This window comes from Oryctolagus cuniculus, chromosome 16, assembly GCF_051225735.1.
Source record: "Oryctolagus cuniculus isolate XC-2025 breed Fujian yellow rabbit chromosome 16, ASM5122573v1, whole genome shotgun sequence".
In the NCBI taxonomy this organism is placed as follows: Eukaryota; Metazoa; Chordata; class Mammalia; order Lagomorpha; family Leporidae; genus Oryctolagus; species Oryctolagus cuniculus.
The window spans coordinates 80,864,629-82,018,061 of NC_142882.1; the positions used below are offsets into that span (position 1 = coordinate 80,864,629).

General features: G+C 42.5%; 9 protein-coding genes, 2 long non-coding RNA genes and 1 pseudogene across 25 annotated transcripts; 3 read left to right on the top strand and 9 right to left on the bottom strand.

The window, feature by feature from the left end:
• Positions 1 to 10,391: 10,391 nt before the first annotated feature.
• Positions 10,392 to 17,461, bottom strand: FZD1 (frizzled class receptor 1). Its single transcript, XM_008261754.5, has one exon. It carries the CDS (start codon positions 16,860 to 16,862, stop codon positions 14,895 to 14,897), a length of 1,968 nt encoding a protein of 655 aa, XP_008259976.3. The 5' UTR covers positions 16,863 to 17,461; the 3' UTR covers positions 10,392 to 14,894.
• Positions 17,462 to 61,958: 44,497 nt separating this feature from the next.
• On the bottom strand, positions 61,959 to 62,454 carry LOC149121846 (uncharacterized). Its single transcript, XR_016223182.1, has 2 exons — positions 62,305 to 62,454; positions 61,959 to 62,201 (listed from the first exon to the last, which is right to left on the bottom strand). It is a non-coding gene; the product is annotated as an uncharacterized LOC149121846 (long non-coding RNA).
• Positions 62,455 to 63,368: 914 nt separating this feature from the next.
• Positions 63,369 to 75,346, top strand: LOC149121847 (uncharacterized). Of its 2 annotated transcripts, XR_016223181.1 has the most exons (3): positions 63,572 to 63,710; positions 71,173 to 71,280; positions 71,812 to 75,346. It is a non-coding gene; the product is annotated as an uncharacterized LOC149121847 (long non-coding RNA). The 2 variants fall into 2 exon arrangements; XR_016223180.1 differs by lacking the exon at positions 71,812 to 75,346 and having other exon boundaries at positions 63,369 to 63,710; positions 71,173 to 71,273.
• Positions 68,473 to 793,417, bottom strand: CDK14 (cyclin dependent kinase 14). 6 transcript variants are annotated; one of them, XM_070058421.2, is made up of 15 exons: positions 793,400 to 793,417; positions 695,842 to 695,873; positions 541,447 to 541,692; positions 519,677 to 519,771; positions 484,260 to 484,339; positions 423,510 to 423,604; positions 388,950 to 389,012; positions 361,653 to 361,776; positions 316,592 to 316,712; positions 289,442 to 289,535; positions 227,393 to 227,456; positions 207,726 to 207,774; positions 170,698 to 170,837; positions 163,976 to 164,119; positions 68,473 to 71,829 (listed from the first exon to the last, which is right to left on the bottom strand). In XM_070058421.2, exons 3-14 carry the CDS (start codon positions 541,675 to 541,677, stop codon positions 164,004 to 164,006), a joined length of 1,272 nt encoding a protein of 423 aa, XP_069914522.1. In that variant the 5' UTR covers positions 541,678 to 541,692; positions 695,842 to 695,873; positions 793,400 to 793,417; the 3' UTR covers positions 68,473 to 71,829; positions 163,976 to 164,003. The 6 variants fall into 6 exon arrangements, with proteins under 6 accessions (XP_069914522.1, XP_008259715.2, XP_051708727.1 ...); XM_008261493.5 differs by lacking the exon at positions 793,400 to 793,417 and adding an exon at positions 703,493 to 705,820; XM_051852767.3 differs by lacking the exons at positions 695,842 to 695,873; positions 793,400 to 793,417 and adding an exon at positions 564,366 to 564,855.
• Positions 776,741 to 822,611, bottom strand: PTTG1IP2 (PTTG1IP family member 2). Its single transcript, XM_089316180.1, has 6 exons — positions 822,035 to 822,611; positions 809,507 to 809,553; positions 802,798 to 802,891; positions 800,553 to 800,646; positions 796,123 to 796,181; positions 776,741 to 778,183 (listed from the first exon to the last, which is right to left on the bottom strand). The coding sequence occupies exons 1-6, from the start codon at positions 822,183 to 822,185 to the stop codon at positions 778,134 to 778,136; spliced, it is 495 nt and encodes a 164-aa protein (XP_089172306.1). The 5' UTR covers positions 822,186 to 822,611; the 3' UTR covers positions 776,741 to 778,133.
• A 6,307-nt stretch (positions 822,612 to 828,918) lies between these two features.
• LOC100344994 (importin subunit alpha-1-like) lies at positions 828,919 to 830,530 on the top strand (annotated as a pseudogene).
• Positions 830,531 to 863,451: 32,921 nt separating this feature from the next.
• On the bottom strand, positions 863,452 to 874,933 carry CLDN12 (claudin 12). Of its 2 annotated transcripts, XM_008261492.5 has the most exons (3): positions 874,751 to 874,933; positions 872,220 to 872,309; positions 863,452 to 866,778 (listed from the first exon to the last, which is right to left on the bottom strand). In XM_008261492.5, the coding sequence occupies exon 3, from the start codon at positions 866,743 to 866,745 to the stop codon at positions 866,011 to 866,013; it is 735 nt and encodes a 244-aa protein (XP_008259714.1). In that variant the 5' UTR covers positions 866,746 to 866,778; positions 872,220 to 872,309; positions 874,751 to 874,933; the 3' UTR covers positions 863,452 to 866,010.
• An 11,365-nt stretch (positions 874,934 to 886,298) lies between these two features.
• Positions 886,299 to 912,950, bottom strand: GTPBP10 (GTP binding protein 10). The gene is made up of 10 exons (XM_008261755.5): positions 912,789 to 912,950; positions 909,421 to 909,614; positions 907,627 to 907,718; positions 904,928 to 905,072; positions 900,402 to 900,475; positions 898,832 to 898,884; positions 896,025 to 896,132; positions 895,297 to 895,374; positions 890,885 to 891,008; positions 886,299 to 887,093 (listed from the first exon to the last, which is right to left on the bottom strand). The coding sequence occupies exons 1-10, from the start codon at positions 912,819 to 912,821 to the stop codon at positions 886,804 to 886,806; spliced, it is 1,191 nt and encodes a 396-aa protein (XP_008259977.5). The 5' UTR covers positions 912,822 to 912,950; the 3' UTR covers positions 886,299 to 886,803.
• Positions 912,951 to 933,454: 20,504 nt separating this feature from the next.
• On the top strand, positions 933,455 to 938,191 carry FAM237B (family with sequence similarity 237 member B). The gene has a single exon (XM_051853363.3). It carries the CDS (start codon positions 933,455 to 933,457, stop codon positions 933,872 to 933,874), a length of 420 nt encoding a protein of 139 aa, XP_051709323.3. The 3' UTR covers positions 933,875 to 938,191.
• A 141-nt stretch (positions 938,192 to 938,332) lies between these two features.
• Positions 938,333 to 1,000,028, bottom strand: CFAP69 (cilia and flagella associated protein 69). Of its 3 annotated transcripts, XM_070059825.2 has the most exons (23): positions 999,661 to 1,000,024; positions 993,968 to 994,027; positions 991,909 to 991,974; positions 988,351 to 988,460; positions 984,460 to 984,536; positions 979,858 to 979,956; positions 975,054 to 975,203; positions 974,784 to 974,961; positions 972,030 to 972,153; positions 969,666 to 969,714; positions 969,453 to 969,574; positions 965,945 to 966,161; positions 956,799 to 956,963; positions 953,757 to 953,875; positions 951,193 to 951,311; positions 949,177 to 949,258; positions 946,510 to 946,702; positions 945,116 to 945,253; positions 944,445 to 944,521; positions 942,398 to 942,595; positions 940,874 to 940,960; positions 939,068 to 939,172; positions 938,333 to 938,635 (listed from the first exon to the last, which is right to left on the bottom strand). In XM_070059825.2, the coding sequence occupies exons 1-23, from the start codon at positions 999,778 to 999,780 to the stop codon at positions 938,465 to 938,467; spliced, it is 2,826 nt and encodes a 941-aa protein (XP_069915926.2). In that variant the 5' UTR covers positions 999,781 to 1,000,024; the 3' UTR covers positions 938,333 to 938,464. The 3 variants fall into 3 exon arrangements, 2 of the variants coding, with proteins under 2 accessions (XP_069915926.2, XP_089172307.1); XM_089316181.1 differs by lacking the exon at positions 991,909 to 991,974 and having other exon boundaries at positions 988,351 to 988,411; positions 999,661 to 999,727; XR_016223183.1 differs by lacking the exons at positions 938,333 to 938,635; positions 939,068 to 939,172; positions 940,874 to 940,960; positions 946,510 to 946,702 and having other exon boundaries at positions 942,536 to 942,595; positions 999,661 to 1,000,028.
• An 11,869-nt stretch (positions 1,000,029 to 1,011,897) lies between these two features.
• On the bottom strand, positions 1,011,898 to 1,041,593 carry STEAP2 (STEAP2 metalloreductase). Of its 4 annotated transcripts, XM_089315033.1 has the most exons (6): positions 1,041,454 to 1,041,593; positions 1,025,250 to 1,025,773; positions 1,022,211 to 1,022,738; positions 1,019,134 to 1,019,298; positions 1,016,509 to 1,016,656; positions 1,011,898 to 1,014,721 (listed from the first exon to the last, which is right to left on the bottom strand). In XM_089315033.1, exons 2-6 carry the CDS (start codon positions 1,025,739 to 1,025,741, stop codon positions 1,014,684 to 1,014,686), a joined length of 1,371 nt encoding a protein of 456 aa, XP_089171159.1. In that variant the 5' UTR covers positions 1,025,742 to 1,025,773; positions 1,041,454 to 1,041,593; the 3' UTR covers positions 1,011,898 to 1,014,683.
• A 35,208-nt stretch (positions 1,041,594 to 1,076,801) lies between these two features.
• Positions 1,076,802 to 1,085,187, bottom strand: STEAP1 (STEAP family member 1). Of its 3 annotated transcripts, XM_051852757.3 has the most exons (5): positions 1,085,033 to 1,085,187; positions 1,082,416 to 1,082,530; positions 1,079,898 to 1,080,410; positions 1,079,147 to 1,079,311; positions 1,076,802 to 1,077,151 (listed from the first exon to the last, which is right to left on the bottom strand). In XM_051852757.3, exons 2-5 carry the CDS (start codon positions 1,082,497 to 1,082,499, stop codon positions 1,076,894 to 1,076,896), a joined length of 1,020 nt encoding a protein of 339 aa, XP_051708717.2. In that variant the 5' UTR covers positions 1,082,500 to 1,082,530; positions 1,085,033 to 1,085,187; the 3' UTR covers positions 1,076,802 to 1,076,893. The 3 variants fall into 3 exon arrangements, with proteins under 3 accessions (XP_051708717.2, XP_089171158.1, NP_001164745.1); XM_089315032.1 differs by lacking the exon at positions 1,079,898 to 1,080,410 and having other exon boundaries at positions 1,085,033 to 1,085,162; NM_001171274.1 differs by lacking the exon at positions 1,085,033 to 1,085,187 and having other exon boundaries at positions 1,076,894 to 1,077,151; positions 1,082,416 to 1,082,499.
• Positions 1,085,188 to 1,153,433: the final 68,246 nt, after the last annotated feature.

Consider the following 1,153,433-nt stretch of genomic DNA (forward strand, 5'->3'; position numbering starts at 1 on the left):
AAGGAATTTTTACTTAATGACTTTCTAGAGACCCAAAGAATGATAACATCTGCCTATCAGGAGAATGTGTTCAGAAAGTTGGCAGAAGCTTTGGCAGAAATACACCAAGAAAGCTTCAGGAGAGTCCTCCAGCACAGCAGGGCTTTCCTCATTCCTCTCATCAGATGAGGGCAATTTGGTGAAGGTTTTAATGGAAACACATTTGTTCTGATTTGACTCCTTTTGACATATTTTTGCTTCCTAATCTTAAAAATAAATTTAAAGGACACCAATGTTTCTTCAATTAATAATGTAAAAGTGTCTGTAATGACACAGTTAAATTCAGTTTCATAAGAATGGACTAAAGAGGCACTATCATTACTAAGAAAAGTGTTCTGAATTTGAAACAATTTATGTTGAGAAATAAAGTTCATATTTTTATTTTCTTTTGCTTTTAACTTTTCCACAATTTTTGAAGTCTTTTCATTTAAATTAATAGGTAAGCTATGATCTGATTCTAAAGTCACCTACTTTTCCAATCAATTCATAAGCGAAAACCATTATGTACTTCCCTCCTTTTCCACTGTTGAATCCATTTCAAAACATTGAAGAGAAGTCAAATGCAAATAAAAATCAAAGTGAGATATCACTTCACATTCATTAAAATGACTGTTAACTGAAAAGATGGACAAGAGCAATTGTTGGCAAGGATGTGGAGAAACTAGGGCTCTCAAACATGGCTGGTGGGAGTGTAAAATGCTTGAAACCATTTTGTAAAACACTATAGCAGTTCCTCAAAAGATTAAACTTAAAGTCACCAATGACCCAGCACCACTCCTAAGCATGTTGTAACATGAGAAGTTGTAAGCAAGAGAAGTGAGAACGTGTATCCACACAAAGACTTGTAAACAAATGTTCATAGCAGCGTCATTAATAACACTTTAAAGTGGCAACAATGCAAATATCCATTAACTGATAAATAGCTAAGCAAAATAGGACACCTTTATGTAGTGGAATATGATGGTCACAGAAAGGAGTGACATACTAACCCACTCAACATGCTCACGTGTGGATGAAACTAGAAAACATGGTACTAAGTGACAGCTGTGACACGAAATCCACAGGTACAATTCCACTTGTGAGAGAGCGTCTAGAACAGGCACATCCATTGTGACAGGAGATTAATAGCTGCCAGGAGACCGGGGAAGTGGGGAGGAATGAGAAATGACTGGTCACAGGGTCAGGGTTTCTTTTCACACAATTAAATATTCTTGAAGTAGATAGTTGTGAAGATTGTACAAATTTGTATAATACTAAAAACCACTGAATTAATTATTTAAAGGATGGATTTAATCGCACGTGAATTATCTCTCAATAATAACACTGTTGGAGTGGACATTGAACGCAGCGGTTGAGATGCCGCTTGGGACACCCACAGTTCATATCAGAGTGCCTGGGGTTCAGCCCCGGCTCTTCTAATGCCAGCTCCCTGCTAAAGCACATACTGGTAGGTAGCAGGTGATGGCTCAAGCACTCCATCACTATCACCCACCACCTGGCAGACCTGGAGTGAGTTCTGGGATTCCAGCTTCTGCCTGGCCCAGAGCCAGCTGTTATGGGCATTTTGGGGAGTGAATCAGATGATGGAAGATCTGTCTCCTCCTCCTCCATCCCTCCCCACTACCCGCCTTCTGCCTTTCAAATAAAAAATAAACAACAGATTAATGTTTTAAAAATAATAAAACTGTTGAAAGAATTAGTGGGGTTAGGTGGAACGTGTGCAATATTGATCACTTTTATGTTCCTGAAAAAGATTTTATTTGATTATCATTTCAGTCATCTCTACTTAATTCAGATCGTTCTTATTGTAAGTAAATGTAATTACCTTAGCCTTAAAATGTACAAGACTTGTTATTTGGAAGGGATGGATGCTAAATGACCATCTCATAACCTACTCTTTTCTTTCTTAGCCATTAACTGTCCTGTGAATTTGGTATTTTTTTTTTTTTTGACAGGCAGAGTGGACAGTGAGAGATAGAGAGAGAAAGGTCTTCCTTTGCCGTTGGTTCACCCTCCAATGGCCACCACGGCCAGTGCGCTGCGGCCGGCGCACCGCACTGATCCGAAGCCAGGAGCCAGGTACTTCTCCTGGTCTCCCATGGGGTGCAGGGCCCAAGCACCTGGGCCGTCCTCCACTGCACTCCCTGGCCACAGCAGAGAGCTGGCCTGGAAGAGGGGCAACTGGGTGAATTTAGTATTAAGACTTTGTACAGGTAACTAGCTAGATCTAATAAACATTTATCCTTGAAATTCAATGTTCATCTTTATGTAGACAATTTAATTCATCTATTATTAAAATGTACATGTAATTGATATATAAAATGTTTACAAGAATATTTTAATGATGAAAAACTGTTTTCCATGCTCCCTCGCTAGGCTCACACACGGCATCCTACATTCTTGGAAGGGGTGTTTCTTGCTGGTGTATCTGACAGAATAAGGAGGAGGCTGCTTGGATGTTTCCAAGCTACAGTCAGTTCTGTGAAATGAAATTACTCCATTCTAACACGATTTGACGGCCCTCTCGTCCGTACTGATTCTTTCCTATGAAGAACTGACGTTCTTAACATGCTTGAGCAGCATGAGTTTAGATATCTTAAGTTTGGATTTTATTTTTTATCTTGTAAAATCAATTGGGATATATTTTCGTGCCGTCTTACTCACATTTCCCAGTTACCTGGGCTAATTGATGTGAGCAACAACAATGGTGCTTTGAAGCTCTCAGGTACAACAGTGGAAATGATCACATTTCTTGGTTAATGAATGAATTGCTCTTTCATAAGGATTTGTTTATGGAAATAAATAGAGTAGTACCTTGATTAATGAATTCCCTGGGAAGGAAGAGCCTTCTAAGAAGTCAGTTGTATTAAAAACCTAAGCAAACAAAATGTTCAGAAGCCATGGGAAGCTGAGCTGCCTGAGAAATCTCTATGCAGGGCTTCTGTCAATGGCAGCCCCACTGAAAGCAAAGCAGTCCCGCCAGAGGGAAACCAGGAGCCTTTGAAGTGCACCTGCTGCTCTGACTCCCTTTCCAAGGCTGCGGTCAGAGGCTCCATCTTGGCAAGGGAGACTGAAGCCTTCTCCTTCCTTCCTTAGTGATCAGCTAACTGATTCAGAAAGTCTTCTGACTAAAGGGATAACTCTGAATTAGCCTCTAGTTTCGAATTAACTCTCCCACCTTTAAAATAATAGATTTAAAAGACTTTTAGACAAGGGTAAACCATGTAGCAGCCTCGGAGGGGAGACATACAAGGCTGGAACTGACTGGTCCTGATTTAGACTACATGGGACAAAGATGGTGTAGACAGGACAGTCTGCTCCCCGCTGAAGGTTCTGAAAAGCTGGCTTTCACAGTTTCCAGGTCCTGAATCCAGGGGACCTTCCCCAATGCCTTCACAAGACTGGGTGTGCAAGTGGAGGCACAGCTAGGGGTTTGGCTGGAAGCCATGTTTTAACCCAGTGCTGCGACCCCAAGAACACCCAACATCAGGATCCCCAGAATGGAATTTCTTGAAGCCCCCTCTGTCCAGCAAGATCAGAGTCTCTGAAAGTGAGGTTAGGGACCTTCAATGAACAAGCTACGCTGCACATTCAACTGTAGGTATTCACAGTAACGGCTACTTGTGTTAAACTTTGTACATTTTGAGGATCCTCTGGTTTTATTTTAGTTAGTATGAATGAGGACTCATTATAACCTTTCCTATCTGAGATCTTCAAACACACACTATATCTTCTATATTAATTTTACTGGGCTTTAGTGAAGCTCTATATTGTTAAAACACATCCTGATTTATTGAGCCATTATTGCATTTAAGTGACCTTTGGTCTGTTCTTGAATTATCCATATTTAGGAAAAAAAACTATAAAGATAATGGATAATGTCAAATTTTAAAAGAAGATAAATGATAATGGTACTAAAAGATAACTTTGTATATTCTAACTCTTACTGATTTCTAGAAGTTTTGCTGTATTTCCAAATTCACATGCTTGAAAATAATTCATATTTGGGGATAACTATGAACTTTTGAAATAATTGCTGGTAAGGGCAAATGTTTTCAGACAGACCTATACGTACGCTGGAGGAAAATACATACTTTAACCATAACAGTCTAGATAGGAAAAAAAGTCTTGCAGCTGGTTTCTAGTATAGATTTGAAATAACATTTTAGAGCACATTTTTAAAGATTCGCTTGTAATGTTAGAAAACTTTCTTCTCCACAATGTCAACATAACATTTTCAAGTAGGGCACGTGTATTCATCATGTGAATTTGTATAAGCTGCAACCCAGGCAATCAAATTGCTTTTTTTGAGGTGGGCATGGTGGCACAGTGGGTTAAGCCGTGGCTATGGATGGTCGTATACCATATCAGAGTGCTGATTTGAGTACCAGTTTCTCTGCTTCCAATCATGCTCCTGGCAATGAAACAGTGGAGATGTCTCTGCCACCCATGTGGGTGACTCAGATGGAGTTCCTGGATCCTGGCTTCACCTTGACCCAGCCCTGGCTGAGTATTTGGGAAGTAAACCAGTGTACAGAAGACCTTTCTCTCTCTTTCTCTCTCTCTCCCCTTCTCACTCTGCCTTTCAAATAAATTAATTAATTAATCTTTTTTAAAAGAATTTTCTTTTCTTCTTTGACAAAATGTTTACTGAGAAAAATATTTTCCTCTAGGAACATATGCTAATTTCCTAAAGAATTAAAATCTATAATCACAGCTAGAAATACATATTGGATTAATCAGTCAACTATCTCATATTCAGCCCTTCACCAAAGGACAAAAACACAAACACCTGACTTGTGTTTTGGGGGGGGATCCACACAGTTATATCACGTTCATAAAAAACAGAGCTGACATCCGTCCATCATAGTCTTCTTGTGGCCTATTTCTGGGATGGACACAGAACACGAGTCTAGAGAGAGATGTACTGCAAAGACCTGTGGGGTAAGAAAAATAGTTGTAAAAAAAAAAAAAAGAGAATATGTAGGAAAGAAAAGGCAGAAAGATGACATTTACCACACAGAGAAATATATAAAGAAATCTGCTAGAGTTAGAGCCCTGGGACTGATCTGAAGATTTCTTAACAGAAAATGCAGTAAAGGGGGAGGGAAATCAATAAGGAATTGACCACTGTCAGAAACATACTTTTAAAAGAGTGAAACGGGGAACAGAAGAAATTCGGCAAGCCAATATTTTAGAAATGAAATTGTAAAGAATGAAAATGTGATAAGAATACTTCTGAAAGAAAAACCCTGTAGCTCTTTTCAATGGCTAAAGATAGCTATGACAGACAGAATACAGTCCCCTAAAGATGTCTACTCCTTGTCCTTGAAACCTGTGAATGCTCCCTTCCATGGCAAGAGGGATTTGGCAGGGTGGCTAAGGTTAGGGACCTTGAGGTGAGGGAGACTGCTCGGTATTGATAATATAATTAGCATGAGTCCTTAAAAGCAGGGAACCATGCCCAGCTGGAGAGAGACAGAGACAGGGCTTCAAAGATGGAGAAAGGGCACCAGGAACCACGGAGGTGGCCACTAGAAGCCAGAAAAGGCTAGGAAGCGGCCTCTCCCCTACAACCTCCAGAAATCAATACAACATGAAAAACCTTGATCTTAGCCCTAGCAGATCAGTGTCCAGACTCTGACCCACAGAACGTAAAATGACACATGTGTGCTTTCCACGTTTGTGGTGATTCGCCACAGCAGCGATAGAAAGAAAGGTAATACACCAGATCATGGCAGACACCGAAGCACCCAGATGGCTAGCTGCTCTTTCGAGATGAGGAAATAACGAAATCGCCTGTCCATCTCCTTGATGCAAGCCTGAACCCTGCTCAACTCCATGCATCAACATATATTGAGCACATTTCAGCAGTATCAAAGGAACATTTTCATGACTGCTATTGAACAAGTTCCCTTTGGCAATAATGTAAACAAGGACAAATAAAGGAGTCCTGCAATTATTGAATTAGTAATCAATCTGGTCACGGAGCGTATTTCTAAAAGGAAATTACAGCTCTCCCTGGTCATGATTTAGAGTAGCCTTGGAGGGCTGTTGCCACGTTACAAAAGTGAACAACTTACCAATTAGGTCAGAATTGTTAGCAGCCTTGAAGAAACTGAATTGAAATAGGATATCCCAAAGCACGCATGAATGCATAGAAATGCATTTAGGCTTTAGGAGTAATATCACCAGTTGATTAATTCAGTACATTATTTGTGCCATTTAACCTTAAGGTTGTCCATTAACTGAATCTCCTATGTGAACAAGTCTTGTAAAACATGCTTAGACTGAAAAGAGGATGCAGGAAAAATAGGGCAGTAGTTTATTTCGTGCCTTTCTAATTTCTATCAGTCATAATGGTGAGTTGCAGACAGAGGAGGAGAAAGGAGAGAAGAAGAGAGGAGAGGAAAAATGGGGGGCAGAGGAGGAGGGGTGTGGGGAACAGAGATAGAAGAAGAAAGAAATACGAAGGGCAGAGAAGACAAAGATTTGTACATTACTCTAGTGCTAAAAATACCATTGCATTCTTTATTTCTTTGATATTCCCAACAGCCATGTGAATTAATAAAAAAAATTGCTCTTACCATTTTAATGGACCTGAGGCTAAGACCTGGTTGGGATTCAAGCCAGGTCTTGCAAGTCCAAACATTCTTTCCAAGATGACATTCAACATCTCTGTCCGGTTTCCTATTATCTTGAAATTGACTAATATTTTAAAGGAGGAGGAAGAAGGGAGGTCATGGTTCTAGTCCAGAGTTTTTACCACTTCAGAGGCATTGCCATCAACTCCTCTATTCACTCACATCCATGACAGCCCCAGCGTGGTGACCATCACACTCCTTCCTTTCATCACCCTTTCAACGCTAAATGACCCCAACCTGTTTGCCTTCAGAACACAAGCCAACCCCAAACTACCCCAGAGCTGAACACAACGCTTGGAGCACCCATACCACTCCGAGGGTCCAAATCCAGAATGACTGCTTGTGAATTTGCCATGTTTGGTCACAGGACACACTCTTTTTTTTTTTTTTTTTTTTTTTTTTTTGACAGGCAGAGTGGACAGTGAGAGAGAGACAGAGAGAAAGGTCTTCCTTTTGCCATTGGTTCACCCTCCAATGGCTGCCGCGGCCGGCGCGCTGCGGCCGGCACACCGCGTTGATCCGAAGGCAGGAGCCAGGTGCTTCTCCTGGTCTCCCATGGGGTGCAGGTCCCAAGCACTTGGGCCATCCTCCACTGCACTCCCTGGCCACAGCAGAGAGCTGGCCTGGAAGAGGGGCAACCGGGACAGAATCCAGTGCCCCGACTGGGACTAGAACCCGGTGTGTCAGTGCCGCAAGGCGGAGGATTAGCCTAGTGAGCCGCAGCGCCGGCTTCAGGACACACTCTTAAGCAACACCCCCAGTCCTCCCCAAACCGACTCTTACCTCAATACACTCCTGTAAGAGAATCTGTACCCCATATCAGCCCTCTTTCTCCTAACTCAGCCCCACTGAAATGACTTAGCAGCTACACAGAAGACGGATTTATATTACTTTTAATCAGAGTCTAGAACAAGTAAAAACCGGAAAATATCTTAAGAGTGTCCACTAGAATCCAAGTATAGTGATGAAGGTGGAGAATGGGTAGCCAGGAAAACCCCAGAAAGACCCAGTCCTCTTGGGTCTCTCCAGCGACTGGAACATCCTGTTCCCACGGGGAGGCATTCAGCGAGCAACAGAGCCGTGGATCACTCAGTCTTAATTAGCTTAATGTGTATGATGATGAAATCCCTTTCAGTTGTGCAGGGCCTCTGTTTATATAAGGGCTTTCACATCTAATCATGTACTTCAGAAAGTTTATGGAAAATGGAATTAAATGGTAAGTTGATTTTGGTGAAAATATTTGAAATCCACGCATGCACAAGAAGTCTTCAAAAAGTGTGTGGTGCTAGGCCTTCAGCCTTAGCAGTAAGACCCTTATGTCCCATGTTGGAGTCACCTGGGTTCAACGCCTGGCTCTGGCTTTGCCTCCAACTTCCTGCTAACACAGACCTTGAAAGGCATTAGTGAGGGCTGAGCAATTGGGTTCTTGCTACTCACATGGGAGACCTGGATTGAGTTTGGGCCCCAGCTTAGTCCTAGCTGTTGTGGGCATATGGGGAATGAAGCAAAAATGGGCATGGCGCTCCTCGTTCTCTTTCTCTCTCTCTCACCTTTTATTTCAAATAATCAAAAAATTAAATTAATGGGAAACGTGTAATAGTGAAAAAAACTATGCATGAATTTGAAAATTTTTTGCACAAAAATAAACTCATCTTTTAATTCCATCTTCTCATGAAGCTTCACGTTAGTTCTTTAGTCTCCCCATTGGATCCTACGGGTTAGACCCCCTCAGGAGTCCTTACACTAGCAAGTAAGGGCTGGAGGAAGTTTTTTCTGGCTTCCAGGTCAGTGTTCTTTTCCTGTACCAAAACACTTCCATGATGCAGGGAAATGTGTGGAGGGAACTGGAAATGTAGAACAGGAAGTGTAATAGCATCATACTAACAGACGGCTCCTGGCTCTCTGCTTCACCCTGGCCCAGCCTTGATCATCACGGCCATTTGGGACGTGAACCAGTAGATGGAAGATCTCTTTCTCTCTTTCCCTGTTTCTCTGTCACTGTGCCTTTCAATTAAATTTTAAAAATCTTTAAAAAAAAAAAAAGTCGATTTTAAAAAGCCTAGGAGGCAAGCCTTTGGTATAGTGACCAAGATGCCATTTGGGATGCTCCACGTCCCGTATCAAGTGCCTAGGTTTGAGGCCTCCACTTCTGACAGCAGCTTCCTGGTAACGTGCACCCTGGGTCGCAGCAGTGAGGGCTTCAGCCCCTGCCACCCGTGTGGAGATCCTGATTGAGTTCCAGATTCCTGGCTTCAGCCTGACCCAGTCCTGGACCATTTTGGGCATTTGGAGAATGAACCAATGGACTGAAGAGCTCTCTCTCTCTCTCTGCTTTTCAAATAAATAGAACTCAGAAGAGAATAAAGAAATAAACATATTCATTCCAAGGGAATACACTGCTTGGAGTCTTTCCTAAAAATAGCTATGTAACCTGATTTCATGAGTAGCAAAAACAAGGTTTAGTGGCTGGTTAGATCGCTATATCTGTGCCCTATTTCCTCAGGAGGCAAAAGGCCAAAGGGAGAAGAGCCAAGATACTGGATGTGGCCTGTTCCATTAGCCTAAATGTCAGCTTCTGGTGATTGGTACTCACTGTGGAGACCAGTTATAAAGGACTGTGCCCACTGGTTCTTCTTCTGGTCATGAAAAAAGGCTACAGACACAATGGCATACTATTAATGCAGGACCAAAGACCAAAGTGTTAAGTTTTCACTCTACTTTGTGGGAGCATAATTTAACTCATGGGATAGGGTTAGCAACCATCCCAGTTTACCCAGGACTGTCCTGGTTTTACCACTGGAAGCCTCACACCCCAAGAAACCCCTCAGTCATGGGCAAATCTGGAGGGTTGGTCACTTGTCAAAGGACTTACAGGTTTTTTGATGGAGTTGAAGTTAACTTCTTAGAATGTTTTCCCAGAGATAGCAAAATAAGGTCAAAGATAGACAGTAATTCTACATTTTAAGGGGAAAAAAAATCCTTGTACCAATCAAGTAGGATATGGCATTTGGAATACGCAGCTAACCAGCCTGTCTGACTAGCCGGCGTTTGCTGCTACAGCTGTGAAGACAAGCGTTTCCAAGGGCAAGAGAACAGGCTGTCTCGGAGTACCTCATTTAAGCAAGGACACGCTGCCAACTTGAAAGGAAATAAAGGCCACATTTTGTCTATGGGGGGATCCTGCAGTTATTCCCTTGCAAATTTAATTCAAACAGGTATTGAGATCTGAAACATGGAGATATCCACAAATTAGAGGATACTTGGTTTTTAAAAGGGAAAGAAAAGAAATCCAGGCCAGAGAACTATCTCAAAGCAGCAACAGTGGATCCTTTTGATGTTAATCACTGTATTGCTATGAACATATTTTGGAAGTCTATGCTATGAATGGAATGTCTTGAGATCCTTATGTGAAGTATGCATATTATTATAAATTCTGAAACATAAAATCGTTCTCTATAATTAAGTCAATTTCATCTTTTAAAAAGTAACGTGTATAAAATGTGCAAATGAATGCTATCCTACTACTTAGATTTCAGAATTATTATTCATATAAAAATGCCATTCAACTAGACACCTAAAGAAAATGCAGAGCTACTTCAGTTTTATCCTGCCAAGTTTACCTCTTTAGTATAGCACCATCTTAAAATAACTAAAGTAAATACATCTCTATTAGAAAATGGTAGCTTATATCTGCTTGACTCACAAAACTGTGACTCACAGAACATTTTATTTATTTATTATGTATGTTTACAGGGTACTAGGTGATGCTTCACATACATGTATACATTGTATGATGTCCAGAATATTTACTGTATGTTCATGGTAGGATGTACTTTATAGACTGGACCTGAGCTCAGGCATTACACTGTTAGGAGAAAGACTTCTGTGAAAAATCCTTTTATTTGACCTGTTAACTAGGATCCAAACCCACCTATAAACAAAAATCCCCAGTGAGGTGTTTATATATATTAACAATACCTTGATTCTATAATAGAGTACAGATTTGTCACCGCAGATCATGACAAACTTGAGATGTATTTCTACTGTCTGATTCTAAGCAAGCTATGTGGTCACTGTTAGGTTTAACATACCCATTGTAAAAAGGTATGACTACAGTAAATAAAAAATGGTAAGCCCAAAGTGTTAAGGGAATCCTAAGTCATGACTGAAGCTCAAGCACTGTTTTCCTACTTGTAAGCAATATTAAAACTGGTCAGTACTTCAAAATATGGAAGGCATGTCCTGGAAGTCACCCCAGTAAACCTGTCTGGGCCTTCTGGTGACGATGCCGCATCCCCATCTGGGTGCTTGGGTTCCCGCTCCCAGCTCCCTCCCTGATTCCAGATTCCTGCCAGTGAGAACCCAGGGAAGCAGAAGTGATGACTCAAGTAGCTGAGCCCCCGGCCCCCACATGGGAGACCGGACTGAGTCCCCAGCTCCCAGCTTTGGCCTGGCCCAGCCCTGCTGCTGTTGGGCATCTGGGGAGTGAATAGAACTCTGTCTCTCTTCCCCTAAAATAAAGACAAATAAATGTTTAAAAAACCCACTTTACCTTGCCTGGTACTTCCCTGTAAGACTGTTTCAAATGTAAGGGCCCTAAAGCAGCAGCCTTGAATTCAAGGTAGTACTGCAACTCCAGCTCCAACAACGTAATCCTACAAGACTGTGGTATTACTGTATCCTAGGAAGTACTCAATGATAATACCTCTAGTGTCCGTCTCTAGACACTGCGGATGACCCCATCTTGTCTCTCCGGACTCACTCACATTATAATCAGAAATGTATCAGTGATGTCAGTGTCATACAACCGGTTTCAATTAATTGCATATGTATTACGTAAAATGTGGCCTATGGCCAATAAATGGATTAGAAAGCAATAAAGGAGTGGCTGCAGTTGAACACACACACACACACACACACACACAGAGATACACAATAAATACGGCATCTCAAAATATCAGGGAAGCACTCTGAGGCCACCCAAGTCTGGGAATGGCCTGAGACTTAGTGAATATTTTTATTAATTGACCACTGACTCGTCACTGTGGTCTCCTTTGCTGGTTAGATGCTGGACTTCAGCAAAGGCTTCATTCAGGCCTCACAGCGAGGACAAAAGGCCCAGGACCATCACCTCAGGCTGACAAGTGACTACCACAGGGCAAGCTAGAAAGCTATTCCAGCTCTTTTGTTTGACACTGGCTGCCTCTGAAATTCAAAATATGACTCTGTCCCCACAAAGTTTAAATGGAAAAAATGCTTTTAAAAAATAACATCAGAAAGCTTTCATAACACATATTCATTTACTCCAAAAACTAAATCAAGCACACTGTGGGGGAGGAAATTGACTCCAACTGATAGCTGATTTAAAAAAAAAAATCAGGCAAATCAAACCATCTGAAAACAGGGTTTGTCATGGAAACAGCATGCTAACGGGACAATATCCCCAATAGCTTTATGGTTTTCCAGGCAAGTCTTATTTTTGTCACCAGTACTGAAAGAAACAATTAACAACAACAACAAAAAAAACCACTAGTTTTCTAAATGCCACATAACTGAAAATAAATTGTTTTCTAAAAATGAAGCCTGGTGCCAACTTTAAAACATCTTCTAAAGTTATTCAAATCCGGCACATAAACCTTGCTACATCAAATTTATTGTTACATTGTTTTAGGGACACTCACAATATGACTGCTTAAACATTTATCCCTTGGGTAAATACTAGTAGTCTTAAAAACATTTTTTCCAGAAATTATCTAATTGACTACCTATTAAGAAGGTATGTTTTCATTTGGCTCAAGAGTAACTATTTTTTGTGTGCCTATACAATAAAGCCTTCTCAGAGATATATTACATTTATGTAACAAAAAAGAACATAAAATTGCATCTTGCTACTTAAAATCGAATGCTATATTTTCAATAAGATTCACTTTTTTCATTTGCATAAAATAAATAAGGATGATTTATGAGACAACTGCCTTATAATCATGAAAGGAACTCTACTGTATCAATTTCTCTTCATGTCAGCCTACTGCCATTTCATTACAAAATGTTTTCAGGGGAAAATTTAATATCTGTAAAGGTATTTGAGATTTTTAGCATTTTCAATTTCTCATAACCAAACTGCCATAGTATGAAGTATACAACTATGCATTTCTAGTTTTAAAAACATCAACCTGGGTATACTTATGTGCATGTGCGGGTATTATACATCCAAACACACACACACATAAACACACAAATTCTAAAAGCGGACCAACTAGGTAAATCCCTCTGGATAAGGTTCCTCACACAACATAAAAGTGGGCTCTTCAGAAGCAAACAACAGAACAGTCTTAGAAACCCAACTGCTGCTTAAAACGCTTGTAAGTTAATTTATTGATTGCCTGTTTATAGTTTTTGGGATATCTAAGTTTATGGAAGAGATGACAATACCTCATAAAATTGTGAGGAAAGTAATAATTTAAAAATAAACCTCCATATTATAAAAAGTCATGAAAATTTACCCCTTGAAAGAAAAAAAATCTTTAATATTAAAATTAGAATTCTCTTTTTAATAATCCTCTTTGAGTAAAGAAATAATTTGCAACCTTCTATTTTCTACTCTCATGAAAACAGATCTTTTCTTGGGACTTTACAAATGTCAACCACAACGAAGCAGAGTAATTCTTTGGAAGGACTGGTCTGAAGACAGACATTTTCAATGAATTCTTGAATTTTTATACCTTGAGACTGGCTAGGAGACACTATAAAATGTGAAGACAGTTCCGGCTCTATCATTTTCAGGCACAAAAAACATATAATTTTGTACAAAACTTTTGATTTTTTTATTTGTGAAATTAAAAATATGGTATTTTATATATATATAAACTTCTATTCCTCTATAAATATAGATGATTTTGTGATAGTGAACAGAATAAATGCATACCAAATTCAAAGACCAACGTCAGTTTAGGGCATGACAGACAGATCCATCCTAAGTCACGGCGTTGCGATAAACTCGGGAAAGTTTCAAACGCCACCATCGGCAGGGCTGCTTCTCTCCCCTTCCTCACAGAGAACTAAAGTGAGCATTTTCCATGGCTTTGATTTACAGGGGACGCGTGTCCGTGAACCCAGAGGCGCGCGCGGGGCTATAAAACGCGGGGCCTGCACGCACACGTGGATCCGCCGCTTCAGGGCTGAGCCCAGGCGCCGGCCGGCGCCCACCGCGCCTCCCTCCCTCCAGCCCGGCGCCGGCTCGAGGTTTCTGCTGCACAAACTGAGAACCAGCACCTGCGGGCACCTCGCTCCCTCTCCCGCGAACGCGTCTTCCCGGGGCCCCCAGCCCGCACACCCAGCCGCTGCGCGCCTCTTCCCAAACCGCAGCAACCACGTCTTTTCCATGACGCGGGCCAAACCCATCCCAGGTTTTAAACGCCAGAGAACCACATGAGCTCATCCACCAAAACTCAGACTGGAGGAAAAAAAAAAAAAAAAAAAAAAAAAAAAAAAAAAAAGTTGGGCGTTGGGTTTTCCCCACTCCGACCAGGGTAGGTGGACCGAGGGTGTGTGAGGGCGCCGGCGGCCTCGGGGCGAAGCTTCCCGAAAAATCCAGCCTCAAGGAGGTGCGAGGGCCGGGCCTTCGCCACGGGCGGCGAACCGCGCGGGGGCCCACCTCCGCGTCCGGGAGGAAGCTCGGGGGAGTTCCGTACCTGAAAGGGCCGCTCCCCTCAGCCGGGAGAGACGGGAGCGAGCGGCGGAGGGCAGATGGGAAGCAAGCCAGCCTCGAAGCCCCGGGCTCCCTCCCCGCAAGCCCGGGCCCAGGCCGTCGCAGGGCAGGCCGCGCCGGAAGGCGCAGAACCCAGGGGTGCGCGCCGGAGTTTGCCTTCCGAGCCACCCCCGGCCGGTGAGCGAAGGAAAAGCCTCGTCAGAATGTGGTTGTGTTTTTTTTTTTTTTTTTTTTTTTTAAGAGAAACGTGTCGATTGGTCACCATTTAAATACAAACATACTTACAAAAATCTTACATTGGCTATTTACAGTCACAAAAGCGTACAGTCCGGGGTCCGGCGCGGCGGTCCAACTGTCCCCTCCGCGCCCCGGCCGGCGCCGGCGAGTCGCGGCCCTGGCGTCCGCGCGCCCCCCGGGGGGACGGCGGCTTCGGCGTCCCGGGAGCGGGCGTGGAGCGGCGCGGCGCGGCGCGGCGCTGGGCCCCCCGACCCCACCCCGGAACCTCAGACCGTGGTCTCCCCCTGTTTGCTGTTGGTGAGGCGCGTGTAGAACTTCCTCCAGGAGTTGAGGGTCTTGCCCGACCAGATCCAGAAGCCGGACGTGATGCCCACGATGAGCGTCATCAGGTACTTGATCATGAAGACGGTGAAGTCCGGGCTCATGGGCGGGTGCGGCGGCGCGGCCCCGCCCGCCTGCAGGTGCGGGCAGGGGATGGCGTAGCTCTTGCAGCTCTGGGCCACCCAGCTGCGCTCCCACTGGTCCCGGAAGGCCTGCTCGTAGAAGTAGCAGGCGATGACGATGGTGGCGGGCACGGTGTAGAGCACCGAGAACACGCCGATGCGCACCATGAGCTTCTCCAGCTTCTCCGTCTTGGTGCCGTCGTGCTTCATGATGGTGCGGATGCGGAAGAGCGACACGAAGCCGGCCAGCAGGAAGGAGGTGCCGATGAACAGGTAGACGAAGAGCGGCGCCAGCACGAAGCCCCGCAGCGCGTCCACGTTGTTGAGCCCCACGAAGCACACGCCGCTCAGCACGTCGCCGTCCACCTGGCCCAGCGCCAGGATGGTGATGGTCTTGATGGCGGGCACGGCCCAGGCGGCCAGGTGGAAGTACTGCGAGTTGGCCTCGATGGCCTCGTGGCCCCACTTCATGCCGGCCGCCAGGAACCAGGTGAGCGACAGGATGACCCACCAGATGGAGCTGGCCATGCTGAAGAAGTAGAGCATCATGAAGAGGATGGTGCAGCCCTCCTTCTTGGTGCCCTGCGCCACCGTGCGCGCGCCGTCCTCGGCGAACTTGTCGTTGCACACCACGCGGTCCTCCAGCAGGAAGCCGGCGATGTAGGCCACGGCCACGGCCGTGTAGCAGCCCGACAGGAAGATGATGGGCCGCTCCGGGTAGCTGAAGCGCCGCATGTCCACCAGGTACGTGAGCACCGTGAAGAGCGTGGAGGCGCAGCACAGCACCGACCAGATGCCGACCCAGGTGCGCGAGAAGCGCAGCTCCTCGGGCCCGAAGTACATGAGCCCGTACACCTTGGTGGGCTCGCAGGGCGCGCCGCAGTCCTTCTCGCCCAGGAAGTGGTAGTTGAGGTAGGCGGGCACCTTGAGCGCGCGCGGGCAGGAGAACTTGCCGCGCTCCGCCGCGCCCGCGCCCCCGGCGGAGCCGCCGCGGTGGCCCGCGCCGCCGTGCTGCGGGTTGCTGGTCCAGAACTCGGGCAGCAGCGACGGCGTCGGCGTGCCCTTGTCGGACGTGTTCTGGCCCACGCACAGCTCGCCCGCGCCGTGCACCGGGAACTTCTCGCACTTGAGCGTCTCGGGCCACTGGAAGCCGAACTTGTTCATGAGCGCCTCGCAGCCCTGGCGCGCGCGCTCGCACAGGGAGCGGCAGGGCGGTAGCGCCTGCTCCAGCACGGTGCACACGGGCGCGTACATGGAGCACAGGAAGAACTTGAGCTCGGCCGAGCACTGCACCTTCACCAGCGGGTAGAACTGGTGCACCTCGAGGCCCGCGTCCTCCTGGTTCGTGTGGCCCAGCAGGTTGGGCATGATGGTCTGGTTGTACGCGATGTCCGTGCACAGCGGGATGGAGATGGGCTGGCAGTAGCCGTGGTCCGGGATGGAGATGCCCCGCTCGCCGTTGTACTGCTGCGCGCCGCCCTGCTGCTGCTGGGGCGGCGGCGGCGGAGGCGGCGGCGGCGGGGGCTGCTGCCCCGGCCCGGGCCCCTGGCCCGCCGCCTGCGCGCGGACCCCCAGCAGCAGCGGGGCCTCCAGCAGCCAGAGCAGCAGCAGCAGCAGCCGGCGGGCCAAGCGCCCGGGGTCCGCCGAGGGGCGGCGCGATCGACGGGGCCGGCGGGGGCCGCCCGCGTCCCCGCTGCCCGCCTCGGCCGGCCCGGCCCGGAGCGCCCCGGCGCAAAGTTCCCGGCTCGCTGCGGCGGCCCGGCACTTCTTAGGCGCCTCCTCCTCAGCCATACTTTCTAGGCTCCTTTCTCCGCGCCGCTCGGCTGGCAGTGGCGCGGCCGGCGGCGGCGGCAGCGGCGGCGTCCCCTGCGTCCGGGGAGACCCGGGCCCCGCCGGTGCCGTCCGTCGAGCCCGAGCCGCGCTCGGCCCGCTCCCCCGGCTCCCGCTCCGCGTCCCGCAGCCGCCGCCGCCGCCGCGGAAACTTGCGGTTCATGAAGCGCGGGCGGCGGGGAGAGCCCGGGTGGCTCGGGCGCGCCGGGGTCGCGTCCCGCCTTGCTGGCCCTCGGCTCCCTGGCTCCCTGGCTCCCGGCTGGCGGCGCCGCGCTAGTGGCCTGGGCCCCGTGCAGCGCGCAACTCCCCGCAACCCAGCGGCCTCGGCTCCCCCCTGCGCCTCCGCCTCCTTCTCCGCCGCCGCCGCCTGACCATTTGTGTCAATCCCTCAACTCGCTGCCTCTCCTCTCCCTCGCGCGCCCTCCGACCGGTTTCCAGGCGCCCCGCAGTCTGTCTTTCACCAGGAGGGAGGAGCCTTGAAACCGACGCGGAACTGGAGGCTCAGGGACCGTCGCCCAATCGCGGCACCGGCTTCCCGACGCAGAGGGAGCCCGCCGCCTACTCGCCCAGCACACGCCGGCGGCGGCGGGCGGGCGGGCTGGCGCGCGGGAGGAGGCGGCGGCGGCGGCAGGGGGAGGAGGAGGAGGAGGAAGTAGTGGTGGTAGCAGAAGCAGCGCTGAGGCACAAAGAGTGGGTTTGCTAGGAAGCGGCATAGGCTTGCTTGCGCTCGCCTTTGCGAATGGCCCCGCAGGCTGCGGGAGAAAAAGCACGGGAAGCTGCGGGCGGAGCGGGGGCCGAGCTGGGCTCTGCTGGGACCGGTGTCCGTGCTTAGCGTCCTGCCCTGGACGCTGGTCAGCGGCAGCACGCGGGGGCGTCGCCGGCGGGCGGCTGTCTCGGCCCGCGTGGACCCGGAGCGCCGTTCCGAACCCCCGCCGCGGAAGTTCGCGGATCCCGGACGCACATGCAAACTTGGATGGTGTCTGGGAAGTCAAGCCATGGGCGCCCCTTCCGCCGCTTTCTCCTGGCAGCCCAACTCCTCGAGACAGGAGCAGAAGCAGAGAAAAACCCTTGGGGGCCCCGCGGGTAGCGGAGTCGAGCGCCGGGGGGCTTGGGGGCAGGGGCCGCTGCTCAGAGCCTGCCCGAGCCCCTGCCTGCACCGCCGGGTCCGGGGTCTTTGACGGGGGCGCGGAGCTGGGGACGCCAGTCCAAAACCCAGGTGTCTGGAAACAAAAAAGCACGACTCACCCCAGACCCACTCGCGCCGTCGCAGCAGTGCCCACCCTTGCTTCTCGGGCAGTGACCTTGTGATGGGCTCATTACGTGACGGCTGAATCCGCGAAGTGCCGTTGTGTGCGTTAGCTGTGCTCCCGAGGAGGATGGAGGATGGAGGTCTCCAGTCACTGTCTATCGTTCATAGATGGATGGTCCACTCATTTAGAGACTTAGCAGGCTCCCAACCTGCCGCACGCAGACCTAGGGGATAAGAGAGGCACGGTCCAGACAGGGAGGGCTGCATAGCGCGGCAGGGCCCGGCAGCCTACTGCGGTCCCCTAACTTCTGTCCCAGAGACAGAGGGCTCAGGGGCCACAGCCAGATGAGGGGATAGGGAGGGTGCTGAAGACGGGCAGGCGCTTCGGTTGTGAAAGGGCCAGGGGAGGTGAGCGTTCCCGGGCTGAGGAAGCAGGAGAAAAGGCTGGAGTTCATAGCAGGAAGTTTGGACCAAATTATAGGGACAATAGGGAGCTATGGATGGCTGCTTTCCCCCTGGGCGAGCAGTGAGCAGCGCAGGTCACTGCTTGGCCAGGTGTTACTTGGAGGCAGGCCCACCCGGGGGCTGGATTTCAGCACCATGCCTACTGAGGTTTTAAGGACGTGCAGTCGCACCTTTACCTGTTAAAACAAATTGAGGACTGTTTGTGTTAGATGCACGGTGCTGGTTTTCAAATATTAATGGAGGGGTCGGCATTGTGGCGTAATGGGTCTGCGGTACCGGCATCCCACATGGCCGCTGGTTCTAGTCTAGGGGCTGCTCCTCTTCCAATCCAGCTCTCTGCTGTGGCCTGGGAAAGCAGTGGAAGATGCCCAAGTCCTTGGGCCCCTGCACCCACGTGGCTCCTACATTCAACACGCACAACTACCACCACCCCAAATTCCTCTCTCCAAAGCCAGAGCATGTAAGGACCTTGGTGGAGAAGGCGGTACTTTTTCTTAGGGGAGGTGACGCGCTCCTGTTTCCGAGTCTCTCTACTGAAAGTCTTGAACTTGTTTAATCTTCCACCCAGTGGTGCAGTTTCCCCATAGGAGCCTCAGGGAGCAGCCAGAGTTAAAGGGGCTGGGGATGTCAATCCTACCAGATCACGGAACTGGAAGGTGCCGAAGACATCACCTAGGAACTCGTTTCTCTCCAGTTTACAACTAAGAACACAAGGCCCAGAAATGTTAAGGGACGTGCCTCAGGTGAAATAGCTTTTAAAATTTTTTTTGGCATAACTTTCATTTGATGCTTATTTTAATCCTTTCTATATTCTGTTGAGTAACCATGGTTCTTTTAATTTTTGAAGCCAATTTTCTGTCATTCTTCCTCAATACACTGCATTAAAAAAGACTTCATAATTTTTTTTTTTTTTGAGAAGTCATTTTCTGGGCCCATGTTGTGGCATAGTGGGTTAAGGCACTGCCTGCATTGCCAGCATCCCATATGGGCACCCATTCAAGTTCCAGCTGCTCCACTTCTGATCCAGCTCCCTGCTAATATGCCTGGGAAAGCAGTGGATGATGGCCCAAGTCCTTGGGCCCCTGCACCCCCATGGGAGACCTGGAAGAAGCTCCTGGCTCCTGGCTTTGGCCTGGCCCAGCCATGGGTGTTGTGGCCTTTTGCAGAGTGAACCAGCAGATGGAAAACCCCTGTCTCCCCCTCTCTGTAACTCTGCCTTTCAAATAAATAAAATAGATCATTTTTTTCTTTTTAAAGTCATTTTCTAAGAGCTGCTTCCCATAGTTAAAAACCTACAAGGTCCTCTGTTTGAAGCAGTGGTTAAGGTGTTACCAGGAACACTGGATCCCCCCTTGGAGTGTCTGGATTTTGATCCTGGCATTGCTCCCCATTGTAGCTTCCTGTTAATACCCTGGGAGGGAGGCAGCAGGTGGTGATGTGAGTGATCGGATTCTTCCATCCCCGTGGAAGACCCAGATTGAGTCATGATACCCTCCTGGCCCTGCCCTGGCTCTTGCAGGCAATTGGGGGGTGAATCTTCAGGTGGGAACTTGCTCCCTTTCTCTCTCCCTCTCTCTGGCTTTCAAATTAAAAACCATCAACAAAGCTGACTTTCTATTTATATATCACATCAATACAGTATTCTGTTGATCAAATCTATGTGCCAGAAGGGAAGCTACTAGGGGCCGCCATTGTGGTGTAGTGGGTAAAGCCACCGCCTGTGATGCCAGCATCCCGTATAGGTGTTTATTCAAGTTCTGGCTGCTCTACTTCTGATCCAGTTCCCTGCTAATGTGCCTGGGAAATCAGCAGAAAATGGCCCCAGTACTGGGCTGTCTTCAGCCTGGCCAGCCCTTGCCATTGCCAGCCACCATCTGGGGGAGTGAACCAGCAGATGGAAGACTATAAATAAATAAATCTTAAAGGAAAAAAAAAAAAAAAAGGAAGCAAGTGGTGAAGTGCTGCCTGTAGGAGCCGGTGTTATGGAAGGGGGCTTCTGGGAGGTGATGGAGGCGATGAGTAACAAAATGTTAGAAGAGAAATAGGAGTTGCATATTGTGACATTAGTCTAAAATACATTATTTTCTCAGGAAATGGAAAGGTTTGAGATGCGCAGATTACTAAGTATGAACTTGTATGAACTTGGGAATAAAAATATTTCAATTAGGTCAGACTGTAAACAGACCTGGTTCCTCCTCAATATTGGAGTCAGGTTGCCGCTAAAGGCAGGTTGAATGTGGCTGACTACCAGATAGAGAATCAGTTCCCTGACAAACCTGTACAGCCGGGTGTGCACGGACACGCAAGCAGGTGCAACCGGAGGGACCTTAAACTTGTAGGTGTGCTCTTTTGTTGCTGGCTTGTGGGTGTTGGGCTCCAGTTGTCTTTGTTGAATAACAGACAGTGTAAACACAGGTTAAGACTGTATTTTGGAGTAACTACCATATATATATATATATATACACACACACACACATATATATACACAGTGTGTATATATATACACACACTGTCATTTAAACTGTACTTTGAGATGGGCAGAATTATCTCCTTTTAATAGATGAAGAACCTAGAGCTTAAAGCAGTTAAATCATTTGTCCAAGTTCTCATAGCTGTGAGTGCTAGAGCAGGCCTTGTGTCTTACTGAAGTCCATAGACATTCCATGAGTAACACTGAGTGCAAATGCCCACTCCTAAAATATAGCAGAAAATGTGGCTTTTCAGTACCTGTAACAGTGTTTCTTTAGCATTTAACATAGTTTTCTATACCAGGATATTCATGATATATGTGCCAGTGGTACAAACACCAGGGTTCACTGATGAGTTAGACCAGCATTTTCCAAATGTAAACATTCTGTGAAATGTAATAGATTTCCAAGGATGGCCAGTGGAATAAATTTGTTCAAATAAGTTTGGGAAAAGTCCATATTCTATATTCTTATTAGAGATTCACCTTAGACGATTAAAAGCTCTGAGAAATGCGGAAGTAAAGAACCTTTCTAAGCTTTGTCTTATCTAGCTGGTATTTCCCAAATCTGGAATACATGCACATGGGATACATATACACAGCACAGATATCATATGAATGCTTTGCTTGATGTCAGTGCTCTCTGGAGTACAATGCGATAAATGATACGTTAGAACTAATGTATGCTGAAATGATATGTCCTGAGGGTTTTTGCGAGGTAGGACTCTTACCTCTGTACAGCTTTTGTGTGTCAGAGGTAGAAAGGGAGAACGTGGCTGGCCATGCTTTGAGTTCCTGACTCGTCTCCTGGAACCCCTCGTGAGGGGATGCCGCTTGGTGAGGAAGCTGAGAGTGACAGAGAAAGCTCAGGCCACGTGGCTCCCTCTTCAGTGGGCAGCGTCCCTAGGAGTGTGTTGTCTTTGGGGAACAAGGGTACAACTCAAGGTAAGTTTTCTTCATGAATTTCTAACCCCAAAATTCCTGCATAAGCTAATTCTCAAATTCTTAATCATTTCTTTTGTAAATAATTCTAAAATTAAATGTATTTTCTTTAACTTTTTTTCATTCTTAAACAAATCTGTTCTTGACATTGGTGAAATAGTTCTTTAATTCATTCTCAAACAAAGCCTCTATTTGGAAGGTAAATGTCTGTATGTGTGTATAATTAAAACAACTTAGAAAAACACATTGTCAGTGTTATTATCTTGATTTTTTATTTATACTTATATAGCTGATGCATAACAATATATTAACCTAACATCATCTGAGAGTCAGCCATGATTTGCTAGAATCTACATTTTAAACCAAAAGAGACTTGGAGGTTTAATATAGAAGAGTATATTCAGTAGGTCTAAATACAAATCATGGATTACTTGCACACAAATCTCACCAAACACATTTTTTTAAGAAGTGGATGAAGGAAAGGAAAAATAAAATCTAAATTTCTATCAGCAGAGCAGTGTAAGAATTACTCCAAGTTTCCTTATAATTCAAGCATTAAACTATAAAAGAAGATTTTGCTAAGTCTAATGGGAAACTGACACTTTAGGAGCTGTCTCCTGACTCCGCTTTAATTAGTTCTGTTGTCTTGTGCAGTTGGAAATAGTGTATGCCATTTGAGAAAATTTTTGCAAAACATACAGACATTTGTATTGAATTTGGAATGTAGTTCTTCTGCGAGCCCCTGGCAAAGAAATACAGATGAGCCCTTGGAAATGAAAACCGTATGCCTCATGTACTTAAAGAGGCCTCCTTGATTGGCCAAGATGTGGGAAGCTGAGTTTGTGATCATTTTGGTGCAGAAAACAATATTTAGGAGAACTAGTAAAACTTTTGCTTCAGTAAGTGAGCATTCCTGTTCTTCCTTCTGATGACTCTGTGTGTGTGTGTGTGTGTGTGTGTAGAAAATAATGTTACTCATCTAATAAAATCATAGTCTGATCAAATTGTTTTCTTATTGTTTGTTCCTTGCATTAACCTGAAATCTCCCGGCTGGAGGTGACAGGGAAATCAACCCATACTTTCTAAAGAGTCGCTACAGATTCTAAAAGTAACAGAAAATAAAAAATAGCAATGTACTGCTTCTACTTTATTAGAACTCTAAGCCTGGAGAGATGCTAATACTTAAATTTTTTTTTCCTCATGAGAGTTGTCATCATAATTAATCTCAGCAACTCTGGTGCGGGTAGTAGGTGATCATCCTCATCCAACATGCAGGCGTTTGATTTGGGATTGGGTGTTTGGCCAGGCAGTCAAGACACCAGTTGGGAGACCCATGTCCCACATCTGTGTGCCTGCATTTGGTACTCAGCTCCAGCTCCTGACTCCAGCTTCCTGGTGATACAGACCCTGGGAGGCAGAGGTGTGATGGCTTAAGTGCCTGGGTTCCTCCCACCCATGTGGAAGACCTGGTTTGAGTTCTCAGCTCCCAGCTTTGATCCTGGCCCAGCCTCAGCTGTTGAAGACAATGGGGGAGGGGCCGGCGCTGTGGCATAGCAGGTAAAACTGTGGCCTGCCATGCCGGCATCCCATATGGACACCAGTTTGAGTCCCCGCTGCTCCACTTCTGATCCAACTCTCTGCTATGGCCTGGGAAAGCAGTAGAAGATGGCCCAAGTCCTTGGGCCCCTGCACCTGCGTGGGAGACCTGGGAAGAAGCTCCTGGCTTCCTGGCTTCGGATCGCCACAGCTCCGGTCATTGCGGCCAGTTGGGGAGTGAAACAGCGGATGAAAGACTCTCTCTCTCTCTCTCTGTGTGTGTGTGTGTGTGTGTAACTCTGACTTTCAAATAAATAAATCTGAAAAAAAAAGTCATTTGGGGAACGAATCAGCAGAAAAGAGCTCTCTCACAAAGTAAAAAGTACCAGAAAAGGGGGGGGTTTGATTTGCTCTCAGCCTGTCAGCTGGAGAAGGAGGTTCCACATGCAATTGCCACATGTATTACCACAGCTGCTTGCCAAAGGAACCAGGACACATGCCACATCTTTGCAACCTGATTTTATTTTTATTTTTTTATTTTTATTTTTTGACAGGCAGAGTGGACAGTGGGAGAGAGACAGAGAGAAAGGTCTTCCTTTTGCCTTTGGTTCACCCTCCAATGGCCGCCGCAGCTGGCGCGCTGCGGCCGGCGCACCGCGCTGATCCGATGGCAGGAGCCAGGAGCCAGGTGCTTCTCCTGGTCTCCCATGGGGTGCAGGGCCCAAGCACTTGGGCCATCCTCCACTGCACTCCCAGGCCACAGCAGAGAGCTGGCCTGGAAGAGGGGCAACCGGGACAGAATCCGGTGCCCCGACCAGGACTAGACCCCGGTGTGCCGGCACCGCAAGGGGGAGGATTAGCCTAGTGAGTCGTGGCGCCGGCCGCAACCTGATTTTAAACGTTTGTTAGAAAATACAAAATTTTCCACGAACCTATGCTAGTCCTTTGGATCTTCTAGTGTGAAGGGTATAAACACCACTGCACCTGCCCATAATGAAACCCAGGCTACGATGGTGACTCCGTCTCAGTCTAGGGAAGGAGTCCCGCAGGGAGCTGAAGCAGCAGACCCAGTCTGTACCCTTTCCCGAGGCCCGCGTGGAACTCGGAGAGACCTGTGGGCACAAGCTCTGCATTCTCACTTCTACTTCTGCCTCTGAAGAAAGGCCCGGATGTGGGAGTATTCTTCAGTGCTTCTTTTACCAGGGGGAGTTTTTCTTGGTTTACTGAGTGTCAGTTTCCTCACTGATAAGATTGGAGTGATAATCTAGTGAGTATTGTGTATCTTGCTGGCTTTCATAGGCCTTGTGGCTCTGATCACAACAGAGAGGTGTGCATGTTTGCGTCTGAAAGTCAGAATAGAACCAATAGGCAGGTGCATTTGTTAAAACCGCCCGGAAACATTGAGCATAGCAAGCCCTGAGTCTTTGGTCTGAGAGGACGGAATGCAGTCAGGCTCTGTGTCCCTGAGGACTTTTACTTTCAGCTCTTAAGAAGTGGGTGAAGTCTCTGTCTGCCTGAGCTTCCCCGAGGGTCTCTCAGTCTGTGGAGTTCACGGGCACTCTCTTTGCTGCAGGCCCTTCAGATGAACCCAGATGTGTTAGCTTAGAAAGAAAGCGAACTTTGCGATCATTAAAAACCTGTTGAAGTGAAATGGACACTATGAGAAACAGTGACTTGATCAGCCCTTGTCCTGACTGTTGATGTACAGTGTAATACTTTATCCCTTTTAGTATTTTTTTTTTTTGTTCTAGTACTATTGGTTGAACTCTGTAAAAACGACGTACATATTTGAAAAGCAGACACACAGGTCAAGATTGGGGCTGATGATTTTTTAAATAGGATTCAGTTCTCCCTTTTATCCCATTATTGCCCCCCCCCCACATCCATTGGTTCCTGAATGTTCCAAATAGTCATTGCTGTGTAACAAATGGCCCCACATTTAGTGCATAAAATGATAACCATTTTGTTATGCTTATAATTCCTGTGGTCAGGAATATGGATGGGGACAGCATAAGCCTGGGAAGTCTGCTAGGAGGATCCCAACAGCGCGGTATGACTGGAGCCCTCAAGAACTGAACACTTGGGGCTGCGGGATCCATTGCCAAAATGCCCAGCCCTTCAGCCAGAATGGCTGGATTCTGGTGAGACCTGACAGCCGCAGTGCCTACAGTCAGCTCTCCAGTCAGCAAGACTGAGGGAAGTCACAGGCGTCTTTCCTGGTGGCTCGGTGTTGCGGCAGACGAGGCTGCGTGTTCTCGCACGTCCTAGCCTTGGGAGTTCCACAGTGCCACGTCTAATGCGGTCCGTGGGCCGAAACAGTCACAGACCTTTCCAGGTGCCAGTGGAGGGACAGGGACCCCGCTGCGTGGGATCAGGAGGAAGAGCATGTAGCATTTTTAAAAAAATGCCACACTGAAAAACCTGAACTTGAAATGCACAGTAATTATATACTCTATCGCGGGGTTAAAGGCAGCTGGAATAACACACACTGAGGACTGTCGACGTGCTAGCTAATTCTCACATCAACGCTGTGGGTGGTGTCCTAGGACCATTTCATAGAGGAGGAAAGGGGGTTCAGAGAGGTGAAGGTCGCACCCTCATGAACACAGGAATGGAGATTTGGATCAAGGTTGTCTGACAGTAGAGTACAGGAGCTTAACCACTGGGCTATATAGTTCCTCTTTAACTAGACAGAGTAAAGCCTTTTAGGGATTGTTAAGCAAAAAGAGTTAAAGCTCTAGCCCTCATCCAATGTTAACACACGTTTTGGAGAGACTTGGTGGTATCAGGCCCACAGCAAGAGAACAAACGTCTCACCTCCACACAGACACCTGTACACTGGCAGAGTACTTTCCTGTCAGGGCTGGGCAAGCTGGAACTGGCAACGCTGGAACCTTCCCCAAGAAGAAGGAGGTGAGTCACGAGGCCTGAGGGTTACTATATCTGCCTGCTGGGAACTCAAGCTTTCGTCCTTGACTCTCACTTGGGTATTATTCCATCGTTCACAAGTGGTTTCCCATCCCGAATTTGGCTGTTCTCACGACGCAGTCTAGTGGAAATCTGTTTCATCTCTCAGGGCAATTAGAAAGTAGGTAATTATAGCACAGGAAGATCAAATCACGTTATCTACCAGGTTCATGTCCTACACAGACTACAAAGCTACAGAGACACACCTGAGTGATGCCTTGAACTCCTGGGTCCCTCAGGAGCACTGCTTCTTACTAAACTACCACCGCGTGCAGGGAAGTGCCTCTGACCCTGTGACACCAGCTGTGCCAGTGCTCACGGCCTGCAGAGCAGGGGCGGCCCCTGAGCTCCGTGGCTTTGAAACTGGTTTGGATGCCTACATTTCAACCCTGCCCGTCCTCTTCCCAGTTCGCCTCCTGGGTGCGGATTGGTGTGGGCAGGACGTGGGATCCTTCCCATGCACCCCAGCAGCTGTCCCTGCTGCACAGGGCTGTCGCGGCTGCTCAGTCCTCACACTGGTCCCCAAAGACTGCCAGCTTTGTTCCTGATGCCCAGTTGCCCTCTCCCTGGTCAGTCTGTGCTGAGCCACACAGCCTGCAGCAACCACGGCTCCCAGAGCTGCCAGCCTCCCCTCCTGGACTGCCCACAGGCACTGCAAAGACACTTCCCTACCTATGCTGAGAAGCCCCCATCAGCCACATTTGGCATCCAAAGGCACTTTACTCACTCTGCCATCGGACGGGAAGTTTTCCAAAGGTAGAACAGTGTGACTACCTGAGCTACCCAGTCAAGGGTTTCAGTTGGAAGTACTTCTTCCCAGCATGAAATCCAAACCCACAATGGTTCCTTAATCCACTTGTCCCGCCAGAGTGAAGGCGCATTCTTCCCCAGACGCTTCCCCAAGAGCTGCCTCTGTTTCGTATTCCTTCCACAAGGATTGACGGAGCGCGGGCCTTGTGACAGGTGCGCTGCTTGGTGCTCAGGACGCAACACAACACAAGGAAGACACCTTCCCTGTCTGCACAGAACTTTTATTCTAGCTCCGAAAAGGACACAGAACAAATAATGATACTATTCACTCATTTAGGCGTGTGTGATCTCATTCCGGTTCGTATATACCAGGAGTCTTTTGTTTTGGAGTTAAAGCCGACTCTGGGTAGATTCATCAACAAAATAAATGCACAGGGATGGCATGGTGATGGTTAGCAGGAGCCAAAGAAGAGACTAAGGAGCGCAAGAACCAAAGTAGCTCTACCTCTTCGGCAGGAGTTTGTGAATCTTTCTTCTGATATGCCTCATGAGCATGAGTTACTTAATAACTTCAAGTCTTTCCGTTCATAAGGGAATGCCATTGGTCCACCACAAACACTGCGTCTGCCCTTGGACTAATGGGTTAAGGCCCCGAAGAAGAGGTCAGGCACCTTTCGAAGAACTGTTTATATAACAGAAGGAAGAAATGTCCCAAGAACATCTGGCCCAGTTTCCAAGGAAAGTTTCACTATGGATAGAAAATATAATCCTGCCACTCGAAGGATGAAGAAGAGCTAGCAAAGTGTGGAGGCAGTGTGGGCAGAAGTGAGAGAGGAATACCACGATGAGCAGAAAGGGTGTTGGCAAATACTCAGAACAAGGCTCCTTTGAGGTCCAGTGACAAGGTCCGTGACTGAATTCTGGAGGCTTGGAGGCCTTGTCTCAAGCCCTACGTGGCTCTCATCAGCCTTCCAGGAAGCCAGTGGCACTCCTGGCGGCCAGCACCCTTCTCCCGAGTTCCTGGACAGGGTGTCCAGAGCAGGTTCTTCTCCAGTGTTCATAGTGAAGCCAGTTGACAACTCTGGTTCACGATCATCTTGCCTGCAAAAGAAAGTCATCTTTTCTGCAGAAATATACTGGCTTTTCTTAGTTGATTAAAATTTACCCACTTTCTGTAGATTTCACAGATAGGCCACCTGATGTTTGTATATATAAAATGGACTTACAAAAAATCTAACTGAGCTAAATACTTTTTAAAGCAACTGAATTCTAAGTCTATCAGATAATTTTCCCATTAACCTAAGGTCAGAGCTCTTTTGCTCATCTGAAAAAAACACCATTAGGAGTTGCACAAAATGAGATTCTGACCCAGATTTATTAACACGTCAAGGAAATAAATTCCAAGTAGATATTGCCATAACTATGGTGATTTGGGCTGAGAAAATGTGGGGGTCTCTGGTGGATTAAAGATGGCCACAAATTCCGTTGCCATTCTTCCCAAGAAAAGATGAGACTTACTTTTCCTTCCCTTTGGCCCTGGCCTTGTGACTTGCACTGAGCTCGGTAGAATGAGGAGGAAGTGACCCTGCGCTGGCGCTGGGCCTCAGCCTCCCGCAGGCAGGCAGCTTCCCTGTACGTGCCGGGGGAGGCCAGCTGCCAGGCTGTCGGGAAGCTCCCGGGCAGTAGGCGACTAAACAATGCCCGACACGGGAAGTCCTGGGGGTGGAGGTGCCACTTTGTGAGGCCCAGCACCAGCCAGGCTGAGCAATGTCAGTTACGCCCAGCTGAGCCTGGTCAACCCAGGGAACTGAAGATGTAATACATTTTGTTTTCAGTGGTTCACCTTTCCGTGATTTGTCATGTGCCAAGGGACACGGACGTAGCTGCCCTGTGGATTTTCTCTTCCATTTGTTTAACATGAAGTAGATTTGTTACTGTCATTTTTTATTTGTATTTGAAACATGTGTTTGTCCTAATACTTATAATAAAATTGCTTTACTAATAATTAATACCAAAATCATACAGCAAAAAACTAACCTTCCTCTTCTTCCTTGTAGTCACCCTTTTCCACTTCCAGGAGACAGCCACTTTTGTCAACTTCTTAGGTATTTAATATAAAACATAAACCCATTTTTTCTTTTCACATACAGCTGGTGATTTTATAAATATATATTATAACAGCTGGTGATTTTATAAATATATATGCATTATACATACTTTATTCAGTTAACAATGAATTTGGAGATAGTTCCATAGGCAGCACACATAAAGTTTCCTTGTTCTTTTTAATGACTACATAATATTCTACTGCACATCATACCATAATTTATCTACCTATTCTCCTAGTCATTGATGCTTGCTTTTAATCATGTATTAAAAATAAAATTGTAATAAATAGCCTTGTATTTTTTGTACATTGGCAAGTGCATGGATATATTACTAGAAATATTCTAAATTTAATACTGACGCCAAACTCTCCTCCACAAAAGTTGTACAAAATTATACTCTCTTCTGCAAAAGGAGAACGCCTATTCCCCTACACACCAGCTAACACATTTGGACCAGATTGGTATATTGTTTGTTATAATTTCACAGTTTATTCCGTAAGATCTTCTGATAGGTATAATTTTACCTCTTTTCCTTCATTTTTTAAAAAGATTTTATTTATTTATTTGACAGGTAGAGTTACAGACAGTGAGAGAGAGAGAGACAAAGGTCTTCCTTCCGTTGGTTCACTCCCGAAATGGCTGCAACAGCCACAGTTACACTGATCCGAAGCCAGGAGCCAGGTGCTTCTCCTGGTCTCCCATGCAGGTGCAGGGCCCAAACACTTGGGCCATCCTCCACTGCCCTCCAAAGCAGAGAGCTGGACTGGAAGAGGAGCAACTGGGACTGGAACTGGTGCCCATATGGGATGCTAGCACCACAGGCAGAGGATTAACCTAGTGCATCATGGCGCCGGCCCCTCCTTCATTATTTTGTATTTAATTTCTTTTTGTTGTCTGTGTTGGCTAGAACTTTACAAACGAGATTGAGCAATACTGATGCTATTGATCAAAAGTGCCCTCATCTTGATTTAATGGGAACACTTCTAATGTTTTCCCAGGAAGAATAAAGTTGAAAAATAAAAGAAGAAAGATGATATTTGAGATGTGAGACATTTATTTTAGGTTAAAGAAACAGTGTCCATTGATTCTCTTCATTGAGAGTTATTTTCAAGAAAATTTGGCAAATTTTATCAAATTTCAACCTTTCTGGAGTAGAAAAATGAGTTTTATCTCCTTCAATCTCTCACTATACTGAATCATATTAATAGTCCTAATACTGAGTCATACCTCCATTCTTAGGGAAAACCTCACATAGTTATTAGTCTTTGGATATTTTGCTAGTGTGTAGTTGCTAATGTTGTTATTTAGGGCATTGCATTTTCATTTATGAGTGACATTGGTCTACCTTTCAAAGGAAGCCTGATAAGAAAATCATCATGCATAGAAGTAATAATAGCATGAGGAGGTAGCTCACAAAGTAAGAAATTCTGTGACTGCAGAAAATGCCGAGGACAGGGGAGGAGATCCATGAAAGCAGGACTAGGAGAGAGAAATCCAGGAAACATTGGAGTGGAGGGAAGAAAACAAACTAGTTCACATGAGACGACTGGAGCCCAGCCCAGGGGAGGAAGAACCTCATACAGAGCGGAGGGGAATCAGGGCTTGCAGTAATGACCATTTTGAGGACTATCACAAACAGGCAGACTGAATACGAAAATATCTTAAATCACAGATGGTCACCCACTGCAATTGCTCCAGCCATTGGAAGACAAAAGTAATCAATTTTTAAGGACAGTTTTTAATAGGGAAAGTAAAAGTTGATGTATTTGACCCCCCGAGCCCACCCTTTAGCCCACACAGGACTCATCCACGTGACAGCCTTGTCACTCCTTCTCTAGTGGAAGGAGCTCTCCAGCTCAAGGTTCACAACCTGGGGAGAAGGAAGGCAAGTCTGGGACGAGGGAGAAGGCACTTCCTGGCCCCAGAGTTTCCCATGACCCAGCAGTGGGCCGGGTCCAGAGGCCCCTCTCTGTCCATCGACCGAGAAGGGAACTGGACCTGCAAATCCTTAAATATTCTCAAGTGTCCTGGATGTCCACAACCCTGACAAGGAATGGCTCCGAGTTTTATTTGTTTAAATGCCTGATTTTAGCCATGATATCACCAGAAGTTATTAAGCTTAATATGTGATGAAATAATTTACGGGGCTTATTAAACATAGGACACTCAACACACTCTGCTTCTGCCGCTCATTAGCTGGGTGACTTTGGACAAGTTTATTTAATGATGCTGAGCTCGGTTTTCTCATCTGTAACACAGTTGTTATAAAAGTAGCTTCCCTGATTATGTCACTGGGCTGTTGTGTAAGGATCAAATGAGATAATGAACGGATATAGCGCTTTTAAAACATTCTCCAAACATAAGGCGCATTGCATAAGTCACTTATGAGAAATATCTTTGCCTATTGTAACAACTCATTCCAATCTGGGCCGACTGGCAGAAGCATTTCCCTGCTTTTTCCAAAGCCCAAATGAAGCGAGGATTTCCTTGCTCTCATGCTTCTTCGCTTCCAGGCGTCCAGGCCTGTGGGACTCTGAATAGCACAGAGAAGCGGCAGGTTTATCTCCTTCAGAAACCTCTTCCAGTCACTGTGCTAGAATTCCAGCTGTGCGTGCCTGAGGACAAGACCACGGGCAATGGGAGCAGGACCTGGGTTAAACAGGAAGAGTCTGCCTGCCCTAGCAGAGGCTAACCACTGACAAAGGAAAAAAAAAAAAACTTTGATAAGCATGAGAAAGGAGAACTAGTGCAATTCCAATAAACACAATTAAAAACTCAATGGCTGTGCAATGTTCCCATCAAGGGCAGGAACCTCAGGAGCCTGACTGCGTGGATTTTTTTATTTTTTAAAGATTTATTTATTTGAAAGGCAGATTTACAGACAGAGAGAGGGAAAAGACAGAGAGAGATCTTCCATCAGCTGGTTCACTCCCTATATGGCCACAATGGCTGGAGCTTGGCCGATCCAAAGCTAGGGCCAGGAGCTTCTTCCAGATCTCCCATGTGAGTGAAGGAGCCCAAGGACTTGAGCCATCTTCCACTGCTTTCCAAGGCTGTTAGCAGGGAGCTGGATCAGAAGTGGAGCAGCCGGGCGGGACTAGAACTGACACCTTCATGGGATGCTGGCATCACAGGCGGAGGCTTAACCTGCTACACCACAGCACTGCTGGCCTGACTGTATGAATTTGAATCCCAGCTCTGCCACCTACCAGCTGTGGGACCTTAGGCAAGTTACCTACCTTCTCTGTGCTTTGGTTTCCTCTCTTGTAAAATGAGGAAAATAATGGACCCTCCTTCACAGGATCATTGAGAATCAAATGAGTTAATATCTATAAAGCACTCCAAACAGTGTCTGTCATATGCAGTGCCCTGTGAAGGTTCATTAAATAACGTATCTGGCAGGTGGCATTTAGCATGTCATATTCTAGAACAGAACTTCTATGCTTGCCAGTTAGAGAAGGTGTGTGCCATAGATTACACATTGAGTGCAAGGCTTAAAGGGTCCATGAGTTTGCAGAACTAAACGGAGTATTTTCGGAGACATTTTTAGCATGCAGTGTAAAAGCTACATACAAACACGTTACAGGTACGTTCACTGACAACATCAAGCCAGGCTTGAGATCTGCAATCTCAGATCTGATCTTATATTGGGCAATCTGTTTAACCTCTTCCCATCTCAGCTGCTGTCTCTGTAGAAACGCAATAAAAAAAAAAAAAAGTGCTGGCTTCACAAGGGTGCCATGAAGATGAGACTCGGATAATGTTGGTAAAACTCTGCGCTTGCCTGGAGAGGCGCCACCTAAATGTAGCTGCAATTATTTACATTATCTCATATCCTACTGGAGACTGGTTTGAGTGCCATTAACTTATTAAATGACTAAAGCCAATCTTAGAAATTACAACGTCGTTGGGGTTGATAGCAGCATAGCGTCAGCGGCGTCCCACAGGAAAGCGGTTGAGAAGGCGCCATGCGACTCTGCTGCTTAAACTCATTCGTAGCACTGCCCAGAGTCCCCTGGGGAACCGCAGGGGAGAGCGTAACCGCATCTAAGGAATCGGAGCAGGAAGAGCTGGAGCGTGAGTCCCTTACCTGAAGTTCATTTGCTGCGTTGGCTTACGAAGCTCTGTAGAATGGTTTAAATTTTGTGGAATTCAGTGACTTTAATCTTCTCTTGCCTGTTCCAGGCTTATGTGGTCTGGACAGTAGCTGAGAAATGTTCAATGAGTAAATTAATAACTGAGAGAGAGAAAAATCTCCCTAGAGGGGCTGGCGCTGTGGCCCAGCAGGTTAAAGCTAGCCTGCAGCGCTGGCATCCCATATGAGCACTGGTTCCAGTCCTGGCTGCTCCACTTCCAATCCAGCTCTCTGCTGTGGCCTGGGAGAGCAGTGGAAGATGGCCCAAGTGCTTCAGCCCCTGTATCCATGTGGGAGACCCAGAAGAATCTCCTGGCTCCTGGCTTCGGATTGGCTTAGCTCCGGCTGTTGTGGCCATTTTGGGAGTGAACCAGTGGACGGAAAACCTCTCTCTCTCTCTCTCTGTCTCTACCTCCTTTTGTAACTCTGTCTTTCAAATAAATAAGATAAATCTTTAAAAATAGAAAAAGAGGGGCCTGCACTGTGGTGTAGTGGGTTAAAGCCCTGGTGCCAGCGTCCCACATGGGCACTGGTTCGAGACCCAGCTGCTCCACTTCTGATCCAGCTCTCTGCTGTGGCCTGGGAGAGCAGTAGAAGATGGCCCAAGTCCTTGGGCTCCTGCACCCACGTGGGAGACCCAGAGGGAGTCCCTGGCTTCTTGCTTTGGATCAGCTCAGCTCTGGTTGTTGTGGCCATTTGGAGAGTAAACCAGTGGATGGAAGACCTCTCTCTCCCAGGGACCTCTCTACCTCCGTCTGTAACTGTCTTTCAAATAAGTAAAATAATTTTTTTTTTTTTGACAGGCAGAGTGGACAGTGAGAGAGAGAGAGAGAGAGAGAGAGAGAGAAAGGTCTTTCTTTTTCCGTTGATTCACCCCCCCCCCCCCGCCCCAATGGCTGCTGCGGCCGGCCCGCTGTGGCCGGTGCACCATGCCGATCTGAAGCCAGGAGCCAGGTGCTTACCCTGGTCTCCCATGGGGTGCAGGGCCCAAGCACTTGGGCCATCCTCCACTGCACTCCCTGGCCACAGCAGAGAGCTGGACTGGAAGAGGAGCAACCTGGACAGAATCCGGTGCCCTGACCGGGACTAGAACCCTGTGTGCTGGCGCCGCAAGGCGGAGGATTAGCCTAGTGAGCCACAGCGCCTGCATAATTATTTTTTTAAAAAAGAAAAATCTGCCCGCACTGCGGCTCACTAGGCTAATCCTCCGCCTTGCGGCGCCGGCACACAGGGTTCTAGTCCCGGTCAGGGCACCGGATTCTGTCCCGGTTGCCCCTCTTCCAGGCCAGCTCTCTGCTGTGGCCCGGGAGTGCAGTGGAGGATGGCCCAGGTGCTTGGGCCCTGCACCCCATGGGAAACCAGGAGAAGCACCTGGCTCCTGATATCGGATCAGCGCGGTGCGCCGGCCACAGCGCACCAGCCGTGGCGGCCATTGGAGGGTGAACCAACGGCAAAGGAAGACCTTTCTCTCTGTCTCTCTCTCACTGTCCACTCTGCCTGTCAAAAAAAAAAAAAAAAAAAAAAAAAAAAAAAAAAAAAAAAAACTTCCTAGAAAATTCTGCTATTTCTAGGAGACAAAATACACCAAACTGTTGATAAGCTAAGAGATTTTAGATGGTACACAGATGGAATATTTTATACACATATGTATGTATATATATTTATGTATGTGCGAGTATGTGTATAAAAGCTAAATAAAGGACATGAAATCTATGCATCACAGACTATTATAGCTTAGGGCAGAGATAAATTTGTTCATTGTAAAAGACAGTTGTTTAAGGAAAAAGTATATTTGACTTAAAAGATTAGGTAATTCTTGGTAATAGAAAATCATAGTGCCATTTTTAAAGCAAAAACCACAACTAAAGTTAAGGAGACATCATTTTCCAAGAAATCTGACAGCCACCATTACTTGTTTTCAGATTTCTGAGTATGGGATTTAGATCCCAGGGCAGAATTTAGAGAACAAGGATTTCTTACATCTGGATTGATCCCCACTGTTTGTAAAGCGCTTTTCATGCTTTCTCTTATTTTCAGGTCAGGAATAATCATTTCTGTTTAGTAGATGAGGATACGGACTCAGCGTCCTTGAAAAGTTGTGCAATGGCAAGCTGGCAAGTGAACAGAATCCGCATATGTTGAAATACTGTTTAGGGAAAGGAATCATTTGCTAAGTGTTTTTACAAAGGAGAGAGCTATTTGCTGAAACCAGCAGTCTGTCCTTGAAAACCCACATGTCCCAGTGCGTCCAGGGTCTTTCATCTTGGACCCCGTGCCAGGGGCTGAGGCCTCAGTGCACATCACGGGGTCTGTTCCTTTAGGGGCGTAAACGTGGACAGAGGCAACGACTTCTTGGATGGCTCAAGCAGGCATCCAGGCATGTTGTGTTAAAATTGCTTTAAAAGTATGTTGTTAGTGTTTCAGAATCTCAGTATTTCACCTACAAATCTGGAGCCTGGCTTTATTTACAACCATGGTGGGGTAAGAGCAGGCCAGGGCTCCTGCACACTCAGGCCTGGGCTGGGCTGTGCGCTTTCCACTCTGACACGGCCCTTACTTCGCCAGACTCACAACCCCCCCTCTGTGTGCCCTGCAGAGCCCAGGTGCAGAGAGTGCGCAGCGACCAAGTGAGCAGCTCTTCCAGATCAGCTCTCCCTGGGGAACGATAAAGCCAGACCAGTAGGCATTTGCACAAAGTGAGAAAAACCCAAGTTGAGGGACATCACAAATATTTTCATAGAACCTAAAGTGAAGTATTGAAATGAGTACTATTTATCATGTGGCTTGAAAAATATTTTCACTTCTCTGGCTGTTAACAAAATCCTTGTACATCATTTGCCATTCACGCCACAACTTTGAGAAATGGATTAACTGGGAATTATTATCCACATTTTACTGCCCAGGAAGTCGAATGTCCAACATTGAAAGACAGTTCCCATGGCCGGCGCCGCGGCTCACTAGGCTAATCCTCCACCTTGTGGCGCCGGCACACCGGGTTCTAGTCCTGGTGGGGGCACTGGATTCTGTCCCGGTTGCCCCTCTTCCAGGCCAGCCCTCTGCTGTGGCCAGGGAGTGCAGTGGAGGATGGCCCAGGTGCTTGGGCCCTGCACCCCATGGGAGACCAGGAAAAGCACCTGGCTCCTGCCTTCAGATCAGCGCGGTGCTCCGGCCGTGGTGGCCATTGGAGGGTGAACCAACGGCAAAAGGAAGACCTTTCTCTCTGTCTCTCTCTCTCACTGTCCACTCTGCCTGTAAAAAAAAAAAAAAAAAAAAAAAAAAAAAGACAGCTCCCAGGAGCAGAGGCTGAGACAGGACTGGGTGCAGGCGATGTGCTGAGGATGCACACCACACGGTGTGCTTCAGGAAGTGGCCACTTCGGAAAATACAAGAGTTTCTTTCCTAACCAGAACAATGTCAGTCTACGTTTTGATCATTTGAGAAGAAATGGTCCCACTATTATAAAATCCAGCTTCATAGCTAATTCATTTTTGAAAAAATAAATAAACTTATTAACTTATTTCACTTGTTTGAAAAGCAGAGAGGGAGAGAGAGGAAAAAAGGGAGAGAGAGAAACTGATCGATCTCACCTGTTGGCTCACCCCCAACGCCCAGAGTTGGGGCTAGGCCAGGCCAAAGCCAGGAAACAGCCCAGTTTCCGTCTTTCATGTGGTTGACCCGGACCACTACTTGAACCATCACTGCTGCCTGCTAGGGTGCACGTTGGCAGGAAGCTGGAATCTGGAGTCGAGCCGGGACTCAAACCCAGGTACTCGCCCTATCTGGGATGTGGACTGGCACCGCAAATGGTGTCAAAAGTCTCCCTCCTCAGCTAATTCTGTGAAACCATGGGCATCACTGAAAATGAAAGTCTGAGATTTTATAGATCAATAGACAGATAAAAATGTGCATTTAAATATGCAGACGCACATTTAGGGTATATTTGTAGCATCACAATGCACGGATGAGTGTAAATACAGATATGGGATCTGATTGTTAATGTTTGGGCGAACATATCTTGCTCCAGGAAATGGAAATGTTTTGTGTTCAGAGGGTTTAGAAAATAAATTCATCAAGAGAGCCTACCTCCTTGGGCTCTGACCTAAGAAGGAAGGAAGAACTTCCAGGAAACATCAGGTTGTCCTCTTGGGGTGTGGGGAGCAACCCGGACTGGACTGAGTTACTGGAATTAAGACTTATTCTATGCATCTGCTCTCCCACAATATGGCGCTGGGAGAGAAGAAAACAGCTTCTACACAGCTGCCTCCAGTTCAGCCAATAAACTGTAGGACTTGCTCCTGATTGGAGGAGAGCAGCGTGCTCGGCGTGTGGGCAGCCGAGTTGGGATTGGCGGAGGAGGACTATAAAGGAGGAGAGAGACGGCATGCACCGGGAACATCTAAGGGGAACATCTAAGGGGAACACCTGTGCAGCCCCCGAGAGAGCCGGCCGGCGGTGTGCCGCTCCCCTGCGGAAGTGGGGAAAGTGGCCAGGGGGAACCGCCCTTCCACGGAGGTGGAAGGGACAGTAGCCAACCCGGGAAGAACCAGCAGCAAACCCGGGGAGGGCCGAGCAGACGAAAGAACAGCGCAGGGTCCTGTGTCGTTCCTCCGCGAAGAGGGGGAGCGACATTGGGGTAACCCCACTTTGTGAAACAATTTGAGCTTAGGAGCACATTTCAAGTACAGAAGTGTACGTTTTACTAAGTGTGAAAGGGAAAAGTGGGAAAGGAGTCTAAGGTGCTATAAATGGTATTTCCATTTTGAACCTTTAATCAATTGTAAATAGAGATTTTACAGAGCCTCCTTCTTAGAGGGTGCTAATCATGCATGTCCCTCTCGTATGGGAGACTGTCAATATTAGCAATGTGGCAAATTAGGGAGAAGGCAAACAGGCAAAAGTCCAAGGTAAAATTGTTGATTTTATTTTATTTCTCTGATTCCTTTCAATAACACCTTCAAGACAGCATTCCAGAGCTATTATCGTAACGGAATATTTTACATAATGGGAAGCACAGCTACCTCAGATCTCTGTTCGCATGACAAATGCTTAATTAGAAAAATAATAGGATGGAAATGAAATTGGTATTTACTATGACTGGAACAGAGAATTGTCCTGGAGAAGAAAATTCAGTTTTAATTCACCAAAGGCAAAAGGCAAAAAAAAAAAAAAAAAAAAAAAGGCAAGCAAGAAAGAATCTTAAATAGACGCTGGAAACAAATCAGAGAATTAAATGTGTGACTTGTGCCTACGATTAGAGTGGAATTTCTCTGTCTCTGTCTCTCTCTGTCTCTGCCTCTCTCACACACAATAAAAACAGAAGAACCTGAGATGTGATGTTGAAGTTTGTAAGTTAAAGAAGTCTTCTTTAATTGCTTGTGAAAAAAAGGCCCTCTAAATGTTGTATTTGCATCAGATTAGATAAAGTGTAAACCAAATTAGTGTACAGCTCCATTCTGTGCTGCATTAACCACCTAATTATAACTGTGAAGCAGTTCACCGTGGAACCATATGCTAAAATATGATAATCGCTATTGTAGGGTGTTTGAAGAACTCGGTTTCCCCTGAGTCTTTTTTGAGTCCTTGTTGGTGATTTATTGCCTTTGGCCAGCGAGTCAGAGGCTGTAGGCTCTTCCTCATCACAGACGGTGAGAGCTACAGTAATCGCCCCTCTCACAGAGAACGTGGACAGGGCTCCACGCAAGGTGGACAGACTCCAATGCCAGTGGATGGCGCTCCCTACAAGTGGACTGAATCATTCGTCATCTCAGTGCTGCTCTTCTGGGTGCTTGTTACTGAGCTGGGCTTCTTGTTACACAAGGCACAGCAACTGTCAAGGTGCTCGGTGCCCAGTGCTGTGAGCTGTCGTCCTCAGCAGGTTCAGCTGTCTCTAGGGGTGGTGCCCTGTGGTCAATCCAGCAGCTGGGGCAGGAAGGGGAATGCAGTGAGAGCAGGGGTTACAGGGAGGCTGTCAACCTGAGCCCCGCACCCCGCCCCGACTCCTTACCCTACCACTGGCAGTGCTGCCTTCCATGCGCCAGTTTATGGTCGACCTGCCTGTGCTTCCTCATCTGTAAAACGGGCTAGCTGGGATACAGGGTAGGGTAAGCAGCCACTTGGGAAATTGTACCTCATACCTCATACCGGAGTGCCTGGTTCCAGTCCTGTGCAGCTGCTTACTCACACATCTGGGAGACAGCAGATGAGGGCCAGATACGTGGTTTCCTGACATCCATGTAGGAGACCCCAGATGGAGTTCCTGGCTCTTGGCCTCAGCCTGGCTCAGCCCTGACTCTCGCTGGCATCTGGGGAGTGAGCCAGAAGGTGGAAGAGCACTCTCTGTCTCTTTCTCTCTCTCTTTGTGAGTGTGTGTGTGTCTCCTTCCCCTCTCTCTGTTTCTCTGCCTTTCAAATAAATCTTTATTTTTAAAACATGAGGCTACTTAATAGTATCTACGTTATAGCTGTGAAGTCTCAATGCAAAGATGAATGTTGGGAATCAGACAGAGTGTGCCAGGCAGCAGCAAATATTGAATTCAGGTTGATTTTCTTACTGTTATTATTCCCAACTCTATTTCAAGTGACACAAGTATAAATCTCAAATACAAGTTTACATTGTTCCTTTCAGCTTTGATGTACTTTATTCAACAGGACAAGGTCTACTTTATCAACTCACATTACCAAATAGTTATTCCAATTATAACTGATCTCATCATATTGAATTCAGTTTTAATTCCTACCTCCTAGCAATAAAAATTAAATTCATTTAGGATTTTGATGACAGATTTTTAAAAACATTAAAATGCTCAGGAAAAATGGGCATGAGGGATTTTTGGGAGAGCAATAGAAATATTACAACTGAGTCCTCGTGGTGGTTACACAGTTCTGTAAATCTACTAAGAATCATTGAACCGCACACTTCAAATCGATGAGAAACAGATCTGTTCCAGCCGGGATGTACATAGTTTTTCGGAATTCTTTTTGGAGAACAAGTATGAAGAGCAGAAAGCCCCGTGTTGTTTGTTAAAATGCTGGGCCGGAAGATGTCACATGCACTTCTTTCCAAAACTGCTGATGTCATTAAGTTTACTCCATGGCTGTTTGTTCTGGTTTTGTGTTTTCTCTTTAAAATTTTTACTTCTAGGACAAGGGCAAATTGAGATCTCCAGGTGGGAGAAGCTATTAAGATGATTACCCGTGAATTGCATTTCATTGCAGTGCTACACAGTAGGCCCTCTCCCGACGGGACTGTCTCAGCTGCGTCTTTGTGAGAGCCTGGCCGAACCTCCACCAGCGCACCAGACTCAGGTGCAGCTTTCAACTGCTCAGGAAACTGTGGGGAGAGCGCCAATCCCTGTCTCTCACGTAAGCCAGTCTGAGACGGCACAGAGTCAGACTTCCCAGCTAACCTGAGCTCCTGCGCGTCTAGCTAATGGGTCCGAGGAAATCGCTTGACATCTGTCCCTTTGTGTTCTTAGTGTAAAACCCATGACAGAGAAAATGATGCTGCCTGTCAATCAAGGCGTTCTGACAACTCATTGTGCCCCCCAGGTTGCACACAGCTCATGCTTGAGCGGGGCATCCTTCCAGCTGTGGGCGTCACCTTGGAATGAGCAGCAGGACTCCGGGGTCAGAACCAGGGGCTTTATTAAACAGGAGGGAACCGGAAGCTATTCCACTCCATTCATTCTTTTTCAAAAATTTTTTATCTAAGGTAAACAAATTTCATATATACGGATTTACGAACATGGTGGTGCTTCCCACCCTTCCTCCTCCTGCCTCTCCTACTCCTTCTCCTAATTTTTACAGTGCAGTTGTGCTAGGCTCTAGGAGCTGAACAGGACATGAGATGCAGGAGAGAGTGTGGGAGGATAAGGTAACCTGCACGGGTATTAACTTGGAGACTGCAAGAAGCCACCTCGCAGAAACACGAGTGTTCGGAGCTGTAAGTACAGTGATGGCGGGAGGCCTCGGGCTAGTGGGGAAATTCCTGGAAGGTGCCCTTCTTCTCATCCCTATTGCCAGTGTCCGAATTCAGACCACAGTGACGTCTCACCAGGGCTACCAACTGCAAGGAGCTTTGAAGTACCAGCCTTGCCCCAGATTCATCCCTCAAATCCACCCCCTTTTAATCACCAGAATGGTCTTCCAAAATGCAAATAGATCATTCCCCTGCATTGCTGAAACCCTCTCTTTTTTTTTTTTTTTTAAGAAAAAAAAATTATTTACTTACTTATTTGAAAGACAGAGTACAGGAGGAGAGAGAGAAGAGAAATCTTCTGTCTACTAGTTTACCCTCCAAATGGCTGCCAGAGCATGTGCTGGACCAGGCCAAAGCCAGAACCAGGAACTTCATCCGGGTCTCCCACATGGTTGGTAGGGACAAAAGTACTTGGGCCATCCCCTGCTGCCTTCCCAGACACGTTAGCAGGAAGCTGGACTGGAAGGGGGGAGAGAAGGCACTCCATATGCGATGAGAGCCTGCCAGTGGGCGCTTACCTGGCTGAGCCACATGCTGGCCCCTTCCCTTCAGTGTCATCAGTGAGGTGCTGTGAGCAGGGCCTGCCCGCCTCCCAGGCTTCACCCCCACGCCACGGCCAGGCAAGAGCAGACCACCTGTCTGCCTGTTACTCCAGAGCACTTGGACACCTCACGGTCCCCACCTGTGCTGAAGCTGCGGGGTGGCCTGGGCTGGGCAGCTGGCTCTGCTGCTTCCTCGCTCTATCATCTCCTGAACTGAGTCTGGGAAACGGGGTTGATCCCCTCGTGGGACTGCTGTGTGGATTAAATACTGAGGATACAGCTCATGTCACAATTCCTAGTATACAGTAAGCGCTCTGCATGCTTTGTGTCTCCCTATTATTACAAGTACTTAATTTTTAAGACATAAGTGAGGCCTAGCCTTCTTCAGGAAGGTTTCCCTGTTCTGCAGCCAGCTGGATGTCTACATCCAGTGTATTACCATTCCTCTAAGTGGTCCTGGATCTCCCTCCTGTTGCACCTACGGCAGTTATGGACTGCGTTGTCACAGTCATTCCCAGAACTACAGCATCTGGCACTCCAGCTAGCACACACACAGGCCCCAGAAGCCACGCCAGCAAGCAGCAGCAGCAGTGTGCTTTGCCATGCAGAGGGGCTGCTTTGGGAGCCACAGAGAGGAATCAGGCAAGGAGATGAGTCCCGGCGACCTGGCCCCCCGGGGTGAGCCTACGTGGCAGAATGGCAGAACCATAGAAACAGGCTGGGCAACAGACCCAGGACCTGGGGCAGCATGGTGAACCCAAGGCTCCCCCTCCGCTCCCTCTGGGAATGGAGGTCCTCGCTTTCGTCCTATCTAGGGTTGGGAGGGGAGGCAGGAAATAGCAATGTCTCACAATAAAAAAGACATTTTAACAGAGCGAGCGAGCGAGAGAGAGACAGAGAAAGCACGCTAGAAAATCAGCAAAGCAATCTGTATGCTATTGACGTCTCCTTTTCATAATCTGAAATATAATGGAAAAGATATATTCTTTTCTGGAAAGTTCCACACTTGTGACCCACACAGAAAGGGTCATTTTATTGATGTGTCCTGCAACCGGGCTCTGTGGGTCCATATTTTGAGTCGGAAGAAAGAAAATGAGTTCTGCAATGGCCCAGGGCCTGTCGCCGGCACCCTGGCTTGGCCCTAACCACACAGGGCAGAGCAGCGCCTGGCACAGAGCCACACGAAGTCAGCAGAGGAAGGCTTCCCTCTGCTCCTGGGGCACAGAATATAGCGTGTCCTTTACGGGCAGGCCTGGTCGGGGCGCTTGCTCCACGTAACCAAGAGAAAACAAGCCAAGGCGAACAGACGCAGGCGGAGAGGCAGAAAGTTCTGAGGGCTGCTTCGTGGTTAGTGTTACTAAGGAAACCGATTCCTTAGTATTCATGTGTTCAGCAGACAGCAGCGCCGAATCTCCCAGGCTGAGGCGGCCTTGCAGAATGGCACGGGGAGAGGCAAGGACAAAAACGGCCAGGCAGACGAGTATGGGCACTGATTAAAGATGCGTCAGTCAGGGAGCCATCAGCCATGGTCTGCAGTGGCTTCGAGAATGAGATGGTGACCAGCGTCCAGTGATAGAAAGGGTGGGGAGAGCTGGTCTTCCCGCTCCGTGTGTGTCATTACATTCGCTCCCTGCCCACGCACAGAGAAGCAGAGCTGCTCTGGGGTGGACAAGGATTCTGCAAACCTCGTTCATTTTGAGGAAAGTCACCATCGCCAGAGAAGGGACCTCTGAAACCTGTCCTTGACCTCTTTCCTTTCCTGTGTAAGGATGGAGGTGGTGGGTGTGTTGTTAATGACCTCACAGGTGACATCTTCCCTAGCGGAGAATGGGACCATGCACCCACCGTGTTGGCTGAGCATTCATCCCAAGATATGAAGGGAGTCAGCGCCACACAAGCCAGAATCCCCTAAGGGCGCCCGGAATCCCCCTGTCCAGCCTGTGGGGGGTGAGCAACTCATGGGTAGCAGGGCCCCCAGAACAAGAGAAAACAAAGCTGGGGACGTGGGACCGGGCTTCCCTGCCCACAGACTCTGAGTGCAGCAGGACAGCTGGAGGAGCTGCCCTGAGCTGCCCTCAGCGAGTCTGCAGACGAGGTCTGGCTGACCAGTGAGTCTCAGAGAATTCAGGCCAGGGGTGGCTCCAAACCCCTTTCTCTTCTGGAGCAATGATCTAAACCGAAACGTATCTTCAGGGAAAACTCCAGCGCGCTGGTCCCCCTGCCCTGATCTTCATGGCGGAGGGGGAGTTGCTGGGACGTCGGTATCCACTGAACTAGAGAGATCCCCACTGTCCGCCCGGTGCAAGGTCACGTCACATGCGACCAGTACTGACTGAGTGACAGCTGCATTCCAAGCCCTCTGCCGGGTTTGGTGAAGAGATGCAAAAAGTGAGTCTGGGTGTCCCAAGATGGCGGAAGAGCAGCAGGACGGTCTGAATCACACAGGGCAAAATTAATGTTTAGACAGGGTCGAAACTACACGCCTGAGAAAAAGCTGTGGGGAATTCGCCGCGGAAAACCCAGTGCGAGTGGCAGAGACGTCCAGATTTGCGCTGACAGAGTGAATAAGAAAAGAAAGGGGAGAAAGGAAAACGGGCGGAGGCTCCGACCCAGAGAGGAGAACGCAGACCCCAGCAGAGCAGGTGAGAGGGGTTCGCGGACAGGGGAGTGCTTGGAGAAATGCTTCTCAAGTTACAGGCGGGGAAAGAGTAAAGGAACAGTTAGGGGGGTGGTGCACCTCTCTCCGCCTACCACCCCCATCCTGCTCCTCTGGGTTTCTGTTGTTGTTTTTATTTTCCTCTAAGTTTGGACCAAGCAGGTGGCAGCTGCCCCTGCTTCCCGCGGACACACTCAGCAATAGCGGGGTCGCTTCACTCTCCACCCAAATCGCGAGGAACACAGTAATTCAGAATGCCTCCCCCCACCATGCAAGCGGTAGGAGCCCAGTAGGCGCGCTCACACTCCTGACTCAGACCTATAGCAGCTCACAACAGAGGGAAGGGTGCACACAGGAAAATCGCCACAGAACACAGGTGCAGTTCATGAAGAAGTCCCAACTAGCGCTGAAAACGGACTAACCCCAGGGCGTCCTGCAGCTGTGGGAAGGGCTCTTCACACCAGCAGAGGGGAACACCTGCTCTACAGACATGCAGAGGACAGCTACAAAGTCCCACAGGGGCCTTACTTTGGATACTTGCTCCACCTTGGAATACTGAACAGAGCAACCACGCCACAGCCACCACACGCTTCCTGGTACTCACTGAAAGCATAGTCATCCCACGAAGCCACACAAAGGCCAATAAACAAAGGAAAAAACTTAAATAACTTAAATAAGAATAAGGAAGGCACTATGAGCCACCCAAAGGAACCCTACAACGCTTCAATAGTAGAAGGTGAGGATGAAGAGACTGAACATTTGCCAGAAATGGAATTTAGAAAATTAATCATCAGACTACTTGGAAGCAACCAAAAGCAAATTCACGAACTAAATGAAAATTCTTCTCACAAAACTGAGATATTAAAGAGAAATCAGAATGAAATACTAGAAATAACGAACTTTATAGATCAAATAAAAAATCTTAGCAACAGGGTAGGTGAGACAGAAGAAAGAATATCAGAACTAGAAGGAAAAAAAAGAAGACGTTAGAAAACTAAAAAATACTGTGGGAGATCCATAAGATCTCCAAATGACCCAACATACAGGTTCTAGGAGTTCTTGAAGGCGTGGAAAGAGAGAAAGGACTAGAAGGCCTTCTTAATGAAATAATAACATAATAAAATCAGCAAGGAAATAACAGACTTAATTGACAATATAGACCAAATGGACCTAACAGATATCTATAGAGTTTTCCACCCTACAGACAAAGAACACACATTTTTCTCAGCAGTATATGGAACTTTAGAACTGACCACATGCTAGGCCATACAACAAGTCTCAGCAAATTAAAAAAATCAATATCATACCATGCATATCCTCTTTCCATAATGGAATGAAATTGGTAATCAACAACTCAGGAATCCCCAGAACATATGCAAACACATGGAGACTGAACACCATGCTCCTGAATGAAGAGTGGGTCATCAAAGACATCAAAAGAGAAATAAAAATTTTTCTGGAAACAAATGAAGATGACAATACAACATGTCAAAACTTATGGGATATAGCAAAAGCAATGTGAAGAGGAAAGTTCATAGCAATTGGAGCCTACATCAAGAAACAGGAAAAGTACCAAATAAATGAGCTATCAATGCATCTCAAGGACATATAAAAATAACAGCAAACCAAACCAAAACTAGTAGGAGAAAAGAAATAATTACAATTAGAGAAGAAATACATGGGGCCGGTGTCATGGCTAACTTGGTTAATCCTCTGCCTGCAGCGCCGGCATCCCATATGGGCACCGGGTTCTAGTCCCAGTTGCTCCTCTTCCAGTCCAGCTCTCTGTTGTGGCCCGGGAGGGCAGTGGAGGATGGCCCAACTGCTTGGGCCCCTGTACCTGCATGGGAGAATAGGAAGAGGCACCTGGCTCCTGGCTTCAGATTGGCACAGCGCCAGCCATGGCAGCCATTTGGGGATTGAACCAACAGAAGGAAAACCTTTCTCTCTGTCTCTCTCTCTCACTGTCTATAACTCTACCTGTCAAATAAAAAAAAAGGAGAGAGAGAGAAGAAATACACAAAATCAAAACCAATAAAACAATACAACCTTTGATCAGCCTTTTATCAGCCCTTGTCCTGACTGTTGATGTACAATGTAATACTTTATGCCTTTTAGTATTTTTTTTTTTTGGTTCTAGTACTATTGGTTGAATGCTGTAATTAACACACAATTATTCTTAGGTGTTTAAATTTTAAGGAAAAGTGATCCCTGTTAAATATAAGAGTGGGAATAAGAGAGAGAGGAGATGTACAATTTGGGACATGTTCAATAGGACTTGCCCCTAATGGTGGAGTTAGAAATGTGCCAGGGGATTCCAATTCAATCCCATCAAGGTGGCATGTACCAATGCCATCTCACTAGTCCAAGTGATCAATTTCAGTTCACATTTGATCACACTGATAGGTCTAAGAGTCAAAGGGATCACACAAACAAGACTAGTGTCTGCTAATACTGATAGAATCAAAAAGGGAGAGAACGATCCATCATGGGAAGCGGGATACACAGTAGACTCATAGAATTGCAGATGTCCTAAATAGCACTCTGGCCTCAGAATCAGCCCTTAAGGCATTCGGATCTGGCTAAAGAGCCCATGAGAGTATTTTAGGCATGGAAAGCCAAGACACCCTGGAAAAAAAAAAACAAGAAGACCTAAATGGAAGATCTCTGCGAGTGAGATCCCAGTGGAAAGAACGGGGCCATCAAAGAAGGAGATACCTTTCTCTGAAGGGAGGAGAGAACTTCCACTTTGACTATGACCCTGTCGGAATAAGATCGAAGTTGGCAAACTCAAAAGGCTTCCATAGCCTTGGCAACTCATGACTAGAGCCTAGGGAGATTACTGATGCCATAAACAAGAGTGTCAAATTGTTAAGTCAACAACAGGAGTCACTGTGTACTTACTTCTCATGTGGAATCTGTGCTTAATGTGTTATCCAATGTGAAGTAATGCTATAACTAGTACTGAAACAGTATTTTACACTTTGTGTTTCTGTGTGGGTACAAACTGATGAAATCTTTACTTAATATATACTAAATTGATCTTCTGTATATAAAGATAGTTAAAAATGAATCTTGATGTGAATGGAATGGGAGAGGGAGTGGGAGATGGAAGGGGTATGAGTGGGAGGGAAATTATGGGGGGGAAGCCATTGTAATCTATAAACTGTACTTTGGAAATTTATATTTACTAAATAAAAATTTAAAAAAATACAAAAGATCAGCAAAATCAAAAGCTTGTTTTTCAAAAAAATAAATAGAATTGACACACTGTTTTGCACAACTAACCAAAGAGAGAAGACCCAAATTAATAAAATCAGAGATGAAAAAGGAAATGTAACAACAGACAACATAGAAATAAAAAGAATCATCAGAAATTACTACAAAGAACTGTATTCCTACAAAATGGGAAACTTAGAAGAAGTGGAGAGATTCCTGGGCATATATAACCTACCTAAATAGAGTCATGAAGACATAGAAAACCTAGACAAACCAATAACCAAGACAGAACTTGAATCAATAATAAGTACCCTCCCAACAAAGAAAATCACAGGACCAGATGGCTTCACCGCTGAATTCTACCAAACATTTAAAGAAGAACTAATGACAATTCTTCTCAAGCTATTCAAAAGAATCAAGAGGGATAGAATCCTCCCAAATTCTTTCTATGGAGCCAGTATCACCTTAATCCTAAATCTAAAAGTGGTATAACAGAGAAAGAACTACAGACCAATCTCTCTGATGAACATAGATGCAAAAATCCTCAACAAAATACTAGCCAATTGAATCCAATAACGCATCAGAAATATCATCCACCCAGACCAAGTGGGATTTATTCCTGGCATGCAAAGATGATTCAATATCATAAATAAATGCGATACATTACATTAATAAAATGAATAATTGAAACCATGTGATTATCTCAATAGATGCAGAGAAAACATTTGACAAAATATAACACCCTTTCATGATGAAAACGTTAAGCAAATTGGGAATAGAAGGAACATTTCTCAACACAATCAAGGCAATTTATGACAAACCCATGGCCAGCATCCTATTGAGTGAGGAAAAGTAGGAAGCATTCCCACTGAGATCTGGAACAAGACAAGGATGTTCACTGTTACTACTGCTTTTCAATATAGTCCTGGAAATTCTAGCCAGAGCCATAAGACAAGAAAAAGAAACCAAAGGGGTACAAATTGGGAAGGAGGATGTCAAACTATCCCTATTTGCAGATGACATGACCCTATATGTAGAGAATCCAAAAGACTCCATTAAGAGACTATTGGAACTTATAGGAAAATTTGGAAAGGTAGCAGAATACAAAATCAACACAAAAAAATCAACAGCCTTTGTATATGCAGACAATGCTATAGCTGAGAAAGAGCTTCTAAGATCAACCCCATTCACAATAGTTACAAAAAAAGCAAATATCTTGGAATAAATTTAACCAAGGATGTCAAAGATCTCTACGATGAGAATTACAAAACACTAAAGAAAGAAAGAGAGGAAGATACAAAAAAATGGAAAACTCTTCTATGTTCATGGATTGGAAGAATCAATATCAAAATGTCCATACTACTGAAAGCAATTTACAGATTCAATGTAATACCAATCAAAATACCAAAGACATTCTTCTCAGATATGGAAAAAATGATGTTGAAATTATATTGAAACACAAGAGACCCTGAATAGCTAAAACAATCTTATACAACAAAAACAATGCCCAGGCATCACAATAGCAGATATCAAGACATACTACAGGGCAGTTATAATCAAAACAACCTGGTACTGGTACAAAAACAGATGGATAGACCAATGGAATAGAATAGAAACAGGAAAATCAATCCAAGCATCTAAAATCAACCTATGTTTGACAAAGGAGCTAAATCAACCCCTGGAGCAAGGATAGTCTCTTTAACAAATGGTACTGGGAAAACTGGATTGCCACATGCAGACATATGAAACAAGATCTGTAACTGATACCTTTCACCAAAATCCATTCAAAATAGACCAAAGACTGACACCATCAAATTATTAGAAACGATTGGGAAAATCCTACAAGACATTGGTGTAGACAAAGAGTTCTTGGAAAAGACCCCAGAGGCACAGGTAATTAAAGCCAAAATTGACAAATAGTATTATATCAAACTGAAAAGCTTCTGCACTGCAAAAGAAACAATCAGCAAAGTGAAGAGACAACTGGCAGAATGGGAGAAAATATTTGCAAACTATACAACTGATAAAGGCTTAATATGCAGAATATACAAAGAGATCAAGAAACTCAACAACAACAAAACAAACAATCTGGTTAAGAAATGGGCAAAGGATCTAAATAGGCATTTTTCAGAAGAAGAAATCCAAATGGACAACAGACACATGAAAAAATGCTCAGGATCACTAGCCATCAGATAAATGCAGATCAAAACCACAATAAGGTTTCACCTCACCACAGTTAGAATGGCTTTCATACAGAAATCAACAAACAACATATGATGGCAAGGATATGGGGGGAAAGGCACCCTAATCCACTGCTGGTGGGAATGTAAACTGGTAAAACCATTATGGAAGATAGTGTAGAGATACCTCAGAGGTCTGAATATAGACCTTCCACATGACCCAGCCATTCCACTCCCAGGAATCTACCCAAGGGAAATGAAATCAGCATATGAAAGAGCTATCTGAACCCCCATATTTATCGCAGCTCAATTCACAATAGCAAAGACATGGAATCAACCCAAATGCCCATCAACTGAAGACTTGATAAAGATTACGGGATATGTACACCATGGAATACTGCACAGCAATAAAAAAGTCTGGTCATTCACAATAAAATGGATGAAACTGGAAAACATCATACTTAATGGAATAAGCCAGTCCAAAAGGGACAAATTCTATATGTTCTCCCTGACATGTGATAACTACTTGAGCACCTAAAAGACAACATGTAGAAATGAAATTGACATTTTGAGAAGCAATTATGAATAGCCCTTCTCTTGACTGTTGAGGAACAGCTTCTTATTCTGTATCTTTGTTTATCTTTTCCTTTATAATATTTCCTTATCTTTTTCTCTTTCATATGATTCATTGAGTGTTATACTTAACATAGGGTTAATAAAATATGTATAAAGTTAGTTGAAAATAAATCTTAGTAAAGAATAAGTGAGACTAAGAAAGGGAAGAGGGAGGGGGATGGAAGTGAGGGAGGGAGGACAGGCACAGTGGGAAGAATCACCAAGATCATAAAGTTGTAATGGTGAAATGTATGAATTATGCAAATGCAAAGCAGTACAGTCCTACATACATTCACACGGACATACTTCTAAGGCTACAACCTAACAAGTAGCTATAATACCCCAAAATCTCTTAAGCTGGTTGATAAAAGTAACAGCTTAGGTGTTACAAAGATCAAATGAATAGGAACAAGTGGTAAACTGACCATATAAATATGATCAAAAGTTAAAGTGATCATATTAATAGGACTAAGTATTGGAAACAAGAATAGACAGAATTAAAAAGGAGTGAAGGCTCCAACATGGGAAGCAATCCATACAGCAGACTCATAGAATGACAATTGCCTTAAGTAGCACTCTCACCTCAGAATCATTCCTTAAGGCATTCCAGTATGGCTGGAAAGCCCAGGGAGAGCACTGCAGGCAAGGAAAGCCACAACACTCCAACAAAAGCATGTCCTACATAAAGGACCCCTGTGGGTAAGACCCCAGTGGAAAGAAGTGGCCACCAAAGAAGGATGTACTTTTCTCTGAAGGGAGGAGAAAACTTCCACTTTGCTTATGGCCTTGTTGAGCTACTGGATCCAAGAGGCTTCCATAGCTGAAGCAGCTCATGTCAAAAGCCTTGGGTGATCACTGATGTCATATATGAGTGATATCTGTTTAAAAAACAACAAGAGTCACTGTGCCTTAACTTCCCATGCAGGACCTCTGTCCACAAAGAGTTGTACCATGAAACTTAATCGTAAAACTTGTTCTCAAGAATCACTTCCTTTTAGTGTATTAAAAGGAGGATATTATTAAGTCTTACAAGTTATAGTCATGTCTAAGAGTTCACAAAAGATGTATCATCCTTGGGTTCTTCTTTAAAGACAATTCAGTGTTTAAAAGGAAAGAAGGGGGAGGAAGGAAGGGAAAAGAAGGGGGAAAAAAGAAGTGAAAACACCTTCAAGAAGCAATAACAAAGAACAGCCCTTATTTAGACTGTTGAGGAACAGTTATCTTAGTTTTTTTACTCCGTTCTTTCTTTCTTTCCTTTCTTTCTTTATGTTTCCTTTTCTTTCTTGGATCAAACAAGAGAGGTGGGAGGAGCGGGGGAGTAGGTGGCAGGACAGGGGTGGTGGGAAGAATTACTAATGATGTATTTGTGAGATACATACAAATAAATTTTATAAAAGTGAGTCTGAACAACTCATAACCTCACAGAGGATGAACAGTGAAAAGCACAAATCTGAGCCGACCATAGCCTTAATGGTCTTTAATATGACCTGCATATTAAAGTCTTCAGCTTCATCACCACAGACCCTGGGCTCATTTTACTCCTGTCACACATATGCCACTGTCAGCTCATCTGCTCCTTCCCCTCCTCTCAATCTTGGGATCTCAGTGAACAAGTCACCTCCTGAAAGAAGCTTTTCCCAGCTCAGTGCCATCACATGTCCTGCTTCAGAGTTGGCTCTTGGCAAGTTATTTCTAAGACAAATGACATAATTGGGCCAGCGCTGTGGCTCACTAGGCTAATCCTCTGCCTGCGGTTCCAGTACCCCGGGTTCTAGTCCCAGTTGGGGCGCCAGATTCTGTCCCGGTTGCTCCTCTTCCAGTCCAGCTCTCTGCTGTGGCCAGGGAGTGCAGTGGAGGATGGCCAAGTGCTTGGGTTCTGCACCCGCATGGGAGACAAGGAGGAAGCACCTGGCTCCTGGCTTCGGATCAGTGTGGTGCGCTGGCCGCAGTGCAATTGGGGTGTGAACCAATGGTAAAGGAAGACATTTCTCTCTGTCTCTCTCTCTCACTGTCCACTCTGCCTGTCAAAAAAAAAAAAAAAAAAAGAACTGGACCAGGGGTCAGTCATTGGCTAATTGATTCATTCATCAAATGCTCATTGAGTATCCTCCATATATCAGCTACTGCACCATGTTCTTGGTGCAAGGGAATGGACAGCCAAGGCCTCCTGACATTTACCTGGGAAACTACGAAGGAAGATTCCAACCCAGAGTGAAAGTTGGGAGGCCAAGGCCTTTAGCACTCAGTACTTCCCTATTTGTTGCACTCATCAGACTTGTTACTGAGCTTCTCATGGCTGTGAGCTCCAAGAGGCAATCCTGCTATTATCTTGCCTACCACTCTTCCACCAACAGCCCACACTATCCCTGGCAAGCAGGGGGCTCTCAGTAAATATCTACCTTTTGACAAACTGCAACAAACATATAGGAATCAAGCCTCTTTTCCAAAAGATTTGTTTATTTTTTTATTTGAAAGGCAGAGTGACAGAGAGGGAAAGAGAAAAAAAGAGAGAAAGATCTTCCATCTACTAGTTCACTCCCCAAATAGCTGCAATGGCTGGAATTGGGCCAGGCTGCAGCCAGAAGCCTGGAACTCCATGGGAGTTTCCCAAGTGGGCTGCAGGGGCCCAAGTGCTTGTGCCACCTTTCACTGCTTTCCCAGGTACATTAGCAGGGAGCTGGATGGGCAACGGAGCAGCTGGGCCATGTACGCACTCTGATACCGGATGCAGGCATTCCAAGCTGCCACTTAATACACGATGGCAGCAGAGCCCCTTGATATGCACCCAGTCCTCATGCCACCTCTATGATGCAGTTACTTTGATTATTTCCATTTTACACATGAGGAAACTGAGGCACAGAGAAACCAGGGAGCTTGACAAGGTCACACAGCAAGTGAAGTGACAGAGCCAGCACTGAACCTTTGTCTGCCTGGCATACGCCTACCACGTAGGTTCAACCACATGAAATTGCTGGCAGTTTCTACCAAAATGGCAAATATGCATGTCGGGAAGTAGAAGCACTCACAACCACCTCTAAATAGAGGACATGAACTGCATGAGGTTAGATCTAGGGTGCCAGGAAGCAGAGCATGGGCAGTGGTGGGGGTCTGGCCTCCTGGAGCAGCCATGCAGAAGGGCCAGGGTTTCACTGGTACTTCCGGAAGAACCATGGACTCTCTCCCCTCCCTCAACACTTGTTTGGGATGAGCCTACTCTGTAGCGAGCAAGCTGAGCTTAGAATCGCATAGACAGGGCAGTTATAATAAAGTGGGGGTACATTTTATGGCCTAGCAAAGTGCCCCAAGGGCACGCAGCGAAGGTCCCAGTGTGGAGAGACTGAGAGCAGGCCAGTGGTCAGGCTGGGATGCAAAGGGCTCCAGGCTACGGAGCACGGCCGGAGGAAGTGGGTCCTGCCAGGGAGAGCCCAGGTGCCTGGTCTGTTCGGGATCCGGCAGGCAGGAGAGCAGTAGAGGGTGTGTGACAGCAAGCGAGGCCTCCAGCTACACATGGAACAGGATGGAGAGGGGAGGGCTAGGGGGCAGGAAGAACCACTCGAAGTTTTTTGGGTAGAAATGGTAAGATCCTATGTCTCCCAGACACAGTGGAAATACTAATACTCGTGTCCAGCCAAGCTAACAGCTGAGCACAACCCAAGATGGATCAATTACTCCAGTTAGTCTGCAAGACACACGTGTTTTGATTTAGCAGGTTTAATCTCTGGAAAGCTTCAATTATCTTTCCACACAAAGGATTGCGCCTGCCAGGTGCCTCTTCGTGCCCGCCTGGATGTATCTAAATTCAGCTGGGGCTTCCTGGCCGTTGGAAGTTGCTTGTCTTGGCATTCATGTTCATGGAGGAGGAGATTTTAATCACAGATTACGGACTCCATCTCCCCTTCTTAATGGAAATCTGCTTCTTTAGCCCCACGTGTCTCCTTGAAGTATCAGGTGTCTCTCTTCTGGCTCTTCATGTTTGCGGTATGTTTCCTAAATTGACTGTCCTAAGTTTTCTGTTCTCCCTCCTAAGACAGACACAGACCAGGATGGCTCCCTTTGGCACTCACATCAGATGTAAACATCCCGGCTCTCAGAGAACGCCCGGTGGAGTTGCTTCAGGGTACTGACGGGCCTGTAACCTTTGCTGACATGTAGGCTGCAGTGAAAGCCATTAGCGAGTATAGAAGATACGCAGACTGGGATTGTTTATGTTAACCACAAAAATGTTTTAAATAGAAAAGACTAAATTCTAGCGATATCTAAAAATGTGCTGATGGTGTAATGTATTTAGCGAACATCCATCAACCTTGACCAACAGTTGTCACAGAGTAGAAAAATTAGGACATTACAAATATGAAGATAATTTGGCTTTTAAAAGCTCATATTCTGGTTAAGTGCGTGGTCACAGATTTAAATATGTTCTTCGAGATTCTCTGATGGAAGACAGGGCTTGGCTGCTGGTCTTTCCCTTGCTATGGTGAAGTGTATCTGTTAGCCAGCCCACCCTGTATGGTCATGGACACACCTGGTGGGCAGAGGAGGGCAGCAGCTGTAACAACCTCATCTGTCATCCTGGGAGGCTGAGCGGAACTGTGTTGCGGAGCTGCTAACTGGTGACTTTCATTCAAATATTAGCTTGCTCTTCCTGCTGTAATTCCCAGGACCTAAGCCAAGAAAAATCTCCCAAAACAATGAAGCATCTTTACTTCCTGAAGGTGAATATGAGAAGCATCCTTGTGGGAAACAGTTGCCTCTGTGTCCCATTCAGGACACACAGCAGCAGCCCGGGGATCCTCTAGGGTAGCAACAATGGAGGTTTATGTTGCCATCTGTCTCTGGTAGATTTCAGTGTTTATGCCCCACTTAGCAGTAGGGTTTTGGCAGCGATGTTGTTGATACCCAGGAAGGAAAGATGTGACTAAAATGAACAAACTAAGCTGGAACTTGATCTGACTCAGTGTATTTGTCACCACAGCCTACTGTCTCCCCTCCGTCCCTGTTGCTAATACTTGGCTCCCACTACTCTATACCAAGGAAATGACCCTGAGGTTTACCTTAGCTGATTTTCTATCAACATTTCTAGATTCCAGACAGCACTGGGAAGCGGGAAGAGAAGTGAACGAGGCGGTGTTGAAGAGGCCCCCCAACAGTGGACTGTCGGCATTGAAAACAACCAAAGGACATTAACCAAAAAATCCCCGGAACATAAGTCTTCCCTCCAGAGCTCGCTGCACTTCAGTTATTTCCCTTTTGCTTCAAAATATGGTACCTCTTAGTGATTGTTCAAAGATCTTCCATATTTCTGCACAATTTATTTTCAACATAAATTATTCACAGAATCAAAAATGTATACAAAATCTTCACTTGTTTTCCTCGGGAGTAACTCCTTCTCCCTAAGGATGTGAACAATGGGATTTGTGTTTGAGCAAGTTGTGAAAAATAAGTCTTAAGCTTTAGGAATGAATCACATGTGGTGCAGTTATTTTTAAGAATAAATAAGTAAAGCCTGGAGAGAGGGGATAGTGGAGGCAGCGTGGGTGGGGGAGGGGAGAACAAGCACTACGTTTTCAGGAACTGCAAGACACGGAGCAGACACAGAAAGGGAGCGCCAGTCATCCCTGAGGTTGAATCTTCGACCCCTGCAGCGCACCCCCCCCCCCACATCCACCTGCAGACCCTCACTTGTCCGTCTGCAAACGAGACTCTCTGCGCCCCTGGAATTCCTTTCCATATGGAAACGAGGGCGCACAAGTCTAGTGAAGGCCAGAAAATGCCCGGTGCACACAATCGAGCCTGGCCGATAAGAGACTGTGTTCCTCGATGAGATGAGGCTCAAGGCTCAACTTTCTCAGCTCCCCAAAGGTGTAATTTTAGTCCCCTGTGAAACATTTAGATGACAGCTTCTTTACTTCTTTGGCACAATAGCATTAAAAAAAAAATTGGTCTTAGAAAGCTACTTGCCAGGCAAGTCAAATCCAAGCATCAGAGCGCGTGTTAGGGACCAGAGAAGAGGGAGCTGCTCCTCGGCTTTTTGATGAGGTTTCCGTTTCCTTTGGCCCAGGGCTGCCTGGCTCTGGGAAGCAGGGAGCTAATGAGGTTCTGGGAGCAAAGCCCCTCGTCTAACACCCAGTGCTCTGTGAGGCATGTGGGGCCCCAGGCAGTTATCACCTCAGGATTCAAAAGCAACAGGGTAGGCACAGTTTCCCAAGCAATTATGGGAAAGTAACATTCAATGAGTCTAAAAATAGGGAACCTTACTCCCAGAATTCCAAGGAAACCACGGTCTAGGATTTTCTCCTTCCAAACACATCCAGATGAGCAAGCAAATGCATGTGGAGCTGGGGCTTCCAGGTGCTCAGCTCAGAGGTGCGGTGGTTGTAACACGTGTCTGCAGGTTCTCTGAAACTGCTCCCGCCAAGAGCCCCGCCCCTCTGCGCTCCACATCAGACAGGCCCTGGTGGCTCACTGCTCGTTCAGTAGGGAGCACAGGGACTCTGGTATTCGAGGCTAGTTCCTAAAAGACAGTGTGCTCCCAGCCGGCACCCTCTCTCCCCAGGCACACTGCCTTGGAGCATGGAAACCACAGGCTGGAGAGACCGCAGAGAGGAAGAGCACGTAGACAAATAGAGAGAGGGCGAAAGGGCCCCATCCCAGCTCCAGCTGTTCAAGACGTCCCAGCCCATGCGCTGGGAGCAAAGCAACCTTCGAGTTGGCCCCAACCCACTGACATCTGACTGCAAGAGCTTCTGAGCCAGGACCACCCAGGCGCACTAATCCAGAACACTGAATCCACAGGAAAGATGAAAAATAGAGTTTTGTTTGTAAGCCACTGATGTTGAGGGTGATTTGTTTCATAGTAATAGATGACAAGAATTTTCTTTGTGACTTAGAAGTGAGGTATTGCTGCAACACAGTCGGGAAGGGGGCTGGCCCCAGGGGAGGGGGGAGTGGATGAGTTGTGAGGAGACTGTCAGTGAGGGGCTAATGGAAAGTGGCCAAAACGCATCAGCAGCTGTAGGAGAGGAGACTCTGGTCAAAAAGTGGTACAAAGTGGTATTATTGTCATTTGTGTAGCCTGGGCCATAAAACATGTTCTTAGTGAACTCCTGATCTACACTAAGGAGATTTCCAGGCAGAACGCTGAAGGTGCTGTCTGGTTCTTCCAGCTACCTCCAGTAACACGTGAGTGAAGACGGATGGACTCAAGACAGAATTGTTAAATATAAAAGAGCCAAGACTTTTGGAGCTCAAAAAAATGCACAACTATTTCCCAGTCCCATCTTCTCCAGATGGCAAATGAAGCTAAAGTCACAAAAACGCAGCGACAGTGTGGCTCCGGAAGCCTTGGTTAAGGTCTCAGGCAGATCTGTGTTTGTGCCTCACAGGTTCTCTAAAAATCTCTCTAAGCATCTTACCAGCTTGCCTTAAGATAACTCTATAAAACAAAAATCCTCCTAGGAATCTAAAAGGCTTGTCCCAAAATAGCCTTATACGGAGCCTAAGGTGGAGAAAGACTCCTAAGGTGGAGATTTGTGGAGGTGGCATTTATTGAATAGTGTGAATCCAGTACGACCGATAGGAAATGCACAAAGTGTTAAGGAGACTTGTACTGATGAACACACTGATAATTCACACAAAAAGAACAGAAGTCAAAGTTCTACGGGATAAAAGCGAGCTGAGAAAACCAAACAGCCATTAAAAATGGAGGAGGGCATTTAATATGTCAGGAAGGATAATTCAGAGGGGCAAACCAAGATCCCAGAGAATGGAGCCAAGAGCTGTAAGGAATTTACTGATCTCTAGTCAAGGAGTTGGCAACATATACCTGGTGGATTTAAGTGTAACAATATTGACGACCCTTTGTGTCCTGTTTCTAAGATGGCTAAAGCAGCTGTCTACGCCCATCTCACCAAGTATGGTGTGTGTGTGTGTGTGTGTGTGTGTGTGTTTTCCAAATAACTAGTCCCTTTAGTTCACAGATCTCACATCAGGAACAGAACCCAGGATACTGTAAATGAGGACCTGCTGGGGCTGGCGCTATGGCGCAGTGGGTTAATACCCTGTCCTGAAGCGCCAGCATCCCATGTGGGTGCCGGTTCGAGACCCGGCTGCTCTACTTCCAATCCAGCTCTCTGCTATGGCCCGGGTCCATCAAAGGTTGAAGTCAAATTCTCTTCCCCGTAAGTATAAGTATAGTAACTCGCTTTTAACCAATAGAATGCCTGGTGATAAAAGCAGTGCAACACAGCTTCCACCCGGTGGTCTTGTTCTCTTGGTGCAGGTGCGTAGGAGCCCTGAGCCACCAAAGTCCAGCTAACCTGAAGTCATCATGAGACTTGTAGAAAGAGACCTTGTAGAAAAACCATAGCAAGTCAGAGGTGTTTTCCTCCAGCTATTTCAGCTGCCAGGACTTTGAGCTTCCCAACTGTGGCACCAGAAATGTGAGTGACAAAGCCTTGAAGATGACCTCAGTCCTGCCACCACCTGTTTGCAGCCTTATGAACAATCCCAAGTCACAACCGCCTGGTCCAACTGCTCCTGAGCTCTCAACACATCCAAAGTAGGAGAGAGAATGAATGACTGTTGCTGACGGACACTAAATGTTGGAGGGATGCATTATACAGCAGTAGGTTACCAGAACAAGGGGCACTGCTCACATCTTCTTCTGTGTGAACGGGAGCCCTGGGAGTTCTTCAGCAAGTCGGGATTGCAGGCGCCTGTGCACCCTCGTCCTAAGTACTGCGGACTTCATCCGGCTGCTCCGTTTCTCACGTATCTCTCCTCCGCCCTGAGCTTTTGCTTCCACTTAGCTCCGTGATGTGACTGCATTTGACACCAAGCCTCAAGGTTAGTTCCTGCTAACCTGGTTCACCTGGGATTTCCCCCGGTGGCCCCCTGTGGTCCGCTGCATGCATCTGAGCGTCACAAGGCCACAACGGCCCCTTCTCTCCCCAGGACCAGACCGTCCCTGGACCTGGAGCACACCGCAGTCTGCATAGTTTTGCTCCATGTTGGGTGTATGCAAAGAGCTGCCCTCATCTACTTCTCGGGGATACGGAAGCACCTGGTGGTAGCAGGGAAGGCCGTGCCTTCAGAAGAGCAGGAAGAAGCCCACCAGACCCCAGCACACCACCAGTTTCGGGAGGGCGCTCCTCCTCGCCCGTCAGCCTGTCTATGCCACGGGAAGGGGCAGGCCAGAGAAGGCCACAGCAGAGTGCTCAGGAGCACGGGGCCCGGGTCAGAGCCACTAGCTGCCCTGACCGAGGGTGGCACTGCCTCAGTACTGCCCACTAAGACTGTGGCTGAGTTCCATCCGGGACCCAGAAAGACTGCTCATCTGGAGCCCACGCCTGTCTCCGTGAGGGAGGAGAGAGGGTAGGGACTTGCTTTCAGTGCGATGGAGAATCTTCAGGTGTGTGACTCATCAGCATTGCCATGGGCCCAGAAACTGCTGCTGGTTCCTGACATAGTCTGTGTGCTAAATTCAGAGTCATGGGCACTGCTGGCAACAATTACAGTTCTTATAAGGTCTGGGGTCTTGAACTCATTCTATTTAGGGCAAAGAACTTCCAGAATTAGAGTCACAGGCTCCAGTGTGTCCGTTCACAGTATGTGTCCCAATGCCACATACTGACAGTGTGTGTCACAATGCATTGTTTGCATTGCACTTCTAGGGTTCAGCCCAACCAGAAAAATGCCTGGCCTGAGGCCCCTACCTCACAACTCACTGCTGTTAGGACCTTGGAAGCGGCACTGCATCTTTTAGGTGTCAGTGGGGGCTCCAAGGGGGAGGCAGGCCACAGGCTTCCCAAGGAGCCCCCGCCAGCCCTAATGGCTAATGAGAGTCAGAACCTCAGACAGCAGCCGCTGATCTCCATGGAAAGGTGACCGCATCTCAATGTGTAACTGTGCTCACAGGCTGCTGCTGGCCCATGAAACAAGATGCCCCCAAATCCCACCCCTCTGTGCAGAATCTGTGGATAAACTTGAGCAGTAAATGACAGGTGAGCAGTAAGGGGGCCCTCAGCCATCCCTGGAGTCCTCCGTGGGCTCCTCAAATTTGGTAGCAATTGGAAGCACGCAACCCCCCCCCCCCCGATATTGAGGACCAAAAGCAGAACAAGGAGCAAAAAAATACAGCTTTCCTCAGCTCACTGTGAATTCCCTGACTCTGGGCAGATAACTGACACAGAGACTGTAGGACAATCCCGTGTCCCTCCCCCCGGGTACAGCTTTCCTCTGGGGCCTCATTAAGACAAACATAGGAGAGCCCAGGCCCGCAAACCAGAGGGCCCTGCACTCAGTGGTGCTCCCACCACTTTGCAGCAAATGGGAAAGAACTGGGAATTTCATTTCTCGCGTTGCCCTGTGGAGGCACAGAATAGACACCCATCAATAGGCTCCTCTCTCGGGCTTACAGGGACTCTCTCTGTTCCTCCAATCCCTTGGGAGAACCTGACCTGTGCTGGGCGCAGCTACCAAAATGGGCTGTGTAAGACGGGCTGTGCAGCCGTGGGGAGCCCCAGATCCCGAGGGAAACCAGAAGGGCCCTGCCCCCGGGGAGTGAAGGGAGGAGGCGCGCACTGAGGCAGGGGCATGCACAACGCTCTGGGGTCTTTCTTACTTGGAAAGTTGGGAGGTAACTTGAATTACGCCACTTTGCTGTGATATGAAAACTTGAGAAACCCTGGTTTTTATTTGCTACAGAAGCCTGGAATTGGGGTCAAATTAGCACAAGCAGAGAAACTGATGTTTAACCCCGCCGAGTGTTTGCAGGTGCTTCTCCATCCCTTGGGAGGCCTGCTCCTGTCTCCCGGGAAACTCCCCGTGCTCTTCCCAGGACGCTCTCCTTCTACTCCCTGCCCTGGAACTAAAGCAAGTATCAGACCTTCCTCTGTGGCGCCTCTGGAATGTTCCCTCCATCTTTACCCCGTAACATAAGGACTCCACAGATGCTTCCCAGCTAGGGTGTGTGGGAAGGCAGTGTCTCACTGGCTCGCTCCCTGCAGGTCCTGGGTCCTGCCTGGCACGTTGAAGGCCTTCACCACGTGTCTGAGGAAATGGAGCGAGGAGCACCCTGTGCCAACGCGGTCACTCCCAAAGCAGAGGCCAGATGCGGCCATTGCTCGGCTCCGCCATCCAGGTGAAGTGCCCGCTTTTTCGAGTCTGGCTCCTAGGGTCCCCACGGCCCAGTCTGATGCCTTCACATGCCCTAGGCTCTGACTTCACCGGAACTCCTGGATGTCTCTCAGGCACCTGCATCTCTCATATTTATGTCTTTACCTGGGATCTTCCTTCGTCCCGGGTGACTTACTGTCCTGCCCGCTGCCCTCGAGGTAATCCATTTCTAGAGCCTGCTGCGGGGGTTGCTTCTAGCTGCTCTCTGCTGGGAAGTCGTGTCCTCCCCTGTCTGTCCCCTCCTCGCACTGTGTCTCGTTGTCCCTGCTGCGGTATGCCTTGTGACTTCACTCAGTTGACCAATATTTACTGACAATCTACCAGAGACAGAAAAAAGATGGAGAAATTCCACTCTTTGTCTCTCTGCCTCTCAAATAAAAAGACCAATGAAAACAAAAAAGACAAGGTCACAGTACTTACCCTCAAAAACTCAGAGGTGGGTGTTTGGCCTGGAGGTTAGGCCACGAGTTAGGGTGCCTGTGTCGCACACTGGAGTTCCTGGGTTTGATATGCGCCTCTGGCTCCTGACTCCAGCTTCCTGCAGACCCTGGGAGGCAGCAGGTGATGGCTAAAGTTGTTGGGTTCCTGCCACCCACGTGGGAGACCCGGATGGAGGTCCTGGCTCTGGACTGTTCTTCATCCCCACTCCCACCCCAATCACCATGTCAGGCATCTGGGGAGTGAAGCAGCAGATCCGAGTATGTTCTCTCTCTAGTCTGTCTCTCTCAATAAAAACAAACAAAAGAAACACCACAGTCCACTGCATACACACATAAAGGCGTAGTCACAATAAAATGAAAAATGTACAATGGTAGAGTTGTTCAGAACTTTTTCACTGTACTTATCACCGGTTGAAATCACGTTATTAAAAACTCATCTCTCCTTCGCACTGTGAGAGAAGGGCTCCTTTTCGTCACATCTCCAGGATCTCAAACTGCCTGACACATGGTAGGCACCCAAAATTAGCTGTGAACATATTGTAGGTCACAACTGCTGTATTTATTTTTTAACAGCTAATCCACAATGGAGGCTTGCTTTGCTCAGAGGAAGTCTCCAGAGATCATCACGTGGCCCACTCAAAGCCGAGGTGCTTCCACTCTGTGGCCCCAGCTTCTGAAACGTGTGCCCTCCCACCCGACCATCTCCACCGCAGGAAGACGCTGCCAAAGAGAAAGCAGGGAAGTGTGCAGAGCGTCCTGGGCGGGCCCAGCAGAAGGGGCGCCATCACCGCGTTCACAGTCCAGCCGTCAGAGAGCCGCTCGGCCACGTCCACGCACGGGGGCGGCTGTGCTGCGTGGTTCAGCAAGGCCGCGGGAAAACGTAGCCGGACTCTGCCCCTCTGTGTGCAAACATGTACGGAGAATGAAAAGGAGCAGCTAACCAGGGACAGGGGCGGGGCCCTGTGGGCAAAGGCTTCTGGAGTGACGAGTGGGACGTAGCCCCGTGGCGAGGCGGGGGAGGAATCACGGGGAAAGGGACCCGTGAGCGAAAACACGGAAACTACCCGGCATCCCTTGCGGCCGGAAGACGAAGTGAGGAACCGGAAGAGGACAGGGGACGGAGCCGGAAGTGCGGAGGAAGATCGCGGGGGCTCGCTGCCACGCTAGTCTTCACGCTGGAGGTGCGATGGCAAGTCTAGGACGCTCGCCAGGGGGTCCTGGGGGCCAGGCCGGCGTGCGAACCAGCGGCTTGGCTGCCGGAGCTCCTGAGGGCAAGGCGGGGTTGCTCCTCTTTGGTTTTCTGTCGCTCAGGCAGTGCCTTGCACGTAACCTGCATCACGGCGGAGAGCACACATCTGCCAGTTCCCACACGAAACCCTTTCCCGGGTAAGTGGGAAGACGACATGCGCATTTCACTCTTGCTTAAGGTGCAGTAGAATTTTAACTGGGTAAGTTTACAAATTGCTAAGCATCGAGGCCCTGGGCAGCATTTGGAGGCACATGGAGCTGGAAAAAGAACCTGTATGGTCACTGTTTTCAAAGTGACCTGAAGACCTGGACGAACAAGAAGCCGCTTTAAGGGGAATCCTGGGATGTGTTCGAAGAAGGTCTTAAAAGGATAAATAGGAGTTTGCTACCTGAAACAGGAGAGGGCTTAGAGACAGCGTGGGAAGAGGAGAGTGGCGTAAGAAGGTGTGGGTGTCCAGGAATCGCGGGAAGTGGCGTGGTGGCCGGCGGGACGAGGGTGTGCAGAGGGGGAGGCGGCGGCGGTCTGAAGCACATACTGGCCTCCTTTGCGGAGCTGGCGCCCCCATCTGATGCCAAGCTCTCAAGGAGTTAACAGTTGGTTCTTGGGAACCAGTGGCAGCTGCTTCCAGTAGGTGACTGACCAGGCGGCCAGGTCCTTCAATTGCAGGGACATTCTGAAAAAACAAAACCATTTCCCCTTCTCCCTCACGTTATGCTGAAGCCAGTTTGGAGCAGTCACATGCGCCAGGGACCTGAAAACTCTGGGCTTCAGTCCCGGGCGGCACCAGGATTGCCCTTGGAGCGGGGCTTGGGGCTGCTTTAGTCCCCGTGCTTGAGGGCCCGCTCTAACCATGTGGGGGCGCAGTCCCCCCCCCCCCCCAGAATGAGCCACCTGCGGGGCGGTGCCCGACAGCGCACATCCGGGTCTACTCCTCAGACTGCAGCTCTCTCAAGCTGATCTTACTTGAGACCCCTCCCCTGGGGGTCGCCTCACCCTGGAGAGTTGGGCACGGAGGGGCTGCTCAATGCAGGTGCACGCAGGTGTGTGTGTGGAGGCCAGGATGTTCACACCCACGCGTGTGCATCCTCTGCGATCGCGCCTGGAGCTGGGGTGGGCCGCGCTTGGGTGAAGAAGCTGAGAAGGCAGACGGTTCTCAGAGCCGGTGTGGCCCTCTGGGCGTGCTTATCAAGGTGAGGCAAGAGCGCAGATGCAGCCTTTGGCTCCTTGTCGGTTAATATGGCAACTATTTGGGTAGAGTATGGCAGCTGCCATTTTACCCTTATCCTGGGCTCTGCAAACATGCCGAGGAGTCCTTGCCCACGCCATCACAACTCCATTCCATTTTTTAAAAAAGATTTATTTTTTATTTATTTGAAAGGCAGAGTTACAGAGAGGCAGAGGCAGAGAGATCTGCTGATTGACTCCCCAGATGGCCGCAATTACCAGAGCTGTGCCACCCGAAGCCAGGAGCCAGGACCTTCTTTGGGTCTCCCACATGGGTGCAGAGGCCCAAGGACTTGGGCCATCTTCTACTGCTTTCCCAGGCCACAGCAGAGAGCTGGATCGGAAGTGGAGTGGCCGGAACTGGAACTGGAACCCATATGGGATGCCGGCAACAGCACCGGCCCCCAAAACTCCCTTCTAAGCTAAGCTAAGCCAACCACCCACCCCAGGCACATTCTTGCCTGCTGCATTAAAAAAAAAATACAGCCTGATCTGGGAATGCTGTCTATATTTTAAAAAATCAAAAGAAAAACAATACTTTCTGGTATGACAGTTACAGGAAACCCTGAAATTTCAGCCTCCATGTGCTGCTGCGTTGGAAGACAGCCATGTGCATACATCTGTGTGTGAGAGGACCCTAAACGGTTCGTGGAAAATGCCTGTTACGAAAAAACCCTGTGTGATTTCAAAATCTTTTTCCACTAAATCAAGTTTATCTTTTAATTGCATTTTCCTGAGAACTTTTTGAAGCCCCTGTGAATTGCTCGTGGCTGTGTTCACTCTGCGGTGGTTAAGGGCGTACTGACTGGGACGGGATGGCCTGCAAGGGCCCGACTGTTCACCGGCTGTCTGGCTGCGGTGGAAAAAGCTCACCCACCCCCGCTCCAAAGCAGCAGCCAGGAAGGGGGAAGGGGGGACCTTGCAGTTCCCACGCTGGCTGCACAACACAAGCACCATTGAGCTCGCAAGCAGAACAATGCCCCGGCCCCACCCTCGTTATTTCTAGAATGAATCTGTCTGGGATGGAGCTGTTTAAACTTCCTGGTAATTCAAGGTGTGTCCAGGCGAACAGCCACTGGGCTACAGAAATGGGTACATCAGGGTCCAAATTTCCCCTCATCCCAGGTGTTAGCAAGACCCATGGCCGTTTTCTCGGGAAGCTTGGTGGCCTGCAGTCTTCTTTTGGGGGAGCAAGGTGTCCCGTTACCAGATTTGGTTGAAGATGGAGGAAGAGAAAAAAGAGTTGTTTCTCACTGGGGTATGGATTACAAAGTTAGCTTTCATTTCCACCTGTCTAAACCCTTCATCGGCTGGGGCAAACCCGTGTCCCTGGACCTCCCTGGCACTGGCCGCATGTGTCAGGCAGGTGCACCTCGGGCCGCAAAGCACATCCCTTTGCAGGGACCCCTGCTGGGTCGCGTCTCAGGATCCACCCTCACAGGGAACCCTTCCTTGTCTGTGCAGCGTGCCCTCCGTAATTATCCGTGTCTCACGGGGAAGAAGAAAGACAAGTCTATCAGTATCGCATTCTCCCCAGCGCAGTCAGCACCATCGGCAGAGGATGGCTCTGGGGGGCAGCAGGGCTGCTCCGAGCTATTATCGTGCCTGGCTCGCTCTCAGCAGGACCCAGCGCAGACAATATAGCGCTCCGTGAGCACGGGGGATGAGCAGTAAATACGAGGCCTTGGATTTTTTTTTTTTAATCTTGTCAGTTTTTCCCTGATTTGTGTCCTTTATCCTAGCCCCCTCTGCTATATAAGCTTCTCAAAGCTAATGCCCATAACGCCACCACCCACTGGTAGCAGCAGGCTGCTGGGCCACGGCGGGGTTCTCATTGCAAAATGTACAATGCCCGCCATTATTCAGCAACTGTACTGTCAACCCGGTGGCAGCAGGTTGCTCCAACACCTTCCCCTCTGGTTTCTCTGTGCTCTGGGGCCAACAGCAACTGTGACAGTGCCGCCGCCCTCCTGCCTCTACTTGTCTGGGCAGGCTCACCTCACCTCCTCCGACCTGGCAGTGCTGGAAGAGCCCCTGCGTGAAAGACAGGAGCGCTGGCAATGGCAGCTCTAGGAGGAACCTGGCGTCGCCGGAGCCACACTGAAAAAGTTAAAAATGTTGCTCAAAGGTGTATCTTTGACCCCTTTAGATAAGCAGCCCTCTATCCAATTTTTTTCTTTTATCAAGAGCGAGCCTGTGATTAAATCAACAGAGGTGCACAGTCAAGCTCTACAATGTGAATTCACTACTGGGCCTGCTGGGAATGACCTCAACCACGGGCGTGTGAGCTCCGGTAGCTGTCCGGAGGCGAAATGGGGCTGTGCATTCTGCTCCTTTAAATAAACCACCCTGGGGTGGTCGTTTGGTGCGGTTAAGGCTCCACTCGGGACTCCTGCATCCCGTATTGGATTACCTGGGTTCCAGTCCCAGTTCTGTTTCCTATTCGAGCATCATACTAGTGCACCCTGGGAAGCAGTGGGGATGGCTTCAGTACTTAGATCCCTGCCTAGGCCAGCTAGGGTTGTTGGAGGTATTTGGGAAGTGAATCAGTGGACAAAAGAGCCCTTCCTGTCTTACTGACTTTGAAGTAAAAATAGTGAAAACAAAAACAAAAACAAACCCTGGAACTCAGTATTCTACACACTCTATACTTCTAATTTGTTTCCAGAGTAATTTATGGCTACCATTTAACCAAAAATAAGCATATTAGGGGCTGGAGCTGTGGTGTAGCAGGTAAAGCCACTTGCAACACTGGCATCCCATATGGGCACTGGTTCAAGTCCCGGTTACTCTACTTCTAATCCAGCTCTCTGCTGTGGCCTGGGAAAGCAGTGGAAGATAGCCCAAGTGCTTGGATGCCTGCACTCATGTGGGAGACCCACATGAAGCTCATGACATTGGATGGGCCCAGCTCTAGTCCTAGCTGCCATTTGGGGAGTGAACCAATGGATGGAAGATCTCTCTCCTCTCTAACTCGCCTTTCAAATAAATCAATCAATCTTTTTAAAAAAATTTTGCACATTTCATCCCTACCTTGGCTTCTGTGAAGTCTACGTGGGGTACAGGAGCCCAGGGACTTGAGCAATCACTGCTGCCTCCCAAGGTCCACATTAGCAAGAAGTTGGGGTAGGAGACAAAGCACCTTGAATCATCTATGCGGTCTCCTGTCCCGAGTCTAGTGTTGGTGGCAACCGTCTGAAAATGGGTTTGTGTCTGACACAGATAACTCACTGCTTAGGAGGGTAGCAGAAGCAGTCGAAGACTGAAGCCAGGGTTCTCGTGAGCTTCTCTGGGTGAGAACTCCAGTGTTCAGTTTGTGTGAGTGCCTTGTAAAAGGCTCACAAATGAAGTCACAGAGCCGAAAGGGGAAGGGAAACCTGAGGTGGCAGTGGTCTACCTGGGGAAAGCCAGAGTCGTCTTAACCACATTGGTGTGTATTTAACACGTTTCAATGTTTTTGGCCTTCCATTTTATTTTTCTTCAATTTTGAGATAGAGAGAGGGGAGGAGAGGGGGAGAGAGAGAAAGAGAACATCCCAGCCAACTCCTTTCCACATACTGTGTGCTTGGTCTCTTGCTTTACACCTAAAGACTGGTTATGCCAAAGAGTTCTTATGACAGTCCTCTGATTTGCAATGATCTCATTGGCTACACACCAAGAAGGACCAAGAAGATGTCCGGAGATTCTGCTATACTTTATTCCATTTCATGTTACAAGAAAACAATGGTGACAGTTGACAAACCATTACATCTTTCATAATACAGACAAATTACAATTGGTAACAAATATGCAACATGTATTATTCCATTCTCCTTACTATGTTTCACTTTGAAGGATAATATTTTTTTGAATGATGCTAGCACATTTCTTAAGTACCAACCCCATTAGAAAGTACACAACTCAGTGCATCATACAAAAACAAACAAACAAACAAAAAAAAAAAACAAAAAACAAAACCTACTCCCAACTAGAGAATGTAGATTTTGTATGTGCCTCTAAAGTATATTGCTGTGGGAAGGGGGACGTGAATAGGAAATTTTATTTTATTTCAGATTTTTTTTTAGTTTTTACTTTTTTCGATGTATGAGGAAATTGCAAGGCAGTAAGGTACACTGTTTCCTCCTCTGACAAGCCAGGAAAAGAGATGAAAGTGACGCGCGAGTGACGGTGAGTATGCAGCATGTGCCTATGTTTGTTTAGGGAGGCAGGCAATACTCTGCCCCAGTAGGTACAGCCTAATCATCCTCTTACATAACACAGATTACAAAACCAGCAGTATCCACAGATGAGGATCTTACGTAGACGCATAACCTAGTGTGCTGAGTACGATGCTGTCACAGTCACACTTCAGAGGTCTTGCTTTCTCTGCACACCTGCAGCTCTCCCGACGATTTTTTGCATCACCCTTGGGAGGCAGACGTAGCTTCTCACCCTTGCGTCACTGGGTGCACAGACACCCCTGCCTTACACCCTCTGTTTGCGGAGCACTACAAACATTTTTTCCTCACGTCCTATGTAGGTTGGATTTTTAAGTCAACTAAACTATTCCTTTAAGAAAATGGAAACTAAGTCCCCAATCTCTTTTCAGAATACTGTGTGCAGTGATGTCCATGTTGATACAACCACTGCATGAAGGTGCTCGTACCATTCTAACCAGCTGTTTGAATCCAAGTGATTCCTTCATATAAAAATAACCTCACAAAACATCCCAGGGCTTTCTCAACAGAATAATAAATCTGCTGATGAACGCCATCTGGATGGATTCGCATGACTGTCCTCAGACAGGAGCGACGTGAAGGGTAGGGCAAACGTGGTTGAGAATAGGGTCGGAAAGGACACAGAGACGAGTCAGACCTTGGACTTCACATATGGACAGCAAGAATGGGGAACACAAAACCTCCTGACTTTTGGAGAGGCATCTCTGTAATAAGACAGACTTTTCCCCACCACATAGCAATGTTTCACTTCCAGGAGAAGCCATCTCTGACAGGGGCATGCGTCGCTGATGACCTTCACATTCCTAATAGAAATCTCTCAATACTGCATGTTCCCACATTTCCATGGTAGAAACTTTATTAAGTAGTAAGACTGAAGTCATGTCTCTGCCTAATGGATGACTCAAAACAAATGACAGGAAAGGTGGAATTTGGTTGCATATAAAATCTCCCTGTTGTATGTATTTACTGAAAGAGAGTCTAATTTAAGTGTATTTTATTTAAATCAAATACCTCAAAAGACTTCCAGTGGGCTGGAATGTATGAAAGAGCAATGAAAACGATTTCCATGTAGCCGATAGTAAACCTCCCAGCCTCGGGTGTCGTTACTGTCTTTAGAAAATCAGTCAGTAAAGGACCCCTCACTTGGCAGTTAGAGGTTTACAGTGAATGCTGTGTCTGCAGGGGCTGGGTTCTGACCTTGACACCCTCTCACACACACTCCAGAAACACTGCCACTTCAGCATGTGGGATTCTGGATCTTTCTCAGGTACACTGGGTTTGAACACAGAACAGCTTTCCCTTCACTCAGCACTCAGAGGAAGTCCTTGGCATACTGGATCACAACTTTTTGTCTTGATCCTGAAAAAGCGGGACACATTTCAAGCTCTTTGACTCCCATTCTAACAAAAAAATATAAAACAGCGTACACAGAGGTACTTCCACAGGAGTCCGTGTCCAGAGGAGCCAGGATTTGTGCTTGAGGTGACTTTCCCAGCTGCCCCCTGGCCGCGGTGTTGTTGGGGCTTCTGCAGGGTTGTTGTCCCCCAGGGAGCTCACCTGCACCAGGCAGCTCTCGCTCTGGATCAAAGCGCCAGACACGACGCATCCACTTCTCGCTCAGTGTCACGTGCTCGCCTTCATCCTCCAGGGTCCCTCAGCTCCCCAAACAAGGGAAGCTGAGTCTTTTGTCTTCCCATTGCCAACTCTAAAGCACGATCCCTGCACTGTTTCCAAAGCCTGTACGCGCACAGTTCTTCCAGGAAACTGTTAAAGTCCGGTACCCAAAGATGTCTTCCAATCAGCTTGGAATGTTTTTTAGGAGATCCAAATCCAAGGTGCTTGGTTGTAACTGAGCAAACTCGTAACTCTGGATGATCCTGGCATTGGCTTCTTTAGCGTTAACCGGCCAGTGCTGCTTTCCGGGGATCCAGAAGGTACAATTCTCTTGCAGCCGAGTTTTAAACACCCTGTTCCTTAATCTTTTCTCCATTTAAAAAATACAAAGCGTAACAGAGTGGATGGGGAAGTCAGACGCTGACAAGACCCAGGACACAGGTACGAGTTTGCCTCCACTTCCAGGTGTGGAAAAGCAAGCAATTTATCCCTGTCTTTGTTCCTAATGCTTGATATTTGTTTCTTCACTTTTCAATCTATGCAGAAAGCAGTCATACTACGGAGCTTGGAAATGCTAAGCACATTCCGATATCCTACAGAAATGTGCAGTGACTTCCAAGAATAAACCACGTTTGCAAATTGTCCTCAAAAGGTAAGCGACAGGTGGGGGCCCCCACAGTCAGGGACCAAATTGTCAAGTCAGCCAGAGAACTGGGGTTTGCTTCAGTGAAACATTTCCTTCCTAGTGGTTGCAAAACGTGCACTGCTCTCAAAGAAAACACACATTGTTTTATGCCACAGTGTGGCTTTCAAGTACAGACGTTACTGAAGAAGTGTGAACACCGAATGTGTTGTCTTAATGTATTTAAGACATGGCTGGTGAAGGCATAGAGACCTGTACAGAGACGCGGCGCGCTGCAGAGGGAAATCAAAAAGAATCAAACACAAAAGACTGAAAAGAATACATGCCATGTATCAGTAAGCAAAGCTTAATCTTCACATAGTTCTTGGAAATCACAAGGTATCCAAATGCGTGCAAGGTTTTAAATAAATTGCAGAGAAAACAGGGTCTTGCCAGCTTCAATTTTCTTGTGAGTGAAATCCCCCACAGGGAGCGAAAGGAAGCTGATCCACGTTCCCTTCATTTGATTGGCCACTTCATTAATGTGTTTTTTCTTCCCAGAATGATGACAACTTAATCCTGGAAGGAGGAAAAGAGAAAATTGTCATATATAAAAACCTGACTTCACTCATTTTTCCTAAATTACATGAGACATCGAGATTGCTCAGGCCACAGGGAGCCCCTCGGTGCTCTCCACGGCCACTCCCTGAACCCGGAGTGGAGGCGGAACAGCTCCCTTTGCCAAAACAGTTCTTGTGATCTGATGAGCAAATGTCTTGCCTGCATTTTCTTCTCTGAAAGTCATTTAATTCCATGAATTCAGCTGGCTTCCTCTTGGATTATTTAGAGAAAAAGAAATTCAGCAAATTTCCTTCCCCAAATCATTAGTGGTAATACTGGGCTTAATTAAGTGCCCGAAGCATCATACAGACCATTAAAAGGACCTATCAGCACGTTCATTTTTATGAATATAAAATGGAAAAATCGACCGTGCTTTTTAAGTGCATGCTTTTTAAAAACAGTCAGCTAAATATAATTCCTGGGCTGCCCATTATCAGTTATTTTAGTTTCAGTGGAAAGAAATTGGCCAGGGTGACCCGAACTGGCAGCCCCTTCCCAGCATCCTGCACGTCACTATTTGTTTCCAGCGATGCCTGCTTAAAACCTGTATTCACGCAGAGGAATGGCTCAGGGAAAAGAAGGAATGTCCTTCTCCTCGCCACACTGTCCAGTCCTTCAGCACTGTAACTGAGTTTCTGGGATGAGAGGAGAATGTCTGCCGGCGGAGGTGAAGAGACAAGGGCCCAGATTCAAGCTGCACGGCTGAAGACTCAATTCCAGGGGCTGCACCGCGTCTCGGAGCCAATCGTTATCCACCTTCAGAAGCTCATGGTCACTGCCCCTGCTCAGGCCTGCATGCCCCCACCTACAGGGACACACTGCCACGTTCCTAAGCACACTAGAGGACCTTGGATAGAACTGTATGGGGGTGGGGTGGCGGCTTTATGCTGAGACCTCACGGTGCACTTGCCCTGCTGCTGCCCCCAGAGGCTGCAGCATCACGGACATCTCTCCTGCATGGCAGGGACTTGGCAATACCTTGGCCAAGACAGCAAGAAGTTCCAATCTTACCCTTAAATACCATGCAAATAGCATCCCCCTGTCCGCTTTCCCATTCCCCACACATACTGTGACAATTACAGTGATGACTTGTCATTCTTTTTTGCTCTACTAAGTTGAAAATTCCTATAAAGCACAAAATGAGCCATTTCAAAGTACCTAAAATCCAGTGGCAGTCATGCATTTGTAGTTCTGAAACCTATCTGCTACTTCCAAAGGAGACCCCATGCCCTTTAGGTAGTCTCTTCCCATCCTCCCTTTGCCCCGGTTCCTGGCATCCACCGATCTTTTATTCTGTTTCTATGGATTTACCTGGTCTGGATACTTCATACAAATGTGATCATACAGTATGTGACCTGTTGTGTCTGACTTTTTTCACTTAGCATAATGTGTACTAAATTCATGGGCAGCATGTTTCAGTACGTCATTATTTTTTGTCAGTTGATACTTGGGTCATTTTACATATTGGCTTATTGTGAATAGTGCTGCCATGAACATCTATAAGTATCTGTCTGAATACCTGTTTTCAGTTGTTTTGAGTATACACCTAGGAGTGGAATTACTGGGTCATACGGCAATTCTATGTTTGACTTTTGGAGGAATTGCAAGACTGTTTTCCATACTGGCTATATCTTATTATACTCCCAACAGCGCTATACAAAGATTCCAATTTCTCCATACCCTTGCAAACACTTGCTATTTCTTTTTTTTTTTTTTTCAGTTATAGCCTTCCTAGTGAGCATGAGCTGATTTGCATTTGCATTGATTTGCATTTCCCTAATGATTAGAGTACCTTTTCATGTGCTTGTTGGCCATATGTATATCTTCTTTGGGGAAATAGCTATTCAAGTCCTTTGCTGATTTTTAAATTGGGTTGTTTGTCTTTTTGTTGTTGAGTTGTAGGAGTTTTTAAAAAAGTTTTAATTGACACAAAATTATTGTACATATTTATGGGATACAATGTGCTTTTTTGATAAATATATACATTGTATAATGATCAAATTGTGTAATTAACATATTCATCATCTCAAGCATTATCATTTCTTTGTGATGAAAACATTCAAAATCCTTTGTTACAGCTATTCTGAAATCCACACTGTTACCACAGTCTCTTTACTGAGGGAAAGAACACCAGAACTTACTACACCTATCTAATTGTAACTTCGCAGTCACTGGCCAGCCGTTCCCCACTCCTTCCTCTCTCCTTTACCCTCCCCCGTCTCTGGTAACTGCTGTTCTACTTTCCGCTTCTTTAAGATCAACTTCTTTAGCTTCTCAATGAACTAGATCATGGTGTTTGTCTTTTTGTGCCTACTGTATTTTACTATGTCTTCCAAGTTCACCCACATTGTTGCAAGTGACAGGATTTCATCCTTTGCATGGCTGGATAGTATTCCAACCTTTGTTGATGAACACATAGGTTGATTCTACATCTCGACTATCATGAATAATGCTGCAATAAATATGGGAATGAAGATGTCTCTTTGATTTACTGGTTTAATTTCCTATGGATAAATGATGGGAAGTGGAATTGCTGGATTCAGTAGTGGGATTGCTGGATCATAGGATCATACATCTATATTTAGTTCCTTTAGAAATTTCTAATATTTTTCATAATGGCTGTACTAATTTATATTCCCGCCAACAGTGAATAAGGGATCCCTTTTCTCTACATTCTCATCAATTCTTGTTATCTTTGTGTTTTTGCTAACATTCTAACTGGAAGGAGGTGCTATCTCACTGTGGGTTTGATTGGCATTCCTGATGATTAGTGATGCTCAGTGTTTTTTCTTTACCTGTTGGTTGTTCCATGTCTTTTTTTGAGAAATATCTATTAAGCTATTTTGCCCATCTAAAAGTTGGTCTCTTTTGGTTTTGAGTTGTTTGAGTTCCTTATATATTCTGTATATAAACCCCTTGTCAATGGATAGTTTGCAATTATTTTCTCCCATTCTGTAAGTGTCTGTTCATTCTCATAGGAGTTCTTTAAGCATTATGGATATTAATCCCTTATCAGATACGTGATCTGCAAACATTTTCTCCCATTCCATGGGTAGTCTTCTCACTCTGTTGATTATGTCCCTCTATGTACAAAGATTTTTATGTTGATGAAGTCTAATATATCAATGTTTCATTTTGTTGCTTATACTTTTGGTGTCATATCTAAAAAGCCATTGTGAAATCTAGGTTCATGAAGATTTACCTATATGTTTTCTTCTATGAATCTAGTCTTACAGTTTTAAGTTCTTAAATTTAGACCTTTGATCTATTTTGAGTTCATTTTTGTATATGGCGTGAGGTAGGGGTGCCCTTCATTCTTGAGAGTTCTCTGTTCTCAGTGACTGAGTCAAGTGTAAACAAAAGACCTCCTCTAAAGTTTCTGGGAGAGGCTCTGGGGGTTGAATGGATGCCACACAAAGGCCCTTTGCTGACACTAAAGCCTGACTCCTTGGTCATTATTTGAAGTACTTGCTGCTTTGAGAGAGTTCATGTAGCTTGCTTGGTCACTGCTGAAATACCTTTAAAAACTTCTGAAAGAAGTTACTACCCCAGCATAAACAATGAGATGGGAATGACCCCCTTCGTTCTTATCCCACCCTTGCTCTTCCAGGGAAAGGAAGAACATCCACCTTTTTCCTGCCTGATGCTCCCACGTGACTGTGCCTTCTCACTAGGCACTGACGTCTTTTCTGAGGCCCACGACATCAAGGAGAGACAGCAGTTGTGCCCACAGTGTTTAAGCACACTGGGACATAGGCATCTGCATGGAGTGTCCAACCCTACCGCCAACCTTCTTAAGCAGATGACAAAAATATTCCTTTTCTTCCAAAGCTTAAAAAGGAGTTGAGATTCTGGCTCTTCAGGAAGCCTGCCCACCTCCAGTCAAAGGAGCTAAGGGCTCGTCTTGACACTTGTTTGCCTGGGCATTCCTACAACTATACTCCAGTGATGTAGTCTTTGCCAGGCTCTCCTCCCCTCCACCACTACTAACAGAATGGAGACCAAGTGCCAACTCTGACTTTCTGAACTACAGGCCTCAGTGAGTCCCGCCTGAGATCCTTCCTCGAAGGAGGCAGGGAGGCTGAGTCATTATGCTCTTGATTAAGCTGGGTTTTGTAGACTGTTTTGTCCCCAAAGTATTGCCCAGTCCTGGCTCGGGCACTCGGTAAACAGATGCTGGATGAACAGGGAGGGGAAAAGTAGAATCTGAGCACTTGGGAGTGGAAATGTGCTCAGCTGTGGAGCTTCATCACTTTCCACTCACCAAAGCAAACACTGTGCCTGTGCTCTTGCTTATAGCTGAAACAGTTGGTGCACAACATCTACTTCAGCAACGCCATCCAGCTATTGCGCTGGGTACAGACAGACCATTCTCAGATGTACCACCAGCTAGAAAACAGGATTAAGACCCTCCTATAAACCAAACTCTGTTTGACTTCATAGCATTCTGTTAGAAAGGAATACTTTGATAATAAGAATAATGTTTTCATGTAACAATCAACAATGGTGTCCCCACCATCAATGGCATGTTACTATCCTGTTGGGTAAATTTAAGACTTACTTTTACCCATTGCCTTTGTTCTGATTCTTTGAGAATAATCTCTAGGAGAATCACATGTATCTAACCTAGGGCATAAGCAGAATTGGATAATAAAGGATAATACATAATAATAGTAATTGGATAATAACGAGTGAACACAGTGATTATGATAAGTCCATTACTGAGGTTGGGGCTCACACACTGAATGCAGGGAGCCAATAATAAGACAGGAGGGCCCAAGGAGAGATGCTTTTCCACCTCTGCAAGATGACTCTAAATAGGCCAAACTGTGCCAACTTGTTCCCCAGAGCATGGGATGTCCCTTCTCACAACTTGGACAGCATCAGCTTTAATTTTAATGACTACATATAAGGTGGGCCAGTTTCTTGCTAGAAAACAAAAAATAATGGGAAATATCGTGCATTTGATGGGTGGGGATGCAGGTAGAGGAGAGCAGGTGTGCTACAACCACAGTCAGGTACACTATTGGTGTCAATCTTTCTCCCACATTCAATTGATCATTAAAATATGCTGCGTGCACAATAGAAATGAACAGTGAGTATGAATTATAAGCTCAACTATGTGCACATCCACTCATCGGTATATAAATCGTAAGATTAATAGATGCCATTTTTGTCCTGCTTCCCATTTTTACAATGTTCTTTCTCTAGAAATGAATGTTTTAAACAAGAAATTGGATTTGATTGATAAAATCCCTATTCAGAAAAATCTACACAGAGCTTCTCAGTTATAAATATTAATTAATTGCATTGCTGGTACCCATAATGCAACTTTGTTCTGACCCAGGTGCCCTATGAACTAGATATTTTTTGGATTCAATTTTCTTAAAACCAACTGTCAGCATCATGTGATGGAGGAGATGAAGAATGAAAATGAGCAGTCCCGCTGTGCAGGTGGGTGACCTGTGGGAGAGAGTCTGCCTGCTAGGATTTTTACACGAACCATCAGACACAGACCAATTGATTAGATCATCTCATACCCGCCACCAACTAGGCTCAAGAGACTAATTAGAGAGAGTACTGCCTGCGCAGGCACCCCATTGACACCTAATTTGCTCAGCCAAAGCCTTTGGGGAAAATGTATTATCTCTGCAGCTGCACTTCATGCATTTCTGATTTGCGGCATAAGCAAGGAGTGCTTCATCACTCTTTTGAGCAAACTGAATGTAGAAGCCCTTAAGTCTAAATGCAAGCAAACAGACCCGAATTAAGAACGGGCCAGGCTCTTTCTAATTCCCTCTGTGCTCCCCGTTAAATCTCTGTGTGTACACCCCTGCCCCCCAAACACACACACACACACACACACACACACACACACACAGAGTTTACATGCCGGGGGACAGCACAGCTGAGGACCCCAGCTCAGGGTGCTTCGCCCTGATCAGATGGCCTGTTTACCCACTCGACGGCTTTGTGTTTGTTTTACTGTTTATTTTTTCTTCTTCTACAGCATGGCCCCTCCTCAGAGTCGTCTTTTCTGTCTACAGGAAGACTCTGGTACACTTTTCTCCCCTCTAAGCTGCGCTGGAAAGAAGGGATTGTTTTGGTTCCAAATTAAAACAACTGTAGGTTTTCCTTTAATCACCTAACTGTGAACAGGAGATTGTCCAGGATGTCTGTGGAGCTGCAGCATAACCTGCTCCTTTCTGTTCGAGAGACGTCTGTAAGGACGCCTCACAGGAGGAGGAAGTGCTGGAACTTGACAGGAAGAAGCTAACTGACAACAGCAAAAGCAGTGCAAAATCAGGAGACAATTAGGTGCAAGGAAGACTAAATGCCATTTGGTCAGGTTTAGCTTTCTCTGTTGCCAACCCATAGTGAAGCTAATTCCAACCTCCTTCTCAAATGTTGAATCCAAAATACTGTACATAGCACACATTTAGAGACAGATACACAATTCATTACATGCTTTAAAAAAGGAAATCAAAATAAATAATGCAGGTACTATGGAAAAGTTAACCTATCTTCCTGTCGAACCTAGTGGATATGGGGAATGGTTTCCATGATACTGGAATACAAGAGCGAGCCAGGGCTCGTTAGGTGAGGTTCTGCTGTGGACTGGCTGACTTTATGCCTTCTGCTTGCATGCTGGATGAATTATTCTATCCCCATGTTCTGGTAAATTACAATTCTGCTTTGTAATTTTTCACAGTTACCCTATTCTTAAGAATTTAATGAAGATTAGAAAAAATCATTTAAGCTGTCTCCTTTTTAAACCAGCATCCAAAATTGGCCATAATTGGGCACCCAGACAGTCAATGGATTCTGGTGGCCATTGGACTATAAATATCTTTCTGAAGGGCTCTGGAGTGTGGTTGTAGGGGAGACATTTGAAATGGTTAGAAAATCAGGGCCTTATCTAAAAATGCATAACAGCTACAGAATTCATGATGATTTCATGGAGAACAAAGTCCACAGAGCTCCCTTTCCCCGTGTACCATGTCAACAAGGCTTCACATGAGAAACGCACAGGATGGAAAACCAGAGCCCACAAAGCTCTGCCACTTGGAGTTTGATTTTGCTTAAAATACTAAGAGCAAAGAAAATAAATCTTTATACCTAATTCATCCTAAAGTGGAGTTCACTACTGTGAAGTCCACAAATGAGGTTGTCAAGCTCTACTTAACAAGGCTAGGACCAATTTCTCTGAAGTAAAACTAATACACACACATATTTGTATATACAGACATACACGCATTTGTACACGGACAGCACACAATTTAACTTTATGCTGCAGGTTTTATGTGACTGATGGACTAAAAAGAGAAGTTTTAAACTACATCCTGAATTCGGAAAAATCTGGGGACACTCATTTTTTGAGTGAGTTTAATTATGTTATGATGTGGGTAGAAATACAAGTTTTCTTTTACAACATCTGAAATCAAATGCTTCCCAGTTTTTCGGACACTGCCCTGAAACTCCTTGGGGGGTGTAGGAAATGGTATGAAACAGGAAGAGGCAGAGAATCAGTTAAACCTACTCCTGTAACTTATTTCTGATTTATGGTCATCACATTTCTTTCTCCCAGAAGAGAACATATCTCTGAGGCCAGCAAGACAATATTAATTAAAATGAATGTGAGGATAGGCAGGCTTTGTTTTAAGCTTAACAGAAGGCCCAGTATTCAAAATAGCCCCAATCCCTTAAGTTGAAAGCTGTTTGGTAACATCCATATGGAGGCACAATGCACTAATTGCAGCAACTTTGCACATTTTAAGCTTCATGCCAAAGTGGTGAGTTTAATTACAAATTTTCAGGCAAAGCAGTAAGTCTAACATTTCAAAGCAAAGCATTTCCCACACAAGGAGACTGACTTAACATATCATTCTAATAACCATCATTATCAGCGAACACTTATTGAAATCTTCATTAAAGACCAGGCATTATATGATGTGTAATTAGCCCTGATGGAAAAGAAGGCTCTGTTTCAGCAGTGTGATGGTTTATTCAATCGGATTTATGCAAGTGCAAAACCCTGGTCACACTGCAGACTCCTGTGGACAAAAAGGTGCTGATTCCTGTCCTGGTGAATGTCACCAGCAATGTAGGGAGAGTCCTGACCTCCGCTTCCCCCTAACCACCAAGACCCATTGAATCTTGAAAATACACGACACATATGATTTTAAAAAATTAAATAGAATTTCTATAGTGATATATATATATATATATATATATATAAACTGCAATGTTTAAAATAGCTTGTGAAATGGTTTTGAAGACTTGTATATGATTTAAAAATCTTTTAAAGAATATATCAAAATATTTTTATAAAAACTTGATAGGGGCTGATGTTGTGGCACATCAAATTAAGCTGCAGCTTGTCTTGGTCGGCGCTGTGGTGTAGCAGGTAAAGCTGCCGCCTACAGTGCTGGCATCCCAGACAGGCGCAGGTTTGAGCCCTAGCTGCTCCTCTTCAGATCCAGCTCCCTGTTGGTGTGCCTGGGAAAGCAATGAAAGGCAGCTCTAGTGCTTGGGCCCCTGCACCCACATGGGAGACCTGGAGGAGGCTCCAGGCTCCTGGCTTTGGATCGGCCCAGCTCCAGCGGTTGTGGCCATTTAGGGCGTGAACCAGTGGATGGATGACCTCTCTCTCTCTCTCTCTCTCTCTCTTTCTGCCTCTGCCTCTGCCTCTCTGTAACTCTGCCTGTCAATTAAATAATAAATAAATCTTTAAAAAACATTCTATTGGCTGGCATCTCAGACCTGAGTGCCATTTCTCATGCCTGAAGCTCCACTTCTAATCTAGCTTCCTGCTGATGCACCATGAAGGCAGTGGAAGATGGTCCAAGCACTTGGGCCCCTGCCACCTGGTGGAGAACAGGATGCAGTTTCTTATTCCTGGCCTCAGGCCCAGACCTGGCTGTTGCAGCCGTTTGGGGAATTAACCAATGGATAGAAGATCTTTCTCTGTGTCTCCCTCTCTCTCTGCTGCTCTGCCTTTCAAATAAATAAATCTTTATTAAAAAAAAAAAACAAAAACACCCAAACTGTGAGGTTTGAAAGCTCTCACTGAAATACTTTTAAGGACAAAATTAATAGAAACGCCTTCACCAAAGGTGGCTTATTCTTTCCAAGGACTTCATGTTATTGGAAGCTTTATTTGCTCACTGCTCAACATACTTTACAAGTGACTGGCTCCCAAGTGGGCATACATTAATTAAATAGGATTCTGAGCCTTTAACCCTTACATATTACAGTCCTACCAAACTATATTTAAATAAACCAAACACAAAGTAACTAGCAGTGTGTTCACTTTTTACTACTTAAAACACACACACACACACACACGCGCGCGCGTGCGTGAATCTAATAAAAACCACTTCTAAACATTTAGCAGGCAGAGAAACATGAGAGTTCACGTCCAACTTTAATTAAGATTTGAAAGGGGATGTGACTCGGTTGCAGGGGGATTGCTTTTCGTTGTTTCTTTGTTTCTAAATTAAAACTTGTCTAGCATTGTTGTCCAAAGTGCTAACAAATGGTAAGTTTTCATTAAGGATTTTGAATTCAATGTATATGGCCATTTTTAATATGGAACTTGTCTGTGAACAATCTTATTTATCAGAAATTTGCAAAGTTAAAATATTCCTTTCTGTAGCATAAATTAGATGCATAATTGGTTAATGGAGAATGATGCCGGCGTAAACCGGAAGCCATGTTGGCTCATGAGGGCGTCTGTCTCGTGCTAAAGTTTTGAGCCACTGAGTCCCAGTACCTGTGTGCAGGATGCATAACCAAGCTTCACGCTGTGAGCTGAGGGGCGGACAGTCGAGTGCATGCCATCTATTCAGCCCGTGTGCTTCCCTGTGGCTTGATCGGCTACACGACCTACCATGGAACTGCTTATTGTACAGTGCTCCTGCATGCTTTAGCGTTTTGCCCTTTCACCCCACATTCGGCAGCCTCGACCTTTACCTCAACCTTCACCTGTCCGCTGTGCTATTAATTGCTGTTTTTACTGCCTGTGAGTGCTGTGGGTACCAAGCTGCAAACATCGAAAGTGGTCTGTCCTGCACTCTATGGTTTCTCATAAACCCCAGGGTTTCTACTGTAGTATCTTGCTAAACATAGGTAGGGACACAAGGATCGCTTTCTGGCTGGCACCTCAATTCTGGAGGCGGCGCGTTCTGATGCTGTCACAAAGGGACACTTTGCGGACTCCAGGATGGCACGTCACTCCTGGGGACGGAGGGCCCACCAAGCCCATGCGAAGGGAGGACCTGCCGAGCAGCTGGCTGAGCTCCCAGGCCATTGCATCACCACCTGAGGCGGCCTCACAACAGTGCTGGTGGCAAACTCCTTGGACAGACAAGTCCCTGAACGCCAGTCCATGGAACCTAAGAGCCTCCCTCCATGTAAAGTCCATTGGTATGCACTCCCACAAGTTATAATTGTTTAAGGTATTTTGATAATAGTTGCCCACCATAATAAGTGCAGTCTTTCTCTATCTAATACCCATGATGAGCCCTGTAAAACATAACTACACAACTCAGATCATTATGAGAAATAAATACTAGCATTTTGTGCCTATGTGGCATTTCTCCCAACCAAATGGGGAAAGTATTTTCCAGTTTATTCTATCACTGGATGAAAATCCCTGCAAAATAAGATCATGACTTTTAGCAGAGAACAGATTTTGTAATTTGAATTTTTAAAATGAAATCCCAATTCTTCCAGTTATTGATTCAGTGTCTTCCAGAGTATCAGCAGTCAGGAGTATAACACAGGTTTAAATACCCCAGCCAAGACAGGACCCGCAACCTGCAGGGAATTAGGGCGACCAGCTGTGCCCGTTTGTCCAGACTTAGGGGGTTCCCTGGAGAGAGGACTTCAGTTTTGTTATTAGTGTAATGCAACTGTTTTTATGTTGGTTTTGAAACCTACAACTTTACTGAATATAACTCGTAGTTCTAACAACTTTTCGGTGTAATTTTTGGTATTTTCTATACATGAAGGTTCTTCAAAAACCTTTGTGGAAAATGGAATTTAAAAATAAGTTTATTCTTATGTAAAAAATGTTAAAAACCATGCATAAGAGTGGTCTTAAAAATATTCCTGGAAATGCATTTTATGAAAAAATTATGGGCTTCAAAAAATAGTTTGCTCCAAAATAAACTTATATTTTAATTCCATTTTCCAGGAACTTTTTTGAAGTATCTCTTATCTTTAATCATATCATCAGCAAATAAAGAGATTTTTCACTTATTTAAAAAAAAAAAAAAGTGGGGCAGGGGCTGGCTCAGTGGTGTGGTGGGCTAAGCCTCTGCCTGCAGTGCTGGCATCCCATATGGGTGCCGGTTTGAGTCCCGGCTGCTCCTCTTCTGATCCAGCTCTCTGTGGTGGCCTGGGAAAGCAGTAAAAGACAGTCCAAGTGATTGGGCCCCTGCACCTTCGTAGGAGACCTGGAAGAAGCTCCTGGCTCCTGGCTTCGGATCTGCCTGAGTCTGGCCACTGGGGCCATTTGGGGACGTGAACCAGTGGATGGAAGACCATTCTCTTTTCTCTCCCTCTCTAACTCTACCTCTCTAAATAAATAAATAAAATAAAAAAACAAAAACGTGGGGCGAATGAGAAGGAGGTGGTTTCCCTACCAGGAGCAACAGGATTAATGTGCAGTGACTTCCAAGTATTATGAAAACAGAAACAGCAAGATTGGCATCTTATTACATAAACTAAAAGCAAAATATGCTGATACTCCAGTCTCAGGACATGAGTCACAAAAGTGTCAAGGAAGGAGGTGACACACCAAGCTTGCTGGAAGGTTCTGGGAAAGGAAGATGGGAGCTGAGCTGGCAGCCTCGTCCTCTCCACCCCAGGCTGCCCCAGCATTTCTCACCCAGCTTCTCAGAAGCATCGCCACCTCGCCACCTCGCCACCTCGGCTCTGAGTCTGAGGCGGCCTTTCTCCTGTGGAGGTCCTGCTGAGCCACATTCCGCTCAAACGAGTTGGCTGTTGAATTCAAGACCAGCAACTTGCTCCTCATCATCGCTTTCTAGTGGCACTTTTTTTTTTATTATTATTTATTTGACAGACAGAGTTAGATAGTGAGAGAGAGAGAGACAGAGAGAAAGGTCTTCCTTCTGTTGGTTCATTCCCCTAATGGCTGCTATGGCCGGCACGCTGAGCCTATCTGAAGCCAGGAGCCAGGTGCTTCCTCCTGGTCTCCCATGTGGGTGCAGGGCCCAAGCACCTGGGCCATCCTCCACTGCCTTCCCAGGCCACAACAGAGAGCTGGACTGTAAGAGGAGCAGCCAGGACTAGAACCCGGCACCCATATGGGATGCTGGCGCCACAGGCAGAGGATTAACCAAGTGAGCCGCAGCGCTGGCCCCTCTAGTGGCACTTTTAATACGCCCATCTATTCAAGCTCAAACATGCCTGTGTGTGCTATGGAGGAGATGGCTAAAGCCACCACTCTGAAGTGGTGAGAAATGTGAACATTGCATGGATCACAGCTGCAATGCCTCTGCTCTGAAAGCATAGCTAGGGGAGCTTATTTGTCTTGCCAGAGTCAATTCGGAAAACTTTGCATCTAGCTTGAGGCAAAGCCCAGTGTTTAGACACAAGAGGGCCATCAGAACATTGTCCTGGCGGTGATCTGATATTTGTTTGAGAGAGCCGGATGTTAAAATTTTCAGAAACTTTGCAAGCCAATTGTTAAACACAGCCCTATTTTTTAAAAAAAGATTATTTTATTATTGCTTACTTATTTGGAAGGTGGAGTAACAGAGGGAGAGAGATCTTCTATCTGCTGGTTCATTTCAAAGCCAGGAGCCCAGAACTCAATCCTGGTCTTCCATGTGTGTGGCAGGGACCCAAGTTACTTAGGTCATCCTCTTAAGTTCTCCCAGGCACATTAGCAGGGAGCTGGATCAAAAGTGGCACAGCCAGGACTTGAACCCAGTGCTCATAGATGATGTCGGCATTGCAGGTGGCAGATTAACTGACTGCGCCACAATGCTGGCAACAACCCCAGCCCTCTTGGGAGTAGCCACTGTGGGAGTTTTTACAGAACAGGACACTAATATGACCAGTCAGCACTCTCCTTCTCTAGTGGGAGCCAAATGTTTAATGCTGTTCTGAAGGGGCCCGGGCATTTGGAGGGCAGGTGGAGGGACACCAGCCACCTTTCAGTCCAATGGAGTACAGAAGTGCTACCCTGGAGGCACCAAGGTAGTGAGACCCAGGCTTTGAAAGATACCTAGGCGTTGGCCGGCGCCGCGGCTTACTAGGCTAATCCTCTGCCTTGCGGTGCCGGCACACCGGGTTCTAGTCCCAGTAGGGGCACCGGATTCTGTCCCGGTTGCCCTTCTTCCAGGCCAGCTCTCTGCTGTGGCCAGGGAGTACAGTGGAGGATGGCCCAAGTGCTTGGGCCCTGCACCCCATGGGAAGCCAGGAGAAGCACCTGGCTCCTGCCATCGGATCAGTGCGGTGCGCCGGCCGCAGCGCACCGGCCGTGGCGGCCATTGGAGGGTGAACCAACTGCAAAGGAAGACCTTTCTCTCTGTCTCTCTCTCTCTCACTGTTCACTCTGCCTGTCAAAAAAAGAAAGAAAGAAAGAAAGAAAGAAAGAAAGAAAGAAAGAAAGAAAGAAAGAAAGAAAGAAAGAAAGAAAGAAAGAAAGAAAGATACCTAGGCGTTAATGTGTAGAAAGGGAGATCGGGAGGAGTAGGCAAGAACTCTGGGAAGCAGGGAATGACCAAGGGGCAGGTGCACATCTGTGTGTCAGGACACAGGTGCAGACAAATCTGAAAGGGGAGTGAGGATGGCAGGAAGGAGGGCCTTGGCTGGCCTGCTTAGGAGTTCGCGATGCTTTCTGTGTGCAGTAGGATTGTTGGGAGCTTTGAGCTAGGGCATCCGAGGTTCAAGCCCAAGGGCAGTCCCCTACTTTGCACACACAGGAAGTGTAAGCTGCTGCTGTGGGTAGACAGCTGTGTCCTTTTGGATGCCACTCTGACAATGCAACAGCTTCTTCCAATGACTGCTGGATTATGCACAAAGTACTGAGGGGTTTGTAATGTTTAATGCTGAAGTATTCAGCTTACTTCACCTGTGAGAAACAGAGTGTTCTGGAAGAATGATGACATAGGAACTGAGTCTCCGCTCAGTTTTCAAAATGTAGCCCATGGGGACAGTCTGGGTATTTTCATAGAGAAAAAGCTGACATAGGTATTTGATAAAGAATCTGTTCACTTGTGTCTTAATGAGACATAAGTTAAAGGAAACAAGGAACAAAATATGCATTGACAACTCCAATCTTTGCCACTCTTCTGTCCTGATAACTGAAACATGACTGTTTGATGAGCACACAACCTCAGACTTACATCCTAGCTGCACTGTTTGGAGTTTTGGAGTACAAGTAAATCCTTTAAAGAACAATGCAATTCTTTGGAAAATGTCATCACTGTATCACTTGTCTTGATTCATTGTGGTTGTATGTCTTGGACTAGGAATTTCAGTTCATTAAGAATGTGAGGCCTGGGGCCAGTGCTGTGGCATAGGTTAAGCCTAGTCATGCAGTGCTAGCATCCCATATTGGCAGTGGTTCCAGTTCCAGCTGGTTCACTTCCAATCCAGCTCCCTGTTAATGCACTCGGAAAAGCAGTAGAAGATGGACCAAGTACTTGGGCCCCTGCACTCACATGGGAGACCCTGGCTTCAGCCTGGCCCTGCCTTGACCATTGGGGCCATCTAGGAGTGAACCAATGGATGGAAGATTCTCTCTCTCTTCTTTCTGTATCTCTGCCTTTCAAATACATAAATAAATCTTAAGAAAAAAAAAGAATGTGAGGCCTATTGTGTCTGACGGATGAATAAGACATTCACATCCACACCACTGGTTTCCTCCTGGTCTAAAACAGTTAATGTGCCAACAGCTCAGTGGTTTAGTGGCAGAGCTTAAGAGCAGTGGTTGCAGGCCTGGGGTCAATCTCTCACTTCCACTGTGTAAGTAGAAGAACACCCTGGGCTTATGGGATTAAGCATGCTTCATGTTTTTTTTTTTACTGTCCACTTATGGCAGACTGAAACAAAAGCACCAACCATGTTAAATGAATTGAGCTTTCATGGTAAGAAGCCATGTAATGCCCTGCTGCCTTGCCCCAAACCAGAATCCCACACATAATGCGGTAAGAATGCGACATTTTTCCCTCCACACCTGGGAGTTGGGAGTATGTCTCAGAAAGATCTTATTTCCTCTTCACACGGATGCTAAAGAACAAAGTCATGTCTTGTCTGGGTTCTGCTGTTTGTTTTCCAGTCTGTTGGCATCAAAATCGCACCCTAAGCACCTCTCATGTCTCATGACCCTCTGGTTAAGTTCTTTTCAAAAGTTCTGACTTTGCAACACTGGAGTTAGTTGGAATTAAAAAAAAAATCTAGTGACTCAGTCGTTTCATGTGGGGAGCAATCCGGACTAGACTAAGTTACTCGAATTAAGACTTATTCTATGCATCTGCTCTCCCACAATACGGCGCTGGGAGAGAAGTAAACAGCTTCCGCACAGCTGCCTCCAGTTCAACTAATAAACTGTAGGACTTGCTCCTGATTGGAGGAGAGCAGCGTACTCGGCGTGTGGGCAGCCGAGTTGGGATTGGCGGAGGAGGACTATAAAGGAGGAGAGAGACGGCATGCATCGGGAACATCTATGGGGAACATCTAGGGGAACCCGTGCAGCCCCCAGAGAGCCGGCCGGCGGTGTGCCGCTCCCCTGCGGAAGTGGGGAATGCGGCCAGGGGGAACTGCCCTTCCACGGAGGTGGAAGGGATAGTAGCCAACCCGGGAAGAACCAGCAGCAAACCCAGGGAAGGCTGAGCAGACGAAAGAACAGCGCAGGGTCCTGTGTTGCTCCTCCATGAAGAGGGGGAGCGACAGTTTCACGCTATCATGGGGGGAAAATCACCACAGTTCCATTTTAGACATGATGATGAAACAGGGTATGTACTGGTGCAAAGTACACACATTGAAAAAATACAACCTATTCTGTTCAGTTTCGATTAGCCATTTTGGTTTTGTTCCTCTCGCAATTATTAGAGTCAACTGCTGTTTATGAGATGTTCTACACCATGAGGCTGGGCCTGAGAGGCTAAAATGGAAAAGCTCTTTTGTTTTTTGATGATTAACTTCCTGAGTTTTACTGCAAGAGCTATGTAATTCTTATAATCAATTATTGACTACTTTAGTCCAAATAGGATATAAAACACTTATGCATGGATTTGTGTGGTCAGGCTAAATCTTCCTCTTAGTAGTTCGTAATTACAAGCATTCAAACAGGTTGCTTTTCAGAGAGTGGTGTATGACTGGTAAAACGGGAAAAGGCAAGTCTTTCTCAGCTCTCTGGGATGTGGTATGGTTACAACCGTCCGCATACCAGAGCTCGGTGACACAAGTCATAGGAAGCATCCCTGAGCCGATGGGGCTGAGGGGACTTGCTCAGGTCAGTGCTATGTGTAGTCAAGCAGAGATACTGAGAGGCGTAGAGAACAGTGAATGGCAGCAAAGGCCTTACGTTAGAAGAACCTCCTAATAAAACTGCAGATACTGCTGAATCCAACAAAATACACAGTCACTGGTGCTGGCTGGAGAGCCATCTGGCTAACACTGCACACACCTCACAGTAACTGCTCCTGACCATAACGGCATGTTTTGCAATTGAAATGCAAACATACATACATTCGCTTCTATGTACCCAAGAACTACTTCCAAATTGAATCAATAAATATTCAAAGTAATAAAACTGATTTCCATTCATTTCCATCCACTTGTCTGCTATGCCATACACAGTTGTATGAGATCTCAATGTTACAATCATGCGTTTTTCCAACACTGTATTACCTTTCTCCAACATAGACAACTGAAAATAATTGTAAAGTGAATATCCACATACCCAATATATAGATGATACAGTTAACGTTTTGAAATATTTGCTTTTAACATATCTAATCATCCTATCATTTTTTAAAAGATTTATTTATTTATTTGAAAGTCAGAGTTACACAGAGAAGGAAAGGCAGAGAGAAAGAGGTCTTCCATCCTCTGGTTCACTCCCCAATTGGCTGCAATGGCCGGAGCTGCACCTACCCGAAGCAAGGAGCCAGGAGCTTCTTCCAGGTCTCCCACGTGGGTGCAGGGGCCCAAGGACTTGGGCCATCTTCTACTGCTTTCCCAGGCCATAACAGAGAGCTGGATCAGAAGCGGAGCAGCCAGGTCTCTAACCAGTGCCCATATGGGATGCCGGCACTACAGGCAGTAGCTTCACCAGCTATGCCACAGTGGTGGCCCCCATTCTATCATTATGATACATTTCACAGTAAGTGAAATGTACTTCTAGCCATGTATTTCATTAATTAGAATTTGATGTATATTTATGTTTTCAGGTAAATTTTACTCAGGGTAGGAAGAATGCACAAATTTTATGTGCATTACTTGATGAGTTTTTAACGGCATCACAGGAAATGTTGCACTGCTGCATAGTAGGGAAGACCAGTTTTAATTAAGAATTTGATTCTTCTCACCAAAAACACTTCTTTAATGCCAGCCTTCTTCTCTCACCAAACCCTCAGTGGGCAACACATTGACAAAACTGTTAGCAAAAGAACATGCACAGAACACCCAGATTGGGATCATTCCTAACCAGTGAGAAACCCTGCTGAACTTGAGAATGAGATGAACGCCAAGAAAATTCTCTCTAGAAAACAGCATATACTTGGTTAGGTGCTGTTTTTTTTTTTTTTTTTCCAAACAGTTTCAGTTGGTTCACAGACCTTCTACATTCCACCAACAGACTTGTGGTCCCCAGGTCAAGAATCCCACGATTAGGATGTCAGAATGCTGCACATCAAATGGTATTTACAACAGTTTCCTATCATTTTGAAGCATTTTGCAGAGGAAATACCTTCCATGAAACTTAAGTACTTGAAGGAAATTCCTTTTGAATAAGGGACACATTCTAGGGACACCCCTGAGAAGGGGTGATAAGGCTTACATGATTTCCTGCACCCTCCCTATAGGATAGAAATACCAACCAACCAACCAACCAACCAACCAAAAACAACCTCCACAACTCTCTATGCTTCCCAATAGCCAATGTCATACTGAACGGGGAAAAGCTGAAAGCAATTCCCCTCAGATCTGGAACAAGACAAGGTTGTCTAATTTTGCCACTCTTATTCAATATAGTGCTGGAAGTTTGAGTGAGAGCCATCAGGGAGGAGAACGAAATAAAGGGCGTCAAAAGTGGAAAAGAGGAAGTCAGATTATCCATGTTTGTAGACGACACGATGTTGTACATGGAAAAACCTAAACACACCACCAAAAAGCTGTTAGAATTGGTAAACCAATCAGTGAAATTTCAGGTTACAAAATCAACATACAAAACAGTAGCTTTTTTGTATGCTAATGATGAACTCACAGAAAGAGAAATCAAGAAGTAAATCCCATTCACAATAGCCACCAAAAAATTAAATGTTTAGCAACGAATTTAATGAAAGAAGTGAAAGATCTTTATAATGAAAACTTTCAAACATTGATGAAAGAAATCATCAAGGACACACAAAACAATGGAAAGATATTCCTTGCTTATGGATTGGAAGAATCAGGATCATTAAAATGTCCATATTATCTAAAGCAACCTATAGATTCAATGCAAAATGCAATCTCTATCAAAATACAGTGAGATGCTTTACAGAACTAGAAAAAGCAATCCTAAAATTTATATGGAATCAAACAACACCCAGAGTAGACAAAGCAATCCTGCACAAGAAAAATCAAGTTGGAGGTATCACAATGCCTGACATCAAAGCATATTATAAAGTTATAGTAATTAAAACAGAATGGCATTGGCATAAAACCAATACCTAGATCAATGGAACAGAACAGATATATACAGCCACATACATACTGCCAACTGAGAAAGTGCTCAGACCATGCAGTGGAGTAAGGTGCTGGCAAAATGGGAGCTATATATATACAGAAGGATGAAATTAGATCCATGTCTGTCACCATTTACAAAAATCGAATCAAGATGGATCAAAGACCTAAATTTAAGAACTGAGTCTGTGAAGTTGCTGGAAGGAAACATAGGGGAAGCACTCCAAGACACTGGTGTAGGGGATGACCTCCTGGATAAGACTCCCACAGCACAGGCAGCAAAAGCAAAACTAAACAAATGGGATTATCAAACTCAGAAGCTTCTGCACAGCAAAGGACGCAACCAATAGAGTGAAGTGACATCCAGCAGAATGGGAAAAATATTTGCAAACCACCTGACAAAGGATTAATATCCTGAATATATAAACAACTTAAAAAACTCAACAGCAATAACAACAAAAAACAATCCAGTTGAGAAATGAGCAAAGGACTCTAATCGACAGTTCTCAAAAGAAGAAATACAAATGACCAACAAATATATGAAAAAATGCTGAACATCACTAGCCATCAGGGAGATGCAAATCAAAACCACAATGACATATTACCTCACCCCTGTCAGAATGGCTAAAGTCTAAAACACGGAGGGTAACAAATGCAGGGAAGGATGTGGACGAAGGGGAACACTTACATGCTGTTGGTGGGAATGTACATTAGTGCAGCCACTGTGGAAAACAGTGTGGAAATGTCTTAAAAAACTAGAAACAGACTTGCCATATGATCCAGCAATCCCACTACTGGGTATATACCCAAAGGACTTGAATACAAGGAATTGAACCTGCACCACCCTGTTTATAGCAGCACTGTTCACAACAGCCAAAATTTGGAACCAACCAAGGTGTCCATCATCAGATGAGCGGATAAAGAAAATGTGGTATCTATACATGAAGGAATATTACTGAGCTATAAAAAAGAACTAAATTCTACCATTTGCAGCAAACTGGAGGACAGCATGCTGAGTGAAATAAGCCGGACCCAGAGAGACAAATACCACATGTCCTCTCTTATATGTGGGAGCTCAAATTCAAAAAAACAAAAGAAAAAAGAAATGTCTGTGCATATCAGTATTGCTGCAAATATAGTTTTGTAAAACTGTTTTATACACCTTTGTGAAACTAGTGCTTGACAATGTTATTATAGTTTTAATGATCTCTGATTACTTTAACATGTACTGTATATGATGAAATGCCATTTTCCTATTCAATTATTGTTTGTAGCTGTTGTCTATATTCCCACTAAACTAGGGTCATTTTTGCTTTTTACTTGTTAAATTTCTTATTCAGTGAGGTGTTAAGCCTTTTACTGTAGTGTAAATTTAAAATATGTTATCTCAAAACTAAAAGAAAGAAAGAAAGGGAGAAGGGGGGGAGGGAGGGAGGGAGGGAATGTCATCATGTTCTTAGAATTTTATCTAAAAATCACATTGAATCTGATTAAAATAAAATTTTTAAGAGAGATGGAGCCTGGACTATTCTACATGACAAAGTCAACAGCCAACAGGTGGGTGGGTGGGGCACACACGGGCAGTGTGAGTCTGTATTTATATTTTTAAATGCTATTTATTTTTATCTATGTGAAAGGCAGAGTGGGGTAGAGAGATGGGGGAAGGAGGGAGGGAGGGAGGGAGTGGGAGGAGAGAGAGGGAGGGAGGGAGAGAGAGGGAGAGAGAGAGAGAGAGAGAGATCTTCCATTTGCTGGTATACTCCCCAAATGTACCCAAAAGCCAGGGCTGGATCAGCCTAAAGACAGGAGTCTGGAACTCCATTTGGGTCTCCCACATGGGTAGCAGGGACTCAAGCACTTGACCCATCGTATGCTGCACTAGCAGGAAGCTGGAGCAGAAGCAGAGGCTGAGGTGGGACTTAATCCTGACATGGCCGTGGGCACCCCAGGCAGTGGCTTAACCAGCTGCGCCTGAGTCTCTGTTTAGATGATCCTGAGATTCGAGAAGCTGAGTAGAAAACTCTTTCCCCCAAATGCAATCCCTCTTTTCCTTTCCTTCTCTGTAAACGTCATTATCAGTGATGTGCTAATATCAGTGCAGGATTACAGATGAAAGGGAGTTGGTTCTGTAGGACTCATGCCCGGGAGTCGTGTTAAATACCACTAGCAGTCACTTCAGTGTGCTATCTTTATTATTTTATTGTGAAAATGGAAATTATTATGAGGGCTCCTCGTACCTTTGCCAATGACCCTGAGTTCTTATTTTTCCCTTTTTAGGTAAAAACAACATCAGCCAAAACCCTTGCGATTGTTCTTAATAGGGCTGCCCGTGTTTTCCCTTCCATAAAGGACGGCAGACACAGCTAATCCGAGCAGCTGGGAGAATTTATTGCGCCCCTGGTCCTCGTGGCCTTTCCCGGCAGGTATTTTTATCCCATCTTGGGAGCTGAGGAAGCTGAAGCTCAGACACAGAAGTTGGAGAGTACTACCCACTCCCTCTCTCCGGACAAAGCTGTGTTTCTCTGTTCAAAAACCGTGTTCCCGTCGTCCCAGAAGGCCAACACGGGGCCGCTATCTGCTCCGCATGGGCGGGTCTGGCGCCTGTGGTCTTGCTTTGATTCTGCGACTGCAGAGCTCTGGTACACCACAGACTTGGCCTGGATGCCTGGCATCCGGGCGACTCTTGCTCACTTTTCCTCTCTCTGATGAAGTGACGCTGACCCTGGAGCCTGAGTTACTTGTGGCGCCTTGCTAGAAGACAGCTACCTCTGGTTACATGGCGGCTCCCTGTCTCTCGTTGGTAGCACCAAGACCCCAAGGACTGCACATCTTCAGGAGCCGGTGAAGAAAGGAACATACGGAGTCAACCTTATTTCAGTCGGCATAAGGTTGCCATAGCAACCACACCTAACTGTCCCGCTACCCCACTCCTCCTGCTGATCTGCTTGCTGGCTTAGGTGTTCAAGGTAATTTGCCTGAGTTCTCTGATCCACACAATTTTCATTTCATACCATACCTTCCTTTGAGATTAAATAAAGAAGAAACTGAGCGTTCCAAAATCAAAGCATACAGTCGACCTGATCGAATGCAACAAGACATTCCTCATCTCCCCTTCTTGAAGCGCCACAGTTCCCCTGTCCTTCCTCACACTTCCCTCCGTGTACACACACACACACACACACACACATATACACACACTCGCACACACAGTGTGAACTCCAGTCTGGTTATTCTGAATGAACACTCTGAAGATAAACTCTAAATGTAAAGACATGGGAGACACCAACCATCTTGCAGGCCTGGGGCCCTGCTATATTTCAGCCAAAAGAGAAGTTTCAGGGAAAACTTGACTTGGCATAATTACTCCTAAGCTTTTTTCATTCCCCATGTCTTCTTTTTAAATAATAAAGGAGGATCACTCCTTGTATTTCTGAATAGCAAGAACACAAGATGCCCTTTAGAGTTTCGGAGGGGACAGGACAATTTGCTGCTGTTGTTTCGATGGCCTTTGACCCTGGCAGCCACAGAGTTTCTGACCTTGGGTCACTGAGTGATCTTCTGAGATAAAGATGTACCAGAAGGGATGGCATAGTGGTTAAGACCCCGAATCAGAGGGCCTTGGTCCCCCGAGACCACCCGCACCCCCCGCTAGGGAGACAGCAGGCGGTGGCTTAGGTACTTGTGTCCCTGCCACTCACACAAACTCACACAGAGTTCCTGGCCTCTGGCTGCAGCCTGGCCCAGCCTTGGCTGTTGTAGACATTTGGGGAGTGAACCAGTAGGTAAAGAGTTTTCTGTTTCTTTCTCTGTCTCTGTCTCTCTCTCACCTTTCAAATAGACATAAACTCTAAGAAGCATTTGTTTCCTTATTATTTAAAAGCAAATGGAGGGACCAGCACTGAGATACAATAGGTTAATCCTCTGCCTGCGGTGCCTGAGTCCCACATGTGTACCCCAGTTTGAGTCCCCGCTACTCCTCTTCTGATCCAGCTCTCTGCTATGGCCTGAGAAAGCAGCAGAGGATGGCCTGGGTACTTGGGCCCCTGCACCTGCGTGGGATACTTGGAGGAGGCTCCTGGTTCCTGGCTTCAGACAGGCCCAACTCCTGCCCCTGTGGTCATTTGAGAAGTGAACCAGTGGATGGAGGACTTTCTCTCTGCCTCTCCCTTCACTGTCTGTAACTCTACTTCTCAAATAAATAAATAAAATCTAAAAAAAAAAAGCAAATGGATTATGCTTTTTATTTTTTATGTTTTTAAGATTTATTTATTTGGCCGGCGCCGCGGCTCACTAGGCTAATCCTCCGCCTTGCGGCGCCGGCACACCGGGTTCTAGTCAAGGTTGGGGAGCCGGATTCTGTCCCAGTTGCCCCTCTTCCAGGCCAGCTCTCTGCTGTGGCCAGGGAGTGCAGTGGAGGATGGCCCAGGTGCTTGGGCCCTGCACCCCATGGGAGACCAGGAAAAGCACCTGGCTCCTGGTTCCTGCCATCGGATCAGCGCGATGCGCCGGCCGCAGCCCGCTGGCCGCGGCGGCCATTGGAGGGTGAACCAACGGCAAAAGGAAGACCTTTCTCTCTGTCTCTCTCTCTCTCACTGTCCACTCTGCCTGTCAAAAAAAAAAAAAGATTTATTTATTTATTTGAAAGGCAGAAATACAGAGAAAGATGGGGGGAGGGAGGGAGAGAGAGAGAGAGAGAAAGAGGCAGGCTTCTATCCTCTGGTTCACTCCCCCAAATGGCTGCAATGGCTAGGACTGGGCCAGGCCAAAGTCAGGAGCCAGAAGCTTCTTCCAGGTCTCCCACATGGGTTCAAGGGCCCAAGGACTTGGGCCATCCTCCACTATTTTCTCAGTCCATTAGCAGGGAGCTGGATGGGAAGTGGAGCAGCAGAGACTCAAACTGGATATGGCATGCCAGCACACAGGTAGAAGCTTAACACTTTATGACACAATGCCAGCCCTATCCTTTTTATTTTTAATTCATGTATTTGATATAGACATAATTACATGTTTTAAAACACAATGTCACTGTTGTCAATCACTGTGTTATTTAATCCTGATCCTACTCCCATGTTTTAATTGAGCTGATATCTCACCTTTAACCTGTTTTTGGAGGTATTTCTTCCTGCAGATTTATTATAGCTTTATTATTTTCATGAGTGTTAACAAGTATAAAGTTTCATATGCATACTCCCTTTAATAAAAGATACTACTAAATCCAGGCTCTTTTCTTATCCTAGAATTTAAAGGAAAAACAAAGAAAACCCTATATTTTGGACCCCTGGTAATGCTGAAAGAGAAAGACTGTAGTCAGTTGTATCTCTTTGGTGAAGGATATTAACAAGCATAAATTTTTTTCTCCAAAGAGAAAGAACCACTTAAAAGCTACTTTTCAGATCTTACCATAAACTTGGAAGACAAAGCTTTTGTAGTTTGCATGTATACAAGGAATGGCCTGAGCAGCCACCTGGTCTACCTCAGATGAGTCTATTCCAGAAAGAGACCCCTCCCTCTTTTCAAATACCTCCATGAGGATGTGGAGCAACCGGAATCCCCACACAGTGCTGGGAGGGGACAGAGTTCACAGTAGCATTACTGACAATAACTAACAAGTGGAAATGACCCCACTGTCTACCAGCTGAGGAACAGACAGATACATAAGGCATGTCGTAGAATGGAATGCTAGGTGGCAAAAGAGGCAGGAAGAAGGCAGGCAGCATGTGATACTGATGCATGCCCAACATGGACGAACCCTGAAAACAACAAGTTAAAATCAAACAAGCCAGTTACAAAAGGCTTCATGTATAAGATGCCATTTATGTGAAATGTCCAAGAACTGGCAAATTCACAGAAACATAAAGTAGATGAGTGATCATCCGGGGCTGCGGGGGACCTGGGGGCTGGCTATGGTAGAGACTGCTAATGGATATACGGTTTCTATCTCAGGCGATAAAAATGCTCTGGAATAATCTGATATGTTTGAATAACTTTGTGGATATATTAAAACTACTGAATTGTGTGCTTTAAGTGGGCGAATTTTATGATATGTGAAACATATCTCAGTAAAAATTATACAAATAAAAGAATTCCAAGTTTCCTCTAAGTCTAAAAAATTATAATTCTGTGAGTGATTTGTGCGTTTCAAAATGCTAATGAAGAAGATGATGATGACAACAATATGCTGGTGGCTAGACAGAAGTAAAATATTAGGGGAATGTGTACTCTTCGGAGGCAGTTATTCGTGGGAGGTGGCATTCTGAGGTAGGCTCTCTTTATATTATGTACTTACATTCCTTTGAACTTACAGAACGGATAGGTGCTTTCTTCTGTAATCAGAAAGAAGTTTTTAAAGTAGAAGCTTTGGGCTTTGGGGAAGGAGGTCAACAGGGGCTACACACTGAGAAGGGGAAGGGGCTTAGAACTAAGCTGGGATTCAAGGTGGGCAGAAACGCAGAGAGAAAGACCGGGGGAGGGCATCGGCCTTCTCAACCATCCCTTTATCCCTGTGTCACTGCATACTTGCTCAGAACTCTGAGGGCAGAGATGTGCCCATCTTATTTACCACTGAGTCTCCAGGACCAGAATGATGCCTGGGACATAGGAGGTGTGCAACAGATGCTAACTGAATATGTACACAAGTACTTGGTGCAAGAATCCATATCCTAAAGTACAGATGACGCCGGGGCTACCACTAGTGATACAAGCATGAATTCATGCAAACCAGGAAAAGGTGTCCCCTCCCTGTACACTGACCCAGCTCCTCTACAGGACACTTTCTGAGCAGAGTCCATCATGAGTTCACCAGGATACTCTCCAGCCCCACTACCTGACCAGTCTCCCTTCTGAGGGCCCTGCCCCCAACTGTATTCAGGATCAAGTCTCCGCTCCTGGGACTAGCAATCAAAGCCCTTCTCAATCTGAGCCCCACTGTCCTGCTCCATCATAGTCATTTACAACATCCTAGGCTTTGATGTGTTGGTTCTCACTACTTCCTTCGTCCCACCAGTGCAACACCTGTTAAGCCAAATACCCCCCATTTAATAAAGATGAGCCCTCCGCATCCCAATGCATCCCAATATCACCCTCAGCAACTACCTGGGACCCTTGCTGTCGTCCACTCTGACTCCCCTTACTATCTTCTACTAGATGGATATGTAGCCTTTGACTCTCAGCCTTTTTTCTTCCTTTGGGTTGGCCTTGGCCTGCTTTGAGTCATTCCCTTGACTTCTTTAGAACACGCACTCAGGGTAGAGTCTAGTCCCAGCAAGCACTCAGCCGAAGTCTGAGCTTGACTGGCCAGACGTGTGGAAACTCTTGGCAACACAGGTGTGAGATGACAGATCACGAGAAGAGCAGGAACTCAAGATTATTCGAAGCAAAGATGTGTGGGTCATGGAGGCAGATAGGAAGCAGACAGGAAATGCAGAGAACAAAGTCTGATAGCCCTTGGGAGCACATGGAGACCAGGGCTGAGTTGGGAGTGAACCTATAAGGGCAGAAGAGAGGGCGTTCAGCACACTGAGTGCAGTGGCTGGCCTGTGGGCACAGGCCCATCTGTGACACAGTCCCCGTGCTGTTCTATTAAGTCCTCCCTCCCACCGTGCACCACCCCTGCTCCAGGTTTGGCTTCCAGCCAACAAAAACAAAATTACTCATAAAATTAATGGAAACAATCTGCTTTTTTCTTGTCATCGAAAGGATTTTTCTTAATTACTTTTTCTTTTTGGAGCTTTGAATCATATATCCTGTAACTTGATTAAATCCCTTAGAAGTCAACTAAAGCATTAGAGATTTGTAGCGTGAATCTCCGCGCTGGTGTTTACTTGTTGCATGTAAATGGATACGCCTTGGAAAGCCCTGCTCTGGCTCGCGTAATGAACACAGGCTTGCTCTCTTCCTGTTGCAAAATTTATTCTGCAATATTTTCAAGGAAATAGGCTCTGGTTAAGCTGTTAATAAAAACAGAGTCTCTGGGTAATCTCTCAATGTAAAGTTAAGTTTTCTAATATGAATCTTTTCTATTTGTTTAGGTCTTTTCCTTTTAAGAACAAGTGCTTTCTATCCATACTTTTTCTTCTTGTTCTTGCAAATTCTCCTTAAGAGAAGCATGGCAGGTGGTAGGTGCATGTAGTGATAAAAAGAGAACATCGCTATCTGTCTAAGAAACAGGGGCTGATGAATAGAAATACCTAACTGTGTATCACAAAGAAGTTGATCTTCTATTTCCATTCCTCCCTTCCTTATAAGTAAAGAAAAACTTATAATTTAATGGAAGGTAATCCATAAGATTAGATAGAAAGTAGACTTCTTTGAATACACCTTATTCTACAGCTCTGACTTCATTCAGATATATCAATGTATTTCACAATGTGTTATTAAGCAAAAAATTTAGAAGGGAATCCTAAAAAAATGAACACACTTGTTCATCTAGTTAGTGGTATACAAAGGTTGCACTGCAAGCAGTTTTAAGACACAGTAATTTGACCACTACACTCTAAAATAATCTGTGCAGTGTATCTCTCACTACAATATCCCAACAAAAAGAACTGCAAAAAAGAGGGGAGGAAGAGAAAAAAATGAACATTATTAATAATTGCATTGCTATTCTGAGGCCACTGTGGTTGTAGTGGCCTCAGAATAACATGGATGAGTAAGTCTCTGGCCATAATTTTCTGCATGTAGAAGCAAGTTATTGCTCCACGATTATTAAGGATTGTCAAAACTCCAGAATTTTGAATTTGAATTCTAACTGTCAATATAAATGCCTGTTGTGTTTTGTACCTAAAAGAAACACACATATCATACTCTATTAAAAAGGTCTAGAAGTAATGATCAACCCATCAGCAATATGTACCACCGGAACCCAAACTGTGGTCTCACTGTACAAAAGACTGATTTCTGGTCTGGGGCAGGAGAAGCCCAGATGAGACCGGATCATCTTGAAATACCATAAAGAAAGGAAAGCATCCAAAGCTAGCAGTCTTGTCAAAAGGAGTCAGAAAGCTACGTGTCCCCCACACTTGATCACTTTGGAATACACCAGGGAACCACTCGTCATTTTGCAAAGACAAAGGGCCAAGCCTTTATCTTGCCTTTTCTGTATACATGGGTCCTCAGGGTCGCAAGATCATAATTATGGGACAGAGGTTTTTCTCCACAGAAGTATCCTATCTGGAAAGAAATGATAGAGTTAGAATGCCATCATTCTGCAAGCCCTCATAAAATATATGCGCGTCGACAGCTATGAAAGCATATGCATCACCATCACGAGGTATTCTTGCTTAAAAATTATTAAACACAAGTCTGATCAAACTCTTGATCCAAGTGCCAATTTGAAAAAAATAGGGGAGAAAGGAACATGTGAAAGGATTCCATAGGGATGGAGTCAGTAAAACTGACTGTGGGAAACTAGGAAGGACGGGCAACTTCACTTCCATAACATTTCTAGGGCAGAGAAGAGCAGAGGTAGGGAAAAGGGGAGGTGGGAGGCAGAAGGAGTTCCAATGCAAACTCAGAGAAATGGATGTAAATATTCATTTGAATAGTCAATGATAGTAAAAAAATGAAATTTGCGGGTGTGTGAGATCATGGTGATGTGATTAGGTTTAAAATTATAGAAATACATGCCGAAACACTCTTGGATTTGCTATGACGTAATCTAGGCAGGACAAGGAAGAGGGGGTAGAAGCGAGAGAAAGCAGAATGGCCTGGGGTCGGCAGTTGCTAAAGCCGGGTATGAAAGGGCTCATCCTCCCTGCTGTGAACCTAAGATTTCTGCACACTACTTCTCCTGTGGTGGCCTCCCTCAGTACCAGCTCTTCCTTTCTCCTTCCCTGAACTGGCAAACTCTACTTCTGCCTTGGGGACTCTTCTGACAAAAACCTTCATTCCTTGTTTTTTTTTTTTTTAAGATTTTATTTATTTATTTTTTTTTTTTTTTGAGAGGTAGAGTTACAGACAGTCAGAAGGAGAGGCAAAGAGAGAGGTCTTTCATCCACTGTTTTACTCTCCAATTGGCCGCAGTGGCCGGAACTGCGCTGATTGGAAGCCAGTAGCCAGGAGCTTCTTCAGGGTTTCCCAAGCAGGTGCAGGGGTTGGGCCATCTTCTACTGCTTTGTCAGGCCAAAGCAGAGAGCTGGATTGGAAGTGGAGCAGCTGGGACTAGGACCGGGGCCCATGCAGGATACCAGCACCACAGTTGGAGAATTAAGCTACTGTGCCATGGTGCTGGGGCCCCAAAACCTTAATTTCTTTCATGGATCCTTCTCCCTAGCTTCTTACAAAGACCCTCATCGATTCCATTATTCATGAAGACACATGTGATCTGTTGTATTTCTTTTAATTAGAAAGAATAACAATGCTGTTTCCATATTACCAAAGAGATCTTCACTGTAGAAGTTACAAATGTGCAAAAAGACAATCAAATAGGAGCCATTGTTAACACACTGCTTGTATTTTTCAGTCTTCTTTAGATGAATAGGTGGATTAAAGACACAGGGCTGCACTACACATAGCTGGCCCTGCAACCTGCCTCCACTTAGTGATAGGCCTAAGAGTATATTTCAGTACGCTATTGAATTAATTGCTTTAATGACTAACAGCTGTAGCACGTCCTGCATTATTCAACTTTCCTTCAACACTAGGAAGTAAACTCCTTGAAGGCAGGAGTGATAGGAATGCATAATGCATTTGGCATCCCAAGCATCCAGCAAAGCATCTTTCATGATAAGTGTTAATGATCATGTGTTCTCGAGGGCGAACCTCTGCCTGCATCCATCATGTGGCTGTGCTTCTGCACCTCAGCTGACAGGAAGACCCTGCAGATGTGCATCCAATCCTGAAGATGCTGTTACACTCTCAACCCCATTCCACAAGCTCCTGGACAGACAGCTGAACGTCTAACGCCACTTGTTAGCTGTGCTTGACTCCTCTTAGCAGGGAAGAATAGAGAGGCTTGTGAGCATGAGCAGCCAGAGGCAAGGGAGACCGTTTAGAAAGCATTCAAGGGACACAGAGGGCCTAGACTCAGGCTAGCAGATAATGGAGAGTGGAGAAGAGAGGATGGATATTAAGATAAGAAGTAGAAGGCAGACTGACAGCTCTTGGTGGATCACTTACTATCTGGTTAAGAGACGGGGCAAGTGTGTTGATGATCATATCATTAATAGACATCAAAGGGAATACAGAATCTTCCATTGAAGGCAGGCCCAGGGTTTCACATTCAGGTTTGTATCTATACCACGTAACCAATATTCCTGGATAAATGAATAAATCCATCACCAGATGCAACTTTATTAACTCCATGCTCAGTAGCAACATGATACCTCAAGACAGGATTTAAATTTTGTTTCATGATAAAATGTGTGGACTGCGTACAACTGACCCTCAATCATAAAGAAAAATGCAAATCTACTCAACAGCTGAAAATAATGGAATTCATTTTACAAATATAACACCAAATAGATCATAATCTAATGGGAAATAAGACAGCCGAAGCTGAAGCTGAAGAGGTTTGGCCTAAAATGAAGTCGTGTCAAGACAATTCATCCCATGTGTCCATTTGTATTTACATTTCAAAAGAGACTACAAAGTGGCATTTGTTTTCTAAGATTTTTGAAAACTTTATTCTACTTACTCATAAAAGCATCTTTGCCTCATATAACAACACTAGTCATGGCAAATGTGGAGCTGAAGCCTGCTTTCACTGGAAAATCACTTAAGAAAAAATGGACTGGAAAACTGAGAATTCAAAAATAATTTTTCATAAAGTGTTATTTCCTTACAGTAAAATCATTTTAAATGATCTTGCTTTAGCAGATAAATATGCTCTATGTGTCAATTTTCCATGTATGTAGGTATATACAAATAAATACACAGAAATAAGTACATATAGAAAAAATTTACCACCACGTTGTTCAAAAAACAAAACACCAACAGTAAGTAAGATGTCCACAGGCCAGACAATGCATGCTCTATATGCAAGTGATTTAATGTTTAATGTAGCACAAGTGAAGTATCTTATTAGCACTTCAATTGTGAAAATTCATAAATATCAAAACCATGGTATGGATAAAAATAAAAAATAAAATGATCCTGCCTTCTATTTTACATATTCTTTATTATAGTAATTAATAAAAGCAAATGGGAAATAATTTTTATTAACACACCAACTTTTACTGAAGGGAAATGATCTAATTATATCTCTCCACTGAAAAGCTATCTTCTGATAGGGGCAGTATTGCCAAGCAGTGTAATATTGTGGCCATAAAAATTATTCCAAACATTTTAACATGAGAAATCTAGCAAATTTATAATATGTAGCATTTATTATCTTATACGCATCCACCAGGACGAAAGGGTAATTTCTGGCATGCTTAGTAGACTCACTTAGGCTCTTTAATACTATTTGCAAAAGCAAAACTTTTCTCTGAATACAAAGTAATACAGAAGTAAGTGTTTCTTTTTTTTAAAGAGCCCCACATTCAGTATCTTGGGGAGAAGTATGCTAAAATGAGCAGCTATCGATATTTTTAGGCCTATTATGAAGTTTGGGCTCCAGTCCTTTCTCTATCTGTGGACACACAGGGAACAACTTATCAGAGCATCACTATCTGACCTCCAAGGAACAGCTCATGTCATCACACAGCAAAAGTGCTGGCGAAACATTTATCTAGATGAAAGGCCTCAAGCAGTTAACCTGCTCAGCGGAGGCAGTGCAACCAGGCAACGGGATAATGACCTCTATCCAAATGTGGAAGGTGCATCAATTTAATACGCTGACAGCTCCACAAAAGATGACGGCAGCTCAGCCGGGAAACATTAGCCATGATAACGCAGGGCACTGGATGTGAAAGGAATGAATTATAGAGCACAATGATATTGGGGCCGAGGGGGGATTTTTTTTCCCCCGCCAACTTTATATTTAGGACAGTAGTCGTGCCTAAAGCCTTCTTCCATTCTTTTCTACCTGAAGAATATCCTGATGAAAGTCAAAAAGGCAGCGTGGATTAAATCGACAGCTTAAACACAAATGGAGTTTCCTAACTGACCCGGCAAGAGCTGCACCTCGTGGCTGGCAGGTGTGTCACTGCTGCAGAGTCCCGGGTGGGGGGCAAAAAAGGGCACTGGAAAATTGGCCTCATCCTCTAGAAAAAGATTGGTAATTCACGTAAGTGTGGACAGGAGCGGCTTTCTGTATGTGTTATTTTGCTTTAGTAAACTAAAGGAGAAGGTACTTGGCACACTTTGGGGTTGTTTCAGATCTTCAGCTCTGAAACATCCCTACTGCAAATTCGGTTTAAGAAAACAATTCCGTCTCAGAGCAGTAGTACGGTCGTGCGTGTATGTTTATCCGGGGACCTTTCCTCTGTGACAGGGACTCAGCCTGTGAGGTTTTCACTACACATGGCAGGCAGCTGTCAGAACCAGTGCCAGGGGTGAAAGGGCAGCCCGGCTGCTCTGTTAAATCACGGGGTTCCATCAACATCTCAGAATTCCTGCCGAGTAGGAGCTGGGAGACCGCAGATTAGAGTACACTGGAGTGGTGGATGAGGTCACTGAGTGTCTATCAAAGCAGTATCACGCCGCTGAGCGGCACAATAGATTTCACTGTGTTCCGTTCAAAGGAAACGTGAGGAAAGTGGACATGTGCGTAGCAGGCCACAGCTGAACCCTGAATTCTTCTTGTCTTTAAATGGATGGATTTATCATCCCCGAGATGAACGAAGAATGGGGCACGATGGATGGTTCTGGAAAAACATGCAAAGCTGGTGGTTGTATGCAGTTCTTGGAGATGACTGTACGGCAGATGCGTGAGGAAGTGGACCCGGTCCACGGCCCAGCACGGTGGAGGGAAGAGGGCTCCATCAGGACTGTGGTCCTGGACCACAACCTTGTTTTAAGATCTTGTTAGTACCTCGGCTCAGTCTCACACAACGTCAGCATCCTCCTGTGTAAACTGGAGAAAATGTCTATCTTATCTAACTCCCCAGATGGGTAAATAAAAAATGGACTTCTACATGAGAAATGACTTAAAGTACAGAAAGATAAGCAGCAGCACTATTTAAGAAATAATCAGGAAATGAGATGTAGCTTGTGTTCATGGATATTTGGATCTACATATAAAAAATCAAAAATATATGCTCCTTTAATACTTACTGTTTATGTTCTCTTTAACAGGGTAAAATTCATGTTCCCAAAGGCAAAACATAATCTTTAGCAAGACAACACATATAAAGTGGAATTTTCCAAAGCTTAAAATTTTGTTTTAATCTCTTAAGATGACTTCTGCAAGGGGCTCCTTAAGTGTGATAAGTATAACTTGTAAATACCCAAATTTCTATTAATAACAAATACTAGCTAATACTAATTACTATATGCCAGCTACTGTTCCATTCACTTCATTGAGCTTGATTTAACTGACATAACAATATATATAAAACGTAGCTCCAATTATCAGCTTTCGGGCTAGATCTTCATCTTACAAAAAAACATAAGACTGCATTATAATCTCATTTTGTTGTAAAGTGGATTTTCTAGTCTTGTGCAATGTGAACAAGATGAGACACCTTCTACACAGCAATGCCATTTTATCCTCTGTGGGGCAGATGCGATTCTATCCCCATTTTGGCTTAGATGAGATTCTGTTACGCACCCAGAGGCTGAGTGATCTGCACGGTAACCAAGGCTGACACTCAGGCAGACTGGCTTTGACCGTGACGTGCAGCCTCTCTTGGCACTGCAGGCCCAGCCTGAAGTTTGCTTACACTCGGGAAGTCACATCCTGGTGTCCACAGGACCAATTTGGAATCCAAAGCTGAGATACCAGGTTGAGACCTAATAGTAACTCAGAAATTAGCTCAAACAAGTCATGTGGCATTGAGACTGGGTTCTCAGTGGAGCCCCGGCCCTGTCTACATTACGGCAAGCAGCTGGGTGTTACTTTAGCTTGGATGTGGTGATGGCTGCCACATTAAGAACCTATCTCAGGGAGGCAGCTGCAGGACACGTTATGGCCTCAGGTTGTTCATCTGGGTGAACTGCAACTTGAAATGTCCTAGCATTTGCCCTTGTGAGCACAGAAAAGATACCACATAGGGGTCCCCGGTGTGGCGCAGTGGGTTAAGCCTCCGCCTGCAGTCTTGGAATCCCATATGGGCTCCAGTTTGAGTCCTGGCTACTCTGCTTCCCATCCAGCTCCCTGCTAATGCACCTGGGAAAGCAGTGGAGGATGGCTCAAGTCGTTGGACCCCTGCACCCATGTGGGAGACCTGGAAGAAGCTCCTGGCTCCTGGCTTCAGACTGGCAGAGCCTGGGCCATTGTGGTCATCTGAGGAGTGAACCAGCAGATGAAGATCTCTCTCTCTCTCTCTCACTCTGTCTCTACCTCTCTCTCCGTGATTCTGACTTTCAAATAAATAATTTTTTTAAAAAAAGATACCACATAATAAGGCAGATGTGGGGCACTTTGTCTTTTAAAATTAGGAATATTCTTCACATGGTTTGGAAATAAGTCCTTGAGGAAAATCTTGGAAAGACAGGAAAGATTCTAAGGTTGAATTCAATTTTGTTTGTTTGTTATTGGGGGACAAAAGAGACTGTGAAATACAAACAGGCATGCATAGAGCAGCGGAACAGCTTTGGAGCTTTCCCTTCAATGGATTCAGAGTCTGCCTTTGTATTCAGTGACCTTTTAGGGGAGATTTAAAATAAAATAAAAAAATATATCAAGAGACACGGTACCATTCGTCTGTACCAAAGACCCAATTATAATTCTCAGTCTCATCTTTTATGACTACATCTCAAAATTCAGCTTAGGTGAGCAAGAACTGAAAACTATTTCTCTTTCCTGGGTAAGATTATCAAGTGAAGAGAGGGCCTTGCTGCCCCTTTCTAGCCCCTGTGGATGGCTGCCCTCACTGGTGATTGATTCTTTAACAAGCCGCACCAGCAGGCCCAGAGGCAGGAGACGGCCTGGCTCTCTCAGTTCTAACGATGATCAGTTCACACAGAGACTGAGCGGTGTGGTGGGGACCAGTCCCGAGGAGCACCGTGTACACTCCATGAATAACAACACGGGAAACTGAGATGCATTCACAAACACGTTCACACACACTCAGACCTTACGAATAAGAAGTTAAAACGCCAAATTTCTTGGACGGCAACTGGTCCCAAGGATCTGCCTCCTGGCTGGATCAGCATCTTAAGAAAAACATAAGGCTCTGCATTATGATGTTATGATAGGCTTCTTAGAATACATTTTTTTTTCTCCGACTGAAAAATGTTCCAAAACCGTGAAAATGTGTTTGAGGCGTGTGTGGAGAGAAGAGGCAGCGCTGCAGCTCTGTTCCTAGAAGTCTCGGCTCATTTTCAGCATCAGAACAAGGAGTCTCTCCTGCAGAGGTTGTCTCTCCAGAGCCCCATCTCCCTTTCTCCTTCGCTAACAGAACACGGTGTTTGTTCCACTAAACAGTAGTCACAGCCTCTGAGAAGGCCGGAGCTTCCCCCAGCCCGGGAGGTGACCCTGGCTCAGTCTAAGCCAGGGGTTCTCACGTGTGAGCTGTATCGGATTCTGGTGAGGCCCTGGAATCTGCATTTCAAGCAAATTCCCAGGTCACGCTGATGTCGTCGACCAAGCACAGGTCTGAGGCAATCTTGTTTGACTCCCTTGCCTGTTACGTAGGACTGAGCGCATGACAGCGTGCGTTCTGGACAAGGAATCCTCAGGGGGGGTCTGCTGGTGGGGAGGGAGTCAGAGGCACAGGAAATGTGAGCTCTGTCAGTCTCTGGGCGTGGCGATGTTTAAAGCAGTGATGCTGGGAGCTGCTGCCGCCATCAGAGTGGGAAGAACCCAGGTTACTGAGGACGTTATCATAGCTGGACGAACCCTGGAACCGCCCTTTCTTCAAGAAACTCGGCAGGTGAGACAGGGACACATGTCTTGTTTTTTAAGCCATGTGAGTGGAATCTTCCTGTGCTGGCTGTAGACACGTACGCCTCTCCCGGGGCTCGGGGAGACGCCAGCTGACGTAGCAGCAGAGCAGGCGCATCTCAACTAAGATTTTGAACATTTCAGTTGTTTCTAATTCCCATTGTGGCTCAACAGGGCTATAAAGAGCAACAATATTTTTTCTTTTTTTTTTATATTTTGACATATTTTCAAAGGGTATCTTCTTAGAAGTGAAATTATAACATCATAGGTGTGTGTGCATTTTTAAGCTCTAGATCATTTCCGAGTTTCTTTCCAAAACAACGGTTTTACTTGTGTTCCTCATTCAGAAACCTGTGAGGATCCACACAGGCACACTGTCTTTCCCCTTCAATCATTCACTGCATTTATCAATTTTTTTTCTTTCTTTGATGGAGTAAATTTATTTTAATTTGTGATCAGTTATTTTTGATTGACAAATCATAAATATATACATTTTTGGGGTCCACCAATGCTTTGAAATGTGTATACAATGTGGTACGATTAAAGCAAGTTAATTGACACATCCATCACCCCCCTTACTCATCCATTTTTATGGTGAGACATTTGACACTTACTCTTGTTTTGAAATAAAACATCATTACTGACCTGTCACCCTGCTGGCAACAGGTCTTGAAACTTCCCCTCCTGTCTATCTGAAATGCTGTATCCTTTGATCCCTACCCGAACCCTCCCCACACTCTCTGGCAACCATCAGTGCTCTCTCTTCTTCCAGGGGTTCAGCTTTGTTAGATTCCACATATAAGTGAGATCATGCAATATTTGTCTTTCCGTGCCTGGCTTATTTCACTTAACATAATGACCTACAGATTTATCCATGTTGCTTGCCTATGACAAGATTTCACCTCTTCTGAAGGCTGAGTGGTATTGCACTGTGTATATACACCACATTTTCTTTATCCGTTCATCTGCTGATGGACACTTAGATTGTTTTCATATCTTGGCTATTGGGAATAATGCTGCAATGAGAATGATAATGCAGATATCACTCTGACATACTGATTTCAGTTCCTTTGACTATATACCAGCGAGAGATCACTGAGTCATATGGCAGTTATATCTTTAGTTTTTTGAGGAGCCTCCATACCATCAGTACTGATTCACATTCCTATCAACAACAGAAGAGCTCCCATTTCTCTACAGCCCTTCCAATACGTATGTTTCATCTTTTTAATGAAAGCCATTCTAACATGTGTGAGGTGACAGTTCATTGTTTTAATTTCCCTAATGATTACTAATGTTTTGCATATTTTGAAAATCTGTTGGCTATTTGTAGCTTCTCTTGAGGATTAGCTGTTCAGGTTATTTACCCATTTTTAATAGGTTACTTTATTTTTTTGTTACTGAGTTCCTTATACATTTTGGATATTAATCCCTTATTAGATATATGGATGTATGGTTTACAAGTATTTTCTTCTATTCCATGGGTTGTCTCTTCACTTTAATTTTCTTTGCTGTTTATTTTTGCTTTTGTTGCTGGAGCTTTCAGCAAAACAAGGAAAAAAAAATCACTGCCAAGGCCAATGTTGTAAAGCTTTTCTCCAATGTTTTCTTCTAGCAGCTTTACAGTTTCTAGTCTTATAACAGGTCTTTAATATATTTGGATTGATTCTTGTATATGATATAAGATGAGGGCTCAGGTTTTTTTTTTTTTTTTTTTGGTTATTAGATTGGCAGAGAGAGACAGAGAGAAAGGTCTTCCTTCCATTGGTTCACCCCCCAAATGGCCGCTACGGCCGGTGCTACGCTGATCTGCAGGTGCAGGGGCCCAAGCACTTGGGCCATCCTCCACTGCCTTCCTGGGCCACAGCAGAAAGCTGGACTGGAAGAGAAGCAACTGGGACAGAATCCGGCGCCCCAACTGGGACTAGAACCCAGGGTACTGGCGCTGCAGGCAGAGGATTAGCCTAGTGAGCTGCAGTGCTGGCCCTGTAGACTGGTTTGTAACATGTATATTTTCACAATATTAATTCTTCCAATCTATGAACATGGGATATCATTCCATTTATTTGTTCTTTCTTCCATTTCTTTCATCAGTGTTTTATAGTTTTCAGTACACAGGTCTTTTATATCCTTGATTTAATGTATATCTAATTAATTTTTTTTACTTTTATTTATTTTTAAAATATTTTTTTATTTATTTATTTGAGAGGTAGAATCACAGACAGTGAGAGAGAAACAGAGAGAAAGGTCTTCTTTCCGTTGATTCACTCCCCAAATGGCCACAACGGCTGGAGCTACACCAATCTGAAGCCAGGAACCAGGTGCTTCTTCCTAGTCTTCCACACGGGTGCAGGGGCCCAAGCACTCGGGCCATCTTCTACTGCTTTCTCAGCCACAGCAGCGAGCTGGACTGGAAGAGGAGCAGCCAGGACTAGAACCAATGCCCATATGGGATGCTGGCGCTGCAGGCGGAGGATTAACCTAGTGCGCCACGGCACTGGCCCCCTAATTAATTTTTTAAAAATTATTTATTTGAAAGGCAAAGAAAGAGAGGGAAGGGGACAGAGATAGAGAGAGAGCGAGAGAGAGAGAGATGAAGAGAAAGAGAGATCTTGCAATATTGCATCTGCTGGTTCACTCCCCAGATGGCTCTAACAGCCAGGTCTGGCCCAGGCCAAAGCCAGGAGCCCTGAACGCCATCCAGATCTCCCACGTCATCTGCTCCCTTTTCAGATGCATGAGCAGGAAGCGGAGCCACTGGGAGCTGAATTGGCTGGTCCTCTGCTATGGGATGCAGGCGTTGCAAGATGCTGCTGCTTAACCTGCTGTGCCATAATGCTGGGGCCGTAGGTTGTTGTTGTTGCTATTAGACATGGGACCTTTTCCTTAATTTTATTTTCAGATGGCTTATTATTCATACATAGAAATGCTACTGGCTGGTGCCGCGGCTCACTAGGCTAATTCTCCACCTTGCGGCGCCGGCACACCAGGTTCTAGTCCCAGTCGGGGCGGCGGATTCTGTCCCGGTTGCCCCTCTTCCAGGCCAGCTCTCTGCTATGGCCTGGGAGTGCAGTGGAGGATGGCCCAAGTGCTTGGGCCCTGCACCCCATGGGAGACCAGGAGAAGCACCTGGATCCTGGCTCCTGCCATCGGATCAGTGCGGTGCGCCGGCCGCAGTGCGCTGGCTGCGGTGGCCATTGGAGGGTGAACCAATGGCAAAGGAAAACCTTTCTCTCTGTCTCTCTCTCACTGTCCACTCTGCCTGTCCAAAAAAAAAAAAAAAAAAAAAAAAAAAAAAAAAAAGGAAATGCTACTAATTTTTGTATGTTGATTCTGTCTCCTGCAACTTTACTGAATAACAGAATTCTAACAGTTTTATGGTGGTCTTTAGGGTTTCTATATACAAAGATCATGCCGTCAGAAAACAGAGACAACTGCCATTCTTTCTTAACAATTAGAACGCCTTTAATTTATCTTGCCATGTTTCATTACACCCTAAATATATTTTCCAGTCTTGCAAAATATGAATCCAACTGCCTACTACAAAATAATTTTATTTGAAAGATTTTTGCATCAGTAGGGCAGCTAAAGGCTGCTGCAATGTTTTTAAAAAGTTAATTAGAAGGCACTTTAAGCTTAGCCTCTTCACAAGGCCACTCGATTTATTTAAAAATTTTTATTAATTCTGAAGCCAGTTTTTCCTCAATGGTATATTTATGTTCAACTAGGTCAGGTCCACTGGGATGAGATTCAGTCTTTCAGAGAAGGCACACACAGTCTGTAAGGACAGCAGGCTCAGGCTACCGACATCTCCATTCCTAAGATTTGACTACACGGACTTGTTGGACTTTTGTGGGAAAAAAAAAAAAAAGCATACATAGAAATCCAGATATGCATTTCACAAGTCTCTCTACACAAGACTTTCTACACAGAAGGCTGTCAGTAATACACTGCCTCCTTATTAGGGAATCAGCATTTGGTAAACAGTCCATTTCTGATTCCTAGTTTGTGGAAGCAGTTTAACATTGAAAAGTAACCCACAGATAACGAGTGGAGGCAAACTCTGAAACCTACTTTCCTGCATTATGTTAGTTGGCTCAAAAGGTATGCATTTGCTGACCAAGCCTACAAATCATTAATTTTTAAGTATGCACAAATCAAAAAAAAATTTAATGCAGCAAAGACTTTAGTGACATTAAAAAAAAATCATGTTTAGATTTCCCAATCATGCCATGACTGACAAGCTTTGGCAGTGATAATGCTACAGAGGGAACTTTATACATAAAAACAATGCAGAGGCATTTGATGCTTAAAATGTTCAAATGCAAGTTAATATTCTCACCTGTCTTTTTAAGGAGTTTTGCAAGGCCTACTGTGCGAAGTATTTCTGCCGCCAGCTCCAGCTCATGGGTAAATACTAAACGCATCTGGGACATCCACTTCCTTGGTCTTCCTGTTCTCCGATCTTACACAGTGGAATGCGATAAGTACATATCCCCCTTTGAAACTATTATTAGCTAGAACACACTGATGACTTAGCACAGCGCAGAACAGCGGAGTTGAAAGGGGTCCTGCAGATCCCAAACCCTACCCTTGTTTCACAGAAATGGAATGAGGCCTCAAAGAGACGGTGACAAACTCAAGGTCACAGCCAGTTGGTGACAAGGTTAAATTTAGTTCAAAACCCATGTCTTTAGACTCCTAATACGGTGCTCCTTCACTCTAGCACCCTAAATGTGATGAGAGAAATGATACCAAGTGCTCACGGTATCTGTGTCGATGCATGATTATGAGATGTGTGCTGTTGACTCTGGGACTTCTCTGAGGTTGGAAGAAATGTGCAGCAATCTAAATGTCACAGGCCTGGAAGTAATCAAAAGGAAGCTGAATGTTAGTTACTACTGTGCGTAACGCTTGCAACACGGCTGTGGTCGGCTGCAATGTATTATTAGAGCTTGGGTTTTGTTGTGATTGGTATGAACCAAGCCGCATAGGGAACGCTCAAGAGTGATCACAAAAATACCTTTCTTTCCCTACTGTCCCTCAAGCAGCAGGGATCAAATAACTGCTTCTCAGCTGTCTGTCTTTTACACAAAAATACCTCCTTCACTCTACATGCATCTGTGGCAACTTGGTGTCTGCTTCCTCTTCTCTGTTCTGTTCATTTTGTAGACCCCAACCTCAGATCACCGGGGGACACCAGGACTAGAAAGGGCCTGACGTGATGTTTTACAAATGTTTCTTGGAGTTGTGCAGTGCGTCACAGTTTGTGTTCGAGAAAGGCAGGCGGTGAGAGAAGGCAGGCAGGCAGCAGTCTGCAGCTGGATACTGGGTGTGCAGCAGCAGCTGCCACCAGTCTTGATCCTTGAAGAGATTTCTTCTCTGAGGAGGACAGTCTCCATTTGTGTTTCAGCTGCTTTAGTGTCAACAATTTATGAACGGTGCGTTTCATTGTTCTGCAACATAGCCAAGTCTTTCTAGAATTTTCTAGGAAATCACAGAGCTTGATGAGACTTGGAGGAGCCATCTTTCATCCACCCTACTTCCTAACTCCACACAATCCCATAATTCCTTTATCCTGATTCTAGGCTTGGCAAGTTAGGAGCTGGACACATATATTAGTCTTACTTCGCTCTGGTGGACTCTTACGTAAAACAGAAATAATAACTCTTATTAGGGTTATTGTGACAATTTGATGAGTAATACATATAGGCAATATGTAGGACCTGTCATGTGAATACCACATAAATGTTCATCATTATAATTATTATTTCCAGATCTCATGGCTGTAATCACTTTTACATCAGTGGAGGGATGGATTGTTAAGAGAATAAACATCAGATAGTGGCAGCAGTATTTATTCAACCATTCACCTGTGAGCGAACACTGTATGTGTTTCCCATGTGCTGCTATGTTAACAATGTCATTCAAGATCTGCCCCTTCCAGCAACTTCTCTATGTGACAGACACTCTTAAGCTACTTCTTAATTCCCAAATGCGGAACCTTGGGCAACAGAAGCCCCATGTGGTCACACAGCTGGCAGGTGCTACGTACAAAACTCAGCCCGGTGCTTCTGGACTCCAGAACCTGATCCAACTCCTTACCCAGTCTCCTAGCCCAGAGGGGTGAGAATAATAATTAGTTGGTGCACTAAAGTTGAAAAGGACATTTATTTGAAAATTTTCTCATGGGATCCTCTCACTCCTCAGATATTCAGAACACTGCTGGGGATGGGGGTGGGGAGAGTTGTTTAAGCTATTGGCCAGTGGGTACAAAGCTTCAATTAGTCAGAAGGGATAAGTTTTTATTATTATTATTATTATTATTATTTACTTGATAGGTAGAGTTATAGACAGTGAGAGAAAGAGACAGAGAGAAAGGTCTTCCTTCCGTTGGTTCACTCCCCAAATGGCCGCCATAGCTGGCACTGTGCCGATCCGAAGCCAGGAGCCAGGTGCTTCCTCCTGGTCTCCCATGCGGGTGCAGGGGCCCAAGCACTTGGGCCATCCTCCATTGCCTTCACAGGCCACAGCAGAGAGCTGGACTGGAAGAGGAGCAACTGGGACTAGAACCCGACGCCCATATGGGTTGCCGGCACTGCAGGTGGAGGATTAACCAAGTGAGCCACAGGGGAAGCCCCCAGAAGGGATAAGTTTTGAGATCCATTGCACTGTAGGGTGACTCCAGTCAAATGCAATGTGCTGCATATTTCAAAATAACTAAATCTCAAATGTCTCTCCATAATAGTAAGTAACTGAGGTGATGGGTATGCTAATCAGCTTGTTTAATCATCCCACACTGCATCCCAAATAAATGTATAATTATGATTTGTCAATTAAAAATAAAATTAATAAAAGACTCAGAGTCGCTGCAGTGGTAGTTTCCCCTTGGACCCAAGCCCATCCGTTTGAAATCGTGACTAAGAATGCTTTGCTTGCAGCTCCTTGGGAGGCAGCAGGTGATGGCTCCAGTAGCTGGGTCCCTGGAACCCTCCTAGGAGACGTGGACTTCTGCCCGGCCCGGCCCTGGCTGTTGTGGGCATTTGGGGAGTGAACCAGTGGATGGGAGCTCTCCTTGTCTCTCTACCTCTCAAATAAATAAAGAAGAAATAAGAAGAAAGAAAACGAAGAAGGCTTAGATTCCACTACCAGCAGCTTTATAAAACTTTCCGCTGGCTTTGAAAGGACCTGGACACGTGCTTGCACCAATTCCTTCCGACTGCCTGGATGAGCAAGGCACTGAGTGGACATGAAGAGTAATTTCAGGGGCCCAAGGGGATAACACAATTATGTTTCAGCAAGATTTTTCCTTTTCTGCTTTCATCAACTACAGGCTTGTACAACACATTTAATAAAATCTGACTAAACGCCTGGCCGAGGGAAACTGCTGTCATCACTATTGGGTGCAGTGTGAATAAGTCACACAGGTCACGCAGGTGCTAGTTTTAGGAATGTGCAGACAAATTTGTTTTCTTTTTTTTTTTTTTTTTCTGGGCGGGGTCCTTTTTAGAAGATAGGGATGATCATGGAGGAACGACATGCAAGTCTCCCAGTTGCGCACTCTGTATTATTGTGTGTTTGGGGACCACGATGTGTCCCAGAGAACGGGGTCTGTGATGGTATTGTCAACATGTCCCCAGTGCCTCTTCCCTAAGAGGATGCAAACAACAGTAGCTAGTGTCCACTGACGCGCACCATGTGTCTGATACCACGCTAAGTGCTTTATATGTATTAATTTAACCCTCAGAACAAGCTTGCGAGGGAGAGGATATTATTAGTATTGTTAATAAATGAGGAACCACATCCAGGCTATAGAGAATACGTTATAAGGCTGGGATTTGACCCTGGCAGCATGACCCTCTGCTCTGCCTCACAACCGTAGGCCCACAGGTGCCCCTGGTTCCTGGTGCCCCGTCCCCCTCTGTCAGGTCACAGCATTGCTCTCCCATTCATTCTTCCTATTGGCTCCTCAGTGGAAGATCTGCAGGACCACTCCCCAAGCCTGCACTCCTGGAGCTACAGTTTCCTACCTCCTATCCCCGCCCCTCCCAATCCCCCCAAATAAGGCTGCCCTACCTGTGCCACGAAGCTTCTATGGGAGCAAAGGGAATTTGGTGCATCACTGAAACAGACCAAAGCCCAAACCGAAACTTCCTTTCAATACAAAGCTTGAATCACTACCACAAGTATGTAAAGAAGAAATATTTAATATAAAAGGTGAGGAAGTACTCAGTAATACAAAGACATGATTTTAGAGAAATCTGAGCTTACAGAGACCACTGAGCCTGATGCAGGAGGCAACGGATATGATGGGACTGGGCGGCTGGGTGAATGAAGTCGGCTGTGGGCTGAACAGAGGTGTTTGAGGACTGAAGCAGGCAGACACTGTCAGTTTCTCCAATCACATGTGTCCCTGTGTCCACTTACACCCATGGAGGCTTCTCCAGCAAGCCCACGTGCACAAATGCCACTGGCCTGCCACAGGGGACAGTACGCACTAATGCCACTGGCCTGCCACAGGGGACAGTGACTATTCTTCAGGTACCTTCTCTTTCACAGGGTTGTTTTATTTATTTATTTATTTATTTTTAAATCACAACCACACAAGAGACCTAAAGAAAGGGTTTATCTTATCCTGAATCATCAAGCTTGGAAGAGGTAGAATAGCTAACTTGCTTTTTCAATTTCTGTGGAAATTTTATGACTTTTGTGTGATATAGTAAGAATTCTTAAATTTCCTGTTGACATGCCATTTTCTGAACTGGTAATAGAAATTATTGACTCGCAAACTGGGGTAAGATCCAAGACTAATATTTTATTTATTATGTTCTAGCCATGTGCTGAATGCCAAAAAGAATTCAGCAGTATCTCTAGCTTTGTTGTTTAAACTATTTATTTTGCAATCGTATCTCAGATCTTGAGAGACATTTTAGGCTCACTTGGTTTTACAGGTTATATAGAAGTTGCCTGTTCCAAACTGTTTTGCAACAGGAGAGGTAAGGGCTTATTAATAAGGGAATGCAATTAAAATAATGAGCAGGTCGATGACTTAATTGTAAAAGCATGGTTTTGGCCTGTTGGCTCTTTCTACAGCTGTCTTCAGGATGGGCCTATCCTGGGAACAGTTTGTGCTATAACCTGGAACCAAAGCACAAAGCAGCAGAGTTTATCTGAGTGACAAACCTTGCTCTTCAGAGCCCCATTAGTCATATTTTTCTGGGGGATATAATGTAAATTTCACAGAGAATGTCTTGGTTTCTAAAAGAAGTAAACTCAGTCTTTTGCTTCTACATCTACTCTTTCCGCATCCTGGCCGTCCCAGCTGATTGTCTGCCTAGCAGCTCCTCTGTCCACCTGCAGGGGCCTGACTCATCCAGACCCAGGGCAGATGCCACCTTGACCATGAGGCTTCAGGTCAAAGCAGTGTCCTCTGATTCAGAATCTTTTTTTAAAAAAAGATTTATTTATTTACTTGAAAGGCAGAGTTACAGAGGGCGAAGGAGAGGATGAGGAGAGAGGCAGAGAGAGAGATTTTCCATCCACTGGTTTATCCACTGCAATGCCTGGGGCTAGGCCAGGCAGCAGGGGGCCCAAGGACCTGAGTCATCTTCTGCTGCTTTCCCAGGTGCATTAGCAGGAGCTGGATCAGAAGTGGAGCAGCTGAGACTCGAACCACATGGGATGCTTGTGTTGCCAGTGGTGGCCCCGCCACTGCGCCACAATGCCAGCTCCTGACTCAGAATCCTGACACCCCTGCCCCTCCCATCCCCCGCCTCTCCGTGGTCTCTGTGGATCCCACATTCCTCCCCGAGCAACACTGCGAGCTCCCAGAGGCAGGGCCTCGAGAGGGCTAACATTTATTCCACCTTTTGTATTGTATATACATTTGTGAGCTGCCCTCAGCCACATGATAAATGAACTGTGGTGTAAATACTTACGTCTCTGATACAGTTATACAGAAGCAGAGATTTTTACGTTTGTAAGGGCAGTTGTATTACTTTGTGACACAGCATCCAGGTACACTAAATAGAGTTGTTGAACATATAATAAAGTAAATGAAAAAAGGAAATACCAAGGATGGGTTATCATTAAAAGTCTGAAGAAAAGATCCCTAAAAATACGTACTAGAGGTTTTGTGGTTTGAACAGATTTGGCTCCCAAACTTATGCAGATGTTTAAATGCCAGAGTCATACATTAATGGCAGTGAGAGGGTGGGAACTTAATCCGATTATAGTATCTAGGAGGTGGGCCTAGTGGGAGATCCTTAGGGCATTGGGAGGTGCGCCCTGGGAAGGTAATTCTTGCAAGAGGGCTAGTTATAAAGCCTGCCAGGGGCCCACCTTCTCTCTCTCTCCTCTTCTCTCTTCTCCCCTCTTCTCTCCTCCTCCTCCTCTCTCTTTCTCTTTCTCTCTCTCTCTGAGTTGTCCCAGGTATTCTCACTGTAGTAATGAAAAGCTGAGATACACAAGAAATCTTCAAAAAGTTGATTGAAGATGCACATTATGGAGAAATTATGCATGGATTTCACAATTTTGGGCACCAAAATAAGAATATCTTTCAACTCCACATTCCATGAGCTTTTTGAAGCCCCATAATACAGCGTGCAGAGTATGTCTGACAACCTACAAACCTGGACAACTCAACTCAATAGACAACTACGGACTAAGCTGTGGCAATAGGTTTCAGTCACCTGTTGAACTGAACATTTCAGAACATGTATTTGTAGACCACCCGTCACTTATTTGACTTTCTTTTTCCCCTCCGTCATAATATAACCTTTATAGATATAATCCAGACAATGGCTGGACATTTTTCTGCCTTTTAAGTCTGGGAAAAACTGGTAGGGACCATGCCAACTCCTCAGCCCATGGCGGTCCACAGTCCCCAAGATTTCTGTAAACTCAGGGTGGGGGTGGCACTGATGTTCTCAGGACCTGGGCTCCTGTGCTCTCCCCACCTGCTGGAACGCACCACCAGCATTGAACTTCAGCTCATACGAGATGATTTAGTGAAATTTGCTGAAGATGTGGAGAAGGCAGCGCCAAGGGCACATGGTGTTTTGCCACCCAAATGGCTCCTTTCTCTTTATTACTTTTTTTTAATCATCTCATTTTCCCACCTTAGCATGGATCTCACTTCCAAATGTAACCTCGAGTCAGTATTTCCTCATACAGAAGCAGCACCCTTCTGGAGACAAATGCTGAACCCAGCTGCTGGATGTGTACACCGTCTTACCATTCGTCATACATCAACATGGTCGTGTATGGCAAGAAAGCTGGAACCTAGAGGAAAAGCCAAGCTCAGCGGGGCTCATCTGACCTACTGCAGTGCTTTTCCACCCGCCTCACCATCAGCGACGGCTGTGGCAGGCACTCTAGGAATACCACCGTGGGCAAACTCCAGAATCTACCTTCAGTTACCTGTGAGGCCCTGTCTGGGACTGGTCGCCCTGTTTTGGTCCTGTTGTCTTTCTTCTGGAAGAATCTTGGTTGTGATGCACAACTCAGACTGCTGTTTCTAATTTTCTTTCCTCATTTTGTTTTTAAGGAGTTATTTATTTGAAAGTCAGAGTTACAGAGACAGAGAGAGAGAGAGAGAGAGACAGAGAGACAGAGACAGAGAACAACATCTTCCATCAGCTGGCCCATGCCACAATGGCCGGGGATGGGCCAGGCCGAAGCCAGGAGCCAGGAGTTTCCTCTGGGTCTCCCGCGTGGGTGGCAGGGGACCAAGCATGTGGGCCATCCTTCACTGCTTCTCCAGGCTGTCAGCAGGGAACTGGATTGGGGACATGAACTGGTGCCCATACAGGATGCTGGCATTGCAGGCAGCCCCACTTTTCTCCTTTTACTCGTAACCCCGTGGGGTGCTTCCCTGTCTCCTTACTGCTGGCACAGCTCTGCTCCCTCCTGTCTGGTAGTACACTTGGGGCAGTGCTTGGATAACACAGAATTTGAATAATCAGCTCTATTCCAGATTTCAAGTCTCATTTCCACATTTCTCAGCGTTCATGATTCTCGATGCTCAGTGGCAACAGTCGGGGAGAGGATGAGATGGCATCTCAGAAACCATCCGCAGACAGCCGCACTGCCACAGTCCTCTGGTGCTGAGCGATCTGCGGCTGCAGTGCTCTCGCATGGGAACGGCCCACAGCACTTACTTCCCTGACTTCCAACACCTTCAACTTTCTTAGCAAAACTGACTCCACAATTCAGTTTCCGTTAGAAAACACAGGATCCCACAGTCTTGATTGCCAAGTCAGCATTTTCTGTTTCCAGAAACTGTTTGCCTAAACAGTGCTGTTTCTCATTACAAGGGCGCTTTCTGAGTGCAATTCCTAGAGTATCAGCCCTGTGTCAGCTCTATGACCGTGAAGCACTAAACTGAAATAGCCCCCCCCCAACAAGAGCATATTCCTTTCGTGGGGTATTCAGTGTTCACAGATATTAACCATTTTCTTCTCCTGAGAAAAGCATATTGCTCAACACAACACAATTTTCATTATCTTCTGGAAGCTCTTTCTTTGTGTGTGAATTGCTTCTAGAGAGCTGGGCATTAAATACTTCTGTGACCTGACGGTACCTACACTGAACAGAGATGCTAACCCTTAGCTCCTTATTTCCATCAGAGCAGAAGGACCACTAAGCCCAACACCGGCTCTGGAATACGGCCTCTCATAGTCTTCCATTTCTACAGCGATTTGCAAAATAATGTAATTTACTTTGGATAGGACAATACTTCATAGACAACTTCTTAGAAATCAGAGACTGTTTCATATTCCATGAATACATAAACTATGGCCAATCCCAACAGAATGAATCCCCAAGGGCCGCAGTCTGACTGGATGTCAGAAAACTCAGCGTCTGGCAACGTGATACTATGCGAAAAACAAAGTTCCTTGGAGCTCTGCAATCACTATGGCTTTGGAGAAGTAGCGTACCATCACAGGTGGTTAAGTGCCAGGCCAGACACTTCTGCAGCCCTGGTGAACCAGGGGGATCTAACCGAGGGTACCCAGTGTGAAGTGGGACTCCACACTTGATGGCAGGGATGGCAGCAGCTGGTTACTGTTTGATCACAGCCTACCTGGAGTCCCACACATTAATGGCCATCTGTCCAGTTATCCTGCAAGGTCAGCCTGAGAGTGTTGAGCACTTTCCATGTGCCAGGCTGGCAGTGGTGTAAGCACTATACCTGTATCGTGTCAGTCAGCTCCCACCACGTCTATGGAATACGGGTACGATTACCATTGCTTTCTAGGTGAGGGATGGCAGCTGCCCTCCCAAGGCCTCTGGTAATAAGGCTCGTGGCTGGTGCTGAAATCTGGACAGCTGACTGCAGAACCAGAACCCCTGATGGCTATGCCGCAACACTTCTATGCCTCTCAGGTAACAGGCGGTACTTGGTGTCCTGCTTTTCTCATTTAATGCTCAAAGCAGCTCTGTGATATTGGTATTATCATCCGCACTTGTGTAGGCAGAAAATGGACCTCAGAGAGGTTTACTCACTTGCTCACGGACGCACAGTCAGCAAAGGATAGGCTGCTGGGATGTGAACCCGTCTGTACGAGTCTCAGGTCCGGCTGGGGGCACCACGGGGCCTCTGAAGGACAAGCCACCATGAGGCTCCTGCTCACCAGGATGACTGTGCAGGAGTTCAGGCGCTCGTGCCCCGAAGTCTCTGGGCACATGAGCTGGTTTCACTTAGAAACCGCCTCCCATACTCACATACATTCTTTCTTCTTACAGAGAAAGTAAGAGAGTGAAATGTGTGACTCAGCAACTTCTCTGATGTCTCATCCTTCATCCCAATTTGGACCCAGATTTAAAAGTCTCTCTCCGCATGTTTCCCTATTTGGAATGTTCCCGAGCATTGAAGATACCTAGGACACAGGATAGACATTAATTGCTAGGGGGTTGGCATTTAGCCTCACAGTTAACGGCTAGGAAGTCAGCATCCCACACTGGGTACCTGGGTTCGCTCTGTGGCTGCAGGTCCTGCCTCCAGCTTCCTCCTAAAGCAGACCCTGGGAAGTGGCAGGTGACTGCTCCTGTGACTGGGGTCCTGCCACCCGCACAGCAGACCTGGATTGAGTTCCCTGTTCCCAGCTTTGATTGTAGGCATTTGGTGAGTGAAGAGCTCCCTTCCCCCCTCTCTCTCTCTCCCTCTCTCTCTCTCTCTCGTTCATTTTCTTTCTCTGCTTCTCAAATAAAAACTTTTTTAAAAAAGGAATTAATCACTAGAGACATGTAATATACAAAATACGGAAATTATAGCTGCTCAAAATAAAATATAGGTTGTATCATCCAAATAAAGGATGATCCAAAAATGGCATTTCAAACCACCAACATTTCCTTAAATGCTATTTGCATGTTCTTTAGTTTTGTCTACGGTGTGTTCACGGATCCGCTCATGTTCCAAGTGTGCACCGTGCCAAGAGGCGCAGCATAAACTGTTTCAAATGCACAGAATGTGATGGGAATCGCATTTGAAACCATATGGCTTTTCACAAACACTCCAAATGGCCACTACTCAAAGGTATGCGACTTAAAAAATAATCCTCCCACCATTAAAAATATGTGAGTAAATAAATGATGGCAAAGACTTGTTTCTCCCCACTGGCTCCGTGGATGGGTTGGGGAGTATGAATTGCTTCTGCTCTGTGGCTGGTTTTCAGTTCAGATAACTCATCTTTATTCATTTCCTTTCAGTCATGAGGAGCCACATTGAGAGCAGCTGTAGGCAAGAAAGAGAGAAAAAAGATCTCCTCATTCCCTCCTTCAAATCCTTGTCAAACAGCCGGTATAAAGAACCCATCTGGGCTCAGGGCTGTGCTGGGCACCCAGGAAATCGCAGAAAACAGAAGGAAAAAAAAGTTTAAGCTGAATCTAATGAAGAAATGTAAGAAACACGCAGCTATGTGTTTGGGGAGGGGGGAATCACTCTAAGAATGATTTAATGCCAAGCCAGGTAGAGCAGGAAGACAGAGAAATTACACTTCCAGTTAAGTTTAAAAGCAAAACAGAACGAACTGTCCTGGAAACACGAGCAGCAGGCAACCAGCAGGAGGTGGCCTGGTAGCCAATGCCAGTAAGAGGTGCATGGCAAGTTAAAAAGCAAGAACTGAGTGCCAATAAGCCACACCCCAAAGTGCCAGAACAGTGCAATGATTAGGGGACAGCACCTTGCATGAAGAGCATCGAAAGGAGAGATGGTTTACGTTAGTGATGGATTCTGTCTGGAAATGTCCTCCCCGGTTTACCCAGCAAGTGAATCAGGGACCAAAACTTAGTTTTGCTTTGCTTTTTAAAAGTTGGATGAATGATGAGTAGTTTTCTGGATCGAGCTTGGGTTGAGCTAGGAAGTAAATGCTTTTAACATTTTTATTTAAAATGATTTCATCTGTTTTAATACAAAACCCCCAAAGAAATCTTGTTTATGGATCATTCTACTCCACTTCAATGACACAAAAATGGCTTCAGTTTCAAAGGGGAGACTTGGCAAGTGATTATTGCATAAAATATTGCAGTCTTGTTTATTTTACAGCATTTTTTTGTTCATGCGTTTTTAATGGTTACATGAACCAAATGCTCAGGCAACTGTGCTGAAGATGACAGTGAATGAAAACCAAGATCTGTTTCAGGGAGAATTGGAGGGCAAACTGCTTACCAAGTTTTCTTAAAATGCAATGTACAGAGTAAAAAAAATTCTAAGTCATGTTTGAAAAATGATCAAGGAAGCACAGTGACTGACAGAAAGTTTTGAGACTTGAAGAAAAAAATAAGAATCATCATAAAATACAGAAAGTAAATTCAAACTCTCTTACCTTTATTTTTAAAAACTTTATGATATTTATCTGCATTTTATTTGAAAGGCAGAGAAACAAAGAGCAAGAGAGTAAGAGAGACAGACAGAGATCCTGCATCTGTTGGTTCACTCCCTAATGCCCACAAGAGTCTGTGCTGTGCCAAGCTGAAGCCAGGAGCCTGGGACTTCATCTGGGTCTCCCATGTGGGAGGCAGGGACCCAAGAACCTGCGCCATCACTTGCTGCCCCCCAGTGTGTGTTTTAGCCAGAAGCTGGATTGGAAGTGAACCAGGACTCGAATCCAGGCACCTCCGCATGGGTTGTGCGCCATCGCAAACAGCATCTTACGTGCTGCACCACAAAGCCTGCCCTGTCTTAACTTAACTCCCAGGACCAGGAATGGGCTTTATTTCTCGCCACCTCTGAGCTCCCCCTGTGGCTGCCAACTGCCCTCTCCTTTGGGACGCTGATCCTCCCATGTTTTCCACAACTTTGATTCCCTTTCCTCCTCCTGCTTCTTGGGGGCCTTGTCTTGCTGCTCGCTGCTCTCTATCTGTACTCCGCCTCCCGTCGTCCGGGGTCCTAAGCCCTGCTCTCTCAACCCTGTGTATCCACCACTTTCCTGCCAGCAGGTCACTTCTGATCACTCCCAAACCAACATTCTCCTCTTCATTCTCTGCCCTGTGCTGGACACATCATCTGGTGTCCACTTCAGTATGCTCCAAGCCAGATGCCATCTGGTACTACTGAAACTTCCACTCTTCCAGGCTTAAGAAACTGACTCTTTTTTAACTTCCCGGTCTCATTTGGCCAATATAGCCAATTAGCCATTGAGTCTTGATTCATCAAAGACTTCTCCCTCTGTGTCTTTCCTCTCATTAACTTAACCTAGGCTCTCATCACTTTAAATCTAAATTGTTGCAAACTAATACTAAGAGCAACTCAATAATGTCAACTATTGTGTGCCAGGAACTGCTCTAACTGCTTCATATAAATTATTTCTTTACATGGGAAGAAACTAAAACAGAGAAGTTAATTTATCTGACTGAAGTTACAAAGCAAGAGGAGCCAGGATGTGAACCCAACTCATCTGACTACACCACTGAACTTCTGTCCTGCTACGGTGAATTGCTTCTCATAAAATCTCTCATCTAAGCCATGCTGCACACCACATTCATTTCATATTTCTAAGTGGAAATATGTTTATACCAACAACCTTGATTATCCATACGTGTTGGCTTGAACTTTAGTTTTTATTATTTTCTTTTTTTGACAGGGAGAATTAGACAGTAAGAGAGAGAGAGAGAGACAGAGAGAGAGACAGAGACAGAGAGAAAGGTCTTCCTTTGTCATTGGTTCATCCCCCAAATGGCTGCTATGGCTGGCGCACTGCACCAATCTGAAGCCAGGAGCCAGGTGCTTCCTCCTGATCTCCCATGTGGGTGCAGGGCCCAAGGACCTGGGCCATCCTCCACTGCCCTCCCAGGCCACAGCAGAGAGCTGGACTGGAAGAGGAGCAACCGGGACAGAATCTGGTGCCCCAACTGGGACTAGAACTTGGGGAGCCGGCGCCGCAGGTGGAGGATTAGGCTAGTGAGCTGCGGCGCCGGCAATTTTTTATTATTTTTTGAGTCAAGATTTTTGAAAATTTACCTTAAGGAAATAACTAGAAATACATGGAAAGACATAGCCAGAGATTTTCATTGTAGCATGAATCCTAACAGTTCAGAATTGGAAAGGATTTTAATGTTCAGTGGGTGGTTAAATATAGCTGTGGCACATTCATAGAAGGGAATATCATTAAGAATGACATTGCTGAAGAGTGTTTGATGACATGGGAAAATGTTCAAGTTGTTCTAAGCCAGGGTGGGGGGTAAACAGCGGATTTAAAAAGTTACAGGAAGTATGAATTCAATTTTGTAAAAAACAAAAAGAAAAAAAAACCCTCAAACTTGCAAAGATACACACGAAAAATGTTAACCAGAGTTGTTTCAGAGGGATTTACGCTCAGGCTTTCCCAAAAGTTTACAGTGGAAATGGACACACTGCAGTCAGAACTCCTCCCTCCAGATAAATACTGCCCGCGACACTGCCTCCACTGGGTGATTTCTCTGCGCAGGGGCACAGAGATACACGGTTCTTGCCTGTTGTGTTAGGTTGACAATGAGTCCAGCTAGAATTCAGGTCCCATGTCCCAGGCTTCTTCTTGGTTCCTCAACCCAAACCTCCATGTCTTTCCAGGAGAGGCTTAGGTCTCAGCCAGCTGGATCTTCTCACCACTTCTCCCTCACACAGGCCGCACCAGCCCTGAAGTGGGTCAAGGCCCATCACGGCGCGGCTCTGCTCCTTACACGGCATTGACGCAGGTGCATCGCTCCCGCCCTTGGGTTCTCAGAGCACGACCCAGATTCATTTATAAACTGCTGGGTGCTTTGCTCATGCTTCTGACATTACCTGACACAGTTTCAATAAACACTTGCCAACCTTAGTTGTTTTTCACGCTTGGGATACTGTGTTTCCCATCTATATGAAAATGGCATATTTACCTATATGTGTCATTCCATTGACAGTTCCTTAAGTATCATAATATTATCTGATTAAGCTTTACAGCCCCAGCACATAGCATACAGAGTTGTTGAATATTTGTTCACTGAATTATAGATTAGAGAAAATAGGTGAATCTGTATGTAAAAAAGGATAAGCAGTTTCAGGAAAATTCTGCAAGCAAGTTTCACATGACTTATGAATGAAACACAACACCAGCATCAGAAAGAATAAAATAGAATGTTAAAGAGTATGTCATGGGGCCGGCGCTGTGGCATAGTGGATGAGGCTGCCACCTGTAGTGCTGGCATCCTACATGGGTGCCGGTTCTAGTCCCGGCTGCTCCACTTCTGATCCAGTTCTCTGCTATGGCCTGGGAAAGCAGTAGAAGACAGACCAAGTCCTTGGGCCTCTGCACCCAGTGGGAGACCCAGAAGAAGCTCCGGGCACCTGGCTTCAGATCAGAGCAGCTCCAGCTGTTGTGGCCAACTGGGGAGTGAACCAGTGGATGGAAGACCTCTCTCTGCCTCTCCTTCTCTCTGTGTGTAACTCTTTCAAATAAATAAATAAATCTTGAAAGAAAGAAAGAGAGAGAGAGAGAGAGAGAGGGAAAGAAAGAGAAAGAAAGAAAGAAAGAAAGAAAGAAAGAAAGAAAGAAAGAAAGCAAGCAAGCAAGCAAGCAAGCGAGTGAGCCGGCGCTCACTAGGCTAATCCTCTGCCTTGCGGCGCCGGCACACCGGGTTCTAGTCCCGGTTGGGGCGCCGGATTCTGTCCCGGTTGCCCCTCTTCCAGGCCAGCCCTCTGCTGTGGCCAGGGAGTGCAGTGGAGGATGGCCCAGGTGCTTGGGCCTTGCACCCCATGGGAGACCAGGAAAAGCACCTGGCTCCTGGCTCCTGCCATCGGATCAGCACGGTGCACCGGCCGCAGCGGCCATTGGAGGGTGAACCAACGGCAAAAAAGGAAGACCTTTCTCTCTGTCTCTCTCTCTCACTGTCCACTCTGCCTGTAAAAAAAAAAAAAAAAAAAAAAAAAAAAAAGAGAGAGAGAGAGAGAGAGAGAGAAAACTCCTGGCTCCTAGCTTCAGATCAGCACAGCTCCAGCCATTTGTGGCCATCTGGGGAGTGAACCAGCAGATGGAAGATTCTCTCTCTCACTCTCACTCTCACTCTCACTCACCCTCTGCTTCTGCCTCTCTGTAACTTTGCCTTTCAAGTAAATAAGTAAATCTTTTTTTTTAAAAAAAAAAGTCTTCTATTTACTTAGCTTTGTCAACTAAAGATGTATGCATGTGAACCTGAAAATGTAATATAATGGAATTCTTCTTACTACATTAACTTTTTATATTAATAGATTGTGATTTAGTGATAAAATGGGTGAAGGGGGGAAAAGAGAGAATTTTTACTGATGGTGATTTCCAATGGTAATTCTAATTGGTATTTTCCCCATTGTATTCTAAGTCACTCTTACATTGGTATGTATCTATGGAGACCAAAGATCATGCCATGACTCATAAGACAGAACCCTGTATGAATAAGTGGTCTAAATGGGGAACTGTAATTTTTCCGTGGAGCTTTGGAGAAGCTGTAACCACATGAGGAAATTATGACTGGTTTATGTAGCCAACCAAGCCTACTACTGGTTGCATTTCAGAACACGATAATACAGCTCCCCCGCCCCTGCCCACAGGTTTGGTTTTATAGAACACATGGGTTTAAGTCCAGTGGAGTCTATGTACTACAAAGACAGTTCCATTTTATGTTGGCCCTGGTTTCCATTTCTTTGGGTTGCTTCACCTTTCTCCTTTGAGCTTGATGAGCCACACCATTACTTCATAAATGGCCAGACTGGGACTCCTTGCTGCCTCCCAGTGACCATGCAGTGGACTCATTTACCTACCAGGAGATCTGCCGGGGCATTAACCTGGACCAAAGGGAAGTATGCAAAGAAAGGGGAAGTGGCTTTCCTCATCTGAAGCTATGGGTACAATTAACAAAAGTGCTTTTTGGAACCAAACACATCCGTGTTTATTTAGATTTTTATAACAGTATGACACCCATACCATAACACTTAAAAACTCAACCAGAGAAACAAAAATGAGGAAACACAAGGGCTTCCAAACACTCAAAAAGTCTATGGAAAATGAAATTAAAAGATAGGTTCATTTTGGTGCAAAAACTGTTGGAAATCTATGAATAGTGTTTTCATAACACATTTTCCATCGATTTTTTGAGGACCATATATATGCATGGATTTCAAAATCTTTTGTACCAAAATAAACTTACCCTTCAATTACATTTTCTGTAAGTATCCTTGTAAAAAATCCATGTTTTTAAATGGAATCCTATTATAACTCTGGAGTTACAGATACTCAGACTCAGCCCCCAACTCAAGAGGTTAACCAAATACCCTAGGTAGGTGAAGTTCCATTTTGCATGAATAAGAGTATGACTAGAATCGTAATGATTGGATGTGAATAATGGCAAGGCACTTCTAACAGGGCTATTCTGCTTCAGGCATAGGCTCAGAAACAAATGGATTCTGTGAAGAGAATGCTGCCACCAGACTTGCAACTACAGGGTGGGCATGACAGCAAAAGGCTGAACGCTAAAGCAGCAACACATGGCAGGAGGGAGCACCTGGTGGATGAGTGAGTTACTTCCGCTTCATGGACCAGAATGGTGCCAGCATGAAACAGGAAACGTTCATGACTTCTGTGCCCTTCGGTTTATGCATTAATAAAGCAAGAATCAAGAAACGTCAACCTTGTGTCTATCACAATAAAAAAAAAGATGTACTTGAATCAAAAATCAAATTCTAATGCTATAATTCTATTAGCACTAAATAGACAGAGGACGTTAATTTTCCCTAAGACATTGGAGCAAGGAGAAGGCTAACTTCATCAAGTGGAGGCCTTCTACAGGCTCACCAGGGCTTAGCACACCAAGTGTGATTCAAACATGCTTGAAAGCGGTTTGCTTAGTAGGACAGACACTGTTCTTTGTGTTTCTTTTCAGAGCCTTTATGAATTAGCAAACTTCTTTTCACAGATAAAGCAGAGCAAATTCACCAGACCACTCACTTCCCCAAAATTATATTCTTAAGTTTAAATATTTACCAAGTTGCATAGGGGGCGGGTGTTGTGTGACGGCTGCATCCCACACGGGCACCATTTGGAGTCTTGGCTGCTCCACTTCCAATCCAGCTCCCTGCTACTGGGCTGGGAAAAGCAGCAGAAGATGCCCAACTGTTTGGGCCCCTGTACCCATGTGGGAGATCTGGATGAAGTTCCAGCTCTTGGTTTCTGCCTGGCCCAGTGCTGGTCTTTGCATCCATCTGGGGAGTGAACCAACGGATGGAAGATCTCTTTCTCTCTGTAACTCTGACTTTCAAAATAAATAAATAAATCTTAAAAAAAAAGGTTACATAAATTGAGAAATGATACCATACATGTGTGCACATGCTCTCTCTCTCTCTCTCACCCACAGGCATACATACAGCACATAAGGCTCAGGTCTTTCTGATTCTTTTAGACCAACCACGTGAAAAAATTCACCAACAGAAATATACAAGAGCAGCAAAAGTAAAAGGATTGACTGACTAGATTTCACTAAACAGATAATTAATTACCTGGTCTAATACGTTTTAACTTAAAAGGAGATCCAGAAAGGAGAACTGTACTTTTAAAATGACACTTTCAACACAAAAATGTCCTCTGAAAGACAGGCAACAAGTAGGAAGTATTATGTCCTGGCATTAAAAGGGTTAAAGACACCACCAAATGCTCCTCCCAACCGGAAGCTGTTGTCTTCTTTTGGATTTATGAATTGGCCAGCAGAGTCAGTGCTTTGAACATAACAGACTCTGTGTCGATCTACCCCTTACCTGCTGGGAAAAGACAGTTTTCACACTTGGAACCCTGATGCCCTTTAAGCTGCTTGTCTGTAGCCGTGGCAGCTGGGCCCTGCACAATTCTTCATCTCCTGCTACCGGGCCTCACTAAATAAAAACTATGGGGCCTTGTTAGTCAACAACTGAGCGTGCAATCCCCACACTGCAATGCCCTACTTTCTGAGTCAGTTATCCCTCCGCTGAGAGCAGAGGGAGGATGGCGTGGAGTAGAATGAATGTGCCAGGGTGATGGGAACACACCTGTGTGGCATGTCTCAGTCCACAGGATGAAATCAGTGAGCGCATTCATATGAGACAACCCAAGACGAGTGCTGTGTAAAGCCATCAGCAGGCTTTGAACTCGCACAGGATATTGAGAAGACAACTGCAGAGACAGATACGCAGCCAAGAACAAGCTCTAGCCAGCCTGAAATTGCTAACAGATTAGAGTGTGCCTGACAAGGCTCTGAGATTGCAACATATGTTCTTTTTAAGGAGTATTAAGATTTTATGCATTAACTCATGCTAACCGAGAGCTTGAACTGCTAAAGACTATTAGAATGTCATTCACAGTCTGTCAGCAGTTTGCTCCCACACTTGGGGTCTTATGTGTGCCTGCCCAGGAGGACAGGGGACACACGGGAAAGGTGGGGTGGAGTGTGTGTTTGGGGGGATAAAAAAGGAAAGACCAAGAATTAGGCTGTAACATGTGCTGATAAAATGGCACTTTCTTAACTTGAAGAAGCAGCTTTCGATGTGGACAGCCTGCTCAGAAAAGGGTTTCAAGAAAGGCAAGAAATGTTTTGACATAAAGAACTTTTCAATGTTTCTTTCCACCGAAATCGCCTCTCACATCTACTAACCCAACCCTTCTTCAAGGGCTGTTTGCTCATATTCTTGTAATGATTCTCTTGTCAAGAAAGCGGAAGGGGTTGATGGCTAACACCAGGATGTTACATGGAAATTATTAAAAATAAGCAGACACAAAAGGCTCTGAAATCATTAGGCTTCCAACACAGGACTCAGTACCTTATTGTAAATGTTCACATATGGTGTTGTCACATTTTTATGCAAAATTTCTTTTTTTAAAAAGATGTATATATGAAAAGCAGAGTGATGGAGAAACAGAGATAGACAGACAGAAGCGGGCTGGGGGAGAGAGAGAGAGAAATAGAGATTGATCTTTCATGCAGAGGTTCAAGTCCCAAATGGCTACAACAGCCCAGGCTGGGCCAGGCTGAGGTCAGGGGCCAGGAACTCTGTCCTTATGTCCCAAGTGGGTGGCAGGGGCCCAAGTACTTGGGTTATCTTCTGCTCTTTTCTGAGGCACTTTAGCAGGGAGCTGTATCAGAAGCAGGGCAGCCAGGACTTGAACCAGCTCCCCAGTATGGGAGGTTGGCATCCTAAGTGGCAGCTCCACCTGCCACGACACAATGGCAGCCCCATAGGTAAAGTTTCAACAGCTGTTGATCTTAGTCTGCAGGCCTCTTACAGGCAGTGGCTCTGTGTCATCTCCCACGATGCCCAGTAAATAGCAAGAACTGAATAAATTTTTGTGGACTGTATTGGCATGAAGGAAAACACAAGATGATACTTCTAAGGAAGGCAGCCCACCGGTAGCTGTTCTCACACCCCCTCCTCTGCGCTCCCCAGCTACACTCACTGCTGGCTGGCTGTCCCTCCCATGAAGGATGGGCCCTCTGGCTCTGTAGCTTTAACTGCCAGACAGATCCATGCCCACAGGGGGCGCTCCATCTTCCACCTTAAAGCACCAGTGCTAACTATTAGCTCACCAAAGATCTACTAGAGGGACAGGAAGTGGAGTATTCTTATAAAGGAGCAAAGTGTAGTTTATATGCACATCAATATGATTTGCAAATTTCCTTTTAAAATACATTTTTACTTCATATTGTTGGCTTAACTGTATATATTCACATGTTACTTAGAATACAGAGGTAGTTACTGGTTACATGTATGCATATATCTGTGTGTATGGATTTAAATTTTATCCTAGGTCTCTTTTTACTTACTTATTTATTTATTTGAAAGTCAGAGAGAGAGAGAGAGAGAGATCTCTTTGCTGGTTCACTGCCCAAATGCAACAGCCATGCTGGGGCAGGCTGAAGCCGGGAGGCTGAAACTCAGTGTGGTTCTCCCACATAGGTGGCAGGGACCCAACTCCCTGAGCCGCCACCGCAGCCTCCCAGGGTGCACATTAGCAGGAGGCTGGAATCCATCAGAATCAGATTGCTGAGACTCCAAACCAGTCACTCCAAGATGGGATAGAGAAGTCCCGGGCAGAGTCTTAACTGCTGGACCAAACACCCACTCTTCTTTTGGCTTCTTGACTGATGGTGATCTCAATGCTGAACATGCTAATTTTAAGATGGTACATAATTAGAAAACACAGATTAGAAGATTGAAAGCTATGAATTATTATCATATCAAAAGAGAAATAACTTCAGAGTTGGTTTTATCCTGGATTATTTATTTATCTGAATTATTTACCCATATTATTGTGAGCTTCGATCCTGGGACTCATAGCTCCACTTCAGAGATGGGAAGTCGGTGGCATGGGTGATAAAGTATCCCAAATGCAAACATAATCTGCCTGGGGACAGGCGACATGGTTTGCATGGAGAGAGGACAAGTGTCACGAATCATTTTGAGTTATTTGAGAAGGTAAATAAGCAAGACACATAACTTATTTAAATTTTCAAAAAGCCCTTGACAAGGTTCTATATGAGAGACAGTTTATAAACACGGTTAACGTGGGATTCCAAAGAGTGCTTCCTCATGGCGAGAGAACTTGATTAAAGACGGGAAATAATGTGCAGCACCAACGTTTTCCATCAGAGAAGTGACAAAAGCCAGCTAAAATTAGCTAGCTTTTCTCTTTAACTTTAAAAATTATCTTGGAGAGAGAAGACACTTTTAAAAAGAAAAGCAAATTCGTGGGTCCTATCTGGTTCTTTCAGGCAGTCAATACCTACGACCAGTGGAAGACCTGTGTGTGTGTTACAGCGGAGATGGGGTTGCAGGAGTCAGAGAAGCATCATGCAGGTGAGGCTGGTGCCATGCGGACAACTGTCTGTCTGCACCCTGTGTGTACAAGTTCCGTTGCTACGTCTTACAAGACACATGATGAGACAAGACATCGGGGAAACGAGATATCCCCAGTTATTTTACAAGTGGAGGGGGAAGACAACCCCAGTGATGTGATGTGCTCAAGGAAAAACGGAGGGGGATGCGTGGGAAAGGGCAGTGGAGAGGGGTGACTGGGAAAGTGCAGGAAACTGCAAGGGACGCCAGCCGCGGACCACTGCGTGCCTCGTGTGGACGGTGGAGCCAGGTGGACGGCGCTGAAGACGGAACAGCTGTGCTAGGACACGGGCCAGGGAGGACTCAGACTGACCCCGTGGGCGGCTCTTCAGGGGAAAGTGTCTAGTGGGAAGCTGCAATGGGCCTACGGGGCCTGGGAAATTCAGGGAGCATGGATCCGAGGCAGGTTAATAAAGGGCATGAGGAGCATCCAGTTGTATCCCTGCTTTTAAAAATTATCCTCAAGTCAGCCGGTCGTGGCCCCTCACCGACCCTCCTCATGAACGGGGGCAGCAGTGGCTGGCCCGGCCAGCCCACCCTCCTGCGGTCCACATGAGTCACTAATGACCCCACGTGAGGCAGGATGGGTGGAGGCGAGAAGGTTCTGGTCAGACAACGGTACTGTCCAAAGATGTAAAAAGATATTTTTTTGAGATAATTAAAAAAATTTTTTTGGCGACTTTAAAGAGCAGCTTTCTCATGTGCAGCGCGGCATAGAACAGCTTGTAGGCTGCAGATCAATAAATTCCAGTTAACTTTCAAGTCATGTCGGCTTGCAGCCCTGACTGGTTTATTAATTTAAATTTCAGCCCTCTGAGAAGGTATGTCTGAAGAAACAGGCGCTCCCGGCTCATGGTGAGGCTGTTGAACATGAACAGGTCTGCACACACACTGGCCGCCAACATCCACAGGGGGTCCTAAGACTTGGAGGAGAATAGGGGGACCCCTCCCTCCGTCTCATTCAGTTACTGGTTTTCTTAGGAACCCCGAGACCCAATCCTTCTTATTTTTAAGCGTACTAGATATCTGGGCAGCAAGCACTATGGCTTCTCTTACATGGGCTCCAGCATCGGCCAAGAAAGAATAAAAAGGTGGGAGTGAAAGGAGGGGGCAAGGCCCCGGTCTTCAGGGAGGAAGAGTCTCCCATCTCCCCCTGCTCCCCACACTAGTGTCCCTGGTACCTGTGGAACGAGAAGGACACTACCCAAATGTCTGTTGGCAGACATGAAATGCTCGGGAGAGCTTCTGTCTCTGCCTTCAACCGTCTTTCCTTGGCTGCTGGATTCTCCTCACTGCTTGCTTCTGACCACTGTTTAAAAAGCCTCCAAGGGCTTGTCAATGGATCACACCATTTTGTGGATTTGCTCCAGACATCAGGATATTCCAGAATTCTTGCTCCAAAATGGTTCGTGTTTTAAGCAATACAATCTAATTTGACTATCGGACTATGCTAGATATACTTACCACACACAGACACACACACACACACACACACGTACACAAATATACTATAACAGTAGGGCTGTGGTTGAAACAATGCATCCCCAAACTAAATGATTTGGTGTCACTCATACCAACATAAATAAGGTGAGGGCTGCCTACATCTATTGACACTGGTCAGAGACTACACAAATAATCTCACTGAACTGAATTGAATTCTCCTACTCCTTCTGTATTTCTGATCCTGACAGAAATACATAGGAAATGCCAATATCATACAAATATGGCCCATACCTAGGCATGGGTTTTGAAAGACAAATGCTTAGGTAGAAACCTCAGATGTTTTCAGACTGATTGTGCCTTCATGAAATTTATACAGAACATTATCATTTCATTAGTAACTGTGATACATATTTGAGGAACCAAGTGGAACAATGAAACTTGTGCTGCATTTTCATGTTGAGAATTTTAGATTAAAGACACAAGTACACTTTTTATTTCTGACTGCATTCAGTTTTAATCAAGATTCCTGGCGCTTTTCACTAGCAGTGAAATTGTATTTAAATAGCACCTTTAGGGTGTTCGAGTTACAGATTAATTAACTCAGTTTGGACAGGGTTTGGGGGCACTGTGGTTCCTGAATCTCTAGTCTTATCTCTGGAGGTAGCCCAAGTTCCTCTAGACATCAGCAGCAAAATGACTGCATGGGCTGAGTGATCATGACTGCAGCAGACAAGACAAAGCAGGCTTGTCAAAGTCAGAATCAGAGAGCAGCAGTACATTCAGAGGGATGGCACAGGACCAACCTAGGAACGCAGCTCTCCATCCCTCCTCAGCTGTGGGACCCTGGGGACGTGAGGGCACAGCTCCTGTCCCAGTCGCCTACTCTGCAAAACTGGGACGAGAACATTCACCTTTGGGGGATGTTGTAAGGATTACATGGATTATTCCTGGCCCCCATCGGCACTCGGTACGTGAGGTGCTGCCTCCACTCTTATCAGCACGGCCATTATAAGAGTACTGTGGTGCTTCACGGCGTGGCAGAGATCTCGAGAGAAAAGGAGCACAGGGCAGAGGGCAGGCAGAAAGCAGCCTGTGTTTGCTCGGACACCCTCATGGGTGGTGCTGGGTCACACGCCTTCCTGCCTGTCCAGCCTGTCCCCCTGCTCCTCCAGCTGCAGACACATCCAGGGCTTTCCAGCCTTCCCAGGACCCTCCCAGGAGCCTGTCCCAACTATCAACACCCTACTTGGTCTTCAAGTTCTCGCTTGGATGCCATCTCCAGTATGAAGCATTCCTGGACACCATGAGGTCTGCCCTGCTCTATTCTGACCGCATTCCATTTAGGCTTATGCAATAGTGGCTTTTCACATTTTATTCTGAGCTAATCACCTGCATTTTAAGTCACCTAGTTCATTGTAAACTGCCTGACAATAGGGATCATGTCTCATACATCTCTGCATCTCTCTCACAAAATCTCTCTGTGACTAAGAAATGTTTGCTGATTTTTCTCCTGATTTGGATTCATTTGGGGCAGTTATTACTCTGAGCTATTTCTTCCCTGAGAAGTTGCTGTACAGGTTTCCTTTTGCTCCTGGTTCCCCAGCAACTGTATGCAAATGTCACACTTTGTGTTCACCGTTAGGCTAATGTGCTATGGAACCGATTCTATCTCAAGAAGCATTATGGTCCCCTGGGGACAGGACAGTAAACACATGCACGAAGAGTGAACCTGACTGACTGCCAAAAAATCAGAAAAGATTCTAAGACAGAGGCCCAGTGACAGCCCTGCAGGGAACTGCAGTGAGTGAAGGGGGCCAGGTTATCCCTAGAAAGAAAAGTGGTCTCACCAATTCTTCCACCAGAAAAGGCTCCTCTGCACTATTTTTACATTTGACATTTAGGATAAGTCCCGGTTTCAAGAAATACTTCACTTTCCTTTTCCATTCCCATAAGATAAATAACAGCAAAGAGGCCAAAGCAATGCTTCCCAGTCTCAGGGGCCAGGAGACTAGGAGGAACAGTAGGGACTGTGGCAAACTTCAGGCTATGCCCCCTCCTCTTTCTTTTTAAAGATTTATTTTTTATTTATTTGAAAGGCAGAGGTACAGAAAGAGAGAGACACAGAGAGATCTCCCATCTACTAGCTCACTCCCCAAATGGCCACAATGGCCAGAGCTGGGCCAATCCAAAGCCAGGAACTTCTTCAGGGTCTCCCACGCAGGTGCAGGGACCCAAGCACTTGGGCCACCTTCCACTGCATTCCCAGGTCATAGCAGAGAGCTGGATGAGAAGAGGAGCAGCTGGGACTTGAACCAACACCCACATGGGATGCCAGCACTGCAGGCAGTGTCTTAACCCACTATGCCACAGCACCGGCCCCCAGGTCGCAGCCCTTTCTAGTATCGCAGCCACTCATCAGCCCAAGCTGGTCAGGAATCTTCCTTTTTGTTCTTTGAATGCAGAAAAACCTGTATTTTTATGTAAAATCTGCAGGCTTTTTTTTTTTTTAAGATTTATTTATTTGGAAGCCAGAGTTATAGAGAGAGGGCGAAAGATCTTCCATCCGCTGGTTCACTTCCCAGATGGCCATATTGGCCAGGGTTGAGCCAGGCCAGAGCCAGGAACCAGAAACTCTATCTAGGTGCCCCACACGGGGGGGCAGGGGCCCAAACACTTGGGCCATTGTCTGCTGTTTTCCCTAGGCAATTAGCAGGGAGCTGGATCAGAAGTGGAGCAGCTGGGACATGAACTGGTGCCTGTTTGGGATGCTAGTGTCGGAGGTGGTGGCTTTACCTGCTATACCACATTATCAACCCTAGTCTACATACTTTTTTTTTTGGACAGGCAGAGTTAGACAGTGAGAGACAGAGACAGAGAGAAAGGTCTTCCTTCCACTGGTTCACGCCCCCAAATGGCTGCTACAGCCAGCTGGCACGCTGCACCGATCCAAAGCCAGGAGCCAGGTGCCCCCTCCCGGTCTCCCATGCGGGTGCAGGAACCAAGCACTTGGGCCATCCTCCACTGCCTTCCCGGGCCACAGTAGAGAGCTGGACTGGAAGAGGCGCAACCGGGACAGAACCCGGTGCCCCAACCGGGACTAGAACCCGGGGTGCCGGAGCCACAGGAGGAGGATTAACCAAGTGAGCTGTGGCACCGGCCCCCAGTCTACATAGTTTTAAAAGCTGACTAAAACTTTAAAAATAAATCATAGTTTTAGATAAATGCCAGGTATATGGACAATATTTGTTAAGAGCTTCTGTGTTGGGGCAGGCATTATTGCAATCCAGTTCTCTGCTAATGTGCCTGGGAAAGTGGCGCGAGATGGCTCAAGCCCTTGGGCCCCTTGGCACCCACTGGGATTCCTGATTGGAGTTCTAGGCTCCTGGCTTCAGCTTGGCTCAGCCCTGACTATTTTGGGCATTGGGGGAGTGAATTAGCAGTGGGAAGATTCTCTCCCCCCCCCCCCCCGTAACTCTGCCTTTCAAATAAATTTTAAAAATCTAAAAAATAAATATTTTTAAAATGAGGCTTCTGTATTACAAGCACTGCAAATATTTTGGGAAACAGGTGAAAGTTTAATCATAGGTTGGAATGCACTGGGCTGGCCTCAGGGAGAAGATGGTAACTAGAAGGCACCTGTAACTTACTTTGTTCGTCTCCTTTCCTGGCCTTATCCTCTCAGTTCTTCATGCTGACATCTAGCCACAGCTCAGTAAGAGTGACTTTTGTGTCTTTATGCTTATCCCATCAGAGCCCTACCATGCTAGTGGCTCACAAGTCTTCAGTTCTGTGTCCTCTCCCCCCTCTCTCTTTCTCTCTGTTGTTTATACGCCAATCTAAACTAAAGAACAGCTCTCTTTTGCATACTCGGACCTGTCTTCATTATCCTCACCTACTGCTTACCCCTTGTGAGTTCCCCGAGTCCAGTCAAGGCTCCATCTGGCCAATCTGCTAGCCTTATAAAGTGGGGGCTAAATTACCTCTTCTCATCTTCCTTATCTCCTCCCATTCCACCCACGTTACTGTGTCATGTTGATGATTTCTGTGGGTTGGTTCCTGTATTTGTAGGCAATGCAACTTACATAATCTTCCTCCAAGAGCGCTTCCACGTTTTCACTTCCATGTCCTACACGTAACACATCAAGTCCTGAGTTTGTGCTTTTTGCTGAGGCAGAGAACTCTCCTGAGGGACGAGCTTTGGCCGAGCATTTGAAGCACCCACATCCCACATCAGAGTGTTTGGGTCTGAGTCCTCGCTCCACTCCTGATTCTAGTTTCTTGCTAATGACCAACCTGGGAGGCCAACGGGGGATGACCCAAATGGTTGGGTCCCTGCCACCCACAAAGGAGATGCAGACTGAGCTCCCAGCTCCTGGCTCAGGCCTGGCTGTTGTAAGCATCTAGGGGAATGAACCAGCAACCGGGTGTGCTCTTTCTTTCTCTGGCTCTGCCTCTCAATTTCCCAGTGGCTACTAATCCCTTTGTGTTTCATCTTCCTTACAACTCACACCTTACCAAAGCCCAGTCTGCTCTTCCTCTGTCCTGGTTATGCATAATTCATACCATGTCATATGTTGCATCACAAGGCTTCTAGCTTTCCCGGTTTCTGTTTTTTAAAGAGATTTTAGTTGAAGTGAAAAACAAAAATAGTCATCATAAACTATCTCAATAAATGTATATTTTGTTTGTCAGAGACTTCATGAAATTTGGCATTTACAGCACTTGTTGAGCTCTTAGCGTGGACCTAATAAGCGATGCACTAATTCATCTCCCTGTTAAATCTCCACAGCAAGTTTATGAGACAGACACTATTCCTACGCCGAATTTATGACTGGGAAAACTGAGGGCTAGATAAGTTGACCTAGCCCGGGTCACAGAGTTGATGGGAAGAATACTGTGGCCTCAAAGCCCAGGCTACTGGTATAAACTGAAGACTGTAAGTTCTCTTCATCATGACCAGAGTTCAGGACAGCCGCCAGTGCTGAATGACGTCTTCTGCTAACAGGACTGATGTAAACGTAATACATGACTAACAAAGGGCTCATTAACATAGGTCAAAACAAAGGATGCTCATAGCCACTTCATATATTTTTGCAATTACACACACCAAGACTCATAATTAAACAAAAGAATTCAACCTAATTTCCTGGTTTCAAGACAGTTAGGGTCACACAGATCCCCTCATACAATGTCAAGGGCAGAAAAAGCCATTGCTAAGTTTCAACCTTTCAAAAGAAGACACTTTTAGGAAAGTCGGCTTGTTCTCCTCCTTGATGTCTGCCCTTCACTGTTCATTTCTATTAAAGAGACTGCCCCTCCTCAAGAGTTTCATTTCTCCAAGGGCCTCATTCAAGCACACGGGGAAGCTGCCCAAATCCTAGGCACTCAAGTTACCACTGCTTATTTCCACTTCTCATCCTTCCCTAAAGAATGGAGCTGCCAAAAGCGCAGGGCGAAGGATTCACTGCTCCTCTGTTTCTAAATTGTCAGGCTGCTTAAAGTCCCTTCAGATCTAGTGCTGTCCTGACTAGGGGCTAAATCCAAGAGTATCTACGGGATTAAGTAGGGAAACTGAGTTTCAGCTTCAGGAACAAAGCAAGGATGGAAAGGTGGGAGGAAGGCAGGGGAGGAGGGAGGAAAGGAGGAAAAAAGGAAGAATGAAGCCAAAACATGGAGGGCTGAATGGTTTCCCAAGCTTTTCCTAGGACAGAAAACCAAAATAATGTCTGCTCTGGTCCTAGCGACTACTGTAGTTAGCTCTAACATTCCCAAGAAGGAGCCTGGGAAATCATTTATTCAAACTTTTTGGCCACTGCATCCTTTGTTTAAAGAACATCGGAGGTGGAAACATAAAGTGTAAAGCAGATTAAAGTGCAGCGACTTTGATGGGGAGAGGGATGGGGCTGGAGCCCTGCCCAGTCTTCCGCTCCCTCCCGCCTGCCTCCCAGGAGAAACCCTGAAGGGGATCTGAGGAGCCGTCACAGCTTTGAAACTCATTTTGGCCACAACTCCCTACAAGAAACGCATTTCATTAAGTGACTCCGTATAGGTCACACATACACATGCACACACAGACCCACGCAGAGCTGGAACACAAATTTCATGAAACAGTACTGATTTCTGACCCTTAACCACAGGTGATCACCTCGGACACTTTTTAAATAGGATTTATTCATTTGAAAAGCAGAGTATGAGACAGAAAGGAAGAGAGAGAGAGACAGAGGCCACTGGTTCACTCCCCAAATGGCCATGACACCCAGGGCTGGGCCAAGCCAAAGCCAGGAGCCACAAACTCTGCCCTGGTCTCCTACATGGGTGGCAGGGGTCCAAGTCCTCGGGCCATCTGCTGCTGCTTTCCCAGGTGCACGAGCAGGAGGCTGGAGAGGAAGCCGAGCAGCCAGGACGGAAGCCTGCACTCAGCCATGGGATGCCAGAGCCTCCAGGGGCAGCTGAACTGGCTGTGCCACCAACCAGCTCCTGTCGCAGACGCTTTTCTCTCCCACTTACTCTGCTCTAGCAGCACTCTTTCCGGCTCACTAGGTAGATACCCCAACCCACGAAGGGCGTTAAACCCACTGCAGTCAACGACTTAATCCTCCAAATAACTACAGATGAAGAAACAGTTGCTCCTGCTGCATCTCCTCCCTCCCCCGGGATCTGATGGAGCACAGGCGGCAGGGAGTGTGAGTGGGGGCAGAGGCTGCGGACGTGGCGCTCATCCCTCCATCTAGGGGAGCAGTTCCTTTTGTGGGGAGTGGGAGCTGCTGACCTGGACTGACATCTAGTCTCTTTTTATCACAAATCGTCAGACATGTCATCCTGGTTCCCATCACATGGGCCGGAGAGGCAGGGAGAGCCGGAATGAAGGCGACGCAAAGATGGAGGCAGAGAGAGCCCATCTGTGCTGGGGTCTTTGTTTCCAGTGCGTGCTCAAGGCCCAGTTTTATTTTTTTGTTCTGGGTTCCAGAAAATATCTTATACCCTTGTAATGTCTATTCTATTAAAAAAAAGAAGAAGAAGAAAGAAACGAAGGAAAAGAAACTGTAGCAAAATCATGATCATAAATTTGACCATAAGTTGTCATTAGCGTAAAATCTATTCATGTCATAAATGATCACCAACATGAGAAAAAAATCTCTACCCCCTTGAAAAGAACAATACAGACAACGTTTTTGGCCAGTTTAAAGGAAGTGAAAGCGCCTGCAAATACATATTTGCAGAAAGAATTCCAGTGTCTGCTACTTTTCCACGCACAGGATGGCTGACTCAGTTCAGTGGAAGCCACAGGTTTTAAAGGTTTTATTGAAGTTTCTACACTAACTTAAAAAAAGAAAAAAAAATCTAAAATGCCATCCATTTAAATGTGTGTCCCTTTTCACCTTTCATTTTAGCAAGAGGTTCTAAGAAATACACCTTAGGGAGGAAAAAAAAAATCTAACCACAGTAAACCTGTAACAAGGCTTCAAACATATGTACTTCTATACCAAATCATAAACTGTGCTTTTAGAAATTTCTTTTTACAAAAATAAATAAGGGAAAGTAATAAAAAAAGATAAAGCCTTCATACAGAATTGCAGCAATTATATCCCCACAGCTACACTATAACCTAAAACTTTCCAAAGGCTTTGATTATTGAACCATGGCTGAAGTGAATAATTTGCTTTTCAGTAAGAAAACAAGCACATTCATTCTCACCACAATGGAGAGAGGCAGTTTTAATTAAACCTTATCAAAAGATGAATAAAGAATAAACTCAATACCCATTCCACAGGACTCTATTTTCATCTGTTTAGTTTAAGCTTGCCATGTTCATGCAATAATCATCCGCTGTCCCAGGAACGCTGGAGCTGTGTTAATGTTGGTAAAGATTTAATTAGCTCAATTGTCTGGAGAGCATTGAAGTGAAGCTCAGCACAGTACAAATTTCTCCAGGCTTTGTACAGACCTCTGATCAAAACACATGAAACTGAAATCTAAGCGAACAAAAGACTCTTACTTCCACAAGTCTACTATTGAAACAGTTCCATACTTCATAATTTTATTGCTCCAATTAAAGAAAAACACGCGTCTTTAGAAGTAGAACTCATAAGCAAAGGCTTATCTTGGTGTGAGAGAGTAAATTGTGTGTGTGTGTGTGTGTGTGTGCGCGCACACACACAGGCACAGTGTGCAGTTACTTCCTGAGTCTGTAAATATGTTCTTAGAAAGTTAATTAAATTTGCCTTTTAGATAAATATTAACATCCAAAGGCCAGTTCGTCTTAAAAATTCTATTTTTTTCCATGTAGGCTACACACGTCACCTTCTTCCCAGAAAGTGAGTCCTTTAGACAGCACTGAGAGCGGCCACATGGACGGCTGTTTCCGTCTGTCAGACACCAGGGACAGACAGTGAGTGGGGTTCATTTCAGAAAACAGATTGGCCCCCAGCGGCCTGACCTTCCTGGTGGGAAAGAGATCACAGTGCTGTGCTTGACAAGCTCAGCAACAAAGAGGCACATTCAAGTCCCCCCAGCTCAGACACGCTTCTCACGGGGGAAAACGCAGAGCGGGCAAAGACACGCACCACTTCCAGCAAGGCAGAGTTTACTTAGATCAGAGACGAGCATCTCAGCCACAGCAAAAAATAACACGTGTAGGGAAGTTGCAGGCACCGTTTTACCCACTCGGTTATAACTTCAGAGAGCCCTGATGTGGCCATTGCCAGTGTCTCAGCTCTCAAGCCCACCGTGATCCGTCCCCACCAGCACCGTAATAGCAGTGGAAGCTCCCAACGACAATTCTCCTCATCCCCATAGAAGCTTTCCTAATTACTCTCCCAGCTCTCTGACGCTGACTCCTGTGAATTTCAAAGTAAGCCTTCTCCTTCTTTATACGTAAGTTTTAGACAGATTTCTCATTACTTGTTTTTATTTCGCATCTATATGGGGGTCTTCTAAGAAGAGCCAGAAATCTAGCAAAAGGGCCATGAATAATAAAAGAAAATTAATAAAGCAATGTCCTTAATTGAAAAAACTCAAGTTAAACTAGCTGCCATATAAAAATACATACACTTTTTTTCCAACCTCCTCTGTCAAGTTCTATTGTATATCCCACTTGATCAGTTACTAGGAATGTTTAGTTTGTATGTTCCAAATTATATTCTCAACTATGTGTGTTAAGATGTCACATTTGTTGAAGCATTCAGCTCCATGTGGAATATGACAAATTAAAAAGACACCCACAATTGCACATATTCCCCCTGGTAACCATGTACATTTTTTTTTCTCAGAGTTGGTAATTTTAGCACAGACTTCCCTGAACCATAGGGATTAGGGGCACCAGGGCTCAAACCACTAGTGAACTTGAAACAGGGCCTGGGTTCCGACTCATAAAGATCAGATTTATTCTAGACCGAGGCTCTGCAGTTTCACATTCTTCACTACAGACGCGCAGACTGTTAGAAAACCTACAGTAACAAGAGACCAGCACACACTACACAGCACAGAAGGCGTGGTGTTGCAAACTGGACACAAAATAGATAGACAGAGGCTCACGCTGCCAGGTAAAAGATAAGGCTGTTTGGGACAGTGAGGGAACATACACTGCTTAGTGCTCCAACAAGTTTGCTTCAATTTCAGACCTAAACAGTTCAATCTCAGAAAATTCTCTAAGAAAATGGGGCAAAAATGGTCCATGTCACTCAAACATTGTTTTCTTTTTTTATGACACATTTTTTGAGCCACCTTTTTTGGCGGCGGGGGTGGGGTGAGAGGAATACATCCAGGCCTCCTTTGAGCTGGCAAAGAAAGACCCAAGTAGGGGTTGGTTTCACCTTGTTTTCGAGCCTGCAAAGACTCACTCTGCTTCTGAAAGGCATCCTTGCGACTTCAGAGTATTTTTGTAGAAGAACAAAGGGCGACTGGGCTCAGTTTGCAACATGAATCATTTTTGCCCCGCAAATCCCCTTCTTCTGTGCTGGCAAAGGGGGATACTTTGAGCCCTTTGGGTTTAAAAGATCTTCAGACGGACAAAAGTGTGCAAACAGCCCCCAAGAACATAACTTAGCTAGGACAACGTCAAGGCTGGGACCACGGCTTTGAGAAAGGACCCGTCAGCTGATTTCCCTCTGCTCTTCACCCCAGCAAAGCCTGACTGACAACATTGAAATCTCCCCTTTTCTTTGGTTTAAACCCCCTTTGCGGGAAAAGTATGCAAATGTCATACTTGGCTCCCGGGTCGGAGGCTAGCCTTACCCAGCTATCTTTTCTCTGTGTGGCCCGTCCCCACAGACCCTCTACGCCTGACACAGAGACCAGCTTTGCAATTCAGCATCTTTCACAGCTCTGACAGTCTGATTCCCAGTCTGCCACCACCTCTAACAAGGGCTCATTTAGTTGTAATTAACTATTCCCTGCATATTTCCTAACGTATGGTGACTGTGCTAGAGGCCAACAAGTGAAGCATTCATTCCAGTGCTCATTTAAATCCACCCTCCCCCCCACCAGTAGTCTTCCTCCCTCTGCCTCCCCAGTCTTTCCAGCTTTCTCTTTTGGCTCCTCCCTGGTAACTTTTTAAGTACAGAGATGGAATGAAGGTGAAAACCGGAAACCCCAGTTAAAGAGACAGTTCGAAAGGCAGAGGTGACTGAATGAAATATCAAGTGAGAAGTCATAAAGAGAATGAAAGAGAATTAAAAGTGAATCAAACTGTTGTTGGCAGAAATGTATCTAGGCAAGTAAACACCTACCTCTACATACTTGAATAGCATGAGAAATGGTCACATAATTAACTGGCTTCGGATTTCAAGCTGTCCTAGAGGGTCTTCAAAAAGTTCATAGAAAATGCACATTTTGAAAAAACTATGCATGGATATCAACATTTTTTGCACCAAAAATAAACTGATCTTTTAATTTCATTTCAATAAACTTTTTGAAGTAAGCTTATCCATACGCTATAAAATACATATGCACTTTCTAAACACCTGATTCTTCTCAAAATTTATTTTCACTCTGCATTACAAATAAAAGGTACAAACAAAAGATAATGGCTCTGTCTCACCAGCCTGTCTTCAGATGAGATATCAGTGAGGTCAAGAATCGTAATTTCTACCTCTTGCACATGTTCCAGGTCCCGCAATGTGGGCACGGAACCTCTGAGGACTGCTACGTCCTCGCAGGCAGAGCGAGGCTCCCTTGATCAGGGGGTGTTTGGGGGATGATCTGAGGTGAAGAAGAAATTAGTACCTTGCAGGTTTTCACTCACCGCATGCTGCTAAGCTATAGACAAGTGGATCAGACTGGAAAACAGTTATGGCTCTCTCAGAGTCTCCACACTCTCAGCCCACAAAGCAATCATGTAGATAAGTTAGTCTTAGCATAGAAAGGACATACTGTTTTGTTAAGAAGATTCCAAAGAACAGCCTTTTGAAAAACAGTCCACTGAGATAAGCAGCAGGTGCAGAATCTGAGGCCCTAAATTCTTAGGCTGATACAACTCTCTTAGCTCTTCACTTTGCTTTTGGCTAAATTATGTTTCCATGCTGTCTCTTAATCATCTCGATACTGCTATTTCTAGTGCTAATTTATCAGCATTTCTTAGGGGTGATAGAAAAATACTTTAAATGTTAACTTACAGAATGCCCTATAGTTGTAAAATGAGTTGAGCTGGTTTGCTACCTGACTCTTCGTCATGTGTCTACAGGGGAGAATCTGGAAATGAGAGAGAATCAAAGAACCTGGACCCCTCCAAAGGGAGCATGGATTTATACTGAGAGCCTACTATGGCCATAAGCCTGCAAGGTAGCTACGTTTCTTAGTTATAAAAGAAAACTTGTAAAGTCATTTTTTGTGTTAAACCAAGGATAGAGCAGCATACTATATTTCATTTTTTCCTATATATATACCTTTTCTATACACAAGCCAAATATTCTATCCAGATTGTTAAATGTATTTCTCTATGGCACTTGCCTTAATAAGTATAAAATTTAAGGCTTCGGATTACAACAGTTCTGGTATGTGTTAATTTACTTATGATTTCTTTTTAAAAAATGTAAGTGGTCTTTTTCTATTCTGAATAATTTATGCTTAATGTGTCATATGCTAGCTGTCACAGTATTTTTCCTTTGCCATTATCATGGTCATTACTCACCCCAAAGTCCCTGAGCTACAAAACATTAAGGTGGCTGTAAAATCTGGCTACACACACTTTGGGATGGTCAAAGATTTTACATTTTATTTGGGTTTAGGAAAAACTGGGCATGAAAAATAGACTTATACAAGGACTTAACGTTCATAGACATCAGTATGACTATTAAAAAAACACTTTTGCACACTAAGCTGAGTGCTGCGTCTACATGAAATCATGAAGACACTGCATCATTTTTTTTAAAGATTTATTTATTTTACTTGAAAGTCAGAGTTGCACAGAGAGAGAAGGAGAGGCAGAGAGAGAGAGGTCTTCCATCTGCTGGTTCACTCCCCAATTGGCCGCAATGGCTGGAGCTGTGCTGATTTGAAGTCAGGAGCCAGGAGCCAGGAGCTTCTTCTGGGTCTCCCATGTGGGTGCAGGGGCCCAAGGGCTTGGACCATCTTCTACTGCTTTCCCAGGCCATAGCAGAGAGCCGGAACAGAAGTGTAACAGCTGGGACTCCAACCGGTGCCTATATGGGATGCCGGCACTGCAGGTGGCAGCTTTACCCACTACACCACAGAGCTGGCCCCTGCATCAATTTTTTCAGTTTTGAAAACTGTCCTATATTTACATCCTGTAAAATCAGTTATCTCATTACAAAATTGCTTTTGTATTTCCTTTAAATGGTGTTAATCTATCTTCATTCACACAAGTAAAACCAAGGGGGTGGTTATGTACTTTACAAAAAGATATGTGAACAAGGTAAGAATATTATTTCAACTAAAATAAAGAATTTCTGTATAATTTTCTAAGAAACATATGTATACAAGTTGATAAAAGAATTGTTCCAAAAATAGAGCCACAAAATAGCAGGGCTGGAGGAGAATGAAGTTTTCAGCCAAAGAGGATAGTAGGCACTGGCTGTAATTCCTAACATTACATTAGATGTAAATGTGAATGCAATTTTGTATATTTTCTTTTTTTAAAGATTTATTTATTTATTTATTTGAAAGTCAGAGCCAGGACACGAACCGGCGCCCATATGGGATGCCGGCACTGCAGGCGGTGGCTCTACCTGCTATGCTACAGCGCCAAACCCTGTGTATTTTCTTGACTTATTTTTAAGACATGATCTACTGCATAAGTTCAAAGAAAAGAAAAAAAAATACCACATCTTCTTTCATGGTTGTTAAGATGATTCCCGAAGGATCTTCCAGCACTAAGATGTTTTAATTTCTCCTGAGTCTGACCAGGAAGTCATCACATTGTCCCATGTGCAATCACACTGAAATCTAAACTTTTCCCAATATCTTTCAAGACCCTCCACAATCTGGTTATAAATTACTTTTCCAGTTCCATCTTTAATAACTCCCCATACTTCAGCCCCTCAGCTCTGCCAGAGCACTCCCTAAGGATGCTGAATTTTGACAAGGCTTTGCTCTATCGGTAAGAGATCCTCCTCTTCATTCCCATGAAACACCCAACTCCTCCTTTGCTCACAATGTCTTCCTCTGGAAAAATTTCCACAAGCCACTCTGGCAAAATTAATTTATTATGCATATGTCATATACATTTATGCAAACTTCTACTGTATTCTTTATCATCCTGAGAGTTAAATGATTTATTGTTGTCCCTAAATTATGAGCTTCTGGAAGCTCCGTACTGTCTTCTTCGTTACTGCTGACTGCCACATCAATATATTGGTTTCTCAAAAAATATTTGCTGGTGTGGGTGTTTGGCCCAATGGTTAAGACACTGATTAGGATGTCTGTGCTCCACATGAGTATCTGGGTCTAATCCCCAGATCTGGCTTCTGCTTTCAGCTTCCTGCTAATGCAGACCATGGGAGGCAGAGGTGATGGCTCAAGTGGGAGACCTGGACTGAGCTCCTGGCCCCATGCTCTCTCCCTCTACATTTCTCCTGATCCTGGTGTCAGGGAGCCTTGTCCTCAGATCAGTAACCACCCTGACTTCCTTCCACTTGACTGAGAAACTGTCCCAGATCTGCTTCTCCTGTTTCACTTCCAGGACATCATGTGTCTTAACCAGGTGATCAATGTCAATGTCACCAGTGACGAGCCATGTGGCCATCATGTACTTCCTGACGTGACGTGACAAGAGCACTATATCTCAGTGGCATTCTTCCCTCAAACCCAGAATCCCATCTACTCAGGAGGGAAAACACCAGGAAGGAAATGCTGCAAAATACCCGAACAGTACTTCTCAGAGCAAAAAGGTCATGAAGAACCAGAAATGATTGAGAATCAATCACAGATCAGAGGAGGCTGAGGGGTCGTGACGACTAGATGCAATACAGTGCACTCTGGGTGGGCTCCTGCATCAGAAGAAAAGTGAAAATAGGGGGCCTGCTGTGGCTCAGCAGGTTAACGCCCTGGCCTGAAGCGCTGGCATCCCATATGGGCACTGGTTCTAGTCCTGGCGGCTCCTCTTCTGATCAAGCTCTCTGCTACGGCCTGAGAAAGCAGTAAAAGATGACTCAAGTCCTTGGGCCCCTGCATCTCCATGGGAGACCCAAAAGAAGCTCCTAGCTCCTGGCTCGGATTGGCACAGCTCCAGCCGTTGTGGCCAATTGGGGAGTGAACCATTGGATGGAAGACCTCTCTCTGTCTCTACCTCTCTCTGTAACTCTGCCTGTCAAATAAATAAAATAAATATTTAAAAAAAAGTGAAAATAGGTGAAATCCAAGTAAAGTTGTAGTTTAATGAATAGTACAGTATTTAGGTTAGTTTCTTAGTGTGACAAATGTACCAGGGGTGTAAGGGATACTAATATTAGGAATGAGATGATGGATATACCTCTGTGTACTGGCTTTATAGCTTTTCCATAAATCTAAAAGCATTTCAAAATCATGAGTTGAAAAAATCACAACTATAATCTAGCTGCTGCTTATGCTGAGAAGTATTTTGGATTCTGAACTCCAAAGTGCACCTAGAGTTCCAAGAGCTACCACATAAACGCCTGGGCAGGAAGAGAGAGGAGTCCCTTCCCCTCGTAGGAAGTCACATTTATGCCTTGTCTACCCAGGGGTCTGCTGAAAGTCATTCTGCGTCCTAGAAACAAGGTACGTGAAATGGCCTGAAGGGTCTCTCTGCAAGGTCAAACAACAGATATACAAAAGGAGAGGTCAGGGCGGGTGTTTTGCAGCAGTGAGGATGCTGCCTGGATGCTCAGATCCCCTGCTGAGTGCTTGGGCCCGAGTTCTTGATCCACTCTTGATTCTACCTTTCTGCTAATATAAACCCCCAGAAGCAGCGACTGGTGGCTCGAGTACTCAGATCCCTCCTAGCCACCTGGGAGACCTAGATTGAGTGCCTGGTTCCTGGCTTTGGCCTGGCCTAACCCCTGGCTGTTGTGGGCATTTGAGGATTAAACTAAAGGACGGGAGATCTCTGTGTGTCTCTTTGTCTTTCAAATAGATAAAAAAAGTTTTTTTTTTAAAAAAAGGGAAAAGTCATAACATCCTAAATTAATATTTATCGCAAAAATCTCTTTAGAATTGCTGTAATAATCAAGGGGTACATTAAGTAATATTCCACCTTAGTTTTAAGATGATACCTTTGCAAATATAAAATTTTATCTATTATACTCCAGAAAAGTTGAGATATTTAATTAAACTGAAGGAAATGGAATAATTTTATATAACTAAATTTTTGTAGTAAACAGTAATTTCTTTAAAGGGGAAAATTTTATTAATATAATTATTTTTGTTAGAATTAATGTATAACACTACTGATATGGAAGTTCTTATACTTTCTGGTCTTATTTTCTTTAAAAAAGAGAGAGATTTATTTACTTATTTGCAGAGTGCTGGAAGGGAGAGAGAGAAAAGAAAGGAGAAGGGAATGGAAGAGAAAGGAAGAGAGAAGAGAGAAGAGAGAAGAGATCTTCCATCCTCTAGTGCTCTGTGTGGGTGATGGGAATCCAAATACTAAGTTCATCATCCGCTGCTGCACACAGTAGCAGGAAGGTAGACTGGAAGCGCAGAGTAACAAGGACCTGAAATAGTGCTACTATACAGGATGAAGGTGTTGCATCTGGCAACCTAACCTGTGGAGCCACAGTGCCTGAGCCACTTTGTGGTCTGAAAATTCCTTAGACTCTAATAAGTTATAGAGAACTGCCAAGGAGCTTTGCTTATATGCACTACAGCTATTGGTGTTTACTATATTCAAAATTAAAATTGTTATTTTCAAAATGTTTAATTAAACTCATTACTGGGGGCCAGCAATGTGGTATAGTAGGTCAAATCTGTCTGTAGGGCAGGCATTCCATATAGGTGCTGGTTCATGTCCTGGCTGCTCCACTTCTGATTCTGCTTCCTGCTAATGGCCTGGGAAAGCAGCAGAAGATGGCCCAAGTGCTTGGGCCCCTGCACCCACGCGGGAGACCTGGAAGAAGATCCTGGCTCCTGGCTTTGGATCAGCGCAGCGCAGGCCTTTGCAGCCATTTGGGGAATGAACCAGTGCATGGAAGACCTCTTACTCGGTCTCTCCCTCTCTCTGTAACTCTGCCTCTCAAATACATAAATAAATCTTAAAAAAAAGTATTACCTACTAACACAAAACATTGTTTTAACAAAATAACTACATTTTCAAAATGGAATTAGTGAGACAGGTGGCATTGCTTTAAAATTATGCAAATTGTTTCAATGGCTGGCTGAACAGAGGACCTAGATTCTCTTATGTATTCATGCATTCAATCTGTGTTAACATGTTGATTTGGCTGAAGCAAAAGACAAAAATTTGAGCCTCTTATAGATATTGGAAAAAAAAAAAAGAAGCATCTTAATAGCCCTTTCAGCTAGCCATGGATACATATAACCTTTTATATTACAACAAAACTCAACAGTGGTAGTTTCTTAAAGGTTAGTTGCATTGGGGGATTGGATACTATTCTAATGAATCCTTTGTTACTTTAAAATCTACTGGTTTATTTTACATTTTCAGTGAATGTTTCATCCATGCATGGTTTTTCTAACAATATTTGTAAACCATTAATTCAATGAGTTGTGCTGGTCCTTCAAATCCTATAATATCGAAAAAGTCACATTTGCTTTTATTATCACCAATTTCTCATTAGAGAAGTCTTTGGGAAACTCATAGTGGCCAATTGTAACTTTTTCAGTTTCCCCAAATTCTAATTTTCTGTTGAAAGCTCTCTAAGTTTATCACTGGCAGCAAATACTATCATTTGTTTTCCTTGGGTAACAGACTCATGTTCTGTTCATTTTTGAGAAAATATCTACCAAATACGTACAGCCCGAATAGTCACAGCTTATCATCAGTCATTCTTTCAAGTAAGACATGAGAGCTAGGCATTGTGACACAGTGAGCTGAGCTGCAGTTTGGAATACCTCCATCCTGTATCAGAATGCGAGTATGAGTACCAGCTACTCTGCTTCCAATCCAGCTTTCTGCTAATGGACTAAGACAGTGGATTCTGGCCCAAGTACTAGAGTCCATGCCTTATGCGGGAGAACCAGATGGTGCTCCGGGTTCCTGGCTTGGGCCTGTCCCAGCCCTGGATGTTGTTGTGTTTTTGGGCAGTGGACCAGTGCATAGAAAATCTTTTTCTGTCTCCTCCTCTCTCTCTGTTACTCTGCCTTGCAAATAAATATTTTTTAAAAAGAAAAAGAATAGAAGACATATGTGGGGTAGCTAGTTTGGCTTGTAGATCGGCAGAGATTTTTTTCCCCTGAGATAACCTTAGTGATGAATGACTTTTGTGTGCTCCCTTTTCAGTCACACAGAATATTAAAAAGACCTTTGCTCAAAGGTAGAGGTTTAATTCAGATCATTATTTCGTGCAGCTGGCTTTTTTCAGAAACTTGCAGTTGTATGGTGGTGAAGAATACTCTGGGGCCATAGCCTTGATTCATGTTTAAGGGCCCCCAGCTGTAGCCCCCATTGCTTCTGCACCACCAGTGCTGAGGTTAACACAGTGAGAAAGTGAGGAACATGTAGTGCTGTTGTGAAAATACTTTCGGGGGCCTGTGCGGTGGCGCACTAGGTTAATCCTCCGCCTGCGGTGCCAGCATCTCATATGGGTACAGGGTTCTAGTCCCAGCTGCTCTTCTTCCAGCCCAGCTCCCTGCTGTGGCCCAGGAGGGCAGTGGAAGATGGCCCAAGTGCTTGGGCCCTGCACCCGCATGGGAGACCAGGAGAAGCACCTGGCTCCTGGCTTCGGATCGGCATAGCTCCAGCTGTGGCGGCCATTTGGGGAATGAACCCATGGAAGGAAGCCCTTTCTCTCTGTCTCTCTATCTCACTGTCTGTAACTCTAGCTGTCAAGTAAATAAATTTTAAAAAAACTTAAAGAAAATACTTTTGACCCCAGAGAATCTCTGGGGATCCACAGGGCGCACTTTGAGACCTGCTGCCACCAGGGACAAGGATCGGGATCCTGTTTGTTTTCTTTGGAGCAGAGGGACCTTATCTGAGAACTCACACACCTGACGGTGAGCCGTGCAATCCAAATACAAGAACTCTTGCGTAAACATCCAACAAAGGGGCTGATACGCAGCAGAGATTGTTTTAGTCTTTGGCGAGGAGATGAATTCAGCATACAAAGTAGTGAAGGGTCTAAGAAGTTAGAGAACAGGGGGCTGACTTCAGGCTGAACTGGGGGCAGAGACTGGAGAGAGGGTGGGTGACAAGGTCAGGCTTGCACAGAGCACACCATTCCTCTCCCACAGTGCAAGGCCACACCGCTATGGCTGTCTCCAGAGATGAAGGCCTTCTCCTGACGCGCCTTCTAAAGACTGGGAAACCCATTTGCACACCACCACCCTCAAGTCTTTCACTGGGGAAAAAAAAAATGACAATATTTTTGCTCAAAACAGGTTAACAATTTACTTTTCTAATAAATTTCTCAGCAATTAGTAAATTGAGTTACTGTGGAAGAATAAAATGGTAGTCCCATTTGGTGAACCATTTAATTGGGATTTTATAAAAAAAAAAAAAAAAAACTTTCCCTCTCCAAGGTCAGCTTTTGGACCACACAATCAAATTCCCAAATGAGGGGATGAGTGGATTCACATTGATGTTTAAATTTTTAGATTTGACAGAACTAATGCAGTATATCTTGACAGCTATATACAGTGGCTTAATGCTAAGCTTTTTATGCGGAATACAGAATGGAATGAATTTTGCACCAGTGTTTGGACTGGGAGGCTTTAAGATCCCTATTCACAGTAGACAGTAGTCTGAGGCTGTTTGATAAAACAAGCCCTGGCTATTTAATAACTGCCACATAAAATGTCTCAATATTTAAGGGGAAAGAGAAACGCAGGGCAACACATTTTTAAATATATGCTTTAGCCAGAATCTACATGGTAAGTAAACATCCTTTCGTGTTCAGCCAGAATGACTTGCAGCTGTGGCATTTGTGACTTAAAATAACAAGATGAAGATCTCTGTGCAAAAGACGAATGATATCATAAATGTTTCTTATCAAAAGAAAATACGCTTTCTGATGGAATTTATGTAGGAAGGGGCTTTATGCTGAAGCCCATTTGATACACTGTACACTCCTGAAAGCTACACACATGGAGCTAGAAGGAGCACGTTAGGCAATATCGCCTTTGTTTTGCCACTGTGTTCTCTGTTTACAAATTACAAGCTAAGGGCACCTTTTTAGCTTTGTCTGTGAATAAGCCTATTGGAAACTATTGAATTTATGGTACAATATTACATTCTACAAAAACTGACATCTAGGCAGTGATGAAATTGGAGAGTTTCCCCTTTAAGAAAAAATCAGAGGTTAAAATTTTCACATTGTATCAAAGTATGATACAGTCATACTCTGAAATATACATATGTATTTTAACATGGATTAGATAGATGTAAATCTCCCAAAGGGCCTCTGGTCTCCTCTACCATTGAGACTGCATGTGAATCAGGAGCCCTGGTTTGATTTGTGCAGCCTAGCTAACCACTGAATATAAACACCAGCCTGCCATAATTCAGTATGCAACTGAGCTAGTCTTCCATACTAGCAGAGGGGGAAAAAAAGCAAAATCTCCCTTATTTTCTCAAGTCGCCCATCTCGAGCCATTTCTGTCGAATTGCCACAACTGCCCAGATAAAACATTCGAGAATATGTCAGCTTTAATTAATGTAACACGACCTGATCACTTCTGCAGTTGGGAATAAAGAAGTTTGCGCTCTTTAAATCCAAAGCTCAACCTGGAGATTATGCTAAGTTGCTTCATTCATAGTCCACACTCCTCCGCTCCTGTCAGAAGGACAGCATTTGTCCCCTCTAGTGATAAACAAATTATACATGAAATCAATTCCACTTCACAATCATTTTCCCTATTGGGTATTATCTCTCCTTCCCTGCTCCCTCCAGTTAAGCCAGCATCCTGTAACTTGCTAATGAGCTGAGGGCTTTCTGTTGCAGGTGGCACCCCCTGCCTGGAAGTCATGACATTTCCCATTTCGAATGCTGCTGGCATTTTTCGACAGCTCCTGCTAACTAGCCTTTTTGACCTGCACTAAGAGGAACTCATCTGATCGAATCCTCTAACCTGCCAATCATTCCGGCAAATGATCTTCACAGTCACTCCCAAGGCAGGAATGGAAGGGGAAAAAAAAAGGAAAAGCGAGTGAGAGAATGAGGGAGTGGGCAGAGCGGCTGCCTCTGCAGCTACCTAATGAGAATACTTCAAGTCTCCGAGGCAGCTGAAACACTGAAAAACTGATGGGAAAATTAGGACACAACTGAATGCCTAGCTCTGTAATTACTGATTTCTCTCCATCCTGAGATCATTTTGAGAGCAACACCTCTGAGATGTGCCAGTTTCTAAAGAACACAAGAATACCCTACCTTACCGAGAGAAAATAGATTTATTTCTCCTGCCACTGTAATAAGCAAGTCTCATAATCCCACTCTGCCGAACAGCATCCTTTGCAGAATTAATTATGTGCTATAAGCTCGTTAAGTGTGCATTTGTAAACTCCGGATGATTATAATGTTTGCCACAGTGAAGAAAGGACCTCATTTTTTCCCCTCAGGCATATTTTAAATGTTGCCACCATTTAGGGCTGTTGATTTTTACACATTCATATAAAAACAAACAGGTACCATGCAGGTTGGCATTGGGTTTAGAGAGGTTTAAATTCTTAACATCCACAAGATAGAACAATCTGAGCATTCCTAATTAATGCAAGTAAGATAATTGTTTTCCTTCCGTATTTTTCCCGCAGAATCAGTTTATTCAATTACATTTAAACTTACTGGGTCCCCAGCCCACAGAATAATCCAATTACTTTAAGAAGAAAGATCCAGTCGGTGGTTAATTTGGCAATAAGTCACAAAGTCCAGATATTTTAATGTGGAGTAGATCTGTTGACCAAGGAATGATACAATGTAATTACGTGTTATCATTACACCATTGTATGTAATAATGTAAAATAAATACTGTACACAATTTAGCTGCACATGACAATCACACATCTTTCCCCATGTATAGTAATTAGGCCAATAGTCCTATTTATAGTAATTATTATATGTAATTGAGGGCATTTTACTAATTACATTGAAAATGATAATCCAAGGGCACTACACATAATGCAAACTACATTAAAGGAACGGTGACCATTTAAAGGGAAAACTACACCAACGTATGGAAATCAACAGTATAGTGTTTGATTCCAGGCTTGGCATTCATGGCCCATGTTTGTAAGATAGATTTCCCTCAATTTCTCTACTTCTTTTGCTTTTGTTCTAGACCATGTACATTATTTCTTTAGGTAGAAAAATAATCCTTTGCTAATCTGCAGTGTTATCTAACAACTCTAGGATTGCTAAAAAATTCTTTCTGGCTATGTGGGTGTATTGAGTGTGTGTATGTATGTGGGCGTAGGTTGCTAGAGTAAGCAGCTATCTTAAATTCTAGAACAGATTCATTAAATTATTCATATGCTTTATGCGTAGAAGTATCTCAGAGTATTGCAAACATTTTGTTAATGATACTTGTAAGAATTTAGCTAAAATGTTTGTTTACTGAACTACAAGCGGGTTGTGGTTTCCATTACATTTCCTATCTGTCTAGAACTTCATTGTGTCTAAGGACCTGAGAGCCTTGCTTTTGTCCCTGGGCCCCAGTGTCCAGTTCTCCCTGACCCCACTCCCTGTTTCTCCCCAGACTGGGCTCCCACGTGAGGAATCTCTCAAGAGGAGTGATGAGCCTGTGGGACAATGGGAAGAGCTCCAAGCTTCTTTCTGCCTTCCCTTCTCAACACTGTCATTTAGACACTGTCCTCCGTGCATTCAAATGTCATCCCAGACCATCAGCCCACTTCAACTCCAACAGCCTCCTTTTATGCTCAGACACTTCTTAGAGCATCAGCAGACCACAAAGACTGTCTAGTGGGACTCAGCTGCTGTCCTGGTATTAATAATACAATGCAGTGCTCTTAGGGCAGATGCGATTCCCTCTGTATCCCAGGCTCACAAGAATCAACAATAAATGAACAAGAAAAACACAGCAACTGAACGAATTGTAACTACTTGCTAACTTCCTGATAGTTTGGCCAAGCACTGCAACAGATATCTCGGGCACCAGGCACATTACGTCTGTGCCCACTATTTTAAGAAAGCATCACTCACATTATGATGACAGCGAAATAGTCCCCAGGAAATTAATTCGGGTTTTAAAAAGCCACAAGAGGCAAGCTGCTGTGTAATGTACTCTAGCCCCTTAATATTGGAAAGCTCACCTAAGCTGGAAACGGCCAATCTCTCTTTCTCTCTCTCTCTCTCTCTCTCTCTCTCACACACACACACACACACACACACACACAGAGTCAGTTTGGGAAGATCTATGGGCTGTTGAACCAACTTGTGGTGCATTGTATCAATTTCCCCTTTTAGTCATTTTTGCTTTTTAAAAATCCTGAGATGGGAAAAGAATAAATGAGGGCAAAAACTACTATTGTTTTTAGTGTAAAAAAATCACTGTGGAGTCCTTGTTTTTAAGAAAAGCACAGTGAAATATTTAAAGATAAAGGGGCACCGTGTGAGTGACACATGTGGCTTGGAAGAACAGTAAGTGCACACCACACTTGTCCATGGCCAAGTGCAATAACACAAATGAAGGACAATGTCAGCTTTGGGGGGAGTGCGCAGAGGACAGCAGGAATTCTTTGTGCTACTCTTGTAAGTTTTCTGTGGATCTGAGACTATACCAGAATAGAAAAATTAAATAAGCTCTTCATAAATTCACCTTGGAAGAAGCAGGATGGGAGGTTATTTCCATGGCTCCATCACAGCGCCGCCCACCACGTAATTAAGCAGATCAGGTGGTGAAGCACCCAGATGCTTCCGCTGACTCACTATTGGGGCTGGAGGTGGCGATGGTTCAGGGAACAGGTCAGAGGAAGAGAGAGGCGGAGAAGTGAGGAGAGACAGGGGAGACAAGCTCCCACAGCCTGCTGCAGGCCAGAAGAGAGGCTGAGGCAAGAGTGGTTGAGAACACTCGATAATGTTCCAGCCTCTTCTTCCTTGGGCATTCACCCATACATCATGCATCTGCAGTCCAAAGCACGACTTCTCTCCTAAACATGTGTTTCTTTTTTAATTTGTGGTGATGTGGGGGTCATGACCACCATGGGGGGTTTCAGATGAAATCTGCAAGGAATGCAAAGGTTTGTTTCCTGTGCTGCCTGATGTTGCCACAACTGTTGTCAACTACATGAGGCAACAGAGATAACAAAACTGTAGTTGTTTGATAGGAAAAAGATTTGTAAGATTATGCAGAAAATAACAGTTCTCACAGAAAAAGAGAAGAACAAAACAAAACACCAGAGAAATCTTCTGTCACTGAAGGGGAACCCAGATTGAACACTTGAATTTCATCTAACTCTCGAATTCATTTGGTGAAAGATACCAGTGGGTATTACCTACTTTTGTGCCTATGGTTCGGAAAAAGGCAAGAGGCCTTAAAGAGAATTCAGTCATTAGCCAAAAACATTACACGACCATGATGCCGTGAGTCTGCACCAGCTGGAGCTCCCCTTGGATGCACTGCTGACTTTCTGCTTTGCGGTCTACAACCCGGGCTACCTGCTCCCTTCACAGAGGGCTCTGAGATGGCTAAGCCCGAAGCCCTCTTTGAGGGGGTGCTGTAAGAACAGGCTGACCACCCAGGACACAGCTCAGGTCACTGTATCAGAAGCAGTGGGTGGTGGGCCGGCAGCTGATATGGGGGTGACTGACACACGGCTTTGCCCTCCACTCGATGGTGACGGCTACCATAATCAGAGCCGCTCTCTAGGAAGGTCTGAGTCTGAGACAAGAAGAGCTCAGTGACAGTCTGCCCCGGAATAGAGGGTCAAAGAGAAGTGATGATAAGCAGCAGAATCGCAGAGATGAGTCAGGAGAAGCCCCCAGATGAAGGGGAGATGGAAGCAACATGAGTGGGTGCAGTGGTGGGAAACAGGAGTGTCCACAGTGGTGCCCCAGGGCTGGAGCCGCAGGTGGCTCTCTGCAGGCTCCAGGAGCAGCAGCTTCCAGAGCTGAGGTGTAGAGATAGAAACTACTGTTGGCTTTTTTGTTTGTTTGTTTTTAAAAATAGTATTTATTTGAAAGAGTAACAGAGGAGGGTATCTTTTATCTGCTATTTGCTCCCCAAATGACCGCAAATGCCAGGGAGCCAAACAGGACAAAGCCAGGAGCCTGGAATTACATCCAGGTCCCCCACATGGGTGGCAGGGGCCCAAGGACCTGGACCATCTTCTGTTGCTTTCCTAGGTGCATTAGTAGGGAACCGGATTGGAAGTGAGAAGGGGGAATCAAATCAGAGCTCATATAGGGTGCTGGAGTTGCCGGCAGTGGCTTAACCCAACTGTGCCATGATGCCATTCCAGCCTTTGGGAGGTCTGCCTGTGCAAGCAGCTGCTCACCTACCAGCTGCTCCTCCCTACACAGCTCTGTGAGTGGAGGGAACTTGAGCATGCCACAGTCTCCTGAGACGTGCCAACCCCTGCTTTCTGGTTTCCCTTGCTCCTGTGGGCATGGGTGTGGTGTCTCTGCAGCTCTCGGTGTCACTTCCAGGCAGTGGTCTCTGTCTTTCTCCCTTTGGCACCTGCCTCTTCCCTCACTTGAACATTTCTCCTCCCCCTACACTTTGGGTACTTCCTAGGTGGCTATCATCTAAAACAATAACACATTTTTAACTTACTGAATTCACAGTTTAATTGTCCCGATCCCTCTTTGAAAAGGCAGCTAGGAGCAAAGCTCTCCCTTGGTGCTGCCCACTTGGACATTCTGTGATGCTGGAGATGTCTACACCTGCCCTGTCGCTAGCTGTGGAACACGTGAAGAGTGGCGGTGCTTCTGAGGACACGTTTTATTTTAATTCAAGTTAATTTAAATTAAATCTGCATAGCACATATGGTTAGTGGCCACTGTGTTGTACAGTACAACTCTATTCCTTTTTAAAGAAAAGCAAGAAAGGGAAAGAGGGAGGAAGAACAAAGGGAGGGAGGGGAAGGAAGAGAAAAGAGGAAAGAATTGAGGAAGGAAGGAGTTGCTTTCCTTATATGACGGAGCAGGGGTTTTCCTAGTTTGTCTTTATTAAGTCTCCACCCAAATGAACTGGTTATTTTCCTTCATAAATACATAATTCCTGCATATTTACTGAGGGCTTCATTACCAGTGGTGCAAAGGCTACCTGCCTCCATATCCCCTGGGGTTCTTTAAAATGCAGATTCAAGGACCTCAGCAACTTGGATTTTGGAAACTCTTCTGGGGCCTGGTGCCCCAGACTGTCCAAACCACTGCTTTAAGGAGTGTTCCTGTGCTGTCCCCAGAGGCTGAAGCACTAGTGCACTGAGCTCTTTCTACAATTTGGTTTCTAAAAACAAAAAACAAAAAACAAAAAAAAAAAAAACACCTCTTATTTAATGAAAATCTACTAAGCAGTGAATGTATTCTACTCTGTTTATCTGACTACATTTAGGAAGCTATTGCTTAATGACTAGGTCAAGCAAAAATAACATTGTCATATAATTCTTAAATAATAATGTGAATTAGCAAAGATAAATAGGAAAAGGTAAGAACAGGGTCACCAAAGTATGTATGAAGTTACCCTCTTGCAGTTGAACCAAGTAAAAATTCTTCTATGCACTAGATACCACGGATTTAATGGGATCTGAAGACCAACGGATTCACTAAAAAGAGATGTTCCACAATGAGCACACACTGCTTCAGAAAAATTAGAGAACACATGTCTGAAAAAGCAGAGGACATTTGCATCCCTGTAGTCAGGAAAAGGAGCAGCCCTATGCTTAGTTCTCTGCTCTGGATAACTGCAAAATTAAAACTCAGCATAAGGGTGAGGTTGGTATCACTGCAAATGTAAGTGAAGCCAACGGGTAGGGTGTTCAACATGGCTTCTGGTCTTTTCCTTGGAGAAAATGTCTATCCACGTTGAGGGCTCTGTCAGACTTCTGAAGGATCGCACCCTTCCACGTTGATAAAATGAGGGGGGCAGTCTATGCAGTCCTGCTGATGAGTATCTTTAGAGGACAACGAAGCACAGAGACGCAAAGTCTGGATCACGAGTGGCACCTACCCCATTCTGACTTTAGGTGCTCGTGGTTTTCTTTGCATTCAATTTAGTTACAAAACTCTGAAACTAAAATTACTTTCTGCTGCAAAGCAAAATGCATCTCATTAGCTTTCTCACTAAGGCCAATTTATGCAAATCCGGTATTATTAGCTAAATAATTGCAGTGACCTTAGTATGCAAGGAGAGAAGTCATTTGGCATTGAGGCATGGGAGAAAAATTTGAACTTGAAATGCTGCTGTCTGCTCAGTCCTCTGTCACCTCAAAGACAGAAGTGATAGCATGCTTTCTCCACCCTGCCCTGGATCTCCATGTGACTCCTGAGACAGTGCTGCTTAAAATGCCAGCCCGCGGTCTCCGCCTCTTTGAGATCCAACCCTTCTGAGCGTTACAAAGAACCGCGACGTCTGCAGGAAATTTAACATCCAAGAATCTATTCTAGACAGTTAACGAATTCAACAGCGCCACAAAAACCCAAGTCCAGAGTGTTACACATTTTTCCCCAAGGATCCGTTTTCTATACGGATGTTTTGCTCTATTGTGTCCATAATTTGATATTCAGCTATTGGTTGGAGTATGGCCCTTCCATAGGATACATGAGGCTGTTGTTTTTGGTCTCTAGGAGAGCCCTGTTTGATTTAAACAGAAAGATCCACAAAGGTGAGAAATTAAAAATTATCTCATTTCCTGCTGAATCACAGAGAAGTGTTGGAACCCAGCTCCCCTATAGCTTTCCCTGGCAAGGAGAAATTGAGCTGTTTTCTCAGCATCAGGCGAGATCAAGCTGAGGTATTTGACTTGCGGAGAAAACCACAATAACATTCGAGCTCCGAAAGCTGACGTGAAAAAGACAAACCTCTCGCAGGAACCATTGCATTGTTATCAAATAATTCTAGAGGGAGAGCTTCCCCTGTGCAGATGTACCCATAACTCTAGGCTTGAAAACACACTACGAGGGGAATCCCATTCTGTAGAGGCTCCCACGTACCGAGGATTTTACTTTTGTGCACCTTTAAAAGATAAATCTGTTTTCGATCAGCAGTTTGGTGTGGGTGACACTTGTGTCCTGAGAACTTGCAGGACGGAGCTGACCCAAAACCTCCTGGCAGTATGGCCTGGCCAGGCTCAGGTCAAGGAGACCTCGAGGGAAAGGACACAGTCCTGCGGTTGAAAGCCAGGCCTGCCCGGTGCCTGTGGGAGGCGGCGGCAGCAATGGTGAAGTCCACCTCTGCCTCTCCTGAGTTGGCTGAGGGGTAGATAAAGCCAGGAGCCCTCATTAGGATAACATGAGCGAAACACTTCCACACAGCACATCCTGTGACCCTCATGGGTCCCAAGCACTCTCGGAACCACAGGTAAATGGTGAAAAGCTGGACACTACTTTTTGTCCGACCAGTTGAAATTCAGGGCCGGAGCACAGGTGTCATCAAGTGAGCAAGGTCGTGCTGAAGGTCACTCTGTATCCAAGAGGGAGAAATCACCTAAAGAATCTTCCTCTCAACCGATGAGGTAGCAGGTTCACTCATGCTGGCTGACTGCATCTACACCCTGTTCTACCTGACAACCGCGAATCTGCAGGTCACTCATCCATCCCTGCCACTCCCCTGAAAGCCAAGACTGGCCACGATTCATGGCGGCGCTAAAACCAGACTGGCTCAGGAGACTGGCAGATCACTCACAAGACACTGTGGAGAGTTTCATTTGCTCTGAGCCATGCGGTGTTTAGCCAGGTAAGGTATTTCAAATTAATAGAGGAGAGAGGTTTCTGCAATTTTTGCATATAACCTTGGAGTCATCTGAACACTGAATGACTCAACTTCCACAGGGATAAGGAACAAGCACTCACGCACGGCTTGGTATGAACCAGCACACACGAAAAAGCCTTCCCACAAAAATGTCTGAGCTCCATTGGCTTCAGAGAATTATGCTGCATTGAAGGAAAGCATATGGATATATACTGTGTGAAATTCCCAAACCCCAGACACTTCCATCTGGCAATCAAGAAAGACACAGATTTGCTGGAAGTTGCCGTCTTGCACTTGTCACTGTGTGGCACCTGTGAAGACTGGGACAGTCTACGACAGGCCCGAGTGTGCCATGTTTACATGGTACTTCCTATCTGCAGAACAGCTGACGTCCAAGAGTCAGACAGTAAGAAGGAAACACCTCATCGTGATAAGGCCTCTACAAAGGGCCAGGCAGGAATCAGAAATAGGTGAAGGTGCCCAGAACAAAATGGCAGCTCAGCTAACCTGGAGAGCTGATGCTCTCTGCAAGACAGACTCAGGCATGACGCAGACGCAAACACTTCTGGTAGGGCTGGGAATGCAGCACCACCAGGGTTGATTTTTCAAGAAAAGTCACAAGTCCAGATGTTAGTGTTAACAACGCCCCATTTTAAACAAGAGCAACTCATTTAAAAAAATTGAGAGGGCCAACCAAAGCAGGTCTGTGGCTTAGATACAGCCCAAAGTGAACTCTTTCCTAACCTCAAAGAAGAATGCGTAAGCAGTGAAAATGATTTGCTTATGACTGTAGTGGTTTGGTTATGATTACATAAGTAGAAGTGCAAGATGAAGTATAATTTTGGTTAGAATATGGTAGGTGCCTGGAAATATGGGAAGGACTGACTGCACTTGGCCTCAGTGGGAAGTCTGATGAACGCCATAATTAACACAGGAGACGCAAATCCCATGTGAAGGATCTAGTCAATATCTGCTAGACGTTACTGTCCAAGTAAAGCTGGTCATCGTCTTACCTGCCCTCTCTCGAGAACGCCGTGCTGGTCAGTGCTTGCTGTTCGATAGACTTTTCCCGTAACTACTGTTTTTCCCAAAGGCCCGCATGCTTTCTCCGGATTCTGGTTGCAATCTCACATTTGGGACGGTAAAAATAGACGACACTGTGGATGAATGGAAAGTTTTCATTATGTATTTGTTGATGTATCTATCATATTTTCTTTAATTAAAAAAAAAACCTGGAGACTTAGAGCGATTTTGGATGTCCAGTACATTGAACATTATGGTACCTGTTGATTTTTGAAATGTCAGAGCTTACTGGCCCACACACGTTCATACACATACAACGGGGCAGTCTGCCTTCCCCTGAGAGTCACACCTGGAGCTCTCTCACATTTCTCTAATCCAGAATGTTCAACTGGAATTTGCAAACAACACATTTTATTCTTTCTCTTTTTTTAAAGATTTATTTTATTTGAAAGTCAGATTTACACAGAAAGAAGGAGAGGCAGAGAGAGAGAGAGAGAGAGAGAGAGAGGTCTTCCATCTGCTGGTTCACTCCCCAGTTGGCCACAATGGCCAGAGCTGCACTGATCTGAAGCCAGGAGCCAGGAGCTTCTTCCCAGTCTCCCACGTAGGTTCAGGGACTCAAGGACTTGGGACATCTTCTACCGCTTTCCCAGACCATAGCAGAGAGCTGGACAGCAGAGCAGTCTGTTGAGTAAACAAGGCTGGAGTTGGTGAAGACACTATCTGGAGCTGTCAGTAGTCAGCTGATATTTAAATCATGAAATGGATGGGGTCACCTAGGCTCCCGGGGGTGTATACAGGTAGAAAGATCTGAGCACTAGGGCCGAGACGCTCTGCAAGACGAGGAGGCAGCAGGCAAGAATCTGAAAAGGAGAGTTTAGGGAGGGGAAAGGAAAACCAGGAGAGAGGTGGAGGGAAATGGAGGGAAATCCCTGTTCTCTTAGAGCCCAGATTGGAGAGAGAGACAATAGACAGTCAAATATATGAAATGCTAGCAAATGTTAGGAAGAAAAATGAAGAAAGGAAGAGAAGTCAAAATTTAGGGGTGGAAGGTCATGGGCGGCTTCCCTGTTAGGAGCATTTGGCTGAGACCCAAAGGAGGCTAGAGACCAGCAATGCATGCATAAGTCTAGGGGGAGAGCAGGAACAAAATGGAGAGAGAGAAACAGTGAGAGCTGACTCCAAGCGGATGAGGAGAGAAGCAGGCAACCAGTTAGGAGGCTACTATAACAAGGCAAGCCAAGAAGAGGGGGAATAATTAGGGCAGGGTGACAGCAGAGAAGTGAGGTGAGGTGTGATTCTGGACATAGAAAAGAGAGAGAGAGGGAGGGAGGGGGAGAGAGAGACAGACACAGAGAGACAGAGAGACAGAGACACCGGGGGAGATGGGAAGGGAGGGAGAGAGGGAGGATGGATATTGACAGACAGTGCTTTCAGCTGCTAGTTCACCCCCCAGATGCCTGCAACAGATGGGGCTGGGCCATATGGGAGCCAGGAACTCATTCCAAGTCTCCCACTTGGGTGGCAGGGACTCAGGTACTTGAGCCATCGCCCCTGTCTCCCAGGGTCTGCATCAGCAGAAACCAGAGCTGGGTAGTGAACCCTGGCACTTCCAGGTGGGACACCAGTGTCTGAACCACTAGGCTAAATGCCTGCTCTCCTTGGGTGTATCTTGAAGCAGCATTTACAAGGTCTGTGGAGGAACCAGATACAGAGTGTGACAAAAGAAGAGGAGTCACGCGTAACTTCCTCCAGCTGGAAGAGCGGTCTTGCCATTTATTGATAACGGTTAAGGCTGCAGAAGGAGAAACGTGTGGGGAAAGGACTCAGCTTTAGTTAGGCCAAGTCAGAGATGTCTACCAGATGACTAGGTGGGATGCTGAGCAGTCTGTTGAGTAAACAAGGCTGGAGTCGGTGAAGACACTATCTGGAGCTGTCAGTAGTCAGCTGATATTTAAATCATGAAATGGATGGGGTCACCTAGGCTCCCGGGGGTGTATACAGGTAGAAAGATCTGAGCACTAGGGCTGAGACCCTCTGCAAGACGAGGAGGCATCAGGCAAGAGTCTGAAAAGGAGAGTTTAGGGAGGGAAAAGGAAAACCAGGAGAGAATCCTGTCTTGGAGACCAAGTGAAGGGGCTGCTACTTTGAGGAGGTCACGCTAAAATGTGTTCAATTGTGTTGAAAGATCAAGAGGAAGGCTGAGGAGAGAACAATGGAGACAGACATGGAGACAGACTTTGAAAACAGCACATCAGGAGTTGTGGGCACAAAAGCCTGGTTGCAAAGGATTCATGACAGAGTGGAAGACTAGGAACTAGATGTACCAAGTGTATTTGAAATGCTCTTGCTTGTTTTATTTAAAAAATATGGCATCGTATTGCAATAGGATAATGTAGAAGACATATACCAGGATACTACAAAAAGTGCATGGAAATAGGATTAAATGATAATATTTATTTTCTAAAAATTTTGAAATCCATGCATAACATATTCAGAATACATAATTCCATGAATATTTTGAATACCCCGATACAAGAATGTGTAGGAAGCCCCCAAATCATGAGAGCTGTCCATCCCTCTTGTTCTCTAACTGGGAAATCAGAACCACAGAGACACTGAGGCACTCGTGCAGGGTGCCTGGCTCGTCACGGCGAACCTGAGGCAGAAACCCAGGTGGTCAACACCCACTTCAGTGCTCTTTGCATGGTACCGATTTGTTGGCCTTCTTTTACTGGGTTTGAGTTTTGTGAATTAGCAAATGAATGCAATAAAATCAAGGACTCTGTGCTATGAAGTGTATTTTGTTCATTTACTTTGACAAGGGTACTTCAGCCTCAATTATTTATGCAACTTGATAGTATACACAGGAGAATGCCCTGTGGTGGATTTGGGAAAAGTAATGAATTTCTTCTAAATCAGCCTCCGTTTACTTCCTTGCAATTAAATCTTTGTGAAGAAGTGGGTCATGGCTGTTGGGGTTTCGGGACACAGGGCGAATGAGGGGGTGCCACCAGAACCAGCCAGCTTTAGTTGACGGACCCCCAGATACCTGCACTGTTATTCTTCCTACTGCATTATAATTCCTGCTTCCAAGCACACTACACTCACACGTCACTTTGACATTTTGGTGTTATGGAACAGGAGGGCAGGCTTACAGCTTTATGTTGCCTCGGCATCCATTCTGAGTGGAAGCTGGACTTTCTCATATCAGAAGCAGGTCTCAACAGGTCCCAGTTGGACACCCCCGCCCCGCTAGCTCCTTGGTGCAGTCCATCCACTTTATCTGCTCCCTGGGAAGCCAGTGCCTGTGCCACTGAAACTTTTGCCTCCTGGTTCTAAACTCACAAGTCAAATATCACCATTGGGAAACCTGTTTAAATACTGCTCTGGGTTGGCCCACAGTAGTGCCTCCCTCGTTCTGTCTGTCTCTGTCCATTTCTAACTCATTTCTGTATCCAGTCTTCTCCTGGATGGTTTCACTTTCTGCTTTCCTGGACATTGTTTTAAAAAGTGAGGAGGCAGATATGTTTCCCCTGATTTGACAAACAAGTGTTGTTTTTAAAAAGATTTTATTTATTTGAAAGGCAGAGAGAGAGAGAGAAAGAGAGGTCTTCCATCCTCTGGTTCACTCCCCAAAGGGCCGCAACCAGTGGAGCTGGGCCAGGCCAAATCTAGGAACCAGGAGCTTCTTCCAGATCGCCCACGTGGGTGCAGGGGCCCAAGCACTTGGGCCATCTGTTCTGCTGCTCCAGGCACATTTTCAGGGAGCTAATCTGACATGGGATGCCAGCATAGTAGGCAGAGGCTTTAGCCCACTATGCCAACGCTGGCCTCGGCATGTACAATTTTTATGTGAAATTAAAAACTAATTTTTTTAAATGAGGGTGACAGTGCTGTGGACTGAACTGAGTCCACTCCCACACTCCTATGTTGACGCCTAACCCTGCTGTGATGGCATTGCTGTGATGGAGCCCTTGGGAGGTGACTGGACAACAGGAGGTCATGTGCACTGGGCCCTCATGCTGGGATTAGGGGCTCTGTATGAGGAAGAACAGCGAGATTGCTCCCTCTGCACCCAGTAAGGTGGACCAAGAAGCTGGTTGTCAGCTGGCGCAGCACTTGCCAACATCTTGGATTCCTGACTCTCTAGAACTGAAGAACAAACGTGCATTGTTCGTGCCACTCAGCCTATGGCATTTTGCTGCAGTGGTCTGAGCAGACGAATGGGGAGAGTTTCCAGAGACTGATGAGTGGAGACCACACCCTGGTTGCCCAGACAATGCATCCATTAGTCCTGCAGCACTTCCTCCGGGCGGGCGGAGCCCCCTTCCAAACCTCCCTGGGAGGGAAGCACGTGAGGGTTCCCGGCTGCCGCCTCCGCAGATGCTGTACTTAGACAAGACTCTGCGCTACTTGAAACCTAATTTGAAGAATTTCAGCAATTTCTAAATATAGTCTGCCGAATATTAGCCTAGACAACGGAGTCACCAAAGCCAGGCATTTCACTTAAAGGAGCTAATTCCCAAAGTCTCCAAACTCTGGGAATTCTTTGTTTTGTAAACATGTTTACAAGTGCGGCTGCCTTGTTCTAAATGGAAGTGCTCTAGTATTTAATACCGGGGTTGTCCTTTCTTGCGACTGGATTTGTGCTTCATAATGATTATCTTCTAGACACAGAAATAGCATTTCTGTAACTCAAAATTGTTACCGGAGGCATTTAGTAGAGTCTTGCTTTAAAAATATAATGATTTTTCATCTTTATTCTCCCCCCTTCAAAAGGTTTCACCGCTCCTGATGTTTAACGTTATGCAAAGACGTGTTTCTGCCAATGAATATCGCCTTATGGTTATGCTTCTGCAAATAGCCTGCTGTGAGCTGATAAAGGGATTAATGCAGCCAAAATTCTTAATCTGTGAAATTACAAATTAAATTCTCATATTAAAAATACCACCCTGAGGTATTTTTTGTGGTTTTAATTCCCCTCTGGTGTTCTGCATACATTGTGCTCGTTAATGACGGGGACAAGGCTGTCTCCGTTGGCAGCCTGCTACCCAGTGATAATGTGTAGGCATTTACTCACTGATAGAAACTGGATTTAACCACTGGCTGATAAACTAAGTGGCAAGTGGGTAATAAGTCCATATTAACAGAAAAGTGCTACGACAGAATTCAGAATTCACAGACCATCACCATCCTGGCTTAAACTCAATCATGGAGTCGGAAGGGATTGAGATGTCAGCAAGGAGCCTTGATAGCAGGTTACAAGGTACCCTGCATGGGGAAACAAACCAGGTGTTTGTGTGTGAGCCGCTGGAAACCTGCAAGCCTATTTGTAGCATTTTGTCTTTCTCCAGAATAGGAAAATGTGTCGTCCATTCCTTACTTTTCCATAGGGATTTCATCTTTAGTTGTTTTTAAAAACTGGGGATTGCGATTATAGTGGTTATCGTTATGATGATAAACTTTTAGAAAGGAAGGAAGAACATAGTGTAGATGTGGGCTGGGACTACGAAATGTTAGGGAGGATTTGCTGAGCATGAGGGGAGTTGTAGACTGATATATCTGTGGTCACATGAGGGTAAAGAAAGCAACTGGAAACAAATGACAGACACCAAAAACAAAAACAAACAGAAAAACAAAACCAATTTAGAGTATAGGAATAGCCAAAAGTAATTGTCATCCATTATTAAGGAAAATTCTAATACTGGGGGTGGGGGAGATAAGTCTAAATCCAAGAGACTAACCAAATAACTTTATGTCTACTATAAGTGATGTATACCCAAGGATTAAAAAACAAATATTTATGCATATATATATATAATGTTAATTTTTAAAGAATCAGGAAACAGAATGAGAAGTATTTCCAATTGGCGTTTAGAAAGAACATATCATCACTGAACAAAAATATTCCTACTGCAATAGCGTTTTGCAAAATTTCACAAGAATTCTGTTTCACACTTTGGAAGAAAGCTGAGATCCTCCCGTCATAAATCCTTCCCCAAATATTTAAAATGTAATTGAAAAAGGCTGTGTAAATATGAACAGTTTTGTAAAAACAAAACAAAAACCCACCCAGGAATGTGTTTTGTTTTAAAAGATCCAGAGAAGAACTGTCTGTACGAATACCAAGAACATTTGTAGTTAAAATGAATTACATGTCTTCAGTCCTTACATGTCAATTCAGTGCATTAACCAATTGCCAACACTGTGCCTCAGCTCACTGCAGAGCAGCGCTTTTTAAGGTTATTGTTACAACCAAGATGGTCTCTGAGAATCAAACAGAAATGAATCATTTCTCCTCTGTGTACTGCAGCCAGTTTAAAAGTACTGTATGCATAAAGTACTAAATATGTAAATCATATTTTCCCTTTCCTTTATGACTGCTCAGATCGTTTTTGTGGACGCACACATAATCAAATACAAAGATGCACAGCTGCAGACTGCAGAGCAGAGATAGCAAAAAAAAAAGGAATCCATTTTCTTCTTGTATCTGGTAAGCTAGCAATTGAATGGCAGGATTCTACTAAATATATATACACAGGACACCCCTCCCCCATTCTCTCTCTCCCCTTCTATTTCTCCCCCACGTTACACCCCCCCATCACACCCTTATGCTTGTGCTTAAATAAATATGTCAGTCTCTCTACGTGCATGCTACATACAGATGCTAAAGTGCTTTGATGGGACATTGCAGATTTGTGATACTCACTATCGGTCAGTTCCCATAGCCGCGGGGGCAGGTCACTGAAATATTCGTGGCTCAAGGCGGCTTGTGCGGATAGCCTGTTCTTTGGGGAACACTGTAGGAGTTTGGAGGCCAGATCCTCTGCATGATTCACGTAGCTGAGCCTAAAGATATAAACAAAAGGAAAAGAGAGAGAGAGAGAGAGAGAGAGAGAGAGAGAAAGAAAGAAATAAGACCAAACAAGAACATGGACCAAATGAGACATAAGGCTTATCGCATTTTTCTGGAGTTCAATTTATTCCTGGCTAGGCAAACAAATTATCTGCTGAGAATAAACAGAAGGTTCTTAGGGCATATGCTACTGCAAACTGACTATTACTCTAGATATCACAGTATCCTTGATTTAAAATATTTCTGCTATAAACAAAGGATTGATACATTCAGAATGGATAAAAGTCAGTCCAAAGGTAGAAAACTGAAGAAGACAATTTATTGAATAGCTGCAATAATTATTGAAAGAATCTATGTACTGCATTCACATCTGGACACTTTTAGAAAAAGTTAATTTCGAATAACTAGGAGAATTAAAATGACACTCCAATTAAATTCTACTAAAGTTACTTTTCCTCTAAGGATTTATATTTTCTGGCACTAAATATAAAATTATAGAAAAAAAGCACCCTGTCAAATATCAACAATCATTACATGAACATACAGGTTAACCTGGAGGGTTTGCTTAAAAGATGGGGAGCTGAATCAATTCAAGATGACCTTTAAAACAACAGTAGATGGAAAGTAGGCATCTCTAGATAAGCCCAGAAGTAGTCTTTCATGTGGTGACAGCTTCACTCAGCCCAGCCAAGCCTTGCTTCTCATAGAATCTTCCTCCTCTCAGAGCAATCCAACATGGATAATCAACATGACCAAGCTAATCATGAAAGTGTTCCTAATTACGGGGGCCATTAATGGATGGCTGCACTGGTGTCAGGCACAGTCCTAGGCCCTTTTCACCCCCTCATCTGAATTGCAGTCTGACAAGGCTGGTGAACTCTGCCCATTTAACAGAGGGGAAATCTAAGGGACAGTGAGGCAGGGGTGGCCATGGAGCATTCAGCTGGCCATCCGCTCTGTGAAGGACATCGCCCAGCTGGCTGTCCAGCTCTCTGAGGGGATTCCTGAGTTGCTGCAAGGCAGTGGGACATGTGCAGTGACCCAGAGGCAGCCGCAGGGGCTGAGGGAAAGCTGCATCTGCTGTGGGTATTTTTTTTAAAGCCTTGAAGTTACTAAACACACAATCAGCTGAAAGGCATCTTTCCTCAAGGACCAACAACATTCTCCCCAAGCAGCTCTTTAGCATTGACTTGAAATTGTTATTTTCCAGAGGAGGGATCAGACGCAGAGGAAGGAAAGGTGATAATGAACTTGGGTGGAGTCAGAGAGAGGGAGGAAAGTGAAGGAGAACTTTACTCCAATGACCCAACCGCAGCGACTTGCTCTCCCAATCTTCATATCAAAGTTCTCACAAAGGGGTTCGCCTCAGCAAGCCTGCCTCCTATAAATCAGTTCTAAACATCTCCGCCTGGCAAAGAGGAATCTGTCCACATGAAAAGGAGGCATTCTAAACATTCTAGAGTCTGTTTTACCACCATCCATGTCCCCTTTAAGAACGCACAGGACCATCCAGATTATTCTATTGTTAAAAATATTTACTTTCATTTTATTCGAAAGGGAATGAGGCTGGTTGGGTAGCTATCTTTCATCTGCTGGATCACTCCCAGATGCTGAAGCCAGGAGCCCAGGTCTCACTCTGGGTCTCCAACATGGGTGGCCGGGACCCAACTCCTTTCCTTGAAGCATCATCACCAGGATGCACATTAGCAGGAAGCTGGGACTGGAGTGCAGCCGGGACTCAAACCCAGGCACTCCAATACAGGGAAAAAGGACTAACGTTAACCACCAGAAACATATGCTGTTAACGTTGCATGTACAAGAAGATATACATAGGTGGATATATGTACTTAAATCTATGTAACCGTAAAAGTATAAAACACATGAAATACAAAGCAAGACATAGTATTTTTCTTTCTTATTTTTGTTTTTAAACATTTGTTTATTTCATGTGAAAGGCAGATTCAAAGAGAGAGAGAGAGAGAGAGAGAGAGGTAGAGGTAGGTAGGTGTTGGGAGGAGGGGGAAAGAGGGGAAGAAAAACTCGCATGCTCTCATGTGCTTGTCTGCTCCCCAAATGCCCAGGAGCCAGGAGCTCAATCCAGGTCTCCCACACGGGTGGCATCACCTGCTTCCCAGGGTGCACATTAGCAGGAAGTTGGAATCAGAAATGGACCCAGGATTCTAATCCAGGCACTCTGTTATGGCAATGTGCTGTCCCAACTGGTATCTTAACTGCCGTGCCAAATGCCAACCCCCAAAACACACTAAATTTTTTTAAAAGATTTTATTTATTTATTTCAAATGTAGAGTTACAGACATAGAGAGGGAGAGACAGAGAGAAAGGTCTTCCATCCACTGGTTCACTCCCCAAATGGCTACAATGGCCAGAGCAGGGCCTATCAGAAGCCAGGAGTCAGGAGATTCTTCTGGGTCTCCACGTGGGTGCAGGGGCCCAAGGACTTGGGCCATCTTCTACTGCTTTCCCAGGCCACAGCAGGGAGCTGGACAGCAAAGAGGAGCAGCCAGCACACGAACCAGTGCCCATATGGGATGCTGGCGCCACGGGAGGAGGCTTTGATCTCAGTTTTCTCTACCATAGAACAAGAGTGATGAACCACCTTACACAACTCCAACAACTCCCACTCCCTCCAGCAGTCCCTGAAGCACGGCTTCACTACTGTGAAGAATTACATGTGTTTATAATTGCACCTTTGTTTTGTAATAACATATTTAAAAATTTTTATTAATATAAACAGGACAGATTTAATATATTTCATAGGTTCAATTCTAAAAAGATGACCGTTTTTCTCTCCCTCCTTCTTTCCCTCCCTCAACCCTCCTCTTTCCTTCTTTTCATTAATTTTTACAAAAACATAATTTCAGTCCACTCTATAATCACAGGCTTAATGCACCAGTAACCATAATATTCAGCAAGTAAAAAGTACACAGACCACACTTCCACAGGAATATGGACAAAGGCTAAAACAAAAACCAAATCACAGGATGTCTGTTTTGTTCCTCTACATTTTTTGTCGCTTCTATTTAAAAAGATATTTATCTAAAATAAGGAACTCAACAAACTGAGACAGTCTAATTCTTCTCCAATCAATTAATTTTTATTTAATAATGTCAATGAAAGAATCAAGTTTGTATTTGTGATATTCAGTTTTTAGACAATATATGAAATTTTTATATAAAATTTTTAGTCTAGAAATTTTTCTATTCCCTCATTTGCATTTCAAATACTAATTTTATTCCCACTCGACAAATGCACTTTCAATGTGAGTTTTGTCATTGCTAGAAGCACTTCTTTGTTTGATTTGAAAGTCAGAGCGCGAGAGAGAGACAGAAAGAAGGACACCAGCAACATCTTGCACCTGTGGGTTTACTCCCCAAATGCCCACAACAGCCGGGGACTCATGCTGGGTCTCACACACGGGTGGGGACGACTCAACTCCTTGAGCCATCATCACCTGCTGCTTCCCAGGGTATGCACCAGCAGGAAGCTGGATCTGGAGCTGAGGCAGGACTTGATCTTTGGCACTCTGAAATGGGAAGCAGTGGCATAACCCACAGTGCCACAATGTCTACCCCCCAACATAACTTTTTCTAAGCGCAACTTAGAATTTGCTTGAGATATGACACTTCGGGGAATCCATGGATGACAGATATCTTAATTGGCAGTTTTATCTGAAGCCAGAAGTGCACGTTATCAGATTGTTAGAATGACTGTGCTGTTCTCAGTCTCCCATGTGGAAGCAGATCTTCCTCAGGCTTCCCTTGAAAGTCCATCAGTTTTTGCTATCTGTACTGGAAGACTGGATAATTGAATGTCTCCCCGTATAGTACCATTACATGGTTCTGGTCATTGAAATCTTCAATTCTTACATTGTGACCCTCTTTATCATTAATAGAAACTTCTGGGCTAAAGTTCATTTCTTTCACATTAATGTAAGAAACTCAGCTTTCTTTTGTTAAGCACTTGCCTGTCATGTCTTTGTCACCTGCTTACTTTTAATGCTTCATATCTATAATTTAAGGTATTTTTTTCTTAAATATTACATTGCTGGGCTTAATTTTTTATCCAAACAATTTCTGTCTTCAAATAAGAAAGTTCCATCTATTTACATTTTGTGATTATTAATGTGCTGGGACTTGCTGCTATTGGCCTAATTTTGTACTGTTTTATTCTTCTCTATCTTCTTTCTCTCTGCCTGCCTTATTATGGATTGATTTTTAAAATTCAGTATCTCCCACATTCTATTTTAAGAGTTACACACTCAGGGGCTGGCATTGTGGTGTAGCTGGTAAAGCTGCCGCCGGTAACACTGCCATTCCATAGCGGCCCTGGTTCTGTCCTGGCTGCTCTACTTGCAATCTGGATGCTCTGCTTGCAATCCAGCTCCTTGCTAATGACCTTGCTAATGACCTGGGAAAAGAAGTGGAAGATGGCGCAAATGCTTGGGCCCCTGCCACCCACGCGGGAGTCCTGGATGAAGCTCCTGTCCCCTGGCTTCAGCCAGACCCAGCCCTGCCCATGGTAGCCTTCTAGGGAGCGCACCAGCAGAGGGAAGTTCTCTCTCTCCGTTTCTCCCTCTCTCTCTGTTAACTCTGACTTTTAAATAAATAAATAAATTCTTAAAAAAAGGAATTATGCATTCTGCCTTTATGTATGTACTTAGTGATTAACTTTAACTCATTCTTTTAATTTTTCATTTTATCATTTACACAAACTTAGATGTTTCAGCTGTCAGTTTTACAAGCTGGTCCACATGGTCAATTATTCCCTCAAAGAAAAACTTAATCCACACCTTCCAGATAGTATAAATAGAAGGGTGAACTCACTGTAACATATCACTAGTTCATTAATTACATAATAAAACAAACTATGATGTATGCAAATATTAGGTTACACAGCTGAACAAGCAAAAGAAATATTAGATGTCTGCCCAGTTCTTTAACATGGGGTTCATTTCTCTTTTTGAAGAGAGATTGGGAAAAGAGGAGAAAAAAAATCACACCTGAAACAAAAATAGTTGATGAACAACTTCTAACAGATATTTAAAATGACTATAGGATTTTAAGATTAAGAATTCTTTTAACTACAACAACAAAGCACGTCTATCTTAAAAATTTGTAAATTAAAGTGCAAATGTCTGTAGAAGGACATTACTGAAAATGCGTAATAGCTCATCCCCACTCTGTCTTCAGGCCCTCTCTATTTCAAGTTGCACCCAAAAGTGCAAACAATAAATTAACTTGCAGACATTTTTGTCTGGAGACCTTAAAGGTACATACTTCTGTGCAACATGGACTTTTTATATAAACTCTTGATTCAACCAGACGTTTCAAAATGGAGGTTTTCATAACAGTACGAAATGAGATTTATACAAAGACATTAAGCAATCATCAAAAGGCCTGGACAAAGCCAACAAAGTCAATGGTTTTACAAATCTGATGAGTAGTTTTAAATGTGGGAGATATAAAGAAGCAAGCATATAACCAAAAAGGTGTGCTACTATCAGTGTTTGAAGTGACCAACGGGGCAAGCCACAGAAGGTCTAGCCTGTCATTCACAGTTCCTGGGATTTAAATTCTGCATGATATCACAGACACACAAGGATTACACTTAGTATCATGGCCATCAATCTCTCTACGGTTCCCATATATTAATAACATTATTGTATGGGAATGGATTGGAAGATGTAACTCAGGCCTTCATGATCTCTGGAAAGATCAACTGATAAAATGGCAAGCACATTTTAAATACCAAACAGAAAGTATCTTTTATTAAGTGTCCAGATAGGTTGACTGTAATCCAAATAATTCCATGAAGATTGAGGCTTATCAATATACCTATGGAAGCTTCATTAGATCTGTCCTTCTCTAAGCCTATATGTGGCCTGACATACATGTTTCTTGGGGTCCTGTCTTAAGTCTCTTTTCCAAGGAAGTAGCATCAGGCAGCCTAGTTTGACTGATGGCAACATTGTTTCTGTGATTGCCGTCTAGGAGAGGCAGCGATGTGTTAGGGCAGTATTTCCTATAAAAACTGCTTGCCTGTAAAGTTGCACTCCATTTTTGTGTTCTGAACTTGACAGCACCTTCATACTTCATTCTACCATAAATTCACATTACGTCAACAAACACTAGAGCTCTCTCAAGACCAACAACATAATGACAGCAATTCAACAACCAGGGTCTTATGGGAACTTCACTGATACATGACATAACTAGTGACTGACAGTATGGTTAGCGGTCAGTGGACCATCCATTGAAGGCCGATTCAGATTCCAGATGCAGGGCTGGTGCTGTGGTGCAGCAGGTTAAAGGCCCAGCCTGAGGCACCAGCATCCCTTATGGGCACTGGTTTGAGTCCCTGCTGCTCTACTTCCAATCTAGCTCCCTGCTAGTGAGCCTGGGAAAGCTGTAGAGGATGGCCCAAATGCTTGGACCCCTGTACCCACGTGGGAGACCCAGAAGAAGCTCCTGGCTTCACCCTGGCCATTGAGGCCATTTGGGGAGTGAATTCACAGATGGAAGATCTTTCTGTCTCTACTCTCCCTGTGAATCTGCCTTTCAAATAAACAAAATAAATCTTAAACAAACAAAGAAATAAAGAACCAGATACTTTTTTGTTCCCACATGAGTGGGGTTATAAATTGCTTCCTATTTCCTCGCCTACTGTGGTAACACCATACTTTTAGAGTTACCTTGTACACCCCTTTAAGGTCACACTGGCTGGGTTGTTGTTATGTGTGATTTCATAAGGGTAGACCAGTTCCCTGGAGTCATGATAGGGTTAAGAGCTGCAATTTGAATACAGAACACAGACATGATGTAAAGACAAGGAAGCTGCTTCGGTACCCCACACTTGCCATTCTCAGTGCCTTGGGAATAAAGTTGGGAAAATGAAATGAGCCTCCCAACAGGCAGAGACAATTCTTAACCCTACAATCAACCACAAGGACATCCGTCCCCACCCCCAGCCTCCCACCCCACCCCAGCTCTAGCCATCCAGGTCAGAGTTCTTGCAAAATGCTTCCCTGAGTTGAATTCAATCCTTCCGTGTCCTCGTTAACCCCTCTTGGTGGGAGAGTAATGAATTTCTATAGATCACCTGTCTGCACACAAGTCCTGCTGGGATTCCACAATAATCTCCACTGCCCTTCAGAAACTTGCAAATGTGTGACAAGCGCCACAGGACTCCCCGTCGGAGACAGAGTGGCCTCTCTTGAGGAAGGCTGGCTTAGTGTCTTCTACCACCTCAGATATCAGAAGAAACTTGCATGCTTCCCCTTCACCCTCACTTCTTTAAGTGGATGGCTCCTTACCCCCAGTTAACACTGAGCTTGGAGTTTGACCTTGATTCTCCTGCATACCATTACAAGAACATCAGGCTATGTTAATTCTGAAGACTCTAGCTCTCTCTCTCATGTCACCGTTGCTTAGTGTTTTACTTCTACTTCCTATGCTTCTTCAGGGCACACTGTAGACATTGTTATTACTAGTTTACTTACCCAGGCTTACTAACTGATGTAATCATCTTTCTTCCCATGTTCCAGACACTCCTTCCCTGATTATTATTTGTTTTAATTTGAAGGAGAAACTATACAAGTTCTTTCCATAAGGATCACTTGGTGGTAGGTAAATTCTCTTGGTTTTGTTTTCATATACAACAGTAGTTTGGTTGGGTATATAATTCTGCAGCCGAGTTCAAGGCATTTCCCCAGCCCTTTGAAGATATAATTTCACAGGCATCTGTTCTTGCTGCCTCTGTCCCTTCTCTTCCTCTCCAGAGTTCTGCAATTGCAGTGTAAGATGTGCTTTTTATTTCGTTGTGTTCCCTAAACTTGAGTTTTGTGTACTTCATCAACTCTAGAAAAAAATCCCATTCATTACCTTTTGAATCTTTTCTTTCCACAATTCTCTTTCTTCTCTCATCTTGTAGCTCTAACACAGTGAGTCTTCGCTGCTCCACGTTTTCCACCCACTAGTCCCTCAGTTCCCCATCCTGGGTAACTACTAGAGTCATCTTCCAGTTCAACTTCTTCTCCAGTCAGTTCCATCCATTACGCTCTTTATCCTGTCCATTTGTTTTCATAAGTTCTAATTCCTTGGCAAATTTACCTGTTCAATTTTGATGGTCTGTTGCTCAAGTTTTTAGCTTGATCATGTCTTTGTTTACAACATTTGAAACACAGCTATATGTCTGATAACTTCCAATATTTGAAATTCTGGTTGACGGGAGAGTTCCATTTTGTTGTTTACGCTACTGACACTCGGTTGCAATGGCTCTTCCTCACGGGTGTGATAATTCCGAGTTGTGAGCTCATGCTGAGCGAATGTTAATTTACGGGAATCCTAAGGGGCTTGGACTGAGCAAGTGTTTCTCCAGTGGAATTTTCTCTTGCTTCTGCCAAGCGCCCTGAGGCTCTCTCAACACCTCGGCACTCCAAGTCCTGGCTTCTGAGATCATGTGGGCCGCGTAAATGTAAGCCTCAACCTGCTGGGACTCTCAGGGAGGCTGCTCATCCCCGTTCAGATGAAAGGCTGGTGCGAACAGTTGTCCCTCGGTTTCTCTTTGCTGGAAGCGGATCATCTCCCTCCCTAGTCTGTTACCGAGGCTGACTTACATGGACCGTGTTTTGAGCCCCAGCCCCCCCCCCCCCCCCCCCCATGTAGAGATTCTCAGATCCAGAGCCTTACCTTTCCCAGGCCAAGCCTTGTTTCCTGCTTTAAACACAACTCCAGGGCAGCTGTAACTTGAGCACTTGCTCATGGCTCTGGCTTTCTGTCTTTTCATTCTTGGCCCTACCAGAGAGTTCACTTATTTTCTTCTTGGTTCAGCTGTGTGTTTGAAAGGATATGCTTGTTGTATTTTGTCCAGCATTTCAGGTGATTGATAGCTAGTGGTAGAAGAGACATTTTCCCCCTACCAGTGTATATTCCTAATTTGCACGATTTAATTAGTTACCATAAAATCATGTACATTTACAAAATTTTGTTCTTAACTCCTGCAATTATCACCAAACCAGTGTTGTTTCTCACCCTGCTCCCAGTCCCTTGAAAGTAATTCTGTTAGGTCAGCTGTACTTGGTCACAAGAACTACCTCCTTAAAACTGATTTAGACTACTGTTTCTTCAACACATAACTTTCAGATGAATTCCCAAATGCATTTTCCCAGGTGAAAAAGGACAGACATATATTATTACTATATATAGAATATGAATAATACATGGATATATATTATTCCTTACATGTATGAATATATACATAGATTCTTCCCTGCACAAAAATACACATATTCTTCTTCACTTAGGATAATGCATTTCACACACAAACACACACACACACACACACACATTCTATTTATGTGACATCCTGGAAAAGCCAAGATGATAGGAGCAGAAAGTTGATTAGTGTTTGCTTCATGCTGGAAGGAGGGTTTGAGAGAGTAACAAAGGAGAAATGGCAAAATCTTCTTGGGTTGCTCTACATCTTGACCAAGGAGGACAGAAACTGGGCCATGTGCGAGGGGAGGGTCAGAGGGATGGTCAAGGGAACTCGGCAGAGGGTGTAACTGAGAGAGGTTGGTGCTGAAGATCGCTTACAAGGAACAGGCAGCCATGAAGGGTGGACAGCTGTTCTCTGAATGGATGAAGCTGGGACTCCCATGTCTTAGGGGGGGACCTCCAATGCGGCCTCCAGGGGTATTTCAGCAGACGGGGAGATGTTGCTGCCAGGGGACTGATATTTTGATTTTAGAGCAAGACCTCAGGTCACCAAGTGGAGATCTGCCTGAGGCTGCTGGAACTGTGCCCATCAGGTCAGTGAGGGTGCACTCAGGGAGCCTCCATGTCCATGCAAGGTCTCATAATCCTGGCAGGTTACGTAGGACAAGAGACTGGTATGTTCCTTCCACCTTCATTTCTTAAAAAAAAAAAAGGTGTGGTTTGATGTTTGTGAAAACTCCTTGGGAAAAACACCCAAGATATTTTAAAATTATAAATCTGATGACAAGAGATAAACAATCCTTACTGAATTCAGAGTGTGTGGAGAGAATCTTACATCAAGAATAACTTTCAAACAAATGCTTTTAACATGGTGAAAAGACTGTTATGCTGCTATTCTAATGATAATGAATTTTCTGCATTTTCCAGGTCCTTATCCATGAGCACATCAATACAAATACAAACACACACACACACACACACACACACACACTCTTTACCTGCCTTTTTTTAAGTATGAGAGAAGATAACACGAATCATGCAAACAGCCTTAAACCACGCACATACTACAGGATATTCTCTTTATTGCTCGCTCAGGTCAGTTTCTGCACTGTAGAAATGAGAAGCATGGAATCGACGGTCTTTAAGGGTTGTTCTAGATCTAACACGACAATCATCCAATCCAGAAAGCACCTGTCTGTGCGGCAGGAGCATTGAGGTGGCCCAGCTGCACTGGCAGGCCAGTGCCACCTAAGGCATCCACCCGCTTCCACCACAGACGAGATCCAAATGCTTCTCACTTCCCTTCACTCAACCTTGTAGCGGACTGCTTCACATGCTCACCCACGTCACCCAGACCCTTTGAAAACAGATGAACGCAGAGCAAGGCAAATTCAGAGTCCGTTCCCGGATGAAAGACGGCTGTCAAAGTTGGGCAAAGAGGAGAGCACAGAAAGTGGAGGGCCCACCGTGCGGGTTCAGGAAAGAGGAGGAAGACAGCTGCTGCCTGCACAAGGCGGGGAAGGCCACTTCTCGCACGACACGGTTCCAGGAGCAGCGTGGGACACAACCTCTGCCAGTCGCCTGCATGTGCACCTGAGGACTGGGCCCGTCACAGTGATGCCTTCAGAGGTTTTACCTTGCCCGAGAAGCAAGAAACAATCGATTTTGAGCAAAAACATCTTCAGTTCAAGTCCTGGTCTGTAAAGAATTCCTTCAAAATCTACATCGCCTGCAGGATGTCATTCTTGTCCCCACAGTGGGAAGGAACTTGGTCTTTGCCATTTTTAAAGTTACTTTATAAGCCAGACGGCTCGCCTTTTGTTTTGTTTTACACTGTGGTTCTAGAAGACTCCTCTACAACTGATGATACATCTGCTTAGGGGAACAACTCAGGAAGGTTACTTTAGTTCCCAAGGGTTGACTTTTAAATACCTCCATAAAAAGGCTTCACTGGGATTCATCAGCATTTTAGCTTATGAATGCTGAACATAAAGAGTAGAGGTATAGCATGCTAATTTACTTAGGCCATGCAACAGCGATACTGAACTCCATATAAAGGTTTAAAAGGAAATAGATGTTCTGGGATATTCCTGCGTTGTTTTCTAGATGGCTAGTGATAGAATTACAAACGCAGAAGGGTGGGGGGGGGGGGGGCTACATCTGAGGCAAACAGCGTGCTTTTTCTCCCACAGGGCAGCAGCAGAATAACCTAGAGAAAGCGAAGGGAGAGTCTCTAGTCACCCTCCTCACTGTCATCCTCTTCACCAAGCAAAGCCGGAGGGCCTGGATCCTTTCACTTGTCAAGAGTTCATGGCCGCTGGTCACTGGATCAACCGTCTTCTGATCAAAGCTTTTGCCTTACAGTGAGCACGATGGCTGTAAAACCACTTTATTTATTTATTTATTTTTAGAAAGTGTCTTGTTTTTAGAAAATAGGATTAAATTTATTCAATTTGCAGAAGTGTCAGGAGTTGGTCCAGTAAAGTATGTTCCAGTCTCTACCGCTGGCATAAATGTTTGGGGGACAATAGCGACGAACATAAGGGAAGATTTAGGCCTGCACAGTGAACTTCTCAACCCCAGGTGCTGTGCATTGAAGCGAAGGGCAAGGCTCTTGGTTACCTGAACAACGAGGACCCACGGTTGGTGAACACTGGGACTTTCTTTGTCAACACACTGCTTACAAAATAATAATCAACAATAACAATGAGATTCCTCCCCCTCAAGGCAACCAGACCTCATTTTTATTTTAGTTTCCAGAAATAAATAGGTGGTAGATTTTAGTGCATAGAAAACTACTCAGTGTCATTTGTTTATTCTAATGGAACTGTTCAATGCCACAATCTCCCTGGCAAACACTTTTCCTGTAATGGTCAGCTCACCTAACTGCCAATGCTATATAATGACAACACCACTTGTAGGTGGCTCTCCAGTTTATAAAATGCCCTCACAGTATTATTTAACTTGCTCCAGATGATCAAAGAGTCGTACCTAGAAAACAGAGAGAATCAGAGATTTCTGACTCCTAAATCTCAGTGTCCAAAGATTTATGCTGCGACAAGGATACAACAAGATGAATGCTGCCCATTTGGTAAAGGGGTCATTGGGCTAGAGTTAGAGTTTTCCTTTAGGACATTTTACATTTTTCTGTTTCTCTCTCTTCCCTTAACTCTGAACCGTACTGCAGTATAGACTATCCTTTCTAGATTCCACTGTCCTGTATTAAATACAGAAACCAGGAGAGCTCAGCCTTAACGTGGGAGATGAATAATCCCCTAAGTCAGTCACATGGATCCACACTGCTGGGTCTCCCTTTTGGCTCAAACCTTGTTCAACACAAAGCTGCCCTTGCCGTCAGCTCTACTTGGTGGAAATGCGCACACGGCACTGAACAGCCCCCAGCAAGGTCTGAAGGAACCATGTTTTTGAAGGTGCTGACATTCCCAAGGCTACCCCAAACTACATGAAGTGAACTTCAGAAAGGAAAATAGTACACTCTTCTTTGGATTTCAGAGCTTAGGTTCATAATATTAACCCCAAATTTCCCAGCCTTGATATTATTTATTATTATTTTCTACCCTTCCTGGGAAAACGAGTGTATATATCAAATGTTGGAACTTATTCTGAAATGAAATAAAAGGTGATCTAGCTTTTAAAAAATGGTTAACTTAGGACATAATTATATTAGTCTTTTCCATGTACTAATATGAAGCTATTTATATTTCATAAATCCACTGTAGATATTATCATAAAATATTCAGAGTAAAGTTAATACAAGTGAACCTCATGTTATAGTCTTTTTGTTTATGTATTTTTTTAATTTAATTTAATTTTTTTAAATTTTTCTGACAGGCAGAGTGGACAGTGAGAGAGACAGAGAGAAAGTTCCTCCTTTTCCGTTGGTTCACCCCCTAATGGCTGCTGTGGCCGGCGCGCTGCAGCCGGAGCACTGCGCTGATCCAAAGCCAGGAGCCAGGTGCTTCTCCTGGTCTCCCATGCAGGTGCAGGGCCCAAGCACTTGGGCCATCCTCCACTGCACTCCCGGGCCACAGCAGAGAGCTGGCCTGGAAGAGGGGCAACCGGGACAGAATCCGGCACCCCAACCGGGACTAGAACCCGGTGTGCCGGCGCTGCAGGCAGAGGATTAGCCTAGTGAGCCGCGGTGTCGGCCTTATGTATTTATTTTATAGATATATTTTATTTATTTGAAAGACAGAGTTGCAGAGAGAGGTAGAGATATAGAGAGGTCTTCCATCCACTGGTACACTCTCCAAATGGCCACAAACGCCAGAGCTGAGCTGATCTGAAGCCAGGAGCTTCTTCAAGCACTTGGACCATACTCAGCTGTTTTCCCAGGTGTATTAGCAGGGAGCTGGATTGGAAGTGGAGCAGCTGCGACTCAAACTGGCACCCATATGAGATGCCAGCACTGCAGGCCAGGGCTTTAACCCACTGTGCCACAGCACCAGCCCCTATAGTCTTTTTAATAAGAACACTTGTACATTTAAACTCATTTTCACTTTACCACAAAAGTAGATCACCTTTCCATTCTACCTGTTTTTGGGGCGTAATCAATGAACCATTTCATTACATTGTTTTTATAGAAATTACACTTTAATGTATTTTCCAATTCCTCTCCAATGCCTAAGGGCAGTGGCTTTTTTGTCAAATTTTGTTTTCATAAATTACATAAACCATTATAGCTCATGAATATTTAATTCATAATTTGATATGTCTATGTAGTATTATTTTTAAAGCTTTTTATTATTTTATTTTTATTTTTAAAATTATTTGACAGGTAGAGTTACAGAGAGTGAGAGAGACAGAGAGAAAGGTCTTCCTTCCATTGGTTCACCCCCCAAATGGCTGCTATGGCCAGCGCTGCACTGATCCGAAGCCAGGAGCCAGGTGCTTCTTCCTGGTCTCCCACATGGGTGCAGGGCGCAAGGACTTGGGCCATCCTACACTGCCTTCCCAGGCCACAGCAGAGGGAGGGACTGGAAGAGGAGCAACCAGGACTAGAACCTGGTACCCATATGGGATGCTGGCGCCGCAGGCGGAGGATTAACCAAGTGAGCCACGGCGCCGGCCCCAATTTTTAAAAATTACTCTATGAGGGGCCAGCACTGTGGTAGAGCAGGTTGAACTGCTATCTGCAGTGCCCACATTCCATATGGGCACTGGTTTGTGTTCTGGTTGCTCCTCTTCCCATCTAGCTCCCTGTTAATGTGCCTGGGAAAGCAGTGGGAAATGGCCCAAGTGCTTTGGTCTTTCACCTACGTGGGAGACCCTGATGGCAGTGCCAGCTCTTGGCTTTGGCCTGGTTTTGCCCTGGCTGTTGTGGCCATCTGGGGAGTGAACCAGCAGACAGAAGGTCAATCTCTCTCTGTAATTCTGCTTTCAAATAAAATGAATAAACCTTTAAAAAATTACTCTGTGGTCTGTCCGAGCTTTCTAAACATTAATATTTTTCCCATACAGAACAGCACAAACTTATCAGCCATTACACTTGTATCTCAGTGATGTTATAGAAAGATGGCTATATTTAGTACAGCAGCAGTTACTCGATTATGTAATTGTCAAATACATTAACAATGAAGTTAGCAGCAGAAGGAACACCAAGAGTTACTTTTCAAACTTCTCACTGGAGGGCAAGAGAAAAAATGGACAAATTTCATTTCAGTCAAAGAAAATAAAAATATGTTCAGTATAATAATTAACCCTGTAATTAAAAGGCTTTCAGGGCCGGCGCCGCGGCTCACTAGGCTAATCCTCCGCCTAGCGGCGCCGGCACACCGGGTTCTAGTCCCGGTCGGGGCGCCGGATTCTGTCCCGGCTGCCCCTCTTCCAGGCCAGCCCTCTGCTGTGGCCAGGGAGTGCAGTGGAGGATGGCCCAGGTGCTTGGGCCCTGCACCCCATGGGAGACCAGGAAAAGCACCTGGCTCCTGGCTCCTGCCATCGGATCAGCGCGGTGCGCCGGCCGCAGCGCGCCGGCCGCGGCGGCCATTGGAGGGTGAACCAACGGCAAAAGGAAGACCTTTCTCTCTGTCTCTCTCTCTCACTGTCCACTCTGCCTGTAAAAAAAAAAAAAAAAAAAAAAAAAAAAAAAAAAGGCTTTCAGGACACTTAAAGGAAAATTCTGAACTCACAAGTCAGTTGCAGGATACCCTCAAACCCCAAAGAATCGCATTCAACTGAACTGATTTCCACTTTCCTGGTGTTTTAACTCACAGTTATATCTGATCCCAGACACTACGTAAACCTTCCTGCCCCAGATGGAATTCCACTGTGAACTCGAGGACACCAGGCCAGTCAGTGCCTTCCCGACTTCTGGTACAGTGCAGGGCAAAATTAGTAGCCCACTCCCACTTCCCAGGGCTGCCATGAAGCTTGGCCTTTTACTGTGGTAACTTGCTTGATTATTAATATTATTATTTCACCAGTTTTTTAAAACGTTTTAAGGAAATAGCCAAGAATGAAGCAAGTAAATTGTTAGTAAATGTTATACTCCTGTGCTTCTGTTGATACCTGTACTATTTAGAGAATAAACTATTCCCCAATGTTCCTGAATTCACAGTGGTTGATTAAAGCACTGTTTCATTTGAAATGGACAACTCTCATTTCTGATGATAAAACACTGAATCAGAAGTTTAAACCCAAATAGTCACTTGTGGGGAAAAGAAAAATCAACTCATATTAAATGGCAGGCATGGCTTTTGTTTCAGAAAGATAAATATTTAGTCCAAGTTTCATGGACAGTGTGAAAAAAATTTTATGAAAAAAGGCAATGAAGCGGCACGCAGCTCATCAGTATGTCTGCAGGTCAGTAAGTGGACTTGGTAGCAACGGTCCTTTCCGAGCCTTTCACTCTCCGGGAGCCCTAGAGGAATCACAAATCCCATCTCCAGAGGCAGGTCTGGAAGGCTGGTGCCGGCTGCACTGCAATGGAATGGTGCGTCTTTGGACAGTAAACAGTGCTAAAAATAGCTCCTGAAAGGCATCATTTTGTGTGATATTATTTCGCTAAAAGAGAAGAAAAACTAGATCTTTAATCCTGAACCAAACCTCTTCAAAGTTTATGTTCTCAATAAACCTTTCACTGAGGACTGAAAATATAACTTAGTAATGCAATAAAGGCCCTAACAAATAGATCAGATTTTTCACTTAATGCTTTTTACAGGCTTAAACCAAATGGAGTGAAAGGGAATCACCTTTTACAGTCAGACTCCTACAGGAAGAATGCCTTGCCGTCATGCTTTTAAAGAAGGCCTGGTGAATCTATATCAACTTTGCTGAATCTTGGGGCATGATAAAAGGAAGAAAAATAGCAGCACAGTTAACATTCCACAGAACTCTCTCTTCACGTATTTATTTCCTTTCAGACTGGACATGATCCAAGATAATAAGAAAAATGTAAAAAGCAATGTTTACGTTTTTTAAGGCAAAAGATATATAGTTTAGCACGCTATGCTGATATAGAAGAGATAATGTGTCCTTGCCCTTTAAAAAATTGGTTTGTAGATTAAAGCTATCAAATGGCTAGGATGGAGAAAATCACCAAAAATAGAGCTCCCACTTAAATCAAAATGAAAGAAAATTCAGTTAGGTTGGAAGCCATGGGTTACTGAAGTTAGTTCAAAGGAAATGAAGAATTTTCTGGGGATTAATTTCAGCTTCTTTATCTTATTATTATTTTTTTTTATTTTTTTGACAGGCAGAGTGGACAGTGAGAGAGAGAGAGACAGAGAGAAAGGTCTTCCTTTGCCGTTGGTTCACCCTCCAATGGCCGCCGCGGCCAGCGCACCGCGGCCGGCGCACCGTGCGGATCCGATGGCAGGAGCCAGGTGCTTCTCCTGGTCTCCCATGGGGTGCAGAGCCCAAGTACTTGGGCCATCCTCCACTGCACTCCCTGGCCACAGCAGAGAGCTAGCCTGGAAGAGGGGCAACCGGGACAGAATCCGGTGTGCCAGCGCCCCAAGGCGGAGGATTAGCTTAGTGAGCCACGGCGCCGGCCAACTTCTTTATCTTATGATATTGTATCTGTAATTTGAAAATACATGATTTGATTATGATGCGAAGAGATATTGTGTTTACATATAAAGAGAGAATTGGTTTAAGACTGTTGAATATGGCCGGCGCCGCGGCTCACTAGGCTAATCCTCCGCCTAGCGGCGCCAGCACACCGGGTTCTAGTTCCGGTTGGGGCGCTGGATTCTGTCCCGGTTGCCCCTCTTCCAGGCCAACTCTCTACTGTGGCCAGGGAGTGCAGTGGAGGATGGCCCAGGTGCTTGGGCCCTGCACCCCATGGGAGACCAGGAAAAGCACCCGGCTCCTGGCTCCTGTCATTGGATCAGCGCGGTGCGCTGGCCTCAGCGCGCCAGCCGCGGCGGCCATTGGAGGGTGAACCAACAGCAAAGGAAGACCTTTCTCTCTGTCTCTCTCTCTCACTGTCCACTCTGCCTGTCAAAAAAAAAAAAAAAAAAAAAAAAAAAAGACTGTTGAATAGCTATGTGTCCTCTACAAGACGGAAAGAAAAATCAAAATCCCTTCTAAAGCTTATAGCTCTGCAAGGAACCGCCTATCAATCTTCCCTGCCACACAATGTCTCCCAGTCTGCACACTGGAGAACGACCTGTTGAAGTATCTGCTCTCCCACCATGAACAGAGAACAGCCACCACTCAGGAGGTGGAACCCTGATTCTGAATACTGTGTCCTACAAGGTATACAAACGGGAAGGGAACACTTATTAAGTGCCAGAGACTTCCCCCAGATTGTCTCCATTATTCTACACGCGCAGCAGAGCTGACCATCAGGATTCCACTCTGCAGAGGGAGTGAGCCTCAGACAGCAGGGATAAGGCGACGCCAAGCACGGTATGCACCGCAATGCTGGAGCTCTCTTTCTCTGTGTCATCCCATCTAAAGCCTTTATAGTTTATTCCTCACTTTAAAAGACATGATCAAGCTATAACATTTAGAAAATCTTGAAAAGTATAAAGAAAATAAAACATTGCATGTGTCTAATCCAGAGATCATGATTTTTAATCAATTAGATATCCTATAGGACTTCAAAAAGTTCATGGAAGATGGGATTAACAGATATTCACTGTGCGGGCCAGCGCTGTGGCATAGTGGGTAAAGCGCCACATGGGCGCCAGTTCGAGAGCTGGCTGCTCCAATTCCAATCCAGCTCTCTGCTATAGCCTGGGAAAGCAGTAGAGGATGGCCCAAGTCCTTGGGCCCCTGCACCCATGTAGGAGACCTAGAGGAAGCTCCTGGCTCCTGGCTTCAGATCGGCACAGTTCTGGACATTGCAGCCAACTGGGGAGTGAACTAGCGGATGGAAGACTTCTCTCTCTCTCTGGCTCTCCTTCTCCCTCTGTGTAACTCCGACTTTCAAATAAATAAATAAATAAATCTTTCAAAAATAAAGAGGTATTCATCGTAGTGCAAAATAATTTGAAAATCCATGCAGTTTTTTCATAATATAGATTTTTCATGAAGTTCTGAAGTATTCTCATATCTGTTCCATAAATATATGTGTAGAGGTCAAACCAAATACATAATTTTAGTTCTTTGTATTTTTATAACTGCATACATTTTTTCATATAATAAAATTTATCTCTAAACCCTGAATTTTAAAAGCTTTCTTTAAATTCCTGAAAGTCAGACTCAAGCCCATGTTGCAGTCTACCTTTAGTGAAGACAAAAATAATTATAAGGGATAGTGTTGTGGTGTAGCAGGTTAAGCTGCCACCTACAATGCTGGAATCCCACATGGGTACTGGTTTGAGTCCTGGCTGCTCCACTTCTGATCCAGCTCCCTGCTAATGCATGTGGAAAACCAGTGGAGGATGCCCTGAGCACTTGGGCTCCTGCACGACATGGGAGACCCAGATGAGGCTCAGGGCTCCGGCCTGGGCTACCTCTGGCTATTTAGGAAGTGAACCAACAAATGTAAGATCTCTCTCTGTCTCTCTTTCTGTATTTCTGTGTTTCAAATAAATAAATAAATCTAAAACAATTATAATCAACAAATTTAGACCTCTATAAATATTGTATTCTATTGCAAGTCTATGCTTTTGTTTCACTTGGCTGTTAACTTTGATTTTCATTTTGGCACTTAATATTCTCTTAATAATGTAGCTAATTTTACCAAATTTCCTCCATATGCAAAGGCTACAGGCATTTTATATGCAGCCAAGAACAGTGACTCACTCAGCTTTGTGACCATCATACTGTGGCGTGCCAGAACTGTGAGTGCCTACTGTGTGACAGGTTCTGCTGTACTGGCTAAGGCTACAGATCTGAACAAAGCTGCCAATTCCCAGGCTTTGGAAAGCTTAGCCTGACAATACCTTCCTTTTAATCATGTGGCCCTGTGTGACCATCTTAGCGTACGGCAGTCACTCTCTGAAAACACCTGGTATATCTCACGATGTGTTGAGCATCGCATTGCTCTAGAAGCCAAGTTCTGTGGGAGCAGTAACCATGTCTGCTCACTCCCAAGTGCTAAGGACATTTACATGACAAATACCCTGACTGTGCCAGGACAGCCCCACGGCCTCTAACACGCATTTCCAAATCTTTTACACTTTACAGGGCCACGAGTCGTAAATGAAGGGCCTGAGGTGAGTGCTGTGGAGTGTGGGTTGAGCTGCCACTTGGGGTGCAGACGTCCCATTTGGGGGTGCCTGGGATGCAGTCCCACCTCTGCCACCTCTGCTTCCTGGCTAGTTTCCTGTTAATGTGCCTGGGAGGTGGCAGGTGGTGGCTCAAGCACTTGGGTACCTGCCACCCACGGGATAGACTCAGATGGAGCTCATGGCTCTTGGCTTTGGTCTGGGGGAGACCCAGTTGTTGTAGGCATTTATGGAGTGAACCAGGGATGGAAAGTGGCGCGCGCTCTCTCTCTCTCTCTCTCTCTCTCTCTCTCTGTCACCCTGCCTTTCAAAAAAACAAAAATAAACTTTTAAAAAATGAAACAAACAAACCAGAAACGGGTCCCTTTCTCTTAACCTCACCACACTGGTGCTTCTGCAGAAGGTGGCTGTGCCTCTGGGGTGCAGGTTCTACTGAAGCGTGGTTTGAGGGAGACCATGGGAAATGATGAAGCTCTCTTCTCACTTTTGAACTATTGCATTTTAACGTTCCTTCCTTTTTTTTTTTTTTAAGTCAGAGAGAGAGAGAGATCTTTCAACCACTGGTTCACTCCCCAAGTGGCCGCAACAAATAGGGCTGAACTGATCTGAAGCCAGGAGATTCTTCCGTGTCTCCCACATGGGTGCAGGGGCCCAAGGACTTGGGCCATCTACTGCTTTCCCAAGCCATAGCAGAGCTCTGTCAGAAGTGGAGTGGCGGGGACTCAAACCGGCACCCATATGGGAAGTCGGCATTGCAGGCGGTGGCTTTACCAATTGTGCCACAGTTCGGCCTCTAATGTTCCTTTTCTTGATCACTGAGGTTATTTTTACAGTGCCTGAAAGCCATTGCTTTGTATTAAGATGGCAAGTGAGGACTGTATTTACAGACCTGTTCTCCAGACCACGAAATAACTGAAGACAGGAAAAGAAAACTGCTGAAATAAGCTTGTCTGCCCCTCTCAGGGAAATGATTCAAGAGCTGTTTTCAGGGTTAAGTGAGATAACACACACAGCGTTTGGCCAGCTACGAGGCTCAACCATGTGTGCCATGGACAACTGCAGCTGCTTGCATCAACTCCTGCATTGCTGCTACTAAACCACCATTTCTATACTTGGACAAAGTTAAACTGATCCTACTGACGCAGTAAAAGGAGTCCTTTAGGTCTGCAGTATCCTGTCCCAAAGCAGCACACCTCCCCGAAAATCCTCGGTAGGAGACTCCTCACAGGAAGATTTATAGTTAAAGGAAAAGACAGAGTTAGGAGGATTGTGATCATGGATGAACCTATACGCAATAGATCTCAAAAAATTTAAATGCTCCCTAAAAATTAAGTAATGCTAGAGTACTAGCAAAAATGTTTTCAGTACTGCTTTAGGTAGAGAAATTAAGTCTCTTGACAAATAACGCTTCGGGATCTGCAGCCAAGTTTCGGGAAGATTTTGTAAACGTGTTTTGCTGGGCTACATACCAAAGGCTACATCCCTCCTTGCCACTCTGCCCTTCACTCCTGCCACGTCTGCCCTCTTTCTAAATGTCCAGTGTTGTCTCATGGCCTGCGGTGACTGCTCCTGTTTCCCTGACCCATCACCGCCCGCTGTATTCTCACTGCCTCCTGCATGGTAGGGTCCAGGGTGTGGATCTGCGGTCCAGAGGCACAAGGACAACAACGCAAAGGCATCTTCTCCACTCGGACGTCCCTCTACCTCTGCTCGCTCCAATCCCTCTACCTCTGCTCGCTCCAATCCCTCTCCTCTAACGATGCCAGACCAAGAGCCGCAGAAACATCTGAGCCAGGGCCCTGAGAGCTGCAGAGCGTCGAGCTGACCCCTCCTGGGATTCCGAGTAGCTGGGATGTGTGTTTAGGGAGAGCTAATGGCAAATTTTTACACGGCACGTGCTGCGGTACTAAAAGAAATCCTTTTATTGTGTTTGTTCTCGTTTTGAGGTTCAAGGCCTGGGGAGTAAATTATTGTATTCTGATATATGCTGCCAATGAGAACACACTGAAGGAGAGATTTTTAAATATTTAGAAAATTTACTTCATGCATTCCTCTCGAAAGATCTTATTTCCTCCTCCATGATGTTGTGAATGTGGAATTGAAGGAGTGATTTTTAACAACAGGTCTTCAGCAGGCCTCCAGGGCATTAATGATGACTGGCTTGCCTTCTCACTCTTTCATGTTCTCTCCCTATACCTACAGGAACCTGCATATGACTTCATCACTATGATCAAGTGGCCTAAAATCTTCCAGAGCTTGCAAACAGCTCTTCCAACACACCAGTAATTGCTACACTATGCAGACCTCAGCTTAGTTGATTTCTCTGCAGGAAATTCACATGTCCATCCATCCGCAGAAGCCACCGTGTTACAATGGCAGGGAACTGGCTCTGGGCACCAGTCCCTGTCCATGTTTGGCTCAGTCATGCCTTACAGCGTGGGGATGCCTTGGTTTTTCTAAGAGTCTGGTCTGTTAAGAAAAAATACGGCTGGCAACCAGCCTTGCATTCCTCTCCAGCACAAAGCAGGTTGTAGATCTGGGGTCTGGGGGCAGCACAGGGTGGTGTGATGGTGAGCACTGACTAGGCTGAGACTCTTTCGGTACAAGTGAGCACAGCCTGAGTTGCACATGGCTTTACCTCCATATCTGCTTATTTCCATAAAATACCTTACAAGAGAAGAGTGCCTGACCTTCCACATGGACTTGAAGAGAACTCAAATTAAAATGACTGCTAGCACTGTTTATCCTTTTTTTTTAAAAAGCACTAATTCTATCTTTACAACTGAAATGAAAGAAAGAAAAATCGAATTTTTTTTTTTTTTTTTTGGACAGGCAGAGTTAGACAGTGAGAGAGAGAGAGAGAGAGAGAGAAAGGTCTTCCTTCCGTTGGTTCACCCCCCAAATGGCTGCTACGGCCGGCGCGCTGTGCCAATCCAAAGCCAGGAGCCAGGTGCTTCTCCTGGTCTCCCATGGGGTGCAGGGCCCAAGCACTTGGGCCATCCTCCACTGCACTCCCGGGCCACAGCAGAGAGCTGGACTGGAAGAGGAGCAACCTGGACAGAATCCGGCGCCCCGACCGGGACTAGAACCCGGTGTGCCAGTGCCACAGGCGGAGGATTAGTGTAGCGAACCGTGGCGCCAGCCAAGACAAATAGAATTTTAAAACTGCACATTTATTATCACCTGGGTCCAACCACTTATAAAATTTCCCAGTTCACGTAAAGAAGTGCATTTTTAGGTCTTTAACATGAGTTAGAAGCTGGTGGGCTGACACACAGCATTTAAAAAATAAATAAAAGTCTGCTGATGTCTCCAAGCCAACAGTGTGCACATAATGCAGAAAACAGCAAACACGCATTTGTGTAGAGAAATGAAGCTGTTTTAAAAAGTGAAAGAAAATAATCTCATCTGATTACTTGGGAATGTGAAAGCAAATTTTCAAAAGAACACCCCGTATTTGTAGCCAACGTAAAGAGCTGTTTCTTTCAAAGCACAAAATGTTTGTGGAAAATGGAATTGATGCTTGGTTTATTTTGGTGCGAAAATTTTGAAATCCACACACATGAGGGATCTTCAAAAGCTTCAAGAAAAAAATGAGTATTTTGAAAAAACTACACATGATTTTTTAAAGTTTTGCACCAAAGTAAACATCTTTTAATTCCATTTGCTATGAACTTTTGGAAGTACTCTCAAAATAAATGCTTCTTAGGAAGTGCATTAAGCTGTGTCAGATTTGTTTGCAGCCTGGAATATTTTAGCACGCTGCCTAAGTTCTGTTTTAATAATTAGGAAGTCTAGATATCAACAGGCAACAGAGTCCAGACTGTGGGATGGTCAGCGCCCACAGAGTCAGTGCTAGGTAAACTCCACGCCTGATGCTCAGAGAGATAGGTCCAGGATTCAACAAAAGAATTTGACAAATAAAAGCCTCTGCAATGTTCTAAGAGAAAGTAAATTGTGGCGCAGAGTCAGAGGATTTGGAGGAAAGCTCACATCTGTATGAGAAACGAGTGAAAAAGTAAAAACTTGGACACTAGGATTCCAGCTGAAAAAACAAATCTGCCTCATAGTACATTCTGTTGAAGCATTTGCTGTACACTGATCAGAAGCCACACTCAGTTCTGCACTTCCCAATTTGATAGCCACTAGCTACAAGCGGCCACTTAAATTGATAAAAATTGGTGAGGGCAGTGAGCCTAGTGGTTAAGACACTGATTAAGATGCTGCCGTCCTTGGGGCCGGAGCTGTGATGCAGCACGTCACCCGCAGCACTGGCATCCCATATGGGAACCAGTTCGAGTGCAGGCCGCTCCTCTTCTGATCCAGTTCCCTGCTAATGTGCCTGGGCCCCAACACCCACATGGGAGACCCTGAAGAAGCTCGTGGCTTCTGACTTAGGTCTGGCTCAGCTCCAGCCATGGCAGCCATCTGGAGAGTGAACCAGTGGATGGAGATGCGTGCTGTCTCTCTCTCTCTCTCTGTGTGTGTGTGTCTAGTCCTCTATCTGAAATTCTAAACTGAGTTCCTCCTGGCTCCCAGCATTGGGCTGTTCTAGTCTAGGCAACTGGAGACATGTAGGAGTGAACTAGAGGTTCAAAATCTCTCTTTTTTCAAATAAATAGTAAAAATTAGTAATAGTAAAATTACTAAATAAAATTAGTAAAATTAGTAAATAGCAAAAATAGTAAAAATTTCAAAAATGAATAAAAATAAAACAAATAAAATAAAAACTCCAGTTCTTCAATTGCACTAGTCACATTCTAAATTACTTAGTAACCGTCATTAGCTAGTGGTGACCCCTCTGGGACGTGAAGCTGCGCAATCAGTGCATGAAGCCCTACTGGGTAGCCCCACTCTAGATCCTTAAGACTTAATGCAGCTTCCAGAAATTCCTGAAAGCAGGTGTGTAGCTCACACACTCCAAGGACTTGCTTTTGCAGATGAATGTGAACTGGGAATCTGGATGAACATGGCCATGGAGAAGAGGTCTGGGTCACTGTGCTGCTGGGCACAGGAAGGAGCCCAGTCCTCGGGCCTGGAGTCCACATTGCAGGGGTGGGAGGGACGGGGCTGGGGGAAGGGAGGTGGGCTACGTCTCTTCCTGGGGGAAAATCAGAGACGTTAGAATTCTTTTGGTGGCCACTACCTACGAGTAAAGGATGTGGGATAGCAGTAAGAAAGGACTCATTTCACCACCGAGCGGAACCAGAACAAGGTGACAGGAAAAGGGAGCACCTGCCTTCCTCTCTACAGGTAAGAAGGTGCAGCTGCACCTGCTGTAAGCTTCAGTGAAGCTTTCACCACCCCAGGGTGGCTGAGCCAATTCATAAAACTGCATTATCTAAGCTGTCATCTACAGGGGCAGAGAATGGAAGCATGGGGCAGCGCGGGCTTCTCCACCAGAGACACTGTAACTGCTGCTGCTACAGGGGAAAATACATACATACATGCATATCTATATATATATATAGATATATATATATAGATATGCATGTATAGATACATATATATATATATATAGATATACATATATATATATATAGATATGCATGTATAGATACATATGTATATGTATATACATATATATATAGCTGCTTACTTCACGTATTTTATGGAGATAAGTAGCTGCCCTACAAGGTTTTATTTTGCTTTTGTATTGCCCCACCCCGAACATGCTGCCCTCTACAGGCCACGTGGAAACGTACAAATGTACAAATGTAAAGATGGACTTAAGTAAGGGTCTGGCTGTACCCAGATCAACAGGATGTTTAGTCAAGGTGAGATGAAGAGGAGGGGTGGAGGCTGATTATATCTGTGTGTGTGTGTGTGTGTGTGTGTCTGTGTGAGAAAGGTTGTGGATCAAGATGAGAAGCAATCAACATTTATGTTTCAAATAAACCTCACCTCTTTGGCTGATATACGAATAAGAAATCATAAGTAGTATTACGGTCCCATCGTGGCTTCTCCCTGAGAGACTTACAAGTGTGCTGACAGTCACGCTGCCTTTGTTTGAATGAGAGGGCAGAGGGTGTGGGAAGAAAGAGGAGGGAGAGTGCACCCTGTGGCTTGACAGCCTTCACTTGCTGTTTCCAAAGTATATCAGTTTAGACTTAAAACTCGATACATTAAAACAGATGCTGAAATGGGGGTGGGGGGGAGCAAATGCAATTAAAGAAATCTACATGATTTTCTCCCACAGAGTTCAATCTTTTAAATCCTGGCTTTGTGAAATGGTCGAAATCTGGCTTGAGCAAGGAGACTCACCCTTCATCTTTACTTCAAATCGATTCTTCTGCAAGCGTCGTGCCACAAAACACATATGCACGTACACACACGCACATACACAGCTGGTATGTTTGTTGGTTTAGTCACTAAAGGATTTAGCTGGACAAACATCACAAAGATGGTGGCTGATTTAATTGAATTTATGATCAAATGCTTTCCAATGCAGGGAGAGTGGGAAATCACTTATGGGGAGATTTGAATAATTTAAGGGAAGTTCTGTGTTTGGCAGCGTGTTTGTATACCCAGTCTTGAGGGATTAAGGACGCTGGCCCTCCCTCGCAGAGAATTCACACACAGATGCACAAACACGTGCTGAACAACAATGCAGAGGGCCAGAATATCGATCTCTTTGCACTAATACTTACATTCATTTATAATGCGACTAACACCATCCACACGCATTTATCCACACTGTGAGACTTCAATTGTAAACTGCCAGTGATAGATTTTTCTGAGATTCCCCCAAATGTTGAAATTACCTAAAAATGCTCTTTCAGACAAGACAAAAATTGATTGATTTGGGAGTTTTATGTGTGGGTGTTTAAGGCATTTTAATGTATGTTTGTTAGGGACATAATGGAATCTATCACTAAAATCACGCCCACGATGGATCTAAGAACACAGGATTTGTGCCTTAGGGTATGGGCCTGGCACAGTGTCTGAATGGCACAGGCCTATTCCCTGCAATCCCCTGCCTGTTTTCCTCACCAGTAATGGTAGCAAGGCCACACTCCCAGCCTTTCTTCATTGTGTTTCAAGAGGTAGGTCGTGGGGCTGGTGTTAGGTTGAGCAGGTTAAGCCACCGGCCTGGAATGCCTACATTCTAAGTTGGAATGCTGGTTCGAGCCCATGCTACCCTGTTTCTGATCCAGCTCCTTGCTAATGAGTCTGGGAGGCAGCAGATGAGGGCTCAGGTAGTTGAGTTCCTGCCACAAATGTGGGAGACACAGATGGGAGTTCCTGCCAACTGTTGCAGTCATCTGGGAGAGTGAACTGTACATGCAACCTCTCTCCCCTCTTTCGCTCCCCTTCTCCCTCTCCTTTTCAATGAACTAACTAATAAATACTTTAAAAAGAAGCCAAGTCATCTACCCTCTTGATCCCCCTCTCTGGTCTCACCAATGAGACCACTTGGTCAAGTGGGCACCCGCCCAGCCTCCCAGTCGTGGCTCCGGCTTCTCCCTCAGTTCCTGTACTGACAGCAGCATGGGAAAAGGCCCAGCAGACGTCTGAACTTGGTAGCAGTGATTTGTCTATGGGATTCTTTCAATCCAATTAGGAAAACTGTCTAATAGACATGCTTCAAGACTTGGGATAAATCACAGTTTCGCATTAATTATGCACAACGCTATTTGTTAACATATCACTCTCAGGAAGGAAGCGGTGAGGAAGGGGGTTCTGGTTTCTGCATACAGCGTCTTCACAGAAGAACGGGATCCAGGGACACATGCCTCTAGGAAGGCAGGAGCACCCGGGAGAAGATGTCCGGGGAGCCCGCGTGGGCCGCTGGCCACGTGCAAGCACGCTGCTCATGTGGAACCGACTGAAACCCTGACTGGCAGGGGGTGCTGAATGGTGATAATGAACGTTTGCCAAAGGACTGTGCTTGGTACAATGCCCAGTCATCTCCACCCACACCTTGTTGAAAGACCAGACAATAATCTTGCCAAGGGCTTCTCACAGCTGGGAATCTGAGGCTCCTGCACGTTACAGAGTTTAGTGGATCCAGGGTCAGAACGGGACTGCGCTGCCTCAGGCATGGCGGTGCCATTCATTCGCGGACACTGCCTTCTCCTTTTCTGTCCTCTCATGGCTCATGTCCACACAGACTGACTGTGCACACAGCTGCTGTGGGATGCACCCGTCAGCACGCATAGTCCAGTAATGCGTCCTCACAGTGAGTAGAAGTTAAGCCCTGGTTCTACAGAGAAGAACTTCACTTCTCCCCAGTGAAGGCAGCCTCTTGCTTCAATCACAGTCACCCAAGGGGAAGGGTGGAGGGGGTGACCTTGGATCCAAAGGATGACGCTGTTAGGAAAATCACCTGTTTCTCCAGGGATTTCTGATGTTCACCTTCATCCTTAGGTTGAAAATTCACTAAATCCGTAAGTATTTTCTTAATCAAAAGAAAATGATGGAAATAAATGTGGAGGGAAGAGATCACATTTCTGGTGTTTCTTTTAACTAAAGAGAGGTAAAAACTTTTGCATTTCCATTTGCACTTCACTTTCTGAAACGTGGCAAGTTCCAATGTTCTAAAGCTTAAGAATTAATCTGTGTACCCACAGGGGCCCAGTGAGAACAGCCTGGCACTTGATTTGAGGAAGGGGGACTTATTTGGAGAACGGAGCTCTTCTCAATGGCATCCCCTACGTGGGGAGCAGGAAGCTGAGCCTTTATGATATTTTCTGAGCAGAGTTAGAGGAGATCAAGGGGACCGGGAACAACAGCAGAGAGGTGAATTCTTACGGGAGTTCAAAAAGTGTAGAGAGCTGTGTGTCTAACCCTAGCAGTTCCCAACAGAAAAGAGAGAGCGCCGGAACACAAGAAGGAGAAAGGAAGAGAGATGCTTGCAACAGGCAGCGCCCCTCAGGAGGGAACAGCGTGGCTTCTGCAGGGGAGGAGGTGGGGGGAGGACCGGCCGCTTGATGTTCTTTGATATTTCCACTCTTCCCCCTGCAGATTTATTACGCTTATTGGGCACTCCAGAGCTCTTATCTCCTCGGAGTGTTTACAAATAAAAGACGGGGTGAGAAGCAAAAATAGGACGCGAGATCTCTGGACACTTGGAGTGCAAAATGCAGCAACTCTTTAGCATGGAGTTTCCACAGCATCAGACACCTGCGCTTGCATTATGCCGTGAACACTTCGCACACATGAATGCTCCACGCGTGGTTCCACAACTGTGCTGTCCAGCATGGCCCCCAATGACCACATGTGGCTCTTTTACACGTACATTAATTTAAATCTGAGTAAAATTAGCCTTCCAGTTCCCAAATACAGTGATCCCATGGCAAGCACTTGGGAGCCACAGGGGTCTAAATGGCCGTAACATTGGGCAGTGCAGATATAGAGATGAAGACCGGATGCTCAGTCTCTGAACAAGCCTTCTCTGTGCTAGGGTGGAAAGTGCTTTCCTCCTTGTACATCATTCTGAAGATCCCTGTTATGAACCAGGCAGCGTGGACCCATCAGACTCAGAGGCCAGGCTGTCACCCGATGTGCCAGGGACTAGGCAGAATGGACTGTGTCTGACTCACTGGGGCTGGGTTTGTTCTGCTCTGCTTCACCCCCGACTCCTGACTCAGTGGAAACTCTAGTGCCTACTCTAGGAGCAGGGAAGCCCAGTGATGTCTGCTTGTTAAGCCCTGAAGCGTAAGAATATGCTGCTTTCCATGGCAGATGGACTCTGCAGGCAGGAAGGAGGTTACACACCTGACCACAGGAACATTAACCCGGATCAATCGTGCAGGCCTGATCAGATTACACGAACTTTTAGAAGCAAATACGTTTCTCCTGCAGGAGACAAAGGAGATGGGGAGAAGAGGAAGCCAGAGAGACTTGAAGCTGGTTTGGAGGAGGAGGTGGTGGTGTGAACAAGCATGTGGGCGGCCTTAGGGAGCTGGTCCAGGCTCCTGGTCAACAAGAGCGAGGGAATGGAGATCTCGGCCACAGCTCCCAAAGGAAATGAATCCTGCCAATAACCCGAATCAGCCTGGGAGCAAGTTCTCACCTCTGATCATCCAGAGGGGAGCACAGGGTAGCCTACACCTGGATTATGACCTCGAAGTCCCACAGCAAAGAAAGCAGTCCACGCTGCCTTTTGCTGTACAGAACCCTGAGACAACACAACTGCGGCTATTTGTTTCCTCAGTCATGGATACACACACCCTATTTTGAGAGAAGTGGGAGAACCTTTTCAGTTCACCATCGCAGAATCTGTGTTGGGGAAGAGTTCAAGAAAGCCCAAACTCCAAGCTTGTCCTTTTGGGGAAATGAGCCGTGCACCTGCCCCTGGAAGCTGGGTGTTGGGTTTATTCCTTCAAGAGCTGCACAGCGGAAGGAAGGTGTTAGCTGCAGAGAAGCGTGCACTTTTAGATGAAGAGTGCAGCCCATAATCTGAAAGGATGAAAAACAACGGCTGTTGCCAACTCCCAAGCCTGGCACGAACTGCCAATTAGTAAGAGAGAGGATGGATATTTTCTGTCTGTCAGAAGGCGAACAAAAAACTCATGCCCGACAGATAACAGACAGCATGGGGCCTGCCCTCGGCCACCACCAAGGGTTATGAATGACAGCAAACTCCTTGCTGCACAAAGAAAGACACAGATGAGAAAGCTGGCAATGACACAAAAATGATAGGAGACAAGCTCCTGGGGGCAGCGGAGTGGGTGGAGCAGGGACCGCGCTTGCCAGCAGGGAGCGAGTGGGTGGCTGGCAGACCTGTCATCTCTGGCACACACTGTCACAAGTGGTGCCCTCCCCGGCAGTGAGGAAGGACAGGCCTGGCCTGCAGGGCTGGATGCTCACAGATCATGTTCCCCAGGATAGAGGATGTCAGGTTTCCGCCCCAGTTCTCCCTCTGAATAAAATCTGGCCTGGGAATGATGTCAGTCCCCAGAAGAGACCTTCCAACCCAAAGTTGTAGTGAGAACAAAGTAAAACCAGAGAGTGACAAGCCCACGTAAGTATCAGGCTCTTTAAGCGGGTAACAATGCTTTCACAAGGTCCCCGGTGGGGCACATATTCTAAGTTGTTGTTTACAATTGCATTGATCACCTGACCTCATTGAGCATGCTTTTTTAAATTTTAAGCTACACAACAAGGATGACAATACTGTCTCTGACTACCTTTAAAGAGTGCTAGAGGAATCTACATTTTGCCCAGTGATTAAGAGGCTGATTAAGATGCCTGTATCCCCTACAGAGAGCCTGGGTATAATTTCTGGCTCCGGCTTCTTACTCTAGCTTCCCACAGCGCACACCATGGGAGGCATCCAGGTGATGGCTCAGGTAATTGGGTTCCTATCACCCATATAGGAGAACTGAATCGAGTCCCTGCCTCCCAGCTCTACCTCCCCCCACCACCCCGCAACCCAGCTGTTGCTAGCATTTGAGAAGTGAACCAAAGAATGGAAATGTTCTCTCTCTCTCTTAAACAAACAAGCAAATAAATAATTAGATAAATGGAGTGACTATTGTAAATGACATGTGGGGGTATGATAATAGCCTGAAAGCACATCTTATATTGCAACAGTTATCAAAATATTAATTATCATCACTACCACCATCACAAGACTACACTGATGGAGCAGCAAGTATGTGTTAGGCCTTTGACTAGGTATGTTTCAAAGGACCCCACATTTATGCTGCTGCTATGTTGAGAGGTAGGGCTAGGCCTTTGGCGAACGTACCACTGTGGGGAGCAATTCGGACTAGACTAAGTTACTGGAATTAAGACTTATTCTATGCATCTGCTCTCCCACAATATGGCGCTGGGAGAGGAGGAAACAGCTTCTACCCAGCTGCCTCCAGTTCAACCAATAAACAGCAGGACCTGCTCCTGATTGGAGGAGAGCAGCGTACTCGGCGTGTGGGTAGCAGAGTTGGGATTGGTGGAAGAGGACTATAAAGGAGGAGAGAGACAACATGCACCAGGAACATCTATCTGAAGGAACACCTGAGGAACATCTGAGCAGCCCCCGAGAGCCGGCCGGCGGTGTGCCGCTCCCCTGCGGAAGTGGGGAAAGTGGCAGGGGTCCCGCCCCTCCACGGAGGTGGAGGGACGGTAGCTAACCCGGGAAGAACTAGCAGCAAACCCGGGGAGGGCCGAGCAGACAAAAGAACAGCGCAGGGTTTAGTATCGTTCCTCCACGAAGAGGGGGAGCGACATACCACCTTTCTCTCGATGGCTTCTTCTTTGTCTTCCTGTGTCACTTGACAGATCTTGATTCTGTCCTCTTTGAGGTTTTCTAGGTCTCCCATCAGAGCCTGGGATGCATCTCCTGTTAGGCCCTCCTCCTTTCCCTTTCAAGCATCCAATCTTCTGGTTCCTGGAATAACTGCCCTCCCTTAGGTAGCAAGGGGTTTAGTGGCTCTGATTAACATCACAGCTGTGTTAACGCCTGCAGCAACTGAACTAATGATTTGCTCTTATGAAAACGAATTAGCTCTGTGGTGTAAACTTTCAAGCAAGCAGCTGGGTCTTTGGGGGCCTCCAAATACCATGTGCAGGTATCCAAGGTTAGGTGAGAGATCTGCTGGGACGTGCTGATCCCTGTGTTGGAAACTATGATTTCAAGGGTGAGGAACTGCAGCCCACGAAGGCTTCTAATGCAGGCCTCATACCCACAAGGCTGGGTAATCGACGAGGCAAGAGGCTGCAATTCTAAAGTGTCTGCTGCTGAACACATCATCCCAATAAACCTGTTTCCCCCCCCCAAAAGTAAATCAATGATGTATCGAATAATTTCTTTGAAAATATTACAAGGAGAAGTCTCTAGGCACTAAATAAATTAAAACTGTTACTTTGATGTAAATAGAATTATAACAAAAATGAACAACAATGAAAAAAGTAGAAGTGGGGGAATGATTTTAAGATCTGACTCAAATCAACTGTGCCCCCTAGTGCCGTAACAGGGTCCTTGCCTTCCTCTCTAACTTGCCTTGCAATACATTATTATGTCAGACAATTTTAGATCAACTGAGAAAAGGGCAGAGTGGAAAACAAGGTCTTTCAGTTTCTTGAGAAGGCACTGACTTAAATCTTATGGGGCTACATCAGCCATGATGACTAGAAAAATGCAATGGAGAACCAGCGACACACTCATTATCCCTTCAAATTACATTCTGAATATACTGAGTTTTATGCACATATAACATCACTATCTATCAAGTTATCAAACATCAAACATCAAATCAGATAAAATGTTCATGGAAAATCCAAGAGCACTAAATTGAAAACAATTCTAAATATCCTAAATTAGGATTTGTGGCTTAGCAGGTGCATTCAGACACAGCAGATAAATGTTTTCTTCTTGGCTTTTTGCGTTTCCCAAAAGCCAAGCTTTATCACAATGCTTACATATTTGCCATACGCTTAAAATATCAATTTTGATACATTCTTAGGAGAAATGCAGTTGCACTCAACTAGCAGAAGGATTATGGGCAGAAGCAGAGTGGGGCGGGGCAAGCAGGAGGAAGGGTTACCCAGCACCACAGAGCTTGTTGGCCCTTTCACTTCACCAGCCAAGAGTTCTGTCTTCAGCAACCTTGTGGTTTGATCCTCAGTTCTCTTTCTGATACTTTCAAACCTCCCAAATTGTTCAGCGGTTCAGAAGTTCCAAAACAAGCAAATGTGTTCCTGGAATCTTACCCTTGACTGCGCTGGAGAGCATTTTCTAAGGCTTCCTCTGCAGCCAAAATAATAAAAGATCTTTTAAGTGGCTGAAATTCTTGGTTGATTGCACATACATGCCAATGTCAGGCAACTATAAATAGAGAGATTTGGAGGAGAAATAGGGAGAGTCTTTATAACTCCAGTGAAATCAAATGGAATGTTTTGAAGGCAGGCAGAAAACAAGACGTGTTTTTATAAAATTAAGACTTGTCTCCCTTTTATCCAAAATCCCCTTATGCAGGAAGAGCCTGCATGGTTCATGCACTTCCAGGATAAGGGAATAAAAGGGCTTCTTTATTGATACAAATTTATTATTCTCAATCCTATAATTGAGCTTTTCTCTATACAATATCCTTTTGAGTTTGGATGTCTGTTGGATCATTTGAAAATTTCCCCCATTACTGCTTTGTCTTGTCAGAACATTTAAAAAACAACTCTCAAAGGACAGAATCTCACTCATGGTTGCTGCCGGGAATGAACTCAGCAGAGTGCTACATGGGTGTTACCCAGGGCAAGCGTGGCCCCCAAGTAAACCGGGTCACGCGCTCCAGCCGTGAAAAGCACTCACAGGTCCACAGCTCAAGCTACTGCTGCTCTCCGAGTGGCCTAACCTGTCTGCTGGCTGTAAGAGCTGGGCTAATGGGTATTTATCAAGGCACAGGTACTTTGAACAGTCACCCACCCATCTTACATTAACCTATATAAATAGGATTCAAATTAGTTCTTGCAAATTAGTACACTTTATTTGGAACCTGTACCGGAGAATTTACCAATTGCTTCAGTTTATTAATTGTGCTGTAGGACAGACAAATTAGTTAGCGGCAATGGGGGAAAGCGGCGTTTGTTTAACGGTCTTTTAATGTGGTTCTCTCGACTCCAGATCGCACTCCTCAAGTGGGAGACGTCGGAATGTCGATGACGGCTGCAAGGTCGATTTGGAGGAAGAATCAATAGCAGAATTAATCTCTCAGAATTCTCGGTTCTCTAACGTTGGCTGGAGGCTATAGCTTGGCTCCAAAGATTCAACACTTAATACTGCATCCCAGAAAGTAATGTTTTAATAATATGCCTAGTGATGATGTTATTACTTGGTGTTTCTGAATTGAAGCCTTAAGGCAACAAAAAATAGGACTTGTGGGAACTTCAAAATAGTCATGAAGATGGCTACTAAACAAGCCATGTTCATAATTTTAAAGTCTTATCTCAAGTCTGGCCTTTAATATTTTCCCTAAAATATTTAAAATGTAATCTGAGGGTAGGGTTCAGTTTATTAGATGTCTCTGAATTAATCCTGATGATAAAATCTACAATTCCAATGCTTTATTCCCCATAAATGCTGAGAGGCCTTCAAACAGTCCATGGGAATTGAGCATTACGAAGAAACCATGCATGGATTCAAGTGTTTTTGGAACCAAAATAAACTCATTTTAATAACAATATTTTTGGCTGAAAGGCAGAGAGTGACAGAGAGAGGGAGAGACAGACAGACATTCTTCCATCTACTGGTTTACTCCCCAAATGCTCACAATAGCTAGAGTTAGGTCATGCTGCAGCCAGGAGCCAGGAATTCCATCCAAGTCTCCCCAGTAGGAGGGAGGACACTGAGCCACCTTCTGCCCCCTCCCAGGATGCACATTAGCAGGAAGCTAGGTTAGAGGCATGGGTACCTGGGATCCAAACCACACCCTCCAATGTAGGATGCAGGCATCCTAAGTAGCACAACAACCTCTGTCCCTAAACGCACAAACTCATCTTTTAATTCCATTTCCATGGACTTTAAAAAAAATTTATTATTTGAGTGAGAGAGAGAGAGAGAGAGAGAGAGAGAGAAACAGAGATCTTCCATCTGCTGGTTCATTCCCCATGGCTATGATAGTGAGGCCTAGGTCAGGTCCCTCTGGGTCTCCCATGTAGGAAGCAGGGGCCCACAGTACTTGGACATATTAGCTGGGAGCTGGATTGGAAGTGGAGCAGCCAGGACATGAACTGGCACTCCAATATGGGCTGCTGGCTTGCAGGAGGAGGCTTTACCTTATGCGCCACAATGCTGGCCCCACCACAAACTTTTTGAAGGACATTCACATAAGGTAGAGGTTCAACTACTTCATCAAGAATCGTTTCATAAAGTGGTTACTTGGTTGAACAAAACTTTTAGATCAATTATGATAGGAACGTGATCATTTAATTAAGGGAGGAAGTGTGCACAGTATAAATAAAGGCACGTAATTTAAATATGTTAGACATTGGTTATACGCGGGTAGGTCAAAGGGGAGGAGCAGACATAGGACATTACAGTAGCAGGGTGAGACTGAGAAGTGACACTTTCATTGGCAAAGGCAAAACCTGGTGTTAAACAAAATGATGACAATGGTGTGTTCTACATACAGATTTAATGACAATAAATCACCAAATCCCTCTAGTAAACTCTTGTGGAATTTTGCATACTAATTCTATAATCTCTTCACAATCAGGTGTCCACTATATTCCTAACAGCAATTGTTGCAAGTATTTTTAATATAAAATTTTTTTTCATCTTCATAACCAATGGGTCCAAAATTAAACATGCCATTACAGTAAAAAGAGATATTGAAACACCAAATTCCTCAGCTAAAATTTTGTTATGACAAATGACAGTTTATTTAATCAAAGCCATTTTGGTTATCTGTTCCCCAGCATCATGCTTCAAACGTGATGCCCAGAAGTAAACAGGAGGGACCCGGTGAGTTTGTTTTCTGACTTCTGATGATTTCTAATGAGTTGGCTTCCCAGAAGATTCCTGGATAACTTATAAGAGCTAGACCTTCAGATTTTGTGAAATTTTAAAACCAATATAAATAAAAATATTTCAACAGGACAAGAGAGATAATAGCAATAAAATAATCAGAGGACATACTTGTATACTTTAGCTTCCCAACAAAACTTAGGGGAAAAATTGGTAAGCTGAAAATTGGTGAATGAGCAATTTTATCTCGCTCAAAAGCTGTCACTAACACCATTTGGATTGGAAAGTCAGTCACTTTATTCTGTTTTCAAAGTGTAATTTTGCTGATACTAAAATCTTTCTTGCAATTCAGTTCCAAGAAGACTAACCACAGTACATTTTAGGACTCGGGACCTGAAGCCATGCCACACTGCTCTAGGAACCCAAACTTCTACTGAACACTGGCTCAGACTGAACACAGTAGCTGGCACATGGTGAGGGTGTCACAGTGATTTAATGGCTACAAGAACAAATTTTTTAAAATTTCATGACAAACTGATCAGGAATTATAAATATTGAGAGAGAGAAAGAATGAACATAATCTGTATAAAGACTTACTTATTCCATGCTTGTCTAAGGTTTTTAGAGCTGTACAGGGTAAAACGTTCTGAAATAGAAAAGAAAAATGATAAACAATCTTTGTATCAAATGTTTACACTGAAAGCATGTTGAAGAAAACTCAACTTTTAAAAAAAGACATTGGGTGTGGTCACAGTTAGGCTAGCCACAGTAATGTCCTCACCTTCAGACAGGATAGCTGCTGAGGAAAACAGAAACGAGTGCAACATTTTACATAATGAGGCCTGGCTTTATTTTGTGTTTTGTCTAGGATGATTTATTTCGTAATCTTGTTTCTAATTATGTCTTAGAATAACTTAAGTTTTAATTAGATTGGAAAAACAAATGCAAATTTGAAACCTTCAAACTTTCAGATTGTTTCAGAATATTACCTATACTCCATTGAATAAGACTTGTTTTTTTTTTTTTTTCCATGACGACTTCTCTGACCAAATAATGCTGGGCCCTCTTCCTTAAAATGAGTAGCATTTATACCTGCTCAAAGCCAAAGCACCAAGGTCTTGGCATGTGTATTGACATTTGTCATGGGACAATCTGGTTAAATAACAAAGTGATACAGAATAGACTTCAGTAATCTTTCAGTCCTGATGATATGACAACTAATGCCTTGGTATGCCTCTTTGCACACACACGTCCTTGTGTCTCTGTATTTATTTCTTTTTTTGCACTGCATGATACTTAGTGTAAAGTCCTTTCCAACAATGTCACTGAGAGAGAGAGATCACTTCCCCCACTGCCATTTGGCCACCGGTCTCTCATCACTCCCCTCAGCAACAGGGGAGAGAAATCCAGAGTTTGCTGCCTGTGCCAACAATGAAAATGCTGGAGCACCAGCTGGCAACGCAGTCGCCTTTGGCATCGCTCTCATGAGCCACATCAGAAGGACCAGGATGCTCCCCTGTTGATGACCACACCCGTGCTTCCGAGGTTAACAGAGCGGTGCCTGATGACGCTGTAAACATGCCGGCTTCCATCCTGGAGGGGAGATCAGGGTAGTGAAGGCATCAGCATCGTGGGTCGCCAGATGAGGATTCCTTTTGTGTCCACAAAGATCTTTCTCACTTTGTGCAACTTGGACTTGGGTTCCTCTCATGTATATTACAATGAGCAGCAAAGTGACTCTCGGTGTCACGGGTCAGACAGAAACTGTCTCCAGTCTTGTTGATCCTGATGACGTCCATAAAACCAGCTGGGTGGGATCCAGCAGTGCAGATGGCAGACGCATGCAGCTTCTCCTCACTCTGCCTCCTGTCAGGGCACACTCAGGTTTGCTCCTTTGCAAAACGATGAGAGGAAGACATTCTCTCAGCTGCTGGTGACGTGGGGATGGACCAGGAGCAAATACACCTATCAGCTTAGCCAGCATCCAACGCCTTGGAGCTGCTACTAGCTTCAATGTCTCTTGGGATCTTGAGCCATGGCTGTGCTAGGCATGGAAAGAACTCCGCGTTTATAACTATCTGCCCATCTATATGTAGAAATACATACAATATTTTGATTTCTAACATGGATTATACGATAAATATTCTGAAACTTTTTTGGAATTTAATAATATATCATGGATAGTCCTTCAAATGAAGAAAACATGCAACATTAAAACTGTGTAACACTCAGTTATAGGATAGAAGTGCTATAGCTTGTGATTTCCCCCATCAGTGGACCTTCCAGTAGTTTCCGCTTCCTTTGCTGTTACAAACAATGTCAATACATATCTAAACACATTTACCTCTATAGAGGGATGCTGGCATTGCTGTCACATTCCTCGCTACAGAAATGCTTGGCAGATGTATGCACATGCTACAGTTAACAGACCTGACAGATCACTTTTCATTTTGCTCGTGGCAGTGAAGAGTATGCCCCTCTGCTATCTGTCCCCAGCACTGCCTGCTATCAGTGTTTTATCTTTTTTAAGAGATTTATTTATTTACTTGAAAGTCATGGTTACACACAGAGAGGAGGAGAGCCAGAGAGAGAGAGAGAGAGAGAGATCTTCCATCCACTGGTTCACTCCTCAATTGGCTGCAACAGCTAGAGCTGCACCAATCTGAAGCCAGGAGCTTCTTCTGGGTCTCCCACCTGGGTTCAGGGGCCCAAGGACTTGGGCCATCTTCCACTGCTTTCCCAGGCCACAGCAGCGAGCTGGATCGGAAGTGGAGCAGCCGGGATTTGAAGCAGCACCCATATGGATGCTGGCACTACAGGCAGTGGCTTTAACCGCTATGCCACAGCACTGGCTCCAGTGTTTTACATTTTTGCCAAACCTATGCCTGATAAAACATTCTTGGGATTCTTTTCAAAACTATAACTTCTGTCCATTTTGCATTTCTTCTTCTCTTTCAAATTTCACTTTTAATAGCTGGTACTGATTTTAATAATAGATTATTGAGATTTATCAATTTGTAAAAATCTTTTGATTATGATTAAGCTGTTTCATATACATGAGTATATATATATATTTCACTTTTAATTGATGAAGTATTAATCCAAATAGAAATTTAAATTTTATTGAGTAAAATATTATTTTCTTTCAGTTTTCTTGTCTTGCTTAAAGACCCCAACATTGAGTTTATAAACAGTATTTTTCTTTTTTCACCTATGTTTTTGAAACTAATTCTTTCGCCTTTTGGCTTTAATATTTAGAAGGTAATTTTCAAATATGGTATGACATAGAGCAGTCATTTATTTGTTTAAAGAGGATGGATAATCATGCCAGGACTAAGTAAGAAACCTATTATGATCAATCATTCTTTCTCAAATATTTTCAAAGGACAAATTTATACTACATTAAGTTCCAAAATATATCAGAGCCTGTTTTCTTTTACACTCATCTATTTATACCAGTGCCATACTAGTTTATTTTTCCCAAAGATTTATTTATTTGAAAGGCTAAGTTACAGAGAGGCAGAGGCAGAGGCAGAAGCAGAGGTAGAGAGAGAGAGAGAGAGTCCTTCTATCCGCTGGTTCACTCCCCACATGGCCACAATGGCTGGAGCTAGGCTGATCCAAAGCTGGGAACCAGAAGCTTCTTCTGGGTCTCCCATGTGGGTATAGGAGCCCAAACACTTGGGCCATCATCTACTGCTTTTCCAGGTGCATTAGCAGGAAGCCGGATCAGAAGTGGAGCAGCTGGGACGTGAACAAGTGCCCATATGGGATGCTGGCACTGCAGGTGGCAGCTTTATCCGCTATGCTACAGCACCGGCTCCACCATATTATTTAATTAGAGTGCCTCATATTACCTTTTAGAAAAGCATCTTCTTGTATTAGTACTCTTTTTCTTTTGTAAAAATTACTGGGGCAAGGTTTGAACATTTCTTTATTCAGTAATTCCACATTTAAGCACTGTGTGCCTGGTGCATGCTGGGATTGTCCTTATGCTGAGGATTCAGGCACAAACAGAATTAAAAGGCTGCTTCCTTCCCTTGTGGAGCTTTTATTCTGGAACAGGTAAGACACACAACACAAACAAAAATACCACCGCTACTGGCCTCAAGAGGGACAGGCTACTTTTAGAAAGGCGCAAGTGTTCTAGCAAAGTTACACAAGGAGAACTTACATGGAGGCACCAGTGTGACAAGGACACTTTATGTAGGACAATGAGAACAGGCCAGTTTAACCCAAAACAGCCAACAAAATAAAGTTCTCATTGGAACCTGGTTGGACTTTCGTTAAAATACGTATTTATCTGAATAAAACTTCTGTGCATTAGAACATGGTATTTCTTTCCACACTGTGTGTGTGTGTATACTCTTCAATAACATAAATGTTTTCTTTTCTATATTGATCTCATGTCTTTTAAGAATTTTATAATAGGCTTAACTTTGCTGAGTATTGGTTGGTGTTCTTTGTCAGTGTTATCTGCTTCTAATTGTAATCCTGCTTTTGTTATGGTATGTTTCATGTATAAGAATACCACTGGATAAGAACAAAAAAATTCACAAACATTCAGTTTCCTGTGTTTAAGTCAGAGTTTCCTCAAAAGACATGACTGTGCAATGTACTCAAAAGAAATAGTATACAGTGATTGATCTGTTCATTCATCTAATCTTTCCGGAACAAATACAGTTTGGGAGGTACAGGTCTTAGGGCTGAAGATACAAGAGGCAACAAACAGCTGGAACTCCAGAAGGAGTGTGCAAGGCCTGAGCGTGACAGAGACAGGACAAGGCAGGCGAGGGCAGAAAGGGAGAGGGCCTTTAAGACATGAACTGGGCTGCATTCTTTTCTTTCTTCCTTCTTTTTAAGGGTCACTCTGCCCTCTGTTTGGAGAATACACTAAAGGAAGACAGGCTGGAGAGGATTAAGAGAACCAGGGAGAGACCACAAATGACTGGGGTTATGGTATCAGAGTGAAGGCAGCAGGAAGCAGGCCAGAGTCTAAAAATATATGGAGGGTGGAGCAGGTGAGATTTGTTACTGAATTAGGCATGGGGTGTGACAGGAAGCCTGGCGTCAGGGATGGTTAATTGAGCAGGTACGGATCTTCAATTTCCAGGTTTCAAAGATGTGAAATTCCGTAAGCAACTCAAATGTAACAGGGAATAAATTAATCTTTCTGTGATGATTTAGAAGGTATTTAAAGTGGAGTTCTCATGGAGTTTCAGAGTTAAATGACCCCAACTCCAGCTGAAGTAATTGACAGAATAATTAAGAACCTGTAAGGCACAGGCACTGACCAACCAGATCAGAAACCAGCCTTTGTGCTATAATGTATGCACCTGCACAAGACAGGCCCTGGTAACACACCCCCACTGTTCTAAGATAGAGGCAACAGTGCCATTTATTTGTTTTAAAAGAACATCTAATTTTGAGTTTATTCTCTACTAGACTGCACTACATAAGATGAAACATAAGGCAGCCAGTTGGTATAGAACAGAAAATTAAAGTATATTCTAGGTTTGAGGATTAACCGGCAAGGAAAGGAGGAACTGGAATAGTTCTTGTATAGTTTTTAAAAAATTATCTAAAGTCTGGTATTCAAAAAAATTAATTACCCAAAACGTACTCTTAAAACAAATTTGATTTCCTTACCTTTGTACTCTTCACAAAGCACTTTTACTAATTTTCTATCATTTCAGGATGAACTAGAACTCCATTACAGATAGAATCAATGCAATATTGCATTTATAAGTAAATTATTACTCTTAGCAACTATCAATTGCACATAAATACTAGTTCTAAGAAATGCCTCTATTTAGAGCTTGATATGATATGCTAATACAATTTTTTTTGGGAAATACAATATGTCAATTTTAGCCATGCATAAGAGGCAAAATTGATAGTGAAACATGCCATATGAGAGTAAAAAAAAGGAGAGTAAAGCCTCATTCTCAGGTTTCCCTTCTGACACCATTCACCCAGATCCCTAATCCTTCCTGCAAATATTTCCTGGCATCTGCCTGTGTTCTGGGCACCCCACAGGGCAATGGGCACACAAAACTGATTATGTCTTGGTTATAACACATTTATTTATATTTAAATTTTAAGATGTTTCCTTTTTTTTTAATTTGAAAGACTGAGAGAAAGATCTCCCATCTGCTGGTTCCCTCCCCAAATGCTTGCAACAGCAGGGCCTGGGCCAGGCTAAAACAAGCATCCAGGAACTAAATACGGGTCTTCCACATGGGGAACAGGGACCCCCGTACTTGGGCCGTCATTGCTGCCTTCCCAGGGTGTGCATTAGCAGGAAGCCAGAGTCAGGAGCAGAGCGCAGACTCAAACCCGAGTACTATATACGGGCTCACAAGGTTGATTCTGAAACACTAGGCCAAACGCCTGCCTGCCCCAGTTCAATGGCACAGAAATACAAATACAGAGTTACAGATGCAGGTGCTACAGGCTATAATGTGGGCATGGACACAATGCTAGAGGGCATTAGGTCCAGACACCATCAACTGGAGCATCTACAGCCAGCTCTGCGAACACAGAGCTGCTTGTACCCAGCACCTTCCAGATCTTGACTGCCCATGCACAGGGTTCCAAAGGCAGCCAGTTCTAAGATTCTCTGCAATGAGAATCACATTCATAATTAGACTACAGGATAAACTTTAAAACAACTTCTATTATGTCCTAATGTTTAATGAGGACAAAAGTAACATGGCTAGCATGTACTTTTTGAAAACCAAAACATGTTTAAATGAGTGCTTCCAATAAGGAGTGGGTGAGTTTAATAAAACTAGATTATTCAACTACTTCCATGTGAGTGTTTTACACTCTTCTCTTTCACTTACTACCTTAATGTCAACTTTCTCTTTCCAATTTATGTTTAAGCCAGAAGTTTAGGATGTGTTATGTAAAGTGTTGGCTAACTCCGCGCATAACTGAAGAGTGCAATTAATTTAAACCTGCAGGCTCCTGTTCACCTTGTCCTCTCATTGCAGGGGCTTTGCAGATGCTGGTGGCAGCACAGCACAGCGGGAGACGGGGAGAGGAGCTTGCAGAGAAGAGATCACTAGCGAGGCGACAGGAGGGGGGTTGGGACAGAGACTGGGAAGGCTTTCCCTCACACCTCCATGCATAGGCCCTGCAATTCCTAGACATTCCACGGGAAAGGAAAAGAACTGGAGAACAATGCTACATTGTCAGGTCAACGGGCTTCAGAGAGCTAGATGGGAAATGGCTTGAGGCACCGTGAGAGCAAACTGCAACCCACAGGAAGATAAAAACCTAAATTGGATGCACTGGATTTCACTCACTTGCTTCTAGGTGTGTGTGGTATGCGTGAGGAGAGTCATTCTAGGTTTTATTCTCCTCATTTTATGCTCACCAATGTTTTTGTATCTTACAAGATAAATCTGTGTTTTTTTAACTTAAGTAACAGGAAAGCATATGAGTAAAAATTTCAACCAACCAATAAAATCTCCAGGTAGGGCAAAGGACTTGAAAGCCTGAACCAGGATCTGTAGCTGGAACTTTCTGGTTTTGGGGCAAGGGGTACAGATAAGGAGGGGTGGCAACAGAGAGGAGATCATGGTATGGCTCAAACTTCAGTGCCTCTTTTGCAGGCAAATTGAGTATCACATAATATAAACACTACTGTGGAATACATGTTACTTCATTAATCAATAGAAGAATGAGTATGTTCCAAATGTCACAAGCAATGCTGGATGTTCTGGGTAACTGACTCCTCTAAATCATATTTCAACTATTCATGATTTAAATTTAGGATTATTTTGCATCTCTTTTAAAAAAAGATTTACTTATATGAAAGGCAGAATTCCAGAGAGAGGGAGACAGAGAGATCTTCCATCCACTGGCTCACTCCCCAAAAGGCTGCAACAGCTGGGGTTACTTTTTTATTTTTAAAGACTTATTATTTGTTTGAAAGGCAGAGTAACAGAGAGGGAGTGGGTGGAGGGAGGGAGGGAGGGAGGGAGGGAGGGAGGGAGGGAGAGAGAGAGAGAGAGAGAGATCTTTTTCTGCTGGTTCAATTCCCAAATGGCTGCATTGCCTGGGGCTGGGCCAGGGCAAAGCCAGGAGCCAGGAACTCCATCCTGGTCTTCCACTGGTGTCCGGAGCCCAAGTATGTGAGGCATCTCCCTTTGCTTTCCCAAAGGCATCAGCATCGAGCAGGATCCAAGTGGAGCAGCCAGGACTTAAACCTGCACTCACACATGGGATGCTGGTGAGAAGCAGCAGTTTAACCCCTGGTGTCACAATGCCAGCCCCACTTGGGTTGCTTTTCAGTGACTCTAATTATTTGTTTATATAACAGATGATACTCTCAAATCCTTCTGGATAGAAGGTGCAGATATTCACTCATTAAAGTATTTATTACAGGTCTCCTATTTGCTGGACATAAAAGTGTACAAATGGCTTATACTAAATCATGGGAACCAATGATACTAAAGGGCCCTCAACAGAACAAAACTATATTCACAAATTTTCACAAGGATTTGTATGCAAACTCTACCTACTTTTATTTTTAGGAAAAGCAGGCCATGCATGAACATTTTGATTAATAATCTGATCAAGATTTATAAACAGCTGGATTCACAGTACTTGGAAGAGAAGTAAAGAGAAACATGAACAGAAAGAATAACCCCGCTCATATACAGACACGTTCACCTGGCATGGACGCAAGTATATCTGAAGGGTAAATTAGGGGAGATAGGGCTAAAGAGTCTGGACACGTAGGCTGTTATAATCCATTGTCCGGGGTGGGGGTGGGGTTGCTGCCGGCTGCTCTGTCACCGGCAATGCTGGAGAAGACTGCTTCGCCTCTCTACGGCGTGTGGCCAGAACCCCAGCTCCCGTGCTCTGACCTGACACATCCACACTGCCCTGTTGCTGTCACCCAGAAGAGTGGCCTTCGAAATGCAAGCAGCCAATCATCCTTCAACTACTGCCAGTGCACTTTGGAAATTAAGTCCCCTCTGAGAGAACTGTGAAGACAAACGTCCTACTGTGTTCACGCGACGGCATTTGTTCTGTTTCAAACAGGCACACAAACGTGAGGCTGAGAGCACGTACGCCCAGATGGGGTGTTCCAGCTCTGCACACCTCTCAACCTAAGAGTCATAGAATACTTCCCTTCCCGGGAGCTATTTTTCTCTAGGTTTCATCAGTTGGGTATTTATTCAAATCTAAAGTACACTACTCACAAATATGGACACCGTCACAACCCCCAGCAAATGAAGCAGAAGGCAGGCTTTGTCTTACTCTGCACAGCCCCATCCCATCCCTCAACCAAACTCCACGGAAGGAAGGAGAACAGCAGGGGCAGGACAATGCTATGCATAGGGGCTACGATTACCTCCACTTTACACAGGGAGAAACTGGGGAACAGAGACATTGAGCAAGCTGTCCATGGCACACAGCCCACAGCCCAGCCTAATCAGGACGGGGCCCAGACAGTCCCGGTCACTACACTGTGACACCTCCACATCCCCTATCAGGAGAGAAATGCACAAAGCCAAAGGTGGGGCAAACGGATCAGAGCTCCCCATCACTAGCAATGAGCAAACAGCACACGCAGCAATGTCAACACTCCACATGTCATTTCCCTTTCTATCTACTTGCCAGAGGGCCTTCCCCTTCTACATCTAGGAGAAACAAGTCTGTGTGTTTTTAGAAAATGCCAGGCATATATCTGCCACATTCTAGTGACCATGGATACATGACATATACTTTCTGTGCCTTGGTTTCGCCATATCACAGATGAGTTGTTATTCCATAGTGATATATTTGTCTTGAAGAAACCCATCAAGGCATTGCTTAAACAACAGCAAAAACTGAATTTGTCACTTCTTATGGCCAGGAGAAGCTGAGAAGCCTGGAAGTCAAAGGACCTTGGGGGAAGGGTGCTTAGATTATCCTTCAGCAAAAACAATGAAGAGCCGATTACACAGACAGGCATCATTTTCCAAATGGTTTTCAAAATTTTTCCAAGAATTTTCAAATACTGAAAAATTCTCAAATTACTGAGCACCATGCTGTTCTCTGGGCTTTCAATATCTCCAGAGGCCAAAAACAGAAAATCTTTCATCCTTAACCTTGGTTCAACCACTTAGCCACACATTGCCCCCAGCAGTGTGCAGTCACTATTTGGGTAGAACAGTTGTGCAAGCCTTTGGCCTTTTTTTTTTAATTTTTTTTTTTAATTTACTTGAAAGGCAGAGCTACAGACAGAGGGAGAGGGAGAGGGATACGGAGAGGGAGAGGGAGAGGGAGAGGGAGAGGGAGAGGGAGAGGGAGAGGGAGAGGGAGAGAGAGAATCTTCCATAGGCTGGTTCACTCCCCAAATGGTTAAAACAGCTGGGATTCGGCCAAGCTGAAACCAGGAGCTTGTAGCTTCATCTGGGTCTCCCATGTGGGTGCAGGGGCCCAAGCACTTGGGCCATCTTGAACTGCCTTCCCAGGCACATTAGCAGGGAGCTGGATTGGAAGAGGAGCAACAGCGTCTTGAACCTGCACTCATATGGGATACTGGCGTTGCAGGCGGAGACTTAACCTGCTATGCCACAGTGGTGACCCAAAGCCTTTGGCCTGGATAGGTCCCGCTTCTTTCCTGGAGAGACAGTTTCCTAGACAAGGTACTAAGTTCAACAACTGGCTGGAAAACAGGGATCAAGTTTTCTTGTTTAAAATCAAACTTTCAAACTTCTCACTTCCCTTCCTAAGATCTTGAATTTCTTAAAAAGGTTTTGGAGAGGGACCTAGAAGTTCAGAGTCGGGAGTTATGGAGGATATAGATTTCTAGTTACACACTTGCTGGCACTGATTTGCAAACAGGATAAATACAAACTCTCAAGTTACGCATTTTAAAAAGCAGCAAAAGTGTATGGTCATTTTAAGCTACACATTGGTACAGAACAACTCAATCATTTATTTAACTTTAAAGGAGATGACACTTCCTTCCGTACTCTAAAAATTATCTGTGATTCATTTAATTCTAATATCAACTTTAACTAAATCACAATAGACAAAGATTTTAATATTCTTGTGGGTGAGTGGGGACAGAATTACTGAAGAGTTGGAGAAATCTTAACAGATTAGTTTCCCAAATTGACTTTGGTGGGGCATGGGTAACTCCTAAATTGAATTTTACCAAACCACTGAGAGTAGGAATTGTGAAATGGCTACAGATTTTAAAAAATAAGTCCACGGTCAGAAGAACTTCATTTTCCCTTGAGTATTGACCCTTAGTCCTTTTTGTTTTCTGGCATTTTCTAGACATTCAACTGGTTCCTATCATTACTGAGGCCCTCTGGTGAAAAACAGATGGGACATTCCTCCAGTGGACAGAGAAAGTCGATGCAGAGTCCCCCTTCGCACAGAGATGGGCTCCTAAAGTTCAGGTGGGGATGCCCCTGCATATATGCACCTACTGGAGAGGAACGGGGTTATTTTACAGTTTTGGGGGATTATCAAGTTTTTTGGCAATTTCTTACTGACTTTTATTTCGTATCATTGGCCACATGTATGATTTATTTCACATCAAATACTTGGTTGGCGGTGGACCCAAGGGGAAAATACTGCCGACTTCCGTGGCATCACTAACTGGCGTGAGAATGATTCCCCCTGAGTGAGGAGCTGCTCGGATAAAACCTCCTCGGCCCAGGGCTGCAGGCAGAAACAGCCAATCAAGAGGAGCCACACTTGAGATGCCAGCTCGGAAACAGGTCCGTGACTTTCTGCTGCCAGTGGGTCCTTTTGATAAAGTGAAACATCGATTTCCTCCCTGCTCAAAACCCTCCAATGATTCCTCTCACACTTCAAATAAAATCCCAGCTTCTTACCTGGGCCTTCCGAGGACCTGTCCCTCTAAATCGTTTCTGGCTGCTCCCCCGGGGTCACCCATCTCCAGCCACTCTTGGAACTTGTAATTTGTCTGTCATCAGTCACCTCTCTAGCAGGTAAGCTCCCTAAGGAAGGCGTTTGTCTGCTTTGTTCACGACTGTACCTCCCGCGCGTGCAGCACTGCCTGCGCCCAGCGAACACTCGGGAAGAGCCCCGGCTCTCCGCAGATTAAAGCAGCTGCTGCTGATTGAAGCACGGGCTCTCAACTTCAGCGCTGGCCGTCTGGCTTGCAACACCTGCGCCTACCGGAACGACTGCCGCTAGAAAGTAAAACGGTCTTCCCTCCTGGTCATGCTTCCAGTTTTCACTTCCTCTGCTCCATAAAATTCACCAGGCTCATACACTTACTGATTAACTGGCTTTTCCACTATGTGGCTAGGAGAGAGGAGGCAAGGCTGACAGCAGGTACAGGGGACTCTCCTAAACTCGCATCCAGCAGACTCACGGGGTTGTCAGCAATACAATCTGAGACAAGAATGAGACGTGTGCATAATAGTTTTTGAAGTCCACTCTTATAGCCAGCAAATACTTATATCCTTGTGTACTTAGATATAACCCATGATCATCACATTGTTATCAACAAAATAGTAATAAAAAGACATAAAGAAGGCCTAGGACAGGCCTTGCACAGTGGTTAGGATACCACTTGGGACACCAGCATCCTGTATCGGTGGAGTCCCACCTCCCTTTGTGATTCTGCTTCCTGCGAATATCTGCTCTGGGAGGCAATGGTGATGGCCAAAGTAATTGGATCCCTGCCACCTACATGGGAGATCTGGATCGAGTTCCTGGATCCTGGCTTCACCCTGGCCCAGCTGTTGTAGTAGGCATTTGAGTAGTGAACCAGTAGATAAGACATCTCTATCTCTTTCAAATAAACATTAATTAATTAAAAATTAAAAATGAATCCTGAGGTGGGTTGCAAAGAGTATATGGGAAAGGAAATACAAGGCAGAGAATACAGCATAAATGATAAAAAGATTATCTTGCAGCTGCATGCCTGTAACAGTTGAAAAGCGCTTTTATATCAATGGTGTCAGCTGGCTCAAATCTTCTTAAAAATAGACAGAATAGAACTAAGTAACAAATAAGGAAGAGAATGTAAAAATAGGTTTTCTCATTTAATGTCCACAGGAGGCCTGCGGCTGCATGGAGCAGACATGCTTCTTCTAGAAGAGAAAGGGAGGAATCTCTTCATGCCACACTTTTCTCACTGAAGGCTGGATGGCGTGGGGCAACATCGTGGCTTGCAGGTGTATGGAATATGCCATCCCAACAACACATCCCACGGCTTCCACGCTATTTCCATCCCTTCTTAAAGCCTTAGGAAAAGCAAGAGTGTGAATGAAGGCTAAGGGTTCAACCTCCTCCAGTCTGCCAAGGGTGGAAGTGGGCAACTCCCATCCTGGGTACCGAGGCCGGCACGTCTGCAACTGCACACCGGCTGAGGCATTGCTGAGTTCACAGGTCACCGGAAGCACGTGTTTAAAGAGCGTCAGGACACGCTCCACTGTCAAGGGTGGGTTATGGCATCTACAAGAAGGTATAGGTCTTTCCCAGAGCCCCATAGGCAGAGCTGCGGAGAGCCCAGTTCTCCCTCGTGGCTCTGTTTGAAGGCAGGAAAGCTCTCCGAAGAAGAGCCCCAGGCTTAGACCTGGATTTGAGCTTTGGCTCTGCCGCACACTGGAGGTGAGACCTTGGGCAAGCCACACACCCTCCTGAACCTCAGCTTCCTAGTTTCTTTGTAAAGTAGGCTGACAATATTAGGAAAGTAACATAACAACCACTCAGGGTTATTCGAAATATCAAATGAGATACATTCTAAAGCTGTGTAAATAGTGAAACACAACAGCAAGTATGTAGTGCCATCACTGTGGACTCCTACTTCTGAAATAATGGACTTCCTTCCTCTGGCACTAAACATTCTCGATCATTTGGTTTGGGGACCCCAGTCAGTCCTATGAATAGGCAGGGCTTCAGGGGGTTTTCCACCCATTTTTACAAAGCTTTAGTACAATAAGTCCCTATCTTGATCTCAACCGCATTTAATGAGGTCAATGTGTTTGCAGGCTTCTTTTGGGCACAGTATGTTTAAAATACTGCTATTCCCCATGATGTCTCCACTTGTACATTCTTCTGTATTTACCATACTTCATCCATTGTAGGACACGCTAATTCCACCACAGCTTCATTACTTAACCATCCTCTCTGCTGGAGAACTTCCCCTTAGGTATTATATAATCATTCTAGAAATACCCTGTTCTTTTGCTCAATTTTGGAAAACAGAATTTATCTTATTCTAAATTTCATTATTCTTAATTGGTTCTGGTCTAGAAGCATTTTTTCTCCTAAAACTTTACAGTGTCTTCCTTTATGAATTCTGAATAATAATTTATTACTAAATTGCTGTTGAGTGACCCTTTTTTGGGGAAAGGTTTAAGAGCTGAAGTATCATACATGTAGTCTACATGTTATTTTGGCACCAAACCAATTTATACAGAGTGTTTTGCGGTTGGTGTACATATTTTACCAAATACTGAGATCAGATCCTTTCTACTTTCCTGATTTTCAAAAACAGACCAATTGTTGGTACATCATTGTTGAAAAAGTCAACAAGAAATCGTGACCCACAACACTACTGGATAAACATGGGGGTGAGAGTGGGGCTCCCTGAGCTGAGACCCAAGGAGACCCAGCATGTATTTCTACCTCTGACCGCAACTTGTGGGATTTTTTTCTTTAACACCTGTGAACCTCAGGTCCCTAGCCTTACAAGGGGACAGAGGGACTCGCACCTCAGACATTCCCTTTGCTTGAACAGGGACAGCACAACTGACTCCATGCACACTGCGAGCCCCAGCAGCCCGGCAGTTCTCTTAGACAGCAGGAAATCCCAACACCTTCGCAGAATCCTCCGTCGGTCCTCTCTGATTCTGCTAGCCTGGGGAACCTCAAATGTCGACGTGCGTTTTCCCCTGATCTAGGGTTGCCATGGTTCCACAGAGCCCATGTAATCTCCAACATGGATGGAAGACACGGCGTTTTGTTCTGTTCTTTAATCAATGCCAAGTCTGCCTTATAACAACAACAACAGTCAAGGCTCACTGTACCAGGGGCCTGGGAGCCACCCCGCTCTGTGGATGGGGTCAGTAGGCAAGAGCAGGCGGGAACAGTGATCCTGGGATTCACAGGGAAGCCTCTCAGGGCCACACGAGCTATTAACTATGAAACAGCCTCATGGAAACACATCTTAACCGTATGGTGGACAGTTGGGTGACGTTAGAGAAAGCTGATCACAGGTGAGAAAATTACTACAGCGCTAAGAACCTCTCACCCGTAAGGCTGTACCACCACAAGCATCCTGAGGACAGTGACAGAAGGAGACACTGGTGTGAGGGACAGAGAAAGGAAGGGGGAGAGAGACTACTTTGAAAAGACAGAAGACCTTGGCACCTTGAGGGGGAGGGGAGAGAACAGGATGCAGTTGCGGTCAAAGAAGGAAAGAGATTTAACTTCCGGCTTCTTGGAAGAGAGAGTGAAATGGCAGCAGACGATGGGAAGAGCAGTCTCCAAGGTTAGTGTCATTGCATGTAACACACGTGTGCACTTGCACATGCACACACACGCCCACGTGCACTTTGCAGCATTGCTTGTCATGACCATCGGGTGCTATGGGAGGAAGCGAGGTTAAGGCACAGCTCAGAGGAGACATGCAGGCTGAACACGGACGAGTAAAACTGGTCTTTCACTGTTTTGATGATTGTTCTTTTAAAAATTTCTCGAATTTTGTTGTCCTTTCCAAGGGAGAACCATGTGAAATTCTGAGATAAAATGGAGCAGTGGACAGGAGAAGGCTGCTGCTTCAAGGTTCACTTCACCCTCTCTCCCCTACACTGGCGTTGTGGCTTCCTAAGGGCTCTGCTCTGGCCCCCACTTCTGAGTACAGCAGCCAAGGTGACCCTACCGAAACGCACCCTGGCTCACGTGCTCCCTGTTCCAGCTCTTCCAGCGCTTTCTCCCTGCCACAGAGTGAGTGAGGATGGAGTCAGGGCAGCCCTCGGGGTCCAGTCCCTGCTGCCTCCTCTCCTTCCCCGGGCAGCCTTTGCACCTCATGTCCTCTCTGCCCTCTCCTGTGTCCTCCGGCCACAGCCAGCTTCTCAGTGCTGCCCTCTTTGCTTACCTGACCTGAAATGCTGCAGTGCCCTCTTCCCTGGCACTTCCTGCACGCTCCTCTTCTACGGTCCTCCCTACCGCCTGATACACTACCCGCTTACTCGCTCCGTGACGGTCTATACTGTCTGCTCGCTCTGACACACGCATAGGTTACTTGCTCTGTGATAAGCTGTGTAGCTTACTTACTCTGTGTCTCGCCTGAGAGGGATCTTCTGTGTTCAATGAAACCTTCCCAGTCCCTAGACACGCAGGTGGTGCTCAACAAAGACGGTTGAATAAACTGATTTAACTTATTCCATAGAAATTCAATATAAACATAAGTTAATTTCAAAATAGCTGTTTGCTAATTAGAATATGTTAAAACAGAGATTCACCATTTTAGATTCAGGATCATAATCATAAAACAATCCACTTGGAAACTGAATTGTGTTTTCTTAGACAGATATACGTAGCAAAATTTATATATACAAGTTTATCTAAAGCAGGAACTACACTCTTTTGAAAACACCAAGCGGTTTTCTTCTTGAGGCAAAATGCATTCAGTTAGGCAAGTAAAGGAGACATAAGGGTGAGGACTACTTTCACTTGAAAATGTCAAAAGATCATTTGAAGAAATCCCAGACAAGTGAAAGTGTTTCATGTGTAAAGGAATACTTCCTGTAAAATAAAAAGAATTCCTAGCAATTGACAAGGAAATAATACACAATTCTACTGTACACCGAAGATAAAGCAGTTGGCGAAAAACACAAACAGTTCACAGAAAAGCAAATGCAAGCAACCTGGAACAATGTGAAAACACCTCAACCGCATGGTAAAAAAGAGCAAATTTAAACTGCACTGAGCTTTCTTCTGTCATCTAACTGGCAAAATCCAAGTCTGGCCACGCGCTGTAGAGGGGCGAGGCAGTACGGTCCGCGTTGCTGGTGACAGAGCGATGGGCACCAACCCCCTTGGACAATGCAGTCCTCAAAATTATAAATCACTGCATGTCCAGATTCTTTAGCTCCATCTCCCCTAAATTATCCGTCAGATATACTTGCGTCCATGCCAGGTGTACGTGTCTACCTATGTACGAGGTTACTCTTGCCATTAATGTTTATAGAAACCAAACACTGGAAGCAACCCAGATGTTCCTGGATAGGGGACAGACTGAATCCACACAACACAGAATGCAGTTCCAAGACACGAGACGGAAGCCGCAGTGGCCTCCTTTGTGAAGTGACACGAGCAGGCCTGCAAGATGCATTCATGAGGAAAACAAAATACAGAATTGTGTTCAACGAGGAAACAATCAAAATACGTACACCTGTGATTTCTTATGTTGACAGAAAGGCCAGAAACATAAGAAAGTAACAAACTGGGGATCTGGGGAGGGGGCAGATAGGGAGCAGAGGTGGGGGAAAGCTTTGTAGCATGCTCCTTTTCATTTGGCTTGAATTTTGGGACTGTTTAAGTTTATTCGCTACTAAAGAATTGTACAAAGTCTGTCTTTATGGTTCAGACTGCTCCCTCCCTGAGACTTTCTAAGGCACTGTCTGGGCAGAACATGGAGGTGGGAGGAGGCAGGTGGGCCCTAGCACTGTTCTTTGCCTCCCATGGGGATGTGTGTCTCCCTTCCCTGGCTTATAAGGTCCAGGAGTCACAGACTCAGGCTCTGCTAGGAGCTGGGTGCTCCATTTAAGCACCACTGGCACTCCCGGAGCAGCTTCCTTCGCCTCAGTCTCTTGTCTCATCCCAGCAGCCCCACCAAGCCAGCTCTGCAAGCACTTGTCACAGCCACTGGGATCCACCAGTGCCAGGCTCTGCCCGTGACATCTCTTGCTATCTGCAGCTCCACACCATCTAAGTGTGTTCTTCTACAACCCCACGCCTTCTGCGCATTGCACGTCTGCTGTGGCAGTGACACATAATGAATCACACCAGGTTCCAATCTGTGTGCGTCCAGCTGAAGAGTCACATAAGTAGTCCAGTTTCAACATCCAATATAACTTAGAGCACCAGACGTTTATTGAACACCAAATGTGTATGATGTACACACAGTCCTAGGTCACAAGGGGTTCACAATCTCTTCGCTTGAGCACTGCATTGCAGTACTTCCCAGAACACATTTAATAAATGCTTTTGTATGTGAGTGATAAAGGTAAGTTCTAGTCACATTAAAATCAACACACTGGGCCCAGCGCCATGGCGTAATGGACTAAGCCTCCGCCTGCCATACTGGCATCCCATATGGGCACTGGTTCATGTTGCGGCTGCTTGTCTTCTGATCCAGCTCTCTGCTTATGGCCTGGGAAAGCAGTGGAAGATAATCCAAGTACTTGGGCCCCTGCACCCACGTAGGAGATCCAGAAGAAGCTCCTGGCTCCTGGCTTCGGATCTGCCTAGCTCCAGTGGTTGTGGCCATTTGGGGAGTGAGCAAGTGGATAGAAGACCTTTCTCTCTATCTCTCCCTCTGTCTGTAACTATACCTCTCAAATAAATAAATAATTCTTTAAAAAAAAAAAGTAACAAATTACCCCATGGTGTCTAGTCCAGAAACTTAGCAGGCCAAATGTCTATCTAAATTGTTCCTTTCTGCATCTAACTCGATTCATTAAAAACCGTCTTTAAATTCTCCTGTTCTATTTCACCAGGTTTTAAAATGTTAGGTCCAAACATGGGGAAGCTAACCTTCTTTAAAAGCTAACAACTGCAATATTTATAAAGTGCTGTGCTCTTCACTGAGACTTTATTAGGAACAAGTAGACCCATTAGGGGATTCTTCTTGCTTGGTTAAAAAGTAAATAAATAAAGAGGAACCCCTCTTAAACTGTTAAGTTCTTACAGTCTTTTGGAACATAGAAGTCATTGAGAATTTTTGGTGAAAGTACAAAGAGTCTTTGGGGCAGCTGAAGAAGATAAAAGAATGCTCAGCACACTGCACACTTTCAGAAGAAAAATATTAAGAGTAAAAATAATCTCCCCAACCCAGCCATTCTTTAGACTTGATAATTTATTCCTGATGGTGCCCCAACAGAGGGGAGGAGGACCAAAAGAATATTCCGGCACCTTCCCTCTAGGATAATGGGCCACCAGATCTTCCAGAAAATCCCTTCCAGTAATTGTAGTAATTGTAGGCCTGCATTTCATAAACTATGTTTTGTAACTGAGAAAAGAATCCAGCGACCAACAAGAGAATTATTTTATGTTTAATTCACTCCTCTCATTTTATTTACTGAATTTCCGATTGCTAACCTTCCACTCCTCCTAATAAAACTAAACCAGGCGAGTTTGAGATTTTAAGTGTAATTATTGAAACTGAAAGTTTCATGACTGCCACCTGCTGGTGACATGGAAAGTGACAACTTTTTTTTTTTTTTTTTTTTTTTTTTTTTGACAGGCAGAGTGGACAGTGAGAGAGAGAGAGAGACAGAGAGAAAGGTCTTCCTTTGCCGTTGGTTCACCCTCCAATGGCCGCCGCTGCCAGCGCGCTGCGCTGATCCGATGGCAGGAGCCAGGAGCCAGGTGCTTTTCCTGGTCTCCCATGGGGTGCAGGGCCCAAGCACCTGGGCCATCCTCCACTGCACTCCCTGGCCACAGCAGAGAGCTGGCCTGGAAGAGGGGCAACCGGGACAGAATCCGGCGCCCCAACCGGGACTAGAACCCGGTGTGCCAGCGCCTCTAGGCGGAGAATTAGCCTAGTGAGCCGCGGCGCCGGCGTGACAACATATTTTTAAAGTTTTACGTTTTCTCTCAGATTTCCAGTTTAGAGGTTTACATATTTTACATTAAAAAGTATCAAACACTGTACAAACTCCAATAAAATGTGATGTTTCCTTTTTTTACAATTTGAAACTTTTCCTAGTATATTATTATCCAACATGACACAGATTGTAGTACCCCAATTTATCATCCGTGACAGACGTGGATGCTAGGCTAACTGATGACGAAACAGAATTCCTGCATGAGCAGTCAAATCCAAGTAGATATGGTGACACCGTCTTGGAGGGATGTCAGTGAGTCTGTCTTACTGACTCACGAATGAACTGTGAAAATGGAAAGGGCAGCTCCACACATGGATGCGATACACAGTGGCACAAGTAGCCAGGGTCTCCCCAGGCAGTGTGTGACTCGAGTGGGACATCTGTGCATCCACCCTTGCGTACAGGCGATTTGTAGTCAGTGAAACATACCTGGCTTAAAATGCGGCAAAGAATGGACTCCAGGCCACGTGTCCTCGTTTGGGGTTCCAAGAACCTGGTGGGGAGCAGGAAATGGTGGAAACAGACTTATTATTTCTGAAGCACTCAGAAGCCTCAGGTGTAGAAAACAGTTCACTGTATGTAATGAAACTCCAGATTTCTTTTTTCCATTATTATGTGCCAGAGATTTTATTTCAGCAAAAACAGATCCACCTAAAGAGCCACCCAGGATGAATCTCTGTGTCCCACAGCTAAACACGGTGAGACAAGTTAAATCTGCTCTGTTCTGTCAAGTCCAAATTTAACAAGCAGGCTAAGGAACTGAGTGGTGAACTGTGGTCTCACAGAGCTAATGCAACACGTGCGCCATGCGTCCCTCCATATCCTCCCACAAGCCTCTGCCCTTCACTCACTGTCACACAGCCATCACTCAAGTCCTGACAATGGTACCATTGCATCCCCACGCTCTGGTCTGAGGAAGCGCGCTCAACAGCTTAGCACGCTCGGATTCTCCCACGGCAGCCAAAATCTCTCACTATGTGACTTACAGATTCTTCTTTGCCAACTCCCTGTCATCCTGAGACGCTGTCCTTTTCCTTTCCAGACTTCTACCTCTCTTCCCCCTCTGTGTTTTCCACCACCGCGGTGTTGGAGCTGGAGGAAGGAGTTGAGGATCATCCAAGCCCACACCCAACAGGGCACAGTTCCTCTGAATTTTCAGTCCCTTGTGCCACTGCTCTTACACTTAACCATTGTGATCAGCTACTGACTGAGAACACCACACTGGAAGGGCTGGAGCCCGGATGCTGATGGCAGTCCCCTTGGGTTCAGTCCTTGCTCTTTAACTTACCTAGTGTAACCCTGGGCATGACATAACATCCCCAAGCCCCAATATCTACACTCGTAAAGTGGGCAAGAATGACAGCACCTCGTCTGTGTGAACAGCACTTGCTTGCAGTAAGCACTCTAAATACCAGATGTTACTCAAAACACCCATGCACCCACAGAGAACTGGGTCAGGTCAGGGAGGCGCCCACCACATGGAAGAACCTAAACCACGCACTTTTCCCATGCTGACTCCAAGTTCAAGGGGGTCAGTGCCAGATGCTGTCATTCAAACTATGACGGGCAAACATGGAGATAGCAGGAGAAGCAGCCAGAGGTTGGCAGAGGAGGAGGGAGGGCAGGCACTACTGTGAGGAGACGGAGCACAGGCACCTGAGGATTAGCAGGTGCTGCTCTGCTGGGCAAAAGGCATCGCCGAGCCCTGACTACTGATGCACTGGGGTAGCAGGGGTCAAAAGGTGGCACACACAGTGGGTGCTTTAATCAGGGGACTGAGGGGGCAATGTGTGTCACTATGTTCTGCACCGACGCTGAGTCTGCAATCAGCAAATGAGGTAACAGTGTTCTTCTGACTTCCTAATTGGTCAACTGTGCAACATGTTAACAGTAACAATAACAGCTAGACCGACCCAAGGGAGGTTGCACTAGGATGGGCTGGGTAGGAGAGGGAAGGAGATAGGCGGGGAGGCAGAAGAGTTGTCGGACAGGGAAAGAGAGCAAGTCCTTGTCTCTGACACGGACGACTGCACTAGCAGTCTCTGCGCACAAGGCACTGCCCCTTCCTTCTTAATCATTCCAAGCATTCTTTCCAGAGAAGGACACAATCAGGTTTCTGGGCAGCACACACAGCTCCTCTGGGAATGCTCCACTTCTCACACTGAATTTTGCATGAAAGACAAAGAGATTCCATGGAAATAACTGTAGCATTTCAGCTCAGAATCACCTCCTGGACACAGGGACAGGTTACAGGCGAGGGGAGGCAGACCCTCGGAATGTTTTATAAACAGTGAAAAGTCTAGCCGGAACTTGACCCCTGCTCTCTTGCTCCTAATAAAAACACCACTGTTAACTGGGCTGTCCCCGCTCCCACAACGCCTGCGTGCACCAAGCTCTTTCCTGGGCATTATCCCCACCCATCTCCAGGGCTGGGTTTCGGGGGAATTGGTCTCATAAAAGCTACCAGGAAAAGCACATACGACTTTTGTTTCAATTAGAGTTGACTATTGAGATTCCAGACCTCAAATTCTTCTCCTGCCCGCAACCCTGGACCACTTTGCACAGGAAACGCAAAGTGGATAGAAAGTTGGAAAAGGAGAAAGAAGAATTAAAAATTGATTCTGTTTCCTGTAAAAGCCTTTTTGGAAGGGGCGGTCTGAGTTAAATGAACGATTAGCAACGATGGCCTGGCAGCCTGTGCGCCAGGGAAAGGGAGCGCGAGGTGTCTCTGCCGCCAGAGTACCATTTGTTTTCATAGGCAAAAAAATTCCACTAATGAGACACTTTTAAGTTGGAGAGAGAGTCTTTCTTTCTAAGTCAAAACTAGTATTTCGCAAGTAAAACAGTGAAGAAAGAACTGCATGCGCCACGCCATCCCTATGCAGAGTGTGGCCTCCACACGCGTGAACCCACAGGGGACACAGTGAATTTAGCAGGTTCACCAGGCAGTGTCACCTTGCACCCATGCGCCTGACCTATCCCCCTCCCTGTGGCGATCATCAGGCTGACACCACGTCCTCAGGATGTGGGCTCTGCTTTGAGGTGCGCTGCTGGTTTAAGGAGGCAGGAGAACAGGGGCGGTGATGAGCCTGGGACTGGTGGGGTGCCAGGAGCGAGCCCCGAGGTGGGCGGTAGAGACACCATGTCCAGGTACAGAAGGGGAGGGAGTGGCAGCCGAGCCTTTGGGTGTGAGGAGTTCCACACACTGCAGGGCTGTGCCCGCCCAGTGCCTTCTCACCCTTCCCACGGGGGTTTCCTCCTCTCAAGGACCTGCCCCTGACGTGGCCGCAGCACCCTCATATCTCTCCAGATTCAGCTCCAGCGTCACCGGTTCCTGAAACTTTCTGGACTCTGCTTCCTTGGGCTCTGCGTGCTTTGTGTGTCTGTTTACTGGACTTCAGCACTGCCTGGTTGTCATCTGCCTCTCCCACTGGACCACGGACCTCAGAGTGGACAACAGGATGTGTATCTTCACACCCACAGGGCCTACGGCGTGTCTGACAGCAGAAGCGCGCTGGGTAAATGTGGACTGCCTCGCTGAATGAATGAATGAATGATTAAGGGAATGCATGAATGTGTCTGGATCACCTGGTGAAGTTCACCTGACTGGACAAAAGCTGAATTATGGCGTGGGAAGCCGAGGACAGGTGCTGAATCCAAGAGCCTGCGTCTCCTCTCTGTTCCTGGTTTTCTCAAACTGTGGGCTACTTGGGCCATTCAGGGGCGCGTACAATTCCCTGAGAAAGTAGACAGGGGCACCTGAGGGCAGAGCCCGAGCCTGTCCCTCCACCTTCCACGGAGCACGTGAGAAGTGCTGGCTGGAGTAAGAGGCGGATGGCAAAGGAGCAGGGAGGGGGAAGTCATTTGCAAAGGATGAGAGAGGAAAGGAACACATCGGAGGGAGGTGCACAAGGTAGAGACACATCTGGTCTTGTGAGACAAACCCCTGTTCCCTCTGTCCGTGTGGACCTGCGCACGGCGAGTCCCAGCGTAAAGCGTGTGACTTGCTGTTTTTAAAGAGAACAAGAAGCTGTTAGCGGACATAAAAAATGCAGGAGATGAAGCAAGCGTGTGGGTGGAAGGCAGTGCGTGAGGTTAGTTCTTGGCCACGCAAACGACGTGAGTGCCCCCAGGGTGAGGTGGCCAATGTACGGGATGTGTGGAAATCCAGACACAGAGCCTCGGATGGACTGGGACACACACTCAGAACCCTCCGAGTATGCTTGCTGACAAAGATAACACTCAGAATGGCCTCACGCTGCCCGTCCATACACCGACGCCAGCCAGAAGGGCGCCTCTGTTAAGAAAAGCAAGGCAGGGACTCGTCTCCTGGGTGCTGGCAGGTGCAGCACAATCCTGCCCGTCACAGCCCCTGTGTTAGGTGGAGACAGTCACCAAGGAGAGGGCCCTCCACGGCAGTATCTACTCTACAAACAAGAGAAAAAAAGGGAACTCCAGACTTCGGGAGCACAGAGTTCAAGAACCAGTGTTGTCACAAAGATCTACCTTCCCCTCTTCCAAACCACTCATGTTTGCACAAGTTCTCGCATTTTCCAGTCTTTGCTGCGGCACAGGCCTTGTGTTGCTGGAGGCAGGCCTGGGGGACTTCTCCCAGAATGCCTGGGGTGTAAGCAGAGCTGGGAGAGCCAAAGTCCACCCTGTCCAGGGGACCGAGGAGTCTGCTCAGAGGGCTCTGGCCTCCGTGATGCAGCTAATGACGGGCTCCCAAGTGTGTGCTGAGGAGACGAGGTGGGAGGTGCTGGGCTCCCGCTTCAGGGTCTGAGGTTTGTACGAGCGCTGCTCCAGTGTCTGGGGAATTTAACAGACTGAGCTGCGGAATCTGGGGGAACTGAGAGAAGCCAAATAACTGAAGGTACTTTAATTAACTAATTAAGTAGAAGGCAGAGCGACGGTGGGTTGGTGTCAGGGAAAGACAGGGCGATCTCCCATCCACTGGTTCACTCTCCAAATACCTATAATAGCTGGGGCTGGCCAAGGCGGAAGCCAGGATCCAGGAATGCCATCTAGGTCTTCCACATGGGCAGCAGGAACCCAAATACCTGGGCCATCATCCATTGCCTTTTCAGGCACATTAGCAGGAAGCTGGATCAGAAGTGGAGAAGTAGGACTGGCATTGTGGCTCAGCAGGTTAAAGCCCCAGCCTGCAGTACCAGCATCCCATGTGGGCTCTGGTTTGAGTCCTGGTTGCTCCACTTCTGATCCAGCTCCCTGCTCATGCACCTGGGAAGGTAGTGGCAGATGGTACAGTCCTTGGGCCCCTGCACCCATGTGGGTGACCCAGAGGAATCTCCTGGCTGCTGGCTTTGGATTTGATCAGTTCCAGCAGTTGTGGCCATTTGGAGAGTGAATGAGCAGATGGAAGACCTCTCTTTCTCTGTGTTTCTACCTCTCTCTGTAACTCTGTCCTTCAAATAAATAAAATAAATCTTTGGAAAAAGAAAGTGGTGGAGCCAGAATTTGATCCAGCATTCCAGCATGGTTTTTAAACCAAAAACTGTGACGGTCCACACGTAGGCCATCTCTAAAATAATGATTGCTGCACAGCTGTATCACTTTCAGTTCTAGGAGATTGGGGGGGGGGGGTACTCAACGAGAAATCCTAAAAGAAGCTTGTGAAGTGCCCTGGCAGATCTGAGCTGAGACATTACACTCTCGACTCTGGACAGATGACGCAGGGTTCCAGAAGAGCCAGGCTGCTTGTGCCGGCTCCAGCGAGGCAAACAACCACCGAGTGGAAACGTACAGCAGCCGTGTGGCACTTAGGATTCCCTCAACAGCACAGTGGATGTGCTATGGACAGGGCAGGCCGAAGGTGAGAGCAAAGGTGTTAATGCCTCGTGGATGCAGGTGACAAGGAAATTTTAGAGGAGAATACAGTGGTAGAAAAGGCAGCAGAGTTTGCAAAAACAGATGTTAAAAGCAAAGATGGAAGTAGCGGTGTGGGGAGCAACCAAGACTAGACTAAATTACTGGAACTGCTAGGACTAATTCTGTGCATCTGATCTCCCACCATATGGCGCTGAGAGAGAGTAAACAACTTCCACACAGCTGTCTCACCAATTTGACTAACAAGCTGCAGGAGCTGATCCTGCCCCTGATTGGAGGAGAGCAGCGTGCTCAGCGCGTGGGGAGAGAACGCCAGCAGAGTTGGGATTGGTGGAAGAGGAATATAAAGGAGGAGAGAGACAACATGCACCAGGACACCTGAGGAACATCTGAGCAGCCCCTGAGAGAGCCGGCCGGCGGTGTGCCGCTCCTCTGTGGAAGCAGGGAAAGAGGCGGGGGTGCCGCCCCTCCGCGGAGGCGGGGGTGTGGGGTGGGGTGGGGTGGTGGTGGCAGCAAACCCAGGACGGTGTCGTTCCTCCATGAGGGGGGGAGCAGCAGCAAACCCAGGAAGGGCTGGGAAAAGAGAACAGTGCAGGGTTCGGTGTCGTTCCTCCACGAGTGGGGGAGTGACATAGTGGGAAGTCAAGAACAGCAGAAGACAGAAGGGGATGACAAAGGGAGCCAGTTCTAGAATGCAGAGCCTCACACATGCCTCTCACTTGCTTGAGTCAAAGCTTCCTTCTCTATCCAGCTCGTGTCTGTAGGCTCTACGTATAATTCACGTTTCTTCGAGTTCTATCTTAACATGAAATGACAAATTACTTTTGCTGAAGATTAATTTTCAATTTCTTTCAGCAGCAAGCATGGGAACCAAAACCCAACAACAGCCAGGAGTTGTACCACAACCAATCTCAAGTTTGTTTCCTTTAAGACCTGGGTGTGGCATTTTCATGTTCCCAAAGGTCTGTACTTTTTGGCTATTAAACACAGGGTACTAAAGTCTGACACAACACCATGCTGCTGAATACGATTTCATTTTTAACCACTCTCGTCAACAACAGAGACATTGTCAGGTGACATAAACATCTGTCACATAGCAACTCATTGCTGGACGCTTTTCCCACTTGAGGGATCTTTTCTCCCTCCCCCTGGAGTCAGCGGCGTCCCAATGCCACCAACCCAGGGAGAACCCTGTGGTCCTCTCTCTCTCTCTCCATCTCTCTCTTCTCTCTCTCTCTCAGAACTGGCGCATGTCTGGAGGAAGAACACATTCCAATCCCTGACAATGCCACAGGGACCCCAGGCTCTATGTAGCAGGGCATACACAAGTGCCAGGGAAGGCGGCCCCACAGACTGGCAGCCTAGGTTGTGCCCACGACGACCACCTGCAACCCAGGTGTGACCATGGGAACACTGACGTGTGGCTTCGGTGTCCCATGGGTCATACTGTATCTCCTTTAAGAACAACTGCTCTTTCTTATTTTCGTTCTGGGTTTTTTGGAGACACTAATGTTTCCACATTCCACTTTCCTGGGGTTCAAAAGTACTAGACAGATGAGTGCCCCCCCAAGACAGATGGGAAGTCACTGCCACAGGCAGAGCCACAAAGAAGCCTTCACCAGGGTCCCTGAAGCATCCCTGTGACCGTGTGGTCATTCTCCCACTCTTCCTGGGTGAGACGGGGTAACGGTCATCTTGCCCTTGCCCAGTGTGGCTGAAACCCTGCTGCACAGCTCTCTCTGCCATATTTTAAATCACCTTGAGATTACTTGCAAGACCTACCACACGTAGATGCTATGTCAACAGTAACAACTGTTAGATTTTCTTAGGAAATAAAGACAAAAAGTCAACACAGATACAATTTTTTTTCTGAATACTTCTGATCTGCAGTTGGTTGAATCCTCCGATATGGAACCAATGGCTATGCAGGGCCAGCTGTATAGGAGTGTGTTATATGTGTGACTGTGTACGTATGTATATGTGTGTATATGTATTTGTGTATGTATATGCATACATGTGTATGTGACTGTGTGCACATATGAGTATATGTGTATGTGTGTGACTATATGTATGATTGTGTAAGTACATGTGTGACTGTGTATGCATGCATGTGTATGTTTGTGTGGGGATGTGAGTCTGTGTATGTGTATGCTTATACGTGCATACGCATGTATGTATGTGTGTGAATGTGTGTGTATGCATAATGTGTATATGTGTGAATGTACTTAGGTATATATGTGTTTGTGTGTAAATATACCTATATGTGTGTGTGTGTGTGTATATATGCACGTCTCCTCATTCATCGTTCCCTAAACTGCCCCAGATGAGGGGTCAGCGTGCTCTGACTGCTCAGTTTTGGCAGTGGCATGTGGGCTGATTGTCTGCAACGCCATGATTCTGGGCTGTGCTTTGCAGAGCAGCAGAACCCCTAGTGAGGTGCCGTACAGCAGTGAGCGCTACCTTTGAAGGCCAGCAGGGGGAGCTACGGGACTGAGGAAATGAAAAGCGGCCAGCCGGCTTGCTCAGCTGCTCAGCAGCAGGAGCTGGGTTGGAGGAGGCACATCCAAGATGCTCCTGTCAGAGATGCCAGCATAGCAAAGGTTTAGAGGAGATGGAACCCAACGACGTAAAATCGCTTTGAGTTTTGTTTAAAATGAATGCAATCCACCTGCTGGAACCCAAGTTTGGCTTAGCGGCACTTGGCTGCACATGGGAACCAAGGGAATGATAAAATTATAGTGAAAAGAAAAAGAAAAAAAAATAAAAATACAAATGACTGGGACCCAAAGATTCTAATTTAACTGGTCCAAGCTACAGCCAAGATGCACAGAATTTCCCAAGTCTCCAGGGTTGGGGCCACTGACTGTCCCAACCCAATCAAGAAATCCTGTTTAGTTATGTGCTCACGTGTTTTTGTTTTCTCTCTTTTTTTTTTAATTAAAAAAAATTTTTTTTGACAGGCAGAGTGGACAGTGAGAGAGAGAGACAGAGAGAAAGGTCTTCCTTTTGCCGTTGGTTCACCCTGCAATGGCCGCCGCAGTCGGCGCGCTGCGGCCAGCGCACCGCGCTGATCCGATGGCAGGAGCCAGGTACTTATCCTGGTCTCCCATGGGGTGCAGGGCCCAAGCACTTGGGCCATCCTCCACTGCACTCCCTGGCCACAGCAGAGAGCTGGCCTGGAAGAGGGGCAACCGGGACAGAATCCGGTGCCCCGACAGGGACTAGAACCTGGTGTGCCGGCGCAAGGTGGAGGATTAGCCTAGTGAGCCGCGGCACCGGCCTTTGTTTTCTCTTAAGTTTCAGCCAGGATCCAGAGAGTTACAAAGGATTTGCAGTAGCTAAATGAACAAGAAAAGTGACCGGCTATTAGAGAAAGAAATTAAAGGATGACAAAATACAAATTTTAAATCATTTCAGAAAATGCTCTTAGCTTATGTTACTTTGAAAATTCTACAGTGAAAGCAACTCATTTAAAATGTTTTTCAATGAAATTCTTTCCGCTCTCCATTTTCTCCTACTGTTTCTATGCCTGTCTCCCTCTTGATTTCACTCTCATCTCACTGACTTTTCTCTCCTTTTATGAGTGACAGTGCCCAGCCGCGCTGTGGGAGCCCCCACAGTGGGTGACCGTGCAGGGTGGAGGCTGCAGACGCCGGAGGGAGATGATATCGCCAAGCAGCTGGGGCAGAGCCAACCTGAGCAGAGCCACCCAGCAGGGGAGAGGAACCCCGGGAGCAGGACTGGGTGCTAGGTTGCTGGGAGGGACACTGGCTGCTGATGTTCCAGATCCCTGGCACACTGGCCGCTAGATCCCTGCCACCCCCAGTGCACAGCTGCCTCCGCCAGCACCACAGAAGCCCTAGCCCTGCTCTCGCACTGCTCACTCAGAGGCCACAGCGGTACAAGAAGCCCAGGTGACTCATGCACACCCTGACGCACGGGGAGCGCTGATTTAAGAGGGGAACTTGAACTGGACTTTTCAACCCACAGGCTCATACAGCCGAGGCCATGATGGCCACAGGCCCACCGTCGTCCCCAGGAGCCGATGGAACACTGCTGAAACAGCCCTGGGGGCTGGCGTCGTGGCACAACAGATGAAGCCATCGCTTCCCAAGCTAGCACCCCACATCAGAGGCCCAGCTGGAGTCCTGGCTGCTCTGCGTCCAGTGCAGCTCCCTGCTACTGTGCCTGTGAAGGCAGCAGATTATGGTCCAAGTGCTTGGACCGCTGTTCCCCACGTGGGAGACCTGGATGGAGTTCTTGGCTCCTGGCCTAGACTTAGCTGTTGCTGCGGATTGAAGAGCTCTCTTTCTCTGTCTTTCCCTCTCTCTCTGAAGCTTTGTCTTTCAGAGACATTAGTCAGTCTGTCTATTTGTCTGTCTGCTGTCTACCTAAAAAGTAAAAAAAATGAAACCACAGCAGAAGGGAGGCTGTGGCCATCTCCAGGGCAGTGGGTGGGAGCCAGCTGGGCACTGTGTGGAGCTTGGTCACCAGCCACACCAGCCCATCTCTCCTTCTTTCAGGTCTCAGCATGTACACGGCTCCGTGGCCAGAGGCTTCACGTCACCGCTGGAATCTGCCAGGACATTATTCGCAATCATCATGCGCAGCCCATAATGTTCTACATCAGTGGCAAACCTGAGGCCAACTGCAGTTCGGACACAAGTGTGTGTCATACAGGACAGAGCAACGTGCTCAGAGTGATCGCCATCTTCTTCTTCTTGGATTAAAATGACCTTCTCATTTACTGACTTTGTGTGGTGATCGCCAGAAGGCACAAAAGTGCATGGGAATAACTTCTGTCCTCAAAATTGCAGCATTTTAAAGTTTTAAAGAGTGAAATATTCATGTGGCTTTCATTAAAACCAAGTATGACAAAGCTGTTGAACTAATTCATAACACATTGAAACCCTGACATCCTTCAGTACAGTTTAGGAAATGATACTATGTTCAAAAGCACATTAATGTGACTGTATTAGTTTCCTGTAACTGCTATAACACAAACGTGGTGGGTCAGACAAGAGACATTCAACCTCTTCCAGTCAGAGCCAGAAGCCTGCAGTTCCAAGGGCCTGAAACTCAGACGCGGGCAGGGCCCTGCTCCTTTCGGAGGCTCTGGGGGGAGGCCTCTAAGCCCTTCCAGCTTCCAGGAGTTACTGGTGTCCCTCGCCTTGTGGCCCCACCACTCCAAGTTCTGCTTCTGTCCTACACTGCTCTCTCTCCTGTGTCAAATCTTTCTCTGCCTCTCTCTTCTAGGGACACCGGTGACCTAACTCATGGGCCACCTGGATAAAGAATGATAATCTTCCCAAGTCAGGATCCTATCTTAACCCATTTTTCTTAACTCTTTCCAAAGAAGGTGAAATTATAGGTGCCAGGTGTTAAGGGCCTCATATCCTGAGGTATGCATGGGTTAGCCTGCTATAGAGCATGGCTGCTACTTCCAGTGTATAATTTATAAATGATACTCAAAATGGAAATCATTTATACACAAAACATACGCGAAGGATACAGAAACAGCTTCAGGCAACTCCACAGAAGCTGCTTTACTATTTGCAAATTTACACTTATTATTCTGAGCTGTGCATCAACCCCATGGCACAGGACAATAACAGTGACCACAAGGAAGGGGGCCCTGCCTAGATCTCCAAGAACCAGGATACGACCTGGATTTATGACCCCTTCTCTATACCCTTCCCACCTCATCACTCAGACGTGTGCAGGGAAATGTTTTTCAAGGCACAGTTAGCTGAAGGCATGAAGAGCCAGCAAAGTCCCAACAGACTGAAGGACTGGGTACAGCTGAGTGACCGGCCTGACAGGCCCATGAGCTGAGCAGCTCCTTCCAAATCCCAGCAGGTGCTGCTGTGTGCTGTGGGACCACTGGACATAGTTCAGTGTCAGTGTCAAGAGCAACATTCCCATGTAGGGATGAGCTCAGATGTCCCAGGAAAGCCAAGTTTATGACTCAAGCCAAAGAGGAAAGCAAGGTCGCAGTCGCAGCCCTCATCTGAACTCGTGGCTCAGGCCTCATGCGGCCTCCTGGCCACCTCTCCTAATGGACTCAACTCTCCTTCCTGACTCAGCTTCCTCTTCTCCACCTCTCCTTTTCATATGGCATTATTGTCCTTACAGAGTATAAAATACTATATGTTAAATTTTACATACAGGATGCATTGTCATGGCCAATCTTTTGGGCTTTTTTTTTTTTTTTCACGTAACATTATATTGCTCAAGATTTAACCAAACTCCTGTGTGGCCATTTGAGGGATGGAAAATGATTTGCCCAGCGTCTCCCTGATGCGTACTTGTGTAGTTTACAGGTTTCTGCCTGTGATGCAGGAAGGAAACTGCATCCTGCACAAATAACACATCATAAAACCCCAGTGCAAAAACATAACACTGGCACCTAAGATGGAGTTCAGTTCCAACAGTTTGAGAGCTGTTTGGGCTTCACAAAATATTTCCCCAGAGAAACAATACTCTATGTGGTGGTTAGTCTCCTAGCTAATGTACAAAGGGCTGCTTAATTCATAATAAGCCAAAAACATTACTGAGCCAAACCACCTGGTTTAATAGCATTTCTGTTGAAAACCCACCCACCGCGGAAATCACCGCCTGCCTCCGACAGAGGCAGCTCATGCCTCCTGCCGTGTCTCCCCCAAGTCTTACCGGGCTCCCACCAGGGGCAGCAACTCCAGCCAAGAGGAAGAACAGGCTGGCCTGAGAATTGCAAGCCCAGTGAGATGCTAGGAGGCCCACTCTGAGGCCAGGGACTTTCAGGTAGGGAGCTGGGCCTTTGGATAAGCAGTAAGAACTCAGATGGAAGAGGTGGGGAGTAGGTAAAGAGTGAATTGGTTTTCTCTGCACTTTGAGCACTGGTCAAGGCGCCCACAGGGTGTCTCTCCTTTTATTTCTCTGCTTCCCAATTTGTGCCTTCTTTTTCCCCAGAGGCACCTGCACTTCAGGTGGGCATCAGAGAGGCAGACGGCGGGACTCTAGGAAGAGGAGGAGGCCAGCCCTCCTGCATGCTGCTGGGTCTCCATGTGGAGGTGGAAGAGCAGAACAGAGCCAGGCGGCGAGGAGCCGTTTGTAAGGGCTGATCCTACACTGCAAGTATGTAGGTCAGGGCCCGCCAATGGAGAGGAAACCTTACATCTACCTGCTCTGAAAAGATGCTGCTGCTATTTTTAGAGCTCTGAATGGGGTACGCAGGAATGTGAGAGCTGCAGCCAAACCTCTGGGAAGTTTACGGCCACAAAATCTGTTAAAGAAAATGTAGGTTGAGACAGTTCTGTAAAAATGCTCTACCTTTGTAATACTTTGCTATTGTTTTTGTAATTGCATGTGTACCATTTAGATATAGTTCAATTTGTCTTTAACATATGAGTATATTATTAAATGTTTATTCATTCATTCATAAAAAGCCGTCAAGAGCCCTCCTGCTGAGGACTGTGCTCAACACTGGGATCCGACTGTGGAAAAAGACAGCCCCTGATCAAAGGTGAGCTTCCTCATTAATTCCAGGTCCTTGGGACCCCAAAACCCACTCTTGGCCAATAGCAGGCTGTGCTGCCGTGTCCTGTGTACTGCAACTCCCTCCCTGCCGCCCCACCAACTCAAGCAGGCTGCTAATGCCCAATAGCTCAGGTGGGTCAAGAACTGGCATCTGGTGGGGCCAGCACCGTGGCACAGTGGGTAGAGCTACTGCCAGCAATGCCAGCATCCCATATAGGTGCCAGTTCGTGTCCCAGCCACTCCATGTCCGACCCAGCTCCCTGCTAACAGCCCGAGGTAAGCAGCAGAAGATGGTTGAAATGCTTGGGCTCCTGACACCCATGTGTCACACTCTTGGCTTCAGCCTGGCTCAGCCCTGGCCATTGTGGCCACTTGCAGAGTGAACCAGCTAAGAAGGAACCCCTGATACATACACCCATAACTCTGACTTTCAAATAAATGAATCTTAAAAATAATTAAAAAAAAAAAAGAATTGGCACCTAGCATCCCAATACCAAACCTTGGTATTTATAATCCAACATCAGTCATGACGCAGCATCGGCAATGAGGCATTCTTCCAGGAATAATGGCTGTTGCTTGCGTCCTGGCAACTTTGAACAATCCCTTCAACCACTGGCACAGCTCCAGAGAGGGGTTTCTGCAGCTCTCTGGTCAATACAGTGGCATGGGTTCCTTGGCAGCACTGCGGCGAATTGGTGGTACCTTTCAGTTGCTGTTACTCTTGTATTGATTTCAGCCTCATCAGCGCCAGCTGAGGTTATTATGAGCTATCTGGCTAACGCCACATTACATTTTAATGCATTTCTGCACTGATAGCATCTTTGGCCAATTAGTTCCCAATAACGAGAAATTAGGGTAGTTCCGCCTTGTGGGTTATACAAGAAATCAGTTATGAGATGAATGCTAAGCAGACTCCTGGCTAATTTTCCCCACCCCACCACCAGTTTATTTTGATCACTGGTACTGTTATCCCCACAGCTTAACAGGAAGGGGGCGGGGGGAGTAGCAAGGCAAAAGGCCTTTAGCCTACTGCAGAGAACCAAGGGAAAGGAAGTGGGGACCTGTGCTAGACGGGTTCCAAGGGAGAAGCACAGTTCTATTTTATCCTTTCATGTACCACGATAGTCTGGAGAGAGAGTTTACCATGGTCCGAGGCCTTAGGGAGAGGGGCTTCATAATGTGACTATGAAATATGACATAATAAACAGTAAACCCTAAATGGGGAGCTCTGATTTATGCACAGATACACCAGTGGTGTCTGAAACAGGGTGTGTGATTTCACAAGGGCCACACAGCTAATGGTGACTGATGAGGAGAGGGCATGGCCTCTGGACCCTAGGGGCAGTCCCATCAGACTATACTGCAAATGCAATTTAAACACACAGGCTCATCTTGGCTGGAGAATCTTCCCCTCCCCTGAAGGACGAAATGGAGAGCAAAGACACTCCGGTACATCAGGGCTTGGGCAACCACAGATCTCTTCCTGTTCCTATCACTTCCGTAAGCCTGTCGTGTCCTTGTGATTTCCACTCTGGGTCAGTCAGCATGTCGCAGACACTGCCAGCATGTTTCATTTCAGTGGAGGATAACGTTTCCCAGTTAGGAATCCACCCCACTCTCTCCACCGTGCCCTCTTCTACTGACTACAGGGCAGGGAAGCCAGGCTCACAAGACCGCCTCCCGGCACGGAGGAGCCAAGGGCCCATCCAGCCTGAGGCACCAGGTCTCCTGGCTGTCACGTTTGCTGAAATGCCAGGGAGCTTTGTCTTCTCAGAGAGCTGAGCTTCAGTTCTCTCCCAGCCCCTGGGTCTCACTGTTCCTTGTGATTACAGTGCGTCACAGGCTAAGGCTGTCCACAGTGTCCACATCTACGAGCCCTGGGGATTCCCTTAGCATAAGCACAATTAAACCCAGAAAGGAAGAAAGAAAAGCAGTCATTGCCACCTGTATGTTCCCACCGTGCTTTAGAGATGGTGCACAGGCAGTTGGCTCTGTTCCTTCCTATGCTGTAATTCACAGAGCCCTTGTGTCTGACTGTTCCCTATCAGCCTTTTGCAAGGCGGGCAGCAGCCACTGGGTCAAGCTCACCTACAGTCCCTTAAAGCACCAGACCTGAGTCCAAGGATAATCATTGCCATTCTAACTTCTCTTTCTATGTACCGTGCTTTTATGAATGAATTCCCGTGAAACTTAAGTCATGGAACTCCCTGTCCTCCACCAAATTACTCACTGAGAAGCCTTAAGCCACATCCTGCTTGAAATAACCAACCCGGGTTCCCTAAGTTGCTTGTTAAGATCTGCACTTCTGTCTCTGGACAATTCCCTGGGAGAAATCCATCTCCAGCTTAACCGGCAACCCTGGGGCAGACTCAGAAGTCAGAGAACTGGACGAGGAGCAGATGCAACTGCAGTACAGAGCAAGGCATTAACACTGTTATGCAGTGTTCATAGCATGAAACAGAATTCGATTCTCTAAGGAAAAGTTCTACTACTAGATGAGAAACAGACACTTTGGAAAGATAGAGGCCTCAGGGATTCTGGCTGATGCCAGTGGTTTATAGCAGGCGAGTGAACCAAACACCTAAAGATAGACTGGTTCATCTCTAATTCCTAAATTACTTTTACATTAGTCAATACTATTTGCATTGGGTGCCAGGCTGGACTGTGTTTTTAATGAGGGGAGGGTGCTCCTAGCTAAGAGTGCTTTAAGCACTCAAATGAGCTACTAAACCCAGGGAGGGGCACCCACTGAGGACGGAGCGGAAGGAGGCTCTCTGCTACACCACCCAGTGCTTCCTTTGTGCAGGACACATGGCAGATGCGCTCAATACAGCTCATTTTATATGTGTGTGTGTGTGTGTGTGTGTGTATTACAGATGAGGAGACTGAGGCTTAAAGATGCTGAGGGTTTTGACTAAGGTGTCAAAAGCAGGCAGAAGAGGCAAGGCTTAAAAGGGATGTGTGCTGCTGGTGGAAACGTAAATTAGCACAAAACTCCATGGGGGTTCCTCAAGGAACTAGACAGAGAACCACCATGTAACTCCAGCAACCCTACTTCTGGGTGTGTATCCTCTGGATTTGAAATCATGTTCATTGTAGCATTATTCCAAGAAACGGCAGGGATCAATCTAAGTGTCTATCAACAGATTAATGGAAAAAGAAAGTGCAGAATGGTATTATCCCATGCAATGGAGTACTATTAAGGTTTCAAAAAGAAGGAAATTCTGTCATTTGCCACAGCATGAACACATCTGTAGGCCATTATGCTAAGTACAAGAAGCCAGGCACAGAAAAACAAATGCTGACATTCCTGCCAACATGTGGACTCCAAAGCAATGGAACTCACAGAAGCAGACAGCAGAATGGTGGATACGGAGGTTGGGTCCTGGGGTTGGAGGGATGTTGGTCAAAGGGTATAAAGTTGCAATTAGAATGAAATGGTAACAGGACCACAGCAGCCAAGAGCCTCAGCACCAGCATTGGAGAGTGAGGTGAGACCAGAATGCAGCAGCCCAAGCCACTGGTGATAAAGCTGTGGGGAGAGCCAGGCCTGAGTCTGATTTGAAGCCCTGTGGGGGACAGCATAGCTACCAACGAGAGGGAAAAAAAGAGGACATGTTTCTCTCTCCCTGACCACCTGACAACAGCGTCCTGTAACTAGCAGAGAGAGGGCGGGCACCATTTTGGACATAGGTAACAGCTGCACCAGCTTGTGTCTGCGCGCCTAGCAACCACCCAAGAGGAGATGCCTGAGTCTGGCTGGTAGAATTGACAGGGTGCTCAGTACCCACACAGGACTATAAGGTGCCCCAGCCTCCCAGCATGTCACAGGCTCTGGAACATTGGCTGTGGGGAGCAACCTGGACTAGACTAAGTTACTGGAATTAAGACTTATTCTATGCATCTGCTCTCCCACAATATGGCGCTGAGAAGGGAGAAACAGCTTCTACACAGCTGCCTCCAGTTCAACCAATAAACTGTAGGACCTGCTCCTGATTGGAGGAGAGCAGCGTACTCGGCGTGTGGGTAGCAGAGCACGGATTGGTGGAGAGGACTATAAAGGAGGAGAGAGACAACATGCACCAGGAACATCTAAGGGGAACACCTGTGCAGCCCCCGAGAGAGCCGGCCGGCAGTGTGCCGCTCCCCCGCGGAAGTGGGGAAGGTGACAGGGGGAACCGCCCTTCCACGGAGGTGGAAGGGATGGTAGCCAACCCGGGAAGAACCAGCAGCAAACCCGGGAAGGGCCGAGCAGATGAAAGAACAGCGCAGGGTCCTGTGTCGTTCCTCCATGAAGACGGGGAGCGACATAATGGTGCCGTGACTCGGATATGAAGCCTAGCCAGGGCCCTGTGTCGTTCCTCCGTGAAGAGGGGGAGCGACATAATGGTGCCGTGACTCGGATATGAAGCCTAGGCAGGGTTTAGTGTCGTTCCTCCACGAAGAGGGGGAGCGACAATTGGCTGCCTGGGTGAAGTACCCACTGGCGGCTGGCTCTGGGAGTGTCTCCGCCTCTCTGTGGATGCGGACTTACAGGGAAGAGTGGATCCTCGGCGTACCTAGACTAGGGGAGCCTTGTGTGCTGGAAGTGTGGAAACACTGTGGCTCTGTAGCAGGGTGTGGGTTGTGGCTGGGTTTCTAGGTAGTCACTGTGGGTGGCTCCCCATGCTTGGGCTCCCTGATTGCCTAGGGAGGGTCACTGCTGCAGGATCTGTGCTCACACTGAGGACTGCACAGATCCTTTGTGTGGTTCCTGTGGCAGCATGGATGAATATTGCACCCACTGGGGCTAGTGCCTGGGCATTGGTTGCCTTGGAAGCGAGGAGGTGAGCATGAGACTACACCAAACCCTCCCCTCTGATAAAAAGAGATCTTCCATGCCCAACTTGGGCATCACCTTGGACATTACCTTCAACCTGTAGCACTGAACACAGCAACATGGCCGCACCCAGCACTCCACTCTGGGTATTCACTGAAAGAGCAGACATTTCACTAAGCCACAGAGGAATAGTCCAGAGATAAAAGCCATCAGAGGGGGAAAAAAACAACAAATATCTCCACAAATGCCTAAAAATACAAAAATTCAAAAAACAAGAACAAGGAAGACAACATGGCACCCCTAAAGGAATACAACAACATTTCAATAATAGAATGTGAAGATGAGGAGATTGATGAAATGCCGGAAATGGAATCCAAAAAATTAATTGCAGGATTACTCAGAAGTACTCAGAAGCAAACCCATGAATTAAAGTAATCCATGTACGACATGAATGAAAATGTAACCCATAAAATTGAGATTCAAAAGAGAAATCAAAATAAAATATTAGAAATGAAGAATTCAGTAGCTCAAATTAAAATGTGGTAGAAACTCTTAAAAGTGAAGCAGTAGAAAGAATATATGGAAATATAGTCAGACAAGGAAGAAGATGATGAAGATGAAGATGAAAGAAGAAGAGGAGGAGGAGGAGGAAATAATCAGAAAAATTAAAAAACAGCGATGAAGATTTGGAGATTTATAGAATACCATCAAATGACCGAACATATGAAGGAGTGGAAAGAGAAAATGGATTAGAAGGCCTTTTTAGTGAAATAATTACAGAAAGCTTCCCCAGTTTGGAGAAAGAAAGGGACATCCACATATAGGAAGCATATAGAACTACTAATAGACATGACCAGAAAAGACTTCACCATCCATCATGGAGCCTGCACTGTGGCACAGAGGGTTAAGCAGCTGCTTGCAGTGCCAGCATCCCATATGGATGCCGGTTCAGGACCCGGCTGCTCCACTTCCCATCTGGCTCTCTGCTGTAGCCTGGGAAAGGAGTGAAAGGTGGCCCAAGTCCTTGGGCCCCTGCACCTACATAGGAGACCCAGAGCAGGCTCCTGGCTCCTGCCTTCAGATCAGTGCAGCTCTGGCTGTTGTGGCCGATTGGGGAGTGAACCAGCGGATGGAAGACCTCTCAACTCTTTCTCTCCCTCTCTTTCTCTGTCTTTCCTTCTCTCTCTGTAACTCTTTCAAATAAATAAATAAATCTTTAAAAAAAAAAAAAGACTTCACCATGATACACTGTAGTCAAATTTTCCACAGTAAAACATAAAGAAAAGATTCTAAAATGTGCACCAGAGAAATACCAGATTACTTTCAGAGAATCTCCAATTAGACTCACAGCTGACTTTTCATCAGAAAACCTACAGTCTAGCAAAGAATGGCAAGATATATTCCAAGTCTTAGAAGAAAAAAACTGTCAACCCAGAATACAGTACCCTGCAAAACTCTCATTTATGACTGAAAGTGAAATAAGGACCTTCCATTACAAACAGAAATTAAAAGAAATTGTCACTACTCTTAACAAAAGATGCTTAAGGATATGCTACACACAGACACACAGAAATATGGTCATCACTATGAAAGAAGGTGAAGGCAGAAAATCTCTCAGTAAAAGTACAAAGGATGGGCCAGCCCTGTGGCATAGTGGGTAAAGCAGTGGTCTGCAGTGCTGGCATCCCATTTGGGTACTGGTTCAAGTCCCAGCTGCTCCATTTCTGATACAGTTCCCAGCTAATATGCCTGGGAAATCAATGGAAGATGGCCCAAGTCCTTGGGTGTGGTGGAATGAGGTGAAAAGGTCATATCAAGATGGCCAATGAGGTGAAAAGTTCATGCCAAAATGGCCATTGAGGTGAAAAGGTCATGCCAAGATGGCTGCTGGCAACAGAAACTGCCTGGCAACAGGCTGTGATTGGTTGGGGCATAGACCGCTCTTTGACCAGATTGGCTGGTCTTGACTATATAAGCTGTTATACTAACTGAAATAAACGAGTCTGTGGGCTGCTTGCCTCAAGCCTGCTTTCACCCGACTCCCAGGGTCTGTGTGGTGACTCCGTACCTCTTGCCCCCACCACACTCCTCCTCTCAGAAACTAATCCACTGCAACATTGTTGAGAAATCAACTGCAACACTTGGGCCCCTGTACCCATGTGGGAAGCTGCTGGCTCCTGGCATCAGCTCAGCTCAGCTCAGCTCCAGCCATTGAAGCCAATGAGTAAACCAGCGGATAGAAGACTTTTCTTTCTCTGCCTGTAACTCTGCCTTTCAAATAAATAAGTAAATCTTAAAAAAAAAAAAAGTACAAAGGAAATCCAAAGTAACCAAAAGGAATATTTATAAAAAAAAAATGGCAGGGCCAAGTAATTATTTATCAATAGAAACCTTAAATGTAAAAGACCTCAACTCTCTAGTTAAAAGATACAGACTGGCTGAATGGATTAAAAAACAAAACCCATCTACTTGCTGCCTTTAAGAAACACATCTCACCTAAAAAGATACATGCAGACTGAAAGTGAAAGGGTGGAAATAGATATTCCAGGCTAACAGAAACCAAAAAAGAGCTGGTGTAGCCATCCAAATATCAGACAAAATAGACTTTAACACAAACTATTAAAACACAAACTGTTAAAAGAGATAAACAAGGGCACTATGTAATGATCAAGAGATCAATTCAACAGGAATATGTGACTATAATAAATGTATATGCACCTAATTACATGGCACCTGGCTATTTAAAAGAAATGTTAATGGATCTACAGGGAGACATAGACTTTAATACAATAGTAATGAGACTTCAATACCCCACTTTCAGCAATGGACAGATCAACCAGGCAGAACAACAGCAAGGAAACAACAGAGTTAATCGACACTGTAGACCAAATGGACCTAACAGAGATATGCAGAACTTTATTTCCTACAGTTGCTGAATTCTCATTCTTCTCACCAGTGCATGGAACTTTGTCTAGGATGGATCACATGCTAGGCTATAAAGTAAGTCTCAGCAAATTCAAAAAAGTCAAATTCATACCATGCATCTTCTTGGACCACAATGCAATGAAGCTGGAAATCAGCAATTCAGGAATCTCTAGAACATATGCAAACACATGGAGAATGAACAACATGCTCCTGAATGAACAGTGAGTCATAGCAGAAATCAAAAGAGAAATCAAAAACTTTCTGGAAGCAAATGAAGATGATAATGCAACATATTAAAACTTATAGGATACAGCAAAAGCAGTGTTAAGAGGAAAGTTTATAGCAATTGGTACATACATCAAGAAACTGGAAAGGTACCAAATAAATGAGCTGTCAATGCATCTCAAGGACCTAGAAAAACAACAGCAAAGTAAACCCAAAATCAACAGGAGAAAAGAAATAATTAAAATTGGACAAGAAATAAACAAAATTGAAACAAACAAAAAATACAAAAGATCAGCAAAGTGAAGAGCTGGTTTTATGAAAAAATAAGCAAAACTGACACACCATTGGCCTAACTAACCAAAAAAAGGAGAGAGAAAACCCAGATCCATAAAAAATATAGATGAAAATAGAAAAAACAATAGATACCAAAAATGAAAGAATCATCAGAAATAACTACAAAGAGCTGTATGCCAACAAAACAGGAAACCTAGGAAAAACAGAGATCCCTAGACACCTACAACCTATGAAAATCAGACATGAGGACACAGAAAACCTAAACAGATGAATAGCAAAGATGGAAATTGAATCAATAACAAACACCTTCCCAACAAAGAAAATCAGACGGTTTCACCGCTGAATTCTACCAGACATTTAAAGAAGAACTAACTCCAATTCTTCTCAAGCTATTCAAAACAATTGAAAGGGAGGGAATCTGCAAAAACTCTTTCTATGAAGCCACCATCACCTTAATTCCTATACCTTAAAAAGATACCACAGAGAAAGAGAACTACAAACCAATTTCCCTGATGAACTTAGATGCAAAAATCCTCAACAAAATACTAGCCAATTGAACCAAAAACACATCAGAAAGATCTTTCACCAGGACCAAGTGGGATTTATCCCTGATATGCAGGAATGGTTCAAGATTCACAAATCAGTCAATGTAATACATAACATTAACCAACTGAAGGACAAAAACCATATGATTATCTCAATAGATGCAAAGAAAGCATTTGATAACATATAACATCCTTTAGTGATGAAAATTCTAAGCAAACTAGGTATAGAAGAAATATTTCACAACACAATCAAGGCAATTTATGAAAAACACTTGGCCAGCATCTTATTGAATGAAGAAAAGTTGAAAGCATTTCCACTAAGATCTGGAACCAGACAAGGATGCCCACTCTCATCACTACCATTAAATATAGTCCTGGAAGTTTTAGCCAGAGCCATTAGGCAAGAAAAAGAAATCAAAGGGATACAAATTGGGAAGGAGGAAGTCAAACCATCTTTATTTGCAGATGACATGCTTCTAAATATAGAGAATCCAAAAGGCTGTGCTAAGAGATTACTGGAACTCATAAAAGAGTTTGGTAACATGGCAGGATATAAAATTAACACACAAAAATCAACAGCATTTGAATACACAGACAATGCCATGACTGAATAAGAGCTTCTAAGATCAATACATTCACAATAGCTTCAAAAAAATTAAAAACCTTGGAGTAAATTTAATCATGGAATTAAATTATATCTATGATGAAAATTACAAAACATTAAAGAAAGAAATAGAAGATGACACACAAAAAATGGAAAAACCTTCCATGTTCATGGATTGGGAGAATCAATATCATCAAAATGTCTATAATACCAAAAGCAATTTACAGATTCAAGATACCAAGGACATTCTTCTCAGATATAGAAAAAAATGAAGCTGAAATTAATATGGAAATACAGGAGACCCAGAATAGCTAAAGCAATCTTATTCAACAAAAACAAAGCTGAAGGTATCGCAATACCTGATTTCAAGGCATAATACAGGGACGTTGTTATCAATACACCCTAGTACTGACTCAAAAACAGATGGGTAGACCACTGGAACAGAACAGAAGCTCCAGAAATCAATCAACACATCTACAATCAGCTTTTCTTTGACAAAGGAACTAAAATCAATCCCTGGAGCAAGGACAGTCTCTTCAAAAGACGGTGCTGGGAAAACTGGATCTGCACATGCAGAAGTATGAAAACTAGAACCCTACCTAACACCTTACACAAAAATCCACTCAAAATGAATCAAAGACCTAAGTCCATGATCCAATACCATGGAATTACTAGAGAACATTGGAGAAACCCTGCAAGATATTGGCATAGGAAAAACTTCTTGGAAAAGGCCCCAGAAGCAATAAAAGCCAAAACTGACAGATGAGATTACATCAAATTGAGAAGCTTCTGCACTGCAAAAGAAACACTTCTGAGCTGAAGGGACAGCAAACAGAATCGGAGAAAATATTTTCAAACTATGCAGCTGATAAAGGATTAGGATCCAGAATCTATAAAGAGCTCAAGGAACTCAACAACAACAAAACAAACAATCCAGTTAAGAAATGGGCAAAGAACTTAAACAGGCATTTCTTTTCTCTTTTTTAAAGATTTATTTATTTATTTATTTGAAAGGCAGAGTTACAGAGAGAGAGGTCTTTCATCCACTGGTTCTCTCTCCAGATGGCTGCAATGGCCGGAGCTGCGCCAATCTGCAGCAAGGAGCCAGGAACTTCTCCTGGGTCTCCTGTGCAGGTGCAAGGGCCCAAGGACTTGAGCCATCTTCTGCTTCCCAAGCCATAGCAGAGAGCTGGATAAGAAATGGAGCAGCCAGGACTGGAAGTGGTGCTCATACGTGATGCCAGTACTGCAGGTGACAGCTTTACCCACTATGCCACAGTGCTGGCCCCAAACAGGCATTTTTCAAAAGAGGAAATCCAAATGGTTAACAGACACATGAAAAAAAAAAAAAGCTCAGGATCACTGGCCATTGGGGAAATGCAAATGAAAACCACAATGAGGTTTCACCTCACCCCAGTTAGAATGGATTTCATACAGAAATCAACAAAAAACAAATGCTGGCGAGGATGTGTGGAAAAAGTACCCTAATCTACTGTTGGCAGGAATGTAAACTGATACAGCTACTGTGGTAGACAGTTTGCAGATACCTCAAAAATCTAAATATAGACCTACCATATGACCCAGCCATTCCGCTCCTGGGAATTTACCCAAGGGAAATGAAATCAGCATATGAAAGTGTTATCTGTACCCCTATGTTTATTGCAGCTCAATTCACAATACTAAGATATGGAACCAACCCAAATGGCCATCAACTGAAGACTGGATAAAGAAATTATGGGATATGTACACCATGGAATACTACATAGGGGAAAAGAAAATCCTGTCATTTGCAACAAAATGGATGCACCTGGAAAACATACTTAGTGAAATAAGCCAGTCCCCAAAAGATAGACACCATATGGTCTCCTGATCTGTGGTAACTAATAGAATACATAAAAGGTAATCTATAGAAGTGAAATAGACACTTTGAGATGTAATGACTGTGAACAGCCTTTGTCTCAAATGCTGAGGAATAGTTTTTTTTTTTCATATTATTTGACAATATTATCATATTGTCAAACTATGTACTTAGTGTAGGGTTAACCTTATATGTATGAAGTTAATTGAAAATAGAATGGGAATAGGAGAGGGAAGTGGAAGAAGGGTTAGAGTGTGGGTTTGGAGGGACAGTAGGGTGGAAGAATCGCTATGTTCTTATTTATAAAATACCTCAAGGTTGTATACCTTAAACAAAAGGTTTCTAGGTTAAAAAAAGAATTAAATGAAAAACATTTAAGGTGATAGATAAGTAAAGCACCTTGATTTAATAATGAGACATTGAATACACGTGTCACACATCACTGAGTACTCCAATGTTGTATTTAAATATACTTTGTCCAAAAAATAAACAAATAAAAGGAGTACCTGGCTCCATAGGCCTCACTATTCACTATGACAATGCTTCTAGGCCTGCACTTTGTCTGCACGCTCCCTTTAGGGGGAACTCTCTGTTTCCACCCAGTCATTTCTCTTGTTGGGAAGCCACCGTGACATCCTGGGGGTAACCAAGGCCAGGGGGTAATCTAACACGATGAGTGAACTCCCTGCCTTTCTTCCTTATCTCCCTCTTTATGTTACAGTTACCCTAGGGATCTCCAAAGAGGGTAGCTGATCACACCACCTACTGCAGGACAACCACAAAATGGAATTAGCTGAATGAACTGGCTACCCTGCTCAGTGATTGAGAGAACGTCTACCACACCTAAGTTTGGGTCCTGGTGTGCCATGCATTTGGTAACCATGTGATTGTGGCACCCACTATGATAAGAGTATGTCAGGCAAAAATCCAACATCTGCATTCAAATTCCAATTTAAACACTTAGAACCCTGTAATTTAAACTCCTTTGTTTAGTTATCTTTCCTGTGCCTGAGTTTCCTCTTTGTTAAAACAGGAATAACAAAGCACACTTAACTTTGTTTCACTCTTGTAGGAAAATTAAATGAAGTAATACCTGCAAAGTACTAAGGATACAATGTGACACAAAGTGGCATTCAGTAAATGTTACCAGCTATCACTATCCGCACCATCAACCTCTTCCCACTCCTCCTCCTCGTCATTTTGAATGGGCTACTTAGCTTTTTGAGCCACTTTTCCTTTATGGAATATGGGATAACAACAGCATCTATTTGTATTGTGAGAGTTAATGAGATAATGCATAAAAATGTTTAGCGTGCTACTTTGTTAGCTAATGGAAATAGCTATAGTAATAGTAAAAATAAAATCTCTAGTTATCCATTCCCTAGAGGTGGACTTTGCTATTCAGAACTCTTTATGACTTTGTGACTATTTAGCCACTCTGAGCAGTCTAGTTTCCAAGACAAATGGTACAAATATTTAAACATCCTTTCTAATCTATTCTGTAGAATCACTGTATCGATTTATAATCCCGTCAGGAGTACTGAAGTACTTATTCCATCTTGTCAAGAGCAGGAATTGTCATTCTGAAAAACCTGCCCTGAGTGAGTATAAATCTTGGAGAAACATGGGCGTCACTGTTATGGAAGAACACCGCCACCCCACCAACTGATAGACACCAAACTTGCAAGAGTGCAGTACGGAGCACAGATTTATGGGGCAGCAGGCACGGCGCTGCATGCGTTATGAGAAACAGTAAATCATGCGTCCTGAAAGGTGAGTACGGCTGACTGTGAACACCGCGTTCTGCCATGCGGCAGGTGCTGCTGTGACGACACACTGTGTCCTTGAGATCAATAAGAACCAAAAGTCACATACTGCAGCAAAAAGGCAGCCGGTAGTACTTCTGAAGCACTCAGTTGCTTCATTGGATGAAAAATGATGCACTGGGGGCTTAGAACACTGATGCCCCATAGAGTTCTTCCTTACAGCCATCCAAAGGCTGTCTGGAGAGATCATGCTCAAGGCTCCAGAGACCACCTAAGGTAAGGGATGCAGCTTCTTCTCCCTGTGCACAAAGTCCTCTTCCTGAGACACAACACATCAGTCCCGAAGAGCTGACAAGCTCTTCTTAAAAACGAAAATGGAAACAAACGAAAAGTTTCATTTTCGTCATTTTCTTTTCACCGTGACAATACATAAGTAAATGTTGCCTATGTACATTTTAACAAGTTGGAGGGGGGCTTCAAAAAGTACATGGGACAAATAGAGTCAAAACATAAGCTTATTCTTGTGCGAGAAATTCTGAAATTTAGCATAGGCTTTTTTAAAATTTTTTTTAATTTGACAGGTAGACAGTGTGAGAGAGAGAGACAGAGAGAAAGGTCTTCCTTCCATGGGTTCACTCCCTAAATGGCTGCCACAGCCAGCGCTGCGCCAATCTGAAGCCATGAGCCAGGTGCCTCCTCCTGGTCTCCTATGCGGGTGCAGGGGCCCAAGCACTTGGGCCATCCTCCACTGCCCTCCTGGGCCACAGCAGAGAGCCGGAATGGAAGAGGAGCAACTGGGACTAGAACTCGGCGCCCATATGGGATGCCGGCGCCGCAGGCGGAGGATCAACCAAGTGAGCCACAGCGCCAGCCTCAACATAGGTTTTTCATTATAGTTATTTTCCATGAAATTTTATTACAAAATTCTTAGCTCCAAAATAAGCTTTTTTTAAAAAAATAGTTATTTGAAAGGCAGTTACAGAAAGAAAGAGACAGAGACAGAAACAGGGAGAGAGAGCGAGCGCGCGCGCTCTTCCACACACTGGTTCACTCCCCAAATGGCCCAGACAGGAGCCTAGAACTCCATCCACATCTTCCTTCATTTTAGGCTGCTTCCTTTCAAGACCCTGATCCCCAGACCCAGCGAGGCTATGCCTGGGCTCCTGACACACAGAAATAGTGACATAATAAATGAATGTGAATTTGGGTCACTAAATTAGTGGTTATATGTTATACAGCAACAGAAAAATCTAAGTATAGTCTATCATAAAGCAAGTAAAAGGAAGAGCAGGGAGTCAAACGCACTGGGTCAGGCTCCACTACACACCCTCTCAATGATGAGCACCGCATAGCTAACAGCAGCAACCTCTGGGGCAGGGGGAAATGAATCGCTTTGCTTACCCTCTTTCATTTTTCTTCACTGCACTTTTCACTCTTGTGTTACACACTCCTGCATTTGTGTACACACATTATTATTCATTATCTCTCACTAGAATAGAAGATTCACCGTGAGGAAGGATTTCTTACTATTCTGTTCAGTGTTGTAATCTAATCATGCACAACAATGCCTGGGATTAAGCAGGTGGTAAAAAAATATATGCTTGATGCAGGAATGAACGTGATCATCGGAGTGCACAGTTCCTCTGTGGCAGTTTCACTTGCTTGGCCAGTGGAATGGGGCTGGCAGAGAGAGGGCCAGTTGAATGCCTGAGAACTGGAAGGCAGCAAATGCTTCCATTTGTCCTCATCCTCCTCTGCCATCGCAAGAAGACTGTACGCCCTGGTTAGCCTGCTGGCCTGAGAAAGAGATGAAAAACAGGTACAAGAGCTTATGGCTGGGGCCGGCGCTGTGGCACGGTGGGTTAACACCCTGGCCTGAAGCGCCGGCATCCCTTATGGGCGCTGGTTCAAAACCTGGCTGCTCCACTTCCAATCCAGCTCTCTGCTACGGCCTGGGATAACACTGGAAGACGGCCCCAGTCCTTTGGCCCCTGCATCCGTGTGGGAGACCCAGAAGAAGCTCCTGGCTTCGGATCGGCGCAGCTCTGGCCGTTGCGGCCAACTGCAGAGTGAACCAGCAGATGGAAGACCTCTCTCTCTCTCTCTCTCTCTCTCTCTGCCTCTCCTCTCTATGTGTAACTCTTACTCTCAAGTAAAAAAAAAAATAATAAATCTTAAAAAAAAAAAAAAAGAGCTTATGGCTGATAAATGAGGTTGGACCAGACTGGGTTCTGAGGCCACTTGTTGGAGAATTATTGTGGGACAAGAAGGTGTTCTTTGGACTTCTGGTTTCATAGAAGCCTTGTTGGCATGGCATTTCACAGCACTGGCACTCTGGGGAAGAAGTCCTGGGCCAAAAGGAAGGTATAATTAATGCCTTAATAGTTCTTTTGTAGGCTATACGATGCTTTGTAATCAATATGCTTAAAGCTGCCTTTAGTAGAGAACATACCAAAGATTATAATTCTGATAAATTAACAAAAGCAATGCATAAATATGTACTTCTGAAATGAAGGCACTGAAAAAAAATATTCAGGATTAAAGGGAGAATGGAGTTGAGAATTGGAGCCAGGAGTTCAATGGCCAAGAAAGCCCAAGTCAATGTAGAGTTGACAATGGTTAATCATCTGCTTTCAAATCTGAAAAGACTAAAAAGGTTTTGAATTTTTGTAGCCCGGTATCTCTGGCTATCCTGTAAAATGGTATATTATTGTCCTTATTTCAGTCAAAACTGAAAATAGATCAAAGCCAGATCTATTTGGTGTAATTTTCCCTGGGTAAAGATGCAGTAGCTGTGTTACAGCCTCCTATTCCAGACATGAAAGAAGCAGTCCCAGGAAGATATGAGCTGGAGGCAGCTGTCCGTCACAGAGGCAGGCTGGCTGCTGGGTCGGATGGAAACAAAGCCTACCAGAAGCTGGCTCACCAGAGAGGCTGATCCAGCTCTGCTGTAAGAACAACTAAATTATTATCATTTATTGGGGCTGACTTTATGCCAGGCACTGTCTGCTAAAAACACTCTCCAGATTTTATCCATTAATCTTCAATGATCACAGTGCACCCTACAAGTGAGGGACTTGCTGAAAGTTTGTGTGTCCCCCAGATTCCTATGTTTAAAGCTAATGCAGGACGGGCCAGGATGTGATGGGGACTTTGAGTGGTGTTTCAGTCATAACGGTGGGGCTCTCACAGATGGGATTAGTGTCTATGTAAGGTGCGACGGTGTCCACCATCTTCCGCTTTGTAAGGAAGAGGGCCCTCGGCAGATCCCAGACCTACCAGCACCTCGATCTCAGACTTCCCTGCCTCCAGATCTGGGAGAACCACGTCTGTTGTTCATAAACCACCAGTTTTTGGTATTTTGTTACAGCGGCCCACGTGGAATACGACGACACTCTTGTGCTCATTGTACAGAAAAGGCTCGGAAGGGCAGGTCCTTGTACAAAGACCCCAAGCTCCCAGACTGAAGAGGAGGGAGCAGAACAGAGTGTTCTGACCCCAAGGCTTAGATTCTTTCTACAAGACCACACTGCTCCTCTGGTTTCTGAACCAAAATGGATTCCTTTCCTTTCTGATGCATCTTGCTTCCCTTGCACTGAAGATTTCAAATTTATCCAGTTTGTATCTATTCACAGTGAATGCCATCATCCACAGAATACATTCACTCAGACATACCACTGTCCTCTTTTAGGAACCATGGCCACATCCATCTGCTGCTGGCCAGCAGAACCTCTGGCTGATGCAGAGTCCATCTCATCTGGCTGCATCTAACCCCTGAAATTGGACGAGGCTGGTTAGCGGCAACATTCTTTAGTTATGGAAATCATCTGGAAGGCAGGTTAGTTTTTATACCCTGGTGGCTGTGTAATTTACAATGCCTTGTTATCTCTGTGCACAGCTTCACCTTCTCCCAAAACAAGAGCAGAAAGAATACCCTGGTGTTCCCCTTCCTAACACAGCTGTGTGAATGCAGAGCCTTCCTGAAAGCTCTGACCCTGAGCCACCATAAAGCATTGTCCATTACTGCGTTTACGTCAAGCACGACACCTGTTCAGGCCACCCAAGTCGTCAGTAACAGCCATACACGGAACAGCTACTGCAGAGCTGCAAGTTTCTATTAAAGCTGACCAGGAGGGTTTGAATTTTAAACAGCCTTGCCTCTCTAGGAACTCCAAGTTAGAAAAAAAAATATGAAAATATCATATGCAAAGAGCAAGATGATAATAATAATTAATACTGTTTAAGCGTAGTAAAGACCAAGTCTGTTGGCCAGGCCCAGTACCTCAGGGCACTAGGAAATCATCAGCTAGAGATCCTTTATGCACTCCCTGGACATCAGATCATGTCCATTGGTTCAGACTGTTTCTTCCTCCCACGAATAGGCACTCAGACCCAGTTTGTACTTAGCTACTTTTCTTTTCCATTTCTTAGAGACCTTTCCATGCTGGAGAAAACAGTGGGAAATAAAGTCGGGTCAATCTCTTTGGAAATGTGGAATATATTTCACTGAGAAGTATTACGTTTAGAGAAAATAGACCCGTGTCCTTAAACCGTTTTTGCTCATTACAAATGGAATCCAGCAGACAAAGTGAAGAAAGGGAAAACCACTGGGGAACCAGGAACAGATGAGCAAGAGCCCCCTAGGAGTGCTGGCTGCCTTCCTCCTTGATGCAAGGATTTGCTTCTTATTTCCTTTTCTTAATAGGAATAATAGGCGCACTGAAGTTTGTGGAAGGCTGTAACAAAGGTGCCTTCTTTGTCACCTTCTGTGCCGCCACAATGCTTTGCTTAGTTTTGCTTGAAAGTTTGACATGTGAAAAAAATTTACTCATTTCTGCTCTATTCTTCCAACAGAATCTGGTTTCCAAAATCTTAAAACTTGCTGTAAATGATGAATATAGAAGATAGGCAGCGTTCATAGTACTAATGGACTTGCCACAGCAAGGCCTGGGATAAATGATGTGATTCAGGTTTCAAATGCACCTGCAATACTGCTTCACACTTGGATTGCAAATCTCCCAGGAAATACTACTGAACATCTGATATGTAGAGCCTGGGTTTGGTGGGCTGGGGAGGAACAAGCAACCTAGTTCACTTTTAACAGATAGTCATGGTGGGGCCGTAAGGTGAGCAATTAACAGTATAATCTATAAATGCTATCAATTAATAAACACGGAAAGTATTGAGTTGCTTGCATCACCAAGGATAATGACTTGATGGCTTTTCATCAATACCTGAGAGCATGTTTTGCCTTTAAATTAAGTGACACACAACATTTAGTGTGAGGCTTGAAGGGTGGCCAGAAATCCTAAAATGAGGGGCATGTGTAAAGGGCAATAGGTGTAAAACTGCCAGAGGATTAGGATTTTGCCAGCAAAGAAAACATAAGGGGTCTCAAATATTCACAAATCAAAATTCATCAGGGTTGGGGTGAATGTCAGGCCTAGCAGCTACAGCACGAGTTAGGACATCCACATTCCACGCTGGAGTGCCTGCGTTTGCATCCTGGCTTGGCCCCCAATCCCAGCTTCCTGCTAATATATATCCTGGGAGGGAGGGGGTGGTGGCTCAAGTAATTGAGTCTCTGCCACTCACACGGAGGACCTGGATTGAGATCTCAGCTCCCAGCTCTGGTCCTGGCCTTGCCTTGGCTACTGTAGGCATTTGGGGAGTAAACCACTAGATGGGAGCTCTCTATTTGTCTGTCTGTCTGTCTGTCTGCCTGTCTCTCTCTCTCTCTCTCTCTCTCTTTCTCTCTGCCTCTCAAAAAAAAATCTTGCAGGGGAAGAACCTCTAATCTATAGGCATTCTTCTACAGGCAGACATTGGCTGAAGGGTTGCTGCTTTTGTCGGCAGAAAATCCTGCAACGTGACTGCAACAGGGTTTACTTGTTTAGTGATGGCTAGTACAGGCATTGCTCATTTAGGCAGCACTTCATTTTCAGAAAAGCCAATGTTCTACATGAAAATGCTGACAGCATATTTCTCATTACTTTAATGGGAAATATTTTGATATGGTACATGTCAATCCCCAACTCCCATTTTTCCATAATATAATTTTTAACAAAAGTAATCTGCTTAGTACTATGGAAGTCACCAGCCACCATTTTTCAAGATGCTTCTCAAAAATCAAATGATCTGTGGGCCGGCGCCACGGCTCACTAGGCTAATCCTCCGCCTAGCGGCGCCGGCACACCAGGTTCTAGTCCCGGTAGGGGCACCGGATTCTGTCCCAGTTGCCCCTCTTCCAGGCCAGCTCTCTGCTGTGGCCAGGGAGTGCAGTGGAGGATGGCCCAAGTGCTTGGGCGCTGCACCCCGTGGGAGACCAGGAAAAGCACCTGGCTCCTGGCTCCAGCCATCGGATCAGCGCGGTGCGCCGGCCGCAGCGCGCCCACCGCGGCGGCCATTGGAGGGTGAACCAACGGCAAAGGAAGACCTTTCTCTCTGTCTCTCTCTCTCTTACTGTCCACTCTGCCTGTCAAAAAAAAAACAAAAACAAAAACAAACAAACAAACAAAAAAAACACAAATGATCTGTGGAATGTTCATGTACCTCTTGAAGTATAAACAGAGAACTTTGTCTTACCTACATTCCATGAAGTAGGATACATTTTTTGAAAAAGCATATATGTTCTACTGGGAGGAAAAAACAAACCTGTGCTCACTGAGAAGAGGAATGTTGTGAAGTGTACCTGCAATTTCTGGGTGCAGCTGGTATATAGGATAAGAAAAACCTCTGTACTCTCAAATGCCAGTAAGAGTTAACAAGCAAATGAAGAGCTTTCTAAGGCTGCAGACCACCACAATGAACAATATGGAGAACTGGGATGCGGGAGTTAGAACAGGGAGTTCTTGAGCGAGAGGTGAAGACTGAAGGAAACAAAAAGAAATGAGACTGAGTTTGGTTAGTAAGGAGAGTGATCTGATCTGACCAAGGGAAACCACGGGCAAAGGAGGTTGAGGCCGATAAGAAGGACTAAGGTGTCTGGACTTCATCTAAAGCTGAATGACAACAAGCACTAAGAGACCAAGGCCAAGACAAATGACACATTACTATGCTCTGCTAGGTAACAATAGCGTCCTAACAGGGAAACAGACTGACTATATCACAAAGAAAAATTAATGACAGTAAAAGGAACTTTTGCAAACTTCATTAAAAAGAACATGAGTTTTCACACGAATGAGGAACTAATCCTAGACTTTAAGAATGAAAATGGGCTTTCACAGTTGCCCCAGTCATCCAGGCATCTTTACAAATGGTTGGTTCATCCTGCCAGGTGGGTGGGCTCTCAGGCAGGTGGGAAGTCAGGTGGGTGGGTACTCAGGTGAACTCCAGGCTCCTCCTCCATTCTGGGGCATATATAACCATGGAATTTAATATGGACAAATGATCTTTTATCGGCAACTAACCTATTTTCATGACCGCCTCTGGCAAGGTTATTTAAAATATTAACTTCTTTAGTACTCACAAAATCCTTATGCTTGTTTAGCACTGTTGCCTCCTCTACATCACATTTAACCTGGTGGCAGCATAAGGTCTTCTAATAAAGAGGAGGAAAAATGATCCACATTGTAAGTTGCAGGGTTGGTAACATCTATAAAAGAATCTTGGAAAAGAGAACACTGACTAGACTATCATTGTAGACACGACCTCCTGTCTCCGCTCCAAGAGAGGAATGAGAAATCCATAGTCATCTCTATTTCTGTCCTGGGCTACCTTTTTATTTCAGTCTTCCATGCCTATAATAGTGTCCAGTTACAGGAGAGAAAATCCCTGAAATATAAACTAATTTGAGACAGCAAGGGGAGTTGAACGGTGGGCAATTTTATATAAACAACAGGAGTTTTGTTCTGCAGTGAAACGCTGCTCCCTTACTCCCCAGGCCCTAGCTGCTCCTGACCAGGAACATGAGCAGCAGAATTCTGGCTCTTTGAATCTGTGGCTTCTAAAATCAGCACTGGATGTAACAAACTGAAGGTGAAGTCAGGTGGTGGAACAAAACAGGTATCGTGTAGGGTGAGGTTTCAAGGTTCTTGACAACACAATGTTTATCAGCTCAAGAGTTTATGTGAGGTACTCTCAGCACACCAGTAACCATAAAGAAAATACAACCAGGTCACCTACCTGTGAGGCCAGTTCTCCAGCCCTGCATGGTTACATCACCGGTCACAGGGAAGGACCCAGGCATGGCTGGAAGTGCTCCCCAGCGCTCTCTTCCGTGCAAAGCTAATAAACCTCGCAGATCAAGTCTAATTCATGTTACCTCAAATAATCCAGCACGGACAGTCTGCGATTAGTGCAGGCAGACACTGTGCTCTCCTAACTCAGGAGAAGCAGCAGGACAGAGACGCACAAGGCTAGTGAGGCGGTCTGGCCTACAGGAAGGCCTTGCCTTCAAGCCCTGGCCGACAGCCAGGAAGGCCACTCGTTTTCAACCAGATGGCTCAAACACGCTCAATGGGAAAACGACATTTTAAAGGAAAGGGTGGAGGGAGGCATTCCTGTGCAAAATCACCTGGTGGGTTCCTGGGTTGATTTTCTAGAAGGTCCTTCTTTATGTCTTGATTGAGTTTCTTGGCTTATAAAATTTTATACGTCATAGGGAATGAAGTGAAATATAAAAGAGCTCTAATGACTGGTAGATGAAAAGAATAATCCACTGCCAGACTAGTCAAAGACAGCTAGAATAGATAAGTTTAGCCCCAGCTGATGGGGGGCAGCTGTCTGCCGTAGGACAAGTCACAAGTCCAGGACCCTGGGAAAAGCAAAAGGGACCTAGGGCAGGGGCTTCACACAGCATGCACAGCTGAGTCTGTGCTGCGGTGTCTTCTGGGGCGGGGGTGACCAGCTGCCCCTCCCACTGGCTTTGATGAGTCGAGTGAGGGAACAAATTCAGTAGTTTCAGGCCCACGTTATCTCTGCTATGCGGCAATAGCAGAAGAAAGTAAAATTCTGCTGCAGCAGGGCCCTGAGCGAGACCAGCCAGGACACGGTGAGGCCCTGCTCAGAAACGCTCTGTTGTCTGCATTTCCCACTTACTGTCACATCTCCTCAAAAAGTTACACATTTTCTTTGACTCACAACCACCCATTTATTGGTCTGAGGATCAGACTCCCTGTATGCAAGCTTGGAGGAGCGCTTGCTGTATACACAGCAGCAGCTACACGCCAGGGGGCATAAAAACACTGCCCCAGCTTTCACTTCCGGTCAAGCTCAAGTGACAGACACTGAACTTACCCCTCCCGCCTGAAGCAACTCAAATACCACAGAAAATGTATGATACAACAGCTCTGACGAATTGAAAGTGTTTATTTATTCCAGAAGCAGAAAAAACACTCCCCAGATGCCCACAACGGTCCTGGGCTGGGGGCCAAAATCAGGGGCCAGGAACTCAGCCTGGGCCTCCTATGTGAATGGCAGGGACCTACATACTTGAGCCATCACCAGTGCTTCCCAGGCTCTTAACTAGGCCAAATGTCCACCCCTCTCAATGATTTCAGTATCAGCTAATGAGAAACAGGGATCCCTGAGAGACAGGAAAACAAACAAACCAGTGAGATCCGCAAATATTCCCATTTAGGCCTCAAGGAAAGTTTCAGGTCGTGCTGGCGGGAGGGGAACTGGGAAAAGCCACAGCTGGAGCTCAGAGACGCACCACCACCGTGTGCAGAGCAGTCCGAGGGAGCCAAGCCTGCACTTGGAGAAACGCTGACCATCTATGAAAGGCACCTCCTGATGATTATGTACTGAGCGCATAAGTTTGGGAAAAAAAAATGACCCAGCACTAGTGAAGTGAGCACTCAAGTATCACATGGACGTGTGTCCAAAGCTCACACAGGGGTGGAGTCGTCCCACTCCCAGCGGCTGGAGTAGGGGTAACCACAGTTCACATGGTACTGTTTACAGTGGCGCAGAACAACTCACCCCGGGCTAAGCGCAGCTCAGGTTCTGCCCGTTAAAGCCTAAGACCCTGAGGATGAAACTGTCTGGAGCACACCACAGGACAAGCAGAGGAGTATCTTTAGGGACAACAACAAAAATAATCCAGAATTTGACAAGAAAAACACTCACAATATATTACCTTGAATAAAAAAAATCACCAGGCTTGCAAAGAAGGAAAATACAACACTGAAAACTCCTAAAACATTCACCAAGAGCAGAATAGTTTAACATTTTGTAGTATAAGTAGGCAAAGGAATACTACTTAGCAAAAAATGAATGAGCTATGGACACAAGTAACACCATGCATCACCTCAAAACATACAGTGAGGAAAAGTCATACAAAAATAAAATATATTTCCAATTATGCAAAATACATAGTAAATATATTCTCAAAAATACACATTATACAAAATGTAAGAAAGTTACCTAATCCACAGTGGTATCAGGCAGATCAGTGACTGCCCAGGGATGGGGGAAAGGATGGACAAGGGGGGACTGAGAGATGTGGAGACGGCGAATGTATCACTGTACTGGGAAGATCCTACAGGCATTTGGGGAGTAAGCCAGCAGATGGAAGATCTTTGTCTATTTCTCTGCCTTTCAAATAAAATGAAATGAAAAATAATTATTCTTTAGAAACAGAATGACCTCAGTGCAGTGTGACTTTAAGAACATTTACATTTGACCTTTATTCTAAACTTAGATGCAAAGCTGGGATGCTTGTTTAGGTCACTGTTCTTTTTCCCTCACCTGCCTGTCTTTCTCGCACCTTTGATTACTCTGATTATCCCAGCAGCCACACTAAATTCACAATTTCAGGTTGCTAACTGGCTTCACCTGGAGTTGGCAGAGCCTTGCGAAGTGTCAGACAGCAAATTCCCAGCAGAATGACTACAGCTAATGTCACTCTCATCCCCCACTGCTCTGTGGCCACCTCCCCAACGTGGCTCCCATTCCCAGACACACTGTGCTCCTCCTGTGAGCAATCCCAGGCCAATAACAAGATGCTCAAGCAGGCGAGGGTCTCTCCTGGGGAAGCCTCCCTCTCATTCCTGAACTAGCACACAGCAGTCACAGCGGCTACTACGACCACAAGGGGCATCTAAGAAGTGCCATGCTTAAAATGAACAAAAAAATGAAAAATGTAAAACCGTACTCATAGAAAGATTTCAACCACATAAAAATACTGACAGATGGATGAAAATTAGAAGGACATGTGTAAAAATGAAAATAAAATAGTTATCAGGGGGTTGGTTTTTTTTTCTCCCTCCTGTTTTCAAAAAACTATTTTTATTGATGTTCCATTGTCTTTATAGGAAAAAAACCCAGCTTATTGACAGCTGCTAGCCAGAGGGCTTTTTCATTCTACCCAGCTGAAATGAATCTGAGGCTTCTATTCATCTGGGAAAAAAAGGAAAAATAACATTTATTTTGCTCCGGTGGTGGGTGTTATTGCTGGGGCGGATCTGTTTGACTGCCAGTTACTGGTTACAGTTTTTTGATTGTTATACATTTTATAGATGTGTCTAGCAGTGTTCTTTTTGGAAATGTACACAGTCCAGAAAATACCTCTCATTCCACAGGATGAGCAACACTGACCATGGTTAAGTCCATGATGTGGCCCCCGTCTCCTTATAAACATAGCAAACGCTGCTAGGCAGTCCCAGGAAGGGCTGGCCGGAATACTGTGCTCTGGGGAGTAACGTCACATGCGGCAAATTATCTAGGCTAGGCATCGAGCTCTTGCTGAGTGCACTGCATTTGGAAAGCAAATCCTGGCTGGGCCAGAATGCTGCAGAGGGCAGTCAGGAATGCGGGCATCCAAGTGGGATATGAGGGCAGAGGGGTCACTGCTGCTGGCAGCAAAACTGGCTCAGCATTTTTGGAGGGTTATTGGTCAACATCTATAAAAATGTTCCAGGCGCACCCAGGTTTCCTCTCCCAGGAGTCACTGAGCACATACAAGAGTGGATACAGATAGAGGCAGGAATGAGAACAGCACTGCAGTGGCCTGGTCCTCCCATGAGAGCAAAAAACTGGGAACAATCTAAATTTTCGGGTGTCAGTGAGATAAACATGCAGCATAGAATGGATTGTTAAAAGGCAAGAAAGACTTACAGGAAATGACTGAGAAAGCTGACCATAACTGATCTAGGTTAAAAAGCAAAACTATTTTGGAAATACTTTTTGGTGAAAGACACATCACTTGGGACCAGCACTGTGGTGCAGCGGGGTAAGCCACTGTCTGTGACACCAGCATCCCATATGAGCACTGGTTTGAGTCTGGGCTGCTCCACTTCCAATCCAGCTCCTTGCTAATGCACCTGGGGAGGCATTGGAAGATGGCCTTCAGGGCTTGGGCCTCTGCTACACACATGGAAGACCTGGATGGAGTTCCAGGCTTGGCTTTGGCCTAACACAGCCCCAGCTGTTGTGGCCATTTGGGGAGTGAACCCGTGGCTAGTGGATGGCAGATATCTCTCTCTTGCTCTGTAACTCTGCTTTCAAATAAAATAAATCTGTAACAAAAACTCACTTGCAAAAACATAGTTTATACAAATAAAAGAAAGCATACTTATCAAATGTTTAATGAAAGTTAACAGAGAGTGGTGATGCTGGAAAGAATTTTACATTATAGACATAAATGCTTGCAGAATCCAGTCGAATTCTAGGTGATCTTTCATACATAAAATAAGACAACAAACTGAAGTGCATTTGACATAACTGGATACTGATACAGAGAATAAATGATAAGAAAAATAGGATATGAGCAAATCAGGAAAATGAGATTGGTAATCCAAGTGCTGGTGGCAGGGAAGATGGGCAATATTTTCTGGGGAGAAAAGTAAGCAGGTGTTAAATGACTTTCTCTCCTCTCTCCATCCTTTCATGAGCCAGAATCCAAGTTTCTGGATCAACGTAGCCTGCGGAGCACATGGAACGGAAAGTTAAAGGGCATTTCCAAGAGGGAAACTTGGGGGAAGGGTAGTTACAACATTGTTAATCTTTAAGAACAAAAGTGAGCTACTACGGGGGTAGGGGTGGGGTGGGAGGTCCCTCTGGGTTCTTCACCAGGTGTGCTGATACTGAGCACAGCCAGTAGGCAGAGGCGGACAGAGCTCCCAGCCGCCCTGCAGTCCAGGCACTGCCCATCTGCAGGGCCTGATGGTGTCGCCGACAGGCATGGCTGCCAGTGTCCTGGTGCGGGAGTTGTCTGGATGAGCCTGTAGCCATCACTGGCTCTAGGGTCCACCGAGGACAGGACTGGGTGTCTTTACAAATCACTTCAGCTCTTAAATCACGGCCGCCCACAACTCCATCTGTTAAGTGCTATATGGACCCTGAAAGAAAAATCCGGTTTGGTCCTAAAAATACTATTTGCCTCATGAGAAACCATCTCCTACAGCTCTGCCTCACAGGCCTCAGCTTACATAACATTAATTAGAGATGCTAATTCTGTGTCAGAATGGTGCAGTGGCCGCACCCTGGAATGTGAAATTGTAAACCTTAAAGTTCTGCTAAAATGTGTCATTTCACCCCAGTGCCGCAAATTCTGTTTAAATCTTGCATGCTCCAAGCCTCCTTGACTGCATGTCAATTGGATGCAGTTAAAACCTTTGGCTCACAAAGCATAAGATTGATTTTTCCCCTCCTTTTGTTAATAATATTATATGTATTCACATGAGATTTAAAAGAAAATAAAATCTTGGAAATTTGCAATGAGTGTCCTCGGGGCAGACCTTATGAAACGGCTCTGCTATCAACACAATGCCATTCAGCTCCAAGCCACGCTTTCTGTTGCCTTCTTGTGATACTGAGATACTTCCCCTTTGCTGTTCGGTTCCGTCAGTAGGTGGTGTGGGAAGACCCTGGAGAAGCAAGGGCCTTGGCCTGGTGTGGTATCACAGACCCCTGGCAGTGTCCCACCACCCAGTGGTTCCTCCCTGCCAGTTCTGCAGCCCTGGTTGGCAGTTCTCACCCTGCCCACCAGCCTCACCTGGCAGACCCAGCAAGGGACGTCCTGCCCGCTAGCCTGGGCCTGCTGGCCCCCGAGAGGGAAGCTCTGGGTGAGCCAGTCCCGGCCTGCAATGCCATGCCACCAGCCCCCACCCTATAAGCATGCACCAGCTCTGGCTGTGGCATCTGTGCTCTGTGACAGGGGCTGCAGCTACACCCTCTCCAAAGACCTTGGGAAGGGAGAGTAGCTCCAAGTTTGTTTCGTCCTTGACTTCTTTCTCTCAGCCTTAGTGGATTCTTTTGCCTTCTCTTCTGTACCCCTTAGTCCTAAGTTCAGTTCATAACTACACATAGTAAACCATCTGGACTCAATTTACACTGTGGTTTCTGACTCCAGGTAGGACCCTCCTTAATACAAGAAACTTCTCTGACACCCACCCACCCACTGAAGAAGAGAGCAGTTCTGAACTTCAGTTTGACCCTCAGTGCTGCTCATCAACCTCTGATTCGGGTCTGTTAGGCCCACACATCGCTCACCAGGTTACTGCAGACCATCTCCTGTGTCCCCAGCGCACCAACAACCTGCTACTACAGCAACTTGACGGCATCCACTGACCTCTAAGGAAAAGCAGGAACTTCTAAAACCCAAAATTTTAATCCTTGTGTGGGTTGTTCCATTGGTTTTTATATTGGCCTTGCTCATACCTTTCTCAGTTTGAAACCAAGAGGTTGGAATGATAAATCTAGACCACTAGACTCGTAACCTGCATCTTCCCAGTTGAGCACTGAGAGGTTTGTGTGACTTAGGGAACTTGCCCATTTCATCTAAATTACCAAATTAATTGCCAAAGTTACTTGTAAGATCTTCTCACGTCCCTTCTATCCTCTTCAGAACCAAAGTGATGCTCTCTTTCTTTACCACTCCACCTGATCATTTCAAAACACCAACTTTTTATTTCAATGCTATTCTCTGATTGTTTTTATTTTTATATATTTATTTCTTCTTTTTCCTTGCTTGTTTTTCATTTCAACTGATTCTCTTCTTAGTAGGGACCCATAGTTCTTCAATTTTCAATCTTTCTTGTTTTCTAGTGCAAGCTTTTAATGAAATCAATTTCCCTCTAAGCACTACAATAGCTGTATTCCACACATTTTCACACGGTGTTCCTGGAGGAATCTGGTTCTTTTCATCAAAGCATAGTGCAAGGTTACCAAAGCATGCTACAGTGGGGATCGGCATAACTTGACACTTGGAAATAATCACTCTGCTTTAACTGTACTTATTGTCCCTCTATAACCAATAAAAAAAAATCAATTCTCCTGAGCTCCCTCTGAACACATAGTGACCCAGCCACTTACCTTTCTCAGTTTCCACATCATCTTATTCTGGTTCTACTCCAGTGTTCTGGACAAAATGGCTGAGTGGAGGCATGTAACCTCTAGCTCATGCCCTTAGGAGCAAACTCCTAGATGTATGAACTTCTACCCTATGGGTAATGACAATATCCAAGGTGAGAGGGGCCACAGACGTCAGGAATCCAGGGTCCGGGATTCCTCCTAGAACACAGCCTTCAGACCACCCTCTAATTTGTATCACATATGAGGGAGGAAGGAGAGAGTGAGGGCCTATTTTTCTCCAAGACATGCCACTGTGGCCTCTTTTGATGTGGGCAAACTAGTACGCTAATTAATACTCTCCTGGCATTTGAAAATTATGGAAGTGGTCATCTTGTCAGGGTGTGGAGCAAAAGGGAGGTAAGACAGAGACCACAGCAGTGATCAGAAAAACACGTGGTGACTGACTCACATGGTAGAGAACTGTGGACCAAACCAGCAACCATTTCAGAACCAGAACCAACGGGACAAGCTGAAGACTTTGACGCACAGCATAAGGAAACGGTAAGAACTGAGAATGATTTCAATGGCTAGATAGAGCCATCGAAATGGTGAAGGACACTGCGTCTTTGAAACAAGAAAATTTGGGAAGAAACAAGTCCGAATGCTTTTGTCTATGAGGTACTGGGGCCAAGATTCAGGCAAATGCCTTTGGATGTTCTTATTAGCCATACAGCAGGAAGGCTGGGTCACGAGGCAGGGGACGCGGTACCATCACCATCTGCGTCCTGGTCTTTGTCCCTGCCCAGACCACGAGGGTCCTTGAAGGAAGAGACAATGACAGCAATTGAGCTTAAGCTCTATGATTATATAAAAGATTTATGTGTGAGTTATTTTAATGGAGGTAGAGCAGGGTATTCAGGTCGACCAACTCTGTTCTTCCCACATTACCAAGAGAGGAAGATACAGATTACTACAATGTATTCTAAATTTCCTCTTGGGGTTTCAGTGGAATTAATTAAATACAAATCAGAAGTACAGGATAGAGTAATACGATAAAAAGACAGTCTCTCTATATATAATATTTGAAAACAGTGTTGCCTTTCCCATGAAAGGAAAAAATAGAAAGCAGAGCCACTCTTGAAGGCACCCTCATGTTGCATCTCCATTATCACTATATTATTTATCCAGCAGGTTAAGCTGTAACATGCTGTGGATTAAATCTCTTCATTTGCTTTCTTCTTTCTTTTCTTAGTGAATTTTTTTATCTTATCATCTGAAAAGACAGACTGGTATTATCAAAGCTATGTATCAAGAGTGTCAGTGGCAAGGCTAAGTTTCCTTTTTTCATTATTTTTGGTAGAACACACAGACCTTAGGGGTAAGCTATCAGCACTGATAAGTCTTCAAATCCTTACAAGCCTCCCTTAAGGGGAAAGAAGGTAATTAATCTGTCATACTGGACAGTGGACAACATTTAAAAAGCCTATTTCATTGGGACAGATTTTTATTATAACTAGAGGAACTAGAACAAAAAAAAGGAAGCATTTATAAACCAAAAGCTGCAGAAAAACATATAAGTAAACATGAAGTTTAAGTTTTCAGATCCTAAGACAAAAAAAAAAATCACAAGAACAGATAATAAACAGTATTTCTGCCTGCTGACTATGAGTGCTATTCTGCATTAAGTTACTTAATCCTGAACAAAAACGGACCTGACAGATGACTAGCTTGCTCCCAGTGAACAAAGAGATTCACAAAGGCATTGCTTTTGGAATGTGTCAGCCTCTTAGTGGAGATGCTGGCCTGGTGGAGTTCCCCAAGGCACACAGCCACACAGCAGTGGCTGCCGCATTCTCTTGCCTGCTCCTCTGAAGACTGCCACTCAGTGTGAAGACCTGGAGCAGAACACCTCCTTCTGAAGGGTTTGGCAAAGAGAAAGCACCCTTAGCTTTGTCTATCTTTCTCTACTTTCTAAATCTTGTCCTAAATGTTGCTGCAGACAGCCCCGAAGCATAAAAAGGTATCACAGAGTAGCCTGGGTCACGTGGAAGGAAAAGACTACTGCTTGCCCCTGCAGCAGCACCTTAAGGAGCTGGTCGCACCGGCATGAATCTCGGCACTCTTTCCTGTCCTGGCAGGAGCAGCCAGGTCCTTCTGATGTTTCCTGGGACCTGTCCCAAGGCTGTAAACATAAGGTTTGGTGCCTCAAGCCTGGCTGACATCAGTGGAAGCAATCAGCAATAAGCATGCAAATCAGCAAGCAGTAAAATGCAGCTGTTTCAGGGACAATCCCGTGCAAAGAGAGGGTAAAAGACAGAGCAGTGAAATGGAAATGGCCTGACTTTTGGTTCTTTTTACTTTACCATAGGATTTTGAACACTAAATACAAACTATAGGCTAGAGTTCTGACTTGTGTCAAACTCAGTTCTTGGGCTACAGGTCTACAAGTGGATGAGAAGTCAAAAGCAAAGAGAAAACAGGCATTCTGCCATTTTCATAAATTCATCTGCACTTTCTGAGCAATAGAACAGCAAGCAGGTGGCCAGTTTTTTTTTTTTTTTTAATCTTGCTTCTTGTAGCATTTTGCAAAATGAAGTCAATAGATACTTGAGGTCAAAGAAACATGTAAGTATATATCAGTAGAGAAAAATGAGACTATTTCACTGTATGGCTCAGTCATTACATTTTTCAAATTGATATCTAGGACATATTAAAGTGGTATTTGAGACAGAACAGTTTATTAGTAAGTAAAAATAACTCAATACTTGTAAGTCACAAAATAATTATGTTTGAACAAATAGGCCACTCTCTATCTTAAAAGAGTGAAAAGCTTACCATCATTTTTGAAAGTTGCTGAGTTTGTGTGCGGGACAATAGGATATAGTGTTTCTTACAGTTTTAAAAATAATATTGATACAGGCTTACTATTAACCAATTCATACTGACCTATACAGGAGGGAGGAGGATCATCAGTGATGGACTCCAACCCTGCTCTGTCCCCTTGAATACTGATTACAGGTTTTGTTTTCTTTTAAATATCTTATTTATTTGAAACTTAGAGTTACAGTGTGATAAGGAGAGACAGAGTGAGAATCTTCCATCTACCAGTTCATTCCCCAAATGGCTGCCAACAGCTAGGGCTGGACCAGGCCAAAATCAGCAGCCTGGAAATTTATCCAGGTCTACTGCATGAGTGGCAGGAACCCAACTACTTGGGCCATCTTCTGCTACTTTCCCAGCATATCAGCAGGGAGCTGGATGAGAAGTGGAGTAGCTGGGACTAAAACTGGAACCCATATGGGACGCTGGCACTGCGAGCTGCAGCTTAACCTGCTGTGCCACACCAGGAGCCTAATTACAGGTTTTTAATGCTTCAATTTGATCCTGTTACCAGTGTTGCTTCCTTTGTGTTTGAGCCTGAAATTTACTTACTTGTGCACCTCCCTGGCACACCTACCACAGATTCAATTAAATTGACAGGCAACAAGGTATCTACCCCCTCCACAGTGTGTCTCAGTGACAGAAAGAAGGCAAAATTTCTGAAAGAGGACTCTTACTACTAACTGAAACAACAAAAAAGATTAGATTTTGTGCAGGGTTTTCTGCTTCAATTCATCTAGAGTACCATTTTTAAAATGGACTTCACTTTTTAGAGTGCTTTTAGGTTCACAGCAAAATCGAGTGGAAAGTGCAGAGATTTCACATATAACAGCAATTTTTATTGCTTGCAAAAATTGAGCTTAACATTTGGAAAATGAAAAAAATTATATTCATTTTAAAAAGGTTGGTTTTTTTCCCCATACTTAGTGTTAAAATTTTACTAAAGTCAACGCCTTTACAACTGGTTTTACACTGTAGAGTATCAGAAAGATCAAAATGATGAGAAAGTCACTCTGTGCTACCTTGTCAGTTCCGTCTAAAGGAAATTTCACCATAGGAAGAAGATTACTAAGGACTTGGAAATCAACTTTAATTCTCTTAGGAGTTGAACTTCCTGATTCCCTCAGGGCAGCACTTCCAGTACTAAGTACTAAAAAGAACAGTCAATGAAAATTTTGCCAAACTTCTTCGAAATAGAAACTCACTGGAGCATATCAAAGACAGAACTGCTAAATGAAGTGAGTCACATGTCGAGAGTCACCAATCAGATTAAATGTGGATACATCACTTATCTACATGACAGATCAGTGATGCTTCACTTTGCCAGGAACAAGATGGGATTCAAGAAACCAGCCTAATATTCTCTTTAAAAAGAGGTTTTATTATGGCCAGTTTCTACGGCCCAGCATGTTAAGCTACCACCTGCAGTGCCAGCATCCTAAATGAATGCTGGTTTGAGTCTCAGCTATTCCACTTCTGATCCAGCTCCCTGTTAATGTTCTTGGGAAAGCAGTGGAAGATGGGAAGATGTCTGAATTTTGGGCCCTTACACCCATGTGGGAGACCAGGATGGAGTTCCAGGCACCTGGCTTTGGACAGGCCCAGCCCAAACTGTTGCAGCTGGTTGGGATGTGAAGAAATTTTTTTTTTTTTTTTTTTTTTTGCAGATGGAAGACATCTCTCTCTCTCTCTCTCTCTCTATCTCTCTCTTTCTCTCTCCCTCTCCACCTCCCTCTCCCTCTCTCCTCCCTCCCTCTTTCTGCAACTCTGCCATCCACATAATAAATAAATTTTTTTTAAAAGCCAAAGGTTTTTATTAACATTTTTAAGCTATTTACCTTCCACTTAGCAAACATGTAACATTTTTAGTACTAAAACAGCAAACTGATAGTCATTCATTCTACTGGGCTTCAATAAAATGAACTCTGCATCTGTAAGTTAAATGTTATCAACCACGAATGATTTGCATATTATTAGAATAAGAAATTGCAAAAGGAGAAATTATAAGAAAACATGAACTCACATTTATTTTTAAACAAATGAAAGAAGGAAAATCATCTTTAATTTTTAAAGTGCTTCTTAAAGTAATCCCCACAGAATTCTACAAAAGATGCATTCAAAAAGGAACAAAGAGAAGTTTATGGGCTGCTTTGGCCTCTGTAATAAGCCTGTTGCCACGGGTCACTATCTAAGCAGTGTCTGTGTAAGCACTGCTCCTGCTTCACAAAGGACAGCAGTCCTCTCATCCCCCCTCCCTCTGCTCCCAAACGCTAAACTCTACTAGGAGAATTAGAGCAAAAACTATTGCAGTGCAGGGCTGAAATTAAAGGAAGAGAGAAGAGAGGTTTGAGTAAAGAGACCAAAGGTCCAGGACAAAGAGGGAGAACGTGCAGCTGGAAAATCAGAGAGAGTTCACTAGGGGAGGGAAACCATTTCTAATATTTACAACGATGGAGTACAAGAGAGCTAGGAAAAGAAGGACAGCAGGGGAATCTTCAGGCACGGAGGTTTGGAAGCATAAGATATGGCTCTAATTCTTGCAACTTACCTGTGGATTGGACCAACATAAAACGTAAAGTTTTGCATGACTGATATTTGCCTTTGTCCTGGAAAAGAATCCACTCCCAAGCAGACTCACATTCACCGACATGTTCATTATTTGGAGTTACAGAAAATGAATAGAAACCTGATTTTATATTAGAACTACAATGTACATTTGAAATACAACTAAACTCACAAAGAGTTTCTGGGAAGAACAAAATACACCTTAGAATACATGCTATCTGGAAAATGTATTCCTGTCATTGTCAAAAAGGACAAGCGAGACAGAGGACAAATTCAGCTCCAAGGTCAGATAATCTGTTAACTTAGTTCTCTACGGAATGTGCTCCAAGGACTTGGGTAGATTGGTTCATATGATAAATTTTAATCATCAACCATAGCTTTTTATCAAGATATATAACAATGAGCCATAAGAGATCGATTTAGTAGAGGATGCTTTGAGAAAGGTTTTTTTTTTTTTTCCTTGCAGGAGGTTAGACAGAAGATGATACAAGGTGAGGCTTTAAATTAACTTATGCCTCATAAAAAGATTGACAGACTGGACCCATTTACCTTTGAGGATAAAGTCTTCTAAAGCATAAGAAAAAGTAGGTGCAAAATAAAGGTGGAAAACAGAACCTTAACCAAGTGACCAAGGCAAGATAAGAACTTAGAGTGCTGGGGGTGGGTGTTTATAGACGCCACCTGAAAGAACCCTCATACCATATTAGAGTGCCTAGGTTCGAGTCCCAGTTCTGTTCCAATTCCAGCTAATGTGTACCCTGGGAGGTGGGGTGATGGCTCAAGGAGTTGAGTTCCTGTCACTCATATGGAAGATACAGATTGAGTTTTGGGCTCCCAGCTTCAGCTTGACCCAACCCTTGGCTACTGCAGGCATTTGGGGAAGTGAACGAGTGGATGGAAATAATCTCTGTTTCTCTTTGTCTCTCTTTCCCTCCCCCTCTTTCCCTCTTCCAGTCCCTGTCTCTTAAATAATTAAAAAAGAAGAAGAAAAAAGAACATTTTTTTAAAAAAACAGAAGTTATAGCTCTGGGATATAATGATCCCATGCCTCTATTTGCTTATGCACACAATTCTAGTAATAGTCACCTAATATTATTAACACAAAGCCATATTAAAGAAACTGTGACTACCCTTGAGGTCATATCAAAGTTATCTCCATAAGAAACACAAGACTTAGTCTAACTGAATCATGATTTGTGTATTCTGGATAGTGTCCCACACTATTTGGGTTTCTACGTTGTTCCCTATGGCCAAAAAACTTAAACCATGCTTAGTGGACATCTTCCATCAGGAGGACTCACCACCCAGGGACTGCTGGTTTGTCTGAATACATGGATATACCCTACCCCTGAGGCTGGAATTCAGAGGGTCCTCAGTGTGGACTAAGAATATGTAGTTGATAAATGATTTCCAGGTCATTCCAAGATATGTAAGGATCAGAGGAAAATGACCAGCCAAACAGCATTGGCAAAACATGTTTATCTGGTGGCAGAGTCAACAGATTTAGCACTTGGTCTCAGTGTCAGATATATTAATCAGGTCTTCTTAGGCAAGTCCATAAGCTCTCTGATGATAATCTCCTTAGCTACAAAACAAGAATAATCATAACTCCTCTGTATTGGTCCTGGAATCTAAAGCGATACATTACTCCCCACCTTAGGGGCTCTAGGTAACAGAAACTTCTTAGCTCATAGTTTCTGTTGGCCAGCACTCCAGGTGCATCTTGGCCAGGTGCCTCTGACCCAGGGTTTTATCCAAGGTAGCAGTTGTGGTGTTAATCATGGCTATGTTTTCACATAAATAGTTGGGTGAGAAGAGGATCCACTTCTCACTGACCTGGCTGTTGTCAAGCCTCAGCTCTTGACCAGAATCATGGGCTCCTTGACACAAAGGCTCAGAGGAACCTGCAACCTGGCATCTTGCTTCTCTGGAGCCTGCCTGGGAGACAGCAAGAGGAGATGAGCAACAGGAAAGTAGCAATCCTTCTGAAATGTAGTTTCTCAAGTGATGTTCCATCACTTCTAGAATATTCTAAGCATCAGATGCACTCAAAAGGAGGGGGTTATACAGGGCACTGGACCCCAGGAAGCAGGGGTCAGGAGGGCCATCTGAGATACCATCCACCACAAGAGGCTCACGTGTGGATGCATGTTGCGAGTAACTTCTGAAAGCAGAATCTGAGTTCAGGAAGTCTGCTTTCTGAATCACGCTGTGGGAATTTGCTAAGAAGTGCCACCACCTCCTCACTTAGCTATGTGACACTGCCGCAGTCCTTTCACCATCTCTGTCAGTCTGACACATCTGTGACCTTGTTGGTCTAAAAAGGAAGAAAGGAGAGTGAGCAACACGGGACCTCATGACCCATCGCGTAATGCTGTGACACTTCACACTTGCATATCTGTCACGGGAAGCAGTATGGCGATGGCCACAAAATGGGAAAAAAAACACACACACAAAAAACCTAGGAGGTTGTTAAAATTGATTCCTGGATTTCTTTTCTCTACAAAGAACTTTACTAGCTCACATTGCTAATAGGCCTTAAAGAAAATGCATATGTGGTCAGTGTGGCAGTTTCAAAACATGGCCTCGGTGTTCTGGACTCTCCTTCCATCCAGATCTGGGGTCCATCGTCCTTCTCCTTGCTTCTGAGTGTGGGTTTGTGATTTCTGAGTCTAAGAAAAGAGAAACACACTGGACTCCGATCTTGGCCATGGACTACCCTTTCTCCAGTGTGTGTTCTTAACACCTTTTTTGAAGATCAGCTGGTTGCAGATACATGGGTTTATTTCTAGGTTCTGTGTTCAGTGAAGTCTCTATCTTTTGGTATTTTCTTGTTATTTGTTAAGTTTCTTTCAGTTTGAAGAACTCCCTTAAGCACATCTTGTGGGTCAGCTCTGGAGTGAGAAATTCTTTCAGCTTTTGTCTAGGGATCTCTCTCTCCTCCATATCTAAACGATAGCTTTGCTGGGTACAGTATTTTTCCTTGGCAGTTTTTCTTCCTTCTCCCTCAGTACTGTGGAAGTCTTACCCCACTTTCTCAGCCAGGAAGTCTGTGGTTGGGTAAATGTGGACACCCTTATGTGTTACCTGTTTCTTTTCTCTTACAGCATGGAGAATCTTCTATTTATCCTTGATTTTAGAAAACTTCAGCATACTATGTCCTGTGGTAGACTTGGTTCAGTTGAATTTGACTACTGCCCTCTGATCTTCCTGTACCTGGACGGTTGTATTGTTCTCTAGGTTGGGGGATTTTTCTGCTATTTGTGCCCTGAATATGCTTTTTACTTCTGGAATTCTCAAGTCCTTCTGGGCAGCGATATCTCAGCTATCTGATCCTGTAATGTTGTCCTGAAGTTGTGAGTTTTCTTTACTTCTCTTCATTCCTCTCTCCACCCCACACCTGCCCCATGCATTTTTAAAGAACCATCTCTGAGCTCATTTTTTTTTTTTTTTAACTCTTTCTTTGGTCTGGTCCATTCTGCTATTGACACCTCTTGTATATTAAATTTTGCTTAATGTACTTTTCAATTCAAGGATTTATTTGATTTTTTTTCTAATTACTTCCATTTCTCTGTCAAGTTTCTCTGGCGGAGCAACAAATCATTTCTGTTTTCCCAAATCTTGCTGAGTGTCCCTAAAACAACTATCGTGCATCTGCAAATTTTCATCTAGATGAATTGCTGTCTGTTCAGTTATTGACAGCTTACTTTGTTCATGAGGTGATGTCATGCTTCCCTGAAGGTTCTTGATGCATTTTGGCCTGGAACACATTGAAGGATGGGGTCTTTCCCAGTCTTCAGAAGCAGGCTGGTCAGTGTGCTTATTTTCCTAGAGTCTGTGGACCCTTCTGTTATTCCAGCACTAGATGGTGCCCTATGTCAAGGCCTGCTGCAGGCTCACTGTTGGTTAGTGTGTTGTCACTGCTCCGGCACCAGAGGGGCCCCATCCCAGGTCTGTCCCAAATCCAAGGTTGCTGTATTGTTTTGAATGGGCTGCTAGAGGCTCCAACAGTCAGCCAAGCACTGGTCTGGGGATTAAATCTATCTTTCAGTTCCATTTCCCCACAAACTTTCTGAAGTGCCCTCACAGACAGACATTTAGTGTTTTACACAAAGCAAGCACGCCCCAAATAAGAAACAGTTGATTATAAAGGAAGTCAAAGTAACAAGAGCAGCAGAAATCACCTTGATGCACTAGAAGAGTGATCCGTCATTAGCACATTCAGGCTAGATAACTCACTCTAATACTACTGCCATTAAGCACACACAGTTGCTCTTTCCTCTGCCTGAAATACTCTGACCCTGGTGTCTGTGAGTCTTATGCCCTGGTGGCCTTCAATCAGCAAGAATGAACAAGGGTCATCCTCGGAGACAGCTCTCCCCAGCGCACAGCATGTAAAGTAGCTTCTCTTAGAGCAGCACGTGTGTCACACAGGATGTATTTATGCGCTAACTGCCCAGCTTGTTTACAGGAACGCATGTTCTAGGGCAGCAGAGACTTTGTTTTGTGCACTGCCATCTCCCCAGAACACGGAAAGAGTATTCATCTAAGAGCGAATGCATAACAAGCATTTGTTGAAGAAATGAGTCACTTAGTGAGAAAGTATATGTTTTAAATTATTTTCCATTTTGTAGAACATCTGTAACACAGTAATTCAAGAATACTTAGGGCAAAATCATTTTCTTTCACCATGTGAGCTAATCCGAATCTCTACATGCCAGTTGTCTTCTAGTAGGAGTTTCTTAGCATACACCATATGATTAGCTATTCCACTAGAGGGAGATCCCACTGACAGCACCTTCCTCAAGGCAAATGACTCACGCTCACTACCAACACTCCTATGAGCTTAGACGCACAGAACATTCTTTATTAGCGCACCTATCACATCTCCATAGATGAATCACTATTTATTTTCCTAACATCTTAATTTTCACGGGCTCTCTCAACATTTTTCTTCCGCATGGACTTTTTTTTTTTTTTTTTTTTTTTTTGCCTCATAAAAACTTGACCCGGGAGGACTCTAGAATATCATTAGTGCAAGAATTTCAACCTTTCTTTCAGAGGGGGATCAATTTTATGTATAAATCTTAATAAAAGTGGATCCAGGAGTGGAGGACCTGGGATTCTGCCTCCCTTTGAAGCTATACTGACCGTGGTCACCCCTACTGTCACCCCTACTGTCACTGAGACACTGAGGACAATCACAGGCCTGCTTGGACAAACCATGGGAAGTCTAGATTTTCCTAACTAAACCCAAATATGTTTTATGTGTTGCTTCTTACCTTTCTCTGCAGAAAGTCCTTCCCTTCCTCTGAGCTCAGTGCATGTGCTGAGAACACACAGTGAGCCGTATAGTAAATGCCAGAGTGCAGAACATGTTGAGGATTGGGGGGTCTCATAACACACCCATCCCACCAGCTAAAGAGACCTGGAGATACAGAATCTCCAGCTCATGACAAGAGCCTAGGGTGATTACTGATGCCATAAACAAGAGTGTCAATTTGTTAAGTCAACAACAGGAGTCACTGTGCACTTACTCCTCATGTAGGATCTCTGTCCTTAGTGTGCTGTACATTGAGATTTAATGCTATAACTGGTACTCAAACAGTATTTTTCACTTTATGTTTCTGTGTGGGAGCAAACTGTTGAAATCTTTACTTAATGTATGCTAAACTGATCTTCTGTATATAAAGAGAATCGAAAATGAATCTTGATGTGAATGGAAGGGAAGAGGGAGTGGGAAAGGGGAGGGTTGCGGGTGGGAGGGACGTTATGGGGGGGAAGCCATTGTAATCCACAAGCTGTACTTTGGAAATTTATATTCATTAAATAAAAGTTAAAAAAAATCTCCTTCAGAGGAGTGATTCTTTTTTCTCCTTTCTTTATGTTTTATTTCTTTGCTGCTCTGCCAAGCCTGACTGGAATCACTGTACCAGTTCTTCCCTGCTATAGCTCCTCAGCCCATCTAAGCCCTGCAAGCTGTGAACGCCTCCCAAGCTTTAGGCAGTGGTCCATGCGTTTCCCCCTTACCTTCTCCTGACTCAAGAACTAGTAGAGACTCCATCACTGTCTCTCTTGAGTGAATGACCCTTTGCTTGCTGTCATGCCCCTCAATCTCTTGGGTATGAATTGTAAGATGACCATGTCCACTTCAGGCAATTTGCTAGCTCATAAAGTCAAGTATCTTTAGCTCTCTTTTTCCTCCTCCTTTACTGTACTCCTTTTTGATCTCCCCATTATTTCCAATGAATTCATAATAACTTAGTTCCCCAAGCTTGAGGCTTCCACTCCTTTTGATTCTTTATCATTATAACAATAGTTTTGCAACAACACCTTTCTGACTTGATTTTATGGAGGCTATTCAAATGCAATTCAGTTGGCCACACCTTTGAGATAAGCAGTGACTTTCTTCAGTTTCTCATGGTTCACTACCATCCAGAGGCACAGTGACCCACACAGGATAGATACCCAATAATCTTGCTAAATGAATAACTGGGTGGGAGTGAAAATAAGCAATATGCACTGTCATATAAAAGTCACAAGCAAATTATCTAGTAAAAGGGAAATTTGTCAATACCTTTGGGCACATTAATAAAATAATATAATGAAAATAATATTTCCAAGTATTTACTAATGGCTTGGACATTCCTCCCCAATTAATGTTAAAATAAAGAGAAGCTTCATACTAAACCATAAATTTATTATAAACCCAACTGTGAAAAATCAGAAAAGGAAATAAAAAAATGGTTATAACTAGTTAATTCTGAGAAGTGATTTGTATTTATTCTCACACTATTTCTTAAATCTGTTTTACGTGTATAAACCTAACGCTCTGAAAATGATATGCCACCACATAAATGACTATTACCATTAATGAGGCCAGGAGAAAACAAGTACAAATTTTTCCAAGATGAAAGGGAGCTAGTTCCACTACATTTTCCTAAAGTTCACTTAAAATGGTTGCTTAATATTTTCAGTATTCTGCACCTCAACATTTTTTTGTCAGTCTTCAAATAGTCAAGTTTATAATTTTATCACATACTATTAACTTTGCCATAACATCAATTTAACTTTATTATTATTTTCTTGTGAAAAATTTATGCTGTCCTCAGTTCACTTAGACAAAATAGCATTTAAAAAATCCTCACTTTATGGGCTGGCACTGTAGCATAGTAGGTTAATCCTCCAGTTCTAGTCCTGGCTGCTCCTCTTTTGATCCAGCTCTCTGCTGAGGCCTGGGAAAGCAGAAGAAGATAGCCCAAGCACTTGGGCCCCTGCACCCAAGCAGGATATCTGGAAGAAGCTCCTGGCTCCTGGCTGTGGATCAGCTCAGCTTCAGCTATTGCAGACATTTGGAGAGTGAATCAGCAGATGGAAGACCTTTCTCTTTGTCTCTCCCTCTCACTGTCTGTAACTCTACCGTAAATAAATAAATAAAATATTTTTTAAAATCCTCACTCTATCAAAGTTCAGTCTTTTTTTTAAAAAGATTTATTTATTTGAGAGGTAGAGTTATAGATAGGCAGAGAGAGAGAGAGAGAGAGAGAGAGAGAGAGAGAGTCTTCCATATGCTGGATCACTCCCCAGGTGGCCGCAATGGCCGGAGCTGTGCGGATCCAAAGCCAGGAGCCAGCAGCTTCTTCTGGGTCTCCCACGTGGATGCAGGGGCCCAAGCACTTGGGCCATCTTCCACTGCTTTCCCAGGCCAGAGCAGAGAGCTGGATTGGAAGTGGAGCAGCGAGGACCTGAAACGGCACCCATATGAGATGCTGGCACTGCAGGCAGCAGTCCCATCCGCTATGCCACAGAGCTAGCCCCCAAAGTTCAGTCTTGAACATTTAATTTTACCTCCTACCAATACAAGACAGACCCCTACTGTTCCACCCCACTCCTAAATCACTGTCTGATGTCCCCTTATTTTCAACTCTTCAAAATCTTAGACTTTTCTTCAGTGCTTCACCAAAAATTTCTTAGGAATGCTCCTTTTAAATACTCACAGCCAGTGGTCATAAACCTGCAATAGCTTGCTTTTTTTGAATTAAAAACAGTTGGAGCTGCAAGACAATACTGAAATCCTTTTGTTCAGCTTTTATCTACCATCCAATTAGAAAAGGTGACTTCTTGTAGGAAACCAAGAACCCAATATTCAACTCTTTAGAATTCAGTATTTAAATTAATACAAGATACATCAACATTACTGGGACTCTCATCTACTGATCAGCTGCTCAGTAGCTACTTATCATCCTGAAGGTGTCTCGTGCCTGCCTGCCTTGACTGTCATGGTCACTTTCTCCAGGGCTGACACCCCGCACACAATTCCGTTATGTCTCATCATACTTAGTGCCACAGAGTAAGAGGTGAAGTAGTATGGTGGAAAGCATCTAAAGCAAATCCAACAATGGTAGTGATGATACAAATCTATGATACCGATAATAGTATCCTAACAGCGTGGCTACTACAGCCTTTAGGACAGTGAGAACTACCAAAGGAGGTAGTGGCAGCTTCCCCTTACATCAAAAACCTGCCTGAGACAATCGTGAAACTCCAGGACTGTGGTCCCAGTTCTATGAGCATGGAAACACAGCCGCAATGGGAAAACAAGGACAGGCATTGAATCTACAGACTGTCACTGCAGTCACTTCAATGCAAAGCAGAGGCTTAAGGAAGGATCTGAACCACAAGCAAGGTCTGATAAATCTTAAAATTGCAGGTGGTTCTTCACACACACATACACACACACACACACACACACACTTACTTTTAAATTCTGAATGGCATACATACATTTTCTTAAACATTTATTTATTTATTTTAAAGATTCATTTATTTATTTTTTATTTGAGAGGTAGAGTTCCAGACAGTGAGAGGGAGAGACAAAGACCTTCCTTCCGTTGGCTCACTCCCCAATTGGCTGTAATGGTCAAAGCTGGGCCAATCTGAAGCCAGGAGCCAGGAGCTTCTTCCCGGTCTCCCACATGGGTACAAGGGCCCTGGGACTTGGGCCATCTTCTACTGCTTTCCCAGGCCATAGCAGAGAGCTGGATTGGAAGTGGAGCAGCCAGGACCAGAAGCAACACCCATATGGGATGCTGGTGCTGCAGGTGGAGGGTTAACCTACTGCACCACAGAGCTGGCCCCTTATTTATTTATTTGAAAGTCAGAGTTACACGCACACACACACACACACACACACAGAAAGAGAGTAAGAGAGAGAGAAAGAATAAAAGAGATTTTCCAGCTGCTGGTTCACTCCCTAAATGGTAGAAACATCTGGGATGGGACAGGTGGAAGCCAGGAGCTTCTTCTGGGTCTCCCACATGTGTGCAGGAGCCCAAACTCTTGGGCCATCTTCCACTGATATCCCAGAGACATCAGCAGGGAGCTATATGGGAAATGGAGCACCCTGGACTTGAACTGGTTCTCATATGGGATGCTGGCATCACAGGTGGCAGCTTAACCTGCTGCACCATGACACCAACTCCCTGAATGGCACACATATTGATCAACAGAAATCTTTTAAAAACTACACTAATCAAACTATGCACAATAGGTTAACAAGTGGCAGATGCAATTCTGCCATAAGCCAGGAGAGAGGGAAAGGTGAAACTGTTAGGGTTACTAATGTTCAAAGACAGGGAAAGCAAGAACAGACCTGGGGAAGAGAATCACACTGGCCACTCTGCTGTGAATGCTGCACGCTGGGCCATGAGCCACACAAATCCAGAAGCATCTGCCAAAGGTTTCGACAGCTGTGCAAGCACTCTCAGCCATTTGTTCAGCTGTTCTGAAGTGAGGGAGGCTCATATTCCCAGGGTTCCACCAGATCAACTCCCTTTGCAATTGGGAACAGTATGATTAGCATACAAATTTTTTATTATTAGCTGTGATTTTGTCACTACGAATATATATATACACCTGGATGAATGCATCTGCTGGTTATTTTTGCAACTAATAATATATCATATCACATCTGAAAACGAGTATTGCTGAAGAAATGAAAATAAATTATGCCTTCCACCTAAGAGCAGAGTTACTGCTTAGAGAAAGTCTGTTCATCTGACATTTCCAAATCTTTTGTCAAAAATTTCATCACCTTTCCTCCTTTCTCACAAATAAGCATCACAATTTCAAGGAAAATGATTTAATGATGAGATCCCAGAGTGCAGCATAGCCGGTTCACCTCATATTTATGAACATGGTTATTATGTTTTGGAAATGAATTGCCTGCATCTGTTAGAAATGCAAACTGCTCCCTCCACCAAAGGGGAGTAAAAAAAAAAAAAAAAAAGGAAATGAAAACCAAGACAAAAAATAAATGCTTTGACTGACTGATATTAGTTGCCATCCATATTTTATATAAAGACTCAGTGTGTGGGAGCTAATTACATTAGTTATCTTGGGTAACAAGCTATTAATTTTGTGCTTCAAAGTTATTAGCCACCTTTCTATATACAGTCACAGGGAAATGAATGGACTTAATCCCTATATTAAAACACAGAACAAACCAAATGATCCCGTGTTTCGTGACTTTTCAAAGTTCATTATCTCCTTGGCAATGCCTTGCCAAGGGCCAGATACACAACTACCACTCTGGAGAGGAGTCTCCGGCAGTTTACATCACAAGCCTGCTAATGTGCAGTTAATCGCCATTTACCAGTCATTCCTCCCCACACCACACGTAAAAGGTCACTCGGAAAAAGCATTCTTTCCCAGTGACTCAACCATACTGGGTTTGTGAAACGTCCTCTTCCACTGATTACACAAGTCCTGAGGGAGTTTGCTCCTTTAATGTGATACATAGCTAGCATTTGCAAATGCAGACAATCAAGTGGGAAAATGAAATATTTAAGTGGATAACATTTAATGTCAAAAGAAGTCGAAGATTTCTCCTTTTTTGGTTTCATCTAAGTCTTCAGGACAAAACATCATTCAATTCTAGGGCTGAAATTTTACGTAGATGACAATATTCATCTCCTAATTATCAAAATATATTTTAATTGAGAGCATTACACATAAAATATAACTGCAGTAAGTGAAAGATTATTGCCATCAATCACGATGCTTATCTACACTTGCGGGTCTCTGCGCTAACAAAGAGCAAACAGTGGTTTAGTGCATCAATAACCCAATGGGAAATTTAAAATGATTTATTTCTCTGACTTATTAAAAACCTAGTCATAGCCCAAAGATCTCTGAATACCCATAAAATTAGGAAACTATTACTGTAAAATTAAGAAATAACAGTAAAATATCCACACAGGAAGCAATCCAGCAAGATCTTACTCACTGGAAATTGTATTATACAAGTATTTCAAATGAAGAGTTTGAGTAAACTCTGTTAATGAATTATGCTTTAATGGAACTCATTTTTGTGGCTCTATTGCTATGTAACATTCCTCACTTATGGAACCATTTCCCCTTCTTTAAAATTCATCTTGAAATAACATGTACTTGGAGATATTTCTTTCTATATGATTTCCTTTTGAAGTGTTCTGATTTCAAATACAGAAAGTTAACAATTTCAGCACAAAATAAACTCATGATTTGATCAGAGTACATAATTACTATTCAATACCTATCAGAAAGTGAAAAGTTACGTAGGGTCAAAGTTTAGCAAATTATTCTCAGAATACAATTTAGTGGTATTATCATCATGTTTGAGTTCTGAATATATTAAAAAGGTAAATATTTGAAGAGATAGTTTATAATAAAAACTATACAATCCAAACTACCGCCCATTAAAATTCCTTCCTCTGCCATTTAAAATGATAAAATATTTGAAAAAGTTTATTATATTTCTAAGTAAATAACTTTGGAAAAATAATTTAAAATCACTGAATGAAAAGGGCAACGAGGGTAGAAGAAAAGGAAAAATGTTGATGAAAACTGTACCTTTATGCTATGGAGTCACAAAACGTAAATAATTTATTCTTAGATGGAAAAACTCAATTTTACATAAGCGTACTTCAAAAGTTCATGGAAAATGGAAGTAAAACATCAGTTTATTTTGCTGCCAAATATCTTGAAATCCATTTTAAAAGGTTTTCATAACACGCATTTTCATGACTATCTGAAGATCTCATGTGTCATTTCTTCCTAACAGACTCAATACAATCTCAATGAAGTCAATAAAATATTTTCTTGGGAACAAGGAGAAGGAAAGGGTTCATGACTTTCAATGAAGGGATGGATGTGTAAAACCAGTGGGCACCGGATTCTGTCCCGGTTGCCCCTCTTCCAGGCCAGCTCTCTGCTGTGGCCAGGGAAGGCAGTGGAGGATGGCCCAAGTGCTTGGGCCCTGCACCCCATGGGAGACCAGGATAAGTACCTGGCTCCTGCCATCGGATCAGCGCGGTGCGCCAGCTGCAGCACGCTGGCCGCAGCGGCCATTGGAGGGTGAACCACCGGCAAAGGAAGACCTTTCTCTCTGTCTCTTTCTCTCTCACTGTCCACTCTGCCTGTCAAAAAACAAAAAACAAAAAACAAACAAACAAACAAAAAAACCAGTGAACACACTCAGGAAAAACAATTTTATTGAATTCAAGATTTGCCGGTCTAATAATCATTCTTAATTATTCTGGCAGCACTTTATGATGGTGAGAATCATCAAACAGTCTTCCATATTGTGCTTCCTTAACTAAACGTCTCATCCTCACAACAGAATCAGCACTCACCTGTCACTAAGAATGGCAGGCTTCTGAATTTCTTTTTTAACAAGTAGTGCTCATTGCGCATTGTTAAGTATGCACAGCAAGTATGAATGAATCACCTGTGTAAAACATGTATCAAAAAAATGTAAGGAGGATTTATCTCAAAAGACAAAACGTGGCTTCTCTGGGTAGTAGGGCAATGAGTCTTTTTTCAGCTTTTATGCTTCTTGGCATTGTGGGAATTCTCCATTATAAAGATGAATATGCATTATTTTAGAATCGTAAGAAGTCATTTTGACACCTGGGTGTGAGAATTTACAGATACCAAATAAATGAAATGAAAGGAAGTAAATACAGATAGTTTCTAGGAGGAGAAAAAACACACAGGATCACCCTTTGAAGAGGGTCTCTTTGGAAGGGATTCCACTGTTTGTCCATCTGCCGGTGGTGTACAGGAACCCACTGGGATGTAGGACATCGCATGCAGGAATCACCCTTGCCTCGATTTCTCAGTTTCCAGTTTCCTTTTCTTCTGACTGAATCACTGGCATCGAGGTTAATGTAACAGCAATGGCGTCTCAAACCACATCACTAAACTAGCAGTTCTTACACTTAATGATAGCCATACTTTAATGCTGTACTTGCATGACTAAAATGAATGATAAACCAAAAAATACATTTCTTGACATAGTCCTAAATGACTTAATACAGGAGTTTTATCACAGAAGGTAAAAGTATGTTGTTAATGGTAACTACAATATATTTAGTTTGAATTTTTTTTTAAAGACTGTGTTGGAAAAAACTTAGTCATCTTCACAGATTCTTTCAACATCCTCCTTTTTTTAAATATTGATTTTTTAAAAAAATATTTTATTTATTTATTTGAGTGGTAGAGTTACAATCAGAGAGAAGAGAGACAGATAGAAAGATCTTCCATTCACTTGTTTGCTCCCCAAATGGCTACAACGGCTGGAGCTGGGCTGATCCAAAGCCCAGAGCCAGGAGCTTCCTCTGGGTCTCTCATGCGGGTGCAGGGGCCCAAGGACTTGGGCCATCTTCTACTGCTTTCCCAGGCCATAGCAGAGAGCTGGATTGGAAGAGGAGCAGCTAGGACACAAACTGGCACCCATATGTGATGCTGGTGCTGCAGGCAGAGGTTTAGCCTACTTCCCAACAGTGGCAGCCCCAGATTGATTTATTTATGTGAAAGTCAGAGTTATAGACAGAGAAGAAAAGAGATAGAGAGGTCTTCCATCCACTGGTTCACTCCCTAAATGGCTGCAACAAACCAGGGCTGGCCCAAGCAGAACCAGGAGGCAGGAGCCTCTTTCAGGCCTTCCAAGTGGGTGGCAGGGGCCCAGGGACTTGGGCCATCTTCTGCTGCTGTCCCAGGCATACCAGCAAGGAGCTCGTTCAGAAGTGGAGCAGCTGGGACTGGAACAGTGGCCCACATGGTAAGCTGGCACTGCAGGTGGCAGCTTAACCCTCTGTGCCACAGCATTGGCCCTTAGGTTAGAATTCTTGTAGCAAAAGCCTTAAGTTGTATAGTTCTGATTCTGTATTTTCAATAACAGATTTATATGATCAGCCCACATGATGCAATGAAGATAACAACAATTTATATTATATTTGCTGTCAGTCATAGTCCTAAAAGCAACCAGTGAGGTTTGTGCTATAATTATCTCTCATTTCACACACAGGGAAACGAAGACTCAGGAGGCCGCCAAGTCCCTTGCTCAAGGTCTCGCAGCCTAAAAGTGACAGAACTGGGTGCTAACCTAGAAAGTCTGGTACCAGAAGATTTGCTTTTTGCATATTTTCATGATTTTAAATAAACATTTAACATTTAATTTTAGAATAGTTCTAAACACACAGAAAGTCTATAAGAAAACTATAATAGGAAGGTGTTCATGTCTACCCCTCACCCAGTTTTCCCCCTTGCTAAATGCTAACATTAATACTGCCTCTGTCAGAACTAAGGAAGCCACACTGACACAATGATATTAACAGAACGCCATACTTTACTTGGATGTCCCCAGCTGTTTTCTAATGTGTTCCTGTCCGGGATCCCTGTGAGTTATGTCTCCCCAGACCCCTCTCGGTTGTGAAGGTTTTCCAGACATTCCTTGGTTTTGATGACGGTAACAGTTTTGGGGAGTACTGTCCAGGTATTCCAAATGGGGTCTGTGTGATATGTAGTTCACACCAGACTGGGGTTATGGTTTGGGGAGTAAGAGCCTACATACGGCATCAAGAGGACCTGCTTCCAGCATGCCCACTCCCAACGACGAGGAACTGTCGGCTCGGGGTCTCCACTGTAAAGTTACCATCCTCCCTCAGGCCCACCACTTGTATAGTTTACTTTCCAGGAGAAAATTAATCAGAGACCACAATCAAAGGCGGGGCAGGGAGCTGGCAGAAGTTAAGCTCCACCTACTTGAAGGGCTGTGGGTATCCAAGCAAATGATATCGAATGCTTCTGTGAGGGCCTCACTTTCAACCCAACACTCTGTACGGCCAGTCACATTGTATTCTTCCCCACCATGCTGGCACATTACTCATGTGTGAGAGTTTAAAGACACAATTCTTAACTAATCCCTGCCTTTTCAAAGGTCCAAAGACACATCAGAACTAAATGTGACAACAAACTGGTTTTAAATTATGATCCACAGACAACTATAGGATTCCTCACTCAGCGATTAATTAGAAGCTATGTTTTCTCAGACGCACTCTGAAAGAACTTACCAGAAATATTCGCTCAAGTTGATCCTGAATGTCTTTCATTCCCGGAAAAGCAGCAACTCCTTGGATCATTTCAACAAAGATGCAGCCGACTCCCCTAAAGAGACAGGAAAGAATCCTTAAAAAACTTCAATGCAGTCTGCTTTGAAAACTAAACCTGCAATTAAAACATCCGCCCCTACAGAGGAGAAGCAATAAGTAAATTACATTATTCCGTGCCAGGCAACACACACCTAGATCCCCTAATGTTCCTCCTGCCCCATCTCTGTCCATCGCCCTCAGGGTGTTCTAAATAGAGGCAGCTACCCAGTTCTCAGAAAACAGCAGTCACCGAAGAAACAGAAAACACCACTGACTTGCTCCTTACTTTCAGGATATAGCTGAGACTGTCCATGGTTTCCACAGTCTTGTTCTGACATCCTTTCCTAACTGCTGCTTTGCAAAGCTCATAGGTATTGCAATCATTAGCTGTCCAATGATTCTCAGTCATTTTTGCATCAGAATCCAGGGAACTTTCAAAAATGGCAAATGCTCTAGCCATAAACCCCAGAGATTCTCTCAGTCTAGGCTGGAGCCAGCACAGCCATGCCTGCTTGGATGACTCAGGGCAGCTTCGCTGCAGAGCACCCAGCCAGACTGAACTACCCGAGTGCCAAGCCAAAATCTACACCACTTACTGCAAATTGCTTCTCTACCTAGAATCTGCTCCTTCTGCACCTATATGCTCTTGATAGCTCAAACAGCCTCTACATTTCTACTTAAATGCCATCTCCTCCATGAAGCCTTCCTCGCACCTTCCAGCAGACAAGACAACTTACTGGTTAAGTCCCTAATCAATATGACAGCTATCTACTATGATCCACCTCTTCTCTTAGCTTAATTTGCAGGGCTCTCAGCTCCTATCTGGCTGGCAATCCAGCGATTCTGGGGAGCTCGACTTTCAGATCACAGCAGACTGCACCTACCCAACAGTACCAAACAATCCACAGGATGAGCAAAGAGCCAGTTAGATCCTTCTGCTGGGACTCTGGAGAACAGGTCAGATGGGAGCAGGAGAGCAAAGGACCAGAGTGGGTAGGTGGGCTAAGTCCTGTTAACGGCACAGTACTAGCATGAATGGTCACATATTCCTGCAAAGTTCCCTGAATTGACCTAGTTCCTGTCATCTGGAGGCCTGGATGTTTAGAAAATCTGGTGGTTCTTGTAGATCTCTCTAACTCCTGACAATTTCCCAAATTATTTTAAATTCAGGGTTGATTTTTTTTAAAGATTGATCTATTTATTTGAAAGGCAGAGGCAGAGAGAGAGAGAGAGAGAGAGACATTGAGAGTGAGTCTTTCATCCACTGGTTCACTCCCCAAATGGCCACAACGGTCAGAGCTGGGCCAGTCTGAAGCCAGGAGCCAAGAGCATCTTCTGGTCTTCCACGCAGGTGCAGGGGCCCAAGGACTTGGGCCATCTTCTACTGCTGCAATCCCATTAAATTTAGGATAAGGAAACCCTTGTCTAACTTATTTTAGAACCTGAAGATTAAGGGAAAGTGACCTATTTCTTTATAGCTCCTCTGGTTGTTATCACAGTTACATATAAACAATGTTTTGAATTAAACATTGAAGAAATCTCTTCTCTTTATTCCACATAATTTCTACTTAAATTAAACTCAAGTTGGGTCAAATGGACTAAAAAAATACTCCTTTATGCCATAAAAATAATTTTATTATTAAAGTAGTAAAGAAATAATTTCAAATCAGTGTGCTAGGCAGATGTGTTTTAATCTAATCTGTATTCAATTCAGATGGAACAGACAAGATAGTATGAAAAGAATTATTAACATACTAAATGCAATAATATGCTTATAAATACTAAGGCTTTAGATGTCTGGTTAAGACTATTTAAAATTCCAGTATTATGATTTTCCAAATTGCTCTGCCAAGAATTATTTTCTAAGACTACTGAAGTACATTTCATTTTTTAAAAAATAAGGCTTAATTCATCATTTTTGCTTTATGGTTTGTGCTTTTTAAAAAGATTTATTTTATTTATTTGAAAGGCAGAATTAGAGAGAGAGAGAGAGAGAAAGAGAGAGAGAGAGAGAAAGATCTTCAATCACTGGTTCACTCCCCACATGGCCGCAATGCTAGGGGAGACCAAGCCAAAGCTAAGAGTCAGGGGCCAGGAGTTTCTTCTGAGTCTTCCACATGGGTGCAGGGGCCTAAGCACTTGGTCCAGCTTCCACTGCTTTTCCAGGCACATCAGCAGGGAGCTGGATTAGAAGTGGAGTGGCTGGGGCTCAAACTGCCACCCAAATGGGATGCCGGTGTTCCAGGTGGTAGCTTTACTGCTATGCCACAACATAGCCTTGATGTACATTTCCATTGTCTTCTTACTCAAGTATATATAAAATATCTTGGATCTTTTTAATATTTACTTATGATTTATTTTTAAGGCAAAGACACAAACACATAGAGAGAAATCTCCCAACTACTGATTTACTCCCCAAATTCTTACAACACATAGGCCTGGGCCAGGCAGAGACCAGTAGCTGGGAACTCCATCTGGATTTATCACGGGGCTGGCAGGGACCCAACTACTTAAGCCAACACTACTTTGTCCTAGAATGTGCATTAGCAGGATGCTGGGATCAGAAGCAGAGCGAGGACTCAACCTTAGGCACTCTGGAGTGGGATGCAGACACCACAAGTGGCATCTTTTTTTTTTTTTTTTAATTTATTGATTTATTTGAGAGGTAGAGTTACAGAGAGGGAGAGAAAGGACTTCCATTTGCTGGTTCACTCCCAAATTGGCTGCAGTGCTGGAGCTGAGCCAATCCAAAGCCAGAAACCAGGAGCTTCTTCCAGGTCTCCCACAGCGGGGAAAGGGGCCCAAGCACTTGGGTCATCTTCCACTGATTTCCCAAGCCATAAACAGAGCTAGATTGAAAGAGGAGCAGCCAAGACACGAACCAACACCCATATGGGGTGCCGGTGCCACAAGGGGAGGCTTAGTCTATGCCACAGCACTGGCACCTGCTAAGAGGCATCTTAACTGCTGCACCAAAGACCTACCCCAATAACTTGGACCTTAAATAGCTAACTACAGCTTCCTTTTATTCACATTCAGAATATACTCTACTGTCTTCCTTACAGTCATGTGGGAAGACCATCAGTGGAAGCCATGGGTACCTCACCATGTACACAGCTAAGGTAGCTGGGGAGGTAAGTATTGCTGTGTTAGCATTACTGTTACAATTTCTTTTACTACTAATGTGTGTACTCTGTATCATCTCCACAGTGTGGTACTGAGAACAATTAAGAAATAAATCTGTACAGCAATTCTATTCAGTTGGGATGAAATGATACAGCATTTCTATGGGCTCTGATTTGCCTGGCTAGGGGACTTCAACTTTCATTTCTTTTCTTTTTTTTTTTTTTTTTTGAAGAAAACTTTTATTGAATAAATATAAATTTGAAAGTACAACTTCTATATTATAGCAGTTCTTCCACCCACAAGCACCTTACCACCTGCAAACCATCCCATCTCCTACTCCCTCTCCCTTCCCATTCTTCATTAAGATTCATTTTTAATTATCTTTATATACAGAAGATCACTCTATACTAAGTAAAGATTTCAACAATTTGCACCCACACAGACAAAGTATAAAGTACTGTTTCAATATCAGTTTTACCGTTAATTCGCATAGTACAACACATTAAGGACAGAGATCCTACATGGGGAGTAAGTGCACAGTGACTCCTGTTGTTGATTTAACAATTGACACTCTTATTTATGACGTCAGTAACCACCCAAGGCTCTTGTCATGAGCTGCCAAGGCTATGAAAGCCTCTTGAGTTCACAAACTCCAACCTTATTTAGACAAGGCCACAATCAAAATGGAAGTTCTCTCTTCCCTTCAGAGAAAGGTACCTCCTTCTTTGATGGCCCTTTCTTTCCATTGGGATCTCACTCACAGAGATCTTTCATTTAGGTCATTTTTTTGCCACAGCCTCAGAATCAGCCCTTAAGGCATTTGGATCTAGCTAAAAAGCCCATGGAAAGTCAACTTTCATTTCTAATGGATATTTCCTACGACACCATCTTTCTCCAAAATGCTTGAGGGTTTACTAGTGAAACTGAAAGAGCTAGACTTAAAGGCCATACAAAAGACAAATATAACACAAAAGAAAACATAAAAAGTAGAATTGTAAAAGAAATCAATGTATTAATATAGAATTCTTTATTACTGGAACAATCTTTATTGCCAAATAGCAAGAAAAGCCCTTCGGTTTAATATGAAGAGACTGTCGCCTGCTTTTCTTGTTTATCTCCCCATTCCCTTTCCAGCCCTCATTAGTCCTGGGCTCCCTTCTCCCTGGATGGATGAAGTGGACTGCACTGAGCGGTCTACTGAGAAAGAATCCATCCACTTGAACACTGTACTTGTGATATACAGTCTTCTATCAGGAAATGCCTAATTTGGTGCTTCTTTCAGAACATGAGTAATTATGCAATTATTACCCACTTCGTCTAAATTTTTCAAGAATAAGTACTGGTCACAAAAGCTTCCAATTAAAAGTATCAAAGAATGCAGTGTATTCAAACTCAAATTTTACGACTACTTACCTGGTATGGTGATACATTAAACAACCACCCACGTTTACAAATTTTTTATTTCTTTTGAACTCAAAAATCCCAAATTTATTTTATGTCACAAGCATGCAAATGACTTTTTCATCAAAATTCAAAACAAGATTTTAAGCAGAGTTGATGATTCTTTTTCAGTACAAAAAAGTATAGATGCTCTCCTAGGTCTGAAAGTGAGAGTTTGAGTTTTTGTTATGAAAAAATATATAAAATTATGAATAAAAAACTGGGTATAAAAGTGAATTTAAAGTGAGAAAATTAAAAGGCATTACAGCTTTTTAAAGAAAATATATTAAAAAATTTAGAAAAATAAACTAATATTTATTATTAACTGATGAGCCTTTCTGATACTTTTCTTTCTGCAATCTTGGCTATCCAATGTTCAACAAATTTTCCTCTAGCATGAGGATGACACTGGTTTTGGGTGTTTTTCCTAACAGAAATTTTTCAGTTTTGTTTCTCACTGTAGGGAAGGATATGTAAACTGTTAGGACTGTTGTCAATTTGGGGAAATCTCTACCACATCTCTTACACACAGTTCTATATGCTATAAGCACAATAATTCCAATATTCAGTATTTCACATAGTGCCAAGACAGCAAAGGAGCATGAGCAAGCATGCCTTACTCAGGATGGGGCCTGAGGACCCACACCCCTGAAGACCAGGGCCTGAACGGGTGGATTATGCAGTGAGGAAGCCAGCAGAGGGCAAGGGGCACTCCAGGTAACTAAGGAAGCTTCACAGAGCCGTTTGCTGTTAGGCCTTGAAGCGGACATGGAATAAAGGGTTCAAAAGAGAGCAGAAATCCTCATTCTGTGCTAAGAGGTTTGCATTTTACCACCAGGATGGTAGTGTATGGGATGCAGAGATCAAAAAAACAGGGAAGGACTTGTCTCCCTCAGAGTAGGAGCACGTAAATTCAGTGTTACTTCTTTGGGAACATGTCCCAATCTCTCAGACTGGGTGGGACTTCCTAACCCCACGGTATCCATGAGCCTTTCTACCACTGTAATTTATTTGCTTACATGAGAATGTCATAGCCATCATCACCTTTCTCAGATCTACGACCTTTGTTTTGAAGACACCTTCAAATGATTGAGGGGACTATTGTGGCAATACGGCAACAGTATCAGACTTGAATGAAAGGGAGTCAGGTCAGGAAAGTGACCGACCAGCTCATACACATTCCAATGTTTATTAAAGTCCTGTTGCAATTTTATGGTGCAGGGTAACGTTGCATCTTTCAACTAGGATGACAATTCATGACATCCAGCAGCACAATATGCAAAGAACACCCGTACTTGATACATAAAAATTCATGTGTAATGAACTCGGTTTTCTCACAAAGACATAACTGTATATACAAGATGATCATTAACCCAATAAAAATTATCCCTCATGAAGCAGTATGCAACAGGACCTAGAAGTTACTATTTATCAGTAGACCTTCTGCCAATTTTGGTTTTAGCTAAAACATCACAAATCAAACATTGTTCTCCTTCTTCCCTAAGCTTCAAGGCAATAATTAGGATCAATCTCAATGGACAATACAGAAAAAACTTTAATATCTGAAAACATGATACAACTAAAAAAAAATCCAAGTTTTAGTTTTTAATTTAATTTTAATTTTAGCAAAGGTTTGTCATTCCTCAGGACAAAGAGCTTTACCCAGGAAATGCTAGCTTCAGTCTCAAGTGACAGCATCTTCTAGCAGCACACACAGCATGGCCCACACACTCGACATGTGCAGAGGGGATCACAGCCCACCCGAGGACACAATCGTGGTAGGGAAGCCCAGAGTCTCCCCTAACGTAGATTCCCCTTAACTGAAAGTTAGAAGAGGCTTCTACCCAAGTTCAGAGAATCAGAGTTGTTCAGAACTATCTACATGATCAAAACATTTATAAAGGAGGCTTGCAAATAAAGATACCATGAACCTGCATCTGACACAAGGCCAACAGGTGAACAGAACCACGACTCGCTGTGAATCAGTTCTTCTGCCTTTTCCCCCTGTCAACAATATGCTGGTACCAGGAATCTCCTCAAAGCCTGTGTTCATCCCAATAATAATAATAATGACAATAACAACAACACTGGGAGCACTGTGATGCGTATGTTGACCATGCGGGGTTTTGCTGGAGTCTGCGTTCTGTTTTCCCAGGTACGGGTGCAGGGCTGATATCCTGCATTTTTCACAAGCTTCCCAGTGATGCGGAGAAGACTGTTCTCAAAATCAGATATTGAAGAGTGAGAATCTAAAAGGACCAAGGGGGCTTCTGACTCAGATTTGAATTCTCTGGTTCCAGTCAAAGGAACAAAGAAAAAAAGCAAACCAGTGAAAATAAGGTAGATTAAATGTGAAATACAATCTGAATTAACCTGTGGGGATAGAATACTAACTCAGAAAGGTTCCATATTAATTAACCTAATAGGCAATCCTATGTAGCCATGCTTCACTGAAATATACCATTACACACTGAAAGCTGAGTTATGATACACAAAGGTAGCCATTTATTTGTCTCACTTTTCTCTGAAGTAATGGATTTAGCTACAAAATGTACCAAAGAGTTTTGTTCCCTAGGAGGTCTAAAAGATCAAAATATTTTTTAAAACAACCTTTTTTTGAAAATGTATTACATATAACAGATGTGAGCTTTTCATTTCGCCATGCACAGTATTTGAAAGGGGAAAGATTAAAAAATTACATTCCACCATGCCCTTGGTGACTACTGAAGGAACTGAATTGATTAAACTGTCACTCATCATTTACTCTGGTTAGTGCTTCATTAGGCACAGATAGACCCAATATATCTTAGTCAAATACTTCTATGGAGTACTTGGCTCTCAGGGAATGAAAACAAAACCCTAGTTATGGATAAAAGACCATCTTAGAGACGTTAGATTAAAAACAATACATTTTTTATATAAAAGGAAAACTTTAAGATTTATTTTTCAAACTATGAAACAAAATTACAGTTCAAAGAAGTTGTGTTTTCAACTTAAGCATATCAGAATAGAATTAAACAAAAGTAAACAATGAAATACACGAAGCAAAAGCAATTCAGTGTAGTTGCAGGTGGCTGCTCTTGACCTTGCAGGAGGCACCAGACAGGCAGCTGGCGGCCCCTCATCAAAGCCCACATCTCCCCAAGACTAAGTGAGGTCACAAGGACCAGTCCTCTCAAATGCTGACCAGCACCAACCCCTTACATTCCAATGGTAACTTTTGCTCATATGCTCTCAGTTGCATTTGTATGTGTCTGTGTGTTGTTGTTGTTGTTGTTTTTAAATAATTATTTTTGTTTTCTGGTCCCCTGCCTGAACCAGAGATTCAGGAATCATCTGAAACCCTTGCTTCCCCCTTACTCTGTGTATTCAGTTACCAACTTGTCACTTGCTAGTATTCCTAAATATCCCTCCATCTTGCTCTCCCCCACCCTCCCTCCCTCCTTTCCTTTGTTTTTCCTCACCTGCTTCCCAGCCCCATCCGCCACCCCAAGCACAAATATCAGATGTTTTATTAGTGATACCATTTTGTCCCTTGCATGATCCACCTGTCTTCCAACCTCAGCTTTGTCAACTTAAAAGGGTGACTTTGACAACACAGGCAGAGCTCATTCGCACTGAGTGGAGCCTCCCCTGACCCCCACATCTCCTTAGCGATCCACCAAAGATGTATTTATCACCTTCACCTTGGAGCCACCATGCCACTGAATGTACACGTGTGTTACAGCTCAGCACTGTGCTTTCCTCCACGACCTGGAAGGCAGAAATGGATCCTTCTCATCTTAGTGATCCCAGCACCTGACATAGTTAGTGCCTGGTACAAAATGTGGAGTAATAGCATTAAAATGAATGAATGAATGAATGAGTGAAAGAATTACATACATTAGTCTGAGGAGTGCACACAAGAGACAATAGTAGAGAAGGCATTTGACTTATAATTAACAATATGAAATGAAACACTAAAAAATCAATCAAGTAATTTAAGCAAAATACTTCAACCCTAAAAATACCTCTTCGTTTAAAGAGACTCTGAAGGAATTCCAGCGGTCTCCATGGAAACCCTGGTCTAGCAGCACAGTTTACTCGAAGGCTAAAATGTAAAGATGGAGGCACCTTAGAGAATGCCAAAGACCATGTTTTGATTTTTTTTAGTGGCCTTAAAAATCTTAGTTTCAGTCCCAGAACCACCCAGAATCAAACACTGTTATCTCCTGCATCCTGGTCCAGCGATGCCTTCATTGTGCTATGCTGCCTCCACAATTTGAACAATGTGTCAGACCCCCAAAAAGAGGAAGCAGAGATGGAAATTTGGTTTTCTTCCCAGGTGATACAAATACTAGAGACTATTAAGATAAAACAAATAAAGTCTTCAAAATGCAGAGGTTTGGGCAGAGAACACAACAAGTCTCTCCTGGAACATGGAAGTCTTAACACCATTACTCCAGCACTGAAAATAAGATGGCTATGCAGGTCTTCAAATGTTTGGAAATTCAAACTAGACTTCTCTGGATAATGAAGACCCCAGAGATAGAACCTTAAAATAATAACCTGAGGTTACACTCTTAAAGACCACTGGGAATATTAAGAATGGTAATACCCAGAAAAAGTCACGATTAAATTTAAAAAATAAATGGAAAATGTCCTATAAGGGATAAATTGGAAAATGCAAAACAGTGCAATAAACAGCAGAGGAATATTAAGTGTTGCACTGTACACCAATGAAGAAAGAGAAATTCTGACAACTGATTGAAAACACTACCCTTCCAGCTCAAGTGGGCATTTAGCCCAGTGGTTAAGAAGCCTGCTTCCTGGGTCAGAGTGCCTAGGTAGATTTCCAGCTCCAGCTCCAAATTCTAGCTTCCCAACAATCCAGACCCTGGGAGGCAGTAGTGAGGGCTCAAATAATTGGGTTGCTGCCACCCAACTGGGGGAACCCTATTGAGCACCTGAGTACTGGCTTAGGCTCCTGGTGGCTGCAAGCATTTGGGGAGTGAATTAGCAGATGGAGGCTTGCACTGTCTCTCAAATAAATAAAAAATAAAAATTTAAAAAACAACTAAAAGTTACAGTACTTCTCCAAGATGATGAAGAAGAAAAAAAAAAAAAAACTAATGAGCTTTGCATATCTTTAATTCCTGCTTACATGACAGCTGATGCAGAACAAAGAAGTCATATTTTAAGGCTTCTCTGCAAGTGAAGTAATCCTTGTCCAATAATGTAGGGTATTAGGAAAGAATTTGTTCATGGGTAATTATCTAAAAGATCAAAGCAAACGACACACTTAAGCAATCTTCGTTGAGAAACTGTATCTGGCAAATCATGACAGGAAATCACTGCTGAATTTTCATGTAAATTATTTTTCCATAAGGGAATTCTGAACTTCAATTTACAGTATATTAAATTGCTATATTTAGTTCCAGTCATCAAATGGTCTGTAGTTAAGACTGCTGAAATGGGTACTACTAACAAGATGTAAGACAGGATGCATGATATTTGTCAGTAAACTATTTGACCACTATGCAATATCTTGGATAATATATTGAAGATAGGAGGGTAAAAACCTTTCCATTGCAAATCATTCACGGTCCATTTTTGGTGAAATCGGTAGGCTTCTTGGAATATCCTCAGACTTGCCCTGGGATGTTGTCAAAGTTGACTCCGCTGCACATAAACTACAACTGAAAAATGCCCCTTAGAATTGCTTAGCAGATTAGTCCTGTGAGGTGCTTCTTAAGGGCCAGGAACCAGGTCTTTTTGGATCTTGAAAATTAAGTAATGTTTTGCTGAATGAATGGACATTTTGTAAGGTTCTGCTGAACGAAAGGATGAATGAATATTATATAAGAGAGATCTCTGTGGAAAGAGGGCTGGCCTAGGATTCCACAGGTTTTGTTTTCTTCCTCTATCACCACCAAGTCTGGAAAAAATAACACGGCATCTTTGGATCTGGGAGCATATAAAATTGGCATAAAGTAACAGTAAAAGAAAATTATGAATTGATTTCATAGAGTTACCAAAATTCTGAAACAATTTCTAAACTAAACATGTTGGGATTAAATATGACAAATGAAAGTTTATATAATTCCTGCAATACAGTTTTTAGTCTGTTGAGTTTCTATGAATACATCTGGTTTTCAAAAAGTAAACATAATAAAAGCTTGCAATATAGGAAGAACCATTTGAATTATCAATCAAGATAAGCTCTACAGAAAATACAATTATCCAAACATCCCACTCTTGGAATCCATTGTCTCACATGGAAACACAGAGAAACATGAAATGTCATCTCAAAAGATGGACTACTCACATGTGTGTAGGCAAACAGTAAGTTTCCCACAGACAGTCATTAGTAAGTCCTAAGTACCTGCCATGGGCTATGAATATGTTCTGTGTATTTTCTAAATGAATTGAGCAGGCTGATTCTGGGCTAGTGATGGCTTATTTCAATTAACTCTGACAATTATTATTTTATTTTATTTCTTTTCTTTTTTTTTTTTCTAATGACATCTTTTACCAGTAGGAATCAACAGATACTATATTTGAAGAGTGACATTGAAAAAAAAATTAACTTTTTAATTACATAAGCAGAGCATCTAAAAATCATGAAAACTACTAGAACATTTTAGTTCTATTAATTCATACAACAGAATACTCATAAATGAAAAAGGAGTCTTCACTAAAGTATCCTCCAGATCATGCAGTGTCTTGAGAAGTTAATCTACAAATGTCTTCATGGCACGGAAGCCCTCCCTCCCATCTGTCCATGAGCGGTAGGAAGCAGACACTGTAGCCTCTTCACTGCTTCCACATGCAGGGGTGAGAGCATTCAGCTCTGCCAAGGCGACGGCAGGCAGAACTCTGGATTCAACTAAATCTATAGCAGCCTCATCTTTAAGTTGATAATTTTCTATGGCCCACGAGTGATATTATACATATTCAAAGGCCCTGGCAGAAAAAAAAAGGTTCCCTTCTGAATGTAGAGAGAGGCTTCTAGTTTCTCTCCAATCATTTCTTTTCAGTCATGTCTTCCTGTGCATGAGTTAACAGTCCACCTTTTCGCCTTCACTGGGTTAGAAATGTTCTATTGGCTGGAGCATTTGTTGAAATTATTTTTGATTGTTTAGACAGCAGGCTTACATTGGATTCAAGCATGCCATGGATCAAAAAGACAACTTTCTGCAGTCTCTCTTTCAACTCATGTCAAAATTTTACCTTTTTAAGAATTATAGGGGCGGGCATTATGGCGTAGTGGTTAAAACCACCGCCTACAGTATCAGCAGCCCAAAGATGAGCACCAGTTTGAATCCTGGCTGCTCCACTTCCAATCCAGTTCCCTGCTAATGTGCCTGGGAAAGCAGAAGATGGCCCAAGTCTTTGGGCAACTGCGCCCATGTAGGGGACCTGGAAGAAGTTCCAGGCTCCTGGCTTCAGATTGCCCCAACTTTGACTGTTGTGACCATTTGGGAGTAAACCAGAAGACCTCGCTCTGTCTACCTCTGCCTATGTAACTCTGCCTTTCAAATACATAAATAAATCTGAAAAACAAACAAACAAACAAACCCTATGACTTCTCATTTTATTCACTCCATCACTGGCTCATCAACTAGCCTATGGCTTTCTTTTCAAGTTCTTTACATCTTCCTTCCTTCCTCCCTCTCTCCCTCCCTCCCTCCCTTCTTCCCTCCCTCCTTTCTTTCCTCCCTTCCTCTCTCTCTCTCTTTCTTTCTAACAGACTAATGTTAAATGGATTACAAATATCCACAATGACACGAAGATGCTGGGAGTCAAGAGGTTACTTCTGCCTATGTTATGCTATTTGACTCCCACCTATGGGCACCTGCCATTCAAATCTGTGTCCAAGCACAATCACCAGTTTCTCTAGGGCAAATACCCTATTTTAAAGCTAAAGCACAAGGGATCAGCACCGTGGCACACTAGGTTAATCCTCCACCTGTGGCGCCAGCATCCCAAAATGGTGCCGGGTTCTAGTCCTAGTTGTTCCTCTTCCAGTCCAGCTCTCTGCTGTGGCCCGGGAAGGCAGCAGAGGATGGCCCAAGTACTTGGACCCTGCACCCGCATGGGAGACCAGGAGGAGGCTCCTGGCTCCTGGCTTTGGATAGGTGTAGCTCCAGCCGTTGTGGCTATTTGGGGAGTAAACCAACGGAAGGAAGACCTTTCTCTCTGTCTCTCTCTCTCTCTCTCTCTCTCTCTCACTGTCTCTAACTATACCTATCAAATAAATAAATAAAAATATTAAAAAAATAAAGTTAAAGCACAAATATTAGATGATATGCAAGAGCAAGATAGGAGGTGAAATGCACATAGACCTCCTTTCCTCTCCAAATTGACTGAAGTGTCAGTTATGGAATGAAATTTCAAACTATAGAAGTAGATAAGAGAAGCTGCTTTTAGGAGATATGGATGAAGGTGGGAAAATCACAACTTCAACTGAGAGTATTTACCTACAGCAACTCAGGAAAGGCTCAGGAGTTGAAGACGCAGCTGCTAACCAAGTATGAAGGTGAGCCTGACAGCTACAAATAGGAGAGAGGACAGAGTTCATTACACAGAGCAACTGAGCCTCAGGTCTTCTCTGACCACCCCTCACCCCACCTCTAACACATACTACCGGGGCATATTCAATGACATCCCAAAGGCCTCAAATTGAAGATAAAAGTTGGAGCAGGGACGAGAGGGGTGGAGGTGGCAGGCGACTAGACATGGAGCTGAAAAGGGGAAAATATACCATGAGTGCGTGTGACCATCAGCTCTGTTCTTCCAGCTTCATTTGAGGACCAGGCCTTCATGGCCTGAGGTCTAAGGATCTCCCAGTGGAAAGTCCAGGACTTTGCCCAAGCAACATATGATGAACTGATAACCCAACCACTCCCTCCTAAGTGAGTGGATTCATAGTACCTCCTTTTCAGAAGTAAATGGACACCCAAGGATGCCCAAGTCCCATAACTGAAACTTCTCTCTCTCTTTTTTAAAACAAAGTAAGAACATCCTGGGCCAAAAATCTCTAATTTACATTGGTGGGGAACCTTTTACTGCCAAGGGCCATTTGGGTATTTATAACATCATTCACAGGCCATATTAACTTAACAACTTAAAAACTATCCTGCTGTAGATTTATTGAAGATCTGGTTCTGCCTGCAGTTGCTTTGGCATTGGCAGTGCCAGACCAAATGATTTTTGCCAAGCCAAGGGTTAAAAGAATATCATGGCGGAGCCAAGATGGCGGAATAGTGAGGGCGCGCACCGATAGTCCGGGAAAATTTAGTTTAATAAAAGGGGAGTTACGGTCGCCTCAGAAAAAAGAACCAGGAAAATATTGCAGACAAAACTCTTCTGGATCCAGTGGGCGTGAATCGGAGGACCTACTGAGAGAACGAGGTCGCCCACCGCACGCGAAAGCTGAACGGCAGGACCGAGCCGCGGGACTGAGCCGCGGAAGCCGAGCTGCGGGACTGAGCTGCGCAAGCTGCAGGGTCTGCGTGCAAGTGCTCGAAGGGGAGTGCAACAGCGGGGAGACTTGGGAAGTCCAGGGCTCCGAGTCCACACATCGGCGCTGGAAGGGGAGCAGACCTGCGTGGAGAGCGTGGGAGCCCACAGTTCGGGACATCAGCGGCAGACTCAACACACCAGCGCTGGAACGCGAGGTGAGCCGAACCTCAATAACCCGAGATACCGGCAGGCAAGCGGAGAGAGGAGACTAGAGGGAACGACCCCCGGGGCGGGGGGGACTTCACCAAGCTAACTGGAAGAGAGAGAGAGGGAAAAAAAAAAAAGGTGACTGGTATGGACACGGGTTTCTCTCTCTCCGCTCACCTCTCAAGGGCGAGCAAGACAAAGAGCAGGCGCCATCTTGGACATACGTCATAAGCAGAGCGACCTCAGGTCTGCACCGGCCCTGAGCCTAGCAGTAAAACCTGACTCTGGGTGGGGCGAATTAACAGGAGATTAGGACTTAGTAAATTTATGGTGCTACTGAACTGAGACTGTGAAAAAAGAGACGGTGGGGGAGAGAACTCACGGAATTCACGTGAGCACTCTCCAGAGACGCTACAATTCCGTAACTTTGGCAACCCAGTGGGAGACTGAAGGAGAATTTGAGCCCACTCTAAGGGCCGAACAGATTCCCTGTGTGGTCCTTGGGAAAGAGCTTCTGATCTCTGGCTCCTGTGGGTATATCATTTGCCTGCTAACTACCTCCAACTTTGTTCAGCTGTGCAGAATAACTTCCCTGTTGAATCAAAAAAAAAGAGAGAGAGAGAGAGAGAGAGAGGTTTACCACGCCTAACCTGGGAGTGTCACCTTTGGCACACCAAACAGAGCTCTCAGGCCACACCCATCTCAAGCCCTAAGGCTCCATCAAAAACAGATAGTCCACTTAATCTAGAGTCATAGTATAACAAGAAAAAGCACCACAGTGAAGAAACCAAATATCTCCAATATGACAAATAACAAACGCAAAAACCAAGGTAATAAAAACAAGGAAGTCACCATGAAGCCCTCAAATGAAAAAGACACCCAATTCAAGATTATGAGGATGATGACATAGAAGAAATGCAAGAAGCAGATCTCAAAAAATTGATAAGAACATTAAGAAGTTCTCAAAAACAAATTCTTGAACTACAGAAATCCTTAATGGACAAGATAGAAAATCTCTCTCGTGAAAATGAAATATTAAGGAGGAATCAAAATGAAACGAAACAACTAGTACAACAGGAAACTGGGATAGTGACTGAAGTGAAGAATTCAATAGATCAAATGAAAAACACAATAGAGAGCCTTACAAACAGAATGGGAGAAGCAGAAGAGAGAATATCGGACTTAGAAGACAGAACAGGAAAGGATACAGTCAGACCAAAGAAAAGAAGAGGAAATTAGGAATCTAAAACATATTGTCGGGAATCTTCAGGATACTATTAAAAAACCCAACATTCGGGTTCTAGGAGTTCCTGAAGGCATGGAGAGGGAGAAAGGATTAGAAGGCCTTTTTAGTGAGATATTAGCAGAAAATTTCCCAGGTTTGGAGAAGGACAGAGAAATCCTAGTACAGGAAGCTCACAGAACCCCTAATAAACACGACCAAAAGAGATCCTCACCACGGCACGTTGTAATTAAACTCTCCACAGTGAAACATAAAGAAAAGATCCTAAAATGTGCAAGAGAGAAACGTCAGATTACTCTCAGAGGATCTCCAATCAGACTCACAGCTGACTTCTCATCAGAAACTCTACAAGCTAGGAGGGAATGGCAAGATATAGCCCAGGTACTAAGAGAGAACAACTGCCAGCCCAGAATATTATATCCTGCAAAGCTATCATTTGTGAATGAAGGTGAAATAAAGACTTTTCATAACAAACAGAAATTGAAAGAATTTGTTGCCACTCGTCCAGCCCTGCAAAAGATGCTTAAAGATGTGTTCCACACAGAAACACAGAAACACGGTCATCAATATGAAAGAAGGTAAAGGAAGGAAACCAAGGAAGGAAAGCTCACAGCAAAAGATCACAGGGAATTCAAAGCATATATTAGAACTTATCTTTGGCAAATGGCAGGGCAAAGTTACCACTTATCATTAGTCACATTGAACGTGAATGGCCTGAACTGTCCAGTTAAAAGACACCGTTTGGCTGATTGGGTTAAAAAACAAAACCCATCTATTTGCTGCTTACAAGAAACACATCTTTCCAACAAAGATCCATACAGACTGAAAGTGAAAGGCTGGAAAAAGATATACCATGCCAACAGAAATGAAAAAAGAGCAGGCGTAGCCATCTTAATATCAGACACCATAAACTTTACCACAAAAACCATTAAGAGAGACAAAGAGGGACACTACATAATGATTAAGGGATCAATTCAACAGGAAGATATAACAATTATCAATGTATATGCACCTAACTACAGGGCACCGGTTTATCTAAAAGATTTGTTAACGGACTTAAAGGGAGACTTAGACCCCAATACAATAGTACTGGGGGACTTCAATACTCCACTCTCAGAAATAGACAGATCAATAGGACAGAAGATCAACAAGGATACAGTAGATTTAAACGACACTATAGCCCAAATGGATCTAACAGATATATACAGAACTTTCAATCCTACAGCTAAAGATTTTACATTCTTCTCAGCAGTACATGGAACCTTCTCTAGGATTGACCACATACTAGGCCATAAAGCAAGTCTCAGCAAATTCAAAAGAATTAGAATCATACCATGCAGCTTCTCAGACCATAAAGGAATGAAGTTGGAAATGAACAACTCAGGAATCCCTAGAGCATACGCAAACACATGGAGATTGAACAACATGCTCCTGAATGAACAATGGGTCATAGAAGAAATCAAAAGAGAAATCAAAAACTTTCTGGAAGTAAATGAGGATAACAGCACAACATACCAAAACTTATGGGACGCAGCAAAAGCAGTGTTAAGAGGAAAGTTTATATCAATAGGTGCCTACATCAAGAAATTGGAAAGGCACCAAATAGATGAGCTTTCAATTCACCTCAAGGATCTAGAAAACCTACAGCAAACCAGACCCAAATCTAGTAGGAGAAGAGAAATAATTAAAATCAGAGAAGAAATCAACAGGATTGAATCAAGAAAAACATTATAAAAAATCAGCCAAACGAGGAGCTGGTTTTTTGAAAAAATAAACAAAATTGACACGCCATTGGCCCAACTAACTAAAAAAAGAAGAGAAAAGACCCAAATCAATAAAATCAGAGATGAAAAAGGAAATGTAACAACAGACACCACAGAAATAAAAAGAATCATCAGAAATTACTACAAGGACTTGTATGCCAGCAAACAGGGAAACCTATCAGAAATGGATAGATTCCTGGACACATGCAACCTACCTAAATTGAACCAGGAAGACATCGAAAACCTAAACAGACCCATAACTGAGACAGAAATTGAAACAGTAATAAAGGCCCTCCCAACAAAGAAAAGCCCAGGACCAGATGGATTCACTGCTGAATTCTACCAGACATTTAAAGAAGAACTAACTCCAATTCTTCTCAAACTATTCAGAACAATTGAAGAAGAGGGAATCCTCCCAAATTCTTTCTATGAAGCCAGCATCACCTTAATTCCTAAGCTGGGAAAAGATGCAGCACTGAAAGAGAATTACAGACCAATATCCCTGATGAACATAGATGCAAAAATCCTCAATAAAATTCTCGCCAATAGAATGCAACAACACATCAGAAAGATCATCCACCCAGACCAAGTGGGATTTATCCCTGGTATGCAGGGATGGTTTAATGTGTGCAAGACAATCAATGTGATACACCACATTAACAGACTGCAGAAGAAAAACCATATGATTCTCTCAATAGATGCCGAGAAAGCATTTGATAAAATACAACACCCGTTCATGATGAAAACTCTAAGCAAACTGGGTTTGGAAGGAACATTCTTCAATACAATCAAAGCAATCTATGAAAAACCCACAGCCAACATCCTATTGAATGGGGAAAAGTTGGAAGCATTTCCACTGAGATCTGGGACCAGACAGGGATGTCCACTCTCACCACTGCTATTCAATATAGTTCTGGAGGTTCTAGCCAGAGCTATTAGGCAAGAAAAAGAAATTAAAGGGATACAAATTGGGAAGGAAGAACTCAAACTATCCCTCTTTGCAGATGACATGATTCTTTATTTAGGGGACCCAAAGAACTCTACCAAGAGACTATTGGAACTCATAGAAGAATTTGGCAAAGTAGCAGGGTATAAAATCAATGCACAAAAATCAACAGCCTTTGTATACACAGACAATGCCATGGCTGAGGAAGAAATTCTAAGATCAATCCCATTCACAATAGCTACAAAAACAATCAAATACCTTGGAATAAACTTAACCAAGGACGTTAAAGATCTCTACGATGAAAATTACAAAACCTTAAAGAAAGAAATAGAAGAGGATACCAAGAAATGGAAAAATCTTCCATGCTCATGGATTGGAAGAATCAATATCATCAAAATGTCCATTCTCCCAAAAGCAATTTATAGATTCAATGCAATACCAATCAAGATACCGAAGACCTTCTTCTCAGATCTGGAAAAATTGGTGCTGAAATTTATATGGAGGCACAAGAGACCTCGAATAGCTAAAGCAATCTTGTACAACAAAAACAAAGCCGGGGGCATCACAATACCAGATTTCAGGACATACTACAGGGCAGTTGTAATCAAAACAGCATGGTACTGGTACAGAAACAGAAGGATAGACCAATGGAACAGAATTGAAATACCAGAAATCAACCCAAACATCTACAGCCAACTTATATTTGATCAAGGATCTAAAACTAATTCCTTGAGCAAGGACAGTCTATTCAATAAATGGTGCTGGGAAAATTGGATTTCCACGTGCAGAATCATGAAGCAAGACCCCTACCTTACACCTTACACAAAAATCCACTCAACATGGATTAAAGACCTAAATCTACGACCTGACACCATCAAGTTACTAGAGAACATTGGAGAAACCCTTCAAGATATTGGCACAGGCAAAGAGTTTCTGGAAAAGACCCGGGAGGCACAGGCAGTCAAAGCCAAAATTAACTATTGGGATTGCATCAAATTGAGAAGTTTCTGTACTGCAAAAGAAACAGTCAGGAGAGTGAAGAGACAACCGTCAGAATGGGAAAAAATATTTGCAAACTATGCAACAGATAAAGGGTTAATAACCAGAATCTACAAAGAGATCAAGAAACTCCACAAAAACAAAACAAACAACCCAATTAAGAGATGGGCCAAGGACCTCAATAGACATTTTTCAAAAGAGGAAATCCAAATGGCCAACAGGCACATGAAAAAATGTTCAAGGTCATTAGCAATCAGAGAAATGCAAATCAAAACCACAATGAGGTTCCACCTCACCCCGGTTAGAATGGCTCTCATTCAGAAATCTACCAACAACAGATGCTGGCGAGGATGTGGGGAAAAAGGGACACTAACCCACTGTTGGTGGGAATGCAAACTGGTGAAGCCACTATGGAAATCAGTCTGGAGATTCCTCAGAAACCTGAAGATAACCCTACCGTTCGACCCAGCCATCCCACTCCTTGGAATTTACCCAAAGGAATTTAAATTGGCAAACAAAAAAGCGGTCTGCAGCCTAATGTTTATTGCAGCACAATTCACAATAGCTAAGACCTGGAACCAACCTAAATGCCCATCAACGGTAGACTGGATAAAGAAATTATGGGATATGTACTCTTTAGAATACTATACTGCAGTAAGAAACAACGAAATCCAGTCATTTGCAACAAAATGGAGGAATCTGGAACACATCATGCTGAGTGAAATAAGCCAGTCCCAAAGGGACAAATACCATATGTTCTCCCTGATCGGTGACAACTGACAGAACACCAAAAAGGAAACTTGTTGAAGTGAAAGGGACACTATGGGAAACGGTGACTTGATCAGCATAGCCCTGACTGTTAATGAACAACTTAATACATTATCCCTCTTAGTAGTTTTTTTGTCTGTTCTACTTAATATGACTGATTTAATTCTGTAATTAATACACAGTTATTCTTAAGTGTTGAAATTTAACTGAAATGTGATCCCTGTTAAACATAAGAGTGGGAATAAGAGAGGGAAGAGATATATAATTTGGGACATGCTCAAGCTGACTTGCCCCAAATGGTAGAGTTAGAAACATACCAGGGGACTCCAATTTAATCCCATCAAGGTGGCATGTACCAATGCCATCTCACTAGTCCAAGTGATCAATTTCAGTTCGCAATTGATCATAATGAAAGGACTAAGAGTCAAAGGGAGCACATAAGCAAGTCTAGTACCTGCTAACACTAACCGATAGAATAAATAAAGGGGAGAGTGATCCAACATGGGAAGTGAGATACTCAGCAGACTCATAGAATGGCAGATGCCCTAAATAGCACTCTGGCCTCAGAATCAGCCCTAAAGGCATTCAGATCTGGCTGAAAAGCCCATGAGAGTATTTCAGGCATGGAAAGCCAAGACACTCTGGCAAAAGATCTCTGTGAGTGAGATCTCAGTGGAAAGAACAGGTCTTCAAAGAAGGAGGTACCTTTCTCTGAAGGGAGGAGAGAACCTCCACTTTGAATATGACCTTGTCTAAACAAGATAAGAGTCGGAGAACTCAAGGGGCTTCCATAGCCTTGGAAACTCATGACTGGAGCATAGGGAGATTACTGATGCCATAGACAGGAGTGTCAATTGGTAAAGTCAACAACAGGAGTCACTGTGCACTTACTCCTCATGTAGGATCTCTGTCCTTAATGTGCTGTGCATTGAGATTTAATGCTATAACGAGTACTCAAATAATATATTTCACTTTGTGTTTCTATGGGGGTGCAAACTGTTGAAATCTTTACTTAATGCATACTAAACTGATCCTCTGTAAAAAAAAAAAAAAAAAAAAAAAAAAAAGAAAAGAAAAGAAAAGAAACTATCAACTCCCAACTTGACTCTCACTGGGATTAAACATGACAATAGGTCTGATCTGATTTCATCATCATTAAAAAAAATCATCTATTATTTTTCACTTTATGTTTCTGTGTGGGAGCAAACTGTTGAAATCCTTACTTAATATATACTAAGCTGATCTTCTGTATATTAAGATAATCGAAAATGAATCTTGATGTGAATGGAAGGGGAGAGGGAGTGGGAAAGGGGAGGGTTGTGGGTGGGAGGGACGGTATGGGGGGGAAGCCATAGTAATCCATTATTCGTACTTTGGAAATGTATATTCATTAAATAAAAGTTAAAAAAAAAAAAAAGAATATCATGAAAATTAGTCACTGTAATTATCTATTTAAAAATTATCCATAAACCAGTTTGGAGGTAGCCAACTGCTTCACTAACATTGGTCAAAATAGGTGAATTTTTGTTTGTTTTTAAAAATTTTTAGTTGTAAAGACTACATACAATGCCTCATTTTATGTATTATCATTGGGCTAATTGATCACTAATAAATGACCAAGCATAGCCATGGAAACATAAATGCCATATTTCATAAACACACACACACTTGCAAACAATAAGATATAAAAACCACAACCATACTAGACTTCTGATAGGAAAGTAGAACTGCTTCCTTTCAGCATTCGAAAACCATCACTAAATTCAGCACTTTAGTAGGCATTATAAATACCATATAATAATATTAGAGAATTGTACTCAAGGAGAGAATCCATTACAGGGCAATGCAACATAAGACTGGTGTGAGGAATTTGAGTTTGCAGTCAGCAGTTTTCAGGTGTGAATTAAACATTGAAAGCACTGTCTCTTCTGAGCAGTGACGTCAAACAAATTATTATGCTAGTGCACCATGACAAAGGGAGCCATACAGTTAAACCCTTGTCCCATGCAGATTGTCCTAGGTAGAATTATTCTTACTCTCAAAGGTGCCCTGGCACAATCAGAAACTATGCAGTTATTTTTTTTTTTTTTTTACAGGCAGAGTGGACAGTGAGAGAGAGACAAGAGAAAGGTCTTCCTTTACCGTTGGTTCACCCTCCAATGGCCACCGCGGCCAGCGCACTGCGGCCGGCGCACCGCGCTGATCCGATGGCAGGAGCCAGGTACTTATCCTGGTCTCCCACGGGGTGCAGGGCCCAAGCACTTGGGCCATTCTCCATTGCACTCCCTGGCCACAGCAGAGAGCTGGCCTGGAAGAGGAGCAACTGGGACAGAATCCGGCGCCCCGACCAGGACTAGAACCCGGTGTGCCGGTGCCGCTAGGTGGAGGATTAGCCTAGTGAGCCACGGCGCCGGCCAATATGCAGTTATCTTAATTTTTAAAGACTTAAGTTGTGGGACTGGGCTCAGAAACCAAGGCTACCATCATGAGCTCAGCTTTCAACCTCCTGGATGCCCTTCTGACTGTAGACAGTGTTTGTTGTTCTTCTTGCATTTTACTGCATTGTTCCTGGACACACCAACAAGTTGCTTGTACCGTGCATTGTCGGGGTAGCTCTCAGAAGCTCAGAGTTGTTAGACTTGAAAGTGACTAATTCGTGTCCTCCTTGGTCTTATAACCTGACTAATTAGAAAATGTGCAAACAGTGTTGACAGATAGATGACTTTATGTAGCTCATGAACTCAAATTCTCATTGTTACTAGTATTCTTAAAATAGACTCATTCATTTTAGCAGAAAGGGTAAATGAGTAATGACTAGGAGTTGGGAAATTAAATGGCAGCATAGATACTGACTAGTCCTCAGAAAAGGTGTTCAGTCCAATGATTTATGTCTTAATTTATTAAAAAAAATCCTCCTCGAATAAAACTGGATAGCAGAACCTGCAAGAATATTAGGATGTCAGGAGAGAAAGGCAGAGAGTTCAGCAAGAGTGAAAGCCAGCCATTACTGTATTTAAACTGTGCTCAGAATATAAACTAAATTATAAAACAGAAATTATAATGTATTTGTGTTTTTAGTCACTTCAGTAGTAAAATACAGACCAATTTTTATTAACAATTTTAAGACATTATGTAATATGCTATAAAGAGAAAGGGCTTTGAGAAGGTTGGCCTTGAGTTTGAATGTTGGCTCCATTTACACTATGACCTTAGCTACATTATTTAGTCTCTCTGGGTTGTTTTCTTTAACTGCATGATAGTATAATAGGTAAGTAATTAAAAAGCTTAACAGTGCTTGGAATACAGTTTGTATTCCATAAAAGCACCTATTATTTTTACTATTTTCATTATTCAAATTTCAAATTAAGACATAGGACCTTATATATATTAAATTTATATTCAGGGTGGAGCTGTAGTAGGGTTCATTTATGATTGTCTTTACTAAGACACTGGTAGGGAAACTTATTTTGTTATATATATTTCCTTGGTTCATGAGAGAGTATTAAAGATGATGACAGGATTTTAGATATTGCCAATGTATATGATGATTAGGCTTACTTAATAAAAAGTAATTTTAAATGGACTTATAATACTTAGTGAACAGGTAATTTCTTTTCTGATATATGCAGAATCAATTTTGACACAGACTTCTCTCTATAAAGACTGGTATGGAAATTTTTTTCCTAACCACACAGCTGCTACAATGTTAAATAAATTAATTTTAATCTTAAATCAGAGATGTAATAGAGAAACGAGTGATTTAATATGCAATCTCATTACATTTGACAGGCTTATTTATAAATGATTTGCCCCACATTTTGACAAGCATAGTTAATATGTTAATTAGCTTTTAAAAGATGATAGAAGCAAGAGACTGCCACGCTATCTCTCTTTACACGCTGTGTTGGGGAGCACTGTGGTTGATACCACAGGGTAGTGCTACTTTATTCTGGCCCCTCAAAAGCACTGTGATAATCATTTATTAGCGACATAACTTAGTCACTCTATATTAAAAATTAATCTGTTAAAATGATCCCAAGTGACCTTATGCTTTAGAAAACAACTGTAGTTCTGAATATATTGATGAGCCTGTATGCAGGCATATAAGGCCTATTTACAGCAGTGACCTCCACAGCTGGAGCTGGAGCAGAGCTCCCTGGCCAGGGAACAGTGGCCTAGATAAGCTGCTTTTCACATCTGCACTTCTCTGAATATGATTTTCAGAACTTGGTAAAAGCCTTTTTTGGTTTGGAAGCTTAGCAATGATTTCCTATGCCTTGACTTTCAAAGAGTTATAAAATCCAAGAATTAAGAGAAGTTATACCAAGATGCGATTCTTCTGCTTACATCCTCCATTATGGAGGGAGACAAAGGTATCAAAAACGGTCTGTCTCGATGAGTCCTCAAATGGCACAGCACATTTGTACATTAGAGCAGTATTACAGACTGCAAGGACATGGCCAGCTCTGATTTCTATCACCTGCTGACAGTGCTCATGCGCATGTATCTTCGTTAATATTTTTATTGCCTGTGGCTATTTAAACAGAAAACTGGAAAACCTAACACCTGTAGGGATCGTTAGTTTTTAGTTACTACCCTTCTGCCCAAGGATGGTAAATGATCTGTAAAAAGAGCCTGACACTACTGCCACCTGCCTCCCTGCCGTTGTCCATGGGTTAATATTTGCACTTCTTTTGTGGTGCGGCTGAGCCATGACTCAATTATGGTCCCATTTCTAAGTCCCTGAATGCTCGGCATCGATGTCACTGATTAGGCAGAAATCAGTGCCCTGTGAACTCTCTCTGCTGGAAACACACATCCATTTTACCTTACACCATAATAACAAAATGGCTTCTAGGAATAGGCTTGGAATGAAATCAGATTCATAATGACAGGCATAGTACAGGCATAACTTAGATTTTAGAGCTTAGAAGTGAAGAACCAATAGGCACGGGAACTGCTCAAACCTAACACATTTGCTGTTTGTTTTTGGCAATGAATAATCTTGGCATGTAGACAAAAGGGCATTTGGGGGTCTACTATTTTCTATCAGTTTTCAACCCTTTCACTTACATAACAGTCTTCTTCTTTTGCTTCCATTGTGTCTGTGTTCAAAGCAAATTGCCACAGAGCGCTTCCCCCAGCAGAGTAAATAAACACACACATGCACACACACATGCAAATGTGCACATGCACATGCACATAAATGAAGAAATGGGAGTGGGAAAGAGGCTCAGACTGGAAAAAATACTACACATCAAGAGACCGGTATATTAGCAAGTCCCAGCCCATGTGATTCTCTGCACTTTAAAGAGCACTTCGTAAGGGTTTGGGGGAAATTATCTATTGGCATATAAAAGACAGCTTCACCTGATGATGAGGGTACAGTCTTCACTGAACCGCCAAGTAACAGACAAAACTGGTTCCAAGCCACAAATGGTTGCAAACTATGTTTCATTAAGAGAGTCCTTAACTGACCTCATTGAAAGACAATCTAGAATTTACACGCATGCACACACACACCAGAGAAAAACATGCCAAAACTTAAGACCCTGAGTCTGCCAAGCCACTCAACTACAAGGCAGAAAGCAGGAACAGAGTGAGAAAGCTGGGAAGTAACATCCTGATGCCGCCATTGGCCCTTGTTTCCAGTCTCTTCCTCGGCTACAATTAATGTGTTAAATATCCATTTTGCCCAAATCCCAGCCTAGTCTTATGGGGGGAAAAAACCCCAACTGTGTAAACGACATTCCCTGCTGCCCTCCTCAACCCACACACAAAGTCAGAAAGTGTGATGAAAAAGTGAATTAGCCAAGCCCCTCAATGTTAGATGATCATCTTTACTCTCGGTGTTTTACAATATCATTAAAGTGGTAATGGATTTATTTACAAGGCACAATGAAACTTATGACAACTAATCTGAGATGTTGGATGACCTAGATTTATTTATAGCTCTGTTGAGAGCTATAGATCTACACTCCATAAAAATAAATACATCCATGTGTACACAAAAAGCAGCATATATTTTTAGTGGCTTTATAGATCCCAAAGTCCCATTCCTAGGGAGGTTGCAGGAATCTAAATTATGAAGGTTACTGTACCCTACATAGCAAGGAATGTGACTGTTTTCTCAGCCTCAAATTTTTGGATCCAAAACATCAGAAAAGCAGCCAGGCCTCATCAGAGTCTCATTTACTAAAAGCCAAGATGACTGGAGATACAGCAGTGAAGTAAGTACACAGCAGTAAGATACACACCACATGCTGAAGTCTTTCTGAGGCCAAACATTCTATGAACGTGTAGTTCAAGTCTATATATGGGTGCATAATAATTCAGGGACGAGATGATCCCTACCATAAAAGAGCCATGTACTGTGTGAGCTGCTTACTTTGAACACAACCATGAGCTCAGAAAAAGGACTTTTCTGTTAATAAAGGACAAGCTGAATGATCACTAGAAAGCCCATCCTGGATGACAAAAAGAAGGCTGATCACTTATTTGATCACTTGATTTAGACCTCTCCTTATGGGCAAGTCAGCACACTTTACCATTCATTATACATTAGCTCTTGCCAGTCACTGAACCTCTATTGAGGACTTCTAAATTTGCTAAACTATTACCTGACAATGAGGCCCTCCTAAAGTTTCAGTAATTGTTTGACTTCATTTTGGATAACTGACACCATCAGTTTTCAGAGATATAGCGCTTAAGTCTCAACAAAATTTTCAGACCACTTATCTGAGCTTTGTTGTGAATTTAAGCATGCCCACGGTTTCTTCCAACACAGCTGAAATTTGAAATATATATGTGTGTGTGTATAGACAGATAACCTTGTTACGAAATAAAGCCACAAACTAAGACCCCTAGGGAGAAAACTCAGTACTGACAGTTAGAAAAATGTCTCTGCCCCTGTCGATCAAGAACCATTACCAGACACCATCTGCAAAGGAGACTCTGATTAGAGAGCATTCCCAATCAGGTTTTCAAAAAACGCAGCAGTGTTGTGACACCCAGGCAAACACTCCTGCCCACGCACCATTAATCTTCATTCAGACTGTTAGGAGGTTTGTCTAGGCTTGACCCAGACCAAGCACAGTGGACAGACTAGGCAGAGTGAAGCTTCCGTTTCTCACCACATGTCAAGGCAGGTGGAATATTCTGTGGAGCCCAGGAGCACGTCCGGAGGCCTGTACCACAGGGTAACCACTTCGTTGGAGTATGTGTGGCTGGGGACGGACTTTGCTCGTGCAAGACCTGTAGGTTACATGAAACACAAACAAGTTTAATGGGCACTAATGGAACGAGGGTTTTAAGTCTGAATGTTCACAGTTCTGAAAGGTCAAACACGATATGGCAATTCAGAGTCATGAATGTAATGTTGAAGTTAATAGAAAATCTGGGGAGAGCATATGGTGGTTTCTCTTTTGAATACATGCTAATAACCATTAAATTATTTATATTTCATAATAGCACTCTGGTTTCACAAATCTAATAAGATATCAGTTAAGTAAACAAGTAGTTCATAAGCCATTAGATATAAAACAGAGGCTTAAAATCCCTGGGGTTTTCCAAAGTATGCTTCATAGAGCTCTAGTTCTGAGAGTTACGAATGTGTAAGTATTATCCGAAAAGCTTCTCTGGTCAAAGAACTTTGAGAAAAGAAAGGTTTAGGAAGTAAAACTGTCTCCAAATTGTAAGACTTCTCAGTGGTCTTGATTTTTCTCATCTGTAAGAAGATGGCAGGACACTTTCCTCACAGGGCTGTTCTAAAGCTGCCTGTGATTTGAGCATTATCAGGTCATCACCATGAAATGCTGACTGGGGAAGATCAATTGAAAACCACCCACTTCCAAAGGAACAGTCAAATAAATGTGGTACCCACAGATGATGAGATTGCACACAATGAACGAAAATGCCTTCTTAAAATTTCTTAACACTGAGAGCATGGTCACAGTAAGACAGTAAATGAAAAAAATAGATGCAGTTTATCTCTGTTACTATAAATTAATGCATAGGAAAAAGACTGGCAGGAAATATATCTAAACATCTTCAGTGATTACCTCTCAACTTTAGGATTATACAATTTTCTTATATTTTTGTAAGATTTTCTAAGGATTTTCCAAGTTTGAGGTAATGAAAATAAAATTCTTCAAAATATAAAACCAACACATGTCATTTTTGAAAAGAAAAAAAACCTCCTTGTGACAGCTCTCTATCTGGCTTTGTTCTTTAAAACAAATATAAAGTATTTACCATTGTGACATTCCAAGCACATAAAACATTTTTATAGTGATCCTACCATGACATATTCATTTAAATTTTTATTGTAGTATTTAGGAAAATGACTTTTTCCTTTTATGGTATTCCATTGTGTTATATGTAAATGCAAAAATTAATAAAAGTGAACAAAAAATTGTCTTATTAATTTAGTTATGGTTACAGTCAATTTTATTCTACAAAGCCAGTTTATAAAATGTAATGTCATGCCATAGACTGGTTAACATTTATGAGTATTCGATATTTGCACATGCAGATTATCCAAACACACACATGCATACACTTTTATGGTCCCTACTTTTTCAGCACACGAGTGGAATACCTATTTTGATAACACATTTCCATAATAATCCCTTACTTTTTTTCTCTGCAGTTTCGTCTTACTTCAACTCAGGCAAAACTAATAACAGACAGGACCATCAAGACAGCATAATGCCTCTAGAATTTAGGTAATCTCATCAAAACGTTTTGCTCTTCAAATGACTGAGCTTCCATATAGACTAAACAGCAAAATACAAGTCCTGAAAATAGGTTCTGACTTGTTCCATGTGCTGTTGTCAAGTCAAATGGGAGGCAAAAAAACATTCAGCCTGGATTCCCTTGGTTTTCCCAAGGCCCTGTTATCAGAAAGTGAGGCCAGAGGGGCGTGAGAATGCAAACATCCCAGGCTTTCTATGACAGCTCAGATGACCACGCTGGTTTCAAAAAACTGTGATATTCTCACTTGTAAAGGGAAACCAAGACCTTGAAAATAACCTGGAAAATACTAGCAATCAAGATAATTGTATATAATTTCAGTTCAATTATGTTAATGCTAAATATGAGTTTGTTCAACTGGTTTAATACTTGTGGAAAATATAAACAGAAAAATTCTTTTGCTATATTGTTCTCTCCTTCCCACATATATAAATTAAAGAACGTCCCAACTTTATTCAAATGAGTCACATAACTTTACAAAACAACAGTGAAAATGGGTTTTCAATATGTAACTTTTTAAAGTGTGAAGACTCCGTTTCATAAGAGTTTGCACGTAAAGTGTCAAAGAATGAAGACTGTTGTTATAGTTTTTTAACAAAAGATTGATTTATTTAAGAGTTACAGTTACAGACAGTGAGAAGGAGAGAGAGAGAGAGAGAGAGGTCTTCCATTTGCTGGTTCACTCCCCAAATGGCCACAATGGCCGGAGCTGAAGCCAGGAGCCTGGAGTTTCTTTCAGGTCTCCCATGTGGGTGCAGGGGCCCAGACACTTGGGCCATCTTCCACTGCTTTTTCAGGCCATAAGCAGAGAGCTAGATTCATCCTGGTGCCCACATGGGAGATGCTGGTGCCACAGGTGGAGGCTTAACCTACTCTGCTACAGTGCTGGCCCCACAATTTCAAGACGCATTCTTCTGCATCACTTGAGAAACATTCTCTCATCATTTCACTTTATCAATTAAAATAGTTTCATGTGAAAAGTGTGCTGTGTATTGATGAACAAAAGGTCTTCATCTTAAAAATATTTGGTTAATAACACAAATGAATCCCAATACTGTTCAGGAAAGTAGCAAAGTATTAAAACAATGCCAAAACAAAGAAGGGAAGGAAGAAAGAAAAAAGACTGAACAGATGAATGAATACCGTGAAGTACGTATGGAGCTACATTTTTCCCAAATAATTTTGGTAAAGATACCACAAGGTATTTACACAGTTCATGCATCAAAACATGCTCACTCATGCAAAATTTATTAAACTGCACCCCCAAGCTGAAGGAAAACCGTAGGACAGGATTAATTAGCCCAGCATGTGTGAAAGCTTGCTTTCTCTGTTCCTTGTCAGTTGCTATGGTTACACTACAGGAAGAAAGCTACACCACCTTTCATAAAAGATGAAGTTCATGGGTTATTACCAAAACTTCTTATATTAATGTTTAGCTTGAATTAAAAGTCAAAAAGCAAAGTGAAATGCTAACCTGTGTGTACAGGTTATGTGCACACTGCTGCTTTGGCTGAGGGTGTGCACATGACAGGGGCCAAGTTCTACAGGCATCTCACAGGGCTTCTGTAACTCAGTGCATCTAACATTTTAAGATGCTGCCATTCTACCTCATGAAAGACCCTGAAGCAGGTGGGAAAATCCTGCTACGAGTTAAGAAGCTTTCTAACCTCTAACCAAAGACTCTCAGTACAGTGGTTACCTTGTAGATAACATCATTGGCACACAGAGCCTGGCACTTCCCTCTGGCATGTACACAGAGTAAATTATAGGACAGGGCTTCCAACACTTGCCCTAGGCACATGCATCATTCAGCAGCAAATGAAGGAGACCCCTTGGGTCTTGTCCTAAAGCTCCCAGTGTTGCTTTAGTCTCTGCTACCACACCCCTTCTTCACATTTTTCTCCCTTTCTTTTGCAGATACAGATGCTAGTGAACAAGGAATGACTTAGTCTTTCTTCTATTTGTTTCTTAAGTGCTGATTGTGTTTAAGGCATCAATGTAGCCACTGTAGGTCATGCTTCTAACTGCTGTCCACAGGTGATTTCTCCCTAAAATTTTATCTTTGGCTCAAGCCCATCCTTGGGCTTCAGATCTGGTTCTACTCAACAACCACGGGACATAGGTACTGAGATGTCCCACAGGCACTCAGCACAACCCCGAACTGAATTAATAAAGGGAACATGTCCTAAGAGTCCAAGAGCAAATGCATCTTACCAGTAAACTGCTTAGTTCTCAAAACAGCCCCAGCTCTTCTAGGTGTGCAGAGATAAAAATCACATATCATCTTCCATGCATACCCAACTATTCCTTCAAATTCCAGTGCATCCTTTTTCGTAGGTGGTGAAACTGGTTGGGGAGCTGAATAATCTGTTTAGCTCTATGGAGAAAACTGCTGAACCTAGGACAGGATTCAAGAATGCCCACTTCCATTTTTCTGCTTTGCAGCATTAAGAGAGAACTGGAAGCACTGGCTTGGTCCTTTAAGTAGAATGAATAATGACAAAACTCAGATGAATCTGCAGTAGTCTACTAAAATACAGTAAGAGGAGCTACTTTTTTTTTTTTTTTCAAAAAACATTTTCTTTCTTTATTTTAAAAATTTTATTTATTTGAAAGGCAGAATTTGAGTTTTTTTAATCCAAATTTTTCTTTGGTTCAGTATATTCAACCTGATTACAATTATTACCACAGCTGACAGATTTCACATTTTCTTTTCATCTTTTTCCAATATTTGTATTTATTATATTTTCCTTGCTTTTTTTTATACATTACTCGTTTGCATTATTTACTAATGTTTTCTTAACAAATGAACAGTCACTTTCCTTCTCTCAATCCCTATGACACTCACATATTTCTACTATGTTGACATGTTATTGAGACTCCAAGGGTGAGCATTTGGCCCGTTAAGTTGGGATGCCTGTATGCCATGCTGGAGTGCCTGGGTTCAAGTCCAGGTCCTACTCCTGAGCCTGGCTTCCTACTAGACTTCACAGTGGGTGACAGCGGATAATGGCTCAAGTCCCTGCCATCCTTGTAGGAGATCTGACTGGAGTCCTGGACTTGTGGGCATGTAGGGAGTGACTCAGCAGGTAGGAGCTTTCTGTTTCCCAAATTAAATAAAAGATGGCAACAATTCCCTCAGACACATTCTACTGCACCCCTAAATGGATAAGAACTTCAAAATTCTTTTCTTTTCCCACTCCAACTCTCCCAATTCCCATAAATAAAAAAGGTCCCTCTTGGAAAAGCCTTTTATTTCTCCACGCTGGCCCTCCCCCAAGAACAATGTTTTTACTTCTGACTTTCTATCTCCTAACACCTAGATTTTGCTGCGATTGTCTAGAATATTCAGTTGTAGACTTTTATTAATTTTCCTTTGTAGTACACTTTTTTTTTTTTTTTTTTTTTTTGACAGGCAGAGTGGACAGTGAGAGAGAGAGACAGAGAGAGAAAGGTCTTCCTTTGCCGTTGGTTCACCCTCCAATGGCCGCCGCTGCAGCCGGCGCACCGCGCTGATCCTGGCAGGAGCCAGGAGCCAGGTGCTTTTCCTGGTCTCCCATGGGGTGCAGGGCCCAAGCACCTGGGCCATCCTCCACTGCACTCCCTGGCCATAGCAGAGAGCTGGCCTGGAAGAGGGGCAACCGGGACAGAATCCGGCGCCCCGACCGGGACTAGAACCCGGTGTGCCGGCGCCGCAAGGTGGAGGATTAGCCTATTGAGCCACGGCGCCGGCTCTGTAGTACACTTTTAATTAGAAAATGGAACACGTTTAACCTTAACTGAATTGACACTCACTCTAGCTTTTAACTGTCTCAGTTACAAAAAAAATACCATTACATGGGGCCAGCGTAGTGATGATATCTTCCATCTGCTAGTTCCCTCTCCAAATGGCCACAACAGATGAGGCTGGGCCAGGCAGAAGTCAGGAGCCAGGAACTTCTTAGTCTCCCACATGGGTGCAGGGGCCCAAGCAGCATCCTCTACTGCTTTCCCAGGCCATTAGCAGGGAGCTGGATCAGAAGTGGAGCAGCTGAGACTAGAACCGGCCTTCACAAGGATGCCAGTGGTGCAGACCACGGCTTAACCCGCTGTGCCACAGCACTGGCCCCAAGAGGAGCATCTTTCATGCTTCAGAGGTTTTCCAGAGAATGACTCAAGATCTTGTGCTTGTCAGTGGTCCCATTTTTATATTAAAGCAACTCCCACACTACTCATTCAAACATAACCTAACTCCCAGACAGAAAAAGTCTTTCTCTTCGTTAAACATAAAGTCACTGCTTCTATGAGACAGCCTCATTTCTTCATGACTTGGTTCCAAACAGACATAAAATACTTAGGTCATATTTTACCTATCAGGCAGATTGGAAAGGGGAAAACATGAGTCCATCAGTAGTCTGAGCCAGTCCATGGAATGAGGACAGAGGAGGTTTGTAGATTTCCTTGTGATTCCACAATCCTTGAGAGCGGCCAGGATTTTTTTCTTTCCATTTATTTATTTGAGAGGCAGAGAGACAGAGACAGAGAGAGACAAAGGACAGACAACTTCCATTTGCTGGCTGACTCTACCAACTCCCAGGACTGGACTGAGCCAAAGTAGGAAGCTGAGAACTCCAGCCAGGTTTCCCTGTGGGTGGCAGGAGCCCAGCTACGTGAGGCATCATAATTGCCTCCCTGGTTCTGAACTGCCAGGAAACCAGACTCACCAACTGTACCTAGAAATAGAACCCAGGTACCTCATGTGGGAAGTGGGCATCTTAACCACCACACTGTCTGCTCCAAGAATTCCTTTTTTAATATAACTTTTTAATGAAGTTTTCTTTCTCCTGGAAGACTTAACATTAAGTCTCTTGCATGTGCCAAAGCTGTGTGAAGACTCTCTGTTGCTGCTCTTACAGTATAGCAGCAATAAACAACACAAACAAATATTTTCTTCCAATCTTCTCCGGGGTACCAGTCCTTCTTTTACCTCTTCCCTCTGCACTTGACATCTCCTCCCATAGCGTCAGTTACTACTTTTATGCCGATACGCCCAGATGAGTATTCATTACACTAATCCTCCACTAACGCTTTGAACTTCCATACTGAAAAATGTCCACTTTCTATGCTCTTCCATAAGTATCTCTAACGTAAACATTTCCCCTATCTACAAGTCTCCAACCTGTACTACTTCCTCCAGCACACGTAACTCTCCACCATTCATCACATGATCGCCCATGCATTCACCAAAGCTGGAAGTCTCGAGTCATCACAGGCTTTTCCACCTAGAAGAGCACAAAATCCAGTGACTTCCCTCTTTCTTACTCCTTCGTGGATTTTCCTCATCATCTCTAGCTGAGTTTTTACATTAACCTCAAGTCCATGTTATTGTCCATGGCTGAATATTATCAAATCTACCACAGATAAGAAACGATCTATAATTATTGAAATGGACTTTATTGAGGACTGAAATTTAATTGGAATACATTCCTCAACATGAAAACCAGCAACGACAGACTTGAGAGCTCATTCTTCCTGTGGAATCACCAAGAAAGTGAGAAACCCTCCAATTTCCTCCCAATTTGCCATCATGGGAAGCTTATCCTGAGGGCATTTTGAGGACAAGCCTATGCTTTTTTAAATACATTTAACATCATATGGTGTCATTTAAAATGGGAAAATAGTTAAAGATTATAAGTCTTTTTCTCCGAATGCAATATTTTTGTTTTGGTTTCCGTCCAGACTTGCATTTTAACAGAAGCTGCTCTTTACAGGACACCAAAATACCTTTAAAACGTTTTGATTAGCATTTGCTAGTCTTCTAAATAAGAGTACTCTTTGGTCATGAATTCTAATAAAATGTAATTAACTCTGACATATACCCATGTGAAGGCTATATTTTAATTTTCTTATTTTATTATCCTTAAATTTTAAGAGTACAGATATTTTTACATATTTCATTTTTAAATAATAGAAATGATCATAATATTTTAATATAGACATTCCAAACAAGAATGAAATTATTCAAATAATTAACTTTCACATATAAGAATTCTTCATTTTTAAATTTTTGTATAGAGAACAAAAACAATATACTTTTCGGAAAACACTGCTTTAAATGAAATTGATAGATGTAATAAGACAAATTAGTCTGAATTCTTTCACTGAATACCGATGAGAAACATGCTTTGGTTGTCAGAGCATTGGCCTGTGTATTGGAAGACTTATGATATGGCAAAACTGAATGCCTGATGGTGGTTCTGTCACTACCTCATAGTTTCGTCTCCTTGCTTAAGTCACATAAGCTCTCCAAGTTTAGTACCATTGAGATCTGTGTCAGCAAGCTATTGCTCAAAAGCTGGCCACTTATCTTTATAAATAAATTTTGTTGGAAAACAGTTGTACCCATTAAGTCACATAGTACATATTGCTTTTGCTGAGTAGAGTAATTGATACAGACCATGTGACACGTAAGCTATGATATTTAGTATTTGGCCCTTGCAGAAAGTTTGTTGACCATTGGTCCAGACTAAACTAACTTTTAGAGTTCATCCATACAGTAAACTCAGCAATCCTAAGAAAATCGCATTAAAGATCTGTTCATTAAATGTATAAAAATCATATATATCCCAGTTCCTAAGAAGCTCTTTAAGTAATTCCACCTCAATGATCATATCCCATCACATCTGCATTAACAGAGAATACAGAATCATTTTCTACAGAGTGAATATGTGAATATGTCATCATTTTCACAGCTCACTGGTTTATACTTCATTTTCTTGCTTCTGCTTCTCAGTTAATGAACCTCGTAGTTATTATTCCAATGCTGGATGACACCACAATATAGAAAATGAATTTCATAACCTGCGTAAATCAGCCATTTTGATGCATTTCCATATCCATGCTGATTTATTTTCAATCTAAAATTTAAAGGTAAAACACAGTAAATTCATAATAAGAATCTAAGTTTTAAATCAAGAATGTAAATTCAGAACATTTTACATTTGCTTGCAAATATGTATTAATACATACTCGAAACATTATATGATTATGCACCTATAGGTGTGCAAGAGAAATATTTACTGAAATATGCACACTGTAATCAGTTCAAATGAGGTAAACATGATTTATGCCAGAGCTATGCTTTCTCTTGATGCGAAAGAAGTCTAACCATGAAGATGAAATTTATTATAAATATATAATATTGAAGATAACAACATATTTTTTTAAAAAAAGATTTATTTATTTATTTGAAAGTCAGAGTAACACAGAGAGAAGGAGAGGCAGAGAGAGATAGAGGTCTTCCATCCGCTGGTTCATTCCCCAATTAGCCACAATGGCCGGATGGGCATCAATCTGAAGCCAGGAGCCAGGAGCCTCCTCCAGGTCTCCCATGTGGGTGCAGGGGCCCAAGGACCTGGGCCATCCTCCACCACCTTCCCAGGCCATAGCAGAGAGCTGGATCGGAAGTGGAGCAGCCGGGACTCAAATTGGCACCCAAATGGGATGCCAGCACTGCAGGCAGTGGCCTTACCCACTACGCCACAGCACCGGCCCCACAAAGTATTCTCTTATTACTGCATTAATTTCTTTAACTTTTAAAGGAGATGGGAAATTAGAATGAGTATTTTTCTGAGAGGCTTATGATGATTTATTTTAAAGTAGGGGGAAAGAGGTAATGTCCCTCAGTTCATTTTCTATTGCTGTAACAAAACTCTTCCGATGAGTGATTTATAAAGAACAGAAGTATTTTTGGAAGGTGGCACTGGAGGCAACAAACCCAAGAGCACGGCACCAGTGTGTGCTCGGCCCCTGGTGACCGCCTTCTGGCTACATGGCAAAGGGCAGAGGGCAACAAGCTCAGGCCTCTCTCTTCTTACAAAGCCATTAATACAATCACATGATGGCCCCACTCTCAGGACCTCTTCTCATCCCAGTTCCTCCCCAAGAAGTCCCAAGTCCAAATATCATCAATATGGGAGTCTGAGGATTTCCAACATTTAAATTTTTAAGGGATACATATAAACACAGCAATGTCTTTTCCTGGTCTTAAAGATAACACAAAAACATGCAAAGTGGTGGGCATGGTAGTGTTTACAATACAGAGGCAAAATGAATGGGGGGATTTATTGAGCAATTATCATGTTAGGCACTCTGATGGTTTTAACTGTATTGTATCTTTTAGTAGTATGATTTTTAGTATCCCAGTTTAATGGAAAGAAAACAGATGCCCAGAAAAAACTAATTAATCGCAGGCCACACAGGAATGAATGGCAGTGCAGCACCTGCAATGGTGGAACCATCTCCCCAGGAAGACTGGGGGACTGGAGGGCCAGTGCCTGGGCTCCAGCTGAAGTGGTGGCCTGGACTGAGCAAACTGCAAGTCTGCAGTGGTGATGGGTTAGTCTGGGGGGAGAGATGGAAAGGGATGAGGTTGGGATAGAGGTTGGGGATACCAGAAGAGGGGTGAGGAGAAACTACAAGTTCATTGGAATGGAAGTACTGGAGGAAGATTTCAAAAACCAGAGCAAACTTGAGAAAATGACTGAAGCTCTCTAGAGAGCCTGAGAATAATCAGACAAAAAGCTCTGCAGGAAAAGAGGAGTGTGAAGTGGAAGAGCTGCTTTCAAACGCTCAGGAGCCTCCTGGTGAGGTCTGGTCGCTGTGGTGTGAACAGTTTCTATCTGCTTTGTTGGTTGGTTTGTTGTAAAAGTGAAACGGCAGAAAGCAGTGGCCTGTAAACAGCCACTAGCTAGGAGGCTATGACGACTGGGGGGAAACAGCCAGAAACAGACATGGCTGGGGATGCAGGAAAGAACATGTATCTCACAGGACCCTTGAGACTCATGTCTTTCTCCCGAAATCTCACCGCTAGCCGATCTGAAGGGCATGGGGTGATGCTGGAAGGAACAGCTCTTCGCAGATGCCCAGCGGGCATGGTAAGTGTCCAGGACATGAACATGATCGGCTACACCAAACCCGAACTGAGGTTTGTGATGTTTTTACAGCAGTAAATGCTCACCTAAATCAGTGCCCATGAATGAGGCAATTATTGAGCCAATGCATGAAAAGGTTGGGTCCTATTACTGCAATAAATTTTAATTATAATAGCTGCTTGTCCAAATTTTCTGAATTATGAGTTCAGCTATGCTTTTAGTTTATTTCTTTTCCCCTTTCATGCTAATTGAGGAGATTCAATACAGGATTCCAGACATAAAACCTATAAAATATCTACTACAAGGCATATGCATGCTTACATGGTTTTCATGATTTCTAAACACGTTTTTCTGACAACTGGTGACAGTATCTTGGTTGTCCTGAAATTGGGGTAGGATATTGTTAGTGCAGTAAATGTCACACTTTCAAATCTTCAAAAGGAGGCACGTTGAGCACATGAATATTTCAAAAAAAAACATTAACTTCATGAAATAAGTATGTATTGCCATCACTGCAAAGAAGGACTAACACTGAGCATTCTTCCTGGAAAATGTCTGAGACAGCCTGTGTCTTCCATGACATTGTCCTTAAAAATAAAATAAAAAGTCTGACTGGGGGAGACAGGGGAGAGAGAGAGAGAGAGAGAGGTCTTCCACGCAGTGGTTCACTCCCCAAGAACTTCATCCAGGTCTCCCACATGGGTGGAAGGAACTTAAGTACCCGAGCCAGCATCTGCTGCTTCCCAGGGCATTAGCAGGGAGCTGAATCGAAGGCCAGGCAGCCAGGATTGGAACCAGCACTCCCACATGGGATACAGGCATCCCAAGCGGTGGCTTCACCGATTGCACCCAAACTTTCGCTTCCATTGCCGTGGCTTTTTAAATGGGAAGGGACAGAAATCCAAAGTTCTGCACACTCTGCCTTCACTGTCTGTAGTCCATCTCCTCTCTGTCCCCACTGCAGCTGCCCTTAAGACCCCGTCTTAAACCTTAGAAAGAACTCCTAAGTGGAAGTGGCCCCCCAGCTGCAAAGTGTGCCCTTCCTATTCCTCCTCCATCACCTGAATACAAGACAGTGCTACCCAGTGCTAACAGATTCCTCTCTGGGGTCAGGAGGGACCAGTCCTGACACGTACGTGCGTGATTTGGGGCAATGGCTTCACCCGGCTGAACTTCAGCTGCCTCAGCTGCAACATGCGTGAGGTAACAGCCAGCCAGTTTTCTATTTGCACCTCCTGATGCATTCCTGACTCTGTTCTGAGCTCCCAGAAGCTGATTTTAATGGGTTTGTAATTACAGAGGCATCATATTGGCCGCGGTCAGTGGGAGGCACACTGTGCAAAGAACAGGCAGAAGGAGAAAAGTGAAGTCAGTGTATTTGCTCCGCGGGCTCCTTCCCAGCTGGATGGAGACAGCAGCGGCTAAGTCCTCCTTTGGCAGGCTGTGTCTGTGGCTCAGGCAGCTCCAGAATCAATTTCTCTCTGAGCCCTGCAGGGGAGGAGTGGCAAAGACTCCACACCATCATTAGCCTGAAGGGGTTCCACTTCCTCAGTCCTTCCCACAGTCTCATAAACAGTCCCCTGTTAAACAGTCCACTCAACTGCCCATTTCAGTTGCTCTGTGTTTTCTTTCAGGACCCCTGATACAATTACATACCTGACTTACTTGTGCAAATTAAATGAGATAATGCATGGAAAATGCTTAATCCTCCAAGTGGCCCATAGTAACACTCAATATATATTGGCTATTACCATGAACTAAAACACCATCTGATATAGCCAGTTGTCTGCTAAGGAGCTGAATGGGTACTTTGGGCTTTATCCACAATGTCCAAGCCCCAAGGAATTAAAGTCCTGACTACTACTCCAGCTTGGCTTCTTCCAATCCCTTTTAATGTTCAATCCAATGGTTAGCAGTTAATCAAATTACCGTCACTATATTTTCCCATGTCAGTTCCTTAGACACATGGTCTCATTTCCTTGTCATGCCTTATCCACAAGGGATGGACTCTTACACGTGCTTCCAAAGTCTGCTCAGGCCAAGCCCTCTGAAAGCTCCCCTGACTTGCCCTCCCTTGCCAGTCCAGGCAATGAGTCTGCCTCTGTTCTGCAGCTTACTTTGGCTCTGCACTTGCACAGATGGGGACATCTGACATCACTCATTTACATGTAAACCCTCAAGTGACCTGGACAAGGCCAGTTTCCCTGAAAGTAGGACAACAGTTCATTAGCTTCTGTTTCCCCAGCTCCTGGCATGTCTGCCCCACAGTGAGGCCACGGGGCAGCAGGAACTGTCACCTAGTGAAGCTCTGGGACAGTGTTCCCTCAGAAGGTAGCATGTGTGTGCCATTCCAGCCGACAGAGGGGGCCCCCCCAGCCACCTCACCCGGAGGACCTCTGCTGGTCTGCACCGAAGGACATCAACAGAAAACAATGCCATGGATTTTAAAATGTTTAAAAACCCAAAGTAAGTAAAGTTGAATCACATAAAAGCTCAAGGTCCATTTTGCGGGTAAAAAGTAATCGCAAAGAGCTGGTACTGTGGCACAGTAGGTTAATCCTCCGCCTGAGGCACCAGCATCCCATATGGGCGCTGGTTCTAGTCCCAGCTGCTCCCCTTCCAATCCAGCTCTCTGCTGTGGCCTGGGAAAGCAGAAGAAGATGGCCAAAGTGCTTGGGCCCCTGCACCCAGGTGGGAGACGGGGAAGAAATACCTGGCTCCTGGCTTCAGATCTGCACAGCTCCGGCCGTTACGGCCATTTGGAGAGTGAACCAACGGAAGGAAGACCTTTCTCTCTGTCTCTCCCTCTCACTGTTTGTAACACTATCTCTCAAATAAATAAATAAAAATCTTTTAAAAAAAGTAATTGCAGAACATATAAAAATACCTTAATTTTTTATGAAGCTTTAAATAAAACACAAAATGGTGTCATACCATAAGGCTATTGACACACAGGTTCTTTTATGTAAGTGATGGGTCCATGACAGATCCATGATTTCTCAAGCTTTATCTAAAGTGATATTTATGGGGCTAGTGTTGTGGCATAGTGGGTAAAGCAACTGCCTGTGAAAATGGCATCCCATATAGGCACCGGTTCATATCCCAGCTGCTCCACTTGTGATTCAGCTTCCTGCTAATGGCCTAGGAAAGCAACAAAGATGGCCTGAGTGTTTGGGCCACTAGCACCCATGTGGGAGACCTGGATGACCCAACACTGGCCATTACAGTCATCAGGGGAGTAAATCAGTTGATGGAAGATCTCTCTCTGTCTCTTTCTGTGTCTCTATTCTCTGTAACTCTTTCAAATAAAAAAAAAAATTTCATGATTAGAAAACTAATACCTCAAAAAATAATCAACATCTATAGATTTTTATATTACATTTCCTTCTCTATCCACTCATTTGTCAATCACCATATAAAATGATTTTATTCATGCTTTTATCTCAATTTCCACCTAATTATTAAGCTCCCTAAGAGCAAGCACTCCATCCTTATGACTGCCTCATTTGCAATACAACTCCCCACCCCATCTGAATCCCTCCATAACACAGGGTTTTCTGTAAAATGTACAGCTCAGACAAGACTGAGCCTGTAGCACATTCAGAAAGGGGACCCTCTCCCTCTGCTAGGATCCCAGGCTAGGAGCTGCAATACTCAGATGTGGTAAATCAGCTTAGGGCTACAATATTATTAGGCTTCTCTGAGTCTACCTAACACCTTGGCTTTCAAAAGGGTTAGCTTAAGCATAGGAAGAGGTGTGCTCTTTATAAAACCTTGATGGGCAGAAATCAAAACAAAAACACTCATTTCAAAGCTTCTTACTGGAAAAAGAGAGCTGAATTTACCTTTGAGGATATGTTTCTTTGTTCTTGGAAAACCAACTTAATGGCAATTTCTGTTATATAAATGTAAAGCAAATTCTTCCCTAGTGTTCTGGGGAAAGCTGTAAAATTAAGCTGCATCTGATGTTTCGAACGGAGGAACAGGCTGAATGTGAACTGGGTGCGTGTTCTGGCAGACTGATGCCTCCTGGGCTCTGTGGCTCAGCCTCAGGAACACAGGGACTGCAGAATGGCGCTCCCCCAGTGCTTGACCAGAAGTTTTCAGGAACCCAGGGAAGGAGAGAAAGGGGACATGGTGAAAGCTCTTCTTTACCCTCAAAGTCTGCACTAAGTCTAAATTCCATCAGAAGTCCTGATATTGGGCGGTGGTTGTGCTATCTAGTATAAATATCAAGTACTGTGATTGTCTGTTAGGGCCAAAGGAGTCTCCAGAATTGTGGCTGTGGTGAAATTAGACCCGGTAGAGTCCTTAGATTTTTCAGAAGGAAGAAACCTCTTTCCCAAGTCTTGGGACTGTGGGATACGAATTCCAAGTAGCATTGCTTGGGTACCATCATTTGGAGAAGAGAGAAGGAAACAGAGAGGAGCCTGTTCCCCCGACCCTGAGGCTGGGCCTAGTGTTTCCGAGCAGAGTACTTGGAAGAGGAAGGTAGGACAGTCCTCCTGCATCCTGCCCTTTTCCTCTACAAGTGTCCACCCTTCAAGAAATCACATTGGGAGTGACAGTCTGACATCAGCCACACTACAGTGGCCCAAGGGAAGCACCTGCAGAGTCAAAGGAGGCCAGAATGACCACTGCTGTGGAAGACACCAGGCAGGAGCCAGGTCTGCCACGAGGGGCATCGTTGGGGGCACTAGAACGGTGGCAGAAATAGGAACAGCAGAATGTAGGAGCACATGGCACCTGTTTGTGACACAACAGAACAGCCCCTGGAGCTCTTGTGTAAATAATGAAGGTCCACGCTGAGGAGCCCTCATGTCTTGTGGGCATCAGGAAAGAGCAATCCATGAAGAAGTATGGGCGGAGTGGACATGTATCTGAGTTCTGAGCCCAAGAGGCCTGGCAGGTGCCAGGGGTGGTAAGGCGAGCCCAGAGGCCTGGCAGGTGCCAGGGGTGGCAAGGGGGCCCCTACGCCTCCATCCAGGCATCCTCCTCACATACTCTCTTCTGCCATTGCCCATATCCAACACTCACTCCAACCCAGCCCCAAATTCTTCCCTGATCACTGAGGTCAGAAGTCTTTTGTCCCTGCTGTGGACTTTCTCAAGAATCAGCTGCACCTCTGATTTGTCACCTAGCACTCTTATCACAGTAACTGGAGGGTGGCCCTAACCTACTCAAGGCAGAGGCCTTACCTGAGTCTTAAAAGCTCCCAAGACCAACACACAAATTATGTGTTCCTTCACTTGACCCAGTGAACTGAACCTGAAAGTCACTGGGTACATCTCAGAAGCACCAGAGAGTGACCATGGCAACTTTGTTCTAGGTGTGGATCCCTGTATTTATACACAGAAAGCCTTATATGCATTCATTCTGACATGATGATTCACTTTGACATTGTGGAAAGCACAAGACTAAAAATAACTCCAAACTCCAGGAGAGAACTAGGGAGCTAAGTCATGGTACAGTATAAAATGCAGCCAGGGAAGTCAATGTATGCACATGTCATAAGATGGAGCCCACTGTAGCACACTGTTGGGAATAGGTAAAATAAATAGTAAGGGGAATATTATGCACTATTAGTATAAGAATATGTGCTTATACATGCATATTATGTCCCTGGCCAGACACTTAAGAAACTGGTAAGGCCAGCTCCCTGTGGGGAAAAGGACAAGGAGATGGAGGAGCAGATTTAATTTTCAAGATACTCTTGTTTCATATTCTTTGAAATGTCTAATACTGTGTGCAGATGTCAACTACCAAAAAAAAAAGCAACTGTTTTTAACAGAAAGAAGTAAAAAAAAAAAGGTCAAACAAGTTGGGCAATCTCTGTCCCCATCTCTCTCAAGACTTCAGTCTTACTTCTTTATAGCATGGTCCCAAAATAGCTGGTCACTGGTTGCAAATGACAGGTTTCTCTGGTGTGGTAGGGAAACTAGTGGTTCATAGCAGCAAGTTAATTATTGGGTGCAACAAGCTGAAATAAACTACTATTTAAATATTCTAACCAGTACGAACAAGTTGTCTTCTACAGCTCAGACTTGTCTGCATAATAGCTAGTTTAGTGAACAATCTGAATAATCAAACAAGTTTACAACTTAAAAATATATACATATTCCTTGAACAGAAACTTCCCTGTGATATAAGACTCCTAACAGATTTCTCTGAGATGATGAAATTGTCCAATCTGGCCAGGCAGATAGGGATTTTCTTTAATTTTATAATTTACACATGGAAGAAACGAATGTTTCATTCCCACATCCAGGCATGTTTTTCCACTCCAAATAACCAATAAGTAATGGATCAAGAATACTGCTGGACAGCCTTTGAGAAGTCTGGAATCTAAACCTGCAACCCGACAATCCATGTGTACTCACCACCAGCATCACTCGTGCCAAGTTTTAGAGGAGCGGGAGTGCTCCCAGAAGATGGCCATGGCTGTCAAAGACCCATCAGCAGTAAAATGGAAACGAGACAAACGGCGGCTTCTGCAGCAGTTATCAATGGAAAGTGAACATCTGACCACACGCCCTAGTTTTTCAGAAGCTGTTAGGTATACTCAAATACTCCCATCTTGTCCCTCTAAATGCTTGTCTTGCAAGGCACATATCTCCTCCAGTAAAGCTTCATTTGAAATCTTACAACATGGCTGAGGACATTTTAAATTTAGAAACTTTGTTCAAACCAAATCCGAGTTCCAGAATTACAAAGTGCTCTCTATCTTGTTATCCATTCTCTTATTAATTTGACATTTCTTTCATTACATATTTCATTAAAGGAACAAAAAGGGGAAACTGTACTAGAAACATATATCTGGAAGTTAAGTAAAATGTAGTACATGCAGATGGATTAATCCTTGAACTCATAATTCTCTGTTAAAATCTGAAAGTACAAAACAATTGCTGGTGGTTACTAGATTATTTTAAATCTAGTAGAGGACTTTAAGGATGGTGATAAACCAAATGTCATGAACAAATGCAGTAAATATTTCTCAAAACATATTTCAAGAGAAATAATGTTCCAAACAAAACAACTACAGGTTTTTAAAAATACATCCTTAACACTTTTCAAGCATTTTCTATAAACCTTTTCTAGTTTTAATTGTTGGTGATTTTACATAGTACTAACTTAAATTTTTAAAACTTATTTATTTTTATTCACTTGAGAGGCAGAGTAGAAGGGGAGGGAGAGATCTTCTGTCTGTTGGTCTACTCCCCAAATAGCCACAACAGCTGGAGCAGGGCAAGGCTGAAGCCAGGAGTCAGGAACTCAAACAGGGTTTCTCATGCGGGGGGCAAGGTCCCAACTTCTGGAGCCATTAACTGCTTCCCAGGTGTGCAACAGCAAGAAGCTGGAAGTGGGAGCAGAGCTGGGGCTTGAACCCAGACACTGTAACATGGACTTCAGGTGCCTTAAGCAGCTTCTTAATTGCTACATCACATGCCCAACCACCAGTTACTTTTAAGTCAAAAGGGGAGTCACTTTTTCAGAAAATATACTAACATCTACTTTTAACAATATTATTACAAAGTCCTAAATGGCTTATTTTTATTAAGTATTATTGACTTTATCTGGTTCTCAGGATAAATCCATTCCTTAGCATAGTATAAAGATTTAGGCTGAGTTTTTACTACATGATTAGGTTTTTTATTTGGAAACAGTTTGGTACAAACAAAATGACATTAGTGAGTAGGCGTTTGCAGAAGAGGGATGCCTATGACAAACGCCACAAGTCAGAGAACTCCAGGTACAGCCTAGCTGGTGCTGTGCTGTCTGCCCCAAATGGACCTTCTTCCACAACAAGCTTTTGAATCTTGAAGATTTGGTGGGCTTGTTCAAATAGTTATGAAACAAAAAGTAAGCATATTCATTCTAAAGAGAAAAAGACTATCATTACTACAAAGAAATAACTGAAGCTGGTAATTTTATAGTGTGGCAGAGGTCAACAATTTGTAAATATTTCAAAGGCTAGTAGTATGATTTAGAATTTACAACTTGCATTTTAGTTTTCAATATAAATATAAATTCCTAACTAGGTATTTTTTCATTATCTCTGTGCTATTACAATAAAAACCAAGCAACATTAACTTATTTTAATTATACTTTTTTGAATGTTGGTTTTTGAACATTGAATTCTTTCAGAAATCATAACTTTTGGGGCTGGCATTGTGGCATGGAAGCTAGGCTAGCATTTGTGATGCTGGCATCTCATACTGGAATAGTCGTTCAAGTCCCAGCTGTTCCACTTCAGATCCAGCTCCCTGTTAATGTGCCTGGGAAGGCAGAGGAAGATGGTCCAAGTACTTGCATCTCAGCCACTCATGTGACAGACTAGGATGGAGTTCCTGGCTACCGGCTTTGGCCTGGTCCAGACTTCACAGCTGCAGCCATTCGGGGAATGCATCAGCAGGTGGACAATTTCTCTCTCCCTCTTCCTCCACTGCACTGCCTTTCAAATAAGTAAAGAAACTTTTAAAATCATAAAAAAGAAATCATTATTTTTAAAGGAACATGTACATTAAATTAAAATATTAGGAGTCATCCCATTATCTATATATTCCTTTTTAAATCTCACTAAACCAAACATTTTATTACCAGTTCATTCACTATTACTAAGAAGAAGTGAATTGCAAAGATCTAGAACAGAAATTGACAAATATCCCATGACCAAATCCTGTTGCATCCATTCACTGACATGAAAGTATTATCTGTTGCTGCTTTATCATTAAAACAACAGATTTGTAGAGTTACAACAAGAACTTCATGGCCAAAAATATTTATTAGCTTGGGGCTGTCACTGTGGCCCAGTGGGTAAAGCTACCACCTGCAGGGCTGGCTTCCCATATGGGCGCCCGTTCATGTACTGGCTGCTCCGCTTCCAATCCAGCTCTCTGCTATGGCCTGGGAAAAGAGCAGAAGATGGCCCAAGTGCTTAGACCCCTGCACCCACATGCAATAAACAGAAGAAGCTCCTGGCTACTGACTACAGTTTGGCACAGCTCTGACCTTTGAGGTCAACTGGGGAGTGAGCCAGCAGATGGAAGACCTCTCTCTTCCTTTCTCTCTCTGGCTCACCTTCTCTGTGTAACTCTTTCAAATAAATACGTAAATCTTTAAAAAATACTTATTAGCTGTCTCTGTTCAAAAAAAAAAAGCTTGCAAATCTCTAGTTTAGAACATTTTATAAGACCTACATGGGGTTCAGCACTGTGGCTTAGCGGGTGTTAAAACCGCTGCCTTCAGGCTGGCCTCCCATATGGGTGCCGGTGCAAGTCCTGACAGTTCCAATTCTGATCCAGCTCTCTGCTATGACTTGGGAATGCAGTAGAAGGTGGCCCAACTCCTTGGGCCCCTGCACCAGTATGGGAGACCCAGAAGAAGCTCCAGGCTTCTGGCTTCGGATCAGCACAGCTCTGGCTGTTGCGGCCAACTGGAAAGTAAACCAGCAGATGGAAGAATTATCTCTCTCTCTGTCTCTCTGTCTCTTTGTCTCTCTCTCTCTCCCTCCTTCTCTCTATGTAACTCTGACTTTTAAATAAATAAATAAATAAGTCTTTTAAGAAAATAAAATATCACATTTTATAAATGCTGAGATAAAAGGAAACAAAAGATTTAGTCATGTTCACATATGATGTTATTGGATTTCAATATAAAGTTTGTGACCATTTCATGGAAAAAACATTTGTCCATATCCTACAACTGACCTTATGGGACACTATTAACTGGTGATTTGCCTGATGAGTAACTCCATCAAATAATAAAATTATAGGTTATTAAAAATAGGTGTGTTGCTAAAAAAGCAAAATTTTACAGAAAATATGCACCTACAAACCATACTGAATCTATTAATAACTAATTAAAATTTTAAAAAATCAATCATGAGCCAGTGGGGGTGGGGGGAAAGAAAAGAAAATGTGGAGGGAGCAGGAGGAGTGGAGAGTGAAGCATCCTTGCATTAGAATTGGATCTTTGAACTACAGGATGAACTACATGAAATCTGTTCTCTTTTCAAAAAATTCTACTTAAGGAATACAAACTTCATGCATTTCATATATATAAATTTAGGAACACAGTTGATTCTTCCCACCCTACCCTCCCTCCCATCCATACTCCCACTTCTCTTCCTACTTCCTCTCCTATTCCCATTCTTATTTTTTACAAAGATGTATTTTCAGTTAACTTTTACTCATAAAGGTTAATTCTACACTAAGTAAAGAGCTCAACAAATAGAATGAAAAACAAAAAACAAGACAACAAAATGCTGTTCCTCAACAGTCTGGACAAAGGCTGTTCACAATCATCGCATCTCAAAATGTCAATCTCACCCTACGTATTACCTTTTAGGTACTCTATTAGTTACCATGGATCAGAGAGAACCTACAGTGTTTGGGACTTTTTTGGGGGACTGGTTTATTTGTTCTCTGTGTATTAAGAAAAAGAGAACAAAAATATGTCATTATGCAAGTATCAGAAAAAGTTGTGAAATATTTTGACAGTGGCATGTTAGGAAAGAAGGATAACAGACATTTTCTTCTTTTTAATTATCTATAATCTCTATTTTAAAACAAAGAACATATATTAGTTATAACTGTAAAAGCTACAATATGAAAAATCTTGCTAATATATTAGTACAATAAACCTCAAAAATGGAAACCATGTTCCCAGTGTTTGTAACTGCCATTATTTGAAGGTGCATATGTGCAAAATCAATAATGTACAAGTATTTAGAAAACAGTACAGTAACTAATTGTGATTAGGATGACAAGATAAATGATCAAATATTTAAAAAAAATTTTTGTCCTGTGATACTATTATTATATCAACGTTTAGAACAATGACCATTGGGGCCAGCGCTGTAGCACAACGGGTTAACACCCTGGCCTGAAGCGCCGGCATCCCATATGGGCACCGGTTCTAGTCCCGGCTGCTCCTCTTCCAATCCAGCTCTCTGCTATGGCCTGGGAAAGCAGTAAAAGATGGCCCAAGTCCTTGGGCCCTTGCACCCACGTGTGAGACCTGGAAGAAACTCCTGGCTATTGGTTTCAGATTGGCACAACTCCAGATGTTGCTGTGGCCAATTGGGGAGTGAGCCAGAGAATGGAAGACTTCTCTCTCTCTTTTTCTCTCTCTTTCTCTTTCTCTTTGTCTCTCTTCTCTCTGTGTAACTCTGACTTTCAAATAAATAAATCTTTAAAAAGAGAATAATGACCATATTGAGAAATGGAAGAAAGTATTCTCTTTGCAAAGATGCATTTCAAGATCTGCCTTGCAATTCTACATCATTGCCTACAGTCACTGGAATAATGACCACTATGATTTGAATATCCCCTCCCCAGGACTCACGCTGAAATTTAATTGCCAGTGGGACAGTACTAAGAGTGGGACTTGAAGAGTTGAGTAGGTTACGCGTGGCTTACTGTGTGAGAGGAGGGCAGCTGCTCTCAGGACTGGTCCCCTCTTGTCTGTCTTCTCCTCTCTCCTCCCCACCTTACCCTTCTGCCTCCTTGCATGGAAGTAAGGGGGCCGGCCTGATGCTGGCGCTGTGGAGGGACTTGTCAGCCTCCAGAGCTGTGATGAAAGAGGTTTCTGTATTTTGTTAATCACCCACCTGTGGGATTTTGTTACCACCGCACAAGACAGATGGAGAAGACCACACCCAGAAGGATTACAAAAGCCTCCATTCCAGATGCGGCTGGCCGCCACAGCAAGTAGAAGTTTGCCTTGAAGTTGGCAGAAAGTTGTTTTCTTGAAACAACCACAACTCATGTACAGATTTTGGAAAAAACTTACTCAACAGGATGGTTTTTAAGAGATATTTCAAAGCACTCAGCCCTGGAACTTAAAGATCATGGAATCCAGTCTGTCCATTTCAGTGATTTGTCCAAGGTCAAACACCTAATTAGTGACAATGTTAGACCAAGTGTTTAGACTTCCTGCTCTTCACTACCGTGTTTTTTTTTTCTTTTTTAAAGATTTATTTAAAAAAATTAAAGATTTTATTATTTATTTGAAACAGCCACACACAGAGAGAAGGAGAAGTGAGAGAGAGAGAGAGAGAGAGAGAGAGATCCTCCATCCACTGGTTCACTCCCCAATGGGCCACTACGGCTGGAGCCGCACCGATCTGAAGCCAGGAGCCAGGAGCTACTTCTGGGTCTCCCATGCAGGGCCCAAGGGCCCAACTTCTGCATTCCCAGGCCATAGCAGAGAGCTGGATCGGAAGTGGAGCAGCTGGGACTTGAACCAGTGCCCATATGGGACGCCAGCTCTGGAGGCGGCAGCTTAACCCACTACGCCACAGCACCGTCCCCCACTATCGTGTTTTGTAACTGCCTTTTTGCTGCCTTCCAGAGAAGAAAGGTGTTTCCTAGCTTTTCAGCCTCAGTGGCCTTGGCTAGCCCAGGGGACAGGTGAACTGGGCCCAGACTTCCCCTCCCAGCCTTGGCCGTCCTGGATCTGTCAAGCAGCTCTGTGCTTGGCAAACCGCAAGCTGCAGCCCTTGCCCCAGGGCTCTCTTACAATCTCAGGATTATCTGGGCAGGGACTGGAACAGGCTCAGGTACTGCCTGACAGTCACAAGGTCCTACCTGATAGGAGGCCAGAGAAACTCTGGGTGACACCCTCTGCCACGGCAGCCCTCTGGGCCCAGGGCTACACTGGCACTGCCTGCCCTCCCAGATGCACTGATCTGGTGCAGAACTTTGAAGGGACTGCAGGGGGAACAAGTGGTGGATACAGACCATTCTTCTTGTCTAGCAGAGTGCAGGCTGAATAAGGAGAAAGTAAATGGGCCACCAGAACAGCAGCTGTTTCACAGCCATGTGGCAGGAGGCTAGGAATAAATATATATATATATATATATATAAACATAATCAAAGAGTTGACATCTGTTGCTGTGGCACCTTCCACCTGACATCAAATCTACACCCCAGCGTTGCTGTCTGCCTGCCCATCAGCATCTTTGCATGGCTAAACCATAAAAGCTCTGTCCTCTGATATGTTACCAGCAGAGGATTACCAAATATTACCATTATGTAAACCTTACCCACTTTTCCTCATGTCCATATCTAACAAATGTCATTAAATTCTGCTTATCCTTTGAAAGACTTCTTTGGATCCGCCCTTCTAAATCCTCCAAGCAAAAACTATGGTGTCCTTCTGTGGTCTCCCATGCTGTATTGGGAAGTTCCCTGCCTGAAACAAATGATACCTAATGAATGAAAGCACCCATTCCTCCTGTACCTCACTGGAGAACAGTCCTCTGCTTAGGTAAACCCCAGCCTTCTGTTTTGGTAGGGGGCGTGTGCGGGGAGCGGAAGAGAGACTTCAGCCGAAGTGCTTACCCCACTAGCACCATCACCAGCAGCATTCTCAACAACCCAGCGTAAACACCCCAGCGTAAGTCTGGACATGTTACCTCCACACGCCCTGGTAGCTGTTCTCCTTTACGGATAAATCCCATCACACCACGGAATCACTGAAACAATGGGCGCTCCTCTTTATTCCAGCAGTGGATGGCACACTCTGAGCTGGTTCTCATTACTGTCACACCCCCTGGGATTCACATTGGTCTGGAATCCCTTGCCTTTGAGTGTGGGTGGCACTCATTTCATCAAAGGAAAAATAAAAACACGGTCCTATGACAAAGGTGATGGGATATCATTGTTGCCAAGCAGTTGAGCTAAGTCGTGTTGCAGCCTCTCTTTACCTGCTCCTTGGCTTGTGCACTTTCATGGAGCAGTGGCCACGCTGGGGGGACCCACCCGACGTGACACTGTGGGCTGCCTCTGGAAAACAGCCAGCCTTGGAACTGAGGCCTGCAGTGCAAACGCTGGGTGGGCTTGGAAGAGATCCCTTCCCAGTGCAGCTTTCAGAGCAAACAAGAAGACGTGACAGGACTGACTGCAGCCTCCTGAGACACCTTAGAGGTGAGGCACCTGGCTAAGCCTGGGCTGGGAGAAAGTGAAAATGTGCTGTTTCAAGTAGCTTGATTTGCAGTAATTTGTTACACAGTAATAGATAGCTAATACACAAACATTTACTCAATATATGTTCCACAGAGTCAAAAGTTGGTCCTTAATCAAATAACTCTGGGGGATGTGCTGTGATGTGCTGGCTGGTTTCTGTTTTGACTGTAGAAAGACCAAGAGCCTTGGAAAGACATCCATGAACATACATAGCTCATCCTAAATAAATTTGACCAAGGAAATTTTTTTTTAATTTATAAAATTATCTTTCAGTAATGTACGTTCTATGGACCAGAGATTTAGAAATGACTTTTCAGGGCTGGTGCTGTCATGTAGCAGCTAAAGCTGTCGCCTGCAGTGCCAGCATCCCATATGGGTGCCAGTTCGAGTCCCTACTGCTAGCAAAATTTATTTACATGAAATTTTCCTTTTTAAAAGATCAGTGATCATACTAAAAGCAAGAACTAGTTGATGACTCATTATATTATTATTTAAAAGATGGAAAAGAAATCATATGATCTTGAAAGATGATTTCAAGATAAATTATCTTCAAGCCTGCAGGCTCAGCATATGGTCAGATTGGGCTAATATTATAAGCACAAATCCTTACTCCCACATTAAAACAGGGGTAACGAGACCTAGGTTGTCTACTTCACAGGATTATAAAGATAAAATAAGAGCTTTGAAAGTACTTCATAAATTGTAAAGGGATATTTTATTATTATTAGAAATAAATGAAATTTCAGTCTATTTCATTTCCTAAAAGCAATCTAATGTCAAGTGCTATAGATCAACTATTTCTGTGATTCATCAAGCAGAATGCTTCCAAATGCTAAAATTGATATTCAAACATCAGAGCAGTCTCAGAACTGAAAAGTAGAAGACTTCTACAAATTACAGAACGCAAATGTTAATGTTTTGTTCCAACCTTGCACAGCACACATGCCCATACCCAAATCAGACCACAGACACGTAACTCACATGGAAGGTCAAATCAATAGACTTCTCTCAAAATATAAGAAGGGAGGCCGGCGCCACGGCTCACTAGGCTAATCCTCCGCCTAGCGGCGCCGGCACACCGGGTTCTAGTCCCGGTCGGGGTGCCGGATTCTGTCCCGGTTGCCCCTCTTCCAGGCCAGCTCTCTGCTGTGGCCAGGGAGTGCAGTGGAGGATGGCCCAGGTGCTTGGGCCCTGCACCCCATGGGAGACCAGGAAAAGCACCTGGCTCCTGGCTCCTGCCATCGGATCAGCGCGGTGCGCCGGCCGCGGTGCGCCGGCCGCAGTGCGCCGGCCGCAGCGGCCATTGGAGGGTGAACCAACGGCAAAAGGAAGACCTTTCTCTTGTCTCTCTCTCTCACTGTCCACTCTGCCTGTCAAAAAAAAAAAAAAAAATATATATATATATATAAGAAGGGAAGCAACTTGCTGCCCCCAGCTGAAGCTGACAACCCATAGAGGGGACCACTATTTTTACTGGAATGAGGAATACAAGCTAGAAAGCACTTGATTTATGAACTTACATCCCATATGGGTGCTGGTTTGAGACCCTGCTGCTCCTCTTCAGAGCCAGATCCCTGCTAATGTGCCTGGGAAAGCAGAAAAACATGGCTCAAGTGCTTGGGCTCCTGCACCCACATGGGAGACCTGGAAGAAGCTCCTGACTCCTGGCTTTGGCCTGGCCCAGTCCCAGTCATTGTGACCATTTGGTGAGTGAACCAGTGGATGGAAGATATCTCTCTCTGTGTAACTGTTTCAAATAAATAAATAAATAAATAAATCTTTCATAAAAGAATTGATAATGTTCTATTACTTCAAATCTTTCACTTGGACATTATATACTTTTTTTACTGCAGATTACTTGTGTATCAATTAATTTTTTTTTTTTTTTTTTTTTTTTTTTTTTTTTGACAGGCAGAGTGGACAGTGAGAGAGAGAGACAGAGAGAAAGGTCTTCCTTTGCCGTTGGTTCACCCTCCAATGGCCGCCGCGGCCGGCGCGCTGCGGCCGGCGCACCGCGCTGATCCGATGGCAGGAGCCAGGAGCCAGGTGCTTTTCCTGGTCTCCCATGGGGTGCAGGGCCCAAGCACCTGGGCCATCCTCCACTGCACTCCCTGGCCACAGCAGAGGGCTGGCCTGGAAGAGGGGCAACCGGGACAGAATCCGGCGCCCCGACCGGGACTAGAACCCGGTGTGCCGGCGCCGCTAGGCGGAGGATTAGCCTATTGAGCCGCGGCGCCGGCCTGTGTATCAATTAATTTATATGTATTTCTCCTTTGATATCTTTCTTCTTGAGACTTAAAGACTCATCAAGGGGCTGGCGCTGTGGCTCACTTGGTTAATCCTCTGCCTGCGGTGCCGGCATCCCATGTGGGCGCCAGTTCTAGTCCTGGCTGCTCCTCTTCCAGTCCAGCTCTCTGCTGTAGCCCGGGAAGGCAGTGGAGGATGGCCCAAGTGCTTGGGCCCTGCACCCACATGGGAGACCAGGAGGAAGCACCTGGCTCCTGGCTTCGGATCGGCGCAGCGTGCTGGCCGTAGCGGCCATTTGGGGGGTAAACCAATGGAAGGAAGACCTTTCTCTCTGTCTCTTTCTCTCACTGTCTAACTCTGCCTGTCAAATAAAAAATAAAAGACTCATCAAATGACATCAATCTACTGAAGAAGGAAAAACAGCCCAAAAAGTCCTAGAAGACAAGTTACAATGGTCTCCATAGTGTTTTCTAATAATCTAACTTCACTGTTTTACAGAGCAGGGAATCTAAATATTAGAAGTGAAAATGCCATTTCACATTGAGATTTCTGTGTTATCTGACAACATCCAGGTAATACTTGAAACAAGTTCTACTTCAAAGAGATGATGAATTCTGATACATTGAACAAGAGTGGTGTTCATTCTACATGACAGCTAATCCTTTTTTTTTCTTAAAGTTAAAGTACAGGTATACCTCAGCATCTCCAAGGGACTGATTCCAGGAATCCCCAGAGATATCCAAACCTGCAGATGATAAAGTCTCTTATATAAAGGTATAGCATTTGCATATAACCTATGCAATTCTCCCCATACTTTAAATCATCTCTAGATTACTTATATTAACTAATGCAAATACTATGTAATTAGTTGTTAGTAACTGTATAGAGAATAATGACAAGAAAAAAGTATGGAAAAGTTCAGTACACACAAATTTTCTTTTCAAATATTTTATTTTTTTTCTAAAAGTTACTTATTTATTTGAAAAACTGAGTAACAGAGAGATCTTGCATCCACTGGTTCACTTTTCAAATGCTTATAACAGTCAGGGCTGGGTCATGCTGAAGCTAGGAGCTAGGAACCCTACCTGTGTCTCCTACAAAGGTGGCAGGAACCCAAGTACTTGAGCCACCATCTGTTCCCTCTGAAGTACATTACAGGAAGTTGTATCAGAAGCATTTTCCAAATATTTTGAACCCACATTAGTCAAATCCTTGGATGTGGATTCCTTGGGCATGGAACCCTCAGATAGGGATGGTTAGTTACATTCTCTAAGGCATAATTATATTCTACTTTAGGACTGATTTTTCTTGTGGGCCACAGAATTTTCTTATGTGGCATCCCTTCTAATGAAAACATTAGGCAAAAGCACTGAATTGTTGTTTGAGGAGAACATGTGTAGCAGTGGACTTCGGTTAGCCAACAAAGTGTTCTATGTCTTAAAGGAATCAACACAAAGTAGAACACTAGTGATAGAAATCTATCATAAAATCATCGCTAGAATGATTCTTTTATTAAATTATTCTTAGTGCTTTTCTCAGAGAAATGAAACTGAATAGCACTTTGACAGAACGATATTTTAAAATCTGAGCTATGAACAGAAAGTTGCTAACACTGATATGTAGGTAATTATTTTTAAGCCTTTCATTGCAAAATAACTATGCTTTAAAATAATCAAATATGAGCAGGCATTTGGTATTGCAGTGAACACGTGCCTTGGATGCCCATTCCCCATATCAGAGTATCAAGCTTCAAGTCTCATCTCTATTCCTGATTCCAGCTTCTTGTCAGTGTGACTCCTAGGAGGGAGCAGGTGAGGGCTCAAGTATTTGAGTCCCTGCCACCTAGGTGGGAGACCTGGATTAAGTTTCCAACCTCTGGCTTCAGTCCGGCCCAAGCCCAGCTTTCACAGGCATTTTGGGAGTGAATCAGCCAATAGGGGAGCACATGCAAGCTCGCTCTCTCACTCAGCTTTCAACTAAACAAATAACTATTTAAAATATAATAAAATCACAATTTTTTAAAAATAGACAAAAAATAACTTTAAAAATCAACCCACCACAAAAAAGGTTCATTGGCCCCCCCAGGGGAATCTCTGTATCATACAATAATTACTATGCTACAAAAAGACTGTCAAGAAAACTCAAGAGTAGGAGTGCAGGAACCACGTTTCCTTGATTTACCACTATGCACTCGGCCACTGGTATAGTGCGAGCATTCTAGTATGCACTTGTTAAAGATCCATGAGAAGTGTTTGGCACAGTAGTTAAGATGTGGTTTGGGAGGCCTGCGTCCCCTGTGGGAGTACCTGAGTTCAAGTAACAGTTCTATTGCTACTCAGTTGCATCGGTAAAGCAGGAGATTACGGTTAAATTACTTGAGTCTCTGTCACTCATACAGGAGGCCAGGATGGAGCCTACGCCCCAGGCTGCAGCCAGATCCAGCCCCGGCTGTTGTGGGGATTTGGGGAGTGAATGGAAGATCTCTCTCTGTCTCTGCCTTCTCTCTTTGCTGATCTTCCCTTCAAATAAAAATAAGGACCTTTCTCTCTAACTCTCCCTCTCTCTGTTGCTCTACCTCTCAAATCAATAAATAAAATCTTAAAAAACAAAAACAAATAAGCCTGGTGCTGCTTCTGACTCCCATGTCATACCAATGCAGACCCTGTGAGGCAACGGTGATAGCTCAAGAGAACACATGAAAGGCCTGACTGTGTTCCTGGCTCCTGGTTTTGGCCCCAGTCGAGCCCCAGGCATTGTAGGCCTTTAGAGAGTGAACCAGGAGATGAGAGTTCTCCCTCTCTTTCTATCAAATAAATAAATAATAAATATTACTGTCACTGTTCAAGAAGGCAAGAAGATATGTGAGACACTTTTGGAAAAAATATATTAAAAATAGCATTTTGAAAACCTAGAGTTAGTAACAAGCATAAAATTTATGTAACTCTATAAACCAGGCACTGTTCTGAAATGGTTTCCAGGTATTCGCTTTTAAATATTCTTATTACCATTTTGTGAGGTACACAGTCTCAGCATCATCATCCTCATTTATTTATTTATTTGACAGATGAGTTAGACATTGAGAGAGAGAAAGACAGGGAGAAAGGTCTTCCTTCTGTTGGGTCACCCCCCAAAATGGCCGCTATGGCCGGAACTACACCAATCTGAACCCAGGAGCCAGGTGCTTCTTCCTGGTCTCCCTTTCGAATGAAGGGGCCCAAGCACTCGGGCCATCCTCCACTGCCCTCCCAGGCCACAGCAGAGAGCTGGACTGGAAGAGGAGCAACCAGGACTAGAACCCGGCACCCATATGGGATGCCGGCGCTGCAGGCGAAGGATTAACCAAGTGAGCCATGGTGCTGGCCCATCCTCATTTCAAAATGAGTAAATTAGGTTCAGAGCAATCTCCATAACTCAGCCAGCAACACGCAATCTGAGAGCAGCAGAGGCAGGCCTCAGACTCAGACATCTGGCTGCAGCATCTTTACTCCTCCTTCCCCTTCTGGGAAATTTCACTTCACCTTGCCTTTCACATGAGTTCATTTGTTTCCATGCAAGAGGTTTTATTTTTCTCTTTCAGGCCTATGTATGCTTACACAGAATTTCTGTTACATCTGCCACCCCTCCTAAAGCTGTGCATTCAAACACTCTAGCTTTCAAATAAATAAAAATACTTTAAAAAAAAAAAAAGGAAACATGTTTGTTGTTCATCCCAGGTCCTAGCACAGAATTCCTCCGACCCTTGTCTTGTCCTGAGTGATGGGCAGGGCAGGGGGATGAGAGCATTTCAAGGTACAGTGCTCAGTCTCAGTGCCCAAGTCCTGACACAGAGCTCCAAGGACCCTTGGTGTCTACAGAAGGGTAAGACTGCCTTTTCGGGGAGCTAAGGAGAAGACTGCAGCCTAACCAGCTGCAGGATGGGGGCTGGTCACTGGAGAGACAAGAGCAAGCTTACAGGGTTGAAATCTTCACCTCCCTGCCTTGGCCTTCCAGGGAGGAAAGACAGGTTGAAAACTGGGTTCAGCACATGCCAAAGACGTTAAAACAATCAAGTGTGTGTAATGGAATCTCCAACAAGCCCCTAGATGATGGGGTTCAGGGAGCTTCCAGGTTGGCAGACACAGGGAGGTGCTAGGAGGGTGGTGCACCTGGAGAGGGAGTGTGAGCTCACCACAGCCTCCTTATCCTGCTCCAGGCATCTCCTCCGTTTGACTGGGACTGAGTCACAACCGTCATAACGGACTAGCAAATTTAAGCCAAGAGTGTTCCTGAGTTCTGTGTACCATCTTAGCAACTTATTGAACCCAAGGAGGGAGTCATGAGAATTCCAATTTATAGCCAGTCAATCAGAACTCCCAGCAAGAGGTTGCAGACTTGGAACTGGCATTTGAAATGTGGGCAGTCTTGCGGGACTTAGCCCTTAACCTATGGGGTTTGTACTAACTCTTGATAGTGTCAAAACTGCATTGAATTTTGAAACATCAAGTTGGCATCTAGGGTGTTGACAAAGTTGGCTGTCGGTATACAAAATGTTTTAAGAAATGGCACAGTCGCATGGCAAAGGAAAGATCTGAACAGAAAACCACTCCCACTGGAGGTATCCGGGGCATTTTTCAGCTACTGCCCAGGGCTACTTACTTCATTGTAAGGGGAACTGTCAAAGCCAGCTCAGCCTTCATGTGTTCCCCAATCCTCTCGAATTTCCTCCAAGAGGGTGGTTCCTTAATGTGTCAGTTATTGGTGCTGTTAAAAGCATACATTTCCGGCCGGCGCCGCGGCTCACTAGGCTAATCCTCTGCCTGCGGCGCTGGCACACCGGGTTCTAGTCCCGGTCGGGGTGCCGGATTCTGTCCCGGTTGCCCCTCTTCCAGGCCAGCTCTCTGCTATGGTCCCGGCGTGCAGTGGAGGATGGCCCAAGTGCTTGGGCCCTGCACCCCATAGGAGACCAGGAGAAGTACCTGGCTCCTGCCATCGGATCAGTGTGGTGCGCCGGCCGCAGCGGCCATTGGAGGGTGAACCACCGGCAAAGGAAGACCTTTCTCTCTGTCTCTCTCTCTCTGTCCACTTTGCCTGTCAAAAAAAAAAAAAAAAAGGCGTACATTTCCAACAGGGTTTCCTACAGGTCTACAGTGGGAAACATGATTGATACGGTGTCTGGCAGAATTCAGGTTCTGGTTTCCCAGTTTATAACATAATGCCAGCCAGTACTCTGCATCCCACCCTCCTGACGTGGATGTCACTGCAGCTGACACAGGTCCTCAGACCAGCACAGGTTAATCTGACCTGGCTATGTGATTATCACTCCTGCCTTCTCACACACCTGCGGAGCAAGCCACAGACGTGTTAAATAAGTTGTTAATAATACACACACACAAATATTAAAGACATAAATAAATATTCCTACTACTAATTAAACACATGTCTTACTAGGTAACCAAACCAAATACACTTTTTAAGATGAGATATGTGCACTAGATAATCCATGAGGTCCCTTCAAAACACAGAAAATCTGAATTAGAATTCCAAAAATGAGAATATAGGGCTTGGCGCTGTGGTGTAGTCGGTTAAGCATCTGCCTGCAGAGCCAGCATCCCAGTTCGAGTCCCAGCTACTCCACTTCTGATCCAGCTTCCTGCTGATGGCCTGGGAAAGCAGTGGAGGATGGCACAGGTGCTTGGGCCCCTGCACCTAAAAAGGGTGAGACCCGGAGGAAGCTCATGGCTTCAGGTTGGCTTGACTCTGGCCATTTGGAGAGTGAACCAGCAGATGGAAAATCTCTCCTTCGCTGTCTGTAACTCTGACTCTCAAGCACATAAATAAATCTTTTAAAAAATGATAATGTAAACAGTTTTCCTTTTATCTTACAAAACTATAACTGATTTAATTTCCCCCAGACTTGCTACCTTTATTCTAAAAATAAATCATGGGAAAATGTTCCCAAGGATATGCTTCTACCAACAATAAGATGATGACTTCAGCATAAAAACCATTCCTGCTTCCTGTTCTTCAAGGAAAATGCTTGCATATCATATTTATATTGTTCATGTGACTCTAATATTAGCAGATTTGTTTTTTTTTTTTGGGGGGGGGGACAGGCAGAGTTAAACAGTGAGAGAGAGAAACAGAAAGAAAGGTCTTCCTTCCGTTGGCTCACCCCCAAAATGGCCGCTATGGCTGTCGCGCTACGGTGATCCGAAGCCAGGAGCCAGGTGCTTCCTCCTGGGTGCAGGGCCCAAGGACCTGGGCCATCCTCCACTGCCTTCCCGGGCCACAGCAGAGAGCTGGACTGGAAGAGGAGCAACCAGGACAGAATCCGGTACCCCGACTGGGACTAGAACCTGGAGTGCTAGCGCCGCAGGTGGAAGATTAGCCTAGTGAGCCGCGGAGCCGGCCAGCAGTTTTTATAAAGAGATGATTCCAACACATTTTTCAGTTGAGATCGCAAATATTAACTTTCAGAAATCACCATAACCATACAACAGTGACAGATTCCAACTTTGTCTATGTCTCTGCTGTCCCATTCCTGGGATGTGGACATTGAATTTAGCCAACTCATCTAACCCTTCCATCTACTTCTCCCCACTCTACGATTTTCACTTTGTTCCAGGCACTTTCCATATCCACCTGATAGTTTTTGTTCCACCTGATAGATTTCCTGCACTGACAACTCTATTTCATAACTAGAATAAACACCTCATTCTGCATTTTTTGCCAGTTTCCTTTCACATTAAAGGTGAGAAAGTTATGGTGGTTAAGATGCTCATTAACATGCTCACATCCCATACTGGAGTGCCTGGGTTCTGTAACCAGCCATGTATATGACTCCAGCTTCCTATTAATGAAGACCCTGTGAGGCAGTGATGATGGTCCCAGGGATTGAGTGCCTGCCACCCATGTGGGAGACCTGGATTAAATTCCTGGCTCCCAACTTCAGCCCCAAGCCCAGGGCACTGCAGGCATTTGGGGACTGAACCAGTGGAGAGAAGATCTCCCTGTTTACCTTTCATGTAAATGAAAATAAATAATTAAAAAATATTAGATTTTTTAATAACCTGACAGGTATTTAACATGGAGACACTCCATTTTAAAGTTAGAACTTTTACAATAATTTATATTGTTTCTGGTTTATAATTTAAGTATGCATATCAATTTTCATTTTATAGTATGTCCTAAAATAAACAGAATGTCTACTAGACATGCAAGTATTTAAAATACATAAGTAGCATGAAAACTCCATCCTTCATTGCTTTTTATTGTTATTTTTTCCAGTACTTCTTTCTTTCATTAAAATCAAAAAATAAAAAGGTAACTTACTAATTATTTGTAATAATTACAGAAGAAATTATTCAAGAGGAGAAGAAATTTTTTTTAAAAAAACAAGATTTATTGAGGCCAACGCCGCAGCTCACTAGGCTAATCCTCCGCCTTGCGGCACCAGCACACCAGGTTCTAGTCCCGGTCGGGGCACCAGATTCTGTCCCGGTTGCCCCTCTTCCAGGCCAGCTCTCTGCTATGGTCCCGGCGTGCAGTGGAGGATGGCCCAAGTGCTTGGGCCCTGCACCCCATGGGAGACCAGGAGAAGTGCCTGGCTCCTGCCATCAGATCAGCACGGTGCGCCGGCTGCGGCACGTCGGCCGCAGCATGCCGGCCGTGGCGGCCATTGGAGGGTGAACCAATGGCAAAGGAAGACCTTTCTCTCTGTCTCTCTCTCTCACTGTCCACTCTGCCTGTCAAAAATAATAATAATAATAAAAAACAAAGATTTACTGAATTTTGAAAGAGTTACAGAAAGACAGGGAGACATACAAATATATAGAAACAGAGACAGAGTGAGAGAGATCTTCCATTCACTGGTTCACTCCCCAGATGGCCACCAATGGCCATGACTGGCCAAAAGCCTGGAACCAGGAGCTGCATCTGGTCTCCCACATGGGTGCAGGGGCACAACCACTTAGGCCATGCTTCACTGCTTTTCCTAGGCCATTAGCAGGAAGGTGGATAGGAAGTGGAGCAATAGGGAACTGAACTGCTGCCCATATAGAATGCCAGTGTTGAAGGTGGTGGCCGGGTTTATACCTGCTATGCCACAATTCCAGTTCCAAGAAGAAGTTTTTTAATATTAACATATGAGAGTACAGTAGACAGTTCACTGGAAAATGGAATTAAAAGATGGTGATTTTAATGCACAGAAATCTTGAAATTCATGCAAAGTTTTTTCATAATATGCATTTTCTGGAAACTATGAAGTCTCACATGCACAGAGTTGAAAAAATTTTTGCAGAAAAATAAATTTATCTTTTATTCAATTTCGACAAACTTTTTAAAGTACCCTTGTAAATACAATCTATTTTAAAACTAGATAAACAAACACATATAGCATTTTAAAAAAACTAGAGAATAAAAGACGAATGAAAACTAATATTCTACTAGCAGTATGAATGTGAGAAAACAGGTACACAATTACAAATTTTTATTTATTTATTTATTTTAATTTATTTGACAGGTAGAGTTACAGACAGTGAGAGGGCGAGACAGAGAGAAATGTCTTCCTTCCGTTGGTTCGCTCCCCAGACAGCCACCACAACTGGAGCTGCATCGATCCGAAGCTAGGAGCCAGGTGTTTCTTCCCGGTCTCCCATACGGGTGCAGGGGCCCAAGCACTTTGGCCATCTTCTAGTGCTTTCCCAGGCCATAGCAGAGAGCTGGATTAGAAGAGGGGAAGCCAGGACTAGAAACGGAACTCATATGGGATGTCGGCGCCACAGGCAGAGAGTTAACCTAGTGCGCCAAGGTGCCAGCCCCTCAGTCACAAATTTTTAAAGAATGTCTAATTTTCAGAATTTATAGCATGGCTCAGATTTTCCATGGTATCTAGTGTTTCTTAGTTCCAGTAAAGAACTTAGAAATCATATGCTTTAGACTGCAAGACTCACTTGCTGTTATCTAAGATTCTAGTACAAATAAGGCACTTTGATGGATCTACCAGTGGTGCCTGGTTTGGGCAGAATTCCAAAATGTGGCTTCCTAATATATGAAGTGCACGACCAGTACTATGGATATTTAAGATGAAGGTAAGTAATTTTAACCATTTTTGCTATAATTTTATAGGAGAAATGGGTTGTAAAAGAAATATTTATAAACCACAGAGAGCATTTAGGAAGCTTTATATTTTACAGAGGGTCATTAATGTATCCTTAATTCAAAGTATAAGTTTACACAACCTTTGTTTTCCTCATACAAAGTTTTTGTTCATTTTCCTATAGGTCAGCACTTCTATTGTTCCTTGTACTGCTTATACAGACTTGCTTTCAGTTTGCCTTATTTGTGCTTTTCAGAGAGTTATCAAACTCACAGAAGTTGAGCCTGTGGCACCATAAATGCCAAAATACATGGGAAACTTAACAACGATTGTCTAAGTATTATTTCCCTTCAAACTGGAATGGTACCACAATAACCAGGGGAAATGGATGGCGTTTTTGAAGGCCATGTATGTTCCATGACATCTGGTCATAGTGTATTGCTTTAAGGGCACAGAAAAGCACTCTATCTTAACTTGCCCTATGTGACCACAAATCCTTGTTGTGCAGAGTACAGCTTATTTTATTTTCCTACTTTGTATAATGAAAATAAGTCACATTCTTGGGGGGGCTGGAATTTTTCTTGTCTTTTGTTTCTTTTTGAGAAACTCTCATGTAAAAATCAGAGCTACTCACTACCTCTGCTCTTGGTTGTCCATGAGGATTATTTGTAGTCTCTTTTTAATCCTGTGTTGGAACTGCCCTCCTCTTCTAGACTGTCTCCCCTTCATGATAATCATGACATCACACAGTGAATGTGTAGTGTGTAACATCAGATGTGGTGAGGGATTCTGAAATCCTGCAGGGTGGACTCAAAATCTCTGTAGCTATTGAATTATCTATGGCCAAAATGTTAGCATGGGTTGTCAGAAGACTGCCAGGTTTTAGCGAGGAGAAAGATAAGTGATATAAAAGAGAGATGAGGGGAAGAAAACTGCTCCCTAACTGGTATTAGTAATCTTCCATGTAGTTAATGGTCTAAAAATTATATATACTTTTAAAAATCCAGGCTTGGTACTGGTAACAGAGATATTGACTTTTCTGTACATTCCTCATTATTGGTTCCTCAGAAAATAATTATTAAGAGTTTATGGGGCCGGTGCCGTGGCTCACTAGGCTAATCCTCTGCCTGCGGCACCGGCACACTGGGTTCTAGTCCTGGTTGCGGCAGCGGATTCTGTCCCAGTTGCTCCTCTTCCAGTCCAGCTCTCTGCTGTGGCCAGGAAGTGCAGTGGAGGATGGCCCAAGTGCTTGGGCCCTGCACCCGCATGGGAGACCAGGAAAAGCACCTGGCTCCTGGCTTCGGATCAGCGCGGTGCACTGGCCGCAGCGGCCATTGGGGGGTGAACCAACAGAAAAGGAAGACCTTTGTCTCTCTCTCTCACTGTCCACTCTGCCTGTCAAAAAAAAAAAAAAAAAAAGTTTATGAAACCAGAGTAAATATCCATATTCACTTCAGCCCTATTTTTCAAATAAAAATTTGAATTTTCAAAAAAAATGTACAGTGCAAGGGATGGAAGAGAAGTCCCCACAAAGAAGAGGACACTAGTGAATAAGGAACCTCTAAGTAACCTTTCACACTTCTCTGCATGTTAACAAAACTCATGGTCAAGTGCAATCTCTTGGGCCTTCAAAAGTATGTTAGTGCTACATAATTCTATAGCTCACTTCAGTGCTACTCTTGCTAACATCAACTGAAACTCTTCCACCCCAGTCATCACAGCTGGCACTTAGGGTTTGAATCATTCCTTATGTAGATGTTTTATCAGGATAAATGCCTATATTTCAATTTCAACTCACATCCTGCATCACTTGCCTGATTTACCACCAACCATTCTGCCCTTACACAAGAGAAAAAAGATAATGTTTTTGCATATTGAAATCCCTCTGCCCAGAATGTTTCCATCGAAAGTACAGAATAAGATGATCAGTCCTATTTGTAGCAGTCTGTTCTGCATTTAATGATGTCTCGTTTCCTCACACGCATGATTTGGCTGAAACTGAACCATCAGTCTTTCAAATTTCCTTATTTCCATGGAGTTTGAAGCTGCCATTCTTAGCAATCAACCCCTATCCACTTTGCTTCAATCTGGTTCATGGTAAAGCACAGAGATTTCTCCTAGATAGAATCGTACAGTATATGCATATTAGATTCAGTTCATATACATCCTTCTGGTTCCCATTAGCAGTTTTCAAAAAATTCATCTGACAGTTTTTAAAAAGGCAGTGAATCTCTTCTGAATGATATTTTAACGGTGGATACATTTCACTCTACTATAGAGTCTTTGGATAATATGGAAGTGTCCATGTAGGTTCACCAGTTGGCTGGTGCCAGGGGTTCATAGTGGGAGAAGCTGTGTTTATGAGAAGGTGGGGGGTATAGGAGCTCTGTGTACCTTCTGTTCAATTTTAGCTATGAACATAAAACTGCCCTTAAGGATAAACTTTATTTAAAAGGAAAAAAATCCTAGTACATTTAGCATGTCAATATGCCTGGGAAGTGTAACATTATAACACAAAACAAAAAATATAATCAGATGTCAAGGTTATCACCATCATCATCATTACCATTCCTCTTGAATAAAAAATACATTTGAAGGAATAAGCCAGATATTAAAAAGAGATTTAAATGAAAAAGCCAAACAATGATTTAAAGATCAGGGAGAACTCAATTTTAAGGATCAACGCTCCTTTACAAAAGAGATACTGCAGTTCTAAAATAATAAGGGAAATAATTATGTTTAGTTCACATATCAAATCAAAATTCTAATAATGTAATCTTCATGATGTATTTCACAGATTTGAAAACATGTACATTTGCATTTGGAGTTTTAATGGAGTTCTCTGAGGAAACTAGGGGAAACCAACTTGTTTTTTGGTTCATATTCAGTATCAACTATTCTAAACATATTCTTCACTTTTTGATCTACATGAAACCAAGTGCCTAAACTTTGCATTAAAATTATTGGCCGGTGCTGCGGCTCATTAGGCTAATCCTCCGCCTAGCGGCGCCGGCACACCAGGTTCTAGTCCCGGTAGGGGCACTGGATTCTGTCCCGGTTGCCCCTCTTCCAGGCCAGCTCTCTGCTGTGGCCAGGGAGTGCAGTGGAGGATGGCCCAAGTGCTTGGGCCCTGCACCCCATGGGAGACCAGGATAAGTACCTGGCTCCTGCCATTGGATCAGCATGGTGTGCCGGCCGCAGTGTGCTGGCCGCGGCGGCCATTGGAGGGTGAACCAACGGCAAAGGAAGACCTTTCTCTCTGTCTCTCTCTCTCACTGTCCACTCTGCCTGTCAAAAAAAAAAAAAAATTAAAAAAAATTATTAATGTGTTAAACTGTTCAAAGGGCCTTCATTAGGTAATAAAATTATTTTTGCTATTAGGAAATATATTCTAAAATGAAAATACAGTAAAAGTGAATCCTATGGGTCATAACAAATGGACTAAATTATATTTAGTTTTAAATTTGTAACCATAGCATCAATGGCAAATTTTGTATGTGAATGATAAAAAAAAATTGTTAAAGGTCTGTACCTTTGAGACTAACAGGCTTTTATCCAAAGACTTTATATTTATCAAACTGACAGACTCAACTCTGCATTTGAAGGAAGTTGATTTCATTCTGTCTTCTGCTATTCCCTATGTGAATTCTGAGAAGCACACAGCAAACAAGCCATGCACTCACTATGTCCTCTACGGAGCCACATTTCTGGTGTGTTCCCTAAATTAATCTAAAATGTGATTAAAAATAATTTCCTTTTTCAAATCTGGAGAAGGAACAGCCTAGAGGAGGGAACTGTCAACATAAGGAAGGTAAAATTCTGAGACCTCTGGTGGGAAAGAGCCCTGTGTAATTTTACTTGATTAAAACCACAGAGCTATTTAACTTGGTTCCTCAGCTAGGAAAGTCAAGAAAATAAGCCAAGATCTTCAGTGCTTATATTTCAGCATTCTTGCTGTCTCTTTCTTTCAGGGGCAAATGTGACCCAGCTGTCTTTCATTATTAGTTAGACCATGACACGTAAAAGCAGCAGCAGAATGGCTGGAAAATGTGGAAGACATCAGCATTGGCTTGCGGGAGTTGCAGGGAGTCCAAATCCACAGACTGGACCATTTTGTTTTCATCTCAGTTAACGTGGCAAACTACCTTTAAGTTTCCCTACCATCATGCTGCAAATGAACTTGAAGTCCTCAGTGAATTTACTTGTCATGCTTTAGTAATTTTCTTTTAATGTGCTCTCGATGCATATTATAAAAGCATGAACTTCATCGATTTGAATTTCCAGAAGATTAGAATCAAAAATCAAGGTCTAGAGAGGGATGATATAGCATGGATTCCAAATGCAAAGGATAGACTTTCACATACCCATGAACATCTGGTCATCAGAAAGGGGGTCAATAATTTCTGAACTGGGGGCCAGAGCTGTGGTGCAGGTTAATCCTCTGGTTTGAGTCTGATCCAGCTCTCTGCTGTGGCCTGGGAAAACAGTAGAAGATGGCCCAAGTCCTTGGGCCCCTGCACCCACATGGGAGACCCGGAAGACGCTCCTGGCTCCTGGCTTCGGATCTGCGCAGCTCCTGCCATTACAGTCATCTGGGGAGTGAACTAGCACATGGAAGACTTTTCCGTCTCTCCCTCTCACTATCTGTAACTCTAGCTCTCAAATAAATACATAAAATCTTTAAAAAAAATTTCTGAATCATACAACATAAAAAACCAGCACTAAAACGACCTTAGAATGTATCTGCCCAATGCTATTCTTTTTCAGATGAGGTGCAAAAAGAGAGACTTCTTCAAAGTCACAAGCCATTATAGATAGAGTCAAGTCTCCTAACTCAACAGTCAATACACTTTTCCCTCAATAACATGAGTTCTGCAGAGTAGCAGCTTCAAATCTTACTCATCTTACTGTATGTTTACAATCACTCTGTGCTGTTTACTTCTGAAGCCTGAGGTTAGGAACACAGTGAATATGGAGCAGGTATGTAGGGCTCATGTGTGGAAGAGGCTGAAAGTAATCCTCATTTCACTGGCAATCGCAACAGCCCCGATAAAAACAACACTGTGTTAGGAACACCTAGTTTGCCAAAGCTGATCAAACAGAAACCAGCGATTTCAGTGCATCTTACTTTTGAGACTGATGCGCAGTTTAGGCATCCGTCCATCTTACTCACTGAACCATTATTTACTTGACAGCTGTTTTGTGGTAAGCGAGGAAACAGACATAGCACATACAATAGTCAGCAAGCAAGACAGTTCAAGTTCTTGGTCTCACAGACCATCCAATCAAGTAGCTAAAGCAAAATATACACTGATAAGTACATGACCAAAATAATTTTAAGTATGCTAGAGGAGCTACTGAAGAAGTCAAACTGTGGGACCACAAAGGGAAAGGTTTCGCTCATGGCACCGTGGCCTCTTTGAACAGGTGTCGTGAACTTGACCTGCATGATGAGGGAAAGGAGGATTAGCATTCCAGACAAAGGTTTGTGTGGGAACACGATGGGGTGTGGAGCATCAAGAAGCAAAGACACAGACTAGATAAAGGAAATTCAAACACTTTTTCTAGGGTACAGCGCTGTGGAGCAGAGGGTTACCCCACTATTTGCAGTGCTGACATTCCATACAGAATGCCAGTTAAAGTCCTGGCTTTTCCGCTTCCCATCCAGCTTCCTGCTAATGGGCCAGGGAAGGCAGGGGTCGACCGCCAAAAGGACTCGGGCCCCTGCTACCTATGTGGGAGACCTGGATAAAGTTCCTGGTTCCTGGTTTCAGCCTGGCCCAGTCCTGGCCATTGTGGACATTTGAGGAATGAACCAGAGGATGGAAAACTCTTTCTCTCACTGTCACTTCGTGTTAAATAAATAAATCTTTTCTTTTAAAGAAAAGACTTTTTTCTATAAGTAATAAAAAGATGAACTATCTTTTAGGAAATAATTCTATTTTATTACATAAAAGTATGCATAAAAAGCTATAGGGATGAGAAATCACACGTAATTTATTATTCAAAATGCACACAGAAAATAAGCTCTGGTGTTTTAAATATGATTTTTCTTCCAAGAAAAAAAAAACAGTCAAACCGCTTGACCACCTGGAATTCAGAACTGCATTCTGTTTAAAGCTGAATGGGTCTCTGAAAACATTACTGCCTAGTTTAATCTGTGCACCAGATAAAATCTGCAAAGTGCTCAGGATGAGCTCATTCATTAACTTTTGAACTGGTTAACTGACAATGTTCTCTAAATGATCTGATGCATTTTTGTATTAATGTATAGTCTATTTATATGGCATGGACGTCCTATCTGCTATATATAGAAAATAACATAAATGAGTGTATAGCGAATAGTAATTTTATAGAAGACAAAGTAAGGCAAAACACCTGGATATATGAATACAAACATACCGAACACCTGAGCTTCACGGATGTATTTTCAGCATCTGAATTCCAGCTTTGCAAACAGCTTCCTGTGTGACCAAGCCCAGGCTAATTTCGATTCCTCCCTGAACCTGAGGTCTCTCTCAAAAATATAAGTAAATATACTTGAAGCAGGAATTTCTGTCCAGCATATAGAATAAATTCAACAAATTCCCAAGTTTTTCCTACTACAATGTATCTTTCTAATAAAAATTGTTGCATCTACAATAAGGGAAAAATCATAGACTATATTTGTCTCTTTTAATAAAAATTTCATGGTATTGCCCAAATAAGAGAAAAAAAGGCAAGACAAGAAACTGGTTAGAAAGCTTTTTATACCTCTTAGTATGAACTAAGGCCTTGTGTTTCTAATTGCTCTACTGACTGGAACCATCCCATCTTGACTAGTTAGCTTCCCTGTGATTTCCAGTGTGTTTCCCTCATCTCAGACAGGCACACGTGCCCAAACACAGTAAATCACAGCTAACTGCATGTCTTAAATTAAAAGACAAAAATAACGCACAATTAATTGGGGCAAATTGTCAGTTAGTGAATAAGTCTCGCTCATTACACTTCGTGCACAGGATATGTGCCAAGTGCACGTTCCAAGCTAGACCATGCAGTCCACAACACTGAGACACAGGCATAACCCTGTGCAGAACAGTCTGATCTGAGGAATCAAAAGCTCTGAAGTGTTCGACACTATAATCACACTGTATGCAGTTTTCATCTCAGAGATGCTACATTCAGACCTGTGCATAATAAAAAACAATTAGAAAGACCTGCAAGCTCGCTGACATGACATTGAACAGAGACGAGGTTTTGGCTATTACTGGGAAAACAGAAGCTGTTAAAAAGATTTTATATATATAATAGACATATAATTATATATTAATTTATATATAATACATATAATACAAATAAAGTATTCATGATACATTCTTCTATGAAAAATGCTTACAAAATAATATACTTTTTGTGTGGACATGTAATAAGTTCAAGAAGCAAGAAATGAGAGAATGTAGGAGGACTGGAAAGACACTGGGAAAATCTAGAATGATGATGTTAGCATTTGTTGTCTCAGTAATTTATAATACCTAAGAACCACTGAAATGTTAAAAAGTTGTATCTTAATGTTTCTAGATCTGATATAATAAAATGTCAGTTTTGAAGACCCAACAGAACCTTTTAAGATGAGCTCACCTATTAGAATAAAAACATCATAAAATTAAAAAAAAAAAAACTCAGCAGTCACATATTCACAACTGTATTGTATCTCTGGTTATATAAACAAAATCATATTTTAAAAAATGTATCTTATAAACATACAAAAGGAGCCATGTCCAGTATAATCATGCATTATAAGTATTTTCATATTATATTAACATACCATAAAGATCACTGTAAATCCTTTTTAATTTACTGATACTGATAAACTTCAGAACATGTCCACAATAAAGCCAATAAACTTGAATTAGAGGACCTGCAAACTTGTCTCCTTCACCTACACCACTCTCCCATTATTTCCTACCCTATAATAGAGACTTTCTACCAGCCACCTAATAGAATTCTAACACCAAATCTGGCAACAAACAACAACAAAACACATACACACACAGGCACATACACACATACACACACTTTCACCATTTTTTCCAAAGTACATAAGGACAAAAGAAATATTTTGCAATAAATCACTTCTCATACTAACTTTTGTTATAGTTCAGTTTTAGAAGAATATACAAAACCTAACAGTAGATTCATTACAAAGGAAATCAACAGTCTACTACCTTGAAATAAGAAATATCATTTTCTGCCCTCTTATATTTACTGAACATGTTGGGGGAATAGGAAAAGATAGTCATATTTTAGCAAAAGCCCACATCACAACCCCAGGCATCTGTAAGTCCCCAGGGTAATAGTTTCATTCCATCCTTAATGGAACAAATTTCCAATCAGAATTTGTATTCCAAACTAACCAAGGCAATGCAACGTTAACACCTCACACTGCTGTCAGGCGTGCCCTGGTGCTCTGTGAGGTGACAGAGCTTGGGCAATCCAGAAACATCAGTCTTGACAAAGAAGGCGGGGCTAGCAGTGAGGGCGTGGCAGCGTGGCTCCCCTTCAGAGGCTCAAAGACAGCATCTGGAAGAAGGCTTCTGGTTGGAAGACAGCAATCTCAAAATTTCTAAAAAGGAATGCCTCCAATGGGTCCAGGAGTAAATGCCGCTTTTTTACCACACTATTGAGCATACTTGAGTAAACAACAGTCCTTTCTTGAAGCGTTGGCACTGCCCCCAGACTTGTAAGATATTACGGGCTTAGGGCGACCGACGCCCTCATACACAGTGATGCTCTGAAATGGCCAGGGGTTTACACTCCTTTTCTTCAAGTTGGGTAGAATACTGATAACTCTCGAAGGTGATAAGGGGTAAATTCAGGCTCATTATACCATCCTGCTTTTCAGTAGGTGACATTTTAATAATAAAAATTTTAAAAAACTACAAAGATTTCCTTGAGTTTTTTTTTAATGCTCAAAATTTTACTGACTTTTACTTAGGAAATACATATTAATGAGATCTGGTTTATGCTTATGAGTAGTTAAGTCTCTCTAGCACTCAGTATAAATGTTCTAAAAATCCATCAAGCATTATGTTTTATATTAGCACAAATAAATAAAAAAAAAAAATCTTTCCTTCCAGAAGAATTGTACCATGATCTACAATGACAGAAGAAGCACACCTAAACAAATGCAGGGCCACCATCTGCCTGGCATTCTCACAGTGTGACAAAATAGACTGGTAATTAACTGCTTTCCTACCGAAATCTGCCAGCTTTAACTCCCCCGTGTCACTGATCAGAAGGTTCTGTGGTTTCAGGTCTCTGTGCAAAATATAACGCTGGTGGATGTAAGACAGCCCTCGCAGCAACTGAAATAAAAATAACTGGAAAAAGAAACAAAACAAAACAGGAAGACAAAAGTTAAAAATCTGAACACAGATAAATGCCACTTTCTACATTCAGTCTGCCAATCACTTGCATTTGGTGGGAATGAGTATCCATCACTAGATTTCCTATCAAATTATTTAAACACAATGTGCAGTATTAGCCTGTAGATCCCTCATTCATTAAGTGGCAATCTGAGCATTTCAAACAACCCATTCTATCAAGCCTGACTGACACCTCTTCAGCAGAGAGATCAATGCCTCAATCTACATTCCATAAATTAAGCAAAATGTAGGATTCAATTTTTTATAATATTTTAATGTCTACAGGCATAAAATTATGTTTGAGAGAAAAACTATCATAGCATTATAGAGATTAAAAACACAGAATTATTTACCAAATTTATGTAACTGTGCACAGATTTAATTCCATAGAAATGACATAAAGATGGTAACCTTGAGTTCACCCATTGACATGCTTTAAGAATGGAAAGATAATTTGAAATAATTAAAACAAAAACAGTCACATGATCCAATTAATAGTACATTGTAATAGATGGCTTTTTGCACATATGGCCACAGAGAATGAGCTGTTGCCTCAAGACAGACAGAACCTTCACTAATTACAGAGCCGACCCAACCTCAAGGGAAAGGACACAGAGCAAAAGGGAGAAATCAAGAACTCGAGAGCAATACTTTTATAAGGAATTTGAAAAAGTGACTAATGGCCTCTCTGTGAACTTTCATATTACAGTGTATCAAATGCTCCTAGTCCAATAACAAAAAGTGTGATTCACTACACTTCTCAATATTCCGCTTAGGAAAAAAGAATATTTTAAGCAATTTGCTTGCCAAAAGACATTTTTTTTTTGAATGTTGATCTTGTAGAACAACAATAAAAACAAATGTTACGTTTTAGTGGCACCAAGTTTCTAGCCTTTATAATCAGCCAGTAACAAAAGGCAGTTTCAGGGAAATTTTAAACGAAATGCAAAATATTGATGGGAGGAAGGGTTCCAGAATATTCAAATGGAACTCTGGCAAGTCCTTGAAGGTTCCAAAAGCTTGCATTTCTGAAGTGTTCCAACCAACGATGGGTCATGAAAGCCAACTCAAGTGATTTTTATAGGGGGCATACCTTGAAATTAAAACAAATTCATCTCAAAATTTCTGTATGTGATAATATGCATAGGGCAGTGAAGGCCTAGGATTATTATTCTCAAAGTATAAATGCAGAAAATAAATGTCCATTCTGTGTTAGCCTAGATTAAATTACTGGTTTAAGAACCCAAAGAAGCAAACATCTCTCTAGATTTCTCATCTTTTCCATTCTTACATATAGCTGATGAAAAGATTTAATGTCATCACTATCGGTTTCCAGTCTCATTCCTCACTTCTAATACCCCCATCATTCTGAATATTTTTTTAAAGATTCATTTATTGATTTGAGAGACAGAGTTACAGACAGACAGAAAGAGAGCACCAATATAGAAAGAAAGAAAGAAAGAAAGAAAGAAAGAAAGAAAGAAAGAAAGAAAGAAAGAAAGAAAGAAAGAAAGAAAGAGGTCTTCCATCTGTTGGCTCAATCCCCAAATGGCCGAAATAGCCAGGGCTGAGCCAGGTGTTAGCTAAGAGCATCTTCGGGCCTCCCACGTGTGAGCAGGGGCCCAAACACTTGGGTCATCCTCTACTGTTTTCTCAGGCCATCAGCAGGAAGCTGGAATGAAAGAGGAGCAGCCAGGACTAAAACCAGTGATCATATGGGATACCAGCACCGCAGGCAGAGGCTTAGTCCATTATGCCACAGCGCTGGCCCATCCTGAACTTTAAAGCTTATAATTTCTAAGGAAGCCAAGGACCCTTTAGTTTAGAAAGAAAGAGAAAGCTTATTTTGTGTTTTCAAACACTTTATGCACACACAACCATACATACACCCACATGTATGCAGAGGCAGAGGCAGACCATGTAACAATTTCAAAAATAAACTGACACTGAAAAGAAATGTTTTGGCATTGTGCAAGATGATAACTGATCTTTGGGATCTATCAGGCACTTACCAGAATATACACTTTAACCACAGAAAAGCATTTTAATTTAACAAGCTCCTAAACCCACTAAATGCCAATTACTCTTCTATGCATTATAGAATATAACCTAATTTAATCTTTGTAATCATTTAAATGAAGTAATTCCCATGAATTTCTGCACATCAGCGATTGAGAGAAATGAGTGCAGTTGCTCAGGACCACACAGCCGTTAACTGCAACGCTAGAACTCGAACTCAGATGCTTTGACTCCAAAGTCAGGGCTCTTAATCACCCCACTCTGGGAATCTTGGCCACAGATCCACTGGCAAAGGCACAGTGTTCGTATAGAAGCTTCGTCCTCCAACTGACAAAATAGCATATGGGTATCTGATAGCCTGGCTCCAGTTAAGCACTGATCCCAACCAGGTGCCCAGGGATTATCATCCCACGTCCCTAAGTTCCAGTAAGCCTACCCCATCCCCTCACACTCAGAGCAAGTTGTTCCCAACGTGATCTTTTGTTCTTGCCTCTTTTGTCAGAAAAAAAAAATCCCTTTTCTCTATTGCCTATGAATCTCTATTTATGTTCCCTGAAGCCCTTCCTGACCACTTCCCTGGACACTGGCCCCACACCGGTGTGTGGAAGATACTCCACCTTCATGCCCCAGGGTAGCCTCTGCATGTGTCTATCAGGATGGCATTATCTATCAGGATGGTGTTAACACCTCCCATCTACTGCGTGCCTTAGCCATCTTCAGAACTTGAGTACACAGCTGACATTCCAATACCAGTGATGTGATGACGGCACAGAACCTGGAGACGTCCGGGTGGTGGCAGGTAAGACCTAACCAACTGGCAACCCTACAACAGGGAGAGTGGGTGGATCAAGCCGCCCCAAAAGGGCTTTTATTTTAATAGCTTCACTAATTAGAGAAAATAGATAATCCTCATGCTAATCCACAAGCTGCTGAAATGGACAGCACACTAAAAGAGATTAAGAAAATGAGCACTACACACTCCAATTGTAAGTGCATACACCGCAACCAAGACCCAAACAGGACAAACATAGCCCCAAATTTTTAGCAATGCTGAAAGTTAAGTCTGAACAAATCTTCACAGAATAATTCATTCAAGGTATATGAAGACTCAACCATGTACGCCAGGTACAGTAGTGGAGGAAGGGCGCGAAGATGAGTGAGATACAAGATGGGGTCTGAACAGCCTCCTGGGGATGACAGATGCACAGACCACCGCCACTGTGCTGTGACAGCAACACAAACTGTGGGTACTGAAAGCAAAGGTGGAGGATATCACAACAAACAGCACTGGAACTGATTCTGCCATTACAAGAAGAAAAACAAGGAGGAGGGAACAAATCATAGAAAACTGGCCACTCTGAAAACAGAATTCATGACCTGTGAAATGTTAAAAGAAAGATGAGTTGATCAGCATTCAGTTGACACAGACGTTGGAGTGCTATTTCAAACCCCTTCTATTCTTAGAGAGAAAACTGAGACCAAGCAAGCAGATATAATATAGGTTCAGAAGAAGAAAATCTCAAAACTAATGAAAGAGGATAATACATGAGAATGTGAACCTGCCAACTCAATATGATAAAAGTAATGGTGGTGAAAGGACAACATAATTCATTGAAATCATGAGCTACGTTGGCATTTTATGAATAATGCTTTAATGTACTCAACAAAATATACACCTGTAGCTACAGGTGGGAAGGCTCTAAGAGTGAGGCACCTTGACCAGTCACACAGTCTACCCATAGATGACTCTCTGGGAATATCTTGACAGCTCAAGCCACAGAGTCTCTTCCTTTAGACCAGTGGGCATGTACCTAACATCTGCATGGTAAGTCTTGCAAAAGCCACTTAAGGTGATTGTTAATGAAGTCATATTACAGGGACCAGTGCTACAGTGTAGCAGGTAAAGCTGCCATACGCAACACCGGCATTGCATATAGGCACTATTTAGAGTCCTGGCTGCTCCACTTCCAATCCAGCTCCCGGGTAATGTGCCCGGGGAAAGTAGAGGAAGATGACCCAAGTGTTTGGACTCCTGCACCCATGTGGGAGACCTGGAAGAAGCTCCTGGCTCCTCACTTAGGAACAGCCTAGCTCTGGCCATTTGGAGAGTGAAGCATTGGATGGAAGATCTGTCTCTCTCTCTCTCTCTCTTTCTAATGCTGCCTTTCAAATAAGTAAATAAATATTTTTTAAAAACTATATTATAACAAGTTAGGGTTGATGTTCTGTGAAAAAGCAGAGGGTGCCACAAGAACAGGAAGAACCATCACATGGCAAGCCAATACACAGAAACATCAGTGCTGCTATAATCATCAATGGTATCTCACCTACTGAAAAGGGACCAACTCTAACTGAAGGTTTGCTCTAATTTAAGAATTCTTCCAAGTACCTTTATGTGGGGAGCAGGGCCCGGCCCCCACAATATGGCGCTGAGAGGGAGTAAACAACTTCCACACAGCTGCCTCACCAATTCGACTAACAAGCTGCAGGAGCTGATCCTGCCCCTGATTGGAGGAGAGCAGCGTGCTCAGCGCGTGGGGAGAGAAAGCCAGCAGAGTTGGGATTGGTGGAAGAGGACTATAAAGGAGGAGAGAGACAACATGCAGGAGGAACATCTGAGAAACCCCTGAGAGAGCCAGCCAGCAGTGTGCCGCTCCTCCGCAGAAGCGGGGAAAGCAGTGGAGGTGCCGCCCCTCTGCGGAGGCAGGGTCGGGGGAGTGGCAGCAAACTCGGGAAGGGCCGGGCAAAGAGAACAGCGCAGGGTCCGGTGTCGTTCCTCCGCGAGTGGGGGAGCGACACCTTTACATATATTACTTAATCCTTTCCATCTATTGTCCTTTACTTTTCCTTTCCTTTTAAACAAATGAGAGGGGCCAGCACTGTGGCACAGTGGGTTAACGCTCTGGCCTGAAGTGCTGGCATCCCATATGGGCACCAGTTCAAGAGCCGGCTGCTCCACTTCCAATCCAGCTCTCTGCTGTGGCCTGGGAAAACAGCAAAAGATGGTCCAAGTGCTTGGGCCCCTGCACCCATGAGGGAGACCCAGAAGAAGCTCCTGGCTCCTGGCTTCAGATCGGCATAGGTCCAGCCGTTGCGGCTATCTAGGGAGTAAACCATCGGATGGAAGACCTCTCTCTCTCTTTTTCTTTCTCTCTGCCTCTCTTCTCTCTGTGTAACTCTGACTTTCAAATAAATAAATAAATAAATCTCTTAAAAAAAAAAACAAATGAGAAAAATAAAGCTCTAAAAGAACAAAATCTTTCTCTAAGACAGCCAATCATCACACAGAGCTTATAAACTTCCCACTAAAATTCATAATCTTAAATGAGGTAGATGCTGAACACATGCATGGATGGATAGTTACATACCTGATAGAGTAAAGGTCTTTTATTATTAAGTGAACCCAAGTTTCTAACCATCTCAATGAACATACAATGAGCATGTGATCCTTGAATTTTTGTTTTTGTGATCTAAAATATTTTTCGACATAAATAGCATGGCAGAAGACAGCTTCATGTACTGAAGTTGATAAAATAACACATTTCCCTATCAATCTACTGTGGCTGCCATAAGGTATTCTAAGAATCTTTGTCATTTATGTGTATTCTATTCAATTTTTATAAAAAGAGATTTCTCCAAATCTGCCAGGATGATTGCTGAAGTTCCACACTTTACTTTGAATATGTCCACTTTCTGCAATCAGTCTTGATGGACAAGGACACTTCTGTGAGCAGCTCTCTTTAGCGTTGTGTTGTCAGCCCCAACAGATATTCTCAGCACCACAGCACACACTTCCGGGGAGAATCCCTTACGACTTCATCTATTCCCTTTGAAACACTTTGGATTTTAAGTAGGTAGAAAATTATCAGGATAAAGTGTTTTATCACAACTTTTAAAGTAGTTAATAAAAGGCACATGCTATTCGATTCAATATGTTGTACTGATAACTTAGAAGAATTACTGGCCCTTCTGATGAGCAATGAGTTTTATAACCAACAACTCCCCCTGCCCCGAGTGTAAAGCTGTGAAATCAAATGCTCTTTCTTCTCAATATCAAGAGTTGACAGCACTCACAGACTGTCAGAAATACGTGGACTGTGTAACATGTGCTAAAAAGTGCAGTAAACACACATTTTCAAGTATGAGTCAATTTCCTTGAAGCAATATGTCCTGGATTTCTTAAGGCTTAGAGGAGACTAGAAATTTATTGATAAGAGCAAATTACCATGGACGCTGCTCCATATGGCACACAGCTAGGCTCCCTTTCTGCCCAGGCCATGGGATCATGTCTAACATTTCTGCATCTTAAGTTTTCACCTTGAAAATGATCAGTTCAGTCTTGGATACCTTTAATAGCCAGTCACATTGTAAAATTACATCATTCCATAATTTTATGAATAACAGAAATAGAAAGGACTCCACAAATCCAACAACTGTAATAACTACCATGTACTGAGTTCTTATCCTAATAGACATGGTACTAAGTGTTTTGTATTCATTTGACAATTTAATATGCACAATATCCTCACCAGATAAGTATTATTATTTCTACTAAGAGAAACAGAAATAAAGTCTCAGAGAAATTAAGTGAATTGGCCAAGACACAGAGCAAGTTAGAAGTACTGATATTTGGACCTTCTTTTTTCTTACTTTGACTCCACAATTAAGACTACTGGTAACCAAACAAAGTACACATACTATGTGATGAAAGTGGCTATATACAGTAAGCCCAAGGCTACAAAATGTGACACTGGCTGATAAATCAAAGTTGTACATTAGTAATAAATACTTAAAATGATGTTTCATATACAACACTGTATCTTCTTAAAGCCCACATGGGCTATACAATCATTCATACTTCCAACTTCCTAGAAATGAAAAATAATTAATCTTTGAATCTCAAAATATCAAATCAATGTCAAAATATTTAAAAATATGCATCATACAGTGGTTTTGTTGCAATCTTAGGTCTTCTTAAATATTTTAAAAAAACACAAAATCATGATTCAAGATACCCAAAAAAGTATTAACTTATAACAAAATATATCTACTAAACACCCTCAATAGTCACAACTTTACAAAGCATCATTGCAATTAAATATACTGAATTTTTAAAGAATACTTAGAAGACTATACACAGGGATAAAAAGGAGACAGAAATAAAACCTTCGCTATTCAACATTATGCTATAATTTTCATATCACACTTGTATTAAAGTGCTACTAAGACAGTGTAAAACATAATTATTTATGCCAGAATTTAAATGATTTTACTGCCTGAAGTAAAATCTTAGACAATTAAGCAACACAAATTATCTTACTATCAACTGAGATTAATACAACTTTTTTTTTTTAAAGAATATGGACTGACAGCTCTCTGCTATGTCCTGAGATAGCAGTAGAAGATTGGGCCCCTGCACCTGCGTGGGAGAAGGAGAAGAAGCTCCTGGCTCCTGGCTTTGGATCAGCATAAATCCGACCATTGTGGCCAATTGGGGAGTGGATGGAAGACCTTTCTCTCTGCTCTCCTCTCTCTGTGTAACTCTGAATTTCAAATAAATAAATAAATCTTAAAAAAGAAAAAAAAAGAATATGGACTGAAAAACTGACCAATGTGCTAAACCAAGCTTGAGTCTAAAGCTCTAGAAAGTTCACCAGGGGCCAGCACTGTGGAATAGCAGGTGAAGCCAATGCTGGCATTCCCTGTGGATGCAGGTGTGAGTCCTGGCTGCTCCACTTCTGATTCAGCTCCCTGCTAATGATCATGGGAAACAGCAGAAGAGGGCCCAGGTGTTAGGCCCCTGACACCTCTGTGGAAGACCTGGATGAAGCTCTTGGCCACTGGGGCAACCTTGGGATTCTACTATTGGATGGAAGATCTTAACTTTCAAAATAAATAAATCTTAAGAAAAAGAAAAGAAAAAGAAATTTCACCAAACCAAGCAATACCATGGAAAGAACTTAATTTCAAACGGAACACATATTCAAAGACTTACAAGTTCATTTACATAAAATCAACAAAAAATCTCTCCATAGCCACTCAGAGGTCTGCAGTAACAACAATGTAAACATGAATGGGAAAATAACTATGTAAGAAATGGTCAAAGGACTTGAACTTTGACATTTTTCAAAAGAGGAAGTTCAAATGGCCAACAGACACATGAAAAAATGCTCATCAAAATCAAAATCACAATGAGACTTCACCTTACCCTAGTTTGAATGAGTCTCATACAGAAATCAACCAACAACAAATGCTGGTGAGGATGTGGGGATAAAGGTACCCTAATCCACTGTTACTAGGAATATAAGCTGGTGTAGCCACTGTGACAGTATAAGATTCCTGAGAAATCTCAATACAGACCTACCATACGACTCAGCCACTCCTGGGAACATACCCAAATATAAAGAAATCAGTATATGAAAGAATGATCTGTACACCCATGTTTACTGTAGCTCAAGTCACAATAGCCAAGATATGGATTCAACCAAGATGTCCATCAACTGAAGACTAGATAAAGAAATTATGGTATATATGCACTATGGAATACTACACAACAGTTAAAAATGAAATCTTGTTGTTTGCAACAAAATGGATGCAACTATAAACCATTATACTTGGTGAAATAAGCCAGCCCTAAAAAGACAAATATCACATGTTCTCTCTGATGGATGGTAACTAAAAGAGTACCTAAAAGCTGACTATAGGAGTGAAATTGACACTTTGAGAAGCAATAATTTTGAACAACCCTTTCCTTAACTGTTAACAGTGTCTGTGTGTGTGTATGTGTGTGTGTTTTCTTCTTCAAACCATTTGTTGAACTGTTTACTTAGTGTAGGGTTAATCTTATGAGTAAAGTTAACTGAGGGGCAGGCGCTGTGGTGTAGTGGGTAAAGCTGCCACCTGCAGTGTCGGCATCCCATATGTGTGCCGGTTCAAATCCTGGCTGCCCCATTTCCAATCCTCACTGCTATGGCCATAGCTCTCTGCTATGGCCTGGAAATGCAGCAGAAGGTGGCCCAAGTCCTTGGGCCCCTGCACCCACATGGGAGACCTGGAAGAAGCTCCTGGATCCTGGTCTCAGATAGGCGCAGCTCTGGCCATTGTGGCCAACTTGGGGAGTGAACCAGCGTATGGAAGACCTCTCTCTCTCTCTCTCTCCCTCTCTCCCTCTCTCCCACTCTCCCTCTCTGCCTTTCCTCTCATTGTGTAACTTTGACTTTCAAATAAATAAATAAATATTTAAATAAAAGTTAACTGAAAATATATCTTTGTAAAAAATAAGAATGGGAATAGGAGAGGAATGAGGAAGACAGGTGGGAGTGCAAGCAGGTGGGAGGGTAGAGTGGGAAGAAACATTATGTTCCTAAATTTGTATATATGAAATGCATGAAGTTGTATTCCTTAAATAAAATTTTACAAAAAAAAAAAACACACAAAGATCACTCACACACACACACACACAAAACCAAAAAACAGAAAAAAAAATAACTATGACCTGTACTGCTTAGTCCCACGAAGTTTGTGTCTTTCCAAGGCAATCAGAAAAATCTCTGGCAGTGTGTGTGTATACTCTATTAACTGTGCTGATTTCCCTTCCAGGGCTTCACGCATGTAAACAAAGGGATCCTGGCACAGGATGCATCTTAAACTGGAGAGTGGCAATGTGAGCAAGGTGGCTTGAAGCCTGAAATCTGTGAATGTGCCTTCCCTATTCCCAAAGGGTACTCCACCAAGGTGGGAACTTCCATCAGACAGTCAAAGCACAACACCAACTCCAGTTTTTTGTAGGCACTTCAGTATTTTTGGGGATGACTTTCTCCAGTCTGGGTTTTAAAGCACGCCTAGGAGAGAGTGGAGTGCTTAATTAACTGGCCTTTATTTCCTTTGTCAGATCCAAACTGTTACAAGCAGCTTAGCAGATGACAATAAAGAAGAAAAAGCCAAACTCAAAATGACGAAATGCATGGTTAATCCTCCACTTGCTAGGTATGGGAGATTATTTTGTTGTAACAAAAAGAGGATGAAAACGCTCAGAAGAAGCCTGGGCAGGAGCTGAGACTAGGTGATAAATTCTTAAAACACTCTTTGATGGCCTCATGAAATAATCATATTTCCTGAAACACAGAATGAGGAAAGGCTCTATAAAATTCATGGTAACGCATAGTACAAAAACATTATGAGCTAAATGAGAGCTCTAATGAAGAATATGGAGAAAATCAGGTATCATTTGATTTTCTATCTCAACATTAAAGAGTCTCATTGCGGAATCCATTCTCAGTGCCATCTGTATGACAATCTTAATTTGGCATAACATTACTCTGTTATACACCTGCTTGTTCTCTCAACTATGAAAGAAAAATAGCAACTTTTCAACAACAATAAACCTCCTATATTTTAATTAGTGTACCTATTGAAATGAAAGATAAAAACCAGTCTTATGCCAATGGGATTTCAAATACTCCAGAGAATTAAAGCCTGGTGTTCAAAATTACTTGGGTCATTTTCAGTGACTTAAACAAATGGCAAGTGTGCTTTTTGCAGGGAATCTTCAAGAAAAGGCATTATAATAACATGACAATGAAAGTACATTACATTACATGAAAACACAGAAAGATTCCATCTCTTCATGGCAGTAAGACTCAAACCATCTACATTTCTGGATGTCAGCTGGAGACAGCAACAATTAATCTTTTTTTTTTTTCACAAATCTTAATTATCAGTCTGTCAAGCTTATCAATTTTTAAAGCAGACATGAAAACCTGAATAAAGGATGAAAGTTCAGACTGCTATGGTCATTTTTTTTTAATTCAGTGGTCACAATATAAATCAATGAGAATGATACAATCAAGCTAAATAAAATTCTGTATTCAACTCAAATTTGACAGTAAAAAACCAATATAATTTATAGCAAATACATTATAAAAGGTGGAAAAATTAACTGCCTTTCCAAAAAATTCTAACCAAGTTCCTCCACATCGATTATCATGTTCCTAAAATTAGTTGTTGTGCCCCATAAATATTTATGACAAGGCCAACATCCTCAGTCTTTTGATTCAGGTTTTAAATTGCTCTTAAATAAGTAGTTGCTAAGTTTACCTATTTGTCAAAAATTGATATTATGCTTAGAAACAAACTATTAGTTAATAGTGAATATTTACTTCCGAATGCCTTGACAATTGACACTTTCTGTAGGCAACAGAATCAGCAAAGCGATCCTGGAAATTTAGTTAACTCTGATATTCTCATGTTGTGCATCTATTCCAGTGTATGCCAGGAAGATACATTTAAAAAGATAAAACTTTCTCGGATGTTTTGCTGGGACTCAGGAACTAGATGCTATGCCAGTTATTCTCTCTCTGCCTTCATTCTTCCATGCCATGACTTCTGCGAAGCTGGAAATTCTACTCGAACCACAGAAAGGAAAAATCCTAGCAGTTCTTCAGTGCATGCCATCCATGTTTTAACAACAAACAAGAATATATGAAAAGTAAACATAGAAAATATACACACCTTTAGAATCAAAGGTAAATGCTTAAAATTTTTCTATATGCCATGACGCTGCAGAGTAATGAAATGAAAAAAATCAAAATTGCCAAATTTAAGAGCAACAGATTGTGAGTGCTGTGTCTTCTTTTTGCTCACCACAATACTATTTATTACATTCTGATTACTTAATGATATGTGAAGTATTTATCCAAACACAGAGCTTCAAAGTTATTAAAAGGCCATGATCTTTCAAAGATGACTGCTTATCTCACCTGGAGTGCATATCTCCTTCAGTTTATAGAGCAATTACAGTGTCCTATTTTAATGCAACTGTTTTTAATTAATATCTAACAGCATTATGAACAGCTGTTAACCTAGTAAATATTTTTCTTATATTCTTCATTTTGTATTCATAGATTTAAGTGACAATACGTATCACCACATGAAAAAAACTATATTAATGCATCAAAGAAAAATACCCTTGAGACATCTGTCATTATGTCATAGTCAGACATCTTAGAGAATGATTTCACCTGCAGTGCAGATCCAGAATACAACCCTAGAGGAGTGCCTTGTCTCTAACCGGGAAAGCAGTGAGGAAAAACCAATGCATAATTAGGTGAGTGGCCTCCCATGGAAACCAACATGGTAATGAGGGCTGTCTGCTCCCATGCACTGCAATTCAGATGCCAAAACATTAGGCATTAGCAAGCAACATCTATTTTTTCACCTTTCCATATCCTCAGAAAAGTTATCATTCATTACTATCTGAAACATGAAAATGACAATAGACTTATGTCACTGGGTACTTATAAAGTCACAAATATCAAGCTAATTACAGTAATTTAAGGAATAAATAATGTGGTATAGGGAAAAGAACAGTAGACAAAGAGTCAAAATGCCATTTAGGGGCTGGCACTGTGGTGCAGTGCATTAAAGCCCTGCCCTGAAGTGCTGGCATACCATATGGGCGCCAGTTCAAGACCTGGCTGCTGCTCTTCCAATCCAGCTCTCTGCTATGGCCTGGGAAAGCAGTAATAGATGGCCCAAGTCCTTGGGTCCCTGCACCTGCGTGGGAGACCTGGAAGAAGCTCCTGGCTCCTGGCTTCGGATCAGCTCAGCTCCAGCCATTGCGGAGCTCGCTTGCTCGCTCTCTCTTTCTCTGCATAACTCTGACTTTCAAATAAATAAATAAATCTTTTAAAAATGCCATTTAAGAGGAGGCAAGATGGCGGAATAGGAAGGGAGCACACTGATAGTCCGGGGAGAGATAGTTTAATAAAAGTGGAGATACTGCAGGTTCAAGGAAGAGTAGGGGAGGAAACAGCAGAAGAAACTCTTCCGGAACGCGTGATTCACAGCGGACCTCCGTGGAGAGCGTGGGAGCCCACAGTTCGGGACACCAGCGGCAGACTCGACACACCAGCGCTGGAACGTGAGGTGAGCCGAACCTCAATAGCCCGAGACACCGGCAGGCAAGCGGAGAGAGGAGACTAGAGGGAACGACCCCCAGGGTGGGGGGGGAGTTCACCAGGCTAACTGGAAGAGAGAGAGAGAGAGAGAGAGAAAAAGGTGACTGGTACGGACACGGGTTTCTCTCTCTCCGCTCGCCTCTCAAGGGCGAGCAAGACAAAGAGCAGGCGCCATCTTGGACATATGTCATAAGCAGAGCGACCTCAGGTCTGCACCGGCCCTGAGCCTAGCAGAAAAACCTGACTCTGGGCGGGGCGAATTAACAGGAGATTAGGACCTAGTAAATTTGTGGTGCTACTGAACTGAGACTGTGAAAAAAGAGACGGTGGGGGAGAGAACTCACGGAATTCACGTGAGCACTCTCCAGAGACGCTACAATTCCGTAACTTTGGCAACCCAGTGGGAGACTGAAGGAGAATTTGAGCCCACTCTGAGGGCCGAACAGATTCCCTGTGTGGTCCTTGGGAAAGAGCTTCTGATCTCTGGCTCCTGTGGGTATATCATTTGCCTGCTAACTACCTTCAACTTCGTTCAGCTGTGCAGAATTACTTCCCTTTTGAATCAAAAAAAAAGAAAGAGAGAGAGAGAGAGAGAGAGAGAGATCTACCACGCCTAACCTGGGAGTGTCACCTTTGGCACACCAAACAGAGCTCTCAGGCCACACCCATCTCAAGCCCTAAGGCTCCATCAAAAACAGATAGTCCACTTAATCTAGAGTCATAGTATAACAAGAGAAAAAACCACAGTGAAGAAACCAAATATCTCCAATATGCCAAATAACAAATGCAAAAACCCAGGCAATAAAAACAAGGAAGTCACCATGATGCCCTCAAATGAAAAAGACACCCCAATTCAAGATTATGAAGATGATGACATAGAAGAAATGCAAGAAGCAGATCTCAAAAAATTGATAAGAACATTAAGAAGTTCTCAAAAACAAATTCTTGAACTACAGAAATCCTTAATGGACAAGATAGAAAATCTCTCTCGTGAAAATGAAATATAAGGAGGAATCAAAATGAAACGAAACAACTAGTACAACAGGAAACTGTGATAGTGACTGAAGTGAAGAATTCAATAGATCAAATGAAAAACACAATAGAGAGCCTTACAAACAGAATGGGTGAAGCAGAAGAGAGAATATCGGACTTAGAAGACAGAGAACAGGAAAGGATACAGTCAGACCAAAGAAAAGAAGAGGAAATTAGAAATCTAAAAGATATTGTCGGGAATCTTCAGGATACTATTAAAAAAACCAACATTCGGGTTCTAGGAGTTCCTGAAGGCATGGAGAGGGAGAGAGGATTAGAAGGCCTTTTTAGTGAGATATTAGCAGAAAATTTCCCAGGTTTGGAGAAGGACAGAGAAATCCTAGTACAGGAAGCTCACAGAACCCCTAATAAACACAACCAAAAGAGATCCTCACCACGACACGTTGTAATTAAACTCTCCACAGTGAAACATAAAGAAAAGATCCTAAAATTTGCAAGAGAGAAACGTCAGATTACTCTCAGAGGATCTCCAATCAGACTCACAGCTGACTTCTCACCAGAAACTCTACAAGCTAGGAGGGAATGGCGAGATATAGCCCAGGTACTAAGAGAGAAAAACTGCCACCCCAGAATATTATATCCTGCAAAGCTATCATTTGTGAATGAAGGTGAAAAAAAGACTTTTCATAGCAAACAGAAATTGAAAGAATTTGTTGCCACTCGTCCAGCCCTGCAAAAGATGCTTAAAGATGTGTTCCACACAGAAACACAGAAACACGGTCATCAATATGAAAGAAGGTAAAGGAAGGAAACCAAGGAAGGAAACCTCACAGCAAAAGATCACAGGGAATTCAAAGCATATATTAGAACTTATCTTTGGCAAATGGCAGGGCAAAGTTACCACTTATCATTAGTCACATTGAACGTGAATGGCCTGAACTGTCCAGTAAAAAGACACCGATTGGCTGATTGGGTTAAGGAACAAAACCCATCTATTTGCTGCTTACAAGAAACACATCTTTCCAACAAAGATCCATACAGACTGAAAGTGAAAGGCTGGAAAAAGATATACCATGCCAACAGAAATGAAAAAAGAGCGGGCGTAGCCATCTTAATATCGGACAACATAAACTTTACCACAAAAACTGTTAAGAGAGACAAAGAGGGGCACTATATAATGATTAAGGGATCAATACAACAAGAAGATATAACAATTATCAATGTATATGCACCTAACTACAGGGCACCAGTTTATCTAAAAGATTTATTAACGGACTTAAAGGGAGATTTAGACACCAATACAATAGTACTGGGGGACTTCAATACTCCACTCTCAGAAATAGACAGATCAAGAGGACAGAAGATCAACAAGGATACAGTAGATTTAAACGACACTATAGCCCAAATGGATCTAACAGATATATACAGAACTTTCAATCCTACAGCTAAAGATTTTACATTCTTCTCAGCAGTACATGGAACCTTCTCTAGGACTGACCACATACTAGGTCATAAAGCAAGTCTCAGCAAATTCAAAAGAATTAGAATCATACCATGCAGCTTCTCAGACCATAAAGGAATGCAGTTGGAAATTAGCAACTCAGGAATCCCTAGAGCATACGCAAACACATGGAGATTGAACAACATGCTCCTGAATGAACAATGGGTCATAGAAGAAATCAAAAGAGAAATCAAAAATTTTCTGGAAGTAAATGAGGATAACAGCACAACATACCAAAACTTATGGGACGCAGCAAAAGCAGTGTTAAGAGGAAAGTTTATATCAATAGGTGCCTACATCAAGAAATTGGAAAGGCACCAAATAGATGAGCTTTCAATTCACCTCAAGGATCTAGAAAACCTACAGCAAACCAGACCCAAATCTAGTAGGAGAAGAGAAATAATTAAAATCAGAGAAGAAATCAACAGGATTGAATCAAGAAAAACATTATAAAAAATCAGCCAAACGAGGAGCTGGTTTTTTGAAAAAATAAACAAAATTGACAGCCCATTGGCCCAACTAACTAAAAAAAGAAGAGAAAAGACCCAAATCAATAAAATCAGAGATGAAAAAGGAAATGTAACAACAGACACCACAGCAATAAAAAGAATCATCAGAAATTACTACAAGGACTTGTATGCCAGCAAACAGGGAAACCTATCAGAAATGGATAGATTCCTGGACACATGCAACCTACCTAAATTGAACCAGGAAGACATCGAAAACCTAAACAGACCCATAACTGAGACAGAAATTGAAACAGTAATAAAGGCCCTCCCAACAAAGAAAAGCCCAGGACCAGATGGATTCACTGCTGAATTCTACCAGACATTTAAAGAAGAACTGACTCCAATTCTTCTCAAACTATTCAGAACAATCGAAGAAGAGGGAATCCTCCCAAATTCTTTCTATGAAGCCAGCATCACCTTAATTCCTAAGCTGGAAAAAGATGCAGCACTGAAAGAGAATTACAGATCAATATCCCTGATGAACATAGATGCAAAAATCCTCAATAAAATTCTCGCCAATAGAATGCAACAACACATCAGAAAGATCATCCACCCAGACCAAGTGGGATTTATCCCTGGTATGCAGGGATGGTTTAATGTGTGCAAGACAATCAATGTGATACACCACATTAACAGACTGCAGAAGAAAAACCATATGATTCTCTCAATAGATGCCGAGAAAGCATTTGATAAAACACAACACCCGTTCATGATGAAAACTCTAAGCAAACTGGGTTTGGAAGGAACATTCCTCAATACAATCAAAGCAATCTATGAAAAACCCACAGCCAACATCCTATTGAATGGAGAAAAGTTGGAAGCATTTCCACTGAGATCTGGTACCAGACAGGGATGTCCACTCTCACCACTGCTATTCATTTTTTTTTTTTTTTTTTTTTTTTTTTTTAACAGGCAGAGTGGACAGTGAGAGAGAGAGAGACAGAGAGAAAGGTCTTCCTTTGCCGTTGGTTCACCCTCCAATGGCCGCCGCGGCCAGCGCGATGCGACCGGCGCACCGCGCTGATCCGATGGCAGGAGCCAGGAGCCAGGTGCTTTTCCTGGTCTCCCATGGGGTGCAGGGCCCAAGCACCTGGGCCATCCTCCACTGCACTCCCGGGCCACAGCAGAGGGCTGGCCTGGAAGAGGGGCAACCGGGACAGAATCCGGCGCCCCGACCGGGACTAGAACCCGGTGTGCCGGCGCCGCTAGGCGGAGGATTAGCCTAGTGAGCCGCGGCGCCGGCCTCACCACTGCTATTCAATATAGTTCTGGAGGTTCTAGCCAGAGCTATTAGGCAAGAAAAAGAAATTAAAGGATACAAATTGGGAAGGAAGAAGTCAAACTATCCCTCTTTGCAGATGGCATGATTCTTTATTTAGGGGACCCAAAGAACTCTACTAAGAGACTATTGGAACTCATAGAAGAGTTTGGCAAAGTAGCAGGGTATAAAATCAATGCACAAAAATCAACAGCCTTTGTATACACAGACAATGCCATGGCTGAGGAAGAACTTCTAAGATCAATCCCATTCACAATAGCTACAAAAACAATCAAATACCTTGGAATAAACTTAGCCAAGGACGTTAAAGATCTCTACGATGAAAATTACAAAACCTTAAAGAAAGAAATAGAAGAGGATACCAAGAAATGGAAAAATCTTCCATGCTCATGGATTGGAAGAATCAATATCATCAAAATGTCCATTCTCCCAAAAGCAATTTATAGATTCAATGCAATACCAATCAAGACACCGAAGACCTTCTTCTCAGATCTGGAAAAAATGGTGCTGAAATTCACATGGAAGCACAAGAGACCTCGAATAGCTAAAGCAATCTTGTACAACAAAAACAAAGCCGGAGGCATCACAATACCAGATTTCAGGACATACTACAGGGCAGTTGTAATCAAAACAGCATGGTACTGGTACAGAAACAGATGGATAGACCAATGGAACAGAATTGAAACACCAGAAATCAACTCAAACATCTGCAGCCAACTTATATTTGATCAAGGATCTAAAACTAATTCCTGGAGCAAAGACAGTCTATTCAATAAATGGTGCTGGGAAAATTGGATTTCCACGTGCAGAAGCATGAAGCAAGACCCCTACCTTACACCTTACACAAAAATCCACTCAACATGGATTAAAGAACTAGATCTACGACCTGACACCATCAAGTTATTAGAGAACATTGGAGAAACTCTTCAAGATATTGGCACAGGCAAAGAACTTCTGGAAAAGACCCGGGAGGCACAGGCAGTCAAAGCCAAAATCAACTATTGGGATTGCATCAAATTGAGAAGTTTCTGTACTGCAAAAGAAACAGTCAGGAGAGTGAAGAGACAACCGACAGAATGGGAAAAAATATTTGCAAACTATGCAACAGATAAAGGGTTAATAACCAGAATCTACAAAGAGATCAAGAAACTCCACAAAAACAAAACAAACAACAACCCACTTAAGACATGGGCCAAGGACCTCAATAGACATTTTTCAAAAGAGGAAATCCAAATGGCCAACAGGCACATGAAAAAATGTTCAAGGTCATTAGCAATCAGGGAAATGCAAATCAAAACCACAATGAGGTTTCACCTCACCCCGGTTAGAATGGCTCACATGCAGAAATCTACCAACAACAGATGCTGGCGAGGATGTGGGGAAAAAGGGACACTAACCCACTGTTGGTGGGAATGCAAACTGGTCAAGCCACTATGGAAGTCAGTCTGGAGATTCCTCAGAAACCTGAAGATAACCCTACCGTTCGACCCAGCCATCCCACTCCTTGGAATTTACCCAAAGGAATTTAAATTGGCAAACAAAAAAGTGGCCTGCACCCTAATGTTTACTGCAGCTCAATTCACAATAGCTAAGACCTGGAACCAACCTAAATGCCCATCAACGGTAGACTGGATAAAGAAATTATGGGATATGTACTCTTTAGAATACTATACTGCAGTAAGAAACAACGAAATCCAGTCATTTGCAACAAAATGGAGGAATCTGGAACACATCATGCTGAGTGAAATAAGCCAGTCCCAAAGGGACAAATACCATATGTTCTCCCTGATCGGTGACAACTGACTGAACACCAAAAAGGAAACCTGTTGAAGTGAAATGGACACTATGGGAAACGGTGACTTGATCAGCATAGCCCTGACTGTTAATGAACAACTTAATACATTATCCCTCTTAGTAGTTTTTTTGTCTGTTCTACTTAATATGACTGGTTTAATTCTGTAATTAATACACAGTTATTCTTAAGTGTTGAAAATTAACTGAAATGGGATCCCTGTTAAACATAAGAGTGGGAATAAGAGAGGGAAGAGATGTATAATTTGGGACATGCTCAAGCTGACTTGCCCCAAATGGTAGAGTTAGAAACATACCAGGGGATTCCAATTCAATCCCATCAAGGTGGCATGTACCAATGCCATCTCACTAGTCCAAGTGATCAATTTCAGTTCACAATTGATCATAATGAAAGGACTAAGAGTCAAAGGGAGCACATAAACAAGTCTAGTACCTGCTAACACTAACCAATAGAATAAATAAAGGGGAGAGTGATCCAACATGGGAAGCGAGATACTCAGCAGACTCATAGAATGGCAGATGTCCTAAACAGCACTCTGGCCTCAGAATCAGCCCTAAAGGCATTCAGATCTGGCTGAAAAGCCCATGAGAGTATTTCAGGCATGGAAAGCCAAGACACTCTGGCAAAAGATCTCTGTGAGTGAGATCCCAGTGGAAAGAACAGGTCATCAAAGAAGGAGGTACCTTTCTCTGAAGGGAGGAGAGAACCTCCACTTTGACTATGACCTTGTCTAAACAAGATAAGAGTCGGAGAACTCAGAGGGCTTCCATAGCCTTGGAAACTCATGACTGGAGCATGGGGAGATTACTGATGCCATAGACAGGAGTGTCAATTGGTAAAGTCAACAACAGGAGTCACTGTGCACTTACTCCTCATGTAGGATCTCTGTCCTTAATGTGCTGTGCATTGAGCTTTAATGCTATAACGAGTACTCAAACAATATATTTCACTTTGTGTTTCTATGGGGGTGCAAACTGTTGAAATCTTTACTTAATGTATACTAAACTGATCTTCTGTAAAAAAAAAAAAAAGAAAGAAAGAAATTATCAATTCCCAACTTGACTCTCACTGGGATTAAACATGACAATAGGTCTGATCTGATCTCATCATCATTTAAAAAAAATCATCTATTATTTTTCACTTTATGCTTCTGTGTGGGAGCAAACTGTTGAAATCTTTACTTAAAGTATACTAAGCTGATCTTCTGTATATTAAGATAATCGAAAATGAATCTTGATGTGAATGGAAGGGGAGAGGGAGTGAGACAGGGGAGGGTTGTGGGTGGGAGGAACGGTATAGGGGGGAAGCCATTGTAATCCATAAGTCGTACTTTGGAAATTTATATTCATTAAATAAAAGTTAAAAAAAATGCCATTTAACAAGTATTTCATCTCAATGATCCTGATGTTTATTTTCTACGAAATGTGGAGGCTGCATTGGACCATGGCTCCAGGGTGCGAATCCTGGCATGAACTTGGCTGCAGCAGCATCACTGAAGGAGATGTTTTGTGTTCATTATATCAACATCCCATACGTAATTATAATCATGTCAACGCAATTCCTATCTGAGCCATAAGGTTTACTATGAATAATTTTATCCCTCCGTGTTTTTCCGGGTGATACTGATGATTTAAAACTTTTACTATTGGCCCATTGAGTTCTGTTTAGTTAGGCTTTGTGGTCATAGTGAATTCCGTACCAGACCTTATAAACCTGCTCAAGCACAGCAAGCGTTCTGTATCACAGTGTTACTGCCTGCATGGAGTCTCTCCTGGAGATTTCAGACGCCTCTGGATTGCCAGGTTACTTTCCTAAGCCTGATGACATCCTCAGGGCTTTCCTTCGGCTCTCTGCTGTGATGGGCTCTGCATCCACTTTATTTGTTTCCTCTTCCTTGGTTTATTTCCTTAGTTTTAGTGAAGTGCATGTTCAAGTAGCTTCCTAAGCATTGATCTCAGGTTGGCAAGATTTTCAAGTCCTTGCACATCTGAGAATGATGATTTTTACCTTCGAACTTCATTGACAGTTTGAAGAGAATTACAGGTTGAAAGCGATTTTATGTTTGAATTTTTGCCGGCACCATGGCTCAATAGGCTAATCCTCCGCCTAGCGGCGCCGGCACACTGGGTTCTAGTTCCGATCCGGGCGCCAGATTCTGTCCCGGTTGCCCCTCTTCCAGTCCAGCTCTCTGCTGTGCCCCAGGAGTGCAGTGGAGGATGGCCCAAGTCCTTGGGCCCTGCACCCCATGGGAGACCAGGAGAAGCGCCTGGCTCCTGCCTTCGGATGAGCGCGATGCGCTGGCCGCAGCGGGCAGGCTGCAGCGGCCATTGTTGGATGAACCAACGGCAAAGGAAGACCTTTCTCTCTGTCTCTGTCTCTCTCTCACTGTCCACTCTGCCTGTCCAAAAAAAAATTTTTTTTTCAAGCCAATGATGTGCTGTTCTCTCCTTTCCACTAGCTGTTGGAATACTATTGTACTTGTTGCCACTGTAATTCTAAGTCCAGTATAGTGAACCTCTTTCATATGGAGAACTTTTCTTTGAATCCAGTGTTCAAATAACGAAAATTATTGTCAGTCTATTTTGATTATATTGGGCATTTAAGAGCTCCTGTTAATCTACAAATGCATGCCTTTCACATCTGTAGAATGTTCAGCATAATGTTTACTACTTTACTGATTCCCTCTCTCCCCCTCAACCCCCCAATTATTTGGTTGCTGGATTCCCTGGACTGGATCTCTAACTTATTAACACTTCCTTTCATATTTTCCATCTTCCAATTTTTTGCTCTATTACTTTTTGCAATTTTTTTATCTTTCAGTTTTTTACTGTTTTTTTTAAAAAAGATTTATTTTATTTATTTGAAAGAATTACAGAGAGAGAGAGAGAGAGAAAGAGAGAGAGAGAGACATCCATCTGCTGATTCACTACCCAAATGGCCACAATGGCCAGGGCTGGGCCAGGCTGAAGCCAGGAGCGTCATTCGGGTCTCCCACCTGGGTGCAGGGGCCAAGAACTTAGGCCACTCTTCTGCTGCTTTCCCAGGTGCACTAGCAGAGCTGGATTGGAAGCAAAATAGCCAGGACTTGAACTGGCACCCACAAGGAACGCCAGCATCAAAGGCAGCAGCTTTACTGGTTAAGTCACAATGCTGGCCCCATCTGATTTTTAATTTCCAAGGCATCCTTTGTGTTCTACAAATTCCGATTTTTAAAAATAACAAAGCATGCTAATTTTGTGGATGCTTTTAGTTCTCTAGGACTATTATTGACCATTTTGTTTGCAGTTGCCATCACTATCTTTCCCTAGCTGATCAGTGCAAGTAAACTTGCCTTTCTAAGCTACGTAACGATTAGTCATCTGGGATTTCTAGCAGGGAGTTTCCTGGATTCTGGAGGTCTGTCCTGGACTGACTGTTCTGATTCTTCATATGAGACTCAGGATCTTCTGCTCTGAGGCGTGACACCTGTCTTCTGAAGACGCTGTCTTCTTTCAAGTTTTCCCTCCTCCCCACCACTGCTCAACCCGGCAAGCCCCCCTCTCACTCTGGGAGGTTAAAAAAGCTGCAGCTAACTTGTTTGCCCTCTGCTGCTGGCCAAGTGAGGTGCGGTGAAGGCAGGCAGGCTGAAGAATTGCAGCAGAGCTGCAGGCCAGGTTTGCGGCAAGTATCCAGGTGGGGGGCTACGCCCTTCAGGACTGCAGGGAGAGCCAGGGCACTGTGCGTCACGGTTGGTGACGCTCACCTGTGAGTCTGAACAAATGCCCACTTTTCCTATTTAACAGAATTTTAAAGTGTGATTCTCATCTAGGAGGTGAATATTATTTATTTATTTATTTATTTATTAGGTATTTTTATTTACTAAAGCTACCTGCATTGACTACCCTGTGGAGTTTAATTTGGAGCCCTCTTAGATGATTACTGAAATTTCTTGTATCTCAAATATTCCAAGAATTAAGACTGCTCAGTACATAATGGAAAATCCTCAAGGAGCCAAAGATTTCACTTTCTCTGGAGAAAACTGTACCGATGGATCAATATATGCTGCTGCCTTTCATTTATTCAAAAAGATTTAAGATTAAATAAATCACATCAAATTCTTCTAGAGGCAAAATATGAAGTAGGGCATCAATCTGTGACCACATTAGACAACTTGCAAATAGAAATAATTCCTGCTTACGTAACTAAGACCTGGACTCACTGCAGGTGTCACATCAAATTCTTTCAACCTCATTTCTATGCTGACTACACATTCCATTCACCATTAAGTTTCTCACCATGTCCTAGCAGGCACCAACTCTGGAAGTACCAAACCTTGTTTACTGCCACACCTGGACTTGGAAGAGGCAGCAAACACTAAGCACTTGAAATATGATAAACGGCCTTGAGATAAAAGAATACATGTGAAACCTGGATAGGAAATGCTGTAATGCAGTTCCAAGGAATGAAGCTGCGCTGACAAACAGCAGCCTGGAGATCCATGTCCACACGAGCATCAGAAAATAAGGCAAAATAAAATGTTGTGGGGAGCAGGGCCCGTCTCCCGTAACATGGCAGGGCCCATCGCCCAGGAGACAAATAAGTACTAAGACTGTGGACAAATAAATACTGAGGACAAATACTGAGATTACTGAGACTAGACTAAACTACTGGAACTGCTAAGACTAAGTCTACGCATCTGATCTCCCAGCATATGGCGCTGAGAGGGAGTAAACAACTTCCACACAGCTGCCTCACCAATTCGACTAACAAGCTGCAGGAGCTGATCCTGCCCCTGATTGGAGGAGAGCAGCGTGCTCAGCGCGTGGGGAGAGAAAGCCAGCAGAGTTGGGATTGGTGGAAGAGGACTATAAAGGAGGAGAGAGACAACATGCAGGAGGAACATCTGAGGAACCCCTGAGAGAGCCGGCCGGTGGTGTGCTGCTCCTCCGCAGAAGCGGGGAAAGCAGTGGGGGTGCCGCCCCTCTGCGGAGGCCGGGGGGGGGGGGGCAGCAAACCCGGGAAGGGCCGGGGAAAGAGAACAGCTCAGGGTCCGGTGTCATTCCTCCGCGAGTGGGGGAGTGACAAAATGTGATGGAAGAATGAGAACATAACAGTACAAACATGACAAAAATCACCAGTGGCATTGGCCTGAACACACATCATACAGAGATGCTTTGTGGAACGACCTTCCTTGCTTTCTTTCACCAGTAAACTTTTCCATCAATACTTTCCCATAACTAATGACACACAGAGGGTAGGTGAGGAAACTGAATAAGGATCTTAAAAACCCAGCAACATCATGGTTCTTTAAAAAGGCACAGTCAGTTCTTTAACCCGAATCCCATCACTAAATTCAAAAGGAAGTCAGTTTGCTCCTAAGAGCTGATGATTTCCTGAGTGGCTGGTACACATCTGGGTTCCCCAGAACTAAAGGTCTTTCTAGCTAGGCTCTGCAGATTCCCAGGGACAGAGTGCCTGCAAAAATAAGAATGTACTCTAGTGTGGATTTTGAACCCAATCAACCTTAAGAAGAGAACATGAGAATGTACATAGGAGAGAATTTGAGATTTTTTTTATTGTAAAGGACAAAATTATGCCCATGCTATAATATTAATCTTTAAAGTAAGACTTGAACATTGCAAGATTAACAGAACAAGAATTTTCATCTGTTAAAGTTCCTACCCCAATCTAACTATGACAGAACCATTCATGGTGAAGAATGTAGATTTTTAAGAAAAATGCATAGTAAAAAATGTTTAAATAAGAGAAATATATCAATAAAACCATAACAAGGAAGGAGATCCATGGGAAAGCAAGGCTATTAGTATCAATTCAATTATTTATTTAAAAAACAATATTTTGCCAGTGTTTCTATACATTCTTATATTTTTAAACTGAAGAATCTAACTCACCACCATAAAATCCTCATTGTTGATGTAAAAAATATTACAAACCAGCTATTATTTATTAGGAAAAAAATTTAAGCCAATGCAAAATTGACAATATGTAAGAACAGGTAACTTTTATATAAGCAGAACTGTAACTGTCAGGAAATACATGAAAAGACATTCAATGTCACTGGTAGTCAAACAACTGCCAACACTAAAAACATTCAAATTTTTGCTCAACAGAACAGGAAAAACTACAATGACTGATTACAATGAATGCTCTTGAAAGTAGAAGGAAAGTAGAAGGAAACAGTTCTGCAATTTACAATTTTGTGAGCAAATGTTCTAAATTCATTAATGCAGAGACTGTGCCTCTGTCTTATTAACTTATTAACTCTGCTTATTAACTAAACATCCAAGAGAAATAAGAGTATAAAACTTTTATACTGACATTAACTGTAGAATCATTTGTAATATAAATAGTCTAGAAAGAAAGATCCACAAGTTAGCAAAGTTGAAAACTACAGTTTAATCATAATATGGAATAATACGCAGTTATTAGAAGGACTGAGTACACATCCATATATTGACTCTAAAGGATATACTTAATATATTTTAAGTAAAAATATGTGCACGGTAATATTATACATTATTTTTATAAGGAAAAAATAAAAAATGTGGGGGGGCGTGGGTGTGTCTAAAATCTACAAGGAAAATATACAAAAGAAAAAACATGTCACACACACAGCAGACTCATAGAATAGCAAACGCCCCAAACAGCACTCTGGCCTCAGAATCAACCCTTGGGGCTTCGGATCTGGCTAAAAGGCCCATGGGAGTCTCACAGGCATGGAAAGCCATGACATGGTGGCAAAAACAACCTAAATCAAAGATCCCAGTGAACAAGACCCCAGCAGAAGGAACAGGCCATCAAGGAGAGAGGTGCCTTTCTCTGAAGGGAGGAAGGAACCTCTACTGTGATACGGCCTTGACTAAACAAGTTCAGAGTTGGTGAACTCAAGGGGCTTCCATAGCCTAGACAGTTCATGGCAAGAGCCTCGGGTGATTGCTGACGTCATAAATAAGAGTGCCAATTGTTAAATCAACAACGGGAGTCACTGGGTACAGGCTCCCCACGTAGGATCTCTGTCCTAAATGTGTTTTACTATGAAACTTAAAGACAACACTACTAGTCGAACAATACCCTATACCTTGTGCAGTTGTGTGAGTGCGGCCTGTTGAAATCCTTGCTTAGTGTATACTAAGTTGATCTTCTGTATATGAAGGTAATTGAAAATGAAGGGCGGGATGGGAGAGGGAGTGGGGGAGGGGAGGACTGCGGGAAGGAGGGAGGTGGGGGAGGAGCCACAATAATACAAAAGTTGTACTTTGTAAATTCACATTTATTAAATAAAAAAAAGAAAAAACATGTCACAAAGAATAGTGTTGATAATGTGTGGGGAAAATTGAGTATCAATAATTTTACTTCTAGTACATGGACAACATTCAACGGGTTCTCTGGACCTTGACTGTAGTTACCAAATTACCAAATATAAGCACATTGTTAAGCCCTCAGGTATAAATTTGGTGTCTTCTAATTCCCAAACACATGCCAAGAAAGATTCTCCAGTTTTAAGCTCAAAATTTTGGAACAATTTCCAAAGGTGGGATGCAAGGTTGAATGTTAGGAAATCTTAGTTCTTTTGACACATACTAATCAAATTTCTGGTAAAAACAACGAAAAAAGATCAGTATGAAGTACAATGCTTTTTATATGTTTGTACACACAAATGAAAAATACACATTTTGAGCCCCCACAACACTGCCTTGGATCAGAAAGATGCTTTACATTGAAATCAAGGATATATACCTGAGACTCCCTTTAAAGAGTATAAAGTGGATTAAAGTACATCTCACTCACTGCTGGCAGGTGTTTCTTCATGAAGAGAGAACAGGCTAGGGTCTAGACAACAAGGTTCCAGTGAATACATCTAATGTTAAGACATGGTTTCTAATGCTAAATGGAAGCAATGGCTGCGGGTTACTTTGATATTACTTCTCTTTACCCAAAAATTTACACACACACACACACACACACACACACACACACGGTAGAGATGTTAAGAATTTGGTTGTTAAAAAAGTACATGAAAATGTGAACTATTAGCTTAAAAAAGCTCTTTTCCTACCTTCACATTCTCTGGATGCAGCCCCCCAGGGTGCTTGTCCATGTACTGACATAAATCAGTGTGCTAGGAGGAAAAGGGGGAAAATGTATTAATATCCCTCTGGCTATAACATGATGAATCAATATTTTTCTACTTCAAAGTCACCATTACCTTCTGAACAAAGCGAATACAAGACAAGTGGGTAGATTTTTTTTTTAGTATATGTAGCTGCATGTTCTCCACTCCTTATTTTTAACCATAATTCAATGATCTTTACCTTTAGGTTTTATGTTCAACATATCTATATATCAGAAGGAATACATGTCCATAATACATGTCTAATTTTCTCCCTTAAAAATTTATATATGTACACTTATACTTTAATTAAAAAACAAGCACACACAATTAGCCAATGCAATTATAATTTCAATTATCTACTGCTTCCTCCGTGAGGGTATGATTATTTGATAGATGAAAAAGTATGTAAAAAAAAAAAAGAAAAAGTATGTAAATATATTAGGCTATTAAAATTAATTATTGGTTGTAATGTTTTAATAACTATATTCATAAAAAATAATTTTAGGTTTCCAGAACTCTTGAACATATTTGAGCAAACACACTTTATCAAACAGAAATGGTTGCAATTTTATCAATTAAGACAAACACATCCAGATACAAGTTAAAAAGAATATTCTTAAGTAATACCTTAAGCCATTCTGATTTTCAATAAAGCAAGTTCAATTTGTCCACAACTATATGTTCTGATCTTAATGCTTTTTCCATTTATATTATAAATTAAATGGAACTTTCAGGGCTCTTCAAATTTTTCTTCTCAAATTGGAGGATACTATAAAATTGGTAACACTGAAACACTTAGTAAGTCTGAAAAAAAAACCAATGAATTTATTTGTGCCACATTATCTGGCCTGAATTACTGAGGAATTATAACTTCTACAGCAGATGCAATAGCTTTGCTGTAGCCCCTGTGACAACAGTTTAGATTCCACTGTTGAGTATGTACTGCATGCCAGATGGTTACTGCTGAAAACAGAGCAGAATGCAGCCTACGCACATTCAGCTTGGACTGTTTGGGTCCGTACCATCTTCCAGGCCCTGTGGTAGTCATCAAGGACACAGAATTGAATGAATCAGAGACAACTTGGGGCAGGGGGCAGACATGCTAGTAACTAGTAAAGTATTGGTGTGCAGTTCTGGGTAATATTCAAAATGCATGGCAGGAGGAACACAGTGTGGTCTAGAGATTTCAGGCTTCTGGAAGAAGTTACTTCTAAGTGAGGCATGAGCAGAAGTGAACGAGGTTAGCCAATTGAAGGACAAGGAGAACAAAAATGAGACCAAAGAACTGCTCTTAGTTTCTGAGACAAAATCACCGTGATCAGGGACTATACCCAAAGTGCTTCACTTCAAAATCAAAGTCAAGCTCCATGAGATCAAAAACTATGTTTTGAAATTACTGTCTCTCTGGTCCAAGCAAAATGTCAAACAAAGAGAAGAAGGGGTCGGCGCCGCGCCTTAATAGGCTAATCCTCCACCTAGTGGCGCCAGCACACCGGGTTCTAGTCCTGGTCGGGGCGCCGGATTCTTTCCCGGTTGCCCTTCTTCCAGGCCAGCTCTCTGCTGTGGCCCAGGAAGGCAGTGGAGGATGGCCCAAGTGCTTGGGCCCTACACCCCATGGGAGACCAGGAGAAGCACCTGGCTCCTGGCTTCGGATCAGCGCGGTGTGCCGGCCGCAGCGCGCCAGCCGTGGCGGCCATTGGAGGGTGAACCAACGGCAAAAGGAAGACCTTTCTCTCTGTCTCTCCCTCTCACTATCCACTCTGCCTGTCAAAAAAAACAAACAAACAAACAAACAAAAAAAAAACAAAGAGAAGAAGGAACTATATGAATAACATAGAAAGAATTTTACATTGGGTGACTCTAAAAATAGCACTAAAATATGATGCAGCAAATTCCACAGAGTTCTTCCTGAGTGTCTGTGCAGGTTGGTTTGTTTTTTTTTTTTGGACAGGCAGAGTTAGGGAGAGAGAGAGAGAAAGAGACAGAGAGAAAGGTCTTCCTTCCGTTGGTTCACCTCCCAAATGGCCGCTACAGACATCCCGCTGCGCTGATCTGAAGCCAGGAGCCAGGTGCTTCCTCCTGGTCTCCCATGGGGTGCAGGGCCCAAGCACTTGGGCCATCCTCTACTGCACTCCCTGGCCACAGCAGAGAGCTGGACTGGAAGAGGTGCAACCGGGATAGAATCCGGCGCCCCGATGGGGACTAGAACCCTGTGTGCCAGCGCCACAGGCGGAGGATTAGCCTAGTGAGCTGTGGTGCTGGCCTGTGCAGGTTTTACTTCATGGTTTTAAAGAATTGAAGAATGGATTCTAGAGACCAAATTGTCATAGCTCCCTATGACTAAGGTCCCATCCTTACTAACAGAGATGGCAACAGCCTCAGAGAAGAATAAAGAGAGAGGAGAATATTTGCTTTTGGAGAACAAACAAAACAGTACATGAGAAAGTACTTTTCACTTGTAACATGATATATAAAAAGTAAAGTATTATTTAAAATATTGCATATTATACAGTAAAATGCACAAGGACAAAAATGGCATCTAATTTATTCAATGCTTCAGACATAACAAAATGGTAAACAGAAAGTATATCCAATCACATCTGTAATCATATATCTATTGTATGTTATAATTCTCATTTAAAATGTAGAATCTTATTTTACAAAACAAAGATAATCAAATTCATAGTTTCCAAAACAAACTAAAAATAATAAACATAGAACAAAAACTGGAAATAATATTTTATGTAAGTAAAAGAATATTTTATGTATTTGTACTGTCATCAAAAAGGAATCCGATATATCAATGTAAAATCAAGCACAACAAAACTTAAAAAACATGTATACAACATTTATGCACTTAATAACAGGACATATCAATATAAAAGAAAAACTGTTACATAAAAATAAAGAAGTTGAAAATTTCACAAAATCTTCAAGGGCTAAGCATATTTCTTTTAAAAAAAAATCAACAAATGGAATTGGCCAAAAAAAAAAAATAAATAGTAATGGATACAACACAATTAAATCAGATGATTACTTTAAAATCAAGCTACATACATATGCTTGTTAAATATAAATGGCCTACCTGTAAAGGTTGACAAGGTATTAAACATAGGAGGAAAAATCTCCAGTTTTCAGAAAGCAGAAACAATATTACATGTTTTTTACATATCTAAATGAGATTATGATGAAAGTATAGTATATTTCATCACCTCTAAGATGTATAACTTTCATCTTTGAAACTGTAATAATAGCATTCATTTGCTGTTAGCCAAGCAGTAGTTGGAATACAGTTGACTTTGCCTGTGTTTGAGAAAACATTTTATTTTGTTTTACTTGCACAGTTTACTTGATGGTACAGGAAAAAAATCAACTCAAGATGGATCAAAGACCTAAATTTAAAATCTGAGACTATGAAATTGAAACACTGCAAGATGTTGGTATAGGGCACAACTTCTTGGACAAGACCCCTAAAGCATGGGCAACAAAAGAAAACTAAACAAATCAGACTGTATCAAAATCAGAAGCTTTTGCACAGCAAAGGAAATGATCAAGTGTCAAGAAACATCCATCAGAATGGGAAAAATATTTGCCAATCACCTATCTGACAAAGGATTAATATCCAGAATATATCAGCAACTTTAAAAACTCAACACACAAAAAGAACCAATCCAGTTGAGAAATGGACAAAAGACTTCAATAGACAGTTCCCAAAAGAAGAAATACAAATAACCAACAAATACATGAAAATATGCGCAATATCACTAGCTATCAAGGAAACGCAATCAAAATCACAATGAGATATTATTTCATTCTTGTCAGAATAGCTAAAATCCAGAACATGGAGAGTAACAAATGCTGGCAAGGATGTGGACAAAAGGGAATGCTTATACACTACTGGTGGGAATGTAAACTAGTACAGCCACTGTGGTAAACAGTGCACAGATTTCTTAAAACACTAGAAATAGACTTGCCTTATGATCCAGCAATCCCACTACTGGGTATATACCCGACAGTCTTGAACGCAATGTATCAGAGATACACCTGCACCACCATGTTTATAGCAGCCATGTTCACAACAGCCAAAATCTGGAACCAACCAAGGTGTCCATTATGAGATGAATGGATAAAGAAAATCCAGTATACAAACACAATGGAATATTACAGAGCTATAAAAAAGAATGAAATTCCACCTTTGTAGCAAAATGGACACAACTGATGGACTTCATGTTGAGTGAAATAAGATGGACCCAGAAAGACAAATATCACATGTTCTCCCTTATATGTGGGAGCTAAACTTAAAAAAAAAAAAAGAGAAAGGAAAATGTCTGTGTGTATGTCTTACTGTAAATGCATTTTGTAAAATTCATTTTATAATTTTATCAAATCAATGGTTAAGAATGTTATACTGGGGCAGGCACTGTGGAAACACAGCAACACAGAAACGATGGTGATTTTCCACAGTGTGGTGAGTGGCAGAAACAAGGAGAAATAATTTGAAATATTCCGATAAAAATGAGAATGATAATAATCATTCCAGAAAACTGGAATTCCTATGGGTAGTATTTCATCCTTACAAACGTGTGTTCTTCCTGTCTTCACGCCCAGGCATGGTCATTCTCTCACTCTCTATGCACTCAAACTATTGAGAATACATTTATCAAATATCACTTAACTTCAGATTGTTCTGGATGATTAGAGCCAAAAATGTGGAGATTCTCAGATGGATGAGGAACAAGGAGTAACAGACTATGCTTTGAACCTTAATATTCAGGTTTCACAAACTTCTACCTTCATCAAAAAGTGTTCCTTTTCTATTTTTAAATAAACAGTACTATGCCTGGAGCAGCACTAAATACGCCTAAATTACAAATTTTACTCCATCTCTTCTTTATAAATTCTCTTGGTTCTCCCCCATTGGATTATGTAACCTTTTGATTTGCACTGGTCCAGAAATGCAGAACTAAAATTAATGATGCCATAGGCACTTATTAGTCATTAAAGTTTTCAAAGCCATTCTGAGTACAAAAGTTCTGGACCCCTACAGTACATGACCAGCAAATCACTCTTGCTTGACGAGACACCGATAACCTGAGATCCATCTGGCTGGATCTCTGGGTATTCCTTGTTCTACTACAGAAAGGAAAGCCTACAGATTAGATGTCTGATGACTGAGTATCAGACAGACTTTAACCCTGCAATCTCTACAATGCCTCAGGGCTAACACCTCTTTCCCTCAATTCATTATGCTGCACCTCATCTTCCCATACCTCCCCTGTTACTCACTCCTTCACCACTGCTGTTTCTTAGAATAATGTCATAGGAAATGCTCTTGCCTGACAGGTTTACACCCAAATGCTTAGCAACAGCCCATTCATCCCACATGCAGTGAGTGTTTCTCCAGGAAGCTATTAGGTATGGCTGAACTTATGGACCAAGCAGAAGAAAAAGGGAGACCAGAAAGAGGGCAAAAAGGCTCAATCCCTCATTCTATTGTCACATATTCCTTTCAAAATCAGGTTCTGTGGGGAGCAATCCAGACTAGACTGAGTTACTGGAATGAAGACTTATTCTATGCATCTGCTCTCCCACAATATGGCGCTGGGAGAGAAGTAAACAGCTTCTGCACAGCTGCCTCCAGTTCAACCAATAAACTGTAGGACTTGCTCCTGATTGGAGGAGAGCAGCATACTCGGCGTGTGGGCAGCCGAGTTGGGATTGGCAGAGAAGGACTATAAAGGAGGAGAGAGACGGCATGCACCGGGAACATCTATGGGTAACATCTAAGGGGAACATCTAGCTGAAGGAACACCTGTGCAGCCCCCGAGAAAGCCGGCCGGCGGTGTGCCGCTCCCCTGCGGAAGTGGGGAATGCGGCCAGGGGGAACTGCCCTTCCACGGAGGTGGAAGGGATAGTAGCCAACCCGGGAAGAACCAGCAGCAAACCCGGGGAGGGCCGAGCAGACAAAAGAACAGCGCAGGGTCCTGTGTCGTTCCTCCACGAAGAGGGGGAGCGACAGGTTCTGCTTTCCTCACTGTGGACTACCTATCAGGTAGCATTTATCTCATTTTTAATACATGTACAGGGATGTTTCCCAAGAAGGAATCAGATGAGAATAACTGAAATACTAACCCTCTATAAGCTACAGGTTTTCTTTAAGAGTTTGCAGGGTTTAGAATTTGGGTTTCTCCATATTGATTTGGTTGCTTTGTGGCTGGATCGATCTAGAAGGCAGAACAGGAATCTCCCTTTGTGAACAGGCAGGGCATGCAATGACCACAGAATCCAGACTTTTAACTGATAAACACTTTTACACAGTAGAGTCTAGGTGAATTTCAATCGTGCAGAACTACAATGACCAAAATCAGTCATGTTGCATTTGCCAGGAGGCTTAGAGGGGAAGGCAGGAAGGAAAACTGCAAGGAAGTTACATATATATTGGCAATTTTGAACCAGGTCCAAGTGGAGAACAGCCCTTTAAAGCAGAACCAGGACAGAGAAGTCAGCAGAAGGAAAACATGAGACACAAGCTGGGCTGCAACATTCACATTTTCTCATTTCCACTCTCCATCACTTAGCTGTTTCTGATCTGACCTGGGTTGGGGGGAAGGCAAATATAGTATCTCTGCTGGTAAGATGGCTACCTGAAATTGATGAGAAACAAGCAAAACTGTTTAGTGGGGTTCCCCATTCAGTATGTGTCTGCATTTCTTCTTATTTTATTTAGTTTATTGTCCATGAGCATGATTTTCCAATTACTAACCCCTCAAATGATGCAACCTCTGATTCCAGACACAGCCAGTTCCCCCGGAGTTATTCTGCTTACACATTAACATGGACCTCCAAACGGAATCTTTCTCATCAACCAGGAATCCAAATCAAGCCATATCCCAAACACAAGTACTTGTTCCCATTGTCCTACAATAGTAAGCATGGTGTCTGTAATATTTGTCAGCTAATTTTGATGTTCTTTTGAAGCACTGCCAAAATACGAATCTGAAAACAGCACAGCTCTCTTTTTTAGTATCACAGCTAAAAATAAGTCTTCCAATGAGGACAACCAACTGAAATCCTAATTTTGAACTTATTTTGAACAAGAACTCTGTTTTACCTTACATTTACCTGTGTTTCACTTAATATTTCCACTTTACAGTGAGGGGAAAGTCAGTGTATTCAAGCTTGGTGTCATTTTTTTTTTAACTTTTATTTAATGAATATAAATTTCCAAAGTACAGAATATTGATTACAATGGCTTCCCCCCCATAACGTCCCTCCAACCCACAACCCTCCCCTTATCCACTCCCTCTCCCCCTCCATTCACATCAAGATTCATTTTCGATAATCTTTATATACAGAAGATCAGTTTAGCATACATTAAGTGAAGATTTCAACAGTTTGCTCCCACACAGAAACATAAAGTGAAAAATACTGTTTGAGTACTAGTTATAGCATTAAATCTCAATGTACAGCACACTAAGGACAAAGATCCTACATGAGGAATAAGTGCACAGTGACTCCTGTTGTTGACTTAACAAATTGACACTCTTGTTTATGGCATCAGTAATCACCCTAGGCTCTTGTCATGAGCTGCCAAGGCTATGGAAGCCCCCCTGAGTTCACTGACTCTGATCATTTTTAGACAAGGCCATGGTCAAAGTGGAAGTTCTCTCCTCCCTTCAGAGAAAGGTACCTCCTTCTTTGATGACCCATTCTTTCCACTGGGATCTCACTCACGGAGATCTTTCATTTAGGTTTTTTTTCCCCCAGAGTGTCTTGGCTTTCCATGCCTGAAATACTCTCATGGGCATTTCAGCCGGATCCGCATGCCTTAAGGGCTGATTATGAGGCCAGAGTGAATCAAAAAGGGAGAGAATGATCCAACATGGGAAGTGAGATACACAGCAGACCTATAGAATGGCAAATGTCCTAACAGCTTGGTGTCATTTTTATAACACTAAAAATACCTGTGTTATAAGTGTAAGCAACATGGAAAGATTACAGAAGATGTTAACACTAATTTTGGACTTTATTCTTAATAGTTAGGCTTATCTTATGTTTAAACACTAAGGTTTAGGGCTGGCACTGTGGTATGGTAGGCTAAGCCTCCACCTGTGATGCCAGCTTTCCATACGGACGCTGATTTGTGTCCTGGCTGCTCTGCTTCCAATCCACCTCCCTGCTATGGTCTGACAAAGTAGTAGAAGATGGCCCAAGTGCTTGGGCCCCTGCACTCATGTGGGAGACCCCGAAGAAGCTCCTGGCTCCTGGCTGCTGAGAAAATGAAGTGAAAACATGATTTACAATATATTAAGTGTTAGTTAAAAACGTGCAAATTGGAGGAACAAAAAAAGAGCCCTCCCTTTCCTGACTACCTAAGAAGCCCTGTAGAAGACATCAAAGTCTGATTCTAAACACCCCAACCTCATCCAAGGAAGGGATCCATCACAGAGAGCTTAGGAATTGTACTCTTGATGGTAAAGGAACGTATCACGAGTCTCAATTTTCTGAAGGAAAAGGGCAAGTATTTCCACACTTCTCTGACATCCATTTGGTACATACAAAATTTATGGCATAACAGTAAGTGCTCTTGAGACCAAAATGGCAAATATAGCCGGCTCCACCACTAGCTGCAATCTCCTTTGTTACCACTGTCCCAAGTCACACACACTACCTGTGTTCTAACTAAAACCACACTTGATTGTTTCGAACTTTGGAAGAACTCACTATCGTTTTAGTTCTTAATCTATTTCACCTGTAGCTCATTACAGTCACATATTCACTGGGGAATTGTTACTGTTGCAGGGAATTGAAGAAAACTTACGAAAATTGAGCTCTCCTTTCTTCAACAGCAATCAATGCTATTTTACTCTAGCTATAATCTGTTTTAATCAGCCTACTTACTGTAGGAATTAAAACATCAAATTACTGAGGAGTTAGGTTAAAGCTACTCTTACATGCAGCCCACAGGTTTAAATTGCCTTTCAAATTAAATTTTTTCCCATTGGGCTTTACAGTATTAATCTATTTTGCTCTCAAATAATAATTAATGAAATTATAGTGTTATTAACTCTGAAGTGTGAGCGTCATTCATTAATGGGGGGAGGGAGAAAATTCACCAATTTATCTTTTAAAACAAAATAACAGGCATTTACAGCTGTTAACAGAGGAAGTTTACACCCATCATATATACCAGAGGAAGCCGTTCTAAAAAGAGAGATTTCAAAGAAAATTTTATGGCCAGCCTGTGGTGCACAGAGCTAAGCCACCATGTGTTGACTACGGCATCCTATAATGAGCACAAGTTCAAGTCCTAATTGCTCTACTTCCAATCCAGCTGCTGGGAAAGCAGCAGAAGATAGCCCAAGTACCTGAGCTCTTACCACTCATGTGAGAGGCCCAGATGAAATTCCAGGCTCTTGGCTTCAGCTGGCCCAGCCCTAGCCATTTGGGGAGTGAACTAGCAGATAGAAGATCTCTCCTAACTCTCTGCATTTCTCTCTCTCTTTGTAACTCTGCCTTTTGAAGAAAGAAAGGCATCATCTTACATGTAATCAATTGACTAGAAGGAGAAATGTATGCCTCTGTCTAACTGAGCAGAAAAACAGACCGGAAGGAAGGAAGGAACTAAAAATAAAACTCTGTCAACATTCTATCAAATGTTATCTAGGCATTATGTCAATATATTAAAATCTCCTATCATCTTTAAGGACAAAAATAAGAGATTCAAGAGTCAGTACAAAAGTTCTACCTCTTCCTTCTGAAGGAGAGATTCTAATTACAGCTAGATTATTGTGCCAGACACAGAGACAATATGGTTTTCCAATCTATTCCATTATTATCGCATCAAAGATATGTTATTCTCAAATATTCCACTGTTTCTGCCCAGACTTACATAACACAAAGCATGTTTCTGGGTTATTTCATTTTTACCTGGCTTTAAGCTACTTGGGGAATGTTTGAAATTCCACTAGTAAATCACATACTTGTTCCCCAGAGAGGGCAAGGGTGGTGGTTAACACACATAAGTAGTTTAAACCACAAAGAAAAAACTTCCATTACAACCACAGCACTAAAGCTGATTCCTAATTAAATTAGCCATTTCTTTCTAATCATATAATGTATTCTCCTTTTTCATAACAATAAAACTATATGTGTCTTAGCTGTCCCATAATTCTGCCTAAATGGTTTCAGCTGTCATTTCTGAATCCAAAATGTATGGGCAGCCTGGGGCTGGTGACTGGAACAGGAAGCATTTCCAACCTCATTCCCGTCATGTAAAATCAGCAACCTGAAAGATCTCTTCCATTATAACAAAAAAAACTTATGATTTGGCTTCCAGCAATGACATCATGGGGAGACAGATTGGATGGCTCTGTGCAGGCAGTTAAGTCTGTTGCAAGCCATTCTTCTTTGATAGAGGATAAAAGGATAAAAGGAATGCAGACATTTAAGCTCCAATAGTTTTGCATCTGGAGTCCTCTCAACATGGTAGAAACTAAGTCTTATACCCAAACACATCTATCTGTTTCTATGTCTGTAAGTTTAAATAATACATTGATGTTATAAACTTCTGGGAGGTACAAACAACCTTAAGTTTTCATGTTAAATGAATTCAATATACAGCTTTGGGAAGTTTTCCAGAAGGTAAACATTTGACAGAACCACATTATTTTCTAGCATTAGAGGAATATGTAAAATGAGCTCTTTTAAAACAGTGGAGTAACAGCTAGCCATCAGAGTTCATATGCCCTGTGGAAAACCATTTATAAGCTTTATGTGTTTTCCCATATAAAAAATTTTAATGGGCTAACATCAAATAGTCACTTTACAAAGACGTCCATGTGATTCTGAAGCAGGGTTGACTTTTCAAAAGAAAACTAACAAGCTAATGGATATAAAGAATGCAACATTCTAATCATCCAACTTCTTTGAGAATTTGAAAAAAGAAAATCAAAAGGTTAAAATGGGCCACACAAAACATTTTGGACTCAAAGCTTGAGATGGAAGAGCAATGGAAGGAACTGGAATAGTTCTTAGGATTATCTTAATTCGGAGAACACTTTGTGGAGCCATTTTGCTAGAAACAGACCTTCAGAGCCTGAAGTTACAGAGGGAAAGAAGCACCAATGAAAAGGCTTTAAAAAGAGAACTAAAGAAGAAGAGCAGAGAGATAAAGAATTGAAGGAACGATGGAAGAAGCACAGGCGGCCATCAGGAGACAGCATCCGCCAGCTCCATTGCTGGATGGAGAAGCCTTGTTTACAACTTTGGCTCTGAGAGTTAAGAGTAACACCAGCTCAGAACCGATCCCACCAGATAGGCGGTTCAGAAACTCTATGAACTATCCTGTAATGAGCTCCAGCTACAGGATGTTTTTTAATATTAAAAACAGGAGCTAGGGGCCGGCATTTTGGCATAGCAGGTAAAGAAAGCTGTTGCCTGACACGCCAGCATCCCACATGGGTGCCAGTTCATGTAACAGTTCCGGTCTCTCTGCTGATGGCCTGGGAAAAGCAGTGGAAGATGGTCCAAGTGTTTGGGGCCCTGCTACCCATGTGGGAGACCCAGAACAAACTCCTGGTTTTTGGCTTCAGCCTGGCCCAGCACTGGCCATTGAGGCCATGTGAGGAGTAAACCGGGGCATGGAAGGTTTCTGTCTGTCTCTCCTTCTAACTCTTTCAAAATAAATAACTAAGTATTAAAACAATTAAAAACAGTAAATATGGATCACATTTTCAAAAACATTAAACCATAAAAACTTGGTAACTGTGTCACTCCATCTTTTTTTGCACAGCAACTGAAAATTACTATTCTCAAACTCTTATGATGAAGGCAGGACTGCAAAGCATATCACAAGAAGCGGGGAAACATGGGCAGGAGGGAGGATAGGGTGGAAGTCTCACTATGTTACTAAAACTGTATATACGAAATACACAAAATTTGTATACCTTAAATAAAATTTTAAAAAATATGAATAGAACAGTGTTTCATTATTCAAGAGCTTCCTGATGACTATGGTGGAAATAAGAATGATAGTCGAATTAATGTCAGTATACTCTTCCTCTTACTAAAATGAAACACTTTTTTTTTTTATTTGATAGGTAGAGTTAGACAGTGAGAGAGAGAGACAGAGACAGAGAGAAAGGTCCTCCCTCCGCTGGTCCACTCCCCAAATGGCCACCACAGCTGGCGCTGCGCTGATCCGAAGCCAGGGGCCAGGTGCCCCCTCCTGGTCTCCCGCGTGGGTGCAGGAGCCCAAACACCTGGGCCATCCTCCACTGTCCTCCCATGCCACAGCAGAGAGCTGGACTGGAAGAGGAGCAACCAGGACTAGAACCCGGCGCCCATATGGGATGCCGGTGCCACAGGCGGAGGACTAATCAAGTGAGCCACGGCACTGGCCCCCCATAAAATGAAACACTTCTAACCTTGCCCTTGTCAACTGACCCAGTGGTAACAATTTTAGGTGCAAAGCTGAATAATATATAAGAAGGAATGTTATTAGGATATACACTATAAAATATCATGGAGTTCTTAAAACTGGTCATGAAAATATGATTATTTATGAGGTAAGGGTTTTGGGCTACAGACTACAGAATAGCACAATTCAAAAACCTCCCAAATTGGAGAAATGGTTTTAAAAAATAAAAAATAAATAAATTTATATACTAAATGCACAGTTCCTCTACATCTTCCTGGCTAGGAGTCACACATGTAATGTAGAATGACAAAGCCTTCAAAGTGCTGGCAAACAGTGAGGTTAAAGAAATGTCAGTTGTATGTCATATATAATGTCAGTCATATATGTAATGAAAGAGATTATTTATACTAATGGTTCTATGGCATAACTAATGTATAGGTAGTTTTAGGTAAGATCTCTTATTTTTTAAATATAATTTATTTTTAAATTATTTAAATATAGTATAAATACAGGTGAGGTATAAAAGCAACTTAGGTTTCTCAGATTCAAGGAAAAAAGAACCATATCAATGTTATTTTTAAAACTAAGCTTTTTTGTGTGTGTGTGGCCGGCGCCGTGGCTCACTAGGCTAATCCTCCACCTGCGGCGCCAGCACCCCGGGTTCTAGTCCCGGTTGGGGCGCCAGATTCTGTCCCAGTTGCTCCTCTTCCAGTCCAGCTCTCTGCTGTGGCCTGGGAGTGCAGCGGAGGATGGCCCAAGTGCTTGGGCTCTGCACCCACATGGGAAACCAGGAGGAAGCGCCTGGCTCCTGGCTTCAGATCGGCTCAGTTCGCCGGCCGCAACACGCAGGCTGTAGCGGCCACTTGGGGGGTCAACCAACTGAAAAAGGAAGACCTTTCTCTCTGCCTCTCTCTCCCTCTCTCACTGTCTAACTTTGCCTGTCAAAAAAAAAAAAAAAAAAAAAAAAAAACACCTCAGCTTTTTTTCTTCCACAGTACACACTGCAAAACATGACAAAGGGAGCAATACCGAAATACATTATTGAAAAATCCACAAAATTGTAGAAAGATCTTTCTCTAACTAACTCTTTTAGTAGCAGAAATAAAAAAACTTCATATCACTCAGTGGAGGGGAAAAAGATCCCATGTATTCTTAGATTCTGAGTATTGCCAAAAGTTAAAGAAGAGTAGAAATTAAAACTATCTGATATCTACAGCCAAAAGTCAAACTGCTGACTTATCATGAAAAGATTTGCCAGAGATCAACTCATAATTCTTTCTCTTCTTTTTTGCCACTGACTTTGCTGAATCCACAGATAAAGGCAAACTGCTTAATCCCTGCTGTGCACGGGTATGAAGTTAAAGATACCCTGAAAAAAGCAGTGTTTTTTTTTTTTCTCCATCAATAGACACGTGCAAATTTTCAAAGATAATAACTTACCTAGAAGCTTGACATAATTGGCAGAGATAGTTGATGTTTTGAGTATGAATCCTGAAACTTCAAGAGGCAAAGACCAACGTTATTGTTCTTCATAATATATTTTAAGCTTTTATGCCAAAATCCAGTCAGTGTATGAGAGCTAAAAATAACCCTTCATTCTCCTATCTTCTGGTGAAATTTGCCATAAAAAGGCTGCTTGGGGAAAAACAATTTCAAAGGAAAGAACAGAATCTCACCTAGTTGTCTGGGATGAACTCAGGTAATACGCATCTTCAGATGGGGCAGAAGACTGCATTCTTACCCAGCGAAATGTTAAGCTACTTCAGAAAATCACACAGGAGGCTGTTGGGTAAAATCTCAATGTATCCTCCAAAATAAATTAGATGGCTTGGCACGTAATTATCATAATCAGTTTATAAACTTGGTTGAAATTCCGTCAAGGAAGGCACAGCAGAAATCACACTGGGCAAGGAAGGTGGCCACCCCTGTGCTCCTCCTTCACAGCGTTCAGTGTAAGAAAGACTGCAACAAGCAGGCTGACCAAGAGCCTCGTGGAGAAAACATGTGTTTCTAAACATCAAAAAGCCAGAAGTCAGGGCTCAGTAAAATATTTTAAAATCATCACTACTTGATTTTTTTTAATTTAAGATTTATCCAATTTTTTAAAACGATTTATTTATTTGATGTATCCAAAATTTAAAATCACATCAAAGACAAGCATGGAATTTTTATGTTGATCCAAAGAGTGCATAGATTTTTAAATGTGAATAAACATTGATAAATACATTTACTGACTTGGAATGTTGGCAGTATTTAACTACTGTGAATATAAAAGATTTAGAAAAGTATATGTAGTATATGAATATAGTATACACATAAATATATATATACACACATTTGTGTATATATAATTCATAAATCTTCAAAGTTATCACATGGTAACACTGGCTCCCTCTGGGGTGGTTCATTAGTAAGCAATTTGGGATATATTAGTTAGAATAGGCCATTATGTTGCTATAACAAATGACTTTTGTCATAATTAATTGGTCAAAGCAACTGACATGGCCATGTCTAAGTTCAACAGGGAAAAGGTGTATAACCTTCCTGCAGGAAGTGGGAACAAAGTATTTGAGAATGGTAATACAGTGTTCTACATCAGGTAAATGCTATTCACATTTTCTGCACTGATCATTTTAAGAGAACCCTCTGTCAATGACTCAGCAACTTTAGACAGTGCTACAACTTAAACAAATCACTCAATTTCCTCTAGAAAAGTAAACTTTTCTATAAATTCTTGCTATACCATGTGATTTTTCTCCTTCTGAACTCTAAAAATTTCCTGATTTTCCAATATTATGACTCATATAATCAGATACATAATCAGAACCTCATTCCTGACAGTCACTTCCCTAAAGGACAACAAATCCCTGCTAAACTGAAATGCTCAAATACATTTATAAATTATTCTTTATAACTCTTTTGACACAGGTTCTCCAGATAGAGGCTGAAGGACATACAGCACATTTACTATGCAAGAGAATAAAGCGATTTATTAACTGAAATGAAGGAGACTGATGCAAGACCGCACAAAGGAAGTCAAACTGTGATACTGCCAATACATTCTTGGCTAACCTGGCATCAATGCTGTCTAGCCTTGGGCAGAAATGGGGAGGCATGGTGCTCACACCAGCCACAGTAACCAGATTCAGGATGCCAGGGAAAGGTGTGACCTCTGTAAGGATGGATCTGTGCAGCTGAGACAAGTCCTGCACGAACTGACAGCTGGAGGTGCTACAGCTATTACTTCCTGCAGCTAAGCAGCAAGCCTTCCCTTCAAGAAGGATTTGTTCACCATATGGGTCTGCTATATTTTATAAGGGTATTTTAATGAAAACCTAGAAAAAAGACTCTACATTCTGTCACACACACGCACAGCCAAATGTCCAATGCAACTAATCTCTGGAAATACTCATATCAAATTCGTAAAGATTTCTACACTGCTCCTGTTACTGATACTATGAGATACACAAAATGGGTAGCCAGACCCTGCCCTCGGGGAGACCAGCTGCCCATTCATCTGACAGAGATGTCACAGTGACAGACAAGAATGATCATGTTGCCCTTTAAACCCTTTATAAGATATGACTTTGTTCTTTGTACTTTTTTTTGGTCAGCTGAAATATGACTTTCTTTAAATCTCTAGTCATTTCTTTCTCTATAGTAAATACTGTTACTAATCATATTCGCCTTATACTTCTTTTCCACAGGATTGCTGACTCTCTGTCTTATTAGGTCTAGATTATTTTCCTCTCTAAATTTCCTAAATCCTTAGCTAGAGTACCCAACATGTTACCTTTTCTTGCAGCGTCTAATTTCCTTATCCAATAAAAAGGCACAATAAACAGAAGCAGGAGAAAAGAGAAATTAATTCAATCTTCCAAATGTTCCCAACAACAGTTGAAACAAAAGCCAATAATTGAGATCGAAAGCTTTGAGAGCAAGATCACAACTCAAGGAAAAACTCAAAAGTGATGGAAAATTCTTACTTAGTAAAAAGCTGCTGTGACATAATAGTTCTTCAGTTCCCAAATTATGAAACAGAAGCAAGGCTCGAGCATCTGCTGGGGACTGATGATGGGCTTCTAAGTGCAAGCGAGATAGGAGGGTCTTCCTCAATGCTAGATATTAGTTCAGAACACAGAAGTTCATCTTCTAAAAATGGAGTCTTTAACAATACACAGCAATCAAAACTACAATGAATCTGCAAAATGAAAATCTATGCAAGTTTTAAAAATGAGAACTCCTGACTACTTTCCTTCTACATTCTCATATACTTACACTGTAAACCTGTTCTAGTTGGTTTTCAAATACTAACACAAGAATGTGACTCTCTCTGCGAGTTAACACCCCCAATCATTATCCACTCCCACTAGTCTTCCTACATTTGATAAACTCCAGTAATTGATAAACAGCAAAGACTTTTATGCTTCACAATCATTGTTATTAAAAAAATCCTAATTACACAGTGGTTTATATATAATGACAAGCTTCAGCATTTGTTCATATTTGAACTTATTAAGAATGCAGGAAACTTCAAGGTAAAGATTGCAAATCAAACATCAACCTTGTACTTCCCCACTCACCAAACTTTGGAAACTCCAAAATATAAGGCTTCAGGTTTAGCAGAGCAAAACACACAAAAAACTAAATGATCAAATGTAATTCTAAATCTGCAGTGGGGAATGCCTCAAAGCAGTGCTATTTACACAGAGAACAAGCAAAAAATGCAGGAATCAGCTTCACCTGGAAGTAGGAAGGAACAGGGTCTATAATGTGGAAGTCTAAAACATGAGATATTGATTCAAAGTCTTTATAGTACGTATGTAATACTTAGGTCCCCTGTCCACCCTGTTACACAGTTAATTATCCTCCTTTTGTTTTTTAAAGATAGACAGATATATTTATTTGTTTGTTTGAAAGCTAGGGTTACAGAGAGGGAAGAAGAGACACAGATAGAAGTCTTCTATTTGCTGGTTCACTCCCCAAATGGACACAAAGGCAAGCACTGGTCCAAGATAAAGCCAGGAGGCTAGAGCTTCATCTGCATCTCCCACAGAGGAGGCAGTGGCCCAAGCACTTGGGACATCTTCCACTGTTTTCCCTAGGCCATTAGCACGAAGCTGGAATGGAAGTAGAGCAGACGGGACACAAACTGGCACCCATATGGGATGCTGATGTCACAGGTGGTGATATGCTATGCCACCAGGCTGGTCCCAGTTAACTGTCTTCTTAAAGCAAGAGAAGATAAAACAGAGTGTTTGAATAGAGAAATCCAATCAGTTAGGGACATCATCCTGAATCAGGAGGATTCGCTGTGCTCCTGACCCCTTCCCCAGACTGGAGTTAGAAAAACCTTCACCAGGAATTTTACAGCACTGTAGAAAACTCGGACACTGACACAAGTACTTCTCAACAACAGGGCTTACTCAGTTCCTACATGGGAATCCATGGTGCAACAGCTACCCACACATCTGGAATTCCCACTCAATCTTCCATACTCGCTATCTGACCAACACCTCTCAAGTTAAAGACAGAAACCAAAATATATGATAGGGGAAAAAAATAAGTTTGTGGAAACAGTTTTCTATTAGAAAAACTTCAAAAAGTCTCTATTTTCAGTGAAATAAAACACACTGCAAATCTGAAATAAGAAAAAGGACATTATAAGGGTGGGCACTGTGGCACAGAAGGCTAAGCTACCACTTGAAAAATCCACATCCCATACTCTAGTGTCTGGGATTGAGTCCTGGCTCCACTTCAGATCCAACTTCCTGTTAATTTTCCTTGGAGACAGCAAACGATGGACAATTACTTGAGTTCCTGACAACCACAATGGGAGATATAGATGGAATGCCTGGTTACAGGCTTCAGCCTGGCTCAGAACTCACTTTTTTCTAAGTACTTGGGGGAGTGAAACAGTGGGTTAGTAAGGGAAAACTCTATCTTTTCCACCCTCCTTTGCCTCTCTTGTCACTTTCTCTATCATTTTGTCTTTCAAATAAATAAATATCTATGAAAAGGATATTATAAATGGAGTATGTGGAGAACAGCTATCTCAAATTAATATACATTAAATTAAAATTTTAATTTAAATAGAATATACAGTGAAACACAAGGTGGGGGAAATTTCCCCTAACATTCTACTAAAGGGAAAAAAAGATCCATCAAATAGGACAGAGGAAAAGAAATAAAGAAACAAGATAATAAAGTAAGAGTAATCTGGATAGGATATGCACACCATGGAATACTATACAGTGATTAAAAAAAATGAAATCCTGCCATTTGAAACAAAATGGACAAAACTGTAAAACATCATACTTAGTGAAATGAGCCAGTCCCAAAAGGACAAATACCATATGTTTCCCCTGATCTATGGTAAATAATAGAGCACCTAAAATTAATCAATAGAAGTAAAAGTGACACTCTGAGATGCGATAACTTTGAACAGCCCTTGTCTCAACTGTTGAGGAACAGTTTTTTTTTCCTCTCATACTATTTGTTGAACTCTTTACTTAGTATAGAGTTAATATTATGTATATAAAGTTAATTGAAAATAGATCTTAGTAAAAAATAGAATGGGATTTGGAGAGGAAGGAGGAAGAAGGGTGGGAGTGTGGATGGGAGGGCAGATTGGTGGGAAGAATCACTATGTTCATAAAGTTGTATTTACGAAATACATGATGTTTGTATACCTTAAATCAAAGGTTTCGGGGTGGGGGTGGGAACAAGAATAATCTAGAAGATACAATATCCAAATAATAAAATTTCTAAAAGCAGAAGAAAGAGAAAATGAAGAGAAGGAACCATAGCAAAATAATTTAAGATAATTTCTTTGAAAACAGAAAATATGCATATTAAAAGGCATTTAACATCTTTAGTCATTAGGAAAAAACAAATCAAAATGGTCATAAGATATCACTAACCACCCACTATAATAAAAACAACAGACAATACAAGTGTTGGTGAGGATGTGGAAAAGCTGGGAAGTGCCCCACCCACCCCACTGCTGGTTAGACTGGAAAACAGTACATCTACTTTATAAAATAGCTTGGCCCTCAAAAGTCAGAGTTGTAAGATGATCCAGGATTCCACTCATGAGTGTATACCCAAAGTAACTGCAAACAAGTACTCAAGCAAATGCTGTTCATTAATGTTCACAGCAGCAGTACTCACATCAGCTAAAAGGTGAATAAACCCCAAATGTACTTCAGCTGAGGACTGGATAAACAAAATGTGGTATGTATACCATGAAATATTATTTGGGCTTGAAAATGAAGTACTGAAAAATGCTACAATGGTTGCACTTCAATAGCATTATGGCAAGCAAAGGAAAACAGTCAACAAAGTCACACACTAAAATTATTTCACTTAATGAAATGTCTATGCAAATCCATAGAGACATAAACAGGTTAGTGGTTACCAGGGATAAGGGCAGGATGGTGGATTCAGAGTGACCACTGATGGGTGTGGAAATCCTTTTATGGGTGATAAAATGTTCTGGAATTAGCTGTGTTTCCAGAACTCTGTGAATCCTAAATACTATGACACTGTATACTTTTAAAGTGAATTTTGTTATACAAATTTTATCTCAATGGAGCTGTTACATCAGAAAAAAAAATAACAAATGAAAGGACAACAAATTCCAGATTAAAAAGCATACCTAATGAAAATAAAGTTGCACCTTGGTTTGTTTGTTTGTTTGTTTGTTTTTTTACTTCATCGTAAAATTTCAGAACACCTTAAAAAACAGGAACAGTTTAATGGAAACTAGAAGACAATGGAGCACTGGAATTCTAATGATATTTCCAACTAAGAATTCTACCTCTGGCCAATATGTCAATCAAGCATGAGTGCAGAATAAAGACATCTTCAGATATCTCAAAAAAAACTTTCACACACTCTGTCCATGGAAGCTGTTAGATACTGTAGACACTGTGTTCCCCAAAACAACACAAGATGGAAGAAAGTCCCCAGTCCAAGAGAAAGAAAGAAGGGCAAACTAAGGAAAACGTACAAGGCAGAAGCTCTAAAATTTATGATAGAAATGAAAAATTGGGCCAGCGCCGCGGCTCACTAGGCTAATCCTCCGCCTAGCGGCGCCGGCACACAGGGTTCTAGTCCCGGTCGGGGCGCCGGATTCTGTCCTGGTTGCACCTCTTCCAGGGCAGCCCTCTGCTGTGGCCAGGGAGTGCAGTGGAGGATGGCCCAGGTGCTTGGGCCCTGCACCCCATGGGAGACCAGGAAAAGCACCTGGCTCCTGGCTTCTGCCATCGGATCAGCGCAGTGCGCCGGCTGCAGCGCGCCAGCCGCGGCGGCCATTGGAGGGTGAACCAACAGCAAAGGAAGACCTTTCTCTCTGTCTCTCTCTCTCACTGTCCACTCTGCCTGTCAAAAAAAAAAAAAATTGGAAATTTTTATTATTATTAAGAAATGCCAGTTCCGGTACTGTGGTGCAGTGGGTTAATGCCCTGGCCTGAAGCGTCAGCATCCCATATGGACGCCGGTTCAAGACCCAGCTGTTCCACTTCCATCCAGCTCTCTGCTATGGCCTGGGAAAGCAGTAGAAGATGGCCTAAGTCCTTGGGCCCCTGCACCCACATGGGAGACCCAGAGGAAGCTCTGACCCCTGGCTTCGGATCAGTGCAGCTCTGGCAGTTGTGGCCAATTGGGGAGTGAACCATTGGATGGATAGACCTCTCTCTCCCTGCCTCTCCTCTCTCTGTGTAACTCTGACTTTCAAATAAATAAACAAATCTTTTAAAAATGCCAAAAATTGAACAGAGAGGGAAAAGTAATCACAGCATAATAAAAATACTACTTATAAGGACTAAAACTGACTTGGGAATGTAAATATTGATCAAAATTACAGTACAAACATACTCATATTGAAAGGATGGGAGATTGGGAGGGTGGCAGGAGAAAATGGGCCTGCTTTAAAATGAAAAAAATGAGAAAACAATAAATATTCACCTTGTAGGAAATCAGTGAATGATCCCAAAGATGAATAACCAGGAAATGACAATAAAAGGAAATTTTATTACTCAGAAGAAAATCAGAAAGAATCAGCTAAAAAGGGAGAAAGTTGAAGGAGAAAACTGCTGCTTTTCATAACAAACCCAAAATGAACCGACTCTTTAATCTATATGCAATTATAACTTGCATAAAAACTACACCAACAAAAATGAATGATTTAAACCTAGACTGATTTAATGTCCCTTGACCAAAGAACAGAATACACATTAAACTAAAACACTCTGTGATGCTAAATAAACGTGTAAAATTAAAAAAATAACAGCATAGGTAAATAGAATAAAAGAAATTATTATTAGAATGATAGTCATTTATCAAATTGTTGATTGTGAAAATTATAGCCACCCTATTTTGTATGATGTATCATAACATATACTTCTAACTCAGAGCTCAATTTGCTAATGATTTTTTTCTCCAATAACTTAATGGCCTATTCAAACTTAATGTGAAGGTAATTGGAATTATTGATTGTTTTATCCTGATCTTAGTTACTTCTATCAGATGCCAGCTTCTGTTCCTTAGCCAATGCTTTCCACTAATTTCTCCACGCTGAACATTACTGTCAGTCTATTACATTTAATGGATCACTTTCCTGCCTCTGCACACCCCCTGATACAGGTACAGGTTTTCAAGATCATTGTTTTCTTAAGAAATACAGCTATAATTCCTGTGAGAAAAAAAATAAGACCAATATGAGAAAATACTAGTTTGTTTTTCAAGGAATTCTCTTTTGGCCATACTTGTCTTCCCCATGATTTCCATACCATTAAGTGTCTGTAGTTTAAGTTATAAAATTCTAAAATAAGGTGAAAAAATAATTAAACTTTTAAAAATTACAAAGGCATAGTACATTCTCATAAAAACAGTTTCACTCATGTGAGTTTAAATGCTGGATTGTTTTTTTAAAGATTTGTTTACTTATTTGAAAGGCAGAGTTACAGAGAGGCAGAGGCAAAGAGAGTAAGAGAAAGAGAGAGAGAGCGAGAGAGAGAGAGTCAGTCTTCCATCCGCTAGTTTACTCCCCAAATGGCCACAATGGCTAGAACTGTGCCGATCCAAAGCCAGGAGCCAGGAGCTTCTTTTGGGTCTCCCATAGGGGGTGCAGGGGCCCAAGCACTTGGGTCATTTTCTCTTGCTTTCCCAGGCCATATCAGAGGCTGGATTGAAAGTGGAGCAGCAGGGACTTGAACTGGCACCCATATGCGATGCCAGCACTGCAGGTGGTGGCTTTATCCACTACACCCCAGTGCCTGCCCCTAAATGCTGGATTATGATTAGGGATACTGAACACAGATGACAACACCATGGAATAAAACTAGAACACAGAGAGAATAGGTATGATGTAAACAATAAAAAAGAAAATCTCAAAACCCAACATGAAAGTGAGCGAACAATTGAAAATTACTAAAAGAAACCACGATTCCTCATTAGATGAGAAAAAGAAGCCATTAGGGGAAAAGGACAGAAAACAAGTTAATTGACTTTGTCCTAGCAATTAGAGAAAATGAGGAGTTCATAAGAGAGTGCTGACTGAAGTCTTGCTTGTTTCTCCCTTTTTACTTTAAATCTCTCTTTCTGGTTAGGAAGTCTTCTACCTCACGCTGCCCACATATTGTACACTCAGTCACGCACAGTGTTTATGTCTGTTCACATTCAGCGCTCCATTCTGAATGACACCCCCACTTCAGAATACACAGTCACAGCACAACACTCCCTAAGTAGTTTTCCGGATGTGAAACAAAATGTTGTAAAACCCTTCCATAAAGTCTCCATGAGTCAAATCCACTTTTTCTATTGTTTTCATTTAAATATAAACGTGTTCTAGCCCCACGACACAAGATGATCTGTGACAGCAACAGTAACTCTAGCGGCTTGCAGAAGCAGCATGCAATCTCTGAAAGCGATGGCCATGTATTTGTAGTCCCAGAACCTATGGGTGGCTCCCTAGCACAGAGATGGCACTCCATGTTTGTCAGAGGGAAATGAATGAATGGAGGAGCAACAGAGTATGGTCACAATGAATTGCATATCAAATGGGAGAAGTTGATATAACAGCTGCAAAACCTTGGCAGTCCTTTGCTATGTAAATGGGGAGTTAGCTGGATTCAGGCTCTACTGGGGAGATGAATGATGACAGAGACACTGGGAGAGAGCATGAATAAGGTATCTGGCCTCTTAGCTTGGATTTCCTCATCTGCAAAATGGAATGACCTTACACCTACTTCATTGTTTCAGTTGAGACTAAACAAAATAACATATCTAAATTACGCATTTTAATGTCATTCATTTAGTGCGCATTAGGAACCCTCCAAGCAGTATTTCTGATGTCAATCCACTCATCCTCTACTTGTACACTCAGTAATACAGTGCTCATTACAGGCACTGAATTTGCTGCATAGGCACACACAGCATATATATACATTCTTTGCAGAATAAAGTTAAAACCAGCCTCCACAAAAGTCCCACATCTGACCTTCTTATGCTGTCCTGTATATGATATATATCCTATATACAATACCTTTTTGTCTACTTTCCTGTACGCCTTTACTTTGCCTGAGGAAGTCTGGGCGGCTTTACTGCCCTCTGATTGGCTTTCTTCTGTATATCCTCCAAGTGTCCCACACTGGCTGCTGTGCTTGCAGGCCAGATGTGGTAGCACACAGCACAGTGAAGGATCACTCCTTTGCTCTGGATTTACATTCACTTGTGGTATAGTCACATCTAAGTGTCACAAAAAATTACTAGTCTTTTTTTTTTAACATGAGCTATTTGTATTTTAACTTTCTTCCATGCTGTTCTACTGCATTAGGTTGAGCTGCTCTCTAAATAAATAAATAAAATCACTGTTGTATGTATCCCCTCAGCAATTCACCTTGTAGGTTAGACTCAACATTCCATCACATTCTTTCTCGCCCTTGATTCCATCACCTCAAGCATTAATTATGGCTCGCAGCAATGACACACACACAAATAAGTCAAGCATGTCATCCCAATGTCTTCATCTGAGTCATTAATAAAAATATCAAGTGGAACAAGGTCAAGGACAGTGCCCTGAAGCATCCCACAGTAGACTTTTCTCCACACTGATGTCAATCCATTAATCAATAGGCTTTGGTTAAAGTTAATCAACCAGAGACAAATTGAAAAACATCTTATAGCAACTGGATTTTGTGTTTATTCTATTTTTAAGGGCAGGATTCTCTAAAGAGGGTCACTGTCAAAAATCCGCTGGAATCAGGGAAGAACACTAGTTCTTACATAAACAGAATGCAGATTATCAAAACTTAATGTTTAAAATTTGAATTTGAATTTCACTAATCTAAGGTAGGTTTATGTGTCTATAGATCAGTTATTTGTTCCCAATCACTTTTTAAAAACCAGCAGTCCTTTTGCCCAACCGAATTGGTGATTATCTCTCAAAGATTCTAAGCAATGGACCCTTGAAGATGCCACCTTTAATTCATTTCACATTTGAGATGCACCTTATACAGGACTAGAAGATAAACTCATTCTAGTGGACACTCAGGGGATGGTTTTGGGGTAGGAGGTATTGACAAGAGCAGGGAATCAAGGAAAGCATGCTTTCCACTTGAACACATTCTCTGTGCTGACAAAATTCCCTAATTTATGAATCTTGATGGGAGACAAGACCCATTCATCATCACGAAAGCCAAAACACTAGACGTTCACTTTCTCAGGGTCCTGCACAGCCAAAATCTGGCATGTAACTTCACCTCGAACAACGAACACAACGAATCCTGGCTTGGCATTAGCAACCAACATTCCAAAGAAGCACAGGAACGTAGATGCCATCTTGACATTATCGGCAGAGCAGGAACACCTGGTCATGCAGGGCAGCCAGTCCAGCAAGGCAACAGTGTCTGGTGCCCACACTCCTGGTCGCAGCAGTGGCCTCAGCAGACAGTCCCATGGCATGATCCTGGCTCAGGTCCTGCCTGTCCAGTCCCACATTTTTTTCTGTGCATTTTAAACTCTTCCCAGGAGGTCTGTCAGCCCTATGATATCTGCTCAGATTTTCTGATTAAATCAGTCAAGGAGAATGTCTGTCATTTAAGTAGACAGCTCTACTACATTCATTCAAGCAGCCAGATTCATTGATCATTTGAAAAAATTAGGGGGGGGTCTCTGACCATCCCATAGTCGGAGGCCTGCTCTAATTCTGATGGAGTCTGATTTGTTCTAGATCTCTTCCTTGGCAAAGCATTTGCTTCAGTAGAAAAAAATAAAGATTAAGAATAGAAGGAAAATATAGAATATCTGTAGAAAGATGAAAAAATTCTAATTTTAAAAAATACAAGTTAGATGCTTTCTCTTGCTGGCTTGCTTGCACTGGTGAAGTAAGTTGCTTTCACTGGTGAAGCTCATTTCACTAGTTAAAGGCAGAGAGGCAGCCCTTGCTCTTGTGAAACTTTGTCAAGTCCCGTCTCAAATAAATTTCATCTGAAACCATGAATAATTTCCTTCTTTACTGGTGTATCCTTCCTAGTATCCTTTGCCAGTCATTCCTTATCACTTTGACTCTTACTATTGGAGTTTCCCAATGTTCAGCCCATGGGACTCTTCTATTTCCTACATTCCTTTATTCATATGTGCTTTAGTTACTGACTGATACATAACCCCAAACTCAGTAGCTTAAAACAGCAATTCTGTTATTTTCACAATTCTGTGAGTTGGGTATTCAGAGAAAGTGTAGCGGGAACAACTTATCTAGGTTCCTCCTGGAATCTGTGAGTGTTGAATGTGACATCTAGCACCTTAGCTAGGCCAGTTTGGCTGGGATCCTATATCTAGGACCTAACTTCACTTTGTCTGCTGGGCTCTCAGTTTTCATCCAAGTAGTCTAGGACTTCATATACACATGGTCTCCCCAGCAGGATTCCTAGAATTCTTACATGGCTAAGCAGGACCCTCAAGAACACAAAACCCTAAGTTGGTCAGGTCCCCTAATCATAAGATCCATATCTGGCATACTGTCCCCTCCACCATGTTGCCTAATTGATCGGAGCAAGTCTTAAGTCCAGCATAGACTGAAGGGAAGGTACGACAGGAGGGTGTGAGCATTAGGTATGGCTCATTTGAGACTCATCAAACAACAACCACACTTGGTGATCTTATACAATTCTCTCCTTTTTTTTTTTTTAAGATTTATTTTATTTATTTGAAAGGCAGAGTTACAGAAAAGCAGAGGCAGAGAGGAAGGTCTTCCATCCACTGGTTCACTCCCCAAATGGCCACAACAGCCGAAGCTGGGCTGATCTGAAGCCAGGAGCCTGGAGCTTCTTCCAGGTCTCCCATGCGGGTGCAGGGGCCCAAGCACTTGGGCCATGTTCTACTGCCTTGCGGGCCATAACAGAAGCTGGATTGGAAGTGGAGCAGCTGGAACTTGAACTGGCGCCCATATGAGATGACGGCACTGCAGGCGGTGGCTTCATCTGCTATGCCACAGCACCAGCCCCTCCACTTCTCTTTTTAAAATAATATGTATAACCCAGACAATTTCCAAATCTCTTTCTTGAATCTTTTAAATGCCAGAATAATATCCAGCAGTCTGTGGCATTTTTACATGCATAGGTAACAGGCATCTCTGACTTCATACATTTTAAGCCTCTCCTGCAGTTTCTATACGTAGCTATACCACATAGTTGCTCAAGCCAATTGCCAGGGGACACCACTGACTCCTCTTGAGGTCTCATTCATATGTCAAATATTACCAGATCAATCTTGAAAATGCACCAGCATCCTACCATTTCTCACCACCTCCATGTGAGGTCAACTTATGCGTATGTCAAACTGAATCTGCGAACTGTTCAGAACATGCCCACCTTCGGTCTACTCTCAAGAAAGTATCCAGAGAAACCTGATTAAAACATAAGTCCATCAGTTCACTTCTCTGCTCACTACCTTTTAGTGACTCTCCACCTCACCTTGAGTTAAATGCAAAGAAGGAATGCAAAACGTCATATAGTCAAACAATCTGGACTTTAACTGGGTCTTTCCTCCTATTACCCTTGTTCATTCCATTCCAGCCACAGGAGCTCTGATGCATCATATACAAGTATTTTATCTGGAATGTTCTCCCAAATAAAATTGGGTGTCCTTCATTGACCTCCTACAGATTTAAAAAGAATTTTTTTACCTGCCACTTTATCAGCAAAGCTCTCTCTGATCACCTCCATTTCGAATTCATGTGCACATTCATTTTGTCTCATAGGAAGGCTGAAAAATGTTTAATTGCTCTTGGATAGGCTTATCTGAACACTGGAATGCTGATGGAGAGATACTGTTTTCCAAGAACAGATGTTTTATAAAACCATGCAAATTAAAGTATTCTTCAAAGATTTGGAAATCAAAATGTACAAGGCAGAGAAACAAAGTAATTAGTTAAATTGTGTGGCTTGGTGAAAAGACAGAACCTAACTTTCAGCCTCCATGCCTAAATTCTGACATCACACATGCTGCAGAACATCATACACCTTGAAGACAGTCAACTCAGGCAGGCTACAGGGGAAAACAGCAGCAACAGAGATCTTCAGATACACAAGACTAGGGCCAAAGTCTCATCTTGATTCTTTTTAACTTGGCTGATTGACCTCAGTAAATCAGCCTTAGATTCTCTAGGCATTATTTTTTATCAATAAAATACTGGATAAAAATGCATGCTGTACCTACCTCAAAGGGCTAAATAGAGAAGCTAAAAGGATAACATTTTTAAAGAGCGCTTTGTAGAACAGAAAACACTATAAAAACACCTTCTGGGATTTATGAAAATCCATAAATCACTTTATATGCTTTTTGGTGACAGTTTTTTTTTTCCCATGTGAAATATAAAGTATTTGTTTTATGTAATGTTACTATATTAGTTCGGACTACTTCACTAATTTACAGCATAGGAGAAGAAACAAGATTGCTTCTAATGATATCATGACTCACTATGAGATTCTTGCTTTTATTTATTTATTTTTTTACTTTTACTGAGGTTTAACTGATATACAATTAATTGCACAGACTAAATGTATAGAATTTGATGAGTCTGGACATATACCCATGATATCATCAACATAATCAAGGGTATGAGGCATATCCATCACCTCCACAAGTTTCCCTTGCTATTACTACTTGGTAGCAGGGGCCACAAAATAAAATATACCTTTCTCCTAACTAACTGACTGACTAACTAACTAACATAGCCTCCTCCATTCCTAACTCTGAAATGTATGGTATTGCACTGTTTCACTTGAGACACTGCGTTGTACTCTAGACATTCAGAACTTACTCATCTTACATAATTAAAATCCTGTATCCACTCAACAACTCCACATTTCCCCCTGCTCCCCATCCTCTGGCAGCCAACTTTCTATTTTGCTTTTCTTCTGACGAACAACTATTAAATATGCAATGACAAATGATGTTCCACCTGCTGTTTTCTTCTGTGATTGAAAATAAAAGAGTATCTGAATTTATGGGCAATATATATTTACATAATCATGTTTACCATTATGTCCTTATTTCCACATATAGAATCTGTTCTAAATTTCTCAGTATGGTGTTAAATTGGAAAACATGGCACTTACTTCTCTTGAGCAAAAAAAAAAAAAAAAAAATTACAAAACTAAATTATTTAACTTTTGTTTTAAGTAGGAGAAAAATTTGGTAGCAATTCAACTAAATAGATTCTGGAGTTAATGATTCTCAGGTATTTCCTGCATTTGTCTTCCAAGTCTAGAACCCAAACAGGAAAAAAAGAGAGCTGTAACTGTATTTCAGACATTCTGAGACCAGATTCCTCTTCAAGCTAACTGAGGCACCCCTTGGTTACGGATGTTTCCTTTACATCTGACAACTACTGCAAAAAGGCCCTGGCAATAGCCTGTTTTATGGGCGTCCACATGTTACATGAGTGAGACACAAGCAACCTGAAGAGCACACTTCCCAAAACTTTCCCAACCCTGCAGCCTCCTGGTCATTGTATCCACACAATCTGAAAGTTTGTTTTCCACAGCAGTTAAGTCGCTGCTTGAGATGCCCACATACCATACCAGAGAGCCAGATTTGAGGCCCAGTTCCTCAGGTTCTGACCCAGCTCCTGCCAACGCACACCTGGCTGGCTGCAGGTGACTGCTCAAGTACCTGGGTCCCCGCCACCCATTTGTGAGGCCCAAACAGAGTTCTGTGCTCCAGTCTTCATGAAACTTGGCCAAACCCCGGCTGCTGCAGGCATTTGGGGAGTGAACCAGCAGATGAAAGATCTCACTCTACCTCTAACTGTGGCCCTCTCTTTTTGCCTTTCAAATAAAATAAAAATAATTTTAAGAAAGCATATAAAAATGTTTCAGAACATTTGAGAAACATTCCAGAAAGAGTCAAGAATACCTTATTAGCCAATGAATCACATTAATGCTGACCTTAAAGGTCATTTGATCAAGTATTTCTTCACATCATCAACTTCTCATCATTTATTTCATTGTTCTGGCCCTCAGAAGGCTTTTTTTTTTTTTGAAACCTAAAATGTTACATTATTCATTGAAAACAAAAATGTGTTTGTACTGCATGCACACTATAATATATGGTACTCCTTCACTTGGTAAGACTCAGGTTACAGAGGTACCATATAAAGCCCTTGAAAACAATCCTGAAGTCAAAAGGAAAAATCCACTAGTGCCTATTCTATCTTAAATTATTTAACCTTTGGGGCAAGCACTGTGGCACACTGGGTTAAGAGCTGCCCCCTACGCTGCCTGCATCCAATATGAGCACAGGTCCAAATCCTTTTGAGTCCTGGTTGTTCTCCTTCTGATCCAGCTCCCTGCTATAGCAGGTGGGAAGGCAGCACAGGCCCCTGCCACCCATCCTAAAGACCAGGATGCAGTTTTAGGCTCCTGGCTTCAGCCTGGTTCCAGTCCTGCCATTACAGTCATAGGAGTCTGAACCAACAGATGGAAGATTCATTCTCTCTCTCTCACTCTCTCTCCCTCTCTCTCTCTCCCTCTCTCTCTCTCTCACACACATACACTTTCTGACTCTTCCTTTCAAATAAATAAAAAATCTTTAAAAATATTTACTTTTATTTCATATCTAAAATTTTAATGGGTAGGAGTAATGATTTTTCTTATACCATTTAAGTTAACATACCCCTCCCCTTAAAAAGAAAAGTACTACTAACTACATGAAACTACAAAATCAATGTTACTTCAAAAATAACTTTCAGGCTAACAATTTTGAAATATGGCAATATCTGTAAGTTTAAGACATTTTAGACTGAAGTGTTTGGAATTGATTTTATATCATCCTAGATAACAAAATTCTATGTATGTGTTTGTAGATCGCAGAGGAATATTTAGGACAATGTTATAACTTACACATTTGCTTTATGGAAACTTTGTAATTGAAATAAAGGTTTAAATGGTTAGGTTTTCCACCAGTAGAAAAACCTTGAAGTTTTAAGCAGTTTAACCACATTTAGGATTTAACTGGACTCAAGTGAGCATGGCAGAAACAAACAGGAAAGCTTCCCTTCACTCAACCAAAGTAAAACCACAAATGAAAACAGGAGAAATACTCCAATTAGGATTTGAAGGAGATGGGTCTGGGTTGATATTACTTATACCCTACAACTTGATCTCTTTAATCCTTAAGCATCTCTTGTGAAGTGGTGGCATTCACTCACCAACTGTGAGAATAATCATGCAGCCTCAACAGGAGTGTCCAGCATAAAACTCCATCAATTTTAGTGGTTCGCTTCTGATACTGTGGTCACACCTGTCTTAAATATTCTTTCATCTTTCTGCATCCCACACTCATAGCAAGCCTTCGGTGTCCTCACATTTCTTATGCTCTGTCCCCCTAAATCTGCTTTAATGCCCAAGGCATTTCCTGCTTCAAAATCACTATCAGCTTCCCACTGCCAGAAAACATGGAAGGAAAGCTGGAGTTATTTCTGCTGGATACTGTGACGAAAGCACCGGACTCAACGAACCCATTAGATATACAGGGACCTTAATTATTCATGAGATAACAGGATATTTACAAGGAATGAGCAATTAGAAGGCAGAACAGAAAATAAAATCTTCAGGCAACATCCAAGCCATTATGTTTGTACTAGGCAACAAAGGCAGGCTAACCCAGCTGAGGAGACCTCACCTTAATGGACAAGACTCTCATTTCTATGGCATGAAGCTCTTTGCTTCCCTAAACTGAGATTTCTTTCTTTTTTTATGACTTTATTTATTTACTTAAAAGGCAGTTACAGAGAGAGAGAGAGAGCGAGAGACAGAGAGAGACAGATCGTCCATCCACTGGTTCACTCCCCAAAATGACTGCAACAGGTTGAAGCCAGGAGCCAGGAGTTATATCTGGGTCTCCCATGTTGGGGCAGAGGCCCAAGTACTTGGGCCATCCTCTGTTGCTTTCCCAAGCGCATTAGCAGGGAGTGGATCAGAAGTGGAGCAGCTGGCCCATAAAGGATGCCGGGACTGCAGGCAGCAGGCAGCTTTACCTGCTACACCACAGCACCAGCCCCCAAATTCAGATTTCATGGATTCACTGAAACATCTTTTACTTGTAATCATCAAAAACAAAAACAAAATCAAACAAACCAGGTACCACAGCAAAACTACATCACAGAGAGCAAGAGGATAGGAGATAGAGAGGACAGAAAAAAAGGAGAAAGTAAAAACAAAGCTGAGTCTAGAGGAAAAGGTGTCAAGAAGAACTGAAGAAGAGATAGTGCAACCTGAAGTCATGAACCACAGGAGCTTGGCTCCTTCGCTAACAGGAAGTGGCTGGGAATGACATGTTACTTGTAGAGCCCTTCATATGTCCATGCTATCGTGTGCTTGATTTAAGAGGACCTGGGAGACAGAGGTAGGAGTGTGAAAATGAGGGTGGGTATGCTGGGAAGAATCACTATGATTCTAAAGTTGTACGTATGAAATGCAAGACGTTTGTATTCCTTAAATAAAAGGTTTCTGAGGGGAGGGGGTGAAAAGAGGACCTGGGAAATCTCCCCAGGAACTAGGATCAGGGAAATTTTCATTCACACAAAGAAAAATGACTGTATTTATAAATCAGTCTTAGCAAATATTGCAGAAAATGAATGTCTTTGCTTTTGTTTGGCAACTCCACAAAATATAAAATCATCAAATGACATTTGGCTCAATATGTATGCTTTTAGTCTGACAAATACATTTCATTTTCTGTTAAGGTTTGAAGGTGGGGCCAGCATTGTGGCAAAGTACGGTTATGGTTCCACTTGCGACACCAACATCCCCTATCATAGTGCTGGTTTCAGTTCTGACTGCTCTGCTTCTGATCCAACTTCCTGCTAATGTGCCTGGGAAGGCAGCAGATGATGACCCAAGAACTTGGGACCCTGCCAACCATGTGGGAGACCAGGATGGAGTTCTTGGCTCCTGGCTTTAGCCTGGCTGTTGCATCAGTTTGGGGAGTGAAACAGTGGATGGAAGAACTCTCTTTCTTTCTCTCTCTCTCTTTCACTCTGTTTCTCTGCCTTTTAAATAAATAATTTTTTTTAAAGATTGGGAGGACATATTTTCACATTATTTTTGCTAGTTTCTTTACCTAGCATTACTGATTATGGTGCCAAAACTATTTTCTTACCTTTCAGTTTAATTATTCAATTGAAGAAGGCAATAAGCATATTTTTGAACTCTCAGTTTTATAAAACCTTAACAAAGTTAGTCAAGTATAGTTAGAAAAATCTAGATTTGGTTGAAATATGTAAACTAAACATACTGGAAAGTATGAATCCAAAAATTCCAGCCCCCAATCAGCTGAATATATTTTATTGACTCCAAAATCATGGATTAAACAAAAGAAATTATATTTGCATTGATGTGTGAATCTGTATCCATTCTTGGTAGCGTGTAATATACGCAACTGCTCAGCTCTAGCTGTCCTTGCAACCACATTACCATATTATTCAAATGTATCTATCATTTATATGTAAATAGACAAGATGAATGGCTTCTTCATAAGACAACAATTTTCAAATGACAAACAGACACAAGCAGGCATTAGCAAGACAAAACTGCTGCAAATATTCATTCCTTTATATTTTTTGAGAAAAAATACAAGCTATTTCACATTTTTTAAAAAAGTAGTATGGTAATTACAAAATGCGATCTTAATACATTCACAATACCAACAGCCACTCTTTTCAATAAAAGTCTACAGCAACGTCATTTGTGTCTTATAAATTACATGTTCTCAGATCCATCTGTGAAAATTGCTATGTTAATTATCATGGTTACATTTCATGATTCCACCGTTAAATGCTGCGGTCGTGCTACACAAATACCATATGTTTTTCTAAGGGAAATGGAGAAAGATTAATTATGAGTTCAAGTCTAAGTCTTCTAGCAGCAATACTCTCAACACAATAAGATCATTACATGTGTGCCATGCAAATTGGAAGTTTTAATTAATAGCTGAAATGCCAACTCAGGGAAAGAACCTTGAAGTCTAAATTGTAAGTATGAGACTTTCCTCTACTACACACACACACACACACACAATATCCAAATAAGGAGGCCTTTTTATTGTTTGTTTTTTTTTTGAGTGACAGAGAGACACAGCTTCCAATACCTGGTTTATTCCCCAAATGCTCACAATGCCCAAGCCTAGTGCTAGTGTGGGCCAAAGCCAGCAAAGCCAGGATCCAGGAACTCAATCCAGGTTTCCCATGTGAATGGCACAAACCCAAGTAGCTGAGCCATCACTGCTATCTTCCAGGGTATGCATTATTAGGAAGTTGGCTGGAGTCAGACATCAGGTAACAAATCCATTATAAACAGATAATATATTTGATAAAAATCCAACTTAACAATTTCTGGATTTTTCAAAGATGCAAAGTACTCAAATATCTCTTAATAGGGTCACTGTGCAAAATTACAAGTCTCACATACTCAGATGAATACTCAATTCAATACAGCTATCTAGAAATAAAACTTTAGAAGAAACAACACTAAGAATTGCATTCCTATTTTATAAGTGTGAATTCTTACTTGACTTACCACATATTCAAACACAAGTGTCAGTGTCTCCTTGGTATGGATGATGTCATGAAGCAGCACTATGTTAGCATGTTTTAGTCCTTTTAACAGAGAAGCTGGAAAAAAAGTGGACAGAGAGACAATTTATCATAGGCATCAGTGAACTAATACGTTCATTATTATTTTGGCATATTGACAGATGAAAGAGAACTCATTTCTCAAGTCCAGAGCCAATAACTATTCAGAATGAGGGGTAGAAGAGCACAGTTTCCATTTAGAAGATCCCCCTCCCAATTATTTCATCTGTCATTTGTTATTAATCTCTACCTAGGTTCCACTATGTTCATAAAACAGATCTGGCATGATTTCAATTCTTCTTAAACTGCTCAGGTTTATTACTGAACATATGGTGGCTGGTGCTGTGGCATGGTAGGCTGAGTCTCTGCCTGTGGTGCTTGCAACCCATACAGGTGCCGGTTCGAGTCCCAGCTGCTCTACTTCTGAACCAGCTTTCTGCTTATGTCCTGAGAAAGCAATGGAAGATGGCCCAAGTGCTTGGGCCCCTGCACCGGCAAGACCCGGAAGAAGCTGCTGGCTCCTGGCTATGGATTGGCCCAGCTCGGGCCTTTACAGCCATTTGGGGAGTGAACCAGCGGATAAAAGACCCTTCTCTCTGTTTTTCCCTCTCTCTGTTACTCTCTCTCAAATAAATAAATAAAATATTTTTTAAAATTACACAATATATTGTTTAATCTTGGTATAACAGGGTCTGGGCTATGTATTCTGCTGATATTGTATGGAGAGCTCAACAAATGTGAACTGCTGTTTAATGATGTTAACTGAGTTCTTCTATCCTTGCTGATTTTCTGAGTAGTGGTTTCTACTACTGAGAGGGGATTTTGATATTCCCAAATGTAACTGTGGATTTGTCCATTTCCAATTTGAGTTGATGGCAGTTTTTTACTTCTGGAATACACTTAGTATTTATATATGGTGGATTTTGTTTGTTTGTTTGTTTTTGTAAATTGACTCTTTGATCAATGTAAAAAGGCTCTCTTTCTCTCTGGTAATCTCTTTGCTACTTCTTTGCACCTATGTGGGAGACCCAGAAGAAGCTACTGGCTTCAGCCTGGCCCAGCCCTGGTTACTGAACCCACTTGGGGAGTGAACCAGCAGATGGAAGGCCTCTCTCCCTGTCTCTACCTCTCTCTGTAACTCTGCCTTTCAAATAAATAAAACAAGTCTTTTTTTAAGAAAATCCACATGCCCCAGTTCATCCATCCATCCTTCCCCTTTGTTGTGAGAGACAAAGGGACAGTGTGAGGCATGTTTTGGAAACAGGTTGTGTAACATTGTTCTTAATCTTGTCCCATTTCATTTTTCAAGTTATCCCCTCAGGTTGTCAAACTCAGTGGTGATGCACTCTTACAGGCAACGAGTCCAGAAAGGCACTGACGCTTCCATTTCACCGAGAATTCCTTACCCTGAGGACCCTTGCTCCGGTGCCCTACCACTGCCTGTCTTCTCTCGCCACGTACACCTAAAATGTTTCTCATTGCTCAAAGTAGCACCTGCACACCCGTTATTCCCACATGGTTTTTCTTTCCCTACCATTTCAGGGAAGTAAAATTTCTGCCATCATTCATCTTAGGAGAAAATACTTTTTTTTACCCTAACAGGGATAAACAGCACAGAGAAAGTCATGTCATATTTTTTAAAGATTTATTTATTTATTTGAAAGGCAGAGGCACAGAGAGGCAGAGGCAGAGACAGAGAGAGAGGTCTTCCATCTGCTGGGTCACTCCCCAAATGGCTGCAGTGGCCAGAGCTGCACTGATCCAAATCCAGGAGCCAGGAGCTTCTTCTGGGTCTCCCATACAGGTTCAGGGGCCCAAGCACTCGGGCCAACTTCTACTGCTTTCCCAGGCCGTAGTAGACAGCTGGATCTGAAGAGAAGCAGCCGGGACTCGAACTGGCACCCATATGGGACTTACCCGATCCACCACAGCACCAGCCCCCTTTTCTTTTAAGATTAACATGCTGAATTTGAGGCTGGCACTGTGGCTCAATAGGCTAATCCTCCGCCTTGCGGCACCGGCACACCGGGTTCTAGTCCCGGTCGGGGTGCTGGATTCTGTCCCGGTTGCCCCTCTTCCAGGCCAGCTCTCTGCTATGGCCCGGGAGTGCAGTGGAGGATGGCCCAAATGCTTGGGCCCTGCACCCACATGGGAGACCAGGAGAGGCACCTGGCTCCTGGCTTCGGATCAGCGCGGTGCACCGGCCGCAGTACGCCAACCGCGGAGGCGTGAGGCGTGGAGGGTGAACCAATGGCAAAGGAAGACCTTTCTCTCTGTCTCTTTCTCTCACTGTCCACTCTGCCTGTCAAAAATTAAAAAAAAAATTAATTAATTAAAAAAAACATGCTGAATTTGTACATGGATGATGTAAGAGCCATTAATTTCAAGCTGAGGGAAGGAAAATGGCATTAAAGTGTGGAGAGCAGTCTTCAGTATATACCAACATAGATGTGGCCACGTTTGCACCTGTACCAGCTACTGTACTTCCTGTTCCAATCCACGCAGATAAATCTCCTTGGCTGCCAAGTCTGTCCACTGACTGGCGCTTACTAGTTCTAGACCTGCTATGTCTCTCTCTTCCAGGCAAACTGTTAAAATACACCCTACATAGTCCTAATGTTATCATAAATAAGCCACATGTTATTTGCTCATCATTTACATACAAAACAAATCCTGCAACATTAGCATTGGTAATTGCAGCACACTTGGTTTCCTCAGAAATTTTAGGTAAACATATAGCATAATTTTAAATGCACTCCACCAGTGATGGTTGAAAAGGTGCAATTGTATAGGATGTAAAAAATCTTATAGTTAGGGTTGAGGATAAAATTTATAACAAATGTTTTAGGGCTGTGATGTCAAAACAAAATGGAAGTGAAAAAACACTCTTGTTCATAAAATTAATTGCCCACCTCCTCCCACTACCACATATACACAAAGTCCCAGCAGGGAACCATCTCAAGGGTTGGTACCAGCATCCTAATATGTACTCAACACCAATGTTCACACCATAGCCTACCACTTTGGAGAATACACATCTTAAGTTTCCAACATGAAGGCAATAAATCTTGTTCCAAATGCTAATCCCATCATGACTAAGATACATTTTGGATCAGATTAGAAAATCAGAGTAGGTTTATTTTATCATGGTCCCAGTGCAGGGTTAAAAAAATGTTGTTAAAGAAAAATAAACCTCTTTAATATTTGAGATGCTTTTCCAGTTCATTATTTTGATATCCAACTAAGAAAGATTGTTCACAAATACAAACAACACATCCTCGCATACTTCCACTTTAGCCTCTGGAAAGAAATAGTACATTCATGTTTTCCTTTCATCTTTTTTTTTTTTTTTGATGCATTCTTGTTCAGTGGGGAGAAAAGGAGGGACTTCTTGACTTTCTTAGAAGACAAGAACTGCTACCCATAAAACCCAAGGAGCCAACCATACCTCAAGCTACAAACACAACAGACATCAACATTTTCTTCCAACCTATAGAAACATAACTCTAAGGCTACTGAAAATCACTTTTTTACTAAAAACAATAAAACCACGTTCAACTAAGAAGTTCTCTCACTTGCCAGTGGATCCTGAAGATTTCCAAAGCTAAAATATTCTGAGTGGGAAAACCTTAAAGAGGAATTTAAAAAGAAAAAGGAAAGGGTTGCTCATATCACTGTGTCTGTGATGAGACAGTCTAGACAGAAAAAAGTAGGTGTGTACCTGAGGACGGACAAGCAGCTCCAAGGCAGCGCATTTGCACTTCCACACAGCACACTGCCTAACAGGCCTGTGGACTGAGAGTGTGACAGGGGACTCTCGAAAATAAGGGAGACAAAAAAGCTAAAAAATATAGATAAAGAAATGCCTTCCTTTATTAGGGGTTCAGTCTTTGTAGATGTAAATCCAATCGCACCTTCTGTCTGGCGTAATAAGGACTCTCTTTCCTATGAAAGCCTCAGTGTCTCCTATTTCTGTTCAAGTCCCTGTTACAAGACAGCAATCACAGAACCTGGCATTCTGCTTCACTCTGGACCTTCCCCAGTATCTAATGCAATAAATACATGCACACCACACAGAATGCTCAATTGACAAATCAAGCAAATGAGAATCAGGTTACAAAAATGCGATTGCATCTTTGACCTCATATGTATTTTTTTTTTTGTACTTTATACACAAAGAGTCATCTGTGGGTTATGGCAGAAACAGTCACAGCTAACCCACATTACAAGGTTAAAATAAGTGTGGTGTCATCTAAACTGAAGTTAACTAAAATCACATTTGGGATTTAGACACATGTTTTTCTGTTCACAGATGTCATCCAAACGTATGGAGTTTTGGTCAAGAATACTTTATAAATACCATATGCATTGTTTCCTATCCATGAAAAGTCTGCTTTTTATACTTGCTTCTTAATTGCGTTTTCTATTTGAGAATGGGCAAAATTCAATTACCATGCATATTCCTCCTGGTCTAACACCCACTAATTCTCTTAACTTCACAGAACTTGAAATGTGGTACTGGGAATTCCAGCCTCACATTCCCACTTACCACAGATACCAGTTTACCCATCACTTGAATAGTGGCCCACAGCAGTTAGCAGGGGGCTACTCCCACACTGCAGTGTCACCTGACCTCACTGACTGCTTACTAAATCACTCTAAAACATATGCCTTCAATGGTACAGCTTAATCACATGAACTGCCAATATTTGACATTGCTGACCTATTACCACAGCAACTTTGCAGGGTTCAACCTAATAGAGTTTGTAACTCAAAATAATTTTAACTTTTTCAGAAATGCATTGTTACTTTTACTACTATTAATGCCCAAACCATTTAATTTGCTACACCAACTAATAAGCAACCACAGTACCATTACAACAAGGAATCATCCTAACTGCAGTGAAATTCTTCACGTCTCATCCCTCCTCCCTTCAGGTACTGGTAGAAATACAGTAGCAGGGTCCTTTTCCCCATGCTAGTCTACGGCAGGCCTGTGCCAACCTATAATTTGCTCTCATATCACACATCAATCTCAAATGTTGAAACTGTTTCTTGTCTAAATAGTTACTTTCTTGTGTTAATTTACTCAGTGCAGAATATTATCAGCTTCTGTGTCTGCAGTTACTGCTGGTTCAACCTGTAAAGGACCTAGCCAAGCTTCCCCATGCTGCAGTTCCCCTTGCTCCTGTGTGACCCTGGACAAGCCTGCGCACATATGGGCACTGCCTCCATGCTAGGCAGGGGTTCTTCTCAAAGGGGACACTGCCAAGCCACTGCCCCAGAAACGAAGGCTGTCTCGCAGCAGGGCTGCAAATGCTGTTGACTGTGCTCCAGGTACTGTCTTCAGACAGAAAAGAGACAAGTTTAGGAACTGAGGGTTTCTGTAAGACTTGATAACAGCAGAGTTGCTTCCTCTCTGGCTATAAAAACTATGATTAAAAGCAGTTAGCATAGTTTACTTTATTTCAAATATTTTACTTTATTAATATAAGTTACATGAATAGTCAGCAAGAACACTACAAAGCATGCAATCAAAAAGATGTGGTTTGGCACCAAGCCCCTGTGTTGCCTGGTTAAGAAGAGCAAACACGTCACATTAACTTGTGCTGTTGACTAGGCTAAGTCAGCCTTTCTTTACAGGAAAGTATGTGGATAATGATTACCCTATTCTTTCATGCAAATAAAGGTAAGTTCAAAGTCTAAAAAGGACTATCTGTGCCAAGGCTGCAAGTCCCAGTACTTCAAGGCATGCACATGAGACACTCAACTCTGTAAGGCACCAGACTGAAGCACTGTCAGACTCTTCCATCAAACAATGCTATTTTGCAATATATAGGCTCCACCCACCTCGTCAGGAATGAGGCTGTGCACTTTGAGACGGTTGCAGCCAGACACCAAGCACGCAGTATGTCTCAAAGCATGGTCCTCTAGCCATGTACAGCAAATTCAACTGCTGCACCTGATATCAACGCAGATTCACTGGGTCCTAACCCAAACCTTCCAAATCTGAGTTTATAGGGATGGGTCCCAGATACACACAAACACCAAAGCATGCACACATACACACGCATAACCATTGAGCTAGAGTCCATGGAAAGGTATAGCCTTGAGCTAGAAGACACAAAAGATCTTTATTCTACAAATTTGATGGTGGTTTTTTTATTTGTATAGCTTTTTTTCTTGTTCAGTACAAAACCCCTCAAAGTATCAGCATATCAAGTTTTCCATTGTGAATAAAATGTTGATAAGATCATGGTTACATGCCCTTTTCAATCCCATCACAATTTTTAAAATCTGAGAGGCAGTAAGACTTGTTATAAAATGCTTCAGAACTAGGGCTTTGGTAACCAGATACAATCAATGGGTATGAAGATGCTGTAAGGAGATTATGAGATCAGAGAAGTAGGGATCATGAAAAATGGGGACGAATTTTAGTTGGAGCTGGGCTGGAATTTTGAACATGGCACTAACTTCGATTAATCAAATGATAAAGTTAAAGCTAAAAGAATTATAATCTCAGCCCAGTTCAGGGCAAAGTGCACAACCCCACAGCCTGTGTTTCTCTTTGGGCTGTTAGCACCACCTCCTACATCTGACACAAACTACACTGATGTGTGGCAGAGGCCTTAACTCTGCTATGCTGCCTTAAACCAGCCATGGTCCTGGCATGGACGACTTCCCGGCAGCTCTGCTACCTACAAGGAAGTGCACTGATACCCTGCACCTGCTTTTGCTTCCCTGCCACCCTCTGCCCTACACCCCCTCGCCCTGTCCTCCCTCTCAGCATCCAGCAATGCGCAACCGCTGTAACACAATGTCAGGTCTGCTCGGACACTACAAGTGCTCAGGACATTTCATCTAAAAAAATCATTATGGAGTCAGCCAGGCCTCTTCCAACTGTACAATGGCAGAGGCTGGCAAATCCCAGCCCCCGAGTAGTCTCATTTCTCTCCAATCAAGGCAGCATTTGAAGGAGACTACTCTATATCTGGAAACACATAAAGCAAGACAGGAAAGCAAACATACCATTATCAAGGGCAGAGTGACTTATCTCAAGTGTTCAGTATTCAGAAGCCTGGGATGATAAAAACAAAATTGTTTATGCAAAGCTACCCACAGCAAACTGTGATTTAATGACTTTGGGGAGATCCTCCCAACTTTCTCTGGCGAGAAGGACTTCCCAAATATCTTTAACATTACAGAAGTCAGTTCAGTACAAAAAATAATAACTTCAAGAAATTGTATGAGTTTCCTGTCCTCCCCTATAAACTCATTGTGTAACTGTCAGCAAGTGACAACACTTTAGGAATGTCGATTTCATGCAGCATATTCCACAATCATTTCAGTTAAAGCATTCAGAAGTATGATCTTCCATAACCACATAAGCAAAGTAAAAGTAAATTATACATTATATAATTTATGCTATACTAAGGTAAGTCCAGATTGTCGTGGTATCATGGTAGTTAAAAAAAAAAGAGAGAGAGAGAGAGAGAGAGAGAAAGAGAGAGAGAGAGAGATTCCAGAAAAGAACAAAGGGGAAAAGAAAAGGAGGTTGCTCAGGTATGGTCACAAATTTTCTAGAAATTCTGTATTTCTGTCTCTACCACTGCCAACTGAAGGATTCAGAGGGGATAGGTAATATCACCATACAGTCCTGTAGATCAGAATCTCTCTGACTCTTGATATTTTGAGCCTCAACACTGTGACATTAGAGGGAGTTTCTTAGTGTCTCTGTAAGGGTCACTGGTCACTGGTCTTGGCAATAGCTCCTAGTTTATAGTCTGCCATTCTATAAAAGGCAGGCAGATACTGAGATTACAGCAAACAGCCATGCTTTATCACTACTATCACCTTCTCAAATGTATCTGACCTCTTACTGACTTGCATTTCTCTTCCTAATAAAATTTTCTTATTTCATGTACCTTACATACTCGCCCACACAAACACACATATACACACACATATTTAGAACCTTACTGCATTAAATACATCTATACATCCACTGATATAAAGGGTGATAAATTCACCAAGGATACTGAAATAATCTTCATAGAACTGTAAAGCTGACCATTATCTCCAAGAACATTTAATCCGACTCCCTTCTATGACAACTGAGGCCACTAAAATATAGACATTTGGCCACAGGTCACAAACGCTGGCCTGATTCCTGTTATCAGTGCTATTCTGCCTCTGTAATCCAGGTAAACATTTGCTGCTTCTCCCTTTGTCTTAGTTTTACCCTCATTTCTAGTTTATTGATGTGGTCATGGTTTTCCATTATCTCCCTATCTTTCCAGGTGCTGAGGGCAGAGAAGCCTGAAGCTAAGTAGCCTAGAAGGACATCAGATATCTCTTGATTGTTGTGAAAACTATTCACTAGCAGCATCACCACCTGCACTTAAGAGGTTTAAAAAGAGTAATAAGTAAAGAAGGGAGTTGAAGGGGAAATTGCTGTTGCAATCTGCTTTTTAAAATTGCCTTTATCTGATCAACTCCATCTCTTCTCAAAAACCTTTCATCAGCTGCTTACAGGGCTTACAAGGACCTGCACAATGGGCACTGGATGGAGCTCTCTCTCCCACAGGCATCCCCCTGCCTCTGTCTGAACCTGTGCTATGTGGTGCTGCTCTGGGGTCTCCAGCTCACTAAGGCCCTCAGCCTTCACAAGTAGTCCTTTCTTTTCCCTCTCCCCTCACCCCCAAGCCTCACCAATTCCCACCATCTCTTCTCTTGGAAGCCTTGCGGGACCCCCAACACTTAAGGTGCAGTTGCTACCAATCCCTCTGCATAGTACTATAATTACCTGATGACCTAGTTCTACCTGTCTGCATCCTCCTCTCCTTATTTGCACTTAACTCCTGCTGTGCCCACAGCATTCAGTTCAGTGCTGAGTTTATAGAAGATGCCTATTAAGTGCTAGCTGAATAATGCATGCTTGAGTGAGAAAAATCAAATCCTTAAATGATCTTCCATAAAGTGCTGCAGGCAGCACGGTCCTAGTACTGTATTCTGCTGCAGATTGGTTACCTTACAACCACGCTCTTAGGCCAGCCTGGTTATGTTGATCAAGATACATCCACTATCATTCTTATGTTAACTGACGAACACACTGAGGCTGCATATTTCAATAGATTTCAAAAAGAAGCAAAGAAACACCCTTTACAATGTCATTAGAAGTCCTCCTTTTCTAAGTGAGTAAAATGCTGTATAAATGCTGTAAGTAAAACAGGCGTTTTATTTCCACTCATATTTCAGATTATGGAAAGACGGTAAAAGATTTGCTTTGGAAGTATAATGTATTTCCAGAAGCTCCTGTCAGGAACTAAAACTGCATGCTAACATTCTTCACAGCATGAGGTAAGATTACAAACAATAAGGTAGTATCAGTGAGTAAAGGAAGAGGCTCTCACCACAGGTGGATTTGCAGGGGACCCAAATCCAACCCACAGTACAATGTTTAAAATTTTGATTAAGGATTTAGAGATTAGGTGATTGCATGTAAGATGCAGAACCCAAGCTTTTCTAGCAAGATCAGAATCCTTGGCATCCTGGGCTCCATGGTTAAAGCTGCAGAAATATAACTGCCCCTGTACAAGCATCACTGCCCTCATCCTGCCAGGTAGCACAGGGTCTAGTACTTGTTATTTACTGGACTAAGTTTGTGATCCATGAATTAGCACCTGAGCAACAGGTATAAAAACCCAACATCACTTTGAATGTAGAATATAAAGTAACAATTTTGAGGAAACTGGAAGGCAAGTCAAGGAGGGTTTTATGAGTCCCATAAATCAAAGAGCAGAATAAGAAATGGGGCCAGAAGGAAAATAAGGGAGAAGCTAGTATAGGACGGTCATAATTCCTACGAAAGAGAAATAGTCAGAAATATAAGTAAAATTAAGTTGAATTGTTTATCTCAAAGATCCAGTGAAACTTACCAGATGAAACGGACATTTACTCCAACTGATAAACTCTTTCAGGTAAGAATACTGGGGTCTAGGACAGTGTCAACAATCATACCTTTTGGAATGTCTCTTCTTCTCTCTAGTCCTATGCTGCTCAAATTCCTTTTTATTAAGAGTCTGAGGTTTACTCATAATAAAATGGACAAATTCAAAGTAGGAACAAAGAGCTAACAGCCATGGTGGACTAAGAGCCAGGCTTCTGATTCCCAAGCCACCCCCACCAACACAAGGGACAGAAACTAAACAGGGAACTAGGCAATCATCCAAGAGGAAACCTAGTATGTGGACTTCAGAATAAATTAATGTGTTTAACACCTAATATTGATAAAGATGAGAGGAAATAAATCTACAATATTTGAGGTCAGAGGGTAACTGGGTTCAGGGGGAGGTGGGTGGGGAGCCAAGATTGGTAATCATCTACCAAAAATTAAAATCTTTCTCAAAGCCCTTGAACCACCATGTCTCCTGTGAATTTATCTTTATAGACATAGGGGCAGAAATAAGCAAAGACACATTATAGAGTATTCACTTCATTGTTATCATAAAAAGGGAAATTTATAAATAACCTAAACTGTCATTCACTGTGTTCTGGTTAAATGAAATATGGCACATCCACATCCACATAACAGAAAAATTGGGTAGACATTAAAAATATGCAGTAGTTCTACTGCAAGTAATTATATCAAAACATGTCTAAGATACACTGGGGAAGGGAGAAAAGGCATCTAGTCGAAAACTGTATGTATTTAAATAGAAAGTAGATGGGGCAGACCTACTCTAGAAGCTGTGAACAGAGGCTACCTGTGCAGGCTGATACCGAGCTCAGAGAATAAAGTACAGATCGGCTGCTGGTTTATCTTTTATCTTATATTTATTATTCAGCTTACATGATTTTGCCTGGATAATCTATTATCTTATTTTGAAAATTTAGCTAAAATATATTAATAAAATGTTTTTAAATTTTGTTTTCTACTTTCTTCTTAAACAGGTATCTTTTTTTTTTTTTTTTTTTTTTGACAGGCAGAGTTAGACAGTGAGAGAGAGAGAGAGACAGAGAAAGGTCTTCTTTCCGTTGGTTCAACCCCCAAATGGCGGCTACGGCTGGTACGCTGCACCAATCTGAAGCCAGGAGCCAGGTGCCTCCCCTTGATCTCCCATATGGGTGCAGGGCCCAGACACCTGGGCCATCCTCCACTGCCTCTCCGGGCCACAGCAGAGAGCTGGACTGGAAGAGGAGCAACCGGGACAGAATCCGGCACCCCGACCGGGACTAGAATCCAGGGTACTGGTGCCACAGGCGGAGGATTAGCCTAGTGAGCGGCGATGCCAGCCCTAGACAGGTATCTCCTTAACAAACCACTTGTTCATTCATTCAACTATAGTTATTGAATACCTATGTTCTGTTTGTGATTATCTAATCTTGAAAGATACAGAAAAGTACAGCAAGTGCTGGAGGACTTATATTAGTTCCTCCTGGAGTATGAGCAAAAATTACCCTATGTGTTGGGTAGCTCTGTAGTAGATAAGCAACTGAGAACAAGTCTAGAAGCTTTGTTATGACTTGCCTACAGAAATGTTTTGTTAAGTACAACTACTAGCCCTACTAGATAAAGCAATGGAACCAAAACTCTCCTGAGGGGGTCATAAAAAAGAAGAAGATAATGAGAAATAAGGTCCTACTTGCTCCTCCTCCATTTATATAGAACAGCTTTGGGGAAATGAACCAACCAGAAAACAACTTGCTCCTGACACACATAAGAGGAGGGAAGAGGGGAATTGTAGGGCGAAAGTGTCTATGGAGTCTGTGCTGTGTGCCATTTTAATTATTCAAGTGACACTCAATGGTTTCCAATGAATCATGTCATAAAAATAAGGCAAGCAATCACCAAGTGATGACTGATTGCATCCAGGGCTGGCCACACACTCATGCTGCCTAGGTCATGATCCTCACATACCTTGGCATGGGCATCCCTTTTTGGCACCCGAGATGCTGCATAGTGTGGTGGAAAGGAGTAGAACTACTTCTAGCAAACTTAGCTTGTCTCCACACAAGCATTCCTGAAGCTGGTCAGGAGAAAGGGTGGCAACAGCACAGACTGTGGCACAGAAAAGACGAGTCTTAACTGGACCCTCTTTGTAGGGAAAACTTCTATGCCAGAGCAGATGGAAAGGACACACAGATAATTTCACTACAGTCCCGAGGAGTAGCAACTGAACAACTGAGAGACTGTGCTAAGGGAACGGACAGGAAGGAGACAGGACACCCAACCAGAGCAAGGTGTGGAACCTGACAACATCTGTGCTGCAGCTGACAACCAGAAGATGCTCTAGTGGACACTAAGTCACGGAACTGCAGAAGGAACAAGTCATACATGGAGAAATGCATAGGTCATTTTAACTGAAAAATCAAAATGTTTGAAACGTTTGGAGGGAAGCAATGGTGACAAAGGTGGAACAAAGGTTCTGATCCCCACTGTTCAGATTGTTATGGACACACGCACACACAGTCATTAGTTACACATGAGAGGAGAGCTTCTAGAACATTCTCCTAGCAGGGATACAGAGAATATATTGTCATTGGAAAAGAGGATGTCCTTCCACATAAAGCTAACTACCTGAACACACCATTCTAGTGACAACTTGACAGAACTGCTATTAATGGCTTGAAACCAGATTACTAACTGCCATCCTAGCTCAGTGATATAATAATGTCACCAGGGAGAAAAAAAATTCTCATTTTTTTGGAAAAATTCATATAGATATTATGTTAACTGAGATGAAAATGTACATTTCTAATAAAAGGTTAGCATTGAGTGGTGCCTGTTACTTGTCACGTGAATAATATAATTTACTACAAGTCTTATGAGCAGGTTTGTTGGGAATGTATTCAAACATGAGTGGCACGAGGAAAGAGAGCTGGCAAAAACAATCTCTGCTTGCCTACACATTGTACATTTAAAATTGGACATTTCTTTTCCTCTAGTTTTAAATTACCACTTCATTTTGCAGAAAAAAAAAATGGATTGCAAGAGGCATGCAAATAAGGCACTTACTCAATTTCCTGATGGAAATTTTCTCCAGAAAGTAATGTTTCTGTTTAACAATTTTAAAAGATGATGAATAAAATGCATCATTTAAGTGAATGAGATAAAAACACTTATGCCCAAAAATATTTAACCAGATCTACATATTTTCTATAATTTAAATACCTATGAAGATGTAGATGTGTTTTTTTCCCCAAATTTATTTGTTTCATTTATTTGAAAGGCAGAGAGAGAGACAGAGATTTCTCATCTGGTTCACTCCCCAAATACCTGCAACAGCAGAGACTGGGCCAGGCCAAGGCCAAGAGCTGTGAACATAATACAGGTTTCTCAAATGCGTGATAGGGAACTCACTACGTAAGCCATCCTCTGCTGCCTACCAGGGTGAGCATCAGCATGAAACTGGAATTTGGAGAGGAGCCAGGACTCAAACCCACACTCTCTGATACGGAATGTGGGCATCCCAAGAAGCATCTTAATCACTAAGCCAAACAACCACTGCTGAAGATGGAGTTTTCAAGCTCACAGATATAGGCAGTGAAATACTTGCTTATATAATGTTAAATCATTTATTCATTATACAAATGTCTGCTGAGTGACTACTATGAGAGGCACTGGGTTGGCAGTACAGACCCAGCAGTGACCAGAAAACAAACATAAGCAAAAATCCTATTTCTTGGTGCTTATATTTTAGTCAGGAGGAACAATCAAAATTTAAAAAAATACCTGGAAGGTGTAAAAAAAGCAGTTTGTTAAAATATGATAAGTGCTAAAGAGGAAAATACAGAACTCCCTTGCTTGAACTCCCTGCTGGATGGTTAGTCCAACGGCCAAGGGCTCCCATTTTAGAATGGGGTCAGCAGGAAGGCAAGAGCCCCATATAGATGGGACAGGGGTTGCACACACAATCTAGAGTCCCACCTTTCCCCTGCAGTGCTGTGTCAGACCACACATTTCTCTTGTTCGTAAACCATTTGCACAGGGCTGTTTTGACCCTGATACGGGTAAGGCACTGAGACTTTCGTACCTGTCATGTGCTGACTCTGGAGATTTCTGAGATCTTGACCTTAGAAATGAAACCTCATCATTTTGAGCCTTTTTCTGCAAATGTGCACAAATAGAGTATGAATATAAGCCAGCAAGCAGAGAATGTTCTATCCAATTTAGCTTCATCTGAGAGTACAAGAGACCAAAACTCAGCACAGGAATCTAGAAAGCACACCTCCTAACCCTTCCTGCCATCGGTTCTGGACAAAGACTATGTTCTCAGAGAGGGTGTGATAGGCCATTCTGATCCAAACCTACACTTTGAAGATTAAAAACTATATCCGCCCTAACCCTGCCCCACTCCTCAACAAAAACACATGAGAAGCTGGGAAGCTGAAATCCTTAACCAAGCTCAGTATGTATCCACAGCAGATTAGAACTCATCTTCTCTAATTCTCGATCCTACATTTTCACAGGTCACCTCCTTCCAGCCTCCGCATCAACTGCCCAAGCAATTAGCTACTAAGTGCTCTTCAAATTTCCCAGAATCTTTCTGGCTAAACTTTGCAGCACCTGTTACTTCTCACTTGCTTTGTCACATGCTTGTTGCTAAGGGTACCCCAAGGAACAATGGGATGTGTTTTGAAAAATACATTCCATTTTAAACAACAAAGTCATGACTTGGTGATTCCACAAAAACAGGGTAGAAATCCTTTTTACCTTAGTAAAACTACCAAGCTGCTGTATCTATAGAACACTGACGGCAGGATACATTTCTGTAGGTATTACACTATGCATGTCAAAAATTTCATTACATGAGGCAGAAATAGTATAAAAGGCATTCAAATGCATGCCAGGTTACAAATCAAACCTTTTTAAGGATTTTCTTCCCTCTAAGCAGGAGTTGGACTTTCATTTACAGATGAGGAAGCTCCTGGGAGACTGCTCTTGACTCTCTCAGGCATAGGGAACTCTTCATTGTCAGACCTGGGCCTCCAGTCCAGGCAAACTTGCAACAGCTCTGAGTGCAAAGGGATACCCTACCACCACTCAGCGACATGGAGCCCAGAGCCTCACTCATTTTACAGGATGCTTTGTATTCAACAATACAATTAGGTATGCTATTTTTCCTAAAAACCATCATCCTTAAAAATTACAACTATACTAGTATCTTTCGTGTGCATACAGTTAACTTCTGAGGAAGAAAAAAAGTTAAGTCTCAGTGGCTTAAGAAGAATACTGTCAATTTCAATGAACAGATTAATCAAATCATCAAATTTCTGATAGTTATAAAATTTGAAAATCAAGATAAATGACTACTTTTAAAATTGAAACTTGCATCTCTATATGTGACAAGTATTTATGAATTACATTAAACTGTAAGTATGTATTTTTTTGAAGGAACAAGACTAATGAACTAGAGAACTGAAATATTAGAGCCAGAGGAAACCCAACGCTATGTGATGCAAATTTTTGGCTTAGATCAAATTCACATGACCTCCAACCAAACATTATTAACTTCCATTCTTAGTGAAGAAGATGTGAATTTGAGGAGCTGCTAAAATTTCTCACATTTACTTAAAACATGCAAACTAAAAAAAAAAAAACAAAAAAAAAAACCCAAAACACTGTTTATGAGTAGAACAATAATGCCTTGGTCCCAAAAAAACAAGCAGGAAGCTTTCCATTTCGGTGCAACTGTCTCCAATAAAAGCAATGCTAACAATAATGTTGATATCCCTGAGAAAGTAGGACAAGTCAGGAAATGCCATGACACTTACAAATTCAGATACTATTTTACTCAGACCTTCACAGATTTTGCAAAGTAAGACCAATTTCTAACCATTTTCTTCAGGTTACATAAAATGCTCTGAACCTGCCACTTGATAACTGTTGTATCAACTTTTGCACCAATAATGCCCATTGTTCATCTACATGTGCATGCATGGATACAAAGATATATGTGTGTAACTTCCAGGATATGTAAAACACACTCTGCTTCTTCGAGAGGAAGACATCTTTCTGTTTCAAAAGCCTCTTTTAGCAATTCCTGCCTTCTCCAATCTGTGCACTGGTTCCTAACCCCCTTTCTTTCTGTTTTCTTGCTTCTGAGCTGTAGTACCAGATTACTATCTGGTATATACTCTCACTGCCTTCTTTTGTACAGTTCACTAATAAGTAAACAGTTCCTAACCTAAGAGTGGGGATCGTTTGACAGGAACAAAGAAAATGAAGTCAGATGCCTAACATCACTGCCAAAATGTCAAATGATACTTTCAGGGTCTCAAAACAGCACCTTGTGGCAACATAAAATAAGGCGCTCAATTGGCCCACTACATAACAGTGATTTAATAGCTGTGACTATAATAAGGCAAAAGAACAAAAGAGCAGAGAGAGCTGAATCTAGGCTTTGTCTCTGCTAAATTAAAACCTCACCAGAGTGTCTTGCTTTCTCTAACATGAGGATAACAGCTATATCATAAGGATGCTGTAAAGGCTTCATGAAGACATGTGAGACACTTAGCATAGTGCCCAGCAGACAGTGATCACTCGATGGAAATTAGTTTCTTCCTTGCCATAAGCAAGCCATCTACAACTACTAAGGGAAATACCCTCGATCAACCACCCTCCATTCTTTCAATCCTCCTAGCTCTCTTTGTTCCTCTGGGCAAGATGCCCACATATGTACGATGAAGTCATCACCCTTCCACCAGGAACCTCACATGTAAGTGCTGCTGTGGGGGAAGCCCACTAACAGGAAACTAAGCAACATATTCTGTTATCACCCCAAACTTAACCATATTTTGTCTCATCTTTATGTTTTAAATAATAGACCTTATTTCCAGAGCAATTTTAGGTTTATAGAAAATACTCATAAAAATTGAGCCAGAATTTCAAAAGGCTTCCATCTCCTCCTTTTTTCTCTCTCTTCCTAGCACCCCCTATTAACACCCTGCATTAGCAGGCTACATGTGTTACAGTCCATGAACCAGTATTCATCATTTTTATTAACTAGAATCTATAGTTCACATTCACCTTTGTGCTGCACATTCTATGGGTTTTGACAAATATAAAATGAAATGTGTCCACCATTACAGTAGAACACAGGGCAGTTTTCAATGGCTTAAAAATCCCGACACTTGTATTTTAAAAATAGGAATAATGTCTTTTATTCTGGTTTTGAAAGTAAAATATATAAACATTAAAAAATTAGCAATTTCAAAAGGTAAAAGGCAACAACAGTAAATTTTTTCCTATTCCCATGCCACAAAACAAGTTAGATGGTAGATGTGTTTGCGTGGGTATTGTGCGTGTGTGCGGGTTCTCTTATATCTTCCTTTTATTCACTTGCATTTTAACTTAGAAACAGTATCAATGAAGGAGTAAAAGGAAAAATCTCATGGAATTTCCATATGTGCAGGGTTTGCTGAGCCTCTCAGAGGAGAATACCTGGAGTTCTTTGGTACAGGAGAATGCGTGTCATGTGGCTCATCCCCTGGTACAAAGGTAAAGCCCAATTACTTGACAGTGGAAGGAGATAGCATAGAAGTGCAAGTGTAGGAAAGAGGAGAAAGAGGAAGAAGACATGGAGCTCTGTGTCATTCCTTGGGCTAAACACACACAGCTCTTGCATACCACACCACGCTCAGCTCAGCTCATCTCCACCCACCAGCCCTACCCCAGCAAGGCAAGGGATGGGAAAGACCAGTGGTGGAAGACAGACAAGGAGTTGTTTAATTACTGCTCTCCCTGACTATCTAAGTCTTAATTTATCAAAAAGGGTTTATCATTAATTTTAGGAGAATGTGCTGTTCTGGTTGTTCTGAAGGATATCTTTGGCGGATCATTAAGGCTTCAGAAAAATAAAAGTCTTTCTTAAATTTTTTACTTCCAAGAATCGTAACTCTCCAAACTTTATAGCTCAAATGACATGGAAGACTTGAGCTTCATTCATCCTTTGCTTGAAAATCACCCTGCCAATCCCCCTAAGAAGAAAAACTGCAAACCCTATCTTTTTCATTCATTTAAAATAAAATGAGTCTTTGAAAGGGAGATAGACAGTTGGTAGGCTAGAAAAGACGGGAGAAAAGAGCATCTTACCTTGAAAGGCCGACAGCTTCTGGTGACAGTGACAAGGTAATAAGACAGCCAGTCCTTCTCAGAAGGAAAACAGATGTAGCCTGTCCTCCAAGGCCAGTTATTTCCAGCCTCTTTCCCCTCCATCCCAAAGTTTAAAAGACAGACACATTAACTCTCATCCTTCATTTTTAAAATATCTTTCCAGATGTCTATACATTACACATACAATAAATATTAGCTGCACTGAACTCAATGTCCTGGCAAGCAGACCTGTGTATAAGGGCAGAAAGAAAGCACGAAAAATCACTATAGTGCTAAAAGTTTCAAAAAGGAAAAAATATCCACTATTCACAAGCATTTGGTAATATATTCCACTTTGATTCTGAAAACCATGTGTAAAACTCTATTGTCCATTATAAATTATATTTCAATAAAAAACCAATAGTTTACAATAGAAAGTAAGCATAGCATTCAATGATTTCATTTGGAAGAAGTCTAAGAAACTGACCAGAAAATACAATCATTTGATTCCTACATGTGATAGGTGATTTCTACAACACCTTTACAAGATGCCTGAGACAAAAATTTGCCATTTCTTTCTAAATCTTTGGAAATTTATACCATATTAGGCTATTGTATTCCAGGGAAAAGAACAGATTGGGGTGTATAGAAAGAAGCAAATAAGTATCCCTGCTTACAACCATGATTACTAGAAAGCTATCGTGCTGCGGATTCCTCCATATTGGAAGAGGAAGGCTGCTCATCATGGCTAATGATTTCTCTGTATAGGGGCAAGAGGTATAAGCATGAAGAAGAAAGCATGGGATTAGAACCCTGGGAACCAAACTATCATGAATTCTACACTATCGCAGCCTTGGATAAATCCATTTATGTCTGGGATTTGATTTATTTCCCCATCTCTTAGATGAATGGGTAGAACTGGATTATGAAACTTTCTACCCAAACATTCATTTCTTTAATTTATTTTATTTATTTCAAAGGTAGAGTTACAGAGACAGAGAGGAGGAGAGAGAGCTCTTCCATCCCTTGGCTCACTCCTCAAATAACTACAACAGCCAGGACTGGGCCAGATGGAAGCCAAGAGAGGGACATCTTCTGTCTGTTGGTTCACTCCCCAAATAGCCGCAATGGCCAGAGCTGAGCTGATCTGAAGCCAGGAGCCAGGAGTTTTTTCCGAGTCTCCCACTTGGATATAGGGGCCCATGCACCCGGGCCATCCTTCACTGCTTTCCCAGGCCATTAGAAGTGAGTTGGTTCAGAAGTGATGAATCCAGGGCTCAAACTGGCATCCATATGGGATGCCAGCTCTGCCACAGCACCCCCCCTCCCGCCCCACCCAGCCAAACTTTCTACAAACCTTAACCACCAGCAAATCCACTGCAGCAGAGAGAGCTTTGAGCAGTACAGATTCTGTAATTGGAATTGCAGAAACAGCAGGAATACTGCACATGTGTTTTTCGAACAATGCATGCTCCCCCTCTTTCCACCACAATCCTGTGTGCAACCTTGCCTGAATCTGGAAGTCACTAAATGAGGTACTCCATGTGCCTTCTGACAATGATGTTTTCAAAATCTGCAAACCTAAAGTTCGTCACAACCTCAGACCAAGACGGCCCTCATGCATCCATCACTATCTATCTGCACAACTTCCCTGATTAGGGCAAGCAGGAGCCAGAAAGGCAGAATTCAGTGGCAAGAGCCAAAGAAGGCCAGGCTCAGCCAGATGTCCCAATCTATCTCTGATACTCTGGTAAGGCCCCTTCGGGCCCAAAATGTCTTTCTTCATTCTCCCCACAGAGACGATGCACTCAGCCTTCTACAATAAAACCAGAGGGAGAAAGAAAGACAGTGACTTTTTTTTTTGACAGGCAGAGTGGACAGTGAGAGAGAGAGACAGAGAGAAAAGTCTTCCTTTGCCGTTGGTTCACCCTCCAATGGCCGCCGCAGAAGGCGCATTGAAGCCGGCGCACTGCGCTGATCTGATGGCAGGAGCCAGGTACTTCTCCTGGTCTCCCATGGGGTGCAGGGCCCAAGCACTTGGGCCATCCTCCACTGCCTTCCCTGGCCACAGCAGAGAGCTGGCCTGGAAGAGGGGCAACCGGGACAGAATCCGGCGCCCCGACCAGGACTAGAACCCACTGTGCCGGCGCCGCAAGGCGGAGGATTAGCCTATTGAGCCACGGTGCCGGCCCAAGACAGTGACTTTTATAAGAGAATGGCAGCTGGGCCCCTCAGCTCCCTCTGTAATCAGTGATGACTCTGGAATTATATTCTATCACATAGCTTATCGTACTGTAGCCAAGAATTTTACATCATTTGTAAATACTCTGAAAATACTTTGCAAAAGCATAGCACACCTGGAAACAAATGCTTCCTGGCATTAAAAACTTTCACACAAACCTTGCACTTAATCACAATGCCCAGAAACAGTCATTACTATACAGTGCAAAGGACTGATGTAAAATGGCTATTATTTCACTTAATTCTAGAGTTGACAGTGGAACCTCAATATCACTGGCAGGTGCCAGGTATTCAAGAAATCCCTGAAATGCATGATAACTCTTACAATTTTATATTTTTCTGGAGAGAGAAGGAGGTTAATTATTTCCATTGGATTTTTTTTAAAGATTTTATTTATTTATTTGAGAGGTAGAGTTACAAACAGTTAGAGGGAGAAACAGAAAGAAAGGTCTTCCATCCACTGGTTCACTCCCCAAATGGCCGCAATGGCTGGAGCTGTGCCGATCCTAAGCCCAGGAGCCAAGTGCTTCTTCCCAGTCAGCCATGTGGGTACAGGGGCCCAAGGATTGGGTCATCTTCTACTGCCTTCCCAGGCCATAGCAGAGAGCTGGATCAGAAGTGGAGCAACCGGGACTAGAACTGGTACCTACATGGGATGCCAGCGCTTCAGGCCAGGACATAAACCAGCTGTGCCACAGCACCAGCCACCCCCTCCATTGGATTTTAAAAGAATTTCCAACCCAAATGAGGTGAACTATGCACCGTCCAGTGGTTAGAGAACACTCATAGCCGGCGCCACGGCTCAATAGGCTAATCCTCCGCCTAGCGGCGCCGGCACACCGGGTTCTAGTCCCGGTCGGGGCGCCGGATTCTGTCCCGGTTGCCCCTCTTCCAGGCCAGCCCTCTGCTGTGGCCAGGGAGTGCAGTGGAGGATGGCCCAGGTGCTTGGGCCCTGCACCCCATGGGAGACCAGGAAAAGCACCTGGCTCCTGGCTCCTGCCATCGGATCAGCGCGGTGCGCTGGCCGCAGCGCGCCGGCCGCGGCGGCCATTGGAGGGTGAACCAACGGCAAAGGAAGACCTTTCTCTCTGTCTCTCTCTCTCACTGTCCACTCTGCCTGTCAAAAAAAAATAAAAAATAAAAAATAAAAATAAAAAAAAGAACACTCATATACAAACATGTACACAAATGTCTATACAGTGGCATAGTAGGAGATGAGAGACAGAGAGGAGGAGGTAAGGAAAGCAATCATAAATAGTGAAAGTACTTACAGGAAGATAGAATCACTTCACATTTATCCAGCACTTTACAGTTATCAGCACACTTTGACTTTCTTTTTTCTTTTTCTTTTTTTTTTATTTGACAGGTAGAGTTATAGACAGAGAGAAACAGATAAAAAGGTCTTCCTTCCGTTGGTTCACCCCACAAATGGCCACTACAGCCATCCCACTGCGCTGATCTGAAGCCAGGAGCCAGGAGCTTCCTCCTGGTCTCCCATGTGGGTGCAGGGACCCAAACACTTGGGCCATCCTCCACTGCCTTCACGGGCCACAGCAGAGAGGTGGACTGGAAGAGAAGCAATTGGGACAGAATCCAGCGCCCATATGGGATGCCAGCACTGCAGGCGGAGGATTAACCAAGTGAGCCACGGCACAGGCCCCTCACACTTTGACTTTCATGATCATTGTCTCACAGACTGCTGCCCATAGCAGGCACATTCGTATTCATAATCTCCGGCCCCTAAGGGTCCTAACCCAATCATCTCTCCTTTGACCTCCTTCTAGCAATGATCTGTTCTCCTTCCTTAGCCTTCCTCTCTTTCTGCTAGATCGCTCCCGTGGAACATCCCTTTGCATCACTTTTACAAGCTTTCCCTCGATTTAAGCTTTTCCATTCCCCACCTGCCGCCCCTGACAGCCCTTACCTATTGTCTCAGTTACTCTTCCTAGAGACGTCAATACTCTACGGCTTCCTCTGATCATCTCCTGCGTGGTCCATTGCCTACCCTAATTTTGCAGCCATGCCCTTTCTTCCTTTCTAGTCCATTTCTGTCTCTCAAATATATCTGACATTTTGACTACTCTCTCCTTAGTGCCTTTGTGTCTCTCAAACCCCCTGTCAGTCACTTTTGCTGTTGCTTCCTCTTCCTCCTCTGACCAAAGTCCACACACTGGCTGTGTCCCGAGCCCCTGTCTCTGTCTGCATTCACTGGACAGATTGCCTCTTCCATTCCTGTCGCTTTAAAGACCATCTATTCCCTGAAAAATCTCCAGGTTTTCCCTCTGGCACGGGTGCCTCCTTGAGCACCAGCCTTAAATACGTGGCTGCCAAACAGACATTTCAAAGAAGCCTTGATCTCCCCTAGCTCTACCCCAAACCAAACAGCCCCACACTGCACACACTTTGACATCCAGAAGTTGGCCTGCCTTCCTACTTTCATCTCCTGATTGTCGATAAAGTATAATTTTAAGACAACTTGATGTATTCGGTGACTCTGCTTATAATTTCAATTTAATTTATTTTGAAATAATGACCTGAAATTGAAAGGTGAAAGAATTTTACTACATTCCCACCTGCACTGGAATGCTTAAGATGAACTACATTTATAAATTTTGATTAGGTTTGTAAGAACAGTTTAAATATCCAGAGATGTTCAGGTGTTAGATCAAGGCATCTGAACGCTAAAAAGAAGCAAATATATTAAGTTTTTACATGCAGATTTAAAGTGTTTATGGGAATTGAATTAACTAGGTCCGTAATAGGGACTTATTAAGGCTATTTAGTGGGCACTCCCATAGACTGTTCTGAGCTGTAACCACGCAGGGAAATGTCCAACCAGCTTCCCCTCAAGGTCCAGTTACAGTAGCAGGAGACAGGCTGATATTTTTACATTTTATAGTCGATCTTCCCCCACCTCCCACAGGAATGGCATGTTTCTCTTGACCCTCACAGAGTAGATTCAGTGCCACTTGTTCTCCGTTCCAGGTAAAAAGAAAAGTACCCTGAATGAGCTGGAAATTCATGACCACACAAAAGCATGCATGAGAATGGCAAAACTTTGAAGCAACAAAATGTCCTCCACACAATGGAACAGTATCCTGCCATAAAAATAGATGAACTGTCAGGCAACCGAAAGACACGCAGGAACTTTAAGTCCATATTTCTGAGTGAAAGAAGCCATACTCTAAGATTCCAAATATATGACATTCTGAAAAAGGTAAAACCACTGGGAGCAGAAAAACCAGTGGTCACTAGGGTCTGGGGTGTGCTAGGAGGAGGAATGGGGGGAAGACAGCGGACTTTTAGGGCACAGAAACTATTCTGTTAAATTAATGTGATGGTAGACACATGACAATCCACATTTCTTAAAGCCCAGAGAACTGTTTGATACAGAATAAACCTAATGTAAACCATGGACTTTGGTTAATAATAATGTATCAGCATCTGTACATCAGTTATAACAAATGTAGCACACTGATAAAAATTCAAAAAATTATGCTTTAAAATTTTAAAATTTAAGCCATTAAAAAAAATCTTCCTCCTGGCTCCCAGCTTTGCTTTCCTATTAGAACTGGCATGCCCACAGAGAAGGCTGACAGTGCCAGAGATACTGAGTTCTTGAACAATGAAATGAAGAAACTAATATTATATGCAAGAATTCAGTAAAAGCAAGTGGAGTAATGACCTATAAAGTTTCCTGGTTGCTAAATTACAGCCTTTAACAACTTTGGCCTAAGTTGTTAGAAGTTGAACTCATAGACATTCACATACAATGCATTCCAACAGCTGGAATTAATTGGCATCCTTGCCTAATTTCTCTGGAAGAAATTCTTCTAAGATAGCAAAAATTGCAAAAGCAACTTCTTGAAATTTCTATCCAGATGACTAAACAAGTTATTATTTAAAAATCAGACTGCTTGGAGTTTTGATTTACATAGGCATATACCATATTGTGTGTAGTCATTTTTATATTAGTCTATACTCTAAGGATCCTTTCCAAATAATGAGTAATAAAATATTTAAACAATGATAGATTTGTGATACAGAAATGATGTCAGACAAAATCATCTTTAAAAACAGCTTATTAATTCACCCATTTATTTTCAAATCCCTAATATTTATATGCATACTACCTCAAGAAATATTAGTAAAACTGTAGTTGCTACAATTTGAATATAAAGTTATCTTTTTAAAAAATTGCCTAAAAAACTTTCAAAAACGTACCCAAGAGGTATAAAGAGAGACACAGAGAGCCCCATCTGCTGGTTCACTGCCCAGTTGCCCACAATGATGACCACTGGATCAGGCCAAGGCCAATAGCTGAGAACTCAATCCAGATTTCCCATGTGGGTGTCAAGGACCCAAACACGTAAGCCATCAACACTGCCTCTCAAGATCTGCATTAGCAGGAAACTGAAATCAGGAGTTAAAGTCAGGAATTGAATTCAGGTGCTCCAGGATGGGAAGCAAATTCCTTAACCAGAGTGTTAACCAATAGTTCAAACATCAGACTCAGAAAAACGTTTATCTAAGAATAACCACTTCCAAGATAACGCTTGTATCCACCTGTTTCCACAGCAAGGCTAGAAAGGGCAAAAACTACTGTTACCGAGAAATAAACACTGCAGCCCACGCACTGCTGGTTAAGCTGCTACATGTGACACAGATATCCCATACGAGCTCTGGTTCAAGTCCTGGCTGCTTCACTTCTGATCCAGCTCCCTGCTAATGCACCTGGGCCACTGCCACCCATATGCGGTGCATTGGAGTTCCAGGCTCCTGGCTTTGGCCTGGGCCAGCCCTAGCCTTTGGAGCCATTTGGGGAGTGAACCAGTAGATAGAAGGTCTTTCTCTATCTCTCCCTCTTTCTGTAACTGTGCCTTTCAAATAAATTAATAAATCTTTCAAAAGAGAAAGAACAAATGAAAGAATGAACAGAAGAAAGGTAGGTAGATAAGTAGGCATGTTGGTTTTCTAGCTCCAAAGAAGTGTCTTTAGCCATGTTGGAAATTAATTTTTAGAAATAATTATACTATGGTTTTGGTGGACAAAAATGAGGCTATTGTGTCTCATTTACACCAAAGTTTTGTTTGAGAGCCCTAAGGGACCCTTGATACATTTCTTTTTTTTATTTTATTTTTATTTTTTGACAGGCAGAGTGGACAGTGAGAGAGAGAGAGACAGAGAGAAAGGTCCTCCTTTGCCATTGGTTCACCCTCCAATGGCCGCCGCGGAAGGCGCGCTGCAGCCGGCGCACCACGCTGATCTGATGGCAGGAGCCAGGTACTTCTCCTGGTCTCCCATGGGGTGCAGGGCCCAAGCACTTGGGCCATCCTCCACTGCACTCCCGGGCCACAGCAGACAGCTGGCCTAGAAGAGGGGCAACCAGGACAGAATCCGGCGCCCCGACCGGGACTAGAACCCACTGTGCCAGCGCCGCAAGGCAGAGGATTAGCCTAGTGAGCCGCGGCGCCGGCCCCCCTTGATACATTTCATTTGCTAGATCTGAAGCATATTCTGCTACATTAACAAGCTCTGACCCAGGTCAGATGCTCACGGAAATAAATACCAGCATAGACCCACAGCGGCTACACTTCAGTCTGTGAATCAGGGGATGGGAGTACAGTCTCTATCTCTGCACAGCACTGTGAAAATCAAATGACTTTAGCTATGTGCATTAAGTTTTAGTTATGTACATAATCCCACTGGGTATGAATAGGCTGCAAGTGATTCAGATGTTAATTTGTCCCTGAATCCTGAACTGAGGCCAAAATTCAACAGCAGAGGCTCTATGAGGAAAGGTAACCTTTTGTGATTTCCTGGGGAGAATTTAATTGCCTATTTGAGCCAAGGCGTACATAAACTACAAATCTACCGAAACAACTTAATCAGAAGATGTTTGAAATGTTGCCAGCATAGGGCAGATCAGCCCTTGTAGCCATTTGACTCTAAGCTATTATTGTCTATTTTTCTCACCATTTAAAATTATTAGTATCATTGTTACGTTAATATCACCACCATATTATTATCTACATCACATCTATTATTTAGGCTCTTAACATAACAACTTATTTTGTAGCATTTGACAATTAAACCCAGAAGATCATTATATGAGCCTCAAAGAACAAAAGGACACAGTACATATTTTCCCTCAACACTCTTTAAGGGATAACTTCAAGGACTCAGATATCAGGTGTGTTAAGCAACTTGTCCAGGGCCACACAGCAGCTAATGTAAGAGGCAGGGGCTTGAAACCAGTGAGTTCTCACTCCACATTCTCATTCTTCCCATTGCAAGACATCACCTTTTATTAGTTACAGTTCTATTGGGGTTTCAGAGAATCATTGACTCACCAAGTGACTCACAGCTCCCGAAAGAGGAACTGCTTCCAAAACTATGCTGGGCCACCTCCTATAAACATAGAATCCCTCTTAGGATGAAGCAGGCAGCTGCAGGTTTTGGACACAGACACCTGCCTCAGTTCTTCACCCATCGTGTGGCTCAAGAAAAGTTATAATCTTTCCCTGAAACTTTGGTTTTTCTCACCTACAACAGGGATCGTGCCAGGGGCTACATCTCATAGTGTGGTTGTGTGGATGTGATGAAAGAACACAGTAAAGCAGGAAGTCAAGTGCCCAGATCAGCGTCCACGGAGATTCAATATTGTCTACTGTCATTATGATTATTTTTCCAAAATTCAGCCTTAGGTATACTTACAAGCCTTCCCTGAGGAACCGTGTGATATAAGAATTTTTATTGGGGCCGGCACTATGGCACAGTAGGTAAGCCTCCACCTGCAGTGCTGGCACCCCATATGGGTGCCGGTTTGTGTCCTGGCTGCTCCTCTTCCAATCCAGCTCTTTGATGGCAGCCTGGAAAGCAGTGGAGATGGCCCACGTGCTTGGGCCTCTGCACCCATGTGGGAGACCCAGAGGAAATTCCTGGCTCCTGGCCTTGGATCAACCCGGCCCCAGCAGTTGCGGTTGTTTGGGAAGTGAATCAGTGGATGGAGGACCTTTCTGTGTCTCTCCCTCTCTCTGTAATTCTGCCTCTCAAATAAATAAATAAATCTTTTTTTTTTAAAAAAAGAAACTTTACATTCCCCTTGTATTAACAAAGAATTTTGTACTAATTGCCAACATATGGTTGTGTAACTGTCTAGCTATTTCAAAAATCTTGTGTCACGGTTTGAAAAGCCAAGATTGTTTCCTTCTATCTCTTTTTATTCCCTAAACATACAGAAAGTACCCCCTCGGTGCCATCAGTACTAAAACACTGTACATTCAAAACCACAGTCTGGAAGTGTGTGGCCTCTCTTGTTAAAATTCTACACCACAATGGCAAAATCATCACAGCTTGGGTCAGAGTTTTACCCTAATTATGTGCAGTCCATGGAGAACTTGGCAAAGGCAGAGAGCTTGGTGATCTCCCTGTTAGAGGAAAGGCCCAGCTTCACATACCCACTCAGTGCCCAGATCCACCTGGAGACCAGGCTTGGCTGATCTGACCTATCTACTCTTCTTTTTGTTTTAACTAACTTTTACTTACTTGAAAGGCAGAGAGAAAGATAGTCTTTCATCTACCAGTTCACTTCCCAAACATCTACAACACCCAGAAATGGGCCAGGCCAAAGTTAGGGGAGCTGGAAACTCAATCTCGTTCTCCCACTTGGGTGGCAGGGTCCCAAATACTTCAGCCATCTATGCCTCCTGCAGTGTGCATCAGCAGGAACCTAGAAGTAGAGCTAGGACTCCAAATCTGGCATCCCAGCAGGTCTCAACTGCTATGCCAAAAAACCATGCCCTAATCTACTCTTTACGACTTGCTACTTGCACTTGTATTCCTGTCATTCTTCGAAACTGATCACATTAATGAACACCATACAAGTAAACATGGAAAAGCCCAATAGGCGCTCTTCTGTCAGATGCTGGAAGCATTCATGCCATAGAAAAATACATCCAACTTGACCAACATACCCAAAGGAAACAAACTAGAACTGTTCCCGCTACCTGGATCACCCCTTCCTGGCTATTCTGAAGTACTCACTGGGAGGACTTTTTTCAAAACAGACTATTGTTCTACTTAGAACACCCAAGGGAAACTGGGTAGCAACCGTTCTTTAACTCTTTCTGAAGATAAGAAAGAAAGCCATTTCCTTTGGGGTAGAAGAGTAAGACAAGGAAAAATGGTCTGAAAGGTGAGTTCCAGTGAAAGAATGTAGACTCTGAACATTAGTTTTTTTTTTTGTTTTTTAAAGATTCTGTTTATATATTTGAGAGACAGAGTTACAGAAAGAGAGGGAGAGACAGAGAAAGATCTTTCATCCACCGGTTCCCTCCCCAAATGGCTGCAATGGCCAGAGCTGGGTCTATCCAAAGCCTGGAGCCAGGAGCTTCTTCTGGATCTCCCACATGGGTGCAGGGGCCCAAGCACTTGGGCCATCTTTCACCACTTTTCCAGGCCATAGCAGAGAGCTGGATTGAAAGAGAAGCAGCTGGGACACGAACCGGCACCCACATGTGATGCCAGCACCACAGGCAGAGGCTTAGCCCACTACGCCACAGTGCCGGCCCCTGAACATTAGTTTTGATCATTAATGTATGATGATGTCCAGTAGAAGACGGATGACCTCCAATCGTCCCCAGAGCCGCCATTAAGATGGTGAACAAAGAGAGCCTAGTTCATGACTCCTCTCTTTCTACTATCTCCAAATCAGTACTTCTGGGAAGAGCAAGATACTAGCCCCTATCCATAGAAGGCCTCAGCCTACCAAGCAGATAAATCATTTCTTAAAACTTTTTTTTAAAATCAGAGTATCACACACATACAAAGAATACAAAATCTACAAGTCCATGTAACCTGCACCTGGATCAAGAAGGAAGAGACTCCCAGCATTCCAGATGCCTTTTTCTGGACATTCTACATACCACTCCTTCCACCACTATCTGATTATCACTTCACATATTAGTTTTGCCAATTTTGCAACAAACATAATGTGTACTTTTGCGCCTGGCTCCTTTCAGGCCCCAATACGTTCTGCTGTGGTTAATGCAGTTTGTTCACTGATGCAGCCAACTTTTAAAGGGAGAGCTGGACAGAAGGATTCTGCGCTGAGGGCTGTGGAGAGGGGAGGCTGCTCTGCAGGGATGAGAAAGGAGCTCCAGGGCTCAAGGAATGAACAGGAGCATAGTGCTGGGTATCAGGACAGGAAGAGGCTTCCTACAGGTGGACAGGAATCACAGCACCGTGTGAGGGAGTGAACTGCAGGGGGCAGCAGCTAGAAATTCATGATTCTACCTCAGAGCACCCGCATCTTCACCAGTGCTTGGGAACATGGAACTCTGAAACTCTTTCAGGAAATCTCACCCCTTGAGTTCAAACGCAATCTTCCCACGAAACTCGAATCTGATTTCATCCCTCTCAGTATCAACATTCTGACCACACCACTTAGCAAAATAACCAGGCAATAAAATAGCAACTCACTGATCCTCTGCTATGAGTCTGACATTCTGCTAGATGTTGTCAAGAATACTAAATAAACGAAATACATGTCTCACATTGCAAAAGAGGGTCATGCTGAAGACAAGAATAGCATGCATGGAGTGAAGGAAGCTATGAGATGGCATACTATGAAGAGCAGACTGGTACAGGCTGAGTGCACAGGATTTGTGATCTAAGCATTAAATAGATGACTTAGGGAAGAGAGGCCCTTCTGGTAGGGAGCACAGCAGAAGCAAAGGCCTGAGCCCTGAACGGGGAGACAGAGTGGGCAATGGGTGGACATGGAACCCAAGGAGATGAGATTTCAGAGCAAACTCTGCACGGGGGGGAAGACCCTCACTAGACTGGAGGGCAGACACTGGAGTGGTGAGAAACTGGGTTCAAGAACAGGAAAGGTGGGGTGGGATAAGAGAGGGGCCCTTGAAGCCTGATGGTGACATCTACCTTGATGACACAGGCAGTAGGGAAGCATGTCAGTGTCCTAAACAGGAAAGAGAAGCACAGCAGAGGGTGCAGAGCTCATAGCCCTCTTTAGCACCAACATGCTCGTCCCTCAGCTGCTCCACCGATGTGTGTCAGCTGGAAACAACTTAAGCCTCCTCCCAGAGGGGACTTGCTCAAGGTCAAGCACTCAGGCGTGTGTGAGGCATAAAGGAAGAAACAAATACGGTGGCTATACAGCAAAGGACAGTAGAGAGATGAAGCCAGGTGCACTGGAAATGGGTGCTTCAGAGGCCATTCAGGAGAGCAAAGTGGGCATCATGGCCTGGCCCTCTGCCACAACTCTTGACAGTGCCAAGAATCCATCCAGCTTTGGAGCCTTCTGTAGGCTTCAGGCTGAGGATTCAGGGACTGCTCCTTTGTGGGTGGCAGATGGCTCATGCAGGTGGTTCCTGATGCACTCCCCAACACCCCCACATGCATGTCTGCCTGAGTCTGTTTCCAGGGAGTCCAAACCTAAGTCTGTGTTTAAAGAGGACTCACCCAACAGCAGAATGCAGAAGAAACGGAAAGGAAAGGAACAGAAATCAAGGTGAGGAAATGATTTCAAGAACCTCACTACTTTATATCTGGATAGAATAACAGCAATGAAGCTGCAAAGGAAGGAGATTAAAATGATGGAAACCTCTGCAAACACTGGGACAGATTCACGGAGAAAGCAGAGTCCAACATGGCCCCGGCACAGACAACCTGAGACAGATGTCCTTTACCCCAGTGAGAACAATCTTGTCCCTAGACAAGGGGAAACTGGCGCAGGACATTCAGATCAGAGTTGGTGGTAACAGGCTGGAGACACAGGTGATAACATAGCACCTTGGCTGGAGTTGCATGAGGTTGTTTGAACTTTGGGGCTGAAACAAGTACAACAGAGATGTGTACTGGGAAACCATCTGTTTCCAAACAGGTACCATAATGGTACCACAATGGTAATAAACTCTCTAGAAAAAGTAAAGAGAGTCAAGGTTCCTGGGTTGACCACAGAAAACAAGAGAGAAGATCTCAGCAGAGACTTGAAGAAGTCAGATTTAGCAAAAATAATGGTAATAATAATAATAATAATGCTAAATACTGCAAGGCTCACCCTTATTATTACAAATATATAATATATATTGTGTGTGTATATATATATATATATATATTCATTCAAACTGAATTCAAATTGAACTGACCCTTCTGTATTTTACCTGGCAACCCTTGGAACATAAGATAAAAACAAACTAAAAAGCCAGAAAACAACTCATGACTATGTGGCATCACAGAAACTAAGAAAAGACACACTTTTTCAGTGGTGCAACAAACAGTGTCAAAACACAAAATGTTGTTAATGATGACTGAAAATTTGAAAAGGTCACTGACAACCTTAAGAGAAAACACCCTTGTTTGTATCTGAAAAATTCATTAAGCCTGTGATTATAAAGTAAATTGAAGTTACATTAATGCAAAAATTACAAGCAAAAAAAAAAAAAAAAAGGAAAGGAAGGAAGGGGATTGAGGAAGGAAAGTAGGAAGAAAAATATGGCTATCTTCTTAGAATTGTGTCTATGAAATACATGAAATCTGTTCTCCTTATATTAATAAATGTTTTTAAAAAAAAGATTTCTAGTGCAGAATTACTCTCTGCATTTTCTTAACTTATCAAGCCCCAGTTAAATTACTCTTTTACCAAAATTGTCCAGAAGAGGAGCACTGCATTGTCCCTCCAGGGAAAGGGCAAATGTGAGGGGTACTGCTAATCTTCTTCCTCTTCCTGCTACTGGGGAAACGTTCACATTCCTCACAAACCAGAGGCACTCAATGACTGGGTTTATATACCAACAGATGCCTGTTAAACGATCATTTAAAAGCATCAAGAAATATCTTCTCTTTCTGTAAAGACTACAAACTGCTTAGAGTGATTCCATGAACTCAAGGGGCTCACTGCAATTAGAGAGAAGATAGTTTCCTACATGTTTATTTCCATGAAATTAAAAAAAAAAAACTCACCAGGGAAATGCAAAACACAAATTGCACTTACTAAACATGAGCTGTCTAAAATAAGCATTGAATTCTTGGGCATGTGCCTATGTGTATATTCATTACATAGAAAGGCCCATACCCTGGAAACATTAGCATGAAAGAAAGCTTGCAGGATACCCTATGGGTCACATATGTGTGATAAATCATTGCAGTTATTTCCTGGTAAGCAAAGAAAAGTAAACATCATTCATAAGAAAAGTCTTTAGGTAGAAAATCTGTATTTGACTGTCATTTCCAATTTGCTTTTGTATTACACTTCACCTCTGAAATATAAAAGGCCATATACTGCACTCCAATGGCACATAAAGCTTCCACTAACAACTCCACACACAATAAATCACTCTACCTAGGATTGGCCTACATGCTTTTTGAAGCCCGAAAGCAACACAAGAATTTATCAAATCATTGAAATAATACACTCACATATTCCTCAGATCATATTTTTGCTCCAAGCACAGCAACATATACATATATATATATATATATATATATACATATATAAAACATAGCAGCAAATGAAAAGTTTGGGTAACAAATTATACATACACAAAAAACACTGGCCATTTGCTGTCTGGAGATTTTAAGATGTTATGTTGCTAAAAATTTTTTAATTAATGAATGTTTTATTTAAAAAAGGTAAGATTTTCTACTAAACACTTGGAATCCAGTGCCAGTAATTTCTGCATAACACACATAAACCTCGAAGTCCAGGGGAAACTATTCCTAACAAACCAACTTTACAACCACTCATTGCTATGAATATTTGCATGGCTTTATTTGTAATGGCTTAGGCAGATCTGGAACTATAAGAGCATGGGCTTACTGGCCAAGTATTTTGGACAAGTCTTTGTTGCAGTAGAAATCTTCAGAGAAGACATATCTGCAAGTCCAGCTGCAGCTAAACTGTCAATGACCTCCAATTCTAAGCATTCATTTGAAAATAAAATTGTGTGATAAGCAGCTGTACTTTCATAGTTTTCCATTTTCAGTTGGATTTAGCTCTCTTGGTAGAGCAACACTTTAAAAATATTTTCTTTTGCACTAATTATTCCACCATGTGTAGTATCAGTAAGTTCTGTTACACTAACTGCCTTATGAAATAGTGTGATGTTTAATATCTGATTAAGCTATTTTCCAAGATTTAATTGAGTATGGGTAAATCCCTGCCAGACAAGTTTTGATTGTTTCCTAGCCCATGCATAATTCGGCTAGAGAGGACTGTGTGCATTAGATGGAGAAAGGACATCTGGAGCAGGAGCCTAGGGTTTTCCTTGCAGCTCGGGGCCAATCAAGCAGCCTTGAACTGACAGGCAAGCTCTAACCAGTATGATGTAGTCTCTGGGAAGTGCTAAGTGCTTTAGATCACAGTGTCCTCTGATAAGATTCAGCAGGTACTATGCCCCTCAGCCTGCACCCACAGGTGTAAGGGCTCACCCAAAAGAAAGGTGACGAACAGGTCACTGCAGCATTCTCCTGGCCATGTCAGATGCTGTGTGAGTGGCCAACCCAGATCTGTGCAGTTTGGCACCTGTTCTGTGCCAAAACCTTTTAAAAGATTTAAATTGCGATCTTATTAATCTTCTCAACAGCTTTGCCAGCTAGAGTTTACCGTCCTCCTTCAGATAAGGAAAACGAGGGTCCAGGGAGGCATCACACAGATGTAAAGGTGGAGGAGGGAGGACCGGGGAAAGCAGGAAGGTGGATTCCAAAGCTCCTGCTCCTGGTCTTCCCACTGACCCTGGCCTTGGAGGGGGCCAGGGTTGAGAAGCAGGACTTGCTGGCATCCAGGGAACACATGTCGTCACCACCCATGATATACCAGGGCCAATCAATCCATCAAAAACAAAAGAAATCACAAGCAAAAACCCAGTCCAAACAACAGTTAAATCAGCAACTCCTGTGATTCATGTCTTCCTTGCTGATCCTCAAGATGCCGGTAGATGTTCTAAAAAGTTTGTAAATACTTCTCCAGTTTCAGCCTGGACAAAAATATCATGCACTAATTTAAATGCAGCAGCCAGGGGAACATACGTGGCTTTTCATTATAGAAACACTGAACAGGGCTGAGAGCAAAGGGGTGTTATGTAGAGAAGAAATAGAGGCAAGGGTTGCAGATGAACCTAGGTGTCACTCCATCTGGTCATTTACTTTGTGAATTTACAATCTTCTAGCTAGGTGATGGGAGACAGGTTCCTTTAACCACCATTAACCACCCACAATATTGCAAATATCCAAACATAAGTGGGAGAGGGAAAGATCTCTAGGAGCTCCAAATCAATCCTGGAAGCCTTCTGAAGGCCAGAAATGTGTAACCACTTTCCCCAGGCGTACAGCCATTTTTCCCCACTTTTCCAGAATCTTTATAATAATACTTTCTTTTCATTGTTCAAAAGGAATTTTTCAAGGAACCTCTATATTGTTTTCCACAACTGCTTGTGCTAATTTACTTTTCCCATCAAAAAAGGTTGTAAGAGTTCCCTTTTCTCCACATCCTTGGCAACACTTGTTATGTTGTGTGTTTTGTTAACAGCCAACCTTGCTAGCGAGAAGTGATACCTCATTGTGATTTTGATTTGTATTCCCCTGATTAAGAGTGATATTGAGGATTTTCTCATGCACCTGTTGGCTATTTGTATGTCTTCCTTTGAGAAAAGTCTGTTTGGATCCATTGTCTATTTTTAAATTGGATTTTGTCTTTCTTTGTTTATCCTATTAAGTTTCTTACATATTCTGGTTATCAACCTTGGGTCCTATGTATGGCTTGCATATACTTTATCCCATTCTGTATGTTGCCTCTTAAGTTTGTTGATTGTTTCCTATGCAATGCAAAAGCTCTTTAGCTTGATGAAACCTCGTTTACCTACTTTTGCTTTTATTCCTTATGCGTTTGCAGTCTGATTCAGCAAATCCTTGCCCATTCCAACATCATGGTATGTTTTCCTGTGATTTCTTCTTAAAGTTTCAAAGTTTCTGGTCTCACATTTAGGTTTTTAACCCATGGTGATTGGTTCTGTACATGTTGAGAGATGGGGGTTTATTTTCACTCTTTTGCACGTGGATATTCAACTTTCCCAGGATCATACATTGAAACGACTGTTCTGGTGCATGTTCTTCGTATTTTTGTCAAAGATTGATTGGCTGTAGAAGTGTGAGCTTTATTGTAGCTCTCTGTTCTGTTCCACTTGTCTATGGATTTGTTTTAATGCCAAATAACAATGTTTTAATTACTATAGCTTTGTAATATATTTTAAAGCCAGGAAGTGTAATGCCTCACTTTCTTACTGTTATTCAAAATCACTTTGGCCATTTTAGGTCTTTTGTGGTTCCATACGTATTTTAGTAGTGTTTTCTAGCTCTGTGAAAAATGTCATTGGGATTTTGGTAGTGATTGCATAAAATCTGCATATCATTTTTGGTCCTATGCACATTTTAACAATACTGATTTTTCCAATCCAGGAACACGGAATGCCTTTCCATTTCTTTGTGTCTCTTCAGTATTTTTCTGCAGTGATTTATAGTTTTCATTGTAGAATTCTTTCACTTCTTCAGTTAATTTATTCTCAAGTGTTTAATCATTTTTGTAGCTATTAAAACATTTTCTTAATTTCTTTTTCAGATGATTCACTATTGTTGTATAATAATGGCACTGATATTTGTATGTTGAATTCCACAACTCTGCAGAATTTATTAGTTCTAACAGCTTTTAGGTGGAGTCTTTCGGTTTTCTATCAATAAGATGATGCCATCTGAAAACAGTGACAATTTGACTTCCTCCTTTTTAGCCTGAATACCCTTTCTTTCTCTTGCCTAATTACTCCAGCTGGAACTTCCATTGCTATATTGAATAAAAGTCATCAAACTGGGCTTTGTCTTGTTTCAGATCTCTGATACACTTCAGCTTTCCCCCATTCAATCAGATGTTGGCTGTGAGTTCCTTCATATGGCCTTTGTTATGTTGAGGTATGTTCCCTTTATAACTAGCTGGAGCTTCATAGTTTAATCAAAGACATTTAGAGAGCAATAGAGGAATCAACTATTTATTAAAAGACTATTATGTGTTTGTAGATTTTTAAAAAAATTATACACAGACCATGTTATGTAAGCAAACCCAACAAAATCTGCTGCTCATCATGGATACTGGCTCAATTCTCTGGCAGAAAAAATGTGGAAGAAAAAGAGGAAGACACAGAAGAAGAAGGAAAACAAGAAGTGCGCCATCAGAAACACTAATCTCAATCTCCATCAAGAAAAATTTAGAACCACAAATACTTCTGTGAAACCAAGTTGTCATTAAAATTGACCCCTGCTGCCTATACTTGCCCATTCTAGCCCCACATTAACAGAAGGAAGAAGGATAAGCTCACAGACAAAAGAACCACTGCCAAGTTCTTGCTTATTATTTCCTTTAATTCTTTTTCTTGGGTCCTGTTCAAATTGTTAGGGCTTTCACAAAGTACTTCTATCAATTCAGTTCTTAAGGGTATACTCAGGGACATAGCTGTGATGGCATGTGTCCAAAAACCGTAAATGTCTCATACTAAAACTTCCTTTAACTTTCTTCTGCTGAATTGTTCCCACAATATACTATATAATATGGTTTCCCCACATATGCTATTAATTTGCTTTAAAAAAATTAAAATAGGAATGATTTGATGGCCTTTTGAAGAGTTCCACCACATTCTGAAATGTCAGAAGAAAATGAGAAATACAGAGAAATCTGAGTGATGTATGTTTTTGGCACTTCACACCACGATCAGATATCATCTGCGGTGAGAGTTGCATTTAAAGATGTGCTTCACTGCCAGATCTCTGTCTGTCTTTTCTACAGGGATGACTCACACGACTTTCACTGCAGGCCTGAACTCTCCTGATCTCTGCAGTTCAAACTACCAACGGAGTGCTTCTTTCTAGCACTCAGTTTGTTCTCTTGTACAATAAAAACAAAAAAACAAACAAACAAAAAAAACAAAAAAAAAATCCTTTGATTATCCAGATGATATAAACACTAATGCTCTTTTCACCTTTCATATTTGAGGGTTCAGTAAGTTCCAATGGGATAAACGGCTGGTTATGTCAGGCTTACATATGCAACACAAATTGAATCACTTCGGCCCTAAAACTGCCTACCACTTTGATTTCCATGTTTCTATGAATGGTCCTATCAACCTCTGCTTATCACACTCAGATCATTCTAAGAATTTGCTAATTCCTCTGAAATGGACACACTCTTCAAGAATGCTTGCTCTACCTCCTGTTTTCCAAGTTCATGACATTTTCTTACAGATCCCTGGGTCTCCTTTGTCCTCTCCAACCATCCTAGATGCCCTGACCACACTAAATGGTCTAGCATCGACAATTAAACTCATGCCCTAAGAGTCTTCAGGAAGTTCATGTAAAGTATGAAAAATTAAATTAAAAGATAACCTTTATTTTTATGCAAAAAATTTAAATCCATGTATCTGGAGACAAAGTTTTAAAAAGTTCATGAAAATGTGCATTATGGAAGAGCAAGGATTTCAAAACTGTTTTGTACGAAAAGCAGCTTATATTTTAAACCCATTTTCCATGAACCCACTGAAGTTAGCAAGTATGTTAACAAAAGCAACAGTAACAAACAACAATTAAAATAGAATTCCTAGAAAGTTAAGCGTTTGTACATAACAATACACTGATTATCTTTTTAGTAGAATAATGGTGAAAAGGACAGGTAAGAGTTTTCATTAGAAACTTGTAGAAGACTAACCCACACACGTGGCTGCCAAAAGATCTAATTCTCTCCAGGCCAGCCACAGTGTGGTGGGGTTGGGTGGTGGGGACAGGAAGGGATACTCCTCCTCAGTCAGCTTCCCTAGCCCGTTTTTCTTTGTTCATTTCTCCTTAAATGAATCCTATCTATCCGTGAAGGCTCACCCCAAATCCCATCTCTCCCATGACCCCACCAGTGATATGTTCTGTTACTGGCTGCTGTATTAGTTTCATTTTAATGGCAGTAGGAACAGTTCAGATATGACAAGCCAGTACTTGCCACATACCACAACCTTAGAATATTAAAACCCTATGAAGTTATCAATGGTTTGCAATTTTATACAAGTGACTAAACCATAAAGAATCACATAGAAATTGCTAAAAGATATGTTCATAAGCACAAAATAACAAACAACAAGTACACAAAATGATAGATTATTTCTACTAAAGTTAGAAAGATATCAAGAATGAGCTGGTGTTTTAACGAGATGACTTTTTGAAAACGCTCTGATGTAAAATGTGACCATGCTTCTTGCAATGACAGGACAGGCAGGCTACCACCCAAGGGGGACGCTTGACTCTGTGCTACCTGACTGCAACAAGGCACCAGAGCCCTTCTTCCTTGATGAGTTTAAAGGCTCGCTGACTGTCACACTTTTCCCCTTAACAGATTTTTGTTATAACAACCCTATAATTCAACCATTAACATTTTTGTCTTTCTGGACTTATAAATTTTATGATCTTTGTGCTACAAGTTATATTCAACAAATAAATTTTATTTCTGATGATAAAAGTAGCACATGTTTAGAGAATCTGGAAGAAAAAAATATACAAAGATTAAATTGCCAGTGTTAAGCACTTTAATTTTCTTAAAATATATATTTAATAAAATTAGGAGAAAACATAGTTGAGCTATAATTTACAAATTCTAAAATATTCACATTGTATATATAAAATTCAATGAGGTTCATTTAGTAAATATACAGAACTTTGCAGCTAATATCAGAACTCACATGTGTTCTGCATTCTTAGAACTCTGTGTTATTTGTATCACAGCAAGATCAGTCATTTTTTATTAAACAATTTTACCTATGTAAAATTTACCTACTAGAAAATTCAAAAATGCAAGCAAGTAAGTTCACAGAGCTGCCCCACCAGAAGCTCAGTTCAGCACTGGCAAATTTTTATCACCAGCAACTTCAGCGGTTTACAGTCAATTCCCGCTCAAGTCCCAGTTCCAGCCCCAGGCAACCACGAATCTGCTTTCTGTCTTTACAGATTTGCCTTTCCTGGGAATTTTATGTGTGTATAGTCAGGAATATTTAATTCAGCATAATATTTTCGAGGGTCAAACATGTTAATACATGTTATCAGTAGTTCTTTCTTATTGCTGTACATATATACCATATTTTATTGATTCAATAGTTGATAACTTCTTTGTTTTTTAAAGATTTATTTTCCTTACTTGAAAAATAGAGTTACAGAGAGAGGCAGAGCCAGAGTAAGAAAGAAGTCTTCCATCTGCTGGTTCACTTCCCAAATGGCCGCAAAGGCCAGAGCTGCGCTGATCTGAAGCCAGGAGCCCAGAGCTTCCTCTGGGTCTCACATGCGGGTGCAGGGGTCAAGGGACTTACATCATCTTCCACTGATTTCCCAGGCCACAGCAGAGAGTGGGATTGGAAGTGGAGCAGCTGGGTTTCGAACCTGCGCCCATAGGGGATGCTGGCAGTGCAGGCCTGGGCTTTAATCTGCTGTGCCACAGCACTGGCCCCTGACTGCTTCTTGATTTGGGCTATTATGGATAGTAATGTCAGGAACATTCATATAAATGACTCTGCAAAGTGATTTTCATTTCTCTTGGGTAGATGACACCTAGGATTGAAGTTGGTGGGTTGTACAGAAATTAAATATCTAACTTTCTGAAAACTGTCAAATCGTTTTCCAGTGTGGCTATACTGTAATTTGATATTCTCATCACAATGTATCAGGATTCCAGGTACTCTACAACCTTGATAACACTTGGCATTGTCGGTCTTTTCAATCACACTCATTGCACTGGCTAGGGAGCCCTATCCTATTGTTTGTTTAAATTTCACTTCCTTTATGAATGATGACTTTGAGTATCAGTTCATGATGTTATTTGCCATTTATGTCTTCTTTGGTAGACATCAATTCAAATCACTACTCCATGTTTTAAAAAGTATGGATGCATTTTTATAAGTGAGTTTTTGGCATCTTCATATATTCTGTACACTTTGAATATAAATCCTCTATCAAATAAATTATTTGTAATATTTTCCTCCAACTTCTGATTTCTCATTTCATTTCTTTTTTAAAAAAAGATTTATTTATTTATTTGAAAGTCAGAGTTACACAGAGAGCGGAGAGGCAGAGAGAGAGAGAGAGAGAGAGAGAGAGAGAGAGAGAGAGATGTCTTCCATCCAATGGTTCATTCCCCAATTGGCCGCCAACGGCCAGAGCTGTACCGATCTGAAGCCAGGAGCCAGGAGCTTCTTCCAGGTCTCCCATGCAGGTGCAGGGGCCCAAGGACTTGGGCCATCTTCTACTGCTTTCCCAGGCCACAGCAGAGAGCTGGATCGGAACTGGAGCAGCCGGGACTAGAACTGGCGCCCATACTTCATTTCATTTCTTAATGGTATCTTTTCAAGAGCAAAACTGCGTTTAATTGATAATTATCATTGGTAAACTGTGCTTTTGCTTCAAATCTAAATCTTTGCCTGATCAAAGGTCACAAAAATTTTCTACCAATTTTTCATGCACGTTTTATGGTTTTATTATTTCCATTGAGATCTATACTCAATTTTGAGTTGGTATTTGTGTATCTTATGAGGTGAGGATATATCTATTCATTTGGCATTTGATATCCACTCGTCATATCACTATTTGTTGAAAAAAATCATTTCTACATGGAACTGTGGCAAGTTAATTGAAAATTACCTGCTCACACTGTTAAGGTTTATTTTCAGCTCTTCACTCTATTTCAAGGATCAATATGTCTATTTTGACAACAATAACATACTGTCTTGATCAATGTAGCTTTATACTAAGTTGTGAAATCATGTAATATTTTACTTTGTTGTTCTTTTCCGAAATTGGTTTTACAAATCTAACTCACTATTTCCATATTATTGCAGGGTCACATTATCAATTTCTATAAAATGCTGAATAAGATATTGACAAGGTAGCATTGAATCAATAGAGAAATTGAGATGTCCTGTCATTCTAATAATATTGGGTCTTTAATTCATGAACATGACATGTCTTTTCAATTATATTAATCGTTGATTTATTTCTTTATCAAGGGTTATAATCAGCATATAAATTCTATACATGTTTTATTAGATTTATCCATAGGTATTTTTATTATAATTATGTGCAGCAACAGTAAATGGCATTTTGTTCTAAATTTGTTTTATAAATATTCATTTTTAGTATATACAAATATGATATTGTGTTTATGTGTGTGTGTATATGTGCATTGGAGAAATTATTTTCCAGTCCAAGATTGTTAAGAGATTTTAATGTAAATAGGTTTTAAGATCTTATTTAAAACATTTTCTATATCTATTGGGATGATAATACGGTTTTTGAACTTTATTCTATTAACATGGTACATTAATTAATTTGGGAATGTCAACCTAAATTTGAATACTTAAATTAATCCCTTTTTGTCATGGTGTATGATCCTTTTTATATGTTGCTGGATTCAGTTTGCTAATATTTTGTGAAGGGATTACATCCTAATGTTTATGTGGATACTATACTTTCTTTGCATTCATTGCCATTTTTTGGCTTAATACAATCAATGGTAATCCTAGCTTCATGAAATGAGTTGGGAAGTTTTTCCTATTTCTCTATTTTATGAAAGAGTTTATGTAGGATTATATTATGTCTTCTTTAAATATTTGATAGAAATAAATCAGTAAACTCAACTGGGTCTGGTATTTTTCTTTGTGGAAGGACTTCTAATCACTAATTAAATTACCTTACATTTCCATTTTAATGAAATTTTCTATAAATTTTGAATCTTTTAAATTAATTTCTGCTTTGTATGAATTTATGCATTTACCATCAATTTGTTGGACTAAAGTAATTTGAGAGGCAGAATTATGGAGAGGCAGAGAGAGAGAGAGAGAGAGAGAGAGAGAGAGGTCTTCCATCTGCTGGTTCACTCCCCAGATGGTCGCAATGACTGGAGCTGTGCCGATCTGAAGCCAGGAGCCTGGAGCTTCTTCCAGCCCATAGGTGCAGGTGCCCAAGGACTTGGGCCATCTTCTCCTGCTTTCTCAGGCCATAGCAGAGAGCCAGACTGGAAATGGAGCAGCTGGGACTCGAATTGCAGACCATAAGGGATGCCGGCACTGCGGCCAGAGGCTTTACCCACTGCTCCACAGCACAGATCTCTCACAATTTTCTTTTACAATACTTTTAATTTCTGTAATGGAATATCTTCTTTCACTGATGACTTTGATAAATTGTGCATCTTATTTTTCTTTATCTACACAATTAAAGGTTTATTAATTTTGTGTGTATAGCAAATGACAAACTTTTATTTAACTGATTTGCCTATTGTTTTCTATTTTATTAATTTCTACTCCAATCTTTATTATTTCTTTCTTTCTACTTGCTTTGAAATAAAATTGTTATTCTTTTTCTATAGTGTTATTCTTAAGGTGGAAATTTAGATTATTAAATTAAGAGGTTATTTTCTAAAGTAGATATTTAAAGCTCAAAAATTTACTGTATGCACTGTATCATCTACATTCCACAAATTTTGATATGTTGTAGTTTTACTTTCACTCAGATCAAAATACCTTTTAATTTCTCTTGTGAATTTTTCTTTGACAAATGAGTTGTTAAAAGTATGTGGTTAACTCCTATGTACCTCCCAAATTTATTTTTATTATTTCTTTTTAATTTTAATTATTTTGGTGCCAGACATACTTTTAATGATTTGAATCCTTTTAAATTTATTGAGACTTCTTTTGTAGTCTATCCTGGACAAGGTTCAATGTGATCTTGAACAGAATGCATATCCTCCTGGGTTGGGTTCAGTGTTATATACATGTCAAGTTGATTACAGGGTTGTTCAAGTCTCTCATATCTTTGTTGATCTTCAGTTTACTTGAGCTATCAATTATTGTGAATGAGGTATGAAAACTGTTGAGTTGCGGTGCAGCACGTTAAGCTGCCGTCTGTGATGCCAGCATCCCATGTAGTGCCAGTCCTGCTTGCTCCACTTTTGACGCAGCTCCCTGCTGATGTTCCTGGGAAAGCAATGGAAGGTGGAAGTGCTTCAGCCCTTTCCACCCAAGTGTGAGACGAAGATGGGGCTCCGGGTCCTGGCTCCAGCCTGGCCCAGTCCAGCCTTGCAGCCATTTGGGAAGTTAACCAGCAGATGGAGATGGAAATGCTCCTGCTCACTCGCTTGCTCGCTCTCCTGCTCGCTCGCTCTCTCTCTCTTGCTCTCCCTCTTTCTGTAACTCTGCCTTTCAAATAAATAAATCATTTTTAAAAAATGGCTGAATTGTCTGTTTCATCTTTCAACTCTGTGAGCTTATACTCCCTCTATACTGAAACTCTAGTTATGGGTTACATACATCTACGACTGAAATCTTCCTGATATACTGACCCTTTTTCTCAATATAAAACACACCTCTCTGTTGCTAGGAAAAACAGAAGTTCTTTCTCCATTTTTCTGTCCTGAGTTTTATCTTTACTGGTATTAATATAGTCACATTAATTTCTATGATTCTTATTGTACAGTTTATCTTCTTCCATCCTTTTCCTGTTAAGCTACCTGAATATCTAGAATTAAAGTGCTTGTTAGAGACAACATTTTGTTGAATCTTTCCCTTTTTATCCATTCTGAAAATCTCTTCTTTTTGATTGGAATTTTTAACCCATAATCAGTGACATGGTTGGACTGAGTCTGCATCACTCATTTGCTTAATTTTCTTGCATGTCTTATTTATTCCTATGTTCCTCCTTACTGTCCTCTTTGTATTAAAGAAATCTTTGCAGTGTACTTTTCAAATTATTCTGTTGACTTTTAACTTTTTTTTAGTGCTTGCACTGAGAATTATAATTTAGAGCTTAATTAATTATGGTTTACTCAACGTTAATATTGACATAATACTGATAAAATACAAGGGTACTTCAAAAAGTTTGGGGGAAATGGAACAAAAGATAAGTTTATTTGGTGCAAAAAATCTGAAATGTGTGCATGAGTATGGTAATTTGTTTTCATTTTCTGCCCCCCTTTCTATAATTATGGATATATATATAAAGCATCTGTATGTTTTATATCCAACAAAACAGTATTGGATTTATTGTGCTAAACAGTCTTTTTACAAATCAAGATGAAGGGGCCAGCACAGATAAAGCCGCCACCTGCAGTGTCGGCATCCATATGGGCTCCGGTTCAAGTTCCAGCTCCTCCACTTCTGATCCAGCTCTCTGCTGGGAAAGCAGAAGATGGCCCAAGTCCTTGGTGCCCTATACCCGTGTGGGAGACCCAGAAGCAGCTCCTGGCTTCAGATGGGCGCAGCTCTGGCCATTGTGGACAACTGGGGAGTGAACCAGCAGATGGAAGACCCTTCTCTCTCTCTTTCTGCCTCTCCTTCTCTCTCTCTGTATAACTCTGACTTTCAAGTAAATAAATAAATCTGTAAAAAAAATCAAGATGAAAAGGGGAAGAGTATTTACAGAATCATTATATTTACTCCCTTATACATGATTTGCAATATTCTTCATTTTTCCCATCTGAAAGTAAGTTATTGTTTATAGCATCTTTTTTATAGGATACTAAACTTTCTGTAATATATTTCTCTCATTATTCATTGATCCAAAAATTTCTTTAGCCTTCATTTTTGAAGGCCAGTTGTGTTAGACGCAGAATTTTAGTTGACATTTTTGTTTGATTTGTTTTTGATGCATTTTAATACAACAGTTCTTTGCTTTTCCACACCTACTGATTCAAATGGAAGCTCAGATCTTCAACTTAATTTTTCTCCTGCATGTAGTGAGTTGCTTCACTCTTCTTACCTTGAAATTCTCTTTTTCCCTATTCTTTTAAACAGTTTAACCATGAAAGACCTAGCTTTGGCTCTCTTTATGTTTCTTTTAATTGTGGCTTATTGATGTACTTAGATTAATAGATTAATCATGCTTCTCAACAAATTTAGTAATTTTTCACAATTCTTTACAAAAAAATTTTTTTTGCCCAATTCTCTTTCTTTCCCGTCTTTCTGGGACTATCAAATTCTTTTCTAGAAAAATTTGTTCTAGTATACATGATGTATCTATCTTTTAAAATGAATGCTAAAAAGACTCCTTGTTTCCTGACTTCCTTGAGTGTTCCCAAAGCATTCAAGGAAAAATATTTCAATCTAGAACTTGAAAATATATGAAAGTCACCAAGTTCCATCAGTGGTCCTGACACTGATCATGAACTGCTGTTCAAAGTTTGTCATTCTTTGACTATTTCTATGTAATACTCTTCTATCTACTACATACCTAGAGTAGATAGCTGTAGAAAAACAACACAGTGGGTCAGCACTCTGGTGTAGTATGTTAAGCCTCCACCTTCAGCGCCAGCATTCCATTTGGAAGCAGCTGGAGAACTGGCTTTTCACTACTTATCAGCTCCCTGCTAAAGGTCTGGGAAAGCAATGGAAGACCGCCCAAGTGCTTGGGCCTCTGCATCCACGTGAGAAACCTGGAAGAAGCTCCTGGCTCCTGGATTCAGCCTGGCTTAGCCCTGGTCATTACCGCCATTTCAAGAGGGAACCAGAGGATGGAAGATCTCTCTCTATCTCTCCCTCCCTCTGTCTGTAACTCTGCCTCTCAAATAAATAAATACATCTTAAAAAAAAAAAAAAAGAAAGAAAGAAAGAAAAGCAATACAACAGCATCTCAAATACTAAGAAGTCACAAAGGTGTACCAATGGGCTACATTCTTTAACACTATTTGTATCAGCTACATTAATTACTATCATGCCAAACAGTAATACGTAGCTGATGAATTCCCATCACTTTTTTTTTAAATTAGCTGAGAAATTTTGAAGGGAAGAATGTATTATCTATGAAAAAAATTCCTCAGTTAAAATACTGGTTCAGGAAGCCAGCATTCTTGCATAGCAGGTAAAGCCTGCAGTGCTGGCATCCCATATGGGCACAGGTTTCTCTCCTGTGGCCTGGGAAATCAGCAGAGAATTCCCGGAGTCCTTGGGCCCCTGAGCCAGGGTGGGGGATCTGGAAGAAGCTCTAGGCTCCTGGCTTTGGATATGCACAGCTCCATTGTAGCCATCTGTGGAGTGAACCAGAGGATGGAAGACCTCTCTCTGTCTCTCCTTCTCTCTGCATAACTCTTTCAAATAAATAAATAAATCTTAAAAAAAAAAAAAAACATAAAAAAAAGACAAAGACTGCTTCAAATCTTACAGCTTTTTGCTAGCAAACTGTGTGACACCAGACAATTTAATTATTGGCAGGCCTAAATTTCCTCATCTGTAACTTGGAGATATTAAAGCTCACATCTAACATAGGATTTCTGAGAGGATTCAATGAGGTAGTATTTTTAAAAGAGTGGCAAGGTAGAAACCAAAAAAGTCCATGGGAATTATTAGACAGTTGAAAAGGTATTCAGATGAGAACTTGTCAAATAATTCTTCTAAAAATGTCCTGGCCGGCGCCGCGGCTCACTAGGCTAATCCTCTGCCTTGCGGCGCCGGCACACCAGGTTCTAGTCCCGGTCGGGGCGCCGGATTCTGTCCCGGTTGCCCCTCTTCCAGGCCAGCTCTCTGCTGTGGCCAGGGAGTGCAGTGGAGGATGGCCCAGGTGCTTGGGCCCTGCACCCCATGGGAGACCAGGAAAAGCACCTGGCTCCTGGCTCCTGCCATCGGATCAGCGCGGTGCGCCGACCGCAGCGCACTGGCCGCGGCGGCCATTGGAGGGTGAACCAACGGCAAAAGGAAGACCTTTCTCTCTGTCTCTCTCTCTCTCTCACTGTCCACTCTGCCTGTCAAAAAATAAATAAATAAATAAAAATAAAAATAAAATAAAAATGTCCTAAATACAAAACTGCCATATCTTAACTTTTATTTCTAGTAGGCAAAATAAGAGAAAAATGTAACATAAATTTTTACAAATTTAAAGCAGCCAAGAAATTAATAAACCAAACTTTAATCTTTAAAATTAACAACATTAAAAAGAAAGCATAAGATTTTCATAGTTTTTAAAGTCATGTGATTTAGCAGCTTATAAAATTGTGTTGATATCAACTGGCAGATACCCATCAAATTATTCAGACTTACAAAGAATAACAACTAGGGCAATTTACATAAGCTTCCTTAGAATAACCGTCTAGACTCATGGATTTTTATCTTTCATTTACAAAATTTCTCCTGTCAGTTGTAAAATGCTCTGAAGCAATTCATGCTAATTTTTGCAGTGACAGACATAAAGGGTTATTATTAGAGATTTTAAAAGAAACATTTTAACACAATAAATGTGCATCACATTATAGCACTTGTGTATGAGGAATGCTGATGAATCAATGAAAGGTCTTTTCCAAGCAAAAGGATTCGTGCTGGTACTATTATTGTAATCATAAAGCCTGAAGAAAGGGAAGACGGGACACGGTAAGTGCTTGCTCATGATCACATAGCTGTTGGAACAGTCTCCCAGGCTAGAAACTTTCTAACTTGCTTAGAGCGGCTTTCCCAGCTTCGCTCTGTGCTTCTCAGCAGTGATAGCCATTTCTGCCAACAGCAGTACCGTTTTGTAGAACAAAAACAATGGATGTGTTCACATACTCAGCCACTGAACATGTCCTGGGTTCCCATCACATGCCAACTGCTGCTCCAGACACAGCTTACAGATCCAAGCTGAACGGCCACTTAAATCTCACCTAGCTATGTGAGTTTGAACAAGAATCTCTTTAGACTACAGCTGCTTAATTAGTAAAATGAAGATGATTAACAACTTTCCTCACTATGCTGAAAAATTAAGTGAGATTATGTATTTGACTATGATTAGCAAGGTCCTCACTTTAGTTACAACCAACCTGTTCTCCAAATCACACTGTATGTTGGACAGAAGGAAATTCTAGAGTTTGATAGCACAGCAGGATAGCTATGGATGACCACCATTAATTGAATATGTCAGAACAGCTAACAGAAAGGACCTTGAGTATTCTCAATACAAAGAAATGATAAAAGTCTGAGGTAGCGGGCGTGCCCATTACCATGGTTTGATTATCACACACAGAATAAATGTATGGAACAGCCTCACTGTGCATCATAAGTATGTACAACTATTAGCTGTCAACTTTAAAAACACATGCAACAAATAAATAAACTGAACCATTATGTAAACAACTGCCACATGAATATCGGACCTCAGACTTCACACATCACGGACTGAACTCATCGTCTTTCCCATATTCCACCCTTATCTATTTTTTTTTTTTTTTTAACTATTGGCTCCATGGTCTACACAAGTAATCAAACTAAACTCCTGCAAGTCATCCTGCATAGCTCCATCTCCGCGGAGCTCCCATCTCCGCGGAGCTCCATGTCTTGGTCAAACATCAAGCCCCATGAGGTGTCCCCTTTAAGGCCTCCCAAACAACTTCCAAGGCCTCTTTCCAGGACCTTATCATGCTTTTCCTTAAGCAGTTCAGTTCCTTTTAGTCCTTCTACACTAGATGCAGGACCCAAACTGAAAATCTGAAATTTAAGAAAAATGTTGAAAGGTGAGATTCCTCTGCAACTCTTGTCTCTTACTGGATTCTTATAATGTAGGCAACAAACCTGAATCCTTGGGTGGAAGAATAAATAGTCCCTCCCTCTAGAAGTAGAAGCCCCTTCAAAGAAAAGACCCTGAAGGATTACAAGGGAAAAACCAGTGAATTCACCCTCATCACGTAACACTGAAGCTACCAACTAGCACCACCCCTCAACCCCAAGCAAGCACCAGGGCCTCCACTCAGCACCATCAGCACATCTCATGATCAAGATCTCCACGAAGCAGAGGACATGTAGAAAAGAGCAGAAAAAAGTGAAACAAAGAAACTGCAAAAAACATTCAGAGAACTGTATCGTTTATCCTCAAATAGATAAGAGAAGAAAACTATTCTGATCTTTGTGGAGCTCTCTTTGATTTCACTACTCAAATCTCCAGAATTTTTAATTCCGATTAATATATTTTTATTTCATAGAATTTTCTTTATTCCTTGACAATTTCTTTTTTATGAACCAATACACATATTGAAAGGATATATTTTCATTCCCTTTTATAAAAGACAAACTCAAATGCAAAAAGATTGAGACTTCCTCAAAATCACACACCTAGATGACAATGCAAGCCAAATTTAAATCCAGGCAGCCAGGCTTCCAGCTCAGGCACTAACCCTTAGGCTAATTTGCCTCTTACTGGCCATCAATCCTATTCATTACCATCCTCCACAAAGGCCAAACACTGGAGTATAAGTGCCACTAGTATATAGTGAGAAATCTCTGGACAGGGTAATCACCACTGACTGAGTGCTGGATCAGCTCAAACAAGAGTAATGTGCTTTAAACAATGATGGTAAAATCAACACCTAAAAAAAACCACTTGCCAATAAAACAGCCGAATTCAGAAATATCTAAGTTGAGCATAGAACTGTTGCATCCTAGAGTTATGAAGACCTTCGGAAGACACCTAATTTAACCTGTCACCCACTGCATAGGTCAGATGTTGCATTAATTTGGGGTAAAGTTTTACTAACAATTCTGTTTATAATCTACCTAATTTTGAAGTAATTACAAGGTTATGAACAGTTCAAAAACACTGTGGTTGACAAAAGACAAACGGAAACATGGCTGTCCTCTCTCCAGGACCAACCCCCTAGTTCTGCTACAGTGCCACCTTGTGCCCCAGGAGCCCCCTTCCATCTGTGCCCACTCACTCAGTTGAGGGTATAGGTGCACAAGAGTCTACGGAGCAGAGAATGAGAGAATGAAAGGCCTTTGTTCTCCTGGGAAGATGCCCACTCTCTACTGGGAAGCTGATGGGTACAAAAGGAAGCGACTGTGATTGAAACTAAAGATGACCATGTACTATCATTTAAGTTCAGTTTGATCACTGGGGCAATATATTTATTTGACTGTCTATGTAAATTTTAAAAGGCTTTTTTCAGAACAGCCTGAGAATCTAACAAAGATTTACAACATTTCATTTTAGAGTAAATGTGTCTGAAATCCTAACAACCAGTTTATAGAATTGTGAAAGCAGAACATTCCCATTTTACATCTACTTGGTAGCCTTAAGGACCTCCCCTACATCAGTTCTTGCTTCCAGCTTCAGACTAACTCTCAATGTCTCAATCACATTCCCTGCCCTGACAGTTGTAATCCATCTCCACACAGACCACTGTTCATGAAACATTCCATCACCCAAGATGAATGGCATTTCTCTTAAAACAAAAACAAAAGAAAAATAACCAAAGGTTTTATTCAGAGAGAAAGGAAAGGAGATCATATCTGGAGGAAGTTAATGTATTCATTCATTTGTCTAATATATGTAAACTTTAGAAAAAAAGTTACAGGTCTTATCAAGATTAGTATATGGTACATTTTTCTCCTAAGTTTCCAAAGATGAAAAGTAGGTACCAGTCCACTATTACCTACAAATTTCCCTGTGAAATTGAGAATAAACACCTGTAGTGAATTGTACAATGTCATCCAAATTCTCTGTCCACCGAGAACTTCACAATATGACCCTATTTGCAAGGAGAATCTTTGCAGATATAATTAGCTAAGATAAAGCCATACTAGCTTAGAGTAGGCTCTAAATCTAACTAGTTTTCCCCTAAGAAAGAGAGAACAAATACAAAGGCAAAGCCATGTGAAAATTGTGGCAGAGTCTTGAATGATACAACTATAAGCCAGAAAACACTAAGACTGACAAAGTCACGAAAAACTAGGAAAAGCAAGTAAAGATTTCTTCCCTACAACCTTTATAGAGAGCAGAGCCAATACCTTGATTTTGGACTTCTAGCCTCTAGCACTGTATAAAAATAATAATAAACCACCAAGTTTATGGTAATTTATCACAGCAGTTCTGGAAAAATAATGACACCCCAAACATGAAACCTAGATTGGTTAATTACCTATTGAATTATTACTCAATTAGGTGTCAGATGTTAACATTCAATCTTCACAAGCAATTATATCAGACAGCTACAAGAAAAACAAAAGGGGTGATTAATAAAAAACAATAGTAATAAATAAAAAGGTTGTAACATAAGATGTGATGAAAAAAACAAATAGTAACACCAAGATTTCAAATGTTGCAATTAAAATCACCTTTATTTGCTTCAGTTTTTTAAATCTTAATACATTTTAATAAATTTATAAAAATAATACCAATAGTATAGATAACTGATATATCAAACTTAATGTACTATTAGAAATATTTTAAGTGTTTAGTTCAAAATTGACAAGTAAGGGATCAAATTATTCATGTTATGAGCAGGCTAACTACTTCCAAATATCTGAAATAAAAGAGGCTTTTTCCTCAATCTCTTTCTCAATTTCTATCCCTCTCTGTCTTCTTGGGGATTACAATTTTTACTAGAAATCTGAAACATTTTCATAGAATTCTAACAGAATGAACACTGGGTAAAAACACACAGGACAGATGGGAAGAGAAAGAGTACAACGTACGCGAATGCTCTGACTTGCAGTGCAAACAATGAGTCTGTTTTCCTTGACACGTTTCTACTTTCTCGCAGTTACAATGCTGAAATGCATTTGTTGCCTTTGTCTTTCTGAACCTTCCTTGTATTACCTGGATGTTGTTTTCCTGGACTTTACTGAATAATATCCTATCATTTTTTTTAAAGATTTATTTATTTCAAAGGCAGTGTTAAAGATTGAGAGAGAGCTTGCCTGGAAGAGGGGCAACCGGGACAGAATCCAGCGCCCCGACCGGAACTAGAACCCAGTGTGCCGGCGCCGCAAGGTGGAGGATTAGCCTAGTGAGCCACGGTATGTGATCCCTGTTAAACATAAGAGTGGGAATAAGAGAGGGAAGAGATGTATAATTTGGGACATGCTCAAGCTGACTTGCCCCAAATGGTGGAGTTAGAAACATACCAGGGGATTCCAATTCAATCCCATCAAGGTGGCATGTACCAATGCCATCTCACTAGTCCAAGTGATCAATTTCAGTTCACAATTGATCATAATGAAAGGACTAAGAGTCAAAGGGAGCACATAAACAAGTCTAGTACCTGCTAACACTAACCGATAGAATAAATAAAGGGGAGAGTGATCCAACATGGGAAGTGAGATACTCAGCAAACTCATAGAATGGCAGATGTCCTAAATAGCACTCTGGCCTCAGAATCAGCCCTAAAGGCATTCGGATCTGGCTGAAAAGCCCATGAGAGTATTTCAGGCGTGGAAAGCCAAGACACTCTAGCAAAAGATCTCTGTGAGTGAGATCCCAGTGGAAAGAACAGGTCTTCAAAGAAGGAGGTACCTTTCTCTGAAGGGAGGAGAGAACCTCCACTTTGACTATGACCTTGTCTAAACAAGATAAGAATCGGAGAACTCAGAGGGCTTCCATAGCCTTGGAAACTCATGACTGGAGCATGGGGAGATTACTGATGCCATAGACAGGAGTGTCAATTGGTAAAGTCAACAACAGGAGTCACTGTGCACTTACTCCTCATGTAGGATCTCTGTCCTTAATGTGCTGTGCATTGAGCTTTAATGCTATAACGAGTACTCAAACAATATATTTCACTTTGTGTTTCTATGGGGGTGCAAACTGTTGAAATCTTTACTTAATGCATACTAAACTGATCCTCTGTAAAAAAAAAAAAAAAAAAAGAAATTATCAACTCCCAACTTGACTCTCACTGGGATTAAACATGACAATAGGTCTGATCTGATTTCATCATCATTTAAAAAAAATCATCTATTATTTTTCACTTTATGTTTCTGTGTGGGAGCAAACTGTTGAAATCCTTACTTAATGTATACTAAGCTGATCTTCTGTATATTAAGATAATCGAAAATGAATCTTGATGTGAATGGAAGGGGAGAGGGAGTGGGAAAGGGAAGGGTTGTGGGTGGGAGGGACGGTATGGGGGGGAAGCCACTGTAATCCATAAATTGTACTTTGGAAATTTATATTCATTAAATAAAAGTTAAAAAAAAAAAAACTAAAAAAAAAAAAAAAAAAGTCCTATCCAGTCAATAAATAGAAATAGTCATTGACCTTACCAGGGACTTAGAGCAGCTAGAATGACTTATGTCAGTGTTAACCAATGGCTAATTTAGGGCTTAATATTGCATATTTAAATATAGAGGGTAAAATGTGTACTATCCTGAAGTGGACATTTAGTATAATGGATAAGATGCCAGCGTCCCACACTGGAATGCCTGGGTTGGATCCCCAGCTCCCAAAAAAAAAAAAAAAAAAAAAAAGATTGAGAGAGAGAGAGAGAGAGAGAGAGATCTTCTGTCTGCTGGTTCACTCCTCAAATGGACACAAAGACCAGGGCTAGTCCAGGCCGAAGTCAGGAGCCAGGAGCCTCCTCCAGGTCTCCCGTGGGTAGCAGGGGCCCAGGGTCTTGGGCCACCTTCTGCTGCTTTTCGAGGTGCATTAACAGGGAACTGAATAGGAAGTTGAGCAGCCGCCACTCAAACTGGTGCCCATATGGGATGCTGGTGCTGCAGATCCTAACCCACATCACCGGCCTCATCAATAATTTTTATGAATATTTTTTTCCCTAAACTTCTTCCTCCTCCTCAAAAAAAGACTTTTTTTTTCTTTCCTGGATACAATATCAGAAATACAATCCTCCACATGAAATAAAAGCTCAGCATAAATTCAAAATTTCTATTCAAAATCTCTGTGGGCTGGCATTGTGTCATAGCAGGTAAAGCCGCTGCTTGCACAGCCAGCATCCATCCCATACAGGTGCTGATTTGAGTCCCAGCTGCTCCAATTCCAATCCAACTCCCTGCTAATGTGCCTGGGAAAGAAGTGGAAAACAGCCCAAGTGTTTGGGCTCCTAAATCCATGTCAGAGATCTGGAGGAAGCTCCTGCCTCCTAGCTTCGGTCTGGCCCAGCTCCAACCACTGCAGCCCTTTGGAGAATGAACCAGAGGATGGAAGATATCTCTCTCTCTGCCTGTCTCTCCCTCTCTCTGTACTCTGCCTTTCAAATAAATTTTTTAATAAAAAAAAAAATCTCTCTTTTATAGAGTAATATTTAAGTGCAGGTCCTGCTGTGAGACTGCTCAGGTTCAACAGTTAGCTCTCTCACATACTTCTCCCTACTTCATGTTTTTCTCAACTTTAAATAGGAATAATGGTACCACATACTTCAGAGAATTTTGTGAGAATCAGATGAGAGTAGGCTGTGGCTGTGTATATACCAAGTGTAAACATACATTAAATATCATCTATTAATGTTGTTACTATTTTGATTTAAAACTATTCCTTACTGGATTAGTTAAATTTATTTTTAGGCATAACTCTTGTGTAAAAAATCCATTAGAGGGGCCGGCACTGTGGCATAGCCAGTAAGCTGCTGCTTGCAGTGCTGGCATCCCATACAGGCTCTAGTTCGAGACCCAGCTGCTCCACTTCCGATCCAGCTCTCTGTTATTGTCTGGGAAGGCAGTAGAAGATGGTCCAGGTGCTTGGGCCCCTGCACCCATGTGGGAGACCCAGAATAAGCTCCTGGATCGTGATTCCTGGTTTTGGATCAGCCCAGCTCTGGTTGTTGTGACCATCTGGAGAGTGATCCAGCAGATGGAAGATCTCTCTCTCACTCTCTGCCCCTGCCTCTGCTTCAAGTAACTCAAATAATCTGCTTTCCAAATAAATAAATAAATCTTTTTTTTTTTTTAAATCCACTAGAGTTAAAAAAAAACCCATGAAAGAGGAGCAGCTACTGTGGCGTAGCTGGTAAAGACACTTCTTGCAGTCCCAGCATACCATAGGGGCATGGATTAAAGTCCCAGCTGCTCCACTTACAGTCCAGCTCCCTGCTAATGCACCTGGGAAGGCCGTGGAAGATGGCCCAAGTCCTTGGGCCTCTAGACACATGTGGGAGACCCAGATGAAGCTGGATCCTAGATTCAGCCTGGCTCAGCCTTGGCCATTGGGGCCATTTAGGGAGTGAACCAGTGGATGGAAGACCCCCCCCCCCATCTCTGTCTCTGTCTCTCCCCTCCCCTCTTCCCTCTCCCTTTCCCTCTCTCATTCCCTCCAACTCTGACTTTCAAATAAAGAAATAAATTTAAAAAAAAAAATTGGTTCCCTCATGTTCACTCCCTGTCTAGGAAAATCTTGGGCAAAAATAGTGTCTTTATGTTATATACATATTTTATACAGAATATAATATCATACACAGCTCGAGGTTGCTTCAAAGATGGGACCTCCAAAGACATTTCATCCACTTCCCTCTCAAACCCTTCTTGTATCTCCTGACACTTTATCACTATAAAGAAAGATGATACCATACAAGGATTCTGAATTAAAAGAGAAAAGCTAGCCCTCAGCACTGCTGCTTTATTTCTCTGAGCTACCATCAAAGACAGAGTGAATTTCAAAGCACCTGGACCTGAATTAAGCCATTACTCACTCCAGCTCAACAAGATAAAGTTCAAAGTCCACCTCTGGACATAAATCTTGGTAAGATTAGGGTTGCTTGCAAAGTATTTCCACTTCAGGTAAAAATTATGTGTTAAAATTTAAATTTCTAGGCAAGCCAGCAGCAACTGGCAAACAGCCACTTGAAAAGTACTTTACTGTGCAGGGTGCCTTTCTATTTTGAAATCTTCCTGCTGTTAACATCTTGTGGATGAGGAATTGACCAAAACAGCAGAAGACAAGCATATTCAACTTCAAGAGTTCATTTCAATTGAACAAGCTATGCAGGTCCCTCACTAATATAAAAATGAACATATCCCAAGTGGCTTCCAGCCTCATCCTAAATAGTTCAAGTCTTACCACTAGATACACAGAGGAGTTATTGTGAGGAGACTTTGGGAAGTATTAATAGGAAAAGACAGAAAAGCTGAGCAAAAGTGATAAGTTTTGTTTCCATGCATACATAACAGAAAAATAAGACTGCAAAAGAGATGAGAAGGTAAATGAGGAGGTAAATGAGGAGAAATAAGTTTAATACTTATTCCTACTAGAGTCATTCATCTCCATCAGAAATCACTTTGAAGTCAGATTATATTAGGAAAATCTCAAAATTTCTTCAAAGAAAAATCCTTGAATAAAATATTTTTAAATGTCATTTTGTGATCCATTCACCCAGTCCTCAACAACTCCTCTATCATTCCCTGATCTCCAAAGCATTTAAAACTCTACCTTGAAAGACTCCTTGGGAAATTAAAACCACAATAACAAGGTAGAGAGTTCCTGAAAGATGAGACAAAATAGGCCGGCGCCGCGGCTCACTAGGCTAATCCTCCGCCTAGCGGCGCCGGCACACCAGGTTCTAGTCCCAGTCGGGGCGCCGGATTCTGTCCCGGTTGCCCCTCTTCCAGGCCAGCTCTCTGCTGTGGCCCGGGAGTGCAGTGGAGGATGGCCCAGGTGCTTGGGCCCTGCACCCCATGGGAGACCAGGAAAAGCACCTGGCTCCTGGCTCCTGCCATCGGATCAGCGCGGTGCGCCAGCCGCAGCGCACTGGCCGCGGCGGCCATTGGAGGGTGAACCAACAGCAAAGGAAGACCTTTCTCTCTGTCTCTCTCTCTCACTGTCCACTCTGCCTGTCAAAAAAAAAAAAAAAAAAAAAAAAAAAGATGAGACAAAATAACTCTTGTTTAAAAGCAAGTAGGGTCACTAGAGTCCAAAATTATTCAGTGGTGCTGTAGACTGACTTGTATCTCATTGAAGTCCTAACCTCAGTAGTTTAGAATGTGACTGCAGGGGGCCAGCGCTGTGGCCCAGGAGGTTAATCCTCCGCCTGCAGCGCTGGCATCCCATATGGGCGCTGGTTCTAGTTCCAGCTGCTCCACTTCCGATCCAGCTATCTGCTATGGCCTGGGAAAGCAGTAGAGGATGGCCCAAGTCCTTGAGCCCCTGCATCCGCATGGGAGACCAGGAAGAAGCACCTGGCTCCTTGCTTCGGATCAGCGCAGCTCTGGCCATCGCTGCCGTTTGGGGAGTGAACCAGCAGATGGAAGACCTTTCTCTCTGTCTCTCCCTCTCACTGTCTATAACTCTACCTGTCAAATAAATGAAATAAAATATTAAAAAAAAAAAAAAGAATGTGACTGTGGGAACAGGGGCTTCACAGAAGTGATGAACTTAAAAAGAAGTCCTCAGTGTGCTCCCTAACCCAATGTGACTGGTGTCCATAGGAAGACATCTGGATACAGACAGGAACAGATGGAAGGCACCATGGAGACACAGTGAGAAGACAGCCATCTACAAGCCAAGGTGGGAAGCGTGGAACAGAGTCCATGACATCCTGTCCTCAGACTTCCAGCCTCCAGTCCACGAAACAAGATAACACTTGTTGTTCCAACCACTCAGGTAGTGGTATTCGATGACTGCAGCCCTAGCCAACTGGCACACGTGGCTTCCTTTACACAGTGTGATGAGGAGAAACAAAGTTATGATCGAAACTCAGGTTTCCAGACTCCAAGAGCATTCCCACCTCATGACACTGCCTTGCAACCAAGTCCCCGTTTCACTCAAAGTCCTCTCCCACAAAAATCTCACTGTGCTTCCTCGTAAGGACCATGATAAATAAACACTGCTTATGTTAACTTTTTTGTGAGCTATACTCTCATATCACCAACAGGGCATTTTCATACAGATTGTCTCATGAACTCAAAATATCAAAAATTGAGATCAAACAATCCAAAAAGTTAGTAACAACACTGTTTTGTGGAATTTAGTAAGATCTGGGTATAAGATCCAATTCCTTAGACAAGGCATCTAATCTTTCTGAGACTCAACTCTACATTTGTAATACACATTCTATAAACAATTCAAATTTTATGAAATAGAAAAATAAGACCCTCTACAAAGGACTAATTTAAAGATTAAATTGGATAATTTAAGTCCTTGCAAGTTATAAAATATTAAAAACAACTCTCCATGCAATCACAAAGTATTTTTATCTCTGGCAACATTTTTCACTCATTCAAATACAAAAACATTGATATTTCTCTCATATAATCTATAATCAATAATTTTCACAGCTCTGCCATTTCGTTCTCTGTATCATTTTTGTCCTTGCCTTAAAACAAACTCATAATTTCAAACTTGTACTACTTTGAAATTTTGTTATTGTTATTGTTTTATTTAATTTAGAAGGCAGACGGATGAGGTGGAGGGGGTAGAGGGAATCTTCCATCCACTGGTTCACTCCCCAAAGGACCACAACAGCTAGGGATGGGCCAGGCAGAAGTCAGGAGTGAGGAATACCATCTGAGTCTGTATGTGGGTGGCTGTTCTTGGGCCACCACTCACTGCCTCCTAGGTACATTTGCAGGAAGTTAGATCTGATACAGAGGAAGGGCTCATCCCAGACACTAATAAGGAATGTGAGCATTTTAATTGGCAGCTTAACTCACTGAAACACACACCTGCCCCAAAACTTGCACTCATGACTTTGAAAGACTGATTTATCAGTTTCCAATCTCTTCTTTATTTCTTTTAGGTCCTGTCCTAATATTGAATTTCTCTTCCTAGAATATCCAGTTCAAAAGTCTTCAGCAGCTCTCCTAATCCACAGGACAAGGTCACAACTACACAGGCCTGAATTTTTTCTGCTGCATAATTACAGTCAAGGTTAGGTCCTAAGCACATCCCAAGGTTTGGAATAAAGTCATGTTGCCAGTCAAACCCAGACCTCAGTGTTCCAAAGATTCACTGTATTCCCTGCTTCCTGTGTTGACCTAGGCCTACTCTTTAAGGTACCCAGAGGCCTTGCCTTATACCTACCTAGTCAACATGAACAAAGAGATCATCAAAATTTTCAACTTGACCCTATTTGATTCTACTCTGAACTTCCAACTTAGAGACCCACTTGCTTCTATACTGGATTCTCTAATATCATTACTAACTTGGCCTTAACCTTGGATTTACTCATTAACAAGGCTAGGCTGTCTAATTCTAGTGTATACCCAGCATACTAGGAAGCATGGCTGATGGCCAGTTTCATTTTCCTCCTGTTTTCCTATTGGCCTAGCATTTCTTATCTATTTTCTCACATTCAGGGCCTACTATAATCAAACTCAATAGCACTCAACCTTGCCTTCCTACACAGCTCAAGAGGAACGTTCTGTTCCATCTCAGCCAATCGTTTTCAATCCCGTTGTGCTAAATATCCTTGTTAGATAACACATGTTTTTACTACTTTTTCCTGCCTTTACAACTATTAAATGAAAATCACACATAATAGCATATATATATATACACACATAATTTTGAATATACAAATACACACAAGGAGCTTCAAAAAGTTCATGAGAAAACCAAATTAAAAGACAGTGCACATTTTTCATGAATTTTTGAGGCCCCTTGAAATTTCAAATATGTCAATCTATGAGTAACTGAAATCCTTCAGAGTGGCATCTTCAAAAATACACAAAATTGCCTATAATGAAAAAATATGCATGGATTTCAACATTTTTGCACCAAAATAAACTTTTTTTCCTCTCAATTTTAGAGACACAGACAGAGGTCCCATCCACTAGTTCACTCCCTAAATGCCCACAAACACCAGGGTGGGGACTGGCCAGACCTGGGCAAAAGGAACATGACTCAGGTCTTCCATGTGGGTGGCAGGAATCCAATTACTTGAGCCGTCACCACCACGTCACAGGACCTGCACTGGTAGAAAGCTGGAGTCAGGAGCCTAAGCAAGGAATTGAACCCCAGCAGCAATAACGCCTTCAATGGAAAAATAAACTGAGGTCTATGTCAAGGTAACCTGAATTTTTAGATATGATAGACGTGATACCACTTATCCTAAAAGCTATGAAAACAGAACTAAAATAAATCCCCATGAGTAAAAGAAGGCATTTTATTCATAAAGAAATATTTTATGTGGAAATTAATAAAGCAAAAGACAAATCAATTTTAGTTCACAAAAATTAAAATATTACTATGTTGCAAATAAGTACATATTGAAAGGAATTTTTAGAAAAATGACAGAGTGGAAGCAAACAACATGACATTAAGGTCCCCAATAAATAAAGAATCTTTACATGTCAATAAGAAAAAAATAGAAAAGTGTAAACAATAGAAACAAAATAAAGGACAAAGGAGAAATGCAAATGACTGACTGTGTACCCCAGCTGCACCCTCATTGCACAGCAGCTTTCCCCCACAGCTGAGCACACAGCAGGACGGTCTTGTTTATTGAACATTATTTCAGATGACTGTGAGATGTACAGATTTGTACATTTCAACTTACATATTCCCAAGAGAATTTTAAAACCCAGCATATTCAGAGGTGTATAATATTTAAAAGGCTAGGAGCATAAGACAAACATGAAAACAAAGATAACCAGTAAAACTGCCCACCTTCCCTGATAGCCGTGAAAGGTGTACCTTCTTCTTCCTGCAGCCTGATCACCTTCAGGGCTACCAACTTCCCATTTACTCTGCAAGAAATGAAAGAAAAAATCAACAGTGCAAATACGTATGTGCCCATTGTGGTTCTAACTGTCTTCCTTCCAATTTATATTGTATACACGTTTGTACTGAAAATGTCAGTGACTCAATTACCCGGTACAGCAAGGTTAATTTCAGTAAGGCTGGGAATTCTGTATCATCATCATAAATGTTCACATTTTAAATACTCATACTTCCATAGGCCTAGATTGAATCAGTTTCTTTTGTGATTCACTCTGTTCCTTCCAGAATGGAACTAGTGTTTAACAAAATCACCATGCTTGACGACTATCCTCAAATTAATTAAAAATCAAGCAGTTGAAATAATTCTTTTCCTTTGTATTTCTAATAGCTCCACCATTGTTTTCTTTTGCTGAATGTCTTCATCTTCAGTCTTTAGCTGAGGTCATTCAAACCCCAAAGGCAGAAACTTGATGCTGAGCCTTCTTTTTTCTCCACACCCATTTGCTTCTTTTTTCCTATTTTTTATGAGTCTCCTAAAATTATGTTTTGTCTGTTTTGTATCATATATATCATCAAAAAGAAGTTATGAATATACTATTACAAGATTACACAAGACCTATCCAAAACAGATGGTTCCTCCAGACACATTCTAAATGTGTGTCAGCTCTAATTAAATGTAAGATTGCACCATGGATATAGCTCTTTATCCAGTCGGTTCTTTCAACTTAAAAAGAAGGGATTATGTATGTCTATCTCCTGCTGGAGTGCTCTATATTGTACCTTTACTAGGCTTAGCACTGTACTTTATTTTGTTTGTTAGCAAAAACAGGTTTTTAAAACCACACCTATTAAAAATGCAAAAGATCCAAGATCCTTATTACCATATCTCCCTATAGCAAATCAGTTCCCATCCTCTGAGGTCACCACTTACTATTGTTCATACATATTTTCACATATGTAAACTTTCATGTAAACAAGGAGATTTTTAAAAGTTCAAGGAAAATGGAATTAAAAGTCTGTGTTAGCATAAGAAAAAATGGGGGCCAAAGTTGTGGTGTAGCAGTTAAAGCCACAGTCTGAGATACAGACATCCCATATAGGCACTGGTTCAAGTCCTGAATGCTACACTGACAATCCAGCTCTCTCCTAATGGCCTGGGAAAAGCAGCCAAACATGATCCAAGTGCTTGGGCCACTGCCTCCCATGTGGGACACCCGGATGAAGTTCCTGGCTTCGACCTGGCCTACCCCTGGCCATGGTGGCCATCTGGAAAGTGAACCAGCAGATGGAAGATGTTTCTCCCTCTATGTCTCTCTCTCTCTGTTACTCTGACGTTCAAATAAAGATGCTTGAAAAAAAATACAATGAAAATACATGTACCTCTGAATGTATACAGGAAAACTTCAAAAATTTCATGAAAAATAGAATTAAAAGTCTAAGTGTAAGAAAATCAAAATGTACGTGATAATATATTGATATGCTCTTAGAATTGTATCTACAAATCATATTGACTCTGTTAAAAAACTAATTAAAAATGAAAATAAAAAAAGAAATGAAACCAAAACACTAAAAAAAAGACAATCAAAATATATGTATGGTCAGTTCATAACATACATTTTCATGAAGTTTACATGTAGATGTATTTCAACATTTTTTGCATCAAAATAAACTAATTTTTAATTCTACTTTCCACTAACTTTTTGAAGTCTGTGTGTGTGTGTGTGTGTGTGACAAATACATAACCACATATATGGAGTACATATACACACATACACAAATGTTAGTGTATAACACTGAGTACAATTTTATCTTGTCACATAATATATTTTGATGACTTCCTTTTAAGTTCATATTAAACTGTCTATTGGTTTTGAAAGGCCATGGGTAATCCTTTGTGTACATGCATTATTTAGTCCCAGTTCTCCACTGATTAGCATCCAACTTATTCCCAACTTTTTGCTACTACAAAGATCTCATGAATATTCCTGTACATGTTAATTTTCCATTAAGATATGTAAGATAATTCCTTAGAGTGGAATTGCAAAGTCAAAAGGTATGCACATTTCTAATTCTAAGTTTGATAAATAATGAAAATTATCCTACAGAAGAAGATTCCAATTCCAAACAACGGGAGTTCTCTTTCCTCCCTTCATTTCCTGTGCTGTACGTTATCAATGGTTGATTTTGCCAATATAATAGGTCAACAATGGTATCTTGTTGCAAATTAAGATGCTACCAAAAAGAACTCATTTGGCCCAGAGAATCCAATGGAAGAGTTTCAATTTTTCTAAAACTGTATTTCTCTTTTTTAAAAACTACATCTAGTTGATCTAATTTTGCTCAAACACTGCCATAACCACAAAGCCCAAAGGCTGAGGAACTGATCACAGTCCAGCCATCCAAGTGGCATTTCTCATTTAATTAACTGCTGAGACACATTACTGGTTATATGAAGTGGGAAAGGACAATTGGATGTAAGGTTCCACAGTGTGCTCCCTCCTCAAGGCTGGAAGGCACTGTATTCATCATTCCTTGTGTTTCAGCTGCAAGGGCTAGCCTGCTGCACTTTTGCTACGCAATCCCTTCTCCTGAGTGTGTTACCTTGATTTTTCCAAACGTGTTTGTGCGCTTGGTACCCAGGTGCAGTCAGGAAATTACTGTGCATGGAGTCCAGCTGGAGACTGCACCTTGTGTTCTTCACCTTGTCCTTTAGGACGAGGGGAGGCCTCTGGCAAGCCTTGGGGCTGGGATGCAGTCAGCGCTGACATCTGCATGGATCTTTTTTTCAACCCAGTTGAGCTCATCATTGGCTCCCCAAGGAGGCAGTGACTGATTCCAGGAACTGCATGTAATTTTCCCTTCATTTACAGATATTTCCCCCTCACCCATAAAACACACCTTCTCACAGAGCTTTCTGTTTCCCTTGAGAGCATTAACTCCCATGCACCGTGGACTGAGTTCTGGAATCCTGGGGCATTGTGTTTCTGAAGATTGTGTGCCTAAAACACACTCAGGCCAGTGTGTTACACTATTGCCCTGAAACACACTGGAAACAGACAAGCCTGTGAGTCTACAACTAAAGATGAACCCCAAGTAATCTCATGGCCTCTTCTGTGTTGTTTTTCTGGAGAAAAAAAAATTCTGAACAAATGTTCTATGACAACTACATCAAGGAATAACTCCCAGATTCAGGGAATTCTGATTCTGAATCCGTCCTGAATTGAACCTCCAAGTGTTAGGTTTTTTAGGTTTCTGATCATCACAACAGTTAATGACAATAGGGTTTTATATTACTACATCATAGGAAGCTAAAAATTTCCTTAAATTTTATACTATACAGTAAGCTCCAGAAGTGAAGGGTCTTTTTCTGTTTTCTTAATGAATCAATGTCCAGTAACCAGAACCTTCCTGGCATACAGCAGGTTCTCAAAAAGTCTTACTAAATAAATACTGACATCATGAATCTCTTGACATTTTCCTCACATACAGGCAAATTAGTTGAAGCATGAAAATGATTGTTATTAAACATTTCAGAAATACAAAAATTCTATAAAACTTTCAATATCTTATTTCATGTTTGGTTTAAATATTCATTTTCTTTTCTTTTTCAGATTAAAGGCACAGTTTGTTTTAAATAAAGAAAAGTGCTCATTTCCTTGAAATTCTAGAATCTGAAGAATGCTTTATTAATTAACCTTTTTGCACCCAACAGACATGCTTCAAAACACGCACCCTCCTTTAATCATCTCAGCACAGATCGCCACTCACCACCTCCCTCTTTTCCGCTTCATTGGTTCTCCACTCAGAATCACACTGATTATCAAACTGCTCTGTAACCTAAGAGTCACTGTGATTTTTCTCCTTTCTTAATTAGTTTTGCCTAAATACCCAGACACTAAGCAAGTGCTGAACCTTTCTGTTTTAAAGCCTAATATAAAATGCTAAGTCACTGGCTCCAACTTTCAGAAAAGGTAACTCTGGGAAAAAATGACATCATGAAATTTTCTAATGTTCTCTCTCTGTCATGCATATACATTCTAAGCTTTAGAGTGGTCTGAATACTTAAAATTCTAGATGACTGGCTCATTTTTTAAATTTCAGCTTTTAAAATTATCAAAAGAACATCCCCGTTATTCTGTGAAAAACAAGATGACATTGTATCTTCTAATTATCTTGTAGGTTTAAGTTATTTTATGAAGGCTCAAAACTCACATCAAACATTGATTTAAATAACTTTAAATAATTACAAAATTCAAGTTGAATCAATAAATTAGAGCTGTTTACAGGAAAATATTGAAGATTCCTCTCTAACAAGTCTTATTAATTAAATGAAAATCTAATGAATAGAAGGCAATCAGGCTTGATTGCCAGGAGTGATATTAATTCAGTTGAACAGCATGGTGGGAAAAGTGCTTTAAACTGTGTTAATATTACCAAAGAACATTCTACTGAAGATAGGGCCAAATACACCTCTATTGCTCTAAGCTCTATAGAGAGCTGTTTTATTTCTGAGCTTATTTCTTCTCTCATTCTTGCAGCAGCTGACATCCCCGGCTTGACCTTACTGTGAGGTTCACTTCAGGCCCCAGGATGAGCGGCTCAGTGCCCCAGTCTGCCCATCACACTGGACAAGCCAGCAAGTGCAGCCCAGGGGAAAGCTGCATCCTTGGCTGCATGCAGAGAAACAAGGGAACAAAGGGGGGTTGGGCGGAGCCATGCTGCAGAGGGAGTCAGCCAGTTTCTGCCAACTTCAGACACTCTGCACAATGCTGTGTGTCATAAATTTATAGATACAAAATTATCTATGAGGGTGAAGCAAGTTTTAGAAGCTTGAGTGAAGAAAATACCTATTCACTTTTTCTTAATCCATTTGTTTGCTCATTTAATGTTGTGCAGTTTCAAAAAACTATGCTCAAAGAGAATTTTCTTATGGACAAACAATTCTCAGAGGAGAGTCTACAGGTTTCTATTCCACTAGTTACCTCAAATTAATAGGATAACTGAGTATAATAAATCAAAATTGCAAATATTATCTAGGTCATCTTTGAAAATAGTGTCTATGTGCTAAAACCTAGAAGAAATTATGTCCAGAGGATATAAAGGAAATTAAAGCACTATACCTAAAAGAAATGTAATATACTCTGGGAAATTTAATATATTTTGCTTCTCCCTTCCATTATGATTTTGTCTCAAGAGAAACTGCTATGGAAAATAATATCAAATACAGGAAGATACAATGCTTTTGTCTTCTTATTGTATTGGTATAGAGGCACTAGAAGAAAATGTAGATACTCCTGAGAGAATGAAAACAACAAACTCGAATTCAGCAAAGACAACATTTTGGTCTGAATTTATAAATCTTTGGCAAAGTTATTAAAAATATTTGGGAAGTTACACGAATAGTGATTCATATATTAATTTCCTATTTAAAATTAAGTTAAAATGCTGACCATACCAAAAAAGCTAATTAAGTATTCATGGGTTTACTGTTATCATCTAAACTCAATTTTTATTCATGTGTGAACAAAATGTCATCTCACTACTATTTATCTTTGCTATTTTAGAATATCCTGAAAGTGCTATCTACTATGCTTTATTGTAGAAAATTAAATTAGCATTTCAAGGGAAACCTTCAGTAATTACACATTGTCCTAATTTTTATCAAAATAATTTACAGAAAAGTAGGTGAAGATTAATACTAGCCTCTGTTAAATTACTTTTTAAATAAAATCAAAAGATCCATAAAACATTAGTGTAATGACTGTCAGGACATAACTAAAAAATATAAAAAGTCTGAAGATTTACTGTGATGAGAAAAGGATATATTCAAACAATAATCATTACTTATGAAAATAAATGATTTCTACTAAGGCATAATTCATCATTATCAATGTTTTATCGAACATATAAGCTAATAATATTTTGAAACATGAAATTAGAATGACATATAACGTTCACAGGAGGAAAAAGAGGACTACACACATCAATAATTTTAAACCAGGCAACTCCGCACCTTTATAAAAATAAAATCTGTCAACAAGGGATTTTAGAGTGTTGTTATACTGTGCAATCAGAAGTAACCCCAGTGTTCCTTCAGCACCCCAAATACACAGATAAGGTCATCACCAGCTGGACTGTCTACTCTAATAGTCCCACTACCCGCAAAACAGTTCTTCCAAGACTTCAGGGTATCTCAAACTCTTCTATAATAACCCAAGTTATTCAGCTCTTCCTTACACTGAAACAAAAATCTGCTTCCTGTAAATTCTACTCTTTGATTCAAGGTATGTCCACAAAGACCAACCTGCGTCTTCTTCCACAAGACAGCCTTTCACTGAATGAAGCTTTAATCACTCACTCCTCATCCAACAAATATTAACTAACAGATGGTGAGTCTGTGCTTCGGGTAAGACAGAAGCAATATCAACATGTTCCTGTACTCAAAAGGAGTGGACAGTCTGGCTGAAGAGAGACACAGAACAGCTAAGGCCAAAGGACACTGCAACACAATCACAGGGAGTCAAGAGGCTTCCGTCTGTCAAATGGGAAGATCAGAGAACCTGTAAAATAACACCTTCAGTTGAAAGATACTGAACACGTGTAAATCAGTAGACTTAGGAAGATCATTTAAAAGGTAAAACCACTCACTGTTCATACTTTGAGGATGCCATGGAGCCATTTCAACTTGGAAGACTCCAAACTTGCCAATTTCAGTATCTGAGTGGTTGGAGGTACCATCTATTGAGATGTGGGAAATTAAAGAAGGGGAAATTTAAACAAAAAATGCCATGATCATGTTTGGGAAGATCTTAGTTTGGGAATAGCCAAGCCGAAACAGAAAGAAAGCACTGGTATTTACGGGCCTAGAACTCAGCACAAAGATCTAGGCCAAACGACAGGCAGAGCCAGTCTTCTGTAAGGCTAGAATAAAGAAAACACTAAAGAAAGAGGTAGAGGAGCTTCAGGATCTGCTAAACAGAGAATGATGTTTTAGATCTAGAAGACACAGGAAGAGCCTAAAGGACAGGGGAAGAGACTGTTTTTTTTTTTAGAAAGGTGGAATTAGGTGTGACAGAGGATGATCAGGGAATTTTAGGCCTTGGGCAGTATCTGGGGTAAACAATAAGATGAGGCAGAAGTGCCTACATCCTGACAGTCTCTTGGAAGCAACAAAACAGGGACTACCATTCTGGTGCCACAAAGTATAGTTACCCCTGTGTGCCCTAGCCAAGCCCTGGGGGTGGATGGGCTACCCCTTACAGTACTGCAGAAGATGAAGGTTCCCAATAACCCTGTCCGCAGATTATAATTACCTGGGGAGGTTTACAACATAACCAGACCTGGCCCTATCACTGATTTAATTGGTATGGGATGTTTTTTAAAAATCCCATGACAACTGCCCACTAATGTGCAAATGTGGTTGAGAACAACTGTGTGAAGCCGAGGCCCCCACACCAGCTTCTCATGGCCTCTCTTCCTCTGTCTGACCTTTTCAATACTCCAGTCTCCTTCTTACTATAAACACCCAAAATTTTCTAAGAATTTGGAGTATCCTCATGGACTGCATTGCAAGCTTCTCGATTACTCTCAGTTGAATCCCTCTTGGAATGTGGTTGCCAGGCTGTACTTACTGCCAGATATGGTCTCCTAAGCGCTGAGTGGACCTAATAGTGTCCTGCCTCGTTTTGGAAACTGAACGCATACCAGTTTGGACAAAGAATGTATTAAACTGTGATAGCCACAAAACATTGTAAACCACATTGCTCTTGTCAACAGCTAAAACCTGTGAGTATTCTTCATGGGCCATGCAATTATATCACCTCTAAAGTGCTCAATAATTAGTAATTTACTTCTTAAACAAGGTTCCAAGAGTTTGATTTATCCTAACACTCAACTCATTGCTCACAACTCTCTCTGCTCTAAACTCCAATCCTCTTCGTGGCAGGTACTGGTTACCCACTCCCCATGCATCCTGATCCCAGGAATGAATGACAACATGCAACAGGGCAGTACTCTCTGATACCACACTCTCAGTCCCTACCCCCTTCACCTTTGGTGGGACTTGGCTTCATTAATTACTCTCCCTCTCTCTCTGCTCCCTCCTTCTCTTTTCACTTTCACACTCCCCAATCCACTCCCTGCTCTCCACAGCCACTCTCAGCCAGGCCTTGGCCACTCTGCTCCAAACTACTACACTGATTTCTACCTCTATTGCTGGATTGTGCCCAAGAGTCTACACTAAGCACACTTTCCAGCAACTAAGATTTAGTGATGAAGTAATGAGCCAACCCCTTACCGGATTCCAAAAAAAAACAAAAAACAATAGTACCAAAACAGCACCTACTGGAGGCCCTCCCACTCAGCCCATTTTAAAGCACCACCACAAGCAATGTATTATCCAATTCCCTACAGCTCTGTCATCTACAAGAACATAATTGGGGGTATATACCGATGTTTCACAAGCAGATAGACAATATCTGCAGTCTACTAACAACAATGCGAACAGAAACAGGAATTAAGGCTATTTATGAAATTTTTTCATGAAATTATAAAAGCTATTTTGCTTCCTAACAGCTCAGAAATCTTCTGAATGACAATCTTCTTTCATAGGAAGAAGGAGGATGAGAAAATGTACAGTGGAAGGTCAGGTCACCACCCTGGGCTCTGGTTCATGGAATTCATCATCTTTCGTGAATATCTGGACAATTCAAGGCTATTAAAGATTCCCCAATGTTTTAGAGTTCTTCAAAGACAACTGAAGGTGACAGACTAAGCTGGACCCTACATTTGTTTAAAATTCTATAAAACAGATACCACAGGTCTTAAAGCAGAACTCCTCAGAGAAACACGGCACCATCCAACATCCTGATTTTTCGATCATTTAATCGCTCCTGTGTTTGCTCTGCACTTTTGTGCCTGAAGCCAACTCTCCTTGGAGCAATGATGTAAGCAAAATGGAGGGTGAATAGTTGCATTTGTTCTCTGTCACTCTGCTCCCTGAGGAGCTTCTTCTGTGAGTGAACTTCAAACCTAGGCATGTCCTTGGCTTCCAATGCTTTCCCCCTTTCTCACTTAGCTGAACTGTGGTTATCTGGTCTCATGTTCGCTTGCTCAGTTTTGAGAGACTTTTGGCATTCATTTTGATACATTAATCTCCTGCAGTTTCAAGGCAAAGCATATGTCTTGGGACTCTGAAGGGAATATCTCCTAGATAAAAGGAACTATTCCAGTAAAGCAAGAAATAGCACAAATACAGCCCTAGATGAGATTATCAACTAATAGAGGAGATAAATGGTAAGCAACTTACATGCATGATGAACAGTAAATTTCTAAAGAGAACTAAGTGATATTATCAAAGACCAGGAATGGAGGAATTGCTAACACATCAAGGAAAGGCAAAGCCCAAAGATGATGCCCCGGACACCCATGAGTGTAATGGTGGTAGTCAGTTGTGCCTACTTCTGAAATTCCTAGAGAAGGGTCACTTCTATTTGATAAGATGGAATGTCTCATATTAGACATACAAGAGGCCAGTGTCGTGACACAGGGGTTAAGTAAACAGTCACTTAATGCCTGCAACCCATATTGAGGTGCTAGTCTAGTCCTGGGACCTCCACTTTTGTTTTGCTGTTGTTGCTGTTGTTTGTTCCTTTTTTAAAGATTTATTTATTTATTTATTTCAAAGTCAGATTACAGAGAGAGAGAGAGAGACAGAGATCTTCCATTCAGTGGTTCACTCCCAGGTGGCCACAACAACCAGGGCCGGGCCAAGTCAAAGCCAGGAATCAGGAACTTCTTCCAAGTTGCTTCTCTCACATGGGTAGTATGACAGGAAGCGGAGCAGTGGGGCACAAACCAGCACCCATATGGGATCCTGGCATTGCAGACAGCGGCTTTACCTGCTAAACACAAAGCTGGCTCTACCTCCACTTTTGATCCAGCTTCCATCTAATGTGTCTGGGAAGGCAGCAGGACACGGCTCAAGTACTCGGCACCCCTGCCAGCCAGGTGGGAGACCTATATGGAGTTCTAGGCTCCTGGCCTCAGACGGGCCCAGCCCTGGATGTTGCAGGTATTTGGGAAGGAAACCAACAGATGGAAGATCACTTAATCTCTCATACTTTTCCTCTCATTTGCTCTCTGCCATTCAAGTAGACAAAAATAAGTAAAAAAAATTTTAAAAACTAAAATGAAGTTCATTAGATGGAGTTTCTAAAGACTGATTTCTTGCATACATAGTATTATTTGAAACATATTGTATAAATTACTTCTTTGAGTTTCCACATAAACAAACAATTCCCATATGTACCCAGAAAAACTGCTGTGGCCCAGGAGTGCAGTGGAGGATGGCCCAAGTACTTGGGCCCTGCACCTGCATGGGAGACCAGGAGGAAGCACCTGGCTCCTGGCTTCGGATTGGTACAGCACGCCGGCCGTAGCGGCCATTTGCGGGATAAACCAACGGAAAAGGAAGACCTTTCTCTGTGTCTCTATCTCTCTCTCTGTCTAACTCTGCCTGTCAAAAAAAAAAAAAAAAAAAAAAAAACACCTGAAAACTAAGAACGAAGAGATGATATAAAGGTGAGCAAACAGCAACCAACCAAAAGAAGTTGGGGGCTGGGAGGGTGGGAAAGATGCTGCAGTTGGGTTTCTTTTTTCTGTTTTGTTTCTCCCCAGTCCCTATCAAGCACACTTGTCTGGAGAAACACATTACTAAGGTCTTTGAAAAGGCTGCATTTTACATTTCTACAGAAATCAAATTCTCTCCTTCTGAGGTCAAGTTGCCACTTCAACTAGATTTTTATCCTCAGTAGCTTATTTTTTTTCCTGAGAAAATATTTCAAAAAAGCAGAAAAGAAATGGACATACTTCTTGAAGATATGATCATTTTCCCTCAATCTTGTAGAACATATTATTTTCTGAGTAATCTTCACATACTATATCTTATACTGTATCTAAAATTCAAAGTCCAATCTATTCATTCGTAATTTTCTTTTTTAAGGAGCCTAATAATAGTCTCACACTCACAATGAGCCATTACCTGAGCCAGAAGGAAAGAAGGGCATGAAATCTGATGCTCAACTGTATAGCATGTCAAGCTTCCCACTCCAGAGGTATGTCTGAGTAACTTCTGTAGCAGAGCAATAAATGTTCCCCTTTTTCTAGTAGACACATAATGTCTAGCATCTTAAGAACCAAGTCAGGTTGCAACCCTCAGAGGGAAAAAAAGAAAAAGCATTTCCGGGTACACCCAATATCAGCACATCACTGATTCACCACAAGGCTCTCAGAGTCCCCAAATACTCATTGTCAAGGAGTGCTGTTAGCCATAGAGAGTTTGCATTTATTATTCAAAAATAACTGCACAAAATTAACTGGAGCTGGGAACAGCAGTATAAAACAATTAAAGTAGCCCTGGAGAGTCATCAAGGCAGGGGTATTCAGAGTTCAGAGTATCTGCTACCCATTCTGATAAAGACCAACAACAACAACACACACACACACACACACACACACACACTTATGTTACAACCAGGATACCAAGCTAGTATTTGATGGCTATTTTTTTCTTTTTTTGGTTTCCCTAAAAAGACCCATGGAGAACCAATGAAGAAAATTTCACAGTAGACTGGTGAAAAGGCTAGAAGACTTAAACTAAAGCAAGAGGATTATGAGTGATTTTATTGTCTCTAGTAAAAATGTATCACTTTCATAATTATAGGGAAATGTCATTGTTAAATGTATTTTAAATGAAACTTAAAAAAAAAAAGATCAAGCAAAGACAAATTTATTTATTTTAACACAAGGCTTTAATGATAAAAAGGATTAGAGAACAAGGCCATATGGCATCATGAATTACCTAAGTCTCAAAAACTATTCTCCTAAAAATAGGTGCGCCACTTAAAATGGATTGTTTTTGACATGCAGGGTGTCAAAGTAAAAAATGATTCAATTAAATATAAGGCTGGAAATAAGCCCACCTACGCATGTTGAAGATCAGGGTATATATTAATTCATACATTACCAAAGAGCTGATCAGATAAAGAAAGGCCTTTATAAAAACTGTAATTGGCATAACGGAGATCTATCTAGCATTACTTCTAAAGCTTCATAATGGAGTCAGAGTACAAATTATGCTGATTTGGAATGAAGTGGCTTTCTTTAGTCAATAAGTTTAAAATTAATATAGCAATCTTTTTGTCAAAAATGGCATTGATGTTCAAATACCTATGATGTGACAGGCCTTGGGCTGAGGACTTCATCTAATTCTCATTACACCTTTGTGTGACAGATAACATTATCCTTACTTTATAAAGAAAGGGAGGCACATGGTGGCTAAACAATTTGTTCTAAATCACCAACCAGAAATGTCGCTTTCACAATTTATTTCTGGGAAGTCTCACTTTATAAACTGTGGGACAGTAATGAGTAAAGCATGAACCACAGCAGAAAGGTGATCAATATTTTTATACTGCTCTTTCATTCATAAAAAGCACTCTGGCTACACCAATATTCTTAATACATTCATGATCAAGTTAATTAATCTGAATGTAGTGTCACTATTCTCAGTGGCCTCTAATAATTCTTTTTTTTTTTTTTTTTACACAGGCAGAGTTAGACAGTGAGAGAGAGAGAGAGAGAAAGGTCTTCCTTCCATTGGTTCATCCCCCAGATGGCTGCTACGGCTGGCGCACTGCGCCGATCCAAAGCCAGGAGCCAGGTGCCTCTTCCTGGTCTCCCATGCGAGTGCAGGGCCCAAGCACTTGGGCCATCCTCCACTGCACTCCCGGGCTACAGCAGAGAGCTGGACTGGAAGAGGGGCAACCGCGACAGAATCCAGTGCCCCAACCTGGACTAGAACCTGGAGTGCTGGCGCCATAGGCAGAGGATTAGCCTAGTGAGCCGCGGCGCCGGCCCTCTAATAATTCTTTACAAACCTTGAATTAAGTCAATGTAATTGGGAATGACGTCAGCAAGTCTTATCCTAATTAGAACATTTTATGACAGAAGAGCTGGCAAATATGGAAAAATTTTACATCAATAATAACCCCATTATTCGGAGGAAATTCTTCAGAAACATGTGCATCTATCTTCTAGGATTTTTCCCCATGTGTGGTTCCTCCCTCCCTGCCACAATGACATCTTACAGAACTTTTATATTTGGTCATTGTGTGTGAGTGTGATTTAATTATGCGTTTACTGGATGGACGGAAATAAGAACTCAGGAAGCCTCAAGTTCCAACTGGCTCACATTTCTCTTCTAAAGAAAATGGTGCCAGCACTTCTTTCTGCCATGAAGTCTCATTATTGCTGGAGGAGGACTAGCTTGGAAAACAGCGGACAGGCCTGGTAACCACACAGGGGCAGGTTCTCGGAACACAGTGCCTGACATGGACCAACCATGATCCTATCTGGTGAAATTGCTCCGTATCAGTGATGGCAAAAAGCTAATCCAATAGTCCAGGATGAATATGTAGATTTTTTTAAAGATTTTATTTATTTATTTGAGAAATATAGTCACAGAGAAAGAGAGAAAGAGAGAGAGACAGAGACAGAGACAGAGAGAAAGGTCTTCCATCCACTGGTTCACTCCCCAAGTGGCCACAATGGCCAGAGCTTGGCTGATCCAAAGACAGGAGCCAGGAGCTTCTTCTGGGTCTCCCACATGGGAAAAGGAAAGGTAAGCCACACACATATGGAGGGATCTATCACAAAGGCTCAGAAGTGGAGAAGCAAAGCACACTCAAACAAGGAAGGCAGTAAAGACAAGACTTAAGAGGAATCTGGATGCTGGTTCTATTAGAAAATTGGTCCCATAAAGTAATTCAATATTTAACCTTGCAGGACACCAACAATCTTACTACTACCTTATAGGGGGTGTTGATTTGCAAGCCGATGAATAACAACCAGTTAAGTAAAAAGTAACACATCAACATAATGTACAACTGAAGAAGTTAAATATATATTTTAATCCTGATCAATAAAGGTAAATAATGAGGTTATAAATCTATTAAATATACTTCATGATATGAGAACTGATTAAAACAGACTATAACATGAATATATTTATAAATATAAATAAAACATACCAAAAAAGTTTTAAAAAATCTCCAAAACTTCAATGCTATAGTTATATATACTTACTAAAAAGTATCCGGCAGCAGAATATTCATGTAATGATACAGAAATCTGAATGTGCCATTTGTTAAATCCATCTAAGCCACCTTTAGTGCTTTCTAAGCAATCACAAATGTCTTCATTGCCATCAAACAGGGTACCAGCATCCTTTTCTACAGAGCAATCTGCTTTACCAGGTGTAGCTCTACAAAGTCAGTAAAACTGACATGGTTTTAAACAAAAACCAATTCAGTAATGCTAAGCCTCAGCTACCAGATCTAGCTCCTAATAAGAAATCTAATTTCCTTTCATGTGAAATGACACAATGTAGACATTCGGAGGGGTGTCAGTGTTCCATCCCTTCTTCTACTAAATGCTTTCATGCAGCATAGCTTCAGTAAACACTCGATGAGTGAGTGAGTGCAGTCAACTATCTCAAATGAGGACTGAAACAGTAAATAAACACAGAGCTCAGGTTGCAGAAGCTCCCTCTGTTCACAGAACAATTCATGAAACTAAAAAAACCTCAGTTTTCCTTCATGTTTCTCCTTTGCATATCAATGCTTGCAGTCACTAACAGAAAAAGCAATCCAGTAATTTTCACATGGGTTGAAAATGAGTAAAGTTCTTGGCTTTAAGGGAAATATAAACTCAAATGCAATTAAATATTTGTTCAGTTTTCACGAAAACAGGCAAGAAATTCAGTTTCCATGATGCTTCTGCAACTGAAGCAGGTGGGAAGTCATCAGGAGTCATCCCAAGGACCTCTTCCACAGCAGCAAATAGATGCACAAATCTTTGTACACAAAATAAATGGGAATCTAGTTGGCTTAATATGAGTCGACTTCAGAAAGTTCACAGAAAAAAATCAAAGACAAGTTTAACTTGGTTGCAAAAAAGTTTGAAATCCATGCATCTTTCCATTCAGTCACTGTTTATACCCCTGCCTATTTTCCTGCTGGACTATATTTTTACTGTTTATTTGTTGAATTATTTATTGAGTGAACCATTAAGCCATTGACTATAATGTAAATTAAAAATTTATCTCCCAAAATAAATTAAATATGCTTTTTTCATAATATGCATTTTCATAAAACTAATCCTCTCTGCTTATGGTAGATAAGCAATCCAGTGTCTTGTTATATACAAAACTTAGGATTACTGTCCTTTTTTGGCTTTTAAATTCATAAATCTTTAAAGAAAATATGTCAGTTATTTTCTTCTTTTAATCATGATTTTGATCTTAAAAATCTATATCACTGATTAGTCAACCAGACTCACAGATTTTGAATTTAAGAAAGAGAAAGAAGGTGACTACTATTGTGTAAGGTGAACAACCAAGCAGTATGCCATACAAACTCACTAATTTTGAATGACAAAAGAGGAAGTATGACTGGATTAGCTAGGATATTTGGGAAAGTCTATTCATTTCAGATAGATGAAGTAGATCCAACTTTGAAATACAGCAAGAAACTGACAGAAGAGACACTGAGACACCCAAGTGTTCAGTGAAGCTATGCTACCGACTAGTCAGGTGTATAAACCTAGGCCCATCATTTCACCTTTGCTTCCTCCAAATTTCAAGTCTCAGCTACCTCTCTAAGTTTTCTTTTGTATACATACACACACACACACACACACCCCATATACAATCAAATACAGTTTTTCAAAAGAAGAAAAACATGAGGCCAGTGCTGCGGCTCCACCTGCGGTGCCAGCACACCGGGTTCTAGTCCCTGTTGGGGCGCCGGATTCTGTCGCGGTTGCTCCTCTTCCAGTCCAGCTCTCTGCTGTGGCCCGGGAAGGCAGTAAAGGATGGCCCAAGTGCTTGGGCCCTGCACCCACATGGGAGACCAGGGAGAGGCACCTGGCTCCTGGGCTTTGGATCGGCACAGCGCACCGGCTGCAGCGGCCATTTGGGGGGTGAACCAATAGAAGGAAGACCTTTCTCTCTCTCTCTAACTGTCTAACTCTGCCTGTCCAAAAAAAAGAAGAAGAAGAAGGAAAAAAAATGCCTCTATGGGCTAATATTTAAGTCACTACTAACATCATCTCTAAATAGAAATATGGCCTTACTGGTTTCATAAATAGAATTTGTGAACATCATCATCATCCACACAATCATATTTATTAGACAAAATAACCTTAAATGCAGTGTTTATCTCCAGGTCTTAATAATTAAACAAATCCCACCCTTCTTCCCACTCCCTTGCTAATTTTTTATTTGAAAGGCAGAGACAGAGCCTGAAATAGATTTCCACCCACTGGTTTACTCCACAAATACCCAATACAAAGCCTGTGGCCAGAAACTCAATGCACCGCTCCCACGAGGGCGTCACCAACGCAAGCACTTGAGCAATTCCCAGAATATACATTAGTAGGAAGCTGGAATTGGAAGCCAAGATGGGACTCGAACCTAGATACTTCAATATAGGACGCAAGTGTCCCAAGTGGCACCTTAATTGCTACACCAAATGCCCACCTCAGCCACGTCTTTTTATTTATTTACTTATTTTTTATTTAACAGGCAGAGTTAGACAGTGAGAGAGAGAGACAGAGAGAAAGGTCTTCTTTCCGTTGGTTCACCCCCAAATGGCCGCTACAGCCAGCGCGCCGTGCCGATCCGAAGCCAGGAGCCAGGAGCTTTGTCCTGGTCTCCCATGCAGGTGCTGAGCCCAAGCACTTGGGCCACCCTCCACTGCACTCCCGGAACACAGCAGAGAGCTGGAATGGAAGAGGAGCAACCGGGACTAGAATCCGGCACCCATATGGGATGCCGGCGCCGCAGGCAGAGGATTAACCAAGTGAGCCATGGCACTGGCCAGCCATGTTTTAACAGAGGGGTTAATGGTAAATCAGCTCAGGTCACATAAATTATCACAAAAACAATTAACAATTTTAGGAAGCCTTATCTGGCAGTTTGTGTAAATACATGTAAACATTATAAATAGACTTTATTACACACAAACAACCAAGGAAGTGACTAAAAGTGAGAACAAAGATGATGGAAATCTGGCAAGAGTTTGAAAGGACACAACATGTACATAGGATCATTCTCTGCTATTAATTCAATTTTGAATATTTGGCTGCGTTCACTCCAAGAGCCTGGGACATACTTTGGATGGAAGCTGAGTTTCTGATTTACTCAAAACCGTATTTGAAAGACATTTACTTTCTGAAGGTGTAGTCTTTATTACAATAGTCTTTATTTAAGTGATCTGTTATTTGGGAGAAGTATAAAAACTGTAAAGGTGCTCATGGGTCAGGAGCCATGTTTGCCATATCCTTGGTATGGCAATGAAGGCAAAGGTAGTAAGAGAAATGGGTGCCATCAAATATCGGGCCGAGATCTACATGAGAAGGCGACAACAGATCGGAAAATCTTGTCCAAACCAAATCATTCCAAAAGGAGGGAAAGGGGTACATTGAGTGCTCTATTTCATGCAAGGACCTACTCTATGGAATACACAGATCACTTGGGTGAAGGAAGGGGAGGAAATAGCCATGATGTTACCTGTAACGGTGGAAAACATGAATGATAAGTCGCTGAAGCCAAATAACAGTGGTACAGAGGGAAGACAGGAAAACCATGCAAGAAACTGGCTTGTGCTCTAGACTGAAAACAGCGAAAGGTAGGGTAAGCACAGGTACTAAGAAGGCAGATTTCAAAAGTGTCCCCTCCCAAAAGGATAAAAATTAAATACTCAGTTTCTGAAGTTGGACTGACAGGGCCTGAATTCTGGCTCTGCCACTTACCTGTGTAGTTGCAGGCAAACTACTTGGATCTGTTTCTTCATCTATTCGATGGGGAAATTATCTTATGTTAAACCTTTTATGGGATTGTTAGAAGATATAAATAAGTAACCTCTGATATTCACTGAACATGTACGCTATGTGAAGTAATGTTGTAAACACTCTAAATGTACTTGCTCATATCCATATGAAATCAATTCTGTTGTTAACCTATTTTTATAGGTGAGAAAATGGAGCTTACGGTGATCACCATATGAGCTTTATTTCATGACTCCAAATTACAAAAGGAAAGAGAGTATCAAGAGACAAGTTTCACAAAAATAGACAGCTTCTTTTTAAAAAAAAATCACAATTAGCATTAATGAAGAGGTCAAGAAGAGACAGCAGTGCACAACACAAGACATTCAGCAGTGTATCTGAATTTTAAGAGAACATGAAAAGAGAGAAGAGATATTTAAGAGGTATCACTTTCTTATAGGTCTAAACCCTAAATGATTTGAAACTGACACTAGAAAGAGCTATTTCAGATGTCCCTATACACACATATTATCAGAACAAGGAAGGAGAAGACCAAGTATCTGGGACATATGGAATAAAGGCTCAAGTGACATAGAAAACAAAGCTCCTCAAATATCCTCATCAAAAATACATTTCAGGATGTCTGCCTCTGAGCGGTGCCTCGCTGTGGCATGCTCCCGAAGCTCAGAAGGCTCCATGGAGCTGCTGGGAGAGTGCATGAGGCAGCCTCGGCGGTGGCTCCTGCCCTGTGACGTGCCCACTGATGCTGAGCCCTTCCAGGGCCTGCACTGAGGTGTGACCCAGACAGGGGTGCCAGTAATCCAACCCCTCAGCCTCTGGTGCAGCAGGAAACACAGCACCAGGCGGAGGGGCAGAGGCTGCTTCAAGGCAAATCCTCGGACAGTGACGATGAAGATGCAGAAGATAAAAGTACATTGATAATGATCTGATTCAGATGGGTCATCTGCAAAACGGCCAAAACTGCCATCCTAAGAAAACAAAATGCTTTAAAGTTCTCCATGATACTTTAAAAAAAGTTATCAAACACTGACATTTAAAGAAGACTTGTGCTCTAATTTGGAGAAACATTTCTTTTGTTCTGCTGGGAGTTTTGTCAAAGAGAGAACTGTTTCTTCTGTTTCTAGCAAAGAAAGACGTAACAAATGTTTAGAAATGAAGTTGTTTTCTTGCTTAAAAAAAAATTGGAGCCACAGAAATAAAATGGAATAAAATGTATAAAATCCCTTAAGTTGGCAAATCATTTTTATCACTGTTTTCTTTTCATGAAATAACTACTGAATTGAATTGTGTGATGTCTGCATCTGTTAGCTTCTACTTCTACTAGAAAAGGGTGCATGTCAGAGTTCATAAGCAATAACATTTCAAAGAACTGACCTGAGCAAGTGGCAAAAAGTGGCCATGAAATGTCTGAAGGCCAGCTCTTTCTAAGTAGAAGCAAAATAGGGGAACAGAAATACCGAGGAGAAAGGAGAGTCCTGGAAAGAGAGGTCTGCACCCATCATACAGACACACAGTGATGACACCACTAGGGGATGTGCATTCTGCTTCGGATCTTCCTTGTACGTGGAGAAACCAGATGGCTGTGCTTTCACTCTGTGATAAGGTTGCACAGAAGTACAAATGTCACACCTTTTGTAAATAAACCATGTTCACTGTAACTTGGATATTTCCTGTCTTCTGTAACCATACTTTGATTTTACCTAACAAAGGACTATTGAATCCTTTTTAAAAATATATGATTAAAATAGTAAAGATACATATATATATATATATATATACACACACACACAGATACACATCAAGTGCTTCCTTAATCATTCTGTTCTCCCTTTTTACTGACCCCTGTGTCATACTCTATATATACTCTCAGTTCTTTCCCATTTAGTCTAAAACTAAAACAAAACAACTCTTCTCATCTTTCTTGTTCTTTCCTTACCTTGTCGCACTCTTCAAAAGAGAACATTTTATTTACCCTCCATTTTTTTTCATTTCTCCTTCTTTCTTCAACACAAAGTAACTAGGTCTGCATCCTCCCTTAAGTCCCGAAAAATCTTCCTAATTTCAAAATGAAATGGATTATTTTCAAGACTCATCTGATTTGTGTTTCTGGATGTATGACATCTTCATCCACATTGTTCTGAAACTCTCTTCCTGCCCTATTCTTGCTACTTCTCCTTTTCTTTGCTTTTTCATTTTGTCCAACTCTAAATATGGCTGATCAGTTATTTCACCCCCTTTATTCCACTCAGAGATGAGACACATTCTATTTTTATTAATATTCCTCTATACTTTATGTTGGGCATAGTCCCAGCTGCCCATAATTCCCCAGAGCTTTAGCACTGAAAACTTTCCCAAGTAAAATGAGACTTTAAAAAAAAAAGAAAGAAAAAAGGAAAAAAGAAAAAAAGTCACCGTTTAACCCAGTTCATCACTTTCTCATTAGGAATTCAGCTTCCTTTGGGATCCCCAGTAGACCTTGTTTGTAACATTACTTATTTGGTTTCTCAGTATCTCCACTTCCCTCTTCTTTCTCCTAAGAGGTTTGATCACACACACAATGGAAGTCTTTGGTTCCTCATCTGCTTCCTTGGGGGCTTGTCTGTCTATCAGAACCTGTGCTGGCTGCTAAGCTGCTTTGGAATTCACTCTGTTGTCTCACTCACCAAGCCAATTAGGAACAACTTCTATCTTATTCTCTGTTGGGTTACAACAGGTCTTTCAACTATTAACCAAAGTGCCTGATGTTTACAATTTTCCCTCAGCTCAGACAATGCCTGCAGATCTGTAGGATCATTGATTTAAATCCCAAAAACAGCGATAGTTAAAAACACAGCAATCCCAAAGAGACCATTCTGAACTAGAGACAGAATTATCTTTTGACTTTTCAAAGAACTTGTTTATATGGGGAAATGGATGTCTATTTCCTCGGAACTCCAAAGGAATAGAGAATATATTTGCTCAGGAAGCAACCAGTAAGCATGAAAAGTATCTCATGCCTGGGATCTTTAAAACAATTTCCTTTATTTTTAATGTCCTGAGATTTTTCTGAGCACAGACATTTTGCTGGATCAAAGCCAGTGAGCTTCTATCATTCCCATTTCAGAACTCTACAATGAGGCCACAAACAAGAACCTGAGGTTGAACTTCTCTGAAAATATAAGCATATTAAGGAAAAGAATCAAAGCAAGAACCACTGCTTTTTCCAAAGCTCTCTCTTTTCTTTTCTAATTTATTTGTTTAAAAGGGAGAGGAAGACAGACACACACACACACTGGCGGGGGGGGTAGGGGGGGCAGATGCCTTGGAGTGAGATCTTCACTCCCCAAATGTCTGCAACAACCAGGTCTGGGAGGGGCCAGGTCAGAGTCAGGAAGCTGGAGCTCGATCCAGGTCTCCTGTACATCACTGGCAGGGACCCAAGCACTTGAGCCATCTTCTGCTGCTTTTCCCTGGCACATTAGCAGAGAGCTGCATCGGAAGCAGAGCAGCTAGTACCCTAACAGGCACTCTAACACAGAAGGGCAGAGTAGTGAACAGCAACCCCAAAGCTCCCCCTGCCTTTTTTATCCTATATTTCTCAAAATTGTCCTAACAACAACGCTGTCTGCCATACAATCTTTCACTGGACTGCTGTAAAACTAATCTTCAAAAATTTCATAAAAAATGCATATTCTGAAACATCTGTGAATGAATTTCAAAAACTTGCACCAAAAAAAAATCATTTAATTTCATTTTCCCACAAACTTTTTGATGTATCCTCATATACTTTTGTATGACTTACTGATAAATACATTGTTAACATTGGACTGAAACTCACTGATTTTAGCTTTGAGTTCTTTTTTTTTTAACCTCATTTGCTGTTTATTATCTGTCTTTATAATTCTGTTTACCATCATTTGCATAAATGAATAGCTAAGTTGTATAGTGTATCTTTTTGGTTTTTTTTAAACTTTTATTATTTAATGAATATAAATTTCCAAAAGCTTTGAGTTCTAACACTGATTCTACCTTAACCCCAACTTACTCATTAATTCTGGTTTCAGACTTTCAGTATTTCAGCTATCTTGAATTATTTTGAGCTTATCATTTATATTATGAGTAGTAAGGGTATGATTGGGTCATTTGGATTTTGGACTAATCAGTTGCTACTTCACAAAAATCATGAAGTCTAATCTTCCTGTCTTGGTGACCAAGCACATATCTGTAGATAAAGTTCATTGACTTGCCCTGGAACTTTGAAAAATAATCAGCAAGTCTGAATTAGATATTTCATGAGAATCAAAAACTATTCAAATAATCCCTCTAACTACTCAGTCAGATCTCGTAGTACAATGCTTTAATCGAATTATTTTTGGAAAAATGTTTTATCAAATTTCCAGAAGAATAAAGCATTACATAAGCAAAATGGGTAATTTATCATTCAAATGGAGATGTTACTCACAGTAAAAAGAAACACTACTTAATAATTACACAAAAACAACAAGCATGAAGTAGGACTGTCCCAGAAAAATGAGGACATAAGGTTCTATTCTATATAAAGCAATTTTTACCAGGCAGAATCTTTGTCCTTCTCCAGAATATATCTGAAACTTAATGACATTAATCCCAAAAAGGAATGTATGCTCAGAAATGATAACTAAAAGAACTCTAGGCAAAGTTGAGAGCAAAGATTTAATTCTAACTAGAATAAAATCCAAACTCTATATATGAGGTTTTGAAACAAGGTCCTAAAATTCCTTGATACTCCTCATTGCCAGGTATCATCTTTGTCTCATACCTTTGAATCTGGTATTGTCCATTTCTCTTTTCTTCCTTTCCTTCTGATGCTAAGAACCTCTGGGCAGTCTTTTCCCTGGAGAACAGGCTTTGTGATGTAAAAACACTGAGTATATTTTACTAGGCTTCCTCTTGCCCTCACAGAATTCTCCAAGAGATTTCGCAGATCTGCACTCTGAGAACCTGGTGGAGTTCTTGGAGGGGCTTCTCTAATGCTGTGGTCCCAATATTTCTCACTTTCATGCTTGTGTATACTCAGTTCCCAGCAGTTCATCAAAACAACCACTGCAGTATCTGCCAGTTTACAGCCCAGCCATCTGTGCTCCAGGTAAGTGGATCTTCGCCACACCCATCTAGACACCTGTGGCTCCCCAAAATTTAGAACTGCAGTTTGCTCTCTAACCTTGGTTCTCTGATAAAGAAAAGCCATCGATTTTTAGTATGTGCACATTTTTCTCTTTGTAAGAATGGAAGTCACAATATTCAAGCTCTTTGAATTCTACAGCTGAAGCCAGAAGTCTCACTCCCTGTGACTTAGGATACTCACTCTGGGAGCCCAATCAGCATTCTATAACAAAGTCCAAGCCACGTGAGGAGCAAGCATTAGCTTGCTGGCCATGCTGAGTGAAATATTTTGACAGTGGATCCCTCATCTCCCAGTCAAGCTGCATAAAATGATACTGCACAGAGCAGAAATGAACTTTTTCTGCTAGCCCTTTTCAAATGACAGATTCAAAACCAAGATAAATGATACTTGTTGTTTTAAGATTCTAAGTTTTGGGGTGGTTTATTTGCAGTTAATAAGTAGAACATTCCTATGATGATTCTCAAGGCCTTGCCAACGTCTCAAAACTCAACTCATGCCCATTTCCCCTGCACCATCCCATAACTCTAGGCTAGTCACATACTTTTCCCTAAGTTTGTAGAAACTACCAAGCTCTTTCTCACCCCAGAGTTTGGCTGGAGACACTTTTGTCACTACACTTTTTACTTACTTGGCAACATCTCTTCCTTAGATCTAAGCATCAACATCCTCTCCTCAACAAGGCTCCTAGTGTCAATCCATCTGAAGTAAAACTACTGTTCCTCCCTTTCTCATACACACAACCCCCAACCTGACTCATAGCTCCCCTTTCCTTCAAATAAACCTGTAATGACAGATGCATCTGCTGTCTTAACTTCTGCTTCTCCTATCAATGATATGCTCCATGAAAAGAGGGACTCCATCAGTTTTATTCACCACCACTTATTCATTGCCTATTCCAGCACACAGACCACAACACGGATTAGTAGACACCTGAAAAGGAATGAATTCACTTATTCATTCATTCATTCATTTGAAAGGCAGAGCCAAGAGAGGAAGAAGAGAGAAATATTTCATCTATTAGTTCACTCTCTAAATGGCCACAACAGTCAGGTCTGAGCCAAGCCAAAAACTAGGAGCCAGGGATCTGTGTACATGGGTCATCTTCCACTGCCTTCTCAGGTGCATTACCAGGAAGCTGGATAGGAAGCACAGCAGGGGGGCTCAAATGGGCACTCTGATTTGAGATGCCTTTGTTGCATAACCTACTAAGCCACAACACCAGCCCTGGAAGGAGCTCTTTTTAAAATACATACTGCCTCCTTATTTCCCTTGTTTAGTTCAGGGTTTCTCATCTTAGGCACTTTTGACACACAGGGCCAAATAATTCTCTGTGGTAGGAGAGTGTCCTGCCCATCTGTAGAATTGTTCACAGCAACTCTGGCCTCTACCCACTAGATGCCAGTAACACCATCTTCACTCAAGTTGTGAAAACCAACAATGTCTCCAGACATCATCAAATGTATACTGGAGAGTAAAAGCATCCCTAGTGACAAACTAATGGTACAGACCAGAAAGATGGTCCCTACCTGGCACCCTCAATTTAACTAAAAGAATAACGAAGCAGCTCAGTAATGAGGGTGTTTCCACATGAAACCAACCTTACCATCATATCCTTCCCCTAGTATTCCTCCAAAACTACCCACATTGAGCTATGGGAAGGAAATCCTAGGCCCCCTAAAATTATTAATTTAAATCACTGTAAAAGTTAAAAATGTCCACTGTTTCAAAAAATTTCACCACTAGCCAAAGAGTGCCTGAATCTCATCAGGCAGGGCACAGCCAACATATGACCACAGTTCTGAAGACAACAAATGTAACTACTTGTCTTGAGGGTCTTCTAATCCAATGATCAAAAAACCCTGACAGTAAAAATGGCTAACAGAAGCCAAACCATTTATTTGAGCATTGTCTAGTAAGAATGTGATTCCAGTACAGTTCAGCCTAATAATTGAAATCATGCTTCTTGCTTAAACAATAACCTCATTGTCATTTTTGTCAAAGAGATTAGACATTGTTTGTTTATCTGCTGCAAGCTAAATGAAACCAGCTGTACCAATGAACCAGACTAATGCCTCCATTCTTCTAGAGGAAGTCAGGCTGAATCTGCAATTTAAGTAGGCTGCAGAGTTTTAAAAAATAAAATTAGCAAATATTAATGGGTGGGCTATTATCCTCCTTTTAATAGGTAAGAAAAAGAACCCTACTTGCTCAACTTTCACCTATTCACAATTCTGAAATTCCTATGCATCAAGCCCCACATACTCCATACTCCATTAGCCTTTTTAAAAACCATTTGTCCTGTGACACACTGTAATGCAGTATTTTGTGCATTAAATTACAAAACTGGCACTGGTTGTATTATATGTAACACCATTTTCATACCCTGTCACTAACAATATGATTATAGGTCTGATCTTTGAAGATACTGTGATTATAAGATTTAGCCCATGGGCCTAAAGTCTCAAGACATCGGAGCAGACCTAAGGAGGAACAGCAAGTGGCCTTGGGAGCATCAATTGATGGAGCCTGAAAAGTGATCAGTTTCACTTCTTTTGAGTACAAAGTTCCTGTTTGTGGGCAAGTAACCTCTCAGGACACTGGAGGTCACCGTGACAGCCCAGGTGTCCACACTCTAGACTGAAACATCAATGAACCAGGAGTCCAGTGTTTTCCATCTAGGGATTTCTGACTTTCAGAATTCTTCCAACTCCTCCTGATAGTGTTTCAATGGAGTTGACCTTCAGGGCAAACACTAAGAACCACATCATTAATCTCACATACTCTGAAAAGGTGGTTAACTGCTGCTGCCTTTCTTCTTGCTGCTGCTTGTTTTAATTAACAGCATTTCTCCTCCTATTTCTCCTGGGTCTTTGAAGAGCTCTTTGGAATGTATTTAGTATATTTCAGTCTTGGTTTGGCTAGTCCCTCAATTTATGAGGTCATTTAATTCAAGTTCAATTATTCAGCACAAATTGGCAGAATGAAATGCCTAAAAGAAGATTGGCACTTTCAATCACATAAATCTCCTGTTACATAAAGTGAGCAAATTCCTCCATTGTTCTTATTGACCTCTGAGATAACAATTTACAGCTGGCACAAACCAGTGTGGGCAGGGTTCTATTTAGTGAGCTTCCCCAGGAGTCAGGCTTTGGCATCTGCACCTCCACAGAAACTAAAGATAAGTAGAGAAAATGGCCAGATCAGGACCACCTGTGGGGTGCAGGCTGCGTGAGGCCAGGATTCCAAGTGCAGAGATGGAACAGGGAGCAAGCTGTTTTCTCCAATGACACGAGAAAATCCACTCTCACATCCCCTCTCTATTCAGTAGGAATCAAAGGACAGGACTCCATTCCAGGAACAGCAAAGGTTCACGGCTTCTCACCACTCACAGCAGGTGATAAACCCTGGAGGGAGATTCAGGGTCCCACCACGAGTGGTATGTGGGCACAGTTCTTATTTAAAATGGCCAGTATGCATGGGTGCCCACACCTAAGCAAGCTACCAGTCCTTCCACATTAGATGGCTTAAAACCAACTTCAGTATAATACTTAAATATAACACCTTTTGCTTAATCAAAATTTTTACATCATCAAAATGAATTCATTTGCTTTTACTGTAAGGCCACTGGGTTCAACAAACTCACTGCAGTTTCTAATAACTAAAGGGTAAAAGTTTCACTTTTGCCAGGAGGAGCAGAGAGAGAACTGTCCCAAGGATCTCACAGAGTCATCCCTGCAGAGGACACATTTAGTGTGGCAAAAACCCTTCTCCCTTCCTTTTACAACCCCACTCTGGTTTATGTGGGCCTTGCCTTCCTCACTATAGTCTAACTTGTACAGAACACTCTACCTTTTAACTGAAGTAGAACTGTCTTCGTATACGTACATCTCCCTTCAAGATTAAGTTTCTTGAGGGCATAATCCAAATCTGAGTTACCTCTTTCCAACTACAGCACGAAAAAGGCATAACTATTTTAAGGAACAAACATTAATCGTTAGTCAAAAAAGCTCCAAAAATCCCAACTCTCTACCTAAACAAAAGCCCCTGGCAAACTGAAAGGTAAACAGATGATTTGAAGGTGCTGGATAAAGGCAATGTCAAATGCCAGAAGTTTTTAAATGCAATATACACAATGCATGATATTCTTAAAAATCTACATTAAATGCTACAGAAATTTAGAAGAGAGAACTTATTCAGAAAAACAGTCCTGGCTAGAGATTGGGAGGCAGATGTAGCAATAAATTGTTTTCTTCCCCTCCCCCCCACCAAAAAAAAAAAACCAAATACATACACAGAGAAAGAAGAAAGAAGTTGGAGAAACTGGTTAAGATGAAAACTCTATTCTTCAATATGTGATAATTTCAAAGCTTCTTAGAAACAAACAAATGAACAAAGTACACTTGGGAGTAATGTGTGTTGACGTGGACACAGCTAGCCACTTCCTGGAAGGTAGGCTTACTAGCAAACAGGCCACCTGTATAGGAATCTCTGCCACCTTCTCTCCAGTGTGTATATTCCTATAAGAATAAGAGACCCAGGAGAATTCAAGAGCAATTTTTAAAAACTTCGGATTCCTTTTCAAGCTTTTAGACTCCAGCTAACTGCACCTATCTCAAAAATCAATATTTATACAAACCCTTGATGGGAGGAATACACTTTGGTTGCAGCACAGAAAGAACAATCATGAAACCAGACAGTGCTAGTGCACACCACAGGGGCAAAGTGAAGAATGCTGTTGTGAACGGTGTGTCAAATTAGTGAGATTTTTAAATTAATGTGTCACAGATCGGATTGTATCTTCCAAACATGACATGTTGAAGTTCTACATTCTAACATCTCACAATGTGATCTTATTTGAAAATGTTTTGCTTTACAGCAGTAATCAAGTCAACATGGGTCTTTAGGATAGGCCCCAATCCAACACAACTGGCGTCCTGATCAAAAGGGGAAATGTGGACAGAGACAGACATGTGAACACATGTGAGAATGAGGGCATACTGGAACGATGCATCCACAATCCAGCAACTGTTGACGACCTCCAGAAGCCGGGAGACAGGCCTGCACCGCTTGCTTCTTCCCAGCCCTCAAAGGAGCCCATGGTACAGACAGCTTGACCCTTGACTTCTGGCCCACAGAACCACAAGACAGTTTCTGCTGCTCAAGCCACCCAGGTTGTGGTACTTCTCTATGTCAGCCCAAGAAAACCTAGGCAATGAGGCTGGCGGTAGAATCCAAACTTGACACCTGTAAATCAATACATGTACATAAAAGGCACATAAACTGTAAATCTCAGGGAGCTCTACAAATGCCAGTCAGGCAGCCCACTGCATGATATCAATAGCTGCTCCTGAGGGCATGCGAAAGAAAGCTTAAACATGGGTTAGGGATGCAGCTGTGAGGAGTCCTGCAGCAGAGATCCCAAAATTCAGCTGTCTCTTCAAGTTGTACAGTGCTTCGGGGACACACCACACAAACGGCTCGCAAACCCTGCTATGTGACACACAGCTGTTGTTCTTCCACTTGACCTTGCCACTTTAAAGCAAGCAAACCCAGGCTGCCTGTCATCTCTCGAAGCAGGTGAGGGGGTAGGGGCTTCAACTCCAGCTGGAGGAAATTAAATACTACACGTGACCAGCAGGCTTGGAACTGCTCAAGAAATACAGATGAGATAAATCTAGACCCTGCTAGAGTGAAAACTATCAACTGTCTGGGACCATTCACCTCAAAGTTACAGGTGCTTTGAAAGTCTTTTATCCAACTATCTCCAGGATTTTCACATAAACCTTCAAGTTAAACATGTAATAGAGTTATTAACTTATCATTGGAGATCAGCTGACCACATCTTTTGTGGGCAGGCACTTCCAAATGTTTGGTTCGTTTCCTTATAATGAGATAGTGTGTTTGTTTCTTTTTGAGTCACAATTAAAAAGAGTCAGAGCATATGTGAGAACCATCTGGAATATTCAGTGAGGACCCAGTCTTTCCAAGGCCTTACACTATGTAAAAGCAGGAATGGTGTAACAGGAAAAGAATGGCTTCAGGCCAGACATTAGCTAAAACAAGCTCTACCAATAATCACATTTGTGGATGTGGGCATAAGCACCACAAATCCTGACTAGGCAAAGGGAGATGACAATGACAGGACCCATCTTACAGGGCACAGGAGTAAATGAGACAAAAGGATGCATTGTATTTTGTACAAAATAACTGCTTAATAAAGGGTAGTTATCACTTTATTAACATTAAATGTACAAGTAATTTTTATACAGTTGAGTATTATCAATTGTTTAGGAAAGAATATAAGAATTTGGAGCACAACCCCTATTTCAAAAATTTGCTTAACCATTTACAACATTACCCTGACATTCCATAATTCTCAAGCAGCAGGGTTACATCAATAGCTATTTTTTAAACAATTTGTTTTATTTATTTGAGAGTCAAAGTGACAGCAAGAGAGAGAAGAGAAAGAGAGAGAGAGAGAAGTCTTCCATCTGCTGGTTCACTCCCCAAATGGTCTCAACTGCCAGAGCTGGCCAGATCCAAAGCCAGAAGGCAGAAGCTTCTTCCAGGTCTCCCCTGGGGGTAGAGAGGCTGAAGCCATCTCTACTGGGCCATCTTCCACTGCTCTCCCAGGCCATAGCAGAGAGCTGTATCAGAAGAGGAGCAGCAAGGACAGGAACCCATGCCCATGCAGGTGGAGGCTTAGCCTACTATGCCACAGCATTGGCTCTCAATAGCCATTTTTAACATGCATTGTTAATTCTCCTTCAGATAGATTTTTCATTCAAATAAAAAAAAAGGCTTTAAAAATTGCATAGATCTGAAAATTAATGGTTACCACTGACTTTCAGCATTTCTGCATTTCTTACTCCTTTATAAGGAATTCTTCATCTTAATAAATTAAAAACTATAAACCAGAGGTGGGGAACATATGGCCTGTGGGCCACATAACATTCACAAAATCATTTGGTCTGCCCTTGCCAAAGCAACTGCAGACGGGACTCAAAATGCATCTGTAGCAGACTAATTTCTAAGTTGACAATGTAGTATGCCCCACGAATGATGTTATAAATATCCAAATGTCTCTTGGCAGAAAAAAGTTCCCCACCCCTGGATAAGCAAAAGTATAAGATTATGTCCCAAAAATCCAAGTATTACCCCATTAGCACATAGTCAAACTTTTCAATTATGCACTTGCAATGATCCTTTAGAAAATTTTCTTCATCTTTTTAATTTTATTACTTTGGCAAGAATGTCATATCCTCTATAACTGTTAACAGATCACAGGGAACACACATTTAGCCTATCAGGACACTCGCATCCCACATCAGAATACCTGGGTCCAGTTTCCCAGTTCCAGCTCCTGACTCCAACTTCCTGCTAATGCAGACCCAGGGAAGAAGCCCTGAAGGCTCAAGTAATCAGGTCCCTGCTACCACCAAGGGAAACTGGATTGAGTTCCTGGCTCCCAGGTTGAGCCTCAGCCTAACCATGACCATTGTGGGCACTGGGGTGTGAATCAAAGGACGGAAATTCCATGTGTGCATGAGTGTGTGTGTCCACTGTGTGTCTAACTTTCAAATAAAATACATAATAATGAAACAGAAAATAATGAGCATGGCCTAGAAAATTATTTTTCAGTTCATGGTAAAAGTGATGAAATTAAAACATCTTGTATCTACCGTGGTTACTTCAGAAGCAGCATGAAGTTTGCTGCAAGCTACTGGCCACTACATACAGGATCTCTCTGCCTTAATTAGGCTGGAGGTCAACAGAAACATGTGGAGTCCTGCTTCTAGGGAATTCAAGCCCATGTCCTTAAACCAGGATGGCCATGGGGGCAAGAGGACAAAATGCAGAAGAGTTGCTTCCATCTGTGGAAATACAGCATGACACCAAGGACACAGGTAGAGGAAAGAGAGGAGTCTGTGGGGTTTTTAATTGACTTCTGAAAGATGGAGTGAAAGCTCAATTTAAAAAGACATCAAGGGGGACTGGCGCCTTAGCACACTACATTAATCCTCCACCTTTAGCGCCAGCATCCCATGTGAGCGCCAGTTCTAGTCCTGGTTGCTCCTCTTCCAATTATTATTATTAGAAATAATAATGCTGTGGCCTGGGAAAGCAGTGGAGGATGGCCCAGGTGCTTGGGCCCCTGTGCCCATGTGGGAGACAAGGAGAAGGCACTTGAATCTTGGCTTCGAATAGGCACAGCTCTGGCCGTTGCAGCCATTTGGGGAGTGAACCAACGGAAGGAAGACCTTTCTCTCTCTCTCTCTCTCTACTGTTTGTAATTCTACCTGTCAAATAAATAAATAAAATCTTAAAAAAAAAAAACATCAAGAGTTGATTAAGATGGCAAGGTAGGGAGGGAGCTTGCTGCTCGAGTCTAGGAGAAAATAATTTAAGAAAAGGAGAAAGAGTGCATTCTCAGAGAAGAGTTGGGTAGAAAACAGCAGAGGAAACTACGTAAATTGGAGGAACACAGTGGACCTACATGGAGGGCAAAGTCGTATACAACTTAGGACCCCTCCAGCCTATAGCCTCCACACCAGTGTTAAAGAGCGAGGGAAGACCAGACTGCAGCAGCCCAAGCTAGTAGTGAAAAGCTGCAGGAAGAGCCTAGAGGGAATTCGGCTTGGAGGCCCATGGGGGATAGTGTACCCATCAAACTAGAGGAGAAAAAAAAAAGAGGGGTGCACATTTTCTCTCTCCTCAGTCATCCTATAAAGGTGTCCTATAACGCAGTTGACAGACAGCAGGTGCCATTTTGGACATACTTAACAACTGCACCAGCTCATGTCTGCACCCAGCAACAGGCCAAGTGGAGACTCTTGAGTCCAGTAGGGAGAACATACAGGGGGCTAAGGTACTCATGACTGTGGGAGGCTTGTGTGATGGGACTGTGAAAACACTGAGGCTGTCTGGGAGACTCAGGGTGTGGCTGGGAAATTGGGTAGTCCCTGTGGGAGGCTCCACACAATCGGGGCTCTCTGGTTACCTGGCAAGAGACATTGCTGGGGAATCTGAGCTTATACTGAGGACTGCACAGATCCTTTGTGTGGTCCTTGTAGAAGAGCAGACGAATAATATACTCACTAGGGCTAGTGCCCAGGCACTGATCTTCTTCGAAAAGAGGAGCTCAGCTGAGTCTACCTGACCAGACAAGAAGAAACCTACCTAAATTGAGAAATGAAGACATCGAAAACCTAAACAGACCCATTACTAAGAAGGAAACTGAATCAGTAAAGACCCTCCCAATAAAGAAAAACTCAGGACCAGATGGCTTCACTGCTGAATTCTACCAGATATTTGAGAAAGAACTAAGTCCACTTCTTCTCAAATTCTTCAAAACAATTCAAAGGGAGAGAATACTCCCACATTCTTTCTACAAAGCCAGCATCACCTTAATTCCTAATCCTGAAAAAGATACAACAGAGAAAAGAGAACTACAGACCGATTTCCCTGATGAACATAGACACACAAATCCTTAAAAAAAATGCGGCCAATCGAATATAACTCATCAGAAAGATCATTCCCACAGACCAAGTGGGATTTATCCTTGGTATTCAAGGATGGTTCAACATTCACAAATCAATCAATGTGATTTATCACATTAACAAACTAAAGAACAAGAATAATATGATCATCTCAATAGATGCAGAGAAAGCATCTGATAAAATACAACACCCTTTCATGATGAAAACTCTAAGCAAATTGGGTATAGAAGGAACATTCCTCAGCACAATCAAGGCAATTTATGACAAACTCACCACCAGCGTCCTGTTGAATAGGGAAAAGTTGGAAGAATTCTCACTGAGATCTAGAACCAGACAAGGATGTCCACTCTCATCATTGCTATTCAATATAGTCCTGGAAGTTTTATCCAGAGCCATTAGACAAGAAAAAGAATCAAATGAATTCAAATTGGGAATAAGAAAGTCAAACTATCCCTATTTGCAGATGACATGATACTATACATAGGGAATCCAAAAGACTGCAACAGAAGATTATTGGAACTCATAGAAGAGTTTTGTAAAGTAGCAAAATATAAAATCAATACACAAAAATCAACAGTGTTTGTATACACAGACAATGCCATGACTAAAAAAGAACTTCTAAGATTGATCCCATTCACAGTAGCTACAATAAAACTCAAGTATCTTGGAGTAAATTTAACCAAGGATGTCAAAGATCTCTATCATGAGATTTCAAAATATTAAAAAAAGAAATAGAAGATATAAAAAAAGAAGGGAAAATCTCCCATATTGATGGATTGGAAGAATCAATATTATCAAAATGTCCTTTCTTCTGAAAGCAATCCACAGATTCAATGTGATACCAATCAAAATCCAAAGGCATTTTTCTCAGATCTAGAAAAAATGATGCTGAAATTCATATGGAGGCACAGAAGTCCTCGAATAGCTAAAGTAATCTTATACAATAAAAACAAAGCTGAAGGCATCGTAATACCAGATATCAAGACATACTACAATGAAGTTACAATCAAAACAGCCTGGTACTGTACAAAAACAGATTAAAGACCAATGGAATAGAATAGAAATGCCAGAAATCAATCCAAGCATCTAAAACCAACTTATATTTGACAAAGGAGCAATCCCTAGAGCAAGGACAGTCTCCTCAACAAACAGTGCTGGGAAAATTGGGTTTCCACATGCAGGAGTAAGCAGCTGGACCCCTACCTTACACAAAAATCCATTCAAAATGGATTAAAGACCTAAATCTATGACCTGATGCCATCAAATTATTAGAAATACATTGGGGAAACCCTGCAAACATTGGCACAGAGAAAGAGTTTTTGGAAAAGACCCCAGAGGCACAGGCAATCAAAGCCAAAATGAACAAATGCAATTATATCAAATTGAAAAGCTTCTGTACTGCAAAAGAAACACTCAGAAAGTAAAGAGGCAACTGGCAGAACGGGAGAAATTATTTGCAAACAATGCAACAGATAAAGGATTAATAACCAGAATATATAAAGAGATCAAGGAACTCCACAACAAAACAAACAACCCAGTTAAGAAATGGACAAATACTTAAATAGACATTTTTCAAAAGAGGAAATCCAAATGGCCAACAGACACATGAAAAAATGCTCAGGATCATTAGCCATCAGGGAAATGCAAATCAAAACCACAATGAGGTTCTAATTTACCCCAGTTAAAATGGTTTTCATACAGAAATCAAAAAATAAAAAATGCTGGCAGGATGTGGGGAAAAAGGTACCCTAATCCACTGCTGGTGGGACTGTGAACTGGTATAACCATTATGGAAATCAGTATGGAGATATTTCAGAAATCTGAATATAGACCTACCATATGCCCCAGCCATCTCACTACTGGGAATTTAACCAAGGGAAATGAAACCAGTATATAAGAGTTATCTGCACCCCCATATTTATTACAGCTCAATTCATAATAGCTAAGACATGGAATAAACTAAAACACTCATCAACTGAAGACTGGAAAAGAAATTATGGTATACGTACTCTATGGAATACTACACACAGTGGTAAAAAAAAATGAAATCTGGTCATTTGCAACAAAATGGAAGAATCTGGAAAACATACTTAGTGAAATAAGCTGGTCCCAAAGGGACAAATACCATATGTTCTCCCAGATATGTGATAACTAATAAAGCACCTAAAAGGCAGTCTGTAGAAGTGAAATTGACACTTTGATAAGAAATGACTTGAACAGTCCTTGTCTTGATTGTTGAGGAAGTTTTGTTTTGTTTTGTTTTGTTCTTTTCTTTCTTAATGGAGAATGGGACTGGGAATGGGAAAAGGAGGAGGTGGTGGGTGAGAGTGGGGGTTGGAGGGTGGGGATGATGGGAAGAATCGCTATATTCCTAAAGTTGTACTTATGAAATCTGTACTTATTAAATGAAGAGTTTCTTTAGAGCAAAAAAAAAAAAAAAAAAAAAGACATCAAGAATGACCATTGCATCTGCCTTTGTCAAATCAATACTCCTATTCTTAAGTTAATGCTAAACTTCCTTGAGAACTTCATCACATCATTCACTGGGAAATTAATCCTCTTTAGAAAGTTCCAACTCCACTGAGAAAAACAGAAAACAAAGTCCAAGGAGGAGTTTAACAGAAAAGATATATTGGACAAGCCCAAATATGTCTGCTAGCAGAGACAACCAAATCCACCAACATTAACACTTTAATAAAAGAATAAAATCTACTGTATACTAAGTGAAAATGACCTGAACATAATGCTACTTGGGGTTAACAAAGCAGATACAGCTCACACATAAAAGGTGCAAAAATGAATGGACTTACTTGCTTTTCCCTTTGTACACTGTAGCATAGGATCCCTCCCCTAGCTTTTCCAGTTTTTCGTATGAGTCAGCTTTTCCAAATTTGGGGCTTGTCGGCTAAAAATGAATCAGAGGGTAAACAAAACATATCATATCAGATCATTAATAAGAAACAGCCTGATTTTGCTGAGAATGCAGATTTTCACTTTTTAAATAACTTTTTTCTGACGTAACATTGAAAAACAAAATAATGAGTATAAAACTCAAAAATGCAAATGAACACAATATAGAATTAAATTTACCCACAATGTACTCAGGGAAACCACCATTAATATTCTGATCTCTCTTCTTTCAGTGTTATCTCTATGCTGTTACTTGCTTTTGTACATATGCTCTTTTATAACCTGTTGGGTTTTTTATTAGCTCAACAGATTATAATTATTTTTGATATTATTATATAATCTTCTAAATTAAGCACTAGCAAAGAATGGCCCATGGGTCAAACCCAGACAACTACCTTTTTTTGGTATAACCTATGAACTCAGAATAGTTTTCACTTTTACTAATTGTGAGAAGGGGGAGGGGAGAATCAAATGAAAAATAAAATTTCAGAATATGTGAAAATTACATGGAAATAAAATTTTAGAATCCATAAAGTTTTATCAAAATGCAGTCATGCTCATTTATTTACATACTATATTATGGCTTTTGATCTACAACAGAATTGCAGTTGCTAAACAGATCATGTCAGAGATGAAAATATCAACCATCTAACTCCTGTTGAAAATCATGAATGTGTAACAGTCAGTCAAATAAGGGTACTCCTGTAATATCTTTTAGTAATAATGCAAACAGATGATGAGATATCATTTGGATATCACTAATGAATACATACCCACATTAATTATAGATAAACCCACCTTTAAGGTTGAGCTACAAAAATATAACTTTTCTTTGACAAAGATTACATCCAATCCTGACCAAAAATGCACTGAGTGAAAGATCTCATATCTCTTTCACTGCCAACTCCCATAACAATTTCAACAATGGAGTAAAAAAAAGGAACTGCTGGCTTCCACAGGGAAAAAACATTCACTTTTCACTTCAATAGGAAATTATCTATTTTGTTACTAATACTATAAAAGGGTAATATCAAAATATCTTAGAAAATGATAAATAAGAAACTAAAAGGGGCCAGCACCGTGGCTCACTTGGTTAATCCTCCGCCTGCGACACAGGCATCCCATATGGGCGCCAGTTCTAGTCCCCAGTTGCTCCTCTTCCAGTCCAGCTCTCTGCTGTGGCCCAAGAGGGCAGTGGAGGATGGCCCAAATGCTTGGGCCCCTGCACCCACATGGGAGACCAGGAGGAGGCACCTTGCTCCTGGCTTCGGATTGGCACTGCAGCCATTTGGGGGGGTGAACCAACAGAAGGAAGACCTTTCTCTCTGTCTTTCTCTGTCTATAACTCTACCTTTCAAATAAATTTTTAAAAAAAGAAAAAGAAAAAAAAGAAACTAAAAGCATTTAGGAGATCAGAGTTATATATACATACATAATTCATTCCAAGTTGTTAATGATTATGGCATTTTATAAATAAGCAATTTTTAAAGTTTACAAAAGAACTTCCTACAGAAAGAAAATACATCACTATTTTTTTTTAATTTACTTAGTTGAAAGGCAGAGTTATAGAGTGGCTGAGGCAGAGAGAGTGAGAGAGAGAGAGAGGTGTCTTCCATCCACTGGTTTACTCCCCAGATGGCCACAATGGCTGGAGCTGTGCCGCTCTGAAGCCAGGAGCCAGGAGCTTCTTCTGGGTCTCCCACGCAGGTGCAAGAGCCTAAGGACTTGAGCCATCTTCTACTGCTTTCTCAGGCCATTAGCAGAGACCTGGATTGGAAGTGGAGCAGCTGGGACTCAAACCAGCGCCCACATGGGATGCTGGCACTGCAGATGGCAGCTTTATCCACTATGACACAGCGCCGGCCCCCATCACTATTCTTGAGTTTGAGTTTTAACCCTACTTTTGAGTGTACTCTTACACCATTTAGGAAAACACAAACAAACACACACACACACACACACACACTTGCACACACTCAATGTAGAGGCAATGATCCTGACTCATAGTTGATAAGGAGTCTGTGTGGCAAGTTGAACACATGCTTCTTACCTCCCTCCAAGCCCAAATACCACATAGTGACTGAAAAGAGCTATCTTTCAAACATAGTAAGAAAGAATCAGGAATAGAAAACAAAAAAGATTACTACCATCTAATTGGAAATTCTGAGGAATCAGGAAGACAAGCAAGTAAGTAAAATCAAACCCTCAGAGAAAAGCCCCGACATTTAAAATAGGCTATCAGATAAAAGAAGCAGGAAGCTCCAGGTAAAGATGAGACTGATCAACACAGGTGGGAACATGGTAGCCTCCCAAGCAAGCTGCAAGGACAGGTGCACAGAAGACAGCGGAGAACTATCTAGGACGGAAGGGTGGAACAGAAAGGGGAAATGTTTCCACAAGCCGTAACCTAATCTCCGCCTCTTTCACTCCATCACTAAAGATGACTTCCAGAAAACAGAATAAGCTAAAAGTGAATTCTCAAATACAAAAGCGTGTATACCACCAAAAGTCACAAATCATTTAAGGAAAATCACTACCATGAAATATAATCACAAAGTTCGATGAGCAGGAAAACTAAAACCCTGGATGAGTTCCAACAAAAAGTTCCAACAAAAGTTGGAATATCAGTAACCCACATCTTCAATGAGTTTGAGAAGACACACACTTTAAAAAAATAGTTTGAGATTAAGTATCTAATCTGTAAAATAAAACACATAGTGGGCAGTGAATAGAAGAAGGGACACAGCTAAAACAGTAGAAGCTCAATGTTTGAGTGGAATTCTCCCAGAAAAAAAGGGAGAGGTTGCATTTAAGTGTAAAATTATTCAAGAAGCACAATATTATCACAGACAACAATGGCTGCAAAAAGAAAGTGGTATTTTCAAAATTAAAAGGAACATGATTTTGCAACATGAATACTAAAAACAGTCCCTCAATGAGATATGAAAACATTGCAATTTTATCATGCATAGGAAAAAAGCAGACATAAAATTCATATTATCTTAGTATAACATGGAATAATGGGGAAGTATAGGAAGGCACAGAATCATAAGAAAGGAAAATTAAACTATGCTGCAGTTTTTTTTAAATTAATCAATACTGAACTCAGATACTAGTTATGTCCAAACTGTGTTAGCTTTACTATGTTTCTTACCTCTTAAAAGGCAATCACTAGATTAATACAAATAAGGTACATAAATCTCGAACAAATTGAGGGAAGGAGATTGGAAGAAAAAATGCAATGAAGAAGGGAAAACAGGGTGAGGAGTAGGAAGTCAGAAGAGAAGGATACTCAGTAAGACAGCATGATTAGTAAAATACAATAAAATAAGAAGAAAGTTAAGTCTAAACATCAATGATTACAATAAACCTAAGTGAATCAACATCCCCAATTAATAGAAAAACTCTGGAGGCTAGAGTTGTGGCATAGTGGCTAAAGACAACAACAACATCCCATATGGGGGTCATTTGGTAGCATCCCATATGGATACCAGTCATATCCTGGCTACTTCATTTCCAATCCAATGGCCTGAGAAAAGAAAGCAGCAGAAGATGGCCCAAAATACTTGGGCCCCTGCCACCCATGTGGGTGACCCAGATGAAGCTCCTGGCTCCTGGCTCCTGGCTTTAGCCTGGCCCAGTGCTGGATGTTGTGGCCATCTGGGGAGTGAATCAACAGATGGAAGATTCTCTGTCACTCCCTCTCTCTGTAAATCTGACTATCAAATAAATAAATAAATCTTTTTTAAAAATAAAATTTAGCAGTAAGTTATTAAGAAGAGAAAAATTGAAGAGGTTAAATTTGAAAATGAGGGAGAAAATACAGAGTAATTTTGATGACAGACAAGAAAGAACTCACAAAAAACCATAAGTAGATGAACTTAGTATATCCTTAAAAACCAGTGTCAAAATACATCAAGAAGTCCAAGAATCATAAACTAGTAAAGGTAAAACAACATTGGATTAATATCCATGAAAAAACTCTAGCAAAAAAAGAAAAACTGCCAAGTCTGGTGATTAGGGAAGACAAAAATACATCACTCACATATCAAGAAAATAAACTGATAACTCATAAGCAAGAGATATATGGCCTTCAATATCAGAATATCTTAATCTAGTACACATATTTATATATACTTATATTCTTTCTAAGTGAACACTTAACATTCAGAAAAAAATGAATGTTAGATTTAGGCCACAAAGAACATATCAGTATCAGAAACTAGAGAAACATTCCATGATATTATAAAACTAAAATTTAATGATATTATAAAATTAAAGACTAGTTTGAAAAACTTGACTGCAATTTAAATTCCTGCTAAATGAGTAGATTTCAGCTGTTACTGCCAAAACAACAAAAAACAAGTAACTATGTGAGATGGCAACAGGTATGTTAATCTGTCACACTACCATTTTTCTATCTATATATATTCTATAGCTAAAATTTCATAAATAAATATGTGGGAATGGAAACATGAAACTACAAGACCTGTGGGATTCAACCAAATCAATACATCAAAGAAATTTTAAATATATACTTATACAAAAAAAAATCTGAAAGTAAATAAAATTAAAGCTTTTAACTACAGCTAGAAAATGAGCAACAATGGACACAGTAGGATGGGAATAACAAAGCAACATAACTCAACATAATCATGGCCATACACAATAAGCCAATAGTCAGCATCATACTGAAAGGTGAAAAATTGACAAAGATGTGCATTTTCCCTCCTTTTATTCAACACAATACTGGAAATCTCAGCCTGAAAAATCAGGCAAGAGAAAGAAATTAAAAACATCCAAATCAGAAAGGAAGAAGTCAAACTGTCACCATTTGCAGATGGCAAGACATAATATATTGAAAACCACCAAGACTCCACCAAAAAGCTGTTAAAGGGGCACAGCAGGTTAAGATCCTGAGCCATGGTTTGAGTTCTGGCTGCTCTGCTTCCAATTTGCTCCCTGCTGATGCACCTGGGAAAGCAGCAGAAAGCCAGGTACTAGAGCTTCTGCCACCATTGTGGGACACCTGGATGAATTCCCCACCTCCTGGCTTCAACCAGGACCGTTCCCAACTGCTGCAGCCATTTGGGGAGTGAACCAGCAGACAGAAGATCAATGGATCCACCTCACCCCCTCCTTCCCTCTTTGACACTCTGCCTTTCAAATAATAAATAAGTAAATCTTTTAAAAAGAAACTGTTAGAACAAATTCAAGCAAAGTTTCAGAATGCAAAGTCAATATACAGAAACCAGTACTGTTGTTATATATCAACAGTGAACAATCTGAAAAAGAAATCAATAAAACAATCAAATTTCTAATAGCTACTAAAGAAAATACCAAAATAATTTAACCAAAGAAATGAAAGATCTGCACAATAAAAACTTGAGATAACTTTTGAAAGAAATTGAAGAAGAAATGAAAAGATAGCACCTGTTCATGGGTTGAAAGAATCAACATCATTAAACTGTGCGTATACCCAAAGTGATTTTACAGAATCAATGGAATCCCAATAAAAATACCAATGACATTTTCCACAAAACTACAAAAAATACACTACTAAAATTTGTATGGAAACACAAAAGACTCCCAATAGACAAAGCAATCTTGAGAGTTAAAAGAATAAAGCAGGAGCATTACTCTACCTGATTTTAAAATATATTACCAATTTACAGTAATTAAAACAGCATAGTCTGAGCATAAAAACAGACACATAGACTAATGTAACAGAACAGCCAGCTGAGAAGTAAACTCATACTTCTATGGCCAAAGGAACTTTAACAAAGGTACTAAGAAAATTATTTTGATGGGGCTGGTGCTGTGGTATGGATGCTTAAGCTGAGGCCTGCGGTGCCAACATCCCATATGGGTGCTGGTTCGAGCCCTGGCTGCTCCACTTCCAATCCAGCTGCCTGCTTATGTGCCTAGGAAAGCAGTGGAAGATGGCCCAAGTCCTTGGGCCCCTGAACCAACATGGAAGACCCAGAAGAAGCTCCTGGCTCCTGGCTTTGGCCTGGCACATCCCTAGTTAGCCACTGTAGCCATCTGGGGAGTGTACTAGCAGATGAAAGATCTCTCTCTCCATCTCTCCTTCTCTCTCTGTAACTCTACCTTTCAAATAAATAAATATATATTTTATAAATGCACTTGAAAAAGGATAGTCTTTTCAAAATATAATCCTAGGAAATTTTCTTTTATAGATTTGTTTTATTTATTTGAAAGACAGAGTTACAGAGAGGGGTTTTCCATTCCGCTGGTTCACTCAGCAAATGATAGCAACAGCCAGAGCTGAGCTGATCCAAAGCCAGGAGCTGGGAGCTTCCTCCAGGTCCCCCACGTGGGTGCAGTGGCTCAAGGCGTTGGGCCATCTTCAAGCTTTCCCAGGCCATAGTAAAAAGCTGGATTGGAAAAGGAGCAGCCAAGACTTGAACCGGCGTCCATATGGGTTGCAGGCTGGGGCTTTAATCCACTGTGCCACAGCACCAGCCCCCCTAGGAAAATTGAATATCCACATGCACAACAATGAAACTAGATCCCTATCTCTAATCATGTGCAAAAATCAACTCAAAATGGATCACAGATCTACTGATAAAGAAACTGGAAAAATATGCGATGTAATACAACTCGGCCATAAAAAAGAATGGAATTTTGCCATTTGCAACAAAATGAATGCAACTGGAGATCATTATGCTTAGCCAGTCTTAAAAAGACAAAGATCATGTTTTTCCTGATTTGTGGTAACTAATATACAGAGTACACAGAAAAATAATGTATAGGAGTAAAAAGTAACATTGTGAGATTGATTACTGTTTATAGTCCCTTGTCTATTTTCCTGAAGGACAGTGGTCTTCCTACTTACTACTTATTATTTCTTTATTCAGTGGAGGGTTAAGCTGGTGATTGTAAGCAAATGTAAAGTATATCACTGTAAAAATTAAAAGAAAAATAAGAAGGGAAGGAAATGCGAGGGTGGGAGCAAGGGAAGGAGGGTGGGTAGGGTGGGAAGTATCACTGTGTTCTAAAACTGTATGTTTGACATACATGAAATTTGTTTCTGCTAGAGAAACTTTTTTAAAAATTTAATGGATTACAGTTCTAAATGTTAAGACCTGAAATTCTGAAATGACTGGAAGGAAATGTAGAGGAAACACTCCAGAACGTTGGAATGGGTGTGGCATTTTGAACCATACAAAGCACAAGAAACAAAAGCAAAAATATAAAGTGTCTCAGCAAACCAAAGATTTTCGGTGCAGCAAAGGAAATCATCAACAGAATGAAGAGAGAACCTATACAATGGGAGAAAATATTTGCAAACTATATATTTGACAAAAGGTTAATATCTAGGATACATAGGGAAACCAATAGCAATAAAAATAATCCAATTTTAAAGTAGGTAGTTTTCAAAGGAAGACATGCAAATGAACAGCAGGTACATTAAAATACTCAATAACAGTAATCATTAGGGAAATGCAAATCAAAACCACAATGAGGCATCACCTCACTCCTGTGAGATTGGCTGTTATCAAAAAGACAAATGATAGTGTTGATGAGGATATAGAGAAAAGCGAAAACTTCCTCACTGTTGGTGGAAATATAAATGAAGACAACTATTGTGGAAAGCAATAGGGAATGTCTCCAAAAAACTAAAAACAGTACTTCATATGACCCAGCTATCCCACTCCAGAGTTTACATGCAAAGGAAATGAAATCCATCTGGGGTAACCCGCACCCCCATATATATTTACTGTAGCACTATTCACAACAGCCAAGAAATGGAAACAACCTCAGTGTCAATCTACTGATGAATGGCTAAAGAAAATGCAGTACATATACACAAGGGAATCTTATTCAGCCATAATAAGAATGAAACCTTACCATTTGGAACACAACATGGATGGAGGTACAGGTCATTATTTTGAGTAAAATAAGCCAACTACAGAAAGACAAGCAACACATGATCTCACTCACATTTGGAGTCTTACACAAAAGATGATCACATAGAAATTAAAAGCTGTTGTCAGAGGATGGGTAGGGGAGAGGAGAGGAAGGCATGGGGCAAGGCTGATTAACAGGTGCTAGGTTGTAGCTACACAAGAATAAGTAGATCTGGGTTCTATTGCACAGCAGGGTGACTATGGATAATGTATATTTCTCTATTTAAAAAAACAGACAAACAAGATGGGATAGTTGATGTTTTCACCAAAAGAAGTGTTAAATGTTTAAAGAGACAGATATATTTACCCTAATTAGACATTACACAGTTTCGACATGTATCAAAACATTGCATATTATGCCATAAATATGTACAGTTTTACGCCTTTTAGTCTTTTTAAATAAAGAAATAAAAGTAAAATAAAGGCAATGGAAGATACTTATGAAATATAAAGCAAACATAATATAAATATGACCAATAAAGCCAAATGCTATATGTAAAAATATTGAAACAGAAGACTGTTCAGAAAGTCTCACTAAAAAGAGAACCAAATGAATCTCTTTTAAGCACAAAAAGAAATATGAGCATAAAAACAGATCTTTTTTTTTTTCATTAATTAACCTAGAGTATCATGGACAGCTTTATAAAAATTTGAAAATTTGAAAGAAGCTTATTATTTTCTATAAAAATATTAATAATTCAAATTGATCTAAGGGAAAAAAAAGGGTGCCACAGCAAACAGAATAAATTCAGTCATTCTAAACCTAAAAATACAAATGGCTACTATGAGCAACTTTTAATAAAATTTAAGAAAAAGATAACTACTTAGCTGTTTGAAACATATCAACAACAACAAAAAAGGCTTCCAAATTTGAAACATATCAACAACAACAAAAAAGGCTTCCAAATTTATTTTCTAAGACTAGGAAAATTTCACTAATAAACTAATTAATAAAACAAACGTGTATCACTTACAAACACAAAAGCAAAATACCAAAGAAGTTGAAAATTAGTTTGTGAAAATATGCTAAAAGTGTCATATTGCTACAAGGACACCATGGTCAGATTTGATTAGAGCCGCCCCTGACCTCTGACTTTACTTTCACTACCTCCTTAAGGACGTTATCTCCAAATCTTTCTGAGGTGATGAGGACTAGGACTTCAACACAGCAACTTGGAGGGCACAATTCAGGTCATAAATAGATAGAAAGATAGACAAATATATTTCAAAAATTAATACAGGAAGGAAGGAGAAAAAGATGAGACACAAAGTTATAAGCTGCTTTTCTAGTTTAGCTTGCATAGGAGTTAAAACATAGATCGCAATGCTGGGTTCTGAGATCTTCAAGCATCACATTAATTTAGGACCACCTATTTTTCCCCTTTGAGACACACGTTAGGTACAGACCATGTGCTGAGTTGAATCAAGTGAACTGTAATGGAAAGTTACATTCAAAGTCACCTGACTAGTCCTGTGTGGGTTATGTTCTCATACATTTTTCATCACCAGGAAACAGCTTGCGAATGTCACACTCTACCATCACCCTCCTGAGCCCATGTTTTAAATAGAAATTTAGAAACCTACATTAAACTTCAGTATAAAATGATCTTCAATGGGGAAAATATTGTGTTCACAGTTCCACTCTAAATTATTTAAAGTCAGAATGAGAGATCTATGTGTCTGCTTTTTGTGCTCCTTTAAGAATGAGTCCAATCTAAGTTAAAGGGAAAAAGTAACAGCAGAAAATTACTTCCATATTCTTATTAGGAGATAAGTTGGTAATGCATGTTTAGGGCAAGCACAAGACAGAGTCTTCACAAAATTGGCAAGAGAATAAGAAGTTGATGTTTTTGCTTCCTGGAAAAGCACAAATAATTTTCTAAAACTGATATACTTAACTCATCATAAACTGCCTTGTATCAAAGAGGGTCTTTAATTGTTTTAAGATACAGACCATACTTAACTATCTACCTGACAAGAGTTAATTGAGGAATTTTTAAAAACAAGAATATTCTGTATATAAAAACAATCTTCATTTATTTTTTAAGTAAATCAACTAAGAAAAGGTAATAATGGTAAAAAGCAGTCTATTTATCCAGTTAAATGGATTTAAATGCATGAACGTTTGTGTTTAAAGTATATTCTATTAACACTGCAATGGCAGAAAAATAACATTTTGCCACATTTGGTAGTAAAACAATGTTATATGCCCTGTGAAAACAACGTGTAGACATTGTGAAAAAATAATGTATTTTAAGGATCAATCATGCTGGCTCCATAATTATGAAGAATGAAAAGCACGTAACTTCTATAAAAATTGTTCTACCTACAAAAGAATGGGCCTATGAAACAGATCATGTCTATGATAAAGTCAGAGTTGTGAGAATTAGATTCCTATAAAACCAGGTTCCTATTTTAAGTATGCAGAAATAGTCTGCTCTGTAATTACTGTGCCTATAAATAAGGAATCTAAATGCCAAGCATTTAAAGAGGCCAGTGATAAAGTCCTTCTTATCAAATGAGCAAACTATAAATAATTTAGATGGAGAGGTCCTGTTTTGTTAAAGTTCAGACCTTCCACTTGCCTTTTTTTCTTGTAAATTTATTAAATCATCACATTTAAATAAATATGCCACATCAAACCAGTATGTGGTCAATTCTAAACATTATCCTTGGCTCTTTGATGTCAGGTGCATGGATAGATGAAAAACAGCTTGCAGGACAACTATTCTTTGCTTATCACTTTCCTGGTGAGAGTACAGGATTGAGATAACACTAGAGACTTGGAAATATAAGTGGGCTAACTGGTGACTGCTAAGACAATATAGAGATGTGGTATTTAATGAGAAAACATTAATACATTTTTAAGAAAACAGAATAAAGGTAGAGAGAGAACCAGTGATTATCTAGACCAGTGGAGGGGAACATTGGCAATGAAAAAGAGCAGATGCTGCCCCAGCTGAAGTGTCTGCCACCCAGCCAGGAAGAGGGCGTTCCTGATCCCTGCACAGCCCTGCTACAAGGAAGGTGCTCCTGGCCCCTGTCAGCAGTGGTTCATTCTTGTGTATCAGGAACAACGACTAGCTAGCTGAGTATATACCGCATGCCAGGCTTTGAGCCAATCACTTTATATCCACCACCTAAACAGAATCTCTATAACACTACCCTGAAATTGATTCCATCCTCATGTGAACATGAATTTAAAGGCTCAGTCACTAGCAAAACTAGAATTCAAACCAAGCTGACAAACTGAGAACCTATTTATTTACCACTACCATACATTGGCAGAATATTCCCACAGAGTTTTAACTGTCATCCTAATGGAAAATATATTAATTATTCTTAGGTCTGTCGCCTACGAAAACCCCATTCCCAGGAGCAGGGTTGGGTTTATGAACTGCATTTTTATAAACTGTGTGAGTAGCCCTCAATATTCATTGTAGTGATACCATGATATGGCTACAAGATTGTCCATAGTTTCTTACTGACTATACTGAGAATTGATTTCAACTGTCACACGTAGCAATCATGCTTAATTGTTGAAGATCCTTTGAATTGCAAGAAACCCACAAGTAAGAATCACTGTTCTACTATATTATACTGTAACTGTACAAGTGGGTGTGAGGATGAAAGAGGAAGGCTTCAAGCAGAACTACACGACCCTACTGACAAGGATTTAAAGTCAAAATGTTATATTTATTTATATGTTTTATATATAGATATTTGGCTTCAATCTCAAAAAATCTCTATCACACATAATTCATGCATAACATCGATTTTAAGAGAGCTTTAAGACAGGTGCTGGATGAAGAGATGGATTCAAACACCACACATGGTAACAACCTGACCAAGGGGGCTTAGTTCTATCTGGGAATTGTCCGCTCCCACAACACAGATGTGATGCCAAGAGGAGACCCCAGAGAATGAGAATCTGGGAATTGAAGTGGAACCCTCATCTGCATGTCTGTACCTTCTTCTCTCCAGATCTGTCTTATCACGGGATATAGATTTCCATGGTGACAAAATGAGGTAAACTTGAAGCAGTTTGGGGAATGCACAGAGGATCTTAACCTAAATACAAATTTCTGAAAATCTGTTCTTTTTAGGATCAATTTATGACTGTACAACTCAATGAAATCCCTTCTCAACTGGGCCAACAAGACAGGCAGCTTCCACAGTCCTCCCAAAAGTTGGAGCTATTGAAGAGAAGGCCGGGCTGGGGAAATGGTGAAAAAGGGGGAAAGAAGGTTTGTCACGGCAATGATGGCACTAAACACTGCCCAGGACTAGTCCTAGGAAAAGCAGGCCCTCACAGAAGTCTGAAACAAACAAGAAAACTCCATCAAACATCCCCTTGAAATATGCAAATCTAATAAAATCACATTCTTTACATTCTGCCTGAATTCTAAAGTGCACCTGGAAAATATTAGAAAGCATAGACTAGCATGATGGCCCATGAAGTCGAGCCACTCTTGGTTCCTTGATTTCAACCACAGCTTCTAACACAAAAACGGCCAGAATGTGAACAGCATATAAATACAAACAACTATAAATTTCAGAAAATAAAGTATTTAAGTTTCAATCAGGTTATTTCCAAGAAACAATTCTTTCCTCATTAAAACAGTCAATACAGTGACACCCTTGTATCCCCTTCCTTCTTCTTGGAACCCTTTCAAGGTAACTAATATTTGAAAAGAAATAACAATAAAATAAATTTACATTAATCTTGAAACCCTTATGTGAAAGTTATAGCCTCAAAACACCTCATTAACAAAACCTAAGTGGAGAAAGCATTTACGCTTTCCCTTGAGAATGATATGACCAAACCCAGACACTGTGGCAGTGGATGTAAAATGTTACACAAGAAATGTTACTGCCCCCATTTTCTGCCCAATTGGAAACTCAATAGAATTACTCTTTCCACAAAAGAAGGATGTAATAAAATACCCCTTCCTAGCACAAATGGAGAGAAAAAAAAGGCATCAGAGGAAAAAGGAATCACAAAAAATTATATTAAATATATATATGTAATATATATGTTATTCCTCTGAAGGAGAGAAGGAAACCATTTCAGTTTGATAAGGAAAAAAACTATACTTTTCCAGAGCACAAAGAAAGTGAAAATTACTCAAAGCAATGACCCATACAAAGTAGTGTAAGTGGCCCTGATGGTAAGAAACACATCTCTGGTAGACCAGAAAATGTAAACCCAAGTACAACTCAGGAAAGAATATGTAAAGAAAGTTAACAAGGCAGGGGCCAGCGCGGCAGCGCAGTAGGTTAATCCTCCACCTGCAGCGCCAGCATCCCATGTGGGTGCTGGTTCTAGTCCTGGATGCTCTTCTTCCAATCCAGCTCTCTACTATGGCCTGGGAAAGCAGTGGAAGATGGCCCAAATCCTTGGGCCCCTGCACCCGCGTGGGAGACCCAGAGGAAGCTCCTGGCTCCTGGCTTCAGATCAGTGTGGCTCCGGCCATTGTGGCCATTTGGGGAGTGAACCGATGGAAGGAAGACCTTTCTCTGTTTTTCCCTCTCACTGTCTGTAACTCTCCCTCTCAAATAAATAAATAAAATACAATAAAATAAAAGTTAACAAGGCAGTAGGAGGGAAATAGAAGGAACTTTGCAGTCACACTGTGATGGCTTGAACACAACTATTTCTCTCCTCCCCAGCAATCCACAGTAACATGATAGCAGTGAATAAAGGAGACAAGTGGATGCAAGGTCCTGACTAGGACAAGCAGAAAAGGCTTGCAAATACCCAGAGGTCTATGCCAGTAAGAAATGAAGTTGATTCCTACTTCAGAATCCCAGAAACACTCAAGAATTAGAGGATGAGGTTCAAGGTGAGGCAAAAACGAAATGTCTACTTGGAGTGGTTTTGAGGAGGATGCTGTGGCTCCTGGAATCAGCCATCAGGGCATCTACCCTTCCCCTTTCCCAGCAGGGTTTATCCTCTAAAGAGGCTGGACTACAGAGGCTCAGAACAGGGATGCCAAGTGGTGCACAGATTAGGAAAAGAGCAATACTGATGAAAACAAAGCATAAGACAGAGCTGGGAAGGGCCCAGCCACCTCTTGATCATCTCACAAGAACAGTGGCTAGATTTATATGCCCAAAAACTGCATATTGTTTTCTAAAAAGAAAGCTCTAGAAGAATGTTTTTACCATAAAGAAATGAGAAATGCCTAAGCAGTCAGGTATGTTCAAGCTGATTGGAATTAACACAATGCACACAGTTATTAAAATATCATATGCTACTCTATAAATGTGTACAATTCTTATGTGTCAATTAAAAGTTTTAAAATATTATCAAACAAAATAGATCAACAGATCTGCTTTGAAAGAATTATCTGACCAAAGAGGAAAACAAGCAAAAAGAGATACTAGCTTTTGAGAATACTCCTATGAAATCACTAGGTTTTCATCAATATTCCCTATGCTGAACCTCCTCCCCCAGTTGACAAGGTACCCAGAGAGAGGTGCCAGTCAACTCCGTAGTACATTTCTCATAAATATAAATTGAGAGCCAACAGCTTTCACTGATAGGAATGACAAACACCCACCAACAATCGCACCAAGCAAGGCAAAAACAAAAACAAAAAAACAGAAACAGGGAATTCAAAGGAAACAAAGACAACTGAGAGAGTGTATAAAAGAAAATAAAACTTCAAAATTTCCCCAAGCTACATACATTTAGTATTCTCAGAGACATATGAGATATATTCTTCATTGAAAAAAAAAAAAGTGATTTTTTTTTCCAAAGGTTATTCAGAAAATAAGAGCGAGCTTGCGGAAACAAATGTCAGCATAACTAAAACTTCAACTGAAGGGAGAGAAAAATGCACAAAAAGGATTTAATAAAGAAAAGGAAATCAGAATACCAATTCAAAAGTGCCATCTAATCTGATAGCCATCTAATAAAAATGTGTTAAAGAGTAAATGGGGGGGGGGGGACTAATAAAGAATAAAAGAATACTTGCTGAAACTGAAAGAAACTAATGGCAAAAGCAAAAGAACCTACTGAATACTAAGAAAAGGGTCCACACAAGGGATAAAAAACAAAGTCTTTAAAAATTCTACCTGAAGGACACATGCTGTGGTATAGGAGGTAAAACTGCCATCTACAGTGCCATATAGGCGCTGGTTCAAGTCCCGGCTGCTCCTCTTCCAATTCAGCTCTCTGCTATGGCCTGAAAAGCAGTAGAAGATGACCCAAGTGCTTGGGCCCCTGCACCCAAGTGAGAGACCTGGAAGAAGCTCCTGGCTCCTGGCTTCAGACTGGCGCAGCTCCAGCTGGCCAGACATTTCGAGAGTGAACAAGCAAATTAAATACCTTTGTCTCTGTCTTTCCCTCTGCTTCTATCTCTCTGTAACTCTATGGCTTTCTTTTTTAAAGATTTATTTTATTCATTTTAAAGACAGAGTTACAGAGAGAGGTAGAGAGAGAGAGAGAGAGAGAGAGAGAGAAAGTCTTCCATCCTCTGGTTCACTCCCCACATCCTCTATTACTATCCCAGGCCATAGCAGAGAGCTGGACTGGAAGAGGAGCAACCGAGACTAGAACCTGGTATGTTTCATGTATTGTGACAAAGATACAAATATAAGATGGATAATAGGAGAGATGGCATGAGAGGTGTATAGACATTCACTGCAGTACTACCTCACAATGTCTGTTTTGTAGATTTAAAACCAAAAATAAAAGACCAAAAACAAAAACCAGGGAGAAAAAAAACAGAATGTCCTAAAAGGTTCCCCAAAGAAAAAAGCAGGTTAGAAAAAAGCTAACTGGGAATCAGAATAGTTAAGGGCTTTCAACAACAATATGAGCACCTAAAAGGCAACAGGACATCTTCGAAGGTCTAAGAAAAAAATGTTTTCTCAACTAGAATCATATCCAAGCCAAATAAATAATTAAGTAAGAATAAAGACATGATACAATGTGCCAACTCCCAATTGCCCATCTCAAGAGGAGATTATGCTCCCACCAAAGAATAAAATAAACCAAGACAAGTAACCCAGAAAAGAGATATTGAGTGTAAAAGGAAAAGGAGGGAAAGAGAATTCTGGGGAAGGTCCTGGGAAGAAGGCTCACAGCTGCAGGTGTGCGATGAACTGGCCAGGCTGTGCAAGACCCACGGAAAACCTGGGGACGGGGCAGGAGTGGGTGTGCAGCAGGGCAACTGATACACCCCCAAATTCTGGTTGGTTTCAGATGATCTCCATTGTTTTCTGGAATAATTCCAGGTCTGAATTTGATTTAAAAACAGTACTAGTTTAATTAGGAACAAATAAAACAAGGCAGTTGCACCCAGGAAAACCAAAAAGTTACTCAAGGAAAAGAAATCACAGGAAAGCATGTGGGTTTGCTATGAACAGTATTCATAGCATAATAGGACTGCAATTGCTATATATTCATTTAACCCAAAAGTGGGGAAACACATTTGGAAAGAGAGAGATAAAACAAAGAAAACTCTGTCTTGATTTGCTCCTTTGTATCTTGTACAATACTAGGTGCATCTAAGTACTAAATTCCAGTATTTCTTTCTGGGCCTTCTCTTTCTCTGACCCTACTGAACCCGCCCTGAACAGAAGTCTACTGTGGCATTTTCCTGGACAGGTGCCCCAATCAGTCATTTTGGAGAAGGCACAGGAGATAGACTAGCAGACTACACCATCGCCCTTAGACTGCCCCATGGTCCCTTTGCTGTCATCCACTCACAGCAGCCATCAAGGTCCCTCCCTAGCTGCTACTGCTGTCCTAAGAATGGATCAAAAAGCCACCACTAGGTACTCAATGGCAGTCTGGGCTTAAAAGGGTCCTAGTTCTCAGAACAGTCACCAGTCCCTTTGCCTGCCCTGAGCCTCCATTTTATTCTCTGATAGTACCGTTTCAAAAACTGTTCATGGTCAGCACCCCTCCTATTTTGAGGTTCATGGAGGTACGTTACCTCCTTATTTGTTGTAGATATTATCCATTGGTTTTATTACACTAATTGCTCATCTAATTCTATGAAAGATTCTTCAAACTGTAACTATACCATGTAGTATGACACGTTCCCAGAATCTTTCCCTAATCCATCTTCTAAGCTATGTTCAAGCATCACTCTAATAAAAATAAAAATTAGCCTTAAAGAAAGATACAGAGAACATCAGACACATGAGTCTCAACTTTCCCTGATAAGGAATTTTGATTCCATACTAAAAATTAAAAATGAGACTTAAAGTTCCCACTACTGGGGCAGGTGTTTGGTGACACTGACTGAGACATCTATATCCCATAACTCAGCCCAGGGTGCTTGGGTTTGAGTTCTCAGCTCCACTTCCAAATGCAGCTTCCTGCTAATGCATATCCTGAAAGCAGCAGGTGATGGTTCAAGTAATGGGGTCCCTGCCACCCACCTGGGAGACCTGAGTGGCATTCCCAGCTCTCAGCTTCAGCACAGCCTGGCCATTGCCCACTGCGGGCAGCTGAGGAGTGGGCCAGTAAATGAGAGTTTTCTCTCTTTCTCCCTATCCTCTCCCCCTAAATGTATATTTTTTTTTTCAAAAATCTCACTACTGTCATGTATACTAATTTGCATACATTGATTTTTGAAATGATATAGGCAAGTTGGTCTATATCAGAGTGCCTAGGTTCAATTCCCAGCTCTTGCTACTGATTGCAACTTCCCACTAATGAAACCCTAGAAGGCAGCAGGTGACAGCTGTGTCTATGTGGGAGACCTGCCACCCATGTGGGAGATCAGAATTGAGCTCCCAGTTCTTGTCTCCAGTCTTCACACAGCTCGGCCACTGTAGACATCTGGGGAGCCAGCAGATGAGCATTTTCCCTTTGAGTGTCTCTCTCTGCCTAGTAATTTTTAAAGACTTTTTAATTAAAAGAAATAAAACCACATGACCACAAGCAGTAATAAGCACAACTGGCACCCAGATCTTGGCTTCTAAATACCATTCTCTAATAAAAAGAACCAGGGCTCTTCAGAGAAATAGCTGATTCTAGTCTGTGGGAGGGAAGACAGAGGAACAGAAGACCTTGCAGGACCAGAAAGGAATGACGTGTTCAGGAAAAAGGGATTGGGGAGGGTTGAAAATATTTCAAAATGAGAGAGCAAACAACCTAAAAGATTGTCCAAAATTGCAGTGGCAATTTAAAGGCAACAAAAAAATAGTACACTAGAGGAATATAACTAGGATAGCCAGATAAACAAGGATGACCAGTTAACATCAGATAAAAAATGAGTAATTTTTTTTAGTATAAGAATGCCTCATTGTGGGACAGTGGGTTAAGTTGTCATTTGTGATGCCCATACACCATATAAGAGAGCAAGTTTGAATCCTGGCTGCTTCCAACCAAGTTCATAATGCACCCGGGAAGTGGTAGCTGATGGCTCGAGTACTTGAGGTTTTGCCTCCCAGATGGAATTCCTGGTTTCTGGATTCAACCTGACCCAGCAATGGCAGTTGTGGCCATTTGGGGAGTGAACCAGCAGATGGAAAATTTTTCACTGTCTTACCGTCTCTGCCATTCAAGTAAATAAATAAATAAGGTTTGGTTTTAGAGATTTATTTATTTATTTGGAAGGCAAAGACAGACGGAGACAGAAAGAGATCAATCGCTCATCGTCTGGTTCATTACTCAGTGGCCACAACAACCTGGAACTCCATCTGGTCTCCCACAAAAGTTGCAAAGGTCTAAATATTTGAGCTATTGTTCACTGCTGTCCCAAGTGCATGAACAGGGAACTAGACTGGAAGCAGCACAGTGGAGACTTAAATCTGGTGTGCAAAAAGGACCCTGATGTCCCAGATGGCAGCTTAATTTGCTGTACAACAATCCTGGCCTCATAATTACAGCTTAAAAAATGCCTCATGCCCATTTCTACTATATAATATTAAGATAACTATGCAGTAAAACATGTATAATTCTCTTTTCATAACATCAGCTCATTCTCAGTAACTCCTTTCTTTCTTCTCTATGACACTAGAAGTTCCCCCAGGAGTTACTTCGATCTGTAGCACTGAGACCCTACCTTACACTCACAGGCATGATTATCAGGGCCAGATTGGGGACCACCAAATAATCAATTCTCATAAATTTTAATAACACTTATTTCAGCTTCTTTAATTCAAAATATAACATGAGCTCTGCATAGTGTGATAGGAGTTTAATTAACTGGAGTGTCAAAATTCTTCTAGCAGTTGGTATTTCTTGTTCTGCTTTTGCTCCCAGGAAATCTTAACTTAAACTCTGTGAAATGTCATGTATTTCTTAGCAAAATAACACAATCAGAATAATCTATGGGGGCCAGCGCTATGGCACAGGTTAATCCTCTGCCTGAGGTGCCAGCATCCCATATGGGCACCAACTCTAGTCCCTGCAGCTTCTCTTCTAATCTAGCTCTCTGCTATTGCCTGGGAAAGCAGTAGAAGATGGTCCAAGAGCTTGGAGCCCTGCACCCATGTAGGAAACCCAGAAGAAGCTCCTGGCTCCTGGCTTCAGATCAGCGCAGCTCTGGCCGTTTCAGCCATTTGGGGAGTGAATCACCAAAAGGAAGACCTTTCTCTCTGTCTCTCCCTCTCACTGTCTGTAAATCTACCTCTCAAATAAAGAAATAAAATCTTTTTTTTTTTTTAAAAAAAGGAATAATCTATGAATTCTAATCTCATCCTTTAAATTATTTTTTAAAAAGATTTATTTTTTACTTATTTGAAAGGCAGAGTTAGAGAGACAGAGGGAGAGGGAAAGACAGAAGAGAGAGAGAGAAGAGAGAGAAGAGAGAGAGAGAAAGAGAGAGGTCTTTCATCCCCCCTGGTTTACTCCCCAGATGGCTACAACTGTCAGGACTGAGCCAGGCCAAAGCCAGAAGCCAGGAGCTTCTTCCCCGTCTCTCATGTGGATGCAGGGGCCTGCTGCTCCATTCCCAGGCTCATTAGCAGGGAACTGGATCGGAAATGGAATAGCTGGACTTGAATCGGTGCCCACATGGGTTGCTGGTGTCACAGGTGGTTGCTTAACAAGCTACATCACAATGCTGGCCCCATCTTTTAAACTCGTACAGCACCTATATCAGAAAATTGCTAAATGTAGTTAAATCTCAAAAGTGCTTAAATTCAAAAGATTTTTTTTACAACGTTAAGTGTTGGTCATCCTTTAAGTATGAATTCTAGTCAAAATTTTACAAACAAAAAGCAGCAACAATCTCATAACTGTATGCTGCTGCTGTAGACTGAACATCTGTGTTCTCCCAAAATTCATGGTGAAAATCCCCAGGCACCAATGAGATGGCATCTGGAGGTGGAGCCATGGGAAGTGAAGCAGTCCTGAGTATGGAGTCTCATGAATGGGATTAGAGCCCTTTTCACAAGAGACCCCAAAGACATGTGCTCATTCTCTTGCTCTCCCATTTAAGGTTTCTTGATCTTGGACTTTCCCAGCCTCAAGAACAATGAGAAATAAACTGTTGAAGCCAGTCAGTCCACCATACTTTGATACAGCACTCCACACTTGAGTAGGTAACCTCCTTAGGACAAAAGGCAAGAATTGTCTTCAGTTTGAGTCTAGTAAATTTCATTACGATGAATAGAATTTCTCTTTAGAAAATCAATTTTAATATCTAACTCTTACCTTTTAAAGTATTTATGCTAAGTGGCTGGCATCGTGGCATAGTGGATTAAGCTACCACCTGCAATGCTGGCATCTCCATATAGGAGCTGATTCAATTCCCAGCTATGCCACTTCCAATCCAACTCCCTGCTAATATGCCTGGGAAAGCAGTGGAAGACAGCCCAACTTCTTGGGCCCCTGCACCCATGGGAGAGATCTGGATGAAGCTCTGCTTCCTTGCTTCAGCCTGGCCCATCCCCAGCTGTAGCTGTCATCTGGAGCGTGAACCAGTGGATGGAAGACCTGTCTCTCTGTCACTCTGTATAACTCTGCCTTTCAAATAAATAAATAAATACTTAAAAATACATTTATGGTGAAAACAAACTGAAATAACACAAATGAACAAATCTGTCCATTTATTCTGAAATGAAACTCTTAATTTGCTAACTGCAAAACTATCCTTACAAACACAGTAAAGTTCAGTAATTTCTCCAAGGGTTTAAAATACAAAGGATTTTTAATTCTAAAATTTTCTTGCTGGAAGCAGCTAGAAAAAAAATTGATTTCTAGGCTGGCGCCGCAGCTCACTAGGCAAATTCTCCACCTGTGGTGCCAGCACCCCGGGTTCTAGTCCCAGTCAGGGTGTTGGATTCTGTCCCGGTTGCTCCTCTTCCAGTCCAGCTCTCTGCTGTGGCCCGGGAAGGCAGTGGAGGATGGCCCGAGTCCTTGGGCCCTGCACCCGCATGTGAGACCAGGAGGAAGCGCCTGGCTCCTGGCTTCCGATCGGTGCAGTGTGGCAGCCATAGCGGCCATCTGGGGGGTGAACCAACGGAAGGAAGACCTTTCTCTCTGTCTCTCCCTCTCTCTCTCTCTCTCTCTAACTCTGCCTGTGAAAGAAAGAAAAAAAAAACTGATTTCTCCAAAGATAAGTGGAATCATGTCCTTCATGTCCCTGCTGGTGCTCATGAAGGGATCTGTATGTAGGTTGCTTTCTCTCTCTCATTCCACCACCGTGGGAGGAATGCAGACTAATGCACTTCCCAAGCCACCTGCCATCTACATCCACCTGCAGCATAGCCTGCTACCCTCCTTCTGTGGACCCAGGGACAAAACAGAGGAGTGCACTCACCGAGCTGGGGCTAGAGTGCCGCCTAACTTTTGGAGACTCTTTGCCAGCAGAGGAGGACTTAAAATTAATGCATGCATTGTTCTCGGAATGCACCCTCTTTACTTGATTCGTCGGCTTCTCAAACGGGTCAAAAGTGCTCTGTGTCCTCTGAACCCTGACTTTTTTATCCTCAGGAATTGTATCCAGGGGTTTGATCACTGAGTCCATCCCCTGGCAGTTCCGTGTGGACATCTTTGTGACACATATCTGGAAAACAAAAGAAATTACATTCAGAACTCTCCACTAAAACTTTAATATTATTTAACATGCAGATTTATTATTCTAGAAAGCATGCCATTTTCAAATTCAGGAAATGTCCAAAAAGTCCACATTCTAAAAGTCCATACAAGCTTGAAAAATCACTCCAAATCATCCTATTCATGCTCCCTTAGTACATGCACCTAAAGAAGCTATTCCTAAAGTGAGAGAAATTTAAGGCCTAGACTACTGCAACAGATAGGTGGCTCTTGAACTCTGCCACATGTTTTACCATCTGGCTGCAGGTGGATTATTTCTGAATCATTAAGAGGTTGGATAACTTGACCTAACTAAAAAAGTTCATCAGATGGGCACTCTATTTGATATGATAGTCTTTACATATGCCAGCTGACAGAGGCTAGAAGAAAAGAGGCATCATGCTATTTAAGTTTCATGTCTGAATATATGTTTAGGGGCTGGCGCTGTGGCATAGCAGCTAAAATCGCCGCCTGCAGTGCCAGCATCCCATATGGGCGCCAGTTCGAGTCCTGGCTGCTATATTTCTGATCCAGCTCTCTGCTATGGCCTGGGAAAGCAGTAGAAGATGGCCCAAGTCCTTGGACCCCTGCACCTGCGTGGGAGACCTAGAAGAAGCTCCTGGCTCCTGGCTTCGGATCAGCCCAGCTCCAACCATTGCGGTCAACTGGGGAGTGAACCAGCGCATGCAAGACCTTTTTCTCTCTCTCTCTCTCTCCCTGCAACTCTGCCTTTCAAATAAATAAATAAATCTTAAAAAAATATATTAAGTATATTCACCATCATGGGAGGAATGCAGACTAATGCACTTCCCAAGCCACCTGCCATCTACATCCACCTGCAGCACAGCCTGCTACCTTCCTTCTGTGGACCCAGGGACAAAACAGAGGAGCGCACTCACTGAGCTGGGGCTAGAGTGTTTAAAATCCATGGAAACAATCATATGAGACAGTGAATAACTGAAGACATAAATTGTTTCTTTCTTAATTCCAAAGCTAATGGACAAAATAGGGAAAATGCCATAAAAGAAAAAATACTGAATAATGACTACTTCAAAATCCTGCTTACTTCTCTAGACCCTAGTCCCTTTCTGAAGTCTTCATTCCTTCTCTTCTCACTCAGTCTGCCCCACTCTCAGTTTATTTCAGTTGCTCTAACTTTTCCTCTTTGTTTCCTATTATGTTCTAACCCTTCAATTCTCCCTATAATCTGCAAACACTGTTGCCCTTATTAAATAACTATACAGCCTCTAGCTTGTCTAAAACTAGGTAACTATGTATGTTTCTCTCAAACAAAATCAGTAAATGAAATTGCTTTTAGAATCTCCTTTCTTCTCCTCCAAAGTTTCCATGTCCCTATACATGATCTAATACGGAAAAACAGAATATACTTAAGAAAAATTCTTATTTTTTCAAGTGGAAATACTGCTTCCAAATAATACATAGTAAAGTATGATTCTATGTGGTGATAAATGTATCTACGTATACGGATACAGATAGATACAGATCTCAATATAGATACAAATACAGATAACTGTGGATGAGAACAATAAAAAGTATATATAAGGAAACACACCAAACTGTTAAAAACAAATACCTCCAGCCATATGGAATTTCAGAGACAAAGTTACACATGCCTGTATTGTTTGAGTTACAGAATAAACAAAGTAATCTTTAAAAAAGTCAAGTAGGAAACTATATAACCTAAGCTCTTTAAAGCTTTCAAAACAACAACAAAATCCTATTAAATATTAAGCATCAACTCTGACCTGCGAACGTGTTTTAACGTTAATTCAGCACAGGCTGAATTCTAAGTCAAATGAAAATCATATGATCATATTTTCTAGCATATCACAAAATGCCCAAGGCATCACCACAGCCTTAACTATGGTTGACAACAATTAATTATATATTTCAAATAGCTAGTGGAATAGACTTAATGTCTCCAACACGAATAAATTACAGTGCTTGAGATGACAGATATGCCAATTACTGATTTGATCATTAAACACAGCATACATGTGTTGCAATATACACAGTACTCCATAAATATATGCAGTCATTATGCACCAAAAATAAAGATATCTTCAAATAAAAACTGAAAGCAAAAAAGAAACAGTTAATGCAGAATACTCTACACATGATCAAAAGCTAACCATGTATCAGAAGTAGGTGAAACGCACACAGTATTTTTAAGGGTTTCTGTGTTCCTAAGATTGTGACAGCAATAGAGATGAACCCATCCATGTCACTGTGTCAACTAAAACATAAACACACAGACCTGAGAAGTCAGGAAACCCCAAACATAAAGGATTCAAAGAAAAATACATATAGGCACATCAAAATCAAATGGCTTAAAGTCAACAGAGGTGAAAAGGTACTTTAAAAGATAAAGGTGACAGAAAATACTAGGTAACTAAACAACACAAAAAGGCAATTTAAAAGCATCTTGAACTAAATGGAAACAAGAACAGAAAATAGGGACTGGTGTTTTGGCCAAGGTTCATCACTTGGGATGCCCACAACCAACATCAGAGTCCCTGAATCTGACCCCGGTTCCTCCACTTCTGACCCAGTTTCCTGCCTATGCATACACTATGACGAAGCAAATGAGAATGGCTCAAGTACAATCGTCCCACCTACATGGGAGAACCCAGACTGAGCTCTGGGCTCCCGACTTCAGCCTTGTCCAACCCTGCCTCTGTTGAGGTCAACTGGGGAATAAACCAGTAGACGAAACATCTCTTTTTGTCTTCCTGTCTATGTCTCAAATAAAGTAAAAACATAATTTTTTAAACATCAGAAAATATGAAGATGATAAAATGTAGCTAAAGTGGTATGTTAGCTGTAATAAAATTTATAGTTTTAAATGCATACAGAAAAGAGTCTCAAAGCAATGACCGCAGCAAATGAAACCCAAAGCAGAAGACTAAAATAATAAATATCAGTGGAAACAAATGAAACAGGGCAACCAAGAAAAATCAATAAAGCTAAAATCTTGTTTGCAGAGAAGATGAACAAAAGAACTGGTAAACTTCCAGCCAAAGTGGTAAGGGGGAAAGAAAAAAAAAAAAAAAAAAACACAGAAAACATGCATTGCCAATGGGTGAGGTGACATCACAACACAGTCTACACATGTTATAGACAACACTGCACCAATAAATGTAGCAACTGAGATAAAATGAACAAGTTCCTTGAAAGGTAGAAACTAAAGGCCACTCAAGAGGAAGAAAGAGGCAACCTGAATAAGCCCATGCCTATTAAAGAAACTGAATTTGTGTTCAAAACAAACAAAATGGCAGGGCCAGCCAGCACTTCTGGTTAAGTAAACTATATCTAAGGAAGAAATAATGGGGCTGGCACTGTGGTGTAGTGGGTAAAGCTGCTGCCTGATGTGCCAACATCCCATATGGGCATGGGTTCAAGTCCCAGCTGCTCCTATTCCAATCCAGCTCCCTGCTAATGTGCCTGGGAAAGCAATGGAAGAAGCCCCACATACTTGGGCTCCTGTACCCACTTAGGAGATCCAGAAGCTCCATGCTCCTAGCTTCACATTGCTCCAGCTCTGGCCATTGAGGGCTTTTGGAGAATGAACCAATGGATGGAAGATATCTTTCTCCCCTCCCTCCCCCCCTTCTGTAATTCTGCCTTTCAAAAATTAAATAAATCTTTAAATAAAAAAAAGAAATAACACCTCTTCTATAGAAACCCTTCCAAAGTACTGAAGAGAATGAACCACTTTCCAATTTATTATATGCATTCAGCAATATTCCGACACCAAAACCAGGCAAGATATTACAAGGAAAACTCAAATCCATTTCTAATGAACACAGATGCAAAAACTTATTGATGTATTCTCAGCAAACTGAATCCAGTAACACATTAAAAATAATGAATCCCAGGAATGCAACAGTGGCTTAATATTTTTAAATAGTGTCATGTCAGACATTTGGCACAGTGGCTAAGATATTGCTTGGGATGTCTGTATGCCAAATCAGAGTACATTGACTTGAGTCCTGATTCCAGTTTCCTGTTATTACATACCCTTGCAGGCGGCAGGTGACAGCTCAAGCGGTTGGGTCCCTGCCACCCTAGTGGAAGACCTGAATTGAGCTCCCAGATCCTGGCCCTGATCTTGCTCAGCCCTGGCTACTAACACATGTGCAATTTACTGTTTTAATATACAGTGATAGTCTCTAGGATGGCTGCCAATGACACCCTCTTCTACATATTCACAATCATATTTAATTCCCAGCTCTCAAGTACAAACTGCATCTGTTGACTTGTATCCAATATATGAATAGGGCAGAAATCACAGGATATCACTTCTGAGAAGATATTACAGAGATCCCTGGCTTCTATACCAGTGTTCTCCCTCTTATCTCCTCTCTCTATATCCCTGGGAAAAGCCAGCTGCCACATCACAAGGCAGCCCGATGGACAGGCACATTGTGCAGCAGGGCTGAGGTCTGTAAACAACCAAACAAGTCAAGGGCTCAGGTCCCAGCCCAGTGCTTGACTGGAACCTCAGGAGGCACCAGCACAGGAGGACCTGGATTCCAGACTGACAGAGACTGTGAAATAATTAAATGTCAAGTTTTGGGATAATTAACATGAGAGAGAGGAAATTAATAGAGTTTTTAAAATTTTTTTTATTTAAAAAAAATTTTTTTTTTTACAGGCAGAGTGGACAGTGAGATAGAGAGAGACAGAGAGAAAGGGCTTCCTTTACCATTGGTTCACCCTCCAATGCCCACTGCGGCCGGCACCCCACGCTGATCCGAAGCCGGGAGCAAGGTGCTTCTCCTGGTCTCCCATGCGGGTGCAGGGCCCAAGGACTTGGGCCGTCCTCCACTGCACTCCCTGGCCACAGCATAGAGCTGGCCTGGAAGAGGAGCAACCGGGACAGAATCCGGTGCCCCGACCGGGACTAGAACCTGGTGTGCCGGCACCGCAAGGCGGAGGATTAGCCTATTGAGCCGTGGTGCCGGGCTAAATAGAGGGTTTTTTCAATCACATGATTGGAGCTGGTGTTATGGTTCAGAGGGTTAAGCCACCACATGTGACACCAGTGTCCCAAATCAGTGTGTTGGTTCCAGTACCAGTTGTTCTACTTCCAGTCCATCTGCCTGCTAAGGCATCAGAAGATGGCCCAGGGACTCGGGACCCTATCACCCATGTTGGAAGATAAGGATGCAGTTACCGGCTCCTGACTGTGGACTGGCCCAGACCTGGCTATTACAGGATTCTGGAAGTGAACCAGCGCATGAATGATATCCTGCACCGTCTCCCACCTTGCTTGCCTTTGAAGTAAATAAATGAACCAGTGCCCATATGGGATATTGGCACTGCAGGCAGAGGCCTAGCCCACTACCCCACAGCACCAGCCTCTCACATATATATCAATGAATGAATCTTTCAAAAATAATAAAAACTAAATCACAGAATCCTCTTAAGAAATTCAGAAAAAGCTTTTGACAAATTTAGCATCCATTCATGATTAAAAACTCTGAATAAACTAAAAATAGAATGAAACTTCCTCAAGCTGATAAAGGGTATCTACACAAAAACCATAGTGATATCACACTTAATGGTGAGAGACTAAAAGAAAGAGCAAGTCAAGGATAGCCACTCCTACATCTTTGATACAATGTTGTATTATAAGCTCTAGACAAGGCAATAAAGCAAGAAAAACTGTAAAGAAATAAAACTGACACTAGTCACAGAAGACATCTGTGTAAAGAGTCCAATAAAATCTACAAAATAAAAAGTTATTAGAATTAATAAAGGGGCTGGCGCTTTCACACAGTGGATTAAAGCCCCTGCCTGAAGTGCCGGCATCCCACATGGGTGCCAGTTCTAGTTTCAGCTGCTTCACTTCCCATCCAGCTCTCTGCTATGGCCTGGCAAAGCAGTAGAGGATGGCCCACGTCCTTGCACCCCTTCACCTGTGTGGGAGACCTGGAAGAAGCTAATGGCTCCTGATTTCATATCTGCTCAGCTCCAACCATTGTGGCCATTTGGGGAGTGAACCAGTGGATGGAAGACCTCTCTCTCTCTTTATCTCTACCTTTCTCTGTAACTCTGCATTTCAAATAAATAAAAAGAAATGTTTACAAAAAGAATTAATATGAAATTTTTATCAAGGATGCAAGATATGAGATCAAGATTAAAAATCATTGATATTTCTAAATGGTAACAATGAAAAAGTATCAGAACTTTAACTTTTAAACCATATTATTTACAATATTATCAAACAGTATAATTAGTGATAAATCTGACAAAAGCTGTGCAAGAACCTGAACACAGAAACAGCTCTTTAGTTCTACTGCAAATATGGAGCTAATTTTAAATCTGTATTGTATTTTCTACTCAAAGTCTCTGAACTGTATCAATAAATTCAACTTTATCAGAGAAAAAAATCCTGTGTTTTTCTAACTTAAAAATATAGAGAAAAATGTATAATAAAGTATAACTTTGTAGCAAACATACATCAGCAAAGCCCAGAAGGAAAAGAAACATCAAGATTGAAATGACAAATGTCACTCCCGCATGTTAGTGGAGGAGAGAAACGCAGAAAGGCAGCAAGGGTACCATCAACATTAAAATAATGAACTTAAATTTAAGCAATTCCTGACATCCCATAAACTCATACAAGCTTTTCATTTGCTGCCCTTCTTGCTGCCAATTCTGGCAAAACTAAGAGTCACAAGACTGTTTTTTTCCTTTTGGCTTTAGGGGACAGAAGCGCTCCAACTGGAAATTCTAATAGCTCACTGAGTTTACACAATTCAAAAAAGAGAAATCATTACAGAACCTCCTGCAAGTAAAGCCTCATCTCCATCTTCATGCCTTCAGGGACTTACATTAACATGTGAGAGTCAGGTCATCTTAATGTCACTTAATAAGTATGAAGATGGCACAGTTGATAATTATAAAAATCAGTCAAAACCATGCACCTTTGGAAAACTAGCTCCTCTATTAAGACAAAAGAATGGAAGTTTTAATTTTTAATAGTGAAAAATATTTAAATAAAATTTCTAAATTTTAAATATTTCCCAGACATTTTTAAACATTTCGCATTTATCATTTTTGCCATCTACCATCAAAGCACAAAATACAAGTAGAAAACAACATAAACTTCTTAGAAACAGTATATTTTTATGAACATATGTCGATGGTTGTGATTTTACTTGATGCATTTCACACTGTCTTCCAGTTAGTTCCTGGTTCACATATTAAACATGAATCCACATCCCACAGCAGTTTGCAGAGCACCATATCTTCCAGGCACCCACTCATACACACACGCACATACACACAAACATATTTGAGTATCAGATTCTTCTCATCTAGTTCCAAGAAAGCCAGGATGCTTGCCCATGTTACCAACTCTAGGTCTACAAAGCCTCTCTCAGTGTCTAGTCCTTAGTAAAACTCAATAAGGTTTTGTTCCAATGAATAATCCTCATACTTTCTTTCCATAGAGTTGAAGGTCTAAGACATTTCTTATCTGAAAGCTACTGTCCAAAAATCACAACTTTGACACAAAAATATCTAAGTATTTATAAAATGCTCTCAATGAGCTATTTTTAACTGTTCAATGTGATAGCTGGAATTCTGAAACGACATTGGATGCTCCTCTTCTTCGAATAATCCCCTCTCCTTTGGGGGACTAGGATGAGCTACCCCACGATTACATTATTTTACTGGGAAAATGAGAGATGACACTGAGTAGGCTTCACCTAACCAGTTGAGTCCATTAAGGGCAGAGCATTTTCTCCAGCTACTGGCAGAAGAAGGTGTGATCTGGCTAGCCTGGAAAAAAGCAAACCGTCAGGATTTGAACCTCCAATGGGACCATACAGCACAGAACAGCAAGGCTGCCTCAAAGTGCAGAGAGTGGTCTCAGCCTGACAAATAGCAGGCAGATGGGGACCACAGGTCCTACCATTACATGATAATGAGTTTTGTCAACAACCAGCAAGCTTGAAAGATGACGCTGAACCCAAAATGAAAACCACTACCCTAGCTAATGCCTTGATTGCAGCCCAATGAGACCTCGGGCAAAGAAGCCACCTATGCCATGCCTAGACTTCTAACCTAACTTCTAACCATAAGAAGCCAAGTAGGTTTGTGGCACTGTGTTACACAGCAATAGAAAACCAATATGCCACACTCATTTTACTGGATAAAATAAATATATAAATAACTGGATATATTGCTTGATATTTCAGCAGAATGCTCTCAGGAAAACTCTAGTAGATACCACTTTGTGAATCTGACACAGTTTCAGATACAGGAGAAAAGCAGCAATGATGAAAAATAAAAAAAGAAGCAATGATGGCCACGACTTCTATCAGTATAGGACCACATGTGAGCTGTCTGCACTACATAACCCCATTACCACTCTAAGGCTCAGGAATGAGGCCTCCACATGACTGTTTACACACTTTATGCTGGTCTCCACCCAGGTTTGTTTATCTCACACCATTATCAGCACCTGCTTTGTGCCGGCATCGTCATCCAGGAAAGTAATCTATACTTGAGTTTTCCGCACGTGGCAAAGAAACTGTTCCAGAAAAGTTTCAAGTTTCCAATGTTTGGGACAAACTACTAAAATGTGATCTGGCCAGCTCTGTTACAAGCACGAGAGAAAGCAGGGTGCAGGCCCTTCATAAAAGAGATGGGGAAATTGGCCTTGCTGAGCTCACAAGAACAGAAAGGGTCTGATTCCAAGAGGGATCCAGTCAAGGTCCACTGTCTGGTGAAAGTGCCCACTGCCTGAAGACAGCTGCAACTCCTGATGACTCTTAGAAAAAAAGCATGGAGAAAACAGTGGACCCCAGTGATGAGAGAGGTCTCTTGAGGACAGACTACACCTGTGCCACTCCCCAGCACCTGAGTCTTCACGTGACTCTTTCCATCAGCCTGTCAGCAATCTACATCAACACCTCCCCTAACCAAACAGAATTTTTCTTTCTACACACACACACACACACACACACATACACACACAAATGCTATGGTCAATGCAGTAGAAAATTCAGTATAAAATAACTAACATCATATACACAAGGTTCTTAGAAAATCAAAGGAAAATGTCGAGGATGGGTGGGAAGAAAAAAAAAAGACTAGGCATGGATTTCAAAAAAATTTTTGTGCCAAAATAAACTTATCTTTTAATTAAATTTTGCCATGAACATTTTGAAGTACCGTCCTGTTAAGAAAACTTATGACAGAAGCATGATACGTCAAATTGTAAAAACATCAGTGGAAACTCCCTAAACTCAAAAAGACAGATGTTCCAACTACCAAATAGTAGCACTTTTTATCCACTACTTTCATGTGCACCCTTAGAGCCCACATTCTTGGCCTGTGTTCCAATTGGTCACTAAGAAAAAGAAGGAATCCTTGGAAGGTAATGGATTCCAGTTCACAGAGCAGGAAGCATAAACCAGCCAGGAAACATCCAGCTGTTACCAGAATTCTAGGATTTTTTTTCTTCAAGAATGTAAAGGAGAATCCTAAGAGGACAAAGAAATCTTCCTAGCAGGGCTTCCACTGGCCAAAATGTGATTATTTGTTTGAGCATCAGAAGGAAAAATTATATTATGGTCAAATGGAACAAGACCACAAGCTCATTATGACTACAAAAGAGCAAAGTTACTATGAAGGGCAAATGGCAGTAATAACATAAAAGAATGATGAAAATAATGGGATGTGGTTAGTTTGAACACAGAAAATGGTTGAGTAGGTAGTGGTAGAAAAAGTAGGAAATGTATCAAGAATAGAGCAGTTAATCAGGGCCACGGGGCAAGAGCCTACACAGCACAGGCACAGGAAGGGCAGTGACGTTGCCTGCTCCCAAAGTGATAGCTCAGGACCACAGGAGGAGCAGAAAGGATGGGTAGTGTTGGGCCAGCAATGTTTTACAAAGAACACATCTGCTGGATGGTAAAGCAAATCTACGTGAAGCCAATGTGGAAGGCGTATTTTAAAAAAGAAGTAGAATTTTAACAAGATACATGAAATTCAACCCTCAAAAGGAAACAGCACAACTACCAATCAGATCTGAATCTCTAATTTGGAAAAAGCAACCAAGACCCTCAATAGACCACGGCTCAGATCCAGTAACCTGGCTATTCTGAGAAGGCTCTGTTCTACTTGTGGCTCTGTAAAGACGATTCTACCTCATCAAGATACCAAACAACAACCACCACCACACAACAACAACAACAACAAAAGACCCACATTACCGAACCCCTCGGAAGGAAGCTAAATAAATAGGTCTATAACCCTAGGAAGATAGAAAATGGAACAAAAGTAACGTAGAAGTACTAATGAAATTAATTAAACCCACAGTGTTGGTGTTTTAAAAATAGGGTGAGTGTAAGTGTACTAATACAATTTGCAATCATCATATTTGTCTGTTTTCTTTGTTTGAAGTGTCTGAAATATGTTAAAATCATCAGTCACACCAAATCAGCATGTGAAATTAGAGGATTTAATTAGGTCTGTAATCAATGCTTAAATAGAGAAAGACGAATCGCTTTGCAGAATTATTTTTATAAGCAACATACAGTTTCAAGGCTGTGGGCACTTGGCCAAATACAAAGGGCAGGAGCTGTGGCTGCTCCAGGCCCCTGGGCCATCCCACACACCATCAACTTTCACTGTCCCTTACACATACTGTGTCAGTGCCTACAGCCTAAGAAGCCTCCCCCACACCAAGCCACAGCTTGTCCTCAAAACTACCCTTGCAAAGCCCTTGTTGATCAAATCCCACCCACCCAGACCAATTCTATATTAAGAATTCACGTCAGTGACTATGCATTTAGTGTGCTCCAGTATTTTCCTTATGGTAAACTACAATGATTCTTTCTGTGAAGCTTCAATTTCAACAACGTGACTCCTCCACAGGACAAAATCTGTCTCATATTCATCTATTCTTAATCCACTTTTAGCCCCCTTCAAATCTCCTCTTGAAGGATCTAGGAAAGATGTGTTGACCCACTTGTGGAAATTACAGGACTGTCACAGGTTAAAATTGGTTTTCTCAAATCATGAGGCTAGAAGAAAAGACCTTTGGTCCTTCTGCCCAAGGCCAAACACAGTAGATAAAGGTGCTGCCCGTTCTAACAACACATTTCAATAGTAATGGGAATTAAGGATATATTTTCTGTTTTTTTTTTTACACTTATTTGTTCCATTTAGAAACTCAAATGACAGAAATCATGTAAGTGGGGCTGTCTCATCATACTTGAAGACAAAGAAATTACCACAAAAAATTAAACATCTGCTCTTTTATTTATTTCAAGTTCAGTAGAATCTAGAGTTCCAAACTAGGTTTGAATCATTTAATTTGGTCCACTTATCATCAACAGGGGTATGTTCAGACTCAACGCTTGGTAAAAATTGTTAAAAATTCAAACAGAGTTAGAGGTTCCAAAAGTCACAGTTGACATACAATTTTAGCTTAGCGCTATGTAAAATCCAGACAACTGTCTCCTGAACTCACAGCAGTAGATCTGAAAGAGCACAACTTAATTCAGTTAAGGTAGGCATTCATTCAAGTGAATTCATTCCACAGTCTCGGTTGAAGGCAAACCCTGGAAAAAATTGGTTTAAAGGACTCCAAGTTGACCCAAAGCAAATATGCATCAGGCAGTTGCTAGGTCCTGGTCTTTTGACTTTCAAATTCAAAAAAGAAACATCCATCACAGGTCTGATGCAACACTGTGAAATAAGCAAATACTCTGACAGCCTCTTCATTTGTTTTTCCCTTTGTCCATTACTCCATTGAGGGCTTAACACCTTTCCCCTACTCAATAACATAATAACGTTTCTCACCATTGCTCCCCACAAAAAAAATCAATTACAAGTTCTTGAGTATTACCTCTCCCAGAATTATTTGAACTGTAAGCACAGTGAAACAAAAAACTCCCACCCCTATAAAAGTAACTGTAGGCAGGGGCCAGTGCTGTGGCGCAGCAGGTTAAAGCACTGACCTGAAGCGCCAGCACCCCTTATGGGTGCTGGTTCTAATCTCAGATTCTCCACTTGTGATGCAGCTCTCTGCTATGTCTTGGGATAGCAGTGGAGGATGGCTCAGGTACTTGGGCCCCTGCACCCACAAAGGAGACCGGGAAGAAGCACCTGGCTCCTGGCTTCGGATCGGCACAGCTCTGGCCATATAGCCATTTGGGGAGTGAACCATCAGATGGAAGACCTCTCTGTCTCTACCTCTCTCTGTAACTCTTTCAAATAAATAAAATAAATCTTTAAAAAAAAATAACTGCAGCTATCACAGCACACACAAGGGAAAGGTATTTTGGAGGCAAAGGGTGGTAGGAGGAATTTCTAATGTCACTGGAATTAAAACCCAAGACAGCTGCTTTCATCCAAACCTGTAAGATCTAATAATACACTGTTCTCTTCAGGCTGGTAATCTCTGTTCTCAATTGTGTGTGTGTGTGTGTGTGTAGAGACGCTAGTACAAATGGCTACATGGAACAAAGACATAGATGTATACATCTGTATACATGTAGTGGGGATATATGCACTAGTGTGTTTTCACTTATAGCTGTTTTATCTGAACCAAGATCTTGCGTAAAATCACATTCAAGATATTAGCTAACATATATGCAGGCGTGCTGCTCACACGAGTCAGAAACAGAACAAGCCACTTCAGCTCTGTAGGCCTCAGTCTTCTAAGCTGTGAAATGATGCAGCCAAGGCAAATGGCCCCTCAGATCGTTTACGCATCTAATATTCTACTAGGAACTCTCTGTAGGCAGCAGTTTCCAGCTGGTAAATGAAACGACGAAGATAGGTACCCACCACAAACATCTCTCTTGACGTCTCAGGTCTTCTTGGATTTCTCTTAACACTGAAATCCTGGCAGTTTCTCATTGGAGGAAACCATGGGTGTTCTGGCTGAGGAGTTATTGTCTACAGGACAGTACACATTGTAGGATACCTGGCAACCCTGTTCGTGTCTACCAAATGCTAGTCAGGCTTCTATCACAGCCAACAATGTCCTCACTAGGAACCACATCATTCTCAGACTGCACCTCATATCATCATTTAAGCAAAGGTTGCCTCATTTTTTCATGAATGCGTCTACGGAATTTGCTTTTACCTGTCGGGCTTCTATTTCTGGGGTGGGAGGACACCTGTGTTTTGTGCTCTTTCTTGTTGTTAATTGTATTTCCATGACCAGACTGTAAACACCTTGGGCATACAAACCATATCTTCTGTGTCTTTAGTGTCTAAAATACACTAGAAACTGGACATAGGGGCTGGTGTTGTAGCATAGTGGCTAAAGTTGCAGCATGCATTGCCAGCATCCCACATGAGCACCAGTGCATATCCTAGCTGCTCCACTTCCAGTTCAACTCCCTACTAATGGCCTGAGAAAACCAGCAGCAGATGGCTCAAGTATGTGGCAGACCTGTAAGGAGCCACCTGGCTCCTGGATTTGGCCTCACCCATCCCTGGCCATTGCAACCATCTGGGAAGTGATGGAAGTCATCTCTTGCCCCCTATCCCCAACACTGACTTTCACATAAATAAACCAATCTTTTAAAAACAAACTGGGTGTGAAATAGGTATTCAGGTAATATTTACTCAGAGATGGACTGTTTCCTTTATTATAAGCCTTCTCTTTTAACTAAAAACCATTCCTTCAAAAAATTAGGCCTAGGAAACTACATAAAAATGAACCACCTTCTGGGCTGAGATCCTTTCCAGTCAATGAAAATGCTTTCTCCAGCTGTTTTCACTCACCAGAATTTCAAGGTCTAATGTATTGTGATTGCATTTTAAAATGCTTATTTTTCTACTGACTGGTTTCTCTGGGGTCTGACCTAATTTCATTTGAATCCTGAATTCATCAGCTAATGGACACAGTTGAAAGGAAAACTCTTGGGGACGTTACATTCCCTTCTGCTGCTTCAGCGGCTGTAGTTTGGTTACAACCCTTCCTGGGCTTCCATGCTGACCATCCACAGGATTGATAACTATTTTGCTAAATCTATAGGTAATGTTTAGCTGGTCTTCCCAGCAGTTTAAGTTTTGGTGTATGTTGCTAAGGTAATAGTTGGTTTCTCTTCTGTTATAATTTTATTCCCGAGATTAGATATATGAGATATAGTTTTGTTTATAGGCTCAGAGAGATGCAAGTATCTACTGACCTCTAGGTTTGTCACGTTGTTTAAATCATAATTCTCAATTTAACATAAAGATTGTGAACACTCCTAGACAGAGTAAAGTTATCACCTCTATGAGTATCATTGGCTGTGTCCCCTACAGGGTTTACAGCATGTTATCTTTGGGAAGCAGGCTTTCATCTGGAATATTCTTTGACCCCTTGCTGCTCACAGACCAGCAGCACTGGCATCCCCTGAGGTCTCACGCCCATCACAGTCTGAGTCACAATCTGAATCTTAACAAGATTCCCAGGAGATCTGGGTACACAGTGAAGTTTGAGACATAGTGCTATCAACCATGTAATGATAAGTTCTGGCTGTTATGGTCAAATAAGTGATTGAGATTGTGAGAGAGGTCAAACCTTTCAGAGGTAAAATTTGTTTCAGTCTCCAGAGACATTAGGATTGGTAAGAATATCCTACTCCTTGGGTAACATTTTTGCCCAAACGTTCCCAACAAGATCATGATAATTTCAGATAATTTTCTAACATCATTTTGAACTCTGAAATGAAGCTGTTCAATAATATACACCAAATATATTTGTGAACTTAAAAAAAGCAATGGGATTGGAGTCGAGAGTGAAGAAAGAATGCACATGGGTTGCAACAGCATCTGTGGCTTTCCTTCCTGAGTGGAAATGTACGCACAGGGGTTTCCAATATAAAAGTGCTCTTTTGCCATTGGTCACTGTATCTAGTAAAAGAAGAAAATTGCTACAAAAATTATTTTTTAAGGAGAACTGAACCCCAAATCTGGCTTCTCTTTTTATTCTCCAGGGTTTATTTGGTGATTTAGGAGGAAAAAAAATAAGAGGGAAACCACTTTAGGTTCGAGAAAAGAAATTCAAAAAGAAAACTGAAATTTGTGAAGAAGACCATGTATCTTCTATGGCAAACAGGCTCATGGCCTGTATGGCACAACTGAACATTTCCCCTGCCAGACTGGACAAAGCACACACACTCCTACTCCCATTCTGTGGAAAGCCAGGTGAGCTGCCTTTCAGCCACTGTTTCCACTAAAAAGTTCTTACATGCCCCCAAAAGGCCAGAGGGAGAAAGAGGATGCATAAATGTTCTGACTCCTATATGCTATCCACAGTTACATGCTGGTTAAAATTTTATCGTGAGTGCCGACACTATGGCACAGCAGGTAGAACTGCTGCCTGTAGTGCCGGCATCCCACATGGGCGCCCGTTCAAGATCCGGCTGTTCCACTTCAGATCCAGCTTTGTGCTACGGCCTGGGAAAGCAGTAGAAGATGGCCCAAGTCCTTGGGTCCCTGCACCCATGTGGGAGACCCAGAAGAAGCTCCTGGCTCCTGGCTTCACATCAGCACAGCTCCAGCCATTGCAGCCATCTGGGGAGTGAGCCAGCGCATGGAAGACTTCTCCCTCTCTCTGCCTTTGCCTCTCTGTAACTCTGCCTTTCAAATAAATAAATAAATCCTTTTTAAAAAATTTCATTATAGAAAACAGTCAGGTATGTGGCATCCATATCTTGTGGCCACATGAGCATACAGCAGTGGGAGGTGAAACATAAGAAGGAGTGTTGATACTGTCCCTCCCCCCAACATTTACAGCCAGAGGGCTTAGAACTGGGGCCCATGAAATGAGATACCCTATGCACAGCAAGGAGGAGACTTTGCTCTGAGAGACCACCAAGCAAAAGCCTATTCTAATCTACAAAATTCCCACAGCTGCAGAGAGGAAATGGAATGCCCATTCTCAACAGAATACAAGAATTAAGCTACACAAAGTGGCTCACACTTTGCATGGCTTATTAGTTTCTTCATCAAGACACTATTCCTTTAAATCTCCTATTCTAGAAAAGAAAACATCTTTGACGGCAAAGAGGGCCTTTTTCTCTCTCACAGAACATAAAGGTGTAAATATAGCTCTTCTTTCTGCTGGGTTTTGTCTCGGGTCCTACATGAGAAGGCAGTGTATTTTCAAAGCACCCTACGCCAAGCAGAGGTGTGAAATAGCCTGGCACAGGGACTGACTGATGTTAACCACAGCACTTTCAAAGCTAAAATCATCTAGCATGTCAAAAGCACTAATAACTAATAAACAAGACAGGATGACCTTGAAATCAAGAATACAGTCCAGGAAGCTTTCCACCTGTACACATATACTTAGTCTTTGCGGATTTTTTGTTGTTGTCTTTTGTTTTGAGGGAAAAAAAAATGCCTTCAAGGCTGCAGATGCTGCCATTGAAGGCTGTAAGAATGACAGTCTCAGTTGCCTTGTGAATCCTGTTTTGTTTCACTTCAGAGTTTCACTGAACCACCCTAGGTTCTTTGTACTGAACCAGGCTACTTCTTCCTTCATGTCTATACCTTTCAAATATCTGCAGTTCGCGACTGTGTCCCTCATGTAAGATAAAGCATCCAGAATGTACAGTAACATTAAAAAAAAATAGAAACCGAAAAGGATACACTACTGGAGGTACGACTCATCCATTAGGATATGAATTCTTTTCCCCTGGTAACCATATGAACAGCATTTAAAAATAAAGACTATAAATATTCTCAAAATCTTTCCCTGAAGAAGAAATAAGATTGTGTACTATCTTCCTACCCTTGAACAGATGGATATTTAAATAAATACAATTACATCTCTTCATATACAATAAACATCTTTTTGATAAAATTTAAATACATTATTAGTGCTTGAATAATTTAGTAGTTAATGTCAAGAGTGATGTTATAAAGTTCAACTATTTCCTGGTTTTCTTCTAATAAAATAAATCTAGATGCAAACACCACTAAAGAATTCAGAAAAATATAGGGCGTCACTCAATATAGGATTGACTTTTGAAGCTTTTAACATTTTCAGAGAATCATATATGGGTCACCAACCACACAGAGCTTATGAAGAGGAACACAGGGAACAATGAACCTTTGAGAAGAAAATGGAAGTTCCTTTCAGTGCAGCTTTAACAACTGGCCCTTCTATTGTGAGAGCTAAAATTCTCAGCAATGATAAATCTGACAACAGCCCATTAATAATAAAGTCCTAACTGATTTCCTGAAGGCTGGTTCTGCAAACCTCTCCTAGACAGAGAAGAGTCAATAGTGAATCCTAACTGAGCTCTCCTAGGTGAAGACAGCAGAGCAGTGGGACATCCAGACCCTGCTGCCTCTCTGCCACCTGAACGCGAACCCCAGAGCTTCACAAGAACTTCACTGTCAACTGCATATTTTTAGTGAGATCTCATTGAGCTGAGAAATAAACCGCTGTGGGGGCAAACATGTTATTAACTGGCCAGAAGAGTAACTCTGTAGACAAATGCCCTTCCAGAGCTTGCCAGATGATCAATAGAACACTGGACATTCTATTACATTCCACTGTTATGTGCTCAAACCAAAAAAAACATTAAACAGTCATATAAGTTCTATAATCAAGCAAACTGCAGAAGGATCTTGGACAGGAGAGAGGGAGAAAAATAAGAATTTCTACACAAGATGATGAAGGTGGCAACCTTTCACCAAGCTTTTACTATTTAAGTTACTATAAAATTGCTTTTAAAATAATTCCTCAATTAATCTCTACAGCAACTCTATGAGGGGCATATTACTATCGTCTCAGTTTTACAGATGAATAAATTGAGACATGTATGAATTATGTGGCATGTCCAAGGGCACAAAAAGAGATGGGATTTATCATAGGACTCGGACTACAGAGCTCAAGCTCTTGACCTCTGAGAAATCTTTCTAACATATCCCCTGTGACTTGTATTCTGAGAGAAATAAACAGACTTATCTGTAATGCATCTCTGTTGTCTAGCTGGTACAAACAAACTTTCAAAGCTGCTCAAAATAACTGCTCCATGGTTTGTGGCTTTTTTTTTTTAATCTAATCTCCCTCCTCACCATTACAAAACCCACTACCCAAATTTAACTTGCATTTGACTCATGTATTTCTGAATCAGCCTCACATGACAACTCAGGCAACAGGGGCCACCACTGTGGCACAGCGAGGTAAGCTGCCACCCGTGACGCGGGCATCCCATATGGGTGCTGGTTTCTCACAGCTGCTCCACTTCTGATCCAGCTCCCTGCTAAAGCAGCTGGGGAAGCAGCAAAAGATGGCCTAAGTACTTGGGCCCTTGCATCCATGTGAGAGACCTGGAAGAAGCTCCCAGCCCCTGGCTGCCATTGTGGCCATTTGGGGAGTGAACTAGCAGATGGAAGATCTCTCCCTCTCTGTAACCCCGCCTTTCAAATAAATAAATGTCTTAAAAAAAAAAAAAAACACACACCTCAGGAAACAACAGAGAAATAGTGAAACAGACATTAAGCAGTCAGACTCATTAAGAAGGATCCAGCCCGACAGGATGACTCAGGTGCTGGACATGGTCATCGTGACTTGGCCTCGTCCATATATGTTCCATTCCCCTGATTACTGAGTTAAAGGCATGGATATAAACTGTTGACTGACCCAGTCTAAGAACCATCAAACTGGCTGATGGCAAATAAATGGACAGCTCGGGGGACTGAACTTGGCTTTCTAAAAAGGATTCCCTGTCAGAAAAACCACATGGATTTAAGAGAAGCTGAATCAGAAAGAAGTCTGAGACAGAGAAAGCTGTACTGATGATGCTAGGCTTATGGCATCCGATGGCAAACTGCGTAACGAGGCGTCAAGCTTGCACCTTCTCCCATTCCGCTCTGTTTCAGAGGGCCCTGGAGTCTTCTGGTTGAATGTCCACTGGAAACAGGAGTAAGAAGTGAGAGCTGGCCTGGGGCAGGCATCAGGAGACAGAGCAGAGGTCGACTCTCACAGCAGCTAATGAATGGTAACTGACCAATTAGATGACATAATTTTCACAGTCCTTTCCAGGTGTGAGAGATGCTGATTCCATCAGAGAACCTCAACATGAGTCTTTGCTGATAAAGTTAGAGTTTATAAGTTTATAGTTTTGCATACAGTTATAGTTAGAACAGAGGACTCAAAGCACAATGGGTGAGACTCAAAGGTTAACAATAACAAAAGCCACAACCCAACTTCCCATTGAGTATTTCAGTAGATTATTGTTCTCTATTCAGCAAAGAATAAAGATGAAATATATTAGCACCCTCATCACCATGCTCAATTACCAGGCCATATAAAGAATCCAAATACAATATATCCACATTCTTTCCCTCAGTGCATTTCTAGTCCTTAGTCCTTGCCCTTTCTCACAGCCTATTATTTTTAGTATCTCCAAACCATCTATTATATCCATGTGCAAACTTGAGTTAGTGACATAATAAGGAGGGTTGGGGGAAACTGCTTTTTTTCCCATATAAAAATCCAAGCATGCATTAAAAAGGAATGAAATTTTGATACAGATTATAACATGAAAACATGCTGTGTGGGGCCGGTGCTGTGGTACAGTGAGTTAAAGCCCTGGCCTGCAGCACTGGTATCCTATAGGCACTCCCATTTGAGTCCCGGCTGCTCCACTTCCAATCCAGGTCTCTACTATAACCTGGAAAAGCAGCAGAAGATGGCCCAAGTCCTTGGGGCCCGGCACCCGCGTGGGAGACCCAGCAGAAGCTCTTAGCACCTGGCTTTGGATCAGCTCAGCTCTGGCCCTTGCAGCCATTTGGGGAGTGAACCAGTGGATGGAAGACCTCTCTCTCTGGCTCTACCTCTCTCTGTAACTGTCTTTCAAATAAATAAATCTCTAAAAAAAAATGCTGTGTGAAATAAGACAGACATGGAAGAACAAATATTATATTGATTCTAGGACAGGTAAATTCATGAACTTCAGAAGCAGAATAAGGACTACCAGGAGCTAGGGGGTGGGAATGGGGAGTTACTATGTAATGGCTGCAGTCTGTCACAATGGTAAAGTTACGGACATGGACAGTGATGATGGCAGCAAAACTCTATGAAGGTACTTGGTACCACTGATTTGTTAACAGAAAAAATGGGTGAAGTGGTTAGTTTTGTGCTATATATGCTTTATCATATAAAAAAATCTTAAGCATACAGTATTTCTTCCAGAATTACCAAAATGGGAGAAAAAAAAACTTGCCACAGAATTTCCCCTCAGAATATTTTCATAAGTAAATTGTAAGTTCCAAGAGAACAGGAACCAATTTGGTTTACTCATCATTATTACACAGTAGAGTCTTCCTAAATATCTGTTCAACACTTAAATACTTATAATAAAGTGCAGGAAAGATTCTCCTAATAGGAAATACAATTTTTAAAAAGCATCAAATGTACTAATCATTAGAAAGTACAATGGAACATATTCTGGAGGAAAATGCCAACACTACAGTACCCAAGCTCCAACAGGGAAGCAATGTTGCTATATTTCATCTGTATTCCCTTCACAGCATGCATTACACTGTCCTACATGTATGGAGTAGTGCATCTGTATTTCATCTGTATTCCCTTCACAGTGTGCATTACCTTGCCTCACATGTATGTGGTAGTGTAACTGTATCTCATCTGTACTCCCTTCACGGCTTGCACCACACTGCCTTACATGTATGGAGCAGTGCATCTGTATTTCATCTGTATTCCCTTCATGGCATTCACCGCACTGGCTTACATGTATGTAGTAGTACACCTGTATCTCATCTGTACTCCCTTCACAGCATGTCTTACATGTATGTAGTAGTGCACCTGTATTTCATCTGTATTCCCTTCATGTGTGTCTTACATGTATGTAGTGCATCTGTATTTCATCTGTATTCCCTTCACAGTGTGTCTTACACATATGTAGTAGGGCACCTGTATTTCATCTGTACTTCCTTCACAGCATACAACATCTTACATGTATGTAATAAGTGGCTAACACATTTTTGCACAATGAGAACAACTATATGTCTATAAAATCAATGTCATATTTCTGCTCTACTAATCCCCTTTTTAGAGATAGTTACTCTTTGTGGATGTATGGTTCCTTCGATCACAGGATGAAAAAATAAACTTCACAGCTTATACAAAGTGAAGGTAAAAATATAAATAGCCAAAAAAAATCACTCTCAGAAAAAGAAACAGAAAACACAGGCTACATAATCTTCTAAACAAAAAAAAGTTTATAGTTTAACCTGAATTTTCTCAGAAGTAGTAAATAACCAAAACAAAGCAAAATGTACACTCTACACTTTTTGGAAGAAAATTCAAATATTCATCCCAAAAATCAAGATCCAATCATTACTGTAAGTATTTGAGTGAACAGAGAAGTACACTTAAGTACTCTCACATCAGAATTTTTTCTTATACTAAATTATAACATATTATCAATGTACTTCCAAGCCTACCAAGTGTTCAGGTGTTCTTCCCTAAATTTACTTGTGTCAATAAATTATACAGAACTGGTTGATAGCCAATATGCAAGTTATTAACAATTCTCAACTAATATTCATCATCTACATCATTTACATTTTACTTGAAATACTAAGTCAAAGTCTACATAGACAGAATGTTTTTAAAGTAAAAAGTCAGATGTTGACAACTTTAACACTCAGCCCATAAATAACAGGTGAACGCACAGAGCCATGTAATATATTAGTCACACTCTAAACAATGTTAAAATGTGTCCTTCAACTTCAGCCTCTGTCCCTTACCAGATGCTGCGTACAGTTAACAAAGGAAACAGAAACTCAACCTCTGTCGATGCCATGGTTTACATGTCTAACTCTTGATGCTCATCTGTACAAGCAGGTAAGCAACATTCTGGAGGAGGCTATCTGCTGCCCTGGCCCTGCATGCACACGGGGGTCTCCATCAGCATCCAAAATGCTAAGCATCCACTACGAGAGACAGCACTTCAGGCAGAACTGCATGAAGATGAGCACTGCCACACGTGAAAGCAAAATCACTACAGGTGTAAGGATGCAAAACACCAGCACACTGACCTCTGCTCAGCAGCACACACTTAAAAACAGGAGAGGGGTGGAAGGAAGCCCCAGATGCCTAATATATGACAGATATTTATTCCTCTCTGGGTGAATCTAGTTAAATTCATAGACATCGGTTTACCCAAATGAAGAAAGTGGTCCCCTGTCCTTCACTTGCTCGATTCAGTGGGCAATCAGCCAAGCATAACCAGGCAAAACGATCTATAACAGCTCTTTGAGCTATAATTAATAAGACTAGTTTCCGAAGAAATAAGACTCAGCTTTGGCAAAGCAGCAGTCGTTCAACCTTCTCCCCATCTTATAAATGCTACTGGTGTTTACAAACTACAAGCAATAGCCTTGGGAGCCTCAGGAGACTCTCTCGTGAGTAACCTCCTGCCGGATCCCTAATTTAAACATTCCCTTTATCAATCTGTGATGTTTTTGGCAGTTAAATAGAAGGCAGTGAGTAAATGACATGCATAAAATGAATCCTTTTCAAGTTGTAAATGAGTGAGTCAGGATTCAGACTTGCCGAGCTGCTTCAAATTAAAACCTTTGCTGTAATTTTAAGCATGCTCTGCTTACCGTTTTGCTGTTTTCTTTCTCAGGCTCGATTCACCTGGAACTCTTTAACATCTCTCTAGCAATGTGTTTGCACCAGGCCAGGCTCATACAGCAACTGAATTCATATCTTTCTGCACTAGCAAGCTGAAATGGTACGGCCGTACTACAACCAAGAAAGGGGGAAGCATAAGCAAAAAAAAAAAAAAAAAATCCCAGAAATCACCTAAGAGAAGCTAATCTCAGTGGAATAAGACCAAAAATGGTTCAGAAGAGCACAAAAGCATGCCAACCTTCAGTAACAATAGCTTAAACAGCTCCAATTCTCCCCCTCAAAAAATCTAATTTTTTCTCCAAACACGATGGACTTGCCTGTGGAGTTCCCAGGCAGGCAGAGTAACCGGGCTCTGCAGCAGCAATGCAGCCCAAGTGAGCGTGCATGTGCTGTCCAGGCAATTCTCACCACACTGTCTCTTCAGAAGGATATTGATTTGCTATGCAGGGCTGCTTCAAAAGAATAAGGAACGGGAGCCAAACAGCTAACGGTGATTGCATAGAAGGAAAAACATTTAATCAAGCGGATGCACCACATCATGCTCGGTTCAATTTTTCAAAAGCACTGGAGAAAGCCAGTAGGTGTCCTGGGTGACAACCCCATTACCACAATCTGAGGTCCTACAGAAGGCCAAGTTTAGGCTACTACCATTCGTGCTACAAAAGCTGCAGAATGGTTTCGTATCTCAATGTGCATATATTTGTCATATGCAAATGGAGCATAATGAGAGCTGTAAAATAATTATGCACAAAATGTATGAGGTAAAAAATGCACAGGTGCAGTATTTACAGAACCAAAGTAATAGAATAGTTACAAGCTTGCAGAATTCTGGGTGGGCTTAGAGCTCATTCCACGCTCAAAAATAAAATGCCAACACAAACCAGATCTCACAATTCTGGGGCAAATTGTGCCAAGTCATGCCACAAGGTGCCGGGTGGCAAAGGAAGGATGCCAAACTGCTACTCTCCTAGCGACCCCTGCAGGACAGTGTAAGATCTACAGTTCATCCTTAAAGCATTTCCTAGCCTCAGAAAATCCAAACCCCAGAAATAAAAACTAAATTAGATGAAGACATAACAAGATGATGAAAAAATACAGCAGGCAGCAAACTAAAAAGGCAAGCATGAGATCTGGGCTTACAAATGCTCTTTATTTAAGAAGTTAATGGTACAAGACAAGGTAACTGCCATGCCATTGGTAAGCAGTCCATAATCCCATGGCTTCCAGGACTTGGTTGCACACCAATGACCAGAACGTTCAGGGAAAAGCATTTTCTCAACAAGTGCTGGTTGGTTTAAAGGCATCATCTCCCCTCAACACAACTGCAACACATCTTCACCTTCACCATTTTGAATGAAGCATGAAAATACTCACTTTTCTTTCTTTCTTTTCTTTTCTTTTCTTTTTTTTTTTTTTACTGCAACACAAAAGTTCAAAGTCTTATAGAAAGTTCTTCAAGGGTGTGCATGGTGACTCAATGGGTCAAGTCATCTCTAGCAATACACACATCCCAATATCAGAGTGCCTCTGCTTCCAATACAGCCTCCTGCTAATATGCACCTTGGATAGAGCAGGTGATGACTCAAGTGCTTGGACCCTCTGACACCAAAGTGGAGCTCTCGTTTCCTGGCTTGGGTCTGGAACAAGGAGCGAACGACCAGATGGAAGAAAATATTTCTATTTCTTTCTTTCTTTCTCTCTCTCTCTCTCTCTCTCATCCCTTTCTATCACTGTGCCTTTCAAATAAGTAAATCCTTTTTTTTCCAACATGTCTTCTTCAAACATAAAAACTATGTGTTTCCTTCCTCACCAAAGCCAGGAAAGAAAGCTATACCTCCTTGACATCTGAAAACTATTAAATTATATGAACATCATTTCTGTAGGGAGGATTTCATTTCAATATCTTTCAAGAACTTGAGGTTTTAGAACTGCTCATCTCTGAAGCCCACAAAGATTCTCTTTTTTCAACAACAACTCTTCTTATTTGAATGATTTAGGATTCAGTCAGATGCTGCCTCATAAAATATTTTCCCCTTTAAGGCTTTTGAGGGATGAATGATACCAACTGCATCCTTTTTATGCCTCCACAGCACATATCACAATGCTGGGCACCTAATAAAGCCTTCATAAATATTAAAAAACTATTAATTTCCCAACTCCATATTTTAGGGATGGATAAAGGTTATTCAAATGCAATCTCCCCTCCCCTCATTCAATGTTCCCTGAGAAAAACTCATGTTATAAATATTACTTTAGGGGCCGGCGCTATGGCATAGTGGGTAAAGCTGCCACCTGCAGTGCCGGCATCCCATAAGTCCACAGGTTTGAGTCCTGGCTGCTCCACTTTCAATTCAGTTCTTTGCTATGGCCTGGGAAAGCAGTAAAAGATGGCCCAAGTTCTTAGACCCCTGTACCTACATGGGAGACCTGGAGGAAGCTCCAGGCTCTTGGCTTCAGATCAGCCCAGCTCTGGCCATTGAGGCCATTTGGGGAGTAAACTAGTGGATGGAATACCTCTCTTTCTCTCTCTCTTTGCCTCTGCTCTATAACTCTGCCTTTCAAATAAATAAATAAAAATCTTAAAAAAAAAAAAAAGAAGAAGTGCCACTTTAGTACTTTATCTAAGTAGTTCCTATGTCTTGTCTTCTGCAGAGTTAGTTGATAAGGACAGTTTCAAACTGTGTGTTCACTATGACATCCAATGAGCTTACTACAACCAAACATCTCCTTTATTCTCTTAGTTATTCACTCAACAAATGTACTGCTGTGCCCAGCAATGTGAACAACCATGTTCTCTGCATTTAAGGAACCAATTAATAGTTATAAATAAAGCAAGTGGGGCCAGCATTGTGGCATAGCAGATTAAGGCACCACTGCAACAATGGCATCCTATATGGACATGAGTTTGTATGCCAGGCGCTGCACTTGTGATCCAGTTCCCTGCTACTGCACCTGGGAAAGCAGTGGAAGATGGCCCAAGTGCTTGGGCCCCTGCCACCCAGATGGAGTTTCTGGTCCCTGGTTTCAGCCTGGTTCGTTCAGCTGTTGCTATTGTGGCCATTTGGAGATTAAACCAGCAGATAGAAGATCTGTCTCTCCCTCTCTTTGTGTAATTCAGCTTTTCAAATACATAAATGAATACATATTTTTTAAAAATAAAGCAAGTGATTACAACACATTGAAATAACTGCTTTGAGAGCACTCTGGTGGGTGAAAAGAACCTTCTTTGGGTTCCCAGAGCAGACTACACAGAGAAGAAAGCATTAGGTTGAGGCATAGAGGCACCACCAAGAGGAACAGCTTACACCTGGAAGTGGAAGCTGCAGCACACACAGATTTGGCATTTTGCAATGAGGTAACGGTTTAGAAAATGGATTTGGGCCGGCGCCACGGCTCACTAGGCTAATCCTCCACCTGCGGCACCGGCACTCCAGGTTCTAGTCCCGGTCAGGGCGCTGGATTTTGTCCCGGTTGCCCCTCTTCCAGGCCAGCTCTCTGCTGTGGCCAGGGAGTGCAGTGGAGGATGGCCCAAGTGCTTGGGCCCTGCACCCGCATGGGAGACCAGGAAAAGCACCTGGCTCCTGGCTTCAGATCAGTGCAGTGCGCCGGCTGCAGCGCGACAGTCGCGGCAGCCATTGGAGGGTGAACCAACGGCAAAAGGAAGACCTTTCTCTCTGTCTCTCTCTCACTGTCCACTCTGCCTGTAAAAGAAAGAGAAGAGAAGAGAAGAGAAGAGAAGAGAAGAGAAGAGAAGAGAAGAGAAGAGAAGAGAAGAGAAGAGAAGAGAAGAGAGAAAAGAAAATGGATTTGAAGAGGTGAAAGAAACGATACTGGGCAGGGGGGCACCTGGGAGGTAAAGACAATATTTCAAAAATGGTCTCAAGCTAAAGCAATGAAACTGGAGCATGGAAAGACAAAGGACATGGCAGACACTCAACACAAGTTACCCGTTGAGAGATCTGAAGTAAGGTCTAATGAGAAGGGAAAATCTAAGCATGACTTGAATTTTCCAGCATGACCAGATGGCAAGTGGGGTTGTACATGAAGAGAGGAAAAACAAAACCTTGAGAAGGAGGAGGGGACACTACTAAGAATTCAATTTGTCACACGTTGAGCTTTAGGTATCTCTGGAACATCCAACTGGACATGTTGAGTAGGTAGCTGTACAAGAGACTAGAGCTCAACATAAAGGCTCAAAACATACATGCCTTAGGTCAAGGCTTCCAAGAAACGGGGCAGGCCAGGACTCCTGTACATTTGACTTACTAATGGCATGTCCTCAGTGAAAAGGATGAGACAGGACAAGGAGGGGGAAAAAACAAGGAAGACTGTGCCTCAAACGAAACAGCTGCACCCAATATCAGTCCCACCTGAAGCAAGCGTAGCCCTGGGTTGCTCACTCGTTCACTGAGGCTGGAGAGGAAGGGATTCCCTGTAGCCTGGGCATTCACTGACAAAGCTGGTCTGAGCAAGGCACCCACAGCATACAAATGACCATGGTTCAGTCACAAGAAACAATTTTTCCTGTGCTCATTGGCAATTCCTGCCGCAGGGAGCTTTGCTTTTGCTATTTACTCTTCCCAGAACAATCTTCCCCACATAATCATCTGGCAAATCCCCCTCATTCCTCAGAGGGAATGTGCTCCTCTCCAGAGGCCCTCTCTTGTGGCTCATCTCTCCACTTTCACACTGACCTGTTCTTGCTCACTACCTGATTTACTGAGATTTTTGGCTTCTCTTCACCACCAGAATGTAAACTGCTCAAGAGCAGAGGCTTCTACTCAAAGGTTCTCCCACGTCTCCTCAGCCCCTAGAACAGCTGTCAATACTTGTTCAGTAACTAACTAATAGGAACAGTTGCTGATGACAGAAGATCAAATAAATTGGGGGGGGGGGGGCTTTTATATAGTGGAAATGAATAGTGACCTTGCAGAATATGAGAGAAGAAATCATTTCAACAATTATGAATATACAACAAGTGTGGCCATAAAAATAAGTTTATTTTGGTGCAAAAAAATTTGAAATCCATGCATTTTTTTCATAATATGCATTTCCCATAAGCTTTTGAAAGACCTATCACACAGGATTCGACCTACTGCTATAAAGAATATATTAGGAGACACTGAGATGTATCTGAGATAATACTATAGAAGAAAAGCAGGGATTAAAAGAAAGTATCTACTTATAATAAAGGCCATCAAAACAAGCCAACAGCTTACATCATCCTGTATGGGGAAAAGCTGAAGGTTTTCTAAGATCTAAAAGAAAGAAAAATATCCACTTTCACTACTTTTATTCAACACAGTACTCGAATTTCTAGCCAGGCCAATTAGACGAGAAAGAAAGATAGAGCTTTCAAACTGGAAAGGAAGAAGTCAAATTGTCACATTGCATCTGACATGATAGCATATATTTAAAAATCTCAAAGATTCCATCCAAAAACTATTTAGTTAAGCATTATCAATACACCAATAGCAAATTATGTGAAAAATCAAGAAAGCAATCCCAATTCCAATAGCTACAAAATAGTAAAAATACTTAGGATAAGGCTTACCAAATAGGTGAAAGATCTCTGCAATGTAAACTATAAAACACTGATGCAAGAAATTGAAGGGAACAAAAGAAATGGAAAGGTGTCCCATGTTCATAGACTAGAAGAATCAGTATCATTGAAATGTTCCCACTACCCAAAACAATTTAGATTCAATGAAATTCCTATCAAGACACCAATGACATTTTCCACAGAACTAGAAAAAAAAAATCCTAAAATTTTTGTGGAACCATAAAAGATCACAAATAGCCACAGCAATATTGAGCAAAAAGAACAAAATAGAAGGTATCATACTTCCTAACTTCAAAATATACTACTAAGTTACAGCAATTAAAAATGGTATGGGATTGGTATAAAAACAGAAACACAGATCAATCAAACAGCACGAAGGGCCTGGAAGTAAAGTCACGCAACTACAACAACTTATCTTTGAACAAAGGAACTAAGGACATGCATGGGAGAAAGGGCAGTCTTTTCAATAAATGACGCTAAGAAAACTGGATGTCCACGTGCACAAAAATGAAGTGAGAACCCTCTCTCTCACATAGATTAAAGTATATTAAGATAATCGAAAATGAATCTTGATGTGAATGGAAGGGGAGAGGGAGTGGGAAAGGGGAGGGTTGTGGGTGGGAAGGACGGTATGGGGGGGAAGCCATTGTAATCCATAAGTCGTACTTTGGAAATTTATATTCATTAAATAAAGGTTTAAAAAAAAAAGGCCCTAATGTAACACTTGAAACTACTAAAATAAAACATAGATTATATGTTTTAGGGCATTGGAACAGGTGACATTTTTTTGGATCAGACCCCAAAAGCAGAGGAAAACAAAAGCAAAAATAGACAAATAGGATTTCATCAAAATAAACAACTTCCCCACAAAAGAAATAATAGAGTGAAGAGATAACTATAGAATGGGCAGAAGTATTTTCAAACTATACATCTGACAAAGGGGGTTAATATCTGTAATGATTCGATAGCAAGGGGAAAAAAAATAGCCTGACTAGAAAATGGGAAATAGATCTACACAGACATTTCTCGAGACACACGATCAACAAGCCCAAGAAAGAATGTTCCACATGCTAATCATCCGGGAAATACAAAGCAAAAGCAGAAGAAGATATCACCTCACTCCAGCCGGATTGGCCATTATTAACAAAAGATAGTAAGTGGTGATAAGTGCGTAGAGAAAACCGAACCCCTGCACATCGCTGGTGGGCACGTAAATTCATATTGCCATTGTGGAAAACAGTATTGAGGTTCCTCAGAAAACTAAAAATGGAATTACATTCATCAATCTCTCTACTAGGTATATAGCCAAGGGAAATGAAATCCATCTGTGAAAGAAACATCTGCACTCCCATGTTGACTGTATTCTATGCAGAAAAGCCAAGAAACAGAAACAACCTAAGTGTTCATCCACTGCTGGATGGATACATAAAAGGAGGTACATACATATGCATGTGGGAATACTATTCACCCAAAAAAAGAACAACATCTTGTCATTTGCAACAAGATGGATGGAACTGGACATCCTTATGTTAAATGAAATAAGCCAAGCACAGAAAGACAAGTACCACACGATCTCACTCATATGTGGAATTTTTAAAAGTTGATCTCATAAAAGTTGAGCATATACTGATGGTTTCCAGAGGCTGGACAGAGAAAAGGGGAGGCAGGAATGGGAAAAGCTTCATTAATAGGTACTAAGTTATAATTAGAAAAAAAAAGTTATAATTCGATAGGAGTAGGAAGTTATGGCATTCTATTGCCCCGTAGGGTGAGTACAGCTAATGATCAGATCATGTATATTTTTCCAAAAAACAAAAAACTAGAACAAAAGACCTTAAATGCTTTCTCCATAAGGAAATGTTAAGCGTGTGAGCAGACAGGCATGTTTATCCTGACGGGACATTAAACAATGTGCACATGTACAGAAACATAACAAGGTGTGGGGAGCAACCCGGACTAGACTAAATTACTCAAATTAAGACTTATTCTATGCATCTGCTCTCCCACAATATGGCGCTGGGAGAGGAGAAAACAGCTTCTACCCAGCTGCCTCCAGTTCAACCAATAAACAGCAGGACCTGCTCCTGATTGGAGGAGAGCAGCGTACTCGGCGTGTGGGCAGCCGAGTTGGGATTGGCAGAGGAAGACTATAAAGGAGGAGAGAGACGGCATGCACCGGGAACATCTATGGGGAACATCTAAGGGAACCTGTGCAGCCCCCCGAGAAAGCCGGCCGGCGGTGTGCCGCTCCCCTGCGGAAGTGGGGAATGCGGCCAGGGGGAACTGCCCTTCCACGGAGGTGGAAGGGATAGTAGCCAACCCGGGAAGAACCAGCAGCAAACCCGGGGAGGGCCGAGCAGACGAAAGAACAGCGCAGGGTCCTGTGTTGCTCCTCCACGAAGAGGGGGAGCGACATAATGGTGCCGTGACTCGGATAGAAAACCTAGGATGGATAGGAAACCTGACTCGGATAGGAAACTTAGGAAGGATATGAAACTTAGGAGGGAAGAAACGGGAAGAACTAGGGAAAATATCGGAGAGAGAAACTAGCAAACAGCCTAGGGAAAAGCCGGACGAAAAAGGAGCCGGAAGAAGCTATTGAAAGCCTAGGCATAGACTCGGATACGGACTACGGGGGGAAGCTGGGAGAAATCTCTAAGGTCGAAAGCGAAAGTGAAAGCTAGAACAAACAGACTCGGATGCAGACTGTGGGGAGAGGCCAGGAGAAATGAGGGAGGAGTATTGTTGGAAGAAAGCTTGGGGAAACATACCGGGTAGAGAAAAATGTTAGGGAAATTGAAGCCGCGGGGGGCAGGCCAAGGTGGAAACGAAAGCCACTTGGGGTTCTCAAGTTAGCCCGGGAATAGGGGGCGAAAAGTTGAAACTAGAAGCTGAAACGTGAGCCTGGTTGGGATCCGTCTGATTAGCCCGGGGAGCAAAGGACGGGAAGCCAAACCGTGGGGCGGAGACGTACGCTGGGTTGAATTCGCCAGGCTAGCCCGGGGAATTTGGATTGAATGCTAGTGGTGGAGACGCAAGCTACGCTGTGTTACTCACGGAAGCCGCCGCGTGCAGAGAGAGCACGGGGCGTGAATAGATAGGGAACGCTGGCGTAGGCCGTGGTTCAGACGCGAAAGGGTTAAGCGTGGAGACCGCGGAGCGCGCGAAGCCGAGCCGCGCAAAGCCGGGAAGCTGCGCAGATGAGAGAGGCGCGCGGGCTGAAGCGGCGAGGTGCCGGGAAGCTGCGGGGATAAGAGAAACAGAAGTTTTAGAAGCAAAGTGAGAGAAATAGGAATGCTGGAAGATAGAAGTAAAATGGGAGAAATAGGAATGCCCGGAGATAGAGAAATAGAGAGAAATAAGGCCTCCCCTCAACATGCCAATTAGAAGGCTTGGATTCGGTCTGCCCGATTAGTGAGGCGGTGAGCACCTGGGCGGCTAGCCGCAGGTCATCGAAGACAGGCACGAATTAACATCAGTAAAGCTTCCCCACAATGCAACAATTAGGAGGCTTGGATTCGGTCTGCCTGATTTAAGGCGGTAAGCGCCAGCAAAGCTCGACCAGAGCATGAGCTGCAGGTCACCGAAGATAGGCACGAACCAACACTAATAAGTCTCCCCCACAATAAGGCAATGAGAAGGCTTGGATTCGGTTTGCCTGATAGGTTTTGTAAGCCCCTGCAGGCAGAGCAGAGCATGCGCTGCAGGGCACCGAACACAGGCACGCATCAGCGCCTAAAAACCTCCTCACAACATGGCGAAGAGAGGACCCGGATTCGGTTTGCCTGATAGGACTTGTAAGAGCCTGTGGCAACTCTAGCAAGTAGAGCAGAGTGTGTGCCGCGGGACACCGAAGACAGGCGCGTATCAACGCTAAAAAATAAAAAGAAAGGGGGATCTGTGGGGAGCAACCCGGACTAGACTAAATTACTCAAATTAAGACTTATTCTATGCATCTGCTCTCCCACAATATGGCGCTGGGAGAGGAGAAAACAGCTTCTACCCAGCTGCCTCCAGTTCAACCAATAAACAGCAGGACCTGCTCCTGATTGGAGGAGAGCAGCGTACTCGGCGTGTGGGCAGCCGAGTTGGGATTGGCAGAGGAAGACTATAAAGGAGGAGAGAGACGGCATGCACCGGGAACATCTATGGGGAACATCTAAGGGAACCTGTGCAGCCCCCCGAGAAAGCCGGCCGGCGGTGTGCCGCTCCCCTGCGGAAGTGGGGAATGCGGCCAGGGGGAACTGCCCTTCCACGGAGGTGGAAGGGATAGTAGCCAACCCGGGAAGAACCAGCAGCAAACCCGGGGAGGGCCGAGCAGACGAAAGAACAGCGCAGGGTCCTGTGTTGCTCCTCCACGAAGAGGGGGAGCGACACAAGGTATTCAATAAATATGCACAATTTTTATGTGTCAATTAAATTTTTTAAATTATTTCTAAATAATAAATCTGTAAATATTCTAACTTTGAACAGAAGAGAAAAAAGTCTTAAGCATCATCTCAGCTGACATTGAGCAAAAGAAAAGACAACAACAAATCTGAAATCTGCTTAGGTCAGTTTTGCAGGTAAACAAAAGTTGATCTCTTGAAACACCATCTTTATAGGAGATGCTTTAGAATTCAAAAAAGCAGTATGCACTTCTTGGACTTTTTAAACAGATTATAATAAACATTATTTTCAGGTCAGTTCAACTGATGATGAGGTCCACTCTGAACCTTAGCAACAGCAACAGAAAGTACACAGGACTGACTGGTGCCTCATCTCAGGAACCTGACATCTACGTGTTTCTCTGCCTGATGTTTATGATCCATTCTCTCCTGGCCAACAAACTTTCCTACTAATGACTCTAAATGTGCCTCCTCCTTCTAAAACCACACATTCTCCTCAGTCAGACCACAAGCTTCTACAGCCAACCCTGTGTTGGGTAACTAGCCAGGATAATTTAAGTGTGTGAACAGAGAAATGGTTTGAGTCATAGGTGGCCTCAAAGCAGAAGTCATAACTTTCTCCCAAGTGGAAAATGTTCGGATTCACCTCACTCGCTTTGTGGTACTCCTTGTCCATGCAGACAACCTTGTCTCATGCTGGCCCACCTACAGCTGTCTCAGACAACTTTAGTAAATCCTCAAAATTTTACAACAATTCTTCTCTACTGATGACATTCATTACTAACATGCCTATATATTGGGAGACGTGTCATTTGCTTAAAATTCTTTTTCAAAACACCGTGGATTTTCAGACAAGTCTGAATTGAATGCTTAAAATGCATCTTTTAACCTCAATACCAACACTGTACTAAAAATATCCACAAATCATTTATGACATATAGCATGAAAATTTTAGAGTTCTTTGTATTACTCAACTCTGAGGGTTTTCTGGATTCTGGAGGGCAAAAATGGAACTAATTTTATTAGAATACAGGTGATTCTATGACAATTCCTGAAAAAACTTTGTGTTCTGTTAAACTGCTCCCTAGAAAACAAGAGAGATGAAAGAGATGATTGAAGGTAGACCATTCAGAGTCCATGGATCCAGAGCACTAACAAAAAGAGAACAATCCTCATAAACACACTCAACATAAGCCACATCTTTTGTTGTTTTGTTTTTAATCTTAACCATCTGCATAATTACCAACTGGGTTTTTTATTTGATTGTGATGATTTAGAATTGTATACATTTACAGGGTACACAGTGATGCTATGATGTACGAATATAATGTGGAATACTTAAATCAAGGTAATTAACACACTGAAAAACCTCAAGTTCTTTTTGTGGTAAGGACATTTAAAATTTGCCCAACAATTTTGAAAAGTACACTACTCTGTTATTAACTATATTTACCAAGCAGTGCAAAAAGATAGCCAAAAAAAAAAAATTACTCCTCCTGAGACTTTGTGTCCTTCAACCACTATCACCATTTCCCCTCTGGTCCCCAGCCTCTGTAACCACCATTCTGCTCTCCGCTGCCACAAATTGATTATTTTATGTAAATGAGAACATGTGGTACTTGTCTCATTTCACTTAGCACAATGTTCCATGATTCCATCCACACAGTTGCATATGACAGAATTCTCTTCTTTTTAAGGCTGAATAATGTTCCGCTGTGTGTATGCATCACGTTTTCTTTATCCATTCACCTTCTGATGGACATAGACACTTAAGTTGATTCCATAGTACAGCTATGGTGAACAGGAACACATGAACACAAGAATGCAAATCTCTCTTCCAAAAATATTTGAAGTCTTTTGGGTAAACATCTCGAAGGAGGATTGCTGGATGCAGATCTCCCTCATATCTGCATTCCCTCCAGTGCTAATAAAGTCTCCCATCTAACAGCCTGGCTAGAGAGAAATTCAGTGCTGGTCTCTATGAACTGCAGAAAATACAGCAGGTGAAAAAACGTTCATTGAGCTGACTGTCACCTAGGTGGAAAGTCCACAAAGACAGCCACAGCACACGGTAAAGCAGCACGGAAGGCAGAGAACCATCATGACTCTAATAACGTAAACAGACAGAAGCATAATACAATCATAAATAAAAAAAAAAAAAGACAAGCTTTATTTTTACCTGACTTTTTACCTGACTTTCAAATGTTAGAGCACAATTTTGCTTAATAGAAGATATTTCCTCCTTCCAAGTGATGTGTCCTCAATTATCCTGGGTAACACACAACAACTTGTCTAAATCTTAGTCTTTGCTCCCCCCCACTAAATTTCTAAACCTTGTCACATAAGACTGGTATTTGCATTAAGACATGTATTGATTTTCTACATACCAAGCACATTTATGGTTTTTACATACAAGCACACACATTCATGTGCTTGGTATTTATTCAGGTGACATACATATAAAATGTGGGGATGTTTACATGGCCTGACACAGTTTTCATAATTATGCCCTTGCAGAAATTCAACTGGAGCTTTCTGGTGTGGACCATGCCCCCCAAGTGTGTGAAGTGGAGAAAACCTGATATCAGTATGATTTCTATTATGACCACTTTTATAGAAGAGCAGGATCAGAAAGCTCAAAATGTACAGCACTAATACAACCTACGAAATGTGAATTGAATTATGAGACTTCAGTGAAAGACACAAAATTCTCAGGTAGCAGCAAAATGAAAAGCAAAAGGCACTGAGAAAAGATGTGAGGATTTTCTCCCTTGCTGGTGTCAGGAGGTCAGTAAGGACAGAAGCTGCAAATCCATGACTTTCAAAGAGCTTCTTAAAGAGCTAAGTGTCATTTTTTTAAACTTACCTACATTTTTGAATTAACTATGAAAAGAGGGATAACGTTTCCTAGTTTGGGGGTTCAAGTCAGATTTATTGCTTTTAGGAAAATTTTCCTTGCTTTCTAAAATTTCACTTAGTTAGAAAAATCAAGAAAGTTCACAAAGGAAAAAAAAAAACTTTCTTCAAAGTATGTCAAACAGACATACAGAAATGATTTTTAATAATAATTGATAATTTTAAAACTAAAAAATTCTGCCACTGATACAGTGTGTATTTTGAAATATTAAAAAATTATTCATTAATGGGGCAAGACACAGCTCAGGACGCCAGCATCCCACACCAGAGCGCTGATCCAAGTCCTGGCTACTCTGCTTCCAATCCGGTTTCCTGCTAATGTACCTGGGTAAGCAGTGAGAAACAGCCCAAGTACTTGGGCCCCTGCTTGTCACTCCCCCTCTTCGTGGAGGAGCGACACTAAGCCCTGCCTAGGCTTCATATCCGAGTCACAGCACCATTATGTCGCTCCCCCTCTTCATGGAGGAACGACACAGGACCCTGCGCTGTTCTTATGTCTGCTTGGCCCTCCCCGGGTTTGCTGCTGGTTCTTCCCGGGTTGGCTATCGTCCCTTCCACCTCCGTGGAAGGGCGGTTCCCCCTAGCCACTTTCCCCACTTCCGCGGGGGAGCGGCACACCGCCGGCTGGCTCTCTCGGGGGCTGCACAGGTGTTCCTTCAGATAGATGTTCCTCTTAGATGTTCCCGGTGCATGTTGTCTCTCTCCTCCTTTATAGTCCTCTTCCGCCAATCCCAACTCGGCTGCCCACACGCCGAGTACGCTGCTCTCCTCCAATCAGGAGCAGGATCAGCTCCTGGAGGTCATCACTCAAGTTGGCAAGAGGCAGCTGCGTAGAAGCTGTTTCCTCCTCTCCCAGCGCCATATTGTGGGAGAGCAGATGCATAGAATAAGTCTTAATTCCAGTAACTTAGTCTAGTCCGAGTTGCTCCCAGTTGCTCCCCACACCTGCTACCTGTTCAGTTCCTGACCGTTGTCATTGGCCCAAACCAACCCTGGCTGCTGCAGCCATTTGGGACATGAAACAGCAGACAAAAGATCTCGCTCGTGCGTGCTCTCTCTCTCTCTCTCTGTAGTTGTAAGGGTTGTGAACCAGTAGATTTAAGATCCCTGTCTCTTTCTCTCCATCTCCCTTTTGCTTTCCCTCACTCTCATCCTTTCTCTCTCCCTCTCCCTTTCACTGTCACTCTTTAAAATAAATAACCTTTTTTTTTTTTTTTAAGATTTATTTTATCTATTTGAAAGACAGAGTAACAGAGACAGGTATAACCAGAGAGAGGTCTTCCATCCACTGGTTCACACCCCAGATGACTGCAATGGCCAGAGCTGAGCTGATCAGGTACCAGGAGCCTAGAGCTCCTTCCATGTCTCCCACGTGGGTGCAGGGGCCCAAGGACTTGGGCCATCTTCTACTGCCTTCTCAGACCATAGCACAGAGCTGGATCGGAAATGAAGCAGCTGGGACTTGAACCAGCGTCCATATGGGATGCCCGTGCTGCAGGCTGGGGCTTTAACCCACTGTATAACACCACTGGCCCCTAAATAACATATTTTTAAAAAAGAATTATTCATTAAATAATTTCCTTTGTTTTACTCTATAATATACTAAAGAAATAAGAGAAAATACGAAGACCATGAACAAGAATGGGTAACCATGCTCTAGATTCAACAATAACAATTCAACAATTACTATAAGAAATAGTGGGTGGCGCCAGTGCTGTGGTGTAGTGGACTAAAGCCTCTGCCTACAGTGCTGGCATCTCATATGGACACTGGTTCTAGTTCCAGCTGCTCCTCTTCCTAACTGCTCTCTGTTACGGCCTGGGAAAGCAGTAGAAGATGGCCTAAGTATTTGGGCCTCTGCACCTGTGTGGGAGACCCGGAAAAAGCTCCTGATTTCAGATCAGCCCAGTCCTGGCCATTGCGGCCATTTGGGGAGTAAACCAGCAAATAGACCTCTCTCTCTGTCTCTCCCTTTCACTGTCTATAACTCCACCTCTCAAATAAATGAATAAAAATCTCTAACAAACAATGGTGGAGCTGACGTGGTGGTGCAGCACATTAAACAACACTGTAATCTCATATGAATGCCAGTTCCAGTCCTGGATGCTTCACTTCTGATCCAGCTAGCTCCCTGATAAACTGCCTGGGAAAGCAGTAGCAGATGGCCCTAAATACTTGGGCCCCTGCTACCCATGCAGGAGACCCTGATGGAGTTCCAGGCTCCTGGCTTCAACCTGGCCCAGCCTTGGCCATTGCAGTCATTTGAGGAATGACTCCCTCTCTCTTTCTGTAACTCTTTCAATTAGATAAATAAAATCCTTAAAAAGAAGAAGAAGAAGAAGATGGAAGAAAGAAGGAGAAGAAGAAGAAGAAGAAAACAAAGAGATAACCAACCAATCTCAAAACTGACATTAAGATATGTGCTCCTGGGTAATTTAATTGACTTTCCTGTGGCCAATGTTGCAGTACTTGTCTTTTCAAGCTAATCTTAGTATAACTGACATCATTCCCAAACCCCACATACATCAACCTTGAAAAACAGAAAGTAAACAGAAGTAGCCATTTAGTTGACGAAGATTCATTACATCATTTAACCAACCAATCTCACTGGTTTAAGAGAGAATGAGATTCACTGCAAAAATGCATAACTATAAGATATACTAAGAACACTCAGGGCCTGGCATGGCACAGCAAGTTAAGCCACCGCCTGCAGGATCAGCATCCCATATGAGATCCAGTTCAAGTCCTGGCTACTTCACTTCTGATCCAGCTTCCAGCTCATGGCCTGGGAAAGACAGCAGAGGATGGCCCAAGTGTTGGGCCCCTGCCACCCACATGGGAGACCTGGATGAAACTCATGGCTCCTTGCTTCAGCCTGGCTCAGCCGTGGTCACTGCAGCCACTTAGGGAATGAATCAGTGAATCGAAGATTGATATCTACCCTCCCGTCTCTGTCTCCGTCTCTCCTTCTCTCTGGGTAACTCTGCTTTTCAAATAAATACATCTTTAAAAATGAAAAAAAAGAAAAAGAAAAAAAAAAAGAACGCTGAAACCTTAATTTACTTACAACCCTTTAGTATCCAATACAACAATGACAACACCAGAACTCAAATACTGGTTGAATGCTTCCTGCTACTGCTGTGTGTCTGATACGTCCTTATTTCCATAAAGAAAGGCCAGCACACCTTGTCTCCCTTGCTGAGAAATGGCTCCTCCCCCGATGGCATCCACTGCCGTCTAAAGAGGGCTGCACCCTGTCCAGGACCAGATGAGGGACTTTTCTGGGACTTCTCCAGCCAGAGCTCAGGTGCACCCCACCCCTCCACCCTTGACGGTGTGCCAGAGCCACTGAAGCATCAGCTGAGAAGCCGCCATGTAGAGAAGCTCAACAGAGATCCTGAAGCTCTCAAGAAGGAAGAGCAGAAATGAGGGCAAGAGACGGAAGTACTGATAACACGGAATCCCTGGTCCCTACCCCAGAGGTCCTTAGCAAGGATGGTTGCCTCATTCTCCACAGCTGTTCAGTCTTTGTTTCTGTTCTGTCACACTGACCCTCCCAATAAATACACTTCAAGTTTACTTCAATTCTTTGCGACCAAGAGTAATTGAACACACGTGAATATATCATAAGAAGGATACAGAAGCTAGAGCTACGTGATTCGAATAGATGTGTTGCTTTAAGTTGATGTAGACTTCTATTAAAGTAGGAAAGAATTGGTTTAATAGAGTTAAAGGTCTTCCCAAAGTTTCCTCATATATCTAACTATATATAGTAATAATTCTATAAACTTGCACTAAGTTGAGTCTCATACATTAAAATTTTATTATTCATTTTCACAATTTGTAAAGTGAAGCCATGGAACACTAGCTGTTAATCAGTTCTCTGCACCTGTAGGAAGCTGGAAAACACTGGCCAATTAGTTTAACCAGGCACTCAAGTTGCTGTGTGGCACATACTCATATATTAGGCACGGCAGCCAAAGAAAAATAAACCAATTAGCCTTGCAGATACCATCCACAAAGTGCTGGTAAATACTGCCCCCTCCCCTCATATATACTGAAGAAATGTCATAAAAATTAGGAAAGTTAAATCTGTTTGAGGCATTCAAAGCCTTCTGCTCATGAAGGAAAGAGGGTTATTAAAAATTAAAGCAGTAACAGCAAGAAGAGTTTGGAAAAAGCCACCAATGTATTGTGAAGGGAATTGTGGAGCTTGAAAAGAAAGGGCTTTAAGAAGATGTTATAAAGCAAACTATGCTTCCTATACTTCACTATTAAAGGGTTTTATCTCCCCTATATTCTATTCATTTACCAACCATTTATGGAGTTTTATATTATTAAGCACTCTATGGGGTGTACAGATGAATGAGACACAACTGCTGCTGTCACAGGTACTCAACAAATGATTATTATACAGCGAAATAGCTGCCATAGAAAAGGTAACAGAAAATACCATGAGAGTTCAAACTGAGGGAGGCTTCAGAACAAGGGAAGCAAAACTGGCAGATTTTCTCCTCAAGTAACCAAGTTCTGAACACCAGAGTCACAAATAATTCAATCCAGAAGATGCTGGCAGGGGGGTGTATACCCAAAGACTAGCAGTGATCACTCTTAGCATAAGAATTGTTATCTATATCTGGATGTAATTTGATAATTTAACAAAGAACCTCTGTAATGTCATAGGGGATCAGCCTAGAAAAGTTGAACAATTTCCGTAATTCAAGCCCCTGCGAACAATGGTTCCCTTCTCCCCTCTCATGGAAGACTATCTGGACAGACTCCAGAGCCTGCAAGTACACTGCATGCCCATATGGCTCAAAGACATGTTTTCCCAAGTTCTTCCCCAGTTGCCCTGGATGCAGACAGCCACACTTCCCCCTCATATTCCTTCAGAAAAGTTTAGCTTTGGGGATTGTTGTGACACCAAGTCACCAGGGACTTGAAGAGTCTGTCTCTCTCTCAATTCCTTTCCCAGAATGGAATCTAATTTAGGAAAAGCAGGGTTTTACTTAACTCAATACAAAGACCAAACTGGTTGACTCAAATAAAAGCACATGAGTCCCCTAAGTAGCACTGTTTCTAGTAGTCATTCAAGGAAGAATCAGCTCCTATTCACAGAGTGTCTTCCTGACTGATTCCATCACTACCAGTCCCTTCCGTGGGCAGTATGCATAAACAGAATACGCAGGACCACCTGACTTCAAAGAACCATGGCACAGCCCAGATCCACCTTGGGAAGATGCTTCCTGGCATATCCACCAAGGATAATGCAAACTCTGAAATAAAAACTGTTTGGATAAGGAGAAAAGAGACAACATTATAGATGAAGCCCTGTAAACAAGTCACTGATGCCAAAACTTAAACAGTAAGATGGAGAATGTGAGCTCAAGAATGAAACAAACCTGAGTTCCTGATCCAAGACTTGGGAACGATACCTAATGTATGGGAACAATATTAAGAGTTCGAGGTTGTAAGAAAGTTAAATGGTAAACAAATGGCTAAGAACAGTGAAGGGTTTACAAGGCATTTACAGCCTACTGATAAGCATAAGGTATACTTAGGAGTGGCCAGACCCTACGATTTTAGCACAAAGAGGCCCCCAGTCCTGGAGCTCCTGCTTCTGCGTGAGTCTTGTCCTGGTGCTGGTTCTCTTCATGCACTTCCCCATGGGCACTTCCTTCTGGATCAGCCATGGGCTAGCAGGCTCATCTTCACAGCCACTCTACAATTCCATCAGTTTCCACAGCATCGATCTTCTCTAATTTTATAAATCTGTTTCTGTTGCCATTACACTTGGCTTTTGCACCATTCCATGAAATGTAAACACTTCTTAACAGTCACAGAAGCTACCTCATGTCACTTATTGATACTTTTTTTGGCTAAAGGTGGAAGGAGCTGTATATAGTCAGCTAAGAGTTTTAATGACAAGTTTGTTCTCTTTGTCTCCACGGCTGATTTTTCTCACTGTATTTCCTATGAAGCTGCAGCTCAAGAGTCAAGTCAGAGCCAGAATCCATGGTTACATAATGAAACTTCAAAGATAAGGTTTACTGACTAGATTAGAACAATGAGAAGAGATTTACCACTATCAGAACACACAAGGGAAATATCCTGAGTCGTGAAGAAGAGAGAACTTTGCAAATAAAACAGGGAAATCAGTCACTAAATGTGCTCTTACCTGATTGCCACTGGAAACTTTGGACAACAGGAGATTGAAAACACAAAAACAAAAACTCATAAAGAATCAATTTTCCAACTGCAACCAAATAACTTTCCAGATAAATAGTTCTAAATTGTCAGGCACTCATTCTCAAAAAACTTGGGGGTGTTTTAGAATAACTGATGTCAATCAGGAAGTAATGACTCTCTCTTCTGAGAGCACACTAAACAGAATGTTCCATCTGATTAAAGAAAGAACAAAATTCTTGGGCATAAGCTTTCAAAACATAAACAACTGGCTTTCTTATTAAAATCTAGTGAATCAGCTATGGTGCATGTATCTATGTAGAAGCAAAATCTACCCACACATGTTAAATCTCAACTAGGAAAACTCACACACTTCCACTTACTTACAAAATTATTTACCTCTATGTGTAAATAACATAAGGCACTACTACTAAGAAGCCACATTTTAGTATTAGGAAAGGTAGTTTATAGGTAGAATTGGTTGTTCAGCTATTATCACAATTAACACAAGATTAAAATGAGGCTGTAAACACTAATAAATAATTAGTATTAGAGCAGTGAATACAAGTATAGATGAAATACCACCACCCAGAGTTCTGCAGAGATTTTAGAAGATATTCCCCATACACTGAAAATGTAAAAATATAATTATGCAGTCTCTTAATTTCAACTAAAGCTAAACATACCTATCAGAAAAAATCCAAGTCTTTAAGTACTTTTTAAAAAACAACTGGCATGAGCATGCAACAGCTTTGTTAAGATTTACTTATTTATTTGAAAGGCTGAGTTAGAGAGAGAGAGAACAAACGAGAGACAGAGAAGGAGATCTTCCATCTGCTGTATACTTCCTAAATGGTTGCAACAGCCAGGACTGGACCAGGAGCTTCACCCTGGTCTCCTACATGGGTGGCAGGGGCCCAAGCACTTGGGCCATCTTCTGCTGCTTTTGCAGGCACATTAGCAGGCAACTAACTGGACTGGAAGTGGAGCTGCTGGAACTCAACCTGGTGCCCATATGGGATGTCAGACTCAGAAGGTGGTCTAACTCACTGCACCACAATGCTGTCCCTGCAACACTTCTTTTTAAGCAGGAATCATTAGGAAAATTATTGATTATTTTAACCCTATTAGATATTATAAAAGAATTAGAATACTTTTACCAACATTATGTCAGACATACAAGCCTTCTCTAAAATTGCTTTAAAGTTAGTTCTGGGTTTATAGAACGTCTCACACAGGGCAGCTCAGCTTTGCGTCATTTCTAAGACACCATCTGATAAATGAAACCCTGAAGGACGAAAGCAATAACACTGGAATCTGATGGCTTATGCAAAGATCTGCAGTACCACAGAGAATGTAACAAGCTCGTGTGCAAGAGCGTGCGCGCTCGCTCGCTCTCGCACTCTCTCTCGGACAATTTCCCCCTATTTACAGGGCCTGTAAGGATTAGCTGAGGTCTGTGTTCTGTTTAACAGAAAAAGGGGTTTGGGCTCGGGTGACAGGACTGCCTCTACCCCCAAAGTTGCCTTTTACCTATAACCTCCTTTGATCCCTCAACTTGTCCCAGGAACAGCTCGGATGCCTTGTTCTTTAGACCAAATTTCTCATAAAGAATAGATCCCAGGTGGTTCCACTTCTTCCCCTCAGAGCCACCCTTAATCCCAATTTAATCAGATTCCTGCCCTCTTCTCTCCACTGAAGGTCAGCAGGGCCCCATGGGCACCGCTGATCACCTCCCGGCCATCACCCCAGCCTCCCAGCTCTGCTCTTTCTGCTGCTACTCTCCTACCCCTCCTCCCGCCCTAGTATATATGCAACAGTCAGAGTTTGAAAAGTATCCCTGTCCCACTGAAAACTTTAAATAGCTTCTGACCTGGCATGAAAGCTACCTCCGGACCATGTCTGACCTTCTCACCAGCCCCTGGCCCACAACCTGAGCTCTCCCTGCTTCTTGAGAGCATCAAGCCCCCTGCATCTCAAGGCCATCACAGTCTCCAGAAGCATCCTTCCTCAGACTCCCCTGCCCCACACTCCCTCCTCCTTTCAGAGCTACCCTCTCCGCAGTGCCTCCCCCACCGTGCATCAGCGCTCACCACCCCCATTCCCATCTTCCCTTCCCTTTCCTTGACTGAGCTGACATTTCTTAATGTCTGACACGTAAATACGATGCATCTGTTTATTACACAAAGGTCCCTGAAGAAGTCTGAGGAAAACACATGGAATTAAAACCTAAGTTCATTTTGGTACAAAAATTTTGAAAGACACAGATTTTTCATGATATGTCTTTCTCATGAACTTTGTGAAGACTCCTCATATGCATGTCATCCCCACCGGAGTAAAAGTTCCACGCTGCAGAAATGCGTCTACCTGGCTCTCTCTTTAGTCTCCAGGGACAAGGCCAGTGCCTGCTGAGCAGGAGAAACTTGGTCCACAGTTGCTGAGTGAATCATTCCTATACTCTCACTTTCTGTTTACTGAGATAGAGAGAATATACATTTCAATTGTTTATTACTGTAAGACATATGGTACAATGGCAAAATGAACCTATTAAATAATTTTCAAATTATATTTTTAGAGCTTCATAATGATAGATAAATATTTCTAGGCAGAAAGGGCTATGAGGTAAAACAACTGAGGTAGGAAAGATTACAACATACGTAAGTTCCCTACAGAGAAGCTGGGGGAGAACGGAGAAAGGCAGACAACAGATGATGAGTGGGATCATGCTGACGGCAAGAAAAAAACACAGCTGTGAAGTCACTGAGTTTTGCATGCCTCATCTTGATGTCATAAGCAAGGAGACAGCAGTCAGAATTCCACCTGGGAAACACTATGTGGGCCCCATCGTATTATACAACCCAAATCCTAATTTGTTCTCTTAGCTGAAGGGGCAACCTCACTGCTCCTGATCAGCAGAGACATACAAGTACTATGTCTTAAATGTTCACTTAACCCCTTGTTATTTATACTAAAAGACATCTGAGTTTCTTACAAACCTCTAACTGATCCATTTTCCCAGTGAAACATTTTCTCAACATGTTCCAATTTGAATATTTTCTACTATTAATCAATTAGCTCTTCAAGAACACTTATATGACAGCCTTTAATTAATACACAGATTTCTGCATATCACAGCAAATCAGTTAAACTCACTTGTAATACTAAATACTACACTGGGTAGAGGAATATTCAACAAGAAAATTCAATTACAGTTATTTTACTAGTAGAAACTGGCATCTGATTAAGATATTAAAATAGTCTGGAGTTTATTCAATATAAACTTCAAATGAAGGCAAAAGAGAGTTCAGTTGGTCTAGACAAAGACATATAAAAAGCCTTATATTTTTAAACTTAGAACAGTAGGTATGATTTTTTAATATTTAATATATGCTAGTAGAAAGAAACGTCACATAAAATATATATTGTCAGTGTGCTAAGTTTCTTTTCAATCAAATGTCTTTCAATTAAATTTAAATAGGTGTGCTTTCATTGGTTCCTTAAGTCATCTGCTTTCTGCTCCGCGGGGTTCCCCAGTATCTTTAGCATTCACCATATAATCATCATTTTCTCTTCTTACCTTAGGAGCTTGCTCACAGTATCTCAGTCAGCAGTTACCCCATATGTGACAGCTTCACAGAAACACACACTGATCACCTATTACACGTCAGGCATGAACGCAAGCACTAAGGCCCAAAGACAAAAAAGATGAGATCCCCAGCCTGCAGCAGATCCTGTTGACACTCAACCAGCCTTGCTGCCTTTCCACCTCTCAGGCTTCCACAATGGTGTAGGTCATCCTTCCAGCTTATACATATGCCCTAGTTATATCTGATAATATCTCCTTATCCAAAAGGCGTAATTCCAGTGGCACACCTGGTCTTCCATGATGACACATCTTACATCAGGCTCTTTATCCTGTAAGTCAATTTGTGAACAAAGCAAAATTCAGGAAAATGTGTGATATTAGCCGTCCTAACTTCTCTCTGCTCAGTAAGTTTAAGCTTAATGCCAAAACAGAGAGGCTGTAGGGAAAGAACCATCACAATGAATGAGCAAAGGCCCAAAGTCAATGACTGAGTGGGTACTTCCTTACTGTAACTTCTTCATGAGCATGGAGTCCGGAGAACTGACCCTAGGGACACAGAAGCAACACAAACACGATTATCCTGTAGCACAAACTATTCAGCTTCTGCCCTCCTGATTGGCTTCTTTGAAGGTACCCATCCTTAAAATTCCCCACAACACAAGTAAGCCTGTGTGATGTTTCCAGGACAGCACAAAATACAAGTTACCCGCATAAGCCGTTCATTATCAGGATCCAAGATACAGAAGGAAGGACAAAGTCCAGAGGAGGATGGCTGTCCTAGCTGGGAACACATACCTAGCAGGTGCTAACTTTGACATACTTCCTGCAAACCAAGCTGGACCCACAGACAAGGGCCTATACCAGGTCAGAACGCACCACCAGCTTATGTAACTTATAGAACATCTGTTCAATAAATTTTTAAGCATGAAGGGGCACAGATGTATTAAATTTTAAAAAACGACCTTCAGCCATTAACCTTAATATTTACATTCCACAGAAGTAGTCACATTTTAAACACCTTTGGGAAGAACATACAATTTCAAAATGGAGGTAGGGAGTAAATATGTACAAAATCTGAAATAGTTCCCATAACAACATGAAAAGGAATGTGACTTTTCACACTGTGGCTGAAAGAACTCTTCTTCCATTCAGGCACTTCACATTTTTATGCACCTTTTCCTATTAAACCCCCCACAAGCTACAGAACCCTGCTGGCACAATGCTTTTCTCTGGGGAGAATTTTTTTTTAGCTTGATAGAAGAAATGGCCTGAATTTAAAGCAGTTTTTCTTTCTCATCAGAACAGTGCAGTGACCTCTATGCAAAACATAACGGAAAATGCAAGTCAATGCTGGAAGGAAGAAAATGAAAGCTGGGTTTGTGTCTACAAAGATATTAGATCTGTAACTTAGGAGTCCACACAAGTAAAACACAGAAAGTATAAAATAATCCCATGCATGTGGCAACCCCTCATGACAATATCTCCCAAAGAGGATGTGGGTACTATTGGAACACTGACTCACATTACCAGTCTCCCCAAATTTTCTACATGTTCAAGACAGATACAGAGAAACGCTGATGGAATCAAAGTCAGCAAACACCTTGTGTGTAGATCTGTTTGCGGATATATTCAAGTGAAAGTTGCAGCCCGCACTAAATATAAAAGTTTTTTAAAGGGGAAAGGCAGAAGACTTGGATTTACAAACAGTAAGTTCAGTCGAATTTGGTAAATTCATGGATGGTTTTCCATAGACTTCCAGGCTTGACTAAAGAGGCATAGGGTTGTGGCCTGGAAGCTTCAGTCCATTCCCTCTTTCATACAACTGGCCAGCATAGCCATGCAGTGTAGCCATGATGGACACTCAGTGGTTGACCTCTTGATCTGGGATGTGGCAAGGAAATAAAACCCCCGGACCTTGGTGAAGGGTGGTTTACAGCAACTGAAAATAACCACCAGAGGCTTAGCCCAAGGAAAGAAAATTCCTGCAACTCTGCGAGGACAGCAAAGGCGCAAAGGTGCTTCAGTTCTATGCCACATAAATGGAGCACTATCGTGAAGGCTACCAGGAGCACCGAAGGAGATTAGCAGTGAGAGGCATGGGCGCATTTGGGTTTTAAAAGGTCATTGGTAAGACTTTCCAATGACAGATTTTTACATGTGAAAATGAGTAATGATGCCAAATAGGACAATACTATATGAGTACAGGTGAGAGACAAAAACTAAACCTAAGGAGCAGAAAAGAAAGGTGAGAAATACTTTGCATATGAAATTAACAGCATAAGATGTTGCTGCTGCTGATGACCACTGCAACTGCTACCATTATCACTCACATGCACCGGGCATTTCGGTGTACTGGTCATTTTAAAGTCTGCACTGTCTCATTTAATCCTATTGACTATTCTACTCCCCACACCCATTTTACATATTTACACATATAAATTACAGTTAAAGAGGTCAAGCAGCACATCCAAGGTCACAAGGAAAGTGGTACAGCCAGAATTCGAGCCTAGGTCTGAAGATGCCAATACCTGTAAACCAAACACCATGCTGCTGGGGACCCTTGGTGACCAGGAAAGCACCACTTCACTAAAAGTGCCTACTTTCCATTGCAAGACACTTAAATTCCACACCAGTGCTCATATTCTGGTATCTGTATTATGACTGCATGATCACTCAGTCATGTTCGTCTCTCCTTGACCCAACACGTGGTGGGTGCATTGTTGGTCTCAGACACAAATGGAGATGTTCTAATCTTCCCATGTGAGCTCTTTGGACTTGCAGCTGTAGGTGCTCTAGAGCTAGGCTATAACGGAGTCCTCTATTGACTTTCATCTTCTACTGCATTCCCTCATTGTCTAGAGAGCTGTTCATTTTCCCCCAAGTTAATACAGCTCTGAGTAAGTCTGGTTTATATTTGCTGACCTAGAAATGTGGGAAGGACCCACACATCAAGCTTTCTGTTAAGGTCTCACACCTACATGCAACTGTTAGGGCCACACAAGGAGAAGAAACAGGTGTTCCAAGTTCAAGTTGAAGGGATGCAGATGTATTCCACCACCTCTAGAAATGTGTCCTCCAAACCCATCCTCTCACAGTCATACAATGTGAACGGTTACAGAGAAGAGGCCGCAGCTCTGCTGAAGGAATCCTCTAAGTTTTGATCAATAACAAATACCTTTGAGGCACATGAGGTGTTGTCAGCCCTCTGGGTGGTTCTTTAGCTGTAAGGGGATAATACAATCTCCAAGGTTCTACCAAATCAGATTGGCCTTGTTGTGCTTGTAAAGACATCCAAAGGGCCTCAACAAAATGAGTTCTACCTCCAGAGTACTGGCTGAAATCACAAGAGAACTTCTGAGTGTTATCTGTTCCCTAAATCGACCTTCAGAGAGCGTGAATCTATAAACAGCTTACACAAATTCATGCTTTCCTTTCTGGGGATCATCAATTTTAAAACTTGCCAGGGTTCTTAATTTGCCATTTTAATTTTACTAGCACTAAAACATTCAACAGTTCTTTCATAGACTCTTACTTTATTTAGAATCTTACAGGCACCTCACAAAGCCATTCATGTCTATCATGATTCAGAGACACAGAGAGATCACACTGGTGTGTGTGCTATTTCAAGTCACAGTCATCAAAATCACTGACCCTGGAACCAACCTGCCTGGGTCTGCACCATGACCTCCAGCCACTCCTTTCTCTCTCTACAGTTTCCTCACAGAAAATGAAGATAATAACACTACAAACCTCAGAGGGTTGCTGTGAGAATTAAATTAGTTGGTCTTCGTAAAGAGCTTAGAACAGTGCTTTGAATTTTGCAGATAGTACAGATGTGAGTATTACAGACAATGATCCTGGTTATATACTGAGCTTTTATCAATATACTGAGCAGCGAAATGGGAAAAAAACAATTACAATATGCTCAAAACCTAATTAACCTTCAAATAAACTATTTTAAACATGTATCAATAAAAGAAATATACACCAGCAAGGGAACTATGCTTTTAGACAAATGCATTATTTCCTATTTAGGAGATATTGACAAAAATATGCAAAAATGAGAAGGAAATTTTTTCTCGATCAAGCTCTTAATAAGTATATAGCCGTAGCTGTCCTGTGTGAGCAAACTCAAACATAAAATGTCTCACACATTTTCATTTGCCCACCTAAAAATGTGTCACATGACTACTAAAATTTAAACTTATCCTTGAAAATCAACATGTAATAAATAATTCATCATTGCAAACATCTGTGAAATGGTTCTGACAGGGAGAAAAATAAATATAGATAAAACACAGAGCTATCAGGGCCAGCACTGTGGTGCAGTGGCCTAAGCTTCCGCCTTGCGGCACTTTCCCATATGGCCTGGGAAAGCAGTGCAAGATGGCCCAAGTGCTTGGGCCCCTGCATCCATGTGGGAGACTGGGAAGAAGCTCCTTGTTCTTGGCCTCACATCAGCCCAGCTCTAGCCATTGCAGCCATTTGGTGAGTGAGCTAGCAAGATGGAAGACCTTTCTCTGTCTCTCTTTCTCTGTAACTTTACCTCTCAAATAAATAAGTAATCTTTAAAACCACAGAACTATAAAATTTGAGGTTTTTTATTTTAGAATCTATTTCTAGATATAGAATCTATAACACTTGTAGGGGTCATACCTATTTTTCAAGATGCCTATATCTCTAAAGTACTCATAAACAGTGAAAAAATGGTGGTAACAGAAAAAAAATGTGCCTGAGGGAAAATTCTATTATTCATTGGGATTTTTCTTTTCTTTTTCTGATGAGAAAGATAAGTTGGGTAGAAGGGACAGTGATATATATTTTAGACTTCTTAAATTGCAAAGATTGTCTTTACACTCGATTCTATTTACTGTATCATTGCATTAATCCTGCTACACTGCATAGTGCAGTTCCATCTGATGGAACAAGGACACAGCCTTAGAGCCATTTTAGTCCCGCACCCATGTGACTGAAAGCAGATGGAAGCCTTGGAGGTACTCCTAGCTCTCTGCATTCTTTCTCAAACCAGTTGGACCCTGCCTCAGCCATTTAGCCTGCAAAAAACCTGAGCAAACAAGCTCAACCCCACCTAATGCCCTCCCCTCATGACCCTCAGCGGCCTTTCTATATAAACCTTAGTTTGTAAGGGGGTTGGGCTCTCTGCCACGTGTTCGCCCTGTGTACATGCTGGTGGTGAGCCATCTCTCAGGTGAATTCTTTGAATAAACCTGTTCTGGCTGTGAGTTTGTATCTTGCCTCCTCTTTGTCTAGCTCTTCTTTCCTTATACCTTTCTTACACACAGCATCATCCTTCAAAAGAAACTTTGTAAAAAGTTTATATCCAGCCTTGTTCCAGAAATTATTTCAAAAATATTGTGAACTACTTACAACAAAGGAGCTTAAAATAAAAATTCAAATAAAGGGCCAGCATTGCGGTACAGCCAGTTAGGCCACCACTTGCAACACTGGCATCCGCTATCAGAGTGCCAGTTTGATCTCTGGCTGCTCTGCTTCCAATGCAGCTCCCTGTTAAGGCACCTGGAAAAGCAGCAGATGATTGCCTAAGTACTTGAGCCCTTGACACCCAAATGAGAAACACAGATGGAGCTTCAGGCTTCTTGGGGAGTAAATCAGCAGATGATCTCCCCCACCCCCCACCCCGCTTCCTCTCCCACTTTCTCAGTTGGTTTTCCTTTCAAATAAATAAATAATCTTTTAAAAAATTCAAATAACTGGATGGGGCATCTGGTTAAGCATGGCAGAATAACCACTGAGACAGTTTATTTCCTCCCTTCTCAAAACACATGCTATGCTAGTAAAGGAACAAAAAAGATGCAAACTAAGTAGAACAAAGGAAATATCTGAAACATTTCAACAACACTGGAGAGACAATTACTGTTTGACAAAACAGAGAAAGGGGCTGGTCAAGTGCCTGCAGGGGGATGCCCAAGAGACAGATGTGAGCCCAATCACACACAAAACCCAGACAGGGCAGATAAACACAGGAGAGAGAATGAGATGCTCAACTCACACAGGACAGGTGGGTGAAGCCTCCAAGTGGACCAGCTTCAACCCCCAAGTCCCCCTCTTCTCACTGTGGCCTGATTATCCCCCAGGAGAAACTGACCTCTAGACACCTGGGGATGAAAGCTACCAGGGCAAAGGAGACTGAGAATTAGGGCTGAACTCACAGAGAATGAATACTGAAAACACTAGGACCCTTGGGTCCACTCCCTTGCTTCACTTCCACACAAGGCCCAATTTTTCCATCTAAGAGTGTGAAGAGACTCTTCTCTAGATAAACCAACCCCCTCTAAGAAGAAAGCCCCCATCTACTGAAATCTGTGACTGTACAGAACAGATGGACACTTTAAAACTAAGGAACTAAAGAATGACATCAATTTCTTAAACTGATATTCCTTAGAAAATAATTAAAATAAAGACAAAACAGAAAATGGAATCTGTAATTAATATCTTCAGAGAGAGAATATATCACACATATAAAATATGGAGAGAACGTTATGTAAAAAAATTAGTGACCAATAAAGATGATTTTTAACATTAAAAATACGGTTCAAAAAATAAAAATTTGAAGCAAAGAGTTAGAAAACTACGTCAAAGAAATAGAAAGAAAATAACATTATATCAAAGAAGTAGAAAAAAAATAAATGGGAAATGCAAGAGCACAAATAAGAATTTTTAAATACTAATCTAGCAACTAGTAGAATCACAATAGACAGGAGTTCCAGATAACTGGAAAATTGAATGTAGGTAATTAGCAAAGCAATACAGCAGATGTTTCCAGAACCAAAAGCCTCCAGATTCTTCCCAGAACCAGAGGTCACAAGTCTTCTGATTTGGAGAGACTACCAGGTGACCAACCTGCTGAATGAAAAAAAAAAAAAAAAAAAAAAAAGAGGGAGACCTATTATAAGGCAAATTATGAAACCTAATAATCATAATGAAAGAATAATATAAAAAGACCCTAGGAGCTTATCCAAAGACATGCACATATAAATACAAAGCTTTTTTGACAGTAAAAACAGAATCTAGAACAATGATTTCAAAATTCTGTGGAAAAAAAGTTATTTCCAAACTAGAATTCTACACCCAGCCAAACTATCCACAAAATATAAGAGAAATAAAAGCTGTTTCAGCAATGAAAGGTATGGAAACTTAGCCTCCCATATTCCTTTCCAAAGGAAGCAACTTGACAGAATGTTCTATCAGGCAAGAAAATAGTAGGCAACGGGATCCTGATTCAGGCAATGCAGCATGACAGAAAACTGAAGGAAGTCTCGGGATAATGCAGATTCTTCAGGCCTAAGAAATGAACCACTTAGTTTAGAGCTGAAAAACGGAGAACTATGGGAAAGAGGTCCCCAAAGATATTCAGTCGCTTGAATGGCTGTCAGCACATTTCGGGGGCGGGGGAGAAGGAAGAAAGGTAAAGATAGAAAAGTAGGCAAAGAGGGGATAAGCATTAACTACTAAGTCAGAGGAAAATAAAAAGTTGTACAAGAAAGGCAATGTGCCAAAGTGCACTTTCACTGGGAGTGAATATGGATTACGCAGTCTCCACAAGGGAAGGAAACACTGACATACACCGATTTAAACAAAAATTGCGAAAATGACCTAAAATATCTGAGGCCCAATAAAAAAAGAGCAGAATGTCATTTGTCTACCTAGATTAGAATAGGTGAAAATGCATGGAAAACATAAAATTGCTTTCTTTTTACACAACCATCCACTTAGTATGATATGACATGTCGGTGCTCTATGCATGTTTAAGATACTTTGTTGTTGTTGAAAGGCAGAGTTATAGAAAGAGAGGGAGAGACAGAGAGGCCTTCATCCACTGGTTCACTCCCCTAGTGGCTGCAACAGCCAAGGCTGGGCAAGGCCGAGGGCAGGAGCCATGAGCTTCATCCAGGTCTTGCAAGTAGGTGGCAGGGGCCCAAACATTTGGGCCACACTCAGCTGCTTCTCCCAGGCCACTGTCAGGGAACTGGATTGGAAGTCCAATCCAGATGTGTCCTGAAGCAGCCAGGACACAAAAAGGTCCTTTGGGCCGGTCCCATTGGGCCGGTGCTGTGAAGTAGTAGGCTAAGCTTCTGCCTGTGGCACTGGCATCCCAAATGGGCACCAGTTCGTGTCCCTGCTGCTCTTCCTGTATCAATCCAGCTCTCTGCTTAATGCCTGGGAAAGCAGTGGAAGATGGCCCAAGTGCTTGGGCCCCTGCATCCATGTGGAAGACCCAGAAGAAGCTCCTGGCTCCTGGTTTCAGATCAGCTCAGCTCCAGCCATTAAGGCAATTTGGGGAGCAAATCAGTGAACGGAAGACCTTTCTCTCTGTCTCTCCCTTTCTCCATATCTCTAACTTTCAAATAAATAAATAAAATCTTAAAAATAAAAAAAATAAAATAAAGAGGTGCCCATATGGGATGCCAGCATCACAGGCAGCGGCTTTACCTGCTGTACCACAACATAACCCTAGATGTTTTTTTAAGGTATACTTACTAATTTATTTATGAGAGGTAGAGAGAAAAAGAGAGAGAAAGAGACTGAAATCTATCCACTGGTTCACACACAAATGCCCAAAACAATCAGGGCTGGACCAGTCAAAAATAATGAACTCCATTCATGTCTCCCATGTTGGTGCAGGAATCCAAGTACTTGGGCCCTCATCTTCTGTCTATCGCATACATTAGCAGAAAACTGAATTGAAAGTGGAGATGAGACTTGGTCCCAGGCATTCCAAAATGGAATCCTAGGCATCCAAAACAGTGGCTTAACCCACTGCACCACAGTTAACTGCCTCTAGATTTTTCTTAAAGTAATCTTACAAAGTAAACATGTGAACTGTAGTGAGAATGTATGTTAGTATAGCCACTGTGGAAAATAGTATGAGGTTCCTCCAAAAACTTAAAATAGAACTATCTGATGACCCAGCAATCCCACTATGGGGTATATATACAAGAGAAACAACATCGGTCTGTTGAAAAGAAATCTGCACTCCTTTGTTTATTACAGCATTATTCACAACTGCCAAGAAATAGAAACAACCCACGTGTCGGATCACTGATGAACGAATAAACAACATGTGGTACATATAATCAATGGCATGCTAGTCAGCCATATAAAAAAGGACAAAATCCTATCATTTGCAACAACATGGACAGAACTGGAGGTTACTATGCTGAAATATGGCAACCACAGAAGGACAAATACCACATGATCTCATCCATAAGTGGAATCTAAAAAAGTTGATCTCATAAATGTTAAGGGTGTAACAGTGGTTACCAAGGCCAGGTAATCACTGGTGAGGGAGAAGGGGAAGGCTCACCAACAGGTCTTGGTGAGATGGGAGAGAGTGCTGGTGTGCTATTGCACAGAATGACTACAGAATAATGATAATGTACTGCATATTTCTCTTAAAAAAAAAAAAAAACAGAAGAAAGGATTTTCAATATTTTCACCTTGAAGGAAAGTTAAATGTTTTAGGAGATAGAGCTCTTCACTCTCACTGGAAATTATACACTCTATATGTGTATCTAAGAACACCACATGGTATCCCAAAAATATATACAACTTTTATGTCGGTTACTTTTTTTTTTTTTTTTTCATAAGATTTTTAAGAAGGAGCAGGTGTTTGGCCTACCAGTTGGGATGCCGTCTCCTACAGCGGCCTGCCTGGGCTCACCCCTCAGCTCCACTCCTGGCTCTAGCTTCCCAGTGCTGCAGATGCTGGGCAGCAACGGCAGCAGCTCAAATGATTTAGCTTCCAATCACCCGTGTGGGAGACCTGAACTGAGCTCCTAGCTCGAGGCCACTGTGGGCATTTGGGGAGTAAACCAGCAGATGGAGTGTGTTCCCCTGTCTCTCTCTTTCTCTCTCTCTCTCTCTCTCTCTCTCTTTCCCTATGCATCTCAAATAAAAATAACAAAAGAAAAAGCTATTTAAAAAAATTTTTAAGTGCATGAGAAAATTAAGTCAAAGGAAAAGCATTTCACATCTGTAGACTGCAAAGTTGATTGCAAGTGTTCTATTAGCGAGGTTAAGCCTCCATAAAGATTTTTAAGTTATAATACTTTCAATAATTCACAACTAATCCTGGTATGAACTACAAAGATTAGTGGCAAGAATTACCCTGATAGGATATAATTAAAAATCTCATATTATACAGAAGTAACTGTCATTTACATAAAATGTTTACCTTGAGAGTAAATAATTTTTTTAATACACAACATTTACATTTTCAGAGAAATTTTTGAAAAGGTTACTAAACATCTACTCCCAGTTCCTGCACACCCCTGGCTCCACGGGCTTGGGAGACAGTGTTCATGAAGCCAGGCAGTCCTTGGGTAGCAGGCGGGACCTGGAAGAGGCCAGCCCCTTCAGCACGGCCTCCAGCAGCCAGAGCTCTCACGCACTTTCAGTAGTCCACACGGTCAGCACACTGAAAGGTTGTTGGCTCTCTCTGGGTATCAACCTCATTTTCTTTATCCATTCATCTGCTGATGGACCTCAACTTCAGTTGATTCTGTATCTTGGCATTTTTGCTTTTTATTTTTTCTCATCAATTCTCATGTTAATGTGATATTAATACAAACAGAACAAATTCCATGTAGTTCACAGCTACCTTTTTAAGAACATAAGGTACTTTCCTCCCCCTTCCTTAATTTTTAAAATAACAAATTTTTAATTAAAATTATAGTCAAAGGCTTAATGTTCTACTAAATACAGAGTTCAGAATGTAAAAAAAATCGCTTCTTGGCCTTTTGGCTAAGATCAAGTGTAGAACGTAAAAAATCCAAAGGTCAGCAGGAATATAGACAAGGGCTAAAAACAATAACAAATGAAAAGATGGCCATTTCACTCATATTTAATAAATTTTAAGATAATTACAGGCCATTACAGCTACAGTAGAATATCGTTCTTCCCATTGGTTTGACAAACATATGAAACAAAGTTTGACAAAACTCTATTTGCAGCAATACTGATATACACAGGGCATTTCTGTCTTTTTGTTTTGTGTATCTTGGCTCTTATGTATACTGTTGCAATAAACATGGGAGTGCAGGTATCAAACATATTTTTAAAACAATTCCAAATGGGGGTGGTGTTGTGGCATAACAGGTGAAGCCACTGCCTGTGACACTGACATCCCATATGGGCACCAGTTGCAGTCCCATATGCCCAACTTCCAATCCAGCTCTCTGCTAATCGCCTGGGAAAGCTGCAAAAGATGGCCCAAATGTTTGTGCCCATGCACCCACATGGGAGACCCAGATGAAGCTACTGGCTTTGACACGGTTTATCCCTGGCCATTGTGGCCATCTGGGAAGAGAATCAGCAGGTGGGAGATTGATCTCTCTTTCTCCTTCTCTCTCCCCCTCCCCCTTCCCTCTCTGTAACTCCTGACTTTCAAATAAATAAATACATTTTTTAAATTTTTTTAAATTCTAAATGTAAAATATACATGTTTCTCAGATTGGAGCTCACACTACTTCATTTTCCTTTATTTTGCATACCTTTAAGTACAACACATGTGATAAAAGATGCTATACAGAAACCAGCACCTTTCTCTTGAAACAACTCATTTGAAACAAAATGTAGACCTTCTACCCCACAGCAGTCTTCGCTGACCTCACCCACAGCAATTATATCCTTCAAAATATTCAGACCCACAGCCTTGAAGACTTTAATTTAATATATGATCTACTGGTAAATCCTATTGTGTCTACCTTCAAAATAAATGAAGACTCCAGCCACTTCCCAGCAACTGCAGCAGTTACTCCAGCTGATGTGATGAATTTGATTTCCTGCTCTCCTGCTGAGCACAGCTGAGAAAGGGATTCTTCTGAAAAGGAGGCCAGGCCACCTCCCTCTGCTCAAACACTTCCAATGCGCATGCATCTCAGAGCAGAAGCCCACCGCAAGGCCCTGTATAATGTGGTACAACGGGGTTCGTGTCTGTGACTTCATTCCTGCTACTGCCCCTCTCGCTCTGCTCTACCCACTGAAGCCTCCTCTGCCTGCAGCGGCCTTCTCTCCTGCACCCACACACTTCACTCCCTCTTGACCCCCAAGCCTACACTCAAAAGTAACCTTTCCATATGAAGTCTTCTGGCCATCCTATTTAAAATTACAAACTTTCTCACCTCCAGAGCTGTTTCTCTCCATGGTACTTAATGCCATCACACAAGCCAATTTTACCCATGTGCCTGTTACCTGCTTCCCAAACTCTACCAGGGCAGAGATTTTTGTATACTTTGTTGACTGCCACATTGTCATGCCTAGAAATAAGATAAACATACTAGTCTCTGTCTATCCCTCTCAGCCTTTCAAATAAATAAATATTTATTTTTAAAAATGGGGAGGGGGGGGGGATCAGCACTGTGGTATAGCAAGTATAGCCACTGCCTGAGGTGCTGGCATCCCACATGAGTACAGGTTCAAGACCTGGCTGTTCCACTTCTGATCTAGCTACCTGTTAATGGCCCAGGAAAGCAGTGGAAGATGGTCTAAGTGCTTGAGCCCCTGCACCCACATGGGAAAACCAGAAGAAACTCCTGGATTCTGGCTTCAGCCTGGCCCAGTCCCCGCCACTGTGGCCATTTGAGGAGTGAACCAGCAGATGGAAGCGCTCTCTCTCTCTCTCTCTCTCTCCATTTCTCTCTCCCTCTCACTGTCCCTCCCTCTCACTATCATTATCTCTCCCTCTCTCTCTTTGTCTGCAATTCTTTCAAATAAATAAAACAGATCTTTAAAAAAAAAAAAAAAAACGGAGCTGGTGTGGTGGTGCAGTGAGTTGGGTCACCACATGGAATGCAACACCAGCACCCAATGTGAGCACTGGCTCCAGTCCCATCTGCTCTGCTTCTAATCCAGCTCCCTGCTAAAGCACCTGGGAAAGCAGCAGAAGATGGTGCAGGTGCTGGGGCCCTTGCCACCAAAGTATGGAATTCTAGAATCCTTCCTTCAGTCTGGGCCCAGCTCTGGCATTGCAGCTAACTGGGAAATGAACCAATGGATGGACTCTCTCTCTCTCCCTTTTTCCCTCTGTAACTCTGCCTTTAATTATTTAAATTAAATTTTAAAAAACCAGACTAGCTATTCAATAAATATTTGTGAATGAAGTGATTCCTTTCTTCATGTCTAATGAATTCTTGAAAACTTCAGATTTAAAGAGATACAGTGAAGATGCTACAGAGATTTCCCATAAATCTCACACAGCTTCCCTGTATTGTTAAACATCTCAGGGCCGGTGCCATGGCTCATTTGGTTAATCCTAAGTCTGTGGCACCGGCATCCAATATGGGCACCGGGTTCTAGTCCTGGTTGCTCGTCTTCCAGTCCAGCTCTCTGCTGTGGCCCAGGAAGGCAGTAGAGGATGGCCCAAGTCCTTGGGCCCTGCACCTGCATGGGAGACCATGAGGAAGCACCTGGCTCCTGGCTTCGGTTCAGCACAGCGCCGGCTGTATCGGTCATTTGAGGGGTGAACCAATGGAAGGAAGACCTTTCTCTCTCACTGTCTAACTCTACCGGTCAAATAAAAAATAAAAAATCTCACAATCTTTTCAGCAAATCGCCAAACTGTGTATGACCAAATAAGGAATTCATTTCAAAGCATTAAATATTTTCAAGTAATCATTACCATGAAAAAATAAAATTTAAACAAATTTCATAATACAAAGTACATAGAGGGGCTGGTGCTGTGGTGTAGCAGGTAAAGACACTGCCTGCTGTGCCTGCATCCCAGATGAGTGCCAGTTCGAGTCCCGGCTGCTCCACTTCCGATCCAGCTCTCTGCTATGGCCTGGAAAAGCACCAGGTAGAAGATGGCCCAAGTGCTTGGGCCCCTGCACCTGTGTGGGAGACCCAGCAGAAGCTCCTGGCTCCCAGCTTCAGATCAGCCCAGCTCCTGCCGTTGCAGTCATTTGGGTAATGAACCAACAGATGAAAGACCTCTCTTTCTGTCTCTCTGCCTCTACCTCTGTAACTCTGCCTTTCAAATAAATAAATAAATCTTTAAAAAAAAAAAAAAAGTACATGGAATATATAAAGCTGAGTCAAGCAAAAAAGGAAAAGTAGTCACATTTATAATTAAGCTCAGAGATTGTTTATGTTTTTTACTTTTATTTGCATACTTTATAATCTCCATCCAAAAAACCCTAACAAGTATAATTATTTTAATGCATCCTTTATTGCTTTTAAAATACTTTGATGCAAAAATCCTTTGATTACAATTGTGAGGGAAATTCTATACATTTGCCATGCATAAGTCTTTTAATTTCATTCCAAAATCATGTGACTGTGCACAAAAGGACATAGCAACAGGACACCTCATTCTGTAGCTAGAAATCCATCTGGCTCACCATGAGAAAAACTACAGTTATTTTGAATTAATGCAGTAGCTACTATTTCTAAAAAACTTCCTTTCCAGATGAAATAAATTAACTTGTGGTACTTTGTTTATTTAATAAACACTTTCTAAATAAAAATATCATAAACATAATGAAAGAAATAAAAATATTTGAAATAATAACTGAACAATGAACAGTACTGAGCACTATACAAGGGTTGCCCTATTGAATCAGTACAGTAAACCGTGTGAGGTAGGTAGGTACTACTGTGAATCCCATTTTACAGATAAGGAAACTGGAGCACTGAAAAGATAAACTACTTACTAGGAATCCTAGCAAAGGCAGTATTCACATGCAGACGGTCTGGTTCCAGAACCCACACGCTTACCTGCTACACTATCTGCCTCTGCCACGGTGGCAAACCCACTTCATTCACCTTACAGAGCATTAAAAATAGGTTGAGACCTGCCTTACAGGGCTAACAGTCAACAGTTGCCAGACCTCAATTTTGGGGTATACCACACTCTTCTAATATAGTCTCATAAGTCATCATTTAAGAAAAAATATACTGTTTTTTAGGCCGGTGCCGCGGCTCAATAGGCTAATCCTCCACCTGCGGGGCCGGCACATCGGGTTCTAGTCCCAGTCAGGGCGCCGGATTCTGTCCCAGTTGCCCCTCTTCTAGGCCAGCTCTCTGCTGTGGCCCGGGAGTGCAGTGGAGGATGGCCCAGGTGCTTGGGTCCTGCACCCGCATGGGAGACCAGGAGAAGCACCTGGCTCCTGCCTTCGGATCAGCGCAGTACACCGGCTGCTGCGCGCCTGCCGCGGCAGCCATTGGAGGGTAAACCAACAGCAAAAGGAAGACTTTTCTGTCTCTCTCTCTCACTGTCCACTCTGCCTGTCAAAATAATAATAATAATAAAAAGAAAATATTAACTGTTTTAAAAATGCAATCAAAAACTACAAATAAGCATCAACACAGTAGATAAAATACATGAGAAAACTCTCTTACATCAACCATGAATCTTGAAATCCTATAAAAATTTTCTCAAAGATCACAGTGTCCCCTTCCCATTGGATCATCAAAGAATAATTTCTAAGTAACTTTCAATTTATCAGCAAGTTTTAAATTCACCCATTTGACCTTCAAACAATTACTAAGGGCCTAGAACACACCTAGGGAGGGATAAAAAATAGAGATCTTCATGTTTTCAACCACAAGTTTGAGGTCAAAATTCCCTTAACTGAGAGCAGGCATTGTAACATAGCAAGTTAAACCTCCACTTAGAATATCTGCAGCCCATACCTCCCATACTAGATGAATAGTTCAAGCTCCTCCACTTCCAACCCAGCTTCCTACAAACGTGCATTGTGATAAACAACAAATAATGACTCAAGTGCTTGGACTGCTGTCGCCCTTGTGGTAGACCTAGATGGAGTGCCAGGTTCCTGGCTTCGGCATGGCTTAGCCCTGCCTACTGTAGGCATCTGGGGAATGGACCAGCAAAGAAAAAATTTCCCTCCCCTATTTCTCTCTCTTTATTATCCTGTTAAATCAATCAATCAATCAATCTTTTTTTAAGATTCATTGAATTATAGGCAGGAAAATACACTATCAGCAAATATTGTCCCTTACTGGAGTACCTGCATTCAACATCCAGGTCCAGCTGACTCCAGCTGTGGGATAATGCAAACTAGGGAACACAGTGGTGATGGTTCAAGTAATTGCATCCCTGCCATCCATCTGGAAATCCTGGATTGCATTCCTAGCTCCTTGCTTTGGCCCTGGCTCAGCCCCATCTTTGTATGTATTTTGAGAATAAATGAGTAAATGGGAGCTTTATCTGTCTCTTTCTCAATTAAAACTTGAATTTTTTTAAAATTTCCTGATATAGGGAAACTTCATCTTTAAATACAGAATATACAAAAACAGCTTGTCCCCAACAACTATGCATCTGTTTCTTTCCTCAAGTCAGTAACTCAACTACTCTGGGTGAGCCATCCCACCAGGGGCTCTGTACCGGGAGGCCAGACTGTACAAAGGAATTCAGTCATTGTCAACTCAAAGGAGACTAAGGACTCACAGCCCACAGATCAGTTAAACATTTTCATGTTGCTTCATACAGACCCTCCCTCTTCATCCTGGTCCTGCATTCTCTACCATTTCTTACCAAACAACTTAAAGAGGTTCTCTAACTACACACAGCCTCCCTGAATATCCCTCCAATCCATATAAAAAGAACAAATGATCCTGATGATGCCAGATCAAAAAAAAATGTACTGTCTAATCTTTAGACAGATAGAAAGAGACTATAACCATCGAGGTTAAAGGAATCTAGAATCAACACCACCATCATCTGTGGCTCCTGAAAGTAACCACAAATCTCTCCAAGAACTCCTCAAGTCTCTCCACCTCTTCAACTACCTTTATCCATATTTGCTTGTCTGTGCATACCAGATTTCAAGAAAATTATATAAATGAATTCTAACTCCCTGATTTCTTGTCTGAAAACTGGGGGTACTGAAGGAAGAATGGTGTAGAGAGAGAGCAGGGATCAAGCGCCACCAAGGTAAACATGGAGAACAAGAGACTGTTCTGTCTGGTTGATTAACCACTGTAACCCAACCCTGAACTCAAAGTCTGGGAGATTTTAGGAACACAGTCCTCCTGTTGGTGGGTGATAGGGGAAAGGAGAGAGCGAAAAGAGGGGAAGGTCACTGTGACTGTGCTTGGAGGAGAACCCTGTCCCCACACATCAATGCTATTTGACACTGTCTCAAAGTCACCCACTGACTACACCAGTGTAGATGATAGCCTACTGCTCATAAATCCCTTGTTTTAGGATATTCACCCACTGGATCATTAAGCATGACTGTTTTATTACATTATTCCAATATAATTTCAATATCTTGTATTTATTTACAATATGTCAGAGAATGTTTCCCGGTTTACTTTTATAATAATCTGTTAGCTGTGGGTTTTTGTTAATACCAATTATTTTTTATTGCCCATGGATTATTGACTTGGTTCTTTAACATGCATGATTGGTAAATTAATTTCTATGTACTCTATAAATAATTCAAGTCAGCCTTTCTGTAAAATAGAAATTATTAAACATTTTTAATTATGTAATTTATTAGTAGTGATATACAGAAAAGGCTACTACAACCTAACAGAAAAAGACAAAGTCTTCAGGCTAGTTCTTTATCTTTCAACGTGATCACATGATGACATGCTATTTCCATTCCTTACTCATTTCCTCTCAGGTGTCACTATTGACTTCCATCAGAAATTTGAATTCACTGGTTTGAGAGTGATCTCAGGTGTCAAAAAACAGCTACTGGATGTTCACAGGAGCCCTGTGAAGCACTAATTCCATTCTGCTCATTTCAGACGCAAGAGTGGTGGCAGAGGATTGCGTTGCTTATGTCTGCACTGCCTGCTGGGATGAGCACGACCCAGCCTGGGTCTCCAGGACATCCCTCATAATACTTTGCTTTTGACTTTCTGTCTCATCATTCTAATATTGTTGATACTGACGTAGGTGACATTGAGAGAAAAGAGCTCATAATTCCACGTCACATTTCTCAGTTGTCAAATCGAGTATTTATTTTCTGTCCTTTGTGTCCTTCGGCAGCAATCACCACTTCAGCTGCAGCAACTCTTCCTGTTTGTTTTAGATCGCCAGCAAAAGAAAATGATGCCATCACTTCAAAATGTTGTTTATCAGGGTGCCTCAGAAACTGCTTTTATAATCCATGTTGATCTGCAGGACTAATAGCATCTTCTCTTTCAAACTCCCTTGGGAAAATATTCTAGGTTTTAAAGATAGAATGGTGTGTCTTAAATCCTACTTATGGGTGGCAAGGTGGAGGTGAGGGGCAACTCTTAACCCAAATACCAGACTTCTACACGGCTACCAAGACCTCCAGAAATGGGGCCCATCACTTCCCCACAGCCCCATCTCACTGCACACTCGGTCATTTATATGCATCAAGATCAGCTCTGGTCCACACACCCCATAATCACGTCTGCTCTCAGGACCACCACCTTCACCTTTGCCCCTTGCCCAAAAAAGACTGCCTTTCTTACCATCTACCCACTCAAAATCCTGCTCACCCTTTAGAACCTGATTTAAATCCCAGCTCCTAAGGAAAGCTTTTGGCCCTCACAGTTCTTATTTTAATTAGCCTCCCTCAACCCAAAAGTTCAGTAGCTCAGGGCTTTTTCCCACCAGCCTAAATTCCATACCAACCCTAACAGACCTGTAACATTGGGTAGATTAATACAAAAGACCTTAACGTTTAAGAAAAAAGAATGTATTTCTCCACTTTTGAAATTCCTTAAAACTTCCTACTTCTCAAGTTGATGTGGCATCTTGCAGCCCACCCAGCTCCTGGGTTAGAGAATGAAATTTTTTTTTAATTTTTTTTATTATTATTTTTGACAGGCAGAGTGGACAGTGAAAGAGACAGAGAGAAAGGTCTTCCTTTGCCGTTGGTTCACCCTCCAATGGCCGCCGCAGAAGGCGCACTGCTGCCAGCGCACCGCGCTGATCCGAAGCCAGGAGCCAGGTACTTATCCTGGTCTCCCATGGGGTGCAGGGCCCAAGCACCTGGGCCATCCTCCACTGCACTCCTGGGCCACAGCAGAGAGCTGGCCTGGAAGAGGGGCAACGGGGAAAGAATCCGGCGCCCCGACCGGGACTAGAACCCGGTGTGCCAACGCCGCTAGGCGGAGGATTAGCCTAGTGAGCCGCGGCGCCGGCTGAAATTTTTTTTAATACATTACCCCTTCTGCTTTGATGTGGATGGTCTGATCTAGTTGAAAGTTAGCATTTTGAATTGCCTAAGTCACAGCTGCCACTTACCCAACCCTCCCCCCCCCCCAAAAAAAAAGCAAGAAAAACACAATCACAATTAGATTATGCACCATGCATTAAAGGGTCAGAAAGAGTGTTTCAGTCCTTCTCCCTGCCTCACCTCCAGTTCACAATCACTATCTGGGTAGTGCATTTAAAATTCACTTTAAGCACAACAGAAGGTTTCACACATGAAAATTTTGTAAAGACCAAAACAAAAAACAAAACAACAACAAAAAACCATTCCATTGACTTTCTCAACAAATCCTGGTACCTATGAGAAAAATTAAAAAATGCAAATTAAAAAAAAAAAACAGAGAGGAAAACAAATTGGAGAGGTAATTTACTTTGAACAGAAAGACTTCTATATTCTAAAGATAGCAATTCCTCCTAAACTAATTTATAAATCCAATGCCAAACTAATCACAATCTCAACAGGAAATATTTTTTAAGTTTGAAAATAAAAATTCTAGTGATTACTGGTAGATTAAATGCATGAAAATATATTAGTGCACAATAATTATTAGTAAATAAAAGGGGGGTACAGACACAGAAAAATAGAGACAAATAACATCATCTTGGAGAGACACATTCAAGTATATGTTGAAGATTGACTTATGATAACCTTAACACTTTGAAGCAGAGGTGGGAAAGATAGCTAATTCAGTAAAGCAACTGAGACAACTGGAAAATAATTTGAAAGAATGGAAAGAAACTCCCTAATCAATGTTTATACTAAGATAAATGGCAGATAATCCAAAAATATAAGTGTAAAAGAAAAAACAATCAAAAAATATTCTGGGTGAATATTTTTCTCATCTCAGCATACAGATACTTTTACAAACATACGCCCAACACCAGAAACCATAATAAAACAGACAAATTTCATTTCCTAAAAATTAGTGAGGAAAAAAAATCAATAAATACATACACACACACAAACAGCAAGTGCTAGTGAACCTTCAAACAACACCTAATTCCTTAATCACCAATACAGCCTCATATCCAAACTTAAGAAAGGCAACCCAAATTGTTTTAGGTAATGTAAATTTTAAACCTATAAAACTATACCAATTCTGGATATGAATGTAAAATTCCTACAGTACAAGCAATTCAACTTTAAGATGAAGCAGAATACATTATAAGACTTTGCGGCCGGCGCCGCGGCTCAATAGGCTAATCCTCCACCTAGCGGCGCCGGCACACTGGGTTCTAGTCCCAGTCGGAGAGCCGGATTCTGTCCCTGTTGCCCCTCTTCTGGGCCAGCTCTCTGCTGTGGCCAGGGAGTGCAGTGGAGGATGGCCCAAGTGCTTGGGCCCTGCACCCCATGGGAGACCAGGATAAGCACCTGGCTCCTGCCATCGGATCAGCGTGGTGCGCTGGCAGCAGTGCACCAGCCGCGGTGGCCATTGGAGGGTGAACCAACGGCAAAAGGAAGACCTTTCTCTGTCTCTCTCTCTCTCCCTGTCCACTCTGCCTGTTAAAAAAAAAAAAAAAAAGACTGTGCAACATTAATTTATTATTTTATCAATAAGTCAAATCAGAAAAATCTTAGTGCATTAAAATAACTAAAAAGGCATCTAGTAATTTTGAAAATAGTCATGGTACTTCAAAAAAGCAATCAGTCAACTAGTCATAAAAATAAATTGATTTAACATCAAGAAACTTATAATAGAAATTTCCTACTAGAAATGATGATACAAGAATGAGATTTTTGTGTATAAGCACTAGTTTCTCGAGACATCATTAGAAAGTTAGGAGTGGAAGAAGTGGGGGAAAACTTTATGTACATGGAAATTTGAAAGATTTGAAATTTAACTCTACAAAGTTTCCCAAGAACTCTAATATACTCATGTGCTAAATGAAAAAGCAGGTTAGGGAACAGATTATCTTACTGGGGTGTGTATGTGATCTGTGACTGAAATTAAAATACATATCCAAACTTTTTTTTTTTCAATTTGAGAAAGGGAGAGAGGGAGAGAGGGAGAGGGAGAGGGGGAGAGAGAGAGAGAGAGGGAGAAACGCTCTCCTCAGTTCCTTCACTCCCCAAATGCCCACAATGGCAAGGTTTTGGGAGCTGGGCTATGGTCAAGGAGCCAGAGTCAAAGCTGGGAGCCAAGAAGGTTCCCACATAGGTGGCAGGAACCCAATAGTAGAGCCATCACCACTGAGTCACAGGTCTATATGTGTAAGAAGCTGGAATCTGGAGTCAAAGCCATCCATCACAACTAGGTTCTCCCTATATGAGATGCAGGCGTCCTTACTGGCATCTTAACTGCTAAGCTAAAAGCCTGTCTGCCCAAATTCTTTGATCTGCCTTCTTTCAAAAGGCAGATCCTGGGCCGGCGCCGCGGCTCACTAGGCTAATCCTCCGCCTAGCGGCGCCGGCACACCGGGTTCTAGTCCCGGTCGGGGCGCCGGATTCTGTCCCGGTTGCCCCTCTTCCAGGCCAGCCCTCTGCTGTGGCCAGGGAGTGCAGTGGAGGATGGCCCAGGTGCTTGGGCCCTGCACCCCATGGGAGACCAGGAAAAGCACCTGGCTCCTGGCTCCTGCCATCGGATCAGCGCGGTGCGCCGGCCGCAGCGCGCCGGCCGCGGCGGCCATTGGAGGGTGAACCAACGGCAAAAGGAAGACCTTTCTCTCTGTCTCTCTCTCTCTCACTGTCCACTCTGCCTGTCAAAAAAAAAAAAAAAAAAAAAAAAAAAGGCAGATCCTAATTCCTCTCATCGTCAGCATGAGCTACACCAGGAAATTACAGAAGCTGGTTACATCTATGAGAAGCAGGAAGAAGGAACAGGGTAGAAAAGACACTAGAGAGAGTGATACTTCTCTAAATATATCTTGTGTGATTTTGACTTTTGCAAGTATGTAAACATTACTGATGTTCAAAAGGTAAACCTAAACCAATAAAGACAATGAAGGAATAAAATGGAAGCACAATGAAACAAATTCAAACTCTGTGTCAAATGAATAATACAAGCACACTGCCAAAGGAAGAATGTTAATTACTGTGAGATGATAGATTAACTGACTTGAGGGCAGCAACAATTTCACTATGTATGTATGTGTATATCAGAATACCATGTTGTACACATTAAAATTACCCATATATAACAAAAGAGGAAGAACAAAAACTTCTGCAAGTTTATGGGCACCATATTCCTGACTGGAGGACATTCTTGGTCAGAAACAGGAGAAAACTGAAAATAATGATGTTTTTTATTAAGCTTGATTTTGTAGTGTTGTTATAGCAAAAAAAGTCTGAACCTACTTTGGATGTGCTGAGAGAGAGAACTAATGAGTGAATTCGCTGATACAACAGGAAAGCCAAAAAGGCCAAAAAGACTCTGGGAATGGCTGGGAACTGAGGCTTTGTGTGGAATCGACATTTCTAAAACACATATGTGTATATGCATGTGCCTACAAGGGTACTTTTAAAAGTTAATGCAAAATGGAATAAAACATAATTTGCCTGCAGTGTGAAAAAGTTTTAAAATCTATGAATGAGGGGGGTCTTCAAGAAGAGCTTGGTAAATATGTATAATAAAAAACTATGCATGAATTTCAAACTTTCTTTCACCAAAATAAAACCATATTTTAATCTGATTTTCTACCAATTTTTGAAGTACCCATGTGTATGTATACATGTACATATTTTCCAGCTTTATCCACTCAAAGGCCACAGAAGCAGATCTGCCAGTAGCAACGAACATACCTACCGGGACACTGATTTCTGATACCATTCCCTACTCAAAGAAATCAGGGCTCCTTAACGAAACGCTAGGGCAACAAGCATAATTTATAATCTTGTAATATCTGGTTATGTCACAAAGAGTACTAAAATAAAATAGTTGGATATATCACAGAGACATAGTAGCCAACTTAAAGAGGCTTCTACTGCCCTTTCAGACAACTTAATCATCCAAATCATTTGAAACAACGGTAACTAATTATCAACTGCTGGGGGAAATGGGAATCTTACATCAATAATGAACAGAGGGGCCGGCGCTGTGGCGTAGCAGGTAAAGCCTCTGCTTGCAGTACCGGCATCCATATGGGTGCTGGTTCAAGACCCAGCTCCTCCACTCCAATCCAGCTCTCTGCTATGTCTTGAGGAAAGCAGTAGAAGATGGCCCAAGTGCTTGGGCCCCAGCACACACCTGGGAGACCCAGAAGAAACTCCTGACTCCCGGATTCAGATCAGCACAGCTCTGGCCATTGCGGCCATTTAGGGAGTAAATCAGCAGATGGAAGACTCTCTCTCTGCCTCTGCCTCTCTGTAACTCCGCCTTTCAAATAAATAAATAAATGTTTTGAAAAAATTAGTGAATGGATGCAGAACGAAAAGGGAGAAAGGGGAAAAGCATCAATGTGGAGGGAAATCTCATCATGTAACTGCCACAGCAAAGAAAGATCAACAAATGCTAAATACAGAGTGAATACTTTGATGAGTAAAATATCTACATGGAACTGAAATGTCTCCCCACAAATTGACTCTTACAGCAAGGGGAAAGATAGCATACAAAAATCAAGTAACACCTTGACCGGATGATCAAAATTAGCATCAAGACTGGGGAGCAGATGGACACCGTGGGCATCCAGATGTGACACCTGAGGGCCAGCTGGGAACACGTAACCCAGATCTAAACAAGAAAAACATCATAAAAACATGACGTGAGGAGCACAGTGTTATTTAAGAAGACTTAAAACACCAATGTCATAAATGTAGAGGAATAAAGAACTGTGCCTGATTAACAAAGACTAAAAAGACATGACAAGTAAATGCAATGTGTGATTCCAGGCTTGCTTCTGCACTGGTGGTAAAAAGATGCCATTAAGAGACATCAATATATCAACACACAAATTTGGAAAGCAAACTGTAGATTACTTTATCCATGTTAAACATAATAAAGTTGACAATTACACTGGGTAATATTAGAAAGTATCTTAAGAAATATGTACTATTTTGTATGCATCTTACTCACAAATAGTTCATTAAGATTGTGCCTGTGACTGTATATCTATGTATGTGAGACAGATACATACACACGACAGATGATAGACAACCACAGATGAACAGAAGGGGGATGAAGGGAATGGATGGATGGATGGAAAGAAGAAAAGAAAGAAGAAGGGAGGGAGGGAGAGAACATACAGTAAAAAGTATTTTAATGTTCTCTGTATTATTCATATAACTTTTCTGCATGTTTAAATTATTTCCAATTAAGAAGATTAAAAATAGGGGCAGGTGTTTAGCACAGCAAATGGCAAGACACCAGCATCCCATAGAGAGTGACTGGACTTGATTTCTGGGTCCGCTTCCCATTCCAGCTTCCTACTGATGCACACCCTGGGAGACAGCAGGTGAGGACTCAAATAGCTGGGTCCCTGCCACCCCTGCAGGAGCCCCAGACTGAGTTCTGGGCTCCTGGTTTCAGTCTGGCCTGGGCTGTTGTAGTCATTTACAGAATGAAAAGCTGATGGAAGGTCTCTGACTCTCTCTCTCTGGCTTTCAAATATAAACAAACAAATGAATAAATAAATACTTTAAGGATGCATTTAGCTTTCTTCTACACATACAAGAAAAATTTTCCTTTAGATATTTATACATTTTCCCCTAATACCTCTTCCAGGTTATTATTGGATTTGTAGGTATTTTCTTACTAGATAGTAAAAATGTACTCTTTAATATTTATGGCCTGTAACTGAACTACTAAAAATAAATTAATGAGATTTAAATAACACCTCAGTACATAAGCAGATAAGGTAAATGAATGTAGAATGTAAAGTGATAATCCACCACTAGCAATACACTGGGAGCCGCTATAAGGTGAAAGGAAATGTGTCACAGTGGGGAGTGCAAAATTATAAAACATGCCTTAAGCATTTTATTAAACTTAATTCTTATAAATGGACATTCACTCATTTATCTTTTCAGGTAGAGAGTTCTTCTTTGAAGATAGTCCTGGAATTGAGTCCTTTTTTTTTTCCAAATTAACCATAATCATAAAGAATTATCTACAATTTCCAGTAGAGTTAAGAACATTTAGGCTAGCATTTTCTAAATTTGTGCAATCATTAAGGTTGCCTCTCCTACAATGGAAACAACAGGAGTTGACTATATTCTACCTTTCCAACATTGCAAACGTTTCACAGAAACAACCATAGTCTTTCTTTATGCACTTTACATTTTGTCTGTTTATTGTCACTTAATCATATTATTACCTACACCAGTACAAATGGCACAAATATGCAGCTCGGCAGTGTGAGCAGCAGTATATGGGTATCCTAAAGGTCAGCTAGGCATCGCCAAGTAGCCTGTTCTTAGAGACGGCAAAGTGCACCTGCCACTCCCCGGTCTGCTAAGCGAGGTTATGATATCCAATGAAGTCACCTCTACTGAGTGGAGGTGAAAGCACATGCTCAAACAAGTTAACTGAGCACTCTGTGGATAGCTCTGTCTTCCAGAAGTGTATGGGGATTAAAATGACATCTGATCAATCTTATAGGCAACCTCAATATAAGACACTCCCTACTTTCAAATACACCACAGTATGAGACAGTGGAAATGTCTAGTGCCAAATAATACAGAACAGTTCAAAACATGTTTTTCGGGTAGTAGGTCTTAATTAAAGTATTTCACTAAACAAAACAGAAATATGGAGTGAGCATTTGACATAGCGATTAAGATGTTGTTTGGGACACCCACAATCCCTTTCAGAGTGCCTGGGTTTGAGTCCTGGCTGCACTCCTGATAATGCACGCCCTGGCAGGTTCAAATAGTTGGCTCCCTGGCACCCACATGGGAGACCTGAATGGAGTCCCAAGATCAGAGCTTCTGCCTCAGCCCAATCAAGGACATTTGAGGAGTGAACCATTGAACAGGAGTTTCTCTCTCCCTCCCCGACTCCTTCCCACTCACCTTTCAAAAATGTAAATAAATTTTTGAAAAAACAGAAATATACAAAACAAAGGGACTAGGATAACAACAGAAGACAAGAGATAAATTAAAACTCTGGCCTTGACGCTCTCTTGTGAAATAAAGCATCTATATGTTCAAATATGTACACCACCCCACAATGCAGAATTAGTTCCTAGACAGAGCCCATAATGAAGAGATTAATTTTCCAATGGATAGTTTGGAAAACATGTGAATTGTGGATATGGCCATGTTCTAATGTACATTCAGATAGGTCCAACATCTGGCTTGCCCCCGTGAGGTTTCAAAACATGAGAAACAGTTCTTTAGTCTCCTAATATGTGATCACCAGAAGCAGATCCAATAAAATAATAATATCAGAGTAACTGGAGTTAACTTCTATGTACCCCTACCTTCTTGATTAATCACAAAGACTGACAGGAGCAAAAGTACTGAAAAATTCCACCAGCTGATCTGAATCACTACACATTATGCACTTCTGATATGTGACAAACACAAGACATGTACTGCCTGAAGTTATGAAAATCCTACAGAGGGAATCTGATTAATTTGCCCAATAGATTTCCAGCATAATGTGTCTGAGAGCAAGACAGATAGAAACTCATCCCATCTGACCTGAGGGTCTCATCTGGTGGCTTCTACAGTGTGATTTTAAATTTATTATTCATGCTATATTTTATATCTCCAATCAGTAAGAAATTGGTGCTCTACCTACTTGTGTTAGGGATGCAGAAATTTAATAACATTAAATGATATATGGTGACCTAAAATACCATTCAAATAAACTGAGTATTTTTCAGACATCAGAAACTATGTCTAATAATACAATAAAATTCTAAATCATCCCCATGAGGCTATCACAATATTGCTTCACAATATAAAGAAATTCAGATGCCACACGAGACTCCTACCTTAATGCAGACATTTTCCTAATGAGTTCTCAAATCACCATAAAGATTTTGTGGGGAGATACATGCAAACTATAAATACACACATACACAAACACACATAAATGTATAAAATTAAATGCATTTAAACAAAACTCATGTGTGTATATGTGAGAGAGAAGGAGGCCACAAGTGGTCATCCTTGACCACACAGAATCATTTTTAAGCACATCAAAAGCACTGGGACAAACAGAAGCAAGACAGTGGCTCTGAGATCCCCAGCACATCTCTGTGTTGGAGACATCCATCCTCAACTCTCTGAGACAGTCTCTCAACAGGCTATAGTGACTATGAATTCATATAGCACTAGGTCATTTTTAAAAATCCATTCTTAAAAATGAGAGACTCGGGGCAGGCGCTCTGACTTAGCGGGTAAAGCCACTGTCTGCAGGGCCAGCATTCCATTTGGGTGCCAGTTCAACCTCCAGCTGCTCCTCTTCTAATCCAGCTCTCTGCTACGGCCTGGGAAAGCTGGAAGATGACCCAAGTCCTTGGGCCCCTGCACCCACGTGGGAGACCCAGAAGAAGCTCCTAGCTCCTGGATTCAGATCGGCACAGCTCCAGCTATTACAGCCAACTGGGGAGTGAGCCAGCAGATGGAAGACCTCTGTTTCTCTCTCCCTCTCTCTCTGCCTCTCCTTCTCTTCCTGTGTAACTCTGACTTTCAAGTACATAAATAAATCTTTAAAAAAAAAGAGAGAGACAGAGAGACTTAGTGATTTACACCGAAAATCATGTAACCTAGCTGTACTACACCAGTGCAAACTGATTCATTAAAAAAAAAAAAAAAAGAAAGAAAGAAAGCAACAGGCTACCTCTTCTGATTCAATAAAACTACTGGGATCATGTAAGAGCATTTCTTGCATATTGACAATGTGCAGAATATTTTAAGTGGTTAAAAAATAGTATGCCAGCTGACTCCTATTCCATTCTTTGCAATATTATCTACAATTGTCTTTTAAAAAAAAAGATTTATTTATCTATTATTTGAAATGCAGAGTTACAGAGAGGCAGAGGAGAGAGAAAGAGAGGTCTTCCATCTGCTGGTTCACTCCCTGGATGGCCACAACCGCCAGAGCTGCGCCGACCTGAAGACAGAATCCAGGAGCTTCTTCTGGGTCTCCCAAGCAGGTATAAGGGCCCAAGGATGTGGGCCATGTTCTACTGCCTTCCCAGGCCATAGCAGAGAGCTGGACTGGAACTGGAGCAGCCAGGACTTGAACCAGCACGCATATGGAATGCCAGCACTGTAGGTGGCAGCTTTACCTGCTATGCATTGGGCAGGACCCTATAATTGTCTTTTAAAATAAACAGCCATGGGTACGGGTGTTTCTACAGGTCCTTGGGAGAAATATATTGTAAATAATTTAACAAAACACACACTTATTCAGTAAGAGGGTAATTTCCATCACAGGCTATTAAAGAGATAGTATATTACCAACCCTAATAATCATTAGTGTTATTATAAAACACAATAGGAATACTCTGGGTAAATTATCAGAATTTATTTCAAGTAACAAGCTTTAAAATGTTATGTTCGACTCTTGCAATGCAGCACGCATGCTATGGTTTGATGTAGAACCGATAATTACATTTCTTCTTATCCAACTTATAAAAATTCAATTTATGTAAGATGTTTTAGAAACACATCTACAATGGATAAAGTTCAACTGGGTTCTTTTCTAAAAACAAATTACGCTTGAATACATATGTAACAAATTATTTTAATTTAAGCAGCAGTTAATACATCTTAAGTTGATCATACAATATTATCTCTCAGCTAGATTTCTTAAGAACTATTCTCAAGTCTCTTTGCAACTCTTCCAATATAATTCCTTTGGAAATGATGACATTTAGGTGGATAATTAGTCTCTTGTCCTTTTTATCTCACATACAGAGAGGTCTGTGAGTGCCTTCCTAGGGCACTGATTATGTTGTGTTTTGCATCCCTAGCGCCTAACAGATAAGAGGTAGTACCCAGTACATGTCTGATGAATGAATCAATGAACCAGTGAGCATGTCTGCATTTGTGGAATCCATGTGCATTACACACTGTACCTTTAAAAACGTGAAAAGCGATGCTATACACTGTGAGTCTCTCAGCACATACCTAAGTAGCAAGTTACCCTCAACCTGAAGGGGCTAAAAAATGGCACATTAAAAAGAGAGCTTGGGCCAGCGCCGCGGCTCACTAGGCTAATCCTCTGCCTTGCAGCGCCGGCACACCGGGTTCCAGTCCCGGTCGGGGTGCCAGATTCTGTCCCGGTTGCCCCTCTTCTGGGCCAGCTCTCTGCTGTGGCCAGGGAGTGCAGTGGAGGATGGCCCAAGTGCTTGGGCCCTGCACCCCATGGGAGACCAGGATAAGTACCTGGCTCCTGGCTCCTGCCATCGGATCAGCGCGGTGCGCTGGCAGCAGTGCGCCTTCTGCGGCGGCCATTGGAGGGTGAACCAACGGCAAAGGAAGACCTTTCTCTCTCTCTCTCTCTCTCTCTCTCTCACTGTCCACTCTGCCTTTCAAAAAAAAAAAAAAAGAGCTCATCTCACCTTTCAGGTCATGTCAATAAACACTAGTGTTACAAAATATACATAACCCACCCTCAGGCATCCACAGTCTAGCCAAGAAAGAATAAACACTAACAATACTGCCAGTAATTCTTCCCTATTCTCCTCTGCAGCTCTGGGTCACATAAGAGCTGATGTGACTGTGAAGGGTGCCAACAACCACCATCTTGCCTTCTCCCCAAACATCAGTCAACAGTGCCAGGCACACCTCTTCCACTCTCTCTCCTTAGGGAACCCACCCACCACCAATGCCACAGCTCCATTTGACTTTCCTTGAAAGCACTTCTGTCACATGCTTCTAACACCACTGCCCACCATTACAGGATGTATCTCTCCTCCACTTTACTCTCATAATCAGCTAATAGCCCTAGACCAGCTCTGCTCCAAATCACTCCAACTCAACAAATGTTTATGCTAATTGCTGAGTCACAGCCTCTCTAGTCCAAATGTTGACTCTGCCCCAGAGGTGCCCCTGTGCCAACTGCCTGCCTGGGACAAAGCTGGCACCACTGAGCACCTTCCTGACCCACACCCCTGGCAGCCTGGAGAAACATCATGCCGTAGAGTAGAGCGTGGACGCTTCAACTGCAGAGACCTGACATTCAGAACAGTGCCTCCCACTTCCCTTTTCTTTGAACAAAGGGTAAGATTCACAAATGTCACCAAAGAGGGAGAAAAAAATCAAGTTATCTTGGGCCCCAAAAAGTCAATTTCAAAGGAAATGTGCTGGGGCCAGAATGGTGGTGCAGTAGGTTAATCCTCCGCCTGCAGTGCTGGCATCCCATATGGGCACCGTTTCAAGACCCGGCTGCTCTACTTCCAATCCAGCTTTCTGCTGTGGCCTGGGAAGGCAGTAGAAGATGGCCCAAGTCCTTGGGCCCCTGCACCTGCGTGGGAGACGGGAAGAAGCTCCTGGATCCTGGCTTCGGATCAGCGCAGCTCCGGCCATTGCGGCCATCTGGGGTGTGAACCAGTGGATGGAAGACCTCTCTCTGTCTCTCCCTTTCACTGTCGGTAACTCTACCTCTCAAATAAATAAATAAAATCTTAAAAAAAAATCAAAGGAAATGTGCTCAGTTATACACGCATCAGGCACAGCTGGCAGGTTTTCCTCCTGCTATTCAGGAGAAAGCGCAGCTTCCAAGAAAACATATTATGCACTTTTCTCCATCATCTCCAAAAGACAAAGCGATTCTGTATTTTCTCTTTAAGCAGATACTTAGAGGAGACCTCAGTAAAATGACTACTAGGTTAGATTTCTGTAACAGAACTGAAACTATGATTTCACAAACATCACTCTATTTTCTTTAAATAAGCAGATAAACAACTACAAGACAAGACTGTGGAAATGGCTACAGGACTTCAACAGCATAAACTGAGGCATCTCTGTCAGGAAAAAAATTAAAATTGGTCTGAAATTACTTATTACAAGGAGCCCGCGTTTCACAGAAGTTTTATAGGAACCAGTAAATCGAGGGACAAATTGGCAGGCAGGTGAGTGAGAGGAAACTGTTTTTCAAGGATCATTATTTGCAACTCCTAAGGCTCAAACGAGATTACCAACAACACAGTTCAGCAGCATCTACAACACCAACACCCTTTCCTTGGGGATCAGTTGAGCTATGTGCAATGCCAAGTGGCTCACTTGCTTCCAAAAGAAAACAGAGATATATCAAATTTAGATGTATACCTGAGAGGGGCCGGTATTGTGGCTGCTCCACTTCCAACCCCAATCCCCTGCTAACGGCCTGGGAAAAGCAGCGGAAGATGGCCCAAATCCTGGGGCCTCTGTTCCCAAGTGGGAGACAGAAGAAGCTCCTGGTTCCTGGTTTTAGCCTGGCTCAGCCTTGGCTGTTGTGGCCATCAGGACAGCGAACTGATGGAAGGAAGATCTCTCTCATTCTCCCTCCCACCTCACCTCCCTCTCTGTAACTCTGACTTTCAAATAAATAGATAAACCTTTAAAGAAGAAAAAGAAGAAGAAGCAGCAGCAGCAGCAGCAGCAGCAGCAGAGGAATAAGAGAAAGAAGAGGAAGAAGAGGAAGAGGTAACCCTAGAAGATCTGCTAGGATTTCAAAATGGTCTACATAAAAGTAAATAAGAAAGAAACAGTAAATTGGTAAATTTGTACCTGTCTACACTAACACTTCTCTTCACTCTGAGAAGATGAAAAGTCCAAGCACATAAATAATTTGACAAATAGATGAATAAGCATGTAGGAAGCATGGCATGGAGAGTTTCTCTGGGTTTACTTGAGGCCCTGCCCTTTCTTAACCAAAGAGCTCTGAAACGTCTAGAACTAGTCCTTGAGCTGCAGGTGTCAGCATGAGCCACCTCCTCCCACTCTCTCCTTAGGACTTCCAGCCAGCTCCTCCTCTCCCACCTCCTTCAACAAGTATACCAGGGCCTTTGCACTGGCTGTTGCCTCAACCAGGAACGCCCTGCTCGTGGCAGCCCTAAAACTCCCTTGTGGCCTTCTGGACATGTTTCCAAATTCAACTCCTCAGAAATGCCCTCCCTGATCACATCACCAAAAGCATAAAGCTCCCATCAACACCTTCCCTCTTCTGCTTCTCCTTGGCAGGAACCGCTGTCTAGAACACACTACATCCACTGTATGTCTGTCTACTGCCTTGGTCTTCTTCACCAAGATGTGATCTGTCTGCATTACTCACTACTGTATTTCCAGTGATGAGAACCACAAGTATACAGTAGGTATGTAGTAAATATTCCCTGAATAGATGAATGTGTCTACTCGAGACTGTTCCCAGGCTGGTCTCCAGTATGCCTTCACGATGCACTGACAAGTTTGCTAACTCCACTGCAGAACCTTTGCCCAAGCAGAAGTTCTTAGCCTCAGCTCCCACCCTCTCCTCTGGTATTCTTCCTCCTTCCTGTATTTCTCATTTTAGGTCTTATTAAAGATGAACTTTTATGATTAGTTACCTGAAACCATTTGTGAAAGTAAGCAGAAGTAAATAAAGTAGCGAGTAGGAGCAAGACTGTGGTGGCCTCAAAATTTTTCCTAGCTCTTAGTTTTGTAGTTTTGCAATCTTTGAATCAGAAGATCACAGATAAGACTCTGACCCTAAACTCATGTGGTAAACAGCCAATAGGTTTATTTGACTGCATATGTAGAAAAGAGAATAAATTATCTAGAGGCTTTGTGTTGTGTCATGGTGGTTTAAGCACCACCTGTGACATCTGCATCCCAAATCAAGTCCTAGGCTGCTCTGCTTCCCAACCAGCTCGCTAGAAATGGCTGGGAAGGCAGTGGACAATGGCTCAAGTACATAGGCCCCTGCCTTCCATGTGAGGAACCCAGATTTAGTTCCTGGCTCCTGAACTTGGCATGGTCTGGCCCAAACTGTTGGGGCCACTGGGGAGTGAACCAGTGGATGGAAGATCCTCTCTCTCTCCCTCTGCCTCCCTTTCTCTGTCACTCTGCCTTTCAAATAAGTAAAATTAAAACCATCTCTAAGAAAAAGAGAATAAATTATCTAAATTCATTAAAATGGCCCTATTTCTGGCTAATTTAAGAATGTGCTGCTTAAAAATTAAGTATATTAACCTTTAGAATTACAGCTTCCTGTCTACTTCATGGTACCCAAAGTTAACTGTTGATTGTAGATACTTTGCTAGCAATCACCAAATTTAGAGCTCAAGAAAAGGTTCCACATGGCCTATACCATCGTTCATCTAGGAAAGGGGGAAAATCTGTCTTCAGCAGATCTTTTAAAGGCAAAGCACTCAAACATATGACAGATGAATACATTTAGAAGATGTTTGAAAATAAAATTAATATAAAGCCAAACTGGCTACATCAGGTATTACAATGTGTTGGGGCTTCGATACATTTTGTAAGAGAACACAGTTTGGCATAAGCATATACCTGCAGAAACCTGGAAAATAACGTGACACATCACTACATGGACAGGGAAAGCGGAGTGGGCAGGATGCTGGGCTCTCTCTTCTTCAAGTCACTCCAGCACGGACCAGACCCACGTTGTTGAAAAGCCAGAACAAGTTCCCAATCTGTCTCAGCCATAGTCAAACACACAAAATAAGAAAGAATGCTCACCAATAGACAGGGTTCCTATAACTGATTACTTGCATGGAAAAAAAGAAGTATTTAAATCTTTTCTGCACCATATGTCAAAATACTCCAGATGGACAGGGCTGAGCTCCTCCTTCAGACTGGGGTGGGGAGGCCCTGTCCAGGCAGAGAAGGAGAGGTAGCAAAAGCATCTCTTTGGTGGCCCTGTTAGATGGAGAAGGCTGGGAACGGGATGTGGCCTGTCCCTGGAGCGGCCACTGTGCCCGGGTCGGGGGGTGCAGAGCAGGGGTTGCCTCTTTGGGGAGCAAGTGTGTCACTGTGGTTTCCCCTCACCATTTTAAAAACTGCCTAGGCAAAACTATTTTGGAAAAAGATGCTGGCACAAACCATAATTATATGTTTTATGAATTTTTTTAGCCCTCTGAGAAGAGAATCCTCCCTATGTCTAAAAGTCTAAGATTATTTTTACTTTCCCATTTCCAAGTATAATCAAGGAAGCAAATTAAGCTGCTGAGGTTAGCCTATAGCTCATTTCTCATCTTACCCTGAGCTTGTCTACATCTGCAGAAATCCATCTTCCACACTCACTAGAGAAACTTCCTCTCCTAACAGATCATCTTTGCTGACTGATGGTATTTCCCTGGCTACAGCTATCTCCTCTCCATGGATGGATAAAATTTGCTGAGGCTGAAACTTTCAATTTCAACTCCAACAACCCCAGCAAGTGGCCCCTAGCCCCCTCCACCAGCCATAGGTTCAATTCTACTGACTCCCCCACCATGATCCTCACTTTAATTAATGCACTGCTTCATTTTAAAGCCTTTTTTTTTCTTTCTATGGATAACTATATCCTGAAAAATAGTGCTCCATCCTTAGAAGCAACCCTTGCATAAGACTCTTTCAGAATCCCTGCATAATCGACACCCCTTCTTTACCAACCATGAACTATACCACTGAGAACTGGGATCCCAGACAGACAACTAACTCAGTTAAGTGCCCAATACAACCAGCATGACTGAGCATTCTGTAAATGCTGTAAGTGGTATCAATGCAAACAGAGCGATTAGCTACAAATTCTGTTTATTAGGTCCTTGATATCTATGTAAAAGTAAGTCTTAAACTTGATATAAATTTGTGGATAAGAATACTTAAATTTATAGTTTTGTAATTCATAAAAAGATAGATTTGCAATTGCTCAAATACAAATTTTTTCTCAATGTGGTGAGTGCTGGAATAATTATCATGCTGAAAAATACTTGCAGTGAAAATCTTGTTAACAAAAGCCATCTACAGTATCCCTAGGCAATGGCCTTACTCAATTTAAGACTTTCCTCCAAATTTTATAGTTTCTAATAAAATGAAGTAGGCAATTTTATACATCTATAAAACAATAATGAGTTGCTAGCGTTCTTTAAACACTAAGATTTAAAATGTTATTTGTAATGAAAACATATTAAGAAAACTTACGTAAAAATTTTTATTAGTTCCAACAATATAACACTTCTTTTTTTAATTTTTCAACTTTTATTTAATAAATATAAATTTCCAAAGCACAACTTTTGAATTATAGCAGCTTTTCCCCCCGATAACCTCCCTCCCACCAGCAACCATCCCATCTCCCACTCCCTCTCCCATCCCATTCTTCATCAATATTCATTTTCAATTATCTTCATTCATAGAAGATCAACTTAGTGTATACTAAATAAAGATTTCAACAGTTTGCACCCACACAGAAACACAAAGTGTAAAGTACTATTTGAGTACTAGTTATACCATTAATTCACATAGTACAACACATTAAGGACAGAGATCCTACATGAGGAGTAAGTGCACAGTGAGTCCTGTTGTTGATTTAACAATTGACACTCCTGTTTATGGCATCAGTAATCACCCGAAGCTCTTGTCATGAGTTGCCAAGGATATGGAAGCCTTTTGAGTTAGCTGACATCGATCTTATTTAGACAAGGTCATAGTCAAAGTGGAAGCTTTCTCCTCCCTTCAGAGAAAGGTACCTCCTTCTTTGATGGCCTGTTCTTTCCGCTGGGATCTCACTCACAGGGATCTTTCATTTAGGTCTTTGGGTTTTTGTTTGTTTGTTTGTTTATTTGTTTTTGCCACAGCGCCTTGGCTTTCCATGCCTGCAAAACACTCATGGGCTTTTTAGCCAGATCCGAATGCCTTAACGGCTGACTCTGAAGCCAGAATGCTGTTTAGGGCATTTGCCATTCTATGAGTCTGCTCTGTATCCTGATTCCCATGTAGGATCATTCTCTCCTTTTTAATTCTATCAATTATTATTATCAGACACTGATCTTATTTATGTAATCTCTTTGACACTTAATCCTATCTTTTTGATCAATTATGAACTTAAACTGATCACTTTAACTCATAAGGTGGCATTGGTCATGTCACCTTGATGTGATAGGATCGAATTGGAATCCCCTGGCACGTTTCTAGCTCTACCATTAGGGATAAGTCTGAGTGAGCATGCGTCGAACTGTACATCTCCTCCCTGTCTTATTCCCACTCATATATTTAACAGGGATCACTTTAGAACACTTCTAATTCTAATGAAATAGACAGCTTCAACACTACAAACTTCATCTTTCCACATAAAGCTCTTTTTCTCCCATTAACATCAAATTTTCAATAGGAAGATAAAAAGAACAAAACAATTAGTCAAAATATAAACATGCCAATAGTAGAAGTTCACAGATTTTTTAAAAGAAATTCTGTACAATTGACAGAGTTTGATTGTTAGGAAAATATGATTTTTTATTTATTTCATTTCCCTAGCAAAAAGTAGAGGGGGCATTAGCAAATATGAAAATAAATCAAGTGCTAAATAACAGTGATGATGATGGTACCAGAAAAATTCATGAGTGAAAATGTACACTATTTTATGCTGTGGTAGGAAATATAGGTTCTCATTATAAAGTAAATTGCAAGTGTTATCACAAAATATTAAAAGGAAAGAAAGGAAGGAGGAGGGAGGAGCAGGAGGGGAGGAAAGTACCCTTTTATTCTTGGAATTGTATCTACGAAATTCATGGAATCTGTTCTCGATATATTAATAAACAAAAATGTAACAAAACATAAATACATAAAATTTAGAAATTCAAATTGGAATGTGAACTCATCTGTGAAGACTTCCCTGACCCTTCTGGGATGAGAGCATGGCTTCTTCCTTAACCTTACCCCTGTACTGTGCCCAGCACACTCAAGTATATCCCTATGTTTGCTTCCTCTACTTCCGGCCCCTCTCTGTCCCTAAGAATGACAACCCCATTGTAAGACTCCCACGGTTTCTGATGGAAGAAACACTGTCTCTTAAATGCAGTGAACTGACAAGTGTGTGAGAACCTCCGCCTTAGAGAATGAGGGAACAAACTGAATAATTCCTTAGAATGGAACCAGTTGAAAAGTTCCAATTTTACAATCTGTCTCCTAGACTTTTAATCTACTCCTCAGAAGTAAACACAGCTTCATGTTGTAAACAGTCATTGAGATTTCTGACATCTTAGAATGATGGCCCCACTGACCTACTCCTCTCTGTGTTACACCCCTGTAATAGTGAAGCACAGGCACTAATGTGAATAGCAGCATTACTCATAACAGCCAAGAGGTGGGGACAATCTAAATGTCCATCAACTCACGAATAGATAAACAAAATATACTATAGCCATACAATGAACTATTACTCAGACATAACAAGGAATCAAGTACAACACAGATGAGCTCTCTAAACGTGATGCTAAATAAATGAAGCCAGACACAAAGCCCACATATTATATAATTACATTTATAGAAAACCAAATCCATAGATACAGAAATATTGCCTAAAGATAGAGGGTGGGGCTAATGAGGGTAATAGTTAATGAATACAAGGTTTCTTTTTGACATGATATGTTTGAAAATTATGACAATGATTATATCAGCCTGAATATACTAGAAAGTACTGAACTGTATGGTATGTGAGTTATAACTCAATAAATCTCTATTAGTTTTATTCAGTTGTTACCTCTTCCAGCCACCTTTCCACATGAGCTCCAAGTAACTCCAAAAGTTACTCCTCTCACTTCACTTATCCCCCAAAATAAGCAACATTTGATGTGACAATAACTGGCAGGCAACTCAGTTCCCAAAGATCTGGCAAATGGCTCCTGGACACCAAAGCAGGCAAAAGAACGTGCAGATGGGCTTAGGCATGGCTGTCTTTTCATGTCGTCCTCACGCAGTGGACATTTAATGTGCTCATGCCATCCTGATTTCGTTTCTGTCTTCAATATACCATCTGCAAAATGTGCTAAATGATCTGTTTATTTATTTATTGGGTAAGTTTCATAATCACAATGCTGGCGAGCTCACTGGAGACAATCCCACTGAGCATCAGGGAAGATATGAAGAAAAGACAAGTGGTGATATCCATGACAAAGTTCGCTGGAGGCTGAAGGGCACGTTACCTTTCCTTCCACGATGCCATCAACTGTGCCCTATGCAATCATCCCATACAGGCTAAGAAAATATGGCCTTGCTGTCCACATGAAATGCCAAGGCAAGCAATCCCCAAAGCCACCCATATGTCCCCATCTAAGCCTGTCCTACACTCAGATAAAGATGTTGAGTGCCACTGGAAAGCATCAAGCATTAGCATCAAGCTTTGCCTTAAGGAAAAGAAAAAAAAATATTTATTGCATTTGCTTACATCTTGTCATTTTCAGAATTACTTCTGACAACTGTACTCAAAGCTACAGTGGGTCTGGAAAACCTTCTCATTACAGAGGCTACAGAGTAGGAGAAGACAATGGCTGGACAAAGACCAAAAAAAAGAAAAAAAAAAAGTCATCTCCTAAAAGTTAAGTCTGCAACTTCCAATGTTGCCCGATCCCAAATCCAATATGCTGGAAATCCTGAGTGCTGGAATGGCATGCTGACAACCTGCACGAGGGTCACAGCTTCCCGCCCGACTGAACACATGCGGGGAGCACCATCTGGGTGAAGAGTGGCAGCCAGCCACTCGGCCATTCCAGCAGAGGCTGGGCACCAAACTCGGAATGATGACAACATCCAACTGGCAGTTCTCTAAACAAAGGGCTCCTCCACATCAAAACCTCCCCTATTCTTTACTTGTTTTCCTTGAAAATTTTACTGTAAAGCCTGCCAGCTTCTGTTCTCAAAAAAGAGGTTCTTCCTAAAGCACAGGCCTCAAATAGGAGATGTGAAACAGCAGGAAGGCTGCACCAAGAGTAAGGAGACAAAGACGACAGTTCCAGTCCAGTCCTGCTACATGACTTTGGGAAGTTTCTATAGCTGAGCTGGGCTTCAGCTTTTTCTCTGTAAAATGAATGAGTTGGACTAAATGATCCCAAGTCAGCAGGTTAGGTCAGCTGAAAGCACAACACTACATTGGGCCTTTACCTACAAATATAATAAATACAGTAAAGTAAGTCTCTGGAAAATCTTTATACCATGCACTACCAAAAGTTTTTAACTTTCTGACAACCTGCTACAGTGACTTCCCACATCCTCTTCACGGCTCTTGGAAGAGAAAAGAGCCAGGGTATGTCCCATGTGACAGCCAGCACCATGCCACCAGTAGGATACAACACAACATCCAACATCTACAAAGTCGTGGAAACGGCCTCTGCAAACTTACCTCTGTGCTGTTAATCTACTTTCTTCACGTGTCCGTTCTTACATTAGTGATTTGTCCACTGGTTTCTGTCTGGCTTCTAGGTTGTCAGGTTGATAAAGGCAGACAATACAGACCTCATGCCCTCAGTCCCTAGCACCTTATCTGTGTAATGGTCACAATTATTTCAGCTGCAAACTTAAAAAGGAATGGATCTGAAAGGTCTAGGAACAGCCCCAGCTTCAGGCACAGATAGACACAGCTGTTCTGTTAAGAATCTGTCTCCACCCTTTCTCACCATGGCTTCATAAACAGACAGACATCCCTTTCTGGTGGTAGTCCAGTAGTGTGTCTAGGCAACACCAAGTTTCTTTCCCACTGATTTTAGGTTTCTCTCTCATGATCCTTTTTGGATCCATGTCCATTTCCAAACAAACCACTGTGGCTCCAGAGATATGATCCTCACTGACCAAGTGAGTATAGTTTGCCCACTCTTTAAGCAAGAGCAGTCTGCAGATTAAATAGTGGGAAGGGGTTCCCTCAAAGAACAAACCCAGTCCCATTTCCAGAAATAAACAGAGAAGACAAGGAAGGCAAAAACAGCAGATGTCCATTATGACTTGACTGTTTGCTTAATTAAGTATAACCACATTTGTTAATAGAGACTTTGTCCTCTAATAGACTCTAACTGTACTAACTACTACACAAAGAAAGCCTAATACATTATGTCATGGTTAGCTAAGAACAGAGGAGTTGGGATGGAGAATAGGGTGCAATGGGGAGGGAGGCAAAAGGAAATGAGCTATCGTTCTAGGTCACACTGAAAGCTGAAGCCAAATTTCTGCTTAAGAATGTGGCCTCCTCCCTCCTTATTCCTTGTACAAAAATTAACTCAAAATGAAACAAAGGCCTAAATGTAAGAGCTAAAGCAATAAATCTCTCAGAAGAAAATAAAGGCATAAATCTACATGACCTCAAATTAGACAATGGTTTGTTAGGTATGACACCAAAAATTACAAATAGCAAAAGAAACAATAAATTGGACAATGAAAACTTAAAACTTTTGTGCTTCAAAGTATACCATAAGGAAAGTGAATATAACAAACAGAAAGAATAAAAATACTTGACAGTTATGTATCTGATAAGGGACTAACATCCAAAACCTAACAAGAACACTTGCAACTCAACAATAAAAAGACAAATAAGCCACTTAAAAATTTACCAAAGATTTGAATACATATGTCTGCAAACAAGATATACAAGTGGCCAATGTACAAAGGTAACTAACACCACTGGTGGCTAGCAAAACACAAGTCACAACCACAAAGTGATACTACTTACATCCACTAAGATGACCAAAATCAGACATACAACAAGCATTGGTTAGGATATGGAGAAATTAGAAACCCTGAAGGTTGCTGGTGGGAATTTAGAATGTGGCAATTACTGTGGAAAACAGTTTGGCAGTTCCTCAAAAAGTTACATATGCAGCCACTATATGATTCAGCAATTCCACTCTTAGGAAAATCCACAAGAAAAACGAAAATAAATGTCAACACAAAAACCTGTATATGAACATTCATAATCACATTATCCATAATAACCAAAAAGTAGAAACAACACAAATGTTCACCCACTGGTGAGTCAATAAACAAAGCGGGAAATGCCCATACCACAGAAACTACTCAGCCATAAAACAGAATAAAACACTGACACATGTACAATAGGGATGAACTGTGGAAACATTATGTTAGATGAGAGAAACCAATCACAAAAGACCATATCATGGCCGGCGCCGCGGCTCACTAGGCTAATCCTCCGCCTAGCGGCGCTGGCACACTGGGTTCTAGTCCCGGTTGGGGCGCCGGATTCTGTCCCGGTTGCCCCTCTTCCAGGCCAGCTCTCTGCTGTGGCCAGGGAGTGCAGTGGAGGATGGCCCAAGTGCTTGGGCCCTGCACCCCATGGGAGACCAGGAAAAGCACCTGGCTCCTGGCTCCTGCCATCGGATCAGCGCGGTGCGCCGGCCGCAGCGCACCGGCCGCGGCGGCCATTGGAGGGTGAACCAACGGCAAAGGAAGACCTTTCTCTCTGTCTCTCTCTCTCACTGTCCACTCTGCCTGTCAAAAAAAAAAAAAAAAAAAAAAAAAGACCATATCATGTCCAGAACATGCAAATCAAGGCACAGAAATTGGGGCCAGTGTTGTGGTACAGCAGGTAAAGTCACCAACTGCAACACTAGCACCCCATTCGGGTACCAGTTTGAGTCCCGGCTGCTCCACTTCCAACCAGCTCACTGCTATGGCCTGGGAAAAGCATCAGAGGATGGCCCAAGTGTTTGGGCCCCTGCCACCCAAGTGCGAGACCCAAATGAAGCTTCTGGTTCCTGGCTTCGGCCTGGTTCAGCTCTGGCCATTGTGGCCACTTAGGGAGTAAACCAACAGATGGAAAACCCCTCTCTCTCTCTCTAATTCTCTCCCTCCCTCTGTCTCTGTAACTCCGCCTTTCAAGTAAATAAATATTAATTATATTAATTAATAAATAATATTTATTTACTTGAAAGGCGGAGTTACAGAGAGGCAGAGACAGAGAGAGAGAGGTCTTCAAGTTCTTGGAACAACCCCAAACGGCAAAACAGCCAAAGCTGGGCCAGTCTGAAGCCAGGAACCTGGAGCTTCTTCTGGGTCTCCTCTGTGAGTGCAGAGGCCCAGGCACTTTGGTCATTTTCTACTGCTTTCCCAAGGCCATAGCAGAGAGTTGGGCTGGAAGTGGAGCAACCAAGACTTGAACGGCCATTCATATGGAATGCCTGAGCCGCAGGCGGTTGCTTTACCTGCTACACCACACACCGGCCCCAACAAATAAATCTTAAACAAAACAAAACAAAACAAAAAACCACAGAAATAGTATTAGTGAAAGGGAAAGGAAAATGGAAGTGACCACTAATGAGTACAGGTATTTCTGAGTCAGTAAGTATGTTAAGGAACTAGAGAGTTGTGATACCTGCAAAACTTTCTCAATGTACTAAAAACCACTGAATCATACATTAAGACAGTGAATTTTATGGCACATGATTTTTATTTTACTTTTTATAAGTTTGACTACATATCAGACACTACCAAGAAATTATTATAATTTTGGCAGGCACAATGATACTCCTGAAGCAGTGTGCCATTTTGTTAAGATGTACACTGAAAGGTTTCTCATATATGCTTTGAAATAATTCAGCAAGAAAAGGTTAGTGATGAAAAAAATAATATGGCATAATGTTGATAACTGTTGAACCTGGGTAATAAGTATATATGGGTTCAACATCTCTTCCCTCTACTTTTACAGGTGTTACAAATTTTTCAAATAATATATTATCAAAAGAGATCATTGAAACCCGAAAGTCCACTCATGAAGTCTTCCAAAGATGTACAAAATGTGTTTCCATTGTCCTAGGACATTCCTTCCTAAGAGTTTTCCTCTTATTAACCAAAGCCATGTTTTCCAAAACTATGTTCAATAAAACAGATAGTTCTCAAGATATTAACAGATGTTGTGAAGCAAAAGTATTCTTGATCTAGTAAGTTCGAAAAACACTGGATCAAAATTAACATATTCACTATACTACTCTCAGAGGAGTCAATGTGCTCGTATGTGCAGCAAATCATCCCTGGGAGCTATGTGGTGCCTCACTGTGGACACTCACTCAGATCTACTTATTTCTACAGCACAACTATTAACCTCATTAAGCACTTCAAGGAGAACCCCAGGGCTGCAACACTGGCGGAGAATCAGAATCAGTCCCAGGACCTGATACAAATAATTTTTATCCATCTTTTAAGATCCATCCTAAACCAAAGTTTATGGAATGCTGGCTTAGGGATGAAAGTTTTGGTTAAGCAAAGACACCTGAATTAAAACTACAACTAAAATATGAAGATAATGAGGCAATATGTTCTCAAGGGCAACGGAGTAGCAGACATAGAGGTGCAAAGGCAAAAGGACCCATGAAGCATGTGGGGACACAGAGGAACCCCCGATACTGGGAGGCTGCAGTACACCAGGGAAGGAAGCCTGCAGAAGAGGAGGCTGCAGGGGAGGCAGGGACCAGGCAAGGAGCTTTGTGGGGCCAATGAGTCAGACGGGCGAGCAGTGGAAAGCCAGTGAAGCAAGCACCAAACAAAATGATGCCGCCAAACCTGAACTCCCTTCTGGTGTCCCAAATCGATGTATATCCATCCTAAAGCATGACAAGTCGCTCTGGATAAGTCACATGTCTGTCATAACTGGTGCACCCTTCAGTTTAGGTACAATTCACGACTGCAACACCACCACTGCTCCAATTATAGCTACTGTGGGCTGCAAATGCAAACATTTTTAAATGTGTGGTTCTCCTGAATCACACATACTGGAACACTCCTTCCATTTTCCCTCTGATGCCCAGGTTTCTGGAAAGAAAAGAACACTTCCAAGAAATGGTACTGCTTGAAAGAATTTCCCCCTCATCATTTAAAAGCTTCTCTACAGTCACGTATGCTGTACTTTCAATTATCAATCCGGACTGTCACTGAGGTTTAAAAACTCCCCTTGCTTCCCGGGGAGGGAACTGCTTTTTAGCTGGTATGTTAGCCATCCATCATGCTCCTGGGTTAAAAACAACAAAAACTAATTAAAGATTCAACAAAGAGACTAGGACTTCTGGAGTTCCTTGAGAGTTATGAGAATCTGACAATACTGAACTGGAGATAAAAGTAACTGCTCCACTCTCCACACAATCCCAGAACCTGCCACAGGTGAGCCTTCCAAGTGTCCCACGTACTCCAACAGACTTTACACATTTATCTTCATGAAACATGCTTTGTGATCCTGGTTTTATTTTTATGAAACAAGAATTATGCTTTTCTAAATATCATCAATAAAGTAAGCAGTTTATCCAATTAAATACACAGAAACAGAATTTTTAAAAAAAAAATTAAAAGGAAGAAGAAAATAGATTTTTCCCGACAACTGAAGATTGAATTGAACTCTGACCTTGCCTAAGTAAAACATGATTACATGTCATTCTTCAAGCAAAAATTTTCAATTTCCAAGACAGGGCTGAGCTGCTGCTCAGCTGAGACTTCTGGAAACATCTCCCTTCTCCACAGCAGTTCCCCTACCCAGCCTCAGACGTCTACAGACTCTCTCAAGCACAGGGCAGACTCTGCATTGCTATGATCTATCTATGGGTTACTGATCTGATTTGTGTGGGCAGCGACCATTAAAAGACAAAGGCCACAAATCACAGATGATTTCAGACATTACCAAACAAATTAAGTTCTGCTGGCTCTTCCTTCAGATATTTTAGTGCCAAGAGTCAAGGCTCCTTACCTTTTCCAAAAAGGGAAAAGAAAGCATTTCACATTAGATGTGAATATAACATTCACAGCACCCTCAGGCAAGGAGGGCCTGCAGAGATTATGTGCTCAGCTCTTTTTGCCTTTAGGTGGGTGACTGTGAAAACCTATTGTTATTTCTCTGCCAAAAACCCTTACTATTGAATGACACATTTTCGTACTTGATGAATTTGTCAAGTTTTAAAATCAGTCATTTGGACTTTTTCAAAATACATCTAATAAAATTACCGTATTTGTGAAAAAAAAAAAAAAAAGAAAACCTATTGTTGTAATTATCAAGTGAATAGCTAGTGCAGAGAAAAGGCATCCACAAGTTCACCTCGCTGAAGTGGGGCTATTCACTTCTGAGGGAAGCAGAACAGGAACACCTCTGTGTTTCCACTTGACGTCTTCAGTTTCACAGAAAGATGCTTTTCCTTTCCTCTGAATTGCTGGGCAGGGAAGCTCAAACGCTGCCTTCCAAGGGGCTTATGGTAATGTCAGGGGCTGCAGGGAAACATCTAAGACCCTTTCCGTTAGGTGTCGCATGCCTTCAGAGAAACAAAATATCACAGTTCTTGCAAAAGTAAACAACTGTAAGTAAAAAATACATTCATCTTGACCTATTTTCACAGACCTTTATATCTTGAACTGGTTTTTAGAGGTTTTTTGGTTTTATTTTGTTTTTTTTTCTTTGTTTGTTTGTTTTCCTTGAGGCATTTTATTTATATGTGTGTATCACATCCCTAGAAAAAGAATCCCAGGAATGAACCACTAGATGGGAGATTTCTCTTCTCTCTCTTCTCAATTTCTCCTTTCCTCTCCCCTCTCCTCCCCTCTTTTCCCTGTCCTCCCTCTCCTTCTTTCAAATAGGTGATCTTTAAAAAAAAAAAAAAAACTCCGGATTTTCCTTCCTGGGATCTCCAGCTTGCTTCTTGGTGGTCCACATGCCAGCTGAGGTCGCTAGTACAATGAAACCCAACAGACAGGATGGGGGCAGACCACTCTGCCCTGCTTCTGGAGGTTTCAACTGCGCATCAATCTGGAGCTGATCACTCCACACTTGTTTAACCTGCCTGGGATCGATTTTCATAGCTCTGTGATCATAAGCTCTTCTAATTCTTTAATGTAACCACACTTCATCATCACAGTTAGAAACTTGACAATGGCTTTGGAGCCCTGCCTAACAAGAACCTGGCATTTGCCTCCCATTTCCACACTGCTGATGCCCTTGAGAAGATCAGCCAGGGCAGGACATTCATGGGTACTGCTCCTATGGCACAGAAAGCTGGTGGAAAGTTTGAACAGTTTTTTAAACAAGGTTCATCAGTTTCAGGGCTAGTACAGTTCTGCAGTTTCTGCTGACTTCAATCCTTCCTCAGTCATTACATCATTTGAAAGATCTTTTTTAACCTACATCCCACTACAATGCATCCTCCTCCAGGGATAAAACCAAGTTTGTGTTATTCACCACTCTCTTCTGAAAACCTACCAGAGCACCTGCCAGACAGGGCACAATATACATGGAATGAATGAATGCTTTCTAAATACTATTAACATGATTTTTAAGCAACACTCAGTGGGGGGAAAAAAAAGCAATTTATAAAGTTTTGAAGCAAAATGTAAAAGTTGCAGAAAATATAACATTCTGAAAGCTTCTAGATCAAACTCATGCAGGCTGGAGTCGAATGGAGCTTCACAGGGGATGGGGCTGTGCATGTGTGTGTGTGTACATGTAGGGGAGGTGTTTGTGTGCAGGTGGGGGATGGGGATGTGCATGAGGTGTGCATGCATGTGGGGGTAGTGTTTGTGTGCAGGTTGGGAAAGAGGTTGTGCGTGTGTGGGTGTGTCTGCGTGTGCGCGCATGCTTCCATGCTGGTTCCAGTCACCCCAGGTGTATGGAGAGACTCCATTCAATGGAAACGGCTGGGTTTCACACCTGTTTCCTATCATCTTCACTGCAAGGCACATATTCATATCTCCATTTTACAATGAGCCAACAAAGCAGGTGGCCTGAGCTAAATCAGGTAGCACAGCCAGAAGGTAAGAGAGCCCAGATTCAACCCCATGCTTATCTGATGCCAAAGTAACTAACTCTCTGCCCTTTCTGCACTCTCAATACGAGCAAGGTCACAGGATGATGACTAAATCTCTCTACAGACATTTTCTCTCTTACACATCACGCTAACACTCACGGTGACACGGTACTGACTCTGTGCCAAGCACTGCCATAAGCATGTTACACGTATCAGCTCACAGCATCTCTGCATTTCTATGAGGAAGTAAATGTGACTTTCCAGACTAGGGAGAGGCTAACTAACTGCCTCAGGCCACTCTTCTAGGGACAGGGCCTGGTATAAGCATTCCTCCTCACCATGCAACAAAGTATTCATGAGAAATGCCCCAAATGCAAAGAGGGATTCTTTAAATGTCCCATGCTGGTCTCTAATTTCTCCAAGGGAGAAAAGCAGGAACATGGCCTGCCCAGGGTGCTGCTGGCTCACATCCTGTACCCCCACAGGCTCTGTGACCTCCCACAGGCTGCTGTTGACCTCTCAGGGCCTTTGTTTTGTTACTTGTAAAATGAGGAGCTCATAATAAATGATACCAGAACCTTTTCAAGTTCTAAATGGCTGTAGTTTAATTCCACAAATTTGTCTTATACTTTTAACTACTAATAAAAAGAGAAAAGAAATCTAAGCATAAACAATCAACAATCTAATAAACTGATAAGTAAATTTAAATCCATAATACTCCTGACCTATATAAGAAAAACATATTATCTCAGTTATAATCACCTCCAAAGCCAAAGTTATTTTTATAATGTGTCTAAATTAGAATCACAAGTTTAGGGCCAGCATCACAGTACAGGGGGTAAAGCTGCTGCTTGTGACACCAGCATCCCATATGGGTACTGATTCCTGGCCTGCCTGCTCCACTTACAAACCAGCTCCCTGCTGATGCACCTAGGAAAGCAGCAAAGGATGGCCAAAGTGCTTGGTCCCTGCCACCATATGGGAGACCTGGATGAAGCTCCTAGCTCCTGGCCATTTGAAGGCATGTAGGGGATAAACCAGCAGGTAGAAGATCTCTCTATCTCTCCCACTGTCTCTGTAACCCTGACTTTCAAATACATAAATAAATATTTTTTAAAAAAAGGAATCACACGCTTAGACTATTACTCAAGGCAACTAGGAAGTTGGTTAAACAAAGAGCATAATGTGCAAACTTTTTGTCCCAAGTGACGTGACCACATGGAGATAAGTGCAGATTTTTCTTACTCTTGTTAAACTATAACTTTGTTTTTATTTTCTGAAAGTGTTCTAAAACTTGCCAGACTCAGCTCCAGCAAGCCACCAGCTTAAGGAGCGCTCTGACTGCTCCCAGGGCAGCTGTTGCAGCCACCAGAGCTCCTCCTGGAGCAGCAGCAGCACAGAGAGGGCGCACCCTCCAGCATTCAGCACCAGTGGATGCACAACCTCCCACACCTGCAGGTGGCAATAGAAGCACTCATTCCAGCAACAGTGGCTTTACTAACACAAGCCAGACTTGCAAGTGAAGAATGTTGACTACAGTCCCAGCACACAAGGGTAGGAAAGCCTTTAAGCCAGCCACTCGGTGACTTACAGCGATAAGGCACAACCTGACTGACAACATCGAGAGCTGGATTGATACAACCAGACATAGAAGTCCTGTAATTCAATACAGGGCTACCTGAGAATTTTCAGTTTAAGACTGTATCCAGCTGAAGGCCCAATTTCATTGTTAATACTACTCATACATCTCAAAGAATTTCGTTTAATCTTATATGTTATACTTTTTTAAAAAAATTTATAAAAAGGGAACAAATTTCATGTATTTCATATATACAGTTTTAAGAGCTTAACACTTCCTACTGTATCCTCCCTCACTCACTCTACCTCTCCCTCATTCTTACTTTTCTTTTAATTTCTACAATCACATACAGTCTATTTTCTTTTTAATCACAAGCTTAATCCTCCACTAAATAAAGAATTCAACAAGTAGTAAGTGGAAAAGCCAGTGTTCCTCAGGAGTATAGACAAGGGCTATAAACAATAATGAAATCTCAAAATGCCAATTTCACTCACATATATCACATTTTTGTAGTATATTCACTATCACAAATCAGGGGAAACACAGGATATTTATCTTTTGGGGACTGGCTTATTCCACTAAGCATAATGGTCTCCAGTTTTATCCATTTTCTCGCAAAAGATAGGATTTCATTCTTTTCTACAACTGAGTAGTATTCCATTGTGTACATATACCACAATTTCTTTATCCAGCCATCAGCTGATGGACATCTCTGTTGATTCTACATCTTAGGGACTGTGACTTGAGCTGCTATAAACATGGGGTGCAGATAACTCTTTCATTGCTGATTTCATTTCCTTTGGGTGGATTCCCATAAGTGGGATGGCTGGGTCACATGGTAGATCTATTTTTAGATTACTGAGGAATCGCCTTACTGTCTTCCATAATGGTTGTACTGATTTACATTCCCACCAACAGTGGATTAGGGTATACAACAGGTTCTAAGAATGTGGCTTAGAGCCAAAGTCAGCACTAGAACCTCCATGCGTGGCTGTGTCCCCTGGAGTTGTGGCCCTGCTCAGCACACCTTGTAAAAACAGCAATGAAGCTAGAAAGAAGAGCAGTAGGCACAAAGTAACTTTGGTCAACATATAAGTTGCAAAAGATGCTTATTTCATTTCAGCTTGAATAGACTTCATTAGGCACATCCTAGCTTCCCAGAAGTCCCACAGGAATCCTGCAGCAGGCATACGAATTCAATTCACCTATTACAAGATACTGCTGGAGAAACTTTGAGAATCCCTGGAAACCACCCAGCAGCCAATGTCTATTCCATCTCTGGGTGCCCAGTGGTCATGGCTGAAGGGACATCATGAGGGGCTTCACTCCAATGTTTTGCCAGTTTCCTTCTCCTTAGACTCAAGAGTCACTGATTCACAGTAGGTTCACAAAAATGTATTCAAGACATTCCCTGCCCACATCTTGGGTACAGGTTAGTGGGCATTTCCATGGGGGCCAACCAGTCCAATGTAACTATATCAACCCAAACAAAGGAAAGTCATTCAGAACTTATGGGAAAGTCTAATCTACAGAGCATGTTATATTTAGGAAGTGCTATTACTTCTCTCTTGTCAGGAGTGCTTCAAATTAGGTTTCTGAAAGCCCAATCAATTACACTTTTTAAATTATTTGCACTGTATTATTCCAAAGTGGAATGTATATATTAATACAGGTTATTTCACCTGTTAGTCTGTAATATCTTTGGCACTAGACATTCTGTTATCTCCCTACTATGCAAAGTGCCTGGAACACATTAATAATAGCTGCCATTTAATGTGCATTAACAGATACCCAGTACAAATAAGTATTTTTAGTGCTTTAATACGCTCACTCCTCACAGCAGTGCTCACAGGTCTGCATGATTATTACCCCCACCTTACAGCAGAGGCATCTGAGGCTCAGGAAACACAAATGGCATGCCCTGGCCACACAGCCTGTAAATGACAGAGCCAATATTTGATCTCAGGGACTCAGATGCTTGAATCTCTGCTCTCAGCCTCAGCACTATTGCTTCTCAACGTTCCTTGTACTCAATAAATGATGCTGGAATGGTTATGCATGGGTCCTTCAAAGACAAGTACTTTAAACAATTATCTTCTCCTAAATACATAAAATATTTTTGTCATTTATGCCATTAATTTCTCAGAAAAATTCTATCTAAACTTTAAGCTCAATCCTTATCTATTTCACAAGGATTTGCTAAAAAGTGAAGTCTTAATTCATAAGGTTGTGCTTTTACTGTTAAGAGTCAATCCAAAAGAGCTATAAACATACCTACACTCCCAGCCTCCAGGGTCCCCCACCCTGCCCCAGACCACTGAGCCCGTTCTGAACTACTTGTAACTTTCCCACAATCCTTTACAACATTCTTGGATACTTTTCTCCATTTCTATTTTTTATCAGTATTTGCATAAGATCCTGATAAAACACAGAAATCAGGAAAATATTGTAAGTATATAGATTTTTTTATCTAACAATTTTTTTCTTTCCTAACCAACTGTACTGCAATTCAGAATAATATTCTTACAGGCCAAAGTTCTTCATATCTTTATCTTAATAAGATTGTTTTTTGGCAACATACATGCAATTATGAAATGACATGTATTTTTTAAAAGTAGCTTCAAACTTATGCTTTTTTTAGCAATAAATATATACCTATTGAACAAAAAGAAGCAATTCTGCCTTGAAATCCTGCTGTTTCTTAAAGACAGATCAGCAGGGAGGCATACAGTCCAAACTTCACAGACTGAACATAATAAAGCCTAGGAAAATGCTGTAAAATAACAGATTAATGTCCTGCTTTAGGTTTGTAAAATCTCCCTAGATATCTTTAACACACAAAAGAGTAGACTGTTATTTCAGCTGAAATTCTGTCACCAATGTATGGACTCCTGCTGTCCACACTACACTGGGAATGCACTGATATAAACACCCGCTAGGCATATTCTTTTCAAACAGAAGTATGAAAAATTGCATAAGAAGAAATACTATTGTTCATCCTTTTAAAATTTCCCAATACTTAATTATTTAATGGTGTGTAAAGAAATCTGAAAACAAGAACTGTTTATTTGTAAAAAATGTTTATCCCAAAAGTAAAGGTGTACCAGATATACTATTATTCATTAGTTTTTCTTGTCTTGAATCTACACTCCACTATACCCCTAATTCACTACTGGATACAAACCACCAGAAGGAATGAAGAACCAAGCACATTTATCAAAAAGAAACTACTCAGGAATGAGGCATAGTTTCAAACCCCCTGCACTCTGTCCAGGCATGCTCTACACCCCATCCCCACCCCCCCACACACACCCAATTCTGTCCTCCCTGAAATAGCCAATAGAGAGGAGAGGGGAGGGGAGGGGAGGGGAGAGGAGGGGAGGAGAGGGGAGGAGAGGGGAGGAGGGGAGAGGAGAGGGGAGGGGAGGGGAGGGGAGGGGAGGGGGAGGAGAGGGGAGAGGAGAGGAGAGGGGAGGGGAGGAGAGGGGAGAGGAGAGGAGAGGGGAGGGGAGGAGAGGAGAGGGGAGGGGAGGAGAGGAGAGGAGAGGAGAGGAGAGGGGAGGGGAGAGGAGGGGAGGGGAGGGGAGGGGGGAGGAGGGGAGGAGGGGAGGGGAGGGGAGGAGAGGAGAGCAGAGGAGAGGAGAGGAGAGGGGAGGGGAGGAGAGGGGAGAGGAGGGGAGGAGGGGAGGAGAGGGGAGGAGAGGGGAGGAGAGGAGGGGGAGAGCAGGGGAGGAGGGGAGGAGAGGGGAGAGGGGGGAGGAGGGGAGGAGGGAAGGAGAGGGGAGGAGAGGGGAGGAGAGGGGAGGAGAGGAGAGGAGAGGAGAGGAGAGGGGAGGGGAGGGGAGGAGAGGGGGGAGGAGGGGAGGAGGGGAGGAGAGGGGAGTGGAGGAGAGGAGAGGGGAGGAGAGGAGAGGAGAGGAGAGGGGAGGGGAGGAGAAGGGAGAGGAGGGGAGGAGGGGAGGAGAGGGGAGGGGAGGGGAGGAGGGGAGGAGAGGGGAGGGGAGGAGAGGGGAGGAGAGGGAAGAGGAGGGGAGGAGAGGGAAGAGGAGGGGAGGGGAGAGGAGGGGAGGAGAGGAGGGGAGGAGAGGAGAGGAGAGGGGAGAGGAGGAGAGGGGAGAGGAGGGGGGAGGGGAGAGGAGGGGGGGAGGAGAGGGGAGAGGAGGGGAGGACAGGAGAGGGGAGGGGAAGAGAGGGGAGGGGACAGAGCCCTATCACAAGAGTATAGAGAGTATACAGAACACGCTATCGTCTGAAACTTTGTCCTCCTCACCCCAAAAGTGATTTGCTGAAATTTAGTCTCTGATTCGATAGCAGTAAAAGGGGAGAGGTTAGTTCATGAGGGTGGAGCACCGACGAGTGAGACCACAGGACGCCTTCTGCCATGTGAGGGCACAGTAAGAAGTCTGTCTGGAACCCCATAGACAGTCTTTACCAGAACTCAACCACGCCCTTCCCACTCACACTTCTAGCATGCAGGACTACGAGAAATAAATTTCTATTGTTTACAAGCCACCCAGTCTAAGGTGTCTTTGTTACACCATAATTCCATTTATGTGGAATCTCCAGCATAGGGAAATCCTTAAATAGGAAAAGTGGGTATGTGGCTACCAGGGGCTGGGGGAGGGAGAGATGGGCAGTAATTGCTAGTGGGTGTGGGGTTTTATTGTAGGGTGATGAAAATATTGGAAAACTCCAATCTAATCATAGGAGAACATCAGACAAACCCAATCTGAGAGACATTCAACAAAATATGGGGGTACTGAGGCCAGCATTGGGGTTCAGTAGGTTTAGCCAAAGCGTGTGATGCTGACATCCCGTATGAGCACCAGTTTCAGTCTCAGCTGCTCTTCCTCCTATCCAGTTCCCTGCTAATGTGCCTGGAAAAACAGCAGAAGATAGCCCAAGTACTTGGGCCCCAGCCACCCATAAAGCTTTAGGCTCCTGGCCTTGGCCTAGCCCAGCTCTAGCCACTGCAACCATTTGGGGAGTGAACCAACAGATAGAAGATAACTCACTCTCTCTCCCCCCCACTTTCTCTCTCTGTTTCCATCTTTCCCTCTTCAAATAAATAAATAAGTCTTTAAAAACATAGGAGAGGATTTAATGAAATCCATGAGAAAATGAAATTAAACATGCATTTTGGCACACAAAAAAATTTAGAGATCTATACATATTTTCATAATATGCATTTCCCATGAGCTCTTTGAAGACCCTTTGAAACTGACCCTATAGTCTGAACCACAAGGAGATCTTTTAGCTAAACAGAAAGAGCAAAGATGTGTACCAGCTCTGTGCCCTTAGCCAAGTTACTCAGGGTCATTAGACCTTGGCTTCCTCACAGTAAAACAGGAGCTCGAGGGGCAGTTGTACACAGAAAAACTAAATATTCAATGACATCCCTAGCATGAAGTAAACCCAAACCCAGTAAATTTTTATTTACTTTTAAGCCAGCGACAAAGTTTAAGACAAGCCTTTGGCCAGCCTTCAGCAACCAAATGACTCCTTTCAGTGGTGCTATCCAATGCAGTTGCCATGTGTGGTTAAGTAATTAAAATTACAAATTCAATTCCTCACCCTCCTGAGTGGTCCCCATATTTTGGTTACCATACTAGAAAGCACCGATCTAGAAAAACATCAAAAGATAAACATTTCTATGATCACAGCACTAGAGTACTAAAACTACTCTCCGAACCACGTGTTAAACTTGATATCTAGCTTTAAAGTTTTTATATCTAGTTTAAATTAATAACTAAAAATTCTGTGAAGACAGTAAAAAAAATGGAGAAAAACTAAGTTGATGAATGCTCTCTAAAACTATTTGAACAATGTATTTCAACAAGAAACAAATCAAATTACAACCAAATTATTTATCACAGTCAATGGTCTGAGCTGTTGAAGAGGCACTTCCAAAATGCAAAACTACAGAAGTCTCCTATTACTCCAAAATGAAAAGAAGGCATTAAATAAACAATAAAGAGGCCGGCGCCGCGGCTCACTAGGCTAATCCTCCGCCTAGCGGCGCCGGCACACCGGGTTCTAGTCCCGGTCGGGGCGCCGGATTCTGTCCCGGTTGCCCCTCTTCCAGGCCAGCTCTCTGCTGTGGCCAGGGAGTGCAGTGGAGGATGGCCCAGGTGCTTGGGCCCTGCACCCCATGGGAGACCAGGAGAAGCACCTGGCTCCTGGCTCCTGCCATCGGATCAGCGCGGTGCACCGGCCGCAGCGCGCTGGCCGTGGCGGCCATTGGAGGGTGAACCAACGGCAAAGGAAGACCTTTCTCTCTGTCTCTCTCTCTCACTGTCCACTCTGCCTGTCAAAAAAAAAAAAAAAAAAGATATCTGTAATCAAATGTTTGTAACACCTTCCTATCTACAAATTATAGCTATTTTATTATATTCTAGGTGATATTGCAAAAACTCTATCTACAACTATTTCAATTTCACAGCATCTTATTGATGTCTGTAGAGTATCTCCAAGGATAGCATTATGATGTGTCAGATTTTAGCCAAAGTCATTTCCTCTGAAAGAGAAAATTAGTTGATGTCTTTTGTAGATATAAACAAACTTTTCAGTTTGTGATCTTACGAATCATTGTGAGAAATCAGAAAATCACTCCTCACTGCTTCTTGCTTTTGTTCTCACACTTCATGCTCTAGCTGCACGAGAATACTGCAGACTGGAAGGCATCCACTGAGCAGGCACAACTGCATCAAGCAGCTCTAAGTACTCTTCACAAACAGGAAGAATAGGCACTTGTCTGCTTCAATTTAGGTTAAGAAAGATTCTGGGCCACTGTGTGTGACATATTCCAGTTAAAATACCAAAATAATTATGAGTCCAAATTTATGATAGAATATTGAATAATAATTAAAACATTCCCATTGCAACTCAAATGCTTTCACATTCAAGATAAATTACTCCTCCAAAGGAGCCAAATGGAGTGCCTGGAAGAAAAGGGTGAGCATTTGGTTTTACAGTGAGTGCACGTTGCCAGCCTTATTCCAGCTGGAACGTATCAGTAATTATGCCTGGAAGTTGCAAAGCACTTTCCCTTGGGGAGCTGTGAGTGCTTTGAAAACCTATACCAGTCCACCTTCATCATACCCCAGGCAGCAGAGAGAGGCTCTATACTCTCTAACATATTAAAAAAAAAAAAAAAAAAAAAAAGTTGAAGTGATTTTCCTGTAGATATAGCACCTGGAGTAAGGTTTTCAGATGGGAATTTACATGCTCTGGCTCAATACCCACACATACTGAATCAGAAGATTTAAAGAGACTGCTAGAAGCTGGGTGTCTGCCTGAGTCAGTCTCTGAAGAAAGGTTGGCCAAGTCCCAGGATGTCAGACCGTTAGACAAGATTATTGGTGGTCACAGGAAATCTTTAAAGAATGGCTCTTTACTTAATTCAAAAGCAAGCAAGAGCCACATTAACATCCCAGAGATGTGTTTATGCTCTAGATATGCATTTAAAATGTTTATGATTTTATGAATAATTGTGAGAAATAAGAAAGTCATCAGACAAACTGCTCATGTAAAATTATTAAATGGACAAGCATCTTATACTCGATTGATGTCAGGTATCCAGTTTGTATTTCAACTCTCAGTCTCAGTGCACACACAACTATGAATAATTAAGTATTAATTAGGGCCAAGCATATCTGGCCAGGAAGTAAGCATCTGCCCTTGTCTTGACTAAATCAAAGAACCCTGTTTTAGAATTAGTGTGGGGTCCAGCATTATGGCATAGCAAGTTAAAATGCTGTTGTGACTCCAGCATCCCATATGGGCGCTGGTTCAAGTACCAGCCACTCTACTTCCAATCCAGCTTGCTACTAATGTCCTGGAAAAAGTAGCCGAGAGATGACCCAAGTGCTTGGGCCCCCGTACCCATGTGGGAGACCCAGAAGTTCCTGGCTCCTGGCTTTGCCATTATGGTCATCTAGAGAGTGAACCAGCAAATGAAAGTGCTCTCTCTTTCTCCTCCCCAACAACCCCTGCAACTCTTCCAAATAAATAAATAAATCTTAAAAAAATGAGTTAGAGTCTGAACTTCCCATGTGAGAATGGAAAGTTTACTACAGAAATACTTATTTTCTTGTGTTACCTTTTGATGTTATGCTTTTATCTTAATTCCTGTCTAATCAGCCAAGCCATTATAACAGAATAAGAACTGAGCAGACAAAACTGCATTTTTTTCCTTAGCCATTTAAAGAAATCATGATGGAATTGGCATTGTGGGATAGTGAGTAAAGCCCTGCCTGTAATGCCAGCATACTATATGGGTGGCAGCTTGAGTACTGGCTACTCCACTTCTGATCCAGTTCCCTGCTAATGCACCTGGGAAAGCAATGGAAGAAGGCACAAGTGCTTAGGCCCCTGCCACACATGTAGGAAACCCAGAAGAAGGTCTTGGATCCTGGCTTCAGCTTGACCCTCCCTGGCTATTGCTGCCATATGAGGAGAGAACCAGCAGATGGAAGATCTATCTCTCCTTCTCTCTGCGTAACTCTTTCAAATAAACAAATCTTTTAAAAAAGGAGAAAAAAAATCTGATAGACCTTCTCACATTTCACATGCATCTTAAATCTGGGACACAGGTCAAAACATGTCCACAGAAAAACCTGCATAAAAATCTTTACAGAAGCTTTATTCAAAACTGCCCAAACTTGGAAGCAAACAAGTATGATATTCACCAATTGGTTAATGGATGAACACACTGTGCAGCATCCAGACAATGGAATACTATTCAGCAATAAAAACAAATGAGCTATCAAACTATGAAGAGGCAGAGAGGAATCTTATATGCTAAGTGAAAGAAGCCAGACTGAAAAGGCTACATACTTTTTGATTACATCTATGTAACATTCTAGAAAAGGCTAAACTATAGAGACAGTACAAACATCAGTGGTAGGCCAGGATGCAAGGACAGGGAGGAAGCAAGGGATGGGATAACAGGTGGAGCACAGGGAATTTTTCCAGGCAGTTGAGCTATCCTGTTTAATACCATAATAATGAATACATGCCCTGTGTTTGTCAAAACCCCAAGAACTATACAACACAGAATAAACACCCAAGTTAACTACTGAACTTAGTAATGATGAGCCAATATTAGTTCATCAATTGTAATAAATGTAACAAACTAATGCAAGATGTTAATATGGGAAAACAAGAGGAGATGCTAAGTGATATGAGAACCTTGTTTTTTGCTGAATTTACCTGTAAACCCAAATTTGCTCCAAAAACAGTTATAAAGTCTATGGGGCAGGCATTTGGTCTGGCAATAAGATGCCTGTGTCTCATATTGGAGTGCCTGGACTCAATACCCAGCCCTGCTCCTGACTCCAGCTTCTTGCTAATGCAGACCCTGGAGGTGGCAGCAATGGCTCAAGTAATTGAGTTCCTGCTGCCCACATGAGAGACACGGGTTGAGTCCCACACAGCTTCAGCCCCAGCAGCGGCCGCTGCAGGAATCTGAGGCATTAACCAGCAAGAGTAAGCTCCCTATCCATCTATCTATCTTTACAGATGTGTATATCTCTCTTTCAATATTTGAAAATTTTGTTAAATAAAATCTATTAATTTTTTTAAATGAGAATGGCCTTCACAAGGCCTTAAGATACACATCTTAAGTCTGAGGATACCAATAAAGATCTTTGACAGACAGCTCTTACAGTGAACTTATATTCTCCATGAATTGATGAGGCCTTAAAACCAAAGTTCGGCCAGCGCCACGGCTCAATAGGCTAATCCTCTGCCTGTGGTGCCAGCACACCGGGTTCTAGTCCCGGTCGGGGCACCTGATTCTGTCCTGGTTGCCCCTCTTCCAGGCCAGCTCTCTGCTATGGCCTGGGAGTGCAGTGGAGGATGGCCCAGGTGCTTGGGCCCTGCACCCCATGGGAGACCAGGAGAAGCACCTGGCTCCTGGCTTCGGATCAGCGCGGTGCGCAGGCCACGGTGGCCATTGGAGGGTGAACCAACGGCAAAAGGAAGACCTTTCTCTCTTTCTCTCTCTCACTGTCCACTCCGCCTGTAAAACACACACACACACACACACACACACACACACAACCAAAGTACCAGATAGGCACTTCACAGTAAAAAAGATTTTACAACTGCCTTGATTGCTTTTACTGAACTAAAAAAGGGTGAGTTTTTCAAAATCCTGGCTAAGGAACAGCTAATATACATGGTAGAAAGACCAAAGCAGGGGTCGGCATTGTGGCACAGAGGGTAACGCCACTGCCCGCATTGCCAGCATCCCATATGATGCCGGTTTGAGCCTCGGCTGCTCCACTTCCAATCCAGCTCTCTGCTAAGGCCCGGGAAAGCAGTAGAAGATGGCCCAATTGCTTAGGCCCCTGCGCCCATATGGGAGACCCAGAGGAGGCTCCTGGCTTTAGATCGGCACAGCTCTGGACGTTGTGGCCAATTGGAGAGTGAACCAGTAGATGAAAGATCTCTCTCTCTCTCTCTCTCTCTGTAACTCTGCCTTTCAAATAAATAAATAAATCCTAAAAAACATAAAGACTAAAGCAACCAATGTGTGAATTACTGTCTATTTTCAATATTAACCAATCAGCTGTTTTTATATAGATTCTCTCTTCAGCCACTCTGCTTCTCAAGTACATTACTAATCTTCATTTCTACCACTTTTTTTAAAGATTTTATTTATTTCTTTATTTGAGAGGTAGAGTTACAGACAGTGAGAGGGAGAGACAGAGAGAAAGGTCTTCCTTTCATTAGTTCATTTCTCAGATGGCCGCAGCGTCTGGAGCTGTGCCTATCAGGAGCCAGGTGCTTCTTCCAGTCTCCCATGTGGGTGCAGGGGTTCTAGGATTTGGGCCATCTTCTACTGCTTTCCTAGGCCATAGCAGAGAGCTGGATTGGAAGAGGGGCAGCCGAGATTGGAACCAGCACCTTTATGGGATGCTGGCACCGCAGGAGAGGATTAACCTACTGCGCCACAGTGCCGGCCACCATTTCTACCACTTTTAATCAATGTTTAAGCTCCACACTAAGGTCCCGGAGGGCAGCGACCATGTCTTGGCTAGTTCTTACCCATGATGCTGAACACACTGAGAAAGAGCAGGAGGAAAGGGAGAGAAAAAGGAAGGGATACCTTACAATGACCTCCTTCTCCAGTCAGTCCCAGCAACAAATACCTGGCACACTCTGGGTATGAACCTAGTTTGATTAAGGGACTTTTTTTTCTTTTTTTTGACAGGTAGAATTATAGACAGTGAGAGGGAGAGACAGAAAGAAAGGTCCTCCTTCTGTTGGTTCACACTTCCATTGGTTCACCCCCCAAATGACCGCTACGGCCAGAACTGTGTCGATCCGAAGCCAGGAGCCAGGTGCTTCCTACTGGTCTCCCACGCAGGTGCAGGAACCCAAGCACTTGGGCCATTCTCCATTGCCCTCCTGGGCCACAGTAGAGAGCTGGACTGGAAGAGGAGCAGCCAGGACTAGAACCCGGCACCCATATGGGATACCAATGCTGCAGGCAGAGGATTAACCAAGTGAGCCACGGCGCTGGCCCCGACTAAGGGACTTTTTAAGGCATGGACAGAGTGAGTGCTAACAGCAAGGAAAATTACCCTCTCTGTGCTGCAAGGGACAAGGGGTGAAAGTGATTACTAGAATTCAGACTGGAGATGGGGAGAGACAGGCAGAGTGTGAGACAGAGAGCTATGGGTCCAACAGGAGTAGAACCAGTAGAGAAGAATAAACTCCCATTATCATTCTCTACCTGCCCTCACATCTCCTGACTTCCACCCAGGGGAGGAGCCCTGCTGGAAGGCAAAGGGCAACAGTGTTCACCACACTGTGAACCTCCCGTGTGGTGTAATGCATACAGCTCAGCCACCCAGGGCATGAGCAAATGGAGAAGGAAGACAGAGGCAGGCAAGGGAGCTGACGGAAGATACCCAGCACATCTCAAAATGCATGCATGCAAGCACCCACACACTCCTTCCTACTACAGTCTCTGGACTTGGACCAACCCAGAGTTCAAATCCTAACTTCTGTCACTTTGTAGCTATGTATCTTTGAGCAAGAAATTTGAACTCTAAGCCTCAGGTTCATCACTTGGAGATACAATGAACTAGAGTAGCAAGGATTAGAGAGGACAACGTAAAGCGTTTGGCACCTCTGCACAGGAAGCACCTGGGCACACTTAAGTACAGTTCCTACCACACCATCTTACACTTACTGGGTCCCTCCACTCCTCAATATATGTTTCCTGTCTCCCTGGGAACACACTAAAGTCCTTTAACGCACGCAAGAGCTAGGTTATTTTACTCCTTTATTATCTCCCAGATGCACCTACCTGGCACAATGCTATGTAAACAGGACAACAAGGTAAACGTTTACTAAAGAAATTCATAACCCCTCTAATAAAGGCAAAATGACTTAATTAACTTATTAGCCTGAAAAACAGATGCACCATTAACAAAATCACTAACTGCTTCCTCTGGTCTATCAAATGCGCGTTTGCTTCATAAGTTGATATAATTATGCCTCCTCTTGCAGAAGTTCTCCTTCTATGACATTTAAATAATTCAGCAGATTTACCTTCTCAGCAAGCTCTTCAAATTTTAATATACACAAACCATCAATCATTCCATTTGGGGATAATAAGAAAAAGAAGGAATGGGGGTTTGGGAATAGAAAAGGGAATTAAAGCAGATGGCAGAGCAGGAGTCAAAGTCTTGGGAAAAATAAAGAAAGATGAGGGGAAATAAGCAGAGGTCCTAGAGTTGCCCACTAGCGAGCAGTGTCTATAAGATGGAGGCAACTAAGAAATGTGCAGAAGAGGCTCAAACAGCAGGATGGAGAGCCAAGAATATACAGTGCTTGTCCCTTTGCACTGGGAAACAGATAGGAACAGTGCCGAGGTTACACAGACTAAACAAAACTACTCAGCATCCAGATACCTAGCACCTCTAGAACTACTGCAGGGGAAGGACACGGGATCCTGGACGCTTGCTCACTGAGGCCAAATTCATGAAATGAAGTCAATGGCTATGATCATTAAAATCAGAAAATCAAGAGTGGGCGTGTTTAACCTAGTGGATAAGATACCTGCATCTCAAGTCGGAGTTCCCGAGTTCAATGTCCAGCTCCAGTTCCCAACTCCACTTTCCTGCTAATGTAGACCCTGGGAGGCAGAGGTAAAGGCTCAAGTAATTGGATTCCTGCCTCTCATATAGGAGACCTGAACTTACTTCTCAGTTCTCACCCCAGCAGTTGGGGGAATCTGGGGAGTTAACCAGTAGGTGGCAACTCACTGGCTCTCTCCCTCCCAATCTCTCTGCCTCTCAAATAAAAATTGTTTTAAGAAAATCAGAAAAGCAACAAACCTTTGGACAAAGAACTAGATGGAGAGAAATGCAGCCTCCTAGTATGACTCAAATTTTGCAAGGAAAAAAACTATAAACATGTCACTGTAATTGTAAGGGATGCCATATCTACAAAGATTAATGCTTCCATCAGTGGCCATGCCAAAAGCTCACACATTAGGTATTTTAAATAGTAGGGATTTAATATAGGAAATGGATGCATAGGTGCTGTGAGACTAAAATAACAGCAAAAAGAGGAACACAGACAAAACCCAGCTATTGGGAATTTCTAGAAGCAGTTCTAAGTCTTATGAATGAAGAAACACAGAGGACAAGGTGGAGTTCCCAAAATCTGAGTGCTCAGAGGAACTGGCAACAAGACTGTAAGCAGAGTGGAAGAAGCAGGACGCACGCAGTCTAATTGCTAATTGGGCCTGGGCTGGGGGCTGCTGCAATGTTGGTGCTGAAAAGCTCCTAAAGAAGCATAAGCTAAAGCTACGGCTGACCCCAGGAGAAGTGCAGACAGAAGCTGAACACCACGGAGTCCATTCTCCTCCTTCCTCCTCCATTTCAGTCCTCTACCAGTGCCTCCTGCTGCCAGAAACAAATGGGAATCCAGCTGGCCCAAGAAGCTGGGAGATGCAATTTGCAGAGTTCCATTCCCAGCCTCACAAGACAAAGTATAAAATGAGGGGGATTGAAGCTGAAACCACAACTGAGTCGCCAACACAGTTTGATGTCCACATTTGCCCTATTAGGTTTCAGGTTCCTTAACTGACAACTCTCCAGAATGGGTTTTCCAGGAACCTAATCCTCCTCTTTGAGAAGCAGTAGATGTTATGAAACTTTCGGGAATATTGTACAAGGAATCCATTCCTCTGTCAAATTATAAATTTATTTCCTACGTATTTGGGCCAGAAATTTCATAGGATAGAGCATAAATAAATACTTTCATAATTGAGAACACAGACCAAATCCAACAAGTTCTTGCAACAGAGGAAAATTCTTAATAGATTCTTGGCTTTCCAAAATCTGTTTAAATATCTCCTAACACTCCTAGAAAACAAACTGGACTCTGTATCAAAATGAGATTTCAGGGCCCTGTGAAGAATGGATATTTTTTTGTTTGATAGGTGGAGCCTTGGGAAACTCTGGGGTACATAGGGCAGTTGTTCTCCAGGGAAGCCCCATGACCCCTGCCTGCTACATTTAAAATCTTGGGCAGTCCCTTCCTCCCTGAAAGGACTCAAAAAGGCTGAGCTGGGTAACCGACTGTATGGTGCAGAAGTAATGATGTGCAGCTTCTGAGGTCAGGAAAGACATATGGCTTCCATTTTTGCTTCGTCTTGGATTACTCACAATGGGAGAAGCTGGCCACCAGAATGTGAGGACACCCAGCAGCCCTCCAGTGAGGTCCAAGTGGCAAGGGACTGAGGGCTGTCTGCCAGCAGCCTTGTGAGCAAGTGAGTCAGTTGTGGAGAACCACACCCTCCTGGCCCCCTCAAACCTTCAGATGACCACAGCTCCTAGGAAAATCTTGACTGCGACCTCTGAGACATTCAGAACCAGAGCCACTAGGCTGGGTTACTCCCAGACTCCTTACCCGTAGGCATTCTATCAAAGAACAGATGTTTTAATGTACTACATCTAAAGGGAACTTCTTATGCAGCAACAGATAAATCAAAAGCCCCTCTTTGGATCTATTTTCCATTCCTTAGTCAAATGCACAAGATATATTAAACATGCATGGCTCTACTGAAAGAATCTTCCAGCTTTATTAATGTGGTTTATTTAAAGAGTCCAGCTGCTTCCACTCTCTGCATCTATTCAACTACTCTTTTAACATACCTTGAATTTTCTGTCAACCAAAGCCAACACAGAATTAGATACCCATGAAGCTTTAAGCCCCCTAATACTGGAAGCACTCAAGCAGATGATCAAACACCAAGGCACAGAGGTTATAAAATTATTTCTTACTTCAACTGGAAGGTGGGACTATGGGACCTCCGGGGTTCCATGAACACTGAAAAGATTCTAAGACAGAAATCTCTAGGTGTTCCTTCAAACCTGTGCAGTAATTCTCATCACCATTAACTAAGTATTAAAAATAGCCTAGAAATCACAAAAAAAGAAAGATTTAGGGGCTTGCATTATGGTACAGCAGGTTAAGCCACCAATTGCAACACCAGTATTCTATATCCAAGTGCTGGGTCAAGTCCTAGCCACGTTGCTTCCTATCCAGCTCCCTACAGTGCTCCTGGGAGAGCAGCAGAAGACGTCTCAGATACTTGGGCCTCTGTCACACAGGAGACCCCGAGAGAGTTCCATCCTCCTGGCTTCAGCCTGGCCCAGCCCTGACTGCTGTGGGCATTTGGAAAGTGAGCCAGGAAATGGAAGACACAGATACGTCTCTCCCCACCATCACCACCTATTACTTTAAAATCAATCAATCAATAATTTTCTAAAATAATTGAAGTAGCTTATAAGCATAAAAAAGAACTGATGTTTAACCTCACTAACCAAAACAATGTAACCCTCAATTAGTAAAGATTTAATTTTCAAGTGCCAGAATAAAAGAAATATTTAAATTCAAGAAAACACAAGACAAAGGTGGAGAAACAGGCATTGTAGGCAATGATGTGAAGTGGGCTACATAGAACAAGGCAATAACTTATACAGAAAGGGAAAAAGCTGAGGGCTTTTATTACATTTTAATAAATACTTATCTACTTTTATCCATTTCAACGGCTGAGTGACAGAGAAAGAGAAAGGTCTTTCATCTACTGATTCAGTCACAAATGGCAGCAACAGCCAGGGCTGAAGCCATGAGCCTGGAACTCCACCCAGGTCTCCCACATGGGTGACAGGGCCCAGGCATTTGAAACATCATGTGCTGATTCCCGGCTACATTAGCAGGAAGCTGGATTGGAAGCTTAGTAGCCAGTACTCAATTTGGTACTCTGACATGAGATGCGGACATCCCAAGTGGCATCTTAACCTGCTGTGTCACAACATCTGCTTTTAAATTCTGCATATTAAATTCTAAATGTACACAGCCTGTGCAACTCAGCACTTTCAGCTGCAAACAAGACTGCTGAATCACTTCTGCTTCTAAGAACAAAAATCCTGTACTCACCTAAATGTTCAGAAATCAGAAATAAGAGTCAATTGTGTAGACCCATCTGATGAATAACACGAAACCCATGAACAAAATGAGTTGCCTCTATCTATGTGCTGATAGAAAACTCATTCCATGATACACACACTGTCAAGAAGAAAAACAAGATATGTCACACTAATCTAAAAAATGAGGGAAGGTAGTTTTTAAACAAGTAAATGTTTATAAATGTTCAGAAGCAATTTTTGGAATGCTGGGTATACTCACATTCAGGGAGTTAAGGGACTTGGAAGGAGGAAAGCTTTTTATTGCATGCTCTTTAGTACTATACACTTTAAAAAATATGTATTTATTTATTTGAAAGTTAGAGTTACACAGAGAAAGAAGCAACAGCCAGAGCTGAGCCAATCTGAAGCCAGGAGCCAGGAGCCTCCTCCGGGTTCCCCACGTGGGTGCAGGGGCCCAAGGACCCAGGCCATCCTCCACTGCTTTCCCAGGCCATAGCAGAGAGTTGGATTGGAAGTGGAGCAGCCAGGACTGGAACCGGTGCCCATACAGGATGCTGGCACTGCAGGCAGCGGCCTTTACCTGCTACGCCACAGCACCGGCCCTGTATACTTTTTTAAGTAGGGGGAAAGGCAAAAGACCTAATGAGGAAAGTAGAAGAGAAAAAAGGCTTAAATTACAGCTACTTGTCAACTAGTTTATAATACAGTCCATCAAAGTAGCTAGTCTCTGGCTTTCATTTTTTTTTTTTTTTTTTTTTTTTTTTTGACAGGCAGAGTGGACAGTGAGAGAGACAGAGAAAGGTCTTCCTTTTGCCGCTGGTTCACCCTCCAATGGCCGCCGCTGCAGCCGGCGCACCGCGCTGATCCTGGCAGGAGCCAGGAGCCAGGTGCTTTTCCTGGTCTCCCATGGGGTGCAGGGCCCAAGCACCTGGGCCATCCTCCACTGCACTCCCTGGCCATAGCAGAGAGCTGGCCTGGAAGAGGGGCAACCGGGACAGAATCCGGCGCCCCAACCGGGACTAGAACCCGGTGTGCCGGCGCCGCAAGGTGGAGGATTAGCCTATTGAGCCACGGCGCCGGCTTGGCTTTCATTTTAAAACACTCACATACACACTGGACCGTTAAAAATCACCTCTAGGAGAAAAGGTGCCTTTCACACTGCTAGTGTATCTCTCACTAATTAGAGAGTGAGAGCTTATTCTTGTCATCTTCATGCAAACCACAAACTCAACAAGTTGAGGCATCCCTGAGATAAACAAGCTCCGGCCCCAAGCTTTTCAATCAGGCGATGTGATGGAATTGCCATTCTTTGACCATTTAGGCAGAGAGCAGCAAGGTTAAAGAAATAAAAGGAAGCCAACATTCATTTGACTAACTGGTGGGAGTCACCCAGGGTACACAACTGCTGTCAAAAAGCTGCTGTGGCTCCCCGACTCCACCCATAAATGTCAGTTGTGATTTTCTTCCTCATTGACCAAACCCTTTCTGAGACTAAGTGAGAGCTTCCCAGATGAGTGATCTGCCAAAAAGAAGTCTAGTAAGTGCTGATCATTACTCTCCGTGTGCGTGCGTGACACAGAAAAGAAACTTCAGTAGCACCACAAGCTTATCAAAACAAAAGGATTATTTTCCTCTTTTTTTTCAGTGTACCGAGGCCTTTGTTTCTTGAAATGGTTTTGCATTTAGTAAAGAAGGTACAGGCTTTCTGGTTCATCTAAATATAAATAAAATAACCTTTCGAAAAACGTCTGTGTTAAGACTTACTTAAAAAAAAGAAGAAGAAAATACCCAGAGTTTTCCTTATAAACTGTTCATGCACAGTTGCCATGAAACTAGTTGGCAAACTCAACAAAGAATTTCACAAACACCTTCAAGGAGATCCCAGATACTTTTTCAATTCAAGCTTACCAAGATACAGATTACATGAAACTGATTTTAAGTTAAAAAGAGGTCTTTTAAACAAAATTAACTAGTTTCTTCAGAGACTTTAAGTTATTTTAAAGTGGTTTCAATAAAAATAAGATAAATTTGTAGTCTAAAATATTGTAAGCCACGCTTAGGCCAAAAGTCAAGTTTCCATAAGAAAAACACCTATGACTAAAGAAACAGATCTTATCAAGAAAATGCACAGTGTACAAAGACACAAGTACAGGAAACATCCAACTACAATAATTTGTAGGGGTAAATGGACATCTTTTTAAGAACACGTGTAACCCTTAATCTCCACAGTGTAAGTCTCATGAGACTGAGACAGTCATCCTCCTGACCTACAAAGTGCCTGTCACAGAGTGCCTGAGTTCCAGGCCAGGCTCCTCTCTGACCCCAGCTCCCTAATACTGAACACCCTTGGAAGGCAGATGATGGCTCAAGTACTCAGGCCCCTAACAACCATGTGCGAGACCTGGATTGAATCCCAGGCTCCTGGATTCAGCTTGTCCCAGGCCCAGCTCTCACAGGCATGTGGGAAGTGAACAAGTAGATAGGAGATGTGTGTGTGTGTGTGTGTGTGTGTGTGTGTCTTTTTACCTTCAAATAAACATTTTTTTAATGACTGCTGCATCTGGTACTTACTGAAATCAAAAAGTTCATTTTTAAAATTTTTCATTGATACATACATTACAATATTTACGACCACCCATGTCTCTAATCCATGTATATACTATGTAGTATTCAAACACTGCAAACATTTCAGGGCAAAGTTTAATCATTTCTTTGTGATAACAACATCCAAAATCCTCTCTTCTAGTTTCTGGGTTTTTTTTTTTTTTTTTTTTTTTTAATTTTTGACAGGCAGAGTGGACAGTGAGAGAGAGAGACAGAGAGAGAAAGGTCTTCCTTTGCCGTTGGTTCACCCTCCAATGGCCGCCGCTGCAGCCGGCGCACCGCGCTGATCCGATGGCAGGAGCCAGGATCCAGGTGCTTTTCCTGGTCTCCCATGGGGTGCAGGGCCCAAGCACCTGGGCCATCCTCCACTGCACTCCCTGGCCACAGCAGAGAGCTGGCCTGGAAGAGGGGCAACCGGGACAGAATCCGGCGCCCCAACCGGGTCTAGAACCCGGTGTGCCGGCGCCGCAAGGTGGAGGATTAGCCTATTGAGCCACGGCACCGGCTCTAGTTTCTGTTTTTTAGCATACAGTAAACTACAGTTATCTTTGTCACCCAACTATCACCAGAACTTCCTTCCCTTATCTCACTAGAACTTAGTGTCCATTAGCCAACTTTTTCACATCCCTTCCTGACCTCAACCTCCTCAGACAAATCACCTCTTTTAGTTTCCACATGAAAATGAGATCATGTGGTCCTCCTCTTTCTGCACTTGGTTTATTTCACTTAACATGAGGACCTCCAGTTTCATCCACGTTGTTGCGAATGCCAAGATTTTATCATTTTTATGGTTGAATCATCTTCTGTTGTTTATATGTACCACATTTTCTTTATCTGCTCATTACCAGATGGGCTCTTAGGTTGTTTGCACCTCTTGGCTACTGTGAATAGTGCTGCAATAAACATGGGAGTGTAGATGTCTCTTCCTCAGACTGATTTCATTTCCCTTGGATACATACTCAGTAGTGAGATTGTTGGATCATATTGCAGGTCTAGTTTTAGTTTTTGAACCATCTTATTGTTTTCCACCATAACTATATTAATTTACATTCTCATCACCAGTATACAAGGTTCTGTTTTCTCCACACCTAACTACCACTTGTTATCTGTGGGGAGCAACTCGGACTAGACTAAGTTACTAGAATTAAGACTTATTCTATGCATCTGCTCTCCCACAATATGGCGCTGGGAGAGGAGTAAACAACTTCTACACAGCTGCCTCCAGTTTGACCAATAACCTGCAGGAGCTGATCCTGCTCCTGATTAGAGGAAAGCAGCGTACTCGGTGTGTGGGTAGCAAGAGTTGGGATTGGTGGAAGAGGACTATAAAGGAGGAGAGAGACAACATGCACCAGGAACATCTAAAAGGAACATCCGGATAACATCTGAGCAGCCCCCGAGAGAGCCGGCCGGTGGTGTGCCGCTCCCCTGCGGAAGTGGGGAAAGTGGCAGGGGGAGCCGCCCTTCCACGGAGGTGGAAGGATTGGCAGCCAACCCGGGAAGGGCTGAGCAGACAAAAGAACAGCGCAGGGTCCTGTGTCGTTCCGCCGCGAATGGGGGAGCGACAGTTATCTTTTGTCTTTTTGATAACACCTAATCTAACTAGAGTAAAGATAAATTTTAGATGTTGATTCTGTATCTTGCAACTTTGTTAAATTCGTCTTACCAGTTTTATTATTATTTTTTTTTTTTTTTGACAGGCAGCGTGGACAGTGAGAGAGAGAGAGAGAGACAGAGAGAAAGGTCTTCCTTTTGCCGTTGGTTCACCCTCCAATGGCTGCCGCGGCTGAAGCCAGGAGTCAGGTACTTATCCTGGTCTCCCATGCGGGTACAGAGCCCAAGGACTTGGGCCATCCTCCACTGCACTCCCTGACCACAGCAGAGAGCTGGCCTGGAAGAGGGGCAACCAGGACAGGATCCGGTGCCCCAACCGGGACTAGAATCCGGTGTGCCGGCGCCGCAAGGCGGAGGATTAGCCTAGTGAGCCACGGCGCTGGCCACCAGTTTTATTAGTTTTGCTAGAGTCATCATTAGTGTTTTCTATATGATATTGTCATGTGTAAACAGTGACAATTTGACTTCCATCTTTCCAATTCGGATGTTCTTTATTTTTTTTTTCTTGTCTAATTGCTCTGTCTAGAACTTTTAGTACTATTTTGAATGAGATTCAAGAGGCAGGCATTGCAGCACAATGAGTTAAGCTACCTCTTGAAATGCCCATATCCTGCATCAGTTCAAGTCTTGCTTACTCAGCTTCTGATTCAGCTTCTTGCTGATGCATCCTGGGAAGCAGATGATGGCTCAAGTGCTTGGTGCCCTGCCACCTATGGGAGAACAAAGGATGTTCTAAGTTCCTAGCTTCAGCCTGGACCTCTCTGCTAACACAGGTATTTGGGGAGTGAACCAACAGATAGAAGCTATTTCTCTCTCTCTCTCTCTCTCTCTCTCTCTGACACACACACACATATACACACACACACACTCACCTGCCCTCCTCTTCTATCACTGTACCTTTCTAGTAGATGTAAATTAGCATGTTTTTAAAAAACATGGTGAAAGCCTTCAGCTTTTCGCCATTCAACATGTCAGTTACTGACTTCTTATATACGGACTTTATTATGCTGAGGGACATTCCTTCCAGTCCTAATTCATTCAGAGTTTTTAACATGAATCAATGTTGAATGTTATCAAATGCCTTTTCTGTATCTATTGAGATGATCATATGGCTTTGGCCCTTCAATCTGTTAATGTAGTGTATCATGTTTATTAATTTATGTATACTGAATAATTCTTGCAGGCTTAGGATGAATCCTAATTGATCACAGTGTATAACCTTTTTAATGTGCTGTTGAATTCAGTCTGCAAGTATTCTGCTGAGGATTTTTTTCACTAAAGTTCATCAGGGATATTGAACTGTAGCTTTCTTTTTTTTTATTGTGTCCTTATCTTGTTTGAGTATAGGAGTTTAATGTTGGCGAGATAGAATGAGTTTAGGAGAATTCCCTCTTCTTTTATTTTTTGGAATAAGTTAAGAATTGGTATCAGTTCTTATTTAAATGTTTGGCAGAATTCAGCAGTGTAACCATCTGGTCCTAGGTCTTTCTTTGATGAACTATTTTTTTATTACTGATTGAATCTCATTACTCATTATCCCTCTGTTTAGGTATTCTACTTCCTCATGATTCGATCAAAGGTAAGGCATATATGTGCAGGAATTTATCCATTTTTTCTCAGCTTTCAAATGTGTTGGTATACAGTTGTTCATAAATCTCTCATGCTGTGGCATGGCAGGTAAAGCCACCACCTGCAGTGTCGGCATCCCATATGGATGTCAGTTCCTGTCCCACCTGCTCCACTTCCGATCTAGCTCTCTGCTATGGCCTGGGAAAGCAGTGGAGGATGGCCCAAGTCCTTGAGCCCCTGCACCTGCATGGGAGACCTGGAAGAAGCTCCTGGCTCCTGGTTTCAGATCGGTGCAGCTCCAGCCATTGCAGGCAATTGGGGAATGAACCAGTGGATGGAAGACTGACCTCCCTCTCCCTCTCCTCTGTGTAACTCTTTCAAATAAATAAAATCTTTAAAAAAAAAAAAAAAAACTCTCATGACCCTTTGTGTTTCTGTGGTATCATTTGTAATGTCTTCCTTTTCATTTCTTATTTTACTTACTGGCTTTTCTTTATGTGTTAGGGTAAGAGTTTGTCAATTTTGTTCATCTTTTCAAAGGGCTAATTTTTCCTTTCATTGTTCTTTTGCAGGTTTTTGGTTTTTCTTATCTCTATTTCACTTATTTCTGCTCTTGTCTTTAGTATTTCTTTCCTTCTACTAATTCTGCATTTGTTCTTATTTTTCTAGTTCCAAAACTTCTCCCTTTTACAGAGATACCTACTTTCTTTTCTTAGAGATAAGATGTGCAAAGTTTATCACTATATACCTTGTTGCTTTTGCTAATTTTTATGTAAAAAGAAAAACTAAATTGAATTGAATTTTCAAGGTAACATTACATTTTAATTGCATCACCAGGACTGCCTCTCAGAAGTGTTCTAAAAAAACAAGAGGGTAAAAATAAACAGATTTCTCCACAGCAAGATTCCTCACAGCCTTGAATATGAAATGTGAACCTACCAAGAGGAATACATTAGTTTCCCAAGCTTATTTGAGCTGAAAATACTCTGTAAATACATGTGGTTACTTTCAGATCTCTTTCCCCTAAAATATGTAAATTGCATAGAGCTGTTTCCTCAAATTTGACAAAGTCTCAACAATTCCCTGACTAACTTTCCAAGCATTGAGACCTACGACAAGTCACTCGATCATCTGAAAACTGGAGACAGAGACATGACAACTCCTACTTCACTGTAAGGAAATCAAAAGTCAACCTAATCAAGCAATCAAAAATTATTTCTATTCTTATCATTAATCCTATCTCAGTCTACTCAGGCTGCAATCACAATATGCCCCAGACTGGGTGGCTTCCAGGGACACAAGCTCATATCTGCACAGTTCTAGAGGTTGAGCACTCCAAGGTTAAGAGTTTAGTTCCTGCAGAGGGCTCTCTCCTGGCTGATGGAGATCATCCTTATAGGGCAGAGACAGGGAGTAAGAGCAGAGGTTGCCGGTGCCTCTTATTAAGGACATTGATCGTACTCAGTAGCATCAGGGCCCTACCCTTACAACCTCATTTAACCTGAATTACTTCCATGAAAGCCCTATTTCCAACTAGCAACACTGGGGTGGGTGTGTATTAGGGTTTCAATACATGAATCTGGGGTAGGAAAAAATTCAGTCCATAGCCATTTCTATTCAACCTAATGTTTACCCAACCACTCCTTGATTTCTACTATATTGCTAAAAGAATTTATAAGAAAAAAAAAAGGCTACTGAGAAGTGAAAAGGTTTTTCAATTTACTGCTGTTGCAGACCAATAAAGACCCACAGAGAACAAAGCTGTTGTTTTGGCTCTCTGGGTCAGATGAGTGAACTCACTCTACCATAAGATGATGACAAGCAAATGAAGAAAAACTGTCCTCTGGCTTCCTGACTCATCCATCAGGAGCATCTCAGGCTGCATTTTCATGAAAGGGTCAGATGTGGAAAGAGCCTGGATAGCAGAAATCTGGGCCCCACACACACCTTACAGAAACAAGGTTTTGCTGTTGCTGGACCAATTGGATCCATAATGCTATAAATTTGAGAAAGTTCTATATAGTACATGTCCAAACAAGTGAGCAGAATATAAAGTAACAAATAAAAAGTCAAAGAACAGACTAAAAGAAGTTTGTGTTTAAAATGCCAAAATACCAGCCGGCACCACAGCTCACTAGGCTAATCCTCTGCCTGCAGCGCCGGCACCCCGGGTTCTAGTCCCAGTTGGGGTGCCAGTTCTGTCCCGGTTGCTCCTCTTTCAGTCCAGCTCTCTGCTGTGGCCTGGGAAGGCAGTGGAGCATGGCTCAAGTGCTTGGGCCTTGTCCTGCATGGGAGACCAGGAGGAAGTACCTGGTTCCTGGCTTCGGATCAGTGCAGCGCACTGGCTGTAGCAGCCATTTGGGGGGTGAACCAACAGAAGGACCTTTCTCTCAGTCTCTCTCTCTCTCTCACTGTCTAACTCTGCCTGTCAAAAAAATAAATAATTAAAATAAAATGCCAAAATGCCAACAATACTATTAATATCTAAATGGAATGCAAAGAACAGACACATATCAAGAAAACAAAGAAGCACGGGAAAACAATGGCATGTGCTAATGAACAAATAGGAAGCACAGGGGAGCTTCAGTCTAGGGAACTTCTGGGAAGCCCTGGCCCATCACAGTGCTGGGGGCTCTGTCTGTGACTCCATCAGAAACAGTTGCTTTCAGGCAAACACCTGTTCACCTTCCCAACTGCATACACAATGCACCTCCCCGTGGCCACACCCTCCAACACTCTGGTGAGATTTGACTGAGGTCTTCATTTCACTGACTATACTTAGTTACTTCCCCAAGTGATAGGAAACTGTTTTGCATGCAGAAGCTAAGCCTGTCTCATCTTTCTATCTACAGTCTCCAGAATCCCTCACTGCAACAAAAATGTTCATCACTCCTGTGGAAGTAACAGGAAACAAAGGCAAACTTAAAAACAATTCATTAGTTGAATAGATAGCATTTAACACAACTTTTTCTATGGTAGCAATACTACATACTCAACAAAAAAGTAGCAACTTTTTAAAAACAAAAAGTGGCTCAAATCTGTAAAAAAAAAAAAAAAAGTAATATGATAACAGCTATTTTAAAATCTCTACAGTGAATTCATCCCTGGCAATAAGCTAGAATTATATCCAAAGGAAAGAGCTAAAGGAAGACTTGACATATACAGAGATTTTCCATGTTTTAAATGTAGAAAGGCATGCAAACACTGAGAAGGGCAAGCAAAGCAAAGTCTCCTGCATCAGCTCGATGAAATAAGATAACCATTTAACTGACCATTCGAGACCGCAAACACATGGCACATTTTTAAAACTTTTTAAGGTGGCATCTGGAACAGGTCATCATAAGATGCACAGGATATCATTTCTGGCATTTCATAAAATTATCTTAAAAATGAAACTATTACACTATTTCTTTAAAGAGCCTGAGGTATAACTTGCAAACCATACAATTCACTCATTGAAAGCACACAATTCAATGGCTTTTAGTGTATTCACAGAGTTGTGCCGACAGCAGCACAATTCGTTTTAGAACATTTTGATTACTACAATAAGAAGCTCCATCCTCCCAGCTGTCAACCCCCCCTATTCCAGCACTGCCTCCTCACCAGCCCTAGGCACCCTCTAAACTGCTTTCTGTCTCTCCAGGTTTACCTGTTCTGGACATTTCACAGAAAGGAGGCACACAGTACACAGTTGTATGTGACGGGTCACTATCACGTACCATTCATGTTCTAGCATCTATTACAGTACTTGATTTTTGCTTTAGTAACAAATACTTCCAGTGTACTAGATACAGCACATTTTATTTATCCATTCACTAGCTGGTAGACAGCTGGACTGCTCCTACTTTTTGGCTACAGTGAATAATGCTGCTATGAACATACATGTAGTAGTTTTTATGTGGACATATGTTTTCATTTCTCTTAATATATATCTAGGGGTAAATTACTGGGCCATATCTTAACTCTATGTGTAACTATTCAAGGAACTACAGACTGTCTTCCGAAGGGACTAAAGTATTTTACAATCCCAAGACATAAGGCGTCAGCTTCTCCACATTCCCAGAAACACGGGCAGCCACCTGTGTGACTTATTCAAGCCACACTAGTGAGTGTGAAGTAGTAGCTCATTAGGGTTCTGACCGCTCTGATGACTAATGGTGTTGATCATCTCTTCATGTGTCTACTGACTTTGTGCATATGTTTCAGAGAAACACCTTCTTAGATCCTTTCACAATTTTTTACTTGATTGTTTTTCTTACTGAGTTGCAATAGATTCTTTATATATTCTGGGTACTACTCCCTTATCAAACATATGATTTGTAAAAAGCTATTCGTATTCTATAGCCTGCCTTTTCTCCATCTTACCATTCCTGTAATGTATCCAGAGAAGCCTAAAATATCACAGATACTGCATTCCTAGTATAATACATATAAAATATACATGAAAAAAGACTAGGAAAATTTATATCACACCCATTTCTCCTTAAAATTGTATTTTGTTCTTCTCTTCCTCATAATTTCATCCTGATGCAATTTATCTATGCTTGAAAATCCTTTTACTGAGCCACACTCTGTCATGTTGTTCTGCAACAAAAAGTTGCGTACATACTTAAAAATTCTTAAATGCCTTGATTTCTACGACAGACCTCTGAGCTTAAATGTTTACATTCTGGATTCACTTAATGTAATTATTAAAAGCATATAATAAGTATAAAATTTACTGTACTATGGTAAATATTTATTCAACATAAGTAATATTATTTATCATTAGAAATATTATAAAAATGACTTATATTGGTGATACCTTGCTTGGTAAGAAGGATGGAGCAGAGGATGGCTATGGAACCTTAAAATCTGACTGCTATTAAAATTACAAACTGGCCCTTTGTTTTGGATGATCACAAACTTTGAAACCTTTTATCAGTATGACACAGTGAGATTATAGATGGAGGAAAAGTATTTTAGTGGGTTTTTTTTTTTTTTTTTTTTTTTGGATTCTGTGTGGATTTTGTGACATAGGACATGGCTACAGTGGAAGACAAGGTAGGAAAGAAGATTCTGCAAGATTTTCAGACCATGGATGTGTTTGAAGGCAGACCAATTTTCAGAAAGAATATGTTACAAGTTGAGGAGCTGAAAACTTATTGCCTTCTAACTTTTCAGGTCTATGTACCTTTTGGAAAGTCTTTTTGTATCTCTATATTTATGTATGCATAATGAATTCCTGTTTATTATACAAAACTCTGCTAACAGGTCTTTTCTATATAGGATAAAAGTGAAGAACAAAAAAGGGCTGGTTTAAGTAGTTGGGAAGAATAGTTTCAAATGCTGATTAATTCTGCATCATTTTCTACTTTTTAACCTTTAAAAGTTTGATGGCTTCAAAACACTTGCTACACTAGACAGGAACATACAAATCAGCCCAAAATAGCTACTCTGAAAGTGAGACCTAAGCATGACAAGAGTTTATGACTGGATTAATACTGCTTACAGTTGTCCAGACCTCACTTTGACAAACTAAATGTTTGTCTTAGTGACACCTCCCCCAGGCATACGGCACTTCCATTAACTCCAGCATTATCTCATTGTTTTCAGAATATTCATAATTTACAAGGCCTCTCTTTGGTGATGATTTATAATTGCTCATAAGATTGATGGAGGCGATCCCTGTACAGATGCTATCCAGTGTGGGTTTTTTTTTTTTAATTCTTATTAATTTCAAAAACAAAGTATTCTTTTTGAGGCAAGCATTTAATAGCCATGATCCAAGTCTTAGATGCAAATGTTACTTTATAAAGTGTAACATAGAAAAGGCTTTACCATAACAATGCAAAAGTTGCATTTTATATTCTACTTAAAACTATTGGTTGAACTCTGTAATTAATACACAATTACTCTTAGGTGTTTAATGCTATAACTAGTACTCAAATAGTATTTTACACTTTGTGTTTCTGTGTGGGAGCAAAATGTGGAAATCTTTACTTAATATACGCTAAATGGATCTTCTGTATATAAAGATAATTGAAAATTAATCTTGATGTGAAGGAAAGGGGAGAGGGAGTGGAAGAGGGGAGCGTTGTGGGTGGGAGGGAAGTTATGGGGGGGAGGAAACTACTGTAATCCATAAACTATACTTTGGAAATTTATGCTCATTAAATAAAAAAAAAAGAAAAGGCTTTAGGCTAAATTTTATAATGACAATGTTGGGCAATTCAGAGAAACTCTGTAAATATGAAATCATGAAAGAATATATATTCCTAATATTCAACAGTTCCAATCAACAAGCGTTTATTAGAAACTTGACTTACCTAAAACCCTGTGATAGAAACTGTGGGTGATAAACACAACTTAGCCTTGAAAAAATTCTGACCACACAAACTACAGAAAATCTGAAGGTTATAAGGGGACTCAAGATCTAGATATTCATCTCCCAACTTATGTTGTCATAACTCAAAAATATTCTCCCAGAAACTGACCATTCTAAAATCAATTCAGCACTCAAACTTTCCTCCTTTCCTGCCCTCCCTATCAGTGGCATGAAAATACACAAAGCAACTACAAATCTTGCAAAACAGACAACTGTTTCTGACACCGAAGAAAGTGATTTTTGGAAACTGATTAAATCACATCCAAGATGGTGTTTGGCAGAGAAATTACCAGCTACCCAGGAGTCCTGGCTTTCACACTTGGCTCCGGCTCCTGATTTCCAGCTTGCTGTTAGCGTGGATCTTAAGAGACAGGCATGGCAGCTCAGGTCCTTGAGTTCCTACCACTCACATGGGAGACCTGGATTGAGTATCTGGTTCCTGGTTTTAGCCCCACACAGCCTGGCCACTGCAGGTATCTGGAGAGTGAACCAGTGGATAAGAATGTGCGCCCTCTCTCATATTCAGTCATTCTCTCTCTCTCCCCACTGCCCCTTCATCCCTCCCTCCCTGTCTCACTCTGACTCTTTCTCTTTGGGTCTCAATAAATAAAAAAGGGCTAAATTTAGGTAAACTAATTTTTGAAAATCTCAGGATCCTTTTTATAATTAACAGTTAAAGAGGAAAAGAAATCGTAATTTCACAAAAGCTTTAACAACGAATGATATATATAAATATCAAATATTTAAAAAAAACCTAGAAAATAAAACAAATAGGGTCTTCTTTATGATTAAGTGAAGGATATCATCTTGTATTATAGTCAGAAAAAAAATCCAAAAAAAAGACTTAAATCATTTGCTTTTTCTAACAAGTTGCACATAAGTTGCAAATAAAAACTGGAACAAATTTTTTTTTCCATGATTATCAGTTTACTCTCTGGAATACCAATCCCAATCCAACTTCCGGTGCAGTGACCATGATATTCCGATCTTTGATGTGGATTCACCTTTAGGACCTCCTCCAGTGCCAATTACCCTGGAGCCTCCTGTCTCCTTCCAGTTCCAATCAAGAGCAGCATTCTGGCCAGATCTAAGCAGACTGAAACTATCAGGGCTCAAAAGGGCTTTCTGCTATGGAAGCGCAGCTCGGTCCTAGGAACCCTCCCTGGCATTGACTGTGTACACTGTATTCTCCCCTTGGCCTCCGGGCTGTGTGGCCCACCTCGTGCCACACACTGAGAGACACACACGAGGTTCCCCAGTCCCTGAGTCGTCTTCATCGTTGTGATGGTGAATCACCAGGGATGTACCCCAGCATTGGCTAAATCCTTCCTCCACGACAGTCTGTCTTCCCAACGAAAACCAAGTGAAGCAGAACATAGGGGCGCCTCAGCCGGTACTTTGTCTACTTAGTGACTTATAATCATGTACATCAGCCGAGTAAATTCAGAAACGTTAAATGAGCAGTGTAGAGAAATAAACCAAAGCCAGAACTTATAAACCCTTGATTTCAGGAGGATTCCCTGAGAAGGATTCTCAATTGTGTCAGATCAGTGCCACCTTTGGATGGCAAACATTTGTAATTCATAGTCCTACACAGAGAAGCAACATAAGCATAAAACCCATGCTGTAATATAAAGGCAAAACAGAGGCAAGAATTTGGCCTCCTGGTTAAGATGGCCACACCCCAGGTTCAGTTCCTGACTCTGACTCCAGACTCTGGCTCCCTACTAATGCAGACACGGGCAACAGTGATAGCTCAAGTGATTGGGTTCCTGCCACCTATGTGGGAGACCTGGAGTGCATTCCTGGCTCCTGCCACAGCCCAACCCAGGCCACTGTGGACATTTGGAGAGTGAACCAGAGAATGGGAGCTTCCTGTCTCTCTATGTGTGTCTCTCTCTCCCCTCCTCAATACAAATAATTCTAAATGAGTAATTTTCTTCTCTTTAATATGTATGATTTATGCGTACATTTTAAGATACAAGCAGGAATACTACACTAAAATTTAATGATGTAATAAGATGCTTGCTACTATTAAAATACGTTTAAAAATTCACCTGAATGTTTTCAATACTTTTTTTAAGTCTTTTTTTTTTTAAAGGTTTACTTTGCTTATTTGAAAGGCAGTGTGATGGAGAGGGAATGGAAGAGGAAGAGATATCTTCCATCTGCTGGCTGATTCTGCAAATGGGTGCAATAATGAGTGCTTGGGCCAGGACAAAGCCAGAAACCCAGAACTCCATCCCGGTCTCCCACATGGGCCATCTTCTTCTGTTTTCCAGGCTTTTCCAGCCACATTAGCAAGGAGCCAGGACTCATACAGGATGCCAGAGATGCAAGCAGTGATGGCTGGACCAGCTGCATAACACCAGCCCCTTCTTCAATACTTCTCACTGGCTATTTTGAGATAGAAGCTAAATGTGTCTGTGCATATGCACACATCTTCATAATCCTATCTCCTACAAATGTGTATTAGTGCAAGTATGTAAATAGTTCAAATACCACAAACAGCACTGCCACTGGTGATGGGACTGGCTAAAATGGTAGACATTTCCTTATAAATTTATCAATTAAAATTAAAATACAACTTTTGAGGTGCTCAACAATCCTGAAGATTTCAGAATATATTAAAACTGGGCATTTATATCTGAAAAATAACATTTTTTTTTGGACAGGCAGAGTGGACAGTGAGACAGAGAGAGACAGAGAGAAAGGTCTTCCTTTTGCCGTTGGTTCACCCTCCAATGGCCACCGCGGCCAGCACGCTGCGGCCAGCGCACCGCGCTGATCCGATGGCAGGAGCCTGGTGCTTATCCTGGTCTCCCATGTGGTGCAGGGCCCAAGCACTTGGGCCATCCTCCACTGCACTCCCTGGCCACAGCAGAGAGGTGGCCTGGAAGAGGGGCAACCGGGACAGAATGCGGCACCCCAACCGGGACTAGAACCCGGTGTGCCGGCACCGCAAGGCAGAGGATTAGCCTGGTGAGCCGTGGCGCCGGCCTAAACTGGGCATTTATAACTGAACTGGGAGTTAGGTTTCCAGCTCGGGTAACCACCTACTGGCTGGCTCTCCAGTGGGAATATTCAAAGGTTTTACAAAATGCACTTAAGGGGGCGGCACTGTGTTGTAGTGGGTAAAGCCGCCACCTGCAGTGCCAAGCATCCCATATGGGCGCCAGTTTGAGTCCCCCCTCATCCACTTCTGATCCAACTCTCTGCTATGGCCTGGGAAAGCAGTAGAAGGTGGCCCAAGTCCTTGGGCCCCTGCACCCATATGGGAGACCAAGAGGAGGTTCCTAGCTCCAGCATCAGATCTGCGCACCTCCAGCAGTTTCAGCCAACTGAGAAGTGAACCAGCGGAGAGAAGATCCCTCTCTCTCTCTCTGCCTTTCCCTTTCTGTGTAACTCTTACTTCCAAATAAATAAATAAATCTTTTTAGAAAAACTGCACTTAATACACCTTCACTTGGTTGACTGTTCTGCATACAACAAAAGAATATCTGGCACTCCTGTGCCCCTCCCACAAACCCCACTCCACTCTTTGGGACAATCATAGATCCCACAAATTTCCAAAACACTCCATTAGGGGGCAGTACCACTCCCACAGAATGAAGTCACTGTGAATGTACTCCATAAAGACACTAGACCCAGTGCTAGATACTAGGGACAGAGTGAAGTACAGTGAAGTCAAAAAAAAAAAAAACAACAACAAAAAAAAAACAGAAGATAAATATGTTGGAGAAAGTGACATTATAAATGTTATGAAACAAACTATAAACCACTAACTCAAATGATGGGATGGCATCAGATATTAGGGGTTTGTGAACCAGTAAAATTGATTTATATTTTATTAACATAGACAAAGAGTACTGTCGGCCTTTTAATTTTGCCATGAAAACTCACTTTACAAGAAAAGATAACTATCATTTATAATAACCATTATGTCAAGAAGGCAGGCAAGAGATTATCTCCAAATTTTAAATGACATAAAAATTAAAGGTACTTCTAGCGTCATGGAAAACCTAACTACAGTGTTTTTATTTTATTTTTTTAGCTGTAGACAAAAACTTAACAGAGATCAGCATTTTTGTCATCATCCCACCAGACCCTCACTGCTCATGGTTGGTCTGAGTAGTATCAGCTTCTCCAGACAGGCCCAGGTCAGATTGCATCAAATCCCACCCAATTCCACCCCTCTCCTACCCTTGTCATTCCCATCCACATTAAAGTCTGAGCAGCACTGTCCTAGAACATATCAGAGAAACTCGGCAATGGTTGAAATTCAACTACCAGGATCTACGTTTGATACTCAGTAATGGGGGCCAGCGCTGTGGCATAGCTGGTAAAGCCGTCGCCTCCAGTACAGGGATCCCATATGGGTGCCAGTTCCAGTCCCAGCTGTTCCACTTCCAACCCAGCTCTCTGCTGTGGCCTGGGAAAGCAGTAGATGACCCAAGTCCTCGGGCCCCCTCCCGTGTGGGAGACCCAGAAGCAGCTCCTGGCTCCTGGCTCCAGACTGGTGCAGCTGGGGAATGAACTAGCGGATGGAAGACCTCTCTCTCTGTCTCTCCTTCTCTCTCTGTGTAACTCTGACTTTCAAATAAATAAATAAATAAATAAATCTTAAAAAAAAAAAAAAAAAAAGACTCTTAATGACCTTTAACACTCAGTAACCATTTTCCCAAAGGGTCAAGGTGAAACATAAAGCAATCATGCTGGTATCCTAAAAATCAACCATGTTTCCAAGTTAAACCTCATGGCCTTGAAGAGTAACTGGGATTGAAAGAAAACAACAAATCGCCAATCACAAGCAGAAATGACATTCATGGATTTGCAGTAGCATAGAACTGTGTCCCACAGCCTGGGGGAAATGCAAAAGAGTAGAGATTGGGTATAGGTTTAGTCTTGCCTTCCTTGCTAACTCTTGCCATAAGACAAAGCAATTTTTGTCACTATCAGTCATTAAATCAGTCTACTGTTCAGATGGCTTGACACATTCGAATTCAAATTTGGAGATCTTTTATCCCACACTTAGCTTTTTTAACAGGGGAAATCTGTCTAAACACAAGCTAATTGCGGGCAGAAACATGAGGCACAGATTCATACCTCTTTTCCAGGCTACTCTGGTGGGAAAATAACAGTAGTATGATGCCTTTTCTACACAGAAAAGTTACGGTTAACATCTGCACTGACCACCAAGGTAGCCAACAGCCACACATGGTGACCGAGCACTTGAAATGTGGCTTAGTCCAAATGGATATGTGCTGTTATGTATGTACAAGACATGAAGGCAGATTTTAAATACTTAGTACAAAAAAAGAGTAAAATATCTCAATACTAATTATTATATGGACTGCATGTCCAAATTATAATATGAAAGTAGAGATATCTTTTTTTTATGTGACTACTAGAAAAAGTTAAATAATATGTAGCTTTAATGATATGAGTATTGGACAGTGCTGGTCTACAAGCTCATTACATATGCATTAATCTTAAGTTTAAAAAATTATATAGATAGATAAATTCCAAATGCTAGAGAGTAACTACAGGAAACGTGTATTTAGGAGGCTGTCAAGTAAAAAGAGGATGAGTCCAGCATCTTTTTTGAAAATTTATTTATATATTTGAAAGTCAGAGTTACAATGAGAGAGGGAGAGAGATCTTCCACCCACTGGGTTACTCCCCAGTGACTGCAATGGCTGGGACTGAGCCAGGCCAAAGCCAGGAAACAGGAGCTTCATCAAAGTCTCCCACGTGACTGCAGGGGCCCAAGCACCTGGGCCATCTTCCCCTGCTTTCCCAGGCCTTTAGAAGGCAGCTGGAAGACTCATAGAATGGCAAATGCCCTAAACAGCACTCTGGCCTCAGAATCAGCCCTTAAGGCATTCGAATCTGGCTAAAAAGCCCATAAGAGCATTTCAGGCATGGAAAGCCAAGACACTATGGCAAAAAAAAAGACCAAAATGAAAGATCTCTGTGAGATCCCAGCGGAAAGAACGGGCCATCAAAGAAGGAGGTACCTTTCTCTGAAGGGAAGAGAGAACTTCCACTTTGAATATCACCTTGTCTAAATAAGATCAAAGCTGGTGAACTCAAGAGGCTTCCATAGCCTTGGCAGTTCATGACAAGAGCCTCAGGTGATTACTGATGTCATAAATAAGAGTGTCAATTGTTAAATCAACAACGGGAGTAGCTGTGCACCTGCTCCCCATGTAGGACCTCTGTCCTTAATGTGTTGTACTATGTGAATCAACAGTAAAACTACTACTCAAACAGGACTCTACACTTTGTGTGTCTTTGTGGGTACAAACTGTTGAAATCTTTATTTAGTATATACTAAGTTGATCTTCTGTATATAAAGAGAATTGAAAATGAATCTTGATGAAGAATGGGATGGGAGAGGTAGTGGGAAATGGGATGGTTACGAGTGGGAGGGAGGTTATGGGGGGGAAAGCTGCTGTAATTCAAAAGTTGTACTTTGGAAATTTATATTTATTAAATAAAATATGAAAAAAAAGAAGGCAGCTGGACTGGAAGTGAAGCAACTGGAACAATAACCGACGCCATTCGGGATGCTGGCATTGCAGGTGGAGACTTTCCCTGCTATGCCACATCATGGGGCCCAAGTTCAGCATCTTAATCCTTTTACTTTAACAACTCCCTTTCTGAAATGTCTGCCTGGGTTCCCTGAATCTGAACCCATAGAAGAGAGAAACATCAAGTATTTAATGAAAATAAGGCAAGGGGAGGAGCCAATACACACTGACTGGTAATCACAGGGATGGCCAAGCTCTCTCAGAGTCTAGGAATGTAGGAGTGGAAAAGATAAACAAATTCCACTGATAATAGCCAATGATTTCCTGGCCTCAACCCATTCAAACAATTCAGCCTTTCCTCCTGGCAGTAAAGTGGGGAGAGTAAAACCACAATCTCAATACTTGCATATCAAGTAAGGTGTGGAAAACACAGTTTGAAGCTAAGCTGATCCTATTGATCGTGAGGGATAACTACAAATCAAAGTTAACCCACAGTTCATCCACAGCACAACAGAAAAACAGAAAAGCTTCCAGGGGACTTAAAGTGTGTTCAAAATCACTTTAATAGGAAGACCTTCCCATATATATGAAAACAGTATCTGCTGCACTGCAAAATGGTGTTGGGTCAAATTTAGTTTGGGAACAAGACTACAAACTGGAAACAAGCAAAGGAGCTGAATCCATCTCCAATCCGGGAAGATTCCTCTCATTCCTGGCTGGAGGAACAAACCCCTCACTTAGGAAAGCTGGAGCTCAGCCAGGACACAGCTTCTGCAGCCTGCTGGGGGACGGGCAGGGAGCTGGGAACGTCTGGGCAGCTGCCTTTTGTCACAAAGCCTTCGCTCTTAGAAAGGCTAATAATGAATTTCCTAGACATGATACTACACAATATTTTAAGTGATTAATAGTGCAAACACTGAACGTCTAAAAAATAACTGTCCAGAGTGCAAAAAGGTCAGTAAGTGCCTGAATTAAATCTGATGCAAATATTAAAATAGCATATTCTTATAGGTTTTTAATTCCTTTTATTATGCCTAACCGCCAACATATCCATAGAGGAGAGAAAGAAACAAATGTATTGAGAGCTTAATGCATGCGCCAGGCACGTCCCCAACTTATTTTCAATAGAGAATTTACTGTGAGCTAGTCACCGGCCTGGGTGTTTCACATGTGTTAAACCTGCTAACATCCTAAGGACCCTTTGTGCTAAGGACCTCTAGATGAGGAAGCTCAGGAACCAAGATGTTACACATTAGGCAGCCAGGCGTGGAGCCTGGATAGCGCTGCAAGTTTGGGACACTGGGCAGCCTGGCTCCAGGACTCCCACTTACTGCCCTGAAACATGAGACTGGCGCTCACACCTTCAGTCCCGGGAGGAGTCAGCAGCAGTGTACTATCAGTAACAAAGCCACTAAAGTGGTGGAGCACAGATTCGAATCCATACCTAAGGCTAAATCCTGGATAAAAACAGCTTCAGGTTGTCACCAAAGCCCTGGCCCAGCGTGCACTGCAGTCAGAAGTGTCTTATCGCCTCTGTTCCTCAGGGGGATGGCTGCTAACCATTTCTCCTTTCTTTCCTCTCACCCAAACTGCCAATCCTCCCACCACAGTTCTAGGGCTGTTGGCTCTTGAAGGATCTAAAGGACATAAAACAGGATTTATGGTTTTCAAGCTACATAAAATTGAGCATTCCCAGGTCTACAATTTCTAAACAAAAAAACAGGGAACACAGGAAATAAAATGCATTTGTCTGAATGGACAAATTAACAGGTGATTCATTTGCCACTAATGTCATAATATAGTGGAAAAAACCTGTAATTGCGGAATCCACATTACTAGGGTTTCTAGGTCACAGGCCTCCCCCCTCGCTGCTGCTGAATGTACTGTCTTAAAAGGCTGACTTTCTCAGGTGAGGCAGAATAATGGAGTGGGGGTGAGAGGGCAGGAAACCCAGGCACAAAGCTTGGCTGTGAGAAAAGTGTGGCCGGAGGCACAGGGCCCTGAGTGCAATTTTCTCCTCTACAAAACAGAGATGAAAACACTACTTTACGACACCGTTGCAAGAACTCACTGAAACAATGCTGTATGTTTTGCAAACTCTCAAATCCTGCAAAATCTGTTAGGAAGACACAGTAACCCTTGTGCCAGGTATGAGCCAGCAAAACGGGTTTCAGGGCCTTTGATGGTGACCAAGACAGCAGGCAGCTTCACCTTCCAGATGAAACCAGCCCTGGGCTCCAGGGCTCCAGAGCTGTATTTTTCAACAGTGAAAGATAATGAGCACTGATTTTTTTTTTTTTAAAGAGGGCTGAAGAACTCCGGGAAGGCATTATCACCACTGCACCTGCCTTCCTAATCAAGTCTCCCAGGGATGACAAGCATGTTTAAAGGGAACCTTAATTGCGGGTCTTTCTGATCAAGTGTAAGATAGTGGACATCCTGCCTCAAAATCACTTAAAAATTAATTGACATGCAGAATGCTTCAGTGTTCCTTTTATTTATTTATTTTTTGCCTTAAAATCTATGTTTAGGATACTTTAGACTTTCCTTTTGAGATGTGCTTTTTGTCTCTTTCTTGTTTCACACTGGGCAGTATCCCAGTCTACCAAGAGCCCTGCCAAAGAAGTGCAAAAATGGAGAACAGCTCTTGAAAGAGGGTGAAACAACAAAAGATCTCCACATTCAAACACAGAAACAGCTGCCCAGGTGGTAAAACAAAAGATGTCAAATTATTAGGATCCACGTGGTCAGGCTCTGCCCTCAGAAGGCTCAACTCCACTCTTTCTCCCCACAGCTAAAATCTGTTCAAGCCACTAAGCCCGGCACTGTGTAGGTTTAGACCTGCACGTGCGTCTCAGAGGGGAATGCTCACATAATCACAGACTCCACAAAGAAGAAAATTAAAAACAAAGAAGACAAAAAGTTTTAAATAAATGAGATTTTTTTCTTAAAAAAAAAAAAAAAACAGAAAACAAGCAAGCCAGTGGGCTGACAAATGGCATGCACTTACACTAATAATGGAAACTATGAATATTCATCACACAATGCTCAGGAGTAGAAGGCAGGGAAATCAGAGTGCAGATGGGGCAAGCACTCAGCGTTTCCTTTTTTTTTTTCTTTTAATAAAAAAAGAAAGAAAACACATGCAGCCTCAGACAACACTGCTGAAGTAAGGTTCCCTGGATAGAAACTTTGATCTAAGATAAGATAATACCATAAAGAAGGAATTTCCTTACACAAGGTAAATAAAGAAACAGAATAAACTACCCAGAATGGCAGGAAGAGCTTTCAGTAAAAACAGGTTAGCAGTCTTTGCTTAGGACTTGTGGAATGAAGATAAAACATCCCCCACATCATTAAGCAGGCACTGTTCCACCCTCCCACAGGCCCACTCCCCACTTAGAGAAGGGACAATCCCAGATAAAAATCTAATGCCCTGATGTCATCTAGCCTGGGAACAAAGAGCAAAAAGTAAAGATACAAATAGAATCCACCCTGAAACACAACCTCAGAGACCACAGCACTTTTACCCAACTGCAAGCTGGAGACTTCTGGGAAAGGTCAACCACAAGGGACAGATGGTTTTTCTAGAACTTTCAAGATAAGTACAGAAAACTCTTCAAGATGATGAAGCACACACTGACAGCAAAAATGCTACAAGTGGACAGTGCTTTCATGGTTTTGAAAAATGTACACAACTATTCTAAACTGCTGCAAAGTGGGGGCAAAAGCTATCGGCATTATGCAACTCGTGACTTGTACTTTCTAACTAGATGAGAGCGACACCTTAAGGGGAATGCCACAGGGTTAATAGCAAGAACTTCCTCTAATGAGGAAAATCAATTTGTTTGCAGTATTTTCATTTTGTACTTTTGTCAATTAGTACCACAGCTGATGGCTACCCTAACACAATCTTTTTTTTTTTTTTTTTTTTAAGATTTTATTTGTTGGCTTGAGAGTCAGAGTTACAGAGAGGCAGAGACAGAGAGAGGTCTTCCATCCACTGGTTCACTCCTTGGATGGCCCCAACAGCCGGAGCTATGCCTATCTGAAGCCAGGAGCCAGGAGCTTTTTCTGAGTCTCTCACGAGGATGCAGGGGCCCAAGGACTTGAGCCATTTTCTACTGCTTTCCCAGGCCACAGCAGAGAGCTGGATCGGAAGTAGAGCAGCTGGGACTAGAACTGGCACTCATATGGGATGCCTGCTCTGCAGGTGGCTGCTTTACCCACTATGCCACAGCACAGGGATGGCCCCTCTAACACAACCTTAGCATGAATCTGCAACTTAAAAGTTTCACAGTTCAACAGTAAATATACTTCAATCATCATTCAAATGCAAGGAACTTTCTCTCTTCCTTTTTAAAAGCCAACAATCCAGCAACCCATCAGCAGCTATTTCAGCTCACATAGGGGAGCTGCCCAGATCACCCCTCTGCTGCAACTTCCCTAGCCCTGGGACCCTGTGAGAGTTGCTTAACTTATCTAACCTTAATTTTCCCCATTTTAAAAATAGAAATAATGATGCCAAAATTATTAGAGAACTAAACATGATGTATAACATGTAAGTTAAATCACATCCCTACCAATAAATGACTGGGTAGTTCCTCTGGTATTCTAAAAGAAAGGAAAAAAGAAAAGAATGTTTGAACTATGGAAACAAACTTAGCAAAAGAGAGTACAAAAGTGATGTCCTGAGGCCGGAACTGTGGCATAGTAGGTTCTGCAGCCACCTGCAGCGCCAGCATCCCATTTGGGCACTGGTTCCTGTCTGGCTACTCCACTTCCAATCCAGCTTCCTGCTAATGTGCCTAGGAAAGCAGTGGACTATGGCCCAAGTGCTTGGGCCCCTGCATGCATGTGTGAGAACCTGGCTACCGGCTTCGGACCAGCCCAGCTCCGGCCACTGTGGCCATTTGGGGAGTGAACCAGCAGATGGAAAACCTCTCTCTCTCTGTCTCTTCCTTTCTCTCTAACTTGGCCTTTCAAATAAATAAATCATTTGGGGGAAAAAAAAAGTGTTGTCCAGTTCTTTCAACAAACACTTACTCGGCACCTTCCAGGTACAAAGAGCCAGGATGCTCTAGACGGGGACAGAAATGTCTCTGACCTCAAGAACCTTACAGGTGTACAGGGTCAACAGGTGGTGATATGAGGGTATGACAGGCGCTCAGGGGATGGCTCTCAAGACTTGGAGTGAGAGCTTTTGAAGGGAGAGCATCCGTGTGGAGAAAACTCCCGCGGGTAGTTAACACGTGGACACAGAACACGTGGAATGGGAACAAAGGGACTTCCCACTGAGTGTGTCCAGCAAAATTGACACTAACCAAGGAGAAAACCAAGTCCAATCAGGACAGCCTGGCAGGGAGTCACCAACCCAGAACTGGGGAAGCACGGGAAGATCCCTCCTCCCTCTGGTCCTGGGTAATCTCCACAAATACTCTGGAAATTCCTATCACCAGATGCACTCCGTAGATCTGATGTGAGTGTTGTCTCTTTTAAAACACATGTTAGTCATGCTCACAGGGGCAGAGCTCCTGACTGTCTTGCAAGATGTAAAATCACGTGGCAGACAAACCCCACAGATGGAGACAGAAGTCAAGGCCATGGTCCTGGGATGCCAAGGCAGCCATGATGGGGAGCAGTAGGGCACACACAGGAGGAAACCCGAGTTTGGACTGTGTACCTTAACTTCCGATCTGTAAAATGAGGTGGTTCCTAAAACTAGATCACTCTGATGAGGCTTGGCAAATGCCATGTGCCCCTCAGCCTGTACACAGGTGTAAGGGCTCACCTGGAGAGAAGGATGACACCCAGGTTACCGCAGCAGACCCTGGCATGTGAGATGCTGTGTGAGTGGCCCAACCCAGCTCTCATTCCTGCTCTGTAGTACCTGCCCTGTGCCAAGACCCTTTAGAGGATTTAAAGTACGATATTAATCTTCTCAACAGCTTTGCCAGCTAGAGTTTACTGTCCTCGTACAGACAAGGAAAACGAGGGTTCAGGGAGGCATCACACAGATGTAAAGGGACGGGGCAGGAGGGGGGGTGACTGGAGGAAGCAGGAAGGTGGATTCCAAAGCTCCTGCTCCTGGTCTTCCCACTGACCCTCAGCTTTGGAGGGGGCCAGGGTTGAGAAGCTGGACTTGCTGGCATCTGGGAAGCAGATGTCTCCATCATCCCTGATAAGCCAGGGCCAGTCAATCCATCCTTCAAAATAGGAGAAATCTCAAAGCAAAGAACCAGTCCATTTAACAACAGTTAAATCAACAATTTCCAGGGTCTCATGCCTGCCTCACTGATCCTGGAGATGAAGGTAGATGTCCCATTAAAAGTTTCTAAATACTTCTCTGGGATTCAGACTGGACAAAAATGCTATGTGCTAATGTAGCATTCAGGGGGACATCCCTGTGGGTTTCATTACAGAAACACAAAATGCACAGAGAGCTAAGAGAAAAGGGATGTTATCTACAGAACCAGTGAAGAGGCAATGATCTCTTTTTTTCTTTCAACATAAATTTGAAAACTCCTCAAAAGAGCTTTCAAATAATTAAACGTAACTAGCAGTTCTCTAACACACCATGCTTTAAAAACTCATCTTTATTTAGTATACAGTTGGTCTTCTGTGTACAAAGTTAATTGAAAATGAATCTTAAAGGAGAATGGGACTGGGAAGGGGAGAGGGAGGAGGAAGAGCAGGGTGGGAGTATGGGTGGGAGGGTGGGTATGGTGGGATGAAAAACTACATTCCTAAAGCTATACTTATGAAATTTGTATTCCTTAAAAAATAAATTTAAAAAAGTGAAATTAAAAACTTCACCAACAAAACTTGCTATCAAATGTACCTACAGACACTCTGATTTCTAAATATCAGAGAAGTTGAAATAAGCAGTATTTCATGGTCATTAACATTTTTATACTGAAAAATACTCATCTGAGATATAAAGAAAAATAACAACTTTAATTTAGAAAGTTATAAGCATCATGAAAAAAAGAAGTGATAAAATCATTTCATGGCAAACTGGAAGAGATAAAAAATAAACTATTTGTGGATGACATGATTATATACCTGGAAAACCCAAAGGAGTCCTCTGAAAAATATTAGAACCAAGAGAGTTTAGTAAAAATGCAAAACATAAAGTCTATTCATAAAAATCTATAGTAGAGACAATAAAAATTAGTTCTCACTCAATTAGTAACTATTTTTATTTATTTATTTATTTATTTTTTTTTTTTTTATTTTTGACAGGCAGAGTGGACAGTGAGAGAGAGAGACAGAGAGAAAGGTCTTCCTTTGCCGTTGGTTCACCCTCCAATGGCCGCCGCTGCAGCCGGCGCACCGCGCTGATCCGATGGCAGGAGCCAGGATCCAGGTGCTTTTCCTGGTCTCCCATGGGGTGCAGGGCCCAAGCACCTGGGCCATCCTCCACTGCACTCCCTGGCCATAGCAGAGAGCTGGCCTGGAAGAGGGGCAACCGGGACAGAATCCGGCGCCCTGACCGGGACTAGAACCCGGTGTGCCGGCGCCGCTAGGTGGAGGATTAGCCTATTGAGCCACGGCGCCGGCCTCAATTAGTAACTATTTTTAAATGTCTTAAAAGAGTGTTAAAGGCAGATGAAAAAGAAAAGTTAAGACACAAATATTAAGAAAACTGTAATACTTTGTGAAGAGCTCTTCATGTTATATTTTTAAAAATGCCTTCAACAATAGTGGGACACACCATATTCCTGAATGGGGGAAAAAAACTCTATTTTAAAATATCGAAGAAAAAAAAGTTATCAAATACAAATTCTATTTTTGTAAACTTTCAATTTCTCTCTATATAATCTGCATTTTTTTACTTTTCTATTAATGAATAGATATTATTTTATAATGTAAAAAATAGAACTCTCAGAAAATAAGGTTTTCAAATGTAATCTCTGAGACTTCTACTGTATCCTTAATCAAACAGCCAGTTCTCTTAAACCCTTCTATCTTTGTCACCTGGGTTATCAGAAATGGGTTTAAAAGCTCTAGGAATGCTAAATATCACTGAATCAACACCGAGCAATAGATGGAAACAGGGAAACACTGACTTAGCTTCATTTCTTTCCCTTCTTTCACCCTCTGGACAGCATCCCCTGAAGGGAAAGAGCTGACACCACACACCCATCACACCTCACTCCAGCTGCCAGTCCCCGCAGTCCTGGGCTCTCGAGTGGACCAGGTGGACGTCAAATGCTTCCCAAAGACCAGGAAGGGCTGGCAAACATGTTCATTTTCAGAGTGAATATGAACTGAGTGAGCTTGGTGACCGTAAACTGATACTGAGATTTTACTTCTCTGCTCTTTTCATCAAAAGAAGGAAAAAAAAAAAAAGTAAAAGTGCTAACCAGGAACAAATTCTCCTACTTCTGAGTCCAAATGGTACCACAGAAGAAACCACCCTCAAACCTGCCCACTTCCATTGGTGCTGAAAGTAGGACACAAAGCAAACTGATGACATCCACTCCAGAAGTAGTTCAGGAGACAGTGGAGAGCATCAGAGTCCAAGGCTTTTTAGAGCCCTGACTCTTGTCCAACAGCAGAATGGGGGGAAATCATTATAAAACACCCACATTTCTGGCCTGCAGCGTTTCCTTTCTCCCCGTGCCTGCACTACACATCCACCGTAAACGTCTTCTGTCACTGCTACGCAGACAGAACAATCAGCCAGAGGGTCACTTGATGTCCTGGACCAGTGCCTGGGCCATGAGAGGCTTCAGAGCAAAGGAGCCCAGTGCCTGGCAAGATGCAGCTTCCTGTCCCTGCCAAAACCCAGCTGTTTCCAGGGGGAAAAAGCAAACAAAATCCAGTGACACTGGAAGCACAGGAAAAGGAGACGAAAAAGAACTGGCCTATTTCTGTTCTCAGTACCTATCGCACTAATAAGAGGATGCACAGTATTCAACGTCTCTTCTGTGCCCACCTGAAGTCTTTTCTCACCAAGACATAAATATTAAAGAGATCTGCCCATTTCCTCTGTATTTTAACCTTCACAAAGATTTCAGCTGTCACAATATGAAATAAAAATAAAGCTAGAGTTGCTACACATACACAAGGTAATAATTCAAGTGTAGATAGTCAGAAGAAACAGAATGAATTTATCTGACACTTTACTGTTCAATATTCAATCACGTTGCCTTATTCCATGAAGGCAATTTACACCCTTTGAAAGACATTCTGACACACTTCTGGAACATGCCAGCTACCACACACACCAGCACCGGCTCCCACCAGGCCTCTTGGCTCCAGCAGCCCACAGCTCACCAAGGAGGCCCACAGCACTTCACCCAACAGGCAATGGTCCACTGCCTTCACAGTCTGCAGAGCAGTAACGTCCAGCACAAAACTCTTTATTAAACAAATTAACAGAAAAATCTCACCAAACACTTCCACCCAAGCCACGCCTACATCCAAATAAAAAACAGCTGTACAAGCAGAGATGTAGCATAACCTTGAGACTGAAATGTAGGATGCCAAGAGCAATTCAGAAGAGACCCCCATGATTCCAGAACACGTTATCAACTGCGTTCTCTTCAGCTGTGTTGTTTTATTACCTATTTAATCTCCCTGGACTCAGTTTCTCTCTCTGTGAAAGGGGTGCACCTTCTTGAAACTGACATAGATCTACTGTAGGAATCTTTCAGGTTCACATACTGTTATGCCTCCTTAGGAAAAACCATCTGTTGGCAAGAATTTCTGCCAGACACCAGTTGCTGCTTTGTAAGAACGCTGGCTCTTGCCCTTCTTCCCACGATGTGCCAATGCATGTATTCTCCCTTCTCCCAGAGGGCAGCACACTATGGATGCAGGAGGACCTGTCCCTGTCTTACAAAGCTGACGTCACATTCCACCGACAATGTCTGTTTTCACCTTAACATCGTAGCTTTTATCTCATACTTTTTTATATTTTTTTGTTTTCTGCAATCAGCATAATTACTTTTCACAATACCATATATCAACTTTATTTGATCTAAAACATGTAACTGCAATAAGAAGGAAAAGTTCTGAAACTTAAAAAAAAGAAAGGGGGGACAGGGTGAGTTTAACAGGCCTGACTGTGTTGCTTAAAAATATTCAAATGGAGAAAAATATGTCTCTAAGATGATAAAATAAGGGAAGGCTAAAGATAGTCCCTCATTCATTCAAAACTGTGGTAACAAAATTAATGCCTATCACATATGCTCTAATATTTTTATCTTCTAATAACTATACAAAAATGTATGTATTCTATGCTATAAAATTTGTGGTGTATCTTGCAAAACACCTAATTATTTTTTCCTTTTAAGACTAAAGCCCCTTTCTGCTGCACATGCTACATATCATTTAGATAAACTAAGGCAAGCCTCTTGGGGAAAGCTCTGAGCTCAATGAGGGCATCTGGGGACAGGCCATATGTTACCAAGCCTTTTGCACACCTGAACCCCAATATCTAATGACCCAGAGATGCTCATTTCTAAAATTAAATAGTCGGCCTTTTAAGAGAAAAGCAGCAAGCACTGCAGCACACGCCCCATCACAGTCTCTGTAGACATGAAGAGAGCAATACAGCTCAAGCCTTAAAATAAATGATACCTACCACACACAAGAGTTTGCAATTCATGCTTTGAATGGATCTTACTAACACACAATTTTATCTCATCAATCTTATCTCTTCTTTATAATTTAAGTTAATTAAAAGTGTTTTCACTAAAATCAAACAAGTAACCATTTACTCATTTTTATCTTTAGTAGAATAAGTTTTGCATATTGTTTTCCTTGTTAAAAAGCTTTACAACAGTCTTAATTTTTCTTTTAGCTAAACTATCTGAACATTAATCTGATATATTAATATATACGCAATTATAAAAATAAGACTCTATTTTCTAAGTCAAAAATCAGAAAGCAAGATCTGAAAACAAGAACCATTCCAAAACATTCCAATTGCATGAATGTGATTGTACCAATATTCATCTTCAACTCCTGTCTAATACAAAAGTACTCCAAGAAGCTCATGAAAAAATGGAATTAAAAGATAAGTTTACTTCAGTGCAAAAGAAAATTTGAAATCCATACACAACTCTTCAAAAATTTTCATGCAGGGGCCGGCACCATGGCTCACTTGGTTGGTCCTCTGCCTGCAGTGCCGGCATTCCATGTGGGCACTGGGTTCTGGTACTGGTTGCTCCTCTTTCAGTCCAGCTCTCTGCTGTGGCCCTGGAAGGCAGTGGAGGAAGACCCAAGTGCTTGAGTCCCTGCACCCGCATAGGAGACCGGGAAGAAGCACCTGCCTCCTGGCTTCGGATTGGGGGTGAACCAACGGAAGGAAGATCTCTCTCTGTCTATCTATATCTCTCCTGTCAAATAAAAAAAAAATATTTTCATGCAAAGGTGTATTATGAGAAAACCATGCATGAGTTTCAAAAATTTTCTGCATCAAAATAATCCTTTAATTCCATTTTCCAAGAACTTATTGAAGCATCCTTATAGTTTAACAACATATTTTTAAAGTGGCTCTCTGGACAGGCATTTGACATAGTGGTTATGGCACCACCTGGATGTCCATATCCTATGTCACAGTGCCTGGATTCAAGTCCTGCCACCACTCTCTATTCCAGCTACCTGCTAATGTGCACCATTCAAGTCCTGGGGGTCTTAGTCATGCCACACAGGCTGAAGCCCTTCAACCCCATCCAGCCCTATCTGTTACAGGAATTTGAGGAGTAAACCATTAGAAGAGAGATGAGATGAGATGAGATCTCTCTCTCTCTCTCTCTCTAATAAGTAAAAATTCTTTAAAGTTCACAAAAAAAAAAAGTGGCTCACTCTTTTTTTTTTTTGACAGGCAGAGTGGACAGTGAGAGAGAGAGACAGAGAAAAAGGTCTTCCTTTGCTGTTGGTTCACCCTCCAATGGCCACCGTGGCCAGCACGCTGCGGCCGGCACACCGCGCTGATCCGATGGCAGGAGCCAGGTGCTTCTCCTGGTCTCCCATGCGGGTGCAGGGCCCAAGCACTTGGGCCATCTTCCGCTGCACTCCCGGGCCACAGCAGAGAGCTGGCCTAGAAGAGGGGCAACCGGGACAGAATCCGGCGCCCCAACTGGGACTAGAACCCCGTGTGCCGGCGCCGCAAGGTGGAGGATTAGCCTAGTGAGCCGCGGCACCCACCTCACTCTCATTTTTATAATTTGAACACACCTGAGAAATACAGTCCCCAAAAAAACCCCAGCTAACTGAACAGCAATACTTTCAGTTTTTTGTTTGTGTGTTTGTGGTTTGTTTTTTTTTTAAGGATGTGTTTATTTGGTGCCTGTGCTGTGGACTAGCAGTTAGGCCGCTGCCAATGGGGCAGGCATCCCATATGGGTATTGGTTGAACTTCCATTTGCTCCACTTCTGATCCAGCTCCTACAGGTGCACCTGGGAGAGCAGCAGAGGATGACCCAAGTGCTTGGGCCCCTGTACTCACCTGGGAGAACCAAAGGAAGCTCCTGGCTCCTGGCTTCAGATGACCCCAGCTCCAGTCGTTTCGGGCATTTGGGGAGTGAACCAGCATTTGGAGGATCTCTCTCTCTCTCTCTGCCTCTCTCTGTCTCAATTTCTTTGTAAATCTGCCTTTCAAATAAGATGAATAAATCTATTTTAAAAGGCAGAGAGAGAGAGAGAGAAATCTTCTACTGAGTTTACTTCCCCAGATGTCCACAACAGACAGTAACTCCATCTGGGTCTTCCAGTGAGTGGCAGGGACTCAAGGAAATGGGCCATTACCTGCTGCCTTCCACACACATTAGCAAGAAGCTGGCTGGAAAGTGGAGTAACCAGGACTTCAATGGGCACTCGAATACAGTGTGCAGGTGCACCAAGTGGCAGTTTACCCTGCTGTGCTACAATGCCAGCCCCCAGAAGCCGAATTTTTTTTTTCTTTCAAAAAAACATCAAAGCCCATGATTTTTTATAGGGGAAGTGAAAAGATGACACCCAAATCTTCAGGGAATAGTCAAGAGACTCTTGCCCTCCACCTCCAACCTGGTCATTACCACTTCAGAGCACCGGAACAATCTTCTTTCGCAACTGCTTTCAAACAGAAAACCTAATGCTCCTAGAAAACTAAATTAGAGTCATAACCTGGCCTTAGGACAAAGAACAGACCAGAGAAATACACTTCCATTTATTTCCACTAAGACACACGCCACGGTGATCATTTCATACTTGGCACATTCCCACGGCAAACCCTGGAACATGCCAAATCCCTGGCACTCTAACTGCTACTCCACCTCACTCAAGAAAATGTATTAAAGCAACTCAGAGACTGACACAATCTTTTTGTTTTTGTCTTTAAGGAAAGTATTTGCACACATCACTGTTTGGGCTCATTGGAGGAGAACTGTAATCACGTGGTTGAGGCCTGCGGGGCCGGTAAGGTAATTTCCAAATTCTGAGTGTGTGAAGACACCTTCAACGCCTCACACTTGCACACCTCCCATATCAGCGACTCCAGCGATTGGGGAAACACAAGAAAACTACACAGAAGTGGAGGTTCCAAGACTCCCTGGGTTCTATGTCCAATTCCAAGACTCCGTCACTCCTTCCAAGCATGAGTCACAGGATTGGAAAGCGTATTTTTAACCAGTGAGAAGTCAAGTGAGCACCTACATGAAGTATTTTAGTTTGCATGTACAAGTCTACTTGGAAACAATTTTCTTGTGCGTTAACTCTATGTCATAAAAAAAAAAAAAAAACTAAGATTTTCTTTCAACACATTCCTTATCCATCCATAAAGGATTTAATATCACAGAATTTAGAGTAGCTATTAAGACATATGAAGAAAACTATTAATCTCATCATTTAAAAGTTCAGCACATAATGCTGTACATTATCACTCCATCACAAATAGCATGCCAATTGTATCCAATCATTGAAAAAAAAGTTAAAGATGTTCATCAAGCTTATATGTTTAAAACAAGTCAATTAAAAAGAGTGAATAGGCTGGCGCTGCGGCTCACTAGGCTAATCCTCCGCCTGCGGCACCAGCACCCCGGGTTCTAGTCCTGGTTGGGGCGCCAGATTCTGTCCCGGTTGCCCCTCTTCCAGGCCAGCTCTCTGCTGTGGCCCGGGAGTGCAGTGGAGGATGGCCCAAGTACTTGGGCCCCTGCACCCCATGGGAGACCAGGAGAAGCACCTGGCTCCTGCCATCAGATCAGCACAGTGCGCTGGCCGCAGCGTGCCGGCCGCGGCGGCCATTGGAGGGTGAACCAACGGCAAAAGGGAGACCTTCCTCTCTGTCTCTCTCTCTCACTGTCTACTCTGCCTGTCAAAAATAAAAAAAAAAAGTGAATAAAACTAAAATAAAAGCAAAATTTAAAACTAAACAGTGAAAAAAAAACTTTACTTTTGAAAATAAAATAGAAAAAAAAGAGTACTATTTCAACTTTTGTCTTTAAATGGTGAAAGATCTCCTTCAGGAAACTGCAGACACTCATGCATCCTGAAGAAGTTAAGCTTGCCAAACTGACAGCAAACTGTTGGTCCAGTATTTTCTAATTATGTCATTCACAAATTTATGATGCCAAGAATAGGAACAGTTAAGTGTGTTTTAGGACTTTAAAAAAAAAAACAAAAAACAAAAAACAAAAAAAAACATCAGCTTTAGGAAACCCTGACCCCTGGCTTAGCTGATTTCAGTTTACCTTAGGGCCCTGGTATGGGGACCACATGATCTCAACCACTCACAGTTAGGCAACTCTGGGCCCATTTTCATCTTTGTTGAAGAGAGTCTTAAGTAAGTAGGTTGCACTGAAAGACTTCCTCCACCAAAGGTCAGCCTTCTAAAAATGAATTCAGACATGCAAATCGGAGCACTGCCCAGGAGGCAGTGGGAGTCTCTGTTGGGGAGAGCTGGCTACTGAGCCTCCTGTCAGAAGGAAGGGTGCGCACAAGAGGGCATTACTCATGGCTTCTGTTTCTGCAACATTCTGCCTCACTGGGAATTAGGAATGTGCAAGTGGCTGATTCTCCCAGATATCATACATTTATTTTGCATTTTGTGACATGTACTCACTTCCAATCTGAGTCCTTACAGCACTACCCAGACATGCTAGCCACCGTCTAGAACTAGGAGTAATTATGGTAATCATGTCTACCATAATTATGGAGATGGTAAATCTGATCAAATATTTATAGAAAGAAAAAAAAATTGAAGCACAGAAGCCTTTAAGCATCCAAAAATCTAAACTAAATTTCCAATGAGGAAGTGAGGTTCTTTTTCAGTGATCCAATATGTTGCATTTGAAATATAATTACTTACTAGGTTACTGGCATAGGCAAAAGAGAGACTGAAAAATCTCTAGACAACATGCATGGGACAGGTACACAGCATCTAGGGTTGGCAAACATCAACATGGTGAACCATAGGGTATAAAATAACTTAAAATCTTACTGTAAAAGAGAATGAGATTGAATCTGTCTGTCCAAACCCAACACTGTAAGATACTAGGAGCTGGTCAACCTGTAAATGTCAATTAAGCCTGGACCCTGTAAGATGGACAAGATGGACAATCAGGCTGACAGAACACCCAGAGCCTGACCTAAAACAGAACTCAGAAAACACTTGCTGCATGACCTCTGAGCAGGGGCGTATCATGACAAGAAAGATGTTTGGGGAAGGCTGGAGTGGAAGAGTGAGAAATGAAGCAAGTGACACCAATGACGACTTACCAACGAGTAGCAGGTGAAGGTGAAGAGGTTCTGAACTTAGAGGGGCAGCTGGAATGACAGTGAGGGTACCCAAGTGGAGACAACTGTTTGATCAGAGCAGAAAGGCAGATAGGAGCAAGAACCAAGTTAATGCCTGAATGTGCAGTTTGCAGACAAGTTTAGGATGGCATCAGGTTTTTGCCTTCAAAGATCATGTGGCTGGTAGAGCCACTGCTGAGACAGGGAAGAAAGGGTAGGTTTGGGACATGTAGGAATTAGTGATATTCTGTTTGTGCTAAGATTGACGTGACTGTGAGATATGGAGGCAGAAACACTTCAAGGGAAGTTGGACATCTGGTTGTGGAATTCAAGAGTTCAGAAGAGCAAGCTGAGTCAGCCACACTGATGTGAGCAGAATAAGCAAGTAGCCAAAGCAAAGAACAGATTGAAAAAATGATCACAGGACAAAGAGTTTCAGTGATGATGAAAGAGACTGGAGGGGGCTGGCGCTGTGGCATAGCAGCTAAAGCTGCCGTCTGCAGTGCCGGCATCCCACATGGGCACCGGTTCGGGTCCCGGCTGCTCCACTTCCTATCCAGCTCTCTGCTATGGCCTGGGAAAGCAGTACAAAAATGGCCCAATTCCAGCGCTGCGGCTCACTAGGCTAACCCTCCGCCTTGCAGCACCGGCACACCGGGTTCTAGTCCCGGTCGGGGCGCCAGATTCTGTCCCGGTTGCCCCTCTTCCAGGCCAGCTCTCTGCTGTGGCCAAGGAGTGCAGTGGAGGATGGCCCAAGTGCTTGGGCCCTGCACCCCATGGGAGACCAGGAGAAGCACCTGACTCCTTCATCCGATCAGCGGGGTGTGCTGGCCTCTGCGGCTATTGGAGGGTGAACCGACGGCAAAGCAAGACCTTTCTCTCTGTCTCTGTCTCTCTCACTGTCCACTCTGCCTGTCAAAAAATAAAATAAATAAATAAATAAATAGATAAATAAAAATGGCCCAACTCCTTGGGCCCCTGCACCTGCGTGGGAGGTCTGGAAGAAGCTCCTGCTCCTGGCTTCAGATCAGCTCAGCTCTGGCCATTACGGTCATTTGGCGAGTGAACCAGTGGAATGGACGACCTCGCTCTCTCTCTCTCTCTCTGGCTCTACATCTCTCCGTAACTCTGTCTTTCAAATAAATAAAATAAATCTTTAAAAAAAAAAAAGAAAGAAAGAGAGAGAGAGACTGGAGAAGACAGAGTGTGCTCAGAGCCTGTGGCAAAAGTTCCTTAAAACAGACAACGCAGGGGCCAGCAATGTGGCGCAGCCAGTTAAGTTGCTGCTTGTGATGCCAGCTTCCCATATCAGAGTGCCAGCTTCCGAACAGCTCCCTGCTAATGCACCTGGGAAAGCAGCAGATGATGACCCAAGTGCTTGGGCCCCTGCCACACTTGTGGGAGAACTAGCTGGATTCCCTAGCCCCTGACTTTGACCTTGTTGGTGGTGGCATTTGCAATGTCTTTCAAATGCGTAAGTAAATCTTTTTGGAAAACAAAAATGTAGGCAGGGAGACAGCAAATACAGAAAAGAAAGGAACATCAGTTATGCAAGCTTCTGAATAGAAAGGAAGGGAAAAAGCAGAGAGAACAGGAGAAACTGGCCAGGGACAGGAGAAAAGACACCTCCTTGTCTGAGATCAGGAAAATGGAAATAAGACTGGAATGTATAAGGGTGCACAGTGCAGTGGAAGGTGATGTCTAACATTATTAATTATTCTAAGAAGCTGGAGAGTGTTATAGGTTTCACTGTGTCTACCAAAAGCTCATATGTTGAAGTCTTAACCCCCAGCACGTCAGAACACTATTAAATTTGGTTGTTGCAGATATAATTAGTTAAATCAAGAGGAGGTCATCCTACAGTACGTGGAGCACCTACCTAAGCGACATGGTCACAGTCCTCACAAAAAGTGGATGTGTGGAAAGACAAGTATGAAGTGAGGGAAGACACTGTAAAATGACTCGATAGAAGATGGCCAAACACAAGCTAAGCAGAGAAGTCTGGCCCAGATCCTGACCCTATAGCCCTCAGAAGAATGACTGATTTTGGACTTCTGATCTCCTGACCATGAGTTCATCAGATTTCTGGAAGTTCTAGATAACTAATATGGAGAGAAAGCCATCCTCAAAGGGAGGGTGGGCCAGAGGAGGGCAGGTCGAAGGCTCCAGGGGAGTGAAAAGGGCCCAACAGGAGAAAGGTCTAGGACAAGGGGACACACATGCAAGACTGTCCACTTGCCTGTGCTTCCAGCTAAGACTGGAAATGGTACGTTTATCTATGGAGTGCTTTCCTCAGGTAGCAGAGGGAAAGCTGTCAGGTCAAAATCGAGGGCTGGCAGAGTAGAGTGCAAGCAAAGTACGAAGGGGGAGGCCATTGATGTACTGGCAAGAGAGGGACACGCCAGCAGGGAACAGAGAAGGAATCAAAGGAGGGGGAGAGGTTGTGGGTTGGGAGCATGGGACAGGGTGGGCAGAAGGGCCACCTAGAACCTGAAAACCAGCAAAGGAGAGATAGGGGGGACAGCAGGAGTCCGAGGGCTAAGAGGCAAAAACGGTCACTGGGTTTCAGTGCCTTAGGTTTGTGGCAGTCCCAGTGAAATGACCCAGTTCCCCTAGAAACCAAGCTTGGGTGAAACAGCTGTGACATGAGGAAGTCGGGGAACCCTGAAGCTGGACTGCCGCACACAACGGACATGTCACCCATGAGACCGCCCATGGCAGCCACAGTGAAAGCAAAGGAAAGAGGGAACCAGCTCCCACCACTCCAAACAAATGGAAAACATTGACCAGGAATACCTCCAAATCCTGTTTGTATCTAACCCATACACTAAATCTCATAAAAAATCACTGCCACCTTTATCATCTCAGGCTTCCCAGATATCTTCACACAAAATAACAAAAAGAGGCGGGGACTAGAAGCTAACGTTGATACAAACTGTCTCCATCCAGCCAAGAGAACTGTTACATGAAACATACAATAAGCAAGTTAACCTATAAAAATCTGGTTGAAATACCCACAGATCTACGGAAAAAATTTTAAGATTTTTCTGTATTCATATTTTCCTAGGCTTCAAATGAAAAAAGTAGTCAGAAAATGCCAAAATGAGTGCCTTTCCAACTCAGAAACAGAGCAGATAATTGGAAAATTCATAAATGGTCACCTAATAAACATATAAGGTGTTCAATTATAAGTCAGTTATATACAATAAACAAATGAAACTTAAGGGTCTTTTTTTTTTTTTTTTTTTGGACAGGCAGAGTTAAACAGTGAGAGAGAGATATAGAGAGAAAGGTCTTCCTTCCATTGGTTCACTCCCCAAATGGCTGCTACGGCCGGCGCGCTCTGCTGATCCGAAGCCAGGAGCCAGGTGCTTCCTCCTGGTCTCCCATGCAGGTGTAGGGCCCAACGACTTGGGCCATCCTCCACTGCCCTCCCGGGCCACAGCAGAGAGCTAGACTGGAAGAGGAGCAAACAGGACAGAACCGGCACCCCAACCAGGACTAGAACCCGGAGTGCCAGCACCACAGGTGGAGGATTAGCCTAGTGAGCGGCGGCGCTGGCTAAGGCTCTTTTCTGTCAATAAATTTTTTGTATTTCATATCCAAAAGCCATGCAGTCAACATAGTGAAACTCATCTGAGCTAAATAACAGGCATGGAGCAGAACTACCCCATTTAACCTCTCAACTTACGCATGCTGTAGCTGTGGACATTCCCAACTCTTTCTTACACATACATACACTTAATTGGGGCTTTTGTCTCCAAAGTTCAAAAGTTTTTCTGTGTGGCCATACTCTGTCAGCAGAGACTAACTGCACTTCCTGATCTTTTATATATTGAGCACTGTTTTTATCCTAAAACAAATCAGTAAACCAAAAATAAGATTCAAAAATTCCCCTATGCAGTCATAGGGGAACCATTGTTCACTGCCTGGGAAGAATGAGGACACTCATGGGACACTGGCCGGCAGTTACTAGCGAGAAAAGCTAAAAGACACTGGAAAGTTCTGCATTAGCATCACAGGCACGAAGTTCACACTTACTGGAGGTTCTCATCACAATGTCACCAAAAACTACGACACAAAACTATGATCTATCTTCCTTCACCTTCCACCACTTACTTCCTCAACAATTACTTCTCCAGCCCCTTTATCTTGGCTAAATATCATGCCAAACACTGAAAATGCAAATAACAAGAAACTGGGAAGGAGGAGGTACTAAAATGCATCAAGTTTTACTTGGGATATCCTTATAAATGATTGGTGCATCTAAGTCAAATGCATAGACCAGGGGCTAGTGGTGTGCCGTAGCAGTTAAAGCCACTGCCTGCAGCACCAGCATCCCATATGGGTGCTGGTTCAAGTCCTGGCTGTTCCACCTCTGATCCAGCTCCCTGCTAAAGGCTTGGGAAAGCAGTAGAAGATGGCCCAAGTCCTTGGGCCCCTGCACCCACATGGGAGACCCTGAGGAAGCTCTGGCCCCTGGCTTTAGATGGGCCCAGCGCTGGCCTTTACAGCCATTTGGGGAGTAAACCAATAGATGGAAGATATCTCTCTCTCTCCCCAACTCTGCACTTCAAATAAATAAATCTTAAAAAAAAAAAAAAAAAAAAAATGGGTAGACCAAACCTCCAGAGCTTACAACGGCAAATGTTATAGTCAGGGCACAAGCATGGGGTGAATGAAAGGCAAGCTGATCATTATTAAAACAACCTCTGCAGTTACCATGGCCTTGAGCAAAATCCCCCGTTGTTTACCTATCAGTGTAAATACCCAAAGTTCTCAATACCTAACTCCCAAGCAGTTCACAGGCAAGCACGTCCACAGACACACATGCACGAGTGTGGCCCACTTTACACAAGCACTAGCCTACGGTTCCTGAGTATACTTCTGAAACTAGCAGTCAGGGTATTTCAGTCTAAGAATAAATAACTAACTTTATATTTTCTGCCCTCTGTTCAAGATCAAACATTTACACACACCCCAAAGGAATCCTCCACAGGAAGCCAGGAGTAGCACCTCAGGCCCCCCTGTGGGAGGCCACTCCTTCAGATAAGGAGCCTGCAGGTCATAAATACCAGGGAAGGAAAGAGCTGCCACACCTACCACATAACTAAGATGCAACCCAGCCCTGGGGTTTCCACTCTCCACTCTGAACTGAATTCCTATGGACAGCAGAGACCCCACTCCAGGAGAGGAAAAGTGGAAAGCAATGAGTTCAAGACAGTTTCTACCACCACACTCTGAAAATGGCCACAGATTAACTCAGTCCTTCTTACTGAGCTGGGGCTCTGTTCTGATCTTGATAAAATTCTAATCTTACACTGCCTGTCTTGCTGTTTAGAATCCCTCAGTTAGAGCAAGCAAGCAACTTGAAGATCAAATTCCAGGTGATACACTTTACGAAAAGAGAAGACTTCAGGAGTGTAAGGTAAACAACTTCTGCCAAGGACCCAGGAGGATGCCAGTGAGAATCCACATGGCCGGACACCTGGTCCATCACTCTCTACTCCACCACAAAGGAAGGGATTTTAGAGAAATCACTGAAATTAACTCTCCTCACAGCTCTACTTCTTAATTCCTATCTGAACCCTTCCATTCTCTATGTCGCTCTTCCATCTACAGAAGGTGGATGTCGTGGTGAGATCAATGATGATGATGATGACAACCGTGGCAATGAATATCAACTATAAGACTTACTTAAGCGGCCGGTGCTGTGGCATAGCGGGTAAAACCACTGCCCGCAGTGCCAGCATCCCATATGGGTACCAGTTCCATGCTGGTACCATACCAGTTCCATACTTCCTGGCTGCTCCACTTCCCATCCAGCTCTCTGCTATGGCCTGGGAAAGCAGCAGAAGATGGCCCAAGTCCTTGGGCCCCTGCACCCACATGGGAGACCCAGAAAAACTCCTAGCTCCTGCTTCGGATCAGCACAGCTCCAGCCATTGCAGCCAAGTGGGGGAGTGAATCAGCAGATGGAGAACCTATCTCTCTCTCTCTCTCTCTTCCTCTCCTTCTTTCTTTTTCAAATAAATAAAATAAATCTTTAAAAACATAAGACTTTTACTATACCAACCGTTATTCTGGAACCTTTATTTACTGTTGTGTATCTATGCTCTCAACTACCTTACCAGAAAGACACAAATTATCTCTCTTTTATAGAAGGTGTGGAACGAGGGAGTTCACTGCTCAATCGGAGGCCGGCTGCATTAAGGCATACATCCAGGCATGCCTTCCTTAACAGCAACATCTCCCGGGCTGCTGGCCCTGGGTCCTGCCCTGCTTAGCTGTGAATTACTTGGCCCATTTGGACCCCAATTTCTTCATCTGTGGAATGACAGAGCTGGGAAATGATGATGGACAATGTTTCACCCAGCTCTAACATTTTAGTGATTTACAGTATTTAGCTCTTGTGCCATAGAGGAAGGAAAACACTGTGTAAAGATCAAGACTGACCTTGTCTCAAACTAGAAAATCCACACCTCTCACTCTGCACAGTTCCAGAAGAGGACATGGGAGGCGGCTGCAGGTTTTATGCATCCCTGACCTGCATCTGGGCTCCAGCTTTAGCGGAGTTTGTTTGGTTTTTTGGCTTTTGATGAATGAATAGCCAACACTTCTTGAACTTAGTTATCTTTTTTCTTTATTTGTTTTCATTTTATGTGAAAGGCAGAGACAGAGAGAAAGAGACAAAGAGAGATGGAGAGAGAGCCAGAGACCTTCCATCCACTGGTTCACTCTCAAATGCCACCAACAGCCAGGGCTGAGTCAGGCAGAAGCCAGTAGCAAGGAACTCCACCTAGGTCTTCCGTGCTGGACCCCAAGTCACCATCAACTGCCTCCCAGGTACATTAGAAAGAAGCTGGATTAGAGGCAGAGGCAGCACTAGAGCCCAAGAACTCCAACATGGGATACAGGCACCCCAGCCAGTGTCTTACCACTACACCAAACGCCTGCCTTACTTTGTTCTGTTTTGCTTTCAAGCTCATTCACGGTAGAGTTAATAAAGGGGTTCTTTAATTCCTGGTGATGATTAGGAGGAGTTTGTCAAATCAAATGGAAATACCACACTATAGGTTTAAAGAAAAAATAAGATACAATAATGGGCTATATTTTTTAAAACATGGAGAAAAAAAGGAATAAAGAACATTCAATCATGATTGTATGTATGTAACAGGATTGAAAAGATATTTTTGACTCTCCTTTTCTTTTCTTCATGTAAGCTTAGATTTTTTTTTTTTTTTTTTTTTTTTGGACAGGCAGAGTGGATAGTGAGAGAGAGACAGAGAGAACGGTCTTCCTTTTGCCGTTGGTTCACCCTCCAATGGCCGCCATGGCTGGCGCGCTGCAGCCGGCGCACTGCGCTGATCCAATGGCAGGAGCCAGGTGCTTCTCCTGGTCTCCCATGGGGTGCAGGGCCCAAGCACTTGGACCATCCTCCACTGCCTTCCCGGGCCACAGAAGAGGGGCAACCGGGACAGAATCCATCGCCCCGACCGGGACTAGAACCCGGTGTGCCGGTGCCGCTAGGTGGAGGATTAGCCTATTGAGCCACGGCACCAGCTCAAATTACTTTCATAATTAGAGGGGAGAACTTTCTTTATAAACAGAGAATAGGTGCCCAATATTCTCACACTGTTTTATCCTAAGAAGAAAGAAAATCATCTCTTGAAAAGATCTCACTTAATACTGCAGAAATTTCAGAAACACAGATTGGAGGAAAGCACCATTATTAGCTACTATGGGTAGGGAAGAAAAGATTCCTCTATTGCTTCACGTCTACTAGAATTAAGTTTTAGAGGATATCACAGGACTGCTGGCAGGTAAAGTTGCTTTGGAGTCCAGGGACAAGCAGCTTTGCAGAGCTCAGCCAGGGGAGAAAAAGAACAGGTGCGGCAGACGAAGCACCAGACCATGACGGCCAAATGACTCGGGCCGCATCCAGAAAGCCCAGCCTGGAGCAGGTCCCTCCTGAGTGAACCTGCTGAGCACCATGGCTAGCCACATGGCCAAGGAGACTTTCCATGCACACGAACACCCTTTCCTCTCTAAAGCACCATGGCAGAGGGAACTCGGGCAGCACACTTCACGGAATCCACAACTGTCAAAGCAAATCAAACGGTCAAACCAAACTAACTTATGTTTTCATTAAGCAGTAGGGCAAAGACATTGTGCACCTCCATCTGTGGTCCTACATAAATACACATCCTATATCTGTACCTGTGGCCCTGTTTACAACATAGATCGGGTACTAAAGCACAATGAAACACCTCACTCAGTAGCATTTAGCCTAGTGGGTTAAGAAGCCTCCGTTCCGTATCAGAGTACGTAGGTTCAAAACCCAGCTCCTGATTCCAGCGTCCTGCAAATGTGGGGCCTAGGAGGCAGTAGGTGATGGTTCAAGTACTTGGGTCCATACCACCTAGGAGACCTGGAAAGTGTTCACAGCTTCTACCTTTAGGCTGGCACCACCCAGGCCCAGTCAATGTGGGCATCTTGGGAAGGAACCAGTGCTTTGGAGCTCTGTCTATAAATTGATTTTAAAAAGAAAAGGAAGGAAAGAAAAAACCATTTCATGGGGCCAGCATTGTGGCAGACAAGTTAAGCCACTGCCTGTAGCACTGGCATCCCATATGAGCCCTGGTTTGAGACCTGGCTGCCCCACTTCCGACCCAGCTCCCTCCTAATGTGCCTGGGAAAGCAGTGGAGGATGGCCCAAGTGCTTGGGCCCCTGCAGCCTCAATCTGTGGGAGACCCAGAAGAAGCTCCTGGCTGCTGGCTTTGGCCTGGCCCATTCCTGCCTTTGTGGCCATTTGGGGATGAACCAGTGGGTAGAAGACCGCTGTCTCTGTTTCCCCCTCTCTCTCTCTGTAACTCTGCCTTTCAAATAATTAAAACAAATCTTTAAAAAAAAAAAAAAAAAGCAAGCAAACAAAAAAACCACTGAAAACATTTGTAAACATTTCTCTGGTGATTGTCCTTTAGACTACAAAATCTCAGCAAAGAGTATGACTTTAAAACTCACATTCAGGATGCTATTAATTATATAAGAAACCTCTGTCTTATTTGAATGGTTTTTTTTTTTTTTTAAACTACTTCTTAGCAAGTAGATCAAGAAAAATCTGATAAAGAATAGGGAAACTGGAACAGGAAGAGTCAGCTCCCCCTCTGGGAAATGACAGACAATAAGTGGCATCAGCACCACATCACACCCTGAGGTGGCTGAGGTCTGCAAGTGGGACATGGAGCCCAGCGTCCCAACAACTCCAGACTTGTCCCAGGCACACACGTCACACCAAGGTTCCCAGGCACCATCACCAGCAAGAAGTCGGAAGGCCCATATGTGCCTTTTAATTACTTTGTTTACCTATTTAGAAAGAGCATATTTCTGTTGATGGCTACCAAAATTCATTTCGACTATTTAAAATTTGGCAATGATACTCTTAACTGAGTAAACAGATGTCATCTCGTGTGCGTCTGTTTTTAAGGCATTCGTACCTGTGTGTGTGAAGCTGGCACCTACTGACTTTACCTGGCAGTAATTTAATACATCTAACATTAGATAAAGAAATTTAACCTACCTCATCAAAGGCAGTATCGTCTTTCTTCAAAGCTACAAAACAAAAAGAGAAAGGAAAGTTATTATGAAACACCACAAGGAGACTAAGTATCTAAGTTCTAGGAAACAGAAAAGAACAAAACAGTGGGGTGTTTTCATCACAGAACAAATGTGATGATACAATACCAAAACTGCAGATGAGAGAGTACTGCACAACACCCATCCATGTGCATAAAAATGGAAACAGGGCTAACATCCCAAATATGGGGGGTGGGAGCAAGCATATCTTTCCCACATCTCTTCTTTGCATGAAATGTGCTTCAATCCGAGTATCAAAGAATCACAAGCCAATCTTAAAGAATTCTCCCCTTAATCTCCTGGTTTCTGAGCCTATGTCATAACGTCAGGTGTGTGGACTTCCCGAGCCATTTGTCCCATTAAACCCACTCTGCTCAATGTCCTGTGACATTTTCACACAGAGAGAAATCAAGTGCAGGAGGAAAGCCCAGGCATGTCAGATAATCTCAGTGCAGTTAGAGACAATGTTCCAACACTTCAAAATGATACATCTTACAATGAAATAAGCTTTACGGAATGAGAGGGTGGTCCCAACACTTCAGCCTGATACATTTCATAACACAGTATTCTAGAAAGCACATTCAGAGTATTTCTAGGAACCAGCAAATATTTCAAATTTGTTTCAAATATACATAGTTTTAGGATTGAAATTGTATCACTCTAAAGAGAAGAATTTCACCTGTACTTGGCAAACACCTAGTTGCCTATATCCTGCAATTACTTAGAATGTTTCATGTTAAGAACAATGCACAAAGTAGCTAATTTATCTGCAGCCACTCATCAGACAACTGTTTCCCAACTACAAAGCTGAGTGTGGGTGTCTGCTGATCTGTTTGAGATGGCCCTTATCTGGGCAGAAGCACTGGAGCCACTGTTATTTGAAAAGTTATGCCCTGACAAAACAAGTAAATAGAAAATTATTTGGGTAATTAAGCTCTGAGAAAAGTAACAAGTTTAACCTGAACCTATCATACAAAAACTTAAATATTGTAGCAATCTTGAAAAGGTTATTTTTTGTTTTATATTGTATTTTTTTTTCTTTTCAAAAAGGCCAAGAATATGTGATTGAGGTGTTGTGCTAACAGGGAAGCAGCCTGGATGAGGAACATAACGGTTCTCAAAGTTTAATTCTCAAGCCAGCACCGCGGCTCAATAGGCTAATCCTCCACCTGTGGCGCCAGCACACCCGGTTCTAGTCCTAGTCGGGGCGCCGGATTCTGTCGCACTTGCCCCTCTTCCAGGCCAGCTCTCTGCTGTGGCCCGGGAGAGCAGTGGAGGATGGCCCAAGTGCTTGGGCCCTGCACCCCATGGGAGACCAGGAGAAGCACCTGGCTCCTGCCTTCGGACATTGGAGGGTGAACCAAAAAGGAAGACCTTTCCGTCTCTCTCTCTCTCTCACTGTCCACTCTGCCTGTCAAAAAAAGTTTAATTCTCTGTATTTCCCTTTTGCATAATAAACTGATCTATAATAGATGTCTCCAGAGAACAATTTCTTTTGAGTGAAAAATAGACAGTCCTTTGTCCCAGGCTCAAATGGCTTATCTTATATTCAGTTGTGTGAACATGCTTTATTATGCATATGACATATACATAATAATGGAGATTAAGATGCCTATGCCTATTGTCAATACCCAGCTCTGGATCCTGACTCCAGCTTCCTGCTAATGCAGACCCCAGAAGGCAGCAGCGATGGCTCAAATTGCTGAGTTCCTGACACCCACGTTGGAGACCAGCTCCAGCTCAACCTAGTCCCAGTTCTTGTAGCTATTTGGGAAGTGAAACAGTGGGTGGGAGCACTCTCACACAAGCTCACGCTTCTCTCTCTTCCACTAATGCAATTTTTAAACATCTAAAATACCTATTTTGGAAGTGGCATTGCTTAAGGTGCTGCCTGTGATGCAACATCCCATATAGGCTCAGTTTAGAGTCCCGGCTGCTCCACTTCTGATCCAGCTGCCTGCAAATATGCCTAGAAAAGCAGTGGATGATGCCCCAAGTACCTGGGCCCCTACCATGCACATGGAAGACCCAGATGAAGTTCCATGCTTCTGGCTTTGGCCTGGCCCAGCCCAGGCCCTGCTGTAGCCATTTGGAGAGTGAACTAGTGAGTAGAAAATAGTTAAGATATCTTTCCTTCTCTCCTCCCTCCCTCTCTCCCTCCCTCCCTCCATCTCATTCTGCCTCTAATTCTACAAATAAACCTTTAAAAATGAAAATTACCTATTGTGACAGATATAAGATCCTAGATGATTCCTAATAGCTACATTTTCACTGGAATTTAGGTTTTAACCTAGAACACTCTCATTTAAATAGGTTAACAATGTTTTTAGACAATACATACTTTCTACTCTCTCAAGCCAAAGTATGTCCTTTAATTAATGTACCTGACTAGTGAGTCCTTCACAAAATATTAGTGACATAATTCTAAATATAGACAAGTTGTTCTATCTAAAAAACTAAAATTTTTGAAATCAATTGATTTCATTTTTTTATTTTTTTTATTTTTATTTTTTGACAGGCAGAGTGGACAGTGAGAGAGAGAGACAGACAGAGAGAAAGGTCTTTCTTTGCCGTTGGTTCACCCTCCAATGGCCGCCACGGCTGGCGCATTGCGCTGATCTGAAGGCAGGAACCAGGTACTTATCCTGGTCTCCAATGCGGGTGCAGGGCCCAAGTACCTGGGCCATCCTCCACTGCACTCCTGGGCCATAGCAGAGAGCTGGCCTGGAAGAGGGGCAACCAGGACAGAATCCGGTATCCTGACCGGGACTAGAACCCAGTGTGCTGGCACCGCAAGGCGGAGGATTAGCCTATTGAGCCACGGCACTGGCCCAAATTGATTTCAAATAAAAAGTTACACTTAAATGACTTATTGTATGCCCTCATATCAAGTTCTTTTAACAAAGATTAATGCAATACACATATGTTTCTGCAATGCAACAAGCAAAGCTACAGTAGCAAGTATATAATTCATAGTACAAGCATTTAAAAATACTGACTTCATTTGGGGTCTCATAATTTAGCCATGTGTTTACTTAGCAGAGCATCCAATAAGAACTCAACTGAAACCACCCCTTAGGGAGTTGTAAACATGGAATGAAGACCATCAAGCTGAGAAATATGAGGAAACTAGAATGTCTTTTGAACATCTAAACCATCCATTTCCCTCTTGCCTCCTAGGCCCTGATCCTCTCCCAGCATTCTGCATAAGGAGGAGTAGTAAGGAAGTAGCAACAGAAGGAAATAAAAGAAAAAATGCAGGTGTACTTGGTTAAGTGAGAAGGAACAAGAAGCCAAGACTCTCCCCTGCAGGACACTTTAAAGCTCAGGGTACCACAGGGAGAAATATTGTAAGGCCAAGAAGACCATTATGCCATTGAGATCTTTCAGGACTAGACTGACAGCTTCCATGGTTTCTGCTAAGTATTGAATCCTTGCTCTGAACAGCAATTAAAAGTGACAAAAAAGACTAATTAATACCTTTGCAGATATTTATCAGGTCATTGATAAAGAAACTCTGCCCAAAGCAAGCACGCAACATCCCAATATTGATCACATTCCCTGATTGTCATTAATCATTCATGTAAATGAAAACCCACAATTGTCTTCAAGTATATATTGGAATAACAAGCGTGTTGGATTATTCTGGTTAACAAAGAGGCATATATTGAACCATGTAGGATAATCAGATATTCTACTCAAGAGTCCTCTGCTTAGAATCACTTCCTCAAGCTCACCATGACAAAAATGATGCTCCTCCTAAGCCCTTTAAAGAAAAGGACATTTCTCTTCCTGGTAGAAATTGTCACCTTATATTGTCATTGGTCTGTCTTCCCTTAAAATCCTCAAGGACAGGGACCAGCCATGTTGGTCACCAAATCCATGTGTCAGCACAGTATCCAGCACACAGAAGGCACTTGGTAGTTTCCTGTGGGTTCATGAGGTCCATCTCAATGGTGAAAGAAGAGCATCTATTGCGAGATACACAAAAGTTTTGGTGTATGGAAACCATATACTGTCCTCTGCTTTAAAGAATCATAGCTATAAGTTCCATTTTGCAGCTTTCAGAAACAAATCTTTTGAACCTGCACTTGGAAAGGATTTGGTACAACGGCTAAATGCTGTGTCTCAATCTTTAGCCACACTTCTCTTTTCCGACAGAAAGAGCTCATCAAATGACTGGTCTCCAGAATTACACAGGTATAGCACAAGGTAAGAAACCCAAAATTCAGTGTAATCACAACCTCTTCCTTTTATGCCATTCTCTCACAAACCACATCCTTAAAAGAAATGGTATACAAGGGGCTCATCTCAAATATCACAGGGTATAAACTTCCTTTCTCTAGGAAACAATCCAAATAAATGTGAAGAAACGCATTCAAATGAACATTAAGAAATGTCAGTTTGACCTTTATCATACAGTAGATATTCTATACAGCCTTTCTCCTTCTAGGTTAACATTCAAAAATAAAAAAAAAAAAGAAACAAAGACAAGAGGAAATGGAATATATTTAAGATATTAAACAATTAAGTTCCCATTTGTCTCAGTTTTAAAAAAAATAAAACAGTAGAACAACTACAGAAATTCCTAAATAAGTGACCACATTTACACGATTTAGCAGAAAACCATAAATACTACTGCAATCCATGAGTGACTTTAAAATTCAATTACCCTCTCTTAGAAAAGAACCATAGCTATATTACAGTCACTCCATAGCAGATGCCATAAATTAGAATGTGATGGTTTGAAAGCCAATGTGTTTTATTAGACCTTTTATAATTTAGTCATCTCACATCAGCTCTGTTTGGGGTGGGCAGTGACAAAGCATGATCTCAGATGTGTGAAAAAATTAATCATTTGCATTGTTATTGTAACCTCTTCAGAATTATTATTAATAATAAACACCATTGGTTATCATCCATTTTTTAACATTATCCTCATTTTCTATAGATGAATGTTTTAGTAATTTCTTATAGATAAACAAAGATAATGTACATGTCACTATATAACAAGCTACAGTTCTGAATCACACTAGAAAAGAAAAGTCAAGTCAGCACATTTGTTTCAAAAGCCATCTTAGACTGGTTAAATGAAACGACTACATTGCAATGCTGGATTATTCAACAGGAATAAGCCATTTTCTCTGAACTCCCCATTAAGTACCCACGTAGAAAGGATAAGCAGAAACCAGAAGGAATGACAACAGCTTCTAAATTGATCTTCACCTTGTGACAAATACTGCATTCGATATGCTATCTTTCTATCCAACTCCAACTTCACAACAACTAAATGAATACTCACAGAGGAGGACTCTGGAGTTGAAGGAAACACTACCGGTTGCTCAAGGTAAGCAGGGGAAAAGAGGTTCAAGCCCAGGCTTGCCTCCAAACTTCAAGCCCATCCTGTTTGAGGGCTGGCTGTCCCACAAAGTCAGTGACCACTGTGTCCCCCTTCTCTCACCTTCTTCTGTGAGCCGGGCAATGTCGGCACAATACAATCACTGATGAAACTAACAATAACACAGCGAGAACATCTGAGTCTTTATTATGTATTGTCTCACCAAGTACCAACCACAACACTTAGCTACATACGGAAAAAGTGAAACTCAGGGAAGTAAGGGGACCTGTCCAAGGTCACTCAGCTAGGAGTGGCAACATGGGGACTATCCAGTCCATCTAACACACAGCTTACATTCCTAACTCATGCAATCCCATAACACCAGCATCATCCTCAACTCAACAGCCTCCAGTACCTCGAAGGTCCTTAATCAATGAGAATGAATGCATCACTTTTGGTGTTGCAAAAAGAAAAGAAAATAAGTACATAAGTTTTATTTTTCTGTGATGCTATTTCTAACAAGTATGCTGACCTTGGGATACAACTCTAATCACTTACAATTCCAGTATCTCCTCTTAGAGCATTCCACAGTGAGACCCGCTATTCAGAATCACGACCCTCCATCACTCTAAGAAATAATCAGTCATGTTCACTGCACCAAACTGTTTCCTGAAGGGAGGATATAAAATCCACTAGATCTTAAGACATTTTTAACAAGAGCTGGACTCAAAAAGAGTTTCACATCACTAAATCTCAGTAAGCTAGAAAATCCAATTAACTGTAATACCCCCATTTGCCAGCACTGCAGTTAATCCAAATTTTACTGATTGTCAATCAAAACCTTGAAATTATTTAAACATAAGGAATTTTTATACTAATGTCCTTAGTTTCTTACTGAGACTCGATTGGGATGAATTATTTAACATAAAACTGGAGGGCCTCCAACACAGTCATTAGCATTAGTAAATACAGTTCGTGTGTGTTAGAACAGAGCTTAATGGACTCTGTGATGGCCTGGGTGGGGGCTGAGACACTCCGGTTAATCCCGCACAGGACTCAACACCTCAGAGTCTCACACTTCCCTAACTCCAAACTTCATCTGAATGTAGGGGCTGCTCCCTGAGCATCCCTAACTATGACGGATGAGACTGCAAACGCATACACACAGTGAATTAAACCCGGGCCAATTTTGGTTTTGCAGCATAACGTTACAGTCATCTTGGGAAACCTGAAGTCAGAAGACAACCAAAGAGGGGGGGACAAATGTTGACTCAATCTTGACCCCCGTTTTCTCTCACTTGAACAAAGTTTGCATATGTTACAACGAGTGAGTGGACGGATGACGGCAGCACTCCTGTTCGCCCCAGGTTTTTACTCTAAGAATTAGCACCTTTCTGCTTCACTTCATTAACGTGAGACAAAGGCCAAAGGATTCCTAGGGACCCCGGGGGTCGTTTCTCTGCTCGCCGAGAGCAGGTACCTGCATCGGTGAAAAGTTATGACAGCTGGGGAGATAGCTACGATCTGCAGCTAAAAGGGGGTTTCTGTGCCAAAAGTCAAAATCGAGTTCACACGTTCCACGTGACACCGCTGTCACCCCGTCATGCACGGCCTGACACGGTTCTAACCATCCCAAACCCTCCTCTGGGGCTTTTTGTTAGTCGGTTACAAGACAATAGCCCCCGGCTCCAGGAATCAGACCGAACCGGGAGCCTCAATTTCTAGGCGTCCGGAGAACTTCCCGGCGCGCCTTTTCCTGCAGCTGCGGGGCGATCAGGGGACCTCGGCACTGGCACCGCCAAACCTCGCTTTCTAGGACAGCAAGTGCCGAACAAAAGGTCTCCAGGTGTCTCTCCCACTTCTCTGTGCGTCGCTAGGTTAAACACCACCAGGGCACGGCCCAGCCTTCCGCCAATTTCCAAAGCGGAATCTCTAGCCTCCGCACCCGACACCGAAGCCCGCAGCGCGACAATTAGCCCGAGACCCCGGCGCGCTGCGGGGCGGCGGAGCCCCCTCGCCCGCGGGCGCCAGGAGCGAGCACACGGGATGGGGAGGACGCCCCCAACCCCGGGTCTGAAGCCATCCACGCAGGAGCCAGGTCAGGGGGCGCAGGGGTCTCCCCTCCCGCCTGCGCCGTCGCCCGGGTCGCCGCCTCCCGCCAGCCCTGCCCGGGCGGCAGCTGCCCGGCTGGGGCGTCGGGGCGCGAGGCCGAGGGGAGCGGGACCGGGGTGGGGGGCGGGGGGCGCTGGCCACTCACCGATGCGGCTGAAACTCTCCGACAAAGTTCTCCGCAACTTCTTCATCTTGCCGATCTTTTCGGCCGGCTGCGGCTCAATGAGGTCGCACATCTGGACGACGCGGGGCCCGGGCAACTTCCCTCAAACTGGTCCAGAGCGGAGCGCAGACAACGGCGAGGGCGCGCGGCGCGGGAAGGCGGCGCCTCCGGCTCGTCCTCCTCACCGCCTCCTCCCCGGCCGGCGGCGACGCGCAGGGCTCGGGAGGCGAGCGGCCGGGCAGGCTCTGCTCGGGCCTGGGCCGCGGCGGGGCTGACGGGCGGGCGGGCGGGGGTGTTTTACGTGGTGCCGGGGGCGGCCGCGCTCGCCGCCGCTGAGGTGGCCCCGCGCCGCGCCGCCGCCGCCGCCCGGCTCATTTTTCCCTCCTTTGTAAAGCGGGCGAAGCGCGGCCGGCGGCCGGCAGGGGGGGCGGCGCGGCCGCAGTCGGAGGCTGAGGAGGCGGAGGCGGGGGCGGGCCCGTTCGCGGTGCGGGAGCCGCGGGGCGCTGCGGGTGCGGGCACAAGTTCTCAGCCCCGAGTTGCGGGCGCCAGGCAGGAAGAGCCGGCGGCGCGGAACCGCCCCTCGCCGCCGCCCCGCCCACCCCGCCGCGGAGGCCCCCGGGGCGCGGGACCCCGGCGCGACCGCGCTGCGAGCCCGCGGCCCCCGCGGCCCTCGCGGGCCGGCTCGCGCCCCGGCGGCGCCCCCACCCGGCCGGCCGGCCGGCCGCCCCTCCCGGGGGCTCGGGGACCGCGACGCCGAGGGCCGCGTCCCGGACCGCGCCTCAGGGTGTGAGGGAGCTGCTCGCTGGCGCGGTGGTCTCCTTGGCTCCGACGCGCGCGGGCGGTGCGCGGGGGAGGCCGCAGGGAGGTTTAGCGGTGACCGTTATTATTATTGCCCTTTTATGCCGACGACGTTGTGAAGTGCGCGCCCCAGAGGGAAAAGTGGGCCCGTCTTTTGTGGAGGTCGAGCGCGGACACGGAAGCTTCCACGCTAACCCCCCGCAGGCAGGGGGTCGTGCGGTGCCCCTCCCCACTGGTTGCAGGTGCAGGGGTTTCAGGCTAGAACGCCTGGCTCGTCGGTGCAGAGAACAGCGGCCCTCGGCCTGCAGACACCTCACTCGGACAGTGTGTTTCCGAGTTGGAAGACCTGCCGGCTGAAAACGATCCTGACCTCCGTTTCCCAAACCTCAAAAGAATGAACCGACCCGACGGGGGAGGTTTATAAAATCCCAGGACAAACAGTTCCGGCGGCAAGCCCACGCAGTCGTGGTGTGGCGCGAGCTGCGAACGCCGGTGCCCTGGGGAGCGCGAAGGAAGAGGGGTGGGGCCGGAGGGCGTTGATTTGGGGCCAGCAAAGTCCTTAAGAATAGAAATGTTAGTGATCTGGAGTCATCCGGCTGTGTGATAAGGCCTTGTGCGGGTGGGACAATGCTGTTTGGTTTAAAGGAAGTTTGGGGGAGTTCAGAGATTTTTATCTGAAGACAAAAACTAGCCCCCTGCCTTCCTTAAATTGTGAGGCAGAGCGCTGATTTATCCTGCTCTGCACTGAGCACGTTCGGGGCCTTGATGGATTGCGGCTGATAAGAGGCAGGAAGTCAAGGCCAAGTGCGCGGGTCAGGGGCGACCCGGAGTGGTGGTCAGGGAAGTCCCCGTGCGAGAAAACGCAAGGATGTTGGATCCCGCAGGGTCTCGGCGGTTACACACAGCACCACAAGTGTGGCCTCATACAGGAAGAGATTCGCTTTTACCACTTCCTCCGGGTAGTTAGGGAGAAAGTTATGAGACATAGTGAGTGGAAAGAGAAAAAGGCAAAGCTACCAGGTTATACCAGTCAGCAAAGGCGAAGAAAATCTTAATCGATTTAATAAGCTTTGACTTGTGCTATGTCGGCGGCTGCATTATCCACTGTGACAATGCCTAGTTCAATGTATCCACATTTATATATTTGTTTTATTTCCCCAGCATTTGTGACATTTAAAAAGTCAATTTCTGCTTAAGTTATATGTATAAAAAGGTATAGTGTATGCACCCATTTTTTAAAATGATATCAATAATGTACTGATTTATATATCTAGGGTAAGCGGAGGGAAAGCATGCTTAATGTTGAGCCATTTGTTCCTATATTTGTGGAAAATTTTGGGAAAAGAGAACAAAAGACAAGAGTGTTTACCTGGAAAAGAGAGAATTTTGCTTCTGCCCTTCAGACTGTTAAGTATAGTTTGAATATTTTACCCAAAGAATGCATTACTTTTATATAATAAAAATCCGAATTTAAAACATCATGTCCCTCTCAGATTGTACAGCTATGCAATAAAATCCTAAAAAAAAAAAAAAACCATCATGAATGTTTATTTCCTTTTCTCCTACTCTACTCCAAAACTTCAGCTCTCCAGACTCTGAAACAGCTTCATCTAATTACTACAATATACCTGGGAGGAAAGGTCCGTGTTAGTCCCGGACCAAATAAAGCTTTGCAATTTTGAAAACCAACTGCCCATTTTATGTTTATCTGCTCCCTTTCTTAGTTGTATATTAAAATGGAAATTTTTGTAAGAAACTGCAGTGCAAAGAAGGAAATTTCTAAGTTCGTGCTTTTAAGATGTGTGTTAGTTGAGATGCAATTCCTTTTATAGTTGTTTCACATTTGCCTTTGTCTTAGACTTGAAGTTCCCTGAGGGCGGGGATCCTAAGGTAGGAAGAGCACAGTGCTTGTCTGAGAGGATGGAAATGAAGTGTTTGTCAAATGAATAATGAATTGCTGCCACTATGTTGTCCTTGGAAACAAAGATGAGGGCCCCTCACCCGTGTGACATATGTGTTTCCAGTGGGAGGCTGGACCCTTGCCAGTTCATCTCGGCTTCTGGTTCACAAGGTTAAAGTTGTGGATGGCCTAAATTGAAGCAGCAGTGTCTGAATACAAACAGATAATGCTGTCTAGGGGCTGCACCCAACCTGAGCTGACCTTAACCAAATTCATCAAAATACACAGATGTATGGGGCCTGCAGTCCTGACAAGGATGAGAGATCCAGGAGCGGTGAGTGCCAGTCCCTAGTGATCTAAGGGGACTTAGATGAGTAAGAGGTGTACCAGCTTCTTTATCTGCAAAATGAGGGGCTTGAACTAGATGACCTACAGAGTCGCTCAAAGCTGCAACATTCTGATCCTCCATTTAAGGACTAGGAGTAGGCACGTGCCACAGTGGGTAAGCTGATGGCTGGGATGCCCACATGCCAGACTGGAATGTCTGGTTGGAACCCTGGCTACTCTGCCCCAGCTTCTTGCCAAGGCACCCACCAGGAGCCAGCAGATGTTGATTCTAGTACTTAGGTCCCTGCCACCACGTGGGAAACCTGTACTGAGTTCCAGGCTCCTGGCTTCAGCCTAATCCAGTCCTAGCTATTGCCAGCATCTGGGGAGTGAACCACCAGATGGAAGATCTCTCTCCATCTCTCTCTCTCATTCTCTCTCACCCATTCAAATAAAATGAAAATTTAATTTTAATGATATTTCTCCTCTCTGAGCTTATATTCTATAAATAAACATGAAGAATAATTGATATACAAACAAGATAGATAAAGATCCATTAATGAAAATTATACAAAGTTTAAAATATGAAGATACTTCAAAAGTTCACAAAAATATAATTAAAAGAAAACACATTTTCTTTTTTAAAGATTGATTTATTTATCTGAAAGGCATAGTTACAAGAGGCAGAGGCAGAGAGAAGTCTTCCATCTGCTGGTTCACTCCCCAAATAGCAGCAACGGCCAGAGCTGTGCCTATCCAAAGCCAGGAGCCAGGAGTTTCCGGGTCTCCCACGTGCATGCAGGGGCCCAAGGACCTGGGCCATCTTCCACTGCTTTCCCAGGCCAGAGCAGAGAGCTGGATTGGAAGTGGAGCAGCCAGGATTCGAATTGGCACCCATATGGGATGCTGGCACTGCAGGTGGCAGCTTTACCTGCTATGCCACAGCACCAGCTCCAAGATAACACATTTTCATGAACTTTTTGAAGACCTTTATATTTCTAGTCAGATTATAAATTATGCTTTTATTATAAAATAAAATATTTGGATCCTATTTATTTTCCATATAAGAAAAGCAGCATGTTATATGCTGGTAGCAGATATTAAGGAAAAGAATCCTAATCCAAATAAGAAAAAATAGTCAAGAGTTAGATAAAGATCAAGACATTTGAGTACAGCCAGAGTGTGATCATTAAAGTGGTGGAAATTTAAGTAATTAAATGTCCTCTTAGAACTCTAAACAGTCGCCCTAGTTAATTATTTTTAGGATCAAATATTAACGTGTTTTTTTGAACACACCCAGGAACTGAAGGAGCACAAGATTAAGTGACTTATACCAAGTTCTCAATGAATCATCAGTGACATTGTCACATGGAATCCGAAACTCTTGTCAGTGACTCTTAGGTCACAGCTGTTGGACAGTGGCCACTCTTAAGGGTTCCTTTTTTTTTTTTTTTTTTTTGACAAAGTAAGTAGAAATCAGAAAGCAAAGAAGATGGGAGATTACAGAAGCCAGTATTCACATTCAGGGAGACGGAGGCTGCCTCATGTCTTCTCTCACTCCATCAGCTGTCCCTGGCCTCCGCACTCCTACATCAGATCCATTGCACTTTTACCAAAATCATTCTCCGCTGTCACAAATGTCCTGGCTTCTTCAGGAAAAAGACTAACAGTTGTCCTAATTGTTTTATTTGTAATCCATATTTTTTCATACATTGCTAAGACCTAGGGACCTAAGCAAGCTGAATTGATCCACTGGCAAATGACTATAGGAAGACGAAAGAAATTGTAAAAACATCTAAATGATGTTAAATACAAATTAGCTCAGAATAATTTTGAAGAAAATAATTGACCAGGATCAAGGCGAGCACTGAAAAACTAATAAATTCTCCTCTCCTGTTAAATCTCGCTTAAAAGTGGTAATGATGTATCAGTCATGTCTTTTATTGTTATATAATTTGTACTATGGAAATTTATTTGAGATAATATCTACCACCACTTCTAGCCAAGATACTGTTCACTTAATTATACCCTTTATTGTTACTTGGTGTGGGTGGTGCAGATGTGCCATTCACTGAAAGTCCTCGTTTATGAATGTCACCAATTTCAATGTGTCATGCTGCATCCATCAAAACTAAGCTTCAGAGACCAGTCCGGTAATTGAACTCTGGGCATGGATGTGAAAGTGGTCAGAAGCTAATACCTTAATGAACTAAAACCGTATTACTTTTGGTCAGTCCAGACAAGTCCTGTTCTGAGCAATTAGGTTCAGAAATGCAGCTCTTCTATCAAAAATATCCTGGTCTTTCCTCCCAAAGCCTTGGACAGGTCATGTGCATTCATGTCTATTCTAACCAAACATATACAAGCCAGATAAAAGTATCTCTAGTCTAATAATGATAGCATCATTGCACATATCACATTCCCTAGCTAAAATGATTCCATATTTGCACTTTTAAAATGTAGCCAAAGGGCCAGCACTGCGGTATAGTAGGTTAAGCATCCATCTGTGGCACCAGCATCCCATATGGGAGCCGGTTGAAGTCCCTGCTGATCTACTTCTGATCCAGCTCCCTGCTGATGGCCTGGGAAACAGTGGAAGATGGTCCAAATGCTTGGGCCCCTGCACCCAAGTGGGAGACCTGCAAGAAGCTCCTGACTCCCAGTTTTGGATCGGGCCAGATCCGGCCATTGCAGCCATTTGGGGAGTGAACCAGCAGATGGAAGACCTCTCTCTCTGTCTCTCCTTCTCTCCTTAACTATGCCTCTCAAGTAAATAAATAAACCTTTTTTTAAAAAATGTAGCCAAAATAACTATGACTTTATCACAAGCTATGAAAAGCTTTGTCTTCACTTATACTACTCTAAGAGAGATTATCATCACTGTTAAACCAGAAAATGAACCTAAAGATGCCAAGAGAATGTGTCCAAGACCATCACACATGTTCCAGTTTTATGTTGAAACTCACTTTTTTTTTAAAGATTTTATTTGAGAGGTAGAGTTACAGTGAGAGGGAGAGGCAGTGAGGGGTCTTCCTTCCGTTGGTTCACTCCCCAAATGGCCACAACAGCTGGAGCTGCGCCAATCCAAAGCCAGGAGCTAGGTACTTCTTCCTGGTCTCCCATGTGGTGCCGGGCCCCAAGGACTTGGGCCATCTTCTACTGCTTTCCCAGGCCATAGCAGAGAGCTGGATCAGAAGACGAGCACCCATATGAGATGCGGTTCCTCAGGTGGAGGATTAACCTACTGCGCCACAGCGGCAGCCCCCAAAACTCACTTTTGATTATAAAAATATTTCTTTATTATAAAGCATCAACAAAGATACACACAAACTGAAAGTAAATGGATAGAAAAAAATATCCCATGCCGAAAGAAACCAAAAAAGAGCTGGGGTAGCCATCCTAGTATCAGGCAAAATAGACTTTAACACAAAAACTTAAAAGAGACAAAGCAGAGCACTATGCAATGATTAAGGGATCAATTCAACAGGAAGATGTGACTATAATAAATGCATATGCACCTAATTACAGGGCACCTGGCTATTTAAAAGAAATGCTAATGGATCTAAAGGGAGACATAGACTACCATATGATAGAAATGGAGGACTTCAATACCCCACTTTCAGCAATGGACAGATCAACCAGACAGAAAATCAGCAAGGAAACAACAGTTAATTGACACTATAAACCAAATGGGCCTAATGGGTATCAACATAACTTTTCAGCCTACAGTTGCATATTACACACCCTTCTCACCAGTGTATGGAACTTTCTCCAGGATATACCACAGGCCAAGCCATAAAGCACGTCTCAGCAAATAAAAAAAAATCAAAATCATAGCATGCATCTTCTCTGTCCACAATGCAATGAGGCTGGGAATCTAGAATGTCTAGAACATATGCAAACACATGGAGACTGAACAACATGCTCTTGAATGAACAGTGGGTTATAGAAGACATCAAAAGAGAAACCGAAAAGCTGTTGAGGAACATTATTTTTTACTCTTTGTTGAACTCTTTACTCAGTATAGAGTTAATCTATGTATAAACTTAGTTGAAAATAGATCTTAGTAAAAAATAAGAATGGGAATAGGAGAGGGAGGAGGAAGAAGGGTGGGAAGGGGTGGGTGGATACTGTGGGAAAAGTAACTATCTCTGTGTTCCTAAAGTTGTATTTATGAAATGCATGAAGTTCGTATGCCTTAAATAAAAGGTTTCTGGCAAGAAAATAGAAATTAAAGAGACATAGCAACCAGAAATAACACACAAACTTTGAAAGAACCCTGGATTAAAAAATCAAATAATGGTACATAAAATTTTATGACACAGTTATAAAATAAATTTGATAGGACAAGATATCAAAATATCAGCTGTGTATTTGATGATACTGTTGAATTAAAGTTAATCAGGAGTGACAAATATTTATAAATAAAAATGTCATGATGTATATAAATGACTTTCAAATGGCTCAGCAACACACACACATGTGTGTATATGCACCTCAAAAATTTTATGGAAAAATGGAAATAAAAGATATGTTAATTTTGCTCCAAAAATGTTTTGAAATCCAATATATGATTTGCTATGAACTTTGGGAAAGCCCCATCAAATGCATATGTAAAAATATACAAAGAGGAGAGAAGAAGCAAATGTGACCAATTGTTAAAAATTAGTGAATATGAGTGAAGAATATACAGTATCCCTTGCATGATTCCTTCAACTTTCTGTAAGTTTTTAAATTTTCAAAGTGTGTAGGTAAAATAGAACAAATCAGCCCAACATGTAAGTGGCAGGTCAGCCAAGTTCTAAAGCTGGTATTTGGTTCATATTTTACCATATCCACTTCTATGGAAAATATGAAAGTATTAATATCAATAGTATTAATAACATAAAGTGTAACCTATTCACAATTAATATTTTAACTTTTTTAAAGATTTTATTTATTTATTTGAGAGGCAGATTTACAAACAGGGAGTGGGAGAGACAGAAAGGACTTCTATCCGGTGGTTCACTCCACAAATGGCAGCAACAGCCAGAGCTGTGCCAATCCAAAGCCAGGATCCAGGAGCTTCTTCCAGGACTCCCACATGGGTGCAGGTGCCCTGTGGGGAGCAACTCGGACTAGACTAAGTTACTGGAATTAAGACTTATTCTATGCATCTGCTCTCCCACAATATGGCGCTGGGAGAGGAGGAAACAGCTTCTACACAGCTGCCTTTCACCAACTTGACAAGCTGCAGGAGCTGCTCCTGATTGGAGGAGAGCAGCGTACTCGGCGTGTGGCGAGTTGGGATTGGTGGAAGAGGACTATAAAGGAGGAGAGAGACAACACGCACCAGGAACACCTGAGGAACATCTGAGCAGCCCCCGAGAGAGCCGGCCGGCGGTGTGCCGCTCCCCCGGGGAAGTGGGGAAAGTGGCAGGGGGAACCGCCCTTCCACGGAGGTGGAAGGGTCGGTAGCCAACCCGGGAAGAACCAGCAGCAAACCCGGGGAGGGCAGAGCAGACAAAAGAACAGCGCAGGGTCCTGTGTCGTTCCTCCACGAAGATGGGGAGCGACAGTGCCCAAGGACTTGGGCCATCTTATACTGCTTTCCTAGGTCACAGCAGAGGGCAGGATTGGAAATGGAGCAGCTGGGGCTCAAACCAGCACCCAAATGGCATGCTGGAACTGCAGGCAGTGGCTTTACCCCCTATGCCACAGCACTGGCCCCAAATTCTTAGATTTCTAAGGTATCTACATACTGTCTTCCACAGAAAATAGATCTACCATATATCCAGCCATCGTACTCCTGGGAACTTACCCAAATGAAAAGAAACCAGCATATGAAAGAGTTATCTGTACCCCATGTTTATAGCAGCTCAATTCACAATAGCTAAGATATGGAATCAACCCAGATGTCCATCAACTGATGACTAGATAAAGAAATTATGGTATATATACACTATGGAGTACTACTCAGCTGGAAAAAAAAATGGAATCCTGTCTTTTGCAACAAAATAGATGCAACTGGAAGCCATTATACTTAGTAAAATAAGCCAATCAATCCCTAAAGACAGGTACTATAAGTTTTTGCTGATCTGGGGTAACTAACAGAGTACCTAAAATGTAATGTATTGGAGTGAAATGGACATTTGGAGATTTGATGATTGTTTACTGTTAGTAAAATTGTGCCATCTTGAGCTCCAGGTGTCATCTTAGGCTCAGGCCCCATCGCCATCTTGTACAATACTCTTCGATCCTAAGCCTAGCCTGGCTTACTAGAAGTCAGGTGACCAAATGGCCCAACCACAAGAGTCAGCTCCACCCCTACCATAACAGGATTTGCTGCTCCCACTTCCTCACCCCTGCAAAGCTATAGAAGACCTGTTCTCCCAGCACAGGCTGCTGTTCTCTCAAGCACAGGGAGGCAGCCTGTCAGGCTTCCCCCACCCAACAATAAACCTTTTGCTTGATGTGGTTTGTGGTGGCCTTTCAGTTTACAGCCCTTGTTTCTCCTGTTCCTGTTGGAACAGTGTTTTTTCTTTATACTATTTGTTGAACTCTTTACTTAGTGTAGTGATAACCTTATGAGTATAAAGTAACCCACTGTGCCACAGCACCGGCCCCAAGCTGGTTCACTTGAAATGCCCACAAAAGCGAGGGCTGGGCCAGCCTCAAATGAGGAGCTGGGAAACCAATCCTTATCTCACACATGGATGCCATGGACCCAACCACTCGCACCATCACCTGCTGCCTCCCAAGGTGTGCATTAGCAGGACGCTAAAATCAACAGCAGTTCTAGAATTTTCTCTCACAGCCTATATGGTATCATCTTCAGGTCTCAGCTTAAGGATGATTGCTCAGAGCTGATGGCTATCTCTGATCCTGAGAGTTTGGTGAAATCTTTTTTTTTTTTTTTTTTTTTGACAGGCAGAGTGGACAGTGAGAGAGAGAGAGAGAGACAGAGAGAAAGGTCTTCCTTTTGCCGTTGGTTCACCCTCCAATGGCCGCGCTGATCCGATGGCAGGAGCCAGGTACTTATCCTGGTCTCCCATGGGAGGCAGGGCCCAAGCACTTGGGCCATCCTCCACTGCACTCCCAGGCCACAGCAGAGAGCTGGCCTGGAAGAGGGGCAACCGGGACAGAATCCAGCGCCCCGACCGGGACTAGAACCCGGTGTGCCAGCGCCGCAAGGCGGAGGATTAGCCTAGCGAGCTGCGGTGCCGTCCAGTTTGGTGAAATCTTACTGCTGTGGGGCTCCATAGCACTCAGACCTTGCCCTATTTTAAAATGGGTCATCTTGGAGTGGAGCTGACTTTAGCGGTTCATACACTGCTTGGGATACTTATATCCCATATTGGAGCTCTGGACTCCCAGCTCTGCTCCCGATCCCAGCTTCCCACTAGTGCACTCCTGGGAGGCAGCAGCTCATTGCCTAAGTGATTGGGCTCCCGTCTTCCACATGCAAGACCTGAATTGAGTTTCTGGCTCCTGTTTGACCTGGCCCAGCCTCGCTGTTGTGGATGTTTGGTGAAGGAACCAGCGACTAAGATCTCTGTCCATCTGTCCCTTTCTCTCTGCTTTTCAAATAAATAAACAACAACAACAACAACAAATTGTTTTAAACAGGAAAGACAGGAAGGATCTTTCCTCCATTGGTTCACTCTCAAAATGACTGCAACAGCCAGGGCCGGGCCGGGCTGAAGCCAGGAGTCCAGAGCTCAGTCCAGGTCTCCCACGTGGGTGGCAAGGATTCAAGTACTTGAGTTATCACCTGCTTTCCCCCAGGCCCCCATTAGCAGGGAGATGGATTGGAAGCAGAGAATCCTGGACTTGACCCAGGCTCTCCAATGTGGGATGCAGGTGTCCCAAGCAGCGTCCTAACCACTGTGCCAAATGTCTGCTCCATACATGGTGGTTTTAACATTGTTTCCCCTTACTGGTCTGTAAGCTTTGTGCAGGCAGGGACCATGGCCTCATGTACAGGTGACCATAACCCACCTCATCCACTGCAGTAGGCCCAGTTCTTATTGCCTCTGAAAACCCACTGAGGGCCAGCGCCGTGGCTAAATAGGCTAATCCTCCGCCTGCGGCACCAGCACCCCGGGTTTTAGTCCCAGCCGGGGCGCCGGATTCTGTCCTGGTTGCCCCTCTTCCAGGCCAGCTCTCTGCTGTGGCCCGGGAAGGCAGTGGAGGATGGCCCAAGTGCTTGGGCCCTGTACCCACATGGGAGACCAGGAGAAGCACCTGGCTCCTGGCTTCGGATCAGCGCAGTGCACCAGCCTCAGCGTGCTGACCGCGGTGGCCATTGGAGGGTGAACCAACGACAAAAGGAAGCCCTTTCTCTCTGTCTCTTTCTCTCTCACTGTCCACTCTGCCTGTAAAAAAAAAAAAAAAAAAAAAAAAAAAAAAAACACTGAAACTACAGTGCATTTTTTTAAAGTATAAGTTCATAAGCTCTAGATAATGGAAGAGGAAATGGCAGCAACACAGTATGAAAAGCTGAAAAATTATAGTTGAATAATAACTGATGTCATACCTAAGAGAGCTGAATCCTAGTGAGTCATTGGCAAGACTTAGCCACTTACTAGAAGTTTATAACTGAGTGTCTAGAACCCTGGCCTTCTTTCCTCCCTTCCTTCCCTTAGTTCTGGCCAACAGATTGCCCTACAGTGAAACCCATAGTTGACAGGCACAGACACATAATTCAAACTCCCCCCAATTTTTTTTTTTTTTTTTGACAGGCAGAGTGGACAGTGAGAGAGACAGAGAGAAAGGTCTTCCTTTTGCTGTTGGTTCACCCGCCAATGGCCGCCGCGGCCGGTGCGCTGTGGCCGGCGCACCGCGCTGATCCGAAGCCAGGAGCCAGGTGCTTCTCCTGGTCTACCATGGAGTGCAGGGCCCAAGTACCTGGGCCATCCTCCACTGCACAGCTGGACTGGACGAGGGGCAACCGGGAAAGAATCCTGTGCCTCGACCGGGACTAGAACCCGGTGTGCCGGCGCCGCTAGGTGGAGGATTAGCCTAGTAAGCCGCGGGGCCAGCCACTCCCCCAAAATTTTTAATGCCTTTCTCCCACATGGGAAGACAGTCAAAACTCACCAGTTAATGGAGTATGCTCATCAGAAAGATATAGACCAAAAGAAATGAATATAGAAAAGCAGCTGGGAAGAAATTAAGACTATACAAGAAGAAAAAACCTCTATTACTCATATATTCAAAGATTTAGAGATAGTAAACTATTATAAGATATTATAGCTATGAAACAAGAACTGGATACCACACAGTTTTTAAAAAATCAGCAGTCATGGGACCGCATTGTGGTATAGTATGTTAAACTGCTGCCTGCAGTGCCTGCATCCCATATGGATGCCGGTTCAAGTCCTAGCTGCTCCACATCCAATCCAGCTGTCTGCTAATGTGCCTAGAAAAGCAGTGGAAGATGGCCCAAGTGCTTGGGCACCTGCACCCACGTGGGAGATCCAGAAGAAGCTTCTGGCTCCTGGCTTCAGATTGGCCCAGCTTCAGCCTTTTGGGTAGTGAACCAGGGATTGAAAGAACTCTCTCTCTCTCTCTCTCTCTCCCTCCCTCCCTCCCTTCCCTTCCTTCCTCCCTCTCTCTGTCTGTGACTCTGCCTTTCAAACAAATAAAATAAATCTTAAAAAAAAAAAAACTAGCAGAGAGCAAAAATGAACCTTCGGTATTAATAATACTCATAGTTTCAAAGAAAACTTCATGTAAATGTTTAAAATGTAAAATTTAGGAAATCCCTCAGAAAAGAAAGCAAAAGTTAAATATATGGAAAGAGAAAATGAGAGGAAAAAAAGATAAGGAAGTACAGGTGGATAGTAGAGGAAGAGTAATATCTGAATAACGGGAGTTCCAGAAAGAATGAACAGAGAATACAGAACGCGGGAAGTTATCAAAGAAACAATTCAAGAAAATTTCCTGGGATTAAAGGACACGGCTTCCAAACAGAAAGGGCCCATTGAGCTCTCAAAACAATGAAATGAAAATAAGTCCACAGTGGGACACGTTGTTCTGAAGCTACAGTACTCTATAGTCAAAGAGAATATTCTAAAAGCTTTGGAAAGAAGAACAGGATTCTAAAAAGAATCAGGTATCAGACTAGTTAGGCTTCTCCACAGGAACATTAGTCTAAGGGACAATTTCCAGTCTAAATTCTAGACCCAGCCAAATTATGAATTAGTGAGAGCACAGAATATAGATGTTTTCAGACATGAAAGGTAAAAAAAAAATACATAAATAAAAAATGCTACCTCCTGGATGCATTTCTCAGGAAGCTATTAACAAGCAAAGAGAAAATGGAATTGGTGAAATGACAGATTTTTTTAATAAAAAACTTTTATTTAGTAAATATAAATTTCAAAAGTACAACTTTTGGATTATAGCAGTTCACCCTCCCACATAGCCTCCCTCCCACCCACAAACCATCCCATCTCCTACTCCCTCTCCCATCCCATTCTTCATTAAGATTCATTTTTAATTATCTTTATATACAGAAGATCAACTCTATATTGAGTAAAGATTTCAACAGTTTGCACCCACACAGACACATAAAGTATAGAATACCGTTTGAATACTAGATTTACCATTAATTCTCATAGTACAACACATTAAGGACAGAGGTCCTACATGGGGAGCAAGTGCACAGTGACCCCTGTTGTTGATTTAACAATTGACACTTTTATTTATGACATCAGTAATCACCTGAGGCTTTTGTCATGAGCTGCCAAGGCTATGGAAGTCTCTTGAGTCCACAAACTCCAACCTTATTTAGACAAGGCGATAGTCAAAGTAGAAGTTTTCTCCTCCCTTCAGAGAAAAATGTCTCCTTCTTTGATGGCCCCTTCTTTCCGCTGGGATGTCACTCACAGAGATCTTTCGTTTTTTTGCCACAGTGTCTTGGCTTTCCATGCCTGAGATACTCTCATGGGTGGGCTTTTTTTTTTTTTTTTTTTTTTTTTTTTTTTTTTTTTTTTTGACAGGCAGAGTAGATAGTGAGAGAGAGAGAGAGACAGAGAGAAAGGTCTTCCTTTTGCCGTTGGTTCACCCTCCAGTGGTCGCCGCAGCCGGCGCACTGCGACCAGCGCACCGCGCTGATCCGAAGCCAGGAGCCAGGTGCTTCTCTTGGTCTCCCATGGGGTGCAGGGCCCATGCTCTTGGGCCATCCTCCACTGCCTTCCCGGGCCACAGCAGAGAGCTGGCCTGGAAGAGGGGCAACTGGGAAAGAATCTGGTGCCCCGACCGGGACTAGAACCCGGGGTGCCGGCGCCGCTAGGTGGAGGATTAGCCTATTGAGCCGCGGCGCAGGCTCTCATGGGCTTTTTAGCCAGATCCAAATGCCTTAAAGGCTGATTTTGAGGCCAGAGTGCTGTTTAGGGTGAAATGACAGATGTTTAAAGCATGCTGAGGGATGACAATTTGGGAATATATTAGTGATAAGAACACGTGAAGTTATTTTGACCAGTACACCAAGCAGAGGTTGGCCACCCAGGAATTTATTTACATGTCTAGACAGAGGACATAGTGCACTACACTGCTATGGTTTGAATATGTTTTAAGTGAGTCCCCAGGGCGACAACGTAGACAAGGTGAACCCTTTGAGAGGTGGGGACTAGTGCAAGGTCATTAGGTCAGGGGAGCATTGTGCTCAGAAAAGAATATGAAGTTTTCCTGGGGCTCCAGTCAGTTCCTGCAAGAGAGGCTATCACAGGAAGAGGTGGCTGGCCCCTGAATCTCTGACTTCGTGCCTCACTCTGTGACACATACACGTTCCATACATGTTCCTAGCACTGTAATACATCCACAATAAGGCCCTCACCAAAGCCTGAACAGATGGGGCCACCCGATCTTGGACTTTGAGTCTCTCAAACAAGCTCCTTTTCTCTATAAAGCATCCAGCCTCAAGTATTTTGTTACAGTGACAGAAAATGTACTAACCCGCAAAATAATATAGGGGTTCCCAGCAAGGACTATGCCCACTCATTGATGAGAAGGCGAGCAAAGGCCTGGGTGTGGTTTGGGACTTTTACCCTGTTTACAGAGTGGTCAGCATGGTGAACTCCCCTAGAATGGGCTACAGTCGAGTTTGAAATGCCCACTGATTCGCAGAAGCCAGGGACAGAATAGGTCTTCTTATGTTGGTTGCCCAGATGTGGGGGAATCAACAGTCAAACATTAAAAATAGAGTCAGTCTCTTCATACAAAAGCCAAGATAGAAGGGAGAAAAGAAGTGTTTTTTGCTGTATTTGTAAAAAGTTGAAATATTATACAGGAAAGGAAAAGTATTTATATCATAATAAACTCTATGGCTCAGATGTGAACAAAATGGAAAAAAGTCGTATCAGTGCCAATACCCAACACAATATGAAGAAGTCACAGCCATCTTGAGAAAATGAGGAACGGGAGTTGTATATATGTGTGAGTGTCATGGGATTTGGTCAGAGTGAGTTAAGTTTTTATTTCTCAAGTTAGAAGCCACTGCTTCAAAGAAAATAGAAATATAAATATGTTATTGAGAGACATAGAGATGGTTCTAAAAGAATCGGGTAGAATGATTCAAAGTGGTTTCTGTTAGGAAACAGAAACGTAAGGTGGATGGTGAGGTGGCAAGGGTTTGTTGGAGGACTGTTGATAACAAGTAAGTGCATATGACCTCTAGAATACAGAGAGGTTCATATTAAAATACCAACAAAATTGGCTTTATTCTAAGGGCAGTGGGGGACTACCCATGACCTTGGAGCTCTAAGCAACAAGGCTCTGTGCATCTGATCTGAGATCAAATTTGCATTTTTTTCACAATGCCTCTCATTACTTTATGGAGAAAAACCGTATGGATAAAAGAATGGGTGTGGAGGTGTCTATTAGGAAGCCATGGGTTACTAGGAGAATGGAATCTAGATGGAGAGTGAGTTTGGCCTAGATTCGGGGATGGCAGCAGTGGTCCACAGAAGTAGGCAGATTTGTTGGTATTTGTGATTGGCTGGATTGTGGGACAGAAGAAGGAGGACTCAAGATTGAGACCAAGTTTTCTGGTTTGAACAATGTTTGAAGAGACCCATTCATTTAATCACGAAACACTGAAGAGGAGTAGGTTTGGAGGAAACAGGATGATTCTGTATCAGACATCCACGTGGAATGGCTGTAAGAGTATTGCAGACAGGGCCTGCAGCTCAGTAGAAAAAGCTGGACTGGAGAGGCAGATTTGTTACAACAATGGCATGGAGGTCCTGGGAGTGGATGTGATTGCTCAGGGAGGAGGTAACCAGGGTCAGGGTGGGCGTTGTGGCCCAGCAGAGTAAGCCACTACTTGGGATACCAGCATCCTATATCCAGCTTCCTGCTAATGCAGCCTAAGAGGCAGTGGATGATGGCCCAAGTGCTTGAGCCCTGCCACTCATGTGGGAGACCTGGATGGATGGAGTTCTGAACTCCTTGCTTTGGCCTGGCCCAGCCCTAGCTACTGCTGCCATTTGGAGAATGAATCAGCAAATGGAAGTTCTCTCTTTCTCTCTCTCTCTCTCTTTCTCTCCCCACCCCCACATTCAAGTAAATTAAAATAAATAAATAAACATTAATTTTAAAAAAGAGTAATCAATGTCTGGGTGTATACCCAAAATAATTGAAAACAAGTCTCAAAGGTATGTATTTGTAAACCCATGCTCTTAGAAGCATTATTTGTCTAAGCTAAAATGTGGAAGCAACCCAGGTGTCCATTGACAGAGGAATGGATAAGTAATGTGTAGTACATACACACAATGCAATATCATTTGTTTTAAAAAGGAAGGAAATTCTGGCCCAGGCTACCACGTGGATGAATCTCGAAGTCATATTAAGTGAAATAAGCCAGACACAAAAAGACAGATAGTACATTATTGCACTTACATGAAGTACTTAAAGTACTTGTAGAGACAGGCAGCAGAACGTGTTTGCCAGGAGCTGGGGGAAGGGGCGAAGGGAGTGTTGTTCAATGGGAACGGAGTTGCAGTTCTACAAGCTGAAGAGTGATGAAGATCGAAGGTGGTGATGGCCACATAGCATTATTTAATGCTGCTGAACTGTGTGCTTAAAAATGGTTACGATGGCACATTTTATGGTACAGATGTTTCCACAGAACAAAAGCTTGAGGGGATGGGGGATAGAGAGTATCAGTATGCAAGGCAGAGCCTGAGAGAGCAGACACCAGAGAAGAGGAAGAGGAACCTCCAGGGGGGAGGGAGAGGGGGCGGGCAGGGAGGTGGTCGGGAAGACTGTGTACCATAGGAGGCATCCAGCGGTGCCAGAAGGGTAACTGAGGGAGGGGTGGGGTCATGTGGGGAGGCAGAGGGACATAGGAACCTTGGCCAGAGTCATGTCTGTGAGCAAATGCTAATAGCACATCTTGTTCAAGGGCTCGATACAGGCCAGATACTATATGAGGGACTTTAAATATTTTATCTCATCTAATCCTCAATATTACATCATCTATGTGAACTAGATGCTGTTGTTAACACCCTCATTTTTCAGATGAAGATGCTTAAGTCCAAAGAGGTTAAGCAGTTACATAAAGGAACAGAGCTCGTCTGTAGACAGACTGCAATGTAAACACACAGGGTCTGACTCTGAATATTGCTCTGTACCCCAAAAGGTCTGAGAGATAATGATTCACTCAACAAACCTACTGGCACTGTTCCAGGTGCTAGGAATACAACAGTGTACAAAGCACAGCCCCTGATCACATAGAACTTTCCGGTGGAGCAGGCAGACAGTAAACAGACAGCAACAACAACAAAAAGTGTGTACATTTTCAGTCCTTAGTGCAATAAACACTAAGAAAACAGAGTAAGTAGCTTGCAAGTAGCTACAAAGGAGAGCTATTTTTGATCATGAACTATTCTAAGATGATATTTCAGGAAAAAAAAAATCTCGATTTATTCTGTGATTGAGCCATGAGAAGATGCATTCAAGGCTGAAAGAAGAGGAAGTACCATGAGTTTAAGGCAGAAATGGACTTGACTTAGCAAACAAGAAGGTCTGGGGCAGGCAGGGGCAGATTGAAGGGGAACGTGGTAGGGAATGAAATCAGTAAAGGAAGCACGGCTGTTCTTTGTTGCCCTATAGCTAAGAATTGGCTTTTGTTCTACGTGTGACAGCTTTTGGAGGATTTGGGACAGGGCAGTGACTCCCACTATTTTAGCTTGCGAGAAAGCCCAGACTTCAGACCCTGTTGAGCCATCATATGGCTCCTGAGTATTTGAAATGTGGCTGAAGGGAGTGATGCTGTGGGTGTAAAACACCCACTAGATTTCAAAGAACATACAAATCAAAGATCATAGTTTTCCTGAGCAACTGTTCATATTCACTACCTGTTGAAATAAATCTTTATATCTAGTGTGTTAAATAAAATATAATATTCAAATACTTTTGCCTATTTCTTTTTACTTTTTTAAGACACTGTAGCTACTAGAACAACTGAACTACATGTGTAACTTAAGTTACATTTCTATCAGCCAGCATAGATCTGGACAGCTTCCCTTGAAGTTGAGCTAGGCTGCACTCAGCTTCAGAATACTATGAAGACAAATGAAATAATTTGCGTTGGGCTCTTTGAGTCTTCTTATGGAAGTGCATTATGTAACAGGATAAATTATTGAGGTTGACAGTCAGCCAAAACATGTACTAGTTCGTTACAGGCCAAAGATAATGTTACTGACTGGGTCCGTGGTTTTGTGTTGTTTTTCTTACAGTGGTGATGACTTTGCACACAGACATCCAAAATGCTCTCTCCCCACCCACTCTTCCTCCTTCCCATGCTCCCTTATGACCAAAACAACATATTTTCAGAATACCTGGCCCAGGTTGAGAATGCAGTTCTCTGGCCATGGAAATTTTTCTCTCTGCTGAGCACTCAGCACTGCATAGATTTAAACCTCAGCCTATTTAACACGATGTTCTAATTATTTGGTCTGTTAAGGCAAGCAGACTCCAAATGTCAGTAATATCTATAATCAAAATTATAGAATGTTCTTATTATTGTGGTCCATTAGAATTACTTATATTAAAAAATGTGCACATTGCTCTAAGAAATTTAGTTTTCTTTGTGAACTTATATCTCTGTAAAGTGTCACATGTATAAGTCATATTTTGATTTACATATGCAATTTAAAATAATTGTAAGTATTGGAGTTATGGAGGGTGATACAGCTGTATTACTCTTGCTGGGCCCTGAATACCAGTAAAAAGAAGCATCAAATGGAGTCTCTCTCATACTCTCCATCTGCCTTCTCCTTTCTCGCCTGTGAGCCACAGGCCTTAGCTCTCAATCTCCCACCTTTGCCTTTGCATTCTGTATTGTCCTCTCCATTCCTCTTAAGGACCTCTCTGCATTACTTCACCCTAGTCTCTCCCAGGAGTCACTAAATTCAGCCCTATTAGATCATTTCCATAAGCAAACATCTAGAGCATATCTCTTTTATCCTCAAACAAGCAAACAAAAAAATACACAAACACATCCTTTAGCTCCAAATTTCTTGTTGGTTATTGTCTCTCTACATCCCTTCATAGAAAGATCTTTCAAGAGCTCTGTTCCCATTTTCTCACCTCTTATTCATTTTTGGTATATGTAAATGATATGTTTATTCATATTTTTATTTATATGTTTTTTAATTATTTATTTTTTAATTGGCAAAATTTGTACATATGCCTGGTGTACATAAAACATGGTTTTCTTATTTTTTTTAAGATTTATTTTTATTTATTTGAGAGACAGAGTTACAGACAGAGAGGGAGAGACAGAGAGAAAGGTCTTCCATTCACTGGTTTACCCCTCCAAATGGCTGCAATGGCCAGAGCTGGACAGATCCGAAGCCAGGAGCTAGGAGCTTCCTCTGGGTCTCCCACATGGGTGCAGAGGCCCAAGCATTTGGGCCATCTTCCACTGCTTCTAAGTCCCAGGCCATAGAAGGGAGCTGGATTGGAAGAGAAGCAGTCAGGACTAGAACCAGTGCCCATATGGGATGCCAGCACTGCAGGCCGGGACTTTAACCCTCTACGCCACAGTGCTAGCTCCCCATACAACATGTTTTGAAATAGGTATACATTGTGGAATGATTAAATAGAGCCAATTAACATATCCATTGTCTCATATACTTAATAATTTATCACTTTTGAAGTGAGAATACTCAAAAATCTACTCTGCTACTGACTTTCAAATATAAATACTTTGGTTATTAACTGTAGTCTCATGCTGTGCAGTAGATCTCTTTAACTTACTACTTCTGTCTAACTCAAATTTTGTACCCTTTGACCAACATCTCTCAACACCCCTCCCTCTAGCTCCTGGTAACAGCCATTCTATTCTGCTTCTCTGAGTTTAAATTCTTATATATTTTTAAAGATTTATTTATTTATTTGAGGGGCAGAGCTACAGAAGCAGAAGCAGAGAGAGAGAGAGGGAGGGAGGGAGAGAGGGAGAGAGGGAGCGAGATCTTTCAACTGCTGGTTTACTCCCCAAATGGCCGTAATGGCCAGAGCTGTGCTGATCTGAAGCCAGGATCCAGGAGCTTCCTCCAGATCTCCCATGTGAGTACAGGTGCCCAAGGACTTGGGCCATCTTATACTGCTTTCCTAGGCCACAGCAGAGGGCAGGATTGGAAATGGAGCAGCTGGGGCTCAAACCAGCACCCAAATGGCATGCTGGAACTGCAGGCAGCGGCTTTAACCCCTATGCCCCAGCACTGGCCCCAAATTCTTAGATTTCTAAGGTATCTACATACTGTCTTCCACAGAAAATAGATCTACCATATGATCCAGCCATCGTACTCCTGGGAACTTACCCAAATGAAAAGAAACCAGCATATGAAAGAGTTATCTGTACCCCATGTTTATAGCAGCTCAATTCACAATAGCTAAGATATGGAATCAACCCAGATGTCCATCAGCTGATGACTAGATAAAGAAATTATGGTATATATACACTATGGAGTACTACTCAGCTGGAAAAAAAATGGAATCCTGTCTTTTGCAACAAAATAGATGCAACTGGAAACCATTATACTTAGTAAAATAAGCCAATCCCCAAAAGACAGGTACTATAAGTTTTCACTGATCTGGAGTAACTAACAGAGTACCTAAAATGTAATGTATTGGAGTGAAATGGACATTTGGAGAGTTGATGATTGTTTACTGTTAGTAAAATTGTGCCATCTTGAGCTCCAGGTATCATCTTAGGCTCAGGCCCCATCGCCATCTTGTACAATACTCTTCAATCCTAAGCCTAGCCTGGCTTACTAGAAGTCAGGTGACCAAATGGCCCAACCACAAGAGTCAGCTCCACCCCTACCATAACAGGATTTGCTGCTCCCACTTCCTCACCCCTGCAAAGCTATAGAAGACCTGTTCTCCCAGCACATGCTGCTGTTCTCTCATGCACAGGGAGGCAGCCTGTCGGGCTTCCCCATCCAACAATAAACCTTTTGCTTGATGTGGTTTGCGGTGGCCTTTCAGTTTACAGCCCTTGTTTCTCCTGTTCCTGTTGGAACAGTGTTTTTTCTTTATACTATTTGTTGAACTCTTTACTTAGTGTAGGGATAACCTTATGAGTATAAAGTAAACTAAAAATAGATCTTTGTAAAAATTAAGAGTGGGAATAGGAGAGGGAGGAAGAAAAAGTATTAGAGTGTGGGCAGGAGGGAAGATAGTGTGGTAAATATCAATATGTTCCTAAATATGTATATATGATATACATGAAACTTGAATACTTTAAACAAAATTTAAAAAATAAATACATTCTTAGATTTCTTTATTTTTTTTATTTGACAGGTAGAATTATAGACAGCGAGAGAGTGAAAGGGAGAAAGGTCTTCCTTCCGTTGGTCACCCCCCAAATGGCTGCTATGGTTGGTGCTTCACTGATCCGAAGCCAAGAGCCAGGTGCTTCTTCCTGGTCTCCCATGCGGGTGCAGGGCCCAAGCTCTTGGGCCATCCTCCACTGCCCTCCTGGGCCATAGCAGAGAGCTGGACTGGAAGAGGAGCAACCGGGACTAGAACCCAGTGCCCATATGGGATGCCGGTGCTGCAAGTGGATGATTAACCAAATGAGCCACTGGCCCACATTCTTAGATTTCATACACAAGCGAGATCATGCAACATTTGTCTTATTGTACTTGGCTTATGTTAGTCAGCTTTTCAATACTGTACTGAAATATCTGAGACAAGCTACTTATGAAGAAAAGAGGTGATTATTTAGCTCACTGTTTTGGAGGTTCAAGTCCAAGATATGGTGGCCCCACTGGTTTGGGCTCTGCTGAGCATGGTGGATGGTGCAGCAGAGTGGGAAACTGTGTAGGAGCAAAAGGTCATATCTTGATCCAAAGCAGAGAGATTGGCTGGGCCAAAGTCAGGCTGTTATAGCAACTCTCTTAGGAGAACTACCTCAAGGTAGATGCCCGTCAAGCATCTTTTCTATTGTTTTAAAGCAAAGAACTCACTTTGGCTCCTTTTCTACAATAATCTCTTTAGCAACTGCAGCCTTACTTGTTTTTTCACTCCTTCCCTGGCCAGGCTCCAAATTTTTCAAATCTTTTTATTCTACCCATCTTTGCTCATGATTCTCATAATAAAACTTACTAAAAGTAGCCAACAGCACTCAAGCCACCGTGTGGAAACCTTACTCTCCTGAAATCTCTTCCACCAAATAAACCAGTCCATCACCTTTAAGCTTGTCCTCCCCATAACACTTACGTAACAGAACTGAAGGGAGAAGGGAGGGAGGAAGAGAAGAAAGAGTATGTGTTTCGCCTCAGCTAATACTGCAGATTTCCCATACTCTGCACATTGAATCCATCAGCAAACTACATCTAGCCATGCTTCGAAATACTCTCAGCTTATGCCCAAAGCCACTACACTGTATCAAGACATCATTTTGTTTCACCTGGACCACTGCAATACCCTCACAGTGGACCTCCCTGCCTGTTCTTTATACCTGCTCAGGTCATGCTCACAGCAGCCAAAGCAATCTTTTAAAACCATAAATCAGTTCATGTCACTCTCCTGTTTGATGGCTCAACAACTTCCCATTGCACTTGGAATGAAATCCGAACACCTGATCATCACTCAAGACTTGTCTTGGCCCCGCCTTTGCCTAACTCTCCAGCTTCAGCTTGTGACCCCACTGCCACCACCACTAATTACACCCACCTTGCGGCCTTTTTATTTGCTGATCCTTCTTCCTGGAATCCTCTCCTACCTCCAACCTCCTCCTGCACTGAAATGACAGGCTCCTTTTCATCTTTCAAGTCTCAGCTTAAATGTCATCTCACAGAGCCTTGCCAGACTATGCCTTTAAAGCAGCCCCACCCATTTAGTTTCTCACAAGGCCTTGCTTTGGCCTTCCTGGTATTTGTTACAATTACAGCTACGTATTTTTGTTCTTTTTATACTCAGCTCCTGCCCATTCTTATCTCGTTTTACATGAGAGGACTGACTGACCGGTTGGGGTGAGACGCTGGGTGCTGTAGTCATGCCTCTCCTTTCTCCCTTCTCTTGGCAGTCAGCCCATCCCTGGAGTGTGCGTCTGTTCATGCATCCTTGTTGGGGATTTCACCAGAACGGCCTGTGCTGATTCAGTGCTGCCTGTCCCTGGCTGCAGAACTACTGGGGCTGAAGTACTCGGAAGCCCACCGCGAAGACAGCTGCGCTAGGGATCCATTAGTAAAAGCCCCGACATGTAGATTCGGATCTTAATGACTTCAGAGGGCAGGTAGAGAAAAAAGGGTGCTATAGAATGGTCCCTGAATGTACCAACCCCTCTTTCCTGACACATATGAGGTCTGTGGCTTTTCAGTGTTTTTAAACAACAGTATCCTTTCTTTAAACTATATGCACACCCTGACTTGTGATTTTTTTTTACTTTATGATATTGCAAAAGTGATATGCATTCAGCAGAAATTGGAGAGTACTTCATATTTTGAATGTTCAGAGATGTATGTTGCTCATGAAATACTTTAAAGTATAGAAATGTGGTAGAAAATGGAGGGGAAATATAATTTCAAAGAGAACAAGAAACAGAAGAGGGGCAAGTGTCTAGCTGAGTGGTTAATGTGCTTGTAGAGATGCCTGTATCAGGGTACCTGGGTTCGAGTCCTGGCTCTGGTTCCCGACTCCAGCTTCCTGTAATGTGGACCCTGGGAGCCAGTAAGTGATGGCTCAAGAATTGGGTCACTGCCATCCAGGTGAGAGAACTGGATTGCGTTCCAAGCTCCTGGCTCTGACCACAGCCTAGCCCTGGTCATTGTGGGCATTTGAGGAGTAAATCAGTGAATAGGAGCCCTCTCTATGAATATTTATCTCCCTACCTCATAAATAAGTAATTAAATTTAAACAAAGAAACAAAGTAAAATTTCCTATAAGAACTTGTTATGTTTATATTAAGGGATGTAATGTACAATATGAGGACCATAGTTAATAATATTGTATCATACAATGAAAATAAACTTAAGGAGTAGATTTCAGGTATTCTTACCACATTCAAAGTTAACTGCGGCAGGTGATGGGTATGTTAACTATCTAGATTGTGATAATAATTTTACTATGTACATGAGTATGAAGACATCATGCTGCAGATTGTAACTATATAGATTAAAAAACAAGTTTAAAAGTATAAGGAGGCCCTAAATTGCCACACTATTCTACTGTATAACTATCAAAGTGATGTGGAATTTATTTTAAATAGCATTATTTATAACATGTCAGATATCATATATATATACACAAATGTATATACCTTGAAAAGTTTATAAAAAATACCATTATCTTTTAATTCCATTCTTCCATGAACCCTTTGAAGTACCCTCATATAAGATGTATGTATATACTTACACACATATGCAACTCTTTCATCTATGATTAAAAACATTTTAGGCATTATTCTAAAAGTGTTATGAGAAGTGTATTCCTCTTTAAAATATCTTAGGACTGCATGTATGAAAATGTCAAGAGAAAATGAAAAGAAAAAATTATGTTTGCTACAAGAAAACGATCAAGCAAGAGCAGGCTCACTACGGAGAGTGCCTGCGCAGTGTAACATGATGACAAACGGCCTGTCCACTCACATTTGCTTTTGTGTCCTTTACCAAAGAGAATAATCTCCTAACTAAGAATGATTGAGCAGACATTGGGAATGGGGAGGAGACGCTTGAGATGGGAAAAGACGCTGGAGCAGCCTGCCCATCCCACCTTGGGAGCCCGCAGAGGGTGGTGAGAATGGCAGGATTTGAGTCAGACGAGGCTGATTCGGGATCCTGACTCCACCCTGATTGTGTACATGATCATGAACCAGATGCTTAGCCCGCCCCATCTGTGTCATGGGCATAACGTGATTTCACAATGGATGGAAAGTGCTTTGCCGAGAGCCAAGCGCGGCCAACCACCAAGGGCGGCTGCTGCGATGACTATGCGGCTGTGCTGCAGGCTTCGGAGTCACTGACCCCCCCTGCACTTCAGTACTGCCCTCCTGCCCAGCCCAGGAATACCAGCCCCACCCCCACCCAGGAGTGCTGTCATGGTTACCTTGATGATAAGCATGGGAGGACTTAGAACACAGAAGGAGCATTCAAGAAATGGTATTTCTTTCTCCACCCCTTCCTCTGTATTCCTACTGATATGGACAACTCCATGGCACTCCTGATGGGACATGAGGAAAAAGAGTTTAATTCCAAACACCTGTCTGTAGAATTGTTTGTTACTTTTACTTTGTCTACTAGTAAAAAGACTAAATCTGAAATCATTCTTTTTCTTGCCGAGAAAAGAGATCAAGGTCTCATATTACAAACGACTCTACCCTTGTGGATGTGACCTTTCTGTGCTTTGCTAGCAAATCTCATTAATGACAAAATTATTTTCATGAAATCGTGGAAGACAAATATGTTGCTGATCTATGACCACATAATCAATCCTGTCACAAAGAGGACCACCTCACAAAGAAAATAATTCTTCCCAAGTGTTTCTTTTTTTTCTTACAACTGAAAAGATAAAGCACTTGTTAATCTGTGGGAATAAAGGCTGTTGATTAATGTGATTCACTTATTTTAGACAGCATCAAGTGTGCTGTGTGTGCAGCATCATGTGTAAAACAAAGCATGGTTGGAGGTGAGCTGGGATATCCAGTAGGGAGTTTGAGAACCAGGTTTCACCAAGCAGGCAAGGAATATGTTTAAAGCAACTTCTACCACTTTAATTTTACTTTTTTTTTGACAGGCAGAGTGGACAGTGAGAGAGAGAGACAGAGAAAAAGGTCTTCCTTTTGCCGTTGGTTCACCCTCCAATGGCCGCTGCGGCCGGCGTGCTGCGGCCGGCGCACCGCGCTGATCCGAAGCCAGGAGCCAGGTGCTTCTCCTGGTCTCCCATGGGGTGCAGGGCCCAAGCACTTGGGCCATCCTCCACTGCACTCCTGGGCCATAGCAGAGAGCTGGCCTGGAAGAGGGGCAACCGGGACAGGATCCGGTGCCCTGGCTGGGACTAGAATCCGGTGTGCTGGCGCCGCAAGGTGGAGGATTAGCCTACTGAGCCACGGTGCCAGCCATCATTTGCACATTAGCAAGGAGCTAGATCAGAAGTGGAGTAGCCAGGACTCATTGTTGCACCATCAACGCCAATTATACATGCATTATAAGAGCATTTAATCACATGCAGAATCATTGAAATCACACATTTCCTATTTCATAGCTCATACACCTCAGTGTATTTTGTTCTTATGGGAACGATGGAACTTCACACAATGTACTCAACTGTTATGTCCCTTATTTACACACGCACATTGCAGCAATGCTTTTCTACCTTTGGTCCACTGATGGGTAAGGAAGGATTGAATAGTGAAAGAAACTACGGAGTGTCTTCAGAAAGTTCCTGGAGTGCATATTGTGAAAAAACTATGCAGCCAGCTCTATCCTTCCCCTTCCTTCTATGACATCATCTTCAGTGTAAGTGGTTGGCTAACACAGGAAAGTAACACGAGTAACACTGTTGTTTGAACATGATTTGGCTCCTGGACACATGCAGACAGTGAAATCCCAAAAGCTGTAAGTTGATGGTACTCAGAGGGTAGACACTTGATCTCATTATTAACACACTGTTGACAGAAAAAGAGTCAAGGGAGTCAATGCTCTTTCCTGGAGTCCTCCCAGCTCTTGCTGGTGGACCCCAACCTAACAACAAGGGAGACGGATGCATCCACAGCTGATAGCCTCCTGGGCTACCGACATAGGAAGAGAAGAGTGGAGACTTTGAGTCCTGCACAGAACACTGAACACAGGATGCTAGCCCCCAAATTTCAGTCCAACAAAGTGCATCCTTTGTCATTCAGTTGGGTAAAAAGGGATAGGCAGGCCCTACGTGTGGCTCTGGATTTTTATGGAGTCCAGTGCTTATGCGATGTTAGGAGTTTTCTTTCCCCAAAAAATGAAATAAAATTACAAACATAAATTATGTATGTGTATTAGTAATCTATTTTTGTTCTTATAATAATATACCTGAGGATGGGTACTTGCGAAGAAAAGACATTGGCGTGAGTGGCAGTTAAGATGCAGCTTAGGAGGCTTGCATCTCGTATTGGTGGGCCTGGGTTTGAGTCCCAAATCTGTTTCTTCTGATTCCAGCTTTCTGCTAATGCACACCCTGGGAGGCACCAGGTGATTGATGGCTCAAGTACTTGAGTCCCTGCCACCCACAGGGGAGACCTGGATAGAATTTCTGGCTCCTGGCTTTGGCTTGGTACAGCACTAACTGTTGGGGGCATTTGGGGAATCAACAAGCGGGTGGAAGATCTTTTTCTCTCCCTCTGTTGCTGTCTCTATGCCTTTCAAATAAATAAAACATTTGAAAAAAAAAAGAAAAAGGTTTATTTAGCTTACAGTTCTGATGCTACACAGACACGGCACTGGCGTTAGTTCAGCTCTGGTGAGGACCTCGTGGCAGATGGCCTCAGCAGGTGCAGGAGGGAGAGATCACATCAGACAGGACACCAAAGAGAGGGGAGTGGCCAGCCCATCCTTTTAGAGCAATCCTCTCTGGAGAGCTACCTCAGGGGTCCCTGGAAAACTACCTTAATCCCCTGCAAGGGGAAGCTCCCCAGTGTGAAGCTGGCTATCACTTTAGAATGAGAGAAGAAATCAGTAAGTCCCTTTCTTCTGAGGACTTGAAGAAATTTATCAGAAATGGCTACACAGATCCACTTCCTGATTACAAGCTGGCTCCCCTTCCGCTTCTGGAATACTCCATAGCTCAGCGGTTCTCAGACTCACAGGGGCCCCAGGGAAGTAAGGAGTCCTGAGCTTAAAGTTTGTTTGCTTTATAGTAAATTCCTCTGTAGACCCCAAAACCAAGAATAGAAAGTGGAGTGACCCTGGCCCAGCAGGAATTTCCTGTCCAGCTGAAAGGGTGTGTTGTTGATATGTCTTTTTTCCCTACCATGCAGGGCAAAGGCAGTGAGCCCACATGTTGGGCTCCCCCGATCCAGCATTTTCTTGCTGTCATTAGGAAATTACTGAATTTCAGGTGCACCATTAAGGAACTGAGGACATACTGGGTAGTCATGACCACTCCTTTTACTTTCCATTTCTTTTCTAAAATTATTTTTAAATGTTTATTTATTCAAAAAGCAGAGAGACAGAGACAGGGAGATGTATTCCATTAGCTGGTCTGCTCCCCAAAGGTCTGCAATAGCTGAATCTGGCCAGGTCAAAGCCAGGAACACGGAACTCAGTCTAGGTCTCCCACATGGGTAACAGGGACCCAAGAGCTTGAGTCAGCATCTGCTGCTACCAGGAAGCTGGGTCAGAAGAGCAGTGGGAACTGGATATGGGATGTGGGTGTCCCGAACAGTGTCCTCACTGCCATGCCAGACGCCAACCCCTTCATCCTTCGTTTCTTTATTTCTAAAATTTATTTTATTTATTCAAAAGGCAGAATGACAGACAGAGAGGGAGAGACAGAGACAGAAAGAGATCTTCTATCCATTGGTTCACTCTTCAAATTGCATCAGTGACCAGGGCTGGGCCAGACCAAAGCCAGGAGTCTGGAACTCCATCTAGGTCTCCCACACAGGTGGCACAGACCCAAGGACTTGGGCCACCTTCCTCTGCTTTCCCAGGTATGGGGGGGGGGGGGCTGGAGAGGAAGCAGAGCAACCAGGACTCAAACCTGCACCCTGACACGGATGCTGGTTGTTGCAGGTGACAGCTTACCCCACTGTGCCAGAGCAGCACCCCCATCCTTCGTTTCTTGTCTACTCCTTGCACTGCTTGTTTGCTGTAAGGAAACTTAGAAGTCACTGTTCTCACTCACCTTCAAATGCTGACCTGACTTTGTGCTCTGGCCTAACCAACAGGTGCTTCTTTAGACATAAAGTACTACTGGGCTTACCTCATAGCAGCCAGTGTTACTTAAATTCAGGAAAAAAAAAAAAAATAGGAGCGGACAGTTGGATGGCAAGGATGCACTTAATGGGGTTCTATGGTTGAGCCTGGGAGTTCTGGAGGCCAGGGCCAGGGCCCAGGGGAGGAGGAAAAAGGGTGGTCAAAGACAAAAAGAAAGGATGACAGGGAAAGGGAAAGATATTAAAAAGAAAGATTTCAAAGTTTGCCAAAGGCATCAGTGTTGGTAAACTCACTAATGGCTTTTGATAAATATGGGTGAAACTGCTGGTGCTGAGCTAAAAATTTGTCTTCATCATTTCCGGCTGACATTGGACTGGGTGGCTCAGACAGCAGACATCTGTTTCTTTGCAATCGTGAGGCTGGGAAGCCCAAGATCAAGACATGGGCGCACCCATGGTGTAGTGAGGACCTCTTCCTGGTTTGCATAGGACCATCTTCTCCCCATGGAAGAGGCAAGTGGACTCTCTGGGGCCACACTTTAAGGGCACTAATGCCTTTCACTAGCACTCCTCTTTCAGGTCCTAATCCCCTCTCTGAGGCTATCACCTTGGGTTTTAGGATTTCAACATATGAATTTTGGGGGGAAAAAACAGAACTATTTTTAAAATGACCTAAATAAGATAGAAGTACTTAAGTGCATGGGTTCAAGTCTTGACCTTATTTCTTATGAAACTGATCTGGAAACTCATTTTTTATATACCTCAGCTTCCTTCTATAAGATGGAGTATGCTATAACACATTCCATTGTGTTATGTCACATCATACCACATCATGCTACACACCATGCTATATTACATGGGGTTGTTGCGTGCTGCCCCACTCACAATATATGATAAATTAGTTTATACTTATGAACAACTTAGAATGTTTCAGGGTATACAACCAGTGTTTAATAAAAGTGAGAAATTATTACTATGGAATTGGGTCCAAGAACAGCATTTATACACACTTGGGCAACCATTAAAGCTGTAAAATTACTGCAGGCAGCAGATGAAGTATCTAATCCATTTGTGTTTACAATGTATATTTGTTAAAAAATTATTTTGAATGGGTGGATTTTTTCATGTTTAATATCTAGCCAAAACAGTTATTTCCGAACTTTTCTCATCCAACAGCAATGGTGCATTTTACCTTTGTAGCCCTTGTAAATAAACTGACTCTGTCAACTGCAAACATTGGGAAAGAGTTAACTTTGCTTTTAAGTTTGATCAACTTACAGACTGACATTTGGAGATTAGATGGAATCTCGGGCCCCACCGAGTAAAGAGCTAGGTGGGGTCCTCTGCTGATTAAGGACAACTTCAGATGAGAATCAAATCTGATTGAAATAGACAGTTTAGGAAATGTTGGGAGACCTGGTTATCAGTCTTGTTTCTAGAGGTCAAATTGAAATGAGATACAGACTTTCCTGGGTTCCTGTGCACCTCTGAGCAAGCAAATCTTGTAACCTCTCTGGTTTCCATATCCTCATACTCAGAAGAACCATAGAAAAGGGATGCCTGGCCTAACTTCCAGTGATCTTGCAAGATTTTTTAAAAAATATTATTAAAATCATGAGAAACAAAAGCACTGTACAACAAATGCAAAAAGAATTTACTCAAATACCTTTTTTTCTTACCAAATTTATTTTAAGCATGTCACTCAACAGCAGATAGGCTGACTTATCTGTTAGGAGCAATAGCCCTGAATTAACCCAATTCAAGTCTTTGCAGTGTTCTCACCATTATCTGTAAGAGAAAAATAATGCTTAGCTATAAATGAATGGTATCTGGCTAATAGTAAGTACTCAATAAATGTTTGTTGAATGAACTAGGAAGTGCTATAATTTAGAGCATTTGACAAGATTCCACTCCCAAGGCTGTTAAAAGTCAAAGCAATGGCCAAACCAGCCTAGTAACTACGGAGAAGTAATTTTTAAAAAGAGAGAGTTGAATAACAAGAACCATAGGCTGGGGTGACTGTCCAGCATGACTGTTTAATTCTGCATCTCTCTATATAGGGCAAGGTAAAAGAAAAAATATTTTAAATGGCCTGGAACTCTTCATGTAATATATTACACCCTTATTTTGGACAGAAAAAGGGCATGTGTATTTCATAAACTCTGAGTTGGCAGAACATCTACAATATGTGCAAGCGCAAAATAATGTGCACAACTGTAAAACAATGAGTCCCCAAGGGAGAGGCAGGGAAAAAAATCTGAAGGAATATACCCAAGGAAAAAAAGAGTTTAAGAGGTCATTGCAGAGTTATGACCTTGAGGACAGTGTCTACAGGATATGAAGATGGTTGGAATTTCTCCTTTTCTAACGTGTCATAGTAACAGACTACCTTCTACCACCAGTCATCTCTCTTCAGCCTTTGTCCCATCCTTTTGTAATTATTCATTAATATTTTACATTTTTTAAACAATTTGTTGAGCTACAATTTGCATGCCATTAAATTCAATTCATCCCATTTAAACTGTATAGTTGAGGCATGGGCTTGTTGCACAGTGGGGTAAGCCAATAGTTGTGATGCCTACATTCCATATTGGAGTTATGAGTGCTCAAGTTCTGGCCGCTCTGCTTCCAATCCACCTCCTTACAAATGTATTCAAAGGGTAGAAGATGATAATGACTCAAGTGGGTGAGTCCCTGCTACCACATGGGAAGACAAATGGATTTCTGGGCTTTTGGCATTGGCTTGGCCCTGCCCCAGTTGTGGAAACTTGGGTAGTGGATCAGTATATAGAAGATTTCTCTCTTTTTCCCTTTCTTTGTCTTTTGCTCTGCCTTTCAAATAGGTGAAAGTAAATAAACATTAAAAAAAATAAAGTACACAAGTTGAATCATCACCAACATCTATTGAAGAACATCTTCATCACCCCTCAGGGCAGACCCTACATAATAATCACTCTGTTTTCCCTTTCCTCTTAGATAATCATTAACTTTCTTCTTCTGTATTTTTTTTTTAAGATTTATTTATTTATTTGAAATTCAGAGTTACAGAGAGAGAGAGGCAGAGAGAAAGATGTCTTCCATATGCTGGTTCACTCCACAAAGGGCCACAATGGCTGGAGCTGCGCCGATCCGAAGCCAGGATCCAGGAGCTTCTTCCTAGTCTCCCACGAGGATGCAGGGGTCTAAGGACTTGGGCCATCTTATACTGCTTTCCCAGGCCATAGTGGAGAGCTGGATTGGAAGTGGAGCAGCCAGGACTAGAACTGGCACTCATATGGGTTACTGGTGCCGCAGGCAGAGGATTAAGCTACTGCGCCACGGTGCTGGCCCCAGTTGATAGGTATTTGGATTGGTTCACTTTGTGGCTATTATGAACAATGCTGCTATAAACATCCATGTATACAGTTTTTGTGGGGGTGTATATTGTAACTCTGTGCCCCTTTCTCCTAATTTTTAAAAATTGATATGTAATTCACATATGATAAAATTCACCATTTTTAAAAAAGATTTATTTATTTATTTGAAAATTAGAGTTACACAGACAGGAGAGAGAGAGAGAGAGAGAGAGAGGTCTTCCATCCATTGGTTCACTCCCCAGATGGCTGCAACGGCTGGAACTGTGCTGATCTGAAGCCAGGAGTGAGGAGCTTCTTCCGGGTCTCCCACGCAGGTGCAGGGGCCCAAGGACTTGGGCCATTCTCTACTGCTTTCCCAGGCCACAGCAGAGAGCGCCCATATGGGATGCAGGTGCTTCAGGCCAAGGCGTTAACCTGCTACGCCACAGCGCCGGCCCAAAAATTCACCATTTTAGAGTGTACAATTTTTTGAGCTTTAGTTTGTTCACAAGGATTTATATAATAAATCCATCCAAGATAGAAAACTTGCACCCATTTGCCTTGAATTACTGTTGGATCCATAAATCTAGATTCTCCACTCTTTTGCACTGTAAAATGATTTATAACATCCTTTTTATCCAATGGAAATATTTGAAAAATAAGCATACCAACTTATAAAAATATGTGTATTGATGCATTATTTGCATACCATAAAATTCACCCTTTTAAAGTCTATAATTTAGTGGTTTTTAGTATTTTCACAAAGTTGTGCAATCACTACCACTATCTAGTTCCAGAACATTCTCATCATGCCAAGAAGAAACCCTGGACCCTTAGAATCACTCCCCCTCCCTCCGCTGATTCCCCGTCCCTGACAACCACAAGTCTACTTTCTGTTTCTCTGAATTTACCTATCTGAACTATGTTTAACCTCTTGAGGAATAATAAGTAATAGAGGATTTTTTATACCACTGTCTATTAACAGCTTATGTCCAGGCATAAATCCCTGGCTTACACACACACACACACACACCCCTATTGCTTTTGTCATCATTGCTTTTTCACCCCAGGCTCCTCTCTCTTACTCACAGAAGAACTCAGTACCTGCTAACATCACAATGAGAGAAATACTGGCAGCATGTGGCACAGTTCTGACATCCTTTATTTAGAGAGATTACCCACCAAGAAATGTACCATTTGCCTATCATTACAAACTAAACAAAGATAATGTTTTCTATTGAAAATATTTTTTCAAGATAATTTAAATATTCTAACATCCAGTGTTGCTAAGAATATAAGAAAAGAGATATTTTCATAGATTTTAGGTTGGAATTGAAATAAAATAACATTTCTCAAAGCCAATTTGGCCAGATATATCAAAAACCATTAAAATATGTGCACTATTTGATCTGGAAACTCTACTTCAAGGAATTTATTCTAAAGGAATTATGTTAAGGCCTTTAGAGATGTATAGATAAGGTGGTTCATTTTCACTTGCTATTAATACTCTTAAAAATAGGAAATAATCCAAAAATTATTTTAATAAGAGGTTAATTTGCTTTCCAACAGCCATATGATCAATTTTCATGCTGCTATTAAAAATACATTGAGGAAAAATATTTGATAACCTGGGAAGATGAAAAAGTGAAAAAAAAAATCTGATTAGAAAACAGTAGCAGATACAAGTATCCCCCTAACATAAAAATTAGGTATTATGCATAGAAAAGAGAATTAATAAAACATTTGTAAAATTTCTGTTTAGATGAGAGTTCTTTGAATGAATTTTGTGTAGGTGCTAATAATTTATAGCCATAGCTCCTAGATGTACAAATACTACTTTATTACTATACTTGGAGCTCAGTTTGCTACAAGATCACATTTTCCAAGACAGTGAAAACAATCTTGCAAATTATAAGTAGTTCAGTTACTTTTGGCATAAAATTAATTCCTTTTGGGAATATGTAGCCCACACGGGCTTATGCTTTTATTATTTCAGAATTTGAACTCTGATCATTTCAGAAGATCTTGTCTTTTCCTCCTTTATGGCGATCTCTGGGGGAAGGGGTGGTTTTCAGGGCATAAAGGCTTTGGGGATGGAACTCTGGCTCCTAGTCCTTTCTGCTGGCTTCTACTAACCCTTGGTGAGGGGTGGCTTATTGGTCCCTTCTCCTGCAAATGCTCTGATGGTGCCTTCTGGTCACTTCTCTTGGTATTCATGGTTAAGACCTTATGGTTGTTCAAGTTGTCCCCATGCCCCCCACCTCACCCCATCACTCCACCATGATCTTGGGGAGACTGATCTTCCCCAGCCAACTGGCCCTTGGTCCTAGGTGATGCCCTCCCAGCGATTCATCCTGGCCACTAGCTCGGACCTCAGCAGCCTCTACCTCCAAGATATGGGCCGTTTGTGTCTTCTCTCCACTTCATGCAAACTCTGAGGACCTGAGGGTTGGAATCTCTTCTCCATTCCCTGATTCTCTCTGATAATGGGATAACGACAGTATACTCTATCTAGGCTGCCTTGCACTCTCTGCATGGCATTCACCTCCCAGAATTCTAGATGGAAAGTGTACATGCCCCTGCTAGTGATAGATGCTGAAAATTCTCAGAAAATCTCCCTTCTCATAGTTTTTAATGAGGAAGGGAGTAAATCTACAGACACCCAACCTCTCTTTTCTTCTCCTCTCTTCTTCCTTCCTTTACCTTTTCTTTCCTTTCTTTGTCTTTCCAGTATGGATGGGTTCAAATATTGAAGTTTGTGGAGCAGTCAGGGCTCAAGGTACAGATTTTGAAGGTATCAACATAGAGGTTATGGTTGAGGCTATGGGGCTTCTAAATGAGAAGAGATCATGGTCCAAAGTAGAGTTCGAGGGGTCATATTTTAAGAAGCCACATGAGTAGCAATGAATTTTCTTCAAAAACTATGGCATATAACAAGATATATAACATAAATCTTGCAAAAAGTAGTCCCTAAAAATTGTCAAAAAGTAGTTCCTAACCATCCAATAGGGAATCAGGGGTAGAAATGAAGAGTAATGAGCCCTATGTACTCTCACCAATGATTGGGCTGAAGGAGGAATTGAGGAAAGCTGGAAGCCTCTAAAATGAGGCTGCTCCTATTATAGTTACTCAAGCAATTCCATATGCTCTGGAAGGGAAGTCTCTGAACTGAGAATTTCTTCACTGAGAACATTTGTTTTTTTCTTCTACCAAAGAGAAAGGAACATGGTCTGAAGACCGCCTTTGACATGTGTCTATGGGGATAGAAGAATGGATGAACTCTTGACTTAATGAGTTGATGACTGGTTGGCTAGATGGACAAATAATAATATGAATAGACAAGTGAGTAGAAGAATGGGTGGGTGGAAGGCATCGTTATTAACTGAAAATGTGGAATGGTCTCTATAAAGGTTATTCCCTTAAGGATATACTGTTAATTATTTATTACAGTGGACAAATACTTATTGAAAGCCAACTGCTGGTCACTGTGTTAATGTCCCTGAAGTAATGTCCTTGAATTCATGAAAATTTCAAACTAGAGGAAAGGAGATAAAGCCATTGAAGTTATGAAAAAAATAATTTAAAGAGATTTATTATCATCTAAATTGTTATTTTTAAATTCCATTAAATTAGAAAGAAGTTAGTGGTGCTAATTTTTTCTTATTTGAGGAGCACTGGCCACTGCATACAAAGTAGGGATAACAAGACTATATTTTTAAAAATTTAATATTGGTCAGGTTGCCTAACCTAGTGATCAATTTTGTTGCCAAAAAAACTAGGGAGCATAACTCAAATTTATATTTGCATTTGAAGATAAAATAAAAATGTGCCAAGCTGTTTTAATTACTATAGTTTTGTAGTATGCTTTGGAATCAGGTATTGTGATTCCTCCAGCTTGGTTTGTCTTGCTCAGGATGGCTTTGGCGATACAGGGTCTTTTGTGATTCCACATGAATTTTAGGATTGTTTTCTCTAACATTTTAGGATTGTTTTTTCTAGTATTTCTTACATTTTTAAAAGACTTATTTATTTATTTGAAAGGAAGAGTTACAGAGAGGCAGAAGGAGAGAGAGAGAGAGAGAGGTCTTCCATCTGCTCGTTCTCTCCTCAAATGGCCACAATGGCTGGAGCTGAGCAGACCTGAAGCCAGGAGCCAGGAGTTTCTTCCAGGTCTCCCACGTGGGTGCAGGGCCCAAGGACTTGGGCCATCTTCCACTGCTTTTCCAGGCCATGGCAGAGAGCTGGATTGGAAGTGGAGCTGCCAAGTCTTGAGCCAGCGCCCATATGGGGTGCCAGCACTGCAGGTGGCGGCTTTTCCAACATTTCTGTAAAGAATGCCATTGGTATTTTGATAGAGATTGCACTGAATCTGTAAATTGCTTTAGGTAGTATAGATATTTTGATGATAATTGATTCTTCAGATCTATGAGCAAGGAATATCTATTTTTTTTTTTTTGTCCTTGATGGTTTCTTTCATCAATGTTTGATAATTTTCAGCATAAAGATCTTTCACTTCCTTGGTTAAGTTTATTCCTAAATATTTGATGTTTGTGGCTTTGTGGCTATTGTGAATGAGATTTCTCTTGATTTGTTTGTGAGTTCATCACTGGCATACAAAAACAATAGTTTTTTGTATGTTTATTTTGTAACCTGCAACTGTACTGAATTAATTTATCAATTCTAACAGCTTTCTGGTGGAGTGTTTAGGTTTTTCTATGTTCAACATGAAATCATCTGCAAACATGAATAATTTGAATGCCTCTTTTCTAATTTTGATGACCTTTCTTTCTCCTCCCTAATTGCTCTTGCTAAAACTTCCCGTACTATATTGAGTAAGAGTGGTGAAAGCGCACATGCTTGTCTTGTTCCAGATCTGAAGGGAAATGCTTTCAGTTTTCCATCATTCAGTATGATATTGGCTGTTGGTTTGTGATATATAGCCTTTATAATGTTGAGGAATGTTCCTTCTACACCTAATTTGTGGAGGTTTTTATCATGAAGGTGTGTTGAATCTTATCAAATGCTTTCTCTGCATTGAATGAGATGACCATATGGCCTTTGTTTTTCATTTTATTCATGTGATTCATGATGTTTACTGATTCGCAAATGTTGAACCACACTTGCACTTCTGGAATAAATCCCACTTGATTGTGATACATGATCTTTTTTTTTTTTTCTTTTGGACAGGCAGAGTGGACAGTGAGAGAAAAAGAGAGACAGAGAGAAAGGTCTTCCTTTTCCATTGGTTCACCCTCCAATGGCCGCTGCAGCCGATGCGCTGCGGCCGGCGCACCACGCTGATCTTAAGCAGGAGCCAGGTGCTTCTCCTGGTCTCCCATGTGGGTGCAGAGCCCAAGGACTTGGGCCATCTTCCATTGCACTCCCGGGCCACAGCAGAGAGCTGGGCTGGAAGAGGAGCAACCGGGACAGGATCCGGCACCCCGACTGGGACTAGAACCTGGTGTGCCGGCACCGCAGGCGGAGGATTAGCCTATTGAGCCATGGTGCTGGCCGATACATGATTTTTTAAATGTAGTTTTGGATTTGATTTGCTAGTATTTTGTTGAGAATCTTTGTATCTATGTTCATTAAGGATATGTGTCTTTAGTGTTCTTTTCATGTCTTATGTCTGGTTTTGGTATCAAAGTATTACTGGTCTCATAAAAAGACTGTGGCAGAATTCCATCCTGTTCAATATTTTGGAATAGTTTTAGTAGTATTGGGGTTACTTCCTCTTCGAATGTTTTGTAGAATTCAGTAGCAAAGCCAGCAAGTCCTGGACTTTTCTTTGTTAAAAGACTTTTGATTACTGCTTCAATCTCATTGCTTGCTATCAGTCTGATTAGATTGTCTATATTTTCTTGATTTAATATTGGTAGGATATATGAATCCAGGAATTTATCCATTTCTTCAAGGTTTTCTAGTTTATTAGTATATAATTCTTCATAGTAGTTTCTTATGATCCTTTGTATTTCAGTGGTGTCAGTTGCAATGTCTTCTTTTTCATCTTTAACTTTATTTATTTGAGTTTTTTCTCTTTATTTCTTTGTTAGTCTGGTTAGAGGTTTATCTATTTTGTTTACCATCTCAAAAAATGTTTTTGTTTTGTTGGTCTTTTGTATTGTTTCTTAGTTTCAATTTAATTGATTTTTGCTCTGATTCTTATTATTTCTCATCTCCTGATGATTTGAGATTTGGTTTGTTCTTGTTTTCCTAAGTTTTCAGGATGCATCATTAGATATTTGAGACATTTGTCTTACTTTAATGTAAGCACTTAATGCTATAAAATTCCCTCTTAATACTGCTTTTCCTGTATCCAACAGGTTTTTGATATGTTGTGTTTTCATTTTCAGTTATTTAAGTAAAGTTTTTATTTCCTTTTTAATTTCTTCAATGACCCATTGATCATTCAGTAGCATGTTGATTAATTTCCAAACACTTATGTGTGTTCTATTTTTCTTCTTGCTGTTGATTTCTAGTTTTATTTCTTTATGGTGTAAGAAGGTAAAGACACTGCCTGCAGTGCCTGCATTCCCTATGGATGCCGGTTTGAGTCCTGGCTACTTCACTTCCAATCTAGCTCTCTGCTATGGCCTGGGAAAGCAGTGGAAGATGGCCCAAGTCCTTGGACCCCTGCATGCACGTGGGAGACCTGGAAGAAGCTCCTGTCTCCTGGCTTCGGATCGGCACAACTCCAGCTGTTGAGGCCAATTGGGGAGTGAACCAGAAGATAGAAGACCTCTCTCTCTCTGTCTCTCTCTGCCTCTCCTTCTCTGACTGTGTAACTCTGACTTTCAAGTAAATAAATAATTCCTTCAAAAAAAAAAGATACATGGTATAATTTCTTTTTTATTTTTATTTTTTTTTAACTTTTATTTAATGAATATAAAATTCCCAAAGTACAGCTTATGGATTACAATGGCTCCCCCCCCCCCATAACTTCCCTCCTACCTGCAACCCTCCCCTTTCCCGCTCCCTCTCCCCTTCCATTCACATCAAGATTCAATTCTCTTTATATACATAAGATCAGTTTAGTATATGTTAAGTAAAGATTTCAACAGTTTGCACCCACATAGAAACACAAAGTGAAAATTACTGTTTGAGTACTAGTTATAACATTAAATCACAATGTACAGCACATTTAGGACAGAGATCCTACATGAGGAGTAAGTACACAGTAACTCCTGTTGTTGACTTAACAAATTGACACTCTTGTTTATGGCATCAGTAATCACCCTAGGCTCTTGTCATGAGTTGCCAAGGCTATGGAAGCCTTTTGAGTTCACCAACTCTGATCATATTTAGACAAGGTCATAGTCAAAGTGGAAGTTCTCTCCTCCCTTCAGAGAAAGGTACCTCCTTCTTTGATGGCCTGTTCTTTCCACTGGTATTTCACTCGTGGAGATCTTTAATTTAGGTCATTTTTTTTTTGACAGAGTGTCTTGGCTTTCTGATACATGGTATAATTTCAATCTTTTAAAATTTGCTGTGACTTGATTTGTGGCCTAATATGTGGTCTAGCATAGAAAATGTTCCATGTGCTGATAAGTAGAATGTGTATTCTGTAGCTGTTCGGTGAAATGTCCACTGCTTGATTGTGTGTTTCAACTTTGATGTATCTTTATTTTTTTTAAATATTTATTTATTTATTTGAACTTCAGTGTTCACAGAGGGAGGAGAGGCATAGAGAGAGAGAGAGAGAGAGAAAGTCTTCCATCTGATGGTTCACTCCCCAGATGGCCGCAACGGCCAGAGCTGTGCCGATCCGAAGCCAGGGGCCAGGAGCTTCTTCCAGGTTTCCCATGTGGGTGCAGAGGCCCAAGGACTTGGGCCATCTTCCACTGCTTTCCCAGGCCACAGCAGAGAGCTGGATCGGAAGTGGAGCAACTGGGACTCGAATCAACACCAGTATAGTATGCTAGTACTATGGCTTTAGACACTCACCACAGTGCCAGCCCCATTGTATCTTTATTGATTTATTGTCTGGATGATTTGTCCATTGATGAGAGTGGTGTATTGAAGTCACCCACTGTTACTGTATTTGTCTATCTCTCCATTTATGTCTAATAGTATTGCCATATACTAATGGGTGGTCTTGTGTTGGGTGCATATATATCTATTATTGTTATGTCTTCTTGCTGACTGAAATTTTTATAAAAATATAAAACCCCTCTATCGTTTTTTACATTTTTGGATTTAAGGTCTGTTTTATATGCTATATGGTATCCATTTGCTTGGTGGATCTTTTTCCAGCCCTTCATTTTCAGTCTGTGTGTATCTTTGTGAAGTGAGTTTCATGTAGGCAGCGTATAGCGGGGTCATTGTTTTTTATCCATTCGGTCAACCTAAGTCTTTGGTGAATTTAATCCATTTAAGGTTAGTATTGATAGACAAGAACAAAGACCTATCATTTTGTTAATTGGATAATGATTCTACCTTCTCTGTTAGTGAATCTGGTGGTGTGTGTTTTCATGATGTGTACCTCTAATGCAGGGTACTCTTTAGAATTTCTTGTAAGACTGGTCTGGTGGTGGTGAATTTTCTCAGTTTTTGCTTATCTAAAAAATAATTTATTTCTTTCTCACTTTTTTTTTTAAAGATTTATTTATTTGAGAGGCAGAGTTACAGACAATGAGAAGGAGGGACAGAGAGAAAGGTCTTCCATCAGTTGATTCACTCCGCAAATGGCCACAATGGCTGAAGTTGCACTGATCCAAAGCCAGGAGCCAGGTGCCTCTTCCTGGTCTCTAATGCAGGTGCAGGGGCCCAAGGACCTGGGCCATCTTCTACTACTTTCCCAGGCCATAGCAGAGAGCTGGATTGGAAAAGGAGCAACCAGTACTAGAACTAGCACCCACATGGGATGCCGGCACCACAGGCAGAGGATTAACCTACTATGCCATGGTGCCAGCCCTCTCCCTCACTTGTAAATGATAGTTTTGCTGGATATCATACTCTTGGTTGGGAGTTTTTTTTCTTTTAAGACTTTGAATATATCCTCTCACTCTCTTCTGGCCCACAGAGTTTCTGCTGAGAAGTCTGATGTTAATATAATTGGTTTTCTTTATATGTAATTTGACGTTTTTCTCTTACTATTTTTAGGATTCTTTCTTTGTCTTTAACTTTTGACTATTTGATGACAATGTACCTTGGTGAAGATGTTTTATGTTTGAATCTGCTTGGGATTCTTTGAGCTTCTTGCATCTAGATGTCCATATCTCTTTCAAGACCTGAGGACTTTTCAATTATTATTTCATTTAGCAGGTTCTCAATGCCTGTTTCCTTTTCTTCTCCTTCAGTAATGCCTATAATATGAATATTTGGTCATTTAATGGCATCCCATACTTCTCATAGACTGTCTTCATTCCTTTATTTCCTTTTCTCTTTCCTTTTGTCTGATTGCGATATTTCAAAATTCTCTAATACATAGATCAATGGAACAGAATAGAGAGCTCAGAAATTAATCCAATTGCATATAGCCAACTGATTTTTGACAGAAGTGCTCAGACCATTCAGTGGAGTAAGGATAATTTTTTCAACAAATGGTGCTGGCAAAACTGGATGTATATATGTAGAAAAGTGAAATTAGAACCACACCTTTTACCATATATAGAAATCATCTCAAGATGGATCAAAGACCTAAATTTAAGACCTGCAACTATGAAGTTGCTGAAAGAAAATGTAGGGGAAACACTCCAAAACATTAGTGAAAGGGATGACTTCTTGGGCAAGATCCATAAAGCACAGCCAACAAAAGCAAAACTAAACCAATGGGACTATATATAATTCAGAAGTTTTGGCACAGCTAAGAAAATGATCAATAGAGCCAAGAGACATCCAACAGAACGGGAAAAAATAATTGCAAACCACCTATATGACAAAGGATTAATATCTTGAATCTGTCAACAACTTTAAAAACTCACAAAGGGAAAAAAAATCCAGCTGAGAAATGGGCAAAGGACTTCCATAGACAGTCTCAAAAGAAGAAATATAAATGGCCAACAAATATATGGCGAAAATGCTCAACATCACTAGCCATCAAGGAAATGAAAATCACAACCACAATGAGGTATCAATTCACCTCTGTCAGAATGGCTAAAATCCAAAACACAGAGAGTGGCCAGCGCCGCAGCTCACTAGGCTAATCCTCGGCCTGCGGCACTGGTACTCCAGGTTCTAGTCCCGGCTGGGGCGCCGGATTCTGTCCCGGTTGCCCCTGTTCCAGTCCAGCTCTCTGCTGTGGCCCCAGGAAGGCAGTGGAGGATGGCCTAAGTGCTTGGGTCCTGCACCCGCATGGGAGACCAGGAGGAAGCACCTGGCTCCTGGCTTCAGATTGGCACAGTGCACCAGCCGTAGTGGCCATTTGGGGGGTGAACCAATGGAAGGGAGACCTTTCTCTCTGTCTCTCTCTCTCACCTGGCAAGGATGTGGACAAAAGGGAATGCTTATACACTATTGGTAGGAATGTAAATTAGTACAGCCACTGTGGAAAATAGTGTGCAGGTTACTTATAACACTAGAAATAGGTTTGCCATATGATCCAGCAATCCCACTACTGGGCATATACCCAAAAGACTTGAACACAAGGAATCAAAGTGATACCTGAACCACCATGTTTATAGCAGCACTGTTCACAATAGTCAAAATTGGAACCAACCAAGAGGTTCATCAACAGATGAATGGATAAAGAAAATGTGATATACATATACAATGGAATATTATTCAGCTATAAAAAGGATAATATTCTACCATTTGTACTAAAATGGACATAATTGCAGGATATCATGTCTAGTGAAATAAGCTGGATGCAGAAAGACAAATGCCACATGTTCTCCCTTATATATGGGAGATAAAATTTAAAATCCAAACAAAAATAGAGAAAAAGAAATATCTGTGTGTATCAGTATTGCTGTAAATGTAGTTTTCTAAAACTTTGTTTTATAACTTTGTCAAACCAATGGTTAAGAACATTATACTTCTATACTGAAACAACATACTGCTATATTGAACATTATACTACTATATATACTACATTGAAACTGCTATAGTTTCAATGATCTGTGATAACTTTAGAATTGACTGCATATGGGTGAAATGGTTATTTTTCCATCCAATTGTTGTTTATAGCTATTGTCTATATCCCCAGTAACCTGGGGTCTTTTCTGCTTTTTATTTGTTAAAATTCTTATCTGGTGAAGTACTAAGCCTTTTTTATTACATTATAACTTTAAAATATGCTATCTCAAAAACAGGCAGGCAGGAAGGAAGGAAGGAATGAAGAGAGAGAAAGAAAGAAGCAAAGAGGCTAGGAGGAGAGAGGTAGAGGGAGGAAGTAAGAACAGGAATGTCATTATGTTCTTAGCTGAATATACAACTTACATTGTTAAAAATAAATTAAAATTAAAAAATTAAATAAAAATGTGCACAGGGTATAAAAGTATAATGTAAATATGTCTCTTCATTTTCTTTTCTCTATATCTGGTATCTGATTTGTTAGAAATCACTTGCATTGTAAAACTCAGTATCTGCCATACTGTTTTAAGTGGTCTATCACTATTGTATTAAGCTGCCATCTGGTGGTTTTTAAATTTGGTAAAATCTTTCACTACTTTAACATCTGATGTATAATATAATTAATGTTCCATAATTTGTTTAATATCATATTGAATCCTAACTTTAAAATTTATTTATTTATGTGAACAGCAGAGAGACAGAGACAGAGACATAGAAAAAGAGAGCTCCCTGTCTCTGGTTCATTCCCCAGATACCTGCAACAGCTGGGGCTGGCCTGCACTGAAGCCAAGAGCCAGGAACTTAATCTCCCACACGGGTGGCAGGAATCAATCACTTGAGGCAGCACCACTGCCTCCAAGGATTTGCAGTAGTAGAAGCTTGAGTCAGGAGCAGAGCCGAGTATTGAACACAGGTACACTGGTGTAGGATATGGACTTAAATGCTATCTTATGGGCAAGGCCTAATGTGCACCCCAGTGCCTATTTTTTACATATGCTTATTTGACAAAGTTCTTGAGATATGCTCATTTAATAATAATGGACGCTGGCTAATGTCCAGAACAGGGAAAAACAATGAGCAAATTCTTGAGGCAGGGTTTCAACATCTAATATAAGGAAATATATTATCACTTAATGATATTATTTATATTATTACCATTATAGTAAAGGTCTGAGTGATAGGAACCTCAGTCATCAAGTACAGAATATAACAAGCAAACCTACCCAAAAATTGCAATACATCTAGTGATTGTTCTTAGTACATATTGAAAGCTCCTAGGGCACCCAAAACCATATAATCAACCTTTTCCATAAAAACATAAAATGTCATCGTTAATATATTGGCTAAATGTTTGCTGCTGCTTTAAATAATTTGAAACGTAGAACTGTCTTTTAACTTTCTGCCAGAGATAAGCAGATTGTGCTTATAGAAAACAGAAACTTCTAGTGAAATTTGTCATTTGTCTTTTGATAATGAAGTCGAAACTGTCAGCCCCTTTTCTTCTGTTGAACTTTCTCCCAGTATAATGACTGTAATGTATAAAATGACCTTGGTTATGGAAACAATATATTTTAACTATAAGAGTTCAAAAGTTAGGTAGGCATTTGACCTATTTGGTTTTTTTTTAAAGATTTATTTATTTTTATTTAAAAGGCTGAATTATAGACAGATAGAAGGAGAGACAGAGAGAGAAGTCTTCCATCTGCTGGTTCACTCCCCACGTGGCTGCAATGGCTGGAGCTGGGCCCATACGAAGCCAGGAGCTAGGAGCTGCTTCTTCCATATCTCCCACATGGGTACAGGGGCCCAAGCACTTAGGCCATATTCCACTGCTTTCTTTCACAGGCCATTAACAGAGAGCTGGACTGGAAAAGGAGCAGCTGTGAATCGAACTGGCACCCCTATGGGATGCCAGCACTGCAGGTGGAAGCTTAACCTACTAGGCCACAGCGCCAGCCCCTGACCTACTTGTTTAAGCTGTCTACAACCCATAGTGGAGTGCTTAGTTTTGATAACCAGCTCTGGCTGAATTCTACAGTAAGTATATATTTAACTTTGTAAGAAACTGTCAAATAATTTTTAGAGTGGTTATATCATTTTAGATTTCACATCAAAAGTATCAGTATCACTAAAATGTGCATATTATCCAAAGTGATTTACAGACTCAACACAACCCCCTTTCAAAATTCCAATGACATTTTTCATAGAGCTAGAAAAAACATTACTAAAATTTGTATGCAACCACAAAATAAGCTAAATAGCCAAAGCGACCTTCAGTAAAAAGAACAAATTAGGAAGTATTACAGCAGCTATCTTTAAAGTATATTATGATGCTATAGTAATTAAAACAGCATGGTAGTGGCATAAAAACAGATCCATATACCAGTGGAACAGAATCGAGATACTAGAAGTGTACCCATACATTTTCAGCCAGCTGATCTCTGACAAAGGTGCTAAGAACATGCACTGGGACAAGGGTAGTCTTAAATGGTGCTAGGAAAATTGGATATCCACACATACAAGCATGAAACTAGACCCCTATATCTCAACATACACAAAAATCAACTCAAAGTAAGTGGATTAAAGACCTAAATGTGAGATCCAAAACTTTGAATCTACTAGAGGAAAACATAAGAACACTCAGGACATTAAAATAGGCAAGGATTTTTTAGATCACATCTCAGAAGAATGGGCAATAAAAGCAAAAGTTGGGGCCCATGTCAGGGTACAGCAGGTTCAACTACCTCTTGCAGCACTGGCATCCCATATGACCACTGGCTCAAGGCCTGGCTGTTCCACTTCCGATCAGCCCCTGCTAATGCACCTAGGAAAGCAGTGGAAGATGGCCCCCAGGTCTATGGGCCCCTGCCACCCATGTGGGAGACTAAGATGGAGTTGTAGGCTCTTGACTTCAGCTTTGCCCAGTTGTAGTCATTAGAGATGAGAAACAGCAGATGGAAAATCTCACCCTCTCTCTCCTTCTCTCTCTCCCTGTGTAACTCTGTCATTCAAATAAATAAAATTTAATCTATTTTTAAAAAGCAAATGTTGACAAAAGGAATTTTGTCAACAAAATCAATAGACATCTTACAGAATGGGAAAATATTCAAAATTTATCCATCTGAAATGGGAGAATAGTCAAAACACAGAAGGAACTCAAACAACTCAATAGCTAGAGAAAACAAATAATCAAATTTAAAATGGGCAGTAGATAAAAAGACATTTTTCAATGGAAGACATGCAAATGACCAACAAGTATATGAAAAAATGCTCAACATCATTAATCATTAATGAAATGCAAGTCAAAATCACAATGAAGAGGCCAGCGCCGTGGCTCAATAGGCTAATCCTCTGCCTGCAGCACTGGCACCCCGGGTTCTAGTCCCGGTCGGGGCACCGGATTCTGTCCCCGTTGCTCCTCTTCCAGTCTAGCTCTCTGCTGTGGCCTGGGATTGCAGTGGAGGATGGCCTAAGTCCTTGAGCCCTGCACCTGCATGGGAGACCAGGAGAAGCACCTGGCTCCTGGCTTTGGATCAGCGCTGTGCACCAGCTGCAGAGGCCACTCGTGAACCAACGGAAAATGAAGACCTTTCTCTCTGTCTCTCTCTCTCACTGTCCAATCTGCCTGTCAAAAAAACAAAAAACAAAAAAACAAAAAAAAACCCCCACACTAGAGTAAGGCACCACCTTACTCTAGTAAGACTGGCTACTATCAAAAAAGATAAAAGAAAACAGTGTTGTTGAGGATATAGAAAATAAGAAACCCTTGGACACTGTTGGTGAGAATGTATCTTAGTATAGCCACTGTGGAAAGCAGTATGGAGGTTCCTCAAAAACTAAAACATAGATCTACCACATGATTCAGCAATCCCATTTCTCGGTATATATACAAAGCAAACCAAATCCATCTGTCAAAGAGACATCTCTACTCTCATGGTTATTGCAGCACTATTTACAATAGGCAGGACATAGTAGCAACCTAAGAGTTCACCCATTGATGAATGGATAAAGAAAATGTGACACATATACACCATGGAATATTAGCCATGAAAAGGATGAAATCTTGTCATTTGCAACAATGTGGATAGAACTACAGGTCATTATGTTAAGTGAAATAAGCCAAATAAACCAAAGACAAATATTACATGATCTCACCCATTTGTTGAGTCTAAAAAAATAGGTGACCTTACAGATGTTAAAAATATCATGGCAGTCACTAGAGGATGAGGGTGGGGAAATGGTTGATTGATATGTACTAGGTTGTTCTTGATGGGATTAAGAAGTTCTGGGGTTATATTGAGCAACAGTAGAGTGAATATAGATAATGTACTGTATCTTTCTTTACTAAAAAAATCAAGATATAGGATTTTGAATGCTTTCACTATAAAGTTTAATGCTGGAAAGTATAAATGTGTTTATCCTGATTGGATATTATACAATGTGCACGTGTAATGAGATATCCTACCATACCCTGTAAACATGCCCAATTTCTACATGACTGTTGATATTTTTAAAAAATAAAAGACTGGAAAAATAAAAAACCTGTGTATTGTGAAAAAACTAAGCATGGATTTTAAAAAACTTTTTGTATCACAATGGACTTGGTATCTTTCAATTCCCCCCAAATATCTAGTTGTTCCAGTACTGATAAAATGACTTTGTTCAAGCTTAATTTTATTGAAATTATTTCAAGAAACAGGAAATGCTTGAAAGATTACTGACAAAAGTAAATTGGGAGTATGAAATGGTACTTGACTCATACTTGAGTCATTCTTTGTACTAATACAGTGAGCATACAAAAGTGACCATTAGTATTTCTTTTAAAAATAGAGCCATCACAAACATGAATTTTTGACTTTAAGATTTATTATCTGAATGAACTGACAAAACTAGTTCATATGGAAAAGTTACTCTACCTGCAACAGAATTCTAACTCTTTTGGAAAGTTTGCAGCATTTTTCTATTTCATTCTAAGTGCCTTTGAAGGCAGGTAAGTATTTTTTTCCTTTTTGAGGCAATGGTGGTAGAAGTCTACATTCACTAGACTTTTTGACTATGCAAATATAAAGCCAAAATATCTTTTAGATTGTAGAATTTGAGGACTCCAAGGAGTTAAACTGAAAAAAAAAAAAAATAGAACATGCTGGCCAGGGCCAGCTTAAAGCCAGGGCAAGATGTTTCCCTGTCTCTGTTCCTCAGATGAGATAGGGTTTGTGTGGTCAGTAGGTGGGAGCTTGGAAGAAGGCCTAAACATGGAGTAGAAGGCAGGGCCAAGGGTAGGGCAGGTGAACTGCATCATGGCAACATGCTAAGGAATAAAGTCAAGGTGAAAACACTCATGTGATCTCTTAGCGCTCTCCTCTCCAGTGCCTACTTGTTGAAATGTGTTTCCACACCATGGAGTCCAAATATGGCCAAGTTTAACTATGAAGATTAAGGGAGGCTGTATTTGAGCTTTGGGTGGAAACAAAAGGGTCAGTAACCTCAGAGGGCAACCCATGAAAAGCCCAAAGGATAATACCACAGAGAAGATACTAAGTGCTTGGTTCAGCTGGCACATTGTAATCCCACTTGTGTGGCACACCATGTATTTGTTGTTAGGATTCCTTTTTTTTCAAGGAGAAAATTCAAATCTAGAGAAGGATTAATTAATAAGACAAAGAGTAAGGTCACATACATGAATTAGCTCTTGGGGAAAAAAATCAGGTGAAAGCTCAATGGGAATCTGACAACAGTTCTCCAGCACAAAAAGCAGTCTTCATGGGCATGGATGCAGAACTTTGTGACTTACATAAGATCATCTAAAAGAGTGCTTCTCAAACTTTCCTGTTTATGCAAGTAACCTGAGGGTTGTATTAAAATGAAGATTCTAATTTGGTAGAACTAGCATTGGGCCTGAGAGTCTATATTTTTAACAAGTCTGGGGCAGTGGTTCTCAAAGCGTCAGTCCTTCAGTTGTGTAAAATTAAAGTACCAGTTCATTTCTTCAGTTACACAAGACACTTCAAATATTCAATAGAGAAGATCACTTAGTATCTTATCAGTAAGAAGACCATATATCCCATCTCCCCAGTTTCAGTTTATACAACTGATACAACTGTCCCTTAAGAATTATTAATGAAACTCCTTTTTTCTATTAAAAGTAGGCTAATTAGATGATAAATTAACTGCTCATACTACCTATAAGCTATGATATAAAACTTGACTTCTTGTGGAAGGCAGTGGGAAGATAATGAAAAATTTTCAGATAGGAAATGACATTTTTTTTAAACTGTTTTGGAATAACTCCATAGACCTCATAGAGGACAATGAATTTCAGACACATTTGAAAGTTGTTACAGTTATTCATTATCCAGGCAAGACAGGATGGTGTCCTGGACCATAGTTCTTAAACTATGAGTGGAGAGAAGTGGACAGAATTGTAAACTATTAGGAAAGAACTGATAACAACGGTCTATGGAACAGACGGGAGGTAAGTCTACCACTTTTCTGGCTTGGACAAAAATGGCCCAAGTAGTAATGTAATTTACTATGATAGGAAGGCAAAAGAAAATGGAGGAAGAGGAAGGCAGTGGTTAGCTATAATTTAGGTCTGTATTTGCTGAGGGGAACAGTTGGATATTTGTGTCTGGAGTTAGGAAGGAGCTGGCGATGTCGACTGAGATTCACTGAGAACTAAGATTGCTCAGGTAGAGTAGTGCATGGAGTGAGAAGTGAAGAGAACCTGGGACTGAGCCCGGGGTGTGAAAATAGTGGACCAGGGTTGACATGAATCGTTGTTGAGAATAAGAGAGAAAGGTCAGCTGGGAAACAAGACTGGATGGGATTGCTGAGGATGCATCTGACACGAGTGTCCACAAACTCAGGGTGAAGTCAGCCTGCTCTTGAGGGGGTTTCCAGAGCAGCACGGAGTAATGGGCAGGAGGAAGTTCTCCAGGGCTACTTCCAGCACGTGCCCACTTTCCTTAGGGCGATATGGAAAGCGTGAACACTTGCTGAGACTGCTACACAATTCATGTGACAAAAGTGAACAAAATGCTGCCAGCCTGAGTCTTAAAAAGGAACATGTCACACAGAGGGTTTCATCTGCTACAAAACTCAGAGAATCAGGTTAGCACAAAATAGGCCAGGCTGCAAAAGTCCATGCTATAGAACTTTCTAGTTAACTACTTTCACAGAAACTCATGTTTGCAAACCAAACAAAACCCACCAATCACAGGAGAACATGAGAAGGTGTTCATTGATTATTTTAGAAAATATTACCTCACTAAAATTCCCAAAATAAGTTTTTGAGAAAAAGGTTCACCTGTTTACTCCACCTTATAAATAAAACCTAATTAAAGCTCCACTATAATGTTTTTCTATATTATGTGTAGAATTTTGCCCTATCCCAGGAAGAAGAAGGAGACAGCTTCCCCAGATTTGGGACCTTAGGAGGTATAGGGGTGGGTGTCATCCTTTTACTATTGGTCTTCTGCCAAGTGAGCTAAGAATGAATCAGTTGCCTGGATGACACTGGCCCAAGGCACTGGAGGGACAAGCTCGCCAAATACACACACACACACACACACACAGTACTATTTCACACCCTTGTGTGTGTATGTGTGTGTGCTGTTGCATTAGGGAGGTGAAAATATTCAAGCTCTGTAGTTTGATTTCACTCAGCCTTGCCTACTCAAGCTACATGCAAACATTGAAAGGGAAAAAGGCATTCTAAGTCTAAAAAGTTTAAAGGAGATAGAATTTTGGTGAGGGAGGGAAAGAGAGAGAGCGAGAGAGAGAGAGAGAGAGAGGCAGCTGAAAGTCAAGGAAAACATAAGCAGTTGCATTTCTCTATAGCTGTGATTTTCTCAGGAGGTTCTGAAAGAGAAATAAGGAAGTTTTGAATTAACTAGTAAAAGTGGTTGACCCACTGGTCACGATAAGTAGGCAATGGAGGCAGAAAGGTCAGGGAGATGTGAGGAGAGTAGAAGTGTTGCCGAGGGTCGGGTGGTGCTGTGTACTGAGAGTCACTGAACCACTGAACGGGGGGGAGGCAGTCTGGCCTTAGAGAGGCTTGGCTTCCTGGTCTCTGGGGGTTAGAGTGCCGTCCTGCTGTTATGCAAGACATGATTTATGTGGAAGAATGCTTTCCAGAGTCCTGTGTTTTGTACAGACATTTATTGTATAATCCTTCTATAAAGAGGGAGACTACTACCTACATCTTTCAAGAGGAACAGAGCCCAAATAGGCCTGGATAATCACTAGATATGACAACTTAGAGAGTTTCAGTTACTAATAGGTGAAAATCCATTCTAACATAAGATTACTCTCTAAGGAAAATATCCTTTTTAAACATTTTTCCTTCCTTTTTTTTTTTTTTTTTTTTTTTTTGACAGGCAGAGTGGACAGTGAGAGAGAGAGACAGAGAGAAAGGTCTTCCTTTGCCGTTGGTTCACCCTCCAATGGCCGCCGCTGCAGCCGGCGCACCGCGCTGATCCTGGCAGGAGCCAGGAGCCAGGTGCTTTTCCTGGTCTCCCATGGGGTGCAGGGCCCAAGCACCTGGGCCATCCTCCACTGCACTCCCTGGCCATAGCAGAGAGCTGGCCTGGAAGAGGGGCAACCGGGACAGAATCCAGCGCCCCAACCGGGACTAGAACCCGGTGTGCCGGCGCCGCAAGGTGGAGGATTAGCCTATTGAGCCACGGCGCCGGCTTTTCCTTCCTATAAAAGGAAAGAAATTTCATTGTAAGAAATGTTTTGGAACATGCACTAATCTATTATTCATTCACTTAGAACAGAGGGCCTGGGTGGCTTTGCTGGAGTCATACGGACACAACAATGAATAAGATAGATAAGATCCTTGCCTTATGCGGCCCTACTTCCCAGTTAAAGAGATTACTAAGTGAAAAAGCATAATAATTTTAGTTAACGAAGAAGAAATGAATATGGCCATGAGGCGGAGAACGTCTGCTGGGTGTGGTGGGGCATGGGAGCACAGCACTTCATGGATACTCAGAGAAAGGCCCTTGTGAGAAGATTTCATGTCAGCTGACAGCAGAATAATTAGATCTGGGGGAAGACTGTTTTAAGTCAATGTAATAACTATCACTAAACTCTTATGATATGGATGATTTCAACCTGTGCTAGAAACTGACCAAAACCTACTGAGTTTGGAGTTGAATGAACCAAGCAGAGCGTAGTCTGAGATTCAGTTAGGGCACCGCAGGACCATGAAAGACTTTACACGTAGTGGGAAGGGTTTGGTTTTAACCTGGGTGCAATGGGAAACCATGCTGAGATTTGGCCAAGGAATACACAGGGTTTGATCCACATTTTAAAATGAAGACTTAGGTTCCTGTGTGAAGAATAAAGAATGATATAAGAAGGTATAAAAAGACTGAATCTCGGGGCCGGCGCTGTGGCTTAGTGGGTAAAGCCATGGCCTGCAGTGCCAGCATCCCATAGGGGTGGCGGTTAGAGTCCCAGCTGCTCCACTTCTGATCCAGCTCTCTGCTATGGCCTGGGAAAGCAGTAGAAGATGGCCCAAGCCCTTGGGCCCCTGCACCCACGTGGGAAACCCGGAAAAAGCTCCTGGCTCCTGGCGTCAGATTGGCACAGCTCTGGCTATTGTGGCCAATTGGGGAGTGAACCAGCGGATGGAAGACATCTTTCTCTTTCTCTCTCTCTCTCTCTCTTTCTCTCTCTCTCTGCCTCTCTTTCTCTGTGTAACTCAAGTAAAATAAATAAATCTTAAAAAAAAAGATTGAATCTGTGAATGTTTCCAAAATTGTAATTCTAGATGTATACACACTTTTTTTTTTTTTTGACAGGCAGAGTGGACAGTGAGAGAGAGAGAGACAGAGAGAAAGGTCTTCCTTTTCCGCTGGTTCACTTCCCAATGGCCGCGCACCGCGCTGATCCGAAGCCAGGAGCCAGGTGCTTCTCCTGGTCTCCCATGCGGGTGCAGAGCCCAAGTACTTGGGCCATCCTCCACTGCACTCCCAGGCCACAGCATAGAGCTGGGCTGGAAGAGGAGCAACCGGGACAGGATCTGGCACCCCGACCGGGACTAGAACCTGGTGTGCCGGCACTGCAGGCGGAGGATTAGCCTATTGAGCCGTAGCGCCGGCACAGATGCATGTACACTTTTAAAGTTCTATGTCATGAGCACATAGCATGTCATCAAAAGTCATATGAAGTTATTTTTAAATGAATGCATAAATAGGGTTGTCTGTATGTTACTTCAATCTATTTCACTGTGGGCGATTCCAAGATGGTGGAATATGGAAGGGTGTACTGCTCTAGGCTGGAAGGAAAATAGTAAAAAAAAAAAAAAAAAAAAAAAAAAAAAAAAAAAACCACGCAGAAAGTACATTTTCAGAGGAGAGTTAGAGAGGAGAGAAAACCACAGTGGAAATTTTAGGAAGGAAGAGGAATGCCATGGATGGTGTGGAAGGTGCAGACACACAGCACAAACATGGACATGACACACAACCCCAAAGCCAACAGCCAGAGAAAACGCCAGCTTTGGAGAGTGCGATGAGATCACACTGCTGTGGCCCATGCACTGGTGATACAGCCAGAGGGACAGCCTGAAGTGAGTCTGGCCTGGAGCCCCAAGGGGGATAGGGTACCTGCTGACCCAGTGGAAAAAGGGGCACGTTTCTTTCTCCGCATCCCCTCCACAACGTGCCTGGCGAGCGGCTGAGAAGGCGGCACCATTTCGTGCATAAGCAGCAGGGGCAGAAGCTCTTGTGCATGCGCCCAGCAACTGGCCAGGGTAAGACCACATCTTCTTAGCAGGACCAGCAGCAGCAGTTTGGGTACATGCACCCAGCAACAGGCGGAGAGAAGGCAATATTCCATTGGCAGCTCTTGTACATCCATGTGATCCAGAGATTCAAGCAGAGGAAAAATCTGTATTCCCACTGATTTTGAGTCTGGCTGGGAGGATTGACAGGGGGTTGAGAACCCATGTAGGACAGTGAGGTGCCCCCAGCCTCTCAACACATCGCAGTCTCCAGGGCTCAAGCCACCTAGGCAGAGCTGGCTCTGGGAACAGCTCTACCTCTCTGGGGAGGCAGGGGTAGCAGGGCAGAGTGGATCCTCTGCATCCCATGACTGTGGGAGGCTTGTGTGTTGAGATTCAGGAACTCTGTGACAGCATAAGAGGGCGCAGGGTGTAGCTGGGTTTCTGAGCAATCAATGTGAGTGGCTCCACAGCTCAGAGCTCCCTGATTGCCTGGGGTTGGCCATTGCAACAGGATCCATGATCATACTGAGGACTGCACAGACCCTTTAGGGGTTCATAGGGCAGCGCAGATGAGTACTGAAACCACGGTGTGCTAACATCTTGGCACTGATCATCTTGGAAGAGAGGAGGTGAGGGTGTGATTACAGCAACAGAAGTGATCATACTCTCCTTTCTGGTAAAAAGAGGAGAACTACCATGCCTAACTAGGGTGTCACCATGGATACTGCTCCCCATGGAGCACTGACCAGAGCTTCCTGGCCACACCCAGCACACACCTCTGAGTATTCACTCAAAGAACAGACACCTCACTAAGCCATAGAGGCACAGTTCAGAGATAAAAGCCATCAGAGGAAAAAAAAAAAAACCAAGTATTTCTACAAATGTCTAAAAATTAACACAGAAAATTCAAGAAACAAAAACAAGGAAGACAACATGACTCTCCCAAAAGGAAGACAACAACCCTTCAATATTAGAATGCAAAGATGAAGAGATTGATGAAATGCCTGGAATGGAATTCAAAAGACTGAACAGGATTACTCAGAAGCAATGAGAAGCAAATTCATGAATCAAAGAAATCCATGCATGACATGAATAAAAACTTCTTTCATAAAATCAAGATTTTGAAGAGAAATCAAAATAAAATATTAGAAATGAGGAATTCAATTTGACAAATAAAAAATACAGTGGAAAGCCTTAACAACAGACTTGGTGAGGCAAAAAAAGAATATCTGAACTGGAAGACAAATCTTTGGAAATTTTTCCGTCAGACCAAACCCCCCCAAAAAAATAGAAGAAATCAGAAAACTAAGAAACAATGTTGGAGATGTATGGATTACTATCAAACAATCCAACATACAGGTCTTAGGAGTTCTTGAAGGTGTAGAAAGACAGAATGGATTAGAAGGCCTATTCAGTAAAATAATTATAGAAAACTTTATTTATTTTATTATTTATTATTATTTTATTCAGTAAAATAATTATAGAAAACTTCCCTAATTTGGAGAAACAATGGGATGTCTAAGTACACGAGGTTGAATAGCAAAAGACAAAGGACAACACTTGGATCTGTAATACTATTTTTGTTATCACTTATAGCAAATAGCAAGATCTAGAAAGGGTGGTGAAAATGATATGTTCTATTAAACAAGGCATGATACTTTATTCCAAAGTTTTAATGTGTAAAAATGGAGACTAATTTATAAAATAAAGCATTGCCCACGTTCATTGCAGCTCAATTCACAATAGCTAATATGCGGAATCAACCCAGATGTCCATCAACTGATGACTGGATAAAGAAATCATGTTATATATACACTATGGAATACTACTCAGCAGTTAAAAAAATGAAATGCTTTCTTTTGCAACAAAGTGGATGTAACTGGAAACCATTATACTTAGTGAAATAAGCCAGTCCTAAAAAGACAGATACAATATGTTTTTTCCTAATCTATTGCAACTAAGAGTATCTAAAATGTAATGTACAGGAGTGAAATTGACATTTGAGATTTGATTATTGTTACATCTGTTAGTAAAATGGTGCAGTCTTATCTGTGGTGCCATCTATACCCCAGACACCATTGTAGGCTCTAGCGCCCGCTACAATTGCTGGAAGCCAGGTGGCCATATGGCCAACTACCAGTGTCAGCCCCACCCCCATCCTAATGGGATTCACTGCTCCTACTCCCTGCCCCGCCCCTGCAAAGTTTTAAAAGGACGTGTTCCTGAACACATGGCTCTTTCTCTCCATCACCTCTCCTGTCTCTCTTTCTCTATCTCTTGATCTCTCTCTCGAATTCCCTCTCTTGATTTCTCTTACACTCTCCATCTCCCTCTTTTCCTTTTTCGCCCCTTCCCTCTGGTCTATTGAGTTTCCCCCAATAAACCCTTTCCCTTACTCTGGTGTTTGGTGTGTTTTGTGGCAGCCTTACAACATCTCTTGTGTGTATCGTTGAGGAACAGTGTTTTTTTTCTTCATACTATTTGTTGAACTCAGTATATTTGTTGAACTCTTTATGAGTATAAAATAAACTGAAAATAGATCTTTGTAAAAATTAAGAATAGGAGAGGGAGGAGGAAGAATGGTGGGAGCATGGGCAGAGGGAGGGGAGGGTGGGAATGTTGTTCTTTTTAATAATAGGAGAACTGGGAGATTAACGCAGGTTAGGAGAAAAACCAGGCAGATAGAAAACACTTCTTTTCTTTTACTCAAGGACAACATCATACATGCCAGCATTGCATAAATATAAAGAGACCATTAAAATCAAAAGGTAAAGTTCAGTGCTTTCAAGTGTGCTGATGAATTTGACTCACTACAGACTTCAGCAATTGATTGGAAATCTAATTGTCACTGAGAAATTCAGGGGAAGGATCTTTTTTCTAAATCCCAACAACATTGCAAAGTACCACTCACATTACCCACAGTAAAAATGACTGTTTTTTTTTTTTTTAAAAAGGCAAAATAGCAAGATTTATTTAAGTCGGGGACTTCCAGCCAGAGTAACATGGAAGGATGCCAGAGTAGCATGCTAAGGATAACTTCTGGGGAAAGCAAGCTTTTCACACTCTAATTCCAGTGGGGCCAACCTGATTGCCTATTAACTCATCTGACTCCTTACATTCTCTCTCCCAGAAGAATGGACTCTAACTTTTGTTAGGGGATATGAGACAATGTCTGCTCTGGCTTCTTCAAGCTGAGTAGGACTGCAGTCAAGACAATTTCAGCAGAAGGCTTCTCACACAGAACATTCTTACGAAGCAGAAGAGCAAATTCTTGTTCAAAATTCAACTGAATTTTAGGATCTGCTCAAACCAGAAATAAAAGCTACTCTTAAGAGTTTCCTTAAAATTTAATGAGCTAAAAATTCATACCTGAATATAAGTTAGAAGATAAATGTTCAGAAAGTATTATTTTTAGCTAAGAATTTTTCATTTAAAATAGCCTACAGAGGAAGAAAAATAATTTACTGGAAGGCTGTAAGTAGACTGTCTCATAACCATGGGCAGGAAGTGAGGCTTGAGCCAGGAACTGGAAAGCTGTTCAAGTCCCTGGCCGCCACTCTTTGTGTGTGTGTGTGTGTGTGTGTGTGTGTCTTGGACCCTTCTTGTTCTTTAACCCATGTCCCATTGCTCATCAGCTTTATCTCTGCCACTTCCTTCCCCCTTATTTTCTGCAGCCAAAGGTGAAAGAGGTGGTACATGGTGTAGAAGTAGAGCAGACATAGCCTCCACCTACGGGAGCTGGCATGTACTAGAAAATGGGATGAGTTGTGCTTGCCGAATATTTTGAGTAGTTTGTTATGGTTTACACTTTTAAAGAACCTCCACAAGTACTATATAACATTCTTCCTCAACACTTTAACTGAATTTTTTAAAAGGTCACACATTTCATTAGGGCATGATTTCACAGAGAAAATGGTATTATACCATATATGCTTTTCTCTTTATTATCATAGAATCTTCTACATGACCTCAAGAACCTAATTTCTAAAGGCTTAGTGTTTCTGTTATGGGGCCAGAGTTCTAAGTTGAACCTTTAAACTAACACCAAAATCAGACAGGACATTGGGATGGGGAACAAGACTATACACATACATATGTCTTTTTAAATTTTGAGTGCAACCTTGTCAATTGACAGAAGAACTAGTTTTCAAGTTGGAGTGTTTATTTCCCTCCTGAATGTTTAAGCTGTCTTACTGAGGAAACTGATGATAAATTGTGCTTTTAAGACTATAAAGTTCACTAAGTTATATAAGCCTTTTCTTTGTGGTTTATCCTGACATAGCATATTCCTAACTGGCTCAACTCTTGAGTGTTATAAATTTAGCATTACTTTCATGAATGGATAACAAATGGAATGTTTATAACTCTTTCTCCTTCTAAACTAGGAGGGCACAAGGAAGGTACCTCGGCAAGATGAGATTGACAAAGAAGGGACTTAGCACTGGGCATAGATCCCCATCCCCACCACAATACAGGGGAAGAGGAGTGAAGAACTCTCCTTTGCCAAGATTGGTTAGGTCAAGCTGAATCCCACAGTACTGGGAAACACTGCAGCCCAGACATGAGTCACACACACACCAACCAGAAGCCTGTTGGATGTGATTCTTTCAGTCTGCACATGACAGAAACCTCACCCCAAATTGGCTTGAACAAAAAAAAAAAACAAAGGAACTGGATCACATAACTGGTAAGATAAAGAATAGCATTGGTTTATATGAAGACCCACATGACTTAAACATAGCTTAGGTCTCTCCATTTCTTGATCTTGCTCAGCTCTCTTCTGGCATATTGAGTTTACTCTAATACAGGTTCTAATCTCACAATTGTGATACAATTGCAAGTGACACCCTCAGACCCAAGCAAAGGGCACCACCCTGGGCCTGCAGCGTACAGAGCTCTTCTCCAGCTCTCCTCCAGTCATGTCTCTCTCTAAGGCAAAGAACCACTGGGGCCAAAGGGACATTTCTACCTGTAGCTTTCTCATACATTCTTCTAGACCACACTCTGGGTACCACAGACTCAAGAATTCCCTGCCCAGAATCTTCAAGTTAGCTCTGGACCCTGTGTGAGCCCCATTTTGGAGTCTGTTATCTTAGATGTAGACAAAACTGCCAATGTGTATACCTTTGGATCTAAGAGTTAGCTGCTTGCAGAGGGTGTGGAAAGAATTCAGATGAACAGGCCAGAGAGTTCCAGCGTGAATAATGAACCTTCCTGTGGTGCAGAATTGAGGCAAGAGAGAAAAGAGGAGATAGGCCAAGGCACATGTGATCTTCCCATGTAATGTTCCAGAATAGCAACCTGAGGGGTCTGAGTGATTGAACCTGACCTTCCAGATATTTATAAAAGCATATTTGTCCAGATAAGACAAAAACAATTTGTGTTTAATGTTTTGTTTTATGATTTTTACATATTTGGGCAATTGTTCTATGTTTAGGACATAGGTCTCCATTTGTTCTCTTGCTCTGTGATTTGCAATATTAGGGTCAAACCTGCTTCAATTACAACTGTTCAGGTTCAAATTTAACCAAAGATAATAACAATAGATAGAATTAAAAAGGAGAGAATGTTCCAACATGAAAAGCAGTCCACATGGTAGATTCATAGAATGACAAATGCCCTACACAGTACTCTGAACCCAGAATCAGCCCTTAAGGCATTCTGGTCTGGCTGAAAAGCCCATCAGAGCATTTCAGACATGGAAAGCCAAGGCACTGTAGCAAAAAAATGTTCTACATGAAGGATCTCTGTGAGTGAGACCCCAGTGGAAAGAAGTGGCCATCAGACAAATCGCTCCACCAACTAAGAACGGCCATGCACCACCACCCACGGAATCGAGAAAGAGCTATCAATCTGTCAATCCTGTCCGTGTCCGGGCCGGGTGAGGTTTCCCATGTTGAGTCAAATTAAGCCACAGGCTCCACTCCTGGTGGTGCCCTTCCGTCAATTCCTTTAAGTTTCAGCTTTGCAACCATACTCCCCCCGGAACCCAAAGACTTTGGTTTCCCGGAAGCTGCCCAGCAGGTCAAAGGGAGCACATAAACAAGTCTAGTACCTGCTAATACTAACCGATAGAATAAATAAAGGGGAGAGTGATCCAACATGGGAAGCAAGATACTCAGCAGACTCATAGAATGGCGGATGTCCTAAACAGCACTCTGGCCTCAGAATCAGCCTTAAAGGCATTCCAATCTGGCTGAAAAGCCCATGAGAATATTTCAGGCATGGAAAGCCAAGATACTCTGGCAAAAAAAAAAAAAAAAAACAAAAAACAAACAAACAAAAAAAACACCTAAATAAAAGATCTCTGTGAGTGAGATCCCAGTGGAAAGAAAAGGTCTTCAAAGAAGGAGGTACCTTTCTCTGAAGGGAGGAGAGAACCTCCACATTGACTATGACCTTGTCTAAACAAGATAAGAGTCGGAGAACTCAAGGGGCTTCCATAGCCTTGGAAACTCATGACTGGTGCATAGGGAGATTACTGATACCATAAACGGGAGTGTCAATTTGTAAAGTCAACAACAGGAGTCACTGTGCACTTACTCCTCATGTAGGATCTCTGTCCTTAATGTGCTGTACATTGAGGCTTAATGCTATAACGAGTACTCAAACAGTATATTTCACTTTGTGTTTCTATGGAGGTGCAAACTGTTGAAATCTTTACTTAATGTATACTAAACTGATCTTCTGTTAAAAAAAAAGAAATTAGCAATTCTCAACTTGACTCTCACTGGGATTAAACATGACAAAAGGTCTGATCTGATTTCATCATCATTTAAAAAATCATCTATTATTTTTCACTTTATGTTTCTGTGTGGGAGCAAACTGTTGAAATCTTTACTTAATGTATGCTAAACTGGTCTTCTGTATATAAAGAGAATTGAAAATGAATCCTCATGTGAATGGAAGGGGAGAGGGAATGGGAAAGGGGAGGGTTGTGGGTGGGAGGGACGTTATGGGGGGGAAGCCATTGTAATCCATAAGCCGTACTTTGGAAATTTATATTCATTAAATAAAAGTTTAAAAAAAAAAAAAAAAGAAGTGGCCATCAAAGGATGTACTTTTCTCTGAGGAGAGAAGAGAGAATCTGAAGAGAGAACTTCTGCTTTGCTTATGGCCCTGTCTCAATACTGAAGGAGTTTGTGCACTCCAAAAGCATCCACAGCCTTGGCAGCTCATGTCAAGAGCCTCAGGTGATCACTGATGTCATAAATAAGAGTGTCAATTGTTAAATCAACAACAGGAGTCATGGTGTACTTACTCCCCATGTAGGATCTCTGTCCTTAATGAGTTGTACTATGAGAAATAACTGTAAAATTTGTTCTTTTTTGTTTTGTTTTGTTTTATCTTTTTTTTTTTTTTTGACAGGCAGAGTGGACAGTGAGAGAGAGAGAGACAGAGAGAAAGGTCTTCCTTTTGCCGTTGGTTCACCCTCCAATGGCCGCCGCAGCCGTGGCGCATCGCGTTGATCCGAAGCCGGGAGCCAGGTGCTTCTCCTGGTCTCCCATGTGGGTGCAGGGCCCAAACACTTGGGCCATCCTCCACTGCACTCCCGGGCCATAGCAGAGAGCTGGCCTGGAAGAGGGGTAACCAGGACAGAATCCGGCACCCCGACCAGGACTAGAATCTGGTGCCGGCGCCGCTAGGTGGAGGATTAGCCTATTGAGCCACGGCGCCGGCCTAAAATTTGTTCTTAAACAGTACTTTATACTTTGTGTGTGTGTGTGTGCACGCAAATTATTGAAATCATCACTTAGTATAGAGCTGGCCTTCTGTGTATAAAGTTAATTAAAAATGAATCTTAATGAAGAATGGAATGGGAGAGGAAGGAGGAGGTGGGGCAGGAGTAGGAATGGGAGGGCGGGTATGGGGGAAAGAACCATTATATTCCTAAAGTTGCACCTATGAAATCTGTATTCATTAAATAAAAGCTTTCTTAAAAAAAAGTTTAACCAAAGAAAGGGAGCAACTTTCCTAGAATTTCCAGGGTGGGGGTGGGGGATAGTTGGAGAGGTCCTGACATTTTCTCTGGTAAGGAATTCAAGGTCACATTCTTATCTCTAAATCAATCACTGTGGAAACAGGATATCTTGAGAACCAAGCACCCTCCCCTATGGTTTAGGACAGAAGCCCACCCAGCCTACCCAGATAAAAATGAGGAGTGAATTCCAGACAAAAATTGGGAATATTGTTGGAAGAAGGATGGATAGATTTTTAAACTAGGAGGTCAGGCATAATACTGGAGAAATTTGGCACTGAGTTCTGGGATATTTTATGTCTTTTCTTACAGAATGACCTGGTTGATCCTAAAAATAGGGCCACCAGCATTAGGTAAAAAAGATGAGACTACGGACGGGGAAACTAAGGCAGACATTTTATTCATGGGTAAGCCACAGGGAGAGGGAGGAGAAGAGAATGAACATTGTAACTCGGGGGTGCCCAGGTGTCTAAGGCATACCAGAGACTCCAGGCATGTCAGAAAACAGACACTTGAGGGATATCCAGAAATCCTGTGTGGTATGAAGAACTGGTTCTGGAAATCCTGCGGACAGGCTACACAACACAGGACTGGACAGAAATGGGGCTGAGGTGCATGGTTCTGTGAGTAGAGGGCAGCCATGAGAAAGATGAAGGCAGAGGAGCTGAGGCAGAAAGTGAAAGTAGAGTCTGGTTTTCCTGAGTATTACTTCCAAAAATTGTGAATGTAGAGGTTTTTTTATTAAAATTTTTTTCTCTCTTACATTTTTGGTTTCTTTTCCCATCTTTATAATCAATGTTAAATTGCTATCTTTTAATTTTTTTACATTTTATTTATTTATTTATGAGATAGAGTTACAGACTTCCATCTGCTGTTCACTCCCCAAATGGCCATAAAAGCTGGAGCTGAGCCAATCTGAAGCCAGGAGCCAGGAGCCAGGAGCCAGGAGCTTCTTCCAAGTCTCCCACAAGGGTGCAGGGGCCCAAGCACTTGGGCCATCCTGCACTACTTTCTCAGGCCATAAGCAGAGAGCTGGATCAGAAGAGGTGCAACCAGATACAAACCAGCACCCATATAGGATGCCAGTGCTGCAGGATGAAGCTTAGCCTATTATGCCACAGTGTGGGCCCATAAGTTGCTATCTTTTTAGAATAGTTCGTCAGAGACCAGCCTTCTGGTGCGGTGGATTGGGCCTCCACCCGCAATGCTGGCATACCATGAGCGTCAGTTCCAGTCTCAGCTGCTACATTTCCAATCCAAATCCCTGCCAATGTGCCCAAGACAGCAGTAGAAGATGGTAAAAGTACTTGGGCCCCTGCCACCCACATGGGAGACCCAGATGGAGCTCTGACTCCTGCCTTCAGCCTGGACCAGCCCCAGCCATTATAGCCAATTGAGGAGTGAATCAGCGGATGGAAGATCCCCTTTCTCTTTTCCTTTCTCTTCTCCCCCAATTCTGCCTTCAAATAAACAAATGAATCTTAAAAAGTAGCTTGTAATAATGGAAGATGTATTTGTAAGTCTCATGGCAACTGCAAACCAAAAAACTATTAAAAATTTACCAAAATGAGTAAGCACAGAATCAAAATCTACTCTTAAAGAAAATTACTATTAAAGAACTTAGCCATAAAGGAAGATTGCAAAAGAGAGAGAGAGAGAGAAGAGCTACAATAAAACTAGAAAATAAATATGAAAATAGGAGTAATCACCTATCAATAATTATCTTAAATATAAATGGATTAGGCTGGTGCCACGATTCATTAGGCTAATCATCCGCCTGTGGCGCCAGCACACCGGGTTCTAGTCCTGGTCGGGGCACCGGATTCTGTCCCGGTCACTCCTCTTCCTGTCCAGCTCTCTGCTGTGGCCCGGGAGTGCAGTGGAGGATGGCCCAAGTCCTTGGGCCCTGCACCCACATGGGAGACCAGGAGAGGCACCTGGCTCCTGGCTTCGGATCAGCGCGGTGTGCTGGCCACAGCGGCCATTGAATCAACATAAAAGGAAGACCTTTCTCTCTGTCTCTCTCTCTCACTGTCCACTCTGCCTGTCAAAAAAAAAAAAAATATATATATATATAAATGGATTAAATTTTCCAATTAAACAAGAATGATCAAATAGATAAAATAAACATGACACAACTACATTATACTTACAAGAGACTAACCTCTAAGAATATGTGCAGACTGGAAGTAAAAGAATAGAATAAAATATTCCATGCAATAATACCACCCAAAGAAAAGCAGGAATAGTCATACTTACATCAAATAAAATATTCTTTAAATCAAAGGTATTAAAAAAGACAGGTAAGGTCATTACATAATTAAACAGATAAACTCAGCAAGAAGAAATAATTATAAATATAGATATAGCAAATGTTGGAACATACAAATATATAAAGTTAATAATAATAGACCAAAGAGAGAGAGATTCTAATGCAATAATAGTAGGGGCTTTAGCACTTCACTTTCAGTAATGGCAAATGATTCTGGCAGTAAATCAACAAACAGTAGAATTAAACCATTCCTAGACCAATTGGAACTACTGGAGATCTGTTTAACATTCTATTCAACAGCAGAAAACACACATTCTTCTAAACAGCACACAGAACATTCAGATAGATCACAGGGTATGTTACAAAATTATTCTTAACAAAGTTTTAAAATTGACATCACATTAAGGGGTGAGCATATTGCCTAATGTTTAAGACAATGGTTAAGGGACCCTTGTGCCACATTAGAGTGCTTGGGTTCAATTCTTGGCTCTGGTTCCTGATTCTGGCTTCCAGGTAACACAGATCCTGGAGGGCAGAAGGGATAGCTCAACTAGTTTTGTTTCTCATAGCAATGTGGGAGACCTAGATTGAATTCACAGCTCCCAGGTTCAGTCCTGGCCCAGTCCAAGACAGTGAAGGGGAGCTCTTTCCCTGTCTTAGTTTTTAGTTTCTCTCTCTCTCTCTCTCTCTCTCTCCCCCCCCCCCACATCTTTCTCTAAAATAAATTAAAACTTTTAAAAAAGGAAATCATGGGGGCTGGCACTGCAGCATAGTGGGTGAAGACACCACCTGCAATGCCAGCATACCATGTGGGCACCAGTTCGGGTCCCAGCTGCTCCATTTCTAATCCATCTCTCTTGGCCTGGGAAAGCAGTGGAAGATGGCCCAAGTCCTTGGGCCCCTGCATGCACATGGGAGACCTGGAGGAAGCTCCTGGCTCCTGGCTTCCTGGCACAGCTCCAGCCCTTCTGGCCAATTGGGGAGTGAAGCAGTGGATGGAGGACCTCTCTCTCTCTCTCCTTCTCTCTCTCTCTCTGCCTCTCTGTGTAACTCTGACTTTCAAATAAATAAATAAATAAATCTTAAAAAAAAAAAATCAACAAGAGAAACAGAGAAACTTAGAAACTGTATTAATACATGGAAATTCAACAACTTACTCCATTGGTTAATGGATCAAAAAAAAGAAATTAATAAGAAAATTTAAAAGTTTCTTAAACAAATTAAAATTGAAACACAATGTACTAATTTGGGACATGCTCAAGCCGACTTTCCCCAAATGGTAGAGTTAGAAATGTGCCAGGGGATTCCAATTCAATCCCATCAATGTGGCATGTACCAATGCCATCTCACTAGTCAAAGTGATCAATTTCTGTTCACAATTTATCATAATGATAGGTCTAAGAGTCACAGGGATCACATAAACAGGACTAGTGTCTGCTAATACTAACTGATAGAATAAAAAAGGGAGAGGACGATCCAACATGGGAAGTGGGATACACAGCAGACTCATAGAATGGCAGATGTCCTAAACAGACCTTTCTCTCTGTCTCTCTGTCTCTCTCACTGTCCAACTCTGACTGTCAAAAATAAAATAAAACAAAATAAAAAAGTAAGAAGATCCCAAAAGAACAACCTAGTGCTGTACTTTAAGAAACTACAAAAACAACAATAAAATAAACCTCAAATTAGGGGAAGAGAGGAAATAGTAAGAGCCATAATAGAGATAAATGAAGCTGAGACTTTAAAAATACCAAAAAAAAAAAGTCAGTGAAATGGAAAGCTGGTTCTTTTAAAAAGCAAACAAATTATCAAACCCTTAGCCAGACTAAGAAAAACAAAGACTTAAAACAGAGATAAAAAGGCTCACATTACAATTGTCACTACAGAAATACAAATGATCGTTAGAGATTATTGTGAATAATCACACACCAACAAATTAGGTAATCTAGGAGAAATGGAAAATTTCTGAACACTTACACCTTACCAAAATTGATTAGTGAAGAAATAGAATAGCCAAGCAGATCAATAATGAGTAATGACATTTGAATCAGTAATGAAAAGTCTCCCAACAGAGAACACCCCAAGCCAGATGACATTACTGCTGAATTCTACTAAACATTTAAAGAACTAGTACCAATTCTCCTTAAATTATTCCCTAAAACTGAAGAGTAGGGAATTCTTCCAAACTCATTGTATGAGGTCAGCATTATCCTAATATCAAATTTGACAAGGACACAACAAAAAATGAAAGTTACATGCCAATACACTTGATAAACACTGATGCAAAAATCCTCAACAAAGCAGATATCTAGGAGTGGAATTGCTGGGTGTATTTCAGTTGTTAAGAAATTTAAACTGTGAAATAAATTCCCAAAGTGGCTGCACCATTTTTCATTCTTTACAGTCTTGTACAAAATTATACTTTCTCCACATCCTTGCCAAAATCGGTCTGGTCAGTGTTCTTATTTGTAGCCATTCTAATGAGTCTATCAATTTGGTTTTATTTTGAATTTCCCTAATGACTAATGATGGTGAATATATTTTCATGCGCTTAACTTGATGGGGCTGTTTTTAATTACACTGATAAAATGGACATAAATTGATATATTCTGGAAAATTAGGATATATAGTTACTCAAAGAATGAAGACAGTGACAGTGAAGGGAAAAGAACATGTGGAAAGGAAAACTTTTATTTCATTGGTGATTATGTCATGACAATGCTTTGTTAACAGAAAGTTACATAAAATGCATTATTATCATGTAAGCTAATAATAATAATGCACGTGATTCATTCTCAAAGGAAAATATAGCAAAACTTACATCTTGATTAAAAGATCTGAGGGCCAACATTTTTATAAAAGTTAGCAATATGCTATGTTTAAAATTAAGATATCAAAATATATGTTTAAACTAAATAGTATATACTATAAATATCAGTTGTGCTAATTATATAGCCATATAATACAGTATATTTAATATTTTTCAATTTTAAAAGACATAATAAATAGTTCTACCTTTTAGCAATTCTGGCCTTTAGTTTTCCTGAAGTGCAACCAATCATAATGTGTAAAATTATAGAATACAAAGGGTTGCTTTGAAAATACCTTGCCATGCATTTTGGAGGAGAAATCACAGAGAATCAGAGACACCTGATTAAGCAAATGGATGCTTTATTTTTCTGCTTTCTTCTCATAAAACAATTGCAGATGCTTATGAACATTCATTGATTTTTCTTTCTGTTATAACTATATTTTAAAATGAAATAATTTCTGTTTTTAGGTGAGAGCAGCAAAATATCCTTTCTACTAGTTAGAATCTGTCTATAGTGCATGATGTCCAATGGCACTGTATAATATTTTTATATGCAATGTTCTTATTGCAATTATTCGGAATAGCCTAAACTGCTCTGTACACAGTAGGTTCTCAAATGCTGTTAGTTAGGGTTAAACATTGGATATACAAAACTGTTCCTAAAAATGAAACCAGATTCCCTAGAGTTTTAGTATTTGTGTTCCAGATGACTAGAACACTGCCTTTATATTACCTTATGTGCTTTGGGATTCCTCACAGTGATGAACAAACTAAATATCTGAGCTGGAAATCACTGGAAGCATTTGAACCAAACAAGAGTGATAAAAAGGAAACCTATTCTGAACTTTGAAACCAAGCATAGATTTTTCTGTACAGTTGAGAAAGCATTTTCCTACAGAACTGTTGGGTTTCATTGACAGAGGAGTCTTTTCTAACATAATAGCCAGCTGCTTTCTTGAATGATTTTTAGACAAACTTAAAGGGAAAGAATCGAGCTGTTTATCTCAGAAAGTAACAGCTTCCTATGAGACAAAAGCTGTGTATTTTCAAATCTTAACTTTATCTCTTAAAACCATATTATCCTGGGCAACTTGTTTTAACTTGGCTGCCTTGGTTTTTAAAATTCCTTATCTATAAAACGGAGGCTCTACTCTGTGTCTATTCATTTAGAAAATAAGAAAGCCACCATTTTCTTGAAATAACTTGACAAAACCACCAGTAAATTAGCGTCTGAGCTGAGCTAGGGCTAGGTCTCCTAAATCTAAAACTTGACCTTCTATTCTAGGCATTCACTCAATCTCTTGTGGCAAAGTCATGAAGAAGTTTGGATAATCAGTACGAACTTGGCCTAGCAATTATATTAAATTGGTCATTTTTGTTCCCTCATCAGATTATTACTTCTAAAGGAAAAAAGCACAAAGTTTAGGTTAGAGAGTAACTGTGTCCCTGAATCTAGGCTTCTTTCCCTCTTCTAAATTTACTTTGTTCCTTCTATCCAAAGCCAATATTTCCTGGTGTCATCTTGATTCAGGGTTATCTGTGCAACTCAAGAATTTCAGAAACTCAAGAAAGATAATATGTTTCCCCAGTAACAATCAAACAGAATGGTACAAGGTGAGGAGGTAAGCTTTCTGGATAGACTGATGCAGGTAGCTGGAAGAGCCTGAGAAAGATTCAATGAGATTCAGTTTTAACTTATATGCTGTTCACTTTAAGTCCCAACATGAATATAATGGGCTCAGATGCATAAGTGAAAATCTACAAAATTTCAGTGCTTACTGAATTGCCAGTACTTCCAATATGAACACTCCTCTTTCAAAACACTCAACATGGAAAGTTCTATGTGCTTTTTCAACAATTGCTGAAACCATTTTGGTTTTTTCTTTTCAAATTGCCATCAGAGTTTGGGCCCCTCCTTTTCCTCTCTTTTTCCATTTACACACACACACACACACACACACACACATCTGCAATGTTTTTTACAGCCTATTCCAGACTTTGACTTCAGTAAATCAAAATGGATTATCTGAAACAATCACAGCTCTGAATTCCTTTCTGCCATTTTCTTATTCTCCAGTTCTCATCCACCCTCAATGAATGATGACTGCCACTGCTGAAGATGTATATTTTAAAAATGTTAAGCAGGTTGTTAAGGACATTTCAAAGGAAGAGATTCAACCACTTTTTATGAATTGTCAGTAGCACTGAAATAAATGAATAATTACTAAAGTAAATATTTTTAAGGAAGGAAACCACTTTTGAGGCTTCATTTTAGTATTTTTGTTAAAAAGTAAATCAAATGAAATTACACTATACTTTCTATATGTACACACCCTGTGAATTTGTTTGGGTGTGCATAATTTAAAATTTTGTGCATATTTTAAGAGGAAAGAAAAAATTAAAAGGCAGCAGGAAAAAAAGTCATAAATGGAAATATCTGTTGGTAAAACATAAGTGTAAAAGAGATATGACAGGCTTCCTTCAAAATTTTACCCAGTAAAGTTGTGAGAAAAAGTAACATTTCAATATTTTTGACACATTTAAAGGCTTGGCTCCATAGTTAACATGTCAAGAATCTTAAAACCTCATGAGAACCTTCTGTTTTTCTAATAATTAATTTCAAAATACATTTATATTTCATTATTTAGTTGTTTTATTCTGATTAGTAAAGTTCAGGAATTTTTTGATTATCACTTTATATGTCTTATAGATGTATTTCTAAAACTGCCTTTACATTTTCTCTAAATGTTTCATTTTGTTACCTACCACTGAAAATTCTGGAATCATAAATGAACTAACCTTTTATACCTAAAGCATACACACCAGGCACTGTTTAATAATTCAAAGAGCTTTCTATAATGATGAAGTCATACTGATGAACTCAATAGGAATATACTAACAGAATTACACAAAATTTAAATAATTCACTATAGAAACCAGGCATAACAGAGTAGAAAAATAAATTCTAACTGCTCAAAATATTTTTTCATTTTCTTATGCCAATGCGTATTTCTTAAGTCATAGTGACAGCTTTTCCTCTCTTTTGTTGGTGTACATGACAGCTACTCATACTGGAGCAGGTGCAAAAGATAAATGCCTTCCTATTAAAGTCAAGAATGTCAGCTTTCAGTGTGCAATGATGGGCAGCCTTCCATCATTTTTGCATAAGAGTCTCCTGGGAAAGCTATCACCAGACCTTATTACTACACTATCAACTTATTCTCATTGCAAATTGTTATTCTTCATAGCAGTCAGAAGAGTTGCACTTTACTTTTTCAGATTCACTGATAGGTAATGAAATAAAAGAGCTGAAGAGAACACAAAAAATAATTTCATTCAACAGCAAACAAATCCAAAATCTAATTCTCTTGAAATAACATTGTACATTATAGAATTATAATATATGGATACTTATTAAATCTGACTATGAAATAACTTCTTTAAAAACTAGAAAAATAACATCAATTAATGAGATTAGAAGTTTTAAAATCATTATCAGTGTAGAAAACTAACAAAAAATGGCTATATGTTTAACATTCAAATAATTAGCACGAGGGCCAGCATTACAGTGTAAGGGGTACAGCTGTTGCCTGGGACGCCAGCATGCCAGGTAGGTGCCAGTGTGTGTCCCAACTCTTTTCTCCTCCTCCTCCTCCTCCTCCTCTTCCCCCTCCCCCTCCTCCTTCTCCTCCTCCTCCCCCCTCCTCCTTCTCCTCCTCCTCCTTCTCCTCCTCCTCCTTTTCCTCCTCCTCCTTCTTCTTCTCCTTCTCCTCCTTCTTCTTTTCCTTCTTCTCCTTCTCTCCTCCTTCTCCTTCTTCTAAGATTTTCTTATTTATTTGAAAGGCAGAGTTAGAGAGAGAGAGAGAGAGAGGTCTTCCATCTGCTGGTTTACTCTCCAGATGGCCACAATGGTCAGAGCTGCTCTGATTTGAAGCCAAGAGCAGGAGCTTCTTCAGGGTCTCCCACATAGTGCAGAGGCCCAAGGACTTGGGCATTTTCTACTGCTTTCCCAGGCCATGGCAGAGAGCTGGATTGGAAGTGGAGCAGCTGGAACTCGAACCAGCGCCCAAATGGGGATGCTGGCACTGCAGGCAGCGTCATTACCCACTGTGCCACAGCACTGGCCCCTGTTCCACTTCCGATTAAGCTCCCTACTGGTGGCCTTGGAAAGAAAGCGGAGGATGACCTAAGTGCTTCCAGTGTTGGGCCCTTGCCACCCACCTGGGAGAAGCTTCTAGCTCCTGGGTCCTGGTTGTGGCCACTGGGGAGTGAGCCAGTGGATGGAAGATCTCTGTCTTTCTCTGTCTCTCTCTCTCTCTCTCTCTCTCTCTCTCTCTCACTCTCTCACTCTCATGCTCCCTCTCTGCCTCTCCCTCTTGCTCTCTGTGGCTCTTTCAAATAGATAAATACATCTTTAATAAATAAATAAAATTTTAAAAAGTGAGCACACTTTTAAGATATGAATCCCTTGGGCCGTTACTGTGACTCATTTGGTTAATCCTCCGTCTGCAGCACCAGCATCCCATATGGGCACCGGGTTCTAGTCCCATTTACTCCACTTCCAGTTCAGCTCTCTGCTGTGGCCCTGAAGACAGTGGAGGATGGCCTGAGTGCTTGGGCCCTGTACCCAGGAGGAATGTACCCAGGGATCCCTGGGAGGAAGCACCTGGCTCCTGGCTTCGGATTGGCGCAGCACTGGCTGTAGCAGCCATTTGGGGGGTGAACCAACGGAAGGAAGACCTTTCTCTCTCTTTCTCTCACTGTCTGTAATTCTACCTGTCAAATAAATTTTAAAAAATTAAAGCTATGAATCCCTCTACTAAGAAATAAGATATATTTAAACCTTGCAGGGGTAATTTTATAAATAGTCAAAACGAGCATGCTTTCTGTTTACTCTTCCTAACTTCTCCACATACCAGCACCTCCACTGATCTAGAATTGTGAGGACAAAGCTGTCGTCTGCGGCAACTTTAATAAAACTGGAATTGCCTGGGCTCCTGCTGTCTCCTCACCATATCCAAATGCCAACATCATATTTTCAACTGAAGAGTGAGACTGGCATTATGTGGTAAATATAAATCTCAAAAAAGCAACTGAAAGAAACTATGAACCAAAAAACCCAAAAGACAAATTGAGAGCACTACAAAACATTCCCCCTGACAGTGAGGCTCAACATCCATCCCAAGTAAGGACAAACCCCAAGAAACAACCGTAGTGGAAAGAAAGAACCTCAGACAACCAAGAGACAGATGACCTGGTACTGAATGGAGGAAGGCTGAGTTTGTTCTGAGAATCTGGTGTGACAAAAGAGATTTCTTCATTGCTGTCTTAATTGTTCAAAATCAATATTTCTGCCTCATTTAGAAATCAATATCTGATCCAATCAAGATATGAATATGTCATACTGGAGTGGTAACCACCTTAACTTAGATCAATTTAGTTTTTCTATTTCAAATAATTTCCACTTTGAAATCTGGTTGTGGGGGGGTTACTTCTAAATATATATAGAGTCAAGCTTCCTTTATCTACTATGGCAATGGATCACTCTTCCATAATTTTTGATATTATATGCCCTATACCCCCAAATAAAGCTAAGACCTATTGGTTTTATATCAAAAACCAATGGAAATAACATCAAACATGTTTATATCTGAAAATGGCAATAATGTCAAATATCTTCTTTTTCCAAATTTTGCCTAATAGGTATAAGTTTTGTGGTGTTTTTGTTTGTTTGTTTGTTTGTTTGTTTTTGTTTTTTTGACAGGCAGGCAGAGTGGACAGTGAGAGAGAAAGACAGAGAGAAAGGTCTTCCTTTTGCCATTGGTTCACCCTCCAATGGCCGCTGCGGCCCTGGCGCGCTGCGGCCGGCGCACCGCGCTGATCCGATGGCAGGAGCCAGGTACTTATCCTGGTCTCCCATGGGGTGCAGGGCCCAAGCACTTGGGACATCCTCCACTGCACTCCCTGGCCACGGCAGAGAGCTGGCCTGGAAGAGGGGCAACCGGGACAGAATCCGGCGCCCCAACCGGGACTAGAACCCGGAGTGCCGGCGCCGCAAGGCGGAGGATTAGCCTAGTGAGCCGCGGTGCCGGCCGGTATAAGTTTTTTAAAAAAAAAGTTGTTATTGGCTGGTGTTGTGGTAGCATGGGTAAAACCACTGCCTGCAACACAGGCATCCTATATGGCATCTGGTTCATGTCTCAGTCATTCCACATCCAATCCAGCTCCCAACATGGCCTGAAAAAAAACAGCAGAAGATGGCCCAAGTACTTGGGCCCCTGGACTTATTAGGAGAACCAGATGAAGCTCTTGGCTCCTGGCTTCAGCCTGGCCCAGCCCTGGCCACTGCTGCTATCTGGGGAGTGAACCACAGGATGGAAGATATCTCTGTGTCCCTTCCCCTCTCTCTGTAACACTCACTTTAAAATAAATAAATAAACCTTTTAAATATAAATGAAAATCATTGGTAAAACAATTATTAATAAATATTTCAGAAAATTACTGTATTTAATTAAGAAACCATTTGTTATTGAAGCTAGTTGGATAATTTTATTCTATTAAAACATTCTTTAGTATTCTCATATTATAAAGGATTTTCATTCCTCTTATTTGAGAATTAAAAATATCTATATATCTTAAAGGCATTACTGACTATTGAAATATCATCAACAGAATTTAATAATATCAATCATTGCCTCAAATTTATTATTGTAGAGGAGATTTTGAATAGTGGAACATTTTTGTGATAATAAATGTAAATAAAATTAGAATTAGAATATTTATTGTGTGGTAATACTAATGAGGAACTAACAATGTCAGACAGAGTCATAGGATGTAGCCTCCAATTCTCAAGACATATATAAATTTGAACTTCAGGTCCTTGAACATTATCCCACTTTATGTTCAAAGGGAAAAATATGAAGAATGAAAAATTAGCTAGACAGGAGATTGTTCAAAATATTTTAAAATTTTAACTAACCATAAGATCTTGTTTATAGAGCTTTTTTCAAATTACTGAAAAAATCATAATGTAAAAAGGAATGAAACACCCTACAAAAATGCTCAATAGAATTTAAAATTTTAACTTAAGGGAAGTTGGAAGTTCAGTCACTCTCAAAGAGGCTGTAAGGATGATTAATATCCTGAAGGAAGCCTGAAAGAAAAAGGACACAGTCATTATTGGAAATATAATACAATGTTAACTCTCAAGTTTCACATTAAGACCAGAAAGCTTAAGTTCAAGACCATTACATCAATTTTTATAGAAACTTAATGTTTTCCAACTCCTGGTTCATCCCTTGAAAAGCTGTACATGGGTAATAATGATTATAAACTCAAATTAGTCACACACACACCAGAGCAAATTGGAAATGAAAAGCTTCTTCAATTACCCAAACTAACATAAATGATTTATTTCCTTCTCCTGACATGAAAGAGAATGAGAAGAAACCACCCTGCACTAGGGTTAGCGCTCACTCAGCACAAATATTCCCAGAAAGGGTTCAACTTGGCAGTAAAGAAATCATCTATTCCAAAAGGTCACCACATCAGTTCAACTTTTGTCTGAATTGAGAAAAATCCTGTCAAAGTCCATCCCTGCGAAGCAGCAGCTGTTCTGCAGAATGACACCTTCCAAAGAAAAATAGTTTTTCATATTCCCCAGTGCAACTCTGCAACTCCATCTGACTAGTTCTCGTCTCCTGACACACTCTTAGTCACAACTCTATGCCTTTGCTTTTTCGTCTCAAATATCTACTTCCACACATTTCTATTTCGCACAGGCTTAATTAAGCCCCTCTGAAAATCACATCCTCTCCTCAGGTCCAGGGCAACCCCAGTTCCTTGTAATGGCCTACAAATCTCTACACAGACTGATCCCTCTGTGTGTCTCCACGTCCTGAACCTCTGCCACCCCAAGCTGCATCTCACCTTGGGGCCTACCTCTCATATGCTCCACCCCTACTGCTCTTCTGGATGACTCCTCACGCTATTGATTAAACGCTACACTCTCTGAGAGACCTTTCTTTATCTTAAGTAGGTTCCCTAATCCTTTCAGTCCCTTCCCTTTTTCCCAGCAGTGTCACAATTTTAAATTTTTTTTTCCTTTTCCCTCACTTTTTCATATCCACACTGGAATATAAGTTCCATAAGGGCAGAGAACATTCCCTGTCTTGTTCAAGTTGTGTCCCTAATGCACGGCATGCGGTAAAAATTTAATAAATGCTTATTCAACCAACTCCATCTATCCTGATGCATCCCTTTCCACCTCCATTTATTTTTGTTGGATTCAGAACAAACTGTACTCAAAGTTTACACAGCTTTATCACTACTATTCGAGTCAGTGTGTATACCTACCATCTTCCAGGTAAGCCTCTGTCAGAAGCCCTCATTGCCAGTGGAATTTACTATGTGCTAGGCACTTTTATCACTGCTTTACTTATGTTAGTTCATTTTCTCACCACACGTGAACAAACAGTTCTTTTTAACCCTGATTTTACAGATGAGGAAACTGAGACAGAGAGAGAGGAAGGCACCCAGGGTATCAAAGACAGGAACTGTCTACATTTCTGCACTTCTACTAATGGAACACAATTTCTACATTCAGATGAATGCCAGGAAAGAAGAGAAAGTAAAGCAGGGAACACAAGATAATTACAGCTTAAGGGAAACCAGGAAAATGTTTTAGAAATGGCAGTTAAGATGAGTTTTCAAAAACAATTTAATATTTTTAGAAATGAATACTGGGATTTGGTGCCAAAGTCCCTTATCAGAAAGAAAATAGAGTAACAAACATCCAAGAAAAGAAATATTAAGTGTGCAAAGGAAATGGTAATGGTGCCTTTATTATATGTTGTTTTATATCTTGAGTCTAAACTGTGAAGGTCTCTGCCTATCTCACTAAGGAGTTCATCTGTGGCTGAAAACGGTGTAAGTATACAATCAGGAGCCAGGGTTGTGGCATAGCAGGTTCAGCTGCCACCAGTGTCACCAGCATCCTATATGGGTACCAGTTGCTGTCTCAGCTGCTCCACATCCAATTCAAGTCCATGCTAATGGACTGGAGAAAGCAGCAGAAGATGACCCACGCCTGTAAGTCCCTGCCATCCATATGGGAGATCTAGAAGAAGCTCCTGGCTCCTGGCTTTGTCCTGGCCCAGCCCCAGCCACTGTGGCCATTTGAGGAGTGAACCGGCTGATGGAAGATCTCTCTCTTAACTCTGACTTTCAAATAAATAAATCTGTTTTCTTAAAAAGGAATGCAATCAAGGTATAAAATGATTGTATTAATCCCTGTAGATCTATTGTCTAACCTTTTAGTAACACTTTCTTGTTCATTATCTATTTCTAGTGGTTATTTTCTCAGCAATTGGATTTTAAGTTTGATTGCAGGCACCATGGATATCTTACACTCTCATATAAGGGATTATGAAAGTTGACCCTTGAAAATGTCAGCGGGCAAGAAAAAGAAAATTCATCAGAAGAGACTGGAGATAGGCCAGGACTAGAGCAGCTTATATTCCCATGTAACAACAATGACTGCTGTAGATGCTTACAACGGAGTAAAGTGTGAGAAGAAATACAAAGGGTTACAGCTCTCAAATTTTGTAAAACAAAATCATTTTAAAATTATTCCCATAGTTATTTAAATTATAATATTTTTCTGAAGTGTTGTATATAACTTTTTAAAGATTAAAAATAGTAAATGTAATTGTAAATAAATAAATAGATTAATAGATAAATGTAAAAGTAAATAGACAATGAGTACTTATAAAACAAGAGCTGCAAAACAATTATTTACATAGAACTATGCAAAGTCTCATCTAAAATTTTACTAATGACCTTACCATGAACTCTCCTGGTGAATAACTCAACTCAGTGTCTGCTTGTTATGGTCCCCGCCCATAGTTTTCTATAATTCACTTCTTGAACTGGACAGATTTAAATAACTTTTCTCTTTCAGGAAGAATTTCCTTTCCCTATGATACTCCCACTAGACTATCTAAAATTCCGAACAACTAAAGGCACGTGTGCACACATGCACCGTTAAACCTTGTATTAGGAATGGGCTGAGTGGAAAATGTGTGTATGATTCTCCCTTACTTATGTTACTAAAGGCATATAATTTGCTTGTTTCATTCGTTCACTCTAGAGAGCCTGACATTCTGCTTTGTTTCCCAAATCTAGGAACTGGAAGACTAGACTACCACAAAATCATGAGGACTTATTTGCCTCTTTCTTTTCTTCTTTTTTTCCCCAGTGATATGTGTGATCAACTGGGTGCTGAGAACTGTAGGCACGCAGAGTTCAGCAGCAGCATGGAAGCATCTAATGAAGGGAAGGACAATTTCAGCGCAGGACTCCGGGCTCCCGCACCCAGGGTGGATGTTCCTGGTGGCTTCAGCGCTCTCTCCCGCTGAGCCTGGGCACTGCTCAGATTCTCTTGACCATACTTTGGGCAACCACTATCTTGTAAGATAGTTCTTGTGTGTATGATGCTTTTCCTAATATCTAATATGTATCCTGCAATTCAAGGTACTTTGGAAAGCTACAATCTAATTTGCCACTCCCAGAGGACCCATTATTTAGCAAAATACTTCTTAGTACCTTGAAACATCCCAATAGCTTGACAGAATTTCTGCAGCTTATAGCATAGACTATGTGTGTGAACAGCTTCTGCTGATTCCGTGCGTCAGTGCTCCTGACGGACCCTGGCTGGCACCTCAGCACTGTGTGTCTTCACCCGTGAGTCCTTCTCCATGTGGGGACACCATGACCTCTTTTCCACACGGTAGATTACAACCTGATAAGAACGTCCACACAGTAAATTAAGACCATCCTGATGCAGCCATTCTCGACCTCTGCTTTTCTCTCTGCACAGACCACAATCACTGTCACTCACACCCATGGCTTCATGACCCCTCTTTCCTCATATAGGTCTCCAGTTCATAAACGTCTAGCTCCAGGCACCATCCTAGCTCCTGGCTGAAGTTCCTGAATGCATGTCTTGCTATTATCACAAATTCAATCTGTAAACTTGACCCTTCCCACCAGAATTTTTTGCCTTTTCTTTCATTTTCCCTCTTTATATTAATAGCATCACTATCTTCAAGTCACCCAAATTGGAAACTTTAAAGTCTCCTCTGGTGACTCTTTTTTTATTCTTACAAATAGTCACCTGGGGCCGACGCCGCGGCTCACTAGGCTAATCCTCCGCTTTGCGGCGCCGGCACACCGTGTTCTAGTCCCGGTCGGGGCGCCGGATTCTGTCCCGGTTGCCCCTCTTCCAGGCCAGCTCTCTGCTGTGGCCAGGGAGTGCTGTGGAGGATGGCCCAAGTGCTTGGGCCCTGCACCCGCATGGGAAACCAGGAGAAGTACCTGGCTCTTGCCGTCGGATCAGCGCGGTGCGCAGGCCGCAGCGCACCAGCCGCGGCGGCCATTGGAGGGTGAACCAACGGCAAAGGAAGACCTTTCTCTCTGTCTCTCTCTCTCTCACTGTCCACTCTGCCTGCCAAAAAATAAAATAAATAAATAAAATAAAATAAAATAAAATAAAATAAAAAAACCAAATAGTCACCTGGGTTGGTCAACTCTGAAGTGTCATTAAGGCTCTCACTTCCTCCCAGTTTCTAGCACCTCCACACATTTTTTGGTTTTCATCTGAACTGATTTTAATGGTTGGCACTGTGATTTTAACTGGTCTTCCTGCCTGAATCTCTCCTCTTCAATCCATCCATTCCACTTCCCAGTTTCTCCTACCAACTCCATACAAAATAGGAAACACTCATACAAAATAGGAAAATATTCCTTGTTCATGATTAGAAAAATTAATATCATTAAAATGTCCACATTACCTAAAGCAATCTACAGATTCAGTGTAATCGCTATCAAAATACCAATGACATTCTTAAAGAATTTTAAAAAATCTCAAAATTCATATGAAACTGCCAAAGACCCAGAATAGTCAAAGCGACCCTAAGGAAAAAAAAATCAAGCTAAAGGCAACACAATGAGAAGTAAGTACAAAAAAAAAAAGAGAGAAGTAAGTACACAGTGACTCCTGTTGTTGACTTAACAATTTGACACTCTTGTTTATTGCATCAGTAATCTCCCTAGGCTCTAGTAAAGAGTTGCCAAGGCTATGGAAGCCTTTTGAGTTCACTGACTTCGATCTTATTCCGACAGGGTCATAGTCAAAGTGGAAGTTCTCTCCTCCCCTTCAGAGAAAGGTACCTCCTTCTTTGATGGCCCCATTCTTTCCACTGGGATCTCACTTGCAGCAGAGATCTTTCATTTAGGTTTGTTGGTGTTTTTTTTGTTGTTGTTTTTTGTTTTTTGTTTTTGTTTTTTTGTTTTTTTGCCAGCATGTCTTGGCTTTCCATGCCTAAAATACTCTCATGGGCTCTTTAGCCAGATCTGAATGCCTTAAGGGCTGATTCTGAGGCCAGAGTGCTATTTAGGACATCTGCCATTCTATGAGTCTGCTGTGTATCCTGCTTCCCATGATGGATCGTTCTCTCAAAAGGGGAACTCTTATAAACTGCTGGTGAGAATGTAAATAAATATAGCCAGTATGGAAGACAGCATGGAAATTGCTTTAAAAACTAGAAATAGATGTGCCATATGACCAAGTAATTCCACTACTGTGTATATATTCATAAGACATGAAATCATTGTTATCAAAGAGATACATACTCATAACAGCCAAGATATGGAATCAACCCAGGTGTCCATCATCAAATGAATAAAAAAATGTGGAGGGGCTGGTACTGTGGCATAGTAGGTTAGACCTCTGCCTGTGGTGCTGGCATCCCAAGGGCACCAGTTTGAGTCATAGCTGCTCCACTTCCAATCTAGCTCTCTGCTTATGGCCTGAGAAAGCAGTGGAAGATGGCTCAAGTGCTTAGACCCCTGCACTTGTGAGGGAGACCTAGAGGAAGCTCCTGACTTCTAGCTTCATATCGGCCTAGTTCCAGCCATTGCGGCCATTTGGGGAGTGAACCAGCGGAAGGAAGATTTTCCTCTCTGGCTCTTCCTCTCTCTATCTGTAACTCTACTACTGCTCAAATAAATAAATAAAATATTTAAAAAACAAAAAGAAAATGTGGAATGCATATACAATATAACACTATTCAACCATAAAAAGAATGAGATTCTGTCATTTGCAACAGAATACACAGAACTGGAAGAGATCATGTTAAATGAAATAAGCCAGACACAGAAACACAAATACTAAATGCTCTTCCTCACATGTAGGAGCTAAAAAGAGAGAGAAAGAGAGAGAGAGAGAGAGAGAGAAAGAAACACAATATGAACACACAATGGTAATTACTAGAATTTGGGAGGGTGAGGGGATAAAGGGAGTTTGTATAAAAAAATAGGGGAATTTTGGCATGGAATTCATTAATTTGACAAACATATTACACTAATATTAGATGTCAATAATAGAGGAAGTTAGATGTGGTTTGTTAATTGTGACAAATCTACTAATGTAAGATGTTAATAACAGGGGAAGCTGGGTGTGGGGTATATGGGAACTCTGTACTACTTTGAATTTTTTTGTAAATTTAAAACTATTCTGAAATAAAATTTTAAAGGTGTATTTTTACAAATGTGAATGTTATCCCCCACCCCACCTATAAAATGCCTCTACACTCACTGAAAATACAGGCTCTGTCTCCACAGTCTCTTTAGAGTCCACATTCCTAAGTGTGGGTTTTAAGGTTGTTCACAAATAAGGAAAGGATCACTGCCCTTCTCATCCTATGGTGAACGTTCAGATCCAGGGCCAGATTGCTCAGCAGCATGATGGTGAGCAGGATCCCTGTACATCCCAGCATAGGCCCACAAGAGGCATCTGCCTGAGGGTGAAGATGGACACATAGCCCATGCATGTGCCATCATCAAGCTCTGTGTGAGCACAGGGCGTCTACAGGTTCACAGAAGTGGGACTACTTTCTATTTTACACAAAAGCTATATAAGGTCTTGGTTTCCTTATTTATGAAGTGTGGATAAAACTCGGATTTACCTCACGTGGTTGTTGTGAAGATTCAATGAATTAATATGTGGAAAGCCCTTGGAACAGTGCCGAGGACATTGTAAGTGCCCAAGGAATGTCAGCTGTTAATCCCTCACCCTACCTCTTCCTTACACTTTGAATGTACAGCACAATTTACCTACCATTACTTATGTATATTCACTACTTTTTAACCTTCACGTTTTTCATTGCTCATCTTCTTCCAGTCCTGAAAATTCTTTCCCTGCAGCTCCAATCTCTGCCTGATGACATCTTTTCTATTCTTTAAGCTCAGCTCAGAGGCCACACTGCCTCCATTAAGCCCTACTTGATCCTCACATAAATGAGTTCTCAAGACTGCACTTGAACCATGGGTACCTATGGACCTTTACCATGGAACTTACCATGGTATATTTGCACTATGAAACTTATCAGGTGAGTGTTTGGCACAGTGATTAAGTTGCTACATGGAACATGGCATGACATACTGGAATGTCTGGTTCCAGTCCTAGCTCCAATCTCCATTCCAGCTTCCTGCTAATGAGTACCCTGGGAGTCAGCAGGTGACAGCTCAGGTACATGGGTTCTTTCCACCCAGGTGGTAGACTTGGTTTGAGTTACAGCTCCCACCTTTGACCTAGTTTAGCCCTGGCAATAGTGTGCACTTCATGAGTAAACCAGCAGATAGGAGATCTTTGTCTCTTTAAAATAATAAAATAAATAAATTTAAAAATAAGGAGAGAGAAAGAGAAGGAGAAGACCATCCCCACCACCACCATCAGGAAGAAATGAATCAGAGAAACTCATATATTTGTTAATTACTTCACATGCAGTACGTTCTAATTTTTTTTATTTTTTTAAATTTTATTTATTTTATTTAAAAGAGTTACAGAGAAGGAGAGGAGAGGAGAGGAGGGGAGGGGAGGGGAGGGGAGGGGAGATCTTCCACCTGCTAGTACACTCCCCAACTGGTCACAACAGCCAGAGTTAGCCAATCTGAAGCTAGGCACCAGGAGCTTCTTCAAGGCCTCCCACGTTGGTGTAGGGGCCCAAGCACTTGGGCTACCTTCTGCTGCTTTCTCAGGTGCTAGCAGGAAGCTAGGTCAGAAGTGGAGTTGCCAGGATTGGTACTGGTGCCCATGTGGGATGCTGGTGCTGCAGATGGCAGCTTTACCCCCTACACGATAGTGCCAGCCCCACCCTTGAATTTTCTAAAATGATCATCTTTTCTGGAGACCAAATGTTTAATTTTGTGTAATTTCCAGTATAAGTTAGAATAGACTTGGTGTAAATTAGAATAGACAACTCGTATTTAGTCTGCTTGAACATAAAATTGAGAGAAATGGAGATAAGAAGAGTAATTGAGGTACAGAAGAGATTAATACCATTACAGCATATTAAAGTAAGTCATATATCCTTCATTGTTAAGTAACTGTGATGATTAGCCAGACAGACCAACAGCAGTGAATAAATGGACAAAAATATACCCAGTATTTAATCTATGAAAAAAATCATATGGGCTCTTCTGCCATTGCATATTGACTTTGTCTCTTTGTACAGCTTTTGGCCAAAAGTCTACTTTGTCCAATGTAAGTGTATTTACCCTTGTACTCTTTTGCTTTCCATTTGTATGGATTATATTTTCTTATACCCTCACTTCCAGTCTATGTGTCTTTAAAAGAGAAGTAAGTCTGTTATAGTCAGTATATAGTTGGATCTTCTTTTTTCATCCATTTGGCCATTGTATGTCATTTTGGAGAATCCAATCCATTTACATTGAAGGTGGCTGTTGATAGGTAAGGACTTCTGACTGCCATATTATGGTCAACATATGGGGATAAAGTGGTCAATACACCAAGAGAAGTAATTATAATTATATACTCAACAAGGATAAACCTCAAATATAAAGCAATAATATGAAGAGAGAGACAGATAATAATAATCATAGGAGACTTTAATTGCCCACTTTCAAGAGTTGATAAATTATCCATACAGAAAATCAGTGAGAAAAATTTGGACATAAACTACATTTTGGACCACATAGACCCACCAGACACACAGAATATCCCACCCAAGAGCAGAAGAATACATTCTTCTTAAGTGCACATGAAACATTCTCCAGGATAGATCACATGGTAAGCAATTATATGTCATAAAAAATTTTAAAATATTGAAATCATACCAGCTATTCTTTCTGATATAATGATATGACACTAGAAACAACAGCAGAAAAGCTGGAAAATTCACAAGTATATGGGAACTAAACAGTATGTTCTTGAACAACCAACAGGTCAAAATAGAAATCAAAGAGAAAGAAAAAGATTTCCTAAGACAAACTACATACCAGAATCAAGGGATAGAGCAAAAATAGTACTAATAAGGAAGTTTAAATAAATTATGGCATTAAAAAAGAAAAACATCATATAAACAACCTAGTGTTGCCTAAAAAAGCAACTTTAAAAATAACAAACTAATCACAAAGTTAGTTGATGGAAGAAAATATGAAATTCAGAGCAAAAATAAATTAATAAGAGTAGAAAACTGATAACAAATATCAATATAACTGAGTTTTCTTATAAAATGAATAAAAGCAACAAACCTTTTGCTAGATTAAGAAAAAAAGAAAAGATTCAAAGAAAATCAAGATTCAAAGAAAATCAAAAATGAAAATAAGACATTACTACTGAAACTGTACAAAGGATCATAAGAAGTACTATGTCTAATTACATGCCAGCAAATTGGAAAACATAAAAGAAATGGATATATTTCTAGAAGCATATAATCATGACTAAATTACAAAGAAACAAAAAATATTAACTGACCAATAATGAGGAAGAAGATTGAATCTGCAACAAAAAATCTCCTATAAAGAAAAGTTCTAGGTCTGATGGCAAACATTTATTTTTTAGGAGATATTTTTTTTTATTTGAGAGGTAGAGAGAGCCAGAGAGAGAGTGAGCCGACATCCCATATGGGCACAGATTTGCATCCTAGCTACTTCTCTTTCAATTCAGCTCTCTGCTAATGGCCTATGAAAGCAGTGGAAGATGGCCCAAGACTTGGGCCCCTGCACCCACGTGGGAGATCTAGAAGAAGCTCCTGGCTCCTGGCTTCTGGCTTCAGATTGGCCTAGCTCTGGCTGTTGCAGCCATTTAGGGAGCAAACCAGTTGGAAGACCTTTCTCTTTGTCTCTCCCTCTCTCTGTCTGTAACTCTACCTCTCAAATAAATAAATAAAATATTAAAAAAATTATATAAAAGAGTTCATCCTACCCAAAGTGATCTATAAATTCAATGGAATCTCTCTCAAAATTACAATGAAAGTTTTCAAAGAAATATTTAAAAATTTCTAAAATTCATATGGAACTAGAAAAGACACCAAATATCCAAAGCAGCCAATAAACCAAGCTATGAGTACCACACTGACACATAAACAAATGGAACGAATACACCAGAAGTACATCTATGCACTCAAAGTCATCTGATCTTTGATAAAGGTGTCAAGAACACATGACTGCGGAATGATAATTTGTTCGATAAATGATGCTGAGGAAGTTAGATATCCACATGCAGAAGGATGAAATTAAGATGCCTATATAATACCATACCATAAATATAAGACCTGAAGCTGTAAAACTACTAGGAGAAGCCAGGAAAGAGCTTCATGCTGACAACTGAGTTAGTTAATAAGAATATTGCTAATATTCTTTGGATGTGACTCTAAAAGCACAGGCAACAAAAGCAAAGATAGACGAATAGAATTGCACCAATCCAAAAAGCATGTGCACTGAAAAGGAAATAATCCATTGAGTGAAGACAAAACCTATACAAGTGGAAAAATTATTTGCAAACCACATATCTTATAAACTCAAAGTACCTAAGGAATCAAACAACACAGAAGCTGAATATTTATTCTTCAAAAGAAGACATACAAATGGCTAACATGTATATGGGGAAAATGCTCAATATCACTAATCATCAGGGAAATGCAAATTAAAACAACAAAGAAATATCTTCTCATACTTGTTAGAATGGCTAATATCAAAAAGACACAAAAGATGAGTGTTAATGAGTATGTGGAGAAAAGGGAATCCTTGCACACGGTTGATGGGAATATTAATTGGTATTGCCATATGGAAAACAGTATGGAAGTTCCTCAAAAAACTAAAAGCAGAATTACCATCTTAGCCAGCAATCCTACTTCTGGGTATATATCCACAGGAAATGAAATTAGTATGTCGAAAGTTATCTGCACTCCCATGTTCATTCTAGTGTTACATGCAATAGCCAAGATATGGAGTCAACCTAAGTATCTACCAACAAATGAAGGGATATAAATTGTGGTAAACATGCACAGTGAAATACTATGCAGCCTCAAAAAAGAAGGAAACTTATTTGCTACAACATGAATAAGCATAATGACTATTAAACTAAGTGAAACCAGCCAGGCACAGAAAGACAAACACTGAATGATTCATTTATATGTGGAATCTAAAAAGGTAGACAAACGGAAGCAGAGACTATAAGGAGGCTACCGGGGAGGAGAGTCAGTGCATGGAGACTATTGGGGAAGTAATGGTCAAGATTACAAAATTTCAGTTTGATAGGTGGAATGAATTCAGGAGATCTATTGTACAACAGGGTAATTATAGTTTTTTATAATTTATTTATTCATTTGAGAGATAGGGAAAAAGAGAGATAGCAGGGAGAGCTCCCACCCACTGAATCACTTGCTAAATGCCCATGAAGGACAATGAGCCAGAAACACAACCCAGGTCTTCCACTTAAGTGCCAGGAACCCAACAACCTGAACCATCACCACTGTCTCTCCCAGGAACCACAGGAAGCAGGAGTCAGGAGCCAGAGGCACTGATTGGATACTCTGAATACTGCAATCTTAACCACTAGGCCAAATGCCCACCCTGGTGATTATAGTTAAAAAGTTTATTATATAATTGAAAATTGCTAAGAGAACATTTGAATTTGTTCTCATTACAAAAATGGTATATTAATGATCTTGATTTAGTCATTCTGAAATGTTATAAATATATCAAAATACCATGTTGTATACCATAGATGTAATTTTTATTTTTCAATTAAAAATAATAATTAAAAATAATTAAATAAGGTGAAAATAAATACATTGTGTTGGAACAACTGGATACCCACTCAGAGACAGATGAAATTGGATCTGAATGTCATACCATATAACAATGATTAATTTCAGATGCATCATAAAGCTAAATTTGTTAAAAACCTGTATTTTGGGGGGATAGATCCCTAAAAGTGACATAATTGGAACAGAGTGAATAAAATGCAAAGCTCTTGATACATACTAGCAAACTTTTTTAGAATTGTTGCACTAATTTATATCTCCACATATGGTATAAGACAATGCCATTCTTATCAAGTCTAGTCAAGAAAGTGAATATTCTCTTTTTTAAAATATTACAATTTAGTAAAATATGTGCTTGTATTGTATAGCTTAAGCTTTAGGAAACCTCATTTAGCCCAGCTTTTTCAAGGTGCTTGGAAGGGTCCTAAATACATGTTTTGGGAGTCAAATGTTTTGTAAAATTTATTTTTAAAATTATTTTTTAAAATGAGAACCCCCCCAGATTACATAATCTTCAGGCTCCACAGACCTAGATCAACTCTTTTTTTAGATTTTATTTAAGTTATACGAATTTCATGTACTTTATATATACAGATTTAGAAATATAGTGACACTTCTCCCTACCCTTCCTCCCATCCACACTCTAACCCTTCTTCCTCCTCCCTCTAACATTCCTATTCTTAATTTTTACAAAGAACTATTTTCAGTTTACTTAATGAATGTATAGTTAACCCTACACTAAGCAAAGGAGTTCAACAAATAGTATGAAAAGAGAGAGAGAAAAAAAATCACTGTTCCTCAACGGAAGAGACAAGGGCTGTGAACAATCATCGAATCTCAGAGTGTCTATTTCACTCTAATACATTACATTTCAGGTACTCTAGTAGTAGTATGAGCCATAAAATGGCCCTTTAGTATGTCACACCTGGACAAATTCAGAAATTTCACTACAGTTTAATCAGCATATACTATTATGGTGACTTACATGTTTCTACTAGGGAAAAAAATCTCTAATAATGGAATTACCAGGTCAAGTACTCTGAACTCCCAATTTATTTTAGAAAGATTTTATTTATAGTGGTTCTGCCTCCCATACCCATCCTCCCACCCCCAAACTGTCCTACCTCCCACTCCCTCTCCCATCCTATTCTTTATTAAGATTCATTTTTAATTATATACAGAAGATCAACTCTACACTAAGTAAAGATTTCAACAGTTTGTACCCATACAGACACACATAGTATAAAGGACAGTTTGAAGACTAGTTTTATCATTAATTCTCATAGCACAACATATTAAGGACAGAGGTCTTACATGGGGAGTAAGTACCCCAGTGACTCCTGTTGTTGATTTAACAATTGACAGACTTATTTATGACGTCAGTAATCACCTGAAGCTCTCGTCATGAGCTGCCAAGGCTATGGAAACCTCTTGAGTCCACAAACTCCAACCTTATTTAGACAGGGCCATAATCAAAGTGGAAGTTCTCTCCTCCCTTCAGAGAAAGGTACCTCCTTCTTCGATGGTCCCTTCTTTCCACCAGGATCTCACTCACAGAGATCTTTCATGTAGGTCATTTTTTGCCACAGTGTCTAGGCTTTCCATGCCTGAAATGCTCTCATGGGCTTTTTAGCCAGATCCAAATACCTCAAGGGCTGATTCTGAGGCCACAGTGCTGTTTAGGGCATTTGCCATTCTATGAGTCTGCTGTGTATCCTACTTCCCATGTTGGATTGTTCTCTCCTTTTTAATTCTATCAATTATTATTAGCAGACACTGGTCTTGTTTATGTGATCTCTTTGACACTTATTCCTATATTTATGATCAGCTATAAACTTAAATTAATCACTTTAGTAAGATGCCATTGGTACCTGCCAACTTAATGGGATTTGGAGTCCCATGGCAAGTTTTAGTTTTGCCCTTAGGGGTAAGTCTGAGGGAATGTGTGTCAAACTGTACATTCCCTCCCTCTCTTATTCCCACACTTATTTTTAACAGGGATCAATTTTCAATTGGATTTAAACACCTAAGAATAATTCTGTGAACACCCAATTTTTAATAGATATTGAAAGACTGCCTGATAAAAAAGTTTATTGGATGCTCAATCCTGTCAACAACATATAAGCAGTAGGGAGATTCCTCAGAAATGTAAACATAAATCTACCATATGACCCAGCTATCCTGCTTCAGAGTATATATCTGAAAGAAATGAAATCAGCCTAGAAGAGAGAGACCTGCACTCCCATGTGAACTGCAGCACTATTCACAATTGCCAAGATACAGAATCAATTTAGACGTCCACCAAAGGGTGAATGGAGAAAGAAAATGTGATATGTGTGTGTGTATATGAATATTATTCAGGCATTAGAAAATGAAGCCCCTTCACTCTTAAATTCATTCAGTTTGAATGACGTATGATCACCCTAGACCTATTGAACTTTAAAACTGGCAAATGCTATCTCTTCAGGAGACCATTCTGGCCTCTGTCAGCCTCTGGTCTTCTGAAGCTACCTGCATTCACCATCCCTTCCCTCAGTACTAATCTGCAGTCACTCTTTCAGAACCCACAGAATTATGGGACAGCCCTCTAGATAGGGAGCTTCTTTGTGCAGGTGGATGTAGAAAGTGGCAATAAAGTATCAAAGTATTAATAAACACCTTGTGTTTAAACTTGTTGAAACACTCACGCACACAACCAAATTTGTAACCTGAGTGACTGTCCCTAACTGTCCAACATGTCCTAGATGGTGACAGAAGATCCTAGTATCAGAGGATGGACTGGGCAGGATGACCTTTCAATTCCTTCAGGATTGAGATTCTGTGATTACAGCAGCAACAACTGACACTTATCAAGAACTTACTGAGTGTTAGGGACAGCTCTAAAAATGTTACTCATGAAATATCATTTTGTCCTCAGAGTCACCCAATTAATTATTTAGTTACTATTATTAGATGACATTAATAAATGAGGAAACTAAGTCACGACAGGGCTAGCTATCCAATGTGACACGATAAACAAAGAAGCCCAGATTTTGACTAAGGCTAATTTGCGAACTCTTAAATCTCCCTTTTCTGCTGCTTTCTATCCTGTTATTTCGGACAGTGAAATGTGCCTACATTTTATAGATTGCATCTCCATTTTCTTTCTTAATAATCTTGATTATTTTCCTGAAAAGCTGCTCAATTTAAGGGGGGAAAAGGAATACACAAAATTCATGCAAGATTATTGGAAACTTTACCATTGAAGAAACTTCCTCCTCTTCTCTCTAGAAGATCTATCTTTTCAGTTTTCTATTCCTCATATCCTTTGGAAAAAGAAAACACATTTACCTTCCCAAATTCTAAGAAAAATCAATATTTTATCAAAATAGTTGATTCATACAGTAGTGTTTTGGTTCCTTTTTTTCAATTTATAAAAAACTGCATTTTCCTGGAAGCTTAAAGTCTTCATTGCATATGGGTTGACATTTTATCACATTTGTAAAAGTGAATCAGACATTCACTATTCTTTTTCTCTTAAAAAAAAAGGTCAATGAAAACATATCTAAATTTTTTAAAATGTTAAACACAAAAATCATCATAATTAAAGGATGTCTATTCTGATATTTTAATATTAGTGCTCTTAACATTTAGTGCTATTGTGACTTAAGTTAATACCAACTAGAGTACAAAGAGGAAAAGGTCAAGTATTTGATGGTAACCACAACACTAGCTGTCTCCAGTGACAGAAGGTTGTGGTTGTTCAATGAAACTATAATTTCAGCAAATCATCTTCGGAATTCATTTTCCAAGAAAGAAGTGTGGACCAAGAGTTATTATCCCCTTTCCCAGTGAGGAGCATATATGATGTTTTTAGGCTCCATATTTTCTTATTCCACAAGTCAAAAGTCTGCCTGCTCCATTTTTTGCATGAACACTCTTGAAACTACAACATGCCAGCTGGTGCTGTGGCTCACTAGGCTAATCCTCCATCTTGCGGCGCCGGCACACTGGGTTCTAGTCCCGGTCGGGGCACCGGATTCTGTCCTGGTTGCCCCTCTTCCAGGCCAGCTCTCTGCTGTGGCCAGGGAGTGCTGTGGAGGATGTCCCAAGTGCTTGGGCCCTACACTCCATGGGAGACCAGGAGAAGCACCTGGCTCCTGCCATCGGATCAGCGTGGTGCACTGGCCGCAGTGCGCTGGCCGCGGCGGCCATTGGAGGGTAAACCAGCGGCAAAGGAAGACCTTTTTCTCTGTCTCTCTCTCTCTCACTGTCCACTCTGCCTGTCAAAAAAAAAAAAAAAAAAAAACTACAACATGCCAAGAGGTCCAAACGATACTCATGAACCTCCCTCCATATTCACAGCCTCCTCTCTTGATCTCTGTGACACTGCTGTCTCTGACTTTCCCATTCTCTTCTCAATTCCTTTTGCAGGATTCTGTTTCCCTTACTCAACCCTTTAATAGAGGTACCCCCCTTGGGCTCTCTCATAGGTGGAATATAATCTTGTCCTGTGAATTCTATTACATTTCAGTTCTTACAGAGAATCCAGTATAATGAGTTATTCTCAGTCTGTTAGTAGATAACTGTTTTTACCTAAAACAAATGCCCAACCTTGTGCTATTTTTTTGAAGAATTTCTCGTAGGTCACTGTGCTATAGAATTTAAAATGGAGAAAAATGGAAATGCAGCATCACTCTCTATATCCTCTGGTTTGATTTCAAACCTACGAAGAAGCAGCAATCACCCGCGCTTCAGCTCCCCTCTGAAATAGCTTTTTGAAACACCACATGATCCCATTACTACTAAAACAGTTTCTCCCTAACAAGATCTAGGAGCTGGTAATGACTCCGTATGTGGATGTGCTTAACATTTCATCCCTGCCCTTCAAACTCTACGCTGCTCTATTTCAGATTTTGGTACCTAAAGTTTCGCTTCCAGGCTTTTTCACAACCCCTAGCACTCTGTCCCTGCAGCCCTGAGCACTACAATAATCGGGCCCCAGACCCCCAAAGTTATTTTTAATGGTATTATAAAGAGCCTTGCAGTACTTTCCCCTGTCATATTTTGATCTATCATTTTTGTGGCCCAGTTACTCAGTGAGCAAGGGGCCATGGTCTGACTCCAGCTGGGGTTCTAGGATTTGATTCTGGCCAGAACAAGGACTCCCAGAAATTGTGGGAACTGAGCTAGAGGAAGCCAACAAATGAGACTTGGTAAGGGGGAGCCTTGTAAATAAGGGAAAGTCTAAAGATTCAAAATGAGCAGAGACCGAGGTTATCCAAGGAACCAGGTAATGAATTTGGGAAAAGCCTGCAAAAATTTCTAAAGGCAAAAGTCAGTTTTTTATTGAGTTGCCTTTGTGAAGTGGGAATTGGGGGGAAAGGGGTAGCTATTAAATCTCTAACTGGGTTGAAAAATTTTAACTCTTCTCTATCAGTATTGTTGTTTCACCATTCCTAGATATTGAGGTTACAAAAGTGTATCTTAGAAACAAGAATGAATTCTGTTGTGTTTTCTACTTGCTCTTTAATTTTGATGCTTGAAATAAGTAAGGGAGGGGCTAGCGCTGTGGCATAGCTGGTAAAGCCGCTGCCTGCAGTGCCGGCATCCCATATGGGTGCTGGTTTGAGACCTGGCTGCTCCAATTCCAATCCAGCTCTCTGCTATGGCCTAGGAAAGCAGTGGAAGATGGCCCAAGTCCTTGGGCCCCTGCAACTGCATGGGAAGACCCAGAGGAAGCTCCTGGCTCCTGGCTTCAGATCAGTGCAGCTCTGGCCGTCGCGGCCAACTGGGAAGTGAACCAGTGGAAGGAAGACCTCTCTCTCTCTCTCTCTCTCTCTGCCTCTCCTTCTTTCTCTGTGTAACTCTGACTTTCAAATAAAATAAGTAAATCTTAAAAAAAAAAAAAAAGAAAGAAGGGAAAGATTTCCAGCTCTTAATTACTGAAAATGGCATCTATCAAATAAATAAAAACACTTACCAGTATTCCAGTTGTGAACACGAACTGTTTCTTGTCTTCCATAAAAATAGGCATGACGTCTGTTCAAAATGATGGTGAATGTAGAGTCAGGTATATTTTCAGAATAGTTAAGATAATACTTGGAATTATTTTATTTCACTAAGTAGACTACATTAAGGCAATATTTTGTTATTATTGATTCATTTTTTAAAGATTTATTTATTTATTTGAAAGTCAGAGTTACACAGAGAGAAGAGAGGCAGAGAGAGAAAGAGAGATAGGTCTTCCATCCGATGGTTCACTCCCCAGTTGGCCAAAATGGCTGGGGCTGCACAAGTCCGAAGCCAGAAGCCAAGAGCCAGGAGCCAGGAGCTTCTTCCAGGTCTCCCATGCAGGTGCAGGGGCCCAAGGACTTGGGTCATTTTCCACTGCTTTCCCAGGCCACAGCAGAGAGCCAGATTGGAAGTGGAGCAGTCGGGTCTTGAACCGGCACCTATGGGATGCCAGCACTTCAGGCCAGGGCGTTAACCGGCTGTGCCACAGCACCAGCCCTATTCTTGATTCATTTAAGTTCTCCTTTTATCTACCCACCAGGAGAATATAAGCTTTTGATTAAGAAAAACAAAATTGGGGTGGCATTGTGGTGTAGTGACTAAAGCCACTGCCTATAATGCCAGCATCCCATATGGGTGGGTGTAAATTCATGTACCAGCTGCTCCATTTCCAATCCAGCTGCCTGCTAATGGCCTAGGAAAAGCAGTGGATGATGGCCCCAGTATTTAGGCATCTGCCACCCATGTGGCAGACCCAGTTAAAGCTTCTGGCTCCTGGCATTGGCCTAGCCTACACCTGGCTGTTGTGACCATCCAGGGAGTGAACCAGCTGATGGGAAATATCTCTCTCTCTATTCCTCCCTGTAACTCTGACTTTCAGATAAATAAATAAATGTGAATTATATTATAAAAATAATATAATGTATTATATATTATTATATATAATTTATGTCATATAGTTATGTAATTATTATAAATAATATATTTTAATTAATATTTGAAATTAATAATTTAATGTGAATATCAATAAGTTCACAACAGAATTAATAATTGCTTGTTTATGTGACTGTGTCTACTTAGTGGGATGTAAACTCCATGAAGGTAAGGATCTGATCTTTCTTGCCTATTGTAATATCCCTAGTGAAAATGACACCGCCTAGAGCATAACAAGTAATAAATATTTGCTGAAAGAACAGCTGAGAGTCAAGGAGACAGTGAGTACATGGGCAGTCAACACTTATATTCTCTAAACTTTAGAACCTTTAAAAGTAGTTTAATTTTTATGATCATATCTGCTGGGTAGCTAGAATATTAGGCCAAATGTAGCAATCAACAATTTAGTACTTCACTGGTCATACAAGGGTATTTTTAAAAAGAAATCCTGACATTTCTACAGTATGTCCGTATGTCCGTAATAGGACAAATCCCTCTACTAGAATATGGTGTCCATTGAATTAACAAGGTCGAGAAGATCTCTAGAAGAAACTTTTAAAATGAGATGGTGGTTGAAAGACTAAGTTAAAACAGAACTGAGTACAACTGTTGGATCATATTTACAGACAGGATTCAAAGTTTTTCTTTTAAATTACAGATAAAAGAAGGTTCAGTGATGAATATTTGCTCAGGCCCCAACTTTTATGGGTATAATTTGTCATTTTACTCATAAGTATTATACAAAAAAGTGTTGACACAGAAGCCAAGTTCCTGGAAAATATAAAAAAGAAAATAAATAAAGGCTTCTGTAATGCGTTGAATTAGTTCTTTCTTCTTGTTTGTCTTAGAGACAAAAAATAAGAAATATCTCCCATCTTACTCTGTCTGTCCTTATATGTTAATAAAGAAAGGATGTAAAGTCTCAAAGCCAGAAAAACATGAAGTCCAAGACAAAGTAAAGATTTTTAATAAGCAAACAGAACATCTGGCCAATTTTTATCATTTTTTAAGCACATAGTATTTACAGATGGGCCTGTTAGTATGCTTCTTTCTTATCTTTGGGTCTGGCTATCTGATTATGGGTACTTCTTGTAAAAAGTGCAAAATCTGAAAAAAGAAAATAATAAGTTCTAGGCTGCAGGAGGATGGGGATAAAAAAATTTGTAAACATAGATGGCCTATTGGGGCCAGCGCTATGGCATAGTGGGTTAAGCCTCCACCTGTGGCGCCAGAATCCCATATGGGCACTGGTTCTAGTCCTGCCTGCTCCTCTTCTGAACCAGCTCTCTGCTATGGCCTGGGAAAGCAGTGGAAGTTGGCCCAAGTGTTTGGGCCCCTGCACCTGTGTGGGAGACCCAGAGGAAGCTCCTGGATCCTGGCTATGGATCGGCCCAGCTCCAGCTGTTGCAGCCATTTAGGCATTGAACTAAGTGGACAGAATTCTTTCTTTCTGTCTCTCCCTCTTTCTGTCTATAACTCTGCCTCTCAAATAAATAAATAAATAAATAAATAAAATCTTTAAGAAGAAAAACACATATGGCCTATGGAAATACTTTCCAAATCTTTTGTGAAATTCCTTTGAAAAAATTACTTGAGGCAAAAGGGAGAAAAATGAGTCTAAAAAGAAGATGTGGGATCCAGAATGAAGTGAAACTTATTTTTCTGAGTTAGAACAGAAGTCAGAGGACTCCCAGAAGAAAGTCTATAGGAAAAAATGTGCAAGGGTCTTCAAAAAGTTCATGGAAACTATATATTATATAAAACATGTAAATGAATTAAACATTCTTGTACCAAAATAAACATTTTTAATTTCATTTTTCTGTCAACATTTTAAAGTATCCTCATATTTTAAGATACAAAGTTGAATGAACACAGTGATGAGAATCAACATATGTGTTTTTAATAACAAAATTAATCAAGATAATTTTAATCTCTAGTGCAAAATATGGATGGCAAAATTGCCATGTAAACATGGAGCAAGTTGACATACAACATGGCTTTGAGTAATGGAGGTTAAGGAAAGAATCCATTTGATCTTTTTTATTTTTTTTTTTTATTTTTTATTTTTTTTGACAGGCAGAGTGGACAGTGAGAGAGAGAGACAGAGAGAAAGGTCTTCCTTTGCCGTTGGTTCACCCTCCAATGGCCGCCGCGGCCAGTGCGCTGCAGCCGGCGCACCGCGCTGATCCGATGGCAGGAGCCAGGAGCCAGGTGCTTTTCCTGGTCTCCCATGGGGTGCAGGGCCCAAGCACCTGGGCCATCCTCCACTGCACTCCCTGGCCACAGCAGAGGGCTGGCCTGGAAGAGGGGCAACCGGGACAGAATCCGGCGCCCCGACCGGGACTAGAACCCGGTGTGCCGGCGCCGCTAGGCGGAGGATTAGCCTATTGAGCCACGGCGCCGGCCCTCCATTTGATCTTGACACTTGTTAATGCTCTTTCAAGCAAAAAAGTTAGTGACATAGAATTATATTTCCTACTTCTATGGTCCTTCAGTGAGCAACAGTTACACAAGCAATAATATGCTTCAGTTTCTTTAGTAGTTTAGAAATTTTAGATTCATACTACAGAGTAAGCATTTTAGAATATAATTATAGCCACAGAACTGAATGAAAATGTTACACACTTGGCAAGGTCAAATTAATGAGAAAGCTTACGGAGTTTGCAAGATAGAGGGAGGCGAGGACAGATGGAAGAAAGTAGAGGGATTCAATTTTTTTTCCTTAGGATAACAAAAAAAAAAAAAACATGCAAAGCAGAAGAAAAGTTTTCAGCTTTCATGATGGGGAGTCAACAGATAACATCTAATGTTAGCAAATCCTGAAGAGAAGACTTGAGTGTACTTCAAAAGTTCGTGGAACAATGGAATTAAAGTTTATTTTGTGGCAAAAAATTTTGAAGTCCATATACAGTTTTTTCATAATATAAGTTTTTCACAAATTTTTTGAAGATCCTTATGTGGATTTCAAACTTTTTGCACCAAAATAACATATTTTAATTCTTAAAATTATAATAATTATAACATTACACATATAACCATATTATTAATATTAATATATTAGTATCTATATACTATATTATAATTTTATATAAGTAATAACATTTATTATATATAACTATGAAATATGATTAGATCTTATAAAATTTTTAAAACTTTTTTCACATGAATTTTTGAAGTACCCTCATACAACCAGAATTAAATACATGGAGATAACCAAGAGAATACAAACAGAACTGTGCTGACAGGATTACTTCTGGGAAGGAAGTGTTAGAGGTGATGGCGGGGGTGGGAATGTTTTTTCTTTTCATTTTACACTTTTCTGTACTTTTTTGACTTTTTCTCCTCAGCAGGTAAATATATTGTTTTTATTACATAAAAACATCAGTATTTCCTACTAACTAGCTTAGCACTTTTGTTACTGATATTATCACCAAGTATATTCTTACGAAGACAAAATGAACATACTGCTGCAGATAAAGGTGATAGGCACAGCAATACCAAAGGAGCGCAGAAACTAAGATCGCAATAAGGACAAGCATCAGGATTCCAAACATGTCAACTGAAATGTAGCAAAGGAAACATGCAGATCATTAATACTGTCTCATGTTTTCATCTTTTCTAGTATCATGCAGTCTGATTTTTAGATACACATTCACAAATAATTACTAAAAATGATACAAGAGCATGCATTATTTATTCCAATAAAACTACCATTAACACAATTATCAGTAACATTTGAAAGTAATCTGGGTTGCTGAAAGGAGGTACTACTTGAGTCCTTTGTCCCCAAGTGGGTATGCTATTGGACACTGGCTTATTTTTTTTACAAACCCCAGATGCATTTCTGGTACTTTCCTCAACAGATAAAATCTCAGATCCCTCAGGCTGCCATTTTATGAAGATCCGTACAGATATCAGAGAAGGCTTGCTGTTTGTGTTTCAGGAGTTCATTATCCAAGAGACAGCCCAGTGCTTGCTGGGAAGGCAGATTTCTAACATTTATAAACTTTTCCCCCTCAATACTGTGTTGCTTATTAGCCAGGTGTATTATAAAATGAAACTAGAATGGGCCAATGCTGTGACACAGTGGGTTGAATGCCTGCAGCACCTGGCATCCCAAATGGCCACCAGTTCGAGTCCTGGCTGCTCTTCTTCCGATCCAGCTCTCTGTTAATGGCCTGGGAAAGCAGTATAAGATGGCCCAACTCCTTGGGCCCCTGTACCCATGCAGGAGACGCAGAAGGAGCTCCTGGCTCCTGGCTTCAGCTCAGCTCATCTCTGGCTGTGAGGGTCATTTGGGGAGTGAACCAGCAGAATGAAAGACCTCGCTCGCTCTCTGGCTCTACCTCTCTCTGTAACTCTGTCTTTCAAATAAATAAAATAATTCTTAAAAAAAAAAAAAAGAAACTAGAAGGGGAAAATATGAGATAAGAGCAGTTTCTTAACTGCTTTCTAAGCTACCAACACATATGACTTAAGCAATTGGTAATAACAGAAAGAAACAGATTTGAGGGCAACTCTAGATTGGGTTTTCACATATAGTTGGAGTTCAACTGGAAAAGCCTTTTGCTTCAGCTTTTTGGAAAACTCCTTAACATGAGTCCATTTGCTGGCCTTGGTAAGTACAACAAAACACACCAAAAGTCTGACATTACAAATACAGATAATTTAAAGATTATTTGGTGATATGTCCAGTCCTTGGTAGTTGTCAGTCTGAATGGCAATTCTCAGGATGGAATATGTTAGCTGAGGAAATATAAGTGTGGCTGTGCTACTGAGTTCAATATATCCTCAGTCCAGGACTAGTTTATAAGAAAGTCTTGGAGTTTCTTTTTTTCTTTTCTTTTCTTTTTTTTTCAAGATTTTTTCACTTGAAAGACAAAGTTACACAGAGAGGCAGAGATAGAGAGAGAGGTCTTCCATCCTCTGGTTCACTCCCCAGATGGCTGCAAAGCCCAAAGGAAGCCAGGAGCCAGGAGCCAGGAGTTTCCTCTGGGCCTCCCACACTGGGTGCAGGAGCCCAAGGACTTGGGCCATCCTCCACTGCTTTCGCAGGCCACAGCAGAGAGCTGGATCAGAAGAGGACTGGATCAGTCCTGGACTAGAACCGGCACCCACATGGGATGCCGGCACCCCAGGCCAGGGTGTTAACCTGCTGTGCCACAGTGCCAGCCCCAAGTCTTGGAGTTTCTAAAACAACATGAGATTTGGGGAGTGGACCAAAGGACAGAGGACTTCTCTCTCTCTCCCTCTGCCTCTGCCTCTCTGTAACTCTGCCTTTCAAATCAATAAATAAATCTTTTTAAAAAAAAAAAAAGTTTATGGGAAAATGGAATAAAAGACAAGTTGTTTATTTTGGTGCCAAAAACAAAAAACAAAAAACCATGAGAATATAAACATCCCTAAACTGAGCTACAGATTTCACACACCAGAGATTTTTAGAAATGAATTTAAAAGTATTTTAGCAAGTGGGATGAGAAAGCATGCACCTGTCAGAAAGAATGCTGATTTGATTTAAACCAATACTGGCTGCAAACAAACAATAAGCCTGAGTCAGTGAGAAAGCTGATAAACAGCCCTAGACTCCCTACAGTTTCATAAAGCAAATATTATAAAAATTTATAATTCTTCAAATGTAACAAATCATTATCATGTTCTAGTCAATTGAAATAAAGAACATCAAAATTTGAATAAAAAGAACTCAACTCACTTTTACAATTTGTCCAATATACAGCACTGATTCGACACCCAAAATATGGAAAACAATATGCTTTGCAGATCCTGTCTTCATTGCACCAAACACACTGTAATTGGAAAGAAAAAAATAAAAGTAATGTTCCAAGTATAACAATAAATATCTCAGTAAGTTTTCAGTACTACTTCTGTAAGTATTCATTAAGTAAGAGTGATCATCAGCATTACTATTTTTTCATTATTATATGAAGTAGACAATATTGGTGGCCTAACCAGGCTCACGCACCCAAACCTCACCCACACTGTTAACCACCAATGCCTCACCCTTGCCCTCTTTTTGAATGGCTGCCCTTGGTGGATGAGGATCACCTTACCAGTGACTGGTAGAGGTTTCCAAACCAGGTGAACACCCATTCCCCTCTTGCTCTTCTCCAGATAATCATGTGAAAATAGGAAAACTGTATTCAAAGTTCCTTGCTGAAGTAAACAAAAGCAATGGTGGAAAACAGTGTGGGAAATAAAACTAGAACTTGGTCTTCCCCCGAATAGTTAAAAAAAAAAGAACTGAAGACAGAATGGTAAAAATGGTTCCCACTCACAGAGGGTCTCTCATGTGACAGGTCCTGTTCTAAGTCCTTCATCTGTATCAGCCCACTTCATCCTCATGACAACCCCATGAGCTGGGTACTGCTATGTCCACCATATAGATGAGGATAGTAAGGCACAGAGCAGTTAAATGACTTCTATGATACGGTCACACAGCTAGGAGATGGAGGAGCCAGGGTTCTAACCTAAGCAGTCTGCTTCTGTGCTGGTAAAGACTGATCTCATGGCCGGCGCTGCGGCTCACTAGGCTAATCCTCCGCCTGCAGCGCCGGCACCCAGGGTTCTAGTTCCGGTTGTGGCGCTGGTTCTATCCCAGTTGCTCCTCTTCCAGTCCAGCTCTCTGCTGTGGCCCAGTAAGGCAGTGGAGGATGGCCCAAGTGCTTGGGCCCTGCACCCGCGTGGGAGACCAGGAGGAAGCACCTGGCTCCTGGCTTTGGATCGGTGCAGCATGCCGGCCGTGGAGGCCATTTGGAGGGTGAACCAATGGAAGGAAGACCTTTATCTCTCTCTCTCACTGTCTAACTCTGCCTGTGAAGAAGAAGAAAAGAAGAGAAGAAGAGAAGAAGAGGAGAAGAGGAGAAGAGGGAGAAGAAGAGGGAGAAGAAGAGGGAGAAGAAGAGGGAGAAGAAGAGGGAGAAGAAGAGGGAGAAGAAGAGGGAGAAGAAGAGGGAGAACAAGAGGGAGAACAAGAGGGAGAAGAAGAGGGAGAACAAGAGGGAGAAGAAGAGGGAGAAGAAGAGGGAGAAGAAGAAGACTGATCTCAGATCCCTGCCAGCCACTTCTTGCTGTATATCCTGAGATTAGCAGAGGTAGTGATTGGCCTAATGTAAAGAACCACCCAGGGGGCCGGCACTGTGGCGTAGTGGCTAAAGTTGCTGCCTGCAGTGCTGGCATCCCATATGGGTGCAAGTTCGAGTCCAGGCTGCTCTACTTCTGACCAAGCTCTCTGCTATGGCCTTGGAAAGCAGGGATGATGACCCAAATCCTTGGGCCCTTACACCCATGTGCGAGACCCAGAGGAAGCTCCTGGCTCCTGGCTTCTGATCGGCTCAACTTCAGCCATTGGGGCCAACTGGGGAGTGAACCAGCTGATGGAAGACCCCTCTCTCTCTCTCTCTCTCTGCCTCTCCTTCTCTCTGTGTAACTCTGACTTCCAAATAAACAAATATTAAATAAATAAATACATAAAAAAAGAACGCTTTTTTATTTAACCCCTGTGACACTGCCTAAAAACAGGAAATATGTCACAATCACTTTTTTTTAACTAAGATCAAAGGCCAAGTGAAGGCACTTAGGCTGAATGGGTCCTGTGCTCCCTGACTGTTGTTTAAAGACTGGAACTGCAAAGATAAGGCTGAGATTCAAGGACTACAGCCCCTAGAGACTTCCGTCCTTAGCTATTAGTTCTCGGAGTCTCTATGAATCAAGCTCACACCAGCTGGATGGATTGTAAAGGGAGGACTGGGGAAAGAAACAACAGCAAATCTGTTGCCGCTCCTCCGCGAGCCTGTGGAGCGAGCGACATTGGTTGAGGGCTAGTGGCACTATTTTTTTAGGATTTTTTTTTAATATGAGGATGGGGGAAACAAAATACACATGTCAAAGGGTGAAATGAAATAGACTTGTACAACTAATTTTTAAAATGTCTGTCTGTCTTGCATCATAATTCTTTTTCTGGTAACCATGCCTTCCTTCTTTCTTGGACTTCTTCCACCAATCCTGTGTGGTTCTCTAGACATCAGTCAGCTTTGTCTCAACCCTTTCTGGTTACTGGAGTGAGCATTTGACCCAGGCATTGGCACTTGGGTAGCTTATCCCTTTGGCCCAGTAACTAATGCAGAACCAAGACATTACACCCCAACAGGGCCAATCAGAATCTTCTCTGGAGTTGTATGTGGACATTGCATGAAATCTGTTGGCAGCCAGCACCTTCTGCAGCTGTATGGAGAATGTTCACTTTCCACAGGAAAATGAGGTCAATATACAGAGAAAGGCAGAGTTAGGAGATAAAAGGAAAGAGAGAAATGAGAATGACATCTTTTAGTTTCCACTGTTCATGAAGCCAAGGCCACCCGTGGACTTCCCAATTTTATGAGCCAATGAATTCCTCTTTTTATTAAATTACAGTTGGATTTCTGTCCTTCAACCACAAAGATGTGACTAATACCTTAACCAAGTCTAAAAAGTCTTCAAAGACCAGAAATTCACATTGCCCAGAGGAACAGCACAATATATTCAGCATCCCTAAATTGGTAATGTATAATTTAAGACAAATTACATGGATTTTTTTTCTTGTAGCAAAGGAAGATGACACATATAAATATGAAGTCTTGCCGACCTCGGCCTCAGGAGTGTGACAACTGAGAAGCCAACTCAAGGCTTCAGGGTGATGGTTATCACTGCTCCGTGGGGAATCTAGAGTGCCCATTTTTGGATAGAACTCTTAATAAGCCTATATGGACATCATATTGATACTTTAATAAGAAAATGCCATGAAAATTAAAATGCAGGAAGTAGAGAGAGGTACATGGTAATGTTTCATGGTGTGTTAGCATTGTAGAGAATGGTTTAATATTATACTGGCAAAGAACTAGAAAATGAATGTTCCTGTGCATGGGAGCTTTTTTTAAGTAGTGAGTATTGAGAGGAACAAAAGAACATTTATTTACAATTCATTTATGGGCTAGATGGAGCAGCTTATGCAGATGTTTAGAGCACTGTTTCTGCTTTCTGGAGGGTGAGAATTTAATTGGAAGGTACAGTAGGTACACAGCACCAAACAACAATGTAAATCTGTAAATGGAAAATTATTTTAATTTGAAAATTAGTGGAAGAGATATAAAGTGTAATAGCAATAAAGAAAAATATCACCTCTAGTGGGAATGACTACATAAGATTCCTTTCAGGGGATAACAGATTTGGGTTCTCACAAGGAATAGGTAAAATCTGTAAAGAAAAAGGGAAGTCCTTAGATATAGGCGATATGGCAGGGGGAAAGGGAAGGCATCGCGGTGGCGAGAATGAAAATCTCTCATGGTGAAGCTCTTGAAAATCTTGAAAATCTTTCATGGAGGAACAATTTGAAAGCTAAACTTCTCCTGGATTATCATGGGCTTTGGAATGTCAGACCAACTAAGGAGTTTGTGTTTTATTTAACAACTGGGAGTCAATCCTGGTTCAGAAGAAAAGTGAGGGAACCGGAACCTGACAGATGGCTTAAACTTCTCAAAGAAAATCCAACTCCAAAAGGAGAGGCATGCTAATATGCAGGTCAAGTATTGGAAATAGTTGCTATGAAAAATAATCCACAACACTTGTTCTCAATATTTTTTCAAGAAAAGAGTAAGAAAAAGGCAAAATGAGATAGAAATAGGGGGAATAATGTATTTGAATAATAAATAAATTAAAATCTTGGCTTTGCAACAAAAATTCTACAATACAAGAAAACTTTTAAAAGTTCACTGAAAATGGAGGAACTCAAACAACTCAATAGTAAAAAAGCAAATAATCCAGTTCAAAATTGGGCAGTAGGGCCGGCGTTGTGGTGTAGCAGGTAAAGCCTCTGCTTGCAATGCCAGCATCTCATATGTGTGCAGGTTTGTGTCCTGGGTACTCCACTTCCAACCCAGCTCCCTGTTAATGGCCTGGCGAATAGCAGCAGAAGATGGCCCAAGTGCTTGGGCTCCTGCCAGCCATGTGGGAGACCTGGAAGAAGCTCCTGGCTCCTGGCTTTAGCCTGGCCCAGGACCAGCTATTGCAGCTATTTGGGGAGTAAACCAGGGAATGGAATATTCCGCCCTCCTCTCTGGAACTCTTTCACATAAATAAATAAATCTTTTAAAAAACTGGACATTATATCTAAGCAGACATTTTTCAAAGGACAGCATACAAATGGACAATAGATTCATGAAAAAATGCTCAACATCACTAATCAGGGAAATGCAACACAAAACCACAAGGAGATATCATCTCACCCCAGTTAGAATGACTATACCAAAATGACAAAGACAGTAAGGTCTGGTGAGTATGTGGAGAAAAGGGAATCTCTGTACATTGCTGAAATATAAATCAGTCCAGTCACTGTGGAAGACTTCGTGGAAGTTCCTCAAGAAACTAAAAGCAGTACTACCATGTGATCTGACAATCCCACTAGTGAAGATATATTCAACGGAAATAAAACCAGTCTGTCAAAGAGACATGAACTTGCGTATTTTGTGTAGTACTATTCACAATAGTCAAGAAATGGAAACAACCTGGATACCCATCTACTGATGACTGAACATAGGCAATGTGGCGCATTACACAATGGAATATTTATCAGCCATTAAAAAAAGATGAAATCTTGTCATTTACAACAATGTGGATGGACTAGAAGTTGTTATACTAAGTGAAATAAACTAAGCATATAAAAACAAGTATTGCATGACCTCACTCATGATAAAAGACAGTGATCATATAGAAGCTAAAAACATAATGGTGGCTACCAGAGACTAGGAAGAGGAGATGGGATAAGGCAAAGTTCATTAACAGGTATTATATTACAGTTAGATAGAATAAGGAGGCTGGGGTTCTATTGCATAGTAAGGTGACTATAGCTAATATTAATGTACTTTATATTTCTCTACTTATAAAAAAAATACTGGGGGCAAGTATTTGGTCTAACAGATAAGACACCAGTTAAGATGCCTGCATCCCATGTCAGAGTACCTGTTTTCTGTACCTGCTTCTGGCTCCTCATTCTAGCTTCCTGCTAAGCAGGAAATGACAACTCAAGTAATTGGACTCCTGACCCTGACATGGGAGATCTGGATGGAGCTCCTAACTCCTGGCTTTGCCCCCACCCAATCCATTGTGAATACATGAGGAGTAAACTAGCAGACGGAAAGTCCTTCTCTCTGTTTATGTGTCTCTCTGCCTCTCAACGAAACAAAGAAAAATGAGTACAAAGATCATGTGGTACTTCATAAATATGTGTAATTTTAGGTATCTGTAAATTTTTTTAAAAAATGAGGTAAGACTATCAAACTAGCCACAGTTTTTGTAAACTTGAATGGAATATTGGATCTAGGCAAGAAGCTACAGTAGTACTAACAGCACCAAGTACTAGACAAGAGCCCTTACTGACCTCCTAATGAAAGTGTTCAGCATAAAGTGTTCCTACCAAGAAATTAGACTGAATCTGATCACGTATCTATATTTAGTTATCAGTTCTTCTAACAGAAGAACAGGGAAAAAAGGAACAAGATAAAAGCCATTATAGATATGTGGATGTGACCAGTAAAATTGATACTATGGGAACTCCAATATGATAAACAATCCAGTTTCTGCAAAAAAATAAGTGCATACACAAAAAAAGAGAAGGAGAAAGAACACAGATCAATAGAAACTTAAGATACATATCAGCCAATTGCAAGGTATAGATCTGACTCAAACAAAAAAATATGAAATAACAAGACAAATGGATTATTTCTAGGGTGCACAATGGCAATAAGTAGTTATTAATTTTTAGGTATAATCATGAGTTTGTAACATTTGAAATATATCAAATATGTAATATATATTCACAAACAGAATGAATGGTTTTTTAAGGGTTGTGCAAAGCTCTCTGTGGCAAAAAGTGATACTACTTCCCTCGTTCCTTATGGCACTTCTGTTTTCTTCCAAATCTAAAGTGAAGAATAAGGATGTCAGACATTAAATCACCAGCGAAGGGGACCTCACTAGGTTGTGGTTAAGGAATAGTGTGTCATTCCTTCCAGTGGCAGAGATTAGAAGTGGCAAAGAACTTTTCACTACATCTCAACAGGCATATATTTTCCTTTACTTACAAAAAATTCTTCCAAGATTTCAGTATGATTTTTCTCAAGCAGTAAATTTTTTGTTTTTGAAGTATAATTTTCTGGTAGGAAGGATGTGTCTGTACAAAATTATTACCATTGTTTATTTCTAGATTCTCAAAATTGGTTTGAAATACTAAAATAGATCATAACTATTTTGGTCATTTCTATTATTTAAAATGGTGTTTGAGCAATGCTTAGCATATCTTTTGGATGACAACTACACATCCTGTGACATTACAACATTTTTAAGACAATTTCCTCACAAAGAAGTTAACTTACTTTCTTATCCTGTGCGCACGATTGACAATTTTTCTTTTGAGCACATGCTACAAGAAAAAAAATTATAAAAATGTAAAACCAAAGCTCAATTTTATATAAAAGTGAACCCAATTGCTTGATTTTATATAAAAATCCATTTCATTTAGTCATTCCTGCCGCTAGCCATATTCACCCATCCCCCAGAGTTCTACTTTATTGTTTTCATATATCTAGATACTTTTCCCACTGATACTATTTAAATATTAACTGAATTTTCTCCTATTACTTGGAAACACATGAAATGGTATCATCTAACTTAGATTAGTCAAGTTCCAAATACAAGTATGGTAAAACAAATTTGCAATATCTCTGTAAGCTTAAAGCATCATTATCTGTTATTCAGCATAGTAGTGCCAACATATTACTGGTTAAGTATTCCTTTAAATATAAAATACAAATTAACTATCCTGTTTTGCCATAAAACTTTTAAAACTTCCTCCAAATGAGGATTTTCACCATTCTTGTTTTGTAAAACAAAACTAATATGATTTATTATGAAGATATTTATATATGAAAGTTCTATCAGTTTGGAAACTATGAGTTTGAACAAAAACATTTTGATGGATCAACATCTTCTTGAATAAATTAATGGAATTAATGGCTTAGTTACTCTGTGATACAATAACGGTCAAATCACTTTCTCTACTTTCACAGGCTCTGTGGGAAAGGTCAGACCTTTCTATTTAATTTCAAATTGTGTGGTTGGATGCAGATCTGATTTGGCTATGAAAAGAAACTTACAATTCAGTTTTCCAATTACATCCTATTGAATGTTACTTCAAGTGTCCTTGAAGTCTCTATGGGAAAGTTGAGTAGAAGAAAAGGCAAGGGAAATGGGGAAGGTTCCACTGCTTCAGTTCTGTCAGGGGCAGCTGGCCTTAGGCTGATTTCAAGAGGCGGAAGCAGAGAAACAAATGGCCCATGACTTAGTCACCATTCTCCAAGCTCTACTTGCTTCCCATAGCTTATTTTCTGTTAACTAAAGTTTTTATTTTGGAATAACTCCAGGTTTACAGAAACATTTCAAACATTACACAAGGCATTCCCATTTACCCCTCACTCAATCTCCCTGTTGTGAACATTTTACTCTACACCATGGTACTTTTATCAAAACTAAGAAGCCAACCCCGGTGCATCACTTTTTAAATATGATTTCACAGTTTTTATATTAATCCTGTTTTCCAAGATCCTACCACACTGTATTTAATCGCTATGTCTCATCTGACCCACAAGTCTTTTTTATTTTTCATGACCTTGACAGTCTTGAGTAGTACTGGTTAGATATTTTGTATGATGCCTCTCAATTTGGATTTGTCTGATGCTTTTCCCATGATTATATGGAGAGATGGATTTTGGAAAAGAACACTGTGGAGGTGAATTTGTCTCCACAACACATTATATCTGTGAATGGCCAGATCTGGTTCCATACCGGCAGTTTAGATTGAGCATCTGTATAATTGGCCAACAATCTCCTTAATAATTATTCTTGCTGTAATTGGAAAACCAGTGCTGCATGAATCAGTATGCTCTTTCTTTCATTCTATACCCCAAAAAGGCAGGTTAAGCCATTTCTACAGTATTGTCATGTACAAGGTCCCTCACCCTAATGGCCTAATGTTTGTATATTTGCTTTTTATTTGGTGACTTTGTCTTGATTACATTTTCATGACTTCTGCAGCATTGTTCTTTCCGTGTTCTCTTGGGAAACCTCTGGCCAACTCTTTTTGCATTTCCTTTACTGATTCCACTTCATCTATCACTGTTAAACATGTTGTTATCATATTCTTCATCTCATCTTCTTCCCTCCCCTCCCCTCCTCTTCCCTACCTTCCCTTCCCTTTCCTCCCTTTGCCTTCCCTTTCCCCCCTTCCCCTCCGCTCCCCTCCCCTCCCTTCCCTTCCCTTCTCTTTTCCCATGAAAGATCACAATTTCAAGTGTCTAGAGATGCCCACCATTGTAATATATTATGCCATATATCAAAACAAAACTTTCTTTTTGATTGGATTGTAATGGATTAATAAATTAATAACTTAAAAAAATAACGTTTACCTGGAAGTAAATTCTTTCAATAACATCCAAGAAAAAAATACAGAATAGATAATAAGATTTTGGGGCTTGCACTGTGGTGTAGTGGATAAAGCTGCCACCTGCAATGCCAGCATCAGATATAGGTGCCAGTTCGAGTCCCTGCTGCTCCACTTCCAATCCAGCTCTATGCTATGGCCTGGGAAAGCAGTAGAAAATGGCCCAACTCCTTGGGCCTCTGCACCCACTAGGGAGACCCAAATGAAGCTCCTGGCTCCTGGCTTCAGATCCGCAGCTCCAGCCGTTGCGGCCAATTGGGGAGTGAACTAGCGGATGGAAGACCTCTCTCTCTGTGTGCCTCTCCTTCTCTCTGTGTAACTCTGATTTTCAAATAAATAAATAAATCTTTAAAAAAAGATAGTAAGATTTTATCTGTTAAAATCCTCTATATTTTACCTTTATATTCTATTTACTTGATCCCTTGATTTTTTTATGTAGGCATGTTAAATGAGTCCATGTGGTTTTAAATCTGTCAAATTTTCTTTTTGTTTCTATCAGCTTTTACTGTATCTATTTCAAAACTACAATCAGTGAACAAAAGTTCATAATATGTCATCTTGGTATGTTGTACTATATGTCAACATAGAATATTACTCATTCTTCTACTTAATGATTTTACAACTTAGTTATACTCTTAATATTAATATTGCTTTACTACCTTTCTACACCAACAGAGTAGATTAAATCTCCTCTGATTAAAAAGAAAAAGGAGACTTAACATGCTCAATTTGATGCCTGCAAAGGAGCACAACATTTCAATACCAGAATGTGAGAATGAAGAGATTGAAGAAATGTCAGAAACAGAATTCAAAAAACTGATCGCAGGCTTACTTAGAAGTAATCAGAAGCAAATCCATGAATTAAATAAATCCATACATGATACGAAAGAAATTAGAAGAAGAAATTAGAAAACTAAAAAACAGTGTTGAAGATTTATGGGATACAATCAAATGACCCAACATGGGGATCCTAGGAGTTCCTGAAAGTGTGGAAAGAGAGTATGGATTAGAAGGTCTTTTCAGTAAAATAATTACAGAAAACTTTCCTAATTTGGAGAGAGGAACACCAAGTACAGGAAAAACATAGAACTCTTAATAGACATGACCAGAAAAGATCCTCACCATAACACATTGTAGTCAAACACTGCACAGTAAAACATAAAGATTCTAAAATGTGCACCAGAGAAATACCAGATTACTTTCTGAGGCTCTCCAATTAGACTCACACTGACTTTTCATCAGAAACCCTACAGGCTAGGAGAGAATGGTGAGATTTATTCCAAGTCTTGAGAAAAAAAAAAAACTGTCAACTCAGAATATTGTACCCTGCAAAGCCTTCATTTATGAATGAAGGTGAAATAAAGACCTCCCATAACAAAAGAAATTGAGAGAATTTGTCACCACTCATTCAGCCTTACAACAGATACATAAGGATGTACTGCACATAGAAACACAGAAACATGGTCATCACTATAAAAGAAGGTGAAGGCAAAAAATCTCCCAATAAAAGTACAAAGGAAATCCAAGGTAAACAATAGGAACATTTATGGAAAAACAGCCAGGAAACTGAACTTACTCTGGTTTTTCTTCTATAGTCCCCTAGATTTCAGAATATCCTGTTACTGGGAATCTAGCCACATATTAAGGCAATCTATTTTTGAATCTTGTTAAAACAAAGACATTGATTATATGGCACCATCTTTTTTTTCTTCCTTTTCTTATAACATACCATTTGTGTGATGACAATGTTATATCTTAATTCTTATGTCTTTGCACCCTGGCCAAAAAAAAAAAAAAAAAAAAAAAAAACTAAATAAAAGATCTCTGCGAGTGAGATCCCAGTAGAAAGAACAGGGCCATCAAAGAAGGACGTACCTTTCTCTGAAGGGAGGAGAGAACTTCCACTTTGACTATGACCTTGTCTAAATAAGATCTAAGTTGGCGAACTCAAAAGGCTTCCATAGCCTTGGCAACTCGCGACTAGAGCCTAGGAAGATTACTGATGCCACAAACAAGAGTGTCAAATTGTTAAGTCAACAACAGGAGTCACTGTGTGCTTACTCCTCATGTAGGATCTCTGTCCTTAATGTGTTGTCCAATGTGGATTAATGCTATAAGTAGTACTCACACAGTATTTTACACTTTATGTTCTGTGTGGGTGCAAACTGATGAAATCTTTACTTAATATATACTAAATCAATCTTCTGTATATAAAGATAATTGAAAATGAATCTTGATGTGAATGGAATGGGAGAGGGAGCGGAAGCGGGAAATGGGAGGGGTGCAAGTGGGAGGGAAGTTATGGGGGGGGGAACAATTGTAATCCATAACCTGTACTTTGGAAATTTATATTTACTAAATAAAAGTTAAAAAAAGAAAAAAAATTCTTTTGTCTTTGGGCAGAAGAGTGCATCAGTTATTTTTAATGAATTTTTCCCTGTCTTTGAAGCTCCGTCTGTGTGTTGTTACCACAAACGAAAATACCTGGGTTTGCATCACTTGAATACTTGAAAACTGAAATTGATAAGATTTATTATGTAATGAATTATATTTTTATTTCTGGAAAGGATGAAAATAATGATAGTGCTTATAAGCACTGTGAACCCTTTTGTGTTTGAGCATCCAAAATTCAGTGTTTACCAGATCTCTCTCCTGGAATCCTGCTCTTCTTTTCTGGGCTTCATGCATTTACTCTTACTACTGATGCTATAGAACAGCAGGGTTAAAGTGTCATTCTGTCTGTGTTCACTATGAATCCCATCGCTTTTCTAGTTAGGAAAAAAATAGTCTCAAAAATACTTAGTGTCATTTTTTTGGTTAATATTTTACCCACTAATGATATTTTATATACCTTTAATCATTTAACAAAGTGTCTATAAAATTTAAAATGTTACATATTGTATTTGAACTAGTTAGTGAAGTGGGGAAAAAAAGCAGCTTACTGAGACTGTAGATGTTCTACTAGTTAAAGTTCAAGATTTTTAATAAAGGAACTTTCAGAGACAGGTGGAGACCTGACAGCATCCATTAAACCAGCTCCTGTGATGTGGAAAGGAACCCCGGAAGCAGAGGAGGACGTGGGAGGGCATTTACTTGCCGTGGTTGTGGTTGTGGTGTGCTCATACTTAAATACAGGTAGTGACACACAGACATTCTTGTTGCCCAGTAATCTGAAGTAGTGTCTGCACTTATCTGTGCTAAAATAACTCCAAGTTAATGGGTCTGCAAAGAAGAAACTTCAAGACTGTACTGTATTTGGGAGCTTTTGCACAGCTAGGTAAAGTTTCCATGATACAAAGTATTTGGATTTTAAAATTTGCTATTATAAGGAAGAAGACATGGCATTATTCCATGTGCTTCAATGATAACTTGTTTACTGAGTTTCAGAAGAAAAAAATATGAAATGAGTAATTGTCACTACATTAGCTGTAATGTTAAATTGGCAAATTATAGCATAAAACTTAATTTTTTTTAACCATAGTAGTCTAATGCTGCTTTGTACATATTATAAGTACTACAAATAGTCTCAGTCCTGAACACGTATTGATACCTCTCAAATGAATGCAACCTTTGATATAGATGTTTTGATATGCCTCAAAGTATCTGAGTGTCTGTGAATTTGTTAATCTGTTTGGTAATGAAGATACTTCCTGGGTTTTTTTTTTTTTTTTGCTGTTGTTCCATATTTTCATGTTTAAATTTGAATTTTTACATTTTTGCTCATTAAATATAATTTTTTCAATGATTAAAATGGAGTTGTCAGTGAAGAAACTTAAAAACAGCCCCATTCATGTAACTGCTTAAGTAAAAACTACATTTTGTGTTCTATGTTCATAAAAAACCAAAAAACAAATTTAATGTTGGTATGAACTCCTCTTTTATGTTTCTATATACTCTACATCTCATATTTTTATATTGCATTCCATAAGAATTTCATGGTTCAGTCATTAAGCTTGCTAATTCACTTTTTTAATAAAGTTTCATTTATTTATTTGAAAAGCAAAATGACAGGGAGAAGTAGAGACAGAGGGAGATCTTCCATCTGCTGATTCACTCCCCAAATGCCCACCACAGTTAAGGGTGGGCCAGGCCAAAGCCAGGAGCCAAAAACTCCATCTGGGTCTCCCATGTGTTAGGCAAAAGTCCCAATAATTAATTATTTGTTGCCTCCTAGGGTGCATATTAACAGGACCTGGGTTGGAAGCAGAGTAACCCAGATTTGAACTGGCACTCCGAAATGAGTACAGGCATCCTAAATGGTATTAACCAGCTTCAAAAAAAAAAAAAACCTGCCCTATTCATTATTTAGCTCCATCCATCTTAATTATATTTTTAGTTTCAAAGATTCTTAAGCTTTTTCTTAAGAGTGCATTATTGTTACATGGATGTCTCTACAAGAATATGAATGGTAGTGTTGGGAGAGGTCATCCATCCTAGGCCCTGGGCATCTCTCCATTTCCTTGCTGAGTATGCTGAACCTCTTAGCTTAACCATCCTCTGAAGCCGTGCCTATTCTGCATCTGGTGATATAGTCAAGTAAATAGCTCAAGGCAACCACAGTGTGACTATGGTTACAACTACTCACTCCCTCCAGGGGACTAGAATTTTTTACTGCCTACCTTAAAAGTTTACAAGTTCTAAGCCTTGGGTTCCTTAGCTGCAGCACAACTGGCTGCATTCATAGCCATCATCTGTCCCCATACATTGCTTCATGGCACTTGGAGGCAAGAGAACTGGTGGCAGCATGTTAAGACTCCTGCTGTTTCTTGTGCTGTGAGTGCCGCTGTCTACTTTTAACACCAATGGAGTTCTGCCAAGCCAACCTGCTTGATGGCTTCATTGTTTCTTTGGAGTCTTTTACTCTTTATTATCCTCTATGATGGTATATAGTTGCAAAGTGATTTTCACCTCTGTTAAATGTTTCTTAATGTATTGGTTTTTAAAATGTGTGTGTGGCAGAGATACAGAGACACTTTCCAAATACCCACAACAGCCAAGGCTGGGCCATGCCAAAATCAAGAGCCTGGTGGCTGTATCACCAAGTACTGGATGACACTAGGTAGCTGAGATCTAAGTACCAGAGGTATCATCTGATGCCTCCTAGAGTGTGCATTAGCAGGAAGCTGGAATTGGAAATGGAGCTGGGACTGGAATCCAGGTACTCCCATATGGGATACAAGCATCTCAAGCAGAATCTTAACTGCTGCACCAATGCCTGCCTAAAATTGGTTTTTTCATTTGCTGGGTTTTGAGATTCCTGATTGTGCATTAATTTTTTATAAGTCTATGTATAAATGCTAGTTTCACCTCTGTGGTGTGGGAGAAAGCTAGGACATGATGCCAGGCTTAGTATGTTGATATTGTATCTTTCGTCTGGATATCCAGGCTAAGAACTTAACATTCCTTGGTAACCTGGGCCAATTGCCTCTGCTGCTTCTCCCATCCAAGTACTAACCAGACCCTGCTTAGCTTCCAAGATCAGACAAGATCCGGCATGTTCAGCTTGGTATGGCTGTACAATCTCAGCTGCTTCCTGAGAGACATTTGAGAAGGTGGAGAGGCACAGCCATGGCGCTCAAGGTCAGCGCTCAACTACTGCATGCACCTTCGTTTTCTTTGTATTCCCTGCTGACGAGCTCAGAGAAAGCCCAGAACCAGTCCTTCCTTTAACAGCTGTCCTCTCCAAAGTGGGTTTTGAGCTGAGCTTTTCTGCATCATTCTCATCTTAATTGTTTTCTGTTTTTTTTCAGGGATCCTTAGCATTTTCTGGCTCTTGTTTTCCATCATTGTTATGTATAAATTATTAAGGAAATATATACATAGAGTTTATGGGACATTTGCCACATGCCAGGCAGTGTTTTGAGTGCATAATATATATTAACTTACTTGATCTTCACAATCACCATTTGGGGAAAATATTACTTTATTCTCATTTTACTGACAAGGGAAGTACGGCAGCACAAGGATGGGCCTGGCAAGTGACAGAGCTTGGGTCCAGGCAGTGTCAGCTGCTTCCCTTTCCATTTCTTCTGCCTCCCAGAATGAAACAGGTACAGTCCAAGAGGCCCGGCTAAGTATAGAAGCACCTAATATCTCAGACTGGGTGAGTTGACAGAGGGATCATAAAGAGGTGGAAGTTCATAAAGGCCTCTCAATATCAGAATTCAGTTTTGTATTATAATTCATGATACCTCTAAATCCTCCACTTAAATCCTCCACTTCTGCTGGTGGCAGAAAACCTTAAACGTGTAAATTCAAGATCAACCCATAAACTCAGCCTCCTATGAGTCCGTATTTAGCTAAATGCACACCCTTTTCCTTGGGGGATGTTCTCCCTTTCCTTGGAGCAAAAGCTGTCTGCTGGCCTGGCAGCAGATTCTCCATTTGTTCTGACGTAGTAATGGGATATTGACCCCCTTACCACTTGGCTACTCTCCTGTAGACTTTTTTCTCTTTAAAAACATGCAGATCTGTGACATTCACTTGGTTGTTCTCAGCATTTGACAAGGAGAAAAAACTCAGGTGAGGCAGACTTTGTTAGAATATCTGGCTCTATTCTCTTTTGAAGTTTTGTCATTTTCTTTTTAAGAATTATTTTATTTATTCAAAAGACAGAGTTACAGACAGAGGTAGAGCCATAGAGAGAGAGGTCCTCCACTCTGGTGGCCCATCCCCCAAATGACTGCGACAGCCAGAGCTGAGTTGATCCAAAGCCAGGAGCCAGGAGCTCCCCCATCCCCAGGCTCCCAGTGTGGAAGCAGGGGCCCTAGGAGCTGGGCCATCCTCCACTGCTCTTCCAGGCCACAGCAGAGAGCTGGATTGGAAGAGGAGCAGCCAGGACCCAAATTGGTGCCCATTTGGGATGCCAACACTGCAGGCTGGTCTTTAATCCACTGTGCCACAGCACCAGCCCCTGAAGTTATGCCATTTTTCTAATGGCAGGTTTTGCCCTAGCTCATTAGAGGTGTTCTTCATTTCCACAAGGGGATATCTTTGGACTCCAGATCTGCCCTCAAATTCAGCTTATAGCTCAGGAACCTGCATTTCCAACAGATCCTCTATTTTGAGATCTTACTTCACTCATTTCTCCTTTGTGGCCATTTCCCCTGCTCATCTTTAAGATAAACAATAGGACACCCACTCTATTTGCTGCTCTCTAGATTGGGAATATTAGTGAAAATTTTTAGACTTTAGTGACTCACTAGTTACTTCCAAGGGGCAGAGGTAGCATGTGAAGCCTTATTACACTGTGCTATTGTGTTTAAATTCAGAATCTTCCATCTTGTTCTTGGGTTGCCATTTATTTTTTTGGACTATGCTGCTTTGTTGTCTGGTTACTTCACATGAAAAAAAATCTCTAGGTTTCAGTACCTTTTATATTTATTTGTTAGATATTTGAGAAGAAGATTATTAACAGAAACTTCCATCAAGTAGAAAGCAATCCCTGGGGTATTGATGACTAAGCTCTCAAATGTCAATGAATATCAGAGTTCAAAGCCTTGGGAATGACGGCACGTGCTTAGCAGGTGGTCTCGCTTGATGTGCAGTCTTTTGCAAAGTCCTGTGTGTTGCTGGCACTCGGAGCAGCGTACGCAAGTTTGCAGGTGAGGGTCTCAGGAAAGGGTCAGAATCTCTTCTCAAGTTTTGGAGGTGAAAAGTATGATGTCTAGAAAGTCATATTCTTGTTAGATGGGAAAGTCGGATGAAACACAAAGGGGAACCTGCCCTCAGTGACGAGGGGGAAGCAGACTTGCCATGGGAAGGCAAGCTAGCCTCCTCAGAAACAGGCACAGTGCTCAGAGAGCCCCAGAGCAGAAGGAGCTGAAATCAGTCTTTCTGATACTAGACTGTAGGATCTACGATTTTTTTGTTTATAAAGATTTATTTTATTTATTTGAAAGAGTTATCTGGAGAAGTAGAGACAGAGAGAGAGAGAGGTCTTCCATCTGCTGGTTCACTCCCCAAATGGCACCAATGCCCCGAGCTGGGCTGATCTAAAGCCAGGAGCCAGGAGCTTCTTTTGGGTCTCTCAAATGGGTGCAGGGGCCCAAACACTTGGGTCATTTTCTGCTGCTTTCCCAGGCACATTAGCAGGGAGCTGGATCGGAAGTGGAGCAGCCGGGACTTGAACCGGTGCCATAAGGGATACTGGCACTGCAGATCAGGGCCTTAACCCACTGCACCACAGAGCCAGTCCCAATGAATTAGGATTCTTGATTTGTTTTTGTTTACTTTAGTTTTGTTTTTCTTCAGAATTTTTATAAAGTCTGTGGAAAAAATTCAAGTCTGGCTCTGTTTTGTTAAGGAACATAGGGAAGGATTTGTTTTTGTCCTTGGGTCTATGTTTTTCAGGTGCTGGTTTTTTGTTTTTTGTTTTTTTTCCTCCTGTTTTTTAGAGGAAGAGGGGCCAGGATGGCACTGGAACATCTTAGAGTACATATTGAGGTGACTAAGCACTTAGAAAAGGAGAACTCCCAGGTGGGTATTTGGCACAGCAGTTACAACACCACTTGGGACACCCATAACCCATTTCAGAGTGCCTGGGTTCGAGTCCCAACTTTTCTCTCAATTCCAGCTTCCTAGTAAAGTACACATTGGGAGTCAGCAGTACAAGGATCAAGTACTTGGGTCTCTGGCACCCATGTGGGAGAATCAAAATGAGTTCCAGTTCCTGGGTTCAGCCTGGCTCAATCTTGGCTGTCGCTGGGATTTAAGGAGCGAACCTGCACATGTGAGATCCCTGTGTGTCTCTGCCTTTCAAATAAATAAAAACTGGAGAGGGAGGGAGGGACAGAGAGAGATGGGGGAGGTTTATCTGTGGGAAAGGGAGAGGGGGGAGGAAGAGAGAGAGGAGAGAGAGAAACTGATGAGGATATGAAATCAGAGGAAACAAATTAGGCCCTCTGATTCAGGCTCCGACCACCACCTCTCAAAGATATCTTCTTCCAGGGCAAAGCGGAGAGCTGTGCATTTGGATTTGACCGGGAAGGCTGGCTTGCTTACGAGTGCTAACATCCTTCATGCCCTGGAAACCAGACAGCAACCACGACTGTGTGCTCTACAAGGCACTGTCCACGTAATTCAATGTCTGTATTCTGCCTATACAATTTAAATTTAGGATATTATAAATCTTATTTCCAAGTTCATGAATTCAACTCAGCAAGGCTTAACATTTCAAAATTTCTTTTTTTAACTTTTACTTAATAAATATAAATTTCCAAAGTACAACTTTTGAATTATAGCAGCTTTTCCCCCCGATAACCTCCCTCCCACCCGCAACCATTCCATCTTCCACTCCCTCTCCCATTCCATTCTTCATCAAGATTCATTTTCAATTATCTTTATACAGAAGATCTACTTAGTATTTACTGAGTAAAGATTTCAACAGTTTGCACCCACACAGAAACACAAAGTATAGAGTACTGTTTGAGTAGCAGTTTTACTGTTAATTCTCATAGTACAACACATTAAGGACAGAGATCCTACATGGGGAGTAAGTGCACGGTGACTCCTGTTGTTGATTTAACAATTGACACTCTTATTTATGACGTCAGTAATCACCCGAGGCTCTTGTCATGAGCTGCCAAGGCTATGGAAGCCTCTTGAGCTCGCCAACTCTGATCTAATTTAAACAAGGCCATAGTCAAAGTGGAAGTTCTTCCCTCCCTTCAAAGAACGGTACCTCCTTCTTTGATGGCCCGTTCTCAAAATTTCTTTTTAAAAAGACTTATTTACTTATTTGAAAGGCAGAGTTACAGAGAGAAAGAAAGGGAGAAGAAGGGGAAGTGGGAGAAAAAGATCTTCTGTCCCCTGGTTCACTCCTCAAATGTCTACAATGGTCACAACTGGGCCAGGCTGAATCTAGAAGCAAAGAACTCCATCCAAGTCTCCCACAGGGGTGGCAGGGGAGCAATCACATGGGCCATCCTCTGCTGCTTCTCCAGGCACATTAGAGTGAGCTGGATCAGAAGTGGAGCCATGGAATTTGAATCAGGGCTCATGTGGGATGCTGGCATTGCAGATTGTGGCTTAACCCACTGTACTGCAATACTGACTCCATTTCAAAATTTGTTTAGTTAGGGGCAGTATCCAAGGGAAACCTCAAACTGAAGTATTTAGCAACCAAGAAAATATCAGAATAAGCAATTTATGAACTAAGACCTTAAAACACTAAGCAACAGGAGCTATGGCAATTGGATAGGGTCCTAATTAGGATAAACTCAATGGCACACACCCATAAGTCATGCAAAAAGGAAGGGGGAAAACAATTTAAAACTGTCTTAATTCACTTTTCCTACTTCAGATGAGCAATTTAAGATTAAAATTTCAGCATGTCAGGATAGTACAACCAAAGGCCAGACAATGACAACAGCGGGTGTGGGGCATCAGAGGCCAGATTACTCACCATCTTCACCTGAATGATGTTTCTCCTTCCAGTTCTTGTGACTGTGGAAGTGGAAAAAACCCTTATCAGAGAAGTTGATAAGAAGTTGGATGAGAAAAAGGGAGAGAAAAACTGGCAGGAAAATCTGGCCCCATGCCCGCAACCAGCACATTGTCCCTCAGGCCTGGTCACCCCGGCCAGGGAGAACGTGACAGGCACCGGATACTGGGTTGGACCGGAGGACCCCACTCAGGGACCATAACCCATTGCAGCCCTGGATCCTAAGACAGCCCCTTCTAAGCCCTGGACTCCAGCATAATTAGTAGAACCTTAGAACCCCTAATGTTCTGGCCAGAATGTAGAATGTTTGTAAAGCAATCCTGGTCTGCACTGGGCTTTCCTGGGCCCTGAGCACTACATACTGTTAGTCCACTGGACTTAATCAAGGTCTATGTACTTCCCTCCAAAGCCCATACCTATTCCCTGCCACACTGTTGTTTTTGGAGGAAAGCCTGGAGTCTAATTTCCACTAGATTGCATGTAAGCAGTTGCAGCCCTTTGTTCTATTGTTCCTTAGATAAAAATGAGCCTATGGATGAGGAGAAAGGTTGTGAAACTCACAGCTCTTGGCTGGCGCCGCGGCTCAATAGGCTAATCCTCCACCTTCGGCACTGGCACACAGGGTTCTAGTCCCGGTTGGGGTGCCGGATCCTGTCCCGGTTGCTCCTCTTCCAGTCCAGCTCTCTGCTGTGGCCCGGGAGTGCAGTGGAGGATAGCCCAGGTCCTTGGGCCCTGCACCCGCATGGGAGACCAGGAGAGGCACCTGGTTCCTGGCTTCGGATCAGCGTGGTACGCCGGCCGCGGTGGCCATTGGAGGGTGAACCAACAGCAAAAGGAAGACCTTTCTCTCTGTCTCTCTCTCTCTCTGTCTACTCTGCCTGTCAAAACACACACACACACATACTCACAGCTCTGTAAAGACTTGATGCTGTCTTTGCCTAGTCTGGTGATCCTCTTGGCTGCTCCATTGTGTTGTGGTATGTTTTAGGTGGCATGCAGATGAGTATTTATTTTACTACATATTAGAAAAATATCTCATGAATTTATTTTCATATGCATTAGAAAAACAGTATGGCAATAATGCAAACTTTCTTTTGAAATACTTATATTAAAATCAATTTTCAGAAATAAAATTAGCAGTGCACAATTTAAAAGATAGGTCCAAAATTGGGAAAGCAGTTTTAAAATGAATGAAATTTGAGCACTATTGCTCCAATGTATAGGTGGGGAGGGGGTGAAAACTTGTGTTCAACCAGAGTCTATCTTGTTTTGGTTTTTTCAATAATCAATGATGGAGTTGTCTCATGTATTCCTGGCATACTGATCTAGAAAGCACCTTAAGAACTACAGATGTAGTACTGAAAATAAACACAGGGAAAGGGAAGATATGTGCAGAGTCCTATGTTGCTTTTTTCCTTGTCAGAGAACAAGCAGAACATTATTAGCTATAATATGGAAAGTATCCTGAATGAAAAACAACATGAAAAGATGTCAAGTGTTCACCCATAGGAAAACATATCCAAGTAGGCATGGATATGTGGGGAAAAAAGTTTTTTAAAATGTCAGTACCAGGCCGGCGCCGTGGCTCAATAGGCTAATCCTCCACCTTGCGGCGCCGGCACACCGGGTTCTAGTCCCGGTTGGGGCGCCGGATTCTGTCCCGGTTGCCCCTCTTCCAGGCCAGCTCTCTGCTATGGCCAGGGAGTGCAGTGGAGGATGGCCCAGGTGCTTGGGCCCTGCACCCCATGGGAGACCAGGAAAAGCACCTGGCTCCTGGCTCCTGCCAGGATCAGCGCGGTGCGCCGGCTGCAGCGGCGGCCATTGGAGGGTGAACCAACGGCAAAGGAAGACCTTTCTCTCTCTGTCTCTCTCTCTCACTGTCCACTCTGCCTGTCAAAAAAAAAAAAAAAAAAAAAAAAAAAATGTCAGTACCAGGAAATTACAAATTAAAGTAAAAATGAGCTATCACTTTGTATCTACCAGGTAGACTACCTTTTAAAAAGAAAGCTAACACATATTTCTGATGAAGACATGGGGGGAAGGTACCTTTACACCTTTTGGTGGATATGTGAATTGCTAACAGCATCTTTGGAAATTAACCTGGCAACAGCTATTAACATTTTTAAAATATGCATTCTGTATGTGCCTATTTTAATTGGGAATATGCCCTTCACTACCTCTTAGTTGTCATAATATGGGTGGGGTTCCAACTCCTACCCTGTAAATGTAGTAGGAGGTCAAGCAAATCAGAGCATGGAATCTCCCAAGGCCCTACAATTGGGTCAGGGGTGGGCACATGACTTAAAGCAATCCAAACAAATCAGTCTTGGGGCTTATGCTATGAATTCTGGGACAAAGATGTCTGTGTTCTTCTAAATTCAAACTTGGAAGGATTTAGTCTACCCCAGCTGTTAAAAGCTGTCTTGAGACTTACAGAGTATGGCCATGAAAATGCCCGTATCAAAACAAAACTGACTGATGGCCTCAGCTGCTATCCCTCAGATTTCTCCATAATATTCATGCCAAGAAAAAGCTTCCTATCTATCCTCAGTCAAGACAAAACATGGCAGGGATACTAATACGAGATGTTTCCCATGGGAGATTTTGGTTTGAGGACTTCCCATTAATCTGGTTGAAAGTTACTTAGAACTCTGAAACTTTACCAACCAAACTCTCCCTCCTTCCTCTCTCTCCTCTGAGCTGTCAATCTTGCATTGCTGTTTGAAGGTTCTCTTCACCTTCAGTGGCCCCTCCCCTTTATCTTTCCAACCTTTTCTCCAGTACACCTCTCACACTTCTTATCTCATTTTAGCAAGTGGTTCAGGAAGGATCTAAATGAGCATAAATGCTGCTGACATTGTTCTGAGAAAATAGGAGTTAAGATAAAGCTTTGAGGCCTGCGCTGTGGCTCACTAGGCTAGATCTCCACCTGCAGCGCTGGCACCCTGGGTTCTGGTCCCGGTTGGGGCGCCGGATTCTGTCCCAGTTGCTCCCCTTCCAGTCCAGCTCTCTGCTGTGGCCTGGGAGTGCAGTGGAGGATGGCCCAAGTGCTTGGGCCCTGCACCCGCATGGGAGACCAGGAAGAAGCACCTGGCTCCTGGCTTCGGATCAGTGTAGTGTGCCAGCTGCAAGGCGCCGGCCTTAGCGACCATTTGGGGGGTGAACCAACGGAAGGAAGACCTTTCTCTCTGTCTCTCTCTCTCTCTCACTGTCTAACTCTGCCTGTGGAAAAAAAAATGGTATCTTCTCTATGAGACCTAGCCTGACAACTTTAGGGACCATTGAAAATTCCTATTCTACTTTTCCATTTTTTCAAATAATCCTATTCTTCTTGCCTTATCATATCCAAATGTATGCCTATTAAAGTAGTTTTTAACACATTCACTGCTTTTTCACTTATTATATATGGTTAATGTTTGTAAAATAATAAATAATGTAAGAAAGAAGAGAGTGCAGTCTCAAGGAAGAGTTAGGGAGATCATAGCAGAGGAAATTCTACAAAATTGGAGGGACACAGTGGACTTACATGGAGGGCGTGGAGGCACACAACTCAGGACCCCAGCAGCCAAGAGCCTCTGCACCAGTGTTGGAGAGTGAGGTGAGCCCAGACTGCAGCACCCCAAGCCACTGGCGAAAAAGCTACAGGAAGAGCCTAGAGGGAATCCAGCTTGGTGCCCCATGGGGGACAGTGTACCTGCCAAACTAGAGGAGAAAAAACAAAGAGGGGAGGGACATGTTTCTCTCTCCTTGATCATCCTGCAATGGGGTCCTGTAACAAGCTGATAGAGAGCAGGCACCATATGGACATACGTAACAGCTGCACCAGCCCATGTCCACGCCCAGCAACAGGCCAAGCAGAGACTCCTGAGTCTGGTGGGGAGAACATACAGGAGTCTGGGTGCTCATGAATGTGGGAGGCTTGTGTGCCAAAACTGTGAAAACTTTGAGGCTGTGTGGGAGGACTCAGGGTGTGGCTGGGACTTTGAACAGTCACTGTGGGAGGCTCCACAAGATCAGGGCTCCCTGGTTACCTGGTGAGGGACATTGCTAGGGAACCTGAGCTTATACTGAGGGCTGCACAGATCCTTTGTGTGGTCCTTGTGGCAGGACAGATGAATAATATACCGACTGGGGCTAGTGCCCAGGCACTGATCTCCTTTGAGGAGAGGAGCTCTGCTGAGTCTAGACCAACAGACAAAAACAAACCTCCCCTCTGATAAAATAAAAAAAAAAAGAGGAGATTTACCAAGCCGAACCTAGGTGTCACCTCAGGCACACCCTTCACCCTGGAGAACTGAACAGAGCTCCCTGTCATATCCACCACACGCCTCTAGGTATTCATTGAAAGCAGACATTCCACTAATCTGCAGAGGCATACTCCAAAGATAAAAGCCACCACAGCGAAAAATCAAAGAAGAAACCAACAAGTATCTCCACAAATGCCAAATAACAAATGCACCAATTCAAGAAACAAGAATAAGGAAGACAACATGACACCCCAAAAATAACACAACACTTCAATCCTAGATTGTGAAGATAATGAGATTGAAGAAGTGCCAGAAATAGAATTTAAAAAATTGATCATAGGATTACTTAGAAGTAGTCAGAAGCAAATGCATGAACTAATAAAATCCATATATGACATGAAAGAAAATTTCTCCCATGAAATTAATATCTTAAAGAAACATCAAAATGAAATCTTAGAAATGAAGAATTTACAGAACAAAGAAAAATGCAGTGGAAAGCCTTAACAACAGAATCAGTAAAACAGAATAAAGAATATCCAACTTAGAAGACAAAGTACAGGAAATTATACAGTCAGACCATACACAACAAGAAGAAATTAGAAAGCTAAAAAACACTTAGCAATCTTGACTGGTGCCGTGGCTCAATAGGCTAATCCTCTGCCTGTGGTGCCAGCACACCGGGTTCTAGTCCCAGTTGGGTCACTGGATTCTGTCCTGGTTGCCCCTCTTCCAGTCTAGCTCTCTGCTGTGGCCCGGGAGTGCAGTGGAGGATCCTTGGGCCCTGCACCCACATGGGAGACCAGGAGAAGCACCTGGCTCCTGGTTTCGGATCAGCACAGTATGCCGGCCGCAGTCCGCCAGCTGCAATGGCCATTGGAGGGTGAACCAACGGTAAAGGAAGACCTATCTCTCTGTCTCTCTCTCTCACTGTCCACTCTGCCTGTCTAAAAAAAATACAAAACAAAACAAAAACATTGTTAGTAATCTAAGGACACTATAAAACTACCCAACATACAGGTTCTAGGAGTTTCTGAAGGTATGGAAAGAGAGAATGAATTGGAAGGCCTTTTTAGTGAAATATAACAGAAAATTTCCCTAATTTGGAGAAAGAAAGGGACATCCAAGTACAGGAAGCACATAGAACTCCTAATAGACATGACCAGAAAAGATCTTCACCATGACACATTATAATCAAACTCATCACAGTAAAACATAAAGAAAAGATTCTATAAAGTGCAAGAGAGAAATGCCAGATTACTTTCAGAGGATCTCCAATTAGACTCATAGCTTGCTACTCATCAGAAACCCTAAAGGCTAGGAGAGAATGGTGAGATAAATTCCAAGTCTTAAGACAAAAGAACCGCCAACCCAGAATACTATACCCTGAAAGGCTTGCATTTATGAATGATGGTGAAATAAAGACCTTCCATGACAAACAGAAATTGAAAGAATTTGTCACCACCTGTCTAGCCTTCTAGTAAATGCTTAAGAATGTGCTGCACACAGAAACACTGAAACATGGTCATCACTACAAAAGCAGGTAAAGGAAGAAAATCTCCCAGTAAAAGTACAAAGAAAATCCAAAGTAAAAAAGTGGAATATTTATGGAAAAATGGCAGGGCAAAGTCATTACATATCAATTGTAAACTTGAATATAAATGGCCTCAACTCTCCAGTTAAAAGATGTAGACTGGCTGAATGGATTAAAAAACAAAACCCATCTGTTTGGTGTCTACAAGAAACACATCTCACCAAGATACACACAGACTGAAAGTGAAAGGATAGAAAAAGATATTCCATGCCAACACACACACACACACACACACACACACAAAGAGCTGATGTAGCCATTCAAGTATCAGACAAAATCGACTTTAACACAAAAAAATGTCAAAAGAGACAAAGAAGGGCACTATGTAATGATTAAGGGATCAATTCAACAGGAAGATATAACTATTATAAATGTATATGCACCTAATTACAGGGCACATGGCTATTTAAAATAAATGTTAATGGATCTAAAGGGAGACATAAACTCAAATACAATCATAAAAGGGGACTTCAAAACCTCACTTTCAGCAATGGACAGATCAACCAGACAGAAAATCAGTGAGGAAACAGCACAGTTAATTGACACTATAACCCAAATGAACCTAACAGATATCTACAAAACTTTTCATCCTACAATTGCAGAATACACATTCCCCTCACCAGTGTATAGAACTTTCTTTAAGATTGACCACAATTAGGCCATAAAGCAAATCTCAGCAAATTAAAAAACTCGAAATCATATCATGCATCTTCTCTGTCCACAATGGAAGGAAGCTAGGAATCAAGGATGTCTAGAACATATGCAAACACATGGAGACAGAACAACATAATCCTGAATGAACAGTTGGGCATAGAAGAAATAAAAAAATTTTCTGGAAAAAAAATGAAGATGATAATACAACATATCAAAACTTATGGGATACAGCACACCATCTCAGAGCTGATCTGTGGTGGACATCAGGGCCGCCAACTCACAGTCTATGGCACTCACTAACTCCTGGGGAAGCCTACACGGGCTGTTCAGCTTATTCCTTTTGTCTCATAACCATGTCCACCAATGAGAATGCTAATCCACCAGCTGCCCATCTCAACAGATTCAAGAACAAGGGAAAAGACAGTACAGAAATGAGACGGCGCCAAATAGAAGTTAATGTGGAGCTAAGGAAAGCTAAGAAGGATGACCAGATGCAGAAAAGGAGAAACGTGAGCTCCTTTCCCAATGATGCAACTTCTCCACTGCAGGAAAACCACACAGTCAGGGCACTGTACATTGGTCTGTTGATGACACTGTCAAAGGCATAACCAGCAACAATTTGGAAAGCCAGCTCCAAGCTACTCAAGCTGCTAGGAAACTGCTTTCCAGGGAAAAACAGCCCCCTGTAGACAACATAATCCAGGCTGGTTTGTTTCCAAAATTTGTGTCCTTTTTGGGCAGAACTGATTGTAGCCCCATTGTAGCCTTAGGCAAAACTGTAGCCTTATTCAGTTTGAATCAGCTTGGGTGCTCATTAACATTGCCTCTGGGACCTCAGAACAAACTAAGGCCGAGGTGGATGGAGGTGCTATCCCAGCATTCATTTCTCTGTTGGCATCTCCCCATGTTCACATCAGTGAACAAGCTGTATGGGTTCTAGGAAACATTGCAGGTGATGGTTCAGTTTTCCAAGATTTGATTATCAAACATGGTGCAATTGACTCACTGTTGGCTCTTCTTGCTATTCCTGATATCATCTTTGGCATGCAGTTACTTATGTAATCTTAAATGGACACTTTCAAACCTTTGTGTCAACAAGAATCCTGCACCCCTATTAGATGCCATTGAGCAGATTCTTCCTACTTTAGTTCATCTCCTGCATCACGATGATCCGGAAGTGTTAGCAGATACCTGCTGGGCAATTTCCTACCTCACATTTGTCCAAATGAACAAATTGCAATGGTTGTGAAGACAGGAGGTGTGCCCCAACTCGTGACGTTTCTAGGAGTTAATGAATTGCCAATTGTGACTCCTGCACTAAGGTGCCATAGGGAATATTGTCACAGGGACAGATGAACAGACTTAGGTTGTGATAGATGCAGGAGCACTTGCGATCTTTCCCAGCCTGCTGACTACCTCAAAACTAACATTCAGAAGGAGGCTACATGGACAATGTCAAACATCACAACTGGACGTCAGGACCAGATACAGCAAGTTGTGAATCACAGATTGGTCCCATTCTTTGTTGGTGTTCTCTCTAAGGCAGACTTTAAGACACAAAAAGAAGAAGTATGGGCTGTAACCAACTATACAAGTGGTGGAACAGATGAACAGACTGTATACCTTGTTCATTGTGGTATAATAGAACCATTGATGAACCTCTTGACTGCAAAAGATACCAAAATTATTCTGGTTATTCTGGATGTCATTTCAAATATCTTCCAGGCTGCTGAGAAATTAAGTGAAACTGAGAAACTTAGTATAATGATTGAAGAATGTGGAGGCTTGAACAAAATTGAAGCTCTTCAAAACTGTGAAAATGAATCTGTGAATAGGGCTTCATTAAACTTGATTGAGAAGTACTTCTCTATAGAGGAAGAGAAAGATCAAAATGTTGTGCCAGAAACCATCTCTGAAGGTTACACCTTCCAAGTGCAGGATGGGGCAGGGGCTTTTAACTTTTAATCACACTGCTGAGGCATGAGTTGTTTTGTTGTGTACTATGTGTGGTAGAAGTTGTCTTACTGTTTCTCTACTAAGACCTCTTTTTAAATGTGGTTTGTTATTGTAGCACTTATACAACAAAACTATACTTGAACAGTTCCAAACTGTACATACTATATGAAGCTTGTCCTCTGAATGGGTTTATTACTTCTGTGGAATTCCATCTCTTACAGTGTCCTGTAAATAAAGATTAAATTCCACCCCTTTCTTTAAAAAAGAAAACTTACAGGATACAGCAAAAGCAGTGTTAAGAAGAAAGTTTATAGCAATAGGTGCCTACATCAAGAAAATTGGAAAAGCACCAAAAGTGAGCTGTCAGTGCAACTCAAGGATCTAGAAAAACAACAGCAAACCTAACCCAGACTAGTAGGAGAAGAGAAATAATTAAAATCAGAGAAGAAATCAACAAAATTGAAACCAAAAAATACAACAGATGACCAAAATGAAGAGCTAGCTTTTTGAAAAAATAAACAAAATTGACAGACTGTTGGCCTTGACACACTATTGGCCCAACTAACCAAAAAAGGAGAGAGAAGACCCAAATCAAAAAATTAGAGATGAAAAATGAAATGTAACAACAGAAACAACAGAAATAAAAAGAATCATCAGAAATTACTATAAAGAACTGTATGCCAACAAACTGGGAAACCTAGAAGAAATGGATAGATTCCTAGACACATACAACGTACCTAAATTGAGCCATGAAGACACAGAAAACTTAAACAGACCCATTACCAAGATGGAAATTGAATGAGTAATAAAGACCCTCCCAATAAAGAAAAGCCCATGACCAGATGGCTTCACTGCTGAATTCTACCAGACATTTAAAGAACTAACTCCAATTCTTCTCAAATTATTCAAAACAATTGAAAGAAAGGGAATCCTCCAAAATTCTTTCTATGAAACCAGTATCTCCTTAATTCCTAAACTCAAAAGAGATGCAACAGAGAAAGAAAACTACAGACCAATTTCCCTGATGAATATAGATGCAAAAATCCTCAACAAAATTCTAGCCAATTAAATCCAGCAACACATCAGAAATATTATACTCCCAGACCAAGTGGGATTATCCCTGGTATGCAGGGATGGTTCAACATTCACAAATCAATCAATGTAATACATTACATTATCAAAATGAAAACAAAAACCATATGATTGCCTCAATAGATGCAGAGAAAGCATTTGATAAAATGCAACACCTTTTCATGATGAAAACTCTAAGCAAATAGGGAATAAAAGGAACATTCCTCAAAACAATCAAGGCAATTTATAACAAACCCATGACCAGCAACCTACTGAATGGGGAAAAGTTGGAAGCATTCCCACTGAGATCCAGAACCAGACAAGGATGCCCACTCTCGCCATTGCTATTCAATTTAGAGCTGGAAGTTTGAGCCAGAGCCATTGGGCAAGAAAAAGAAATAAAAGCTATACAAATTAGGAAGGAGGAAGTCAAACTATATTTGCAGATGACATGATTCTATATATTCGGGATCCAAAAGATTCCACCAAGAGACTATTGGAACTCATAGAAGAGTTTGGTAATGTAGCAAGATATAAAATCAATACACAAAAATCAACAGCCTTTGTATACACAGACAATGCCATGGCTGAGAAAGAACTTCTTTTTTTTGTTGTTTTGTTTTTTTGACAGGCAAAGTTAGACAGTGAGAGAGAGACAGAGAGAAAGGTCTTCCTTCCATTGGTTTACCCCCAAGTGGCCGCTACAGCCAGCGCGCTGCACCAATCCAAAGCCAAAAGCCAGGTGCTTCCTCCTGGTCTCCCATGCAGGTGCAGGGCCCAAGCACGTGGGCCATCCTCCACTGCCTTCCCAGGCCACAGCAGAGAGCTGGCCTGGAAAAGGAGCAACCGGGACAGAATCTGGCGCCTCGACCGGGACTAGAACCTGGGGTGCCAGCACTGCAGGTGGAGGATTAGCCTAGTGAGCTGCGACGCCAGTGAGAAAGAACTTCTAAGATCAATTCCATTCACAATAACTACAAAAAAATCAAATACCTTGGAATAAATTTAACCAAGGATGTCAAAGATCTCTACAATGAGAGTTACAAAACATTAAAGAAAGAAATAGAAGAAGATACAAAAATGGTAAAAATCTTCCATGCCCATGGATTAGAAGAATCCATATTATCAAAATGTCCATTCTTCTGAAAGCAATTTACAGGTTCAATATGATACCAATCAAAATACGAAAGACTTTCTAGAAAAAAATGATGCTGAAATTCATAAGGAAACACAGGAGACCTCAAATAGCTAAAGCAATATTATATAATAAAACAAAGCTGGAGGCATCACAATATCAGATTTCAAGACATACTACAAGGCAGCTATAATGAAAACAGCCTGGTACTGGTACAAAAACAGATGAATAGACAAATAGAACAGAATAGAAATACCAGAAATCAATCCAAGCATCTACAACCAACTTATATTTGACCAAGGAGCTAGAACTAATCCATGGAGCAAGGACACTTTCTTCAACAGATGGTGCTGGGAAAACTGGATTTCTACATGTGGAAGTATGAAGCAGGATCCCTACTTTACACCTTATACACAAATTCATTCAAAATGGATTAAAGGCCTAAATCTATGACATGATACCATCAAATTGTTAGAGAACAATGGGGAACCCTGCAAAACATTGGCAAGGCAGAGTTCTCGGAAAAGACCCAGAGGCACAGGCAATCAAAGCCAAAGTCAACAAACTGGATCATATCCAATTCAGAAGCTTCTGTACAGCAAAAGAAACAATCATGAAAGTGAAGAGGCAACCAACAGAATGGGAGAAATTATTTACAAACTATGCAACCAATAAAGGATTAATAACAAGAATCTATAAAGAAATCAAAAACTCCACAACAACAAAACAACCCTGTTAAGAAATGGACAAAGCACTTAAAGAGACATTTTTCAAAAGAGGAAATTCAAATGGCCAACAGACACATGAAAAAATGTTCAGGATCACTAGCTGTCATGGAAATACAAATCAAAACCACAGTGAGGTTTCACCTCACCCGAGTTAGAATGGTTTTAATACAGAAATCAACAAACAAATGCTGGTGAGGATGTGGGGAAAAGGTACCCTAATCCACCACTGGTGAGAACATGAACTGGTAATTCCACTATGGAAGATAGTATGGAGATACTTCAGAAATCTGAATATAGCCCTACCATTGACCCAGCCATCCCACTCCTGGGAATTTACCCAAGGGAATGGAAATCAGCAAATAAAAGAGTTATCTGTACTTCCATGTTTATTGCAGCTCAAGTTAAGACATAGAATTAACCTAAATGCTTGTCAACTGAAGACTAGATAAAGAAATTATGGGATATGTACTCTATGGAATACTACACACAGTGGTAAAAAAGAAAAAAAAAGAAATCTGGTCATTTCAACAAAATGGGCAAATCTGGAAAACATCATACTTAGTGAAATAATCCAGTCCCAAAGGGACAAATACCATATGTTCTCCCTGATCTGTAATAACTAATAGAGCACCTAAAAGGAAATCTATAGAAGTGAAATTGACACTGAACAATGACTTGAATATCCCTTGTCTTGATTGTCAAGGAACAGTGTTTTATTTTCTTCTTAATATTATTTGTTGAACTCCTTACTTAACATAGAGTTAAGCATGTGTATATAAAGTCAATTGAAAATAGAGCTCAGCAAAAAATAAGAATGGGAAGAAAGGGAGGAGGAAGTTTTTAACTGTAAAGCTGTATAGTTCTGTATGCATTCCTATGGACTTACTTCTAAGGGTATAGTTTAAAAACTTGCCATGGGGGCCAGCACCGTGGCTCAATAGGCTAATTCTCTACCTGGTGGCACCTGCACACCGGGTTCTAGTCCCGGTCAGGGCACCGGATTCTGTCCCGGTTGCCCCCCTTCCAGGACAACTCTCTGCTATGGCCCGGGAGTACAGCGGAGGATGGCCCAAGTGCTTGGGCCCTGCACCCCATGGGAGACCAGGAGAAGCACCTGGCTCCTGCCTTCGGATCAGCACAGTGTGCCGGCTTCAGCGCACTGGCTGCAGCGGCCATTGGAGGGTGAAGCAACGGCAAAAGGAAGACCTTTCTCTCTGTCTCTCTCACTGTCCACTCTGCCTGTCAAAAAAAAAAAAAAAACATACACACAAAAAAAAACCACAAAACTTTCCATGGGCATAGCAGGTAAAGCCGCTGTCTTCAGTGCCGGCATCCCATAAGGGTGCCAGTTAGAGTCCCGGCTGTTCCACTTCCAGTCCAACTCTCTGCTATGGCCTGGGAAAGCAGTAGAAGGTGGCCCAAGTCCTTGGGCCCCTGAACCCATGTGGGAGACCTGAAAGAAGCTCTTGGCTCTTGGCTTCGGATCAGCACAGCTCCGGCCATTACAGCCAATTGGAGAGTGAATCAGCAGATGGAAGACCTCTCTCTCTCTCTGCCTCTCCTTCTTTCTCTGTGAAACTCTGACTTTCAAATAAATAATTAAATCTTAAAAAAAAAAACTTGCCATGGGACCCCAAATGCCATTAAGCTGGGTGATAAAAATGTCATCGTGTTAAAGTGATCACATTAAGTGTTAAAGTGATCGTATAGATAAGATTAAGTGTTAGAGAATAAGATCAAGTGCCTGGTAATAATAATAGATAGAATTAAAAAGAAGAGAATGTTCCAAAATGGGAAGTAGTCCACACAGCATGACAAACACCCTAAACAGCACTCTTACCTCAGAATCAGCCATTAAGGCATCCTGGTCTGGCTTAAAAGCCCATGAGAGCATTTTGGACATGGAAAGCCAGAACACTGCGGGGAAAACAACCAAACAAAAAAACAAAAACAAACAAACAAAAGAAACGCAATGTCCTACACGAATGATCTCTGTGAGAAAGACCCCAGTGGATAGAACTGGCCATCAAAGAAGGATATACTCTTCTCTGAAAGGAGGAGAGAACTTCCACTTTGCTCATGGCCTTATCTAAATATTGATGGAGGATGTGGATTCAAAAGGCTTCCATAGCCTTGGCAGCTCATATCAAGAGCCTCAGGTGGTCACTGACGCCATACCTAAGAGTGTTGGTTGTTGGTTTGCAAACAGGAAGTCACTGTGCACTTGATTCCCATGCAGGACCTCTGTTCTCAAATTAGTTGTATTATGAGAATTTACTGTAAAACTTATTCTCAAACAGTTGTGTGTGTGTGCATGTGTAAATTGTTGAAATATTTTACTTAGTACAGAGTTGTCTTCTGTGTATAAAGTTAGTTTAAAATGAGTCTTGGTGGAAAATGGGACTAGGAATAGGAGAGGGAGGAGGAGGTAGGGTAGGAGTGGGAGTGGGAGGATGGGTATGGTGCGGGGATCACTATGTTCCTAAAGTTGTACTTATGACATTTGTACTCCTTAAATAAAAGGTTTCTTTGGAAAAAAGATGCTATTAAACTCATCTAATCTAATAAAATGTAAAGAAAAATAGCCAACAGAGACAAGATAAAGTCAATCCATGATCTTAAATGAGCATAAGTACTGATGCCATCTGCTGGTAGCAACAGAAATGGCATGTTGATTATCAACAGTAACTTCGTTCAGGTCTGTAGAAGTGCATGATGATTTTTTGTGAAGGGGTATGCCTTTTAAAAAATCATTCATTTTCTTTATTTGAAAGGCAGAGAGACAGAAAGAGAGAGGGAACAAGACAGCAAATGCACTCCCATCCTCTACTTCACCTTCCAAATGCCTGCAGCAGCCAAGGCTGGGTCAGACCAATGCCAGGAGCCTGGAACTACATCCAGGTCTTTCACGTGGGTGGCAGGAATCCAATTACTCAAGCCATCACCTACTTCCTCCCAGGGTGCACACCGGCAGGAAACTGGAATGTGAAGTAGAGCCAGGATTCAAATCCAGGCACTTGATATAGGGAGTGGGTGTCCCATGTGGCATCTCAACTGCTACACAAAACACCTGCGCCACGTGAGCTGAAATCTGGAAGGCAAAGAAGCCTCTGTATTATTTTCCTTGGCCTTATGGATTTCTTTGTTAGGTTAACTGAAGAGAATTCAATTAAAGGACTAAATCCAGAGGTGTGGCAGGAGGAACAATAACTTAGGATGGTGAGTCACCCAGGGACCAACAACAAAGGGGAGCTAGTACTAGCCTTGGAACTGAATGAAGAGACAGCCGGAAGTGGAGAGGCTGAAACTGGAGACAACAGAAGGGCTGCCCAATACAAGCTGTGCAGTAAGATAGAGAAAATATAGCTTGGCTGAGGGAGTGGGAGAATAAATACCCGATTGCTTTCTTCTCCTGCTATCTATCCTCCCAAAGCCAGAGAGGCAAGGAAACTCAAATTCAGGGAGGGAAGAAAGGGAAGGGGAATGGATTTGGAGGGTTGGTTAGTGAAAAACCAGCACACAGTCCTTCACAAATAAACTGACCCCCCCCCCCAACCCAGCCATACACACACACACAAGTCTTATATTAGGAATATTTCTTTTACATATTTGGATCCCTATGTTAACCCAAGACTAAATTCTTAAATATTTCATAGTGGTAACTATTTTAGCACCAATTAGAAAAAGAACTCAAAAATAAATGTTTTTGAATAAATGAATGACTTAAAATCTTGTTGGAGGGAAAAAAAGGCAAATATATCCTATTTTACATTATATTTTAATGCCCAGTTAATTCTCTTGGGAATTCAATACATTAAATAGCAAACATGAATATACTAAATATATCAATAAAGCAAATGATAATTTTCCTAATTCCATGTGAATTTATAGGAGAAACAAATTCAAATAGCAAACTCTAAGAGAGTTTCCTCCACAGTTTGAGTTTTAAAAATAAGACCTGCAACATATTTTTAAAATAGTAGTTCACTTATATTTCCTTCTGGCTTTCAAAGTTCACACAAAAGCTTTAAATAGAAGTGAAGAGTTGAGTTTATCTTGGGAAACAAGTACTAAAGTCAACATTGAAGGTATTCTAATGTGGTGTAACAGTTGAACTGTAATAAATAAACAACCTATTGAAGGAAAGTACATAAAAAGTCTCCAGAGTACTACAGGTTAATTGGTGGACACTGTTACAGCCAGAGTCCTTCCCTCCTTGATCCAAATACACAGAGAATTATGTTTATGGTGACCAATATTCCTTTGTCCAACTATTTATTATAACTGTCAATCAGTGAACTGTGGAAATGGTATAAGACTTAAGACAAACATATAAGTGTACTCATCACTCTCTGTACAATTACTATAGTTTGTTTATTGATAGGGTTACATCAATTTCTTAGTAGTACTATCAATATCTAAATCCTAAAGCAGATAGTTCTCCAAGTGCCATAATCCCTTGTATATTCCCAACTGTCAGGAAGAGAGTACAATGGAGATTGTTCTCTTGATATTTTGATGTTACAGAAAACAGAACATCTATAATAGACATTTTTGAGGGCACACATAACATGAAAAGGATATTTCCATGGAGAAGGTACATTTTGATTGCTTCTTGTTACTAAGTGCATTGTTCAGCAAATGTTCTGCGATATTGAGTTTCAGGCATCAGTTGAATTATATTATGGTAAGATTTGTGATTAAGGTAAGCTAACTCAAAATGACAAGCCAGGGGCTTTTAAAAGCCACATTTCAATGAAATCTGGCAGCACAAAAACAGCTGCTCTAAGTCCACCCCTCTAATATTTCAAAGGAAGAATAGCAATGGATTTCTGATACCATATGTGCCAACTGCAGAAATTCTAGAACAGCCTGAGAGACCCTGGGTGAAAGGTCATACTCTGAGTTATACAGATGGCATGTTTAATTATTAAAGAGCACTTCTAATCATTGAATTATTTCAGACCTTGAAATGAAAGGCCTTCTCAATATCTTGAAGCTTGTTACAACCTAAACTCTGCTGTCAAACTTCTATAGAGTCAATAAGTAGCATATGTGATTTTATATTCTAATTTGATTTACATTCTCATGTGAGTTGAATTTGTTTTGCAGGCTCTAAAAGACATTTCTTCGGGGGAAAAATTGAAGGTTATATCTTCAGCAGAGGACTTAAAATTAAATCTAAATCCTTGCTTCAGACTTATTTCAGGCTAGAATTCCTCAGGAGGATGGATAAATGGCTCCTTCTTTCAGCAGAATTGTTTGTAGTTCTGCTGAAAACATGCACATCTGGCATCAAAAATGTCTTCAGAAACAGTCTCTTTAGCTTTAGTCCATTACAAAAAATAAACAATGCCAACAAAATGTTTGGTATGTAATGTTTAGTGAATCTTGGAACTTTCTCTAATTCTCTCTTCAAATGCAGGCATGCACATATATACACTGCTCTTTCATTGATATAACACTGTAAGAATGGGTAGAACAAAATAAAGGATAGTTGAACCATTCTTTAAAAATAAAATCAAATAAAAGCCTAGAATTAACGTTGTTTATTTAAAATGCATTTTTATTTTTTTGAGGAACAGAGAGATAACACAGAAACACGAGAGCTCTCCTCTGCTGGTTATCCTTCAAATGCCCGTCACAGCCAGCACTAAGCCAGGGAAAAAGCTGGGATTTGGGAATGCAATCCAAGTCTCCCACGTGGGTGGCTGGAACCCAGTTGCTTGAGCCATCACTGTTGTCTCCCAGAGTCTGCAATGATGAGAAGCTGGGGTCAGGAGCTCAAACTAGGAAATGAACCCAGGTACTTCAAAGTGGGATGCAGGCAACTGAATCGCTAGGCTAAATGCAAACTCCAAGTATGTTCTTTGGATGAAGAAAATAATACCATAACTGAGCTAATAATAACCAATATTTATAAAATGATGGTAGAATAGGACTCTCCAGTGCTCAGCTCCACTACAGAAACATCAATTTGGAAAACTATTCATGTACAAAAGTGCTTTTACAAGAGATGATTAAAAGGTAAATCTATTTTAAAAATAATGTCTATGATAATTTATAAAGGGATACAAATATAAAAATATGTACATTGTGACATGGAAAACATAAAAGTTAGGGGAGCTCAAAAGATAGAGTTTGTATATGTGGTCAAAGTTGTTTTTATCAGCTTGAAGTAGCCTGATAGAAGATATTTTGTGTAAGCCTCATGGTGAACAGAGAGCAAAAATTATAGTAAATATACATTCTCTCTCTCTCTCTCTCTCTCTCTCTCTCTCTCTCTCTCATACACACACACACACACACACAGAAAGGAATCAAGGCATACCACTAGAGAAAATCTCCTAATCACAATGAAAGATAGCAGGAGGAAAAGTAAAGAACAAAGAACCCACTAAACAAATCAGAAAACAACTAACAAAATAGTAGTAGTAAGTTTTTCCTTGTTGATAAACTATTGTGAATGTAAACTGATTAAATTCTCCAATCAAAAGACAGAGGGACTGAATGGAATTTAAAAAAATAAGATTCTCGGCCGGTGCCGCGGCTCAATAGGCTAATCCTCCGCCTGCGGCACAGGCCCCCCGGGTTCTAGCCCCGGTCCGGGTGCTGGATTCTGTTCTGCTTGCCCCTCTTCCAGTCCAGCTCTCTGCTCTGGCCTGGGAGTACAGTGGAGGATGGCCCAAGTACTTGGGCCCTGCACCCGCATGGGAGACCAGGAGAAGCACCTGGCTCCTGCCTTCGGATCAGCACGGTGCGCCAGCCGCAGCGGCCATTGGAGGGTGAACCAACGGCAAAAGGAAGACCTTTCTCTCTGTCTCTCTCTCTCACTGTCCACTCTGCCTGTCAAAAAAATAAAAAATAATAATAAGATTCTTATACACACAGGAGACACCAAGATGGTGGAATAGGGAAGACACTGCTCTAGTCTAGGGGAAGGTACTTTAAAAAAAAATGTGGAAAGAGTACAATCTCAGGGAAGAGCTAGGGAGAAAACAGCCTAGGAAACTCCATGCAAATCAGAGAGACTGCGAATCTACGTGGATGGTGTGGATGTGCACAACTCAGGACGCCAGCAGCCGAGAGCCTCAGCAGCAGCCTTGGAGAATAAGGTGAAACCAGACTGCAGCAGCCCACGCCACTAAAGCTGCAGAAGGAGCCTGGTGCGAGTCCGGCTTGAAGCCCTATGGGGGACTGAATACCTGCCAACCTAGAGGGAAAAAGGGAGCACATTTCTCCCTCAACAATCACCTACCACTGGTGTCCTGCAATTAGCCAAGAGTGGGCAGGCGCCATTTTGGACATACGTAACAGCTACAGCAGCTTGTGTCTGTGCGCCCAGCAACCAGCCAAGCGGAGTCACCTGAGTCTGGCTGGGAGAATTGTCAGGGGGCTGGGTGCTTGTGACTGTGAAACTCTTGAGTGCCAGGACTATGAAAACACTGGCTTCGCAGGAGGGCACAAGGTATGGCTGGGTCTTTGGGTAGTCATTGTGGGCGGCTCCCTGATTCCCAGGTGAGGGTCATTGTGTGGGATCCACGCTCACACTGAGGACTGCACAGATCCTTGCTGTGGTTCCTGTGGCAGTGGGAACGAATCTTATACCCACTGGGGCTAGCGACCAGGCATTGGTCTCCTCGGAAGAGAGGAGGTAAGTGTGAGACTATCCCAACAGCGCTGAACAAACCTCCCCTCTGATTAAAAAAATAATAATAATAGAATAAAAAGGAGATTTACTATGCCCAGTTTGGGAGTCACCTTGGACACTCCCCTCACCCTGGAACACTGAACAGAGCTCCCTTGCCACACCCAGCACATGCCTCTGGGTATTCACTGAAAGAGCAATAGGGAAAAAAAAATAAACCAACAAGTATCTCCACAAATGCCTAAAAATAAACACAGCAATTCAAGAAACAAGAATAAGGAAGACAACACACTGCCCCCAAAGGAACACAACAAGACTTCAAAACTAGAATGTGAAAATGAAGAGATTGAAGAAATCCCTGAAATGGAATTCAAAAAATTGATCATAGGCTTACTTAAAAGTAATCAGAAGCAAATCCATGAGCTAAAGAAATTCGTACATGACATGAAAGAAGATTTTTTTCATGATATTGAGACTTTAAAGATAGATCAAAATAAAATGTTAGAAATGAAGAATTTAATGGAACAAACAAAAAATGTAGTGGAAAGCCTGAAGGACAGACTCAGTGAGGCAGAAGAAAGAATATCCAACTTAGAAGACAAAGCACAGGAAATTATGCAGACCAAAAAAGAAGAAGAAGAAATTAGAAAACTCAAAAACAACGTTGGAGATCTATGGGATACTATCCAACAATCCAACAAAGGGGTCTTAGGAGTTCCTGAAGGTGTGGAAATAGAGAATGGATTAGAATCTTTTTAAGCAAGCAACTCCACCTTAGATCCAAAGGAAATGATATCTATCAAAGAGAAATCTGGGGCAGACCTTATGGCACAATGGGTAAAGCTGCCAGTTGGATTGCCCACATCCTATATAAGTGGCTGTTTGAGTTCTGGCTACTCCATTTCTGATCCAGCTGCTGGGAGGCAGCAGATGATGGCTCAGCACTCAGGTCCCTGCCACTCATGTGGGAGACCTGGATGGAGTTCCAGACTCCTGGAGTCAGACTGGCTTAGCCCTGGCTGTTGTGGGCATTGAGGAGTGAACTAACGGATAGAAGATATCTGTCTCTCTTTATGTTGTTCTGCCTTTCAAGTAGATAAAAATTAATGTTTTTTTAAAAGAGATATCTGTACTCCCATGTTCTTGGCAGCACTATTCACAATAGCCCAAATATGGAATCAGCCTAAGTAGTCATCAAAGGAAGAACAAATATTGAAAATGTGGCACACATAAACAATGCAGTGTTGTTCAGCCTTAAAAAGGAAGGAAATCCTGTGATTTATGGCAACATGTATGAACGTGGAGGACTTACTAATGAAACAAGCCAGCGTGGAATGATAAATGCTGTATGATCTCACTCATGTTGAATCCAAAAGCCTTAAAGTAGAGAATATAATAGTAGTTGCCAGGGTCTGGGGTAAGGAGTTTGGGAGGTGCTGGACAAAGGATATAAACTTTCAGTTAGATTTGAGAAAATTTTAAGAAGCTCTATTGTATAACAATATGACTCTAGTAAATAAAATGTATCATATTTTGAAAATTGCTGGGGCCGGTGCTGTGGCGTAGTGGGTAAAGCCACCCCCTGCAGTGCCGGCATCCCATATGGGCACTGGTTTGAGTCCCAGGTACTCCTCTTCCAATCCAGCTCTTTGCTATGGCCTGGAAAAGCAGTGGAGGATGGCCTAAGTCCTTGGGCCCCTGCATCCACGTGGGAGACCCAGAAGAAGCTCATGGCTTCTGGCTTCAGACTGATGTAGCTCCAGCCATTGAGGCCATCTGGGGAGTGAACTAGTGGATGGAAGACCTCTCTCTCTGTCTCTGCCTCTCTGTAACTCTGCCTTTCAAATAAATAAATAAATCTTAATAAAAAAAAAAAACTGCTTTACTTTCCAAGATTTAAAAAAAAATAAAATTATTAAGGGAATAGATTTTAAGTGTTCTCACCACAAAACAGATAAGTATGCTTAGTAATACACTTATTAATTAGCTCTATTGAGCCATCCCACAGTATATACATATTTCAAAATATCATATACATGATCAGTATATATCATTTTGTCAATAAAAAATATAGCTAATACTATTGATAAGTTGTTATTATAAGGCACTATATTAAGCTCTTTACATGTTGATATTCATAACAGTTCAATGAGGAAAGTGCTAGAATTATTTCCATTCTTCAAATAAGTTACTGAAGTACAGGTTAAATACCTGACTAATGTCATATCCCTGGTAAGTAGTAGAGCCAGGAGGCCAAATCAGGACACCAAATTTCAGAATCCATGAATGTGTCAATGCCCTCCAGCAAAAGACCACAGGAACATACCTCTAATTGAACAAGTTGGGTTTATTCCTTGCTACAAAGAGGAAGAACACACAGCATGAACAAACAGGAGTGTCTCAATAGGAGGCGGTTTGAAAGGACTTATCATAGACTTTGGCCTAGTGTTGGGTAGTTTGGGGGTAGAAAATCAAGACTTTCCTCTGGATTGGATGCTATCCGGAAGTGATGATAATTCTGTGTTTGGGTATACTAATCTTATCTAGAAGAAGGGAAGATTAGAGATAGTCTAAAGTTATAGTTGGCAAAGAAGCAGCAGTCACTCATATTAGCTGGGATAGGGACAGATAAGGTGACCCAGCAAGCAGGGAGAAGAGCCAGGATTTGAGGCCAAATGATCTGCTCTGGAATCTGCACATTTACCTGCTCTAAGACAAGGATGATGGGAGGGACACATTAGGAAGAAACCTCAACTAGTAGTCCAGCTGAAGAGTCACAGTGGGAATTTGGCACCAAAGAAGTATTCTAGGGGAGCCGCAACATGCTCTAAGAATGACTTGCAGAGTGAGTAAAAGAGAGAAAGACAGAGAGAGAGACCCTTTAGGGACCCTTTTTGTTTTCCAGGAACTTTCTAGGTCAGCCCAATCCACAAGTGCCCACTGAACAGATTCTTCTTCACTGGCACAGCCTCAGTGCAGTCATTCACGTGTGTGTTGAGGTTACTTTCTTCAAGAGGACAGAGGTCCCAGCTGCCAGTTTGTTGCTCCTTGTGGATTGAAACTCTTAGGTTTCTTTCATTGGACTTGTCCCCTACAGGGTCCTTGACCTCTTTTGTCCTCTTCGGGGCTACTGCTAGTAGGTTCTGCTGTACCTTTATGAGTACCAAACCATGATGAGAAGCATACTAAGGAGGGGTGAAATGAATGCTTATTATGTCTCCTACACAGTCGTTGCTCTATCTTTTGGGTAAAAAGCCCTGATTACCCTGAGAACTCTCCTTCACCAACCCAAGGTATCCTGGGAAACATAAAAATGAAGTTTCCCCCGCTGCATCCCACCAATATACATATCAAGGTCAGGTCACCATGAATCAGGCAAACCTATCTCCCTCTTGCAGGAGCCTGGATCTTGAGTGAGTGACACAAAAAGGAATGTGTTCGAGCTGACATGTGGTACTTCTCTGAGAGAGAATATCCATGTTGCCCTGCTATGCAGATTCCTAGGGCTGCTTCATGCCTCCACTCGCTGACAACTAATTGCTCAACATTTCCTGTGACTCTCTGAGCTACCTATAAGGTTTATAGTACTTTTTTAAAAGTTAATCAATTTCTATTATTTGCACAAATGAACCCTAATGACACAGAGTCTATTTTGTAATATTTTATACCAAGCAGCATTTTGGGGGAAAGGCCCTTTAATAAAGAGAGCTCAAAATAATGAGAAAGGGCATACCATTAAAGCTCTGGCTTCCAGTTCCTATGAAGCCAGACTATGCTCTCACAGGAGACTCCTGCTTTATTAAGATTACTCGTCTTTTTTCCTAACACTGATAGATGGTCAGAACAAACAGCCACAAAGATAACTGGTCTTAGACTTTGATTTTCCTGGTGTGACTCTTCTTTTTTTCTTTCTTTTAAGAATCTGTCTTTCAGGGTTGGCACTGGTTAGTGTCCTGGCTGTCCCTCTTCCAATCCAGCTCTCTGATAACAGCCTTGGAAAGTAGTGGAAGTCCAAGTGCTTGGGACCCTGCACCCACGTGGGAGACCTGGAAGATACTCTCGGTTCCTAGCTTCAGAGCAGCTCAACTCTGGCTGTTGCAGCCATATGGCTAGTGAACCAGTGGATGGAAGGCCTTCTTTGTCTCGCCCTCTTCCTGTCTGTAACACTACTTCTCAAATATATAAATAAAATATTTTTTAAATAGATCTGTCTTCTTTTTCTTAAATATTTATTTATTGGCCGGCACAGTGGTGCAGTAGGTTAATCCTCCACCTGCAGCACCAGCATATCACATGGGTGCCGGTTCTAGTCCCGGCTGCTCCTCTTCCAATCCAGCTCTCTGCTATGGCCTGGGAAAGCAGTAGAGGATGGCCCAAGTCCTTGGGTCCCTGCATCCGTATAGGAGTCCAGAAGAAGCTCCTGGCTCCTGGCTTTGGATCAGCAAAGCTCCAGCCATTGTGGCTATTTAAGGAGTGAACCAACGGACAGAAGACCTTTCTCTCTGTCTCTCCCTCTCACTGTCTGTAACTCTACCTGTACCTTTTTAAAAAAGATTTTATTTATTTATTTAATTGAAAGGCAGAGTTATGAGGGGAGGAGGAGAAGAGAGATCTTCTATCCACTTTTGCAGGAGCCCAAGCAGGGAGTGGGATCAGAAGTGGAACAGCTGGGACTTGAACTGGCACACATATGGCCTGCTACACCACAATACCAGCCCCAGTCTTTTTTTTTTTTTTTTTAATGGTTTATTTTAAAGGCAGAACTACAGAGAGGCAGAGAGAGAGAGGTCTTCCAACCACTGGTTCGCTCCCCAAATGGCCGCAATCAGCTATGCACATCCAAAGCCAGCAGCCAGGAGCTTCCTCTGGATATCCCACATGGGTGCAGGGGCCCAACCATTTGGGCCATCCTCTACTGCCTTCCCAAGCCAGAGTAGAGAGCTAGATTGGAAATGGATCAGCCAGGATTTGAACCGGCATCGCAGGTCGCAGCTTCACCCACTATCCCACAGTGCCCAGCCCCACTCTTTTCTTTTCCATGGGGCAGATAGGTGATGCTGAACTTACAGGCCTTCTCCAACTCATCTGTTGATAAACAACAGGAGTGCTTTTGTTCAAATATATTTATATAGAAATGATTAGGGGCTTCCTAAATCTCAAGATATCTCTAAGCGTTCACTCTTGGATGAAATTACAGCTATTCCTCAGAGAGGTAAAGTGCTTTTCTTGCTTCCCATCCTTTGGCTCTATGCTCTTCCATTCAAAGTCAAACCAATCAATTCCTGGGGTATCAAACTTTTGAGCAATAGAGCAGGAAGCAGCATGGTTATAACTGTACCTCTTGGAAAACATTTAGAATGAATATCTGCCTTGGAACATATGCTTGCAGACACTGGAGAGATTTTATGTTAGAAATCAGACACCCACCCTGTCACCCTGAGTTTTATATTCCCTAGGGTAACAGGTCACACTGAGAAAGATGATCATTCTACAACTGCTTTCCTTTTCTTACTTTCAGTTGATTGCCACAGAGAAAATCCAAGAGAATCTGCAAGTCATTAGAACTGATAAATGAGTTCAGAAAGTTTCCTTGGTTCCAAATCAATAGAGTTCTCATATTCCAGCTATAACCAAATAGAAAATCTAATTGAAACAAAAATCCCATTCATAATATCACAAAAACTGAAGGCATAAATCTACTAGCATTAAACAGCAATATAAATGTCAACAACATTAAGCATAGAAAACAGTTGTAGAATGATAGATATATTTATATAAATGATGAGCTTATAACTTATCTAAGTATTTAAGCTGTTATATTTCTTAAAATTTACATAGAAAATTACATTTAAATATTTGCAGGTTAATACACAAAATTCAGATTGCTAGTTACCACTGAGTACTAAAGAAAATAATGGAACTGGAGAAACACTTGCAGGAAATATATTACTTAAGAAAATTCTAAATCAAATGACAATACATTAAGGTATGTTATAGCTGGGTGGCAAAATATTATTGTCCTCTTTAGAGATAATCTTTATTTTCTATAACTATATTTCATTAGTTTTTAAATACTACTATAATTATAAGGAGTAGAATAGAAACTTTAATCATTGGTCTCTTATTACAAACGGAGATTCTGAGAATGAAAGAAGAATCAGTTTGATGTGTGAGTGGTTTTATTATTTTAGGAAAACTTTGTCAGTAATTCAACCAGTAGATGAAATTACGCATAAAAGATGCTTTAATCTAGATGTTCAGAATCGATTTATTAGAAAAATAACCTTCTCAATTTCCACATATGAAGAAACTTACTCCTCAAGCTTTTGTACAAGAGATAGTTACAGTGATCCTGGACTGAGAGGGAAAATGTCCCCCAAGGTTTTTTTTTTTTTTTTTTTTTGACAGTCAGAGTGGACAATGAGAGAGAGAGAGACAGAGAGAAAGGTCTTCCTTTGCCGTTGGTTCACCCTCCAATGGCTGCTGTGGCCGGCGCACCGCGCTGATCCGATGGCAGGAGCCAGGTACTTATCCTGGTCTCCCAAGGGGTGCAGGGCCCAAGGACTTGGGCCATCCTCCACTGCACTCCCTGGCCACAGCAGAGAGCTGGCCTGGAAGAGGGGCAACCAGGAAAGAATCCGGCGCCCAGACCAGGACTAGAACCTGGTGTGCCGGCGCCGCTAGTTGGAGGATTAGCCTAGTGAGCCGCGGCGCCGGCCTAGCCAAGGTTTTTTTTAAGGTTTATTTATTTGAAAGGCAGAGTTACAGAGAGAGAGAGAAGGAAAGTCATAGGGAAAGAGGTCTTCCATGTGCTGGCTCACTCCCCAAATTGCCACAACAATCTGGTTGGGCCAGGCTGGAGCCAGGAGCCAGTAGCTTCTTTCGGGTCTTCCACGTGGATGCAGGAGCCTAAGCACTTGGGCCATCTTCCACTGCTTTCCCAGGTGTTTTAAGCAAGGAGCTGGATCAGAAGTGGAGAAGCCAGGACTTGAACTGGTACCCACATGGGATGCCTGCACTGCAGGTGTGGCTTAACCTGCTACACCACAGTGCCAGCCCTTGTCTCCAAGTTTTGGTGCTGATTTTGCCACTATTGGATGACCATGGAAAAGTGGCTTTCTCTTATCCTCAGTTTCTTCACTTGTAAAATGTGGGCATTCAGTGTTGTCTCCTCCTCACAGGCTTGTTCTCAGTAATTAGACTATTCACTAATATAAATATGTTAGAGGAGCCTGTGTATAGAGGACTGAACTTCATGAAAAGCCAAACATAGTTAAGATATGAGGAATGCAAATATAGTTACATTTTGGGAGAAAAAAAAGAATCTTCCTCATATTGAAGGCTCAGTGTCAGGAGAATGGTAATATGCGCTTAGGAATTAATTCCAGGGATTCACTATTTAGAAGGAAGTATACAGAGGTGTTACCACAGCATTTTTTCCCTAACTTACTAGGGGACTTTGAGTAGCTTCATTCTTCTCCCATCAGACTGAGAGGTTTGATAGAAATTAAGATTCCATGGGTTATTTTTATTGGGATAACAGGATATCCTCTGGTATTTATTTTCACTGGAAAGAGAATGTCAGCTATTTTCTTATTTTTATCCACAGATGTCAAATATCAGAGTTAGAAGTACAAGCTAAGGGTTACCCTGTCTGGGTCTGAAACCAGACTTGTCACTTACAACTTGGTGCTAAAGTTATCACAAAGTCGTGTACTTGTGAGGGCCTTGGTTTTATCTTAAGTACAATGGAGATAATAAAGGTGCCTACTTTAAGCCACCAGGATTTTAGAAAAGACAATCAGGCCGGCGCTGTGGCTCACTAGGTTAATCCTCCGCCTTGCGGCGCCGGCACACCGGGTTCTAGTCCCAGCTGGGGCACCGGATTCTGTCCCGGTTGCCCCTCTTCCAGGCCAGCTCTCTGCTGTGGCCCGGGAGTGCAGTGGAGGATGTCCCAAGTGCTTGGGCCCTGCACCCCATGGGAGGCCAGGAGAAGCATCTGGCTCCTGCCTTCGGATCAGCGCGGTGCGCTGGCCGCAGTGCCAGCCATGGTGGCCATTGGAGGGTGAACCAACGGCAAAGGAAGACCTTTCTCTCTGTCTCTCTCTCTCACTGTCCACTCTGCCTGTAAAAAAAAAAAAATCATATAAAAAATGTTTCAATTATAAAAAATGTTTAAAATGTTCTTATAAAGAAAAAGAATACAAAATTATAAACACAAAATATCGTGAGGGGCTGGCATTATGGCACAGCAGGTTAAGCCACCACTTAAAATGTTGGCTTCCCATATTATAGAGCTGGTTCAAGTCCTGGCTGTTCTGCTTCCAATCCGACTCTCTGGTAATGCACTTGGGAAGGCTGTAGATGATGACCTGAGTACTTGGGCCCCTGCCACCCATGTGGGAGACCTGGATGGGGCTCCTGGCTCCTGGCATTGACCTGGCCCACACCTGGCTATTGCAGGCATTTGGAGAGTGAACAAGCAGATGGAAGATCTCTGTATCTCCCTTTCTCTGTCATTCTATCATATAAATTAATTAGTAAATCTTTTTTAAAAAAAAAGGTTATGGGGGGAGGGGGGTCTGGTGCTGTGGCACAATGGGTTAAGCCATAGCCTGCAGTGCTGGCATCCCATATGGGTGCCAGTTCGAGTTCCACTGCTCTACTTCCAATCCAGCTTCCTGCTAATGCACCTGGGAAAGCAGTAGAGGATTACCCAAGCCCTTGGGCTCCTGCATCCACATGGGAGACCCAGAAGAAGTTCCTGGCTCCTGGCTTTGGCCTGGCTCAGCCCCAGTTGTTTGGCCATTTGGGGAATTAAAGAGAAGGGAAGATCTCTCTCTGTCTCTCCTTCTCTCTCTCTCTCTGAAACTCTGTTTATCAAATAAATAGATAAATCTTAAAAAAAAAAAAAAAAAGATTATGGGGCTAAAGAAGGAGCCTGTTCAACTCAGGCACCAGAAAGCTTACACTTCATTGCCATTGTGGGATGTCCATCTGTGCCTTTCTCTGCTCTGCCAGCCAAGAACCTACTGAGAAAGGAGATGTGGGAGCGAGACACTCAGAGTCACAAGGCAAACAAACTGCTATGTCTTCAACTCCCAGCTTCTTTTTTTTTTTTTATCTTTTATTTAATGAATATAAATTTCCAAAGTACGACTCATGGGTTACAATGGCTTTCCCCCCCATACCGTCCCTCCCACCCACCACCCTCCCCTTTCCCACTCCCTCTCCCCTTCCATTCACATCAAGATTCATTTTCGATTATCTTAATATACAGAAGATCAGCTTAGTATACCTTAAGTAAGGATTTCAACAGTTTGTTCCCACACAGAAACATAAAGTGAAAAATAATAGATGATTTTTTTTTAAATGATGAAATCAGATCAGACCTATTGTCATGTTTAATCCCAGTGAGAGTCAAGTTGGGAATTGATAATTTCTTTTTTTTTTACAGAAGATCAGTTTAGTGTACATTAAGTGAAGATTTCAATCGTTTGCACCCCCATAGAAACACAAAGTGAAATATACTGTTTGAGTACTCGTTATAGCATTAAGCCTCAGTGTACAGCACATTAAGGACAGAGATCCTACATGAGGAGTAAGTGCACAGTGACTCCTGTTGTTCAACTCCCAACTTCTAAAAACACCATAAACCCAGCGTGTTTGTAACACACGGGGCAGCAAAATCCAACATCATCTGAACTCCTTTGACAGTAAATTCTAATCTAAAATTGATGTGATGTGATGTGATGTGATGTGGCTGACCTAAGGAACACAGCACCCCAGAAGTGTGGGGCAGGGCTCCCCAGAGCAGGCTTGGTGTATGGAAGGGCAGAGGTTCTCCTGGGAAGAGAAGAAGAGCCATGGCTGCTTGAGCCTTTTCTCTAACTCACCAACTCTTCCAGACTGTCCCAGAGAGCAGGAAGTCAAAGGGCACAATTAGGAAGCCCAGGGAGCCCTTCTCCAACGCTTCCCTCATAGGAAATCAAGCAGAAGTTAGCTTCCCTTTTATCCCCTCCTGGAGAACACGGGACGTAGGAATAAATGCTTCCCACTATCAATGGGGTTATTGGAAAGACTTTTTAAAACCGTAGCAAAGAGCTTAGTAACGCTCCTGGTCCACAGGACACCTCAGTGGATGCTGCTGTCACTGTTGCTATCACCCACGTAACCCTCATGCCCTGCAGTCACCTCCCTCTGGCCTCAGTCTCTTGTCAGCTTAACTGGTCCAAACTCTGCTCTCCTCTGGGGAGAGCGGAGAGGACAGGGAGCCGCCTAGAAGCATTAGTGTCACATGAAGGAGTAGGATGATCCCCAAAGAACGATTTCATACTGTGAGTTCTCTCTCACTCTCTCTCTCTCTCTCTCCCTCCCCTCTCCCTCCTCCCTTTCTCCCTCCTTCGATCCCTCTCTCTTCCCTCTCCCTTCCTATAGTTTCTTTGTGATTTCTTCTTTCACTCATTTTATATTCTCCTTTATATTTTATTTATTTTTAAATTTGCTGTATGTTTTTACAGCTACTCTAAGTCCTTTCTGGAACAAGGCTGAATACAATTATATAAATTATTTTGAAAGAATTCAAATAACCTCAAAAGTATTTGCTACTGATTCCACATAAAATATAGACAAAACCAGCCATGTATATAGGGGAAATCCAAGGGTTAAGAGGTTTTGCCTGGCTGAGATTTGGTGGAGGAAATAACCTTCAGATCAGATATCTTTGTATCTAATTATCTTCTGACTCCTTGAACCAGAAATTTCTCCTCTTAAAGGAATTAGTGAAGTATATCCCCCTGTTTTATAAGAATGCCTGATGAGTTAAACATTTTGTGGATGAAATAGGTGACTAGAGTGGAGATGAGAGAAGGGCAGTGATAAGGCAATTGGGTGAGTAAAACACAAGTTACATGAGATGAGCACTAAAGTATATCACAGAGATCTACAGATAAGAATTCAAACATCCTGATGTAATTTGCTTTCACTTTTCCTGATCACCACAAGTAATATATGACCACTTTGAGAACAGCACAAAAATCACCAAAATCCTTCCAACCTGAGATCACTGTCAGCGTTTAGATTTATATTCACCCATCTTTTCTTTCGTTGCATACACTCTTCTCTTTTATAAAGCAGGATATTTTACCATTATAACTTGCTTTTCTAATCATAGATCCTAAATTTATTCCCATTTTATTTAATAATCTTTAAGAATAATTTTATAACATAAGTAATGCATGCTCATGGTAATACGTTTGAATTATTAAGAGAATTAAGTAAGAATTAAAGAGTAAAATTGCTATCTTGGCAATATCCTACATGCACTCCCTAAAAGTATACTGAGGGCTGGAGCCTCGGCTCACTAGGCTAATCCTCTGCCCTGCGGCACTGGCACACTGGGTTCTAGTCCCGGTCGGGGCACCGGATTCTGTCCCGGTTGCCCCTCTTCCAGGCCAGCTCTCTGCTGTGGCCAGGGAGTGCAGTGGAAGATGGCCCAGGTGCTTGGGCCCTGCACCCCATGTGAGACCAGGATAAGTACCTGGCTCCTGCCATCGGATCAGCGCGGTGCGCCAGCCGCAGCACGCCAGCAGCAGCAGCCATTGGAGGGTGAACCAATGGCAAAGGAGGACCTTTCTCTCTGTCTCTCTCTCTCACTGTCCACTCTGCCTGTCAAAAAATGAAAAATAAATAAATAACTAAAAACTTTAAAAAAAGTATACTGAGAAGCATATGTGTGCATGGATCCTTTCAGATGTTTTCTGTGTCTTTGCAGGGAAATTTTATCTATAAAAATAGAATTATATGGTCGATTTGATTGTGTTCTGCATATTTTGGACATGTTTTCTCATCTGTATCTGTAGATACCAACCTCAATCCTTTAATAGTTATGTTTAGATTTTTCCTATCTTTATGCTGTTAAAGGAAAAATAATGCTAGATTTTCCCTATTTTACCAGTCTAGATGTTAGATTTAAATAGAAAAAGTTAAAAATATAATTAACATACATGATTATGCTACATAAATAAACATACATGACTTTTAATTTATGTCCTCTGGGAGAGGAGATGGCCATTTAAAATATGACATGAAGCTAAAATTATAAAGGAGAATCCTGATACCTAACTACATAAAAATTTTTTTAAACTTCACAAAGGATAAACATTAAATGACAAACTGGGGAAACATTTTCAATGCAAATGACAGAAAAATGACTAGATTTTCAATATTTAAAAATATTTTCAAAACAAAAAAATGTTCATGAACCAGTGAATCTTAAAAATGAGATAAAGGTGTGGGTTGATGCTTCACTGATAAAAACACATGATCAAACAGACAAAAGTGAGAGAGAGAGAGAAAGTAAACTAAAAAAGCTGAACTGCCTTGGGGCTGGCATTGTGATGTAAGGGTAAGCCACTGCCTGGGGATGTCAGCATCCCATACGAGTGCCAGTTCCAGTCCTGCTGCTCTCCTTCTGATTCAGCACCCTGCTAATGCCCCTGGGAAAGCAAGCAAAGATGGCCCAAGTACTTGGGCCCCTGCACCCATGTGGAAGACCTAGATGGAGTTCCAGGCTGCTGGGTCTGGCCTGCTCCAGCCTCAGCTGTCATGGTCATCTGGGGTGTGAACCAGTAGATAGAAGATCTCTTACTCTCCGTCTCTCCCCATCTGCCTTTCAAACAAATAAGATAAAGATGAACTGCCTCATTGATAAGTAATGAAAACTAAAACAAAAGTAAACTCTTTTGCTAATACTCATTGTTGAGAAGGCATGAAGAACTGTTCTTCTAATCACATAGAAGTGCAAATGGGCATTCTAAAATTCAACGGTAGCATTCTAAATACATGGAGCCTTTCACCCAGGAATTCCACTTCTCTGTCTTTTCCCCATATAATTAATTAAGTATGTAATCAGGTAAGTACAAGGATATTTACTATAGTAGTATTTGAATAGCAAGTTCTTATATTGAAATAAATTCAGCTAAGGAAGACAACATGGGAAACCATTCCCTGAATTACCACTAGATGGCAGAACTGCTCCACAAAAATCACACGGCAGCACACAGAGCTGGAAAGAACTTTAGATGTGTAAAAGTACTTCACTTCAGGTGAGGTGGCAGTGCCTACAGATGCCGCCCACTGGATTCTAAAACAAGAGCGATGTCCCACATCATGAAACACTTTGTAAAGCAGAGTATGCCCCAAAGTGAAATCTTTAAATTATCTTTTTTGAAAGAATTATAGTCAAATAGGTTTATTTATTTAAGAAAGCTTGTATTTAATGAATACAAATTTCACTGGTACAGCTTTAGGAATATAGTGGTTCTTCCCCCCATATCTGCCCCCCACCCCCATTCCCGTCCCACCTCCTACTCCCTTCTCCCATCCCATTCAAGATTTGTTTTTAATTAACTTATATATAGAAGACCACCTCTATACTAAAGATTTCAACAATTCACCCCCCCCCCCAACACACACACACACAAAGTATAAAGTATTGTTTTAAAACAAGTTTTAGGCTGGTGCCGCGGCTCACTAGGCTAATCCTCCGTCTTGTGGCGCTGGCACATCGGGTTCTAGTCCCGGTCGGGGCACCGGATTCTGTCCCGGTTGCCCCTCTTCCAGGCCAGCTCTCTGCTGTGGCCAGGGAAGTGCAGTGGAGGATGGCCCAAGTCCTTGGGCCCTGCACCCCATGGGAGACCAGGAGAAGCACCTGGCTCCTGCCATAGGATCAGCGCGGTGCACGGTCGCAGCGCGCCGGCCGCAGCAGCCATTGGAGGGTGAACCAACGGCAAAAGGAAGACCTTTCTCTGTCTCTCTCTCTCACTGTCCACTCTGCCTGTCAATAAATAAATAAATAAAGCAAGTTTACAGTTAATTCTCATAATACAACTCATTAAGGACAGAAGTCCTACACGATGAGTAAGTGCACAGTGACTCCTGTTGTTGATTTAACTACTAACACTCTTATTTATGACATCAGTGATCACCCGAGGTTCTTGACATGAGCTGCCAAGGCTATGGAAGCCTCTTGAGTCCACAAACTACGTCAGTATTTAGACAGGGTCATAAGCAAAGTGGAAGTTCTTTCCTCCCTTCAGAGAAAAGTGCATCCTTCTTTGATGGCCCCTTCTTTGCACCAGGATGTCACTCACAGAGATCTTTCATGTACGTCATTTTTTGCCACAGTGTCTTGGCTTTCCCCATGCCAAGTTTTTAGCTTTATCCTTAGTGGCAAGTCTGTGGGAATGTGTGCCAAACTGTACATCTCCTCCCTCTTATTCCTACTCTTATTTTTTACTGGGATCTATTTTCAATTGAATTTATACACCTATAATTAATTCTATGTTAAGTAAAGAGTTCAACCAATGGTATTAAGTAGGAAAAAAAATTTTAAATAAAATAAAAATAATAAATTGTTGCTGGACAGTCAAGACAAGGGCTGTTCAAGTCATTGCTTAAAATATCTTTCAGAAAGCAGATTTTAAAAAAATGTAATAAGTTTTTCTATGCTGCCATAAGGCTTTACCCTAAAAGCACTAAAATTAAGTAGACTCACATAATGTGACTTAGGAGTGTCCAGGAGGAACTCAGTCTTCAGAGGGAAGATTCTTGCCACCTGAAATGCCACCACGGAAAAATCATCTGGGGGAGTTTCAGTTTCCAACCTTTAGGAGGGATACTCTAAGTGACAGAGTCCTCTCATTGGAGTGAGCTCTCAAAAACTCTTGCTGGACAGTAGTAAAGATTCATTAGGGTTTAAACAAGAACAAGGCCCACTGTGACTGACATGAGAAAGGTGCCTAGGAAAAGGGAAGGCTGGAGTGACAGCACACCAGGAAGATGTGACTCTTAGCCTGGGGTTAGTATATTTACTCTATTGTCCTTTAAGATAAATAAGCGCAACAGGATCTTACTGCAGATGCTCCTCAGTTTATCATGGTGTCACAACAAACTCATTATATGAATAATAGTTGTGCTATTATTTTATGAATATCTGCATGAATATATCTGCACAATAATAACCATAGAAGGACAATGGCAAAGCCCCTGGGGCAGATACAAATCTCAGCCTCAGTGAGAACCAATGTTTCCCACTGCATAGCAAGCAAGAGGCAATTTGGATAGAATCCCAAGTCTATTTGCCTTCAAAGCTTCCCCTGCTGTTCTGTGAGTGACCTCATGTGGGGTGAGTTACATAATATGTGGGACCCAGGGCAAAAAGAAAATGTACGGACCCTTATTCAAAAATTAAGAATTTGAGGACAGACACCACACAATCCGAAGCCACAGGCAGGGCCCTCTGAGTGCCCTCCAAAACTCCCAGAGGGACCATGAGAACGTGCTGGGAGGAGGAGGGACTTTTATTTGTCTTTTCATGATTCACGTCTATGCCCTGTAGAATGCATGGACGGTTTCTCTTGGCAGTCTGAGTGTCTTTGCCTTTAACAAAGATTTTACAGACACCTGTAACACAGAAATAAAGGCATAAACTTAGGTAGGCCACTAGTGGTGATGGCAAGGGTTTTAAGTAAAAACTTAGTAAGGCAAACTTTTTTGCCATTTTTTCTCTTTAAAGTATCTTTAAAATTCTAGTCCCTTATTTCCTAACACATGCTTTGGTTGTCTGAATAAACTGAACTTTTGTTTCATTCTTTCACTGCATCACTTTTTTTTTTTTTTTTTTTTTTTTTTTTTTTTTTTTTTTGACAGGCAGAGTGGACAGTGAGAGAGAGACAGAAAGGTCTTCCTTTGCCATTGGTTCACCCTCCAATGGCTGCCGCGGCTGGCATGCTGCGGCCAGCACACCACGCTGATCTGACGGCAGGAGCCAGGTACTTCTCCTGGTCTCCCATGGGATGCAGGGCCCAAGCACTTGGGCCATCCTCCACTGCACTCCCTGGCCACAGCAGAGAGCTGGCCTGGAAGAGGGGCAACCGGGACAGAATCTGGTGCCCCAACCGGGACTAGAACCCAGTGTGCCGGCGCCGCAAGGTGGAGGATTAGCCTAGTGAGCCGCGGCGCCGGCCTCACTGCATCACTTCTAAGAGTACAGAATTTCAGTTGATTTGAGCTAGCCTATAGCCTTTTACCACCAGATATCAGGGCTTCTTCATTCCTATTCTGTGCCTGCCGAAGCTGGCTTAAGTCTGTTACCAGAGAAATTGCAGGGTTCTTGTCTTCGCACAAGAAAGAATTCAGGCGTGAGACAGAGAGTAGTGGGAGGTAAAATAGCAAGATTTATTAGGGAAGGGACATCCGTAAGGATGGATGGGCACCACTCCAGACAGAGACTGAGAGACTGGGGGGGGGGGAGGGAGAAGGAGTGAGGTTATATGGTTGAGTGGAGAGATGATTACACCTGGCCAGACCAGGTAGGCGACTCAGCAGAGAGGCAGAGGGCTGAGAACGCAGTTCGGTTGAGGCCGAGGGTTTTTAAGGAGATGGGTCTTGCTTCCCCACCTCTGCTCCTTTTGGAACAAAGGGCTTTTTGGATGTAAATAGAAAAACTTCTGAGTTTTCTCTTGAAGGTCTGAAACAAAGGACTTTATGGATGCAAACGTTATCAGACAGGTGGAAGGGTGGGCAGGATCCCCTAGAGAATTGGGATCTGGAGCAGGGTATTTGAAATGCAGATACTGGACTGCACCTGGGAGGTTGTGGAAGATTTGTCAGGCAGAAGGGGTGGGGACACCCCCCCACCCACCTGGCAGGTTATCAGGTAGAAGGGGGCAGGGCAGGGCAGGATGTGAATACCGGACTGCCCCTGAAACATTGTCAGGATGACTTTGAGATGCAGATGCACATGCTGGACATAGATGTCTTCTCTTTAGGCCTTTATGTCACACACACAAAAGCTCATAACTGACTTTCCTACCTAACAAGTCCACTGGCACCAGACTTCCACCTGGTGGAAAATTTGACTCTCCTTGCTCCACCTTAGCATGTACGACTTTTTCAGCCTTGGTGTGTGACAAGTTGTACAGACTGTTGAGCAGGGTCTGGGGAGAATCTGCCTAAAAAAAGCAGAAGGGAGAGGCCACACTCCCGTTGGGTCCTATTTTCTCCCATGGATCTCACTGATCCCTCAACAAAGGAGCTCAGTGTCCCCCTCTGGGACACTGAAGCCATTCGATTGTTTGGGCCAAGCGTTAGGAAAACAATCAGATTAAATTCACTTATCGTGAAATGTCAACACAACTCTGCTTCCTTCTCCAGACCTTATTTCACTTCTATCTTGCTGCTTGTATGCATGGTCAACTCAACTGCACAAACATCTTAGGATTAGCTACTTCCTCTGCCTGCTGGGAAATTATCAGTTGTACTCTCTTCCTAAAGTGCTGACCTCCAGATGCAATTGGTCAGTTGATAAAAGCAAACAAAAGATTGTTTTTATAGGAATGGTTTATTTGTTCCTGGCAGCCACCCGACAACATAACCATTATTAGATTAATTTGACTGGAAGTATATTTAGTTTCTGTGCCATGTAAGATCAGTGTTCAGTTTACTGCTTTAGTCTGCAAGAGCTACCACTCATACCACCCCAAATTGGGAAGAGCCTCACTCCCAATCTGAGCTCAGATACCCCCCTTCCCTGACCTACAGATTAGGTTGTTTCACCAAATTTTGGCAAGAAATATTCAGTACTTTTCAAAGGAGCCTGGGATCCTGCGAGACATCTTTTCTGATAGGGAGCAAGGAAAGTTCACATACTTCATAGCCTGGAAACAAATATTTCTCAAGACTGGTCTCCTGCATTTGCTGCGTAAGAAAGCACTGCACAATCTAGCAGCTTAAAGCAACAATAAGCATTAAATCACACACTGTGTGTGGGTCAGGAAGTTGGAGCCAGCTTACCCGGGTGATTTGGGCTCAGGATCTCTCAGTCAGTTTGTAATTAAGATGTTGGCCAGGGCTGCAGTCATCTGAAGATTTAACTGGAGCTGGTAAATCTGCTTCCAAGATGGCTCTCTGACCTGGCTGGTGAACTGGCACTGGTCATTGGCCTCAGATTCCCCTAATCTAATCATAAAGTTGGTTGTGTCCTCACTACATGGTGGCTGCCTCCCTCCAGAGGCAATGGGCCAAGAAAGAACAGAGAAGCTACACTGTATGACCTATAGCCTGGGAAGTCACCATCAGTTCTGAAAAAGCCCATTAAGACAGGTCAGCTCTGCTTGGTGGGGGATGGTACCGCATAGACTATGACTACCTGAAGGCAGGATCCTTGGAGTTCATCCTAGAGGCCAGCCTCCATTCTGGCCATTATACAGGAAGCAAATTCCCTGAATAAGGATAGTGACCAATTTAATCATGGAAAAGGAATATTCCCCACTATTTATTATTGAATTTGTTCAGTCTTGTGAGCTATTGTGCCAATAACTAAGAATCTGACCAGCTCTGGACACAATGAAAAAATTCTCTCCTTTTAGACAGCTCTTATGTGTCTGCTGTGTCTGGAAGTTTGCTTTTCCAGGCCCTGTATTCCCTGATGCTCTCCTGTTTACACTACGGCACAAGATCTTCCATTTAGACTTAAAAGGCTTAGACGGTGTTCTGAGGGGCTCCTGCTGAATCATTTTAAGCACGGAAGAGAGTAGGTCATAGTTGCATTGCATGACGATCATTCTGTTGCTGTGTACAGGATGGATATGTGATGGGGAGAGAGAGAAAGCAACAATGGTAAACAGAGGGTGATGTGGTAAAAGAACCATTTCAGGTAATCCCTTTATCACATAAAAGTTTTACAACTCTCAGCATTTGCTTTGGTTCCTCATTTCTTCAATTAGCCTGAAACTCAGCAAATTAATCTGGTCTTTGGTATGCAGTGGGGTGCCCTTAAAAGTTTAACCACTAGCTCTCAAAAAGCAGAAAAGCCAAAGCCCTAAATTGTAGTATTTAATGATTTCTGAGGCATAACTACTTGCTCCATGGCCAATTTCAAGTCACTGAACAGGGAGAGGGAACAGTGTGCACAATTGGTTCTGGTGAACCAGACCAGCTGGCTCCAGCACTCAGTTGCTACCTTTGAACTGTCAACACAGAAGCAGCCAGAGGAGCAGGCTAGCAGGTCAGGAAAACCAGGAACCAGCTGGGTCAGTTCTTGTCCACACAGCCAGCAAGGGAAAGGCTTCACAGGCACTAGAGGATGGCTGCTGGGTCCCCACTACCAGCACACCCCAAGATCATCTGAGAGCAAAGGTGAGAAGAGGCACATGGCAAAACTTGAGTTATCTTGACTTGTTTACTAGAGTTATCTTTTCAATGTGCTGAGAGTGAATCTTGGAGTAAGTCTACCACATAATATCAGATTGCCCCCACAACTGTGTTTCCCCAGCTTCCCAAGCTCAGAATTTGTATTTCCTTGCTCTTTTCTTGTAAGTTCCCCTATGTTATGCTTTGACAAGGGGTCTAATCACATGTATTTTTAAAAGATCCTGCTTCTTAGAGGTGCTCTCAGAACACAATAGTGCTGTGCTGTCTTGATTCCTACCCCTCCCCTTGGAATCTGCATCAGTGTTTCTACACCCCAGCTCCCTCCTACCTAACCCCTAAAACTCCTCACACCCCTGAAGGAGGAGTCAAATTTGTCCAGTGACTCATGACTCCCTACTTGGCTGCCTTCTAATAAAATTTCTCTCCACAGAAGATCACACCTTTGATATTTGGCCTTGGGGCAGACTCATCTTGGTTTAGTAAAATATCATGCAGTTAAAATATCAATAAGTCCTTTTCCCTTAATGAGAAGCTGTGACATTGTTCTATAAAAAAATCCTAGAAAAATGAAAATATATTTCATCTTAATAAAAAGAACACCAAAATCATGATTACTAGATGCCTGCTAACAGGCTCAGTGTTTTACATAAAAAATATTTTTTCGCCCGGCACCACAGCCCAATAGGGTAATCCTCCGCCTACGGCGCCAGCACACCAGGTTCTAGTCCCAGTTGGGGCGCTGGATTCTGCCCCGGTTGCTCCTCTTCCAGTCCAGCTCTCTGCTGTGCCCCGGGAGGGCAGTGGAGGATGGCCCAGGTCCTTGGGCCCTGCACCCGCATGGGAGACCAGAAGCACATGGCTCCTGGCTTCGGATCAGCGTGGTGTGCAGGCCACAGCGTGCTGGCCGTGGCGGCCATTGTGGGGTGAACCAACGGCAAAAGGAAGACCTTTCTCTCTCTGTCTCTCTCTCTCTCAATGTCCACTCTGCCTGTCAAAAAAAAATATTTTTTTCTCCTTTCCTGCTAATCTACCATATAATTTCCTTCCCAAAATTCACTTAATTTGTTTATTGAGGAGTCTAAGAAGTTGGTGTATTTCTTAACAGAATACAAGCAAAACAAAAGTCCTGTTAATCGCAGGCTATGGGTGTGCTTTTTCTCCAAGTTCCAAGTCCTGCAGTGAAGTTTAAAGGTCTCCAGAACTGGGCAGGAGGACAGAGAATGACCTTCTCTGGAAGAGGCTCCTCCAGTGTGTGGATGGTGTGTATCTGGGAGCAGGGAGTAGAGGGGAGCAGAGAGGGAGACACAGGCCTCTCAGGCCAACCTGTCAGTGTGCTTCAGGCCTGAAGACATCTCTGACCAATGAAAACGGAGTGGCCAATTAGGACCCCTTCCAGTCCGGTGATTCCGTGCCTTCTGCTGACATCTCCTAAAGGTTTTTTCCTTTTTAGTTTCCCAGAGGATCTGAAACAAATTCTTCAAAATCCCTCCAAAGAGTTATTTTATAAAATATTTTGGAGATAACTTGAAGTTTGATGTATATGATAAAGAGGCACAAGATCAGGCAAGGTAGAGAAAAAAGCAGAAAGTAAAAATGGGTCCAATGAGCTGAGCATGTTTCCTTAGTGTTGTTGTGTCTTCATCTTCTGGAGCTGCATGGTGCTGCTTTGTCTCATCATTGGTGATAAATTTTACCACTAAGGTCATGTCTGCACAGTTTAGCCCATAGTAAGTTATTTTTCCCTCTGAAATTAATATGCCATCTTGCACATGGAGACCATGTAAAAATCCTGTTTCTCACCATACTTTGGTCAAGTAGTTTTAATTCTATTGATGTTTAACTTTTTTTTTTTCATATTTGTTAAGTTTTTTTCCCTCCCCATTTATTTCTGTAAGTATGATCACTTGGATTTTTATTTTATTAGAGATTTAAACTCATTACTACTATTTACTTTGATGCTAAATTGTCCCAGATTTGGCCAGTGGGAGCTCCTTTAAGCTGGTTCCATGATTCTTTGCACTTTTCCTCACTTCTGGGCAGATGTGCTGGGCTCATCTTGTACTTTTCCTGTTCCAGTGCTGGGATCAGTCTTTTCTCCAAGGAGCTCTGTGCAGGGTGTATTTTAAAAAACTGGTCTTGGATAATGACTGCAAATAATGCAAATGTCTGACTTCTGCTTGAAAGATCAACCTTGTGAACTTAGTTAACAAGAAAGGATTCTCTAGCATTTAGCCACCCTGGTCGGTGAAAGCAGCTAGGGAAGCTCAGCAGACGTGGCTTCTGACATCCAGTGCAACATACAGCTCTACATCTAACACATGTTCATAGTGCCTTGGGTTTCGGTGAGGAGTGTTAAGTGGGAACTGTCCCCAGTTGACGGTAACTGGAAACTAAAAGCTCATCACAGGTTTCAGAAATGTTGTGGTGACCTCCCTGCCACTTCTCCTGGTAACCTCAATCTTCATAGACTGGGGAAAAGTCTGCCTCAACTTTTAAGAACTCCCCGTCTCCAAGATCACAGACTCCACTGATCAGGCAGAGGAAATACACAACCTCACTGGGTGTTTTGTGGACCGTTCAAACAGCCTAGGGAACTCCTGGGACCATGCTTAGAAATCAAGGAAGGCACTTGATACTTCTGGAATAAGATTCTATGCTTTCCGATTCCTTTCTGGTTCCTGTTCTAAAGAGCTTCAAACAGGACTGCATCTTTTTCAATTTACATACACTTGAGAAACATAATTAGAAATATTTCACCTTAAAGCAACAAGGAGGGGCCGGCACTGTGGCACAGTGGGTTAAAGCCCCAGTGCAGGCATCCCAAATGAGCACCAGTTCGAGTCCCAGTTGCTCCTCTTCTGATCCAGCTCTCTGTTATGGCCTGGAAGCAGTAGAAGACGGCCCAAGTCCTTGGGTCCCTGCACCCATGTGGAAGACCTGGAAGAAGCTCCTGGCTCCTGACTTCAGATCAGCTCAGCTCTGGCCATTGTGGTCACTTGGGAAGTGAACCAGAGGAATGGAAGACCCCTCTCTCTCTCAGGCTCTACCTCTCTCTGTATCTCTTTCAAATAAAATAAAATAATTCTAAAAAAAAAAAAAAAAAAAGCAACAAGGAAAGAACAGAAGCAGAAACTTGTAAAAATACATCTTTTAATAAACATCAAGAAGTACAGTGCACTTTCAATGAGGTTTTACATTAAAGTTTACAGCAAATATTGTATCCATTATTGTGTATATGTACAAATAAAGTAAACTCAGGTTCATTTGTTTTCTCCCATGGCTGGGTAAACCAAATCTGACACATCCTAACACTTTAATGTTGTTTCCTAAGTTGCTGTCAATAAAGGCCTTTAAGTTGTTATCTATAAAGGCCTTTAAAATTAATAAGCTTTTAATATTAATGGAAAAAGATAATGCCTCTCAACATAATGACAGCCTGGTAAGTGCTCTAAAGTGACTGAAAAAAATTGTAAGCATTTGCTTTCATTTGATAGCTTTCAAAAGTAGCTTCTCCATAGCAAATCTGAAACCCTAAAGAAAAAAAAACAAAGAAGCAGTTGTTTTTTCTGCCTAATAAATCCATAATAAATAACTAATTTGATGTTACAAACCAAAAGATTCTTGTACAAAAGCTAATGTTTATATTTACAATCCCATGAACTAAAAACTGTCTAGTATCTTAATGGCTTAGTCTAGTTTTCTTTAACATTATGTATATGAAGACCACGGGGATGGTGGAATTCTCAATACTTCTGGACAAATGCTTCATGGGAGAGATTAATTAATTACCAAATAGGCAAAATTAATATTAGTAGTTTTAATATTAATCTCAAAATTCCACCCCCATTGTCTTGGAATGATACAGACTCAGCCACATCAGAAAAAAATGAAAAGGATCAGAACTCAAAGAAATCAGAAACTGTAAATAAAAATCCATAGCCTTGAGAAAATTATACAACTGGCCTTATTTGCTATATACATAAAGTAGTGTTGCAATTAGGAAAAAAAAAAACCACATGTAACTACAGAATTATAAGAATCTTATTCAGATTTGCAAAAGAGGCATAATAATTTTACAACTTCCTGCTTGTAAAATCCACAATGGCTAAAGGAACAAAATCCTTTTGGACACAATGCTAACATGTAGCAAATTACACAATAAGCAGCTCAAACTCCTAATAGTAAAGGTCCAATATCCCTGAATTTCTAAGTATTTGTCATAGCATTAACATGGTTTTATCTAATCGTTAACCCATCAGAAGAGATTTTAAAAATTTCTTCCTTCTTAACATGGCATCATACTTCCAAGGGTGGAAAGGATACAACTTCATTGCTCTACCACTTCTGCCCATTCCTGTGCATCTGATATAGTGTTTCACAGCATCCAGGTTAAGCTAGCTCCCTAAGGATCCAATGAATTGAAGTAAACTGAATTTCTCTAGGTTCAGGATAATGCTGGTGTTGTACAACTAGTGTGCTAGAAAGTCAGATCTCTAGTCGAAATATATTCCTGGATCAATGATTTTGAAGTCAAAGGCCAGCCATCAGTGAAGTCAGACTGTTCCCTAATATCAGATAACAACTGCATTTTCCTATTATTTTAAAAGTTATTAGTGGATGGAACCAGAGAGCACACTCTTCAGGGATTCTCTAAAGCACCTCCGAAGGTACTGGGCAGAAATATATACACAAGGAAATCATCAGTGATGGTGCAGGAACTGAGTCAAAGGTAGAGGAGGTCATGGAAAAACCATTCCTTACTTCTTCAACCATTGCTCAACAGGGAGTCACCAGAGTGAGGCTCTGATGTTGTCACTGGACAACAGATTCTTGTCCCCTACCACATATGTCTTTTAAAACCCAAATCATTAGGGCCCTTTTATTTATTTCTGTTAGCCACTAGGAGATTATGTGTGGGCATGAGTACTGCTTGATGGGTGGTATCTGGAAAAAGGTTTTCCCTTCTTCCCAGGAAGCACCAACCTGTCACATGGCACGTTTAAACTCTGATAATACAATTTATGAAATCATTAACTTTAAAAATTACAGTAAGTATTATCCATAACTAATATAGACTTGAAATGTTAGTCTTACCCTGATATCACTTAAAATGTATTTTACTTTTAAACACTGGCATGAGGTAGAAGATAAGAAACTCACAAAAGAAAGTTATATTCAACATACTAAAGTCTACTTAGCACAATTAGTCCCAAGAGTGAAGTAAGAAAAATTATAGCCTTAAATTGGTAGATTATTGACTATAGTTAAAATTTTACCTTTATTTGGAGTAAATTTCTCATATTTGAATTGCCTTTGAGTTTAAGTATCACAGAAAAAGGAAAATACACAACAGAAATATTCATAAAGATTGTATGCAATGATTTCTCAGAGCTATCACTCTTTAACCATGTTACTCTGTCACCTCAATTGTGACATAAGTCCTTTCTATTTAAATATTTGACCAGATATCAATATCAAAGTTAAAAATCTCTCCATAGAAGAAGCAATAGGAATGATTCACATTTAAAATAATGTCCTTCTCATAAAAACTAGCAGCACTTCATTCTAACAAGACATACAAATTTGGTTTCACTGGTCAGGAACAAAGGAAAATGTATATATGTCCAAAAATGCTCCTTGCACAAGGGGAATATGAGGCTACAAGAAATTTTCTTTAACAACTATTTCCCCATTAGGTGGCGTGGGAAACTACTGGAATGTCGATTTCAATGGCAGAGAGGCGGGAGCGTGCTGAATAGGGCTGTGAGTAAGTGTGCATACTGGGAGGATGGGAGTACAGTGGTTGCCAGAAAGGAGAGGGCAAGGATTTGCAGACACAGTACCAAATAAACAGCAAGAGGGAGGTCATAAACAGGCCCCCTGCACTGGCGATCGTGACATACACTGCATAGTCAAACGTAAAGACTGGCTCAAATTTCCTGTTCAGGTGGAAGTTGTAAAAGATGACCCAGATGGACGGGGAGAGGCTCACGGTACCTGCCAAGAAAAACAGCAGCCCGGCCACAAGGTGGCAGCCGGCACTATTGACCAGACACTTGGCCAGCTTGATGTTAGGCACGGAGGCTCTGAAGGCCGTGTTGCACATTCCTATGAGGGAGAGCAGCAGGGCGCCCATGGCGATCAGGATGCTGAGGGGCAGGGCAAACTGGAGGACACGCAGGTCCAGCTGGTCAACCGACGAGTACCAGGTAGTGTCGTACATCAGGCAGTCACTGCTCCCGTCATACCGGGCACATTTTACCCACAGGCCTGTGTAAACAGTCAGGTTCTTCTCATTCCTGTTGAACGTGATCAGTCGTAACTTTCTCCAGTTGGGAAGCATAGTCCCCGCGAAGAGACCTGCTACTGAGGCGATTCCACACAGGAAAGAGAGGACTGTGGCCGCGTGGACATCCCGACAGCCCATGGCAGGAAAGCTTGTGCAGTACTGGCAGTCAGACTAGGGGTGACACACAAGAAGACACAAATGAGGGGACCACAGGAGAGCAGAGCAGGAAAGGTGGTGCCCACTGGCAACACATCTAGTAATGAGAGTCAATACGAAGGGGAAACTCTCCTTTGTTTCCTGTGTATAACAGGAATGTAAGAAACACATGTGCATGTGGTCCTGGAGCACAGGGTACACACCTACACTTGGTTATCACTGCCTGGGTCCTGTAGCAACCGTAATCTTTAGTCATCAGTGTTTTTCTTTACAGTTAAACAGAGGAGCAACCAATGTCAAATTCTCTAACATCATACCTCAAATTCTCTTGGCTGTCAATAATCATTCATTCGGCACACATACATCAAGTACATTTATGTGCTGGGCACTTAAAATTATAGCGGGGGCCAGAGCACTCATCAATCACCATTTAGCTGCAAAACCACAAATGCTCATGCAAGTGTAAATTAAGAACAGCACACAGCAAAGGGGAAGGCAGCTCAAGGCAAAGGTGTGGGCCAAAGAGGCAGTACAGGACAGCAGAGTGGCTGAGAGCTGAATCCAGCCAGAATGCTCGAGTTCTAATCCTTACCTCCTTATCTACAGGCTGAGTGACCCTGGGCCAGTTACAGAACTGCCCTGCATCTCATTTTCCTCATTTGAAAAATGGAAAAAATAACAGTACCTATTTCACGTGTTGTTCATTGGATCTGATGAGTTAATGTCATGTCAAGGGCTTCAATCATGTTTGGAGCTCTGTAAGCTATGCGAGGGTTTACTACCTCTCCGCATTCAATGGTCAGCTCTGTACTTGGCATGCTGGCCAGTTCAGGAAACATTTGTTGAATGCATGTTTAAGAAAAAGCAATGGATTTCATTTCTACACACTAGACACATTGGTAAATTACAGAAAGCAAATGGACTCATCTCCAACCAGTTAGTCAAGTGAAAAGATAAGAACAAAGGTCCTTGAAATTATTCAACTATTTCCTGACTGATTCAAGATCACCCAAGTGCTTTTCAAAGAAATCTATAGCCCTCGTTGGTTCATGTACTTTTACTATTCACATTAAGATGAATGCAAAGATTTCTGAAGCAATGGCAACCTATCTCTACTAATGCTATTGGAAAAAAAAACAGAGCCAGGCTTCTCTTATCCCAAATTAGAAAGCTGTGTTCCTTTTCTATATGAAAAACAGTATCTTATTCAGCTTTAATTTCTTCAAGAAATTAAAACTCCTTTTCAAAGCACTACACGAATGTATTTTCTCTGTCTTATATAATACCCCCATGAGGCAACAGAGCAGACCTTTTTTTTTTTTTCGGCCAGAGCATGAAAAAAGTCACAAAGAATAATTTTTATTTCTGGATATAGTGTGGTGGTGCCTACATAGTCCATCATCCTTTGCAGAATCAAATATTATCTGCTGAGATGGTGGAGTCGCACTCCTAGGAGTTCAGGATTAGAAAAATTATCATGACCAAACTGCTAGGAAAGTGCGTCAAGACACGATTCAAACGTGTGTTCCATCAGAAAGGCATAATATTCTAAACAGTATGTTACATGTATATTTAAGCCAGTCATATGAAACAGGAATAACTTTACTAGCAAAAAGGTCTATGTGTATATACCTATAATCATAGATATATAAGTATTCAGTATAAAATTAGTTTATGCACAAATGACTACTTTATGAAAGTCTGTAAGTTAAACATGGTTAGTTCTAAATGTTTCCACTAATATTAGCTTACTACTTGTTTATTATGTTGCCTCTATCAGTATTCTCAGAAGTAGCAATTGTTTAAGAAAATCTCATGGATAAAAAGACCTAAAGAAATTATATTGCTAATTTTTTCATGCAAATTGGGGGGGGGGCTCCTGCTTAACGTTAGTACCTTGCTTGCATGTGTCTTGATTAATTTTACCACGATGATCCAGCAATGGAAACTCTAGTGTGGATTTGAGGATATTTACATTGGATACCAGTATTAATGAAGCCAAGCTCCACAATCCAGCTCTCTCCTGGTTTTTGCTTATTCACCTATCTCCCCATCAGGAACAACTTGCACACCACCTGGCACGCAAGTCATTCTAGCTTTAATAAATGAGCAGCGAGCCCTGCACTAGTCAGGAACATGAAAGGTGGGCCACAGGAATTGGATAAAGAAGTAGCTATTAGTAAGCCATCATTCAGCAAGTACATAAAAATACAAGTAGTTATGTTGTGCTGAGTATCTACAACTGCAAAACACTCTGGCCTGGGAAGGACACTGAGACCACTGGTATCTGGAACCTGTTCCTGTGTGTTAACAGCCAGGAAAAGAACATGCTGTTTTATGCAAACTCAAATGCTGACAGTGAATCAACTATATGATTACTACATACTAAATATTCATTGTTAGCTAGTTCATGAAATGAACTAATAAGGTATCTACTCATAGAAATTTATTATCCAGGGTTACTAAGCAATAAAGGAAAATAAGGATTTGATCAATGTTGTCAAGATAGATGAAAAAGGTTCCCTCTGTTTTTTTCAAAGCTTGAGAACTCCTTCAGACAACCCACTCAGAGTCTAACACAATCACAACTACTACCTGCTTTCAGAGGTAAGGAACAAATACTTGGAATTTCAATGTAACAGATTTCATCAATCAAACTGACCTATACCACTGACTACTGCAAAGTAAGTGCACTGAAAAACAAGATCAGGATGGATAATGTTGTTATTAATAAATTCCTTTAAGTCTTAGCCTACAGATTATGAAATGACATTAATAAACAGAGGTGGGCCAATACTTGTTTTGATGTTAAGTGTGTTTAACTATACCCTCTACCAAGTCAATACAAGTGTTCTATCAGTCTTCTGAACTTGCTTCTGCTGAAGCACGTTTAGGTCCGATCTTAGAGACCGACTGGAAACGCTATGTATATAGTCATCAAAGACACAATGGCATTTTTCAGAAAAGAAATATTATTAGCCTCTGTTCTTACGCTAAATTCCAACATTGGTGATGAAACTGGCACCTAGTTCCTTCTAACTTCCTTTCACTGCTTTACTTTTTTATGCCCTGTTCTTAATTCCAGATGCCTACGATTCGATGTCATATATTTTACTAGAAGAATAAAGCAATATTTTATAGTATACTTAGGGGAAGGAATATATTCAGTGTCTTAAAAATCAAAGATGCTAAATTCCAAATTAGGATTTTTTCATACTTGAGAAGATAAAAAGACCTCTACTCTTGTGCTATGTCAATTAACTTTGAATCCAGATTAATTTCTTTAAATGAAAATCTTATGTCACAGCAATTTTTACCAATCAGTAGTTTCCATTTCTCACGTAGTGAAGTCATTACAGTTTCCAGTCTTCCTCAGTTTACCCACCCCCATCTGGTTCCTGCTAGATCCTCAACCTCCCTCTGTCACTTCCCCAACTTACATACCACAGTCTATGCAGCCATAATGTCTTTTTTTTAAATTGCATTTATTTATTTGAGAGGCATGGAGACAGGGAGAGAGACAGACCTGTCAGCTAGTTCACTCCCCAAATCCCTGCCATCACCAGGGGCTGGGCGAAGGCCAAAGCTGGGAGCCAAGAACACAATCCAGGTCTCCCATGTCGGTAGCAGGAGTCCCACTACGTGTGTCATCACCACTGCCTTCTCGCATCTGCAGAAACTGGTCAGGTACTTCAGCATGGGATGTAGGCCTCATATCCTAAACACATACCTCTGCTTTCTTTTATAACTTCAAAAATTTTTCACTTTCTGATTTGGTTAAGGGATTCCTCTCATGTTATTCTTTCTTCTATAACTTTCTTAACCCCATCCTATTTTTTGCTTAACTAACAAATTTATCCTTCTTTCTGGTTTCCACTCCAATCTTCTTCCTCCTGCCCATGGTTATATGCTATGGCAGCACAATACCTCTGTGTTTTTTATTTGGTAGCAGTAATCATGTTTACAATTCCTTGTTCAGTGTTCATCTTTCCCACCAACCTACGGATCCCAGGACAAACATCTTTGTTTTGTGCACTTTGGCCAACACTGGCACATAGAAGACACTCGGTTATTTGTTGAATCAATGAAGAAACAAACAAAGGGTCCTTATGAGACTGATCAGGATACAGAGAAAGTTATAAATTTGCTCAAGTGTCAGTTTCATTCATCTCATTTGGGACAATTCACATCATCATGGGCAGTGAAGCTTCCAGGCTGCTGCTATAACCATGGCCCTGCTGTCCACTCCTTACCAGCCAAAAGTCTCAAAGGTCATTTTCTTCTCCCCAGAATCCTGTGACCAGAAAAGATGAGGCCATTTGCAGACTACTTATAAATAGACTATGCCTCTAGAAATACATATCTAAGTTTGGCAACACTAACTTCAATAGTGGTTAGGAGAGCAATCAATTCTGTCTGTGTTTATTTTGTTTTCAATTTAATAGGCATGTGGCATATTGGATATACTTCATTAAAAGTGCTTAGAATATCAAATGTATGTTTTAATAGCAGTGTGTGGGGAGAATACATCTTTTTTGCTACATAAAAACCCCTAACTGGGGATGACAGAAAAGATGTAAGGCTAAGAACATCCTTTACAAATCTGAAGCTGGGTCACTCGTACTGACGCGCGGTGCCATTTCCAGCTGGCAGGCAGCTTGTACTGTTGTTGAGGAGACCAATGACCCAAATACTAGTCATAACCTATCATTTTCAAAGTGAGCAAGTCATCTATGCCTTCTGAACCTCAAATTTCTCATCTGCAAAATGTCCCCCAAGGTAGCTATGAGACGATGAACAACAGAGCCCTTTGCAAACCAGAATATGGTCACAAATTTAACTTTATAATGATAACTAACTAGGCATATTTACTTCAACTAGGAAGAAGCCTTTCTTTTGAATTCTCAGCTTATAACCACAAGCAATTATAGTCACATAACAATAATGACAAAATTTTATCTTCAGAGCAGTTACTGACCAAATCAAATAATCACTGTTTCAAAACAACCTCTTCACATTTGTTATTTGACTATCTTTTCACAGTGACTTTCAGAGAAGAAGGTGGGTAAAATTTGGAACATACTTAAATGTTATCAAAGATATCACTTCAAATAAAAATGTTTTCAAAAGGATGCATTTTCTGTGCTTTTGAACAGAGTTCCAGCAAGGCTAGGAGCTTTAGGAATTCAAAGACCCATTACTATTTTTTCAAAGGCAATTCCAAGGAAAAGCTATAAGAGAACATGTCTAATAGCTAAATTTCTCAAAGATAACACTGATAATTCTGTCTACCTGTAATTTGGGATTTTTAGAAAATGTAAGTCATCAACCACTGTACTCAGAAGAGGTCTGCCCCATACTTTAATTTTGTTGAACAAGATTAGAAAGTGTCATTACTGTTGGATAAATAGTAGCAGGAGGAAGGGAAATAAGATATTATCAAAGGACGTACTTACCCTTTGAGGTATCTGAGAGTTTTAAAATAGCTTTAACCAACTTAAAAGAAACACATGTACATCTGAACACACAGTAGAGATGATCTGGACCTAAAGAAAGAGTAAAAACATCCCAGATTAATACAGTACTTCTCCAAAATCTCAATTAAATTCATATAGAATTATGAAGCTCATATAGAATTAGAAAAAAAAATTAAGTCTAAAACCAATACAATGTTATATCAAAAAGGTAGACATTAAGTTTTTTAAAAAGACAGCTTATGGCCGGCGCTGCGGCTCACTAGGCTAATCCTCCGCCTTGTGGCGCCGGCACACCGGGTTCTAGTCCCAGTCGGGGTGCCGGGTTCTGTCCCGGTTGCCCCTCTTCCAGGCCAGCTCTCTGCTGTGGCCAGGGAGTGCAGTGGAGGATGGCCAAGTGCTTGGCTCCTGCACCCCATGGGAGACCAGGAGAAGTACCTGGCTCCTGCCATCGGATCAGCGCGGTGCGCCTGCTGCAGCGCGCCGGCCACGGCGGCCATTGTAGGGTGAACCAACGGCAAAGGAAGACCTTTCTCTCTGTCTCTCTCTCTCATTGTCCACTCTGCCTGTCAAAAAAAAAAAAAAAAAAAAAAAAAAAGACAGCTTACTTTTTTTATTTTTAAAGATTTATTTATTTGAAAGTCAGATATACACAGAGAGAGGAGAGCAGAGAAGAGGTCTTCCATCCAATGGTTCACTCCCCAGTTGGCCACAACAATGGCTGGAGCTGCGCCAATCTGAAGCCAGGAGCCAGGAGCTTCTTCCAGGTCTCCCATGTAGGTACAGGGGCCCAAGGACTTGGGCCATCCTCCACTGCTTTCCCAAGCCATAGCAGAGAGCTGGATCGGAAAAGGAGCAGCCAGGACTAGAACGGGAGCCCATATGGGATGCTGGCGCTTCAGGCCAGGGTGTTAACCTGCTGCACCACAGCGCCAGCCCCCTGCTTATTCTTAAATTCGTATATTATTTATACTTAAGATAAAAGAGAAAAAATTAACTCACTTTATGATTTTAGGAGATAGAAGAGAAATAAGGCTAGAAATTACTGTCTTGGAAATATATGACTAACGTTTAATGAGCTTTTAGATCTTTTTTATAACCTCAGTGAAAGAGTAAGGAAGGCAAAGACACCCCTACAGTTGTCTTAGAAGTAAAAGAAATTGTCTCTTCTTTATCAAAGGATACTGACAACAAAACCAGGCAAAGGTGATCTGTACAACGCATCCTAAAATTTGCAACTAGAACTTTTTTTTTCTTTGAGTTTATAATCCCACCAAACCAATGTCTCAACACACCACTTAAAGATGTTTCTACACACAGGTTCAGTACCCTTGTCTGAAATGCCTGGAACCAGAAGCGTCTCAGATTTCAGGTTCTTTTTGCATTTTGGAATAACTGCATGTGCATAATAAGATAGACTGGGGATGGGACCTAAGCCCAAACAGGAAATCCATGTAAGCTTCACATACACCTTAGACACACAGCCTGAGGCTAATTCCACACAGCATTCTCAGGGTGCTGGCACTCTGCGACCTGGCCCAGGAGGTCAGGGGTGGCGTCTTCCGCCTGTGGCATCACACCGGTGCCCAGAAAGCTTCCCGTTGTTGGAGCATCTGGATTCCGGACGCTCACAACCTGCACCTACTTCAAACATCTGGAACTTCCTCTTCAACGACTAGGATGAGAACCACAGCTCGTGAACTGGGGCGCTTCCAGGATGGAGGCGTCCATCAGGGGCCCTAGGGGGACCATACTGCACAAGGTCCCTGCAGCAGGGTGCAGGGAGATTGCAGTCCGGTCTCAGTGTTAGGTTTCCTGAGCTGGAATCCAGGAGACCTGCTCACTCCGAAGTCGGAGGAAACGGCTTACCAGTTAGGAACACGCACAGGATCCCAGGGCAATCGTGGGGGGGGGGAGGGTGGAGGGGACAAGGCTGGCCTTTCTCTAACAAGGTTACCGATCTCTAACAAGGTCACCGACCCCTTCCCAGGCCCGGAGCCCAGAATGTCAGAAGACAGCGAACCAAGCTTCCAGCGCAGCCCGCAGCCCCCTCCCTCCCACGCCCTCCTTAGGAGCTGCGTCCTTAGAAGCACCAGAGCCGGCAAAAAAAATAAAGCAGGCGATCAAAAGGCCTCCAGGCTGAGCCAGTGGAAGGAGACCGCGGCAGTGCCCGGGGCCGCGCTCGGGGCCGGCGTGGGGCTGAACCGCGACTCGGGCATCAGCGTTACACAACCTGCGTCAGTCGCCTCGTCAAAAATAGCACCCCGCAGCCCCGCAGCCCCGCACACCCAGCCCTCCCCGCCCCCGCGAGACACCGCCACGTTCCCGCACTCCCGCGGACATTTTATTTCCCGAGTTTTATCAATTATCTCCTCACACCCACCCTGTCCACGTTCACACTGTGGACAGCGTTTCCCAATGCCCCCGACGCTCCTCCCCTCAACTATTTTACATAAAATTCTCAACTGCGTATGCAAAAGACCCCAAGCCCGCACACTCGTGACCACACCTACCTGATCCCCACACCCGGGACAGAACCCTAGCCCCCTCGGAGGAGCCTCTCCGAGCGTCTCCCTCTCGGCGTCCCAGGAAGTGCGTTCCCTGCGAGCCGTCCCGGAGGCTTCTGGGAGCGCAGGCAGGTTCTCCCGCGCCCCGAACGCGAACGCCTGGCCGGCCGCGAACTACAACTCCCAGCATGCACTGGGCCGCCGGCGCGAGCAACGTCCCGCCACCCTCGTCGCCGACCTCTCCCGTTCTTCCCCTCGCACTTTAAGTTCCGACCAGACTCAGGTCTTCAAAAAAACAAAAACAGAGACAACACCGACCAGCAGCACCAAAAAAAAAGAAAAAAAAGACAAAGCGAAACGAAACTAAGAATAGTTGTGACGGGTATTCAACCCGTTAGGTTAGCAAAAATTGTGAATCCGTACCCCTCCACACCCCTCCCACCGCAAGTATTGATGTAGGCCTGAGTGGTTCTCACTCCAGCGTCGGGGTCCTGTTGGGGTGGGGGCTAACCCTGGGCACGCAGCCCCTCTCTGGGGCTACCTGTGACGCTGGTGATACACCTGTTTCGGATGGTTGTCCTGAAAACTAAGGGACTTAAGCAAGTACCGAGCACCACTGGGTATTGGAACTAACGTTGCTGTCCCGCACAATGTCAGCTGCGCTTCCCTGTCTTTGCTGGGTTCTTTTTCAATCCTTATTTGTGTATTGATATTTGAAAGAGGGAGAGAGACAAAGATGGAGATCCCCGCTACTGGTTCGATCCCCCAGTGGGCAACAGCTGGGGCTGGGCCAGGCTGCAGCCAGGAGTTCCACTGGGTCTCCCAGAGGGTGGCATGGACTCAAGTGCTTGGGTCATCGTCTGCTGCTCCCAGGGGAGTTTGCAGGGTGCTGGATTGGAAGCCGAGGCGGGACTCCAACCCACGCCCTGGACATGGGATGCAGTGTCTGCCTCTGCTGAATTCTTCTAAATACGAGGCCCTGCGTTGGTGAACATCTGAATTACAGTAAAGGATTCGGACCTTCTAAATAGCACTGATCTGATTTTTTTTATGAACACAGGATGCTGAAGTGCTCCACCTACAACTTTAAAATGATCACACACAAATGGAGACCCAGAAAATGTTGCAAATGTTTGAATCTAGGACAGAAAGTATATTGGTGTCCATTATACTATTCTTTCAAATTCTCTGTAGCTTTGAAATTTTCAAACTGAAAGGAAAAGAATCGTACTTTACACAAAAGTAAAGGATGACAACCATGTGTATGACTCTGCGCCCCTGCGTGGTCCTGGGCAAGTTAAGGAGCCTCTTTGCCCCTCTGGGTGTCACAGTAACACTGTGCTGTATCCACACTAGAAATTTTTGAGAACTAAATGAGTGACTATACAAAGTCTCCAACGGGGTGCGCACAATAAGGACTGTATATTTGCTATCAGCATTTTCAGTAATAACAATGGGATTATCTGTCCATGCAGGACAAGGGGAAAGGTTTTACCTGTCCACTTCTACTCCTGTCTTGTTGGCCGTATTGCTTCAGAGAATGGATAAGGTTATTTGAAGCCAGGAGCAATCTGATTCCAGAGCCAGACCCAGAAATGCACTAATGAGGAAGAAAGCACTGAGCAGGGAATAAACGAGTGAGCAGGATAGGCCCTGGACTTCAGGCCAGCTCTGGCATTAGCAGGAAGAGGACGGCAGTGTGACACAGGAGAATCACTTCTGTGCTCTCACTTTCTCCCATCTATTGAACTGAATTTTAAAAACTGAACAATAGCTGGTGCCGCGGCTCACTAGGCTAATCCTCCACCTTGCGGCGCCAGCACACTGGGTTCTAGTCCCGGTTGGGGCACCGGATTCTGTCCCGGTTGCCCCTCTTCCAGGCCAGCTCTCTGCTGTGGCCCGGGAGTGCAGTGGAGGATGGCCCAAGTGCTTGGGCCCTGCACCCCAGGGGAGACCAGGAGAAGCACCTGGCTCCTGCCATTGGATCAGCGCAGTGCGCCGGCCACGGCGGCCATTGGAGGGTGAACCAACGGCAAAGGAAGACCTTTCTCTCTCTCTCTCTCTCTCTCACTGTCCACTCTGCCTGTCAAAAAAAAAAATACTTTAGGTCAGTTTTTAACAGTCCTGGCTGTCCTGTTTTTCTAATCACAGATTTAACGTAACAAGTAAAAGCTTTTTAAAAAATATTTATTTATTTATTTATTTGAAAGGTAGAGTTACAGAGAGAGGGAGAGACAGAGAGGAAGATCTTCTATCCTCTGGTTCACTCCCCAAATGGCCACAACAGTTGGAGCTGGGCCAATCCAAAGCTAAGAGCCGGGAGCTTCTTCCAGGTCTCTTACAGGAGCAGGGCCCAAGGACTTGGGCCATCTTCCACTGCTTTCCCAGGCCACAGCAGAGAGCTGGATCAGAAGAGGAGCAGCCAGCACACAAATCAGCGCTCATATGGGATGCTGGTGCCACAGGTAGAGGCTTAGTCTATTACACCACAGCATCAGCCCCAGAAGTAAAATCTTAGAACAAATGCATTGCAATAAACCATTTACCACCAACCTCTTACAAAGATTCCCATTTGGTCACTATACTTCTACTGCTGTTGTAACAAATTACTACAAACTCAAAGACCTAAAAACACCACAGATGTATTCGCTTACAGGTCTGGAGCACAGAAGTCCAACACAGGTCTCCTTGGGCTAAAAGCAAGATGTCAGCAGGGCTGCGGTTTCCTTGTGGGAGTTTTGTTTTGCTTTTGGAGGCTGCAGGGGAAAATCCTTTTCTTGCCGTTCCCAGCTTCCTGAAGTCACCTGCATCCCCAGGCTTGTGGCCCCTCCTCTCTTCAAAACCAGCAATGTCTGGCCAAGTCTTTCTCACGTCACATGGACATCCTTCTGCCTTGTTCTTGCATCTTTAAAGAACCCTTGTGATTTCTCAGGCCCACCGGGATAACCGAGGGTAGTTTCTCTGTTTTGCAGTCATCTGATTAGCACCTTTAATTCCATCCAAAACCTAAATTCCTCCTTGCCAAATACAACAGTTGGCTTTGCATTACTACAAAAAAGTACCTGAGGCAGCTAACTTTATAAAGGGAAGAGGTTATTATTTTTTTTTTTTATTTTACAAGTTCATGCTTGTAAAGGGCATGGAATCTACATTGGCTCAGTTCTGGTGAGGACTTCATGACCCAAGGATCACACCAGGATGGAGAGGGAGAAAGAGACAGAGAGGGAGAGAGCAAGAGCTCAAGCTTGCTCTTTTAATACCAATCCTCTTTGGAGAATTCAAGGGTTCTCATGAGAAATACCTTCTCCGAGCATGCCCCTACTGACCTATGGGACCTCTGACTAGGCCCCATCTGATAAAGGTTCCCCCACCCTCCAATATGGCCACCACGGTGCTCAAGTCCCCCAGTCACATGAGCCTTTGGGAGGATATAAATGAAAGCACATCCAAACCATAGCACCACGTAACACATTCACACTCTGCAGATGAAGATGTGGGTCTCGTTGGAGACAGTTATTCTCCATACCCACAGTCCCAGTAACCTCTTCCTGTCTGAACCCCAAAGCCTCTTCTCCATCTTCATATCCACATTAAGCAATTTTTTTTTAAAAAGTTGAACTCCTTTTTGTTGATGAGGAAACACTACATTCCTTCTTCTAGTTCCCTCTCCACTTGTGGCTTTCACGCTCACCCCCTATTCTCCAATGCAGTTAACAAATGGCACTGTCCTAGGTCCCTTCTTTGTCAACAAACTTCTTCAGAGGGCCACCAGTTTTCTATCTCCAGAAATCTGTTACTTTAGCCCAGACTTTCCACGACTTTAGTATTATTTCTAATACTTGCATTTTTTTAAAGATTTATTTTATTTATTTGAAAGACAGAGTTACAGAGAAAGGCAGAGACAGAGAGAGGGATCTTCCATCCGCTGGTTCACCCCCCAGGTGGCCACAACTGCTGGAGCTGCACCGATCCGAAGCCAGGAGCCAGGAGCTTCTTCTGGGTCTCCCACGCGGGTGCAGGGGCCCAAGGACTTGGGCCGTCTTCTACTGCTTTCCCAGGCCATAGCAGAGAGCTGGATTGGAAGTGGAGGAGCCAGGACTAGAACCGGCGCCCATATTGGATGCTGGCACTTCAGGCCAGGGCTTTAACCTGCTGCACCACAGCACTGGCCCCTAATACTTGTATATTTAACTTCAAATTCAGCATTTTCCAAAAACAAATGAATAAATATACCTTTTATGTCTTTCATCATTCCTTATTGTGTCAGTGATTTCAAATTACTTCTTATCTTCCTTGTATTTTATCCATTGATTTTACTTAAATTAGGAATCACATTCTGATTCTTCCTTTGAAATATCCACCTGTCTCTTATTCTCTACAAAGAACTGTCATGATATTATTCCAGCCCTCACCTCCTCACATCAGGACAGAAGTAACAATGTCCTATCATATATATTGTCAATTAAAAATTACAGATATCATTGATCAAGCATTTATATGAACCAAGCACTGGCTTCTTTGTCATCAGTCATCTAACTACAATGTCCCCTATATTTCCAGCACATGATTAAGTAATTTGCCCTACATTGACAAGGGTTATGTGGTGGCTCTTGCTAAAAGGTTGCTGTTACTGCTTGGAATGCAACAGACACACACCAGTCTCCTTATTGTGTATTTCTTCTGCAGTACTTACTCTAAGTGCTCCTTGAAGGTATTCCTGAATTTTAAATGGCCTCTTTCTATCCTCTTTGCTCACCCAAATCCTGTGTTCCCTCTTCTCTCAATATTTGATCCTTCTATAATCTATTCACAGTTCATCCACTCCACCTTGCACGGGTTTTACATTAGTTATATCTCACCAGAGTATTTCCAAGTCCATAAATGAAATTCAACAAATATAGATTAATGAAAGGCTCCCATATACAATTTTAGGAGCATATCAAAAAGTAATAGATAATATTATCTATTAATTGGGAGGTGTATTAATACTAAGTGTAGAGAAAAAATAGAGGTGCCTCAGGTTGAACTGTGTCATTCCCACCCCCCAAGTTCATATATTGACGTCTTAATCCCCAGTAGCTTGGAATGCAACGTGATTTGGAGATAGGGTCTTTATAGTTAGGTGATTAGGGTGGGCTCTAATCCACTATGGCTGATGTCCTTATAAAAAAGGAGAAATTTGCAGAGAACCATGCACACATGTGATGATGAAGGCAGAAATTGGGATAATGCTGGGGCTGGCTCTACAGTACAGGGGGTTAAACATGCTTCAGTGCCAGCATCCCATATGGATGCCAGTTTGAGTCCTGGCTGCTCCACTTTCAGTTCAGCTCCCTGCTAATGTGCCTGGGAAGGCAGCAGAGGATGGTGCACGTGCTTGGGCCCCTGCAACCACAAGGGAGACCTCAATGAAGCTCCTAGCTCCTGGCTTCAGCCATTTGGGGAGGAAACCAGTGGATGGAAGCGCTCTCCCTCCAACTCTGCCTCTCAAACAAAATAAATAAATCTTTAAAAAAAATTGGGATGATGCTTCTAAGAGGTTATTTCAAGTTCACAGAAAATGGAATTAAAAGTTTATTTTGCTGTAACAAATACCTGAAGTCCATGCATAGTTTCTCAGAATCTACATCTCCAGGAACTTTCTGAAGCCACCGTGTGCTAGCCAAGGGATGCCCAGCGTTGTCGGCAAGCTTCTGCTGCACAAGGTGTGGGCAGACTCTGCCACAGCCCTCAGAAGCAACCTCCACCGCTGCCAGAGCCGCAAGACCATACGTTTCCGCGGTGTAAGTCACCGATTAACAAAGAAAGGATTTTCAGTAATTTAAACAGTGATCTATTACTTTTCGGGACTTTGTAGTGCACCACCACTAGGTGCACATTTGTTTGCTAATAAAATTACCCTGGAGGGGAGGGAGAGAGAAAGGGCTCTGCACCTAAGAATTGGCCTCTAACGAAGGAAGCTGAAGGCTTTTGCCTGCAGTGGCTTTCAGGCGGGTTAAATCTCTGTGCTTTGGGCTTTACCCTGCTTGCCACCCTTTCCTACCTCACCACTTTTTTTTTTTTTTTTACCAGATTTCAAAAGAAACCTGTATTTCAGCAGATGAAACAAAAATATGTTACAAATCCAGCATTATAACAATAATGGTTCCTTGAGGCAGATCAGTTTTTCTGGCTCTTATTTTTATAGGAAACGCTCTGTGTGCTCATATTTTTCTTCCAATTTCTCTTGACCCCAAAGTGTACCACTTCCTGGAAAGATTTGTTTTTGAAACTGAGGCTCAATTATTGACCAAGGGCTTTTATTTATTCTGTCATTTAATCATGTTCCAAATCTATCCAAAGTCATAAGCTTTTACTCAATGTCTATCCTTGATTTAAAATTTTCAGGATCCTTCAATTTGTAGCAAACCATATACAAACAAAAATGGAAAGTATATTTTAGCTTTACAATTGTGCCCTTTCTAAATATGAGAAAATTACAGTCTTTCATACAGAAATAATACCAATAATAATGTTTGATAACCAATAGAAAATGAAGGCAGTGGTTAGAAGATATTGGCAATTTCAGAAAAATACATTGGAATATGGATCATGAACAAAGGAAGCTTTTGTCCTTTGCTTTCAACCTTCAACGCACTTAGAGTTTACAAAACAAATAGGAAGAAATTGTCTAGCCATATATCACTCCAAAATTAGTTATAATATAAAGTGCATAGCCTGTTCTTCAAATTCCAAGAATTGCAAAGGACATGATTCAGATAATAGTTATGCTTCACAAAGCTTGGTAGCTGGGCATCCCAAAAAATTTAATTTCTATTTTAAATACATTAATATGTACAAAGGTAATTACTTCCTCTGAAGTCTTCCAAGCACCCAATAAATATTAACTAAGAAACTTTCATATGCTCAGAAACATAAAAAAAATTTATAAAATCAGTGGCTAGTATTGGTCAGAGTAGGTAGTTAAAATTGCCCATGGCTTTTTCATGTCAGTCAACTAAAGGAATACCCTATCTGCTATCCCTGAGTTATCCAGTTTTTCAACATTCCTATTTTTCTCTCTGTCCTCTCTCCCTTTCTCAAGCCTCATATTTATTTGTTTTCTCCTTTAACCAGCTAGTGAAACCTAAGCACAGCTAGAGATTACCCTGACATTTTCCCTCTACTTCCCAAGCTCCAATCAAAAAAAAAAAAAAAGAGAGAGAGATAGAAAAGGTCTCTTTTAGAAACTTTTGTAAAGACAAGACTACACATTTTCTCCTAATGTCTTTTTCAAAAGTTATGAAATATCAGAGTGAATACTTAGCCTAAGCTGCAGGTAATGGCACATGTATCCCATGTCAGAGTGCCTGAGTTCAGTTCCCGGCTCTGAATCCTGATTCCAGTTTCCTGCTAATGTGCACCCTGTTAGGCCACAGGTGATGGCTCAAGTAGTTCGGTCCTTGCCACATGCAGAGCTGACCTGGACTGAGTTACCAGCTCCCAGGTTTAGCAAGGCCAGGTAATGGTTTAGCCATTACAGATATCTGTGGAATGTACCATCAGATGAAAGTTCTGTCTCAAATAAAAAAAATAACTTATCAAATATTTTAGAATCTCAAAAAATTTAATACTGCATATATGCATTACTCATTGAAAAACATAAATGACCAGAAGGCAAGACAGGCTAGTCTTTACATGAGTTAATATATGTGATGTACTCAGCACAGTACCAGAATATAACATTCCCAACTCAGAACACATTACCACACATTCAAACTACATTTCTGGGTTGGTTTTACACGACTTTTCTGTAAGGATAGATTTAAGCCAAATTTGAGATACTCTTAAGGATTTGAAAATATACATTAAATTCAAGTTACTATATTTGGTCTTCAAATAAAATGCTGCTCTATGTCTGCAAATGTCATTCGTGTGGGTTTACAATTCACATTATTGCTTACTTTCATTTTTATGTCAGAAGACAGGGACTCAACCTGGGTCTCCCAAGTTGGCAGCAGGGACCTAACTACTGTAGCTTTAACACGCTATCTCCCAGTGTCACATCAAGCAGAAACCAGAACTGGGAGTGGAGCCAGGCCTGGAGCTAAGATGGAACCCAGGCCCTCCTACAGGATGCAGGTGTCCCAAGCAGCCTTCTAACCACCACGCCAGATATCTGCTCCCGGAACATTATTTTCAATCAACCTTAATTATATTACAAATTTCTGGATAGGCAGAGTGGATAGTGAGAGAGAGAGACAGAGAGAAAGGTCTTCCTTTTTGCCACTGGTTCACCTCCAATGGCCGCTGCGGCCGTCACGCTGCGGCTGGCGCACCGCGCTGATCCGATAGCAGGAGCCGGGAGCCAGGTGCTTTTCCTGGTCTCCCATGGGGTGCAGGGCCCAAGCACCTGGGCCATCTTCCACTGCACTCCCTGGCCACAGCAGAGAGCTGGCCTGGAAGAGGGGCAACCAGGACAGAATCTGGCACCCCGACCGGGACTAGAACCCGGTGTGCCAGCGCCGCAGGCGGAGGATTAGCCTAGTGAGCCGCGGCGCCAGCCAGAATATATCTTTTTTGAACTGTGTTTTTAATCTGAACTTTTCAAGTTCTATGAAAATACTTGAGAACTACTTCATGTGTTGATGTATATTTTTTGACAAGAAAAATATGGCTTTCATTATCGCAAAGGAATCTCTGATCTCAACCCTTAGAAAGCAAATAAGCACAGAATTAAAAGGAAACAATGTTACAAGAAATGGATAAACCTGAAATTAAATACCCTTGAGATAGTTTTTCCCAATTATGTTTACCATTTAAAGGAAAACAAAGTTCACCTACCGTGATAAATAATAATATGGATATTGCACAATGACATTTTGGTCAACAATGCTCCCTTAAGATCATATGGCCTCCTGATACTGTAGCTGTCTTGGTTTGTATAAGTAAACTCTATCATGTCTGTGCAACTAAGTAGCAACACAGGTCTCAGAATGTGCCTTTTGTTAAGTGATGCCTGACTGTATATCACAAAAAGCACAATACAATAAGCAAACTGGAATTCTGTTTATTCATAGATAAAATCTTCAGAGCACAAATCCAGCTTCACAGTACAACATATCTAGTATTTAACAATCTGTTAGTATTCTAGTATTTCATGATGATAAATAAATCTGATGGAGCAAGCCCAGTAAGAACTACTAGAAATCAATATTTGTTATATATAGTATATTAATTTTTTTTTTGACAGGCAGAGTGGACAGTGAGAGAGAGAGACAGAGAGAAAGGTTTTCCTTTAGCCGTTGGTTCACCCTCCAATGGCCGCCGAGGCCGGCGCGCTGCGGCCAGCGCACCGCGCTGATCCGATGGCAGGAGCCAGGAGCCAGGTGCTTTTCCTGGTCTCCCATGGGGTGCAGGGCCCAAGCACTTGGGCCATCCTCCACTGCACTCCCTGGCCACAGCAGAGAGCTGGCCTGGAAGAGGGGCAACCGGGACAGAATCCGGCGCCCCGACCGGGACTAGAACCCGGTGTGCCGGTGCCGCTAGGAGGAGGATTAGCCTAGTGAGCCGCGGCGCCGGCCAATATTTGTTATATATAGTATATTGATACTCTGACTACTCAGTAATATAATGATTAAACATTCCAACCAGTATAGATTTTGAAAAATGTATTTTGAAAGGTAAAAATGCAGTCTTACTTAATGAAAAAAATAAACTGCATCTGGGATAACATTAAAAGATTTGATTCAAAATAAAGCTTTTAAAATTTTACTTTATATATATTCTTAAACTTGGCCATTTACTATTTATTTGAAAGGCAGAGCATTATGGAGAAGAGGAGCGGAGGGGAGGAGAAGGCGTAGGTAGAGGTGGTGGAAGAGAGAGAGGTACCTTCCACCCGGTGGTTCACTCCCAGATAGCCACAACAACCAGGTCTGGCCAGGATAAAGTCAAGGAGCCAAGAACTCCATGCAGGTCTCCCACCCAGGTGGCAGGGATCCAAATACTTCAGCCATTTTCCACTGCCTTCCCAGGCACGTTAACAGGGAGCTGATCAGAAGCTGAGCAGTCACTCCAATATGAGATGCTGGTGTTGCAAGTGGCATCTTAACCCTGCACCACAACACTGGCCCCTGAAATATATATATATTTTTAATAAAACATAGAAGGAATCTGGATTTTTGTCTAGAATAAAAACCAAATGTCAGAAAAGTTTACACAGTACTCTCAGTAACTAGAAAAACTAGCAAGTGGAACATTTTAGTGAGTCACATAATGAACCACTTCAGTTAATTGTGCAGCAGTACCCTGGGCATTACTGACAGCAAACAAGATACTACTCCTCTCAGCCCTCAACACACAGCTGAAAAAGAAAATAGAAGCCACACTGAAGTTACACATGTAAAACACAGCCAATATTAATGATCACGCTGAGGTACAGATTCCAAATGCTTTTCTCTACTCATGCTTTTGTTGTGACCTGGAACCACGTCATTCCAACCCCAAGCATTTCTGCTACGGGATGCAAGATCCATGAGGGCAGCAGATCCTGTCTGTTCTCTCAACAGTCTGTAAGCACCTTGCATGGTGCCTGGCACATGGGAGACACTCAATAAACATGGGTGTGAAGAACAACTAAGACAGAAGAGCCTGTCTGAGGACTAGCATAGAAGTTAGGAGTGGAGGGCAGAACAGGGAGTACAAGTAGAAAAACACTTGTAATCCAATCACACTGTCAAGTTAGAAGAAATTTAAGTCTAGAACAACATATTTTAATTCAATACTTTCCAAAAGGACAAATGGCCTTATATAAAGACTTTCTTAAACATTAAATTTCAAAATAAATGCTAAGAATTTTAAAGCAGCAGAGCTTTTTAAAGCTCATTAACTTGCTACTATTGTGTAAAAAAAAAGTTGGAAAAAGTTTTTAATAATGAAGTCATCTGGTAAAAATGCTTTTGTACTGTTTGAATTTTTAAGATAATAAACATAAAACTCAGCTAAAGGGAAAATGTCCAATTTTTAAGTATTTTTTAAACACTCCAGCAGAAATTTAGAAATTGTAATCTCTTACAAATGTGTTAGTATTTGTATAAAATCTGCATTTCTTATTCTCTTTACTAAAATATGAAGTGGACAATGAAACAGACTAGGACATAAGAAAATAAAACAAAAAGATCAGCCTCCCCCAAACCAGGAAAAAAAAATTCTCTGATATTTAGGAAGGAATTATTTTCCAAGAGCACAAATCCCATCCATCATCTGGTTTCTGCTAGATATTCTCAGTCATCTTGATTTTCACTGAACATTTATTCAAATTTAGGGTCTAGAAGTTTTCTCTATTGGGGAACTAGTATATTTAGTTCAGTCAGGCACATGACAAAATCAAAAGCAAAGTCCAGTTGCTTATTTTAGTAATAACCTAAGGAATGCTTCTCCATAATTTAAAAAATTGATCTCAGTACAGGTATCATAAGTAATGAGTATCAGAGAATGTTACTATAGGTAGGTTGGCTATAAACTTGTAAAATGTAGCTTTCAGTTTTATTATTGATACTTAACTACAAGAGAATAATTTAAAAAGGTTTATTCTTGAATGACTGTACATATGTCAGGTTACTTATAACATTTTTCAAAATATATAATAACTTTCAAATTAACACACTTTCAATACTGTTTTTAGTTGACACATACAAATTGCATATATTTATTGTATACAATAGGATGTTTTTGAGGTATGTATAGACTATGGGGAGGCTCAGTTGAGCTAAGTAACATACACCCTTTATACATTGATTTTTTGTGGTGAGAGCATTTAAATCTTACTCTGATTTTTAAAATCCATTTTGTACACTAGACCTCCAGGACGTACTCCGTGTCCTGTGACCAGCATCTCCCCATTCCCCACCATCCCCAGGCCTGGTAACCACCGCTTTCTCTGCTTCCGTGATTTCCAGTCCTTCAGGTTTCCCACGCAAGGGGGTCACACGGTATCTGTCTTTGTGCCTGGCTTATTTCACTTAATAGTAGGTTTCCCAGGTTCATCCACATTGTTGTAAATAATATTTTCTTATTTCTTAGGGCCAAATAGTCTTTCTATCGATACCACTGTTAGTAGACTTCAATTCTACCCCTTCTGGAATTGTGACAGCATGCTTTGATGGTGGCTCACTAGACGTCTGTAAATTAAGCAGCTGTTTCTTACGATATGCATCGTTTCCCTGGTCGGCATGCTCGTCCAGTGACTTCCTTATACAGTTCTTTAACTCCTCGATCCCTTCTCCGGTAACTGCAGAGACTGGGATGATGTGCTGGAACGCCATAGTCCTCTCTGGAATCATACTTCTTTCAAATAAATGCAGAAAATCTGAAACAACACAAATCTAAGCTGATTCTCAAGGTCTTTGAAAATAAGTTAAAACTGTTAGGGGTTTGATTTGTGAAGCAGGGCACTGAAAACTGTTGGTTTTTTTTTTTAACTGACATAAAGATTGTGTTTATGGGGTATCACATGATGGTTCTATACATGTATACAATGTATACTGTCCAATCAGGGTAAACATACCTATCTCCTCAAACGTTAAAGATTTCTTTATGGTAAAAATATTCAGAACACTTGAAAAAAAAATAAATATATAACACACATCATTATCTGTAGTCATCCTACTGTAAAACTGAACAGAACTTGTCTGCTAATTATAACTTAGTACCACCCCTGCCCAGCCTCTGGTAACCACAATAACACTCTAAGCACTGATGAGATCACCATATTCAGGCTACACTTGGATGAACTCATTTGGTACTTGGCTTACTTCACTTTGTTTAATGACCTCTAGTTCCAACAGAGTTTTTGCCAATTTAAGATCTCTTCCTTTCTATGGTGAAGAGTATTCCTTTATGCATATGTAATATGTATCACATTTTCTTTGTCCATTTATCAGCGAAGGGCACTTAGGTTGTTTCCATTTCTTGGCTACTATGAATAGTGCTGCAATAAACATGTCTCTTCCATGAAGAGATTTCATTTCCTGTGGATACAAACCCAGGAGTAGGAAAGCTGGGTCATTTGGAAGCTCTATTTGCAGTTTTTGGAGGAACTGCCTTACTGTTTTCCACAATGGCTGTACTAATTAATGTACATCCTACCAACAGTGTGTAAGGGTTTCCTTTCCTCCACAGCCTTGGCAGCAGTGTTATCTTTTGTCTTTTTTTTTTTTTTTTTTTTTTTTTTTTACAGGCAGAGTGGACAGTGAGAGAGACAGACAGAAAAAGAGGTCTTCCTTTTCCGTTGGTTCACCCCCCAACGGCCGCTGCGGCCAGCACACCGTGCTGATCCGAAGCCAGGAGCCAGGAGCCAGGAGCCAGGTTCTAGTCCCGGTCGGGGCACCGGATTCTGTCCCGGTTGCCCCTCTTTCAGGCTAGCTCTCTGCTGTGGCCCGGGAGTGCAATGGAGGATGGCCCAAGTGCTTGGGCTCTGCACCCCACGGGAGACCAGCAGGGCCTGGCTCCTGCCTTTGGATCAGCGCGGTGCGCCGGCAGCAGCGCGCCAGCCGTGGCGGCCATTGGAGGGTGAACCAATGGCAAAAGGAAGACCTTTCTCTCTGTCTCTCTCCCTCACTGTCCACTCTGCCTGTCAAAAAAAAAAAAAAAAAAAAAAAAAAAAAAAAAAAAAAAAAGATAAGGGTCTGGTTTCATTCTGCAGATGGAAATATAGTTTTTCCAGGAGCATTTGCTGAAAAGTCTATACTTTTCCCAGTATGTGTTCTTAGAGCTTCTGTCAAAAATCAGATGCTACAGATGCAAGGGTTCACTTCTAGGATCTGTGTTCTGTTTCACAGGTCTATGTATATGTTTGAATGCCAATACCATTCTGTTTTAATTATTGTAGCTCTGTAATGTATTTTAAAGTCAGGTAGTGAAATGCCTCCTGCTTTTGTTCTTTTTGCTCATGATCACCTTCAGCATTCAAGAGCCTATTCTGGGTTTTCTTTTGTGGTTCCACACAAATTTTAGTAGTTTATCTATTTTTGTGAAAAATGTCATTGGTATTTTTATAGGGATTTCACTGAATCTGTAAATTGCTTTAGGTAGTATGGACATTTAAATAACAATGATTCTTCCAATCCATGAACACAAGATGTCTTTTGATTTCTGGCTATATTCTTCAATTTCTTTCAGTGTTTTACAGTTTGCACTGTAGATATCTTTCATGTCTTTGATTAATTTTAGTAATAGGTATTTCATTTGTTGCATTGGAAATGTGATTTCTTTTTCAGATAATTCACAACTGGTGTGTAACAATGCTATTGATTTTTCTGTTGACTTTGTGTCCTGCAACTTTGCTGAATTTATTTACAAGTTCGGTAGCTTTTTGGTGGAGTCTTTGGGTTTCTATATAAGTGATCCTGTCACCTGCAAACAGTGACAATTTAACTTCTTCTTTTCCATTTTGGAAACCCTTTCTTTATTTTACCTAACTGTTGGAAATAACATTTTTAATTCATTTTTTCCCTTCTTCGTCTTGTAAGTTTTCAGATTCCGGTAAGCTTAGGATTTTACTAATGATAATGTTAAGGTTCTTCAAGATAAATACTTAATAAATATTTTTCAGTGAATAGATTTTAAACTAAGTATAAATAGAAGATAAATCATAAAATGATGCACTTATAGAATTAATAAATTTTGCTTTGGGAGGTTTGAATAAATGAGGCAACATAGATTATTTGAAAGGAATTTGCTGTCAAAATAACATCATTTATAACATGGAACCTTCTAGCTGGCCTCAGCACATAGAAAAACTTTAAATTCCCCAAAATATACCTACTCATTACTGATGCTAGGATCCATACTAACACTGAAGAGACAGTGGGGAGAGCTGAGGGGAGATCATTTCTCACGCCACAGTGGCTGAGAGATGCTTTATCTCTCCTCTTCCCTGCCTCCATGGCATGGAAGCGGGCAGCATGATGGGTTAACAACACTATGAACCAGAAAAGCTGGACTGCAAGCAATTGGACAAGTCATCAGGGAGCTTGGTTTCTGAGATCTGTAGACCCCAAAGGAAGTCCCGAGAAGCCAACTCAGGAATCACCACTGAAGGGCCTACATTTTGTTTTAAGATGTCTAGAATAGCTACAAACTCTTGGGTTACCCTCACTTCTCAGACCTCCTCTGAAAATTCTCTTCTCTAAAAGACCTACAAGCAAACAGAATAACCTTATAAAGCAAATGACATTAACAAATAAAGATTGGTATCAGGAAATGTCTATATTTGAAGACTAACTCAAAGCAAGACAAGCTCTACCATGTATATTACACAGAGGAAACTTTTTGAGAGAAGAAGGATCTTCTGAGGCTGTCTGCTAGTCTTAATATAGTACATTTACCCAATTGTTATTCCAGAGAGAAAAGAGTGCCATTAAAAACATGTGAGGCACTTAACCATGCACCCTACTTTTCCTTGTTTCTACATGAAGCCCCCTATTAGTCTCAGAAAACTGAAAGTATCTTCACCATAGGGTGAAAGTGTCCGGCAAAGGTCAATGTTCAAAATTGTAGAGCGTCAGGTAAAGTGATCCATTTGGGAAATTTCAAACAAATACTTTCAAAGTAACAAGATCTATTTTTCTGTGTCACACGCACACAGGACTCATGTTCTTTCTAGAGGCCTAATACTCTTCAGAGACCTATGGAGTTGATGTTGCAAAGAAGCACAGCTCTACAGAACTATTGGCTCTGTTTTAAAATTTATGGTGTACGAGGGGAATGAAATTCTAGAGCTTGCAAAGTATGTCAATTAAAGTGGAACTCTTCAGGGAGATGCGGCCTTCTTCCTCCTTTCATCCAAATCCCACGCACTCTATTTAAGGGTTCCGTTTAAATTTTATTTGTTTATGAAGCCAGACCTTTTCAGTTCAAATTAATTTTTCTTTTCTTTTGCCTCCTTTAACTTACTTACTGTGCATATCACATTCTGAAACTTGATTGTATTTACAATGTTATTTAAATGTATCAAATAGTAAGTGTTGTTTCTTCAAACATCCATGGTTTTTAAAAGCAGAAACTGTCAATTTTCTTTTCCAGTGATTATAACCTTTAGCCTTCTCTGTAGAGAATGAGTATCCATTACACTGAGATTAAATGAATAAATGGGCCTACCTTTAGGGTTCTGGAGTTGGTTCATCAGGTCCTGGAATTTATCTCGTGCTCCAGGCAAGTCCATTTTATTCACTGCCAGGAGTGCAGGTTTTGTCTGAAGTTCTTCTTTGTACAATTCCAACTCCTTTAAACCAAAAAAACCAAGTAACTTTACAAAAGTTACCTATATGAATTACTTACTGGCTAATATCTTTCTTTAGTAGCATGGGTAATCTAGAGTCTGTTCACATTACTGAACTGTACTAAATCTCAACAACCACAAAATTAGAAAAGGAAATTCAGGAAGTGTTCCTGGCTAGGTCATATGTGAGTATATTTTAGCTCACATGACATCCTAGAGATAGCTAGGATTGTGTCCAAAGCCAAATACTGAGCTGCACACAGATGAAATTTAGATAATTTACTGTTTTATTTACAGTATTCTCAGAAAAAGCAATGTACTTAAGGAGTACATGTTCATGACTTTGCATTAAGCAATCATTTTTTAGATATGACAGCAGAAACACAAACAAAAACAGATGAGATTTCATCAAAATTAAAATTCTTGGATTTTCTTGCTATTGAGTTATTTGAGTTCCTTATATATTTTGGATATTAAGCCCTTACCAGATATATGGTTTACAAATATTTTCTCCCATTCTACAGGCTGTCTCTTCATTCTGTTGTTTCCTTTGCTGTGCAGAAACTTTTTAGTTTAATGCAATCTCACTTGTCTGTTTTCACTTTAGTTGCCTGTGCTTGGGAATCATACGCAAAAAATCACTGCCCAGAGACCTGTGTCAAGCAGCTCATGCTTATATTTTTTTCTAGCAGTTTCACACTTTCAAGTCTTACTTTTAACTAATTTTAATTCATTTTAAATTGAATTTTGAATAAGGGATGCGATTAGGGTAGAACTTTATTTTTCTGAATATGGGTATCAGCTTTTCCCAACACCATTTATTGAAGAGACTGCTTTCTCCCCCATTGTGTATTCTTGGTATCTTTGTTTTTAAAATTGGTTGACTACAAATGTAATAATTTATTTCTGGGCTCTCTATTAAGATTTATTTTTGTGGGGGCCAGATGCTGTGGCACAGCAGATTAAGTTGCCATCTGCAGTGCCAGCATCCCATGTGAGCACCAGTTCAAGCCCCGGCTGCTCCTCTTCTGATCCAGCTCCTGTTAATGTGCCTGGGAAAGCAGAAGAGGATGGCCCAAGACCTTGGGCTCCTGCACCCACATGAGAGACCAGGATACAGGATCCTGTAATTCTGACTTGCAAATGAATCAATCATTTTTTAAAAAAAGTTTATTCTTGTTTCTTTGAAAGGCAGAGTTATAGACAGTGAGGGAGAGACAGAGACAGAGATCTTCCATCTGTTGGTTCTCTCCCCAAATGGCAACAACAGGTAGAGCTAAGGCATGCGAAAGCCAGGAGTCTGGAACTCCATCTGGTTCTCCCACTTGGGTGGCAGGGGCCCAAGCACTTGGGCCATCTTCCACTGTTTTCCCAGGCCCATTTGCAGGGAGCTGCATTGGAAGTGGAGCAGCCTAGACTGGAAGTGGTACTCATATGGGACGCTGGTGTTGCAGGCGGTGGCCTAACCTGCTGCACTACAATGTTGGCCCCTGGGTTCTCCACTCTGCTCCACTGGTTTATACGCATACTGTTACGCCAATACCAAGATGTTTTGATTAATATGGCGTTGTTGCAGAGGTCCTGACATTAGGTACTGTGAAGTCTCCAGTTTTTCTGTTTTAGCTCAAGATTGCTTTGGCTACTTAGATTTTTAAATTTCTGTTTATAATGCCATTGGACACAGTACTGAAGTGTAAATCACTTTTGGTAGTACAAACCAGATTAAAACTTGGTAATCTGAATAGGTAATTTTCAGAAGATATATAAATGGCCAATCATATACCAGAAAATGCTCGACATCACTAATCATCAGGGAAATAAAATTAAAACCCCAGTGAGATATCATCTATCAGAATGGACATTATCAAAAAGGCAAAAGATAACAAATGTTAGCAAGAGTACAGAGAAAAAGTAACCTTTGTACACTGTTGGTGGTAATGTGAATTAGTATAGACATTATAGAAAACAATATGGAACTTCCTCAAAAAATAGAACTATCATTATGTTCAGCGATCTCACTTCTGGGAATAGATGCAAAGGTAAACAAGTCAGAGTGTCACAGAGATATCTACACTTCCCTGTTCACTACAGCATTATTCATACTAGCCAAGATATGAAATCAACCTAAGTGCAGATGAATAAAGAAAATGTGGTATACATAAACAATGGACTACTATTCAGTCTCAATAAAGAAAGAAATCCTGGGGCCGGCACTGTGGTGTAGCAGGTAAAGCTGTTGCCTGCAGTGCTGATATCCCTTATGGGTGCCAGTTCAAGTCCCGGCTGCTCCACTTCCAGTCCAGCTCTCTGCTATGGCCTGAGAAAGCAGAAGAAGATGGCCCAAGTCCTTGGGGCCCTGCAGCCGGGTGGGAGACCTAGAGGAAGCTCCTGGCTCTGGATCAGCGCAGATATGGCCATTGCAGCAACCTGGGGAGTGAACCAGAGGATGGAAGACCTCTCTCTCTCTGCCTCTCTTAAGAAAAAGAAAGGGAGGAGGCCGGCGCCGCGGCTCACTAGGCTAATCCTCCGCCTAGCGGCGCCAGCACACCGGGTTCTAGTCCCGGTTGGGGCACCGGATTCTGTCCCGGTTGCCCCTCTTCCAGGCCATCTCTCTGCTGTGGCCAGGGAGTGCAGTGGAGGATGGCCCAGGTGCTTGGGCCCTGCACCCCATGGGAGACCAGGAAAAGCACCTGGCTCCTGGCTCCTGCCATCGGATCAGCGCGGTGCGCCGGCTGCAGCGCGCCGGCCGCGGCGGCCATTGGAGGGTGAACCAACGGCAAAGGAAGACCTTTCTCTCTGTCTCTCTCTCTCACTGTCCACTCTGCCTGTCAAAAAAAAAAAAAAAAAGAAAAGAAAAAGAAAGGGAGGGAGGGAGGGCAAGCAAGCCTACCACTTTAAATAACATGGAGGACACCATGCTCAGTAAAATAAGCTGGGCACAGAAAAACAGATATGGCATGATCTAACCTACATGTGGAATCTAAAAGACTGAACTCATAGAAGGAGAAAGCAGAATGGTGGTTGCCAGAGGGTTGGGTGAGTGGGGGTGGGGGTACAGATCAAGGGAATCAAGTGTGAGTTAGGATGAATAAGTTCTAGAGATCTATTACACAGCACAGGGATTACAGTTAATAACAATGTACCCGCATGGGAGACCAGGAGGAGGCACCTGGCTCCTGGCTTCGGATCAGCGCAGCGCCGGCCATGGCAGCCATTTGGGGAGTGAACCAATAGAGGGAAGACCTTTCTCTCTGTCTCTCTCACTGTCTATAACTCTGTCAAATAAATAAAATTTTTAAAAAATGTATTGTGGCTGGCATTGTGGCTTAGTGAATAAAGCCATTGCCTATGATGCTTACATCCCACATGAGCACCAGTTTGAGCCCTAACTGCTCCACTTCTGGTCCACCTCCCTGCTAATGCACCTGGGAAAGCAGCGCAAGACGGCCCAAGTGCTTGGGCCCCTGCCATCCATGTGGGAGACCTGGATGGAGCTCCTGGACCCTGGCTCCAGCAGCTCAGTCCCAGTCATTGAAGGAAGCGGGGGAGTGAAAGAGCGGATAGGAGGGAACTCATTTTCTCTGACTCTCAAATAAATATTTAAAGAAAAGAGCCTAAAAAGTAGACTGAAAAATAGTTTAAGTAGCAACAAAATCAGATTACGGTGTAGCAAGCTAAGAATGGAGAATTTTTCAAGGAGAAATAGGCAACATGTCACAGATGAAGCAAGAGAAAATATAAAAAATATATAATAAGGATTTGGAAGCTCACAAGAGTTTTATCCATTGTAATAGTTTAAGGAACAGATAAATATTACAGAACTGGAGTTTAAATAATCCTTTAAACCTATAAAAAGTTGGAATATGCATTTATTCTTTTTTTTTAAGATTTATTTATTTGAAAGGCAGAGTTAGAGAGGCAGAGTGGGGGAGAGAGAGAGAGATCTTCCATCCGTTGGTTCACTTCCCAGATAGCTGTAACAGCTGGAGCTATGCCGATATGTAGCCAGGAGCCAGGAGCTTCTTCCCAGTCTCCCACGTGGGTGCAGGGGCCCAAGTGCTTGGGCCACCTTCTGCTTTCCCAGGCCACAGCAGAGAGCTGGATCGGAAGTGGGGCAGCTGGGACTTAAACCAGCGATCATATGGGATGTTGGAACTGCAGGGGGCGGCTATACCCACTACACCACAGCGCCGGCCCCAACATTAATTATTATGCTATTTCATATAATCCCCCATGCCTATTCATCAGATCAGATACAGAAAACAGTGAAAAAATAAATAAAAAACCCTACTTTTGTAAGCAGTATTATGGTTTCAAAGGCAGTTCTGTAATGAGTTTGGGATGAAAGCTGAAATCCAGAAATATCGACCTGGAAATGGAGAGGGAAGAGATAGTTCATAACATATGAAGAATAGCTGCATTACATGTTTTGAAATGCTTTATTCTCTCAAGCTAAAAATAATTTCTCAATCTAAACTCTTGGTAATTTAGTAATTCAAAGTAAGCAAAAGAAATTGAGGTGTCAAGATAACTATCAGTATAAAAGAGGAAACTAGTTTAGATAAGACTATGCAAACATTGACAAGCACAAAAGAGTGCTATAATAGCATGTTGGAAATCTTAAGGAGCTACATATTGACACCTGATAAGGAAACAATGCAATTTGCATCTCCATACTATAAACAAAAGTTAGTTCCTGTATTTGGCTCCCATCTGAATAGACTCAGTGAAGTAACAATTGCTATTACAATCACAATTGCTTAAGATAAGGAACTGTTCTAAGAAATGTGATTTCACCATGGCACAAACATCACACGGTGTACTTACACAAACTAAGACAGCTGCATCATCACTAAGCCATATAACCTTATGGGACCACCACCGTAAATGCCAACGGTTACTGACTAAAATGTTATGCAGCCTATGACTGTACTTTCTCTTCAAATCTTATCTACAAAAGTAATCTGTGAACACTAAGTTCATTCATTTGAACATTACATTGGTATGCACGTTACTTACAACAAAAAGTAGATGTCTAGTTCTTTCTATATGCTTGAGGAATTTGTGGCCCATTCCTTTGTTCATATGTGCTCCTTCTATCAAACCAGGGAGATCAGCTACAGATATCTGATAAACAGTAAAGGTTGGTTGAAAAAGAAAAATATATGAAACCCACAAGTCCAATTACATCCCCATATTTTAATATTTCAAATATTGTTTCAAGTTTATGATCACTACTATAACTTTGAAAAGCCAACATATCTTTATAGTAAAACTAATGTATATTTTTAAAGATTTATTTATTTGAAAGACAGAGTGACAGAAAGGGAGAGAGCACAAGATCTTCAATTAATAGGTTCACTCTCCAAATGGCTGTCAACAGCCAGGGCTGGGCCAGGCAGAAGCCAGGAGCCAGGAACTCCATCTGGGTCTCCCACAGAAGTGGCAGGGGTTCCAAGGATGGAGGCCATCAACCACTGCTTTCCCAGGCAAATTAGCAGGGAGCTGAATAGGAAGCAGAATAGCTAGTACACAAACTAAAACTCCCATATGGCTGCTGTGTTGCAAACAGCAGCATAATCTACTGCATCAGAATGCCATCCGCAGAATAAATATTTTAAAGATCAAAATCTCTTGTTACCAGATATTAGAGTCCCATTCAAAATCAGCTAGAAGCTGGAATCAGGTGAAGAGCTGAAAACCGTTCCCGGGCATCTTAACTGATGGGCCCTTTGTCCACTCCTAAATGCCCATAATGTCCACATTTCCATGAACACTATGAAGCATCCTCATATGAGAAAGCCATATATACAACAGAGATCTCATGTCCTGAAATATTCCTTGGAGGTCCTCTACTGATTCCCTTAAAAATGACATATAAACAGTGTTCTTGGGACAGGCATTTGGCACAGTTGTTAGGACGCCACTTGGGACACCTGCATCCCAAGTCAGAGTACCTGTGTTTAAGTCCCGGCTCCGCTCCTGACTCTAGCTCCCTGATGATGTGTACCACGTGAAAGCCCTGGATTGAGTTCCAAGCTCCTAGGTTTGGCCACACTGAACAGTTCAATAACCCAATGTTGCAAGCATTTGGGGAGTGAAAAAAGTGAATGGTACATCTTTCTCTGTCTCTCTGGTAATAACATAAATATATTTTTAAAAAATGTCCTCTTTTCTTCTAAATATTATTCTCTATATTATGTTACACAGTATTACAGTTTTAAAATTTAATATTCTATAATTATTGAAGTTATTACTATGATATCACTACTTAAAATGAATATAAATCTTTTACACCTTTTGAATTATGAAACTAACACTGACTCATCATTATCATGCAAAGTCCTTGACTTTAGGATTCATTCTCAGTTTACATCCTAAGGGGTTTGATAAAAGCACAATGTCATTATAATACCATACAGAGTATCTTCACCAGCATAACGATCCCCTGGGACAGCTCTGCCTATTCCATCCCTCCTTCCTCCCTGACTCTGACCGCCACTGATCTTGCTGCTGTCTCCATAGTTCACTTCTTCCAATGCGTCACATTGCTGGAACCATAAAGTGTGCAGTCTTTTCAGATTGGTGTCTTTCATTCAGTAGTACGCAGACAAGGTTCTTCCTTGTCTTTTCATGACTGCAGAGCCCATTTCTTTTTATAGCTGAATGATATTCCACTGTCTGGATGTATCACAGTTTAATGATTCATTTACTGAAGATCTGGTGACTGTTTACAAGTTTTAGTATTTATCAATAAAGCTGCTAGAAAGCATTTGTGTGCAGGCTTTTGTGGGATAATTTTCCCAAATTATTTGGTTAAATACTAAGGGGCACAACTGTTAAACTGTGCATTTTAAGAGGGACCTTCAAAAAGTTCATGAACAATTCACACTATCTTTCAATTCCATTTTTCCGGCCGGTGCTGTGGCTCGCTAGGCTAATCCTCCACCTGCGTTACTGGCACCCCGGGTTCTAGTCCTGGTTGGAGCGCCGGTTCTGTCCCGGTTGCTCCTCTTCCAGTCCAGCTCTCTGCTATGGCCCGGGAAGGCAGTGGAGGATGGCCCAACTCCTTGGGCTCTGCACCCGCATGGGAAACCAGGAGGAAGCACCTGGCACCTGGCTCCTGGCTTCGGATTGGCGCAGCGCACTGGCCATAGCGGCCATTTGGGGCGGTGAACCAATGGAAACGGAAGACCTTTCTCTCTGTCTCTCGCTCTCGCTCACTGTCTAACTCTGCTTGTCAAAAAAAAAAAAGAATTCCATTTTTCCAGGAATTTTATGAAGTCCCCCTCATATACCTTTAAATGCGTTATTTTCCTTTTTTATTTCAGTTTTTATTTTCTCTATTATATAGAACATCAACAGATCTATTTCAAGGAAAAGCAAAATTTAATACTTTGATGAGACCAAATCCCATTAAAACTTTTTTTTCAAAAGAAGAAATTTATAATAGTCATTTCCATAAGCATTAGAAAGTGTTTCTAGTATATGAAAAGCAAGAAACCAATGTGGTAGTAAAATATACACTTGTAATGAGAAGAAACAGAAATTAAGGAAATAATAATACATACATAAAATAAAACAAAATAAAATGTTACAGTGATAAACTGGACCTAATATTTAGAAAAAGGAAGAATTAAATTCTTACATAATATTCTGCTATAATAGTACTGGGCAGAATTAATGTGACCATATTTCCCCTACCATAAAACAAAACCTTCTAATTTTTTCCTAACACCACAGAAACAGGCAAACATTACAAAGTCAAAGCATTAACACAAAATACTTTTACTTCTTATCAAGTGCTCTACTTTAAAAACACTTACTTGTTTGTAATCACTATACATAATTTTTCCAAGTTGTGGCTTCAATGTTGTAACTGAAAGGAAGACAATAATCAATTTTTAAGGCTGATACTTTTAAAAAAATCAAATTAAGGCTGATACTTTGAAAACTGTCATACCATTATGTATAAAATCAACAGTATTTTTTTTTGTGAATAGTTTAATTCAAATATTTTTCCCAATTTGTTGAAATGAAGCTACAATTATCCTTGCCAATTACAATGTGCTTGGAAAAAACAAAACTGCATAAGCTTAAACCTAATCTAATTACTGGTCCTCAAAGTCTTTCTACGGCACTGAGGGTGCACACAAAGAACGTTTGGAGAGGCTCAGAATGTAGGTTTCTGTCCCTTATGTCTGGGTGACACTTTTCTGCCCTTTCTCATGCAGTTATCCTTAAGTTTCACGAATCCTCTCTCTAGCTTTGCTTTGCCTCTCCTTTCTTTCTCAAGAGTCCAGTGTATTTTGATAAACACTGGCCATGTAATTTATAGTAACTAGCCCAAAGTTAACCCTGGTTTATTGCAGCCTAATTTTAGAATGGGTTAATTTTATTTGCAGGTTAATGTTAGTCTATGTTGTTTTTGTTCAGTGATGGCAGAGATCTTATATTGACTCATTACTCTTAAATCTAAGCTTCCATTATATCTTAGTAGTCACTGCAACACCCTACTAACTGGTCTTTCCAGATCGTTTATGTCCCACACCAATTCATTTTCTACCTCACAAGCAGAGATTCTTTTTGAGAAAGCTCATCTAATCATTTTCTTCCTTTCTTCAAGGTTTCCAGTTGCTTTTAAGATAAAAACACGGATTACCCCCTATGTGATCTATGTGATAGTCTCTACCTACATCTCCAGCCTCATCTCGATTCCCTCCTCCCTTAAATTCATATCTATTATCTGCCACCACAAAGCCTTTGTGATTATGCCATAACCTCTGATTTAATGATCCTTCACCTCCATTCTCATCCACTAACTACTTCATTATTATTCTTCATAACTCAACATCGCACTTTCCAAGGAACTCTAAAGCAATCACCTGTACTCATTCACAGAACGCATTCGTATACCCTTACATTTATTAGAGATATACATGCCTTACATTTATCAGAAATATACACGCCTTCCATCACCAGTCTAAAGCACAAAAAAGCCAGAACAGTAGCTATCTCTGCTCCATCAGTATTTGTAACCTCAGAACCTAATGTGGCTCCTAGGAAAAATATTTACAAAATGAATGAAAAGTATTCATCTCTGCCTTTGTAACATTTATCACAGTGCTTGATAAAAGGCAGGTGGCTCATAAAATCTTGACTAAAGCAAATGATTGTGCAACAAAGAAATAAATGCAACCAAGTGTCTAACAACTACCAGAAACCTTCCTGAGGGCAACAGAGGTATCAAAGATGAACAGGAAATGCACCTTTCTATGTGTCAAGTTTTGAAATCAGGACTACCCTCAGAGTTGTTATTTTATTCACACTTAGAGAAAAATTGGTCTTTCAAAGTTTACCTCCACACATTTAAATACAGAACCCAATTATACTCACATGCATAATCTGCAATAGCAGGCTTTGCATGAGAAACCCGACTTAACAAAGAGGATTTTCCAGCATTTGGGAATCTGGAATGAGAAAATAAAAATTATACATTACAACAAACATCAATATCATAATTCTTGCTTATCTTTGAATTCCAAACAATTCAAGAAGTAGACTTCTTGAAAATTTCTAGGACTATATATACAGAGTAATCTACAAAAAAAACTAGAAGAGAACAAAACAAAAAAGATAAAGATAAATCCATGCTAGACACTACAGATACCGTAGATGTTTCAGCACTGAGATACTAAAATAATTGCTACGGCCAGCGCTGTGGTTCAATAGGCTAATCCTCCACCTAGCGGCGCCGGCACACCGGGTTCTAGTCCCGGTCGGGGCACCGGATTCTGTCCCGGTTTGCCCCCCTTCCAGGCCAGCTCTCTGCTGTGGCCCGGGAGTGCAGTGGAGGATGGCCCAAGTGCTTGGGCCCTGCACCCCATGGGAGACCAGGAGAAGCACCTGGCTCCTGGCTTCAGATCAGCGCAATGCGCCGGCCGCAGCGGCCATTGGAGGGTGAACCAACAGCAAAAGGAAGACCTTTCTCTCTGTCTCTCTCTCTCACTGTCCACTCTGCCTGTCAAAAAAAAAAAAAAAAAAAATTGCTACTAGAAGAACAAATAAAAAAAGATCTTGAAAGCCATAGAAAAAAATACACAATACCTGCAATCTACTATCTCTAACCAAACACTGGCAAAATATTACTCATATTATTATGTCAACTGCATTTTTTTTAAGATGTTGTGAACATTTTTAAATATAAATAAAAGTAGAAAAGAGTAATAAATCCCACTGAGCTATTATCTGGCTTCAGCAAATATTAATGCATTGTCAATACATTTTTAATAATTTGGTTTGCTTGAACAGAGACCAAATAAGGTCTGTGCATTATAAATGGTAGATATATCTTTTACACTTTTGATGTAAGCAACATCTCCATCTTTTTTTCCTTTTGCAATTTATTTTTTAAGAGTTATTTATTTATTTGAAAGTCAGAGTTACACAGAGAGAGAAGGAGAGGCGGGGGAGGGGGGGTGTCTTCCATCTGCTGGTTCACTCCCGAGTTGGCCACAACCGCCGGAACTGCTCCGATCCGAAATCAGGAGCCAGGAGCTTCCTCTGGGTCTCCCATTAGGGTGCAGTGGCCCCAGGACTTGGGCCATCTTCTACTGCTTTCCCAGGCCATAGCAGGGTGCTGGATCAGAAGTGGAGCAGCTGGGACTTGAACCAGTGCCCATATGGATGCTCGCACTGCAGACGGCAGCTTTATTCGCTATGCCACAGTACCAGCCCGTAAAATTTATTTTTACAGAACTGGGTCGTTTGTCTCATAGAGTTTCTTTTTCACATAGTCTGGATTTTTCTACTGGCACCTACACAGCCTCATTTAATATGCTCCATTGCCCCGGATTTTCTACAAATTCATATTTACAAGGACTTGATTTTTTTAAGACTACTTTATAGTTGGTTGGCATGCTTTTAATTGAATAATGTAAGGTGAACACCTTTCAAGGATACAGTGTAATTTACCTAATTTCCTGATAGACATTTAGATTGTCTCCAATTTTTCACTATTATAAATACCATTGCAATATATAAGATAATACACTGTTAATAGTCATTTCCAAGTGCAGAGGGTTAATAAATAACTTTGTTTTGTTCTACAAATAAATGCATGTTATTTGTCTAACTCTTTTCTGAACTTTAAACAATGCAGTGATTATCCTTGAATACATATCTTTAGTCTGTCTTGGGATAAATTTCAAGATGAAGAAATACTAGATTAAAAATATATGCTCATATCAAAGTCTTTTTTATTTTACCGTATAACGCATACCATACAGAAAAAAAGTATTAGGAATGATAGTCACTTGAAAGATTCTTTCGTACATCTCATTATACATTTTCATTACACTTATCCAATAAATAGTCATGGAGTAAAGACTCTGTATCAGGCAGCATATGCACATCAGAAATACAGTAATGTGACATACGTGATCCCTATCTTCAGAATTTTCAAATTTGAGGAGTTTCTTTAAAAAATTCTGCCGAAATTTTATATGGACAATGTAGTATTTTGTAAATATTAACTTGGAATTCTGTAAAATGTTTAAGCTTTACAATGAAGCTTTTAATAACTCTCTCATAAAAACATTCCTATATTGGGGCCAGCATGATAGCACAGTAGGTAAAGTCACTGTCTGCAGTGCTGGCATTCCATATGGGTGCCAGCTCAAGTCCTAGCTGCTCCACTTCCAATCCAGCTCCCTGCTAATGCACCTGGGAAAGCAGTGGAAAATGGTCCAAGTCCTTGGGCCCCTGCACCCTCCTGGGAGACCCTGAAGAAGCTTCAGATTGGTCCAACTCTGGTCATTGCAGCCATTTGGGGATTGAACCAGCAGATGGAAGATCTCTCTCTTTCTCTCTCTCTGCCTCTCTCTAACTCTGCCTTTCAAATAAATAAATATATTTTTTAAATCCTATAGTAAATTTAGGATAAAATGATGCAAGATTTCTTAAAAAGACTTGTTTTCCCTGTAACATACATTATTTTCTCATATCCTGTTTCTCCTGAGCTCTTATAATTTTTTGAAAAGCAAATTGCAACTATTTTTATCCATGACTATCACTATCTGAACTTGCTTATTTGCCAGTACCTTCATATTTTCATAATAATGATTAGCACAGAAAAATTCAAGTAAATGTGCATGCTGGGAGGGAGCAGGTGACAGCTCAAGTGCTTGAGCCCCTGCCACCCACAGGAGACCCAGACTGAGTCCCCAGCTCCCAGCTTTGGCTTGGCCCAGCCCTATCTGTTGTGGGCATTTGGGGAGTGAACCAGCAGATGACAGCTGTGTTTCTCTCTCCCTCTGCCTCTCAAATAAATAATTGAAAAAAAATTTTTTTTCATTTTTATGCTTTAACTACATTTTTAAACCCACTTCTGAAAAATCTAGTATTTACTATATGTAGTCACCAATAAGTTGGCAACACAATGATTATACCAGCTACACATCACTGAGCATTCCTAAGTGCAAAGCATGTGTCCAACGGTAAATGCATTATCTTATCTACCAACACTTTAAGGTGAGCTCTCTAACCACTATCACAGATGAGAAAGCAAAGTTGTAGAGAGGCTGCGTAACTCATCTATTACCAGCCAGGCAAGTGCTGAAGGATTTACGATTCTAACCCAAATAGTCCACTATGAGTCGCACGGCCCAGCCCACCTTTACTACTCAGCCTGGCTAAGCTTTGGAACTTGAAACGGTTTTTTTCTACCAAATGAGACTGTGGATGGCTGGACTCCCAGTTTAGACCAGAAAATCCTGTTATTCTCATAATATCCCTGAAGAATAGAGGATTACAGAATTCAGGTCTCATAACTCCTACAACTTTGTTTTACTGAAAAAATTAAATGTGAATGGCAAGCCAGGATCACATCTTTGCTGTTGTAATTTGAGCAGGAATGGGCCTCTGTAAACAGTAAGCCAATGGCGATAAGACTCAATAGCTGCTCAGGCTAGGATAGAGGGGAAGGACTTAGACTTTGATAAGTCTGCCAAAGCAGTGAGATGCAGAAGAAAATGAAAAGAGCTTAGCAAAAAAAAAAAAAAAAAAAAAAAACACACACCAGAAACACAAACAAAAACTATAGGGAAGCAAGAAGCAGAACTAGCTACATCCCATATGCTGCTGGCTAGTGCACAGGTCTGAGGACTGAAATCATTTGCACTTGTCTTCAACCATCTGATTAATGATACCTCAATGTCTTGGATCACTCTTTATTTTTTTCCTTTTTTTTATTCTCTTCTGTATATATTTTAAAATATGGTTTGTTAGGATTTTGAATCTTATTCCTTAGTATCTGATAGCATTCTTTAACTTTCTTATATTTCATTTGATTTACTTTTCTTTTTTTATTCTCTAACATTCTCACTGAACTACTCAATTTATATGATTTTCCTTTTTTAAAAAAATTCTTATTTATTTGACAGAGTTAGAGAGAGAGACAGATCCTCTGGTTCATTCTCCAGATAGTTACAACTGCCAGCCCTGAGCCAGGCCAAAGTCAGCAGCTTCTTCCAGGTCTCCCAGGAGGGTATCAGGGGCCCAAGCATTTGGGCCATCTTCTGCTACTTTTCCCAGGCATTAGCAGGGAGCTGGATAGGAAGTGGAGCAGCCAGGACTTAACTGGTGCCATACGGGATGCCAGCATAACAAACGGCAGCTTTACCTGCTATGCCTAAACACCAGTCCCCCATCTAGGATCTTCCTTTTACAAATTAACAATAATATGAAAGTCTCCGTTGACTTATTGGAAAATAACTATATTTAGCAGCATATTCCCAAAATATATACACTACGCACAAATCCCATAAACTAGAAATAATTCTGGCCAAAATTATAATTTACACTTAGTTCCTATTCAAAGACTGTTTCTACAAAAGTATAATAAACATAAAAATAATACTTACCCTACAAGGCCTACATCAGCTGTAAGTTTTAGATCAAGGTGAATTATTCGTTTTTGGCCTTTCAACGGTAAGAAATTTGTAAGTAATTTACCACCAAGACCTCCTTCAGCTACCAAAATTCTGTCCTCCTCCTTATTGAGTTCTCCTTAAAAAGAGAAATATTGCAAAGATTAATTAAACGGAATCATAAATATCACATTATTTTTATTTATGAATTGCATTTTTATTCAGAATACAAGATGAATGGATACAGTAAAATATGCTTACTGAAATATGGCAGGCACAGAAAGTCAGTGAGCATTTCCTTCAAAATCAGTATCTACAACAGACAAATTCAAAGGAAGTGGAAGAGAGACTACCCTGGGATGGAAGGAGAGAGAAGTCTGTGTTGTAATTCAGCGTTTGTGTTGGGCATAATGGAAACTGTTAGTGCACATGGTGGCGATGGGCACATGGTATTGTCATTGTAATTAATGTCCCTGAAATATACTTACAAATTACAGAACAGTCAATGTTAAATATCATACATACCATAACAATCACAATGCCCAATGGAATCGATGGCAAACGTGGTAGCAGTTTATGCAGATCCATGCAAGCTGAATGATCTTGGGACAGGTCAGGAGAAAAGCAGGGACTTCTCTGCACCCCCTACACTGGTTCTTTCATATTGCCTGGTTGTCTTTAGCAAGACAGCCAAGACTCCGGTTCCATCTCTTCCCTGATCCTCTTCTGGGGCTGCTTTTTATTTTTTTTTTAACTTTTATTTAGTAAATATAAATTTCCAAAGTACAGTTTATGGATTACAATGGCTTCCCGAACCCCATAATTTCCCTCCCACTCACACTCCTCCCATCTCCCGCTCCCTCTCCCATTCCATTCACATCAAGATTCATTTTGAATTATCTTTATATATAGAAGATCGATTTAGTATATATTAAGTAAAGATTTCATCAGTTTGCACCCACACAGAAACACAAAGTGTAAAATACTGTTTCAGTACTAGTTATAGCATTACTTCACATTGGACAACACATTAAGGACAGATCCCACATGAGGAGTAAGTACACAGTGACTCCTGTTGTTGACTTAACAATTTGACACTCTTGTTTATGGCATCAGTAATCTCCCTAGGCTCTAGTCATGAGTTGACAAGGCTATGGAAGCCTTTTGAGTTCGCCAACTTTGATCTTATTCTGACAGGGTCATAGTCAAAGTGGAAGTTCTCTCCTCCCTTCAGAGAAAGGTACCTCCTTCTTTGATGGCCCCGTTCTTTCCACTGGGATCTCACTCGCGGAGATCTTTCATTTAGGTTTTTGTTTTTTGTTTTTTTCCCAGAGTGTCTTGGCTTTCCATGCCTAAAATACTCTCATGGGCTCTTCAGCCAGATCCAAATGCCTTAAGGGCTGATTCTGAGACCAGAGTGCTATTTAGGACATCTGCCATTCTATGAGTCTGCTGTGTATCCTACTTCCCATGTTGGATCGTTCCCTCCCTTTCTGATTCTATCAGTTAGTATTAGCAGACACTAGTCTTATTTGTGTGATCCCTTTGACTCTTAGACCTATCACTGTGATCAACTGTGAACTGAAGTTGATCACTTGAACTAGTGAGATGGCACTGGTACATGCCACCTTGATGGGATTGTATTGGAATCCCCTGGCACATTTCTAACTCCACCATTTGGGGCAAGTCTGATTGAGCATGTCCCAAATTGTACATCTCCTCCCTCTCTTATTCCCATTGTTATATTTAACAGGGATCACTTTTCCGTTAAAATTTAAGCATCTAAGAATAAATGTGTGTTAATTACAGAGTTCAACCAATAGTACTAGAACCAAAAAAAAAAAAAAATACTAAAAAGGATAAAGTATTACATTGTACATCAACAGTCACCCTCTCTCTCTCTCTGCCTCTCCTTCTCTCTGTCTAACTCTTTCAAATAAATAAATAAATCTTAAAAAAAAAAAAAAAAAGATGCCAGTTAGGACACAAGATGTGGGAATGCCTGGGGTTAATTCCTGGATCTGGCTTTGATTCTAGGTTCCCACCAATATGGACAAGGCAGTGGTGATGGCTCAAGTGACTGAGTTCCTGCTACCCATGTGGGAGACCTGGATAAAGTTCCTAGCTCATAGCTTTTACCCTGGCTGGCCATTGTGGGCATCTGGGGAGTGTACTGATGGGTGGATGGGAGCTCTCTGTTTCTCTGTCTACCTGCCCTGCCCCTCTGGCTCTCAAATGAATAAAATTAAAAAAAAAAAAGTTCAAAATTCTGAAACTCTAGAGAAGCTATTTCCAAAAGCTGTCTTATAATTTTAGAAAATAGGCACATTCTTGGGCGAACACAGTGGCACAGTGGGTTAAGCCACTGCTTGGGACGCCTACATCTGGTATCGAGTGCCTGGAATCAAGTCCCTCCACTTCCAATCTAGCTGCCTTCTAGCGTACACCCTGGGAGCAGCAGCAGATGATGGCTCAGGTATTGGGATTCCTGTCACAGAGAAGTGAAACACAGACAGAATTCCCAGTTCCTGGCTTCAGCCTGGCCCAGCCCTGGCTATTGCAGACTTTGGGAATGAAAGAGATGAAAGATCTCCCTCTATTTCCCTCTATTTCTGTCACTCTGCCTTTGAAATAAATAAACATTTTTAAAAAGCGCACATTTTTCACAACCTGAGAAGCTATAGTACACTTACCTATAATTTTACCATTTTCATCTTTTACTGAAATACCAACAGGTGCAGGGATTTCACAGTCTTTTCCTTTGGAGCCTTTCAGTGCACTAACCCTACAAAAAAAAAAAGCTAAATTAAAATAAGGAAAACCTACTATATTAAGTGGCCCTATGCTTTAAGCAAATTTAAAAGTTTACAAGTAAAAGCAGCAATCAGCTCTTCTAACACAAATGTTAAACAAATATTAAAGGAAAACTAAAATTATTCCTAATTATTTTTTTTGATTTTAGACTACAGTATCCTATAAAAATGGTATCAATAATTTGTTACCATGGTAACTACCAAAAGTCATTTTAGCCCATAATGAACTAAAGACTTTACACGCCTGAAATGAAGAGATGGTTGCTACAATACAAACAGGCTTAAAAAACAAACAAAAAACTCCCGGTTGCCCCTCTTCCAGGCCAGCTCTCTGCTGTGGCCAGGGAGTGCAGTGGAGGATGGCCCAAGTGCTTGGGCCCTGCACCCCATGGGAGACCAGGAGAAGCACCTGGCTCCTGCCATCGGATCAGCGCGGTGCGCCGGCTGCAGCGGCCATTGGAGGGTGAACCAATGGCAAAAGAAGACCTTTCTCTCTGTCTCTCTCTCTCTCTCTGTCCACTCTGCCTGTAAAAATAAATTAATTAATTAAAAAAAAACAAAAACAAAAAAAAAAAAAACAGAAAACCCGCTGGCTGAGGAAGCGTTTAAAAACTTGACCTCAAATAGAGTACTCAAATTACAGCAGGACAATTTGGCTACTCTCAAGCTGCTTAGGAAAAAAAATGGGTACAAATTCTAACTTAGTGATTCTACTTTAGGGAATTTATTACACATAAAAATTATCAACCATGGAAAACAGTGTCACAAAAGGACATTGAATTACACTTTTATTGTAAAAATAAAGAAAAAAGTCAACAATAACCTAAGTAGGCAAATGACAAAGTAAATTATTAATATATTGCACAGCCATTCTGAATAACTTTCTGACATGGAAGTAAATGTTCCATGAAGAGAGGAGGTTGTGAAGTATTGGGCTGTCACTTTTGTATCCCCAGATTTTCTATGTAAGAGACTTAGAGGCCGGCGCCGCAGCTCACTAGGCTAATCCTCTGCCTAGCGGCGCCGGCACACCGGGTTCTAGTCCCGGTCGGGGCGCCAGATTCTGTCCCGGTTGCCCCTCTTCCAGGCCATCTCTCTGCTGTGGCCCGGGAGTGCAGTGGAGGATGGCCCAAGTGCTTGGGCCCTGCACCCCATGGGAGACCAGGAGAAGCATCTGGCTCCTGGCTCCTGCCATCGGATCAGTGCGGCCGCGGCGGCCATTGGAGGGTGAACCAAGGGCAAAGGAAGACCTTTCTCTCTGTCTCTCTCTCTCACTGTCCACTCTGCCTGTAAAAAAAAAAAAAAAAAAAAAAAAAAAAAAAAGAGAGAGAGAGACTTAGAAAAGTCAAGGGGAGGTTAACAGTGCTAATATCCGGGTGGAAGACTGACAAGGGATTGACTGGGTTGGTGGTGGGGTGGTGGGGCAGCACAGTTGGGCTATGAGAAAGATTTCCTACAGGCTGTAAAAAATAACTGAGAAGAAAACAGTGGGGATTCAGAGAATTTTTATTTCTACAAGCAGAAGTACAAAAAAGAATACAGACAATTAGAAGAAATGGATGAAAAAGCTCCAGATATTCTGTAGAGCCCATTTTCTACGAGCTGAGACATTTTAGACGTTCGCTCCATTACAAACACAGGAAATAAAACCACAGTCATTCAGCAAGTACTTACCGACTGTTTGCTCCTGCTCCAGCCACAAACCGCTTCTGAGGATATTTGTCTCTCAGCTGTTTCAAGGTCATTTTTGTGTGGGCCACAACCCAGACGTCACCCCCTTTGCCGCCTTCTCCACCCAGGCGAGGGTAGCCCATTCCTCCACTTCCTCCCTTGGCGAAGAGTCTGAGGTTATCAACGAAATTTCCAAACTTCAAAAAGAAAGAGAGGTCTGTATACCAAAGGCGCTTATGCGCCTACCAACTCAGAACTCCTAGCTCTTTGCTTTTTGTTCCACTAAAAGTTCTTTAAGGGGATGGGAGAGAGGGAGCCTTTCAGTATGCCAGTTCTTCTTCTTTTTTAAAGATGTACTCCATTTATATAAAGGCAGAGTTAAACAGAGAAAGAGACAGACCTTCCATATGCTGGCTCACTCCTCACGCAGCCCCAAGGCCTGGGCTGGGCCAGGTCAAAGCCACGAGTCTAGAACGCCATCAGGTTTCCCACAGGGTGGCAGGGGCCCAGTACTTGAGCCTTCTTCCACTGCTTTCCCAGACACTTTAGCAGGAAGCTGTATCAGAAGTGGAGCAGCTGGGACTCAAGCTGGCACTCAGATGGATGCTGGCATTGCAGATGACAGCTTAACCTACTATGCCACAACTTGTCTGTCCCTCAGTATGTCACTTCTGTAAGCTTTTCCTTCTTGGCTCACCTTCAGGCTGACCTCTCTCCCATGTGATTATCTCTGTTAAGACTTTTTATTGGCCGGCACAGCAGCTCACTAGGCTAATTTTCCGCCTGCGGCACCGGTACCTTGGGTTCTAGTCCCGGTTGGGGAACCGGATTCTGTCTCGGTTGCTCTTCTTCCAGTCCAACTCTCTGCTGTGGCCCGGGAAGGCAGTGGAGGATGGCCCAGGTGCTTGGGCCCTGCACCCGCATGGGAGACCAGGAGAAGCACCTGCCTCCTGGCTTCGGATCGGTGCAGCTCCAGCCATGGCGGCCATTTGGGGGTGAACCAACGGAAGGAAGACGTTTCTCTTTCTCTCTCACTGTCTAACTCTGCCTGTCAAAATAAAAAAGACTTTTTCTCAATTATTGTCTCATCTATCCTCAGGATGTTTGCCTTGGTCTCCTCTTCATTCTGAACCCTCTCCCCTGGGTGGCCTGAGGCTGTAACTATTACCCAGGCGAGACAGTTTCAATGTCCAATTCATTGGACATCTCCACCAGGAACTAAGCGTTCAGTAGTTTAAAGCAACTGAGAACAGGATCTGTATTTAATTTATATTTGAAACCCAATATGTAACTTGTTCATGGCTATCAGTCAAAAAGATAAGTCACTTGAAAAAGAAAATGTTAACATAAAACCTTTCCCAGGCAAAATGTGTTCCTCCAGTAAATCCATACTTTATCAATTCATTGAGATTACACAAAGTGGAAATCTTTTAGACTACACCTGCGTCTTTCTTGAAGTCCTGTACTCTTTGATTCAGTACCAATGGCTTACTTAGGTCAGTATGTTAGCTCCTACGTGATCTCTCAATGTCTACTCATTTCTTCCTGAATGCATCCTTCATTTTGCTGCCAAGTTATTTTTCTGAACCAGGTTTGGTCCCTAATAATGTTTCTCCTCTATTCAAAAATTATCCATGATTATTTGTGCTTATAAAATAAAGTCTAAAATTCTTAATATCAAGGGGCCAGCATTGTGGCCTAGTGGGTTAAGTTGCCACCTGGGATGCTGGCATCACATATGGGCACCGGTTCAAGTCCCAGTCACTACACTTCTGATCCAGCTCCCTGCTGATACTCCTGGGAAAGCAGAAGAAGAAGGCCCAAATACTTGGTCCCCTGTCACCAATGTGGGAGACCAGGATGAAGTTCCTGGCTTCCGCCTGGCCCAGCCCTGGCCACTGCAGCCATTTGAGGAGAGAATCACAGAACAAAGATCTCTTTCTGTCTCTGTCTTTCCCTTTCCCTGTAACTCTGCCTTTAAAATAAAATATATCTTTTAATACTATTATGAAACACCATAACCCTTCAGCGTCATTTTCATTTGTTCAACTCTTATCTCCCTACCTCTTTGCTCTACTCTAGATGAAGTACTACCCAGTTCCCATGACACCCTGCTCACACCTATTCTCTACTTAGAATGTCACCCTCTCTTTTCTAGCATAAACCCGTGTGAGGGGCCGGCATTGTGGCACAGCAGGTAAAGCTACCACCTGCCACACCAGCATCCCATATCGGTGCCGGTTTGTGTCTGGGTCCACTTCTGATCCACCTCCCTGCTAATGGCCTGGGAAAGCAGCACATGATGGCTCTAGTATCTGGGTCCCTGCCACCCACATGAGAGACATGGAAGATGCTCTTGGCTCCTGGCCTCAGCCCGGCCCAGTGCTGGCCATTGCAACCATCTGGGGAGTGAACCAGCAGATGGAAGATCTCTCTCTCTCTCTCTCTCTCTCTCTCTCTCTCTAACTTTTTCAAAATAACTGAGTCTTAAGAAAAAAAATAAAAAACCTGAATGCCATAGTTTCTACATTCTCTCAAATAATGGAACCAAAATGATTCAAAATGGCTTCATTATTTGACAAAACACTAGAGAACCATATTTCTTTCTTTCCTTCTTTCTTGACAGGCAGAGTTAGACAATGAGAGAGAGAGACAGAGATAAAGATCTTCCTTCCATTGGTTCACCCCCAGATGGCCGCCATGGCCGGCGTGCTGCGCTGATCCAAAGCCAGGAACCAGGTGCTTCTTCCTGGTCTCCCATGGGGTGCAGGGCCCAAGCACCTGGGCCATCCTCCACTGCACTCCCGGGCCACAGCAGAGAGCTGGCCTGGAAGAGGGGCAACCGGGACAGAATCCGGCGCTCCGACCGGGACTAGAACCTGGTGTGCCAGTGCCGCAGGCGGAGGATTAGCCTACAGAGCCGCGACGCCGGCCAGCAGCTGCAGATTTTTACACGCATGATTCCACAGCCAGCACTGCACAAAGAGGGACCCAAATTTAAAAGAAACCACGTCAGTTACGTATTCTCATTTCCTGATAGTTAAAAACCTGCACTGGAAGAAAATTTCTAGCAGAGGGATACAGATATTAAAGGGGGGCAAACGAGATACGATCTAAACCCAAAAGCCAACCAACCGTACACCACATTAAGCAGGTACCCCACCTCCGCATCGCAGGTGCACACAACGCTCCCCAAGACTGGGAACTCCCCACCCCTGATCGGCAAAGCCCTAGAACTGAAGAGCGGAGAGGACTCTGACGAAACCAAGCAACAAGGAGGCCTCCGGAACGGAAACGGGGCGGGGTGCGACAGGGAGCCAGCGCCCGACTTGCGGCTACAGGCACTGGGCTGAGAGACAGCGGGTACGGACCTTTCGGAACAACAAGCAGCTACAATGCACCATGATTGCGGCCGACTAGGGTACACTCCCGCCTCAGCAGCACGAACCGAAGTGCGGCGCCGCCTTTGTACGTCACTGACGGCCGCCGAGGCGATTTGCCCTCCGCTCGGGCCAAGGGCCTCGCGCATGCGTTGTGTGGTGAGCTCACGGCGCGGGGTGGGGTGGGGGGACGCATGCGCCGTCTGCCCTTCGCTGCCGTCTGTGAAGCCGGAGCCGTGTTTCTATGGATGTAAAGCAAAATCAAACACTGGGATGAATTCAGGCACTGTGGCAGGGGACAATAGGGTGCCCCAGGAATTAAAACTTTGAGTAGACTCCTGGTGGGGACCAAGACTTAAAAGACGTTCTATGCTAATTAAGGAAACCATGCACTCTGAAAAAGCCTCTGCCGTCTATGAAACCGAATGCCTAAAAGCCAGAGAACCCCAGCTAGGAAAAAAAAAAAAAAAAAAAAAAAAGATCTGGAAAGTTCCCAGCCAAGGCTTCCAGGGGACAGTGGACTTAACACTTACGGCGCGAAAGTGTCACTCAAGATAAGGACCAGGCCGCCTGTGGCACAGCAGGAAGGAGGCCAGCATGGCTTCTCTCCCAGCTGTCTGCCAATGCACCTGGGAAAGCTGCGCAGATGGCCCACGTGGGAGGCCCAGGTGGAGCTCCAGACACTTGTGTTAGCAGGCTTTTTGTCACTGTTCCTAAAATTCCTGAGAAAAACTGCCTGTGAAGGAAGGAGGTGTGTTGTGGCCCGTGGTTCTGGAGGTTCACAGCCCTCAATCAGGTGGTGAACGTAGACCATAACTGGAGGGGCCGGCCTCACATGGCCCGCCAGGAAGCATGCTCGTCCTCCAGACAAGCGCTCTCTAATGCTATAATGCTCTCTTTATAAAGCCACTGTCGTTACATGAGGCTTAACCTGAGCAACATCATGCAATTTAGCCACTTCCCCAAATCCGTGCCTTCAGACATCACAGCCAATTAAGTGTTAACCTTTAATTCATTAACCGTTAACATAAGACTTTGGGAACCAACCCCTTATTACATGAGCCCTGAGAGGCCCCCAAACTAAAGTAAAATGAAGCATTGACAAAGTTAGAGCTTCAGGCCACGTGAAGAAAAAATATGTGAAGAAAAAATAAGTGGCTTTATATTATTGCCTTTCTTCCTAGACATTTACAGTTCACTCATTTATATGACAATTGGGATTCCTAATTTGTTCCACATACTCAGTTCTTAGTAAAAAAAAAAAAAAATTGGACTCAAACTTCAGAATGCAATAGAATTCATTAAAGTCCTACAAAGTTTTCCAATCATACCTGAGCATCAGCCACACCTCCCTACCCCTGACCTAACAGAATGCTGAGACAACTTCTAATGACTCAAAAGGACGTGGCAGTGATTGAGCAAACCAGAGGATGAGTCTCCATCCAGCGAGCAAGCTGTTCACTCTGAAGGGCCCTGTTAGAGTAGTGTCAGAAGGTTTGTGTGTGGGTGATCCTCACATTAGTTTTACGTTGAACAGCCCTATGAATAAATTCTAGCTTAAATAAATGTCTTCCGTTATCTCCTTAATTATTTTCAGTGGTGGGAGCTTTTCTCACTTGAGTTCCAGGATTTTCTGCCCATCTTTAGATTGAGCAGTCCTGAAGACATTTTAAGGCCTCAAATTCTGTCTAGATTCAAAAAGTACCATGTTGGTTCCTGTATAGTATAGTAATCAGAACTTTGAATTTAATTTAAAGTTACTTCTTTTCCCCTCCCACAGCTACTGCTGATTTTAGGAGCTGGCTCATCGAACTTAGCTTCAGAACATTCCGGACCTGGAGTATGGAAGACAGAAAGAAAAGGGTAATAAGAAAATTACTTGAACTTTTTTTTGGTGGGCTATGTTCCTTCCTGATTGTCCGAATCCTGGGGTTAAGCACTCCCTCATGGGTACTTTTGTGCGTACTTGGAAGAATCCCATCACTTGGGCCTCTCCCCTCTGGTTCTCTTGACGGATCTCGCTTCCCTTAATACCCCTAGAAAACCATCTGGGATCTGCCTAGATCCCATCCTTGTGGCTGGACCCTTGATCTCTTTCAGTAACTTCATTGGATTGAATTCCAAGTTAGCTCTGTCTCATACTTGAACCACCTCCAGGTCATGAGAAATCCTCATGTAGACTTTACCTGGGCACAGATGGAGTTCAGGCCAACCTCAAAGCTGTAAAACCTGTCCCCCTTTCCCACTGACCATAGTTGGTAGGACAATTTCTCTGCACAGGAGAAAGACTACAGTCATTATTCCTCCCCACAGTAAGTGAAGAGAGCAAGCTCTCCTATAGGCTTGTTGCAGATCCCTGTCCAATCAAAGAACATGAGGAAACGGGTAAATTACTCCCTCCTCTTCCTCACTAGAAATGCAAGATCTGAAGGGTCCACGAATTTTGTGATCATTTCCTATAGAAATCTGGGGGGGAGGGGGGCTGGTGCTGTGGTGCAGCAGGTTAAAACCCTGGCCTGAAGCACTGGCATCCCATATAGGCACTTGGTTCTAGTCCTGGCTGCTCCACTTCCAATCCAGCTCTCTGCTATGGCCTGGAAAAACAGTAGAAGATGGTCCAAGTCCTTGGGCCCCTGCACCCACGTAGGAGACCCGGAGGAAGCTCCTGCCTCTGGATCGGCGCAGCTCCGGCCATTGTGGCCACCTGGAGAGTAAACCAGTGGATGGAAGACCTCTCTCTGTCTCTACCTTTTTCTGTAACTCTGTCTTTCAAATAAATAAAATAAATCTTTTTTTAAAAAAATCTGTGTGTGGATGTGGCAGCTTACTTTGGTTGGAGGCATTTACTCCATCTTAATGTGTCAGGTGGAACTTGTCATTCAATATCTTGAGGTATTTCCTTCTTAAAGAAATAAAAATTTGAGGCTGCAATTTAATTTGACTAACAAAGACACACATTGTTTTTGCATTCTTTCCTGTCTCTCTGCATGATTTGAAACTTTCATCATTTCTCTTTCCTTGGTTCATTGATAATTTAGTATTGGAATTGGAATTAGCCTAGGGAAAATGTTGATATGAATTTTTCTCTTTACAAGTTTTCTATTATAATAACATTTATTTGGAAATGATGCCCTCAGCCTCTTTTATCCTTTTTTTTAAAAAGAGGTTTATTTATTTTATTTGAAAGCCAGAGTTACAGAGAGGCTAAGGAAGAGAGAGAGAGAGAGAGGTCTTCCTTCCATAGGTTCTCCCCAAATGGCCTCAACAGCCAGAGCTGCGCCAATCCAAAGCTAGGAGCCAGGTGCTTCTCCAAGGCCTCCATGTGGATTCAGGGGCCCAAAGACCTGGGCCATCTTCTACTGCTTTCCTAGGCCATAGCAGAGAGCTGGATCAGAAGTGGAGCAGCCGGGACTCGAACCGCACACATATGGGATGCCAGCACTGCAGGCAGCAGCCTTACCTGCCACGCCACAGCGCCAGCCCCATCCTTTTTTGTGTAATGTGAAGGAAAAAATAACGTCCAAGAAACCTCCATATGTAAACCACCATCCTTCTAGTGATGAGGTGCCACCACCCAACTTCAGTTACTCTGGGAGTAGGGTGGGCAACATCCCATCGTCATCAGTGAGCTGAGCTCTGGAACAGAGAGTTCTCTTGTCGGCCCTGGGGCCAGAGAGGCAGCACTGAGTCACTTAGTGATGCTGGTTGTGCTTCTCTTGCTGGCACAGGGTCGATCTTAAACTGTGACAATTGCCCTCTTCCATGCCATTAACCTACATTTTGACTTCTCTTTACCTACTGTGTAAATTTCTCTGATAGGAATGATTACATCTGTTCATTAATGAAATCATCTCATATGAATGTCATCTTAGAAAAAATGTTAATAATGCCAATCTTGTCATTAAGACTCCTGACAGAAAATTCTCTCGTAGATGAAAGGCAGTATTTTTTTCTTTTTATCAAAGAAAAATGGTGCTATATTATTTGGTGAACACTTTTTCTTGAAAGAAGATGAGATCTATAATGTATCAAAATGACTTATAGTTCACAGAGGAGAAAAACCCAATAACTACATCAATTTCATATTGCATCCTTCTAAGATACTGAAATGAGACAACAAGAAAGCAAGCAGATCACACAAAAATATTACTTTAAGGGTAGACATAAAAGGCTATAGCAGAATTAGACAGGATATAGAATTAAGCAATCCTGACCTATTTTATTTATGGAGTCCCATCAGAGTTACTACTGACTCAAAGCTATGATCCATCCAGTCTAGCATTTTACCAAAAATGGTAACACAAGTGCTGCTATGCTAGTGCTACTCATCATGTGTGAGAATGCCAGGTGGCGTCACTTGGTAGATAGACCAGAAGATAGTTCACTGAGCTTTTCTGACCCATCACTTCTAAAGACCTAAATGCATCCTGGCTCACTTCATGTCTTATTTGATATGGCCAGAGTTGGGGTTCAGATGAATCACCAATTTTTTTTTTCTCATAGTATGTTTAGTGAAGATCATGACTGTGGTAATTGTTTCCAAGTCAATTCAGGTATAATAATGGTTCCCAAATTTATATCTCTATGATAGTTTCACTACTTTTAATTTAAATTTTTAAAATTTTGTTTCTTTATGTAAGTGACAGAGAGTTAGAGGAGAGAGTCCTTATTCTTTGGTTTACTCAAGAAATACCTGCAGTAGCTGGGGCTGGGCCAGGGCTCAAGCTGGGAGCCAGGAATGCAACCCAGGACGCCTGTGTGGCTGGCAGAGACTTGGCTTCCTGAATCATCAAATTGCTGCCTCCCAGGCTGTGCATTATCAGAAAGCTGCAACCAGAAGAGGAGCTGGGACTTAAATCCAAGTACTCTGCTAGAAGACATGGGTATGATACTTGCTAGACCAAATGCACACCCCCCTCCCAATGGTGATTTTAATTTGAAGTTAGTCATTAGAGAAATTTACATGAGATCTGCAATTATCCTCTGAAGGTGTGTGCAGGAAACTAGGTTTTGCTATAAATCATGGGTCATGTGCACATGTGTGTGCTTGTATATGTGTTTTGTTGTTGTTGTTACTGACATTCTGTTCACATGTCTGTTAAGCCTTGTTCACATGGCTCAGAACCCAGGTCCACAGCTTCTCCCGCTCCCATGAGATCCTCAACATCTCTAATTTTGGAGCCAGTAGCATGTGTAGCAACACAGCCAAAGGTACCAACTTTTTCTGCAGATGGCCTGCATCTGCATCATTGGGGGTTGGTAGTGAATGGCCAGCATAGCTTCAGCTTTGTCTACATGGGGTCTTTGTTCTTGCTTCACCCCTGAATGTCCAGCTGAACTCCCCACCTGTCTGACCTGCTGACAACAATGACTACAGATTCACCCCCACCCCGGAAGCAGGGGAAATAGCCTTGCATGTGCTTTTTCACCAGATTCCTTTGTGGTCCCGAATTTGTGACTTCTATTCGGTCCTCCAACAATTCCTTTTCAGACTTTTATTTCCTCAGCACCCACACTGTGTACATTCTAATATCTATGATAAATTCCTTATTCCATAGCATTCATAGTGCTCCCTTGATGGAACTCTGTTTTACAGATGGAAGACAGAGAATGGGACAATGCTTTAGTTACATCTTCGTTAGACAGCTAAAATAAACAAAAAGAAGACAGAAAAATCTAAGGGAAAAGATATCTCTTAGAGCACCAGTTGGAGATTCAGCTGCTGTGCTTTCAGTCCAGCCTCCTGCTAATGCACCTAGAAATGTAGCAGAAGATGGCCCAGGTATCTGGATCCCTGCTACCCACACAGGAGTCCTGGATGGAGTTCCAGACTCCTTGTTTTGGCCATTGTGGCCATTTGGGGAGAGAACCAGCAGATAGAAGATCTCTGTCTCCCCACCCCCCCATTCTGCCTTTCAAATAAATAAATAACTCTTCTAAAAATATATGTCCCTCAAATGTGCAAGGAAGAAAGTGTGTGTTTAGCCTGGAAGGAGAGCTCAGGATAGAGTACACCAAGGAATGTGGAAGAACCTTGAATAGAATAAGGGTATTTTTAAAAATTATTTATTTGAATGGCAAAGAGAGAGAGAGACAAAGACAGATCTCCCATCTGCTGGTTCACTGGCCAAATGCCTGCATCGGGCTGAATCCAGGAGTCAAGACCTCAGTAGGTTCCCCATGTGGATGGCAGGAGCCCAGCCATTGGAGCCATCACCTGCTGCCACCAGGATGCACATTGGCAGCAAGTGACCTCAGGAACAGATCTGAGACTGAAACCCACAGACTCTCAGGTGCCATGTGTCTGTCCCAAGCAGGTTTTTGTTTTGTTTTTGTTTTGTTTTGTTTGTTTGTTTGTTTTTGGCAGGCAGAGTGGACAGTGAGAGAGAGAGAGAGAGAGAAAGGTCTTCCTTTGCCGTTGGTTCACCCTCCAATGGCCGCCGCGGCTGGTGCGCTGCAGCCGGCGCACTGCGCTGATCCGATGGCAGGAGCCAGGAGCCAGGTGCTTTTCCTAGTCTCCCATGGGGTGCAGGGCCCAAGCACCTGGGCCATCCTCCACTGCACTCCCTGGCCACAGCAGAGAGCTGGCCTGGAAGAGGGGCAACCGGGACAGAATCCGGCGCCCCGACCAGGACTAGAACCCGGAGTGCCGGCGCCACAAGGTGGAGGATTAGCCTAGTGAGCCACGGCACCGGCCCCCAAGCAGTTTTTTAACCAAATATTTTTACACCAAATATTCACTCTGAGATTAGCATTTGTTTTGGTAGATTAAAGAAGGTTGCCCTCACAAATGTGAGTGGGCATCATACAGTCCGTTGAGGTCTGAGTAGGACAAAAAAAGGTGAAGGGAGGACAAATTTGCTCTCTACTTGACCTGGAACATCCATTTTCTTCTGTTTGTAAACAGTAACACGACAGGTTTTCAGGCCTTTGGCCTTAGAGTGAAACTTATACCATTGGCTCTCCTGATTCTCAAGTTTTTAGACCTGGACAGAACTACACACCCAGCTTTCCTGGGCCTCCAACTTACAGACCACAGGACTTCTCAGCCTCCATCATGAGACATTCTGGCAAAATAATATTCTTTCTGCATGCCTGTAGGTACTTAATGGTTCTGTTTATCTGAAGAACAAACACTAATATAAATTGTCAAAGATAAAACCTAAAATTACTTTAAAAACTAAGAAACATGAAAACATCAGAGTGACATGAAATTTTTGAGAGAAAAGACAATCAACAGAGATCAACTAACAAATGCCGCAAATATTGGGATTATCCATGAAGGATTCAACACAGTTACTATAAACATATTAAAGGACATAAAGGAAAAGATATACATCATGAATGAAATATGACAAAGCTAGAATGGAAATAGACACAACAGAAAGAAACAGGTCCAGTGCTGTGGTGTAGCGGGTAAGCCACTGCCTGCAGTACCAGCATCCCACATGGGCGCCGGTTCGAGACCTGACTTTTCCACTTCCAATCCAGCTCTCTGCTATGGCCTGGGAAAGCAGTGGAAAATGGCCCAAGTGCTTGAGCCTTGCATGTGCATGGGAGACTTGGAAGAAGCTCTTGGCTCCTGGCTTCGGATCGGCATCGCTCCGGCCATTGCAGCCAATTGGGGAGTGAAGCAATGGATGGAAGACCTCTCCCTCCCTCCCTCCTTCTCTCTCTCTCTCTCTCTCTCTCTCTCTCTCTTTCTCCGCCTCTGCATCTACCTCTCTGTAACTCTGCCTTTCAAATAAATAAATCTTAAAAAAAAGAAATCAATAGAAATCAAGAACTAAAAAAAATATGAAATAAAATTAATCATATGGACTTAACCAGAGAATACAGATAACAAAACTAAGCCAGCAAAACAGAAGATAAATTGACAGAAATGATCTAACCTGAGAAACACAGAAAAAAAAGTAAAGCAATATGTCTAAATAATGTATAATTAAATCTCAAAGGGTATGAGGGATAAAGAATGGATTGAAACAATATCTCAGGGAAAAATAGCTGATTGTTTTCAAATTTGGTGAAAGATCTGAATTTACACACCCCAAAAGCTCAACAAACCCCATATGAAATACATTAAAAAAAAAAAAAAACATGATTGTGAGGGCCGGTGCTGTGGTGTAGCTGATAGACACTGCCTGCAGTGCTGGCATCCCATATGGGCACTGGTTCTAGTCCCGGCTGCTCCACTTCTAACCCAGTTCTCTGCTATGGCCTGAGAAAGCAGAACAGGGACCAAGTGCTTGGGCCCCTTTCCCCCAAGGAAGACATGAAAGAAGCTATTGGCTTCGAATCGGCCCAGCTCCAGCCACTGAGGCCATTTGGGGAGACCGCTCTCCCTCTCTCTCTCTCTCTCACTCTCTGTCTCCGCTTCTCTGTAACTCTTCCTTTCAAATAAATAAATAAATCTTTAAAAAAAAAAACATGATTGCATAATAAGTAATTTGATTGACTTTGTTTCCTACAAGGTACCACTAACTCCATGGATTTTCTTGGAGTGTTAGGAATGTTTTTGCTATGTATAATGGGTCCTTGAGCCCATACTTGGACTTATGCTAATGAGGTGACTCAGGATGGGGGCTGATTACACCCAAAAGACCAACCATGTGATCACAGGTGATATCAGTTAAGCCTTTCAGAGAACCTGGAGATGGAGTTAAATCATAGAATGATTCAATCAGTCGTGTCTATGAGATGAAGATCCAGTGAATACTCTTACTATGAGGCTCTTCATTTGGCTGGTTCTGAATCACATCCTTGACAAAAAAAAAAAAAAAAAAAGGTGTGGTTCCTTTTTAAAAAAATTATTTATTTACTTGAAAGTCAGAGTTACACAGAGAGAGAAGGAGAGGCAGAGAGAGAGGGAGAAAGGTCTTCCATCCGCTGGTTCACTCCCCAATTGGCTGCAATGGCTGGAGCTGCGCCTATCCGAAGCCAGGAGCCAGGAGCTTCTTCCGGGTCTCCCACACAGATGCAGGGGCCCAAGGACTTGGGCCATCTTCTACTGCTTTCCCAGGCCATAGCAGAGAGCTGGATTGGAAGAGGAGCAGCTGGGACTCAAACCAGTGCCCATATGGGATGCCAGCACTGCAGGCGGTGGCTTTACTCACTATGCCACAGCGCTGGCCAAAAGGTGTAGTTCTAATCATGCTGTGAGTCATTCTAGAGGATTACAGATCCTAAACACTTGAGGGGAAGCCCTCGGTGTGTAGCCAGCTGATCAGAGCATGGGTGGCCTGAGAACCCCAAAGCTTGCCGCTGGTTCTGCAGCAAGAGGGGGCCGTTTCCTTCACCTGTGACTGTATCAGAATTGCATCGCACACTCCTAGGCATGTCACCATCAAGTGGCACAGATATTTTGAAAGCTGTCAGAGAAAAATGGCACATTATATGAAATGGAACTATAATCTGAAAGAGTGTTGACTTTTTTAAAAATTTATTTGACAGATAGACAGGGAGAGAGAGAGAGAGAGAGAGAGAGAGAGGTCTTCCTTCTGTTGGTTCACCCCCAAATGGCTGCTATGGCCAGAGCTATGCCGATCTGAGGCCAGGAGCCAGGTGCCTCCTCCTGGTCTCCCATGCGGGTGCAGGGCCCAAGCACTTGGGCCATCCTCCACTGCACTCCCGGGCCACAGCAGAGAGCTGGACTGGAAGAGGAACAACCAGGACAGAACTGACGCCCCAACTGGGACTAGAACCCGGGTTGCCGGCGCTGCAGGCAGAGGATTAGCCAAGTGAGACACGGCACCAGCCCCGAGTGTTGACTTCTTATCAGGAAGATAGTGCAGGACAGAAGACCGTAGAACAGTATGTCTAACGTCTGGGGGAACCATATCAACTCAGAGCTCTATATCCAGTGAAAATGATACTCCAAGCACAAAAGTGGAAAAATACAATGTCCAATACAGAAAACTAAAAGGATGTGTTGTACTATGATTTGCATATGGTTTGTCCTCCTGAACTCACTCAAGAATTTAATCTCTGGGGGCTGGTGTTGTGGTCTATCACGTTAAGCCATCCCCTATGGACACAGGTTGGAATCCTGGCTGCTTCACTTCCAATCCAGTTCTCCTCTAATGGTCCGGGTCCCCTCTAATGGGCACCAGAAGATGGCCCATGTGGGAGATCCAGATGAACTACTCCTGGCTTCTGACTTTGGCCTGACCTCACCCCAGACTTTGTGGACATTTGAGGAATGAACCCATAGATGGAAGATCTCTCTCTGTCTCTCCCTGTCGCTCCCCCTCTTCGTGGAGGAACGACACAGGACCCTGCGCTGTTCTTTCGTCTGCTCGGCCCTCCCCGGGTTTGCTGCTGGTTCCTCCCGGGTTGGCTACTGTCCCTTCCACCTCCGTGGAAGGGCGGTTCCCCCTGGCCACTTTCCCCACTTCCGCAGGGGAGCGGCACACCGCCGGCTGGCTCTCTCGGGGGCTGCACAGGTGTTCCTTCAGATAGATGTTCCTCTTAGATGTTCCTGGTGCATGCCGTCTCTCTCCTCCTTTATAGTCCTCCTCCGCCAATCCTAACTCGGCTGCCCACACGCCGAGTACGCTGCTCTCCTCCAATCAGGAGCAAGTCCTACAGTTTATTGGCTGAACTGGAGGCAGCTGTGTAGAAGCTGTTTTCTTCTCTCCCAGCGCCATATTGTGGGAGAGCAGATGCATAGAATAAGTCTTAATTCCAGTAACTCAGTCCAGTCCGGATTGCTCCCCACATCTCCCTCTCTCTTTGCAACTCTGACTTTCAACTAAATAAATAAATCCTTATTTTAAAAAAGAAATGTAGATGCCGACATTGTGGTGTAGTGGGTAAAGCCACTGTCTGTGAAGCCAGCATCCCATATGGAAGCCAGTTTGAATCTGGCTGCTCCACTTCCAATCCAGCTTCCTGCTAATGGCCTGGGAAAAGCAGTGGAAGCCGGCCCAAATATTTAGACTCCTGACACACACACATGGGAGACCTGGATGAAGGTCCTGGTTTCTGGTTTTGGCCTGGCCCAGCCTTAGCCATTGTGGTAATCCATGGTAATCATTATGATAATGCAAGACTGGATACTACATGCTGCAAAAGGACATACACTTGAAGAAATAGCAAAGGCATCCTTTAAACTTGAGAAAAATAAAACTAGAATGAAAAATCATATCTTGGAAGATGGAGAACGATGAGCATTGGCTATTGTAACACTGCATCATGAAGTTAATAATGTATGAGGGTACTTCACAAAGTCCATGGGAAACAGAATTAAAAGATAACAGGTGTTTTCCATGAACCTTCTGAAGTATGCACTTGACAACTATAGCGGAAGAGATTGAAGGGTAAGTAAATGACTCAAACCTTGTAAGCGTTTTCTGTTTCACAGAAATTGATTCACTATTAACCCTAAGCACCCTGTGAGCAGTTAAGGATGTTAGACCCTCGGAGTGAGGATGCTAACACGTCGAGAGTCACACCCCAGAGACTCAGACTCCAGACCAGCTGATGCAAAAGCAAGAGGATTTATTCAGCATCTGCGCAGGTGGGCCTCCTGAACTCGGGAGTCCGGAGAGCGCCCCCAGCACAAAGCCACACGGTTTATATACCCGCAGCGACCAATCAAAAGCACTATAGAGTCCATGCACACAGCAGTCCAATCCGTGAGCTGATCATGTGAAGGGCATGCGTCTTCTATCCAATCAGCTACGGGATCACACGGGAGGCATGCACCTCATCGCCATTTTGTTGTTTACTTCTTTAGTAGTTCCTTTCCCTGCCAGCGCCATCTTGTTCACCCTGAGGGGGACGACATTTTGCTCCCTTTGTTCCCCTGGTGGGAGAGCGGCGTCCCGCTTCCCACACCGTTATTTGAGTATTAGGAGGCATACAAACTAGGTTAGGTCTTAGCACAGCCAGGCACAAGTGTCGCAGCTAGCTAAGCATAGGGTCCCGTATTTTATAGCTGCACCTAATTTTAGCTTTGGGGGAAAAAGTTTAGGGCTGTAATTTTAAACTTTAATTTTTATTTGGGGCAAAGGTGACTTCTTGTTTTTAATGGTATTAGCTTAGGTCACTCCATCTTGGTTTGATTTTTAAGGTTCTTCAAAGGATAGGTGTAATCCTTCCAGCAACCACTAAAACACAATACAAAGAAAATGAGGATCCTACAATATAAAATTTTTATGCCTTCAATGTTCTTATGTTCCAAGACAAACTTTTATCTTTTTCTTCTTAAACAATAACAATATATTTTATACTAATAATCCTTTTTAAAAGGACTAAGGACCAATGATCTTTTTTCAACTTCTCTCAACTTTTTTTTTTCATTCTTGTCACAATTACAGTGTTATATTCATCTATTTTCCTGGAGGGGAAAACAGCCTTTCTCTTCAATTAGTCAGAGGTCCAGGAGTGCTTCTTTCTCTATGGAGTTGTTATTTGTTTCAACTTCATTTCCTGCGCTCCTTCTCCCCAGAGTCATTGAATCACACTTTGATTAACACACTGTTACTAGGGTTTACTAGAGGCAACTGCAATTGCAGACATTTTAAATTAATGTCTTTCATTATAATGACTCAGACGTCAGGGAATTGAAAAAATTATTCTTTTTGTAGGTATTGGGCTGCATTACTCAGTCAATATGTCCCTGCTGTGGGTGCTCTTCTGGATTCTGTGGGGAGTAAGGATGGCAGTGTTTCCTGGAGACACGAGTTGTACACAGAGTAATCGGGTAGATACAAGGGTGACAGAACGGCAGCACAGTGATTGGAAGGTAGCAAGCCTGGGGGCCTGTGACAAGACTACCAGGACATTTTCACAGGTACCACTGGAGTTCCAAAGACTTGAGGGGCATGGCTGGTTTAAAAAAAAAATTGATGGAAGGTCCTAAGGGGAGGGAATGGCATAGATATGAAATAAAAATCAGCTGAAAATGTTTATTCAAAGCCCTTGGTACTAAATGACAGACACTAAATGCGAAATAAAGATAGCAGGGGCTGGGGCAGGAATTGGGCCTATCAGTTAAGAAGCCTGCATCCCACATTAGACTGCCTTAGTTTGATACTGGGTCCAGCTCCTGACTCCAGCTTCCTGCTAATGCAGACCCTGGAAGGCAGTGCTGGCTCAAGTAATTGGATTCTTCCCATTGGTGTGGGAGACCTGGACTGAGTTCCTGGGGCTTCGGCCCGCGTCATCATCTGGGGAGTGACCAGCAAAGGGGAGCCCTGATCTCTCTGTCTCTCTCTGAGTATGTGTGTCGCTGCCACTCAAACCTACAAAACAAAATGAACCAAAAGTACCTTGCGGGGTGGATTTCACCTCTTCGTGGAGAAAAGAGAAAATACTGTAGTAGTTCACAGTTAGGGGACATGGAATGTCCTGCAGTAGACAGCTAACTGCAGAGAGAAAGCTGAATTAAGTGGCAAGGACTTTGGAGTGTGGTCAAGTCTCCACGAAAAAGAGTGAGGGAGAGAGAGAGGGAGAGAGAGGGAGAGAGAGAGAGAGAGAGAAATGGGGTGGGTAAGATGCTCTACTATATAACTAAGAGACCAATGGAAATGTAGTGAGGACAGGATGTTGATGATAAGATGATAATAAATATTTTGCTGCTGGTGAAATTTTAATAAAAATAATGCTTGTCTTGAAAAATATACTGGTTTTGTTAAATGCTTGAGTTTGGATATATGGATTGAGAATTCCTAATCTGAAATGTTCTAAAGTCTGAAGCTTTTTGAGGGTTGACATAATGCTACAACAAGAGGAAAATTTCAAGCCTGACCTCATATAATGCATCACAGTTAAAATGCAGGTGCACTAAAAATATCGTACAAAATCATTTTCAGGTAGTATGCATAAGGTATATATGAAACATATGTGAATTTCCTGTTTAGAATTGGGTTCCATCCTCAAGATACCTCATTATGTATATGCAAATATCCCAAAATTCAGGAAGTATCTGAAATCTGAAATACTCTATTCCCAAGTACTTTGGATAAGGGACACTCAGACTGTAATGATAAGTTTGGAGGATTACTTATGTAGTACACTTGGCTTTATAGATTAGCTACTGTGAAATCTAAACTATTATGTAAATGTATCATGGCTATTTTTTAAACATCTTGTGTGCTTTTGAGTTTTGTCACTGTGCCTCCTTTTTCCAAATGAAAAATGTAGTTCAAATCCAATTCTCTTAGCCCTCTTTAAGCTGTTTGATCCTACAGTGGTTTTCTTGTTCTTCAACTACCTCCCCCCTTTGCTTCTGTGACATTATACTACGTCAAGCACCCCCACATACATACAATCCTATGGGCTTTTTTATTCTGGAAAACCCAGTCGAACATGCCTCATATGTTCACCAACACTAGATAGTTTCAGATTTCTTACTTTCTGAGCTGATGTATATGAGTTCACTTCTCATTATGGTGTTAATTTAAACTTCTTTGCTTATGGTGCAATTATGAATATATTCATATGTTCCTTTACTATTTATCTTTGCTTAACTATGAAATGCCACTTTAAGCCTTCTGTATAGATTTCTATTTTGTAAGATTTATTTATTTATTTATTTGAAAGGCAGAGATACAGAGAGGCAGAGGCAGAGAGAGAGAGAGATCTTCCATCCAATGGTTAACTTCCCAAATGGCCACAACAGCCGGAACTGGGCCAATCTGAAGCCAAGAGCCTGGAGCTTCTTCCAGGTCTCCCACATGGATACAGGGGCCCAGGGACCTGGCCCATCTTCCTCTGCTTTCCCAGGCACATTCGCAGGCAGCAGCTTTATCTGCTATGACACAGCATTGACCTCATCCGACCTCATCCTGTATAGATTTCTAGTTCAGTGTTTACCTTTTTCTTATTGATTCCATGGAAGGTTCATACACCTTGGATTGTAATCCTAATTCATTTGTGGCTGAATATTCTGAAAACATATTCTCTCAGATTATGATAATTTTAATATCTTTCTTTATTTTTATTTAATAGAACATGAATTTTTAATGTGACCAAATATAGTAATTTTTTTATGGTTGGCACTATTTGTGCTTTTTGTGAGAAGCCCTTCCCAACCCTCAAGATCAGAAAAATATTCATTTGAAATTCTTGAAGTTATGGGGCCGGCGCTATGGCTCAGTGGGTTAACGCCCTGGCCTGAAGTGCCGGCATCCCATATGGGCCCGGTTCTAGTCCTGGCTGCTGCTCTTCCAATCCAGCTTTCTGCTATGGCCTGGGAAAGCGGTAGAAGGTGGCCCAAGTCCTTGGGCCCCTGCACTCACGTGGGAGTCCTGGAAGAAGCTCCTAGCTCCTGGCTCCTGGCTTTGGATCAGTGCAGCTCCAGCTGTTGCGGCCATTTGGGGAGTGAACCATTGCATGGAAGACCTCTCTCTCTGCCTCTCTTCTCTCTGTGTAACTCCGACTTTCAAATAAATAAATAAATCTTAAAAAAAGAAATTCTTGAAGTTATAATCTTTGCTTTTTACTTTTAAATTCTTACTGTCCTTGGGATTAAGTTTTTTGAGGTAGAGATCTCATTATAGTTTTTCCAGATAAAATCACTATTTTCCTATAGTTTTGCATGTTGATTCTGTTATATGTGTGATAACTAAACATAGTGCCTAACACACACTAAGCATGCTATTTGTGTTTGTTTTATAAAATAATAAATTATGTCCACAGAAAAATATTTAAATTAACTAGAGATTTTTGTAAGGTGGCTGAATATAAATCAATCTACATATTCCATCCCATCTCCATGTGTGAGCAAAAGCTCGATTTCACAAAATTCAATATATCTCATTTCTTACTGTACTTACATAACAGTTCAACAAAGTTTAAACTTGGTCTCTGTACCTCGCCATCCTCTCACTCTCTCCTCCTCCTCTTACTCCTTTTCATCAGTCTTTGGTTCTTCTTCCTTTTGCTTCTTCCTTATTCCCTTGGAAATTTCGCTTTTTTGATTACCCAACAATGATTTTAAAAAATTGTCATTTAACCAGGCTCTATTTGCAACATAGCTTCAGTTAGATAAAAGGATGTATCTTGTCACTAACTTGAGGGTAGATGCTGTATTAGCTTGCTTTTCTTTACTTTAACTAAAATACCTGAAAAGAGCTGCCTGGAGAAACAGAGGTTTATTTCAATTTACAGTTTGGAGACAGTTCCAGACTAGGCAGCCCCATAACCTGCCATCTATAGAGGCTGGTCACAGTGGGTATGGAGGCGAAATCACATGGTGAGCCAGGAAGCAGGCAGAGAGGGAGAGAGAGAGAGAGGGAGAGAGGGAGAGAGGGAGGGAGGGAGAGAGGGAGGGAGGGAGGGAGAGAGGGAAGGGAGAGGGAGGGAGGGAGGGAGGGAGAGAGGGAGAGGGAGAGGGAGGGAGGGAGGGAGAGAGGGAGGGAGGGAGAGAGGGAGGGAGGGAGAGAGGGAGGGAGGGAGAGGGAGAGGGAGGGAGAGAGGGAGAGAGGGAGGGAGGGAGGGAGGGAGAGAGGGAGGGAGGGAGGGAGGGAGAGAGGGAGGGGGAGGGAGGGAGGGAGAGAGGGAGGGAGGGAGAGAGGGAGGGGGAGGGAGAGGGAGAGAGAGAACCTAGAATAAATTGGAACTCAAGTATTAATCAACTCTCTTGGGAAAATCGCCCTCCAGGGGGGCACACCCGCCATGACCCAAAGACTTGCCACTGGACCCACCTCCTAGCTGCCACATGGGATCAAATCTCCACCCTTAATCCATCAACCATAATATTAAGACATTAGAGTTGGGGCCGGCACTGTGGCCTAGCAGGTGAAGCCTGCCTGTAGTTCTGGCATTCTGTTGGAGCACCAGCTTGAGTCTCAGCTGCTCCACTTCCAGTCCAGCTCTCTGCTATGGCCTGGCAAAGCACAGAAGATGGCCCAAGTCCTTGGGCCTCTGCACCCATGTAGGGGACCTGGGAGAAGCTCCAGGCCCCTGGCTTCGGATCAGCCCAGCTCCGGCCATTGCGGCCATTTGGGGAATGAACTAGCAGATTTGAAGACCTCTTTTTCTCTCTTTGTCTCTGCCTCTGTAACTCTACCTTTCAAATAAATAGATACATCTTAAAAAAAAAAAGACATTAGAGTTTTAACACCTTCACCGGCGCTGTGGCTAAGCCTTTGCCTGCTATGCCGGCATCCCATATGGGCACTAGTTCTAGTCCTGGCTGCTCTTCTTCCAATCCAGCTCTCTGCTATGGCCTGGAAAAGCAGTGGAAGCTGGCCCAAGTGCCTGAAGAAGCCCTGACTTCTGGCTTCAGATCAGCCCAGCTCTGGCTGTTGTAGTCATTTGGGGAGTGAACCAATCTATGTCTCTTCCTCTCTGTCTACAACTCTGCCTCTCAAATAAATAAATCAATAAAACAAAAATATACTTTGAAAATAATAAAACAAAAGAATAAAAATATCTAAATTCTGCATGAGTTTCGGGGAGACAAATGCCAACAGAATTTCCAAATCACTTTCATTTGAAAAAGAATATGCCAGTTTTCTCCCATGGTGATTAAGCCAGCTCTTACTCTGTCAAAAATACATGAAACAATGATTTTCTTGAAAATTTGCTAACACTGTATGTTACCAAATTGATTTGTTTTAAGCTCTAACTGGGGAAAACTATGTATCATTTCCTTGAAGTTAGCATCTTTTCTCATTTTTACTGGAAATTAGAAATTACTCTTTTGTGCCAGCGTTTTTGCTCATTTTTTTCCCACAGGCTATTATCATTATTATTATTCAGGATATCCTTCCTTGTGTGTGTGTGTGTGTGTGCCACCACAGTCATACCCAAATATCCTTTACAAATGCATATGAGGAAATATTTGAGATCACATAAATGGAAAAAAGTGTACTAAGTTATTCTTATGCCAGAATTTGCATTTTAACAAGCACTGGCACTGGTGCTTTCAGTAGAATGTTTGTGTTCCTCCAAAATTCATGTTGAAATTTAATCTCCACTGTAATCATATTAGGAGCGGGGCCTTTAGGGGATAATCAAGTCAGGAGGAGGACACTTCCCACTTGAATGGGACTGGGGCTCTTCTCCAGGGGGCCTCACACAGAATCTGCCCTTTCTGCCTTTGTTACATGAAGACACGGGAGGAGAGAGACCCCTGACACCAGGTGACTGGGTGTCGGTCTTGCACTTACAGGCTCCAGAGCTGTAAGAAGTAAATTTCTGTTTTTTTTTTTTTCCCCTAAAAGAACTGTTTATTTATTTGAGAGGTAGTGTTAAAGACACATAGAGGAAGAGAGAAGTCTTCCATCCTCTGGTTCACTCCCCAAATGGAGGCAAAGGCAGGAGATGGGCCAATCCGAAGTCTCTTGCGGGTCTCCCACGCGGGTGCAGGGGCCCAAGGACTCGGGCCACCTTCCACTGCTTTCCCAGGCCATAGCAGAGAGCTGGATCAGAAGTGGAGCAGCCGGGGCTCGAACCGGCGTCTATATGGGATGCCGGCACTGCAGGCGGAGGCTTAGCCCACTACGGCCACAGCTCCAACCCCAAGATGTAAGTTTCAGTTCTTCATAAATTACGCAGTCCCTGTGCTGTGACAACAGCACAGACAACTGGGAACAAAAAGTGGAAAAAAACACACCAACCATTGCCTCTATATTTTTCTGTATCTTACAAGTTTTCTATAAAGGCTTTGCAAAACTTGCACACAGAAAGCGTTTCATGAAAAATAAAGTACATTTCACAGAAATAAAGTTTGCGGGTCCTTCGGTAGAGAAGCGAGAGCAGATGCACCTTAGAAGGGACTGGGGACGAGCCGGTGTTAACTGGAGGATGGGAGGGGATGGGCGGTGCCCACAGCCGGCTCCGCTGGGACAGCAGCAGTGGTGCGTGGAAGCGGCCCCGGTGGGGTGCTGGACTGGGAGTCGGGCTAGCTCCTGGGACAGAGGGGCCTTTCAGTAGAGGTAGACGCCGGCAGAAGCGGGCTTCTGGGGACAGGAGGAGAGCCACGGAGGGATCGGGGTGCCGGGCGAGGCGCACACCCTCGCGCGGGTCTCCCCGCCCCAGGTCGGGCACCTGCCCAGGGCGCGGAGAGAGGCACGGCCGCCGGCGGGGCGCTGAGATCCACTCCAGCTGCCTGTGACCATCGCCGCGGGGTTCGGGCACGGGACACGGCCGTAAACCATGAAGACGGTCCCAGCGACGTGTCGGGGCGGCGAAGGGTGCAGAACACGGACGGGGAATTCTAGGGACCCGCTCGGAGGCTCCGCTCCACCGACGGCCGAGGGAAATCATTACAAACGCCCTGAACTCCGGCGCAGGCGAAGTCCGTCTGCGTGCCGGGGTCAGTGACTTAAACGGTGCTTGGTTAGGGGGTAGAGCCGCCCTGGCAGGTTGAGCGTTTAGTGGGGTTCACAGCCGTGAGAGCTTTCCGCTGCGCCGAGCAGGGCGTGGGGGCCGGGGTCTGCGGACTCACGATGGCCCATTCTCCGCGAGGAAGACAGCCCCGAGCCGCTGCCCGCTCCGCGGAGTCGGAGGTGGGCGAGAGGCGCTGCAGCACGAGGCGGGCCCCCCGGCAGGTGAGCCGCGCCAGGCGGTGGGGGCGGCGCCTCCCGAGCGGAGCCGCCCCCGCCTCTGCCCCCTCGCTCGGCCCCTAGAAAAGGAGCGCGCCGGGGCTGCGGGAGTCCCACGCGGCGGCCTCGGCGAGCCACAGCCTCCCAGCTGCCTGCGCCCCGGTTAGGGCGAGACCGGGCCGGCCGAGCGAGACCCGAGCGCCGTGGCGCCTTCTGCCCGCTCCGGGGCGGCTGGTGCCGAGCACCCGCGGCCGCCGCCTGCGCCTCCGGGCGGGCGCAGCGCACGGCCAGCACCGCGCCGGGACGCGCGCCCCGGACACCGACGAGAGCTCCCCGGTTCCCGCGCACTCCCTCCCCGGCCGCCAGGTGAGCCTACCCGGGCGCGGACAGTGGTCAGGCGGCTAACCTGGGCAGGAGGGGCGGGACACGTCCTCGGTCCCACCCCGCGCGTCCCTCTTACAACTGTCCACTGCCGGCTTGGTGCGGGCCATCTGCGGTCTGCGACGATAAAGCGACCCGCGCCTACGGTTTAGATGGGTTTCCTTGATTTCTCTCTGAGAGTAACTTTTTTGGGGGAGGTGGCTGGGTGCAGGGAAGCGCGCTGTCCTGGGTGCTGGGTCCGCCCCCGGCCGGTCCCTGCGCGCTGGGTGACGGCCCTGCCGCGCCAGCCTGGACAGCAGCTCCGTGGCCGTTCGTTAGCCGGCTCAGCGCTATCCTCCACCGGTGCGCCTTAGGTCAGCGGAGCCACGGACTGACCGGGAGTGGTCGAGATTTCGCTGACCCTAAGCGGCCCTGCGCCCCGGTTAGCCTCTCGCCTCTGTGCGTGGACCTGCAGCCAGCTCCCCCCCCCCCCCCCAGCAGCGGGAGGGAAGCCGGGGCTCCCCCGGACATCGCCTTCATTGAGTACTGGTGGAAGCTGCAGCGACTCTGAAACGGAGGGAGGTCCAGTTAGCGGATCTGGGACATTTCCCCACGAGTTAGCCAAACCTCCTCAGGGTTTACCGCAGGCTTCGAATTTTACCGCTCTGTGAGGGGAGGCTGCTGGAGCGCCTGCCCTTTCCTTCTTCCCTCTGAAAATGTTGTTTAAATAGACTATTGAAGACTCGAGTAACTTTGCGAGCTAAAAATGCCCTCTTTCCCCCTTGTTGCTGTGTAGCGATGGGGTCTGCCGCGAGGCGGCGGCTCTCCCTACCCCTGAGCTGCGTGCTGCTCCTCGGGCTGGCCGGCGCGGACCTTGAATTGCAGAAGGGAGTGCTGGCCGGCGTCAGCCCCGGGATGGCAGAGGACGTGGACCTCCAGTGCTGGACCGCGTGCTCGCTGACGCTGATCGATCTCAAGGAACTCAAGATAGAGCGCAGCGTGGGTGCTTTCTGGAATTTCATGTTGTTCCTGCAGAAATCCCCGCGGCCCGGACATTACAGTGTCTTCCTAAACATAGCTCAGGACTTCTGGGACATGTACATAGACTGCCTGCTTTCCAGGTCCCATGGGATGGGCAGAAGGCAGGCGACACCTCCCAAGTATAATTTTCCAGAGAAAGCAACAGGAGGTAATTTAAATGTGTACTTAAGAGGGTAGTTTCATTCACAATTCAATATTTAATCCTTTGGATTTTTCCAAGTTTATTCAACATGACAGCAACTTTCCCTGCGTGATAGGCTTTTTATTTTTACTGGTTTTATATAATTTGGAAACCATGGGAACACTGATGTATAAACACTTGATTCTAAATGGTCTTGGAATATAACACATTTTTGGTAGTCACAAAAGTTAATGTATTGTTTTCCCAAGAATAGTTAGTCGGAAAATGCTTTAACCCTGTAGTTATTCATAGTTGTTGAAGAATATTTAAACATCATGTACTTAGGCTTTTGAAATGATTTTTTGATAGAGTGGTAGAGAAGGGTGGAATCTTGAGTCGTAGTAGAGTAAATATGAACGACTTCTCTCTAATCTACAGGACTGAGTTTTATAAAACACGAGGTTTTAAAAAAAGTTTAAGAGGAAAAACACAGAGGATACCTCAGGCAAGTGTTTATGAGGTCAGATACCTCCTGCAGCAGTTACCAGAATAGATTGTTATTAGTAGTTCTTTATTATTGGTCAAAGTTGTATTTTTGTTGATGTGTAATTGCTTTACTATTACTATTCCACCTTTTCAGGTTATTTGTTAACAATTTTTATTTACTTTGCAGAGTGTCTTTGTTTTAAAGAGAACACCACTTACAGTGAAAATGTGATATATTTTTACCACAGTAGTCAATTGAGCAACATTGTAACTTATTTTTATAAGGTACCTTATTCCCTCAATATTGATCATAGAAACTGTGCCAACTCTAATGCCAGTATTATCTGAAAAATACTGAATCTTGATGTAGTATACTGTGTAGGTACTGAAACGTGCATTTCATCAGCAATCAGCAGGCCATCTTATATATTAAAGTATTTTTCTATGCATTAAGACCTAAAAATTTTGTGTTCTCATTTTCATTGTCTTAATTTGGAAAATAGCAAAAGGCAGTAAGAAATTTTATTTTAGCGAAGTTTAATTCAATAGAATTCTTGTCCTTAGGTGTTATCTTCTTCTTTAAATATTACCTGTGTATGTCTCAAATCTTATTCCACAAAGGATGTGAAGTGTTAAAGAAATCTACCAAACAATGGCATAGCAGGACTCCGAAGAGGAAACTGGAATGATGGGAAATGAAGACAGGAAGTGCTAACATGCAGTTGGTTTAGATTAGTGCTCTTGAGTGCATGTCACAAAAGCCTAAACCTTTGACAAAAGGTACCTGTAGATTCGGTCTCAATTTCTCAGAAGTGAAGAGGGTCTCAGGATTCATGTGCTAATATTAAAACCCAGGTCACGGGTTCAGGAGAAACCACCCTTTCCCAGGGCTCAGAACCCATGGGAACCTGCCCCACAGATCCTCACAATAGCTACCAGGTTACCCAAGTATCATTATAATGACAGATTTCCTTTCTATGCAAGTAGATGCAAGTATACCCAAACTCAAATATCATTCATTTTAAAAGTAGCAGAAGTCATATGACACAAATATGTTCCTGTCTGATGGTCTGACTGAAGAAAGTACTTTGGAGTAAAGGAGGGGGGCATTTTTTTTTTTTTAAATTTATTTAACAGAGTCATAGACAGAGAGAGACAGAGAAAGGTCTTCCCTCCTGTGGTTCATTCCCCAAATGGCCGCGGTGGCCGGAGCTGCACTGATCCGAAGCCAGGAGCCAGGTGCTTCCTCCTGGTCTCCCAGGTGCAGGGCCCAAGCACTTGGGCCATCCTCCACTGCACTCCCAGGCCACAGCAGAGAGCTGGACTGGAAGAGGAGCAGCCGGGACTAGAACCTGGTGCCCATATGGGATGCTGGTGCCACAGGCGGAGGATTAAGCAAGAGAGCTACGGCGCAGGCCCCGGGGCCATTCTTTGAGTTACAGACTACTTTGAAATTGTGATGAAGCTATAGACCTTTTGCTAGGGGTTTTACAAGGATTCAGGAGGGTACATGAACTCCAGGTTAATAATCCTAATGGACTTGCATGGCTCTCAGGTATTCTTTTACACACACACATATATTTTGAAAGGCAGAGTTGGAGAGACAGAGATAACTTCCATCTTCTGGTTCACTCCACAAGTGGCTGCAACACCTGGGGCTGGGCCAGGCCAAAGCCAAGAGCCTGGAGCTGGACCAGAAGCAGAGCAGCTGGGACATGAACCAATGCCCATATGAGATGCTGGTGTTGTAGGTGGAGGCTTAACCTGCTACACCACAGCACTATATAAGCAAGCTTTTCATAATAACTGGGTAGCAAATAATATGTCTGTAGGCTGAATACATTCCTAGATTGAGAATTTTTTATCTTGCCAATTGATAGCGAAGCCTTAAGGAAAACCAGCTGCAAGGGCTAATGGTCTCATTGACAAGGACCAGACACTGAGGAGGGTGTCTAAAACCCTTTCCTTGCAGACGGCCTGAAGAGGTAGCCACAGGCACAGTTGGAAGCCATCATCACACTTACCCAATAATTTACTTACTGAGTACTGACTGCAATCATGAATGAGATATGGTCTCTGTCTTATCCTTGGGAAGTTAAAGTCTGGGGCAGGAGCTTATTGCCTACAGAAGGGGGCAAAGACTCATTGTTCTCAGCCATGGAGTATCTGAGGTACCTGAATGTATCTGGTGCTTTTGTGTGTGCCTCCCGTCAGTGCTTGCCCCTTACACACATCCATTCTGGTCTTGGGCCTTCAGTGAAGAAAAGGAATAAACTGCGCTTTCAGATAATACTTTGCAGGTGGCAATAAAGGAAGGGATTCAAAAGAGAACAAAGCCCATAGAAAAGCTGATGCACATTATCTACTCTTGTGAGCCACAAGGGGACTGGGGCAGGGTGAGTTGCAAGCCAAAGGTCAACTGGCTACTCAGTTCTTTGTAACAAATTTTAACTTTACTCATTTGAGAGGCAGAGGGAGAGAAGAAAGAAGGGAGGGAGGGAGGGAGAGAGAGAGACAGAGAGAGACAGAGAGAGAGACAGAGACAGAGACAGAGGGAGAGAGACAGAGAGAGACAGAGAGAGAGACAGAGAGGGCTCTCATCTGCTGGCTCACTCCCCAAATGCCTTCAATGGCTGGGACTGAGCCAGGGGAAGCTGGGAACCAGGAACTCAATCCAGGTCTCTCACAGCAGTGGCAGGGACCCAACTTCTTGAGCCATTACTACTGCCTCCCGGAGTCTGTATTAGCAAACAGCTGGAATCAGGAGCCAGAGCCAGGAACAGAAGCCAGGGCACACGCCAGTATAGGAACATGGGCCAAACATCACCCCATGGCATTTCATCTGATTATAACTGCAGTAACTTCTCCTTTCATTGAAGATGCTATTATCCATACAGATAGGCTAGCATATAGTTGGGGAAGGTGGAGGAAAAGGAGATAGGAGAAGATGGACCCCAGGGGGTGATGGATCCCCCTCTTACCCGATAGTGAAAGTGGAATGCTTGCATCTCTGCCCAACCCTGCATTCAGTTCATCACATTTGTACTTGAAATTGTAGCCAAGTATTTCCACCATGCAAGTAGGAAAACACTATAAACATGAATGCTACTCCCCACTCCATCCATGTGCTTTGGATGGGGGGAGGCTGTCTCTGGCTCCAGGAGTAGGCAGCACTTAGAGCTAGCCAGTCACAGAGAATGGGGCAGGAGTGGGCATGCGGCCGATTAGGAATCCCGAGGTGCAGAGGCAGCTGTTGGAACTGTTGAGACAGACATGCACACACACTTCTCTGCTGGGCAAAATCCTACTCACAGAGTTTCAGTCCCTTGATGCAAGAATGCCTGTAGCCCAAATCACTGCTAGGTTTGATAGGTCCAGAGCTTGCAAACTTTTTTTTTTTTCTTTTTGGCTTAGACTTGTTGAAGTAGTTCACATGCTGCCTGTCAACTCACATACAGAAAGATTCTCCAAAGAACAATGATATTTATTCAGGTAGGACAGAGCACTACAACTGGAATATGCATGCCATAGTAAACTTTGCACCTGTCAAGAAGTTGGTAAAACAAGGGTGTTTAAAGGCAAATGGGAGAAATCTACATAAACTACTTGGACACCTAGTTCACTGACCTTGGAGACCCACAGCAGGAGGCCCTTCCTTGGGCCAGTGTTCTGTCCAGGGCATCTTGTCTGAATCGTTTCAGTCTTTAAAGAATGTTCAGGATAAACTGTTACAGAAACCTGGGCATACCTGCAGGAGAGGCATGCAATGTATGAAGTGTGTGTAGGACACAAGAATCTTTTTAGGGCCTTTGAAAAGTCACTGAGAAAGTAACTTAAGTAGGCGAGCACAGGGCTTTCTCTGCCCTGCCTGAATGTGACAAGAACAATTTCACCTTGGTATCACCAACTCCAACGAACTGAGAGTCCGCCCTAACTGACAGACCACGTTTTACAATTTCAGTTACGAGAATTAGAGAATCAGTAGTTTTTCTAAAGAAATTGATGATAATATTATACTATAAAATAAATTATTTCTTACTTTGATTTTTAATAGTATTTCACTAAAATTGTTATTCTAAAATATTGCTTTGCCTTTACATATAAAGGTATGTCTAACTAAAACTTGTAAGCAGAATTTATCCCAGCGTCCCCCGAGGGCATCAGGTGGGAACACTCTTCTTGGGCTCATCCGTAGTCTTCACTGCTTTCACCCTCTGCAAGGCGCCCCCTCGAACAGGCAGCCTTTTGAGGGCGATGTCGGTGTCAGCCAGAGGTCCCCCCAGGAACCGCACAGGGGTGCTCTCCACCGTTACGACTGGACCAGAGGGCACCTACAAAAGCCAAAGGCAAATATCTGAGAGCCCATTTATAAAGTTTTTCAATAAGAGAAACATCCACTCATCCTCCAGTTCACTCCGGAAAAGACACAAAATGTGCGCTCAGTGGCAGGGAGCAGCAGGGCACACCGGAAAGGCGAGGGCATCTGGCATGGACAGTCCTGCTAGGCAAAGGACACTGCACACTTTCTGTGGGAAACGTGAAGATGCACAGAGCCTCGTGTCTGTAGCAGCTCCGCGGGAAGCTAGCGCTCCATCAGCACTGGGCGGGCGTGGGTGTGCCTTGGAGATGGGTGTCCCTTAATGATTTGAAATTTGAGTAGGAAAAAGAAGAAAAAAATGAGATGAAAACCCCACACAAATAACGTTTCGGGAACCTAAATTCAATGACTACTGAGAAAGAGGTAAAGAGCAAAGTAAGCTTACCGTCGTGTTAAGGCCTTTAATATCTGTCTGGTGAAATACCGCATTCTGTGGTCGTTCACTGTGTCTGGAGGCTTCTATAGCTTTTTCCTGAAGCCTCTTGGCTTTCTGAATATTTTTAAATTAGAAAGAAAAGTGTATCAGTTGCTGGTAGAGCGTTCGTTATGAGCATGTAATGAAGATACAAAGTGCAGTTAACTGTGCCTCACTTATGCTCTGGCTGTTTATCGGGTAGCCTGGAACCTGCATTGACTCATTCTGGCTAAAAAGGCAATTTAGTTAAGTAGATTGGTAAGTTACACTCTTTGTGTATTGAGGAAGATACCAGTCACCTAAAGATTTCTAGAGGTGCTGGTCATATACGTCCCAGGAATAAAGCAGCTTTTGAGGAAATTACATTTAATTCCCAGCACAAAAGCTAATAAGCCACTAAATGTCTATCAAGTGATGCATGTTTCAAAATATGCTGCATATATGAAATACTAATTTGGTACACTTAAGTGTTTCAAGCATTTAGAATTATATAAATGATACTCATCTTTGCGGTTGATTTGAGTTCAATGTATGAGACATTACAGAGGTGAAACAGGAAGTAGTATGGTCCCGAGGGAGGAGGCTGGTTTTGCATTAATTATCCCTTTAAAATACAGGCAACTATGAAGATAATTTGCAAGTAAGGCTGGGAAGAACTTTGACTGAAAAGGGCCATCCTCGCTACTATTAGTGAGCTTATTCTCAGCTTTGACTTTCCTCTCTTAATATGGTTCCACTACTTTCAGGGACTAAAAAATTAACCATTTCATATCTGGAGAAAGAATTATAACATTAGGCAAAAGTACATCCAAGGTATTAAAGGAAAAGGGTGGGAAAAAGTAATGAAATTTTGGAAATTCATGATTCTTCTTGCAGATTCCAAGTGAACAATTAGCATTATGAACTTTTTTTAAAAAAAGGCTTGACCTGTAGCAGCTGCTGGTTTAAAAAAAAATTTTTTTAAAATTTATTTTAAAGGCAGAGTTACAGAGGTAGAGAGGGAGAGAGAGAGAGAGGTCTTGCATCTGCTGGTTCATGCCCTAAATGGCTGCAGTGGCTGGAGCTGGGCCCATCCGAAGCCAGGAGCCAGGAGCCAGGAGCTTCTTCTGGGTCTCCCACACAGGTGCAGAGGCCCAAGGACTTGGGCCTTCACCTACTGCTTTCCCAGGCCATAGTAGAGAGCTGGACAGGAAGTGGAGCAGCCAGGACTCAAACTGGCGCCCATATGGGATGCCGACACTGCAGGTGGTGCTGGCCTTAGCATTATGAACTTTTTAGAACAGTTTCTAGCTTCTGACTAAAACAGCTTATCACAGGTTCTCCCAAAGGGCTATTTATTTCAAATTCTCACTGAAATGTTAATTTCATGTTCCTTCCAGGGATCAGAGAGGGAGGGAACTCCTGGGAGGAGTGGGTGACACAGGACGGCTGCCTCTTCCGTCCTTCACTGGACTCCCTGCAGAAAGCAAATCCATGAGCAGCTCCAGGTGGAAAGCGCAGCCTTTGTCCTGCGCTCTCCGGGCTGACTTCCACCTCCTCCTTCATGCAGGCAGCAACCCAGCCTTGCTTCCTGCTCCAAAACCAACTGCAACTCCAAGCGGCACCTTGTGTAACTGGGGCAGCCATCACCCTGCACTTCATCTGAGGATCTAACAGTGTCTGACAGGCTGCAGAAAGGTTACCAGAAAAACAGTGAACGCACAGTCATTGCTGAAACTGTCTGTCTGTAAGAACTGGTTACTTGTTGTGGATATTGTAAGATTTAAAAAATCTTACCTTTAATGTTTTAGCATTTGATGTTCTAGCCAAGAAATTTTCCCATGATTTATTAGCCAGTTCTCTTTGTTTGTGTGTGGCTTGTATCTGAAATGAGAAACATAATCAACAGTTTCTGTTTCTGTGCAAGGATATCGAAGGATTGAAGGTTCTTATTTTGAGGCAAACACCTCCCTTCCCAAGGTTAAGGCTGACTAGCAAAGGCAGTAACAGATTCATAGTACTTAACAAGTCAAAATACAGCAGCTTTAAAATGAAAAAAAAAAAATCCTTAGCTGCTCCTTGTATGTCTCAGGTTTGAACTGCTTCCCGTAAGATGTGATGTATAACTGCTATTTTCATAACTGCAGTTTCAGCAATACTGCTTTACACTGTTGCCATTAGTGAGGACAGATCAAAACTCAGAAAAAGTTATCTGAGTGACTTAACGGCAGATTCACAGGAAAAAGTAAAAAGAGATTCTTATTGACTACTAAAAATGCCTTATGCAAAATTATATTGGCAAAACTGCTTCTATTTTGTGACTGCAGCAAGACAAGCAACTCTGTGAGAGTGGTGAGTGTAATGTGGTGACGCAGTCTAGGAAGGCAATGACAGCAGCTTGCTGTCTGGTCCTCAGCAGACTATCTATTAAACATACAATGGGTGAGCACACCGCTGGTTGGTATAGAATATACCTTTCTCTCTGTCTCTCCCTCTCTCTGTAACTCTACCTCTCAAATAAATAAATAAATCGTTAAAAAATTTTTTTTGAAAAGAAAAAAAGTCCTCCTGCTAACTTGAGAATTTGAGATAATCTTTGTGACACAAAGTCCACCATCTCCTCAAGTCACCAGCTTCTTGAATAAACCTGATTTCCTTGCATCCACTCTCGTCTTTCAAGCACTGGCTTTTGAGCAGCAAGCAGTAGCAGTCTGCTTTTGGTAACAATGTCATAAAACATCATGTAATATAAGTCACTGAGTCTCATTATCTTAACTCTGGCTGCTGCTGCTGCTGCTGCTGCTGCTTCTTCTTCTTCTTCTTCTTCTTCTTCTTCTTCTTCTTCTTCTTCTTCTTCTTCTTTGACAGGTAGAGTTATAGACAGAGAGACAGAGAGAAAGGTCGTCCTTCAATTGCTTCATTCCCCAAATGGCAGCCATGGCTGGCACTATGCTGATCTGAAGCCAGGAGCCAGGAGCTTCTTCCTGGTCTCCCACGTGGGTGCAGGGACCCAAGCACCTGGGGCATCCTCCTCTGCCCTCCCAGACCACAGCAGAGAGCTGGACCAGAAGAAGAGCAACCGGGACAGAATCCGGCGCCCATATGGGATGCCGGCGCCACATGCGGAGGATTAACCAAGTGAGCCTGGGCGCCGGTCCCAACTCTGGCTTCTTTTAAAACTATAGAAAGTCACTGAAATAACAGAAAAGAAAATAACTCATGGCTGAAACATTCAAAAGATAAATATACCCTATGGATAACTTCATCTTGTTTATACATAGAAATGGATAGCTTGTGCCCCAGTGGTATCCTATGCCTTACTTTTGCATATACTTTTTGTTCATTCTGCACATCTTGGCGAGCTTGGCTTTCAATCATTTCACTCTGCAGAGAAACAACCATCTTTCCTATGTTTTCTGATCCTGCTGTAATAGCTTCCAGACTTTTTTTATCTGTAGTGACTGGTCTTAACTTTTCCAATTTTATTTCTTCATATATTTCATTCCATATTTCTCCAATCTGTTATAAGAAAGTTTAAGTTTAATGAAGTTAAATGATCCAAAAAAAGATATAATTTTATGTAATTTTTTAGCTATTCCTGTTAATTCACAAGTTTTTCCTAACTAACTTCTTGAAATAAGCTAGGTGCACTGGGAATGATTTGGGGTACCAGTTCAATAATTCAGAAGGAATTGACCAAATGTTTTTCCATGATAAAGTGTCCGTGTGTGATGCGCCATGATTTATGTCCAGCCCACGCCCTCTGTTTTCACAGCTGTAGAAACTGCTAAGTTAGTCTCCTCTTCCTGCACCACCGCAGGCTCCCTCCCTAACGGTCTACAGTGACAATCAGGCAAGCTCAAGCTGAATTTGCGAAGAGTGTCCTCCAACACTAGAACCAGCCACCCTGAGAAATATGGCCCTGCCTCTCATTTTCCGGTTAAGGTAAATTATAACTGGATCTGAAGCTTTTATCTCCATGGTTCTATCATGCTCTTGTACTCTGGGTTATCTAGAAATTAATGTACCTGAGACAATTTAAGATTAGAGAAAATTTTACATATCTAGGTTAGGCACAAGAGTTAGCTTTTTTTTTTCATTTGAAAATAGTGGTTTATTCAACTACACTCAAATACATAGTGCTAATATTAATAGGATGAAAATACTTTACTAAAAAGACTTTCCTGAAACTTCAAAATTATTTATTTACTGGTGAAAATATAATTAGTGAGATAAGCAACCTAATATTCTTTCACCGGGATTTGATCATGACATAAAGTAATGATAAGATATTTTAATAAGTAGTAATAATATATTTTAATAAATAACATTTAATTCTAGTTCCTAATCTTCTTTAAAGAGAATAAATTACATTTCTTAAATGCTGTCAGGATTCTGAGCAGCTCCACGTCAGTAACAACCATTTTCTTTTTTTTTTTTTTTGACAGGCAGAGTGGACAGTGAGAGAGAGAGACAGAGAGAAAGGTCTTCCTTTTGCCGTTGGTTCACCCTCCAATGGCCACCGCGGCTGGCGCGCTGCGGCCGGCGCACTGCGCTGATCCGATGGCAGGAGCCAGGAGCCAGGTGCTTCTCCTGGTCTCCCATGGGGTGCAGGGCCCAAGCACCTGGGCCATCCTCCACTGCACTCCCTGGCCATAGCAGAGGGCTGGCCTGGAAGAGGGGCAACCAGGACAGAATCCGGCGCCCCAACCGGGACTAGAACCCGGTGTGCCGGCGCCGCTAGGCGGAGGATTAGCCTAGTGAGCCGCGGCACCGGCCAGTAACAACCATTTTCTTTTTTTTTTTTTTTTTTTTTTTTGACAGGCAGAGTGGACAGTGAGAGAGAGGGACAGAGAGAAAGGTCTTCCTTTGCCGTTGGTTCACCCTCCAATGGCCGCTGCTGCAGCCGGCGCACCGCGCTGATCCGATGGCAGGAGCCAGGATCCAGGTGCTTTTCCTGGTCTCCCATGGGGTGCAGGGCCCAAGCACCTGGGCCATCCTCCACTGTACTCCCTGGCCATAGCAGAGAGCTGGCCTGGAAGAGGGGCAACCGGGACAGAATCCGGCGCCCTGACCGGGACTAGAACCCGGTGTGCCGGCGCCGCAAGGTGGAGGATTAGCCTATTGAGCCACGGCGCCGGCCGTAACAACCATTTTCTAACTAATAAATTGCTGAATGAAATCTTATTCCATGAAAAATACCCCATTAATGGTACATTTCTTTAACAGCATTAGATGCAAAATTTGGAAAATAAAACTGTACAATATATAAGTGATTGCCCATAATTTTTATGAGCAGATCATGTATTTTCCAATTGATTATTTGTCAGGTAGCTTTTAATAAGAAGGTTACTTAAAAGGTACTTACTTTAAAATCAAGATATCTATGTATGATGCAAAGGGTGACAAAATCTTCAGCAGATAGGCCTGGTAAATTTTCAAAATCTAAACAAAGGTCATAAAGAGAATTTACTTAAATAGAGCAAGTCATTCAAGAGGCATGTGTTTATCATAAAAACAAATGCAAACAATCATTTCTGAGTTCACCTTAATTTAAGAAAAAGTTACTCCTGTGAGAGCATCTGGCTGATTCCTATGATTTAACCTCTGACAGATCATCTTTATCTGGACTACAGAAGAGGAATAATCCTTTCTGTGTTTTTGCTTTCAGAGGCTGAAGAGTGTTTAAGGACTTTTTCCTTAGTAGGAAGCAAGGACATCAAAAACAAAATTAACTCAGATGACTGCAAATGCTATCCTGAGTCTAATCATCTAAACTAACTGCTTCTGAATCTGAGCTGCACACTGGAACTGGCTGGAGAGCTTTAGAAAATACTGACGCTGGCATCCCAAACCCACAGAATCTGACGTGTGGTTAGGGATGCAGCCTGGGCACTGGAGTATCAGTGGGACATCCATTTACCTGTATAAAGGGACTTTTGTTCATTCTATTTGAGAAAATGGGTTCCTGAGTAAAATCAGCATGCATAGTGTGCACATTCACACAGGCTGTTATAAACCAGAGGAGCAGTTTCTTACCTAGTTTGCCCAACACAGCATAAATTTTCGCTCTGATATTCTCGGCAACGTCCATAACTGCAACAGATGGGCAGTTTGCAGGCAGTGGCATGATTTTTTGTTCTTCTTGAAAACTAGTAAACAAGGGTTTCTTTGTATCTAGTCATGGAAATACAGAAAGGAGAGATAAAAACCATAGGGAAAAAGAAGTTAATCTTAGATTTTAGTCTACAACATAAAATTTATAAAAATATTTTAACAGTAAAAATGTCATATATGGTTACTCTTTTGAAAGCATAAAGAATCAGTAATTTCTTCCACACTCAGTAACAAAACTTAAAGTTTTCATTATTATTTATGTAAAGTTTGAAAGTTCTACAAAATTACTTTGAAAAGTGAAACTTACATAAATACACTAGCATTTATGAGATCTAGAAATTGAATATGTCAGTTTAACAATGATGGCACCTCCTTTGTTTTTGGTTTCCATCTACTATGTTATAAATATAAAAATATTTTATGATGTTATAGATAAAAACTCAGAAATAATAAAATTGCATTAAAATAGAAAAAATCAGAAGTATTTTTGTTTAAAATGAAGTAATACAGTTTAAATGAAACATAGGAATCTTAAAAGATTTAGAAAATGTAGCAATACAGACTATATAAATGAACTATAAATTCTGATATTGCAAGTTTCATTAATGTAGAATCTAGTAATTAATTTATTTATTTATTTTTATGTATTTGACAGAGTTAGATAGTGAGAGAGAGAGAGAGAGAGAGAAAGGTCTTCCTTCCATTGGCTCACCCCCCCCAAATGGCTGCTACGCCGATCCGATGGCAGGAGCCAGGTGCTTCCTCCTGGTCTCCCATGCGGGTGCAGGCGCCCAAGCACTTGGGGCATCCTCCACTGCACTCCCGGACCACAGCAGAGAGCTGGACTGGAAGAGGAACAATTGGGACTAGACTAGAACCGGGTGCCCATATGGGATGCCGACGCTGCAGGGAGAGGATTAACCAAGTGAGCCATGGCACCGGCCCCTAAATTTATGAACATTTAATTGTTTTCAAGCATTCTGCTTATATTGTAAAGTTTTATTGGTAAGTGAAATATCACTGAATCTATATTTGAATGCAGGAAAGCAAAAGAAACTTCTTTAGAAAGTACTGTTAGTTTTTTTGAGTTAACGAACATAATCAAATACCATTTCTTGAAAATACTCTATAAAAATATGAACCTGCCACTAATTTACTTGGCTTTCTTCCAATTATTCAGATTTTATGTTATCAAGTTTTTTTTTTTGTGAAAAGAATTTTAGACAAAGGCGTAAAAGTCTTCATACCTTCCCAATACCTTTTAAAATTCTCTTTAAAAAATAAGCATTTGCTTCTACAAGCATAAATAAACTTACCAATGATCTTCCCATTTTTGTCACGTTTTACTCCTAATTCTTTTTCTTCCTTTCTCCATAATTTAATTAAAAGACTAGCAGCTGTCTGATCTTTCTTCCCTCGCCAAGCATTGACATGAGCTGCTGTTTTGGGATTATCACAAAATTCAACCATTATTCCAAGTATTAGATTACAGAATTTTTTTTGGCTCAACTTTGGCAAGGAAAAGGAAAGGAGAGAAAAAAAGGAAAAAAAGTTGCCATAAATATTAAGGATTATTGCCTTTAAAAAAAAGGAAAACTTGTATTATCAGTAATTTCACCATTATTAGCAATTAGTATTGCACACTAAATAGATATTTTAGCAGAACTGTATTAAGTAGAATCCTCAATCAAATGAGTTTAATTCCTGAGAAAGAGGCATATATCAAAGGTTAAAGTTGGTATAAAAGTGTCATTAAAGAATATTTGTAATTTCTACTGAACCTGATTGGCTCAGTCCATATTTAATACAATCCAGTAATACTCATAACAGACACACAGCAGTAACATGTGTCAGGCACATATGTATGTGAACACATCTGTGTGCACCTGCACACATACACCCAAAATATCACTCATTTGATGCTCCTAACAGTGTGATGAGGTAGCTGCCATTATCCCCGTGCGGCAGGTGAGGAAGCACAAGACACAGACATCAACCATTGTTCTTTCAGGGGGTGAAGAGGCACAAGTAATTTTCACACCTTTGCGAAGTCAAAGTCATGTTAATAACATGAAGGCCGATGGCAATCACAGACGGTGGCACGGTTGGAACTCTATGCGAGTCAACCTCGAAGAGGTTTACTGCAGCACAGTGTACTTTTCCTCCCTATCATCGTGACTTTGGACCCCACTTGGAGTCAAAGCTAGCAGGGGTTACAGTCATTGCAGCTGCCGCCTGGGCAGTGTCCTTCTGGAAGGCTGAGAAAGCTCATTCCATGACACATGGGCTGTGACACACTGGACTTCACATCACCTCCAAACTGTACACTGTTCTTGAGAAACACTTACTTTGCTCCTTATCCACTGTTGAAGTAACACCTGGACAGTAGGGACTCCATTTTAGAGCACCCAAGACTCCATCTTGAGAAATCACCCCCCATCGTGAGACTCAGGTCTGGAACTATGATCTAAAACTCACACAGTGACAGTCCTCAGACAGTAACAGTACACTGCATCCCACTTGGCAGAGCATAGAAATTTGCTACCATGATAGCTCAAGTTTAAAACAAGCTGCACCTGGATTACTATTAAGATTATAATTTGTCTATTGTCAAGATTGCAACTGATATTAGTTTCTCATAGGCCTTATTCAGGTCAGCTTGACCCTAGTAAACACGTATTCCTCCCAATCCTAGCAACTATGTATTCTCCCTCCTCTCCTTGTGGCTTTTGCCTTTATAAACCCTGTTGCTTTGAACTTCAGGGTCCAGAGCTCTTTAGGGCATGAGCCCGCTCTCCACCCTGACAATAAAGGACTATCAGATTTTATCAGTGGGTGGTGCTGCTCTGTTCGCACTCGCTCAGGCACAACACTGTGGCCCTTAACCTTTAACACTAGGGAAAGAAGCCAGAAGTTACTAATACATGACCATGGGTTTTGATACACCTAGCTCTTCATAAGCTGTTTCTTAGCAGATTGATGGAACACAATGAAAAAACAAATTCTCTGTTTATGTATATTTGGGAACATTGACGTAAGTAAACGGATTTCTTAATTGGAAGAATTTTCAGAGTGTTTCCAAATACTTATTTATTCATGTATTTATTTATTTATTTTCATCTGATTTGAAAGGGGTGGGAGGAAGGGAGAAGGAAGGAGAGAGAGAGAGAGAGAGAGAGAGAGAGAGGGAATCTACTACTTTACTCCACAAATACCTACAACAGATAGTGCTGGCAGGCTGAAGCAAGGAGCCTAGAACGTTTTTCTTTTCTTCTTTTTTTTTAAATTTATTTGACAGGTAGAGTTATAGACAGTGAGAGAGAGAGAGAAAGAGAGAGAGAAAGGTCTTCCCTCTGCCGGTTCACTCCCCAAATGTCCACCACGGCTGGCGCTGTGCAGATCCGAAGCCAGGAGCCAGGAGCTTTTTCCTGGTTTCCCATGTGGGTGCAGGGGCCCAAGCACTTGGGCCATCCTCCACTGCCCTCCCGGGCCACAGCAGAGAGCTGGACTGGAAGAGGAGCAACCAGGACTAGAACCTGGCACCCATATAGGATGCTAGCACCGCAGGCAGAGGATTAACCAAGTGAGCCACAGTGCCGACGAGCCTAGAACTTAATCCACGTCTGCCATGAGGATGGCAGGGACCCCACTATCGGAGCCATCACTTGCTGCCTCCCAGAGCGCACATTAGCAGGAAGCTGGCTTGGAAGCAGAGGTACCAGGACGTGAACCCAAACACTCCAGTGTGGGATGCGGGCATCCCAGGTGGGACTTAACCACTGTGCCAGATGCCTGCTCCTTCAGGGTCTTTACTACGCTATTTTACTATGACTCCTGTAGGGGAGATTTTGTTTAAAACAAGGCATTTGAACATGATCTGGGGCAAATCTATTCACAGATTAGTTTTTGCTACTACTCAGGTTAGAAAAGGCTAATAAAGACATACTTATCTTTTGTCTCATAATTGTTATAACTATACTTACTGCCAGTATATCCAAAAGGAGAAAAATGCCTTCCTTCTCAAGAAAGTAATCCTCTGAGGAATAACACCCCAAAATGCAGCACCTTAAATTAAAACAAAGTTATTCATTTGCCAAAACTTTATTGTTAAATTCAATTGGTAGAGCCTTCTATCAAAGCATTTGCAAATAATATCTGTTCTTAATCCCTTTACAAGTAGCTAATGTTTTTACTCAAAATATACAGAACTCTGAAGAAACTTCAGCAGTGTGGTTTACTCTCAACTACTTTTTAATCGATGTCAGTGAGTTATTTTTCATCATTGCTTATTTCCTTTCTGTAAATGCAACATTCTCCTTTGCTTCCATGACATTAAGGATTCTTAAAGATCTCCTCTAGTTGCTCTGGTAACTACTGCTTTTAGGTTTATCTGTTTGTTTCTCTTTCAAGATGCTGGCGTGTCTGAAACATTTGCTAGGTTGGGATTCCACTTCATATTTGGTGAATAACCACAGAGGCCAGTCGCTATTCCTCCTGGCATTTTGAGCTCCCCTGTATCCCTTTACTGAACATGGTTCCCTCACGAAACAGAGAGACCCTTGTTTCTACTGCTTGTTCCATGGCAGCGGCTGTGGAGGGGGTGGAGGTTGGCGCCTAAAAGGCCATCGGCTTGGTTCTTTCCATTCACGCGGTCTGGTTACCACCTCTGGGGTTATACCACATTATTTTGGGTTCTGAGGATATTTCTGGATGTGATTTACGTTTCAATTAGCAGTAGACTAAATAAAGCAGAGCAAGTAGGCTTTATCTAACCAACAGAACAAGAAGGCTGAGTAAAAGGGAACCCCTCTGACTGCCCTGAGAGGCAACCTGAAGACGGCTCTTTCCGGGCCTCGGGTCTGATGGCCTCCAAGTCCTTAGACCTGCACCTGCAGGCTGGAATGACCACAGACGCTCTGGTCTCCAGCCTGCTGACTTCTGCCCTCCACATGAGACTTTGGGGCCTTGGTTATCACTGAGTCTCAGAGAAGAGAGAGAGAGAGCTTCCATCTGTTGGTTCACTCCCTAAATGCCTGCAGCAATCGGGGGGCGGGGCCAGGCCAAAGCCAGGAGTCCAGAACTCAATCTGGGACTCTCACAGGGTGGCAGGGACCCAGGTTCTTGAGCCATCACCTACTGCTTCCCACAGTGCACATTAGCAGGAAGCTGGAATTGGGAACTAAGTGTGGACTCAAACCCAGGCTTTCTGATACGGAATGAAGGTGTCCTAACAGTCCTAGCAAATGCCTGCCTCCAGGAAACATGTCTTGAGGAGGATTACAGCTGCGTGGGTACTTCTGTGAGAATTATGGAATGATATGCCTTAGCATATGCATCTTTAAAAAGAAAAAAGCTTAGAAAGCATTAAAAAAAACCCATAAGCCCTCTGTGTAATTCTGCCTTTCTAATAAATAAATCCTTAAAACAAAACAAAGCAAAACAAACCATAAGACAACTGTAAAGGGGCCGGCACTGTGGCGCAGCAGGTTAATGCCCTGGCCTGAAGTGCTGATATCCCAGATGGGTGCCAGTTCTAGTCCCGGCTGCTCCACTTCCGATCCAGCTCTCTGCTATGGTCTGGGAAGGCAGTAGAAGATGGTCCAAGTCCTTGGGCCCCTGCACCCTTGTGGGAGACCCAGAAGAAGCTCCTGGCTCCTGGTTTCAGATGGGCACAGCTCCAGCCATTGCAGCCAATTGGGGAGTGAACCATCGAATGGAAGACCTCTCTCTCTCTCTCTTTCTGCCTCTCCTCTCTCTTTATAACACTTTCAAATAAATAAATAAACCTTAAAAAAAAAGACATAAGAGTGGCTTTGTATTTGAATAATGGAGAGGATAACTTTCCAGAGTATGTGGGCATCATTTTTAGGCTAAAAGAAAAAGGCATCGAAGGAGCTATCTTTCTGATACAGTTTTGAGGGAACAAAATCGGGGTATAGGCTTCAGGTATAATTTTCTTATGTTGTGACTCTACCTAAGTGGGTTATAGCAATACTTACCAAATGCTGTCCAGCGTACTAAAAAGAAGCACATTATAGCCTAAGCCACTCTGTAACTTCTTGGGGTCTGTTTTCATTACATGAAGAATTATATCTACTCCTTCTGTTCCAAAAATTTCCTGTTTAAGAGATTTGTTTAAAATTATTTCTTGAATTTTTGAAATAAATAAATATACACTCCATTCTTTCCCTACTTCTGAAATAATTTTATTCTACCAGGAAGATTTTGTTAGCAACATTTTCAAGAAGATAGTATTTTTAATATAATTTTAAAAATTCAGACTTGCTTGTTCTGAGGAATTTAAGACAATTATTGTGAAACTAATAATTAAAGGCATCAATGTGCCAACATAATATCCCTTGCATTTTTCTTCCTTTTCCTTTGAAAACAAAAATACCCTGTAGGACTGGCCCCCTGATTTTCTCTACATCACAATAAATGCAGTCTAGCAACTAGCATCACGCCAGATGAATACTATACAGCAATAGCAGACATGTCGAATGCTTCCAAGAGAGAAGTGTTTTAGTGGAAGTTAAACCTTTCAATAATTTATATGATGTTACTACTACTTAGTATTTTCCCCTTATCAATTATTTTACTCATTTTCTTTTTGTTTAGTTCTGGATCCCAGTAAGCAAGACTATGATTATTTTTCCAGAAGAGCACATGGTATCAGAATATGAAGAATACTGTATAAAAGTATGGAGCTAAGCATGTATTCACTGTTCTTAAAAGCTATCTATGTAGGGGCCAGCGCTGTGGCGCAGCGGGTTAACACCCTGGCCTGAAGCGCTGGCATCCCATATGGGCGCTGCTTCGAGAACTGGCAGCTTCACTTCCCATCCAGCTCTCTGCTATGGCTTGGGAAAACAGAAGATGGTCCAAGTCCTTGGACCCCTGCACCTGTGTGGGAGACCCAGAGGAAGCTCCTGGCTCCTGGCTTCGGATCGGCGTAGCTCCGCCCAGTTGCGGCCAATTGGAGAGTGAACCATCGGATGGAAGACCTTTCTCTCTGCCTCTCCTCTCTTTGTGTAACTCTGACTTTCAAATAAATAAATAAATAAATCTTTTTTAAAAAAAAGCTATCTATGTAAATCTTCACCATTTTTCAATTTTATCTTTTTTTTAAGATTTATTTTATTTATTTGAAAGACAGAGTTACAAAGAGATGGAAAGACAGAGAGAGAGGTCTTCCATCGGCTGGTTCACTTCCTAGATGGCCGCAATGGCTGGAGCCGTGCCGATCTGAACCCAGGAGCCAGGAGCTTCTTCCAGGTCTCCCATGTGGGTGCAGGGCCCCAAGGACTTGAGCCATCTTCCACTATTTTCCCAGGGCATAGCAGAGAACTGGACTGGAAAAGGAGCAGCCAGGACTAGAACCAGCGCCCATATGGATGCCAGCGTTTCAGGCCAGGGCTTTAACCTGCTGCGCCGCTGCACCGGCCCCCAGTTTTATCTTTTCAATTCCATTTCTTTCTATTTATCAATTTCTGAGACTCAGACTACACTATGGAGCTCAACGTGATCAAAAGAAATGAAACTCTTACTCTTTCAGTTTTAGGTATGAACCCAATTGAAAGCCCAAAAAACATTTACAATAGTAGACACTTTAGAAAACTGTTTGGGCAGTTTCTTATAAAGATGAATTTATATCTTCTTTATGATCCACCAGTTATATTCCTGTGTATTATTCAAGACAAATGAAAGCATGCGGATCAGTAGGGGAATGGATAAACAAATTCAGGTACATTCATGTAGTAGAGTATCATTCAGCAATAAAAAGATTTTAAATACTGATATAGGCATCAACATGGACATATTTTGGAAATATGATGCTGGATGACAGAGATCAGGCATAGGAGAGTAAACACTTTGTTATGCCATTCATACAGAGGCAAAACCAATCAACAAGAATGGAAACCTGAATGATGACTGCTTAGAGGTGAATGGGGGATGGCCGTTAAGAGGATGAGGAAATTTTATAGGTATATGGCCATAGTCCATATTTTAATTGGGGTATTAGTTACTTAAAGGGGTATATAACACTCATCAAAACCTACTGACATATATATATGTATGATATATATATGACTTGTACATTTTACTGTATTTAATTGTCCTCTTACCAAAAATATTAAATTTTCACAAGATTTTAAAAAAAATACAACATCTGCAGGCACTTTTTTTTTTGACAGGCAGAGTGGACAGTGAGAGAGAGAGACAGACAGAAAGGTCTTCCTTTGCTGTTGGTTCACCCTCCAATGGCCGCCGTGCTAATCTGAAGGCAGGAGCCAGGTGCTTTTCCTGGTCTCCCATGGGGTGCAGGGCCCAAGCATTTGGGCCATCCTCTACTGCACTCCCGGGCCACAGCAGAGAGCTGGCCTGGAAGAGGGGCAACCTGGACAGGATCCGGCGCCCCAACCGGGACTAGAACCTGGTGTGCCGGCGCTGCAAGGCAGGGGATTAGCCTAGTGAGCCGCGGCGCCGGCTTCTGTAGGCACTTCTAAAAGAAGTTAGGTGATTGGGAGATCTAACCAAAATTTTGATTCATGGGCATACGTACCTTCCTTTGAATATGATTTTCGCAAAGACCAGATAAGATAAGTAATATATCAGACTGGATTTCCAAAACAATGGCCTCTTCATTTTCATCAGGGTTGCTTATAATAGTTTTAAATATTCCTGTTACAAAATATTCAAAGATTGTAAAGGTATTAGAAACCCATATTTTTATTTTTATCAGTGTTTAGAAACCACTTCTAAAAACTTTCTTCACTCAAATTATTTTAGAAGCGGGGCTACTTTCATTGCATAACAACCAGATGCTGTGGACAGAGGATGATAAATTGATTTCCTGAGTCTCTCTTCAATCGGTAGCCCCACATACGGAAAATTCTATAAACACATGTATATAGCACTGCAAACACTGAACTTCCATACGATCAGTAGGCCTGCAGACACAGAAACACCAACACAGAAGTAATGTCAGGCCTTTAAAAGGTGCCCTCAACAACCTGATACTTTGCCCAGCAAACTGTGTTTAGAAACAGAGTTGGGCCGGCGCCACGGCTCACTAGGCTAATCCTCCGCCTTGTGGCACCGGCACACCAGGTTCTAGTCCTGGTCGGGGCGCCGGATTCTGTCCCGGTTGCCCCTCTTCCAGGCCAGCCCTCTGCTGTGGCCAGGGAGTGCAGTGGAGGATGGCCCAGGTGCTTGGGCCCTGCACCCCATGGGAGACCAGGAGAAGCACCTGGCTCCTGCCTTCAGATCAGCGCGGCGGCCATTGGAGGGTGAACCAACGGCAAAGGAAGACCTTTCTCTCTGTCTCTCTCTCTCTCACTGTCCACTCTGCCTGTCAAAAAAAAAAAAAAAAAAAAAAAGAAAGAAAGAAAAGAAAAAAAAAAGAAACACAGAGTCTTCACAAGGCAGCCATGAATGCCTTCGCAAGTACTTGTGTGTGACCCAGTGCCAGCCTGTAGTCTGCCTCTATCTGCCTCTCCCCAGGCCAACTTTAACAAGTGTGGAAGATCTCTCCAGGCATATTCCTCTCCTTGCAGCTTTCTGTGTCTCCTCATGTCTGCCTGAGGATATCTTCCGCAACTTCAGGCAGCAGTATTCTGTGTCTTTTAAAATCCGTCCTTTGCTTGTAATCAAAATTGAAGGACTGGAAAACAACCTCTAATACTGATCAAATGACATTCACAGTAAAACAGGGTCTCAAAAAGGAACTTTAATCTTTAGATAAGCAACGAAAGTTATTTTTTCCTGTTGAACGGATCACTGGCATTTGCAGGCAGATACGGAGCTACGTCCTAGAGTAGAGGCTTACAGAGATATTCCTGGTCCTGTTGGGATGAATTACAGGTGGGGAGTGAGACCCTAGGGAGGCCCCTGGAGCCTGATGGAGGACAGGTGTGGGGCTTCCCAGGGACATAGGCCCCTTGTCCAAGGGCATCTTCTAGGAATCCAACCTGGGGGCCACAGGTCTGTTTCTGTTTCTAGATTATCTCATTCTCCTACCTAGGTGTAGGTCTATAACTTCCCCTGCTGTCTTTTATTTTATTTTATTTTTTTGACAGGCAGAGTTAGACAGTGAGAGAGAGAGACAGAGAGAAAGGTCTTCCTTTTCCGTTGGTTCACCCCACAAATGGCCGCTACGGCCGGCGTGCTGCGGCCGGTGTGCTGCACCGATCCGTTGTGTTGAGCTTCCTCCTGGTCTCCCATGGGGTGCAGGGCCCAAGCACCTGGGCCATCCTCCACTGCCTTCCTGGGACACAGCAGAGAGCTGGACCGCAAGAGGAGCAACTGGGACAGAATCTGGTGCCCCAACTGGAACTAGAACCCTGGGTGCCGGCACCTCAGGTGGAGGATTAGCCAAGTGAGCCGTGGCGCCGGCCTCCCCTGCTGTCTTTAACATATAGTATAATAATACTGAATGGCTTTCTCCACATTTAAGTATACTTAAACTCTCTGCCTTTCTCTTTCCTTGTTCTATTCTAAATCATTCTATTGCTTCCAGTTTTCTTCCTAGAACAGCACTGTACACATAACCTCACTGACACCTCCCTACACCTCAAGATTAAGGTAAACCGTGGTAGAGTATCACTCAAACCCTTTCCAGCTTGTCCCCTGACTATATAACTAGCCTTATCCATTTGTCTTCATAAGACCCTGGTTCCTCTTAAACTAGCTCTGAACACATCATCAGGCATGTTTTAGCACTAAGTCTTTGTTCATGCTATCCCTTTGTTTGAATAGCTATCCCATTTTTTTTCCCTCTTGAAAATACTCTTACCCTCACAAGCTCCTATTAAGACGTCCTAGCCTTTAAAAAGCTACCCAAGCCTCCCAGTTTCTGCAACACACACTATTTATACGACTAACCAAGTGCCTCACTGATGGTGTCAGGTAACACACGCTATCTTCCTATGATATATGTATTGTCTTTTGTGTTCTCATCAAAGGCAAGGTCCCAAGTGTCCTGCTCTATAAATGTTTGCAACCCAGTCTCTACACAGAAAGTGTAAAACCACTGAAGTTTATAATGCGGTTACTGCTTATTGACTGTCTTACCACCTCCAATCGCTTTAAGATTTGGTGAGATAAGGCCCTGCCTCCGAGATCTCACATGAGAACCAACACCAACTTCTCTCCCGCCAAAGGGAGAAGGACCTGGGACGAGATGAACCTTTACAATTGTTCTCTTTTCCCTATCACATCTCCCAGACCAGGCAAATTAAGACTTCTTCCAGGATGTGTAGAAGACTTATTTCCTGGATTTTCTGCGGTACGGAAGCGGCAGGCCTTAAGGACCACTGCCTGTGACACCAGTGTCCCATATGAGCCCCTGCTCGAGTCCTGGCTGTACTGGATGGCCCAAGTGCTTGAGTCCCTGCCACCCACACGGGAGACCTGGATGGAGTTCCAGGCACCTGGCTTTGGTCTGGCCCAGCCCCAGATGTTGCAGCCATTTGAGGAGTGAACCAGCAGATGGAAGATCTTTCTCTCTCCCCCTTCCTCCCTCTCTCTCTCTGTAACTCTACCTTTCAAATAAAATAAATAAATTAAAAAAAAAAATTCAGTAAACTAGCATGTTGTTTTTTACCTGTAAGTTGCTGAATTGCTCCATTCTCACAAAGATCTGTGTTTACAGTCTCATCTTCTGTGCTGACCATGGCTCGCAGGAGTCTTAAACTGTAACGCATCTGGGCAAACTTGTTGCCGCGACCACCTGAACCATGAAAACTGTTGCCATGACTAAAGAAGGGATCTGAGGAGAAAGATCAATAATTTACTCTACATCAAGAAGCTTCAAACATTAAAGCAAAATGCTTAAAATAAAATAAGACAATATATCAGATATCTTATAAATCTACCTCTAAGTTTAAACGGATGTCAAAATTTTGTCATATTTGCTTTAGAGAAACAAAATTTCATCTCCCTTTTTCTATTCTCAGAACAGATACTGCTTTAAGATTTTATCGAGTATATCATATCATGCATTTATTTTGCAGTTTGCCTCTGTTACTAAATATGTTTTTGAAATTATTCATGTTGTGGGCTGGCGCCATGGCTCACTAGGTTAATCCTCTGCCTGTGGCACTGGCATCCCATATGGGCGCCGGGTTCTAGTCCCAGTTGCTCCTCTTCCAGTCCAGCTCTCTACTGTGACCCAAGTGCTTAGGCCCTGCACCCGCATGGGAGACCAGGAGGAGGAACCTGGCTCCTGGCTTCGGATCTGCGTAGCTCTGGCCATGGCGGCCATTTTGGGAGTGAACCAACAGAAGGGAAGACCTTTCTCTCTGTCTCTCAATCTCTCACTGTCTAACTCTCTCTGTCAAATAAATTAAAAAAATTATTCATGTTGTTACAAATAATCTACAACATTTATTTGAATTGTTTTCAGAATTCATTTTACAAATGAGTCACAGTTTATACATTCATTACTACAAACTGCCACAATAAACATTCCAGTTCATATTCTCTTATTTCCAATGAGAAGAGTTTCTCTACATGACACTAAATTTATAGGGAATACTCATGAATTTTAATGAATTTGTCAATTTGTTTCCCAAAGTGACTATATGGATGTAATATATAACATTAATTCATCATTCCCCAAACCTGTTAAATGTGAAATGGTAGTTCATTGTTATCTTAATTTATACTTTCTTGATTACCAATGAAGTTGAGTACTTTAAATGTTTTTAAAAAATAATTTGGGATTTTCTCTGTGAAGTGTCATTCCTATCCTTTCCATATTTCTCTACTTTATGAACCTGGATGCTAATCCTTTATCAGTCACAGGGTAACAAATGTCTTCCCTCAAATTATTGACTAATAGTTTATTTAGATGTCAAAGGATCTTAACAGTATTTTTAAGTTTTATAATATCCAAATGCATCAATCTTTTTTGTAAAGCTTAAGCTTGAAGGTCCTTTTAAAGAAATACTGTTTTGTAATAATATGCATTCAAAAGTTATTGTTACTGGAACTGCATTTAAAAAAAAAAAAGATTTGAGGCCGGTGCCGCAGCTCACTAGGCTAATCCTCTGCCTGTGGCACCAGCACGCCAGATTCTAGTCTCGGTCAGGGCACTGGATTCTGTCCTGGTTGCTCCTCTTCCAGTCCAGCTCTCTGCTGTGGCCCGGGAGTGCAGTGGAGGATGGCCCAGGTCCTTGGGTCCTGCACCTGCATGGGAGACCAGGAGAAGCACCTGGCTCCTGCCTTCGGATCAGCGCGGTGCGCCCGCCACAACGCGCCGGCCGTAGCGGCCACTTGGGGAATGAACCAACGGAAAAAGGAAGACCTTTCTCTCTATCTCTCACTGTATAACTCTGCCTATCCAAAAAAAAAAAAAAAAGATTTGTTTAGTTATTTGAAAGGCAAAGTTACAGAGTGAGAGTGAGAATGAGAAAGAGAGAGAGATCTCCATCTGCTGGTTCATTCCCTGAAATGGCCACAACAGCTGGGACTGGGCCAGGTCGAAGACAGGAGTTGTACCAGAGTCTCCCATGTGGATGGCAGGGGCCTAAGTACTCTGGCCATCTTCTGCTGCCTTCCCGGGTGCATTAGCATGGAGCTGGGTTGCAAGTAGAGCAGCCAGGACTCAAATGCAAGCTCACATGGGATAACTGGGTACATCACAATGCCGGCCCCTACAGAAATATTCTGAAAACAGAGTAAGACAGCTGTGGAGTAAGAACCTCCAGTGGTCATTTCTTCATAGAAATACCAATTTGAATAGTTGTACATGCACCATCTACCTTCATAAGAGCCAGGGAAAATAGGTGAGCGATTACAGTACCTGACTTTAGCACAATGACAAAAAAAAAAAAAAAAAAAAAGATGCAGGAAAGAATGAGCTGCCTATCTCACTTCATCCTCAATTCTAAGCAAATTAGCAAGGAGAGAAATGCCTCCTACTTGGAAGAGGGAGAAGAAATTAACCAGGCCTTAGACTTGAAACCTAGTGCCAGGCCTTTAAAGGCGAAACAGTAGTTGGCAGAGCCCCCTGGTTCCTTCCCCCAGGACAGTGCCCACGGACTCAGCCTCTGGAACCACATTTGCCTGTTGGCCACACTTCTTCCATCACCACTCCCCCAACCTTAGGCATGCAGCGCAGCATGGAGAAAGACTCGGTCTTCTGGGAGGTAAACCAGGAAAGTAGGCAGCTTTGCTTGGAACTGAGTGTGAGGCTGATGAAAACCAACTCTAGGTGCATCCCAACAGCCCTAATCCTCAGGTCAATGGCCAGACCTGTAGATGAAGACCCTGGACCAATGTGATGTCAGGCAGAGAGACCTGCTGCTCCAATCCAAGGAACCTGTGTTCCAACCAGCACCTCCTGTGGCTCAGACCATAAGTACACCACAAGAACAGTAAGGCCACAGAAGCATGGACTTGATTCAGCTTCTGTGCCGCATTGGTCTTGGCGGGCTGAGGGTTCTGAGTGCAATCTAGTGTTGCAGTGGTGGTGGTCACAGGACTGTATAACCTATCCTTCCCCTAGGCCCAGGCAACACCACATACCAATAGTTAGTATCTGCTCTGGGGAAGATGAGGAAGGTAGGTACCAAGTTGTAACACAGGATCCTAGATGTCCCATTCACTGTGTGGCCCAGTGATAGGCAGTATCCACTAGGTTATGACCATAGGCTGGTGATTGTGGACGGTGAATCCAGGCCTTGCTTGGTCCACAGAAAAGGCTTGTGGGGATGCACTGCCTGTGTTAGTAACTTCCCCAGTCTATCTTGAGCAAAAGACCGACTGTTAATTTGGGACAATCCTGGACTTGGAGCATCCTTTCTTGCTGAAACAAGGATGATGGCAGGCTTAGAGAAAATAGGGAGCCTGCTTAGAATCTCTGGAAGGATTCTAAGGAACACACAAAGCCATATTATTAAGACAGAGCACTTAATCCTTCCATTTGCAGACACTGTTGTATGCTAACAAGCATCAGGAACATTCAAGGGACCATGATCTCACCTAATGAACAAACTAATGTGGCAGACACTAATGATAAACCAATTAATATGTGTGAACACTTAGGCAGAGAATTTTAAATAGTCGATGAACTTCAAGAAAACACAGATAAACAATTCATTACTTAGCTGAGAAATTTGACAGAGATTGAAGTATTAAAAAAAAATCAAATATAAATCTTTGAGTGGAAAACTACACAAAAGGAAATGAAAAGTGCAATACTTTAGCAGAACAGATCATTAGCAGAACAGAGCAAACAGAAGAAAGAAGCAGCAAAGTTGAAGACAGAGCTATTTTGAAAATACACAGCTCAGGGCTGGCACTGCTGGCTTTAGATCAGCATAGCTCTGGCCTGCAGCCATTTGGGGGGTGGACCAGCAGGTGGAAGACCTCTCTGTCTCTATCTCTCCCTGTAACTCTGTCTTTATCTCTCTCTATAACTCTATCTTTCAAATAAATAAAATAAATCTTAAAAAAGAGAGAGAAAGACAATCTCCAGGTACAAGAAGGTCAAAAGTCTGATTCAACTCAACACAGCCTACTTCAACATATATTATAATCAAGCTCTCAAAAGTTAAAAACAGAGAGGATTTTCAAAGAAACAGGTAGAAAAGTGATATTATATAAGGATGTTACAGTTTGCCTGACTGGAACTAAGAGACTAATTAAAAATAACAACATTACTATTAAAAGATAGTCAACACAGAAAGAAGCAAAGTAGGACATCAAAATTTCAAAATGTGGGTAGAAATGCAGTGCAAGTGCAGAGATTTTTACTAGTGTTTTTAAAAGGATTTGTTTCTTTATTTTGAAAGGTAGAGTGGCAAAGAAGGGAAGGAGAGAAAGAGGAGATGGGGGGGGGCGGAGAAGAGGAGAGGAGCAGTCGAATCTTCTATCTGCTGCTCCTTCCACAGATGGCTGTAACAGTTAGGTTTGGGCCAGGCCAAAGCCAGAAGCCAGGAACTCCATCTGGATCTCCTATGAGGGTGGCAGGGGCAAATGTACTTGAGCCATCATCTGCTGTTTCTAGGCACCTTAACTGGGAGCTGGATCAGAAGTGGGGTTGCCAGGATCCAGATCAGCACTCTGATATGGGATGAAGGCATTTCAAACAGCAGCTTTCCCTGACACCTTACACAACTGGTCTCTCATTATTTTTTAATCTTTCTTTTTTGTTGTTGTTTTGTATTTTTATGACAAATGATGAATTGTTATCATTTCAAATAGTTTGTTAGAATCAAAACACTCTACTAAAGAAAATCACTTAACTACAAAGGGTTATAAGAGGGGGAGAAAGCAAGCAAGCAAAGAAGGGAGGGGGGTTAAGTAATGAAATGTTGGTAGTAAGACTCTACCTGTCAATAATTTTCTTAAATAAAAAATGAATCAAATTCTCTAATTAAAAGGTATAGAGTGACTGAATTTTTTTGAAGACCCAACTACCCAACTATATACTGTTTACAGGAAATCACTTCATCTCTAAGGATACACATAGACTGAAAGTAAAGGAAAAAAGATATTCCATAAAAATGGAATTCAAAACAAAGTAGGAGTAGAAATATCTATATCAGATGATGTAGAATTAAATAAAAACAAGTTAAGACAAACCATGAAGGTCATCGTAGAAAGAGGTCAATTCACCAAAAGTAATATTTATAAATACATATACATACCAGATTATGTAATTACAAAACAAATATTAATAGACCTAAAGGAAGAAACAGACTCCAATACAATAAAAAGGACTTTTAACAACCCACTTTCATATATGGATAGATGTTCCACACAGAAAGTTAACACAGATCATGATTAAACTGAGCCCTAGACCAAATGGACCTAACAGCTATCTACAGAACATTTCGTCCATTAGCTGCAAAATGCAAATTCTCCTCTTCTTACAGCACGTGCAGTATTATCCAAGACAGATCACATGGTAGGCCATAAAACAAGTTTCAGCAAATTTTTAAAAGGGGTCAGTGCCGTGGCTCACTTGGTTGATCCTCCGCCTGCAGCGCCAGCATCCCATGTGGGCGCCAGGTTCTAGTCCCAGTTGCTCCTCTTCCAGTCCAGCTCTCTGCTAGGGCCCGGGAAGGCAGTGGAAGATGACCCAAATGCTTGGGCCCCTGAACCCGCATGGGAGACCAGGAGGAAGCACCTGGCTCCTGGCTTCGGATTGGTGCAACGCCGGCCGTGGCACCCATTTGGGGGGTGAACCAACGAAAGGAAGACCTTTCCCTCTGTCTCTCTCTCTCTCTCACTGTCTATAACTCTATCTATCAAATAAAAAAAATTTGAAATTTTACCAAGTATATTTTCTGACCACAATGCAATAAAACTAGAAATCAATAGTAAGAAAGACTTTGGAAACTTGGAAATCTATGGAAAGTAACCAACTCCTGAAGAACAAATGGATCAAGGAGGAAATCAAAGAAATTTAAAAATTTCTTTAAACAAATTAAAATGGAGATACATCATACCAAAACCCACTGGATACAGCAAAAATAGTATTAAGATGGAAATTTACAGCAATCAAGGCCTACATTTTAAAAGCAGAAAAATATCAACTAAACAACCTATTGTTGCACCACAAAGAGTTAGAAAAACAAGAACAAATCAAACTCCAAATTAGTAAAAAAAAAAAAAAAAAAAAAAAAAAGTTCAGGGGGCTGGCACTGTGGCATAGTAGGCTAAGGCTCTGCCTGCGGTGCCGGCATCCCATATGGGTTCTGGTTCATGTCCCGGCTTCTCCTCTTCAATCCAGCTCTCTGCTAATGGCCTGGAAAGCAGTAAAAGGTAGCCTAAGTGCTTGGGTCCCTGCACCTACTTAGAGACCTGGAAGAAGCTCCTGGCTCCTGACTGGCCTGGCTCCAGTTGCGGCTGTTTGGGGAGTGGACCAGCAGATTCAAGACCTTTCCTCTCTGTCTGTAAGTAAATAAAGTGTTTTTAAAAAGTCCATTAAATTTGTTAAAAATTAACTGAAAATTTAAAAAGATCAGAGAAGACTGAATGAAACAGATTTAAAAAATACAAGATTAATGAAATGAAGAGTGGTTTCTCCAAAAAGAAAGAAAATTAACAAATCCTTTGTTAGGCTAAGAAATAAAAGAAGACTCCAAGACTCAAAAAAAAAAAAAAAAAAAAAAAAAAGAGCAATGAAAAGGGAGGCATTACAAATGACACCACCAAAAATACAAATGGCCATGAGAAACTATTATGAACAACTATACACTAATACATCTGATAATCCAGAAGAAATTGACAAATTCCTGGATATTACTCTGCACCTTACCAAGAATGAATCATGCTGGGGCTGGCACTGTGGCACAGTAGGGAAAGCTCTTGCCTGCAGTGCCAGCATCCCACTGGGTGCTGATTCAAGTCCTGGCTGCTCTACTTCTTTTTTTTTTTTTTTTTTAATTGACAGGCAGAGTTAGACAGTGAGAGAGAGAGGTCTTCCTTCCGTTGGTTCACCCCTCAAATGGCTGCTATGGCCGGCGCTGCGCCGATCCGAAGCCAGGAGCCAGGTGCTTCCTCATGGTCTCCCATGCGGGTGCAGGGCCCAAGCACTTGGGCCATCCTCCACTGCTTGCCTGGGTCCCAGCAGAGAGCTGGACTGGAAAAGGAGCAACCGGGACTGGAACCCAGCACCCATGTGGGATGCTGGCACTGCAGGTGGAGGATTAACCAAGTGAGCCATGGCGCTGGCCCCTGGCTGCTCTACTTCTGATTCAGCTCTCTGCTATGACCTGGGAAAGCAGTAGAGGATGGCTCAAGTCCTTGGGCCCCTGCACCTGCGTGGAGAGACCTGGAAGAAGCTCCTAGCTCCGGCTTTGGATCTGCCTAGCTCTGGCCATTGTGGCCATTTGGGGAGTGAACCAGCAAATGGAAGACTTCTCTCTCTCTGCCTCTGTCTCTCTGTAAGTCTTTCAAAAAAATCTTTAAAAAATGGAAAAAAGGACGAATCATAATAAAAAACCTGAGGAGACCAACAATGAGTAAGGAGACTGACTCTGTAATAAAAGGTTTCCTATCAAAGACAAGACTAGGATCAGCTCCTTCACTGCTGAGTCCTACCAATGCAAGAATTAATATTAGTTATCTGGAAAAAATATTAGTTGTCAAATTATTCCAAAAAATTGAAGAGGACGGAATCCTTCCAAACTCATTCCAGAAGGCCAGCATTACCATGATATCAAAAACAGAGGATATAACATAGCAAGAAAATTACACACCATTATCTCTGCTGAACACAGTAAAAAAATACTCAACAAAATATTAACAAACCAAATCCAATAGCACATTAGAGAGTTTGTTCACCATGATGAAGTGGGAGTTATCCCAGAGAGGCAAGCATACTCCAGCATACACAAATCAAGCAAGCATGATAAAGCACCATCACATGCAGTAAGTCATTTGCTAAAATTCAACATTGTTTCATGACAGAAACTCCGAACAAATTAGGCACAGAAGGAATGTACCAAAACATAATAAAGGCCACTTACGAGGGTGCTTCCAAAGTGTTCATGGAAAACACAAAAGATTTTGGTGAAGAAAAAAAAAATGAAATCCATGTTTGCTTTCTAAGAATTAAAATATTAGGGCCAGCACTGTGGCATAGCAGACAAAGCCGCCAGCTACAGTGCTGGCATCCCATATGGACGCTGGTTCCCGGCTGCACCACTTCTGATTCAGCTCTCTGCTATGGCCTGGGAAAGCATTAGAGGATGGCCCAAGTCCTTGGGCCCTTGCACCCTGCATGGGAGACCCATAGGAAGCTCCTGGCTCCTGGCTTTGGATCGGTACAGCTCTGGCCATTGCAGCCAACTGAGGAGTAAACCAGTGGATGGAAGACCTCTCTCTCTCTCTGTCTTTCTTCTTTCTGTGTAACTCAAACTTTCAAATAAATAAATAAATCTTTAAAAAATAAAATAAAATATTAATACATATTGGGACTTTGCCAATTTGGTAAGCTACATAAGAAGTAATCACTTCTGGCTAGAGATGTAGAATTTAAGCTCCAAGAAGTAAGGATTTTTTATTATTTCTAAAATTTATTTTTAAAAATTATCTTTTCCCATTTATTTGAAAAGGAGAGAGGGAGGGAGTGAGAGTAGAAGACAGAAAGAGTACAAGAGATAGAGAGGGAGATAGAGAGAGAGAAAGAGAAAATGAATCAGAGAAAGATCTTCCATCTGCTGATTCACTTTACAAAAGCCAGGGCTGAGTCAGACCATATCCAGGATACCAGAATTCAGTCCAGGTCTCCAACATGAGTGGCAGGTTGCCAACTACTTGAGCCATCCTCTGCTGTTTCCCAGGGTACACCTTAGCAAGAACCTGGATAGGAAATGGAGGAGCCAGGACTTGAGGTTTAATTGCAGTGCCAAATTTCTGTCACAGACTTTTATTTATTTTCAGCAGTTAAAATAAAATAGTAGCTAGTACCTAGTAGGCATTCAATAAACATTTGAAGGAATGAATTAAAATATTATCAGGATTTATTTCCTTCCTAAATATAATTTCTGGATAGTAATACTAAAGTATAAATCAAATCATGTGAATGATTTCTTTTGGTTGTATATCAACGATAGTTACATTTTCAGAAGTCTCACTCTAAATGAAATCTCAGTGCTTTTTCTTAAAACATAGAGATATAGTAAATGGAAAGCAAGTCTATATGTTTTTATTTCTCTTCACCTTAATAAATTTCAGTTTTTTTCTACACACATATATGAAAGTTGAGATATGTAAGGGCCACCCACTCACCTTCGCTTTTACACCACTGTAGAAATGCAAGAACTCGAGCATTTCCCTGGCACGACATGTAGTCTTCTATCAATAAAGGAGCCACCGAGGACAAAGTGGCGATTGCATGCAGTTGTAATTCTTCATGCTGTGCCAGAGACCATTCAATTATTTTATGTTTCTCAGGCTTTTTCACATAGGTAAACAAAGCCAAAACAACTTTGCCATCAATTAATAGCTATAAAAATAAAGCAAAAGACACTGTTAGAAACGTAATAACTTTAATCCAAAAAATTTAAATGAAATAGTTCCAATTTAATGTTTTATTGATGATAATTTCAAATATTTCCTTCACCAATCTACAACATCAAAGAACATAAAAACTAAAAAGACAAAAACAAAACAGAACTCAATAGTACATCAGTTGGCTACGAGCCCCTTTTCTGAGTTATGAGCTCTCTAGCTGATAATATAAAATGTGTATTGTTTTTAGATATGCTATATATATATAATATAGCTTACACTTACGATGAAACCATAGTAGAATATTTTGGCAAACAAACTTGCTGGCATTTCTTTCCTCATCCCCTCTTTCAAAGGAAATATATACATATACACATATATATATTTTTTTTTGACAGGTAGAGTGACAGTGAGAGAGACAGAGAGAAAGGTCTTCCTTACGTTGGTTCACCCCCCAAACGGCTGCTATGGCCAGCGCTGTGCTGATCCGAAGCCAGGAGCCAGCTGCTTCCTCCTGGTCTCCCATGGGGTGCAGGGCCCAAGCACTTGGGACATCCTCCCTGCACTCCCTGGCCACAGCAGAGAGCTGGACTGGAAGAGGGGCATCCGGGACAGAATCCAGCGCCCTGACCAGGACTAGAACCCGGTGTGCCGGCGCCGCAAGGCGGAGGATTAGCCTAGTGAGCTGAGGTGCCGGCCCCCAAAGGAAATATTTTTTAAAAGATTTATTTTCTTACTTGGAAGTCAGAGTTACGGAGACAGAGGGAGAGAAAGTGAGAGCGTCATCTTCCCTCTGCTGGCTCACCCCCAGGATGGCCACAACGGCCCCGGGTGGGCCAGGTGGAGGCCAGGAGCTTTATCCAGGCGTTGGGTCTCCCACTTGGGTGCAGGGCGCAAACACAGGCCTCTGCTGTTTTGCCTAGGGCACCAGCAGGGAGCTGGATAGGAAGTGGAGCAGTGGAGACATGAGCCTGCTCCCATGTGGGGTGCTGGAGTTGCAGGCAGAGGCTTTACCTGCTCTGCCACAGCAGTGGCCCCTCGGAGGAAATATTTCAAAGACTGGTTGTGTATTATTAAAAAAAATTTGAGGTGATGACTACAGTCAATATTTAACTTCTGAAAATACTCTATCAAATGAATGCCACTCAGGTCACAAGCCATGTTACACATCTAGTGTGGAAAAAACTGTGCTGAATCTATAATTTCAATGTAAATAAAATAAAAATGCAGTTATTACAAAATGGCAACAGAACTATCATCACAGTTGGTTCTGATGCCTATTTACAGTTTTCTAGAGTATAAAACACCTGATGCTATTTTCTATTTAATTTTCTTTTATTTCAGTGTTAATCTATAAAGACTTTTTCACAATACTGATTTTTAATTTTTGTAAATTCTCCACAAGTCCACATGGAAAGAATGCCAGACTTAGAGCAGAGAAAACAGGAATAAGAAAAAGTACCAGTTCTGGCTTTTATAGGAAGTAAGTGGATAATGTTTTTGATACACCCTGTGAGCTACAAATGATAGCACACATATTCTTTATCATCACTATTATTGGCCACAAATGTACAACATGCACAGAAAGTGCTTCACCAAGTTCACCACAATCTTTGTGCTATTTTACTCTGTTGGCTATGAAGTGTCCAATCAACTAAAATTGTTTTTTAAAGTGGAAAGTTTATTGTTTCTTTGTGTCTCATTTTAATAGCTGTATAATACTATACTGGAATAATAAAATATTTTATGGAATGATTTTCTCTTTGGCATTTTAGAAAACATATTTAAATTCTATTTAGTATCTATTTTTGACACAAACATTAAAGTCATAACTGTAAAGACAATTTCTCATTTTCTGGGTATTTAAAAATACATACACATACCTCTAAATGGCATCATTAAGAAAATGTTGAGCTCATTTAAATACTCACAATAATCCTATGAGGTAAGCTATTAGTCTCATGTGTAAACTGAGCTATCTGGGATTTAGAGAAACTAAACCTACTCAAGATCATAAGCTATCAAGCAACAGCAGTGGGATTCCAGCTGACAAAAACCTTATCTTCTACCTTATCTTCCTATTATCAGTAATGAGTTGATAGAATAGATTCCCACTTCTTTTTTATGGGAGGCAATTGGAGCGTGAAAGACTTTTAGGACTAAAAGGAAATTGCACTCTATGCAACAGGCAACGAAACAAATGAAACTGCTAGTGGCCGGCATGCGGCTCACTAGGCTAATCCTCCGCCTTGCGGCGCCGGCACACCGGGTTCTAGTCCTGGTCAGGGCGCCGGATTCTGTCCCGGTTGCCCCTCTTCCAGGCCAGCTCTCTGCTGTGGCCAGGGAGTGCAGGGAGGATGTCCCAAGTGCTTGGGCCCTGCACCCCATGGGAGACCAGGATAAGTACCTGGCTCCTGCCTTCGGATCAGCATGATGCGCCGGCCGCAGCACGCCGGCCGCGGCAGCCATTGGAGGGTGAACCAACGGCAAAAGGGAAGACCTTTCTTTCTCTCTCTCTCTCTCTCTCTCTCTCTCTCTCTCTCTCTCACTGTCCACTCTGCCTGTGGGAAAAAAAAAAAAAAAGAAAAGAAAGAAACTGCTAGTAATACAGTTTCTCTCACTTTATAGTTTACAGAACCTTCATCTCAGTCTCACAACAGGCCTGTCAACTGGGCAGAAATATTAAAGTCTTTCTTTTACAGATGGTGAAACTGAGCTTCAGAGAGTTTACGTGAGTTTTCCGAGGCCATGCAACTAGTAGGTGATAAGCCTGAAGTGAAATTCAATCCCAGCATTCTTCAAATTACATCAAGTTGCTAGATTGGTATTAAAGTAAGTGCAAGAATAATAAAAAATATTAACAGTGCTAGGTTTGCATGGAGAAAAAGCAGATTCACAAGGGATTGAGATTGGCAGTGCAAAGGTTAATGGTTTCCTTCAACATTATATCATTCCTGTTGTTATGGTCAGAGAAAGATTATAGGTTGCATGTACCTGCATTCAACTCCTTTATGTTTTCTTATTCAGGAGTTCTAAATATGTTAATAAATCTCTTAGGTTCTAATGCTTTTCACTGATTTAAATTGAGGTACTTCACTGCTTATTAACAGATAAGCAAAAAGAAATTTTTTCAAAGCTAAAATGCAGGCCAGTAAGAATTTGTTACTTTTTATGGTACCTATAAGGTCAATGACAGATATGCAACCATGATTTAAAATATATACATATATATATACAGACACTACATAATTTTAAATGAATTTTTTCTCTTTCAATTACTCTTTACCTGGACAGTAGGTAAATCTTTACATAAAATCACAATTACATTAAATAGCAATTTCTTCAACTCAAAATCTTCATAGAAATTTGAAAGTTTAAGACCTTTTACCAAAGGATTTTGACTTTTAACTGTGAAAGAAAGAAAAAAAGAGTAAAATGAAAGCTAGATTATACACAAGGTTTATTGATAAAAGAAGTTTAAAGATTTATGGTTTTATACCTTCATTAAAGGTTGCAAATAATATCAAATCCTTGGTAAAGCCAGCTTCCTGATACAAACAAACAAAATGAACAAAGAGATGAATTAGAAGTTAAGGTACAGACATCCATACTCATATTTACCAGCTGTTTAAACGGCCTTACTAAAATCCTTTATTGTCATTCATTTGAATTTCTAAAGTGCTAATAATAATGAGATGAAAGTAAGAAAATAAACATATACTGGTAGACAGACTTGCAATTTATTTAATTTTAAACTTATTTCTACAGGTCCTAAGAAATACTTTACATATTCTAGAGTATTTTACAAGATAGCATTTAAAACGTAGTGTAGGAATCCCAAATGGTTTTTAGCCCCAGAGTAGGGTTGTTAGAACACAGAGTGCTCCCTTGGTCTTGGTGGCTTGAAGTATTAAGGGGACAGGAGTGACCACAACCACTAGAGAAAGTAGGGGAGAAATCCCATAAAGGAGAAAGACAGAGGGAGGGAACTCCAAATTCTGTATATAAACTCTTCCACAGTCTCTGGCGGATGCTTTACCCACATGTGCAGGGAATACTCAACCATAAGTGAAGACAGATACTAGATGAGGCAAGAGGGACTGAACTAAGATTTAAACTGCCACAGGGCTGATTGGCAAGTCAAATGCCTAGTAATAACAATATAAAAAGGCTCTTCAGAGGGGTCTACCAGACCCACAGTAAGGGTGCTCATGATGAACGGAATGACAGGAACTGTCAGCAGACAAATGGAAACTGTAAAAGGCACACAACAAAGCATTTCCAAAACTGAAAGACATAAATTTGAACCAAAGGCACTAGATGGGATTAACAGCAGAATGGGGACGACTGAAGATAAGAGTTAATGAATTTAAATATGTAGTAATTCAAATACTCATTTTGAAGAATACAGAGAAAATGATTGAAAAAAGTGAACAGAGCCTCGGAAACTATCAAAAAGTCAGACAAGTAATCAGAGTCTGATAATACGAAGGGAAAACTAAGAGTCTAAGCAGCAGGCACTGTGGTGCAGTGAGCTATCACAATGGTTTGCGATGCTGGCATCTTGTATCTGAGTGCTTTTGCAGCTCTCCATCTGGCTTCCTGCTAATGCCCCTGGGAAGGCAGTGGATGGTGGGCCCAGTACTTGGGCCCCTGCAACCATGTGGGAGACCAGGAAGGAGGAGTTTCTGCCTCCTGGCTTCGACCAGATGGTTGTGAGCATTTGGGGAATGAACCAATGGCTGGGAGATTTCTTTCTCCCTCTCTGTCCTTTCTCTTCTCTTTCCATCTCTATTCTTTTTAAATAATACTTTAATAAAAAAAAATCTTAAGTGGCCAGTGCTGTGGTATAGCGGGTAAAGCCACCACCTGCAGTGTTGGCATCCCATGTGGGTGCTGGTTCAAGTCCTGGCTGCTCCTCTTCCAATCTAGCTTTCTGCTATGGCTTGGGAAAGCAGTGGAAGATGGCCCAAGGCCTTTGACCCTGCACCCACGTGGGAGACCTGGAAGAAGCTCCTGGCTCCTGGCTTCAGATCAGTTGCAGCCTTTTGGGGAGTGAACCAGTGGATGGAAGACCTCTCTCTCTCTCTCTTTCTCTCTCTGCCTCTGCCTCTCTGTAATTCTGCCTTTCAAATAAATAAAATAAATCTTAAAAAAAAAAAAAGAAATCTTAAAAAAAAAATAGGGCCAAAAGGATACTTGAAGAAATAATGGTCAAAAATATTACAAATTTGGTTGGTGACTTAAATTTATATATTGAAGAAGGTCCATGAATCCTAAACAGGATAAAGATAAGAGATCACACTTTGGCACAAGTAGTAAAACTACTCAAAATTGAAGACAGAGTAAAAATCTTGAAAATAACCAAAGGAAAAACTGATAAATTGTAATAAGGGAAACAACAATTCAAAACAATAAATACTTCTCATAGAAACTATGGAGGCCAGAATGCCATGTTTAAAGTGTTAAGAGAGAAAATTTCTCAGTCTGAAATTCTACAGTCAATGACACCACACATCAAGATTTAAGGGGAAGTAAGCGGCATCTACTGGCGCAGCCAGCAGATCTTCACCAGAAGCAAAGCTGCAGGGAGTTCTTCAAGAGAAAGAGGGAGGCCGCCAGGTGCAAGAGAAGGAAAGCACCGCGATTGCTAAGTTGGATGTAAACTAGAAAACATGAGGATGGCCCCAAGTTTCTGAGGACTGTAAAGAAACCTTGACGGAGTGACAAGCGTACTGGTGACTGTTAGGACACACAACATAACTTGGCATAACAATAAAATACATAAACATATAACAATTTAAACACCTGCCAGGCCCACCACTTCCACAGCTAAAACTAATGCAATTTGATTCATACTTACAATCATCGGTGCTCCAGGGTTTTGAGCTATAATTGTAGTGATAACTAATATATCATTTCTAAGCTGACGATCATAATGACTAAAACTTCTCATAAATAGATTCTTAAAAACCTCCTTCAAGGCCCTAGAAAGTGAAACCATATTTTAGAAACATTTCTGTGGAAGGAATGTTTGTGTACCTCCTCCAAGATTTCAGATGCTGAAATCCTAACCACCAGGTAGCTGAACTGGGAGGCGGGACCTGTGGGAGGCAGTGAAGTCTTGAAGGTGGAACCCGCATGAATGGGATTAGTGCCCCATAAACGGGGCCCCGGGAAGTTCCCTCACCATCTCTCCTCCGTGGGAGGAGATGAGGTCGGCAGTCCGTCACCCGGGACTGCATCTTCACCAGGACATAACTGTGCTGGCTCACTGATCCCAGACTGCCAGCCTCCAACAGGAGTTTGTTTTTCACAAGCCATCCAGTCCATAATACTTTGTTATAAAGTCCAAACTAAAATATGTAGTTCTATGGAAATACTATTGGAAGGTCTATCAACAAAATCCGACTTTTCATATTAGATGTTTTGTTTTAAGCTATTTCTAATCTCCCACATTTCCCAATCTGCCTCCCTAGTTCACTATGCATGTATCATAAAACAGCCCCACCAATGCACGTGGTCAAACTGACTGCTCTAAAATAAGATTTAATCACACCAGCTTCCTTTTTAAACTCTTTTTTTTTTTTTTTTAAGATTTATTTTATTTATTTGAAAGACAGAGTTACAGAGAGAGGTAGAGACAGAGAGAGAGAGGGAGAGGTCTTCCATCCACTAGTTCATTCCCCAGATGGCCGCAATGGCTGGAGCTGTGCTGATCCGAAGCCAGGAGCCAGGAGCCAGGAGCCAGGAGCCAGGAGCCTTCTCTGGGTCTCCCCCGTGGGTTGGGCCCAAGGACTTGGGCCATCCTCCACTGCTATTTCAGGTCACAGAAGGGAACTCGATCAGAAGTGGAGCATCCGGGTCTTGAACCAGCGTCCATATAGGATGCTGGCACTTCATGCCAGGGCGTTAACCCACTATGCCACAGTGCTGGACCCATTTTAAACCCTCTTAAGGGGTGGCTATCTGGTGCCACAGTTAGGATGCCAGTTGGGACAACCATATACCATATTAGAATGCCTGGTTTTGGGTCCGGACTCCACTCCTAATTCCAGTTTCCTAATAGTGTGGACTCTGGGAGGCAGCAGATGACGGCTGAAAAAGCTGGATTCCTGCCTTCCACACAGGAGACCTGGATTGAGTGCCTGACTCTCGGGCGGGCATTTGGGGAATTAACCAGCAGATGGAAACTCTCTGTGTCCATCCACCTTTCAACTCAATAATTAAATTTTTTTTAAAAGCTTCTCTTTGTTCTTAGGATAAAGCCCTACCTCCTTAACAAGGCTTATCAAGTTTTTCATGTTATGGTACCTGCTAACATTGTTAGCTTTATCCCTCACCATTCTACTTTGTTCTTTCTGCTCTCTCCATAATGAATTTCTCTTAGATTTTTGATTTTGCTAATTCTACTTTAACTTCTGCTTCCCCTATCTCGGGTGCTCTGTGCGTGCAAAACTGCGTTGCAAATTCCTATTTATCATTCCGGAAATCAGATTAGGGTTGATCAGAAAGACTTATTAACTCTCCAAATGTGCCTCAAGTTCCTTCTGCAGTAGACACTTGTTACTTTGTCTCCTAGGGCCCACCTGCCAGCATCCTTATTTTACGTAGGCATTCACTCCTCCCCAGCAATTGGTCCTGGGAAGCTGCCCTGGGCTGCCTTCCGTAGTCAGAGCAGTCCTTCTCTCAGGCATTGTTATTCACTGTGGAGTGGGCATCGGTCAACATCAGACCATTTAGGGCCAAAAGGGACTCAACTCAACTTTTTCCGTGTGCTTTCGGGTAGCAAGCTTACTCTTCTGTTTAGCTTGGCATTGAGAGGATCTGAATCTGTACTTCCTAGGTCTCACCACGTGGAGCTTGAGAGTGAAGCCAATGCCGTGGGAAACTGCAGAGGGATAAAGACCAAGTCCAGCCTTAACCAATGCTGCTGATGAAAGTTTCATGCTTGGTTTCATAGTTTTGTGAGCCCACACATTTCATATATGGATTAAGTTAGTTGGGTTGTTTTTTTGATCCCTTGCAAACAAAAATGTGCTGATTCAACCCTCTTCTGGAGAACATGCAGCATGTTACAAGAATCTCTTTCAAACATTTACTACACTTGCTCTGAGTTGCCTCTTCACTTGTCTATCTCTCCTAGCAGTCATAAATTCTGTGAAAGTAGAGACTATGTTTGTATTGCTTTCAATTATAATTTTATGGCCCAGAACTGAACCTGGCACAGAAGAGATAACAGTTATTTGTTGAATAAATGAGTAAGCAGCTTGGGGGCTTCATCACATTTTATTGCTAAAGTTTATTTCAATATCTGGAAGGTAGTAAACATTCAATAAGAAATTTAATGAATAATTGAATCAAATAGTTCTAAAAGTCTTATTTCATTCATATGCAAAGGCATAATTTATCCTTAGCAAGCTACTTTAAGAGCTTTCATGTAGAAAAACATATCCTACTACTGTTAGGATTCATTTACACCACGCACCAAAAAGATGTCCTGAAACATTTTCAATGAATCAAAAGCCTAACAGAATGCAGGCTTACCCAAAGATGTTAGCTATGGCACTGTATTTTTAAGGTTAAAAAATCTCTCTATCCAGCCTCATATACTTACAGCAAGCATTCCAAGTTACTAAGCTGTTGTATGATTTCCTCTTTTGAAGACTTCTCCAGTAAGTTCCAAAGTATTTCTGCTGAGCGAAACAGAAGCTGTCCTGAGGGATCTGGGTCATTGAGGTGGGCACAGATCTCCCTGGCTGCTTCTGCCTTCATCATGGAAGCACAATTCACTTCTGACAATAAGGTTTAAAAATTATTTATGTTGTACAGTGGAAAGAAAAACAACTGGCCATGAAGTATTCAGATCTAATAATATTATACAAACCAGAAGTGGAGAGATGTTGCAGAACTTTAAGTACCCAAAGTTTCTCAGCAAGTTGATTTTCAAGCAAGGTCATTGACCAGACCATAGTTTTTGCCAGTCCTCCAACTTCAGCCATTTTAATCTTGTATGATGAACTAGCTTGCTGGTACCCTACCAATAATTAGTTAATGAATATGTATAGTTATTATAGATAATAATCATTAAGACAAAAAGTCAGAGTAATTTACCATTTAACAACAGCAAAAAAACCAGAAATTTTTAAAAAGTGTATAGCTTTAAAAGTTTTTTAAAGGTCAGATTATAAGTACAAATATCTCAAGCCGTGGAAAATACAAGGCTTTTGCCTCAAATACTCAACTCTGTAGGATGCTATAGCACGATACATAGCAAGGAGCAGCCATGGACAATATAAAAATAAATGGATGAGGCTGTGTTCCAATAAAATTTTATTTCCAGTGGGTTGATTCTGACTCCACAGTTTACTAATTGCTGGTAATGTACTTGAAATAGGACCATGAATTTTGGGGCACATCTTGAATTCTAAAAAGAACAAGTTTCTCACTTGCCAATTGATATGACTTTCTGTAAAGAAAAATGTCATGATTACAAATACTGAACGTTTTCAGTATTCAGGTTAGTATATTACTTCAGTGCTTTCAAGGGACAAGTATGTTGGCACCAGCAATAACATCAGAAGTGAAATGTGCTGCTTTGATAAATGCTAATCGGCATTTTAGGGAGTTGATTCTTGGTGACATGTACTATAAGAATTTCCTTCTGCATGAGGGATTATGAGAAATAGCCCTTCTTTTTTAAAAAAAATTTGACAGATAGAGTGAGAGAGACAGAGAGAAAGGTCTTCCTTCGTTGGTTCACCCCCCAAATGGCTACTATTGCCAGAGCTATGCCAATCAGGAGCCAGGTGCTTCTTCCTGGTCTCCCACGCGGATGCAGGGGCCCAATGACTTGGGCCATCCTCCACTGCCTTCCCCGGCCACAGCAGAGAGCTGGACTGGAAGAGGAACAACCGGGACTAGAACCCGGCGTCCATATGGGATGCTGTGCTGCAGGCGGAGGATTAACCAAGTGAGCCACGGCGCCGGCCTCCCTTCTCTTTCCAGTACTGTCATACAGATAGCCACCTACCTACCTGTACTCAGTGAGGGAGTAACTAAACATCACAAGTACTTTCTCACCTGAGATGAAACCGTCTTTTCTTAGTAATCTCACTAATTTAACTCCTTAACTTGTTAACGTTTGAGAACAAAAAGAGTTCTTTATTTTGCCAAAGTTCTGAGCTATCTGTCAGCTTGTCTTATCTTTCTGAGTTTGCACTCTGGCCATGGACAAGGTCCTGTCCATTCCTGGGATGGGTTCTCTACGATATGCTCCAGCTACTCACTATAGGAACTTAAAACTGCTTTTAAAAAGAATGAAGGGGGAAATTTAAATTTTCTACAATTTCACCATTTAGAAAAAGAAGCATTAACATTTTGATATATTTCTTATTGATATTTCTAATATATGTATTTTCTTTTAACAATGTACTGTATATAGAATTTTATATGCTATTATTGCCACTAAAATTTTTATTGTAGGCTTCTTATGCTCTAAAATATTTTCCAAAATCAAAATATTTATTTGCATACTGGTCTTTAATATAGATGGACCAAAAGATACTTTGTACTTAAATAAAATATTTTTTTCTATTAAGTTCACACTTCTTTAGAAAAGCATAGTAATAATAAAACTATGGATCTAATTCCTATTCCATGGCTATGTCTCTGTGATCCCAATATCCAGCTTAGCCCATCACTGGAAACCATCAGTGTGACAGTGAATGAGTGTGTTAACGCTCCTGATTTCCAGTCTGATAAAACTAAGGTCAGGCCTCTCTTCTTTGTACTGCAAGATCTGTTTTAACATACATGCCACTGTCTGTCTTCCTTTTCACTGACTGTATTTTGCCAAAATTAACTCTAAGCTTGTATTGTTAACTACATCTTCTTAAGCTTTGAGAAATTTGTCTTATTTTTTACTTACTATCTGCTAGTTCCTCTGCCTACAAATTTTACTTCCAGTCATCCTAAGAACAACAAATCCTAGTAACCTTCCTTTGATTTTGCTATCATTTGAGCTGTTCTCCAGCTTTCTTCCTGTTCTTCATAACTTGATCCTAAAATAAAAGGAAGCTTCAAAAAGTTCATGGAAATTTGCATTATCTTTAGAAAAATTATTTATTTTCACTTTTCTTGAAAGGCAGGGAGACAGACATAGAGAGATTTTCCATTCACTGGTTCATTCCTCAAATGCCTACTACAGCTGGGGCTGGGCCAGGCTGAAACCATGAGCCATTTGGTTTTCCTGTGTGGGTGGCAACGACCCAAGAACTTGAGCCATCATCATCTGCTGCCTCCTGGGATGCTCATTAGCAGGAAAGTGGACTGAACTGGCACTCAAATCAGGCACTTCAGTATGGGCACTCCAATCAGCCTCTTAACCACTAAGCCACTCACCCACCCCATATTGTCTTTTAATTTCATTTTCCATGAGCTTCCTGAATCCCCTTGATGTAAGCTTGCAGTCACGCACTGCCTCTATTCCCTCACTCTTAAACTCAGTCACTATTCTTCCAAGCCTCCCATTCGTCAATCAGGCATCTGTCCTGAGCACTTTATTTCTTTTTCTTCTTTTTTTTTTTACAGGCAGAGTGGACAGTGAGAGAGTGAGAGAGAGAGAGAGAGAGAGGCAGAGAGAAAGGTCTTCCTTTGTCGTTGGTTCACCCTCCAATGGCCGCCGCGACCAGCGCGCTGCAGCTGGCGCACCGCACTGATCCGAAGGCAAGAGCCAGGTGCTTCTCCTGGTCTCCCATGGGGTGCAGGGCCCAAGCACTTGGGCCATCCTCCACTTCACTCCCTGACCACAGCAAAGAGCTGGCCTGGAAGAGGGGCAACCGGGACAGAATCTGGCGCCCCGACTGGGACTAGAACCCGGTGTGCCGGCGCCGCTGGGTGGAGGATTAGCCTATTGAGCTGCGGCGCCGGCCCTGAGCACTTTATTTCAACAGATCTGTCAAAGGGTAACTTTTTTTTTAAAGATTTATTTATTTATTTGAGAGGCAGTATTACAGACAGACAGAAAGGTCTTCCATCCGCTGCTTTCACTCCCCAAATGGCTGTAATGGCTGGAGCAGGGCTGATCTGAAGCCAGGAGCCAGGAGCTTGTTCTAGGTCTCCCATAGGTGCAGGGGTCCAAGCACATGGGCCATCTTCTACTGCTTTCCCAGGCCATTAGCAGAGAGCTAGATTGGAAGAGGAGCAGCATCCATATGGGATGATGGGGCTGCAGGCAGAGGCTTTACCTACTATGTCATAGCCCTGGCCCCTCAAAGAGTAACTTTTCAGATGCCACATCAACTTGGTACCTTCATCCTCAACTACAGAAGCACCTGCAACACTCCAGAGACCACTGCCTCCTTTATCAAACATTTCATTAATTGGCAAAAAAGCCATCGCAGGAAGTCTTTAGGTTTTCGTCCCTCCTTTTGAAACTCACTTCGGGCACATGTAGGGGCATAGCAAGTAAAGCTGCCACCTGTGATGCTGGCATCCCATATGGTGCTGGTTTGAGTCTCAGCTGCTCCACTTCTGATCCAGCTCCCTACTAATGTGCCTGGGAAAGCAGTGGGAGATGGCCCAAGTGCTTGGGACTCTGCCACTTACATGGGAGACCCTGAGGAACCTCGTGGCTCCTTCGGCCTGACCCGACCTCAGCCATTGCACCCATTTGGGGAGTGAACCAGTGGATGAAAGATCTCTCTCTGCCTCTTCCTCTCTCGCTGTAACTCTGACTTTCAATTAAATATATAAATCTTAAAAAAAGGAAACTCCCTTAAATGCTAATTTCTTTGGATCATATTTCCCAAACCTCAATATGGCACTCTCCCTGATGTACTTCTTAATCCCTTGTTATGTATACACTTCATCTCCTGGCAAACTTGAGCACTCTCATGGCTTTTATTTGGCCATCTCTGTTTCGAGAAATTCCAAGCCTATATTTTTGGCCTCTGATATTTTTAGCATCCAATGTCTACTACCCGCAAAACACTATATCATTAGTAGTTCAAATTTGATATTTAATAATATCCTTACTAATTTCTTTAGTTCAGAGGTTATTTCCATTTTTCCCTAGTCATAATCTTTGTTTTGAGTTCTAATTTCCACCTGTGTTAAAGAACACATAAATTAACAACTACTTATACATTTTCTCTTTTGCTAGATCAATTATAGAAATTATAAAGGTAGGAAGTCTATATTAATAATATTATACCCTCACAGGACACAGGCCCCTCGACACCACCCATTTCAGTGTATTTCATTTTACCATGACATATTACGATGCCTTAGCTTAACACATAGAACTGTTTCCCCAAACATGATTGAGAATGATACTAGCATTGTGAATTTAGCATCTCATTGGGTGGGAGAGATATTATGAATAATTTTTAAATGTCAGAAAAATAAGTTTAATGGCAGCATTAAATAGTATTAGTTAAAAGTAAGTTACAATTAAACTAACTTGAATGTGACCTCACAAATTGTCATACACACTTAGCACCTGAATAAAAATAGCATGCAAACCCCAAGCAAAAAAAGTGTTATTTTTAGGATGACTGAACTACTGAGACTACAAAAAAGTTTTGTTTTCAATATGTTGTATTTATGAGCCTATCTCTATCTTTCAAGTTCAAAGAGAAATGAGGTAGCATATTTTACTTTCTAGAGACACAAGTTGAAAAGTTCACCTGGAATATGCTTCTTTGGTGGTTCTGAATGATAAAAGTCAACAATACACTTACAAATTTGTATCCTTAATTCAGAACTTTGTATTTTCATTAAATCACCTGCCAGAAAGAAAAATAAGTGCTATTTAATAACACTGTCATAAGTTTACTTGCAAATTTAAGCATCAAATATTAACATTATGATTATTAAATATATTCTTATCAGGGATACAAATTGGGTCATGTGTAATTTTATATGTGTATGTATATGTGTATTTCTTCCTCCTAGGAAGAAAAGAATGATTAATAACATAAATGCTGGAGGGACTGTGTATTATCACCCTTTTGGCAAGATGTAGATTAGTAGTTTTTCTCCCTAACTAGAGTCAGTAATTTGTATCCTTCACTTAAGAGATGTAACAAGTGAGCTTTGCTTTTCTATTTGCTGGCAGACTGGAAGGGAGCAAATTTCTAGGTAGTCTTTGCCCAACAGGTTCGTTATCTGGGTGGTACTGAGGAAATGGAAGGTCCCTTTACTATCTAAACTACTATCAAATTGGCTCCAGCCTATTATTTCAAGCTGGATTGCATTTATTCTGTTGAAGTCCTAGAAGTATTCCAAAGGAAACTGAAAATGATGTGCAAACTCTGGAAATGATCCATGCCCATTGGATTCCTGAGGACAAATGGAGTCGCTGGCATCAGCTTTAGAAACGAAAGGGATCCAGTTGGATTCTATGAGAGTAAATGAATGATTAGGTGTTTCCTGAAGATTTGAGTTTTGTCTTAGACTTTGAATAATGTTTATCTCTGGAGGAGAGCGAGTGAGAAGGTAAGGAGATGGAAGGAGGGGACACAAAGCAATGCCTTGTTAACATTTTTATTATTTATTTTTTAAAGACTTACTTATTTACTTGAAAGAGTTTTACACACACACACACACGCACACACACAGAGTCTTCCATTTGCTGGTTTGCTCCCTAGATGGTTGCAACAGCCAGGGCTGGTCAGGCTGAATCCAGGAGCCAGGAGCTTCCTCCAAGTCTTCCACATAGGTAGCAGGTGCCCAAACACTTGGGACACCTTCTGCTGCTTTTCCCAGGCCATTAGCAGGGAGTTGGATCAGAAGTGGAGCAGCCAGGACACAAATAGGAGCCCAAATGGGATGCAGGGGTTACAAGTGGTGGCTATACGTGCTACACCACAGCTCTGGTCCCATGGTATGTCTTACTCTTACTTAGAGTTCAGCACAATCCATCTGCAAAAGATACCACTTTAAAAATGACAATTTCGGCCGGCGCCGCGGCTCACTAGGCTAATCCTCTGCCTGCGGCGCCAGCACACCAGGTACTAGTCCTGGTTGCTCCTCTTCCAGTCCAGCTCTCTGCTGTGGCCCCGGGAGTGCAGTGGAGGATGGCCCAGGTCCTTGGGCCCTGCACCTGCATGGAAAACCAGGAGAAGCACCTGGCTCCTGGCTTCCGATCAACGCGGTGCGCCGGTCGCAGCGCGCCGGCCACAGCGGCCATTGAAGGTTGAACCAACAGTAAAGGGAAGACCTTTCTCTCTGTCTCTCTCTCTCTCACTGTCCATTCTGCCTGTCAAAAATAAAAAAAATATTTAAAAAGTGACAATTTCAAGATTATTTTTTAAAAATATTTATTTTATTTACTTCAAAGACAGAGTTACAGAGAGGGGTAGAGACAGAGAGAGAGGTCTTCCATCCGCTGGTTCGCTCCCCAGATAGCCACAATGGCTGGAGCTGTGCCGGTCCGAAGCCAGGAGCCAGGAGCTTCTTTCGGGTCTCCCATGCGGTGCAGGGGCCCAAGGACTTGGGCCATCCTCTACCGCTATCCCAGGCCATAGCAGAGAGCTGGATCAGAAGAGGAGCAGCCGGGACTAGAACCGGCACCCATATGGGGTGTTGGCGCTTCAAGCCAGGGCTTTAATCTGCTGCGCCACAGCACCGGCCCCTCAAGATTATTTTCTTAATTTAATCTTTTGGACATTTCTTTTGAAATCGCAAAAAATCACTGTTTAGGTTTTGAAAAACTTTAACCAACAAGAGCAACTACACTTTTTTTCGACAAAAGTACTGAAATGTGCAAGGTTATAGAAAATTCTAGGATTTCCCAATTGCTTCTCCACCTTTTTAACTCCTGTAAATTTACATAATGCCTTATTGATTTCCGTTTTATAATTCTGGGGCTCAGTAACAACTTCTTCCCTCATCCATTTCCAGAACTTTGCCCCTGAGTCTGAAGAGTTACAGACAGAAGAGTCACAGAGCTTCTACCTTTAGAAGAAAGCATGATTTGACTTACTTGTTCACAGTAGAAACTGGAAGGTATTAGGAAATATCATGCTAGCCTTTGTTAAACATTTCATACTGTGTACAATTATTTTAAACTCAGGTTTCTAGCAATTAAGAAAATAAGGAATAGTAGTACTTGCAGTCAGTACTTAGTGAAGGGAGCTTAGTTTAAGCTAAGAGTTCATTCTGCCCTCAAATGAAACAGCAACATGTTCTGTAGGCATCAGTAAGTAAGCAATGAGCAGGTGGATACTCAATAAGAAATGTGCCATGTATTTATCATACAAATGTCTGCTCATACAATTAAAATAATGGAGGGAACAGAAGAATAATTTTAGCAATAATTTACCAAGAAAAGCTACACTTTTAATCTGTTAACACTGCCACATCTTTTTTTGGGTTGGCTTTCTACTACACATTTATTGATGACAGAGATTCATGGAATTAAAATTTCCCACTATTTTTCAACCTGCCTGCTTCTTAACATTTCCTTCTCTAAGGGGCTGTGCTGTGGTGTAGCAGGAAAAGCCGCAGACTGCAACTCCAGCATCCTATTTTTTAAAGATATGAATATTTTTAGACTTTTTCATTTTTAAAAAATTTATTTATTTATTTGAAAGACAGAGTTACAGAGAGGCAGAGGCAGAGGCAGCGAGAGAGACAGAGAGAGGTCTTCCATCCTCAGGTTCCCTCCTCAGATGGCTGCAACGGCTGGAGCTGTGCTGATCCGAAGCCAGGAGCCAGGAGCTTCTTCCGGGTCTCCCACATGAGTGCAGGGGCCCAAGGACTTGGGCCATCTTCTACTGTTTTCCCAGGCCATAGCAGAGAGCTGGATCGGAGGTGGAACAGCTGGGACTTGAACCGGCACCCATTTGGGATTTGCCCACTTTGCAACAGCTTTACCGGCTATGCCAAAGCAAAGGCCCTCATTTTTTTAAAAAAAAGATTTATTTTATTTGAAAGGCAGAGCTATACACAAAGAGAAGGAGAGACACAGAGAGATCTTCCATTCTCTGGTTCATTCCCCAAATGGCCGCAACAGCCAGGACTGGGTCAGGCTGAAGCCAGGAGATTCTTTTAGATCTCCCACGTGGATGCAGGGGCCCAAGCACTTGGGCCATCCTCCACTGCTCTCCCAGGCTCATTAGCAGAGAGCTGGATTGGAAGTGGAACAGCCGGAACTTGAGCCAGAGCCTATATGGGATGCTTGCACTCCAGAAGGTGGTTTTACCTGCTGTGCCACAACCCAGGCCCCAATAAATCAATCTTAAAAAAATTTGTTTCCTTCTCTAATTCCTTGTGTTTATACAAATCTCCATGACACTTTCTCTTATTCTAGGCCAGAAAGTAGGTGAGCTCTAGGTAGTTCTTCTAAAACAACTAAAGTTGAAGACTATGAAACTTATTTAGATTTACCAATGGAAATGTTAAAAATAAAATGTTACAATAAAAATGTAAAATAAAGTATTAAAAATAAAATTGCTAAAAATAAAAATGCTTTTTACTCATTGAATAACATCTGTGCAAAGTAGAATGCTGAGATCATAACTAGCAAACAGCTTTTCTCTTTTTTTTTTTTTTTTTTAAATCATTGGGTCAGTCATGTATTTTTTATTTCCCTTTTACAAATAAAGACATAAATCAACCGACATGATGCAGGATTCGTTTGGGAACATGCTGTCATGTCTCAGGGGCTTACTCAAAGGGCTCAGGTTTCACTGATCTCTTTTCCTAGGAAACTATTATTTTCTTTCTCCAGAAAGTCAAGCAATCACTCAGGCATGAATTCCTACTTTTTTGTGCTTTTTTTTCAGACTTCTGTGTACAAACTACAGGTACCTGCATCTTTATGTGTACTTTGCCAAAGTTCTTCATGCACCACCATTTTATGATTTTTATTTAAAATTTTAGATAATTTAATGAACAATGAGGTCCTCAATGATTCTAGAAATTAAGTATTAAAGTTGTAAGCTGAAAACTTTTTGTTGCTGCTGGAGGAGGGGAACATATGCTTTCTGACTGAAAACAAATGTTAAATATTTCATCAAACTAAACAACACCAAGTCAATTAAGCATGAAGAATTATCTGCCAGTCTTTGCAATTTAGGAACATAGAACCTTGTTATCAAGAAACACCTACGCAGAAAACAAGTGCAGCATTATCACCAAGCACACTAGGATTAATTCCCAGCCGGAAAAGAAAGAGCGAGCCGAGACCTGGGCAGCAACTTTCTGTGAAGCTTAGTGGACTTACTGAAACAGCAGGCACTGGTACTTGTTAAACTCCCTCCCGTAAGGAAGCCTTAACGTACCGAGAAGTGCAATTGAATTGGCAGTATCTTCAGCATAAGTTACTTCATCCGACGTTTTCTTTTTCAAAAATGGCAGGCTTCAATAAGAATGAAGAATGTAAGACAATTTTTTTTAATGGAAGCATCTTTTGTAAAGAAGGGAAGGGAACAGTTTCTTTCTAAAGAATAAAATGAGAATAATATCCTGTTCTTTAGCCCTGGGGGAACTGATAGCTATAAATAAAAAAAGTATTTCTAACTGACCAGAAGAAAAACTGTTTTATAAAAGTGAAAAGAAATACATGTAAAAAGCATGGGTTAAGAAAGCTGTATCACATCTCATGAATAAATGACTTAGGAATTCTCTTTCTCATTGAGGGCAAAGCAATAATGAATTACAGCATAATTCATCAAAAGTTAGGAAGATAACAGTCTGATACAAAGACAGATCCAAGTTCACCTATAACTTAAAAACCGTGCAAGGGTTTTCTCTAAAGTTTTTCAAACTCTAGTTAATAGATTGGTGTCTGTTTGTTCTTAAAGGTCAGTGCCCTTTTCTTTGTTAACTGGATTAGGGACTGTCTACAAAGAACAGGATGCTTTGGGAGACACTAAGGAATTCAAGTTCAGTATCACTTATACTACAATTGCATATCACAGCTGTCAAATTCATAGTTATCTGAAAATAACTTATCTAACTATCATAAAAGATAAGGCACATAACCTGGGTCATTAGTCTGAACTTCAAAGGAGAGATAAAGTTATTTTTTTAAAACAAAATATAAACTGTTTTGGCATTTTGTGAATTCAAAATTTGAGTCTCCTGTGCTATGTAAAATACAATATATCCTATATATAGAATTTTTAAAAATATTTATTTATTTGAAAGAGATTTATTTCTCTGAGCTGGTTCATAAGTGGAGTAGCTGGGATTCCCACCCACACTTTGGTAAGGGGTCTGGGAATCCAAGCAGCAGCTTAACCCAAGGGCCACATGCTGGCCCCGGTCATCTAATAGTTAGGGAAACTGCTTGCCTTTTCCACATCTTGGTTTCATTATCAATGGATTTTTAGACATGCCTACCGCCTAGAATTATTGTAAGAATTAAAGTTTGCACTGCTGAGGAAGGCTCCCTGGGACTGTCTGACCACGTCCCCCTCCCCCTCCCCCTCCCCCTCCTCGCAGCCTCTTGTCCGCGGAGCTCTCAGGCCGTCAGCATATTCTGGGGTGAGAGCTGAGAGAGGGGGACTCCTGTCTGTGATGGGTGGAGTGGCTGTGTGGGCTCGCACCAGAGCTCACAGAGCAATACCAAAGTCTGGTTTGGATTGGGCAGGGTGGTCAGTAACCTTAGAGTATTTCCCAGGGTCCTGGGAGGGTGGCTCACTAATGCTGTTTTGGACATTAGTGTCCCAGTTTGGAAAGTTGCCATCAAACCTAGCCCCAAGCCCACACGGGGAACTCCAGCCTTGTCCCTCCCAGTGATTCTGTTGTAGAACATGGAGGCCTGGGCCTGACTCGGGTGGTGGGAGAAGGAGGTGGGAATCAAACCCAGCCATTCACCCCTGGAATTCTCTTAATTGAGTGAATTGACCTTTAAATGGAGCTGACTTGCAGCCAGAGCGGGCACAGGCCACAAGCTAAGGGGCCCGGTGAAGGGAACTTTAGAGCCATAAGGTCTGTTCCAGCCCCACTGGAGGCCAGAGGACTGGGGTCAGTCAGTGGAAGAGCAGTCGGCTGAATGTGTAAACTGAGTAAATATCTAAACTGTAGAAGTCACTTGTATGGGCCTTTGGGGCAATGGTTAAGTCATCTCTTGAGTGCCTGGGTTCAAGTCCCCGCTTACTTCTCTGTTCCAGCTTTCTGTTAATGCTGCCACCCACCCGGGAGTCCAAGATTAACTCCTGTCTCCAGGCTTTGGCCCTCCAGCCATTATGGGCATTTCTGGGCTGAACCAGCAGATGGGAGGTCTCTCACTCTTGAAATAAAAGTTTTAAAACAAAACAAAACAAAAAAATAAATTAAAGTTTTAAGTATTTCTAAGAGCATTTAGCAAGGTGCTTAGCACACACATTGTGAATGCCCCATAGATAGTAACTCTTTTGATTTAAAAAAATTACTTATTTGAAAGGCAGAGAGAGAGACCTTCCATCCGCTGGTTCCCACCCCAAATGGCTGCAATAGCCAGGGCCAGTCTAGGCCAAAGCCAGGAGCCAGGAACTCTGTCCTAGTCTCCCACATAGATTGCAAGAGCCCAAGTACTTGGGCCATCATTCACTGTTTTCCAGGCACATCAGCACGGAGCTGGATTGGAAGTGGAGCAATTAGGACTAGAACTGGCACTCCAATATGGGATGCAGGCATCACAAGTGGAGGCTTAATCCTCTGTGCCACAATGCAGGTCCCTAGAACTTTAATTTATGTCTTTCAAGGAAAAAATAACGAAGTTGGAAAATGGTCCTGAGAACTATCACAAGGTGAATGTAGAATACACAGGTCAAGCTGAATTTAGAGATGAATATTCAGAGGACAAGCTCTGAGAAGGACAAATTTATAAATGCCACAGAGGTTCATTTCTAGTGTTTTTAGAGTAAAATAGCAAATAATATATTACTTTATCTGACTATTCTTATCTCTAAAGTGAAGAATTTTGAAACTAGTACTTTTCATCTTCAAATGTTTTCCTTTCCTACCACAGGAGAGAACCTACAAGAAGCAGCATCAGAAGAGTTTTTAACTAAAAAGGCTAAGTAAGAGTAGGCATTATACTTCTGATGCACTAAGGAAAACATGCTGCTCAGAAAACAAAACCAACAGGTTTGATTTTACTTTTTTATTCTCAATGTTTCTATCTTCTAAAAATGTCTTTAAAAGAATCGAATAAGGATAAGGTGTGGAGAAATGCAGGACAGAAGTAGAACTCAGGAAAGTAGAAAAACTGCAGAGCCACGTAGGAGCACTGGTGTTGAAAGTAAGGATTGTGTTTCCTTAGAACTTGCACAACCCTGAAATTTGAAAGTGTTGTACATAATAAAATCTCATGTCATCATAATAATAATTTTCAATTCATTCCTTGAAAGCAGGAGAGCAGTCATTTATTTTTCATGGCTCCTATGAAAAGTAGGGCATGATGCAAGCATTCAACAAATTATTCTTGATTATTTTATTCAGATTATCAAAAATAGTAAATTTTAGTGGCTATAAAATTTTAAATATTATTGCTGCTAAATCCCAAAAAACAAACAATGTTATTGAAGACGTTAAGTTGGTAGAAACACTTAGAAGATAAAATTGTCAGACAGGTTTATTTACAATGGCGGTTTCAATACATATCCAGGTTAGCCACTGTGTGGCAGCAAAGTAGCATAATGTATCGTAGTTTCCAGAATTGGTTGTAGAAACAAAAAAGTAGGGAGAATGGGATGTAGTATTTTTATCATTGTGACTTCTAATTTGCATTAAAAAGTGTAAGCCAAACATAATTGATAATTTATTCTTCATTCAAATTTATAAAATCAAATAAAACTTGACACAGAGCTTACTATTATCCTTGAGAGCCAAATTTTCTAAAGACAGAAAAAAAATAGACTGAAACAACACGTATTATCTAGAAATTTATTTAGTGAATTTTTAAAAATACTAAAATTCTTTTATTTAACTTAATACTTACCAATCACTTGACAGTAACTAACTACAAGAAAATATTTTAGTATGCTTACCATCTAATCTTTTGTGGCTAATGATCACAGGCTACTGTAAAACTGACAACCTCTGAAACAAACCGCTGGCCTCCAAGGATCAGCTGAGGCTTCCTGAGTCTATGTCACTCTGCTGCCCCATAATGCATAAACCTTCTGCGATACATAATAATAAAATACCACATTCTAATACAAGATCAAAGAAAGTCAACTTACCCACACAGTTGTAGGATATCATATGTAGATTCTATGAAACGGGGATGGTGTTCAATTTTTCCTGCACACAGATTAAGAATTTTAAATATCTGTGCCAAATCCCTTAAGGGCTTTAGTATCATTGGTTAAGAAATAAACAGTAAGATTAATATATTTATTAAAATAGTCCTTATAGCCCATCTGCCAAGAAAATCTATAGAATCCCACTTATTTTGTTCAATGTGGCAGATATTATTACAATTATTTTTATTTTCAAGTCTAAAGAAAATTTAGAACCATTTTAGAAGTATTATTTTGACTCAGTAATCTCACTCAATTTCTTCTTCTCACCCCAGTGTAGGACTAGATTACCAACTACAACACCACACACTCAGTGGTTCAGTGATCTACTGTTGGCCATGAACAACACCACACTGCACAAAGTCACCTTAGTGATTAGATTCAATTATATCCTTTCTCTTCAACCTCCCACACATAAATACCTACCTCAAGGCTTATCTTATATTACCACATTATTTATTCAAGTTTAACTCAGACACATTTTCTTGTATTTAAGGTTTAAATTGGTTGGGACTTCATTTCATTTAAAACTAGCATGTAGGTGGGCACTTAGCCCAGCAGTTAACACAAGAGCATGTGTATGAGCTCGATACCCAGCCCTAGTTCCTGAGTCCAGCTTCACGCTCATGCACACCATGGGAGGCAGCAGTGACAGCTTGAGTAGTTGGGTCCTTGCCAACAAGTGGGAGACCTGGATTGAATCCCTGCTCCTGGCTTTGGCCCAGTGCAGATCAGGCCATGCCTCTGAGACTCAACCAGTGAATGGAGGCATTGTCTTTCTCACTCTTTCTGCTTCTCAAATAAACAAATAAAAAATTTAAAACTAATATGAAAGCAAACTGTAACCTCTCTAGACCTTCAGGTAAAAGTACCTTTTATTTTACCCTTTTAAATAACCCTTCTGTTGCAGAAATAAAATTTGTTGATTTTGTTTTACAACTAAGAAATCATGGTAGTTGTGACTTAAACGTCTTGGCTGAATCCTGCTACTTCTGGCCTCCTTCTAGGAGCTTCTTAGGAAAAGCTGGAAGAGCTGGGTATATGAGGACTTACATCTGTTAACTTCCTAGAGAAGTGATCAGACAGTGGTCTAACTTATCTTTGACAAGTTTTACAACTTCCTAAAGACAGCCTGCTACAGGCATTTAGAAATAGAGCCATCTGCCACCAGCTGTTTCACCTGAAGAAATCAACAGGAAATCACCTCCCTGGCTACCAGTAAATAGTGCTTAATATCCACAAGCCCTCACTGGTCCAACAGAGCCATAGAAAACCAGCTTGAAAATAACAGAAAAGATTTAGATGAACGTAGGAGGCACATTTTCCTGACGGGAAGCCTTGCGGTGCTTTGAACTGGAACAAGTTAATGCCAGAGGCCGCAGTCTTTAGACATGTCAGAGATGGTTTACATCAGTTCTGCTCCAAGTGTGGTATACAAGACACTGCCCATTCTGGAACTGTACTTACTAGCCTGTGGTAAGAAAGTCAGAGTGGGCATTTAAAAACTTTATAATAATCTGATATTTTTGTGGCACTTCTATTCTTTTTTTAAAAAAAGATTTATTTATTTACTTGAAAGAGTACAACACAGACAGAGGAGAGGCAGAAAGAGAGAGAGAGAGAGAGAGAGAGAGAGAGAGAGAGAGAGAGAGGTCTTCCATCTGCTGGTTCACTCTCCAGATGGCCACAACGGCCGGAGCTGCATCAATCTGTAGCCAGGAGCCAGGAGCCTCCTCTGGGTCCCTAACATGGGCACAGGGGCCCAAGGACCTGGGCCATCCTCTACTGCTTTCCCAGGTCACAACAGATAGCAGATCAGAAGTGGAGCAGATGGGACTTGAACTGGCGCCCAAACAGGACACCGGCACTGCAGGCAGCAGCCCTAATCACCATGCCACAGCGCCGGCCCCTGCAAATGGCTTTTAACAGCTGTAGCTGGGCCAGGCCAAAGCTAGGAGCCTGGAACTCCATCCCAATCTCTTGGGTGCAAGGACCCAAGGATTTCTTCCACTGGTTTCCCAGGTGTGTTAGCAGGGAGCTGGATTGAGAGTAGAGCAGCCGGGATAAGAACCGCTACCCATACAGGATGCCGGCATTGTTGGCAGCAGATTTACCCACTGCAACACAACACCAGATCCACTTTAATTCTGTTTCCCAATTACACAGGTTTTTTTTTTTTTTTTTTTTTTTAAAGAACAAAACAAAAAAATGGTTCTTCAGCACAGATAGTTTTGAGGTTTTGAGCCACATATTCTGACAGGGTGGCAGATTCTGCGGGGCTACTGCATTCACACCATGTTATGCAGATTATCCAGTACTTGCACATACATTGCCTCTTCTGATCTTACCAACCTCATGAAGTGTGATTATATCCTATCTTAGCAGGAAGGAGAAGTGAAGAAGCTTATCAAAGGTGCAAGTGCTCACACAAAGTGGTAGAATCACGACTTAGGCTCGGTCCTACTAACTACACCCACTGTCTTCCTAAATCTGTAGAAAGTGACATTATCCAAGAGTTAATCGTGCTACACGGTTTCTTCCATTTTATTTATATTCTCTGATAGAAAATAAAATTCTGTAAAAAAATACAAAAGGGGCCGGCGCCGTGGCTCACTAGGCTAATCCTCCACCTTGCAGCGCCGGCACACCGGGTTCTAGTCCCGGTTGGGGTGCCGGATTCTGTCCCGGTTGCCCCTCTTCCAGGCCAGCTCTCTGCTTTGGCAGAGAGTGCAGTGGAGGATGGCCCAAGTCCTTGGGCCCTGCACCCCATGGGAGACCAGGATAAGTACCTGGCTCCTTCCACCGGATCAGCGCGGTGTGCCGGCCGCAGCGCGCCAGCCGTGGCAGCCATAGGAGGGTGAACCAACGGCAAAGGAAGACCTTTCTCTCTTTCTCTCTCTCTCTCTCACTGTCCACTCTGCCTGTCAAAAAAAAAAAAAAATACAAAAGGTTACAGTATTTTTTACTGTAGACACAATAATGGCCACCTCAAAGACGTCCACGTCCTAAGCTAGGGAATTCACGTACATGCCACCTCACATGACGGAGATACTTTTCAGATGTGGTTATGGATTTCAGGATTATGCAGGTAGGCACAATGCAGTCACAGGGATCCTTATACAGGAAGGGGGGGGGGGCTGAGAAAGAGAAGGAAGTGTGATGTCATAAGCCAAGCTGAGAGTGATGCCAGCTGTGAGGAAGGTGATGAGCCAACGGATGCAGGCAGGAAGCCTCTGGACAGTGAGGCAGGCAAGAGAAAGGATTCTCCCCTGGAGTCTGCACAAGGAACCAGCCCTGCCGGTACCCTGACTGTAGCTCAGTGAGAGGAAGTTCACACTTCTGATCTCTAGAACTGTAATATACTGGCTTACATTGTTGTAAGTCACTAAATTTGTGTAACTGGTTGCAGCAGCAATAGGAAGCTATCAATTTTCTAGTAGAATTTCTCCAGTTTCAGAACAACCAAAATGAATACACATATATACATGCGAAGGATACAAGTCCATTCTGGTAATACTGCATCACTTTCTTGACAGATTTAAGTTGTTTTTCTTCTAAATCATCCTAAAACAAATGATCTATTTTAGCCATTCTGTGTTATTAAATCTGTTGATATATCTAACATTACAATAACAATTAACAATAAAGGAGGCCCCCTACAATTATCAAGTAGTTCTTAAATTACTATACCAGAAGCATTATAAATGTTTCCTGAAACAGTAAAAGCAAAAATAAACTGCCATTTAAATTTGATTGGGCAATTGAGAATTAAAACTAGGCTAACATAAAAGCAGTAATTACTTCCAGAAATAATATTAACAATACATGCAAAAGTATGAGAATTTTTTCTATGCAATGCACCAGATAAGCACTAACTACGTACATATTACTTCATTCATCTTCAAAACGACTTTATTAGGAAAATATTATTATTATTATTCTTTTCCAGAACAGGAAACATAAGCTGAATCACTGTTGATAACTTGTGCAAAAACACATAACTAAAAAGTGTTGGTGGGGACCAGTACTGTGGTGTACCGGGTAAAGCCGCTGCCTGCAGTGCCGGCATCCCATATGGGCGCTGCTTTGAGTCCCAGCTGCTCCACTTCCCATCAAGCTCTCTGCTATGGCTTGGGAAAACAGCAGAAGATGGCCCAGATCCTTGGGCCCCTGCACCCATTTGGGAGACCCGGAAGAAGCTCCTAGTTCCTGGCTTTGGATAGGTGCAGCTCTGGCCATTGTGGCCAATTGGAGAGTGAACCAACCGATGGAAGACCATTCTCTCTCTCTCTCTGCCTCTCCTTCTGTCTCTGTGTAACCCTTTCAAATAAAATAATAAATCTTTTTTTTTTTTTAATGATGGTATTAGGAGTCAAATTTGGCAATATGACTCCAGAAACCACTTTTTTTTTTTTTTTTTAACTTTTAAAACATGAAGTTCAGGGCTGGCATTGTGGTATAGTGCATAAAGCTGACACCTGCAATGTTGGCATCCCATATGTGTACCAATTCATGCTCTGGCTGCTCTACTTCTGATCCAGCTCCCTGTTGGGGGCCTGGGGAAGCAGTGGAAGATGGCCCAAGTGTTTGGGCACCCACATGGGAGACAGGGAGGAAGTTCCTGGCTCCTGGTTCCGGACTGGCCCAGCCCTGGACATTGCAGCTATCTGGAGAGTGAACCAATGGATGGCAGATCTTGCTCTCTCTTTCTGTTTCAAATAACATTTTAAACAGTTTAAAAGTTCAGTGTACTATATAAACCAAGTATCCTTAGTCAATCAAAAAAGCCAACCAACCCAAATTCCTGCACAGTGATGTTTTCTTTTTTTCTTTTTTTAAGATTTATTTATTTATTTGAAAGAGTTACACAGAGAGAAGAGAGGCAGAGAGAGAGAGGTCTTCCATCTGATGGTTCACTCTCCAGATGGCCTCAACAGCCGGAGCTGCGCCGATCCAAAGCCAGGAGCCAGGAGCTTCTTCCGGGTCTCCCACATGGGGGTAGGGGCCCAAGGACTTGGGCCATCCTCTACTGCTATCCTGGGCCATAGCAGAGAGCTGGACAGGAAGTGGAGCAGCCGGGTCTCGAACCGGTGCCCATATGAGATGCCAGCACTTAAGGCCACAGCATTAACCCACTGCACCACAGCACTGGTCCCTCAGTGATGTGTTTTCATGACTGAGTCTCTCTATCCTTTAAATCTTCATAAAACATTTATAAAAAGCTGTGGCATTATCTACGCTTTTCCCCCCTTTTTTCCCCCTCCAACCACACTTCATAACAAGCAATTAACAAATACTAGATGACCACTTCTCTACTCTTAAGATTCAATCTGTTTATATTACCTTCTCCATGCCTCCCTATGTGGCAAAATATATATATTCCCATGAACTTTTTACAGATCCCTTGTATATTTATCCTAAATTTAAACAGTCCTTGCATGTAAGATACATACTGTTTGAAATGTTTTCAACAAAAGGAGTTAAAAGATTTACAGTTGGTGGAATACATGTTACCATTCAGGGAAATAAAAGTTCATAAGTGATGTAGCTTACTCACGTTATCGGTTCCTTCAAGGAGTCTGATGACACGATTAAGGTCCATAGGTTTGAAAACACCCTAGAAAACACACAACTCCTAGTATTCTACATCATGGGAATCAAGAAAGTACATCAAACATACTACTTTTAGAGGGTATTTTCCCTCTGTAACTTGAGAATAATCTTATGACCATTAGACAGTAGGAAAAGTGAAAAGCAGATGAGATCTTACAGGAGCAAATAATTTTGGAAAAAAAAACATAAATCCTTCTGAATTCTGGTGTCATAACTGTAATGCTTAAAATTTCATTAGCTCTGAAAAGCCCATGAGCATGTGAAATAACAGCATTTGTGCTTTAAAAAATAAAAGTATCTGATACGTGCATACATTATGTTAAGTTTGCATAAGGAGATACATAGTAAGACCAGCTTCTAAACTATGGGTAGGAGACCCTCTTCTTTAATTAGGTACTCCCTCTCTCTTCTGGTACTAGCATTCCTCTACCCACTGCATTGGAAACAGGAACCTTTAAGATTTTACATCTCACTTTTCATTTCACATATTTCTTGAGACTACTCCTCTTCCTGATTTAGGCAGTCATCCGCTCTCACTCAGTTGCTAAGGTTTCCTGCTGCTCTCCTGGCATCCACTCTTGTACCCTTCAACACCATCCTTTATGGTCAAAATAATAAAACTCTAATCTGAACATGACCTGTCTAGCTCATGCGATGACTCATCACTAATACCATATCCCCGCTCCTCTGTTGTCCCTTATATTGTTGTAATCATATTCGCCTCCTTGGTTCATTCCCACAGGTCCTTCAAGATGAAGTCCAGGTGTCACTTCCCCGAATGATAAAAAAAAGGCTAGAAAAATGGTCTCTCCTCCGTGTCTCTACAGCACCCCACGTGTATGTGTATCTGCTGTAACTACAACCCTGTCACCTTGTTCTGAAAGGGCTTCCATGTTTTCCCCCCAACCACTCCATGCTCTCAAGTCTGCATAAGGACTAAAACGTTGTTCTTTGGCACCCCCAGCACCCAACACTGTGCCTGGCACACAGAATTGTTAGTTGCTCAACAAATGCTTAGAAAATGCCACCAAGAAGAGGCCATTTGATGATAAAGCTATCAGGTAAGGAACGAAACAAGAAATGCTACTTTCCAAATGAGTGACTTATGGAGATACAGAAGTCTCCAGTTGTAAATGCTGCTTTGGTTATATTTATTTCAAAGATTAATTCTTTATTGAGTAGTATTTTCTTTTCAATTTAAGTATTATGTTAATATCACTTGTTCCCATTGCATGAATTAAGCTATTTCACATTAACTCTTTGTTTTTTTTTCACATTAACTCTTATTTTAAAATAACTGGGGCCAGCGCTGTGGCATAGTGGGTAAAGGCCACCGCCTGCAATGCCAACATCCCACCCATATGGATGCTGGTTCAAGTCAGGACTTCTCCACTTCCTTTTTTTTTTTTAATTTTTTTAAAGATTCATTTATATTCATTCAAAAGACAGAGTTACATAGACAGGTAGAAAGGTCTTGCATCTGCTGGTTCACCCCCCAAATGGCTGCAATAGCTGAGGCTGAGCAGATCTGAAGCCAAGAGCCAGCCAGGAGATTCTTCCAGGTCTCCACCATGGGAACAGAGGCCCAAGGACTTGAGCCATCCTCTGCTGCTTTCCCAGGTGCATTAGCAGGGAGCTGGATCAGAAGTGGAGCAACTGGTACTCGAATGGGCACCCAAATGGGATGCTGGTGCTGCAGGTTGGGGATTTAACCCACTGTGCCACAGTGCCAGCCCCATGCTCCACTTCCAATCCAGCTTTCTGGTATGACCTGGGAAAGCAGAAGATGGCCCAAATCCTTGGGCCACTGCACTCGCATGGGAGACCTGGAAGAGGCTCCTGGTTCCTGGCTTTGGATTGGCCCAACTCCCAAAGTTGTAGCCATTTGGGGAGTGAACTAGTGGATGGAAGACCTCTCTCTGTGCTTCTGCCTCTCTGTAACTCTGCCTTTCAAACGAATAAATAAATCTTTAAAAAAAAGAAGAAGAAGAAATATTGGCAGAAAGAGGGACATGAAACACGTGATGATTATGCTTCCCAAGTCAACCACAGAGGATGACCTGCTGCTCTCCAGGGTGACAACCTCCAGGGTAGGTCAGAAGCCTTCCTCGTCCCTCTTCATCCACGGTAAAGCTCCCTGCCTCCCCAGGCTCTGCCTACAGCAAGTGACGGCAGCTGATGGTCTGTGTTCCCATTTGTGTGGTCTTCATTTATCTCCGCTAAATTCAGCCAGAAGAACGTGATGATAAAACTATCATTTTGTTGGCTTGGTGGAGACTGAACTAGAGAGGATCAGACTGCGGGAGGGAGTCTAGTTGGTAACTCTGGGTTTTTACTAGGGTTTTGGCAACTAGAATAGACAACAGCGAATGGAGCTGAATCATCAAAGAAGCAGAATCAGCCGGACTGAATGACTGATGGGACACAGCGGGAAAAGAGGGAAGGTAAGGGTGACTTCACAGCTTGAGGGTCATACAAAAGACACAGGCAATGCTGGAGGAAGCGGCTTGTGCTGGGGGTGACTTACATCTGCGACAAGCTTCTGAATCATAGACTTAAGCAGTAATTGAAGATTTTGAGTAAAAAAGATCAACTAATCACAAATACATATTTATTCTACAAATATTTATTGAGTGCCCATACTGTGTTTGGCAGTTCTAATGGCAAAAGACACAGGCATGATTAAAATGTTCACAATCTGCTTCTATAAGAAACTGGCATGCTTTGGGGGAGACAGGTGAATAAGTTGTATAGCACAGGACAAGATGATAACACTGCAGAAAATGAAGGGGGTGGGAAGTGCTGGGGAGCTGGGAGTACGATTTTACACCCAGTGGCCAGCGAAGGACTCGCAGAGAGGTAAGGGTACCAAAGAGAAGACTTCCAAACAGTGGGCAGAGCAAGTGCAAAGGCCCCGAGGCTGGGACACTTGGCCTCATTGAAGAGAAGCCAAGGGTCAAAAGGCCTGGAGCATGGAAGCCTTTCTTAGCTAGGACTTAACTTTATACCCTGAGCTTAGAATGGAGAAGTTCTGGGAAGGACACAGAACGACCAAGATATCTAAGGCGGCTTCGACAAGTTCAGGGCCAGTGAAACTAAAAGCTAAGTTGATTTTGGTGAAGTTATTTTGAAATCCGTGCAGTTATTTTCATAATTTGGATTTTTCATGAATTTTTGAAGACTCCTTTGTATTTCCTACTCTTAAGGAACACATATTCTGGTGGGAGAGACAAAAACTTAGACAAATGAAACAGTGACCAATGTAAAATAAGCGACAGTAGGTAACAGAATGTGTGACTCAGACCTAGGGCGATACCCAGTCATGAGGATCCAAGTAAGTGGGAAGTGTCACCCAGGGAGCTGGAGCTTCTAAAATCATTTGGGCCTAGAAGCTCAGGACGCCTCTGGAATTCTTAGTATTTCCAGTGGCTTCCAGGATGTGAGAGTGAGACTGGATCGCGCTGAAACAACACTTGCTGTCATCCAGATACCCATCTGTTTTCCTTACCTCAGCAAAGATGTTTCTAAGTGGCAGTGAAGATTCAAGAATTTAGGAATGACACTTTGGCTGCCTATGTCTTTGACAGCTTTGTATCAGCTTCCTTATTACAGACCTAAAACTTAACTGTTTCAGTGACCCTACACCAAGCTTCTATATTTGAAGAAATAGGCTTGACCGTTGTTACCTAAGGCAATGGATAAAATGTGCAAGTTACTTTGCATGCTTTTAATGAGTATTTCACTTCTTCTTTAACTAGTATTGATATTTGTGTTTTTCATGGAAATAACTGTGTAGGAGACAAAACCACAAATTACATTTGCAGGATATTGGATTTTTCTTACTTAACTAACTTTGGAGTGGCTGTAGATGGAATTGTGGAAAACAGAAATCTGGATTATGAATTGAAGCTAGTAGTCGATAAGGAAACAATAGTTAAGGAATGTGGAATTTTGGATTTTATCTTTTGTTTCATGTTGTGATTTTCACAGAAAGGTATTCATTCATTCTAAATACTCTATCTTCCGATTTTCTAAAAATTTGTATAACAGTTCCTAAGTGTAATGATTAGAAAACCTTTTTAACATGGCTTACTGGGCCAGCATAGCAGTGCAGCAGATTAAGTCGCCTCTTGAAATGCCAGCATCCCCTACCAGAGTGCCCACTGGAGTCCTGGCTGCTCTGCTTCTGATCCAGCTCCCTGCTAACACGCTTGGGTAAGCAGCGGACAACAGCCCAAGTGCTTGGGCCCCTGTCATCCACATGGGAGACCTGGGTGGAGTTCCTGGCTCCTGGCTTTGGCCTGGACTGACCCTGGTGAAGACATCAGGTGGGTGAACCAGCAGATGAAAGATCTCTCTCCTTTCCCCACATCTCAGTCTCTGTCTCTGCCATTCAACCTTTCAAGCAGATAAAAATAAATTTAAAATAAACATGAGAAATTTTTAAAAAAATATCTAAAAATTACCTGTTACACTTTCCAGGTGTCAAAACAACAAAATAGTACCAGAATTTTGGTGGTCTCCACTTTTTAAAGATGAAGCTACTTGGCTGAAAGGCTGAACGATGGATGGGGAGATTCTGAGATTTCCATCCGCTGGCGCACTGCCCGGATGCCTGCAGCAGCTGGGCCAGGTGGAAGCCAGGAGCCCCGACCTCCATCCAGGCCTCCCATACAGGTGGCGGGGACTCAAGTACTCGACCCATCATCTTCTGCTTCCGAGGTACGTGAACAGGGAGCCGGCTCCGAGGCGGAGCAGCCGGGACTCCCACCCACACTTGGACAGGGGGTCTGGACATCCCAAGCAGCACCCGCTTAACCCACGGGACCACAACGCTGGCCCTGGTCGTCTGCTTGCCTTTTCTGTCATCTGTAGATTTTCTCTTACGCCAACACATGAAAATGAAGAACCATACAGTTTCCCCAGCTCAGCCACCTACCTCTCCAGTGCCTGGGAGCGGAGCGGCACCGTCGGGCGTCCCTGCAGCCGGGGGGAGAGCAGCGGTCTCCGGCGTGGAACACCGCCACCTGCACCGCTGGGGCCCCCGCGCCCCCATAGCGCGGCCGCCCCGCGTCACCGCGCGGACGTCGGGGCCCCGGGGGGAGCTCGGCCCACTCCCCGCAGCACGGGAGGTCCCCGTGCGGGCAGCCGGCCCCTCGCGGGAGCTCCCCAGGGCTCGGGCGCCCGGCGCCGCTGACGCAGCCCGGATCCCCGGGGCGGCCCCTCTCGGTCAGCGCGAGGCCGGGCAGGATTCCTCCACAGGATCCCTGGATCCGGGGGCACCGCCGCGCCCCCTCCCCCGGGAGAGCCCCAGTGTGAATGAAACTAAGGGCCTGCGGTCTCTAAACGCCTGGGCCCGGAGGGTCCCCGGGCGCCGTCTCTCCGAGGACCGCGAAGCCAGCGCGAGCCGGAGTTCCGCTCTCCACGCCTCAGCGACAGCCCTGGACGGCGGGGACAGCGAGTTCGCAGTGGCGCGCGCCTCCCGGCTCCTCGGCGCCCACGCTCTCCGGACCACGGCGGCGGAACCCCGGGGGCTCCGACCCCACCACGCACACCGCCCGGTGACCGCCGCCGGCGGGATCCGCCGTCCCGCCGGCGCGCCGCGTCTCCTCCCGGCCCCCAGACCCCCGCCCGTACCTGCGCCTCCGCGTCCACCGTCGCCGCCCTCATCCCTGGCGTTTGGCGGGCACTGCTGGACTTCTTCCTGCCGCCGGGTTCCGGGGCCTCGGCCGTCGCCGCGGCCTCGCGGGCAGACATGTCTGGCGGCTACGGGATGCGGGGCGAGGTCCTCCTGGGCTTCTGCTGTGCGGGCGGCCGCGGGGCCCGAAGAGGCCCCACCACCAAGAAGAGAAAGCAGCCTGCCGGCCACTAGAGTCTAGAAAAGCCTCCCGGGTTTGGTGGCAGCCTCAGCCACCGCGATGCCCCCTGCACAGCGCCCACCTGGGGACCTCGACGCCCGCTAGCCGGCCGGTTGCTAACACAAGCGGCTGCGTTGCTAGGGGCGGGGCCAGAGGCGGTGACGCCTACGGAAAGCTGGAGAGCCAAACTACCTCAAAGGCCAATCTCTTCCTTCCGCTCTCGGAATGGCCGGTTTGCAGGTGTGCTGGAGGGAGGAGAGGGAGACCAGGTTACGCGGCGGAGGGGCGGTCCCTCAGGAGTCGAGCACGTTGTGGTGTTGGTAGTTCGGTGGCGTGGTGAGGGGAGGCTGTGGGTTACGTTGCAAGTGAAGTGATGAAGAGTGTGGAAAGCATACCCGTTTAGAAATGACCCGTCTCACCTACCTTGCCCAGCCTTTACGCCTCTTCTGCTCGGTAGCCAGGCGGACTGGGGACGGATAAGGCCTGCTACCCAGTGTTGAAAGGCTTTTGTCAAATATTGAGTCTAGGTAAGTTAGCCCTTGGAAGCCCACCTTTTGTCATCTATACAGGGGATTATTGAGAGGATTGAATGAGATGGCGGTGTTAAGTGGGACTTGGCATGGAATAAGGTCTGGTCAAGGTCTTCTCTTTTGGGGGTCGCGGGACGGCGTCAGGGAGTGATCCCAGCCTCGGCCGAAAGCTGCTGGGAGCTCCCCGGATCTGGCCTCCTCGACGCGCCGCGGGCGGGCCCCGCACTCTCCGGCCCGGCGTCCGGCACCGAGAGGGTTGCTGCAGAGGCCCCCAGCTCCCAGGGAAAGCCAGCCTACTTCCGGGAGGATGAAGAGGAGATCCACAGCCCTGCCATGCTCCCCGAGGCCCAGAATTGAGCCACAGTGGGTGGGGGCTGGTTTTTTGGCTATCAGGAAGTTTCAAGGAGCAGGCATCAACTGCAGAGTGGAGAAAGTGGGGACAGGGTGGGTTGGGGGGAGCTGGCATTGCCACGTATCCCAGGCTGGGGTTCACAGCATCACCCCTTTTTCCCTCATGCCGGGAGGAAGGAGTGAGGCAGGGAATTCCAACCATGCTATATCCAAATGCAATTAAGGGGTTGGGGGGGGGGTATCACCCTGTAGCCTGCATGCTTTATCTGAGGCCCCGCGTGCCAAATCTCTAGCTTTGCAAAGTCACCTGGATGGGGGAAGTTTTCCTTTGAAGGAAGGATATGGAATAATACTTCCCTAGCCAGGGTGAGAAGACTGGTTGTGGGACCAGATTCCTGGACCCAACCCCAAACCACTACGTCCTGTGGGAGGGACTTGGGAGTAAGGCAGGGTTTTCCACATCTTGTTTCCTCATAACTCGATCCTGGGACAGGGTGCTGGGAACTGTCCCAAGCAGTGGGTTGTGACGATCGGCAAAAAGGGTGGCTGGGGAACAGTCACAGACCTGCTGCTCCTGAGCTCACTCCTGACCCCATTCTGGGTCGATGTGATTTATTTATTTGCTCCCTTGGATAACTGCACCTTGGGTCCCACTTTCTCCAGGATGCCAACTGCACTATGTGCGAACGACGTATCTTGTGCATTTGAACTTTTTCTTAATATAAATAGTCTGGGTTTGTATTTTTGTATATTTTAATCAAAGGCCCTCATTCCTGCACTGTGTTCTCAGGTACATGAGCAATCTCAGGGATAAGTCCGCAGCAGCTCCAGGTCTGCACAGCAGGAAGGCTTTTTGTTGTTTTTATCACCATGGAGAGCAACTATTTGGAGTGCACAGCCTATTGAACTACCTCATTTTGCCAACTGGAGCTGGCTTTTTTGCCACAGTGTCCTCTTGAAACCCCCTCCACCTTGAAAATGTTTCAGGGAGATGAAGTGTTAATGGGGTTGTCCCATGATTGAGCTCCTCCTCCCGGAAGATTGAAAATGAGTCTGGACAAGAAAATGCAGAGAAGTCAGGCCATGCCAGCTGAAAGGACCAGAGAGGAAGCCATGGTCAAGGTTGCCTGATCCTAGGACACAGGTCTTTTGCTTCACTTAACAGAGCCATCCTTCACCAACCAGATTTAGGCGAGGCCCACTATGCACAACAGGGTGTGTGTGTTTGTGTGCACACATGCGTGTGTGAAAAATGGGAGCTGGTAAGGATGAGTTGAAGACCAATACCCTGTACCCATCCTGTGCTGTCCAGGGGTGAACATGAAGCAAGGACTAAAAAATCCTTAACCTTCCCAAATTCTTGGCTTCCAGGGAGACCCATAAGTGAGGGCCTCGGTGGTGGTGTCCGGAGCCAGTGTCCTGCCCTGTGACTTTAGTGATGACTGTGTCATGGTAACTAAAGGAAAAGGGGATTTCATGTACATGCTGAGAGATCACCGCAACCTACCTCATTGTGCTGAAACGGGACAAATGCATTAGAACGCATTGGATGATGTGTGTCTGGTCCTGGGTTCCTGTCTCCCCCAAATGCTGCCCCCCTTCAGTAATTGTATTGTCTGGGCTTTGTAGGACTTCACTGCGTCTCTGAGTTGGTGATTGCTAGGTGGCCTAGTTTGTGTTAATATAATGTGTTGGTCTTTCTCCATGTTCTTTTGGGGTTTTATTGTTTACAAACTTCTTTTTGTATTGAGAGAAAAATAGCCAAAGCATCTTTGACAGAAGGTTCTGCACCAGGCAGAAGGATCTGAAACACAGGAGGTTCTCTTCTTGAAGCGGGGATCTTAAGCTCTCTTTGGTGTTCCCTTTCCCTATCCTATTCTGGATCTCTGTCCTTAAAATTTGACTCCTAACCTACCCTCTTCTCCATTCCCCCACCCACACGTAAACATTGAATCCTGGGTGTCTCCACACATCTAAAGGATTCATGCAAAAATCCTGAACAAAATCGGAAGCTCCGCCCCTTGTTCCCAACCTCCTGAGTCAAGACCATTTCCTGATGGGACTCATGCCAAAGACTTAAGACACTGATGCATTTGGATGGGTCAGACCTCAATTTATCTGAAAGAAGAGAAGCTATTGGGCACCTGCTGTGTAGAAAAGGGGTTTGGAGATCAAGAAGGGGACTATGAATGTACATCCAAGTCACTCAGGAACTTTTATGCAGGTGCAAGAAACTATGTCAAAGTGGCCATAAGATTGTTTGACAGGAGACGGACGAATGTAACTCCATGTTTACTGCTAGAAACCAAAGCTTTATGTGAAATCTTGAATTTATGGGTGGGAGGGAGGGAGGGTAGGAAAGCTTGCATCTGTTCTTTGGCTGACCCCCCTCCCCAATTCCTGAACTGCAGGAGAATAAGCCCCCTTGGGTTTGGTGACCCCATCACTGGGGAGTGTGTATTTGAAGGTTGATTTTTGCTGTACTGGGTTCCTCCTTTTCCATTTTCTAATTGCTTTGTAACACATATGCTGACTCTCCCCATCCCTTCTCCTTTCCCTGGGGAAATACAATGAATAAATCAAGACTTATTGGTACTGAAAAAAAAAAAAAAAGATCTTCTCTTTCCTAGCACTGTCGTTTTCTATCCAGTGTAGCCTGAACAATCAGAAGGCCGAAGATATTAGAGGAAAGCTCATGATGATCATCTGGATAACTTCATTCCCAACACCATGCCTTGACAACTTTAAATCTTTCTACCCTTTTAATCTTTCAAGAGTTAAATGTGGCTTTTTATGTCAGCTATAGAATATACAGATTTTAAAATGACACCTGACAAACTCCATGAAAATGTCACTTCCCTTCTCAGAAATTCTCTCTTCATTTGTAAAATGGACAGGTTGATCAATTTTTAAAAATAATTTATATATATTTTTTAAAGATTTATTTTATTTATTTGAAAGGCACAGTTACAAAGAGGAGAGATAGAGACAGAGAGAGGGAGAGACAGAGACTGAGAGATCTTTCATTTGCTGGTTCATTCCTCAAATGGTTGCAATGGCCAGGGCTGGGCCAGACTGAAACCAGGAGCCACGAGCTTCCTCTGGGTCTCCCATGTGGGTTCAGGGACCCAAATACTTGTGCCATCTTTGTCTGCTTTCCCAGGCGCATTAGCAGGGAGCTGGATTGGAAGTGGAGCAGCCAGGACTGGAACCTGTGCCCATATGGTGGTGTCAGTGGTGGTCCAGGCTTTACCCACTATGCCACAACACTGACCCTGATCAATGACTTCCAAGGTTCCTTCCAGCTTAGACACTGAATGACATTTCTGGCCTTAGAATAGAAATGGAAAAACGAGATTGGGCCTGGCAGTGCTTAACATATCCCATAGCCAAAGAAACCAAGGTTCTTCGAAAGACAGTTGAGCACTTCCAATCCCTATATCTGCTCTCTGTTGTAGTTGCCTGGTCCTTAGTCCCCTGAAACTGCACGGAGATCACAAACACTGTTGTCAAAGTTGGCTGTGAACACCTTTCTGTCCTGTAGTATTGTACACTGTTGGCCACTCTCTCCTGGAAACTCCCTTGCTTAGGTTTCCACATTCCTGTTTTTTCATTTTTATCTTTACAGATACAAGAGCACTTAAAAAGTATCTTTTTGTCTACTTGAAAGGCATAGCTAGAGAGAGGAGGGAAGGAGAAGAGAGAGAAATATCATCCATCCACTAGTTCACTCCCCAGACACCTGTGGGAGCTAAGGCTGGGCCCAGCTGAAGCATAGCAATAGGAGAGTCATGAGGAATATTATGGTGATAGGAGAGAGATTTGTGGGAGGAGCAGGAACTAAGGCTGCTACAGAAGTCTGGAAAGAGCCTGGTAGGCCAACAGAGCAGTTGTTATGTTTTATCTAACACGCTATTAATTTATAATACTTATATATTAAGAAAAAATGCTACCTATTATGACATGATGCTTAGAAGCCATTGATTGAAAGATGCAGGGGAAGGGGAGGGAGGGAAAGTGAGAGGAAGATCTTGTATCTGTTGATTCATTCCCCCAAAATGGCTGCAATGGTAAGGGTGGACTGTTGCTGTGGATTCCTTCCTGAAGAGGAGGAGCATGGTGGGGGCAAGAGGCGCGGAGTCACCACACAGACCCCGGGAGCCGGGTGAAAGCGAGCCAGAGGCGAGCAGCCCGCAGACTCATTTATTTCAGTTGGTGCAACAGCTTATATAGCCAAGGCAGCCAATCCGTTCAAGGGGCAGTCTATGCCCTAACCAATCACAGCCTGTTGCCAGGCAGGCTCCGAAGCCATCCAATCACAACCTGTTGCCAGGCAGGCTCCGAAGCCAGGCAGGCTTTGTTTGCCATGTGGTTTCCAAAGCCATCCAATCACAGCCCATTGCCAGGCAGGCTCCGTTGCCAGGTAGGTTTCATGGCCATTCCTGAGTAACTGACAGTTGCTTGCCATCTGCCATCTTGGCATGGCCTTCTCATTCCACCATAGTGGACCAGGCTGAAACCAGGAGTGTGGAACTCCATCCAGCTTTCCCACTTGGGTGGCAGGAAGCCAAGAATCTGAGCCATCATCTGCTGCCTCCCAGAATGCATTGGCAGGAAGCTGGATCAGAAGTGGAGCTGCTAGAACTGAACTGCACTCTGATATAGGATGTGGGCATCCTGAGAGGCAGCTAAACCTGCTGCACAATGCCCATCTCTTTTCCACAGGATCTTATTTGTTGTTGTATAGTCAGAGGACACCAACTGAAAGGAGACTGAAACCACTTGGACAGAACAGAATCCTGTGAGTTGACACCCAAAACCAAGATGGTCACCCTGGCCCCTTCAGATCAGAAAAGATAAAGAGGAGAGATCACAACGGGCAATGCTGCACTTAAAGTGGAGCTTGCCTCGGAGACACCAGCTGACTATTGTGTTTCAGCTCAACCAGCTGAAGCTGATAAGGGTCCATAAACCTCCCTGACCCTGGAAAGGCAGACCTTCCCCCTGGGCCTCCCTGAAGTCACTTTCCTGACTAATGATCAACAGGATATTTATTTTAACCAACTGTGTACAGACCCATGTATTTATTCTGTCCAGAGTGCCAGTTCCCACTGCTCCATGAGCATAATGCTCACCAGCTCTCCCTTGCTAGCACTTAACAAGCCTCTGAAATTTCCTCCTCAGTGAACTAAGGGAGGCTCACCACAGGGCAGGTTTCCTGGTGGCCTGGTGAGTTAACAGAACCAGTTGCATATATATATATTGCATATATTTAACTCCAATGGTATTTGTTTTAACCACTGACTAGTGAACATGATAGACATTCTCGAAGAGCCCACACTCAGCCATCTTGAGAGAAGTTCTTGCAGTTCTACACAGGTGTCAAGCATCCTCCTGTGCTACTTCTGCATTATGTTGTAGAGTTGTCACTGGGTGTCCATGAGGGAGTGGTTCCATTCCACCTTGCCCAAAAGTTAGCAAAATCAAGGGGCCAGCCCCATGGCACAGGAAGTTAATCCTCTGCCTGCAGTGCTGACATTCCATATGGGTGCTGGTTCTAGTCCTGGCTGCTCCACTTCTGATCCAGCTCTCGGCTGTGGCCTGGGAAAGCAGTGGAAGACGGCCCAAGTCCTTGGGCCCCTGCACTCACGTGGGAGACCCGGAAGAAGCTCCTGGCTTTGGATCAGCGAAGCTCCAGCCATTTGGGGAGTGAACCAATGGAAGGAAGACATTTCTCTCTGTCTCTCCCTCTCACTGTCTGCAACTCTACCTCTCAAATAAATAAATAAGTTAGCACAATCTGCAGATGCTCAAGTCTCTAATACAAGATGGCTGGTATTTGCATAAAACTGCACATTTTCCTGCTTTAGACAATCTCTGGGCTACTCATATACCTGTTGCAAAATAAAAGCTATGAAAACAGTTGCTGTGCTGTTATAAGGAATACTGACCATGAAAAAGACTACATGTTCAGATTTGCTTTTTAAAGAGATTTTATTTGAAAGGGAGAATATCAGAAAAAGAGGGAAAGACACATACACATACACAAAGAGAGAAAGAGAGTGAGAACTTGAGAGAAGCAGAGAGAGAATCATCCATCTGCTGGTTCACTCCCCAAAAGCCTGCATCAGCCAGAGGTAGGCTAGGCTGAAGCCAAAAGCCAGGAACTCCTTCTGGGTCTCCCACTTACAGCTTCCCAGGCACATTAGCAGGAAGCTGGATTGGAAGCTGAGGCAGGAACTGACCCCAGGCACTCAATATGGCATGAGGGCATCCCAAGTTGGTTAAGGCACAATGCCTACCCTGACATGCAAGTTTTTATAAAGAGTATTTTTGCTTCACGGTTTGTGGTGGAATAAGAAGGCCATGCCAAGATGACAGATGGCAAGCGAGCGTCAGTTACTCAGGAATGGCTTTGAAACCCACCTGGCAACAGAGCCTGCCTGGTAACGGGCTGTGATTGGATGGCTTTGGAAACCATATGGCAAATGGAGCCTGCCTGGCAACAGGCTGTGATTGGTTAGGGCATAAACCGCCCCTTACCAGATCGGCTGCCTTGGTTATTTAAGCCGCTGTACCAACTGAAATAAACGAGTCTGCGGGCTGCTCGCCTCAGGCCTGCTTTCACCCGACTCCCGGGGTCTGTGTGGTGACTCCGCGCCTCTTGCCCCCACCATGCTCCTCCTCTCAGAACGAATCCTCTCAGAAAGAAATCAGCCTCCACAACGGTTGGCTAAATTGCTGACGGAAAAGCTGACATTGCAGAGGGTGAACATGCTGCTGTCTTTAGACGGCTAACTCCCTATGAAACTCCGCTCACCTGACCCTTTCTAGGAAACTTTCTGTACACCCTCTGCCTTGCCACCGTGTGTGACATTGTTTCCATGCTCAGCATATACTTAATGGTATTTACTGATTCAGCAGCCCAACTCCTTCCTACCATACCGGGGTTCTTAAAAGCTAGGAGATCACTCGGGTTTGCACCACAGGCTCTGTGATACACTACTGTCTAAAGCAATGGTTTCCGAAAACTTAGCATGTGTCAGAATCACCTGGAGATCTAGTTAGAACAGACTCCTGAGCCCCTCTCCGAGGTATTTACGTCACTAAGTCTGGGGTGAGGCCCAAGGGTGTGCAGCCTTAACGAGTTCCCAGGTGACGCTGATCCTGCTTGTCTGGAGACCACACTTTGGGATCTCCTTGTCTGGGTCACACTCGGTACTCACTCAACACTCAGAGGTTTCGAGATTATAAGTTCCATTTTTAGTTGATTTGAAGCCCAATTTAATTTCACACGTTACCCAGAGTAAGGCCAACACTCCTAAGTCATCGCACTGCCTGTCTGCCCAGGGGCTCACTAGGAATGCAGACTCCCTGGCCCCGTGGTAGACCTGCGAAATCAGAATCTCCATCTCCACAAGACGCCCAGCTGAGCCACACACGCCCAAGCCTGAGCAGCTGTGCTCCCGTGCCACTGTTTTGGAGCAGTTTCACAAAAACCAGCTTTTACTAATCACCCCACTTCTGAATTTTCTGTGTTCTTTGTTCCCAGGATGATGGTAATATTAGATTTATTTACTTTTCTTCTTGGTAAGTAAACCAAGCCTAAGGCTCTTAAAAGCTTTAACTGCTTAAATTATGTGAATTTGATTTTAATCATTATTCACGGATTCTTTTTTATGATGCCAAAACATAGAAGGATGAAAGGGTGAAATAACTATTGAAGCGGCAAATTATTTCAGCAAAAAGAAAAATGAATAGTAGAGAAGCACAGGAGATGAATTATACTGAGAAAATAGAGATGCTTCAGTCTGAAAACAATTCTGCAGAACAACTGTTGAATTACAAATTTTTAGAAGCAACTATAGACTTAAAAATTAACTAGAAATTTTACTATGTTGACCTAGATACAATGTTTACTTTAAAAAGTAACAAAGAAAGCTAAATACATTTTCAAAATAAATTAACTAAGAAATAATAAGATTTTTCTAATTTTTTTGCTTTTGATTTTTTTTCTTGTTTGCACTCTACCAATGTTTGGTAAAACTGTAATTACTCATTAGCCTGAATTAAAAGCATTCCAAATAAGTATTTTAGATTACATGTTTAGTTTGGGATTCTGTAAATTAATGCCAGATGTTTGAAATTTTCAAACAAATATTACTCCTTTCTGAGTCAGAGTAAATTAAAGAGAATTTTTATAGAACATATGAAATTTAATTACTGTCTTAGCAGGTTAGCTTTAGGGGAATTTTGTACCACTAGAAATGCATATAGCACTGGAATTTAATCTACTTTGGTGTCTTTAAAAGTCTTTCAGGTTGGGCTGGCCTCGTGGCACAGTGGGTTAAGCTGTTGCTTTCTATGCTGGCGTCCCATATTGAAGTGCTAGTTGGAATCCCAGCTGCTTCACTTCTGATCTGGCTTCCTGTTAATGCTCCTGGAAAGGCAGCAGAAGATGGCCCAAGTGCTTGGGCTCCTGCCACCCACCCAGGAGACTAGAATGGAGTTCCTGGCTCCTGGCTCCGGCTTGGCCCAGCCTCGGCTGGTGCAGCCATTCAGTGAGTGAATCAGTGAATGGAAGATCTGTCTCTCCTCTCTCTGTTGCTGTGCCTTTCAAGTAAATAAATTTTAAAGAATCTTTTGGATTGACTTACAGAAATAAAACCTAAGAAAGAAATAAAACTAATTACTACTTCTTTCCATCAGTTAATGATGCAAATTTGGGAACAGTAACCATGTGGAACAACAACAACAAAAATCAAAGTAAAAGAATGGCCAGGCCTGAAGTCAAGTGTACTGACAGTAGTCCAGATTGCACGTGATTTAAAGCAGGAAGCAGGAGGAACTCTTTATATCTAGGGGAAAGTTAAGTAAATGCTAATAAATGAAAAATTTATTAAGGGCTGTATTTATCTGATGTGAATCTTCGGCTCTATAGGAATAATTACATGACATTTACAAGTTCCTGAGCTTTTAGTAGTAACAACCATTAATTGTGTTTACATGGTTGGGGGGCAGATTCAAAGAAGTACACCTATTAGTTAGACAAATCTACTCCAACACGAATTCTTCAGGCTCTGCGATGAACGCAACTCGTTCTGATTTCACAGACTGTGTTGGATTGCCGGGGCCACAGTAACACAGCAGGTGCTGGAACGACAGAAATGCATTTCCTCACCGTTCTGCAGGCTAGGAATCCAAGACCAAGGTGCCTGGCCAGGTGCCTCTTCTTGGCCTGGTCTCTTCTCCATTTCTTCACACGGTCCTCCCACTGTGCATGCCAGTCATGTTGGATTAGGGCCCAACCACATGACCTCGCCTGACCTCCATCACCTGTAAAGGCCCTGTCTCCAGAGACAGTCATAGTAGGGGGGGCAGAGGGTAAGGACTTCAACACATGGATTTGAAGGAGCCGCAGTTCAGCCCGTAACACATCCCAGTATCCTTTGGATTCGAAAGTGAATTGTTACAAACATGAGGCAATGATGATATTTTTTCCTAGGACAGTGATATTTCTCACAGTAGTGATAAATGACTGCTCTCATCTATCACCAAACATTTGTTCCATGTGAACCCATACTCAAGATAAATGTACTCTCAGGGATCTCAACAAATCAGGATTTTGAGCCTGCAGGATCCTGTGCCAGACTGTCAAAATCACATTTCATGCATCCCCTTCCATTCAAAGAATCCACTCCCAAAAGTACTGTGCTATTGGGGGGGGCGTCCCTGAGCCTGCCATAGAGAAACCACATTTGACATCACTCACCTGCCACCACTTTACTGGGGACTGCCCCTCCCAGGAAGCAGAGGAAGGGAATAGAAGTGAGGTCCTGGAGAAGGTGTGACTCGGTTTTGGAACTAGCACAGGTAATTGCCTGGTCTTTTAGGATATTTTCATGAAGGATTTATGAACAGCCCATCTGGGAGGACAGAAAGGGAGGAGAATTCATCCACTTCTCCCTTGGGCTACATCTCTTTGACGCAAGCTCAGCCTTCCAGTCCTGTTGTCAGAGTCAACAAGGCATACAAGCCACACTTGGAACACATGTGCACTGAAGTCATTGGCTGGGGGCATTTCCGGTTTAAGTGAGAATCCTGCTTTCCACTGGCAATGCTGCTCTTAGGACATTAGCACTCTGGGACTCCCCAGCAGCGACCAGAGAAGCCAGAGACTCCCAGATCCAGCACACAGGCTCAGAGGTCGGAGCACACAGGACTCCTTAATAGCAGTGTGCTGGTGGTGGCAGCAGCCACAAGGAGTCCACGCTAGGAGGAAAGGACAGCTCCAGGCCACGGCCCTGAAGCAAGGCAAGGAGTGGAAGCCGTGAGGATCAGGGGTATGAAGAGGCAGGGGAAAATGGGCATGGCTGCACGGATGTGACTGATAAATAACCCAACTTCTGTAAAAATGAGCTACAATTCATCATACTATATCTTCAATGTCAACCACCGCTCCCACTGCACTGGGCACTGGCATTTAGAAGTCATTCAAAGTTTCTGCTTGAATATTGTGTAAATCCTCATTTAAAGGTGCTTCATGGATATGCATGTAATGAAATAATTTGAAGAATACCACCTTATTTTGTTTAAATTTTTTTTTTTTTTACTTATTTGAAAGGCAGAGTTACAGAGAGAGGAGGAGGGGGAGGGGGAGACGGAGGGGGAGGAGGAGGGGGAGGAGGAGGAGAAGGAGCAGAGAGCTCTTCCATCCACTAGTTCACTCTCCAGTTGGCTGCAAAGGCAAGGGGTGGGTTATGCCGAGGCCAGGAGCCCAGAGCTTCTTCTGGGTCTCCCACATGGCTGCAAGGGCCAAACACTTGAGCCATTTTCTGCTGCTTTCCCAGGCGCATTAGCAGTGAGCTGGATCAGAAGTAGAGCAGCTGGGTCTTGGATCAGCGCCTATACTGGATGCCAGCATCACAGACACTGGCCCCAGATACCTTATTAAGTAGAGGGCTTTCTAAATGACTACTTTAGTAAAAACAAAGTCCCCTTGCCTGCAAAATCATCACACATATTGCTTTCTGGATGCCTCTGAAAACAAAACAGGAAGCTATTAGATGGCCTCCATCAAGTACTGGAACTATTACTCCATAAGGAGGAAAAAAAAATCCATTTTTCAAAAGAAGTGAAAACATTAGTATTTTTTATTTAAATGTTTATAAAGCAGATCTATGAGAATGATATAAAAACCTGGCATGTAACTTGATAGTGATACTTTGGAGATTACACAGATTTAGCAAATATCAATTACACAGTTATAAAGAAAACAATATTTTCTAAGCAGATACAAAATATCTAATGAAAAATCAAGGCAAGAAAATGAGCACAATTAACTGACAATGGAAATCCAATTTAATATGAATTGCACATTACCCTTTACAAGATTTTAAAGGTAAGAATTATTGCAGCCTATTTTATTTGAACAGTCTTACACAGTATCATGATAAAGAAGCCAAATCCAGAAAGGATTAATTTTGACTTCAGGTAGCAAATAAACCCAACATTTGCAATGGCTTAAATGCAGAAAAAGCTGTGGAAGTAGGGAAATGCTCAAGGTCTTTCTAGTCTAAACTGCCTTGTGGGGGAGGGGGTGGCCTCAATCCTCTGAGGACAGTGGCCAGGGCTCCTGCTAAGTCCACAGCCCCAGCAGCAAGGAGGAAGCAGCAAGAACACGGGCTGCTGTCCCCTGGGAGACTGGATCTCATTGGGCAGCAGGACAGCCAGCTGCAAGGGAGCTGAGGCGTGGGAAAGGTAGCAGCTCGTAAAAGGAGGGGAACACGACTTCCATTGCTGCCCGGCTCCGAATCTACAAAGCTGAGCAAGACCTGTACTGAGAAATCCGGAGAGAACACGTTCTCAAGGCTGGCAATTTGGAAACCACACAGAAGCATCTGCTTTTGTGACTTAATTTAACCCATTTAGTCACCCATTTAGTCATACGGTTGGGAAAGCTAAAAAATTTCTCAGTGTGTGTGTGGGTCTTGGGCCGAACAAAGGACATTTTTGTCTCAGTTGGACAGAATCTTTGAAAATTCAGCACTTTAAAATTTTCTCCCACTAAAAAAACTCAAGAATCTATTCATTCCAGTAAATCTCATTGTTCAAAGGTAAGAACAGATTGTATTTTCACTAAAATTACTGCAGTTCCATTTAGAGCTAATGACAGATACAGAATATATGCCTGACTGTGTTTTACTACTTATGAACAAGTGAGAGTGGAACATGTCATTTCATGATGACACAATCTTGACACTGGCCTGAGGCTAATATACTCTGTGTAGTAGGTCATAAATTACTAAATAAATTCAACGTAGCATTTTAGGCTGTTTAAACACGTATTACAAAATGTGGACTTTATAGACTGCTATAGCTATAGTTAGTTCAGTGTTTACAGTATTCCTAAAGAAATACCTATAAGTTATATTTACGGTACTTTATTTAAAATATCACCTAGGAGACCTTAAGTTTCATAAATAAACCTCTTTTGTGGGGAAAACTCTTCATATAGAATCTATTATGAAATAATTTAATGGCAAAAGGCAATTAAAAAGAATTAAGGTTTTATATCACACTAGACAAATGAAAAAACTGAATATGCTATATTCTCAAAGCCCTTTTACACAGTTTTCATAATCTGACTGATGTTAAGTATAAATATATCTGAAGCTACTGTCACAGAATTTTGAAAGTAAAATTCCTTAAGTGAGGGATATGCTAATTTACAAAAATTAACCAGGTAGTGTAACACCAGATCTCATTAGCCATCTTTATGTATGTAGCCCAAAATAATTATCTCAGATAAATATTTATAAATATAATTTATTCATACTTTTACATATTTTAAAATTTAAATAAAAATCTCACATGTAGACTATCTGGGCTGATTTCCATATATGCTTTGAAAAATAAATGTTAGCATGAATATAGTCATATTTAAATATGACTTTAAAGATTCTTACTAGAGAAGACACTAAGTCTGTACATAAAAGCTAAGTAGCATGACGTAACTCACGGTTATTTTCCTCATAGGAAAAAGTTACTAGATTTTCTTTGCATAGAATTAAGACTGGGTATATTTTCTATATTCTTCTAATTTTCTCAGGGGTGCTTCTCAAAACACCCATCAGGGCACAAGTCACTGCTCTGAAGTTAACACTCCATTCTCACATTTACCAACAGCAGAAATTAGTCCTACCTCTGAGGACAGCAGAATGATGCAAAAAAAATACTTACTAGGAAAAATAATGATTCACAAACATAATCACATAAGCAGTAGAAGCAGTAAAATCAATTTCGTTTTTAGAAAGGCTTTAAACACTTAGCATAATAATTAATATACTACATTTACCCTACAACTTCAAGATTATCTCATTTTTATAAGACTGAAAAGGAGATATTATCATTTTGAACAATTATGTCTTTCATACATTTTCAGAATTTTTTTTATATTTTCAAAGGCTTCTTTTTTGATTCTTTTATTTATATTGTGGGCTACTTATTATAAACATGCAACAATATACTTGAGTAGTCATCTAACTTTTAGAACTATTTCATTGTATTTCCAAATTGAATGTTTAGGGTATGGTATTCAGTGAGTGAAATTTGAGGAGCAAGACGGTATTGAAAATATCTTCAAGTATGACAGTGTGTTTAGGTATTTACCCTTAAAAGTTATCATCCAATTGAATTCCAACCATGGACAACAAGTGATCCCCAAGAGGGGAGAAATGTAATTAAATAAAGAACACAGAGAACCCAACTGAATAATACAAGATATTAAAATTCACCAAGCAGAGAACATCAGAGAGTCTTGAATAGTTCATCAAACCGACAATGCAATGGTGGGAAATCAGCTGGTGGTGGGAAAGGTAGAGCCCGCTAAAGAAAAGTCCTTCTATTTTTGGCAGCTGGATTAAAGTCGGTGGGTAAGTTCAGAAATGTTATAATTTCCTGGAGAGGAATGCATATAATTGCATCTTGGCTGTAACTTCCCATCTTAATAAGAGTCAATGGAAAAACACATAGAGCATTCTAAGATTTGAACAAAACACAATTTGAGGTGGAATGTCAGCACCAAAAACTTGTATGAATAATCTGTATGATTCTGTCTCTACAGGAGATCTGTAATTAACCACTTATCCTCACACCCTTCATGCTGTAAACTGCTCCGTAATGAATGGTTGTGCAGGCAGGAGGGATGGTCTGGCAGAGAAAGGGAGATGACCAGCCCCACCGGGATTATTAAAAGATTCTGCAGGACCTCAGTAACTTATTGGCACTGCTGTGGCTCTCTCTCTGCCCCAGGCTTCACTGCACAGGGAGGCACGCAGACTGCTTGGGGTCTCCAGGCTCCTGTTGCAGTAAAGTGACTGGACTGCCCAATGAGCAGTATTGTATTTATGACTGACAGAAACAAACCACTGTCGAATGCCAGTGTCATCCTACAAAAGAGGAAGCGTCTTTTATGCCTGGGGATGGAGCAGAGGCTGTGCAGCCCAGTAGTTACAACCGTGGCTTCTGAAATATGGTTACCTGGACTTGCAGGTTCACTCTGCCACTTACTAACTGTGTGGACTTGGGCAAAAAGGTAAGTAATGCCCTTTCTAACCTTCAGCTCCTCATACACAAAAGGAGGATCATACCTATCTCATGGGAGTTGTTTTGGGTATTCAATGGGGTATCACAAGTGAATGCTTAGCATGGTGCCTGGTACATTATAATCCTTCACTGAATATAATCTGTAAAACCGCGTACCAGAGAGAGTGGTGTTGGCTAACGTGTGGTGACAAACAACTAGTAGTTTGTCTAAGAACAATTACACAGTCCCCAGAACTGGCAACATATCTGAGATGGCAGTTTGGGAACCCAAATATTATGGAGTCCTCTCCCTGATCAACATATTAATATGAAAATGAAACTGCTCTGCACATGAGAAAGAGTAAATTTTCATGAGGTATGCATTATCAGCATGTATGTCATGTCTCCAGTGCACTGTTAAAATAATTTCATGTTTGTCTTTTAAATTTGCTTTTATCATAAAATCACATTGCTTCATACAATTAGCGACATTCTTCACATCCTATCTTATGAGAGAAATACAGGAATGTTACTACGCACCCTTATGTAGATGCTACTGTAATGTATCATTTCTTAAAAATGATGTATGATTATGCATTTCTATTTCTTAAGTTGAATAATTAAAAATTTAAGCTTCAGAAAAAATGTATTCAATGAATTATATTAAAAGCTTAAAATTTTGCTGGTTTGCATAGTATTTTTAACATTATGCCATATCTATATTGCTAACCATGACTATTTTTGCCCGAGTATGAAGTAGTTAAAATAACAATTGTGTTACAGTTGTGCAAAACAAAAACAAAACATACCTAAATTTAAACAATATGCTGACTACAAAAATTCATATTGGCAAAATGTGACACTTGTGAAAATTAACTTGAAGAAATTTCTGTAACTAATTTGACTGCACTCTCATTTCACAGGTATCATCAACCTGCCTCACTGACAGCGCACTTAGAGCGGAACACAGAGGAAGTCCTCAAAACACCTTCCCGTGGCAGCCGGGAGCGCCACTCAGCGTCACATCACCGTGACCCGCTCCGGGGAGAGCTGCGGGATCGCTCCGGCAATGCCTTCTTCCGGAAACTGGCTCTTTTCCCAGCCTTTCTTGATTCTTTTTAGCTTTCGGTTTATGCACGGAAAGAGCAAAATGATCTTACCCAGAATGACAACTGAGGGCAACACCAGAGCAAGAACAAAGTTTGGCGGGGTGTAGAACCTGTAGTACTCTTCCTCGAAAGCTCGCTTCCAGCCGTAAATTAGGACATGGAGAGTGCTTATGAGCAGAGCCACGTACCCCAGTGTAGACTTGGGCATGGGCAGGGAAAGGAAGCAAAGAGTAAGGGAAAAAAATCAGTCAGACTCGTGGTCTAAGCCTTCCAGATACACCAGCTTCCCGTCTCAATAAAACGGAATTAAGCACTTTCTAACCACTTCTTATTTTCCACCTATACAGCTGTATTGACTTATTAATATGCATAACTTATTTTACACAAAGAAGGCCACATGTGTACATTCAACATCCTGATAACTTCATTTATTCTATCAGGGTCATTTTCCTTACGTCTTTAAATATGAAACCATTCATTGATACTGCATAATATGCTATTAAATGCATGTGCATAATTTTGTTAACCATTTCTTTTTGTTGATTATTTACTGTTTTTCCCTTTCTTCAACTATAAATGATGCCACATTAGACCCTTTTCAATGTCTTTATTTATCAGATAGTAGTGGGATTATTGGTCACAATGTGTAGCTTTTCCTTGTGTGTCGATAAACTCTGCTAGCTTTTCCTTCATAAAGGTGTTCCACATCCCCAAAGTGGTGTACACAAAGGAACTTACAAGTTTATAGAAAATTAAAAAATAAGCTTATTTGGGTGCAAAAATTTTGAAATCCATGCATAGTGTTTCATAATAAGGACTTCTTATATATGTGAGTATGTATATGTATACATACATATAAATACATAATAAACACATACATGATGAAATTACATGCTGAAGAGCATTCTCATGGGCATACAGACATGCACACAAACATATATATGTATATATATACACCACTAGTTATAGGTAAATATGAAAAATTCTACACTATTAATATGTAATATAAATGGCAATTAAATGTAAGGCTTTAATGTCAATATTAAATGGAATTGAGAATATTTAAGTCAGGCAGTTTATAGGTTGAATTCTAAAATCTTAGCGTTCTTTGGTCCCCTAAATTATTGTGTTTAAGACTGCTTACTTAGGCTGGCGCCGCGGTTCACTAGGCTAATCCTCCGCCTGCGGCACAGCATCCTGGGTTCTAGTCCCAGTCGGGGCACTGGATTCTGTCCCAGTTGCCCCTCTTCCAGTCCAGCTCTCTGCTGTGGCCCGGGAGTGCAGTGGAGGATGGCCCAGGTCCCTGGGCCTGCACCCCCATGGGAGACCAGGAGGAAGCACCTGGCTCCTGGCTTCGGATCGGCGCAGTGCGCCGGCCATAGCAGCCATTTGGAGGGTGAACCAATGGCAAAGGAAGACCTTTCTCTTTCTCTCTCTCTCTCTCTCTCTCACTGTCTAATTCTCCCTGTCAAAAAAAAAAAAAAAAAAAAATGCTTACTTTGAGAAATGGTCCAGGTTACAAAAAGTAATATTATATCAGTATAATGATGTAATGTCTAACTTCACAGGGGAAAATACCCACTCATTCAGGCAAAGTGATTGCAATTACTCATCTAAATTTGCAATGATAATTTGTACCTGTCTAGCACCTTTTATCAGAGAATTTTCAATTTCTTTTTACGTGTGATTAAACTGGTAGTTGGGAAAATATTCATTTTCTCTTCTTCAGAAAGGGAAAATGAGTTTAGACAAGGGTTATGTCCTGAATTTGAATGACATTTTTACGTGATTTTTTTTTTAAAAGCTCAAACAGGCAAAGAAAGGAAACAGAAATATACTACAAAGGGACACCCATCTAGATGTTGTACTATAAACACTTTGCATATAACCAAGATATATATTTTGTGATATGTAAGTCAGGTCTAAGTTTGAGCTATATGTTTTTAAAATATGCAAACTAATTATATAGGTATTACTGGAGAAGGCGAAGGTTTAACTTACTGCAGTTCTGAACTCCTATACATCCGCATACGGCTGTTATAGTAAATGAATTACTAGCAGGAGTCCTAAGGCTGGCTGCTGCCATGTCCATGAACCTCGTCACCTGGCTTGACACTGCTTGTATTTGTGTGTAGTTTGTACACAGACTCACAGTTATTTAAAATGCTTGACTTACTTGTTCCCCACTTGAATTCAAATGAATGATTTTTCCTCTGGACAGATTAAGATGAGTCAAGACAAAAAATATGTTTTCCTTTATTTAGCCAATAATAAACTAACTTGGCAATTACTTTCTTTTTCTCTCTAAAATAACCTTTATCTTGCCTTTCAAATAAACAAGTAAATCTTAAGAAAAGAACCTGTATCTGCACATGTTCGGGGGTGCTGTCAGAGCCTTCAGGACACTGAGGATCATGTCTTGCACTGACGACACCGGCCTGGTTCTAAGCTGGCTTCCTGCCATGTGTTTCCCAAGCTGCATGCACAGATACAGCCCCCAAAGGCACTCTCTCTAGAGGGAGCACATTTTCTAAAACATTTTATTTCAGACTAGTTCTAAATTTCCAAATATACAGGAATTGTGAGACAGTAATGGCTCCAAGGAGCAGGTTTAAAATGCAGCTTAAGAAGGAACTCCATGCAGCCCCAGACCTCACCAAACAAAGCCACACACACCTGAATGAAACTGAATTCCCTCCAGTTGAGAGCGCTGCTCACGGAGGGGATGGAAGTGACCGCCAGCAGGGAAAGCAGGCCGAGGCTCATGATGCCGAAGGAGATGTACATTTCGATCCTCCAGACCTCCTCCTCGTTCCAGGAGTTCTCGATGTTGGCATGGACCTGATAAAGAAGGCGGATGTGAACGTCCACGATCTGCTGCTACAGTGACTGAGCACCGAGTTCCCCCTCCTTCACACACGAACACACTTGAGTTGTATTAATTCGACACTCCGGGGACCTCGTTACTGTTCAGAGTAGAAGGGAGAGGGGAGTTAAATGTCAGGACTCAGCCCTTCTGCTCATGTCATTGTATCTGTGATATCCTCCTGTTACAGGGAACCTGGAGTCCAAGACCATGAAATACCAAGAAGTGCTGGCAGTCACACTTGGGTTTGAGGTACTTTCACAAGCTGGTTTAAACTTGTTTGAATATACGGGGTACATTCTTGTCTTAATTCAGCTTAGAATTCAGGCAGGCAGTTTCTTTCTTTAAAAAAGTATTATTTACTATTTTTTAAAATGTGCTGAAGGGTTGGGGTAGAGAGAGAGAGGAGAGAATCTTCCATATGCTGGTTCACTCCCCAAATGCCCACAACAGCTCAGGCTAGACCAGGCCAAAAACCCCAGGAGCCTGGAACTCCCATCCCGGTCTCCCACGTGGTGGCGGGGACCCAAGAACTTCACTCACCGCAGGCTGCCTTCCAGGGTGCACAATGGCAGGAAGCTGGAACTGGAAGTAGAGCCAGGCACTCTGATACGGGAGCAGCGGCTTAACAGGCAGTGCGAGTGCCCACCCCCAGGCAGGAAGTTTCCGGACTACTTTTATAGCTTCCTGCCTCACCCAATTAATGTAGCTGAATTGATTTATCTCTTTCTTCTTACCTCCTCTTCTCAGGAAGCTGGGTTTTCTCTGAGGACAAAGCTCTATAAGGCAAATATTTACTTGAATTGGTATACAGCTGCTGTATTTGGATACAGTGTTTTTCCAAATGTGAAACAAGTTTAAGTACTAGAAGTTGCCTAGGTAGGTCAGGATGCCCCGGATGCTTGCAAAATGCAAAGTATTTTATGCGTTTGTTTTGCTGCAAGGTCCTTGGCTTTCATTGAGAAATGCTACACCAAAGAGCTTCAGGGAAATCCCTCACACTGTATTTGCAGAATGGGAATTACTGAGGAAAATCCGTTTACCCTTCCATGAAGGTATTTTTCCTGCTGCGTGGTAACAAGAGCCTTTTAAGTAATGGGGTCTCCTTTTTCATTGTTTCAGAAATCACCAAGCCAAACAGAGCTGTGTGCACACTCTGATATGTGTTTTCTACTCTTTTTATGTTGTTATTGGTTCTAATTTTATTGTCCATGTTTACTGACAGTTGTTTGATAATTTCGTGGACTGCCAATTATAAAACTACATTAAGATATATAATGCTGGAGCCGGTACTGTGGCATAGCCGCCACCTGCAGTGCCAGCATCCCATGAGTGCCTGTCTGAGACCCAGCTGCTCCACTTGCAATCCAGCTCTCTGCTATCGCCTGGGAAAGCAGTAGAAGATGGCCCAAGTCCTCAGGCCCCTGCACCTGCATGGGAAACCTAGAAGAAGCTCCTGGCTCCTGGTTTGAGATCGGCCCAGTTCTGGCCATTGTGGCCACTTGGATGGTGAACCAGCAGATGGAGAAGATCTCTCTCTCTAACTCTGTCTTTCAAATAAATAAATCTTTTTTAAAAAGTCTACCATATTAAAAAAAGATATATAATGCTGTTGTAACATAAATGATTAATGTTATCATTCAATGATAAAAGCAACCATTGCAATCATAACACTATGGAAAAAAAATAAAAATCAACATTTTATTTATTAAATTATATTCTGCAAAGCAAGAGATGGTAGCAGCTTCTAACCTGATGTTGACTTACCCAAATAATTCTTATTTTTTTATTAAAACTGTTTATATTTATTTGAGAAGCAGAGAGAGACAGCCAGAACTCCCATCTACTGGTTCACCCTTCTAAATGCCCACAATAGCCTTAATCTGGGGCTGAAGGCTGGGAGCTGGGGATTCAGTCCATGTCTCCCCTGTGAGTGGCAGAGACCCAACTACTTGAGCCATCATCACTGCAGACAGAAGAGAAGCCTAGTATCAATCTTTTTTTTTTTTTTTTGACAGGCAGAGTGGACAGTGAGAGAGAGAGAGAGAGACAGAGAGAAAGGTCTTCCTTTGCCGTTGGTTCACCCCACAATGGCCGCCACGACCGGCGCACTGCAGCCGGCGCACCGTGCTGATCCGATGGCAGGAGCCAGGTACTTATCCTGGTCTCCCATGGGGTGCAGGGCCCAAGCACTTGGGCCATCCTCCACTGCACTCCCGGGCCACAGCAGAGAGCTGGCCTGGAAGAGGGGCAACCGGGACAGAATCCGGTGTGCCGGCGCCGCAAGGCGGAGGATTAGCCTAGTGAGCCGTGGCGCCGGCCCTAGTATCAATCTTAAGCACTCTGATATGGGACACAGGCATCCTAACCAGCATCTTTTTTTTTTTCTTTCTTTCTTTCTTTCTTTTTTTTTTTTTTTTTAAAGATGGAGCTACAGAGAGAGGTAGAGACAGAGAGGTCTTCACTCCCCAGATGGCTGCAACAGCTGGAGCTGCGCAGATCCGAAGCCAGGAGCCAGGAGCCTCTTCTGGGTCTCCCATATGGGTTTAGGGGCCCAAGTACTTGGACCATCCTCCACTGTCTTCCCAGGCCACAGCAGAGAGCTGGATCAGAAGAGGAGCAGCCGGGACCAGAACCCATGCCCACATGGGATGCCGGTGCCTCAGGCCAGGGCCTTAACCCACTGCGCCAGAGCACTGACCTATAACCAGCATCTTAATGATAGGCCAAATCTCACCCTTAGCCAGAATACTATTCAGAGTACAGTTCTTTTCCTCCCTAAATAAACCAAAAGAAAACATGCATTAGGAGGTATGCACAACGTCACAGTCTGTACTAGCAAAGGCATTCACTGGCATCAGATGAGTAGCAAGCAGAAGCTCAGTACCTGCTGGTAAGCCATGTTGAGAAACAGGTATCTTTCTGACCGTCTCATTGGTAAGCAGAGGCTGTAGGCAACGTGGACAACAGTGAAGAAAAAACTTAGTAATCCGAGCTGTTTCCTGCACTGCAACCAGGTCTCCAGCCAAGGCGGAAATCTCCTGTACTTGGTGCCATAATAAAGTTGATAGGCAGCTGCCAGGAGCCCTGCTAGGTACACCAGCGACAGTAGGGTAATGGCAACGACAGGCAAGGTTTTATTCACAACCTCAACAGGGATCTTGTAAAAGTCACTCTGCTGATTTCTCGCATATGGGTGGATCACATCTCTGACAAAGGAGTAAAGGAAGAAAAACGTGGCCAGGCTTATGGCCACCACTACTGGCCCTCTCCAGAGGGTAAACAGTCGCAGGGGTAAATTTTCAATCTCCCTGGCAGATGATAAAGATCCCAAGTCAACGGGGATGAAATTCAATTGACGGGCAAGTTCAATGACCTGCTGTCGAGCCTGAATATTGTTGCTGCATATATAAACCTGCAGGAAGAACAAAAAGACTCATCATTAATGACTGTTGTGGTATGTGTTTGTTTTAATCTGAAAGATAAGTCAGAGTCACAGAGAGAGAGGTGGGTGGGGAGAGAGGGAGAGAGAGAGAGTGAGAGACAGAGAGAGAATCTTCCATCTGCTGGTTCATTCCCCAAATGGCTGCAACAGCCAGGGCTGTGCCAGGCCAAAGCCAGGAGCCAGGAGCTTCTTCTGGGTCTCCCACAGGGGAACTGGGACCCAAGCAATTGGGCCGTCCTCCACTGCTTTCCCAGGTGCATCAAAAGGAAGCTGGATCGGAAGTGGAGCAGCTGGGACACCAACCGGTGCCCACATGGGATGCTGGAGCTGCAGGCAGCGACTTTACCCACTACGCCAGGACACCAGCCCCTAATGATTGTTGTTTAAAATAATGGCAGTGGGCACGTGCTCCTCTCAATCTCATCACTTGTGACAGCCTTGAGTGATGCAAATGATTCAAGTTAAGGAGGGAAAGCATTTATTAGCCTATTATTAATAGATTAGAAATGGTGCCATAAAAACAAAAAAGTCCTTGTCACCTGGGGATGACATGGGGAAAAAAGTGGGACGATCCAGCTGCAACCTGGGATCCTCAGAGGAGAGTCCTGAGGAGCAGCGAGCCAGGTGGAAAGAAAGGTGGCGCTGTCTGGGTCGCAGGGCGAAGCCTCCCTTCCTGCGGTGCAGGTGGACTCTAAGCTGCTGGCTCTGCCTCTCTCCCTGAGGCTAACTCCCCTAGGAAAGCGGGGGGTGGTGGCTCTCCCTGCATTGGGGACAATCTTTGTTCTAGAATTACAGTGATTCTGCCTACGAAAGTGGTTGCAAGTGCTGCTCAGATACAGATACTCAGCAGGAGACAGGATGGACAGGGCCTCAGCAAGGAAAACCTCAACATTTTGCCATGATGTTGGGCAATGTGTCTGACACTTAGCTTTAGGCTTAGACACCAACTTGGCTGAGCATCCCTGAAAAACCATGGCCAGTTTCAGGTATATTATTTCATGGGTCCGTATATGGGCAAGAGAAAGATTGCTACAGAGTCTCCAAGAAATGTCTAGTAAAACAAACTCCTAAATATGTCCCTGAAGATGTTTGTATAAGGGCTCTGAAATACGCCACACTGAAATATCTGCATGCTAATCCTATTTACATAATGGGGATGATGCGGGGGCTCTTTGGTTTCTTAATCTTTACTAACATCAGCCAAAACGAATGACAAATCCTATACTATCATAAAAACATTCATGAACTTCTAAAATGGAAGTCCTTTAATGCCAAAGAAATAAGGAAAAATAATTTATGAGCGTTGTGACAACAGTAAACTTTTTTTTCATTTAGGAATAAAATGTCTATAGACTACAAAATTTTATAATAAATCTAAAAGGATGAATCAAACATTCAAAATAAGGACACCAGCACTTTGAGAATACAAATCAAACTACTAACATAGCTTATTTTGGATTTAATCATTGTTACTTAATTTTTATCTGTTAAACATTTTAAGCAATCACAAATGTAGATAAAGGATTAAATCCAGGCTTGTCTCACAGGTCCTGGCTGTATTTCACTTGTTCCATAGCTATTGATAAACTTCAGCAGAGATACAAAAGAAAAAAGAGTATACCAATAGCCTCCAGGAAAGTACAGGTTGTTTTGCTGGCCTTTGCAACAGATTTGACAATGAAATGGGTATCATGAGTCTGATGTACAGCACACAACACCACTAACTTCATATTCATGTTGTAGGGAATCTAATCCACTGTCTTTACAGACAGGAGTAATAAATGCAATTTATCATAGTGCTCAATTACAATGCATATATTTACAAGATTCTTAGGGCATCCTTTTTTATGTCTCATGGAAACACTCATATCACAAAGATACGGACAGCACTCGCCACCTGCTGTATTCTCAAGTAGAATTAGATAAAGTGCTACATAGATTTGCACGCTCAGAGGGAAGCTAAAAGACATCCAGCCTGTCTCTACTTGCACAGATTAAAATCTATCCTTAAAAAACTCCAACTGTACTTTTTAAAATCCTATGAATATTTTATCTATGTATAATAAAAAGGCTCTCATAAAGCATTCTTCTTGAGATTCATGTCTTGCTCGGAGGTGGAATACCGTGGGAACAAATTTTGGCAGGGAAGGGAGAGGGAGGAAAAGAGCAAGAAGAAAACAGGTTTGTTATTGTTTCTGTGTTTAGGGGAGCCAGGAGAGACCCAGTGCAAGGAACCTCATTATTCACTGGCCAGCACCACCTTGTCTTTAATTAACTGGCTGTGTCAGGGCAGACCACGTAACTTTCCTAACTTTCCTTGCTTTCCATATGGCTTTGAGAATGGAAATGACATGCATTTCCAGACACTCATATGTAGTTTACAAAACAATCACTGAAGGGAGTCAGAATTTGTTTTTAAATGTCTGGTATTTGTTTAACTATAAAACACCAGATGAGTAACGGTAAAATTTAAATACACACCTGACGGCTGGCGTCCTTAGGTCCTAACTGAAGGGCCCAAGCTGAGATAACATTGAATCCTTTGACAACCAAGGAATCTGGAAATAATGAAGCCAAATATTCAGCATTGGACTCCGGGTACTGGTTTATCCTCATGTTATTGCTCACGTCAATTAGGACTTTGCCCACGAGCAGGTGCCGCAGGTCCCACAGGGAGGTGTAATGTTCTCTATGTATAGCAACGAATATTATATTTGTTTTTGTGAGAGCATCTTCATGATGGGTGACATCTACCACGTGAGGAAAAAATTCAGAAGCAAACTTAGGATTTCTGCTTCCTATAACCACGTGATAGCCACATCTAATCAGTCGAATGGTCAGGGATTTGGCAAAATCCCCACTTCCTATCACTCCCACAGTGACCTTCCTTGCATCTTTGATGCCATTTATGCCATTAGGCAAAAAGGTTTCACTTAGGCTCTTCGGGCTTCCCATCATAGAGATGGATTCCATGGTACGACTCTTCCAAGATCACCGGGAATATCCTAGGACAGAGAACAAGAAGTGTCCATCAGTTATCTATTACCGAGCTTAAAAATGCTTGTAGTAATTTAGCGAGATTCCACATTTCTAGAGGTAAACTATTATCAAGGTACAATTTGCAACCTAAAAAAAAAAATCTCTAAATAGAAAAATTAACTGCCACAAAGACAATGAGCCAAAATGGGGCTTCTCCCATTTTAATGTATGCATGAATCACCTGGGAATCTTTTTTGTTGTTGTTGTTCTTTTTTCTATTATTTTTATTTTAGAAAGCTTTTATTTAATGAACACAAATTTCATAGGTACAGCTTTAGGAATATAGCAGTTCTTCCCCCTATACCTGCCCTCCCAACCCCACTCCTGTCCCACCTCCTACTCCCTCTCCCATCCCATTCTTCATTAAGATTCATTTTTAATTATCTTTGTATACAGAAGATCAACTCTATATTGAGTAAAGATTTCAACAGTTTTCACCCACACAGACACACAAAGTATAAAGTACTGTTTGAAGACAAGTTTTACAGTTAATTCTCATGTTACAACTCATTAAGGACAGAGATCCTTCATGGGAAGTAAGTGCACAGTGACTCCTGTTGTTGATTTAACAATCAACACTCTTATTTATGACATCAGTGATCACCTGAGGCTCTTGTCATGAACTGCCAAGGCTATGGAAGCCTTCTAAATCCACAAACTCGTCAGTATTTAGACAGAGTCATAAGCAAAGTGGAAGCTCTCTCCTCCCTTCAGCGAAAAGTACACTCTTCTTTGATGGCCCCTTCTTTCCATTGGGGTCTCACTCACAGAGATCCTTCATGTAGATCATTTTTTTGCCACAGTGTCTTGGCTTTCCATGCCTGAAATGCTCTTATGGGCTTTTAAGCCAGATCCAAATGCCTTGAGGGTTGATTCTGAGGTCAGAGTGCTGTTTTAGGTGCTTATCATTCTATGAGTCTGCTGTGTAGCCTGCTTCTGGGAATCTTATTACACAGTAGATTCTGGGCTGTTTGTCCTAGTGGCTAAGTCAACAGTTGGGATGCTCATGTCCGTATTGGAGTACCTGAGTTCCATTGCTGGTGCCAGCTCAGACAGTTGCGTCCCTGACACCCATGTGAGAGACTTGATTGAGTTCCCAACTCCTGACTTCAGCTTGGCCCCGCCCCAGCTGTTACAGGTCTGGCGAGGCTCAGGATTCTGCATTTCTAACAAAAGCAATGCTGTGCTGCTGCTCTACAGAGCCTTCTCTGAGCAGCAACAGGGTTCCTGGAGCAGAAAAGGAAGAGACTGAAGTCTACACCCAGAATGTTTCCAAATACAGCTGTAAGGAGTGTGATAACCCAGCATCTCAGCAGGTCAGAGGAAGCAGCAAACCAGATAAGAGGCACACAGAAGGACCCTGATACCAGGTGACATGGCACACAAGACCACTAAGACGATACACTGTTTAAAAAGAGAACTCTAAATCAAAACTATAGTCATTTGTGGTGTGGTCCACAAACTCTCCCATGCACACTACTGGCTTTAAAATAGCTCATAAAAATGAACCCTTGGGGCTGGCCTTGTACTGTAGCGGGTTAAGCTGTCGTCTGCAATGCTGGCATCCCATAAGGGTGTCAGTTCGAGTCCCAGTTGCTCCATTTCCAACCCGGCTCCCTATGTATATGCCTGGAAAAGCAGTGGAAGATGGCCTAAGTCCTTGGGCCTCTGTATCCATGTGGGAGACCCATATGGCTTCTGACTTTGGCATGGCCCAGCCCTAGTTGTCGCAGCTATTTGGGGATTAAACTAATGGATGAAAAATACTCTGTCTCTTCTCTTCCTCTCTCTGTAGCTCTGCCTTTTAAATAAATAAATATTTTAAAAATTGACCTCTGCTAGTTTAATAAAATTATATTTAATGAAAATATTTTAACTATATTTTAAGAAAATGATATTTTTGGTATAATTTAAGAAATGATATTTTAAGAAACATAAGCATCAGGGCCGGTGTTGGTGCACAATAGGTTTAAGCCACTACTTGCGATGCCAGCATCCCATATGGGCACTGATATGAATCCTGGCTACTCCACTTTGGCTCTGGCTCCCTGCTGATATGCCTGGGAAAGTAGCAGATGATGGCCCAAGTGCTTGGACTCATGTGGGAGACCCAGATAAGAGTTCCTGGTTTCAGGCTTCAGCCTGGACCAGCCCCAGCTGCAGTGTCCATTTGGGGAGTGACCCACTGGATGGAAGATTGATTGATCTCTCTCTCCCTCTCCTCTCTCTCTCTCTGTCACTCTGCCTTTCAAATAAATAAATAAATATTTTTTAAAGTAGAAAAGAAACATGGGTATCAAAATATAGCAAAGGATTAATTAAATACCATAGACTTCTATCCTTCACCCTGAATCCTATGACTTACTGAGAAAGATAGCTTCCCTACGGCAAAGGAGTTAGCAATGTGTTCACAGTCTTAAATTATACAGCACTTGTGAAATCGTTTTTTTGCCCTTTCATTTGTTGGCTACAAAGCCCATGATGCAGCAATTCTTCCTGGAAAATGTTGTCAAGTTATTTTTTATTAAGTGACTAACATCTGAAAGGTTCCTATTTGTATAACTTTCTCAAGAAAGTTCACATCTGTATAACCTTGTCAGACGGCCATGAATCAGTGTCACAAACGGGTCTAAACGAAAAATACTCCTCCATTCCACCATTGCACAATTTCTTTTATGTTAACACCAGATGTGGACAACTTCAGAAGGTTAATGAGTTTTACAGGCACTGCTGGAATGTTTTACAAGCATGTTTTGTAGGTCTGTACTAAATGAAACCCCAAATTACTGGAGTCATGAAAATTCAACTTTTTACCCTAGAAATGGATCACATTCAATAACTGAAAACATCCATAAATCAAACTTGAAAGACATTACTGTCGGTACTATCATCTAGTTCTTCCACAGCACACACTGTTTCAGTTCAGCCTAGTGTTCTGCAGACACTGACTGACTGGATCTGCACAACCACCCTTGAGACAGGTGCTAACTTTGTCATGTCAATTTTGCAGAAGAGGAAGAGAAGGGAGGAAGCCCAGATCAGAACCCAGGCAGTCCAGCCAAGACAGGTGTCATCTGGGTGGATGTGAGAGATCTAAGAAAGGTTTTTTGGGGGTAGTGACAAAGGGATGGGTGTGACAGTCTGAACATGACTCGACTCCCCAACTCACACATGTTTCAACTCCAGAGTCTTATGTTAATGGTGCTAACCGGGTGGAGGCTTGGCTCAATGATAGGAGGAGGATCTGAAGCTCTGTAACGCCCACCCATCCCCCTCCAGCAGCAGGTGCAGGGGCGCACAGGCCCCTCGGTAGGGCTGGGCCTTCAGAATCCCCAAGGTGACTCAAACAACAGTGTGGCCAGCGTGGAGCCAAGCAGGACTCCCTGGTAGCATGGCCACTCCAGGGGGCAGTGGCCAGCACAGCCACAGGGAGAGCTTGGTGGGCCAATGTGTGGGCCCCTCGCTGGGCTGAGCTGGCATCCAGAGCTCCTCCTGGGGCAAGCATGTGCTTTCCTGTAGTTGCAGAGGGAAATAAAAAAAAAAAAAAAAAAACAAAAAAAAAAAACGGGGCAGGGGGAGGGGAAGGGTGGGCCTTAGGGATGGGATTGAATTGGACTGGGTTGCTAAGATGGGGCCCTGTGATCAAACCATGGTGGCTTTCAACCAGGGACCACTTGGATGGATGTGTGTGCTCCCTGTCTCTGTGCTTCCAGGCTGGCCACGTGACTGTTCCTCCCCCACACACTCCATCTGCCAGCCTCCACCCTCATTGGACACCAGACAAATGGGGTGCTTGCTCTTGGACTGTGAACCTCCAAAAGCGAGCTGACATCAACCTTTCCTTTATAAGTTACTTCCTCTCAGGTGTTTGAGTCGTGAATGAAAAGCTAATAGTGTGGGAAGGTTATGGCTGTACTCGTAACAGCGTACACTGCTTCTTCTTCGGTCATTCCATGGCTTCTCAGCTTTACCTAGTGATCTAATGTCTAATTTAGGAACTGGGAACAGAGAAAACTGATTTGAGGATCGACTGCCCATTTTATTTCACACCTTTCAGGACAGAAGAAGTGCTATACATCTGCTTTCCCCTAAGAGTGGTACCATGTACCAGGGTAGTACCAAACCATCAGCATCATCTTGGAGATACTACTGACTGTCTTCAGGACCAGGGGCAGTAAAAGGAACCAGAAATAATGGAATTAATGTTCATTTCCTTTGAATCTTAAGGATGAAGTGACCAACACTTAGATGCTATGTATTATCTAGGGGTGAAAAAGGTCACTAGATTAACACAAAGAGCTCATGGCCTTTATAGCACAGTCCTGAGTTCTTCTAAGTATACCCTGAATCATCTACCAAAGTAAAAGAACTACCAAACCTTTAAGTCTAACAATGAGGATGATCAATGTCTTTTCAAGCTACAAACACAAATATGTTACCTGATTACCTTAAAAAGTAAGTCAAATCCCTTCTGTAAATAAGAATATGAACAGGTAAAAAATACATTAGGATCTTATAATATCACCATGAGTCCCTTGTAATGGCACATATTTGATACATTTTAATGGGCGACTCTGGTCTAACATGTGTGAGATTTCCAAGGGCAAGTTCTAACCAAACCCTTTAATAGTGTGGCTATGGCTACAAACAGAAGTTGGCCTAATAAATGACTCTTTTCATGACAGTTTTAAGGTATGTATGTAAAAGCACCCAATAGAGAAAGGGAAACAGAGACAGGGAAAATGAGAGCCAGCAAGCAAGAGAGAAACAGCTGCAATTCTGTTATGGATCTGGAAGATGGCAGGCATTTAACACCATATGCTTGTGTGCCTTTTCATAATTCAGAGTTTTCAAATATAATATTCCCTTAATTCTGAAATGGTTTGGAGTAGAGATTATGCCTATCTTAGAGTCAGGGAGACACTCAGAACTTGAGTGATTTGCCTATTACAGTGCAGTTTGTGGTGACACAGCAGGACTCAAATACAAGTCTTCCAATCTTGCTTATGTGTCTCCCTTATGGGGAATACTAAAACTTGCAGTGTCTACCTTATACGGAGAATATTCAAACTGTGTAGCATCTCCAAATGTCACTCACAATGCTTTCTAAAAATGATACTATCTGTAATTAAACTATGGCCCACAGCTTAGAGTAGTCGTAGATATATCCAGAGGTGTACATTTGGAAATTTTAGTTATAAAACACATTTTAATATGGTGGAAATAACCCCTCCTTTTGGATCAAAACCAACAAATGACCTATATTTATTAATACTATGAAACAAAACGTGATTGGCTGCTGTGTAACTATGAAAGAAACCTGGACAGCAACTCTCATGTCTTCTGTAGTCTCTGCAGACACTATGAAGATGCATACTGTTTTAGAGGGCGAGAAAGGAAAAAGGCCTAGAAGTGTGTCCATGTCCTCTTAGTTTCACCCATATCTAGGACAAAGAGCTATGGGTGATCATCTGGTGCTGAGACACTGGGGCAAATTAGCCTCAATTTGTAATTTGCTAACCTAGTCTTGTTGGATCATTTAGTTACCAGCTGAGCTGAAGTTAACATCACGGTATTCATGTGGGGAACAAAAGGGTCATAAAAATGAATGATGTTGGCCAGTGCTGCGGCTCACTGGGCTAATCCTCCACCTGCGGCGCTGGCACCCCGGGTTCTAGTCCCGGTTGGGGCGCTGGTTCTGTCCTGGTTGCTCCTCTTCCAGTCCAGCTCTCTGCTGTGGCCCAGGAGGGCAGTGGAGGATGGACCAAGTGCTTGGGCCCTGCACCTGCCTGGGAGACCAGGAGGAAGCACCTGGCTCCTGCCTTCGGATCAGTGCAGTGCATGGGCTGTAGCAGCCATTTGGGGGGTGAACCAATGGAAGGAAGACATTTCTCTCTGTCTCTCTCTCTCACTATCTAACTCTGCCTGTCCAAAAAAAAAAAAAAATAAATAAATAAAATAAAATAAAAGAATGATGTCAGGGTCAGCATTATGGCGAGTGGGTTAAGCCACCGCCTGCAAAGCCGGCATCCCATGTGAGCTCTGGTTTGAGTCCCTGCTGCTTCACCTCTAATTCAGCTCCCTGCTAACGGCCTGGGAAAGCAGCAGAAGATGGCCCAAGCGCTTGGGCCCCTGCCACCCATCTTGGAGACCCTCACGGAGTTCCAGGTTCCTGGCTTTGGCCTGGCCCAATCCTGGCTGTTGTGGCCACTTACGGAGTGAACCAGCAGATGGAAGATCTCTCTGTCTCCTTCTCTCTGTAACTCTGCCTTTCAAATAAATAAATTGTCTAAAAAAAGATTTCTGTGTGATTAAAAGAAGAATAATGTCAACATCTGAAGGAAGTTTATCTATTTACGAAAAAGAATAGTAGAAACACACGAACTTTGTCAGTAACAAGGAATGCAGCAACAATAATCTAACAGCGGATCTACCCTCTGTGGCCCAACAGGAATGCAGTCAGATCACTGTGTGCTTTGTGTCTAAGAGATAAAAGGCGGAAGAAGACACAGTGCTCACACCGATGTAATTTACATTCCAGTAGGGAGAGACAGGATGTACTTATATTAAAAAGTGCAATAAAATCTTCTCATCCCCTTAAAATTAAGAGCTAGATTGTATGATCAGAGAATACTCTAGAAAGTCAGCGAAGAGATAATTTTTCACAGTGTGTTTCCTTACCCCAAGCCATCGTTTGTGTGTGTGTGTGTATGTAAGAAAACTAGTAGGGGCCGGCACTGTGGTGTAGCAGGTAAAGCCGCTGCCTGCAGTGCCAGCATCCCGTGGGCACCGGTGGGCGCCGGTTCAGGTCCTAGCTGCTCCACTTCTGATCCAGCTCTCTGCTGTGGCCTGGGAAAGCAGCAGAAGATGGCCCAAGTCCTTGGGCTCCTGAGCTTGCGTGGGAGATCTGGAAGAAGCTCCTGGCTCCTGGCTGTTGCAGCCAATTGGGGGGTGAACCAATAGATGGAGGACCTCTCTCTCTCTCTCTGCCTCTCCTTCTCTCTTTCTATAACTTTCAAATAAATAAATAAATCTTCAAAAAAAATTAGCAAAGACATTTGCAAAACAATCTCTAATTTGCACAGAATTTCTTCAAATCAATTTGATGACACTTTAGTACAAATTCACCTAGCTTAAAATTAGAAGATCCTTAAATAATGTGAATTTTTGTGTGACCTCACCTTAAGGAGTGTTTGGGCACTGGTTCTTAAATAGTAAATATATGGATAGAGCCAGGAGTTTGCTGTAGCAGTTCAGCCACCACTTTGGGACGCCCGTAGCCCATGTAGGGGTGCCTGGTTTCGAGTCCCGGCTCCGCTCCAGCTTCCAGCTTCCTGCTAATGTGCACCCTTGGAGGCAGCTGCTGCAGCCATCTGTGGACTGAACCGGTGGATGAGAGATCTCTGCCTGTCTCTGTCTCTCCCTGCCTTTCCACACACACACATACACACACGGGTAGAGTAGGGGGCTTTTCATTAAAATTATTCAACTTAAAAGAACTGTCCTGTCCTCTGAGAGCATGTCTTTCCTCCTTGTAGGGGTCAGGGTCCTTTCTCATAAAATGATGGTGACAGTCCCCGTGTGTCTGAGTTGGCCATCCCGCATGGATTCTTTCCTATGTTCTCTTTTACTCATCTGCAAGTCTGAGGACCTCTGCCCTCACAGGTGGTAGAAGCCCTCTCTCTGAAACTGTTCCTTCAGCCGCTGGACAGGTTGGGGGGGGGCACCGAGGACCCTTGCCCCCAGCCCTGACACTGGATATGTGCGCTTAATGACATCCAAGAACAGGGCCACATTCTGAGGCGAAGTGTCAAAAATCCTAGTCGGGTTTTTTACAAACATCTATTGTCATTTATTTGAAAGGCAGAGTGGCAGAGAGAGGGGGAAAGACAGAAGTATTTTCCATCTGCTGTCTCACTCCAAAACGGCTAATGACAGCTGGGGCTGGGTCAGGCCAAAGCTAGGAGTCAGGAACGCCATCGGGTCTCCCACATGGGTGGCAGGGGTCCAGGTACCTGGAGTGTCTCCTGCAGCTTTCCTAGGTGTGTTAGGAAGCTGGATCTGATGCATGGAGTAGCAGGGACTTGAACTGGCGCTCTGATACCGGATGCCAGCTGAAATGTGGCAGCTTAACCCCTCCCCTCCCCAAACTGGATCTTCTATAACTAGATGTTGACTGTTACCATCACACTTTGGATTAAAATAGCCCCTAAATTCTCTTGGAATTAAAATAGACAAAATCTAACACTTTATATCTATGACAACAAGAGAGAAAAGTGGAGTTTTGTTTTGGAGTTTTTGTTTTTTTTTGGGAATTCTTACTTATTTTTATTTGAGAGGGAGGAAGGGAAAGAGAGGAATGGGGAAGGGGAGGGGGAGAGGGAGGGACAGGGAAGGGATAGGGAGAGAATAGGTAGACAGGGTCTCCCATCCATTGCTTTACTCCCCAAATGCCTGCAAAGGCAGGGGGTGGGGCTGAAGCCAGGAACTCGCTCTAGGTCTTCCACATGGGAGGAAGACTTGAGCCATCACCGCTGCCTCCCAGGGTCTGCATCAGCAGGGAGCTAGAGTCAGGAAGAGACAGAGACAGGCAGAGATCTCTCATCCACCGGTTCAGTCCACGCTGGGATGGGATGCAGATGTCTTAACACCTGCCCCTGGAAAGCCTTCAGCCCTTTAGAAAGTCCTGCAAGCAAAACTGCAATTCTCCCTGAAGGTAGGAATGTGATTTTCCAATGCAGTCCCTGGGCTGGCAGCATCAGCAAAACCTGGAACTTGCTCCAGGTGCGAATCTGCAGGCCCCACTCAGCCTTCCTCGGTCAGAACCCTACAGGTGGAGCCAAGAAACCTGTGTTTTAACAACCCCTCGGGGCCGGCGCCGCAGCTCACTAGGCTAATCCTCCGCCTAGCGGCACCGGCACACCGGGTTCTAGTCCCGGTTGGGGCGCCGGATTCTGTCCCGGTTGCCCCTCTTCCAGGCCAGCTCTCTGCTGTGGCCAGGGAGTGCAGTGGAGGATGGCCCAAGTGCTTGGGCCCTGCACCCCATGGGAGACCAGGAGAAGTACCTGGCTCCTACCATCGGATCAGCGCCGTGCACCGGCCGTGGCGGCCATTGGAGGGTGAACCAACGGCAGAGGAAGACCTGTCTCTCTCTCACTGTCCACTCTGCCTGTCAAAAAAACAAAAACAAAACAAAACAAAAAACCCTCGAGGTGATTCCATGCAGGTCAAGCTTTGGGAACAACTGCCCTGGTGTACTGCAGTCTGGCCGGTATTTACTGCTTGTTTTTACATTAAAATCCATTTACTTCAGATTATTAAACTGTTTCCCTCAGCTGAAAATCATTCTCCAATAATTAGGAGTGAACAGTAGTTTTATTAAAATATGAGCTTATTCTTTGAAATTCAATTTATAAACTGCAGCAATTACAAATAACTTATTGATAGTTCATGCTCAGTATGAGTGTGCTGGTTCATGTTTTATAGCACCAAGCAAGGAACTATCAGGAAAGAAATAATAAAGCATTACAGCTAAAGTCGACTAAATCCAAGCTTCCAAACTCAACTAGAATTTTGATGAGGAAATTTCAAAATAACAAGTAATTTCCAAGTTATTACCTAGGTTCAATATGTATTCAATACGTACATTTAGGTGTGATTTATGGCATCTCTAGACCCTAAATCACCAAACCAAAATTGTTTATGTTTATTACATTCCACTTACTAGGACAGGAATGCAGTCTGGTTCATAATTACGAAGAGATTCAATAAAAAGCCTTTCTGATTAAATCTAGGTTAGTCCAGAATTTCACTTAACTTGTTTCCCCCAAGGATTTCAGTTAATAAAATGTTAGGATCCTCTTCAATAAATTAAAACAACCACACCTCAATGCCGCCTCACTCATGGTTCTTCTATTTTGGGGGCAGAGACTGGTGTGTCCGTCCGCCCCTCTACAAGTGCAGCCTGCTGTCTCAAGCAGAACTGTGTGCCCTGCGCATCCCTGGCCTTCCTCAACGTGGCAAATTAACATGACCAGAAAGTATGTCCAAAATGAAGCAGGGCACAGCACGTCCTAGCAGGGCTCAGGTAACTTCCCCCTCAGATAACCTTGCTGCAGATGGAACTATGTTTACTGGCCAGCAAACTCAAGTTCTCTGTGTTGCACCCATTTCTCTGTAAAGAGTGCTACGTAAGGCCTGGCACTCTGGCCTCAATGCAAGTCCACTTCCCTATCCCATCGCCTTACCAATTAATAGGTTACATGTGCCTGAGGCACCAGGGCTCACAGAGTGCTGTCAGCTGTAAGGATCTCTGGTGACTGACAGTCTAGGAATCAGTCCATCACCAAAGGTCATAATGATATTAATCATCCAACCATCCATCCATCCACCATTCACCTAGCCAACATCTCACTGAGCTCTATCCACCAGGCATTCAGCTAGTGCTGATACACCAATTACATAAAACAAGCCTTGGCTTCCTGGTTATCTAATCAATACGATGAAATTATGAACATTAAAGTGTACATAGCAACTTAAAAAACTTTAATGAGGTATGATTTACACATAAAATTTACCTATTTTAGCTATAAAAACTAATGACTTGCAGCAAATTTACCAAGTTATACAACCATCACCACATTTTACTTTTAGAATACTGTCATTCATAGTAACTGTTACTGCTCATAATTTAAAAAAAAATGGCCAAGGATAAATTCTCCTTTTCTTACAAAATGATTCTACTTCCTTCCAGCCAGTGACCTGAGTTTGAGGGATTTGGCTTCAGCCAAGGGTAGCAACAGAGAGTCCTTGTGTTTCAGCAGGTGGGGAGGCAAAGCTGCAATCACAGAGCTGCCCCCCCACCCCCAAGTCACAGACGGCGATTAAAGCAATGATTCTCTCTCTCTCTCTCTCTCTCTCTCTCTCTCTCTTTTTTTTTTTTTTTGACAGGCAGAGTGGACAGTGAGAGAGAGAGATAGAGAGAAAGGTCTTCCTTTGCCGTTGGTTCACCCTCCAATGGCCGCACCGCGCTGATCCGAAGGCAGGAGCCAGGTGCTTCTCCTGGTCTCCCATGCAGGTGCAGGGCCCAAGCACTTGGGCCATCCTCCACTGCCCTCCCTGGCCACAGCAGAGAGCTGGCCTGGAAGAGGGGCAACCGGGACAGAATCCGGCGCCCCAACCGGGACTAGAACCCGGTGGCCGGCGCCGCAAGGCGGAGGATTAGCCTAGTGAGCCGTGGCGCCGGCCCAGCAATGATTCTCAACCTCAAGTGCACACTGAAAAGCCCTGGGAGCTCCAGTACAGTGATCCCTGCTCACTGCTCCTCCACCCTGGTTTCTATTTATTTACCATAGGGTTCAGCCAGGACATTAGGATTTTTTTTTTAACAATCTTCACTTGTTTTGATTGGCATTCATGATTGAAAACAACTCTCAAAAGACCCAGGATCCAATTTAATATTATTTTGATATTTGGAGATAGCAGATGTGGTTTTCTGACTCCTGTGTGCATTTTACATCATGTTTTGCAATAATGAAAAATGACACTTGCAAGAGTGAAATCGTTGCCCTTGAGTACAAGAAGCTGTAGACCATGTGTGCAGTCCACTTCCCTCTCCCACTCAGACAGGAACTGAATCAGAAGGTCCACTCCCGGTTTGTAATTTCCTTACTTCCCTAGTGGGAAGGACAATGTCATTCCTTCACATGTGTCATCCCACCACACAGCACATTTTGTTCCTGCTGTTTTACGACACTCAGAATTCAAGATGTGCCGATGATAACTCTCTTCCTTCTGTCCTATCAGGGCCTGCTCTCCCCAGTTCCAGGCATGATGGCCCTGCTGACCTAGCAGATCAGAGTCGGCAGGTGAACTGTCTCACTCTAGAACAGCACTTGTCAAGGTCAATGCAAGCAGCATCACCCGAGGGTCGTGCTAAAATGCACATTCAGAGCCTGAGCTGGAAGGCAGAGGATTCTGTACTTCTACCAACTCCCACCTGATGCCTGCAGAACTGGTTCATGGGCCACACTTTGACTAACAAAGTTCTGCCGTCTCTCTACCTTTTCATTGGATGGTTTTCACAGGTAATCCACATTATGTAATGATAAAATCATGTCATTTTTAGAAAGCTTTGGTTTGGGGATTTCAAGGTAAAGCGACAGGTATAGCCTCCTGAAGTCACCTTGATTCTCTTTCTCCAAGTCTCAGTTTTCTTTCTTGAATGAGAAATAAAAAGATGGCATTTAACTCCTGTGGGCCTTTCCAACACAAGGATTCTGGTTTCTAAGTCTTGAAGCTACTTAGTAGTGGTGTGTCACCACTCTACATTTAACACTTCAACCTTTAACAGCCCCATCTAAAAACAATTTAAGTAGCTCACGACTCCCTGAAATTTCAAGGACCCTCTTCTCTTGGATAAACTTTCGACTTACTCTAAGTATCCAATGCATGGGAGTGCGTTATCAAGGTGAAAAAAGCCTCAATTATGCTCAGCTACACAGCCTCCTAAGGCTCTCAAGGTTAGACGGACTTCCTGGACATTCCTCCAGCTGAACAGCAGCTGTGGTGCTAGATTATATTAGAAACAGATTCTTATTTGTTTCACTCATAAACATCTAGGGCATTAATCATTAGATGAGGTATCTCGGTAATTGCTTCTTGGCCTTTTGGCTGAGATCAAGTGAAGGACTCAGAGCTGTCCTCAGACTTCTCGATGACACAACCGACCTGCTGACGTGTACAGGTTATCCAGAAAATGAAATCCCCCAGGGACGTGAGCCGAGGGGACTGTACTCTTGAATTAGCAAGCCCACATCCGAACCTTCTTCTCCTTCTCTCCTGCAAACACCCAGCTCCTTTGAGGCTCACGGCACCTCACGACACCTCTCACTGCCCTCACTGCTCTCACCCACTTATGTCTAGCTGATTCCTGGAGCCCCCAGCCCCCAGTACACACATGATCATCCTTTCTGCCCCAGTAGCTGTCTGCTTTCCCCAGAATTTCATCATTTCCGGGGAAGAACCATTCAACTTCACGGCCTCTTGTTTCCTTGACTCATTCATCAAAGGCGCTGAATCTTTGCCTACACCCCGCCTCACTCACTCACTCACTGCCTATTATCTCCAAGCATTATCCCCTAGCCTCCTAATAATCTTAGTGTGAACACTCAGATAGAGAATTCTAGACAGAAGAAATCCGACCTGTTGACATCTCGTCCCATTACTTTTTCACTCTGCGTTCACCTGCTTCTGGTTTCTCTATACTCAGTCTAGGTTTCATAGTGGGTGTGCAGCCAGTGCCCTGGACAGATCTCCACTCTGTTACTCTCCCTGATATTCACCTGGCAAAAGCCTAGTTCTGGAAGAGGCCAGCCAGCCATTGTCCCTGTCTCTGTACCCAGGTAGGTGAAGGCTGCTGAAGACAAGTCAAACTTCTGAGCTCATTAGTTTTACCCTAAACCCACACTCGTCAACTTCACCTATCAAGGGCCATCTCTCTGCTTCTGCCCTGGAAGCCAGGCCTTCTCTCCCTGCAGGGGGCTCTGGTCATGCCCCCTCTCAGTGAGAGCTCTAACATAAGAGGTCCAAACCTGCACTCTTTTTCCACCCAGCCCTATTTCCACTCACCACAATTTCCTCATCTCAGGCACTCAAGTCAGAGTCTGGGAGCCGGTCTCACGCCCTTGCTTCCCCCACCCTTGACATAAAATCCCACAGCAACTCCTGTCCTCTACATTTCTTAACTCCCTCTTCCCTGACACCTGCCTGGTCCGGTGTCTCACCTAACAAACACCTCCTAACAGGGTGGCCTACCTTCTCCTTCACCCTTTTCAAAGCCATTCTCCACCCAGCATCTAAGCCAGTCCTCAAGCAGACACTGTCACCAAAGGGCTCTCTCTTCCTCCTTGTGCTCAGACCCAGAGCCACCTTCCTGACCTGGTGTGAAAGGCCCTCACCGGGCCGGCCTCTCTCACCTCTGCATGTTCTCACTCTGCTGTCCAGCCACTGCCTCCCTTTCTAGAAGCAGAAAAGACCCATCCGCTTCCTGCCTTGGGAACTTTGCGTATGGTAGTCTCTCTCTGCAGTAGATTTACCCCAGTTGTTTTTTCCTTCTCTTGTCACTCCTTGTTAAATTTCCTGGATACTTATTTTATGGGACTGTTTCCTATCTCTCCCATCAGACCACAAGCTCCCTGAGAGCAGAGCCATGTCCGTCACCGCCTCTGCACTGTGTGGTACACAGTGACTAAGCATGCAACAAACATCCACTCTTACTCTTACTGAATGCATACAAGAAATGTCAGGACCGAAAGAGATGCAGTAGGCCTCTAGATCAGACCTCTCTTTGCTATCAAGACAGGCGGACCCAAAGGGAGTCAGTGATAGGTCAATGCCATGGTTGTTGCCTGTGCAAAGAATAAATGCAGCTCCTCACGTCCTGTGAATTTCACTGCATCCAGGGCCTAGTCTTTCAAAGTTTTGGTGTGTCCTCTTTCTCTTCTATATTATCTGTGATCCTTTACAAATTTGCCTTCATCTGTGCTGTTTGTCCTTCAGAAATAAAAAACAGTGGTGCTCATTCACCGTAAGGGCATTTTCCATGGCACCAGAATGGTGAGAAGTGATCTGGATAAAGCTTTTTCATCTCCTTGCACAATTAGCTCCATCTATCATTATTGATAAACGGAGCAGCTAGGAGCAGAACCTGCAGCCACCCCTAAGCAGAATACGCAATTGCTCTTACTTTCTAAAAATCCAGGAGGGGTGTTTTCCTTCTTTAAATGGCCTCTATGCTTAGAAGCAGCAGAGGGAGAGATGGAGGAGGAGAAAACACGCAGGTTAGAGAAAGAAAGGAACTGATCAGTGAAATGAAGAGACGATAAGGGGTTGGAGAGGCAGGGAGGTGGCGGGTGCGCAGCAGGGGCTGCACACAGGATCCGACCCTAATTTAAGTCAGGAGCCTGGGGAGGGGGCAGGCGCCTGGACCCCACTTCTCCCAAGGTGATGCGCAAGCCTTCACCTTGGCCCCGAATAAGTTCTCCTACCTACAAAACTATGCGCCACGGCGTGGGGGAGAGACAAGAGATGGCAATTCCTAAAGGAAATCCTCGCAGATCGCTCTCCGCTCTATTTTTATAAGAGCAACATTTTTTTTTTTTAGGGCAGAATTTTCAACAAGTTTTGGCTGAAGCTGAACGCAGAGCGCAACGACAATCGAGAACAGTCCACGAAGATGCCGATGACTTCCTGACACAAAATGGCCTAGACGCGCCACGCCGACATCCCCCGGGTGATCCACGAGGTGACCCCGGCCCGTCCTCAGGGAGGCAGGGGGACGCGCCTGCCCGCTCCCTCCCGGGCACGTCCTACCTGGGACGGCTGCTCCCGGCTTCCTTTCTCCTGGGCCCACCCTCAGGACTTCCAGGCAGCTCGAGGAAGACCCAGAGGACTGGGGAGTGGACTGCGTGCCACGGCCACCCCACCGCACCGTCCCCACCGCCCCCGGCAGGGCGCCCGGGCGGCCAGGGGGCAGCGGCTGCGCGGGGCTGACGGCCGCACCGGGCGCGGGATCCCGCGGGGGCCCCTGGGGCTGGACCCGCAACTCCGCGCCACCGCCTCCCGCGCTCTCCCCAGACCCGCTCACCTCCGCGCCCTCTGCGCCGTGCAGAGGCGAGCTCTGCGGCTCCTCGGGCGCGGCGCCCACTCCCTCACGGACGCGCCGGGGCTCCGGGGCCTGCACCTCGGACTGGCGGCTGCAGGCGGCTACCGCGGCGGTCTGGCTCGGGCGGCTTCCCAGCCTCCGCAGCTGGTTCGCGCGGGGCGAGCTGGAGAGCTGGCGGGCGGGCGGGCGGGAGGCCGGCGCGCCGAGGCCCGCCGCGCCGTGACGCGCCGCTAGGGGCTGCACACCGGCAGGGCGCGGGGAGGCCGGGCGCCGGCGGGGCTCGGGGCGCGCGGGCGAATCGGGGCGCTCGTGGCGCGTGCGGGCGCTGGGGAGGAAGAGTTCGAGGGCCGCGCGGCTCCGCAGTTTTGCGCGCCCTGCAAGTGGGAGCCGCGGCCACACACCAATGCTTTGGGAATACGTGGTCGCCTTTCCGCTCTAGACTAGCGGGTTATGGCGCCCCCTTCTCCATTGCCCACCTCCCCACCCACGGATCCCGACAAGCCTGCCAGAAAACTGCGCCTTTTCCCTGCCTGTGCTTTCCTGTCATCTTGACCCAGCTCCAAGCACCTTGAGGCTGGAGTGTGTCCTTGGAATGCACTGCGCAGACAAGTCCTCTGACGCGCCACGCTGTAACGCTCGCCTGGCTAGCAGGATCCCGCAGCCCGCGGGTTGGCGGCTTCAGCCTCTGCCTCTGACCTTGGCGGCGCGGCCAAGCGGGTCAGGCCGCAGCCCGGAGCCGCGGGTCCATGGCCTTGTGTGTCCAGTGGGTGTCAGCTTAGAAGTTCAGGTCTTTGATTTTCCAAGATCTTTGATTTTTAGTGCACCCGAAATTCTCATTTTTTAGGTAATTTTTTTCCCCATGACTGAGTAGACTCCCATTTCATCAGAGAAAGTTTAGAAGTTCTCCCTCCCGGTGGCTTATTAACCAGGCTCAAAACAAAAAACAAACAAAAAAACCTGAGAAGGGGGTCCTGGTTGGGTCACTGGGGCAGTGCACTTTCCCCTTGTAGCCCATGTGCCCACGAACCTTTGCAAAGGCTGCCGGGCCGTTACATCCTCCGACTGGAAGCAGGCCAGGTCGTCCAGGCTCAGTACTGCCTGGGCTCGGCGTGAGCATAAACCAAACGTTTAGTGATGTGTGTTGACCCCTGGTAAAATTAGTTCACTTCAGCCACTCTCATAATGAAATGCACAGGTTTTTCTTGAGCATTTTGAAGAACTGGTGTAGAAAACTGACAAATCTTAGCAGTAAATGAAAAATGAAAAGTTTTTTCCCCCACTTTTTAAAAGGAATAGCATTGTATAACTTCCATGAAAGGTTATGAAAAGATACATCATTTTTGTCTACCCTAACACCAGAAATTATTGTATAAAGCACATGAGTAAACCATTTATTTGAAACAGTTTGGAAAGCTGTCTTAACATGGACTTTGATGATCCAAAAAATACATAAATAAACACAATACGAAGAAGAGAAACAATGAATCACCCATTTCCAGTTTCCAGAAGGAATATGTACTTTCCATACTTGAACTTTTAAAATAAGCAAATGTCCTTGACAGACAGCCCAGTGTTGCCAAACGTTGGCCAAGATTCGCTGGTGTTGATATACGATGCCGTTTGGTTCATTCCTGAACAGTGATTTCCACCATTGTTTTTTCAGTTGGAGTTTCAGAGTATAAAAATGATTTCGCCCAGCTTTTCCAGGTCACGAAGTACTCTCTGAGAAATCTCTTCAGCTCCCTGAAGTAGTAATTGATTCTGCCATGCGCAGCAATAATTTATTAAATGGATCTCTGGTGGCCTAGTGCTGCTAACACAATTTTTTCTTAGAAGTTACTGAATAACTTCAGAGTGGTAGTTCCCAAAGTGTGTAACTTTAAGCCCTTGTGCACCCATAGGTTCCTCTGGCAACTCATTTACTACAGAAAAATTTACTGAGTCCGTGTTATGCGCAGTGGCTGGAGCTCCAGGAACACTGCTGGAGGCAGAGGCAAAAGTAAGCTGCTTGGAAAGAATTTGCAAGAATTCCTCGAAGATACTCAGTAGAGGAGTGTGAGGAAGATGTACACAAACTCCCTTACACTGGGCCAATAAATGTCAGTTATGATAGGAAGGTAGATTTTGAGATAAATAGTAAGAACAATCTCTTCATTTTAGAGATTCATGATCGTATTCATGGGTTAAAGGCTTTGATAAATGAAGCAAATTTCTGTTTATTTACTTGAGAGGCAGAGGGTATGCTCCCGTTTGCTGAGTCCCTCCCCAAACGCCCGCAGGCTGAAGCTGGGAGCCCAGAACACCATCACATCTTCCATGTGGGTGACAGGGACCCAGGTTCTTGAGCCGTCCGTCCGCACTGCCTCCCAGAGTGCACGTTAGCAGGAAGCTGGAACAGGAAGCGGAGCCCCGACTTGAACCCAGGCACTCCTAAGTGGATGGAGGCCTCCAAAGTGGCATCTTACCAGCTAAGCCAAACACCAGGCCCTATGAAAGCATATGAACTTACATCTGTACAAAACAGATATTTTATCACTATTGTTGTAACAATGGCGATTTCCCTATGTTCACAATTCTTAATGACTGTGTAGTCCATAATATTGATATAGCATAGCTTTCTTAACCCTAAGCTGTAGGAAAATAATTTTCTAACCCACTTACTATAAGCAACATTACTTTAATCTTATTGAACAAAGTACTTCTTGAGGTAGTAAGTGGAAGGAGTATTTCTTTGGGATATATTCTGAAACATGGGGTTATTGAGTTAAAAGAAATTATAGCTTCTTCTTATATATTCACATATTTCTTTGTGTAACAACCAAAAACCTATGAAAAATGCAGAAGTGTTTTTGTCTTTTAACTTCCTCTCATTGGCACTGCATTTTTAAATTATTTTTAGTTACTTAAGTAGAGTGAGGAAGATTTAAGATGTGTGGAATTTACCCACAGGAAAAAAAGAATTTGGGTCACTTTGGTTATTAATCCAGTAGAGGCCTTAAAGCTATTTCCTTCCCAATGGGTCTCTCAATTCTTTTAAGCTAATTTTGTGGTAATCAAAAAAACTATCTTATGCTTAGAAAAATCAGTGTATAAGCATTGTTTTGCTGGGATAGGTCAGCAAAGTTGATTCAAGAACATCGTTGGAAAGAGGAGCCAAACTTTGACTAGAGCCTAAGGATGGCCATTGTTGGGCACTCCTGTAGGAAGGAGAAACTTTCCAAGCTTTCTAGAGGAATGGGATGCAGGTGTCCCAAGCAGACCCTTAACTGCTGCACCAGATGCCCACACTTGCCATTTATTTATTTATTTATTTATTTATTTATTTATTTTTGACAGGCAGAGTGGACAGTGAGAGAGAGAGACAGAGAGAAAGGTCTTCCTTTGCCGTTGGTTCACCCTCCAATGGCCGCCGCGCTGATCCGATGGCAGGAGCCAGGAGCCAGGTGCTTCTCCTGGTCTCCCATGCGGGTACAGGGCCCAAGCACTTGGGCCATCCTCCACTGCACTCCCGGGCCACAGCAGAGAGCTGGCCTGGAAGAGGGGCAACCGGGACAGAATCCGGCGCCCCGACCGGGACTAGAACCCGGTGTGCCGGTTCTGCAAGGTGGAGGATTAGCCTAGTGAGCCGCGGCGCCGGTTTAAGACTTTTAAAGTACAGGTATGAAAACTTTTTCAGACGAATATTTCCTTTGTTTTTTATTTTTGAAAATTACAAAGCTGTTGTTTCATGGTTTCATACCATTTCATCATCTTTTTGAAACCTGGTTTAAGACTGTAGGTTCCAGGAATAATTGAGTAGTCTCCAACATCACAAATCCTGTTGTCAGTATCTGAAACCAGCCTGAAGAAACAAACGGAACTGTTGTTTCTACAAACAAATGTTTGACCTTCATGACTGTAAAGGGATAAGACAAGATTAGTAATGGAAGAGATAATGAAACAGGAATCTATTTTAATCTGTTTTGTTATCTTTTAAATTATATTTGACCTAGTTCATTTATTTAAAAATACATTTCAATACAATTAAAATGTTTTTTAAAATGTTGGAATTTTATGATTCTAAATCCAACTATATCTGAAAAGAGACTGCTGTCTACTTCCAGACAAATGTTACAAGGACTGATTACAGTGTTTATAAATGAAAAAATGATTTGTCATGCTCAGTTTCATACACTAAGCTATTTAGATTGGAATACACAACTTAGGGTGCCAGCATTGTGGCCCAGTGAAAAAACTGCTGCCTGCAGTGCGGGCATCCTACATGGGCACCAGTTCCTGTCCTGGCTGCTCCACTTCTAATCCAGCTCTCTGCTAGTGGCCTGGAAAAAGCTGAGAAAGACAGCCCGAGTGTTTTGGCCCCTGCCACCAATGTGGGAGGCTTGGATGAAGCTCCTGGCTCCTGGCTTTGGCCTGGCCCAGCACTGGCTTTTGTAGTCATCCAGCAGATGGAAGATCTCTCTGTCTCTGTGTTACTCCCTCTCTTTTTGTAACTCTGACTTTCAAAATAAATAAGTAAATTTTTTTTAAAGAAATGCACTACCTAGGTTGAAATATAAAATTTAGAAGCCATGTGATAAAAATTAGAAAAAACAGAAATGAAAATTTGGTATGTTTCTGGTGGGAAAGGAATATTTAAGGTTGTATTCATGGAAACAATCTCAAAGATAAACTTTTTTTTAACGATTTTTATTTATTTATTTGAAATTTGACAGGTAGAGTTACACACAGTGAGAGAGAGACAGAGAGAAAGGTCTTCCTTCTGTTGGTTCACTCCCCAAATTGCCGTTACGGCTGGCGCTGCGACAATCTGAAGCCAGGAGCCAGGTGCCTCCCCGCCGGTCTCCCATGCGGGTGCAGGGCCCAAGGACTTGGGCCATCCTCCACTGCCTTCCTGGGCCACGACAGAGAGCTGGACTGGAAGAGGAGCAACCGGGACTAGAACCCAGTGCCCATATGGGATATGGGATGTCAGCACCGCAGGCGGAGGATTAACCAAGTGAGCCACAAAGATAAACATTTTTAATTTTTACTTAATAATATGTAGAATTCTGCATAATTTTTTTAAAAACATAGGGAAAGTATTTGCTGTGAATTTGACAGTCTTATATATTCTTTTTTTTTTTTTTTTTTTTTTTTTGGACAGGCAGAGTGGATAGTGAGAGAGAGAGAGACAGAGAGAAAGGTCTTCCTTTTTCTGTTGGTTCACCCTCCAATGGCCACCACCGCAGGCACACTGCGGCCGGCAGTGTCTTATATATTCAAAACAGCTCACACAAACAGAAAAGAAGCTCCAATAAATGGGCAAAAGAATTGAATGAACATTTCAATAAAAAAGAAGAATGTATTTAGTAAACAGACAATGGGACAAATGCTAACTACAGACATTTAATTTTTTCCTGTTTATTGATTTTAATAATAATCATCATAATAAATCACCGAAGGTTTTGCATTTACAAGACTTCCTTAAAATTTTTTATCTCAGTCAAGGAGGCAAGTAAGAGACCACCGACTTAAAGGTACTAGAAGTATTTTTCTTGAGTTTGCTTTTATTATACAATTATACAGTAAGGTATTCTTCAGACTTTCGAACATTCAAAGGGTATCCCAGGGCTTATTGTCTTATTTCCTGGATTGGTTTACAGCAGTAAATTTATCCTTTTAAAGAAGATCATTACTGTTTTGAAGCCATCTTTTCCAGGTTTTTTCATTGAATTAAGAGGATCCATTTTATTTTTTAGATTTATGTATGTATTATTATTTGAAAGGCACACACACACAGAGGAGAGAGAGACACACGTGCATGGACCGATCAACTGAGAGATCTTCCAGAACAGGCGGCCCGCCCAGGTGACCTCCCATCGATCTACTGGCCCACTCCTCAGCACCTGTGATAGCCAGGGTTGGGCCACGCTGACGATAGGAGACTTGAACTCAGGCCGTGTCTGCCCTGTAAGTGGTAGGGATCCAACTGTCATGGGCTCCAGATCCCCGAATTATGGTGTGGGAATTGAGAGTCCCAGTGGGGCTTAGAGAGACCCCCAGCTGGACTTAGTCCAGGTTCTTGTGTTCCTGTGTATAAGACTGCAACTGGAGACATAAAGAGAGGAGAGCAGAAAGCAGGGTTTATTGAAAGGCCAAGGGGGTAATAAACACTCAGATGTGAGTATGGGCAGCCTTACGAAGGAGAAATGCCCCCACCCAGGCTGTGATCATCCTTTTTTTTAGTCTAAGAGATGGTGTTTGGAGCAGGGCCTGATTGAATGTCCAAAGGAGAAAGGATTGGGGGTGGGGCTGCGGCACACAGGGTGGTCCCCAGGAAAGTGAACCTTAGCTGCGTGATGAGAGTCTTCAATCAGCGTGGAAGGTGATGGGATTTGGGTGTGCATTGCAGCTGGGTGTTGGTGGCCTGGTCTTCAGCTTCTTGCCAGTCCCTCTATACCTCCTACCCATCTCACAGCCACTGGAGCCATCATCTCGTGTCTTACCAGTGCACCTGAGCAGGAAGCTGGAATCAGGAAGCTGGAATCAGGAGCAGAATCCGGACTCAAACCCAGGCACTCTGAAACGAGGTGTGGGTATCCTGCTTGGTGTCTTAACTGCCGTATCAAACACCTGCCCTTCATGTTTTATTTTAACACAGTAACTAATAATTTTAACTTTGTGGAAGACAGATAATAAGCAATCTATATTACAAAATAAAAATATGGAGCATGTTTAATGTTGATAAACTCTATTGGAAAAATAAAGAATGTGGAATAGGAAGTGTGGCCAGGGAAGGCTTCCAAGGTGGCATTTCAGTGGAAATGAGAGATGAGCCAGAGAGCCATGTAGACAGCTAGGAAAAAGCATCCAAGTTGGAGTGAAATCAAACAGAAAGGCGCTGTGTCCAGAGAGTAGACCAGCTTGTCTGGAGCAGAGTGAATGAGACCAAGCCATGGCAGGTGAGGTCAGAAAGCTTATGAAGAGGGTGGAACATGGGGATGCAGGTAGGCCCAACTGTTTAGGGCCCAAGGCTAATGTAAAAAATTTAGTTTTTGTGCAAACGAGATGAGAAATCTTGGAAGATTTTAAGTAGGTGTGACAGAATCTGATTTACATTTTAACACACTAATTGTGGCTACAGTATTGAAAAGAGACCAAAGAGAGACAGAGATGGAAATTGAAGAACTAGCTAAAGGGCTATGATAATAATCCAGGTGACAGGTGGTGGTGGAACAGAGGCAGATGGTGGGCGTGGAGTTAGGGAAAACGCTCTTCATATATTCTCAGTGGGGAGTACATAGAACTCAATGGTGGGTTGGATACAGGGTCTGAAAAAAGATTGTCACCTGGGCGGGCCGCCTGTTCTGGAAGATCTCTCAGTTGATCGGTCCATGCACGTGTGTCTCTCTCTCCTCTGTGTGTGTGTGCCTTTCAAATAATAATACATACATAAATCTAAAAAATAAAATGGATCCTCTTAATTCAATGAAAAAACCTGGAAAAGATGGCTTCAAAACAGTAATGATCTTCTTTAAAAGGATAAATTTACTGCTGTAAACCAATCCAGGAAATAAGACAATAAGCCCTGGGATACCCTTTGAATGCTTTAGGCCTGATCAATTTGGAGCACTGAGTTGGCATGCAGAAGGAAGGGGGAGACTGTCAAAACCAGATTAGGATCAGCTCGGTTTTGAGACAGTTAGGTTAGCGATGACAAGTGGAGGCTTCGATTCCTAAGCCTGGGTTTCAGAAGTGTGGTGTATACAGATACTTTGTGGCTAATGGCATGTAAAATGTTTAAACCATGAAGTCACCAATGGAGCATCCCAACACCTGATGGTGATGGAGGTAAGGAGTAAAGGACTCTCGGAAGGTGCCACTAGTGATGTAGGAGAAAAATAACAGGTATCCTGGAAGCCAAGTGAAGAGTGTTTCATGAAAAGACATAATCCTCTGTGTCAAAGGTTTTTAAGTCATCAAGTAGGATGAGAAATGAGATTTAAAATGTGAATGTCGGTAACTCACCTGGTGGGAACTGGCTCAGAGAATGGAAGAACAGAGTAGACCACTCTTCTGCATAAGTTTTGCTGTAAAATGACGAAGAGAAATGTTGCAGTGACTGAAGGAAAAGATAAGGTCCAGAGAAGGGAATACTTTAAGATGGGAAAGATCCAGTAGAGAGCAAAGGATTCGTGGTCCGGAAGAGAGGGCAGCCTCGTTGGAGAAAGGCCACAGGATGGGCAAGAAGGGATGGGAATTCGTGCAAAGGAGATGAGGTTGCTCTTTGCTGGGAAACTTAACAGTGTACCCTCACCAGCAGAAAAAGCACTCTAAGCGGGTCCTGATACAGTGAGGTAGCTAGATATGAGGGTGAGCTTGTGGAAGCTCCCTCAGACAGCTTCTCAAGGGAGTAAGAAGCAAGGTTGTCAGCTGAGGAGCGAGGATGAGGAAGAGGGGAAATTTGGGGAAAGAGGAAAAGACATGGAAAAATGGGATATAATAAGAAGGTGAAAATAAATCCAAATGTCTCACTGATCATCACAAATAAGAATGGAAAAAACTCTCCAGTTTAAAAAAGAACTTTCAGACTAGAATGAAACAAATGCTCATTTATGTTATTCATAAAGGTCAGACATAAAGCTCAGGGGCACAGTAAAGCCCCAAATCAAGAGTTTAGTAGAAATACAAAGTGAATACCAGTTAAATGAAGCACGGTGTGAGTAGATGCTTTCAGACAAAATGACTTGATTGCAGTTAAAGAGGTCATTACAGAGAAGATAAAAGTGAATCTAAAGCTGCATGCGCTTAATCCAATAGTCACAAAACAAAATATGGTAGAACTATAACTGGATTTTTTAAAAAAAAGTTCCAGAACAGGAGGAAATTTTAACACATTTTTTTGAGACATTGATATGTCAGGCAGACCAAAAGTCAGTGAGGCTGTAGACAATGTGGACATCCTTAAACTAACACACACATTGCAACAAAGGGAGAAGGTGGTCCTGTTTTATACTTTTGCAAATTACTGTGTGGCTTAGTGGAAGACAGCTGCATTCTTCTGCGTTCCTATGTAATCTGATGCATTATTCCCCGCCATGCTGCCCTGGAAAACACCCTTCATTTCAGAGAGAATGAAAATAGAAAAGGCCATAACATCTTAGTATTATTTTGAAAGTACTTTTGCATGAGAGTTTGTAGCTAGGAGGAAAAATGATAAAGGAAAGCCAGGGACTATAGGTCAGACATCGAGATGCGCGACATCACTGGGTGAGGAGCCAGCTGCAAGGAAAGGCAGCCAGAGGCCTTCTGAGACACTGGCGTTTATTGCCTAAGCTGGTCACGGGTACATCCACACATATACGTTAGTAAAAATATGATTTAAAGGATGCTTTTCTACTGATATAAAACTCTGTTGAAAACAACCAAACAGTAAGAGTGTGTGAGGCAGGTGTTGTGGTGCAGCAGGTGAAGCCGCTTGGGACACGTGCATCCCACATCGATGTCTCAGATGGGCCTGCCTCTGCCTCTGCCTCTGCTGCAGCCTCCTGCAGATGCGCTGGGGAGCTAGTAGATGAGTGCGCAGGTACAGAGTCTGTGTCACCCAGGTGAGGGACCCGGGTGGAGCTCCCGGGTTCTGGCTTTGGCTTTGCCCAGACCTGGCCGTGGTGGGCATTTGGATAGTGAACCAGTGGCTACAAGAGTTCTCTCTCTCTCTCTCTCTCTCTCTGATTGGAAATAAAATGAAAATAAACACTTTTGTGAAGTTCATGGGAATTGTGTATTGTGAACAACCTATGCAAAGATTTCAAATAAAAAAAATCAAAGTGTATTGGCTTTCATAATTGAAACACTAGTGGTGGGAGAGCCAAGGTGTGGTTTGATCCAGAGTCTACATACAGCAAGAGAAGTCTGCTTCCTTCAGAGCATGTGGGCTACATTCAGAAAGGATGACTATCAGAATGAATGACCAGTGAAAGGCAGAGTCTGAGCAGGAAACACTAGTAGATGTCCACAGCCACAAAGAATACAAGGAACACAAATGTTTTTGTTAGTATTTATTTTTTTAATTAATTAATTTAAAAGAGTTACAGAGAGAGAGAGAGAGAGAGAGAGGTCTTCCATCAGCTGGTTCACTCCCTAATTGGTTGCAATGGCTGGAGCTGTGCCGATCTGAAGCCAGGAGCCAGGAGCTTCTTCTGGGTCTCCCACATGGGTGCAGGGGCCCAAGGACCTGGGCCATCTTCTACTGCTTTCCCAGGCCACATCAGAGAGCTGGATTGGAAGTGGAGCAGCTGGGAGTAGATCCGGCACCCATATGGGATGCTGGCACTGCAGGCGGCTACACCACAGCGCCGGACCCTGTTAGTATTTCTCACCTTATGCTCATCTTTTAAAATCCTTGTTCCCCCACTTCCCTTTTGATAACCTGGATTTCTAGCTATAATGAAATGTATTAAGAGGCATAATAGTTTTATTATATCCTTCATTTATTTTCTAACCATCACGTTCCAACTTATGCTTTAACTTTTTGCTAGAAAGATATTTTGATTCAATAATAAGCTCTTCTAAGTGTGATGACCTTCTATCTAGAAGGTGTATTAAAAACTTATTTAAAAAGTGACTTCTTTCCTGGTACACATTTTAAAGCATTTCTGATCTGAATATTTTGTACATTTTTATCAATTATTAAACCTTCTCTTGAAAAAAAAAAAAGTGACTTCTGATCCTCTCTGTGGTATTCCAAATGTTTCTCCAGGTCATAGTTAGTGCCATATTGACTCTTAATATAATTGCAACTCTTCATTCATTTCATGTTACCTTACTTTAATTTTTAATGCTTTTCTAATTTTAAAATGTCATTATAACATAGAACTTTCCCAAGCTAATTATGGTCATATCTTATCATTTATCTATAATAATTATGGACTTATTTAGATAATTGAAAATTTCTCTTTTAAGTCCAAAAGTTAAAAAAATTATTCCAGATAGTAATCTCTTCAAAGTCCTAAACAGATTAAATGCCATGTAATTTTATGTTCCCTTCGTGATTCAGGCTCATTAGGAATGTAAATTACTTTGTTATAATTACAATAATTTTAGATGCAAGTAGCTGTTTGCTTCTATACTTAAGAGGACTACTCTGAGGAGCACCAAATTTTTCTGATTTTTTGGTCTCCCACTGTCAGCTTTAACTTTTTAATGCTATCAATATACTAGTACCTAAAAGTCCAACTCTAAATTGTGGTATCTAAAGTGCTACATTCTGATAAACTAGTTAAGCATTTCATATAATCATGTTAAAATTGTCGGTAACAGGTTCTAAGTGAACTTCTCACTAAAAATATTTCTCTTTTATTTTTATAAAAATAATATTTTATTTTTTTATTTATTTGAAAGAGAGAGAGAGAGAGAGGTCTTTAATCTGCTGCTTCACTCCCCAAATGGCTGCAATGGCTGGAGCTTCATCGATTCAAAGCCAGGAGCCAGGAGCTTCTTCTGGGTCTCCCACATGGGTGCAGGGGCCCAAGGACTTGGGCCATCTTCTACTGCTTTCCCAGGCCATAGCAGAGAGCTGCACTGCAAGAGGAGCAGCTGGGACTAGAACTGACACCCATATGGGATGCCGGCGCTTCAGGCCAGGGCTTTAACCTGCTGCGCCACAGCGCCGGCCTCTCTTCCTCTCTCTCTCTCTCTCTCTCTCTCTCTCTCTCTCTATATATATATATATCCTCTCTCTCTCTCTCTCTCTCTTTCTCTGTCTCTCTTTTTACAGACTTATTTATTTAGTTGAAAGGCAGAGTTACAGGGAGGTAGAGGTAAAGGGGGAGAGAGAGAGAGAGAGAGAGACAAATGGCTGCAATGGTCGGAGCTGGGCCAATCTGAAGGCAGGAGCCAAAAGCCAGGAGCCAGGAGCCAGGAGCCAGGAGCCAGGAGCCAGGAGTGTCTTCTGGGGCTCCTATGCAGGTGCAGGGGCCCAAGGACTTGGGCCATCTTCTACTGCTTTTCCAGGCCATAGCAGAGAGCTGGATTGGAAGCGAAGCAGCCAGGTCTCGAACTGGCATCCATACTCTCTCTATGCCATAGTGTCAGCCCCTAGTGTAGATATTTCCGATATCCCTTTATCACAACAGCTTTTAGATTTTTAATTGCAATTTTTCCTCTCACCAAATTTTCAGTTCTATTTCAAATAGTTAAAATTTCTAAGGAAGTTTCTAAACAAGGAATACGAATTATTTTGTAACTAGGAAAAAACACTAAAGGTCACTAAAACTGCTGAAATATTTATTACGTTTTATGATCCAACCACTATGTTTGAATCTATGCTTCTTACTAATAATCTTGACTTTGAACTTTATTAATTCCTTTCCGAGGTATATGTAAGAGTGCTATTTCCATTTTATTTTCTTCCAGAGGACTGGTTTTTCTCTAGTCCTTAAGAACTCAGTTCCTTGTCTGGGCTCTGGTGGAGATCTTGGCAGGGCTGGAAGGTCTCCTTGGGCTGGGCGTCTTCCATTCTTCCAGGTTTCACTAGATCCCTCCCTGACTGCCTCGCTGTGAATGCCACACCTCACACAGTAATGCAGTGTTGTGTGCAGCTTGGGAGGCACTAAGGCTTCAGAGATACTTCAGAAAAGTCCTGGTGACTGCTTAATGACCTCCTGCTTCCACACAAAGGGTGCACTTTGTGCTGTGAACAGACGCACGGGCGCCACCCTGGTTCCTTCATTGTCATTCTGGAAGTGAGAGACAGGTTGTTTGCTAATTGTCTATTTCTTTTTCTTCAAAATTACTTTAGTGATTTAATTATCTCTCAATCTGATTGTAAGCCACTATTTGTCTGGTTCTTGAAAAGTCACAGATCTCCGTAATCTGTAGTCTAAAATACAAGAGTGTGGTGGTGGTGCTTGGTGCACAGGCTGAGACCCCTTTTGTGATGCCAGCCCCAGCCCATATCAGAGTGTCTGGGTTCAAGTCCTGGCTCTACTCTCTGTTCCAGCTTCCTGCGAATGTAGTGTGGGGAGCGTCAGTGCTGGCTCAGGGTGTTGGGTCCTGGACTAAGTTCTGGACTCCTGACTTCGGCCTGGCTCAGTCCCGGTTGTTGCGGACATTTGGGGGTGAACCAGCAGATGGAAGATCTATCTGTCTGCCTTTCAAATAAATAAAATAAATAAATGAAAATATTTAAATATACAGAATATTAAAACTCTTTTTAAATGAATTTCCAAATTGCTCAGCTTCATCGTTTAGTCATCACGTCCGCAAGTCCTCAGTTTATGTCCTATTGGCCTTGATTAGGACATTTTTCATTCCCTTTCAGAGGGGTCCCTGCTACATGATCCCATCAGTTAAGTGACCAACTGGTTAGACTCTTTTCCTTTTGAAACTTTTCTTGAGTTCTCCAAGCCCACCCCAAACTGTACCTTCTCCTGTTACAAAACTTATCATTATTGACTTAGAACATGTTACTATTCTATTTGCGGCCTTTCTGGGCTAAGCACTTCATGATTTTGCCAATCGACTGCAGCTAGCTCAGCACCTGTCCACAGCACTTAGCAGAGCGTCTTGGACGACACTGGATAAGAACGAGATGGGTGGGGTCATTGCAGAGTGCACGCCGACAGTCTACCTGCGAGCGCTCCTGTTCTGTCTCGGTGAAGTACAGTAGTGTGAATTTCCTTTTGGCAAGGCACTCTTGCCAAAGATACTATTAAGACAGGAAAGCAAAATAGCGATGAAAAGCCAAAACTCAAGGAATTCTGGCCAGAGATAAAAACGACGAAATTCTCTCGGAATTGGTTTCCTAGAAGCAAATTGGCCTTGACTGTGTTTCAGTTCAGATAGAATCCTTTAAAAGCAACACAGCGGTATGCAGCGAATCTAATCATTGTCTACAGCGAAAGCATTCAACTGTTGGCTGATATCACCTAGATTATTGCTTCAGCCATCTAATTCATTTTGGAAAGTCACAATTTGTTTTCTGAAGACACATAGTAGAAAGTGCACATCTTTTTAGAATAAAAAGTATGTTCCTTTTTAAAAAGCATTGATTTATTTGAAGTCAGTTACACACACAGACACAGAGAGAGAGAAAGAGAGAGATGGATCTTCCATCAGCTGGTTCACTCTCTGGATGGCAGCAAAGGCTGGGGCTGGGCCAGGCCAAAGCCAGGAGCCAGGAGCCAGGAGCCAGGAGCCAGGAGCTTCTTCTAAGTCTCCCAAGTGGGTAGCAGAGATCCAAACACTTGGACCATCTTCTGCTACTTTTCCCAGACTGTTAGCAGGGAGCCAGATTGGAAGTGGAACAGCTGGGACATGAACTGGCAGCTTTATAGGATATCAGCATCGCAGGTGGCAGCTTTACCTACTACACTACCACACTGGCCCCAAGAGTATGTTTCTTTCTTTCTTTCTTTTTTTTTTTTTTTTTAAGACTTATTTATTTATTTGAAAGAGTTACACAGAGAGAAGGAGAGGCAGAGAGACAGAGAGAGAGAGAGAGAGGGAGAGGTCTTCCATCTGGTTCAGTCTCCAACTGGCCACAAAGGCTGGAGCTGCGCCAATCCGAAGCCAGGAGTCAGGAGCTTCTCCCAGGTCTCCAGTGTGGGTGCAGGGGCCCGAGGACTTGGGTCATCTTCCACTGTTTCTCAGGCCACAGCAGAGAGCTGGATTGGAAGTGGAGCAGCTGAAACTTAAACTGGCGCCCATATGGGATGCTGGCGCTGTTGGCAGCAGCTTTACCCGCTACACCGCGGTGCTTTCCTCTGGTGTGGGTTTTTGATGAAGCAGGTGTGTGGGCCTTTTTTTTTTTTTTTTTTTTTGAAAAGTAAGCATCATTTTAGAGTGACTAAAGGAAGAAGTCAGCAGAAACTTGTCTTTTTTTCTTCATGTGTGCATGGTTTAGAAAGTAATTCCTAAATTGGGTTAATAATTCATACCTTTAATTGTCCAGGTAGAGAAATATCTATATTTCTTAAGTGTTTATTAGTTTCAAGATAAACCTATCATGGAATGAAAAGAAACAGGAGAGTACTTTAAAAATTTGTGGAAAAATAAAATTAAAAAATAAGCTCATTTTGGCACAAAATTTTTTTGAAATCCACGCATAGTTTTTTCCTAAAACATTTTCCATGAAATTTTGAAGACCTTTTTTATCAGCCATTATTCTTTTCTTTGAGAAGTCTGTAATATAGATGGGTTGATAATATATGCTACTTATTATTTTTTTAATTTTTAATTTATTTATTTGAGAGGCAGAGTAACAGAGAGAGAGAGGGAGAGAGAGCGAGAAAGGCCTTCCATCCGCTGGTTCACTCCCCAGATGGCTGCAACCTTGGATCTGAAGCCAGGAGCCAGGAGCTTCTTCTGGGTCTCCCATGCAGGCTCAGGGGCCCAAGCACTTGGGCCATCCTCCACAGCTTTCCTGGGCCACAGCAGAGAGCTGGATGGGAAGAGGAGCAGCCGGGACTAGAACTGGTGCCCATATGGGATGCGGGCATCTCGGGCAGAGGCTTTTTAGCCCATTATGCCACAGCACTGGCCTCAGTGCGACTTGTCGAGATATGAACTTGTGTGAGACAAAGTCAGTGTGTCATTTTTGTCAAAGAAGTATATAACAAAAATATGATCGAGAGAGAGAAGAGGAGAGAAAGGAGTTGCTTGGGACTGGGTTAATGGCAGGCATTTTTGCAGAGGTAGACTCTGAGTTGTACTTGAACAATGGGTGGAATTGGAGTAAGGGGAGAATAGAGAAAAAGATAACCTTGGAGGCTAAAAATGTTAACAGTATGTGCAAGACCATGGAGTCATAGTCGTTTTGGGAAAAACTGGTTTTTTAGGGAGCTGAAAACTTACAGACCGAACTAGAAAAGGAGTTTGGGATCACACTGTGGAAGAGTGTGAATGCCGGGTAAGACTTGTGGGCAGCAAGGACACCTTTGGGGAGGATTTTGATAATATATGCTACATACTTGCTAATATATGCTGTAAGAAAAGCCTTGATCCAAGCTGAGTTTTAGGAAAGTTAACTTGTCAGTTAGGTACCATTTGAAAGGGGAGGCAAGAGACAGGGCCTATGAGAGTGTTTAGAAGACTGAAGAAACCACTGACATAAGGCAGACCAGAGGAGAGCAGCTGTTTCCTGTTCATCGTCCTTTCTTTTCTGAATGTGGCTCAGGGGACACCATTGTCCCTCAACAGCCACAGGTAGGGCACATGACCCAGGGTTGCTCAAGTAAGGGAGTCCATTCTTCTGATCCCAATTATTGGTTCAAAGATGGGCACGTGATGTGAACTGAGCTAACTGAGACAACTCTAGATCTTGTCCTGCTAGACTTGATGTGATGTGGACGGGTAGGCAGCTGGGAGGAGGACTGTGAGGTTTGACAGCGGCAGCCAAACCATGAGGTCATGTGGGCTGCTAACTGACAGCCCCGGATTATACATCTATGGCAGCACCTCCCACGGTACAGCTCCCGTGGCCAACCCACTGCAAGACAGCCACAGCAAGCCCTGCGTAACAGCCTGGCCTGGTCCATAGGACAGCCTGACAGCCCACGTGGCAACTCCTTTTCTGGGCATCTTGCATGCCTTCTTTTCTGTGCACCACTGAGCTCTGCCAACGCCCCTTCCGCTGCCCTCACTGGTTTTTCAGGTAGCAGAAACCGTGAGTTTCACATGTTACAAATGTAGAACCAGCACTAGATGGAAATACCCATAGGGCTGCAGGGTGTGTTCCTGCAATGACCTTTAGGTCACTATAATGTCATTCTACTTATAATAAAATTACCATGGGAGGGGCTACCAGTCCCATCATGCATGAGCATGACAGGGCATGACACTTGCAATGTTTCCATACAATGGCATGGAAATGGGCAATACTCAAGTCCCACCCCAAACCCTGCCCCCTTTTGAATATTCAATGAAGCTCCATTCCAGACATCACATCCCCCTCGCCTCCAGATAATATAAAACAATGGTGTTGGTGAGGGGGAGTTTTCTTTGTGAGTGTTTTTTTGCCTTCTTTGGGGTCCTTTCTTGTTTTGCCTTTTTGTTCACTCTCTCTTTCTCTTGAGCTTGGCTGAACTTTACCTTTGCTTTGAGTAAATCCTGTTTCCCTGCACATCTTTATGCCTCCACTTGGTCTTCCACGTGAGGAGACAGAAACCTGGAATAAAGCCAGCTGAGGACGCCCTAGCCCACAACAGCTCCATTGGGAAAGACTCCTTCAGGGGTCCTGACACTGTCAGTAGCCTTTTTCCTTGTCACATTGTGGCAGCCAGACACCAACATGATCCCCAGTGTCTCCTCCTGAGGTTCATGCCTTGGTACAATTCTCTTCCATATCGTGTCAGGGTTGGACTGTGACAGATGAACGCAGAAGTGATGGTACATTGTCTATGCACCTGGGTAGGCGTAGATGCTACAGACTGCAAAATATAATCAACAAGTCCTGATCACTGAGTGGACGTGTAGCTAGGAGGGAGTACCCAGTTTGACAAAAAGGTACATCATTTAGCGATGTCACAACATCTGAATTTACTGTAATAATATAGCATCAAAAGTCACTGCCAACTAAGAGATTCGATGATTCTGTTTCTACTAGCTGTGACACACACACATCTATATGTACACATACATTGGCGTGAAGAGACCCTAAAAATAAACAGTGGCAAGAGCTACATCTCTCTCGCCATGGCCTCTTCACACTTTTCTCTCCTTCTCTTTGATTGTGTCAGGTGAATGCTGATCTCGCTGGAGCGTTCCCAGTTTGGTGGACAGGCTGGCACTAGGATCAGGGGACTTGTAGGCACACTCATCTCTCAACCTGGCAAATTACTTTGGTTCCGCTACTATTTGATTCTATGTGCTGTTAAACTGGCCATCTCAGAAAATGCAAAGAGAAAGAGAAAAAAATGGCCATTTTACAAGATGATCAGAGAAACAGAATATATCCTGGCAAAATGGCAATCCCAGGTGTCTTTTTTTTTCATTAGAAATGATTTTATGCCCTGTAAATATCTTTCCCTATATTGCCTAGAACACTTTAATTCATTTTGTCTTATTTTCTTTCCCTTTAAAACAATGATCTCTTCCTTGATTCTCAGAACCAACAAACAAAAAGTCCTTTTCTTTAACACTGTCATGAGGCAAACAAAATACATAGGGTGGAGAAAATAAAACAAATGCAAACAAGGAAGTTAAGCTAGACAATTGCTAAGATTCCTTTTAGCTCATAAACTTAGTAGTCATTCTTAAATATCTTGTTTTAGCATCAATGAACTCCTTGAATAAGAATAGAAAATCTTTTTGATGATACAATTAATACAAGCTTTGTTTGATGCTTTTTCACAAAAAATGTTGTAAAATACTACGAACATTTAAAAGACACTTATGGGTTTGACAAAGCTAACATAATTTTCTATTAAGTATCTTATTCAGAGCAGGACAAATCTTGATATTCAATAGGGTTTATGCAACACAGCAAACAAGGAAGTGGGACAAGGCAAAGAACACGGGCTCTCCCTTTCTCGCCTCATTTCCCTGCCTCCCTTGCCCCACATCTTGGATTCCCAGACACTTTTCTCTTGCAAGTGGCAAAAACTCTTTTGCTTGTATAATTTGGTGAGTGCCTTCCCTAGGTAGTTTTCATTTTTTTTCTGCATTTAGTCCAACATTTTAATGAAAAGATAGAGACTTCTTTGAAAATGTTTGTTTTGGCCATTGTTGAAAGAGCTTGCAAAATGAGTGAAAATTTTAGTGATTTTCTAAAACACACAGCACATTTTTAATGATTGGAAGTAAAAAGTTTTCTTATGCTACCTAGCAACATCAAAAAATCAAACTGATGCAATATTCACTGATAAGTTGTATGAGGAAAGCAGAAGAATCCACCATGAGTCTTTTCTGACTACACTGCACCTTGCTAAAAGGGGCTATTTGACTTTTTACATCTCTACATAAATACATGCAAACCCAGAGAGTATATGGGTCAACCGGCTCCGTGATTTTCTTTCACGGTGCTGTTCTTTTCCTCTGTTCCTCACTCCAGCCTCTCTCCTCTTGTTGACATTCATTTCATGATAGCCTGTTATAATGGAGAAGATATTATCTTTCAGGACAAAGGCAGAACGCCAAAGTGGGAGGCAACGTTTTGGCACCGTTATGGGTTTTCTTAAAGATTTTGCATTTTTCTTCTTTTATTTCTTTAGAAGTGAGAAATGGATCTCACCAACTTTAATAAAACAAATTTAGCTCAGCCTTCAGCTGACAAAGTGTTCTTTTCTCTGTAGCCGCTGCGGGGAGAAGATTCTTTGGGGAAGATTACTTAAAAATTTATTTTTCTTTTTCTTTTGGTCAGACTTGTGAAGAATACCAGTGTAATGTAAGAATAAAATCCCAGTTTTTGTGTTGCAAGTCTGGTTTCCCTAGTTTAAAAATTACATGTTGAATTTTGAAAATCAAGCATTTGGTTGCCACGGAGAAAACAGAATTCCATCATGGAATTGTTTAAATAGGCTTGGTATTTTACCCACTCCTGGTTTTCTTCTAGAAAGTTGTCTGCAAATCCTTCCCTCCTCTACTAGCAACACTGTACAAGTGTAATGAAAACTAATTTTGGTTTTCACTGAGTTCTTATAATTGGGCACATATTCTGCTTTATTCTCTGAGAATATAAAATAATTTGTTTTGTCCAAGGGATATTGTGAGGAAGGAAATCTTTAGGATTGACTAATAGAGAGGTAAGATACTGGTCTACATCGTGAAAACTGTTGCCCTTAAAGGAATTCAAAGGAACTAGATTTGGATGTATATATAAAGATAATAGATACATTCTATAAACTATATAATAGGGACTTAGGAACTCCAGTAGGTATAGAAAACCAAAGCATTGATAGAGTATTTTGTATTTTAATTTCAAATTTTCAAAACAATATTCAACACATTTTGCATTAGATTTGCTTCTCAGTAAATTAAGGAATGGGCTGGTGCTGTGGCATAGTGGGTAAAGCTGCCGCCTGCAGTGCCAGCATCCATATGGGCACAGGTTCAAGTCCCGGCTGCTCCACTTTCTATCCAGCTCTCTGCTATGGCCTGGGAAAACAGTAGAAGATGGCCCAAGTCCCTGGGTCCCTGCATCTGCATGGGAGACCCAGAAGAAGCTCCTGGCTCCTGCCTTCGGATTGGCACAGTTCTGATCATTGCAGCCAATTGGGGAGTGACCAGCAGATGGAAGACCTCTCTCTCTTCATGCCTTTCCTTCTCTCTCTGTGTAACTCTGACTTTCAAGTAAATAAATAAATCTTTAAAAAATTAAAAACCAAACTTTAAAAAAAAGTTTTATTTTATTTGAAATGCAGAGTCACAGAGAGACACAAAGAGAAAGAAAGAGAGAGAGAAAGAGAGAGAGAGAAAGATCTTCCATCCACTGGTTCACCCCCTAAATGGCCACAATGGCTGGAGCTGGGCCAATGTGAAGCCAGGAGCCAGGAGCTTCTTCTGGGTCCCCCACATGGGTGTGGGTGCCCAAGGATTTGGGCCATCCTCTACTGCTTTCCTAGGCATCATCAGTAGGGTGCTGGATTGGAATTGGAGCAACCAGGATTCAAACCTGTGCCCAAATGGGCAATCTAAGCGGTGGCTTAACCTGCTATGCCACATGCCAGTCCCACAAAACAAACTTAAAAGGAAGAAATAGTGGTGTCGCTCCCCGTCTTCATGGGGGAACGACACTAAACCCTGCCTAGGCTTCATATCCGAGTCACGGCACCATTATGTCGCTCCCCCTCTTCGTGGGGGAACGACACTAAACCCTGCCTAGGCTTCATATCCGAGTCACGGCACCATTATGTCGCTCCCCCTCTTCGTGGAGGAGCAACACAGGACCCTGCGCTGTTCTTTCGTCTGCTCGGCCCTCCCCGGGTTTGCTGCTGGTTCTTCCCGGGTTGGCTACTATCCCTTCCACCTCCGTGGAAGGGCAGTTCCCCCTGGCCGCATTCCCCACTTCCGCAGGGGAGCGGCACACCGCCGGCCGGCTCTCTGGGGGGCTGCACAGGTGTTCCTTCAGATGTTCCCCTTAGATGTTCCCGGTGCATGCCGTCTCTCTCCTCCTTTATAGTCCTCCTCCGCCAATCCCAACTCGGCTGAGTACGCTGCTCTCCAATCAGGAGCAAGTCCTACAGTTAATTGGTTGAACTGGAGGCAGCTGTGCGGAAGCTGTTTACTTCTCTCCCAGCGCCATATTGTGGGAGAGCAGATGCACAGAATAAGTCTTAATTCCAGCAACAGTCTAGTCCGGTTTGCTCCCCACAGATCCCCCTTTCTTTTTATTTTTTAGCGTTGATACGCGCCTGTCTTCGGTGTCCCGCGGCACACACTCTGCTCTACTTGCTAGAGCTGCCACAGGCTCTTACAAGTCCTATCAATCAGGAAAACCGAATCCGGGTCCTCTCTTCGCCATTGTGAGGAGGTTTTTAGGCGCTGATGCATGCCTGTGTTCGGTGCCCTGCAGCGCATGCTCTGCTCTGCCTGCAGGGGCTTACAAAACCTATCAGGCAAACCGAATCCAAGCCTTCTCATTGCCTTTTGTGGGGGAGACTTATTAGTGTTGGTTCGTGCCTATCTTCGGTGACCTGCAGCTCATGCTCTGGTCGAGCTTTGCTGGCGCTTACCGCCTTAAATCAGGCAGACCGAATCCAAGCCTCCTAATTGGCATGTTGAGGGGAGGCCTTATTTTTCTCTATTTCTCTATCTCCGGGCATTTCTATTTCTCCCATTTTACTTCTGTCTGCCAACATTCCTATTTCTCTTTTACTTCTAAACTTCTGTTTCTCTTATCCCCGCAGCTTTCCGGCACCTCGCCCCGCCGGCGGGTTCCCGGCTCTGCGCCGCTTCAGCCCGCGCGCCTCTCTCATCTGCGCAGCTTCCCGGCTTTGCACGGCTCGGCTTTGCGCGCACACTCCGCGGTCTCGCGCTTAACCCTTTCGCGTCTGAACCACGGCCTACGCCAGCGTTCCCTATCTATTCACGCCCCGTGCTCTCTCTGCACGCGGCGGCTTCCGCGAGTAACACAGCGTAGCTTGCGTCTCCGCCACTAGGATTCAATCTAAGTTCCCCGGGCTAGCCTGGCGAATTCAACCCAGCGTACGTCTCCGCCCCACGGTTTGGCTTCCCGTCCTTTGCTCCCCGGGCTAATCAGACGGATCCCAATCTGGCTTGCGTCTCAGCTTCTGGTTTTAACTTTTCGCCCCCTATTCCCGGGCTAACTTGAGAATCCCAAAGTGGCTTTCGTTTCCGCCTTGGCCTGCCCCCCGCGGCTTCAATTTTTCTCTACCCGGTATGTTTCCCCAAGCTTTCCTCCAACGATACTCCTCCCTCATTTCTCCTGGCCTCTCCCCACAGTCCGCGTCCGAGTCTGTTTGTTCTAGCTTTCACTTTCGCTTTCGACCTTAGAGATTTCTCCCAGCTTCCCCCCGTAGTCCGAATCCGAGTCTATGCCTAGGCTTTCAATAGCTTCTTCCGGCTCCTTTTTCGTCCGGCTTTTCCCTAGGCTGTTTGCTAGTCTCTCTCTCCGATATTTTCCCAGTTCTTCCCGTTTCTTCCCTCCTAAGTTTCATATCCGTCCTAAGTTTCCTATCCAAGCTAGGTTTCCTATCCGAGTCAGGTTTCCTATCCGAGCTAGGTTTCCTATCCGAGTCACGGCACCATTATGTCGCTCCCCGTCTTCATGGGGGAACGACACTAAACCCTGCCTAGGCTTCATATCCGAGTCACGGCACCATTATGTCGCTCCCCCTCTTCGTGGGGGAACGACACTAAACCCTGCCTAGGCTTCATATCCGAGTCACGGCACCATTATGTCGCTCCCCCTCTTCGTGGAGGAGCAACACAGGACCCTGCGCTGTTCTTTCGTCTGCTCGGCCCTCCCCGGGTTTGCTGCTGGTTCTTCCCGGGTTGGCTACTATCCCTTCCACCTCCGTGGAAGGGCAGTTCCCCCTGGCCGCATTCCCCACTTCCGCAGGGGAGCGGCACACCGCCGGCCGGCTCTCTGGGGGGCTGCACAGGTGTTCCTTCAGATGTTCCCCTTAGATGTTCCCGGTGCATGCCGTCTCTCTCCTCCTTTATAGTCCTCCTCCGCCAATCCCAACTCGGCTGAGTACGCTGCTCTCCAATCAGGAGCAAGTCCTACAGTTAATTGGTTGAACTGGAGGCAGCTGTGCGGAAGCTGTTTACTTCTCTCCCAGCGCCATATTGTGGGAGAGCAGATGCACAGAATAAGTCTTAATTCCAGCAACAGTCTAGTCCGGTTTGCTCCCCACATAGTGGTTCTTCATTTGAAAGCATAGCTCACTGTCTTGACTAATTCACGGGACTTTTGAAAACATTAACTTAGTCATTTATATATATTGGAAAGGTACAGTCACACACACACACACACACACACACACACACACCCCATCTGCTGGTTCACTCCCCAGATGCCCACAACAGCTGGGCTTGGCCAAGGCAGAAGCCAAGAGACAGGAACTCAATCTGGATCTCTCACGTGAGAGACAGGGGCCCGAGTTACTTGAACCATCATCTGCTGCCTCCTAGGGTGCCCATCAGAAGAAAACTGGATCCGAAGCAGAGTAGGGAAGACTTGAAGCAGGCAATCAGATATGGGTTGTGGGTACACAAAGGGTGACATAAGCACTGTCTCACTCGCCTGCTCCTTACGTGGCTCCTTGCCCAGCAGGGTTAGGCGCCTCTCCCTCAGGCAGCCTGAGGTGGTCTTGGGACTTCCTGTCCCCAACCAGTGAGCTCAGAAGCCAGTGAGGATGTCTGCAGATATGGAGGGTCTCTGGACCCTCCTCAAACCCTTCTAATGTCACAAACACATGTCCTCCCTCCAAAGACGACCCAATGCAAAATGCAGAAGGTGGCAAAATGCTAAGCTGGCAAATGCTGTGTGGCCCCAATGCTGGTTGCAAAGCAGGAGCACTGGGTTCTAGGCCTCGTTCTACCACCCATGAATGCGTGACTCTATAAAAGTCACCCCTCCCCGGCCTCAGTGCCATCTGAAAAATGGGACTTAATAGGGGATTTACAATTTGAAATGATGCAACTCAGTGTTTACTGAAAGTGTTCTAGATTATGGCTGTGTAGACAGTAGAACATCATTTATGAACTCTGGGTTTAATGAGAGATGGAAGGTAGGCTGATTTTGGATGATGATGCATTGGGACCAGGTTTATAATTGTGTTCCTTTCAGAACATGACACTTTATGTGGAAAGTGATAATTTTACTATCCTTAGTTCAGTTTTAATGATATCCCTTCTAGCAAAGCCATCTACTGCCCAGGTTTTTTCTAGAGACACACTTTAGCAATGTGCATAGTCATCTACTTTCACTCTTTAATTCCTTGGACTCTAGATTGCCTTTTCCCTCAAAAAAATAGTATATTTTTCTTCTTTGGAAATTTCTGGGATTTTTTTCCTTCTCCCTGGTGGTCTGCAACTTCACCAAGGTTGTATGCGAGCACACCTTCTCCTTCCCTCTTTTACAGAGACTTTGATCTGAAGTCTAGTGCCTTTCTGAACTCTAGGAGATTTTCTTTCATTATTTATTTCCTCACTTTATTGCTTCTGTTCCAACCTTCTGAGACTTACACAACAGGTATTTGAAATCATTCGAATCTCTTTTCCATGTCTCTTACTTTTCTTTAATGTTTTATTACATTCATGGATTTTTTTCTTTTGCATTGCATTTTGGGAGAATCTCTCAGTTTAGTCATTTCATTATGTAAATTAACCTTCAATAGTATCTATTATGGAATTTAGTTTCTATATTAATGTTCAAATTTTTTCTTTTCTGAATCCTGAGTGTAAACAGTTGGCATAATTAGAACATGGTTATTCATAGCACAATGTTATAATTTGTGCATGTTAGAGTTTTATTTCATTCATTCATATTTTCAATTTCATTCCTGATTTGTGTTCTCTTTCTCTCTAACCTTGTTTCTACGTGGAATGTTCTTGAATACACATATATTTTTGTATATTAAAACTATTTTGCTGTTTACGTTAGTATTTTTCTTAATAAATAGTATTATATGTAGAATACATCTTTTTAAAATTTTGGCAATCATAATTTTAATTCCAAGGAACTCAAATTGCTTTTTTTTCTCTTCACTTTTTTAAAGATTTATTTATTTATTTGAAAGGCAGATTTACAGAGAGAGAGAGGGAGAGATAGAGGTCTTCCATCTGCTGGTTCACGCCCCAGATGGCCACAAAGGCTGGGACTGGGCCAGGCCGAAGCCAGGAGCCAGGAGCTCCTTCTGGGTCTTCCTCACGGGCAGTAGGGGCCCAAACACTTGGACTATCTTCTGCTGCTTTTCCCAGGCCATTAGCAGGGAGCAGGATTGGAAGTGGAGCAGCCAAGATAAGAACTGGTGCCCATACGAGATGCCAGCATCACCAGTGGTGGCTTTATCTGCTATGCCACAGTGCTGGCTCCCAATTATTTATTTGTTTCATAGCAGTCATATTTTTCTAGTGGATATAACATTATCAAATATCTGCATGTAAATTAGCTATAAATATTTTAAAGTCTCATCCTGGTTCTCCATCAACTCTGTATAGGCTTTTGTTGTTCAGATGATTCTTTCTAAAAGTGTTGATTTCCCTCAAGTATCTGGTGATGACTTAGTTGTTCCTATGGCTATGAGTCTATGTCCTTGGCTGAATAAGAATTCCTGTTTACTTGGCTGCTAATTCAGGTTCCATTTTTGGTGACAAAGGAGGAGCAGTAGAATCTGTGGTCCAGATGGCTGTGCATCAGTTTTCTTCATTTGCTCTAACAAACCACAAATTGATGGCCAACAGAAATGTGTTCTCCCACAGTTCTGGAGCCTGGAAGTTCACAGTCAAGGTGTTGTTGAGGCCGTGAATCTGCTATAGCCTCTAGGGGAAGACACTCTGCTTCTCTCGGCTCTGGTAGCTCTGAGTGCTCTTTGACTTGTGGCTGCACGACTCCAACCCTGGGGCTGTCTTCACATGGTCGATGCCTGTGTGTCTCTGGTCTTCACGTTGTTTCTTCCTCTCTGGGTCTCTCTCCTTTTTGTGTAAGGACAGAAGTCATATCAGATTAATGGGCTACCATACTCCATTATAATCTCATCTAAATCAATCGTATTTGCAATGGCTGATTTCCACATTCTCACTACTAACATGTCTTTTTCTGGGACACAGTTTACCCCATAACAGTGGAGACTCATTTGCCCACTGGGTGAAGGTGGGCTTCCACCCTCCCTGTGCATTGTCCTCTTTCTCCTGTCCCAGAAACCCTCTGGGAGTCTCCTATTGCAGAGGTCACACATGTGTGTTATACTTGAACCTGATGGCAAACACTCCAAAGGTAGCTGTCTGTGCCTCTGCTGTCACTGCAGAAGTCTATTGGACTCCACTTCTCCAGCCCCACCAAAGGAGCCAGGAGACTTTCCCAAAGACATTTAGCTGAGTTTATAAGTGAGGTCTATAGGGGCCAGCGCTGTGGCACAGTAGGTTAATCCCCCGCCTACGGTGCCGATGTCCCACATGGACGCCAGCTCTAGTCCCAGCTGCCCCTCTTCCAAACCAGCTCTCTGCTATTGCTGGGAAAGCAGTCGAAGATGGTCCAAGTCCTTGGGCCCCTGCACCCACATGGAAGACCCAAAAGAAGCTCCTGGCTCCTGGCTTTGGATCAGCTCAGCTCCAGCCTTTGTGGCCATCTGGGGAGTGAACCAGCAGATGGAAGACCTTTTTCTCTTTCTCTCCTTCTCACTGTCTTTACCTCTCAAATAAATAAATAAATAAATATTAAAAAAAAGAAGTCAACAGCCAGCTGCAATGGTTTTTGGAAAGAGAGGTAACTGGCCATAGCTTCTGGCTGAGTACCCAGTGGTTTTTCCAGAGATGACTTGGTTTGGTTCACTTGGAGCAAAAAACTCATGCATGATTTGATTTTTTTTTTTTGGAACAATCACTTCTTTTTGCAATAAGTTTCTGTGGATCTTGAGACTTGGAACTTGCTTCTCTAATCTGAACTCATTTGTTTCTGCTCTCCCCAGATGCTTAAAAAAAAGGTTTATTTATTTGAAAGGCAGAATTAGAGAGAGGCAGAGAGAGAGAAAGATAGAGAGAGAGAGAAGCTCCAAGAGCCACAAACTTTCTCCAGGTCTCCCACATGGGTGCAGGGGCTCAAGCACTTGGGCCATCCTCCATTGCTTTCCCAGGCAATATCAAAGAACTGGATCAGAAATGGAGCAGCTGGGACTAGAACCAGTGCCCATATGGGATGCCAGCATTGCGAGCAGTGGCTTTACCCACTACGCCACAGTGCTGTCCCCCTCCCCCATGCTTTTCTGAAAGTTTGTTTATGGGAGAGGGAGAAAAGAGAGAGAGAGAGAGAGAAGACAGAAGACAGAAGACAGAAGAGAGGAGAGAAAGTCTCCTATTTGCTGGTTCAACCCTGTTGGGCCAGGCTGAAGCCAGGAGCCAGGAAATCAATCCAGGCCTCTCAGGAATCCAAATACTTGAGCCATCACCTGCCTCCCAGAGTGCGCATTAGCAGGAAGGTGGATCCGAAGTGGAGGAAGGCTGGGATCCAGGCACTGTGATGTGGGATGCAGGTGACACGAGCAGCATTTTAACAGCTGTACCAAATGCCCTTCCTTCAAATTCACCCTTTTAGTGTTGCTCTTTGAACTTCTAGACCAAATCCCCACCCCTATTAACTATTACATTTTAATGCTTGTGCAGCCAGTGGCAAAGACACAGCAGAGAGGGGTAAACGTAAACTGATAACAAGGACAGTGTGGTACGATTTCATAGCAAAGCCTTTTGACTAGCAAAGGAATAGGACCCAGTGCTGAAATGGAAGAGTCGGCCTTAGGAACAGGCATATTTTTTCTGTTGTAATAGGGGCTGTGGGTGTCAGACGGATGTGCTTTGGTAGATAAATTTGCTGGCGAGAGGCCACAATCATTCTCTTCTGATTGCATCTATTCTCTGAGAATGATTCACTAGCTCAGGGAAGGAGGAGAGGCTATTGTTGGTTGAGCAGAGGGAAGGTGCGAAGTGGTTTACCAACAGGAAAAAGGGATTAAGAACAGAAACACAGGGCGATGAGGCAGTGCCGAGCATCCACGGAGTCCCTGTGACTGCCAACTTAAAGTGAAATGAGTGCGGTGGTGCTTGGTCGCTTCCAGGGAAGTTCCTCCTCTTCAATGGGGGCATAGGGCAGGTGGAGGGTTTGTGCTCCTCCCTCACAGGGGAGGTGGATGAGACAAGACCCCGCCTGGCTGGTTGCTCTGTGAAACTAAGATGAGGATCATTTAACACCTTTGGTTCTCAGTTGCTGGCCTAGTTGTCAAATGTGAGAAAATGGGAAAAAGCCCACTTTGGACTTCGCAGCATTGTTACACCCTTCTCAGAGACAGAATGAGCAGACATTCCTCAGCTTCTGGCTTCCAGGGCGTGAAGTTAAGTCATTTGCTGGAACTGTAGGTTTGGTCAGTGACTCCTATTAGGGTCTTGGTGTCTCCCCTTTGTTTGAGTGAGTTTTGGTGCTTTGCAAATAGTCAATCCCTGGGGAAAACACAGGGCTAGTGAAAATCACATTTAATTCAACAATGCTCATTGATCTGCCTCTGCCACTCAGTCTCTAAGAAGTTAGGATGACTTAAACACTCTGGGTCAAAGAGGAAGGGTTTGTTTATTTACTTATTAAAGAGAGGGAGAAAAAGAGAGAGAGAGAGAGGGAGAGAGAGAGAGAGAAAGAGAGAGAGAGAGAGAGGTCTTCCATTCACTGGTTCACTCCCCAAATGGTCACAATAGCTGAGGCTGGGTGAGGTCAAAGCCAGTAGCCAGGAGCTTCTTTCGGGTCTCCCATGTGGGTGCAGGGGCCCAGGGAGTTGGGCCATCTTCCGCTGATTTTCCGGGTGTGGTGGAATGAGAAGGCCATGCCAAGGTGGCCACTAGCAAGCGAGCATCAGTTACTCAGGAATGGCTTTGAAACCCACCTGGCAATGGAAACTGCCTGGCAACAGGCTGTGATTGGATGGCTTTGGAAACTGCCTGGCAACAGGCTGGGATTGGCTGGGGCATAGATCGCCCCTTAACCAGATTGGCTAGTCTTGGCTATATAAGATGTGGTACCAACTGAAATAAATGAGTCTGCGGGCTGCTCGCCTCAAGCCTGCTTTCGCCCGACTCCCGGAATCTGTGTGGTGACTCCGCACCTCTGGCCCCCACCACGCTCCTCCTCTCAGAAAGGAATCCACTGCAACATTGTTGAGAAATCAACAGCAACATCCAGGCATGACAGGGAGCTGGATCAGAAGGAGGGCAGCCAGGATGTGGTCCGGCACCCACACGGGCTGCCTGCATGCCACGACGCAGGCTCCGAGGAAACGTCTTAACCTGTGCACCATGGAGCCTGTGTTGTCACAGGAGCTTGTGCGTGGGATGGAAGAAGTAACAACGCAGGGCAGTAACAAACCTGGTCCTGAGGTCCATTTCAACTCTGACCTCTAGTGTAGCTCACTTTCCGTTAGAGATTTTCCTCAAAAAGTTTCCTTCTATTAAAAATTACAAACAAAGCCCCTTTCCCCCACTCTTACAGTGTTGAGCTCCGCTATGCAGTCCATTAAGATTTCTCGTGTGTGGCAATACAACTTCAAGTTACAGCCAAGCGTGGGTTAGACATGACTTCCCAGGGTCGTGCTTGGGTCCTGAGGCGTAGCTTCCTGGTTCTCTTGAAGATCTGGGCCAAGCGGTCACTGCCCAGGCTGAGGAGCAGGTAGAAGTGTTGGCTCTAAGGAGATGCACGGGTTCTTAGCATTACCGTTTTGGTCCCCACGTTCCTTTCCTGTCCCCGCTCTCTCTGAGTGTTGCTCAGAAACAAAGCCCGTGCCACGGGAAGTCTCATTTCGGTGGGATCATGGCTCTAGGCAGGGATTACACAGCTCAGGTGGCCTCGCCAGCCTCTTCCAGTTCAGTACTTCTGCAGCTGCAGGAACTGGCAGCTTGTTCTTGGCTCAGTGAAAATGGGCATCCATGCACAATTCCTGGAGTCTGACCTGGTGAGGACCCCGACTGGCCGAAGGAGGAGGATCAGTGCAGGAGGTCCCGCACCTTGGCCTCAGGGCACGTGACATGGTCACAAGTCAGTGGTTCATTAATTATTCAAGCACAGGATCATATTCAACAAATCAAAGATCCAATAATTTACCACCCCTTCAAAGGGCCTCTTGAAAACATCTGGAAAAACTGGCGTGAGGAGAGAGGACTTCTGATTAACCAAGCAAGGTTTACCATTAAATCCATGCTGGAACATTTCTAACGCTCACTTTGAAGGCAGATTTTTTTTTTTATTGCATCCTGTTCATTTCCTCATTTCCTTGGAAGAAAATTCTAGAGTTAGTGGTCTCAAGGAAAATGACATATTTTGGGACCAGCACTGTGGTGTAGCAGATAAGGCCACTGCCTGCAGTGCCAGCATCCAATATGGATGCCTATTAGAGTCCCGGCTGCTCCTCTTCTGATCCAGCTCTCTGCTATGGCCTGGGAAAGCAGCAGCAGATGGCTCAAGTCCTTGGGCCCCTGCACCCGTGTAGGAGACCCAGGAGAAGCTCCTGGCTTCTGATCCGCCCAGCTCTGGGGCGTTGCAGCCATTTGTGGAGTGAACCAGTGGAGTGAATACTTCTCTCTCTGCCTCTGCTTCTCTGTAACTCTGCTTTTCAAACAAACAAATGAATAAATAAATCTTAAAAAAAAAAAAAGGAAATAAACACCAGGAGGACTCATTTTGAGCAGGAAAAGGAACTCTGCTTGGGGAAGGCAGGCTCTGGGTTCCTGGTCAGCGACAACCCAGGTGCTGGTCCTTTCACTCCAGGGAGACGCTGTGACTGTCCTCCAGGACTGTGTGACCCACACCAGAAGTTTTATTTTAAAAACACCTTTGCAGGAGTGGGTGTTTGGTCTAGTGGTTAATATGCCCGTGCTGCACATCATAGTGCCTGGGTTTGATTTCATGACTCCAGCTTCCTGCCAGTGCACTCTGGAAGCAGCGGTCATGACTCGAGTAATACGATTCCTGCCTCCCACATGGGCCACCTAGCTGTGGTCCTGGCTCTTGGCCTCACTGAAGCCTGGCTCTGGTTCTTGTGGGCATTTTGGGAGTGATCCAGCAGATGAGAGCTCTCTGTATGCCTGTCTTTCTGCCTCTCAAAATCACCGTTTCAAAGGAGCAAGAAACCATCTGTTTTTCCTTCCCACTGCCCAAATTGTATGCTTAATTCTATTTCTGTAACTTGAAACTGCAAAGAAAAGTTGTATCTCTTAGCAACTAAGATTATTGCAAACAACATACACTATGCAGAACACACACCTATTTTTGTTTTCATTAAAATATATTTGCTACTTTTGCAGATTTCTCTATCATATTTAAAGTTGCCATTCTTGGGGCCGGTGTTGTGGTGCAGCAGGTAAATCCAGTGCCTGTGACACAGGAGTCCTAGCTGCTCTGCTTCTGATCCAGCTCCCTGCCAAAGCACCTGCAAAGGCAATGGAAGATGGCCCAAGTCCTCGGGTCCCTGTCACTCATGTGCTAGATCAGAATGCAGTTCTGGATCCTGGCTTTGAACTGGTCCAGACATTGGCTGTTGCAGCCATTTGGGGAATGAAACAGTGGATGGAAGATATCTTTCTTTCTCCCTTTCTAATCAATCAATCATTCAAGCTGTCATTCTTTAAATCATCCAAGCTAAAAGAATGCTAAAAATGTTACCTTGAATGCTTTATCTCTCACTCTTCATTTTTTTTTAATTTAAAATTAACATAGATTAATTTAACTGTCTGTATAGATAGAGACAGAGGCAGAAACAGAGATATCTCCTGTCCACTGATCACTTTTTTTTTTTTTTTTGATAGGCAGAGTGGCAGTGAGAGAGAGAGAGAGAGAAAGGTCTTCCTTTGCCGTTGGTTCACCCTCCAATGGCCGCCGCGGCCGGCGCACCGCGCTGATCCGATGGCAGGAGCCAGGTGCCTCTCCTGGTCTCCCATGGGGTGCAGGGCCCAAGCACTTGGGCCATCCTCCACTGCACTCCCTGGCCACAGCAGAGAGCTGGCCTGGAAGAGGGGCAACCAGGACAGAATCCGGCGCCCCGACCGGGACTAGAACCCGGTGTGCCGGCGCCGCTAGGCGGAGGATTAGCCTAGTGAGCCGCGGCGCTGGCCCCACTGATCACTTTCTAAATGCCTGCAACAGCTGTGACTGGGCCAGGCCAAAGCTAGAATCTGAGAACTCAAGACAAATCTCTACGTGGATGGCAGGGACCCGAGTACGTGAGCTATCTCCTGCGCATTAGCAAGAAGCTGGAATCAGAAATGGAGCTGGGACTTGACCCCAGGGGCTCTGATATGGATGCAGCCATCACAAATGGCATCCGCACTGCCGTGCCAAATGCCTGCCCCCTCCTCATTTTCTATTGCTCGCAGACTCTTGGAGAGCTGCTCTTCTTATCGCATTTCATTAGCTCCGCTGTTTTATCCATCCCCTCTGTAATCCCCCTGATATGGGAATTTATTTCTTCCTGGAACATTGTACTCATCTCCCAAATATTCTTGCAGTTTCCCAACGTGCCGTCACCCCTTGGCCCTCACCATCAAACCCATTCCTGCATAGCTTGTAGATAAATCATTCTGAAATACAAATCAGATGATTTTAAGCCTGTTTTGAGTTTCTCACTGACTTCCCTACTCCTCGATGGAAAATGTCCAGACACAGCTTCATGTCATATGATGACCTAGCTGGCCTTTGTCCGCACCTAACCTGGCATTGCTTTCCCCACAAAGTCTGGTATTTTCTGCTGCAGTCACTCTGAAGTAGACCTTCCACCCCCTCCCATCCCACTCTATCTTCCCATTCTGCCTAAAGGACGTCTACTTATACTTCAACACTCACATAGTTCTTTTGTCTCATCAACTGCACATCTTCCCAACTTTGCCCTCCTAAACAAAACCGGACTTGCCTTCCTCAGTGACACAGCACTCTCAGAATCCACTGCTCTCCTAAACTTGTCTTCCCTATCAGTCTTTGAGTAGCTACTAGATCATTTCTATCTTGCTTTATCCTCTAGCACTGGCCTTGAATATGGGAGGTGGTTTATAGATACTGATTGGAAAAAAGGAAATCCAAACTTATACCAGAATGTATTTGTTAAAAATATAATAACTTTTATTTCTATAAAGGGAACAAATTTCATGTATTTCATATATACAGTTTATGAAATACATAATACTTCTCACCTTACCTCTTATTTAAAAAAAATTTTACAATGACACACTTTCAATTTTCTTTATAATCAAAGCTTAACCCTTCACTAAAGAATTAAACAAGTGGAAAAACCACTGTTCCTCAAGAGTATAGATAAGAGCGATAAGCAATAATCAAATCTCAAAATGTCAATTTCATTTATATACTTTTGTACTCTGTGTATTGGTTACCACAAAATTTTTTTTTTTTTTTTGACAGGCAGAGTGGACAGTGAGAGAGAGAGAGACAGAGAGAAAGGTCTTCCTTTTGCTGTTGGTTCACCCTCTAATGGCCGCCGCGGCTGGCGCATTGCGCTGATCCGAAGGCAGGAGCCAGGTGCTTCTCCTGGTCTCCCATGTGGGTGCAGGGCCCAAGCACTTGGGCCATCCTCCACTGCACTCCTGGGCCATAGCAGAGAGCTGGCCTGCAAGAGGGGCAACCGGGCACAAACGTTTTATTCTGCCTATAAAAATACTATACAAGCATTATCAAAAATTTAGAAAAATTGCAAAGTTAGTTTTTATCAATCTATGACTATAAACTGGATATAGATGTTTTGTGTCTTCCTCCTAAAGCCTTGCAAATTCCTTTTCTGCTGTCACTGGGAATTTCCAAAGAGGTCTATTCCACGTTTCAGAAGAGGCCAGACGTTGCTTGTTACCTGACTCAGCAACAGTGCTCCAGTCACCAAGCCAGGACTCAGATGCTGTCCTTGAGAGCTTGCTTGAGGTGCACTTTGTTGGAACTCATTTCCAAGCTCCAGCATCACTGCTGCCTTGGTACCAGGAAGGCCAGCACTTGATGTCTCCTGCTAGTCCGGAAGGTGCTGGCACTTTCCCTTGCAGGTACCGGCGCAGGCACTCGACTGCTGCATCTCAGAGGCGGATGAGGATGCATGTGTGTCCTACTTAATTGACTCGTCCCATATTAAGTTAACTTTTGAATCTGGTTTGCAACTCTAAAACCCTAGATTCTGTTTCTTATGGTGAATCATGTCTCTCATCTCCAACTGTGCTGCTCCCAACTCCTTTCTTCACTGTCTGCAAGCATGTCTCTGTCTGAACTCCAGCAGCACACAAACTTAGAACTCAGGAGGTTCCTCAGCCCCCATGTAATGATGAATAATTACCCTTGTAATAGAACAAAAAAGTAGAAACAGTCTCCACTTAGTGAACGTATGAATTTGTTTTCCTAATTTGGGTCAGTAGCATTGACTCTACTGTCTTTAATCATAAGTAGCCTCTCTGTACAAAAGATAAGGCCTGTGATGATTCTTGCTAATTTTAGAAACCTCTGAATATACAACAGATTGAGTTACCAAGTCATGGACAGCTGAAGCACAGTTTGCCTCTTCAATAACTGGTTCATGGTATGCTTTCACCAATGTACTGAAATAAGTTCAACTAAGTTGTATATATTCAAGTGGGAATTACTGAATTTCCTTTTTATCCTGGATAGCTTCAGTTTTGTCTGGATGTGCATGTGTGTGTGTGTGTGTGTGTGTACACACAGGTCTCCCATGTGGGTGATAGGAATCCAGTTACTTGAGCCATTATTACCAGGAAGATGGAGACAGGCGCTAGAGGTGGGTATTGAACTTGGGCACTCATACACGGAACATGGGCACTGCATCTGGCATCTAAACCACTCATCTCCTGTGTGCTTTTTGAGACAGGTTTTCCATGAATAAAATCTGGCTGCATGAGAATAAAAGTTCTCAAAAAACCACAAACACTGGACATACTAGTATCATAGATTCAGATAAACATGGTTCATGATACCTGTGCAATGGGAAGCAAGGACTGGTATAATAAGGTCTTTTATTATTTGTAATGCTTGGCAGTCTGGCAAAGCAGATGTGATTGTTCTGTTGTGTTTAGCTTCATCAAACATAGAGAATATGCTGAAGATTTGTATTTTAAAAGACATTTTTGCTTAGAATCAAATCTGCAAGGAATTTTATATATATATATATTTCAAACTTACTCTCCCATAAACAGAGATACATTAATATCCTCAAGTGATCATTTTATTAACAAATACAACTTTGAAATGTTTATGATGAAATATACCAATATGGAAAAAACTGTGTAAACAGTAATTCTACAGCTGAGAAGACATCTCAGTTTTGTTAATTTTGGTGACATCTTCCCAACCATGTCTGATCTTCAGGATCCTGTTCCTCAAGCATGGCAGAAGCAGTACGGCTTTAGACATCAGCACAACAATGGGAAGGAAAACAGCGAGCATGAATGTCGGGGGCGTGTACCACACAAATTGTTTGATATCTACCCATTTATTCCAGGCAAAAACCAGTGCATGTATTGTGCCCAGTAGAAGAGAAACAATTCCTAGCTTGCTCTGCAAAAGAAAAACAAAAGTATACTGGTGAAAACCGGTTCAATAGGAGTTTATTATCCTATGTCATCAGAGGCTTGGAAATCCTTTCATTCATGTTTGGTTGTTTTCCCACTGAGTTTCTCAACAACGCTCAGTCACGTGTTGCCATTCTCTACATTTTCTCCATCACCACCTTCCTTGGATATTGCTCTTGCCTCCTGGCTGTCTAAGTTGAGAAAATTCACTACCATCCTTTTAGTCTCAGGTGACCAACGAGTCTGTCTTCTGTTTTCCTAGCACTTTGTTCATTTCTCTAGGACACTTACGGTACTTTGTCTCTTGTGCATTTGCCTGAAGTCTATTAGGAGACATTGAGGATCAGGGACCGTGTCTGACCACAGCATCCTTGCAGAATCAACACAATGATTTGCACTTGTTAGCTGCTCGTCAATATTTGTGCTTTAATTGAAAATTGCTGCAAAAGTCAATTTGACCTCAGTGATCTTTATTAATGTGAAGGCAACTAATGTAATTCACTCTGTTTTTGGTGAATGAATATCAAAGGGAATTAATTTGGCCTATGATTAAAAAACTCAAACGTTCTGATAAAATGGAAAAATACTGATGATTATTTTAATACTTTAACAAAAAAATATGAAGAAAAATTTCAGCCTGCTTTGGCGCTGAACTTGCTTACAAATAGTTACTCACCTATGTAATCTTATGGCATTCTGACAACAGCTCCACTAGATGACTTCTGACCTCTACTCACTGTACTGGAAATGATTATTAGCCTGCCAGAATGAATCTAACTCACAATTATTCAGGCGTACTCTCAAGCCTCAATGAATACCATCAAATAGCTCAGTTCATATTTCGGGATAAGCACCTCTAAGGTAAATCATAGCAGAACCAGCTCTTGGATTCTAAAAGTTTCCGGGTTAGTAATTGAAAAATACATGTTCCTGGTTGAAAATAAGTTGAATAAATGTGTTCTATATATGTCTCATGGACAAGGTGTTGCACATTGAGTGAAATGGAATCAGTTGCTATGATGCAGTGGTTGAATTACCAATCGAAGCTGAAGAGTGGTGTTCAGATATGTGTGATGGGGGAGCAATGTAGGAAGAAAGCTACTTATTGGAGGAACAGAGCACTCCTACAGGCTGAACCTGCAAATGAGAAAATACTGTGTTGGAGAATGCGGTACACTATCTGAGCTGCACTGCACTAGTTCTGATGGAGCCACACTTCCCAGCTTAATCAGGTGCACTTATGTCTGCTGAAGTGAACCTGTGGACACGCAGAAAGAACAGTGAGGGACGTCTGACTTAACGGAAATTTCCAAAGAAGTCCACCTATAAAGGCCAAAATCCTGTAATTGAAAAATCTTGGCAGTGCTGATAACGGAATTAAATTTAGTCCTCTGAGCCTTGTCAGACATGGGTCTCTTTCTGCATCTTGGCACACTGCTCTGATGAAGTGTAATCTACCACTAAGGGATAAACTTCAGTAAGTCGGTGATAGTTTTTGAATTTCAAGAATATTTAGAAACTCCTGAGGAAGCTACATGAAATTTAACTTGGAAAAGCACCTTCTAAAATGAAATACCTGAATACCTCAGTAGATAACACTCTGCATTTCAAGCACAGATTTTAAAGTCAGAAGACAGGTAACACAATATTCTTATTTATGGAGAACTGATAAACCATGGATATTAGATTCCTAAAATATCATATTTGTAGTTATTTGGTTGCCTGCAAGTGTGTAACAAATTTCAACTTCTAGAGTACTTTTCTTTGAGTATTGCCTTTTATTTATGTCTAGAAACACTATTCCTATTTAGAAATAACAGGGAAAATGATGAGAGAGGATATTATTAATTAGAACAATTGTGGGATCTTTGCTATTGGAAAATCTCTTGTGTTTTGTTGGGTGAGTCAGGGCACTTGATATTATAAGCACAAACAAGATTTATCTCTTGGGGAGAGCAGAGTTATTTTACACGTCATTTACCTGAATATAGTGAAATTCTCTCCAGGTCAAAGAGTCACTCACAGATGGAATAGATGTCACCGCTAAAAGAGCCAGGATTGCAAGTCCCACAATTCCCAGGGACACATAAATCTCCATTCTCCAAACATCATGCTCAATCCAGGCATCCTCTTTGTTTTGCTTGACCTATTAGGGAGTAAAAGAGGAAAAATGGAACGTAAACAATACTCACTTCCCACATGTGTCTCCTTCTGCACTTCCTGTGTACAAGGGAGGCCCTGAAAACAAAGAGGGCTCCACAATTGATGACTTTTTCTTTTTTCCTGGATTCTTCTAACAGAAGTTTTACACGGCAGCTATTAATATCTTTTCTGGAATACAACATGTATCTCATCTGTTTTATTACCTTATAATAAAATCATAATATGCATGCACACATGGTAAGTAAGACGACAAGGACAATTAGCATTAAAAAGTAAGCTTGGAGAGTGGTAGAGGATTAGAGGCATCCCTATCTATGAACAAATATTTATATTTTTCAATGTTGTTAACATTGTGCTTTATTTTCAGGTTAAAACACATTCTTCAATGTAAAAGTGTCTAGCCAAGACCCAGTGAAGTTATCATGGAAAATATTTTTAAATGCTTAATACTTTCTCAACACATGGTTTCAACAGAGGTTTGGGGCATTGGTATCACAATGAGAAAAGATTAATGTGTTAGACGACCCCGACTTGTTAGTTTGGTAGTACTGTCAACATCGTCATCCTACCTGCTCGTATGCCCATTTTAGCAACTTGTATCTGTAGGAGCGTCTCATTGGATAGGATAAACTATAAATCGCATGCAGGACAGCCAAAAAGAAACTGAGGAGCCCAAGCTGTTTTCTTGCTAACATCCACCTATCCAGCCAGGGTGGGAACTTCTTATACTTGGTTCCATTATGAAGCTGTACCACTGCTGCTATCACACCCGGCAAATAAACCAGTGCCAAGAGGGTGATGGAAACCACTGGCAGCACTTTGTTGATGACCAGGATTGGAATTTTATAAAAATATTGTTGGTGGGAAGTGACTAACGGGTGAATTATTTCCCTCAGAAGCGTGTAGAGAAACGTCAGGGACGAGGCGACAGCGGCTATTTTAATTGGCAAGCGCCATTTTGGAAAGAGCTCCTGTGTGTGCTGCAGTTCTGGGGGGCAATCGAATTCATCAGCGTGCGCTGTTTGGTGCATGGGCACAAGCACGGGTGTTTTCAGCATGCTGGTCTCTCCTGTGTCCTTGCTCTACAAAGGAAAGAAAGTGCACATCTTAACACTCAACAAAACAAAGTACTTCTCTTCATTACCTATTGCTCACTCATTGTGTTTCTCAGGGGGAAGGGCATTCAGAACCCTGCCTGCAGAGCCGGGCTTGCTGGGGACAGTGCAGCCAACGTGGCACTGAGCGAAGGTGTACCTAGGGTCACTGGAGTTCTCCATGAAAAGAAACAAATGCTTCAGACACCTCTGCTAAAGCTTAGACACTTGAAGACATAAACTAATGCAGCTGGAAAGCCAAAATTGAAGAAGTTTTTTTTCTAAATGTAGTAATAGGGCTGGTGTTGTGGCAGAATGGGTTAAACTGCTCTCAACATCTGCATCCCATATGGGTGTGGGTTCAAGTCTCGGCTTCTCCATTTCCCATCTAGCTCCCTGCTAATGTGCCTGGGAATGCAGAAGACGGCCCAAGTACTTGGGCCCCTGCACCCATGTGGGAGACCTGGAAAAAGCTCCTGGCTCCTGGCTTTGGCCTGGCCCAGCCCCGGCTGTTGGCATTTGGGGAGTGAACAGTGAATGGAAGATTCTCTATCTCTCTGTAACTCTTTCAAATAAATAAAATGAAATTTTAAAAAATGTAATCTTTGGTAAAAACAATAAATGTGTAAACTATGAGTTTATTTTTATTGATTACTGGACAAGTGTCTGCAAAGCAATGAAGAGTAGATTCTTCACTCATACAAAGGATCAGAAATAATATAATCATTATTACTATTACATAAAAATATATAATTTATCTCACATACTCTTGAAATTTGATTTTTATTTCTAAAATAACATCTGTGTAAGTACTGATAGTCATACATATTAGGTTATAAAAAGGCTCTATAAGTAGTTAAATCCCACAGAAATGATTATTTCCTGAGAACGTTACACTTTATCCAGGTGCATTTCTAGACAGTCAACAATTCAAAAGAAGACTGCATTGAATAATGTGTCATTTCCATCACTGACCGAAATACCAAAACACTATGAATAAGGTTCCTTCTCACTCAATATGTGGATCTAGAACATTGTAATACCCAAAATCATGTTAATGATTATCTTGTTCATCTAATTTTATGCAGAGTAATTTTAACTCATACAGTTCTCTATAATTTCTAGTGTTAAAAATGACAGCTCTTGGTATGTGAACTTCACTTTGAGTAATAAATCACTGTTATAGCCAATGCTTTTTCCAACTGCTCCATTTAGAGGGAGTTGAGCGTGAAACAGCTTCTGTCAGTTCTAGATGTTAAAACAAAAAGTATAACCAACTGAGATCAACTTTATGGTTAAGAGCAGATTATGAAACAGCAAGCAAGACACTTAAAAAATGAAAATGATTTTATTTTATGCATGCTGTTATTTTTATAGAGTCTTAATACATTTCTTATTTTGCCTAATAATCAAGAGGAAAACATATAATTTCTGTTAAAACTGCAGATGAGATAATTTAGAAAGGTAAGAGTTTGAAACAAAAATTCCTGCCACGTTTTCAATGTAGTAATGCGGTAAGAAGCCTTTAATTCTGTGGTTGGCTAAACGCTAGATAACAGATTCTCCAAGAGTGAATGTATTTGGTTACAGTAATATCTTGGTGTGCTGCCATAGCACCTCTGAGAAAAATGTTTGCTTACAAAATCTCTGCTATATAGACACTGTTTTTTTTTTTTTTCCAACTTAAAACCACAGACGGTTGGAATTAGAAGAACCATGCAGATGGCCCGTACAACACTTTCACTTTGTAAATAAATCACGACCCAGGATTTCCAGTGACTTCTTCAGTCAGTTGGTTTAGTTGCTGACAATCAAGGTACTATTCCTCTCACATATACCACACTGCCTGTCATCTCTCACAGTGTTAGTGACAGGAATCCAAATACAGATTTCACCAGTGGAGTAGGGTGAAAAAATCACTATTGCAACACTGGGAGATAAAGAATGACATATGAGCTACATTTACATATTTTAATTATAGTTATTGTTTTACCAAATAATCATCTTCTTCTAGATTTCTCCTAGGTTTCATTTTCCAAAGTTCTTCTTGGTTTCTCATATCTTTTCTGCTCTCCATTAATTCTACAAAACAGTATGGCTTAAGCCACCTATAAAAATAAAAATAATAATCTTCAAATTTCTTCTATTGATGTTAATGTTTGATGGGACAATATGAAAAAATGTACTTGAAGAACTACAGTAAATAAAGTACAACTAAAACTCAGAGAGTGACTGATTGACCCATTTACAATGTGCAAGAGTTTCCTGCCAGTGCCCTTACTTCAATAGTAACCACTCTGCTTTGTCCCATTACCTACACCACGAAGGACCCGGGTGTCTCGGTGAACTACCACGGGTGGGATGTCGGTGAGCTACCACGGGTGGGATGTCGGTGAGCTACCACGGGTGGGATGTCGGTGAGCTACCAGGGTGGGTGGGATGTGCCTTTTATTTCAGGAAGGGTTAGCTCTAGGTTCTCACACAGGGGAAAACCAACTCCCTCAAAGGTAAACAGAACTGAGAACACTTTTTTTTGAGTAACAATGTTATCAATGGAGACAGCAATAGCAGATTAGGAAGTCCTCAGATGTTTAACAGACTGTTGACAATGGAATCGGAACTAATAATCACTGATGGATTTTGTGGGGAAATGTGGCCTGGGTTTCAGACAATGAGCAGAATAGATACTGTTAGCAATGAACCCAAGGTGGCATAAAGGTCAGGAAGGTGCTGTTTGTAGAGTGTGGTTTCACTCTTGGTGGGGCACAGCTGGTCCAAGTCTACTGAGGGTGTGGAGTGTGCTCACTGACAGGCCCGCTCTCTGGGTCCACCTCCTGGGAAATAACTGTCAGCTTTCTGCTGGCTGAAGAAATATTTCCCCTAAGGTCTTCACAGATCTTCAGCCAGGCTTGGTGGACCAACTTTTAGGGAAGGGAAACACAGAATGTCACAATATTATTTGTTGTTTTACTAGTTCTAAAATGATTTTCACAGGAATACATCTTGAATTTGTTCTTTATGAAATTCAGTGAGAAAAAAAGATCAGACACACAATTTGATTGACAGAAGCTATTCAGAGTATTTCTGAATTTCAGGTCACCTGTAATACTTCATTAAGAGGAAAGCTCTTTCAGGGACAGTTAAAAATACTTAAAAACAAAGTAGGGGTGCTGTGAGGCCACCAGCCGTTTCTCTGTGCAGTAACTGTGGAGGAAGACGTCATTATTTGAACAGAAGAAAGTCAACAAACAGAAGCAAGAACAAGACATGGGCAAGACACAGAGTAGCCCTGTGACTATGCAGAGGGGAGGCCAGGCCTGGCTTTCCCCGCCAGAGCCCACGCCTTCCCTGAGCGGGGGAAGTCAGAGCTGCCTTGTTCACCAAGGGCCTTGGAAGAATCGCCAGGAATCAAGCACTGACCAACTCAACGTCTCTCTCTCTGAGACACGGCACTCCACACCGTCCGGTGACTTAGCTGAACTCCAAGCTGAGCTGGGGCGGGGTGGAGGAGCGGGAGTGTCATCTCCTGACATCAAGCACGAGAAGGCGTGTAGTGTGTTTGGGGGCAGTTTCAACCCTAAGAGTGCCAGGACCGTAAAGACTGTGGACACGGCCGCGTCTGTGCAACACGAGCTCATCAACTCCGGGGACAACCGTGGCAGGCAGGGAGCACACAAGACGGCCCGGACCCTGACGCCCAGGAGAGCAGGCGGGCGTTTCCAGCAGGCCAGAGGTCTGGCTGTGGACGGGAGGGAAGCAGAGGCCGGGGCATTCATGAGCCCGGGCGTTGCCAGTCCTGCGTAAAGTCAGCGCGCAAAACCAGGCCGGCCAGAAAGGCAGAGGACACACACAGCACCCACGGTGTCCAGCAGACATCAGCACACACACCCCACAGCAAGCTCTTCCCAAGGGCAAAGACCCCAGGACGGGAACGGGCCGGGGGCTCAGACCACCCCGGAATCCGACCCGGGGTCTCCTAACTCGGCTCCCCGGGGAGAGGCGGCCGCTTCTGTGGACTGCTCCGGGCGGCTGGGCTGGCTTTCCTGCTGCATGTCGACACGCCTCCGCAGACCCCTGTTCGCGGAAGAAACCTTTCCCTGGCTGGCACACACCGCGGCATTCGGGCCGTTCCCAGCGCACACTCGCTTCATTGTGCCCGTGCGCTCCAAACCACCGCTCCCTCCCCGAGCTCAGCTTCCACGCCTCGGAGCGCTCTCTCGCTACAAGCCGGGAGGCAGAGGGACTACTCCCGAGGCACCCGAGCCCCTCCCAGACCCTGGAAGGGCAGCAGAAAAACCTCCGGATTGGAGACCCCAGACCCAGCCGCACGGCTGCACGCACCAGTCATTCCCCCCGGCGCGTGCAAACGCGGGCGCCCTGGCCAGGCTGGAAAACTGGCCCTCGGAACCCGCACTCCGCCAAACGTAACCAACATGCATCACCGCCCCCAGGATCTCGCCTCGTGCGCGTGCCCGGCCCCCCGCCCCGCGCCCGCGCCGCGCCCCGGGGGCCGAGGGAGCCACCGCCCCGCCCGCCCCGCAGCGTCCCCGGGGGCCCCGGCGACGCAGGGAGCGCGCCCCCGCCGAGCAGGCGCGGCCCCAGGGACTCACCCGCTCCTGCGTGGGACTGCACGGTAAGACGCGGCCGCAGCGGCGCTGCCCGGGCGCCGAGTCCCCGGGGCGCCGAGCCCGCTCGCCGGCCGGGCAGACCCCGCCTCCGCCGCCTCCGCCGCCGCCGCCCCGCGCGCCCGGCGCCCCCTGCCGGCCGCGTCCGGGCCGCCTCCCAGCGCCCAGCCGGAGCGGAGCGGCCCGTTCCGCACGCGGGCTCCCGTCCCTCTCGCAAGTGGCCGGGGTTTGCAGCGAGGGATTCGGAGAGCGTCTGAGAGCCCCCGCCTTTCTGCCGGCCTCAGGTCCTGGGGGTCCCTAACGGGCGGGGGCTGTCAGGACTCAGGATTCGGAGCTCCGCGCTGGAGCCGGCCCCGGGCAGTGGCTGCGACCCCACGGCCGCACCTAAGGGGTTGTCCTGCAGCTCTGCAGAACGGACCTGAGTTGGAGAAAGCAAAGGAAAACAAGCGCCCAGCCGCGTTCCCGGGCTGTCCTGGACTCATCGCCGAGACCGTCCGTGTTTCGTTAGAAACCGCATTTTTTTTTTTTTTTGGTACTCATGGGCTTTCCCTTTGAAGATTAAATGACTGTGGCCCGACACCTTGTGGTGGAAATAGAATCCTACACGTTTTGGTAAAACTAGAAAAAAACTAAGTTTTACAGAAAAAAAACTGCGTGTGTAGCACAGGCTACACAATTAACACAAATTGTTAAGGGCGCCTAAAGCGTTGTTGGGTGTTTTAATTGACCCTGGTTTTAAATGGTTAGACAAAGCTGTGTGCTTTCATTCTGCTAGATTTGGTAGAACAAATGTCATTTTTTCATACGCAGATCACAAGGCGATTATTATATTTATATATAGGTAATATTACAAGTTCCACTTACAGCTGCTTTTCTTCTTCTAACTCAAACTTTTAAAATCAAGTCCCAGATAATTTTGTTTCATGGTTAGACTGCAAGAATTTTTATTTTTGCATTTCTTTTTTTAAAGACTTATTTGAAAGGCAGAATTATTTTTTATATATATATATATAGAGAGAGAGAGATTGATTCTATCTGTGGTTCTCTCCCTAAATGGGTGCAATGGAGGGGCCTGGGCCAGGCTGAGGTCAGAAGCCTGGAACTCATCCAAGTTTGTCCCCTGGGTGCTAGGGGCCGCCTTCCACTGCCTTCCCAGGCCCATTAGCATGGAGCTGGATGGGCAGTGGAGCAGCTGGGACTTAAACTGGTGCTTAATTGGCATACCAGTATCGCAGGTGGTGGCTTAACCCTCTGTACCACAACATCGGCCCCTATTTCTGCATTTCTTATAAATGTTTCAATGCTGAATATTTTAGTTTAGTGAATATTGTATGCTCCAAAGTAAAATGATTGAAAATGTCAGGCAGTTTACTAGTTTGCAGATATTATGAAAGCAACACAGTATACTAACAAGTTTCTATTGAGTTGTCAGGAGTTAATATCCCAGCTCAAGTAGCTACAATTTTTTCATTTTTTTGCATACAAACGACCTGTGATTTGAGTGTGAAAAGAAGGAAAATACGGTTTTTGAGAAATATGGTGCAAAGTGGCTGAGATGCTCTGAGTCAGCCTCCTGAACACTAATATTTCAGAGCCCATATGGCTTGTCGAAAACAGTGCTACGCTCTTGTAAATATTGAAAAGCAGATTGTGCATTTTGGGATGACTCATAAGAACGAGAGGATTTTAAAGTGGGAATTCAACTGTGAGTTGCTAACAAATTTGGATCACTCAGAATATTTTGTCACAAACTTAAACTATAGCAAAACAGCTTATTAGCAAAATCAACCTGCAGTGTTATTTCAGGTCAAATACCAAGCTAGTGACTCACATTAACATGTCATGGAGAAAATATAATAAATTAGAATCCATGAGTACTTTAAAGTTTTAAAATTTCATTTATTATTTGAAAGGCACAGTGACAGAGATTGGGAGAGGCAGAGAGAGGAGAAATATTCTATCCACTGCTTCACTCCCCAAATGGCTGCAATGACCAGGGTTGGGCCAGGCTGAAACCAGGAGCCAGGAACTCCATCTGGGTCTCCCACATGGATGGCAGGGGCCCAAGTACTTGGACCATCTTCTGCTGCTTTCCCAGGTGCATCAGCAGGGAGTTGAATTGGAAGTGGAGCAGCCAGAACTCGAACTGGCACTCTGGTATGGGATGGAGATGTTACAGTTGGCAACTTACTCTGCTGCACCACAACACAGGCCCTCATAAGTGTTTTTGCCAGACCAATAAACAACCTGATCTCTTTGTTTATTTTCATTGTATTTGAAAGGCAGAGAGGCAGAGACAGAGAGACAGAGAAATATCTTCTCTGTGCTGATCCGCTCCCCAGATGCTTGCAACAGCTGGGGCTGGGTCAGGTGGTTGCCAGGAACTGGAATTCACTGTGGGTCTCTTACATGAGTGGCAGAGATCCAGGTACTTGAGCCTCCTAGGCTCAAGTCATCAAAGGCTAATGAGCCCTTACTCATTAACAAGAGGCTGGAATGGGGGAGGAGCCAGGCAGAGGAACAGGAGTGGGCTGAGCCAGGCACCCAGATAAGGGATGCAGGGATCCCAAGAGGTGAGTCAAACCCTGTACTACACTCTGCCCCAACAACCTGATCTAATTAATTAATTAATTATAGAATATTTGTTTATTTGAAAGGGAGGGAGAGAGAGAGAAAGAAAGAGAGAGAAGTCTTCTATCCATGTCTTTACTCCCGAAATAGCCGCAATTTCTGGGGCTGGACCAGGCCAAAGCAAGGAGCCTGGAACTCCATGTAGGTCTCCCACATGTGCAGGGACCCGGGTACTTGGACTGTCCAGGAGCTGGGCAGGTCCAAAGCCAGGAGCCAGGAGCTTCTTCCAGGTCTCTCACATGGGTGCAGGGCCCATGGAGTTGGGCCATTTTCTGTTGCTTCCAAAGGTACATTAGCATGGAGCTGGAAGTAGAGTAGCTAGGACTTGAACTGGTGCCCATATGGGATGCTGGCATTGCAGGAGGTGACGTTACCCACGATGCCATGGTGCTGGCCCCGAAAGTGAAGTATTGAGGCTAAAAACACAGATTTCATCACCTTAATCATATTTATTTTAGGCAGTTTCTCCTTTTCCCACATATCTACCTCAAACATTACATGATAGTGAAGTAAACTCTCTTTTTCAAAACACTCTGTCTTGGTTAAATCTTTGTTATAGTCTCATAGCCCATACCCTACCTTTTTTGTATAATACCTTGTATTGCATTATAGCCCTTTTCAGAATCCATATGTATTGGAGATTTTTATATGTATCTCTGTTTATCTTACTGTGAACTCTAAGAGAGCAGAGGCCTTGACCACTTTTATCTTTGTATCTCTTGCAAGTTGGAGATTGCTGGACTAGCCTTGCATCTTGGTAAATTTATAAGGCATATGGATAAGGAACCCATGAATGTCTAGACATCACTTAAATCACTTATCCATCTGCTACAGGTTTTATTGTATGGGGAACATTCTCTTACCCACCTTCCTTAGTGCATATCCTTCTTGTTTTCTGTTCTAGAGAGTATGGGTCTAGGGTTGTCCTTAACATGGAACTACAGGCCTTAGATGTCTGGATCTATAGGGAGCAGAGAACTAAAGAATGTTGGGTAGGAGGTACTAGTCCAATGCGTAGTCCAAGAAGCTTGATCGGTCAGAACCATGCCTACTTCCTGCTAGGTTTGAGCCTCCAGAAGAAAGGATGCAAGAAAGGACATTCTTGTTTATGAAACAATGGCTCTTTCCTAGGGCTATTTTATGTAGCCTTAAATATTACTTAATTTATATTTTACAATATCCCTACTTTATTGTGACTGTCCTCAGGTTATAGGTTAACTGGAGCTTAGGAAGTTTAACTTGACCCAAGTTGTATAGATTTTAGAGGTCAAGTAGCATTTTCAACCAAAGTCTAGTTGACTCCAGGGCTCTCTCTGCTACACTTCACTGCTTCTCGACCACACAGAATGAATCAGTACTTCCTCCGGCTGTGCCAAATCGGGAAGATTCAAGAGGGTAACAGTTAATAGAAAGCATCTTCCCTTCCATTCAACTGTACCTTTGGTGTCAGGCTGTGGGGTAAGCTGCTGTAACAAAGAGGAACTAGACAGAGAGGTTTTGAGAAGTCAGTGTCTCTCTCCTGTAATAGTCCTGCAGAGAGGAGTGAAACATTCCATGTCGACAGGGTCGTTCTGCTCCACAGCGTCACTCAGGCATCTTAGCTCCTTGTGTCTTGTGTCTTGTCACACTTCTGACTCCAGGTGCACTGTTCTTGGCATAATGATCGAGGCTAAGGCACGGGCACATCATAGTCTAGCTCATGAGAAAGGGAATGCGTACAAGTAGCAGGTGAACTATTTCCCTGCAAGAACTGAAGCACAAGTTGTGCAATCAGCATTTAAAGTCTATTACTGTGGAGGAAAGGGTAGCACATTTTGGTTATCAACTAGAAGTAACTGCCATGTTCACACCTCCAACTCTAATTTCTGTTCATGGTGGAGATGAGCTTTCTGCATTCTCCTTCATCTGGTGAAATGCCGTGCTTCAGTCTTTAAACCTTGTGAGAATTCAGGTGTAAACCTGTTAGTTCACAGCTCACGTTTACACCGGAGGCTGATCACTGGTGCCAGCCCAGCCTCCTGTGTGTTCTGATAGTGGGCATCCTGTGTGGGGGCTACCTTACGTGGTCTTCCTGCTGGCCCTCCAGGTTATGCCTGGACATGGGAGAAACTCAGTGGGAACATGGCTGGGTCCACCATGGGTCTCCTTGGTACCAGAGAATCTGTTTTTCTTTTTAGTTAAAAAAGAGCTAGGCAGGTACCATACTGAAATACCAATACCAGAGGCATTAAGGAGACAAGTATACATATACATATATACATAAAAATAAATATATATATTTATTTATTTTTGACCAACCAATAACCCCTAATGATCTTTTTCTTACTGGATTTATTCTGTTTTAGGTGACATCTTTCCAGTTCCGCGCATTTCTATCTGTCCAGCATCGTTATATTCCCAAGAGTGGAACACTTGCACCCAGCCATCAATCCAGGTATGTTTCAACAGCGTTTCCAGTTTCTCACAGTGCCTTGGGTGTCTAGTCTTCTTGAGGACCTTTTCTTAGCACGGAAGGTATCTAAACCCCAATGCGTGTTATTTCAATCTATTAATAAACATTTAATTGAACTGTATATACACAACATTGTGCTAAATCCTGTATGATAAAGTTCAACTCAAACAGTTGCTTACAAAATTCCAGTAAAGATATTGCAATTTGCAAAGAAAATCCATAATGAAAATATTTGTCGACAAGAAGAAGGTGGCAGAGCTGACGTTTTTCTTATTTCAAGTTTAATTGCTTTATCAAGTTCATTTGCAAGTAAGTTTTTTGGAAGCCATCCCAAAGATTATTTGAAATGTGGATTTATATCGGGCATAACTAATAACAACTCCCATCTTGTGGTACTGAGATATTATCTAATACTAGTATATATATTTATATGGGTATGTGTGGGGAGCAACTTGGACTAGACTGTTACTGGAGTTAAGACTTATTCTATGCATCTGCTCTCCCACAATATGGCGCTGAGAAGGGAGTAACAACTTCTACGCAGCTGCCTCTTGCCAACTTGAGTGATGACCTGCAGGAGCTGATCCTGCTCCTGATTGGAGGAGAGCAGCGTGCTCGGCGTGTGGGTAGCAGAGTTGGGATTGGCGGAAGAGGACTGTAAAGGAGGAGAGAGACAGCATGCACCAGGAACATCTAAGGGGAACATCTAAGAGGAACACCTGTGCAGCCCCCGAGAGAGCCGGCCAGCGGTGTGCCGCTCCCCCCCGGAAGTGGGGAAAGTGGCAGGGGGAACCGCCCTTCCACGGAGGTGAAAGGGACAGTAGCCAACCCGGGAAGAACCAGCAGCAAACCCGGGGAGGGCCGAGCAGACAAAAGAGCAGCACAGGGTCCTGTGTCGTTCCTCCACGAAGAGGGGGAACGACAGGTATGGATATCTTTCTAAGTATATTGGGATGCATGCTTGGATAAGGTATGTGATCAAAAATTGGAGAGACCTTTTGTTGTAGGGAGAAGGGAGTGTGGAAAGATTCAGTAGGACACCTCTTTCTCTGCACTTCCCTTACCTGGTACTCAGTCTTCCATGGGAGATTGTAAGCCAGGCAAGGCAGGGGCCATTGCTTTCCATTTATCTCCTCATGCTTAGTATGGAGTATAAAACTTAGCAAGGAGTTGACAAATACTTATTGAATGAAGACTGCTATGAGAAGAATTTTGATGAGCAGTAAGTGGTCAACAGGGTCAAGTGCTATTAAAAGGTCAATTAATACAGGAAATAAAAAGAGCCTATTGGATTTGATATTTAGGAGGATTCTGCGAACTTCATGAGAACAAATACTTAGGGTGGAAGCCCAGCTGCAGTGTGTCAGGGAGAAATTGGGAGAGGGAAGTGAAGACCATGACTGGAGACTTCCAATAAGGAAGAGTAAGAAAGGAAACAGGGAGTCCTTAGATTCTCCATGCAGATTGACATGATGGAAACTCTGTAAAAAGAGAGATCCAGGATACTTGAATACAGAAAAGAGGATAAACGGTGACATTAAATGCTGGAGAAAATAGAAGTGGAAAAATTACCTTTGGGCAGAAGCAGGGGCACCTTTTTCTCAGGTATTAGGATAAAGAAGAGGAATGGCAATTGAAATGTACACAGGCCGGGCTATGGCTCACTAGGCTAATCCTCCGCCTTGCGGTGCCTGCACACCGGGTTCTAGTCCCTGTCAGGGAGCCAGATTCTGTCCCGGTTGCCCCTCTTCCAGGCCAGCTCTCTGCTGTGGCCAGGGAGTGCAGTGGAGGATGGCCCAAGTGCTTGGGCCCTGCACCCCATGGGAGACCAGGAGAAGCACCTGGCTCCTGGCTTCGGATCAGCGCGCCGGCCGTGGCAGCCATTGGAGGGTGGACCAATGGCAAAGGAAGACCTTTCTCTCTGTCTCTCTCTCTCTCACTGTCCACTCTGCCTGTCAAAAAAAAAAAAAAAATGTACACAACTTTTTGGGTAGGGATGAAGCCCAGTAAGTCAGCTCAAGACTGGTGGGAGTCAAGACCAGATGAAGGGGATGGAGGGTTTGGACTTCTTAAAAATTGAAGACTTATTCCCTGCCTTCAACATTTATAGCTTTTATTTGAGTGAAATGGAAGGACAACATTTGTGAATAATTGGATTTAGTGGAAAAAACGCAGAGTTGCTTGGAACCAAGTGTTGAGTAATCGGATAATGGGGTGCCTAGAATTCATAGAATTGGTGGAGAAATGATTTAAGATTTGTCTGCTGACAGAAGTAGTTAATGGCAGAGTGGATGTTTAGAACTTGGCCTCAGAAGAGAGAAAGGTTTTCCAATGGGGAGAAGAAAGAGAATGGTTGGTACTCCTCACTCCCAACCAGAAGCAGTACGTAAGGGTTAGCTTCCCTTCTGCCTCACAATGTGCTTTTTTATGTCCATAAATTTAGTTTTATAAACACAAGACGATTCCTTCCCTGGACATGGTGAACTATCTGGGAACTTCTACACAGTATTATGACTGTGATTTTTAAATATTTCTCAAAGAGTTCTCCAGGGTGAGCAATATAATACAGGGTGTTAGCCATCTTGGGGTCTTATCATTAAGGAGAGAGCATGCCTCGGAAATTTTTTAAAAAAGTCTTTAAACTTTGTTTGCTTAAATTCTCCCACTATCCCTTGCTGGAGTTATGATTTTTAAATTTTGATTAGCTTCCTCAAAAACCATCATTGTAATCTGTATCAGTTGTGCACACCTCTGTTTAGCTCTTAGTGGATTCTGTTCCAGTCACGCATGTAACATGCCTATCTCACGTATGTATAGGTAGCAGCAGAGAATATATTTTTTAAAGATTTTATTTATTCATTTGAGGGGTAGAGTTACAGAGAGAGGGAGAGACAGACAGAAAGGTCTTCTGTCTGCTGGTGTACTCCCCAGATGGCTGCAACTGGCCAAAGTACACACCCAGAGATAGATTTGTGGACAACATAGAAAGTTTTATGTACGGTTTCTTTAAAATCTGAGATGGAATAGGGTTTTTCTTCTGACTTACTATGCCACAGCAGTAGAGAATGTTAAGGATCCACTTTGAGCTTTCACTGGGAGAGTGAGTGGTGAGCTGGGTTAACTCGATAAATAAAGCAGGGGGCCTGCACTGTGGTGCCTCCGCCTGTGGCGCTGGCTTCTCATGTGGGCACTGGGTGGTGTCCCAGGTGCTCTCTTCCGATCCAGCTCTCTGCTGCGGCCTGGGAGGGCAGTGGGGAATGACCCAAGTGCTTGGGCCCCTGCACCCACGTGGGAGACCCGGAAGAAGCTCCTGGCTCCCAGCTTTGAATTAGCCCTAACCCTAACCCTAACCCCTTGTGGCTATTTGGGGAGTGAACCAGTGGATGGAAGACCTCTCTGTCTCTCCCTTGCTCTGTAACTCTGCCTCTTAAATAAGTAAGTAAAATATTTTAAAAAAAATAAATAAAGCACACACCCAGAGATAATTTGTGGACAACATAGAAACTTTTATGTACTGTTTCTTTTTTTAAATCTGAGCTGGAACATGGTTCTTCTTCCAATGATCAGTTTAGGAAGCTATCCTACTTACTGGTATCAAATGAAGCCTTTGGAAAGCCGTGACTTTACACCTGCAGAGCCTGCTTTGGTCCTGGGCTGTGTGCTGTGTGCTGTGTGGCCACAGGGTGGCTCTAGAGGCTTTTGTAGCAAAAATGAACATCATTGGTAGCCTCTGGAGCTACTGCTTTCTGCTTCTGTTATTTTACCAGATTTTCTTGAACTCCGTGGAAAGAAGATATCATTTTGTGATTAGGTTGGTATTATGGTGTTTGAGCATACCTCAGTATCTAATAGTTTTCATGGAGGCAGATATAAATCACACACAAACTCTAGTTGTTGCTGAAACACCTTGTGGGCTATGCAGGAGTTGTAGGGAGGCAGGGAAATAACTCATCCCCAAGCAGCTTGACCCGCTCCATGTAAACCTCAGGCGTTATTCAAGGGATTGGCTTCAGCACCGTGAACAGAGCTCTGAACTGAGGCATGGTGATTTCTGTCATTTGGTCCATTCATTCTTGTCACCATGGTTCACGTTATTCAAGGTGTTTAATGATTGTTCTGTTGTATACATTGGGGTGTCTAATTCATACCTGTAGGCAGAATGAAGGAAAATCAATCTTGCCATGTCTCAGGCTCATAATTGGTAAAGTGAGAAAGCAATGTTTCCTATGACATAAAGTGGCTGTGGGGATTAATTGCGATAACAGTATAAAATGCTCAGCACAGTGTCTTGCACATAGAAAGAGTTCAAGGAATGCTACTGTAATTATTGGAGAGTAGTGGATGGTAGTGTTGGAATCAGGAGCTGTCAATAAGTGGAAGCAAGGAGTGTGAAGAATGGTGGGTATGTGTACCGAGGGACTGAGGAATGGGGACCAGGGGTGGTGATGGGAGGTCCTTAATTGCATCTTACCAGGACAAAAGATGTTAATTCTTCAGTCCTGATTACAGCCAGCCACAAAATAATAGAATTTCTGGCAGTAAATTTAGAGATAATCTGGTTTACCCATGTTGCGGAGAGAATGCCATGTCTGGGACTCACTCAAGGTCAGCCAGTGAAGGTCCAGTTTTAGAATGTTGACTTTTATGCTGGTGTGGTTTACCACTCTTCACACTGCTTTATGTTAATCAGGATATTTGCAACTGTGAGACCGTGATAGTTCTTGTCTGTATTATATGAGCTCACTGTAGTGCTGTGCGTTGCTGAAATATAACGCCATATGGAACCGAGGGAGGGCAAGATACTATAACTTTAAATCAAAAGGACAGTTTGCATGGAGACTTAGTCCTCTTTGGCATACTATGCTTGTGGTGCATTCAATGTATCTCTTCCTAGGAAGGCAAAATGCAATAGGGTTTTCCCCCATTACCAGTGAATTATGGCTTCTTTTGTATGTGATTTCTTCAAGATGCTTCCTATTATCTTTACTTATGTTATAATTTTATACAGACTTATTTCTCAGTAAGCTCCCACATAAGAATAGCAGTAACTTGATTTTATGGGCTAATATATTTCCCTGAAGCTATGCTTTCAGAGTCTTCCTTAGACAAAAATCTTACTTATGTACGTATATTAGCATCTCTCTCTCTCTCTCTCTCTCTCTCTCTCTCTTTTTTTTTTGCATCTATCTCTTATACACATGGCTATTGGACAGAAGTGGGTTGAGAGTTGCTCAAGTTTTAGAGGTTGCCAAAATGGAAGGACCTTTCTTTAAGAGTTACATTTAGGGGCCAGCTTGTGGATAAAGGTGCTGCCTGCGATGCCAGCATCCCATATGGACACTGGTTTGTCTCCTGGCTGCTCCACTTCTGATATAGCTCCCTGCTAATGGCCTGAGAAAAGTAGCGAAAGATGGTCCAAGTACTTGGGCCCCTGTTACCCCAAGTGGGAGACTTGGATAAAGCTCCTGGCTCTTGGCTTCCAGCTCACCCAGTTCTGGCCATTGCAACCATCTGGAGAGTGAGCCAAAGGGTGGAAGATCTCTCTCTGTCTCTCCATCTCTCTCTGTAACTCTGACTTTCAAATAAAAAAAATTTTTTTTAAAGCTTTAATCAAGATACAGGCTGTAGAAAAGGAGAGGAAGGAAACTACTTGCCTTGTGCTAAGTCAAGGAGAGTGGGTAAGTGGCTTACCCGATTGAAGCAGTTACTTTCTAGGTTGATAGCTTTTGCCACTTCAGATAATGCTGTGGTACACACCCTTGCCCTGATGCCTGTACTCACTGGTGTTTCTATCTCTGTATGGAAGATACCCACGCAAGAGATTCCTGAGTCTCAGGCTGTGTGAATTTTAAGTTTAATTGATAATGTCAAATTGCTTCTGAACAACATTTTCTGAAACCTTCACGCAGTTCTAGATATTTTTGCTTTTTGTGTAACTGTTTTTTTTTTTTTTTAAATTCTTAATAGCCTACATTTTTGCTAGCAATACTTTCTCTTGGAAGCCTCAGCAATAGAGTTTCAAACAAGAAATTTGCTAGCCTGAAGGATAGGTAATTTCATAATATGGCTACTTTAATTTGTTTTTCTGTGTTTACCTGAAAGTTCAAGTGTATCTTCATAGGTTAACTGGCCATTTGGAGTTGCCCTTCCTAAAGCATCAATTCCTATTGTTCGCTTGTATTTTGTATTTGTGTTTTTGTTTTCAAGTTTGAAGACCTTTGATGTCAAGGAGATTGTTTATCTGATAAATGCATCACAAATATTTTTCCGTAACTTATTTCTTTATTGATTTCTGTTAAGGTATCTTATGCCATATAATAATTTGTTTTTTATAAAGTTATAGACCTTTTTTTAGTAATTTTTTAAAGATTTATTTATCTTATATGAAAGAATTACACAGAGAGAGAAGGAGAGGCAGAGAGAAAGAGAGAGAGGTCTTCCATCCACTGGTTCACTCCCCAGTTGACTGCAACGGCTGGAGCTGAGCTGATCCGAAGCCAGGAGCCAGGAGCTTCTTCCAGGTCTCCCACATGAGTACAGGGGTCCAAGGACTTGGGCCATCTTCTTCTGCTTTCCCAGACCATAGCAGAGAGCTGGATCAGAAGTGGAGCAGCTGGGACTCAAACCAGTGCCCATATGGGATGCTGGCATTGCAGGTGCTGGCTTTACCCAGTATGCCACAGTGCCGGTCCCGTAGTTAGTAGACCTTTAAGAATGTTTATTTACAGTTATATATAAATATATACTTCTAGATTTTTCCTAAAAATTATTGCCTACTATATAATATTGTTTATATTTTCTTTAATCTCTCCAATGTATTTGTGTAGATTACAAGAGACAGAGATATAATTTCTTTTCTTTCATATGGTGATCACTTAAGCCAAAAATTCTTTTCCTACAGAATTTATGTATTACTTTTTAAATAAGTGACTCCCTAGATAGAGTGGGGTCTGTTTGAATTTAGCTTTTCTTATGTTTCACTAGTTGTTCTTTATCATGCAGTAACAAATTGTTTTGAACACATTAGCTTGATAGCAGACTTTAATATCAAGTAAGGAAAATCCTCTCATTCTTTTATTCACCTCTACTTATCTGTTTATTTTAGTTGTGGTTTTATCAAACAATAAAGGCACACAGATTAACGGTCAAATGCTTCTGAAAATACTTATGAGAATCAGAGAGTGAGGGAGGTTGGTCTCCTGTCTTCTGTCACTCCCCAAATTCCAAAAATCCCTGGGTTCAGGCCTGGTTGGAGCTGGGAGCCATGAACTCAATCCGGGCCACCCCCATGTGGGTGGCAGGGCCCCAAGTACTTGAGCCATCACCTGCTGCCTCCCAGGGTGAGAATAAACAGGAAGCTAGAATTGGGAGTGGAGCCAAGACTTAAACCTAAGCACTCAGTTACAGGATGCTGATATCCCACTGGCATCTTAGCCACTGCACCAAACACTTGCCCTTCAATAATAATATAAAAATAATATAAAAATTAATATAAAAATAATATAAAAATTCACACAGGTGAATGCTATTTACCACGGAGATATTTGGCATACTTTGATTACCCTCTTCCTCTCTTATATAATTTTTTAAATTTCTGAAAGACTAATAATTATGGCTTTTTGTTTGCTTGCTCAGTTGTTAATTTACTTTAATTCATTCCCTTCCAAACTTGCACCATGTGTCTAAATCTTCTCCAAGAAGCTCTGATGCTCCTGAGACAGTCTATTAATTTCACCGTTGTAGGGAAACCTCAGTGTTTTCTGATTGCTTGCAGTCTGGACGGGTCACCCCATATGCTTGATGCACAGCTGTTTTCCGAGATCTTTTGCCATTATCTGGAAATTATTTTTTTGTTCTGTATTTAATCTTCCTGGAGTTTTTTTTTTCTTTTTCTTGTATTTAATCTCCTTTCTCCTGCGTCCTAAGTTACTTCCTCCTTGGTGAGAACCTTCGTTGAGGTTGATTCCTGAGAGGAAGGGCATAAGAAGCAGGTGGGTACTTTGCAGGAGTGGAAGACTTTATTTTATCTACCCTTGATGGATAGTTTGGCTGTGTATAGAATTCTTTGATATTCGTTTGTCTAGAATTTTGCAGGAATCATCCCATTGTTTTCTGGCTTCCAGGTTTTCTTTGAAAAGTCCCAAACCACCTACATTCCTTATGTTTTGTATGTGGCCTCTTATTTCTCTGTAGAAACTTGATTTCTAATTACTCCAGGATTCTAAAATTTAAAAGTTGTGTGCCTGCTTTCATGCAGTCTCCCGTAAATTCATTGAAGTAAAGTCAAGGACCAGGGTACCTAGCAAATAAAGGCCCATGATCACACTCCCTTCCCAGCTCTTAAATTCTCTCAAATTAAGGACCAGCATGGTGGTGCAGTGGATTAAGCTGTCGTCTGTGATGCCAGCATCCTATATAAGCCCTGGTTTGAGTCCTGGCTGCTTCACTTCCAATCCAGTTTCCTGCTAATGCACCTGGAAAAAACGGTGGAAAATGGCCCAAGTTCTTGGGCCCCTGCCAATTCACGTGGAAGACCCAGATGGTGTTCGAGGCTCCTGGCTTTGATCTGGCCTAACCTGGGCTGTTTGTGGCTACTTAAGGAGTGAACTAGTGGATGGAAGATTAATCTCTCTCTCTTTGCCTTTCAAGTAAATAAAATGTCTTTCTTTCTTTCTTTTTTATTTTTTAAATTCTCAAGCCTTTGTTTAAATGGAGTTGAGAGTTTCAGCTCTTTCTCCTGTGGCACAGCCTTGATAGCCTACCTCTCCTGTCTAACTTTGTTGGGTACAATTTTGCTTTGACGGAGTTTATGTCTGTCCTCTGATTCTAGGGAAGTTTATCAATTCTTTGTTGATGGTTTGCTATCACTACTTTCCTTGCCTCCTTCCATAGTTATTCAGGGACCTATAATTTAAAATGTTTTTGATTTTATTTATTTGTTGTTTTTTAAAGAGTTATTTTATTTATTTGAAAGGTAGAGTTACAGAAAAGGGAAGATGAGGAAGAAAGAGGTCTTCCATCTGCTGTTTTACTCCCCAGATTGCTGCAATGACCAGTGCTGGGGCAGGCCAAGGCCAGGAGCCAGGAACTCCATCTGTCCATGCCGCAGGCAGATGATCAAACTGGTCGTTGCCTTCAGCTCCCATGGCAAGATTTCTGGACATTATGCAGTCTTATCTGAGTGGCACTGGACAGCAAGGGCTACCTGGTACCCTGGTCCTTGACTTTACTTCAAGAAGGAATGCAGGGGCTGGTACAGTGGCATAGCAGGTTAAGCCAACATCTGCAGTGCCGGCATCTCATAATGGCTCTGGATTAAGTCCTGGCTGCTGTACTTCTGATCCAGCTCTCTGCTAATGCACCTGAGAAAGCTGCAGAAGATGGCCCAAGTCCTTGGGTAATGAAAGGGGTGGCACACAAAGGAGAGCTGCGTTCTAATGAGGGGAGACATACCGGTGTTCCTTTTCCTGGGAAGTCAGTGTAAGTTTCCTGAAATCTGGCTGCCGCCCCTTTGCTGTCATGGCAGTTGGTGGGTGTGCCATTTGGCATGCTAATTTATTATAATGAGCTCTGTGTCAGTCTAGGGCAGCCTTGGCCTCCTCAGCTGCAATGAGCCTTGTCCAGGCAGGACGTCCATGCATCTTCAGAGCAAGGGGGAACAAACCCATCTCCTGTAGGTCTTGACATCATGGGAACCATTAGCTCCAGGTGATTCAACTGCTTCCTTCACCCCCAGTCTCCATGGGACTGGATGCGTCTCCTTGGAAACCACTGACGTATGAACCAGAGGAAAGATTGTCTGCTCTCTGCATTCCTTTGGCAATGGGGAAGAAGAAACAGGAAAACACAAAGATCACTCCTGTTTGCAACAGGGAAAGAATGGGGGACAAACAGCTAGCTCCAGCCCATAGATTCTGAAATTCTGCTAAGCCAGCTTCCTAAAGGCTTCGTCAGCTGGAGGTTGCCCTGAATAATCTTTTAGAGAGGAACTCCTTTTATTGTGGTTCCTTGTGGCTTTTCATTGTTTTTCTAGAAGGTTCTTTCTCATCCAGCACACCATCTTGTTCACATCGGAAGGAGACTTTGTTGAGTATGTCTTCCCTGGGAATGCATGTGGCTTTTGGTGTCCTTTCCTTGTATTAAGACTTTTCCAAACCAAGTTTTAAAAAACTAGCCTTGTGAGTTCTTCGTCAATTCCATAAAAGCATTGATAATTTTCAGTCTGTTTGCTTTCAGTAAGTTGTGAGCTTGTCATGGTTCAAGGAGGTTTTTCCTAAACATTCTTCAGATTTTCTTGTTTATTTCTTTACTCTCATGTCTCTCCATGTGAGAGTTGTTACTTTGAGTTGTGGCTTAGTTGGGAAGATGGTATTATTCTGACAAATGAAGTGACCTAATCACTTTAAATAGCTGAAAAGTCTCATTTATTGCTTAAGATGTTTAAAAATCTTCTCTTTTACTATTTGGGCAAACAAAAGCTATAATTTTGAACCCTTGAAATTTGGACACTCTGCATTCTCTCCTGTTATTGTATGAAAACCAGATAATTTTTTCCTTAACTCCTCTGTCTCATGTTACACCATAACGAGGTCAAAAAATAGTAGGCACAATATATTGTAAGTCTAAAATTTTGCAGTTACTTCCCTAGAGCTATTGACCTAGTAAGCAGTGGCCTGTCTTTCAAGTTATCACAGCTGGCAGTTTTAACAAATGTTTTACTTGGCATTGCAGGGTTCTACAGATTTCCAGACTTTCATGTTTAATCAAATGTCTTATCCAAAGCCGGCGCCGTGGCTCAATAGGCTAATCCTCCACCTTGCGGCGCCGGCACACCGGGTTCTAGTCCCGGTTGGGGCGCCGGATTCTGTCCCGGTTGCCCCTCTTCCAGGCCAGCTCTCTGCTATGGCCAGGGAGTGCAGTGGAGGATGGCCCAGGTGCTTGGGCCCTGCACCCCATGGGAGACCAGGAAAAGCACCTGGATCCTGGCTCCTGCCATCGGATCAGCGCGGTGCGCCGGCTGCAGCGGCGGCCATTGGAGGGTGAACCAACGGCAAAGGAAGACCTTTCTCTCTCTGTCTCTCTCTCTCACTGTCCACTCTGCCTGTCAAAAAAAAAAAAAAAAAAAAAAAAAAAAAAGTCTTATCCACCCCACATATCTTAATTTTGTTATAAGAGCTTCTCATTTTAGAGTAATAAAGTCTATGTAAGTTAGGATAAGAAATAGCTGTTATAACAAAAAAAATCTCCAAATCATAATGGATTCATGCAGTAAAAGTCTATATCTTGATGCTACGGTTTGGATGTGGTTTATCCCTCAAAGGTTCATGTGCTGGAAGCTGGGTCCTCAGTGTGGCAGTGTTGAGGTCCAAGAAACTTTAGGGGGTGGGGCCTAGCCAAAGGGAATCAGGTCTTGATTGGTTCATGGAGGGGGTTGGCCATTTCCCTTTCTGCTTTTCCATCATGTTGTGATACAGGCAGGGGGCCCTAACCAGAATGCCAGCCCCATGCTGATTAGACCCTCCAGCCACCAGAATCATGAGCCACATAAGCCTCTTTACTCTAAAAGTTACCCAGCCTCGGGTATTTTGTTATAGTAAGAAAAAACAAATCAACACATTTGCTCACCTAAGTTTAATGTGATGTTCAGATAGCCATCTCTATAGTTGTGTAAGGAGCTGGGTTCTTTCAATCTTATGACATTGAAATTTACACTGGGTCCTTTGCATCTGGTTGGATAAAAGGGAGCAAATGAGATAGTGACCTGTGGGAGATGGTGATGAGGGAAACACATCACTCCCAGCCACATTCTAACAGCTGAAATTCAGTCACATGGCCACACCTCATTGTAAGCCAGGTTGACCAGTCCAATTTAGTTGTGTGTCCTGAAGAAGAAGGAAACTGGTTTTACAACTGCTAGCTATTTTGTTTTACCCTCTTTAAAGACTAAACCTCCAGTGTTTTTCCAGGATTGAAGTAGTGTAGTTTCTGCCTGTTCTGAGCGGAGGGGAGTTTTAGGATTAACTCTTTCTTAAATCAGCTTTCAACCAGTCCACTTGAGCCTCCCATTCTTCTAGAAGTAGGTTGTTGATCCTTTTGGGGGATTTTCCAGTATAAATTGGTTTGTTCTTGGCTTTCCTCAGTGCTTTCTTAGGCTTTCAATTCCTGGGACTCTCCCAGGATTTGAGAAACAGACCTTGGTATTCTCATTCCCAACAGTTGCTGCAGTTGCATGTCCTTCTGTTTTCCCTGTTCATCGTAGGTTTATGATTTACAGAAAATTCCCTTTGAAGTAATTTTTGTAAACCTTATTAAGCCTGTAGGACAGAGCAGGACTAACTGTGCTCAGTCCACTGTCCTTGTTTCCTCTCAACACCCTCCTCTTCATAATTTTCTTGGGTATGAAATTCCACCTTTAATGGGAATGGCTGAATACATTTTGATGTATGAAGAGGTCTTCAAAAAGTCATGGACATGTACATTGTAAAAATTTGCATAGATTTTACGAGTTTTTGTGCCAAAATAATGTTTATCTTTTTTTTCTTCCTTGAGAGAGGGAAAGAGAATGATAGTGTGCTTTCATCTGCTCATTTACTCCCCTGGTGTCTGTAACAACCTGGCCAAGAGCCAGGAACTCAATCCAGGCCTCCCATGTGTGGGTGGCAGGGACCCAACCCCATGAGCCATTACCTGCTATCTCCCATACTGTGTATTAGCATGAACCTGGAGTTGGGAACAGAGTTGGAACCCGAACTCAGGCACTCTGATATTGCATACAGGTGTCCCAGGTAGATCGTAACTACTAGGGCAATCACCCATTCCAGTCAACTTGTCTTTTAATTCCATGTTTCCTTGAACTTTTTGAATTACTCTTGTGTTAATAGGATAGATACACATCCAATAAACAGAGGGTTAGTTCCACTCTCTGTGGCCTAGAGAGTTTCCAGCGCATTGTGTAGAAGAAAACCCAGAACTCATTTAAACAGTAAGAATGGATTTTATTTGTATACTATTGTAAAAGAGGAAAAGAGACCCCAGGACAGAACTGGGCACAATTCTGGATATAGCATGGACACACGAGGACTTATGGCTAAGGATCAGAAGTCAGTGGAATAGGAAATTACTAAGGGGCAAGGGGAGACTCTGGCTAAACTGACCTGGCAGGATGCCTGCTGAAGACAGGCCAGAGTGGTCAGATATAGAAGGTGGAGATGAGGAGTTTGATTGGATGTTGAGGAAGATCAGATATCAAGGGTGGGGATTCCTTCTAAAGTGAATCCACAGGATTCTTGTCATACTGGGTGATACAGGCCTGTCAAGGATGAACACTGGGGGGCGGAGCCAAGATGGTGGAATAGTGAGGGTGCGCACCGATAGTCTGGGAAAAGATACTTTAATAAAAGTGGAGTTACTGTAGCCTCAGAAAAAGGCTCAGGAAAAAATTGCAGAGGAAACTCTTCTGGATCTAGTGGATGTGACACGGAGGACCTATGGGGAGAGCAAGGTCGCCCACTGCGTGGAAGCCCAGCTGCAGAGTCTGCGCGCCAGCGCTGGAAGGGGAGGTGAGACAAAAACCTCGGTAACCCAAGACATTGGCGGGGAAAGGCAGAAAGAGCCTAGAGGGAACAAGGCCTGAAGCCCCACTGGGGAAAGTTCACCAGGCTGACTGGAGGAGAGAAAAAAATGAATAAATAAGAGGAACCAGCACAGCCACTAGCCTCTCTCTCCACTCACCTTACAAAGCCAAACAAGACAAAGAGCAGGCGCCATTTTACGTATGTAAAGTGGTGCTCGCCATAAGCCAAGCAGAAAAACCTGACTCTGGTGGGGAGAGGAGAAATAACAGGAGGTTAGGACCTAGTGAAAGTGTAGAGCTAACGAACTGAGACTGTGAAAATCTGAGGGGGGGTGAGAGAACTCACCGAGTATACATACTCAGTAACCTTGGCAACCTGGTGAGAGACTGCGGAGAAATTTGAGACCACACAGGGTTGCATAAACTCTTTGTGTGGTCCCTGGGGTAGAGAGAGCAGACAAATACCCACAGGGGCCAGATTTCATACATCAACTACCCTCAATTCTACTCAGCTGTGTGGAATTACTTCCCAACTGAGTCAAAAAAAAAAAAAAAGAGAGAGAGAGCGAGCAAGAGAGAGAACAATCTGGGTGAGTCACCTTTGGCACACCCTTAACCCTGAAGAACCAAACAGAGCTCTCTGGCCACACCCATCACAGCCTCTAAGGATCCATCAAAAGCAGACAGTCCACTTAATCTAGAGTCATAGTATAATGAGAAAAAGAACCACAGTGAAGAAACCAAAGAATATCTCCACAATGACAAACAAACGCAGAAACTGAGGTAACAAGCACAAGGAAGACACTATGATGCCCCCAAATGAAAGAGACACCCCAATGCAAGATTATGAAGATGATGAGATAGAATAAATGCAAGATACGGATTTCAAAAAATTTATGATAAGAACATTAAGAAGTTCTCAAAAACAAATTCTTGAACTATAGAAATCCTTAATGGACAGGATAGAAAATCTCTCTCACAAAAATGAAATATTAAGGAGGAATCAAAATGAAATGAAACAACTAGTAGACCATGAAACTGTGATAGTGACGAGAAATCATAATGAAATGAAGAATTCAATAGATCAAATGACAAACACATTAGGGAGCCTTTAAAAACAGGATGGGTGAAGCTGAAGAGAGAATATCGGACTTAGAAGACAGAGAACAGGAAAGGATACAGTCAGACCAAAGAAAAGAAGAGGAAATTAGAAATCTAAAAAATATTGTCGGGAATCTACAGGATACTATTAAAAAACCCAACATTCGGGTTCTAGGAGTTCCTGAAGGCATGGAGAGGGAGAAAGGATTAGAAGGCCTTTTTAGTGAGATACTAGCAGAAAATTTCCCAGGTTTGGAAAAGGACAGAGACATCCTAGTACAGGAAGCTCACAGAACCCCTAATAAACATGACCAAAAGAGATCCTAACCATGACACGTTGTAATTAAACTTACCACAGTGAAACATAAAGAAAAGATCCTAAAATGTGCAAGAGAGAAACGTCAGATTACTCTCAGAGGATCTCCAATTAGACTCAGAGCTGACTTCTCATCAGAAACCCTACAAGCTAGGAGGGAATGGTGAGATATAGCCCAGGTACTAAGAGAGAAAAACTGCCAGCCCAGAATATTATATCCTGTAAAGCTCTCATTTGTGAATGAAGGTGAAATAAAGACCTTTCACGGCAAACAGAAATTGAAAGAATTTGTCGCCACTCATCCAGCCTTGCAAAAGATGCTTAAAGATGTGTTACACACAGAAACACAGAAACACGGTCATCAATATGAAAGAAGGTAAAGGAAGGAAACCTCACAGCAAAAGATCACAGGAAGTTCAAAACATATATTAGAAAATATCTTTGGCAAATGGCAGGGCAAAGGTACTACTTATCAATAGTCACATTGAATGTTAATGGCCTGAACTGTCCAGTTAAAAGACACCGATTGGCTGAATGGGTTAAGGAACAGAACCCATCTATTTGCTGCTTACAAGAAACACATCTTTCCAACAAAGATCCATACAGACTGAAAGTGAAAGGCTGGAAAAAGATATACCATGCCAACAGAAATGAAAAAAGAGCGGGCGTAGCCATCTTAATATCGGACAACATAAACTTCACCACAAAAACTGTTAGGAAAGACAAAGAGGGGCACTATATAATGATTAAGGGATCAATTCAACAGGAAGATATAACGATTATCAATGTATATGCATCTAAATACGGGGCACCGGTTTATTTAAAAGATTTGTTAAGGGACTTAAAGGGAGACTTAGACGCCAATACAATTGTACTGGGGGACTTCAGTACTCCACTCTCAGAAATAGACAGATCATCCGGACAGAAGATCAACAAGGAGACAGTAGATTTAAACGACACTATAGCCCAAATGGATCTAACAGATATATACAAAACTTTCAATCCTACAGCTAAAGATTTTACATTCTTCTCAGCAGTACATGGGAGCTTCTCTAGGATTGACCACATACTAGGTCATAAAGCAAGTCTCAGCAAATTTAAAAGAATTAGAATCATACAATGCAGCTTCTCAGACCATAAAGGAATGAAGTTGGAAATTAGCAACTCAGGAACCCCTAGAGCATATGCAAACACATGGAGATTGAACAACATGCTCCTGAATGAACAGTGGGTCATAGAAGAAATTAAAAGAGAAATCAAAAACTTTCTGAAAGTAAATGAGGATAACAACACAACATACCAAAACTTATGGGACGCAGCAAAAGCAGTGTTAAGAGGAAAGTTTATAGCAATAGGTGCCTACATCAAGAAATTGGAAAGACACCAAATAGATGAGCTTTCAGTTCATCTCAAGGATCTAGAAAATCTGCAGCAAACCAGACCCAAAGCTAGTAGGAGAAGAGAAGTAATTAAAATAAGAGAAGAAATCAACAGGATTGAGTAAAAAAAATTACAAGAAATCAGCCAAACGAAGAACTGGTTTTTTGAAAAAATAAATAAAATTGACACCCCATTGGCCCAACTAACTAAAAAAAGAAGAGAAAAGACCCAAATCAATAAAATCAGAGATGAAAAAGGAAACGTAACAACAGACACCACAGAAACAAAAAGAATCATCAGAAATTACTACAAGGACTTGTATGCCAGCAAACAGGGAAATCTATCAGAAATGGATAGATTCCTGGACACATGCAACCTACCTAAATTGAACCAGGAAGACATCGAAAACCTAAACAGACCCATAACTGAGACAGAAATTGAAACAGTAATAAAGGCCCTCCCAACAAAGAAAAGCCCAGCACCAGATGGATTCACTGCTGAATTCTACCAGACATTTAAAGAAGAACTAACTCCAATTCTTCTGAAACTATTCAGAACAATCGAAAAAGAGGGAATTCTCCCAAATTCTTTCTATGAAGCCAGCATCACCTTAATTCCTAAGCCAGAAAAAGATGCATCATTGAAAGAGAATTACAGACCAATATCCCTGATGAACATAGATGCAAAAATCCTCAATAAAATTCTGGCCAATAGAATGCAACAACACATCAGAAAGGTCATCCACCAGAACAAGTGGGATTTATCCCTGGTATGCAGGGATTGTTCAATGTTCGCAAAACAATCAATGTGATACACCACATTAACAGACTGCAGAAGAAAAACCATATGATTATCTGAAAAGATGCAGAGAAAGCATTTGATAAAATACAACACCCTTTCATGATGAAAACTCTAAGCAAACTGGGTTTGGAAGGAACATTCCTCAATACAATCAAAGCAATCTATGAAAAACCCACAGCCAACATCCTATTGAATGGGGAAAAGTTGGAAGCATTCCCACTGAGATCTGGTACCAGACAGGGATGTCCACTCTCACCACTGCTATTCAATATAGTTCTGGAAGTTCTAGCCAGAGCTATTAGGCAAGAAAAAGAAATTAAAGGGATACAAATTGGGAAGGAAGAACTCAAACTATCCCTCTTTGCAGATGATATGATTCTTTATTTAGGGGACCCAAAGAACTCTACTAAGAGACTATTGGAACTCATAGAAGATTTTGGCAAAGTAGCAGGGTATAAAATCAATGCACCAAAATCAACAGCCTTTGTATACACAGACAATGCCATGGCTGAGGAAGAACTTCTAAGATCAATCCCATTCACAATAGCTACAAAAACAATCAAATACTTTGGAATAAACTTAACCAAGGACGTTAAAGATCTCTACGATGAAAAGATCACTAGCAATCAGGGAAATGCAAATCAAAACCACATGAGGTTTCACCTCACCCCAGTTAGAATGGTTCACATACAGAAATCTACCAACAACAGATGCTGGAGAGGATGTGGGGAAAAAGGGACACTCACCCACTGTTGGTGGGAATGCAAACTGGTCAAGCCACTATGGAAGTCAGTCTCAAGATTCCTCAGACCTGAATATAACCCTACTGTACAACCCAGCCATCCCACTCCTTGGAATTTACCCTAAGGAAATTAAATTGGCAAACAAAAAAGCTGTCTACACCTTAATGTTTATTGCAGCTCAATTCACAATAGGTAAGACCTGGAACCAACCCTAATGCCCATCAACAGTAGACTGGATAAAGAAATTATGGGACATGTGCTCTATAGAATAGTGTACAGCAGTCAAAAACAATGAAACCCAGTCATTTGCAACAAGATGGAGGAATCTGGAAAATATCATATTGAATGAAATAAGCCAGTCCCAAAGGGACAAATATCATATGTTCTCCCTGGTCGTCAATAACTAACTGAGCACCAAAGGGGAAACCTGTTGAAGTGAAATGGACACTATGAGAAACAGTGAGTTGATCAGCTCTTGTCCTGACTGTTGATGTACAATGTAATACTTTATCCATTTTAGTATTTTTTTTGTTCTAGTACTATTGGTTGAACTCTGTAATTAACACACAATATTTCTTAGGTGTTCAAATTTTAACTGAAAAGTGATCCCTGTTAAATATAAGAGTGGGAATAAGAGAGGGAGGAGATGTACAATTTGGGACATGCTCAATCGGACTTGCCCCAAATGGTGGAGTTAGAAATGTGCCGTGGTATTCCAATACTATCCCATCAAGGTGGCATGTACCAATGCCATCTCACTAGTCCAAGTGATCAACTTCAGTTCACAATTGATCACACTGATAGGTCTAAGAGTCAAAGGGATCACACAAGCAAGACTAGTGTCTGCTAATACTAATTGATAGAATCAAAAAGGGAGAGAACGATCCAACATGGGAAGTGGGATACACAGCAGACTCATAGAATGGCAGATGTCCTAAATAGCACTCTGCCCTTAAGGCATTCGGATCTGGCTGAAGAGCCCATGAGAGTATTTTAGGTATGGAAAGCCAAGACACTCTGGCAAAAAAACCCCAAAAAACAAAAAAACAAAACAAAACAAAAACCAACCCCCCCCCCCAAAAAAAAACCCCAAAAAACAAAACAAAAAAACCAAAACATAAATGAAAGATCTCTCTGAGTGAAATCCCAGTGGAAAGAACAGGGCCATCAAAGAAGGAGGTACCTTTCTCTGAAGGGAGGAGAGAACTTCCACTTTGACTATGACTCTGTCAGAATAATATCGAAGTCTGTGAACTCTAAAGGCTTCCATAGCCTTGGTAACTCATGAATAGAGCCTAGGGAGATTACTGATGCCATAAACAAGAGTGTCAAATTGTTGAGTCAACAACTGGAGTCACTGTGTACTTACTTCTCATGTGGGATCTGTCCTTAATGTGTTGTCCAATGTGAAGTAATGCTATAACTAGTACTGAAACAGTATTTTTGTACTTTGTGTTTCTGTGTGAGTGCAAACTGATGAAATCTTTACTTAATATATACTGAATCGATCTTCTGTATATAAAGATAATTGAAAATGAAAAAAAAAAGGATGAACACTGAAGAATAAGGGTGAAGCTAAGTTGAGAAGAGAGCTTAGAGGAGCCCAACTCAAGTTTTGCCTAGGAGAGAGCCACTATCAATTGTTAAACAGGGGCTGGTGCTGTGATGTAGCAGGTAAAGCTGCTGTCTGCAGTGCTGGCATCCCATATGAGCGCTGGTTCAATTCCTGGCTGCTGCATTTCTGATCTAGCTCTCTGCTATGGCTTGGGAAAGCAGTAGAAGATGGCCCAGGTCCTTGGCCCCTGCACCCATGTGGGAGACCCAGAAGAAGCTCCTGGCTCCTGGCTCCTGGCTTCAGATCATCAGAGCTCCGGCTGTTGTGGCCAACTGGGGAGTGAACCAGCGGATGGAAGACCTCTCTTTCTCTCTGTCTGCCTCTCCTTCTCTCTCTGTGTAACTCTGACTTTCAAATAAATAAATAAATAAATCTTTAAAAAAAGACTGAATAAAGAATTGTATGTGCGGGAGCTCACACACACACACACACACACACACGTATAAAACATGATTATTGACTGCAGAAAAGAATGCATTCCACTTTGTTAACTTTGGCTATATGGTGGAGGAAATACATGTGCCAGGCAGGAGAGAGTTGAATAAGATAGAGAACTCTAGAAAGGAGCCCATAAAAATACCATTTTGCACATAATTCCATTATGGAAAATGTATAATATATATACATAGATGCATTGCTATGCATCTATAGACATGTTTGAAAGGATGCAGAAATGATGTTACCCATGGGATGGTTGATTAAAGTGACCATGGATTTCTTAGCACTCATTCTACAAGAAGGTGAGCATCTCTGAGCTCTACCCTGGGGGCAGGTGGGCTTGACGACTGCTTTGACAGAGAGAAGGCAGTGGAAGTCATGTTCTGCCAGTTTCCACACTGAGGCCAAAAGAACATGGCAACTTCCATTTCTTCACTTGAAACATTTGTTCTTGGAAACCTGGGCTGCCCTGTAAGAGCCACCCTGTAAGAGCCGCCCTGACTACCAGGGGCCAAAAGGAATGAGGTATCACCTAAGAAGAAGCTCAGGGGCCTTTCCAAAGAGGAAGCACAGTGTAGTAGTTGAAAACATGGATTCTGGGGGCTGGCATTGTGGCGGAGCAGGTGATGCCACGGCCTGTGAGGCTGGCATCTTATATTGGTGACGGTTTGAGTCCTGGCTGCTCCAATTCTGATCCTGTTCCCTGCTAATGCACCTGGGAAAACAGCAGAAGATGGCCCAGGTGGTTGGTTCTCTGTACCCATGTGGGAGACCCAGAAGGAGCTCTAGGCTACTGGCTTCAGCCTCTCCCAGCCCTGGCCATTGCAGACATTTTAGGAGAGAACTAGTGGATGGAAGCTTGTTCTCTCTGTGTCTCCCTCTCTCTAACTCTGCCTTTCAAATAAATAAATAAATCTTAGCAAAAAAAGAAAGAAAACATGGATTCTGGAGCCAAACTCCCTGGTTTCCAGAATCACAACAGTCCCTTATTAGCTGTTTACTCTGGAGCAAGTTAACTAAGCTTCTCTGCCTCAGTTTCTCATTTATAAAATGGGATAATAATAATGCCTGCTTGGTGAGATTGTTGGGGAATTAAATGAACAAATTCATATCAGGAACTAATAGTGCCTAATAAATGTTAACTGCTATTAACAAAACATGTATGATCCAAATTATTTTCCCCAAGACTGTGGAAAGAATAATGCCAATGAGGAAATACACTACCTTTTCCCTTAATAAATTATTTGTTAATATACCCAATATATAGACTTAAGAAAATCAGGATTAAAATATAATTTTGATGTTTATGCATTAAGTAAAAGGATAGAATTAGCATTTACCAGATGGTAAAAGATAACTTAATTTTACTCTATCTGGTGAATATTTAGACTAAAATAGGAAGGGGTCATTGTTTTGGGAGCTGCAAGACAGGAATTAGGGAATGCCCACAGAGTGGGGATTTGCAAAGGACTTGGGATTGGCCTACTAGAGAAGGGAGGTTAAAGCTGATATTAAAGGTGTGGGAGATTTCTGGTTCCTGGTGTTTACATGTGCTTGGAAAGGCTATGGCACTCAATGAGCTCTTTGGTGAGATCATATCTCATCAAAACTTTAACTTCAGTTTATTGGGAAATATTTTCCTGTGAAATGGAACATAAGACATAAGGGAAATAAATGAGAAATGGCATGATTCTCTCCCTGGTTTGATTTAAAATAAGTATTATCCATAAATTAATTTCCCTAAAGCTGTGCCAAGGCAAGTGAACTAAGTGGAAAGGAAATTTTCCTGATAACATGGGACAATAAAGCCTGTTGTTAAAGTGTTTTTGGTTTGAATTATGCACACTGACATTTACATTTACTTGAATATATTTGTTAGCTGTTCTACAATCTTCACTCTGGCTATATTGAAATCCCCAAATTGTGTGATAATAAGATGCAAGCGACCTGGTTCTCAGAACCAGGTCATTAAATATAAATAGATCTTTCTCTATGATACTTTAATGTCAGAAGGTAAAATATGTTGTTTTATCTTCTTGTCCTAAGAAGTTTCATCTAGTAAGTGTGGGGCTGAATCGAGATAAAAGGAATACAGGAAATCAATGCAACTTCCTCTTTCCTAGAGTAGATTCAAATAATGTCTCAATTCTCGGTCATGATTCAATTTAAATGGAAAATGCACTTGACTGTCTACTCTACATAAGCATCCTGTAGAATTTAATGGAACATTTAAAGATTCAAGAGAAGATGAAGCTTAGTTTTAGTGACAAATGATATTACAAGGCAGCATGATGTAAGTGCTGGATTATCTTAATTCATATGTTATGATCTAATTCTAAAAAACAGAATTTCAGGAGCCAAATAAAGTCTGTAACACAGATTAAAAGCCATAGTTATTGTAGGATCCTGGAGAATGAAGTTGATAGTTTCACCCAGGAGGATCGGGACCCTTTTCTGCGTCCCAAGGATGACTAGGATTTTGATTAGTGGGGGGAGGGACCCTCTAAAAGAAAGAGTGCACATGTCTAACACAATGAGTCAGTGGCATAGAGTCTGTTCGCACTACAACAATTTTAAAAAAGTAGATGGCTAAAAAAGCCCCAAGTTTGATAATCTGGGAATTCAGATGTTTGAAGGCGTGGCCCTGGGTTTTTAGATATACTCAAGTGATTATTCTAGACCAGCAATTTCCTGTTATCTTACTTAGAAAGATAGCTCAGCAAAATGTGTAGAGATAATCCAAGAAAAAAGAATTTTATGATACAGGAAATATTAGAAATGTTGGGATAAGTCTATCAAGATAAATTTTGTTATTGCAGGAAGGTTCAGAGCCTTTTCTGTGCTGGTATGCCTCACTAATCATCCAATGTGAGTTCTTAGAATATTTTAATTATTTTTAAAGCATTGTTTAGTTTGTTTTAAATACATGATTTTAATACAAGGTCCCTTTAATCAGTGATATTTAATTATTTTTTCTTTCCATCCCTTTCTTCCTCTTACCTTAATTTTTCTGTTCTAAAAATCTTTCAGTTACATTATAATTTCAAAAATCTGTGACCCACAAGTGTGTGTTAAGAATGAAGTCCACCTCTTTACAAAATTTATTCTTATTTTTTAAGATTTTATTTATTGGCCGGCGCCGAGGCTCACTAGACTAATCCTCCACCTATGGCGCTGGCACCCCGGGTTCTAGTCCTGGTTGGGGCCAGATTCTGTCCTGGCTGCTCCTCTTCCAGTTCAGCTCTCTGCTGTGGCCCAGGAGGGTAGTGGAGGATGGCCCAAGTGCTTGGGCCCTGCACCCACATGGGAGACCAGGAGGAAGCACCTGGCTCCTGGCTTTGGATTGGCGCGGCGCGCCGGCCCTAGCGCATGGGCCGTAGCGGCCACTTGGGGGTGGACCAACGGAAAAGGAAGACCTTTCTGTCTCTCTTTCACTGTCTGACTCTGCCTGTCAAAAAAAAAAAAAAGATTTTATTTATTTATTTGAGAGGTAGAGTTACAGACGAGAGGGATAGATAGAGAGAAAGGTCTTCCATCTGCTGGTTCACTCCCCAAATGGCTGCAACAGCCCGAGCTGCGCCGATCCGAAGCCAGAGCCAGGAGCTTCTTCTGGTCTCCAACGCGGGTGCAGGGGACCAAGGACTTGAGCCATCTTCTGCTGCTTTCCCAGGCCACAGCAGAGAACCAGATTGGAAGAGGAGAAGCCGAGACTGGAACTGGCACCCTTGTAGGATGCTGGTGCTGCAGGCGGAGGATTAGCCTACTGTATCACAGCACCAGCCTCCCAAAATTTATTCTTAAAATACAGATGAAAGTAAGTATTTGCCACTGTTGAAATTATATTACCTTAGTCTTTACACTGCTATTGTTTTAACAATGGAGCATGGTTACTTTTGCCGAAACAATTCTTTCAAATGGGAAGAATATCTTTCTATTTTTTTCTTTATTTTAACCTAAATTGCATCTTCTGAGTGATGAGGAAAAAACTGGGACATTTCTCTGCCATCCGGTTGAACTGAGTCCCTGTGCGGGCCACTAGGTGATATCTCTGCCAGACATCTCTGGTTGCTTTCAGGTTTGCTGTACGTATGCACTGGAAACCAAGCATTTCTCTCCCTGTCATTCAGTTATTTAAGAGATAGAGCTGGAATTAGAAGCAGCAACTATGGTTTCAAAATTCCTACATTTTAATGCTTGCTGATATGCAAATAAGGACTTAGAAAAACTGCCAAAGGCATGCTTCTATTCTGATTATCTGTAACATTTAAGAAATATACTCATGTGTCAAACATGCAAGTATATTTCTTTGTAGATGTGGCAACTAACATATAAAAATAAAATAACAAACAGAAAACTAGAAATAAATTAATGGGAAAAAGTAACCTTCATTAATTTTCTTAAATGATTCAAAAGGCAGAGAGAGAAAAATTCACAAACACACACACACACACACACACGGAGAAAGAGAGTAAGAGGGAGAGCATAGTCTATTTGCTGGTTCACTCCCCTGGGCCTGACTGGAGCTAGGAGCCAGGAACCTATTACAGGTCTCCCCAGTGGGTACTTGGCAGGAACCCAGTCATGTAACCTATCATTGCTGTCTCTCCAGACTAGCATTAGTTGGAGCTGGATATCAAACCCAGCACTCCAACATGGGATGTGGCCATCCTAACTGACATCTTAACCAATAGACCAAAGCCAATCTCAAAAGTAGTTGTTAACTATTATAAATAAATGACATGTTTTCAGATCCAGTAATAATGTGATGACATCGTTTTGCATGTGAATGACAACAAAACACCATAAAAATATCAATTTAATATTGAAATAAATAAAGTACTTTTCAGGTTAACATACCCTGCAAAATATTTATGACAGTAAATTATTTATCAATTGTGGTTTATTTAAAGACTATCAGTAGAGAACTTGATGAAATTTAGAATATATTTTCCAGAAATAATTATTGTAGAGAGCTAATTAGGTAAACTATAGCAAAATTCAAAACAGAAATGGATAAGATTCATTTGTAAGAGGAAAAGGATGCCGGAAATACAAACTACAGAAACAAGAGAAAACTTTAATCTTGCCCCAAGTTCAGTGGGGACCAGCGACTCTGAGCTGCACACGCCTTAGGCTGTGTACAGATTGGAGGTGTGAATAAGGAACCAGCTGACGTGTGGAATTGGTTTTTTAAAAATGTGAAAATGCTTGAGGTTGACATTTGTTAAAACCTATTCCACTAAAATGGTATAATTTTTAATAAATACACAAGAAACTCAAATGTCAAAAGATGAATCAATCTTCTTTTTAAAGATCTTTTGGAGCTGAGCTATTCTCACCCCTACTGTGACTCTTTCACTTGGAAATTATTCACAACAAAAGGACAAGTCTCTCATTTTTGTAGCCATAAGGGGATAAGAAAGATGCTATTTGAATTGTAAAAGTCTCTTTCTCAATGCTTACTTTATAATAAAGAGGATACTTTAATCTGAAGAACAATCCCTTTTCTCATTTGTCACCTAATATGTTGCACTTCTTCAGTCCATCATCTTGATGACTATAATTATTAAATATGAAATAAATTCTCCTTCTCCATTAGGCTGTTTAATTTAAATTTTCATAATGTAATGGAGTAGGAAAGGTCAGGAGTTCCTCTCCTAAAACCCAGGTAGGAAACTTCATTTTTCTTAAGGCAAGAATGGCTTTAACAAAAGATCCAGAGCATTGGTGCTCAAAGAAACGGGTCCAAGGAGGCAGCAAGAGACATGCGGCCCAATGGAAATGTCCCCAGTTAAATCTCTTCCACGGTGACTCTCTCGATGTTCTTTCTCTTGCCCCTTTCCCTGGCAGATACTAACCCACCCCACCATAAGGAGCTTCTTGCTCCCAGCTGGTAGGGTTGATAGAACTCTACTGTTGGGTCTTGGGGTGTACTATGGTTAGAGACCATCAGAGACTTGATCTTGCTTCAGGATCCTAGGTCTCTCTATCACAATAATGGCAAGGTTTAAAAATACTAGTACAGGGGCCGGTGATGTGGCATGGCAGGTGAGGCCGCTGCCTGTAGTGCCGGCATCCCATGTGAGCGCCAGTTCAGGTCCCGGCTGCTCCACTTCCAATCCAGCTCTCTGCGATGGCCTGGGAAAGCAGTGGAAGATGGCCCAAGTCCTTGGGCCCCTGCACCAGTGTGGGAGACCCAGAGGAAGCTCCTGGCTCCTGGCTTCAGATTGACACAGCTCTGGCCAATGCAGCCAGTTGGGAGTGAACCAGTGGATAGAAGACCTCTCTCTCTGTGTAACTCTGACTTTCAAATAGATAAATAAATCTTTAATAAAAAAATACTAGTACATTCAGTAGAAAGGCAAAGGTTTTATAAGAATGTTGGTGACCCAAAGGGAGCAGTAGTTCTCAAATCTTTTTATTATTATTATTATTTTTTGACAGGCAGAGTGGACAGTGAGAGAGAGAGACAGACAGAAAGGTCTTCCTTTGCCGTTGGTTCACCCTCCAATGGCAGCCGCGGCCGGCGCGCTGTGGCGGGTGCACCACACTGATCCGATGGCAGGAGCCAGGTACTTATCCTGGTCTCCCAGGGGGTGCAGGGCCCAAGCACTTGGGCCATCCTCCACTGCACTCCCTGGCCACAGCAGAGAGCTGGCCTGGAAGAGGGGCAACCGGGACAGAATCCGGCGCCCCGACCGGGACTAGAACCCGGTGTGCTGGCGCCGCAAGGTGGAGGATTAGCCTAGTGAGCCGCGGCGCCGGCCAGTAGTTCTCAAATCTTAAGAGTGCATCAGATTTCAGGCATGGAAAGCCAAGACACTATGGCAAAAAATGACCTATATGGAGGATCTCTGTGAGTGAGATCCCAGTGGAAAGAAGGGGCCATCAAAGAAGGAGGTACCTTTCTCTGAAGGAGAGAACTTCCACTTTGCTTATGGCCCTGTCTAAATACTGACAAAGTTTGTGAACTCAAGAGGCTCCCATAGCCTTGGCAGCTCATGACAAGAGCCTCGGGTGATTACTGACATCATAAATAAGAGTGTCAGTTGTTAAACCAACAATGGGAGTCACTGTGCACTTGCTCCCCATGTAGGACCTCTGTCCTTAATGTGTTGTACTATGAGAATTAATGGTAAAACTTGTCTTTAAACAGTACTTTATACTTTGTGTGTCTGTGTGGGTGCAAACTATTGAAATCTTTACTTACTATAGAATTGATCTTCTGTATATAAAGATAATTAAAAATGAATCTTAATGAAGAATGGGATGGGAGAGAGAGTAGGAGATAGGACAGTTTGAGGGTAGGAGGGCAGGTATTGGGGGAAGAACCGCTATATTTCAAAAGCTGTACCAATGAAATTTACACTTATTAAATAAAAGCCTTCTTGAAAATAGGAGTACATCAGAATCCTACCCAGCCTGCTTAACTCCAATCCCAGATTTCTGATTTAGCAAGAACAGCAGGGAGGGGAAGAGACCTCACATGTTCCCAGATGGCTCCTGCTGCTGGTCTGGGAATCACTTTGAGAAACAGTTATGCTTTTAGGAGGTGGGCTCAATTCATTTGTGTACCTAAAATGGGTTTCAAATAAACTGAAATATGGCTGCCTCATTTGAGATAGGATTGCAGGTGGGTCAGAGGGAGGTCAGAGTCATAGGATTGTTGACCCTGGCTACAATCAGCCTGTTACAGTGTGACATATGAATATTATTTCTGAAATTTAACATGACAGAAAAAATTTCTAGGTTCACTCAATTCTATAGGACCTTCAAGTTTCCTGTGATTTAATTCCATTGGGAAAAAATTCAATAACTTTTTTTTGAGCAGAGTATTTAAAATAATATAAGGAGTCCTCAAATCATTCCCTAAAGAGTGGTACTTTGCATGAAGAGACGCATGAGTATTTGTTGAGCTAGTTCATTGTAGGAGACACAAAGATGGATATTTACTATGTTATCATGTTGAGAACAAATTGCCCCTAAAAAGCTTTCAAGAGAAACACCCACTGAGACTTGTGTCTGGACGCTACTGAGGAGTCTGGGGAGCTCTGTTAATCTTACCAGGTCAGTTTGGGTGATGTGTAGGGTCAGTTTCCTCTTCCACATCTGGAACAACCTTGTGCAAATGTTTGCTCTGTCTGTACATTCCTTATCTATCCCAAGAAGCGTCCTTCTTAATTAATCAGTAGCCTTCTTTTCAGCATAGCCTGTCTCTAAAAGGTGTTTGTAACCAGGCGTGTTCTAACAGCAGTAATCATTAACCTGTGAAAAATTCACCCTTGGTTACCTAAAACCCATATTTTTGGGCCAAGCAGTTGCATGTTCACTGTGTAATGATAAATGAAAAATTTCAGCTATGGAATATGTAAATTCTGACTAGGAGCACTTTGGAACATTTCCCAAGACTCAATCTGTCAGGCCTGGGTGGGTCACTCATATTCTGCCCTGAATAAACCTTGTATTAGCCTTTCCATCGAGCCTGTTTATTTCCACGGACACTGTTAGTTCTCACCACAACTGAATGGCGTAGGTATTAATTTGCTGTTTTCCTTCACCTAACTGGATGTCGAGTACAAAAATAATTTGCTCAAGGTCACAGAGCTGGTAAGTGGAACCAGAGTTCAACCCAGCTATCTCGGACTTCAAGTTCCAAGCTGTGCTGCACGGTGCTGGGAGCCCTTCCCTTCCATCATCTGAGATTGCATCAGCTTCAGGAAGAGTTAAGTCAAGCTGAAGTTACATCTAAGTTCCCAGTGAAGAGGCAATCAAGGAAATTATGGCTTTATTGGCTTATGCCATTTATGCTTCACGTTTTCAGGGGATTTTATGTATAGCTGGAAGTTTTGAGCATGTGCTTATTATGCCTCTTCGTGAGTTTGTGTGCTTTCCTTTGGTGGTGAGCTGCAGCTGACACCTGTAGTGTGTCATAATTTCTTGCCTGTGTCATGTGGGCACAATGAAGTGGTGAATTGGGCAGTTAAATGATTGCAAGTGGATTTGCTTAAGATCAGGTTTGAAGACCAAAATTTTTTCCTCTTTGCTTTGCTGAGATGCAGTCTATCAACCTTTGTCTAGAAGCCATCCCTGGTTGCCACTGCGATCAGCATTCTCTGAGTTTCCAACTCTTCCACCATTTCACCTTTGCCTACTTTGTCTTCACATCATCTCAATTTCTAACTCATAAACACTCTGTACCCTGTTTGCTGTTCTATTTCACTTGAGCGTCAATACATCACTTGGAGTGTTAAAAGGACTCATTAATTTCTTTTATCATGATTCCTTTCACATTTATTTCTTGTTTGAGATGAGTGTCATTCCCAACAGGGTGCCAAAATAAGTGTTTTAATTGGATAATTTATTAATGACTTTAATGGTTGTCTTCAATTACTTTAATTGGTATTGTGTTGTATTATTTTTGAGTCAATTCTTTTCACTAAAATTTCACATATTAATATATTGAATACACAGGCAGAAAAGGAAATTAGCTGAGTGAATTAAGGCTTGTATCTGAGAAATGGACTGCAACTGAAAACATGTTGAAAGGTTACTGTTCAATGAGAGAATATAAATTTTAGAGAGATCAAGGGATCGGCTGGCAGCCCTGCTTCTGGTCTCTGATCAGAAGTCAGCCAGAGCTGGCTTTGAGTCCTAGATTTAAACTTATTAGATCAGTGATCTCATTCAATTAACATACTTCCTGATGCAAACAAGTGGGGACGGTAATACAGAGAGTGCTTGACTTGGGATTTTCAACTTTACAATGATGTGAAAGTGGTAATCATCCGGTAGAAACTGGACACTGAGAGAAATGAAGAATAACATGTTGGTATTTCTTCCAGCTTTAAATAGAACCTCTCTTTGATTCCCCTCTCCTGCAGCCTCCCATTTTTCTGTTCTTTGGTACAGCAAAATTCTTCAGAAAGAATTGTCAATGTTCTCCTTGTGGTCTCTGAGGCCACTCAGCCATACTTTTGCTCTCTTGTCACACCCATGCTGCTCCACTGAAACTGTGTTCTCAATGTCACTGGTAACCTCCGTGTCACCCGGTGATAAATTCCCAGACCTAGTTTACTTGACTCAGCAGCTTTTGACATGGTTGATCTCTTCCTCATTGTTGAAAAACATCCGTCACTTGGCTTCTGCACCTTGGCATGACTTCCGTGTCTATTCTTTTTGGGTTCCTTTTACAGAGGTCAAGAACCATCTTGCTCTGTACTTAATAAAATACTCCTGGAGCTTAAAGTCACTTCCTGGTTATGATCAGAACACACAGTCTACACAGGACATTTTACTGTCCCATAGCTAATCATTTTTTTCAATGTTCATCGCCCATGTGCTAAATGGTAAGTTTGGGGTCTCTCTTATTCCTGTACGAGGCAGTGGGGGAAGATTGCAGTGTTTCATGGAGAGGCTGTTTTTGAGGATTTAGTGTTATATACACATTCAGAATTCCTGGCATTATGGCTGCATGGTATGCACCTAACAAATGTAAGCTATTTCCTGTTACATGCGGGCAAGGGGGTCTCCTGATGCTCAGGCAGATGCAGCAGCCCAGCTCAGCAGCAGGCTGGAGAATCCCATCTCTCCTGTGGAGGCGCCTTTTCCTCAAGCCGGTCGTTTACAGGTTGCACAGTTTCCTCCCTGTGTTAGTCTGCATGGGAAACGTGAATGGATACTTTTGATTTCTCCAATAATTAGGATATACACTGGCATTAAATTCTATAATATGTGAGGAATTATTCTTCCCTAAATGTGAAAAATACCATTAGGGAATGCTGTACTGGACCTGATACATGATTGACAGGAATGGGGTGCCACACTTTCTGTACTCAGGCAACTGTCAAGAGTCATGGTAGAAAGAAGGGGTTGGGACATGAAGTCTAGATCCCAGTTCTATCATGTGAATAACAATAAGATAAGGCACTTCTTCAGAGAGATTAAAGAGGAGCAGGGTTAAGCTAGTGGAGCTCCTGCCATAATGAAGGAGTTGGGAATCGGGAATGAGATTTTTCCCAGTGTTAAAAATAGTTTGGAAAAAAGTTTTGATTGAATGTTGCCTTTATATTCAAACAAACATTTGGCTGTGTTTATTTTCTTTAAATATTTGTGTATGTATTTATTTGTATGAAAGAGTGAGAGAAGGAGAGAGAACAAGAGAGAGAGAAAGAGGGAGAGAGACAGAGAGACCTTCCATCAACTAGTTCACTCCCCAAATGCCCACAAAAGCCAGGGAAGCATCAGTCTAAAGCCAGGAGCCAGGAACTGCATCCTGGTCTCCTACGAGGGTGACAAGAGGCCCACGTTCTTGGGCCATCGCCTGCTGCCTCCCAGGTACATTAACAAGAACCTGGAAGGGAAGCAGGGAAGGACTCCATTCCAGGCACTCCAGTATGCAGTGCGGGCGTTTCAACGGGAGGCTTGCCCGGTGTCACAGCACCTGCCCCGTGCTTGTGTTTATATTTGTGGGTTATAGTTTTATAATCACTCCACTGCTTTGTTGAATGTTCAGTGTTGTTACAGAGATATTTAAACTCAGACTGATTTGCTTTTTTCCCCGGGGAATGATTTGATCTTTTTAAAATGTATTCCTTCATTATTTTTGAATTTTTACAGTTTTACAAAGCTGTGCATCAGTATGGATCTCTTTGATTCTAATATTTTTTCTGGAGAAAGTCCTGCTATTTGATGTATTAGATTGAGATCTATTGTTATTTTTCTTGTATTTATATTTTAATAATGATAATGTCTTGTTATTCTATTTTGTTTTAGAGGCTTTTGCTTTATTTTATGTGGCTTCTTTTAGATATAGGTAATGACAGAATGTCTATTTCTATTCTTGTTTTTTGTTACTTTTTGAAATTTCTAAGAGTGACAATAGTTTTATGATGAAAATAGTCTACCATATTTAAACTGGTTGAACCTATACATTTTTAAAAGCCATATCTTAGGCCGGCACCGCGGCTCACTAGGCTAATCCTCTGCCTTGCAGCGCCAGCACACCGGGTTCTAGTCCTGGTCGGGGCGCCGGATTCTGTCCCGGTTGCCCCTCTTCCAGGCCAGCTCTCTGCTATGGCCCGGGAAGGCAGTGGAGGATGGCCCAAGTCCTTGGGCCCTGCACTCCATGGGAGACCAGGATAAGTACCTGGCTCCTGCCATCGGATCAGCACGGTGCACCCGCTGCAGCGCGATGGCCATTGGAGAGTGAACCAACGGCAAAGGAAGACCTTTCTCTCTGTCTCTCTCTCTCACTGTCCACTCTGCCTGTCAAAAAAAAAAAAAAAAAAAAAAAAAAAAAAAAAAAAAAGAAGCCATATCTTCAATTAAAAATATACAATAAGGACTTACACATATTCTATTGTGAACTCAATTTCGTTGTTTTAGACTTTTCACTGTGAAATTATGCTTACTCAAGGACAGTGTGTTGAATTAGAATTAAAAATTTTGACTTTGACACCTCTACCTCTGTTAAGGATATAGGAATGTCTTCCAGAAATTAGAACATGAAATGACAAGAAATGAAAACTTCAAGGACATGTCAGGTGGCATCCTGATGGATTTCTTCATCATTGCTTTTGTGTTGGAGTGATCTTATACACTAGTGGTTCCCAAATGTTGTTGCATGTCAGATCAAGTGAAAGGACTTGTTAGGCTGGTGCCGTGGCTCAATAGGCTAATCCTCTGCCTGCAGCGCTGGTACCCCGGGGTTCTAGTCCCGGTCGGAGTGCCAGATTCTGTCCCCGTTGCTCCTCTTCCAGTCCAGCTCTCTGCTGTGGCCCGAGAAGGCAGTGGAGGATGGCCCAAGTGCTTGGGCCCCTGCACCCACTTGGGAGACCAGGAGAAGCACCTGGCTCCTGGCTTTGGATCAGCGCAGTGCGCTGGCTGCAGCGGCCATTGGGGTGTGAACCAACGGTAAAGGAAGACTTTCTCTCAGTCTCTCTCTCTCTCTCTCTCTCTCACTGTCCACTCTGCCTGCCCAAAAAAAAAGGACTTGTTAAAGAAAATATGAATACATAGGAGTCATGTTGGGTTTTTGGGTCGGGTGGGGGTTAGGAATCTGTATTTTTACAAGCATCTCAGATGATTCTGTACTGCCAGGAGTGTTACACAATGCTGTACCTCATTGGCAGACATTAGAAATGTTTCCCCTGGAGCTACTCCTTCAGAGCAATTGCACACTATGGCACCAGCAGCAAGTGTGGAGAATGCTATGGGGATGCATTCTGGGGGAGGAAGATTCTTTAAAGTTCCACATCAATATCTGTGTGTGAGCCTGTGGGAGAGTTGGTGCTCTTTGTGGACTACAGGTGTCGCTCCCTGTCTTCGTGGAGGAACGACACAGGACCCTGCGCTGTTCTTTTGTCTGCTCGGCCCTCCCCGGGTTTGCTGCTGGTTCTTCCCGGGTTGGCTACCAACCCTTCCACCTCCGTGGAAGGGCAGTTCCCCCTGCCACTTTCCCCACTTCCGCGGGGGAGCGGCACACTGCCGGCCGGCTCTCTCGGGGGCTGCACAGGTGTTCCTTCAGATAGATGTTCCCCTTAGATGTTCCTGGTGCATGTTGTCTCTCTCCTCCTTTATAGTCCTCTTCCACCAATCCCAACTCTGCTACCCACACGCCGAGTACGCTGCTCTCCTCCAATCAGGAGCAGGTCCTGCTGTTTATTGGTTGAACTGGAGGCAGCTGTGTAGAAGCTGTTACTCCCTTCTCAGCGCCATATTGTGGGAGAGCAGATGCATAGAATAAGTCTTAATTCCAGTAACAGTCTAGTCTGAGTTGCTCCCCACAGATTCCCCTTTCTTTTTATTTTTTGGCGTTGATACGCGCCTGTCTTCGGTGCCCCGCGGCACACACTCTGCTCTGCTTGCTGGAGTTGCCCACAGGTGCTTACAAGCCCTACCAATAAGGCAAACCGAATCCGGGTCCTCTCTTCGCCATGTTGTGAGGAGGTTTTTAGGCGCTGATGCGTGCCTGTATTCGGTGCCCTGCAGCGCATGCTCTGCTCTGCTAGAACTGCCTGCAGGTGCTTACAAGCCCTATCAGGCAAACCGAATCCAAGCCTTCTCATTGCCGTCTTGTGGGGAGACTTATTGGTGTTGGTTCGTGCCTATCTTCGGTGACCTGCAGCTCATACTCTGGTCGAGCTGCCTGCTGGTGCTTATCGCCTAATCAGGCAGACTGAATCCAAGCCTTCTCATTGCGGTATTGTGGGGAGACTTATTGATGTTAATTCGTACCTGTCTTCGGTGACCTGCGGCGCATAAGCTGCTAGCCGCCCGCAGGTGCTCACCACCTCCCTAATCAGGCAGACCGAATCCAAGCTCTCTCATTGCCATGTTGAGGGGAGGCCTTATTTTTCTCTATTTCTCTATCTCCGGGCATTCCTATCTCTCCCATTTTACTTCTATCTTCCAGCATTCCTATTTCTCATTTTACTTCTAAATTTGTTTCTCTTATCCCTGCTGCTTCCCGGCGCCCGCCCCGAGGCTGCTTCTCGGCGGCTTCCCGGCTCTGAGCCGCTTCAGCCCGCGCTTCTCTCATCTGCGCGGCTTCCCGGCTTCGTACGCCCGCACCACGGCCTCGCACTAGCCCCACGTTCCCTATCTATTCACGCCCCGTGCTCTCTCTGCACGCGGCGGCTTCCGCGAATCACACAGCATCACACAGCATAGCTCACGTTTCCGCCACCGGCATTCAGTCCAAGTTCCCTGGACTAACCTGGCGAATTCCAACCTGGCGGCCCACGTCTCTGCCTCTGGTTCCAGATTTTCGCCTTTTGCTCCCCGGGCTGACTTGAAGAATCCCAAAATAGCTTACGTCTCCGCTTCAGCCTGCACTCGCGGCTTCATCCTCCCTAACATTTTTCTCTACCCGGTATGTTTCCCTAAGTTTTCTTCCAACAACATTCCTCCCTCATTTCTCCTGGCCTCTCCCCACAGTCCGTATCCAAGTCTAAGTTTCTTCTAGGTTTCACTTTCACTTTCAACCTGCAGTCCGTATCTGAGTCTAAGTTTCTTCTTGCTTTCACTTTAAATCCTAACTTCTTTCCCACAGTCCGTATCCGAGTCTATGCCTAGGCTTTCGATAGCTTCTTCCGGCACCTTTTCTGTCCGGCTTTTCCCTAGGCTCTTTGCTAGTCTCTCTCTCCGGTATTTTCCACTTCTTCCCGTTTCTTCCCTCCTAAGTTTCCTATCCCTCCTAGGTTTCCGATCCGAGTCATGGCACCTTTATGTCGCTCCCCGTCTTCGTGGAGGAACAACACAGGACCCTGCGCTGTTCTTTTGTCTGCTCGGCCCTCCCCGGGTTTGCTGCTGGTTCTTCCCAGGTTGGCTACCAACCCTTCCACCTCCGTGGAAGGGCAGTTCCCCCTAGCCACTTTCCCCACTTCCGCGGGGGAGCGGCACACTGCCGGCTGGCTCTCTCGGGGGCTGCACAGGTGTTCCTTCAGATAGATGTTCCCCTTAGATGTTCCTGGTGCATGTTGTCTCTCTCCTCCTTTATAGTCCTCTTCCACCAATCCCAACTCTGCTACCCACACGCCGAGCACGCTGCTCTCCTCCAATCAGGAGCAGGTCCTGCTGTTTATTGGTTGAACTGGAGGCAGCTGTGTAGAAGCTGTTACTCCCTTCTCAGCGCCATATTGTGGGAGAGCAGATGCATAGAATAAGTCTTAATTCCAGTAACAGTCTAGTCCGAGTTGCTCCCCACAACAGGCAGTTAACATTTCTCTTAGATTTCCCTACTTCAGTTGTGCTCTCTGCTGTGACGAGATTCCAGTTGCCAAAGAGAGCCCCAAAGTGTAGGTAGGAACAGATAAATGAACAGCTGCATTTTTTTTGAAAATATATAACAGCCTCAAATGTATTTTTTTTAAAAAAGCAATGAAGTGTGTTTCTTCAAAACACACGAAGTAGCATGAATGACTGTTCTTTATAGTATTTCATAATTTGATCTGATTTATCAAATTAGCCTTTATGTGTGTATATTTGTCTATTATAATAAATCAGGTAAAATGCTCTAATGTGAATGTTTTCTTTTATCTCTAGGAGACAATGAAAAGGGTTCCCTTTGTTGTAAAATGCACAGAAAAGATAATTATATCACTTTATACTTTGGATAAATTGTTCGTAAAATGACTTAGAGCTGCTTTTAGTGAGAAATGCTTATGTCTGATGATGCAAGAAAATGGGACATTTTAAGTAGAAAATAAATGGTTTGTATGAAGTCTTAAAGATTTTTTATTACATCTGTCATATTATAAAGTGGTTTACATCTTTAAATGTTACTTGTAAAACATATGTATTGTGATTTTACTATAATGCTTTTAAAAATGCAGTTAGATTTTCAGACTTACCTCTGATGGAACATCTTTGGAGGTATAATTATGCCTCATATATTAAACACTTCTTTAATTTGCTTGAGCGGTAAGGAAATATAGCTTAAAAATGTTCGTGTAGTGCTGGAACACTATGATAAATGTAATCTTTGAAGAAACTTCTCTGGAGACAAAGGGATTATTTGACATTTTCTTGGGAATTTTTTGTTTTTGTTGCGACTACAGTCTGACTCCCTGAGTGTGAACTGACACTAGACATTTGGATGTCATTTTTTAGAATGATTATTAGTTTATTTATTTTACTTGAAAGGCAGAAAGAGAGAGAGAGAGATCCTCTTGCTGCTGACTCGCTTCCCAAATGGCTGCAACAGCCAGGTTGGGCCACGCTGAATCCAGGAGCCAGGAACCCCGTCCTGGTCTCCCAGGGGAGCAGCTGGGGCCATCGTCTGCCGCCTCTCAGGATGCATTAGCAGGACACAGAGCAGCTGGAACTCAGACCTGCACTCCGGTCGGGGATGTGGACGTTCTAAGGGACACTTAACCTTCTGCACCACTACACCTGCCCCTACTTGTAATATTTTGACCATAAACTAAGATGAAGAATAATTGTGCTCTTCCTGGTTAAAAATAGTAACTAAAATTATGATAACTGTACATGTGATTTCTTAAATTTCTGTTTATCTCAGGATAAATAAAGGAAAAACTGTGTCAGCCTGCCATTTTTTTTTGTGGTTGAAATATCTCACAAAATATTGTAATTCTATTCTCTTTCTTTATCTATCAAGTATTAGATATTAAGATACTTTAGTTTGGAAGGTGTTCTAAATTGGAGCTAATCTCATCCGGGTCACTGAGACCTAATCAGAAGAATGTTTTTATTTTCTGCTCGTGTATCTGTAGCTAGGGGACACTGTGCATCTTTTGTGCAGCACGGTTGCCTGCTGGTCCCATTGTGTGTGTCCACTGCACGCTGGGCACTGAGTTCCCGTAGCATTCTTTCCCACACCTTTGACACATGCACCCCATGAGACTCTGCTTTTGTTCACTCTCTAGTGCTCAGGTTCTGTGTTTTTCATATTTTGTGTCGATTTTAGGGTTGCTTAATCCTTTGGTGGGGGGGGTTACTCCATTCCCCACCATTTTTATCTACCCATCTTTTCTCTCTTGAAATCACTCTGGCCTAATGTCCTTATGGTTAGGATGCCTTTCTGAATAATTTCCAAAGAAAGAGAAATCGGGTGTGTGTTCTACTTTGTGTGTGTGGTTCAGCTCAAGAAGGTTTTTTTTTTTTTCATTCTTGTCTTTGATGAATTGCCATTGTTCTAATAAGTTTTAATTCCTTTTTGAAAAGTCAAGAAGTTCTAGCTTGAATTTCCATTTTTCCTTCCTTTTGTTCTAAATGTTCTTCATTTATTTCTTAATCTTATCCATCTTCAATCTGTGAAATAATTTCAATTTTACATCTCATCATTTATTCTATTTGCCTGGGTGTCAATTCTGTAATTTTCTAATTGCAGTTAAAATATGATTTAATTTATCTGTTTAATAGCCCTCTAAAAACTTACATTAAAATTTTATTCCTTATATATAATTTAGCCATCTTTACTTTTAATTTCACTTTGTTCCTCTCTTGGATTTTGGTGTCTTTTTCATAGAATTTGTGACTTGTTTTTAGGAGATAGAATATTTAAATATTTTTCCTCCCATTCCTATAGCTCATTTTTTCCTTTTCTTTAATATGTTGTACTCTTTTTAAAAAGAAGATTTATTTTATTTATTTGAAAGGTAGATTTACATACACAGAGAGAGAGAAAGATCTATGTGCTGGTTCACTCCCCAAATGGCCACAATGGCCAGGGCTGGGCCAGGCTGAAACCAGGAGCCAGGAGTTTCATCCAGGTCTCCTGCGTGGGTACAGGGTCCAAGTACTGGGACCATCTTCCACTGCTTTTCCAGATGCGTTTGAAAGGAGCTGAATCGAAGTGGAGCAACCAGCACTTCAACCAGTGCTCATACGGGATGCTGGCATTGCAGGAAGTGGCTTTACCCACTGTGCCACAATGCTGGTCCCTGTACTGTTTTTTTTTTTTTTTCACTAAAATAAACTTTTTATTTCAGAATAGTTTTAAATTTACAAAACAAAAATTTTGAAGTAGTACAAGAGTTTCCCTGGACCCCACACCCAGCTCTACCTATTCTTAACATCTTATAGTAATATGTGTGACATATCTGTCACAATTATTAAACCACACCAGCTTCTCCTATGTTATTGTTTCTCAGTATTTTTGCATAAGCCCCTTCTAATTTTCTCCCGTTCTTTCTTATAGTCAAAGCTATTCTTTTTTTTAAACTTTTTTTTGTAACAAATATAAATTTCCAAAGTACAGTTTATGGATAACAATGGCTTTTTCCTCCTCATAACTTCCCTCCCATCTGCAACCCTCCCATCTTCTGCTCCCTCTCTCTTCCATTCACATCAAGATTCATTTTCAATTCTCTTTATATACAGAAGATCAATTTAGTATATATTAAGTAAAGATTTCAACAGTTTGCACCCACACAGAAACACAAAGTGTAAAATACTGTTTGATTACTAGTTATATCATTGATTCACATAGTACAACACATTAAGGACAGAGATCCTACATGGGGAGTAAGTGCACAATGACTCCTGTTGTTGACTTAACAATTTGACACTCTTGTTTATGGTGTCAGTAATCACCCTAGGCTCTTGTAATGACTTGCCAAGGCTATGGAAGCCTTTTCTTTCTTTCTTTCTTTTTTTTTTTTTGACAGGCAGAGTGGACAGTGAGAGAGAGAGAGACAGAGAGAAAGGTGTTCCTTTACTGTTGGTTCACCCTCCAATGGCTGCTACGGCCAGCGCACTGTGCTGATCCGAAGCCAGGAGCCAGGTACTTCTCCTGGTCTCCCATGTGGGTGCAGGGCCCAAAGACTTGGGCCATCCTCCACTGTACTCCCGGGCCACAGCAGAGAGCTGGCCTGGAAGAGGAGCAACCGGGACAGAATCCGGCGCCCCGAACGGGACTAGAACCCCGTGTGACAGCGCCACTAGGCGGAGGATTAGCCTATTGAGCTGCAGCACCGGCCTGGAAGCCTTTTGATTTCACAGACTCCGATCTTATTTAGACAAGGTCATAGTCAAAGTGGAAGTTCTCTCCTTTCAGAGAAAGGTACCTCCTTCTTTGATGGCCTGTTCTTTCCACTGGGATCTCACTTGCAGAGATCTTTCTCTTTCATTTAGATTTTTTTTTTTTTTTTTTTTTTTGCCACAGTGTCTTGGCTTTCCATGCCTGAAATACTCTCATGGGCTTTTCAGCTGGATCCGAATGCCTTTAGGGCTGATTCTGAGGCCAGAGTGCTATTTAGGACATCTGCCATTCTATGAGTCTGCTGTGTATCCTGCTTCCCATGTTGGATTGTTCTCTCCTTTTTAATTCTATCAGTTAGTATTAGCAGACACCAGTTTTGTTTATGTGATCCCTTTGACTCTTAATCCTATCATTATGCTCAGTTGTGAACTGAAACTGATCACCTTGACTAGTGAGATGGCATTGGTACATGCATGCCACCTTGATGGGATTGAATTGGAATCCCCTGGCATGTTTCTAACTCTACCATTTGGGGCAAGTCAGCTTGAGCATGTCCCAAATTGTACATCTCCTCCCTCTCTTATTCACACTCTTATATTTAACAGGATTGCTTTCAGTTAAATTTAAACACCTAAGAATAATTGTGTGTTAATTGAAGAGTTCAACCAATAGTATTAAGTAGAACAAAAAAATACTAAAAGGGATAAAGTATTAAGTTGTTCATCAACAGTCAGGGTAAGGGCTGATCAAGTCACTGTTTCTCATAGTGTCCATTTCACTTCAACAGGTTTCTATTTTGGTGCTCGGTTAGTTGTCACTGATCAGAGAGAACATATGATATTTGTCCTTTTGGGACTGGCTCATTTCACTCAGTATGATGTTTTCCAGATTCCTCCATCTTGTTGCAAATGACTGGATTTCATTGTTTTTTCTACTGCTGTATAGTATTCTATAGAGTACATGTCCCATAATTTCTTTATCCAGTCTACTGTTGATGGGCATTTAGGTTGATTCCAGGTCTTACCTATTGTGAATTAAGCTGCAATAAACATTAAGGTGCAGACAGCTTGTTTGTTTGACAATTTAATTTCCTTTGGGTAAATTCCAAGGAGTGGGATGGCTGGGTTGAATGGTAGGGTTATATTCAGGTTTCTGAGGAATCTCCAGACTGACTTCCATAGTGGCTTGACCAGTTTGCATTCTCCACAACAGTGGGTTAGTGTCCCCTTTTCCCCTCATCCTCACCAGCATCTGTTGTTGGTAGATTTCTGTATGTAAGCCATTCTAACCGGGGTGAAGTATAACCTCATTGTGGTTTTGATTTGCATTTCCCTGATTGTTAGTGATCTTGAACATTTTTTCATGTGCCTGTTGGCCATCTGGATTTCATCTTTTGAAAAATGTCTATTGAGGTCCTTGGCCCATCTCTTAAGTGGGTTGTTTGTTTTGATGTTGTGGGGTTTCTTGATCTCTTTGTAGATTCTGGTTATTAATCCTTTATATGTTGCATAGTTTGCAAATATTTTTTCCCATTCTGTCAGTTGCCTCTTCACTTTCCTGTTTCTTTTGCAGTACAGAAACTTCTCAATTTGATGCAATCCCAATAGTTAATTTTGGCTTTGACTGCCTGGGCTTCTGGCGTCTTTTCCAAGAAGTCTTTGCCTGTATCTATATCTTGCAGGGTTTCTCCAATGTTCTCTAATAACTTGATGGTGTCAGGTCATAGATTTAGGTTTTTAATCCATGTTGAGTGGATTTTTGTGTAAGGTGTAAGGTAGGGGTCTTGCTTCATGCTTCTGCACGTGGAAATCCAATTTTCCCAGCACCATTTATTGAATAGACTGTCCTATCCAAAACCAATACAGGGATTGATTTTGGATCCTTGAGCAAATATAAGTTGGCTGTAGATGTTTTGATTGATTTCTGGTGTTTCTATTCTGTTCCATTGCTCTATCCATCTGTTTCTGTACCATTACCATGCTGTTTTGATTACAACTGCCCTGTAGTATGTCCTGAAATCTGGTATTGTGATGCCTCTGGCTTTGTTTTTGTTGTACAAGATTGCTTTAGCTATTCGAGGTCTCTTGTGTCTCCATATGAACTTCAGCATCATTTTTCCAGATCTGAGAAGAATGTCTGGTATTTGGATTGGTATCACATTGAATCTGTAAATTGCTTTTGGAAGAATGGACATTTTGATGATATTGATTCTTCCAATCCATGCGCATGAAGATTTTTCCATTTTTTGGTATCCTCTTCTATTTCTTCTTTTTAAGATTTTGTAATTTTCATCGTAGAGACAAAGCTGTTCCTTATTGAGGTAGAGTTCTAGCTTACTCACCATTTTGGCTGTTTCCATGTAAAAATGATTACAGGCAGAGATGGAGATGCTAGGATTCAAACTTGTGCCCATGTGCATTGAAAAACTATTTTCTCTGTGATTTCTAGAGTGAGGAGAGCTCCTTCTATGAAGATTGTTCATAAATAGTCAAACTGCTTGGATTACATTTAGCAAGCTTGATTCTAGTTGAATTACACATAGGTTCTGTACAGGTATGTAGGTTATTCTTTAACCATTTCTCCTAAAAAAGTCAGCACTGGGTATGAATGCAAAACCTCTGTAGCTCTGTGGGCTCTTTATTTATTTGTTTCTTCTTGATGTACCCTTTCCTGAGTCTACGTGGCCCAGGAGGGAAGGCTCTCTTTTTTTAAGATTGATTAATTTATTTGAAAGGCAGAGTTAGAAACAAAAGGGAGAGGGAGAAAGGAGAGAGAGAGAGAGAGAGAGAGGTCTTTTGTCTGCTGGTTCACTCTCCAAATGGCCACAACGTCCAGGGCTGCACTAGACCGAAGCCAGGAGCCAGTAGCTTCATCAAGGTTTTCCATGTGGGTGCAGGGGCCCCCTCCTCCACTGCTTTCCCAGGCACATTAGCAGGGAGCTGGGTCAGAAGTGGAACAGCTGGGACTTGAACCGATGCCCTTATGGGATCACAGCACTGCAGCCTGGGGTTTAACCTGCTGTACCACAGCACCGACCCCTCTTTTTTGTTTTTGAGCTGTTGTTTATGGCAGTTGGAATTGAGAGCTGGTCTCTGTTTACAGAAATATCATTGAAGGGAGAGCTTGGAGTTCTGACTGCTTCAATGTTCAGTGTCCACTCAGTCAGAGGTGACTACTCGATGTTCCTTAGCCTGTGCAGCCCCAGCATTTTTGAGGGACTGGCAGTGTATCCTCCATGTATCTTTTTAGGAAGGGCAATTTATTGTTCCTCATTAGCAAAGTGTTAATAAATCATACTTCAGTTCCCAATAATTTGATCAGTGATATAGGTAAGTATAGAAACAATGTTCTCCTGGCTTCTGGCGTTAGGTTGGCTGTCCATTTCTCTCTTGTTCTGGTTTGTTAATAGTCAGAAAAGGGGTCAGATGGCATCAAAGAGTGAAACCTATGTTTTGGGTTTAATTAGAACCTCCTGTAGTTATTTTTGCAAATCATGCTTTAATTATTTCCCAAATGTAATATTTTGGCTAAAATGCATTCTTCTAGCAATTTTAAGCTTATATTAGGGCAGAGGGGTTCATGGGACCGTGAAGGATTCTTAATTGCTGTTTTCTCTTTTGCCATTAGCTGGGGAAAATGAGAATGGCCTTTCCCTTCCTGTCGTTTCTGGCACATGCATCTTCCCTGGAGGCGGCTGCCCTCTCTTCCATCCTCTCCTCCATCCAGGCCTCTTCCCTCTGTTTCACTCCTATTTTCGGGGTTGCATAATTCAAGGAAACCCCTGTGAAAAGCTGTGATTTCAGTTGTTTCCAAATACAATTATGTCATAAGAGCTTCCAAACTCTACATTTTGCAAAAGTTCTCACAAATTGTTTTTAAAATAATTAAAAAAGACACATATAGGATTTAAGAGAGAGGTATTTCCTGACTGGAACAAATGAAATATTTCTATAATTTCTATAAAAAGCTAACGATCATGGACTGTTAAATATGTATATTTAAGATAACAGAGACAGTATTGATTTAGATTAACAACTGATTTTTGGAAGAAATCATAAGGTTGTTTCCTGTACTTAAATAATTCTGTGAATCTCTCAGATAAATGATGTAATAGCCAGAGTCTGCTGTGTGCTAGTTCAGCTGGGTATCAAAACATTGCTGTGATCCCTGGGATCCTGAGTTCTTTTCCAGCAGTTAAATAAGATCAAAATTATTTTTATTATAACATTTTTACTCTGTCTCTCAAATGTATGATATAGTTTTCCAGAGGCTGTCTGATGTATGGTATTGCAACAGATATGAGAATTCGATTGCCTTCTGTGAAGCCAGATTTAAAGAGGTTAAAAAAATGTAGAACAAGGCCACTTGAAATACGTTGAGCAATGGCATCCTAAAGAAATTCAACCCCCAATCCCTGAGCCTGTGAGAATGTTACTTCCCAAGGGGACTTGGCACATGTGCTGAAAGATTTCTAAGTGAGAGATTGTCCCGGGTTATCTAGGACAGGCCCAGTGCCATGACAAGAGCCCTTGAGTGGGAAGAGGACGTTGCAGTGTCAGTGTGACAGTAATGCTGTGTGAGAAAGACTCAACAGGCCAGAGGTGCTTTGAAGATGGAAGGGTTCTGTGAGTCAAGGAGCGTGGGAGGTCCCAAGAAGTAGGAAAGGCAAGAAAAGTTAATGCTCCTTAAGGCCTCCAGAAAGGAACACTGCCTGGTTGTCACCCTGATTTTCCACCACAAAGGCCTACTTCAGACTTCTGACCTCCAAAACTCTAGGGAGATAGATTTGTGTTGCTATTTAAGTTGCTAGGTTTAAGGTTCTTTGCAATGGCAGCAATAGGAAACTGATCCAGTATTCACTGAAGTCCTCTTTTAAATGCAGTTTTATTCCTCTGCTCTAAATCCTCAGCAAGTCCTAATTGCTTTCTCACTGTGTAACTCTGCCTGTCAAAAAAAGAAAAAAAAGAAAGAAAGAAAAGAAATAATTAGAGAATAACAGAATCTCAGGACTATAATAGATATTCCATTAATGGCTAGATTCCATACAGTTTTACATTGATGCAAACTAAACATAGGAAAAAACAGAAAACGTTTTTGATGATTCATTGATGGTCTAAGAGAGCACAGTTGCAAGACTTTTTGAGTGAAAAAACTCGCTGGTCAAATTCAACAACACAACACAACATCACACCAAGTATCTAGCCATAGAAATCTTAAAATGAAAAACACATTGGCAAGATGAAAATGAAATCTGAGCCATAACATTGCTTATGTTTCAGAAGTGCAGAGAGCAGTGAGGCCTTGCAGAGAAAGTGGAATGGGAGGTTTTAGGACACAGGAGACTAAGGATGTGGTTTAGGCAAGTTAATGAACCTGTCTGTGCTATAGCACATGTCCATGAATAAACAGTGAAAATTTCCCATTACTTACCTGAAATAATATAGCTGGGACTAATAAGGTGGTACTGTAAGGTATCTCAAATTACATGGAAAAGAAATTCAGCAGAAATGTAAGGTATTCTCATTTTTCCCTTTGGAGATCATAGGGTTCAGTAAGCAGAGGGTGATTTACATTAAAGCTGTTTTTTAATTGTGTCTACATAGGCCAATTAGAAAAGAAATCAATAATATTTTTTGTATTTGATCAATATATACAGGAAATTGAATTAACTTATGTTGCCCTATATGATTTCATTCTTTAGTAGAAGGATTTTGGATCTAAATTACTGTAATTGTTCTCCATCCCTTCAATTTCACCACTTTTTCTTTTTTCAAGGGGAGACTCAAGAGCAAATCCTCAATCATATTTAAGGCATAAGACTTATGTGAAAATTATGTTGTGGGCAAACAGTGCCAGACTAAATCTATTTCATACTAAAGAACAAAATGGAAAATGTTATGATGCTATGATGCTTGTGTTGCCAAGATAAAAGTCAGAGGATGGAGAAATTGAAAGCCATACCCAGCCTAAATTGTATTCCAAGTTAAAATGCGTATAAAAGTGCACTTGTAACGTTTTAGTGTACCTATAAAGATTTATTTATTTTAAAGTCAGAGTTACAGAGAGAGAGAGAGAGAGAGAGAGATCTTTGATTCGCTGGCTCACTCCCCAAATGGCCGCAATAGCCAGGGCTGCACCAGGTTAAAGCCAGGAGCCAGGAGCTTCGTCCAGTTCTCCCACATGGGTGGCAGGGGTCCAAGCACTTGGGCTATCTTCCACTGTCTTTCCCAGGCCACTCTCTGAGGGTTGGATTGGAATTGGAAAAGCCGGGGCCTGAACTGGCTCCTACATGGGATACTGGCATTCTGGACTGCAGGTTTACCTGCTAGGCCATAATGTCAGCCCCAGCATATGTTTTTGATGGGAAGTAATGAACACACAATAGACACTGATAGCCTCCCTTTACAGAATGAAGATTTTCTCAGTTAATGAAAGCATAGAAGAGTCATACTTTAAATGGTTTTCAACATTTACCAGCTACAGTCATGAAGAAGTAATTAGCCTAATCTTCTTTTCAAGAAAACTTGAACTCCTATTATCCTCTCCCCTGTTCACATCAGCCTTGGTAAGTGAAGTAATAGAGTAGACAAGAATACTTCCCAGCTTGCATTTATTCAGTCTGTGGAATTTATTGCCACAAGAGGTCATCAAGTCGGTTATAACAGCTGGATTGAAAATGAGGTCAGGATAATTTTATAACCAATAACATTTATATAGTAAAGTAAGTGACTTAAGAATTTTATGCTTGAGTTCATAAGTTCATATTTCAGTTCATAAAATATTAAACCATGGAGTCAGAAAATTTCTCTTGCAAAATATCATAGATACTTTGGATGGTGACCACTTCTTGTGGCTTATGACAGACAAAAATGTCCAGAAAGCCACATAACAGAAACATCATTTGATAGCAGCTCCAATATTTATTTTAATACTGTACCAAATACAACAAACAAATGTCAAACAGCCTGTCTTTGCCTATGTAGGGATAACACAGTTTGTTTAAAGGGAAGAAAATTAGAGTGAACAAATTATTGGTATTATGGAAATATAAAAATTCTTTTTTTTTAAAGCAGCTTAAAATAAGAATTCATGTAAACTTGCTTATATGTTTAAACATAGCCTAAATGCATCTAACTAGTAGCAAACTGATCCAACTTTTAATACAAAAATGGTCACTTTTATTTGTGGAGTTGAGGAATTCAGTTGGAACTGTTTCATGATCTCTCTCCTAGTTAGACCTATAAGGCAATTCTTTCCTCAGAGTAGTAGCTTGACCAGGAACTCAATACATTTAAATAAATGCATTGCTCTTTAGTTACCAGAATCCTGACTTTTACAGCAAGGTATTATCTAGGTTGAGAGACTGTGGAAGTCCAAGTGTTGCTCTTTTTTTTTGTTTAAGATTTATTTTATTTATTTGACAGAGAGAGAGTGTTCAAGCAAGTAAGCAAGCTTAATCTTCCATCTGCTGGTTCATCCCTCAAACAACCACATTGGCTAGGGCTAGGCCAGACTGAAGCCAGGAATCAGGAGATTCTCTCGGGTCTGCCACATAGGTTCAGAGGTCCAAGCACTTGGGCCATCTTCCACTGCTTTCCCAGGTGCATTAGCAGGGAGCTGGATTGAAAGTGGAACAGCTGAGACTCAAACAGGTGCCAATATGGGATACCCATGTTGGAGGCTGTAGCTTAACCCAAAGTGCCACAATGCCAGCACCCCAAGTGTTACTCTTAAAACAGGAAAGATTTTATATTGATATCACAACTCCTGCTTTTAGCTTCATTTTAGATAAAAAAATGTTGTGGGCTAAAATTTGTAATGTGTGATACTGTATAATGCATATCAGTTTGATCTTATGATTTAAGCCAGTAGTCTTTGTTCTAGATTTATGGAATGTCAGTAGTCTGAATAACTCTTTTTAGTTTCTCCATGTTTAAGTGTTGCTCTCCATTTGGAGTACAGACACTGCTAAGAAAAGGAATTTTTTTTAAAAAAGATGTATTTATTTATTTGAAAGTCAGAGTTACACAGAGAGAGAAGGAGGGGCAGAGAGAGAGAGAGAGAGAGATCGATCTTCCATCTGATGGTTCACTTCCCAATTGGCCGCAACAGCTAGAGCTGTGCCAATCTGAAGCCAGGAGCCAGGAGCTTCTTCCAGGTCTTCCACATGGGTGCAGGGGCCCAAGGACTTGGACCATCTTCAACTGCTCTCCCAGGATGCGAAGTGTAGCAGCCAAGACTTGAACTGGAGCCCATATGGGATGCTGGCCCTGCAGGCAGTGGCTTTACCTGCTATGCCACAGCACTGGCCCCTCAAAGGCATACTTTGGCAGCCAATTATTTCAAATATTCCCATTCTCTACATTTCTTTTTCTGTTGCCAGTGTTGCTTATTTTCTGAGCTTGATTCTCAAGCATAGAGATGTATGATCTATTGACTTGCTATAGTGTTGGGCAGAAACAAAGCTAATGAACATAGATACACAGAGCTGTAATACTGGTTTTCAAACTCTCAGAAAGAAAGAGTAAAATGGTGGTTTCCAGAGGCTGGGGGGAGATGTTGATCACAGGATATAAAATTTTAACTGGACAGGATGAATAAGTTAAGAGATCTGTTGTATACCATGGTGATTATAGTTAATAACGATGTGTTGTATACTTTAGCTCTAAGATCAGGAGTAAAACAAAGATGCTCACTATCACCACTTCTTATTATGTAGAATGGGAAACCCTATTCAAAGCAATTAGGCATGAGAAAGAATAAAAGGCAACCAGATAGGAAAGAAAGAAGCTAAATTGTCCCTGTTTTGAGATGACATGATCATATATGCTTGTATATAAAACCCTAAAGACGGGCCGGCGCCGCGGCTCACTAGGCTAATCCTCCACCTAGCGGCGCCGGCACACCGGGTTCTAGTCCCGGTCGGGGCGCCAGATTCTGTCCCAGTTGCCCCTCTTCCAGGCCAGCCCTCTGCTGTGGCCAGGGAGTGCAGTGGAGGATGGCCCAGGTGCTTGGGCCCTGCACCCCATGGGAGACCAGGAAAAGCACCTGGCTCCTGGCTCCTGCCATCGGATCAGCGTGGTGCGCCGGCTGCAGCGCGCCAGCCGCGGCGGACATTGGAGGGTGAACCAACGGCAAAAGGAAGACCTTCCTCTCTGTCTCTCTCTCTCACTGTCCACTCTGCCTGTCAAAAAAAAAAAAAAAAAACCCTAAAGACTCCACCAAGAACTCCTATAATTAATAAACAAATTAAATAATATTGCAGAATACAGAATCAACATACAAAAACTAGTAGTGTTTCTGTACATTAACAACTAACTCTCTCACAAGAAAACAATCCTGCTTTGGAATAAATTTGACCAAGGATGTGAAAGACATGTATAATTAAAAGTATAAAACATTGATGAAATAAGATGAAAAAGATACAAATAAATGGGAAGATAGCCCATGTTCATGGATTAGAAGAATTAGTATTATTAAAATGTTCATATTTTCACAGAAATAGGAAAAATATTCTAAAATTCATGGAGAACCACAAAAGATCCCAAATAGCTGAAGTCATATTGAGGTAAAAGAACAAAGCTGGACACAAAATACTGCCATACTTCACAGTATACTACAAAGCAGAAGAATGAAATTAGACCCTTATGTCACACTATATACAAAAGTCAACTCTAAGTGGATTAATACCTAAATATAAGATCTGAAGCTATAAAAATATTTGAGGAAAACATAGAAGAAAGCTCTATGAATTGATTTGGACAATGAATTTTTGAAAACAGCCCCTAAAGCACAGGCAATAAAAGTGAAAACAGACAAATGGAATTACATCAAGCTAAAAGATTCACACAGCCAAGCAAATAATAGAGAGAATGAAGAGAGAGCCTGCTGAGTAAGAGAAAATATTTTCACATCATACATCGGATAAGGAATTAATATCCAAAGTATATAAGGAACTCAAAGAAGTCAGTAGGGGGGAAACAGTCTGATAAAAGAAACTGAGTAGACATTCCTCAAAAGTAGGCATACAAATGACCGGCATGTTTATGAAGAAGTGCTCAACATCACTAATCATCAGGGAAATCAGTTTAAAACCAAGTGACACCACTGTTAGCATGACTGTTATAAAGAAGACAAATGACAACAAATGCTGGTGAGGATGTGGGAAAAAGGGAATCTTTCTATGCTGTATGTGAGAATGAATGTAAATTCATATAGCTGCTGTGGGAAATAGAATGGAAGTCTCTTAACAAACTGAAAATAGAGCTACCTTGTGTTCCAGCATTAGTACTACTGAATGTGTATGCAAAGGAAATGAAATGACTATATCAGAGACATCTGCACTCTCATATTCAGTACAACGCTATTCATAGTAGCCAAGATATGGAGTCAACTCAGTGTCCATCAATGAATGCATAGATGGAGAAAATGTGGTATAAATTCACAAAGGAATTATATTCAGCCTTAAAAATCAGGAAATGCTGTTATTTTTTGACAAAAAGATGAACTTGGGATATATTATATTAGGTTGAATAAGTCAGGCACTGAAAGACAAATATGGCATGATTTCACTCAGATGTGGAATCTGAAAAAGCTGAATTCAGAAATAGAAGTGGAGAGTAGAATGACCATTGCCATGGGTGAGCAAGAGGGTTGGGGAGATGGCAAAGGGAAAAAAATTGATAGCAGTAAGTTCAAGTAGCCTGCTACAATGTGGTGACTATAGTTAGTAACTGTATTGTATTCTTAAAAATTGATGAGAGTAGATTTTAAACATTCTTACCACAAAAAATGATGATAGCAGTTCCACAACATATACATATATCAAAACATCATTTTGTACACCATAATACATACAACTTTTGTCAGTTGAAAAGATAAAGCTTTAAAATTTGTGATACACATGTAATAGCAGTTCCCAGATTTGCCAGATTTAAAATTCCTGTCTCTGCTTAGTGGGACGCTTTATGATAGATGAGCATTCTTCAAAAAATTCTTGGGAAATGCATATTATGAGAAAGCTATGCAAGGACCCATTTTTTTTTGCTGGAAAATAAACATATCTTAATTTGATTTCCATGATATTTTTGAAGTACTTTGATATCCCTTTTGAAATTAGACAAAAATTATATGAATTTTTGGAGATTCTTGTGGTTTCCTTTTTACAGATGACATAATTACTTTGGGATATCATTGCTATATTCACCGAAAAAGTCAATGTTTATTCTAAAATGCAAATACCGTAAAAGTATATCACAGAAAATAAAAAGACCTCAAAATTTTCACTAAAATGTTGGTTTCATGTCTATAAAAAAGTAGCTTATAAAAATGTTGAAAATGTCAAGTGCAGAAACAAAGGATCTATCCCCTACCCACTTATTTTACAAAGGTTAGTGGTCCTAGAGAGGCATAAACCAATTGGTCTCATAAAGTTAGTGTGATGGCTAACTCTATGTGTCAGACTGACTGGATGGCCAGGTGCCTGCTGTTTTGCTCAACGTGATTCTGGTGATGTGTCTGTGATGGTGTTTTGGAAACAAGCTAGCATCTGATTGGTAGATGGAGTAAGCAGTGTGCTTTCACCAGTATGAGTAGGTACCGTCCAATTGGTTGAGGGCCTGAGAAAGGAAGAATTCACTCAGTGCTTGGTTGCTTGAATTAGGACACTGTTCTTCTGCTCTTGGACTGGGGTTCATATCATTGGCACTTCTGGGTTTCAGGCCCCCAGACTGGAACGATACAGCCAGCTTTCCTGGGTCACCGCTTGCAGAGTGCAGATCACCAGAGTTCTCAGCCTTCAGTAACATACGAGCCTTATAGTAAATCTCTGTTTCTCTTTTCTGTCTCTCTGTGTATACACACACACACAGCCACACACACATGCACACACACAGCCACACACACATGCATACACACACATGCGTGCACACACACATTTTTTCCTATTGGATCTGTTACTCTGGAGAACTCCAGTGCTGTTAGTATTTAGAGTGGAGATAGCACTACAACATAGTGGATTCCACACCATACCTTTGGAAATGCCTGGTGCTGGTATGAAACAGGTGTGAAGTCAGTATGAAGTAATAAATGAATACCTAACAGTTTAAAGAAATGTTCACCTTGACTTGCCTAACAGTTGCAAATTTTCATTTTTCCATTGCTTTTTTCATTTTGAAAAGCTTTCTCCTTTCACAGAAAAGCAGAGAAAAACTGAGAGCTAGCATCATATACCTTTCTCTTGCCTTGGGTATTAACTTAACTTACTTATTAAGATGGAGATAACGGTTTCTGAAGCGTCTTTTATAGGAGCTGCATTTCTGCTCATGTGTGACCCCTGTTTTGTAGAAGTGGGTAGGAAATTTGAAAAACCAACCCAGTTGAAACGACTACATCCTGAAGTTTTAGGTACCTGCAGTTTATTGGCCACATCTTCTGAATCCTTAGAGATAATAGGTTCTGCCAATCTAAGTAACATCTTGTCATGAGCTCAGGGACAGGGCAATGCTTCTGAACTACACCGTGCATGCAGATCACCCGGGAGTCTTGTTATCTTGTTAAGAATCAGATTTTCTGATTCATAGGTGTGTAGTGGGCACTGAGGTTCCGAATTCCTCCTGAGTTCTCAGATGCGGGCAAAGCTTCTGGTTTAGGGTAGGCGCTGAATGAGAAGCTGGCTTCTAGAGAAATGGACCATCTGGCCCTAGTGTTGGATTCCCTACCTTTGCCTCCAGCATTCTTGGTACTTTGCCAAAGGTCATGCATGTGCTGATAGTGGCAATCCACAACTTGAAGCATTCAGATAAAGACTTACCAGCCTTGAAACTGCTGTTTTCTCCCTCAAGCTATATGAAAAATGACATCAATCTTTTTTTATTTGACTTTTCATGGTAGATCCAAAACCTGTCTATGTCATTCTATGATTGTTTTGTGAAGTAATATCAGAATTTAAAAGGTTTAAAAAAACAAACAGGTAAGCGAATCTGTGTTTGGAAATGTGGCTTATTTAAAGGATTCATAATTTGATACAGAAATAAAAAGCGGTCATCTCATCTCCAGTGGGTATTGCTGGGAAAATGAGTGGTATCACTGAAAATTACCACCAAGCGGAAGTTTGTGATTATCAGGAAACTGGCCTCTGCACATAGACACCCTTGTGAAAGTGTGAGAAAAAAAAAGATAGAAATTCACTTTACCACAAGATGGCAGTAAGATCCATGTTTTTAAAGGGGGTTTTCGCTGTGGACTGATTTCAGTCAGATCTCTGAGGAAGAGATTTTCAAAATCGCAGCGTTTCCTCACGTGGGGGTCTGCGAAAGGCTCAGTGGACTGCTGGTTTTTGACATCCTTGGCTAACCATGGTCTAAATTGTGTGTGTGCTGGGTGTTTTCCTGGGCCCTCAGTGTACATTTGTAGAGGACAATTTAGATTTGACAGCAACTGTATGGTGTGATTAAAAACACTTATTTTGGTTCTATTTAACCAACAGTCAGGGTCCTGAGGTACAAGTCAGTATTCTGTAGATGGGAACCTGAGAAACTTTGACAAGTTCTCAACTCTGCATGCCATAATTTAAGCTCCCTTTTATTGTGTGTGAAGAGTCCATTTATTGGAAGTTTTGAAAACATTTTGCTGTCCTGTTCTTTGTGATACTACGCTACTGTTACTTTTTAATCTTTCAACGTAGTCTCTTTATCTTGGTCATGAAGGCAACTGTATTGTCTACTAAAAATCGGATTGATGGTGTTGTGAGCACCCTGTCAGTGGTTCTTGGAAAGCTGATTAGGTTTCAGTTTGCCTAAGCAGAGCTGAGTAGAAGAGTGAAGTTAATGTTACAAAAGCCACAAAGGCATCCAGATGAATAAAACCCTGACTTGCTGTTGGACATGGATTAGAGGCATCCTGATTGGAGGAGTTAGAGGAGGTTCTCTGAAAGACGAACAGATGTGGATTAAATTATTCAGAAACTGTTCCAGTTTTAAAGAAAACTTTCATGAGGTATAACCAGGCTCTCCATATACTCAGAACTTAAAAATACCTCCAAATGCCCGTTACAAGCCAAAATTTTTGGTAGGTAATTGGGGATGGGAAAAGGAAAGGTGTTCTGGCTGTAATACAGGTGAAATTTCTTCCTGTTCTTGTCGTTGGCAGGATGCCTGCATGCCAAGCTGTGCTGGGCCTGGAAGTTGGCCAGAGTGAGGCTGAGGCCAAGAACCAGGGAGTGACACTTGTGCAGGTGTGTGTGTGGCCCTAGCTCAGGTATCCCAGTGCAAGCCGACACGGACTGCATTTTTGTTTGCTTTATACTCTGCTGAATGGTTATGTAAATTATATGTGTCCGAAAATGAGTGGGGTTTCCTTAAAATCAGTGGTCAGGAAAGAGGGAGTAGTCTTTGTGGAATTAATTTTTTAAACTTTTATTTAATAAATATAAATTTCAAAAGTACAGCTTTTGGATTATAGCGGTTTTTCCTCCCATAACCATCGTCCCACCTGCAAACCATCCTATCTCCTGCTCCCTCTCCCATCCCATTCTTCATTAAGATTCATTTTTATGTGGAATTAAATTCTAAGACTTGAGAGTTATAAAGGCAGTCGTTCCAGGATGCTCTCTCAGTGACTCTGTTTTTGAGTAACAAAGCACTATTGTTTGAAATAACTCAAACAACCTTCTTCATCAATGCTACGTTAGGATGCTCTCCTGAGTAGCTGACATATTTAATAAAGGATAAGGAGAGAAAAATTTTAACATACACTCAGTAAACATTCCAGGGGATGTATTATAATTAGAAGTGGTCCTAGAAGTTTAAGTTGATGTGAACTTGGAACCCCAAGTTTCAAGGTTGGAGAGAGACTACGACCACAGTGTGTTAGTTTGCAGGGATGTAGTGGTTAATAAAGCAATGAAACCATCAGAAGTTAAGCTGCATTTACACAGAAAACAGACATGGAAGTGCAAAACTGAATTCAGTATATGAGGAATCATACTTCTGCGTGAAAATATCATTATCATTTTGGTTTGCTATTGTTGTTACATTCAGAAAAGAGGTATTTTACTGTGGTAGTTAATATAGAATACAAAAAATGAAAAGAAACCCCTAATGTATAAGAATGAAACTGACATGATTTGATTATTGTTTATAGGCCTTGTCTGTCTTCCTGTGGTCCTTCTACTTCTTATTTGTCGAACATTGTGGTTAGTGGTGCATTAAGCCTGTGATTATAAAGTAAATTGAAAGTATGCTGCTGCAAAAATTAAATAAAAAAAACAAAGGAGGGGAAATTGAAGGCAGGAGGGAGGGAGAGAGGAAGGGATGGAAATATGGTTATCTTAGAATTGTATCCATGAAATCTGTTCTGTTTATATTAATAAAATATTCCAGTGGTAAGTTTTTTTGCTACCCTTAGATTGAAAATAAATGGTAACATATCTTATGATCATATTTTCTCAATTTAGTGAATTTAGTTAATGAGGTTAAACTATTAATTTAAGAACATGGGCTTAATTAAACATTGATATCATTGTACACAGCCCTATAGGCCTACAAGGCCACCATCCCTGTGCCCACATGGGGAGCACACATAGTCAGCAGCTGACTGTACTGGATCCTTATCATTTAGCCTGAGTAAATAAAACGCCTGGGCCACAGTGGATATTAAGTTCAGGTTTGGGGTGGCAGCTGATACCGCTGTTATGTCTTTAACCAACCCACAAAGGACACTCCAGCATCATTCCTGGGGATGAGGGAGACACACTTCATGGCCAAAGACATCCAGGACCAGCAAAAAGACACAGTCTCCCCTGGGTTTTCTTTCCACCTTGTTACCTTTAGAAAACAGGTGTCATGTGAATGGTTAATAAAATGTGCACAGAAAAATAAAAAATTCTCCTGGCATCTGACAAGAGGAGGACCACGCTGCTGTGTAAAGCAATCAACAAGCTACAAACACCTGAGGCTCATTCTTAAAGTTCATGGAGAAGTAGAATTAAAATAGGAAAATAAAAATGTACGGTTTATTTCTCAACATAGACCCCACCAAGTTCAAGACACTTAAAAAAAGATTTATTTATTTATTTGAAACTCAGAGTTACAAAGAGGCAGGGGCAGAGAGAGAGAGAGAGAGAGAGAGAGAGAGAGAGATGTCTTCCATCTGCTCATTCACTCCCCAGATGGCCACAATGGCCAGCGCTGGGCTGATCCGAAGGCAGGAGCCAGGAGCTTCTTCCAGGTCTCCCATGCAGTTGCAGGGGCCCAAGGACTTGGGCCATCTTCTACTGCTTTCCCAGGCCATAGCAGAGAGCTGGATTGGAAGTGGAGCAGCCAGGACTTGAACCGGTGTCCCTATGGGATGCTAGTGCTGCTTGTGGTGGCTTTACCTGCACCGGCCCCTCAAGACACTTTTGTAAATAATACTAGTCCACCCTTCAGCAGTTGAGGCAGTTTCTGAGAATTTAACCATGTCAGTACAATTTTGTTTTTTACAATACTTACTGAAGGAAAATGACTGCTCTTTAATGATCCTTTAACAAACAGTAAACAAAAATAAGTCAGATAGAGCCAAATTGGGATTGTAAGGTGGATACCTAATGGTTTCCTATGGAAACTCTCACAAACCTGCCCTTGTTTTATTAAACGAGTGAGCAGAAGCATTATTGAGGTAGAAAAGGACTCTCATAAAGTTTCCCGTGTGGTGGCAAAGACCCAACCACTAGAGCCGTCACTTGCTGCCTCCAGGGTGCACGTTAGCAAGAAGCGAGAGTCAGAAACAGAGCTGGGTGTCTTCTAATGTGGGACACAAACGTCTTAATCAGTATCTTAGCTGAGAGGCCAGAGTCTGTCTTAACACCTCTCATGCTGGGGCTGATGGGAAGAAAATGCTTTTACTTAAATATTTGGTCAATTTTTAGTGTTTAATCAATTTGATAAGATTTCACTTTAATACAATTAAAAGGGACCCATATGAACTGTAATTTAAGAATAATATACACACATGTAATCAATTATACCCAAAGCAAGACACAAATGCAGAAGTCTAAAGAAGGTTCCTGTGCTCCTTTGTAATCTCCCCTTTCTGTCCCAAGCAACCACTGGTCTGCTTCCTCTCATTATAGATTAGTTTTCCCTATTTTAGAATTTAAGGCTATGTAGGTACTTTCTTAAAGACTTTCTAACAGTTGCTTCTCCCCGCTTTCTAAAATAAGATAATTTTATTAAAGGCTATTCTGGTTTTAACTTTCGCTAAGTCAACTTTTGCAATTAACCCTTGTGGACTTCAACAGTGACTGCAGAGACCTAACTCAGCCGGAACACCCTCTGTGCTCTGAAGACTCTGTAGCTGGTTCCCAGGTACCAGGATCGTTCAACAAACCGCTGTGGCCAAGGAAAGCTTGGCCACGGTCCAGGAAACATCTACTGTACCTTAAAGGGAATGGGCTTTATCTTAGCACCATTGTATTGAGAGTGATTGATGGCCTCTCCCTGCAGACAGGGAATGAATGTAATGCACCTCCTAAATCAATAACCACGTATTCTTCAATTTTCTATGAGGATCTTCAGTTTTCAATGTGATTGATAACTGCACATAAACCTGTGTTATTTTAATCTGATTCAACGTACACATTCACCCTGTGGAAAATAGTACAACCCTGTAACCAAACTCAGGCTTGCAGAACCACCAATTTAAGCACCTGACTGGTAGTTTCAGGGTCTGAATACCCAGTTGGACTAGCTGAAGAACCTCTAACTTTTTTTTCAACCAGACGCTGATCATTTAGTTCCCACCCTACTCTAGTAAAAGAACCACGCTGATGGCGCACTGCAAATTCACTCTCGTGTTTTGTTTTTAATGTGCTGATCTTTAAGGGTCTTTGATTTGTGAATGGAAATGTTAAATCCACATATAGAGAGAAGAAATGATATTTGAGTTTTAAAAATCTTTTCATTTTATTAAAAATTTTAAAACAGATAAATAAAAAATTGTGCACATCTATGAGGGCCAGATCATGTTTTGATATATGTGTACATTATGTGTTGTTCAATCCTGGCAAAGGTATCTATCTTCTGAAACATTTAATGTTTCTTTATGATGAAGACATTCAAAATCCTACCTTCTAGTCTGTTTTTAAATAGAGAAATACACAATACATTATCTACAGTCATCCTATTATGCAATATAACCCTAGAGCTTCTGACTTGAATCTATTACAACCTCATACTCATAAATAAGTCTTTCCCAATGCCTTCTTCTCCACTTCCCTCCAAGCCTGTGGTAGCCACCATATACTTTTAGCTTCTATGAGATCACACGAATGAGGTCATGTGATGTTTGTCTTTCTGTGCTTGGCTTATTTCACTTAACATAATGACCTCCTGTCTCCTTCTTGCTGTTGTAAATGACAAGATATCATCCTTCTATATGGCTGAGTTGTGTTCCTTTGTATACATGGACTACGTTTGCCTTATCTATGTATCAGTGGATGGACACTTCAGTTGTTTCCATTTTTCACTATTGTGAATAATATTGCAATAAATGTGGGTGTGTAGATATGTCTTTTCATCTGATTTATTTCATTTCCTTTGTATACATACCCAATAGTGGGATTGCTGGATCATAGATTAGTTCTATTTTTAGTTTTTTGAGGAACCTCGATAATATTTTTTATGACTGCACTAATTTAATCTTTCCACCAACAGAGTGCAAGTGTTCCTTTTTTCTCTATGTCCTAGCCAATACTTGTTATCTTTATCTTTTTGGTAATGGCCAATCTAAATTGAGTCTGGGGTAGTATCTTACTGTGGTTTTGATTTTTTTAATAAATATAAATTTCCAAAGTACAACTTTTGGATTATAGCGGCTTTTTCCCCCATAACCTCCCTCCCACCCGCAACCATCCCATCTCCCACTCCTTCTCCCATCCCATTCATATTGATTCATTTTCAATTATCTTTATATACAGAAGATCAATTTAGTATATACTAAGTAAAGATTTCAACAGTTTGCACCAACACAGAAACACAAAGTATAAAATACTGTTTGAGTAGTAGTTATACCGTTAATTCACATAGTACAACACATTAAGGACAGAGATCCTACATGGGGAGTAAGTGCACAGTGACTCCTGTTGTTGATTTAACAATTGACACTCTTATTTATGATGTCAGTGATCACCCAAGGCTCTTGTCATGAGTTGCCAAGGCTATGGAAGCCTCTTGAGTTCACCAACTCTGACCTTATTTAGGCAAGACCATAATTAAAGTGGAAGTTCTCTCCTCCCTTCAAAGAAATGTACCTCCTTCTTTGATGGCCCGTTCTTTCTGCTGGGATCTCACTCACAGAGATCTTTCATTTAGGTATTTTTTTTTTTTTGCCAGAATGTCTTGGCTTTCCATGCCTGAAATACTCTCATGGCCTTTTAGCTGGATCCGAATGCCTTAAGGGCTGATTCTGAGGCCAGAGTGCTGTTTAGGACATCTGCCATTCTATGAGTCTGCTGTGTATCCCACTTCCCATGTTGGATTGTTCTCTCCTTTTTAATTCTATCAGTTAGTATTAGCAGACACTAGTTTTGTTTATGTGATCCCTTTGACTCTTAATCCTATCATTATGATCAATTATGAACTGAAACTGATCACTTTGACTAGTGAGATGGCATTGGTACATGCTACCTCGATGGGATTGAATTGGAATCCCCTGGCACATTTCTAAGTCTACCATTAGGGGTAAGTCCGAGTGAACATGTGCTGAACTGTACATCTCTTCCACTCTTATATTTAACAGGGATCACTTTTCAGTTAAATTTAAACACCTAAGAATAATTGTTAATTACAGAGTTCAACCAATGGTATTAAGTAGAACAGAAAAATACTAAAAGGAATAAAGTAGTAAGTTGTTCCTTGACAGTCAGGATTTTTTTTTTTTTTTTTTTTTTTTTTTGCAGTTGAGTTTTGCTAATATTACCTGGTCATTAATCTCTTGTGAAATGGATAACTTGCAAATCTTCACCCCCGTTATGTAGATTGTCTTCATTGTGCTGATCATTCCCTTTGATGTGCAGAAGCTCCTTAGTTGAAACATAGCCCATTTGTCTGTTTTTTATTTTTTGCATTTGTTTCTTGTGCTTTTGTGGTCTAATCCAAAAAATCCTCACTCATTCCAGTGCCTTTAAGCATTTACTTTATGTTTTTTTCCTAGTAGTTCCATAGTTTCCGGTCTTCCATTTATATCTTTAATCCATTTTGAGTTGATTTTTTTATACATGGTTGGAGATGATAGGGATCTAGATTAATTCTTCTTCATGAGTATATCCAAATTTCTAGTACCATTTATTGTAAAGACTGTCTTTTTCCAATGTGTTTTCTTAGTGTCTTTGCAGAGATCAGTTGACTGTAGATGCATTGATTTATAGGCTTTCTATTCTGTTCCATTGGTCTACATATCTGATTTTATGCCATTATCATGTTCTTTTAATTACGATAAGCTTTGTAATATGCTTTGAAGTCAGATAGTGTAATGACTCCTGCTTTGTTCTGTTTGCTCCAGATTGCTTCATCTATTTGGGGTCATTTGTTGTTTTATACAAATTTTAATAGTGCCTTTTCCAGTTGCGTGAAAAATGTCATTGGGAGTTTGATAGGGATCTTATTGACTCTGTAAATGGTTTTGGGCAGTAGGGACATTTTAACTATATTGATGTTTCCAATCCACGAACATAGAATGCCTTTCCATTTATTATGCCCTCTTAAATTTCTTTCACCAATGATTTATAGTTTTTATTGTAGAGATCCTTCACCCTTTTGGTTAAATTTATTCCTATGAATTTTTTTCCAGCTGTTGAAATGGGATTGCCTTCATTATTTCTTTTTCAGATGCTTCACTATTGGTATTTAACAACACTACACATTTTGCGTGTTTGCTTTGTATCTTGCAACTTTGCTAAATTCACTTATTAGTTCCTTTTTTAAGGTTTATTTATTTGAGATAGAGAGATAGAGATAGATAGATATTGGGAGAGAGAGAGAGAGAGAGAGAGAGAGTGAGTTAGTTTCCATCCACTGATTCATTTCCCAAGTAGCTGAGCTGCAACAGCTTGGCCTGAGGTAAGTTGAAGACAGGAGCCAGGAACTCCATCTGGGTCTCCCACGCTGGTGGCAGGAAATCAGGGACTTGAGTCATTATATGATGCTTCCCAGGAGCATTAACAGGGAGGTGGATTATAAACAGAGTAACCAGGACTTCAACAGGCACTCCAGTGTGGGATGGGGACATCACAAGTGGCAGCCTAACCTGTTGTGTCACAACACCTACCCCTGGTTATTAGTTCTAATAGCTTTTTGTGGGGTACTTTGGTGTTTTCTATATGTAAGAGCATGTCATCTGCAAATAGTGACAATTTAACTTCCTCCTTTCCAATATAGATGTCCTTTATTTCCCTCTCTTGTATAATTGGTCTGGAGACGGGGGGACTTCAGTACTATGTTGAGTGTAAGTGATGAAAATGGGCATCCTTGTCTTGCTTCAGATCTTAGAGAGAAAACTTCAGTATGATGTTAGTGGTTGACTTGTAAATATGGCTTTTATTATATTGAGGTAAATTCCTTTTATACCTAATTTTTTTTTATTTAACAGGTAGAGTTATAGACAGTGAGAGAGAGAGAGAGAGACAGAGAGAAAGTATACCTAATTATTTTTCAGAGCTTTTATCATAGGGGGGTGTTGAATTTTATCAAATGCTTTTTCTGCATCTATTGAGATGATCATATGATTTTTGTCCTACATGCTGATAATATGGTATATCTTGTTATTGATTTTTGTGTTTTAAAAACCTGCTTTCATCACTGGGATGAATCCCACTTGATCATCATGAATAATCTTTTTAATGTGCTGTTGGATTTGGTTTGCTGGTATTTTATTAAGGATTTTGCATCGGTGGTCATCAAGGATATTCGCTTTTAGCTTTCTTTGGCTGCTGTTGTTATTTTGTCCTTGTCTGATTTTGGTGTCAAGGTAATTCTGGTCTCATAGAATGAGCTTGGAAAAATTACCTCCTATTTTTTGGAACAGTTTAAGAGGAATTGGTGCTAATTCTTTAAATGTTTAATGGAACTCAGCAGTGAAGTCATCTGATTTTGGGCTTTTCTTTGATGGGAGATTTTTCGTTATTGATTCAATATTGCTATTCACTATTGGTCTGTTTAGGTATTCTATTTCTTCATGTGTCAGTCTTGATAAGGTAGGTGTCTCAGGAATTCGTCCATTTCTTCTAGGTTTTAAAATTTAGTTTTCATAGTGATCGCTAGTAATCCTTTATACTTTTGTGGTGTTTATCATGAAATCTCCCTTTTGATGTCTGATTTCATATGTATTTGAGTCCTCTTTTTTTTTTTAGTCTATTTTTTTAGTCTAGCTAAGAGTTGGTCAGTTTTATCTTTTCATGGAGCCAGCTGTTTGTTTATTGATTTTAATATATTTTCTACTCTCTGTTCTCTGTGTCTTTTGATACTCATTTTAAAAACAAAGGGTAATCTTCTCCACAGTGTATATTGTACTTAGTATATTGCATCTCTTAGTTTTATTCCTTAGAAAGCTATTTTTCTGAGAGCCTGTTTCTGATTTGTAAACTCAAGATATCCAAGATACTGTGGGTGAGTTCTAATCCTACTGAAGAAGAGTTATGTGGGATACATTTTCAGTACAGTTGAAGGCTTTCTATGTAATTACTTTTCATTTTTGATGAGAAGTCAAGTTGGCATTAAACTGACTTAGCGATTGATGTAGTGATTTTGTCCAAAATGGCAGTAAGATGAAAAGGACTGCCATCGTTAAGAGCCTCATTAACTAAGTGTCTTTTGGAAAAGGTTTTAGTTCTGTGGTGAACTTTGCAGAAGATTGTCAATAGGTAAAATACATAATTCTCTGTCAGTGTTCTTTAGCTACATAGTAAAAATGAAAATTGAAATAACTAGAGAATAGAACAGGTCACTAAGAACTAAGTTTGAGATACTCCCAAAGAATCAAGTAAGAGAATATGTCCATATAACCCTCAAGTAATTTAGTATTCTCGACCTGCAGTGAGAGACGCGGGGTAGATATTGAATAAGTGGAAACGAATGTGAAACGAGAGTGTATGAGGTTATATAAAATCTTTATAAATTGTGGTGGTGGTTTTGGTGCTATGTTGGGACAACTCATTATCCATATATTGTCCTATTTGTGTGCTTCATCTCTCTGTGTGCATTGATGTAAGAATTATGCATTTCCCTTTGTGCTCATTTAAAAACCAATTCTATAAGATACAGAGAAAGGGGGGAAAATCAAGATGTTATAGTCTCTGAAAACCCCACTGGATGCTTCATCTCCCTTCATATTTCATTCACACTCTTGAACATCAGTTGTACCGTTCATCTTTCTTATGACGTTCCTAATGGAAATGCTCGTACAGCTTAATGTGAATGTTCTTTTGGTCCTTGGGATTATCTATTACTTTGCTACATAAGACTTTTGTCCATTTATCTCAAATTTATCTCCCTTTCCGTCTCCTCTCAGTATAGTTAAATCCTTTAAAAAATCTTTATTGAGTACATGTGTAAATTTAAGTAATTTGCTTAGAGCTTCTTTCATCAACTATGATGTGCCTCTGGCTTCCTAAGGTTGCAACATAGAGGATTGTGTATGTAGCCCCACTTTGCTTTCCACTGCCTAGCTTCTGGAAGTTGTGCCTTTAGTTTTATAAAGTAAAAATTAACAACATTTATGTTGTCCTGTCACATGTTCTACTGGTTACTCAAAATCATGCCAAATTTGAACTTCTGTCATTGCTTCAGTTATTTATATTATTATTCCTAGAGTACCTAATTCCTGCTTGTGTCTTCTTCACTGTGTTGCTAATGTTTGCTA

Coding starts and splice junctions, on each gene's coding strand:
- FZD1 (XM_008261754.5), bottom strand. CDS start 16,862: ATGGCTGAGGAGGAGGCGCCTAAGAAGTGCCGGGCCGCCGCAGCGAGC.
- CDK14 (XM_008261493.5), bottom strand. CDS start 703,583: ATGTGCGACCTCATTGAGCCGCAGCCGGCCGAAAAGATCGGCAAGATG. Junction 423,605..484,259: donor TTTCACGGCTATCAGGGAAG/GTGGGCAGTTTT, acceptor CTTTTTTTCCAG/CTTCTCTGTTAAAAGGACTA. Junction 164,120..170,697: donor GCTATGGGAACTGACCGATA/GTGAGTATCACA, acceptor ATTCATCCACAG/TGTCGTCTATTTTTACCGTC.
- PTTG1IP2 (XM_089316180.1), bottom strand. CDS start 822,185: ATGTGCTGGTTGCGGGCATGGGGCCAGATTTTCCTGCCAGTTTTTCTC. Junction 802,892..809,506: donor CGTGCGCACAGGATAAGAAA/GTAAGTTAACTT, acceptor TTCCAATTACAG/TGTGTTTGGTGCAATGAAGA. Junction 778,184..796,122: donor TGTTCACAACTGGAATACTG/GTAAGTGTTTTT, acceptor TTTTTCTTTCAG/GCTTCCTTCAGGATATTAAT.
- CLDN12 (XM_008261492.5), bottom strand. CDS start 866,745: ATGGGCTGTCGGGATGTCCACGCGGCCACAGTCCTCTCTTTCCTGTGT.
- GTPBP10 (XM_008261755.5), bottom strand. CDS start 912,821: ATGGTGCATTGTAGCTGCTTGTTGTTCCGAAAG. Junction 907,719..909,420: donor GGAGCAGGAGCAAACAGTCG/GTAAGTACTTGC, acceptor TTTTTTTTGTAG/GGTTAGTGCACTGAAAGGCT. Junction 895,375..896,024: donor CTAGACATCTACTTTTTGTT/GTAAGTAACGTG, acceptor CTCCATTTCCAG/GTCGATATTTCTGGATTTCA.
- FAM237B (XM_051853363.3), top strand. CDS start 933,455: ATGGGGTCTGCCGCGAGGCGGCGGCTCTCCCTACCCCTGAGCTGCGTG.
- CFAP69 (XM_070059825.2), bottom strand. CDS start 999,780: ATGTCTGCCCGCGAGGCCGCGGCGACGGCCGAGGCCCCGGAACCCGGC. Junction 975,204..979,857: donor ACCAAAGAAGCATATTCCAG/GTGAACTTTTCA, acceptor AATTATTGGTAG/GGTACCAGCAAGCTAGTTCA. Junction 974,962..975,053: donor GCAACATCTCTCCACTTCTG/GTTTGTATAATA, acceptor CCTTATTGTCAG/AAGTGAATTGTGCTTCCATG.
- STEAP2 (XM_051852759.3), bottom strand. CDS start 1,025,741: ATGGAATCCATCTCTATGATGGGAAGCCCGAAGAGCCTAAGTGAAACC. Junction 1,019,299..1,022,210: donor TCAACATGGCTTACCAGCAG/GTACTGAGCTTC, acceptor CTTCTTTATCAG/GTCCATGCCAACATCGAGAA. Junction 1,016,657..1,019,133: donor GGGAATTCAGTTTCATTCAG/GTGTGTGTGGCT, acceptor CCCATGCCCAAG/TCTACACTGGGGTACGTGGC.
- STEAP1 (XM_051852757.3), bottom strand. CDS start 1,082,499: ATGGAGAGCAGAAAAGATATGAGAAACCAAGAAGAACTTTGGAAAATG. Junction 1,080,411..1,082,415: donor TAGAAGAAGATGATTATTTG/GTAAAACAATAA, acceptor TTTCCTTTGTAG/AGCAAGGACACAGGAGAGAC. Junction 1,079,312..1,079,897: donor TAAAATGGGCATACGAGCAG/GTAGGATGACGA, acceptor ACTCCCTAATAG/GTCAAGCAAAACAAAGAGGA.